We start from the raw sequence: 1014117 nt of genomic DNA on the forward strand, positions 1-1014117 counted from the left end.
ATTATGTGAACGCAGCACGGTAGCAGCACAAAAAACTGCCCTGAGGTTTAAGGCAAGAATACGCACCCCAGACACCATACAAGACAGTGGTGCTGCCTGCATGTCAGTTGTGCAGTACCGTGTGTGCTATTCGCTGTGAATGCAGCACGGCAGCAGCACAAAAAACTGCCCTGAGGTTTAAGGCAAGAATACGCAGCCCAGACACCACACAAGACAGTGGTGCTTCCTGCGTGTTAGTTGTGCAGTACTGGGCGTGCTATTTGCTGTGAATGCAGCACGGCAGCAGCACAAAAAAACTGCCCTGAGGTTTAAGGCAAGAATACGCAGCCCAGACACCACAGAAGACAGTGGTGCTGTCTGCGTGTTAGTTGTGCAGTACCGTGTGTGCGTACTATTTGCTGTTATTATGTCAACGCAGCACCGCAACAGCACAAAAAACTGCCCTGAGGTTTAAGGCAAGAATACGCACCCCAGACAGCACACAAGACAGCGGTGCTGGCTGCGTGTCAGTTGTGCAGTACCGTGCGTGCTATTCACTGTGAATGCAGCACGGCAACAGCACAAAAAACCTGCCCTGCAGGGGTAAATGTGACCTAAAAAAAAGCTGGGAAAACGGTTACTACTCGGTCCCTGACCTTATACTTTCAGCTCTGAAAAGAGCTTTTGGGTTTCACAGAGGATTTCTGGCTAATTTGCACCAAAAAACACAACTCTCCCTACAGCTGCTCACACTCTCCCTACACTAGCTGTGTTCTGCATGCAATGTGCAGAAAATGGCGGCGGCAGGCAGGGCTTAGTGCCAGGCTATGATTGATGACTCATAGGAAGCTAGGCAGCCAGCCAATCATAGTAATGCCGCCCACAACCAAGAAGGGCGCGGCATTACTGTGATTGGCAACTGCTGGGTGGGAGAACCGAATAGCGAGGCGAGTAGTGAAATACTTTGGTTCGAGTACCGCGATTACCGCATTACTCGCCAAGTACCGAATACCCACGAATATACTCCCTCATCCCTAATAGTGATCTATTTCAAGTGTTTATTCCTGTTAATGTTGATGATTATGGCTTACAGCTCATGAAAACCCAAAGTTCATTATCTCAGTAAATTAGAATACTTTATAACACCAGCATGAAAAATGATTTTAAAATCTGAAATATTGGCCTACTGAAATGTGTGTTCAATAAATGCACTCAATATTTGGTCCGGGCTCCTTTTGTAACAATTACTGCATCAATGTGGCGTGGCATGGAGGCGAACAGCCTGTGGTACTGCTGAGGTGTTATGGAAGCCCAGGTTGCTTTGATAGCAGTCTTCAGCTCATCTACATTGTTGGGTCTGGTGTCTCTCATCTTCCTCTTGACAATACCCCATAGATCCTCTATGAGTTTAAGGTCAGGCGAGTTTGCTGATCAATCAGGTGCCAAGTCCTGCTGGAGAATTAAATTTCCATTTTCCAAAAAGCTTGTCAATAGAGGGAAGCATGAAGTGCTCTAAAATTTCCTGGTATATGGCTGCGCTGACTTTGGTCTTGATAAATCACAGTGGGCCTACACCAGCAGATGGCATGGCTCCCCAAACTATCACTGATTGTGGAAACTTTTCTTAACAATCCTTTCAAGGCTGCGGTTATTCCGGTTGCTTGTGCACCTTTTTCTACCACACTTTTTTCTTCTACTCAACTTTCAATTAGTATGCTTGGATACAGCACTCTGTGAACAACCAGCTTCTTTAGCAATGAACTTTTGTGGCTTACCCTCCTTGTGGAGTTTATCAATGACTGCCTTATGGAAAATCTGTCAAGTCAGCAATCCTCCCCATGATTGTGGAGCCTACTGAAACAGACTAAGGGGCCTTGTTAAATGCTTAGGAAGCCTTTGCAGGTTTTTTGTTAATTTTTCAAATTTACTGAGATAATGACTTTTGGGTGTTAATTGGCTGTAAGACATAATCATCAACATTAACAGAAATAAACACTTGAAATAGATCACTCTGTGTGTAATGACTCTATATAATAAACGAGTTAAACTTTTTGTATTGAAGAACTGAAATAAATTAACTTTTTGATGATATTCTAATTTTGTGAGAAGCACTTGTAGTAGCAGATGAGCAGAGTCTCAGTATATCCTTTGTGATGTTTATACAACAGTCAATGTATCCTATTTGATGTATATACACATAACATTTGAAGTGAGTTAATTAAATGTTTGACCAAATATAGCAGGATCATTTTTAAGTTGATAATTTTGTATGGTCCCCAAATTATGTTACAAATACCCAAATGGCCCTTGACAGAAAAGGTTTTCCCACCCCTTCTCTAAAAGTAGCGTCAACTAGCCAAAAATATCTCCAAAAGAGTGTTCCAATCTCAGATTCTCTCTAAGGTGCCACCCTACATTGGCTGCTGAATAGAACATCTCCCAAGCCCACTTAAATTCGTATATACTTGAGGCCACCAACATTTTAAAGCTTGTAAGACAGCTGCCCTAAACTTACACAGACTTGAAAAAGATCCAGAGACAACATCATTATATACAGGGATTTACTGTTGTTTCCTGAAATGCATTTTTGATGGTAACTATTGGTCCAGACCACGGGCAAATTCTACTTAATATTGTAAACCATATAATGTAAATATGAATAACACAATGCAATCATTTAACTAATTTTCTATATGTTAATAAGGGATAAAATTAAAATACATTTTCTACATACATTTCTGTAGTTCTGGATATCTTTGTAAATATCCGTACCAGGAATGTTTCCAAGAGAACTGTATGATGGACTGAAAAAGAGAAACAAAATTGGACATTTTAAAGGGAATCTGTCATGTTCCCAAACACTATTACCCTGCAGATATGATGTTAATCTGCAAGTTAATGGCAATCTAAAACTATGCGGCCAAAGCACTAAAAGCAGGGCTACCGTGAGGCAATTAATTTGTTTCCTCCCGGCAGCCTCTGGCGTTCAATTATAGATTTGTTTCGGGGCGGCTTCTGTTACTGCTTATTACACAGTAGGTGACAGCTGTAACCACTTCCTGGCACATTGACTGACAGCCGTCACTGCACCGATACACTGAAGAGCCGGCTGTCAGTTAAGTGCCAGGACGTGGTCACAGTCACCACTCATTGTGTACTGAGCAGTGACTAAAGTTGTGTCAGCCGCTTCTCTATGAATGCTGGAAGGAATATTTCCTCCTGGTAGCCAAGTAACCCCATATCTGCAGGTTAATAGCGATTGTGGACGTAATAGGTTCCCTTTATCAACCAAAACAATACCAAAGCAATACCACATATTGTGGCAATGTACTATTATTATTTACTACTATTACTATTATACTAGAATATGCTATTACTATTATTACTTTATTATAGATATTATAAATATTTTACATTATCATAATCTTTTATAATACTTAACCCCTTCACGACATACGGTGCATGTTATGTCTCCCCTTTGCATCTTTTCTGGCACACGTCAGCTAATTTGATCAGCTAGCATGTGCCACTAACAGCCTCAGGAGGAATAGCAATCCACCAGTGGCTGATAACATGGTAAATGCCGATGTCAATATCTGACAGCGGAATTTAGCATGCATTTGTTTTCTTAAAACAGAATGTATCATCAAAAAACAGATACTGAAGTGTGTATTTTTTTTATCAGTTTTTATTTTCTAACTGTTGATAGTTATCATTATGGGGCAGTTATCTTATCTGAGCTGTTGTTCTGCTCTGTGAACAGAATAAGGAGATATACTACAGCCACATGAATGTAGTAGATGGATGTCTAGCCATTGGTCTCATGTCCTAGGCATTCTCTGTGACTTTACAAAAGTCAATGTGCAGTGAAAGTGTAGAGGAGAGCTATGACTACCACATATGGATAGCCTAGGTTCCACTGTTATTTGCCTCCAGTTTTATATTCTAATAGAGATGTTACCTTTTCTTGTCAGTCTGCCTGTGACCGACTAACTGAAAAAAAACCCTATTAAAATATAACTTTTATTAAGTACAAAAATAACAATATAAAATTGCACAGATGTCCCCTATTATAAAGCCTAGCAAAAAAAAACGGGCTATTGTATTGCTGGAAAGAGATAAGGTATAGCAGTCAAACCAAATCTAACCAGCTGAATCTGCCAATCAAATCATGTGGTCAGAAAAACCTGAATCATAGCAGTTAAAAACTGCACAATGCTATTATAGCCCAAAAACCTCAAAAAAACGGAAAAAAAAAAAGGGGAAATGGACATAAAGAAGATGTATAAAAGTTGATAATACGTGCTACCATCTGATAACAACAGCCGATGTGAAGAAAAGAGTGACCTGGCCCTATACAAAATGACTATCTGAACACCTACCTAGGTGTGGAGGTTGGCACCCTAAGAAATGTAAGAATAGCGCCCCTGCTCGTGCGATGGCTATCCCTAATCTTTGTTTGCTTTCATGATTTCTGACAATTTGTTATCAGATAAGCCGTTCCTGTTTACCTACCATTGAGTCATCATTGTGTCTGATGGGCAGTTCTTTATCTGGGTACTTGATGTGACAATTTTTATATATACTTCATATACATAACATAGTGGTTTTGGGAAAGGGCATAATTTGCTACAAATTTATATGTAACTGGTTCTACTGTGAGTGTTATGCATCTATTCAGACTGTCTGGACTTTCTACCTTTCCTCACATGCATATATGATTGTATAAATCTACTTTACTGCATTCATGAAGATATTCTAAGCAAATGGATACAGGCCATCTGGCCCTCTGTTTCTAATCTGTCGTCTTATAGGATGATATAGGAGATTAGGGATAGCCATTGCACGAGCGGGGGCGCCATTCTCGTATTTCTTAGGGTGCCAACCTCCGCACCTAGGTAGGTGTTCAGATAGTCATTTTGTATAGGGCCAGGTCACTCTTTTCTTCACATCGGCTGAGTGAAATTGTTATCAGATGGTAGCACATATTATCAATTTTTATACATCTTCTTTATGTCCATTTCCCCTACTTTTTTTCCGTTTTTTGAGGTTTTTGGGTTGTAATAGTATTGTGCAGTTTTTAACTGCTATGATTCAGGTTTTTCTGACCACATGATTGGATTGGCAGATTCAGCTGGTTAGATTTGGTTTGACTGTTATACCTTATCTCTTTCCAGCAATACAATAGCCCGTTTTTTACTAGGCTTTATAATAGGGGACATCTGTGCAATTTTATATTGTTATTTTTGTACTTAATAAAAGTTATATTTTAATGGGGGTTTTTTTTTCAGTTAGTGGTTATAGGTAACCCTTGTTCACATTATACTTGTTAGTTGCAGTCTGCCTGTGATAATAATCAGGTGGATATATAATATTCTAGAGGACAGGAAGTGTCATCCTACAATGTGGATAAGTGGTCAGCATGAAAACTGCAAGGTTTCAAACATTTCCACGAACTGTTAAAAATGTTCAAAGTAAAAATTTGATGTAAACAATAAGTCATATTTTAAAGGTACATTTTCTTTAATGTACTGTGAATAATTTGTACACCAACAATGTTTTTCTGAAGAGATATACTATAGTTTTGTGCCTTTCCCCCAATGACGAGTAAAGGGTCACCATGTTGGTTTTTACTGAGTATAGAGAAGGAACTGTCTCCGTAATAAAGAGCAGCCAAATGCAATACTAAAACAGCATAAATATTACCTGCACATGGCCAGTAAGCTAAGAAATGTTTGCAATCTGCTATTATAGATCACAAAAGTAAGTGATAGTTAATGATGTGGCAGCACGGTGGCTCAGTGGTTAGTACTGTTGCTTTGCAGCGCTGGAGTCCTGGGCTCAAATCGCACCAAGGACATCTGCAAGAAGTTTGTATGTTCTCCCCATATGTGTGTGTGGGTTTCCTCTGGGTTCTCTCTGCTTTTTTCCGCACTCCAAAGATATACTGATACGGAATTTACATTGTGAGCCCCAATGGGGTCAGTGACTGTAAATTGCTGTGGAATAAATATACAGTGGGGCAAAAAAGTATTTAGTCAGTCAGCAATAGTGCAAGTTCCACCACTTAAAAAGATGAGAGGCGTCTGTAATTTACATCATAGGTAGACCTCAACTATGGGAGACAAACTGCGAAAAAAAAATCCAGAAAATCACATTGTCTGTTTTTTTTTCATTTTATTTGCATATTATGGTGGAAAATAAGTATTTGGTCAGAAACAAGCAATCAAGATTTCTGGCTCTCACAGACCTGTAACTTCTTCTTTAAGAGTCTCCTCTTTCCTCCACTCATTACCTGTAGTAATGGCACCTGTTTAAACTTGTTATCAGTATAAAAAGACACCTGTGCACACCCTCAAACAGTCTGACTCCAAACTCCACTATGGTGAAGACCAAAGAGCTGTCAAAGGACACCAGAAACAAAATTGTAGCCCTGCACCAGGCTGGGAAGACTGAATCTGCAATAGCCAACCAGCTTGGAGTGAAGAAATCAACTGTGGGAGCAATAATTAGAAAATGGAAGACATACAAGACCACTGATAATCTCCCTCGATCTGGTGCTCCACGCAAAATCCCACCCCGTGGGGTCAGAATGATCACAAGAACAGTGAGCAAAAATCCCAGAACCACGTGGGGGGACCTAGTGAATGAACTGCAGAGAACTGGGACCAATGTAACAAGGCCTACCATAAGTAACACACTACGCCACCATGGACTCAGATCCTGCAGTGCCAGACGTGTCCCACTGCTTAAGCCTGTACATGTCCGGGCCCGTCTGAAGTTTGCTAGAGAGCATTTGGATGATCCAGAGGAGTTTTGGGAGAATGTCCTATGGTCTGATGAAACCAAACTGGAACTGTTTGGTAGAAACACAACTTGTCGTGTTTGGAGGAAAAAGAATACTGAGTTGCATCCATCAAACACCATACTTACTGTAAAGCATGGTGGTGGAAACATCATGCTTTGGGGCTGTTTCTCTGCAAAGGGGCCAGGAAGACTGATCCGGGTACATGAAAGAATGAATGGGGCCATGTATCGTGAGATTTTGAGTGCAAACCTCCTTCCATCAGCAAGGGCATTGATGATGAAACGTGGCTGGGTCTTTCAACATGACAATGATCCAAAGCACACCACCAGGGCAACGAAGGAGTGGCTTCGTAAGAAGCATTTCAAGGTCCTGGAGTGGCCTAGCCAGTCTCCAGATCTCAACCCTATAGAGAACCTTTGGAGGGAGTTGAAAGTCCATGTTGCCAAGCGAAAAGCCAAAAACATCACTGCTCTAGAGGAGATCTGCATGGAGGAATGGGCCAACATACCAACAACAGTGTGTGGCAACCTTGTGAAGACTTACAGAAAAAGTTTGACCTCTGTCATTGCCAACAAAGGATATATCACAAAGTATTGAGATGAAATTTTGTTTCTGACCAAATACTTATTTTCCACCATAATATGCAAATAAAATGAAAAAAAAACAGACAATGTGATTTTCTGGATTTTTTTTTTCTCAGTTTGTCTCCCATAGTTGAGGTCTACCTATGATGTAAATTACAGACGCCTCTCATCTTTTTAAGTGGTGGAACTTGCACTATTGCTGACTGACTAAATACTTTTTTGCCCCACTGTATATAATATAAGTGAGTAAAATAAATATCTTTCTTTTTTTCTATTTATCTCTTTTTCTCTCTTTTCTTTCTTCTCTCTTTCTTCTGATATACAAAAAAGTCATAATTTTTTAAAATTTTTCATAATATATATGCTGTTCTTCTCTGTTTACTTTGACAATAGCAGAAACTGTCATACTCACTACTGAATACGCAAAATAACAGTAAAAAGTCCAAACAGGATGCCAGCCAGTAATCCCAAATCAATGTCCAAAAGTAAAGATGCAAAAAATGTGAAAAGCCAGATTGCCTGGAAAGAAACATGTATATATAATCTTCGTGTTAATTGGTTTCTCTGTGCCAGTCACACCATATAATAAAGTATTCAAAGTACCAACCTACAGTTAGGTCCATATATATTTGGACAGAGACAATATTTTTCTAATTTTGGTTCTAGACATTACCACAATGAATTTTAAACAAAACAATTCAGATGCAGTTGAAGTTCAGACTTTCAGCTTTCATTTGAGTGTATCCACATTAAAATTGGATGAAGGGTTTAGGAGTTTCAACTCCTTAACATGTGCCACCCCGTTTTCAAAGGGACCAAAAGTAATAGGATGGATTAAATAGTTGTAAATAAAATGTTCATTTCTAGTACTTGGTTGAAAACCCTTTGTTGGCAATGACTGCCTGAAGTCTTGAACTCATGGACATCACCAGATGCTGTGTTTTCTCCTTTTTGATGCTCTGCCAGGCCTTCACTGCGGTGGTTTTCAGTTGCTGCTTGTTTGTGGGCCTTTCTGTCTGAAGTTTAGTCTTTAACAAGTGAAATGCATGCTCAATTGGGTTGAGATCTGGTGACTGACTTGGCCATTCAAGAATATTCCACTTCTTTGCTTTAATAAACTCCTGGGTTGCTTTGGCTTTATGTTTTGGGTCATTGTCCATCTGTAGAATGAAACGACGACCAATCAGTTTGGCTGCATTGAGCTGGATCTGCGCACACAGTATGGCTCTGAATACCTCAGAATTCATTCGGCTGCTTCTGTCCTGTGTCACATCATCAATAAACACTAGTGACCCAGTGCCACTGGCAGCCATGCATGCCCAAGCCATCACACTGCCTCCGCCGTGATTTACGGATGATGTGGTATGCTTTGGATCATGAGCTGTACCACGCCTTCGCCATACTTTTCTCTTTCCATCATTCTGGTAGAGGTTGATCTTGGTTTCATCTGTCCAAAGAATGTTCTTCCAGAACTGTGTTGGCTTTTTTAGATTTTTTTTAGCAAAGTCCAGTCTAGCCTTTTTATTATTGATGCTTATGAGTGGCTTGCACTGTGCAGTGAACCCTCTGTATTTACTTTCATGCAGTCTTCTCTTTATGGTAGGTTTGGATATTGATACGCCTACCTCCTGGAGAGTGCTGTTCACTTGGTTGGCTGTTGTGAAGGGGTTTCTCTTCACCATGGAGATTATTCTGCGATCATCCACCACTGTTGTCTTCCATGGGCGCCCAGGTCTTTTTGCATTGATGAGTTCACCAGTGCTTGCTTTCTTTCTTTCTTTCTATCTTTCTTTCTCAGGATGTACCAAACTGTAGATTTTGCCACTCCGAATGTTGTAGCAATTTCTCGGATGGGTTTTTTCTGTTTTTGCAGCTTAAGGATGGCTTGTTTCACCTGCACGGAGAGCTCCTTTGACCGCATGTTTCCTTCACAGCAAAACCTTCCAAATGCAAGCACCACACCTCAAATCAACTCGAGGCCTTTTATCTGCTTAATTGAGAATGATATAACGAAGGGATTGCCCACACCTGTCCATGAAATAGCCTTGGAGTCAATTGTCCAATTACTTTTGGTCCCTTTAAAAACAGGGTGGCACATGTTAAGGAGCTGAAACTCCTAAACCCTTCATCCAATTTTAATGTGGATACCCTCAAATGAAAGCTGAAAGTCTGAACTTCAACTCCATCTGAATTCTTTTGTTTAAAATTCATTGTGGTAATGTCTAGAACCAAAATTAGAAAAATGTTGTCTCTGTCCAAATATATATGGACCTAACTGTATGTGCACAAAACCAAAGGTTTTATTTACTAGGCATCTCTAGCTGTTATTTTCTGATAAGTATAAGACTGTATAGGCTTCCTGCAAGCTGCCACATTACTGATCCATCACCTAGGTCAACCACCAAATTGGAAGACATGAGACGATGCCTTTAGACATCTAAGTGGTCTTTAATGTACCTCTATACAGTATGTAGGCTATTCATTGTGGCGGAACATACAAAATGATTTACTGTTGGATTTTCTATGAATTAAACAGACAAACAAATTTTGAAATATTTGCACCTAGTATTATATGGTTATTTCCCCTAATAGCAGTAACAGGTGCCAGACAGATGTTATATAGCACAGAGAGTGTTTGTAGCTCCAAAATATAAAGCTTCAAAGGCTACCGTAGGCCTCTTTACAGCCCCTTGATGAAGTGATCCTACTATTAGGTTTGCATCAAGTTCTCTAGTAAGAATTTCATGAGAGAGAATCCTAGCCCCTAAAGTGGTTCACATATATTCATGTATGTTAGTCAAGGGCAGTTGTCAATAAAAATATAACTACTATAGTAATTTAAAAGAAAAACAATGCTACGACAGGAGAGAGTTAATAGAATAGGAACTTACTGTATCCCACTTGTTTTGTCTCCATAATTTAGGAATATCAGACACTTGCCAGAACATCCCCTTAAGATTAGATATAACTATGGCAGCCAAGACCGACTGTAATAAGAAGGAACTCATCTTAACAGTTTATGAGCTACGTTACTTCAGTATTTTTAATAAAAAATGTGTTATTTTACAGTTGGGGTGTTTAATTCATCACAAGGTAGTATAATCATGAATACAGTGCTGTCTAATCCTATGTCCACTGCTATTGCCTAGTTTGTACAATTAGGTAAGGCAAATACATTATGCAGTTTTGAAATTACTAAAGTTTTATTTAAAGGGAACCTGTCACCAGAAAAAAAAAACAATGTTAACCTGCAGATTTGGGGTTAATCTGGAGGTTAATAGTGTTACACTGGTCAACACAAAAAAAAATCATCAGCAAAGGTAATATGTCTGTTTTATTACATTTGATGTGCTGATTCCAAAAATATGCTTAGTTTTGCTCTATCACATAAAGTTTCTGAGATAGAAGTATTTTTGTTATTCTGTTATTTCTGCATTTTCAATGTATATGGTTTTTCCTATGTTATTCCCATTTCTTTGCTTGTCTTACTTAATTGTGAATTTTCTTACAGGGACAACATCAGTAAAGGTTTTAGTGAGTTTTATGGGACGGAGTATTGACAGTGCAGTCAACTAATGATTGCTTCTCGGAAAGTCACATGTTAAGGGGAGGAGCTAACTTATGAGGCGATAAGATTTGAGTCAGTCAGAAAAGTATGGTGATTGGAGCAAGGACTGGTGTGTGAGACTGACAGGAGACAGGCCTCTACAGGGACCTGAGCCCTGCCACAGGGAGATAGAAGGGAATGCAGCGGACAGCCACCATTGTGAGAGGATTTTCACTGCATTTCTGAGAGGGCAGGTCACCTCAGAGGGAAGAAAACAGCTCAGCGGACCTGAAAGCAGCCAATATCACACTGAGAAACTGCCTGTCTGCAAATGTTCATCTGTAAGGAATAGCCTGACCTGTTTACCTCACAACTGTATATAGTTATCTACCAGATTACCTCCAGTAAATAAAGTTCTAAATACAAGCTGCCTCTGTCATCTCTAGGAAAATATCTACATATAGTCGGTCGGCTCATCGCATTTTTTTTTTTAGTTTGTCACCACCATTGCACTGAACTTACTCTACTGTTTGATCTGATTTAAAGGAGAAAAATGCCCCAACAATGTATCAATCATCCAAACAGATTCTGCTATGTGTGTGGTTCTTTTACACCAAAAGGCCAACTACGTTCAATTACGCATGATATTAAAAAGATGTACCAGATGTACTTTAAGTGTCTACTTGGTGAATGAAGACAAAAGCTGGGCCCCTCATGTGATATGCTCAAGTTGTTCAAATGGTCTTCGTGACTGGTTGAATATTAGGAAAGTGGCTATGCCATTTGCTGTTCCCATGATTTGGAGAGAACCCAAAAATCATAGAGATGATTGCTATTTTTGTTTTGTCAAACTGAAGGGCTTTTCTACAAAGAACAAACATAACACTAATTACCCTGAACTTGAATCTGCGATTAGGCCAGTTCCACATGATGGTACCTTGCCAGTTCCTGTACCACCGTTGTCTGGATTGGATGAAAATGAAGTGGAATATGAAGACTATGGAGCAGAAGCTACTGGCGAAGACCTGGAGACCTCAGGTCAAGATGAGTATGTACCTGATGGAGCAGCCGAGCAGCCAGAACGCTTTACTCAACATGAATTAAATGATCTCATCAGAGACCTTTCATTGTCAAAAGATAAAGCTGAACTTCTTGCATCTAGGTTGAAACAGAAGAATCTTCTTCATGATGATGTAAAGGTGTGTTATTACTGAGACAGAAGTAACACTTTAAAACAATTTTTCACAGTTGATGGACCAATAGTGCACTGTAACAATGTGAATGGCCTCTTTGAAGAACTGAATCAAAATTATTTTGTTGTAGATTGGCGATTGTTTATTATCATCCCAGAGAAGTTTGAAAGCAGTGTTTCTTCACAATGGAAATATGAAACCATCAATCACTATTGCGCACTCATATCATCGAAAGGAAAGTTCTGCAAATCTTTCAGTTTTGGATGCTAAACAATATAAGCATTGTTAATGGAATATCTGTGGAGATTTGAAAGTGATTGGTCTGCTAATGGGGAGGCAAGGAGGTTTCACAAAATATTGTTGCTTCTTGTGTTTATGGGATAGTAGAAATAGAGTAGCGCATTATGTTCATCATGATTGGGGACAGAGAAACATCTATGCTCCAGGTAGAGACAATGTTCAGCATACTCCTTTAGTTGCTCCAACAAAAATCTGTCTTCCTCCACTACATATAGGGTTGGGATTGATTAAAAACTTCGTGAAAGCCATGGCAAAGACAAATTCACAAGTGTTCCAGTACATTTCACTGAAATTCTCCAGCATTTCACCAGCAAAACTGAAGGAAGGGGTATTTGTTGGTCCTCAAATGATAAGGAATTGAGATCTTGGAAAACCTTCAAGTGGATCTATAAAAACTTCTTAGGAAAATAAAAATCTCCAGAATATGTTGAAGTTGTTGAGGAAGTGCTAAATGCATACCAATGTCTTGGATGTCGCATGTCTCTGAAAATGCACTTTTTGCATTCATATTTAGATTTCTTCCCTCAAAATCTTGGAGATGTAAGCGATGAATAAGGCGAGTGGTTTCACCAGGACATTAAAGTAATGGAACACCACTACCAGGGTTTTTGAAATGATTCAATGATGGCAGATTACTGTTGGATGTTATATAGGGACAACCCTGAAAAATCGCATCAATGACAGTCTAATGTCAAGCACTTTTAATTTCTGCTGATATTTTGGTTTCTAGTTTGCATATGAAATTATTTTGGTTCAATAAAAACTGTTTTGTAAGGTGAAGCATTTTTTCAGATATGTAGATTACTGTTTTCTTAATGTCGCCAGTATATTTCCTATACCTTATAATAATGATGCTGCTCCATGGAAACTATACGTGCTACAGAAAAACTATATAAATTTCTTAAATCATGGCAAAAAGATGATTCAGAAAAGTACAAAGTTACCTGCGGTGATTACAAAAAAATATTTTTTTGTAGACCTGTGTAACCTGCCCGCACTTAGCCAAACGATGCAGGGAGAAAACTAGCTTCCCCTGGCATCACTCCGGTTTCAGTCACAGGGGTTAGCACCAGTGTGGGTTTAGTTACCACTCTGAGTATACACAGCGGCGGCTGTAACCGTGCCCCTGGCGCAGTCTGACACTGGCACTGCATTGGGGTTGGCTGTCAGTCAGTGCTGGGGATGCTGTTACAGCAAATCATTGTGTTTGACTGAATCCGCGTCGCCCCTGTGACTGAAGCCCAAACACTGCGGGGGGGAATAAAGTTCATTATCTCCTTGCAGCATTTCGCTAAGTGCAGGCACTGGGGAGGTTAACCCCTTTATGACCTTGGACTTATCCATACTTCTAGGTTGATAGGTACTTAACAATTTTGGACGCATGGATACGTCATATCTTTAATGCAGCACTGTATTAGGGTGACTGCTGAATCTTGCAGCAGGGCACCTGGAGTCATCTCCACGAGGGGGTGGCGACAAACCCCCACAACTACAATCACTGTGATTGGCTGTTCAGAATCGAACAGCCATTCAGTGTTTTCAGTGTTTCAGGTAATGAAATTACCTGAAACACTAATGCCCAGCCTACTATTGGTGCTGTAAGAGCACCGAACATAGGCTGGAACCTAGCAACCACGGCATCACCAGGGTTAGCTCTGATTGGTGCAATCAGAAGATAACACCAGAATGCACAGATGCAATCTGATACCACAGTGACCACCCTGTACTTCCTCATTCTAGCTACAAACATGTACAGGGTGGTTATTGTGTTGCTCTGTAGCACTGTGCTGGGTCTTGTGGTGCTACAGACTTTTTCAAGCCTCTGTCATCACTTTTGCTGGTGCTGCAGCTGAAGAAGAAAGAAGACGCTCCTGATCCTTCCCTGATCCATTCCTGATTACAGACCCTAACTAATCCACCCCAATCCCCCACTTCCCTCTTTCCCCCATTTCATCCCTCCCTAACCTCTCCTTCTGCCGCCGAGCACTGATCAGTACTTGATCGCTCGATTTTTGGCGATTTTTTTTTATTTTTCATGCATCCTGCAGCCGCTGAGCACTAATCAAAGATGCAAATCACTGATTCTCACATGTGCTCGCTGTTTTTAAGGCCATTTTCTGTCCTTGTCTGTCTCACCCTTTGTTGCACCACTTTGTGTATGCATCCGACAGCCTCCAAGTCACAGATCAGACACACATCACTAATTAGCATCCGTGCCCGCTTTTGGCAAAGACTCTATTTTTTTTGCACCACCTCTGTGTGTGTGCTGCAGCCATCGAGTGCTGATCACTGACAAACATCACTGATCAGCCTCTGGTTGTTTTGTTATTTTTGCATGTGAAAAAAGATTAGGGACAGTAAAAAATTTTTTTTTGCTTTTTTTTTGTTTTTTCTGTTTTTGGTGTGAAAAAAGAAAAAAAATGATTCGTCGAAAGGACTAGATAATAATAATAATAATAATAATAATAAATTTTATTTCTATAGCGCCGACATATTCCGCAGCACTTTACATTTCAGAGGGGATTTGTACAGACAATAGACATTACAGCATAACAATCACATAGATTATAACAAATACCAAGTGGAATGAGGGCCCTGCTCGCAAGCTTACAGTCTATGAGGAAAGAGGTAGACACGAAAGGTGGGTGGTAACAGTTGCCCTGATTGTATGGACCAGCCATAATGTTAAGTGTGTAACAATACAGACACAGAGGGCTAATGGATGCATAAAGCATGTGGGAACTAGATCTAGACTAGATCAGGGACTGTAAAAATATACTGTAGCAATTGGTGTCTACTACAGTATTTTATACTGAATATAGTCAGGTTTACTGTCAGTTGCAGACTCTCAGTAAGTTTTTTTTTTACTGAAGTCCATTTACTAAGCTTGTTTTTTATTTTACCAAATTTGATATTTTTTATATTTAGCTTTTTCTTTCTAGATTTTTTTATTCATTTTTTCTCTTTTAAGTTAAAAAAAGTGTACACCAAATATTCACACACATGCCTGAATAAAATTTGGTACACACACAAACACCACATACGTAAAAAAAAAGTCCTACTCATCCCAATCACAGTATTCAGCGGAGGAGGCATACACCTTCCTTGCCTCTGACACTTACAGTGAGGGAGAGGATCCCACCTTTCTTTATTTTTCCTCCTTCTCCCCTTCCTAAAGTGACACTGAACCACGCAGATGCCCCAGGACAGAAAATGAACCAGCGCCCACCGTACTGACCCCGTATGGACCTTACCCCTCGAAGTTTATGAGCCATAGATTCCTGATTTTGTAGCTCAATCACGAATCAAATTTGACACCACAGACCTAACAGAAATAGACTATTCAAAGTCTTTTTCTCTGAGGATTTTATAAACCTCATGGTGGCCCAAACAAATTTGTACGCCCAACAATTTTTGGCATGAAATCACCCTTCATCATTTTCTAACTGTACTCAAATAGACGCAGTAGAAATAATGATGTTTTGGGGTCTGGTCCTTCACATGGGGTTAGTAAAGAAGCCAGAACTTCGGCAATTATGGAGTGTTGATGTTCTATACAACACTCCAGTGTTCCGCATGGCTATGACTTGTAAACAATTTGAGGCAATCCAAAAGTTTTTGCATTACAATGATAAAGCACAATGTCCCTAAGATGACCCCAACTTTGACTGACTTTTCAAAGTTCGGCCGGTCATTGAGCACTTCAGCAACAAGTTTACGGAGGTGTGCGTTCCCCAAAGGGACATCTGTGTGGATGAGTCCCTAATACATTTCAAGGGGAGGCTCAAATTCTGGCAATACCTGCCCAGTAAGAGGGCTTAGTAGGGAATTAATCTATTCAAGCTTCCACTGCTGGATCAAGGCAATTACTACTACGTAGATAACTTTTATACCAGCATCCCACTCTTCAAGTCCCTCTCATGCAACATGCAGTACTGTACACAGCATCAGAGAGACCTCCCTAAGTTGCTAATTGCACAGCTGCTCAGAAAGGGGAGAGCAGTGCCCAATGAAGAGACAACATGATGGTGGTTGAGTACAAGGACAAGAGGGATGCCCTCTTCTTGACCACCATACATTGTGATGGCAACACCCCCACAGCTGTACGAAGTACCTCTACATAGGTAGCCAAACCAGACTGTGCACAGGGGTACAACAAGAAAATTGCTGAAGTTGATCTTTCTGATCAAGCCCTCCAGCCGTACAGTGCCATGAGAAAAGCCAAGGTGTGGTACAAGAAGCTGGCAGTGCACATCATACAGATGGCAATGTACAACACTTACGTGCTATCACGATGTGCAGACAAAACTAGTACTTCATACCATTCCAGGAGGTAGTGATCAACGCCCTAGTCTTTTGAAGTCAAGAAGGAGCGGGTCCCAGTACTTAAGGAACTGAAGGCCAACATTTCCCTGGGGAGGTCCTTCAAACCACAAAGAAAGGAAGGTCGCCATACTCGGCCGAGTATGTTACGGAAAGGGGATACATCACTTATCAATGCAACACCTGCCCTGACAAACCTGGCCTGTGTATACAAGTTTACTTCAGATTGTACCACACATCCATGGACTACTAAATTAATCTCTGACTTACACAATTCATGTTGCCTACCTGACATACACTAAACAACTCACGTTTGCCAATCTGATGTACACTACACAACTCACGTTTGCCAACTTAATACACTCTACACAACTTATGCTACTACATTATAAAATTTACTTACCAGGAAACACTAGATTAATTCCAAAATGGGGTCACTTGTGGGAGGTTTCCACTGTTTAGGCACATCAGGGGCTCTCCAAACACGACATGATGCCAGCATACCATTCCATCAACGTCTGAAATTCCAAAATGTCACTCCTTCCCTTTCAAGCCTTGTCGTGCCCCCAAACAGTAGTTTTCTTCCAGATATAGGGTATCAGCGTACTCAGGAGAAATTGCACAACAGATTTTGGAGTCCATTTTCTCCTGTTACCCTTGTGAAAATAGAAAAACGTGGGGCTAAAATATGATTTTTTGTGGAAAAAATAGATTTTTTTTATTTTCACGGCTCTACGTTATAAACTTTTGTGAAGCACCTGGGGTCTGAAGGTGCTCACCATGAATCTAGATAAGTTCTTTGAGTGGTCTAGTTTCCAAAATAGTCACTTGTGGGGTTTCCACTGTTTAGGCACATCAGGGGCTCAACAAACATGGCATGGTGTCCACTCTGGAATCTAGCCAATTTTTTTTAATTCAAAAAGTCAAACTTCATCCTTTCCAAGCTCTTCTGTGCACCCATAAAGTGTGGGGTGTCGACATGCTCAGAAGAAATTGCACTACAGATTTTGGGGTCCATTTTCTTCTGTTACCCTTGTGAAAATGCAAAAATTGGTCTAAAGTGACATTTTTGTGAAAAAAAAGTTAAATGTTCATTTTTTTCATTCCACTTTGCTTCAATTCCTGTGAAGCATCCAAAGGGTTAATACACATGGTTTTGTAAATTGTTGAAAAAATGAGAAATCGCTGGTCAACTTTTAACCCTTATAGCTTCCTAATAAAAAAATATGTTTCAAAAAATTGTGCTTATGAAAATTTAGACATGTGGAAAATATTATTTATTATCTATTTTATGTGCCATAACTCTGTGGGTTAAGGGCATAAAAATTCAAAAGTTTGAAATTTTCAAAATTTTCACCAAATTTCCTATTTTTTCACAAATAAACGCAAGTTATAAAATTTTACCACTATCATGAAGTACAGTATGTCACGTAAAGACAGTCTGCGAATCAGTGGGATCCTTGAAGTGTTCCAGAGTTATTACCTCATAAAATGACATTGGTCTGAATTGAAAAATTTGGCCTGGTCTTGAAGATGAAAACAGACTTGGGGGGTAAAGAGGTTAATAATGCTATTAACCTGCAGATTAACCCCACATATGTATATCTCCATAGCCTCTGATGACAGATTCCCTTTAAGTATCACAGAATGTCCGCAGCATACAGTATCTCCCTTCAGTTGGCTTCACCTTGCACATTCGAATTGGTCACAAATGCATCACCTGATGTGGGCTGTGCCACTGCTAGAACCTTTAGACATACCTTGCCTCCTATTAGGCTTAAAGTGCTCTCCACTCGTCATTGTGATGCTACCCGCTTTCTGCCAGAGTAGTTTTGGTTGGATTATATATAGGGACCCTGCTAACTGCTGTCTGGGTATGTGAATGTGATATAACGTAACCCCTTCCCAATATATAATGTAATGGTAAGTCATATGTCTGGTCCTGTTCTTTGATGCAGATGCAGGAGCTGAGCCTTCATCTTTCCCAGCAGACAATGGCTGTGTTAGTCAACTGGCTCTAACAGCCGTATACACAGCTGTTGACCTGGTAAATGCCGCTCTCAACCTCTGACATCGGCATTTACAGCGCAGCCTCTTGGACACCTGGTCCTAATTCCTTAGCGCCTTATCTGCAAAGATGAGCTGGATGAGCTGCACTACCTGAGCCACTTGTGTGTGTTGTAGAGTTCGTCTCATGCTACCACGAGTGTGAAAGCACAACCAACATTCAAAAGTAACCAAAACATCACCCAGAAAGCATTGGTACTGAGATGTTGTCTGTGGTTGCCACCTGCAAAACCACTCCCTTATTGAGGGTGTCTTGATAATTGCCAATAATTTCCATCTGTTGTCTATTCCATTTGCACAACAGCATGTGAAATTGATTGTCAATCAGTGTTGCTTCCTAAGTGGACAGTTTGATTTCACATAAGTTTGATGTACTTGGAGTTATATTCTGTTGCTTAAGTGTTCCCTTTATTTTTTTGAGCAGTGTATCTATATATATATATATATATATATATATATATTTGTTGTTAGTGTAATTTTTCAATAAGATTCCATTTATTGTTACATGCTGGATTTAGGACTCCATGTCTTTGTAAGATTTATATGTCATATTGAGTTTTCCCCTATAGTGTCCGTCCCTATTTGGGCCTATAACCTTATTCCTTTATTCTGGTATTACTATATCAGGCCGGATTATATTGATTCTACTCCATTTATTTGTGAATCTGCAATGCCTGTATGTGAAATATGTACTAAATGAGCCAAATACAACAATTTACCTACTGCATGTAGCTCTGTATAGATCTGTATAGGAAATGGACAAATGTACATTCTGTTTTCTGTTTTAAAAAACATTCCAAAAAGTATTTCCACCTCATTGTGCCTTTCTAACGACAAAATGGAATATGAACTACAGTATGCTGATATGTTCAAAATTATACAACCGTAATTAGACTTTCTAATATAATACAAGCATAGATTTAAAAAACAAAAAGGCAGTGCAATTAAGCTAAATATACGGTAAATCCACAAAATAAAAATCAGGTACCTTCTGAAGAGGCTCCAGGTACGTGCCAACTGACAGCAAGGAAATCATAACTACTGCAGCAGTAATTAAACCTGCAATCTAAAAAAAAGTTGATATTACCATTAATTAACACATGGATACACATAACTGAATGGTATGCAGCAAGTGATTACACAAACATGAACTAAAGGGCTTGTCCACTGTGTCTTTATTTTAATAAATGTGTTGGGAACATGATTTTGTAGCACTTTCTCCAACCTCTTTGTGGCGTTCTACCCATTTGTTAATACAGCCTTGGTCAAAGACTGCACAGTATTCCTATTCTCAAAATGGCAGAGACTAGAGAAGACCAGAGGAGCATGAAGCTAGACCTGTCCCATCAGCTCCTTACAAGTGAAGACACTGTCATTCAGAGATATTCAAGGACAGGTCTGGTCTAATGCCCTCCATCAGTAGGAGCAGTATTAAATGGAGCAATAGTGAATGTGTTCATTTTCTCGACAACTTTGCTAATCCAGATGGTTTAGACAGATTAATGAAATGCAGTTTATACCAAATATTAGAACATACCGACCGCTATAATGTTGGAACTTTGAGTATCAAGAAGTGGTTTAACAGAAAAGGAAAGTGTTTATAAAAACATTTATTTTATTACCATAATTTACTTAAAGGGAATCTGTCACCAGGTTTGACCAATACACGTTATGGCCACCGCCTTTCGGGGCTTATCTACAGCATTCTATAATGCTGTAGATAAGCCCACGATCTGACCTGCAAGAGAAGAAAAATAACTTTTATTATACTCGACTGCAGAGCGTTCGGTCCGATGGGTGTCACAGGTCCGGGTCAGGCGCATCCCATCTTCTTATAATCGCCGCCCTCCTGCTTGCTTCATGGCTCTCCGGCATTGTGCTCCTGTGCAGGCGTACTTATCTGCCCTGTTGAGGGCAGACCAACGTACTGCAGTGTGCAGGGGCCAGGAAAGGTCAGAGAGGCCCAGCGCCTACGCACTGCAGTACTTTGCTCTGCCCTCAACAAGGCAGATAAGTACACCTGCAGGAGCGGAATGCCAGGGAGAATATTAAATATACACAAAATACATAAGCTTTCAATAGATGTACATAGTGAAAAAAAAAAAGAAACCAAAACACATCCCAGATCAATAGGTTGAAAAAATGGAGACTAGGCACCTAAACAATTGCATGGTATTTAATCTTCTCTATTACTCTGTATTATATTTTCTCCTTCGTCTCATTGGGGGACACAGAGACTGTGGGTGTGTGCTACTGCCGTCTGGAGGCTGACACTAAGTATACAAAAAAACAAGTTAGCTCCTCCTCCGCCGCATACACCCTCGCCCCGATAGCGGGCGGAAACCAGTTTTTGCTTAGTGTCTGATGGAGGCACACGCAGTCTGGGTCTCTCCAGACTATTTTTTTTTTTTTTTTAACGTTTTCTTACTATAAAGAGGAGACAGGAGCGACGGACCCTATTGAAAGGGTCCGATCTCCCCCAAACATCAACGGGCGAGCACGCGCGAGTATCCCTCCGCGTATCCTTTCCCGCACCGAGGGACATCTCTGGGACTTTTCCCCAGACATCTATTTTTTATTTTTTATTTTAAAGAAGATATGACAGGGGCAACGCATCCTATTGAAAGGATCCGATTTCCCCAAACCATCATCGGGCGACCACGTGCGAGTGTCCCTCCACGTTCTCTCTCCCGCGACGTGGGACAATAGGCCAGACTTAGCCCTGTCCACCCCTAGGTAGCGAAACCATGGGCTTGCACAGAGGCACAAGACTAGTCTGTGCGGCCCCACGGCTACACCAACGCCAGGTGGCGGTACTGCGTGGTGGCGGACGGTCCCTCTCTTCGCCCAGCCAAGGCGGACGGAGCTAGGGTGCCTGCACCGTCTGAAGATATGGGTTACCTCAGGGTAAGCAGGGCTCCTGGGCAGCGGGAGGTTTCCAGGCCAGGGCTGCGGCGTACTCTCCAGGGGCTGGAGCGGCTCCCCTCTCCTGCCTGCAGGCAGAGCAGGAGGGCTTCCTCGGCGCGGCAGGGGCAGCGGCGTCAGAATGGGGTAGGCCGCGGTCAGGAAGCATCGCAGCCTACCCAGGGAGACCAGTAGCTGGGAGCGAGCAGCAGCAGCACAGGAGCACGGGGAGACAGCAGGAGCTCGGGTAAGTGCGACCCCGTCTTGGCCACACTAGGGCAGGTTGTCCTCCTTCTCCTCATACCCCTGGATGCCATACGAAAAAAAAAAAATAGAAAAAGGTTTTTTTCTGGCCGTTTGTTCTGCAGTATGTCTGGAAAAGGGAAGAAACACACCTTCCTTTATACCGCATGCGTTTCCTGTGGGGCTGTGTTCACGCGAGCGCAGACTATTAAGATATGTGAGGCCTATAGTTCCGAACGCGCCCAGGAGCCCTCCCCGCCAACGGAGTCCAGGGGGTCGGAGCCCCCGGAATGGGCGTTATCACTGTCTCGGTCTATGGCATCACTTACGAAGGCGATCGAGACCCTTCAGGCCCCGGATAGGGGTAGAGACAACGGCTCTCCGGTTTGGGAAGGTTCATCCACCTCACATGAGCCGCCGGCCTGCAGGGGCCGTACCCTCTCTAAGGAGACGTACAGGGGAAGAACCCATATGGCGTCTCCGGGCCCCTCCGGTGCTTCGGCATCTGTGAGTGCGGCGTCTCGCTCTCCATCACCATTGTCTGAGAGCGAGCAGAGTTCGGATGAGGACAGGCAGGAAGCCTTGGATCTGGATATTCCCGGGTGTCGGGAGACAGTAGACAGTCTCATTGAGGCCGTCAATCAGACTCTTGGTATTAAGGAGGACGTCTCCCTGACCGCAGGGCATAAAATATCTTTTAAAAAGGCCAGGCGCTCACATAGGGTGTTTAGCACTCACCCAGAATTCGAAGACACGGTGCAGCGGCACAGGGAACGCCCAGACAAGCGTTTTTCAGGGCAGAAAACGCTAGAGACAAGGTACCCGTTTGCACCAGAGTTCTGTAAAGAGTGGGCAGAATCTCCGATTGTGGATCCCCCAGTGTCACGCCTGGCTTCAAGATCGTTGTTGTCGGTGACTAGTGGTTCTTCCATTAAGGACCCCACGGATCGGCTCATAGAGGGTCTAGCCCGCTCGGTGTATGAGGCATCAGGGTCAGCGCTTTTGCCTTCGTTCGCAGCAACATGGGTGGCCAAGGCCATGATGTCGTGGTCGGAGTCTTTGAACAAAGTCCTGCAGGACAGAGACTTGCCGGTAGAGGTGTCTGAGATAGCAAATCAGATCTCGATGGCAGGAGACTATCTAATTAATGCATCCTTGGATGCGGCTAATTGCGGGGCGCTAGCCGCAGCAAACGCTATCGCCATTAGGAGAGCCTTGTGGCTAAGGCTATGGCGGGCCGATTCGATTTCTAAAAAGTCGTTAACATCTCTGCCTTATCAGGGTAATCGGCTTTTTGGAGAGAAGCTAGACAAGCTTATTTCAGATGCCACAGGGGGAAAGAGTAGCTTTCTCCCACAGCAGAAGAGCAGACCGCCCTTTCGTCAACCACAGGCGCGCTTTCGAGCATTTCGCGCCCCAGGATGGGCATCAGCGGCCGGTTCTACTGCCCCGGCTCGTCACAACCAAGACAGAGAGCGCCAGGTCACGTATAGAGCCAACCCGCTGGGGAGGATGCGGGGCCGTCCACCCAGGTCAAGGGGAGCTTGGTCCCAAAGGCCCTCTACAAAATGACTTGAGGCATCAGGTACCCGAGGACAGCAGAGTAGGCGGTCGTCTGCTCAGGTTCCGCCACATCTGGGTCAAGGTGGCACACGACGCATGGGTGGCGGAATTGGTGTCATTCGGGTACAAAATAGAGTTTATCGGACACCCTCCAAGGAGATTTTTTCAATCCCGTCTTCCCAAATTGCAATCCCGCACAGGCATTGCAAATGCAGAGGCATTGCTAGGGGCCATCAGGATTCTTCGGTACAACAGGGTCATTATCCCGGTACCAGAGTGCGAAGAGGCCCAGGGATTTTATTCCAACCTGTTCGCAGTCCCCAAGAAGGACGGAACAGTAAGACCGGTTTTGGACCTAAAGCTCCTAAACAGGTTCATCAAGGTCAGGCACTTTTGGATGGAATCCCTCCGGTCAGTGATATCGGCCATGGAGCAGGGAGAGTATTTGGCCTCAATCGATGTTCAGGATGCCTACCTGCACATCCCTATTTTTCTTCCGCATCAGAAGTTCCTTCATTTTGCGATAAATGGCCGGCATTTCCAGTTTGTGGCTCTGCCGTTCGGGTTGGCCACGGCACCCAGGGTTTTCACAAAGGTGATGGCGGTCGTTATGGCAATTTTTCATTCTCGGGGCATAGTAGTGCTGCCATACTTGGACGACCTGTTAGTGAAAGGACCGTCTTTTCAGGCATGCGAGGAGAATGTTGGCATCACGCTGGATACCCTATCCCGCCTGAGATGGTTAGTCAATGGGAAGAAGTCATGTCTTACCCCGGCTCAGAGGATCCCATTCCTAGGGATGATTTTCGACACTTCCCAAGGGTTGGTAATTCTCACTCAAAACAAGGCCCAGGCGCTCTGGCGGGGGGTTCGGCGTCTTCAGCGGCCAGGCCCTCACACGATTCGATTTGGGATGAGGGTGCTAGGGAGGATGGTAGCAGCAATAGAAGCAATCCCGTTTGCGCAGTTTCATCTTCGCCCCCTGCAGCATGCTCTTTTAGCAGCATGGGACAGGAGTCCTTTCTCCCTGGATCATCAGTGCAGGTTGTCCCTTCAGGTCCGGCGGGCACTGCAATGGTGGACGCGCGACTCCTCTCTCCTTCAGGGGAAACCCTTTCCTCCAGATCAATGGCTGGTGGTTACAACCGACGCGAGTCTTATCAGTTGGGGAGCAGTGTTTCGTCATCACACAGCACAGGGGCAGTGGTCTCCCCAGGAGGCCCTTCTGCCGATCAACTTGTTGGAGATTCGAGCAGTGCGGTTGGCGTTGCAGCATTTTCAGCACTGGCTAGTGGGTCGCCCAGTCCGGGTCCAGTCAGACAACGCCACGGCAGTGGCGTATGTGAATCACCAGGGAGGCACGCGCAGCAGGGCAGCCATGCGCGAGATAGAACATGTACTCCGTTGGGCCGAGAGGCACCACTCAGTAATTTCAGCGGTCCATATACCAGGCGTGGAAAATTGGGCAGCAGATTTCCTGAGTCGGCAGGGGGTCGTGGCCGGAGAATGGTCCCTGCACCCCGAGGTTTTCCAGCAGATTTGCCAACGGTGGGGAACTCCGGACGTGGATCTGATGGCTTCCAGAGAGAACGCCAAGGTAGACAGGTTTGTTGCCCGGTCTCAGGACCCGCGAGCAATTGCAGCGGATGCGTTGGTTCTTCCATGGAGCCAGTTTTGGCTCCCGTACCTGTTTCCCCCTCTGCCTCTTTTCCCGAGGGTAATCAGGAAGATCAAGAGGGAGAGGGTTCCGGCAATTCTGCTGGCCCCAGACTGGCCCCGTCAAGCCTGGTACGCGGATCTGGAACAGCTCCTCGCAGACGTGCCATGGCGTCTACCGGAACGGCCAGACTTACTGTCCCAGGGTCCGATCTACCACCCGAACTTAGGGGCCCTGTGTTTGACGGCATGGCCGTTGAGTCCTGGGTCCTGACCCAGGCGGGGTTTGGGCGTGAGGTGGTAGCCACGATGATTAACGCCAGGAAGCCGGCCTCGGCGAGGATTTATCATGGTACTTGGAAGGTTTTCTTTCTCTGGTGTCGAGAGCACGGGGTTGCGCCTTTGTCCTTCTCGGTTCCCAACATTCTGGCCTTTCTGCAGTCAGGCCTGGACACAGGGTTGGCTCCGAGTTCCCTGAGGAGACAGATCTCGGCTTTGTCTGTTCTGTTCCAGCGAAAGATCGCTAGCATTATGCAGGTCAAAACTTTCATTCAGGGAGTCTCGCATCTAGTGCCCCCCTTTAGAGCTCCCTTAGACGCCTGGGACCTTAATCTGGTGCTGGGGGCCCTGCAGGAAGCTCCTTTTGAGCCATTGCAGGAGGTCGGATTGCCATACCTTACCAGGAAGGTCGTGTTTTTGGTAGCAATAACCTCTATTAGGCGGGTCTCAGAGCTGGCAGCCCTATCCTGTAGAGCACCGTTTCTGAGCTTTTTTAAGGATAAGGTAGTCTTGAGACCACCTCCGCCGTTCCTGCCGAAGGTGGTGTCCTCGTTCCATATTAATGAGGACATCGTTTTGCCTTCATTTTGTCCAGCTCCAGTACACAGAGTTGAGAAGGCGCTCCACACGCTGGACCTGGTGAGGGCCCTCAGGAGGTATGTGTCGAGGACAGCGCCTTTTCGCCAGACAGATTCGTTGTTTGTGATCCCTGAAGGGTGCAGGAAGGGGCTCGCAGCCTCACGGTCAACCATAGCCAGATGGATTCGCCTTACTATTCAAGAGGCTTACCGTATTAGAGGCACGCCGGTTCCACCTGGAATAAGGGCGCACTCGACTCGGGCAGTGGGCACCTCTTGGGCGCTTCGGCATCAGACTTCGGCAGAGCAGATATGTAAGGTGGCAATGTGGTCAAGCCTGCACACGTTCTCTAAACATTACAACGTACATACGCAGGCTTCGTCGGATGCGAGCCTGGGTAGGAAGATTCTCCAGGCAGCAGTGGCACACCTTTGAACAGGTAGGCATGCGGTGTAGATTGATGATTTGCTCCCACCCAGAGACTGCTTTGGGACGTCCCACAGTCTCTGTGTCCTCCAATGAGACGAAGGAGAAACAGGGATTTTTGTGAGTACTCACCGTAAAATCCTTTTCTCCGAGACGCTCATTGGGGGACACAGCACCCACCCTGATAGCCAGTTGGCTTTTGTTTATTTTTGATGGGTATAAACCCTTATTTTGTAGGGTGGTCCTTTTTTTCAGACATATAATATTCTGCGGTAGAGCTAAATTGCTGTCAGCTTTTCCGACGGCTTTGGCACTAAACTGGTTTCCGCCCGCTATCGGGGCGAGGGTGTATGCGGCGGAGGAGGAGCTATCTTGTGTTTTTGTATACTTCGTGTCGGCCTCCAGACGGCAGTAGCACACACCCACAGTCTCTGTGTCCCCCAATGAGCGTCTCGGAGAAAAGGATTTTACGGTGAGTACTCACAAAAATCCCTGTTTTGAAGTAAATTAATAAAGTAAATGTTTTTATAAAACTTTCTTTTTGTGTTAAAACACTTCTTGATTATCAAAATTCCAACATTATAAAGGTCAGTATGTTCTAGTTTTGGCGGAGTGCTACCCCCTCCTGAGAAAAGGATTGGTTCTTTTTGGACTATTATGTTTATCATATTAAACTAAATGTGGAATTTTGTTGTGTATCTCCCTCGAGGTCCCCCTAACACCCATGAGTAACATTTCTGGAGTCTTCAATTTGGCGCTTGTTTGCAGCTTTGGTGCTGAAAAGCAAAAGCTGCAAATGACAAAAGTAAAGGGAATTTTGGATTTTGCACCAAATTCGTGAATTGCATGTGCTATTTTGAAGAATTTGGTGCAAATAACACCAGAAAATACCACAAGATAACCAAAAAAGTGACTTCATTAAATTGGAAGTAATGAATAGGGATCTGTGTTTGTAATCTCACCTGGGTTTTCCCTCCAGTGCTTTCTTGCACCGCAGTACGTGAAAGGGCAGTAGAAGCACAAAAGCAAGAGAAACAACCACTGAATATATTACTGACTCCAAATGCAATGAATTCCTGTAAATACAAAGTAATGTAATATATTTATACACTACTTTTTGATATATTATGCTCTTTATTCTCCACTTTTATTACAAATATATTTTATGCTTATTTTCAATAGTCCATGTTACTATAGTGCTGTACTACTGATTGTATATATTGTAATTGTAATGTTCTTAGTAAATAGCTACAGACAGTTACATTATTATTATACTCTACCTGATTTCCATCAATCTCATAGTTATACTTTGTAGCATAAACTTTTCCCAAAGAAACAGCGAGGGCGTATCCTAAAATCCCAATGGAGAACGCTGGCACAAACAATTGTGAAAAGAGACTGACGTCTGGTGCCACGGGTGGTAGGAAGCTTAATTTTCAAACACAGAAAATGCATTTTTTTCAGAAATTACGGTATTTAGATTTTATATGAAATACAAAAGTTATCAAATATTTCAATATTTTTTATCCTGGTCCTGCTATAATGTACTGAATGATAAATGAATTGTTCCTTCTGCAACAGTTCAACTATTTTCCCTGAAACGCTTGATAAAGCTTAAAGTTACTTTCTCACAATGAGCTTTTGGTTCGTTTTTGATGTTACAGTATTTCTGTACCTGCATTCTTTAAATTAGGTTACTTGCACTTTTTCATTGCGTTTTTGTGTGCGTTTTTTTAACATGCATTTTTATAGCGATTTTGACTTTGCATTTTATTTGTCTCTTTTTGGTGTGGTCATGCTTTAAATAAAGTTGCTTTTTTATAATTGCTGGTGTTTGGGTTTGACAACTTTATTGACATATTTAAGTGCGGATTAAATGAGTTTTTGATGTTTTTCTCCCGCGGAGACACACTTAAAACATGTGCATTTTTTTACCTACGGAGTTTCCACATCTAACGCCAGTCTATGGGGAAAATCCGCACAGAAAATTTGTTGTACAGGCTAGAGAAATTGACATGCTGCAAATTTGAAATACGCATTGTGGGCGAGCTTACCCTGCGTTAAAAAGAAGCACTTTGCTGGAACTGTAAGATGCTGCATTTTTCATGCAGCAAAAATAAATATGCAGTGTCAAAAAGACACCAAAAGCTCATCGTGGGGGAACGTAGCCTTAGTGGTCCATTTTATTACTGGCTACACACTATTCCCCCTACCCTACACTTGTAATGATAAGTAGATGCTACAAGGCTTTACAGAAAAACAAATGGAAACACAGAGACACTTTACGGGCTCAAACAGATGTGTGCCGACAAAGTACAATCGGACAGCACACTGACCAATGTAATTCAATATTGCTGTTCAGATGAGTTTCCTCCACTTGGAGCAAGAGTATGTGAGAAAAAAACGAAGCTTGCATGTACATTGGACGAGACTCACCCATTCAAGTCTGTGGGTGCGCAAAAAATATCGGATCTCTTACATCCCATCCTATTTTTTCTGATATATTGCCATTATTATTTTACGAAACAGTACTTGATAATGTACATTTTAAATTTTTGATGTCTAAAAATCGGATGTCACATGGACCTACTATATGGACACACGGATAGCATGCGGATAACAACGCAAATGAAAATTGTCCACGTATTCTGGATTATAATCCGAAAATTTTTCATACACTTGTCTGTACCCAGGATGGGGCTAAGATTCACATGTATCTTGTTTGGTGTGGATTTTCTACTTGTAAAATCTGTGGATGACTTGCAACTTAATTTCCTCTACATTCTGCATTTTGTTTTTATTTTTTTGTGCAGAATCTGCACATATATTGCAAGATATTCCAAAACTAAGCAGTTTTATTTATAACATGACATACCCAGAAAAGAAACCTGCAATAAAAACGCATGAAAAATACACAAGTAACCTAATTTAGCTAATTCAGGCTGGTTTCACACCTGCGTTAGGAGGCGCAGCGCATGGCTGCCGTGCAACTCCGCCCCTTGCCCGTGCGCCGACGTGCGCCAAACGAACCGTGTTGCATTTTGGTGCACTCGACGCACCGTCAAAAGGGCGCATGCACCGTCAAAATCATACCAGCGCACCGCCTGCGTACCCAATGCTAAGGATAGGGTGCGGAGGTCGCATGCAGCGTCATGTGCCAATAGGAGAAGCTGACCGGAGGAGGCGCAGCAGGGGGCGGAGCTGCACGACGGCCGTGCGCTGCGCCTCCTAACGCAAGTGTGAAACTAGCCTAAGTGAGAAATGCGGCAGGGAACTTAGTGTTTCTCTGCCACTAGCTTAATTCTTACTTAATGCGTTCCTGTAATGATGAGGATTTTCATAGTTGCTACAAAAGTATTTCAGACCATACTCTACGATTATGCACTCATAGGACACAATAACTGAGAAATAGAAATAAAACTGCAATGTGCTTTATCAGGCTGTGTTCACATCTGAGTCAGAACCCCTGTTGCAATTTAGATCAAAACAGCAGATACCTTAGCAGAATCCAATGGACCCATTAATAGTCAATAGGGTCTGTCAAGTGCTGATGATGTCCATCTTTTCCTGACTCAAGAGCTATGTTGTGGTTTCCAACCATGATGCAGAGGAAAATAAGACATAAGATTCCTTACTTACCCACTTGGAACATTCTTCACAATGGCAGCATTATAAGTCTCCTCCAAGTTAACTCCATATGAAATCCCTGTAGCAACCACGGCCTGAGGATTAACGCAAAGGGAATGAGGATTCTTATAGACAAATGGCTGACATTTGCGTCTAATGGCAGGGTCCCCTCTCCTTATGTACTTGTGTGTCCCTTGTCTTACATGTTTATTATACTTGTCTATATTTCCCCTTTTCACATGTAAAGCGCCATGGAATAAATGGCGCTATATAAATGCATAATAATAATAATGTACACACAGTGCGGAAAAGGTTTAATAATTAAAAGTCCTGTAATTGCTACAGCTATAGATGGAGAGTCTGATATTGTCACTCACCGACTGTGATCTGTAAAAAAAAATCTGCGTGAATTTTATAGAAATGGGAAATCATTTGTAAACTCAGATTTTTAGCTAATACCATAACCTGGAGCTCCTTAATTCTAGTTTCTTGAAAAAAATACCCTTTTTTGTAGGGTATTAACAGTTCACAAATTTCAGCATATACAAAAATAAAAAATAGATCAAATCTGATAATAAATAACCAGGGCCTTCAGCTATTCTAAAGCTATGGTCACGCGACCATTTTTTTAGTCTGCATGTAATCCATGGAAAAAACTGACATCACACGGACCGCACACTGACCAATATTATACAATATGGCTGATCTGGTGACCATCGTTTTACATGGATTGAATGTCCGCATGGAAATGGGTCGCCCTCTCAGGGCTGTGGGGTACTCGGTACCGGGCCGGTGTCGGCGGGATGTGTCACAGCAGCGGTGACCCGGTCCGTGGTCCTGGGTGCCCAATTAATGGGGGAAATTGAAAGGTGGAATGTAGTGAATGGAATAGTTCGTGAGGCCACCTGTGGTGTTCGGCAAGTGAAATGTTAGGCCGACGCTGCATGCAGATCCTCTGGGGCTGGTGGTGTGTTGCAGACAAGATGGTGAAGCTCCCCACAGGTGGAGCTGTAGCCCCAGGGCAGTGTAGATTAAGGGGAAGAGGAGAGGCACAAGCGGTGTAGAAGCTGGTACCCAGATGTAGCGGTGCTGGGTGCGTTGGTGCAAGAATGAATGGAGGGCACCAGGGCTTGTAGTTCCAAAGCTTTACTCACAGTCTGTAGTACACACAGGTGCCTGCCTCCGTGCCGTGTCCTCCGGGTCAGGGACTCAGTCAACCTCCAGGCAAGATGGAATGCTCCCTTCCAACACTCCGCCAACATGTACCTTTCTGAACATCTCCTCTTATAGCGCCTTTAAGTGTGAAGATCTCCTAGTACTGAGTTACACTGGAGTGCCTCCTGTCAGATGTTCCCAAGAACTCTACTTGTATGGCAGACAGCTGTAGCCTGCTTTGGGGACTCCTCACTCCTGAGTCCCGGCTCACTATCCAAGTTGCTGTTGTGCCCCAAGTCTTAGATGGGAGTAGTGCATTTACAGCCCACTACTCCACCGGTGTCTGCTGCAGGACCATTAGCATCCATACAATCTCGGGGACCGGGCCCCGGCCTTGTGCTTAGAACTTCTAGGCAGGGTTCTCTCCTAACCCACGTCCTCGGTTCCCTTTTACTCCTTCGTTCCGTACTAATCTCTCTCTCTTATGGAAGATCAGGTTTCAGTTCAATGTCTTTCTCCTTCTTTCCTTTCCCATGCCAGCAGACCCAGGTCACTGAGGTCTGCTGCAGCACCTCCTTCCTCCATCCCTCTCTCAGGGATCTTCTTTCCTCACTCCTCTCTGAGTGGCTTCCTCTCCCAGACTGACCTGTAGTCCTAAACATTCCCGCTCTTTTATGTATTCTCAACTCCACCCACCTTCCAGCACGTTTCGTGTTCCAAGCACAGAGCCACCAAAGGTGCTCTGCTACACTCCAAGCAGGGAGCCGCAATGTGGCTTTGCTGAACTACTGTGTTGTGTGGGGTGCGAGTGTTGGAGCGTGGTCAGGAGCCTCCAACTTACCTGGATGGTGGGGCACCACACCTCAGGAGGAGGTGCAGTACCTCTGTGGCGACTGAGCCTCAGGGGCGCCACATACCCCCCGTTACACACAGCACGTCCGCGGGCTGCAAGGCAAACAAAGTTGACAACACAGGAACATACAAAATTTTTGTAATGCTAAACAAACATTTCTTATACTAAACTTCCCAATGTGGGAGGCACTCACTCTTGAACGTTCCAAACAATTCTTAATTAACTATCTAAAATCTTAAGTCAAAAGTGCCATTTTCAATACAATACGTAATTCAAAGTGCTATTGTCTGTTACTCACTATCACTTCAGTATTCTTCATCAACACATTTCTTTCCATCTTTAGTGCACATTTTCTACTTTCTTTTATCTCTGAGTGACAACCGTGGTGCCTGGTTCATCACCTACATTTCCAATTCTTTATTCAAATCTCTCATCTCTCTGTAAAAACATTCCTAATTCTATATAAAAGCCATTTCCTAGTTACCAATACTCTTATAAGACACATCATTATCAAATACTTCACATTAAAACTTTCAACAATTCTTGTAAACGCTGGACACCGCTCCCAGCCGGGACTCTTGCAGTGTCCTTTGATTGGAGTCATACTCCAGATGAGGTAGACCTTATCTTCGAAAAGTGTCTATGTAAAACCAAGAGAGGGCACCTAAAGAGGTGCAACTATTTACAATTGCAGTTCTGGACCATTCAGCATTCATGATCTCTATAGTTCAAGTATAAAGGCTGCCAATAAAACTGGATAACTCTGGAAAAACCAAAACTAAAGCATAATAGAAAAACAAAGCACAACTGTGCAAATACCCTCCTGGGTAACGAGATTTACTAATGGTTGTTGTTTCCTCCTGGGGTTTCTGAACTTGAACAGCTACCAGATGTGAGAAATGCATTGGCAGTCCTCAGGTATTCTTCCTCCAGTGGGGTGAAACGTGCAGCGTTCTGTACCTTTGGCTGTGGGACTGGTACGGCTCGAGCTTGGCACATGGGGCAGTGGGCGGTCTCTGCCTGTAGGTCTCGATGAAATCCTCCGGGACTCGCCTAATGTTCATAGCGTACCAGCCTCTCAGACCTTCGTGTCTGGTGAAGGTTACGTGATCTCCCGGGCTCAGGTTCCTGGCAGGGTGACCTTTTCTCAAATGAGGTTCCACGTCTCTCCGATTGAAAAACAGATCAGAGATTCAGCTAGGGTCATGGATAAAGCCAAACCCCCTCTCATGATTCACATTCAGGATGTGGCCCCAACCTGCCGCATCTCTGGGACCATAATGACCGGCACGGACCCGCTCCTTCCGGTCCAAGTCTGGGCGTAGTACCGCTGGCCAGCGCTGCTCCCTCTCCCGGTGTTCAGCTGCCAGTTGCCGGATGGTAGCTTGACAACTAGTCCAGTACGCATCATCCTCCCATTCCTCCTGGGACCGATCCAGGCTGGTTTTGTACCGCGGTGCCACCGTCAGGGGTTCCGGTGTTTCCCCCCGGGGACAGGTATCCCGGTCCCAGACCAGATCTAGAACGACCTGGCCAGCCGCTGCGACCGTGGTACACCCCAGGGCATTCCCAGGTGTAGGGGCATCAGACATACCTGGGGCCTCCTGGCTGTGTGGTCTCTGCTCCGGTGCAGGCGTAGTGGCGGTGGGCGCTGCCCGGTGGGACACCGGGGGCGGTGGTGGAACTAACGGCAGCTCCGAGTCCACAGGGGTCTCTGACGGGACCTGCGCAGCCGCGTCAGGTCCGGGCGGGAGCTTCTCTTCCTCCGCTTCGGCCCCCGGGGCCTCATACAATTCCTCCTGTGGCGGCAGCGAAGGGGCTCCGGATGCTGCCGGTGGTGTAATGGCAGCGGCAGGCTCAACGGAATCTGCCTGGGGAAGCTCCGGTGCAGCAGCGGCGGATACCGCAGGTGTAGGCCCCTCCTGGGTACGCTGCAGATTCAATGTTAATAGCGCTTCCTGCCTCAGTTGCAGGCGGCGCGTCAGCTGGGCAATTTCGTCCTCCAGCTGCTGGCAGTTCATCTCAGATACTGGGTTGGAGCCTTCAGCCATGGCGCCAGGGAGATTCAGCATGACCTCCTTGCGCTCCGCAGGCCTCCTCCCATCTCTCTCCAAGATGGCGTTCTGGCCTTCTTCTTCCTGTCTCAGATCTTTTCCCGCCACTGGCTTCTGCCCCTCCTTCTTGGGGCAGCGTCTTCTTCCAGCGCCTCCATACCAAGCCAGTATACGAACCCCTCGGGGGGGTAGGCCATGTCGCTGTCACATAGTAATTCAGGCAGGGGAGGTCCAAGACTTTAAGTCTATTGTAAAATGATGTCAGGAAAATGATCACTCGTAGAGCATTCAACATTTTCAAAAACTTATGCCATGGACCCAAAAAATACACAGGAAGTGAAAAAAAAAATGAAACAAGAAACCCCACCATCACCAATCCCCCCAAATAACAGTTTCAAATGCGGTCTTTTCCTAGGACCTCCCATATCGTCACGCCCTTCAACTTCACGCCAGCGGCCATTTTTAATGTTCATTTCACAGTCTATCAAATTGGGTCTTCTGCACAGTCTCAAAAGTTTTAAGTCCAACAAATCTTAGGCACACAAAACCCGATGGCATCGGGTCTCATCATCCTGTTCAATGGCATCGGATCTCGTCATCCTGTTCGTGACGCCAAGTTGGGTCGCCCTCCCAGGGCTGTGGGGTACTCGGTAACGGGCCAGTGTCGGCGGGATGTGTCACAGCAGCGGTGACCCGGTCCGTGGCCCCGGGCGCCCAATTAATGGGGGAAATTGAATGGTAGAATGTAGTGAATGGAATAGTTCGTGACGCCACCTGTGGTGTTCGGTAAGTGAGAAGTCAGGCCGACTCTGCATGCAGATCCTCTGGGGCTGGTGGTGTGTTGCAGCCAAGGTGGTGAAGCTCGATGTTGTGAGTTCATTTTCCCTTCACCATTGAGGTCTGATTAACTCCCTCTTCTGGTGAAGGAAGGTAGTGAGGCTGATTACCAAGCACCTGAGCAGGATGATGATGACTGGGTGACTGGAATTGCTGACTGGATATAAGGCAGCCGACGCCCTTCTGCCTTGCTGGTGATTTCTCAGGGGGATTCTAGGAGACCAGTCTGATTCCTGCTCCTCAAAAGCTAAGTTTTCTGCTCTGCTTTTTGCATTTGTGTTTTGGTTTTGTTTTGCCTTGTTTTTCTGGATTTCTGCCATTCCCTGCTGGGGTGAGCTGAATTCCTTTTTGCTCTGTCTTCAGAAAATACCCGAGTACTGATATAGTCTTTTTGAAGCCTAGCGTCTTCAGGGCTTTTTTCCCTATCAGTCTGTTGGCTCTTGTTTCAATAGGGTTTTGGCGGATTGCAGACAGCAGCTTTTCTATCCTGTCCTATTTAGTTAGCTTGGGCCCCATCATTTGCTCTGCCTATCTTTCTATCTGTGTGAGTGTTTTTTCATCTTGCTTCACCGTCATTATATGTTGGGGGCTGCCTATTGCTTTGGGGTCTGCTCTGGGGCAGTTTAGATTTCCCTTTCTGTCTTTAGGCTATTTAGTTCTCCGGCTGTGATCAAGGGGTCTAGGGCACCGTAGGAACCCCCCACGGCTACTGCTAGTTGTTGTTGATAGGTTCAGGGGTCTGCAATCCGATAGCTGCCAACTTCTCTGGTTTTCTGGACTTAGCTAGTATTTCTGTTTTTGCCTCCTACGGTGACTCATTCATAACAGAATCACCAGCAATACCGCAGATCCTAGGGTACTCAATAGCAGGAAAGTATTGTAAAAAAAAAAAAAGTGTGTATATTTTTTCCTCAATATCTCTGAGGCCATAGGGGGAATTTTTTTTTCTCTCAATGGAGATAAAGCAATTGTCTGATCGTGTGGAGCAGCTCGCTGCGGAAGTGTGGGGAATTTCTGCCTACCTTGCTCATTCATATGCTGCTGAACCAAAGATCCCTACTCCTGATGTGTTTTTTGGAGATCGGTCTAAATTTTTGAATTTCAAAAATAATTGTAAATTATTTTTTGCCTTAAAGCCTAACTCATCAGGGAGCTCCGCGCAGCGGGTTAAAATTGTCATCTCTTTGCTGCGTGGCGATCCCCAGGATTGGGCATTTTCTTTGAAACCAGATGATCCTATTCTGACTAATGTGAACGCATTTTTTCAAGCCTTGGGGTTGTTGTATGACGAACCTAATGCTATTGATCAGGCTGAAAAGACCCTGTTGGCATTGAGCCAGGGTCGAGATTCTGCAGAATTGTACTGGCAAAAATTCCAAAAGCGGGCGGTCCTTACTACCTGGAATGATAATGCCTTGGCAGCTCTCTTTCGGAAGGGATTGTCAGAAGTCGTAAAAGATACTATGGTGGGATTTCCTGTTCCCTCTGGTCTTGACGATTCTATGTCATTAGCCATTCAGGTTGATCGGCGTTTACGTGAACGCAGGACTGCACGAGAGGTGTTGCCACCTGTTGAACAAGTGTCTGAACCTATGCAATGTGATAGAGTTTTGTCCAGGGAGCAACGTCAGGAGTTCAGAAGGCGTAATAAGCTGTGTTTTTTTTGTGGAGATGCCTCACATATTATTTCTGTCTGTCCTAAACGAGGGAAACGTTTTGCACACACGTTTTCTGTGGGTGGTGTTCAACTTAAGTTTCTTCTGGCAATTACTCTGATCTGCTCCCTGTCCACATTTTCCGCCAAGGCTTTTGTGGATTCGGGAGCAGCCCTGAACCTAATGGACTTGGATTTTGCTAAGCGTTGTGGATTTCCGATGACACCTCTGCGGACGCCTATCCCTTTGAGGGGGATTGATGCTACTCCTTTGGCGAAACATAAACCTCAGTTTTGGACCCAGGTGGTAATGCGGGTCGCCCCAGACCATCAAGAAAATTGCAGATTTTTGGTGTTGCATAATTTGCATGATACCATTGTTCTGGGGTTTCCCTGGTTGCAAATTCATAATCCAGTTTTGGATTGGAAATCTGTGTCTGTGGTGAGTTGGGGTTGTCGGTGTGCCCTTAGTGAGGCTCCGTTTTTTTCCACCTCTCCTCAGTCGCATGATGTTCCTGACTATTTGGCGGACTTTTATGATGTATTTAGTGAGAATGAGTCTGCGTTTTTGCCTCCTCATAGGAGTTATGACTGTGCAATTGAACTGAGCCCGGGGTGTAAATTTCCCAAGGGTCGGCTCTTCAATTTATCTGTACCCGAGCACGAGGCTATGCGATCCTATATTAAGGAGGCGTTGGAGAAGGGTCATATTAGACCATCCTCTTCACCCTTAGGTGCCGGTTTTTTCATTAAGGCCTTGTATTGATTATCGTGCCCTCAACAAAATTACTATTAAATATCAGTAACCATTACCCCTGATTTCGGATCTATTCTCCAGAGTTAAAGGTGCTTGCTGGTTTACCAAGCTTGACCTCAGGGGGGCGTATAATCTTATCCGCATTAAGCATGGGGATGAATGGAAGACGGCGTTTAATACTCCAGAGGGACATTTTGAGTACCTGGTGATGCCTTTTGGGCTCACTAATGCCCCTTCTGTCTTCCAGTGCTTCATGAACGACTTTTTCCGGGACTTTGTGGATAAATTTTTGATTATCTATCTGGATGATATTTTGATCTTCTCCAAGGATTGGGATTCTCATGTGGAACATGTTCGGACTGTGTTCCGGATCTTGAGGGAGAATTCCCTGTATGTCAAAGGATCGAAATGCCTTTTTGGGGTACAGAGGATTTCATTTTTGGGATTTATTTTGTCTCCGTCAACTATTGAAATGGACCCGGCCAAGGTACAGGCCATTTATGATTGGGTTCAGCCCACTTCTTTGAAGGCCCTCCAGAAGTTTTTGGGTTTTGCTAATTTTTATCGGAAATTTATAGCAAAATTTTCTAGTATTGCCAAGCCATTGACTGATCTGACTAAGAAGGGTGCTGATGTGTTGAATTGGTCTCCGGAGGCTGTTTCTTCCTTTCAGGAGCTGAAGCGAAGATTCACTTCTGCCCCGGTTTTGCGGCAACCTGATGTCTCACTCCCGTTCCAGGTAGAGGTGGACGCTTCTGAGATTGGTGCAGGAGCTGTTTTGTCCCAAAAGGATCCTGTAACATCTAAAATGAATCCCTGTGCTTTCTTTTCCCGAAAGTTCTCTCCATCTGAACATAACTATGATGTGGGGAATTGGGAACTGTTAGCCATGAAATGGGCATTTGAGGAGTGGAGACATTGGTTGGAGGGAGCTAAACATCAAGTCGTGGTCCTCACTGACCACAAGAATTTGATTTACCTGGAGTCGGCCAAACGCTTGATCCCTAGACAGGCTAGGTGGGCCTTGTTTTTTACACGTTTTGATTTTGTGGTCTCTTTTCTTCCTGGCACTAAGAATGTCAAGGCTGACGCTCTCTCTAGGAGCTTCTTTGCTGATTCTCCTGTGGTGAACAAGCCTGCTACCATCTTAGGCGAAGGGGTAGTTCTTTCTGCCATCTCGCCCGATTTGAGACGTGCTCTGGAAGAGCTCCAGGAGGACAAACATGAGCGTTGTCCCAGTGGAAATTTGTATGTTCCTGACCAGTGGAAGAAGAGAGTGATGTCTGAAGTTCATTGCTCTGCATTGGCTGGTCATCCAGGTATTTTTGGTACTAGAGATCTGGTGAGTCGGTCTTTTTGGTGTCCCGCCTTGTCTCGTGATGTCAGGAATTTTGTGCAGTCCTGTGGGACTTGCTCCTGGTCTAAACCTTGTTCTCGCTCTAGTGGGTTGTTGATGCCTTTGCCGGTCCCCAGGAGGCCATGGACCCATATTTCAATGGATTTCATCTCTGATATGCCTGTCTCTCAGAGAATGTTATTTGGGTAATTTGTGATAGGTTCTCTAAGATGGTTCATCTTGTACCACTCCCTAAGTTGCCATCTTCCTCTGAGTTGGTGCCCCTGTTTTTGCAACAGGTGGTTCGCTTGCACGGGATTCCTGAAAACATTGTATCTGACAGAGGAGTTCAGTTTGTGTCTAGATTTTGGAGGACTTTCTGTTCCAAGCTGGGAATTCAGTTGTCCTTCTCCTCTGCTTTTCACCCTCAGACCAATGGGCAGACGGAGAGAACAAACCAGACCTTGGAGTCGTATTTGAGATGTTTTATTTCCGCTGATTAGGATGATTGGGTTTCATTTTTGCCCTTGGCCGAATTTGCTTTAAATAATAGAGCTAGTTCTGCCACTTTGATGTCACCTTTTTTTTGTAACTTTGGGTTTCATCCTCGATTTTCTTCAGGGCAGGTGGAGCCTTCTGCCTGCCCAGGTGTTGACACTGTGGTGGAGAGAATGCACCAGATCTGGGACCAAGTGGTGGATAAGTTATCTCTCTCCCAGGAAAAGGCCCAGCGCTTTTCCAACCGACATAGGACCATTGGTCCCCAGTTTAAGGTTGGTGATATGGTTTGGTTATCATCAAAAAACATCGCTATGAAGGTGGCTTCTCCTAAGTTTAAGCCTAGATTTATTGGACCTTACAAGATTTTGGAGATTATTAATCCGGTCTCTTTTCGTTTGGCTCTTCTTGTCACATTTAAAATCCATAATGTGTTTCATAAGTCCTTGTTGAAGATGTTTGTTGAACCAGTTGTTCCTGGGGTGGCACCTCCGGACCCTGTATTGGTTGAAGGTAACATGGAATATGAGGTAGAGAAGATACTGGATTCCCGTCTGGCTAGACGGAGACTCCAGTATTTGGTTAAGTGGAAGGGTTATGGTCAGGAGGATAATTCCTGGGTCTCTGCCTCTGATATTCATGCCAAAAGATTGGTGCGTGCCTTTCATCGGGCTCACCCTGATCGCCCTGGTGGTGTGGATGAGGGTTCGGTGACCCCTCCTCAAGGTGAAGGTACTGTTGTGAGTTCATTTTCCCCTTCACCATTGAGGTCTGATGAACTCCCTCTTCTGGTGAAGGAAGGTAGTGAGGCTGATTACCAAGCACCTGAGCAGGATGATGATGACTGGGTGACTGGAATTGCTGACTGGATATAAGGCACCCGACGCCCTTCTGCCTTGCTGGTGATTTCCCTGAGGGATTCTAGGAGACCAGTCTGATTCCTGCTCCTCAAAAGCTAAGTTTTCTGCTCTGCTTTTTGCATTTGTGTTTTGGTTTTGTTTTGCCTTGTTTTTCTGGATTTCTGCCATTCCTTGCTGGGGTGAGCTGAATTCCTTTTTGCTCTGTCTTCAGAAAATACCTGAGTACTGATATAGTATTTTTGAAGCCTAGCGTCTTCAGGGCTTTTTTCCCTATCAGTCTGTTGGCTCTTCTTTTGATAGGGTTTTGGCGGATTGCAGACAGCAGCTTTTCTATCCTGTCCTATTTAGTTAGCTTGGGCCCCATCATTTGCTCTGCCTATCTTTCTATCTGTGTGTTTTTTCATCTTGCTTCACCGTCATTATATGTTGGGGGGCTGCCTATTGCTTTGGGGTCTGCTCTGGGGCAGTTTAGATTTCCCTTTCTGTCTTTAGGCTATTTAGTTCTCCGGCTGTGATCGAGGGGTCTAGGGCACCGTAGGAACCCCCCACGGCTACTGCTAGTTGTTCTTGATAGGTTCAGGGGTCTGCAATCCGATAGCTGCCAACTTCTCTGGTTTTCTGGACTTAGCTAGTATTTCTGTTTTTGCCTCCTACGGTGACTCATTCATAACAGCTCCCCACAGGTGGAGCTGTAGCCCCAGGGCAATGTAGATGAAGGGGAAGAGGAGAGGCACAAGCGGTGTAGAAGCTGGTACCCAGATGTAGCGGTGCTGGGTGCGTTGGCGCAAGAATGAATGGAGGACACCAGGGCTTGTAGTTCCAAAGCTTTACTCACAGTCTGTAGTACACACAGGTGCCTGCCTCCGTGCCGTGTCCTCCAGGTCAGGGACTCAGTCAACCTCCAGGCAAGATGGAATGCTCCCTTCCAACACTCCGCCAACATGTACCTTTCTGAACGTCTCCTCTTATAGCACCTTTAAGTGTGAAGATCTCCTAGTACTGAGTTACACTGGAGTTCCTCCTGACAGATGTTCCCAAGAACTCTACTTGTACGGCAGACAGCTGTAGCCTGCTTCGGGGACTCCATTGCTGTTGTGCCCCAATGTGCCCCAAGTCTTAGATGGGAGTAGTGCATTTACAGCCCACTTCTCCACCGGTGTCTGCTGCAGGACCATTAGCATCCATACAACCTTAGGGACCAGGCCCCGGCCTTGCGCTTAGAACTTCTAGGCAGGGTTCTCTCCTAACCCATGTCCTCTGTTCCCTTTTACTCCTTCGTTCCATACTAATCTCTCTCTCTTATGGAAGATCAGGTTTCAGTTCAATGTCTTTCTCCTTCTTTCCTTTCCCGTGCCAGTAGACCCAGGTCACTGAGGTCTGCTGCAGCACCTCCTTCCTCCATCCCTCTCTCAGGGATCTTCTTTCCTCACTCCTCTCTGAGTGGCTTCCTCTCCCAGACTGACCTGTAATCCTAAACATTCCCCCTCTTTTATGTATTCTCAACTCCACCCGCCTCCCAGCACGTTTCGTGTTCCAAGCAGGGAGCCACCAAAGGTGCTCTGCTACACTCTAAGCAGGGAGCCGCAATGTGGCTTTGCTGAACTACTGTGTTGTGTGGGGTGCGAGTGTTGGATCGTGGTCAGGAGCCTCCAACTTACCTGGATGGTGGGGCACCACACTTCAGGAGGAGGTGCAGTACCTCTGTGGCGACTGAGCCTCAAGGGTGCCACAGAAATATCACAGCATGCGCTCATCTCTTCCATATTTTGGATGAAACTCGACAATTCAAGTCTATGGATATGCAAAAAGATTGGATCCCATACGGATCAACTGTATAGCATCTGATTTTACAGATACATTGTGATTATTACCATATGAGACTATATTTGGTCTTTTATTCACCGCTGATGTATAAAAAATGAATGTCATTCAGATACAATATAGATGACAAACCATCCTATTTTCATCCAGAAAAAAGCAGACTATTTTTTATACACATGTGTGAGTCTAGCGTAAGGGTGCTTTTACATAAATCGCTTTTAGGAAAAACAACATTTTTATGCATTGTTTATCATGACACTTTTTTGAGGATGTTTTTGCTGCTGCAGCCAGAATGGCTGAAGGAAAATGATAAAATATAAACTGCATTTGAAACTGTTATTTGGGGGGGGGGTTGGTGATGGTGGGGTTTCTTGTTTCATTTTTTTTTTCACTTCCTTTGTATTTTTTGGGTCCATGGCATAAGTTTTTGAAAATGTTGAATGCTCTAAGAGTGATCATTTTCCTGACATCATTTTACAATAGACTTAAAAAAATTTCTGAAAAATAGTGTATGTTAAAGAAGCCCTCCTCCTCTCATCAAAGATTTTATCCTCTTACTATATTGCAGTCATCATATTATATAGCACTATGTATTTACTATTTCTCATTTCGCCTATCAAGCTAATTATTCTGTTTTCCGTTAGGTCTATGAAGTTAGGTGATGATTACAAATAGACTAGCTGAATACTTCCAAGCTCTATGTAGAAACAGGAGGTCAATTTTCCCTGAAAAGTCATCACTTCAAAAGTTCCTGGCAGAGGAGCAGAGGAGATGGCAGCACCTGGATCAGGAGTTTAAAAGGAAGATGACCCAAGCAGAGAAAGGAGACTTCCTCTAGCTACATAGAGCAGCGAAAATAGAAAAGAGAAGAACTAGCTCAGCAGAAAGGCAAAATGAGCAATTGTAAGTACACTGTCATGCCCGCTATGTCTGTTGTGACGCATGACCCCTGGAGCAGTGTGCACGTGCACTGAATTCTCATGCCTGTTATGTCTCATGCTGCAAGATCCCTGAAAGCAGTGTGCACACGCACCTCGTGACTGTTGTGCTGCAAGATGCCTGGAGCAGTGTGCACGCGCGCCTTACCTCATGGCTGCACGCCGTTGCTAGGTAACCATTCGTCTCTGCTCTGATTCTGCAATCCTCTCTGTATTTCTGGAGCCCCTGATCATGTGACCTTCTCTATGGTCCAGCCCAGTCTGATCTAGCAGCGCTCTCTATGATCCTGGAGGATCTGAACCGGATGTTCTCCCCTGGTCCTGACCCGGAAGTGCAGGTGCTAATGCCCTATATCAGACCGCCCCTTCCTATGGTCGGGGCCTGAGTATCGTGTTGCTTCCCTGCATGGCTGCTTGGTCTGCTCGGTCGCTCCCTGTATTCTGTGCCCCTGCACTCTGCCCTGTATTGTGTCTCTGCTCAGGCTCTGTGCTTGTACTCTGCCTCTTGTCCCGTGCCTTGTCTTGTGTTGTCCATTGTGCCATGTTTTGTCTCTGTCATGCTTGGACTTGTAGTCCTTCCTGTGTTCTCTGCCTTTGCCTGCTTTGCCATATTTTGTCTATGTTATGCTTTGCTTGTACTGCTTCCGCTTCCCTGTTTCTGCTTGGTCTTCCTTGTTCTGACCTGGTGCTCTGTTGTGTCTCCTGGCACATGCACCATCTCTGCTCTCTGACCTATGGTGCTCTCTTGCACATTTCCAGGCTAGTCTCAAGGCTCTGCCTTGACCCGGCTATGGGCTTCGGCCTACGCTCCGCTGCTAGCTCTGTTCTCGCTCTGACCTGACTCTGTGTTTCTGCCTACGTTCTGCTCCTTGCCCTGTACCTTGTCTTACCTTGTTGCTTGCATTGCCTTGCCTTGTTTCTTCGTGTGCTCTTTGCATGCGCCTGGCCTTCCTAGCCTCCTGTTTGTGCCTCAGCCGTGCCCTCCCTAGCCATGCCTGCCTGCTTGTGCCTCAGCCGTGCTCGTCGGTCAGTGACAGCTGTGTCGCCTGTTATGCCCCAGCCGGGTTCGCTGGAGTCTTGCCGCCTGTCTGTGCTGCAGCCCGACCAGCTAGCCAGTGCCCCAGCCGTGCTCTCTGTGCTTCCTTGCTCCCACGCTGTCTCTGCACTGTGTTTGCATGCTCCTTTATTAGCACGCGCAGGCCCTCGCCTGCCCCGTGGCATACCTCCCTGTGCTTCTGTAAAAGTATGCGCAGGTCTTGCCATGTACCCTATCGTGCCCTCTAGCACACACAGGTCCTAGCCTATACCCTGGCGTGCCCCTCTGCACGCGCAGGTCTCTGCTTTTAACCCTGACCCTGGCACGCCCCTCTGCACACGCAGGACTCTGCCTTGAACCTTGACCCTGGCGTGCCCCTCTGCACGCGCAGGACTCTGCCTTGAACCCTGTCCCTGGCGTGTCCCTCGGCATGCGCAGGACCTTGCCTTGCACCCTGATCCTGGCGTGTCCCTCGGCACGCGCGGGACCTTGCCTTGGACTCTGAACCCTGGCGTGTCTCTACACATGCACCCTATCTCGTATGTTGAACTTTGAACCCTGGCGTGTCCCCTACACACGCACCTTGCACCTTGCCCTGGACCCTGGTGTTCCCCTAGCATGCACCCTGCCTGGAATCTTGCCTTGAACCTCGGCGTGTTCCCTAACACGCACCATGTCTGGAGATCTGTCGTACCACCTTGCCTGCACCCTGGTTTGCCTGCTGGATTCCCGGAACCTGCCATCACTGCCAGAGATCATAAGCATGAAGACTGCGGCCTGATGTCCGGAGCTGGTGTCCGCAGCCTGATGCCCTGATCCTTGCCAGCTGTCCGGAGTCCGATGCCATCTTGTCCTTGCCGGTAACTGGGCTTACCTTCTGGCATGTACCATGCCATGGACCTTGGCATGCCACGCACGCACCTAGCTGTGTTTGCCTGTTATCACATTTTGCACCTGATGTTACCCTGAGTTTGCCTTAATGAAGATGCCTTGAATTCACGTCTTGTCTTGTCTTGTTTCCTGCATGTCATTTGTCGTCAGACACTCGTACCTAGTGTCTACTTGAGCCGGCCGTCTGGTTCCAGCAGCCGTGGTGGCTCACCCCCTTGGTCTTGCCCCTGACACTCCCTGTATAGGGGGTGGTTCCTCACAAGATCAGCTCGCCCTAGGTGGGTGGGTGCCACGACCCAGAGGGTCCACTCTAAAGAAATCGACTCAGCGTAAGCTGACCTCGTCACATACACAGTGGTCTATAATATGGTGACTGCAATATATCAAGAGGATAAAAACTTTGTGTGTGTGCTTCTTTAAATATGGATGAATAAAACGTCTTGGGAAAGATGCAAAACATTCATAGCATTTTTTACAATCCAAATAAACAACAAAAATGCGTAAAAAAACATCTAGCAGTTGTATATTCTTGAATTAAACCTGTCCTTTACTTTTATGCATAAACTCATTATATTTTGGAAGACCAATACCCTAATCTTACAAAACAGTAAATCACCTCATACTCGACTCTTGCAATATTTACTGCATGTGAGGAAGGTTATGGAAGCAGTAGGGACGGCTCAGATCCATCACCTTCTCTTTGCTATTTAAAATATTATCCTGGATTACAGACTGAGTAAATTACTAAAGCCAATATTCAATATTCAGTCCTTTGTCTGTCTGTCGAGCCCATGGGGACAGGGACCCAGGGTGAGATCAAGAGGGAATGGCACCTGAGGGGTGATTACTGCTGAAGATATTATTGATTAATAATCATCTAATTCTGCCTGTCCGGCCACGAATTGGCGCGGAATTTGAATGACGCATGCCACCGCTACCATCGGGAGATCTGCGGCGCTAGCCGCTGATATCCCGACGGTTGCCATGGGTCATCTCCTGCCACACGGATTTTCCACAATCAGCGATATTGGTGCAGAATTTAAAGGGGATCTGTCACCCCATTTTTGGTCTATCAGCTGCAGCCACTGCCATCAGGGGCTTATCTACAGCATTCTGAAAGATGAAACCTGAAAGATATGAAAAAAAAGTTAGATTATACTCACCCCGGCGTTCTGTTCATTCCGATGGGTGTCGCCGTCCCGTCCGGCGTCTCCCATCTTCATATGATGACGTCCTTCTCCTTGCTTCTCCCTCGGCTCCTGCGCACGCGTACTTTATCGGCCCTGTTGAGGGCAGAGCAGAGTACTGCAGTTCGCAGGCTCCGGACCTCTCTGACCTTTCCCGGCACCAGCGCACTGCAGAACTTTACTCTGTCCTCAACAGGGCACATAAAGTACGTGTGTGCAGGAGCTGAGGGAGAAGCAAGAAGAGGACATCATCGTATGAAGATGGGAGGCGCCGGACCGGACCGCGACACCCACCGCACCTGACCTCACCCCCCCGGTGAGTATAATTTATCGTGTTTTTCTTATTTTTCAGGTTTCATCGGGGGCTTATCTACAGCATTACAGAATGCTGTAGATAAGCCCCTGATGGCGGTGGCCCCAGCTTATGGGGCAAAAATGGGGTGACAGATTCCCGATATTCTAGAATACCCAATGCGTTAGAATCGGGCCACCATCTAGTTGATTAATATGTTACTAAGATTTATTGCAACAAGCTCTTCTTTCCAGTTATAGCTAATCAAAACCACATAATCTACAGCTTTTTATAACGCAATGATATTGATACTGAGCAGAATTACGATCTGCCAATTGGCTCGTCCACTACAGTCCCAGTTTCCTATGTAGCCCCCCCCGAGGAAAATGAATTACTCACCATTGTTCTAGAATGCTACAAAAGTATGTAAATATTATTGAGTTTGGTACTGTACAGAATGAATATGAATATTTTCACAATACAGTCACATTACTAGACGTTTAGAAGAATTCTATTACAGGGCAGTCTTATTCTCCATATGTCATCCTGCTTCCCTAAGTGCACATCTTCGGAAACTTAAAAGAAACTTGACAGCAGATACATTCTGCCCTATCCACGGGCAGAATATCTCAGACTCTGGCTGTATGATCTCAGCCAGGTATGTATGACTCTGAAACACTGCGATATTGCAAAGAGAAAAATACTTTAAAAGCCTCCGGGGAGACTAACCGGAGAGGTGGGCTTCTCCACACCGGTCCCCTTGAGTGGCAGGTTTCTCTGCGTGCAGATAGAGTGGGTATTTTTCTGTGACAGGCCTCCATGTTTCAGGATCAAACATATCTGGCTGAAATCTTACATGTTGTCAGTTGATCAAGCAACACGTGTCAGCTGTCATGTTCCCTTTATGTGACTACCTAGGTTAAACCATGCCTGAATTTCTTTTTGACTCTTATTAAAAATCACAACTTGCTAGCAAAATCAGGCTATTTCTAAATATATTTTGACATCCAGAATGTAGAATTCCACTTACCACGATGACTTCAATGGGAATAGGAATGCGAAAAATATGTTTATATCTCTCGTTTAACTGTTTCACGACCAAACATAACACTAAAGTTATCAATCCGGCCGTAAGATCTGCAAAGTTTGTTTTACTAATTTTTGCAAAGATATCAATGATTGTCTAAAAAAAAATAAAAAACAGATACTTAGTATTGCACCATCAAATTTAGGAAATATCACTTTACACATCTCAGGATGACACAATACATACTTTTTAAGCACCATATACTGAGTAACACTGGTCAGTATCATGTGAATATAATATGTGGAATCAAAGTGTAAAAGATATGAGGAAACAAGAGGAACTAGCATAATACTGTGGATTGGACGCAACCAGCGCTCAGGTTCAGCACTTACATAAAATATCGACAGTACTCCGCTGTAGTTTGTTGAGGGGATGTTGAAAATCAGTTTGATCTGTGAGATGAATACTTGGAAAGCAGCAGCTGTGGTAAATCCTCGAACTAATGGATCTCCTAGGTACCGGACAACAAAGCCAAACTGCAATGCTCCTAATACAAGCTGGTGGTGAAAAACGAAAAAAGCAAAGAACGGTTAAATCTGTGGAAAGTACTGCATGAATAATATACATGCTACACGGATTAAAGGGAACCTGACAGCACATACATTCTGCTCCATCCACGGACACTGGCTGTATGATCTCAGCCAGGAATGTTTGACTCTGAAACGCTGCGGAGTTTCAGAGAGAAATAGCTTAATAGGAGACTAGTTGGACAGGTGGGTCCCCAGTAGGTTCTCCCCACCAGCTCCCCTTGAGTGACAGGTCTTTCTCTATAAACGCACGCAGGAAGAGACTTGTTATTCCAGTGAAGCAGGCATGGAGAACCCACCACACTGCCTGTCCAAGTAGTCCAACTAGTCTCCTGTGTCCACCGATACCCAGCGGCTACAGAGCTTGTGTTCCTCTGAAATGCCGCAGCGTTCCAAAGTTAAAGCTATATGTCTAAAGGCATACAGCCAGCGTCTGATACATGTTGACTGTGTATCGAGCAGCATGTGTCAGTTGTCAGGATCCCTTAAAGGTGCCCATACTACTTAGGAAGCTGCTTATCTCCCTTAAAAACAAGGATTTAGCACTGAAAAGAGTCCATGAGTGAACTAAAGTCAGCAAATTTATTTCAGCGACATAAATATAGACAGGACAGCTCAATTTTGGTGATTGGGCTGTCTAGTCTATATTTATGTTCCTGAAGTTAATATGAATATTTTAGCCCTCTTACGTATATCTTTTCACCATTAAGGTCTGAAAAGCTCATGCGTCTGTGCACCTTTAGGAGGATTATATTGGCAGACTGTAGAGCTGGAATCTTCATTCAAAGAATCTAGTATGTTGAAATTCTACATGGTTCAATTTAAAAGAAAAAAAAAAGTGCTGACTGGCGCATCATTTGTGTTATCCGTGCACCAAAGAATAAAATCTTCGCCAGCTTAAGTCTGCCTTAGATTTTAGGTGCTATCTAGAATTTTGCACATATACCACTTGTGGCACATTTATGACTTTTTGACACCAGATAACAGGCATGAATAAATTCCCACTATAGCGTCCCATCATGACTACACGCTCATGATGCTGTCACTTCACTGCTCCATTAGTACCTACCAATAACCCTCACAATGCAATAGAAAAATAAAAATGATTTTTTTTTAGTAGAGTAACATCCTTCTTTTCCTCCATCAAGACAGTAAACTGACACCAAATTGAAAAACAAAATTTCCAAAAGGTTAATTAAGAAAAAAAAATGTATAAAAATACGTTCACAGGCAGCAAATTATTCTACTGCTGACTTGAAGGCAAGACATGCATTTTTTAAATTGGAGCATGCCAATTATGTGGCGGACTTGCTGGGTATTTACGCATCTGTAATGCAAATGTCCCTGCAGATTATTTTGAAGAATCTGGGCATACCTGGACAATGCAGAAATAATGAGCACATTTGTACAGTTTAGGTGATTTCCAGAGATATAAAATTTATTACCTGTATTATTCCTATCAAGAAGCACAAAGTGCTTGATATGACAACTCTTGCAGCATCTCGGCCTTCGTAATCTATCTGTGTTTCATTGAATGTGGAATTTGCAATTCTGAACTTTTCATCAGGAGCCAGAGCAAGTACAACTTGTCCAACCATTAAACAGATAACTGGAAATGGTCCTGTTGGCATAAATGTTATATTCATGAATTAAAGCATGTTTTAGAGATTTATAAAAAAAAAGTTCCATGTATGAGAAACAGGGTGCTCTTCAGGGGTTCAGTCTAACGGCAATATTTGCTTCAATCTATCTCCTCTTCTGGGAAGCCAACAAAGGAGACATCAACATTATAAGAGTGTTTCTAAGTTAAAAGCAAGTATTGTTCTACATCTGGATTGTATAAGAACCTACCAACGGAAATGTGCCGAGATGTTCCCAAGAAGAAATATGTCAAGATGGGAAAGAAGGAGGAATATAGTCCATATCCCACTGGAACCTCAGCAAGGAGCGCAAATGCCAAACCTATAAACACACAGAACACATTCTTGCTTCAAAAGGAACTGTACTAACAACAAAATTTACATAAATCAATAGTACAGGTGACTATAAGAAACTTTTTCATGTTTATTATAAGAGAAATTTGCTTCTTTGAGCACTTATCAGACTCTTCTTCCCATTCCCCCGCCTCGACAACCTTTCATTCACTGTGAAATAGCAGCTCAAGTCCATCTTGCTTACAATATTGGCTGTGCATACCCGTAGTTGATTATGAATATTTAAAGTTGGCCATTATTTTGTAAGAGGGTGAACTATGATTACACCAGGAGAGCACTAGGACCCTGTGGTGTTTGCATGCTGCAGCTAAGAGCAGGTGCTGCGAGTGCCCGGGAATCTGTGTGTGCTGGGGGTGGGGCCTAGTGTCGGCTGTCTAGAGCTGTAAGGGAAGCTTCCAGAAGAGGAAGTGAGACTCTCCTGAGTGACACTGTGTGTGGAGCAGCTTGTGAGAAGCAAAGAGATTGAACGCTGTAAAAGACTGTGTACGGCAACCCTTCATCTTGGGAGCCTGAGACCTTGCTGTAGAACAAAGACTGAGCGTTCCTGAGAGCTGTGTGACTGTGGAGCTCTGTGGAATCTCTGTTGTGATGGTCTGAGAAGCAATATTGAACAGACATTTTATACAGAAACAGGCGTATTGCTTCTAGGAGAATTTGTGAGGACTACAGGAGGAGAGACAGCATCTTGAGACTACAGAACTATAAGTCCCCGGCGTTTGGGCTCGGCACTGGCCGACAAAACGAGGAACCTTGTGTTGCTGCAACTGATTGGTGCCGAAGATTTGAGACTAGCTGAAGCCTATGCAATCTATATGCTTGAGAGGAGACTCACCTCAGGTTAAAGGTACCATAGTCATAGATACCGGGTATCCCTAGTTGAAGCGCTTAAGGACCTTTGTATTATATTTATATGTATTGTTATTGTAGGGTTGTGTAGGTTATACTCAGTGTGCCATTCCAGGGGGTCCATTGATATCACTACATTCGATTTACAACTGTTCTCTGAGTACTTGAATTGACCTTTCTGATAGGTAAATTTATTTCAAATCCTTGTGTAATACACTCTTCAGGAAACCTTGTATTGGCATAGTGATATCAGCTCCAGCTGAGTGAGTGTACTCTATAAGGGTATCCAATTTCTTTCTTCCATATACTGAGTTCTACTTTATTTGCTGTTTGAGAAAAGACTCTTTTGGGATTTCTGCCTCGGTCTCGGTTTGTGACCCACTGGATCTTATTCAAACCTCCAGTCATTACAATTTTAGCATTGATAGTCTAGGCTTAGGATAAGTCATCAGAGTCTGATCGGTGGGTGCACCTTTGCCGATCAGAGGTTCACAGTGTTGATGGTGGCCGGAACTGACCAGTTATGGAGCTGCACAGCACAGCTTTGTCTACTGTACAGTGGCCGCTGCTGTGTACTGCACATCCATCGCCTATTGATTTGAATAAGGAGCGGATGTGCAGTACTCGGTCACGCCCATTATACAGTACACAGAGCTGCGCTGTAAGTTCTGGCTGCTGCCGATACCAAGAACAGCTGATCGGCGGGGATGCTGGGTGGTGCACCTCAACAGATTAGACATTCATAACACTGTGGAACAATTTTGAACATAATTTTTATTGAGTTCAGTTTTTCTGTTGATCTAGATTAAAATAGGTTTTCTTATTTCTTCTATCAAGTCAGTTTTTTTCTGTACAGCTTATTTTAATGTGATTACTCTAGGCTGAATCAATGGTAGCACTAGTGGTCTCCTGTTGGACAAGAGTGAACTGCCATTGAGTCCAGATAGGTGGAGAACGACTTTGGCAGCCAACAAGTTGTTGCTATTTATCTAAGCTACAAAGTTACACATGAGACAGTGCAGCAAAATGTTGTGAGCTGCTCTCTATAGAGAAAAGTATTCCAAATGGCTGTATACAAGGGGTTAGCAGAATTAATTTTATAATTTACACACTTATTTCCTTTCTTTCAGATCATGTCTGTCTCTGCTATTTCTCATCGTAAGTGTCTAAACAAACCTGACTCTTGCTGTTATTTTTGTGTCATTTTCACCATTCCCAGTCAAAGCACGAACATCAGTACATTTGTCAAGCAAGCCTATTTTACATATTTCAAAGTAAAACTTGGTGATCAATAAAAGTCTTGGGCCCCTCACAAATAAGATGCCATTTGTTTTACCTATGGTTTGGCAAAACCTAGAGATCCTTCCAGAGACTGTTACATTTTTTAAAGTAAAAACTTCAGGATATAACAAGAAAAATAAATATAAAATAAAGTATCCTAGTCTACCATTATCAGGATCCTGTCAGCGCTGGCGAACTGCCACGGCTGAGCAGGGTGACACACCCACTCTGCGGGAGGGCCCGGGGTCAAATACTGCAGGGGAAGTTCAGGCAGACAGGACCTGTGACACTGAAGTTAGCAAGCAGTGACGGACCTACGATCATGTGACCGCAGGGGGCGGGGCTTAGCGTCCCACTGCCGGAGATGATTGTAGGATTCTACTACAGGAATCCTGGAGTAGAGGCAAGGGGAACTCAGGTCATACAAACGGGGGGTCATACACGGAGAGGGCGGCGAGGTACCAGAGGGGTGAGCAGAGAATAGTAAGAACGTAAGCAATGAGTCATACTCGGAGATAGCTGCACAGTACAAGAGGGGCAATCAGAGAATAGTCAGGTCATAGGCAATGAGTCATACACAGAGAGGGTAGCGCAGTACAAGAGGGAGAGGCAGAACTCGTAACAGGGACAGAACCGGATCAAAACCAAACTGTCATGATCCAGGTTGGATTATGACAGATAAATGCAATAGTAACCTTTTTTTTCCTTCAAGCCTTTGGCTTTAAGGTAGTTTTACCCCCGGTGGTCATTAGGGTCATTGCACTGCAGTGATTTCAGTTCTAGTTTTGCCCCCAGTGACTGGTAGGGTCTGTTGTGAGTTCATTCTCGGGTTCCCCTTCTGAACTCCCTCTGGTGGTGTCGGGAGGTGGTGCGGCTGGTTTGATCGGTGGAGAGCTGCCACCTGAGGATGGGGATGATGATTGGATCTCGGGATTCTCAGATTGGATTTAAGACAGCCGACGCCCTATTCAGTTGCTGGTGATTCCTTCTGGCTTTTTGGCTCTTGGTTTTCAGCTCTGTTCCAGTCATCTAAGGCTAAGTTTTTCTGCTGGAGTTCACACTTGATTTTGTTGGTCTATTCAGTTTCTTGTGTGGTCTGCCAGCCCCGGCTTGGGGCTGAGCTAAATTTCCACTCTTATTTATCAGTATTTTGCCAATTGGCTCTTTGTCCCTTACTAGTTTGGTCTCTTTTTGCTCTGTCTCAGAATATTCCAGAGTGCTGATATAGTGGGAGAAGTCTAGTGACTTCAGGGTTAATTTTGCTATCAGAAGTGTTGGGCATTATTTTTGTAGGGTTTTTTGCAGGTTGCAGACAGTGACTTGCCTTTCCTTTCCTGTCTAGTCAGTTTGGGCCCCATCATTTGCTCAGCCGATTTTCCTGCCTGTGTTTGTGCCTTCATCTTGTTTCACCGTCAATACATGTGTGAGGGTTATCTATTCCTTTGGGGTCTGCTCTGGGGCAGTCAGTTTTCCCTTTTCTTGCTTTAGGCTTATGTAGTCCTCCGGCCGTGTCGAGGCGTCTAGGAACATCGTAGGCACGCTCCACGGCTACTGCTAGTTGTGTGGTAAGATCAGGGATCTGCAATCTGCATAGTTACCAACTTCTCTGGTTTTCTGTGGCTTAGCTTGTCTTGTTTTTTTTTCTCCTCGGTGACCCATTCATAACAAGGGTCATTGCACTCTGGTTTCTTTAGTTTAGTGCACGTGATTATCACTAACAGGTGTGATTGCTCTGGTTTAACTATATAGGTGTGTCTTGTTCTCTCACTCACTGTTGGTGATATTGCTAATTTCCAACCAAGTCTGGTGGAGGAAGGAACTACAGAGAGGAGTTCTTTGCAGCTCAGGCAGAGCTCTGGTGTAGTAGCTTGAGGTGGAAGCTGAATTCTGGTGGTGGACTCTGTTGCTGGGAGCAAGAGCAACAGAGCAAAGCTAAGTGGTGTTACCCCTGTTTTGTAACCTTCCTTTTGTGTGTTTCAGTGCAGTGGTGGGATTAGTTTCTGCACCGTCCATTTCACTAGAAAGGGCTAGGTGCAGGGCGAGCTAGGGTTTTTAGGTTCCTGATCGGTGCCTGGTGCGGAACCGGCCTAGGGATCGTTAGGAGTGTAGAGACACTGACTCAGGGGAGTGCAGAAGGTCTCCACGTCCCCGTTCCCTATCGCAGGGCCCTCCATTATATCAGTTTCCCTGGTGTTTCCCTTTATTATTTAAATTTGCCCTGCTGGAGGCGGTGTATCCAGTTATACGTGTAATTCTGAAATTCGCCTGCTTGAGGCGGTGTATCCGGCTGCACGTTATATTATTTAAATTCGCCCTGCTGGAGGCGGTGTGTCCAGGGTCACGTGTGCCATAGAAATTCGCCCTGCTGGAGGCGGTGTGTCCAGTCACATGTTGACCATCACACAAACAAGCTGTCACGTGCCCCATCCTGTGTGACATGGCCAGCAGGCCGGTAACTAATACAACAGGACACGGCACGTGTAATTGTCCAGTGTCACATGGCCTGCAGGCCGGTAACTAATACAACAATACACAGGGAATAGGGAAACATTTACAACGGTGGGCCCTGCGATAGGGAACGGGGGACGTGGAGACCTTCTGCACTCCCCTGAGTCAGTGTCCCTAACACTCCTAACGTTCCCTATACAGGCTCCTCACCTGTCGACGATCAGGATACCTGTCACCCTAGCACACCCTACACCTATTCCTTACTAGGGAACTGGGTGGTGCAGGCACTGGCCCCACCGCTGTACTAACACCAACATGAGGAAAAGTGACAAACAGGGAAACACTTAGCTTTGCTCTGATGCACTTGCTCCTGGCAACAGAGTCCAACACCTGAGTGTATCTTCCTCCCACCATGTCCAACACCTGGGTGCAACATTACAGCAACAGCGTCCAGCACCCGAGTGCCGCCTTGGAGCAACAGTATCCAGCACCTGAGTGCAGCTGTCCAGCAACAGTGTCCAGCACCTGAGTGCAGCTTTCCAGCAACAGTGTCCAGCACCTGAGTGCAACTGTCCAGCAACGGATTCCAGCACCTGAGTGCAGCTTCCAGCAACTGAGTGCAGCTCTACATCATAGCTGCCACTCCACCAAGCTTTGCAAGAATTCTTCACTGACACCATAGCTGCCACTCCACCATGCTTTACACGAACTCCTCGCTGACACCATAGCTGCCACTCCAGGACTCTGACTGAGCTGCCCTTGACTATCCTCAGCTCCTTCCTTCACCCAGGATAGTTGGAAAAGGCCAACAATATCACCAACGTCAGTGAGCACAACTGACACACCTTTATTGAGTAAACACACCTGTTAGTGATTCCCATGCAATTACACTAACCACCACCGGGGGCAAAACTATCTCTAAACACACCAGTGCAATGACCATACTGGCCACCGGGGGCAAAACTACCTCTAAGCACACCAGTGCAATGACCATACTGGCCACCGGGGGCAAAACTATCTCTAAGCACAAAGCTTAGAGAGATGAAAAAAAAGGTTACCAGTGCTCTTATCTGACATGATCCAGCATGGATGACACAAGCATAAAGTATCACAGGCACAAAGCACACCAGGGTCACACACACTCGGCCAAGGGTCTGAGTATAAGCGACGAGGAATGAGCCCACAATGAGGCTATAAAAAGCCTCCCAGAATCTCAGCGTGAGGCCGTCCAGATTAACCTCTGAACTACCTAATCCAACAAACTAAGCAGATCATGACAACCATCAGCTATATGTCCAGAGCCTCATTCAGCTGAAATCCCAGTGACAGTTTTCTAGAACTACCATATTTTCAAGAACAGCATTATGGTGAAGAGCAAAGTGACAGCAATGATGAAGATTTTGAAATTGAAGCTGCCTCAGTTTGTAAGGGATTTGTCCAGCATGTTTTGAACGATTTGGCACAAGATTTGGGACTATCAAAAAAGGCTTCAGAACTCCTAGCATAAAGGCTGCATGAGAAAAACTTGCGTGAAAAAGGAGTAAAGGTATCATACTTTAGATAAGGAAGTTATCCAGCTTCGGAACTAAAATCAAGTTTCTTTATTCATATCATTTAAAATGAGAAGACAAGGCTGTTGGCCATGCATACCAGTAATACCAGAGGAAGAGTACCTAAATCAAGAGTGCACATAGCAATCCAGCACTGATAACCATAGAGGTCTCCAGGAGACCTCTGATTGTCATGCTAACCCACCGGTGACCCCATCATGTGATCATGGTGGATTTCCAAAACAGCTGATATGTGCCGGGAAAGATGTGGGCTCACGGCCGGAACCCACATTGAAGCAGGGGGGACACGACCTGCGCAGTACTAGTACGACGGAGTTTGTGAAGGGGTTAAAGGGAAACTGTCAGCAGGTTTTGGCTTCCTCATCTGAGAGCAGCCTAATGTAGGCAAAGAGTCCCTGAATCCAATGGTGTATCACTTAAATTACTGGGTGCAGCAGTTTTGACACAATCAAAGCTTTTAGATTTAGCAATAAAGCAGAGCTGAAAAGCTAACCCCACCCACACCAGGCTCTATATATACAATGTCCATAGACAGTGAGCTGCCTGTCACAGGAGGGGGCATGTCAGATGACCAGCTAGTCACAACAATGATAAGTTATGGGTGCTTAAACAATCATTGTAAACATTTTGAGTTGTTTATTATTCTCACTTTAAAAGATGAAAACAAGCAATGGAAGATAGGAAAATTTTCATTTGACATTTGCCTAATAATTCTGCACACATAGATATTCTTCTAAGCCAAAACCTCACTTTTACTTCAGATTTTTTTTTTCATCATACATACGCCATTTACTGTATATGTTTTTGAGTAGTCCTGGATTATTTCCTGAACCAGACTTCTTTATTGTCAGGACTATTGACCTTCTGAGAAATAAGGTATTTTTGGTGCAATCTCTTTTTATTTCATGTAAAATTAAATTCTGTAATAAATATATATTTGTATTTATACATAGCAGTTATTCTCTTTTTTTGTTTTTTTTTTGTTATCTGTTTAAGAAACTTGCATAGCGGAAAAACTTACCTTGTAATGTGCCAACAAGCCCTGTACATAGTCCTGAGATAATATCGTGGACAAGCCACTCTTTCCATCGGTATTTTGGTAACCATTTAAGAATTGGGAAAAATTGCTTGAGCTTTAGATGAACTGTTGTTGGAGTACAACTGCCAAAAAGAGAATAAACAAGTAAAATTACTTTTGCTATTAGTAGAAAAGTAGTAATTTACTAAAATCAGCATCAGCTATTAAATTCTATTACCCAGAGCACTGACTGACATCACTTAGCAAGATACTGTGTTTTACTCGGAAAAAAATTGCAGAAATCCTTTGATGTATCAGTTCTTTAGTTTTTTTTTCTGGCAGACAGATGTTTTTCTTTTTTGCATCTATCTCTGGCTCAAAAATTGCCAACGGCGTTGGTCAGCAGTAAGTCCATTCCTCTAAAGCAATAGAGTTCTGTATGAAGATTTGTATGAATGATCATTCGGAAGGAGCCCTCACAATTATTGCATCATGTTCAAGAAGTAAATGAGCACCGATCGTCTTCCTATATTATCGATCAGCATCCGTTTTGGGGCAGTTCTTATGCCAATGTAAAAGGAACCATTGCTCATAGTAAGATCTCTAAGTAATTTGTCTGAATTTGAATAGTTAGGGCAAGCCTCTTCTAGATAATATCTGTTTTATGGCAAAATACAAATTTAGAGCTCAGGATAAGTGCTAGAGTTACATTGCAGATTCAACCATCTTACATAAAAACAGAACATTTGTGATTAAGAAAATAATTTTATTTTCAACCTGCAGCTATTTTTTAATTTTTGAGGAATACTTTTCTGTACAAGTTCAGTCTTCTCATTTTCCTCTTGGAAAGTTGTCTCAGAGTATATGGTTCGAGATACATGATACTGTTCACACACAGGCACATCCATCCTTTCCTTTATCACCTGTGAATAACACACAATAAGACTTTCACTTAGTGTTACCAATCATTCATATCACTTTCTAGTACAAGCCGTCATGTGTGTGTATACATGAGGAATAATGCTTTGTGTGGCCATAGTAGGTCTTGTATGTTGCAATTAGTTGACAACAGCTAATCATCAAGCAAAAAAGAACTATTAAATTGGCAAGTAAATAAATATAATGCAATTAGCATAACAATAAATCTTCGGGAAAAGACATGCCAAATAACAAATTTAAGAAGGAGATCCAAAAGGAGGTCAATGCATAAAAGCAGGATAACATACCCAGTGCCTCATGAGAAGAGACCATGGAATGAATTCATATAAGAGTTCTATGTGGGTCCAACCTGAGAAACTGTGAAGTATAATAGAGACAGCTTTTCATTAGGATTTCTCCTAAGTAAAAAGTGACTGATGCTTTAGTAACTATAAAGTACAGAGCAGAGTCAAGTAGGGCAATACCTGTGTGGGAATCAGCCAAGACGAACACCCCTGACCCCTGATGCGCTCAGCCAAGACGAACACCCATGACCCCTGATGCGCTCAGCCAAGACGAACACCCCTGACCCCTGATGCGCTCAGCCAAGACGAACACCCCTGACCCCTGATGCGCTCAGCCAAGAACACCCCTGAAGCGCTTGGCATACAGCTTCTTCTGAGGGGTGTTCTTGGCTGATTATCACACAGGTATTGCCCTTTCTTGACTCTATTCTGTACTTTATAAATACTGATGTATATTCTATGTGTTTTTTTCTACATTGTTTGTATTTTTCATTAATATTTATTAATTTTACCTTGGCTGTTAGACTCCTGATGGTTTTGTAGCTTTTTTCTCCACTAAAGTGATTTGAAGCGACTGAGACATTCGTGCAAACACTGCAGTCTATTCAATGCTTACACTCATTGCCGAAAACTCTGTATGCCTATTAGCGACCCTTCTGGTTGTTGCACTAAGTCACTGGTGTGTAGGTATTCAGAGAAGAGTAAATGTTGAGGAAGGTGCAGCACTTGTATGAGTGTCAAGGTCCCTTCAAACAAGCGATAATCAGGAGGCGAATCAGACCTAAGGATATATCATTAATGTGGGGATGCTGAACCTTTCTATGTTTACAGAAGGAAAAAAATCCTTAAGTGTCCAATTACCTATTTTTGCCCATTTGGCACAATAGATATCCTCAATGGCTATATCTAAGATTTAAACAAACAATAATATAACTACAACTTATCAGCGCATTGGTAGGATAAGACCAGTATTTTTTAATTTTAGCCTCTAGGTGTCACTGTGTTCACCAACAAATTTCAAGATATCATAAATAGAGTTGAGCGAATTTGTTTGGAATCTGAATTTGACATAGTCGTGCCATATGGGTACCCTATTCGTGCCGAATGTATGCCTTATGATCGGTTCTGAACATATTCGGTAATTTCTACTCCCATTGACTCTAATAACTTTCGGCTGTGTTTGACGGCTATTGCAAAAACAATATTCTATTCCAATCGTATTCGGAACCAAATAAAAAAAAAATTGCTCAACTCTAATCATAAACTTCGATTACATTTATTATGTAAGCATTATCTAAAGATTGCGTACGAGCAGCGGATTTTTAAATGTATGTTACAGAACATTACAAGAAATAGCTAACAGACGAGTGCAAAGTCAATGCAGAAATGCATCTTTTCTGGTTCTACATACACTTACTTTTGTATATGTGCAACATTATTTAGGCCCTCATATTATAAGTACAGGTCAGATGTGTAAATATACATAAAATTGTTTAAAGGGGTTTTCTGTGACTTTTGATATGGTTGATATGAAAGTTAACGGAGACCAAAAGTGTAATAAGCAGACAGAGGTCACATTGTATGCCATGCTTTCTCATGTAGCTGCAATATCTTCATTGGAAATTCATACATGTAGCTATTCATGCATAAAATAATAAATGCACGTCCTGTTTGTCCTATCATCTATATTTGTAAAAACCATTTTTAAACATATCCCAGCAACTTTTATCAGCAAAGAATAGTGCTGCAGACTATTCTACTTTTGCCTTAAGGATTTAAACACAAAAGTGATGTGAATACGTCTCCAGAAAAACAATTAGTTGAGATTCTTGTAGCATAAAGTGTTAAAAATATGAAGTTCTCTGCACTACAAAATGTATCCTGATATGTTCAGGTAACTTCATCATGACAATTTTTTTTTAATTTCTAAGAGATATAACAGAATATAAAACAACTTTTCTTTTTGCCTATGTCAATAAAAATGTATATTTTCATAAATATCAATCCTCATGAACTAATTCTTTGGTAAATACAGACAATTCCAGTACAATATAATAAAGTAATATTTATCATATTTCCAAAGTAAAGCTTATTACTATACCGGATTGTTAGCAGCACCCAGGAGCCTTAGAGGGAGAGGTGTAAAACAAAAATGTGTAAGAGTCAGAATGCAAAGACCCTGTAGCCTGAGGAAAGCAGTGTTTTTGGAAAACCAGTTTGGGTAAGAATGAACCCGTCACCTGACACCTGCATTCTGATCTTCATAGATTTCCTCTGCATCAGTTAATCCTTCAATCATTAATACCAGTAGATGTATGCAGAATAGATGAAAATATAAAATCAGTAGCTGCCAAGGGTTCCATTCTATTCAGGCTTGGAATCCATAAAGCTTCTGAAAGACATGACCTGACCATTTTTGAGGTGGCTTCGGCTTGGAAGCTGTCACTAACCTCTACATGAAATTAAAGAAAAAATCTGTCTTTGCTGCAAAAACGATGCATAAGGCTAGTTTCACACTTGCTTTTTTTTGCAGCGCGTTTTTCCCGCAAAAAAACGCATTAAAAAAACGCATACAAATGCATACAAACGCTGCGTTTTTTTCAAGCATTTTTATGCGCATGCAGGAAAAAAACGCAGCGTTTTTGCTCGTTTGTATGCGTTTTTTGTGCGTTAGCGTTTTTTTACAGATTTTGGAAAAACCCCACAAAAATGAAAAAACAACCATTCAACAACACACAAGACCAATGGGACTTCATTGTGGGTGTGGTATGTTAATATATAGACCCTGTCTACAGTATTCTTCACATTTGCTTGATTCTTCTCGTGACCATGGATCTGCGCTGGAAGAGTTTTCACTTCAACTTGGATTTGGACATCGCGATGGCTCAGGCGTATGCAGTTGCTTGCCATGAACAAAGGAAGAGAGAGAGGCAGCGAAGACGGCGGCGTATGTGGATACATCCGATTGTTGAACTCCGGGAGAGCCGTGGGGCATACCACACCCTCTACAGCGAGCTACAGGCAAACCCGGAGAAATTTACAGATTATATCAGGATGTCCCACAAAAGTTTCATGGATTTGCTTGCTCGTGTCCAACAATCCATCCGGAGACAGGACACACAGCTCCGTCGTGCGATTCCTCCTGAGGAACGGCTACTGGTGACATTACGGTATGTTTTAAAAACCAAGGGGTGCGGTCTGATGGGTTTTTTTTAAATTTAGTATTCAAAACCTTGGGTAATTAGTTTTCGTGAATGTACTAATATTTTATTTTATAGTTTTTTAAAATAATATACATAAATATTAATTTTACTTCTTTGTCTGTTCACAGATTCCTGGCAACTGGAGAAACCCTATCTTCACTACACTTCCAGTACCGTATTGGAATCTCTACCTTGTCTGGAATTGTTGCTGACACCTGCCGGGCTCTCTGGAATGTTCTTTGCCCAGAATTTATGCCCCTGCCCACCGCTGAAAAGTGGATGGAAATTGCTGACAAATTCTGGACAGTATGCAATTTTCCCAACTGTTTGGGAGCTGTTGATGGTAAACACATACGGATCATCAAACCCCAAAGAACGGGATCTGAGTACTATAATTACAAAAAGTACTTTTCAATAGTACTCATTGCGATTGCGGATGCCGGATGTATGTTTGTAGCAGTGGACATTGGAGCATTTGGCCGTGGTAATGACTCACAGGCTTTTAAAAACTCAGACATGGGCCGGAGGTTGTATGGCAACCAATTTAATTTCCCTATGCCACGGCCTCTTCCTCACACCGAAGCTCCGCCACTGCCCTTTGTAATGGTTGGCGATGAGGCTTTTCAAATGTGCAGAAACTTACTGAAACCCTACTCCAGCCGGGACTTGGACCACACCAAAAAAATATTTAATTACAGGCTGACCAGGGCCAGAAGAACTGTCGAGTGTGCTTTTGGGATTCTTGTTTCCAGATGGCGAATTCTGGGCACGGCCATTAATCTTAAACTTGAAACAGTCGATGAGGTGGTGAAGGCCTGTGTGGTTCTACATAACTTTGTGATGGCTAAAGAGCACCCGACCTTTGAACTGGACGATGATGCTCCTAACCCATTGCCTGAATTCACTCAGCACACTCTCAGGTCATCCGTTGAAGTTGGCCAAATGAGGGACCAATTTGCGGCCTACTTTATTTCTGATGTAGGACGGGTGCACTGGCAAGATGAAATGGTGTAATGTTTTTGTTTGTTTATGGTAATAAAAAACCTTATTTGATACCATTACTGAGTGCACTATATTTTTTAAACTCCAATTAAATAAAAAACTTCCCATGTATAACTGAATTTTTTGATGTTCACACACCTGGGCAGGTAAATACACATATGAGTTAAAATGCAGCATTGCTAGTCTGCGTGAAATATATTGGAACGAGCAAAGCTGCAGGCCATGAATCAGGAAACCATTTTTTTTCAAGAGAAAATTGTGCAACTAGTTGAAAACAAAGTATGTGATTTTCTCAAAACACAACCCTCAAAACCCAACCCCAATGAAAGTCCATGGGGAATACAAGTCAGCATTGAGTGGATGAATGTAATCTGCTCCATTCCAACTTACAAGTTATTACACTAGGCCTTGGAATGACTATACTAGTCCGTGGTATTTCAAATATGAGTATAGTAGGCCTTGGGCCTACTAGTATAGTCATATGTGAAATACCACGGCCTAGTATAGTCATAACAAGGCCTACTCGATTTTTGCCAACTAGGATCTTGTTTCACGAAAAACAAACGGGTGAAACTTGACAAGTTTCAACAGTTTGTTTTTCATGAAACCAGATTCTAGTTGGTAAAACTAGAGTTATTACACTAGGCCTTGTAATGACTATACTAGGCCGTGGTATTTCAAATATGAGTATAGTAGGCCTTGGGGCTAGTAGTATAGTAATATGTGAAATACCACGGCCTAGTATAGTCATACCAAGGCCTACTGTAATAACTCGATTTTTAACAACTAGCATCTTGTTTCACAAAAAACAAACTGGTGAAACTAGAAAGAAACTTATTTTTAAGACAAGTTTCAACAGTTTGTTTTTCATGAAACCAGATCCAAGTTGGTAAAACTCGAGTTATTACACTAGGCCTTGGTATGACTATACTAGTCCGTGTTATTTCACATATGACTATACTAGGCCTTGGGTTGGTTTTTAACATGTATTTACCCATCAGTGTGTGTGAGCGGCGCAAACAACATTAATGAAACTTAGTAATGGTGAACCACAAATGTAAATTTATTTTTTATCACAAAAATAAACCAAAAAATTATTTTTTCCGGCGTTTGGGGGCAGATGGTTTCAATTTGGGGGTGTGCAGGGAATATGCAACACTTGCAGTTGAAGACGGTGTTTGAGGGGAAGGGGCAACAAAACTTGTGGGGGAAGGTAGTCCAGTTAAGGGAATTAAACTAGGAACACTTGGAGGAGAGGAAATCTGTTCAGGTACATTAGTTGTAATGGCATGTCGCCGTAGGCTTGTGTGCCTGGACCGACTTTGGCCCAATGCCCGCCTTGATAGATTTCGCCTTGAACTAGGGGCAAATATTGAATGTAGGTCCCCCGTCTGCTGGTATGGCTGCTGCTGCTGCTGAGGTGGCGGCTGCTGCTGCTGAGGTGGCGGCTGCTGCTGAGGTGGCGGCTGCTGCTGAGGTGGCTGCTGCTGCTGAGGTGGTTGCTGCTGCTGAGGTGGTTGCTGCTGCTGCTGAGGTGGCTGCTGCTGCTGAGGTGGCTGCTGCTGCGGTGGCTGCTGCTGAGGTGGCTGCTGCTGAGGTGGCTGCTGCTGCTGCTCTTCGTTGGCAGTGCTCGTCCTTGCAGGAGGACTGGTGGCGGCAGTGATGGTCCAGGTTTGCAGAGTGGTGGTGGCAGGGCTACTACATGTTGTTGTAGCGGCAGGGCTGTTCCATGTTTGCCTAGTGGTGGCTGAGCTCCACGCATGCATGGGAGTGGCGGTGGTGCTCCAGACAGGAGCAGCGCTTGCCATGGTGGTGTCGGTGAAGTGACCAGCTGCACTCAGACTTGTGGTGGTGTAACGGTGGGTGTCCTGGCTTTGAATAGAGGTGTCCGTGCAGTGGTATGCAGCACAAGTCGGTAGTGAGGTGAAGCGAGTCAATGGTGGCACAGGTGGAAAGGACACCACTGACTGCTGACCGTACCGATTATGCTGCATAGCCTGCAAGAAAGCATTGTTGCAGGCCTGCAGCACATTCAGCTGTTGCTCAGGACTAAGGTGTTCCGCCATGCCCTTTTCAATCTTACTAAAAAAATGGTGTGCTGGTCTGTTGAGGTCGGCCTCCAGACGATCAAGGCGCTGTTCTACAGAATTGAAGCGGTGTTCAAAGTGGTTAAAACCACGTTCCATGAGTGCAAAACCGCTTTCAACTCTGTCGGACAGTGACTTGAGGCTGGAATTAAATGTCTCGCTCAAATGCATAAACTCGGGCAAGACATTCCTGTCCAAGGCCCTCTGCCGCTGGCGGGTAGTGCCCGCATAACCAGTGGCAGAGACCTGGGACAGGGGAACACCTGATGGCCCAGATTCCTGGTCACCAGCTGTGTGTGTGGTTGACCTGCAAGGTGCTTCCTGGCTGTCGGATGGCTGGGACGGGTCAGAGGACGTCCGAGGAAGGACCGCTCCAGGGCCAGGTTGCAGGGTGCTGCTCCAGGTGCTGTGGAAGAAAGGAAAATCATTACTACCATGCCTTTACAAGAAGCATCAGCTGTGGATTAGAAAAACACAGATTAATAAAAATAAAAACCCAAAATTTATAATACTTACGATCTCGTGGCAAGGACCGGTCTTAGGAACTGCAACGCGTGATAGTGACGGTATCTAGTTCTGGTCCTTGACGCAGATCCACTGCAAACCTGGCCCTCAGCACGAACATCACTGTTGAAGCGGTCCTTGATCGAACGCCAACGTGTTCGGACTTTGTCCACTGTTGATAAAAAAAAAACAGTGCCGTCAAGGACAACAGTCACTGCGGCACAATGTAGCAATACAATACTCAAAGCAGTCACTGTAGACCCCGATGACACTGTTGGGTTTCCTGCTAGAATACACCTAGCACGAAACCCAACAGTGCCGTCAAGGACAACAGTCACTGCGGCACAATGTAGCAATACAATACTCAAAGCAGTCACTGTAGACCCCGATGACACTGTTGGGTTTCCTGCTAGAATACGCCTAGCACGAAACCCAACAGTGCCGTCAAGGACAACAGTCACTGCGGCACAATGTAGCAATACAATACTCAAAGCAGTCACTGTAGACCCCGATGACACTGTTGGGTTTCCTGCTACAATACGCCTAGCACGAAACCCAACAGTGCCGTCAAGGACAACAGTCACTGCGGCACAATGTAGCAATACAATACTCAAAGCAGTCACTGTAGACCCCGATGACACTGTTGGGTTTCCTGCTACAATACGCCTAGCACGAAACCCAACAGTGCCGTCAAGGACAACAGTCACTGCGGCACAATGTAGCAATACAATACTCAAAGCAGTCACTGTAGACCCCGATGACACTGTTGGGTTTCCTGCTACAATACGCCTAGCACGAAACCCAACAGTGCCGTCAAGGACAACAGTCACTGCGGCACAATGTAGCAATACAATACTCAAAGCAGTCACTGTAGACCCCGATGACACTGTTGGGTTTCCTGCTAGAATACACCTAGCACGAAACCCAACAGTGCCGTCAAGGACAACAGTCACTGCGGCACAATGTAGCAATACAATACTCAAAGCAGTCACTGTAGACCCCGATGACACTGTTGGGTTTCCTGCTAGAATACACCTAGCACGAAACCCAACAGTGCCGTCAAGGACAACAGTCACTGCGGCACAATACAGAGCAGGGAAATACTCACTAAACGCCTTTTTGGAGGATGCTGTGGCGCTGTCCCAGCCATCCATCAACGCTGCGGCCACCTCATTCCATAGCCGCCGGGTCACCACAATGTCCTTGTGCAGCCGGTCACGGCTGTCCCACAACGGCGAACGCTCCTGGACCAGGCTGATGAGCTGCTCATTATCCAGGTAGACGTCTTCATCCTGTTGTGGAACCTAGACAAAACACATTCATTAGAATAATCAAATTTAAATTGAATAAAAAGTTACAAAAAAAGAAACATAAAAAAGAGTAAAAATAGAAGATAAAAAATAAAGAACATTACAAATCACTTGATACTTACATTCCGTATCACCACCGAGACTTGGCTTCGCTGCTCCTGCTCTTCGCCCTCACTAGTCCCGTCTGCAGATGATGATGACGATGTCTTAAAAAAGTTGAAAAAAAACGTAAGAGATTTGGAGAAGCAGCAGATATACTTACCAGATGCACGAAAATAATCACCTCACGGTCTGCTTGCGCCAATTCCTGCCGCGATGGGGAATACTCGGATTCTGAAGACATACTGCATGTAAAAATAATAAAAATCATTAGTACATACATAATTTAAAAGGACAGGCATATAATGTAATATACTCACATTCTTCGCTGATATAATGGGTTCTTGGTTGACTGTCTGCTCTTCAATCTGTCAGTGTAGTAGTGGCAGAGTTTTGGCAGGCACCTCCTTTATACAGACTTTTTTTTTTTGACTTTAGAAGATTATAACTAGGATAACAAGTGGACACCACCAAAAAAACGCAGCGCTAAAAAAAAGCATACATGCGCATGCCAGTGCGCACGTATGCGCATCCATAGGCTATAATGGCCATTTTTAGCGCAAAACGTGCGCATACGTGCGCATGCGCTTTTTTCCAGGGCCAAAAAATGCAACATGCTGCGTCTGGAAAATACCAACGCACACCCCAAAAAAACGCAGCGCATGAAAATCGCATACGTGCGCATGCCAGCGCGCAGGTATGCTCACCCATGTTAAATATAGGGGAAAAATCGCATGCGCACGTATGCGTTTTTTTCCAGCGCTAAAAAACGCAAATGTGAAACCAGCCTAAGACATAAAAAAGACACTTCAGAAAAAACACCAAGTGTTCTCCTGAAGCATCTTCAGCTTCACAAATGATGCCTAACAGATGTTGTGTGCACATATCCTAAAACTAGCACACTCTGATAGGTGTTGGAGGACATGTAGTTGGAAAAAAGCATACTGGTGGGACTGGTGTGAGGTCTTTAGAAGTATTAGCACTTTTATAGATTCCCCAATGCCTCCTGTACAGTCAGTCATAGCATGACACTGGCGATCTGAGACAGATTCAACCAATTAAGATATTATCCCATTATTGCTATAATAATAATAAAACAATGCTGATATATGGAAAAAAGAACTTTAAAGACTCCTGCAATGTATGCAAATGAACGCTCAAGGGTACACTGGGCATATTCAGACATCTAAGCGACCCCGTCAACATTTTTTAAAGGGAATCTGTCATTAGTTTCATGCAGCTCGACCCATAGGCAGCATGAAACTGAGGCTGGTTGCATGAATCAAAGTCTGGCTACAAAAATCAGTCTGGTTGCACGAATCAGAGTCTGGCTGCACAAATCAGAGCCTAGCTACACAAATCAAAATCTGGCTGCAGGAATCAGTCTGGCTACACAAATCAGAGTCTGGTTGCATGAATCAGAGTCTGGCTGCACAAATCAGAGCCTAGCTACACAAATCAAAATCTGGCTGCAGGAATCAGTCTGGCTACACAAATCAGAGTCTGGTTGCATGAATCAGAGTCTGGCTGCACAAATCAGAGCCTAGCTACACAAATCAAAATCTGGCTGCAGGGAATCAGTCTGGCTACACAAATCAGAGTCTGGTTGCACAAATCAGAGCCTGGCTACACAAATCAAAATCTGGCTGCAGGGAATCAGTCTGGCTACACAAATCAGAGTCTGGTTGCACGAATCAGAGTCTGGCTGCACAAATCAGAGCCTAGCTACACAAATCAAAATCTGGCTGCAGGGAATCAGTCTGGCTACACAAATCAGAGTCTGGCTGCATGAATCAGAGTCTGGCTGCACAAATCAGAGCCTAGCTACACAAATCAAAATCTGGCTGCAGGGAATCAGTCTGGCTACACAAATCAGAGTCTGGCTGCACAAATCAGAGCCTAGCTACACAAATCAAAATCTGGCTGCAGGGAATCAGTCTGGCTACACAAATCAGAGTCTGGTTGCACAAATCAGAGCCTGGCTACACAAATCAAAATCTGGCTGCACAAATCGGTCTGGCTACACAAATCAGAGTCTGGTTGCATGAATCAGAGTCTGGCTACATAAATTATTGTCTGACTACATGAATTATTGTCTGGCTGCACGAATCAGAGTCTGGCTGCATGAATCAGAGTCTGGCTGCAGGAATAAGAGTTTTCCTGGGAGAAAAAGAAGTTATATGTTCCTGGAGCAACTTGCTTTAGAGAGCAATTACGGTCACCACTCAGTATAACATGAATACGGCTGTAATCACTTCCAACACTTAGATTGTCAGCTAGTTCTACAGCACATATGTGAACATGGGGTTGTCAATCAAATATCCAGGGAGTCATTATAGCCAAGCTCATTTCGTAGTATGGAATTAATCTAATCTCTTTTTGCACTACCCCTATACCTGAAAGTGTTAATTTTTTCAACATTTGTACAGCGTTTTTCACCCATTCATATTGAAAGGGAAAAACATTAATCAAAAAACGCACATATTTTATGCAGCATGTTTCCAACCAATGGACACATTTTTGGTGCAGAAATGTCTGCTGCAAATGCTTACCGTGCGAATATCCTAAGAGTTTACAGTGTATTTGTAACAGTTTAAAATAATTTGTTGAGACTATAGTAATATAAATATATATTGGAGCCAAAAACCTCTAAGTACCAGAAGGGTATCCAAAATACTCTCACAGAAGAATGTACTGTATATACAGTAGCAATAAAAGAGATCCTATAAGACTTAAGCTTTAATAGATACATGTCTACATCCACTGTATATGGAAGTGGTGAGAAATAGCCTGGGATGTCCAGGAATTATTTTTTTTTGATAGACTAAAGAATTGAAAGAAATGTTATAACATTGAAGAGTAAAAACTTCTTATATTAACTGATTCCAGCCACCAGGAGCCTTAAAACAAGAAAAGTAAACTCCCCCATGTATAACAATTAGTACATATAACATTGTAGCCCGAGGAAAGCAGTGTTTTGGGAAAACCAGTTTAGGTCAGAATGAACCTGTCATCTGACACCTGTTTTCTGATCTTCATAGAGTTTCTAAGCTTGGAGAGGGAGGTTGGGTGCTCATCTACTCCACTGGTATTGGAGGTTTAGCTGCACTTAATAAATGTGTCGTCAGGTTGTGTAGTTTTTGGAGGGCATTGCTAGAGAAATCATGTTTAGTGATACAGTAGTTTACTGTTGGTACTGGTAACCCTTTAGATTGCTAGTTCAATTTGGTGCTAAAATGGGGTTATAGCTGGGCAGATGCACCAAACACAAGTCAATATGTGTTACACATCTCCAGCATTTGTTTGAATCAGATAATTTATAGATGAAGTGAAAGTCTGGCATTCCATAACATCTAGACAAAATTGTTTTTTATATTCTCTGAGAACACCATCTTAATAGAGTTCATCTTTAACAGCTAAAGAGGACCTATCACCAGGTCAAAAGTGGACAGTCTTCACTCTTTTTTTTTCCAACTACTCCCCTTTGTATGCAGAGTGGAGTGGTTGGAATGTATTTTTTTAATTTGCCAAACGGCTCCATAGACATTTAAAGGAATCTGTCACCCCTTTGAGTGATTCAAGTTGTAAATATGGGCATGCAGGTTGTATACAGCTGAAATTAGTCATACCTGCATGTCTCATGGCTGATGCCTTGTGTAGTAAAAATCATCTTTTATCACATTATGTTAATCAGATCTTCCAGGCTATGCAGCGTTAGCTGCCCGAACCATAACAATGCCTCCTCTCTTCATTTATACTACATTTCTTCTCCGCTCTCTTCACTGTGAGCCTGTGATATCATGTGTGCAGCTGGAAATCCAGCACCTGTGCATTCTGCCTGCTGTCTCTCGCCTGAACTGTTTTGTCCATCTATCGACACTGACTTTAATTTTGTTCTTCATAGGCGCCGGAGCATCACTGTAACTTCCAGTTATTTTCATCCACGTGCAATCCATATGGCATCCATAAGCACAGGAAGGATTAAGAGTAGCCAAAGCCCCAAGCAGTTTTTAAGGCATGGCCCCCCTTCCCCACCCTGATATATTATGTGACACGTCACATGATCCCCCAATAGATAATATGATAGGTCATGTGATAAACATCCAGAAATGGTTCTCAGTCCTACAACTCAGGGACAATGCTCATATCCCTGATAGCCAGGTACAGTGCTCTTAGCCCTACTAAGCAGGGACAGCTCTTTTAACCCTACTACCCAGGAATAGCACTCTGATCCCTTCTGCCCCAAAACCACTCTCCTAGCCCAACTGTCATGGTGGTGTCGGGACTTTGATGGCTAACCAGGTTCCTAGATCTAGTGGCACCCTGGACTAGCCCTGTCCCCCGGATTACTCCTGAAGGTAGAGACACCGGTTTCTCATGCCTTGCTATGCTCCTAAATCTACCCTAATCTGTCCCCTCCCAAACCCAGGGTAGTGGGAAGCTGGATTGTATAGGACACACTAACCAGACAAACAAGGGAAGGTGGACAGGGGAAAATGAAAATACCAACCATACTAAATACACACCAAACAACAGAATGGGACACAGGGGAGTTAAAGGGGAGAAACCAAATAGGAGAAGATGAGGATGTGCACACAGACAAAAACTTTAAGCAACAATCTCCTGAACAATCTCCAAACACGAACTCCAACCCCAAACTACACCTCCAACTCCAGAACCAGACATTAAGAACTTCTTACTAGTGCGCAAGTGAGAAAAATCAAACACTACAATCTTCTGGCCCCACTCTGTCACGGTATCCCTGTTACACCTAATGGGAGGATTTGCACTCTTAGCCTTACTACCTAGGAAGAGTTCTCTAGGCCATACTAACCATTGACAGCTCATTAAGTCATACTACCCAGGGACAGCTCACTTAGCCCTACTACCCAGGCACAGTTCTCCTAGCCCTACTACCCAGGGACAGCTCTCTTAGCTCTAGTACCCAGGGACAGCTTTCTTAGTCTTACTACCCAGGGGCAGCTCTATTATCCATACTACCCAGGAACAGCTTTCTTGGCTCTACAAGTCAGGGACACTTCTTTTAGCCATATTATCCTGGGACAGTGTTCTTAGCCCTACTATCCACAGACAGCCTTCTTATAGCCCACGGTCAGTCCATGCATTGCAGTTCCATGCACATACCATGTTGCATGGACATCTGCTTGAGCGCTTACAATATCAAGTGGTCCTTTGAAGGCAACCATAATCCTCGGTGAAAATGAGTTTCACACCCCTGGTCTAAAACATCACTATTGGTCTGCGCAAAGCATGTAATCCAGTTTTTGGGGCACTGTTATTTACAATCCTGAGGCAATTTCCTTAGTGAGAATATACTTGTAATCTTAGGGTATGTTCACACGTTTTTTTTTTTTGCAGCATTTTTTTCTGCAGTCAAAATCTTCAATCTAATATATAAAGTTCAAAGTGTGTATGTATGTGTGTGTGTGTGTGTATGTGTGTATGTCCGGTATAGGCATCCGCACCGTCGCAGCTACAGCCACAAAATTTGGCACAGTCACACGTCTGGACCCCGAGAGCGTCCTAAACTATGCTGTGAGGTGAAATTTTAACCCCGCGCGTTCCAATTCACCAAACAATTTTGCCCCATCTACATAATGGGGAAAAAGTGTGCGCGTGTCAAGCCCCGCCCCTCATTATGATGTCATAATGCCCCTATTTGCATACTGGGGAAACAGTGTGTGCGTATCAAGCCCCGCCCCTCATTATGATGTCATAATGGTTGCCATGGCGACTCTGATTCATCATAGGTTGCAAGCCCCGCCGCCGCTCTTATGATGTCATAATGGTTGACTATGGGATGGAGGATGTGTGATGGGTATATGGGCACTGGACTATGGGATGGAGGATATGTATATGGGCATGGGACTATGGGATGGAGGATATGTATATGGGCACGGGACTATGGGATGGAGGATGTGTGATGGGTATATGGGCACTGGACTATGGGATGGAGGATATGTATGACAGGTATATGGGCACTCAACTATGGGATGGCAAATATGTATGATGGGTATATGGGCATGGGACTATGGGATGGAGAATATGTATGATGGGTATATGGGCACTCGAATATGGGATGGATGATATGTATGATGGGTATATGGGCACGGGACTATGGGATGGAGGATATGTATGATGAGTGTATGGGCATGGGACTATGGGATGGAGGATGTGTGATGAGTATATGGGCATGGGACTATGGGATGGAGGATGTGTGATTGGTATATGGGCACGGGACTATGGGATGGAGGATAATTATAATTTGTTATAACTAACCACAGTTAGTTACTATGCCCGGGCAGCACCGGGCTCTTCAGCTAGTCTATAATAATAATAATAATAACTAGATGGGCATTTCCTGAAGGAAATACATGGTGCTTGAACAGCGCTGCCAGCTTTACAGCAGTGTATCAGGTGTCGACTGTAAGAAAGTAAAGTTAGAATATCAATGTTGTGTATAGCCACTTTGGCACATTCAGCACCTCAGTAGCCACTTTGGCCACTTGGTAACCACTTTGGCACATTCAGCACCTCTGTAGCCACTTTGGCCACTTGGTAGCCACTTTGGTCACTTGGTAGCCACTTTTGCACATTCAGCACCTCGGTAGCCACTTGGTAGCCACTTTAGCACATTCGGCACCTCTGTAGCCACTTTGGCCACTTGGTAGCCACTTTGGCACATTCGGCACCTCTGCAGCCACTTTGGCCACTTGGTAGCCACTTTGGCACATTCGGCACCTCTGTAGCCACTTTGGCCACTCGGTAGCCACTTTGGCACATTCGGCACCTCTGTAGCCACTTTGGCCACTTGGTAGCCACTTTGGCCACTTGGTAGCCACTTTGGTCACTTGGTAGCCACTTTTGCACATTCGGCACCTCGGTAGCCACTTTGGCCACTTGGTAGCCACTTTGGCACATTCGGCACCTCTGTAGCCACTTTGGCCACTTGGTAGTCACTTTGGCACATTCGGCACCTCTGTAGCCACTTTGGCCACTTGGTAGCCACTTTGGAACATTCGGCGCCTCTGTAGCCACTTTGGCCACTTGGTAGCCACTTTGGCAAATGTGGCACCTTGGTAGCCACTTTGACCACTTGGTAGCCACTTTGGCACATTCAGCACCTCTGTAGCCACTTTGGCCACTTGGTAGCCACTTTGGCACATTCGGCACCTCTCTAGCCACTTTGGCCCCTTGGTAGCCACTTTGGCACATTCGGCCCCTTGGTAGCCACTTTGGCCACTTGGTAGCCACTTTGGCACATTCAGTACCTCAGTAGCCACTTTGGCCACTTGGTAGCCACTTTAGCACATTTGACACCTTGGTAGCCACTTTGGCCACTTGGTAGCCACTTTGGCACATTCGGTACCTCGGTAGTCACTTTGGCCACTTGGTAGCCACTTTAGCCATGTTGACACATGCAGCCACTTTGCCTTCGGGGGCCACTTTGATACACGGGGCTTCTAAAGCCACTTTGGCTTCCGACTGCAGTGATGGCGAACCTTGGCACTCCAGCTGTTGGAGAACTACAACTCCCAGCATGCCTCAGCTGCTGCCTCAACTGCTGCAGGTTGCAAGGGCATGCTGGAAGTTGTAGTAATAAGACTCATTTCGGTGTGCCGGCCCTTTAAGAGCTAGTTTTGCCCACTGGGCTTGTCAATCCACTTTGGCGCACATTCTCTCTCAGGAGCATGCGTCATGTGATGAAGCTAGATTTGGATTTGTGCTGTGGGTTTCGCTTTAAGAGCTGATATTATCTGCTAGAAACTGTGTCCTGGAGAGGTCATGTGACGTTTGTAGGCGTTGGCATAGTAACTGGGTCTGCCTGCGCATATCAGTGAGCCTAACTGCCATTTCAATCGCCTCAGGGCATGTTTTGACTGTGGCAACATTTTCCAATTGAAAAGCATTGAGACAGTGCATTCCAATGACGGGAAAAAAATTTTCAAACGCAAATTGCGCAAAAACTACCATTCCGATTGACACGAAAAATACTTAGCACACCACTCATGGACGCTGGCTTCGAAACGACACCTCAACGGAGTCTGTGCGTGTAGCGGTTCGGGCCGCATTAATTGCGGAAATCAACTGAATAATAAGAAGAAGTTAGCAGCGTTTGGATTACAATATAGGGGTGTTTTCCAACCACTGTAACTAGAAGTGTATTTCCTGAAGGAAGTACAGATAGTGCTTTGAAATGGTGCCTGGGCTGCCCCTTTAATAGAGACTTGCCTACTGCCCCTGCAAGGCTTTCAACTCAGGATCCGTTTTAACTGTGGGTGCCTCTCAGAGGCCACTTTGGCCTGTGGGGCCCCTCAGGGTTTGATTTGGTGGGTGGGGCCCCTCAGGATCTGATTCGGTGGCCTGGGCTCCTCAGGGCTTGAATTGGTGGACGAGATCCCTCAGGGACTGATTTTGCGGCCGGGGCCCCTCAGGGTCCGATTTTGTGGGCAGGGCCCCTCAGAGTCCGATTTGGTGTGCGGGGCCACTCTGGGTCCGATTTGGTGGGTGGGGCCAATCTGGGTCTGATTTGGTGGGCGGGGCCACTCTAGGTCCGATTTGTTGGGCAGGGCCCCATAGTGTCCGATTTAGTGGGCGGGACCACTCTGGGTCGGATCGGTGGATGGGGCCCCATAGGGTCCGATTTGGTGGGCAGAGCCACTCTGGGTCCGATTTGGTGGGCGGGGCCACTCTGAGTCCGATTTGGTGGGCGGGGTCGATCAGCCTCCAGATTGGAGGCCAGGGTGGCTCAGCCTCCGATTTGGAGGCTGGGGTGGCTCAGCCTCCGATTTGGAGGCCAGGGTCGATCAGCCTCCGATTTGGAGGCCAGGGTCGATCAGCCTCTGATTTGGAGTCCGGGGTGGCTCAGCCTCCGATTTAGAGGCTGGGGTGGCTCAGTCTCCGATTTGGAGGCCGGGGTGGCTCAGCCTCCGATTTGGAGGCCGGGGTGGCTCAGCCTCTGAATTGGAGGCCGGGGTCGAACAGCCTCCGATTTGGAGGCCGGGGTGGCTCAGCCTCCGATTTGGAGGCCGGGGTGGCTCAGCCTCCGATTTGGAGGCCAGGGTGGCTCAGCCTCTGATTTGAAGGCCAGGGTCAATCAGCCTCCGATTTGAAGGCCGGGGTGGCTCAGCCTCCGATTTGGAGGCCGGGGTCAATCAGCCTCCGATTTGGAGCCTGGGGTCACTCTGCTTTCGATTTGTTGCGCCAGCCCTTTAAGACTCATTTTGTTGCGCCGGACCTTTAACAATCACTTTGGCACGTCGGCCCTTTAAGAGCCAGTTTGGCGCACTGGGCTTCTAAATCCACTTTGGCGCACATTCTCTCTCAGGGGCATGTGTCATGTGATGAAGCTAGATTTGCATTTGTGCTTTGGGTTTCGCTTTAAGAGCTGATATTATCTGGCAGAAACTGTGTCCTGGAGAGGTCATGTGACGTTTGTAGGCGTTGGCATAGTAACTGGGTCTGCCTGCGCATATCAGTGAGCCTAACTGCCATTTCAATCGCCTCAGGGCATGTTTTGACTGTGGCAACATTTTCCAATTGAAAAGCATTGAGACAGTGCATTCCAATGACGGGAAAAAAATTTTCAAACGCAAATTGCGCAAAAACTACCATTCCGATTGACACGAAAAATACTTAGCACACCACTCATGGACGCTGGCTTCGAAACGACACCTCAACGGAGTCTGTGCGTGTAGCGGTTCGGGCCGCATTAATTGCGGAAATCAACTGAATAATAAGAAGAAGTTAGCAGCGTTTGGATTACAATATAGGGGTGTTTTCCAACCACTGTAACTAGAAGTGTATTTCCTGAAGGAAGTACAGATAGTGCTTTGAAATGGTGCCTGGGCTGCCCCTTTAATAGAGACTTGCCTACTGCCCCTGCAAGGCTTTCAACTCAGGATCCGTTTTAACTGTGGGTGCCTCTCAGAGGCCACTTTGGCCTGTGGGGCCCCTCAGGGTTTGATTTGGTGGGTGGGGCCCCTCAGGATCTGATTCGGTGGCCTGGGCTCCTCAGGGCTTGAATTGGTGGACGAGATCCCTCAGGGACTGATTTTGCGGCCGGGGCCCCTCAGGGTCCGATTTTGTGGGCAGGGCCCCTCAGAGTCCGATTTGGTGTGCGGGGCCACTCTGGGTCCGATTTGGTGGGTGGGGCCAATCTGGGTCTGATTTGGTGGGCGGGGCCACTCTAGGTCCGATTTGTTGGGCAGGGCCCCATAGTGTCCGATTTAGTGGGCGGGACCACTCTGGGTCGGATCGGTGGATGGGGCCCCATAGGGTCCGATTTGGTGGGCAGAGCCACTCTGGGTCCGATTTTGTGGGCGGGGCCACTCTGAGTCCGATTTGGCGGGCGGGGTCGATCAGCCTCCAGATTGGAGGCCAGGGTGGCTCAGCCTCCGATTTGGAGGCTGGGGTGGCTCAGCCTCCGATTTGGAGGCCAGGGTCGATCAGCCTCCGATTTGGAGGCCAGGGTCGATCAGCCTCTGATTTGGAGTCCGGGGTGGCTCAGCCTCCGATTTAGAGGCTGGGGTGGCTCAGTCTCCGATTTGGAGGCCAGGGTGGCTCAGCCTCTGATTTGAAGGCCGGGGTGGCTCAGCCTCTGAATTGGAGGCCGGGGTTGAACAGCCTCCGATTTGGAGGCCGGGGTGGCTCAGCCTCCGATTTGGAGGCCGGGGTGGCTCAGCCTCCGATTTGGAGGCCAGGGTGGCTCAGCCTCTGATTTGAAGGCCAGGGTCAATCAGCCTCCGATTTGAAGGCCGGGGTGGCTCAGCCTCCGATTTGGAGGCCGGGGTCAATCAGCCTCCGATTTGGAGCCTGGGGTCACTCTGCTTTCGATTTGTTGCGCCAGCCCTTTAAGACTCATTTTGTTGCGCCGGACCTTTAACAATCACTTTGGCACGTCGGCCCTTTAAGAGCCAGTTTGGCGCACTGGGCTTCTAAATCCACTTTGGCGCACATTCTCTCTCAGGGGCATGTGTCATGTGATGAAGCTAGATTTGCATTTGTGCTTTGGGTTTCGCTTTAAGAGCTGATATTATCTGGCAGAAACTGTGTCCTGGAGAGGTCATGTGACGTTTGTAGGCGTTGGCATAGTAACTGGGTCTGCCTGCGCATATCAGTGAGCCTAACTGCCATTTCAATCGCCTCAGGGCATGTTTTGACTGTGGCAACATTTTCCAATTGAAAAGCATTGAGACAGTGCATTCCAATGACGGGAAAAAAATTTTCAAACGCAAATTGCGCAAAAACTACCATTCCGATTGACACGAAAAATACTTAGCACACCACTCATGGACGCTGGCTTCGAAACGACACCTCAACGGAGTCTGTGCGTGTAGCGGTTCGGGCCGCATTAATTGCGGAAATCAACTGAATAATAAGAAGAAGTTAGCAGCGTTTGGATTACAATATAGGGGTGTTTTCCAACCACTGTAACTAGAAGTGTATTTCCTGAAGGAAGTACAGATAGTGCTTTGAAATGGTGCCTGGGCTGCCCCTTTAATAGAGACTTGCCTACTGCCCCTGCAAGGCTTGCAACTCAGGATCCGTTTTAACTGTGGGTGCCTCTCAGAGGCCACTTTGGCCTGTGGGGCCCCTCAGGGTTTGATTTGGTGGGTGGGGCCCCTCAGGATCTGATTCGGTGGCCAGGGCTCCTCAGGGCTTGAATTGGTGGACGAGATCCCTCAGGGTCTGATTTTGCGGCCGGGGCCCCTCAGGGTCCGATTTTGTGGGCAGGGCCCCTCAGAGTCCGATTTGGTGTGCGGGGCCACTCTGGGTCCGATTTGGTGGGTGGGGCCAATCTGGGTCTGATTTGGTGGGCGGGGCCACTCTAGGTCCGATTTGTTGGGCAGGGCCCCATAGTGTCCGATTTAGTGGGCGGGACCACTCTGGGTCGGATCGGTGGATGGGGCCCCATAGGGTCCGATTTGGTGGGCAGAGCCACTCTGGGTCCGATTTGGTGGGCGGGGCCACTCTGAGTCCGATTTGGCGGGCGGGGTCGATCAGCCTCCAGATTGGAGGCCAGGGTGGCTCAGCCTCCGATTTGGAGGCTGGGGTGGCTCAGCCTCCGATTTGGAGGCCAGGGTCAATCAGCCTCCGATTTGGAGGCCAGGGTCGATCAGCCTCTGATTTGGAGTCCGGGGTGGCTCAGCCTCCGATTTAGAGGCTGGGGTGGCTCAGTCTCCGATTTGGAGGCCGGGGTGGCTCAGCCTCCGATTTGGAGGCCGGGGTGGCTCAGCCTCCGAATTGGAGGCCGGGGTCGAACAGCCTCCGATTTGGAGGCCGGGGTGGCTCAGCCTCCGATTTGGAGGCCGGGGTGGCTCAGCCTCCGATTTGGAGGCCAGGGTGGCTCAGCCTCTGATTTGAAGGCCAGGGTCAATCAGCCTCCGATTTGAAGGCCGGGGTGGCTCAGCCTCCGATTTGGAGGCCGGGGTCAATCAGCCTCCGATTTGGAGCCTGGGGTCACTCTGCTTTCGATTTGTTGCGCCAGCCCTTTAAGACTCATTTTGTTGCGCCGGACCTTTAACAATCACTTTGGCACGTCGGCCCTTTAAGAGCCAGTTTGGCGCACTGGGCTTCTAAATCCACTTTGGCGCACATTCTCTCTCAGGGGCATGTGTCATGTGATGAAGCTAGATTTGCATTTGTGCTTTGGGTTTCGCTTTAAGAGCTGATATTATCTGGCAGAAACTGTGTCCTGGTGGGGTCATGTAAAGTTCGTAGGCGTTGGCATAGTAACTGGGTCTGCCTGCGAATATCAATGAGCTTAACTGCTGCAACTGGTCCTCCAATTTGGATCGCCTCACGACTGCACCATGTATTCCTATGGCAAAATTTTCCCATTGAAATGCATTGAGACAATGCATTCCAATGATGGGAACATTTTTTTTCAAACGCAAATTGCGCAAAAACTACAAATCCGATACACACGAAAAATACTTTGCACACCACTCATGGGCGCTGGCTTCGAAACGACGCCTCAACGGAGTCTGTGTGCGTAGCGGTTCGGGCCGCATTAATTGCGGAAATCAACTGAATAATAATAAGAAAAACTAGATGTGTATTTCCTGAAGGAAGTACAAATAGTGCTTTGAAATGGTGCCCAAGCTGCCCTTTTAAGAGACTTGCTTGCTGCTTCGGCAAGTCTTTCACACTTGGGCACCCCTCTCAGCCTCTGATTTGGAGGCTGAAATTGCTCAGACTCTGATTTGGGGCTGGGGTCGCTCAGCCTCCTATTTGAAGGCCAGGGTCACTGAGCCTCCTATTTGGAGGCCGGGGTGGCTTATCTCCGATTTGGAGGCCGGGGTCGATCAACCTCCGATTTGGAGGCCGGGGTCGATCAGCCTCCAATTTGGAGGCCGGGGTCGATCAGCCTCCGATTTGGAGGCAGAGGTGGCTCAGCCTCCGATTTGGAGGCAGGGGTGGCTCAGCCTCCAATTTGGAGGCCGGGGTGGCTCAGCCTCCGATTTGGAGGCTGGGGTGGCTCAGCCTCCGATTTGGAGGCCGGGGTCGATCAGCCTCCGATTTGGAGGCCGGGGTCGATCAGCCCCCGATTTGGAGGCCGGGGTCGATCAGCCTCCGATTTGGAGGCCGGGGTCGATCAGCCTCCGATTTGGAGGCCAGGGTGGCTCAGCCTCAGATTTGGAGGCCGAGGTGGCTCAGCCTCCGATTTGGAGGCCAGGGTGGCTCAGCCTCCGATTTGTAGGCAAGGGTCGATCAGCCTCCGATTTGGAGCCTGGGGTCACTCAGCTTTCGATTTGGCGTGCCGGCCCTTTAAAACTCATTTTGGTGCGCCGGCCCTTTAAGAATCACTTTGGCACATCGGCCCTTTAAGAGCCAGTTTGGCGCACTGGGCTTCGAAATCCACTTTGGCGCACATTCTCTCTCAGGGGCATGCGTCATGTGATGAAGCTAGATTTGCATTTGTACTTTGGGTTTCACTTTAAGAGCTGATATTATCTGGCAGAAACTGTGTCCTGGTGGGGTCATGTAAAGTTCGTAGGCGTTGGCATAGTAACTGGGTCTGCCTGCGCATATCAATGAGCTTAACTGCTGCAACTGGTCCTCAAATTTGAATCGCCTCACGACTGCACCTTGTATTCCTATGGCAAAATTTTCCCATTGAAATGCATTGAGACAATGCAGTCCAATGGCGGGAAAAAAAAATTTCAAACGCAAATTGCGCAAAAAGTACAAATCCGATCGACACAAAAAATACTTAACACACCACTCGTAGACACTGGCATCGAAACGACGCCTCATCAGAGTCTGTGAGTGTAGCGGTTCGGGCCGCATTAATTGCTGAAATCAACTGAATAATAATAATAAGAAAAACTATGTGTATTTCCTGAAGGAAGTACAGATAGTGCTTTGAAATGGTGCCCGGGCTGCCCCTTTAAGAGAGACATGCCTGCTACTCCTGCAAGACTTTCAACTCAGGATCTGATTTAACTGTGGGTGCCTCTCAGGGGCCACTTTGGCCTCAGGGTCTGATTTGGTGGGTGGGGCCCCTCAGGATCCTATTCGGTGGCCTGGGCACTTCAGGGCTTGAATTGGTGGCCGTGATCCCTCAGGGTCTGATGTTGTGGGTGTGGCCCCTCAGGGTCCGATTTTGTGGGTGTGACCCCTCAGGGTCCGATTTTGTGGGTGGGGCCCCTCAGGGTCCGATTTTTTGGGTGGGGCCACTTAGGATCCGATTTTGTGGCCGGGGCCCCTCAGGGTCTGATTTTGTGGCCGGGGCCCCTCAGGGTCCGATTTTGCAGCCGGGGCCCCTCAGGGTCTGATTTTGTGGGTGGGGCCCCTCAGGGTCCGATTTTGTGGCTGGGGCCCCTCAGGGTCCGATTGTGTGGTTGGGGACCCTCAGGGTCTGATTTTGTGGGTGGGGCAGCTCAGGGTCCGATTTTGTGGCTGGGGCCCCTCAGGGTCCTATTTGGTGGGCGGGGCCACTCTGGGTCCGATTTGGTGGACGGGGCCACTCTGGGTCTGATTTGGTGGGTGTGGCCCCTCAGAATCCGATTTGGTGGGCGGGGCCTCTCAGGGTCCGATTTTGTGGGTGGGGCCCCTCAGGGTCTGATTTTATGGCCGGGGCCCCTCAGGGTCCGATTTTCTGGCTGGGGCCCCTCAGGGTCCTATTTGGTGGACGGGGCACCTCAGGGTCCGATTTGGTGGGCGTGGCCCCTCAGGGTCCGATTTGGTGGGCGGGGCCCCTCAGGGTCCGATTTGGTGGGCGGGGCCCCTCAGGGCCGATTTGGTGGGCGGGGCCCCACAGGGTCCGATTTGGAGGGCGGGGTGGCTCAGCGTCTGATTTGGAGGCCGGGGTGGCTCAGCGTTCGATTTGGAGGCCGGGGTGGCTCAGCCTCCGATTTGGAGGCTGGGGTCGATCAGCCTCTGATTTGGAGGCCGGGGTGGCTCAGCCTCCAATTTGGAGGCCGGGGTGACTCAGCCTCCGATTAGGAGGCCGGGGTGACTCAGCCTCCGATTAGGAGGCCAGGGTGGCTCAGCCTCCGATTTGGAGGCCGGGGTGGCTCAGGCTCCGATTTGGAGGCCGGGGTGGCTCAGGCTCCGATTTGGAGGCCGGGGTCGATCAGCCTCCGATTTGGAGGCCGGGGTGGCTCAGCCTCCGATTTGGAGGTCGGGGTGGCTCAGCCTCCGATTTGGAGGCCGGGGTCGATCAGCCTTCGATTTGGAGGCCGGGGTCGATCAGTCTCCGATTTGGAGCCTGGGGTCACTCAGCTTTCGATTTGGCGTGCCGGCCCTTTAAGACTCATTTCGGTGCGCCAGCCCTTTAACAATCACTTTGGCGCGTCGGCCCTTTAAGAGCTAGTTTGGCTCACTGGGCTTCTAAATCAACTTTGGCGGACACTCTCTCTCAGGGACATGCGTCTTGTGATGAAGCTAGATTTGCATTTGTGCTGTGGGTTTCGCTTTAAGAGCTGATATTATATGGCAGAAGCTCTGTCCTGGGGGCGTCATGTGACGTTCGTAGGCGTTGGCATAGTAACTGGATGTGCCTGCGCATATCAGTGAGCTTTACTGCCATTTCAATCGCCTCGGCACGTTTTAAGTTTCCCATTCAAATGCATTGAGATAGTGCATTCCAATGACGGGAAAAAAAATTTTCAAACGCAAACTGCGCAAAAACTACAAATCCGATCGACACGAAAAATACTTAGCACAGCTCTCGTGGACGCTGGCTTTGAAACGACACCTCAACGGAGTCTGTGCGTTTAGCGGATCAGGCCGTATTAATTGCAGAAATCAACTTAATAATAAGAAGAACTAGATGTGTATTTCCTGAAGGAAGTACAGATAGTGGTTTGAAATGGTGCCTGGGCTGCCCCTTTAAGAGAGACTTGCCTGCTGCCCCTGCAAGACTTTCAACTCAGGATCCGTTTTAACTGTATGTGCCTCTCAGGGGCCACTTTGGCCTCAGGGTCTGATTTGGTGGGTGGGGCCCCTCAGGATCCTATTTCCTTGGCCAGGGCTCCTCAGGGCTTGAATTGTTGGCCGGGATCCCTCAGGCTCCTATTTTGTGGGTGTGGCCCCTCAGGGTCCGATTTTGTGGGTGTGGCCCCTCAGGGTCCGATTTTGTGGGTGGGCCCCTCAGGGTCCGATTTTGTGAATGGGGCCCCTCAGGGTCCGATTTTGTGGCCGGGGCCCCTCAGGGTCTGATTTTGTGGCCGGATCCCCTCAGGGTCCGATTTTGTGGGTGGGGCCCCTCAGGGTCCCATTTTGTGGCCGGGGCCCCTCAGGGTCCAATTTTGTGGGTGGGGCCCCTCAGGTTCCGATTTTGTGGGTGGGGCCACTCTGGGTCTGATTTGGTGGGCGGGGCCCCTCAGGGTCTGATTTTCTGGCCGGGGCCCCTCAGGGTCCGATTTTGTGGCCGGGGCCCCTCAGGGTCTGATTTTGTGGCCGGATCCCCTCAGGGTCCGATTTTGTGGGTGGGGCCCCTCAGGGTCCAATTTTGTGGCCGGGGCCCCTCAGGGTCCAATTTTGTGGGTGGGGCCCTTCAGGGCCCGATTTTGTGGCCGGGGCTCATCAGGGTCCGATTTTGTGGTTGGGGCCCCTCAGGTTCCGATTTTGTGGGTGGGGCCACTCTGGGTCTGATTTGGTGGGCGGGGCTCCTCAGGGTCTGATTTTCTGGCCGGGGCCCCTCAGGGTCCGATTTTGTGGGTTGGGCCCCTCAGGGTCCGATTTTGTGGTTGGGGCCCCTCAGGGTCTGATTTTGTGGCCGGGCCCCTCAGGGTCCGATTTTGTGACTGGGGCCCATCAGGGTCCGATTTTGTGGCCGAGGCCCCTCAGAGTCTGATTTTGTTGGGGCCCCTCAGGGTCTGATTTTGTGGCCGGGGCCCCTCAGGGTCCGATTTTGTGTGTGGGGCCCCTTTGGGTCTGATTTTGTGGGCGGAGCCCCTCTGGGTCCAATTTGGTGGGCGGGAACACTCTGGGTCCATTTTGGTGGGCGGGACCACTCTGGGTCCAATTTGGTGGGCGGGGGTACTCGGGGGGTCGATTTGGTGGGCGGGGTCACTCGGGGGTCGATTTGGTGGACGGGGCCACTCAGGGGCCGATATGGTGGGTGGGGCCACTCGGGGCCCGATATGGTGGGCGGGGCCACTCGGGGCCCGATATGGTGGGCGGGGCCACTCGGTGCCCAATTTGGTGGGCGGGGCCACTCGTGGGTCGATTTATGGGCGGGGCCACTCAGGGTCCGTTTTTGGTGGGCGGGGCCACTCTGGGTCCGATCTGGTGGGCGGGGACACTCAGGGTCCGTTTTTGGTGGGCGGGGCCACTCTGGGTCCGATTTGGAGGCCAGGGTGGCTCAGCCTCCGATTTGGAGGCCGGGGTGGCTCAGCCTCCGATTTGGAGCCTGGGGTCACTCAGCTTTCGATTTGGCGTGTCGGCCCTTTAACTCAATTCGGTGCGCCGGCCCTTTAAGAATCACTTTGGCGCTTCGGCCCTTTAAGAGCCAGTTTGGCTCACTGGGCTTCTGAATACACTTTGGCGCACATTCTCTTTCAGGGGCATGCGTCATGTGATGAAGCTAGATTTGCATTTGTGCTGTGGGTTTCGCTTTTAGAGCTGATATTATGTGGCAGAAGCTCTGTCCTTGGGGCGTCATGTGACGTTCGTAGGCGTTGGCATAGTAACTGGGTCTGCCTGCGCATATCAATGAGCTCAACTGCCATTTCAATCGCCTCAGGGCATGTTTTGTCTATGGCAAAATTTCCCCATTCAAATGCATTGAGACAATTCATTCCAATGACGGGGAAAAAAAATTTCTAACGCAAATTGCGCAAAAACTACAAATCCGATCGACACGAAAAATACTTAGCACACCTCTTGTGGACGCTGGCTTCGAAACGACACCTCAACAGAGTCTGTGCGTGTAGCGGTTCGGACCACATTAATTGCGGAAATCAACTGGAAAATAATAATAATAAGAAAAACTAGATGTGTATTTCCTGAAGGAAGTACAGATAGTGGTTTGAAATGCTGCCCCTTTCAGAGAGACTCGCCTGCTGCACCTGCAAGACTTTCAACTCAGGATCCGTTTTAACTGTGGGTGCCTCTCAGGGGCCACTTTGGCCTCAGGGTCCGATTTTGTGGGTGGGGCACCTCAGGGTCCGATTTGGTGGGTGGGGCCCCTCAGGGTCCGATTTGGTGGCCGGGTCCCTCAGGGGCTGATTTGGTGGGTGGGGCCCCTAAGGGTCCGATTTTGTGGCCGGGGCCCCTCAGGGTCTGATTTGGTGGTTGGGGCCCCTCAGGGTCCAATCTTGTGGCCGGGGCCCCTCAGGGTCCGATTTTGTGGGTGGGGCCCCCCAGGGTCTGATTTTGTGGCCGGGGCCCCTCAGGGTCCGATTTGGTGGGTGGGGCCCCTCAGCGTCCGATTTGGTGAGCGGGGCCCCTCAGGGTCCGATTTGGTGAGCGGGGCCCCTCAGGGTCTGATTTGGTGGGCGGGATCTATCAGAGTCCGATTTAGTGGGCGGGGCCCCTCAGGGTCCAATTTGGTGGGTGGGGACCCTCGGGGTCCGATTTGGTGGGCGGGATCCCTCGGGGTCCGATTTGGTGGGCGGGGCCCCTCGGGGTCCGATATGGTGGGCGGGGCCCCTCGGGGTCCGATTTGGTGGGCGGGGACCCTCGGGGTCCGATTTGGTGGGTGGGGCCCCTCGGGGTCCGATTTGGTGAGCGGGGCCACTCTAGGTCTGATTTGGTGGGCGGGGCCCCTCAGAGTTCAATTTGGTCAGCGGGGCCCCTCAGGGTCCAATTTTGTGGTTGGGGCCTTTCAGAATCCGATTTGGTGGGCGGGGCCCCTCAGGGTCCGATTTTGTGGCCGGGTCCCCTCAGGGTCTGGATTTGTGGGTGGGGCCCCTCAGGGTCCGATTTTGTGGGTGGGGCCCCTCAGAGTCCGATTTTGTGGCTGGGGCCCCTCAGGGTCCGATTTTGTGGCTGGGGCCCCTCAGGGTCCGATTTTGAGGGTGGGGCCCCTCAGGGTCTAATTTGGTGGGCGGGGCCCCTCAGGGTCCGATTTTGAGGGTGGGGCCCCTCAGGGTCCGATTTTGTGGGTGGGGCCCCTCAGGATCCGATTTTGTGGTTGGGGCCCCTCAGGGTTCAATTTTGTAGGTGGGGTCCCTCAAGGTCCGATTTTGTGGCCGGGGCCCCTCAGGGTCCGATTTTGTGGCCGGGGCCCGTCAGGGTCCGATTTTGTGGCCGGGGCCCGTCAGGGTTCGATTTTGTGGTTGGAGCCCCTCAGGGTCCGATTTTGTGGGTAGGGCCCGTCAGGGTCCGATTTTGTGAGTGGGGCCCCTCAGGGTCCGATGTTGTGGCCGGATCCCCTCAGGGTCCGATTTTGTGGGTGGGGCCCCTCAGGGTCCAATTTTGTGGCCGGGGCCCCTCAGGGTCCAATTTTGTGGGTGGGGCCCCTTAGGGTCCGATTTTGTGGGTGGGGCCCCTCAGGGTACAATTTGGTGGGCGGGGCCACTCTGGGTCTGATTTGGTGGGCGGGGCCACTCTGGGTCCGATTTGGTGAGCTGGGCCCCTCAGGGTCTGATTTGGTGGGCGGGATCTATCGGAGTCCGATTTGGTGGGCGGGGCCCCTCAGGGTCCGATTTGGTGGGCGGGGCCCCTCAGGGTCCGATTTGGTGGGCGGGGCCCCTCGGGGTCTGATTTGGTGGGCGGGGCCCCTCGGGGTCCGATTTGGTGGGCGGGGCCCCTCGGGGTCCGATTTGGTGGGCGGGGCTCCTTGGGGTCCGATTTGGTGGGCGGGGCCCCTCGGGGTCCGATTTGGTGGGTGGGGCCCCTCGGGGTCCGATTTGGTGAGCGGGGCCACTCTAGGTCTGATTTGGTGGGCGGGCCACTCTGGGTCCGATTTGGTGGGCGGGGCCCCTCAGAGTTCAATTTGGTCAGCGTGGACCCTCAGGGTCCGATTCTGTGGGTGGGGCCCCTCAGGGTCCGATTTTGTGGTTGGGGCCTTTCAGAATCCGATTTAGTGGGCGGGGCCCCTCTGGGTCCGATTTAGTGGGCGGGGCCCCTCAGGGTCCGATTTGGTGGGCGGGGCCACTTTGGGTCCGATTTGGTGGACGGGGCCCTTCAGGGTCCGATTTGGTGGGCGGGGACACTGAGTCTGATTTTGTGGGTAGGGCCCCTCAGGGTCCGATTTTGTGGCCGGGGCCCCTCAGGGTCCGATTTTGTAGCCGGTGCCTCTCACGGTCCGATTTTGCGGGTGAGGCCCCTTTGGGTCCGATTTTGCGGGTGGGGCCCCTCAGGGTCCGATTTTGTGGCCGGGGCCCCTTAGGGTCCGATTTTGCGGGTGGGGCCCCTCAGGGTCCGATTTTGTGGCCGGGGCCCCTCAGGGTCCGATTTTGTGGCCGGGGCCCCTCAGGGACCGATTTTGAGGGTGGGGCCCATCAGGGTCTAATTTGGTGGGCGGGTCCCCTCAGGGTCCGATTTTGTGGGTGGGGCCCATCAGAGTCCGATTTTGTGGCTGGGGCCCCTCAGGGTCTGATTTTGTGGCTGGGGTCCCTCAGGGTCTGATTTTGTGGGTGGGGCCCCTCAGGGTCCGATTTTGTGGCCGGGTCCCCTCAGGGTCCGATTTTGTGGGTGGGGCCCCTCAGGGTCCGATTTTGTGGGTGGTGCCCATCAGAGTCCGATTTTGTTGCTGGGGCCCCTCAGGGTCTGATTTTGTAGCTGGGGTCCCTCAGGGTCTGATTTTGTGGGTGGGGCCCCTCAGGGTCCGATTTTGTGACCGGGGCCCCTCAGGGTCTGATTTTGTGGTTGGGGCCCCTCAGGGTCCGATTTTGTGGTCGGGGTCTCTCAGGGTCCGATTTTGTGGCCGGGGCACCTTAGGGTCTGATTTTGTGACTGAGGCCCCTCTGGGTTCGATTTTGTGGCCGGGGTCTCTCAGGGTCCGATTTTGTGGGTGGGGTCCCTCATGGTCTGATTTTGTGGGTGGGGCCCCTCAGGTTCTGATTTTGTGGTTGGGGCCCCTCAGGTTCTGATTTTGTGGGTGGGGCCCCTCAGGGTCCGATTTTGTGACTGGGGCCCCTCAGGGTCTGATTTTGTGGTTGGGGCCCCTCAGGTTCTGATTTTGTGGCTGGGGTCCCTCAGGGTCTGATTTTGTGGGTGGGGCCCCTCAGGGTCCGATTTTGTGACTGGGGCCCCTCAGGGTCTGATTTTGTGGTTGGGGCCCCTCAGGGTCCGATTTTGTGGCCGGGGTCTCTCAGGGTCCGATTTTGTGGCCAGGTCCCCTCAGGGTCTGGATTTGTGGGTGGGGCCCCTCAGGGTCCGATTTTGTGGGTGGGGCCCCTCAGAGTCCAATTTTGTGGCTGGGGCCCATCAGGGTCTGATTTTGTGGCTGGGGCCCCTCAGGGTCTGATTTTGAGGGTGGGGCCCCTCAGGGTCTAATTTGGTGGGTGGGGCCCCTCAGGGTCTGATTTTGTGGGTGGGGCCCCTCAGGGTCCGATTTCGTGACCTGGGCCCCTTAGGGTCTGATTTTGTGACTGGGGCCCCTCTGGGTTTGATTTTGTGGCCGGGGTCTCTCAGGGTCCGATTTTGTGGGTGGGGCCCCTCAGGGTCTTATTTTGCGGCTGGGGCACCTCAGGGTCTGGTTTTGTGGGTGGGGCCCCTCAGGGTCTGATTTTGTGGGTGGGGCCCCTCAGGGTCCGATTTTGTGACCGGGGCACCTCAGGGTCTGATTTTGTGGTTGGGGCCCCTGAGGGTCCTATTTTGTGACTGGGGCCCCTCTAGGTTCGATTTTGTGGCCGGGGTCTCTCAGGGTCCGATTTTGTGGTTGGGGCCCCTCAGGGTCTGATTTTGTGGCCGGGCCCACTCAGCGTCCGATTTTGTGGGTGGGGCCCCTTAGGGTCTGATTTTGTGGGTGGAGCCCCCTGGGTCCATTTTGGTGGGCGGGGGCCACTCTGGGTCCGATTTAGTGGGCGGTGCCCCTCATGGTCCGATTTGGTGGGCGGGGCCCCTCATGGTCCGATTTGGTGGGCGGGGCCCCCTGGGTCCGATTTGGTGGGCGGGGCCCCTCTGGGTCTGATTTGGTGGGCGGGGCCCTTCAGGGTCCGATTTGGTGGGCGGGGCACCTCTGGGTCCGATTTGGTGGGTGGGGCCCTTCAGGGTCCGATTTGGTGGGCGGGGTCAATCTGGGTCCGATTTGGTGGGCGGGGCTCCTCAGGGTCGATTTGGTGGGCGGGGTCAATCTGGGTCCGATTTGGTGGGCGCAGCTCCTCAGGTTCCGATTTGGTGGGCGGGGCCCCTCAGGGTCCGATTTGATGGGCGGGGCCCCTCTGGGTCCGATTTGGTGGGTGGGTGCCACTCTGGGTCCGATTTGATGGGCGGGGCCCTTCAGGGTCCGATTTGGTGGGCGGGGTCACTCTGGGTCCGATTTGGTGGGCGGGGCTTCTCAGGGTCTGATTTGGTGGGCGGGGCTCCTCAGGTCCGATTTGGTGGACGGGACCCTTCAGGGTCCGATTTGGTGGGCGGGGCCCCTCAGGATCCGATTTGGTGGGCTGTGCTACTCTGGGTCTGATTTTTTGCGCGGGGCCACACTGGGTCCGATTTGGAGGCTCAGCCTCCGATTTGGAAGCCGGGGTGGTTCAGCCTCCGATTTGGAGGCCGGGGTGGCTCAGCCTCCGATTTGGAGGCCGGGGTCACTCAGCTTTCGATTTGGCGCACCGGCCCTTTAAGACTCATTTTGGTGCGCTGGCCCTTTAAGAATCACTGAGGTACGTCGGCCCTTTAAGGTCCAGGGTGGCTCACTGGGCTTCTAAATCCACTTTGTCGCACATTCTATCTCAGGGGCATGTGTCATGTGATGAAGCTAGATTTGCATTTGTGCTGTGGGTTTCACTTTAAGAGCTGATATTATGTGGCAGAAGCTCTGTCCTTGGGATGTCATGTGACGTTCGTAGGCGTTGGCATAGTAACTGGGTCTGCCTGCGCATATCAATGAGCTCAAATGCCATTTCAATCGCCTCAGGGCACGTTTTGCCATTACCCATTGAAAAGCATTGGAGACAGTGCATTCCAATGACGGGAAAAAAAAATTTCAAACGCAAATTGCGCAAAAACTACAAATCCGATCGACACGAAAAATACTTAGCACACCTCTCGTGGACGCTGGCTTCGAAACAACACCTCAACGGCGTCTGTACGTGTAGCGGTTCGGGCCGCATTAATTGCGGAAATCAACTTAATAATAATAACTAGATGTGTATTTCCTGAAGGAAGTACAGATAGTGGTTTGAAATGGTGCCCGGGCTGCCCCTTTAAGAGAGACTTGGCTGCTGCCCCTGCAAGACTTTCAACTCAGGATCCGTTTTAACTGTGGGTGCCTCTCAGGGGCCACTTTGGCTTCAGGGTCCGATTTTGTGGGTGGGACCCCTCAGGGCCCGATTTTGTGGGTGGGGCCCCTCTGGGTCCGATTTTGTGGCCGGGGCACCTCAGGGTCCGATTTTGTGGGTGGAGCCCCTTAGGGTCCGATTTGGTGGAAGAGGCCACTCAGGGTCCAATTTGGTGGGCGGGGCCACTCAGGGTCCGATTTGGTGAGTGGGGCCCCTCAGAGTTCAATTTGGTCAGCGGGGCCCCTTAGGGTCCGATTTTGTGGGTGGGGCCACTCAGGGTCCGATTTTGTGGTTGGGGCCTTTCAGAATCTGATTTAGTGGGCGGGGCCCCTCCGGGTCTGAATTGGTGGGCGGGGCCTCTCAGGGTCCGATTTGGTGGGCGGGGCCCCTCAGGGTCCGATTTGGTGGGTTGGGCCCCTAAGGGTCTGATTTTGTGTCCGGGGCCCCTCAGGGTCCGATTTTGTGGCCGGTGCCTCTCAGGGTCCTATTTTGTGGTTGGGGCCCCTCAGGGTCCGATTTTGTGTCCGGAGCCTCTCAGGGTCCGATTTTGTGGTTGGGGCCCCTCAAGATCTGATTTTGTGGCCGGGGTCCCTCAGGGTCTGATTTTGTGGCCGGGGCCCCTCAGGGTCCAATTTTGTGGATGGGGCCCCTCAGGGTCCAATTTTTTGGCCGGGGCCCCTCAGGGTCCGATTTTGTGGTTGGGGCCCCTCAGGGTCCGATTTTGTGGTTGAGGCCCCTCAGGGTCCGATTTTGTGAGTGGGGCCCCTCAGGGTCCGATGTTGTGGCCGGGGCCCCTCAGGGTCCGATGTTGTGGCCGGGGCCCCTCAGGGTCCGATGTTGTGGCCGGGGCCCCTCAGGGTCTGATTTTGTGGCCGGATCCCCTCAGGGTCCGATTTTGTGGGTGGGGCCCCTCAGGGTCTGATTTTGTGGCCAGGGTCCCTCAGGGTCCGATTTTGTGGCCGGGGCCCCTCAGGGTCCAATTTTGTGGGTGGGGCCCCTCAGGGTCCAATTTTTTGGCCGGGGCCCCTCAGGGTCCAATTTTGTGGGTGGGGCCCCTCAGGGTCCAATTTTGTGGGTGGGGCCCCTCAGGGTCCGATTTTGTCGGTGGGGCCCCTCAGGGATCGATTTTGTGGTTGGGGCCCCTCAGGATCCAATTTTGTGACCGGGGCCCTCAGGGTCTGATTTTGTGGGTGGGGCCCCTCAGGGTCCGATATTGTGGGTGGGGCCCCTCAGGATCCGATTTTGTGGGTGGGGCCCCTCAGGATCCAATTTTGTGTTTGGGGCCCCTCAGGGTTCAATTTTGTAGGCGGGGCCCCTCAGGGTCCGGATTTTGTGGCAGGGCCCCTCAGGGTCCGATTTTGTGGCCGGTGCCCGTGAGGGTCCGATTTTGTGGTTGGGGCCCCTCAGGGTCCGATTTTGTGGCCGGGGCCCCTCAGGGTCCGATTTTGTGGTTGGGGCCCCTCAGGGTCCGATTTTGTGAGTGGGGCCCCTCAGGGTCCGATTTTGTGAGTGGGGCCCCTCAGGGTCCGATGTTGTGGCCGGGGCCCCTCAGGGTCTGATTTTGTGGCCGGATCCCCTCAGGGTCCGATTTTGTGGGTGGGGCCCCTCAGGGTCCGATTTTTTGGCCGGGGCCCCTCAGGGTCCGATTTTGTGGTTGGGGCCCCTCAGGGTCCGATTTTGTGGTTGGGGCCCCTCAGGGTCCGTTTTTGTGAGTGGGGCCCCTCAGGGTCCGATGTTGTGGCCGGGGCCCCTCAGGGTCTAATTTTGTGGCCGGATCCCCTCAGGGTCCGATTTTGTGGGTGGGGCCCCTCAGGGTCCGATTTTGTGGCCGGGGTCCCTCAGGGTCCGATTTTGTGGCCGGGGCCCCTCAGGGTCCAATTTTGTGGGTGGGGCCCCTCAGGGTCCAATTTTTTGGCCGGGGCCCCTCAGGGTCCAATTTTGTGGGTGGGGCCCCTCAGGGTCCAATTTTGTGGGTGGGGCCCCTCAGGGTCCAATTTTGTGGGTGGGGCCGCTCAGGGTCCGATTTTGTGGTTGGGGCCCCTCAGGGATCGATTTTGTGGTTGGGGCCCCTCAGGATCCAATTTTGTGACCGAGGCCCTCAGAGTCTGATTTTGTGGGTGGGGCCCCTCAGGGTCCGATATTGTGGGTGGGGCCCCTCAGGATCCGATTTTGTGGGTGGGGCCCCTCAGGATTCGATTTTGTGGTTGGGGCCCCTCAGGGTTCGATTTTGTAGGCGGGGCCCCTCAGGGTCCGATTTTGTGGCCGGGGCCCCTCAGGGTCTGATTTTGTGGCCGGGGCCCCTCAGGGTCCGATTTTGTGGCCGGGGCCCCTCAGGGTCCGATTTTGTGGCCGGGGCCCCTCAGGGTCCGATTTTGTGGTTGGGGCCCCTCAGGGTCCGATTTTGTGGTTGGGGCCCCTCAGGGTCCGATTTTGTGAGTGTGGCCCCTCAGGGTCCGATGTTGTGGCCGGGGCCCCTCAGGGTCTGATTTTGTGGCCGGGGCCCCTCAGGGTCCGATTTTGTGGGAGGGGCCACTCAGGGTCCGATTTTGTGGCCGGGGTCCCTCAGGGTCCGATTTTGTGGCCGGGGCCCCTCAGGGTCCAATTTTTTGGCCGGGGCCCCTCAGGGTCCAATTTTTTGGCCGGGGCCCCTCAGGGTCCGATTTTGTGGTTGGGCCCCCTCAGGGATCGATTTTGTGGTTGGGGCCCCTCAGGATCCAATTTTGTGACCGGGGCCCTCAGGGTCTGATTTTGTGGGTGGGGCCCCTCAGGGTCCGATATTGTGGGTGGGGCCCCTCAGGATCCGATTTTGTGGGTGGGGCCCCTCAAGATCTGATTTTGTGGTTGGGGCCCCTCAGGGTTCAATTTTGTAGGCGGGGCCCATCAGGGTCCGATTTTGTGGCCGGGGCCCCTCAGGGTCCGATTTTGTGGTTGGGGCCCCTCAGGGTCCGATTTTGTGGGTGGGGCCCCTCAGGGTCAGATGTTGTGGCCGGGGCCCCTCAGGGTCTGATTTTGTGGCCGGATCCCCTCAGGGTCCGATTTTGTGGGTGGGGCCCCTCAGGGTCCGATTTTGTGGCCGGGGTCCCTCAGGGTCTGATTTTGTGGGTGGGGCCCCTCAGGGTCCAATTTTGTGGGTGGGGCCCCTCAGGGTCCAATTTTGTGGTCGGGGTCCCTCAGGGTCTGATTTTGTGGCTGGGGCCCCTCAGGGTCCAATTTTGTGGGTGGGGCCCCTCAGGGTCCAGTTTTGTGGGTGGGGCCCCTCAGGGTCCGATTTTGTGGTTGGGGCCCCTCAGGGATCGATTTTGTGGTTGGGGCCCCTCAGGATCCAATTTTGTGACCGGGGCCCTCAGGGTCCAATTTTTTGGCCGGGGCCCCTCAGGGTCCGATTTTGTGGTTGGGGCCCCTCAGGGTCCGATTTTGTGGTTGGGGCCCCTCAGGGTCCGTTTTTGTGAGTGGGGCCCCTCAGGGTCCGATGTTGTGGCCGGGGCCCCTCAGGGTCTGAATTTGTGGCCGGATCCCCTCAGGGTCTGATTTTGTGGGTGGGGCCCCTCAGGATTCGATTTTTTGGTTGGGGCCCCTCAGGGTTCGATTTTGTAGGCGGGGCCCCTCAGGGTCCGATTTTGTGGCCGGGGCCCCTCAGGGTCTGATTTTGTGGCCGGGGCCCCTCAGGGTCCGATTTTGTGGCCGGGGCCCCTCAGGGTCCGATTTTGTGGCCGGGGCCCCTCAGGGTCCGATTTTGTGGTTGGGGCCCCTCAGGGTCCGATTTTGTGGTTGGGGCCCCTCAGTGTCCGATTTTGTGAGTGTGGCCCCTCAGGGTCCGATGTTGTGGCCGGGGCCCCTCAGGGTCTGATTTTGTGGCCGGGGCCCCTCAGGGTCCGATTTTGTGGGAGGGGCCACTCAGGGTCCGATTTTGTGGCCGGGGTCCCTCAGGGTCCGATTTTGTGGCCGGGGCCCCTCAGGGTCCAATTTTTTGGCCGGGGCCCCTCAGGGTCCAATTTTTTGGCCGGGGCCCCTCAGGGTCCGATTTTGTGGTTGGGCCCCCTCAGGGATCGATTTTGTGGTTGGGGCCCCTCAGGATCCAATTTTGTGACCGGGGCCCTCAGGGTCTGATTTTGTGGGTGGGGCCCCTCAGGGTCCGATATTGTGGGTGGGGCCCCTCAGGATCCGATTTTGTGGGTGGGGCCCCTCAGGATCTGATTTTGTGGTTGGGGCCCCTCAGGGTTCAATTTTGTAGGCGGGGCCCATCAGGGTCCGATTTTGTGGCCGGGGCCCCTCAGGGTCCGATTTTGTGGTTGGGGCCCCTCAGGGTCCGATTTTGTGGGTGGGGCCCCTCAGGGTCAGATGTTGTGGCCGGGGCCCCTCAGGGTCTGATTTTGTGGCCGGATCCCCTCAGGGTCCGATTTTGTGGGTGGGGCCCCTCAGGGTCCGATTTTGTGGCCGGGGTCCCTCAGGGTCTGATTTTGTGGGTGGGGCCCCTCAGGGTCCAATTTTGTGGGTGGGGCCCCTCAGGGTCCAATTTTGTGGTCGGGGTCCCTCAGGGTCTGATTTTGTGGCTGGGGCCCCTCAGGGTCCAATTTTGTGGGTGGGGCCCCTCAGGGTCCAGTTTTGTGGGTGGGGCCCCTCAGGGTCCGATTTTGTGGTTGGGGCCCCTCAGGGATCGATTTTGTGGTTGGGGCCCCTCAGGATCCAATTTTGTGACCGGGGCCCTCAGGGTCCAATTTTTTGGCCGGGGCCCCTCAGGGTCCGATTTTGTGGTTGGGGCCCCTCAGGGTCCGATTTTGTGGTTGGGGCCCCTCAGGGTCCGTTTTTGTGAGTGGGGCCCCTCAGGGTCCGATGTTGTGGCCGGGGCCCCTCAGGGTCTGAATTTGTGGCCGGATCCCCTCAGGGTCTGATTTTGTGGGTGGGGCCCCTCAGGGTCCGATTTTGTGGCCGGGTTCCCTCAGGGTCCGATTTTGTGGCCGGGGCCCGTCAGGGTCCAATTTTGTGGGTGGGGCCCCTCAGGGTCCAATTTTTTGGCCGGTGCCCCTCAGGGTCCAATTTTGTGGGTGGGGCTCCTCAGGGTCCAATTTTGTGGGTGGGGCCCCTCAGGGTCCAATTTTGTCGGTGGGGCCCCTCAGGGTCCAATTTTGTGGTTGGGGCCCCTCAGGGATCGATTTTGTGGTTGGGGCCCCTCAGGATCCAATTTTGTGACCGGGGCCCTCAGGGTCTGATTTTGTGGGTGGGGCCCCTCAGGGTCCGATATTGTGGGTGGGGCCCTCAGGATCCGATTTTTTGGGTGGGGCCCCTCAGGATCCGATTTTGTGGTTGGGGCCCCTCAGGGTCCAATTTTGTGGCCGGGGCCCCTCAGGGTCCGATTTTGTGGTTGGGGCCCCTCAGGGTCCGATTTTGTGGTTGGGGCCCCTCAGGGTCGGATTTTGTGAGTGGGGCCCCTCAGGGTCCGATGTTGTGGCCGGGGCCCCTCAGGGTCCGATTTTGTGGTTGGGGCCCCTCAGGGTCCGATTTTGTGGTTGGGGCCCCTCAGGGTCGGATTTTGTGAGTGGGGCCCCTCAGGGTCCGATGTTGTGGCCGGGGCCCCTCAGGATCCAATTTTGTGACCGGGGCCCTCAGGGTCTGATTTTGTGGGTGGGGCCCCTCAGGGTCCGATATTGTGGGTGGGGCCCCTCAGGATCCGATTTTGTGGGTGGGGCCCCTCAGAATCTGATTTTGTGGTTGGGACCCCTCAGGGTTCAATTTTGTAGGCGGGGCCCCTCAGGGTCCGATTTTGTGGCCGGGGCCCCTCAGGGTCCGATTTTGTGGTTGGGGCCCCTCAGGGTCCGATTTTGTGGTTGGGGCCCCTCAGGGTCCGATGTTGTGGCCGGGGCCCCTCAGGGTCTGATTTTGTGGCCGGATCCCCTCAGGGTCAGATTTTGTGGGTGGGGCCCCTCAGGGTCCGATTTTGTGGCCGGGGTCCCTCAGGGTCTGATTTTGTGGCCGGGGCCCCTCAGGGTCCAATTTTGTGGGTGGGGCCCCTCAGGGTCCAATTTTTTGGCCGGGGCCCCTCAGGGTCCAATTTTGTGGGTGGGGCCCCTCAGGGTCCAATTTTGTGGGTGGGGCCCCTCAGGGTCCGATTTTGTGGTTGGGGCCCCTCAGGGTCCGATTTTGTGGTTGGGGCCCCTCAGGATCCAATTTTGTGACCGGAGCCCTCAGGGTCTGATTTTGTGGGTGGGGCCCCTCAGGGTCCGATATTGTGGGTGGGGCCCCTCAGGATCCGATTTTGTGGGTGGGGCCCCTCAGGATCTGATTTTGTGGTTGGGGCCGCTCAGGGTTCAATTTTGTAGGCGGGGCCCCTCAGGGTCCGATTTTGTGGCCGGGGCCCCTCAGGGTCCGATTTTGTGGGTGGGGCCCCTCAGGGTCCAATTTGGTGGACGGGGCCACTCTGGGTCTGATTTGGTGGACGGGGACATTCTGGGTCTGATTTGGTGGACGGGGCCACTCTGGGTCCGATTTGGTGGGCGGGGCCACTCTGGGTCCAATTTGGATGCCAGGGTGGCTCAGCCTCCTTTTTGTAGGCCAGGGTCTATCAGCCTCCGATTTGGAGCCTTGGGTCACTCAGCTTTCGATTTGGCGCGCCGGCCCTTTAAGACTCATTTTGGTGCGCCGGCTCTTTAAGAATCACTTTGGCGCGTCGGCCCTTTAAGAGCCAGGGTGGCTCACTGGGCTTCTAAATCCACTTTGGCGCACATTCTCTCTCAGGGGCAAGTGTCATGTGATGAAGCTAGATTTGCATTTGTGGTGTGGGTTTCGCTTTAAGAGCTGATATTATGTGGCAGAGGCTCTGTGCTGGGGTTCAAGTGAAGTTCGTAGGCGTTGGCATAGTAACTGGGTCTGCCTGCGCATATCAATGAGCTCAACTGTCATTTCAATCGCCTCAGGGCACGTTTTGCCATTTCCTATTGAAAAGCATTGGAGACAGTGCATTCCAATGACGGGAAAAAAAATTTTCAAACGCAAATTGCACAAAAACTACAAATCCGATCGACACGAAAAATACTTAGCACACCTCTCATGGGCGCTGGCTTCGAAACGACACCTCAACGGAGTCTGTGCGTGTAGCGGTTCGGGCCGCATTAATTGCGGAAATCAACTTAATAATAAGAAGAAGAAGAAGAAGAATAAGTTAGCAGCGTTCGGATTACAATATAGTGGTTTTTTCAAACCACTATAATAAGAAGAAGAAGAAGAACTAGATGTGTATTTCCTGAAGGAAGTACAGATAGTGGTTTGAAATGGTGCCCGGGCTGCCCCTTTAAGAGAGACTTGCCTGCTGCCCCTGCAAGACTTTCAACTCAGGATCCGTTTTAAGTGTGGGTGCCTCTCAGGGGCCACTTTGGCCTCAGGGTCTGATTTGGTGGGTGGGGCCCCTCAGGATCCGATTCGGTGGCCTGGGCTCCTCAGGGCTTGTATTGGTAGCCGGGATGCCTCAGGGTCCAGTTTTGTGGGTGGGGCCCCTCATGGTCTGATTTTGTGGGTGGGGCCCCTCAGGGTCCGATTTTGTGGGTGGGGCCCCTTATGGTCTGATTTTGTGGGTGGGGCCCCTCAGGGTCCGATTTTGTGGCCGGGGCCCTTCAGGGTCCGATTTTGTGGCCGGGGCCCCTCAGGGTCCGATTTTGTGGTTGGGCCGCTCAGGGTCCGATTTTGTGGCCGGGGCCCCTCAGGTTCCGATTTTGTGGCCGGGGCCCCTCAGGGTCCGATTTCGTGGCCGGGGCCCCTCAGGGTCCGATTTTGTCGCTGGGGCCCCTCAGGGTCCGATTTTGTGGCCGGAGCCCCTCAAGGTCCGATTTTGTGACCGGGGCCCATCAGGGTCCGATTTTGTGGCCTGGACCCCTCGGGGTCCGATTTTGTGGTTGGGGGCCCTCAGGGTCCGATTTGGTGGGCGGGGCCCCTCAGGGTCCGATTTGGTGGGCGGGGCCCCTCAGGGTCCTATTTGGTGGGCGGGGCCACTCTGGGTCCGATTTGGTGGGCGGGGCACTTCAGGGTCCAATTTGGTGGGCGGGGACACTGAGTCTGATTTTGTGGGTTGGGCCCCTCAGGGTCCGATTTTGTGGCCGGGGCCCCTCAGGGTCCGATTTTGTGTCCGGGGCCCCTCAGGGTCCGATTTTGTGGGTGGGGCCCCTCAGGGTCCAGTTTTTTGGCCGGGGCCCCTCAGGGTCCAATTTTGTGGGTGGGGCCCCTCAGGGTCCAATTTTGTGGGTGGGGCCCCTCAGGGTCCGATTTTGTGGTTGGGGCCCCTCAGGGTTCGATTTTGTGGTTGGGGCCCCTCAGGATCCAATTTTGTGACCGGGGCCCTCAGGGTCTGATTTTGTGGGTGGGCCCCTCAGGGTCCGATATTGTGGTTGGGGCCCCTCAGGATCCGATTTTCTGGGTGGGGACCCTCAGGATCCGATTTTGTGGTTGGGGCCCCTCAGGGTTCAATTTTGTAGGCGGGGCCCCTCAGGGTCCGATTTTGTGGCCGGGCCCTTCAGGGTCCGATTTTGTGGCCGGGGCCCATGAGGGTCCGATTTTGTGGGTGGGGCCCCTCAGGGTCCGATTTTGTGGCCGGGGCCCCTCAGGGTCCGATTTTGTGAGTGGGGCCCCTCAGGGTCCGATTTTGTGAGTGGGGCCCCTCAGGGTCCGATGTTGTGGCCGGGGCCCCTCAGGGTCTGATTTTGTGGCCGGGGCCACTCTGGGTCCGATTTGGTGGGCGGGGCCACTCTGGGTCCAATTTGGATGCCAGGGTGGCTCAGCCTCCTTTTTGTAGGCCAGGGTCTATCAGCCTCCCATTTGGAGCCTTGGGTCACTCAGCTTTCGATTTAGCGTGCCGGCCCTTTAAGACTCAGGGTCCGATTTTGTGGCCGCGGCCCCTCAGGGTCTGATTTTGTGGCAGGGGCCCCTCTGGGTCTGATTTTGTGGGCGGAGCCCCTCTGGGTCCAATTTGGTGGGCGGGACCACTCTGGGTCCAATTTGGTGGACGGGACCACTCTGGGTCCAATTTGGTGGGCGGTACCACTCTGGGTCCAATTTGGTGGGCGGGGCCTCTCAGGGTCCGATTTGGTGGGCGGGGCCCCACAGGGTCCGATTTGGTGGGCGGGGCCCCTCAGGGTCCGATTTGGTGAGCAGGGCCTCTCTGGGTCTGATTTGGTGGGTGGGGCCACTCTGGGTAAGATTTGGAGGCTGGGTCGCTCAGCCTCCAATTTGGAGGCCGGGGTCGTTGAGCTTCCGATTTGGAGGCCGAGGTCAAAGAGCCTCCGATTTGGAGGCCGGGGTCTATGAGCTTCCGATTTGGAGGCCGGGGTCGATGAGCCTCCGATTTGGAGGCCGGGGTGGCTCAGCCTCCGATTTGGAGGCCGGGGTGGCTCAGCCTCCGATTTGGAGGCCGGGGTGGCTCAGCCTCCGATTTGGAGGCCGGGGTGGCTCAGCATCCGATTTGGAGGCCGGGATGGCTCAGCCTCGGATTTGGAGGCCGGGGTGGCTCAGCCTCGGATTTGGAGGCCGGGGTGGATCAGCCTCGGATTTGGAGGCCGGTGTGGCTCAGCCTCCGATTTGGAGGCCGGGGTGGCTCAGCCTCCGATTTGGAGGCCGGGGTGGCTCAGCCTCCGATTTGGAGGCCGGGGTCGCTCAACCCCTGATTTGGAGGCCGGGGTGGCTCAGCCTCCGATTTGGAGGCCGGGGTGGCTCAGCCTCCGATTTGGAGGCCGGGGTGGCTCAGCCTCCAATTTGGAGGCCGGGTCGCTCAGCCCCCGATTTGGAGGCCGGGGTGGCTCAGCCTCTGATTTGGAGGCCGGGGTGGCTCAGCCTCCGATTTGGAGGCCGGGGTGGCTCAGCCTCCGATTTGGAGGCCGGTGTGGCTCAGCCTCCGATTTGGAGGCCGGGGTCGCTCAGCCTCCGATTTGGAGGCTGGGGTCGCTCAGCCCCCCATTTGGAGGCCGGGGTGGCTCAGCCTCCGATTTGGAGGCCGGGGTGGCTCAGCCTCCGATTTGGAGGCCGGGGTGGCTCAGCCTCCGATTTGAAGGCCGGGGTGGCTCAGCCTCCGATTTGGAGGCCGGGGTCGATCAGCCTCTGATTTGGAGGCCGGGGTGGCTCAGCCTCCGATTTGGAGGCCGGGGTGGCTCAGCCTCCGATTTGGAGGCCGAGGTGGCTCAGCCTCCGATTTGGAGGCCGGGGGTGGCTCAGCCTCCGATTTGGAGGCCGGGGGTGGCTCAGCCTCCGATTTGGAGGCCGGGGTGGATCAGCCTCCGATTTGGAGGCCGGGGTGGATCAGCCTCCGATTTGGAGGCCGATGTGGCTCAGCCTCCGATTTGGAGGCCGGGGTCGCTCAGCCCCCGATTTGGAGGCCGGGGTCGCTCAGCCCCCGATTTGGAGGCCGGGGTGGCTCAGCCTCCGATTTGGAGGCCGGGGTGGCTCAGCCTCCGATTTGGAGGCCGGGGTGGCTCAGCCTCCTATTTGGAGGCCTGGGTCGATCAGCCTCCGATTTGGAGGCCTGGGTCGATCAGCCTCCGATTTGGAGGCCTGGGTGGATCAGCCTCCGATTTGGAGGTCGGGGTGGCTCAGCCTCCGATTTGGAGGCCGGGGTGGCTCAGTCTCCGATTTGGTGTGTCGGCCCTTTAAGACTCATTAGGGTGCGCTGGAACTTTAACAATCACTTTGGCGCGTTGGCCCTTTAAGAGCTAGTTTGGCTCACTGGGCTTCTTTTAAATCCGCTTTGGCGCACACATTCTCTCTTAGGGGCATGTGTCATGTGATGAAGCTATATTTGCATTTGTGCTGTGGGTTTCGCTTTAAGAGCTGATATTATGTGGCAGAGGCTCTGTGCTGGGGTTCAAGTGAAGTTCGTAGGCGTTGGCATAGTAACTGGGTGTGCCTGCGCATATCAATGAGCTCAACTGCCACTTCAATCGCCTCAGGGCATGTTTTGCCATTTCCTATTGAAAAGCATTGGAGACAGTGCATTCCAATGACGGGAAAAAAAATTTTCAAACGCAAATTGCGCAAAAACTACAAATCCGATCGACACGAAAAATACTTAGCACACCTCTCATGGACGCTGGCTTCGAAACGACACCTCAACGGAGTCTGTGCGTGTAGCGGTTCGGGCCGCATTAAATGCGGAAATCAACTTAATAATAATAAGAAGAATAAGTTAGCAGCGTTCGGATTACAATATAGTGGTTTTTTCAAACCACTATAATAATAAGAAGAAGAAGAAGAAGAAGAAGTTAGCAGCGTTCGGATTACAATATAGTGGTTTTTTCAAACCACTATAATAAGTTAGCAGCGTTCGGATTACAATATAGTGGTTTTTTCAAACCACTATAATAAGTTAGCAGCGTTCGGATTACAATATAGTGTTTTTTTCAAACCACTATAACTAGATGTGTATTTCCTGAAGGAAGTACAGATAGTGCTTTGAAATGGTGCCCAGGCTGCCCCTTTAAGAGAGACTTGACTGCTGCTCCTGCAAGACTTTCAACTCAGGATCCGTTATAACTGTGGGTGCCTCTCAGGGGTCACTTTGGCCTGTGGAGCCCCCCCGGTCTGATTTGGTGGGTGGGGCCCCTCAGGATCTGATTCGGCGGCCTGGGCTCCTCAGGGCTTGAAATGGTGGGCGGGGCCCCTCAGAGTCCGATTTGGTGGGCGGGGCCCCTCAGGGTCTGATTTTGTGGGTGGGGCCCCGCAGGGTCCGATTTTGTGGCCGGGGCCCCTCAGGGTCTGATTTTGTGAGTGGGGCCCCTCAGGGTCTGATTTTGTGGCCGGGGCCCCTCAGGGTCTGATTTTGTGGCCGGGGCCCCTCAGGGTCTGATTTTGTGGTTGAGGCCCCTCAGGGTCCGAATTTGTGGCCGGGGCCCTTCAAGGTCCTTTTTTGTGGGTGGGGCCCCTTAAGGTCTGATTTTGTGGGCGGAGCCCCTCTGAGTCCGATTTGGTGGGCGGGGCCACTCTAGGTCTGAGTTGGTGGGCAGGGCCCCACAGGGTCCGATTTGGTGGGCGGGGCCCCTCAGGGTCTGATTTGGTGGGTGGGGCATTCTGGGTCCGATTTTGTGGGTGTGGCCCCTCAGGGTCCGATTTTGTGGGTATAGCCCCTCAGGGTCCGATTTTGTGGGTGGGGCCCCTCAGGGTCCGATTTGGTGGGCAGGACCACTCGGGGTCCGATTTAGTGGGCGGGGCCCCTCAGGGTCCAATTTGGTGGGTGGGGCCCCTCAGGGTCCGATTTGGTGGGCGGGGCCCCTCAGGGTCTGATTTGGTGGGCGGGGCCCCTCAGGGTCCGATTTGGTGGGCGGGGCCACTCTGGGTCCGATTTGGTGGGCGGGGACCCTCAGGGTCCGATTTAGTGGGCGGGGCCCCTCAGGGTCCAATGTGTTGGGCGGGGCCACTCTGGGTCTAATTTGGTGGGCAGAGCCCTTCAGGGTCCAATTTGGTGGGCGGGGCCACTCAGGGTCTGATTTGGTGGGCGGGGCCCCTCGGGGTCCTATTTGGTGGGCGGGGCCACTCTGGGTCTGATTTGGTGGGCGGGGCCACTATGGGTCTGATTTGGTGGGCGGGGCCACTCTGGGTCCGATTTGGTGGGCGGGGCCACTCTGGGTCCGATTTGGAGGCCAGGGTGGCTCAGCCTCCGATTTGTAGGCCAGGGTCGATCAGCCTCCGATTTGAAGGCCGGGGTGGCTCAGCCTCCGATTTGGAGCCTGGGGTCACTCAGCTTTCGATTTGGCGCGCCGGCCCTTTAAAACTCATTTTGGTGCGCCGGCCCTTTAAGAATCACTTTGGCGAGTCAGCCGTTTAAGAGCTAGGTTGGCTCACTGGGCTTTTAAATCCACTTTAGCGCACATTCTCTCTCAGGGGCATGCGTCATGTGATGAAGCTAGATTTGCATTTGTGCTGTGGGTTTCGCTTTAAGAGCTGATATTATTTGCCAGAAACTCTGTCCTGGAGAGGTCATGTATAGTTCGTAGGCGTTGGCATAGTAACTGGGTCTGCCTGCGCATATCAATGAGCTTAACTGCCATTTCAATCGCCTCAGGGCATGTTTTGTCTGTGGCAACATTTCCCCATTGAAAAGCATTGAGACAATGCATTCCAATGACGGGAAAAAAAATTTCTAACGCAAATTGCGCAAAAACTACAAATCCGATCGACACAAAAAATACTTACCACACCACTCATTGACGCTGACTTCGAAACGTCACCTCAACGGAGTCTGTGCGTGTAGCTGTTCGGGCCGCATTGATTGCGGAAATCAACTGAATAATAAGAATGTTAGCAGCGTTCGGAATACAATATAGTGGTTTTTTCAAACCACTATAATAATAAGAATAAGTTACCAGCGTTCGGATTACAATATAGTGTTTTTTTCAAGCCACTATAATAAGAAGAAGCAGAAAAAGAAGAATAAATTAGCAGCGTTCAGATTACAATATAGTGTTTTTTTCAAACCACTATAACTAGATGTGTATTTCCTGAAGGAAGTACAGATAGTGGTTTGAAATGGTGCCCAGGCTGCCCCTTTAAGAGAGACTTGCCTGCTGCCCCAGCAAGACTTTCAACTCAGGATCCGTTTTAACTGTGGGTGCCTCTCAGGGGTCACTTTGGCCCGTGGGGCCTCTCAGAATCCGAGTTGGTGGGCGGGGCCCCTCAGGGTCTGATTTTGTGGGCGGGGCCCCTCAGGGTCCGATTTGGTGGGCGGGGTCCCCCAGGGTCCGATTTTGTGGCCGGGGGCCCCTCAAGTTCCGATTTGGTAGGCGGGGCCCCTCAGGGTCTGATTTGGTGAGCGGGGCCCCTCAGGGTCCGATTTGGTGGGCGGGGCCCCTCAGGGTTCGATTTCTTGGGCGGGGCCCCTCAGTATCCGATTTGGTGGGCGGGGCCCCTCAGGGTCCGATTTGGTAGGCGGGGCCCCTCAAGGTCTGATTTGGTGGGCGGGGCCCCTCAGGGTTCGATTTGGTGGGCGGGGCCCCTCTGGGTCCGATTTTGCAGGCGGGGCCACTCTGGGTCCGATTTGGAGGCCTGGGTGCCTCAGCCTCCGATTTGTAGGCCAGGGTCGATCAGATTTGCATTTGTGCTTTGTGTTTCACTTTAAGAACTGATATTATCTGTCAGAAACTCTGTCCTGCTGGGGTCATGTATAGTTCATAGGCGTTGGCATAGTAACTGGGTGTGCCTGCGCATATCAATGAGCTTAACTGCCACCTCACGACTGCCCCATGTTTTCCCTTTGGCAAAATTTTCCCATTGAAATGCATTGAGACAATGCATTCCAATGACGGGAAAATGTTTTTTCAAACGTAAATTACGCAAAAACTACAAATCCGATCAACACGATAAATGCTTAGCACACCACTCGTGGATGCTGGCTTCGAAACGACGCCTCAATGGAGTCTGTGCGTGTAGCGGTTCGGGCCACATTAATTGCGGAAATCAACTAAATAATAATAATAAGACTAGATGTATATTTCCTGAAGGAAGTACAGATAGTGCTTTGAAATGGTGCCTGGGCTGCCCCTTTAATAGAGACTTGCCTACTGCCCCTGCAAGGCTTTCAACTCAGGATCCGTTTTAACTGTGGGTGCCTCTCAGGGGCCACTTTGGCCTGTGGGGCCCCTCAGGGTCTTATTTGGTGGGCGGGGCCCCTCAGGGTCGCATTTGGTGGGCGGGACCACTCTGGGTCTGATTTGGTGGGCGGGGCCCCTCAGGGTCCAATTTGGTGAGCGGGGCCACTCTGAGTCCGATTTGGAGGCCAGGGTGGCTCAGCCTCCGATTTGGAGGTCAGGGTGGCTCGGCCTCTGATTTGTAGGCCAGGGTCGATCAGCCTCCGATTTGGAGCCTGGGGTCACTCACCTTTCAATTTGGCGCGCCAGCCCTTTAAGACTCACTTAGGCGTGTCGGCCGTTTAAGAGACAGTTTGGCGCATTGGGCTTCTAAATCCACTTTGGCGTACATTCTCTCTCAGGGGCATGCGTCATGTGATGAAGCTAGATTTGCATTTGTGCTGTGGGTTTCGCTTTAAGAGCTGATATTATCTGGCAGAAACTGTGTCCTGGGGGGGTCATGTATGGTTCGTAGGCATTGGCACAGTAACTGGGTCTGCCTGCACATATCAATGAGCTTAACTGCCATTTGAATTGCCTCAGGGCATGTTTTCCCTGTGGCAACATTTTCCCATTGAAATGCATTGAGGAAAAAAAATTTCAAATGCAAATTGCGCAAAAACTACAAATCCGATCGACACGAAAATTACTTAGCACACCACTCGTGGACGCTGGCTTCGAAACAACACCTCAACGGAGTCTGTGCGTGTAGGGGTTCGGGCCGCATTAATTGCGGAAAATCAACTGAATAATAATAATAAGAAGAAGCAGAAAAAGAATTAAAAGTTAGCAGTGTTCGGATTACAAGATAGTGCTTTCTTCAAAGCACTATAATTAGTTAGCAGCGTTCGGATTACAATATAGTGCTTTTTTCAAAGCACTATAATGAGGGCCCTGCTTGCAAGCATACAATCTATAAAGGAAAAGGGGAGACGCGAAAGGTGGATGGTAACAATTGCTTTTATTGTTTTTATTGTTTGGGCCATCCCTAGTGTAAGAATCTGGTGTTCCTGTTGCTGCATAAACCAGTTAACAGTCTAAATATGTAATAGTACAGACACAGAGGGCTATTAAATGCATAATGAGAACATGTGAGAACATGATGCAAGGAACCTGGATATGGTAAAAGTCTTGGAGACAGAAGTGGGAAGTTCTGATTAATGAGGATGTTAACCTCAGGTCATTAGCGGAACAGAGGGCAAGGGGTAGGGTGGTAAGCTGAGACGAGGGAGGAGATGTAGGGTGGTGCTGAGCCATGGAGTGCTTTGCGGGCGAGGGTAATAAGTTTATACTGAATTCTGGAGTGGATGGGTAACCAGTGTAAGGACTGACACAAGGTAGAGGCATCAGTGTAACGATTGGTGAGGAATATGATCCAGGCTGTAGCATTCAAGACAGATTGGAGGGGGGAGAGTTTGGTAAGAGGGAGACCGATTAGTAGAGAGTTACAATAGTCCAGACGAGAATGAATAAGAGAAACAGCAAGAGTTTTTGCAGAGTCGAAAGTAAGAAAGGGTCGAATTCTAGAAATGTTTTTGAAGTGCAGATAACAAGAGCGAGCCAGTGATCGGATGTAGGGGGTGAATGAAAGCTCGGTATCAAGTATGACCCCAAGATAGCGGGCATGTTGCTGGGGAGTAATAGTGGAACCACACAAGGAAATGGCAATGTCGGGCATAGGTAGATTAGTAAAGGGAGGAAACACGAGGAGTTCAGTTTTTGACAGGTTCAGTTTCAGATAGAGGGAGGACATGATGTTAGAGACAGTGGTAAGACAATCACTGGTGTTCTCCAAAAAGCCAGGCGTGATATCTATGAAGCAGATATTTATAACGCTAAATTTATTCACCAAAAAAGCTGGAAATAAAAACATTTTCAAAAATACAGCACAAATGTTATGCTGTGTTTCACAGCATTTTTACAGTTTCTCATTACTTTTAATGAGTAATAAGGTAATTGACATGCTGCAGATTTTCAAAAATGCCAAAGTGCTGAAGTTAAGTCATGAAAAAAAAACAAGCGTCTGCATGAGAATCCTGAAACCTCATACCTTGGTACTGTAAAATGTAGCTTCTTTTGCTCCTTACAAAAACGCACCAAAAAAAACATGCAAAACTCAACAGGTACTTGTAAACTGGCCTTCCCAAATGTCCAAGCCTAGAATCCTCATTTCTACAAGAAGCAGCTGCAGCTATCCCCAATTACAGGTCATCATGACGTAGTAATGTTATCCAGTAACTACTCGATTCAGTTATTGTGTTATGTATTATCTACTGTTGTAAGAAGATTGCAGGTTTTTCCTGGAAACATTTTGTCCAAATATTTCCAGTGAAGCCAAAAAAAATATTTTGCTCAAATTAAGTGCCAATATAAAACTGAAATGCTAAGTATACTATGGTAGGGACTGTATTAAATAGAATAAGCTAAATAAGGCGGGGGACATTTATTAAAAGTGTCAAACTTTTAGACAATAAAAGATTAGATTAGTCAGTCTTAAAATTTGTCACATTTATCATATTGGCTCACGATAAATTTGATGCATTTTTAGACTGTATCGTCTAAATTTACACAAACATTTTGTCTCAGTTTATGATTTGGTGGATTTTATAAGCGACAGAGAGTACACAGGACGGCAGGGTGAATAGGCCAAAGGGGAGAGGTGGGTAACACTTCTCAGCGAGCCTGTAGCCATGTTTACAATTACGGTGGCGCACCCTAATCATTGGGCAGTAGAGCAGTCAATGTTACTGGCATAGGGTGAAGGATAGTGGTAGATACCAGTCCGGCAGAACATACAAGACATTACAGTACAGTTATAATAGTTATAGACTGTGACGTACAGCTGACATTCTTTCTGATGGAGTTGTTCACTTTTCCCATCTTTTATAACTGGTCTAGACCGACATGACAACTTCTTCCACCCAGGACTCGGCTGCAGACATTACAACAAACACGCATTTTACTTCCCACATTTACAGCACCCACCCCATCTATTCCCGACCTGCACAAACTCCTTATCCTGCTAACACTCCCATGCTGAGCAGGGCCGGGACGAGGAGTAGGCAGAGTAGGCACCCGCCTAGGTCGCTACCTTTTAAGGGGGTGTAGTTTAAAAATAATAAACTTGACATTGCTGAATCCCCGCGGCCACCCGTCAACTTTCTCCAGCCGCAGACATTCAGCACACTGATGTACAGGCATTCAGTCACTGACACATTTCACCATCTGCGCCTGGCTATCGCTCCCTAGGCAGTTGCCACACTATGTATCTCCACAGCTCTGACACGCCTGCTTCCAGTCCGTGCACACAGGATGCTCCACCTCTGTGTCCTCCTCTCCTTAGCCACTTACAACCTTCAGCTCCCCTCTTCCAGCCTGTGATGAGCAGCGTCTACACACACAGGGACTCTTCAGGAGAGTGAGCATGGAAATGCAAACTGCTTCTGCAGGAGGGAGTCACTGATTAGAGTCAGTGATTAGTAAACTGTGATCCTGGAGCTCCATGCTGTCTGGTGGTCGGTGCAGGATCAGATTTCTCATCCACACACAGCACTGACCTACCATGGACCTGTGAGCAGTCATTAATCATTGCTGGCATCTCTGACAGGGCATCTTGCTGTCATTACTGCTGTGGTGAATCCAGGCTGGGACTGGTCCCAAATCCCCCCCATCCAGTTATTCCTGTGGTGTTACATAGGACTGCAGGCGACATCTACCACATTGTTACAAGAGAAAAAATGAGCAAATACCCTGCTGTAACTAAGTAAATAAAAAGCAAAAAGTGTATTTAAAGAACAGAGGTTTTAGTAATACTGTTTTTGATCAAAAATAGCATAAAAGCTATCCCACCACGACAAGTTAAAGGGCTTTTGCTCATTTTTTCTCTTGTAGGTTTTATGTTTTATGGCCAATGTGAGCATGCATTTATGTGCTGCATGTGTACAACTCAAGAAAAGCTCAATTTTTGTTTTTTTTCACATTATTGTTACTCAGAGTGTGATCACTGTGTTATGTGGTGTAACATAGTACATATAATGTGGTAGATGTAGCCTGCAGACCTATGTAGCACCTCAGATAACAGTGATAACTTTCTCAGTACAGATAATGTAGTAAATGCCACCCGCAGACCTATGTAACACCTCAGATAACAGTGTTAACTGGCATCTGGAAAAGATGGAGATGAAAATAATGAGAGCGACGCCAATCATGGAAGATGTCACCTGTAAGGGCCCCGACACACATAGCGACTCCCCAGCGATCCCGACAACGATATCAACGTGTCAGGATCGCTGGTGAATCGCTATGTGATCGCTGGTGAGCTGTCAAACAGACAGCTTCACCAGCGATCAGCACCAGTGACGCCGAGCGCGCGGCGTCGCTGTGTACTTTAGCTACCAGCGTGCTGATGCAGGGAGCTGGTAACTAAGGTACACATAGGGTTTCTAAGGGGCGTGCATCACTTAGAAACCCGATGTGTACCTTGGTTACCAGCTCCCTGCATCATCAGCGCGCTGGTAAATAAGGTACACAGAAGGTTTCTAAGCACCGCCCGATGCTTAGAAACTCTGCGTTTACCTTATTTACCAGCGCGCTGATCGCTGGTTTCCCGCCTGTCACACGCAGCGATGCGTGCTGGCCAGCGGGAGACGAGCGATCAAAAAAATGTCCTGGCCATTCCAGGACGATCAGCAATAACCGGCAGGGGGGCCGGTCGCTGGTCAGTGTCACACACAGCGATCTCACTGGTGAGATCACTGTTGCATCACAAAACTTATGACTCAGCAGCAATCTCGCTAACAAGATCGCTATGTGTGACGGGGGCTTAAGATACCTGGATATAAATATTTATTTGTGATCCTGCCTGTGCTTCATCAGTGCTGTGGTTCCTATATGGTCCACAGTCTGATAAAGACTGATAACAACCCCCAGCATCTCCTTACCATTATTATGTACATGCAATACAATTGCATATGGGGCTGACCTGACATTATAATTGATTGCTGTACTAAGCCTGGTTCTTGTATCCAAGTACTTACAGTATGGTGATTCTGGTGATGCGTTCATGTACTTATGGTGGTTCTAGTGATCTTTATATTTTCTGATGAATGAATGAATGAATTTGGGTTTGTATTCATGTACTGATGATGGTTTTGGTGATGAATACGTCACCAGAATAACCATGACTACATGAATACATCACCAGGACCATCATCACTACATGAATACTGTACATCATCAGAATCATCATTAGTACATGAATACAGCAGTAGAACAACCATCACAACATGAATTTGTCACCAGAACCACTCTTTGAATAGGAATACTTCACCAGAACCACCATCAGAATTGAATATGGCACCAGAACCTCCAATAGTTTTGTTGCAAGCTCTGTTTTTCGCATGACAAACACAAAAACCTTCAGACATAGCACCTTTAACAATAATGGTGTCTGTTTAGTTTTCATTAGGCTATCTGCCAAATGCTGGACACCTTAAATGAAATCAAACAGCCCCCATTATAGTTAAGCAATATTAGTTTTTATGACTATCCTCAGGTCTGACATTTTAAATATAGGAACGCAGGGGTGAATATTGCTATTTGTCCCTGGTATTGTGTAAATGGTCCATAATGAGTGATTCTATGTCTGACTTTGAAATTGAGCAACACTCCTAAAATACACCACATTTTTACTTTTCTGATATTTTTTTGTGAAAAAAATAACAATTCTAGTGGAAGTGATTGTCAGAGGTTGTTACCTGACCTATCGGAGGGTGCTTTAGGGGTCCTGTTACCTTAGTCCAGTGGTGAGAACCTCAGGCCCACGGTGGCCTTTGATGACCTTTTATCCAGCCCTTGTGCAGATTCCTAGGGATGTAGTGCTTGTGCAGGAAGCTGTTGTGAGCTCTCTTGATCTGACTTTTGAGGCAAGGCTCCCTCTGGTGGATACTGCTGGTAGTGGTGCTGGTCAACAAGATGTTAACCCAACGGCTGCAGAAGATAATTGGAGGAGTGGTGGTAGTGACTGAGACTACATAAGCGAGCAGACTTCTCTCAGTGGCTGCCGGTGATACTCCTTTCTTTGCTTACTAAGGATATCTGTTTCCTGCCTGATCTTGCATTTTTTCAGCTAAAGGCCCCGTGTACGCCGGTTTCCAAGGTAAACAGTGGGTATCCAGGAGTCTATGTGACAGCTCACCAGCAATCAGCCTAACGATGTCCCAGCGATCCCATCATGTCGGATCTTTGGTGGGATCGCTGGGACATCATTTAATGTGACGGGGCCTTAAGTGTCATTTGCTAAACCCTATGCATCTGTTTTTGCCTTGCTGTCAGGGGTCAGCTTGCTCCCCCTGGGGCTGCTGGCTCCTGCCCTGTATTTTTGTATCTTGTGTTTGTTTGTTCAGTCCCCTGCTGTATTAGCCTGTTGCTAGCCGCCAGTTCACACCTGAGTGCTGATATAGTGGGGGCGAGGTTGTTCAAACCTCAGTATTTTTGTACATTGGTCATGTTGGAATTATTAGGGTTTTTGCATCATTGCAGACAGTGCCTTTTCTGTCCTGTCCTATCTAGTCAGTGTGTGGGCCCCATCATTTGCTCAGTCTATTTTCTGTCTGTGTTTGTGCTTCTTCTTGTCTCACCAAAAATATATGTTTAGGGGCTGTCTATTCTTTTGGGGATCTGCTCCGGGGCAGTTTAAGCCTAAAGACAGAAAGCCTAAAGACAGAAAGGTGAAATCTAGTTAGTCCTCCGGCTGTGACGAGGCGTCTAGGGCAACGTAGGAACGCTCCATGGCTACTGCTAGTTGTGTTGTTAAGATCAGGGTCTGCAATCCGCTGAACGACCAACCTCTCTGGTGTTTTGGTGGCATAGCCTATTGCGCTCTCCTCCTCGGTGACCCATTCATAACAGTAAGCTGTATTTTACCATCTGCCGGCTCATTAATTTCTTCTTGCTCTGTGAGCACACACACGCAGTGTTCACTACTGAACGGTGAGGCACATGCAATGAAAGATCGCACCAGTGCCAGCATCAGGACGTACTTTGTGGGCGGAATTAAAGCGCAATTTGTATGGCCCCGAAGGATGGTATGAATATCCGAATGGACCTTGGCAGAAAAAAAGATTCCACACTCCTGCCTTAGTCTCTGAGCCATTCCTTTGATTTGGTGCTGAGGGGTGAGGGTGTCTTCCTCTTCATCTGCCTGGGGCACCAAAATACCTTGTCCCAGCCCTACTGTTGAGACTTCTGGGGCCATATTTGTCCATGTACTAAACCTGCTGTGTGCCATAAAAACAGTGCTCCTCGTAGTCCCCTATATAATATTATCCACCACTGCGCCCCTTACAACGTAAAATGTTTCCTTTGTGCCCTTAAGATTGTAAAATTGCCCATAGAAAATATTAATACCCTGTTCAATTGTCCAAGAAAACAATGCCCACATTTTATCTTCTAGTAATAATGTCCACTGTGTGCAACTTTAACAGTCACAATACTCTGAGTGTCCCACTTAACATTTAACAATGTCCTGTGAATCCCCTGATTTACAGTAATAATGTCCACTGAATTCCTACATTGCAACCCAAAATCCCTTGGCAATCTTCAGAATTCATGATGCCTTGCACACAGTCAAGACACCCAGCACAGAGGCAGCAAAAAAAAACTCCCAAACATATTTGAACTTCCACCATATTTGACTGTAAGTACTGTGTTCTTTTTTTTGTAGGCTTTGTTACATTTTCGTTACATACAGTAGTATGATGTACTTTACCAAAAAGCTCTATCTTGGTCTCATATGTCCACAAGATGCTTTCCCAGAAGGATTTTGGCTTACTCATGTACATCTTGGCAAACTGCAGTCTAGCTTTTTATGTCTCAGTGTCAGCAGTGGGCTTCTCTTGGGTCTCCTGCCATAGTGTTTCATTCCATTCAAATGTCAATAGATAGTTTGCACTGAAACTAATGCACCCTGAGTCTGAAGGACAGCTTGAATTAATTTGGAACTTGATTGGGGCTGTTTATCCACCCTCCGGACTATCCTGCGCTGCAACCTTTCATCAATATATCTCTGCTTTCCACATTTAGGGAGATTAGCTGCAGTGCCATGAGTTGTAACATTCTTGATTATATTGGGCACTTTAGACAAAGGAACATCAAGATCTCTGGAGATAGACTTGTAACCTTGAGATCATTGATATTGTTCATGTTATGACTGCCAAAGCACATTCACACGTGTAATGTACAAACCAAGAAGACAAATACATGAAACTGAAAGGCCCCTGCTTAAACTAGGAAAAGCCCTTCTCTCATCATGGTCTGTACCTGCCTGACTGCGGAGGTTGACACTTTAAGGTAGCAAAATAGATTGTCCTTAGCTGCTCCTAGTAGTAGTTCCCTAAGAAGAAAAGGAAACACACACAAAGCAAATGCAACCAGCACAAGCTACATCACAGTGAATGAATCAAACAAAGTCTATCACCAGGAAGAAACGCCAGTAGGGGAAGGTATCGGTTGTGGCTCAGCAGAAAGAGACGCCGACCACAGACTCAAGGATTCAAATACAGAAGCATGAAAATTCAAAAATTTTGATTCTCAAGTCCTCAGAGAGTTAACTTCTCTTCATTCTGTTCTCCATGCTTAGTGTGGCACCCACAGACATACAATGCAAAGATTGAGTAACCTTCTCCCCTTTTTATCAGGTTTCAGGTGTAATTTTCATATTGCCCACACCTATTTGCCACAGGTGACTTTGAATGAGTATCAAATGCTTGAAACAAAGTTGTTTACTCACAATTTTGGAAAGGTACCACTGCCAACAATTTTGTTCTGCTCATTTTTGGAGTTTTATGTGAAATTATGACCAATCTGACTTTTTTTTCTCTTTTTTTGTGTTGTTCCAATAGACACAAAGGAAATTGACATGTGAATACCTAAACATGTTTAAATGCAGTAATTTTCTTGGAGAAATACTGAATTTTCTGGAAAATGTAAAAGGTGCCAAAATTTTTGGTCATGACTGTACAACGTACAATAGTAATTGCATCCACAGGATGAGGTGATGTGGAAAAACTCACAAAGTGTCATGTAAAATAAAATAAAATACCAGAGTTTAGAATTTAATGAAAACAACAGTGGTATCAATCTAAACATACCATGTGTATGGGTAGATTGACAAGAGGGTAGAAACCCCAAAACTCTAGCGCTTGTTTCACCTGGGCTTTTTCAAATAATTTTTGTGAAGGTAAAGTCATTATTTAAACTAGATGTAGCCAATAAGGACCAATATGGTATGTTGTTAGCAGGTGGAGGATTGATTAAATGACAGATGAGTGCAGGATTTATAGGTGGATAGGTATACTACGAATCAGCTAGGTGCGACCGACAGTTCTGGTGACCACTTATCTCTCTCTGGTAGAACACCTATGTATCAAGCCATGAGAGTATCAATAATGAATGGAAAAACAGACATGCTCATGAACACACACATCACATAGAACTGTAAAAAATACAAAGGTGCTAATACACATGTATTCTGTTCGATCAATATAAAGATGCTCACGATGATGTTAACAGTGCAAGTAAAAAAAACAGAAAGGTCTCACTTCTATCCTTTGTACTGGTTGTAGCCCATAGAAGAAGGCAATGAGGACAGGGAGAAGGTAATAAGGTGCACTTAATATCCCCTGTAGTGCCACATGCATACACTTCTACATTGACTAGTGGCACTATACCCTGCTGAATGCACATAGGATATAGCTTAGAGAGTATCTAATAGCCTCTGTGATGAGTGTCTAGAGACTATGATAGTGCGGGTACCTGTATAAGTACCGTGCGTGACGTTAGCACTGTCCGACACTCTATTATGTCACAACAGATTTTGAATGTCTATAAATGAGTGCTAGTTTAGATGGGAAGAATTTGAGTATTGGATCCAGTTGGAGTAATATCCAATTCCAATGTCTTGCTAAGGTAACATGTAGGGATGAGCGAGTACTGTAGTATTCGGACTCGCTGTACTTGTTACGAGTACCTCCTAATACTCGAGTACTTGTAACGAGTACTGAGTCCAATGTAAGTCTATGGGAAATGCGATTAATGGGAGGGGACTGCGATGGACTGGGCGGGGACTGTGCGAAGATTGTGCCGGGCTGTGTGGGACTGTGCTGGCCTGTGCGGGACTGTGCTGGCCTGTGCGAAGACTGTGCAGGACTGTGCTGGCCTGTGCGGGGACTGTGCCGGGCTGTGCGGGACTGTGCTGGCCTGTGCGGGGACTGTGCCGGGCTGTGCGGAACTGTGCTGGCCTGTGTGAAGACTGTGCCGGGCTGTGTGGGACTGTGCTGGCCTGTTCGAAGACTGTGCAGGGCTGTGCGGGACTGTGCTGGCCTGTGCGGGGACTGTGCTGGGCTGTGCGGGACTGTGCTGGCCTGTGCGAAGACTGTGCCGTACTGTGCGGGACTGTGCAGGGCTTTGCAGGTACTGTGCGGGACTGTGCTGGGCTGTGTGGGAATTTGGTGGGCAGTGCTGGTCTGTGCGGGGACTGTGCCATGCTGTGCGGGACTGTGCAGGGCTGTGCAGGGACTGTGCGGGCTGTTGCGAATATTGCGTGGCGAATAGTGAAATACTCGCGAGGATTCGAGTACCGCAAGTACCGCATTACTCGCCGAGTACCGAATCCTCGCGAGTATGCTAGCTCATCCCTAGTAACATGAACTTCATGCTATCTAGGGTTGTATGAACTGATGAAACTCACCATATTATTTATTTGTTGATGGGATTTGGTTGATTTGAGGGCCTGTTTGTCCATTCTCACCGCTCCCATGTAGCCACGTTGAATAGAGTCCACCAAGTAATCTCAGTTTTTAAACCTCATCCTGAGATTCCTATTTTTTCTTTCAAAAGATTCTTCATCTGAGCAGATTCCACACATACGTAAAAATTGTCCAATAGTAAGGCCATTTATCAGGTTCTTTGGATCTGAGGAAGTGGCATGCAGGTGTGTATTTGCCAATACAATATATGATTCTATAAGACATCAGTTTGAGTCATTAATATACTGTCCACCTGTCGTAATATATCCAGAAACTCAAATGTTGGTTTACCCATTTTAAGTGTATGTTCATCTGACTTCGGTTTAGATGGGTCAGAAAAAGATTAAGGTCCTCGGCTGATCCCTGCCAAATGCAGAGCACATTGTCAATAAAATGTTACCATAATTGAAAATTTAAAATCTAAAGCTCAAGGAACAAATTAGCATAGGAGAAGACACAGACCATTCCCATAGCTGTGCATTGGAGCTGTGAGTGGAATTGATCTTTAAATAGGAAGAAATTGTGAGGAAACATTTAATTCCAAGTGTTCCACAATTAAATAATTGAACTCACCATTATTGTTGGACATGAAGAGAAATTGACAAATAGCGTCTTTGTATTGAATCGATGTGTACAAAAATTTGACGTCACTAAAAACATTTCTTCTAAGTGTATGTAAAAGGGTCACATATGATGTCCAGATCCCCCAAACATATCCCGGGTTAGAGTGTACGAATGTATGTGTTGTTGCTGTTTAACATTGTAAACATGTGTTCATAATGCTGTCATGTATATATGTATATAATTAGGGAATGTGTATTGTTTGTTTGGCCTCTAGATGGGGCAGTACAAGAGTTCATCAGTGTAAATAGTTAACATAAGAGGGGTTAGTAAGAGAGAAACATTTCCTGGGTAGAGCCAGATAGGACGAGGTAGCCCGAAGTGCTTGGGTGGGCTTAATGCCCGAGTTACACAGCACTCCGCAACATTGAAGGGAGAAGCCCAGCCATCCAGGGTGTGACAGGAGAGACAGCATAGCTACAATAACAGCAGCGGCATCAGCTACAGGAACTTGGGATACAGAAAAGTCACTGCAGCACAACAGGGCAGGTCACTCGTCATACAGCAGGTCATTGCTTTGGCTGATGCCCTCGATCCAGGGCAAAACAGTTGAGGGAACACCCGTATTCAGTGAGGCTGGCCAGGGAGGATGCTGAGGATCCGTTGGAAATGCTACGACCCAGGCAAGTGCAATGTGACAACGAGAGAAGTGCAGTGAAAGATGAAGTAATGTGTAACGTATAAGCTGTCAATAATGTTGTAACAAATCTGGATGTACTGGGAAGATATGAGAGTAAAGTTTTACTTTTTGAGTTGCACCTGGACTGTGTCTTTGTTTATTCAGAAGCGGCTGAAGGTGACCTTAAAGAATGGAGAAAAGACCCTGATGACACAGGGGATGAAGAGACAAGTAAGTTGACAGTGAAGCATGATTTATATATATTGGGAGGCCAGGGCACACAAGGCCCGATGAGCTCAGCCACGACTACAGCCCTGGCCAACGTCTACATGTAGCCCATTGGTCTTCTATAAGGCATCATCATCTTGAGATATGATGGAAAACCTTGTCGGATAGACCCAGCAGAGCAATGGATCCTCCTTTGAGCTCTCCCCCTTGGTTCTGTATGTTTGTAGCAGATTGGCTGAAGTCTGGATCATCATTTAATGTGCTACTTGTATCTACATTGTGTCATGACTCCTCTGCTCATTGTGTCTTTGTCGCAGTGAGTGACAGCTCAGTCATCCAATCTAGTGCAGGGGCGTGCTGAGCTGTCAGTATATTTATAGACAGCTCAGTCATCCAATCCGCTCAGTGTAACTTGGACGCAGTGAGTGACAGATCAATCATCCATTCTAGTGCAGGGGCGTGCTGACTGTCGGTATTTTATAGACAGCTAAGCCATCTAATATGAGACTGGGAGGTGCTGAGCTTCCTTCAGGTGTTCCCTGTTCCAAGTGATTAACCAGCTACTTAGCCAAACTGCCAGTCCCAGATCTCTGCCATAGTATTTGCTTGGTGGTGCATGTTTGCCCATATTGCTGTGCGCTGTTTGTTGATCTATTGCTGCCTGACTTTGGATCTCATTTTGACTATCTGTTTTCCTAGCCCCTTTGCTTTGAACCGTTATCATACTGGTATTCTGACCTTAACATGACTAAGCTTTTGTCATTCCCCTTTAGTATACTACTTGCTATCTTGGTATCTGACCCCAGAATGTTTGACTACCCTGCCTCATGGCTTTCTGTGAATAGTGACTAGTGACATACATTGATTTTTGTAGTACTACCATAATAAAACTCCCTATGCCTTCTGAATACCTCCTTCCTTCCCTCTCACACACACTTCTGTCTTCTTGGCTGTAAGGGAGGATAAATGGAGGAGGTGTGCAAGCTGCACACTCAATGCGAACAGAGCCCTCAATCAGTTATGGTGACAGGGGACACCCATCCCGTAACACCTATATCCTCTTTTGCTGATTGAGGGCCCTAACACCCTGACAGCTTTACACACATTGTACATTAGTATAAAGATTCATACTCCATATTCAGATGTATACACCCACACTTACTGACAGCTGTTGAGGGTGACCTATGGGTCTTCAATCAGTTATGACCTTATCGGTGATATAAAAACAGAACTTTTCATAAATAGTCTATAATGGTGGAGAGTTACAGAAAGTTATCTTTCTACTGTATATTAATAAAGCCATAACAAATTACATGATCCCTCCCATTCCCCATCTCCATCAATAAGGGCTCTTTCATACATCAGATTTTTTGTAAGTGTACGATCCATCATTTTGCAGGTAGATCATAGACCTATTGTAGTGAATATGCTTTTTCTCCTGTTTTTTTTTCTTTTTCAAGGGAAAAAAAATCTAAGACGTAGCTTACTTTGATTTGTGCTGCCAATGATGCACTTAATACATGCAGATTTTGCTGTGCATTGAACCCTATGCAATGCAAAGGGTTAAATTCACCGTGAAAATCGTCACCGGGAATTTACGCACAGTGGAATTTCCACATTGCCTTGTTTTTACTTAAACCTCTGTATGTTATGGAAATCTAGCACTTATGCTGAACCTGCTGGTAAACGCCGATTCCATGTGACATTCACCATGAGACCAAGGTATTCTAGGTGAGAATCACACCGGGTTATTTACTGGATGTAATAATTGTGTAAATAATTACCACGTACATATTCATTATTTAAGGCCAAACCTTGGGTAGACACACTACCCCTGAAGAAACAGGGATGATGATTCAAGAGGGGTTTCTGTAGTCCTCTACCTAAAGCCTCCTTCCCACATAGCGAGCTCGCTAGTGATATTGCTAAAGCGTCACCGATTTTGTGATGCAATAGCGATGTTACTAGCGATCTCGCTACATGTGACACTTACCTCCGACCCGGCTCCCCGCTGGATATCGCTGATCGCGCAAGATCGGCCTGGTCCATTTCTCGTCGTTGTCTTCCTGCTGGCGCCGACGAGCGACTCCATGGACGCGGGCGGAAGACGTCACCCTCGCTGCGTGTGACAAGTAAGTGACGACCCCCGACCGCTGCTGCATCGCTAGTGAGATCTGCATGTTTGGCAGCTCACTAGCGACCATTTAGCGATGCACCAGCAATCCTGACCGGGTCGTATCGTTGTCGGGATCGCTGGTGCATCGCTAAATGTAACGGGACCTTTAGACCTCATTTTCACATACGTAATCTGTCCATGTTCTTCACAGATAGACCACTTATCCATTAAATTCTATGTGGCTGTTCACATCTGTGTTTTTTGCGGACCATGCTCTGCAAAATAATTACAAATATACGTCAAGGCTATTTATTACCATTGGGCTTCTCTGTTTACTGACCCAGTATTTTATTATTATACTGATCGCTCTGCTGCATTATCAGGTCAGTGGCGGATTGTGGGAGCATTCTATTATGCTTTATTTGTGTGTCTGATACATTTTGGAGAGATATTATGGAGAATGCATTTGTTAGTGATCCCCTACACTGTATTTCCGGTTTGGTATATGTGGTTCTGTTTTTTGAACATTGGAGTTCACTTCCCGTCTCCCTATCTGACACTTAGACACCAAGCGCGAGTCAATGAAGTTCATGGATGACCCACAGTCCACGAAAGCTGAAGTGAGTGTGAAACAATGCCCACAACGAACTTCCACCTCCAGCAACATTTTTTGACATGAGGAAAAAGGTACCTGAGAATCTGGGTGACCTCCTCAATGATCACCCAGACTTGGCAGCTTGTCAGTCAGTGGGCAAGAGGGGCAGTCCTTTTTCCAATGTCCAGGCTCTCCACTGTAAAAACACAATCTCCCCTCTCATCGTCGCCTCCTCTCCTTCTCCTTCAGGTTGGTGGCCCCTACCTCCATAGGTTCAGTATAGGGTGCTACATCAGAATTAGCCGGACGTAAAGGAGTCTCTTGTTGCATTACTCTCTCCCACAACCTCCAATCCATACGGATGGCCTGAGTCATAGCCTCCTCCAAGGAGCTGGGTGGCGGATAGAGAGCCAGAGCGTCCTTAAGATGATCTGACACAGTCCTCTCCTGAACTGACAACAAAGTGCAGAGTCATTCCAGGTAACTTTGATGGGCCACCGCCTGAACTCAGAGCAATACCATTCGGCGGTGAGTTTACCCTGGAAGTAACGAAAAAAAACAAATCTGGGGACCCTCACGGAGTAACAAAATAATTATTCCCACCCGTTGACTCTCATCCCCAGAGGATCGGGGTCTCAAGGAGAAAAGCAACATACAACTCTCCCTGAATGTGTAGGGGGTTGAGTAGAATGTCCCTTTAATGCCACCTCCCCTTTAAAGTGTTCTGATATATGTACAACATTTACAATTTACTTTAATATGTTTATGTCATGGTACTGTTACACGGCTGTGTATTACCAACTGTCTTAATGGTATTGCTATATTTTATCTGTTACCATACTGTATATATTGTACTGTATATTGTATTATGTCTTTTGCACCATGTTGTATTTCTGTACAGATTAGGGTGAGATAGTGCATCTTTCAGGTTCATTAGTGGAGGGCACTGTTAGTATATACACTCACTGGCCACTTTATTAGGTACACCTGTCCAACTGTGTGTTAAGACTTAATTTCTAATCAGCCAATCACATGGCGGCAACTCAGTGCATTTAGGCATGTAGACATGGTCAAGACAATCTCCTGCAGTTCAAACCGAGCATCAGTATGGGGAAGAAAGGTGATTTGAGTGCCTTTGAACGTGGCATGATTGTTGGTGCCAGAAGGGCTGGTCTGAGAATTTCAGAAACTGCTGATCTACTGGGATTTTCACGCACAACCATCTCTAGGGTTTACAGAGAATGGTCCGAAAAAGAAAAAAAATCCAGTGAGCGGCAGTTCTGTGGCCGGAAATGCCATGTTGATGCCAGAGGTCAGAGGAGAATGGGCAGACTGGTTCGAGCTGATAGAAAGGCAACAGTGACTCAAATTGCCACCCGTTACAACCAAGGTAGGCAGAAGAGCATCTCTGAACGCACAGTGCGTCGAACTTTGAGGCAGATGGGCTACAGCAGCAGAAGACCACACTGGGTACCACTCCTCTCAGCTAAGAACAGGAAACTGAGGCTACAATTTGCACAAGCTCATCGAAATTGGACAGTAGAAGATTGGAAAAACGTTGCCTGGTCTGATGAGTCTCGATTTCTGCTGCGACATTCGGATGGTAGGGTCAGAATTTGGCGTAAACAACATGAAAGCATGGATCCATCCTGCCTTGTATCAACGGTTCAGGCTGGTGGTGGTGGTGTCATGGTGTGGGGAATTTTTTCTGGGCACTCTTTGGGCCCCTTGGTACCAATTGAGCATCGTTGCAACGCCACAGCCTACCTGAGTATTGTTGCTGACCATGTCCATCCCTTTATGACCACAATGTACCCAACATCTGATGGCTACTTTCAGCAGGATAATGCGCCATGTCATAAAGCTCGAATCATCTCAGATTGGTTTCTTGAACATGACAATGAGTTTACTGTACTCAAATGGCCTCCTCAGTCACCAGATCTCAATCCAATAGAGCATCTTTGGGATGTGGTGGAACGGGAGATTCGCATCAGGGATGTGCAGCCGACAAATCTGCGCCAACTGTGTGATGCCATCATGTCAATATGGTCCAAAATCTCTGAGGAATGCTTCCAGCACCTTGTTGAATATCTGCCACGAAGAATTGAGGCAGTTCTGAAGGCAAAAGGGGGTCCAACCCCTTACTAGCATGGTGTACCTAATAAAGTGGCCAGTGAGTGTAGTTCCATAGGCTGGGTAAGTGTAGTACTGTTGCAAGCCACTAGATGGGGGCATACTAGTGGACCTTATTAGGTTTGGCTGTAGAAAGTTTCTTGAAGGTTTAGTTAGAGCGCACACACATAGTTAACTGTAGGAGGAGCTGCTATGGGTTAAGCTAGTGTAGGACGTAGGAATAAGTCAGAAGGGCAAGATACGCCCGACAAGTCCACAAGGGCTCTAAGCCCAGGACGCCATAGCAGCTACATAACATTATTCAAGTGAAGAAGCACAGGCACAGTCAGATGGGTGCTGGATAAGAAGGGAGCACCCGTGGAATTGCAGTACATGTCAGCAGCAGGAACAGAGAAGGAAACGTTATCCAAGGCGCAGAACGTTCACAATGTGTCAGATTCTCAATAGGGCTGAAGCTGGCAAGTCCGGGGCGAAATGGATGAGTGTTGTGAGTTCATTTTCTGGTCCACCAGTTGTGAGTTCTCCTGCCAGGCTCCCTCTGGTGGTAACAGGAGGCAGTGAGGCTGATTTAATCAGTAAAGATCTGCCACCTGATAATGAGGATGACGATTGGAGCTCAGGAATCTCAGACTGGATTTAAGACAGCCGACTCCCTATTCTGGTGCTGGTGATTCCTTCTGGCTTGTCAGGTCTTGGTTTTCAGCTCTGTTCCAGTCATCTAAAGCTAAGTTTTTCTGCTATTGTTCACACTTGATTTTGTTGGTCTATTCAGTTTTTTGTGTGGTCAGCCAGCCCCGGCTGGGGCTGTGCTGGATTTCCACTCTTATTTACCTGTATTTGCCAATTTGCTTTTTGTCCCTTATTAGATTGGCCTCTTTTTGCTCTGTCTCAGAATATTTCAGAGTGCTGGTATAGTGGGAGAAGTCTAGTGACTTCAGGGTTAATTTTGCTATCAGAAGTGTTGAACATTATTTTTGTAGGGTTTTTTGCAGATTGCAGACAGTGTCTTTCCTTTCCTATCCTTTCTAGTTAGTTTGGGCCCCATCATTTGCTCAGCCTATTTTCCTGCCTGTGTTTGTGCTTTCATCTTGTTTCACCGTCAATACATGTGTGGGGGCTGTCTTTCCTTTGGGGTCTGCTCTGGGGCAGTTAGTTTTCCCCTTTTCTTGCTTCAGGCTTATGCAGTTCTCCGGCTGTGACAAAGAGTCTAGGATCATCGTAGGTACGCTCCACGGCTGCTGCTAGTTGTGTGGTTAGGATCAGGGATCTGCAATCTGCATAGTTACCAACCTCTCTGGTTTTCTGTGCCTTAGCTTGTTTTGTTTTTTTCTCCTCGGTGACCCATTCATAACAGATGAGTGTGTGTCATGGTCCAGTCCGGAGTTTATCTTCTGCTGTCTTCACTCCGGACTGGTCATGCGGTGGTTAATCTCCTCAGCCTCGATCTGGAGCTAGCTGGGCTATTTCAGTCTCTCACAGCCTGCTGACCAGTGTTAGTGATAGCTCAAGCTTCCAGTTTAGAGCCTCTGACCCTTGTACCTTGGTGATCCTCCTGCCTTTGGTTGATATTCACGTGTATGACCCGGACTGATCTCTGACCCCGTCTCTTGGTATTCGTCTCTGCTGTTACGTTCCCTCTCTGGCATCTGACACCCCGGCTTGTACCCCGACCACGTATTTCGTCTCACATTTTGGACCCCATGCTCATGTTCTGGCTTTCTGACTCTCGGCTTGGTATTTTGACTACGTGTATTGCTGCTCCTTCTGGTACGTCTGCTCCTGCTAGTTTCTGACTCGGTTCGTCAGACTATTCTCTCTCTTTACCTGTGGCACCTGTGCTGTTGCTCAGGGTTGCTGCTCTTAGTGTGTAACCTCTCTTCCCTCACCAGCTCTCCCTGGTGTAGGTTTCACTACAGTGTGATCCCCTATGTACTGAGGTCTTACAATAGTGAAGCTGCAGTACCGCCAAGGAGACTACTACCCCGGAATGTATGTGAGGATACAGAGAGTAAGCAAGGGAAAGTGCAGGAGGAATGCAATGTGGACTGTAATGTAATTAATGGGTGCGGGACCATTGAAGAAAATAAAAAATGTAGATTCTACATCAGAACCGGATTTCTGTGTACGTTTTTTCATCTTCATGCACTGAAATCGAGTGTGCAGGAGCTGGGTCGCACCGCAGTGAAATTCCTGACTGTGGACCAGCAACAAAAACAGGTAGATGCTAAAGGTTTTTCTGTGGGAGGAGGTCAGGATACCAGAGCCCCAGTGTCCTCGGCTACGACTACCATCTTGCCCTCCTCTTACAAATGTATGGAACGTCTCCTTCTCTCCCGAAAACCTATTCGGGAGCCTGACCGTAGGTTCAGGAGCATGGAATGAGACATCTATGAGGTCTGAGTAGCTACAGGCAGGTTGGGAAATAGAACCGTGAACAGACCTAACAGTTTCAGAGAGCTCCTTTTGAAGCTGATTATGAGAAGTGCAAAAAAAAGAAAAAAATCCCTGCTTCTAAAAGATCCATTTATTGAGTAAAAAAGTAAGACAGGGTTCACATGAATGTCTCAATGACGCGTTTCTAACACTAGAACTGTGTTCTTTATCAAAAAGCTGACAATAATGCTGACAGGTAACATTTTATACACAGCTTCAACCAATAGACAACAATTATATACATGTGTCACATGAAATTAATTAAAATTACTAATTAAAGCAAAAAAGTTTTCTTTGAACATATAAGACAACATACAACAATTGAAAAAAACAAAATTTTAAAGAAAAAACTCACAAAAAAAGACTACACCAATTTACAAAATTAATTACAAATATTGCACATTAATAATGATACATAATCTCTCTCCGTGCATTTAAACCGCCCAGTGTGCACGTTCCCAAGCAGAAAATCCAATAGACCTCACGTGTCAATAAACGTTTTCTGATATTTTATCCTCACGGCTGCCTGACAATTCTTTCAATACCTGTTACTTTGAGAGATGAAATATTTCTCTGATGATGAAGAATAAAATGTTTAGAAGTCGAGGACAAATTACGGTTAAAGCTTCCTACAAAGATGATGTCTGTGATATGTTCAGAAATTCTAGTTTTCAAATGTTGGGTGGTACATCCAACATAGCAAAGATTGCAAACAGTACAACTAATCAGATATACAACATTTCTGGAATTACAATTCATGTACTGAAAAATCTTATATTGTTTAGAATTATCACAATTAGGAAACTCATGAGCCACCACGGAATGAGCACATGTTCTGCAGCGCATAGAACCGCACTTATAAAAACCTGAGTAATTGAGCAACATTTTGTGAGTCTTATCAGAAATAAATAAACAGGGGGAAATCATATTGCCAATAGTGGTTGCCTTTTTTGCTACTATATGGCACCCAGGTGAAAGAATAAACGATAGAATTTCATCTTCATATAAAATGGGAAGATGCTGATGAATGATAGATTTAATAGAATTAAATTGTGGGCTATATTGAACAGATAGCACCATTTTTTTATGCAAATGGTCATCTAATTTATTACTCTTAGGAGCAAAAAAATCACACCTATTTTTCTTCTGGACAATATTAATAGCTCTATTTAAAGACCATTCAGGGTATCCTCTCCTTCTTAATTTATTGCAACACAATTCCATCTGTTTCTTTGTTTCCAATGGATTATTGCAATTTCTAGAAATTCGGGTTAATTCCCCCACGGGGATAGATCTAATTGTGTGGTGCGGATGACTACTACGGGCATGCAGAATACTATTCCCAGACATGGGTTTAGAAAAAGTGGAGATAGAAACACACATACCAATGTGACCCCGCAACGTGAGATCTAAAAAGGAAATTGAAGAGATGTCAAATTTATAGGTAAACAGCAAATTGAATTCATTGCTATTCAAATAATTAACAAACTCTGGTATTATTTGAATAGCAATGAATTCAATTTGTGGTTTACCTATAAATTTGACATCTATTCAATTTCCTTTTAAGATCTCACGTTGCGGGGTCACGTTGGTATGTGTGTTTCTGGTAGTGAGAGACTCAATTATTAGGGGAACAGATAGGGCAATCTGTCACAAAGACAGGGATCATAGAACGGTGTGCTGCCTACCTGGCGCTCGAGTTCGACACATCGCTGATCGGGTTGACAGATTACTGGGAGGGGCTGGTGAGGATCCAGCGGTCATGGTGCACATTGGCACAAATGACAAAGTTAGAGGTAGGTGGAAGGTCCTTAAAGATGATTTCAGGGAATTAGGCTGTAAGCTTAAAGCAAGGACCTCCAAGGTGGTATTTTCGGATATACTTCCTGTACCACGTGCCACGCCAGAGAGGCAACGGGAGATTAGGGAGGTTAATAAGTGGCTCAGGAATTGGTGTAGGAAGGAGGGGTTTGGGTTCCTGCAGAACTGGGCCGACTTCTCAGTTGGCTATAGGTTCTACGCTAGGGACGGGCTGCATCTCAATGAGGAGGGTGCAGCTGTGCTGGGGGAGAAAATGGCTAGAAGGTTGGAGGAGTGTTCAAACTAGGGATGGGGGGAGGGTATTCCTTTTATAGGAGAGGAAGACAGTGCAGATAGAGACCTGGGAACAAATAATGACATTGGGGGTGGAGGTGGCATGGGGGGTGGGGTTAGAACAGTTAATAATTTAAGAAAGAATAGAGGAACAGAGAGATACATAAAGTGCAGGTATACTAATGCCAGAAGCCTCGCCAACAAAATGGAGGAATTGGAGTTAATGTTGTTGGAACATAATTATGACATGGTGGGGATATCTGAGACATGGCTCGACGAGAGCCATGACTGGGCGGTTAATTTACAGGGCTATAGTCTGTTCAGAAATGACCATACAAATAAACGAGGGGGAGGCGTGTGTTTATATGTAAAATCATCCTTAAAACCCATCCTTCGTGATAATACAGTTACGTCCATATATATTTGGACAGAGACAACATTTTTCTAATTTTGGTTCTAAACATTACCGCAAGGAATTTTAAACAAAACAATTCAGATGCAGTTGAAGTTCAGACTTTCATCTTTCATTTGAGGGTATCCACATTAAAATTGGATGAAGGGTTTAGGAGTTTCAACTCCTTAACATGTGCCACCCTGTTTTTAAAGGGACCAAAAGTAATTGGACAATTAACTCCAAGGCTATTTCATGGACAGGTGTGGGCAATCCCTTCGCTATGTCATTCTCAATTAAGCAGATAAAAGGCCTGGAGTTGATTTGAGGTGTGGTGCTTGCATTTGGAAGGTTTTGCTGTGAAGGAAACATGCGATCAAAGGAGCTCTCCATGTAGGTGAAGCAAGCCATCCTTAAGCTGCAAAAACAGAAAAAACCCATCTGAGAAATTGCTACAACATTAGGAGTGGCAAAATCTACAGTTTGGTACATCCTGAGAAAGAAAGCACTGGTGAACTCATCAATGCAAAAAGACCTGGGTGCCCACGGAAGGCAACAGTGGTGGATGAACACAGAATAATCTCCATGGTGAAGAGAAACCCCTTCACAACAGCCAACCAAGTGAACAACACTCTCCAGGAGGTAGGCGTATCAATATCCAAATCTACCATAAAGAGAAGACTGCATGAAACTTAATACAGAGGGTTCACTGCACGGTGCAAGGCACTCGTAAGCATCAAGAATCAAAAGGCTAGACTTGACTTTGCTAAAAAAAAGCCAGCACAGTTCTGGAAGAACATTCTTTGGACAGATGAAACCAAGATCAACCTCTACCAGAATGATGGAAAGAGAAAAGTATGGCGAAGGTGTGGTACAGCTCATGATCCAAAGCATACCACATCATCTGTAAAACACGGTGGAGGCAGTGTGATGGCTTGAGCATGCCAGTGGCACTCGGTCACTAGTGTATATTGATGATGTGACACAGGACAGAAGCAGCCGAATTAATTCTGAGGTATTCAGAGCCATACTGTGTGCTCAGAACCAGCCAAACGCAGCCAAACTGATTGGTCATCGTTTCATACTACAGATGGACAATGACCCAAAACATAAAGCCAAAGCAACCCAGGAGTTTATTAAAGCAAAGAAGTGGAATATTCTTGAATGGCCAAGTCAGTCACCTGATTTCAACCCAATTGAGCATGCATTTCACTTGTTAAAGACTAAACTTCAGACAGAAAGGCCCACAAACAAACAGCAACTGAAAATCACCGCAGTGAAGGAGTGGCAGAGCATCAAAAAGGAGGAAACACAGCGTCTGGTGATGTCCATGAGTTCAAGACTTCAGGCAGTCATTGCCAACAAACGGTTTTCAACCAAGTACTAGAAATGAGCATTTTATTTACAATTATTTAATCTGTCCAATTACCTTTGGTCCCTTTAAAAACAGGGTGGCACATGTTAAGGAGCTGAAACTCCTAAAGCCTTCATCCAATTTTAATGTGGATACCATCAAATGAAAGATGAAAGTCTGAACTTCAACCGCATCTGAATTTTTTTGTTTAAAATTCATTGTGGCAATGTCTAGAACCCAAATTAGAAAAATGTTGTCTCTGTCCAAATATATATGGACCTAACTGTATATATGAATCTAATGAAAATGTAGAGTCCCTGTGGGTAGAGATAAGGGGAGGGGGAAAAAATAATAAATTACTGATAGGGGTTTGTTATAAGTCTAGAAAAATAATGGTAGCAACAGAGAATATCCTCATAAAGCAAAGAGATGAAGCAGCCACTCAAGGAGAAGTCATTATTATGGGGGACTTCAACTACCTTGAAATACATTGGGGAACCGAAACCTGCAGTTCCAGCAAAGGTAATAGGTTTTTGACAACTATGAGAGACAATTACCGTACCTTTCACAACTGGTTCAGGACCCAACAAGAGGGGGGGCAATGCTAGACCTAATATTAACCAACAGGCCAGAGCACATATCAAATGTAAGGGTTGAGGGTCACTTGGGTAATAGTGATCACAAATTAATAAGTTTTCATGTATCCTTTAATAAGATGTGTAGTAGAGGGGTTACAAGGACACTAAACTTCAGGAACGCCAATTTCCAATGGATGAGAGATGATCTTGGTGCAATTAACTGGGACGATATCCTGAGCAATAAAAATACACAAAGAAAATGGGAGACGTTTATTCGCATCCTGAATAGGACCTGTGCACAATATATACCGTATGGGAATAAACATGCTAGAAATAGGAGGAAACCACTATGGCTAAATAGAGCTGTAAGGGGTGCAATAAGTGACAAAAAGAAAGTATTTAGAGAATAAAAGCAAGTAGGTAGTGATGAGGCATTAAATAAATACAGAAAATTAAATAAATTCTGTAAAAAGCAAATCAAGACAGCAAAGATTGAGATAGAGAGACTCATTGCCAGAGAAAGTAAAAATAATCCCAAAATATTCTTTAACTACATAAAATTGGAGTCATAAAATTGGAGTCAAATCCTACACAGGACTATTACAAGGAACTAAACAAGTTGGTATCTTGTCTGTCTGACCAGTCCATAAGAGCCGGTGATGACCTGATACCAGAGACTCCAAGAATAGGGACATTCTACATGCTTCCCAAAATCCACAAGTCTGGAAATCCAGGAAGACCAATTATTTCGTGTGTGGGCACCCTTACTGAGCAGGTATCTGGATGGGTAGAGGGTATTCTTAAACCACTGGTGAAGAATACAACTAGCTACATTCAGGACACAACTGACCTTTTGAATAAACTAGCAGCAATAGGTCCTCTACCAGAAGGAACCATCCTGGCCACCATGGATGTGGAATCTTTGTACTCTAATATCCCCCACCAAGATGGATTAAATGCCTGCAAATTCTTCATGGAAAACACAGGGACTGATGGTGATGCTGTGGTGAAACTTATAAAATTCATCCTCACCCACAATTACTTTGAATTTGACAACAAGATCTATCTACAAGAGACTGGCACAGCTATGGGAAGTAAAATGGCTCCACAGTATGCAAATCTTTTCATGGCCAAGCTTGAAAGCGACTTTTTGTCCTCATGCCCCATCAGGCCCCTGGCCTACTACCGCTTCATTGATGATATTTTAATTATCTGGACGGAGTCTGAGCAACAGCTAAAGACGTTCCACGAACAGTTTAATCAATTTCATCCCACCATCAATTTAACACTCAACTACTCCAGCACTGAGATGAACTTTTTGGACACCATCATTAAGCTAAAAAACAATGAAATAGAGACATCCCTGTATCAAAAGCCAATCGACCGTTCAACATAGCTTAAATGGGACAGTTTCCATCCAAAACACATAAAGAACTCTATTATCTATAGCCAAGCCATCAGATACAATCGTATATGTTCCAACCCCATGGATAGAGACAAACACCTTGGTCGCCTCAAAAAGACCTTTTTGAATCAGGGCTACCATCCAAGAACAATTGAAAACCAAATTACAAGAGCCACCAGAATGTCAAGGAATCACCTGCTACATTACAAAGCTAAAGAATAAAATAACCGGGTGCCTCTAGTAGTCACCTACAACCCAAATCTGGAAGTGCTAAGGGGAGCTGCACGGAAATTACAACCTTTACTACAAAAAGATGCCCGATTACAATCCATTTTTCCAGACCCCCCACTGCTGTGTTTTAGGCAGCCCCCAAATTTAAGAAGCATCATTGTCAGAAGCTCCCTGTCCTCTCCAACAGCTGCAGGAACCTTTCCTTGCAACCAGAAAAAATGTAAAACTTGTCCATTTATAATTACCACGGACAAGATAAAGATCCCCAACTCACATCAGGACTACAAGATCCCAGGTACTTTCAGCTGCATTACATCTAATGTGGTGTACTTAATTATTTGTACTAAATGTCCAACTGGGGGTCTGTATGTGGGGGAGACAGGGCAAAAGCTTAGAACAAGGATGAATGCTCATCGTCACACAATAAGAGAAAAAAGAATGGATCTACCTGTGGCGAAACATTTTTGTATCCCTGATCACAGCAACATGGATTTGAAATTACTGGTATTGAAAGGTAACTTCACATCTCAGAGAGAGAGACGTGTTTGGGAGTATAAATTTATGATGACCTTTGACACTCTCAGTGCTGGAATGAATGTGTCGCATGGATTTATGTCTTTTTACATCAATTAAGGAATTTGCTTTCAAGACCTGGTGGGGGCATCACAACACATTAGGAGACCCCAATCAGAGGACTATAAAACATCCGGACTCATTATCTATGTACTGGTCCAATGTTTATGTTTCTCCCTCTTCCATATTGATAGTTCTGCTTCACGTCACTTGTCTTATCCATTGCATTTTTTCTGTGTTGTATTGTGCATAAATATGTGACTCTTCAGATTTTGTATTAGTCTAGCCTGAAGAAGAGACCTGAGTAGTCTCGAAAGCTTGCAATGTGTTACCATCTTTTCAGTTAGCCAGTAAAAGGTATCAACCACTGAGGACTCTCAGAATATTTTTCTATCTACTGGCTAACACGGTACAAAGATATACATCTTTCCTGTACATAAATAGTAAGAAACTAAAAAATGATAGTGTTGGTCCCCTTAAAAATAGTCTGGGTGAAATGGTGGATGAGGATGAGGAAAAAGCCAATATGCTAAATGACTTTTTTTCAACAGTATTTACACAAGAAAATCCCATGACAGATAACATGATCAGGGATAAAAATTCTCCATTAAATGTCACCTACTTAACCGAGCAGGAAGTACGGCGGTGTCTAAAAATCACTAAAATTGACAAATCCCCGGGCCCGGATGGGATACACCCCCAAGTACTGCAGGAATTGAGCACAGTCATAGATAGACCATTATTTTTAATCTTTAAAGATTCCATAATAACAGGGTCTGTACCACAGGACTGGCGTATAGCAAATGTGGTGCCAATATTCAAAAAGGGGGCAAAAACTGAACTTGGAAATTATAGGCCAGTAAGTTTAACCTCAACTGTGGGTAAAATCCTGGAGGGTTTTCTAAGAGATACTATACTGGAGTATCTGAAGAAGAATAACCTTATGACCCAATATCTACATGGGTTTACAAGGGACCGTTCCTATCAGAGTAATCTGATAAGCTTTTATGAAGAGGTAAGTTCAGGACTGGACCAAGGAAATGCAGTGGACGTGGTGTATATGGACTTTTCAAAAGCTTTTGACACGGTGCCACACAAAAGGTTGATGCATAAAATAAGAACAATGGGGATAGGGGAAAATATGCGTAGGTGGGTTAAGAGCTGGCTTAGGGATAGGAAACAAAGGGTGGTCATTAATGGAGCACACTCGGACTGGGTCACAGTTAGCAGTGGAGTACCACAGGGGTCAGTTTTGGGTCCGCTTCTTTTTAAAATATTAATGACTTTGTAGGGGGCATAGAGAGTAGAATTTCAATATTTGCCGATGACACTAAACTCTGCAGGGTAATCAATACAGAGGAGGACAATTTTATATTACAGGAGGATTTATGTAAACTCGAAGCTTGGGCTGATAAATGGCAAATGAGCTTTAATGGGGATAAATGTAAGGTCATGCACTTGGGTAGAACGAACAAGATGTATAATTATTTGCTTAATGATAAAACACTGGACAAAACTGTCACTGAAAAAGACCTGGGTGTATGGGTGGACGACAAACTCACATTTAGTGGCCAGTGTCAGGCAGCTGCTGCAAAGGCAAATAAAATAATATGATGCATTAAAAGAGACATAGATGCTCATGAGGAGAACATAATTTTACCTCTATATAAGTCACTAGTGCGACCACACTTAGAATACAGTGTACAGTTCTGGTCTCCAGTGTATAAGAAAGACATAGCTGAACTAGAGCGGGTGCAGAGAAGAGCGACCAAGGTTATTAGGGAACTAGGGGGTCTGCAATTACAAGACAGGTTATTACACTTGGGGCTATTTAGTTTGGAGAATCGAAGGCTTAGGGGTGATCTTATTACAATGTATAAATATATGCGGGGACAGTACAAAGACCTTTCTAATGATCTTTTTACTCAGACCTGTGACGGTGACAAGGGGGCATACTCTACGTCTGGAGGAAAGAAGGTTTAAGCATAATCACAGGCGCGGATTCTTTACTGTAAGAGCAGTGAGACTATGGAACTCTCTGCCATATGATGTTGTAATGAGTGTTTCCCTACTAAAATTTAAGAAGGGACTGGATGCCTTTCTTGAAAAGTATAATATTACAGGGTATATACACTAGTTTCCTTAATATTGCGTTGATCCAGGGAGCTAGTCTGATTGCCGTATGTTTAGTCGGGAAGGAATTTTTTTTTCCCCAATGTGAAGCTTACTGTTTGCCACATGGGGTTTTTTTTGCCTTCCTCTGGATCAACATGTTAGGGCAAGTTAGGATAGGATATGGGTTGAACTAGATGGACTTAAAGTCTCCCTTCAACCTTAATAACTATGTTACTATGTTATTATTAATGTGCAATATTTGTAATTAATTTTGTAAATTGGTGGTCTTTTTTGTGAGTTTTTTCTTTAAAATTTTGTTTTTTCAATTGTTGTATGTTGTCTTATATGTTCAAAGAAAACTTTTTTGCCTTAATTGGTAATTTTAATTAATTTCATGCGACACGTGTATAATTGTTGTCTATTGGTTGAAGCTGTGTATAAAATGTTACCTGTCAGCATTATTGTCAGCTTTTTGATAAAGAACACAGTTCTAGTGTTCAAAATGCATCATTGAGGCATTCATGTGAACCCTGTCTTACTTTTTTACTCAATAAATGGATCTTTTAGAAGCTGGGATTTTTTTTTTCTTTTTTTGGATTGATCACACGCTGGACTACGTGATCCCGTGCTCCCACACACCACAAGCTGTTACAGGTGAGCTGGTTAGATTTCTCTTTTCTTGATTATGAGAAGTGGCCAGGGCTTTATGTTCAGCAGACAAATCCTGCATCATTTGAGTCAAATGCAAGAGTACAAAGCGGATCCATAGAGAGAGAGGAGAGAAAAAAAATGTATCGTCAGTCATAATGTCACACTGCTGCTATGCAGGTAGATTCAAGCTCCACTATTTGGCAATAGAGTGGAGGGAGGACTGCACACAGCAAGATCAGACCTGCAGTGCAGCAGCGAGGCTGCCACCAGGTGGCAGCAGAATAGTCAGACAAGCCAAGTCGATATTAGTCTGTAGCGCAGTACCAAAGGAATAAACAAACACAGAGTCAGAAGCAAGACAAATGGGTCAGTACCGGTCAGGCGCAGATATGACAAAGACAAGAGACAAACAGCAGGTCAGGGTCCAAGCCGAGTCACATTCCAGGGAGTCCTAAACATGAAAGGGATACACTGAGTCGCTACAGGGAGTGGAGTACAAACAGACAAGGGCAAAGACAGCAACAGCAGGAGAACAAATCAGGGTACTACCAGAGTCAGATACTCACGCCATAGGCAGAAAATATAACTGACATGGCCTGCAGGATGCAAAAGGAAGAAATAGCAAGCCTGAATCCAAAATGAGGCCAGTCACAGTTAACTGTTGACATGATCAGCCCAGGAGAAGGGCAGTCAAGACTCAAAACCCAACCCAGACTGGATCATGACAGTATCTCTTGAATAACAGGTATGTGCAGAGAGGTGAGTGGTGCTGTGTCTATGTGACTGTGTGTGTATGTGTGGCTGCGGGAATGTGCAGAGAGGTGACTGGTGTATGAGTGTGTGTGTGTGTATGGAGAGGGCATGGAACGTGCAGAGAGGTGAGTGATTTTGTGTGTCTGTGTGTGTGTGTGGAGAGGGGAGGGCAATGACAGTGGTGGTTTAAAGGACAATGATGAGGGTGGTGGGGACAAAGCAATGATGGAGGCGGAGCAAAAATACAATGATGGGGTGGTGGAAAGGGAAATGATGGGGGTGGTGGAGGAGGAAGTAATGATGGAGGTGGTGTAATGGGCAGTGATGGGGTGGTGGGGGAGAAGGCAATGATGGAGGTGGTGGAAAGGGCAATGAAGGGTGGTGGGGGAGGAAGCAATGATGGAGGTGGTGGAAAGGGCAATGACGGGGGTGGTGGGGGGGAAGAAATGATGGAGGTGGTGGAAAGGGCAATGATGGGGTGATGGGGAGAAGGCAATTATGGAGGTGGAGTAAAGGGCAATGATGGGGTGGTGGGGGAGGAGGCATGATGGTGGTGGTTGAAAGGACAATGATGATGGTGCAACGGGCAATAGTGGGGGTGGTGTGGGAGAAAGCAATGATAGAGGAGGTGGAAAAGGCAATGATGGGAGAGGTGGGGGAGAAAACAATTATAGAGGCAGTGGAAAGGGCAATGATGGGGGTGGTGTGGAAGAAGACAATGATGAAGGTGGTGGAAAGGGCAATGATGGGGTTGTGGGGGAGAAGGCAGGAGGTGGTGGACAGGGTAATGATGGAGGTGGTGGAGAGGGCAATGATGGGGGTGGTGGAGAAGGCAATGATGGAGTTGATGGAGAGGGCAATGATGGAGGTGATGGAGAGGGCAATGATGGAGGTGGGGGAGAGGGTAATGATGGTATGTTGGGGGAGGACAATGAGGGGTTTGGGGGATTGGGATGGGAGGAAGGGGGACTTATAATGGACTTACAAACAGGGGGAGGTTGAGGAAATCTTATATATAGATGTAAAATGAATTGGGTGGTGGAGGATGGTGCTAAGCCCCTGATCTCCCATCTCACAATTCATTGTGATGCTATCGGGGACTTAAAATTTATTGCAGAGTGGGAGAGGAGGGGGTAAGGTACATAGGACACTTTATTATGAACTGAAATGTGGGAGAAGACTCTGTCAGCAACTTGTTATGAATTGGAAGACGGCGGCGGATGTTCAGTACCTGATGGCATCTTCTCCCACTTCCAAATTTATTAGGATGCTATCAAGTACTTATAATAAATGATGTAACAATAAAGGATATAACATTTATGGGGACAGGGATTAAGGCTATGTGCACACGTTCAGGATTTGCAGGCGGAAATTCTGCTGCATGTCCTAATGTGTTGGCAGGAAGAAAGTTGCGTAAAGTACCTTTATGGTTTTTTCCACATTTTTCCCATGCTTTTGTTTCATATTTTCCCCCACTCATTAGTATGGGTGAAATACGCTGCAAGAATTGACATTATGCAGATCTTAATCATCCGCAAATCTGCAAGGAAAAAATAAGCAACCTGCGCATGAGACTTCAGAGATCTCATTCACTTTGCTTGTACTGTAAAACCTTGCATACCGTATTTTTTGAATTATAAGACACACCGGACCATAAGACGCACCCCAAATTTCCAAAAATATAATGTGTCAAATGGAGGTCCATCTTATAGTCCGAATTCAGCTCACCGGGGGGGGTGGGGATTGACACAGGTGGAGGAGTGGTCACAGGGCTTTTTCGGTGGTCCAGGCTGGTGCAGTGGCCTCTGGGAACTCCTGTCTCAGGCAGGTGCGGAAGTGGTGCTCTGTGGTGCGGGGGGCTCCGCCAGCATTTTGCGACAGGTTCGGCGGTGGTGGTGCTCTGTGGTGCGGTCATATTCTATCGCTCAATGTTAAAATTAACCTACCTTTAAAATTATAAACTGTTCATGTCTTTGTCAGTGGGCAAACTTACAAAACCAGCAAGGGATCAAATACTTATTTCCTCCACTGTAGACCCACAAACAAGCAACAAGTGAAGTCAGAGTAAAGGCCTGGCAAAGCATCACAAAGGAGGAAACCCAGTGTTCATTGACATCCATGGCTTCCAGATTTCAGGCAGTCATTGCCTGCAAAACATTCTCTAAAAAGTGTTAAAAAAAACATTTTTTCATGGTAAAGTTAATTTGTAAAATTTCTTTGAGCCCTTAAAATGAGGAGGTTTTGTTGAAAAATGGTTGCAACTCCTAAATGTTTCCCATGATATTTTTATTCAATCTCTTTACGACCAATGACAGACATATTTGATACTGCCCGTCCGGGACGACCTGATCTATAAAACTGTCACATTTGTTAATACCTTTTGTAATTGCAGTAAAAAAAAAACTTCGGAAACTCTGGTTCTTCCTCACAGGGCTGGAAAAATGTGGAATACAATGTGATCAAAATGTAAATAGAAATGGTATAGCTGAAAACATCATCTTGTCCTGCAAAAAATAAGCCGTAATACAGCTCCATGAGCAGAAAAATGTAAAAAGTTATAGCTCGCAGAATACAGCGATGAAAAAATTATTTTTTTATATAAAATAGTTTTTATTGTGAAAAAGCGCCAAAACATAAATAATTACATAAATGTGGTATCGCAGTAATTGTAATGACCCAAAGAATAAAGCTGCCTTATCAATTTTACCACATGCATAAGTCATAAAAAAAAAAAAAATTCCTGAGCTGATGGTTTTTGTTTATTGTGCCACCTAAAAATCATAATAGAAAATAATCAAAAAATGTTATGTGCCTAAAAATGGTATCAATAATAACATTGTCAACTCACCCCTTCATAAAACAAGTCCTCACATGACTTGAACAGAAATATAGGAAAACTACAGCTTTCAAGATATGATGATGCAAAAACTAGTTTTTCCAACTTAAAGCATCTTTTAGTGTGTGACAGCAGCCAAACATAAAAAAAATATAAATCTGGTATCACTGTAATTGCACCGACCTGAAGAATAAGGTTGTCTATTCGTTTAAACTGTGTGAGGAACAGCATATAAAATAAGTAAAATCAATTCTTCACCTGCTGTTGATTTGTTCATTCTGCCTCCCAAAGATCACAGTAAGGCTCGGCTCACATTTATCCGGCGCTCTACGCTGAACGCTTACACCGGGGTTTCCATATAAATCTTTGAAATATGTGATTCAGACAGAATCCCCAATGCAAGATTCCATATAATGAGGCAGAAGAAGGCACTGTGGATGCCGGTTGGCCTATGGTCCTGTGGTGTCTGTCTTTTTATGCATGCATAAAAGCGCACTCAGCCTCAGTTTTGTTTACATCTGAAAAGAAGGACACCGCTGAACAGAGGCCAGACAGGCTATAGTGACCCTGTTGCCTCACTAAAGTGAATGGATTCCTCAGGAGTTTCATCTGGATCATGTCACTTGAAGAGTTAGAGGGAACCCCAAAATAAGTGATCAGTGTAGAGCACAGAATAAAAGTGATCCAAAATGTTATGTAAAATGTTCCCAACAAAATTTTCAACTCAATCCACATAAAAACCAAGTCCCCACTCAGGTCCTTTATCTGTCAATGGTAGGAATGTGGAAATGCCGGGTTCATGTGCATTGCTATGCTCCTATCATGTTACTGGTATCACAAAGGCTCTGGAAAAGCGCTATGGCTCCTTACCCCCCCCAAAAAAAAATCAGCAAATTTTGTGCTCAGAAATCCAAATTCCCCCCTCCCTTCTGAGCCCCACAGTGTACCTAAACAACATTTAGCATCCAAATATTTGGCAGTGGTAAAATTTCAAAAATGGGGTCACTTGAGGGGGTATTCTGCTCTTCTAGCACTTAGGAGCTCTGTATATAGAGTCCGCAAACTATATTAGGAAAATCTGTGCTCCAAGATGCAAATAGTGTCTCTTTCCTCCCGAGTCTCGACGTATGGCTAATGAGTACTGTATAATCACATATGGGGTATGTCCAAGTTCAGCAGAAATTGTGCGATAAATTTTGGTGCATTTTTTACCCATTTCCCTGTATGAAAATGTAAAATCTGGGGATGAACAAAATTTTTATGGTAAAATGTAATTATCTCTTCTTACAAACTGTCTCTGTAGTTTGTAAAATGGGAGCACTTATGGGTGGGTTCCTCTGTAGTGGCACCTCAGGAGCTATTCCAGTAAGTCATGTCACCCGCAAACTATAACAGTAAAATCTGCACTATAATATGGCTCTCCTTCCATTCTGAGCTTTGCACTGTGCTTCAAAAGTAGTTCCTGATTACATGTAGGGAATTGGAGCAATCAGAAGCAGTGTACAACAAACTGATAGGTCCATTTTTCCCCATTAGCATTTATAAAAATTAAAAATTTGGGGCTAAAACAACATTTTAGTGGTAAAAATGTAATTATTTTTTTTCCTGCCCAATGGTATAAATTTCTATGAGGCACATGTTGTGTCAACATGCTCAATGCACTCCTAGATGAATTTATTGAGAGGTGTAGTTTGTAAAGTGGGTGTTTCTGCTGTCTGGCACCTCAGGGGCTCTGCCAATGTGACATGGAACCTTCAAACCACTCCAGCAAAATCTGAACTTCAATATGGTGCTTCTTCCTTTCTGAACTTTGCACTGTGCCTCAAAAGTAGTTTAAGATTAAGATAATCCTTTAATCGTCCCACCATGGGGAAATTCAGAGCATTACAGCAGCAAGGCAGTTACAAGTACAGATACAGATGCATAAAGGTATTACATTGACAGTAGGTAGGTACATATACGAAAAAAAAAAAAAAGATATAACCGGACTATTACAACTTTGTTTCTATCAGTTCACTGTTTGGGTCGTTCTCCGTTTTGGACAGTGCTGGTTATACAGCCTGACTGCAGCAGGAAGGAAGGACTTTCGATAGCGCTCCCTCTCACATTTAGGATGAAGTAGCCGGTCACTGACAGTACTGCACATCTTTGTCACGGTCTCATGCATGGGATAGGAATCATTCTGCACCATGTAGCTCACCTTGGCCAGTATCCTCCTGTCGCCTACTTCCTGAACTGGACCAAGGGGGCATCCCAGGACAGAGCTGGCCCTTCTAATCAGTTTGTTCAGCCTATTCCTGTCCCTGGTTGATATGCCACTACCCCAGCACGCCACACCAAAGAAGATGACTGATGCCACAACAGAGTTGAAGAAGGATGCAAGGAGTGCCCCCCTAACTCTGAAGGCTCTCAGCCTTCTGAGCAGATAAAGCCTACTGTGGCCCTTCCTGTACACTGCATCCAAGTGATGGGCCCAGTCAAGCTTATTATTGAGGATCACACCAAGGTACTTATAGGTGTCAACTATCTCAATGTCATTTCCCTGAATGTTCACCACTACTGGTGGATTTTTTTCCCTTGCGAAAGTCCACCACCAATTTCTTGGTCTTCCCGGAATTAATCCTAAGGTGGTTCCTCTGACACCACTCCACAAAAGCTTGGTTAGTATCTCTGTACTCTCTTTCATTTCCTCCTGTGATGAGGCCTATTATTGCAGAGTCATCAGAATACTTCTGCAAGTAGCAGCTAGATGAGTTGCACTTAAAATCCGCAGTGTACAGTGTGAAGAGAAAAGGGGCAAGAACTGTACCTTGAGGTGCCCCTGTATTGCAGATCACCGTGTCTGACACACTGTCCCGAACCTTTACAAACTGAGGTCGGTTCGTGAGGTAGTTAAGGATCCAGGTGGAGAGATGGAGGTCCACGCCAACAAGGCCCAGCTTGTCTCTCAGTAGACCTGGCTGTATGGTATTAAAAGCACTAGAGAAATCGAAGAACATTATTCTCACAGTGTTCCCAGGTTTCTCCAGGTGAGAGAGAGTCCTATCTAGAAGGTGGATAATGGCATCATCCACACCAATGCCCGGCCTGTAGGCAAACTGGAGAGGGTCCATATCCGAGCTCACTAGAGGACAGAGGCGTGTGAGAACCAATCTCTCTAGTACCTTCATCAGGTGTGATGTCAATGCTACAGGTCTATAGTCATTAAGGTCTTTCGGATAAGGTTTCTTTAGAACTGGTACCACACATGATAATTTCCACAGTTGTGGTACTATACCTATTCTCAGGCTCATATTGAACAGATATGTAATGATCTCACTCAGCTGGTGCCCGCAGGTTCTGATTAGCCTTGCACTGATGCCGTCAGGACCTGCAGCCTTCAAAACTTTGATCTTATCCAGTTCTTTTGCAACCTGGGTACTTATGAAGAACAGACCCTTGCTCAGTTGACAAGTTGCAGCAGGGGGTGAGGTTATTTTAGCAGAGAAGTGTGAATGGTATGCAGGGGCAGGAGCAGCCAGTGTGTGATTAAATCTGTTAAAGAATAGATTAAGTTCATTAAGCCCCTCTTTATCTACAACCATCCTGGAGACAGTCTGTCTATGCCCAGATATAGACTTTAGACCCTCCCAGACTTCATGAATCCTTTTCTGTGACAATTTCAGTTCAATCTTTCTCTTATAATTAGCCTTTCCCTGCCTGATTAGATTCTTCAGATCTTTCTGCACCTCTCTCAGCCTGCCCTTGTCACCTGATCTGAAGGCCAACTTCTTCTCTTTGAGAAGAGCCTTTATTCCGGGGCTGATCCATGGTTTATTGTTAGAGAAGCACCTCACTACTTTTGTGGGTACCGTGTTGTCTACACAGAAATTAATGTAGTCCATTATACAGTGTGTGAGACCATCCATGTCATCACCATAGGAATCTTGCAGCACATCCAAGTGGTTGTTTCAAAGCAGTCTCTCAGAGCATCATCACTCTCCTCAGTCCATATCCTCACTGTGCGAGTGACAGCAGGTTCTCTCTGTACAAGTGGCTTGTACACGGGTTGGAGGTGCACTAGGTTGTGATCCGATCTTCCAAGGGGTGGTAGGGCTGACAAGGCATATGCCCCTCTCACATTGGCAAAGAACAAGTCCAATATTTTGCTGTCTCTAGTGAGGCAGGTAACATACTGTGTGCAACCGGGTAGTATGGATGCTGGAGACACATGATTGAAGTCTCCCGAAACCAGAAGGAGTGCTTGGGGGTGAAGGGACTGCATCATGCTCACTGTGGATTGTAGGACCTCAGTGGCGGCATCAGCTTTCTCAGAAGGGGGGACATATGCAGCTATCATGATTACATGCGATAGTTCCCTCGGTAAATAAAAAGGTCTCATGCCCACAGCTAATAGCTCAATGTCCTTACAGCATGTTTGCTCTTTGACCACGATATGCCTAGAGTCACACTATTGATCATTCACAAATATCGCCAGCCCTCCGCCTTTCCTCTTACCGCTCTCCCTTGTCCTGTCCGCGCGAATGAGTTTAAAGCCATCCAACGAGACAACAGTGTCCGGAGTACCTTCGGTGAGCCAGGTCTCTGTAAACAGCAACATACTGCACTCCCTAAATTCCCGATGATGTCTGGTCAGCGCCGACAGTTTGTCCATCTTATTCCCGAGTGACCTCACATTGCCCATAATGACAGAGGGAAGAGCAGGTCTATAGCGCCTTCTTCTAGCTTTCCTGAGGGCTCCAGCTCTGCAACCTCTTCTCTTAGTCCTTCTTATTTCTGGTAGAATATCCTCTGGTCTATTAGCAGCATGCTGCCTTGCTGTATCCCTAAGCAGCAGTATAGCTTCTCTGGAGTAGACAATAGGGTCTTTTTCAGTTCCTGGATTTCCCAACACAATAGATCCAAGTAAAAACAAGGTAAAAAGTCCATCGAAGGTCCAGGTCCGCTTATGGTTTTCCATAGTGCAATGTCCTTTGGAGTAACTATAACAGAGAAAGGAAAAATAGAAAAAATAGAGAAAAAAGGAGAGCAATGAAGGAGCTACTGTAACAGGCTGCCACTCCAGCGGCGCCAGGAAGAACAACCACATATGGGGTATTGGCGCGCTCAAGAGAAATTGTACAACCTAATGCATGGTGCATTTTCTCCTGTTATCCTTGTGAAAATAAAAAAATTGGGGCTAAAAGAAAATTTTTATCGGAAAAATGCGACTTGGGGGTTCAAGGACCTCACCACACATCTAGATACATTCCTTGAGGAGTCTAGTTTCCAAAACAGGGTAACTTATAGGATGTTTCCACTGTTTAGGCTCATCAGGGACTCTCCAAATGCGACATTGTGACCTGTCTCGATGCCAGCCATTTTTGTGATCAAAAAGTCTAACAATGCTCCTTCCATTCTGACCCCTGTCATGTGCCTAAACAGTAGTTTTCTCCCGCATATGTGGTATCGGTATACTCAGGAGAAATTGCACACAAAAAAATTGAGATCCATTTTCTTCACCCTTGTGAAGATAAAACAACTGAAGCTAAAGTAACATTTTTGTGAAAAATGGTAAAATGTTCATTTTTCCTTCCACGCTGCATTAATTCCTGTGAAGTACATGATGGGTTAACAAACTTCTTTAATTTGGTTTTGAGGACTTTGAGGGGGGCAATTTTTAGAATGGTGTCATGTTTGGTTATTTTCTGTCATATAGGCCCTCCAAAGTCAATTCAAATTTGATGTGGTACCTAAAGAAATGGTTTTGTATATTTTGGGGGAAAAATTAGAAATTGCTGATCAACTTTTAACCCTTCTAACTTCCTAACGAAAAAAGTTATGCTATAAAAATTATGCTCGTGTAAATTAGACATGGGGTAAATGTTATTTATTAACTATTGTGTGTGACATAACTCTCTGGTTAAAGGGTATAAGAATTAAAAGTTTGAAAATTGTGGAATTTTCTGCAAATTTGAAAGCTCTCAGAATCACTGGGATCCGTTGAAGCGTTATAGAGTTATTACCTCATAAGGTGACACTGGTCAGATTTTAAAATTGAGGCTTGGTCATTAACGTACAAAGCAGTTCAGTCTATAAGGAGTTAATTAAACCTGAAAGCCTACACTTCATCTGCATCTCAGTTATTATATTTTCAATCCAACATAGTGGCATGTGTGGTGCTCCGGAGGGTTCAGTCGCCACAGAGGTACTGCACCTCCTCCTGAGGTGTTGTATCCCACTATCCAGGTAAGATGGAGACACCTGACCAGACCCCATACCTGCACCCAGCACAGACACCTTAGAACAGCAGGGCACCCTATATGACCCCAGCTTGGTTCATGAAGGGTGCTGGGAGGTGGGTGGAGCTAAGTTTGAGAGCAGGAGAACTGTAGGAAGTTAGGACAGTTCTCCAGAAGGGGAAGCAGTGAGAGGACATGTATGCGGCAGCTCCCTGTTGGCTAGAGCTGCTGGGAAAGAAAAGAGTAGGAGAGTTCCCCCTGAAGGGGAGGAAGGGACGGGACGTGTGGAGGAGAGCGGGGGACTGGGGCGAGAGCAAAGCCCTTCCCCAAGCTTAAGCGCCAGGAACCGGGCGCTGGTATCCAAGGCTGTGTGGATGCTAATAGTCCTACAGCAGAAGCTAGAAAATAGATGCTGTAAATGCCCAATTCCCATCTAAGACTCAACGACACAGTAGCAACGTGTGTGAGCCAGGACACATGTGTAAGTGATCCCTGAAGTAGGCTACAGCTGCCTGTCATGCGAGTGGAGTTCTAAGTAACAGACAGAAAGAGGAACTTGAGTGTGATTCATAACTGAAAGCACTTCAGATTAGCGCTAAAAAGGAGACATACAGGAAAGACACATATTGAAGGGAGTGCTGGAAAGGTGTACTTCATTTGCCTGGGAGTTGATTGAGCCCCTCACCTGGAGGACATGTGTCATGAATGGGTCACAGAGGAGGAGAGCAGGTCCAGGGCTAAGCCACAGAAAACCAGAGAGGTTGGTACCTAAGCGGATTGCAGACCTCTGATCCTATCCACACAACTAGTAGTAGCTGTGGAGCGTGCCTACGATAATCCTAGACGCCTCGGTACAGCCGGAGAGCTAACTAAGCCTAAAGCAAGAAAGGGGAAATCTAAACTGCCCCAGAGCAGATCACAAAGGAATAGATAGCCCCCAAACATATATTGTCAGTGAGACAAGATGAAAACACTAACACAGGCAGGAAAATAGACTGAGCAAATGATGGGGCCCACACTGACTAGACAGGAAAGGAAAGACACTGTCTGCAATCACGCAAAAAACCCTGCAAAAAGTCACACGACTTCGCCCCCCCCCACTATATCAGCACTCTGGTCTCTTTTTGCTCTGCTTTCAGAATATACCAATCTATCAGGTCACAAAACAAACTGGCACAAGCAGTAACATATGGGCGGTGATTCAGCACAGCCTCAGCCGGAGCTGGCTGACCCGCACCAAGAAGAGATAGACAAAACCAGATCAAATGCAAACAGAATAGCAAATAAACCACTTAGCTGAACATGCAGGGAGAGAGCTGGAGAAATCAGACCTCAGGAGGAACAGGAAGCAAATCACCAGCAGGTATAGAGGGAGTCGGCTGTCTTAAATCCCAATCTGAAACTCCAGATCTCCAATCATCATCATCATTATCAGGTGGCAAGCCTCTGTCAATCAGATCAGCTCCATTACCTCCAGTAACCACCAGAGGGAGCCCAGAAAGAGAACTCGCAACCCCTCTGTCGATCTGACCAGCTCCACTACCTTTAGTAATAACCAGAGGGAGGCCAGAAAGCGAATTCACAACAGATATGGCACAGACGCGGGCATCTGTGTGCATCAGAAAACTGTGAGTAAAGCTTTGGAACTGCATTCAGCTGTGTCTCTGCCTTCTTCCTGCTTCAACCTTTCAGCACTGCTACATCCCTCGCCTAAACACTACACCATCTACCTCAACATCTACTACGGCTGCCCTGGGACTATAGTTCTGCCTGTGGAGAGCTAATACACCTCGGCTGCATCACACCATCTGTCCCAGAGCATCTGCACTGCAGCACTGATCGCCTCTGACCAGATACCACAGGTGGCGTCACAAACTTATCTACACATAAACTTTATTCAGCATCAATCCTCTTATTTTACATGGACACTCAGGGCCACGGACCGGGTCACTGCTACCGCGACACATCCCTTTAAGACACAGGCCCTGTACCAACCCACAGCCCTGGGGGTGTTCCACATGCAGAGCCCAAATCACGACGATTCAGTCCCTGTCCCAATAAATATTTCTGGACCTAATTTACCTACAAATTTTCTTCACGTATTGGCTAGCTTTTTATGTGCAGTAAAATTCCATTGTATTACTTTGTTTTCTTTGTAAAAAAAAAATAGACAGAGTTGATTATATTACAATTTACTTAAAAAGTAAATTCACCCTAGCCTTCCGAAAAAACAATGAAATACAGTAATTAAAGCACATAATGTTGTAACAATAGCATAATAAAATGACCAGCTAAGGATTAAACTTTATGAACATTCATACTTCTAGGGAACATTCCGTCATACCAGAGGATTATGCTTTTTCATATAATACTTTTCTTAATGAAGGTTTTGTATGGCTGGATTATGTGTAAACTTGAATAGCAGCACATTTATATGCAACACAGTATCAGTGTACAGTATAATCAGATATCTTTGTTTTTTCAGAATTACAGTATGTTATAAAGTCTGTATTTAAACGAAACAAAACAGGGCGCATCCACTGTGTGAAACCTTTAAAACACAATTGTAATGGTGAGGCAAGGAGAGACTCACCTGATAAGGTTGTGAGATTTCGGTCACAACACCTATAAACGCATGAAACAGCTGCAGCAGTCTGCACGAGGTCCAAGGACTTGTAAGTGGAGATGGCCAATTTGCTTTTTGTCCCTTATTAGATTGGCCTCTTTTTGCTCTGTCTCAGAATATTTCAGAGTGCTGGTATAGTGGGAGAAGTCTAGTGACTTCAGGGTTAATTTTGCTATCAGAAGTGTTGAACATTATTTTTGTAGGGTTTTTTGCAGATTGCAGGCAGTGTCTTTCCTTTCCTATCCTTTCTAGTTAGTTTGGGCCCCATCATTTGCTCAGCCTATTTTCCTGCCTGTGTTTGTGCTTTCATCTTGTTTCACCGTCAATACATGTGTGGGGGCTGTCTTTCCTTTGGGGTCTGCTCTGGGGCAGTTAGTTTTCCCCTTTTCTTGCTTCAGGCTTATGCAGTTCTCCGGCTGTGACGAAGAGTCTAGGATCATCGTAGGTACGCTCCACGGCTGCTGCTAGTTGTGTGGTTAGGATCAGGGATCTGTAATCTGCATAGTTACCAACCTCTCTGGTTTTCTGTGCCTTAGCTTGTTTTGTTTTTTTCTCCTCGGTGACCCATTCATAACAGATGAGTGTGTGTCATGGTCCAGTCCGGAGTTTATCTTCTGCTGTCTTCACTCCGGACTGGTCATGCGGTGGTTAATCTCCTCAGCCTCGATCTGGAGCTAGCTGGGCTATTTCAGTCTCTCACAGCCTGCTGACCAGTGTTAGTGATAGCTCAAGCTTCCAGTTTAGAGCCTCTGACCCTTGTACCTTGGTGATCCTCCTGCCTTTGGTTGATATTCACGTGTATGACCCGGACTGATCTCTGACCCCGTCTCTTGGTATTCGTCTCTGCTGTTACGTTCCCTCTCTGGCATCTGACACCCCGGCTTGTACCCCGACCACGTATTTCGTCTCACATTTTGGACCCCATGCTCATGTTCTGGCTTTCTGACTCTCGGCTTGGTATTTTGACTACGTGTATTGCTGCTCCTTCTGGTACGTCTGCTCCTGCTAGTTTCTGACTCGGTTCGTCAGACTATTCTCTCTCGTTACCTGTGGCACCTGTGCTGTTGCTCAGGGTTGCTGCTCTTAGTGTGTAACCTCTCTTCCCTCACCAGCTCTCCCTGGTGTAGGTTTCACTACAGTGTGATCCCCTATGTACTGAGGTCTTACAATAGTGAAGCTGCAGTACCGCCAAGGAGACTACTACCCCGGAATGTATGTGAGGATACAGAGAGTAAGCAAGGGAAAGTGCAGGAGGAATGCAATGTGGACTGTAATGTAATTAATGGGTGCGGGACCATTGAAGAAAATAAAAAATGTAGATTCTACATCAGAACCGGATTTCTGTGTACGTTTTTTCATCTTCATGCACTGAAATCGAGTGTGCAGGAGCTGGGTCGCACCGCAGTGAAATTCCTGACTGTGGACCAGCAACAAAAACAGGTAGATGCTAAAGGTTTTTCTGTGGGAGGAGGTCAGGATACCAGAGCCCCAGTGTCCTCGGCTACGACTACCATCTTGCCCTCCTCTTACAAATGTATGGAACGTCTCCTTCTCTCCCGAAAAACTATTCGGGAGCCTGACCGTAGGTTCAGGAGCATGGAATGAGACATCTATGAGGTCTGAGTAGCTACAGGCAGGTTGGGAAATAGAACCGTGAACAGACCTATCAGTTTCAGAGAGCTCCTTTTGAAGCTGATTATGAGAAGTGCAAAAAAAAGAAAAAAATCCCTGCTTCTAAAAGATCCATTTATTGAGTAAAAAAGTAAGACAGGGTTCACATGAATGTCTCAATGACGCGTTTCTAAGACTAGAACTGTGTTCTTTATCAAAAAGCTGACAATAATGCTGACAGGTAACATTTTATACACAGCTTCAACCAATAGACAACAATTATATACATGTGTCACATGAAATTAATTAAAATTACTAATTAAAGCAAAAAAGTTTTCTTTGAACATATAAGACAACATACAACAATTGAAAAAAACAAAATTTTAAAGAAAAAACTCACAAAAAAAGACTACACCAATTTACAAAATTAATTACAAATATTGCACATTAATAATGATACATAATCTCTCTCCGTGCATTTATACCGCCCAGTGTGCACGTTCCCAAGCAGAAAATCCAATAGACCTCACGTGTCAATAAATGTTTTCTGATATTTTCTCCTCACGGCTGCCTGACAATTCTTTCAATACCTGTTACTTTGAGAGATGAAATATTTCTCTGATGGTGAAGAATAAAATGTTTAGAAGTCGAGGACAAATTACGGTTAAAGCTTCCTACAAAGATGATGTCTGTGATATGTTCAGAAATTCTAGTTTTCAAATGTTGGGTGGTACATCCAACATAGCAAAGATTGCAAACAGTACAACTAATCAGATATACAACATTTCTGGAATTACAATTCATGTACTGAAAAATCTTATATTGTTTAGAATTATCACAATTAGGAAACTCATGAGCCACCACGGAATGAGCACATGTTCTGCAGCGCATAGAACCGCAATTATAAAAACCTGAGTAATTGAGCCACATTTTGTGAGTCTTATCAGAAATAAATAAACTGGGGGAAATCATATTGCCAATAGTGGTTGCCTTTTTTGCTACTATATGGCACCCAGGTGAAAGAATAAACGATAGAATTTCATCTTCATATAAAATGGGAAGATGCTGATGAATGATAGATTTAATAGAATTAAATTGTGGGCTATATTAAACAGATAGCACCATTTTTTTATGCAAATGGTCATCTAATTTATTACTCTTAGGAGCAAAAAAATCACACCTATTTTTCTTCTGGACAATATTAATAGCTCTATTTAAAGACCATTCAGGGTATCCTCTCCTTCTTAATTTATTGCAACACAATTCCATCTGTTTCTTTGTTTCTAATGGATTATTGCAATTTCTAGAAATTCGGGTTAATTCCCCCACGGGGATAGATCTAATTGTGTGGTGCGGATGACTACTACGGGCATGCAGAATACTATTCCCAGACATGGGTTTAGAAAAAGTGGAGATAGAAACACACATACCAATGTGACCCCGCAACGTGAGATCTAAAAAGGAAATTGAAGAGATGTCAAATTTATAGGTAAACAGCAAATTGAATTCATTGCTATTCAAATAATTAACAAACTCTGGTATTATTTGAATAGCAATGAATTCAATTTGTGGTTTACCTATAAATTTGACATCTATTCAATTTCCTTTTAAGATCTCACGTTGCGGAGTCACGTTGGTATGTGTGTTTCTGGTAGTGAGAGACTCAATTATTAGGGGAACAGATAGGGCAATCTGTCACAAAGACAGGGATCATCGAACGGTGTGCTGCCTACCTGGCGCTCAAGTTCGACACATCGCTGATCGGGTTGACAGATTACTGGGAGGGGCTGGTGAGGATCCAGCGGTCATGGTGCACATTGGCACAAATGACAAAGTTAGAGGTAGGTGGAAGGTCCTTAAAGATGATTTCAGGGAATTAGGCTGTAAGCTTAAAGCAAGGACCTCCAAGGTGGTATTTTCAGAAATACTTCCTGTACCACGTGCCACGCCAGAGAGGCAACGGGAGATTAGGGAGGTTAATAAGTGGCTCAGGAATTGGTGTAGGAAGGAGGGGTTTGGGTTCCTGCAGAACTGGGCCGACTTCTCAGTTGGCTACAGGTTCTACGCTAGGGACGGGCTGCATCTCAATGAGGAGGGTGCAGCTGTGCTGGGGGAGAAAATGGCTAGAAGGTTGGAGGAGTGTTCAAACTAGGGACGGGGGGAGGGTATTCCTTTTATAGGAGAGGAAGACAGTGCAGATAGAGACCTGGGCACAAATAATGAAATTGGGGGTGGCATGGGGGGTGGGGTTAGAACAGTTAATAATTTAAGAAAGAATAGAGGTACAGAGAGATACATAAAGTGCATGTATACTAATGCCAGAAGCCTCGCCAACAAAATGGAGGAATTGGAGTTAATGTTGTTGGAACATAATTATGACATGGTGGGGATATCTGAGACATGGCTCGACGAGAGCCATGACTGGGCGGTTAATTTACAGGGCTATAGTCTGTTCAGAAATGACCATACAAATAAACGAGGGGGAGGCGTGTGTTTATATGTAAAATCATCCTTAAAACCCATCCTTCGTGATAATACAGTTACGTCCATATATATTTGGACAGAGACAACATTTTTCTAATTTTGGTTCTAAACATTACCGCAAGGAATTTTAAACAAAACAATTCAGATGCAGTTGAAGTTCAGACTTTCATCTTTCATTTGAGGGTATCCACATTAAAATTGGATGAAGGGTTTAGGAGTTTCAACTCCTTAACATCTGCCACCCTGTTTTTAAAGGGACCAAAAGTAATTGGACAATTAACTCCAAGGCTATTTCATGGACAGGTGTGGGCAATCCCTTCGCTATGTCATTCTCAATTAAGCAGATAAAAGGCCTGGAGTTGATTTGAGGTGTGGTGCTTGCATTTGGAAGGTTTTGCTGTGAAGGAAACATGCGATCAAAGGAGCTCTCCATGTAGGTGAAGCAAGCCATCCTTAAGCTGCAAAAACAGAAAAAACCCATCTGAGAAATTGCTACAACATTAGGAGTGGCAAAATCTACAGTTTGGTACATCCTGAGAAAGAAAGCACTGGTGAACTCATCAATGCAAAAAGACCTGGGTGCCCACGGAAGGCAACAGTGGTGGATGATCGCAGAATAATCTCCATGGTGAAGAGAAACCCCTTCACAACAGCCAACCAAGTGAACAACACTCTCCAGGAGGTAGGCGTATCAATATCCAAATCTACCATAAAGAGAAGACTGCATGAAACTTAATACAGAGGGTTCACTGCACGGTGCAAGGCACTCGTAAGCATCAAGAATCAAAAGGCTAGACTTGACTTTGCTAAAAAAAAGCCAGCACAGTTCTGGAAGAACATTCTTTGGACAGATGAAACCAAGATCAACCTCTACCAGAATGATGGAAAGAGAAAAGTATGGCAAAGGTGTGGTACAGCTCATGATCCAAAGCATACCACATCATCTGTAAAACACGGTGGAGGCAGTGTGATGGCTTGAGCATGCATGGCTGCCAGTGGCACTCGGTCACTAGTGTATATTGATGATGTGACACAGGACAGAAGCAGCCGAATTAATTCTGAGGTATTCAGAGCCATACTGTGTGCTCAGAACCAGCCAAATACAGCCAAACTGATTGGTCATCGTTTCATACTACAGATGGACAATGACCCAAAACATAAAGCCAAAGCAACCCAGGAGTTTATTAAAGCAAAGAAGTGGAATATTCTTGAATGGCCAAGTCAGTCACCTGATTTCAACCCAATTGAGCATGCATTTCACTTGTTAAAGACTAAACTTCAGACAGAAAGGCCCACAAACAAACAGCAACTGAAAATCACCGCAGTGAAGGAGTGGCAGAGCATCAAAAAGGAGGAAACACAGCGTCTGGTGATGTCCATGAGTTCAAGACTTCAGGCAGTCATTGCCAACAAACGGTTTTCAACCAAGTACTAGAAATGAGCATTTTATTTACAATTATTTAATCTGTCCAATTACCTTTGGTCCCTTTAAAAACAGGGTGGCACATGTTAAGGAGCTGAAACGCCTAAAGCCTTCATCCAATTTTAATGTGGATACCATCAAATGAAAGATGAAAGTCTGAACTTCAACCGCATCTGAATTTTTTTGTTTAAAATTCATTGTGGCAATGTCTAGAACCCAAATTAGAAAAATGTTGTCTCTGTCCAAATATATATGGACATAACTGCATATATGAATCTAATGAAAATGTAGAGTCCCTGTGGGTAGAGATAAGGGGAGGGGGAAAAAATAATAAATTACTGATAGGGGTTTGTTATAAGTCTCCAAAAATAATGGTAGCAACAGAGAATATCCTCATAAAGCAAAGAGATGAAGCAGCGACTCAAGGAGAAGTCATTATTATGGGGGACTTCAACTACCTTGAAATACATTGGGGAACCGAAACCTGCAGTTCCAGCAAAGGTAATAGGTTTTTGACAACTATGAGAGACAATTACCGTACCTTTCACAACTGGTTCAGGACCCAACAAGAGGGGGGGCAATGCTAGACCTAATATTAACCAACAGGCCAGAGCACATATCAAATGTAAGGGTTGAGGGTCACTTGGGTAATAGTGATCACAAATTAATAAGTTTTCATGTATCCTTTAATAAGATGTGTAGTAGAGGGGTTACAAGGACACTAAACTTCAGGAAAGCCAATTTCCAATGGATGAGAGATGATCTTGGTACAATTAACTGGGACGATATCCTGAGCAATAAAAATACACAAAGAAAATGGGAGACGTTTATTCGCATCCTGAATAGGACCTGTGCACAATATATACCGTATGGGAATAAACATGCTAGAAATAGGAGGAAACCACTATGGCTAAATAGAGCTGTAAGGGGCGCAATAAGTGACAAAAAGAAAGCATTTAGAGAATAAAAGCAAGTAGGTAGTGATGAGGCATTAAATAAATACAGAAAATTAAATAAATTCTGTAAAAAGCAAATCAAGACAGCAAAGATTGAGATAGAGAGACTCATTGCCAGAGAAAGTAAAAATAATCCCAAAATATTCTTTAACTACATAAAATTGGAGTCATAAAATTGGAGTCAAATCCTACACAGGACTATTACAAGGAACTAAACAAGTTGGTATCTTGTCTGTCTGACCAGTCAATAAGAGCCGGTGATGACCTGATACCAGAGACTCCAAGAATAGGGACATTCTACATGCTTCCCAAAATCCACAAGTCTGGAAATCCAGGAAGACCAATTATTTCGTGTGTGGGCACCCTTACTGAGCAGGTATCTGGATGGGTAGAGGGTATTCTTAAACCACTGGTGAAGAATACAACTAGCTACATTCAGGACACAACTGACCTTTTGAATAAACTAGCAGCAATAGGTCCTCTACCAGAAGGAACCATCCTGGCCACCATGGATGTGGAATCTTTGTACTCTAATATCCCCCACCAAGATGGATTAAATGCCTGCAAATTCTTCATGGAAAACACAGGGACTGATGGTGATGCTGTGGTGAAACTTATAAAATTCATCCTCACCCACAATTACTTTGAATTTGACAACAAGATCTATCTACAAGAGACTGGCACAGCTATGGGAAGTAAAATGGCTCCACAGTATGCAAATCTTTTCATGGCCAAGCTTGAAAGCGACTTTTTGTCCTCATGCCCCATCAGGCCCCTGGCCTACTACCGCTTCATTGATGATATTTTAATTATCTGGACGGAGTCTGAGCAACAGCTAAAGACGTCCCACGAACAGTTTAATCAATTTCATCCCACCATCAATTTAACACTCAACTACTCCAGCACTGAGATGAACTTTTTGGACACCATCATTAAGCTAAAAAACAATGAAATAGAGACATCCCTGTATCAAAAGCCAATCGACCGTCCAACATAGCTTAAATGGGACAGTTTCCATCCAAAACACATAAAGAACTCTATTATCTATAGCCAAGCCATCAGATACAATCGTATATGTTCCAACCCCATGGATAGAGACAAACACCTTGGTCGCCTCAAAAAGACCTTTTTAAATCAGGGCTACCATCCAAGAACAATTGAAAACCAAATTACAAGAGCCACCAGAATGTCAAGGAATCACCTGCTACATTACAAAGCTAAAGAAGAAAATAACCGGGTGCCTCTAGTAGTCACCTACAACCCAAATCTGGAAGTGCTAAGGGGAGCTGCACGGAAATTACAACCTTTACTACAAAAAGATGCCCGATTACAATCCATTTTTCCAGACCCCCCACTGCTGTGTTTTAGGCAGCCCCCAAATTTAAGAAGCATCATTGTCAGAAGCTCCCTGTCCTCTCCAACAGCTGCAGGAACCTTTCCTTGCAACCAGAAAAAATGTAAAACTTGTCCATTTATAATTACCACGGACAAGATAAAGATCCCCAACTCACATCAGGACTACAAGATCCCAGGTACTTTCAGCTGCATTACATCTAATGTGGTGTACTTAATTATTTGTACTAAATGTCCAACTGGGGGTCTGTATGTGGGGGAAACAGGGCAAAAGCTTAGAACAAGGATGAATGCTCATCGTCACACAATAAGAGAAAAAAGAATGGATCTACCTGTGGCAAAACATTTTTGTATCCCTGATCACAGCAACATGGATTTGAAATTACTGGTATTGAAAAGTAACTTCACATCTCAGAGAGAGAGACGTGTTTGGGAGTATAAATTTATGATGACCTTTGACACTCTCAGTGCTGGAATGAATGTGTCGCATGGATTTATGTCTTTTTACATCAATTAAGGAATTTGCTTTCAAGACCTGGTGGGGGCATCACAACACATTAGGAGACCCCAATCAGAGGACTATAAAACATCCGGACTCATTATCTATGTACTGGTCCAATGTTTATGTTTCTCCCTCTTCCATATTGATAGTTCTGCTTCACGTCACTTGTCTTATCCATTGCATTTTTTCTGTGTTGTATTGTGCATAAATATGTGACTCTTCAGATTTTGTATTAGTCTAGCCTGAAGAAGAGACCTGAGTAGTCTCGAAAGCTTGCAATGTGTTACCATCTTTTCAGTTAGCCAGTAAAAGGTATCAACCACTGAGGACTCTCAGAATATTTTTCTATCTACTGGCTAACACGGTACAAAGATATACATCTTTCCTGTACATAAATAGTAAGAAACTAAAAAATGATAGTGTTGGTCCCCTTAAAAATAGTCTGGGTGAAATGGTGGATGAGGATGAGGAAAAAGCCAATATGCTAAATGACTTTTTTTCAACAGTATTTACACAAGAAAATCCCATGACAGATAACATGATCAGGGATAAAAATTCTCCATTAAATGTCACCTACTTAACCGAGCAGGAAGTACGGCGGTGTCTAAAAATCACTAAAATTGACAAATCCCCGGGCCCGGATGGGATACACCCCCAAGTACTGCAGGAATTAAGCACAGTCATAGATAGACCATTATTTTTAATCTTTAAAGATTCCATAATAACAGGGTCTGTACCACAGGACTGGCGTATAGCAAATGTGGTGCCAATATTCAAAAAGGGGGCAAAAACTGAACTTGGAAATTATAGGCCAGTAAGTTTAACCTCAACTGTGGGTAAAATCCTGGAGGGTTTTCTAAGAGATACTATACTGGAGTATCTGAAGAAGAATAACCTTATGACCCAATATCTACATGGGTTTACAAGGGACCGTTCCTATCAGAGTAATCTGATAAGCTTTTATGAAGAGGTAAGTTCAGGACTGGACCAAGGAAATGCAGTGGACGTGGTGTATATGGACTTTTCAAAAGCTTTTGACACGGTGCCACACAAAAGGTTGATGCATAAAATAAGAACAATGGGGATAGGGGAAAATATGCGTAGGTGGGTTAAGAGCTGGCTTAGGGATAGGAAACAAAGGGTGGTTATTAATGGAGCACACTCGGACTGGGTAACAGTTAGCAGTGGAGTACCACAGGGGTGAGTTTTGGGCCCGCTTCTTTTTAACATATTAATGACTTTGTAGGGGGCATAGAGAGTAGAATTTCAATATTTGCAGATGACACTAAACTCTGCAGGGTAATCAATACAGAGGAGGACAATTTTATATTACAGGAGGATTTATGTAAACTCGAAGCTTGGGCTGATAAATGGCAAATGAGCTTTAATGGGGATAATTGTAAGGTCATGCACTTGGGTAGAACGAACAAGATGTATAATTATTTGCTTAATGATAAAACACTGGACAAAACTGTCACTGAAAAAGACCTGGGTGTATGGGTGGACGACAAACTCACATTTAGTGGCCAGTGTCAGGCAGCTGCTGCAAAGGCAAATAAAATAATATGATGCATTAAAAGAGACATAGATGCTCATGAGGAGAACATAATTTTACCTCTATATAAGTCAATAGTGCGACCACACTTAGAATACAGTGTACAGTTCTGGTCTCCAGTGTATAAGAAAGACATAGCTGAACTAGAGCGGGTGCAGAGAAGAGCGACCAAGGTTATTAGGGAACTAGGGGGTCTGCAATTACAAGACAGGTTATTACACTTGGGGCTATTTAGTTTGGAGAATCGAAGGCTTAGGGGTGATCTTATTACAATGTATAAATATATGCGGGGACAGTACAAAGACCTTTCTAATAATCTTTTTACTCAGACCTGTGACGGTGACAAGGGGGCATACTCTACGTCTGGAGGAAAGAAGGTTTAAGCATACTCACAGGCGCGGATTCTTTACTGTAAGAGCAGTGAGACTATGGAACTCTCTGCCATATGATGTTGTAATGAGTGTTTCCCTACTAAAATTTAAGAAGGGACTGGATGCCTTTCTTGAAAAGTATAATATTACAGGGTATATACACTAGTTTCCTTAATATTGCGTTGATCCAGGGAGCTAGTCTGATTGCCGTATGTTTAGTCGGGAAGGAATTTTTTTTTCCCCAATGTGAAGCTTACTGTTTGCCACATGGGTTTTTTTTGCCTTCCTCTGGATCAACATGTTAGGGCAAGTTAGGATAGGATATGGGTTGAACTAGATGGACTTAAAGTCTCCCTTCAACTTTAATAACTATGTTACTATGTTATTATTAATGTGCAATATTTAATAATTTTGTAAATTGGTGTAGTCTTTTTTGTGAGTTTTTTCTTTAAAATTTTGTTTTTTCAATTGTTGTATGTTGTCTTAGGCCGGTTTCACATTAGCGCATTTTATGCGCACGCACGGCCGGGGGTAGCTCCGCCCCCGAGCCGGCTCTCTGCCCGGCGTGCCCGCCCCTTCCTTGTAGCGCCGCCTCCTAGCGGACAGCGGCGCCTGCGATCGGCGCACCCTATCTTTAGCATAGGGTGCGCCGATCGTGCGCAGGCCGTGCGCTAGTTGCGCTTTGACCTGCGCTGCGCACTTTTGACGGTGCGCCGTGCGCGCCAAAATCCGAAAAGTTTGATTTTGGCGCGCACGGCGCACCGTCAAAAGTGCGCAGCGCAGGTCAAAGCGCAACTAGCGCACGGCCTGCGCACGATCGGCGCACCCTATGCTAAAGATAGGGTGCGCCGATCGCAGGCGCCGCTGTCCGCTAGGAGGCGGCGCTACAAGGAAGGGGCGGGCACGCCGGGCAGAGAGCCGGATCGGGGGCGGAGCTACCCCCGGCCGTGCGCGCGCTGAAAATGCGCTAATGTGAAACCAGCCTTATATGTTCAAAGAAAACTTTTTTGCCTTAATTGGTAATTTTAATTAATTTCATGCGACACATGTGTATAATTGTTGTCTATTGGTTGAAGCTGTGTATAAAATGTTACCTGTCAGCATTATTGTCAGTTTTTTGATAAAGAACACAGTTCTAGTGTTCAAAATGCATCATTGAGGCATTCATGTGAACCCTGTCTTACTTTTTTACTCAATAAATGGATCTTTTAGAAGCTGGGATTTTTTTTTTCTTTTTTTGGATTGATCACACGCTGGACTACGTGATTCCGTGCTCCCACACACCACAAGCTGTTACAGGTGAGCTGGTTAGATTTCTCTTTTCTTGATTATGAGAAGTGGCCAGGGCTTTATGTTCAGCAGACAAATCCTGCATCATTTGAGTCAAATGCAAGAGTACAAAGCGGATCCATAGAGAGAGAGGAGAGAAAAAAAATGTATCGTCAGTCATAATGTCACACTGCTGCTATGCAGGTAGATTCAAGCTCCACTATTTGGCAATAGAGTGGAGGGAGGACTGCACACAGAAAGATCAGACCTGCAGTGCAGCAGCGAGGTTGCCACCAGTTGGCAGCAGAATAGTCAGACAAGCCAAGTCGATATTAGTCTGTAGCGCAGTACCAAAGGAATAAACAAACACAGAGTCAGAAGCAAGACAAATGGGTCAGTACCGGTCAGGCGCAGATATGACAAAGACAAGAGACAAACAGCAGGTCAGGGTCCAAGCCGAGTCACATTCCAGGGAGTCCTAAACATGAAAGGGATACACTGAGTCGCTACAGGGAGTGGAGTACAAACAGACAAGGGCAAAGACAGCAACAGCAGGAGAACAAATCAGGGTACTACCAGAGTCAGATACTCACGCCATAGGCAGAAAATATAACTGACGTGGCCTGCAGGATGCAAAAGGAAGAAATAGCAAGCCTGAATCCAAAATGAGGCCAGTCACAGTTAACTGTTGACATGATCAGCCCAGGAGAAGGGCAGTCAAGACTCAAAACCCAACCCAGACTGGATCATGACAGTATCTCTTGAATAACAGGTATGTGCAGAGAGGTGAGTGGTGCTGTGTCTATGTGACTGTGCGTGTATGTGTGGCTGCGGGAATGTGCAGAGAGGTGACTGGTGTATGAGTGTGTGTGTGTGTATGGAGAGGGCATGGAACGTGCAGAGAGGTGAGTGATTTTGTGTGTCTGTTTGTGTGTGTGGAGAGGGCAATGACAGTGGTGGTTTAAAGGACAATGATGAGGGTGGTGGGGACAAAGCAATGATGGAGGCGGAGCAAAAATACAATGATGGGGTGGTGGAAAGGGAAATGATGGGGGTGGTGGAGGAGGAAGTAATGATGGAGGTGGTGTAATGGGCAGTGATGGGGTGGTGGGGGAGAAGGCAATGATGGAGGTGGTGGAAAGGGCAATGATGGGTGGTGGGGGAGGAAGCAATGATGGAGGTGGTGGAAAGGGCAATGACGGGGGTGGTGGGGGGGAAGAAATGATGGAGGTGGTGGAAAGGGCAATGATGGGGTGATGGGGAGAAGGCAATTATGGAGGTGGAGTAAAGGGCAATGATGGGGTGGTGGGGGAGGAGGCATGATGGTGGTGGTTGAAAGGACAATGATGATGGTGCAACGGGCAATAGTGGGGGTGGTGTGGGAGAAAGCAATGATAGAGGAGGTGGAAAGGGCAATGATGGGAGAGGTGGGGGAGAAAACAATTATAGAGGCAGTGGAAAGGGCAATGATGGGGGTGGTGTGGAAGAAGACAATGATGAAGGTGGTGGAAAGGGCAATGATGGGGTTGTGGGGGAGAAGGCAGGAGGTGGTGGACAGGGTAATGATGGAGGTGGTGGAGAGGGCAATGATGGGGGTGATGGAGAAGGCAATGATGGAGGTGATGGAGAGGGCAATGATGGAGGTGGGGGAGAGGGTAATGATGGTATGTTGGGGGAGGACAATGAGGGGTTTGGGGGATTTGGATGGGAGGAAGGGGGACTTATAATGGACTTACAAACAGGGGGAGGTTGAGGAAGATCTTAGATATAGATGTAAAATGAATTGGGTGGTGGAGGATGGTGCTAAGCCCCTGATCTCCCATCTCACAATTCATTGTGATGCTATCGGGGACTTAAAATTTATTGCAGAGTGGGAGAGGAGGGGGTAAGGTACATAGGACACTTTATTATGAACTGAAATGTGGGAGAAGACTCTGTCAGCAACTTGTTATGAATTGGAAGACGGCGGCGGATGTTCAGTACCTGATGGCATCTTCTCCCACTTCCAAATTTATTAGGATGCTATCAAGTACTTATAATAAATGATGTAACAATAAAGGATATAACATTTATGGGGACAGGGATTAAGGCTATGTGCACATGTTCAGGATTTGCAGGCGGAAATTCTGCTGCATGTCCTAATGTGTTGGCAGGAAGAAAGTTGCGTAAAGTACCTTTATGGTTTTTTCCACATTTTTCCCATGCTTTTGTTTCGTATTTTCCCCCACTCATTAGTATGGGTGAAATACGCTGCAAGAATTGACATTATGCAGATCTTAATCATCCGCAAATCTGCAAGGAAAAAATAAGCAACCTGCGCATGAGACTTCAGAGATCTCATTCACTTTGCTTGTACTGTAAAACCTTGCATACCGTATTTTTTGAATTATAAGACACACCGGACCATAAGACGCACCCCAAATTTCCAAAAATATAATGTGTCAAATGGAGGTCCATCTTATAGTCCGAATTCAGCTCACCGGGGGGGGGGATTGACGCAGGTGGAGGAGTGGTCACAGGGCTTTTTCGGTGGTCCAGGCTGGTGCAGTGGCCTCTGGGAACTCCTGTCTCAGGCAGGTGCGGAAGTGGTGCTCTGTGGTGCGGGGGGCCCCGCCAGCATTTTGCGACAGGTTCGGCGGTGGTGGTGCTCTGTGGTGCGGTCATATTCTATCTCTCAATGTTAAAATTAACCTACCTTTAAAATTATAAACTGTTCATGTCTTTGTCAGTGGGCAAACTTACAAAACCAGCAAGGGATCAAATACTTATTTCCTCCACTGTAGACCCACAAACAAGCAACAAGTGAAGTCAGAGTAAAGGCCTGGCAAAGCATCACAAAGGAGGAAACCCAGCGTTCATTGACATCCATGGCTTCCAGATTTCAGGCAGTCATTGCCTGCAAAACATTCTCTAAAAAGTGTTAAAAAAAACATTTTTTCATGGTAAAGTTAATTTGTAAAATTTCTTTGAGCCCTTAAAATGAGGAGGTTTTGTTGAAAAATGGTTGCAACTCCTAAATGTTTCCCATGATATTTTTATTCAATCTCTTTACGACCAATGACAGACATATTTGATACTGCCCGTCCGGGACGACCTGATCTATAAAACTGTCACATTTGTTAATACCTTTTGTAATTGCAGTAAAAAAAAAAACTTCGGAAACTCTGGTTCCTCCTCACAGGGCTGAAAAAATGTGGAATACAATGTGATCAAAATGTAAATAGAAATGGTATAGCTGAAAACATCATCTTGTCCTGCAAAAAATAAGCCGTAATACAGCTCCATGAGCAGAAAAATGTAAAAAGTTATAGCTCGCAGAATACAGCGATGAAAAAATTATTTTTTTATATAAAATAGTTTTTATTGTGAAAAAGCGCCAAAACATAAATAATTACATAAATGTGGTATCGCAGTAATTGTAATGACCCAAAGAATAAAGCTGCCTTATCAATTTTACCACATGCATAAGTCATAAAAAAAAAAAAAATTCCTGAGCTGATGGTTTTTGTTTATTGTGCCACCTAAAAATCATAATAGAAAATAATCAAAAAATGTTATGTGCCTAAAAATGGTATCAATAATAACATTGTCAACTCACCCCTTCATAAAACAAGTCCTCACATGACTTGAACAGAAATATAGGAAAACTACAGCTTTCAAGATATGATGATGCAAAAACTAGTTTTTCCAACTTAAAGCATCTTTTAGTGTGTGACAGCAGCCAAACATAAAAAAACATATAAATCTGGTATCACTGTAATTGCACCGACCTGAAGAATAAGGTTGTCTATTCATTTAAACTGTGTGAGGAACAGCATATAAAATAAGTAAAATCAATTCTTCACCTGCTGTTGATTTGTTCATTCTGCCTCCCAAAGATCACAGTAAGGCTCGGCTCACATTTATCCGGCGCTCTACGCTGAACGCTTACACCGGGGTTTCCATATAAATCTTTGAAATATGTGATTCAGACAGAATCCCCAATGCAAGATTCCATATAATGAGGCAGAAGAAGGCACTGTGGATGCCGGTTGGCCTATGGTCCTGTGGTGTCTGTCTTTTTATGCATGCATAAAAGCGCACTCAGCCTCAGTTTTGTTTACATCTGAAAAGAAGGACACCGCTGAACAGAGGCCAGACAGGCTATAGTGACCCTGTTGCCTCACTAAAGTGAATGGATTCCTCAGGAGTTTCATCTGGATCATGTCACTTGAAGAGTTAGAGGGAACCCCAAAATAAGTGATCACTGTAGAGCACAGAATAAAAGTGATCCAAAATGTTATGTAAAATGTTCCCAACAAAATTTTCAACTCAATCCACATAAAAACCAAGTCCCCACTCAGGTCCTTTATCTGTCAATGGTAGGAATGTGGAAATGCCGGGTTCATGTGCATTGCTATGCTCCTATCATGTTACTGGTATCACAAAGGCTCTGGAAAAGCGCTATGGCTCCTTACCCCCCCAAAAAAAAAATCAGCAAATTTTGTGCTCAGAAATCCAAATGCCCCCCTCCCTTCTGAGCCCCACAGTGTACCTAAACAACATTTAGCATCCAAATGTTTGGCAGTGGTAAAATTTCAAAAATGGGGTCACTTGAGGGGGTATTCTGCTCTTCTAGCACTTAGGAGCTCTGTATATAGAGTCCGCAAACTATATTAGGAAAATCTGTGCTCCAAGATGCAAATAGTGTCTCTTTCCTCCCGAGTCTCGACGTATGGCTAATGAGTACTGTATAATCACATATGGGGTATGTCCAAGTTCAGCAGAAATTGTGCGATAAATTTTGGTGCATTTTTTACCCATTTCCCTGTATGAAAATGTAAAATCTGGGGATGAACAAAATTTTTATGGTAAAATGTAATTATCTCTTCTTACAAACTGTCTCTGTAGTTTGTAAAATGGGAGCACTTATGGGTGGGTTCCTCTGTAGTGGCACCTCAGGAGCTATTCCAGTAAGTCATGTCACCCGCAAACTATAACAGTAAAATCTGCACTATAATATGGCTCTCCTTCCATTCTGAGCTTTGCACTGTGCTTCAAAAGTAGTTCCTGATTACATGTAGGGAATTGGAGCAATCAGAAGCAGTGTACAACAAACTGATAGGTCCATTTTTCCCCATTAGCATTTATAAAAATTAAAAATTTGGGGCTAAAACAACATTTTAGTGGTAAAAATGTAATTATTTTTTTTCCTGCCCAATGGTATAAATTTCTATGAGGCACATGTTGTGTCAACATGCTCAATGCACTCCTAGATGAATTTATTGAGAGGTGTAGTTTGTAAAGTGGGTGTTTCTGCTGTCTGGCACCTCAGGGGCTCTGCCAATGTGACATGGAACCTTCAAACCACTCCAGCAAAATCTGAATTTCAATATGGTGCTTCTTCCTTTCTGAACTTTGCACTGTGCCTCAAAAGTAGTTTAAGATTAAGATAATCCTTTAATCGTCCCACCATGGGGAAATTCAGAGCATTACAGCAGCAAGGCAGTTACAAGTACAGATACAGATGCATAAAGGTATTACATTGACAGTAGGTAGGTACATATACGAAAAAAAAAAAAAGATATAACCGGACTATCACAACTTTGTTTCTATCAGTTCACTGTTTGGGTGGTTCTCCGTTTTGGACAGTGCTGGTTATACAGCCTAACTGCAGCAGGAAGGAAGGACTTTCGATAGCGCTCCCTCTCACATTTAGGATGAAGTAGCCGGTCACTGACAGTACTGCACATCTTTGTCACGGTCTCATGCATGGGATAGGAATCATTCTGCACCATGTAGCTCACCTTGGCCAGTATCCTCATGTCGCCTACTTCCTGAACTGGACCAAGGGGGCATCCCAGGACAGAGCTGGCCCTTCTAATCAGTTTGTTCAGCCTATTCCTGTCCCTGGTTGATATGCCACTACCCCAACACGCCACACCAAAGAAGATGACTGATGCCACAACAGAGTTGAAGAAGGATACAAGGAGTGCCCCCCTAACTCTGAAGGCTCTCAGCCTTCTGAGCAGATAAAGCCTACTGTGGCCCTTCCTGTACACTGCATCCAAGTGATGGGCCCAGTCAAGCTTATTATTGAGGATCACACCAAGGTACTTATAGGTGTCAACTATCTCAATGTCATTTCCCTGAATGTTCACCACTACTGGTGGATTTTTTTCCCTTGCGAAAGTCCACCACCAATTTCTTGGTCTTCCCGGAATTAATCCTAAGGTGGTTCCTCTGACACCACTCCACAAAAGCTTGGTTAGTATCTCTGTACTCTCTTTCATCTCCTCCTGTGATGAGGCCTATTATTGCAGAGTCATCAGAATACTTCTGCAAGTAGCAGCTAGATGAGTTGCACTTAAAATCCGCAGTGTACAGTGTGAAGAGAAAAGGGGCAAGAACTGTACCTTGAGGTGCCCCTGTATTGCAGATCACCATGTCTGACACACTGTCCCGAACCTTTACAAACTGAGGTCGGTTCGTGAGGTAGTTAAGGATCCAGGTGGAGAGTTGGAGGTCCACGCCAACAAGGCCCAGCTTGTCTCTCAGTAGACCTGGCTGTATGGTATTAAAAGCACTAGAGAAATCGAAGAACATTATTCTCACAGTGTTCCCAGGTTTCTCCAGGTGAGAGAGAGTCCTATCTAGAAGGTGGATAATGGCATCATCCACACCAATGCCCGGCCTGTAGGCAAACTGGAGAGGGTCCATATCCGAGCTCACTAGAGGACAGAGGCGTGTGAGAACCAATCTCTCTAGTACCTTCATCAGGTGTGATGTCAATGCTACAGGTCTATAGTCATTAAGGTCTTTCGGATAAGGTTTCTTTAGAACTGGTACCACACACGATAATTTCCACAGTTGTGGTACTATACCTATTCTCAGGTTCATATTGAACAGATATGTAATGATCTCACTCAGCTGGTGCCCGCAGGTTCTGATTAGCCTTGCACTGATGCCATCAGGACCTGCAGCCTTCAAAACTTTGATCTTATCCAGTTCTTTTGCAACCTGGGTACTTATGAAGAACAGACCCTTGCTCAGTTGACAAGTTGCCGCAGGGGGTGAGGTTATTTTAGCAGAGAGGTGTGAATGGTATGCAGGGGCAGGAGCAGCCAGTGTGTGATTAAATCTGTTAAAGAATAGATTAAGTTCATTAAGCCCCTCTTTATCTACAACCATCCTGGAGACAGTCTGTCTATGCCCAGATATAGACTTTAGACCCTCCCAGACTTCATGAATCCTTTTCTGTGACAATTTCAGTTCAATCTTTCTCTTATAATTAGCCTTTCCCTGCCTGATTAGATTCTTCAGATCTTTCTGCACCTCTCTCAGCCTGCCCTTGTCACCTGATCTGAAGGCCAACTTCTTCTCTTTGAGAAGAGCCTTTATTCCGGGGCTGATCCATGGTTTATTGTTAGAGAAGCACCTCACTACTTTTGTGGGTAACGTGTTGTCTACACAGAAATTAATGTAGTCCATTATACAGTGTGTGAGACCATCCATGTCATCACCATAGGAATCTTGCAGCACATCCAAGTGGTTGTTTCAAAGCAGTCTCTCAGAGCATCATCACTCTCCTCAGTCCATATCCTCACTGTGCGAGTGACAGCAGGTTCTCTCTGTACAAGTGGCTTGTACACGGGTTGGAGGTGCACTAGGTTGTGATCCGATCTTCCAAGGGGTGGTAGGGCTGACAAGGCATATGCCCCTCTCACATTGGCAAAGAACAAGTCCAATATTTTGCTGTCTCTAGTGAGGCAGGTAACATACTGTGTGCAACCTGGTAGTATGGATGCTGGAGACACATGATTGAAGTCTCCCGAAACCAGAAGGAGTGCTTGGGGGTGAAGGGACTGCATCATGCTCACTGTGGATTGTAGGACCTCAGTGGCGGTATCAGCTTTCTCAGAAGGGGGGACATATGCAGCTATCATGATTACATGCGATAGTTCCCTCGGTAAATAAAAAGGTCTCATGCCCACAGCTAATAGCTCAATGTCCTTACAGCATGTTTGCTCTTTGACCACGATATGCCTAGAGTCACACTATTGATCATTCACAAATATCGCCAGCCCTCCGCCTTTCCTCTTACCGCTCTCCCTTGTCCTGTCCGCGCGAATGAGTTTAAAGCCATCCAACGAGACAACAGTGTCCGGAGTACCTTCGGTGAGCCAGGTCTCTGTAAACAGCAACATACTGCACTCCCTAAATTCCCGATGATGTTTGGTCAGCGCCGACAGTTTGTCCATCTTATTCCCGAGTGACCTCACATTGCCCATAATGACGGAGGGAAGAGCAGGTCTATAGCGCCTTCTTCTAGCTTTCCTGAGGGCTCCAGCTCTGCAACCTCTTCTCTTAGTCCTTCTTATTTCTGGTAGAATATCCTCTGGTCTATTAGCAGCATGCTGCCTTGCTGTATCCCTAAGCAGCAGTATAGCTTCTCTGGAGTAGACAATAGGGTCTTTTTCAGTTCCTGGATTTCCCAACACAATAGATCCAAGTAAAAACAAGGTAAAAAGTCCATCGAAGGTCCAGGTCCACTTATGGTTTTCCATAGTGCAATGTACTTTGGAGTAACTATAACAGAGAAAGGAAAAATAGAAAAAATAGAGAAAAAAGGAGAGCAATGAAGGAGCTACTGTAACAGGCTGCCACTCCAGCGGCGCCAGGAAGAACCACATATGGGGTATTGGCGCGCTCAAGAGAAATTGTACAACCTAATGCATGGTGCATTTTCTCCTGTTATCCTTGTGAAAATAAAAAAATTGGGGCTAAAAGAAAATTTTTATCGGAAAAATGCGACTTGGGGGTTCAAGGAACTCACCACACATCTAGATACATTCCTTGAGGAGTCTAGTTTCCAAAACAGGGTAACTTATAGGATGTTTCCACTGTTTAGGCTCATCAGGGACTCTCCAAATGCGACATTGTGACCTGTCTCGATGCCAGCCATTTTTGTGATCAAAAAGTCTAACAATGCTCCTTCCATTCTGACCCCTGTCATGTGCCTAAACAGTAGTTTTCTCCCGCATATGTGGTATCGGTATACTCAGGAGAAATTGCACACAAAAAAATTGAGATCCATTTTCTTCACCCTTGTGAAGATAAAACAACTGAAGCTAAAGTAACATTTTTGTGAAAAATGGTAAAATGTTCATTTTTCCTTCCACGCTGCATTAATTCCTGTGAAGTACATGATGGGTTAACAAACTTCTTTAATTTGGTTTTGAGGACTTTGAGGGGGGCAATTTTTAGAATGGTGTCATGTTTGGTTATTTTCTGTCATATAGGCCCTCCAAAGTCAATTCAAATTTGATGTGGTACCTAAAGAAATGGTTTTGTAAATTTTGGGGGAAAAATTAGAAATTGCTGATCAATTTTTAACCCTTCTAACTTCCTAACGAAAAAAGTTATGCTATAAAAATTATGCTCGTGTAAATTAGACATGGGGTAAATGTTATTTATTAACTATTGTGTGTGACATAACTCTCTGGTTAAAGGGTATAAGAATTAAAAGTTTGAAAATTGTGGAATTTTCTGCAAATTTGAAAGCTCTCAGAATCACTGGGATCCGTTGAAGCGTTATAGAGTTATTACCTCATAAGGTGACACTGGTCAGATTTTAAAATTGAGGCTTGGTCATTAACGTACAAAGCGGTTCAGTCTATAAGGAGTTAATTAAACCTGAAAGCCTACACTTCATCTGCATCTCAGTTATTATATTTTCAATCCAACATAGTGGCATGTGTGGTGCTCCGGAGGGTTCAGTCGCCACAGAGGTACTGCACCTCCTCCTGAGGTGTTGTATCCCACTATCCAGGTAAGATGGAGACACCTGACCAGACCCCATACCTGCACCCAGCACAGACACCTTAGAACAGCAGGGCACCCTATATGACCCCAGCTTGGTTCATGAAGGGTGCTGGGAGGTGGGTGGAGCTAAGTTTGAGAGCAGGAGAACTGTAGGAAGTTAGGACAATTCTCCAGAAGGGGAAGCAGTGAGAGGACATGTATGCGGCAGCTCCCTGTTGGCTAGAGCTGCTGGGAAAGAAAAGAGTAGGAGAGTTCCCCCTGAAGGGGAGGAAGGGACGGGACGTGTGGAGGAGAGCGGGGGACTGGGGCGAGAGCAAAGCCCTTCCCCAAGCTTAAGCGCCAGGAACCGGGCGCTGGTATCCAAGGCTGTGTGGATGCTAATAGTCCTACAGCAGAAGCTAGAAAATAGATGCTGTAAATGCCCAATTCCCATCTAAGACTCAACGACACAGTAGCAACGTGTGTGAGCCAGGACACAAGTGTAAGTGATCCCTGAAGTAGGCTACAGCTGCCTGTCATGCGAGTGGAGTTCTAAGTAACAGACAGAAAGAGGAACTTGAGTGTGATTCATAACTGAAAGCACTTCAGATTAGCGCTAAAAAGGAGACATACAGGAAAGACACATATTGAAGGGAGTGCTGGAAAGGTGTACTTCATTTGCCTGGGAGTTGATTGAGCCCCTCACCTGGAGGACATGTGTCATGAATGGGTCACAGAGGAGGAGAGCAGGTCCAGGGCTAAGCCACAGAAAACCAGAGAGGTTGGTACCTAAGCGGATTGCAGACCTCTGATCCTATCCACACAACTAGTAGTAGCTGTGGAGCGTACCTACGATAATCCTAGACGCCTCGGTACAGCCGGAGAGCTAACTAAGCCTAAAGCAAGAAAGGGGAAATCTAAACTGCCCCAGAGCAGATCCCAAAGGAATAGATAGCCCCCAAACATATATTGTCAGTGAGACAAGATGAAAACACTAACACAGGCAGGAAAATAGACTGAGCAAATGATGGGGCCCACACTGACTAGACAGGAAAGGAAAGACACTGTCTGCAATCACGCAAAAAACCCTGCAAAAAGTCACACGACTTCGCCCCCCCACTATATCAGCACTCTGGTCTCTTTTTGCTCTGCTTTCAGAATATACCAATCTATCAGGGCACAAAACAAACTGGCACAAGCAGTAACATATGGGCGGTGATTCAGCACAGCCTCAGCCGGAGCTGGCTGACCCGCACCAAGAAGAGATAGACAAAACCAGATCAAATGCAAACAGAATAGCAAATAAACCACTTAGCTGAACATGCAGGGAGAGAGCTGGAGAAATCAGACCTCAGGAGGAACAGGAAGCAAATCACCAGCAGGTATAGAGGGAGTCGGCTGTCTTAAATCCCAATCTGAAACCCCAGATCTCCAATCATCATCATCATTATCAGGTGGCAAGCCTCTGTCAATCAGATCAGCTCCATTACCTCCAGTAACCACCAGAGGGAGCCCAGAAAGAGAACTCGCAACCCCTCTGTCGATCTGACCAGCTCCACTACCTTTAGTAATAACCAGAGGGAGGCCAGAAAGCGAATTCACAACAGATATGGCACGGACGCGGGCATCTGTGTGCATCAGAAAACTGTGAGTAAAGCTTTGGAACTGCATTCAGCTGTGTCTCTGCCTTCTTCCTGCTTCAACCTTTCAGCACTGCTACATCCCTCGCCTAAACACTACACCATCTACCTCAACATCTACTACGGCTGCCCTGGGACTATAGTTCTGCCTGTGGATAGCTAATACACCTCGGCTGCATCACACCATCTGTCCCAGAGCATCTGCACTGCAGCACTGGTCGCCTCTGACCAGATACCACAGGTGGCGTCACAAACTTATCTACACATAAACTTTATTCAGCATCAATCCTCTTATTTTACATGGACACTCAGGGCCACGGACCGGGTCACTGCTACCGCGACACATCCCTTTAAGACACAGGCCCTGTACCAACCCACAGCCCTGGGGGTGTTCCACATGCAGAGCCCAAATCACGACGATTCAGTCCCTGTCCCAATAAATATTTCTGGACCTAATTTACCTACAAATTTTCTTCACGTATTGGCTAGCTTTTATGTGCAGTAAAATTCCATTGTATTACTTTGTTTTCTTTGTAAAAAAAAAATAGACAGAGTTGATTATATTACAATTTACTTAAAAAGTAAATTCACCCTAGCCTTCCGAAAAAACAATGAAATACAGTAATTAAAGCACATAATGTTGTAACAATAGCATAATAAAATGACCAGCTATGGCCGGTTTCACATTAGCGCATTTTCAGCGCGCGCACGGCCGGGGGTAGCTCCGCCCCCGAGCCGGCTCTCTGCCCGGCGTGCCCGCCCCTTCCTTGTAGCGCCGCCTCCTAGCGGACAGCGGCGCCTGCGATCGGCGCACCCTATCTTTAGCATAGGGTGCGCCGATCGTGCGCAGGCCGTGCGCTAGTTGCGCTTTGACCTGCGCTGCGCACTTTTGACGGTGCGCCGTGCGCGCCAAAATCAAACTTTTCGGATTTTGGCGCGCACGGCGCACCGTCAAAAGTGCGCAGCGCAGGTCAAAGCGCAACTAGCGCACGGCCTGCGCACGATCGGCGCACCCTATGCTAAAGATAGGGTGCGCCGATCGCAGGCGCCGCTGTCCGCTAGGAGGCGGCGCTACAAGGAAGGGGCGGGCACGCCGGGCAGAGAGCCGGATCGGGGGCGGAGCTACCCCCGGCCGTGCGCGCGCTGAAAATGCGCTAATGTGAAACCAGCCTAAGGACTAAACTTTATGAACATTCATACTTCTAGGGAACATTCCGTCATACCAGAGGATTATGCTTTTTCATATAATACTTTTCTTAATGAAGGTTTTGTATGGCTGGATTATGTGTAAACTTGAATAGCAGCACATTTATATGCAACACAGTATCAGTGTACAGTATAATCAGATATCTTTGTTTTTTCAGAATTACAGTATATTATAAAGTCTGTATTTAAACGAAACAAAACAGGGCGCATCCACTGTGTGAAACCTTTAAAACACAATTGTAATGGTGAGGCAAGGAGAGACTCACCTGATAAGGTTGTGAGATTTCGGTCACAACACCTATAAACGCATGAAACAGCTGCTGCAGTCTGCACGAGGTCCAAGGACTTGTAAGTGGAGATGGCTTTAAAGTGCAATAATACACTGCGCTGCTGTAGGATTATTTCAAGAAGCTTTAATGGTGCCTACGCGTTTCCTGAGCTGTCCCAGCTCACTTCCTCAGAGCATGATCATGCCCTGATGAAGTGAGCTGGGACAGCTCAGGAAACGCGTAGGCACCATTAAAGCTTCTTGAAATATACCCACAGCAGTGCAGTGTATTATTGCACTTTAAAGCCATCTCCACTTAAAAGTCTGTATTTGACTTTCATTTATCTAGTCAGCGGTAATTCCAATATATTGATACATAGTATAATTAATACTGTACTGCAGTTAACACCTAAGAGTTTGCATCATTGATCACAAGTCTCTAAAGATTATTTTTGGGAATGAACATTGCATTGTAATCCTAAGGTAAATATGCCACTTGTGCAGATTATCTAAATATTCATTAGGCCAGTTTCACATGTCAGTGGCTCCGGCACGTGTAGTGACAGTTTCCTCACGTACTGGAAATACTGACACACGTAGACCCATCCAAATGAATGGGTCTATGCAGATGTCAGCGTGTTTCACGGACCATGTGTCCGTGTGCAAAACACAGAGACATGTCAGTGTTTGTGGGAGCGCACGGACCGCAAAACGTGCTGAACACGTGCACACGTAGAATAGTTCACACTGTCCTCCTTGTTCACGGACAGCCGCCGGGGAAGAAGCGCTACAGTAAGTGTTGTTTCCCAGCAGCTGGTGCTGAACGCGGCTGTCATTCTTCTCTCCTGCTCTGCCGGCAACAGCGAGCAGGAGAAAATGAATGAAAAAAAAATGACGTGGGGTCCCCCTCTGATTGTGAACCAACCCGGCAACACTAATAGCTGGGGGCTGCTATTCTCAGGCTGGTAAGGGGTCATTGATCTTGGCCCCCTCCCCAGCCTTAAAACAGCAGCCCGCAGCTGCCCAGAAAAGGCGCATCTATTAGATGTGCCTATTCTGGAGCTTTGTCGGTTCTTCCCACTTACCCTGTAATAGAGTCAAGTGGGGTTAATAAGGGGTTAATATCACCTTGCTATTGTAAAGTGACATTAAGCCCGGGTTAGTAATGGAGAGGTGTCAATGAGACAACTCTGCATTACTAATCCTAGAGTTATTCAAGGGTTAAATAAACACACACACAATAAGAACAAAGTATTTTAATGAAAGAATACGCTACACAGTTTTAAAATCTTTATTATACTCCTAATCCCATATCGAAGCCATTGATCTCCTGTAAAAAATCAAAAAATAACAAACCAACAATATAGCATACCTGTCCAGTGCTCAGTCAAATCTCACAGCGTAAATCCTTCTCAGGGGTTAATCAGTTTACAGCCGGAGCGCTGCTAATGCGACCGCTATGACTGTAAACTACTGGGGAATGAATGGTAGCAGCTGGCGCATGCTCAGTAACTAGCGGTGACGTTACTGATCATCACTGAGCCTGTGTGCGCTGTTTCCATTCATTCCCCAGTAGTTTACAGTCGGAGCGGTCGCATTAGCAGTGCTCCGGCTGTAAACTAATTAACCCCCCGAGATGGATTTACGCCATGGGACGTGACTAAGCACCGGACAGGTATGGGATATTGTTGGTTTGTGATTTTTTTTACAGGAGAACAATGGCTTCAATATAGGATTAGGAGTATAATAAAGATTTTTAAACTGTGTTGAAAACAGCTGACATGTCCTGGCTTTGATACGGGCTCACCGCCGGAGCCCTCATCAAAGCGGGGGTACTACTATTGGATGTACTATTGCGTCCATTGGCAGTAAGCGGTTAAATAAATGTTTTGCTTCTGCGCTGATTCTAACACAGCTTGACATTATTCGGCCGTTCATTGTGGAGGTTGATGTGTTTGATGCAGGGGTATGGGCTGTATGCAAGGCACATCTCCAAGTAAATGGTGTCCATGGGCATACTTTTCAAAGAAACTGTCATCCTCTGAAAAAACGATGTAATTGTTAATAGGCAACTCTTGGCAATCAAGTGGGCTTTTGAAGAGTGGGGACATTTTTTTGGAGAAGACAGTACATCCAGTCATGGTAATCACCGATCATAAAAATCTTATATATTTGGAGTCTGCAAAGCATCTGACACATAGACAGGTGAGGTAGTCATTTTTCTTCACCAGATTTAACTTTTTTTGCTACATATAAGCAGGGGGATAAGAACATTAAGATGGATGCCTCATCTCATTATTTCCTTGGGGGAGGAAATTATTGTGAACCAGTTCCTATATTACAGAAAGGGGTAGTCATTGTCACTATATGTTCTGATCTGGAGAGGGAGATTGTAGAGCCTCAGGGGGATGCCCCTGCTGCCTGTCCTTCAGGTAAATTGTTTGTTCCTGTGTATCTCCATCTTAAAATTTTAAGTGAACATCATGATTCTGTCTAGCCTGGACATCCTGGTAGTAAAGCCAACACAGACCTTATTCTTTGCTTTTAGTGGTCTGGGGTGCACCAGAATGTTAAGTGTATAATACTGCAGTATTTGTACACATTCTAATACCCCTCATACTCGTCCATCTGGGGCATTTAAACCTTTGGAGATTTCCTGTAGACTTTGGACTCATTTGTCCATAGATTTCATGACTGATCTACCCATGTTGGCAGGTAATACTGTTATAATGGTGATGGTGGACAGATTCAGCAAGATATCTAATTTCATTGTGATACCCGCTTTATCTAATGCTAAGACTTTGGCGCAACTTTTTATAAAAAAAATTGTGAAGTTACATGGGATTCCTTCTGATATTGTCTCCAACTGAGTGGTGCAATTTATTTCCAAATTTTGGAAAGCATTTTATGCTCGTTTGGGGGTCCATCTTTCATTTTCTTCTGCCTTTCATCCATAGTCTAATGGGCAAACTGGACGTGTGAACTAGGATCTTGAGACATATCCTAGTTGTTTTGTGTCTAAGAATCAGAATGATTGGATTTCTTAGTTACCTGTAGCTATATTCGATGTGAATAACCATTGTTATTTTCGGGGCATACTGATTTAAATTCTGCTCCTTCAGTAGGAATCATTCTTCAGTAGTACATGAAGAGGAACAGTTTTCTTCTTCTACCACATCAGTCTGGCAAGGTGTTCTTGATAATTGGAAAAAGATGAGGTCCAAATATAAAAGTGTGGCTGATTGGAGACGTTTGGTGGGTCTGGACCTATGTGCTGGTGATTTGGTGTAGTTGTTCTCAAAGAACATTAACATTACATTAACATTACAACATTCTTGGCAATTGGGACCTAGGTTCATTGGTCCATATAAGATTGCGGCCATCATCAATCTAGTAGTGTTTCACCTTGCTTTCACACCCATTTTTAAGATTCTTAATGTTTTTCATCGATCTCTAATCAAAAAATACATTTCTTCCTCTGAACCATCTCCACCACCACCACCTTGCGCAGTCATTGTTAATGGGAATTTGGAATTTCAGATATTATTAACTATCAATTCTTGGTTCATCTGTGTTTTCAGTACTGGTACACTGAAAAGTTATGGTACTGAAGAGAGGATGTGGGTACCAGCATCTGACGTTCATGCGATCAGGTTGGTCTGGTCTTGTCATGTGGATGGAGGGTACTGTCACATGGAAGCACCGACAGTGGGACCAGAAGATCGTGGTGTCTGGTTTCACAGACTCCTGCAATGGTTAGAAGTACCTCACCATCTTATTAAACAATGCAGGTTTTTCCTTGCCATCGTTTCAAGGGTTAATCTGTTCAGTTGAAGCTCCTGGAGCTTTCATACATGGATGGTCTCGGTTGTTCACTACTTAGCACTCACCCCCTGCTATATATGCTCACCTCTGGCACTTAGGAGTTGCCAGAGTTATTTCTTATGCTCACCTCTGGCACTTAGGAGTTGCCAGGGCTAGTTTTTTCTGCCTGGTTTGGAATTGGAGATGTAGATCGTGATTGGAGTTGACATTTGGAGATTCAGGAGATTTTTGCTTGGAGTTTTGTTTGTGTGCTCATCCTCTTCTATTTGGTTTCTCCTTCCTTTAACTCCCCTGTGTTCCACTCTGTTGTTTAGTGAGTGTATTTTGTATGACTGTTATTTTCATTTATCCCTGTCTGTCTTCCCTCGTTTGTCTGGTTAGTGTTATCCTATACACTTCAGCTTCCCACCTCCATGGGTAGGGGAAGGGACAGATTAATGTTAATATAGGAGCACAACAAGGTATGTGAACCCGTCACCTCCACCTTTTGGAAGTAATCTGTGGGACAGGGACAAACTAGTGCGCCCCTAGTTCTAGGGACTTAGTAAGCACCCACAGACCCAAGGCATTGCGTGACAATTCTGTGGTGTTTTAAGCTCCGTTCAGTTGATATTCCTGTAGTTCAGGTTTTGGAGATGTAAAACAAACTTCATTAACCCGAAGATTGAAAAGTTTATCTTCTGACTTGTTTTTCACTGTTATATAGATGTAAACAGTTTCAAAGTTTTAAGATTGAAAGAAGACATAAGTCCATTACGTTCAACCTATGACCTAATATGTTTATCCTGAGTAAAGCAAAAATAAACAGGAGCCAGATGCTAATTGCTCCATAATAAAGGAAAAATTCCTTTCCATCTCAACATACAACAATCAGACTAGTTCCCAGGATCAACAACCCATCTCCAAAATCTAGTATTCATATAACCTGTAAGGCTGTGGTATTATATTTTTTTTTTTTCAAGATGGTATCCAAAGCCTCCTTAAACTTGTTTGGTGAATTCACCATTTTAACATCATTTTGCTGACACTTTGTCATTGCTGCAGGTCTAGGTGTAAAAATATCCTCAAAGATTTCTGTACTGTCCATTCATATATTTGTACATTGTAGTAAGATTGTCCGTTAAATCTTCATTTTTCCAAATTGAGTACTCACAAAGTGGATAACCTGGATATAGATGCACACTCTCACAAACAAGAAACAAAGTAGTGTATCAAGTCATGTCTCACACAAAAAGAGACACAGAGACTTAAATGCCATGGCAACATTTTTTTTCCATAAATGACCATTTGGCCAATCACCCTGGTAGTATGTTGGGTAGCTTGCAATAGCACTTTTTATGTGCGTCTCTTATCTATCCTGTTCTAGATGTATCAGGACAATAACAAACAGCACCTCTTCATACCCTGCACTACCACATCAGGGTCCCCCATGCAACTATTTAAGGCATGACAAATGTATATCCAGACTGGACTCCCCCATCTCCAGTCATAGCTACCTCAAATCCTTTCTTTCTGGTTAAGAAATAAATCTCAGACCCTCTGACCTCATTATCAGCAATGACTTGTCAGTGAATGCTAAGCTTCATGCACTGATCCCCTGTCAGATTGTTAGAGCATACCCCTCTTGCATATGGTGGGAAATGCAGTCCCAAAATTCAGGACCACCTTTGGTTCATAGAAGCAATCCATAGTTCCTGCGTAGCTGTACCCTCAAGTAGTAATCCTGGACCAATCAAATACCATTGAACTCCAACTATGGTTCCCATCGCCGAACTTTCCCAGTACCATGTGGTTAGACTCATGACCATATTGTGAAAGAATCGACCAAGCCTTAACACAACATATATGCCCAAAAATAGCAGCAAATTTAAAGACATAGTGAGTGATTTATCAATGCGATTTGTGATGAGGGGGCGTTTTGGAGCAGAAACTCCTGATTCACTAAGAGGCTCAGGGCTCTTAATGAATCAGGTGAGGCGCATAGTGGTGTGCACCACTATGTGTGTCCAACCACAAAGCTTACTCCAGACCATGTTAGAGTAAGATACGTGACATAGAAAATGAATTTGATGTACAGGGATCACCACGCCCCACCCGCATTCTACCCAAGTACTGCTTCCTTTACTAATTCTGGGGCAAGAATGGCGGTACCTTGAATGCGACTTTTCAAAGCTTTTACCTTGTGACATATTACTAACATACATAATAATACATAATGGCATATACACATGACATATCCCCTGCAAGGAACACGTTAACCCTAACCTAGGCAGGGTAATAAAGTACACATACAATTAACAAGCAGAAATTGTAAAACAAATGAAGATTCAAATCAATGACTAGGGATCCGTCCACGCCTTACATTGTGCTATAAGATAGAAATTTGCTCCCATTCATTGATCTCAGTCATGTCCTGCAGGGACAGACTTGAATTCTTTATATACTACTTTTGCAGTGAAAAGTCTGAATTCTTTGAACTCTACTTTGTACTTTCAGGTTAAAATTGCTTGTAAAAGGAGCATAAAAGAATGTGATGTAACAGGCTGGGCAATAACATACAGTACATACTGGATGGTGAAAGATGTCTCTATATATGAAGAAATTGCAAGAACCCAGAATGTAAAGCAAAACACTGCACATATTACATGTAAGACTGAAGTGCTAAAAATGACTAAAGATTCTGACTACTGATACCATCTGCTCACTTCTGTGATATTTGCAGAAATAACTGCATCAAATTGTTTTAAAAATTATTGATTACTCGTGGAGGCGTTTTAGCCTATTTCTCCCTACAAAACAGCTTTAACTCTGTTATATTGGGAGGTTTTCTTCTATGAACTGCTTACTTCAGGTATTTCCACAACATTTCTATAGGAACTTTAACTTTATTCTTCATTAACCTTTCTTTGTACAACGACTTGTGTGCTTTTGGTCATAGTCTTGCTGCATTACTCACAATCTCTTGGGATTCAGCTCATAAACAGTTTTCCTCACCTTTTACTTTAGAATTTGCTGTCCTGGCTCAGATGCAGCAAAACAGGTCAAAACCATGATATTACCACCACCATGTTTCACAGATGGTATGAGGTTTTTATGTTACATTGCAGTGTTTTTATTTATCCAAGCATAAAACATCTCATTTAAAGAAAAAAGCTCTATTTTGATCTCAACTGTCCACAAAATATTATTTCAATAGCCGTCTGACTGGTCCAGGTGATTTGTAGCAAATTTCACATCAGCCTTTAGTTTTTAAGAGGTTACTTTAGGCTGTTGTGTGACCTCGAGGACTATTGTACACTTTGCTCTTGAAGTGATCTCTGTTGACCATTCCCAGGGAGGGTAATAATGGTCTTGAATTTCCTCTATTTATAGAGAACCTGTCTGGCTGTGGATTGATTGAGTCCAAACTCTTAAGTGATGATTTTGTAATATTTTCCAGCCTGATGAGTATCAAAAACTCTTCTTCTGAGGGCCTCAGAAATCTCCTTTGTTTGTTCCATGAAACAACTCCACAAACGTGTTGTGAAGATTAGTCTTCACAACACATGTTCTATAAATAAAAGTTTGCCCACTCATACCTGATTGTCATCCCATTGATATATTATACTAATATTTTTACCTTGTCTGTTTGACATGATTCTCTTTACCTTGTGTGTGTTGTAGCTTTAGCTAAAATTTATTCAAAAATATGGAAAACTCTGCTGGGTGCACAAACTTCCAAGCACCACTGTATGTGGCATTAATAAGTAAATATGGAAGTTTCATTGACATAGCGCAAGGAGTAAACAGAAAATAGATAAAAATAATATGACTCATACAATAGGTCATTTAACATTTGGAAAATAGTTAAATGATACTTCCGTGAAGAAAAAAAAGTCTGCTCTATGTGACTATAGGCTGTCAAATAATGACAGCATGCAATGCGCACACTGTCACGATGCCCCTGTATTTGCAGCTTGAGTTTGCGGTCACGTGACCACATGTATGCTGTTTGCTTAACTCCGCTCATCTACTAACTAGAATCTCATCAGCTTCTTTCAATAGTCTACGAATACAGGGTAATCGTCACAGTGTGCATATGTCATACTGTCATGATTCGGCGGTCGCATAGAATGACTGCAAACGTTAGTTTTTAGACTGGAAAACCCCTGAGCATCAATTATAATGTTGAGTTTCTCTACAATCTGTACTTTGTTCCTTCAGCTATTTTTGTGAAATTACATCAGTAAATTTGCTTTCTATCCTGTCAGCACAATTTCTATTAGTACAATTTTTAACACCAGCATTCCTAAAAATCTTGATATTTACTTCCATGATGAGTAAACTGACCTACCTCACTCACAGCTTCTAGGCTCCAGGACAGCAGCAGTCACAGGACTGTTATCTGGACTATGGCAATGGTAACAGCTTTCCCACAAGACTGTGTCACACTTCTGAATGAAGAACAGTAACTGCTGAGTATGTGCCAAGTCACTCCTTATTAAGCTTTTATATGCCAGATCACATCGTCCCTTACTTTGTAAAACTCCATTACATTACATTACATTTTCAGTTGTCATTCTTTTATAACAAATCCAGAATTTGTAAATATTTTGCATCCATTGTTTTGTTCTGTTTGTAATGGATATGTTTTTACTATAGAGGGGTCTCTGAACAACTACAGTGTTCTGGACATGGTCAGTTCTAAAAAATGTCAGATCTAATGGATGACATAGCAGAGAACCATTCGTTATGATCAATGGTGGATCAGACTGAAGACGGTCCCTGTGCAAGAACAGCACATGGGTGCTTTTACTGTATGTGTCTGTTACAAAAGTTGCTTGATGCTTTTAAGGTACCCTTTATCTCTAGGATTCCTATGCTGCTACCCTTTTTGCACCAATGGTATGTCCGCTTCTGGATATTATCCATTTCCCATAGACTTCAAAGTTTTTTTTAAAAAATGGATCCGGTTGCTTTCCGTTATTTTTGGATGGACAAAAAAGTTGTAAAGACTACAATTTTTGATTCAGCTAAAAAAATTGGATAATAGCAGTATTACTATCAAACGGAAGATATTTTAGGAGTTTTTTGTCTCCAATCAAATAGATCCTGTACTGGATTGTTTTATTTCCTTTTTTGTTATTCCAAATCAGATCCAAAAGTGGAAAAATATACTGTACATTACATACATGTGAACATATGACTGACACCCCGTTTTTTTGCTATGTTATACACCAGATCATATTTGCTTGTCTGATTACAAAGTGTAAATCAGTCTGCAAATTGAGATTCTGATTTGGCGTTCATCCTAAGTCATATTGCAAGGCTTGTTAAAGGGTCGATAGTGACTTGTAGGATTGCTAATTCCAATAGGTGGCGCTATAGAAAACAAGTCCTCCTTCTCTCTGGAGACAATTTGCATATTTACTATCCCAGCGGTGCATGCAAGGCATTTAAGTCTCCTCGTACTAGCGTGCCAGACCTTGCATGTTACTCTCTACAAGGAGAAGCCTTACCCCTTAGATCCCAGTCTTAGCCTCTCACCTAGCCAATCAGACCTCATACTTTACACTGATGAGGGGCAATACCCCAAAACACTGTGTCTGCAAATTGAGATTCTGATTTGGTTTTTATCCTAAGTCATATTGCAAGGCTTGTTAAAGGGTCGATGTTGACTTATAGGATTGCTACTTCCAATAGGTGGCACTAGAGTTCAAGTCCTCTTCCTCTCTAAAGAGTCAATTTGCAAATTTAATTTCCCAGAGGAGCAGACAGCTGCGGGCTGATATTAATTGGCTGGGAAGCTTCATGGATAGAAATGGGCAGACATCTCGATGTACGGGTCCAGGGGGTTTTGCCGAACAGAGGCAAAAAGTTTAGGTTTGGGTACCAGAACAGTACCCAGACCCGAACCCGGACCTCATTCACTTGCATGGGGGGCCCGATCAGAAGCAGTGTTGCCGCGCTGTCATGCACATGACAGCGTGACAAACACCCGGTGTTCAGGCAGCCGAACCCGAAAAGTAACACGGACTTCCCAGTGAAATCCATGTTCAGTGTCCGTGCTTGAACAGTAGGTGTTCGGTACGGACAACGAACTTTACTGTTTGGGTTCGCCCATCTCTATTCATGGATAATGGCATCTTCCCAGAATAATTACACCAGCCCCCAGCTGTCGGCTTTCCCTCAGCTGGGTATTAAAAATACAGTACTTGACTGATGAAATGTTGGGTTTCCTATAAGATGGGTGCGTAAAAATCATCCGGCACATGTACTGTCGATGTGCTGTGCAATTTTTTTTTCTTGCACCCATTGACTTGCATTGGTGAGTCTCAGCCGTTTTACGAGGCCATACACAGCATGCTGAGATTTTTTCCTCACAATTCCAGGTGAGGAAAAACTCACAGATGAACACTGCTTAAATGAATAACATTGTTGCGAGTGCAATGCGTTTTTTCCTCACATTCTTCTACGCAGATGGGAACGCAGCCTTAATGGTATAGTCAGGGGCGGACCTACCGCGGATGCAGCTGCATCGGGGCCTGGGGGTGGAGGGGACCCTTGCAGGCAGGAGTATATGCATCCACTATGGGGCACCTCAATCAGAGAGCCCAGTGCTCCCTGATACCAGGCTTCTCCCACCCATAATCTTTCTGGTACGCAGAGCCGGGGGGAGGGTACTGAAAAAGGGGGCATCTCATGCAGGAAGAGAGACGCTGGCCAATGAGAGTGCTCACTGGCTTCTGACTTTAACTTCCTGCATGGCGCGCCAATGATGAGCGTTCACCTATAGAGTTAGTGGGCCAGGCTGCACAGCATGCAGGGGATATTAGTGGAGGAAGAGCAGGACTTGCAGTGCGTCTTGTGTTCTCTTCACTGTTCCCTTCCCAGCAGCATCACGTTTAGAGTTCAAGGGAGAAGAACTCACTGCCCTGCACTGTGTCAACATTGCCCCACAGTGGGTTCTGCAGCCTCTCCAGCTGATCTATAAACTATGTGGCAGACCTCCTCCATAGCTGAACACCTGATATAGAAGTTCAGTATGTATGTGCATGTTTTTATGTGTATATACGTGTGTGTGTTTATATATGATTGTGTGAGCATGTATTTGTTTGTGTATCTGTGTGTTTGTATGTGTATGTATGTATATGTTCGTTTATGTATGTGTTTATGTATGTATATGTATGTGTGTGTATGTATGTATGAATGCATGTGTGTATATGTGTGTGCGCAGTACAATATGTGTGTGTATCTATGTGTGTGTATGCATGTAATGTATGTTTGTGTATCTGTGTGTGTATTGTGAGGCAGTGACCGGTGTTATATGCGGGGGATGCTAAGTGTCCCCCAGGATGCACACAGTTGCATATTGAGGCCACGGGAGTGTATTGCAGTCACAGGCATACCTGTGATTGCAATGCAAAATAAAAGTAAGTTTTGGTCTTGGGCAAGGTATTTGTTCAAGGCAAATTTAAGAAAACCTACCATGGGATTTTACTTTTGAAGCGGACGGCATTATGGTAGTGGGGTGGTCCGCTTCCTTCCTGGCCAGGTCTTCCAAGTGGCCTACAGCCATAGGTTGCTTGTAAAAAAAAACCTGCAGCAGAGAGTTGAGTTTGTCAGTTTGGTTTGCAAGCGTGCAGAGCAGGAGGCTCTGAAGAGCTCAGCCTGTGTGAAGTAACACAGAGCCAAGTGGAGCCAAAAGGTCTGACACCCCTCAGCGTACACGGCAATGCAGTCGCCCACCACAACCGGTCTCCATTGTGGACTGTCTGGTTTCCCAGCTGCGATCCAGAAGTTGCTAATTTGCTTTCTGTTTGTGAGTATGTTGATCATTAAAAGATACTTTGTTTTGAACTTTCCTGGGTCACTGACTGTCTGTCACACTGCACCAACCCACTACACTACAGTATGTATAAATGTGTAAGTATATGAATGTGTGTGTGTGAACATATTTGTTGCCAGTTGAGGACCTATGAGGAGTTGATTTCTCAAACTACATACTCTAATGTACTTGTCTTGTTGCTCAGTTGTAAAGCGGGGCCTCCCTCTTCCCTTTCTACTCTGGTTAGAGCCTGTTTGTGCTCTCCTCTAAAGGGAGCAGTACACACCTTTGTAGGAAATCTTTAGTTTCCTGGCAATTTCTTGCATGGAATAGACTGTCGAGTTTCACATGAAAGTTCTATTTTTCTTGTCAGTTTAATGGAACCAACAAATGTGATGCTCCAGATTCTCATCTAGCTCAAAGGAAGGTCAGGTTTATAGCTTCTCTAATCAGCCAAACTGTTTTTAGCTCTGCTAACATACTTGCACAAGGGTTTTTAATAGTATTCTAACCATCCATTAGCCTTCTTACACAGTTAACAAACACAAAGTACCATTAGAACACTGGAGTGATAGTTGTTGGAAATAGGCCTCTATACACCTATGAAGATATTGCATTACAAACCAGACGATTGCAGCTAGAATAGTCATTTACCACATTAACAATATATACAGTGTATTTGTGAATCATTTAATGCTAGCTTCATTGAAAAAAACTGTGCTTGTCTTTCAAAAATAAGGAAATTTCTAAGTGACCCTAAACTTTTGAAAGGTAGTGTATATCTATCTCCATCTCAGTAAAAAAAATATGTAGATATTTTATAGAGGTGTGGAGGCTCAAATAAAACTATTGCTATGTGGCGCTGTGATTTGTATGTATGCCCCTGCTTGCAGGACGGTAATAATAAGAGCAATCTGGCCTGTTGCCTGAGGCTTCATGGTTCCCATGGCCACATTGTCCTTATCATAAGCAGCATTCTGGGCAGTGAGGGAGCTCAGACACATTTCTTGCACAGGGACCCCAAGCTATCAGTGTCCACCCCTGGGTATAGTTGTGGAGAAATAGCTGCTGTCTGAATCCCAACAGCATTCTTGATAAATATGATTTTAATGATAATTTCGTACTGCCAGAAATGGAGTGCCCCGGGCAGGGCACCTTCTTCCAAAAGTGTATTTTCAATGTTATCCCTTCTATTGTGCTCACATGATCAGGACACATTTTCATTCTCAGGATGTTAGCAATAATAAGTTTTTATTGAATGAATGCAAGCAGAGATGTTGTCAATTGTTATGTATTGATATGAAAAGTACACATAGAGCTATGTACATAACACCTAGTACACTTGTAAAAGGTGAAGTGCACATCCCTCTGTTGTGCAGACTCCTATTAGGCATTAGCAAATAGTAAGTCCCCTGTCTCCTGGTCTTGTTCAATTGGACAGTGTTGTAATACTCAGAGTCAGGACATCTGCCACTAAATATACAGCATGGTGGTGTATAGAGCTGTATAGAGCTGTGCAACCTTCAGGGAAGGCAGAGCTTTTCTGTAGTTAGTAAATTCACTGGAGACTGAGAGTGCAAAATGACTATTAGGATGCAGTCAGATGATCATATAACTTGGACGACGATCGCAACGCAACACTTGGACTTGCCATCGGCTCTCCTGAACTGAGTGTGCCAGCCTCAAAGAAATACATGCTGTCACGCTCGAGTCAGGAGAGCCAAAAGCCAGTCTGTGCTCTGTGATGTGATCGTCTTTGTCATGCACTTAGATGGTGCACGTGTTTGTGCACCCACTGGAGGTGCATAGCTAAGCGGCTTTCAGGTGTTCACTGGGGCTTCTAATGGTAGAGTCAGCCTAGGTAGCAGTTAGCCGCCAGGTACCACTCCTAGGTAGTCCCTGGTTCTGCAGCTGCTGATGACGCGCCCCAGAGGCCGTGGGATACTCGGCACACTGACCCCAGGGGCTAGGTCCGCACACACAGATAGAACTAGAGCTACATTCAGACTACTAAGTTCTGGATGCTCTGGAGAATGGATACTGACATGGACATGGACTCTGGCTCTGTTCAGACTACTAGGTTCAGGATCCTCCGCAGAACAGTTACTGACATGGAGTCTAAAACATGGCTGATTCAGAGACTGGCTGTAACAGTCCACATATATGGGGTACCCGGATAGGCACATGTTCAGACACAGAGGTCTCGGATACTGATTCATTGACAGACCACACACAGACCGGGGGATGAAGTTCAGGCACTGACCACACTAGGACCAGTGACTTCGGTTTCAGGACTAGCCGCACCAAAACTATGAGACCTCACAACTCACTAGGAAACCAGCTCATCCACTAATGATTCACTGTGTGCTTGGCACCTCCCTATTGGGAAGGGTGCCTTTTAAACAAGATGCTTCCAAGCCAATAGCCATCTTGCAGGTGCACACAAATGCTAAATACCTTTCGGCCTTTGGCTGGGGGAATTGAACGAAATGCGCACACTGCCCCTTTCAGAATAGGGAGAGCGTACGCACCAGGCACATCACAGGGATGTGCGGTGCGCACATAGCTGGAGACAGGGAGCACACCGTGGACCACACCACGTGGCCAGGGCAATTAGTATGCTTGCGTCCCTGCATGGAGGGGGAAGGGTAACCATGAAGGGGCGCAGGCAATAGCGTTACAATGATCTGTATAATATGGCCGTCTAACTGCACCCTAAAACAAAGTAATGCTCAGTGCCCCCTTTTTCATAGCCAAACATTTCAGCGCACCTTCTTACTAAAAATCCATTTTAAATTCCTTAAACAGCTTAAAATTAATAACTTGAAAGATGAGTAGTGCAACAAGATGATGGCGTTTTAAAGTGCAGTAACACTTCCTCTGGCCATTTGCAAAATCACTGTTATCTTGCTTTACCTCTGGTCTTTCATGATGTTCATTTAAGCTGTTGTGGTGGACTGGAGGAACTTTTGGCGAGTCACCACTTGTGTTTTTTTACCTGTATCATTGGAAATCCCAAAATGTCAACTTTTATGGAAAAAGAAAGTTAAACAGGTGTTCCAGTAATAAAAGTGTTTGCACTACACAAGAATTACTTCTTATACAAACAGTCTAAGTTCACTTTGAGGACTATATACATATTATAAATCTGAAATTGGTCATAAGGATGCTAGAGGACATGCCACTTCTGTCTTTTAAAAGTCATAATGTTTCGAATGAACCATACACCTTTTGTTTAACCCCTTCACTACCTGGTGATTTATATTGCACTGAAAAAAAGGAAAAAAATTCCAAGTTCAGTGAAATTGGAAAAAAAAGTGCAATTCCACAATTGGTTTTTGGGTTCTTTATTTACCACATCCACTATATGGTAAAACTGACCTGCCAATAATATTCTCCAGGTCAGTATGAGTATGCAGATACCAAACATGTATAGTTTTTTAGTTAGGTGGTAAAAAAAAATATTCAGAAATTTGTAAATATTCGTAAATTTGCGCCCTGAGCTGGCATTTTTAGTGATACCATTTTGGGATAGATACAATGTTTTGATTGCTTATTGTTGCATTTTATTGCAATGTTGCGGCGGCCAAAAAACTGTAATTTTGGGGTTTTGATTTTTTTTTTTTACTATGCCGTAACAAGATCATACATTTCTGAATGCAGCAATACCTAATGTGTATTTTTTATTGTTTTATTTTTAATGGGGCAATAGGGGGTGATTTTAACTTGTGTTTTTTTATTTTTTTCATATTTTTAAAAATTTTGTATTGCTTTATACTGAATTTAATAGTCCCATGCGATGAATGACGAGCTCCAATCGTTCGATCACTTGTGCTATACATATCCGTTAAGCACTACTATGTATAGCAGAAATCACGATCTCCTATGAATGCAGGCCACAAGCCGGTGTTCACAGGAGTATCGTAATGACAGGCACGGGGGTGTTCTGCAGACCTCCAGCTGTTATGATGATCCATCGACGCCCCGCAATCATGTGACGCATTTCCGGCTGGCGCTTGATACATCCCGCTGTCAGAGAATTATACCTTTTTTGGATAACCAGAAAAATTATGTTTTCAAGATTTCAGAGCATGGAAGCTCCTTCATCCTTGGTGGTATTATTCTGAAATGTATAACCTGAGATGAGGGAAAAGATTTGTGGTGCCCTGTTCCAAGCTTTACTCCTGTCCTCAGTTGCAGGTGTACTTCATTACTGCCACCAGTATACTCGACCTGGTATTTTCTGGCTCACTTGTTTGCTTCCTAGGCTTTACAACGCTGTGACGCTACACTGTCCTGGTCACTAGGAAGTGTCAGAGAAAGCAACAGAGGAAATGCCGGACCGTGGATGGAGTTGTGTGTCAGAGTTCTTCCTTCTCAATGCTCGTGGAGATAATAGGCACAGGTTTCAAAATTCTAAAGAATTTCTTCCTGAGGTGAACAAACATTTTGAATCAATCCGTATAATAAAGAGAAAAAAGGGTGGCACTCACCGTTTCTAAAATCCAGTCTTTATTGTGACAAATTAAAACATCTTCAGCATGGAAGGTAGAAAAGGAAGAAAAAGTCGGATGATGGCCGTTTCGCGCTCTCTTGCGCTTCTACGGGTCCTGTTGGTAATGGGAAGTGATGAGGCAGAACAAATACCCTATGGAAAATAAGGTCATCCCCCATTTTTTCATATCAAACTTTAGCTCTATAGACACTGCATTCATGGCTATAAGATGGATACATTAATCACATAATCACAGTTACATTTTAATAATAGTGAGCCAATGAATAGTGGGAAGGCTTAAGTTGAAATTTTGACAATCAATAATAACTAATCAGTTAACATTTCCAACAATGGATACATGGTTATACACTTCAGGGTTTTTAAGGGCTTTTGAAAAATGAATTAAAAAGTAAAATTGTGCAAAATTATAGAATTAGCAATATTCGCCAATTTTTAATTCCCTGCCACTCCATAGCGGCTCTTATCATTCACCTGTTTCAGCAGAAATGCTTACATGTAGGACACTTGAGACCAGTGGTTTACTGCAGGGGTCATTTGAATAATGTAAGTTATGCTATCACCACAACACAGGTAAGAGTTGGAGGGAACAAACAGAGCAGCAGCACTAGATCGGCAGAGGAATGAAGTGAGTATGCTTTATTTTATTCTTTTAACACATTTCATGCTCTCACAAAGGCTTTCTTTAAATCCTATGCAAATATTTGAGCATAAATGCTCATCTATTCAAACGAGAATAACTGGTGGCATTTATCTAACAAGAAGCAAAAGATTAGGCATGTTGATAGGCAACATGTCTGATCTTTTTTTAGACATTATGTGAATCACTGAAATTGTTAAGAACCAAAGACATACAAGTGCTTCTCACTAAATTAGAATATTATCGAAAAGTTAATTTATTTCAGTTCTTCAATACAGAAAGTGAAACTCATATATAGAGTCATTACAAACAGAGTCATCTATTTCAAGTGTTTATTTCTGTTAATGTTGATGATTATGGCTTACAGCCAATGAAAACTCAAAATCATTATCTCAGTAAATTAGAATAATTTATAACACCAGCTTGAAAAATTATTTTATCTGAAATGTTGGCTTACTGAAATGTATGTTCAGTAAATGCCCTCAATACTTGTTTGGGGATCCTTCTGCATCAATTACTGCATCAATGTGGCGTTGCATGGAGGCGATCAGGCTGTGGCACTTCTCAGGTGTTATCGAAGCCCAGGTTGCTTTGATGGCAGCCTTCAGCTTGTCTGCATTGTTGGGTCTGGTGTCTCTCATCTTCCTCTTGAGAATACCCCATAGATTCTCTATGGGGCTAAGGTCAGACGAGTTTGAAGGCCAATTAAGCACAGTGATACTGTTGTTTTTAAACTGGGTATTGATACTTTTTGCAGTGTGTACAGGTGCCAAGTCCTGATGGAGAATTAAATTTCCATCTCCAAAAAGCTTGTTGGCAGAGGGAAGCATGAAATGCTCTAAAATTTCCTGGTAGACAGCTGCTTTGACTTTGGTCTTGTTAAAACACAGTGGACCTACACCACCATATGATATGGCTCCCCAAACCATTACTGATTGTGGAAACTTCACACTAGACCTCAAGCAACTTGGTTTGTGTGCCTCTCCCCTCTTCCTCCAGACTCGGGGACCTTTAATTCCAAATGAAATGCAAAATTTAATTTAATCTGAAAACACCTTGGACCACTGAGCAACAGTCCAGTTCTTTTTCTCCTTGGCCCAGCTAATATGCTTCTGGCGTTGTCTATTGGTCATGAGTGGCTTGACACAAGGAATGCGACACTTGTAGCCCATATCCTGGATACGTCTGTGTGTGGTGGCTCTTGAAGCAATGACTCCAGCAGGAGTCCACTCCTTGTGAATCGACCCAAAATTTTTGAATGGCCTTTTCTTAACCATCCTTTCAAGACTGTGGTTATCCCAGTTGCTTGTCCCCCTTTTTATACCATACTTTTTCCTTCCACTCAACTATCCATTAATATGCTTGGATAGAGCACTCTGTGAACAGTCAACTTCTTTAGCAATGACCTTTTGTGGCTTGCCCTCCTTGAGGAGTGTGTCAATGACTACCTTATGGACATTTGTCAAGTCAGCAGTCTTCCTCATGATTGTGGAGCATATGGAAACAGATTAAGGGACCTTTTTAAATACTTAGGAAAACTTTGCAGGTGTTTTTTTGTTTTTTATTCAATTTTACTGAGATAGTGACTTTTGGGTTTTCATTGGCTGTAAGCCATAATCATCAACATTAACAAAAATAAACACTTAATCCTTTAACAACCGCCGATACGCCTTTTAATGGAGGTAGTTAAGGGTACTCAAACTACAGCGCCTGTGGAAAAAGTGTATAGCGCCCCCCAGAGTCAGATTTTCTCTGGGTTTCGACTGCTGGGGGTAGCTGAGACCCCAGAGAACATGATTTGAGTTGGTTTTTACCGACCCCGGTTTTGCGATCGCCGTTATTAACCGCATAACGATGACCGCAAAAAAGTCCGATGTGCCATTTAATTTCTCTCTCCTCTGATGTGATTGCACATCAAAGGAGAGAGAAATAGGGTACCTGATCCCCCACACGCTACCTCCCGGTGTCCCTTTGTCTCCTGTTTTCCCCCCACTGCAGCCGGCATCTTCTTCCGGTAAGAAAATGGCGGGTGCATGCATAGTGCGCCCGCCGAGATCTGCCAGCCGGCACCCGGCAACAATAGGAAGATTTTTCCTATTGGTTCATTATGGTCAAAATAAAAAAAATAATAAAATAGTAAATACCTCCCCCTTATCACCCCCTTAGTTAGGGAAAAATGATGAAATAAAGAAAATATATTTATTTTCATTAGTTATTTCATTAGAGTTAGGCTAAAGTGAGTTGGGTTAGGGTTGGAATTAGGGTTAGGGTTAGGATTAGGGTTAGGGTTGGGATTAGAGTTAAAGGTTATGATTAGGGGTTGGGGATAGGGTTGGGATTAGGGATAGGGGTGTGTTGGGGTTAGGTTTGTGGTTAAGGTTATGGCTAGGGTTGGGACTAGGGTTAGGGGTATATTGGGGTTAGGGATGGAGTTAGAATTGAGGGGTTTCCACTGTTTAGGCACATCATTTTGCATTTAAAAACTCAAACGGTTCCCTTACGAGCCCCGACGTGTGCCTAAACAGTGGTGTACCTCAACATATGGGGCATCAGCATACTCAGGACAAATTGCACAACAAACTTTGGGGGTCTAATTTCTCCTGTTACCCTTGGCAAAATAGGAAAAAAGGAGATTGACGGCACTCCAGGAATAAGGAAAAAAATAGATTTTATTGTGGAAAATTAAGCCATATTAAAATCAAGCTGCCTGACGCATCTCGAGTGCCTGGTGTGCACTCTTAATCGTAGGATACATGAAACTGGTACAACCACAAATATATACACATAAATTAACCAATGAAAAAACACACAATCATGAAAAACACATGAAGACAGAAAGAGAGAAAGCACCTGAAAGACAAATTAATGGGGTAAATCGCATGTAGAACAGATCAATGGATGTATAGCAGTTCATCCATGAACAAATAAAGTATATTTTTTCTTTTTTCCTGGAGTGCCGTCAATCTCCTTTTTTCCTGATTCTTGTATGCTAACTAGCTTGGACATGCACCATCCACATGTGAATTGACTCGTCTAATTTGAATTCATCTCGTGGCAGCTCCAAGACCTCCCTCCATGCACCTTGGGAAAATAATAAAATTGGCGCCAAAAAATCATTTTTGAGGAAAAAAAATATTTTTTATTTTCATGGCTCTGCGTTATAAACGTCTGTGAAGCACTTGGGAGTTCAAAGTGCTCACCACATCTAGATAAGTTCCTTAATGGGTCTAGTTTCCAAAATGGTGTCACTTGGGGGGGCTTTCCAGTGTTTAGGTACATCAGAGGCTCTCCAAATGCGACATGGCGTCTGATCTCAATTCCAGCCAATTCTGCATTGAAAAAGTCAAACGGCGCTCCTTCCCTTCCGAGCTCTGTCATGCACCCAAACAGTGGCTTACCCCCATATATGGGGTATCCACGTACTCAGAACAAATTGCACAACAAATTTGGGGGTCTAATTTCTCCTGTTACCCGTGTGAAAATAAAAATTTGGGGGCAAAAAGATAACTTTTGTGGAAAAATATGATTTTTTTATTTTCACGGCTCTACGTTATAAACTTCTGTGAAGCACTTGGGGGTTCAAAGTGCTCACCACACATCTAGATAAGTTCCTTAAGGGGTCTAGTTTCCAAACTGATTTCACTGGGGCATCAGCATACTCAAGACAAATTGCACAACAACTTTGGGGGTCTAATCTCTCCTGTTACCCTTAGAAAGTAAAAAATTTGGAGCTAAAAAAATCATTTTTGTGGAAAAAATATGATTTTATATTTTAACGGCTCTACGTTATAAACTTCTGTGAAGCAATTGGGGGTTCAAAGTGCTTACCACACATCTAGATAAGATTCTTGTGTGGTCTAGTTTCCAAAATGGTGTCACTTGTGGAGGGTTTCCACTGTTTAGGCACATCAGGGGCTCTCCAAACGCGACATGGCTTTCTGTTGTGAGCTCTCTTGATCCGACTTTTGAGGCAAGGCTCCCTCTGGTGGATACTGCTGGTAGTGGTGCTGGTCAACATAATGTTAACCCAACAGCTGCAGAAGATAATTGGAGGAGTGGTGGTAGTGACTGGGACTACATAAGCGAGCAGACTTCTCTCAGTGACTGCAGGTGATACTCCTTTCTTTGCTTACTGAGGATTTCTGTCTGCTGCCTGATCCTGCATTTTTTCAGCTAAGTGTAATTTGCTAAACCCCTTGCATCTGTTTTTGCCTTGCTGTCAGGGGTCAGTTTGTCCCCCTGGGGCTGCTGGCTCCTGCCCTGTATTTTTGTATCTTGTGTTTGTTTGCTCAGCCCCCTACTGTATTAGCCTGTTGCTAGCCGCCAGTTCACACCTGAGTGCTGATATAGTGGGGGCGAGGTTGCTCAAACCTCAGTATTTTTGTACATCAGTCGTGTTGGAATTATTAGGGTTTTTGCGTGATTGCAGACAGTGCCTTTTCTGTCCTGTCCTATCTAGTCAGTGTGGGCCCCATCATTTGCTCAGTCTATTTTCTGTCTGTGTTTGTGTTTCATCTTGTCTCACCGACAATATATGTTTGGGGGATGTCTATTCCCTTGGGGATCTGCTCCGGGGCAGTTTAGATTTCACCTTTCTGTCTTTAGGCTTAGTTAGTCCTCCGGCTGTGACGAGGCGTCTAGGGCAACGTAGGAATTCTCCATGGCTACTGCTAGTTGTGTTGTTAAGATCAGGGGTCTGCAATCCGCTGAGCAACCAACCTCTCTGGTGTTCTGGTGGAATAGCCTATTGCGCTCTCCTCCTCGGTGACCCATTCATAACAGCTTTCACTATGATTCCAGCCAAATTTGTGCTTCAAAAGTCAAATAGCGCTCCTTCCCATGGAGTCCTGCCGTGCGCCCAAACAATAGTTTCCCCTACATATGGGGTATCGGAGTACTCAGGAGAAATTGAACAACACATTTTTGGAGTCTATTTTTTCTGTTAACCTTGTGAAAATAAAAAAAATTGGAGCTAAAATATATTTCTGTGGGGAAAATGTGATTTTTTATTTTCATGGCTCTCCATTATAAAATTTTGTGATGAATTTGAGAGTTCAAGGTGCTCACCACACATCTAGATACATTCCTTGAGGTGTTTAGTTTCCAAAATAGCCTTTTGAGGGGTTTCCACTGTTTAGCCACATCAGTGGCTCTCCAAATACGACATTGCGTCCGCTCTCGATTCCAATCATTTTTGCGTTCAAAAAGTCAAACGGTGCTTCTTCCGTTCCGAGCCCCGCTGTGCGCACAAACAATAGTTTTCCCCTACATATTGTGTATTGGAGTACTAAAGAGAAATTGCACAACAAATGTTGGGGTCAATTTTCTACTGTTACCCTTGTAAAAATAACAAATGTGGGGTTAATGTAAAATGTTTCTGAAAAAAGCAAAATGTTCATTTTTTCCTTCCACATTGGTTTAATTCCTGTGAAGCACATAAACGGTTAATAAACTTCTTGAATGTGGTTTTGAGGACTTTAAGAGGTACAGTTTTTAGAATCGTGTCACTTTTGGGTATTTTCTGTCATAACATCAAATGTGATGTAGTCCAAAAAAAATAGTTCTGTAAATTTTGTTGGAAAAATGAGAAACTTTTAACCCTTCCAACTTCCTACCCCCAATGTTTTTGTTTAAAAATGATGCTGATGTAAAGTAGACATATGCTATTTATAAATTATTTTGTACAGCATGACTAACTGGTTTAAGGATATAAAATTGAAAGTTTGAAAATTACAAAATGCTACATTTTTGCCAAAATTCCAATATTTTTACAATTAAGCGCAAAAAAATTTGACCTAAATTTTCCAAATTTACCACGACTATAACTACACCTCTCAGGGATTTTAGGTAGATGTGTGGTGAGCACATTGAATCCCTAGGTGCTTCACAGAAGTTTTATAATGTAGAGTGGTGAAAATAAAAAATACAATTTTTCCTCCAAAAATGTTTTTAGCCCCAATTTTTTTTTCATCTTCACAAGGACAGCAGGAGAAAATGGACCACAAAATAAGTGCAATTTCTCCTGAGTACACCGATACCCCATATGTGCGGGAAAATTATTTTTTGGGTGCATGGCAGGGCTCGGAAAGGAAGGCATGACGTTTTGGAATGCAGACTTTGATGGAATGGTCTGCGAGCATCATGTCGCGTTTGGAGAGCCCCTGATGTGCCTAAACAGTGGAAACCCCAGACAAGTGACCCCATTTTGGAAATTACACCCTTCAAGGATTGCATCCAGGGGAATAGTGAGCATTTTTATCTCATTAACTCACAGGTACTACACATAATTTAATAACATTAGGTTGTCATACGGAAAATTTCATTTTTTTCATGAAATTTTTTTTGAACCGAAAATTTGTAATTTTCACAATTTTTAGGCGTGCACAGATCTGTGAATATAGCGATGCAAAAATTATTTTTTATATAAAATAGTTTTTATTGTATAAAAGCGCCGAAACATAAAACAATAATATAAATGAGGTATTGCTGTAATTGTACTAACCTGAAGAATAAAACTGCCTTATCAATTTTACCACACGCGGAATGATATAAACGCCCCCTCAAAGAATTTCATGAATTGCTGGTTTTGTTAATTCTGCCTCCCAAAATCAGAATAAAAAGCGATCAAAAAATGTCATGTGTCCGAAAATGGTAAAATAAAGTCCAGCTCACCAGTTATGACATCCCAGGAATCGGAGCACGGGACCGCCGTGTCAGGACGTGAAACAAAGCAAAATAAGGGAAAAATCCAGCTCCACGATATAGTGAAAAAAAAACAATTCTTTTTTCACTTGATACTTTTATCCTCCATGCTTGAAATATCAGCATAGATAGCAGCAAATGATGCGTTATCAACGCGTTTAGAGTGTTACAGCACCCTTAGTCTATGCTGATACTTTTATCCTCCATGCTTGAAATATCAAGTGAATAAAGAATTGTTTTTTTCACTATATCGTTGAGCTGGATTTTTCCTTTGTCCGAAAATGGTACCAATAAAAATGTGAACTCATCCTGCAAAAAACAAGACCTGACATGACTCGGCCAAAATATGGACAATTTAAAGCTCTCAAAATATGGTGATGCAAAAGCTATTTTTTGCAATAAAAGAATCTTTTAGCGTGTGACAGCTGCCAGAAATAAAAACCCGCTATAATACCACTTTCACATGTCCTGATATTTCTGGTACCTGAGATGTCAGTGTCCGTGTGTGTAATACTTGCGGCACACATGTGTGTTGCATCAGTATCACAAGGACGGTCACCAGGGAAGAAGCATTACAGTAAGCGCTGTTCCCCGGTGCCAGGTGCTGAACATAGCTCTCGTCATTCTCCCCTGCTCTGCGGCGATTGGTGTGAGCAGGGGAGAATGATAAGAGTTACATTTAACCCCTTAACGAATGCCGATACGCCTTTTAAAGGCGGCAGTTAAGGGTACTTAAACCACAGCACCGCTTTTTAACGGCGCTGATGTTTAAGGTTATAGCACCGCCCAGCGTCGGAATTTCTCCGGGGTCTCAGTTAACGGGGGCAGCCAAGGCCCCAGAGAACATGATTCGGGTTGGTTTTTACCGACCCTGGTGTTGGAATCACCGTTATTAACGGTATAATGGCGACCGCAAAAAAAAAGTCTGATTTTCCATTTAATATCTCTCTTCTCTGATGTCATCACACATCAGAGTAGAGAGAAATAGGGTCCCCCGATCACCCCCTGGGTACCTCCATTGTCCCTGCAGGCCCCCCTGGAGTCCCCGGGGCCGCCATCTTCTTCCAGAAGAAAATGGCAGGTGCATGCACAGACCGCCGAGGTCTGCCGGCTGGCACTCAGCAACAATAGAAGATTTTTGCTCCTATTGGTTTATTTTGATCACTGTGATAGACCCTATCACAGCGATAAAAAAAATAGTAAGTCAAACCCCCCTTTATCACCCCCTTAGTTAGGGAAAAATCTAATATATAAAGCTCAAGTGTGTGTATGTATGTGTGTGTGTATGTCCGGGATTGGCATCCGCACCGTCGCAGCTACAGCCACAAAATTTGGCACAGTCACACATCTGGACCCCGAGAGTGTCCTAGGCTATGTTGTGAGGCGAAAGTTTAACCCAGCGCGCTCCAATTCAGCAAACAATTTTGCCCCTATCTACATAATGGGGGAAAAGTGTGTGTGTGTCAAGCCCCGCCCCTCATTATGATGTCATAATGGTTGCCATGGTGATGCTGATGTCATCATAGGTTGCAAGCCCCGCCACTCATTATGTTGTCATAATGGTTGACTATGGGATGGAGGATGTGTGATGGGTATATGGGTACTGGACTATGGGATGGAGGATATGTATGACGGGTATATGGGCACGGGACTATGGGATGGAGGATGTGTGATGGGTATATGGGCACTGGACTATGGGATGGAGGATATGTATGACGGGTATATGGGCATGGTACTATGGGATTGAGGATATGTATGATGGGTATATGGGCACGGGACTATGGGATGGAGGATATGTATGATGGGTATATGGGCATGGGACTATGAGATGAAGGATGTGTGATGGGTATATGGGCACTCGACTATGGGATGGCGAATATGTATGATGGGTATATGGGCATGGGACTATGGGATGGAGAATATGTGTGATGGGTATATGGGAATGGGACTATGGGATGGAGGATGTGTGATGGGTATATGGGCACTCGACTATGGGATGGAGGATATGTATGATGGGTATATGGGCATGGGCCTATGGGATGGTGGATTTGTATGATGGGTATATGGGCATGGGACTATGGGATGGAGGATAATTATAATTTGTTATAACTAACCACAGTTAGTTACTATGCCCGGGCAGCGCCGGGCTCTTCAGCTAGTAATAAAATAAAAAAGTATTTAATTCCATTTTCCCATTAGGATTAGAGTTGGGATAAAGTGAGTTGGCCCTAAAGATAGGGTTAGGGTTGAGGCTAACGTTAGTGTTAGAGTTATGGCTAAAGTTAGGGTTAGGCCTAAATTTAGGGTTATGGCTAAAGTTAGGGTTGGGGCTAAACTTAGGGTAAGGGTTGGGGCTAAAGTTAGTGTTAAGGTTGGGGCTAAAGTTAGGGTTAGGGTTGGGGCTAGGGTTTGGATTAGGGTTAGCATTGGGATTAGGGTTAGGGTTGGGATTAGGGTTAGGGGTTATGATTAGGGGTTGGGGTTAGGGTTGGGATTAGGGATAGGGGTGTGTTGGGGTTAGGTTTATGGTTAGGGTTATGGCTAGGGCTGAGATTAGGGTTAGTGGTGTGTTGGGGTTATGGTTGGAGTTAGAATTGGGAGTTTCCACTGTTTAGGCACATCAGGGGCTCTCCAAACGCTACATGGCATCTGATCTCAATTCCAGCCAATTCTGCGTTGAAAAAGTCAAATGGTGCTCCTTCCCTTCCAAGCTCTGCTATGCGCCCAAACAGTGATTTACCCCCACATATGTGGTATCGGCGTACTCAAGACAAATTGGGCAACAACTTTTGGGGTCCAATTTCTCCTGTTACCCTTGAGAAAATAAAAAATTGGGGTCGAAATGATAATTTTTGTGAAAACAATATGATTTTTTATTTTTACAGTTCTACTTTATAAACTTCTGTGAAGCACTTGAGAGTTCAAAGTGCTCACCACACATCTAGATAAGTTCCTTAGGGGGTCTAGTTTCCAAAATGGGTTTCCACTGTTTAGGCACATCATGGGCTCTCCAAATGCGACATGGTGTCCGATCTCAATTACAGCCAATTTTGGTTTCAAAAAGTCAAACGGCGCTCCTTCCTTTCTGAGCTCTTCCATGTGCCCAAACAGTGGTCCCCCCCACATATGGGGTATCAGCGTTCTCAGGACAAATTGGACAACAACTTTTGGGGTCCAATTCCTCGTGTTACCCTTGGGAAAATAAAAAATTGGGGACTAAAAGATCATGTTTGTGGAAAAAATATGATTTTATATTTTCACGGCTCTACATTATAAACATCTGTGAAGCAATTGGGGGTTCAAAGTTCTCACCACACATCTAGATAAGTTTCTTGGGGGGTCTAGTTTGTCACTTGGGGGTTTCCACTGTTTAGGTACATCAGGGGCTTTCCAAACCTGAAAAAATTTGATCTGAATTAATTTATTTGTGAAAAAAGTTAAATGTTCATTTTTTTTAAACATTCCAAAAATTCCTGTGAAGCATCTGAAGGGTTAATAAACTTCATGAATGTGATGTTGAGCACCTACAGTGGTGCATCCTTTAGAATGGTGTCACTTTTGGGTATTTTCTATCATATAGACCCCTCAAAGTGACATCAAATGTGGTTTTTAACAAATAAACACAAGTCATATCAAATAAATTTTTACCACTATCATGAAGTACAATATGTCATGAGAAAACAATGTCAGAATCACCGGGATCCATGGAAGCGTTCCAGAGTTATTACCTCATAAAGGGACAGTGGTTAGAATTGTAAAAATTGGCCTGGTCATTAACATGCAAACCACCCTTGGTGGTAAAGGGGTTAATTTAAAAAATGAAAAAACCGCAGCACCCAATTTTTAATAACCAGCTAAGGGAAAGCAGACCGCTGCGGCCTGATATTAGTAGTCTGGACATGCCCTTGGTTATTGGGCCATTTCCAACCTACAAATATCAGCCTGCTGCCACCCCAGAAAAGGCACATCATACCTTTAAACCCTGTTTGTTGAGATAGTAAACATTTAACAAACTGGCTACCTGTTCTTGCTGAAGAAAAATTCTCTTTCACCTCAGACTTGCTCAAGTTACAGAGTCCTATAAGTTAAAAAAAGACATAGGTCTATCAAGTTCACCTTTTCTCCATCTGTTCTACATTCCCTATTGCTAGATTATTTATAATCCATAATTCCATTTGTTGTGAGAAAATCATCCAGCCCTTTTTTAAATGCTGTTATAGTACTGGCAGGCACGGTACTGCATAAGGAACGTGCATCTGACTGTAGAGCCCCCATGGGCTTAATTTAGAAGGGAACTCCATGCAGTGCCTCCCCTCCCACTACTCCCCCCCCAGGTGATGCCATAATTAGGATGCCCAACTGACCAACGGGAAGAAAGAGGAAGGGGTGTCCGGCCACACCCTCAGGGGTTAAATTCAGGTGCAGGGGTGGGGGTCTTCCTCTTCCTCCCCGGCTGATACCTAGAAGCTTTTGACCAGGACCTCCAGGAATCCCCTGCAGCCATGTCCGAGGCATTGATTGCGGCCCTGCGGCAGAGAGCAGTACAGGTGGGTGATCCATGTATGATAGCCCTTTATCTAAATTGGATGCTCACCCTCCTGTGCCCTCTCTTAATCCCCTGTCGCCGCTGGCCTCTCCTTTATCTCCTGAGACCCAATCCTCTCCTAGGCCCCAGGCTCCTTTGTCTCCTCCTGCTCCTGTGCTGCCCATGCCGCACGCAGCCCGTGTCACCCACTGCTCCAGTTCTGCCTCTGCATGCCTCCCATTCATCCTCAAATACCCCGTCCTCTGTGTCTCCCCCTGCTCCAGCTCTGCCCATGCCGCACGCAGCCCCTGTGTCACCCACTGCTCCAGTTCTGCCTCCGCATGCCTCCCATTCATCCTCAAATACCCCATCCTCGCCTGGCCCGTCTGCTGACCGCCCAGTCCTTTCGCCGTCCTCTCCTCAGCAGTCTCCGAACGGCCGGGCACCTGCTGCTTCCACCTCCTCTAGTCTGAAGCCACGGTCCGGCAGGCGCTCTTCCAGATCAATGCGCCCGCCGGAGCGGCTTCATGTGGGCAAGGGCTCTTCATTACGGCGCCGCCGCGCCCGGGCTGCTGCTCCGATCCATGACTTTCCCCTGCACAGAGTATCCTGCAGCGTCGCACGTAGGCCGCAGTCCCAGACGCCATTACTAGGCTTCGGGCATCTGAACCCGGCCGGTGGCTCCGCCCATTTCCTCCTCCAGCGGCCCACCCATCTACACACCCACCCCTTCTCTATTGCTAGGACCTGGGCAACTGAACCGGCCAGCGGCTCCGCCTGCTTCCACCCAGCGTCACCACAGAGGACCGCCCATCAACACGCTCACCCCTAATCTTTTGTTAGGTGCCAGACATCTGAGCCGGCCACAGGCTCCGCCCACCCAGCATCACCACATTTCCAGTGGACTGCCCATCATCATCCCCATCACTACTATTACAACAATAGCGAGGCCAGGGCAGCAGCCTCTACAGCGCATGCAGCACAACCCAGAGCTCAGTATCAGCCATTCCAGTATTACCCACATCCCACTACCAAGCCTGGTCACCCACATCTCCCCTGTGTTCAGCGTGCTGTCTGGTCCAACCAGACCGTTCAGGACGCTCTTCAGCAAAACCAATGTGAAACACGAAACACAAACGAGCACACTACACACCGCCAACCCCCCCAATGTCAAAACACTTTTGTCGCACACTACTGCATTGGTGGTCAGAACACCATCCCCCGTGATACGCACTACACAGCCAGTAAACGCCTATAGTTATAGCAATAATAACTCCACACCATTTATTCGAGAACCTATCAACCAGCATACACCCAACCATCACGGTCGTAGTCACATACGTCACAGATCTTCAACACCCTCCTCAGTGGATTCCCACCACCACCATTCTCGCTGTCCCTCTGTCTGTTGCTGTTCCCATTACAGGCGAAGGCGCAGCTCTAATAGGAGCCGCCAGAGGTCACGCTCCTCAAGATGGCGCTCACCCTCCACATCAGGTCGATTAGATGCATCCGAGGATCACCGCAGCAGGCGTTCATGGGCATCCAGCAGAAGACGGCGCACTAGATCTCCATCCCAGACCACCAGCCGGAGGTTCACTGATGCACAACTTACAACCTCCAGCCAGATCATCGTTCAGGACGGAGCCAGAGTGCAGCTGACAACGGAGCTGCCACGGGCTCACAGCAGCCATCGTCTGCCACGTGCTCCATCGTTGTCAGCAAGCCGAGGAGATCCATCCGTATCCATCATGGCCACCAGCCTACATCGTCAAGGTTCTATCACCAAAGCAGGATTTCAGCCATGTTCCGATGGCCAACAAATTTCTGGACCATCTCAGGCCGCCAGCCAGGAGCAGGACAATGCCGGGGTACCTCCTTCACCTGGAGACACTCGATCGACGACGGACAGCGGTGAGTTTCGTATAACCAGCACACTTAACAAAGTACACAACACAGAAGAGAGTGAACTGGCATCTGACATCAGGACGCTAGTCGACCACTTAAATCACCCTGGAGGTCAAACCGTCACTAAGGATATACCTCAATCAGCTAGTCTACACAAAGACGCCTTTTTCTGCGGAATTAGTCCGCTAGGTACACACATAGACCTAGAGACAAAAGAAAAAATCTGGAAAAATGACTATGTAGTCATATGGTCACTCTTATCAGCAGACCAACAGTCAGTCGATAAGGAAAGGAGGACAGGCGAGTGGTCATACGATAAAAATAGAGGTAAAATAGCCCATACAATGAACAACTGGCTACAGGCCTTCGCAGTCCTAGTATGTATAATGGGCCAAAAATATCCTGAACGCTGCTCCGAGCTATTCATATACCAGGATTTAATATAAAACTGTTACAAATCTCATGGTGGTTTCGCATGGAGGCGCTATGACGAGGAGTTCCACAGGCGGCTAGCCCTGCAACCAGATCTAGGATGGGGAGTAAAAGCCACAGATGTTTGGCTACAACTAATGCTTTCACAAAAACATCCTACCTTTTCATCAACGGCCACTAGTTTGTCAGCAGCCGCAGGTCAGAACTCAGTGGTCGTACGGAGACCAGGGGCCTGCCTGTTATATAATGATGGAAACTGCCGCTTCCAGGCGGCATGTAGATATAGACATGATTGCTCAGCCTGCGGAGGTGGACACCCCGGTTCCAGGTGTACGCGCCATGCAAGTGGAGTTGCTACGAGGCAAAACCCCAGTGAGCGTAGCCGCCATGGGCCCCTGGCTAAGTCTTTATCCCAATAAGTACGGCTTTTCTATCTCCTTCAAATTTAACTGAACACCAATATCAGCAAAAAATCTAAAATCAGCTCGAGAGTTCCCAGAGATTTTACAGCAAAAAATCATAAAAGAGGTCGAACTAGGCAGGATGGCGGGCCCATTAAATCATTGCCATTTAAAAATTTCAGAATCTCGCCTTTAGGTATTGTGCCCAAAAAAGAACCCGGTAAATATCGGCTAATGCATCACCTTTCCTACCCAAAAGGCGATTCGGTCAACGACGCAATACCCCCAGAAGACTTGTCTGTAACCTACGCTTCGTTTGACAGAGCTGTTGATCTTGTGCGAGCGGCGGGGCATGGCGCCCTACTGGCAAAAGCTGACATCGAGTCTGCTTTCTGTCTTTTACCGGTTCACCCTGAATGCTTCCATTTGTTAGGTTGTAAGGTGGGCCAGCTTTTTTATTTCGATATGTGCCTACCAATGGGCTGCTCCATTTCCTGTCATTATTTCGAGCTTTTCAGTACCTTCTTAGACTGGGTAGTGCGTCACGAAACAGGCAGCAATTCAACAATCCACTACCTCGATGATTTGTTGTTCATCGGACCAAGGGAATCTAAACTCTGTTCCTTCCTTCTTCAGAAGTTTAAATTTATTTCTAGGCGTTTCGGTGTTCCACTATCACCGGGAAAAATGATCGGTCCGTGTAATGCACTCCCTTTCCTCGGTGTTGAAATAGACACAAATGAGATGATTTTTCGTTTGCCGGCGGATAAATTAGAAAAAACACCCCAAAAGGTTAAAAGTTTCCTCACTGAAAAGAAAGTCACCCTTCAACAAATGCAGTCTTTACTAGGTTCACTCAACTTTGCTTGCCAGGTAATGCCAGTTGGCAGGGCTTTCTCACGCAGATTATCATTAGCAACAAAGGGCATCGCCCAGCCGAGCCACAGAAACAGACTTAATCGCTCAATGTAAGCGGATTTGTCCGTCTGGAAAACATTCTTGGAATCCTATAATGGGCATACATGTGTCATGTCTCAGGAAATGCTAAACAGTGCTCTACGTCTACTGGTGGGTGCGGATCTCACAAATGGTTTCGTCTCAATCTACAAGAACCAGTGGTGCAAAAGTAGCTGGCCGGACCAATGGAACTCAGCCGCCGTTTTGTTGGAGATATTTGCTACAGTTACATCAGTCAAACTTTGGGGTGACAAACTAAAAAATACAAACATCAGATTCTTAATCAAAAACCCGGGAACCGCCAAATGCTTGAACTGTTATGAATGAGTCACCGTAGGAGGCAAAAACAGAAATACTAGCTAAGTCCAGAAAACCAGAGAAGTTGGCAGATATCGGAATGCAGACCCCTGAACCTATCAACAACAACTAGTAGTAGCCGTGGGGGGTTCCTACGGTGCCCTAGACCCCTCGATCACAGCCGGAGAACTAAATAGCCTAAAGACAGAAAGGGAAATCTAAACTGTCCCAGAGCAGACCCCAAAGCAATAGGCAGCCCCCAACAAATAATGACGGTGAAGCAAGATGAAAAAACACTCATACAGATAGAAAGATAGGTTGAGCAAATGATGGGGCCCAAGCTAACTAAATAGGACAGGATAGAAAAGCTGCTGTCTGCAATCCGCCAAAACCCTATCAAAAGAAGAGCCAACAGACTGATAGGGAAAAAAGCCCTGAAGACGCTAGGCTTCAAAAAGACTATATCAGTACTCAGGTATTTTCTGAAGAGAGAGCAAAAAGGAATTCAGCTCACCCCAGCAGGGAATGGCAGAAATCCAGAAAAACAAGGCAAAACAAAACCAAAACACAAATGCAAAAAGTAGAGCAGGAAACTTAGCTTTTGAGGAGCAGGAATCAGACTGGTCTCCTAGAATCCCTCAGGGAAATCACCAGCAAGGCAGAAGGGCGTCGGCTGCCTTATATCCAGTCAGCAATTCCCGTCACCCAGTCATCATCATCCAGCTCAGGTGCTAGGTAATCAACCTCACTACCTTCCTTCACCAGAAGAGGGAGTTCATCAGACCTCAATGGTGAAGGGGAAAATGAACTCACAACAGTACCTCCCCCTTGAGGAGGGGTCACCGAACCCTCATCCACGCCACCAGGGCGATCAGGGTGAGCCCGATGAAAGGCACGCACCAATCTTTTGGCATGAATATCAGAGGCAGAGACCCAGGAATTATCCTCCTGACCATAACCCTTCCACTTAACCAAATACTGAAGTCTCCATCTAGCCAGACGGGAATCCAGTATCTTCTCTACCTCATATTCCATGTTAAATTCAACCAATACAGGGTCCGGAGGTGCCACCCCAGGAACTACTGGTTCAACAAACCTCTTCAACAAGGACTTATGAAACACATTATGGATTTTAAATGTGACAGGAAGAGCCAAACGAAAAGAGACCGGATTAATAATCTCCAAAATCTTGTAAGGTCCAATAAATCTAGGCTTAAACTTAGGAGAAGCCACCTTCATAGCGATATTTTTTGATGATAACCAAACCGTATCACCAACCTTAAACTGGGGAGCAATGGTCCTATGTCAGTTGGAAAACCACTGGGCCTTTTCCTGGGAGAGAGATAACTTATCCACCACTTGGTCCCAGATCTGGTGCATTCTCTCCACTACAGTGTCAACACCTGGGCAGGCAGAAGGCTCCACCTGCCCTGAAGAAAATGGAGGATGAAACACAAAGTTACAAAAAAAAGGTGACATCAAAGTGGCAGAACTAGCTCTATTATTTAAAGCAAATTCGGCCAAGGGCAAAAAGGAAACCCAATCATCCTGATCAGCGGAAATAAAACATCTCAAATACGACTCCAAGGTCTGGTTTGTTCTCTCCGTCTGCCCATTGGTCTGAGGGTGAAAAGCAGAGGAGAAGGACAACTGAATTCCCAGCTTGGAACAGAAAGTCCTCCAAAATCTAGAGACAAACTGAACTCCTCTGTCAGATACAATGTTCTCAGGAATCCCGTGCAAGCGAACCACTTGTTGCAAAAACAGGGGCACCAACTCTGAGGAAGATGGCAACTTAGGGAGTGGTACAAGATGAACCATCTTAGAGAACCTATCACAAATCACCCAAATAACAGTCATTCTCTGAGAGACAGGCATATCAGAGATGAAATCCATTGAAATATGGGTCCATGGCCTCCTGGGGACCGGCAAAGGCATCAACAACCCACTAGAGCGAGAACAAGGTTTAGACCGGGAGCAAGTCCCACAGGACTGCACAAAATTCCTGACATCACGAGACAAGGTGGGCCACCAAAAAGACCAACTCACCAGATCTCTAGTACCAAAAATACCTGGATGACCAGTCAATGCAGAGCAATGAACTTCAGACATCACTCTCTTCTTCCACTGGTCAGGAACATACAACTTTCCACTGGGACAACGCTCAGGTTTGTCCTCCTGGAACTCTTCCAGAGCACGTCTCAAATCAGGCGAGATGGCAGAAAGAACTACCCCTTCGCCTAAGATGGTAGCAGGCTTGGTCACCACAGGAGAATCAGCAAAGAAGCTCCTAGAGAGAGCGTCAGCCTTGACATTCTTAATGCCAGGAAGAAAAGTGACCACAAAATCAAAACGTGTAAAAAACAAGGCCCACCTAGCCTGTCTAGGGTTCAAGCGTTTGGCCGACTCCAGGTAAATCAAATTCTTGTGGTCAGTGAGGACCACGACTTGATGTTTAGCTCCCTCCATCCAATGTCTCCACTCTTCAAATGCCCATTTCATGGCTAACAATTCCCGATTCCCCACATCATAGTTACGTTCAGATGGAGAAAACTTTCGGGAAAAGAAAGCACAGGGATTCATTTTAGATGTTACAGGATCCTTTTGGGACAAAACAGCTCCTGCACCAATCTCAGAAGCGTCCACCTCTACCTGGAATGGGAGTGAGACATCAGGTTGCCGCAAAACCGGGGCAGAAGTGAATCTTCGCTTCAGCTCCTGAAAGGAAGAAACAGCCTCTGGAGACCAATTCAACACATCAATACCCTTCTTAGTCAGATCAGTCAATGGCTTGGCAATACTAGAAAATTTTGCTATAAATTTCCGATAAAAATTAACAAAACCCAAAAACTTCTAGAGGGCCTTCAAAGAAGTGGGCTGAACCCAATCATAAATGGCCTGTACCTTAGCCGGGTCCATTTCAATAGTTGACGGAGACAAAATAAATCCCAAAAATGAAATCCTCTGTACCCCAAAAAGGCATTTCGATCCTTTGACATACAGGGAATTCTCCCTCAAGATCCGGAACACAGTCCGAACATGTTCCACATGAGAATCCCAATCCTTGGAGAAGATCAAAATATCATCCAGATAGATAATCAAAAATTTATCCACAAAGTCTCGGAAAATGTCGTTCATGAAGCACTGGAAGACAGAAGGGGCATTAGTGAGCCCAAAAGGCATCACCAGGTACTCAAAATGTCCCTCCGGAGTATTAAACGCCGTCTTCCATTCATCCCCATGCTTAATGCGGATAAGATTATACGCCCCCTGAGGTCAAGCTTGGTAAACCAGAAAGCACCTTTAACTCTGGAGACTAGATCCAAAATCAGGGGTAACGGATACTGATATTTAATAGTAATTTTGTTGAGGGCACGATAATCCATACAAGGCCTTAATGAACCATCCTTTTTGGCCACGAAAAAAAACCCAGCACCTAAGAGTGAAGAGGATGGTCTAATATCACCCTTCTCCAACGCCTCCTTAATATAGGATCGCATAGCCTCGTGCTCGGGTACAGATAAATTGAAGAGCCGACCCTTGGGAAATTTACACCCCGGGCTCAGTTCAATTGCATAGTCATAACTCCTATGAGGAGGAAAAGATGCAGACTCATTCTCACTAAATACATCATAAAAGTCCGCCAAATAGTCAGGAACATCATGCGACTGAGGAGAGGTGGAAAAAAACGGAGCCTCACTAAGGGCACACCAACAACCCCAACTCACCACAGACACAGATTTCCAATCCAAAACTGGATTATGAATTTGCAACCAGGGAAACCCCAGAACAATGGTATCATGCAAATTATGCAACACCAAAAATCTGCAATTTTCTTGATGGTCTGGGGCGACCCGCATTACCACCTGGGTCCAAAACTGAGGTTTATTTTTCGCCAAAGGAGTAGCATCAATCCCCCTCAAAGGTATAGACATTCGCAGAGGTGTCATCGGAAATCCACACCGTTTAGCAAAATCCAAGTCCATTAGGTTCAGGGCTGCTCCCGAATCCACAAAAGCCTTGGCGGAAAATGTGGACAGGGAGCAGATCAGAGTAATTGCCAGAAGAAACTTAGGTTGAACACTACCCACAGAAAACGTGTGTGCAAAACTTTTCTCTCGTTTAGGACAGACAGAAATAATATGTGAGGTAGCTCCACAAAAAAAACACAGCTTATTACGCCTTCTGAACTCCTGATGTTGCTCCCTGGACAAAACTCTATCACATTGCATAGGTTCCGACACTTGTTCAACAGGTGGCAACACCTCTCGTGCAGTCCTACGTTCACGTAAACGCCGATCAACCTGAATGGCTAATGACATAGAATCGTCAAGACCAGAGGGAACAGGAAATCCCACCATAGTATCTTTTATGGCTTCTGACAAACCCTTCCGAAAGAGAGCTGCCAAGGCATTATCATTCCAGGTAGTAAGGACCGCCCACTTTCGGAATTTTTGACAGTACAATTCTGCAGAATCTCGACCCTGGCTCAAAGCCAACAGGATCTTTTCAGCCTGATCAATAGCATTAGGTTCGTCATACAACAACCCCAAGGCTTGAAAAAATGCATTCACATTAGTCAGAATAGGATCATCTGGTTTCAAAGAAAACGCCCAATACTGGGGATTGCCACGCAGCAAAGAGATGACAATTTTAACCTGCTGCGCGGAGCTCCCTGACGAGTTAGGCTTCAAGGCAAAAAATAATTTACAATTATTTTTGAAATTTAAAAATTTAGACCGATCCCCAAAAAACACATCAGGAGTAGGGATCTTTGGTTCAGCAGCATGTGAATGAGCAAGGTAATAATAATAATAATAATCTTTATTTTTATATAGCGCTAACATATTCCGCAGCGCTTTACAGTTTGCACACATTTTCATCACTGTCCCCGATGGGGCTCACAATCTAAATTCCCTATCAGTATGTCTTTGGAGTGTGGGAGGAAACCGGAGTGCCCGGAGGAAACCCACGCAAACACGGGGAGAACATACAAACTCCTTGCAGATGTTGTCCTTGGTGGGATGGTAGGTGGAAATTCCCCGCACTTCCGCAGCGAGCTGCTCCACATGATCAGACAATTGCTTTATCTCCATTGAGAAAAAAAAAAAAATTCCCCCTACGGCCTCAGAGATATAGAGGAGAAAATATACACACTTTTTTTTTTTTTTTACAATTCTTTCTTGCTATTGAGTACCCTAGGATCTGCGGTATGGCTGGTGATTCTGTTATGAATGAGTCACCGTAGGAGGCAAAAACAGAAATACTAGCTAAGTCCAGAAAACCAGAGAAGTTGGCAGCTATCGGATTGCAGACCCCTGAACCTATCAACAACAACTAGCAGTAGCCGTGGTGGGTTCCTACGGTGCCCTAGACCCCTCGATCACAGTCGGAGAACTAAATAGCCTAAAGACAGAAAGGGAAATCTAAACTGCCCCGGAGCAGACCCCAAAGCAATAGGCAGCCCCCAACATATAATGACGGTGAAGCAAGATGAAAAAACACTCACACAGATAGAAAGATAGGCTGAGCAAATGATGGGGCCCAAGCTAACTAAATAGGACATGATAGAAAAGCTGCTGCCTGCAATCCGCCAAAACCCTATCAAAACAAGAGCTAACAGACTGATAGGGAAAAAAGCCCTGAAGACGCTAGGCTTCAAAAAGACTTTATCAGTACTCAGGTATTTTCTGAAGAGAGAGCAAAAAGGAATTCAGCTCACCCCAGCAGGGAATGGCAGAAATCCAGAAAAACAAGGCAAAACAAAACCAAAACACAAATGCAAAAAGCAGAGCAAAAAACTTAGCTTTTGAGGAGCAGGAATCAGACTGGTCCCCTAGAATCCCTCAGGGAAATCACCAGCAAGGCAGAAGGGCGTCGGCTGCCTTATATCCAGTCAGCAATTCCCGTCACCCAGTCATCATCATACAGCTCAGGTGCTTGGTAATCAGCCTCACTACCTTCCTTCACCAGAAGAGGGAGTTCATCAGACCTCAATGGTGAAGGGGAAAATGAACTCACAACATTAAACAGTATGTCTTCCTCATCGCCACCAGTTCTCGGACTGTTGCGCCACCTTGCACTATTATGCCTTAGACACAACATCTGGTGTCGCGCCAGAGTGACGTCTACTGTGGATGATAAAATGGTTAACTCTTTGTAGTCTTCCGATTGGCAGGCCTTCAAAGTCTTCCTTCCCAGTGCAGAACAAACGGGCCTACTGTGTCCTCCCTCCCTCTGGGACACAGTGGCCAATCACTGATGCCCTTGATCCATGCCTCAGTGACACCGGCTACCTGGCAGGTTTATGGTAAGGCATGGGAAGAGTGGTGCTCACTAATTAAAGGGAGGCCAGTCGATACGTGTGATCAGGCGAGATGCAACGTGGTGGTAGAACTCCTGAATCAGCTCAAGAGTAGAGGCGCGTCGGGTACATTAGCGCAATGGCATTTATCGGGAATAGCCTTTTTCTTTCAGCTTGTGGGATGGGCCGATGTAACTAAATATTTTTTCATAAAGCAAGCCGTTAAAGGCTGGAAAAGGGTTCAACCTAGACAGGAATGTCGTCGCCCCGCTTCTTTAAGTCTGTTACACGATATTATCACAATCTCTAAAACGGTATGCAGGTCACAATAGGAGTCAACCCTAATTTCTGCAGCATTTGTAATTACATTCTTCGGGGCGCTACGAATCAGCGAACTGGTGCCGCAGTAAAAAACAGCATCAACAGGCGGTTTAGTTAATTAATATGCAGCGACGCTTTGCGCATTAGAGTGCGGAAATCCAAATGTGACCCCACCGGTAGAGGGTCGTGGGTCCTGGTCAAGACTTTAGACTGCCCCATATGCCCTGTCAAAATAGTCAGACACTACGCGGCTAAAAGACATGAAAGTAGATTTTTTTCTCTCACACACCGACGGGTCCCCGCTTACTAAATATCAATTTCACACAATTTTTAAGCAATGTCTACAAGCTGTCGGTGTAGACCCTAAAGAATACGGAATGCATTCTTTTAGAATCAGAGCAGCCACTGAAGCAGCTAGGGCCGGTGTAGCAGAAGCTGAAGTACAGAGATTGGGCCGTTGAAAATCCGCATGCGTTGCAAGATACATAAGACCAGACCAGCTATAACACATCTTGTCTCTTACAGGAGGTCATAAGCCCACAGTTTGGGTTTTGGGACATTCTTTTATTTATTGGGCGTGCAAAAGAGCCGAAATATGCCCTGGTGGAAATAATTTTTACTTCCCACGACTAGAGGTCAACTGGAGAGGCATCAGAGGAGATGGTAAAAATTTCTAAAATGGCCAAAGAGCCGCTGATATTGGTGTTACATGCTGGTGGTAATGACTTGTGCAAGCAAACAGGTGCGGAGCTCTTCACAACAATGAAAACGGACATACAGCAGTTTGTTTGTTTTATACCAGATATGGTGGTGGTGTGGTCCGATATAATATCACGAGTGATATGGCACGGAGCTAAAGACCCAAAAGCCATCGACAAATCAAGGAGAAAGATAAACTCGAAGATGGCAAAGTTTGTCAAAGAGAACTACGGCATCGTGGTTCACCACCACAATCTGGAAAAAGAAATCTCACTCTTCCTGAGACCGGACGGCGTTCATCTAACAGATATCGGGCTAGATATGTTTTTATCTAATTTGCAGGACGGGGTTGAACAGGCCTTAATGATGTTGTGTGGGGGTCGGAGTCCTGTGTAGGTCATACACATGATCCTCCGTGGCGGTAGTGTTGAGGGGGGCAAGGTTCGTAACCTCTCATCAGCTTCCTTGCCCAGCGGTCAGTGACGGGCTTCCAGCTATGAGACCGTTGCAAATTGTACTTGCCTCTCTCTGCTTATTAATAAACTGTGACCGACCTGGTCAACCCATCCATGCTTGTCGGTGTTTTTGTTATTAGGGGATTGGTGGAAGGCGGGAAGGCACTGCTTACGACACACAGGTCACTGCAGTCTGGCAGGCACGGTACTGCATAAGGAACGTACATCTGACTGTAGAGCCCCCATGGACTTAATTTAGATGGGAACTCCGTGCAGTGCCTCCCCTCCCACTACTCCCCCCAGGTGATGCCATAATTAGGACACCCAACTGACCAATGGGAAGAAAGAGGAAGGGGTGTCCGGCAACACCCTCAGGGGTTAAATTCAGGTGCAGGGGTGGGGGTCTTCCTCTTCCTCCCTGGCTGATACCTAGACGCTTTTGACCCACCCTCCCTCCCTTATAGATTAGCGGATGTGCGGGGCGACTGTTGTTTAAAATTTATATTTAAAATATATATATATTTGTTTTGTGCAAATTTATTATTCACGTTATCTTGTTATTATGTCACAGCGGTAGTGTAGAGGGGGGCAAGGTTCATAACCTCTCATCAGCTTCCTTGCCCAGCGGTCAGTGACGGGCTTCCAGCTATGAGACCGTTGTGAATTGTACTTGCCTCTCTCTGCTTATTAATAAACTGTGACCGACCTGTTCAACCCATCCATGCTTGTCAGTGTTTTTGTTATTAGGGGATTGGTGGGAGGCGGGAAGGCACTGCTTACGACACACAGGTCTCTGCAGTCCTGCCATTACTACTTCTTGTGGTAGGGCATTCCACAGTCTGTTTGCTTTAGCGATAAATAATCCTTTCCTATTTGACTGCCTTTCCTCCACACATAATCAATGTCCCCTTGTCCTTTGTAAAGTCTTTGCAAAGAATAAGTCATGTGTCAGTCCTTTGTATTTACCAAACATGAATTTATATGTATAAATTAAATCACCTCTGGGGCAATTTGTTTTTCTAAGCTAAACAAACCTAATCTTTATAGCCACTCATTTTGGGATGAAGTGTTCCTGTTGAATTACCGAGTTTGTCTTAAAAGCGGACTTCTTGAAGAATCTGTCAAGATAAATAATTAGACACCATTTGTTGTTTGGTTTTGAGACAGTAGATAGCATGTAAAAGATGCTTTTTCCTTGCTTATCCACTATAACATGTTTTTGAATAAATTCTGTGATGAGAACTTGCACATAAGACCTGTTGTCCAAGTCCTTTACAATTTGTACCTTGATAGACAGTGAATACTTGAACTCCAGTGTGAAGTCTTTGAGAGAGGAAAGATATGAAGTGAAAGAAGTGATATCTGGAAACAAGAGCACAAAATTTGGTTTTTGGTTTTGTTCCCACTGGAAGGAGAAATTGCCCAGCATGAGAAGTCAACGTTACTTTTTCATGGTGCTGTAAGGGGGTCAGGGCTTAGCCCTTTTAAATGTTGAAGCTATTATTTACATGTACATAATTGCCTTATTTGTATGAACTGTGTATATACATGTTTATTATTATATTGTATTATATGTAAGCTAGGGACAGTGCAGTTAGGGAAAAGGCTACAAGATGGGGGCACTGAGTACACTACATAGGAAAGCTTAGTTGTAGGACACTTAGAGGTTAATTCTAGGAGGGGTACCTGGGGAATAAGGGAGAGAGATTTCCTGTATGTAGTCAGTCGGAGGTAGACCTCTGGTGCTGCTCAAGTGGCCTCTGGCCTGGGCTGCTTAGCTACCACGAAACATTCTGAAGCAGAAGCCCAGCCATCCTAGGAAGAGAGTGGGAATATAAGGAAGGAAGAGAAGAGTTAAGTGCACGTTATCCGCAACAACGTAGTGAAGAATTTACAGAAGAAGTTTGGGTACAGAAGAAGTAGAGTGGGCCACAGGTGAAAGTGCGCGGGCAGGATAACCATTGAGGGGATGGACCACTGTGGACGACCCAGTAGACAGTATTTCCAAGTCTGGGACAAAGACGGTTTCCGGGAGATATATTGAATTGGCGTTTTCACCATCCCGTTATATCTTTGTGGCCTATTCCTGTGAAGCAGAAGAAGTTAGGGAAAGACGAAGATAATGCATTGCTGGTACTGTGACATGTGTGCTGGAAGTGTTAGGCTAGGTTCACATGGTGTTATGGCAGTCCGTTCAACGCATGCATTAAACAGACTGCGCTAACGCTACTCCCTTTTTAGATTGCGTTATGCGATCTCGGTAGCGCAGCTGTTCCATCTGTGCTAGCTGCGACGGACCCTCGAACGCTGTAGACCGCATCCTAGGGTCTGTCACAGCATGACGGCACATTACAATGCATGCAGATTATGACATGCGCTGGCGATGCGCTACGTTATGGCAATCTACACTCACTGGCCACTTTATTAGGTACACCTGTCCAACTGTGTGTTAAGACTTAATTTCTAATCAGCCAATCACATGGCGGCAACTCAGTGCATTTAGGCATGTAGACATGGTCAAGACAATCTCCTGCAGTTCAAACCGAGCATCAGTATGGGGAAGAAAGGTGATTTGAGTGCCTTTGAACGTGGCATGATTGTTGGTGCCAGAAGGGCTGGTCTGAGAATTTCAGAAACTGCTGATCTACTGGGATTTTCACACACAACCATCTCTAGGGTTTACAGAGAATGGTCCGAAAAAGAAAAAAAATCCAGTGAGCGGCAGTTCTGTGGCCGGAAATGCCATGTTGATGCCAGAGGTCAGAGGAGAATGGGCAGACTGGTTTGAGCTGATAGAAAGGCAACAGTGACTCAAATTGCCACCCGTTACAACCAAGGTAGGCAGAAGAGCATCTCTGAACGCACAGTGCGTCGAACTTTGAGGCAGATGGGCTACAGCAGCAGAAGACCACACTGGGTACCACTCCTCTCAGCTAAGAACAGGAAACTGAGGCTACAATTTGCACAAGCTCATCGAAATTGGACAGTAGAAGATTGGAAAAACGTTGCCTGGTCTGATGAGTCTCGATTTCTGCTGCGACATTCGGATGGTAGGGTCAGAATTTGGCGTAAACAACATGAAAGCATGGATCCATCCTGCCTTGTATCAACGGTTCAGGCTGGTGGTGGTGGTGTCATGGTGTGGGGAATTTTTTCTGGGCACTCTTTGGGCCCCTTGGTACCAATTGAGCATCGTTGCAACGCCACAGCCTACCTGAGTATTGTTGCTGACCATGTCCATCCCTTTATGACCACAATGTACCCAACATCTGATGGCTACTTTCAGCAGGATAATGCGCCATGTCATAAAGCTCGAATCATCTCAGATTGGTTTCTTGAACATGACAATGAGTTTACTGTACTCAAATGGCCTCCTCAGTCACCAGATCTCAATCCAATAGAGCATCTTTGGGATGTGGTGGAACGGGAGATTCGCATCAGGGATGTGCAGCCGACAAATCTGCGCCAACTGTGTGATGCCATCATGTCAATATGGTCCAAAATCTCTGAGGAATGCTTCCAGCACCTTGTTGAATCTCTGCCACGAAGAATTGAGGCAGTTCTGAAGGCAAAAGGGGGTCCAACCCCTTACTAGCATGGTGTACCTAATAAAGTGGCCAGTGAGTGTATGTGTTATGGGCTTGCGGAACGCACCAAATAATATAAGATGGTATAGAGGTGCGTTCGCAGCCCAGGGTCCACTGTGCAGAGATGTTAACTTCTGCTTAGTAATGGCGGAGCACTAACTAGACACCGGCGGGATAACTGCAGATCCGGTGTGTATAGGAGCGAACTCAGTTACCTCACTGAGCCGCTGGGCTGAGTGCGAGAGCCTGTTTATCCTCACAGGACTCGGCAGGAGAGTGCTAGTGCTAAGACACAGGACTCTGCCCAAAAGACACAGAGTCAGAGCCCCTCTAGTCCCACTAGCGCTCAGCACCGCAGCAGCGATGCATGGACAGAAACCAATTGAATGCTGTGCCCTGTTAGCAGTCACAGGGTACAGCTGCACTTAGCTTACCGCACTATATGTGTACATAGCAGCTCTGGCGGACGCCACTAACCAGCCTAAACTCAGGACTGGAAAGCATATAGGATGCGCATGGCGCCGCTTTAACAGATGCTGCAGTACCTGCAGTAGCGTAGTGCCTAAGGTAAAGAGACACACTCTGGTGCCAGCATGTGAGAGGTGCTAGAAGCTCTGCGGCGCTAGGCAGTGCCACAACTAGGCGCTGAGACCGGACCCTAAACCCTAACAACATTTGTATTAAAGGGAAGGGGTTTCATAATGAGTCATTCAGCAGTTCACAAACATCTATCATCACACACATCTCTACCAATTACTGTGTATACTAGCGCATGGCTAAGCGGTCATGCGAGCCTTTTATAGCAGCGTCCTTCCAGGACCTTCCTGATGGTCCAATCTGAGCTGGAGAAGGACCTGAGCATGTGACCTCCGATCTCGAATGAGATTGTCCCACAGGCATGCTCAGTGGACCGAAAGGAAGACTTAGTCCCTGGAGTAGCTCGCTGCTGACCAGCATGCGTTGCTATAGCTAGACCAGAGGTGGCAGCAGCAACCAAACCCACACTGCTGGTCTGAGCAGAGGGCCGGGATCGACGAGTCTGCTGAACAGCCTCCTCTGTGGCTGGAGAGGAATGGGATATGTTGTGAGTTCATTTTTCCCTTCACCAGTGAGGTCTGATGAACTCCCTCTTCTGGCGAAGGAAGGTAGTGAGGCTGATTACCAAACAGCTGAGCAGGTAGATGATGACTGGGTCACAGGAACTGATGACTGGATATAAGGCAGCCGACGCCCTGTTGCCTTGCCGGTGATTTTCCTGCTGGATTCTTGGAGACCAGTCTGATTTCTGCTTCTCAAAGCTAAGTTTTGCTCTGCCTTTTGTACACTTTAGTTCTGGTTTTGTTTGCCTTGTTTTTTTGGAGTTCAGCCATCCCCGGCCGGGGGTGAGCTGAATTCCATTTTTGTCTCTGATCTGTTGATCTCTGGCTCTGTCTTCAGAATATATCTGAGTGCTGACATAGTCTTTTGAAGCCTAGCGACTTCAGGGCCTGTTTCTCCTATCAGTCTGTTGGTACATTTTTGGATAGGGTTTTTGCGGATTGCAGACAGCAGCTTTTCTATCCTGTCCTATTTAGTTAGCTTGGGCCCCATCAGTTGTTCAACCTATCTTTCTATCTGTGTTAGTGTTTTTCATCTTGCTTCACAGTCATTATATGTTGGGGGCTGCCTATTGCTTTGGGGTCTGCTCTGGGGCAGTTTAGATTTCCCCTTTCTGTCTTTAGGCTAATTTAGTTCTCCGGCTGTGATCGAGGGGTGTAGGGCACTGTAGGAACCCCCCACGGCTACTGCTAGTTGTTGTGGATAGGTTCAGGGGTCTGCAATCCGATAGCTGCCAACTTCTCTGGTTTTCTGGACTTAGCTATTATTTTTGTTTTTTCCTCCTTCGGTGACTCATCCATAACAGGGATACCGCCGAAGGTAAGGCTTGGGATTCCTGCTGTGCAGCGACAGGAACCCGACACCTAACATTACCCCACCTCCTAGGGCCCACTCTTTGAGCCTCGCTCAAATGCTGCAACGAGAAGCGGAGCGCAGATGTTCTCCACTGGCTCCCAGGTCCGAGCCTCTGGACCATGACCAGTCCAGTCCACCAAATAAAACTTTTTTCCACGTACCACCCTGCATCCCACGATGGCATTAACCTCAAATTCGTCCGAGGACAGGCCTGATGTCCCGGCAGATGGCTCGGAGAACCGGGACATGTGGACAGGCTTAAGGAGGGACACGTGGAAGGTGTCAGTGATAGCCAAGTGTGGTGGAAGGGCCAGACGGTAGACCACAGGCTTGATCTGCTCAAGGACCTTGAAGGGCCCAATGTAGCGAGGTGCGAACTTAATGGACTCAACCTGCAGCCTGATTTTACGGGCAAAGAGCCATACTAAGTCGCCAGGGGCAAAGGTCGGAGGCCGGATAGCATCCTGTTATGAATGGGTCACCGAGGAAGATAGCAAGACCAGGCTAAGCCACCAGAAAACCAGAGAGGTTGGTAACTAAGCAGATTGCAGACCCCTGATCCTATCCACACAACTAGCAGTAGTCGTGGAGCGTACCTACGATGCCCTAGACGCCTCAGCACAGCCGGAGAACTAACTCAGCCTAAAGCAAGAAATGTGAAATCTAAATTGCCCCAGAGCAGACTCCAAAGGAATAGACAGCCCCCAAACATATATTGTCGGTGAGACAAGATGAAAACACAAACGCAGGCAGAAAAATAGACTGAGCAAATGATGGGGCCCAAACTGACTAGACAGGACAGGAAAGGAAAGACACTGTCTGCAATCACGCAAAAACCCTGAAAAATCCAACACGTCTGATGCACAAAAACACTGAAGTCACACGACTTCGCCCCCACTATATCAGCACTCTGGTATATACTGAAAGCAAAGCAAATATATACTGTATATATTCAGCACCATGGGTCTGCTCCAGACGTAGTCGGCTCCATCTACTTCAAAATCCATACTTCAAAATACATATTTCTAAGTACTCTGAATTAGACTAGAATTGGACTGGAATTGACTGTAAGGTAACGGACTATAACACCACAACAATGTTTCACCTTCTTTTTACTATAACCCCCATACTACTCTATTTCTCCCTTACTCCTGCAATCCCTCCACCCAGTAGCGAACTAGTCATTTCCCCCTCCATCCTTCCCAGCCATCTCACCTCTTCGTCACAACTGTTCCTCCACATACAATCCTTTTTCTCCAGACACACACGGCCACATCATGTCCTATCCTGCTCCCACCTTCTAATGCTCTGTCTACTACTCCTCATTGCTGGCGATGTATCCCCAAATCCTGTCCCTCCTCAACACATCCCCACACTCATTTCTAACATCCTGCCACGATCCTCTACACTTTTTTGCAACCATGACAACCTCATACCTATTCATCCAGCCCCCACTCCCCCGGTCCCCCTACCTGAAGCTCTATAGAACGCACGCTCTGTCTGCAGCAAGCTATCGTTTATCCATGACCTCTTTATCACCAACAAACTCTCCTTCCTTGCCAACACTGAAACCTGGCTCACTTCCTCTGACACAGCCTCTCCAGCTGCGCTTTCCTATGGCGGATTCCATCTCTCTCACACCCCTCACCCCAGCAACAAACGTGGTGGAGGAGTTGGCTTGCTCCTCTCCGATACCTGCTCCTTTACTCCAATTCCTTTGCCACCCTCCGCTACTCTTCCCTCGTTCGAGGTGCACTCCGTCCGCATCTATTCCCCATCCAACCTCCAACTGGATGTCATCTACCGCCCCCCAGAACTAGCCATCTCCACCTTTCTCGACCACTTCACCACCTGGCTACTTCATTTCCTTTCTGCTGACATCCCCATTATCATCATGGGCGACTTCAACATCCCCATTGACACTTCCACCCCAGCTGCCTCTAAACTTCTATTGCTCATGGCTTCCCTTGGCCTCACTCAATGGTCCTTTGCGGCCACTCACAAAGATGGTCACACACTGGACCTTATCTTCACCCGTCTCTGTTCCCTCACTAATGTCAATAACTCACCCCTCCCCCTGTCTGACCATAACCTACTGACATTCTCTTCCCTCTCCTCTCCTACTGCGCAACCCCCGCTCCATAAACTCGCTCACCCTCGCAGGAATCTCAAACACCTCAATTTCCAATCACTCTCTGAGTCCCTTCTCCCTCTTAAAGACAGAGCTTCCCTTCACGACACAGATGCTGCTGCCACTTTTTATAACACCACAATAACAGCAACACTTGATTCGGCTGCCCCCCTCACGCAGAGCAAAGCTCGTACAATCAACAGGCAGCCCTGGCTGACCAGCCTGACCAAAGAACTGAAATGGGTTTCCAGGGCCGCTGAGCGGAGATGGAAAAGAACCCATTCTACTGAGCACTTCAGCGCATACAAGCAGTCCCTTGCCAGCTTTAGGTCCACGCTCTCTGCCACTAAACAAACTTACTTCGCATCTCTCATATTCTCCCTGTCTCACAACCCTAAACAACTCTTCAACACTTTCAATTCTCTACTCCGTCCCACAGCACCTCCTCCCCCTCCTCTCATTTCTGCTGAAGACTTTGCCTCCTTCTTTAAGCAGAAGATCGACAAAATCAGACAAAACTTTGGCCCGCAGCTCCCAATGCCCCTCTTAGCCGCTCAGCCCTGTTCTGCAAAAGCCAGCTTCTCCACCATGACAGAAGATCAGCTCTCCACCCTTCTGTCAAGATCATACCTCACCACTTGTGCCCTCGACCCACTCCCGTCTCACCTCATCCCCAACTTGGCCACAGTCTTCATCCCACTCTAACACACCTCTTCAACCTTTCACTTACAAATGGTGTCTTTCCCTCATCCTTCAAACATACCTCAATCACACCCATCCTCAAAAAGCCCTCCCTTGATCCATCCTCTGTGTCTAACTTTCACCCGATATCTCTTCTCCCTTACGCCTCAAAACTACTAGAACAGCATGTATATCTTGAACTGTCCTCCCACCTCTCCTCCTGTTCCCTCTTTGACCGGTTACAATCTGGCTTCCGACGTCATCACTCAACTGAAACTGCCCTAACTAAAGTTACTAACGACTTACTAACCGCCAAGAGCAAGCGACACTACTCTGTCCTCCTTCTCCTGGACCTGTCCTCTGCCTTCGACACTGTAGACCATTCCCTCCTGCTACAGACTCTCTCATCTCTTGGCATCACAGACTTGCCTCTATCCTGGATCTCATCATACCTAACAGACCGAACATTTAGTGTCTCCCTCTCACACACCACCTCCTCACCTCGCCCCCTGTCTGTTGGTGTTCCTCAAGGCTCTGTCCTAGGACCCCTACTATTCTCCATCTACACCTTTGGCTTGGGACAGCTCATAGAATCCTACGGTTTGCAGTATCACCTCTATGCCGATGACACGAAGATCTACCTATCTGGACCCAACCTCGCCTCCTTACTGACTGAAATCCCACAATGTCTGTCTGCTATCTCAGCCTTCTTCTCTGCTTGCTTTCTCAAACTGAACATGGACAAAATAGAATTCATCATCTTTCCCCCATCTCACTCTACCCCTCCACCAGACCTAGCCATCAATGTCAATGGCTGCTTTCTTTCCCCAGTCCCACACGCTCGGTGCCTTGGGGTGATCCTCGACTCTGCGCTCTCTTTCAAACCACATATCCAAGCCCTCGCCTCCTCCTGCCACCTCAAACTCAAAAATATTTCCCGGATCCGCTCATTCCTCAACCACGAAACCACAAAAACACTAGTGCATGCTTTTATCATCTCCCGCCTCGACTACTGCAACCTCCTACTCTCTGGCCTCCCCTCTAGCCCTCTGGCTCCGCTCCAGTCCATCCTACACTCTGCTTCCTGACTAATCCACCTGTCTCCCCGCTATTGCCCAGCCTCCCCCCTATGCCAGGCCCTTTACTGGCTTCCTATTGCCCAGAGGCTCCAATTCAAAACCCTAACCATGACATACAAAGCCATCCACAACCTGTCCCCTCCATACATCTGTGACATGGTCTCTAGGTACCTACCCACATGCAACCTTCGATCATCTCAAGATCTCCTTCTCTACTCCCCCCTTATCTCTTCTTCCCACAACCGCATACAAGACTTCTCCCGTGCTTCCCCCATACTCTGGAACTCTCTGCCGCAATACATCAGACTCTCACCATAAATGGAAACCTTCAAGAAGAACCTGAAGACCTACCTGTTCCGACAAGCCTACAGCCTGCAAAGATCCTCGGTCTACTGAACCACCGCAGGACCTGCTCTACCCTCTCCTACTGTATCCTCACCAATCCCTGTAGACTGTGAGCCCTCGCGGGCAGGGTCCCCTCTCCTTATATACTTGTGTGTTCCTTGTCTTACACATGTTTATTATACTTGTCTATATTTCCTCTTTTCACATGTAAAGCGCCATGGAATAAATGGGGCAATATAAATGCATAATAATAATAATAATACTAAAAAGAGACCAAAATAACAGGGGACAAAATAAACTGACACAAGCAGTAACATATGGGTGGTGATCCAGCACAGCCCCAGCAGGAGCAAGCTGACCCGCACAAAGCAGAGATTGACAAAACCAAATCAAATGCAAAAAGATCAGCAAATCAACCACTTAGCTCAACCATGCAGGAACAGAGCAGGAGACATCAGACCTCATAAGGAACAGGAAGAAAATCACCAGCAGGGATTGAAGGAAGTCACCCGTCTTAAATACACCAGTCAGAAACCCCAGATCTCCAATCGTCATCATCATTATCAGGTGGCAAGTCTCTGTCAATCTGACCAGCTCCACTACCTCCAGTAACCACCAGAGGGAGCCCAGAAAGAGGACTCACAACACCTCTGTCAATCTGACCAGCTCCACTACCTTCAGTAACCACCAGCGGGAGCCCAGACAGAGAATTCATAACAGCATCCTGAGTGCGATCCCAAATGTCACGTGCCTCCACCGCCCAATCTGCCACGCTAGAGTCGGTGGATGACATGGGCATGGGCACAGGGACGCGCGGATGCTGGCCGTAATTTAGGATGAATGGGGTCTGGCCAGTGGAGTCAGCCTCAGCTTTGTTCAAAGCGAACTCCGCCCATGGCAGCAAGGATTCCCAGTCATCCTGCCTGGCCGAGACAAAATGTCGTAGATATGTGACCAGGGTCTGGTTGGCTCTCTCTACCAAACCGTTCGTCTCGGGATGATAGGCCGAGGAGAGATTTAGCTTAATGCTGAGCAGGCTACAGAGCTCTTGCCAGAACTGAGACGCAAACTGGGGACCCCGGTCGCTGACAAATATGGCAATATGCGCGCCATCTTACAAAAACACTGGCCCATTCTGGAGACAGATTCATCCCTGAGGTCCGTCCTGGGGCATTCCCCATCCATGACGCCACGTCGCTCAAGGAATTTGGGCGACCTCTTGGTACGGAGCCACTGTGTACCTACCCCTAAAAACTTTTTTGGGTCTAGTGGTCCGATATGTGGATCCTTCTCATGTGGACACTGCCTGGCTTGCGCCAATGTCCTGCGCTGCTCCACCTTCAGCTTCTCCGATGGTATGAGGGAATTTAAGGTTAAACAACGGATATCATGTGGCACGACAAATGTTATATATTATGCCACATGCCCGTGTCCCAAAATCTATGTTGGCCTCACCACCAGGGAGTTGAGGGTGCGAGTACATGAACATGTGCGGAACATTGGTGCAGCCAGGACCGCATCTGACCCCTCAGAGCTTAAAAGTATCCCCTGACATTTCCGGGCACACCACAACTGCGATGCGGGATTGTTAAAAGTTAGGGGGATTGATGTGTTGCACATGGGAATAAGGGGAGGTGACTACAAAAAAGTTCTCAGGCAAATGGAGGTCAAATGGATTGTCCAGTTGGACACCATGAGCCCGAGAGGCCTTAATGAGTTTCTAAGCTTCACCCCATTCTTATAAACCCTTATGCAATCTGATATTAGACCCACTTTTCTTCCTCTTCCTGGGTTATCGCAATGTTTCCCTACTATGCTTGGAATTGACATGAAGTATATGTTCATATACTGACATCTCCCTGTTTTTTCCTTTTTACTGTGCCCACATGACCTTATATTTCCCATGCTGCTTAGCAGTGGTTGTTTTTAATTCTTCTTTGTTTTTATACTGTATTTACTGTTTTTATATTCTTTCTACTCCTTTAGTTATTATTCAGCGAGTCCCTGTCTGGTCTTGGATTGGCACCTTATTGTGGATCTGACATACCATCTGCTACAATCAAGCACCTTATGGAATCTACCATACTGTATATTTCGTCAATTGTTATTATGCTTTATTCACGCCTCATTTACATATGGGGATATAGGCTCCTCTATTAGTGGTGTACTTTAATTAGGATGTTTTATGGAGCTAATATACGCTCATTTGATGTATTTATTATCTTAAGTGCATACCTATTGTATTGCTATATGTTTACTAAGGTGGTTTATATCATATTTATGGTCTTACTGCATATTTGTTGCATTATTTCTATTGAGGCGGCTTCTACTCCTGTGCATAGTTTCATATGGCGATAGAGGGTTAACTTATATATTGCATTATTTCTATTGAGGTGGCTTCTACTCCTGTGCATAGCTTCATATGGCGATAGAGGGTTAACTTATATATTGCCCTGGCCCTTTGTTTCGATCCTGGGCCACATGTAGATGCTTTTTATGATCCACTGCCCTCACGGCCGTGCACATCGCCATGCTATCTGTGGCTCCGCGCTGTGGCCGGCGTCTGTGTGCATTGTGTGCTCTGCCCCCGGTCTTCCCAGCGCGTGCGCACTGTGTTAGACACCGGACTACAGTGAAGGACCTGCAGACGCCATGGCACATGCACCGCAAGCGCCAACGTTACTGGTGGATACCGGTCACATGACCGGGGTCAAGGGCTATTTCAAGACCCTACTGGGACACTTAGAGTTATCTCCTCCTTGACAAAGCAGCGGAGGACGTCACGAAACGCGCGTCGGGGGTTCCACGGCTGGGCTCTCCTCTCCCTCCCCTCCCTGGTAAGTCGCCATATGGGTCTCCCTGCAATTTTTGTGGGGACTTCTTTATGGTATACCTTCACTATGCCCTTATAGCAGGCAACACTGGAATCTTATCTGGCCATTGATTTGTAGAGATTCAGCCTTTGGATGCTGACATGGTACTATGATATGTGATAGGATATGTGCTATATTCCCAATTGTGTTACTCGCCGGGTTTTCCATCTTGGGGAGGTTGAGGGGTGATCCTTGGGATCTATTGCCCACATTTATTCATGAGCACTTCAATGTTATTTGTGTTGTACTATTGATATTCAATAAAGTATTTTGATATTTTTTATATTAAAGTGACTGCATGCTCTTTTGCTTCTCCTAGTTTCTATATCAGGGACAAATATCTTGCCCGGAGGTACTGACTCAGGTTCGACCGGAGCCACGGTCCTCAGGCTCTCGGACAGGAAGATCAGTCGAGGCTCCTCCTCCACCGAGGACACCACGGAGCGGGAGAGAGCATTGGCCCGGACGTTCTTCTCACCGGATAGGAAATGGAGGGTGAAATGGAACCGGGAGAAGAACAAGGACCATCCGGCCTGGCGAGAATTTAGCCTCTGGGCCATCTGCAAATACACCAAGTTCTTGTGGTCAGTGAACACCTGGAAAGGATGACGAGCCCCCTCCAGGAGGTGTCTGCACTCCGAGAAGGCCAACTTCATCGCTAGCAACTCCCTGTCCCCGATGGAATAATTCCTCTCCGCCAGTGTGAAGATCTTGGAGAAAAAGAAGCATGGATGCTTCCGACCTTGCGAGTCTTTCTGGAACAGGACCGCTCCAGCACCGACGGAAGAGGCATCCACCTCCAGAATGAACGGTTTATCTACATCGGGGCGATGTAGAATGGGAGCGCTAGCGAAATGGGTCTTAATGGAGGAGAAGGCCTTGGAGACAGGTTCTGACCACAACTTGGGATTTGCACCCTTCCTGGTGAGGGCCACCAAGGGGGCTACCAAAGTCGAGAAGTTGGGGATAAATTGGCGATAGTAATTTATGAACCCCATAAAACGCTGCACCGCTTTGAGGGAATGGGGTTCTTGCCAATCCATCACCACCTGTAGCTTGGCAGGATCCATGGCCAATCCCTGGGTGGAAATTATATAGCCCAGGAAAGGCAAGGATTCCTGCTCAAACACACACTTCTCCAACGTGGCATAGAGGGAGTTTGCCCGCAGGAGGTTGAAAACTTTGCAAACATCTCTCCGGTGGAAGTCGATATCTGGAGAGTAGATGAGAATATCATCCAGATAGACTACTACCGAGGTGGTAAGCATATCCAGGAAGATATCGTTCACAAAGTCTTGGAAGGCGGACGGAGCATTACAGAGCCCGAAGGGCATCACCAGGTATTCATAGTGCCCATCCCTGGTATTAAATGCCGTCTTCCATTCGTCCCCCTCACGGATGCGAATCAGGTTGTAAGCCCCCCGCAGATCAAGTTTGGTAAATACTCTTGCTCCCCGTAGCCTATCAAACAGTTCCAATATCAGGGGCAGAGGATATTTGTTCTTATTGGTAATGGCATTAAGAACCCTGTAATTGATGCAGGGACGTAGTTCTCCACTCTTCATCTGGATGAAAAAGAATCCCACCCCCGCTGGTGACACTAACTTCCTAATGAATCCCCTTGCCAGATTCTCCCTGTTGTATTGAGACATGGCCTCTGTCTCCGGGAGAGATAAGGGGTAGACTCCACCCCGGGGAGGCTCATCACGAGGCAAGAGGTCTATAGGACAGTCATAAGGGCGATGCGGTGGAAGGGTTTCCACCGCCTTTTTGGAGAACATGTCTGCATACTGTCGATAGTGTTTGGGGAGAGAGGAAAGATCTGCGGGGACCTCGGTGGAGGCAACCTGGACGCACTCCCTCAAACATCTACCCTCACATGTTTTACTCCACCCCAGAATTCTCCCTGAGGACCACTCTATATGAGGAGAGTGGTAGCGTAGCCAGGGAACCTCTAAAAGGACCTGATCGATACCCTCGGGCATGACGAGAAGGGATAATGTCTCCTGATGGGATGGAGACACTGAGAGTACCAAAGGGGCGGTCTGGTGTGTAACCTGTGAGGGTAGGGTCACACCGTTCACCACTCAGACGGTGACTGGTTTGGATAGCATAACCAGGGGTATTGTGTGCCGTTGAGCGAAGGCAGATGACATAAAATTGCCCTCTGCTCCGGAGTCCACTCATACCTCCACTGCCAGAGTGGATGAACCAAACTCAAGCGTCCCTTCAAAGGACAACTTGGAGGAAACCGCCGCTGAGTCCAGTAAGCCTCCTCCAATGACCACTGGACGGGAGCATTTTCCCGACCGCTGTGGGCACCTGTTGGCAAGGTGACCAGACTGCCAGCACATATAGCAGACCACAGGTGCTCGAGCGGACTGAGACCTAGTTCCCAAGTGAGAACCCTCCGCGGCCTCTTGGGACTCGAGCGCGGAAGATTCCTGAGGTTTAGAAAAACTAGGTGCCAACCTAAACCTCTGTCTACACTGGGCCCGCTCCAACCCTCTCTTGACGAAGCCAAGGTCAATACGGTTAGGGATAAGCTCCTCCAGTGTAGTGGGAATCTCCCTGGTGGACAGGGCGTCCTTCACGTGGTCAGCCATACCTCTCCAGAACACTGGGATGAGGACCTTGTCTGGCCACTCAAGCTCAGAGACCAGGGTCCGGAACCGGATGGCATAATGGCTGACCAAGGACGAGCCCTGTGAGAGTGCCAGCAGCTGGAGCACAGTATTGTGGGTGACTCGCGGTCCCAGGAAGACCTGCTTCAGAGTAGCCAAGAACTGTGAGGCACTCTGCACCACCCAATCACCACGCTCCCACAGCGGTGTGGCCCACTCCAAAGCCCTGCCCATTAAGAGGGAAACTACAAATCGGGGCAGGTATGGCAGTGGTCACACGGGAGGCAGCCTCCGAATCTGCCTGAATAGCGACCGCGGTTACATCCACAGCTGAGGTTAAGCGCTCGAGAGCCGCCAACCAAGTCGCTGTTCGTCCGCCATTACTAGCCAGACCCTGGCGCTAGTATAATGTTATGGGCTTGCGGAACGCACCAAATAATATAAGATGGTATAGAGGTGCGTTCGCAGCCCGGGGTCCACTGTGCAGAGATGTTAGCTGCCGCTTTGTAATGGCAGGGCACTAACTAGACACCGGCAGGATAACTGCTGACCCGGTGTGTACAGGAGCGAACTCAGTTACCTCACTGAGCCGCTGGGACGAGTGCGAGAGCCTGTTTATCCTCACAGGACTCAGCAGGAGAGTGCTAGTGCTAAGACACAGGACTCTGCCCAAAAGACACAGGGTTAGAGCCCCTCTAGTCTCACTAGCGCTCAGCACCGCAGCAGCGATGCATGGACAGACACTAATTGAATGCTGTGCCCTGTTAGCAGTCACAGGGTACAGCTGCACTTAGCTTACCACACTATATGTGTACAGAGCAGCTCTGGCGGACGTCACTAACCAGCCTAAGCTCAGGACTTGCATGGCGCCGCTCTAACAGATGCTGCAGTATCTGTAGTAGCGTAGTGCCTAAGGTAGAGAGATGCACTCTGGCACCAGCATGTGAGATGTGCTGAAAGCACTGCGGCGCCAGGCAGTGCCACAACTAGGCGCTGAGACTGGACTCTAAACCCTAGCAACATTCGTATCAAAGGGAAGGGGTTTCATAATGAGTCATTCAGAGGTTCACAAACATCCATCATTACACACATCTCTACCAATTACTTTTTATACCATCGCATGGCCAAGCGGCCATGCAAACCTTTTATAGCAGCGTTCTCCCGGGACCTTCCTGATGGTCCAATCCGAGCTGGAGAAGAACCTGAGCATGTGACCTCCGATCTCCAATGAGAGATCGTCCCAAGGGCATGCTCAGTGGACCGAAAGGAGGACTTAGTCCCTGGAGTAGCTCGCTGCTGACCAGCATGCGTTGCTATAGCTGGACCAGAGGTGGCAGCAGCAACCAAACCCACAGGGCTGGTCTGAGCAGAGTGCTGGGATTGACGAGTCTGCTGAGCAGCCTCCTCAGCAGCCAGAGAGGAATGGGTGACTGCAGAAGGCAAGGCTTGGGATTCCTGCTGTGCGGTGACAGGAACCCGATGCCTAACACTATGAGATAACAGATGCGTTAATGCTGCTTTGTAACACAATCCGTTAAATGGTCTGCCATAACGCAATGTGAACCATCCCTTATGGGTTTCCTGAAGAAACTAAATCCATGTTGTTTAGGACTCTGCCTCCTGTTTTTTGAATGCAAGGAAGAATAGGGGACACAGCAGGGAAGAAGCAGCTGACAGCACAGTGAGTATGCATTGTGCTGACATGACAACTCGGTCGGTATTTTACAGTGCCTTCTGCAGCGCCATCCATTTTTTTATTATTATTAATATTTATTTATATAGCGCCATTGATTCCATGGTGCTGTACATGAGAAGGGGTTACATACAAATTACAGATATCACTTACAGTAAACAAACTAACAATAACAGACTGATATAGAGGGGAGAGAGGACCCTGCCCTTTCGGGCTTACATTCTACAGGATGGTGGGGAAGGAGACAGTATGTTGGGGGATTGCAACTGCTTCAGTGATGGTGAGGCGGTAGCTCCAGTAGTGGTGAGGGGGCAGCGGGGATCATTGCAGGCTGTAGGCTTTCCTGAAGAGATAGGTTTTCAGGTTCCGTCTGAAGGATCCTAGTGTGGATGATAGCCGGACGTGTTGGGGCAAAGAATTCCAGAAGATGGGGGATATTCGGGAGAAGTTTTGGAAGCGGTTGGGTGAGGAGCGAATAAGTGTGGAGGAGAGAAGGAGGTCTTGGGAGGATCAGAGATTACGTGAGGGAAGATATTGGGAGATTAATTCAGAGATACTGTATATGGAGGAGACAGGTTATAGATGGCCTTGTAGGTCAGTATTAGTAATTTGAATTGGATACGCTGAGGGAATGGAAGCCAGTGAGGAGATTTGCAGAAGGGAGAAGCGGAGGAGTAGTGAGGAGAGAGATGAATTAGTCGGGCAGCAGAGTTAAGGATGGACTGGAGAGGTGCGGGGATGTTAGCAGGGAGGCCACAGAAAAGGATGTTGCAGTAGTCGAGACGGGAGAAGATGAGGGCATGCACAAGCATTTTAGTAGAGTGAGGGTTGATGAAGGGATGGATTCTGGAAATATTTTTGAGCTGGAGGCGGCAGGAGGTGGAGAGAGCTTGGATGTGCGGTTTGAAGGACAGGGCAGAGTCAAGGGTTACTCTGAGGCAGCGGACCTCCGGTACGGGGGAAAGCGTGATGTCAATTGTTATAGATAGGTCAGGTAAGGAGGATCTGTGAAATGGGGGAAAGATGATCAGTTCAGATTTGTCCACATTCAGCTTGAGGAAGCGGGAGGAGAAGAAGGAGGATATGGCTGATAGACACTCCGGGATTCTGAACAGCAGAGAGGTGACATCTGGGCCAGAGTGGTAGATCTGAGTGTCATCGGCATAAAGATGGTACTGGAATCCATGGGACTTTATGAGTTGCCCCAAGCCAAGTGTATAGATTGAGAAGAGTAGGGGTCCTAGAACAGAGCCTTGGGGGACTCCAACAGAGTGAGGGTGGGATGAGGAGGTAGTGTGGGAGTGGGAGATGCTGAATGTGTGGTTGGAGAGGTATGAGGAGATCCAGGATAGGGCAAGGTCTTTGATGCCAAAGGAAGAGAGGATCTGTAGTAGGAGGCAGTGGTCAACTGTGTCGAAGGCAGAGGACAGGTCTAGAAGGAGGAGTATAGAGTATTGTCCGTTTGCTTTGACTGTAAGTAGGTCGTTAGTAATTTTGGTCAGGGCTGTCTCAGTGGAGTGATGGGGGCGGAAACCAGATTGTAGATTGTCAAAGAGCAGGTTAGATGAGAGATGGGAGGAAAGTTCAGCGTGGACGTGCTGCTCCAGGAGTTTGGAAGCAAATGGGAGCAGCGATATTGGGCGATAGCTGGACATAGCGGTTGGGTCAAGGGTTGGCTTTTTGAGGATAGGCGTGATTGTAGCATGTTTGAAAGCAGAAGGGAAGGTACCAGAAGTAAGTGATAGGTTGAAGAGGTGGGTTAGAGATGGGATAAGCGTGGTGGCGAGATTGGGGAGGAGGTGGGATGGGATGGGGTCAAGTGCACAAGTGGTGAGGTGTGATTTGGAGAGAAGATGAGCAAGCTCCCCTTCAGTGATGTTGGATAAGGAGGTTATGGGGTTTGGGCATTGGTCTGGTATACAAGGGGGTTGTGGTGGTTGAATAATAAAGACGCAGTGTTTGGTCTATCTTGTTTTTGAAGTGCATGGTGAAGTCCTCAGCAGAGATTAGGGAAGTTGGAGGGGGCAGTGGTGGGCAGAGGAGGGAGTTAAAAGTATTGAACAACTGTTTGGGGTTGTGGGATAAGGAAGATACAAGGGATGTAAAGTAGGCCTGTTTAGCAGAGGTGAGAGCTGATTTGAATGCGAGTGTTGCTTGTTTGAGTGCAGTGAAGTCGCCTTGGGATGCGTTTTCTTCCAGCGCCGTTCTGCAATTCTGGATGCTTGCCAAAGCTTTTTAGTGGTGTTATTGTGCCAGGGTAGAAGTGGGATTGGGTTGAAGGTGCAGTTGGAAGAAAGGAGAAGGCACACTCCTCCACCATGTCTGTTGCCAGGGCGAGGAGTGTGAGTGAAGTGGAGGCCGCCATAGCATAGCGCAGCAGGGGAGGCGATGTCGGAGGGGGTCAGCCATGTTTCAGTGAGGCCAAGGAAGGAAAAATTGCGGGAGGTAAAGAGGTCGTGAATCACATGGAGTTTATTGCAGACAGAGCGGGCATTCCAGAGTGATACAGAGAGAGGGAGCAGGGTGGTGGGCGTCATAGGCACGGATTTGAGGTTGGAAAGATTTTGGGTGCTTTTTTTGGATTGGGAGTGATAGAAGGGGGTAATAATGGGAGGTATGAGCTGTGGGGGTCCAGGATTGGGAGATATGTCACCAGCAGTGAGGAGAAGCAGAGAGAGGCAGAGCAGGTGAGAGGAGGAGAGTGGGAGATGTGTTTTGTATGTTATTAGGAGCGATCTGAAGTTAAGGAGCAGGTCAACGGTGGCGGTCAGATGGGGCAAGAGGGAAGGAGAGATTATTACTTGGTTAGAGGGTGCTGAGGTCTGTGGATAGTGAAGGAGAGTCCATTCATCTAAACTTTCTACACTGTGAATTATTGGAGCGATGAAAACCTCTTCCTCCATCCAACTGATTTTTAAAAGTTACTTCTTAGCTTAAGAGATTTAAGCAAAATAATTTCCCATAATCTTACTGAGATTTTTCAAATATGTTTTTAACTTTGTCTCCAAGGGCGTGAAAAGGGAGTGAACAGAGGTGATGTTTTGAAGCGATAGCGCCATTCCATGGTTAACCAAAAACCCTTTATGAGCAGTAATAGACATGAGGAGATTCTTAAAAGAAAGTCTCAACTTGTCAATCAGAAAATCACAGTAGAAGCTTTCAGCCTTCTTAAAGGGGTTGTCTACTACTCGAACAACCACTTCTCAATCCTTATATTTTCTCCAGTAAAATAACACCTATGCTCACCTCCGGCACTGGCATTGATCTGGCAGTGTCGGCACCGGCTCTCCCAGAGCTCTCATGACATTGTTATGTCACGCGATCCCAGCAGCCAATCAGTACTGGCTTCTCTCTCCTCCACTATGTACGTAATTGACATCCAGAGGAGAAAAGACACCAAGAAAGTGACAGAAAAATGTGGGCAGCAGTAAATATTCATTCTATGTAATAGCGGGCACACGTGATCACCCAGCCTCTGCAGGAAGTCGGTTGCTGCGGCTAACAGTTTGCCTGCTATTAAAGAAAATGAATATTCACTTCTCCACACTCCCATAATCCCTACCATCTTTCGGTGCCAGCTTCAGTGCAAAGAGATGAGAGGGACTATGGGTGTGGGGAGCAGTGAATATTCATTTTCTTTTACAGTGTTAGCCGCAACCTCCTGATTCTGCCTCCTGTGACCCACTCATCCACCGCTGCAGGTCCCCCACCGCCCCCCATCCACAGCCAGTACATCCGGACTATAGGCAACCCCATTTTCCTCCAAAAAGCAATTTTAAAGTGTAACCATTGTTTTCATTTTTGTTTCATAAATCAATAATACACATGAAACTAATCAACTTTGTAATATATATTATTGAAGAAATTTGCTTCTTTCTCTGCCAGAATTCATCAGTCATTATCAAAATTCTCAATTTTGAGGTAAAATCTGTATCCAGTGAAGACAGACTTTCCCATTACTGCGATACAATCTCATCAGCAGCAGCTGCCATCTCCTATCTAGAAAGAAAGAGCACTGTTTTAGCTCCTCTTTCCTCCCATCTACAGTCTTTTAAACAATAATTTTTATTGATTTTTAACATATATATGGAAATGTACAGTACATTCAAAGACATTTTCTTAGCTTACAGATTCTTAATTTCAGTTTTTGATATCACATTACAATTTGTAAGATCAAAATCCAGAATAAACACAAACTCCCCCCTACCCTCCCTCTTCGCAGACATGCAGGAAATAGTTGTATATTTCTCCTTTCTTTTCGTACATCTTCCTAATCCCAAACTGTTATAGAATATTTAGTTTGAATCCATAATTTATATTACTTCTTATCTAGTGCCTCTACCACCTATTCCATGAACAATCAGATCAGCTATTTTCAACTTCCCCAATGTTCCACCCATGTCCTCCAATATGTACCAACTGGTCTGTTCAAAGGGTTTCACAATTCCCTGAAGTTCTTTGCTTGTATAATGTTTAAGTAAAAAGCTTTTCCACTTTGTCATGAGTGATCTTAAACTCTCTTCCTTGTTACGTTCTGCTTCCAGCCATTCTAAGTGAAAAAAAAGTCTTCATTTGACCTATTATAGCTTTCCGATTTGGAATGGAATCACTCAACCAATCCTTTAATAACCTTCTTTTGGCTATTAGACAAATTAAGTGGAGCATTGGAGTTAATGTTTCCTTCCCTTTTTGTTGTGTGGCTACATCTCCCTTCCAGTAATGGAAAAGGAACGGTAATGGGTGCAATGATATATTCCTAATGCCCAAATCTTCCATCATATGCTTTATGTCTTTCCAGAATTCTTGTACTTTAGGGCAGCCTGAGAGTCCATGTAGTAAATCGGACTCTCCAAGTTTACATTTTGGACAATGTACTCATTGTACTAGATGCTGGTATGTTGAAGGCCAGTACAGCTCTATGCATAATCCTAAATTGTGTGTCTCTCCAAACGTCACTCAAAATATTTTTCCGTACTGCCTTTGGTCTTCACCATAATGGAGTTTGGAGTGTGACAGTTTGAGGTTGTGGACAGGTGTCTTTTATACTGATAACAAGTTCAAACAGGTGCCATTACTACAGGTAATGGGTGGAGGACAGAGGAGCCTCTTAAAGAAGAAGTTGCAGGTCTTTGAGAGCCAGAAATCTTGCATGTTTTTAGGCGGCCAAATACTTATTTTCCACCATAATTTTCAAAATAAATCTTGCCAAATTAGACAAGGTGATTTTCTAGATTTGTTTTCTCATTTTGACTCTCATAATGATGGTCTACCTATGATGTCAGTTACAGACCTCTCTCATCTTTTTAAGTGGGAGACCTTGCACAAATGATGGCTGACTAAATACTTTTTCCCCCACTGTATTTCCTCACTCCTAAGATCCTCTGCTGATAGTGGAAGGCACACTGAGAATCTTCAACGTGGCCATTTTGTATACTTTCTGTATCTCACATATCATGCCATTCACCGGGGTTTTATTGCCACTGTGAAGGAGATAGCGTTCCATGAGCTGGTTAATCTGTTTCTCACTGCTCTGTGCTTTTGATCCTTGGCTTTCTTATCAGTTTTTACTGCCCTGAGGGGGTGAAATCTGCGGGGCTATGCGGAGCTCTCTCCTTTCACTTCTGTATAGCCAGGCCCTGAACCAGTAAACCTACACAGTCTTATCAGTCGCAGCTGCCATCTCCTATCTCAGTAATGGGATCCTCTGTCTTCAATGAATACAGATTTTGGACTTATTATTATGAAATGTAAAGTGCTGCTGAATATGTCGGCGCTATAGAAATAAAATGTATTATTTATTATTATTATTATACATTTTTTATAGCGCCATTTATTCCATGGCGCTTTACATGTGAAAAGGGGTAAATATAGACAAGTACAATAAACAAGAGCAATACAAGACACACACAAGTACAGAAGGAGAGAGGACCCTGCCCGCAAGAGCTCACAGTCTACAGGGGATGGGTGAGGATACACTAGGAGAGGGTAGAGCTGGTCATTCGGCAGTTCAGTAGACTGAGGATCACTGCAGGTTGTAGGCTTGTCGGAAGAGGTGGGTCTTCAGATTCTTTTTGAAGGTTTCTATGGTAGGCGAGAGTCTGATGTGTTGGGGTAGAGAGTTCCAGAGTATGGGGGAAGCACGAAAGAAGACTTAGACTCACCAGCGTAAATAGAATTGGTCTAATGTTGCTTCTGAAAAGTATGATGAGTGTCATGGGCATACAACACGATTTTTCTCACTTAGCATCCATATAACATGAATATGCAATGCGTTTTTGACATCAGCTTTTAAATACAATAATTCTCTATGCCATTTCAAGCTAGTTTAGCAACTAATAAAACAATCTTAGATACAGAGATACTGTAGGTAGATAGATAGAGATGTCATTGAGATATATAATTAGTGCAGTGCGTGTGTAGCTAACTGAACATATATTTAGCTAATAATTAAATAAATTCAACAAAAAATAGCGTGGAGTCCCCCTACTTTTTCTCATCCAGCTAAGGCAAAGCCAACAGCTGGGGAGCTTCCCAGGCTATTAATATTAGCTCAAATCTGTCTACTTAGCATTTACTGGTTATTAACAATGTGGAGTCCCTCTATAGCGAATAACCAGCAAAGGCTAGTCAGACAGATGTGGGCTGATATTAATAGCCTAGGAAGGGGTTATGTATATTGGCCCCTTCCCAGACTAAGAACATCAGCCCTCAGCCTCCCCTCCAAAAATGGCGCATCCATTAGATGCACCAATTCTGACACCTCACCTCCACTCTTCCTGATTGCCCTGGTGTGGTGGCAATCGGGGTAATTGGATTGTGGGGTTGATGTCAGCTGTGTAATGTCTGCTGACATCAAGCCCACAGGTTAGTAATGGGGCGGCATCTATCAGACACCCCCATTACTAACTCAGTAAGTAAAAAGAGAAGAAAACACATTTCCAGCCTATTAATATAATCCCGCAGTTGTCTGCTTCCCCTTAGCTGGTTATTACAAATAGAGAGAATCCCAACCCAGTTTTGTCTTTTATTTATAATAAAAAAATAAATCAATGAATGAAAAACCGGCGTGGGGTCCTCTATATTTTCAATAACCAAGTAATGAAAAGCAGATAGCCTCGGACTGATATTAATAGGCTTGAAATGAAATTAATAACCCAATACTATTACCCCACTTGCCACCACACCAGGGCAAGTGGGAAAAGATGAAGCTAAGTGCCAGAATCTGCGCATCTAATGGATGCGCTATTTTTTGGGTGGCTAAGGGCTCATGTTCTTAGTCTGGGGTCAATATTCATGGCCCCTTCCTAGGATTTTAATATTAGCCCACAGCTGTCTGTCTAGTCTTTACTGGATATTAATTATAGGGGAATTCCCACATCAATTTTTTGGGGTAACCACTTGTTAATAACCAGTAAAGGCTAAGTAGACATCTGTGACCTGATATTAATAGCCTGGGAAGCTCTATGTTTATTATACCTTTTCAAAACTATAAACATCAGCCCCCAGCTTTCGGCTTTCCCTCAGCTGGTTAAGAAAAAGTATGGGGACCCCACGTCATTTTTTTGATAAAAATTAGTTATTTCTTAACTAAATACATGTACAATAAACTACACACACACTGCACGAATTATGCATGTCACTGACATCTTTCTAACTATTCTATGTATATAGTATATATCTATTCTATCCTGACGGGTCACACAATGAATTTACTGTACTCGTGGTTTTTTTTATATATACAGTATGTGTTCGCCTAGTTATTTTTTGTATGTTCATCACTGTGGGTGGAGTTTAGGGTTTACAGATATTTTTGGTTGATTCATCTAATTTGACTTTTTAAAAAGTCTCAAAATTTTAGTGCATATGTACGTGAATGATTTTGTAACATTTTATTCGAAAATGCAACTTTTTGCAATAAGAAGACACAAAAAGGAAGATTTATACACAGTTTGTTTTATTTTTGCGCAAAATTCATGAACTATGTATACTATTTTGAAGAATTTGGCACTAAAAAACATCAACAAATACCACAAGACAAAAAAAAGAAAAGTGACTTAAGAAACTGCAAATGATGACTCTGTGCCATTTGGGATTTTGTTTGCTTTTTTGAGCATGTACCCTAAATAAGTCCCAAAAATGTAATTGATAGCTGTTCCAATTTTTAAAATCTTAAACATCTTTATGGGCCTTATTCATCAAGACCGTTCACAACCGTCTTGATGGTAAGGCATGCTGAAGAGTGGCATGCACCTCCATGGACGCCTTCCGAGAAATCTTACTCTGTTCCGGAACTGAAGTAAGATTTGTTGCGTATGGAATGCCGTCGGTCATCGTGAATTTGCCATGCCCCTGTGCCACATCAGCTCCGTACACTTGGAACTAGGCAAAATTGGTGTGTGAGCGCCAAAAGTCGCAACATTTTAGAACTGCCTCGTGTTCTGCCCAAATTTTGACTTTTCAAAGCTTTTTATGCAAGAAATTAAGTATATATGCTTTGATGAATCGGGGTCCTTTTGTCCCACAAAAAATGAGGGGTAAATTAATAAATAAAATAAAAATATACATTTATGACTCCTTTACATGTCTTAAATAATTATTGACATTTTAAAATGCATGAAAAAATGTATTTTATAAATGCCTGCATTTTTTTAAATGTTACATACACTTGTTATGACATTTTTACAGCTTTTTTACATTTTTTTGACACATGCATTTTTGGGAAATGTTCTTGTTTTTTTCCACATTGTAATTGTTATGATTCAATGATTCCTCTTTAAATGACTTGATTTGTATGTTTAAAAATTCCACAGAAAAAAAAAAATTACAATTAAACACAATACATTTTTACATGTTGCATGAAAATTATTATTGTCTATGGGAGAAAAAAATGCTAAATATTACTAGAAAGGGTAGGGGCAAGCAACCAATTTATCTTCATTCAAGAAAAACATTCGATTAGTCTGATCAAACTTTTTGATTTCGATCAGAGTGGCTTCAAAGTGAAGAGAAACAAAAAATTTCTCCACCTTTTCCATTCATGTCATCCAAGTGCAGTCCGATTTTTTTCACGGACTTATAGACATTGCTGAATTTGATCTGACACTTTAATCAAAATCTGACATGTCTACGATTTTTTTCCCTTGGATCACTTGGTCTGAGGAAATAATTGGATTGGTACACAGCTCCATAGAGTACAAGTTCTATCGGTGAAAACTACGGATAGCACTCATTCAATATAATCGGTGATGCGCATGAGCCGAATCGTCAATGTAACTGCCATAGCTAGAGCACACTGCTTTCTGAAAGTAGAGTTTTTCAAAATGCATTGTGTATAAGTGACTTTAGGCAAAATTTATCTCTGGGCAGAAAGGTCAAATTACCTTTGTTCATTAAAAGGATGTGGCTCACTTAGAAAAACAAGGTAATTCATCCCAAACTATAGCTATTTGTAAAAGCGTGTTTTTTTTGGTTCACTGGGAGGTTTTAAAAAGGAAAACTGCAAAGGTATTTTTGATTTTAGCACAAATTACAACTGTTTTTGAAGTTATTTGCAGCAAGTATTTTTCTAGGTTGTACAATGCTCCACTGCTCCACTGGGTGCTACAAGTAAAGACATATTACCTGTGGTGCCCAGTGAAGTGCACAATGGCATCATGATTTATTTATGTAAACAGGGGAACAGTAAAGGCATGCACTTTTTGGGGATCCCATTACGGTTCTGTACAGTCATGATATGGCTCTGACCACACTCTCTGGATGACAGAAACATACCGTGATTGAAGCTAATTTTATGACTGTGACCCTGCCACGCCACGCAGAATCCACATTACATAAGGAGCTTCTCTTTGTGCAAAACACCTTAGCTTTCAATCTTTGTAATGCACAAGTCCCGTTTTTTTTCATTCTCTGAGATAACTGAAGTTATCTGTCTGTAACAAATTGACATTTATCGAAAGAGAAGCCTCTTTTAGGTCACTGATCTCTGAAGCAACTGATAAAACATTTACTTATTTACTGCCTGCTACTGCTCAATTTACAGCACCTCATAGCGCCAAACATTGTCTTATCCAAAGATTGTATCCGTGTTATATTTAACCAAGTTGGTTAATAAATCATTATTAAAGTTCTGTGGGAGATCAGACATGTCACATTGTTTCTGATACTTCATTGTTGTATAGATAGCACAGTTTGATCTCTTGTAGCCAAATACTCTGCAAGAGGTTAAATAAAAATGCAGGCTAGAGGTAAAACCAGAAGCCAGATTATCAGTGATCACTATGTAGGGAAGGTGACCTGACGGACGGACGGACTAGTCAGAGTGAAGAAAGATAGGTTTGCACAGTGTAGGTAGGAGTCAGTGATTACAGTGGGGAAACAACTAGGAAAGTGTAGTGGACGTGCAGTACCTTGGGATGACCATTAGATGGCAGGGTGGAGTGTGAGCGAAGGACTTTACAGCAGCTTAGGGCTTTAGAAACCGTTGGTCATGGGGGGCGTGGTGACAGTTGGAGTGACAGTTTCAAGGAACCGGGTGAGCTATAAATTCTGAGGGAGGGTTCCAGAAGATTCCAGTCCCCAGGAGGAGCTCAAGTGACAGGAGGACTACGACAGTCTGTGCACTCTGAGGAGAATCCAGACCAGGGGGACTGAGGAGAGAGGACGTCAGGGGGGTGGTCCTGACAGGAAAGGACCGCAGTTGAGACGAGGTACTGGGTGTAAGACACCGTATGTGACACGACGACTGAGCAGTAGAAGCGCTGTTGGTTAATGGGCCTAAGGCGGCCACAGTGACGGAACTGTCAGGAGCGTCGACAGTAAAGGAGGGGATGGTGTGTGCAGACACGTCTCCAGTGTACGGTGTGAGAAGCGGCTCTGGAAACGGAGGGCCGCGAGGTGTGCCGTCAGTCGGACGGCAAGTGAAGAAATAAACTTGGACCTGTTGCACCCAGAATCTGCCTCCATCGTGTCTCTGTTGTCATCTCTGCGCGGTATAAAAGTAGGACCACCCCCCCCCAGCTCGGCACCCCACCACCGACACTACATTTGGCATAGTCGGCAGGATAGACGCCGCTAATACATCATCTTCTGCGGCAGGCCTGCCTCAAAGACTGGAAAAGGACTTGGACTACTCTTTGGATTACAATTACCTGTGGATTACAAATGACCTACCTGTGGAATACAAATGGGAAGCGCTGTGGCGGATCTGTGTGGCCAGCAGAGGATCCGGGGCGGTACCAGGTACTGTGCAGTATGGCGGTGTTGCTTCAGCGCAGAGGAGAGGTCCGGGTGTTTGCAGTCATGTTGAATGGACTGGGACCCCCTCCAACGTATCCCAAAAGGAAGCAGTATGTGCCTGGAGATCGACGCTTCCATATATTGGACCCTGACAGGAGGGTGGAGAGGCCTGCCGACACCTCACCTCACAGAGGGAGTGGCACAGAAGAAAAACTTGGCTGCGGCTGTCTGATGCCATTCGAGTGCTGCCCAACGGACGGTATGAGACTCTGCAGGTGTCGGGGCATCGGCCGCCTAGAGTGGCAGTGGCGGCAGGGGATGGAGCTATGCCAGAAGTCGCCCTCAGAGCCACGGGAGAGCAGCGGGATGCTGAGCTGGGGAGCGGAGCCTGAGCGGAGTCAGCGAGAATGGCCGCCACCAATACCAGCAGAGGACTTCTCAGCGGAGCCCCCGAGTTTGGGGGAAAGACCCGCGGGACAGTGGAGCGAGGGACGGAGGCTGCGGGTGAAGCCGCGTATTGATGTGATGGAGGCCGCAGCGCCGGGGAAGGTGAGAGTACCCCCGGCACCACCAGTGCCTCCGCCAGCGGCCCTCATCATTCCGCCGCAGCACGCTGCCCCCTGCGCACCGGAAGGCCTGGGTACATCGGGCCCAGTGGTGTATGCAGAGTTGTGCGAGGCCCCTGCTCAAGTCCCTGAGGTACCCCGCCTGGAGCCGGCAGTGCGGAAGTCATCCAAAGAAGACGCTGCTGCGTTCCCCCTGCTGATAGCAGCTGCGTCGTTGGAACCGGCCGTTACTCCGGCTCCATTGGAAGTAGTGGATGCGGCCTGTCCTGAGGCCGCGGTTATGCCGCTGCTGAAGTCGACTGCGGCCGACTTAGTGGGCCTTGTGATTCCAGCCTCCAAGGACCCGGTTGTCCCCATTTGCCACCTGGCCCCAGCGGCTGCTGAGCCGCAGGAATCATCGGCCGCCTCTGATCCACGTCCTTCCTCGGTTAAGTCCCGCCCACCGGACTCCAGAGATCATGCCGGACCCTCTGTTTGGGTCGCAGGAGTTATAGAGAAGAAGAGGGCCAGGGGGCAGGAAGTCTGGAACCTGCTCCATGAGAGGGGAGAGGCTGGCATGGCGGCTGCACGACCCCCGGGACGGCTCGTTTATACTATCTTGCAGAAAGGGACACTTCTTGCATCCTGGGAGCTCCACGGTTGTGGGGTCCCATACTACTGACCACCAAAAGGAGGATTGAACTGTCAGGAGTTCGTTGCACCGTTGTGCAGGTCAAAAGGACAGTTCGCGGTCAGCTTTTAAAAAAAAAAAAGAAATGTTTATCTGTGATTTTTATGTCTGTTTTTCTATGTTCCTCTTACAGGATAGTTTGTGTTTACTTGTTAGACTGACAGAGCGGGGATACTTAGAAGAGAGGGAGTGTCCATGTCCAAGGAAGGGGGGAGAAAGAAGACATGCAATGTTATGTTGTTATATGTTGGTTTTAAAATGAGCAAAAGAAAACGGAAAAAAAAAAATTATAAAAAAATGGGGTACTTGTGCTATTATAAAGTTGTATGATGTATAATATGCAAAGTAAAATGCAACAGGTCCGGGTAAGGGAAGGTCTGCGGGACCAAAGGAAAGTGTGAGATCCGGTAGGGATCTAAGAGTTGAGGAGGTCTGGGAGACCGGGACGCCGACCATGACATGTAATTGAAAGAAGGAAAATGAGTTGGAAGACGTGAGAAAGACAGCCGTCCTAGGTCAGGTCCCCAACACCACGGACACCCCTGAAGAAGGAAAGGCGGGCGCCAGCAATGATCTGGTAGGTGAGTGGCCTCGATCATGGCGTACCGGATAGTGAAAGGTAACAGTAGGGGAGAGTAGGGGAAAGATACACGCCGTAGAGAGAATACGGGTGTACCTTGCCCAATTTGAAAGACGTTGTCATGTGGCGTGCGCGCTGGTGAGTAGCAGTAGGCTGCTCAGAGCATAGTGCTCCCAGTATGGTTCGGCCCCCGCAGATAGTGGGTTTGGCTCAACTTCTGGTCTGACAACAGAATGTAGGTGTAGATTCAGAACGACGAAGGCAGGGATGACGATTGTCGAGGACGACAATGGACAAAGGAAGGTGGAGTGTAGGGAAGGTGACCTGACGGACGGACTAGTCAGAGTGAAGAAAGATAGGTTTGCACAGTGTAGGTAGGAGTCAGTGATTACAGTGGGGAAACAACTAGGAAAGTGTAGTGGACGTGTAGTACCTTGGGATGACCATTAGATGGCAGGGTGGAATGTGAGCGAAGGACTTTACAGCAGCTTAGGGCTTTAGAAACAGTTGGTCATGGGGGGCGAGGTGACAGTTGGAGTGACAGTTTCAAGGAACCGGGTGAGCTATAAATTCTGAGGGAGGGTTCCAGAAGATTCCAGTCCCCAGGGGGAGCTCAAGTGACAGGAGGACTACGACAGTCTGTGCACTCTGAGGAGAATCCAGACCAGGGGGACTGAGGAGAGAGGACGTCAGGGGGGTGGTTCTGACAGGAAAGGACCGCAGTTGAGACGAGGTACTGGGTGTAAGACACCGTATGTGACACGACGACTGAGCAGTAGAAGCGCTGTTGGTTAATGGGCCTAAGGCGGCCACAGTGACGGAACTGTCAGGAGCGTCGACAGTAAAGGAGGGGACGGTGTGTGCAGACACGTCTCCAGTGTACGGTGTGAGAAGCGGCTCTGGAAACGGAGGGCCGCGAGGTGTGCCGTCAGTCGGACGGCAAGTGAAGAAATAAACTTGGACCTGTTGCACCCAGAATCTGCCTCCATCGTGTCTCTGTTGTCATCTCTGCGCGGTATAAAAGTAGGACCACCCCCCCCCCAGCTCGGCACCCCACCACCGACACTACAACTATTTCCAAAAAGTCTGGCTTAAGGGGGCTTTACACATAGTGATATCGCTAGCAATATCGCTAAAGTGTCACCGATTTTGTGACACAGCAGCGATATTGCTACATGTAATACTTACCTCCGACCGGCTCCCCCGCTATCGCTGATCGCGCGAGATCAGCCTGGTCCATTTCTCGTCGTCGGCTTCCTGCTGGCGCCAACGAGCGAGCCATGGACGCGGGCGGGAGACGTTCACACTTGCCGCGTCTGAATAAGTGCGACCGCCGACCGCTGCTGCATCGCTGGTGAGATCTGCCTGTTTGGCAGCTCACTAGTGCCCATTTAGCGATGCACCAGCGATCCTGACCGGGTCGTATCGTGGTTGGGATCGCTTGTGCATCGCTAAATGTAAAGGGGCCTTTACAGGAATGCAGCCGGCTACTGCACTTTATTTAACCTCTGTTTGACCAACTCATGAGCAGAAGTTCAGTAGTCCAGGGGAACAAACAAACCGGAGATAAAAATTGGGCTGAACAATTACTGGTGGGTTGTATTTGCAGTAGAAAGTGATGTTTTACAGGATTTAAAGTGTGGAAGTATGGCCGTGTTCACATCACGTTTTTCCCAATATATCAATGGCGCTGTCAGGGCTTCCATCCAGAGATTTAGGGGCATCTACTGACAGGTCCATTCATTAAAGAAGCAGGCAGAGTCACTGTCATTTCAGACAGTGTGCAAAAACATGGTCAACAAAAACACAGGCATGTGTGGGCATTTCAGCAAAAGAATGATCCTAAACACACAGTGTTGTGAGTTCATTTTCCCCTTCACCATTGAGGTCTGATGAACTCCCTCTTCTGGTGAAGGAAGGTAGTGAGGCTGATTACAAAGCACCTGAGCAGAATGATGATGACTGGGTGTCTGGGATTGCTGACTGGATATAAGGCAGCCGACGCCCTTCTGCCTTGCGGGTGATTACTCTGAGGGATTCTTGGAGACCAGTCTGATTCCTGCTCCTCAAAAGCTAAGTTTTCTGCTCTACTTTTTGCATTTTTGTTTTGGTTTTGTTTTGCCTTGTTTTTCTGGATTTCTGCCTTTCCCTGCTGGGTGAGCTGAATTCCTTTTTGCTCTGTCTTCAGATAATACCTGAGTACTGATATAGTCTTTTTGAAGCCTAGCGTCTTCAGGGCTTTTTTCCCTATCAGTCTGTTGGCTCTTGTTTTTGAGAGGGTTTTGGCGGATTGCAGACAGCAGCTTTTCTATTCTGTCCTATTTAGTTAGCTTGGGCCCCATCATTTGCTCAGCCTATCTTTCTATCTGTGTGTTTTTTCATCTTGCTTCACCGTCATTATATGTTGGGGGCTGCCTATTGCTGTGGGGTCTGCTCTGGGGCAGTTTAGATTTCCCTTTCTGTCTTTAGGCTATGTAGTTCTCCGGCTGTGATCGAGGGGTCTAGGGCACCATAGGAACCCCCCACGGCTACTGCTAGTTGTTGTTGTTAGGTTCAGGGGTCTGCAATCCGATAGCTGCCAACTTCTATGGTTTTCTGAACTTAGCTAGTATTTCTGTTTTTGCCTCCTACGGTGACTCATTCATAACAACACAGCCATAGAAACCATCAATTGGTTTCAAATAAAATAAAACTGGTAGAATGGCCCAGCCAATCACCTGACCTGAATCCAATAGAGAATTTATTGAAGGAACTAAAGATCAGAGTTCATAGAAGGAGCCCAGGGAACCTTCAGGATTTGAAGATCATTGGTGTGGAAAAATGGGCCAAAATCACATCTGAGCAAAGCATGCAACTAGTTTCTCCATACAGGAGGTGTCTCTAAGCGATCTTCACCAGCAAAGGCTTTTGTACAAAGTATTAAATAAATTTCAGTGTCACGACACAGCTGTGACCTGGGACCAGGAGCTCTTTCTCTGTTTCTAACACCAGGGGGCGCCCCAACTCGCTTTATTCCCAAGATACTTCTGAAGGTGAAGATGCCGGGGCTGCTACCCTTGCCTTATCTGCTGAGTTAGCCCTCCGTGTGTTCTAATTCCCCACCCAGGGAAGAGGGGCGCTACTGTACACTGCAGTACACCAACCCATCAAACATGGCTGCACAAAAAAGGGTTAACTGTAAACACCAGACATACAAAATATTCACTCACATATAACAGAGGAATGTATAGGGAAGTGGAGGATGGGAAAGAAACCAGAGAAGAGGAGGGTAGGGAATTACCACACTCACAAACCACGTAACAGTCATAGAAAACTCCTTCAAAACTCATTCTCATATGAACAACTCTCCTCCTAAGTCATGCAGCAAATGATAGCTTTGACATGGATCTGACTCAGTACCCAGATTATAAAGGGGATGGAAGTGGCTAACTGAGCTCAGCAGAAAGCTCAGAGTTTCCAAGATGGCTGATTAACTCCTGTTCTGCCAAAATAAATAAACACCATTAAAAGGAGGGAGAAGTGCTTCTTCTCAGCGCAGGAGTAGGAGCAATCAGATGCTTTGGTCTTCTGGCTCCTCTCTGTTGCAGTAACCCCATGACATTCAGTAAGCATGTTCTATAATTTTTCCATGTGTCATTTCTTAATATTTCACATAATTAATTTACGGACATTTATGGTTTGATTTCTTTGCCTTTCTGGATTGGACGAGTTGTTACCGACATCTGGTGAGAATTTCATGTCAATAGCACATTTTCATATTTACCGTACTTAGAAAATTGGTGACGTGTTCAATACTTATTTTACCCTCAATATATAATATATATATATATATATATATATATATATATATATATATACACACACACACACAGGGAAAAGATTAGTCTGAAGTGAGTGATCTTTAGTGTCATAGTCGCGCTGCTAAGATTACCTAAGATCAATCTTCTTTTTAGTAACATACTTCATAGTATAATTGAAATGTACTGTATATGTATTCACATAATAGGCTACTGACCTCAGGAAATTTCACAGGTCCAATCACGCAAAGTTTCTCTGGACACCTTTGCATTTAGAAGTGAACATCCAAATGTGTCCAATCCCTCTCAATAACCAACAGAATTAGTTAAAATATAACTGTGCTTAAATAAAACTAACTTTTGTCCCCAATGTTTATTCGCTTTTGCAAAGCATGATCACTAGTCCAAGCTGTGATATTCCTATGCCAAAATAAACAGGGATAACGGAATCCTTCCTGAATTATTTAAACAAGTTCTCTTGGGTTACAATAAAGAGTTGTTTCTTTACCTGTTTCTGGTAATGCAGCTTAACCCCATTCAGGCATGTATAGCTTGGTTGCAATGAACTTATGAACAAGACAGACTTGTTTTCAGCACAATGAAGCGTCTACTGCACCTCTGTTATCCAATTAAGGGTTTCTTTGTTGTTCTACATCACTAATTTTCCATTAGAAAATATTTAGAACTGAGAGTCCTCAGTGGTTGATACCTTTTAATGCCTCACTGAAAAAATGGTCAGAAATTGCAAGCTATCGAGACTACTCAGGTCTCTTCAACAGGCAAAGACTAATACAACTGAAGAATCACATATTTATGCACAAAACAGCACAGAAATAACACAATAGATAAGACAAGTGACAGTTCATAGATAAGGAGTGTGAAAGTTATATTGTCCTCTGATTGGGGTCTGGCACTGTGTTATGATGCCCCCAGAAGGTATGAAGAGCAAATTCCTTAATTGATGTAAAAAGACATAAATCCATGCGACACATTCATTCCTGCACTGAGTGTGTCTAAATTTACTACACCCTTTTTCTCCCAGACCCTCCTGTCTCTCTGAGACTTGAAGTTTCCTTTTAAAACAAGTGCAGTAATTTAATGTCCATCATTCACTCAGTGCAGGAATGAATGTGTCGCATGGATTTATGTCTTTTTACATCAATTAAGGAATTTGCTCTTCAGACTGTAGTGAAACCTCCACCAGGGGGAGCTGGTGAGGGAAGAGAGGTTACACACGAAGAGCAGCAACTCTGAGCAACAACACGGGTGCCATAGGTAACGAGAGAATAGTCAGATGAACCGAGTCAGAAACTAGCAGGAGCAGGGGTCAGATGCCAGAGAGAGAACGTAACAGCAGAGACGAATACCAAGAAACGGGGTCAGAGATCAGTCCGGGTTATGCACGTGAATATCAGTCAAAGGCAGGAGGATCACCAAGGTACAAGGGTCAGAGGCTCTAAACTGGAAGCTTGAGCTATCACTAACACTGGTCAGCAGGCTGTAAGAGACTGAAATAGCCCAGCTAGCTCCAGAACGAGGCTGAGGAGATTAACCCCCGCATGACCAGTCCGGAGTGAAGACAGCAGAAGATAAACTCCGGACTGGACCATGACACAGACCTTCTAGGGCATCACAACACAGTACCAGACCCCAATGAGAGGACAATAAAACTTTCACATTCCTTATCTATGAACCGTTCCAATATTTATGTTTATCCCTCTCCCATAATGACAATTCTGCTTCACATCACTTGATTTATCTATTGCGTTATTTCCGTGCTGTTTTGTGCATAAATATATGATTCTTCAGATGTTGAATTAGTCTTTGCGTGATGAAGAGACCCAAGTAGTCTCAAAAGCTTGCAATTTGTGACCATCTTTTCAGTTAGCCATTAAAAGGTATCAACCACTGAGGACTCTTAATTCTAAATATTTTTCTATCTACTGGCTAACACGGTACAAAGATACATATCTTTCCGGTAACTTTCCATTATTTATCTGTGCCTTCAATGTTACTGTGTGGTTGCTTCTATTATGGGTAGAACTGCTGGACTGTACGTCTCCTATTTCATTCAACGAAAATGACTGGTCCAGGCAAAATTATCTCTGTTTTGCCTTTTGTAGAGCATGTTTAGTGTTTTCTCTTAACCAATGTGCTCGTTTAAAGGGGCATGTCCAGAGGATATACCTTACATACATGATTGGGAACTCTGGAAAGGAGAGGTGAGATATGGCAGTGTATACATGTAGCTCTCAATTGTCGTTTACGGGAGCCATGTAATAGCTGTTTCCATAATTCCCATAGTCTACAATGGAGATAAGATTGTGCACGTGTGGCCATCTTGTCTCCTTTGCTTTGCTTTTTAGCTACTAAAACTAGAACAGCACTAGGCAGGGAATTAAAACTCATGTGCAAACAAACTGTTTGAACTCAGATTTTACATTGCTAGAAAAGGAACTTACATCGAACTGGCAGGTTTGCCAGTGCTCCCACTACCAGAAAGTGCTCTTGCCTTCCACAGTAAACCCTGCACAATGAAGACTCTTCTGCCAAATGCCTTCAGCATTAAAATCTTTTGCATGCACTGGGTATTTTTCCAGCTGTGGACAACAACCTCACATACGATGCACACTTTGTTTGGCCCAAGGCTATTTCTTAACACTGGCAGGCTCATGATAAGGTGGGAAAGGGAACCCCTCCATGTGATGACACAATTGCTTTTGATAGCATGAAAATCAAGTTCACATGTCTGAGATCTGAGCTTTCTGAAAAGATTAGGGTTGCATCATAGCCGATGTCAATCAAAGTTGTCCTCACAAGGAAACACGAGAACTATGACTGTGCCCCCATAATAACAGCACTTAAGGGGTTATACTAAAGCAAGTAGTTGCTTGATGGAACAATTCATACTTACTGTATGTATAGATGGGACTTCTCAGGAGTGTATAAAAGCACAAACAAAAAAAATTAAAATAATCTAGGCAATTTGATAAAAAATGTCCTACTGCAATGCGATTATAATTGCAAGGCAGATCAAAGCATCTACATGGTAATAGGCAACAAATAAATCCCATGTATTCCAATCATATTCTCTTTTACCTTTACCCTACTTCTTACTAATATACCAAATGCATTTCAGAAGGAAGTATAGGACAAACAGAACAGAGAATGACTGCAGGGTCAGTTCACATAGGATTTGTTACCATGGAAATGTATAGTTATGCATACAGGAAAGATGTATATCTTTGTACCGTGTTAGCCAGTGGATAGAAAAATATTCAGGATTGAGAGTCCTCAGTGGTTGATACCTTTTAATGGCTAACTGAAAAGATGGTAATACATTGCAAGCTTTCGAGACTACTCAGGTCTCTTCATCAGGCTAGACTAATACAAAATCTGAAGTCACATATTTATGCACAATACAGCCTAGAAAAAATGCAATAGATAAGACAAGTGACGTGAAGCAGAACTATCAATATGGGAGAGGGAGAAACATAAATATAAACATTGGACCAGTTCATAGATAAGGAGTCTGGATGTTTTATGGTCCTCTGATTGGGGTCTAGTTCTGTGTTGCCCCGAGAGACGAGTTTGGGAGTACAAATTTATGACGAACTTTGACACTCTCAGTGCTGGAATGAATGTGTCGCATGGATTTATGTCTTTTTACATCAATTAAGGAATTTCCTTTTAAAACCTTGCGGGGCAACACAGAACTAGACCCCAATCAGAGGACCATAAAACATCCAGACTCCTTATCTATGAACTGGTCCAATGTTTATATTTATGTTTCTCCCTCTCCCATATTGATAGTTCTGCTTCACGTCACTTGTCTTATCTATTGCATTTTTTCTAGGCTGTATTGTGCATAAATATGTGACTTCAGATTTTGTATTAGTCTAGCCTGATGAAGAGACCTGAGTAGTCTCGAAAGCTTGCAATGTATTACCATCTTTTCAGTTAGCCATTAAAAGGTATCAACTACTGAGGACTCTCAATCCTGAATAGTTATGCATAGGAATTGTAGACACAAAACCATATAATATTTTAAATGAAGAGAATTTGTAAAGTTGCTTGATTTAGGGAAATTAAAATGGTTGCAAAGGTGTATATATTGTGATAATACTTTTGTTGGAATACCTGGGGCCAGGGGCTTTTTCTCTGTCCCTAATGCCCTAGCTATCCCTGCTCCACGGAATACTTCTGATGGTGAAGATGCTGGGGCCACATATGTTGCTGAACTCCTGAATTAGCCCTATATCTGTCCTGCTCCCCCACCCAAGGAAGTAATAGTGTATGTAAATACACAAACCAGACTAACAAGGGAGGATGTAAAGGGATAAATGAAAATACCAAACATACAAATATCACTTACAGACAACACAGAGGAACACCGGGGAGAAAAGGAAAGAACACCAAACAGGAGAGGATGAGGATTTGCACACAGCCGAAACACCAAGCAAAAGTCACAGATCAACACTCCAAATGCCTTCATCAACAACAGACACTTTAACTCCACGCCAGGCAGTACAAGACTAAGGCTGGTAATCTAAATTGCCAGAGGCAAGTATATATAGGAGAAGGGAGTAGCCATTACTGAAAACTGAGATCATCCAAGCAGGAAGGATTTAAAGACGCTAAGCTGAACAGTTTAACCCCTGCACTGCTGAGAGAAACCTGCAACATGTAATATGAAGGAGACTGGCTTCTAATCAGTGCAGGAGTACGTGAAATCAGATGCTGCGGTCTTCTGGCCCTTCTCTGTTATGGTAAACCTATGACATATAATTTACAACAAATTTGTGCTAAATATTTTTTTTTTTTTTTCAACAAAAACTATGTCAAAAGGGGTGCAATAATCCAGACTTAAACTGGTAAAAAAAAAAGAACATAAGCACAATGGTAGTTTCTAGATAGTATGTGTGTGTATATATATGCAAAATATATGTGTGTGCATGTGTGTCTGGGTACCTTTATTTTATTATAAAGATCTGACATAGTGACATAAACTTGCGAAAACTCAGTTCCCAAAGCTAAAAATGCATTGGTAACAAAAAAATATAACAGGAGGTATCAATGTGGTTTTATAGTTTTACTACATATAAAGAGAAGTTATATAACAGAGAACTTGTACTGCTGTATATATTGTAATACTTTTATTAAACTTGTTTTCCAATATCTAAAATAACAGACCAGTGTCACATGGTTGGTTGTTTGCAGACATATGCTCGGCCATATGAATATGCATGCATGTACATAGTATATAAAACCCAACATAAACAACATAGTAAGCAAAAACCTTGCAGTATATACGGTAAACAAACAGCAGTGCATGAAAATAATATAGAGCACTTAGTTAACTAAATTTTGATTGAAAAAAAATGTAAACGCCATCCCACCACATCACAATGACCCTATTTGGGGCGGTCTTAACCTCTAATATTAAAACCTTACCATTTATCCAGTGACATTCATGTGGATAAGGGCTGAGAAGGGAATATGCGGCTAGTAGACATGCAGCCGTGGAGAACCACATGTATATAATGCCCAGCTAAAAGAAAAAGCAGGCCACACCTTTATATGCACAAGGTGCAAACAAACTGAAAAAAACCCTGTTCCTAGTATATGTCTATTAAGAATGTAAGCGATAGCCCTCTTTCCACAACCCATTTATGACTGGAAATTTACTATTTTTCAGCATTTATTTTTAACTCCCTTTCTTCCAAGATTAATAACTTTTTTTATTTATCCATTAACACAGCTCTTATTTTTTGCGGGACGAGTTGCAGTTTTGAATGACATCATTCACTTTACCAATTTCAGTAAAATGGTGAATAAAAACAATTCCATCATTATTTTTTAGGTTCTGTTTTTACAGCATCCATTAACAGATCAAAATGTCCTGGAAGTATAATAATAGTTCAGGTCAATATGCATACAGTGATACCAAACTTAAATATTATATACACAGTGGGTACGGAAAGTATCAGACCCCTTTAATTTTTCATTCTTTGTTTCATTGCAGCCATTTGGTAAATTCAAAAAAGTTCATTTTTTTCTCATTAACCCCTTCCCAACCAATGACGCCACATAGGCATCATGAAAACCTGTGCCATTATTCCAGTGACGCCTATGTGGCGTCATGACTTTAAAGCCCCCCTGCGGGTCGGGTGACTGGGGTCACTGAAAGGTCACCCGACCCGCAGATACAGGGGGCTTTGAACTTCACCACAGGGGGCGTGGCTTCGCCCCCACGTGGCTACGATCACTCTGATTGGCTGTTAAAAGTGAAACAGCCAATCAGAGGGATAGTAATATTTCATCAATGAAAATTGATGAAATATTACAATCCAGCCATGGCCGATGCTGCAGTAGCATCGGACATGGCTGGAGAAAGTCACCTGACCTCCCCACACACCGGCTGGTGGGGGCGATCGGCCCCCGCCACTGAATGACAGCGGCGATGTGCCGCCGCTGTCATCATCTGCCCCCCGCCTTCCTTCCACTCCCCCCCGCAGTCTGATGACCCCCCCAACCACCCCCCAATTCTTACAGAGTGTCGCTGTTGCTCCCGGTGTCCCGCGGTCCTGGATCATGGGCGCCGCCATCTTGGAAAATGGCGGGCGCATGCGCAGTGCGCCCGCCCAAATCTGCCGGCTGCAGATTCAATTCATTCATTTTGATCACTCTCACAGTGATCAAAATGAAATAAAAAGTAAATTAACCCCCCTCTATCACCCCCATAGGTAGGCACATATAATAAAATAAAGAAAATATTTTTAATTTTATTTTTCCATTAGGGTTAGGGGTAGGGTTAGGGTTGGAATTAGGGTTAGGGTTGGAATTAGGGTTAGGGTGGAGTTAGGCTTAGGGTGGAATTAGGGTTAGGGTCAGAATTTGGGTTAGGGTTGGAATTAGAGTTAAGATTAGGGTTAGGCTTGTGGTTAGGGTTATAGTTAGGGTTGGGATTAGGGTTAGGGGTGTGTTGGAGTTAGGGTTGTGGTTAGGGGTGTGTTGGGGTTAGAATTGAGGGGTTTCCACTGTTTAGGCACATCGGTGTTATGATTGGGAAACCGAGGAGGAAAGAAAGACAACAAGCTAAGTCTCAGAAAATCAGAGAAGTTGGAAACTATGCAGATTGCCGATCCCTAATCTTACCCGCACAACTAGCAGCAGTCGTGGAGCGTTCCTAAGTTGGTCCTAGACGCCTTGTCACAACTGGAGAACTACATAAGCCTAAAGCAGGAAAAGAGGAAAACTAACTGCCCCAGAGCAGACCCCAAAGGAAAGACAGCCCCCCACATGTATTGACGGTGAAACAAGATGAAAATACAAACAAAGGCAGGAAAATAGGCTGAGCAAACGATGGGGCCCGGCTAACTAAAAAGGACAGAAAAGGAAAGACACTGTCTGCAATCTGCCAAAAAAAACCTACAAAAATATTGTCCAACACTTCTGATAGCAAAATTAACCCTGAAATCACTAGACTTCTAAACCTATATCAGCACTGAAATATTCTGAGACAGAGCAAAAAAGAGGCCAATCTAATAAGGGACAAAAAGCAGATTGGCAAATACAGATTAATAGGAGTGGAATTTCAGCATATCCCCAGCAGGGGCAGGCTGATTACACAAAAAACTGAATTGACCAACAAGCGCAAGTGTGAACATTAGCAAAAAACAAATTTAACTTGAGAAGACTGGAAGAGAGCTGAAGTCCAGGACCTGAGAAGCAGACTGAATCACCAGCACCCGAATAGGGCGACGGCTGTCTTATATCCAGTCTGATACTCCAGAGATCCAATCGCTATCTTCCTCATCAGGTAGCAGATCACTACCACTTAAACCAACCGCACTACCTCCTGTCACCACCAGAGGGAAAACGGAAGGGGAACTCTCAACTGGTGGAGCAGAAAATGAGTTCATGACACATCGGGGGGTCTACAAACCATTGATTCCAGTCAATTTTGCGTTCAAATAGTCAAACGGTGCTCCCTTCAATCCAAGCCCCGTGTGCCCAAACAGTGGTTTACCCCAACATATGGGGTATCAGCGTACTCAGGACAAATTGTACAACAACTTTAGGGGGTCTAATTTCTACTGTTACCCTTAGGAAAATAAAAAATTGGGGAACGCACCCAATAATAAAGATGGTAATAGGATTTGAGGTGCGTTCGCAGCTCGAGGTCCACCTTGCAGAGGTGATAACCTGCAGCTAAGCAATGAGGAGAGATATAAAGTATGAGAAAGCCAGACTCTGGTGGGTAACCCCTGACCCGGTGCTTGCAGAGGCAGACTCTGTTACTCCATGAAGTCCACACCAGCCGGCGTGTAAGCGAGACCTGTTAATGTCACAGGTCACTGCTATATGTAGCACTGCTCAGAACAAATGCAATGTCTGCCCTGGTGATAACCACCAACCAGCCTAACAACGGTGAGAGACTAGACTGTGGCGCTAAGCAGTGCTAGAACTACTGATTCCTGAACCCTTACTCATACGTATCAGAGGAGGGGGAATCTTAATGAGTCAGTCACCAGTCTCATACATCCGTTATCTCACACACCCTAAGCGTTATAGCATCAGTCTATCATAGCGCATGGCGGGGCGGCCATGCAAACCTTTTATAGCCGCGTCCTTCCGGGACCCCCCTGATGGTTCAATCCGAGCTGGAGAAGGACCTGAACATGTGCCCTCCGATCTCCAATGAGAGATCATCCCACGGGTATGCTCAGTGGACCAAAAGGAGGACTTAGTCTCTGGAGTGGTTTGCTGCTGGCCAGCATGCATTGCTATAGCTGGACCAGAGGTGGCAGCAGCAACCAAACCTACAATGCTGGTGTGAGCAGAGCGCTGGGATCGACAAGTCTGCTGAGCAGGCTCCACTGCGACCGGAGAGGAATGGGAGACCGCCGAAGGCAAAGCTCGGGATTCCTGCTGTGCAGCGACAGGACCCCGACACCTATCATTACCCTGCTCCTAAGGCCCCCACTGGATTGATCTGCTCAAGGACCTTGAAGGGGCCAATGTAGCACGGCACAAACTTAGTGGACTCGACCCGCAGCCTGATATTATTGGCAGAGAGCTACACTGTCGCCAGGGGCAAAAGTCGGAGCAGGACGCTGATGCGTGTTGGTGGACGTCCTCATTCTCTCCTTAGAGACCTGGATGGCATCCTGAGTGCGGTCCCAAATGTCCCGAGCCTCCACTGCCACCCTGGAACCAGTGGATGACACTGGCATCGGGTCAGGGACGTGCGGATGCTGGCCGTAGTTATGGAGTAACGGGGTCTGACCGGTGGAATCGGCTACAGCATTGTTCAGGGCAAATTCTGACTACGGTAGTAAGGATGCCCAGTCATCCTGCATGGCCGAGACAAAATGTCACAGGTAAGTGACCAGGGTTTGGTTAGCTCTCTCAACCAACCCATTAGTCTCGGAGCGATAGGCAGAAGACAAATTTAGCTCAATACCCCGGTCACTAACTATCTTGTCTGGCATACCGTGCAAGTGAAAGATGTGTTTTATGAACAACGCCGCCAGACCTCGGGCAGAAGGCAGCCGCGAGAGTGGCACCAGGTGCACCATTTTAGAAAAATGATCGGTGACCACCCAGATGACCGTCCTGCCACTGGACTTGGGCAGACCGACCATGAAATCCATGCCGACCATCTCCCAAGGTTTGTCCGCCACCGGTAGGGGGTAAAGTAGTCCGGCCGGTCTCTGCCTAGAGGACCTGTTCTGGGCGCAGGAGACGCATGCCCGAATGTACTCTTCAACGTCCCGAGCCATATGCGGCCACCAATATGTTCTTGCCAGGAGTTCCGTAGTGTGTTTCGTCCCAAAGTGACCGCCCACCCTAGACGCGTGAGACCACGAAAGGACCACTGGCCGCAGGCGGGGAGGGACAAAAGTCTTGCCTGGCGGCACTGACTCGAGAGCGACCGGAGCCACGGTCCTGACTCTTGGAGGGGACAATTAGCTGAGGCTCAGCCTCCTCCTCCTCCGCTGACACCATGGAGCGAGAGAGGGCATCAGCCCAGACGTTCTTCTCACCGGACAGAAAATGCAGATTGAAACGGAAACAGGAGAAGATAAGTGACCATCTGGCCTGGCGAGAATTCAGGCGCTGGGCCGTTTGCAAGTACACCAAATTTTTATGGTCGGTGTACACCTGAAAGGGGAACCGAGCTCCCTCCAGGAGATGTCTCCACTCAGAGAAGGCCAACTTCATTGCCAGCAGCTCCCTGTCCCCGATGGAGTAGCTTCTCTCCGCCGGTGAAAAGGTCCTGCAGAAGAAGCAGGGATACTTCCGACCTTGAGCATCCTTCTGAAAAAGGACTGCTCCAGCACCGACGGACGAGGCATCTATCTCTAGGATGAAGGGTTTATCCACATCGGGACGGTGGAGGATAGGAGCGCCAGCAAAGTGGGTCTTGATGGCGGAGAAGGCCTCGGAGATTTGGTCCGACCATACCTTGGGATTGGCTCCCTTTTTGGTGAGGGCGACCAAGGGAGCCACCATGGTGAAGTAGGGAATGAACTGGCGGTAGTAATTAACGAACCCCAAAAAGCGCTGCACCGCCTTAAGGGAGTGGGGTTCTTGCCAGTCCATTACCGCCTGCAATTTGGCAGGATCCATAGCCAAACCCTGGGCTGAGATGATATAGCCCAGTAACGGCAAGGACTCCTGCTCAAACTGACACTTCTCCAACTTGGCGTAGAGAGAGTTCGCTCGCAGGCGGTTGAAGACCTTGCAAACATCTCTCTGGTGGGAGGCCACATCTGGAGAAAAGATAAGAATGTCATCCAGATAGACCACCACTGAGGTGGAGAGCATGTCCCGGAAGACATCATTCACAAAGTCTTGGAAGACGGCTGGGGCATTACAGAGGCCGAAGGTCATGACCAAATACTCATAGTGGCCATCCCTGGTGTTAAAGGCTGTCTTCCATTCGTCCTCTTCACGAATACGTATCAGGTTGTAAGCCCCCAGTAGATCTAGCTTGGAGAAGATTGTCGCCCCAAGCAACCTGTCGAACAACTCAGATATCAGGGGCAGAGGGTATTTGTTCTTAACTGTTATAGCGTTAAGACCCCTGTAATCAATATAAGGACGCAGCTGTCCACTCTTCTACTGCACAAAGAAGAATCCCGCCCCCGCTGGTGACACCAACTTCCTAATAAACCCTCATGACAGGTTCTCTCTGATATATTGTGGCATGGCCTCCGTCTCCGGGAGAGACAGGGGATACATGCGACCTCGAGGAGGCTCCGCACCTGGCAACAGGTCTATAGGACAGTCGTAGGAGCGATGGGGCGGAAGGGTCTCTGCCGCCTTTTTAGAGAATACGTCCGCGTACTGTTGGTAGTGCCTTGGGAGTGCGGAAAGATCTGTGGGGAACTCGGTAGAGGCTACCTGAACGCACTCCCTCACACATCTACCCTCGCAGGACTTGCTCCAGCCAAGTATTCTCCCCGAGGACCACTCTATGTGAGGAGAGTGGCAACATAACCAGGGATCTCCTAGGAGAACCTGATCGATGCCCTCGGGCATAATGAGGAGAGACAAGGTCTAGTGGTGGGATAGCGACAGCAATAGCCTAAGGGGAGCAGTCTGGTGTGTAATTTAGGAGGGCAGAGTCGAGACGTTCACCACCCTGATAGTAACGGGGTGAGGTAGTAGCACCAAAGGAACTGCGTGCCATTGGGCGAAGGCAGAAGACATAAAATTGCCCTCCGCCCCGGAGTCCACGCAGACCTCTACCACCAGTGTGGACGCTCCACTTTCTAATGTCCCTTTAAAGGACAGCTTGGAGGAGAACGCTCCAGTGTCTAGTAGGCCTCCTCCAATTACCACTCGATGCAGGCGTTTCCCGACCGCTGTGGGCACCTGTTGGCCAGGTGACCAGGCTGTCGACACTGGAAACTGAAGATGGAAGTAGGCACCGAGGGGGACTTGGAGCCCGTGTGAGACACCTCCAAGGCCTCAGGCGGCATGATCCCCTGATCAGGAGGTTCCAGGGGTTTAGAAAAGATGGGAGCCAACTTAACCCTCGATCTTGACTGGGAGCGCTCCATGCTGCCCTCCGTGAAACGGAGATCTATGCGAGTGGAGACGGTAATGAGCTCCTCCAGATTAACGGGGACCTCCTTGGTAGCCAGAGCATCCTTGAGGTGCTCCGCCAAACCCCTCCAGAACACCGGTATGAGCACCTTGTCAGGCCATTTCAGTTCGGAAGCCAGTGTCCGGAACCGGATGGCGTAATGGCTGACCAAAATGGAACCCTGTGTCAGTGCTAACAGCAGCGCGGTGTCATGAGACCAGGAACAGGGAGGCACTCTGTACCACAGGGTCACCACGCTCCCACAGTGGAGTGGCCCATTCCAGAGCCCTGCCCGACAAGAGGGAGATGATGAATCCCACCTTTGCCCTTTCTGACGGGAATCGTGTGGCCAACAGCTCAAGCTGGATAGAGCTCTGGCTTACGAAACCCCTGCAGGAGGCGCTGTCACCTGAGAACTAGTCGGGCAGCGGGAGACGGGACAAAGTTGGGGCAGGTATGGACGTGGAGGCGTGGGAGACAGCTTCTGCAGCTGCCTGAACAACGACATCTGCAGCTGAGGCTGACCACTCGAGAACTGACAACCTGCCCTCCAGCTGCTGGACATATCTCTGCAGACGCTGCTCGTCCGACATTGCTAGCCAGACCCTGGCGCTATGATAATGTTAAGGGCTGGCGGAACGCACCCAATAATAAAGATGGTAATAGGATTTGAGGTGCATTCGCAGCCCCGGGTCCACCGTGAAGAGGTGATAACCTACAGCTAAGCAATTAGGAGAGATAAAAAGTATGAGAAAGCCAGACACCGGCGGGTAACCCCTGACCCGATGCTTGCAGAGGCGGACTCTGTTACTCCACGGAGTCCACACCAGCCGGCGTGTAAGCGAGACCTGTTAACGTCACAGGTCACTGCTATATATAGCACCGCTCAGAGCGAATGCAATGTCTGCCCTGGTGAAAACCACCAACCAGCCTGACAACTGTGCTGGTAAGCGCACGCAACTGAGCGCGGCGCTGCTCTGGCAGACACAGCGGTAGCAGCGGTACGTAAGGCCTGTACTGGCCGACGCCCCAAGGCGCTAGATAACGGAGAGAAACTAGACTGCGGTGCTAAGCAGTGCTAGAACTATGGTGCTACTCTGATTCCTGAACCCTAACTCATACGTATCAGAGGGGGAATCTTATTGAGTCAGTCACCAGTCTCATACATCCGTCATCTCACACACACTAAGCGTTATAGCATCAGAGTCTATCATAGCGCATGGCGGGGCGGCCATGCGAACCTTTTATAGCCGCCTCCTTCCGGGACCCCCCTGATGGTCCAATCCGAGCTGGAGAAGGACCTGAACATGTGACCGCCGAACTCCAATGAGAGATCGTCCCATGGGCATGCTCAGTGGACCAAAAGGAGGACTTAGTCCCTGGAGTCGTTTGCTGCTGGCCAGCATGCGTTGCTATAGCTGGACCAGAGGTGGCAACAGCAGCAACCAAACCTACAATGCTGGTGTGAGCAGAGCGCTGGGATCTACGAATCTGCTGAGCAGGCTCCACTGCGGCCGGAGAGGAATGGGAGACCGCCGAAGGCAAAGCTCGGGATTCCTGCTGTGCAGCGACAGGAACCTAACATCTCCAGTCTCTTCGAATTTTTTTTTAATTCTTTGTACTTGACGTTGAGACACATTAAAGGTGCCAGCCACCTCTGCAGTGGATCTGGTATTCAGCCTCTTGATAATCCAGGCTTTGGTCGCAGGGTGGATTTTTGGCATGTTGTCAGAGCTCAAGTTGCAGCTCAAGTGAAGGTCTGGGGCGCTGGGTTTCTTTTTATACACACCCACTAATTAACCGATCATTTACAAAGCACAGGTGAGGATGTAAACTAGGATTAGGTGCATTATATGACCAGGCGACAAAACTTTTGTCTTACCAAAATCTGACCATTCTGCGTCCATTAAATGATCAATATTTCTGCATTGATGCCAATTTATTTTCTTAATCGAAACCACATTTTGGAGGGTTTCAGCTTTCAAAAGAATAATTTATACAACCAATGGATGAATTTAACATCAGATTATAAGCTTTTATTTATATAACATGGATAAGCAACAACTTCTGTCGGGGAGTGTATATATTTTTTAAATGTAGTATTTTAAAAGAGTTGTGAACTTTGAAAAGAAAAATTGGTTTGTGTGGCCTTTTTATATTTTTCAGTTCAAGAAACTGTATGAGGGATTTTTTTTCAGTAGCCAGCAGTTTTGATTGGTATCATACAAGATTTTGATTATTTTTGCATTTTTGGGGAAGGTTGCCCCAAAAAATGCAATTCTCTCATTTCAACTTATTTACAGCATTAACCATATGGGTTAATTTTATATTTTGATAAATCAGATGATTACAGAAGTAACAATACCAAACATGCCTTTTTAATTAAAAAAAAATTCTTGTTTTTGAAAGGGGGAAAAGAAGGGGAGACTCAAACCTTTAGGTTTTCTTTTTTAATACTTTATAAAAGTAATTTTCTAATTACTTATCACTTTATTTTTTAGTTCCCCTAAGGGGCTTTAACGTGTGAGTGTTTGATCACTTGTACCATATACATGTCACGGGGCTACTGCAACGAAGCGGAGCCAGAAGGCCGTAGCGTCTGGTAGCTCCTACTCCGGTGCTGAGAAGAAGCACTTCTCTGTCTTTTTAAAAGTGTTTATTTCTTCCGGCAGAACAGGGGTTAATCGGCCGTGTTGAAAATCCCTGTGTTCAGCTGTACTCGTTTAGCCACTCCTTTCTCCTATATAATCTGGGCTCTATTACTAATTCTCATCGGAGTTAGCACTTGCTGCATGGTTAAAGGAGGGAGAGAAGCTGGTATGAGGAGTGCTGCAGGAATTATGAGACTGTTTGGCTTGTACACTTGATAATTCCTTATCCTTCCCTGCTTTGCTTTCTTCCTCCTTCCTACACAACCAGGTGGATCCCACTGTTATACTGTATGTGAGTGAATATTTTGTGTGTGGAGTTTTCAGTTACCCCTTGTCTTTGTTGCTCCATTTGCCAGGTTGGTGTAGGAGATAAGGCAGGGGCAGAGGCCCCGGCGTCTTCTCCATCTGAAGTATCTCGGGGAACATGGCGATCTAGGGCGTCCCCTAGTGTTAGGGCCAGGAAAGGTGTCCCTGGTCCCAGGTCACAACAGCTGTGTCGTGACAATACTGCAATACTTCAATATTGTAGAATATAATGCAAATAATGATCGCCTTTGAAGGCCAACTACAATAAAGTGGTTAGAAAGCAGATTTTTTTTTTAACCATTCAAGATTTCCAAAGATGCAAAGTAGTTAAAAGAAAGGATTTGACCATTCTTCAGAGGGCTTCTGCTTGGACGCCGCTTACTAGTTTATATAATACTAGAGATAGGCAGATCAAATCTCGGGACTTTGGTCCATCAGTCAAATCAGTAGTCTTTGGCAGCTGGAATAGAGTCTCAAGAATCTCCTACCTTCCGGGATCCTTTACGCAATTGATAAACTAGGCAGAATGATGACATATTTTGTCACTAAATGATCTTTAACCCACAATGTTATGTGTACTGAGGAAATCATCCACCACTTTTTTAAAAGCTGTTATATTGTCTGCCATTACTACCTCTTGTGGCAGGGAATTCCTTACTTTTGACTGCTCTAACTGTAAAGAACCCTTTCCTGTTTAGCTGCTGGAATCACCATTCTTCCACCTGTAATGAGTGCCACCTGGTCCTTAGTATGGTGTTTGGAAGGAATAAGGCTAGTTTCACACTTGCTTTTTTTTGCAGCGCGTTTTTCCCGCAAAAAAACGCATTGAAAAAACGCATACAAAAGCATACAACTGCTGCGTTTTTTTCAAGCATTTTTATGAGCATGCATGAAAAAAACGCAGCGTTTTTATGCGTTTGTATGCGTTTTTAGTGCGTTTTTACCGCGTTTGCGGTTTTTTCCAACATTAGGTGGCCCCTCACACTAACCCAAACCATGACTTTACTAACCCTAACCCTGACCCTAACCCTAACCCTGACCCTAACCCTGACCCTAACCCTTAACCAAACCATACTTAACCCTAACCCTGACCCTAACCCTTAACCAAACCATACTTAACCCTAACCCTGACCCTGACCCTAACCCTGACCCTAACCCTTAACCAAACCACACTTAACCCTAACCCAAACCCTAACTAACCTTAACCCTAACCCTAACCCTGACCCTAACCCTTAACCAAACCATACTTAACCCTAACCCTGACCCTAACCCTTAACCAAACCATACTTAACCCTAACCCAAACCCTAACTAACCTTAACCCTAACCCTAACCCTTAACCAAACCATACTTAACCCTAACCCTGACCCTAACCCTAACCCTGACCCTAACCCTTAACCAAACCATACTTAACCCTAACCCTGACCCTAACCCCAACCCTGACCCTAACCCTAAACCCCCTTAACTAACCCTAACTCTAACCCAAACCCCTAAATTCCATGGTTAACAAAAAAAAACGCATGTGCAAAAAAACGCATACATGAGCATGCCAGTGCGCATGTATGCGCATCCATAGGCTATAATGGCCATTTTTAGCGCAAAACGTGCGCATACGTGCGCATGCGCTTTTTTGCAGGGCCAAAAAATGCAACATGCTGCGTCTGGAAAATCCAAACGCACACCCCAAAAAAACGCAGCGCATGAAAATCGCATACATGCGCTTACCAGCGCGCAGGTATGCGCACCCATGTTAAATATAGGGGAAAAAACGCATGCGCACGTATGCGTTTTTTTCCAGCGCAAAAAAACGCAAATGTGAAACCAGCCTAAGTCGTGTGCTAGTACTTTGTGTTGACCACATATATTTATACATATAATGGAATCTCCTCTGAGATGTTTTTTTTTTGCAAATCTTTATTTATAAATTTTTTCAAAACAACCTGTACATAACTTCCAGAAGCTAAACTTTCCAGAGCATAAAGTTACAGACATTTCAATGTTACTTAAATGGAAAGCGCAGATATACAGGTTAACAAAACATTAACATAAACATAACAAAGAAACAAGACAGGCAAATATATTTCCAGTGCTGTTGATCCTGAAGGATTATGTATAGGTGAACATGACAGTGACAGGTGAACTCTCAGTAGAAAGAAAAAACCTGTAAAGGAATTGAAAAAAGCCATAAGGTATAATTACACTGTTAGACTAAGAAGGGTTATTAAATTAAGAATCGGGCTCGACCACGTCGACACAAAACTGCAGGGATTGATCCAGTAATTTCAATAATCTCAATTCTCCGATTTTCCCATTACAATATCAAAGTATTTCTCCCAAGGGAGCCATAATCTTTTGAACTTTTCATGAGATCTAGTCTCCCAGCTGGATAATTCCTCCAGTCGGTATAGGTCATGTTCCTCATTACGCCATTCTCCTAACGTAGGAGGAATTTGAGATTTCCAATGTGAGGAAATCAGTTGTTTTGCAGCAACTATCAATAATGGAAGTAAGTTATGTTTTCTTGGTTTAAAAGTTATAGTAGGGATTGACAACAAAATCTCCTGGGGATTGAGACCTGTTAATGTCAAATCCATATGACGAAGTGCGTCATTAATATCCTTCCAGAAAGTCGAGATAACCGGGCAGAACCAGAAAATATGTGCAAGAGAGCCTATTGCACCAGAACATCTCCAGCACAGCGGTGAATCAGTTAGACCTAGATGGAACAAACGCGTCGGAGTTCTGTACCACGGGAGAGAATCTTAAATTCATTCTCCTGTAATAGGATACATCTGGAGAACCCGTGAGAGTTGGTAAGTATCTGACTCACTTCCCGATGAGACAGAGTTATCTTCAACTCCGATTCCTAAGAGTTTATATAAAGAGGTTTGAATTTTTCTGGTGGCTTGATAAGATTAGCATATAGTTTAGACACTAATTTGGAAACCGGAGAACGGAGCTTAACTATAAGTTCTAACCATAACCACCACAGTGAATGCTTCGTCTGTTTTAAATTTTTTTAATAAAAAGAAGATATGCTGTCTCTGCAAGAAGTTCTTAGGATGCTTTGTAGCATCTCTCAGCCATCCCTCCACACACGGTATATCACCCCACAGGAGTTGGGATATAGGAATGTTTGGAAGACCATCCCACAGACCATAAACATCAACGTATTTAGGGTTAGTCAGCCAAGGGAGGACTCTAAGTGGGATATCCTCCAGGAAAAAACAATGAGGTATGATGTTCGGAATGAGTTTGCGCCTGATCGAAAGAGTATTTAGGGTTATTTCATTACATTTCCCAGAAGGGGGAATAGTAGATGACCACAGGTACAAATACGAATCTTCTCCCATCATGGCAATTTCTACATTCGCATTAAGATTGTCAACTCTCTGATTTAAGGTAATCCAACGGGCAAGATGTATAGACTGATAGTATGTTTTAAGATCCGGGAGGTCGAGGCCACCCGAACCTTTGGGTATATAAAGTAATTTTAGAGGGAGCCTAGCCCTTTTACCTTTCCAAACGAAGTTAGAGATTAACTGGTTAAGTGAGTTAAAGAAAGAGTCAGGAAGAGGTATAGGGACCATTTGCATCGTATGAAATATTTTGGGGAAAATATAAGATTTGATAATATTAACTCGGCCCATCCAGGATACATACGGCAGGTCGTATTTTTTAAGTAAGATTAGTATCTTTTCCAACAAGGGCATGAAATTATTTATAGAGGGTGGAGGGGTCTGTTGTTAAGAATATTCCTAGATATTTTAATTTCTCCACAGCCCATTGAAACTGGGTGTCTTTTTTGAGAGTTGTAATGACTTCATTCGGTGCAGAGATATTCAAGGCTTCTGATTTATTTAAATTAATTTTGATGTTGGAAACTATTCCAAATTCTTTGAATATATTTACCAATCTGGGGAATGCTATCAGAAGAAGAAAATCATCCGTAAAGGCTGCTGTTTTAATTTCTGTTTGGCCTATCAAAAAACCCTTGATGGATGTATCGTGTCTTATTTTCTGTATAAGGGTTTCCATTACTAAAACGAACAGGGCAGGGGAAAGTGGGCATCCCTATCTGGTTCCGTTTTTTATTTCAAAGGGAACTTGTGGGAATAGTTGGGAGGGAGAGGGGAGCTAAAAATTCTTGTATGTTTTCTGCCACTCTCCCACAGTCCTTCATGGATTCTGGAGGGTCTATGTTGTATAAGTCTTTATAGCACTGTCTGAAGGCCTCAGCAATCTCTCTGGATTCAACCACTCTTTTGTTAGGTGTAATTTGAATGTTTTTTATAAATGTTTTTTCCTTTTGTTTTTTGATCATTTGAGAGGTAAGTTTTCCACTTTTGTTACCATGCATATAAAATCTATGTCTACTGTACATAAAAGTCTTGGCAAATCTCACGTTTAAAGCGTCTTTTAATTTATGTCTAAAGGGGGTTTTACACATAGCGATATCGCTAGCAATATCGCTAAAACGTCACTGATTTTGTGACGTTATAGCGATATCGCTATGTGTGATACTTACCTCCGACCGGCTCCCCCGCTGTCCATCGTGGATCACGCGAGATCGGGCGGATCCATTTCTCGTCGTCAGCTTCCTGCTGGGATTCCTGCTGTGTGAGACGAGTGACGCTGGATGCGGGCGGGAGGACGTCAGGATCGCTGTGTGTGAAAGGTGAGTATCGTGCGCTGCGTCGCTGCTGCATCGCTGTGAGATCTTTCTGTGTGAAAGCTCACTAGCGGTCATTTAGCGATGCACCAGCAATCCTGACCGGGTCGGATTGCTGGTGCATCGCTAAATGTAAAAGGGCCTTAAGAGTGGCAAGATCCTGAAAAGACTCATCCGACCTATTTGTTTTATGAAGCCGTTCCGCCGTATTAATTTGATGAAGAAGCGATTGAATCTTTTTCCTTTATTTTTTTTTTAACATAAGAGCCCAAGGAAATACGTTCCCCCCTGACTACAGCTTTATGAGCTTCCCAAATAATAGGTGTTAACACACCTTCAGTGATATTCTCATTAAAATATCTTGTGATGCTATCTCTCAGTTTCTCTACATTGTCCGGATTGTCTTAAAGCGATTCATTTAGCCTCCAGTTCCCCACCGCACGAGGTAGAGTGGTGATTTCAATAGTCATGAAAACAGGTGCATGGTCCGATAATGTTATCTCTCCTATTTGAGATGATCTACATGAAGAGCTTTCATCTGCACAAAAAAGTAATCTATCAGGTGGTACGAGAGGTGCGGAGGGGAAAAGAAGGTGTAATCCTTTGTGGTGGGGAAGAAAATCCTTCAGGGATCTACTAAATGTAGTTAACTAAGCTTGTTTATAAATGTTTGCCTCAGTTCCCAAGAAATAGGGGAAGACCCACTGGAGGTGTCCAGACCAGGTTGAACTGTTAGATTCCAATCGCCTCCCACTATTAATATGCCTTCCTGAAAAAGTTGGAGGGTGTCTAATGTTTTACTTATCCAGGAAACCTGATTCTGGTTGGGGGCATATAAATTTGCAAGTGTCACCTTCGTATTTGCAAAAAAACCTTTGACAAAAACAAATCTGCCTTCTGGATCACTTAAGCTATCTATAATTGTAAAGGGGAGGCCTTTTCTGAAGGCAAAGCTCACCCCTTTTGACGCTTTGGAGGCACAACTGTTATACCATATAGGATACTGAGAGAAAGACATATTGGGGACTCTACCAAGTTTAAAATGGGTTTCTTGGATGAAAGCCACCTATGTTTTTTGCTTTTTCAAGAGTGTGAGTATTTGGTTACGCTTAGCAGGGGAATTGATACCTTTGACATTATAAGTTGCCACCATGATCGAGTCTGAACCCCTCCCACTAGTCATTTAATGTATCACCAAGAGAGTTCTCTGTCATAGCAAGATGCCTGAAATGATAAGACACAGAAAAAAACATCATTTAACAAACTTTTTACAATAACATTCTCGCCCATCGCAGGGGGGGGTATAAAGTACCCAAACATGAGCGAGAGAGTCCAAGTGGTGACCTTGGATTAATCAAATAACAATATTACAAGAAAATAATCAAACATGCCTATAGTATAGAAACTATAAAAGTGTAATGATACATTCCTATAATCATGTATCAAAGGAACAAAGATCAAAGATCCCTCAACTGAGGGTTCATGTGTCTCTAAGAGACTGGCCTTTCGGTTGCATACAGACATATAATATCCTGCTCAACACTATCTAAATCAGTCATATTCTAAAGAGAATCTGAGGAAGGAAGAAATGTATGTACGAGAATAATGTCCAACCAGAAAGTTACAGGTCTAAATGACCAAATACAAAGATTTGTATTTGACTCAAAAAGACAACACAGGTCCAGGCCTAGCGTTTCCTGGGATCAGACTTTTTTGGTTTAGGTGACATTTGTTTTTTCTTGAGGGACCACTCCTGTGTTCTTGTCAGTCTGGGCAAGGACCAACCTGTATCAACCGGCATCCAAGAAGGGACATCAATAGGATCAATACCCAACTTATCCCAGGCTGTCTCCAAATCTGTCGGGGATCGTATTATGATTTGGCGATTGTCCACATTGATCGCTAGCCCAAACGGATATAGCTATCTGTAGAGCAAACCTTTTGCTCTGAGCTCAGTTAAAAGAGGCTTGAGGATACGTCCTTTAGCCAAAGTTGAGGGAGCTATGTCATGGAAAAGCTGAATTTGTGAGTCATCATAAAGAATCTTGTCCTTTTCTTTTGCACTTGCAAGGATGGCAGCGGTGTCCACAAAGCTGAGAAGGCCGCAAATAATGTCTCTTGGTGGATCGTTTGGTTTCGGCCTGGGTTTTAAAGCTCGATGCACTCTCTCGATAACTATTGAGTCTGCTCTTTCTTGACCTAACAGATTGACAAAAATTGCTTTGAGCAGGGGGTTGGACCAGATGGCCCAGGAGGTCCCTTCCAACTCTACGATTCTATGATTCTTTAGAGACTTTAGCCAGTGTTTCCTTCGCAAAGGATTCTGGGATGCCTCTCAATCGGAAGTTTTTTCTCCGGCTTTGATTTTCTTGGTCTTCCGCTGCCAGCAGTGCTGTGTTTAATTGTTGTTGTTGCTGAATAACTTGATCCCTGAGACATGATATCGCATCCACTACTTCCACGCTGGAGGATTCCAAAACCTCCACTCTCTGACCTAGTTGTTGAAGGTCTGAGCGCAGGCCTGACAGTTCCTCAATGATGGGTTTCATGCTTTGGGCCAGTAATTTTTTCATAAAAGATCTGGAGATTGGTGTAGGGTCAGACTGACCTGAATCGCACTTCGAGTCAGCACCACTAGTATCTGACTCATCCATATTATCTGATGAAGCAAGTCTCTTAATGGACTTGCAGTGGCCTGGTATAGCTCCCGCCGTCTTCTTTAAATATTTATCAAGGTCTCCCTATGCTTTATGCATTTGTTCCTCCACTAAGGATTTAGCTGCTTGTTTTCCATGTTCTTTACCTATTTTAACCATATTTGAGCTTCTGATAGCGTGGCGTGCTAAAGGTCACCACTTGAACATGAAGAAGAGAAAAAAAGAGTTAAGTATTCATTATATCTAGGTACTGTCATGATCCATGCTGGATCAGGACATATAAAAAGCACAGGTAACCTTTTTTTTTTCCTAAGCTGTGCTTAAGGTTTCTTTTGCCCCCGTTGGTCATTAGGATTATTGCACTGTGGTGTCGCTTGTTCTAAGTTTACCCCCGGTGGTGGTGAGCATCATTGCACTCTAGTTTCTTTAGTTAAGTGCACATGATTATTATGCAGGTGTGATTGCTGGCTCTGCTATAAAAGAGTCACTGGTGTTGCAATCAGTGTTGGTGATAGTGTTCATTTCAACCATCCTAGGTGGAGGAAGGAGCTGGAGAGCGTTCCTTGCAGCACTGTCTTAGCCTGGTGTGAAAGGAGTCATAGGGGATTTCCTTGTAGCTCTGACAGAGCTTGGTGGCAGCGATTCAGGAAGAGAGCTGCATGCTGGTGGTGGACTCTGTTGCCAGGAGCAAGTGCAACAGAGTAAAGCTAAGTGGTGTTTCCCTGTTTGTGTTTTTCCTTAGTGTGTATTAGTACAGTGGTGGGGCCAGTGCCTGCACCACCCAGCTCCCTAGCAAGGGATAGGTGTAGGGTGTGCTAGGGTGACAGGTTCCTGATCGGCACCCAGTGCGGAATTGGCATAGGGAACGTTAGGAGCGTTAGGGACACTGACTCAGAGGAGTGCAGGAGGTCTCCACGTCCTCTTTCCCTATCGCAGGGCCCACCGTTGTAACTGTTTCCCTTCCCTTTATCTTGTTGTTTTAGTTACCGGCCTGCGAGCCGTGTCACACAGGACAGTATCACGTGCCGCATCCTGTTGTTCTAGTTACCGGCCTGCTGGTCGCGTCACACAGGACGGGTTTACGTGATAGGTATGCAGCATTCTTCAGATATTGACCAGTAGGTGTCGCTGTTGTTTTGTGGTGAACGGACAATGCAGCTCCAGACAATATCAGAAAAACATAGAAACTGTTTTCCGGGTTGTTCATAAAAAACTACTTGACTGTATGTTCATCCCCATCAACGTGGGCACAGATCAGAGAGGTGCTCTCGGTTCTTATGTCCCAAGATGCTCCCAGCAGCCTATCTAGAGACAGGGAGATTTCAATATGGCGCTTGTTGTTGTTTTTCTTATTTCTAAGATGGCGCCGTCCGCTCAACGGCAGGAAAAGAGAAAGGAGGCCGCACAGTACCGTATGTTTTGCGAGGATGCGCCCGCAGACTCCCAGGTGGGCCCTGCAGCTCCGCTCACACCACCAGGCCCAGAGGTCTCTCAGATCACCTCCTCCGTCTGCTCACAAGCTCACCAGCGCCGTCTCTGTGGCTCCCCGACTCTCACTCCTCCAGCCTCGCACGCTCCCAACTCACGGCCAGGGAGAAGAAGCGTCCCGCCGCCACCAGGCAGCGCAGGTCCGAAAAACTTCCGGTTGCCTCCATCAGGTGTCGGGATCGACCCCTCAGCAGCTTCACCTGTCCTCTCCTCCGTCACAGCAGCCTGGAAAAGACGGCGTCTCCAGGCCTCACCAGAGCAATCCCGGCCCGCTCCCACCAGAGCAACGACCTCAGCGATTCGGTGAGTCCGCCTCCTCTCTCCCCTCTCAGGGCTTCAGGCGAGTGGGAGAGTAGTCTTTTTGCCCAGAAAAGTCTGTTTTATAGTATATTTTGTGGCCTCAGATTGGGAGCTCAGAGAACACACGTCTTGCTCTGTTACTGCATAGGCCACCCCCCCCCCCCCCCGAGACGTCTTTTTTCTAAGCTAAACAAGCCCAACTTTTCAAGTCTCTCCTCATGAGAGGCCTTCCATCCCATGTATTAATCTTGTTGCCCGCCTTTGAATTGACCAACTTCAAAACTGGATCCATATTCTAGTTTATGGCCTCATCAGTGATTTGTGAAGGGGTAATAAAACATTGGGATTGTGAGATTTTATCTCTTTTTATACATCCTAAAATCTTGATTGCTTTTTGCGGCTGCTGCTTGATATTGAGTACTGCTGCTGCTTGTAACGAGAATACCCAAGTCTCTTTCTTGATCTGTAGTCACGAGTATACTCCCATTTAATGTATATGCAGCAATAGGATTACTCTGTATGAGGTGCATTAATCTACATTTAACTATATTAAATCTCATTTGCCAAGTGTTTTCCCATTTAGACATTTTATCCAGTTGATTTTGCAATATTGTAATGTCAAGGTCAGATTTAAATGTCCTACAGTTTGGTGTCGTCAGCAAAGACCAACACTTTACTCTCAATCCCATCCACAAGGTCAAACCCCCCCAATCTGCACCCTACCAAGGCCGTACTATTATCTCCTGGGGAGGGAAAGTGTTAAACATCATATCACCAAACCTTGCTGTTAACAGTATCACCAAAAGAAGTTTTTAACACAATGAAATTAACCAGTGACAGAAGTGTAGCAGCCCGATCTGATGCTACAGGATGTACATTTGCAGCATGTTTTTGTGTTCTGTAGAAAAGATTCAGACAAAATGGGTTTAGCATAATTCACTCTATCATAAGACAATTCACATATAGTAGTAATCCAAAAAATAAGGAAAAAAAGCAGCACACTTCGTTTACCGTGTCTTAAAAAACCTAAGTCCTTTATTTTAGAAAAGCATAAATGGACAAGGTGTATGAGGGCAGGATGAGTGCAGGCATGCAGACAAGAAACAGGACTACGGCTGTTTCGCGTTAAACACGCTTCCATCTGGTCCCTTAGGTTTTTTTATGACACGGTAAACGAAGTGTGCTGCTTTTTTTCCTTATTTTTTGGATTCATTCACCTTCACTACCGTGCTTTCACCTTGCAAAGTGTCGCTGACTCAGAGTCCACCCACTCCACCAGTAAGTAGACTGTTTCTTAGTGTCATTCTATTTTTTTCTTTTTGGATTCACATATAGTAGTAGTTTCTATTTTCTGCACATAGTTTGTATAAAAAGCTTAGAAATATTAAATGGATATTAAATGCATTCTTTTACAAGATCAGAAATTGACGGCCAACTAACACCATGTTTACATACATATCACATCAGTTTACGGTTATGCTAAAACAGACCACAACTCATGGTTAATCATTGTCATTACAGAAGTCTGTATTCATCTCTAATCATTTCAGATAAACATAACAATGTAATATTTTTATTTAATTTTTCAAAATTAAAACTAACTTTAACCCCTTTCCAACATCGGGCGTAATAATACGCCGATGTTGGACTCCATCCCTTTGATGTGAGCCCACATCAGCTGTTTTGAACAGCTGACATGTGCAAGGAACAGCTACGGGTGGAAACACGGATCCACCCGTGGCTATTATCTAGTTAAATGCCGCTGTCAAACTCTGACAGCGGCATTTAACACACACGGCCAGCGTGCTGGAAATCCACTCATCGGTGACCCCCATTACGTGATTGCGGGTCACCGATGGGTTGGCATGACAACCAGAGGTCTCCTGCAGGCCTGTATTATTGTCACTGCCGGATTGCTATGAGCGCCACCTGTATGTAGCCGAGTTGATCGGATTATGGCAGCTTCTAGTCTCCCATAGAGACTATTGAAGCATACAAAAAGTAAAAAAAAAAAAAAAAGGGTTAAAAATATAAAAAATATATAAAAAGTTCAAATCACTCCCCTTTCGCCCCATTCAAAATAAAACAAAAAAATAAAATCAAACATACACATATTTGGTATCACCCTGTTCGGAGTTGCCCGATCTATCAAAAATAAAATTAGTCTTACCAGTAATTTGGTTTCTAGGAACCTTCCACGACAGCATAGGAGGTTGCCTCTTTGCCCTGATGGGGGACAGGAAACACAGAGCGGTTAAAAGGCCCACCCATCTCCCACTTGCCTGTAACTTATAACGGACACCATAGCACTGGTTACCTTTAGCATCCCCGGATTTTTATCCAAGGAACATAGGGAGGGAATTAGTGCTGTCGTGGAAGGTTCCTAGAAACCAAAATACTGGTAAGACTAATTATAGTTTCTCTAGTCACCTTCCACAACAGCATAGGAGGAATACCAACTAATTCTGCGCTAGGGTGGGAAAATGGCCAGGAGTACTTTACAGCCGAAGACTAGATCCCTATTGGACAATAAGTCCAATCTGTAGTGTTTGGAGAAAGTATGTAGCGAAGACCATGTCGCAGCCCTGCAAATCTGCTCTGCAGATGCACCTGCTTTTTCTGCCCAGGAGACTGACGTACAGTAGATCTTGTCAAGTGGGCCTTGACCCCTGTTGGGGGTGACATATTCTGAGCCTGATATGCTTCTGTTATGGCTCTTTTGATCCAGTTAGAGATCGTGTTCTTTGCCACCTTTTTCCCCTTATTCTGACCAGACTGATGAACAAACAGATTCTGATCAAACTTCCAAGAGCTGGTTTGCTCCAGGTAATGTAAAATGATGCGTCGGACGACGAGAGTGTGGAATCTCTCCTCCTTTGAATTTGCTGGATTTTGGCAAAGGACGAGAGGATAACTTCCTGGGATCGGTGGAAATCAGAGACTTTCGGGAGAAAGGAAGGATCGAGACGAAGAACTATTGAGTCATCTCTAATTAATAAATACGGCTCTCTTATTGATAGAGCTTGTAATTCTCCTACCCTTCTAGCTGTGGTTATGGCAACCAAGAAGGCCGTCTTGTATGAAAGTAATTGAATAGAGGAGGAGAAGGGTTCAAACGGAGGACCTGTGAGTCCCCTGGGCACTATATTGAGGTCCCACAAGGGAACAACCAATTGCTTCCTAGGGTTCATTCTGAGAGCCGAAGTCATGAACCTTCTAATCCAGCGGTGACTGTCCAGATCCTGAACCGAGCTCAGGGCAGAGACCTGAACCTTCAGAGTACCAGGTCTAAGACCGATTTCTAGACCTTTCTGTTGGAAATCCAGGATCTGTAATATATTTGGGTGAAGCGGATCAGGTAGGTTAGGGAGACAGAAAGATGAAAACTTCTTCCAGACCTTATTGTAGATAGCGTTGGTTACTGGCTTCCAGGATCTCTGTAAAGTGGTAATTACTGAGTCTGACAAACCCTTTGCCCTCAGCAACTGAGCTTCAGTAACCAGGCAGCTAGCTTCCACTTCTGAGGTTCCGGGTGACGAATGGGCCCCTGTGAGAGGAGGTCGGCCTCCACTGGTAAGTGAACTGGACCATTTATCTGAAGCTCGATGACTAGATTGAACCAGCTTCTTTTTGGCAATGACGGGGCTACCAGGTTAGTTGGGATTTGATCCTCTCAGATTTTCCGTAGAACTTTCGCAAGTATTGGAATTGGTGGGAACGCATAAGCCAACCGAAAGTCCCATTTTTGGGCCAAGGCATCTACTCCCCTGGAATTGTCCCTGGGATCCAGGGAAAAGTAGGCCCCGACTTGTGCTTTCTGGCGTGACGCAAATAAATCTATTTCTGGTAGGCCCTACCTGACTACCAGTATCCTGAAGATTCACCTGTTTAGGCGCCATTCCCCCGGCTGGATGTCCTGACGACTTAGAAAATCCGCCTGGATGTTGGAAGAGCCCCTCAGGTGAACTGCTGTCAGGGAGAGCAGGTGTTTTCGGCCCAACAAAATATTCGATTGGAAACACTTCTTAGGTTGTTGAACCTTGTGCTTCTCTGATGTTTGATATGAGAGATCATAGTCATATTGTCCTAATATACTCGAATATGATGTCCAGAGATCTGGCCGCTTGCCACCAGAAGGGCCTCCTCCACTGCTTTCAACTCTCTGAAGTTGAATGATTTTGTGCTTGTTTTTTGATCCCAGAGTCCCTGGAAGGGGGTATGATCTACCATGGCCCCCCAGCTCCGTTTGCTGGCATCTGACATAATTGTAATCAGTGGGTCCCGAGTCCAGCTTACGCCTCTGCAAAGATTCCTGGAACTCAACCACCATGCAGGGAGGCCCTTACATCACCCGGAGTATGTATTCTTCTGATCAGGGTACTGGGAACCCCGTTCCAGTTCTCAAGAATATGAGCTTGAAGAACTCTGGAGTGGGCTTGTGCCCATGCTACCGATTGAATGCAAGCTGTCATGGAGCCTAAGATCGACATGCTTTCCCAAAGCGTAGGGGATCTCAGGTCCCTGAATCTTATGAACCTTGATATTAAGGCCAGACGATGATCCTCTGGAAGAAAATACATCTGTTTTGCGGAGTCCAGTAGGACTCCCAGAAATTTCCTGGTCTTGGAGGGCTGCAGCTGAGATTTTTTTGGATTTGGAAGCCACCCCAGAGATTTCAGAATGTCGAGAGTCTTCACTACATGTGTTAGGTTGAACAATAAGAAATGTTCACTATTTGCCTGCTCCTGGGTATTGATCAGTGCGCACTAAAAGAAACAATCACACGATCGGATGTAATCTCTCTTTGATAAATCTATGGCATAGCTCCAAGAGAGAGCAAGAGACAATAATAGAGCTTTATTGATTCACACATAGGTTTTATGTCCCTTGTAAGGGGGCTCGGTTAACTCTAAAATGGGAGTGTTTGAATGTATTCCATTGGTGAGTGGGTTGGGCAGTGAGCTAGTCCAGGCAGATCCATGCGGTCAACAGGCTGGGTTGGTCCATGAGGTCATCACAGTGGGCGTTGTTGTGGGTGGATCCATGAAGCACATGCTGTTTGGCCAAATAGGATATTCCACTTCTATGAGCACATGGTATGAGGCAAGCAGGAAATGGCAGCCATCTTTAGTGTCACACTTTGATCTGAAAAAGCTCATGTAAGGTGAAATAATACACTTGAGGGTAATTATTTGAACTTAAGGCTCTCAACACATGAGTGTCTAGGGTTGCCACGGTGGAGGCTACTATCATTAAGTTGTCAAGGTAAGGCACTATACAGACACCTTGACTCCGGATGAAAGACACCGCCTCTCCCATTATCTTGGAGAAGACTCTTGGCGCTGAGATGCCAAAGGGAAGGATGTTGAACTGATAATCTTCCACCCGCTGGCTCCCCTGTACCTCAAATCTTAAATATTTCCTGTGTCGTGGGTAGATTGGGACATGGAAATAAGCATCCTTCAGGTCGATGGTCGACATGAAGTGATGCCCGATCAGAGGAATGGCTGATTTCATAGATTCCATTTTGAATTTGCTGTGCAATACATGCCGATTCAGCCCCTTTAGATTTAGAATGATACGTGCCTCCCCTGAAGTCTTGTTTACTAGAAACAACCGGGAGTAGTGGCCTAAGCCCCACTCTGACTCTGGTACTGGAGAGATTGCATTTGACTTTACAAGGTCTCGGAGGCCACCTAGTAGCGGTGTTTGAGCTCTCGGCGCTAAAAGGGAGGTGACTTTTTGACCCTGTGGAGGGGAGGATTTGAACTCTATCAGGAGATGCTCTTTGATGACATTGAGAACCCAACGGCAGCAGGTGATAGCTTGCCACTGATGAACATATTTTGTGAGTCTCCCCCCCACCAGGTCGGAGTCGTTGTTTATCCTGTTGGGGCTGTTGTTGGGGGACGAGAATATTTTTCTCTCTACCTTTGGCATAGCTCCACCTCCCAGTCTTCCCTTTCCCCCTTGATTGGGAGGTTTGAGGCTGGGAGGCACAATAAAAGCACTTCTTAGGTGGTTTTTGCGCCGGGAGGTCTTTTTCCTTATCTGTGGCCTTTTCTAGATTTTTATCTAGAGCGGGCCCAAAAACATACTCGCCTTTAAAGGGTATTGAACATAATTTGGCTTTAGAGGTGATATCTCCGCTCCAAATCTTGAGCCAGCGGCTCTTCTAGCGGAGTTAGACTGTACAAGAGATCTGGCGGCAATTCTGATGGACTCCATAGAGGCATCCGCTAAAAACCCAGTGGCTCTTTGAAGAATAGGTAGAGAATCCAGCAGTTCCCCCCTAGAGATGCCCTGGGAAATATTAGTTTCCAACTCCTCTAGCCAGCGAGAGAGCTCTGGCCACGCAGGTGGAGGCTCTTAATGCAGAAGTGGATGTCTCCCAGGACCTTCTTTAGGAGACTCTCTATTCTCCTGTCCACTGGGTCTTTCAGCTGTGAGGAATCTTCGAAAGGGAGCGCGTTTTTTTTCGCTACTCTCGCCACCTGTACGTCTACTTTGGGTATGTCCCATTTATGGAAATCACCTTCCAGGGGAAATCTATTTTTTAACTCTGAGGGAGTGCTGAGGCGCTTCTCAGGAAGTTCCCATTCCTGTGATATCATGTCAAGGATGTTGCCATGTACTGGAAACCCTATGCGTTCTCGTGCTTTTAGTCCACCAAACATTTGGTCCTGAATGGACTGAGGTACTGACTCCTCTTCCAACCCCATAGTGCTGCATACAGCAGTTACCAGCTCCTCTATATGATCGGCGGAAAAAAGGTATTTCCTTGATTCTGCTCATAGAGAACGAAGTTTTATGTTACAGATAGCACAGTTCTTTCTGCTAGTGGCTCTGGGGGTAGACTTGTCTCTCTAAAAGAGAGGGAGGGTAGCATCAGTAGGAATCCCCTGTCTATTCCCCAAGGACCTCCCCCCCCCGCATACAACTCACTGTAGCTGGGGTAGCGCTGGGCTCTGCAGATGCAGGGCATGAAGTCTTCCATACTGGTAGGGTATCTGTCTTACCTTGTCGGTGACTTCAGGCAGGTTTTATGGCAGCAGACCACTGCCCTCAGCGTGATTAGGCTCCCCTCCCCATCCCTGGGTCCATGTGCAGGCAGGAACGCTGTCCGCGTGCACCGCGCACCTGCTCAGTCCTCCAGCAAGCCGGCCGGAAGTGAGAATGCGGTCCAGTGTGTAACGCAAGTCCCGGAAGTGATGTGTGCGTTTCAATTACGTCACTTCCGGGACGCCGAGCGGCACACTGAAGAGGGGGAGAAAGACCGGGGAGCTACGGGAGACCCCGGTCAGGATTGCTGGCGTGCTTTACCCTCGCGGGGCGCAGGAAGGCCAGGAAAGTCCCTAGGCCACCGCGAGCGAGGACGATGGGAGCAGCACAGAGGAGGCAGAACACGACCACCGCTGCCTGGTAATACAGGTGCTGCCTGTAAAAGAGGTAACTGTAGTCGCTGGCCACTACAGCACACGGAGACCTCTCCCTTCCCGATGGGGGAACAGGAAAGACATTGGCAAGTGGGAGGTGGGTGGGCCTTTTAACCTCTCTGTGTTTCCTGTCCCCCATCAGGGCAAAGAGGCAACCTCCTATGCTGTCGTGGAAGGTGACTAGAGAAAAAAAGGATTAACCTGATCGCTTAATGGCGTAGCGAGAAAAATTATTTTTCACCACTTAGGTAAAAAAGAACCTAGGCATGTTTGGTGTCTATGAACTCGTAATGACCTGGAGAATCATAATGGTAGGTCAGTTTTAGCATTTAGTGAACAAAACAAAAAACAACTGTGAAACTGCATTTTTTTTTGTTCAATTTCACCGCACTTGAAATATTTTTTCCTGTTTTCCAGTACATGATATGTTAAAACCAATGGTGTCGTTCAAAAGTACAACTTGTCCTGCAAAAATTAAGCCCTCACATGGCCATATTGATAAAAAAAAATAAAAAAAAGTTATGGCTTTGGGAAGAACGGGAGCAAAAGACGAAAATGCAAAAATGAAAATACCTATGTCTTGAAGGGGTTAAAATGAACAAACAAAAACCTGTGAGTAAAAGAAAATGAGAAAGCCAGTTCGCCCCCTAGTGGAGAACAAAGAAAAGTGAAGGTGATGCAAACGGATAAGCTATCCCACACTTGTGTAAAGGGCCCTTCACACATAGCGATATCGCTGGCGATATCGCTAAAGCGTCATCGATTTTGTGACGCAGCAGCGATATCACTAGCGATATCGCTACATGTGATACTCACCTCCGACCGGCTCCCCCCACTGGCTATCGCTGATCGCGCAAGATCGGCCTGGTCCATTTCTCGTCGTCGGCTTCCTGCTGGTGCCGAAGAGCGAGCCATGGACGCAGGCGGAAGACGGTCACTCTTGCCGCGTCTGACAGGTGAATACGACTGCCGACCGCTGCTACATCGCTGTTTGGCAGCTCAGTAGCGACCATTTAGCGATGCACCAGCGATCCTGACAGGGTCGTATCGTGGTCGGGATCACTGGTGCATCGCTAAATGTAATGGGGCCTTAAGAATCAATAGAAGGAATAAAATCCAAAAATTTTTATTGAAAGAAAATATGATTAAAAAACAATTTAAATAAAAATGGAATACTTGGTATTATATAAGAATTAGTAAAAACTTATAAACTATATTAAGGGATATGAGAACCTTTGGCTGTGAATGAAGAAATATTAAGAGTGAGATGGTTATCAACTCCGAACATTCAAGTAAATGGTAAAATAAAACAATACATAGTTTATGTGAAAGGATGTTCTGAAAATTTTCAAAATAACAAGAAACTTTCCTTTATACACATAACAAACATATTTAATATTAAAATGTATCAGAGCAAAATAGGAAAAGAAACTCCCAAAACATACTGGATTAATATTCTTATTCTCAAGAGTCCAAACAGAGACCACTAACAGTAATAGGTAACTACAGCAGTAGCTCCACGGAAGCCAAACTATACAGACCTTGACTTTTAATGTTTGTTTTACACTAATTACATGTATCAGAAATGGAAAGAATAGGGTATAAATGTATGATCACTGGGAGTATGACTGCTAAGACCCCCACAAGTCACATGGATGGCAATCAAGAAGTCCCCTATATGAACGGATGCAAGTCTTGCAAAGAAAGGTGCACGTTCAGTGCCCTAAATGTGAATACTATTGCTAATTTCACACAGGGCACTTGTAGTTCTCCTGTATGGTGAAGGTCCTATAATTATAGATGATAAATTTATCTAAAATCCACTATAACGGAGTTTAAAAAACAAACAATTGTAGTAAATTCTATTAAGAACCAATTCCTATCTGCATTCTAGCCCTCATTAACAATGGAAGCCACAAAGCCGTGCCAGGCCCGTAATACTACAGAAAGTATAAGTACCCGACAGATCCATCTGGCTTACTATGGGTCAGTCATGGAGTCCACTGCTCGGACAGCAGGAATAGCACTGCTCCTATCATAGCTGCTAGAAGTGGCGACAACGGCTCTCACTGGAACAGAATGGAGCCTAACGGGACATCACACTCCATACGAGTCTCTTAAATAATCTAAAACTGCGGATGTGCTCGACAGGACATTAAAGACCCTCTTCTCTTGCTTTGAGGAAATTCTCTCCATCATGTACATGAGGTGATGATGAAAACATGTGAATGGGGTTCCATGTTCCAGGGCAATGTCTAGCCAGTCTTGAATACAGGCCATAGGCGTCTCCTCATATCCTGCAAACATGGCGGGGTTTGCCAAGAGGCCCCTTGCAGCCATCACCCCTGAAAATAAAAAATCTGTGTGAGGTTTATTCTAACTAAATATGGCACACAACCATAAGACATCGCTCCACATATGGGGAAGAGAGCCTATGCGACAATAACTCTGCAGAGTGGGATCTGTGTTTTATACTGTCGGTCAAGCCCCTCACTATGCTATGCCTGCTTAATGCTTGGACTATTACTTTTCACTAATATTCTCATATTATAACAGTACATTTGTGTACGTCATATCTATAATGTTCAAGGGAGTGCAATTCTCTAATGCATTACTTTTGGCTTCCCATATGTAAACATATACAGTACTTTATCCAGTTTGGGACCAGACCATTTTCACCCCTCTCTGATGGGCAAATTTAGTTGTTTTTTTTTTCGCACATGCGGTTTAATCCCTTATCGACATGACGAACAGTTACATCATGTGCCAGATTCCTTACTTTGATTGGTGCTCGCAATCCAAGCTTGCATCTTTAATAGAAGATGATGGCTGTAATATTCAGCCATCATCTGCCTCTAATAGCTGTGAGTGGGGAGTGGAGCTGCGACCACGGATATTAACCTTGCTCAGATATTTAATTATTTACATTTTGGGTGATATATGAGGCTTAATTTTTGTGTTATTTTCATACTCTTTTCTGCTTATATTTCTGTCCAGTATTGGTAGGAAAATAAAGGAAATGTGTTTTACAAATTTTTGTTATTGCCCCCCCAAAACACAGAAAAATACATTTTAAAATGTATTCCTTTCTCTATAACAATTATTTATATATATTGAACAAGTTTTCTTTTCAATGGGGGAGGGCTAGTAACACTTTGGATTGGAAGGAGCAAAAAACATTATTAATTTTGTATGAATTACGGTAATTTTTCCTTTAAGTTATTTATTCATTTTCCATATATTTCACATATTCTGCCCCCCACCCCATTAAGGCCAGAAAAGCCTTATGGGGGTCATTTTAACACTTAAACACTTTTTTTTTAATATTATTTTCCCTGTAACTGCACTGGTATATTAGCCCCAGTTACAGTGGAAATACAACCTTCTTGTTGCACAGCAAAGCTGACTAGAGCTCCTAAAACCCAGCAGCCCCTGGTCACTCCCTACACCTAGTGATCACTTCCTCTGGATCCGAAGGAGGAGGGGCTTTTAGCGCTTTTTATTGCTGCATAGACAGCGCTTTTTCAGTGCTATGTATATAGTGATAGAGATGGCAGAGATGATAATAAACCATTTGTGACTTCTGTATGGGAAGCTCGGATGTGTCCGACAGCCATCTTCCTGTTCCCACAGCTGAATGATCACGTGCAGCTGATCTGTACTGACAATTTAGAGCTACACTGCAAAACAGAATGCGGACTGTCTGGACGTTTAAAGTCTGTGGATGGTCCAGAAGTATTTAAGCAAGTGATGATTTAGCTGATATAATTGCTATTCTGCTACATATAAAATAATGTTAAATTAACAGCAATTTACCATCTGCTCCAGTTATTTGATGAATATTCTCAGCTTCCTTTAAACTCTTGATGTCTCCATTGGCCACAACGGGGATGGATAAGCTGTTCTTAATGACCTTTATAGCATCATAATGCACAGGCTGATGCCTTTCTTCACACAGTCTCCCATGTACAGTGATCCAGGAGACACCGGCAGCCTCTGCTTTCCGACATAGGTCAACTGTTCTGGCAATATCTGCATGGATTCTGAAATCAGACCATTCACAATGAGTGTCGTTGGGAATATAAAAAAACACATATGTCCTCTAGGACTAGGGAAGAAGACTTAAGGTGTAAACATATATTCCCATAAAAGCAAAAAAACTTTATTAGATATTCAATATAAAATTCACCAGCCCAGTGCAAAAATGTGTATATACCACAAACAATAACATAAGTTGATAAAATTAATCTGTCATGTCCCTACAATGCCCTACTGTCCCTACCTGACTGTGGAGGTTGGCACCCTTAGAGAAACGATTTTTTGGCGCCCCCACTCTGCGGCGGCTGTCCCAAACTGCCCTAATGGACCCTGATGTAATGCAGGTGGGAAAACAATAAGAAGAGATGAAAGGATAGAACTTATTGTCTATACAATTAATATGGACCTCAGGTTAATTAAACACAGCAATGCTCATGTATAAGAAATAAATTAAAAAAAAAGACCCTTCCCTAAAAAATATGGCACAAAGAGCCACCAATTTGATAAAGTCACATAGCAACTTAATAAATCAATATAGCCATATGTAGCTATCTGGACACCTCATATCTATGGCATAGCTGGGTTCCTCTATTGGGCCTCCTGATGAACCATATGGACGGGGAAACGCGTTGAGGCTGAGGCTGCAGGTAAGTTTAGGCTAACCCCCTGCTTTCTTCTGTTATCAATTGATTTTTGCTGAGACTGCAATTATTTTTGTGGCTAATCCTCTGTTTTTCCTAACTCTAATCATGTTGTGAGTCGTGCCATAGTTTTTGCTTTGCTCTGTGTAAATAGCCAGTTGTTCTAGCTATAGGGATATTATCATGTTTTGTTATTTGAACCCTACGGCTTACGATATAATCTTACGAGCTACATATTTATTCTGACTGTTATATTGTCATTAAGTTTTTTGGCCATATTTATGATATACAATCTTTATATGTGATCCTATACCTGTTGTTGGCTCTCATTTTTTCTGGAGCTACATATGGCTATATTGATTTATTAAGTTGCTATGTGACTTTATCTGATTAGTGGCTCTTTGTGCCATATGTTTTAGGGAAGGATCATTTTTTTTATTTATTTCTTATACATGAGCATTGCTGTGTTTAATTAACCAGAGGTCCATATTAATTGTATAGGCAATAAATTCTATCCTTTCATCTCTTCTTATTGCTTATTGTTTCCCCACCTGCATTACATCAGGGTCCATTAGGGCAGTTTGGGACAGCCGCCACGGAGTGGGGGCGCTAAAAAATCATTTATCTCACGGTGACTACCTCCACAGTCAGGTAGGGACAGTAGGGCATTGTAGGGACATGGCAGGTTAATATTATCAAATTATGTTATTGTTTGTGGTATATACACATTTTTGCACTGGGTTGGTGAATTTTACATTGAATATCTAATAAAATTTTTTTGCTTTTATGGGAATATGTTTACACTGTCGTTGGGAATATGTCTGTTTTTTCTGCACAAAAAATGCACTTTTAGTTCCTCTAACAGTTGGTGAATGGCCTACACTAGTTGTCTGTAGTGAACAGTAGAATTGGATTTGACAAATGTTCTATTCTAAATGAACTAACACATGGATGGTAATACAGAAGACACATTCCTCTGGATACTATACATTTCATATTTGTTGTCAATAATGGAACCCCACTAGGTGTTCGTGAGGCACATAAGGGGGCACTCGTCTTTGTTTGGTTGCAGTAATCTACGGTCTAGTGTTAGATTTGGGTTATGTTTATGTACTAAAGATTGAAGACAAATGATCAACTGAAATAAACTTTTAATTTTGCCATGGACTTAAATCTTGAGTGGTGAGGGCCAGATATTAGCATCCTCTGCCTAGTGAGGTGCAAAGTTAAGATGCCATGCTTCTTCCGAATTGGGTCATTGACCTCTACTACCGGGTCCCCGGATGTTAAGGACTCGTGGACGATTGTCTTGGTCGGGAGTTAAGTTGTATTGCTTGTATTCGTCTACATGTCTGGTTTCAATTATTATGGTAACCTGGATTTCGTTGTGAGTCTTTAAATAATTTAAAAAAAAAAGATACCATGCTCACTGGTCAAATTGTATGTCCTATATAGCTGCGCGTTATCTAGTTTGTGCCAGACGTTCATGTTACTCCTCTAAAATTAAGATTCAGATGTTCCCCAAACACCTTCATTATAATGAGGCAGCCATAGCCACCTAATACTTCCCATCTGGCCTCCATTCCACAGTGTCCGTCTTTTTAGTTTACCATACTATTGATTCAGCCTAAAAAAGACAAACACCGCCAGAATGGAAGCCAGATGTAGTACAAGTACCGCCTAACTAAGTACACCTCCTGATAGTGAAGGCCTCTGACTGTGCCACATCTGAAATCTGATTTTTGGGGATTAGGATGAAACCCCAGATGGAGTCAGAAACATATATAAACTTACAGATGAGGGGGGTATTGATATATACTGTTGGCCTACCCTAGGAGAAAAAGTACATGTTTTCCAAGTACTACTGATTTATTCATGACCTTTAAACTCTATTCATGCAACGGATCAATCAAAAAATAGTTTCAATCTTTTAGAAAAAAAAATTGTTATCCTCTTCTGCAAACCATGACTCCACAGCAATAAATACCATCTCACTGTCGGAAATGTTTGTCCTTTAGTCCCATCACCTGGCTCTTCTTGAATAGGCCACAGAGAAATTAAGTGTAGCAAAAAACTACTTTTTACCTTTAACAAATTATGCCAGGGGCTACTCTACCCTCACTCGTGTATATTGGCTTCATATCATCGTTTTTAGCCACATACACAAACAATAAAGAGGTAAACCACATAGATACGTGTGAAACCGGGTAATGCTACTAGTATATTATATATGTAGGAAACAAACCTTATTTTAATCGAGATAGAAAATCTTTCATTCTCAACTTGGCTGCGCACTTGTTTCACCATATCACTGACTAGCTGAGGCTGGTTTAATAGGCATGCTCCGTAACCTTCAGCCATTGCCCACCTGTTAGAGACAAAAAAATATGTCAGTGCTATAGGGAAGGTTACACACTTCCAGGGCTGTGGAGTCGGTAAGCCAAACCTCCCACTCCAACTCCACAGCACTGACCCCTACTGAGCATGTACATAAAGTGTAGCACAGATTCATCCCCCCCCCCCTACTGAGCATGTACATAAAGTGCAGCACAGATTCACCCCCCCTACTGAGCATGTACATAAAGTGAAGCACAGATTCACCCTTCCCCTAGTGAACATGTACATAAAGTGCAGCACAGATTCACCTCCACTACTGAGCATGTACATAAAGTGCAGCACAGATTCACCCTCCCCCTACTGAGGATGTACATAAAGTGCAGCACAGATTCACCTCCACTACTGAGCATGTACATAAAGTGCAGTACAGATTCACCCTCCCCCTACTGAGCATGCACATAAAGTGCAGCAGATTCATCTCCCCTACTGAGCATGTACATAAAGTGCAGCACAGATTCACCTCCTACTGAGCATGTACATAAAGTGCAGCACAGATTCACCCTCCCCCTACTGAGCATGTACATAAAGTGCAGCACAGATTCATCTCCACTACTGAGCATGTACATAAAGTGCAGTACAGATTCACCCTCCCCCTACTGAGCATGTACATAAAGTGCAGCACAGATTCACCCTCCCCCTACTGAGCATGTACATAAAGTGCAGCACAGATTCACCCCCCCTACTGAGCATGTACATAAAGTGCAGCACAGATTTATCCTCCCCCTACTGAGCATGTACATAAAGTGCAGCACAGATTCATCCCCCCCTACTGAGCATGTACATAAAGTGCAGCACAGATTCATCCTCCCCCTACTGAGCATGTACATAAAGTGCAGCAGATTCACCCTCCCCCTACTGAGCATGTACATAAAGTGCAGCACAGATTCACCCTCCCCCTACTGAGCATGTACATAAAGTGCAGCACATATTCACCCTCCCCCTACTGAGCATGTACATAAAGTCCAGCACAGATTCACCCTCCCCCTACTGAGCATGTACATAAAGTGCAGCACAGATTCACCCTCCCCCTACTGAGCATGTACATAAAGTGCAGCACAGATTCACCCTCCCCCTACTGAGCATGTACATAAAGTGCAGCACAGATTCACCCTCCCCCTACTGAGCATGTACATAAAGTGCAGCACAGATTCACCCTCCCCCTACTGAGCATGTACATAAAGTGCAGCACAGATTCACCCTCCCCCTACTGAGCATGTACATAAAGTGCAGCACAGATTCACCCTCCCCCTACTGAGCATGTACATAAAGTGCAGCACAGATTCACCCTCCCCCTACTGAGCATGTACATAAAGTGCAGCACAGATTCATCCTCCCCCTACTGAGCATGTACATAAAGTGCAGCACAGATTCATCCCCCCCCACTGAGCATGTACATACAGTGCAGCACAGATTCACCCCCCTACTGAGCATGTACATAAAGTGCAGCAGATTCACCCTCCCCCTACTGAGCATGTACATAAAGTGCAGCACAGATTCACCCTCCCCCTACTGAGCATGTACATAAAGTGCAGCACAGATTCACCCTCCCCCTACTGAGCATGTACATAAAGTCCAGCACAGATTCACCCTCCCCCTACTGAGCATGTACATAAAGTGCAGCACAGATTCACCCTCCCCCTACTGAGCATGTACATAAAGTGCAGCACAGATTCACCCTCCCCCTACTGAGCATGTACATAAAGTGCAGCACAGATTCACCCTCCCCCTACTGAGCATGTACATAAAGTGCAGCACAGATTCACCCTCCCCCTACTGAGCATGTACATAAAGTGCAGCACAGATTCACCCTCCCCCTACTGAGCATGTACATAAAGTGCAGCACAGATTCACTCTCCCCCTACTGAGCATGTACATAAAGTGCAGCACAGATTCACCCTCCCCCTACTGAGCATGTACATAAAGTGCAGCACAGATTCACCCTCCCCCTACTGAGCATGTACATAAAGTGCAGCACAGATTCACCCTCCCCCTACTGAGCATGTACATAAAGTGCAGCACAGATTCACCCTCCCCCTACTGAGCATGTACATAAAGTGCAGCACAGATTCATCCTCCCCCTACTGAGCATGTACATAAAGTGCAGCACAGATTCACCCCCCCTACTGAGCATGTACATACAGTGCAGCACAGATTCACCCCCCTACTGAGCATGTACATAAAGTGCAGCACAGATTCACCCTCCCCCTACTGAGCATGTACATAAAGTGCAGCACAGATTCACCCTCCCCCTACTGAGCATGTACATAAAGTGCAGCACAGATTCACCCTCCCCCTACTGAGCATGTACATAAAGTGCAGCACAGATTCATCCTCCCCCTACTGAGCATGTACATAAAGTGCAGCACAGATTCATCCCCCCCCACTGAGCATGTACATACAGTGCAGCACAGATTCACCCCCCTACTGAGCATGTACATAAAGTGCAGCAGATTCACCCTCCCCCTACTGAGCATGTACATAAAGTGCAGCACAGATTCACCCTCCCCCTACTGAGCATGTACATAAAGTGCAGCACAGATTCACCCTCCCCCTACTGAGCATGTACATAAAGTCCAGCACAGATTCACCCTCCCCCTACTGAGCATGTACATAAAGTGCAGCACAGATTCACCCTCCCCCTACTGAGCATGTACATAAAGTGCAGCACAGATTCACCCTCCCCCTACTGAGCATGTACATAAAGTGCAGCACAGATTCACCCTCCCCCTACTGAGCATGTACATAAAGTGCAGCACAGATTCACCCTCCCCCTACTGAGCATGTACATAAAGTGCAGCACAGATTCACCCTCCCCCTACTGAGCATGTACATAAAGTGCAGCACAGATTCACTCTCCCCCTACTGAGCATGTACATAAAGTGCAGCACAGATTCACCCTCCCCCTACTGAGCATGTACATAAAGTGCAGCACAGATTCACCCTCCCCCTACTGAGCATGTACATAAAGTGCAGCACAGATTCACCCTCCCCCTACTGAGCATGTACATAAAGTGCAGCACAGATTCACCCTCCCCCTACTGAGCATGTACATAAAGTGCAGCACAGATTCATCCTCCCCCTACTGAGCATGTACATAAAGTGCAGCACAGATTCACCCCCCCTACTGAGCATGTACATACAGTGCAGCACAGATTCACCCCCCTACTGAGCATGTACATAAAGTGCAGCACAGATTCACCCTCCCCCTACTGAGCATGCACATAAAGTGCAGCAGATTCATCTCCCCTACTGAGCATGTACATAAAGTGCAGCACAGATTCACCTCCTACTGAGCATGTACATAAAGTGCAGCACAGATTCACCCTCCCCCTACTGAGCATGTACATAAAGTGCAGCACAGATTCACCTCCTCTACTGAGCATGTACATAAAGTGCAGCACAGATTCACCCCCTACTAAGCATGTACATAAAGTGCAGCACAGATTCATCCTCCCCCTACTGAGCATGTACATAAAGTGCAGCACAGATTCACCCCCTACTAAGCATGTACATAAAGTGCAGCACAGATTCATCCTCCCCCTACTGAGCATGTACATAAAGTGCAGCACAGATTCACCCCCCCTACTGAGCATGTACATACAGTGCAGCACAGATTCACCCCCCTACTGAGCATGTACATAAAGTGCAGCACAGATTCACCCTCCCCCTACTGAGCATGTACATAAAGTGCAGCACAGATTCACCCTCCCCCTACTGAGCATGTACATAAAGTGCAGCACAGATTCACCCTCCCCCTACTGAGCATGTACATACAGTGCAGCACAGATTCATCCTCCCCCTACTGAGCATGTACATAAAGTGCAGCACAGATTCATCCCCCCCCACTGAGCATGTACATACAGTGCAGCACAGATTCACCCCCCTACTGAGCATGTACATAAAGTGCAGCAGATTCACCCTCCCCCTACTGAGCATGTACATAAAGTGCAGCACAGATTCACCCTCCCCCTACTGAGCATGTACATAAAGTGCAGCACAGATTCACCCTCCCCCTACTGAGCATGTACATAAAGTCCAGCACAGATTCACCCTCCCCCTACTGAGCATGTACATAAAGTGCAGCACAGATTCACCCTCCCCCTACTGAGCATGTACATAAAGTGCAGCACAGATTCACCCTCCCCCTACTGAGCATGTACATAAAGTGCAGCACAGATTCACCCTCCCCCTACTGAGCATGTACATAAAGTGCAGCACAGATTCACCCTCCCCCTACTGAGCATGTACATAAAGTGCAGCACAGATTCACTCTCCCCCTACTGAGCATGTACATAAAGTGCAGCACAGATTCACCCTCCCCCTACTGAGCATGTACATAAAGTGCAGCACAGATTCACCCTCCCCCTACTGAGCATGTACATAAAGTGCAGCACAGATTCACCCTCCCCCTACTGAGCATGTACATAAAGTGCAGCACAGATTCACCCTCCCCCTACTGAGCATGTACATAAAGTGCAGCACAGATTCATCCTCCCCCTACTGAGCATGTACATAAAGTGCAGCACAGATTCACCCCCCCTACTGAGCATGTACATACAGTGCAGCACAGATTCACCCCCCTACTGAGCATGTACATAAAGTGCAGCACAGATTCACCCTCCCCCTACTGAGCATGCACATAAAGTGCAGCAGATTCATCTCCCCTACTGAGCATGTACATAAAGTGCAGCACAGATTCACCTCCTACTGAGCATGTACATAAAGTGCAGCACAGATTCACCCTCCCCCTACTGAGCATGTACATAAAGTGCAGCACAGATTCACCTCCCCTACTGAGCATGTACATAAATTGCAGCACAGATTCACCCTCCCCCTACTGAGCATGCACATAAAGTGCAGCAGATTCATCTCCCCTACTGAGCATGCACATAAAGTGCAGCAGATTCATCTCCCCTACTGAGCATGTACATAAAGTGCAGCACAGATTCACTTCCCCTACTGGGCATGTACATAAAGTGCAGCAGATTCATCCCCCTACTGAGCATGTACATACAGTGCAGCACAGATTCACCCTCCCCTACTGAGCATGTACATAAAGTGCAGCAGATTCATCCTCCTACTGAGCATGTACATAAAGTGCAGCACAGATTCACCCTCCCCCTACTGAGCATGTACATAAAGTGCAGCACAGATTCACCCTCCCCCTACTGAGCATGTACATAAAGTGCAGCACATATTCCCCTCCCCTACTGGGTATGTACATAAAGTTCAGCGCAGATTCATCTCAACTAAAAGCTAAGATCCTTAGATCAGGAACAGAACAGAACAGACATTTATAGGACATTTCATAACTTTCCCAAATTATTATGAAAACATTTATGGCACATCCTGCATTGAACTACTGCACCCAATTTATTACTAGATGTCATTGCAATAACATGGCAATCTTTCATAAACAATCATTTCATCATATTCTCTCAGATTGCCCACTGCTCAGACCTGGATGCTCTTGTACTGAGGCAGAGCGATTATATATGAAGCAAAATACTACTTTTTTCCTGTATCAAATTATGCCAGCAGCTATTCTACAACTCTTTTAATAATATGATACCAGATCACTGGCATTTTTGGTAGCCAGATCCTAAGGAAGCTGCTAATTGTCAGTAAGCAACAATTGCAAAGGAGTTGTTTTTGCTTGATACCTCTTCTAAGGGTATGTGCACACAATGTCTTTTTCAGGCGGATTGCGCCTGCAACCAGTCTGAAAGGTTACTAAAAAAAAAATGAACTTATTCATTGTTAAAATGTCTTGCTCCTCATATGTTCCATGTTATGTAACTTGTTTTTAACTACTTCAGTGATTGAAAGCTGTGAAGAGGCTAAAATAAGTGATCAGTCCATTACTCTGATGGCTTCTGCTTGAAAGCCACCTTTATTTTATATATGGAATCTAAAAAAAGGAAACACTGTCAGCAAAGCCACTGCAAAAAGCAAAAACCATCTAAAACAAAAGACACTTCAAGAAAAACATGGCTGTTTTCCTCAAGCAACTTCTGCTTAAAAAGTGATATGGGTACCAGGGCTGGCGTTTGAGGCAGGCAAACAAGGCAGATGCCTAGGGCCCCCACCCACAAAGGGGGCCCCTGTGTCTGCAGCCCTTTATGAAGTGCACAGGGGGTGTACAGCATTACTTACAGTGAATAATGCTGTGCATACTCTGTAGTCCTCAAGCCTCTCTCCTAAACCCCCTCCACCCCCCTCTCTCTGCAGTTTCAGGTTAGAAGTTGACAGTGAGGGGCCGTCTCACAGCACAGAAGAGGTCAGACACTGGGGGCAGGAAGATGTCTGCAGCTCTATGTTTCTATGTCTCCTCCTCCTCATCATGGCTGCTCCTAACCCACTGTCCTGGGATCTGCACAAGTGAATCAGCAGGACCTGGTAAGTATAAATATATATGTGTATCCGTGTGTGTACATGGGTAGTATACAGTGTGTGTGTCTGTGTATATGTATATAGTGTGTGTGCATATACACAGTTTATAGTATGATTGTGTATATCTGTGGTGCATGTATGTGTATATAGATGCATGTACACAGTATATGGTGTGTGTGTATATTATATTTGCATACTGCATGTGTGCAGTATATTGTGTAAATATATATATATATATATATATAGTGTATATGTATGAGCATACTGTATATAAACTGAATGTTTCTGTGTGTATATACCTTATATATGTACTTGTACACACTTAATGTGTCTGTATACTGTATATACAGTATACCGTGTGTTTCTATATTTATAAAGTATATATAATGTGTGTACATGTATAGTGTGTACATGTGCTGCATTTACAGTTCTGCAATTGTAGTGTCGCCATAATAGGGATCAGCAGCTTATGTGTAATGCCTGTGCTTTACATTAGGGCCTGTTCACACTGTCTTTCTTTACTGCTCCTGGTGGATTCTGCCTGAATTCCCTATAGAGCCATAGATTGCAATGACAGGAATGGAGCTCACATGAATTCGAAGTGATTTTTTTTTTTTTTAACATGTCCGGCTGTTCAAACAGCCACAGAAAAGTGGACCCTTTTAGACGAAAAAACACAAACAGACTCTGAGGGTAGGTGCACACGGTCAGTTATCGCTGAAAGTTGGACGATGTGTACTTGTGCAGCATCCAGATGTTACAGCATAGTGGATGGGATCTCAAGAAATCCCATATCCACTACGTCCACGGCTCACCAGCAGAGACAGACATGCGGCGCGTCTTTCCAGATCACAATATGTCTATTTATCCTGCGGAGACGCGATAAAGCTCACAGTACAATGTATTAGGCGCAATGAATCTGCACAGTTCGGTGATCACAGAAGATTCACTTGTGTTCAGTAGCCGGCAGTGGACATGTGCTGCGTCCAAAGCGCTGCCAAAAAAAAAACAAATTCATTTGACCTCAGTTGGTGTCAGTGCTGTCTGTGGCCCCATCGGGGATTTACGTGAATCCTATTTTAGGGGGATTTAGGCAGAGCCCCCGGACGCACTGCAGAAGCGCAGTGTGTGCAGGGCTCAATATACTATTGTGTGTAATAGTGCAGTCTACTATACTATTCCGCGCTGTCCCAGTGCAGCAGCCAGACACGGACAGCGGCCAGGAGACCCTTTTATTTTATAAATCTGTTGCTGTCGTCTTTCAGTGTTTCTGCAGCGTTTTTTCCCTATTCAAATGAATGGGACACAAAAATGTAAGTGAGAAGGCTGCAAAAACGCTGAATATTTCCTGCCAGTCAGCACTGGGCTGCAGGGGTCTTGTGGCTCCGGGGGTCTCCGTCAGTCATAGCACTGGGCTGCAATGGTCTTGTGGCTCTGGAGGTCTCTGCCAGTCAGCACTGGGCTGCAGGGGTCTTGTGGCTTCGGGGGTCTCCGACAGTCATAGAACTGGGCTGCAATGGTCTTGTGGCTCCGAGGTCTCTGCCAGTCAGCACTGGGCTGCAGTGGTCTTGTGGCTCCGGGTGTATCCGTCAGTCTTAGCACTAGGCTGCAGGGGTCTTGTGGCTCCGGGGGTATCCGTCAGTCTTACCACTAGGCTGCAGTGGTCTTGTGGCTCCGGGGATATCCGTCAGTCTTACCACTAGGCTGCAGTGGTCTTGTGGCTCCGGGGTCCCCGTCAGTCTTAGCACTAGGCTGCAGTGGTCTTGTGGCTCCGGGGGTCTCCATCAGTCTTAGCACTAGGCTGCAGTGGTCTTGTGGCTCCGGGGGTCTCCATCAGTCTTAGCACTAGGCTGCAGTGGTCTTGTGGCTCCGGGGGTCTCCATCAGTCTTAGCACTAGGCTGCAGTGGTCTTGTGGCTCCGAGGTTTCTGCCAGTCTTAGCACTGGGCTGCAGTGGTCTTGTGGCTCCGGGGGTATCCGTCAGTCTTAGCACTGGGCTGCAGTGGTCTTGTGGCTCCGAGGTTTCTGCCAGTCTTAGCACTAGGCTGCAGTGGTCTTGTGGCTCCGGGGGTCTCCATCAGTCTTAGCACTAGGCTGCAGTGGTCTTGTGGCTCCGGGGGTCTCCATCAGTCTTAGCACTGGGCTGCAGTGGTCTTGTGGCTCCGAGGTTTCTGCCAGTCTTAGCACTGGGCTGCAGTGGTCTTGTGGCTCCGAGGTTTCTGCCAGTCATAGCACTGGGCTGCAGGGGTCTTGTGGCTCCGGGGGTCTCCGTCAGTCTTAGCACTAGGTTGCAGTGGTCTTGTTGCTCTGTGGGTCTCCATCAGTCTTAGCACTGGGCTGCAGTGGTCTTGTGGCTCCGAGGTTTCTGCCAGTCTTAGCACTAGGCTGCAGTGGTCTTGTGGCTCCGGGGGTCTCCGTCAGTCTTAGCACTAGGCTGCAGTGGTCTTGTGGCTCCGGGGGTCTCCATCAGTCTTAGCACTGCGCTGCAGTGGTCTTGTGGCTCCGAGGTTTCTGCCAGTCTTAGCACTGGGCTGCAGTGGTCTTGTGGCTCCGAGGTTTCTGCCAGTCTTAGCACTAGGCTGCAGTGGTCTTGTGGCTCCATCAGTCTTAGCACTAGGCTGCAGTGGTCTTGTGGCTCCGGGGGTCTCCATCAGTCTTAGCACTGGGCTGCAGTGGTCTTGTGGCTCCGGGGGTCTCCATCAGTCTTAGCACTGGGCTGCAGTGGTCTTGTGGCTCCGAGGTTTCTGTCAGTCTTAGCACTGGGCTGCAGTGGTCTTGTGGCTCCGAGGTTTCTGCCAGTTATAGCACTGGGCTGCAGGGGTCTTGTGGCTCCGGGGGTCTCCGTCAGTCTTAGCACTAGGCTGCAGTGGTCTTGTGGCTCCGGGGGTCTCCGTCAGTCTTAGCACTAGGTTGCAGTGGTCTTGTTGCTCTGTGGGTCTCCATCAGTCTTAGCACTGGGCTGCAGTGGTCTTGTGGCTCCGAGGTTTCTGCCAGTCTTAGCACTAGGCTGCAGTGGTCTTGTGGCTCCGTGGGTCTCCGTCAGTCTTAGCACTAGGCTGCAGTGATCTTGTGGCTCCGGAGGTCTCCATAAGTCTTAGCACTAGGCTGCAGGGGTCTTGTGGCTTCACCTTAAATTATAGCTGCAAAGTGAATAATAACCATCAGGGACCCCGAACCATCGGCCACGGAGCCAGAGGGGATTTAGCAGAGTAGTTTGGGTGACATGTAGGACTTTTTTAAAATGCTTTTTATTCTGATGTTTGTGAGGTAGGATGTAGAAAAAGACAGCAGTTCTGCTAATGTTTTCTATTATGTGACTGTACAGCTTCCTTCACACGACCTATCATGTTTTTCATAGATGCCACGTGTCCCCTATTTGACCTACGGTGCTGCACTATGTCCATGTTTTCCCAACAGCACAGATGACAAGGGCCAATACAAGTCTATGGATCCTTGTAAACATGCCGTCCGTGTGCCATCCGTGTTTGAGATGGAAAGTATATGAGAAGCTTTGTAATTTCATTACCATTATCCATACCGGAAAAACACGTATGGCACACTGAAAACACTGGTGACGCCTATACCGGTGTAACATGTACTTGTTTTATAAGGACATGTGAAGGGGGCCTAACAGTGTTGTTGGTGGAATATTTCAGGATTGGGGGCCCCACTTTTAATTTTGCCCAGGGCCCCAATTTGTCTAAAACTGGTCCTGGCGGGTACCCTGACGTTTAACCCCTTCACCTCAAAGCTTGTTTTCACTTTTTTTTCCAATTCTGACCACTGTCACTTTATGAGGTAATAACTCTGGAACGCGTCAAAGGATCCCATTGATTCGGAGACTGTTTTATTGTGACATTGTATTACATAATATAGAAAATTTGGTGAAAATCTCGCAAATTTCGCACTTAATTGTGATGCCCTTAAATCAGAGTTATGTCACACAACATAGTCAATAAATAACATTTCCCACATGTCTACTTCACATGAGCACAATTTTTGAAACATATTTTTGTTTTTGTTAGGAAGTTATAAGGGTTAAAAGTTGACCAGCGATTTCTCATTATTTGAACAAAATTTTCAAAACCATGTTTTTAGGGACCACTTCACATTTGAAGTGACTTTGAGGGGCTTATATGACAGAAAATACCCAAAAGTGACACCATTCTAAAAACTGCACCCCTCACGCTGATCAAAATCACATTCAACAAGTTTATTAACCCTTCAAGTGCCTCACAGGAATGAATTAAATTTGGAAGGAAAAAAATGAACATTTAATTTTTTATCACAAAAATTTTACTTTAGACCCATTTTTTTATTTTCACAAGAGTAATCGGAGAATATGGACCCCAAAATTTGTTGAGCAATATCTCCTGAATACACCGATACCCCATATATGGGGGAAAACCACTGTTTGGGCGCACGGCAGGGCTCAGAAGGGAAGGAGCACCGTTTGACTTTTTGAACACAAAATTGGCTGAAATCGAGAGCGGACTCCATGTCACATTTAGAGAGCCCCTGAGGTGCCTAAACTGGTTTTATTTTCACAAGGGTAACAGAAAAAAAAAATGGGACCCCAAAATCTGTAGTGCAATTTCTCCTGAGCATGCCGATACCCCACACTTCTAGGGCGCACAGAAGGGCTTGGAAAGGAAGGAGTTTTTACTTTTTGAATGTAAAAAAATTGTCTAGAATTGAGAGTGGACACCATGTCGTATTTGTAGAGCCCCTGATGTGCCTAAACAGTGGAAACCCCACAAGTGACCCTATTTTGGAAACTAGACCACTCAAGGAACTTATCTAGATGTGTGGTGAGCACCTTAAACCCTCATGTACATCACAGAAGTTTATAACATAGACCCCTTAAAATAATAAAAAATTATAAAAGAACATTTTTTCCACAAAATTGTGTCTTGGCACCAATTTTAATTTTCACAAGAGTAACAGGAGAAAATGGATCACAGATTGCTGTGCAATTTCCCAAGTACGCTGATACCCCATATGTAGGAGAAGGAGGCTCAGAAGGAAGGAGTGACTGGAGCTCAGACTTTGATGGAATGATCTGCAAGCGCCATGTTCCATTTGCAGAGCCCCTGATGTGCCGAAACAGTAGAAATCCCCCACAAGTGACCCCATTTTGGAAACTACACCCCTCAAGAAATTTATCTAGAGGCATAGTTTTATAGTAATCATTATAATGCTTTTGGTTTTACTGGAGTATGAATTTATAATGTGTTGTAAGTGTAAGTTGTGCGGAGTACTTCAGATTAGAAAAGTGCAAAGGCCTTAAAGCAAAGGCCAGATTTCTCAGGGCAGGTTTCACAACGGTAAATTGTGTCCTTTCAAATTCCCCTCTTGGAGCACTCTTTGCACTGTTTTTGTGATCTTCATCTCCTCGTTGTTTGGAGACCCTCTCCTGGAAAATGTTGACCTGGGACAATATGCGCACCATCAGTTTCATAAGTGCTGGGACCCTCACTTTCCTGAGTACCAAACATTAGGACCTTGATGACTTCCTCCTGAAACTGAAGGAATGCAATGTGCATGACTAATTTTTTGTACCATACTTTGGCTTTTTGCATGGCACTATATGGGTTGAGGACCTGATCTGAGAGATCTACACTGCCCCTGTACTTATTATAATCAGGATACAATCTGGCTTTGGGACTTGTGTTGTGATACAGTGACAAAGGGAGCTGTTGTCACAGTGTATGTTGGTCAAGATAAGCACAGCCCTCTTGTCTTTACACTTGACCATCAGCATTTTGTCTCTGCATTGGGCTCTGTTTTTGACCTTTCTCAGCAGTTGTCCAATTAGCAGCTTAGAGAGGCCGCTCTGATTGTTTTCACACAGTGTTGCATACAACTGTACCTCTAACAGGGAGGGTCTTAAACAGTCATTATACAATTGATGTCCCGTAGTGGAACAACATAAAAAAAAGTTTAAAAAAAAAAAGTTAATAAAAATTGTAGAAGTAAAAAAAAAAAAGTCACAAAATAAAGAACAAAAAAAGATTAAAACTTAATCCAATAAATACATTTTTTACGTAAAATATCAAATAAAAAATTACACATATTTAGTATCTCTGTGTCCGTAACGACCTATAAAACTGTCCAACTAGTTAACCCCTTCAGTGAACACAGTAAGAAAAAAATAAAATAAAATACTGAGGCAAAAAAACATGTGTTTTATCATCATACCACCGAGCAATAAATGGGAAAAAAAAAGCAATCAAAAAGACTAATCTACATAAAAATGGTATAGCTGAAAACCTCATCATGTCCGGTAAAAAATAAGCCAGCATACAGTTCCGTCAGAGGAGAAATAAAAAAAGCTACAGCTCTCAGAATAAAGCAATGCAAAAATAATTATTTTTTCTATAAAATAGTTTAAGCTCTGACATGACTGTGTCAGCAAACATATGGAAAAATTATAGCTCCCAAAATATGCCGATGATAGTTTTTGCAATAAAAAACTTTTTTAGTGTGTGATAGCAACCAAACGTAAAAAAAAAGATAAAAATCTGGTATCGCTGTAATCGCACCGACTCGAAGAATAAAATTGTCTGATCACTTATACCGCACGACGTAAAAAAAATAATAAATAAAACCAATTCTTCACCTGCTGTTGATTTTTTCATTCTGCCTCACAAAGATACCAGTAAGGCTCGGCTCACATTTATCCTGAGTTCTTACACCGGGGTTTCCGTTAATCTCTGAAATACATGATTCAGACGGAACCCTTGGCGGAAGATAATGAGGCAGATGGAGGCACTGTGGATGACGTCTGGCCGCCTATGATCTGGTGGTGTCAGTTTTTTAGGCATATCAGGGGATCTCCAAACGTGACATAGCATCCGTTAATTATTCCAGCAAATTTTACATTGATAAAGACAAACGGTGCTCCTTCTGTTCTGAGCCCTGCTGAGCGCTAAAACAGCAGTGTTCCCCCACATACGGAGTATTGGCGTACTCAGGAGAAATTGCACAACAAATTGTATGGTGTAATTTATCCTGTTACCTTTGTGAAAATGCAAAATTTGGGGTTAAAAACATTTGTGTGTGAAAAATTTGATTTTTTAACCCCTTCACGACCTATGACGCCTACGTAGGCGTCATGAAAAGCAGTGCCCAAACGACCTATGACGCCTACGTAGGCGTCATGCTATAAATAGCCCCCCTGCGGGTCGGGTGACCGGGGTCACTGAAAGGTCACCCGACCCGCACACAAAGGACCCTTCAGAGTTAACACCTGGGGGTGTGGCTTAGCCCCCACGTGCCTACGATCGCTCTGATTGGCTGTTAAAAGTGAAACTGCCAATCAGAGCGATTGTAATATTTCACCAATGAAAATTGGTGAAATATTACAATCCAGCCATGGCCGATGCTGAAATAGCATCGGACATGGCTGGACACCGAGACCCGACCCCCCCACACCGACTGACGGCACCGATCGGCTGCCGCCACCGTCTGACGGCACCGATCGGCAGCCGCCGTCATGATCTGCCCCTCCGCCCCCCCAGCCCTCCGATCACCCACTCTCACCCTCCTTTGTGCCTCCGACCTCCCGCTATCCGTCCCGGTGTCCTGCCGTCCAGCGTCATGGGCGCCGCCATCTTGCAAGATGGCGGGCGCATGCGCAGTGCGCCGAATCGAATCTGCAACGCTGCAGATTCATTCATTTATTTTGATCACTATGATAAACTTTCATAGTGATCAAAATAAATAAAAAGTAAATCACCGCCCCCCTTATCACCCCCATAGGTAGGGACAAATAATAAAATATTTTTTTTTTTTTTCCATTAGGGTTAGGTCCAGGGCTAGGGTTAGGGTTAGGGCCAGGGTTAGGGCTAGGGTTAGGGTTGGACTAAGGGTTAGGGTTGGACTAAGGGTTAGGGTTGGACTAAGGGTTAGGGTTGGACTACTAGGGGTTAGGGTTGGACTAAGGGTTAGGGTTGGACTAAGGGTTAGGGTTGGACTAAGGGTTAGGGTTGGACTAAGGGTTAGGGTTGGACTAAGGGTTAGGGTTGGACTAAGGGTTAGGGTTGGACTAAGGGTTAGGGTTGGACTTAGGGTTAGGGTTGAACTTAGGGTTAGGGTTGAACTTAGGGTTAGGGTTGAATTTAGGGTTAGGGTTGAACTTAGGGTTAGGGTTGGAATTGGGATTAGGGTTGGGGTTGGGATTACGGTTAGGCTTGTGGTTAGGGTTAGAGTTGGGATTTCGTTAGGGGTGTGTTGGGATTAGGGTTGTGGTTAGGGTTATGATTAGGGTTAGGGGTGTGTTGGGGTTAGGGTTGGAGATAGAATTGAGGGGTTTCCACTGTTTAGGCACATCAGGGGCTCTCCAAACGCGACATGGAGCCACCATTTATTCCAGCCAATTTTGCGTTCAAAAAGTCAAACGGTGCTCCCTCCATTTCGAGCCCCGACGTGTGCCCAAACAGTGGTGTTCCCCCACTTATGGGGTATCAGGGTACTCAGGAAAAATTGCACAACAACTTTGGGGGTCTAATTTCTCCTGTTACCCTTGGGAAAATAAAAAAATGGGGGCTAAAATAATTATTTTTGTGGAAAAAAAAGATTTTTTATTTTCACGGTTCTGCGTTATAAACTTCTGTGAAGCACTTGGGGGTTCAACGTGCTTACCACACATCTAGATAAGTTCCTTGGGGGGTCTAGTTTCCAAAATGGGGTCACTTGTGGGGGGTTTCCACTGTTTAGGTACATCAGGGTCTCTGCAAACGTAACATGACGCCCACAGACCATTCCATCAAGTCGGCATTTCAAAACGTCACTACTTCCATTCCGAGCCCCAACGTGTCCCCGAACAGTGGTCCCCCCCCATATATGGGGTATCAACGTACTCAGGACAAACTGGACAGCAACTTTTGGGGTCCAATTTATCCTGTTACCCTTGTGAAAATAAAAAATAGTGGGCTAAAAATCACTTTTTGAGGAAAAAAAAATATTTTTTTATTTTCACAGCTCTGCGTTATAAACTTCTGTGAAGCACTTGGGGGTTCAACGTGCTCACCACACATCTAGATAAGTTCCTTGGGGGGTCTAGTTTCCAAAATGGGGTCACTTGTGGGGGGTTTCCACTGTTTAGGTACATCAGGGGCTCTGCAAACGTAACATGACGCCCACAGACCATTCCATCAAGTCGGCATTTCAAAGCGTCACTACTTCCCTTCCGAGCCCCAACGTGTGCCCAAACAGTGGTCCCCCCATATATGGGGTACCAACGTACTCAGGACAAACTGGACAACAACTTTTGGGGTCCAATTTATCCTGTTACCCTTGTGAAAATAAAAAATAGAGGGCTATAAATCACGTTTTGAGGAAAAAAAAATATTTTTTTATTTTCACAGCTCTGCGTTATAAACTTCTGTGAAGCACTTGGGGGTTCAAAGTGCTAACCTCACATCTAGATTAGTTCCTTAGGTGATATAGTTTCCAAAATGGGGTCACTTGTGGGGGGTTTCCACTGTTTAGGTACATCAGGGGCTCTGCAAATGTAGCATGATGCCCACAGACCATTCCATCAAGTCTTCATTTCAAAGCGTCACTACTTCCCTTCCGAGCCCCAACGTGTGCCCAAACAGTGGTCCCCCCCACTTATGGGGTACCAGCGTACTCAGGACACACTGGACAACAACTTTGGGGGTCCAATTTATCCTGTTACCCTTGTGAAAATAAAAAATTGTGGACTAAAATTAATTTTTTGAGGAAAAAAAAATATTTTTTTATTTTCACGGCTCTGCGTTATAAACTTCTGTGAAGCACTTGGGGGTTCAAAGTGCTCACAACACATCTATATTAGTTTCTTGGGTGATCTAGTTTCCAAAATGGGGTCATTTGTGGGGGGTTTCCACTGTTTAGGTACATCAGGGGCTCTGCAAACATAACATGACGCCCACAGACCATTCCATCAAGTCGGCATTTCAAAACGTCACTACTTCCCTTCTGAGCCCCAACGTGTGCCCAAACAGTGGTCCCCCCCACATATGTGGTACCAGCGTACTCAGGACAAGCTGGACAACAACTTTTGGGGTCCAATTTATCCTGTTACCTTTGTGAAAATAAAAAATAGCAGGCTAAAAATTTATTTTTTGAGGGAAAAAAAATATTTTTATTTTAACGGCTCTGCGTTATAAACTTCTGCGTAGCACCTGGGGGTTCAAAGTGCTCACTATGCATCTAGATAAGTTCCTTAGGGGGTCTAGTTTCCAAAATGGGGTCATTTGTGGGGGAGCTCCAAAGTTTACGCACACAGGGGCTCTGCAAACACAACATGGTGTCCGCTAACCATTGGAGCTAATTTTCCATTCAAAAAGTCAAATGACGCTCCTTCCCTTCTGAGCCATGCTGTGCGCTCAAACAGTGGTTTTCCCCCACATATGGGGTACCAGTGTACTCAGGACAAACTGGACAACAACTTTTGGGGTCCAATTTATCCTGTTACCCTTGGGAAAATAAAAAATAGCAGGCTAAAAAATTTGAGGAAAAAAAATTATTTTTTTATTTTCACTGCTCTGCGTTATAAACTTCTGTGAAGCACTTGGGGGTTCAAAGTGCTCACCACACATCTAGATAAGTTCCTTCGGGGGGTCTAGTTTCCAAAATGGGGTCACTTGTGGGGGAGCTCCAATGTTTAGGCACACAGGGGCTCTCCAAATGCGACATGGTGTCCGCTAACGATTGGAGCTAATTTTCCAATCAAAAAGTCACAAGGCGCTCCTTCCCTTCCGGTGCGCCCAAACAGTGGTTTATGACCACATATGAGATATTGATGTACTCAGGAGAAATTGCCCAACAAATTTTAGGATCCATTTTATCCTGTTGCCCATGTGAAAATGAAAAAACTGAGGCCAAATAAAATTTTTGTGAAAAAAAAAGTATTTTTTTTTTTTTTTTTTACAGATCAATTTGTGAAGCACCTGGGGGTTCAAAGTGCATACTATGCATCTAGATAAGTTCCTTGGAGGGTCTAGTTTCCAAAATGGGCTCACTTGTGGGGGAGCTCCAATGTTTAGGCACACAGGTACTCTTAAAACAAGACATGGCAACCGCTAAACATTCAAGCATATTTTACATTCAAAAAGTAAAATGGCGCTCCTTGCCTTCTGAGCCCTGCCGTGCGCCCAAACAGTGGTTTATGACCACATATGAGGTATCAGTGTACTCAGGAGAAATTGACCAACAAATTTTAGGATACATTTTATCCTGTTGCCCATGTGAAAATGAAAAAACTGATGCTAAAATAAAATTTTGGTTGGAAAAATTAAAATGTCCATTTTTTCATTCCATGTTGCTTTAGTTCCTGTGAAGCACCTGAAGGGTTAATAATCTTCTTGAATGTAGTTTTGAGTAGCTTGAGGGGTGCAGTTTTTAGAATGGTGACACTTTTGGGTATTTTCTGCCATTTAGACCCCTCAAAGTGACTTCAAATGTGAGGTGGTCCCTAAAAAAAATGGTTTTGTAAATTTTGTTGTAAAAATGAGAAATTGCTGGTCAACTTTTAACCCTTATAACTTCCTAACAAAAAAAAATGTTGTTTCCAAAATTGTGCTGATGTAAAGTAGACATGTGGGAAATGTTATTTATTAACTATTTTGTGTCACATAACTCTCTGGTTTAACAGAATAAAAATTCAAAATTTGAAAATTGCAAAATTTTCAAAATTTTCGCCAAATTTCCATTTTTTTCACAAATAAATGCAAAAATTATCGACCTAAATTTACCACTATAATGAAGCCCAATATGTCACGAAAAAACGGAATCGCTAGGATACGTTGAAGCGTTCCTGAGTTATTACCTCATAAAGGGACACTGGTCAGCATTGCAAAAAATGGCCAGGTCATTAAGGTCAAAATAGGCTGGGTCATGAAGGGGTTAAATATTTTTATGGCTCAACATTATAATCTGTGAAGCACCTGGGGATTCACCACACATCTAGATAAGTTCCTTGAGGGGTCTAGTTTCCAAAAAGGTGTTACTTGTGAGTGGTTTCCACTGTTTAGGCACATCAGGGGTTCTCCAAATGCGACATGGCGTCCACTAATTATTTCAGCAAATTTCACATTCAAAAAGTCAAATGGCGCTTACTCCCTTCTGCTGTATGCCCAAACAGTAATTTTCCCCTATTTATGGGGTATTGGTGTACTCAAGAGAAACTGGACAACAAATTTTGTGGCGAGTTGTTTCCTGTTACCCTTGCGAAAATAAAAAAAAATTGGGTCTAAAGAAAAAAGTAAAATGTTCATTTTTTCCTTCTACAATCCATTAATTCCTGTGAAGCACCTAAAGGGTTAATAAACTTCTTGAATGTGGCTTTGAGCACCTTCAGGGGTGCAGTTTTTAGAATGGTGTCACTTTTGGGTGTTTTCTATCATATAGACCCCTCAAAGTCACTTCAAAAGTAAGGTGGTCTCTAAATAATGGTTTTGTAATTTTAGTTGGAAAAAATGAGAAATCGCTGGTGAACTTTTAACCCTTACAACTTCCCAACAAAAAAAAAATTATGCTTCAATAATTGTGCTGATGTAAACAAAGTAGACGTGTGGGAAATGTTATTCCTTAACTATTTTGTGTGACTCTCTGCTTTAAGGGCATAAAAATTAAAAGTTTGAAAATTGCTAAACATCGAAGAAATTTTACCACTAGCATGAAGTACAATATGTCACGAGAAAACAATGTCAGAATCACCGGGATCCATGGAAGCGTTCCAGAGTTATTACTTCATAAAGGGACAGTGGTCAGAATTGTAAAAATTGGCCTGCTCGGGAAGGTGAAATGTTGTATAATCTTCAAGAAAACAAGTTTAAAAAAAAAAAAAAATTACTAAAGGTTCATAAATGTAACAAATACAGCTCAAAACAAAATGTCGCCACAAAATATTTCAGTGTAACACTGGTTTTCATCAGATAATTAGTTTTTCTCTCTGCTCGGTCTCTTGTACCTAGTAAATACCACATTAGATTACTGACGGCCAGAAATCACATTTTCTGGCTAGTCAGATTCTAAATGGAGGTACTAATATTAGAATGCTTGTAGAGAAGTAATAACGATATAGCAGGATGAATACAGTTTGGCCTTACCTCTGAGGACAGCCACAATTGAGATCAATCCCTCCAGCAAAAGGGCAGACAAGAAGAGCTGCAGCAGCTAAAACCTGGGCATCTTTAGCAGCAAACTGTACAACAAGTGGCTGATCTCCTAAAGTGACACATTAAATAGGAATGTTAACAAGACGACTAAAGTGGCTAAATCCCGAGAATTAAGATAAAAGTGAGCAAAATAATAGATCATAAAGTGATACAGTAAGCATATGGAGCGTGGGGTCATGGTAGCACAAAAAATCTTCTCCCGCATGTTATATGCCCCAGCAGTTTTATCTGGAGAATTGAGAAAACTTCAGAAACATTTTTCATATGAAGACAGGAGCTCTGACCAGATATTACCTAAAGCCCCCAATCAATTTTAGGCAAAGGTCCCACTATGAGTATTTGCTGCACAAAAAAGCAGCATATAAACATTCCAAAGTGAATGGGGTTCAAAGAAATCTCAGGCTCAATTATTTTTTTATATACTGTACAGCGGAAACTTGCGGTGCGTTTCTGAGATCCACAGCTCGTCAGTTTCTCTTGCTGTAAATATACATTTTACTTGAATATTTGCCCCATAGACCTGACTGAGATGAGCAAAATCTGCAGATAAAACACTCGTAATCCGCATATAACAGCACCAATAAAACAGGAAGAATGAGAAACAAAACAGTTTTATTTAAAACGTGACACACCATAAAGAGAAAAAACCACAGCTGAGAAAATAAAATAAAGATATTAAAAAGAAATGCATTCAAAAAATAAATGAAAAACAATGCAAATGACCTAATTTAGCTAATAGATCCCGAAATGCTGCAACATCAAACACGCACCAAATACTCATCGTGGAAGTGTGGCCTTAAACGGGATTTTCCACCCTTGTTCAAAAGGTGACACTTTAATAGCTGCTGGGGTCGAGCCACACAGGAGACTAGTCAGACAGGCAGGTCCGCCGCGGCTTCGCACCACCTGCTGCCCTGAGTGACAGGTTTCTCCTTGTGTACGTGTAAAGGGAGAAACCTGTCACTGCAGGGGAGGCGGCGTCGAGACGAGTAGCCGGCGTCGAGAAAGGAAGCCGGCGTCGAGAAGGGAAGATGGCGTCGAGAAGGGAAGCCGGCGTAGAAAAGGGAAGCCGGCGTAGAAAAGGGAAGCCGGCGTAGAAAAGGGAAGCCGGCGTAGAAAAGGGAAGCCGGCGTAGAAAAGGGAAGCCGGCGTAGAAAAGGGAAGCCGGCGTAGAAAAGGGAAGACGGCGCAGAAAAGGGAAGACGGCGTAGAAAAGGGAAGACGGCATAGAATAGGGATGCCGCCTGTCCGTCAAGTCTAATGTGCAGCTCAATCCCCGGTGGCTATTTAGATATGTGTTTCTCTGGAATGCCGCAGCGTTTCACAGTCAAACATCCATGGATGAAATAATGAAACCAGTGTCTGATATATGGGACCCGTGGATTGGGCAGCATATATTAGCTGTAAGGTTCACCTTAAAAAAAAAGAAAGAAATAAGTGTCACCTAGCAGTCCGACACCCTGTCACTTCAGCACCCCGGTTTGGTCACCGCTGCAGGGTGCAGTCACCAGGCCATCAGTCACCTCACCCTGCAGCCAATCTGTAGTCCCAATATCCGTGTGACTGCAAGGTATGGCAGAGTTAAAATAAAATAAAATGACTCAAGGAAAGTGCAATATAAAATCTCCTAATAATCAGAATTGTGCACCATGGAAAGAATAAAGAAGACAACTCGGGAAAATTAGATGAAGAAAGCGAAGAAACCGAGAACAATGTCCAATAATAAAGATTTTTATTTTATTAGATATCCAACAATATTATATATATATATATATACACTCACTGGCCACTTTATTAGGTACACCTGTGTGTTAAGACTTAATTTCTAATCAGCCAATCACATGGCGGCAACTCAGTGCATTTAGGCATGTAGACATGGTCAAGACAATCTCCTGCAGTTCAAACCGAGCATCAGTATGGGGAAGAAAGGTGATTTGAGTGCCTTTGAACGTGGCATGATTGTTGGTGCCAGAAGGGCTGGTCTGAGAATTTCAGAAACTGCTGATCTACTGGGATTTTCACGCACAACCATCTCTAGGGTTTACAGAGAATGGTCCGAAAAAGAAAAAAAATCCAGTGAGCGGCAGTTCTGTGGCCGGAAATGCCTTGTTGATGCCAGAGGTCAGAGGAGAATGGGCAGACTGGTTCGAGCTGATAGAAAGGCAACAGTGACTCAAATTGTCACCCGTTACAACCAAGGTAGGCAGAAGAGCATCTCTGAACGCACAGTGCGTCGAACTTTGAGGCAGATGGGCTACAGCAGCAGAAGACCACACTGGGTACCACTCCTCTCAGCTAAGAACAGGAAACTGAGGCTACAATTTGCACAAGCTCATCGAAATTGGACAGTAGAAGATTGGAAAAACGTTGCCTGGTCTGACGAGTCTCGATTTCTGCTGCGACATTCGGATGGTAGGGTCAGAATTTGGCGTAAACAACATGAAAGCATGGATCCATCATGCCTTGTATCAACGGTTCAGGCTGGTGGTGGTGGTGTCATGGTGTGGGGAATTTTTTCTGGGCACTCTTTGGGCCCCTTGGTACCAATTGAGCATCGTTGCAACGCCACAGCCTTGTTGAGTATTGTTGCTGACCATGTCCATCCCTTTATGACCACAATGTACCCAACATCTGATGGCTACTTTCAGCAGGATAATGCGCCATGTCATAAAGCTCAAATCATCTCAGATTGGTTTCTTGAACATGACAATGAGTTTACTGTACTCAAATGGCCTCCTCAGTCACCAGATCTCAATCCAATAGAGCATCTTTGGGATGTGGTGGAACGGGAGATTCGCATCAGGGATGTGCAGCCGACAAATCTGCGCCAACTGTGTGATGCCATCATGTCAATATGGTCCAAAATCTCTGAGGAATGCTTCCAGCACCTTGTTGAATCTCTGCCACGAAGAATTGAGGCAGTTCTGAAGGCAAAAGGGGGTCCAACCCCTTACTAGCATGGTGTACCTAATAAAGTGGCCAGTGAGTGTATATATATATATATATATATATATATATACACACGTATATTTAAAATTAATGGTAAGGGAAGGCCAATGCCAAATAAGGGCACAGCCTGGGGACAGCAATAATCACTCAATAAAAAGCACCCACAATAATATCACACAGTATAAAATGAAAGCCAAAAATATATATTTGAATATATTATATATGTATATATAAAAGCACATATAAAAATTGCTAGTGAGAGTGTAATAAATTTATGTGCAAACATATAAAATGTGCAGGCAAGAAAAAACTGTGAAAAAATATATAAAAACGCTAAAAAATATATAATAACTAAATATGTATAACCACACAATAAAGTGCAATGTGCCACAATTGTAAACAGGAACCGTGTGCAAAAGGAAAAATTATTTAAAATATATGTGTGAAAGCACAAAACGAGTGCTCAAATAATTTATAGTAAATGAGCTGCCACAATTGAAGTGCAATGTGCCACAATAGTGTAATAAATCAGAGCTTATAATATACAATAAAAATAATTGTGGACAGTGTAAGTACCTTTCAGCTGTTTATGTCCCCAGGATGTGCCAGCCCCGACGCGCGTTTAGGCGTACCTTCGTCAGGGGGACAGAAGGTACGCCGAAACGCGCGTCGGGGCTGGCACATCCTGGGGACAGAAACAGCTGAAAGGTACTTACACTGTCCACAATTATTTTTATTGTATATTATAAGCTCTGATTTATTACACTATTGTGGCACATTGCACTTCAATTGTGGCAGCTCATTTACTATAAATTATTTGAGCACTCGTTTTGTGCTTTCACACATATATTTTAAATAATTTTTCCTTTTGCACACGGTTCCTGTTTACAATTGTGGCACATTGCACGTTATTGTGTGGTTATACATATTTAGTTATTGTATATTTTTTAGCGTTTTTATATATTTTTTCACAGTTTTTTCTTGCCTGTACATATTATATGTTAGCACATAAATTTATTACACTCTCACTAGCAATTTTTATATGTGCTTTTATATATACATATATAATATATTCAAATATATATTTTTGGCTTTCATTTTATACTGTGTGATATTATTGTGGGTGCTTTTTATTGAGTGATTATTGCTGTCCCCAGGCTGTGCCCTTATTTGGCATTGGCCTTCCCTTACCATTAATTTTAAATATACGTATATATATATATATATATATATATATATAATATTGTTGGATATCTAATAAAATAAAAATCTTTATTATTGGACATTGTTCTCGGTTTCTTCGCTTTCTTCAAGGTATGGCAGAGGTCTGCGCAGGACAGTAACACTTTACTTCCTCACAGTTTTCGCCATCTGGTCACTCTCTCTATTAACAACAATGACTGCTAGAATTAAGTCTCTGCTTCATAAGACCTTGTATTCATGGTTTCACATGTACCTTGGTTAGTGGAGAATTCACTGTCTCTGGCTTTAGCAGATTTGATGAAGTCAGCCGCAACTATCATTGGTGTGTAGCACAAGTCACAGCCATACTTCCTCACCAGGTTCCTAAATGCCAATCTGGCAGAGGGAAAGGAATAAACACCCATAAATACCAGTATAGAAGGAAAAGGATAAAATGTAAGGCTCTGCTCCAGACCTGGACACAGTGCGATCCACGGGCCATGTGCGACCTTTGGGCTGCTCTGGGACATCCTGCATCATGGCTAGATACAGTGGAGTCCTGCACCACAAAGCCACCCCTGCCCAGCATCTCACTTTATTGGGATCTGCATCCACGGGAAAACATTAATAGAACAAGGAGTAGTCATCTCCCTCTTCCAGCATTGAGTCTGTGTGTTTGAGAGCATAGCAGGTGGGATGATGTCATTACATTGCGCCAGATGTGTCTCAGTAAGCAGTGCAGATCGGATCAGCACGGGAACGGGCTAGGTGAGCAGCTTTATTTATTTTAATTGAAAGTACATTGTGGGAACCTGTGGGTACATAGTACTGTGCAAGGGGCTATACTGTGCAAAGGGCTGTGCGGGGACATAATACTGTATAATGTGGCTGTGCGGGGACATAATACTGTATAATGTGGCTGTGCGGGGACATAGTACTGTGCAAGGGGCTGTGTGGGGACATAATACTGTATAATGTGGCTGTGAGGGGACATAATACTGTATAACGAGCTGTGTGGTGACATAATACTGTGCAAGGGGCTGTGTGGGGACATAATACTGTATAATATGGCTGTGTGGGGACATAATACTGTATAATGTGGCTGTGCGGGGACATAATACTGTATAATGTGGCTGTGCGGGGACATAGTACTGTGCAAGGGGCTGTGTGGGGACATAATACTGTATAATGTGGCTGTCTGGGGACATAATACTGTATAATGTGGCTGTGTGGGGACATAATACTGTGCAAGGGGCTGCGTGGGGACATAATATTGTATAACATGGCTGTGCAGGAACATAATACTGTATAACGAGCTGTGTGGTGACATAATACTGTGCAAGGGGCTGTGTGGGGAGATAATATTGTATAACGTGGCTGTGTGGGGACATAATACTGTATAACGAGCTGTGTGGTGACATAATACTGTGCAAGGGGCTGTGTGGGGACATAATACTGTATAATGTTGCTGTCTGGGGACATAATACTGTATAATGTGGCTGTGCAGGGACATAATACTGTGCAAGGGGCTGTGTGGGGACATAATACTGTATAATGTGGCTGTCTGGGGACAAAATACTGTATAATGTGGCTGTGCGGGGACATAATACTGTATAACGAGCTGTGTGGTGGCATAATACTGTGCAAGAGGCTGTGTGGGGACATAATACTGTATAATGTGGCTGTCTGGGGACATAATACTGTATAATGTGGCTGTGCGGGGACATAATACTGTATAATGTGGCTGTGCAGGGACATAATACTGTGCAAGGGGCTGTGTTGGGATATAATACTGTATAATGTTGCTGTGTGGGGACATAATACTGTATAATGTGGCTGTGCGGGGACATAATACTGTGCAAGGGGCTGTGTGGGTACATAATACTGTATAATTTGGCTGTCTGGGGACATAATACTGTATAATGTGGCTGTGCGGGGACATAATACTGTATAATGTGGCTGTGCAGGGACATAATACTGTATAATGTGGCTGTGCAGGGACATAATACTGTATAATGTGGCTGTGTGGGGACATAATACTGTATAATGTGGCTGTGCAGGGACATAATACTGTATAATGTTGCTGTGCGGGGACATAATACTGTATAATGTGGCTGTGCAGGGACATAATACTGTGCAAGGGGCTGTGTGGGGACATAATACTGTATAATGTGGCTGTGCGGGGACATAATACTGTATAACGAGCTGTGTGGTGGCATAATACTGTGCAAGGGGATGTGTGGGGACATAATACTGTATAATGTTGCTGTCTGGGGACATAATACTGTATAATGTGGCTGTGCGGGGACATAATACTGTGCAAGGGGCTGTGTGGGGACATAATACTGTATAATGTGGCTGTGCGGGGACATAATACTGTATAACGAGCTGTGTGGTGGCATAATACTGTGCAAGGGGCTGTGTGGGGACATAATACTGTATAATGTGGCTGTGCGGGGACATAATACTGTGCAAGGGGCTGTGTGGGGACATAATACTGTATAATGTTGCTGTCTGGGGACATAATACTGTATAATATGGCTGTGCGGGGACATAATACTGTGCAAGGGGCTGTGTGGGGACATAATACTGTATAATGTGGCTGTGCGGGGACATAATACTGTATAACGAGCTGTGTGGTGGCATAATACTGTGCAAGGGGCTGTGTGGGGACATAATACTGTATAATGTGGCTGTCTGGGGACATAATACTGTATAATGTGGCTGTGCGGGGACATAATACTGTATAATGTGGCTGTGCAGTGACATAATACTGTATAATGTGGCTGTGCAGGGACATAATACTGTATAATGTGGCTGTGTGGGGACATAATACTGTATAATGTGGCTGTGCAGGGACATAATACTGTATAATGTGGCTGTGCAGGGACATAATACTGTATAATGTGGCTGTGTGGTGACATAATACTGTGCAAGGGGCTGTGTGGGGACATAATACTGAATAATGTGGCTGTCTGGGGACATAATACTGTATAATGTTGCTGTGCAGGGACATAAAACTGTATAATGTGGCTGTGTGGGGACATAATACTGTGCAAGGGGCTGTGCAGGGACATAATACTGTACAATGTGGCTGTCTGGGGACATAATACTGTATAATGTGGCTGTGTGGGGACATAATACTGTATAATGTGGCTGTGCGGGGACATAATACTGTATAATGTGGCTGTCTGGGGACATAATACTGTATAATGTGGCTGTCTGGGGACATAATACTGTATAATGCTGCTGTCTGGGGACATAATACTGTATAATGTGGCTGTCTGGGGACATAATACTGTATAATGTGGCTGTGCAGGGACATAATACTGTATAATGTGGCTGTCTGGGGACATAATACTGTATAATGTGGCTGTCTGGGGACATAATACTGTATAATGTGGCTGTGCGGGGACATAATACTGTATAATGTGGCTGTGCGGGGACATAATACTGTATAATGTGGCTGTGTGGTGACATAATACTGTGCAAGGGGCTGTATGGGGACATAATACTGTATGATGTGGCTGTGCGGGGACATAACTGTATAACGAGCTGTGTGGTGACATAATACTGTGCAAGGGGCTGTGCGGGGACATAATACTGTATAATGTGGCTGTGCGGGGACATAATACTGTATAATGTGGCTGTGCAGGGACATAATACTGTGCAAGGGGCTGTGTGGGGACATAATACTGTATAATGTGGCTGTGCGGGGACATAATACTGTATAACGAGCTGTGTGGTGGCATAATACTGTGCAAGGGGATGTGTGGGGACATAATACTGTATAATGTTGCTGTCTGGGGACATAATACTGTATAATGTGGCTGTGCGGGGACATAATACTGTGCAAGGGGCTGTGTGGGGACATAATACTGTATAATGTGGCTGTGCGGGGACATAATACTGTATAACGAGCTGTGTGGTGGCATAATACTGTGCAAGGGGCTGTGTGGGGACATAATACTGTATAATGTGGCTGTGCGGGGACATAATACTGTGCAAGGGGCTGTGTGGGGACATAATACTGTATAATGTTGCTGTCTGGGGACATAATACTGTATAATGTGGCTGTGCGGGGACATAATACTGTGCAAGGGGCTGTGTGGGGACATAATACTGTATAATGTGGCTGTGCGGGGACATAATACTGTATAACGAGCTGTGTGGTGGCATAATACTGTGCAAGGGGCTGTGTGGGGACATAATACTGTATAATGTGGCTGTCTGGGGACATAATACTGTATAATGTGGCTGTGCGGGGACATAATACTGTATAATGTGGCTGTGCAGTGACATAATACTGTATAATGTGGCTGTGCAGGGACATAATACTGTATAATGTGGCTGTGTGGGGACATAATACTGTATAATGTGGCTGTGCAGGGACATAATACTGTATAATGTGGCTGTGCAGGGACATAATACTGTATAATGTGGCTGTGTGGTGACATAATACTGTGCAAGGGGCTGTGTGGGGACATAATACTGTATAATGTGGCTGTCTGGGGACATAATACTGTATAATGTGGCTGTGCGGGGACATAATAATGTATAATGTGGCTGTGCGGGGACATAATAATGTATAATGTGGCTGTGCAGGGACATAATACTGTATAATGTGGCTGTGCAGGGACATAATACTGTATAATGTGGCTGTGTGGTGACATAATACTGTGCAAGGGGCTGTGTGGGGACATAATACTGAATAATGTGGCTGTCTGGGGACATAATACTGTATAATGTTGCTGTGCAGGGACATAAAACTGTATAATGTGGCTGTGTGGGGACATAATACTGTGCAAGGGGCTGTGCAGGGACATAATACTGTACAATGTGGCTGTCTGGGGACATAATACTGTATAATGTGGCTGTGTGGGGACATAATACTGTATAATGTGGCTGTGCGGGGACATAATACTGTATAATGTGGCTGTCTGGGGACATAATACTGTATAATGTGGCTGTCTGGGGACATAATACTGTATAATGTGGCTGTCTGGGGACATAATACTGTATAATGTGGCTGTCTGGGGACATAATACTGTATAATGTGGCTGTGCAGGGACATAATACTGTATAATGTGGCTGTCTGGGGACATAATACTGTATAATGTGGCTGTCTGGGGACATAATACTGTATAATGTGGCTGTGCGGGGACATAATACTGTATAATGTGGCTGTGCGGGGACATAATACTGTATAATGTGGCTGTGTGGTGACATAATACTGTGCAAGGGGCTGTGTGGGGACATAATACTGTATAATGTGGCTGTGCGGGGACATAACTGTATAACGAGCTGTGTGGTGACATAATACTGTGCAAGGGGCTGTGCGGGGACATAATACTGTATAATGTGGCTGTGCGGGGACATAGTACTGTGCAAGGGGCTGTGTGGGGACATAATACTGTATAATGTGGCTGTCTGGGGACATAATACTGTATAATGTGGCTGTGTGGGGACATAATACTATGCAAGGGGCTGTGTGGGGACATAATATTGTATAACATGGCTGTGCAGGAACATAATACTGTATAACGAGCTGTGTGGTGACATAATACTGTGCAAGGGGCTGTGTGGGGACATAATATTGTATAACGTGGCTGTGTGGGGACATAATACTGTATAACGAGCTGTGTGGTGACATAATACTGTGCAAGGGGCTGTGTGGGGACATAATACTGTATAATGTTGCTGTCTGGGGACATAATACTGTATAATGTGGCTGTGCAGGGACATAATACTGTATAATGTGGCTGTGCGGGGACATAATACTGTGCAAGGGGCTGTGTGGGGACATAATACTGTATAATGTGGCTGTCTGGGGACATAATACTGTATAATGTGGCTGTGCGGGGACATAATACTGTATAACGAGCTGTGTGGTGACATAATACTGTGCAAGGGGCTGTGTGGGGACATAATACTGTATAATGTGGCTGTCTGGGGACATAATACTGTATAATGTGGCTGTGCGGGGACATAATACTGTATAATGTGGCTGTGCAGGGACATAATACTGTATAATGTGGCTGTGTGGGGACATAATACTGTATAATGTGGCTGTGCAGGGACATAATACTGTATAATGTGGCTGTGCAGGGACATAATACTGTATAATGTGGCTGTGTGGGGACATAATACTGTATAATGTGGCTGTGCTGGGACATAATACTGTATAATGTGGCTGTACAGGGACATAATACTGTATAATGTGGCTGTGTGGTGACAATACTGTGCAAGGGGCTGTCTGGTGACATAATACTGTATAATGTGGCTGTCTGGTGACATAATACTGTATAATGTGGCTGTGCAGGGACATAATACTGTATAATTTGGCTGTGTGGGGACATAATACTGTGCAAGGGGCTGTGCAGGGACATAATACTGTATAATGTGGCTATCTGGGGACATAATACTGTACAATGTGGCTGTCTGGGGACATAATACTGTATAATGTGGCTGTGCGGGGACATAATACTGTATAATGTGGCTGTGTGGGGACATAATACTGCATAATGTGGCTGTGCAGGGACATAATACTGTATAATGTGGCTGTCTGGGGACATAATACTGTATAATGTGGCTGTCTGGGGACATAATACTGTATAATGTGGCTGTCTGGGGACATAATACTGTATAATGTGGCTGTCTGGGGACATAATACTGTATAATGTGGCTGTCTGGGGACATAATACTGTATAATGTGGCTGTCTGGGGACATAATACTGTATAATGTGGCTGTCTGGGGACATAATACTGTATAATGTGGCTGTCTGGGGACATAATACTGTATAATGTGGCTGTGCGGGGACATAATACTGTATAATTTGGCTGTGTAGGGACATAATACTGTATAATGTGGCTGTGTGGTGACATAATACTGTGCAAGGGGCTGTGTGGGGACATAATACTGTATAATGTGGCTGTGCAGGGACATAATACTGTATAATGTGGCTGTGTGGGGACATAATACTGTGCAAGGGGCTGTGCAGGGACATAATACTGTATAATGTGGCTGTCTGGGGACATAATACTGTATAATGTGGCTGTCTGGGGACATAATACTGTATAATGTGGCTGTGCAGGGACATAATACTGTATAATGTGGCTGTCTGGGGACATAATACTGTGCAAGGGGCTGTGTGGGGACATAATACTGTATAATGTGGCTCTGCAGGGACATAATACTGTATAATGTGGCTGTGTGGGGACATAATACTGTGCAAGGGGCTGTGCAGGGACATAATACTGTATAATGTGGCTGTCTGGGGACATAATACTGTATAATGTGGCTGTCTGGGGACATAATACTGTATAATGTGGCTGTGCAGGGACATAATACTGTATAATGTGGCTGTCTGGGGACATAATACTGTATAATGTGGCTGTGCGGGGACATAATACTGTATAATGTGGCTGTGCGGGGACATAATACTGTATAATGTGGCTGTGCAGGGACATAATACTGTATAATGTGGCTGTGTGGGGACATAATACTGTGCAAGGGGCTGTGTGGGGACATAATACTGTATAATGTGGCTGTCTTGGTACATAATACTGTATAATGTGGCTGTGCAGGGACATAATACTGTATAATGTGGCTGTGTGGGGACATAATACTGTGCAAGGGGCTGTGTGGGGACATAATACTGTATAATGTGGCTGTGCAGGGACATAATACTGTATAATGTGGCTGTGTGGTGACATAATACTGTGCAAGGGGCTGTGTGGGGACATAATACTGTATAATTTGGCTGTGTGGGGACATAATACTGTGCAAGGGGCTGTGCGGGGACATAATACTGTATAATGTAGCTGTCTGGGGACATAATACTGTATAACGTGGCTGTGCAGGGACATAATACTGTATAATGTGGCTGTCTGGGTACATAATACTGTATAATGTGGCTGTGCGGGGACATAATACTGTATAATGTGGCTGTGCGGGGACATAATACTGTATAACGTGGCTGTGCAGGGACATAATACTGCATAATGTGGCAGTCTGGGGACATAATACTGTATAATGTGGCTGTGCGGGGACATAATACTGTATAACGAGCTGTGTGGTGACATAATACTGTGCAAGGGGCTGTGTGGGGACATAATACTGTATAATGTGGCTGTGCGGGGACATAATACTGTATAATATGGCTGTGCGGGGACATAATACTGTATAATGTGGCTGTGCGGGGACATAATACTGTATAAGGTGGCTGTGCGGGGACATAATACTGTATAATGTGGCTGTCTGGGGACATAATACTGTATAATGTGGCTGTGTGGGGACATAATACTGTATAACATGGCTGTGCAGGGACATAATACTGTATTACGTGGCTGTGCAGGGACATAATACTGTATAATGTGGCTGTGCAGGGACATAATACTGTATAATGTGGCTGTGTGGGGACATAATACTGTGCAAGGGACTGTGCAGGGACATAATACTGTATAACGTGGCTGTGCGTGGACATAATACTGTATAATGTGGCTGTCTGGGGACATAATACTGTATAATGTGGCTGTGTGGGGACATAATACTGTATAACGTGGCTGTGCAGGGACATAATACTGTATAACGTGGCTGTGCAGGGACATAATACTGTATAATGTGGCTGTGCGGGGACATAATACTGTATAACGAGCTGTGTGGTGACATAATACTGTGCAAGGGGCTGTGTGGGGACATAATACTGTATAATATGGCTGTGTGGGGACATAATACTGTATAATGTGGCTGTCTGGGGACATAATACTGTATAATGTGGCTGTGCAGGGACATAATACTGTATAATGTGGCTGTGTGGGGACATAATACTGTGCAAGGGGCTGTGTGGGGACATAATACTGTATAATGTGGCTGTGCAGGGACATAATACTGTATAATGTGGCTGTGTGGTGACATAATACTGTGCAAGGGGCTGTGTGGGGACATAATACTGTATAATGTGGCTGTGTGGGGACATAATACTGTGCAAGGGGCTGTGCGGGGACATAATACTGTATAATGTGGCTGTGCAGGGACATAATACTGTATAATGTGGCTGTCTGGGGACAATACTGTATAATGTGGCTGTGCGGGGACATAATACTGTATAATGTGGCTGTGCGGGGACATAATACTGTATAACGTGGCTGTGCAGGGACATAATACTGTATAATGTGGCTGTCTGGGGACATAATACTGTATAATGTGGCTGTGCGGGGACATAATACTGTATAACGTGGCTGTGCAGGGACATAATACTGTATAATGTGGCTGTCTGGGGACATAATACTGTATAATGTGGCTGTGTGGGGACATAATACTGTATAACGTGGCTGTGCGGGGACATAATACTGTATAACATGGCTGTGCAGGGACATAATACTGTATAATGTGGCTGTGCAGGGACATAATACTGTATAATGTGGCTGTGTGGGGACATAATACTGTGCAAGGGGCTGTGCAGGGACATAATACTGTATAACGTGGCTGTGAGGGGACATAATACTGTATAATGTGGCTGTCTGGGGACATAATACTGTATAATGTGGCTGTGTGGGGACATAATACTGTATAACGTGGCTGTGCAGGGACATAATACTGTATAATGTGGCTGTGCGGTGACATAACTGTATAACGAGCTGTGTGGTGACATAATACTGTGCAAGGGGCTGTGTGGGGACTTAATACTGTATAATGTGGCTGTGCGGGGACATAATACTGTATAATGTGGCTGTGCGGGGACATAATACTGTATAACGTGGCTGTGCAGGGACATAATACTGTATAATGTGGCTGTCTGGGGACATAATACTGTATAATGTGGCTGTCTGGGGACATAATACTGTATAATGTGGCTGTGTGGGGACATAATACTGTATAACGTGGCTGTGCAGGGACATAATAATGTATAACGTGGCTGTGCAGGGACATAATACTGTATAATGTGGCTGTGCAGGGACATAATACTGTATAATGTGGCTGTGTGGGGACATAATACTGTATAATGTGGCTGTCTGGGGACATAATACTGTATAATGTGGCTGTGTGGGGACATAATACTGTATAACGTGGCTGTGCAGGGACATAATACTGTATAATGTGGCTGTCTGGGGACATAATACTGTATAATGTGGCTGTGTGGGGACATAATACAGTATAACGTGGCTGTGCAGGGACATAATACTGTATAACGTGGCTGTGCAGGGACATAATACTGTATAACGTGGCTGTGCAGGGACATAATACTGTATAATGTGGCTGTGTGGGGACATAATACTGTGCAAGGGGATGTGCAGGGACATAATACTGTATAACGTGGCTGTGCGGGGACATAATACTGTATAATGTGGCTGTCTGGGGACATAATACTGTATAATGTGGCTGTGTGGGGACATAATACTGTATAACGTGGCTGTGCAGGGACATAATACTGTATAATGTGGCTGTGCGGGGACATAACTGTATAACGAGCTGTGTGGGGACAATACTGTATAACGTGGCTGTGCGGGGACATAATACTGTATAATGTGGCTGTGCGGGGACATAATACTGTATAATGTGGCTGTGCAGGGACATAATACTGTATAATGTGGCTGTCTGGGGACATAATACTGTATAATGTGGCTGTGTGGGGACATAATACTGTATAACGTGGCTGTGCAGGGACATAATACTGTATAAAGTGGCTGTGCAGGGACATAATACTGTATAATGTGGCTGTTCAGGGACATAATACTGTATAATGTGGCTGTGTGGGGACATAATACTGTGCAAGGGGCTGTGCAGGGACATAATACTGTATAACGTGGCTGTGTGGGGACATAATACTGTATAACGTGGCTGTGCGGGGACATAATACTGTATAACGTGGCTGTGCAGGGACATAATACTGTATAATGTGGCTGTGCAGGGACATAATACTGTATAATGTGGCTGTGTGGGGACATAATACTGTGCAAGGGGCAGTGCAGGGACATAATACTGTATAACGTGGCTGTGCGGGGACATAATACTGTATAATGTGGCTGTCTGGGGACATAATACTGTATAATGTGGCTGTGTGGGGACATAATACTGTATAACGTGGCTGTGCAGGGACATAATACTGTATAACGTGGCTGTGCAGGGACATAATACTGTATAATGTGGCTGTGCGGTGACATAACTGTATAACGAGCTGTGTGGTGACATAATACTGTGCAAGGGGCTGTGTGGGGACATAATACTGTATAATGTGGCTGTGCGGGGACATAATACTGTATAATGTGGCTGTGCGGGGACATAATACTGTATAACGTGGCTGTGCAGGGACATAATACTGTATAATGTGGCTGTCTGGGGACATAATACTGTATAATGTGGCTGTGTGGGGACATAATACTGTATAACGTGGCTGTGCAGGGACATAATACTGTATAACGTGGCTGTGCAGGGACATAATACTGTATAATGTGGCTGTGCAGGGACATAATACTGTATAATGTGGCTGTGTGGGGACATAATACTGTATAATGTGGCTGTCTGGGGACATAATACTGTATAATGTGGCTGTGTGGGGACATAATACTGTATAACGTGGCTGTGCAGGGACATAATACTGTAAAATGTGGCTGTCTGGGGACATAATACTGTATAATGTGGCTGTGTGGGGACATAATACTGTATAACGTGGCTGTGCAGGGACATAATACTGTATAACGTGGCTGTGCAGGGACATAATACTGTATAACGTGGCTGTGCAGGGACATAATACTGTATAATGTGGCTGTGTGGGGACATAATACTGTGCAAGGGGCTGTGCAGGGACATAATACTGTATAACGTGGCTGTGCGGGGACATAATACTGTATAATGTGGCTGTCTGGGGACATAATACTGTATAATGTGGCTGTGTGGGGACATAATACTGTATAACGTGGCTGTGCAGGGACATAATACTGTATAATGTGGCTGTGCGGGGACATAACTGTATAACGAGCTGTGTGGGGACAATACTGTATAACGTGGCTGTGCGGGGACATAATACTGTATAATGTGGCTGTGCGGGGACATAATACTGTATAATGTGGCTGTGCAGGGACATAATACTGTATAATGTGGCTGTCTGGGGACATAATACTGTATAATGTGGCTGTGTGGGGACATAATACTGTATAACGTGGCTGTGCAGGGACATAATACTGTATAAAGTGGCTGTGCAGGGACATAATACTGTATAATGTGGCTGTTCAGGGACATAATACTGTACAATGTGGCTGTGCAGGGACATAATACCGTATAATGTGGCTGTGCAGGGACATAATACTGTATAATGTGGCTGTGTGGGGACATAATACTGTGCAAGGGGCTGTGCAGGGACATAATACTGTATAACGTGGCTGTGCAGGGACATAATACTGTACAATGTGGCTGTGCAGGGACATAATACCGTATAATGTGGCTGTGCAGGGACATAATACTGTATAATGTGGCTGTGTGGGGACATAATACTGTGCAAGGGGCTGTGCAGGGACATAATACTGTATAACGTGGCTGTGTGGGGACATAATACTGTATAATGTGGCTGTCTGGGGACATAATACTGTATAATGTGGCTGTGTGGGGACATAATACTGTATAACGTGGCTGTGCAGGGACATAATACTGTATAATGTGGCTGTGCAGGGACATAATACTGTATAATGTGGCTGTGCAGGGACATAATACTGTGCAAGGGGCTGTGGAGGGACATAATACTGTATAACGTGGCTGTGCGGGGACATAATACTGTATAATGTGGCTGTCTGGGGACATAATACTGTATAATGTGGCTGTGTGGGGACATTATACTGTATAACGTGGCTGTGCAGGGACATAATACTGTATAACGTGGCTGTGCGGGGACATAACTGTATAACGAGCTGTGTGGTGACAAAATACTGTGCAAGGGGCTGTGCGGGGACATAATACTGTATAATGTGGCTGTGTGGGGACATAATACATTATAACGTGGCTGTGCAAGGAAATAATACTGTATAACGTGGCTGTGCGGGGACATAACTGTATAACGAGCTGTGTGGTGACATAATACTGTGCAAGGGGCTGTGTGGGGACATAATACTGTATAATGTGGCTGTGTGGGGACATAATACTGTATAATGTGGCTGTCTGGGGACATAATACTGTATAACGTGGCTGTGCGGGGACATAACTGTATAACGAGCTGTGTGGGGACATAATACTGTATAACGTGGCTGTGCAGGGACATAATACTGTATAATGTGGCTGTGCGGGGACATAACTGTATAACGAGCTGTGTGGTGACATAATACTGTGCAAGGGGCTGTGTGGGGACATAATACTGTATAACGTGGCTGTGCGGGGACATAATACTGTGCAAGGGGCTGTGTGGGGACATAATACTGTATAATTTGGCTGTCTGGGGACATAATACTGTATAATGTGGCTGTGTGGGGACATAATACTGTATAATGTGGCTGTGCAGGGACATAATACTGTATAATGTTGCTGTGCGGGGACATAATACTGTATAATGTGGCTGTGCAGGGACATAATACTGTGCAAGGGGCTGTGTGGGGACATAATACTGTATAATGTTGCTGTCTGGGGACATAATACTGTATAATGTGGCTGTGCGGGGACATAATACTGTGCAAGGGGCTGTGTGGGGACATAATACTGTATAATGTGGCTGTCTGGGGACATAATACTGTATAATGTGGCTGTGCGGGGACATAATACTGTATAACGAGCTGTGTGGTGGCATAATACTGTGCAAGGGGCTGTGTGGGGACATAATACTATATAATGTGGCTGTCTGGGGACATAATACTGTATTATGTGGCTGTGCGGGGACAATATACTGTATAATGTGGCTGTGCGGGGACATAATACTGTATAATGTGGCTGTGCAGGGACATAATACTGTATAATGTGGCTGTGTGGGGACATAATACTGTATAATGTGGCTGTGCAGGGACATAATACTGTATAATGTGGCTGTGCAGGGACATAATACTGTATAATGTGGCTGTGTGGTGACATAATACTTTGCAAGGGGCTGTGTGGGGACATAATACTGTATAATGTGGCTATCTGGGGACATAATACTGTATAATGTGGCTGTGCGGGGACATAATACTGTATAATGTGGCTGTGCAGGGACAAAATACTGTATAATGGGGCTGTGTGGTGACATAATACTGTGCAAGGGGCTGTGTGGGGACATAATACTGTATAATGTGGCTGTCTGGGGACATAATACTGTATAATGTGGCTGTGCAGGGACATAATACTGTATAATGTGGCTGTGTGGGGACATAATACTGTATAATGTTGCTGTGCGGGGACATAATACTGTATAATGTGGCTGTGCAGGGACATAATACTGTATAATGTGGCTGTGTGGTGACATAATACTGTGCAAGGGGCTGTGTGGGGACATAATACTGTATAATGTGGCTGTCTGGGGACATAATACTGTATAATGTGGCTGTGCAGGGACATAATACTGTATAATGTGGCTGTGTGGGGACATAATACTGTGCAAGGGGCTGTGCAGGGACATAATACTGTATAATGTGGCTGTCTGGGGACATAATACTGTACAATGTGGCTGTCTGGGGACATAATACTGTATAATGTGGCTGTGTGGGGACATAATACTGTATAATGTGGCTGTGCGGGGACATAATACTGTATAATGTGGCTGTCTGGGGACATAATACTGTATAATGTGGCTGTCTGGGGACATAATACTGTATAATGTGGCTGTCTGGGGACATAATACTGTATAATGAGGCTGTATGGGGACATAATACTGTATAATGTGGCTGTGCGGGGACATAATACTGTATAATGTGGCTGTCTGGGGACATAATACTGTATAATGTGGCTGTCTGGGGACATAATACTGTATAATGTGGCTGTGCGGGGACATAATACTGTATAATGTGGCTGTCTGGGGACATAATACTGTATAATGTGGCTGTGTGGGGACATAATACTGTGCAAGGGGCTGTGTGGGGACATAATATTGTATAACATGGCTGTGCAGGAACATAATACTGTATAACGAGCTGTGTGGTGACATAATACTGTGCAAGGGGCTGTGTGGGGACATAATATTGTATAACGTGGCTGTGTGGGGACATAATACTGTATAACGAGCTGTGTGGTGACATAATACTGTGCAAGGGGCTGTGTGGGGACATAATACTGTATAATGTTGCTGTCTGGGGACATAATACTGTATAATGTGGCTGTGCGGGGACATAATACTGTTCAAGGGGCTGTGTGGGGACATAATACTGTATAATGTGGCTGTCTGGGGACATAATACTGTATAATGTGGCTGTGCGGGGACATAATACTGTATAACGAGCTGTGTGGTGACATAATACTGTGCAAGGGGCTGTGTGGGGACATAATACTGTATAATGTGGCTGTCTGGGGACATAATACTGTATAATGTGGCTGTGTGGGGACATAATACTGTATAATGTGGCTGTGTGGGGACATAATACTGTATAACGAGCTGTGCGGGGACATAACTGTATAACGAGCTGTGTGGTGACATAATACTGTGCAAGGGGCTGTGTGGGGACATAATACTGTATAACGTGGCTGTGCGGGGACATAATACTGTGCAGGGACATAATACTGTATAATGTGGCAGTCTGGGGACATAATACTGTATAATGTGGCTGTGCGGGGACATAATACTGTATACCGAGCTGTGTGGTGACATAATACTGTGCAAGGGGCTGTGTGGGGACATAATACTGTATAATGTGGCTGTGCGGGGACATAATACTGTATAATGTGGCTGTGCGGGGACATAATACTGTATAACATGGCTGTGCAGGGACATAATACTGTATAATGTGGCTGTCTGGGGACATAATACTGTATAATGTGGCTGTGTGGGGACATAATACTGTATAACGTGGCTGTGCAGGGACATAATACTGTATAACGTGGCTGTGCAGGGACATAATACTGTATAATGTGGCTGTGCAGGGACATAATACTGTATAATGTGGCTGTGTGGGGACATAATACTGTGCAAGGGGCTGTGCAGGGACATAATACTGTATAACGTGGCTGTGCGGGGACATAATACTGTATAATGTGGCTGTGTGGGGACATAATACTGTATAACGTGGCTGTGCAGGATCATAATACTGTATAATGTGGCTGTGCGGGGACATAATACTGTATAACGAGCTGTGTGGTGACATAATACTGTGTAAGGGGCTGTGTGGGGACATAATACTGTATAACGTGGCTGTGCGGGGACATAATACTGTGCAGGGACATAATACTGTATAATGTGGCAGTCTGGGGACATAATACTGTATAATGTGGCTGTGCGGGGACATAATACTGTATAACGAGCTGTGTGGTGACATAATACTGTGCAAGGGGCTGTGTGGGGACATAATACTGTATAATGTGGCTGTGCGGGGACATAATACTGTATAATGTGGCTGTGCGGGGACATAATACTGTATAACATGGCTGTGCAGGGACATAATACTGTATAATGTGGCTGTCTGGGGACATAATACTGTATAATGTGGCTGTGTGGGGACACAATACTGTATAACGTGGCTGTGCAGGGACATAATACTGTATAACGTGGCTGTGCAGGGACATAATACTGTATAATGTGGCTGTGTGGGGACATAATACTGTGCAAGAGGCTGTGCAGGGACATAATACTGTATAACGTGGCTGTGCGGGGACATAATACTGTATAATGTGGCTGTGTGGGGACATAATACTGTATAACGTGGCTGTGCAGGATCATAATACTGTATAATGTGGCTGTGCGGGGACATAATACTGTATAACGAGCTGTGTGGTGACAATACTGTGCAAGGGGCTGTGTGGGGACATAATACTGTATAATATGGCTGTGTGGGGACATAATACTGTATAATGTGGCTGTGCGGGGACATAATACTGTATAATGTGACTGTGCGGGGACATAGTACTGTGCAAGGGGCTGTGTGGGGACATAATACTGTATAATGTGGCTGTCTGGGGGACATAATACTGTATAACGTGGCTGTGCAGGGACATAATACTGTATAATGTGGCTGTGTGGGGACATAATACTGTGCAAGGGGCTGTGTGGGGACATAATACTGTATAATGTGCCTGTGCAGGGACATAATACTGTATAATGTGGCTGTGTAGTGAAGAATACTGTGCAAGGGGCTGTGTGGGAACATAATACTGTATAATGTGGCTGTGTGGGGATATAATACTGTGCAAGGGGCTGTGCGGGGACATAATACTGTATAATGTGGCTGTCTGGGGACATAATACTGTATAACGTGGCTGTGCAGGGACACAATACTGTATAATGTGGCTGTCTGGGGACATAATACTGTATAATGTGGCTGTGCGGGGACATAATACTATATAATGTGGCTGTGCGGGGACATAATACTGTATAACGTGGCTGTCTGGGGACATAATACTGTATAATGTGGCTGTGCGGGGACATAATACTGTATAACGAGCTGTGTGGTGACATAATACTGTGCAAGGGGCTGTGTGGGGACATAATACTGTATAATGTGGCTGTGCAGGGACATAATACTGTATAATGTGGCTGTGCGGGGACATAATACTGTATAATGTGGCTGTGCGGGGACATAATAATGTATAATGTGGCTGTGCGGGGACATAATACTGTATAACGTGGCTGTGCAGGGACATAATACTGTATAATGTGGCTGTCTGGGGACATAATACTGTATAATGTGGCTGTGTGGGGACATAATACTGTATAACGTGGCTGTGCAGGGACATAATACTGTATAACGTGGCTGTGCAGGGACATAATACTGTATAACGTGGCTGTGCAGGGACATAATACTGTATAATGTGGCTGTGCAGGGACATAATACTGTATAATGTGGCTGTGCGGGGACATAACACTGTGCAAGGGGCTGTGCAGGGACATAATACTGTATAACGTGGCTGTGCGGGGACATAATACTGTATAATGTGGCTGTCTGGGGACATAATACTGTATAATGTGGCTGTGTGGGGACATAATACTGTATAACGTGGCTGTGCAGGGACATAATACTGTATATTGTGGCTGTGCGGGGACATAATACTGTATAACGAGCTGTGTGGTGACATAATACTGTGCAAAGGGCTGTCTGGGGACATAATACTGTATAATATGGCTGTGTGGGGACATAATACTGTATAATGTGGCTGTGTGGGGACATAATACTGTATAATGTGGCTGTGCGGGGACATAGTACTGTGCAAGGGGCTGTGTGGGGACATAATACTGTATAATGTGGCTGTGCGGGGACATAATACTGTATAACGTGGCTGTGCAGGGACATAATACTGTATAAGGTGGCTGTCTTGGGACATAATACTGTATAATATGGCTGTGTGGGGACATAATACTGTATAACGTGGCTGTGCAGGGACATAATACTGTATAACGTGGCTGTGCAGGGACATAATACTGTATAATGTGGCTGTGCAGGGACATAATACTGTATAACGAGCTGTGTGGTGACATAATACTGTGCAAAGGGCTGTCTGGGGACATAATACTGTATAATATGGCTGTGTGGGGACATAATACTGTATAATGTGGCTGTGTGGGGACATAATACTGTATAATGTGGCTGTGCGGGGACATAGTACTGTGCAAGGGGCTGTGTGGGGACATAATACTGTATAATGTGGCTGTGCGGGGACATAATACTGTATAACGTGGCTGTGCAGGGACATAATACTGTATAAGGTGGCTGTCTTGGGACATAATACTGTATAATATGGCTGTGTGGGGACATAATACTGTATAACGTGGCTGTGCAGGGACATAATACTGTATAACGTGGCTGTGCAGGGACATAATACTGTATAATGTGGCTGTGCAGGGACATAATACTGTATAATGTGGCTGTGTGGGGACATAATACTGTGCACGGGGCTGTGCAGGGACATAATACTGTATAACGTGGCTGTGCGGGGACATAATACTGTATAATGTGGCTGTGTGGGGACATAATACTGTATAACGTGGCTGTGCAGGGACATAATACTGTATAATGTGGCTGTGCGGGGACATAATACTGTATAATGTGGCTGTGCGGGGACATAACTGTATAACGAGCTGTGTGGTGACATAATACTGTGCAAGGGGCTGTGTGGGGACATAATACTGTATAATGTGGCTGTGCGGGGACATAATACTGTATAATGTGGCTGTGCGGGGACATAATACTGTATAACGTGGCTGTGCAGGGACATAATACTGTATAATGTGGCTGTCTGGGGACATAATACTGTATAATGTGGCTGTGTGGGGACATAATACTGTATAACGTGGCTGTGCAGGGACATAATACTGTATAACGTGGCTGTTCAGGGACATAATACTGTATAATGTGGCTGTGCAGGGACATAATACTGTATAATGTGGCTGTGTGGGGACATAATACTGTGCAAGGGGCTGTGCAGGGACATAATACTGTAAAACGTGGCTGTGCGGGGACATAATACTGTATAATGTGGCTGTCTGGGGACATAATACTGTATAATGTGGCTGTGTGGGGACATAATACTGTATAACGTGGCTGTGCAGGGACATAATACTGTATAATGTGGCTGTGCGGGGACATAACTGTATAACGAGCTGTGTGGTGACATAATACTGTGCAAGGGGCTGTGTGGGGACATAATACTGTATAACGTGGCTGTGCGGGGACATAATACTGTATAATGTGTCTGTGCGGGGACATAATACTGTATAATGTGGCTTTGCAGGGACATAATACTGTATAATGTGGCTTTGCAGGGACATAATACTTTATAATGTGGCTGTGTGGGGACATAATACTTTATAATGTGGCTGTGTGGGGACATAATACTGTATAACGTGGCTGTGCAGGGACATAATACTGTATAATGTGGCTGTCTGGGGACATAATACTGTATAATGTGGCTGTGTGGGGACATAATACTGTATAACGTGGCTGTGCAGGGACATAATACTGTATAAAGTGGCTGTGCAGGGACATAATACTGTATAATGTGGCTGTGCAGGGACATAATACTGTATAATGTGGCTGTGTGGGGACATAATACTGTGCAAGGGGCTGTGCAGGGACATAATACTGTATAACGTGAATGTGCAGGGACATAATACTGCATAATGTGGCTGTGCAGGGACATAATACCGTATAATGTGGCTGTGCAGGGACATAATACTGTATAATGTGGCTGTGCAGGGACATAATACTGTATAACGTGGCTGTGCAGGGACATAATACTGTATAATGTGGCTGTGCGGGGACATAACTGTATAACGAGCTGTGTGGTGACATAATACTGTGCAAGGGGCTGTGTGGGGACATAATACTGTATAATGTGGCTGTGCGGGGACATAATACTGTATAATGTGGCTGTGCGGGGACATAATACTGTATAACGTGGCTGTGCAGGGACATAATACTGTATAATGTGGCTGTCTGGGGACATAATACTGTATAATGTGGCTGTGTGGGGACATAATACTGTATAATGTGGCTGTCTGGGGACATAATACTGTATAATGTGGCTGTGTGGGGACATAATACTGTATAATGTGGCTGTGCGGGGACATAATACTGTATAACGTGGCTGTGCAGGGACATAATACTGTATAATGTGGCTTTGCAGGGACATAATACTTTATAATGTGGCTGTGTGGGGACATAATACTTTATAATGTGGCTGTGTGGGGACATAATACTGTATAACGTGGCTGTGCAGGGACATAATACTGTATAATGTGGCTGTCTGGGGACATAATACTGTATAATGTGGCTGTGTGGGGACATAATACTGTATAACGTGGCTGTGCAGGGACATAATACTGTATAAAGTGGCTGTGCAGGGACATAATACTGTATAATGTGGCTGTGCAGGGACATAATACTGTATAATGTGGCTGTGTGGGGACATAATACTGTGCAAGGGGCTGTGCAGGGACATAATACTGTATAACGTGAATGTGCAGGGACATAATACTGCATAATGTGGCTGTGCAGGGACATAATACCGTATAATGTGGCTGTGCAGGGACATAATACTGTATAATGTGGCTGTGCAGGGACATAATACTGTATAACGTGGCTGTGCAGGGACATAATACTGTATAATGTGGCTGTGCGGGGACATAACTGTATAACGAGCTGTGTGGTGACATAATACTGTGCAAGGGGCTGTGTGGGGACATAATACTGTATAATGTGGCTGTGCGGGGACATAATACTGTATAATGTGGCTGTGCGGGGACATAATACTGTATAACGTGGCTGTGCAGGGACATAATACTGTATAATGTGGCTGTCTGGGGACATAATACTGTATAATGTGGCTGTGTGGGGACATAATACTGTATAATGTGGCTGTCTGGGGACATAATACTGTATAATGTGGCTGTGTGGGGACATAATACTGTATAATGTGGCTGTGCGGGGACATAATACTGTATAACGTGGCTGTGCAGGGACAGAATACTGTATAATGTGGCTGTGCAGGGACATAATACTGTATAATGTGGCTGTGTGGGGACATAATACTGTATAATGTGGCTGTCTGGGGACATAATACTGTATAACGTGGCTGTGCGGGGACATAATACTGTATAACGTGGCTGTGCGGGGACATAATACTGTATAACGTGGCTGTGCGGGGACATAATACTGTATAATGTGGCTGTGCAGGGACATAATACTGTATAATGTGGCTGTGTGGGGACATAATACTGTGCAAGGGGCTGTGCAGGGACATAATACTGTATAACGTGGCTGTGCGGGGACATAATACTGTATAATGTGGCTGTCTGGGGACATAATACTGTATAATGTGGCTGTGTGGGGACATAATACTGTATAACGTGGCTGTGCAGGGACATAATACTGTATAATGTGGCTGTGCGGGGACATAACTGTATAACGAGCTGTGTGGTGACATAATACTGTGCAAGGGGCTGTGTGGGGACATAATACTGTATAACGTGGCTGTGCGGGGACATAATACTGTATAACGTGGCTGTGCGGGGACATAATACTGTATAATGTGGCTGTGCGGGGACATAATACTGTATAATGTGGCTTTGCAGGGACATAATACTGTATAATGTGGCTGTCTGGGGACATAATACTTTATAATGTGGCTGTGTGGGGACATAATACTGTATTACGTGGCTGTGCAGGGACATAATACTGTATAATGTGGCTGTCTGGGGACATAATACTGTATAATGTGGCTGTGTGGGGACATAATACTGTATAACGTGGCTGTGCAGGGACATAATACTGTATAAATTGGCTGTGCAGGGACATAATACTGTATAATGTGGCTGTGCAGGGACATAATACTGTATAATGTGGCTGTGTGGGGACATAATACTGTATAATGTGGCTGTGTGGGGACATAATACTGTATAATGTGGCTGTGCAGGGACATAATACCGTATAATGTGGCTGTGCAGGGACATAATACTGTATAATGTGGCTGTGCAGGGACATAATACTGTGCAAGGGGCTGTGCAGGGACATAATACTGTATAACGTGGCTGTGCGGGGACATAATACTGTATAATGTGGCTGTCTGGGGACATAATACTGTATAATGTGGCTGTCTGGGGACATAATACTGTATAATGTGGCTGTGCAGGGACATAATACTGTATAATGTGGCTGTGCAGGGACATAATACTGTGCAAGGGGCTGTGCAGGGACATAATACTGTGCAAGGGGCTGTGTGGTGACATAATACTGTGCAAGGGGCTGTGTGGGGACATAATACTGTATAATGTGGCTGTGTGGGGACATAATACTGTATAATGTGGCTGTGCGGGGACATAATACTGTATAATGTGGCTGTGCGGGGACATAACTGTATAACGAGCTGTGTGGGGACATAATACTGTATAACGTGGCTGTGCGGGGACATAATACTGTATAATGTGGCTGTGTGGGGACATAATACTGTATAATGTGGCTGTCTGGGGACATAATACTGTATAACGTGGCTGTGCGGGGACATAACTGTATAACGAGCTGTGTGGGGACATAATACTGTATAACGTGGCTGTGCGGGGACATAATACTGTATAATGTGGCTGTGTGGGGACATAATACTGTATAATGTGGCTGTCTGGGGACATAATACTGTATAACGTGGCTGTGCGGGGACATAACTGTATAACGAGCTGTGTGGGGACATAATACTGTACAACGTGGCTGTGCAGGGACATAATACTGTATAATGTGGCTGTGCGGGGACATAACTGTATAACGAGCTGTGTGGTGACATAATACTGTGCAAGGGGCTGTGTGGGGACATAATACTGTATAACATGGCTGTGTGGGGACATAATACTGTATAATGTGGCTGTGTGGGGACATAATACTGTATAACGTGGCTGTGCAGGGACATAATACTGTATAACGTGGCTGTGCAGGGACATAATACTGTATAATGTGGCTGTGTGGAGACATAATACTGTATAACGAGCTGTGTGGTGACATAATACTGTATAACGTGGCTGTGCAGGGACATAATACTGTATAATGTGGCTGTGCGGGGACATAACTGTATAACGAGCTGTGTGGTGACATAATACTGTGCAAGGGGCTGTGTGGGGACATAATACTGTATAATGTGGCTGTCTGGGGACATAATACTGTATAATGTGGCTGTGTGGGGACATAATACTGTATAATGTGGCTGTGTGGGGACATAATACTGTATAATGTGGCTGTGTGGGGACATAATACTGTATAACGTGGCTGTGCAGGGACATAACTGTATAACGAGCTGTGCGGGGACATAACTGTATAACGAGCTGTGCGGGGACATAACTGTATAACGAGCTGTGTGGTGACATAATACTGTGCAAGGGGCTGTGTGGGGACATAATACTGTATAATGTGGCTGTGCGGGGACATAACTGTATAACGAGCTGTGCGGGGACATAACTGTATAACGAGCTGTGCGGGGACATAATACTGTGCAAGGGGCTGTGTGGGGACATAATACTGTATAACGTGGCTGTGCGGGGACATAATACTGTATAATGTGGCTGTGTGGGGACATAATACTGTATAACGTGGCTGTGCAGGGACATAACTGTATAACGAGCTGTGCGGGGACATAACTGTATAACGAGCTGTGTGGTGACATAATACTGTGCAAGGGGCTGTGTGGGGACATAATACTGTATAACGTGGCTGTGTGGGGACATAATACTGTGCAAGGGGCTGTGTGGGGACATAATACTGTATAATGTGGCTGTGCGGGGACATAACTGTATAACGAGCTGTGCGGGGACATAACTGTATAACGAGCTGTGCGGGGACATAATACTGTGCAAGGGGCTGTGTGGGGACATAATACTGTATAACGTGGCTGTGTGGGGACATAATACTGCATAACGTGGCTGTGCAGGGACATAATACTGTATAATGTGGCTGTGTGGGGACATAATACTGTGCAAGGGGCTGTGTGGGGACATAATACTGTATAATGTGGCTGTGCGGGGACATAATAATGTATAATGTGGCTGTGCGGGGACATAATACTGTATAACGTGGCTGTGCAGGGACATAATACTGTATAATGTGGCTGTGCAGGGACATAATACTGTATAATGTGGCTGTCTGGGGACATAATACTGTATAATGTGGCTGTGTGGGGACATAATACTGTATAACGTGGCTGTGCAGGGACATAATACTGTATAACGTGGCTGTGCAGGGACATAATACTGTATAACGTGGCTGTGCAGGGACATAATACTGTATAACGTGGCTGTGCAGGGACATAATACTGTATAATGTGGCTGTGTGGGGACATAATACTGTATAATATGGCTGTGCGGGGACATAGTACTGTGCAAGGGGCTGTGTGGGGACATAATACTGTATAATGTGGCTGTCTGGGGACATAATACTGTATAATGTGGCTGTGCAGGGACATAATACTGTATAACGTGGCTGTGCAGGGACATAATACTGTATAAGGTGGCTGTCTGGGGACATAATACTGTATAATATGGCTGTGTGGGGACATAATACTGTATAACGTGGCTGTGCAGGGACATAATACTGTATAACGTGGCTGTGCAGGGACATAATACTGTATAATGTGGCTGTGCAGGGACATAATACTGTATAATGTGGCTGTGTGGGGACATAATACTGTGCACGGGGCTGTGCAGGGACATAATACTGTATAACGTGGCTGTGCGGGGACATAATACTGTATAATGTGGCTGTGTGGGGACATAATACTGTATAACGTGGCTGTGCAGGGACATAATACTGTATAATGTGGCTGTGCGGGGACATAATACTGTATAATGTGGCTGTGCGGGGACATAACTGTATAACGAGCTGTGTGGTGACATAATACTGTGCAAGGGGCTGTGTGGGGACATAATACTGTATAATGTGGCTGTGCGGGGACATAATACTGTATAATGTGGCTGTGCGGGGACATAATACTGTATAACGTGGCTGTGCAGGGACATAATACTGTATAATGTGGCTGTCTGGGGACATAATACTGTATAATGTGGCTGTGTGGGGACATAATACTGTATAACGTGGCTGTGCAGGGACATAATACTGTATAACGTGGCTGTGCAGAGACATAATACTGTATAATGTGGCTGTGCAGGGACATAATACTGTATAATGTGGCTGTGTGGGGACATAATACTGTGCAAGGGGCTGTGCAGGGACATAATACTGTATAACGTGGCTGTGCGGGGACATAATACTGTATAATGTGGCTGTCTGGGGACATAATACTGTATAATGTGGCTGTGTGGGGACATAATACTGTATAACGTGGCTGTGCAGGGACATAATACTGTATAATGTGGCTGTGCGGGGACATAACTGTATAACGAGCTGTGTGGTGACATAATACTGTGCAAGGGGCTGTGTGGGGACATAATACTGTATAACGTGGCTGTGCGGGGACATAATACTGTATAATGTGTCTGTGCGGGGACATAATACTGTATAATGTGGCTTTGCAGGGACATAATACTGTATAATGTGGCTTTGCAGGGACATAATACTTTATAATGTGGCTGTGTGGGGACATAATACTTTATAATGTGGCTGTGTGGGGACATAATACTGTATAACGTGGCTGTGCAGGGACATAATACTGTATAATGTGGCTGTCTGGGGACATAATACTGTATAATGTGGCTGTGTGGGGACATAATACTGTATAACGTGGCTGTGCAGGGACATAATACTGTATAAAGTGGCTGTGCAGGGACATAATACTGTATAATGTGGCTGTGCAGGGACATAATACTGTATAATGTGGCTGTGTGGGGACATAATACTGTGCAAGGGGCTGTGCAGGGACATAATACTGTATAACGTGAATGTGCAGGGACATAATACTGCATAATGTGGCTGTGCAGGGACATAATACCGTATAATGTGGCTGTGCAGGGACATAATACTGTATAATGTGGCTGTGCAGGGACATAATACTGTATAACGTGGCTGTGCAGGGACATAATACTGTATAATGTGGCTGTGTGGGGACATAATACTGTATAATGTGGCTGTCTGGGGACATAATACTGTATAATGTGGCTGTGTGGGGACATAATACTGTATAACGTGGCTGTGCAGGGACATAATACTGTATAATGTGGCTGTGTGGGGACATAATACTGTATAATGTGGCTGTCTGGGGACATAATACTGTATAATGTGGCTGTGTGGGGACATAATACTGTATAACGTGGCTGTGCAGGGACATAATACTGTATAATGTGGCTGTGCAGGGACATAATACTGTATAACGTGGCTGTGCAGGGACATAATACTGTATAATGTGGCTGTGCGGGGACATAACTGTATAACGAGCTGTGTGGTGACATAATACTGTGCAAGGGGCTGTGTGGGGACATAATACTGTATAACGTGGCTGTGCGGGGACATAATACTGTATAACGTGGCTGTGCGGGGACATAATACTGTATAATGTGGCTGTGCGGGGACATAATACTGTATAATGTGGCTTTGCAGGGACATAATACTGTATAATGTGGCTGTGCGGGGACATAACTGTATAACGAGCTGTGCGGGGACATAACTGTATAACGAGCTGTGCGGGGACATAATACTGTGCAAGGGGCTGTGTGGGGACATAATACTGTATAACGAGCTGTGCGGGGACATAACTGTATAACGAGCTGTGCGGGGACATAATACTGTGCAAGGGGCTGTGTGGGGACATAATACTGTATAACGTGGCTGTGTGGGGACATAATACTGTATAACGTGGCTGTGCAGGGACATAATACTGTATAATGTGGCTGTGTGGGGACATAATACTGTGCAAGGGGCTGTGCAGGGACATAATACTGTATAACGTGGCTGTGCGGGGACATAATACTGTATAATGTGGCTGTCTGGGGACATAATACTGTATAATGTGGCTGTGTGGGGACATAATACTGTATAACGTGGCTGTGCAGGGACATAATACTGTATAACGTGGCTGTGCGGGGACATAACTGTATAACAAGCTGTGTGGTGACATAATACTGTGCAAGGGGCTGTTTGGGGACATAATACTATATAACGTGGCTGTGCGGGGACATAATACTGTATAACGTGGCTGTGCGGGGACATAATACTGTATAATGTGGCTGTGCGGGGACATAATACTGTATAATGTGGCTTTGCAGGGACATAATACTGTATAATGTGGCTGTCTGGGGACATAATACTTTATAATGTGGCTGTGTGGGGACATAATACTGTATTACGTGGCTGTGCAGGGACATAATACTGTATAATGTGGCTGTCTGGGGACATAATACTGTATAATGTGGCTGTGTGGGGACATAATACTGTATAACGTGGCTGTGCAGGGACATAATACTGTATAAATTGGCTGTGCAGGGACATAATACTGTATAATGTGGCTGTGCAGGGACATAATACTGTATAATGTGGCTGTGTGGGGACATAATACTGTATAATGTGGCTGTGCAGGGACATAATACCGTATAATGTGGCTGTGCAGGGACATAATACTGTATAATGTGGCTGTGCAGGGACATAATACTGTGCAAGGGGCTGTGCAGGGACATAATACTGTATAACGTGGCTGTGCGGGGACATAATACTGTATAATGTGGCTGTCTGGGGACATAATACTGTATAATGTGGCTGTCTGGGGACATAATACTGTATAATGTGGCTGTGCAGGGACATAATACTGTATAATGTGGCTGTGCAGGGACATAATACTGTGCAAGGGGCTGTGCAGGGACATAATACTGTATAACGAGCTGTGTGGTGACATACTACTGTGCAAGGGGCTGTGTGGGGACATAATACTGTATAATGTGGCTGTGTGGGGACATAATACTGTATAATGTGGCTGTGCGGGGACATAATACTGTATAATGTGGCTGTGCGGGGACATAACTGTATAACGAGCTGTGTGGGGACATAATACTGTATAACGTGGCTGTGCGGGGACATAATACTGTATAATGTGGCTGTGTGGGGACATAATACTGTATAATGTGGCTGTCTGGGGACATAATACTGTATAACGTGGCTGTGCGGGGACATAACTGTATAACGAGCTGTGTGGGGACATAATACTGTACAACGTGGCTGTGCAGGGACATAATACTGTATAATGTGGCTGTGCGGGGACATAACTGTATAACGAGCTGTGTGGTGACATAATACTGTGCAAGGGGCTGTGTGGGGACATAATACTGTATAACGTGGCTGTGTGGGGACATAATACTGTATAATGTGGCTGTGTGGGGACATAATACTGTATAACGTGGCTGTGCAGGGACATAATACTGTATAACGTGGCTGTGCAGGGACATAATACTGTATAATGTGGCTGTGTGGAGACATAATACTGTATAACGAGCTGTGTGGTGACATAATACTGTATAACGTGGCTGTGCAGGGACATAATACTGTATAATGTGGCTGTGCGGGGACATAACTGTATAACGAGCTGTGTGGTGACATAATACTGTGCAAGGGGCTGTGTGGGGACATAATACTGTATAATGTGGCTGTCTGGGGACATAATACTGTATAATGTGGCTGTGTGGGGACATAATACTGTATAATGTGGCTGTGTGGGGACATAATACTGTATAATGTGGCTGTGTGGGGACATAATACTGTATAATGTGGCTGTGCAGGGACATAATACCGTATAATGTGGCTGTGCAGGGACATAATACTGTATAATGTGGCTGTGCAGGGACATAATACTGTGCAAGGGGCTGTGCAGGGACATAATACTGTATAACGTGGCTGTGCGGGGACATAATACTGTATAATGTGGCTGTCTGGGGACATAATACTGTATAATGTGGCTGTCTGGGGACATAATACTGTATAATGTGGCTGTGCAGGGACATAATACTGTATAATGTGGCTGTGCAGGGACATAATACTGTGCAAGGGGCTGTGCAGGGACATAATACTGTGCAAGGGGCTGTGTGGTGACATAATACTGTGCAAGGGGCTGTGTGGGGACATAATACTGTATAATGTGGCTGTGTGGGGACATAATACTGTATAATGTGGCTGTGCGGGGACATAATACTGTATAATGTGGCTGTGCGGGGACATAACTGTATAACGAGCTGTGTGGGGACATAATACTGTATAACGTGGCTGTGCGGGGACATAATACTGTATAATGTGGCTGTGTGGGGACATAATACTGTATAATGTGGCTGTCTGGGGACATAATACTGTATAACGTGGCTGTGCGGGGACATAACTGTATAACGAGCTGTGTGGGGACATAATACTGTATAACGTGGCTGTGCGGGGACATAATACTGTATAATGTGGCTGTGTGGGGACATAATACTGTATAATGTGGCTGTCTGGGGACATAATACTGTATAACGTGGCTGTGCGGGGACATAACTGTATAACGAGCTGTGTGGGGACATAATACTGTACAACGTGGCTGTGCAGGGACATAATACTGTATAATGTGGCTGTGCGGGGACATAACTGTATAACGAGCTGTGTGGTGACATAATACTGTGCAAGGGGCTGTGTGGGGACATAATACTGTATAACGTGGCTGTGTGGGGACATAATACTGTATAATGTGGCTGTGTGGGGACATAATACTGTATAACGTGGCTGTGCAGGGACATAATACTGTATAACGTGGCTGTGCAGGGACATAATACTGTATAATGTGGCTGTGTGGAGACATAATACTGTATAACGAGCTGTGTGGTGACATAATACTGTATAACGTGGCTGTGCAGGGACATAATACTGTATAATGTGGCTGTGCGGGGACATAACTGTATAACGAGCTGTGTGGTGACATAATACTGTGCAAGGGGCTGTGTGGGGACATAATACTGTATAATGTGGCTGTCTGGGGACATAATACTGTATAATGTGGCTGTGTGGGGACATAATACTGTATAATGTGGCTGTGTGGGGACATAATACTGTATAATGTGGCTGTGTGGGGACATAATACTGTATAACGTGGCTGTGCAGGGACATAACTGTATAACGAGCTGTGCGGGGACATAACTGTATAACGAGCTGTGCGGGGACATAACTGTATAACGAGCTGTGTGGTGACATAATACTGTGCAAGGGGCTGTGTGGGGACATAATACTGTATAATGTGGCTGTGCGGGGACATAACTGTATAACGAGCTGTGCGGGGACATAACTGTATAACGAGCTGTGCGGGGACATAATACTGTGCAAGGGGCTGTGTGGGGACATAATACTGTATAACGTGGCTGTGCGGGGACATAATACTGTATAATGTGGCTGTGTGGGGACATAATACTGTATAACGTGGCTGTGCAGGGACATAACTGTATAACGAGCTGTGCGGGGACATAACTGTATAACGAGCTGTGTGGTGACATAATACTGTGCAAGGGGCTGTGTGGGGACATAATACTGTATAACGTGGCTGTGTGGGGACATAATACTGTGCAAGGGGCTGTGTGGGGACATAATACTGTATAATGTGGCTGTGCGGGGACATAACTGTATAACGAGCTGTGCGGGGACATAACTGTATAACGAGCTGTGCGGGGACATAATACTGTGCAAGGGGCTGTGTGGGGACATAATACTGTATAACGTGGCTGTGTGGGGACATAATACTGCATAACGTGGCTGTGCAGGGACATAATACTGTATAATGTGGCTGTGTGGGGACATAATACTGTGCAAGGGGCTGTGTGGGGACATAATACTGTATAATGTGGCTGTGCGGGGACATAATAATGTATAATGTGGCTGTGCGGGGACATAATACTGTATAACGTGGCTGTGCAGGGACATAATACTGTATAATGTGGCTGTGCAGGGACATAATACTGTATAATGTGGCTGTCTGGGGACATAATACTGTATAATGTGGCTGTGTGGGGACATAATACTGTATAACGTGGCTGTGCAGGGACATAATACTGTATAACGTGGCTGTGCAGGGACATAATACTGTATAACGTGGCTGTGCAGGGACATAATACTGTATAACGTGGCTGTGCAGGGACATAATACTGTATAATGTGGCTGTGTGGGGACATAATACTGTATAATATGGCTGTGCGGGGACATAGTACTGTGCAAGGGGCTGTGTGGGGACATAATACTGTATAATGTGGCTGTCTGGGGACATAATACTGTATAATGTGGCTGTGCAGGGACATAATACTGTATAACGTGGCTGTGCAGGGACATAATACTGTATAAGGTGGCTGTCTGGGGACATAATACTGTATAATATGGCTGTGTGGGGACATAATACTGTATAACGTGGCTGTGCAGGGACATAATACTGTATAACGTGGCTGTGCAGGGACATAATACTGTATAATGTGGCTGTGCAGGGACATAATACTGTATAATGTGGCTGTGTGGGGACATAATACTGTGCACGGGGCTGTGCAGGGACATAATACTGTATAACGTGGCTGTGCGGGGACATAATACTGTATAATGTGGCTGTGTGGGGACATAATACTGTATAACGTGGCTGTGCAGGGACATAATACTGTATAATGTGGCTGTGCGGGGACATAATACTGTATAATGTGGCTGTGCGGGGACATAACTGTATAACGAGCTGTGTGGTGACATAATACTGTGCAAGGGGCTGTGTGGGGACATAATACTGTATAATGTGGCTGTGCGGGGACATAATACTGTATAATGTGGCTGTGCGGGGACATAATACTGTATAACGTGGCTGTGCAGGGACATAATACTGTATAATGTGGCTGTCTGGGGACATAATACTGTATAATGTGGCTGTGTGGGGACATAATACTGTATAACGTGGCTGTGCAGGGACATAATACTGTATAACGTGGCTGTGCAGAGACATAATACTGTATAATGTGGCTGTGCAGGGACATAATACTGTATAATGTGGCTGTGTGGGGACATAATACTGTGCAAGGGGCTGTGCAGGGACATAATACTGTATAACGTGGCTGTGCGGGGACATAATACTGTATAATGTGGCTGTCTGGGGACATAATACTGTATAATGTGGCTGTGTGGGGACATAATACTGTATAACGTGGCTGTGCAGGGACATAATACTGTATAATGTGGCTGTGCGGGGACATAACTGTATAACGAGCTGTGTGGTGACATAATACTGTGCAAGGGGCTGTGTGGGGACATAATACTGTATAACGTGGCTGTGCGGGGACATAATACTGTATAATGTGTCTGTGCGGGGACATAATACTGTATAATGTGGCTTTGCAGGGACATAATACTGTATAATGTGGCTTTGCAGGGACATAATACTTTATAATGTGGCTGTGTGGGGACATAATACTTTATAATGTGGCTGTGTGGGGACATAATACTGTATAACGTGGCTGTGCAGGGACATAATACTGTATAATGTGGCTGTCTGGGGACATAATACTGTATAATGTGGCTGTGTGGGGACATAATACTGTATAACGTGGCTGTGCAGGGACATAATACTGTATAAAGTGGCTGTGCAGGGACATAATACTGTATAATGTGGCTGTGCAGGGACATAATACTGTATAATGTGGCTGTGTGGGGACATAATACTGTGCAAGGGGCTGTGCAGGGACATAATACTGTATAACGTGAATGTGCAGGGACATAATACTGCATAATGTGGCTGTGCAGGGACATAATACCGTATAATGTGGCTGTGCAGGGACATAATACTGTATAATGTGGCTGTGCAGGGACATAATACTGTATAACGTGGCTGTGCAGGGACATAATACTGTATAATGTGGCTGTGTGGGGACATAATACTGTATAATGTGGCTGTCTGGGGACATAATACTGTATAATGTGGCTGTGTGGGGACATAATACTGTATAACGTGGCTGTGCAGGGACATAATACTGTATAATGTGGCTGTGTGGGGACATAATACTGTATAATGTGGCTGTCTGGGGACATAATACTGTATAATGTGGCTGTGTGGGGACATAATACTGTATAACGTGGCTGTGCAGGGACATAATACTGTATAATGTGGCTGTGCAGGGACATAATACTGTATAACGTGGCTGTGCAGGGACATAATACTGTATAATGTGGCTGTGCGGGGACATAACTGTATAACGAGCTGTGTGGTGACATAATACTGTGCAAGGGGCTGTGTGGGGACATAATACTGTATAACGTGGCTGTGCGGGGACATAATACTGTATAACGTGGCTGTGCGGGGACATAATACTGTATAATGTGGCTGTGCGGGGACATAATACTGTATAATGTGGCTTTGCAGGGACATAATACTGTATAATGTGGCTGTGCGGGGACATAACTGTATAACGAGCTGTGCGGGGACATAACTGTATAACGAGCTGTGCGGGGACATAATACTGTGCAAGGGGCTGTGTGGGGACATAATACTGTATAACGAGCTGTGCGGGGACATAACTGTATAACGAGCTGTGCGGGGACATAATACTGTGCAAGGGGCTGTGTGGGGACATAATACTGTATAACGTGGCTGTGTGGGGACATAATACTGTATAACGTGGCTGTGCAGGGACATAATACTGTATAATGTGGCTGTGTGGGGACATAATACTGTGCAAGGGGCTGTGCAGGGACATAATACTGTATAACGTGGCTGTGCGGGGACATAATACTGTATAATGTGGCTGTCTGGGGACATAATACTGTATAATGTGGCTGTGTGGGGACATAATACTGTATAACGTGGCTGTGCAGGGACATAATACTGTATAACGTGGCTGTGCGGGGACATAACTGTATAACGAGCTGTGTGGTGACATAATACTGTGCAAGGGGCTGTTTGGGGACATAATACTGTATAACGTGGCTGTGCGGGGACATAATACTGTATAACGTGGCTGTGCGGGGACATAATACTGTATAATGTGGCTGTGCGGGGACATAATACTGTATAATGTGGCTTTGCAGGGACATAATACTGTATAATGTGGCTGTCTGGGGACATAATACTTTATAATGTGGCTGTGTGGGGACATAATACTGTATTACGTGGCTGTGCAGGGACATAATACTGTATAATGTGGCTGTCTGGGGACATAATACTGTATAATGTGGCTGTGTGGGGACATAATACTGTATAACGTGGCTGTGCAGGGACATAATACTGTATAAATTGGCTGTGCAGGGACATAATACTGTATAATGTGGCTGTGCAGGGACATAATACTGTATAATGTGGCTGTGTGGGGACATAATACTGTATAATGTGGCTGTGCAGGGACATAATACCGTATAATGTGGCTGTGCAGGGACATAATACTGTATAATGTGGCTGTGCAGGGACATAATACTGTGCAAGGGGCTGTGCAGGGACATAATACTGTATAACGTGGCTGTGCGGGGACATAATACTGTATAATGTGGCTGTCTGGGGACATAATACTGTATAATGTGGCTGTCTGGGGACATAATACTGTATAATGTGGCTGTGCAGGGACATAATACTGTATAATGTGGCTGTGCAGGGACATAATACTGTGCAAGGGGCTGTGCAGGGACATAATACTGTATAACGAGCTGTGTGGTGACATACTACTGTGCAAGGGGCTGTGTGGGGACATAATACTGTATAATGTGGCTGTGTGGGGACATAATACTGTATAATGTGGCTGTGCGGGGACATAATACTGTATAATGTGGCTGTGCGGGGACATAACTGTATAACGAGCTGTGTGGGGACATAATACTGTATAACGTGGCTGTGCGGGGACATAATACTGTATAATGTGGCTGTGTGGGGACATAATACTGTATAATGTGGCTGTCTGGGGACATAATACTGTATAACGTGGCTGTGCGGGGACATAATACTGTATAACGAGCTGTGTGGGGACATAATACTGTATAACGTGGCTGTGCGGGGACATAATACTGTATAATGTGGCTGTGTGGGGACATAATACTGTATAATGTGGCTGTCTGGGGACATAATACTGTATAACGTGGCTGTGCGGGGACATAACTGTATAACGAGCTGTGTGGGGACATAATACTGTACAACGTGGCTGTGCAGGGACATAATACTGTATAATGTGGCTGTGCGGGGACATAACTGTATAACGAGCTGTGTGGTGACATAATACTGTGCAAGGGGCTGTGTGGGGACATAATACTGTATAACGTGGCTGTGTGGGGACATAATACTGTATAATGTGGCTGTGTGGGGACATAATACTGTATAACGTGGCTGTGCAGGGACATAATACTGTATAACGTGGCTGTGCAGGGACATAATACTGTATAATGTGGCTGTGTGGAGACATAATACTGTATAACGAGCTGTGTGGTGACATAATACTGTATAACGTGGCTGTGCAGGGACATAATACTGTATAATGTGGCTGTGCGGGGACATAACTGTATAACGAGCTGTGTGGTGACATAATACTGTGCAAGGGGCTGTGTGGGGACATAATACTGTATAATGTGGCTGTCTGGGGACATAATACTGTATAATGTGGCTGTGTGGGGACATAATACTGTATAATGTGGCTGTGTGGGGACATAATACTGTATAATGTGGCTGTGTGGGGACATAATACTGTATAACGTGGCTGTGCAGGGACATAACTGTATAACGAGCTGTGCGGGGACATAACTGTATAACGAGCTGTGCGGGGACATAACTGTATAACGAGCTGTGTGGTGACATAATACTGTGCAAGGGGCTGTGTGGGGACATAATACTGTATAATGTGGCTGTGCGGGGACATAACTGTATAACGAGCTGTGCGGGGACATAACTGTATAACGAGCTGTGCGGGGACATAATACTGTGCAAGGGGCTGTGTGGGGACATAATACTGTATAACGTGGCTGTGCGGGGACATAATACTGTATAATGTGGCTGTGTGGGGACATAATACTGTATAACGTGGCTGTGCAGGGACATAACTGTATAACGAGCTGTGCGGGGACATAACTGTATAACGAGCTGTGTGGTGACATAATACTGTGCAAGGGGCTGTGTGGGGACATAATACTGTATAACATGGCTGTGTGGGGACATAATACTGTGCAAGGGGCTGTGTGGGGACATAATACTGTATAATGTGGCTGTGCGGGGACATAACTGTATAACGAGCTGTGCGGGGACATAACTGTATAACGAGCTGTGCGGGGACATAATACTGTGCAAGGGGCTGTGTGGGGACATAATACTGTATAACGTGGCTGTGTGGGGACATAATACTGTATAACGTGGCTGTGCAGGGACATAATACTGTATAATGTGGCTGTGTGGGGACATAATACTGTGCAAGGGGCTGTGTGGGGACATAATACTGTATAACGTGGCTGTGCGGGGACATAATACTGTGCAAGGGGCTGTGTGGGGACATAATACTGTATAATGTGGCTGTGCGGGGACATAATACTGTATAATGTGGCTGTGTGGGGACATAATACTGTATAACGTGGCTGTGCAGGGACATAATACTGTATAAATTGGCTGTGCAGGGACATAATACTGTATAATGTGGCTGTGCAGGGACATAATACTGTATAATGTGGCTGTGTGGGGACATAATACTGTATAATGTGGCTGTGCAGGGACATAATACCGTATAATGTGGCTGTGCAGGGACATAATACTGTATAATGTGGCTGTGCAGGGACATAATACTGTGCAAGGGGCTGTGCAGGGACATAATACTGTATAACGTGGCTGTGCGGGGACATAATACTGTATAATGTGGCTGTCTGGGGACATAATACTGTATAATGTGGCTGTCTGGGGACATAATACTGTATAATGTGGCTGTGCAGGGACATAATACTGTATAATGTGGCTGTGCAGGGACATAATACTGTGCAAGGGGCTGTGCAGGGACATAATACTGTATAACGAGCTGTGTGGTGACATAATACTGTGCAAGGGGCTGTGTGGGGACATAATACTGTATAATGTGGCTGTGTGGGGACATAATACTGTATAATGTGGCTGTGCGGGGACATAATACTGTATAATGTGGCTGTGCGGGGACATAACTGTATAACGAGCTGTGTGGGGACATAATACTGTATAACGTGGCTGTGCGGGGACATAATACTGTATAATGTGGCTGTGTGGGGACATAATACTGTATAATGTGGCTGTCTGGGGACATAATACTGTATAACGTGGCTGTGCGGGGACATAACTGTATAACGAGCTGTGTGGGGACATAATACTGTATAACGTGGCTGTGCGGGGACATAATACTGTATAATGTGGCTGTGTGGGGACATAATACTGTATAATGTGGCTGTCTGGGGACATAATACTGTATAACGTGGCTGTGCGGGGACATAACTGTATAACGAGCTGTGTGGGGACATAATACTGTACAACGTGGCTGTGCAGGGACATAATACTGTATAATGTGGCTGTGCGGGGACATAACTGTATAACGAGCTGTGTGGTGACATAATACCGTGCAAGGGGCTGTGTGGGGACATAATACTGTATAACGTGGCTGTGTGGGGACATAATACTGTATAATGTGGCTGTGTGGGGACATAATACTGTATAACGTGGCTGTGCAGGGACATAATACTGTATAACGTGGCTGTGCAGGGACATAATACTGTATAATGTGGCTGTGTGGAGACATAATACTGTATAACGAGCTGTGTGGTGACATAATACTGTATAACGTGGCTGTGCAGGGACATAATACTGTATAATGTGGCTGTGCGGGGACATAACTGTATAACGAGCTGTGTGGTGACATAATACTGTGCAAGGGGCTGTGTGGGGACATAATACTGTATAATGTGGCTGTCTGGGGACATAATACTGTATAATGTGGCTGTGTGGGGACATAATACTGTATAATGTGGCTGTGTGGGGACATAATCCTGTATAATGTGGCTGTGTGGGGACATAATACTGTATAACGTGGCTGTGCAGGGACATAACTGTATAACGAGCTGTGCGGGGACATAACTGTATAACGAGCTGTGCGGGGACATAACTGTATAACGAGCTGTGTGGTGACATAATACTGTGCAAGGGGCTGTGTGGGGACATAATACTGTATAACGTGGCTGTGCGGGGACATAATACTGTATAATGTGGCTGTGTGGGGACATAATACTGTATAACGTGGCTGTGCGGGGACATAACTGTATAACGAGCTGTGCGGGGACATAACTGTATAACGAGCTGTGCGGGGACATAACTGTATAACGAGCTGTGCGGGGACATAATACTGTGCAAGGGGCTGTGTGGGGACATAATACTGTATAACGTGGCTGTGCGGGGACATAATACTGTATAATGTGGCTGTGTGGGGACATAATACTGTATAACGTGGCTGTGCAGGGACATAACTGTATAACGAGCTGTGCGGGGACATAACTGTATAACGAGCTGTGTGGTGACATAATACTGTGCAAGGGGCTGTGTGGGGACATAATACTGTATAACGTGGCTGTGTGGGGACATAATACTGTGCAAGGGGCTGTGTGGGGACATAATACTGTATAATGTGGCTGTGCGGGGACATAACTGTATAACGAGCTGTGCGGGGACTTAACTGTATAACGAGCTGTGCGGGGACATAATACTGTGCAAGGGGCTGTGTGGGGACATAATACTGTATAACGTGGCTGTGTGGGGACATAGTACTGTATAACGTGGCTGTGCAGGGACATAATACTGTATAATGTGGCTGTGTGGGGACATAATACTGTGCAAGGGGCTGTGTGGGGACATAATACTGTATAACGTGGCTGTGCGGGGACATAATACTGTGCAAGGGGCTGTGTGGGGACATAATACTGTATAATGTGGCTGTGCGGGGACATAACTGTATAACGAGCTGTGCGGGGACATAACTGTATAACGAGCTGTGCGGGGACATAATACTGTATAACGTGGCTGTGCAGGGACATAATACTGTATAATGTGGCTGTCTGGGGACATAATACTGTATAATGTGGCTGTGTGGGGACATAATACTGTATAACGTGGCTGTGCAGGGACATAATACTGTATAACTAGCTGTGTGGTGACATAATACTGTGCAAGGGGCTGTGTGGTGACATAATACTGTGCAAGGGGCTGTGTGGGGACATAATACTGTATAACGTGGCTGTCTGGGGACATAATACTGTATAATGTGGCTGTGCGGGGACATAACTGTATAACGAGCTGTGCGGGGACATAACTGTATAACGAGCTGTGTGGGGACATAATACTGTGCAAGGGGCTGTGTGGGGACATAATACTGTATAATGTGGCTGTGCAGGGACATAACTGTATAACGAGCTGTGCGGGGACATAACTGTATAACGAGCTGTGTGGTGACATAATACTGTGCAAGGGGCTGTGTGGGGACATAATACTGTATAACGTGGCTGTGCGGGGACATAATACTGTATAATGTGGCTGTGCGGGGACATAATACTGTATAACGAGCTGTGTGGGGACATAATACTGTGCAAGGGGCTGTGTGGGGACATAATACTGTATAACGTGGCTGTGTGGGGACATAATACTGTATAATGTGGCTGTGCAGGGACATAACTGTATAACGAGCTGTGCGGGGACATAACTGTATAACGAGCTGTGCGGGGACATAATACTGTGCAAGGGGCTGTGTGGGGACATAATACTGTATAACGTGGCTGTGTGGGGACATAATACTGTATAACGTGGCTGTGCAGGGACATAATACTGTATAATGTGGCTGTGTGGGGACATAATACTGTGCAAGGGGCTGTGTGGGGACATAATACTGTATAACGTGGCTGTGCGGGGACATAATACTGTGCAAGGGGCTGTGTGGGGACATAATACTGTATAATGTGGCTGTGCGGGGACATAATACTGTATAATGTGGCTGTGTGGGGACATAATACTGTATAACGTGGCTGTGCAGGGACATAATACTGTATAAATTGGCTGTGCAGGGACATAATACTGTATAATGTGGCTGTGCAGGGACATAATACTGTATAATGTGGCTGTGTGGGGACATAATACTGTATAATGTGGCTGTGCAGGGACATAATACCGTATAATGTGGCTGTGCAGGGACATAATACTGTATAATGTGGCTGTGCAGGGACATAATACTGTGCAAGGGGCTGTGCAGGGACATAATACTGTATAACGTGGCTGTGCGGGGACATAATACTGTATAATGTGGCTGTCTGGGGACATAATACTGTATAATGTGGCTGTCTGGGGACATAATACTGTATAATGTGGCTGTGCAGGGACATAATACTGTATAATGTGGCTGTGCAGGGACATAATACTGTGCAAGGGGCTGTGCAGGGACATAATACTGTATAACGAGCTGTGTGGTGACATAATACTGTGCAAGGGGCTGTGTGGGGACATAATACTGTATAATGTGGCTGTGTGGGGACATAATACTGTATAATGTGGCTGTGCGGGGACATAATACTGTATAATGTGGCTGTGCGGGGACATAACTGTATAACGAGCTGTGTGGGGACATAATACTGTATAACGTGGCTGTGCGGGGACATAATACTGTATAATGTGGCTGTGTGGGGACATAATACTGTATAATGTGGCTGTCTGGGGACATAATACTGTATAACGTGGCTGTGCGGGGACATAACTGTATAACGAGCTGTGTGGGGACATAATACTGTATAACGTGGCTGTGCGGGGACATAATACTGTATAATGTGGCTGTGTGGGGACATAATACTGTATAATGTGGCTGTCTGGGGACATAATACTGTATAACGTGGCTGTGCGGGGACATAACTGTATAACGAGCTGTGTGGGGACATAATACTGTACAACGTGGCTGTGCAGGGACATAATACTGTATAATGTGGCTGTGCGGGGACATAACTGTATAACGAGCTGTGTGGTGACATAATACCGTGCAAGGGGCTGTGTGGGGACATAATACTGTATAACGTGGCTGTGTGGGGACATAATACTGTATAATGTGGCTGTGTGGGGACATAATACTGTATAACGTGGCTGTGCAGGGACATAATACTGTATAACGTGGCTGTGCAGGGACATAATACTGTATAATGTGGCTGTGTGGAGACATAATACTGTATAACGAGCTGTGTGGTGACATAATACTGTATAACGTGGCTGTGCAGGGACATAATACTGTATAATGTGGCTGTGCGGGGACATAACTGTATAACGAGCTGTGTGGTGACATAATACTGTGCAAGGGGCTGTGTGGGGACATAATACTGTATAATGTGGCTGTCTGGGGACATAATACTGTATAATGTGGCTGTGTGGGGACATAATACTGTATAATGTGGCTGTGTGGGGACATAATACTGTATAATGTGGCTGTGTGGGGACATAATACTGTATAACGTGGCTGTGCAGGGACATAACTGTATAACGAGCTGTGCGGGGACATAACTGTATAACGAGCTGTGCGGGGACATAACTGTATAACGAGCTGTGTGGTGACATAATACTGTGCAAGGGGCTGTGTGGGGACATAATACTGTATAACGTGGCTGTGCGGGGACATAATACTGTATAATGTGGCTGTGTGGGGACATAATACTGTATAACGTGGCTGTGCGGGGACATAACTGTATAACGAGCTGTGCGGGGACATAACTGTATAACGAGCTGTGCGGGGACATAATACTGTGCAAGGGGCTGTGTGGGGACATAATACTGTATAACGTGGCTGTGCGGGGACATAATACTGTATAATGTGGCTGTGTGGGGACATAATACTGTATAACGTGGCTGTGCAGGGACATAACTGTATAACGAGCTGTGCGGGGACATAACTGTATAACGAGCTGTGTGGTGACATAATACTGTGCAAGGGGCTGTGTGGGGACATAATACTGTATAACGTGGCTGTGTGGGGACATAATACTGTGCAAGGGGCTGTGTGGGGACATAATACTGTATAATGTGGCTGTGCGGGGACATAACTGTATAACGAGCTGTGCGGGGACATAACTGTATAACGAGCTGTGCGGGGACATAATACTGTGCAAGGGGCTGTGTGGGGACATAATACTGTATAACGTGGCTGTGTGGGGACATAGTACTGTATAACGTGGCTGTGCAGGGACATAATACTGTATAATGTGGCTGTGTGGGGACATAATACTGTGCAAGGGGCTGTGTGGGGACATAATACTGTATAACGTGGCTGTGCGGGGACATAATACTGTGCAAGGGGCTGTGTGGGGACATAATACTGTATAATGTGGCTGTGCGGGGACATAACTGTATAACGAGCTGTGCGGGGACATAACTGTATAACGAGCTGTGCGGGGACATAATACTGTATAACGTGGCTGTGCAGGGACATAATACTGTATAATGTGGCTGTCTGGGGACATAATACTGTATAATGTGGCTGTGTGGGGACATAATACTGTATAACGTGGCTGTGCAGGGACATAATACTGTATAACTAGCTGTGTGGTGACATAATACTGTGCAAGGGGCTGTGTGGTGACATAATACTGTGCAAGGGGCTGTGTGGGGACATAATACTGTATAACGTGGCTGTCTGGGGACATAATACTGTATAATGTGGCTGTGCGGGGACATAACTGTATAACGAGCTGTGCGGGGACATAACTGTATAACGAGCTGTGTGGGGACATAATACTGTGCAAGGGGCTGTGTGGGGACATAATACTGTATAATGTGGCTGTGCAGGGACATAACTGTATAACGAGCTGTGCGGGGACATAACTGTATAACGAGCTGTGTGGTGACATAATACTGTGCAAGGGGCTGTGTGGGGACATAATACTGTATAACGTGGCTGTGCGGGGACATAATACTGTATAATGTGGCTGTGCGGGGACATAATACTGTATAACGAGCTGTGTGGGGACATAATACTGTGCAAGGGGCTGTGTGGGGACATAATACTGTATAACGTGGCTGTGTGGGGACATAATACTGTATAATGTGGCTGTGCAGGGACATAACTGTATAACGAGCTGTGTGGTGACAATACTGTGCAAGGGGCTGTGTGGGGACATAATACTGTATAACGTGGCTGTGCGGGGACATAATACTGTATAATGTGGCTGTGCGGGGACATAACTGTATAACGAGCTGTGTGGGGACATAATACTGTGCAAGGGGCTGTGTGGGGACATAATACTGTATAATGTGGCTGTGTGGGGACATAATACTGTATAATGTGGCTGTGCAGGGACATAATACTGTATAATGTTGCTGTGCGGGGACATAATACTGTATAATGTGGCTGTGTGGGGACATAATACTGTATAATGTGGCTGTGCAGGGACATAATACTGTATAATGTGGCTGTGCAGGGACATAACTGTATAACGAGCTGTGCGGGGACATAACTGTATAACGAGCTGTGTGGTGGCATAATACTGTGCAAGGGGCTGTGTGGGGACATAATACTGTGCAAGGGGCTGTGTGGGGACATAATACTGTATAACGTGGCTGTGCGGGGACATAATACTGTATAATGTGGCTGTGCGGGGACATAATACTGTGCGGGGACATAATACTGTGCGGGGACATAATACTGTGCAAGGGGCTGTGTGAAGACATCAATCTGCATGGTAGGCTGCAAGGGAATATAACACTATGTAAGGACCTGTTTGTGGCTATCATACTTCTTAGGAGGGCTTTCTGGAGACATCATACTGTGTAGGGGCTTTTGGAGACATTATACTGTGCGGGGGGCTTTTCCATGACATACTCTGTGAGGGAACACCAGTGTGTAGGGGGACTTTATACTGTGTAAGGGTCTTTTGGAGACTGTGTAGGGAGGCTGTGTGAAGACATTAGACTGTGTGGGGGGATAACATACTATTTGAGAGACTCTGTGGGGATATGATATCATGTATGGAAACTGTGGGCGCATCATACTGTGTTGGGAGCTGCTGACCAAGATACAATGGTTAATAACAGGAGCAAGCTGCTTTCTCAACTTTATTAAAAGCAGTAAATTCTACAGTGTGGTTTAGCTGTTAGAGGTAAGAATACAAGTTATAATAAAGGGGTTATCTGGGAAGTTTTTTTTCTTTTTTTTACTAAGGGCCTAAAAACTAACAGGTAGTTAGCTGCCAACCACTTCCCTTTTCTGCCCAGCACCAACCTCCGCCAGCTCATGGCGGTCACAGACCGCTCCTGACAACCATTCTGCGGTTTCCGTGGATGTCACGTCAACAGAGCAGCGGTTCTCTTCCGCTCTTTTCGATAGGTCATGACCTCCAATGTCAAGCTGATTGGCAGCCGGTTCACTGCTGCGTAACTCTGGGTGGCTGGCTGTCAGTCGGCATGACGCCGGCAGTCACGCCCCGTGCACGCTCTGAGCTGTCTCCTTTTATAATAGGCTGGTAGTTAGCAATAATCTGCCTGTTAGTTCTTGGGACCACAGGAAAAAAAAAATCCCCATACCATCAATAAACACACTTAATTCGGCTCAATATTAAAGGGAATCTGTCACCAAGTTATTGCCACCTATTTGAGAGCAGCAAAATGCAGAGACAGAGACCCTGATTCCAGCAATGTGTCACTTACTGGCTGCTTAGTATAGGTTTGATAAAACCTCTATTTTATCAGAAGGAGATTATCACTAGAGAACTAGTAAACCTGCTGCCTTGTAGTCCTCCATATTCATGATTTCTGTATAACCCTGCCCCCATCACTGATATGCACAGTGTACACAGGAAACTGCCAATCAGTGATGTGAGGCGGGGTAATACAGAGCTCAGCATTCAGAGAACTGCTAGATCTGCAGGAGATAAAACACTGGTTTTACCAAAATATCATGCAGATGAGAAAGTGACACATCGCTGGAATCAGTGTCTCTGTCACTACATCATGCTGCTCTCAGATGGGGTAGCAAAAAGCTGGTTACAGATCCCCTTTAAGTGATAACAATTAATGTAAAACCATAATACTGAGCAGATTTAAGTTCTGCCCTCCACAACAGTCTCATGTGGACCCTTGGAGAAATAAATTGCCCTCTGCTCTGCTCTACTCGCATTATTGCATATTGGCCTCTGTTCATGATGAGAGATATAATGTTAAGGATCTGTCTCACAGACTGTACTGATGTCAGGGTACCAGTATTTTTTACAGTAACAATTTGCCCTATAACTAATAGTCACACTGAAAATCATGTATAAGATTAAGGAAAAGCAAACCAAAATTCGTAATGAGAATCTGTCAGTAGGTTTTTGCTGTGTAATCTGAGGACAGCATGAGGTAGGGGCTGAGATTCTGGTTTCAGAGATGTGTCACTTCTTAGGCTGGGTGCTGTTGTTTCAATACAATGAGTGTTTTATCAGCAGATCATCACTATAGGACTACAGCGCACATACATCCTGGTCCAACTCCAGCCCCACCACTGATTAGCAGCTTACTGTCAATATACAATGTACACAGAAAGTTGCTAATCAGGGGTATGGGCAGCTTTCTGAGCTCTGCTATATCTAAAACCACTGATTAAATCACGACGGCTCCACCCAGTGATCTAAGTTACACATCGCTGGCATCAGGGTCTCTGCCCCTACATTATGCTGCTCTCAAATTAAACAGCAAAATGCTGCCAGATTTGCTTTACCAGCCTGATCAGCACTTACTTAGAATACCGCACCATGGGTGCACAGATCTTTACTAGATTATTAGAGCTGAATAAATCGGCCGGATTCTGCGGCAGACATCTTGGATTATCTCCTTGCTGGGGATGCATGGCAGCGGAGGAGGCGTAGAGAAGAAGAGAACACCAGTCAGGAGAGAGGAGGAGGCTTCTGAGGGAACATACATGAAAGGATTTTTGATGTGAGTGCTCTACAGTAAGAAACGAACATCACACGAACAGCAGAAGGAAACAATGTTCTGTTAGGCTATGTTCACATGTTGCATTTTTGCTGCAGGCAAAACCTTCTCTCTTGCTGGTAAAGAAGATGCTTTACCAAAAAAAAAAAAAAAAAAAAAAAAAAAAGCATCTTTTGCTGCATTTTTCATGCTGAGAACTTAGCTGCTCCCGAGTTTTGAGCACGAAATCCCGATATCTGCGTTTTTGCACTTAGGGTGTGTGCATACGTTGCGGATTCTGCTGTGGAATTTTCCGCGTGGATTTGTGTAAATCCGCTGCGGTTTATCTGCGGAATAGCCTGCGGTTTATCTGCAGATATTTTGCGGTTTAGCCACCTGTCATGGAGCAGGTGCCAAACCGCAGCGGAATCCGCACAAAGAATTGACATGCTACGGATTTGAAACCGCAGAAAATTCCGCACCGTGGACACTGCAGATTTTCCATTCATTATAATGGTACTGTACACCGCAGCGATCCGCAGGACCCAAACCGCTGTGGCTCTGCAGCGTGTGCACACAGCCTTACTCATCGCTTTCTATGGGTGAAATAACGCTGAAAGAAGCGACATGCTGCAGTCTGCCAATTCAGTCAGGGAAAAACACGTGTGTGCCCGAGAGTTCGGAGGTCTCAGACTTTGCTGGTTCTGTAAAAATCAGATTTTAATTTGCATAAAAAAGTAGTAAAAAAAACCCCAACGTGTGACCAGAGCCATTCGGATGAGTTTTGTCACACGGACTGAATGTGACGATAATGGCGGCTGCTCTCCGGTGTCAGCAGGTGATTGCCCCCACCCTGCGGTACCGCAGACGTGAAGCCCCTTCCCGCACTACCTGCCAGCAGCTGCCGCTCCGCCGGCTCCTTCCCCAACACGTTGTGTACCAGTGACGTTCCCGGGCGCCGGCTGATGACGTGTCCCCTGTCTGGTTGGCAGTGACATCCTTCTGTATCCAACATGGAGGGCAGGAAGAGTTCTGCTGACTTGGGACCGGCGTCCGTCAGGGAGATGATGCGGGACGGTGAGTGTGCGGGAGTAGTGCTGTCAGCCATGTGATGGCACCGGTTACATTGTGCGCTATGGCGTGTATACTCTGATCTGTGCTGTGTACCCAGGAGCCCACACCTCTGCTGTACAGCCAGCACTTACTGGCACCATGGCAGCTTTCCTACAGTAGCCATGTCACCTTGTGCTGTCACTGTCTGGTTATTGTCCAGTACCTCACTTGTACTCCTGACCATTTTGTCCCCAGCCCTGCCACCATGCACCTGACCCCTGCGCCCCCAGCCCTGCCACCATGCGCCTGCGCCCTGCCACCACACACCTGACCCCTGCGCCCCCAGCCCTGCCACCACGCGCCTGACCCCTGCGCTGCAAGCCCTGCCACCACGCGCCTGACCCCTGCGCTGCAAGCCCTGCCACCACGCACCTGACCCCTGCGCCCCCAGCCCTGCCACCACGCGCCTGCGCCCTGCCACCACACGCCTGACCCCTGCGCCCCCAGCCCTGCCACCACGCGCCTGACCCCTGCACCCCCAGCCCTGCCACCACGCGCCTGACCCCTGCGCTGCAAGCCCTGCCACCACGCGCCTGACCCCTGCGCTGCAAGCCCTGCCACCACACGCCTGACCCCTGCGCCCCCAGCCCTGCCACCACGCGCCTGACCCCTGCACCCCCAGCCCTGCCACCACGCGCCTGACCCCTGCGCTGCAAGCCCTGCCACCACGCACCTGACCCCTGCGCCCCCAGCCCTGCCACCACGCGCCTGCGCCCTGCCACCACACGCCTGACCCCTGCGCCCCCAGCCCTGCCACCACGCGCCTGAGTGCCCCCAGCCCTGCCACCACGCGCCTGCGCCCTGCCACCACACACCTGACCCCTGTGCCCCCAGCCCTGCCACCACACGCCTGACCCCTGCGCTGCAAGCCCTGCCACCACGCGCCTGACCCCTGCGCTGCAAGCCCTGCCACCACGCGCCTGACCCCTGCGCTGCAAGCCCTGCCACCACGCGCCTGACCCCTGCGCCCCCAGCCCTGCCACCACGCGCCTGACCCCTGCGCCCCCAGCCCTGCCACCACGCGCCTGACCCCTGCGCCCCCAGCCCTGCCACCACGCGCCTGACCCCTGCGCCCCCAGCCCTGCCACCACGCGCCTGACCCCTGCGCCCCCAGCCCTGCCACCACGCGCCTGACCCCTGCGCTGCAAGCCCTGCCACCACGCGCCTGCCACCACGCGCCTGCCACCACGCGCCTGACCCCTGCGCCCCCAGCCCTGCCACCACGCGCCTGACCCCTGCGCCCCCAGCCCTGCCACCACGCGCCTGACCCCTGCGCCCCCAGCCCTGCCACCACGCGCCTGACCCCTGCGCCCCCAGCCCTGCCACCACACGCCTGACCCCTGCGCCCCCAGCCCTGCCACCACGCGCCTGACCCCTGCGCCCCCAGCCCTGCCACCACGCGCCTGACCCCTGCGCCCCCAGCCCTGCCACCACGCGCCTGACCCCTGCGCCCCCAGCCCTGCCACTACGCGCCTGACCCCTGCGCACCCAGCCCTGCCACCACACACCTAACCCCTGCGTTGCAAGCCCTGCCACTACGCTCCTGACCCCTGCGCTGCAAGCCCTGCCACCACGCGCCTGACCCCTGCGCCCCCAGCCATGCCATCACGTGCCTGCGCCCTGCCACCACACGCCTGACCCCTGCGCCCCCAGCCCTGCCACCACGCGCCTGACCCCTGCACCCCCAGCCCTACCACCATGCGCCTGACCCCTGCGCCCCCAGCCCTACCACCACGCGCCTGACCCCTGCGCCCCCAGCCTTGCCACCACGCGCCTGACCCCTGCGCCCCCAGCCCTGCCACCACGCACCTGACCCCTGCGCCCCCAGCCCTGCCACCACACGCCTGACCCCAGCCCTACCACCACCCGCCTGACCCCTGCGCCCCCAGCCCTGCCACCACGCGCCTGACCCCTGCGCCCCCAGCCCTGCCACCACGCGCCTGACCCCTGCGCCCCCAGCCCTGCCACTACGCGCCTGACCCCTGCGCACCCAGCCCTGCCACCACACACCTAACCCCTGCGTTGCAAGCCCTGCCACTACGCTCCTGACCCCTGCGCTGCAAGCCCTGCCACCACGCGCCTGACCCCTGCGCCCCCAGCCATGCCATCACGTGCCTGCGCCCTGCCACCACACGCCTGACCCCTGCGCCCCCAGCCCTGCCACCACGCGCCTGACCCCTGCACCCCCAGCCCTACCACCATGCGCCTGACCCCTGCGCCCCCAGCCCTACCACCACGCGCCTGACCCCTGCGCCCCCAGCCTTGCCACCACGCGCCTGACCCCTGCGCCCCCAGCCCTGCCACCACGCACCTGACCCCTGCGCCCCCAGCCCTGCCACCACACGCCTGACCCCAGCCCTACCACCACCCGCCTGACCCCTGCACCCCCAGCCCTGACACCACGCACCTGCGCCCCAGCCCTGCCACCCTACGCCTGACCCCTGCACCCCCAGCCCTGCCACCCCGCGCCTGACCCCTGCGTCGCAAGCCCTGCTACCCCGCGCCTGACCCCTGCGTCGCAAACCCTGCCACCCCGCGCCTGACGCTTGTGTCGCAAGCCCTGCCACCCCGCGCCTGACCCCTGCGTCGCAAGCCCTGTCACCCCGCGCCTGACGCTTGCGTCGCAAGCCCTGCCACCCCGCACCTGACCCCTGCGTCGCAAGCCCTGCCACCCCGCGCCTGACCCCTGCATCGCAAGCCCTGACACCCTGCGCCTGACACCTGCGTCGCAAGCCCTGCCACCCCGCGCCTGACACCTGCGTCGCAAGCCCTGCCACCCCGCGCCTGACACCTGCGTTGCAAGCCCTGCCACCCCGCGCCTGACACCTGCGTTGCAAGCCCTGCCACCCCGCGCCTGACACCTGCGTTGCAAGCCCTGCCACCCCGCGCCTGACACCTGCGTTGCAAGCCCTGCCACCCCGCGCCTGACACCTGCGTCGCAAGCCCTGCCACCCCGTGCCTGACCCCTACGATGCAAGCCCTGCTATGTGGCACCATACCTCCTTGTTCCTAGCTCTGTGGTGCTAGCACTCTCCATCCCCAGCTCTGCTTAGTCTCTGCAGCATTACTGAATGGATCCAGACTCCCCTGTTCTTAACACTAAAAAGGTAACTTTAATTTTAAACCCTTTTGATTGTTCCATAGTGGCTGCTGATCCTTAGGGGTCCGGGTCCTGATGTCCCTGCACAATTGATGGAAACACTGCTCCGAAGTGCACCTTCCCTGCATGAGCTGCACGTACAGAGCTGTGTACCATCTCACTAATAAGTCTTTGGCTCTGTACGCCGCCCATAGTGTTGGTGTACGGACCCACAGACTTACCATTGTGCCTCTGCTCAGCACTGTGTGGGTGTGGGGGGGGGGGGGGGGGAGTATATATCTTTATGTTGATATTTTTCCATGAAAAATCCTTCTGTATTTCAGATTGCTACACTGATTTTCTACGTGATGACTTTGATGTCAAAACCTACACTTCCCAATCTATTCACCAGGCTGTGATCGCAGAGCAGCTGGCAAAGCTGGCGCAGGGCATCAGTCAGCTGGACAAGGAGCTGCACTTACAGGTGGGCATGGCTGTATAGTGTGTGTGCTGCTGTGCATGTAGTTCTGTTTGTGCATAGATGGACACTAGGGTGACCGCAAAAAATCGATGTCGAAATTTTGTCCGTCTGGACCCCACAAAACGATTCCCCTTTCCAGATATTGAGAGAGCCAAAATTTGAGCTCGATCAAACGACGTTAACCCGTGCCGCTCGTCGCTCAAAGTTTGAAAAAATCCAAATTGAGGTATTTTAAGATTTAGGTATTTTGCATAGTCTGTTAGACTATAAAGAATGTGACAACAACATTGCAGAAATAGCCCTGACCAAATTTTCGAACCATTTGTGGTATTTGAATGCAGAGTTGGTGGGATTATCGTTTTTTGATCCCACCATTACAGACAATGAAAAGTTGTTAATGGCTAATAAATTGCTCAGTAGCACAGATGAACCATCAGAGCACGCTAGGGTTGTAAAGCCAAAAGTTAGGAAAGAAAAATTAAAAGAGGTAGGAAGTAACCGACTTTAACGACCTTCTGACAAAAGATGAAGAACAAAAGCAATATGTCCTGCAAGTTGTAAGCAAATGCCGAGCATTATATTCTGACGTTTCAAAAACTACTTAAAGCTCTAGAATAGATTAGATAGCTATGTAAAATTATCAAATCATGTAGGTTAGCGTGCTCTGATGGTTCATTTGTGCTACTGAGCAATTTATTAGCCATTAACAACTTTTCATTGTCTGTAATGGTGGGATCAAAAAACGATAATCCCACAAACTCTGCATTCAAATACCACAAATGGTTCGAAAATTTGGTCAGGGCTATTTCTGCAATGTTGTTGTCACATTCTTTATAGTCTAACAGACTATGCAAAATACCTAAATCTTAAAATACCTCAATTTGGATTTTTTCAAACTTTGAGCGACAAGCGGCACGGGTTAACGTCGTTTGATCAAGCTCAAATTTTGGCTCTCTCAATATCTGGAAAGGGGAATCATTTTGTTGGGTCCAGACGAACAAGATTCTGACATTTTTTCCCCCCCATATGAGATCCGGTCACCCTAATGGACACTCTGGACCCGATACAGAGCGGTCTTGATGTCCTGGAGTCAGATGCTCCTCATTCACTCCTGTTGTGATCCTCAGTCACAATTCCTCCTCCTAGCCTGGATTTGTGGTGTAGCGTAACAAATTCATAATTAGCGGCAGTCGCCTTGTCCTGTCCTGGCTCTGCCTACATTTTAGCGATGGGCAAAAATGGCGTGAGAATGACAAGTCGCGGGATTTTAGCACAGCCTCCAGTGACACCAATATTATGTGATTTTTCAAGGCTTTGATTAATTGGGCTCCACGTACCAAATACAAACCTACCAGTAGGCGGTATACAGCATGCATGGATGCCGGACCTATGCGCATTAGCATGTATCTTACAATAGCTAAAATGTTATATTTCTTTATATGAATCCTGTCTCTAACCTTTAGAAGCCTGGTCTGTACTGACGTGAAGCTGGGCTGTCTACAGACTGGTCCCTCTGCTTTTCTGATGACCTGAACCATCCATTATTCCAGCTCGGCTTGCTTTACATTGCCGTCAGTAGATGCGACATCGCCGCCTGATTCACCTCCAATGTAGAAGTGAGCAGAGCCAGACCCTGTAGATGTCTAGGTCAGATGTTGTCCTACTAGGTGGCCACTTATTGCAGGTGCCCGTTGGTGGAGATACTGGATTCTTCCTTCTGTGAGGAGCTGTTCTGCATACATGGAACTTATGGGAACTTTTTAATAGTTATCAAACGTTTTTTTCAGTAGCTTATTGGTGCAATTAGTCACTCGGAAACTCTGTACATTCATCTTTTTAGGTGGTTGCAAGACATGAAGACCTTTTGGCACAGGCAACAGGAATGGAGTCCTTAGAAGGCAAGTTCTTGATTCTTGGCTACATTTTTACTACATTATCTGTATATTGGATTTATTAATTTGGATGTAGTGTTTTACAATAATTCTTAGAGTGAAGCTGTTTTGGAAAAGTCTCCAGAATAACTTGCTGTATATTTTATACATTTGTATCCCAGCTCTTTCTGTGCGTGGAGTCCGGTAGGCTGTCCTGCTTGGTGATTGACCGTATACTTTATATGCACATATATGTCCTACTGCAGTGGCTGTCAATCACTGATCGGGACTTTCCAGCACAGATGGAGAAGCATTTTCAATGAAGAAAAGTGCTTACCCTTTTGCTACAAAACGATATATTCATCTTTTCAGCTTCTCTTGATCTATAACTTGCTTCTTTCAGATCAGATATCACATTCAGCATGACTTATTATATTTAATATTTCTTCCATGCAATCCAAATGTTTTTTAGTGGTCTTAGATTAAAAAAAATAATTGTTCAATAATTCAAGTCCCGGAGTGCTGTTTTTCATCTTTATTTAAATTGTTTCCGTATGAACAAAAGTTCATTTTATTCCATAATCTTGGAATAATAATAACTTCCATAATTGGATGTGATTAAATAAAATGTTCCTGTTCTGAGATAATCTTATAAATGTTCCCCTGCTGTGTAATGGCCGTGTCTGACCGTACAGGAACATGGCCTGATCATACCACAGCTCCTGGGCAGGGGAGGGGGGAATTATACAGACAGGACAGCACGGGGTCGCAGCTGATTTATTCTTTGAAGTAGAACATTGTTTTAAAAGCAGTCAGGAAAATGTTTTACCTCACAAAAAGCTGTGATCCCGTGCTGTGCTATCTGTATCCTGTATCTTCTCTTTTACTTCCTCCCCTGCCCAGGAGCTGTGGGATGATCAGACCATGTTCCTGTACGGTCAGACACAGCCAATACACAGCACACAGCAGGGGCACATTTATAAGATTATCTCAGCACAGGAACATTTTATTTAATCACATCCAATTGTGCAGGTCATTGTTATTCCAAGATCTATTGATTAAAATGAAATCTTGTTCCTGGGAAAACCCCTTTAAGGATTTTTGTATTGGATTAAATGTGATGTTGCGTCACAGAATCAGCCATATTCAGGTGTCTCCAGTGCATCTGTATTGCGGCCACTAGAGCCAGCCCAGTATTTGGAATTAATGGGGATCTATATTCTGTTAATCTGTCAGGTGATTTTTGCGTACCATACTAACAATATCATAAAATGGGGCTTGGCCAGCACTTTCAGGATATGTAACTTTTATTGCTGTGTATTGCCCTAAGCCCTGGAAAATTTATTGTCACGTGCTAGCAAGTCAAACCTATGTAAATGCTATATGAATATTCACCCCTCCCCCTCCCATAGCCCCACCCTCCCCTCTGTGTCGGTGTCAGTGATTTCAGTCATCGCATACCAATCCTCGGACTGATCCTCGGACTGACGCCAGTCCGTGGAATGCAATGACTGAATCACTGACACCGGCGCAGAGTGTGGGTGGGGCTATGGGAGGGGGAGGGGTGAATATTAATTTTATTATATATATATACTTTACTTGACGGTGCGCAGCTATACGCTTTCTGGGCTTACAGCAACACAATGGGGCAAACTTCCAAAAATAGGAGTTACATAATCCTAAAAGTGCTGCCCAGGCCCCATTTCAGGATACTATAAGTATGGTATGCAAAAATCACCTGACAGATTCATTATGCAGGTTTTGGTCTTGTGCCCATAGTACAGACGGAAAAACAAAAGAGCCGATTTCACTTTAATGTAACCGCTCAGTCTTCCTGTTCACAGGGAAACTGCAGGAGCAGCTCGTCAGCTTGATTGTAGATTGTATTGCCAGCTGATATTGAATAATGAACGGTACACCTTGCGCTATATTGGTATTCACATCTGCTTTAGAACCACTATTAGAGAGTCCCTAATTTGTGAAAGGTGAAACTCCCAAAATGTCTACCGCCTCAAGACAAAGGACCCTTCAGCGTTTGCTAGATCAGGCACTATGTCTTGGTTTACGTTTATTTTACTCGCTTATATAGCGCTATTCATTCCACAGAGCTTTACACACATTATCATCACTACTAACATCGGGACTCGCATTGTACATTTTTTAGCAGTATGTCGTTGGGAGTGTGGAGGAACCCACACAAACACGAGGGGAACATAAAAACTCCTTGCAGATGCTGACCACTGAGTTGCCCAATTATAATATAGCTCTGTCAATTCGCTTCTATGAGAGTCTGGAAAATAAGTGAACATGCTTGGGAATACTTGTTTAAAGGGTTTACGTTAACCCCTGTCGATAGGATAGAATTAATTTTCCCAAGGGGCCACACTAGAGACTGTGACTGATAAAGAGGGCCAGACTAATACATTGAAAATATTTTTTTTCAAGATTGTAATTAACATATTATTTTATTGCTTGTTGAGCAGATCGCAGCCACATAATTTTTTTTTTTTTCATTTTTATTAATGTTATTTGAATGTGCACATTCTAGATTCAAAGGCTGCAAAACCATGAAGAAACACATGGAAACAATGAGAAATACATGTTAAACTAGAATTTTTGTTAAACCTTAGATTTTTCAAAGTGTGCTCCCCTTTTACTCTGATGACTTTATATACCCTTAGCATTATCTCAAACAGAGTCATCAGGTGGCCACTTGGAATGGCTTACAATGAGCAGGTGTGCCTCATCAAGAGTTCATTTGTGGAATCGCCGACTTTCAGGAAGTGTATGCAACCCTCAGTTGTGTTTTGCAGAGGCAGCGTCGGTACACAGTTCCATACAGGGCTAAATCCTATTCCATAACAGTTTTAAGCAAGAAACACGTGTCCTCGTGCAGCTACCTCTCATTAGGACAGTCCTAGGAAAAGAGGACCAAGAATTACCTCTGCTGCAGAGGATAAGTTCATCAGAGTTGCCTGTCAGAAACTGCAAATTGACAGCACATTAGATAACAGCCCTTATAAATGATGCCCAGATCTCAACATCAGCTGTCCAGAGTAGACTGCGAGAAGCAGGCCTTTATGGTTGAATTTATAAAAATAAAGACCACAAACAACAGGAATAGATTTGTTTGTTCCAAACAACGCAAGGACTGGACGTGAAATTAGTGGAAATCTGTAGTGCTCTGATGAGTTAAAATGTGAGATTTTTCTGATGAGTTTGTTGAGCATTTATTCCAAATAGAAGGCTATCTTACCCAGTATAGCGTCCACAGCATTCTGCGACGACATGCTGACCCTTATTGTTTGCACTTACTGGGACCATCATTTGTGGTACAACAGAACAGACCCAAAACACACTTCCAGGTTATGTAAGGGCTATGTGACCAAGGAGGAGAGGGATGGAGTGCAGCGTCAGATGATATGGCCTCCAGAATCACCTGATGGCAAACCAATTGAGATTTGTGGTGAGTTGGATCACAGAGTGAAGGCCAAGCAGCAAATACAGTTGTGCTCAAAAGTTTACATACCCCAGCAGAATTTTTGCTTTCTTGGCCTTTTTTCTGAGAATATGAATGATAATATCAAAACGTTTTCTTCACTCATGGTTAGTGGTTGGTTGAAGCCATTTATTGTCAAACTACTGTGTTTTCTCTTTTTAAATCATAATGATAACCCAAAACATTCGAATGACCCTGATCAAAAGTTCACATACCCCATTTCTTAATACCGTGTATTGTCCCGTCTAACATCAATGACAGCTTGAAGTCTTAGCTGTGGATGAGGTTCTTTATTTTCTCAGATGGTCTTCTTAGCAAAAAGTCTCCAGTTCCTGTAAATTCCTGGGCTGTCTAGCATGAACTGCATGCTTGAGATCTCCACAGAGTGGCTCAATGATATTGAGGTCAGGAGACTGAGATGGCCACTCCAAAACTTTCACTTTGGCCTGCTGTAGCCAATGACAGGTTGACTTGGCCTTGTGTTTTGGATTGTAGTCATGTTGGAACGTCCAAGTACGTCCCATGCGCAGCTTCTGGGCTGATAATTTCAAATTTGCCTCCAGTATTTCCTGATAACGTGCTGTATTCATCTTTCCTTCAACTTTGACCAAGTTTCCTGTGCCTTTGTAGCTCACACATCCCCAAAACATCAGAAATCCACCTCCGTGCTTTACAGTAGGAATGGTGTTCCTTTCATCATAGGCCTTGTTGACCTCTCTCCAATGTAATGTTTATGGTTGTGGCCAAAAAGTTTAATTTTGGTCTCGTCACTCCAAATTACCTTGTTCCAGAGGTTTTCAGGATTGTCTCTGTGCTGTTATGCGTATTGTAGGCGAGATACTTTGTGGCATTTGCTTAGTAATGGCTTTCTTCTGGCGACTTGATCATGCAGCCCATTTTTCTTCAAGTGCCTCCTTATTGTGCATCTTGAAACAGCCACACCGCTGGTTTTCAGAGAGTCCAGTGTTTCAGCTGATGTTATTTGTGAGTTTTTCTTTGCATCCTGAACAATTTTCCTGGCAGTTGTGGATGAAATTTTTGTTGGTCTACCTGACCGTGGTTTTGTTTTTACAGAGCCCCTGATTTTCCATTTGTTAATCACAGTTTGAATGCTGCTGACTGGCATTATCAATTCCTTGGATATCTTTTTGTATCCCTTTCCTGTTTTATAGAGTTCAAATACCTTTTCCCGTAGATCCGTTGACAATTCTTTTGCTTTCTCCATGACTCACAATCCAGAAATGTCAGTGGCTGGATGAAAGATGCAAGAGTCTGTCTGGATCCCAGAAACGCACTCAGCTTTTATGTACACACACTGATTACAAGCAAGGTCACAGGTGAGGATGCTACCTTTAGTAGCCATTCAAACCCATTTGTGTCAACTTCTGTGCATGTTATCAGGCCAAAATCAGAAGGGTATGTGAACTTTTGATCAGGGTTATTTGGATGTTTTGGATTGTCATTGTGATTTAAAAAGAGGAAACACAATAGTTTGACAATAAATGGCTTCACCCAGCCTCTAACCATGAGTGGAGAAAAAGTTTTGGTTATCATTCATATTCTCTGAAAAAAGGCGAAGATAGCAAAAATTCTGCCGGGGTATGTAAACTTTTGAGCACAACTGTAAGTGCTCAGCAAGTCGTGGAACTCCTTCAAAACTTTTAGATAGTGATTTCATGTGACTCCCTGATGACCCTACTTGAGAGGTTGCCATCTGCAGGTAAAGCTGTCATCAGTTTAAAATGGGGCTACTTTGAGGAATCTAAGGTTTAACACACATTTTGGTTTGTTTCACAAATGTTTCTCTGCTCTTAGTTTCCTTTTTTCTCTTCTTGTTTTGCTGCCTTTCGTTTGCATTTACAATGTGCATATTACAATAAGAACAAGGAAAACCATTGCATGAACAAGTATGATAACATTTTGACTGGTACTGTATGTACTTTTGACCATCACTACATTCAAATAAGGTTTTGCAGAGCCCTGTTCTCAGGATTGTTAGGGGTCCCATCGATTTGCAAGTTATCCTCTATCCTATTGATAGCTTAGTACATCCATCTAATGTACTATGGTAGGAGCTGTTCAGTTGTAAATTGTTGTGATTTGTGTTTAAAATTTACTCTTAACAAAATATTGTCTTCCTTTCTTCCATTTAATGGCAATTTTCCATTTTCATTCTAACAGATGGAATTTGTCATATGTAGTGTTGAGCTTTCCGATACCGCAAGTATCGGGTATCGGCCGATATTAGCTGTATCGGAATTCCGATACTGACTTCCGATACTTTTTTCGTATCGGATACCGGAATCGGAAGTTCCCATAAAGCTATCAGGCTGCTCGATTTGATTCAGCCAATGGGAATCCTCAGAAGTGTGGGCACATCCTGTAAGGCATGTTAACTATTGGCATGACTGTGATTGGCTGCTGAAATGACGTCATCATGATGCGCGGTCTGTGCCGACTGCGGGGGGTCTGTGCCGACTGCCGGTGGTCTGTACGGGCCTCTCGGGGGCCTGTGCCGGCTGCCGGTGGTCTGTACGGGCCTGCCGGGGGCCTGTGCCGGCTGCCGGTGGTCTGTACGGGCCAGCCGGGTGCCTGTGCCGGCTGCCGGTGGTCTGTGCGGGCCTGCCGGGGGCCTGTGCCGGCTGCCGGTGGTCTGTGCGGGCCTGCCGGCGGTCTTGTGTGTGTGCAGGCATCGTCCGATGGGACTACAAGTCCCATCGGGCGATGCCTGCTACACTGACAGTGATTGACACATTAGCCAATGATGGGACAGTAGTAGTCCCATCATCCGGCTAATGTGTTGAATGTAAAAAAAAAAAAAACATATTACATACATACTACATTCATACAGCATACATACATACTACATACATGCTACATATATACTACATTCATACATACATACAGTATATACTACATACATGCTACATATATACTACATTCATACAACATACATACTACATACATACTACATTCATACAACATACATGCTACATATATACTACATTCATACAACATACATACTACATACATGCTACATATATACTACATTTATACAACATACATACTACATACATGCTACATATATACTACATTCATGCAACATACATATATACTACATACATGCTACATACATACTACATACTACATACATACAACATGCTACAGACATACTACATACTGCATACATACTACATACAACATACATACATTCATACAATACATACTACATACAATACAGTCATACAATACATACATAGACATACAGTACATATAACATAGAGATACATACTCACCAATACTTTTCACATTGTTCCCTGAAGCCAGTGTCATCTAAGGAAAAATATGAAAATAACAAACAAGCCATATACTCCCTGATCCGCAGAAATCCACGCGTGTCCCACGCCGATCTCCCGTGGAGAGCAGCAGCATCAGCTGATGCGACTGCTCTCTAGGGGCTCAAGGAATCCAGTGTCGGGAGGTAGGTATCCTTCCGCACTGTATTCCTCCGCCACTGTAAAAAAATAGTCCCTAGTCTCACTTTTGGCATTGCTGTGTGAAAAAGTTCCCACGCAGCATTTGCCATAAAGTGAGACCAGGGACTATTTTTTTACAGTGGCGGAGGAATACAGTGCGGAAGGATACCTACCTCCCGACACTGGATTCCTGAGCCCCGTAGAGAGCGGTCGCATCAGCTGATGCTGCTGCTCTCCACGGGAGATCGGTGTGGGACACTCACTCGTGGATTTCTGCGGATCAGGGAGTATTTGGTGGTTTGTTATTTTCATATTTTTCCTTAGATGACACTGGCTTCGGGGATCAAAGTGACAAGTATTGGTGAGTATGTACTCTATGTTATATGTACTGTATGTCTTTATGTATGTATTGTATGAATGTATTGTATGCAGTATGTATGTTGTATGTCTGTAGCATGTTGTATGTACAGTTGTGGCCAAGAGTATTGACACCCCTGCAATTCTGTCAGATAATACTCAGTTTCTTCCTGAAAATGATTTCAAACACAAATTCTTTGGTATTATTATCTTCATTTAATTTGTCTTAAATGAAAAAAACACAAAAGAGAATGAAGCAAAAAGCAAAACATTGATCATTTCACACACAACTCCAAAAATGGGCCAGACAAAAGTATTGGCACCCTCAGCTTAATACTTGGTTGCACAACCTTTAGCCAAAATAACTGCGACCAACCACTTCCGGTAACGATCAATGAGTTTCTTACAATGCTCTGCTGGAATTTTAGACCATTCTTCTTTGGCAAGCTGCTCCAGGTCCCTGATATTTGAAGGGTGCCTTCTCCAAACTGCCATGATTAGATCTCTCCACAGGTGTTCTATGGGATTCAGGTCTGGACTCATTGCTGGCCACCTTAGAAGTCTCCAGTGCTTTCTCTCAAACCATTTTCTAGTGCTTTTTGAAGTGTGTTTTGGGTCATTGCCCTGCTGGAAGACCCATGACCTCTGAGAGAGACCCAGCTTTCTCACACTGGGCCCTACAATATGCTGCAAAATTTGTTGGTAGTCTTCAGACTTCATAATGCCATGCAGACGGTCAAGCAGTCCAGTGCCAGAGGCAGCAAAGCAACCCCAAAACATCAGGGAACATCCGCCATGTTTGACTGTAGGGACCGTGTTCTTTTCTTTTAATGCCTCTTTTTTTCTCCTGTAATCTCTATGTTGATGCCTTTGACCAAAAAGCTCTACTTTCGTCTCATCTGACCAGAGAACATTCTTCCAAAACGTTTTAGGCCTTTTCAGGTAAGTTTTGGCAAACTCCAGCCTGGCTTTTTTCTGTCTCGGGGTAAGAAGTGGGGTCTTCCTGGGTCTCCTACCATACAGTCCCATTTCATTCAGACGCCGACGGATAGTATGGGTTGACACTGTTGTACCCTCGGACTGCAAGGCAGCTTGAACTTGTTTGGATGTTAGTCGAGGTTCTTTATCCAACATCCGCACAATCTTGAGTTGAAATCTCTTGTCAATTTTTCTTTTCCGGCCACATCTAGAGAGGTTAGCCACAGTGCCATGGGCTTTAAACTTCTTGATGACACTGCGCACGGTAGACACAGGAAAATTCAGGTCTTTGGAGATGGACTTGTAGCCTTGAGATTGCTCATGCTTCCTCACAATTTGGTTTCTCAAGCCCTCAGACAGTTCTTTGGTCTTCTTTCTTTTCTCCATGCTCAATGTGGTACACACAAGGACACAGGACAGAGGTTGAGTCAACTTTAATCCATGTCAACTGGCTGCAAGTGTGATTTAGTTATTGCCAACACCTGTTAGGTGCCACAGGTAAGTTACAGGTGCTGTTAATTACACAAATTAGAGAAGCATCACATGATTTTTCGAACAGTGCCAATACTTTTGTCCACCCTCTTTTTTATGTTTGGTGTGGAATTATATCCAATTTGGCTTTAGGACAATTCTTTTTGTGTTTTTTCATTTAAGACAAATTAAATGAAGATAATAATACCAAAGAATTTGTATTTGCAATAATTTTCAGGAAGAAACTGAGTATTATCTGACAGAATTGCAGGGGTGTCAATACTTTTGGCCACAACTGTATGTATGTAGTATATATGTATGTTGTATGAATGTAGCATGTATGTAGTATATATGTATGTACTATGTATGTATGTTGTATGTAGTATGTATGTTGTATGTAGTATATATGTAGTATATATGTATGTTGTATGAATGTAGTATATATGTAGCATGTATGTAGTATGTACTATGTATGTATGTTGTATGTAGTATGTATGTTGTATGAATGTAGTATATATGAAGCATGTATGTAGTATGTATGTATGTTGTATGAATGTAGTATATATGTATGTATGTAGTATGTATGTTGTATGAATGTAGTATATATGAAGCAAGTATGTATGTTGTATGTAGTATATATGTATGTTGTATATATGTAGCATGTATGTATGTATGTTGTATGAATGTTGTATATATGTAGTATGTATGTAGCATGTATGTAGTATGTATGTATATGTATGTACCGTAGTATGTATGTATGTTGTATGAATGTAGTATATACACTCACTGGCCACTTTATTAGGTACACCTGTCCAACTGTGTGTTAAGACTTAATTTCTAATCAGCCAATCACATGGCGGCAACTCAGTGCATTTAGGCATGTAGACATGGTCAAGACAATCTCCTGCAGTTCAAACCGAGCATCAGTATGGGGAAGAAAGGTGATTTGAGTGCCTTTGAACGTGGCATGATTGTTGGTGCCAGAAGGGCTGGTCTGAGAATTTCAGAAACTGCTGATCTACTGGGATTTTCACGCACAACCATCTCTAGGGTTTACAGAGAATGGTCCGAAAAAGAAAAAAAATCCAGTGAGCGGCAGTTCTGTGGCCGGAAATGCCATGTTGATGCCAGAGGTCAGAGGAGAATGGGCAGACTGGTTCGAGCTGATAGAAAGGCAACAGTGACTCAAATTGCCACCCGTTACAACCAAGGTAGGCAGAAGAGCATCTCTGAACGCACAGTGCGTCGAACTTTGAGGCAGATGGGCTACAGCAGCAGAAGACCACACTGGGTACCACTCCTCTCAGCTAAGAACAGGAAACTGAGGCTACAATTTGCACAAGCTCATCGAAATTGGACAGTAGAAGATTGGAAAAACGTTGCCTGGTCTGATGAGTCTCGATTTCTGCTGCGACATTCGGATGGTAGGGTCAGAATTTGGCGTAAACAACATGAAAGCATGGATCCATCCTGCCTTGTATCAACGGTTCAGGCTGGTGGTGGTGGTGTCATGGTGTGGGGAATTTTTTCTGGGCACTCTTTGGGCCCCTTGGTACCAATTGAGCATCGTTGCAACGCCACAGCCTACCTGAGTATTGTTGCTGACCATGTCCATCCCTTTATGACCACAATGTACCCAACATCTGATGGCTACTTTCAGCAGGATAATGCGCCATGTCATAAAGCTCGAATCATCTCAGATTGGTTTCTTGAACATGACAATGAGTTTACTGTACTCAAATGGCCTCCTCAGTCACCAGATCTCAATCCAATAGAGCATCTTTGGGATGTGGTGGAACGGGAGATTCGCATCAGGGATGTGCAGCCGACAAATCTGCGCCAACTGTGTGATGCCATCATGTCAATATGGTCCAAAATCTCTGAGGAATGCTTCCAGCACCTTGTTGAATCTCTGCCACGAAGAATTGAGGCAGTTCTGAAGGCAAAAGGGGGTCCAACCCCTTACTAGCATGGTGTACCTAATAAAGTGGCCAGTGAGTGTATGTTGTATGTATGTTGTATGAATGTAGTATATATGTAGCATGTATGTAGTATGTATGTATGTAGTATGTTTTTTTTTTTGTTTTGTTTTTTTACATTCAACACATTAGCCGGATGATGGGACTACTACTGTCCCATGATTGGCTAATGTGTCAATCACTGTCAGTGTAGCAGGCATCGCCCGATGGGACTTGTAGTCCCATCGGACGATGCCTGCACACACACAAGACCCCCGGCAGGCCCGCACAGACCACCGGCAGCCGGCACAGGCCTCCGGCAGGCCCGCACAGGCCCCCGAGAGGCCCATACAGACCACTGGCAGCCGGCACAGGCCCCCGGCAGGCCCATACAGACCACCGACAACCGGCACAGGCCCCCGGCAGGCCGGCACAGGCCCCCAAGAGGCCCATACAGACCACCGACAGCAGGCACAGGCCCCCGGCAGGCCGGCACAGGCCCCCGAGAGGCCCATACAGACCATCGACAGCCGGCACAGGCCCCCGGCTGGCCGGCACAGGCCCCTGAGAGGCCCATACAGACCCCCGGCAGGCCGGCACAGGCCCCCGAGAGGCCCATACAGACCACCGACAGCCGCACAGGCCCCCGAGAGGCCCGTACAGACCCCGCCCGCACACACAGACACGCACAGTGTCTGCTCATGCACCACCCACACTCTTCCCACCCCCCCCTCCCGAACAGGCTGTACAAGGCAAGAAAGGGGTTTTTTCAATTCCGATATTTCTGTCCCATTGACTTGAATGGGACTTCCGGGATCGGAATCGGCGATACCCGATACTTTTTTTAGATCGGCCGATCCATTCCGATCCGATATTTTTCAGTATCGGGTAGTATCGCTCAACACTAGTCATATGTGGTAATAAATTCTTCTTGTCTCAACAGCAGGTGGCGATGTCATACTAAAACTTTATCTTCTCACATGCAGTAATATTATGTCTTCCGGATCCTTTTTTCCTGCATAGCAGATTGCACAGTGATAGAAGAGAGATTTATGGAAAGCTAGTTTGGTGATTTAGATTGGAGGTGTAATCCTTTTAGCTTAGACTAAGTTGGGGTCTGCATTGGAGCCTCTGTGAAAAGTTTCCGTCTCAGATTCCCAAATTATTTTCAATTTAGTGGATAGCATTTTTTTTCCTTGTTCTGGTTGTCTCCGATTCAGTGGGTTTCAGTTATTGAAGTCATAAAATTCTTTCAGTTCTTCTTTATAAGGGGTTATGGATGTGAATTACACCTAGCATACAAGTAAACCATTACATCCCCACTCTGAGTGCTCAGGCATATGGTAGTAAATGTGACCAGTTAGATAGAGAAATATTTGTACATTGACCAAATCATGAGATTAGGGCTTTGCATAACACTATTTAACCCTTTCACAACTTTTGATGTAAGTTTACGTCATGGTTAGCTTCCCGCATAATGTCATAAATACGGCATGGCGATTATGCGGACACAGGAGCTGAGCCCGCACTATCATCTCTGGGAGCTCAGTGTAAGTTATAGCCAAGCTCTGGCTGTCACGGCCAGGAGCTGTGCACACACAGCCCAGGGCCATTGAATCCCCTAAATGCCGCGATTGATATCTATCGCAGCATTTAGAAAGCTAGTAGAAGGTTCCCTGTCCCATGCGATTGCCTCCCCCACGACGTCATCGCAATGGCAACCCAAGGTCGTCAAGACGGCCTCTGGATCTGCCAGCTATGTAGGCCTGTTTTGACCATGCTCAGAGCAGTGCAGCACAAACAGGTACAATGCATTGCAATTCATTATACCAGCAATCAGAATGAGAAAAGTTAAAGTCCCATAGCAGGACTAAGTAAGAAAAAATTGTAAAAATATCTTTAAAAACTCATATAAAATATAAACAAAAAAATGAAAGCAAAAATTAAACCAATAAATATCTATATTTATGTAAAATGAAAAAAAGTAAAAAAAAATGCATTTAGTATCTCCTCGTTTGGAATGACCCAACCTATAAAATTGTCATACTATTTTATGCCAATTAATTCTGTAACAAAAAAAAAGCGCCAAAAAAACTATGCTTTTTCATCATACCACTAAAAAAGTGTAATAAAATGTGATCAACAAGTCGAATATAAATAATAATTGTATCACTGAAACCGTCATCTTGTCCCACAAAAAAACAAGCTGCCATATAGCTCTGTTGGCAGAGAAATAAAAAAGATATAGCGCTCAAAATAAAGCGATGCAAAAACAATTTTTTTTCTTTTAAAATTGTTTTTATCATGTAAAAGCGCCAAAACATAAAAAAAATTATATAAATGTGGCATCGCTGTAATCGTACTGACACTAAGAATAAAGCTGCCTTATCAATTTTACCATATGGGAACAGCATAAAAAAAAAAATATCTGATTTTCTGCCTTTTGTTCATCATCCTCCCTTCCAAAAATCGCAATAGAAAGTGATCAAAAATTCCTGTAAAAATGAGCCCTCACATGACTCCGTCAGGAAAAATATAGGAAAATTATAGCTCTCAAAATATGGGGAGGCAGGGTCGCTGTTGCAAGAAGCTGGCGGTGGCAGGAGTGGGGGCAATTCTGTGGGCCCCAGGCCGGGAGGAGGGGGTGCAAAGCTATGGCGGTGTCCGAGATTTCAGAAAATGTCCGCATCCTTTTCACTTCAGTGGATTTCCATGATCAGATTGAGATCTTAGTTTTCTGAAGTCCACCGCAGTAAAAAGGATGGGAAGTGCAGGGACTCCCGACATTTTGTGAAAGGGGCTCTGTGTTTGGAGTCTGCAAACTATTTTATGAAATTTGTTCTCCCAGAGTCAAATAGCGCTCTATCCCCCCTAGTCTCACCCTGTGGCTTAGCAGTACTGTACAGCCACAGTTGGGGTATTGCCACATTCAGTAGAAATTGTGTAACATATTTTGGTGCCATTTTTTCCCTGTTTTCTTGTGGAAAAATGTAAAATTTGGGGCTAATTCAAAATTTTTATTTTAAAAATATAATTATTTTTTCTTCACTGCCCAATGGTATAAAATTCTGTGACACATCTGTGGTGTCAATATGATCACTGAACCCTTTGTGACAGAGTCACTGGTACAGTATGTGAAAGGAGACACGTGTCACTTCACAAATTGCGGTCAGTGATGTAAAACCAGAGTGTTTTTGCCTCCAGCACGCTAAGTGTTGAGAGGGTTAATAGGAACCTATGTTATGGGGTGGTTTTAGTGGACCTTCATAGAGCAGGTGGGCGGAGGTCCACCGTATCTCCACTTGCAGAGTCCTGAGAGGACCTGTGTGAGGTCAAGGTCATGTGACCATCACATGGGTGTTTAACCCCTTCCTGACATGAGACGTACTATCCCGTCCACGGTACCCGGGCCCGTATGACCGGGGACGGGATAGTACGTCTACCGCGATCAGCGGCGCCCACGTGGTGAGCGCCGCTGATCGCGGCCGGGTGTCAGCTGATTATCACAGCTGACACCCGGCACAATGTGTCAGGGACGGTCACGGACCGCCCCCGACACGTTAACCCCTTGCACACCGCGATCAAACATGATCACGGTGTAGCGGGGGTTAAAGGGAAGCATCGGCAGGGAGGGGGCTCCCTCCGTGCTTCCCTAATCCCCCCACAGCAGCGCAATGTGCAGCGCTGCTGCGGGGGGCTCCTTTCCTCCAGGCCCCCGAATCCAAGATGGCGACGGGGGCCTGGGGAAGCTGGCTTCCTCAGTGCCTACAAAGCGCAGGCATGAGGAAGCCTTGTGCACTGCCTGTGACAGATCGCTGATCTGTCACAGTGATCTGTGATGTGACAGATCAGCGATCTGTCACAGGACAGTGATGTCCCACCTGGGACTATGTAATAAAGTAAAAAAAAAAATTAAAAAAAAGTGTAAAAATAAATTAAAAAAAATCGCCAAATAAATTAGTAAAAAAAAAAAAATATTCCCCAATAAATTCATTTTTTGAAAATAATAAAAAAAACAAAACAATAAAAGTACACATCTTAGGTATCGCCGCGTCCGTAACGACCTGCCCTATAAAACTGTCCCATTAGTTAACCCCTTTAGCGAACCCCTTAAAAAATAAAAATAAAAAGCGAAGCAAAAAATAATGATTTATTATCATACCGCCAAACAAAAAGTGCAATAACGCGCGATCAAAAAGACGCATATAAATATCCATGGTACCGCTGAAAACGTCATCTTGTCCCGCAAAAAACAAGCCGCCACACAGCATCATCAGCGAAAAAATAAAAAAGTTATAACTCGCAGAATAAAGCGATGCAAAAATAATTATTTTTTATATAAAATAGTTTTCATTGCATAAAACCGACAAAAACATAAAAAAACGACCTAAATGAGGTATCGCTGTAACCGTACTGACCCGAAGAATAAAACCGCTTTATCAATTTTACTGCATGCGGAACGGTGTAAACGCACCCCCCCAAAAGAAATTCCTGAAACGCTGGTTTTTGTTCATTCTGCGTCACAAAAATCGGAATAAAAAGCGATCAAAAAATTTCACGTGCCCGAAAATGGTACCAATAAAAACGTCAACTCGTCCCGCAAAAAATAAGACCTCACATGACTCGGTGGGTCAAAATACGGAAAAATTATAGCTCTCAATATGTGGTGATGCAAAAACTATTTTTACAATAAAAAGCGTCTTTTAGCGTGCGACAGCCGCCAAACATAAAAACCGCCATAAATAGTAAATCAAACCCCCCGTTATCACCCCCTTAGTTAGGGAAAAATAATAAAATAAAAAAAATGTATTTATTTCCATTTTTCCATTAGGGTTAGGGCTAGGGTTAGGGCTAGGGGTGTGTTGGGGTAGGGTTAGGGTAGGGTTAGGGTTAGGGCTTGGGCTAGGGTTAGGGCTAGGGTTAGGAGCGTGTTGGGGTTCGGGTTGGAGTTAGAATTGGGGGTTTCCACTGTTTGGGCACATCAGGGGCTCTCCAAATGCAACATGGCGTCTGATCTCAATTCCAGCCAATTCTGAGTTGAAAAAGTCAAATGGTGCTCCTTCCCTTCCAAGCAGTGTTTTACCCCCACATGTAGGGTATCAGCCTACTCAGGACAAATTGCAAAACAATTTTTGGGGTCCAATTTCTCCTGTTACCCTTAGGAAAATAAAAAATTGGGGGCAAAAATATCATTTTTGTGGAAAAAAATGATCACGTCCGAGCGTTATAAACTTCTGTGAAGCACTTGGGGGTTCAAAGTGCTCACCAGACATCTAGATAAGTTCCGTGGGGGGTCTAGTGTCCAAAATGGGGTCACTTGTGGGGAGTTTCAATAGTTTAGGTACATCAGGGGCTCTCCAAACGCACATGACACCCGCAGACCATTCCATCAAAGTCTGCATTCCAAAACGTCACTGCTTCCCTTCCGAGCCCCGACGTGTGTCCATACAGTAGTTTTCTCCCACATATGGGGTGTCAGCGTACTCAGGACAAATTGGACAACAAGTTTTGGGGTCCAATTTCTCCTGGTACCCTTGGGAAAATAAAAAAATGGTGACTAAAAGATCATGTTTGGGGAAAAAATACGAATTTTTTATTTTCACGCCCGGGCGTTGTAAACTTCTGTGAAGCACTGGGGGGGTCAAAGTGCTCACCACACATCTAGATAAGTTCCTTGGGGGGTCTAGTTTACAAAATGGTGTCATTTGTGGGGGGTTTCCACTGTTTAGGTACATTAGGGGCTCTCCAAAGGCAACATGACACCCGCAGACCATTCCATCAAAGTCTGCATTCCAAAACGTCACTACTTCCCTTCCGAGCCCCGACGTGTGCCCATACAGTAGTTTTCTCCCATATATGGGGTATCAGCATACTCAGGACAAATTGGACAACAACTTTTGGGGTCCAATTTCTCCTGGTACCCTTGGGAAAATAAAAAAAATGGTGACTAAAAGATCATGTTTGTGGAAAAAATACGAATTTTTTATTTTCACGCCCGGGCGTTGTAAACTTCTGTGAAGCACTGGGGGGGTCAAAGTGCTCACCACACATCTAGATAAGTTCCTTAGGGGGTCTAGTTTCCAAAATGGTGTCATTTGTGGGGGGGTTCCACTGTTTTGGTACATCAGGAGTTTTCCAAACGCGACATGGTGTCCGATCTCAATTCCAGCCAAAAACGTCAAATGGCGCTGCTTCCCTTCCGAGCTCTGCCATGCGCCCAAATAGTGGTTTACCCCCACATGTGGGGTATCAGCGTACTCAGGACAAATTGCACAATAACTTTTAGGGTCCTGTTACCCTTGGAAAAATAAGAATTGAGGGTGAAAAGATCATTTTTGTGGAAAAAATATGATTTTTTAATTGTATGGCTTTATGTTATAAACTTCTGTGAAGCCCATGGGGGTTCAAAGTTCTCACCACACATCTAGATAAGTTCCTTAGGGGGTCTAGTTTCCAAAATGGTGTCATTTGTGGGGGTTTCCACTGTTTTGGTACATCAGGGGTTTTCCAAACGCGACATGGTGTCCGATCTCAATTCCAGCCAAAAACGTCAAATGGCGCTGCTTCCCTTCCGAGCTCTGCCATGCGCCCAAATAGTGGTTTACCCCCACATGTGGGGTATCAGCGTACTCAGGACAAATTGCACAATAACTTTTAGGGTCCTGTTACCCTTGGAAAAATAAGAATTGAGGGTGAAAAGATCATTTTTGTTGAAAAAATATGATTTTTTAATTGTATGGCTTTATGTTATAAACTTCTGTGAAGCCCATGGGGGTTCAAAGTTCTCACCACACATCTAGATAAGTTCCTTAGGGGGTCTATTTTCCAAAATGGTGTCATTTGTGGGGGGTTTCCACTGTTTTGGTACATCAGGGGTTTTCCAAACGCGACATGGTGTCCGATCTCAATTCCAGCCAAAAACGTCAAATGGCGCTGCTTCCCTTCCGAGCTCTGCCATGCGCCCAAATAGTGGTTTACCCCCACATGTGGGGTATCAGCGTACTCAGGACAAATTGCACAATAACTTTTAGGGTCCTGTTACCCTTGGGAAAATAAAAATTGGGGTGAAAAGATCATTTTTGTGGAAAAAATATGATTTTTTAATTGTACCGCTGTACGTTATAAACTTCTGTAAAGCCCTTGTGGGTTCAAAGTTCTCACCACATATCTAGATAAGTTCCTTGGGGGGTCTAGTTTCCAAAATGGGGTCACTTGTAGGGGGTTTCCACTGTTTAGGTACATCAGGGACTCTCCAAACGTGACATGGCGTCCAATCTGAATTCCAGCCAATTTTGCATTGAAAAAGTCAAACTGCGCTCCTTCCATTCTGAGCTCTGCCATGCGCCGAAACAGTCGTTCCCCCCACATATCAGGTATCTGCGTACTCAGGACAAATTGCACAATAACTTTTGCAGTTCAATTTCTCCTGTTACCCTTGGTAAAATAAAAAAAATTGAACCTGAAGTATTTTTTTTATGAAAAAAAGTTAGATGTTCATTTTTTTTTAAATATTCAAAAAAATTCATGTGACGCACCTAAAGGGTTAATAAACTTCTTGAATGTGGTTTTGAGCACCTTAAGGGGTGCAGTTTTTAGAATGGTGTCACTTTTGGGTATTTTCTATCATATAGACCCCTCAAAGTGGCTTCAAATGTGATGTGGTCCTAAAAATAAAATGGTGTTGTAAAAATGAGAAATCGCTGGTCAACTTTTAACCCTTATAACTTCCTAACAAAAAAAAATTTTGGTTCCAAAATTGTGCTGATGTAAAGTAATCATGTGGGAAATGTTAGTTATCAAGTTTTTTGTGTGCCGTATCTCTGTGATTTAAGGGCATAAAAATTCAAAGTTGGAAAATTGCGAAATTTTCAAAATTTTCGCCAAATTTCCGTTTTTCTCACAAAAAACGCAAGTTATTTGAATGAAATTTTACCACTAACATGAAGTACAATATGTCACGAGAAAACAATGTCAGAATCACCGGGATCCATGGAAGCGTTCGAGAGTTATGACCTCATAAAGGTACAGTGGTCAGAATTGTAAAAATTGGCCCGGTCATGAACGTGCAAACCACCCTTGGGGGTGAAGGGGTTAATACTTTGCCATGAGAGTCAGTGGGTGGCTGTACTGGGGGGGGTGGAACTCCCGTGTGGCTCCCTTCGGAGCTAAGGACATTGTATGTGTTAACTGCAGTGAAGCCTGTAGGACAAGGACTCTGAGAAACTTTATCTTTGTTTTACCTTTATACCAGAAAAGCTTTGTTTATTTTTGTGAACCCTGCTAAGGTTTATGCTGTCTACAATAAACCAGCAGGTGAACTACTACCAGAACTGTTCCTGTGACTACCTTGTGAAGTAGCGGAGTGAGTCAAACCCTCACACCTTATATGAATTAAATGAGAAGAGTAGTTCGTAAAATGGGGTCACTTATGGGGGGTTCTGCTGTTCTGGCATCTCAGGGGCTCTCCCCGTAGGTCATGGCACCAGCAAGCCATAACAACAAAATCTACACTCTAATATGATGCTCTTCTAAGCTTTGCTCTGTGCCTGAAAAGTATTTCCTGATTACGTGTAGGGTATTGGCGCACTCAGTAGAAATTGCACAACAAACTGTGAGGTCCATTTTTTTCCTACTAGCCCTTAGAAAAACTAAAGACTCGGGGCTAAATCAACATTTTAGTGGTAAAAATGAAATTATTCTTTCTTCACTGCCAAGTGGTATGATATTCTGTGACACACCTGTGGTGTCAGTATGATCACTGCACCCCTAGATGAACTCATTGAGAGGTGTAGTTTGTAAAATGGGGTCACTTCTGGAGGGTTCTGCTGTTCTGGCACCTCAGAGACTCTGCCAATGTGACATAGCCCTCTCAAACCAATCCAGCAAAATCTGAACTCCAATATGGCGCCTCTTCCCTTCTGAGCTTTGCAATCAGAAGTAGTTTTTGACCACAAATCTGGTATTTGTGAACTCAGGAGAAATTATTTAACAAACTGAACCTATGCTCACTTCTGTAGTAGTGTTTTATCATTTTTAGCCATCTACTATTCAGCTCTGGCTGTGGCAACACATCAGCATCCTGCAATCTGCTCCCCCATTGACCACTTAGTTGCCACGGTTACTATTGCTATTGACCGTATTGCCGCCGTCACTATTGAGTTTTTCTGTCCTATGCACAGTTACAGACAGTTTTTTAACAATGGCACCTGACGTGACAAAATGTGTACATTATAATTCGGGAAAGGGTTAAAGCTGACTGGAAGTGGATAGGAAAAAAATGTGGTGTTTTACAGTTTGCTTTAAATTTTTCTTAGCTTAACTCATAAATACAATTTCTATTTCATATTTCTATTGGATTTCTCTTTTAGGCGTTCTTCAGATGATGCAGACTCGTATTGGAGCACTTCAAAGTGCCATTGATAGGTAAGTATCACTGCCTTTTATTAATATTGAGCTGACTTCCAAATATGATATATATTAAACTCTGCCTCTGTCTTTTCCAGAATCAGAACAAAGATTGTTGATCCATACAACAAAATAGTCTCCCGCACTGCACAGCTGGCACGTCTTCAAGTAAGTACATGACTCTACATGGAAAGCGGTAAATGTATGTACCTATCTCACTAGTCCGGGTGGATTTTAATGCACAACAATATCCTTTTGGCCTTAGAAGCCGCTGATAGACGTCACATGCTGTTAATTTATGATCTTTAAGTATACCCAGATCCTTCTCTATTAGTGCCTCTCCTAATCTTACTATATAGCAGTGGTCCCCAACCTTTCTGACCTTGAGAGCCACATTCAGCTTAGGCCTGTTTCACACATCATTTTTTTTTGGTCAGTCAAAATCCGCTAAAATGGCGGACAGCGGATCCGTTCCTGTACTGAGCACAGCGTTTGTCACCGGACCATTATTTTAACGGATCCGGCAAAGGAAGAATTTTAAAGGAACCGCTGCCTGGGGAGAGAGAGACAGATCTCTCACCCCCTTCAAAGTAGTGTCATCCAAAGCCCCAAATACAGGTATTATGATAACCACAGCTTTTCCACAGAAATCACTCGAAAGCAGTACACTGAAATCCAGGGGTTTCTGCAGTACCCCCATTAAGTATTCTCCCATCAAGGACTCCCAACACACTCTCACATCCAGCTTCAAGCACCTCCTCTGACCGGTAGCACCATCCTCCAGCGTACCATGCCTAAAACATCTCTAAAACTCCTAAGACCAGTATATGTGCATCTAGATCTGCTGCAGGGCTACTCACAAAATTCACCATTTTGTGATGTTCTCTTCATACATGTTTGCTAGACCTGGACCTAATGCACCAAGCTGGGAGACAGTCGCGAGCCACAATTCTTGGGACCGCGAGCCACATGTTGGTTGGGGACCCCTGCTATATAGTATCCAGGTGCATACACATTAATTCTTATATTTCAAATGCACAGTCAAAAACTCAGTGTTCCTAAATTATCTCAGAATCCAGAAACCTTTTCTAAAAATGTTATTACATTATATATAGATTAATGTCATATGCACAAAATAGAAACAACGCTATTGACCTATTCGCTGCTTGTTCAATTTACATACTTTATACAAACGCAAAAGAAAGTAATTGTTGTTCATATATATGTGTATTTATAATATATATTATACCCAACACTCATATATTTGTATGTAAGTGCCTGTCACATTATGCAAATGACAATGAACACATTACATTTATGTACATTTACATCTAGTTTTGCAAAACAAAAAAAGAGTTTAAAAAAATTGTTTTTGGACAAACTTTGATCCCTGAAATCATGCCCTTTGAAATAAAAGATCACAATATGTAAAGTTCTTACATACCGAAGATGTCTATGTGCACTTATTCACCAGAACTTCATAGACCAAAAATCTCTAGTGTCCTAATTCCAATAAGAAAATACCATATTTTTCGGATTATAAGACACTCCGGATTATAAGACGCACCCCAAATTTTGAGAAGAAAAATAGGGAAAAAAATTATTTTCAAAAAATGGTGGTGCTTCTTATAATCCATGCGTCTTATTGCTTACCAAGGGTGGTGGCTGCGGTGAAGCGGGGTCCCAGGATCGTTGCTGGAGGAGGCAAGAGTGGAACATTGCTGCAGGCCGGGATGAGGGAGTGTTCCGATGTGCAGGACGCCACTGTGGGTGTCCGGTGCTGCCGCTGCTCTGTCCAATGCTGCGGGGGTGCTCTGCCAACATTTTGTGAAAGGCCAGAGCCCCCGGCAGTTCTTCCATGGGTTTGCTGTGCTGTGGACTCCGGGAAAATGGCCGCCGGGAGTCAGCGCATGCGCAGATGGAGATCTCGGCACCAAGATCTCGGGAGATGAGATCTCAGCGCTGAGATCTTGATGCCGTGATCTCTGTCTGCACATGCAACGCCTCCCGGCGGCCATTGTCCCGGAGTCCAACACACAGAAAATCATGGAAGAACTGCCGTGGGCCTTTCACAAAATGTCGGCAGAGCGCAGCGGCAAGCATCGGGGACAGAGCGCGGCGGCGGCACCAGACGCCCGCAGCAGCGATAAGGTATATCCACATTATAAGACGCACCCCCATTTTCCCCCCAAATTTGAGGGAAAAAAAGTGCGTCTTATAATCCCGAAAAGTACGGTATGTGGAAGTATATACTTACTTGAAGTATGTTTGGGATCACTTTCCTGCTGGAAGACCCATAACCTAGGATGCAAAACCAGCTTTCTGACACTGGGCACTACATTGCGACCCAAAATCGTTTTGATAATGTTCACATTTCATGATTCCTTGCACACAGTCAAGGCACCTAGTTCCAAAGGCAGCAAAACAACCCTGAAACATATTTAAACCTACACCATATTTGAATGTAGGTACTGTTATTTTCTTTGTAGGCCTCATTACGTTTTTGGTAAACCGTATAATGATGTGCTTTACCAAAAAGCTCTATCTTGGTCTCGTCTATCCACAAGAAGCTTTCCCAGACTGATTTTGGCTTACATTTTGACAAATTGCAGTCTTATCTTTTTTATGTCTGTGTCATCAGTGGGATCCTCCACTGAGCCAATTATTAATCCAATTATATATATATTTTTTCCTAATCCCATTGTTCTCATTTTTTGTACCGACCACTTAGGTGGTTGGGGGGCATTACTTATATGGAAATGTGTGCAGATCAACCACAGGCAAAATGAATCTTTACAATGGGTTTCTGTATAATGCAGGGCAGATCCTTCCTAATGGGAGACTCTCATGTAGCCAATGTGGAGGATTGTGTGCATAATGTCGCCCTGTGTGCCCATATTCTGTAATACGATAGGCTTTATGAAAAATAGCTCTGATCCCTGCAAAAATATATAAAAAAAAAAATAGTCCTTGCAAAATCTTGAACATATTTAGAGTTACACTTTTACATCTGAAAATTCAGATATCATTTCTGAGTTCCTTCCTGCAGAATATTAGTAGCTAGCTGCATTAGTTCTGAGTGTCATCCTTATGTTTGGAGGGTCGGCTGTTACCCTGCGGAGATTGTCCAGTCTTATAGCACAGATATGTGTGTTTTATGCCTTTAACTATTTATTGACAGTCTTATCATATAAAATAACCAGATGTATCAAAGATTATTTTTTGGTTGGTATATTCGTAAACTGTCAGCACATTTCTTACTGCATTTTGATTTGTAAACTTATTATACAAACTGTACAAGAAACAAATAGTTTCTCCATGAGTGCGATTATCCAATGAATGGAGACTATGCTGTAGCGTTCACTAGGGGGCAGTCTGTCACTTTGTAGAATGTACGCTATAGATGTTACTCTGCCTTTAACCATTCCCCACATTGCCCATCCTTGCAGTTCCTTCCTTATTTTTTTCTTTTGCATTACTGTTTGTCATGGTTTTTCTTATAGACTTATTGGTGTCAGGGGAAGATTGACCTATAAGACCCTTTTATAAATCTATAGCCGCGGTGCAAATCAGAGCAGTGTTATAGTATTACTTTAATTTAGCTCTTGTGCTGATCTTACGTCGTGTGCGGGAAGATGTAGGTAGCACGCTGGGTGGTATGGTTACCATGGCAACTATACGTACATGCATAAGGTGTTTTAGTTAGAGTTGCAACTATACAGGAGACCCCCTCAGGTGAAGTATGAACTTCCAGCATACTCTCTGCCCAAATGATTAAAGCATCACTCCAGTTTTTTTTCTAATTCAGCACTGGAGTGGTGCCAGTAATGTAAGTTCCCCGAGTAATATACAGTACTAACTGGGCGTTCTGGTCCCACGCCGCCGTCATGTGACCGCAACTTCTGCCTGACCGAAAATCAGAGCTAACAGTTACAAGCTCTCAGGGTAAGTCTATGGGGGAGCATAGACTTACACGGAGTTGTGACATCCAGATCACACAGCAAACACTGGAGCGATCCGGCAGGTCACAACCTGCGGAAGGTGACCGGAACGACGCTGGGAACAGATAAAGATGGCGACTGGTAAGTATAAGACTAGGGGCAAGGAACTTAGAATAGTGCCAACGCTCATAAAGTAAAATTATAAGAAAGAAAACCTAGAGTGGAGCTTTAAAAAAATGTGAGTGTCAACTGGATATTATGGTGTTTTCGGTGCACACTGTCTCGTGACATTGTACCTTTCATACATTGTCCATGTGTGCCATCTCAGAAGCCTAATGGAAAGTGAGCATAGCTGCGAAGTGATTGATTATCTGTAAAACATCAGATTGCTTACAGCAAATTTCCGAGCACAGAACGTCCTAGTTTATAGGCTGCTGACTACTTACTGTAGCTTAATCTGGCTTTGTGATGTGATGGTGAGGAGAGGTCTATGCATATCACTAAATATTCTGATTTTAGGCAGGAGAACCCAGCGTTAGGTGCATACTAACTGTTATTGGGATTCATCGTGACTTTGCATTTCCTCTATATTGCTCACACAAGCTTTAAAGTGTTTCCTATAATGTATTAATTGTGTTTTAATTTTCAGTCCGCTTGTGATTTGCTTCGGAGAATTATACGAATCTTGTATCTTAGCAAGAGACTTCAAGGTCAACTGCAGGGTGGAAGCAGAGAAATTACTAAAGCTGCCCAGAGTCTAAATGAGTTGGGTAAGTTTACTTTTTGCTTCAGTATTAAGAACATGAAGAAAGATTTTACTTTTTCAATTCTGTTAAAGCACAAATCCAGCGTTTTGGGTTTTTTTCAGCATGGGAGTGGTGCTTTAAACCTAAGCTCCCTGCCCATACTATAATACTCAACCTCCGGCGTCTTCTCCATTTTTCGGTGCCACTCCGGTCCCCATGCACCATCTTGTGACCGTAGCTTCTGACTGGCCGGAAGCTCTCAGTGCAAGTGTATGAGAGACAGAAGGAGGCTCCCATAGACTTGTATTTTGGAGTGTCGTCCGCGCCGCTCCATGAAACACTGCAGCAGCCAGCAGGTCACAAAATGCTGGAGACTGATGGGAGCGATGGTTATAAAAGGTGAAGACGCCAAAAGGTGAGTATAAGAAAGGGGGCAGGGTTTTTAGATTTGAACCACCACTCCAACGGTAAAATAAAAAAAACTCTGGACTGATGCTTTAAGTCGCATTAAATTGAACCTTGATGGACCATTTAATATTTTGGAAATTCACCGGTCCCTGTTGCTACCAGCATTGCTGCCGTCATAGGATTTCTCGAATGTGGTGTATCATTCTAGCTTGTAATTAGGTCCTCATTCTGAGCACCATTCAACCATGTGTGAATGAAGTGTGCAACGCAAACCTTGGAGCTAGAGTGATTGCCAAATGTGTTTGATCTGTCTGTACATGTTGCTCACTGACCGCCGGCCTGATCTAATTCACACTTAATGAGCTGGAAGGCTTCTGAGATATAGACTATCTGGCCTTCATGACTGTTTTTGTGTTCCAGCACTACTGTGCACAAATTAATGTCAATACTTTTGGGAATGGAATAAAGATTGCACCCCCTACCTTCTCTTACAACATCAGTATCTGACCGGTTGGATGGTTTATACACTTTGTGATCCGAAAATGTTAAGTAAATACCCTACATTTTCTATGTAGATGGAAATAGTGGAGTTCATGTTTTCAGCAGACCCAATGTGCTGACGCATAATGTATGTATAAACATCAATGTCTGACTGCAGAAATAATCTTCTGAAAACTTGAACTGTTGAGGGCCATGATGACTCAGTATATGAAACAATGCTTTAAGGGATTAAAGGGGTGTTCATGTAATTAAATTTGTATAGGTAGACAGCTTGAAAATACACAAGTTTGCAGTTGACTTGCTTTTGCTATCTGTTGTTGTTGTCCTACTATGAGAGCTTTTGTCTAACAAAGATTACAGCTCATTACCAAGGAGACCGACCTCCAGAGACTGGCCGAGCATGTGCTGTAGTTACAGTTCACACTCAGGAGTTAAGGCCGGAGATTTCAGTCGCCTCTTTCCAGCCCATTAATTTCTGTACAGCATGTAGACAGCTCACCTCCCCTTCCCTGTCGGCCTCTCACCTGGAGCTCATGTAAATTGAGATGTAGTGCATATTTTGACACTGCTCTTTTACTTCAAACATTACCTGTCTCATCAGTTTGGGGTCCTATAGCACTTCTATGGAATCAAAGTTCCTTGGGTTTCCTTTACCCTTACCCCCAGGTCAGCAGTTGTCCTTGTTTGAGCACTTTTGGTGCGAACTAACTATGACATCTCACAAAAGCTCTAATTTAGTCATTCAGCCATCGCTTTTGTACTCTCTGTCTAATCAGCTGCTCAGTTCTTTAGTTTTCCTCATTATTGTTCTGCTTCCAAAACATCAACCTCATTTATTGCTTAATTTAGTGCATCCTCTGACAGGTGTCATTGTAAAGACGTTCACTTCACCAGTTAGGGATATGTTATGCGTGTGACCTGCCACAAACGGGCAACCCAAGGTAGTGGATAGATAAAGATAGTGGATGCCCTTATTTGAAATTAGAAAAAATGCTGGCTCTTTTGTGCCACAAAATGGAAGAAAAGGTTATTGAGGTAAAGATGAGCCAATCTCCTTCTTTGGGATGCTGACTACTTCTGAAGTTTAGAAGGTCTTGATATTTTCCATGATCTGACACACAGTTCGGTTGTTAGGGAAGACTTGTAACACTCAGTTCCACTCTAAAGTTCACTTATGTACAAGATTGGTAGGTTTATGCAGAATCTGCAGTTGTTCTCTCAGCTTGGATATTGTTTCATAGTGATGTGTTAAAGAGAATCTTTCACTTGCTCAAAAAAAGCTATATACCTTGCAAACATGCCTGATTTCCATTAACATTAAATGCAGTATGTGAAATCTCTGTTTGTAGTTCATCTGGGCGTTTCTTCAGAGTATTCTTTGGGGGCATGCTTCTCTGATAGACTGCTAGATCAGCTGCTATGGTATGATTTTCTGCATCTAGGAGAGACTGGTGAAGGCAAATGCCCCAAGAGAAGATTGTGAAGAAACTCTCAGTCGGACTGAAAAGCAGAGATTTCACGTACTTCGATTCCGAAGAAACAAACGTCAATACATCTGAAATTGAGTGTCACAGCCCAAAACAGAAAACATCAGCAGGATCAGGGGAACAATAGGGATTTTTACTACATGTTTAACTCCCATTTTTTTTTAGCATGTGACAGGTCGTCATTTCCTGCAGTCAATAATATTGACTTTTCAGGATTGTGTGTAAATTGCCTTGGTGTTCTGTGGAATTTACTGACTTTTAAATGTTTTTTTTTTTGAGGTTTTGGTGGATTACTTTTTATTGGTCCTTTAAACATCAAAACAACAGCTGTATTTCATTTTGAGTGAATACTTTGGTAGGTGTAAATACCGGATTAATATCTAATTCCGAGCTTTATAGGCAGATTGCATAAATGATGGCTTGCCATGATGAGAAGAAACTAAAATATGTGCTTGGAGGTAATCCGTAATGGAGTCGTATCTTCACATCCATTATTTCCAAACTCTAATTAACTCTTTATGGGGAGAAATAGACAATTCTGTGTTTTGACAGTTTTTACTTAACACTATTTAGGTGCTGCACAAATAAAGTGTTAACCTTTTTCTGTGGGTCACCCTGATGGTGGCAATATGGAAATATATGTAATGATATTTTTATTGCTGTTGTGCAAAATACTGTTTGGGAAAAATAATCATTTATTTTTGTCTTTCCATATTCTTAGAGCCATAGGTTTTACAACTGCCTGTCAAAGTAGCTATGTGTGAGCTTATTTTTTGCTTGACAAGATGCTGTTATCAGTTGTACTATTTTTTGGTAGATTCTGTTTTATGATCACTTTTTGGTATACTTTTGGTCGGCAGGATGTAGAAAATAAATAGTAATTCTTGAATTTTGTTTTGTGCACTGTTGAGTTAATTTCGCATGCTACCGCTATACTACAAGTCTATATTATAATTACAGTACCCAAATTCTGAAGAGTTTTTTTGTGTTTCACTACTTTCACACAAATATAAATCAATTTATATTTACACAAATATATCAATTTAAAGATGTGGGCTCTGGCGGTGAGCCCACATCTTTCCCGGACATGTCAGCTGTTCTGAACAGCTGACATGTGCCCGCAATAGCCGCGGGTGGAATCGCGAACCACCCGCGGCTATTAACTAGTTAAATGCCACTGTCAAACTTTGACAGTGGCATTTAACAAGCGTTCTGGCAATTGCGCCGGAAATACGCACACCGCTGACCCGTGTCACGTGATTGCGGGTCACCGATGTGTCAGCATGACAACCCGAGGTCATCTGGAGACCTCGATGGTTGTCAGTGCAGGATTGCTGTGAGCGCCAGCCAATGGTCAGTGCTCATAGCAAGTCAGCAATTCTACTACATAGAGGCGATCTAACCATCGCCTCTATGTAGCAGAGCTGATCAGGCAGCTTCTAGTCTTCAATGGAGACTATTGAAGCATGCCAAAAGTAAAAAAATGTTTAATATTAAAAAAATGAAAAAAATATAAAAGTTCAAATCACTCCCCTTTCGCCCCATTCAAAATAAAACAATAAAAATAAAATCAGACATACACATATTTGGTATCGCCACTTTCAGAATCGCCCAATCTATCAATAAAAAAAGTATTAACCTGATCGCTAAACGGCGTGGCGAGAAAAAAAATTCAAAAACGCCAGAATTACGTTTTTTTGGTCACCGTGACATTGAATTAAAAGGCAGTAACGGATTATCAAAAGATCATATGTGCACCAAAATGGTATACTTAAACGTCAGCTCGGCACGTAAAAAATAAGCCCTCACCCAACCCGAGATCATGAAAAATGGAGACGCTACTGATCTCGGAAAATGTCTCTATTTTTTTTTCTTTTTTAGCAAAGTTTAGAATTTAGATAAAAAAGAACCTAGACCTGTTTGGTGTCTATGAACTCATAATGACATGGAGAATCATAATGGCAGGTCAGTTTTAGCCAAACAAAAAACAAGTGTAGGATTACACTTTTTTTTGCAATTTCACTGCACTTGGAATTTTTTTCCCGTTTTCTAGTACACGACGTGATAAAACCAATGGTGTCTTTCAAAAGTGCAACTCGTCCCACAAAATATAAGCGAAAAATGAAAACACAAAACCGAAAAAAGCTTCGTAGGTGATCAAATACGTGTTCCATGCAATAAAATGCAATTTAGTTATTTAAAAATCATACATTGTGATTTTCTGTTTGTTGTGTTTTTTTTTATTTTGTCTCTCACAGTTGAAGTGTACCTACAATAAAAATTACAGACCTTTTGATCACTTTATTTCATTTTTCAAGATTAACAAAAACAGCACTTCTGGCATTGGTTTTCTATTTTTTTTTGTTGCAGTAATCACAAAGTGGCCTAAGTAATTAAATAGTATTATAGAGTCATAGAATCATAGAATCGTAGAGGTGGAAGGGACCTCCTGGGCCATCTGGTCCTTTCCCCTGCTCAAAGCAGGATTCACTAAATCATCCCAGACAGATGTCTGTCCAGCCTCTGATTGAAGACTTCCATTGAAGGAGAACTCACCACTTCTCGTGGCAGCCTGTTCCACTCATTGATCACTCTAACTGTCAAAAAGTTTTTTCTAATATCTAATCTGTGTCTCCTCCCATTCAGTTTCATCCCATTGCTTCTAGTCTTTCCTTGTGCAAATGAAAATAAAGATGATCCTTCTACAATGTGACAGCCCTTGAGATATTTGTAGACAGCTATTAAGTCTCCTCTCAGTCTTCTCTTTTGCAAACTAAACATTCCCAAATCCTGCAACCTTTCCTCATAAGACAGGGTTTGCAGACCGGTCACCATTCTGGTCGCTCTTTTCTGAACTTGCTCCAGTTTGTTGATGTCTTTTTTAAAATGTGGCGCCCAAAACTGGACACAGTATTCCATATGACGTCTGACCAAAGAGCAGTAGAGGGAAATAATGACTTCACGTGATCTAGACTGTATGCTTCTGTTAATACATCCTAGAATTGCATTTGCCTTTTTTGTTGCTGCATCACACTGTTGACTCATTCAGTTTGTGATCTATTAGTATACCCAAGTCTTTTTCACATGAGCTGTTGCTTAGCCCTGTTCCTCCCATTCTGTATATGCTTTTTTTATTGCCCAGGTGTAGTGCTTTGCATTTTTCCCTGTTAAAAACCATTCTGTTAGTTGCTGCCCACTACTCCAGTTTATTTATATCTTTTTGAATCCCCTCTCTCTCTCTTCTCTAGTATTAGCTATCCCTCCTAGCTTTGTGTCATCAGCAAATTTAATCAGTTTACCCTCAATTCCTTCATCTAAATCGTTGATAAAGATGTTGAACAATACAGGGCCCAGGACAGAGTATGTGGAGTTATGATCATGGTGATATCAAATATGTAACTTTTTGTGATGATATGTTTATTCTTTTTCCAAACTGAATCAATTGTTTACTGAGAGAACTGGGATTTTGGTGCTTTTTATACACTTAACGTTCTTCTTTTTTTATTTTTTTTTTTACAATCTTTGGTTCCCAAGTAGACTTTAACATGTGGTTCTACGGTGGGTACGGAAAGTATTCAGACCCCTTTCAATTTTTCACTCTTTGTTTCATTGCAGCCATTTGGTAAATTAATTTTTTTTTTATTTTTTACTCATTAATGTACACTCTGCATCCCATCTTGACTGAAAGAAAACAGAAATGTAGAAACTTTTGCAAACTAAAAACTGAAATGTCACATGGTCAGAAGTATTCAGAACCTTTGCTCAGTATTGAGTAGAAGCACCCTTTTGAGCTAGTGTAGCCATGAGTCTTCTTGGGAATGATACAACAAGTTTTTTTACACCTGGCTTTGGGAATCATCTGCCATTCTTCCTTGCAGATCATCACCAGTTCCGTCCGGTTGGATGGTGAACGTTGGTGAACAGCCATTTTCAGGTCTCCACAGATGCTCAATTGGGTTTAGGTCAGGGCTCTGGCTGGGCCAGTCAAAAATGATCAGAGTTGTTCTGAAGCCACTTCTTTGTTATTTTAGCTGTATGCTTAGGGTCATTGTCTTGTTGAAGGTGAACCTTCAGCCAAGTCTGAGGTCCAGAGCATTCTGGAAGAGGTTTTCATCCAGGATATCTCTGTACTTGGCCACATTCATGTTTCCTTCAATTGCAACCAGTCGTCCTGTCCCTGCAGCTGAAAAACACCACCATAGCTTGATGCTGCCACCACCATGTTTCACTGTTGAGATTGTATTGGGCAGGTGATGAACAGTGCCTTGTTTTCTCCACACATACCTCTTAGAATTATCATCAGAAAGTTCTATCATCATCTCATTAGATCAGAGAATCTTATTTCTCATAGTCTGAGAGTCCTTCATGTGTTTTTTTTAGCAAACTCTGTGCGGGCTTTCATATGTCTTATACTGAGGAGAGACTCATTCGGGCCACTCTGTCATAAAGGGCCGACTGGTGCAGGGCTGCAGTGATAGTTGACTTTGTGGAACTTTCTCCCATCTCCCTACTGCATCTGTGGAGCTCAGCCACAGTGATCTTGGGGTTCTTCTTTACCTCTCTCACCAAGGCTCTCTTCCCACGATTGCTCAGTTTGGCTGGACAGCGAGGTGTAGGAAGCCTTCTGGTGGTCCCAAACTTCTTCCTTTTAAGGATTATGAAGGCCACTGTGCTCTTAGAAACCTTGAGTACAGCAGAAATTCTTTTGTGTCCTTGGCCAGATGTGTGCCTTGCCACAATTCTGTCTCTGAACTCCTTGGCCAGTTCCTTTGACCTCATGATTCTCATTTGGTCTGACATGCACTGTGAGGTCTTACATAGACAGGTGTGTGCCTTTACAAATCAAGTCCTATCAGTTTCATTAAACACAGCTGGACTCCAATGAAGGAGTAGAACCATCTCTAGGAGGATCACAAGGAAATGGACAGCATGTGACTTAAATATGAGTGTGTGAGCAAAGGATCTGAATACTTACAGTATGACCATGTGATATTTCAGTTTTCTTTTTTAATAAATTTGCAAAAATTTCTTTATTTCTGTTTTTTTTTTTTTCAATCAAGATGGGGTGCAGAGTGTACATTAAAGAGGAAAAAAATGACCTTTTTTGAATGTAACAAATGGTTGCAATGAAAAAAAGAGTGAAAAATTGTAAGGGTTCTGAATACTTTCCGTACCCACTGCATGATTAGTAATGCACTCCTCAACTTATGTAGTGCAGTGCATTATATTATCCTATTGCAACCCACTACAGAAGGGATCTGATTGGCTATAGTGTGTAGTAGACCTGGAGGCCTTTGTCAGGCCTCTATTTGTTCTAGCAGCCTACTTACGATTTCAGTGCCAATGGGCTGACAGAGACCGCTGTTCCTTTGTTGAACTCCTCATCCTTATGAGGGGCAAACTATTGGGACTGGCAAAAATAACAATCCTAGAAGTTACAGCAGGTAACAGGTTATATCTGTCTGTCTCCGGCAGCTGATTGTACCGGTACAGCTTCTGTACCATGTGATCATGGAGTGTCATGGAGCACAAAGTGACATATGCTCCTGATGTATATGTTTGTCACATGCTCTTAAGGGCTCATATAGAAGTCTGTGAATTTGGGTCTGATATCAGACCACAGTGCACGGATTGGCCATAGCTCTCCTGACCCGAGTGTGACAGATTCATATATTTCTATGAGACTGTCGTGCTTGGAGTGGGAGACCCTCGTTCACGCTGTTCATTAGTAGTACATGCTCAGACTGATTTGCACGGATGTCTGCGTGAGCCCTATGGAGTTAAATGTTGCCTCTAAGCCTTATACCAGCCAATGGAAGCCATTCTATCCCCAAGATACTGTAGCTGGAATGAGCTGCCGTGGTTCGGTTTGATATATTCTTGGTCACTGTGGTGTGGATTATTTGGTAGATGCAGCAGATATCATTGCTTCTCTAATGGCACATCAGCACTGTGCTTTTTATATCTGTCTCCAATATGTTGTCCTCTGCTTCAGGACGTTTTCTGTGTTGTTGCTTCATGGTTTGTTTCACTTTAGAAAAATGAAAAAAAAAAAAAAATGAAAATCAATTAAATCAAATCAAAGCCAATTTACCATATGTATAAAAGCCTGATCAGCGATCAAAGCTTTTGGGATTAGTTTAAAAGTGCACCTGACCATCCAGTCATCTGCTGCATTTGTATAGTGGATGCTGGGACATAAGTGTAGAAATGATCCACTGCTCCCATGATTACTTTGAAAAGAGAAGCCACTGTCTATATTTTATTGTGAAGGATGCCAGGACACTTCTCTGGAAAACTTTCTGTAAGTGAAAAGTGCCCGAACATCATAGCAGGGCAGATGTGACCGTGTACAAATATCCAGCCAACAGCTTAGATTGCAAACCTGAGGCTGGTCATTAAGGGTATTGTCCCAAATTAACCCTGTCTATATGGATATTTGAGCATATAGATGTCATAAAGGGGTGATGACCCCCTTCCCGAAAAGCTGTAGCTATACACATCATTTATACGCATCCAAGCACAATTACTCAACCACATAGAAAATTAGGTTTACTGGCAAAATTTACCAACTTTCTGCTTTTTGTAACTAATGAAACAGAAACTGTAAGACTGAGTGCAGACGTACTTTTTGGCCCTGCGGATTTTTCCGCCAGAATGGAAGAAATCCGCAGGTCAAATGACCTGCATTTTTCCTGCGGATTTCTTCCATTTTTCATGCGGTTTTCCCCCTGCGGATTTGGTGACAGGGGAGATGGAAAACCGCACAAAAGAAGTAACATGCTGTGGATTTTGTACCGCGGAAAAATCCGCAGCGTCTGCACAGCGGTTTTTTTTTTACATTGATTTTAAGGCTACTGTACATCACAATGCGGATATGCAACGTTTCTGCGCGGTAAAATCCGCTGCGGAACCGCGGCAAATCTGCATCATGTGCACATGGCCTTAAAATTCATCAACATATCTAATATACAACAAATGGTTTCTCCAAATTCAGCACCAAGTCAAATTCTTATTGACTACTGCAGTGTCAGACTTTTTTAACAATTTCATAACAAGCATCATTAGTACATAGAGCGCACTATGGTTGTTATGACCTATTGCAGTTGTGACGCATAGTCAGACACCAACTTCTGGCAGCTTTCCTGAGGAATCGTAGCCTATTTCTATTTCTTCATGTGCAATGACCTGCAATCTACTTATATTCTTTGGTAGTCAAGAGAGTGGTCCAAAAAGTTAAGAGAAGAGTTCATTGCCTTGTACAAATAGGTAAAAGCATACAAAAAGATAGCAAAGGCATTGAATGCCCCTATAAATGCATTTGGAGTCTAAGAGGGAATGTTTCTCCTTGTTGAAACTGCCAAGTTAGGGTATGTGCACACGTAGTTTTTAGTCTCTGCGGATTTTGTAGAGAAAACCGCAGGAAATCCGCAGGACAAAGTGCTGCGGTTTTTCTGCGGTTTATCTGCGGATTATCTGCGTTTTTTCTGCGGTTTTGCCCTGCGGTTTTACACCTCATAATGGATGAGGTGTAAAACCGCAGCGTTTCTGCACCAAACCATTGACATGCTGCGGATTGTAAACCGCAGCAAAACCGCGCGGAAAAAAACGCAGCATGTGCACAGCTTTTTTTTATTTCCATAGGAAATAAAGGTACTGTACAACGCAGCAAAATCTGCTGCGTTTCTGCAGAGCCAAAAACGCTGCGGAAACGCAGCAGAATCCGCAGCGTGTGCACATACCCTTAGTGTAAGGAGACCTATCGGCCTTGCAATCCACCGTTGGGAATTTAAAGAGTACCCGCCATCATTATTTTATACCCCAAACTATGGACATGTATATAAAGTCACCTTAATGCTGAGTAAATATCAGGTTTGATATCTCTCTTGTTTTGAAGTTTTATAGAAATTGTACGTTAATAAGTTGTAAGTGCAATGGGTGGGCCTTGCACCTACAGTTCTCCTGCCCCCTATCCCTATTCCCACCTGCTGCTTGCCTCGTTTCTCTTACTGATAAGTCCCTGAAACATATTTGGTAATTGATAAACTATTGACTCATGCACTTTACTTTGAACCATTTTTCCCACACCTACCTAAAACTTTTCACAAGAATGTAATGTATGTGTGTGTGTGTGTGTCTCTCTGTGTATTTATGTACTTTGCTCACTTATATAGCGCCATTAATTCCACAGTGCTTTCCAGACATTATAATCACTGTCCCCATTGGGGCTCACAATCTAGATTCCCTATCATTATGTCTTTGGAGTGTGGGAGGAAACCAACACAAAGAAGGGGAGAAGATACAAACTCCTTGCAGATCTTGTGCTTGGTGGGATTTAAACCCAGGACCATATATATATTTATTTATTTAATTATATATTATATATATTTATTTAATTATATATTATAGACACACACACACGCACATTTATTTTAACGGATACAGTATATTCTACATAATCTGAAGACCTCTACTATTTTAAAAGGACGCTGTCAGCACAGAATGATTGTTCAAACCAAGTACGGGCACTTGGTGCATCAGGGCGAGGCCAAACATTTAAGTGTAAGTACCCACATGCTTGGTTTCCATCTATCTTCGCCTTTCTCTGGCTCTATGTATCCAGAGCTGTCAATCAAAGAAAAGTAGAAGAAAGAAAGGACAAAAAGTATAATAGGGTCTTATTCTATTGACGAAAATCAAGTTAAGGGAGAGTAGACTCTCCTCACCTTACAGGGTTGTTTAACCCAAAATTGAGGAATCGGGGTATATCGGCTACTGCAGCACCCTCAATCTGGGAAATCCCATTGAAGAAGTTGGTCCAACTTCGAAACGTGTGCAGAATAAACATGGTGAAATTCCATTATCATCCCTTGGTTTTTTTAATACAACTTCCAGCGCAGACAAACACCTCTAATCGCCCACTACTTGATCCAAGGAGAATGGGCTTGGAGATATAGGGAAGCTAAGTAGGTGGGGGCAGGTTTGCTAATTTTACCTTTTTTGTCTATTGACTGTGAGAGTAGAAATGCTTGTGTGGAATCCGACAAAGACTCAAAAACTATCCAAGCTGTTTTATCATTGATTTTTTTTTATTGATAATAGTTTTGCCTTGTGTAAAACAGAGTTCAGTTGGGAACCATTTAAAATTTTGCGCCATTTCCTGCATATTAGGCTTTGATGTGGTCTGTGGTCAGAAATCAGTTGAGAGAAGCTCAGAAAAGTAGGGATAACAGAATGACAAAATCCCCATCTATCTTCAGCCACCAATAGACATTGCAACACACATACAAACGTCAACATTTTTAATGAAACCCAAATTCAAAAGTAGTTTTTAACCCAAAAGTCTTGCATGTAACTAAAGAACAATTGTCACGAATGGTGGACAACCTATATTTAATTGACAGTTATTCTCTTACGCTTATTAAGTGAATTATTAACTTGGAAAGTCAGTTCATAAACTGCTTCTAAGTGGCCAGCAAATTACAAACCAATAGGCAAATCTCCAACAATCAAATAGGGTCAGAATGCTTGTATATTTTCTTTAATATTGTCCAAGTGAAAGACATGCTGTATACTTAATAGGACCCTCACCCTGGGCCTGAAAAGTATGGTAACTCTACATTTCTTATTAATAGTCAATTGTGGTGTCATTCGATTGCTTCTTTGCTCAGATGGGTGTTTCCTGTTGTTTTGCTCACAAAGTGGCTACCGCAGTTGTGTGGGGAGCGCAGTGATAAAGCTATACCACAACTATCCTAAACTAGGGACTGGAAAGACAAAGGGATGGTAGTTCAGACTTACCACTGCTTCTCATGCTGGTGTGCAGGGCTGTGGAGTCGGAGTCGGAGTCGGTGCTCATTTTGGTGGAGTCGGTATAAAATGGACCGACTCCGACTCCTGAAATATATAATAAATTGGGTACAGTAGTTCAATGCTGGATGTGCTGAATATTTTTTCATAGGAATTTGGGAAAGTTACGAAATGTCCTATAAATGGCTGTTCTATTCCTGATCTAAGGCTACATTCACACACAGCGTTTTTGCTGCGTTTTTTGAGGATACATTTTTCAGCTGCAAAAGCAGATCAGCTTTTTAAAAAACTGCATCACCTGAAAGGTTTTTGAGCTCATAGATAATGTTTTCAATAGCAAAAGCAGATTAGAAAACATCACACAAACTGACATGCTCATTCAGCCCAAAAACGGATCCTCACAAAACAATGTGTCTGGAATGTCATATCTTGAAACCCATTGACTTTGCTGGGATGCCCAGAGTCACTGCATTTTACTGCAAAAAAACGGATGCGCAAAAACGCTGTGTGTGAATCATGGCCGTAGCCAGCGAGGTGCAGGGGGGCAGCAGCCCCCCTAGAAGCAGGGGCACGCACCTTCAAAACTCACTTGTATATGCTGCGGTGCTCCCGTCCTGCACCTGCTCCAGACTGCAGGGGGCAATCTCCCCTCCTCTGTCCTGTCTTCTGCCATCTTCACCAGAGAGAGGAGGGGGAGGGGTGCCTGCCTGCACAGGATCCGATTCTTGGGCACCGAGCTGGAGAAAGTGAGAAAGTTGTGCACACGCTGCAGCTGGCAATAAGAGATAGTCTGCAAGAGGGACATGCTGGAAATCTGATTGGAAAAGTGAGGAAATTGGTTATTGCGGCCAGAACCCCTAAAATTGATTCCTTCTTGAAGAGACGTGCTGGGAAAGGGGCAATTGTCGATCAAGCCACTTGGTGGGGGCGGGGCAGCTCTTATTTAATGATTGAGCGATTGCTTGAACTAAAACAGTTTCTTATAGATATGGCGAACCCTCAGGTAACCCTAAATGAAGGTCAATGGACACAGGTGGCTGAATTGAAGGAACTGCTTAATCACCCATTTACCGTTACTAAAAAATTACAAGCTGAGGATTTAACTCCTGGCATTTTCATAAGGGAGTGGAAGAACTTGCAATTTTGCCTGTCCCAAAGAGAAGGTTTAATCGCAGATGGCATGTCTGCTTCAATGAAACGGAGAGAGACACGGCTATTGGAAAATAAAATTTTTCTGGCAGCTCTTTATGTGGACCCAAGTCATCGTATCCTGCTTGATGATCAACAGCTTACTAAAGGAAAAGAAGCTCTGACTGAGGTAGCAGTTAGGATGAGTGGCCTACAGGAGGACTGCCAGGCGCAAGAAGACTTGGGTCCTGACAGTGCTACTGCTGCCATATCTTCATCCTCATCAGATGAGGCATTTGACTTTGACAAGTATTTGGATGACATGGAGCAGGCAAAGCGTTGCTGCAAGGAAAAAGATTTCACTCCGTCTCCTATAGCAAGTAGATTGACCATATTTCAGCAAAATGTTTCACTTGCTCTCAAAGAAATAGAAAAATTCAACCGTTCATGAAAACTGATTGTGCATGAGGCAATTCCTTTATACCTGGAAATTGTTAGAGATGTTGCCCATGTGGTTACGGCTTTGCCTCCAACCCAAGTTAGTGTAGAGAGGTTGTTCTCTGGCATTAAAATTATTAGGTCAGATTTGAGGTCATCTATGGAGGATCTGATGGAGGCAATTCTATTTCTTAGAACAAATTCATGGACTGCACAAATGTTATTTAGTATGTTTTTGTTGAAAACTGTTTTTTTTGCCACTTACATAGTTTATTACACAGTGATATATACATACAATATATACATATTGTATGTAATCAATATTGCTTATTATTACTTATTGTATTACATATTTACAATATATTACAGTTTTTTGTGTTCTAAAGTTGTATTCCAATAAATATATATTATGTTCTATCTAAATATCTTGATTCTTGTATCATAAAAATGATTAAATGTCCGATGTTCACATTGTACTACAATAAATTTTTCACTTAAATATAAGCAATATATGTGGGAGTCTGTGTAAGGCTGTGTGCCCCAGGATGCGATTTTTAAGCGTTTTTGCCGCGATTTTCGGTGCGAAAACGCTGCGAAAACGTTTAAAAATCGTGTACAGAATGCACCCCATGCATTCCTATGGCATTCCGCACATGCTGTGCTAATGCTGCGCTTTTTTCCGCGGCGGAATCGCATCGCGGAAAAAATCGCAGCATGCTCATTCTTTTGTGCGGAATCGCAAAAGAATTGCCGCGATTCCGCACCCATAGGAATGCATGAGAATCGCTTACTTCCCGCATGTGGCTTTGCCCACCATGCGGGAAGTTAAGCGTCTCATGTGCGGTTGGTACCCACGGTGTGGAGGAGAGGAGACTGTCCTCCAGGCCCTGGGTACCATACCCCTGTAAAAAAAAGAATAAAAAATAAAAAATCGGGGTATATTTACCTTCCGACGTCCCACGCTGCATTCCCGGCCTAAGCGTTCCCAGTAATGCCTTGCGGAAAGGTCCTGTGATGACGTAGTCTCGCGTGACTCTAGCGGTCTCGCGAGATCGCTATAGTAACGCGAGACCAACGTCATCACAGGTCTCGCAAGGCATTACTGGGAACGCTGAGGCCCGGGATGGCAGCGCGGGACGTCGGAAGGTAAATATACCCCGATTTTTTTATTTTTTTTTATCATTTTTAACATTTTATCTTTTACTATTGATGCCGCATAGGCAGCCTCAATAGTAAAAACCTGGTCACACTTGTCAAACACTATGTTTGACGAGTGTGACCAACCTGTCAGTCACTTTCCAAGCGAAGCTTCAAATTGCTTGGAAAGTGCTTGAGAAAATTGCGGCAAAATCGCGAACAGAAACGCGGTGAAATCGCGCGGAAAAAAATGCGCGATTTCTGGGAAGGAGTCCGGTTTTCAGTGTGCGTTTTAACACGCAACGTGGGTCCATAGCCTAAGGGAAATTGAGGAGTCGGAGTCGCAGGTTTGGCTTACCGACTCCACAGCCCTGCTGGTGTGGCTGCCATGTTGGGAGCAGCGGGAACTGACCACCGATGTGAGCAGAGAAGATAGTGTGAGACAAACATGTGTGTATTTATGACTGTATAGTCACTTTTCAGAACCTGGTTGGAGGCTTGCATTAAAAGGAACCTATCAGCTACCATAGACATCCCAAAACCACCACCTTATGTAGACTTTCTAACAAGCCCCTTTTCGTGGCGTAGAGATTGTTGAAGACCATGAAATGAATGTTATTACTGGTGTCTATATGCTAATTAGTGGCTGACTAGCCATGGGGGGGGCATTGATTTCCCTTGATTAATCCTCCCTCTCATCATGCAATCTTCACCCTGTAGGCATGAGTGACGTGATTTACCAGTCCAACATCACCAACTGCTGTTTGCAAGTCTTGCATGCTCTGCAACCTCTATGGTAGAGCAGAATGAAGCCATGCATACACCATGGCTTCATTAAGGCCCCCCCCCCCCCCCCCGATAAGTCACTCACTAATTGGCATATTGCCAGTGCAATTTTAAGATTGTTTTATGGTTGTCCAGTAATCACTAAGCCACAAAAGAGGCTTGTTAGAAAGTCTACTTAAGATGGTGGTTTTGGGAGGTCTAAGGCAGCTGATAGAAAGTCTATATAGGTTACGATAATAACATGGTGGCGGTTTTGTAGTGCCTGGGCAACTGACAGGTTCCATTTAAGGTTTCCAGTTTTGTCAATCACTGTGCATGTCTGTGTTCACAATTCACATAGTAATTGGCTTGAACAGAATGTAACATGCTTTTTTCAGTGTAGATTTTCTATACACCCTATGTTCTGAAGACAAGGGAGATCAATCATGGGGATAGTAATGGTCGTGCAGGAAGTGTAAGCACACAAACAGTTTATTAAATACAAATTGTATATAGACCATGTACATTTATTGGCCTCTCATGTACTTCTTCTGGTAGTTCTTGTTCCTTTTTTTTATACCTGGGTGATTGCTTTTATTTTTGTGTAATGAGCTGTGACAAGCCCGTGACAAAGTGTGACAGCACAGTATGCAAGAAGATAATTTTAATTGCAGTTGTAATCTTTAACCATTGATGTGAAGTGCAAATATGTAAAACGAATGAGTTGACCAGCTGTGTGTCGTTTTCTTGCAGCATTCCTCCATGGCTGTATATAGTATGTGACTTTACATACCTTGCTATTAGGTGGCTGGTGAGCAGAGCCTGATCTGGCTCCATATCCCCCTAATTTGCACTCGCTGTTCTCCATGGGTCTGTGGAGGTGGGGTAATTATAATACTAATCATTTCCATTCTTTTTTTTCTATTTTAATTCCATGAAGAAAATGTTCCATGGTTACACACTTTGATATTAGAGATCTTTTTGTACATAAATTCAAGTCCGCACTTACAAAATCTTGCATTGTTTCTATTTGTACATCCTTGTGATATATTGGTGAACGCAATATACAAACTTCTATTTTAATGACTGTAGCAAAGCATATAGTAAAAGTAGTGTATACGTTTTGGGGTCAGCAACACCCACTTTCTCCAGCAATGGTAGCCCACCATGGTAAATACCCAGGCATCCCTATTGGAAAGGCCATGGAAAGGAATGTGAGATTTCCAGCAAATCTTTCCATACTATATAAAGGCCCTTTTACATTTAGCGATGCACCAGCGATCCGACCAGCGATCCGACGCGGTCAGGATCGCTGGTGCATCGCTAAATGATCGCTAGTGAGCTTTCACACAGAAAGATCTCACAGCGATGCAGCAGCGACGCAGCGCACGATACTTACCTTTCACACACAGCGATAAAGACGTCCTCCCACCTCCACGCGTCGCTCGTCGTCACAGCAGGAAGCTGACGACGAGAAATGGAGCCGGACATTCTCGCGCGATCAGCGATAACCAGCGGGGGAGCCGGTCGGAGGTAAGTATCACACATAGCGATATCGCTAGCAATATCGCTATAACGTCACAAAATCGGTGACGTTATAGCGATATCGCTATGTGTAAAACCCCCTTAACTGTGAAGGCTATCTCCTAGATTAGATCAGCATCTCATAGAAATGCACTGGGATTGGGACCATTCCTTTTTAAAGTGTGTCCACTCATAAATATATGTTGGAGATGATGAAGCTCCTACAGCGAAAAGTATCACATTAGCCATGAACAGTAAATTGTACTTCATAAATAACAATCATGTAGCTTCACAATGATGATGACTATTAATTTTACTTAATAGTGTTAAGTGTGATATAGTGAGACACTATAAAATACTTATTGCATGAAGGTTAGTATCGTGGGTTTACTGCACAGAGAGGTGCCAGAAGACTGCAGCGTCTGATTTCACATACTCCTGCACTGATTAGAAACACTTCCCCCTCATATTAAACCGTGCAGATTTCTGTTAGCAGTGCAGGGGTTAAACTGTTCAGCTTAGGCTGGTTTCACATTAGCGTTGAAACAACGCTGCGCACTGCGTCGGTAAGCCCCGCCCCGATTCGGCTCCCTGCCCGCCCCATCCGGGATCACCGCCTACTTTCGCATTTACACGCATGCGATCGGCGCACCCTATCTTTAGCATAGGGTGCGCAGATCATGCACTGCCAGTGTGAAAGTAGCGTGCTGCGTACTTTTGACGGTGCGCCGTGCTCGCCGAAATGCAACATGCTGCATTTCGGCGCGCACGGCGCATCGTCAAAGGTGCGCAGCATGCTACTTTCACACTGGCAGCGCATGATCTGCGCACCCTATGCTAAAGATAGGGTGCGCCGATTGCATGCGTGCAAATGCGAAAGTAGGCGGTGATCCCGGATGGGGCGGGCAGGGAGCCGGATCGGGGCGGGGCTTACCGACGCAGTGCGCAGCGTTGTTTCAACGCTAATGTGAAACCAGCCTTAGAGTCTCTAAAGCTTTCCTGCTTGGAAGATCTCAGCTGTTCAGTATTGGCCACTCCCCTCTCCTGTATACCTCGCCTCTCGCAATCTGGATTGCCTGTGTTAGTCTTCTACTGCCTAGCATGGAGTAGAGGTGCCGGTTGTTGGTAAAGGCGTTTAGAGTGTTGATCTGTGATTGTTTTGTGTTGTGTGCGATGCCTCAGCCTCTCCTATTTAGTTTACCTCCCTTTTCTCCCCGATGTTCTTCTCTGTTGTATATGAGTACATATGTGTATGTTTGTTATTTTCATTTATCACTATACGTCCTCCCTTGTTAGTCTGGTTTGTGTATATACATACACTATTGCTTCCCACTTCTCTGGGTGGGGAAGGGGGACAGATATAGGGCTGATTCAGGAGGTCAGCAAAGTATGTGGCCCCAGCGTCTTCACCATCAGAAATAATGCGGGGAGCATGGATAGCTTGGACACCCTTAGTGTTGGGAACAGGGAAGGAGCCCTGGCTTCGGGTATTTCTACAACAGAGTTGTGACAGTTAGATTCACAACATTCATGGTGCTAGTATGAGCTGGATATTGAAGATCAATGGTTATATTTCTACTACTGGTAGTGTCCACCATTGACAATATAGAATACCATTATTTTTGATGTATGAGTTACGCTACAACATGTTTTAATATGCTTGTCACGTTTAAAGACTGTGACAAAGGAATATGCAATCCATATAACAAATGCACTATACCCTGTAATGTGATCGGAGTGGGATGTCCCCTTTTGCTCAAAATGATCATCTCCTGTCAGCGCCTTTTCGTGAAACAACATCTCTTTCCTGTAATATGTGGGGAGGACATGAAGGTAGGAGATGGAGTGAAGATCTGTAGAAAAATGAGGTGAAGAAAGAAATTTGATGAAGTATTTAGTATTTGCGAAGGATGTATGTCTTAAATTGCTTGGTTGCTTTGTTATTATAGTATGTAAAGGGATTATATTTTCTTCTTAACCCCTTCCTGCAAAAAGATGTAAGTATACATCCAAATTGCTGTAGGTTACACCACTGTGGCGTGGGGTTATATCCCAGGTATGGCATAGACAGGGGAGTTGTGACCATGCCATCCACACCAGGAGTTTGCCTTAATACACAGCTAAGCTCATGCTGTGTGTTCTGGTGCTAAAGCAAGCTCCAATCCAGCACTTAAAGGGGTTTTCCCACAAACAAGTGTAATTTTAAAGTTGATTTTAATCAATACATTTTGGAATGTTCCTGTGCTGAGATAATCTTATAACTGTGCCCCTGCTGTGTACTGTGTAATGGCCGTGTCTGACCGTACAGGAACATGGTCTGATCACAGCACAGCTCCTGGTCGGGGGGAGAAAAAGAATATACAGACATTACAGCAGGGGATCACAGCTAGTTCCTTTTGTGAGGTAAAGCATTTCCCTGCTTGTTTTTAAAAATAATTATTTGTGATCCCCTGCTGTCCTGTCTGTATACTTTTTTCCTTCCTCCCCTGCCCAGGAGCTGTGGTATGATCAGACCATGTTCCTGTACGGTCAGACACGGCCATTACACAGTACACAGCAGGGACACATTTATAAGATTATCTCAGCACAGGAACATTTTATTTACCCACAACAAATTGTGGATATTATTATTATTCCAAGATCTATTGATTAAAATGAACTTTTTTCTTGGAAATAAACCCTTTAAATCCATCAGATGTTGCTGTCAATAGTGACAACGGCATGTGAGCACTTTGACATGGAGATAGCTGCCTTTTGTCACCCCATTTTCTCCTCCAGAGTGTAATTGTAATGGTTGCTATGGCAACAAGGAGGCCTTACAATTGCCTTTTTTTTTCTGCCAAATACCTACCCCAGTTTATCAGATGCCATTGGAGTTAGTATCTATTCTGTCAAACACTGACAGACTAGGTGGTAATACACTACACTACATGAGTAATGCAGCAAAATATCAATGTTTTTAAATTTAGCAAAATTTTAGATATAAAATCTCCAAATCTCATTATTAATAAAATACAGATTTTTTGTAACAAAAAAAAAAAAAATCCCTGCAAAACAACACATATGTGGTATTGCCATGTTCGTATCTACTTGTACTATAAGACTGTTATTACGTATCCCACATGATGAACACTGTTTAAAAAAACTATATAAATCTATCCTAGAATTGCTGTTTTTGCTTATCTCACAAAAAATTTAAATTAAAAGCTGTGTTAAAGTTTTGTGTGTCCCAATAAAAACTAGAGCTCGATTCACAAAAAAGCAAGCCCTCATACAGTTCTGTATACAGAAAAATGGAGACGTTTGGACTCTCCAAATATGGTAACCCCTCCAAAAATATTATTTTACAAAGGTAATTCTATATATATTGTAAGGATAATGTAAATTGGGTGTTGCTGTGACCTACAGAATAAAGTTATCATTTCAATTATAATACACAGTTAACGCCAAAAAAAATGAAAAACAATTATATATAAGAAACCATTCCAGATTTAATATGCTAATTGCCCCTTCAGAGAGGAAGGGGACTTGATCTCTATTGCGCCATCTGTTGGAAGAATCAATCCTACAAGTCACAGTTGACTTTTTAACAAGCCTTGAAATGTGATTTAGGACAGAAGCCACGTCAGAATCTTAATTTGCAGACACTGTTTCGGTGGTATTGCCGCTCATCAGTGCAAAGTATGAGAACTGATTTGGTTAGGTGAGAGGCTCTGGACTAAGGTCTAAATGGTAACATTTCTTCTTGTGGAGATTGACATACCGACTCATACTGGTATGTTGCTTTCCACAAGGAGACCTTTAGACCTCATTTCAGATTTATACATTTTTGTTCACACCTCCTACAAAAAGAAAGTTTAAAAAGTGTTCAAAACGTCCAAAAGTTTTGGGTACTAATGATGAGCGAACATGTTTGGATAAGGCGTTATCTGAGCATGCTTGTGTGCTGTCAGCTTACTCGAAAAATATGTTCGGGTCCCCACGGCTGTTTAACAGCCGTAACACGTGCAGGGATTACCTGACAAACAGGCAGTCCATGAGACATGCAGCCGCGGGGACTTGAACATATTTTTCAAACACGCTGAAGACACTCGGTTAGCATATGAGCATGCTTGGATAATGCCTTATCCAAGCATGTTCGCTCATCACTAGTGGCTACCCAAAAATGAAACAAGTAAAAACTACAGGCATCACACAGCTCTGTCTACAGAAAAAAAATTTTTAAAAAAGTTATGGCTTTCATGAGTTGAAAAAAAAATATTTTCTTTAAGAAGTCATTGCTTGTACAAAAGTATCAAAACATAAAAAAATTATACATTTTGTTATTGTAGTGATCATTTTGAACTGCATAATAAAAATAATATGCAGTGTCTTTCAGCGCTTGAGGAAGGCGCAGACAGCAGGTTCTTAATCAAATGGGAAGATTTATTTTGGTCCATAAGTCTTCCAGAAGAAACAACAGAAAAGAACCAATCTTTCTCCCTCCAGCATTAAAAGGACTAAACCAACAAAAGATAAACGCAATGATTCTCCAAGCAAATTAGAACCACACTCTGTCAGTTTGTGGCTGATTGACCAAAGCCCCAGAGGTGTTTCCACCTCCACACTCAGACAACTATGGAGCAGCTCAGCTGCCCTTCTATTTTAGCTGCTAGGCCTAGACTGGAGATTTGGGAGCCAGTCCCACCCAGCTGTTCCTAAAAACCCAGACCCAGAATCTGAGCCCATTAAATAAACCTCTCAGCACTCTTACTGCTGGATCCTTCTCTCTGGGTTTTACGTCACCGAGGCTAAGCACCTCAGTGACACATTTACTGCATCCAGAACTTATCCGGCTGCCATCTTAGGGTGGTTTTACACTTACCACATTTTTTGCGGTCCTTTATTGCAGCCCGTTTTTGCAGGCTGTATCGCCGCATTTTTTGTGGGGTACCGCAATAATGGGCCGCAAAAAATGTTTGTGGATCGCCACTTTTTTTCTCCCAATGCTATGGAAATAGTATTGGAGAAAAAAAAACGGCATTTCGCAAAACTGGAAGTGACGGCGAGCTGCAAAAACAAACTTCCGGTTTGTTTTTGCGACCCCATTGATTTAAATGGGCGTCGTGTCTGTACGCCATGAAAAATATCGAGCAAACTCGATATTTTTTCACGGCCGTATGGCGCACCATTGAATTTTTGCGGGTCGATTTTGCGGCCCCATAGAAAGCTATTGGGGCCGGCCCGCAAAAATACGGTAAGTGTAAAACCACCCTTACATATGTCAGTATATATAAGTAAAATAAATATATACATAAATCATGCCTCACAGTGAATGGAAATAAAAAAAAGACTGTCTGGCACATCCATACTAGTGTGAATACCGTAGGTGCGTACCAGGAGCAGCTACCTCCACATACAATATACAAAAAAAGTTACACTCTATCATGCTAAAGCATGTCAATCTGAATAGCAATATGACTTTTGAGTATTAGGAAAAAGTCAATGAGCCGCTTTGCACAAAATTTGGCCAAATAATGTCTGCCCATCAACCATCGGTCAAGGTGGTCTCAAAACTGATGGGTCCCTGACCTGTGTGAACACCTCTCTCCGGGGTCACACTTGTGTGTGCAATGCGAGAAACTCGTACGAGTCTCTCGCATCAATACCCGGCACTGCCGCCGGCACTCGGACCGGAGTGTGCGACTGCATGAATTTCTGTGCAGCAACACACTCCGGTCCGAGTGACGGCGGCAGTGCCGGGTATTGATGCGAAAGATTCATGGGAGTTTCTCGCATTGCACACACAAGTGTGACCCTGGCCTTAGGCTGATGTCTGAATTCCTGGGTGAGTGTGGACACCTCTCTCAGTAAAGCCTGCATTTATGGTTCGGTAGGGACCTGCTGTAATAAAAATCACCACGTGATGAAGGGCAGAGTGCTCGGTCAGTAAGCTAACATAGAAATAACAAAAGACTGACTTCACATGGTGAATGCAGTTTAAAAAAATACCATTCAGAATTGCTGTTTCTTTCTTTTATTTTGCCTCATATATAGTTTGAAATAAAAAGTGATCAAAACATTGCATGATCCACAAAATGGTGCCTGTGAACAACTTGTCGCGCAAAAAAATAAGCCCTCACACAGCTCTATTGATGGAAAATTGTAAACCTTATGGTTCATAGAATTTGGTGACTTTTTTTAGTATGCAGAGCGGGGGAAATAATTATTTGATCCCTTGCTTATTTTGTAAGTTTGCCGACTGACAAAGTCATGAACAGTCTATAATACTAAGGGTAGGTTAATTTTAACATTGAGAGATAAAGTATCAAAAATAAAATCCAGAAAATCACATTGTATAAATTATATTATTTTGTAGTTAAGTATTTGATCTCCTACCAACCATTAAGCGTTCTGGCTCTTACAGACCAGTCAGACGCTCCTAATCAACTTGTTACCTGCATTAAAGACAGCTGTCTTACATAGTCACCTTTATAAAAGATTCCTGTCCACAGACTCAGTCAGTCAGACCCTAACCTTTACAACATGGGCAAGACCAAAGAGCTTTCTAAGGATGTCAGTGACAAGATCATAGACCTGCACAAAGCTGGAATGGACAACAAATCTAAGTAAGATGCTGGGTGAGAAGGAGACAACTGTTGGTGCAATAGTAAGAAAATGGAAGAAATACAAAATGACAGTCAATCGACATCGATCTGGGGCACCATGCAAAATCTCAGCTCGTGGGGCATCCGTGATCATGTTAAAATTAACCTACACTTAAAATTATACTGTTCATGTCTTTGTCAGTGGGCAAACTTACAAAATCAGCAAAGGATCAAATACTTATTTCCACTGCTGTATATATAGCACAAAAATCATAAACCTAAATATTGGTATCATCGTAATTGTTCTGTTCTACTAAATAGTTTGTACTTTGTGCAGCGCAGCAAGCAGTATATAATTTGATTTATATTCCCCCCAAAAAGAGTTAGTAAAAGTTTGATAAGGTTTATGCACCCCAAAATGATAGATCTGAAGAAAAAAAAAAAACAAGCCCTCATATGTCAGTCGCTGTAAAATAAAATTGTCATGTATCCTGGAACATGAAAATAAAAAATGAAATAATAAATGGTCTGACACAAACTTTCTCCATCGTGGAGGGGTTTAATGGATAAAATGCGCATAGTGCTCCTAAAAACAAGCAATGTTGCAATTAACTTATTAAAAATTCTTCTAGTCTGTTGTGCAAGGAAGTTCAGTGCTTACAAGCTCTTTGCTATAGAATTTGTAAGTGCTTCTCTGAAACTACACTGCTTAGATGCTGCAGAAGTAAAATTGCCTCTGGAAGGCACAGAGTTCAGACTACCGAATGCCACTGGTCCGAACTGTCAATTAAGTAGTCCTGGAGGCAGGAGAACAGTTCGCTTGTTGCACCCCTGTCTCAATTATCCCGGTCTTCCTTCCCCTGAGTCCGCTGCCCTCTGTTTTGCTCCACGTCGGGTTTTGCAAGTTGACCGGTGTGGATCAATTACATCTTCTCTCTAGACCTATTTAAGGCCCATTTAGACACATCTGTGTCTTGGGATTAAAGGGCCTGTCATACTGAGCGATATCTCTAGCAATATCGCTATAACGTCACTGTTTTTTGTGACGTAGCAGTGATATCGCTATGTCTGATACTTACTTCCAACCGCTCCCCCGCTGGTTATCGCTGATCGCGCGAGAACGTCCTGGACCGTTTCTCGTCGGGCGCTTCCTGCTGAGCTTCGTGCTGTGGAGACGAGCGACGCGTGGACGCGGGCGGGAGGACGCAGGATCGCCTGGTGTGACAGGTAAGTAGCGACCCCCGTCCCCAGCGATGTCGCTGGTGAGATCTGCCTGTGTGGCAGCTCACTAGCGACCACTTAGCGATGTACCAGCGATCCTGACCGCGTCATATCGCTGGTCGGGATCGCTGGTGCATCGCTAAGTGTGACAGCACCTTAAGGCTCCTAATCCTACTTTAGGTGTGCTCCACCATTGGTGCTGTTTGTGTTTGCATTCATCCCTGCTGGGTTCCTTTTCATCCATCCTGCTGATCTTGAGATTCCTGGTGAGCCTTTTCAGTCCTTCCTGCCCAGGTACCTTCCTGCTTGCAGCATCGACATCCGGGGTCCATGTGCCCACCCAGACCTAAAGCTTAGAGGATCCACCTCTCCTGGTGAGCCTAATGCTTCTGTTCCATAACATAACATAGCCCATTTAATTAAACATCTGATCTAAAGTTAGCAAACTTACTCCAGCAGTACTAATGCTACAATCCTGACATCTCATGTTGTGCTGCCTATAAGCTGTCCTCTCTGAATGCATTATGTGTCGGCCCTTTTTGTTATGTCACCCACGCATCCATGGCTGAAAGGGGATACCATCAATTCGTATCCATTTGATACAATCCTAAACTACCATCCCACTTTCACACTAGAAACACTTTTTTTTTTATGTACATGCGCTGAACGGCAGATTAAGATAATGGCCACTAATTAAGGGAAGCCCCCATTCAGCCGTGGATTTATGGGTCACATAATTGGTCTTCTGATTCCATGCGACAGAAGTGACACACAACGAATACAGAGAAGGCTGCCTACGCCCTGCGAGGCATCAGGAGATGGGGGAACACAGCAGAATTTTAGCTGTTTTCGTATTTCTCAGGTTTAGAGCTTCCTACCCTGTATGTAAATGTGTACATGCCAAACCCCTTAAAGGGAGACTGCATATGTATAGATTTGGACCAGCCAACCCCTTTAATGGCTATCTATAGAGAAGTTTCTTATGGAAATAATATAAACACCTTGTTAGAGTTAGAATACAAGCCTTGTCTCTACTGTCGTCTTCTGTTGATTACCAGTTACCATTTACATTACTGGATTATTGCAGTTTGCTATTTCTGGCACCTGTCACATCCCTCCACTGACAATATGCGCTCAGCATGGGCCCTGATTATGCTGCATCCAGGCAGAGTAGTCTCATTCTCTGTGTGTGGGGGGCCTAGGTAGAAACTAAAATTCTCCATGTGGGATGTGTAATTTGATCCAGTGCCAGAAAACAGTTTTAGGCTAGGTTCACATGTGCGCTTGAATCCGCAGCGTATCATCCGCATTCTCAAACGTATGTAAACGCATGTTTACGGAGAGTTTTTTATCCGCATCATCTTACGCATGACGGTAAAAAACCGCAGCGTTTACATGCGTGTATAAATTTTTGCATGCGTTTACGTTTTTTATGCGCATGTGTTAGAAATTTCCAATAGCTTTCGATCCCGACCACGATACGACCCGGTCAGGATCGCTGGTGCATCGCTAAATGGTCGCTAGTGAGCTGCCACACTGTCAGATCTCACAGCGATGCAGCAGCGATCTAGCGGTCGTTACTTACCTTTCTGACGCGGCGATCCTGGTGTCCTCCCGTCCGCTTCAACGCGTCACTCGTCGGCACCAGCAGGAAGCGCCCGACGAGAAATGGAGCTGCGCGATCTCGCGTGATCACCGATGGACAGCGGGGGAGCCGGTCAGAGGTAAGTATCACACATAGCGATATCGCTGCTGCATCACCAAATCGGTGATGCTTTAGCGATATTGTTAGCGATATCGCTATGTGTAAAACCCCCTTATCCCTTAGGCTATGTGCACATGCTGTGGATTCTGCTGCGGATCCGCTGGGGATTTGGCCTCTGCGGATTCGCAGCAGTTCTGAAGACAGTGTACAGTACAATGTAAGTCTATGTGATTTACAATTCGCTATGCACATGCTGCAGTTTTTCAACTGCGGAAAAGCTGCAGTTTTGAATCCGCAAAAAGAATTGACATGTCAATTCTTTCTGCGGATTCCGCTGCGGTTTGCCAACTATTCCATTGTCCAGGTGTCAAATCGCAGGGGAAAACCGCAGGCCAATCCGCAGGTTAATACCGCAGGTCATTTTACCTGCGGTTTTACCTGCGGATCCGCAGATACAAATCCGCGGGTGAATCCGCAGTGTGTGCACATAGCCTAAGCAGTGTACTGATTTTTGTTTTTCATTTTCTTTTCCGCAGATTCCTGGCTACTGGAGAGACATTGTCCTCGTTACATTTCCAATTCCGGATTGGAGTATCCACCCTTTCTGGGATTATTGTAGACACTTGTCATACTTTAGTTGGCAATCTGCATCAAGAATTTCTCCCCCAACCCACAAGTGAGCTCTGTATTGAAAATGCTTCCAAACGCCAGGAAATTTGCAATTTTCCTAACTGTGTGGGGGCTGTGGACAGCAAACACATTAGGATTATGAACCCATCTGGAAGTGGAACAGAGTACTTCAATTCTAAAAAATATTTTTCCATTGTTCTAATGGCTATTGCGGATGCCGATTGTAGATTCGTTGCCGTGGTCATTGGCTCATTTGGACGAGGCAATGACTCTCAGATGTTCAAAAACTCAGACATGGGCCAACGTCTGTATGGGAAAGGTTTTAATTTTCCGCCGCCACGACCTCTGCCCAACCCTGATAGACCGCCAATGCCTTTTGTTATTGTTGAGGTGTTCCAAATGTGTGCCAGCCTCATTAAACCATACTCAAGTAGGAACTTAAATCACACAAAAAAAATTTCAACTACAGACTAACAAGGGCACGAAAAACCGTGGAGTGTGCATTTGGATTGCTGGTATCGAAATGGCGCATTTTGTGCACATCCATTAATCTAAAAATTGACACTATTGATGAGGTTGTGAAAGCATGTGTAGTTCTGCACAACTACATCATGGTAAAAGAGCAACCAAGCTTACAACCTGAGGAACCCATTACATTGCATGATTACCAATTTCACCCTATAAGAACTGCAGTGGACGTGTTACGGGCTGGCGAAACGCACCAAATAATAAAGAAGGTATAAGGTGCGTTCGCAGCCGGGAACCATCGTGCAGAGATGGAAAACTGCTGCTTAGTAATGACGGAGTACTAAGTGATCACCGGCGGGTTAACCACTGACCTGGTGTGCACAGGAGCGAACTCTGATACTTCACAGCTGCTGAAAGAAACTCCGGAGCCTGTTAACCCCACAGGACCCTGCAGAGGATGCGCATAGCGTAAGGTCACAGGACTCGGCCCTTAGACCGCAGGAATGGAGTCCCTCTAGACCGCTAGCGCTCGGTACCGCGACTGCGGTGCCAGCAAGAGTTACTATAATAGATAACGCATGCAAGTGTGCACAGTGCCGCTCAGGCGGACGCCACTAATCGCCCAGGATTGGGCCAGATAAGTGCACAGGTTGTGCAAGGCATTGCACAGGCGTGGCTGTCACTTGCCTCGATACTATAGTGCCCTGCAGTGGGCGACACCATCGGACGCTAATGTGCAGAAGACTGGAATGCACTGTGGCGTATACACTAGCCACTGACTGGCGCTGACTCTAACCGCTAAACCTTAACAACAGACACAACCAAGGGTAGGGGTTTCATAAGGAGTCAGTCACCAGATACATGCATCCATCATCATACACTCCATAAGTATTTGAGTCTATATTAGCGCATGGCCGAGCGGTCATGCGAACCTTTTATAGCAGCGTCTATGTATGTAGTACACGTGAGGCATAATTAATTCAAAAAAGAGCGTAACTAACCAATAAGGACGGGAGACGCCGCATGGCTGATGAACATCACATGGCGGCGGCCATCTTGACCGCGTTGTGAGCAACAAATAAGGTTAGTCACAAACTCCATAGCGCATGCATCAGGACGAACTATAGGCGCCTGCGCAGATGGTAAAAGACAAGCACTGTCTGTAGAGCACTTGCATTGGGTAATCACAAGGGCGCATACGTGAATCGCGCTTTGTCATCAGATGCTAAAGGCTCGCATAACTAGTGCGGCCATAAGATAGACGTGCGTTGGATGGAAGGACGCATACATTTGCAGCACAAGTGTGCACAAGAAGCATGTACTGTATTAGGTGAGGCATAGGTGAAAGGTCAATAATGGAAACACATATATATAAGCGGCATAAGTGACACTTCCTTTTATAGAGCTATCAAATATCAGGTGGATGAATCAATCCTGGACCAACTCATTAAAAAAGCGCATGCATATAGAACGCATGTGCGTATGCATGTGTTCCCATAGACAGTAATGCGTATATTTGATGCACTCATCCGCATGCGCATATTTGACAGATTTTTGCCGCTTCCAAAAATCCAACATGATGCGTTCCTGCCATGTAGGCACAGTCATGCATCTAGCCTGTGGCCCACTACAGCTGGAAGAGCTCAGACCCGGCTTTGGACATACAGCAAGCGCAATATTTTGGGGAAGAACGATCGGCCATAACTTGAATATCTAAGGCTGCTTTCACATTTGCGTGTGTTTGCACAGCGTTTCATCCGCAGCATGTTTCCCTATCTTTAACATGGTGTACAGGGGCATGCGTTTGCATCAGTTCGTATGTGTCAGCGTATTCATGCCTTGTTTTTCGGTGTGCGGCGTATGCATTCCTATGAGCGCCATCCAGTGGTCGGCGCTAATAGCAAGTCAGTAAATTCTGTTACATAGAGGCGATCTGATCATCGCCTCTATGCAGAGCTGATCAAGTTGTGCCAGCTTCTAGTCTCCTATAGAGACTATTGAAGCAAGGCAAAAGTAAAAAAAAAAAAAAAAAAGTTTTCAAAAATATATAAAAAAAAATAAATAAAAGTTCAAATCACCCCCCTTTTGCCGCATTCAAAATAAAACAATAAAAAAAATCACACATACACATATTTGGTATCGCTGGGTTCAGAATCGCCCGATCTATCAATAAAAAAAAAGGATTAACTCGATCGCTAAACGGCGTTAAAATGCAATAATGGACAATCAAAAGATCGTATGTACACCAAAATGGTATCAATAAAAACGTCAGCCAGGTGTGCAAAAAATAAGCCCTCACCCTACCCGAGATCATGATAAATGGAGACGCTATGGGATAATGATGCAAATTTTTTTTTTTTTAATTTTTTTTCACCACTTAGATAAATAAGAACCCAGACGTGTTTGGTGTCTATGAACTCGTAATGACCTGGAGAATCATAATGGCAGGTCAGTTTTAGCATTTAGTGAACCAAGTAGAAAAGCCAAACAAAAAGCATGGGATTGCACCTTTTTGCAATTTCACCGCTCTTGGAATTTTTTTCCCGTTTTCTAGTACACGCCATGGTAAAACCAATGGTGTCATTCGAATGTACATCACGTCCCAGAAAAATTAAACCCTCACTTGGCCAAATTGACTGAAAAATAAAAAAGTTATGGCTCAGGAAAGAAGGGGAGCAAAAAACGAAAACGCAAAACCGAAAATACCTCCGGTCATGAAGTGGATAAAGACCATCCCTTGGCATTTCAAGGCATGCCACAACTGCAACCCCAATGAGTTGAAAATTTGGGGTATTGACAGGATATGTCTAGGCATTAGAGAAGGAGATAATAAACTTATCTTAGCACAAAGAGAATGTAGGTGGATTACAATCTTGGGTACCATGGTACCAGCTGGCTTGAATGAACAACTGAGTTTTGCTCCTTTTTTGTAGTAATTTTTCTCTGTTCTTGTTTTCATTTATGTGTGGGTTTTTTTTAAATTGTTTTTAATTCGTGATTTGTAACCACCAATAGTGATATTTTCCTATATCAATATGAGAAACCGGATGTGAAATTATTCTGAGATCATTATGGGTTTTCTGCATCATCTTGGATGGGTGAAGCTATGTTTTCGTGATTTACCTATGCAACATCTAGGACTTAATATGTTCTCCTTAAATATGAGGCATCTACAACAGTCCCTGCTCCTCAGCTGATTGCTACTCTTTTGTGTATGGCTGCTCACATATAGTTGACTTGTTAGATAAGCATTTCTCTGTCCGCATGGTTGGTGGTCACAGAGAATGGCATTGCGGGATGCAGCATGGGTATCCTTGCTTTAGATTATGTTGATGCAGCTGCTTTCCTACTGCAAGACTCAATAACATAGTTGAAAAAAGAATTCTCCCACCCTTTATATGACTTTTGACCTTGCTCTGATGTGCAACGAGATGCACAATGTTCAGGGACATTGGTTACATCACTTAGCACACGCTTGTCCCCAGATGGAGATTTAGTCATTAAATTTGCACTCCAATTTTGTTTGTTCTTGGCGGTGTAGTTGCTTGGCTCTACTGTGCTTCAGAAATCTGTCTTTTTTTCAATTCTAATTTACATGAAGATGAATAATTAACACATGCCTACCATCGAAGTGAGTAGGTAATACATGGATGTTGCACATTTCTGGTGGCATTAGATGTGGGTGAAAGGTGTGAACAGTGTCGAATGTACACAAATACAACAAAATGAGTTGGCGTCCTAGGAGACGTGTGGCTATGAAATCACATCTGGTTCTTTTTGGGAGAGAGAGATTCTTTAGATATCAGACTATAAGGTTCAGTTCACCTGGAGAAGAATGATAACCTTAGTATATTCTTAAACACACACATACATTGTAATACAAATCAGCTCATATGACATCAGTATGAATGGTAACAGTGGCAAGACATGCAGTTAGGTCCAGAAATGTTTGGACAGTGACTGAATCTTCATGATTTGGGCTCTGCATTTCTTTCTTTTTTACTTGAAATGAAACAACCGAGATGGAATTGAAGTGTAGACTTTCAGGTTTAACTAAAGGGGTTGAACTAAAATATCCTGTGAAATTTCAGGGACTTTAAAATAATTGTGCAAATTATCTTTATAATAAATAAAATATAATTTTTTAATACTCCGTAGAGATCTTTTGCAGGCAATGACTGTGACGTCTGGAAGTCTTGGACGTCACCAAACGCTGGATTTCCTCCTTTGTGATGCTTTGCCAGGCCTTTACTGCAACTGACCTCAGTTGTTGCTTGTTTGTGGGTCTTTTACTAACTGGCTGTGCTGGATGGTTGGCTAACAGGCTTGTTTGTCTACTGTCCAGCATGGCCAGTTATCAAACTTTGTCGCACCACTTGCCTCCTAGCCAGCTGTGTTCACCCTGACTTTTGGCTTCATGGATACTCATCACCAGATTTTAGATGGTCTTCGCATCTGTCCTTTAAAAAATAGAAGTGTTTATAGTTATTTTTATCATTTAACAATAAAGTGCCGTGGTGTGCTTACAGCTGTCGCTCTGTGCTGTGAGCAGTGACTATAATTGATCCAGGCATTCCTAAAAGACTGAAAGCCAGCGGCTCTCGGGAGAAATACAGTTCATTTTCTCCCAGGTGTCTCACTTCCAATAATGGGCAGCACGGTGGCTCAATGGTTAGCTGCAGCCTTGCAGCGCTTGTGGATATGCAACGTTTCTGCGTGGTAAAATCCGCTGCGGATCCGCTGCAAATCTGCATCGTGTGCACACAGCCTAAGGCTGAGTTCACACGCGGCGTTTTTTTCGCGTTTCCGCGGCGGTTTTAACCGCACGATTTTTCCGCAAAAACAAAGCATCCCATGCATTCCTATGGGATTCCGCAATGCTGTGCTAATGGTGCGGTTTTTACCGCGGCGGAATCGCTTCGCGGTAAAAAACGCAGCATGCTCATTAATTTTGCGGAATCGCGGTGATCCCACACCCATAGGAATGCATTGTTCCGCTTACTTCCAGCATGTGGCTGTGCACACCATGCGAAAAGTAAGCAGAACAATTGCGGATGGTACCCACGGTCCGGAGGAGAGGAGACTGTCCTCCGGGCTTTGGGTACCATATCCCTGTAAAAAATAGAATTTAAAATAAAAAATACTGTTATTCTCACCTTCCGACGACCCGCGCAGCCTTCCCGCCTCTCTGCACGCTCCCGTTCCCAGTAAGCCTTTGCGAAAATGCCCGCGATGACGTCCGTTCTCGCGGGATCGCGAAGTCTCACGGTCATTCGCGCGACGTCATCGCGAATTACCGCGAGACGTTGCGATCCCGCAAGAACGTACGTCATCGCGGGCATTTTCGCAAAGGATTACTGGGAACGGCAGCGTGGAGAGAGGCGGGAAGGCTGCGCGGGACATCTGAAGGTAAGAATAACACCATTTTTTATTTTTTTTTTTATTTTTTTTACATTTTATCTTTTACTACTGATGCTGCATAGGCAGCCTTAGTAGTAAAAAGTTGGTCACACTCGTCAAACACTGTGTTTGACGAGTGTGACCAACCTGTCAGTCAGTTCTCCAAGCGATGCGACAGATCGCTTGGAAAACGCTAGCATTTTGCAAGCTAATTACGCTTGCAAAATGCTAGTTTTTCCGCGGGAATTTAAAATGCGATTTTCCCGCGGAATGGAATTCCGGAACTCTCGCGGTAATTTCCGCTACGTGTGAACTTAGCCTTAGATGTCTCCCTGGATAAGTATCTGCCTGAATTTCTCAGCATTAAGGGCACCATTAATCCTGACCAAATCCATTTTATGAAATGCAGCCCTAAATTTGAAGTGAACCCCCACCTTGCTTCACTGTTGCCTGCAGACACTCATTATTGTACCACTCTCCAGCCCTTCGACAAACAAACTGGCTTCTATTACAGCCATTTATTTCACATTTTAACTTATCGGTTCAGAGCATTTGCTAATATTTTCTGTACCCTAGGTCATATGTTTTTGTGCATCGCTGAGTCACTTGGCCTTGTTTCCATGTGAAATGTATGGTTTTTGGCAAAAGTTCTTCTAGGAGACTACATTTGGTCAGATCACTCTCAACAGTAGATGGGTGTAGCTGGAGTTCACTGGTTTCTCCCAGTTCTGAGCTAGTGGCACTGCTGGACATCTTCCGATCTCAAAGGTAATTAAAGGGGTTGTCTAGCCTGAAGCTACAAGTCTGCAGTCACTCAATGTGACTTCAGACCTGTGAAGCCTCATATAGCGCACTTCATGCTGTGAGGGTTCTCCAGTGCCACTTTCATTGAGCGAGGCTGCGCCCATCTAGTCTGAACATGACTGCATGTACGCAAATCACATGCTTGCAGTCACTCGTCCACCGGCACATAAAGTGACAGCAGACTTGTAACGTTAGGCCAGACAACCTCTTTAAGCATGACAGGTCTTTCATCTGCTGCGCAAAGTTTTCTTAGTTAACCACTATTACTTGACCATCATGAAATACCATTAGAAATGTACCTGATTGGCTCCAAATTTATTGTGCAGCAGGACTTTGATCCCAAACATACAGCTAAAGCCATTAAGAACTATCTTCAGCGTAAAGAAGAACAAGTAGTCCTAGAAGTGACCATATGGCCCCCACAGATCCCTGATCTCCCCAAAAATAAAAGGGAACAGCATCCAGTCCAGGTGAAAAAAAAAAATAAAAGTTGATCTTTATTTTGCCCTGATCTCCCCGTCATTGACTCTGTGTGGGATTAAATGAAGAGAATGAAGGATTTATGCAATCTTGCATTTATCGAGGATCTGTGGTTACTTCTCCAAGATGGTTGGAATGACATTCTAAGTTCTATCAAAAACCGTGTGCAAGTGTACCTAGAATTGATGCTTTAATGCTGTTTTGAAGCCAAAGTGTAGACACATCAAATATTGATTTTATTTAGAATTATTTTTTGTTCATTAACTTTGCAATTTGTTAATAAATATTAAATAGATTAACACTATTTTTGAAAGCATTCTTACTTTACAGCATTTTATCCACAACTGCCTAAAATGTTTGCATAGTTCTGTATATGTAACTGTGTGTGTGTATATATATATAAATATATATATATATTTATTTATTTATTAATGCAAAAAAAGACATATTTTGCTGATTTTGTTTTAATCTGTCCATCTGTGGATGATTAAATATCGGCTTTACAGTCTTATGATCTTGGAATAATACAGCTCTCTGCAAGAATGCCACATTCCAAGTCAGTGCGGTTTTGCATACATAAGTACTAATGGCTTCATAATGCGTAATTGCTGCTACAGATGGAACAACAAGCTGTTATCTACTAGTACCTCAGCTTAAAATAAAAGCTGAACATTGAAATCCAGCCTTGTGATAAAGCAAATAAAGGGGAACTGGCACTAAGATGCTTATGACTTGTATGTGGGTTGTCTTGAGTATGCTTTAACATTTTTGTCAAAAGAATATCAGGAAAGTATGATGGTTGTTAGGGTATATCCAACCCAGATTGAAACATTTACAGCCAAGTTTGCATGTGTAAATCAGATTTCACCTCTGCAGAAAATCCACAGCGTTTCTACCTCTTGTGTGGATGTACTGTCATTGTATGGACATGGTTCTGTTTTGCGTTCCTCTCTTTACTTCTCATTTTTTGTTTTTCTTTTCTTTTTGTTGGCATCCCCCATGCACAGAATACATTTGGTTATTCCGGACTCTGTTCTCGTGTCTTGGTTCCTTACCTCTTATGCATACATGACTTGACCAGATTCCTAATTGCCAGTTTACCTTTCGGGATGCTTTTGTATTTTTGTGAAATAAACAGGTCAACTCCTCTGGAAACGTTTTAAGGTTAACATACAAACTAAACGCTTTTCCAGGTTAAAAGTGTAATTAAATTAACCAAAATAATGCAGATTGCTATATACTTTACATCTGAAAAGTGCTTTGATCTCTACTTACAAGGTCGAAACACGGGTCCTAGCATGTCCTCTTCTTATTTGCCTCTGATATACGACAGTGCTACCTGTGTTGGCACAAGACCAAAACTAGATCTGGAGGGGACTGACTCACTTCAATAGCTAAACCCAGCCTCCTTCTATGTCTGTACTTTGGCAAAGGAGAAGGAGGCTGGCTTAGTTTATGGAATAAGCAGTCATCCCACTGCTGTAGTCTTGTTTCGACCCAGGAAACACTGTACGGTGTTAGACCAAGCTGGTAAGGGCCCAGGATTAGATCTTAAAACTGAACATTGGGGTACCTTTCATATGTAAATTACTGTATATACTCATGTATAAGCCGACCCACCTAATCTTGCCACAAAAAAACTGAGAAAACGTATTGACTCACGTTTAAGCCTAGGGTGGAAAATGCAGCAGCTGCTGGTAAATTTCAAAAATAAAAATAGATACCAATAAAAACAAAATTAATTGAGACATCAGTAGGTTAAATGTTTTTGAAAATCCACATTGAACCAGGAGCCCCATGTAATGCTCCATACAGTTCATGATTGGCCCAGTAAGATGCTCCATACAAAATATACCCCATATAATGCTGCACAAAGGTTAATAATGGCCCCATAAGATGCCCCTTATGCTGCTCCATAAAGGTTATAGCCCCATAAGATGTTCCATATATTATGCCCCATATGCTGCCCTATAAGATGCTCCATAGAGTATGCCCCATAAGACGCTCCATAGATTATGCCCCCATATGCTGCCCCATAAGATTTTCCACAGATTATGCCCCATATGCTGCCCCATAAAATGCTCCATAGATTATGCCTCCATAAAATACCCCATATGCTGCTCCATAGTTTATGCCCCCATATGCTGCCCCATAAGATTCTCAATAGATTATGCCCCCATATGTTGCCCCCATAAGATGCTCCATAGATTATGCCCCATATGCTGCTCCATAGATTATGCCCCCATAAGATGCTCCATAGATTATGCCTCCATATGCTGCTCCATAGATTATGCCCCCATAAAATGCTCCATAGATTATGCCCCCATATGCTGCCCCCATAAAATGCTCCATAGATTATGCCCCCATATGCTGCCCCCATAAGATGCTCCATAGATTATGCCCCCATATGCTGCTGCCGCTTCTGCTAATAAAAAACAAAATTACATATTCACCTCTCCATCTCTGGGGGCCAGGAGCCGGGGCCCTGAGCAGGCGGGGACAGGTGCTGTGTCGCCGCTGGCTCAGGACCCCGGCACTGGCGATATTCACCTGTCCCCGCTCCATCGCTGCACCCGCTCTGTCTCTTCTGGGTCCCTCTGTTAGTGACTGTTCAGGCAGAGGGGGCGGCGCGCACTAACTACGTCACCGCGCCCTCTGACCTGAACATCACTGACAGAGGACGCGGAGGACAGATTAGCACGCAGCGATGGACTGGGGACAGGTGAATATTCCATATACTTACCCCCTCCTGGCGCGGTCTCTGCAGCCCCACTTCTCCACGGTTTCCCTTCCTTCAGCGGTCACGTGGTAACACTCATTAAAGACATAAATATGCGCTTATTCATGTCTTTAATGAGCGGTACCATGTGACCGCTGAAGGAAGGAGCCTGAGACCGGGAGAAGCAAGGGGGCTGCAGAGACACGCTGGGGGGGGGGGGGGAAGTTGGATCTGGCACCCCCGCTCCCCCTCCCCTGCCGACCCCGGTATATGACTCGCATATAAGCCGAGAGGGGGACTTTCAGCCCAAAAAAATGGGCTGAAAATCTCGGCTTATACGCGAGTATATACGGTATATTAGTAAATTGCATAATGTACTAATTTATTCCTACCCTTAACTCCAAGGGTGGTTTGCACTTTCATGACCGGGCCAATTTTTACAATTCTGACCACTCTGAAACGCTTCCATGAATCCCGGTGATTCTGACACTGTTTTCTCGTGTCTTGACATATTGTACTTCATGTTAGTGGTAAAATTTCATTCAAATAACTTGCGTTTATATTTGTGAAAAAAACGGAAATTTGGCGAACATTTTGAAAATTTCGCAATTTTCCAACTTTGAATTTTTATGCCCTTAAATCACAGAGATATGGCACACAAAATCTTAATATGTAACATTTCACATATGTTTACTTTACATCAGCACAATTTTGGAACCAAAATTTTTTTTGTTTTGATGTTATAAGGGTTAAAAATTGACCAGCGATTTCTCATTTTTGCAACACCATTTTATTTTTAGGGACCACATCACATTTGAAGTCACTTTGAGGGGTCTATATGATAGAAAATACCCAAAAGTGACACCATTCTAAAACCTGCACCCCTCAAGGTGCTCAAAACCTCATTCAAGAAGTTTTTTAACTCTTCAGGTGCTTCACAGGAATTTTTTTAATGTTTAAAAAAAATGAACATTTAACTTTTTCTTACTAAAAAATTACTTCAGGTCCAATTTTTTTTATTTTACCAAGGGTAACAGGAGAAATTGGACTGCAAAAGTTATTGTGCAATTTGTCCTGAGTACGCTGATACCTGGTATGTAGGGGGAAACCACTGTTTCAGCACATGGCAGAGCTCAGACGGGAAGGAGGCGCCGTTTGACTTTTTCAATGCAAAATTGGCTGGAATTCTGATCGGACACCATGTCACGTTTGGAGAGCTCCTGATGTACCTAAACAGTGGAAACCCCCCACAAGTGACCCTATTTTGGAAACTAGACCCCTCAAGGAACTTATCTAGAGGTGTGGTGAGAACTTTAAACCCCCAAGGGCTTCACAGAAGTTTATAACGTACAGCCGTACAATTAAAAAATCATATTTTTTCCACAAAAATGATCTTTTCACCCCCAATTTTTATTTTTCCAAGGGTAACAGGACCCCAAAAGTTATTGCGCAATTTGTCCTGAGTACGCTGATACCCCATATGTGGGGGTAAACCACTATTTGTGCGCATGGAAAAGCTCGGAAGGGAAGCAGCGCCATTTCACTTTTTTGGCTGGAATTGGGATTGGACGCCATGCCGCGTTTGGAAAGCCCCTGATGTGCCTAAACAGTGGAAACCCCCCACAAAAGACACCATTTTGGAAACTAGACCCCCAAGGAACTTATCTAGATGTGTGGTGAGCACTTTGAACCCTCAAAGGCTTCACAGAAGTTTATAACGCCCGGGCGTGAAAATAAAAAAATCATATTTTTTCCACAAACATGATCTTTTAGTCCCCAATTATTTTATTTTCCCAAGGGTAACAGGAGAAATTGGACCCCAAAAGTTGTTGTCCAATTTGTCTTGAGTACGCTGATACCCCATATGTGGGAGAAAACTACTGTATGGGGACACGTTGGGTCTCGGAAGGGAAGTAGTGACGTTTTGGAATGCAGACTTTGATGGAATGGTCTGCAGGTGTCATGTCGCGTTTGGAGAGCCTCTGATGTGCCTAAACTGTTGAAACTCCACACAAGTGACCCCATTTTGGAAGCTAGACCCCTCACGGAACTTATCTAGATGTGTGGTGAGCACTTTGAACCCCAAGTGCTTCACAGAAGTTTATAACGCCCGGCCGTGAAAATAAAAAAATCATATTTTTGCCCCCAATTTTTTATTTTCCTAAGGGTAACAGGAGAAATTGGACCCCAAAAGTTGTTTTGCAATTTGTCCTGAGTAGTCTGATACCCCATATGTGGGGGGTAAAACACTGTTTGGGCGCATGGCAGAGCTTGGAAGGGAAGGAGCATCATTTGACTTTTTCAACGGAAATTGGCTGGAATTGAGATCAGACGCCATGTTGCGTTTGGAGAGCACCTGATGTGCCCAAACAGTGGAAACCCCCCAAAGCCTTAGTCTGTACCTTGCAAATGTCTCCCGTGCCGATGTTTTTTATTCCTTAGTAAAGCCTTTCATATCCAAACGGTGAGTGCCATCCATCATTTATTTATACGTGGATTAGAATGTAAATATTCAGAAGAATTGTACATTGAAATAAGTTTTCCCTTTATGTAAAAGGCACACTCGTATTAATATAGTACTGTACTGCATGAACTATGCCTCATATGAATTGTCCACCAAGCCCCTTTTGTACTACATCTTTTTGTTAGAAACAAGACTTCTAGTAATAATGAGAATTTTTTACCTAGTTGTTGCTTGATTTCCACCGTATGGACATGAGCTACAGTCATATGTTAAAGTTTGGGCACCCCTATTAATGTTAACCTTTTTTCTTCATAACAATTTTAGTTTTTGCAACAGCTATTTCAGTTTCATATATCTAATAACTGATGGACTCAGTTATATTTCTGGATTCAAATGAGGTTTATTGTACTAAATGAAAATGTGCAATCTGCATTTAAACAAGATTTGAACACTCCTAACTACTTTTTACTGACTTCCTGAAGCACTAAATTGGTTTTGTAACCTCATTGAGCTTTGAACTTCATAGCCAGGTGTATCAAATCATGAGAAAAGGTATTTAAGGTGGCCACTTGCAAGTAGTTCTCCTATTTGATTCTCCTATGAAGAGTGGCATCATGGGCTCCTCAAAACAACTCTCAAATGATCTGAAAACAAAGATTATTCAACATAGCTTTTCAGGGGAAGGATACAAAAAGTTGTCTCAGAAATTTAACCTGTCAGTTTCCACTGTGAGGAACATAGTAAGGAAATGGAAGAACACAGGTACAGTTCTTGTTAAGCCCAGAAGTGGCAGGCCAAGAAAAATATCAGAAAGCCAGAGAAGAAGAATGGGGAGAACAGTCAAGGACAATCCACAGACCTCCTCCAAAGACCTGCAGCATCATCTTGCTGCAGGTGGTGTCACTGTGCATCGGTCAACAATACAGCGCACTTTGCACAAGGAGAAGCTGTATGGGAGAGTGATGCGAAAGAAGCCGTTTCTGCAAGCACGCCACAAACAGAGTCGCCTGAGGTATGCAAAAGCACATTTGGACAAGCCAGTTACATTTTGGAAGAAGGTCCTGTGGACTGATGAAACAAAGATTGAGTTGTTTGGTCATACAAAAAGGCGTTATGCATGGAGGCTAAAAAACACAGCATTCCAAGAAAAACACTTGCTACCCACAGTAAAATTTGGTGGAGGTTCCATCATGCTTTGGGCCTGTGTGGCCAATGCCAGCACCGGGAATCTTGTTAAAGTTGAGGGTCGGATGGATTCAACTCAGTATCAGCAGATTCTTGACAATAATGTGCAAGAATCAGTGACGAAGTTGAAGTTACGCAGGGGATGGATATTTCAGCAAGACAATGATCCAAAACACCGCTCCAAATCTACTCAGACATTCATGCAGAGGAACAATTACAATGTTCTGGAATGGCCATCCCAGTCCCCAGACCTGAATATCATTGAACATCTGTGGGATGATTTGAAGCGGGCTGTCCATGCTCGGCGACCATCAAACTTAACTGAACTGGAATTGTTTTGTAAACAGGAATGGTCACAAATACCTTCATCCAGGATCCAGGAACTCATTAATAGCTACAGGAAGCGACTAGAGGCTGTTATTTTTGCAAAAGGAGGATCTACGAAATATTAATGTCACTTTTATGTTGAGGTGCCCATACTTTTGCACCGGTCAAATTTTGTTTAAATGCAGATTGCACATTTTCTGTTAGTACAATGAACCTCATTTGAATCCAGAAATATAACGGAGTCCATCAGTTATTAGATATATGAAACTGAAATAGCTGTTGCAAAAACCAAAATTGTTGTAAAGAAAAAAGGTTAAAATTAATAGGGGTGCCCAAACTTTAACATATGACTGTATATGATGCAAAAAAAAAAAGCAACTAATCTTCCCCTCCATGGTTAAAATTTTAGGAATTTTCAGTAGACAAGATAATCTGAATTCTATTGGTAAACAGAACAAAATTGATAGCAAAGAACTTCATTGCTATTTTCTGAACATAATAGCAAAACATAGCAGAAAATAAGCTTGTATATTGTATAAAGTGTCATACCCCATAGGCCATGATGGAAATTTCCTTTGGTTACACTTCAAGATAACAAGGTTTTTAAGTTAGATGAAGGAAACCAAGGCAATCTCTTGTTGATCATAGAGAACAGGTGCACTTGTGGATTATCGGGATTCTACCTTCGTATTACATTGGAAATAGTCTACTTTGGCCTAGATATGTAGTATATTCCAGTTATGTTTCATTTGCTGCTTAAATTGAGTGTAATTTGCTCTGTGTAATGGAGATGAGAAGCAGTAAGATATCTAAATGTATCACAGTTACATGAGTGGCTACAGATTAACGTTTATTGTGTGGATTATTGATACTTTAATATGTGCCCTTTATTTCGGCTGTCAACTTCCTCTGCAGTTCTGTGGGTATTAATTTGGTTTTGGAATGTGTTTTGCCTTATGATTGACATTGATGACATTTGGAGACTAATAAGAAAAACTGTAATAAAGCAGAGCTACATCTTTATCTGTGTGTTCTCCCCGTGTTTATGTGGGTTTCCTCCGGGTTCTCCGGTTTCCGCCCACATTCCAAAGACATACTGATAGGGAATTTAGATTGTGAGTGATGATAATGTCTGTAAACTGCTGTGGAATTAATAGCGCTATGTAAATGAGTAAAATAAATAAAAATAAAATTAAAAAAAATCTTACTGATAAGTGTTGGTAATGCAACATTGTTTATTCATATGGTTTGCAGAATAGCCAAAAAGGTAAAAAACTAAATAGATTTAATCTGCAGTGTGATATTCTAATCAAAGTATGGCCTTCTATTTCAAAATAAGTAATAGCTTTCGCCTCCTCTTGTTGGCATGCAGTGGTCTCTGGGGATCCTCAGATGTGTATTAAGGATTCATAGGGCACCATGTATCAGGAACATAGATATTGGTGTTTGTAGGGGGTTGTTACCAGCAGGGCTGTGGAGTCGGTAAGCCAAACCTGCGACTCCGACTCCTCAATTTCCCTTACACCGACTCCGACTCCAACTCCGACTCCACGACTCCGACTCCCACACATATTGCTTATATTTAAGTGAAAAATTTATTGTAGTACAATGTGAACCTCAGACATTTAATCATTTTTATGATCCAATAATCAAGATGTTTAGATAGAACAGAATATATATTGGTGTACTACCCGGTTTTCATTCTTTTTGGTACAGATACGATATGGATAGACAGATATGGATAAATGGATATATAGATAGAGCAGATTTCTAATCTGCTTTTGCTATTGAAAACATTATCTATGAGCTCAAAAACCTTTCAGGTGATGCAGTTTTTTAAAAAGATGATCAGCTTTTGCAGCTGAAAAACGTATCCTCAAAAAACACAGGAAAAACGTTGTGTGTGAATGTAGCCTTAGATCAGGAATATAACAGCCATTTATAGGACATTTCATAACTTTCCCAAACTCCTATGAAAAAATATTCAGCACATCCTGCATTGAATTACTGTACCCAATTTATTATATATTTTAGGAGTCGGAGTCGGTCCATTTTATACCGACTCCGACTCCGACTCCGACTCCACCAAAATGAGCACCGACTCCGACTCCACGACTCCGACTCCACAGCCCTGGTTACCAGGTGCTGAGTGCCTGGAGGGGGCCAACAAACCACTCTGTCATGCCCAGGTTATTGAGATACAAAGCCAGGGGGACTAACTTGTTCTCTTTCAAATGTTTCAAACTTTTTTTTCCCTGCAGTTTGGATGACCATATCTGGTGAAGATTTCCATGATGGATGCAACAAAACTTTAGTTTATAAGGGCTAGTCCACTACCAGGGTAACCCCTTCTCACTCTTAATGTTTGCCCCTGTTAAAATAACAACACTTATACACTTCTGCCATGCCGTTGGCGTTCCAGCGGTGCCGGGCCTAGCGTTCCTGGGTCTTGCATAAGATTTTTGCAGCACGTGAGCCCTTTGCCCAATCAGAGCTGGCGTCACTGTCCCATCCTTCGGACGCTCACTTCCTCTTGATTGATTATACGTTCGAAGGAGGAGACAATGATGCTAGCACTGATTGGACGAGTGCCGACACTGCTAGAACAGAGCCGACACGGGAGGCGAGTAGAAGGGTTTTTATTTTAACGGTGGCAAGCATTCAGCGTGAGGAGGGGTTGTCCTTGCTGGAGGGAGGGGGCAGTGCGTCCAAGATTTATCAATTGGGCCAGTGACATTGCTGTACCTTTGGCCTAAGCTCTGCGTTCTCTGGTAATGCATTGTGGGGCCATTTTTCCTTTGCAGCCTTAGAGAAGCACAGAATAACTGAAAAGATCAATCCAGCTGGTTTCAGACTAGTATATTACAAGCTCAAGAGAGAGATTGAACTCCTACTAGACCAGGCACCATTGATAGATCACAGAAGTGACTGCTAACTTAGGTAATGAGCAGTAAACCATGCAATTAAAAGTTCCTCTGTTCTGGAGCATGGAGAGGATTTCTAAGGACAAATGCATTTCACATTTGCTTGTTTTTACAAGCACTTTGCAATTTCCATTTATGTTGATGAGAATAACTGTTTAATTTGTTCTCCCAAAATGCATGTACGGTATAGAATAGGCTGGTAAGATGTAGCATCAGCGGTGCAAAGAGAGGTAGAACTCTCCCATATAATGTTGTTTGGAAATATACATGTCCTTCCTGTACTTTGTCTAAAGAGTCGGTACAAATAATACGTAGGTCACAGTTGTCAAGTGTATTATGTGTAAGTGCCTATACACAGCAGTTTCCACATCTGTATTACAGTAATGCCGGATTCACACATGCAAGTATCGCAGTCTGAATACAGGCCGTGAGGTATGGACCGCCTGCCCTGAACTCCACAGCCTGTATGCCTATGAGGATATTGAGTTCTGGTGGGAAAATCCCTTGTCTGGTCTGTGAATCACAGACCAAACACCAAAGGCCATGTCTCACTCTGTTTGGCCATCTGGCTTTATTCAATTCCCTCCTGTGTGCCAGTGCAAGAGGAAAATTGTTTTTAAGAGTTGATCCCATATTTTGCTATGGGATCATTCACATTTATATAGTGTTGCGTTTTTGTTTTTTTCTTTAGCAGTCTTGACAGCTTTGTTTTAGAAGCTTATGAAAAACCAGTCGAAGCACCAAAAATCTGAGCTTGATAAAATACATGTCTGGAAACCCAGCTGAAGGGGTTCATTATAGTTCTGTACATGTTTTCACAGGTTTCTTCTGAAGGAATTTGGTTGATTTTGTCTGTAGTGCCTTGCGAAAGTATTCCCCCCCAGGAACTTTTCAACCTTTTCCCACATATCATGCGTCAAACATAAAGATACCAAATGTAAATTTTTGGTGAAGAATCAACAACAAGTGGGACACAATTGTGAAGTTGAACGAAATTTATTGGTTATTTTTTAAATTTTTGTGGAAATTCAAAAACTGAAAAGTGGGGCGTGCACTACTATTCGGCCCCTTTACTTTCAGTGCAGCAAACTCACTCCAGAAGTTCATTGTGGATCTCTGAATTGTTCAACTTCACAGTTGTGTCCCACTTGTTGTTGATTCTTCACCAAAAATTCACATTTGGTATCTTTATGCTTGAAGCATAATATGTGGGAAAAGGTTGAAAAGTTCCAGGGGGCCGAATACTTTCGCAAGGCACTGTATATTACTTTTGCGATGATATAAATGTGTTTCAATAAACTCAAGATGCGCTGGTATTTCTAAAATTGTCTTTTAAGCCTTTGATAATACCTTTTTGTTAATCTCTGGGTCAGAAAATGCTACAATTTCAAACCGTATCATTTAACAAACGTCCTTTTGCTTTCATTAAGGCTATGTGCACACATTGCGATTTTTAAGCGGTTTTGCTGCAATTTTCGCCGAGAAAACACTTGAAAAACATACAGAACGTACTCCATGCATTCCTATGGCATTCCGCACATGCTGTGCTAATGCTGCGATTTTTTTTCTGCGGTGGAATCGCATCGCGGAAAAAAAACCGCAGCATGCTCATTCTTTTTGCTGAATCGCCGCAATTCCGAAAAGAATTGCCGCGATTCCGCACCCATAGGAATGCATGAGATCCGCTTACTTCCCGTATGTGACTATGCCCACCATGCACAAAGTGAGCGGCTTATGTGCGGATGGTACCCACGGTGTGGAGGAGAGGAGACTGTCCTCCAGGCCCTGGGTACCATATCTCTGTAAAAAAAAAAAATCGGGTTATATTCACCTTCCGACGTCCCGCGCAGGATTCCCGGGCCTCAGCGATGCCCCCGTTCCCAGTAATGCCTTGCGGCAAGGACCTGTGATGATGTACGATCTCGCGAGACTGCTACAGTATCGCGAGACTTTACGTCATCAAAGGTCTCGCAAAGGCGTTACTAGGAACGGGAGCATCGCTGAGGCCCGGGAAGCCTGCGCGGGACGCCGGAAAGTGAATATAACCCGATTTATTTTTTTTAATTATTTTTAACATTAGATCCTTTTACTACTGTTGCTGCATAGGCAGCCTCAATAGTAAAAACTTGGTCACACTCGTCAAACACTATGTTTGACGAGTTTGACCAACCTGTCAATCACATTCCAAGCGATGCTTCAAATCGCTTGGAAAGGTCTTGAATTTCGCACGCGAAAATCGCGGGAAAAATGTGCAAAAATCGTGCAAAAACACGGAAAAAGATGCAAAAAAAGCCGCACATTTTTCCTTGGAAGAAGTGCTTTTTTTTCTGCATACGTGGGCACATAGCCTTAAGGTTTCCTTGATGCATCTGGATTAGAAGTAGCTTTTATATCTCATTTGTATAAAAGTCTAGTATAGATTTGTCTTTCAACAGGAAAAGCAATGTTACTGTAATCTCTTGCTGTACGATTCAGACCAAAGGAAATGCTACATTTCTCTCACCCAGTGTGTCCTCCCCATTTAACGGACTGATGATTACAGTAAACCGACATGGTGCGTGTCAACCAATGACTGCGTAATCTGCGCCTTGTACAAAAGTCTCGGCTCTGAAATGTAAGGAAACAAACTATGGTGGAATAGATGGGAGATGTAAGGCAGGTGCATTGTCTTGTGTTCTGGTGAGCCATCCATATTATTGGGCTCAGATTCCGGTCAGCCTAGAGTCATAGCTCACGTTGGTCTTATGACCTGTCCTTATTCATTTTGATCCATTTGATTGATCTATTATGGTCCATTAGGATATATTTTTTATTTTCCACCATTGACTTATCAATTCCGCAATGGAAACCTCTCCAAAATAAAGAATAAAAGTGTTAAATTAAAATTATTAGAAGTGAATATTAGCAAGCACACAATTTTACCCTGTGTATTCCAATAGTTTAAATGATATTGTTGAGAAGGACAGTATATGTGGAAAACATCTAAAGAAGAGGTCACTTTCAAATACTATATGAACTTGTAGGCTAAATCTAGAAAGAGTAACCATATACAGTCATATGTTAAAGTTTTGGCACCCCTATTAATGTTAACCTTTTTTCTTTATAACAATTTTGGTTTTTGCAACAGCTATTTCAGTTTCATATATCTAATAACTGATGGACTCAGTTATATTTCTGGATTCAAATGAGGTTTATTGTTCTAACAGAAAATGTGCAATCTGCATTTAAACAAAATTTGACCGGTGCAAAAGTATGGGCACCTCAACATAAAAGTGACATTAATATTTCGTAGATCCTCCTTTTGCAAAAATAACAGCCTCTAGTCGCTTCCTGTAGCTATTAATGAGTTCCTGGATCCTGGATGAAGGTATTTGTGACCATTCCTGTTTACAAAACAATTCCAGTTCAGTTAAGTTTGATGGTCGCCGAGCATGGACAGCCCGCTTCAAATCATCCCACAGATGTTCAATGATATTCAGGTCTGGGGACTGGGATGGCCATTCCAGAACATTGTAATTGTTCCTCTGCATGAATGCCTGAGTAGATTTGGAGCGGTGTTTTGGATCATTGTCTTGCTGAAATATCCATCCCCTGCGTAACTTCAACTTCGTCACTGATTCTTGCACATTATTGCCAAGAATCTGCTGATACTGAGTTGAATCCATCCGACCCTCAACTTTAACAAGATTCCCGGTGCTGGCATTGGCCACACAGGCCCAAAGCATGATGGAACCTCCACCAAATTTTACTGTGGGTAGCAAGTGTTTTTCTTGGAATGCTGTGTTTTTTAGCCTCCATGCATAACGCCTTTTTGTATGACCAAACAACTCAATCTTTGTTTCATCAGTCCACAGGACCTTCTTCCAAAATGTAACTGGCTTGTCCAAATGTGCTTTTGCATACCTCAGGCGACTCTGTTTGTGGCTTGCTTTCAGAAACGGCTTCTTTCGCATTACTCTCCCATACAGCTTCTCCTTGTGCAAAGTGCGCTGTATTGTTGACCGATGCACAGTGACACCATCTGCAGCAAGATGATGCTGCAGGTCTTTGGAGGTGGTCTGTGGATTGTCCTTGACTGTTCTCACCATTCTTCTTCTCTGTCTTTCTGATATTTTTCTTGGCCTGCCACTTCTGGGCTTAACAAGAACTGTACCTGTGTTCTTCCATTTCCTTACTATGTTCATCACAGTGAAACTGACAGGTGAAATCTCTGAGACAACTTTTTGTATCCTTCCCCTGAAAAGCTATGTTGAATAATCTTTGTTTTCAGATCTTTTGAGAGTTGTTTTGAGGAGCCCATGATGCCACTCTTCATAGGAGAATCAAATAGGAGAACTACTTGCAAGTGGCCACCTTAAATACCTTTTCTCATGATTTGATACACCTGGCTATGAAGTTCAAAGCTCAATGAGGTTACAAAACCAATTTAGTGCTTCAGGAAGTCAGTAAAAAGTAGTTAGGAGTGTTCAAATCAAGAAAATGATAAGGGTGCCCATACTTTTGCACCGGTCAAATTTTGTTTAAATGCAGATTGCACATTTTCTGTTAGTACAATAAACCTCATTTGAATCCAGAAATATAACTGAGTCCATCAGTTATTAGATATATGAAACTGAAATACCTGTTGCAAAAAATAAAATTGTTATAAAGAAAAAAAGTTAACATTAATAGGGGTGCCCAAACTTTAACATATGACTGTAAATAGTCGAACAACAATAGTATCACCAAAGTACTGCATTTTCATTGGTTTTCTCTCAGTGCTTAAATACAGTTGTGTGAAGAAGTGTTTGCCCCTTTCGGATTTCCTATTCTTTTGCATGTTTGTCACACTTAAATTTTTCAGATCACCAAACAAATTTAAATATTAGACAAAGATAACACAAATAAACACGAGATTCATTTTTTAAATGAGGATCTTTGTTATTAAGGGAAAAAGAAATTGAAACCTACAGCACCCTGTGGGAAAAAGTGATTGTTCCCCCTTAAAACATAAATTAACTGTGTTTCATCATATCTTTGGTAAGCAGAGTTCAAGTTCCCTAGCCACACCCAAACCTGATTACTGCCACACTTGATCTCAATCAAGAAATCACTTAATGGATGGATTTTCGAAGCTCTAGTGAGTTTTGTGATCTAATGCTGCAGGCAAACCCCCCTGAGGTTAGCTGAAAACATCAGTTTGAGTGGTGGACTTTTAAGTTTAAAAATGAAAGACCTTCCGAATTGACCTCTACTACCGGCTCCCCGGATGTTAAGGACTCGTGGACAATTGTCTTGGTCGGGAGTTAAGTTGTATTGCTTGTATTTGTCTACTTGTCTGGTTTCAATTATTATGTTAACCTGGATTTCGTTGTCAGTCTTTAAATAAAGAATTCTAAAAAAAAGAAATCACTTAAATAGTATCTGCCTCACAAGGTAGAGAAGACCAAAGGATCCTCAAAAGCTAGACATCATGCCATTATCCAATGAAATTCTGGAACAAACGAGCAACAAAGTAATTGAGATCCATCAGTCTGGAAAAGGTTATAAAGCCATTTCTCAAGCTTTGGGACTCCTGGGAACCACTGTGAGAGCCATTATTCTCAAATGGTGACAACATGGAACAGTGGTAAACCTTCCCAGGAGTGGCCGGATGATCAAAATTACCCGAAGAGTGAAGCGTCAACTCATACAAGAGGTCACAAAAGACCTCATAATCATCCAGAGAACTGCAGGCCTCAGTTCAGTTCAGTGTACATAACTCCACCATAAGAAAAAGACTTATCAAAATGACCTGTATGACAGCGTTCCCAAACGAAAACTACTGCTGAGAAATAAGAACATAAAGGTTCATTTCACTTTTGCCAGAAAACATCTTGATGATCCCCAAGACTTTTGGGAGAATACTCTATGGATTGACAAGACAAAAGTTTAACTTTTTGGAAGGTTTACGTCTAGGGTTGATCAAATAGCTTTGGAGAAGTGATTATCTGAATAACTATAGCGCTTACCAAAAAACTGCATCGGTATGTGGATACTTGGAGCCCTCCCGATAATCAGCTGTTCGGCGCTGCAGCTGCATGTGTCGTGACAGTCACAAAACATGCATGCACAGGCTCTCCATGCATGTGTTGTGACTCAAACAGCTGCGACACATGCAGCTGTGGCACCGAACAGATGATTATCGGGAGCATTCCATGTTAACGATGCAGCTATTCAGTAAGCACTATAGCTATTCAGATAAGCACTTATCTGAAGCTATTCGATCAACCCTAGGTATGTCACATTACATCTGGCTTAGAAGTAACACAGCATTTCAGAAAAGGAACATCATACCAACACTAAAATGTGGTGGTGATAGTGTGATGGTCTGGGGCTGTTTTGCTGCTTCAGGACCTGGAAGTCTTGCTGTGGTAAATGGAACCATGAATTCTGCTGTCTACCAAAAAATCCCTAATGGAGAATATCCGGCCTTCTGTTCGTGACATCAAGCCGAACCGCACTTCAGTTATACAACAAGACAATGATCCAACACACACCAGCAAGTCCACCTCTGAATAGCTTAAGGAAAACTAAATTATGACTTTGGCGTGGCCTAGTTAAATCCTGACTTTAATCCGATTGAGATGCAGTGGCATTACCTTAAAAAGGTGGTTCATGCTCTGAAACCCTCCAATGTGGCTGAAATGCAACAATTCTGCAAAGATGAGTGGGCCCAAATTCCTCCAGAGCCTTGTAAAAGACCCATTGGCAGTTATCGCAAACTCTTGATTGCATTGGTGGCCCAACCAGTTATTAGGTTTAGGGGCAGTCGCTTGTTCACCCAGGGACCTATAGGTTTCGATCTCTTTTTGCCTTAATAATAAAGACAATCATTCAAAAACTGCATTTTGTGTTTTCTAATCTGAAACATTTGTGTCACAAACATGCAAAAGAATAGGAAATCAGGAAGGGGGCAAACACTCTTTCACACAACTGTATATCCCATATGTAAGTGCAGTTAATCTATGCGGATTAGCCTACCATAGTAATTTGATAACCACCCTATGTCTAATCAGTTGTGGGACTGACCCCAGATAGCTCTTTAAATGCCTGAAATCTAAGAGCCATTTGGCACTCACCACTTTTCCAAAACTACACCATGTCTGACCCAGAACTGTGTCTGAAGTTGCAGCACAACCTAATTTCTATTGATTGGTATTTTGCTGCAATTTCAACACTCTTGGGTCTGAATTAGTATCTTAACCATCTGTGAGTTTCACCAACCCCCCTATCAGCCACTGAATATATTTAATCTGTTTTTGTACATTAATTATACTGTACATATAAATGGCAAGATATATAGAAACTCTAACTGGAGAATCTGAGTCCCACAATAAGTTACATCCTGAGGTCTGAGATGGTAAGAGGCACTCGTCTTCAGGGTCTTTACACTGAATGCCTGATTTACTTTTTTCCATACCAGCCTGTTGCAGAGATGCAATGGTTTTCAATTCAGCTACATCATTTAAAGAATTTCCAAAATCTGTAATGCACGTAAAATTTAAATTTGATTCCTACAACCGGTCTTTTGATATTTATGACTTATCTTTCAGATAAATTATAAATATCAGATTGGTGGAGAATCAACACCTGACATCACCCCCCTCCGCCGATCAGCTGTTATCAGCTCTGGCGGATCTCACTCTCAACACCTGACACCCCCCCCCCCCCCCCGATCAGCTGTTATCAGCTCTGGCGGATCTCACTCTGGCAGAGTGGTGAAGGATCTGCAGTTTTCAGCAACGGCCACTACACTGTAAATCAGTGCTCCCCAGCTCCAGTCCTCCAGAGCCACCAACAGGTCAGGTTTTAAGGATTTCCTTAGTATCGCCCAGGTAGTGGAATTATTGCCTGTGCAGGTGAGCAGATCTCACCTGTGCAATTTTAAGGGAAATCCTGAAAACTTGACCTGGGAACACTGCTGTTCACCTTCAGTCTTAACATTCACTGCTTTCGGAGCTGATCATAATTGATCGTGGGGGACCCAGGGTTCCACTGAACTGATATTGATGACATATCATGTAGAATTTTTCCTGTGTACTTTTTTCAATATATTAAAAAAGTAAATTAATAAAAGGATTATGTGCTTTCATATTTATTTTTCCTTTAACCTTTAGATTGTCTGAAAGCAGCATTAGGGCAGATTTACTACATCTGTTTAATACTGAGCATAAAATTAGACTTGACAGTCTTAAAATGTACCATATGTATCACGGTTGTTCATGCCAGATGGTAATTTTGGGGCATTTTTAGACATATTTGTCTAACTTTTATACCATTTATCGTTTAGCATAGTTTACACAACTATTTTGTGCAATTATAGTGCATGTTGTCAGTTTTTTGGTCTCACCCTTGTCCCGCTAAGCTACAATCCCTTCTGTTATGCCCCAAGCCACTTGTTATCTTGTAGAAACCCAATCCATTATTAGCGGTATGGGTGGTACGAGGTAGCGCCCAAGGCGTTTGCCTATTTCAGCTTTCATCCCAGCTGTAGGCGTTTTCAGGGACTCGGGGGAACGCAAACATCCCAGAGCTAGTTGTGGATAAAAAAAAAAACATGGAGGTACAGTATAAAAATGAATATTTGTTGATTTGCCAATCAGTTATTTTTAAATAGCTGGTCATAATCTATAAGTATGAAACATGCCTGCAAAATAAGTATGTATAAAATGTAATGTATTATGCTAAAATGTTTCTGTACCTGGAAAGTTCACAGGTTAAACTCATTATCTACATTATGTTTTAATATTTCAAACCAGATAATGAAGCTATTTTTTGTTATTTTTATATCTAGATTCTGTTTGTGCTCTCGTTGTATATGATTATGGGCCTCCTATCTTGGCAGAGTTTTTGCAGCTTCATGGACTATAGACATTAAAAGATAGGATTTGACCAATTGACTTCTACAGTAGAGTTTTCTGCGCATTTTCTGTGTGCCATACAGGGGCCATTATGCAGAAAGAGGGGGCAGCACGGTGGCTCAGTGGTTAGCACTGTAGCCTTGGGGTCCTGGGTTCAAATCTCACCAAGGACAACATCTGCAGGGAGCTTATATGTTCTCCCTGTGTTTGCATGGGTTTCCTCCAGGCTCTCTGGTTTCCTCCCACATTCCAAAAACATACTGATAGGAAATCTAGATTGGGGATAGCGATGCTAATGTCTGTAAAGTGCTGCAAAATATGTTAGCGCTATATAAATAAAGATTATTATTATTATTAAAGGAGTTGTGGCATCGTTTAATGAGAACGGTGAATTCTGCATTACCTATATAGAAGTATTACCCATCATTGTTATCTTGCCTGTAATAATAACGACTTGACAATTGTGATTTCTACCGAACAGGAAGTGTCAGCTTGTTAAGAGGCTCAGTAGCCAGAGTAAAAACTGTAAGATTTCAGTATGGTTTTTTTATCTATATATTCTGATATGTAGAATGAACAAAAAAGAAATGTTTTTCATAAAAACGTGATTAAAACAATGGGCTATTTTCTGATTAAGGACTTAAAATCTTGTGTTTTTCGTAAGAGATCCTTCTGCTTTTTTAAGGGGTAAGGTTTCTCCTTGTGGAGAGTGACATGCCAGCTCTGGCTTGTCAAGGTAAGGAGGCTTATTCGCCGTGCAATGCTCCTCTGGGAAAATAATATGCAAATTGCCTCTTCAGAGAAAAAGAGGACTTGAACTCTATAGCGCAACCTGTTGGTAGTAGCGATCCTACAAGTCACAATCAACCCTTTAACAAGTCTTGTAATATGACTTAGGATAAAAGCCAAATCAGAATCTCAATTTGCATTCTGATTTGGCTTTTATCCTAAAGGCCCCTTTACATTTAGCAATGCACCAGCGATCCCGACCAGCGATGTCACGCAGTCAGGATCGCTGGTGCATCGCTAAATGGTCGCTAGTGAGCTGCCACACAGGCAGATCTCACCAGCGACATCGCAGAGATACAGTGGTCGTTACTTACCTTTCAGACGCGGCGATCCTGACATCCTCCCTTCCGAGTCCACGCGTCGCTTGTCGGCGCCACAGGAAGCCCAGCAGGAAGCGCCCGACGAGAAATGAAGCTGCACGATCTTGTGCGATCAGCGATGGACAGCGGGGGAGCCTGTCGGAGGTAAGTATCACACATAGCGATATCGCTAGCGATATCACTGCTGCGTCACCAAATCGGTGATGCTTTAGCGATATTGCTAGCGATATCACTATGTGTAAAACCCCCTTAAGTCATATTACAAGACTCGTTAAAGGGTTGATTGTGACTTGTAGGATCGCTACTACCAACAGGTGGCGCTATAGAGTTCAAGTCCTCTTTATCTCTGAAGAGGCAATTTGCATACTCTGCTTATTTAGTCATCTGTTCACGTTCTCAATTGCTCATGTATATCCAATGCCTGGTGGTTGTAAAAGTCCTAGTTAATGTTTCCTAGCTGAAGAAATGTAGCGCCATTCCTGCAGAATGTGATCAGGAATGCATCATGTACTTTGCAGAGAGCCTCTCCCGTTTCTTGTATTCAGGCCAGATACTGTTACACATGAGTATGAGAAGTAGCAGTATTAGAGCATTGAGTGGCAGGTGTTTAATAATTTCTGTTCTTCCATTACCCGGTGTTTATGTGGCCAGTTATTAGTGGGTTTGTTATGTCAGGCTGTAAGGGCCTTGTCTGTATTGTAATGCAATGCTAAATTCTCATACCCAAGATTTATGGTACTTATTGGTTAGCTTATTTGGAAAATGGAATTTTCAGTGTCACTTTTCACTCTGCCATTTCTATGTTCTCTCCTATTCATCAAAGGTTGGAATTCTAGTCTGTATTGTATGCTTTAATTACGGTATACGTTTATATTCTTCTAACACATCATTTTTTTTTTTTTAGAGATGATAGATACAGAACTGGGCAAAATCCAGCAATCAAATTTCAATTAGGTGCCAAAAACATTACAGTTAAGAAACATTTTTCGTAACGAAACCCAAAGATTTTTTTTTTTCATCTTTCTCTCCAAATTACTTAAAAGATATATTTATTGTATAATTTTCTCTTTTTTAATAAAAAGAAATCTGATATACATAAATGTCTATCTGTGAACAAAATACTGACAAAGTATATACAATAATTTAACAGACTTCCATGCCCAATGAACTATAGGTAGTGAGGAAACTGAACACCTAGCCTAAATACAACGTATTTAAAATACACAGTGGAATAATCCATGTAAAAATAAATTTAAAAAAAACATAGGCCGTATGATTATTTTTCATATTCCTACGTGTTTTTGAATAGAAAAGCAAAAGGTTTAACCTAGTCAGTGACAACCTGAGGTGCTAAACATTTCTCTCTAGCTTCATTGTCATCATTTGTGAGCTGCTTACTCCTTTTGGGTTCTATCCATGAGTTGTGGATCACTGCATTGTTAGGCATAGGATCAGCTTCCACAATTGAAACCACTCTTTTTTTCATTTTGCTCTTTAAAACTTTTTGGAATTTTTGTCTTGTGAATGCGTATAACAGAGGATGGAAAATGGTGGTTCCGTAAGCCATGACTAAAAAGCAAAGTCTGAGTTTAACCAAAAGGTCACTTGGGCCAAGACATAAAATAGTTGTATTCAATAAAGAAATAGGCGTCCAACAAAACAGAAAGGTCGAAATAATCAGAAGTGACATCTTGAAGACTCTCTTTTGCCTTTCCCGTCTCTCTCTGTGCCTCTTTACTGCTCGGCGTAAGGCAATAATAACAGATACAGAAGTTCTCACACCAAGGACCACGTTTCTACCTCCGCTGCTTTGCGATATATCCGTTGTCTCGTGCTGTGGAGCCAGAGAAATAGTTTTTTTCTTACGGATTTTCTTTTTTTGCCCCGTTGAAAACCTTGTGCCTATACGAATGTTGAGGGCTTGAAGAATTTTGCTGTATGTGATCAACATGACAACTATTGTGAAAAAGAAGATGGGAATCTGAACCAGAAGGTGATAATACATCCCGAGTTCTGTATGATATTCATTTGAGCTAACACACAAAAGTGTTTTATTCTCCCACTGGTTTGCACTTTGAAAGCTAAAAAAGCTGACTTCAATAAAAGGAATCAGAAAAGCCATGAAAGATACTATCCACGTGGATGTCATCAATATAACTGCACGGCCCATGGTCAGGATACGATTGGCAGGCTTGACCGAAATGTCATATCGATCCAGAGTAATGGCAAAGACGTTAACAGCGGTGGACACGCTGGCAAATGAAACGCACGCTTCATGGAAGCAGCAGATCAGCGCACTATTGCTCTCCAGTGGCAGGAGTAGGATTACAATAGTGAGAGGGATACATCCTACACATATGATCACATCAAGGACATGGAGGTTCATAGTAATAATGTTGCTGACAGAGTTGATAAGGTTGGACTTCATGCAGTAAAGAACCAGTACGGTAAGGTTACTTCCGAGACCCAGAACGATTTCCAGCATGAGGAAACAAGTGAGGGAGATTTGGAAGCTAAGCGGGTATGACAGCGGTTTGTACATGTTGCTGCTGACGTCATTAATCTCATCGCGGACTGTTATATTGGCTTCAGACTGCATGTTGGTTTCCAGCATGAAGTTGAAAAACATTGTTTTGAATTAGGTGGCATGAGTCCTGTAAAAAGCCAAAAATATCACATTTAGTTTGATTTATTTTAGATTGTTTTTCCTATACATATTCACGTCTTTAATCCTAAGAAAAGCATCACTAACGTAAGAAGAAATGCTGTATATTTAACAAATCACAGACAGTTTAACCTGAGGATGAGAAAAGTTTGGGACAAACTTGTTTTTTGTTAAAATGTTTGTCTGGTTAGCATAATTAAGCATGGGATCATTTTGTTGTGTTAGTGAAAGATGCAAAATGACATGGATGGCGTACCCCTCCTATCGGTGACACACCAAAAGGGGCAAGCTGGGACAATGACTGCATAAGAGTGGTCCAGCCATGTTCTCCCAGTGATCCATGGTCCATATTATTTGGAATAACATGTATTGCCTGTGCATATTCAGCTCATCGAAAAGCCGCTGTTGTCTCCACCTCAACCCAAGTTAAAACTTGAAGTGAATTCTCTGTCAAAAAAGTCATCAACACTTTAGTTGTACTTCAAGTAATCTTCAAAATATTGTCCATCTGCCAACGGTATTTTTTTTCTTTTACTATGCATGTGTATATGTATGTATTTATACAGTATATATATATTTAATATGTGTGTAAAATATAAATATATATATCTTAATTTAGCTCCCACTGGTTTGCTGCCTTTGCAAGTTCTTTAATTTATGCAAATGTGCTATAGTCTGCGCTGTAGTTGCTATAGCAACTAGCTGAAAGTTCTTCCAAGTTTAATGTTACTAAATATTTTTCTGCAATATTGTTGCATTTTTCTTATGTGATGGTTGCTTTCCAGTAAAACATTCCTACCATGCTACATGTCTAATCCGTATCTGCCGTTCTTGCTCACTTCCTCTGCCCTGTGCAGTTGTAATTTGTTTCGTTTTGTTTTATTGTAGTGTTTATTGAGTATGTTTTTCGATGTAGAGAAACAATACGGCAATGTCAACATAATATTGCAGTCTTTTTTTTTACTGTTCTGGTGCTGTACAGTGTGTAAGAACTTATGGTTTTGTGTTATTAATGAAGCACACAAAGCTTCCCTTCCGCGATTGTGTTGTTTTGTATATTTTGTGCGGTTGCACTTGCGCTTTGTTATGTGTTGTGCATATGCTGGCTGTATCTACAGCTTTGTGCCTCTATAATGTCCATTCCAACAACAATTTTCTGCTGAAATTCTACAGATCCTAGGGGCATCAGAACAGATTTATCTAGGGTAACACCGGACGGATATAAACGGCACTTGCTCTCAAACGTTTATTTTGATTGAATACGTTAGATACTTTTTTAACTTTTTTTGTTTATCTTGAGAATTGAAGTAAATGTGTTACATAGAAATCCAAAATAAGTGACCCATATAACAAATGCTCATTAGCAGAGGTAGTTGTAAAATAAATGAAACCTGAGTGTTAGATCAGGTTCTTGTTCTGTCAGGGGGGAAAAAAAACCCCTACATTTTTACTTCTTTTATGTGTATCTAACCGAGAGTGTCTGCAGAAAATGGAAAATGTGAATGCTGCCAGATCTCCCGCTGGCCAAAGATAAAGCATCAGTCCTGTGTCACAGGCATAACATTTCCTGTTACTTTAGAGGACATGTTGAGAGAAGGAGAGTTCATTAAATAAATTCATCTTTTGTATCTGTGAATCCAACTTGCAGTTGGGAGGTGGGCTGCTCGGAGCGGTCTACCGGGCAAATGTGTTTCTAGGCAGGGAAGATGTGTGGCAGAGCTTGGCATCATGCTGCTAACCACCTACCTGCTTCCTTCTGCCATAAGGGACCTTTACTTCTCTGAAGCATCTTTTTAGAGATTGAAACATGATGTCATTGTCATTCTCTCGGTTGGCTGTAAAGATGTTCAGCAGCTCTGTTTTTCAGCAGGGGTGGAATCTATTTAGAGACGTACTGGAGCTCGCCAAATGGAGAGCAACTGACTGATGTTTAGTTATCCAGGCTGCTGCTCGTGTTTTTCACCCTGCGATCAGAGATGCAAAGCTGAAACTTTCTCTACAGGCTATTGAGCAGCTGGGATTTTTTAGTTGTAATATGTAACAGTCAGGTGTTCCAGTTCATATTTATCCTTGTTGCTGTAGTGCCAAAATCTACTACATTGGGATACCAAATCTACTACATTGGGATACCAAATCTACTACATTGGGATACCAAATCTACTACATTGAGATCCCAAGACTGTCTCAAATTTATAGTCTTGTGTTGTCTAATAAACTCCAATGTATTGATGAGTGCAATATCCCAAATTTATAGCTGCTTACCACTTTTCTGGCTCTGGTATCTACCACCCAGTCGTAACAATAATTTGCAGTGTGTGAGTTGCCCCCCATTTTGATATCACACAGACACATCGACAATGAGTCTGGCTGGTGAGGGTCTTCCCAGAGTATTAAGTACATGATAGTGCCCTGCATAGTCTCTGCTAATCCCTTTATAAGTAAAGTCCATATTGCACATGCAGAGCCCAAAAATGATGGATTATTTGAGTTGTGGGACTGTTGTACTATTTCTTTGGCCTTCATAAAAAAAAAAAAGCGTTCTGTATTACTAACCCTGAATTCAAGCCATGTGGTGTGTAAGTAATGGCTTGTGCCTCTCTGTGATTGTAATGGTATGTTATGGAATGTGTGTATATTGGCCCAGACAGACATGAATGCAGTGGATGCCGAGCTACCGGTTAGCGGATTTGATGCAGTGATCTCATGACACATTACCTGATTCTTCCTGGCCCCCATACACTGGCGATCATCTGACACTGTATGTTCACAGCCATCTAACAAGTAGTGTACAGCAGACATGGACAAATGGAGACGTGCATCCCCGGAATAATGGCACAATCCTGTCTGAAATTAATTCTAACTTCAATGTAGCCGTTTAAATAGAGGCATTTGTATATTAATTTGTTTTTTCACCCCCTTTTGAATATCACCTTGGATGCAATGCAAATAAGTTCTTTCATGTCTGTTTTGCTCTTGTCACTGCTGTGTAAATAGGTTGAATAATTGCAGGATAATGCAAATGATATTACTAGTTGCAAAACCAAAGCCGAACCATCCAGCCGAGTGTAGGATGCAAGTCTGTTATCTGATGACTGTGCAGTGACTTTTTTGGATTTAGCAGTTAAGAACCCAAATTTCTACCTAGAAGTAGTGCACGAAGCTGTTTTGCTGTCAGGTCTCCATATCTCCCCCAAATCTTATAGTTAGACGTGAAGGGTTATGCTGCATAGAGCTAATGCACAAACTCTGTGCCATGTGAAAAGTGGCCAGCCGCCCTTACCTGTGCCAAAGATTACGGATCCTTTGTGAGCCTCCTTCAGGTGCACTTGCCACATCTTGTTCACTTGTCGGCAGAGTATGCGGGAAGCCAGGTGCCACATATATCTCCAGACAATGACCCTAATGAAAAGCTGTTCTTGGGCTGAGCCATTGTTTCAGCATAGTGCTAATGTGCAGGGCATATACTGCTGCTCCCCGGCTGCTGCGGTCAGTCGCTCACTCTGTCTTCCCACTGTGAAATCAATAAGCATCTGAAAATACATGATGAAAGTCATTTAACATAGTGGCAGCAGCAGCTCTCGGGAGATGCCAGGGAGCTCCTGTCGTTCTGAGAGCAGCAGCAGTGTGGCTTGTTAGGGCTGCTATTGCAGAATGACAGCTTGCTTCTGTGCTTCCCGTCACTGCAGAGAGATGCAGTGCATTCACTAATTTTCATTGGCCGGATTTCCTCAGCTTTGGGACAACACTGCATTTTTAAAATTCTCCTTAAGAGCCTGTTCCGTGGCCTCCAGTCTGAGGCATTGAGATGTGTAATGTTCTGGAGTTGATGCAGACCTTATTTTCTCATTATAATATGTTATTCTGTAAGTCAATCCAGCATCCCAATGTACCTTGAAACCATTTCTTATTAGGTCATATGGAAAAATCAGTAGTCTGTAAGTAGACCATATATGCATCTCAGGTACGTGTGACCTTTACCGTAATATGATGGTGTCTATAGCATAGATAGTGGTAGAACAATTAATGGGATCGTCTCTTCTTTGTTTTGGCCAAATATATATTTGCATCGTATATGTCTGTGTAAACTTTGTTCATTTGCATCTTCATTGTAGGAAAATAATCACCGTATAAATCATTCACAGAAAGGAACTTGAAGGGGTCATCTGTGACTTCACAAAATATAGTAATAAATGTGGGGAACTTTGTAAAATAGAAAAAGAACTTCTACACCTGCTAATTTTCCTTGCCCCTTCATGTATGCGCATATCTTCAACATCTTTTGGGCCTAAGGTGGAGAAAGAAATACATGCAATAGATACTCGCCTCCCAAACCAATGCCGCCTTCATCAGTCTGCTAGGATCAATATTCCTTGTGGGCATCATGTGAGTGCTGCAGCCAATCAATGGACTCTGATTGACTGCAGTGTTCACATTTTAAAGGGCATCATGAAATCACATGAGGCATGAATCAGAGCTTGGCTTCATGATTGCTTCTGGGTATGTTTTTTTTCCGGCATTTCAGAGAACATGCTCCTGGATGGCTTTTCTCGTAGCAGCTCTCGTTGATTGACAGGTCTCTCTCATTTGTGTACATCAGGAGAGACCCATCAATCACCTGTAACAGCGCTTCTCGGACTATGGTTCTATACTTACTGTGAAGCCGTGGAGTGTTTGAGAGGAAAATATATCAGCCAGACACTCATTTATGCTGCCTGTAGTTTGAGCAGGATTACTTAAGTGGAATTTATAGAACGATCTGTGCAAACAGTAAAAAAGAAAAGTTCACACCCATAAACCATCAATATAACATAACAGTATATGCAGATATATGAAATAGAGCAATACCGCTTCTAGAACTAGGATCTGCTTCTAAACTGTTAATTCTTTTCAGTAACTACTGGAACTATGATTTTTAAAATACATACATGTGATATCTTGGACTTGTGAACATTGATTTAAAGGGGTGATCTGAAGTTCAAAGTAATTTTCATCCAAACTCCCACTAAATCTATTTAGTGTCATAATCTAAACTCTTTTGTAATATACTTGAATTAAACTTTCTCTATCCTTTTATAAATCTACACCAAGTGCTTTTTTTTCAGTTCCTTTTTGATGACGCTTTTTTTGAGAATCGCAGTGCATGCTGGGATATGTAAAGGAAACACTATCAGGGGCAGAGGCTACAGCTACTGCCACAACCTCTGCCCCTCCCTGAAAATGAAGCACCATCAATAATGCTCTTTTCAGGTGCTGGGCTAGTCCCAGCGCAAAGCAATAATGACGGTGCGCCCTCTCGCCAGCTCAGATCAGCAGTAACGAGCTAGCAACTAAGTGTGTTGTCATGTTGTCAGAATACCCGGCATGCAGAGACCAATGACTTGACTTGCAAGGGCGACGCTGGTCTCTGCAAATAATATAACATTCTCCTAACGTACTCTGGTGCCAGCTCGTTACTGCTGAGCTAAGCCAGTAAGAGCGTGCGCTGTCATTGTGCACGTCATGCAGGGACTAGCCCAGCCCCTGAAACCAGCATCACTGATGACGCTTAGTTTTAGGGATGGGTCAAGGTCTGCGGCAGTGACGGCAGTCTTTGCCCCCCAATCACACTTTGAGTATCCACGCGTGTACTGGGATTCTCACACAAAGTGTCATCAAAGAGGAAGTGAGGGAAAAAATAGAAAAACAGTTAGTGTGGCAGGGAACATTTAATTCAAGTACACTGGAAAATAGTATAGATTATGGCACTAAATATAAATGGATTTAGGATGAAGTCTCTCTTAACTGCAGTTGTATAGTAAAACAGAGACCTGACTTGTACTAGAAGTCAAATACATTGTATAGGTAACTATACTTTCATCTATAAAAACTGAGAGAAAAAAGCTACACAAGAATATTCTTGGGTTGCATTTTATTTTCCCAAATCAATTCCTTCATCCTCACACATCAGAAATGCTGCTGTGGATAATGTCGTGAAAGTGATGCCTTTGGCACAGCAATGGATGAAATCCATGGTGACATCCACAACATAGTGAGATGCTGCTGAACTCAGATCCACAGCTCCTGGTAATTTACTCTGCAGATCTTCTCCACAACGCTGGTAATGTGTCACGCAACAGATTTTTCATATGTTTGTGTCCCATAACCATATAACCTTAAAGAGGTTGACCCCTTTCGGGCAACGTTTCCCTATATGTAGTTCATTGTAAGAAAAAAACAAACTATTCTTTACTCACCCTCTTTGGGTCCAGTGCAGAGTTTCTTGTTGTTTGGCTGCAGCCGGGACATTATATTGACATAGCTGCCACCAATCACTGAGCTCGCTCTGAGTAGCTTGTGTTGTCTACATGGGCAGAGCCACTGAGCTTAGCGATTGGCTGCAGCAATGATGATGTGATGTCATCACTGCAGCCAAACATTGGAAACTCCACGCTGGACCCGGGGAGGGTACAAATAGCATAATTTCTTTTTTTATCACAAGGCACTGTGCATACTGGGGAAAAAAAGTTTTCTGAAAGAAGACAACCCCATTGATAAACATATGAATGGGGTGTGTAAGGATGTGTTTCCTATATAACCATGTAGTTGCGTTTTCTACATGCGGGGAAGATTTTGCTGCTTAACAACAAAGCCTCCTAAGATGTGTGATGTGTTCGTTACTGTACATGTTCCATTTGTAGAGTAGACACCATGTGTTAAGAATTCTCTACATACTTCTAAATATTATTCAGGTTATCTGGCAAAAGCTGCATAAGAACAAGTAAATTGTTAGTACTGTAACGTTTAAAGAAGCAGAGCCATAGGACATGCTGGAGACAATATTTAGAAATAGTCAACGTTTCAGGATCTCTGACTGACTGACAGTTTGCTAATTTTTGTGTTTGGAATCCACAATAAAATTACTCTTTATTACAGTCTTCTGGTGCCAAAGTCTTGCTTAGGATTCATTGTGGTCTATTGTATTTGGGATGTCTAAATGGGCCTGTCCATTTTGCACTACAGAGATGAAAATGGAGATCCTGTAGAAAAGTAGAAGTCCAGTTACAAAGTGGGGGAAAGTAGAGTAAATGTTGGTTGGTAGTGTGATGTGTGCATAAAATGTCTTGTATTGTTGCACATAATGGAATCTGTCAGCACAATCCAACTTTCCCAACCTAAAATGTTTATATGGTCATGGTTCTCTCTGAAAGAAAATGTCATCCATACCCGTTCTGAAGTTTTAACTCATATGAAAATGTGTCTTAAGTGCTCTGGTCACTATCAGAGAACTTCCCCGGTTCTTCCCAGGTCTCCCTGGCTCTTATCTCCACCCATCTCCACTAGAGGAAGGTGGTGCTGCTCTGGGCATAAAGCAGGGAAGGCAGAGGCTGTGGTGCTCTGATCATGTCCAGAGCACTTAACCCTCATTTGAATATGAATTAAACAGCGCTTTGTCATTGTACAACTGATTGTTTCAGTAAAGTTATGGATGCAATAATCTTTCAAAGAGCAACATGACATATTAACAGTTGTGGGTGAGCGGATCGTTTCGACACATCCCCTTTAAAACCACTATGCAGAGTCAAATTTGCAGATGTGTTCTTTTTTTATCTTGTCTCTAAATCCAACATAGCTGGAGCTGAAAAGGCAGTTGGTATGGAGCAAATGTACTTCGCACAGACCCACAGCCAGCCCATTGAGCGTATTCAGGCCATGATATATGGGTGTGAAACCAGCCTAGGGTACTCAAAGAGTTACCAGAGGAAATTGTAGGACCCCTAGCCAGAATCTTTGAGAAATTTTGGGAAGCAGAAGTCCCAGAAGATTGGAAAAAGGCAAATGTTGTCCCTATCTTCAAAAAAGGAAAGGAGCCACGAAATTACATACTAGTGAGCGTTACTTCTATATATGTTCTCTGAACAAATTATTTAACAGCATGTATGTAAGTTCTTGGATAAGAATACAATAGTTAACCAGAGCCAGAATGCGTTTGTAGCAAACAAGTCATGGCAGACTAATCTAATTTCTTTCTATGATGGAATCACTGACTGACTAGATTAGGGAAATGCAGTAGGCATAGTAGATCTCGACTTCACTTCAGCAAAGCATTTGCCAAAGTATCTTGATACTATGCTTATTGAAAAAATGTCCAAGTATGGGAATGACAAGGCTACGATTAGGTGGATTCATAATTGGCTCAGTGATCGTACTCAGAGAGGTAACAAATGGTTGCACATCCAGTTGGAAGAGTGTTTCAAGTGGGGTACCACAAGGCTCTGTCCTATCCCCAGGTTTGTTCAACATTTATATAGATTATCTAGTTAAGAGAATTGAAGGTAAACTAATCAAATTTGCAGGTGATGCAAAGCTAGGAGGGATAGCTAACGCTAGAGAAGACAGAGAAAGGATTCAGAAAAATCTAGATAATATTGAACTATGGGCAGCGACTAATAGAATGGTATTTAACAGGGAGAAATGCAAGATTCTACATCTGGGCAAGAAGCTAAGCAATAGCACATGTGAAAAAGACTTGGGTATACTAATAGATCAGACTTCACATGAGTCAACAGTGTGATGCAGCAGCATAAAAGGCAAATACAATTCTGGGATGTATTAAAAGAAGCATAGAGTCTAGATCATGTGAAGTAATTACCCCCTCTACTTTTGAAGATGCCTCATCTAGAATACTCTGTCCAGTTCTGACCACCACATTTTAAAAAAAAGGCAGTGAAAAACTGGACCACGTTCACAGGATGGTAAGCGGACTGCAAAGTATGTCTTTCGAGGAACGGTTAAAGGATCTGGCAATGTTTAACTTGCAAAAAGAGAAGGTAAAGAGGAGATTAGATTTTACAGATTAGATATTAGAAAAAAACTTTTTGACAAGGTGTTCAATGAGTGGAACAGGCTGCCATGAGAGGTGGTGAGTTCTCATTCAGTGGAAGTCTTCGAACAGAGGCTGGACAGACATCTGTCTGGGATGGTTTAGTGTATCCTGCATTAAGCAGGGGGTTGGACCCGATGACCCTGGAGGTCGCTTCCAACTCTAGCGTTCAATGATTCCATGCACACTGTGCTTCTTTTTAATGCAGAATAAACTCACTTGTGGTACGTTTTTCAAATCCGCAATATTTCTCTTGTGGATACGCTGAGGTTTCTGTTCAGATTTTCCCCATATGTTTTCATTAGATGCGAAAATTTGCAGCAAAAAAATGCACATGCATTTCCGCTGAAATGGATAATAAACCCATGTAGTCCGCACCTGAGTATGTCCATAAAATTTTGTCAAAGCAATAAACCAAGAAGTATAAAAAACATAGCAACTTTAAAGTATATCATATGAAAAACGCAATAAAAATGCATGTTAAATAAAGCACACAAAAACGAAATGAAAAAATGCAAATAACCTACGGTAATTTAAATAGGTGCAGAAATTCTGCAACATTCAAATTCACACAAAAAGCTCATCCTGGGAACGTAACCATTAGGGTAAGTGCACACTAGCTGTTTTTTCAGCGTTTTTTTTCTGCAGCTTGTTTTCGTTTCTTTTTTTGCTGTGTTTTTGGAATGCTAGATTTATCTCTTGTGTATGCTGATTAAAGTTTAGTTTTTTGAAAAAAAAAAGTCCTATTCCATACAATCAGCTTTTGGCACAAATACATGGTTTTTGTGCATTTTTTAGTGTTTCTGCAACACTCATTCATTTCAATGTGTAAAAAAGGGTGAAAGAACGCTGAACGAAGTGACATGCTCTATTGTGCAAAAAACATGGATTTTTGTGAGTACTCACCATAAAATCCGTTTCTCCGAGACGCTCACTGATGGACACAGGTACTGTGGGTGTATGCTACTGCAACCTGGAGGCTGACACTAAGTGAACAAAAAAAGGTTAGCTCCTCCTACGCCGCATACACCCTCGCCCCGATTGCGGGCGGAACTCAGTTTAGTGCAACAACAATAGGAGAACACAAAACAAATGAGCCTTAATGCAGAATACAATCTGTCTGGAAAAGGACCACCCTAATCTCAACAAGAAAAAAATATTGATTAAATAAACAAGAGCCAACTGGCTAATAGGGTGGGTGCTGTGACCCCGAATAAGCGACTCAGAGAAAAGGATTTTACGGTGAGTACTCACAAAAATCCATGTTTCTCCTTCGTCTCATTGGGGGACACAGGTACTGTGGGACGTCCTAAAGCAGTCCCTGGGTGGGAGATTGACTCACCGATCCAAGCTACATGCACTTTTTGTCTAAAGGTGCGCCACCGCTGCTTGGAGAACTCTTCTACCCAGGCTCGCAAGCCTGAGTATGCACATTGTAATATTTAGAAAATGTGTTCAGGCTGGACCAGGTCGCTGCCTTGCATACCTGCTCCGCCGAAGCCTGGTGCCGAGGCGCTCACTGCCCAAGTAGAATGCGCCCTGATCCCTGCTGGAATCGGAGTGCCTCTAATATGGTAGGCCTCCTGAATAGTTAGACGGATCCATCTGGCTATGGTCGACTTTGAGGCTGCGAGTCCCTTCCTGCGCCCTTCGGGGAGCACGAACAGCGAGTCTGTCTGGCGAAAGGGTGCCGTCACGTAACTTCTGAGAGCTCTCACTAGGTCTAATGTGTGAAGCGCTTTTTGACATGATGTACTGGCGCTGGACAAAATGGCAGCAGGACAATGTCCTCATTAATGTGAAAAGAGGACACGACCTACGGCAGAAAGGGGGGAGCTGGTCTGAGAACTGCCTTATCCTTATAGAAGGTGAGAAACCGAGTTCTACAAGATAGGGCCTCCAACTCCGAGACCCGCCTAATCGAAGTTATGGCTACCAAGAATACCACCTTCCTGGACGGGTATGACAACGAAACTTCTTGTAGTGGCTCAAACGTAGCCTCCTGCAGGACACCCAGGACCAAGTTAAGGTCCCAGGAGTCTAGGGGCGTTCTATAGGGGGGTGCCAAATTTGAGACCCCCTGGATGAACGTCTTCACCTGCATATTAGTGGCGATTTTTCGCTGGAAGAGGACAGACAAGGCCGATATCTGTCTCCTAAGGGAACTCGGGGCCAACCCTGAGTCTAGGCCTGACTGAAGAAAAGCCAAAATGATGGGAATAGAAAAAACCAGTGGAGCAACCCCGCGGTCTCGACACCAACTAAAGAAGACCTTCCAAGTGTGATGGTAAATCTTTGCCGAGGTAGTCTTCCGGGCACTAACCATTGTAGCGACCACTTCAGGCCCGAACCTCGCCTAGGTCAGAATCCAAGATTCAACGGCCATGCCGTCAAACAGGGCCCCTGAGTTCAGGTGGAAGATCGGTCCCTGCAACAGTAGATCTGGGCGTTCTGGCAGTCGCCATGGGACGTCGGTGAGCAGCTGCACTAGGTCTGCATACCACGCCCGACGTGGCCAGTCTGGGGCTAGTAGAATTGCTGGAACCCCTTCTGTTTTGATCGTTCTGACAACCCTTGGAAGTAGCGGCAGCGGGGGAAACAAGTAAGGAAGGCGAAACTGGTTCCATGGTAGAACTAACGCATCCACCGCGATTGCTCGCGGGTACCTTGGCGTTCACCCTGGAGGCCATCAGATCCACATCCGGTGTTCCCCACTGTTGACAAATCTGCTGGAAGACCTCGGGTGCAGGGCCCATTCCCTGGACACGACACCCTGCCAGCTGAGGAAGTCCGCCGCCCAATTCTCCATGCCCGGTATGTGGACTGCTGAAATTACCGAGTGGTTCCTCTCGGCCCAGCGAAGTACGTGTTCTACCTCGCGCATGGTTGCCTTGCTGCACGTGCCCCCTTGATGATTTGCGTAAGCCACCGCCGTGGCGTTGTCCGATTGAATCCGGACAGGACGTCGTGCTGGAAATGTTGCAGCGCCAGCCACACTGCTCGAATTTCCAACAAATTGATCTGGAGGCGTGCCTCCTGTCGTAACCATTGCCCCTGAATTGCGTGGTGATGGAAAACTGCTCGCCAGCTGAGGAGGCTCGCGTCGGTTGTGACCACCAACCATTGATCTGGGGGGAAGGGCTTCCCCTGACGAAGGAACTGCTCGTCCACCACTGTAGAGACCTTCTGACCTGAGAGGACAACCGGCACCGATGATTGAGCGTGAATGGGCTCTTGTCCCAGGATGTCAAGAGAGCGTGCTGCAGGGGACGCAGATGAAATTGGGCAAACGGAATCGCTTCCATTGCCGCCACCATCGTCCCTAGCACCCTCATCCCGAAACGAATGGTGTGAGGGACTGGCTGCTGCAGTTTCCAGACTCCCTGCCGGAGAGCTAGAGCCTTCTCCTGAGGGAGAATTACCAACCCTCAGGAGGTGTCGAAAATCATCCCTAAGAAAGAAATTTTCTGAGCTGGGACAAGGGATGACTTCTTCCCGTTGACTAACCAACCTAGGCGGGCTAGGGTATCCAGCGTGATGCTGACATTCTCTTTGCATTCCCGAAATGACGGGCCTTTCACCAAGAGGTCGTCCAAGTACGGCAAGACAACTATGCCCCGAGAGTGCAGAATGGCCATGACGACTGCCATTACCTTTGTAAACACCCTGGGGAGATAGCCAGCCCGAAGGGTAGTGCTACAAACTGGAAATGCTGACCATTGATGGCAAAACGTAGGAACCTCTGATGTGGAGGAAAAATAGAGACGTGCAGATAGGCATCCTGGACGTCTATTGAGGCCAAGTATTCCCCTTGCTCCATTGCCGATATAACCGAACAGAGAGATTCCATTCGAAAATGTTTGATGCTGATGAACTTGTTCAGGAGTTTTAGGTCCAGTACTGGCCTGACTGTCCCGTCCTTTTTGGGGACCGCGAACAGATAGGAGTAAAAACCCTGAGTCCTCTCGCATTCTGGTACGGGAATAATGACTCCTTTGCGCTGGAGTACCCTGATGGCTCCCATTACTGCCTCTGCCTGGGCTTCCACTTTGGGAAGCCGGGAAAGAAAAAATTGATTTGGGGGATACTTGACAAATTCTATCTTGTAGCCGGACGACACTAATTCCGCCACCCATGCGTCATGCGCTCCCGCGACCCAGACATGGCAGAACCGGAGTAGACGGCCGCCCACCATGTCTTTTTCGAGTAACGGTTGCCCCGAGTCATTTAGCTGAGGGCTTTTGGGATCTGGCTCCTCTTGACCTGGGCTGGCGAGCCCACATCCTGCCCAGCGGGTTGGCTCTATATATGACCTGTCGATCCCTGTCTTGGTTGTAGCGAACTGGAGCGGCGGAACTGGCCGCTGCCATCCACCCGGGGTTACGAAACGCCCAAAACCGGGTCTGAGGCTGACGAAACGGCGGCTTAATCTTCTGCTGTGGGAGAAAAGTACTTTTTCCCCCCGTGGCATCAGAGATGAGTTGGTCGAATTTCTCCCCAAATAGGCGGCTACCTTGAGAAGGCAGGGAAGTCGAGGATTTTTTGGAAATCGAATCGGCCCGCCACATCCTTAACCATAGAGCCCTCCTAATGGCGATTGCATTTGCCGCCACTAGTGCTGCGCAATTAGCAGCATCTAAGGAAACATTGATAAGGTAATCACCTGCCCTCGCGATCTGACTCGCTATCTCTGATACCTCCGTCGGCAAGTCCCTATCCTGCAAGACTTTATTTAATGATTCTGACCATGACATCATGGCCTTGGCTACCCATGTTGCTGCAAATGAGGGAGAGAGAGCTGAACCTGATGCCTCATAAACCGAGCGGGCCAAATTCTCTATGAGCCGATCCGTGGGGTCTTTAATGGAAGAAACACTAGGTACCGATAACAGAGACTTCGAGGCCAGGCGTGACACAGGCGGATCCACCACTGGGGATTCCGCCCATTTCTTACAGAGCTCCGGTGCAAACGGATACCTTGCTTCCAGCGTTTTCTGCCCCGAAAACCGCCTGTCCGGTCGTTCCCTGTGACGCTGCACTATGTCCTCGAACTCTGGGTGGGTGCTAAATACTCTATGCGGTCGCTTGGCCCTCTTAAAGGACACTTTATGACCTGAGGCCAGAGAGACCTCATCCTCGATACTCAAAGTCTGATTGACCGCTTCAATGAGACTGTCAACCGTTTCCCGATACCCTGGAGCGTCTAGGTCCAGGGGCTCATCAGTGTCATAATCCGAACTCTGTTCGCTCCTGGATAGCGGAGACTGTGAACGAGACGCCGCACTCACGGATGCCGAAGCACTGGACGGGCCCGGAGACACCGTGTGGGTTCTCTTCCTATGCGCCTGTCTAGAGTGAGAGCGGCCCCTGTGAGGTGGATGATACCTCCCAGCCGCCATCTCTGCCCCATCTGAGGCCCAAAGGGTCTCGATCACGTTTGTCAGAGATGCAATGGACCGGGAAAGCGATAAGGCCCACTCTGGGGGATCCAGACCCCTGGGCTCTATCGCAGGGGGAGGCTCCTGGGCGCGCTCGGAGTCACAGGCTTCGCATAATTTTTGGCTCTGTGCCCGTGGAAACCTAACTCCACAAGAAATGCATGCGGCATAAAGGAACGTGTGCGCTTTATCTTTTCCGGACATATTGCTGCCAGGCCTAATATATATGAGGGTTGCGGGGAAGGGAGAAGGAGGAAAACACCACCTTTAATCGCCCGTAGCGCGCATCCAGGGTCGGGGTCCACTTACCCCGTCCTGTGTCCCCATGTGCTCCTGCCGCTGCCTGCGTTTCCTCTGGGTAGGCCGGGACATCCTCACCCGATCGCGGCCTACCCTGCAATGAAGCCAGGGGCTCAATTTGTTCGGCGTCCGCCCTAGCCGGGGGGGGGGCGGCGCTGGAAATGACCGCGGACTAAATGGAAGCCGCGGACTAAATTTTTCATGCCCGCCGCGGGGGGGGGGGTGGCGCATTCTCTACCGCCGGCACCTGGCGAATGTGCCGCAAACACAGGACCCCTGCAGGAGGCAGGAGGAAAAAGAGGGAAGGAGGATTGTCCTATACCTCCCAAGACGCCTGGAGCCTCAGTGATTCTCCGGGATGCTGCCGCAGGATCCTCCCCAGCCCTCCATACCTGACTCAGGATCCTGCATACCAGGTAGAGGGGTTGGGGTTAATGTCTGGACGGTGCAGGAACCCTAGCTCCGTCTAACCCCTTCAGGGGGTGAGGAGAGGGACCGTCCGCCGCCTTGCAGCACCGCTGTCTAGCGTTGGTGAAGCAGTGGGGGCCGCACAAACTAGTCTTGTGCCTCTGTGCAAGCCCATGGTTTCCATACCTAGGGGTGGACAGGGCTAAGTCCGGCATTATGTCCCACGTCGCGGGAGAGGATACGTGGACGGATACTCGCATGTGCTCGCCCGTTGATGGTTTCGGGAAATCGGATCCTTTCAATAGGATGCGTTGCCCCTGTCTTATCTTTATAAAATAAAAAAGAAAAATAGAAGTCTGGGGAAAAAGACCCAGATATTTCCCACGGTGCGGGAAAGGATACGCGGAGACGATAACGCGTGCTCGCCTGTTGATGGTTTGGGGAGATCGGACCCTTTCAATAGGATCCGTCGCCCCTGTCTCATCTTCATGGAAAGGGAGAAAAAAACAGTCTGGAGACATCCAGACGTGTGTGCCTCCAAAGGACACTAAGCAAAAACCTGAGTTCCGCCCACAATCGGCGCGAGGGCGTATGCGGAGGAGGAGCTAACCTTTTTTTGTTCACTTAGTGTCAGCCTCCAGGTGGCAGTAGCATACACCCACAGTACCTGTGTCCCCCAATGAGACAAAGGAGAAAACATGGAAAGCACAAAATCCTGATGACAAAAAAAAAACAACTGTGTGCATGAGATTTGTGAAATCTCATAGACTTTGCTGGTACTGTAAAACACAACAGAAAATTTGCATTAAAAAAAAAACGCTAAAAAAATGCCTAGTATGCACTTAGCCTTACTGTTCTCTGCAGACTCCTCTGTATTTTTCGGAACTTCATTTAATACCAGTATGCAACCACAGGATTATATATAATCCTTCACGGTCTCCGTGAAGAAGGCGGCAGTTGTTACCGCCGAAACGCGTAATCTGTTCAGCATTATGTCTGCATCTTGTTACTGAACTCTGGATTTTTAAAATAATCTGCAATAAAAATTCTTGGATTTTATTATACCACCTGAAGTTTCCGCTTGCTGGACTTTTCTGCCTCGATTTCTACATTGTTGGACTTGTTCCCAGTCTTGGTCCGTGCAACACAGAGGAAACAGGTATTTACCATCCAGAGCTCGGAGGTTAGCTGGTCTATGTGTTTTTTATATATATATATATATATATATATATATATATATATATATAATGTATATTTTGTTTTAAATAGCAGGGCAGTTATTAAAAAAAGGGAAATTATTGATTGGTTGCACAGAAATGGCTCTGGTCGTTTTAATAACGTTTTTTGTTGATAGTGTAATTTATAGCACGTTCTAGAAACCCCAAAAAAATAGTAATAGAGTGAATATTTCTATTCCAATTTCTGTTCCTGAATTCGTAAAGTAAGTCAGATTTGTCAGCATTACATTGAATTATGAGAGCTATGTCTTTTCTTATAAAGTGAAGCTAACCAATGCAATCAATCTGGTCTGGGAACACAAAACCTTTACATAGACGGTTCATATTTTTATATAGGTAGTTGCATGCTTTCCAATAGGATTCTTGATCTCTCAATTTGCCTTTTTTTTTTTGTAAAAAAAAAAAAGCTATTTTGCATGGTAGCAACAGTTCACTGTTGCCATGGACACAAGGGCGGTGCTGAGCTGTACATCCTCGATACTGTCGCTCCTAAACCCTCACCAATAGGTATGTGAATAAGGATGTGACTATATCTTCTATACATGTCAGTCTCAAAATAAAAATATGAATATCATGAAAATGTGAATACATATATACAGTGGGGAAGAAAGTATTTAGTCAGCCACCAATTATGCAAGTTCTCCCACTTAAAAAGATGAAAGAGGCCTGTAATTGACATAGCTTGACCACAACTATGAGAGTTACAATGAGAAAACAAATCCATAAAATCACCTTGTCTGATTTGGCAAGATTTATTTTGCAAATTATGGTGGAAAATTAAGTATTTGGTCATTAACAAAAGTTCATCTCAATATTTTGTTATATATCCTTTGTTGGCAATGACAGAGGTCAAACGTTTTCTTTAAGTCTTCACAAGGTTGGCACACACTGTTGGAGATATGTTGGCCCATTCCTCCATGCAGATCTCCTATAGAGCAGTGATGTTTTGGGATGTTTTCTATGGGGTTGAGATCTGGAGACTGGCTAGGCCACTCCAAGACCTTCATATGCTTCTTACGAAGCCACTCCTTCATTGCCCTGGCGTTGTGCTTGGGATCATTATCATGCTGAAAGACCCATCCACGTTTCATCTTCAATGTCCTTGCTGATAGAAGGAGGTTTGCACTCAAAATCTCAGGATACATGGCCCCATTCATTCTTTCATGTACATGGATGATTCGTCCTGGTGCCTTTGCAGAGAAACAGCACCAAAGCATGATGTTGCCACCAATTCATGCTTTACAATAGGTATGGTGTTCTTTTGATGCAACTCAGCATTCTGTCTCCTCCAAACACGACGAGTTTTGTTTCTATCAAACAGTTCTACTTTGGTTTCATCAGACCATATGACATTCTCCCATTACTCTTATGGATAATTCAAATGCTCTCTACCAAACTTCAGATGGGCCCGGAAATGTACTGGTTAAGCAGGGGCACACTTCTGGCACTGCAGGATCTGTGTCCCTGGTGGCGTAATGTGTTACTGATGGTAACTTTTGTTACGGTGGCCACAGCTCTATGCAGGTCATTCATTACGTCCCGCCATATGGTTCTGGGATTTTTGCTCACCGATCTTGTTATCATTTTGACCCCACAGGGTGAGATCTTGCGTGGAGCCCCAGATCGAGCGAGATTATCAATGGTCTTATATGACTTCCATTTTCTTATTATTGCTCCCACAGTTGATTTCATTACACCAAGCGGCTTGCCTATTGCCGATTCAGTCTTCCCAGCCTGGTACAGGGCTACAATTTTGTTTCTGGTGACCTTCGACAGCTCTTTGGTCTTCACTAGAGTTGAGCGAAACGGGTCGGTCAAATTCATAAGTCGCCGACTTTCGCTGAAGTCGGGTTTCGTGAAACGAAACCCAACCATAGCGTGAGGTCAGCCACGAGGTCGGCGACCAGAGCGCCAAAGTCACGTTTCAAATGATGCTTCCAGCGCCCTTTTTCAGCCAATGATGGAGGACGCACACTATGGGCAACGCGATTACATGGGCATCGGTCACCACCATCTTTGAGAAGGGCATGCAAGTGATTGGCTTGCTTTGTGTGGTGTCACAGGGGCTATAAAAGGGCGTGCACGCCGACCGCCATCTTACGTCTGCCGATATTAGCATTAGGGAGAGGTTGCAGCTGCTGATTCTGAATAAGGGAGAACGTTAGGCAGGGAAGAAGAACAAAAAAAACCTGCTTCTGCTGTTAGCGATTTCCACTGTACAACACAACAGTTTGTGTGCAGTGACAGGGGAGGCTATATTTTTTGTGCATCAGCTCTGTTGGTTGTTAGGCTGCCTTATAAGGCTCCCTGATAGCTGCATTGCTGTTTGCACACTGCTGTGCAAACTGCTTTTTTAAAAGCAAAAATACTTTTCTTCCTCTTTTCTGCACAGTTACCAAACGTTCATTTTTCTACACTTTTGTGTGCAGCAGTCCTGCTTATTAGGCTGCCTGCTGCCATTCTTGGACTGAGAGCATCATTGTCAGTCTCCTAAAATCTCTAGGGAGCTTCCAATTCTCCCCAATACTATATACACACCTTGTACTTTGTCATACACCAGCCAATTTCAGCCTGTTAAATTGAGGTGTAATCTATAGTGGGCCTGAGATAATAGTTCAGCCTCCTAAAATCTCTATGGAGCTATCAATTCTCCCCAATACTATATACACACCTTGTACTTTGTCATACACCAGCTAATTTCAGCCTGTTAAATTGAGGTGTAATCTATAGTGGGCCTGAGATAATAGTTCAGCCTCCTAAAATCTCTAGGGAGCTTCCATTTCTCCCTAATACTATATACACACCTTGTACTTTGTCATACACCAGCCAGTTTCAGCCTGTTAAATTCAGGTGTAATATATAGTGGGCCTGAGATAATAGTTCAGCCTCCTAAAATCTCTAGGGAGATTCAAATTCTCCACAATACTATATACACGTTGTACCTTGTTTTACAGTACCATATAGCTGGTGGTATTTTGGGTACATTTTTCCAAAAATGAGGAAGTATGGTGGAAGAGGCCGTGGAAGTGGGCGGGGGTTGCCAGCTGGTACTGATGGTGGGGGGGGTGGTGGTGCATCTGCTGGTAGTGGCAAAAGCACAATAGCACCTAAGGCAGGAGGTGTTGAGCCTGCGTCATCGTCTGTCTCCACAAGGCCTCAAAGGCTCCCTTTTCTGGGAGTAGGTAAACCGCTTTTAAAGCCGGAGCTTCAGGAACAAGTTTTGGCTTACATTGCTGACACAGCCTCCAGCTCTATCGCCTCCTCTTCTGAAGTTTCAAAAAATAAAAGCACTGAGTCGTCAGTGCAGGCTCCTTGTCAGGAACAACACTTTTCCTTGTGTCCTTCACCCCTACCAAAAGTGAAGGATGCGGCAGGCCACACTACAGATTACTCCATGGAGCTCTTTTCACATACCATGCCTGGGTTATCAAGCCAAATCGTGAATTCCCCAGTCCAAGATGAATCGGACATGGAGTGCACTGATGCACAGCCACTGCTAGATTTTTCGGCTGGTACATTCACTCAGAGCACTACATTGTCCTCGCAGTGTACTGAGCCAGAATCTGACCCTGATGAAACTCAGGTGCCCCTTCCCGCATACTAATATACCACCTTACACAGTGACACAGAGGAAGGTGCACATGAAAATGAAGAGGAGGTGATGGATGACCCAGTTGTTGACCCAGATTGGCATCCATTGGGGGAAGAGGGTGCCACTGCCAATAGCTCAGAAGAGGAGGAGGAGGATCCGCAGCAGGCATCGACATCGCAACAGCTGTTATCTGGCTGGCCTGTAGCAGTCCAAAAACGGTTTACAAAAACCCAAAGAGTTGCAGGACAGCTTGGCCAGACGGTCAAATTAGCACAGCGTGCAAGGCCTCAAAATGTCTTCCATAGTAGGAAGAGTGCAGTGTGGCACTTTTTTGAACAAAACCCTAATGATCAGGCAAAGGTTATCTGTAAGAAGTGCGCAAAGACCTTTAGCTGAGGGAAAAATCTGAGAAATGTGAATACCAGTTGCATGCTTAGACATTTAACCACCATGCGCTTGAAAGCGTGGACGGACTACCAAACCTCACATACCACATGTGCACCTGCTCCGAATGAAGGTAGTCAGCAACACTACATCGCTTCCCCCACTGTAAGCCCACCGGTTAGCACACCACCAGTAGCAAATGTTAAGGTGTCGTCGCAAGGCCAAAGCAGTCAGGGAATCACAATGTTATTGCTACGAAAGACTGAATCTAGGCCATCAGCAAGACCACCAACACCATCACCATCACCAACCCTTTCTCAGTCCGCCATGTCCACCGCTAGTTCCACCATATGCAGCTCTCAAGTCCAGCTCACCCTACCAGAGCCTCTCAGTAGGACAAGAAAGTACTCATCCTCTCATCCGCGTACACAGTATTTGAACGCTCACATTACCAAACTAATCTCGTTATAGATGATGCCCTACCGGTTGATTGAAAGCGAAGCTTTCCACGAGCTCATGGCCTACGCAGTACCACGCTATGACCTACCCAGTCGGCACTTTTCTCGAAAAGCCATCCCAGCCCTCCACCTGCATGTGAAAGACTGCATTGTCCATGCACTCAAACAATCTGTGAGTGGAAAGGTGCACCTCACAACAGATGCATGGTCCAGTAGGCATGGCCAGGGCCGTTATGTGTCCATCACTGCGCACTGGGTTAATGTGGTGGATGCAGGGTCCACAGGGGACAGCGGCGGTGAGACAGTGCTGCCTAGCCCACGGTATAGGAAACAGTTGGCTGTAGGCGTTCGACCCTCCTCCAGAAGCGAAAGCTCGTCCACAGAGCGCAGTCACACGAGCACTCCATCCGCAGCTGCCAGTGTTGCACATGAGGTGTCCCACTATCGAACAGCTAGTAGTAAGCGTCAGCAGGCTGTGTTGAAGATGATGTGCTTGGGCGACAACAGACACACCGCGGAGGTACTGGCCGACTACTTGCAGCGACAAACTGAGTCATGGCTGGGCAGTCTACATCTTGAGGCAGGCAAGGTAGTTAGTGATAACGGCCGGAATTTTGTGGCAGCCTTAGCCCTTTCAAAACTCAGACACATACTTTGCCTGGCTCACACCTTGTACCTGGTGGTGCAGTGCTTCCTCAATAATTATCCGGAGTTAACAGCCCTGCTCCATAAGGTGCGAAGACTGTGCTCGCACATCCGCCGGTCGCCCGTACACTCCAGTCGTATGCAGAAGCTGCAGCGATTGCTCCACCTTCCCAAGCACCGCCTAATTATCGACATTGCAACAAGGTGGAACTCCACCCTGCACATGGTTCAGAGGCTGTGCGAACAGAGGCAGGCTGTAATGCATTTATGGAAGGATACACAGGAGTTGAGGCAGTTTGAGGGCAGACATGGAGTTGTCTGGTGTGCAGTGGTCGAAGCTGAAAGACCTCTGTAAAGTCCTTCAGTGTTTTGAGGAATGCACACGGCTGGTAAGCGCAGACGACGCCATCATAAGCATGAGCATCCCACTTATGCGTCTGCTCATGCAAACTTTGACGCACATTAAGGCGTCTGCAGCCGAAGAGGAGGAGGGAAGCCTTGATGAAAGTCAGCCATTGTCTGCTCAGGGAACTCTCCTGGACGAGGTGGAGGAAGAAGAGGAGGATGGGGAAGATTATTTAGGGGAGGAGGATGCTTCTCAGGGGGCAAGACAAAATGTTGGCGTGGCAAGGTCAGGTACAGGGTTTGTGCATGACTGGAGGGATGTGGATTTGCCAGAAAGTGCTTCTCCACCCAGCACTCGCAGTGCATCATTGTCACCTGGAACATTGGCCCACATGTGTGATTATGCCTTGCAGATCCTAAAAAGGGACCCCCGCATTGCCAAAATGATGAACGATGACGACTACTGGTTGGCCAGCATCCTGGATCCACGCTATAAAGGCAAATTCCAAAACATCATGCCACAGGAGAACCTAGAGCTAATATTGGCTAACAAACAAGCAACTCTGGTAAACCGTTTGTTTGAGGCATTCCCAGCACACAGCAGCAGTGATGGTTCTCTCACGAGCCGTAGGGGGCAACATGGAAGAGGTGTTCGTGGTGCACACATCCGAAGTGGCGTTGGAGACAGGGATTTCATGACCATGTTGTGGACGGATTTTTCAAGTACCGCTCACACGACTGGTAATACTGCATCGATTGAAAGTGACAGGAGACAGCAGTTGTCAACTATGGTTACAAACTACTTCTCCCATATCGATGTTCTCCCTCACAGGTCATTCCCCTTTGACTATTGGGCCGTAAACTGGACACCTGGCCTGAATTGGCACAATATGCCTTACAGGAGCTCGCTTGCCCTACTGCTAGTGTGCTATCCGAAAGAGTCTTCAGTGCTGCTGGATCAATCCTGACAGAAAAAAGGACCCGCTTGTCGACCCAAAATGTTGATGATCTAACCTTCATTAAAATGAACCATGCATGGGTTTTAAAGGATTTTGTCCCACCTTCCCCTGCTGACACGTAGGTTGCCAGAATAATGGCTCGCTTTTGTCCTCCTCTTCCTCTGACTTTTCCAATTCCTCCATTTTCAGCTGCTGAATGTCCACCATCAACATATGCCATTTTTTCAACCTCCCTAACTGGGCTGCCTCCCCCCCCAGGCCCGGGGTCACCACCTGGCGCACGCACCCGTGCGAGTGCCGTTGCCCTGGACAGGTGGGTGGGCCCACTCTTGGGCGACGGCACTGGCACAGGGTCCCTCATAGTACAATTAAGTGTCTCTGACGGTGGGGGTGCACACCCGCCGTCAGACACACCGGCGTACTATGAAGGGCCCTGTGCCAGTACCGCCGCCCACGAGTGGGCCCCCCTGCATGCTCAGGGCCCCAGCACTTGCAAAGTTGAAATACTTACCTCTCCATGCTCCACCGCCGTGACGTCTTCCGCATTTCCTGACAGTGACATTCTGGTCAGAGAGCGCGATGACATCATGTCTGTACGCCCTCTGCCTAAACAGTCCAAGTGCAGAGAGATGGAAGATGGGGACGACGAGGAGTCCAGACTAGTATAGGAATTCTCTAGCGAGGAGACTTATTTAATTGTTTTAAAGGTTGGGAGCAATTTTTGGGTAGCACTAAACTCTGGAGAATGATATATGGGGCCCACCATACACTGGAGCATTCCAAAGGTGGACATCAGACACTGGAGCAGCATTTACAGGGCCCATTATACACTGGAGCATTAGAAATGTGGCCCATTATATATGGAGCATTATTTGGGCCCATAAGACAGTGGAGCTTCATCCATGGGGACCAACATATACTGTAGCATTATGTGGAGCTCATCATATACTGTATAGAACATTATATGGGACCAGTGATTCTGTATGGAGAAATATATGGGCCTCACTACTCTGTATAGCGCACTATGCGGTGGCCTTAATACTGTATGGAGTAATATACTGTCCGTTTTTGGAGCTATTGGAGAATTTAAAATGGATATCAGTCATGTGATGTAAGAAGTGAAGTATTTTTCATTGTACTATACAGCTATTTCTCTGCCGTATCAGAGGATCATGAATTGTGGCATGTGTTAAAGGAGCCAAGTGACACTCTTTGGCCCTGGGCCCACGAAAATCTGGAGCCAGCCCTACCCCCCCACAACTTTAGCCAAATAACCCCCAGTTTTCAATGCCTAACTATTAGGCTGAGTTCACACGTGGCGTTTTTTTTCGCGTTTCCGCGGCTGGTTTTAACCGCGTGATTTTGCCGCGAAAACGCGAAAAATAAGCATCCCATGCATTCCTATGGGATTCCGCAATGCTGTGCTAATGCTGCGTTTTTTACCGCGGCGGAATCGCTTCGCAGTAAAAACCGCAGCATGCTCATTAATTTTGCGGAATCGCGGCGATCCCGCACCCATAGGAATGCATTGTTCCGCTTACTTCCCGCATGTGGCTGTGCACACCATGCGGAAAGTAAGCAGAACAATTGCGGATGGTACCCACGGGCCGGAGGAGAGGAGACTGTCCTCCGGGCTTTGGGTACCATATCCCTGTAAAAAATAGAATTTAAATAAAAAATATTGTTATTCTCACCTTCCGGCGTCCCGCGCAGCCTTCCCGCCTCTCTCCACGCTCTCGTTCCCAGTAATCCTTTGCGAAAATGCCCGCGATGATGTCCGTTCTCGCGGGATCGCGAAGTCTCGCGGTCATTCGCGACGTCATCGCGAATAACCGCGAGACGTCGCGATCCCGCGAGAACGGACGTCATCGCGGGCATTTTGGCAAAGGATTAACTGGGAACGGCTTCGCGGGACGTCGGAAGGTAAGAATAACACCATTTTTTATTTTTTTTTACATTTTATCTTTTACTACTGATGCTGCATAGGCGGCCTCAGTAGTAAAAAGTTTGTCACACTCGTCAAACACTATGTTTGACGAGTGTGACCAACCTGTCAATCAGTTCTCCAAGCGATGCTACAGATCGCTTGGAAAACGCTAGCATTTTGCAAGCGTAATTTCCGCGGGAAAATCGCGGGAATTTAAAATGCGATTTTCCCGCGGAATGGAATTCCGGAACTCTCGCGGTAATTTCCGCGAGAATTCCGGTACGTGTGAACTCAGCCTTATTATAAAGTAAATTAACGTTGACAAGCTTCAGTAATAAGAATTGATGTTTTTGGCATTAAAATGGACACTGTAGGTGTGTTTCCTGTCCTCCACTCACTGCCGACTTTTCTTCCCCATTCACTTGCATTGGGTTTCGTGTTTCAGTCGGCCTTCGACTTTTCACGATAATCGGCCGATTTCGTTCGACCCGACTTTTGCGAAAGTCGGGTTTCATGAAACCCGACTCGACCCGAAAAAAGGCAAAGTCGCTCATCTCTAGTCTTCACCATAGTGGAGTTTGGAGTGTGACTGTTTGAGGTTGTGGACAGGTGTCTTTTATACTGATAACAAGTTCAAACAGGTGCCATTACTACAGGTAATGGGTGGAGGACAGAGGAGCCTCTTAATGAAGAAGTTACAGGTCTGTGAGAGCCAGAAATCTTGCATGTTTTAAGGTGACCAGATACTTATTTTCCACCATAATTTGAAAAATAAATCTTGCCAAACCAGACAAGGTGATTTTCTGGATTTGTTTTCTCATTTTGACTCTCATAGTTGTGGTCTACCTATGATGTCAATTACAGGCCTCTCTCATCTTTTTAAGTGGGAGAACTTGCACAATTGGTGGCTTGATAAATACTTTTTTTCCCCACTGTATACAGGATATATGGCTTGTGTTTCTGCAACATGGAGCTCAGTCATTCATGTTGGTGGTCCCCGCTTCAAATCCCACCAAGGACAACTTCTGTAAGGAGTTTGTATGTTCTCCCCGTATTTGCGTGGGTTTCCTACGGGTTCTCCGGTTTCCTCCCACACTCTAAAGACATACTGATAGAGAATCTAGATTGTGAGCCCCAATGGGGACAGTGGCAATAAATTCCACAGTGATTTGCTATTTTAACAAGAATAATACAAAATTAATTCATCCTTACCCTTAGATGGTGTCATTGAACCTAAGACTCATTTTTCCTACAGCTGTTTCCAGTGTACATTGGGCCTCATTCTGCCGTCAGTGATTTTTCACATACGAAAAAAACAACTGTCCATGTATCATCAGTGCATCAGTTTTTACTATCAGCGCTTCATTAGCGAGTCTCATATATGAAAAAAATAAATAAATTACAAAGCTTCTTCTGTCCAATACAGGGTTAAGCACGGACAGCACACAGACCGCACACTGATGCCATCATGCGATTTTCACTAATCCATAGATTTTGTATTGGTACTTTTGATTTGTGATGCAGATCATAAACAGAAACGTCTCAATATAGATTTTTTCAAATCACACAGTTCACAAAAAACAACCCAATAGATTATAATGGATACATTTTTTATCTGTGAACACCATAGATAAGACGTGTACATATATAATGAGGCCTAACCGTGACAAAGAAGAGTGTAGGCAAATCTTTTGTCTTGTTCACTTGGTATTCTTATCTTATTGAAACCTTTTAGGATGTTGCCTAGTGGGTAAAGGACCTTTTACACATAGCGATATCGCTAAAGTGTCACTGATTTTGTGATGCAACAGCAATATCGCTTGCGATCTCGCTACATGTGACATTTACCTCCGACCAAACCCCCCCGCCGCCGCTGGATAACGCTGATCGCGCGAGACCAGGATGGTCCATTTTTATCATCGCTGGCTTCCAGCTGGCGCCAACAAGCGACGCATGGACGCGTGCGGAAGACGTCAGCAGAGCTGCATGTAACAGGTAAGTAACGACCGCCGACCGCAGCTGCATCGCTGGTGAGATCTGCCTGTTAGGCAGCTCACTAGCGACCATTTAGCGATGCACCAGCAATCCTGACCGGGTCGTATTGTTGTCGGGATCGCTGGTGCATCGCTAAATGTAATGGGACCTTAAGTGTCCTCCCGAATATACCGCTCATATGTAAGCATGATGTAAATTGATGCAATCCAAACTGCTGACTGAGCCCCATTATACTGTAGTCAATAGCACCATTCTGTTGGAATGTGCAATCATTTTGTAATGGATCCATTTTCTACATGAATTCTGAGGCTCTGTTTGTGAAAGAGAACTCAGAAAACAAGTGTGAACAGAGCCTAATTTGAGGGATCGTTTTTCACCTGTCAAATGTTGTGTGCTCTAGTAGTCCCACCCCGCATAATGTATTTATTTCCATTTATGTTAATCCCTTGCTGGAGAGATATTGATAGGTTACCAACTGCTGTCTTCAGCTCTTCCCAGCACCGCCATCTTGTGACTGCAACTTCTGACTCACCGAAAGTCAGAGGTAACCGCCACAGACTCTCAATGTATGTCTATGAGAACCTGGTACTGGATCTCATAGACTCACATTGAGTTCTGACTTCCAGTTCACCTAGAAAACACTGAAGGGATCCGTTAGGTCACCAGCTGCAGAAGACCGACCAGAGAGGCACTGGGAACAGATGAAGACAGCATCTGGTGTGTCAGACCGGGTGCAGGGAACTCAGTTTAGTTGCACCACTCCAGCGCTGCAATAAAAAAAACTGCTGATGTGTTCCTTTAAGACTTACGTGCTAGTTTTAATGAATTGGCCCTTTAGTGTTTAGTTATTGGCTGTACCCACTCTTACTGTTGTTTTTTTTTATTTTGGTCCTAGAAGATGTCATTTGAACAGCCTATACGCTATTTGCGGTTGCATTGTCTCCATTTGCATTTCTTTCCACTGGCTAGTATTTATATTTTATGGCTTACTAGCTCAAGAGCCTGGCGCTGCCCGGGCATAGTAACTAACTGTGGTTAGTTATAGCAAATTATAATTATCCTCCATCCCATAGTCCCGTGCCCATGTACCCATCATACATATCCACGATCCCATAGGCCCGTGCCCATATACCCATCATACATATCCTCCATCCCATAGTCGAGTGCCCATATACCCATCACACATCCTCCATCCCATAGTCCCATGCCCATATACCCATCACACATCCTCCATCCCATAGTCCCATGCTCATATACCCATCACACATCCTCCATCCCATAGTCCTATGCCCATATACCCATCATACATATTCGTCATCCCATAGTCGAGTGCCCATATACCCATCACACATCCTTCATCTCATAGTCCCGTGCCCATATACCCATCATACATATCCTCCATCCCATAGTCCAGTGCCCATATACCCATCACACATCCTCCATCCCATAGTCCCGTGCCCATATACCCGTCATACATATCCTCCATCCCATAGTCCAGTGCCTATATACCCATCACACGTCCTCCATCCCATAGTCAACCATTATGACATCATAATGAGCGGCGGGGCTTGCAACCTATGATGACCTCAGTGTCACCATGGCAACCATTATGACATCATAATGAGGGGCGGGGCTTGACACACACACACTTTTTCCCCATTATGTAGATAGGAGCAAAATTGTTTGGTGAATTGGAACACGCGGGGTTAAAATTTCGCCTCACAACATAGCCTAGGACGCTCTCGGGGTCCAGACGTGTGACTGTGCCAAATTTTGTGGCTGTAGCTGCGACGGTGCGGATGCCAATCCCGGACATACACACATACAGTACATACATACATACATACATACACACACTTGAGCTTTATGTATTAGATGTACCACATTGTACTTGTTCTACCATGTTTGGTGTACTGTATTGAGCAATTTTTTTTAATAAAAGGATACAAGTTTTTTTTTATGAACATGCTTTATAAATCACTAGCTGAAGAGCCCGGCGCTGCCCGGGCATAGTAACCAACTGTGGTTAGTTATAGCAAATTATAATTATCCTCCATCCCATAGTCCCGTGCCCATATATCCATCATACATATCCACGATCCCATAGGCCCGTGCCCATATACCCATCATACATATCCTCCATCCCATAGTCAAGTGCCCATATACCCATCACACATCCTCCATCCCATAGTCCCATGCCCATATACCCATCATGCATATTCTCCATCCCAAAGTCCTATGCCCATATACCCATCATACATATTCGCCATCCCATAGTCGAGTGCCCATATACCCATCACACATCCTTCATCTCATAGTCCCATGCCCATATACCCATCATACATATCCTCCTTCCCATAGTCCCGTGCCCATATACCCATCATACATATCCGCCATCCCATAGTCACGTGCCCATATACCCGTCATACATATCGTCCATCCCATAGTCCAGTGCCCATATACCCATCACACATCCTCCATCCCATAGTCAACCATTATGACATCATAATGAGCGGCGGAGCTTGCAACCTACGATGACATCAGCGTCGCCATGGCAACCATTGTGACATCATAATGAGGGGCGGGGCTTGATACGCACACACTTCTCCCCCAGTATGTAGATAGGGGAAAAATTGTTTGGTGAATTGGAACGCGCGGGGTTAAAATTTCGCCTCACAACATAGCTTAGGACACTCTCGGGGTCCAGACGTGTGACTGTGCCAAATTTTGTGGATGTAGCTGCGACGGTGTGGATGCCTATCCCGGACATACATACACATACACACACACACTTGAGCTTTATATAATAGACTAGCTGAAGAGCCCGGCGCTGCCCGGGCATAGTAACTAACTGTGGTTAGTTATAACAAATTATAATTATCCTCCATCCCATAGTCCCGTGCCCATATACACACCATACATAACCACCATCCCATAGGCCCGTGCCCATATACCCATCATACATATCCTCCATCCCATAGTCGAGTGCCCATATACCCATCACACATCCTCCATCCCATAGTCCGATGCCCATATACCCATCACACATCCTTCATCTCATAGTCCCATGCCCATATACCCATCATACATAGCCTCCATCCCATAGTCCCGTGCCCATATACCCATCATACATATCCGCCATCCCATAGTCCCGTGCCCATATACCCATCATACATATCCTCCATCCCATAGTCCGGTGCCCATATTCCCATCACACATCCTCCATCCCATAGCCCCGAGCCCATATACCCATCACACATATCCGCCATCCCATGTCCCATGAACATATACCCATCATACATATCCGCCATCCCATAGTCCCGTGCCCATATACCCGTCATACATATCCTCCATCCCATAGTCCAGTGCCCATATACCCATCACACATCCTCCATCCCATAGTCAACCATTATGACATCATAATGAGCGGCGGGGCTTGCAACCTATGATGACATCAGCGTCGCCATGGCAACCATTATGACATAATAATGAGGGGCGGGGCTTGATACGCGCACACTGATTCCCCATTATGTAGATAGGGGCATTATGACATCATAATGAGGGGCGGGGCTTGACACGCACACACTTTTTCCCCATTATGTAAATAGGGGCAAAATTGTTTGGTGAATTGGAATGTGAGGGGTTAAAATTTCGCCTCACAACATAGCCTAGGACGCTCTCGGGGTCCAGACGTGTGACTGTGCCAAATTTTGTGGCTGTAGCTGCGATGGTGCGGATGCCTATCCCGGACACTCGTACACACACACATACACACATACATACACACTTTGAGCTTTATATATTAGATTATGTAATGCAAAGATCATACTACTCTTTAGCAGCAACCGAAACATACATTTCATCTACCGTATTTTATTATTAAATTTGTCTATATAAAGCCAACATTGTAAATGTAGGCTGGTTACATAAAAGGATGTTAAATCTCTTTCTGTAAGAATAAATTGCTTTCTGCTTCTGTGCCTCGAACATCACTGATGGTTTTCTATGTACCCTAAGTCTTACAGAATCAGCACACATTAGTCCTCAAAATTTCCAATCCTAAAGAAAGAAGCAGAGAACTTGACAAAAGCTCTTACAGTGATTTCAGAGAACTAAAACAAATGCTAGTTGTAAAGTAATAAAATATATATATAGTGGTGTAGTGACCACTGTGTCCGCTAGGGGGCGCTGTGTGGATGTCCGAGGAGAGAGGATGAATGGCAGAGTCATGAATGACCATTATGTATCTCAAGGTGGGTGGCCTTGAGATGGAGACTGAGGTGTTGTTTCAATGTGTCAGGGAGAAGTCTCCTGGTAACTGGGGAGATGGGTGGGCCCAGTTACCTACAAACCCACCCAGGGGGTGTGTTTAGAGACGCTATTGCAAAGAGTGTGTGAATGGGTCAAGGACCTGTGATGAGGTCATAGCCATGTGACCCGGTGGGCGTGGCTACGGACCATATATGGTGGCCAGGGTAGGTCACATGTGGTGAATGCTGGGACCCAGTTGGTCCAGCATGGTGAAGCAGCATGAGGAAACCCTGACAGGGTGAGATAACTTGGGGCTAGGAAACCTGCGCATTGAGCAGTGCATAACTTATATGACTACAGGATAACAGAGGGAAACTCTGTAATGGATGCTATGCTGATTATATGTTGTTTTCTGTTGCTGTGATGGTTTATGATGCTTAATAAACCGAAGGGACTATGATTGCTTTGTGGAAAACCCGTGCCGGATCTGTTTTTTTGTGGCTGCAAGCGAGTATCCCCTACTTGAATAACAGCGCTACCTCACAAAATATATATACACACACACATGTTTTATACAGTCATGGCTGAAAGTGTTTGCACCCTTGAAAGTGTTCCAGAAATCAGGGCCGGCCCGAGAGATTACGGCGCCCTAGGCGAAACTATTTTGTTGCGCCTCTACTATTCTTGGCAGTAGATGAAAACGTGAGATATAAATTTAGGAGCAAAATAAACCACAACAACAATGATTAATTAACTCTCTCCTAACTCTTTAATCTTCTGAGAAGTTGTATAGGACAAATATATACAAAGTAATCAATAACACAAAACAAAAACGACCATAGGTAATTCAAATTTTTGTTTCCTTGCCTTTTTTTTTTTTGAAAGGATGACACGAAGTCACCGAGATTAATTTGTTTAGCAACTTCAGATTCTATCGAAATTGTTGCCAACCCAACCAACCTCTCTTGCGTCATATTTGCCCTTAAATATGTACACTTTTCTTTCCATCCCTAAAACTTTTTGCCTTTTGAAAAGATTTTTTATAATTTTTTCTATTTTTTCTCTGGCGCCCCCTTTGGGTCGGCGCCCTAGGCGGCCGACTAGTTCGCCTATACGTTCGGGCCGGCCCTGCCAGAAATTTAAGTATTTCTCCAAGAAAGTAATTGCAATTGCGGTATACTTGTTTTGTTATACACGCGATTATTTCCTTTTGTGTGTTTTGGAACAACACAAAAAAAACAGAGAAAAAAGTGAAATTGGACATAATTTCACAAAAAAAAAATAGACCGCACAATTTTTGCCACCCTCAGCTGAATATTTGGTTGCACACCCATAGGAATAAAAAAAACACAATCTCTTTCTATAACCATCAACACACTTCGTGCACCTCTTAACTGTAATTTTGGCCAACGCGTCTTTTGAAAATTGGGCTAGGTCTCTCATATTTGAAGGGTGCCTTCTCCCAACACTAATTTTAAAATCTCTCCACAAATGTTCAGTGGCATTTAGACACAGACTCATTGCTGGCCACTTCAGAACTCTCCAGGGCTTTGTTTGAATCCATTTCTGGGTGCTTATTGAAGAATGTTTGAGGTCATTGTCCTGTTGAAAGACACATGGCCTAGGATTCAATCTCCTCTTTCTGACAGTTTCCAATACATTGTGACCCAAATCCTTTGGTAATCTTCAGTTTTCTTGACACCTTGCACACGGTCAAGGAACCCAGTGCCAGAGGCAGAAAAACAACCTCAAAAGGTCTTTGAACCTCCACCATATTTGACTGTAGATACTATATTCTTTTCTGTCTAGGCCTCATTCTGTTTTGGGTAAATAGTACAATGATATGTTTTACCAAAAAGCTCTATTTTGGTCTCATCTGTCCACAAGATGCTTTCCCAAAAGTAGTTTGTCTTGCTCACATACATTTTTGCAAACTGCAGTCTAGCTTTATGTCTGTGTCAGCAGTGGGTTCTTCCTAGGTTTTCTGCCATAGCGTTTCATTTAATTCAATTGTCGACAGATAGTTTGCACTGACACTTATCCACCCTGAGCCTGCCGGACAGCTTGAATTTCTTTGGAACTTGATTGTGGCTGCTTATCCACCATCCGGCCTAACCTGCATTGCAACCTTTCATAAATTTTTCTCTGCCGTTCATGTCCAGGAAGATTTTCTACAATGCCAGGAGTTATAAACTTCTTGATTATGTTGCGTACCATGGACAAAGGAACATCAAGATCTCTGGATATGTACTTAAGAATGAAAATTGTTGAAAAATAACAATCTCAAGGTTACAAGTCCTCAAACAGTTCTCTTCTCCTCTTTCTGTGCCCCATGCTTATTGTGGCTCATACAGACATACAATGCAAAGATTGAGTCAACTTCTCCCTTTTTTAATCTGGTTTCAGGTGTGATTTTCATGTTGCCCACATCTGTTACTTGACACAGGTAAGTTTGATCGAGCATCATATGCTTGAAACAGAGCTTTTTTACCCACAATTTTGGAAAGGTGGGAACAATTTTGTCCTACCCATTTTCGGGGTTTTGTGTGATATCCAATTTGCATTTTTTAAAATTTTGTTTTGTGTTCCAATACACACAAAGGGTATAAACGTGTACAACAAAACGTGTAATTGTAGTAATTTTCTGGTAGAAATACTTAGCTTTCTGGAACAATTTCAAAGGTGCCAACACTTTCGGCCGTAACTTTGTCAGGTGTAGCACTCCTGAAGATTAACATTTTTGGCCAGCTGCATGGATACCCAGTGTGAGGACTAGTCTTACTCTGGAGGTACATGACTAAGGCTACTTTCACACTTGCGGTTTTTTGCTGTGCGTTTTTTTGCGCACAAACGCATGGAAAAACGCATCATGCGTTTGTGTGCGTTTTTTTGTGGGTTTTGGAGCGTTTTTTAAAAAAAACGCATGCTTTTTTTGCGCATACGTGCGCATTACAATGCGCACCCATAGACTACAATGGGTGTTTTGCTGTAAAAAAAAAACGCATTGCGTGCGCATGCGTTTTTTTGGGGCAAGTCAGACGCACAAAAAAATGCAACAGGATGCATTTTGTGCGCCTGAGCGCACACTACAAAAAAAATGCATGCGCATACAAACGCGAACAAACGCATGTGTATGCGCACATAAGCACACCCCATGTAAAATATAGGAAAAAACGCATGCGGTTTTTTGCGCTAAAAAACAGCGCAAAAAAAACGCAAGTGTGAAACCAGCCTAAGTGACTATTTAGTCTTTACTAGAGCCTCTCATGGTGAGGATAAGCTGGCCATTAGGGTACTCACCTCACCGGGTGCTACTCCAGGGCAGTGCCTGGAGCTGCAGCAGATGACCTACGGATCAAGGCAGAACTGCGAGGCACAGAGGACAGAGATGTGGTCAGACAGTTTGAGGTCGACGCAGGCAGCACTGGTTCTTAATACGAAGCCGGGGTCCAGAGTGGAGAGGTCAGACAGAACAGGAAAATAAGCCAATTCAGTAACAGGAGAGTCAAGCAAGAATGCACCTAGATAGGAGAACTGGAAGCTAAGTGCAATACTAATACTAACTTCAGGAAAGATGTGGAGGGAAGAGCTGCTTAATAAGGGTAAATCGAAAGTTACAGTTGGAAGAGACCTCAAGGGTCATCGTGTCCAACCCCCTGTTCAATGCAGGATTCACTAAACCATCTCAAACAGATGTCTGTCCAGCCTCTCATTGAAGACTTCCATTGAAGGAGACCTCACCACATCTTGTGGCAGCCTGGTCCACTCATTGACCACCTTCAATGTTAAAAAGTTTCTTCTAATATCTAATTGGTATCTTCTCCCTTTCAGTTTCATTCCATTGCTTCTCTTGTTTCCATATGCAAATGAGAATAAGGATGATTGAAGATTCACTTACCTATCATTTTCTGGCTCCATCCTGGTTTCTTTTTTGAAGCTAGGGTCAAAATTTGCTTTTCTCCAGTTCTCTAGGACTACAATTTAATATAATATGTCCCCTGCTGGCAAGAGATAGGCCAGGGAAGCAAAACTCTGCAGTACACAGCAGGTAAAATTCATGTAGAGTCTGGCCGCTTTTCTCTATGAGCAGGCGGAGACTCTCCAGCCACATGACGCTGCAGCAGTGTTGGGAATGTGCAGTGCTGCAAGAGGCAGTTCCGCACAATGGCTCGACACCTGGAGGAGCAGAGCGGTGAATACAATACGATGGCACTGAGATGTCGTGCAAATTACCAATGTTACAGCCCAGAAGTCTGAACTATGCACAATGTTACAGCCCAGAAGTCTGAACTATGCACTTTTTAATGCTGCAGCAGCCATTGCAGGAGTCCAGGGGCACAAAGGGTATGTATACATGCTCACTATTTGAACCAGGACAATCTGCTGCAAATACCGGAGTGCTGGCAGGAAAAACACTTCATAAAATGCCCGTTTTTGTGTGGGTTTTTGCTGCGTTTTTTCAGCACCACATTCCTTTTTAAAATGTAGAGACTTGCTGCCAGCAATAATAATTTTTGGGACAGTGTAAAAGATCTGATATGCTGACAAACACCAGTTGGCTTCTCCCCGACCTAGTTTTAGTGGATTGACAGGTATTTATTTATGTACACACTTGGGAGACAACTGTCAACAACCTGCAACAGTGGGGAGAAGTTGGCTGGGGGACATGACATGTCAGAGTAAAGCATACCTACCTTCAGTCATGAGCATAATGACCATCGCACGTTTGAAGGAAAAATGGAGAAGCTTGGAAGCCCAAGAACACCATCCCACCTGTGAAACACGGGGTGACAACATCATGTTGTGGGATTGTTTTGCTGCAGGGAGGGACTGGTGCTCTTCACAAAAAATAGATGACATCATGAGAAAAGAAGATTGTGACAATACTGAAGCAACATCTCAAGACATCAACGAGGAAGTCATAGCTTGGGCGGAAATGGGTCTACCAAAATGACAATTACCCGAAGCATACTGCCAAAATGGTAGCAAAGTTTGCTTAAGGTTAACAAAGTAAGTGTTTTGGAGTGGCCATCACAAAGCCCTGATATCAATCCTATTGAAAATTTATAGTCAAAGCTTAAAACTCAGGTGCGAGCTACAAACCTGGATCAGTTACACCAGTTTTGTCGAAGGAATGGGCCCAAATTCCGACCAACTACTGTTAGAAGCTTGTGGAAGGATATCTCAAATGTTTGACCCAAGTAATTCAGTTTAAGGGCAATGGTACCAAATACTAATGAAACGTATGTAAACTTTTGACTTTGTAATAAGCAGTACAAATGTTTTACAATATTCTCTCATTATTCTGGCATTTGGCGAATATTAATAATTATGGTAATCCCAATTGACCTAAAACAGGAATGTTTTATTCTGATTTCATGTCCGATATTGAGAATAACATGCATATGTGTCTTTTTATAGAGTGTATGTAAACTTCTAGTTTCAACTGTATATAAATAAAACAAATGGTCAATTAATTTAGTTGAATAAAGATGTTTAGGGACTTGCCTTCTATTGTCCAGCCCATTCAGAGCTGTCACGCTGTGAAAAAGGTGCATACTCATCATGCACAGCCAGTATATGACTCCGGGATTCCAATTAACCGTGCTTCCGGACGTTGAAGTGCACGCCGGAGTCACTTGCTGTCTCGTGCACTTCTGATTACTGAAATGCCTCATCTTGTCATTTCCAGTGGCTTGGAAAGCAATTGTCCTAAATTATTAAACGTTACCGTATATACTCGTGTATAAGGCTGATTTCACACAAGCGTTTTTTAGCGCTGCGCTTTGTGCGCGTCCATGCGCATGCATCCTGCTCCCTATCTTTAACATGGGGGTGCATGGTCTAGCGTTTGTACGCGTTTTTGTGCGCATGCGTTTTTTGTAGCGTGCACCTAGGCGCGCCGGACGCAACCTGTTGCATTTTTGGTCCGCTGACCTGTCTCAAAAAAAACACATGCACACGCTTGCGCACGGAATGTGCAAAAAAATCACATTACAGTCTATGGGAACACAGGCGCGCGCATGGACATTGGACATGCGCACGCCTGTGTTTAAAATCGCATGCGTTTTAAGAGTTAACATGGCTAGAAACTGGTTAAAACGCATGCGCCTAAAAAAGCAAACGCATACAAAACGCATGATGCGTTTTTTGCATGCGATTCTATTGCGCATGAAGCGCAGCGCTAAAAAACGCTAGTGTGAATCTAGCCTAAGCTGACCCCCCTAATTTAAAATGCTCCATACAAAACACACCTCATATAATGCTCCATAAAGGGTAATAATGGCCCCATAACATGCTCCATAGAATAATATGCCCCATATGCTGCTCCATAAAGGTTATGGCCCCATATGCTGCCCCTTAAGATACTCCATAGAATAGGCCCCATATGCTGCCATTTTGTTGAAGCAAATTTTTTTTCTCTGAAGACCGGAATATTAAGTGTGCAGGCGCAGTATTTAGAATAGGAGGCAGGTCACTGTAGGTTTAGTGGCCTGTCATTTAAGCCCACAGTGATGATGATGAGGCCAGGGCATGAAAAAAAAACCCGTCCCCAGGCCATCCTGGAGCATGAGCAGCTAATTTGCTTAAAAATTCAAACACAGATGAAACAACAACCACAAGACTGATCACTTCAACCCAGGCATAATTTTAATCGGTGTAACAGCACCTACCTGACAGTGTCTGTAGTTTACTGAGCAAAATCCTGATGACAGGTTTTCTTTAATATGCAAAGTGGCTCTTGATCACAAAACAAGCAAGCAAGTCAAGCAAACAATAAAAGAGCATGGCTGCCTATACTGACCATCTTAGATGTATTACGAGTACACTAGCTAGCCCACTTCCATCACTTTACATACCATAATGTAGAATTAATTTATTAATAATGGAATCATAGTGTACATTGCTGTGACTTCCAGATCAGCAAATACAGTGTAAGCGGGAGGGGTCAGAAGATCGCATCGTTTCGTCACACGAAATCCTGCAAAGATTAGAACTGCTTCACTATCCTTTTAAACAGTGCAGGCTTTCCTTGCTCTTTCATTGCATGGGTTGATAAGTTCAGTTGATCTCCTGGAGCTCTCCATTCTGAATTGCCTTAGCTGTTCTGTGTTGGCCACTCCCCTTTGGTATACATGCCCGCCTCCGGCATTTGGAAATTGCCAATAATCGTTCTTACTTAGTACCTTCTTAGAGTCAGTGATTGGAGAGTTGTTCAGGAGACTTCTGCGTGGAGTTGGTTTACATGTTTATCCTCATCCTTTTCTATTTGGTTTCTCGTACCTATCCCTCCCCTGTGTTCCGCTTTGTTGTTTTGTGAGTATATTTGTAGGTTTGTAGTTTTCTTTCATCCCTGTCTGTCTTCCCTTGTCTGTTATCGTTTAAGATAAGAACATGGCAAGGTACGTTACCCTGGCGTTACCACCTGCCGGGGGACAGGGATATATTAGGGTCCCCCTTAGTTCAATGGATCAGGTAGGACCCACAGCTCCCAGTCAGTATGTGACATGCAGCATGATAAAAAAAATGTGCACTAAAGACCACCTTATTGCTGATTTGTGCATAGCCATATTGCCACATAAGTTTATCTGTTTCTGAATGTGAGCAGTTTATTATGCCATGCCTTCGTTAAACTTGACATTTGAGAGTTCACTGACCTTTTTTTTATAGTGTCATGTGTTTTGGCATTTTTTTTTGTTTCTTTTGTCACAGTAGAAGGATCTTTCAGTCAAGTCAGGCAGAATTGAAGCAGATAGCTGCTATGTTAAAATGTTGATTTGTCACCTTACTGCCTTTTTGTTATTGAATCCTAGTCAATGGGGTTTTTTTCTACTCCTTTCTGTAAAGGTTCGGATTGTGACTGTGCAGATTGTTTTTGGATCTCGCTGATTAGTACAAGCCACATTTCATTAACAGAAGGTGACGGGGCACCTGTGATAGGCAGACATCTATTAAATGAATGGCCTCATCCTGTTCTGAAGCTCATGTATCCCCAGGGGTGCGCCCTGTCTGAACACTGTCAGACATGCACACATTATCCACACACTTGCCAAACACTATATTTAGCACTAGTATTGACCACTCATTTATTTGTAAGTCAATTAGAATTGCTTATTGAATAATTAAAACAAGGGTTTCTAATTAAAGGGGTTGTTCCACAAACATTTGAATAATTTCCATAAAGAAGTTCTTGTGTCTATATGTTACGGTTACAGACTCATTTGGGCGTCCCTGGTGTTCTAATTTCTCCTTAGAATGTCTAGCTAATCTGGCTTGCGCTGGTGTTCAGCTATGCTCAGTAGTTTAGTCCCACAAGGGCAGTGGAGTAATTTTTGTTATGGACTAGAAGCGGCTTTTTCTCTCTCTCACCATGCACCGCAAGCTCGAATACATTGCGTTCTGCCACCTTTCTATCACTCTAATTTGTGCTACAGTGGCTTTTCTAGAAGACTGGACCCGACAGGCTAGCCGTTGTCCCCCCCGAACATTAATGAGACTCTAATCGGCTACATTAGGTTGGATTCAGTGGGATTGACTAAAATCTTGAGTATTATAGGCACCTTTGATAGTATCTCACCAAAAATGAAGCACTAAACGCAATGTCGAACTAATTTTATTGTAAACAGAAAATTAAACATACGACAGAAAAATTCAATAGTACAATAGGACAAGGTTAATAGACAACCACGAAAAATATCCCAAGGCATGTATGAGAGCATTGTATGAACTCAATATATAGGGTAAGTATTCATCTATGCAAATGATCTTTAATAGTTATTATAATTAGTCCAAGGAGCAGATATATTTGTAACGCAAACAGGTTTACACTATTGGGGGGTTAAATTCACATCAGAGCACACAGGTAATATAGCCACCCCTATATCCTGCTTCACAAATGGACTAAATGAAACTATCCAAGACTAAATAAAGGGCATACCTGTAGTGGATGTGTATTGCCCACGACTGATAGGAAGACTCCTACCTTTTACAGTAGTATGTATAATTTGTGAATAAAGAAAGAAAGGGACGTTGTGATAGCTATGCAGGGGCCATACAATCACTGGGAGAACATTATGATTTTTTCAAGGCCTTATATAATTTTTTTTTTTTTTTTTTGATCTTTGGATTGTACGATCTGCTTGAGGTCAGTTATACAATTGTTGGAGGTTGGTTGATGTTGTTAGGGTATCTTAAAGGCTTCCCAGATGCCCATTCCTTAAAAAAAAACAATTATTAGCCCTTATTAATCTACTTTAAGTAATTTTATAATCTAATTCTTGTTGTGTTCCTTTTGTTTTTCTGCAGTACGTCATAGAGTAGGTTGTGTCATTTGTCTTTGCATGATGCTAAAAACTTAAACTATGGTACATTTGTCAAAATTGTACTCTTCATGTACTGTACACCCTACTGCCCCTTCTTGGGGGAATACTTGCTTCAGCCTCCTAATCATGATGTCACTGACACATTGCTGTAAATTAAAGTTGCAGTTTCTAGAACTAGACTCATGTGATGGTTGCACCGTACGTCATCAATTGCGGGAAATAGTCCCACAGCTATGACCTGAAATAGAAAAAAAATGCATTGTTGAATTATAAACTTATAAGGTCTGATTCATTAAGACTGGCGTTTTTGAACATCGACTTAATGAAGACAGCAGTTGAGTATGATGCGCCTATTTCACGAAGAGATGTATGCCCCTTAATGAATAGCATGCATCTTGCAAGGGACTGGGATACATTTTTGGCATAATTTATGCCACTAAGGTGGAATATATTTTGAAGGGTTTTCAAGGTAGGTTTTATCACCCCCATCCCACCACAGCTCTGCCCATTTTGGCAAAGCTGCCTGGGACAGGCATAAAAAAAAACACATTTTTTGCACAACTTTAAGTGTTTCGCTTAATTTTTGATAAGTTTTATGACAGAATTTTGGCTTTCGTGAATCAGGCATTTTAATTGTTGGGGACAAGGTTATAACAAAAAATAATAATTTACATTTCTGTAATGCCTATATATTCCGTAGCACTTTACAATTCAGATGGGACTTGTACAAACAAAATCAGACATTATAGAGTAACACCTATTTCAGCACCTACCAAGAAGAGTGAGGGCCCTGCTTGCAAGCTTGCATTCTATAAGGAAATAGGGGTGACTTAAAAAAAGTGCTTGTATTGTGTGGTCTAGCCAACACTATAATAAATAGTGGAATTCAATTAGCGCTGAACCAGTCAACAGCCAGTATGCGTAAGTGCATGGAGGTGGTGTGGAAAGGATAGGAGGGACCAGGCTCTGAGGGAAAGTTAGTATGTAAAATACTGACCAAATGCTGAACATGTAAATGTGGCCTAATGATTGAGTTGATAGGTCGGTGTAAAGAGATGTGGTTTTATGACATTTTTAAAACATAATGTGTTTTTCTGGCATACTTGATTGACCAATATGAATAAAAATGTGGTTTTATGGCAAAGCATGAGAGTAGTCTTGGAGACTGGAGTGTGAGGTTCATATGATAAAGAATATTAGGGTCATTAGTGAAACGGAGGACAGAGGTAGGGTGGTAGACAGAGATGAGGGAGGAGATGAATCGTGGTGAAGGACTGTGCAGAGTTTTGTGGGCAATAGTGATCATATTGTACTCTTGTACTCTATCAGATGGATAACCAGTGCAATGACTGGAACAGAGTGAAGGTTGATAACTACTCACTGGAAACCCATTTATGGTCCTGTGTACATTAGAAGTCTCAGCTTGTTATAACACTCCTATAAATGCTTTCTATATAATAATAATAATAATAATAATAATAATAATACGTCATTATTATTAGCGGGCTGGAGATATTCCAGAAGTCAATTAAGCCAACCGATCTATACATTTGCTTCAGATGATACTCTTCATCATTTTCAGTTGATGTCTTCAAACATTCTCATTGCTTAGCCACTAAGAAGATCAAAGTGACTACTGTGTTGTATTTCCATTAATTATGTGTGGATATAGATAAATGTTGCTGAAGTATGCTGCGTACTATATCAATATAATTATCAAATTACTGTGCTTTTACCTGCTAAATAAGAGTATCACTAACTGCATCTTAACATTGTTATCCCTAATACGAAAGGTCCTCTCTTCGGTTGCTTTATTGTTAGTAAATGTTTTCGTTTGGGAACATGTTGACTCTAGTGAGTCTTATCATATTTTATATATGTAAACTACTTTCCGAATGTAGGCCACATGAATGATTTTCTTTTCCTTTGTGATAAGGTTGTTGTTGACTGTAAAGTTGAAGCACCCATTAAATAACCCTACCAGAATTGTAGAAAATATCATAGACCGCGTATCCAAATACATTTTTTTTTCAAAAGTAAACATGACAATGAAGTGGTATACACCACAACACCATAACTTCAGGTAGAGTTATTATCTGTACAGATAGGAAAGAAACACTGAATCACCGTGTCAAATTCTGTACTTGTAAATATACAGCCTTTATTTTAGTCTTATAGTGAAGTTAGTGATTTAAATATGAGACCACTATCGCCATTAAAAAAGTAAAAGATAGGAAGGAAGTTGATTTTTGAGTTGCCAATCAAAAAATATTCTTTTGATTCTAATTCCAAGGTCAGTAGCTAAGGGTTCTGTCCATTAAAGAGTAAAAATTGAAGCAGCCCTTCCATGAATTATGAGGAATAAAAGGAGAAAGTGAATCTTTATTCACTTATCTGCAAAGTTTTTATGTAAGCTGTGGCTACAGAAAAACAAAAAGTTACGGCTCTTCATGGAAGGAAAGGAAACAATGTAGATGCCATAATATCTGGAAAATAGCCATGAAGGAAAGGGCTTATACTTGCAATAGATGTGTCCCGTTCACCACTCTGGTGTCCATTCACACTTGGTGCAGCCCTCCACACATCTCTCTTTTTTTATGTCTTGATAAAAGCCCTGCGTGACAGAAACGTTGTGTGATTCTTCTGTATCAATAAACTTACCAAAGAAGGATGGCTGGTACTCTGATTCTTGGATTTCTCAATGGAGGAAAAGAGTTAATGAACATTGGTCTGTGATCTTTCTTGTAATCTTGATCTGGGTTTTGAGCACTTTTTGGTCCTTTGTGGCTCTGAATTTAGTTGTTTGTTACATTTTCCATATAAATCACTATATGCCAATGTATCATACAGCTGAAATATACTTAAATTATGTACTAGCAGCTATCCTTATCGCAATAAATGGAATAGAAAAAGGCATGAGTGTATTTAAATGTAGCAGGCATTTAAGAACAATTTTATAACCAAAGAATGCCTTTTTTCTCCACAGTTGCTTTATCTTTGTAAGAAAGTGTTAATTATCTTTAGCTTTTAAAAGCCTCTTTATATTGACTTGGGAAATGGTCATGACTTTAGTGTCAAATGAGCTATAAACAGAAATAATTGCTGAGAAAATATATTATTAACATATATGTGCATTCAGTAGGAAACTGCATGGCTAACCACTGAAAAAGAAAAATGGCAATTCAGCTGTAAAATATATATTTTTTTTATCCTGCCCTATTACGTAGTCATTATAATATGTAAAATTACTAAAACATGTATTATTTTTTATTGTATTTTGTTGGATCATTGGTATTAATTGTATGCATTAGTAAAACATATATTACTGTCTTATAGTCCATGAAAAAGATGTTCAGTGGCTTGCAAAAGTATTCACCCCCTTGGCTTTGTATCTAATTTGTTACATTCTAACCTGTGTTTAAATATCTTTGTAATCCGATTTGTGTAAGATGCATCAGCACTAAATAGTCTAAAGCCCCCGTTACACACTGCGATATCGCTAGCAATATCGCTGCAAAGTCACCGATTTTGTGACGTAGCAGCGATATCGCTGCATGTGATACTTACCTCCGACCGGCTCCCCCGCTGATTATCGCTGATCGCACGAGAAGCTGCTGGATCATTCCTCGTCAGCCACTTCCTGCGGCGCTTCCTGCTGTGACGACGAGCGACGCGTGGAGCCGGGCGGGAGGACGCAGGATCGCCACGTCTGACAGGTAAGTAGCGATCCCCGTCCCCAGTGATGTCGCTAGTGAGATCTGCCTGTGTGGCAGCTCACTAGCAACCACCCAGCCATGCACCAGCGATCCTGACCGCGTCATATCGCTAGTCGGGATCGCTGGTGCATCGCTAGGTGTAACGGTACCCTAAGTTGAGAAGTGAGAAAAATATAGGCATAAATTACATTTATGGGATGAAATAACTAAAAATTGTCATGTGCAAATGTGTTCACCCCTTTTGCTATGATGCCCCTAAAAATTTCTAATTCAAGCAATTACCTTCATAAGTGACATGCTTACTGAAAGGACGTTAATGTGTGTGCAATCTAAGTGTCATTTGGTCAGTCAGTATATACACACCTTTTTTGAAAGGTCACAGAGGCTGCAACACCATAATGCAAGATGAACCACTAACCATACACCACCATGAAGACCAAGGATATCTCCAAGCAAGTCAGGGACAAAGTTGTTGAGAAGCACAAGTCAGGGTTGGGTTATAAAAAAAAGAAGAAAAAATCTCAATCTCTGATGATCCCCCCCCCCCCGGAGCACCATCAAATCTATTATCAAATGGAAAGAACATGATACCCCAACAAACCTGCCAATAGGGGAATGCTCACCAGAGCTCAGCCCCCTGGCAAGGAGAGCATTAATCGGAAAGGCAGCACAGAGACCAAAGGTAACCCCGAAGGGTCTGCACAGTTCCCAAGCAGAGACTGGAGTATCTGTTCATACGACCACAATAAGCCATACACTCCATAGAGGTGGCCTTTATGGAAGAGTGGGCAGAAAAAAGCCTTTACTTGCACACAAAAATTGTAAGCCTCGTTTTTAGTTTACCAAAAGACATGTGCGAGACTCCCCAAATGTATGGAGGAAGGTCCTGTGATCAGTTGAGACCAAAATTGAACTTTTTGGCTACCAAGGTAAACACTATGTCTGGCGCCTAACAAACACAGCTCATCACCCCAAGAACACCATCCAAACAGTGAAACATGGTGGTGGCAGCATCATGTTATGGGATTGTTTTTCAGCAGCAGTGACAGGGAAAATGATCCAAATCGAGGGGAAAATGAATGGTGTGAAATACAGTGATATTCTTGAGTAAAACCTGTTTGTCAGTGATTTGAGACTGGGACGGAGGTTCACCTTCCAACAAGACAATGACCCAAACCATACTACTAAAGCAACTATCTAGTGTTCTAAGGGGAAACATTTAAATGTTTTGGAATTACTTAGTTAAAGCCCAGACCTTAATCCAATGTAGATTTTGTGGTCAGACTTGAAGATTGCTGTTCACCAGAGGAAACCATGTAACTTGAAGGAGCTGGAGCAGTTTTGCCTTGGAGAATGGGCAAAAATCCCAGTGGCAAGATGTGGAAATCTCAGCGACTTATCCAAAGCGACTTGCAACTGTCATTGCCGCAAAAGGAGGTTCTACAAAAATACTGACTTTAAGGGGGTGAATAATTATGCACACTAAAGGCCCCTTTACATTTAGCGATGCACCAGCGATCCCGACCACGAAATGACCCGGTCAGGATTGCTGGTGCATCACTAAATGGTCGCTAGTGAGCTGCCAAACAGGCAGATCTCACAGCGATGCATCAGCCGTCGTTACTTACCTTTCAGACGCGGCGACCATGTCGTCCTCCGTCCACGCGTCGCTCGTCGGCGCCACAGGAAGCGGCCGACGAGAAATGGAGCTGCACGATCTCGCGCTATCAGCGACACACAGCGGGGGAGCCGGTCGGAGGTAGGTATCACACATAGCGATATCGCTAGCAATATTGCTGCTGCGTCACAAAATCGGTGACGCTTTAGCGATATTGCTATGTGTAAAACCCCCTTAAAGCTTTCAATAATTTTGCCCTATTTGTTGTTTGCTTCACAATAAAAAGAAAATCAAATGTTCACAGTTGTAGGCATGTACCTTACATGATCTGATTCAAACTCTAAAAAACATCTGTGAAATTCCAGGTTGTGAGGTAGCAAAATGCCAAGGAGGGGGGGTTATGTTTGCAAGCCACTGTATAAACGTAACATCTGGAGACACGCTATGCCCCTAAGGATGGTCATACACCTTTAATACTGTAGTTGTTAGTTTGGACATTTTGGTAATGCTTTAACATGCATAAGAAAATCCTCCAATGCTGCCAGAATATGCAGGTTTAGCAAACTTTTCCCTTTTTTGGGCACATTTACCTTTTTGCAGTCTCCCTTAAAAAGTTTTAAATCTGCTACTGAGAGCAGTTCCAAAATGTGCCCAGCAGTCACTGTGCACCTTGGACCAGCCTGTATCAGTAGAACTTAGTAAAAGCTGACAAGGCTGAGCAGGTCACAGTGACAATTCTTCCCTTTCTCTTTGGCAAATTTTTGTTACGTAACTGCCTCAGTTAGGACTGGCTCTGCTCTCTTCCCCTATGGCTGCAGCCTTTTCTTGTATTTCCTGTCGAGTATTACAAGTTGCTCAGCGTCTTACTGTAATACCATCTTCCTAAGCCTCGTAAGGCCCAGTTAGGCTAGGTTCACATTTGTAGATGACCGAGCTGCGGAGGGCTGCAGACTTCCTCCGTGAAGCTCCGCCCACTGCCGCACCTCCTCCGGTCAGCTCTGCCTACGTCCACATGCGGCCTGCGTACCTATCTTTAACATTGGGTATGCAGGCCATGCGGATGTATGTGGATGCCTCCGCATGCGTCGCCTTAACGATGCGGCGACCGCATCAAAATTGCAACTTGTTGTGTTCGACGCGGGTCGCCGCAGCGTCAAAACAGCGCATCCGCATACATCCGCACGGCCTGCGTACCCAATGTTAAAGATAGGTACGCAGGCCGCATGCGGACGTAGGCGAAGCTGACCAGAGGAGGTGCAGCAGTGGGCGGAGCTTCACGGAGGAAGTCCACAGCTCGGCCGTCCGCTAATGTGAACCTAGCCTTGGAGAGACACTCCTGTCTTACTATTGAGAATCCATTCACAATGTGCATTCATCTTACAAAACTCCTGTGACTCCTCCATAACTTCAGTCCTGTTGGCTAATCCCCTGCTTACTTCTTTGCTAACCTATCGATTACATTATGTCACTTGCTGTTATTGCACTCTTTTATCATTGTGCATTTATTTTTAAACTCGCTTGGTTCTTTTGACTTAAACTATGTGCTGTTTCGGAATTGCCATTTCCCTCTTCGTCTGCCCCTTTCGGTTCTTTAGTTTCCAGTGTGTCTAATTCCTCACTGTTCCACGTTTCTTTCCATGCTACTCCAATCCCTTGTGCCTGTGTGTCGACCCTGACCGACTGCTTTGTTAATCCACCTTAACTGGGGGGCCTAAAAGCATACTAAGACCGTGGATTCCAAATGTGCAGCAAGTACAACATCGTTGCTGTGGGAATACAAAGGATTTTCCCTGACTTTTACAATTTTACAACTGTCTATGAGCCAACAGGAGCATTTCCAGAAATTGCGAAAACACTCACCGCTTATGGACACACTGCCTGAGACTCTTGTGGTTTCACCATTCAGGCCTCAATTCCTGACACAGCCTAATATTTCTTTGATATATTCTGATTGGGAAAAAAATTGTCACATTTGCCTCTTACAACACATTTCTATAGCGATTTTAAGGTCAGTCAAATCTTTGTTAATCAATGCACAGTATACTTTGAGATATATCCATTTATATCCAGCATTTTTTTTCTGATCAGTTCAAAGTGGCCTACAATTTTTTCATTGCCATGGTCTACACCACTATTGGGGAGAGGAGATCCTTTGATGTATTGTTTGCCATCCTTCACATCTGCCTTCTGTAGTTTGTTCCACAAACCAGGTAATCTCCATTCCACCACTGATTTCATACTGCTGTTCAGACAAGGGATTAACTGTGTGGCACATTATGCAATTATCCAATTCAGTACTTTGACTGCTGATCTGGCCTGGAAAAATTACGGTCTTTTGGCTATCATCTGCGTTTTCCCTTTCCACCCAAGTGGACTTGCATTTTAAAGAATGCTCTAGAGCAGGGGTGGGGAACCTCAGTCCCCAAGGCCATTTACGGCACTCGATGACCTTTTATCAGGCCCCCGAGCAGATTCTCAGTGACTGCATTCTTTGACAGGGAGCTGTATTTTGATTGCCACAATCTCATTAATTTCTTCTTGCTCTGTTAGCACACACACGCAGTGTTCACTACTGAACATTGAAGGGCATGCAATGAAAGATTAAGTCATGAAACCAGTGCCAGAGTCAGGATGTACTTTGTGGGCGGAGTTTGTATGGCCCCCGAAGGATGGAATAAATATCCAAATGGCCCTTGACAGAAAAAAGATTCCCCACCCCTGCTCTAGAGAAAAAAAATACATTTCAGTATTCCACATCCGAATAATCTTCAAAATCTTCTCCCTGAGTAGCAGTACTGGGAATCCATGGAAATAGGTCAAAGGAGATTATTTTTTTGATGAAAGATCCCATTGCTTTACTGAAGAACTATGGACCAATTAATGAGAGAACGATCCCATTCACCACAATATAAACAAAAGGCCAAACAGGGAAACATCTGATTTAGGGTACCGTTACACCTAGCGATGCACCAGCGATACCGACTAGCGATATGACGCGGTCAGGATCGCTGGTGCATCGCTAGGTGGTCGCTAGTGAGCTGCCACACAGGCAGATGTCACCAGCGACATCGCAGGGGTCGGGGGTCACTACTTACCTGTCAGACGCGGCAATCCTGCGTCCTCCCGCCCGGCTCCACGCGTCGCTCGTCGGCGCCACAGGAAGCCCAGCAGGAAGCTGACGACGAGGAATGGTCCAGGAGCTTCTCGCGCGATCAGCGATAACCAGCGGGGGAGCCGGTCGGAGGTAAGTATCACATGCAGCGATATCTCTAGCAATATTGCTGCAACGTCACAAAATCGGTGACTTTACAGCGATATTGCTAGCGATATCGCAGTGTGTAATGGGGGCTTTAGGGGAAGATGATGAAATGCCTTGGGATTACATCTATCCTCCACTGAAGACTGTGGACAATGAAGTTGACTCTTCAGATTGGTGCACTACACATTGATGACAGACCTTATCTGGAATACTGTGTTCAGTTTTGGGCACCACATTTTAAAAAAGACATGAACAAAATGGAGCAAGTTCAGAGAAGAGCGACCAGAATGGTGACCGGTCTGCAAACCCTGTCTTATGAGGAAAGGTTGCAGGATTTGGGAATGTTTAGCTTGCAAAAAAGAATACTGAGAGGAGACTTAATAGCTGTCTACAAATATCTCAAGGGCTGTCACATTGTAGAAGGATCATCTTTATTCTCATTTGTACAAGGAAAGACTATAAGCAATGAAATGAAACTGAATGGGAGGAGACAGAGATTAGATATTAGAAAAACATTTTTGACAGGGTGATCAGTGAGTGAAACAGGCTGCTACAAGAGGTGGTAAGTTGTCCTTCAATAGAAGTCTTCAAACAGAAGCTAGGCAGACATCTGTCTGGGATAATTTAGTGAATCCTTGTAGATCGTGAGCCCTCACGGGCAGGGTCCTCTCACCTCCTGTACCAGTCGTGACTTGTATTGTTTAAAATTACTGTACTTGTTTTTATTATGTATACCACTCCTCACTTGTAATGCGCCATGGAATAAATGGCGCTATAATAAATAATAATAATAATCTAGCTTTGAGCAGGGGGTTGGACCAGATTACCCAGGAGGTTCAACTTTCAACTATACCATTCTATGATTCTATTCTACATGGTGGGCCATTTATATGGATACACCTAAATAAAATGGGAATGTTTGGTGACACAGATAGGCGTGCTGAATCTGCATAATGGGCAAAACAAAAATTGTAACAGGACCCCCAGTTTACACAGAACATTATGTTCAGTGATGAGGCAAACTTTTTTGGATGGGCCACTTATATGGATACACCTAAATAAAATGGGAATGGTGACCTTTTTCTTGCATTGAAATCTGTTGCAATGACATGGGTACTGTGTTCACCAGACATCAACACAATTTCTATCCACTCCTCACGTGTTAACCACTGCGACATGTCAATGGCTGTAAACAAAAAGAAACTTGTAAATAACTTTTGAAAGAATAAAGTTGCGTTAAAACCAAGCATACCTTTGTTTTTCCTGTGAAATTCTCAATAAGTGTGATGTGTCACATGAGCCTCTTCCCACTGAAAAAAATAAAGTTGGATCCAAAATGGCCGACTTCAAAATGGCCACCATGGTCAGTCACCACCCATCTTGAAAAGTTTTCCCCCTTCCATATGTACTAATGTGCCACAAACAGGAAGTTGATATCACCAACCATTCCCATTTTATTTAGGTGTATCTATATAAATGGCCCACCCTGTATAACATATTTTTTTTATTTTGTGACGCCCCAGTGCTTTTTTGGAGTTTTGTGGCTATGACTACACTCTTTGATCATTGTTTGGCGATCCAACTAGATCTCTCAGCCCAGTGGGGATCATCTCGTTTTCATAACTGCCTCAAAGCTCTACCTCAACTACCTTATCTGCAACTCTGTTCTGCATCCATTGCCTCCAGTTTTCCTGCCCTCTATCAGGACTTTTCTGATGTCCTCTTTGAGCAGAGGGCCAGGACAATACTACCGCATTTACCATATGACTCTTCTTCCAGTATCTGAACCATCTAGGAGTGAGAGTTTATCCCCTATCTGTCAGAGACTGAGGCAATGTCGACTACATTTAAGGGAGCCTGAGCGGTCGGATGGGTTAATCTGCAGGTCTGTAGCGTTATGTAGGTGTCTTTTTGCTGTAGTAAAAGTGTGGCATCAGGTAAAAAATTAACTCCTCCAAAGAACCACGGCTGTCAGTCATCCCTTACCATACTATGAGTGGCATCTGTAAGCACACCTTGACTCTTTGACTGACAGCTTGTTCTGCATTAATGCACTGCTTAAAAATTTCACTTGTGATACAGATTAATGTGCTGAATACTTAGGTAATTGAATACTAATGTACAGGTGCTTCTCACAAAATTAGAATATCATCTAAAAGATAATTCATTTCAGTCCTTCAATACAAAAAGTGATACTCATATATAGTCATTACACACAGAGTGATGTATTTATTTCTGTTAATGTTGATGATTATGGCTTACGGCCAATGAAAACCAAATAAGTCATTATCTCAGAATATTAGAATACTTTATAACACCAGCTTGAAAAATCATTTTAAAATCCGACATGATAGCCTACTGAAATGAATGAATGCACTCAATTCTTGGTCGGGGGCTCCTTTTGCATCAATTACTGCATCAATGCAGGGTGGCATGGAGGCGATCAGCCTGTGTCACTGCTGAGGTGTTATGGAAGCCCAGTGTGACGGCCGTCTGCGAATCTGGGCTGCAGTGGGGACAGCACCCCGAGTAACCCCGAGACCCTTAACCCCTATACAGGGATCTGGAATTGTAGCAAGGCGCAGGAGGTAGCTGTCTAGATTAGCAGTGGACCAGAGCAGGACGGCCACCAAGGGGTCAAAACTAAAACCCGTAATCAAGGTCAGGATGCAGGAGTCTGAGACCAGGGCGCCGCAGAGGCACAAAATCAGCAGACAGAGGGAGAGTCAAAAGTCCAGGCCAGGGTCAGTAAAACCAGGAGGGCAGCGAGGTACAGATTCAGCAGGCAGAAGGAGAGTCAGGAATCCAAGCAAAGGTCAGCGTCAAAAAGTCGGAAGAGAGGCGGAGGTACAAAAACGGCAGGCAATAGAATGGTCAAGAATCCAGGCTGAGGTCAGAGTATACACTATAGAAATTCACACAGTAACACGCAGGGGAACCAAGAATATATCCGGCGGCTTGCAAGACCAGTCCCCAGGTATTTGAGGGATCAGGTCCTCCCTCACAGGTTCCCGGCCCGATGATGTAACCAGGACCGCCCCCGGACCAGGCCAGATGGACAATGCAGTAAGCCCTACATGACTGACAGAGGGGCGGAGCCTGCGCCCACCAGATGCCTGTGCAGGAGCCCCCTCTCTGCCACCACCCTCACCCTGGAGCGAACCACGGCGCCTCCCAGTGGCTGAGGCAGGAATAGCCGTCCCCGAGTCCGACGGCGATGTGACGGTCCGGCGCCCCCAAGTTGCCGAGACCGGAACTGCAGTCCCTGAGTCTGGCAGTGACGTCCGGCGCCTCCTAGTGGCCGACGCCGGAACAGCAGGCCCTGAGTCCGACGGCGACGTGACGGTCCGGCGCCCCCGAGTGGCCGAGACCGGAACTGCAGGCCCTGAGTCTGGCAGTGACGTCCGGCGCCTCCTAGTGGCCGACGCCGGAACAGCAGGCCCTGAGTCTGGCTGCGACGTGACAGTACCCCCCCTTCTAAGAGGGGCCTCCGGACCCTCAAAACCCGGTTTGTCCGGGTGAAGGAGGTGAAATCTTCTAATTAACCCCTTGGCATGGATGTCACCAGCGGGGACCCAGGACCTCTCCTCTGGGCCGTAGCCCTTCCAATGCACTAAGTATTGCACGGACCCTCTCACTAATCGGGAATCAAGGATACCTTGGACTTCGTACTCCAAGGTACCCTTGACCAAAACTGGAGGAGGAGGGGACTGGACAGGTTGAATTGGGGAGCAGTACGTTTTTAGGAGGGATTTGTGGAAAACGTTGGGTATTTTGAAGGACTGAGGGAGCTTTAAGCGAAAGGCTACCGGGTTAATTACCTCCAAAATCTCATAGGGACCAATAAATCTGGGGCCCAGTTTGGCAGACGGTACCTTAAGTTTAATGTTCTTGGTAGACAGCCAAACTTTGTCCCCAACTCCCAGGTGCGGCCCCTTGGACCGCCGTTTATTTGCCGCCGAAGCCTGTCTGACTTGGGAGCCTTTCAAGTTTGAGTTCACCTCTGACCAGATGGTCCTTAAGTGATGTATGGATTTCTCTACCCCTGGGAGGTCCGACATCTTAGCCGAAAATGAACCAAAACGTGGGTGTAAACCAAGATTACAGAAGAACGGGGTGGTTTTGATGGATTCTTGGTATTGGTTATTTAGGGCGAATTCGGCTAACGGGAGATGTTCCACCCAATCAGATTGATGTTCCGAAACATAACAGCGGAGATACTGCTCTAGGCCCTGGTTAGTGCGCTCAGTTTGACCATTGGTCTCAGGGTGGTAAGCGGAGGAGAAGGATAATTCAACGCCAATCCGTTTGCAGAACGCCCTCCAGAATTTAGAAACGAACTGGGTTCCTCGGTCGGACACGATATTCACCGGGGCGCCATGCAGTCGTATTACATGAATAACGAACAATTTACTCAGCGTTTCTGCATTAGGTAGTCCAGACAGGGGAACAAAATGGCACTGCTTACTGAACCTGTCTACCACCACCCAGATGCATGTCTTCCCTTCTGAGGGTGGCAGGTCAGTAATGAAGTCCATGGAGATGTGGGTCCATGGACTCTCTGGGGCAGGCAAGGACTGGAGCCAGCTGGCAGGCCGATTATGGGGGGACTTAGCACGAGCACAAGTTTCGCAAGCCAGTACGTAATCCTTGCAGTCCTTAACCACCGTCGGCCACCAAAAATTCCTGGTCACTAGTCTGGCTGTATTATTAACACCAGGATGGCCTGCCAGGACAGAGTCATGCGACTCTTTCATAACTTGTAGACGCAACGGGGCCGGAACGAACAATTTCTGGGGGGGCGTCGTGTCCGGGACTTGTTCTGAGGATCTACGGATCTCCTCTAGAAGGTCCAGAGACACGGCCGACACGACGATCCCATTGGCCAGTATTGGGACTGGTTCCGAGTCCTCAGCCTGTGAGGGGCAGAAACTTCGAGAGAGGGCGTCAGCCCTTACATTTTTCGTCCCTGGACGAAACGTGATCACAAAGTTAAACCTTGAGAAAAATAAGGCCCACCTGGCCTGCCTAGGATTCAGTCTTTTAGCAGACTCCAAGTAGGTCAGGTTCTTGTGATCTGTGATCACGGTAACCTTGTGTTTAGCACCTTCGAGAAAGTGGCGCCATTCTTCGAAGGCCCACTTTATGGCCAACAATTCCCGATTCCCTATATCATAATTTTTCTCAGTAGGGGAGAATTTTCGGGAAAAGAAGGCACATGGGCGGAGTTGAGTGAGAGAGGCAGTGCCTTGGGAAAGCACTGCACCTACCCCAACCTCAGAGGCATCAACCTCTACCACAAAGGGGCGATCTAGATCAGGCTGAATTAATATTGGGTTGGCAGAAAAACACTCCTTTAAAACAGAAAATGCCTGAAGTGCCTCTGGCTTCCAATTAACCACGTCAGCCCCCTTCCGGGTCAGATCCGTGAGCGGTTTGGCGATCTCAGAGAAGCCTTTGATGAATTTACGGTAGTAATTAGTAAATCCCAAGAATCGCTGCAGCGCTTTTAGAGTTTTAGGTTGTACCCATTCTCTAATGGGTCGGATCTTGGCAGGATCCATGCGAAACCCCTTAGCAGAAATCATGTACCCCAAAAATTGTACCTCCTCAGCCATAAAAACACATTTCTCCAACTTGGCGTATAGAGAATGTTCTCTAAGTCTCTGGAGTACAGCACGGACATGTTGCACGTGTGTAAGAACATCAGCGGAGTAAATCAGGATGTCATCCAAATAAACCACTACATATACCCCACAAATATCCCTGAATATATCATTCACAAAGTGTTGGAACACGGCGGGCGCGTTACTCAATCCAAACGGCATCACAAGGTACTCAAAATGACCAAGAGGTGTGTTAAAGGCTGTTTTCCACTCATCCCCATTTCTTATGCGAACCAGATTGTAAGCCCCCCGGAGATCAAGCTTAGTGAACCAACGGGCTCCTAGTAGCTGATTAAACAGATCAGGGATGAGTGGAAGCGGATACTGATTTTTCACAGTAATCGCGTTCAGCTCACGATAATCAATACACGGTCTGAGTCCACCATCTTTTTTTTCTACAAAGAAAAACCCAGCCCCTACAGGTGAAGTGGAGGGTCTAATAAAACCTTTTTGCAAGCTGTCCGCTATGTAGTCCTTCATGGCTACACGCTCAGGACCAGAGAGGTTAAATATTCTCCCCTTAGGGAGACGAGCACTTGGAACCAAGTCTATAGGACAGTCATACTCTCTATGAGGCGGTAATTTCTCAGACTCCACTATGGAAAAGACGTCCTCATAGTCCCTGAATGCGTAAGGTATAAAGGGTGTTTTAATTTTAATTTGGTTCACTGACAGCGACATACAGTGATTCTGACACTGTGGACTCAAGCGCACGATATCCCCTTGGTGCCAGTCAATAATAGGATTATGCTGGCGCAACCATGGCATACCTAACACAACTGCATGTGATAAATTGGAAATAACAAAAAATGACATGTTCTGTGTGTAATGCCCCCACTGACATAACAATCTCTGTAGTAACAAATTCCACTCCACCCTGGATAATGGATGTACCATTAATCGCCGTGGTTTGAATAGGAGCATTAAGCCTTAAAAGAGGTACACCGAGTTTCCTTGCAAGCAAAAAATCTATGAAGTTGCCTGCGGAACCACAATCCACATAGGCCTTCACACACAAAGATTTCTTTGAAAATAAGAGAGAAACGGGTAACAAAAGTTTAGCCGCATTTGCGGGCAATACCTGAGCCTCTGGGACAGCACGACCAGAGCTGCCCAGAGGCAGACGTCCCAGGAATGTGGATTTCTGACGCTCAGCATTTCCCTTGAAGCCTCCAGGCTGCAGCATGATGGTATAGGAAGATGGGAGTATTCCTTCAGACTGTGCACTGGAGCAGGTGTAGGCCAGGTAATCAGCTCAGGGGAAAAAAAAAAAAAAATCAGGAGACTGCTTTTATATATGATGGAAATATACACAAAAAGCAGTTCTTTTTTGGGCCGGATATAATGTGACGGCCGTCTGCGAATCTGGGCTGCAGTGGGGACAGCACCCCGAGTAACCCCGAGACCCTTAACCCCTATACAGGGATCTGGAATTGTAGCAAGGCCCAGGAGGTAGCTGTCTAGATTAGCAGTGGACCAGAGCAGGACGGCCACCAAGGGGTCAAAACTAAAACCCGTAATCAAGGTCAGGATGCAGGAGTCTGAGACCAGGGCGCCGCAGAGGCACAAAATCAGCAGACAGAGGGAGAGTCAAAAGTCCAGGCCAGGGTCAGTAAAACCAGGAGGGCAGCGAGGTACAGAATCAGCAGGCAGAAGGAGAGTCAGGAATCCAAGCAAAGGTCAGCGTCAAAAAGTCGGAAGAGAGGCGGAGGTACAAAAACGGCAGGCAATAGAATGGTCAAGAATCCAGGCTGAGGTCAGAGTATACACTATAGAAATTCACACAGTAACACGCAGGGGAACCAAGAATATATCCGGCGGCTTGCAAGACCAGTCCCCAGGTATTTGAGGGATCAGGTCCTCCCTCACAGGTTCCCGGCCCGATGATGTAACTAGGACCGCCCCCGGACCAGGCCAGATGGACAATGCAGTAAGCCCTACATGACTGACAGAGGGGCGGAGCCTGCGCCCACCAGATGCCTGTGCAGGAGCCCCCTCTCTGCCACCACCCTCACCCTGGAGCGAACCACGGCGCCTCCCAGTGGCTGAGGCAGGAATAGCCGTCCCCGAGTCCGACGGCGATGTGACGGTCCGGCGCCCCCAAGTTGCCGAGACCGGAACTGCAGTCCCTGAGTCTGGCAGTGACGTCCGGCGCCTCCTAGTGGCCGACGCCGGAACAGCAGGCCCTGAGTCCGACGGCGACGTGACGGTCCGGCGCCCCCGAGTGGCCGAGACCGGAACTGCAGGCTCTGAGTCTGGCAGTGACGTCCGGCGCCTCCTAGTGGCCGACGCCGGAACAGCAGGCCCTGAGTCTGGCTGCGACGTGACACCCAGGTTGCTTTGTTGGGTCTGGTGTCTCCCATCTTCCTCTTGACAGTACCACATAGATTCTCTATGGGGTTAAGGTCAGGCGAGTTTACTGGCCAATCAAGCACAGTGATACTGTTGTTTTTATCCAGGTATTGGTACTTTTGGCAGTGCGGAGAGGTGCCAAGTCCTGCTGGAGAATGAAATTTCCATCTCCAAAAAGCTTGTTGACAGAGGGAAGCATGAAGTGCTCTCTGAGCAACAGTCCAGTTCTTTTTCTCCTTGGCCCAGGTAAGACGCTTCTGGTGTTGTCTATTGGTCATGAGTGGCTTGACACAAGGAATGCGACACTTGTAGCCCATGTCCTGGATACGTCTGTGTGTGGTGGCTCTTGAAGCAATGACTCCAGCAGCAGTCCACTCCTTGTGAATATCCCCCAAATTTTTGAATTGCCTTTTCTCAACAATCCTTTAAAGGCTGCGGTTATCTCGGTTGCTTGTGCACCTTTTTCTACCACACTTTTTCCTTCCACTCCACTTTCCATTAATATTCTTGGATACAGCACTCTGTGAACAGCCAGCTTCTTTAACATTGACCTTTTGTGACTTACCCTCCTTGTGGAGTTTGTCAATGACTGCCTTCTGGAGCATCTGTCAAGTCAGCAGTCTTCCCCATGATTGTGGAGCCTACTGAAACAGACTAAGGGACCTTTTTAAATGTTTAGGAAGCCTTTGCAGGTGTTTTTTGTTAATTATTCTAATTTACTGAGATAATGACTTTTGGGTTTTTATTGGCTGTAAGCCATAATCATCCACATTAGCAGAAATAAACACTTGAAATAGATCACTGTTTGTAATGACTCTATATAATATGAGTTTCACTTTTTGTATGGAAGAATAGAGTTGAGCGAATTTGTTTTGGATACTGTTCCGAATATGATCGGCATCAAATATTGTTTTCGCAATATTTGTCGAACGTCATTAGTCAATGGGAGTAGAAATTTCCGAATATCTTCAGAACCGATCATCAAACATACATTTTGCACGAATAGGGTTCGAATATGTTGAAGAACTGAAATAAATTAACTTTTTGATGATATTCGAATTTTGTAAGAAGCACTTGTAAGTCGCTCTATATAACATAAGATGTATGCCAATATACTTTTTTTTTTTTTTTTTTTTTTTGAGATTGTCCAGAGGTAATTTTGTGTTGGGGCATAAAGAATATTGTTTTGGACAAAATAGGCGTTGTTTGGAGTTACGTTGACTTATCAAATGACCTTTTTATCTGGACTCCGTAATAACCAGTTTTGTAAATACTGTATGACATTCATACACACTCATACCCAAGGTCAGCCTATGGTCAGCTTATGGAAGGTGAATCAGTAGGATTTTATGAAACTGACAAATTCATGTCGCATTTAACCATTGCTTTCAGCTGAAATTAACTTTTATATCTGCATATTTTCTTGTCTAGAAATATTTAATCAGATTAATTCTATTTGTGTGGAATAACCCTATAAAGCCTTGTGCAGTTTTTGCATCATGACTCATTTAGTACAAACAGATGCCAGCATGTTCTGTTTGTTTGAATTTCCATGCCACCAGTACAGGCTTTTCATGTGTTCTTCCTTTGTAGTCCTGCTGTGAATTAATGTCTGCTCACATATATTACAGTCCGTTTATTACCGGTATATTGACACTGTACAGATGAATAGACAGTGACTTTTCATTAGCATTATGAATAATAATAGCAGTAGATTTCATTTCAAAGCTCGTCGAGGGTGTGCACGTACCCTAAATGGGTGGTCCAATGGTTAAATAAATTTTAATTTATATCCTGATCCATTTAGAGCCATAATATAAACTAATTTTGGATATGCTTCCATTAAAAACTCCCTACACTTGTCTGACTCCAATGTCTAACATGTTTTGCATTTTTTTCCTACTTTCTGTGAGATAACGCTTTGTCTGACTTTCCCAGTGCATCCTGGGATACTCAAACAAAGCTTAATCAGCAGGGTGTCATGGTTTATTCAGGATTCTGGACAGTTGGTGCAGGGGTTAATAGGGAGAGCCTCTCTTTGGGGCCAGGCAGGGTTTTTATAGCTTCAGGTGAGCACCCCTCCCTGTCGTTTATACTCCTAACTTGAGTGTGCCCGACCCTGCATCGCTAGTGCCTCTCGCCTGTTCTCGTACGTTGGTTGGTGTATGATCTGTTCTGGACTTGGTTTACGTCTCTTGGTTTCTGATTTGGTACTGTACTGCTCGACCCGTATTTGACCCTCCGCTTCTCCTGACTACTCCCTGACGTTCTGATACTGTACTGCGTTGCCCGACCCGTGTCTGACCCCCTGCTTCACCTGACTATTCTCTGACATTCTGATTCGGTACTTCGTGGCTCGATCTGTGTATGACCCCCTGTTTTGTCTGACTTCTGCCACTGTTCAGCCCCTGTGTAGCTGAGTCCCCTGCCTGTCACCGCTGTGTCCCGGAGGTAAGCTCCGCCCTCTCCTCTGACGCGCGGTTACATGGTGGAAGGTCCTGCGGGCACTGAGCGCTTCTCCGCTGCTCTTCCCCTCCCGCAGGTCCTAGGACCAGCTTTCTGACATCAGATTCTGCGCTCCTGCCCGGCCACCGAGAGGAACCTGCCTCCTGTGTCTCTTTATCTGTACTGAGACCGCTGACGCTTGCCTGTCACGCCACTCTTGACAACTATACCGGTGAGCGTGACACAAGGAAGATGCAGTGGTCACTGAGACAACCTCTGCCCCCTCCCTGAAGCGAAGCATCATCAGTGCAGAAAGGAACAAATTCTGCACAAAAACTTATTGTTACATAATCTTTTTTAATATTTTGCTCAAATGTTAGTCAATCGGTAGCAACATACTCAGTCGGTAGCGCACGTTGCCAAGCCAAACATCAATGGCTGTTTTCTCTTAATATTGAAAGCCTTTAATTTACCTATATCATACCTCTGTAGACACTAACCCCTTCAGAATACTTTCCTACTGTAACTTACGGTAAACATATTTCACAGATATTTTACATGCGAGTGTACAATGATCCATACTAATTTATAATAATTTTTATTTCTTTGGCGCCTTAATATTCTGCAGCACTTTACATTTTAGAGGTCAATTGTACGGACGATAAAAGACATTACAGAATAACACATAACTCAGATACCAAGAAGAGTGAGGGCCCTGCTCGAAAGCTCACAGTCTATGAGGAAATGGGAGACATGAAAGGTAAATGGTAAAAATTGCTTGAACGGTATGGTTCATCCATCAATTCAGATAACACTGCATGAACTGGTCACCAGCCAGTATGTGTATGAGTACAGACATGGATGGCTGTTAAATGTATGAATGGGATGTAAACATAAGCTATGTGGGTCCTGATTTTAAAGAAAATTTTGTATGGGCAGAGTGAGGATCGTTAGCCAAGTGAGTTGGGGCAATAGGCCAGTCTAAAGAAATGCGTTTTTCAGGCCACACTTAAAACTGTGAGTATTGGGAATTAATACAATTGTCCTGGGTAGTGCACTCCAAAGAATTGGCGTAGCATGTAAGAAGTCTTTGATACGGGAGTGGGAGTTTTGGATTATTGAGGATGTTAGTCTTAGGTCATTAGCAGAACGGAGGGCACGGGTAGGGTGGTAGGCTGAGATGAGGGAGGAGATATAGGGTGGTGCTCCGCCGTGCAGCACTTTGTGGGTCAAAGTGATAAGCTTATATTGGACTCTGTAGCGGATGGGTAACCTGTGCAACAAATGGCATATGGTAGAGGCATCGGTGTAGTGATTGGAAAGGAATATGATCCTGCCTGCTGCATTCAGGACAGATTGGAGAGGGGAGAGTTTAGTAAGAGGAACACAGATTAGTGCAGGGTTGCAATAATCCAGATGAGAATGAATAAGAGCAGCAGTATGGGTTTTTGCAGAGTCGAAAGTAAGAAAACATCAGTTTCTTGAGATTTTTGGAGGTGTAGGTGACATGAGCGTACGAGTGATCGGATGTAAGGGGTGAATGAAAAAACTGAATAAAATAAGAACCCAACACAGCGAGCATGTTGCTGGGGAGTAAGGGAAGAATCACACATGAAAATGGCAATATCGGGCATTCAGTGGGGAAAATAAGTATTTGATACACTGCCAAAATTTGCAAGTTTTCCCGCCTACAAAGAATGGAGAGGTCTGTAATTTTTATCTTAGGTACACTTCAACTGTAACATAATCTTAAAAAAAAAAAAATCAAGAAAATCACATTCTATGATTTTTACATAATTAATTTGCATTTTATTGCATGAAATAAGTATTTGATACAATAGAAAAACAGAACTTTAATATTTGGTACTGAAACCTTTGCAATTACAGCGGTCAGACGTTTCCTGTTGTACTTGACCTAGTGTGCACACACTGCAGCAGGTATTTTGGCCCACTTTTGCATACAGATCTTCTCCAGATTTTTCAGGTTTTGGGGCTGTTACTGGGCAACATTGAGTTTTCCAAATTTTCAATTGGGTTCATGTCACGAGACTGGTAATGTCACTTCACGACTTTGAAATAAATGCTTCTTACAGAGCCACTCCTTAGTTGGCCTGGCTGTGTTTTTCGGGTCTTTGTCATGCTGGAAGACCCAGCCATAACCCATCTTCAATGTTTATACGGAGGAAAGGAGTTTGTTTGCCAAAATCTTGTGATATATTACTCCATCCATCCTGCCTTCAATACGGTGCAGTTGTCCTGTCCCCTTTGCAGAAAAGCACCCCCAAAGTATTATGTTTGCCCCTCCATCCTTCCCGATTAGAATGGTGTTCTTGGGTTTGTACTCCTTCTTCCTCCAAATTCAGCGAGTGGAGTTGATACGAAAAAGTTCTGTTTTGGTCTCATCTGACCGCATGACCTTCTCCCATGTCTTTTTTGAATCATCCAGATGGTCATTGGCAAACTTCATACAGGCCTGGACATGTGCTGTCGTGAGCAAGGAGAGCTTGTGTGCCCTGCTGGATTTTAATCCATGACAACATATTGTGTTACTAACATTAAAGGGAACCTGTCACCCCCCCAGGGCATTTTTAAGTTAAAGAGCCACCTTCAGAAGAACTAAGGCTGCACTCTGTGAAGGTGGCTCTTCTGTTTCTGACCCCTAGTAACGCTGAAATATCAACTTTTATAAATAGGTCCTCATACCTGCAATGTGTCCCATAGGTATGGTGTGTCCCCCTGTATCAGCCGCCTACCATCCGTCCATCATGCCCCTTGTCTTGTGTCTGGGCACCGCCCACCTTCCGTCAATCATGCCCCTGTGCGCCGCCGCCTCCTCCTGTTTTGTATTCCGGTGCCTGCGCTGTGACAAGAGTTCTTGGGCATGCGCAGTGCGCGCTGCCCGAGAACTGACATCAGGCTATTGCGCCTGCGTGTTGCAGAGGCTCCAGCCCCGCAGTGTGAATACATCATAACACATTGCGGGGTGGGATCTGGGGCCTCCGCAACACGCAGGCGGCTGATTCAGGGGGACACACCATACCTATGGGACACATTACAGGTATGAGGAGCTATTTATAAAAGTCGATATGTCAGCGTTATTAGGGGTCAGAAACAGAAGAGCCACCTTCACAGAATGCAGCCTTAGTGCTGCTGAAGGTGGCTCTTTAACTTAAAAACGCCCTGGGGGAGTGACAGGTTCCCTATAATGTTTGAGACTGTGGTCCCAGCTCTCTTCAGGTCATTGACCATGTCCTTTTGTGTAGTTCTGGGCTGATTCCTGACCTTTCTCAGAATCATCCTTACCCCATGAGACGAGATCTTGCATGGAGCCTCAGAAAGAGAAAGATAGACAGTCATCTTGTGTTTCTTCCACTTTCTAAGGGTATGTGCTCACGTTGCGGATTCTACTGCGGATCCGCAGCGGATTTGGGCCTGCGGGTCCGCAGCAAATTCAGCTGCGTTGTACAGTAACATTATATCTAATGTAAATTGAAAAACGCTGTGCACATGCTGCGGAAAAATCCTCCGCATCCTCTGCATGTTCATTTCCGCAGCATGTCAATTCTTTGTGCAGATCTGCAGCGTTTCTGCACCCATTGACTTGCATTGATTCGGGCAAATCTGCAGCAAAACCGCAGGTCTAAAAAAGATCTGCGGTTTTGCTGCGGATGAAACGCTGCAGATCGGGAGGGAGGAAGAGTGTGGGCGGTGACTGTGTGCATGTATGGGCGGTGACTGTGTGTATGGTGTGTGGGCGGTGACTGTGTGTGTGGGTCTGTGCGGGGGGTTACCGGGGCTGTGCGGGGTTGCCGGGACTGTACGGGGTCTTGCGGGGGTCTGCCGGGGCTGTGCGGGAGTCATCGGGCTGTCCGGAGGTCTTTCGGGGCAGTCCCGGGGTCTGCATGGGCTGCGCGGGGGGTCTGCGGGGCTGTGCGGGGGTCATCAGGCTTTGCGGGGGTCTGCCAGTGCTGTGCGGGGGGGTCTGCGGGGCTGTCTTGGGGCCTGCCGGGGCTGCGTGGGGAGCTGCGGGACTGTGCGGGGGGAGGTCTGCGGGGCTGTAGGTGTATGCAGGCATTGTCCGATGGGACTACTAGTCCCATCAGGCTATGCCTGCTACACTGACAGTGAGTCACACATTAGCCAATGATGGGACAGTAGTAGTCCTATCATCTCATTATCCGGCTAATGTGTTGAATGTAAAAAAAAAACAAAAAGCAGAGAACATATAACATACACTCACTGGCCACTTTATTAGGTACACCTGTCCAACTGTGTGTTAAGACTTAATTTCTAATCAGCCAATCACATGGCGGCAACTCAGTGCATTTAGGCATGTAGACATGGTCAAGACAATCTCCTGCAGTTCAAACCGAGCATCAGTATGGGGAAGAATGGTGATTTGAGTGCCTTTGAACGTGGCATGATTGTTGGTGCCAGAAGGGCTGGTCTGAGTATTTCAGAAACTGCTGATCTACTGGGATTTTCACGCACAACCATCTCTAGGGTTTACAGAGAATGGTCCGAAAAAGAAAAAAAATCCAGTGAGCGGCAGTTCTGTGGCCGGAAATGCCATGTTGATGCCAGAGGTCAGAGGAGAATGGGCAGACTGGTTCGAGCTGATAGAAAGGCAACAGTGACTCAAATTGCCACCCGTTACAACCAAGGTAGGCAGAAGAGCATCTCTGAACGCACAGTGCGTCGAACTTTGAGGCAGATGGGCTACAGCAGCAGAAGACCACACTGGGTACCACTCCTCTCAGCTAAGAACAGGAAACTGAGGCTACAATTTGCACAAGCTCATCGAAATTGGACAGTAGAAGATTGGAAAAACGTTGCCTGGTCTGATGAGTCTCGATTTCTGCTGCGACATTCGGATGGTAGGGTCAGAATTTGGCGTAAACAACATGAAAGCATGGATCCATCCTGCCTTGTATCAACGGTTCAGGCTGGTGGTGGTGGTGTCATGGTGTGGGGAATTTTTTCTGGGCACTCTTTGGGCCCCTTGGTACCAATTGAGCATCGTTGCAACGCCACAGCCTACCTGAGTATTGTTGCTGACCATGTCCATCCCTTTATGACCACAATGTACCCAACATCTGATGGCTACTTTCAGCAGGATAATGCGCCATGTCATAAAGCTCGAATCATCTCAGATTGGTTTCTTGAACATGACAATGAGTTTACTGTACTCAAATGGCCTCCTCAGTCACCAGATCTCAATCCAATAGAGCATCTTTGGGATGTGGTGGAACGGGAGATTCGCATCAGGGATGTGCAGCCGACAAATCTGCGCCAACTGTGTGATGCCATCATGTCAATATGGTCCAAAATCTCTGAGGAATGCTTCCAGCACCTTGTTGAATCTCTGCCACGAAGAATTGAGGCAGTTCTGAAGGCAAAAGGGGGTCCAACCCGTTACTAGCATGGTGTACCTAATAAAGTGGCCAGTGAGTGTACATCTAACATACAACACATAACATAGAGTAGATTCTTACCAATCACCTAATTCCCCGATTCCCTCGTCTCCTTTAATAAAAATAAAATAATAAACCTTCTTATACTCACCTTTCCACCGTAGTCCAATTAATAACGCGGGTCCCTCGCCGATCTCCTTTATAGAACTGTGACATCAGGTGATGTGACTGCTCGGGCCTTCAGTGAGGAAGTGACAGGTGGAGGTAATCCTACACTCTGTATCCCACCGCCGTCGGGAAAGAGGTCCCGTAACCCTAACCTAATTCTCACGCAGCATTGCTGTAAAGTGAGACCCTGAACTCGGGTAACCTCAGTGATGCACTGCAGGAGCCATTGTCTCCTGTCAGATCATCACTGGGAGGCCCTATAGATCAGTGACATCATTATGGTTTAAGATTGGGAAAAGAGCTTGAGAGCTGTGCATAGGAGAGGAAAGAGAGGCTGATATGGATAGAGTGCACAGAGTGTGAAAGGGCAGTAGATGTGAGTGATTGCAGCAATTGGAGCATAAATTATACTAATACATACGGAAAATACGGTACATTTTGCAATTCAAATTATTTGGAGACAAGTTTCTTTGAATGTCTTGCCTGTCTCCTGACCTGTCTTTCTGCCATGTTTAACTGCCACTTGGATAAAATATAAACAAATGCCTTTATCCCTGTCTAAATATATAGAAAGGTTTGCAATAATTTAACGTGCAACTAACTTAAAGGGGTTGTCTGGTCAAAACCAATAGTCTGCATTCACTCTGTGCGACTGCAAAGTTATAAATCCTCCATTGCATGCACTGTGTGCTGCTGGAATTCGCAGGTTTCACAAGAAACTGAATGTATATGTGCGTTATGCAATCTCCTGGCCAGTGGGAGTGGCCTCACTCTCCATACACTTGTATTGACTTATTTGGTTTTGACCGGACAACCCCTTTAAAGGGAATCTGTCACCCCATTTTCGGCCTATGAGCCCCCGATGTAACCTTAAAGATAAAAAAAAAAACAAGTTAGATTATACTCACCTGGGGGCGGTTGCGGTGTTAGTCGCGGTCCGGTCCGGCACCTTCCATCTGGTAGAGATGACATCCTCCTTCTTACTTCTGCCGCGGCTCCTGCGCAGGCGTACTTTCTCTGCCCTGTTGAGGGCAGAGTAAAGTACTGCAGTGCGCAGGCGCCAGGAAAGGTCAGAGAGGTCCGGTGCCTGCACACTGCAGTACTTTACTCTACTCAGATAAAGTAGGCGTGCGCAGGAGCTGCGGCAGAAGTAAGAAGGAAAACGTCATCTCTAGAAGATGGGAGGCACCGGATCGCTACACCCATCGGACTGGACCAGATCCCCGGGTGAGTATAATCTAACTTGTTTTTCTTATTTTTCAGATTACATCGGGGGCTTATCTACAGCATTACAGATTGCTAAGCCCCTGATTGCGGTGGCCGCAGCTCATAGGCCAAAAATGGGGTGACAGATTCCCTTTAAGACAGCATGAGGCAATAAAATGCAGAAACAAACTTGCTTCCCAACATGGATCATAAGCTGTAAAAGTAAGTGAGATTATCCTATAACATCAGGGAACCAAACACAGCAGATAAATGAAATATACCGTATATACCTTTTGAATGATTGTGGTTTACAGATATGGGGGTAGGAAGCAGGCTTCAAAAGGGGTTAAACACTGTATACTGCTAGGTAGTACTTCTTTTATATCCCAGGTCCTTTATTAGTAATGTAGGTTTGCTTATTTTCACTCCTCTTTAGTAAACTGCAGCTTGGGTATAGTGCGCAGAACATGAATGTTCTATATTGTGGAATTGCTCCGCTCCAGTTGTGAAGATTCTCTTCCGTTCATGGCAATGCCATTGTGTAACTTCATTTCAGTACTGTGCTTATTTGATGAATTATTGGCTACATCTAAACAAAGACTGGTCCAAAGTATTACACATCATGGCTGAGATTCTGCTGGGGCACAGATGCTGCCAGGTTACTTTACAGTTCCCTTACAGTCTGAGTATTGTGTACATCTGTCTGCCAAGAACAAATGTGAGGAGCGAGGATTAAACTGAAGAGGACACTAGAAATCCTACACTTGACAGACACTTTGGAAATTGTCATCTAAATGTAAAGTACTTGTAATCTTCTTAATAGATGAACCAGTGCAATTTTTTCAAACACCTCAAAGTTATGGCAAGTTCAAGGTTATGATAGTATGCTGCCGGTGCTTTTGGTTTTATGAAAATTTTAACATGTTTTTTAGACATCCGAAGACATATTAAAGATAGCTTATTGGTCCAATTTTGAAAGGTAAAGGACATGGCTGTAATGGCGCTGTAATACCGATTACATTGATACTTTTAGGGAAGGAATCTGCTTTGTTTATTTTCTTTAATCATTTACAGTTTTCTGATCATTAGATTTCGGTGCACAGAGGCCGGACTGTACATGGGGTCTTCTCCTCCCTGTGATTCCCGGCTCCTCCGCCTGCCTCCAGTCACTGCTGAGATTTCTAACAAAGGAGGCAGGTCATTCATAGACTGGAGGCAGGTAGAGGGGCCGGGAATCACTGACGGGGAAGAGGAGACCCCGTGTACAGTCCGGCCCCTGGGCACCGAAATCTAATTAGCTGAAAACTTCAATTGGTAATTAAAAAAGAACAAAGTGGATTTCTTCACCAAAGGAATCAATGTGATCAGTATTACAGCTCCATTACAGACAATTTGTACTTTACATTACAAAGTCATGCTGAGAGATTCTCTTTAAACCTGTTCCTGACCTGATTGTTTTGATGGAGCTTTGGTAAGAATGAAATGAAGTGCCATGAAGTCGTCATTCATTAGAAGAGTGTGTATCTTTGCCCCCTAAAATAGATAAATCATACAGTATAATATCGGGTAGCTTTCTTTTTAGGCTAAGTCCCCACGATCAGGAATAGCAATGTTTTGGACTCGTATTGTCGCTGCGTTCTAATTACCGCACTTGTTTGTCAGTACATGCTGATTCACCGCATGCAATGTCATTCAGTTGGTCAATTTCCGCAGTGGAGACTAGCATGCCCTCTACAGAAACTGACATGCTGCGGCCCGTAAACCCGTACCGCGGGTGAGTTTGCGCAGCAGCAAATAGAAGCCACAGTGCTGCTTCTGTAGAACGCAGTGATTTGGACGCAGCACCTTTGCCTTTTGGTCTATACATTCTGGAGAATAGGAAATGGGAGACCCCAGATTAACCTTTTGCCGATGAGTATTTAGGAACTAAAGAATGATTTCCCAGTACCTACTTCCTAAATAAAAAAAAAATCTTCTGAATTATTCATTAGCATCAGCTCCAAGTGAAGAATTTGGCCTTTAAACACGAATGCTAATACTTGTCTACATTACGACGAGATCTGCCCTTATCGAACGTACGTGTGACTTCCGGTCTGTAGACTAAACCTTCAATATCGATTGTGTATGTAAAGAGAGAAACATTTGGTAATCGTTCCCTCGATAAATTCTTGGTAAGGAAATGCAGGATTGAAGATTTCATCAGTCATACATTTTGTGCATCTGCCTACTGTTTCTGTGCGCAGCCGTGTTGTATCCCTGTGTAAGAATATATTCCAGTGATCCCTGCTTTGTGGCTCACTACAGTGCCATGTATGACCAGATTTACGTGATATTCCTATATGGTTCCTGCCTAACGCTGCGGAATGACGTTTTTATATGTGGATTTCATCATTAAGATCATTGCATCGATGTTAACATTGGATCCAGGAAAAATGCAATGTGTAAAATGTCAGCCGTCTTCTGTAACCACGCATAAATAGGAGCTATGTTTAAGTGCTGAGATCTTTTTCCAAGGTTTAACATCTGAAGCATTAAGGCTCACCTCCAATGTGTCAGTACAAGAATATCTCCTATTCCGAGCGCTATGTCATTCGCGGGGTACTTTTCATGCTGTGCCATTTCGTTGTAGCTTGTGAGAGCTTTTTCAAGCAGCTCAATAGCAGCTGCAAACTGGGATTATGGTGCTTTATACCAGTTCATGTAAAAGATTACGGTCTTATTTATGTCCAGTTCTGTTCACACTATCTTTTGTTTTTACATTATCCTACATTATCCTCTTCGGTCACGTTTTCAGGAAGCATGCAGAACCGTTTCTGTTAATGTCCTCCGGTGATTCATTCATTGGGATTTTTTGGCTTCATTTAGAAATAGCATGGCCAGCTACTCTATTCTACCTGATAAAAAGGTAGTGCACATGTCCAATAAATTTGGTGCATGTAGGTAACAAATGTAACCTCCACCCCTCACCCCCACACACACAAACTGTGAACTATGGGACACATTGAAAAATATATCCAAAAGGTTGCGACGTAACTCATAAATATGGCACACATGGTTATAGCTACTCCAAAAGATGAGTAAGGTACTTATTTTTTTGTACATATTACAAAAATCATAATTTCACAATTTTGTGCTGTTAGCAGTATGGACAAGGATTACATAGTAACATTGTTAGCAAGACCAAAAAAAGACATTTGTCCATCCAGTTCAGCCTATATTCCGTCAGAATAAATCCCCAGATCTACATCCTTCAAAAAAACCTAATAACTGTAAGATACAAAATTGTTACACTCCAGGAAAACATCCAGGCCCCTCTTGAACCCCTCGACTGAGTTCGCCATCACCACCTCCTCAGGCAGGGAATTCCAGATTCTCACTGCCCTAACAGTAAAGAATCCTCTTCTATGTTGGTGGAAAAACCTTCTCTCCTCCAGACGCAGAGAATGCCCCCTTGTGACAGTCACCTTCCTTGGTATAAACAGATCCTCGGAGAGATATTTGTATTGTCCTCTTATATACTTAAAACATATATAAAGTGCTCTCAGTGAGAGAAACAAAATAGGAATCTTGTGGGTATGATACCTTTTAATGGCTAACAAATAATAGTGAATGATGTTACAAAGCAAGCTTTCGAGACAACTTATGTCTCTTCATCAGGCTGATATAACAAAATATTTGAAGAAACCTTATTTATTATACAGCTCTCCACTGTGTATAAATAAGGTTTCTTCAAATATTTTGTTATATCAGCCTGAAGAGACATAAGTAGAGTTGAGCGATACCGTCCGATACTTCAAAGTATCGTATCGGATGGTATCGGCCGATCTTTAAAAAAAGTATCGGTATCGCCGATTCCGATACCGGAAGTCCCATTCAAGTCTATGGGACTTCCGGTATCGGAATAAGAAAAACCCTTTCCTGCCCTTGTACAGCCTCTCTGGGGTCTGTACGGGCCTTTCGGGGGGCTGTGCCGGCCTGCCAGGGGGTCTGTGCAGGCTCCGGTGGTCTGTGCCGGCCTGCCGGTGGTCTGTGCAGGCTCCGGGGGGCTGTGCCGGCCTGCCGGGGGGCTGTGCCGGCCTGCCGGGGGGCTGTGCCGGCCTGCCGGGGGGCTGTGCCGGCCTGCCGGTGGTCTGTGCAGGCTCCGGGGGTCTGTGCAGGCATCGTCCGATGGGACTACAAGTCCCATCGGGCGATGCCTGCTACCATGACAGTGATTGACACATTAGCCAATGATGGGACAGTAGTAGTCCCATCATCCGGCTAATGTGTTAAATGTAAAAAAAAAAAAAAAAATTACATGCTACATACATACAACATGCATACTACATACATGCTACATTCATACTACATACTACATACATGCTACATTCATACTACATAAATACTACATGCAACATACATACTACATATATACTACATGCATGCTACATACATACTGCATGCTACATACATACCACATATATACTACATACATACTACATGCATGCTACATGCTACATACATAACACATATATACTACATGCATGCTACATACATACTACATGCTACATACTACATATATACTACATGCATGCTACATACTACATGCTACATACATACTACATGCATGCTACATACATACTACATACATACTACATATATACTACATGCATGCTACATACATACTACATGCTACATACTACATGCATGCTACATACATACTACATGCTACATACTACATATATACTACATGCATGCTACATACATACTACATACATACTACATATATACTACATGCATGCTACATACTACATGCTACATACATACTACATATATACTACATTCATACTACATACTACATATATACTACATACATACTACATACATACTACATGCATGCTACATACATACTACATGCATGCTACATACATACCACATACATACTACATGCTACATACATACTACATATATACTACATGCATGCTACATACATACTACATGCTACATACTACATGCATGCTACATACATACTACATGCTACATACTACATATATACTACATGCATGCTACATACATACTACATACATACTACATATATACTACATGCATGCTACATACTACATGCTACATACATACTACATATATACTACATTCATACTACATACTACATATATACTACATACATACTACATACATACTACATGCATGCTACATACATGCTACATACATACCACATGCATGCTACATGCTACATACATACCACATATATACTACATACATACAATACATTCATACAATACATACATAGACATACAGTACATATAACATAGAGTAACATACTTACCAATACTTGTCACATTGTTCCCCGAAGCCATTGTCTATTCCGGGATAAATATTAACATAACAAACCACAAAAATACTCACCCACGATCCGAAGCAGTCCACGAGTGTGTCCCACGACGATCTTGGGTAGAGAACTGCAGCATCAGATGATGCTGCCGTTCTCTACGGGCTGTAGGAATCCAATGACGGAAGGTAGGTATCCTTCCGCACTGTATTCCTCCGCCACTTAAAAAAAAAAAGTCCCTAGTCTCACTTTATGCCATTGCTGTGTGGGAATTTCCCACACAGCAATGGCATAAAGTGAGACTAGGGACTTTTTTTTTTTTAAGTGGCGGAGGAATACAGTGCGGAAGGATACCTACCTTCCGTCATTGGATTCCTACAGCCCGTAGAGAACGGCAGCATCATCTGATGCTGCAGTTCTCTACCCAAGATCGTCGTGGGACACACTCGTGGACTGCTTCGGATCGTGGGTGAGTATTTTTGTGGTTTGTTATGTTAATATTTATCCCGGAATAGACAATGGCTTCGGGGAACAATGTGACAAGTATTGGTAAGTATGTTACTCTATGTTATATGTACTGTATGTCTATGTATGTATTGTATGAATGTATTGTATGTATGTAGTATATATGTGGTATGTATGTAGCATGTAGTATGTATGTGGTATGTATGTAGCATGCATGTAGTATGTATGTAGCATGCATGTAGCATGCATGTAGTATGTATGTAGTATGTATGTAGCATGTATGTAGCATGCAGTATGTATGTAGTATATATGTAGTATGTATGTAGTATATATGTAGTATGTAGTATGTATGTAGCATGCATGTAGTATATATGTAGTATGTATGTAGCATGCATGTAGTATGTATGTAGCATGTAGTATATATGTAGCATGCAGCATGTATGTAGTATGTATGTAGTATATATGTAGTATGCATGTAGTATGTATGTAGTATGTATGTAGCATGCAGTATGTATGTAGCATGTATGTAGTATGTATGTAGTATATATGTAGTATGTATGTAGCATGCATGTAGTATGTATGTAGTATGTATGTAGCATGCAGTATGTAGTATGTATGTAGTATGTATGTATGTAGTTTGTATGTAGCATGCAGTATGTATGTAGCATGTATGTAGTATGTATGTAGTATATATGTAGTATGTATGTAGTATGTATGTAGTATGTATGTAGTATGTATGTAGCATGCAGTATGTATGTAGCATGTATGTAGTATGTATGTAGTATATATGTAGCATGCATGTAGTATGTATGTAGCATGCATGTAGTATTTTTTTTTTTTTTTTTTTTTTTTTTAACATTTAACACATTAGCCGGATGATGGGACTACTACTGTCCCATCATTGGCTAATGTGTCAATCACTGTCATGGTAGCAGGCATCGCCCGATGGGACTTGTAGTCCCATCGGACGATGCTTGCACAGACCCCCGGACATCAGCACAGCCCCCCGGCAGGCCGGCACAGCCCCCCGGCAGGCCGGTACAGACCCCCACAGGGTGCACAGACCACCGGCAGGCCGGCACAGCCCCCCGGCAGGCCGGTACAGACCCCCACAGGGTGCACAGACCACCGGCAGGCCGGCACAGCCCCCCGGCAGGCCGGTACAGACCCCGGGCAGTCCACACAGCCCCCCGGCAGGCCGGCACAGCCCCCCGGCAGGCCGGCAGAGACCCCCGGAAGGCCCGAAATGACGGCGCATCATGATGCGCACACACCGCGCATCATGATGACGTCAGGCCGTCAATCAACTGAACTTCCGATTCCGATGCCGAATTCCGATATTGAAAAAATATCGGAAGTCGGTATCGGAATTCCGATACAGCAAGTATCGGCCGATACCCGATACTTGCGGTATCGGAATGCTCAACACTAGACATAAGTTGTCTCGAAAGCTTGCTTTGTAACATCATTCACTATTATTTGTTAGCCATTAAAAGGTATCATACCCACAAGATTCCTATTTTGTTTCTCTCACTGAGAGCACTTTATATATTTTTTTCTACTGGCTAACACAGTACCAAACCACTTTTTTCGTTTTACTTATATAAAGTACTTATACATGGTTATTAGATCGCCCCTCAGTCGTCTTTTTTCTAGACTAAATAATCCTAATTTTGCTAATCTCTCTGAGTATTGTAGTTCCCCCATCCCCTTTATTAATTTTGTTGCCCTCTTTGGTTGCCTTCAGTAGCTTTAATCCCTTCACGACCTTGGAATTTTTTGATTTTGCGTTTTCTTTGTTTGCTTTCTTCCCAGAGCCATAATTTTTTATATTTTTCCATCAATATGGCTGTGTGAGGGCTTGTTTTTTTGCGGGACAAATTATACTTTTGAATGACACCATTTATTTTACCATTTAGTGTTCTGGAAAATGGTGAAAAAAAATTCCAAGCATTGTGGAATTGGAAAAAAAGTGTATTTCCACAATTGTATTTTAGGCTGTTTTTTTATCATGTTCACTAAATACTAAAATTGACCTGCCATTATGTTTCTCCAGGTCATTACGAGATACCAAACATGTATAGATCCTTTTTTTATTTAAGTGGTGAAAAAAAATCCAAAGTTTGTATTAAAAAAAAAATTCTCCATTTTCCATAGCGTCTCCACTTTTCATGTGTACGTGTATTTTTTATTGGCTGGCCCTGCGTGACGTGACCCGACGATCGGTCGGTCACAAAAACAACCAAGACAGACAAGAGGACACCGGGGACACAATTACAACGGTGGGCCCTGCAATAGGGAACGGGGAAAGGGACACCTCCTGCACTCTCCTAAGGAAGTGCCCTGAACTCTCCTGACGTTCCCTATACAGGTTCTTTCAACCTGTCGCCGACCAGGATACCTTGGTCCCTCACTTGCCCTGCACCTATCCCTTACTAGGGAACTGGCAAGTGCGGACACTGGTCCCACCGCTGTACTAATAAAACACCAGGGGAAGAAAACAGACAAAGTAAAACAAAACAACACTTAGCTTGCTCTGCTGCAATGCTCCTGGACAGCAGAGTTAGCCACTTGACAACAGCATACAGCTGAAGCACCACAGAACTCTACCAGCTCCTGCCTCCGGCTTGGTTGGTCTCCAAAGATCAAGTGTATCACCAACAGTGAGCTGCATCACCAGGTGGCCTTATATTATAAAGGGAGGTGGGAGTGGCACCCACCTGCATAGATAATTAATCACAATGCAGTAACACCAGCGGCCACCGGGGGGAAAAACCCACAAGCAGACTAACAAAAGTTGTAGTAACACCAGCAGCCACCGGGGGCAAAAACTGACATTAACCCCCGATGGCCTGAAAGGAAAAAAGTTTATATGTAAGAAGCCCACACTGACACAGATCCAAAAATGGATCGTGACAGCCACAGGGCGGCGCTAATAGCTGATCAGCAATGACATCCTTGGGGGTCTCCTGCAGGCTCTGGATTGTCATGCCAACCCATTGACACCCTATGATCATGTGACGGGCACCGATGAACGGAGATAATGATGCGCTTAAGCCGCAATTATGTTAGATGATCAGATTACATTATCAAAGATTGTGCTAGCCAAAGGTACCCTGACTTACATTAGGCACCGGGATGAGATCCTCAGACCCATCGTGAGAGCATGAAGGTGCAGGTGTAGTGGGCTCTGGGCTCCTTCTAATGCATGATAATGCTAGGCCTCTTGTGGCTGAAGTGTATCAGCAGTTCCTGCATGGATGAATGCATTGATGCTATGGACTGGTCTGCCCGTTCCCCAGACCTGAATCCAATCGAGCACATCTGAAACATCATGTCTTGTTCCATCCACCATTGCCACGTTGCACCACAAACTGTACAGGAGTAGACTGATGCTTTAATCCAGGTCTGGGAGGAGATCCCTCAGGAGAACATCTGCCACGTCATCAGTAGCATGCCTAGGCATTGTCGGGAGGTCATACAGGCACGTGAAGGCTACACACACTACTGAACATCATTTTCTTGTTCTGAGGCATTTCCAATGAAGTTGGATCAGCCTGTAATTTAATTTTCCACTTTTTGTGTATTATTCCAAATCCAGATTTACATTGATAATTTTTGTGTTTTACTTTTGTCAACACATTCCACTATGTAATGAATAAAGATTTGCAACTGGAATATTTCATTCAGTGATATCTAGGATTTGGTATTTTAGTGTTCACTTTATTTTTTGGAGCAGTGTAATTACACCTACTTGACTCATCAGGAAAGAGTGGGATTTTACTGACTTAAATACAAGTTACACGGAATCTAGTCCCACAAAACGACATATCAATCCTGCTTTATAACATGTTTCCTGTAGATCAGACGGCAGATTCAATGTGACAGGTTCCCTTTAAGGAGCAACCTCTTCCAGCTTTGTGTGGCACAGTTTCTTCTTGCTCCATCCTCTTGTGTGACTATCATTAAGCCTGGGGGTAGTTGTAGGAATGCCAGTTCTGCTCATTTACTTTTGGGAGAACATGTGTCACTGCAGGAGAGATGAACTGCGTGATTTCTTTTCTAACAGGCAAGTGCACCAAGCTCTAGAAGGAGTATTTATCTGCAAGAAATCTGTTTCACTCCATTGACTCCGCTTGTACCGGGGTACTAATCTTTTCTCTAATCAGCCAGATGTGGGTAGCTGGATACCCCATGAGAGGGCTGCTGTCACATTGTAGTATATTAAATTAACCCACAGTGGATTTTGGTGCTTTTTGTGAGCTGGTCCTTAATGAAGAGCTGTGCTTTAATTAGGAGAATAAAGTGACAAAGAGCATAGGCATTATTGTAGATTGCTAATGATGTGCCAGCCTGTGTATAGGAAGAGGGAGAACATGGGTCATTTAAGGAGAGAGTAGAGAAAAGAACCCTTCAACTGCTAATGTGTGTTCCTTCCTTGCGCAAGGTTGTGGTGTCTGAATACGATACCCTAAATACAAAAATAGTGACTCATTTAGATACAAATGTATTAGGTATTACATAGAATGCTTGTTCAGCACTGTTCATGACCTGACCTTATGGCTGTAGATACTCGCTCATCCTTATCCCATATTGTAGTTCCAGAGTAGGAAGGCAATCCTAAAACCTCTGTGTAGAATTGGTAGACGGTGTTGCCGATTCATGACGAGACTCTTTCTGATGTTCGTTTTTCTTACCATGTCATTTCATGTCAACCTTCTGACATTTTTTCTGTTCTGCACTCACTTATTAGCTTGTTTACACTAGTTGACAAATGAAGCCGACGGAAACAGAACGATTAATATAATTGTTCTGCCCCCATACATCATGCTGTTGACAGCACATCCCCTGTTTCTAGCTGGTGATGTGCTGCCGTTAATGATGATTTTTATGCCAGCATAAACAATTAAATCACAAGATGAATGAGTGTTTTGCTAATTTCTAGGGTGATCATGTCAATGATTTTTAAGGCTTATAATTATTCTCATGAATGCTTGCTCACTGATAGTCTCATCTAATTGGACTTGGAGTGGTCACAGATTACTGCACATACAATATTGTGGAAAAGTTTTAGGCATGTGTAAAGCAAAGTAAAATTTATTTAAAAAAAATGGAAGTGTTAAAAGTTTATTCTTATCAATTAACAAATTCCAAACTGAATGAACAAAATAGAAAACTAAATCATTTCAGTATTTGGTGTGACTACCCTTTTCCTTCAAAACAGCATCAATTCTTCTTGATACACTTGCACACAGTCTTTGAAGGAACTCGGCAAGGAGGTTGTTCCAAACATCTTGGAAAACTGACCACAGATCTTCTGTGGATGTAGACTGGTGCACATCTTTTTGTCTCTTCATGTATTCCCAGACAGACTCTATGATATTGACATCAGGGCACTGTGGTGGCCATTTCATCACTACCAGGACTCTGTGCTCTTTTTTTACACTGAAGGTAGTTCTTAATGTCATTGGTTGTATGTTGACAAAAAAAGGTTATAGCTGTTCGAAGGAGAGGGAAAACCAAAACTCAAAAATTGAATCATTTCCCAGTCATAAAGCCTCTTTGATTTAACAATTGTTTATTCAGGATAGATCCCAAGTGTCCCAAAATAGCATACTTGTCCTCTAATGGAGGAGAAAAGCAGACTGACGAGTGTAACCAGAGGTACCAGTGACTACCGTCATTACCGTAAGTGCACCTACAGCAGATTAGCTTCTGTGCCCCACAATGAACTCTTCTGTCGAAACTGAATGCTGCCAATTTTGTAGAACTAATAATAAATAAACCTCATGTAAACTTGCGCTAGTTGAATGTGTCCTGGTTAAAAAACCAAAATTGAAGCTACAAATGGCGAGCCAGGAGAAGAGTCTTCAGAGGACAGATGCATGTCCAAGTCCTTCCCAAAGATACTCCCCGACACAGCGATATACAGAGAGTTAATGGAGTTAAAGGGTGCTACCTCCTAGCTTGCTGCCGTCCCGGCCGGTGACTGGCGTGCAGCTGGAGGTATGTGTCGGCAGGCTGTAGAGATACCAGCCACTACTTACAAAAGCAGGCCTGCAAGGTCCGAGAACGCTGAAGGACCTTGCGTGACGTCACAGTCACGTGGGAAGTCACGTGACAGGCAAAAAAAAAAGCGCTATGAGGCGCTGAAGGGGCCAGAATGCAGTGGCAGATACTTCGCGTTGCGGAATTCACTGATTCCTTCTTCAGGGATGGCCCCCTGAGACAAGAGTAACCCTTATATAGCCTCCAGTATGTAGCCTCCAATGACAAAACATCATATTATACATTAAAAGCAAATAGCTCAATTTCGCTATTTAAACCATTTGGGATCAGAGTATTTAATTCAAATATCCATTTACTTTCTACCCTGGACATTTGATGGATAAAATTACCTTTCCTCATGCTTCTTTTAACAATTTGAATCCCAGTCACCTTAGTATCCCTTAAAGAGCCCCCATGATGTATGAGGTAATGATTAGAGAGGGGGTGACCTGTGAATTTATTACAGATATTTCGTAAATGTTCCCCAATTCTGACATTTAGGGGACGTATCGTTCGTCCTATATATAACATGGACAATATATCACCCCCTTCGTGTCACAGGTGATGAAATCACGAATCTGAATCTCCATGGACTTATTCATAATGGAGAGTTGTTTCTTACTGCCTAATTTTCTGCAAGGTGCACATTTTTTGCAGGGGAAAAAAAACCATTTAGTTGCTGATATAAATGAGAATTGGGGCCTGGTGTTGATGTAGAAATAGAAGGGGCTACCAGGTTACCCAAATTATTTGCCCTTCTAAAGACAAACCTGGGGCGAGCCGGTAGAACTTCCCCTATGGTTTTATCATTTTTCAAAATACCCCAGTGTTTATTTACAATTTTTCTAAGAATTTGACTATTTGAATTATATTGAGTGATGATGGGAATCTCATCTGTAATGGAGTTTTCTTTATTTTTTATTTTATGTCTGAGGAATTGTTCCCTCGGTATGTTCCCAATGTGTTCCCTGGTAGCTCGCAGGGCTTGGATGTCATATCCTTTTTGGCAGAATTTTTTAATTAGGGTTTCAGCTTCAGTTAGATAGTCCTGTGGCTTGGAGCAGTTTCTATGAGCCCGTATAAACTGGCTCTTTGGAATGTTGAGAAGCCAACTTGGGAGATGGCAGCTTTCTAATGAAATATAATTGTTTGAGTCAGTGGGTTTATGAAATAGTTGTGTCTGGATGGTGTTGTCCTCAATAAAGATTTTTAGGTCTAAAAAGTTAATCTCCGTGAGACTAGTCGTTGCAGTAAATTTTAAAAAATAACAATTTTTATTCAATTCATCAATAAAATCAGTTAAAAGAGTAGGCCCACCAGACCAAATAAAAACAATATCGTCTATGAAGCAGTGCCAGAGTACCAGATTCGTGCGCAGCCTGCCCTCGGGAAAGATGGTTTCATGTTCCCACTTACCGACGTACAGATTTGCATAACTGGGCGCGAATCTGGTACCCATTGCGGTCCCCCACTTCTGGGAGCAGTAGTTCGCTCCATAGTAGAAGTAGTTGTGGGTGAGTATAAAATAGATACAATCAACAATAAAAGCGATTTGGTCGCTAGGTAAGCTTTTAGCTTCTGACATAAAAAATTCCGCAGATTTGCACCCCTTTTCATGTTCAATAACTGTATAGAAGGAAGTTATATCTAAAGTCCCTAAGATGAAATGGTCCTTCCATTCTATATTGTTTAAAACCTGTAAAACGTGAGTAGTATCCTTCAGATAGGCTGGAAGAGCAGGGACTAATTGCTGTAAGTAGTAATCCACAAATTTCGAGAGATTAGCTGTAAGGCCACCAATAGCCGATATTATTGGTCGGCCAGGGGGTTTGATCAAACTCTTATGAATTTTTGGGATGTAATAAAAAGTATGGTATCCTAGGGTGAGTGGTATTAATAAAGTCAAATTCCTCTTTTTTTATATAGCCCTTATCAAAGCCACGTTTGAGGACCTGCATTTCTGTAAGATACCTATCTGTAATAAATTCACAGGTCACCCCCTCTCTAATCATTACCTCATACATCATGGGGGCTCTTTAAGGGATACTAAGGTGACTGGGATTCAAATTGTTAAAAGAAGCATGAGGAAAGGTAATTTTATCCATCAAATGTCCAGGGTAGAAAGTAAATGGATATTTGAATTAAATACTCTGATCCCAAATGGTTTAAATAGCGAAATTGAGCTATTTGCTTTTAATGTATAATATGATGTTTTGTCATTGGAGGCTAAATAAGGGTTACTCTTGTCTCAGGGGGCCATCCCTGAAGAAGGAATCAGTGCATTCCGCAACGCGTAGGATCTGCCACTGCATTCTGGCCCCTTCAGCGCCTCATAGCGCTTTTTTTTTGCCTGTCACGTGACTTCCCACGTGACTGTGACGTCACGCAAGGTCCTTCAGCGTTCTCGGACCTTGCAGGCCTGCTTTTGTAAGCGGCGGCTGGTATCTCTACAGCCTGCCGACACATACCTCCAGCTGCACGCCAGTCACGGCCGGGACGGCAGCAAGCTAGGAGGTAGCACACTTTAACTCCATTAACTCTCTGTATATCGCTGTGTCGGGGAGTATCTTTGGGAAGGACTTGGACATTCATCTGTCCTCTGAAGACTCTTCTCCTGGCTCGCCATTTGTAGCTTCAGTAAAGGTAACAGATCTCTTCATAAGATATCTCCTTTCAATTTTGTTTTTTTAACCAGGACACATTCAACTAGCGCAAGTTTGCATGAGGTTTATTTATTATTATTTCTATGGAGACAATTTGAGTGGTGTGTTGTCCTAATACTTGCTGCTTTGTGTTCTGTGGTTGTACGCTTTAGCGCCATTGGTATATACATATATATATTGAATTTTGTAGAACTCTTTCAACAGTTTTGCAGGACCCTACCGAAATTTTCCATGGCATGCTACTAGTTTTTCCACGACTGTATTTTTGCACTATTTGGTATTTAACTTATGATTTTGTTCATGCCATATTCATAGATTTTAAACTTTGATATCAGGGTTGTTAATGCAAGTGTACTTGATTGAGAAAGATGCAGTTTTCACTGTGTAATGTGTCCTAACAGTATACTTAGTGCTTGTTTCTATACAGTAATCTGTTATGTGATTCTGCTCCAGCATTTAACCCTTGTAACACGTCATTCAGATGACGTGATTGCATATGTCATTCTAGCAATTTTTCAGGTGATTTCTTATGGGAATACTGAATTCACACGTCGGATCGTGGTGAATGTAACATTCAAGTTGAAAATCTTTACGGATGTAAATTGTGTAATTTGTTGAGAAGAAAATGACAAAAGCTAAAATCACCCACCTATATTAACAGCTAAATTTCAAATCACCCCAAATATTGAAGTGTGGAAAAATGAAATCGCAGGCTGATCCAATTTTTACGAATTTCATCACGGCAACTCATAATCTACCGTAACTGGGTAGTGTGTATGACCCCATGTACTTGTATGCAATCCTGACAAATGTTCGACCATGCTCCTGTTGAGACTACGTTAATGTATTCCAAAAGAAGGTGTCAAGAGCTATACGAATAATGGCAGTGCGCACTAGTGGGTATCCTGAAAATACAATTTTATTACATCTTCAAGGCAAAGCCAAAAGAAACAGCACAAATGGTTAAAATCACTTTAGAAGCACTGTTGTGCTACACACAAAAAAAACAAAGTGGGAAACCATGATGAGCAGTGAGAATGCCCTCTACGTCCGGCAAGGGTCTTTGGAGCGTCCATGCCAGAACTGCCAATTCTGGAGGTCTCTGGAGAATGCCAGTTGGAGCTCCACTTTGGTGGTCTGTAAGCACATGCTCCAGTACAGGACCTTAGACCCTTTTTGGCACACTGAAGGTGTCTTTCTGACAATTAAGCAGCCATTTCGGGCCTTTTTGGTAGGGTTCTGGCAGTGCACCTCCTGTTCCTCCTCATACAGAGGAGCAGACCGTAGTCCTGCTGCTGGGTTGATGGCCCTCTGTGGCTCTGTTCGGCTTTTCTCATGTAGCTGTAGGTGTCCTGGCATCTGCTCCTGAAACTTTGCTGGGAAACAGCAAACCTTCTTGCCAAGCTCTGAATGGATGTGTGATCCTAGCGGAGTTGGACTAGCGATGCAGCCTGAATGTGCTGCAGGTCCCGCCTCATGCTGCTGGTAAGGACACTAGAAAAAAAGCAAAACTAGAGTTGAACAATGAGGCAAGATAAGTAGTAGATAGGTAATTGCCTTTGTCTTGCATTTGCCTCTCCTGTGTAAATGGTGCCACTTTGGGGTTTTTTTTCCAATCGCTTATGCTTCCTTACTAGGCTGATTGATGGTCCTGAAGTTTAATTGACTTTGTGTTATACAGTACGGTAATGCTTACAGGGAATCTGTCAGCAGGTTTTTTTTCCACCTAATCTGAGCTCATCAGAACATAGTGGCAGAGAACCTGATTCCAGAGATTTTTCTTTTACCACTTGGCTGTTGAGTGTAATTTTGATAATCTCCTGCTGATAAGACATTAATTTTATCACTAGAGGACTAGTAAACCTTTTGCTGGGTATTCAAGCATATTCATGAGCTCTGTGTAACCGCAGCGCCGCTGATTGCCAGTTCTCTGTCCATATACAGTATATACAGAAAATTGACAATCCGTGTGGGCTGGGGTTATACAGAGATCAACTGTCACAAATACTGGTAGATCTGGAGCATGTAAAACAGGGATTGAACCAAAATTACAGCAGGCAGTTCAGTAAGTAATTCATAGTTTGAATCAGGGTCTCTGCCCCGATATTATGCTGTTTCCAGATGGGTTAGCAAAAACCTTGTGACGGATTCCCTTTAAAGTGTAACTGTCATTTCAGAAGAACTTTCAGTAGAATGTTTATGTCTGGCTCTAGCTCCTCCTTCCTCACTTCTCCATAGAACTCCACAAGCACCAGCTGCCGTCTCCTATCTCAGTAAGGGCTTGTGCAGACCACTATATAGCGTAGATGACGGATAGCACTCGTCCCCATGTTATTCTACGTGACTGTGCAATTTACCTCCATAAATCGGATGGCACTCACGCATACCACTCCATGGGTCCACAGAAAAAAAATCTTGACCATACTTGGATGACATTATAGAGACGGTGGAGAAACTTTTTTTTTCTCTGCACTGACATGAAAATCTGGCCAGAGTCTGATTAGCATTAGCCCGATCAGTGAATTTTGCTTTACTTGGATATGCCCCTTAACATTCTCTTGATCAACCACAGCTCCATAAACATAGTGCGTCTCCGGATCTGGAGTGATATCCAGATGATAGGGGGTAATAGAACATGCAAGTGGTACTGTGCAGTGGATATATACAAAATAATTCACATACTAAGAATTAGGCTACGTTTACACCTTTAGTATTTAGTCAGTATTTTACCCCACTAATTGTAAGCCAAAACCAGGAGTGGGAGAAAAATACATACAGCCACTGAGAATTGCACCCAGTATGCAGGACAGGAGGAGTGGTACTGTGTAGTCTGTATATACAGGACAGGAGAAGTGGTACTGTGCAGTGTATATACAGGACAGGAGGAGTGGTACTGTGCAGTGTATATATACAGGACAGGAGGAGTGGTACTGTGCAGTGTATGTATACAGGACAGGAGGAATGGTACTGTGTAGTGTATACAGGACAGGAGAAGTGGTACTGTGCAATGTATATATACAGGACAGTAGTAGTACTGTGTAGTGTATATATACAGGACAGGAGGAGTGGTACTGTGTAGTGTATATATACAGGACAGGAGGAGTGGTACTGTGTAGTGTATATATACAGGACAGGAGGAGTGGTACTGTGCAGTGTATATATACAGGACAGGAGGAGTGGTACTGTGCAGTGTATGCATACAGGACAGGAGGAATGGTACTGTGTAGTGTATACAGGACAGGAGGAGTGGTACTGTGCAGTGTATGTATACAGGACAGGAGGAATGGTACTGTGTAGTGTATACAGGACAGGAGAAGTGGTACTGTGCAATGTATATATACAGGACAGTAGTAGTACTGTGTAGTGTATATATACAGGACAGGAGGAGTGGTACTGTGTAGTGTATATATACAGGACAGGAGGAGTGGTACTGTGTAGTGTATATATACAGGACAGGAGGAGTGGTACTGTGCAGTGTATATATACAGGACAGGAGGAGTGGTACTGTGCAGTGTATGCATACAGGACAGGAGGAATGGTACTGTGTAGTGTATACAGGACAGGAGAAGTGGTACTGTGCAATGTATATATACAGGACAGTAGTAGTACTGTGTAGTGTATATATACAGGACAGGAGGAGTGGTACTGTGTAGTGTATATATACAGGACAGGAGAAGTGGTACTGTGCAATGTATATACACAGGACAGGAGGAGTGGTACTGTGTAGTGTATATATACAGGACAGGAGGAGTGGTACTGTGCAGTGTATGTATACAGGACAGGAGGAGTAGTACTGTGCAGTGTATATATACAGGACAGGAGGAGTGGTACTGTGCAGTGTATATACAGGACAGGAGGAGTGGTACTGGGCAGTGTATATATACAGGACAGGAGAAGAGGTACTGGGCAGTGTATATATACATGACAGGATGAGTGGTACTGTGCAGTGTACATATACAGGACAGGAGTAGTGGTACTGTGCAGTGTATATATACAGGACAGGAGGAGTGGTACTGTGTAGTGTATATATACAGGACAGGAGAAGTGATACTGTGCAATGTGTATATATACAGGACAGTAGTGGTACTGTGTAGTGTATATATACAGGACAGGAGAAGTGGTACTGTGCAATATATATATACAGGACAGTAGTGGTACTGTGTAGTGTATATATACAGGACAGGAGGAGTGGTACTGTGCAGTGTATGTATACAGGACAGGAGGAGTGGTACTGTGCAGTGTATGTATACAGGACAGGAGGAGTGGTACTGCGCAGTGTATGTATACAGGACAGGAGGAGTGGTACTGTGCAGTGTATATATACAGGACAGGAGAAGTGGTACTGTGCAGTGTATATATACAGGACAGGAGGACTGTTACTGTGCAGTGTATATATACAGGACAGGAGGAGTGGTACTTTGCAGTGTACATATACAGGACAGGAGTAGTGGCACTGTGTAGTGTATATATACAAGACAGGAGAAGTGGTACTTTGCAGTGTATATATACAGGAGAAGTGGTACTGTGTAATGTACTGTATATATACAGGACAGGAGAAGTGGTACTGTGTAATATATATATATATATATATATACAGGACAGAAGGAGTGGTACTGTGCAGTGTATATATACAGGACAGGAGAAGTGGTACTGTGCTGTCTACCGTGCGCAGTGTCATCAAGAAGTTTAAAGCCCATGGCACTGTGGCTAACCTCCCTAGATGTGGACGGAAAAGAAAAATTGACAAGAGATTTCTACGCAAGATTGGGCGGATGTTGGATAAAGAACCTCGACTAACATCCAAACAAGTTCAAGCTGCCCTGCAGTCCGAGGGTACAACAGTGTCAACCCGTACTATCCGTCGGCGTCTGAATGAAAAGGGACTGTATGGTAGGAGACCCAGGAAGACCCCACTTCTTACCCCGAGACACAAAAAGCAAGGCTGGAGTTTGCCAAAACTTACCTGAAAAAGCCCAAAACGTTTTGGAAGAATGTTCTCTGGTCAGATGAGACAAAAGTAGAGCTTTTTGGGCAAAGGCATCAACATAGACTTTACAGGACAAAAAAAGAGGCATTCAAAGAAAAAAACACGGTCCCTACAGTCAAACATGGCGGAGGTTCCCTGATGTTTTGGGGTTGCTTTGCTGCCTCTGGCACTGGACTGCTTGACCGTGTGCATGGCATTATGAAGTCTGAAGACTACCAACAAATTTTGCAGCATAATGTAGGGCCCAGTGTGAGAAAGCTGGGTCTCTCAGAGGTCATGGGTCTTCCAGTAGGACAATGACCCAAAACACACTTCAAAAAGCACTAGAAAATGGTTTGAGAGAAAGCACTGGAGACTTCTAAGGTGGCCAGCAATGAGTCCAGACCTGAATCCCATAGAACACCTGTGGAGAGATCTAAAAATGGCAGTTTGGAGAAGGCACCCTTCTAATATCAGGGACCTAGAGCCGTTTGCCAAAGAAGAATGGTCTAAAATTCCAGCAGAGCATTGTAAGAAACTCATTGATGGTTACCGGAAGCGGTTGGTCGCAGTTATTTTGGCTAAAGGTTGTGCAACCAAGTATTAGGCTGAGGGTGCCAATACTTTTGTCTGGCCCATTTTTGGAGTTTTGTGTGAAATGATCAATGTTTTGCTTTTTGCTTCATTCTCTTTTGTGTTTTTTCATTTAAGACAAATTAAATGAAGATAATAATACCAAAGAATTTGTGTTTGCAATCATTTTCAGGAAGAAACTGAGTATTATCTGACAGAATTGCAGGGGTGTCAATACTTTTGGCCACAACTGTATATACAGGACAGGAGGAGTGGTACTGTGCAGTGTATATATACATGGCAGGAGAAGTGGCACTATGCAGTGCACATATATACAGGACAGGAGAAGTGGTACTGTGCAGTGTATATATACATAACAGGAGTAGTGGTACTGTGCAGTGTATATATACAGGACAGTAAAAGTGGTACTGTGCAGTGTATATATACAGGAGAAGTGGTACTGTGCAGTGTATATATACAGGACAGGAGAAGTGGTACTGTGTAGTGTATAAATACAGGAGAGGAGAAGTGGTACTGTGCAGTGTATATATACAGGACATGAGTAGTTGTACTGTGTAGTGTATATATACAGGACAGGAGAAGTGGTACTGTGCAGTGTATGTATACAGGACAGGAGGAGTGGTACTGTGCAGTGTATATATACATGACAGGAGGAGTGGTACTGTGCAGTGTATATATACAGGGCAGGATAAGTGATACTGTGCAGTGTATATATACAGGACAGGAGGAGTGGTACTGTGTAATGTATATATACAGGACAGGAGGAGTGGTACTCTGCCGTGTATATATACAGGACAGGAAGAGTGGTACTGTGCAGTGTACATATACAGTACAGGAGGAGTGGTACTGTGCAGTGTACATATACAGTACAGGAGTAGTGGCACTGTGCAGTGTATGTATACAGGACAGGAGAAGTGGTACTGGGCAGTGTATATATACAGGACAGGAGAAGTGGTACTGTGCCGTGTATATATACAGGACAGGAGAAGTGGTACTGTGCAGTGTATATATACAGGACAGGAGGAGTGGTACTGTGCCGTGTATATATACAGGACAGGAGAAGTGGTACTGTGCAGTGTATATATACAGGACAGGAGAAGTGGTACTGTGCAGTGTATATATACAGTACAGGAGGAGTGGTACTGTGCAGTGTATATATACAGGGCAGGATAAGTGATACTGTGCAGTGTATATATACAGGACAGGAGGAGTGGTACTGTGTAATGTATATATACAGGACAGGAGGAGTGGTACTGTGCCGTGTATATATACAGGACAGGAGAAGTGGTACTGTGCAGTGTATATATACAGGACAGGAGAAGTGGTACTGTGCAGTGTATATATACAGTACAGGAGGAGTGGTACTGTGCAGTGTATATATACAGGGCAGGATAAGTGGTACTGTGTAGTGTATATATACAGGACAGGAGGAGTGGTACTGTGTAATGTATATATACAGGACAGGAGGAGTGGTACTGTGCCGTGTATATATACAGGACAGGAAGAGTGGTACTGTGCAGTGTACATATACAGTACAGGAGTAGTGGCACTGTGCAGTGTATGTATACAGGACACGAGAAGTGGTACTGTGCCGTGTATATATACAGGACAGGAGAAGTGGTACTGTGCAGTGTATATATACAGGACAGGAGGAGTGATACTGTGCCGTGTATATATACAGGACAGGAGGAATGGTACTGTGTAGTGTATATATACAGGACAGGAGGAGTGATACTGTGCCGTGTATATATACAGGACAGGAGGAGTGGTACTGTGCAGTGTATATATACAGGACAGGAGAGGTAGTACTGTGTAGTGTGTAAATATATACAGGACAGGAGAGGTAGTACTGTGTAGTGTGTAAATATATACAGGACAGGAGTAGTGGCACTGTGTAGTGTATATATACAGGACAGGAGAAGTGGTAATGACACACTGCATTTAAACAACCAGTTTAAACAACAATAGTGTTATATTTCATACAGTATGAATACCCTGACTTATTTGCGGAGAACACGGTAATGCAGAACTTTTTTCTCCAGCAATTTGTGATACATTACCTCTTTTGTATGTAGGTTCGCTTGTTAAGCCTTTACTCTTCATGTGTATCATTGAGTCATGGGCTCCTATGGCCTTGTCGCTGCTTCACCTGTTGTCCTTCCTGGGACCACCTTTGTTAGATACCATGGTTGCCAACCTGGTTTGTGCTTTTTTTTCTGCTCAGTTTAATAAAAAAAAAAATCATATCATAGGCTGCAAAAATTATAATGTCTTTAAAGATCAGTTTTCTTTTTCAGCCCAAGTATAGTGATATGAACACACCAGCACCAATCACAATGAGTTGTATCCACTGAAAATTACAGTCAAATCTGTTCAAGCTCTACCAGCTTTAAAATTTCATAGACACATCACACTGGAAAATGGATCCCTATTTTTACAAATTCTCCAGGCATTTAAGTGGACTTGACAACTTAGTGTATAGGTATGTAGTGTTTGTCCACAACCAAAATCATCTGTTTTGGAGATGCCTTCATCCATTCTTTCAGTCGTTGAAATTCTACACTTGTCAGCACTGCTCAGATCTTTTCTCAATACATCAACTTCAAAAACTGACTGTTCACTTATCTCACCCGCAGTAGGTGACATTGTCTGTTTTCATACTTTATGTATGTGATCCTTTTGTTTGTATATGAATTGGTTTTCCACTGTCAATCTTTAAAGGAAACATTAAGGATGATACCTGGACCACAAGCAGCATAAATCAGACACTGGCGTTTCAGTGAAAGAAAACTTTGAAAAGCTGGCATGTATAAAGTATCTGAAATTACTAGTCAGAGGCAGATCCCCAGTGACTTCTTCCCTTTTCGCTCCCTGTAATAACAGTCCTCTCCCTGTTTGCACAGATAGAGACAGACCACTTAAGCCTAAGACAGGGGTGGGCAACCTTCATCCAATGGGCAGTTTATGGACCGCGATGATGTTTTCTCCATCCACCATGCAGATTCCCAGGGTCGGAAGTGCTTTCATTTCTTATTATTCTGAGCACACCCTCGCAACATTCACTACAGGACGCTCTGGCTCATTCAGTGGAAGATTATGTCTGTCAGGATGTACTCTTTGGGCGGAGTTAGTGCTCAGTGCTCTCCTGTCCCGTAGAAGAACACAGCAGTGTCTCCAGTGTTGTGTTTGGTGCAGCTCTGTGTCTCCTGTCATCAGTCTCTGTGTCTCCTGTGTGATGTATACTGCAGAGCTCCCACTACTTGAGGTCTATAAGCGTTACATGAGCATTGATGAATTTCCCACTGCGAGGAGACCTGCAGTGTAATATACATCTATGTTCAGTACAACTTACTGCTGCGAATTCTTTACAAAACTTAACCCAAAGAGTCGTCTGCACTTCAGACTGATGTAAACCTGGAAGAGCAGTTAGAAGTAGCAACATCATCCATATCACCTAACCTCATACATTGCACCAAAGACAAGCGGTTTCAGGCATCACGTTAAGGATGAGTTAATAAAATGTTACTATAGCAGGGCGATTTTCAAGTTGATAATATTGTGTGTCCCCCGAAAGGATCGTATTAATATTCAAATAGCCCTTGACAGAAAAAAGGTTCCCCACCCCTGGTCTAAAAGAATGGGCTGGGGAGAAACTGCCAAGGAATAGTCATCTGAGACTAGAGATGGGCAAATTTATCAAAGTCAAATTGAATTCTACAAAAATCTGTATTCTGGGGAACACATTTTTATTTTATTTTTTTTATTTTCTCTGAGGCTGCTATCTTGCCGAACAGTAGACGCTCAACAAAAAATGAAAACGGGAAAAAAAGACACTTCACTGCTCACCTCTTCGGCCGCCCCTGCTGCCCACCATACCTCGTCTCTGTCCCACTGTTCATTTTAGGCTTGGGCTTTTGGCTGCGAACAGGCCCTAGAGTAAACTGTTCCCAGGCCCTATCTATGGTCAGAAGTCACGACACAGAATGAACACCAGGCCGCGACTCTCGGCCAGAGGTCCTGAAGGTCACTGTACATTCATAATAGTTTACTTAGGGGCCTGCAATGGGACAGTGAACACGAGAAATACGAGGCAACAAAGGGGCGGAGGACCTGGCAGCAGGCAAAGAGTGGCCAGTAAGTTGAGTAATCTGAATCTGACAAAAATGCAATTCGAATTCACCTATCGCACAGCCCCATCAATGTTTCATAGTATGTTCTGAAATCTGCAACCTATGTCTGATTCGTGATGCTCGTAGTTCGGACAGCATTTACCTTCTGTTAAGGTCCCCTTAATAAACCTAGTAGTGAATTTCAGGGTGAACCTACCCAAAATTACAGTGAGTACACTCAGCTTCGGGTTCTTGTATGATTGCTAAATCTACTTGAATTTGGTAATAGATTAATTTTTTATTTGATGGAAGGGATAATTGCATATTACTACTTTATCTCATGCTGTATATTCTTTTCCCTAAATGTCAAATACCAGTAAGCTCTTGTAGAAGCGGCTGTAATACCATCTTTAGTCAGGAAGCAATTTTTTTTCTCGTTAATTACAGTAGCAGATTTTTTGCAGCCTCCACTTTTGCTTAAGCCAACGTTAAGAGGAAGAGTTTAATTAGCACAGGTGGCTGTGGAGTTTGTTCTGCATAGCATACTTGCTGTAAGATAAATGAATGACTCTTAAGAAAGCTCAGTGTCTTCTTCATGATTGAAGGAAATTGAAGTATAATTGATCAACAGCATCACTGTATAAAGTGCTTACACTTAGAGATGGTGTTAAATTTCTCTCACAGAGATCTCAACCAATGCAAATCCATACCGTGAGAGCCATGATCGAAGCAATTCATGATTTTGCAGTGGGTCCCAACAGTCAGAGTCAGATGGGAGCTTATTAATTCAATTAATGATACATGACCAAAATTCACTAAATATAATCATGGATTCATAGCTTCCCCAGAAATGTCTAATATTTCTGATTAAATAGGTAAATATCTTAAAACCATGAAAATAAATTCTCCATATACAAAGGTTGAAGCGTAATTTAAACTGCTATGTGGTTTCAATGTCCAGATTATACTCCTTTAGGAGCTCCATTCAGTTTCTGCTCATCAAGATACATACACCAGATTCTTCTAAGTGTTTTTCCAGAAATTCAGTGTAATACACTTTGTTAAATCACAACGTTACAAAAATATTTATCAACTATTTTCACAAAATTCTGCCTAGCTCCGCCTGAATGGGTGTGGGGTGTGGAGGGGCATTGGAGGCTCACACCAATTTTCAGGCGCTTGAGCCTCTTAATAAATCAGGTGTTTCTGACTTCAACACGCCCCCTCAACAAGAATTGCATAAATTGGGGTCTAAATTTAAATAGAGTACAGGCAGTCCCCTGAGGATGGTGTTGGGGAACATAAAGGCTCAGTGTTATGAATGGGTCACCGAGGAGGATAGCAGGCCAGGCTAAGCCACAGAAAACCAGAGAGGTTGGTAACTAAGCAGATGCAGACCCCTGATCCTGTCCACACAACTAGCAGTAGCCGTGGAGTGTACCTACGATGATCCTAGATGCCTTGGCACAGCCGGAGAGCTAACTAAGCCTAAAGCAAGAAAGGGGAAATCTAAACTGCCCCGGAGCAGACCCCATAGGAATAGACAGCCCCCAAACATATATTGTCGGTGAGACAAGATGAAAACACAAACGCAGGCAGAAAAATAGACTGAGCAAACGATGGGGCCCACACTGACTAGACAGGACAGGAAAGGAAAGACACTGTCTGCAATCACGCAAAAAACCCTGCAAAAAGTCCAACACGTCTGATGCACAAAAACACTGAAGTTGCACGACTTCGCCCACTATTTTAGCACTCTGGTATATTCTGAAAGCAAAGCAAAAATACAAATATAAAAGGGGACAAAACAAACTGGCACATGCAGTAACATATGGGAGGTGATTCAGCACAGCCCCAGCTGGAGCTAGCTGACCCACACAAAGCAGAGATAAGCAAAACCAGATAAAATGCAAACAGAATAGCAAATGAACCACTTAGCTGAACATGCAGGGAAAGAGCAGGAGACATCAGACCTCAGGAGGCACAGGAAGAAAATCACCAGCAGGGATAGAGGGAGTCAGCTGTCTTAAATCCCAATCAGAAACCCCAGATCTCCAATCCTCTTCCTCATTATCAGGTGGCAAGCCTCTGTCAATCATATCAGCTCCAATACCTCCAGTAACCACCAGAGGGAGCCCAGAAAGAGAACTCTCTATCTGACCAGCTCCACTATCTTCAGTAATCACCAGAGGGAAGCCAGAGAGAGAATTCACGACACTCAGACAGGAAAAGTCCCATACACTGATTGTTTAGATACAGTATGTCCGTAAAGTCATGGTGCACTTTTGACTGGTCACAGGAAAGTATACAAGTATACCTCGATCCCCGGATCTGACGCCCTTAGATTTTTACTTTTGAGGTTATGTGAAGCAACATGTGTACATTGAACGTATCAATGACATTAATCACTTTGCACAGAGAATCACAGATGTTATTCACTCTGTTACACCAGACGTCCTTACCCGTGTGTGGCAAGAACTTCACTGTTGTTTGGATGTGTGTGGCAACAAATGGAGCCCACATCGAACTGCACTAAATATGTATGAAACTGGGAGAGTTTTTCTTTTATTTGGAGCAGATTTCACATTTCTATCGTCTTTTGTTGCTTTCCAGTAACTGGTCAAAAGTCCACCATGACATTACGGACACACTTTACAATGTAAAGATCTTGGCTGAGCAGTAAATGAAAGCAGCTTCTAAAGGAGCAGAAATTGGGCATTGAAAAAGCAATTCAGTATTGTGTTTTGGAGAAAAGAAAGCAAAATAAGCAAATTAAGTATATGGCAAATGTTCATAACTTTATAATGCCTGGGGAATAATTGAATATTAAAATAATAAGTTTATTAACTCTTTTAAAAATATTTATTGTGTATTTAATTCTAATTAGATTTTTCGGTTTAGAAAATATTTTTTAATTTTTTTTACATATTGTTGCTAGTTTTTTTTTTAAATATTTTTTTTATTTTATTGGAATTTTACAACTTATCTAATGGAATCGCTGTGGATTTTACATCCACATTTTTTGTTGGGAAATCTGATGTGTTTTACAGCAGCAAAGTGGATCCACATGTGGGGATATGTTCTGTGCAAAAGTTGACTTGTGGTGCATTTTTTTTTTTTTTTAATTTCTTTTGCGGATAAATTGTGATCTCATGCAAAGCTTCTTAAGTGCTTTCAATAAGGAAATAAAAATTTTCAGTTTACTAGTGAGTTATCAAATCGAGAAAACTCATTTTAATTACTTGGCAGGTTATCAACTTTTGATTAAAATACTGCTCAGCGACTGATGTTTTAGGCAGTGCGATTGCTTTTGGTAGTCAAGCAGTACAATTTATTATAGTGATTCACACATTTCTACAAAAATTGGTTGATTCATGTTATTATAGTGGATCAGCCTGCCATCTTCATGAACAAACAGAACAAATGCCTAACTGCTTGCTATTTTTACAGAGTGTTAAGAGAGCCGTTGAATCTATAGTGTCAGCGTGTTAACATGTCTTGGTATTCTTTCAAAATTGCCAGGTTTAATACATCTCATTAGTCATCTTAAGAAACACTTGCAATAAGTGTTCATACAAAGCAATCTCACTTATGAATGACTGCTATTATATTTGTAGAACTTTCTTCTCATGTGGTCTCCTGGCTGACTTACACAAAAAGAGTAAAAACCCTGTTTGATACTATTCGATAAGATTTGGTGTCACTATAAAAAGTTATCGGCAAACAAGTAGACATTATATAATTATTGTGCTTATTCTTACCCAGCGAGATATGATTCCCTACTGATTTTTTCAAGGCTTGTGTTGAAGCATTTGTTCAAAGGAATTGTTAGTATGACACACATTACTATGAAATACTGAATCCTGTTATTTATGTTGCCACCACGTTTTCTGACACAGATGCCAATTTCAGTTTGTGTTGGGTGCGAAGCACCTAAACAACTCGCACTTTATCTGATCTCTTTGGAGTGGTGGTGAAGACAGTATTGAGGAACATGGAGCACATTACACTCATTCTTCATACTGGTATCTGCAAAGTAAATTGCAGTAATATTTTAGTCATTTTTTTTAATTTTCATAAATTTATTGATATTGTGTTTGTCATTTAAGTCACTCCATAACATATACAACATTTAGGCCTCTATTTACCAGAACCAACTTTTTTCACACAAGTATTCGAAGGTACATGTTGCAGACAGACACTTCTGATTAAGAGGCGAGAGCGTCTTAATGAATTCGGTACTGCCTGACAAGAGGCGTGCCACAAATCTTACTCCAGTCAGGGACTACAGTAAGATTTCTTGCACAAGAGACAGCACAGCTAGTCATGAATTTAATGAGCTGTAGTATCATGCACCAGCTCCGATCACTTCGATGAATTTAGAAGAAACTGCAACATTGTTGCACAATTATTTTTGCAACTGATTAAAGCAATTTATGCCAGGATTCTGGCAAAATTCCTTTGATGAATCTGATCGTAAGGGTATATGCACACTGGACTGATATGCAGCCTGTTTTTCGTAATAAAATCCGTACAACATCATGTGTTTGGGTTTTTTGGGGGTGGGCGAGGTTTGAGTACATGCTGTAGATTTTTACGACGGACTTCTTAGCAAAAACAGTCGTGCGCAAGAAATGGCTTCACCCAACCACTAACCATGAGAGGAGAAAAAGTTTTGGTGTCATCATTCATATTGTCTGAAAAAGGCCAAGAAAGCAAAAATTCTGCCGGGGTTTGTAAACTTTTTAGCACAACTGTACATATCATTTCACCAAAAAAAAACCCACACAATTTGTTGGAGATTTTGGTACATTACATAAGTAGTGCAGTACTGCAGGTAAATTTACTTGTCAGATGTTTTTCATCAGAGTGTGGATGAGATTTGATAAAATCTTATCAACTTTACTAGTGATACGCCGACCGCATCTTTTCTATACACAGTCCCTAAAGGCCCCGTTACATTTAGCGATGCACCAGCGATCCCGACCACGATACAACCCGGTCAGGATCGCTGGTGCATCGCTAAGTGGTCGCTAGTGAACTGCCAAACAGGCAGATCTCACCAGTGATGCAGCAGCGGTCGCACTTACCTTTCAGACACGGCGAGGGTGTCCGTCTTCCGCCTGCGTCCATGGCTCGCTCGTCGGCGCCAGCAGGAAGCCGACGACGAGAAATGGACCAGGCCGATCTCGCGCGATCAGCAATAGCCAGCGGGGGAGCTGGTCGGAGGTAAGTATCACATGTAACGATATCGCTAGCAATATCGCTGCGTCACAAAATCGGTGACGCTTTAGCGATATCGCTATGTGTAAAGCCCCCTTAACACTAAAATGTGCAGCATTTACATCCTGTGGGAACATAACCTTTTAAAGCGCTTTCTGAAAATGAATAACATGCTTCTGAATTTGAGAATGCTTCAGTAGTCTTTCTCAATAATTGGCATTTAGACTTTAGTTGCAGCCAAATGCACCAACTGTTTCCGCTGCATTTTCTGGTCGTTGGTTGTGAAGGTGTCTGCCAGGGGAATAAAATACCATTATATAACAGACCGATAAAGATATAAACCTTCTTGACAGAATTTATTGTGTCACAAGGGATTTTGAAGCCTCCTTTCAGTGAAGCTAAAATACATCCTGAAGTTGTTTTGTCATTTGATATTTTGACACTGCAGTTATCATTACCTTTTGGAATGTAAATTATAAAATGGCTCTAGTTTTAGAATTCCTTCCATTCTGTGAGTTAAGGAGATGTTTATGATCAATCTTATTATCAAACTTTGGTCTCTTCATCCTCTGTCTATATGATCATGTAACAGAATTGTGACAACAACAATTCCAGAATCCTTAAAATTTCAATTGAAATCATTAGATTGTTATTGATGGTGCCAATTTAAATTCTGCATCAGTTTAATACTAAACATGAAGCCAAAAAACAGCATAAGAATCCTTTGTAGTGGAATATATCCATTAGAGCAGGGTTCCCCAACTCCAGTCCTCAAGGCCCACCAACAGATCATGTTTTCAGGATTTCCTTTGTATTGTACAGGTGAAGCAATTATCACCTGGGCAATACTAAGGAAATCCTGAAAACATGATCTGTTGGTGGACCTTGAGGACTGGAGTTGGGGAACCCTGCATTAGAGGACCATTCCAACTCACAGAGCTCTCTATGGACATCAAAAAATGGGCAACACAGCAAACTGTAGACAGAGTAGACCGCTAAGGAAACTTTGTGCAGCAGATGAAAGTCATATCAGGCTTCGATTGAAATTTGGAAAATGTCAAGCAGTGCCATCAACTTAGAACTGTAAGCAACCTGTAGAATGTAGTTTACACCCATCTGCAGTTCAGAGAAATATGGCCAGAAGTGGAAGAACTATAGCCAAAAAACATACCTTAAAAATGGAAACAAGGCCAAGCAACTCAACTATGCACCGAACATTAGGAATAGAGAACAGAAAAATTGCAGCATGTGCTCTCAATTGATGAGTCAAAATGTGAAATATTTGGTGGTAATAGTAGGTAGGAGCGCTGACAACAGGCTAGGTTTACATGCAACAATGAAACATGAGTTGGGTTCCTTGCAAGATTGGGAGTGCATTTCAGCAAATGGAGTTGAGGATTTAATCAGAATTAATAGTGTCCTCAATATGGAGAAATACAGGCAGATACTTAGCCATCATGCAATACCATCAGGGAAGTGTCTGGCTCCAAATTTTTTCTACAACATCACCCCAAACATACAGCCAATGCTATTAAAGTGTTGTCTGATCAAAAATGATAAGTATAAAGTCACTCTCTGTGACTGCAGAACTTATGAATTCCCCCAACGCATTTGTTGTGCGCTGCAAGGATTTGTCGGTTTCAGAGCCGAAACTGGCAGGTGGCAGGTACGTATACATTATGCATGCTCCCTGACAGAACCCGAGTTGTGGGCACACCCACATTTGTACACTTGCACCCACTGTACAGCCTCTCAATACAAGTGTATGGGCCGAGGCCGTGCATACTAGAAATGGATAAAGACATTAGATTGATAATAGATATCATGTGGATATGTTTTTTCATTTGGCTCTTAAGGATGTTTAGCATTATTTAACATATTAAATAAATAAATAATTTTAAAAAATGACTTGGGTGGTCCCCATATTTTTAATAACCAGCCAATGTAAAGCAGACAACTACGTGTATATATTATCAAACTGAGAAGGTTATTGGTCCCTTTCCAGCCTAAATATACCAGCCCTCATCTAGCTCTGAATTAGCTCATCACTTGTGATGTGCCAATTCTGTTTTTTTGCCTGGCTCTCTCCAATTGCCCTGGTGCCGTGGCAATCAGGGTAATGGTAGTTGGGGTTGATGACAGCTGTGATTTGTCAAAGGTTAGTAATGGAGAAGTATTTTTCAGATACTTCCATTACTACGCCTTTATAAAAAATAAATAATAACACACAGGAAAAAAAAACCCTTTATTTGAATAAAGACTCCCCCACAATATCCATCATTCAACAATTGATTGAAAAGAAAACTTGTGTCTTAAGAATTCCCCATATGTTTCTGATTAGGTTCAGATCAGTAGACCTATTTGGCAACTTAATCCCTTTCACCCTGTTCTAAAGAAATGCAACAGATTTGTGTTTTGGATCATTGTAATTTTGAAAAAAATGCACATCTAACAAGCACACAAAGTTATGGTAGCATCTTCTTTCAATACAGAGCAGTACATCTGTGAATTAATAATACCATCAGTGAACACCAGGAGCTCTCATACAACCACCAGTTATATGTATATAATCATTGAATGGTAGAGTTGGAAGGGACCTCCTGGGCCATCTGGTCCAGCCTCCTGCTCAAAGCAGGATTTGCTAAATCATCCCAGACAGATATCTGTCAAATGCTTTGCTAAAGTCAATATATACTATATCTATAGCATTTCCCTGATCCACACAGTCATAAATTCTGTCATAGAAGGAAATTAGGAGTCTGAAATGACTTATTAGTTACAAACCCATGCTGACTCTGTTTAACCCCTTAACCCCCAAGGATGGTTTGCACGTTCATGACCGGGCCAATTTTTACAATTCTGACCACTGTCCCTTTTTGAGGTAATAACTCTGAAACGCTTCCATGGATCCCACTGATTCTGACATTGTTTTCTCGTGACATATTGTACTTCATGTTAGTGGTAAAATTTCATTCAAATAACTTGCGTTTATTTGTGAAAAAAATGGAAATTTGGCGAAAATGTTGAAAATTTTGCAACTTTGAATTTTTATGCCCTTAAATTACAGAAATATGGCACACAAAAAACTTAATAAATAACATTTCACATATATTTACTTTACATCAGCACAATTTTGGAACCAAAATTTTTTTTTTGTTAGGACGTTATAAGGGTTAAAAATTGACCAGCGATTTCTCATTTTTGCAACACCATTTTATTTTTATGGACCACATCACATTTGAAGTCACTTTGAGGGGTCTATATGATAGAAAAAACCCAAAAGTGACACCATTCTAAAAACTGCACCCCTCAAGGTGCTCAAAACCAGATTCAAGAAGTTTATTAACCCTTCAGGTGCTTCACAGGAATTTTTTGAATGTTTAAAAAAAAAAGAAAATTTAACTTTTTTTCAGAAAAAAAATTACTTCAGGTCCAATTTTTTTTATTTTACCAAGGGTAACAGGAGAAATTGGACTTCAAAAGTTATTGTGCAATTTGTCCTGAGTATGCTGATACCTGATATGTGGGGGGGAACCACTGTTTCGGCGCATGGCAGAGCTCAGAAGGGAAGGAGCGCCGTTTGACTTTTTCAATGCAAAATTTGCTGGAATTCAGATCGGACACCATGTCACGTTTGGCAAGCCCCTGACATACCTAAACAGTGGAAACCCCCCCACAAGTAACCCCATTTTAGAATCTAGACCCCCCAAGGAACTTATCTAGATATGTGGTGAGAACTTTGAACCCACAAGGGCTTCACAGAAGTTTATAATGTACAGCCGTACAATTCAAAAATCATATTTTTTCCACAAAAACGATCTTTTCACCAGGGCTGTGGAGTCGGTAAGCCAAACCTGCGACTCCGACTCCTCAGTTTCCCTTCCACCGACTCCGACTCCAACATATATTGCTTATATTTAAGTGAAAAATTTATTGTAGTACAAAGTGAACATCAGACATTTAATCATTTTCATGATACAATAATCAAGATATTTAGATAGAACATAATATTTATTGGAATACAACTTTAGAACACAAAAAACTGTAATAAATTGTAAATATGTAATACACTATGTAATATCGATTTTATATATATATATATATATATATATATAACACTATGTAATAAACTATGTAAGTGGCAAAAACCAGTTTTTGACAAAAACATACTAAATAACATTTGTGCAGTCTATGAATTTGTTCTAAGAAATAGAATTGCCTCCATCAGATCCTCCTTCATAGTTGACCTAAAATCTGACCTAATAATTTTAAGGCCAGAGAACAACCTCTCTGCACTAACTTGGGTTGGAGGCAAAGCCGTAACTACATGGGCAACATCTCTAACAATTTTCAAGTATAAAGGAATTGCCTCATGCACAGTCAGTTTTGATGAACGGTTGAATTTTTCTTTTTCTTTGAGAGCAAGTGAAACATTTTACTGAAATATGGTCAATCTGCTTGCTGTAGGAGACGGATTGAAATCTTTTTCTTTGCAGCAACGCTTTGCCTGCTCCATATCATCCAAATACATGTCAAAGTCAAACTCCTCTTCTGATGAGGATGAAGACATGGCAGCAGTAGCACTGTCAGGACCCAAGTCCTTTTGCGCCTGGCAGTCCTCCTTTAGGCCACTTATCCTAACTGCTACCTCAGTCAGAGCTTCTTTTCCTTTAGTAAGCTGTTGATCATCAAGCAATATACGATAACTTGGGTCCACATAAACAGCTGCCAGAAAAATTTTATTTTCCAATAGCTGTGTCTCTCTCCATTTCATTGAAGCAGAAATGCCATCTGCGATTAAATCTCTTTGGGACAGGCAAAATAGCAAGTTCTTCCACTCCCTTATAAAAATGCCAGGAGTTAAATCCTCAGCTTGTAATTTTTTAGTCACGGTAAATAGGTGATTAAGCATTTCCTTCAATTCAGCCACCTGTGTCCATTGACCTTCATTTAGGGTTACCTGAGGGTTCGCCATATCTATAAGAAATGGTTTTAGCCAGGATTAAAACTAAGGGGGGGGGCAGAACCTCATACTGTTCAGCAGAATCTCATACTGCACACCTCAGCTGCTGCAGAACCTTATACTGCACACCCCTACACTTAAAAATAAAGCCTGCACCTTAAGATGTGGTGAATGCAGTCTATTTATTCCAACTATCAATTGATGTTGATGTGTTACTGAAGACGAGCAATGCCTGTCCTGGGCGTCCTTTTGGGCAGCTATGAGGTGTACCTGACTGATGCTAAAAAAAAAAGGAGTGTTAGTCTGTGTGTTACCCGGCTTTCATTCTTTTTAGTACAGATAAGATATGGATAGACAGATATGGATAAATGGATAGAGCAGATTTGTAATCTGCTTTTGCTATTGAAAACATAATCTATGAGCTCAAAAACCTTTCAGGTGATGCGGTTTTTTAAAAAGCTGATCTGCTTTTGCAGCTGAAAAACGTATCCTCAAAAAAGGCAGCAAAAACGCTGTGTGTGAATGTAGCCTTAGATCAGGAATAGAACAGCCATTTATAGGACATTTCATAACTTTCCCAAATTCCTATGAAAAAATATTCAGCACATTCTGCATTGAACTACTGTACCCAATTTATTGTATATTTTAGAAGTCGGAGTCGAACCATTTTATACCGACTCCAGCAAAATGAGCTCCGACTCCACAGCCCTTCTTTTCACCCCCAATTTTTGTTTTCCTAAGGGTAACAGGACCCTAAAAGTTATTGTGCAATTTGTCCTGAGTACTTTGATACCCCGTATGTGGGTGTAAATGACTATTTGGGCGCATGGCAGAGCTCGTAAGGGAAGCGGCGCCATTTGACTTTTTTGGCTGGAATTGAGATCGGACACCATGTCGCGTTTGGAAAGCCCCTGATGTACCAAAACAGTGGAAACCCCCCACAAATGACACCATTTTGGAAACTAGACCCCCCCAAGGAACTTATCTAGATGTGTGGTGAGAACTTTGAACCCCCAAGGGCTTCACAGAAGTTTATAATGTACAGCCGTACAATTAAAAAATCATATTTTTTCCACAAAAATGATCTTTTCACCCTCAATTTTTATTTTTCCAAGGGTAACAGGACCCCAAAAGTTATTGTGCAATTTGTCCTGAGTAGGCTTTTACCCCATATGTGGGAGTAAACCACTATTTGGGCGCATGGCAGAGCTTGGAAGGGAAGCAGCGACATTCGACTTTTTTGGCTGGAATTGGGATTGGACGCCATACCGCATTTGCAATGTCCCTGATGTACCTAAACAGTGGAAACCCCCCACAAATGACACCATTTTGGAAACTAGACCCCCCATGGAACTTATCTAGATGTGTGGTGAGCACTTTGAACCCCCAAGGGCTTCACAGAAGTTTATAACGCCCGGGCGTGAAAATAAAAAAAATCATATTTTTTTTCCACAAACATGATCTTTTAGTCCCCAATTTTTTTATTTTACCAATGGTAACAGGAGAAATTGGACCCTAAAAGTTGTTGCCCAGTTTGTCCTGAGTACGCTGATACCCCATATGTGGGAGAAAACTACTATATGGGCACACGTCAGGGCTCGGAAGGGAAGTAGTGACGTTTTGGAATGCAGACTTTGATGGAATGGTCTGCGGGTGTCATGTTGCCTTTGGAGAGCCCCTGATGTACCTAAACAGTGGAAACACCCCACAAGTGACCCCATTTTGGAAACTAGACCCCCTAAGGAACTTATTTAGATGTGTGTTGAGCAAAATTGATCCCCCCAGTGCTTCACAGAACTTTATAACGCCCTGGCGTGAAAGTAAAAAAAAATCTTATTTTTTCCACAAACATGATCTTTTAGTCCCCAATTTTTTTTATTTTCCCAAGGGTACCAGGAGGGTACCAGGAGAAATTGGACCCCAAAAGTTGTTTTGCAATTTGTCCTGAGTAGGCTGATAACCCATATGTGGTGGTAAAACACTGTTTGGGCACATGGCAGAGCTTGGAAGGGAAGGAGAGCCGTTTGACTTTTTCAACGCAGAATTGCCTGGAATTGAGATCAGATGCCTTGTTGCGTTTGGAGAGCCCCTGATGTGCCCAAACAGTGGAAACCCCCCAAATCTAACTCCAACCCTAACCCCAACACACCCCTAACCCTAATCTCAGCCCTAACCCTAGCCCTAATGGGAAAATGGAAATAAATACATTTTTTTAATTTTATTATTTTTCCCTAACTAAGGGAGTGATAAAGGGGGGTTTAATTTACTATTTATAGCGGGTTTTTATGTTTGGCAGCTGTCATACGCTAAAAGACGCTTTTTATTGAAAAAATAGTTTTTGCATCACCACATTTTGAGAGCTATAATTTTTCCATATTTTGACCCACAGAGTCATGTGAGGTCTTATCTTTTGCGGGACGAGTTGACATTTTTATTGGTACCATTTTCGGGCACGTGACTTTTTTGATCGATTTTTGGGACACAGAATGAACAAAAACCAGCATTTCATGAATTTCTTTTGGGGGGTGTGTTTACACCGTTCCGCGTGCAGTAAAATTGATAAAAGCGGTTTTATTCTTCGGGTCAGTACGGTTACAGCGATACCTCATTTATGTCGTTTTTTTATGTTTTGGCGCTTTTATGCAATGAAAACAATTTTATATAAAAAATAATTATTTTTGCATCCCTTTATTCTGCGAGCTATAACTTTTTTATTTTTTCACTGATGACGCTGTATGGCAGCTCGTTTTTTGTGGGACAAGATGAAATTTTCAGAGGTACCATGGTTATTTATATCCGTCTTTGATCACGCGTTATTGCACTTTTTGTTCGGCGGTATGATGATAAAGCTTTATTTTTTGGATTGTTTTTTATTTTTTAAGGGGTTTGCTAAAGGGGTTAACTAATGGGACAGTTTTACAGGGCGGGTCATTACGGACGTGGCCATACCAAATATGTGTACTTTTATTGTTTTTTTTTTTTATTTCCAAAAAATGAATTTATTAGGGAATATATATATTTTTTTTAATTTATTTAGCGATTTTTTTTATAAATTATTCTTACACTTTTTTTTTTTTTTACTTTATTACAATGTCCCAGGGGGGACATAACTGTCATGTGACAGATCGCTGATCACAGCGATCTGTCACAGGCAGTGCAGAAGGCTTCCTCGTGCCTGCGCTTTGCAGGCACTGAGGAAGCCGGCTCCCTGCAGGCCCCCGAAGGTCCCTGCTGCCATTTTGGATTCAGGGACCTGCAGAGAAGGAGACCCCCGCAGTAGCGCTGCAAATTGCGCTGCTGTGGGGGTCTCAGGGAAGCACAGAGGGAGCCCCCTCCCTCTCGATGCCTCCCTAAACCCTCGGTACACTGCGATCGTGTTGATCGCAGTGTGCCAGGGGTTAACGTGTTGGGGGCGGTCCGTGACCGCCCCTGACACATAGTGTCGGGTGTCAGCTGTGATAATCAGCTGACACCCGGCCGCGATCAGCGGCACTCACCACGTAGGCGCCGCTGATCGCTATGACGTACTATCCCGTCCCTGGGAATTAAGTCCCAGGGCACATGGACTGGATAGTATGGGAATTAAGTCCCAGGGCACATGGACGGGATAGTACGTCATATGGCAGAAAGGGGTTAATCACTTCATTCTTATCCAACTGCTTACATACATGTTGTTTAATAATTTGTTCAAAGATCTTTCCTGGTATAGAAGTCAGACTCACCAGCCTATAGTTCCCTGGGTCTACCTTCTTGCCCCTTTTGAAGACAAGAACAACATTTGCAGTTCTCCAGCGTTATGTTATAATCTCTTCTATTATTTCTAAACACTGTTTTTCTGTGATTCCTTTGTATCCCCGTTCATACTGCACCCACACACACAAATGATACACCATTTGAAAGGTAAGCTTGCCCCCTTCAGCAGGAAAACAGACAAACAAACCACACATCCACGATTTGATCACAAAATACAGTTTAAACATTAATTTTCATAAGCCTGCAGTAAGGAAAAATGACCTGCAGGTGGCACAACAGTACCCCAAAGCACACTACCAACACATTTGTCAACACGCACTGTTTTTTCGCTGATTACTTCACCCCACACACACGATACACCAATTGAAAGGTAAATCTGCTCCCTTCAGCAAGAAAACAGCCAAACAAACCACACATTCACGATGTTATCACTAAATACAGTTTAAATATTCATTTTCATAAACCTGCAGAAAGACACAATGACCTGCAGGTGGCACCTCAACCGGAAAACATTTTTTGGCCTCTACTTGTCAAACCAATTTTTTGTATTACCAATCTACATATATAAATACCTGTCTGTGTTCATCACCTCATGAAATACATTTACATTTGACCAGCTTGCTTTTTTAGAAATTGCCTGCGCCCCCGACGACCAATGTGCGAAAATTTTGCATGGGCCAAGCTAGTATATGATATAACATGCAATTTAACGTTCATTTAAGTCTGTCTATATTTCCTTCAGTGTAAGCATGCTTTCTTCTTATAAAGAAGGTAGGTGATGTATCCTAGGGCCAAATAATGATAATTACTTTTATCTTGTCGTGATCTTAAAGTATAATTTTGTAGTTGCCAGCTTTAAACTAATGTAATGTATGAAACAGACGTTGATGTTCACATATTGGAAACAGCATTTCCCTTTTACAAATATTTGTTTGCGTAGTTTTGTTCCCATTCATTGATTTCCTGACAAATGGTGTCAGCATAATAAGTGCTTCCTAAAGCGTGTTCCACATTTCCAATGAATCTTTTAATGGGATGGATAAAGGGCTTGCATTTCACTTTTCCAAAAATGAAATGTAACAAAACATTGTTTTACAGATATTCTGGTAAAAAAGAATTGAATGATTTCAGGCTTTGATTTTGATTGAGAAAAAATGATTCACCGCACTCAACAATTTGATAGTATGCAGAAAATCGTGAATTTATTCAAAATGTTTAATCCAACAAAGAATGTGCCAAAACAAGAATGGAATATGTACAGTTAAAATACCCGATGTTTCGATCCTCCCGGATCTTAATCATGGGGTACACTAAAACGAAAGAGAACGTTGAACAATAAATATACAAATCTGTACAGGATATAAACAGAAGGTGGATTGACAACCGACAGTGTATATACAATGACAAATATACAAAAAGACAAAAAACATAAGACAAAACAGATCTGAGGGAATATAGTACTAGAGCGTTCCTTGCCAGCTACAGCATATTGATTGGATTAATTTACAGAGAAATATCTTCAGGAGATTAAGAGACTGGAGACACTATTGATTTACCTTAATGGACATAATATCGGACCTGAGGCACTTGGAAAGGATATAGATCCCCTTAAGGTGGTCGCAGGTACCTCAGGTGAAAATATATATATATATTAGTAGCTAAATATAGACAGAATGACGGGCCAGCAGAAAGGTACATGGTATACCTGGAACACTTAGTTATCGCTGAAAATGGCTCAAATGAATGTCGCTGGATTTTTGCAGTTGATGATATAGAAGTACCATATAATGGTTTTGGCTGGGTTAATGAAAAAGAAAAAAAGAAGTGGGGGGGAATTTATCTTAGCATCATGTTTGTAGAATGTCAAGATTGTTAGGAGTATATACCCAGAAGTCAATAGTATACCTTGTAGTAAGGAGGTTTTAGCCTGGGGCTGTAATGGCCGTCATATAATGTTCTCCACCTGTGAAGTGAGTGGCACACAATGAGGGAAGTGTTGCAGATGTCAAAGTGCGGTGTTCACTGCACCTTGGTGTCACGGGTTACCTGGGGGATCCTCAGGTTAGTGAACAGGCAGCAGGGTAGAGGCGGCGCTCCCACGCCCTGTTCTGGGTTGAATGGAAGGCTGTGCTGGTCTGTGGCATGGCGGGGTTTAAATGCCACGCTGTGAGTCATCCGGCCCAAAAGTGACACAGCGCTTTAATGAGAAAGGCACCACGCATGCGCGGTAGTAACAAAGACCGCAATAGATTATATGAGTGACCGCGCTTGCGCAGCAACAGAAAGAGCTGCGATGTTGTTGCAGCATTGTTCTGGAGAAGGGGGCGTAATTGTAGTGCAAGTAAAGGCACAGTAAAGATAAAAAGGGAGAAATGCGTCCACCGTTAATAGGAGCATTTCACCAAGGCCGGGCAGATGTCTTAATAGGGAGACAGTAGATTATAGAAAGGAGCAGCATATTGGTAATAAATGTGTATGCAGGTTATATTGAGGAGCAATCTTATGGATAATAGGGATGTATAAAAATGCGTAGAAAATTGTACTTAAGGATAATATACAATGGTAAGGTAAAAAAAATGTAAAATAATGTAAAAATAATTAAAAAATCAAAAAAATTAGGGTAAATATTGAAAAAATGAAAAATAAGAAATAAAAATAAAAAGTGAAAAAAATGAGAAAATAATAAAAACGATAAAAAATAAAAAGAATAAAAGAATAAAAAAATGGAAAAAATAAAAATTTGTAAATAAAAGGTAAAAAAGGAGGGTAAAACTTACCAATTATAGAAGACTGTCAACGTGTCTGAAAGTAATAGACAAAAGATAGGTTAATCATAGAAGCCAATTTATTTCCCTATTTAGGCCTTTTGGGGACAGTGTATCCAATAAGTTTCTCTCTGCTTCAATAATCTTATATGGTTGCCACCCCTTCTAGGTTTTGATACCTGTTCAATTACTTGGTATTTTAATTGCACCACAGAATGTTTGTGTTTGACGAAATGGTCCGGAATGGGTAACCAGGTCTTGCCACATCTAATCGTAGATTTGTGCCTTGCAATTCTGTCTTTGACATGTTGTGTTGTCTCACCCACGTACAGGAGGCCACATGGGCACTTGATGACGTATATTACAAAATTAGAATCACAGAGGTATAAAATCCTTGGATGGGAAATGATTTACCCGTACGTGGATCAGTAACTGTGTCAGATTTGATGATGTTGGAGCAGGAGGCACAACTAAGGCAAGGAAAGGTGCCTTTACGACGTGTACCAAGCTGCCGTTGTGTAGATGTGGGTTGTTTGCTACCTATGTCTGCCCGAACTAGTTTATCCTTGATATTGGGAGCTCTCCTATTGCACATGAGGGCCGGTGTAGTGAATGCTTTGATGTTAGGGTATGCCCTAAAGAGCAGTGGCCAATGTTTGCGAATGATGGAGTGAATTTTCGGCATAAGGGGGTGATAGGTGTGGACAAACGGGACTCTTTCGGGTTTTGAGATAGTTAAAACCGTAGTAGGTGGATTTAGGATTCGTGCTGTCTCCTGTTGGAGGAGTCCAGTGGGGTATTTTCTCTCTATGAACTTAGATGACATCTCATTCAGAAGAGTAGGTAGCAGTTCTGGATCAGAGACTATTCTCGATATACGTGTGATCTGTGACCTCGGAAGGCTGTTCTTGGTGGTTTTAGGGTGACTACTGGAGTAGTGTATTAGAATATTACAGTCCGTGGGTTTTGTGTAGAGGTCAGTAGTGAGATTACCCAGAGAGTCCTTTTGTACCATAGTATCTAAGAATGGTATGTGTTTCATGTCATAGTGGATGGTGAACTGTAAGTCAGTATCCAATGAATTCAAGTAGGTGTGAAAAGATTCCAGAGACTCAGGGGAGCCTGTCCAGATGAAGAAAATATCATCGATATAGCGATGATAACATACGATGGATTCTTTGAAGACCTCGGTTGGATAAATGAAGTTCTCCTCAAAGGAATGCATGAATGCATTAGCGTAAGCCGGTGCCACGTTAGATCCAATCGCGGTCCGCCGTAATTGGATGTAGTATGTGTCCTCAAATAAAAAGAAATTTTGGTATAGGGCTAAAGTGAGGAGATCTAAGCATAACTGGACGGATTCAACGGACAGTTTTGGAAGTTTCTAACAAGGACCCTGGTAGCTTGTATCCCCTTGGTATGGGAAATGGATGTATAGAGACTGTTAACGTCTAGGTTAACTAATAAACTATCAGGAGACGTGGTTTTGAGGTCATGGATAACCTTCAGGAAATTTCCAGTGTCCAGTAGAAAAGAGGGAGTAGTCTTGACCAGTGGTGTTAATATCTTAAGAATAACAGAGAGGGGTGAAAGTATAGAGTCAGTCGATGCCACAATTCGCCTACCGGGGGGATTTATGAGGGATTTGTGAATTTTAGGGAGAATGTAGAAAACAGGAGTGATGGGGATGAGGGTTAAGGCCCTTTTACATTTAGCGATGCACCAGCGATCCCGACAACGTTACGACCCGGTCAGGATCGCTGGTGCATCGCTAAATGGTCGCTAGTGAGCTGCCACACAGGCAGATCTCACAGCGATGTAGCGACGCAGCAGCGGTCGTTACTTACCTTTCAGACGCGGCGATGAAGACGTCTTCCCGCCCGCGTCCACACGTCGCTCGTCGGCGCCACAGGAAGCCCAGCAGGAAGCGCCCGACGAGAAATGGAGCCGGCCGATCTCGCGCGATCAGCGATGGACAGCGGGGGAGCCGGTCGAAGGTAAGTATCAGACATAGCGATATCGCTAGCAATAGCGCTATAACATCACAAAATCGGTGATGTTATAGCGATATTGCTAGCGATATCGCTATGTGTAAAACCCCCTTTAGTGAGAAATGTGGCTGTTTTGTTATCTAGAGTATTGTTATCCAAGTAGGTCCTAAGTAAAGACTGAATCTTTCTGTTGATGTCAAATCTAGGGTCCCTTGGTATTGACTTGTAGGTTTGTGTATCAGATAGCTGCTGTTCAATTTCACTAATGTACATGGTACGTTCTAAAATGACGATGGCACCCCCCTTATACGCCGGTTTGATAACAATGGTTCTATTATTTTGTAATGATGTAAGTGCTTGCTTTTCTACCCGTGTCAGGTTGTTATGACTGGGAAAGAAACCTAGGCGTTGCTGGTGTATCAGATCTTTGACTTCTCTGTCAATAAAGGAAATATATGTCTCTGTGGCATGAGATGACTGTGGAGGGTTAAATGAACTGGGATTCCGTAGTCCCAGATTAGTAACAGAAAGCTCCGCAACAGAGACGTCCCCGATAGGAGACACTCTGATATCGGAGGTTTCCGGTAAAGTCCCAAAATGTGTTCTCAGTCTTATAGCACTATAGAAGCTTTGAAGGTCCTTCTCCAGCTAGAAAGCATCCCAGTTGGGGGTAGGACAGAATTATAGTCCTTTTTGGAGCACTGATAGTTCCGCAGGGGAGAGTGTATGTTTAGAGATGTTAATCACCAGGTTGGGTGGTGTCTTACCTGGGATCTGGTGGTCATTTTTTCGCCTCCTAGATCTTCGCGTCTGTCTGTACGTTGGAACCCTCCCCTGCGGCCCTTCGATAAAAAACGAGGTCTTGTCGAGCCTGTGGAGGAGTCGCTCTCTATACTGAAAGAACCGAATCTGCGGTTTGATTGGCGCCGCCAGGAATTCGCTCCAGATGATTCGCTCCATCGGTAAACTCTGTTGTTACTGTAGTCATCAGTGTCCTGTTGGAATTTTTGACGCTTCCTCTCTTGTAGGAACTTCTGTTGGTCCAATAGAATTTTTTCTGTTTTATCTTTTAAATTTGACCAATCTGCAGAGGATAAGGTAGCGGATAATTGGGTCTCCACAGCTTTGCTGCTTTCTTTTGTATCAGCAATCGCCTTCTGCAAAAATTCAATAGTTAGGATTATAATGTCAAGAGAATTATTATTAAAATTGTTATTTAATATTTTTTTATATTTATCACAGAATTCTTCGTTGTTACTGAAAAGAGTTGAGCGCAGGTTACACCTAAGGCCCCACGGAATCTTCCCTTGTTTATGATACTCAGCTAGGGTTCTACAGTGAAGATCATAGGATCTTCTGCATTGAACACCGCACTTTGACATCTGCAACACTTCCCTCATTGTGTGCCACTCACTTCACAGGTGGAGAACATTATATGACGGCCATTACAGCCCCAGGCTAAAACCTCCTTACTACAAGGTATACTATTGACTTCTGGGTATCTACTCCTAACAATCTTGACATTCTACAAACATGATCCTAAGATAAATTCCCCCCCCCACTTCTTTTTTTCTTTTTCATTAACCCAGCCAAAACCATTATATGGTACTTCTATATCATCAACTGCAAAAATCCAGCGACATTCATTTGAGCCATTTTCAGTGATAACTAAGTGTTCCAGGTATACCATGTACAGTACCTGTCTCCTGGCCCGTCATTCTGACTATATTTAGCTTCTAATATATATATTTTCACCTGTAGTACCTGCGACCACCTTAAGGGGATCTATATCCTTTCCAAGTGCCTCAGGTCCGATATTATGTCCATTAAGGTAAATCAATAGTGTCTTCAGTCTCTTAATCTCCTGAAGATATTTCTCTATAAATTAATCCAATCAATATGCTGTAGCTGGCAAGGAACGCTCTAGTACTATATTCCCTCAGATCTGTTTTGTCTTATGTTTTTTGTCTTTTTGTATATTTGTCATTGTATATACACTGTCGGTTGTCAATCCACCTTCTGTATATATCCTGTACATATTTGTATATTTATTGTTCAACATTCTCTTTCGTTTTAGTGTACCCCATGATTAAGATCCGGGAGGATCGAAACATCGGGTATTTTAACTGTACATATTCCATTCTTGTTTTGGCACATTCTTTGTTGGATTGGACATTTTGAATAAATTCACGATTTTCTGCATACTATCAAATTGTTGAGTGCGGTGAATCATTTTTTCTACGTATGTTTAGGGCCCCAGTGGTCCAATTCACCAGCACCTATTTTTCTAAATACGACCTGAGTGCGCACCATTCCTACCATTAGTCTTTGATTTTGATGGAGACATTTTATACCCTGCTGATTGGCACTAAATAACAAAGTTGAAAACTTGGCACAAAGGATTCACAAGGTGTTTTATGTTGTTATTTTAGGCTGCGTTAGCTTGTAATGGAAAGTATGTGGACTTTTAGCTTTATGATTTGTTAGTCAAAAATCAACATGGTATTGTAGCAGCAAGAAGGAGAAAATTTTAACACCTATACACTGTGGATAGTAAGGCACTAGTGATGATCGAACATGCTCGGATAAGATGTTATCCAAGCATGCCTGGGTGCTAACTGAGTATCTTCAGCGTGCTCAAAAAATATCTTTGAGTCCCCACGTCTGCATGTCTCACGACTGTTCGACAGCTGCAGCACATGCGGGGAATACCTAACAAACAGGCAATCCCTGCATGTGTTGTTGCTGTCAAACAGGCGCAACACATGCAGGCGCAGAGACTTGAACATATTTTTTGAGCACGCCGAAGATACTCTGTTTGCACCCGAGCACCCTTAACTAACACCTCCGAGCACGTTTGCTTATCAGTATTAGGGTACCGTTACACCTAGTGACTCACCAGCGATCCCGACCAGTGATATGACGCAGTCAGGATCGCTGGTGAATTGCTGGGTGGTCGCTAGTGAGCTGCCACTCAGGCAGATCTCACCAGCGACATCGCAGGGGACGGGGATCGCTACTTACCTGTCAGACGCGGCGATCCTGCGTCCTCCCACCCGGCTCCACGCATCGCTCGTCGTCACAGCAGGAAGCGCCGCAGGAAGTGGCCGATGAGGAATGATCCAGGAGCTTCTCGCGCGATCAGCGATAACCAGCGGGGGAGTGTAAATGGACATGCAATGGAGACTTCAAATTCTTGGGAATTCATCACAAATGTACTGTGGATTTTCCCCATTAAATTAAAAATCTCAGATAAACCTGAATTTTTGCAAATTACCTATATGGATCCATTCCAAATTCCACAAGTCCTCTTTTTACAATTACCTCTTGGTACTGCCATCCCTCCTTCCTACAGCTGTGAAATACATGAAAAGGCTAATCCACCATATTGGGAGCTTGACAAAGTTATCATGAAAGACAATCTAACTACCACGGAGCAAAGCAAAATGTAATTCAGACATGTACAGTTTGGTCTAGAAATATTTAGACAGTGACAGAAGTTTCAGATTTTAGCCTCTGTTCACCAGTACAATGGATTTTAAGCAAAGTCATCAAGATGTGATTTTGTTTTTTGTTTTTTCAATTTCCAGTATAAAAATTCCAGCAGTGTTAGAACTAATTGGTCAATGTAGGAAAACACCACTAATTGGTTACACCAAGTTATCAATTCATAAAATTCTAGCAGAAAAAGAAAACATAGTCTTAAGTGCCAAAAATGTTTTCAAGAAAATCAGACCTGTCAGTTGAGTTCACATTATCCTAGAATGTTAGAGTGAGTTGGAAGGGACCCCTAAGGCTATGTTCACACGTGGCGGTTTTTTCGCGTTTTCGCGGCAGTTTTAACCGCGCGATTTTGCCTCGAAAACGCGAAAAATAAGCATCACATGCATTCCTATGGGATTCCGCAATACTGTGCTAATGCTGCGGTTTTTACCGCGGCAGAATCGCTTCGCGGTAAAAAACGCAGCATGCTCATTAATTTAGCGGAATCACTGCGATCCCGCACCCATAGGAATGCATTGTTCTGCTTACTTTCCACATGTGGCTGTGCCCACCATGCGAAAAGTAAGCAGAACATTTGCGGATGTTACCCACGGTCCGGAGGAGAGGAGACTGTCCTCCGGGCTTTGGGTACCATATCCCTGTAAAAAATAGAATTTAAAATAAAAAATATTGTTATTCTCACCTTCCGACGTCCCGCGCAGCCTTCCCGCCTCTCTCCACGCTCCCGGTCCCAGTAATCCTTTGCAAGCGATGACGTCCGTTCTCGCGGGATCGTGACATCTCGCGGTCGTTCGCGCGACGTCACGATCCTGCGAGAACGGATGTCATCGTGGTAATTCTCGCAAAGGATTACTAAGAATAACATTTTTTTTTTTATTATTAATTTTTACATCCTATCTTTTACTATTGATGCCGCATAGGCAGCCTCAATAGTAAAAATTTGGTCACACTTGTCATACACTTGTCATACACTATGTTTGACGAGTGTGACCAACCTGTCAATCAGTTATCTAAGCAATGCTACAGATCGCTTGGAAAACGCTAGCAATTCTGCAAGCTAATAACGCTTGCAAAATGCTAGTTTTTCCGCGGGAAAATCGCGGGAATTTAAAATGCGATTTTCCCGCGGAATGGAATTCGGAATTCTCGCGGTAATTTCTTAGGGTCTCTGTGTCCAACCCCTCTGTTAAAGGGAATCTTTCACCCTTATTTTGCACCCTTTCAGCTGCCGGCATTGACATCAGGGGCTTATCTACAGTATTCTGTAATGCTGTAGATAAGCCCCCGATGTAACCTGAAAGATAAGAAAAACACGTTAGATTATACTCACCGGAGGGGGCGGTCCGACGCCTCCCATCTTCATACAATGACGTCCTCTTCTTCCCTTCCTGTCATGGCTCCGGCGCAGGCGCACTGCTCTACCCTGTTGAGGGCAGAGCAGAATACTGCAGTGCACAGGCACCAGACCTCTCCCGACACCTGCACACTGCTGGACTCTGCTCTGCCCTCAACAGGGCAGAGCAATGCGCCTGCGTCGGAGCCACTACAGGAAGGTAAGGACGGCATCATATGAAGATGGGAGGCGTCGACACCGGACCGCGACACCCATCTGACCGGACCGCCCCCTCCGGTTTTTCTTATCTTTCAGGTTACATCGGGGGCTTAGGCCTCTTTGACACTTCAGTTTTTTGTGTCAGTTAAAATCCGCCAAAAAGGTGGAAAAGCGGATCCGTTCCTAACTGATGTGAACGGATGCCACTGGATCCGTTTTGTAACGGATCCGCAGAATGAAGAATTTTAAAGGAACCGCTGGCCGGGAAAGAGAGAGAGAGAATGAATTTATTTTGTCCACCAGAAAGGATTTCAGGGTTAATTTTCTCCCTGACTTCCTTTCTCCGGGCATGCGCACTGGAAAATGCGGATCCAACAACAAAAAAAACGTTGCAAGGTCCGTCCAGGCATGCCGGCGGACGCCAAAAATTTGGCAGATCCTCACAAAAACGGATCCAACGGATAGCCATCCGTCAAGATCTGCCAGTAATGCAACTCAATGGGGAAAAAAACGGATCCGCAAAAAAAAATGGCGGATCCGTTTTTTTCAAAACCTGGTGGATTTTGACTGATGGTCAAAAACGGAAGTGTGAAAGAGGCCTTAGCTACAGCATTACAGAATATTGTATATAAGCCCCTGATGTCAATGCCGGCAGCTGTTGGTGCAAAAAAAAGGATGACAGATTCCCTTAAGTACAGCCCTGGATTCACACAGTTGGCAGGTCCTCTTTAAAATCACCTGTCTTATTTTGGTGATAACCGTTCACATATGACAATTTATCCTTTTAAATAGTATAAAGACCACAATTTTTATATCTGCTTGTAGAATACACATGTATTAGCAAGCTCCCCATAAGCTACCACTTAAAATATATTTTCTGTGTTGTAGACTACCTTTCTCAAGGGGTGGACCTTTCCGGAATAGAGGTAATCGAAAGCGATCTGCTTTTCATTGGTAGAGCGCGCCTTGAAGTCGAAAACCAGGCAAAGCGTCTGCTGGAGCAGGGAGTTGAGACCCAGGTAAATAACCCATTTCACTCTCATTTGTGTTGCTTTTGTATTTCTAAACCAATTTGTATCTTACACTTCTAGATCTCACCAAATAACATCTTGAAATATTTTAGACAATTCTCTATTGAAGCAGTATATTTTGATAACACTTTTGTTTTGTCTGTCCTGTGGTGTGCGTATCTTTATAAATAAATGTAGCCCTACATATTTCTTTTACTATTCCTTGTAGGTGCATATGCCTTACGCTTAAAAGGGTTTTCCACTCTCCAAAATCCTATCCCATAGTCACAGTATGTAATAGGTGTAATAATAATATTAGCAAATATTTCCAATTAGAAATGTAATATAGTTCTTCTGATTCGCTATGCCGCCCCATGTGCAGGGCATTGCAGTAGCTTAGGTATCCATGGTTATGACCATTAACAACTAACTCACTATATGAGTGGTCGTAACCATGGATACCTATGCCCTGCACTTGAGGTAAGTGACATAGCGAATCAGAAGAACTATACTACATTTCTAATTGAAGGTATTTCCAATATTATTATTACAGGATCTTGGAGATGGGAATACCCAATTAAATTTTAATTTGCATAAGGAAAAAAATAGAATTTTCCCCTTGAAAAAGTTACTTAAATTAATATTCGTCAAAACCCAACTGAACTACCATAGAAAAGATAGTAATACAATAACCCATATGGAACCAAACTGGTATAGACTATGATAGAGCAAGCTATATTGCAATGACCAATAGCATAATAGATTGTTCGAGAAATTGTTTGAATACTGTGCTAAGAAGTAGTGCAGTTGCCCATAGCAACCAGACTTTTTAATGTGTTTTTAGAGCTTCTTCAAAAATGAAGGTAGCAACCTGATTAGTGTGTATATTTATTTTCATAAATGTTAAACAGTGTGATAATGTCCATATTACTGATGTCGCTGGTGATGTGACCGTTACATTTTTAAGTAGATGTTGACAGCACATCACTGAAGAAAGACCATACTTACTAATATATGGTTAAAGTGCATACAGGCCACAGGTAAAAGGTACCGAAGAACAACCATGAGGAGGGTGATGCTTAGTATTATAAATGCAGAAATAAAAGGCTTCTATAGGTCACCAATACATCATTGCCTAGAAGACCTACTACTACTGCTGTACTGTCTAGCAGTGCTTACAAGCTATTTTCTATTCAGCTTGAAAACACTGTGCTGAAGCTGGCTGGGATTTCGCCTTAAGAGCGGGCTTCAGTGATCCTGTCCAGCTTCAAATAAATGCTTACAAGCTCAATGGCAAAGACTTTCCCATACACAGGAGCACTCTATGAGATAGCTACTACCATACATCTGTATCGGCTTATTTCATGGAGAACGAAAGGATCGTCATTCTAAAATCTGATATGTCAGTTCCTTTACTCATTTGCTAATCATATGTTTCGGACCTTTTTTTTTTTCATTTGCGTAATTGTATAGTTTTACATCATGGTTAGCTGGTTACCAGCAGAGCTCAACTCTACTGCACCACTCTATAAGAGATCTTGTAATTAGTATACAGTGCAGAATTGTCTTTGTTTTGCTTGCTGCTGACAATCCGGTGAGGTGAAACTGAAAATGCCACCCATTTGATGCATATTGTAGAGGATAATCTTCTGTCATATACGTTAACAGAGCAGCATGTGAAGTTTCAGTTCATTGATCTCTCAGCAGCAGGTAACAAACACAGCTCAACTCATCTCAGCCTCATCCTGGAGTATATCACTCTTTTCAGCTTCCTCCATTCACAGCCTTATCCTGTAATATTTTACTTTTCTTAGCTGCCTCTATACACAGTCCCATCTTGCGGTATATCTCTCCTTAAAGTCCCACTATACATAACCCCATTGTGCAACATATCTTTTCTCTGAGCCCCTCTATATACAGAACTCTCCCACTGTATCTCTCCTTTAAGTTTCTATACACAGCCCCATGCTGCAGCACATCTATCCTCTCATCAGCCCTCTATAGACAGCCTCATCCTGAGGTATATCTATCCTCTCAGCCCTCTATATACAGCGCTATATTGCAGCATATCTCTCCTTTTAACCTCCTCTAGTCACAGCCCTTTGCTGCAGTATACAGTGTGTGGAGCAAGTATTGAACATGTCACCAATTTTAGAAGTAAATATATTACTAAAGGTGCTATTGACATCAAATTCTCAACATTTGTTGGAAACATCCTATCCAATCCACACAAGTAAAGAAATCATAACATAGATGTCCATACATTAAATTATGTGTAATAATGAGAAATAACACAGGGATAAAGTATTGAACAAAAAGCCATGAAAAGTCGTGCCACCAGCTAAAATCTATCAGTAATTAGAAAGCAATCCTGCCACTTAGTAAAAAAAATCAGCTGGCTCAACTGATGGCCTATAAAAAGGTGTCTCTTTAACAAGATGCCACGCAAGAAACCTCTCATGATGGGTAAAACCAGTGAGCTGTCTCAAGACGTTTGCAACCTTATTGTTGCAAAACATACTGATGTCATTAGTTATGGAAAAATTTCTAAACTATTATTATTATGCATTTATATAGCGCCATTTATTCCATGGTGCTTTACATGTGAAAAGGGGAAATATAGACAGGTACAATAAACATGTGTAAGACAAGGGACACACAAGTACATAAGGAGAGGGGACCCTGCCCGCGAGGGCTCACATTCTACAGGGATGGGTGAGAATACAGTAGGAGAGGTTAGAGCAGGTCGTGCAGTGGTTCAGTAGACCGAGGATCATTGCAGGCTGTATTCTTGTCGGAACAGGTGGGTCTTCAGGTTCTTCTTGAAGGTTTCCGTTGATGGTGAGAGTCTGATGTGTTGCGGCAGAGAGTTCCAGAGTATGGGGGAAACACGGAAGAAGTCTTGTATGTGATTGTGGGAAGAAGAGATAAGGGGGGAGTAGAGAAGGAGATCTTGAGATGATCGAAGGTTGCGTGCGGGTAGGTACCTAGAGACCATGTCACAGATGTATGGAGGAGACAGGTTGTGGATGGCTTTGTATGTCATGGTTAGAGTTTTGAATTGGAACCTCTGGGCAATAGGAAGCCAGTGAAGGGCCTGGCATAGGGGGGAGGCTGGGGAATAGTGGGGAGACAGCTGGATTAGTCGGGCAGCAGAGTGTAGGATGGACTGGAGTGGAGCCAGAGTGCTAGAGGGGAGGCCAGAGAGTAGGAGGTTGCAGTAGTCGAGGCGGAAGATAAGAGCATGCACTCTTGTTTTTGTGGTTTCGTGATTGAGGAATGAGCGGATCCGGGAAATATTTTTGAGTTTGAGGCGGCAGGAGGAGGCAAGGGCTTGGATATGTGGTTTGAAAGAGAGCGCAGAGTCGAGGATCACCCCAAGGCACCGAGCATGCGGGACTGGGGAAAGAGAGCAGCCATTGACATTGATGGATAGGTCTGGTGGAGGGTTAGAGTGAGATGGGGGAAAGATGATGAATTCTGTTTTGTCCATGTTCAGTTTGAGAAAGCGAGCAGAGAAGAAGGCTGAGATAGCAGACAGACATTGTGGGATTTCAGTCAGTAAGGAGGCGAGGTTGGGTCCAGATAGGTAGATCTGCGTGTCATCGGCATAGAGGTGGTACTGCAAACCGTGGGATTCTCTGAGCTGTCCCAAGCCAAAGGTGTAGATGGAGAATATTAGGGTCCTAGGACAGAGCCTTGAGGAACACCGACAGACAGGAGGCGAGGTGAGGAGGTGGTGTGTGAGAGGGAGACACTAAATGTTCGGTCTGTTAGGTATGATGAGATCCAGGATAGGGCCAAGTCTGTGATGCCAAGAGATGAGAGAGTCTGTAGCAGGAGGGAATGGTCTACAGTGTCGAAGGCAGAGGACAGGTCCAGGAGAAGGAGGACAGAGTAGTGTCGCTTGCTCTTGGCGGTTAGTAAGTCGTTAGTGACTTTAGTTAGGGCAGTTTCAGTTGAGTGATGCGGTCGGAAGCCAGATTGTAACTGGTCAAAGAGGGAACAGGAGGAGAGGTGGGAGGACAGTTCAAGATATACATACTGTTCCAGTAGTTTTGAGGCGTAAGGGAGAAGAGATATCGGGCGATAGTTCGTCACAGAGGATGGGTCAAGGGAGGGCTTTTTGAGGATGGGTGTGATTGAGGCATGTTTGAAAGATGAGGAAAAGACACCATTTGTAAATGAAAGGTTGAAGAGGTGTGTTAGAAATGGGATAAAGACTGTGGCCAAGTTAGGGATTAAGTGAGACGGGAGTGGGTCGAGGGCATAAGTGGTGAGGTGTGATCTTGACAGAAGGGTGGAGAGCTGATCTTCTGTCATGGTGGAGAAGCTGGCTTTTGCAGAACAGGGCTGAGTGGGTAAGAGGGGCATTGGGGCAGCGGGCCAAAGTTTTGTCTGATCGTGTCGATCTTCTGCTTAAAGAAGGAGGCAAAGTCTTCAGCAGAAATGAGAGGAGGGGGAAGAGGTGCTGTGGGACGGAGTAGAGAATTGAAAGTGTTGAAGAGCTGTTTAGGGTTGTGAGACAGGGAGCAGGGGTTGCGCAGTAGGAGAGGAGAGGGAAGAGAATGTCAGTAGGTTGTGGTCAGACAGGGGGAGGGGTGAGTTATTGAGATTAGTGAGGGAACAGTCGGGTGAAGATAAGGTCCAGCGTGTGAGCAGCTTTGTGAGTGGCCACAGAGGACCATTGAGTGAGGCCGAGGGAAGCCATGAGCGATAGCAGTTTAGAGGCAGCCGGGGTGGAAGTGTCAATGGGGATGTTGAAGTCACCCATGATGATGGTGGGGATGTCAGCAGAAAGGAAATGAAGTAGCCAGGTGGTGAAGTGGTCGAGAAAAGTGGAGATGGCTAGTTCTGGGGGGCAGTAGATGACAGCTAGTTGGAGGTTGGAGGGGGAATAGATGCGGACGGAGTTCACCTCGAACGAGGGAAGAGTAGCGGAGGGTGGCAGAGGAATTGGGGTAAAGGAGCAGGTATCAGAGAGGAGCAAGCCAACTCCTCCACCCCGTTTGTTGCTGGGGCGAGGGGTGTGAGAGAGATGAAATCCGCCATAGGAAAGCGCAGCTGGAGAGGCTGTGTCAGAGGGAGTGAGCCAGGTTTCAGTGATAGCAAGGTAGGAGAGTTTGTTGGTGATAAAGAGGTCATGGATAAATGATAGCTTGTTGCAGACAGAGCATGCGTTCCATAGGGCTCCAGGTAAGGGGGTTGGGGAAGTGGAGGCTGGATGAATGGGTATGAGGTTATCATGGTTGTGAAGACGTGTAGAAGATCGTGGCAGGGTGATAGAAGTGAGTGTAGGGATGTGTTGAGGAGGGCCAGGATTTGGGGATACATCGCCAGCAATGAGGAGTAGTAGACAGAGCATTAGAAGGTGGGAGCAGGATAGGACATGATGTGGCCGTGTGTGTCTGGAGAAAAAGGATTGTATGTGGAGAAAAAGGATTGTATGTGGAGAAACAGTTGTGACGAAGAGGTGAGACGGCTGGGAAGGATGGAGGGGGAAATGACAAGTTCCTTACTGGGTGGAGGGATTGCAGGAGTTAGGGAGAAATAGAGTAGTATGGGGGTTATAGTAAAAAGATGGCGAAACATTGTTGTGATGTTATAGTCCGTTACCTTGCAGTCAAATTCTAGTCTAATTCAGAGTACTTAGAAATCTGTACTTTGAAATATGGATTTTGAAATAGATGGAGCCGACTACGTCTGGAGCCGACCCATGGTACTGAATATATGTGCAGCTAAAGACAATCAGGTGTGAGTGAAAGTGGGGTGTGACTGCCCAGGCCAAATGCACAGAGTTAAGCAAAGGTCAAAAAAGGGGGAAGGGGTTATACAGACCACTTACATGTGTGGCAAAGATAACAAGAATGGAGTACAATTATGGATACAAGAAGATGGGTAAGCAATGCATACCATATACAATGCAATGCAGTTCACATGATGCATTCAGGAGCATGAGAAAGTGGTGGAAATTCAGCAATGCATACCATATACAATACAATGCGTTTCTCATGGGGCATTCAGGAGCATGAGAAAGTGGTGGAAATTCAGCAATGCATACCATATACAATACAATGCAGTTCACATGGGCCATTCAGGAGCATGACAAAGTGGTGGAAATTCAGCAATGCATACAATATACAATACAATGCAGTTCACATGGGGCATTCAGGAGCATGAGAAAGTGGTGGAAATTCAGCAATGCATACCATATTCAATACAATGCAGTTCACATGGGGCATTCAGGATCATGAGAAAGTGGTGGAAATTCAGCAATGCATACCTGTGGGAACAGGAGAACATCTCGGTCAGATGGTGATGATGACAATACTGTAGGAGTCATGAGTGGCCAAGTGCATTCTAGAATTCTAGTCTAATTCAGAGTACTTAGAAATCTGTACTTTGAAATATGGATTTTGAAATAGATGGAGCCAACTATGTCTGAAGCAGACCCATGGTACTGAATATATGTGCAGCTAAAGACAATCAAGAAGATTCAAGTGAACACTGTTGGGGCTATAATTCAGAAGTGGAAAGAACATGATTTCAGCACACACCGGCCACGACCAGGTGCACTTCGCAAAATTTCAGACAGAGGAGTGAAAAGAACTATCAAGAGTTGTCAAAGAGACAAGAACCTCCTGTGGAGAGCTACAGAAAGACCTGGAATCAGCAAGTACAATTGTTTCAAAGAAAACTAATAGGTAATGCACTCAACCTCCAAGGCTTCTGTGCATGCTTACAACACACGACTCCATTGCTGAATCAAAAGCATGTTCAAGCACATTTAAGGTTTGCTCAACAACATTTAGACAAGCCTGTGAAATACTGGGAGAATATAGTTTGATCAGATGAGACCAAAATTGAACTCTTTGGGTGCCATAATACATACCATGCTTGGAGGTTAAATCATGCACATAATATCACCCTAAAAATACTATGCGAACAGTGAAGTTTGGAGGTGGGAACATCATTGTGTGGGGGTGTTTTTCAGCATATGGCACTAGTGGAACTAGCTAACTTCATATGTTTGAAGGAAGGATGAATAGACCAATGTACAGAGATATTTTTTATAAAAATCTGCTGCCATGTACCTGGATGATGAAAATGAAATAAGTGTGGACATTTCAGCAAGAATTTGATCCCAAACACACAGCTAAGGAAACAGATGGTGTCAGGCACTCTTTCAGCATCATTTCAGTTGTTCTGCGTCACACAAATGTTCTTCTATGTGATCCAAACACCTCAAACTTGAATTCATCCATCCATAATACTTTTTATCAATCTTCCTCTGTCCAATGTCTGTGTTCTTTTGAGGGGTCACTCAGACAATTTTGTGTTTTCCATGAAAACTAATACTTTTATTAATCATATGAGTTGCCAAATGAATTTGAAATCTAGTCCAGACATTGACAAGGTTCGAAAAAAAGATTTTTATTTGAAATAATAATTTTCTCCTTCAAACTTTGCTTTCGTCAAAGAATGCTCCATTGCATTGCTGACCTTTGGCATTCAAGCAGTGAATTTGCTGAGGTAATCTGGAGAAATTTCACCCCATGCTTCCAGAAGCCCCTCCCACAAGTTGGTTTGGCTTGATGAGCACTTTTTGCGTACCATACTGTCAAGCTGCTCCCACAACAGCTCAATGGGGTTGAGATCTGGTGACTGCGCTGGCCACTCCATTACAGATAGAATACCAGCTGCCTGCTTCTTCCCTAAATAGTTCTTGCATAATTTGGAGGTGTGCTTTGGGTCATTGTCCTGTTGTAGGATGAAATTGGCTCCAATCAAGCGCTGTCCACAGGGTATAGCATGGCGTTGCACAATCCCTTTTACCTTGTACAAATCTCCCACTTTACCAGCACCAAAGCAACCCCAAACCATCACATTACCTCCACCGGTAATAAACCTTTAATTAGTAAAGCAAATAAAGGTGAAAATAGATTAGAACAAACCTGAGCAAATTTAGGGTGGCACGCTGGGTCCATCTTAGCCACCCCTATCTGATTTAACAGATAGCTGTATCCTCAGGGTGTGGATCCATCAGACTGTGCTGTGGGGACTGTGGATAATGATATTGTGGTAGTCATCATTTTATGTTTGGGGGCTCTGGGGAATCATACTGTGTGGAGGCCATCATACTGTGTGTGTGGGGTCACATTTTTTTGCGGGGAGCTTTGGGGCATCACATTGTGTCTAAGGGCATTATACAGTGTGGGGATCTGTGTGAGCATCTTACTGTGTTTGGGGACAGTGGATGTGTCATACTGTGTGGGGGTCCTCTGGGTACATCATGCAGTTTTTGTGAGAGCTGTTGACCATGGTACAAGGGCTGAATTATAGTATTCTGATGTATTGCTTATTATATAAAGCAGTAAATATAGGGGTTTGATCTGCTCAATAATAAGCATTACAATATTAATATTAAATAATATGTGATTGTTAATGTTGAACAGAACTAAATTCAGCTTATTGGTTTGGCCCTCCACAACAGTTGTGGTCTCTCGTGGTCTTTTGTGAAAATGAATTACCCACCCTTGGTTAGAATGATGAGCTATTTCTGCATGTTTTATTACTAACAAAGGTTACAGAACTTGTCTTGCTATCAGATATATAAGATGGTGGTGCGACTCAATATTCAGATATAATGTGACATGTATTGAGTGAAAGCGCAACCTTGTCCTCAGCATATGAAAAGAAGCTTTGGTGGGATTTAGCCCGTCTGTGACTAGCTGAGTAGTAATGATTGACGTATTGATTCAACCCTCTTCTCCAGTCTGTCTGTTCATCTAGTTGTATATTGAGCTTCATCCTTTTGTTCCCCATTGTGCACCTCATTTATTATCTTTTAACACCATTTCAGATGTCTTCATCTGATGCTGCAGAACAGGTAATGATTGTAATCGGGCAGATTCCTAACCTTTTGCATCTGAACAGAATTTCAACATTTTCTCTTAGTAACGTGCACAGTAGCTCAATGAAGTTTAAAAAGCCTAAGAAATGTGTTTGCGCTTATAAGAAGTGTCGAAAATTATTTGTTTTATTTCACATAGCTGATATGGCCACTAGATAAAATTGCATTTGAAGCAATTATGACTGTAGATGTTCTATAGTTTTTCACGGAGGTGTATTTAAGGTCTAATATATTACAATGGATATAAAAAGTCTACACACCAATGATAAAATTCCATGTTTTTGTCATACAAAAAAATCATACCAAGTAGAATCATTTTATAACTGTTTACACCTTCAATGTCACCTTGTACGATTCAGTTGTAAAATATTCTGAAATTTTATTGAATAGGAAAAAATAAAAACGCAAATATATTTGGATGTATAAATATGCACACATTTAAAGTACATGTTCAAACCTTTCAAATTATGACAGCATTCAGTCTTTTTGGGTTTGATTCTGCCAGCATGGCACATCTAGAATTGGCAATCTTTGCCAACTTTTCTTTGCAGTATTGCGCCAAATGTGTCAGATTGTGAAGGCATTTCCTGTGTACAGTCCTCTTCAGGTCACCCACAGATTTTCAATTGAATTAATTCCTGAGCTTTGGCTAGGAAATTCCAAAACTTTAATCTGATTCTTGCACAGCCATTTTTTTGTAGATTTGGAGGTACAGTGGGGAAAATAAGTATTTGATACACTGCCAATGTTGTAAGTTTTCCCACTTACAAAGAATGGAGGGGTCTATGATTTTTATCGTAGCTACACGTCAACTGTGAGAGACGGAATCTAAAAATAAAAAAACAGAAAATCACATTGTGTGATTATTACATAATTAAACTGCATTTTATTGCATGAAATAAGTATTTGAACACCTACCAACCAGCAAAAATTCTGGCTCTCTCAGACCTGTTAATTTTTCTTTAAGAAGTCCTCCTAATCTGCATTCATTACCTGTATTAATTGCACCTGTTTGAACTTGTTACCTTTATAAAAGACACCTATCCACACACTAAATCAGTCACACTCCAGCCTCTCCACCATGGCCAAGACCAAAATGCTGTTTAAGGACACCAGGGACAAAATTGTAGACCTGCACAAGGCTGGAATCGGCTACAGGACAATATGCAAGCAGCTTGGTGAGAAGGCAATAACTGTTGGGGCAATTGTTAGAAAATGGAAGAAACACAAGATGACTGTCAATCTCTCTTTGTTTGGGGCTCCATGCAGGATCTCGCCTTGTGGGGTAAGAATGATTGAGAGAGGTCCGGAATCAGCTCAGAATTACATGGGAGAACCTGGTCAGTGACCTGAAGAGAGCTGGGACCACAGTGTCAAACATTACCTTTAGTAACACACTACGCTGTCATGGATTAAAATACAGATAGTCTTGTGTCAATATGAGCAGGTTCAGTTGGCCAGGAAGTTGTAGATGTGATCTGTCATTGACAGTATAACCTAGATGTCTAGAATTTGTTTCACACCTTCTGCTTGTTGGATCTTGAAGGGATGGTATAGAATAAAAGAAGTGACATTAAGGACAGGAATGATTTCCAGGCACCTGAAAATAAATGCATTTTAATGGAAATTATTCTTGGTTTACTTTCAAATTGACCCTTTGAACACATGCGTACTAATTAATCGCATATCCCTTCATCTGTCATAGATTGTAAAGCATATGTTCATAGCCTAAATAAATACTGCAGTGTTACATTACTACTTATTTTCTTATTTTGCAAATTGTGCACTGACTCATATTCAACCACGCATTCATTTTTCAAATAAATTGTTTAGCGTATTCAGTATAATATTTCACTTTTTTGACAAGCAGTCTTGTTGGCATTTTTTTTTTGTCCAATTAATCCTAAGGCCACTTTCACATGACATTTTTTGGTTCGTGTCTTGCATCATTATTTGTCAGCCTGAACCAGAAGAACATACAATGAAAAAGCCTATTTCAAACTTGTGCCCGTCTTCTGTATTCTGGATCCTGTTTTGTTTTGGTGAACAAATACTGATGCAGAATACTGACCAAGATTCTGCGGTTTAAAAGTGGCTTACTGGCTCCAGAGGAAACTGACTGTATCTACTGGGTAAAAAATCATAAATTCTGTACACCAGTAGAAATTAAACTCTGAGAGAAAACATAACTAAAAGGCTAAATATTCAGGAAGTTTATGGACTTTTAGGATTGTGGGCATAATGGTATGTTGCGGTTTTGCATTTTGAACCATGACAGACCAAATGTGCAATTAAAGCCCCTGTTACACACTGCGATATCGCTAGCAATATCGCTGTAAAGTCACCGATTTTGTGACGTAGCAGCGATATTGCTAGCGATATCGCTGCATGTGATACTTACCTCCGACCGGCTCCCCGGCTGCTCATTGCTGGTCGCGCGAGAAGGTCCTGGATCATTTCTCGTCGTCAGCTTCCTGCTGGGCTTCCTGTGGCGCCGACGAGCGAGGCATGGACGCGGGCGGGAGGACGTCAGGATCGCCGCATCTGACAGGTAAGTAGCGATCCCCGTCCCCAGCGATGTCGCTGGTGAGATCTGCCTGTGTGGCAGCTCACTAGCGACCACTTAGCGATGTACCAGCGATCCATATCGTTGTCGGGATCGCTGGTGCATCGCTAAGTGTAACGGTACCCTAAGTTGTGTTACATAGTGACATGTTTTAACATATTATAGCTAGTGTCAACTAGATATCGAAAGTGTGGCCTGTGCTATTAAACAGTGTTCTTTTATGATGATGTATTCCAATTATCGTACTCTGAAATCTTGTGCATTGTTGAATAATTGGGTAAAATTGCAATTGGACACAACTTATCTACAAAGAAAACCCTACATTTAATAATACTTCTACCAATTGTACAGTCAGATTTACCCTTTAGATATCTGTTGATTGAACATTGGTTCGTTCGACTGGCAGCTATCTATCCCAACTCTACCATACATCGGAGTGTTCGCTCTGCCAAGCTCTCCTGTCTTCCCTTTAAGAGAGACACTGCCAGACATCTGTGGCGGCTGCTTATCTCTAGAGACCAAAAGGATCAGCAGTCCAAAATTGAACAAGTTGGATTCTTAACTCCCCCCAACAATCATCTGTCAAGGGTCCCTGCACACATTAGACTTTTGGCCAAGCCCATCAGTATCAGCGCGTTCTGCTGATATTGGTCTAATGTGTATGGGTGCTTTTAGACACCCATTTATATATTTTTGTAAGTTGTCTGACGCATTTTAACAGGTATTCCTTGAAAAGTCCATTTTAAACCCCAAATAAAAATCACAAATACATGGTAAAATGATGTAGGAAAATCGCCAAACTGGTCCTGGTACCTGAACTGTTCCTGAACCCTCCAACTTTGGAAAATGTCTCTCTTTTTCAAACTCACGAACTGTAAAGCGGACTTCCAGGAGAAGTTGGTATTTGGAGTTCAGTACCGGACACCTAGTGTCGGGTTCGCTCATCTGTAGCCTTGTGTCTAGCTACCAGGCTTTGTTAGCCACTACTAGGATATGCAATATTCCTAGATTTATTGTTGGAGCGCTCATTTGCCGCTGGTATGTATCTATAGCAGTGAAGTTTGTTGTGTCGTATATTTCATTCACAGCTTTCAGATCTATTATAATATATGCTTTTTATCGCTCCCTATTTCTCAGCTACTTATTTTTCTCCTAACTTATTTATTACTCAAAGATATCGCGGCAGATTTCTCATTCCCTTTTCATAAAAAAAACCCACAATGTTTTAGATTTTAGAACTTTGTCAGTAGTCTTTCATGGAAATAAAGTGTTATCCCACTATAAATCATGGCCATCTTTGTTTCTACTGTATAAAATGCAAAATGACACCGGAATGTCGTCGGGCTTATATATCAGTCACCCTAACTGGCCCTTTCACTTCCTGCTGTTCCATTATTTTCCCATGCAGGGAACCTGTTAGCAGTCCTTATACCCCCAAACTAATGTCGTGCATGTAAAATTGCAGTAATGTTGATTAAGTTCATACTTTTGTTTTACAAATCATTGTTTCCATTTTTGAGAAATCAGTTAGAAAACATTTTTTGCAAATGAGCAGTAAGTGCAGGGGGACTGTCTATGTACTTTTAGCTGTCTGACTTCTCATTCTTGTCTCCTCTGCCTGTGATCTCGCACGCGTGCTGTCACTCGCTGGTGTGGCGCATGCACAGCTCTGTAGTCCAGCGCTCGCAACACCATTAGATCCTTTCTGCGCATGCACCACTCCAGGGCAGGGTTCCCCAACTCCAGTCCTCAAGGCCCACCAACAGATCACGTTTTCAGGATTTCCTTTGTATTGCACAGGTGAAGCAATTATCACCTGAGCAAAGACTAAGGAAACCCTGAAAACATGATCTGTTGGTGGGCCTTGAGGACTGGAGTTGGGGAACCCTGCTCCAGGGAACGATGGCACCTGAGAGCGGTCTTGAGTTTTGAGTAGGAGGCAGGGAAATAGGGAGAGAGGCCGGAGAGTATCCCCACTGCATTTGTGGCTCATTTACATAAAAGATGACATAGATGACATAGGTTTGAGATATATAAACCTACTGACAGCATCCCTTTAATCTTTTTACCACCTATGACATATAGGAACATGATAAGTTGCCTCCCTTCTAATCAGCTGTCATCTGCCCCTAACAGCCACAGGTGGAATCGGTATCCATCCGCAGCTGTTAACATGTTAAATGTTTTTGTCAATTTAACATGCGCTTGCCGGAAGCTCGTCACAGAACCCCACCCATCGACGCCCCTGTCACAAGATCTCAGGGCGCCAGTGGGTTTGCATGACAACCAGCCACGTTTTTAAAAATACTAAAAAAAATTAAAAAATATACAAGTTCAAATCACCCACCTCTTTGCCCAATTCAAAATAAAACATAAAAAATACACATATTTGGTATCACTGCATTCAGAATCGCCCGATCTATCAAAATATAAGAAGACTTAGTCCGATCGGTAAATGGTGTAATGAGTAAAGAAAACAAAACATCAGGATTATGTTTTTTGGTTGCCACAACACTGCAATAAAATGTAATAACGGGCGATCAAAAGATTGTATCTACCCCCAGGATTGTATCAATACAAATGTCAGCTTGGCACGCAAAAAATAATCCCTCACCCAACCCCAGATTCTGAAAAATGGAGACACTACGGGTCTCGGAAAATGTCACCTTTTTTTTCCCAAATTTTGGAATTTTTTTTACCACTTAAATAAAAAATAACCTAGACATGTTTGGTATGTGCGAATTCGTAATGACCTGGAGAATCATAATCTCAGGTCAATTTTAGCATTTAGTGAGCATTGTAAAATAAAAACAACCAAAAAACAATTGTGGATTTGCACTTTTATTTTGCAATTTCACCACACTTGGATTTTTTTTTCCCGTTTTACAATACACTATGTCTTAAAATCAATGGTGTCATTCAAAAGTACAACTAGTCTCGCAAAAAACAAGCCCTCACATGGCCATATTGACAGAAAAATAAAAAAAAAGTTATGGGTCTGGGATGAAGGGGAGCAAAAAATGAAAACGCAAAAAAAATGGAAAATCCCAAGGTGGTTAAAATATTTATTTCTCTCTTGAAAATAAGACCCCTACGTTCAGTGAAGATGCAGATTGTCAGCAGACAATGCAGTGCAACATATGTAAATGACAGCGAAAATGGCTCATCACAAGCTGCTGCTGACCCTGGCACGTCTGTATTGAGCGAGTGGAGATTACGTGTCTTTCTATGTCAATGTAATGGAAAGACACTTTTTTTGTTCCTGTATCACTTCTCCTTCATTCATCCATCCATGGACAGTGTTTGTCTGTGTACAGTTTGGCTTCATACTTAGCTGGGTTATGGAAGGGTCACTGCGTTACAGAAAATAAAAAAGCTATTTCTATTTTCAGATGCTTTTCTGGAAAGTGTGCAAGTTCATAAATGATCTATCTTCAGAAGAAATTCTGCACAGTTTTTCCCTGCGACCCGCTGGAGGAACAGACATATTGCACTAGTGTGGGGGATGGGGAACTCCGAGCAGGCAATGTGGTTGGGCATGTGGCAGCGCACGGTTCTCTCTCTGGTCCCCAGGCAGCAGATGGAGGTGCCTGTCGTTGAGACAATTGATTTTTCGATTCTACAGCAACATCAACAGTGTTTCAAACTCAGCTTGTGCTTTTCTGGAGTGGCTGAGGGAAGCCAATATTGCTGGTAACACATGAAGAGGTTTTAGTTACCCTTTGCTTACATTAAATGCATTTCTTTTAATCCTTTAAGGACCAGGCCTCATTTTATTTTTCGTTTTTTTGCGGTTTAATTGTATTTTCCATAGTGATACCCAAATTATATTGTTTTATTAACATTTTATCACTTTTCATCGGAGCTATATGAGGTTGTATGCAGTTTTCATTGGTACCATATTTTGGGCATGTATGGTATTTTGTTCACATTTTATTTCATTTTCTTGGTGAACAGAAGAGGCAGTTCTTGCTCATTGTTCTGCCATATTCCTTTTTTTCCACTGTGCAGACCAAATAATTATAAGATTTCATTGTAACAGATCTTTATGGAAACAGCAATACCAAATAATCTGTTTGGTTTTTTTTTGTGGATTAAACTATTTTTCACATTTATTTTTACTGTTATTTGTCCTACAAGGGGACCTGAATATATGACCTAATGATCGCATTGATAATACTCCGCCCAGTATAGTACATTATTCGGCATGGGAGTGACATACTGTCAGACAGCCTACTAGGTTCTATCAGAGTCAGGATCTGATAGGCTTTGGGCCATCAAATGGGAATAGCCAAGGGTGTGCAGCGTTGTGCCGGTGCTGCTAAGGAACAGACAAAAAAATCAAGTGATAAAATGAAGGGGTAATTATTGAAAAAAAAAACCCAGCAATGTAGTTTTGGTGCAAGATTTGCACATTCCTCAGTGTCATTCCTGAGGAAGGTGCAAAACTTGCCCCACAGCATGGTTTGTTTGTTTTTTTTAGTGTTTTTCAATTATTTTTCCTTCCTTTTTTTATCACTTGCTTTCTTGTTTGTTCCATAGCAGCACCCAGCACAAAGTTGCACACGCTTGGCTATTTCCATTTGATTGCTCACCTCTTGTCTGGATGGCAACAGACTTCATAGGAACGTAGCAACATATACCCATTGGGAGGTGTAGGTGTCCCATCAACTCTGTTTGAGTAATGCCTATGTACTAGTGCCACTTTATAAGGTTAGTTTTTACTGTGCATTTGCCTATTGGATCTTGAATTTCGCCTCTCTATTTTTTGTCTTTGTAAGGTTTCTTTTATGGCAGACCTAGCGGCCGTTGTTAGACTTTCGTTCTACATAGAAACCCATTGTCATCGAGCAATCTCATTGTGGGGAGCCAATAGAAGAATTGAAGGAGCTCCTTACATGCTCTCTATTATATTAGCTCAGTTAACTTGGTAGCAGTGTTCGCTCACCTCAATGTGTCTTTCCTTGCATTGGGGAAGCAGTCCTGGGATTAGATTGCATCCTAGAGGGAAGGAGGCTAGGATGTTCCGTTAGGAAGTAGCTTGTTCCATTGGAAGATGAAAACATGACCGGAAATGGTTAATAGAAGAATTTCATGTGGTGCAGGTTATGTAGGTTGTGAGTTGTACGTTTGCCCATGCTTTTGAATATATGGCACTGTTATCATGCTTTTATTGAAATTGCAAGTAGAATTGAGCGAGTTTGTTCGGATTTGGTTCCGAGTACAATCAGATTCGAATATTGCTTTTGCAGTATTCGTCGAACACAGCCGAACGTCATTAGAGTCAGTGGGAGTAGAAGTTACTGAATATATTCGGAACCGAACATAAGACATACATTTGGCCAGCGTAGTGTTTGAATATGGCCCGAATATGTCAAAATCAGATTCGGGGCCAAAATCCGAACAAATTCGCTCATCTCTAATTGCAAGTGATTGTCAAAGTATTCTGTTTAACCCCTTCTGGACATATGACGTAGTATCCCGTCCATGTGCCCTGGGTCTTAATGCCCATGGACGGGATAGTACGTCATAGAGATCAGTGTCAGCTGGGCCTTTCCATGGTAACTTACGTTGCATTCACAAGCCAAAAACTGAGTTGACAATGGCTACAGACTGTTCTTTGAAGGCAGGCACAAAAATGAGTGAATGTATATTGAACATTACAGTATTCTCAATAGATTTCAACACAGTTTGATTCTTCAACAATACAAATTAAATACAAAATACAGTGTTATTACTTGGTAACTTTCGTTACACAAAAAGGAAAGGCAATTGTCCATATCATGAGCCTGCCAAATTTTCTGTTCTGGTAAACAGGGGAGAAGCACTATTTTTATTGTATTAAAACACCATAGTCCAAGCAACTTTAACAAATTTATTTTAACCTCTCAAGTTAAATGCAACAGTTTTTATTACAAGAAATGTAGGTAACTTACGTTACAACACAATATAGTAACTTACCTTACAAAACAAAGAATGTGTTCAACTTTGTCAGTGTTCATATTTGAGTAACTGACTTTATTTAGACAAAACATAGGCTGCATGTGAATTCATTGGTGTGAACTACATATGTAGACTAAAATTTAGTATAAAAATGTAATCAATCAATATTCATACTTCAGTTGTCAACATTTTTGCAGTTTGGATTTTTGATTACAAAATATGACCGTTGATGAATTACATAATGTAGACTAAATGTTAATCTAGACCTACATATGTGGTCTAGTCCTATGAATTCAGACACAGTCCGATCACTGTTCACTACTGAGCATGTACTTAAAGTGCAGCACAGATTCATCTCAACTACTTTTCCACAGCCCAGCCTCACTGCTGAGCATGTACATAAAGTGCAGCACAGATTCATCTCAATTACTATTCCACAGCACTGCCTCACTACTAAGCATATATGTAAAGTGCAGCACAGATTCAGCTCAACTATTATTCCACAGCACTGCCTCACTACTGAGCATGTACATAAAGTGCAGCACAGATTCATCTCAATTACTATTCCACAGCACTGCCTCACTACTGAGCATGTACATAAAGTGCAGCACAGATTCATCTCAATTACTATTCCACAGCATTGCCTCACTACTGAGCATATACGTAAAGTGCAGCACAGATTCAGCTCAACTATTATTCCACAGCACTGCCTCACTACTGAGCATGTACATAAAGTGCAGCACAGATTCATCTCAATTACTATTCCACAGCACTGCCTCACTACTGAGCATGTACATAAAGTGCAGCACAGATTCAGCTCAACTATTATTCCACAGCACTGCCTCACTACTGAGCATGTACATAAAGTGCAGCACAGATTCATCTCAATTACTATTCCACAGCACTGCCTCACTGCTGAGCATGTACATAAAGTGCAGCACAGATTCATCTCAATTACTATTCCACAGCACTGCCTCACTGCTGAGCATGTACATAAAGTGCAGCACAGATTCATCTCAATTACTATTCCACAGCACTGCCTCACTACTGAGCATGTACATAAAGTGCAGCACAGATTCATCTCAATTACTATTCCACAGCACTGCCTCACTACTGAGCATGTACATAAAGTGCAGCACAGATTCAGCTCAACTATTATTCCACAGCACTGCCTCACTACTGAGCATGTACATAAAGTGCAGCACAGATTCATCTCAATTACTATTCCACAGCACTGCCTCACTACTGAGCATGTACATAAAGTGCAGCACAGATTCATCTCAATTACTATTCCACAGCACTGCCTCACTGCTGAGCATGTACATAAAGTGCAGCACAGATTCATCTCAATTACTATTCCACAGCACTGCCTCACTACTAAGCATATACGTAAAGTGCAGCACAGATTCAGCTCAACTATTATTCCACAGCACTGCCTCACTAATGAGCATGTACATAAAGTGCAGCACAGATTCATCTCAACTACGACTCCACAGCACTGGTCACTACTAAGCACGTATATAAAGTGCAGCACTGATTCATCTAACCACCGACTCCACAGCACTGGTCACTACTGAGCATGTACATAAAGTGCAGAACAGATTCATCTCCACAGCCCTGGTCACTACTGAGCATGTACATAAAGTGCAGAACAGATTCATCTCCACAGCCCTGGTCACTACTGAGCATGTACATAAAGTGCAGAACAGATTCATCTCCACAGCCCTGGTCACTACTGAGCATGTACATAATGTGCAGAACAGATTCATCTCCACAGCCCTGGTCACTACTGAGCATGTACATAAAGTGCAGAACAGATTCATCTCCACAGCACTGGTCACTACTGAGCATGTACATAAAGTGCAGAACAGATTCATCTCCACAGCCCTGGTCACTACTGAGCATGTACATAAAGTGCAGAACAGATTCATCTCCACTGAAAGCCGAGATCCTCTGATCAGGAACAGAACAGACATTGGACATTTCATAACTTTCCCAATTTCTTATGAAAATATTTACAGCACATCCTGCATTGTATACTGTTATCGCTTCATCTTTTCAGCTGGCGTTAATAGCATTGTGACTCTAAAAATACAAAGAATTACCTTATAATATAAAGTAAAATGAACATCAAAATTATGATAGTATTTAATTATTTCAAAAAGCTGACTGTATGTGTTGTCCAAAAATTGAAAGGCAGGTAACTTACATAGAAAAGCTGAAGTAACTTACGTTACAAAGCTGATGGTAACTTACGTTACAATAAGTTTACTTCATACAGAAACTGTGAAACTTTTAGCAGCAACATGAAACTTAGTGAATAGTTAATACATTATGCAATATAAGAACTCTGCAAGTTACAACTTAATTTACAGTTAGGTCCATATATATTTGGACAGAGACAACATTTTTCTAATTTTGGTTCTAGACATTACCACAATGAATTTTAAACAAAACAATTCAGATACAGTTGAAGTTCAGACTTTCAGCTTTGATTTGACCGCTTGTTTCCTTCACAGCAGAACCTTCCAAATGCAAGCACCACACCACAAATCAACTCTAGGCCTTTTATCTGCTTAATTGAGAATGACATAACGAAGGGATTGCCCACACCTGTCCATGAAATAGCCTTGGAGTCAATTGTCCAATTACTTTTGGTCCCTTTAAAAACAGGGTGGCACATGTTAAGGAGCTGAAACTCCTAAACCCTTAATCCAATTTTAATGTGGATACCCTCAAATGAAAGCTGAAAGTCTGAACTTCAACTACATCTGAATTGATTTGTTTAAAATTCACTGTGGTAATGTCTAGAACCAAAATGAGAAAAATGTCTCTGTCCAAATATATATGGACATAACTGTATGCTTAGTTCTCAATCCTACAAAAACTTTTTATCTTTTTGGTAACTTACATTACTGAGAAAATGTCTACAATGGATGTGTGCAAAATTTCTGGTAAACAATAATCTTACAGAACCAGAGATGATATAGTATTTTGGTGTCCTAACAGTACTTCTTTTATATTTACTGAACTTAAGTTATGCATGTTGCTAGTTAATAGTAATCCACTTACCAATATAGCCTGTTACTGTATGATTCCAGTAAGAACAGTAGGTGTTCACATGCAACCCTCTGTCATCTTGGAAATATATGGAATTTGAAAGAAACATTGTTGCCACCTTATGCCATGTGTAATGAAGTACCAACGTACAAAAAAAATTAACTATTTCCAAAATATTTGAAAATTTTGAAAACATTCCTTCTCAGCATGGAACTGCACTGTGATTATTATTATTATTATTATTATTTATTGTTATAGCGCCATTTATTCCATGGCGCTTTACATGTGAGGGGGGTATACATAAAAACAAGTACAATAATCTTAAACAGTACAAGTCATAACTGGTACAGGAGGAGAGAGGACCCTGCCCGCGAGGGCTCACAATCTTCAAGGGATGGGTGATAATACAGTAGGCGGGGGTAGAGCTGGTCGTGCAGCGGTTTGGTCGATCGGTGGTTACTGCAGGTTATAGGCTTGTCGGAAGAGGTGGGTCTTCAGGCTCTTTTTGAAGGTTTCGATGGTAGGTGAGAGTCTGATATGTTGTGGTAGAGAGTTCCAGAGTAGGGGTGATGCGCGAGAGAAATCTTGTATGCGATTGTGGGAAGAGGAGATAAAAGGGGAGTAGAGAAGGAGATCTTGTGAGGATCGGAGGTTGCGTGCAGGAAAGTACCGGGAGACGAGGTCACAGATGTATGGAGGAGACAAGTTGTGGATGGCTTTGTATGTCATGGTTAGGGTTTTGTAATGGAGTCTCTGGGCAATTGGGAGCCAGTGAAGGGATTGACAGAGGGGAGAAGCTGGGGAATAGCGGGGGGACAGGTGGATTAGTCGGGCAGCAGAGTTTAGAATAGATTGGAGGGGTGCGAGAGTGTTTGAGGGGAGGCCGCAGAGCATGAGGTTGCAGTAGTCAAGGCGAGAGATGATGAGGGCATGGACTAGGGTTTTTGCAGATTCTTGGGTAAGGAATGAACGGATGCGTGAAATATTTTTGAGTTGAAGTCGGCAGGAAGTGGAAAGGGTTTGGATATGTGGTTTGAAGGAGAGATCAGCATCAAGGATTACTCCGAGGCAGCGAGCATGTGGGACTGGGGAGAGTGGGCAGTCATTTACTGTAATTGATAGGTTCGTAGGGGGGGTCACGTGAGATGGGGGAAAGATGATGAATTCTGTTTTGTCCATGTTGAGTTTCAGATATCTAGTGGAGAAGAAGGATGAAATAGTGGACAGACATTGAGGGATTCTGGTTAGTAGGGAGGTGATATCTGGTCCAGAGATGTAGATCTGTGTGTCATCAGCATAAAGATGATACTGAAAGCCATGAGATTCTATGAGCTGTCCCAGGCCAAAGGTGTAAATAGAGAACAGCAGGGGCCCTAGGACTGAACCTTGTGGGACTCCGACAGATAGGGGGCGAGGTGAGGAGGTGGTGTGTGAGTGGGAGACGCTGAATGTCCGGTCTGTTAGGTATGATGAGATCCAGGAGAGGGCCAAGTCTGTGATGCCGAGGGATGAGAGGGTCTGTAATAATAGGGAATGGTCCACTGTGTCAAAGGCAGCCGACAGGTCCAGGAGGAGGAGGACAGAGTAGTGTCGCTTGCTCTTGGCAGTTAAGAGGTCATTGGTGACCTTAGTAAGGGCAGTTTCAGTGGAGTGGTGTGACCGGAAGCCAGATTGTAAGCGGTCGAAGAGGGAGCAAGAAGAGAGATGGGAGGACAGTTCAAGGTAGATGTGTTGTTCCAGTAGCTTGGAGGCGTATGGGAGAAGTGATATAGGGCGATAGCTAGATACAGAGGATGGGTCAAGAGAGGGCTTTTTGAGGATAGGTGTGATGGAGGCATGTTTAAAGCTTGAGGGGAAAACACCAGTTGTTAGTGATAGGTTGAAGAGATGGGTTAGGGTTGGGATGAAGACTGTGGTGAGGTTTGGGATGAAGTGGGATGGGATCGGGTCGAGTGCACAGGTGGTGAGATGTGATCTTGAGAGTAGAGTGGAGAGTCGATCTTCTGTAATGGTGGAGAAGTTGGTTTTGAAGGTGGAGGGCTGGGAAGTCGGGAGGAAGGGCTCTGGGGGTTGTTGACCAAAACTGTCCCTGATGTTATCAATTTTCTGCTTGAAAAATGAGGCAAAGTCTTCAGCTGAGATGAGTGGGGAGGGAGGAGGTGCTGGGGGGCGGAGGAGAGAATTGAAGGTGTTGAATAACTGTTTAGGGTTGTGAGACAGGGAGGATATGAGAGATGAGAAGTAGGTTTGTTTAGCTGTGGCGAGTGTGGTCTTGAAAGTAGTGAGGGACTGTTTGAATGCGATGAAATGCTCGTTGGAGTGGGATCTTTTCCATCTGCGCTCAGCAGCCCTGGAAGCTCGCCTCAGCTCTTTGGTCAGGCTGGTGTGCCAGGGCTGTCTGTTGATTTTGCGAGTTTTGGTATGTGTAAGTGGGGCAGCGGATTCCAAAGCTACAGCTATTGTGGTGTTATATAGAGCGGCAGCGTCATCCGCATTGTGTAAGGAACTTATATCTGTAAGAGGGAGGAGGGATTCGGAGAATGAGTGTAGGTCAAGGTGTTTAAGATTCCTGCGAGGGTGTGAAAGTTTGTGGGGTGGGGATTGTAGACATGGCGTGAAGAGGGAAGAGAATGTGAGCAGGTTGTGGTCAGAGAGAGGAAGAGGTGAGTTAGAGAGGTTAGATAGGGAGCAGAGGCGGGTGAAGATGAGGTCCAGTGTGTGGCCATCTTTGTGGGTGGCTGTAGAAGACCATTGAGTGAGGCCGAAGGAGGAAGTGAGAGATAGAAGTTTAGTGGCAGCTGATAGGGAAGTGTCAATGGGGATGTTGAAGTCGCCCATGATGATAGTAGGGATGTCCGCGGAAAGGAAATGAAGTAACCAGGTGGTGAAGTGGTCAAAGAAGGTGGTGGCTGGCCCTGGGGGGCGGTAGATGACAGCCGGTTGGAGGGGGAGTAGATGCGCACAGAGTGCACCTCAAAGGAAGGGAGGGTAACAGAGGGTGGCAGTGGGATTGGGGTGAAGGAGCAGGTATCTGACAGGAGAAAACCAACTCCTCCACCATGTTTGCTGCTGGGGCGGGGGGTGTGAGAAAGGTGGAAGCCGCTATACGAAAGTGCAGCAGGAGAGGCTGTGTCAGAAGGGGTGAGCCAGGTTTCGGTGATGGCGAGGAAGGAGAGTTTGGTAGTGACAAAAAGATCATGGATGTAGGAAAGCTTGTTGCAGACAGAGCGAGCGTTCCACAGAGCTCCTGTTAGTGGGACTGGGGAAGCGGGGGCTGGGTGAATGGGTATAAGGTTGGAGAGGTTACGGAAGGTTGTGATAGAGCGTGGATGGGAGGTAGAAATGACTGTGGGAATGTGGTGAGGAGGACCAGGATTTGGAGAGATATCACCAGCAGTGAGAAGGAGCAGAGAAAGTGTTAGCAGGTGGGAGCAGGAGAGGGCATGAGGGGGCTGTCTGTGTTTGGAGACAGAGGATTGTATGTTAAGGAACAGTTTTGAGGCGGAGGTGAGGTGGATGGGGAGGATTGAAGAAGAGATGAACAGTTCCTTACTAGGAGTAGGGATTAGGGGAATTAGCAGAAAGTGAAGGATTATTGGGGTGAAAGTGAAAACAAACAGAAACATTGTTTACAGTGACTGTGTCCAGTTACCTTCAGTTCCCTTCTGGTTCACTTCTGGTTTTAATTCTTAAATTAATCTTCACACTTCTAGCACACACTTATAGCAATCACAATGCAGACTGAAGTCTATGCAGACTTGTACTCTGCAATATATGTACAACTAAGTGCAGTCAGGTGTGAAGCAGAGAGGAGTGGTCTCAGCTCATCTTGGCCAGACAATTAAGAGTGGACCAGATGTATATGATCAAGCCAGAGTAAACAAGGTCATAAATAACACTGGGGTAAGCTGGGGTTAGCTGAAAGGCATACCATGTGAATGCTAGGTGCAGAGGCAAGTCTATGTGCAAAGCTGGGTGACGCACTGTGTGTCCTTCATAGACAGACAGCAGGAGAGCTGGGTGGATGGACATACCATGTGAATGCTAGGTGCAGAGGCAAGTCTATGTGCAAAGCTGGGTGACGCACTGTGTGTCCTTCATAGACAGACAGCAGGAGAGCAGGAGAGCTGGGTGGATGGACATACCATGTGAATGCTAGGTGCAGAGGCAAGTCTATGTGCAAAGCTGGGTGACGCACTGTGTGTCCTTCATAGACAGACAGCAGGAGAGCAGGAGAGCTGGGTGGATGGACATACCTGTCGGAAGAATTATCACAGCTGATACCCGGCACTATGTGCCAGGAGCGGTCACGGACTCCCTGCGTGCTTCCCTGAGACCCACAGAAAAACGCGATGTACTCGCGTTGTTCCAAGGACCTCCTCCCTGCATGCCCCCGGACCCAAGATGGCCGCAGGGGCCTTCGGGGTCCTGCAGGGAGGTGGCTTCTCTGTGCCTGCTGAGAGCAGGCGCTGAGAAGACGCCTGCAGTGCCTGTCAGATCGCTGATCTGACATAGTGCACTGCAAAGTGTCAGATGAGCGATCTGAAACCATATAGTAATGTCCCACACTGGAACAAAGTAATAAAGTTAAAAAAAAAAAAAAATGTGTAAAAACAATTTTTAAAAAATTACAGAATAAATTAAAAAAAAAAATTTCTAATAAATTCAAAAATAAAAGTACACATATTTAGTATCGCAGCATCCATAACGACCCGCCCTATAAAACAGTCCCACTAGTTAACCCCTTTAGTGAACCCCTTCAAAAAAAGGCAAAAAAAAGCTTTATCATTATACCGCCGAACAAAAAGTGCAGTAACACGTGATCAAAAAGACCGCTGAAAATGTCATCTTGTCCTGCAAAAAATGAGCCACCATACAGCGACATCAGCAAAAAATAAGTTATAGCTCACAGAATAAAGCGATGCAAAAATAATTATTTTTTCTATAAAATTGTTTTTATTGTATAAAAGTGCCAAAACATTAAAAAAATGATATAAATGAGGTATTGCTGTAATCGTACTGACCCGAAGAATAAAACCGCTTTACCAATTTTACCACACGTGGAATGGTGTAAATGCCCCCCCCCAAAAGAAATTCATGAATTGCTGGTTTTTGTTTTAGTTCATTCTGCGTCCCAAAAATCGGAATAAAAAGCAGTCAAAAAATGTCATGTGCCCGAAAATGGTACCAATAAAAACGTCAACTCGTCCCGCAAAAAATAAGACCTCACATGACTCAGTGGGTCAAAATATGGAAAAATTATAGCTCTCAAAATGTGGTGATGCAAAAACTATTTTTTGCAATAAAAAGCATCTTTTAGGGTGGTTTCACATTAGCGCTTTTTAAGCGCACGCACGGCCGGGGGTAGCTCCGCCCCCGAGCCGGCTCTCTGCCCGGCGTGCCCGCCCCTTGCTTGTAGCGCCGCCTCCTAGCGCACAGCGGCGCCTGCGATCGGAGCACCCTATCTTTAGCATAGGGTGCGCAGATCGTGCGCAGGCCGTGCGCTAGTTGCGCTTTGACCTGCGCTGCGCACTTTTGACGGTGCGCCGTGCACGCCAAAATCAAACTTTTCGGATTTTGGCGCGCACGGCGCACCGTCAAAAGTGCGCAGCGCAGGTCAAAGCGCAACTAGCGCACGGCCTGCGCACGATCTGCGCACCCTATGCTAAAGATAGGGTGCGCCGATCGCAGGCGCCGCTGTGCGCTAGGAGGCGGCGCTACAAGCAAGGGGCGGGCACGCCGGGCAGAGAGCCGGCTCGGGGGCGGAGCTACCCCCGGCCGTGCGTGCGCTTAAAAAGCGCTAATGTGAAACCACCCTTAGCGTGTGACAGCTGCCAAACATAACAATCCGCTATAAAAAGTAAATCAAACCCCACTTTATCACCCCCTTAGTTAGGGAAAAATAATAAAAAAAAAAAAAAAAAAATGTATTTAATTCCATTTTCCATTTTCCCATTAGGGTTAGGGTTAAGGGTGTGTTGGGGTTAGGGTTGGAGTTAGAATTGGGGGGTTTCCACTGTTCAGGGACATCAGGGGCTCTCCACACGCGACATGTCGTCTGATCTCAATTCCATCCAATTTTGCGTTGAAAAAGACAAACTGTGCTCCTTCCCTTCCAAGCTCTGCCATGTGCCCAAACAGTGGTTTACCCCCACATTTGGGCTATCCGCCTACTAGAACAAATTGCACACCAAGTTTTGGGGTCCAGTTTCTCCTGTTACCCTTGGGAAAATAAAAAATTGGGGGCAAAAATAATTTTTGTGGAAAAAAAATGATTTTTTTATTTTTATGGCTCTACGTTATAAACTTCTGTGAGGCACTTGGGGGTTCAAAGTGCTCATCACACATCTAGATAAGTTCCTTGAGTGGGTCTAGTTTCCAAAATGGGGTCATTTGTGGGGGGTTTCCACTGTTTAGGCACATCAGGGACTCTCCAAACGCGACATGACACATGACACCCGCAGACTATTCCATCAAAGTCTGCATTCCAAAACGTCACTACTTCCCTTCCGAGCCCCAACATGTGCCCATACAGTAGTTTTCTCCCACATATGGGGTATCAGCGTACTCAGGACAAATTGGACAACAACTTTTGGGGTCCAATTTCTCCTGTTGCCCTTGGGAAAATAAAAAAATTGGGGACTAAAAGATCATGTTTGTGGAAAAATATGATTTTTTATTTTCACGCCCGGGCGTTATAAACTTCCTTGAAGCACTTGGGGGTTCAAAGTGCTCACCACACATCTAGATAAGTTCCTTGGGGGGCGGGGTCTAGTTTCCAAAATGGGATCACTTCTGGGGGATTTCCACTGTTAAGGCATATCAGGGGATCTCCAAACGCGACATGGCGTCCGATCTCAATTCCAGCCAATATTGGGTTGAAAAAGTCAAATGGGGTGCTCCTTCCCTTCAGAGGTCTGCCATGTGCCGATACAGTGGTTCCTCCCACATATCAGGTATCAGCATACTCAGAATGAATTGTGCAATAACTTTTGCAGTCCAATTTCTCCTGGTACCCTTGGTACAATAAAAAAAATTGGTCCTTAATTAATTTTTTTGTGAAAAAAAGTTAAATGTTCATTTTTTTTAAACATTCAAAAAATTCCTGTGAAGCACCTGAAGGGTTAATAAACTTCTTGAATGTGATTATGACCACCTTGAGGGGTGCAGTATTTAGAATGGTGTCACTTTTGGATATTTTCTATCATATAGACCCCTCAAAGTGACATCATATGTGATGTGGTCACTAAAGAAAATGGTGTTGTAAAAACGAGAAATCACTGGTCCACTTTTAACCCTTATAACTTCCTATCATAAAAAAAATTTGGTTCTAAAATTGTGCTGATGTAAATTAAACATGTGGGAAATGTTACTTATTAAGTATTTTGTGTGCCATATCTGTGATTTAAGGGCATGAAAATTCAAAGTTGGAAAATTGAGACATTTTCAAAATTTTCACCAAATTTCCTTTTTTTTCACAAATAAACGCAAGTTATATCAGTGTCATTTTACATGAAGTACAATATGTCACGAGAAAATATTGTCAGAATCACCAGGATCCATTCAAGCTTTCCAGAGTTATTACCTCATAAAGGGACGGGACAGTGGTCAGAATTGTAAAAATTGGCCTGGTCCTTAACATGCAAACCACCCTTGGGGATAAAAGGGGTTAAGGACCACAAAGTCAAAATCAAGAGTGGAACCTACAAGAGAAAACTATAACTGAATGAGTCACGCTTGTTCTGTGATTTGGAGCTACTGCTGGCTTACTGTTGAGCTTGTTCACACACATTTTTTGTTGTGTGTCTTTTTTCATCTGCTTTTAAAGGGGGTGGTAAAAATGCTGCAAATTACAATAGTAGAAAATGAATAAGATTTCTAAAATACATTTGTTCTGTTTTTTTTCCTTGCATTTATTGATCTGTGTTGTTTTTTTAAAAGGGCTGCATGTAAATTGTGTTTTTACTGCAGTTTTCCTCATCATTGAGCACAGTGTCATCACCCCATGCATTTGATGAGTGGTGGCAGTGTGTTTTGTAGCTAGGGTGTGTGCACTATGTCGGGGTGTGATTTTTTCTCACTTTGCAGCTTAGACTGCAGAGACCTGTGTGTCGTAAACAGTGCCTACCCGCCTCCCACCAATCCCGTAATAACAAAACACCGACAAGCATGGATGGGTTGAACAGGTCGGTCACAGTTTATTAATAAGCAGAGAGAGGCAAGTACAATTCTCAACGGACTCACAGCTGTAGGCCCGTGACCGCTGGGCACATCGGCTGATGAGAGGTTACGACCCTTGCCCCCCTCTACACTACCGCTGTGACATAACAACCAGATAACGTGAATAATAAAAGTGCACAAAACCAAATATGTATATATATATATATTTTTTTTTAATAAAAATTATAAATTTTAAACAGCCGCACCGCACATCTTCTAATCTATAAGCGAGGAAGGGTGGGACAAAAGCTTCTAGGTATCAGCCGGGGAGGAAAGAGAAAGACCCCCACCCCAGCACCTGAATTTAACCCCTGAGGGTGTGGCCGGACGCCCCTTCCTCTCACTTCCCGTTGGTTAGTGGGGCGTCCTAATTATGGCATCACCTGGGGGGAGTAGTGGGAGGGGGAGTCACTGCACGGAGTTCGCTCCTCATCAAATCCATGGGGGCTCCACAGTCAGAGGCACGATCCTTATTCAGTACAGTGCCTGCCAGACTGCAGAGACCTGTGTGTGTCGTAAGCAGTGCCTTCCCGCCTCCCAACAATCCCGTAATAACAAAACACTGACAAGCATGGATGGGTTGAACAGGTCAGTCACAGTTTATTAATAAGCAGAGAGAGGCAAGTACAATTCGCAACGGACTCACAGCTGTAGGCCCGTGACCGCTGGGCACGTCGGCTGATGAGAGGTTACGACCCTTGCCCCCCTCTACACTACCGCCATGGAGGATCATGTGTATGACCTACACAGGACTCCGACCCCCACACAACATCATTAAGACCTGTTCAACCCCGTCCTGCATTTTAGATAAAAACATATCTAGCCCGATATCTGTTAGATGAACGCTGTCCGGTCTCAGGTAGAGTGAGATGTTTTCTTCCAGATTGTGGTGGTGAACCACAATGCCGTAGTTCTCTTTGACAAACTTTGCCATCTTCGAGTTTATCTTTCTCCTTGACTTGTCGATAGCCTTAAGGTCTTTAGCTCCGTGCCAGACCGAACGTGATATTATATCGGACCACACCACCACCATATCTGGTATCAAGCAAACAGCCCGCTTTATGTCCGTTTTCATTGTCATGAAGAGCTCCGCTCCTGTTGTCTTGCACAAATCATTACCACCAGCATGTAACACCAAAATCAGCGGCCCTTTTGCCGTTTTAGAAATCTTAACCAACTCTGGGAAGATCTGATCCCACTGGAGCCCTCTGATACCTCTCCAGTTGACCTCTGTTCGAGGAAAGTAAAAATTCTTTCCACCGGGGCGAATCTCTGCTCTTTTGCAGACCCAATAAATAAAAGAGTGTCCCAAAACCCAAACTGTGGGCTTATGACCTCCTGTAAGAAACAAGATGTGTTATAGCAGGTCTGGTCTTATGTATCTTGCAAAGCATGCGGATTTCCAACGTCCCAATCTCTGCACTTCAGCTTCTGCTACACCGGCCCTAGCTGCTTCAGTGGCCGCTCCGATTCTAAAAGAATGCGTCCCGTATTCTTTGGGGGTCTACACCGACAGCTTGTATACATTTTTTAAAGATTGTGTGAAATTGATATTTAGTAAGCGGGGACCCATCGGTGTGAGAGGAAAAAACGACTTTCGTGTCTTATAACCGCATAGTGTCTTACTATTTTGACAGGGCATATGGGGCCGTCTAGAGCCTTGACCAGGACCCACGATCCTCTACCGGTGGGATCACATTTGGATTTCCGCACTCTAATGCGCAGAGCGTCGCTGCATATTACGAGATCCTCATTAATTAACCCGCCTATTAGTGCTGTTTTAGAATGCGGCACCAGTTCACTAATCCGCAGCGCCCCGAAGAATGCGATTGCAAACACTATAGATATTAGGGCAGACTCGTATTGTGACTTGCACACCGTTTTAGATATTGTTATAATATCATACAACAGACTTAAAGAAACGGGGCGACGACATTCCTGACTAGGTTGGAGCCTTCTCCAGCCTTTAACGGCTTGCTTTATGAAGAAATATTTAGTTACATCGGCCCATCCCATTAGCTGAAAGAAAAAGACTATTCCCGATAAATTACACTGCGCTAATGTACCCGACGCACCTCTACTCTTGAGCAGATTCAGGAGTTCTACCACCAAGTCGCATCACGCCCGATCCCACGTGTCAACTGGCCTCCCTTTTACTAGCGAGCACCACTCTTCACATGCCTTACCATAGACCTGCCAGGTAGCCGGTGTCACTGATGCGCGGATCAAGGGCATCAGTTATTGGCTACTGTGTCCCAGAGGGAGGGAGGACACCGTAGGCCTGTTGGTTCTGCGCTGGGAAGGAAGACTTTGAAGGCCTGCCAATTGGAAGACAACAGAGAGTTAACCATCTTATCATCCGCAGTAGACGTCACTCTGGCTCGGCACCAGATGTTGTGTCTAAGGCATGATAATGTAAGTTGGTGCAACAGCGCAAAAATCGGTGGTGATGAGGAAGACATACTGTTCAAGCAGTTGGCGGTTCCCGGGTTTTTGATTAGAAATCTGATATTTGCATTTTTCAGTTTATCACCCCATAGTTCGACAGATGTAACTATTGCAAATATCTCCCACAAGACGGCCCCAGTTGGCAGAGGTCCATAGGACCGGCCATCTGCTTTTGCGCCATTGGTTGCTGTAGATTGCGACAAAACCATTTGTGAGATCCGCACCCACCATTAGACCTAGGGTGCTGTTTAGCGTTTCCTGAGACATGACATATGTATGCCCATTGTAGGTTTCCAAGAATGATTTCCAGACGGACAAATCCGCTCTCATTGAGCGATTAATTCTGATTCTGTGGCCCGGCTGGGTGATGCCCTTTGTAGCTAATTATAACCTACGTGAGAAAGCCCTGCCATCCGGCATAACGCGACAAACAAAGTTGAGTAAACCTAGTAAGGACTGCATTTGCTGGAGGGTGACTTTCTTTACAACGAGGAAATTTTTAACATTTGGTGTGTTTTTTCCAATTTATCCACCGGTAAACGAAAAATCATCTCATTTGTGTCTATTTCGATACCGAGGAAAGGGAGAACGTTACACGGACCGATCGTTTTCTCCGGCGATAGTGAGACACAGAAACGCCTAGAAATAGATTTAAACTTCTGAAGAAGAAAAGAACAGAATTTAGATTCCCTAGGTCCGACAAACAAAAAATCATCGAGGTAGTGGAATGTTGAATTGCTGCCTGTTTCGTGACGAACTACCCAGTCTAACAAGGTGCTGAAAAGCTCGAAATAGTGACAGGAAATGGAACAGCCCATTGGTAAGCACATGTCGAAATAAAAAAGCTGGTCCACCTTACACCCAACAAATGAAAGCATTCAGGGTGCACGGGTAAAAGACGGAAAGCAGACTCTGTCGGTCTTTGCCAGCAGGGCACCGGGCCCCGCTGCTCGCACAAGCTCAACTGCTCTGTCAAACGAAGCGTAGGTTACCGACGAGTCTTCTGGGGGAATTGCGTCGTTGACCGAATCGCCTTTTGGGTAAGAAAGGTGGTGAATTAGCCGATATTTACCTGGTTCTTTTTTGGGCACAATTCCTAAGGGCGAAATTCTGAAGTTTTTAAATGGTAATGAGTGAAATGGGCCCGCCATCCTGCCGAGTTCGACCTCTTTTATGATTTTTTGCTGTAAGATCTCCGGGAACTCCCGAGCTGATTTTAGATTCTTAGCTGATGTTGGTGCTTGGGTAAATTTAAAGGGGATGAAAAAACTGTACTTAAAACCGTCAGATAATTGTTGAGCAGCCTCTTTATTGGGGTAAAGGCTTAACAATGGGCCCATGGCGGCTACGCTCACCGGGGTTTTGCCTCGTAGCAGTTCCGCTTGCGAAACGTGTACACCTTGATGCAGGGTGTCCGCCACCGCAGGCTGCGCAATCGTGTCTATATCTGCATGCCGCCTGGAAGCGACAGTTTCCATCATTGTATAACAAGCAGGCTCCTGGTCTCCGTATGACCACTGAGTTCTGGCGTGCGGCTGCTGACAAACTAGTGGCCGATGATGAAAAGGGAGGGTGTTTTTGTGTAAGCATTAGTCATAGCCAGACATCTGTGGCTTTTACTCCCCATCCTAGATCAGGTTGCAGGGCTAGCCGCCTGCGGAACTCCTCGTCATAGCGCCTCCAAGCAACACCGCCATGAGACTTATAGGAGTTATATACTAAATCCTGGTATATGAATAACTCAGAGCAGCGTTCTGGGTGTTTTTGACCCATAATACATCCTAGGACTGTGAAGGCCTGCAGCCAGTTGTTCATGGTATGCGCTATCTTACCTCTATTTCTATCGTATGACCATTTGCCAGTCCTCCTTTCCTTATTCACTGACTGCTGGTCTGCTGACAGTGACCATATGTCAATCATTATTCCAAATTTTTTCTTTAGTTTCTTGGTCTACGTGTGTACCTAGCGGACTAATTCCGCAGAAAAAGGCGTCTTTGTGTAGACTAGCTAATTGAGATATATTCCTAGTGACGGTTTGACCTCCTGGCTGATGTAAGTGGTCGACTAGCGCCCTGATGGCAGATACCAGGTCGCTTTTCTCTGTGTTATGTGTATTGTTAAATTTGTTGATTACACCAAACTCACCGCTGTTCGTGGCCGATCGAGAGTCTCCAGGAGATGGAGGTACCCTGACTCCAGCGGTGGCGATGTCCTGCACGTGACTGGTGGCCTTTGATGACTCTGTGCTCCTCTAACCCGTTAAACGTTGCGGTACTTCCATTTCAGAAAAGGAACTGGAACTTGGTCGATGTGATGGTTCTTCTCGGCTTGTGGACAATGGTGGAGCATGTGGCAGCCGATGACTGTCGTCTGCCCGTGGTGGATATGCTGTTGATGATAGCTGCGCACCGGTTCCAACGACGATCTGACCGGAGGTCCCAAGTGGTGTTGAGGTGACCCTCCGTCTGGCTGTCTGGGATGGAGATCTCGTGCGCCATCTTCTGGATGCCCACGAACGCCTGCTGCAACGACTCTCGGCTGTGTTGGACCATCCTGATGTAGAAGGTGACCGCCACCTGGATGACCGTGATCTGTGGCGGCTTCTATTGGAGCTGCGCCTTTGACTGTAACGGGAACAGCGACAGACAGAGGGACAGCAAAAATGGCAGTGGGAGTCCCCTGAGGAGGGGGATAAAGATCTGTGGTGTATGGAATTACGACTGCTATGGTTAGAGCTTATATGCTGGCTTGGTGTTTGCCTTAGGGTAGTTTCTGGTTGCAGTGGAACAGGACTATTCTGAGGGCTATGGGCAATTATTGTCTGTGTAGTGTTTAGCGGGTAGGATGGCGTTATATCCGCCAATAATGTGGGGTGCGTTGAGCATGATTGGGTCATTGGTGGGGTCGGCGGTGTATAGTGTGTTGTTTGTTATACATGTTTCACTTGGTTGTTGCAGCAGAGCGTGCTGAACGCTCGGGTTGGTCCGGACAGCGGGCTCGGCCGCAGCATTGTTTCTTCTGCATCCCACGTCGTCCCGCATGGGCGGCAATGCTGCGCCCGCAGGGATGATGTTGCAGACTGGGTGTTGCTGAAATGGCTGGCTACTGGAGTGGCTGCTCCACAGGCCTCGCCAGTGCTGCAGAAGTTCTGGGGACAGTGATGGGCTGTCCACTAGTGATGTGATGACGCTGTGTGGGTGGATCTCGGGGCTGGCTCAGATGCCTGGCCCTAAACAAAGGATTAGGGGTGGGCTTGGAGATGGGCGGGCCTATGCGGTGGCGCTGGGCGGAAGTGGGTGGATCCACTGGCCGGCTCTGATGCCCAGGACCTAGCAAACAAGAAGAGGTGTGTGGGTGGGCGGGGCATTGGAGGAGGAAGTGGGCGGAGCCACCGCCCGGCTCGGCAAACAAGAACTGTTGGGCGTATAGATGGGCGTTTCACTGGGGGAGGAAGTGGGCGGAGCCACCGTCCGGCTCAGACCACCAAACTCTAGTATTGGCCTCAGGCTCTGTGGCCTACACGCGACGCCACGGGCTGATGCGTGCAGGGGAGAATCCTGTATCTGAGCAGCGGCCCGGGCGCGGCGCCGAAAGGAAGAATCCTCGCCCACATGAAGCCGCTCAGGCTGGCGCTTAATTCTGAAAGAGCGCCTGCTGGAGCGCGGCTTCTGACTAGAGGTGGTGGTGGAAGCAGCGGGTGCCTGGCCATCTGGAGACGGCAGAGGAGAGGACAGCGAAAGAACCAGGCAGTAAGCAGACGGGCCAGGCGAGGACCGGGCATGTAAGGATGGAGGGGAAGCATTCGGGGGCAGAGCTGACGCAGTGGGTAACGCAGGGGCGGCGTGTGGCAAGGGCAGCGCATGAGCAAGCAAAGGAGCAGGAGGAGACGCAGTGGACGGGCCAGAAGAGGACGGTATATGTGAGACTAAATGGGAGACATGCAGAGACAGAGCAGAAGGAGTGGGTGACACCGGGGCTGCGTGTGCTCCAGGCAGCACCGGAGCAGGGGGAGACAAAGGAGCCAGTGGCCTAGGAGAGGATTGAGTCTCGGGCGATAATGGAGAGGCCAGCGGCGACAGGGGATTAAGAGAGGGCACAGGCAGGTGATTATCTATTTCAGATAAAAGGGCTATAATACATGGATCACCCACTTGTGCTGCGCTCTGCCGCGGGCCACTATCACTGCCTCAGACATGGCTTCAGGGGATTCCTGGACTAAAGCTTCTAGATATCAGCCGGGGAGGAAAGAGAAAGACCCCCACCCCAGCACCTGAATTTAACCCCTGAGGGTGTGGCCGGACGCCCCTTCCTCTCACTTCCCGTTGGTCAGTGGGGCGTCCTAATTATGGCATCACATGGGGGGAGTAGTGGGAGTGGGAGTCACTGCACGGAGTTCGCTTCTCATCAAATCCATGGGGGCTCCACAGTCAGAGGCACGATCCTTATTCAGTACAGTGCCTGCCATAACAGAGGTTGAGGTCAAGATTGAGTGAGATGTTACTTATTAAGTATTTTGTGTGCCATATCTCTTGTGATTTAAGGGCATGAAAATTCAAAGTTGGAAAATTGTGAAATTTTCAAAATTTTCACCAAATTTCCTTTTTTTTTCACAAATAAACGCAAGTTATATCAATGACATTTTACATGAAGTACAATATGTCACGAGAAAACATTGTCAGAATCACCAGGATCCATTCAAGCTTTCCAGAGTTATTACCTCATAAAGGGAATTGTAAAAATTGGCCTGGTCCTTAACATGCAAACCACCCTTGGGGGTAAAGGGGCTAAGGACCACAAAGTCAAAATCAAGAGTGGAACCTACAAGAGAAAACTATTACTGAATGAGTCACGCTTGTTCTGTGATTTGGAGCTACTGCTGGCTTACTGTTGAGCTTGTTCACACACATTTTTTGTTGTGTTTTTTTTTCATCTGCTTTTAAAGGGGGTGGTAAAAATGCTGCAAATTACAATAGTAGCAAAATTAATAAGATTTCTAAAATACATTTGTTCTGGTTTTTTTCCTTGCATTTATTGATCTGTGTTGTTTTTTTTTAAAGGGCTGCATGTAAATTGTGTTTTTACTGCATTTTTCCTCATCATTAAGCACAGTGTCATCACCCCATGCATTTGATGAGTGGTGGCAGTGTGTTTTGTAGCTAGGGTGTGTGCATTATGTCGGGGTGTGATTTCTTTTCACTTTGCAGCTTATAACAGAGGTTGAGGTCAAGATTGAGTGAGATGATGTAAATTAACCCGTGCACGCACACCCCTTGACATGTGCCAAGAAGTGTGTACGTGACAATTTGCACATTGTGTCTGCAAATTGAGACTGTAGTTTTACTTTTCCTTTGTCACATGGAACGGCTCGTTAAAGGGTCGATATTGACTATTGCTGCTTCCAATAGTTGGAAGAGATCAAGCCCTCTTCCACTCTAAAGAAGAAATTTGCATATTTAATTTTCCCAGAGTAGCATTGCATGGCGTATAAGCCTCCTTACATTGGCATGCCAGGCATGTCACTCTCCACAATGAGAAACATTACCGCTTAGATCATAAACACATTAAAAACACATGTAATCCGCACATGACTAGGACAATAAAGTTTTGCCAAAGCCACATATCAGGAAGTATAAAATACAAACCAGCTTTATTTAAAACATGCCATACAAACAAGAAACAAAAACCGCAGCTTCAAAAATGCTAAAAAGAACACTCAAAATTGTAATGAAAATACACAAGCAATATATTTTACTTAATGTACTTGGTGTAAAAATAATGCAGAAAATCAGCTGTATCAAAAACTGTAGTTATTTGTTGTCAATTTATCGACAACATCTTATTTGTCTGGGAAGGGTCCCTGGATGATATTAAACCATTATTAACAGAATTGAATCCAAATTACTTTGGCCTTCAATTCATCCCAATTATAGGCAGAACACGCGTTAACTTGTTAGATCTAACCATATGCGTAGGCCAAAATCACCTTGCCACAAAATGTTATCTAAAAGATGTGGACTCTAACAGTCTTTGCAGGAATTGCACCAAGCTGGAGTATTATGCCATATTAACTAAACGCGTTAAAAAAGAAAAAAAAAAAAAAAAAACAGTTTATGAGCAAAGGCTATAGTGAAAAACTTCTGGAAAAATCCATAAAAGATGTCCAGACTATTCCAAGAGGTAATTTGATAAATAAAGGCTATTACCAGACCACCCAAGGATTATATATAGGAAAGCCATAAGCCAACCTTATAGCCCCAACAGTCAATTCAGGAACCAATTTAAGACTCCGACGTAGGACGACTCTAAGAGATGTCTTACTCACAAGATAAATTTTCACACAAAAAAATTTTTTTTTCCCATGCTGGAAATGTTTCTGCTGTATTCAGACCAACAACCTGAAAACCCTTCACACCACTTTTACTAACTCTAGTGTGTCAAATAAATTTTTAATTAAAGAAGCTATTACGTGTCATACGACCGGGGTGAGCTATATGATTCAATGTCCATGCAATAAAATATATGTAGGACGCACAAAAATAGCATGATCAACAATAGTAAAGGAACATTTGGACAATATTAAGAAAGGGTGTATAGGTCACCCACTGTCACACCATTTTACTGAAAACCACAACCGGTCCTGTACTGGTGTACATTTTTGTGGCATACAAACAGTCCAAAAAAAACTATTGTCCAGCATGGAATGTAAGTGGATCTTTACACTAGATAGTTTAGCCCCAAAAGGAATAAATCATGTGATTGAACTATACGCCTTCTAAATCTCTGTGGGTTCAGAGATAACAATCACTGGGGAATTATACTGACCCAGTCATCCTCCATGCCTACCAGTCATTGATTACTATACACAAATTTTTTTTTATACATTTTTTTTTTTTTTTTAATCTTTTACTGATCTGTATATGTCCATACAGCATAATATTGCTCCACTGATATGAATGAGACAATAATTTTACATTTTAGTGGTTTTCTACTTCAATATATGGTACCTCATGCTAAAATGTATGTAGACATGCATAAAATATACATTTTTCAGAAGTAAGCAGCTACTTTTTACAATTTTTGAAAATCGCATGCAAATTTTGTTGAATCTTAATAATACCCATATATATATATATATATACAGCTGGGATTATAATCATGTCTGTTCCCAAGGTAGCACACTTTAATTCCCCAATTGAGTTACTAAATTCTTGGGGACCAATTTACCATTTTACTGTGTTTTTATGATATGTACTTTTTATGTAGGACTTGTTGACACTGAGCGCATGAAAAATGTTTTTCCCTTTTTTATTGTCCACTCTTTTTAACCTTTATTTGAATTAAAATAAAAACAAACAGTTGAAGTTTAAGCCAAATATTATTCACACTATATTACATCGTGTATACAGATCACTTTGCATAATTGGGGAAGGCACCTATCTACTATTAGGCTTCATCATTTGTGTTAGCGCGGTAGTACACATCGATATGTCCTATTATTTATTTTCTGACAGGCTACCACACAGAGCCTGTCCTACTACCAGCATCTTCACGTTACTAGCACGAAGTTAAGCGCCAGTGTGTTCTCTATTTGTGTATCAAAAACTAACCAGAAGCTTATCATGGCAACGTAGACTAAAGCTCCACACAAGTTTAGGGTTGGCACGGTCAGTTATCAGTGGTCGGTTCAGGAGTCTACAATGCTGCCACTGACGATAGATATATAGATAGCTAGAACTTCACTTGAACGAGCACACAGCCCCAGGCAATGAGAGCCATGAAACATGAAAAAGAGCCTGCTCTGAGTGAATCTGATGCTCCCTGCTGGTGATTTTGCAAGATTTATGGCAGCATCTTGTAAGGAGCTGAGCAGCTTAATTCCGTATAGAAATCTACGGACTGGAGAGAGGTGGCTGGTATGTTAGGAGTAAACTCTCCACTTTGAATGTAGCTACTGTGCACTCTTGGCCAGAGTTTGGGCAGACACTAGTGGCTGAGCTTCATAGAAGCCATTTGTATACAGAAAAATGCCAGCAAGCTTGACAACTTATGTCTTTAGTAATATCGTGCTGGACATAATTTATAATAATATTATTTATTATTATAGCGCCATTTATTCCATGGCGCTTTACATGTGAGGAGGGGTATACATAATACATATAAGTACAGTAATCTTAGACAGTACAAGTCACGACTGGTACAGGATGAGAGAGGATCCTGCCCGCGAGGGCTCACAATCTACAAGGGATGGGTGAGGATACAGTAGGTGAGGGGAGAGCTGGTCGTGCAGCGGATTGATGGATCAGTGGTTACTGCAGGTTTGTGTTAGCACCGCTCCCCGTTTCGCCGCCCCCGCTGCCATACTCACCGCTCCTGCTTCTGCCCCGACTCTCTCCTCTGACGCGTCCTGCACGCGCGCCTCCGCTCCCCTCGCTTTCCGGCGGCCGGCGTCCCGATGCTCTCCTCCACTTCCCTCTGCCGCGCGCACTGTGCCTCTGCGCACGCGCCGGAGGGATAAGCCGCACGCCTCTGCCGGCAGCCACCTGTCTGGCGTGACCTGACCCGGACCGGCCTCCCGACCTATCAGAGGCCACCACCAGTTATTTCAGGCCACCCTCCCTTAGTGGCGGCGCCTGACTATTGAGTTGCCTCTCGGTTGTCTAGGCCGCGCTCCCTGCTGCTAGTCCCTTGCAAGCTGCGCACTAGTTTACTCCTTGTGTCTTGTGCCTCCTGCTAGTCCCTGTGTCTTCCGCCTGTGTCCCCAGTGTTCCTCTGACTCTCCGGTCCGTGCCTCCTGCTAACCCCTGTGTCTCCTTCCCTTTTCAGTTCGCCTCTTCCTGGACCCCCGCCATCCTCCGTCCTTCTCCTTCTTCCTCAGCCTCTGGACCCTGGTCATCCTGGTTCCTCTCCGGACCTTCCTCTGTTCTTCATCATCTGTTCACCCTCCTGAGCCGACCCCTGGTCCTGGCTGCCGTGGCGCTAGAACTTCCCGAGTCTGTTCCCTAACGGTCCCTGTATAGGGGTCGGTCCACTTGGTGCGCTCGCTCGGGGAGGGCTCGGCGCCACGGCCCAGTGGGTCCACTCTCGTCACCTGCGTCCACAGCGTAACAGTATAGTCAGGCCATGGACCCCGCCGGGGCCGCTGCCCAAAAGGAGTTGGTTTTCCTTAGGGAGAACCAGACCCGTATTATGTCTTTTATGAAGACCATGGATTCCCGCTTGTCGGCCTTGCAGGCCGCTGACCCTGGTAACGCCTCCCAACTGGCTAGCCTCCAGCAGGAGCTGGTTCAACAACGGGACACCCAATCCCATATTCTTTCGTACATGGCTTCGGTCGACGATCGGCTGCTTTCCCTTCAATCGGCCGCCGGACGCGATTCGTCCCGCAGTTCTGATCCCGGACCCTCTCCGCCTCCCAGGCTTGGTAGACCGCCTCGGTATGGCGGCGACCCCAAGTTGTGCAGAGGCTTCTTGAATCAGTGCAGGTTGCACTTCGAACTCCTGCCCCAACAGTACCCCACCGATCGGGCCAAGGTTGCCTTCATTGTCTCCCATTTGGAGGGAGAGGCACTCTCCTGGGTAAATCCCCTGTGGGAGCGGGACGATCCCGTGGTCTCCAGTCTCCAGACCTTCACTGACACTTTCCGTAGGGTCTTTGACGAGCCCGGACGGTTGGCTTCCGCCACGGAGTCTCTTTTTTGCCTCACCCAGGGCACTCTTACGGTCGGACAATACGCCATCCGGTTCCGTACCTTGGCCTCTGAGGTGGGGTGGAATAACGAGGCTTTGGTTGGGGCCTTCTGGCGTGGTCTCTCTGGCAAAATTAAAGATGAGCTGGCAGGACGAGACACCCCAACCTCCTTGGAGGATTTAATTTCGTTGGCCACACGCATCGACCTTCGGTTCCAGGAACGCGCTAGGGAGACTGCTAGGGATAGGAGACCGCTTAGACCATCTGCTTCTTTTCACAGGCCGTCCAGCCCACATCCACCTGGGGCATCCTCCAGTCCGGCGCCTGAGCCAATGCAGGTGGATCGGGTCAAGTTGGCAGAACAGCGCCGTAAGGAGAGACTGATGGAGGGTCTGTGCCTGTATTGCGGCAGCGCGTCTCACTTCCTACGCTCCTGTCCTGAGAGACCGGGAAACTCCTCCACCTAGGGCAGGTAAGAGAGGCCGATCTAGGTGTGTCTCACTCCTCTCACCCCCTTACCCTTTCAGTTCAGTTGGTTTTGGGTCAGAGACGTGGTTCGGAGGTGGCCTATGTGGACTCGGGCGCGGCAGGGAACTTCATTAGGTAGAAGGAGGTGAAGAAGTATCAGATTCCCGTGATCTCCCTGAAGACTCCACGTGTCATCGCCTCAGTAGATGGTAGACCCCTACGAGAATCTGTGTTCCTGGTAACAGAGGAGGTGTGTCTGCAAATTGGGGCCTTGCACCAGGAGCGGATCGCTTTCTACGTCCTTCCCAACCTTTCCCATGCTGTGCTGCTAGGTCTTCCGTGGCTTAGGACACATGAACCTGTCTTGGATTGGCGTTCCGGTGAGGTCCTCCGCTGGGGGCATCCCTGCCAAGAGAAGTGTCTGGGGTCTGTCCGCCCGGCCAATCCCCCACCAGCCTCCTCGGGTCCCGAGGCTCTACCAGCCGCATACTGGGCATTCTCTGACGTATTTGATAAGAAGGAGGCAGAGGTTCTTCCCCCGCATCGCCCGTATGACTGCCCTATTGATCTGCGACCCGGGACCACTCCGCCCCGAGGGCGAATTTATCCCTTGTCCCCTGCAGAGACTACGGCCATGTCCGAGTATATTCGTGAGAATTTAGCTCGAGGGTTCATACGGAAATCTTCCTCCCCGGCCGGAGCCGGGTTTTTCTTTGTAAAGAAGAAAGACGGTTCTCTCCGTCCTTGTATTGATTTCCGGGGCCTGAACGACATTACTGTGAAGAACAAGTATCCGTTGCCTCTCATTCCTGAACTCTTTGACCGGTTGCGGGGAGCCCGCATCTTCTCGAAGTTGGATCTACGCGGGGCTTACAACCTCATCCGCATTCGCCCTGGTGACGAATGGAAGACCGCCTTTAACACCCGGGACGGGCATTACGAATACCTGGTTATGCCCTTCGGTCTCTGCAACGCTCCCGCGGTCTTTCAGGAGTTCGTCAATGATATCTTCCGAGACTTGTTATACTCCTGCGTGGTGGTGTATCTGGACGACATCCTTATTTTTTCCCCGGATCTGGCGTCCCATAGGAGGAGTGTTCGTCTGGTCTTACAACGTCTGCGGGAGAATCGCCTCTACGCGAAGCTCGAGAAGTGTCTCTTTGAGCAGTCTTCCTTGCCTTTCTTGGGCTACATCGTTTCAGATTCTGGGCTGGAGATGGATCCTGAGAAACTGTCGGCTATTCTTCGATGGCCTCGCCCTGTGGGGGTCAAGGCGATTCAAAGGTTCCTCGGCTTCGCCAACTATTACCGTCAATTTGTGCCACATTTTTCGTCCATCATCAAACCCATCTCCAGTCTCACTCGCAAGAGTGTCAACTCCTCGTCCTGGCCTCCGGAGGCTGAAGAGGCCTTTTCCTGCCTGAAGCAAGCCTTCGCGACTGCACCTGTTCTACACCGACCCGAGGCTAATAAGCCATTCATCCTGGAGGTAGACGCCTCTTCCACCGGAGCAGGTGCAGTGCTCTCACAGAGGTCCCCGTCCGGCCGACTGATTACCTGCGGGTTCTTTTCAAAGGCCTTCTCGCCGGCTGAGTGTAACTACGCCATCGGGGATCGCGAGCTGTTGGCCATAAAGTTGGCGCTGGAGGAGTGGCGTTACCTTCTTGAAGGGTCGGTCCATCCGTTTACCATCTTTACCGACCACAAGAACCTTGCATATCTCCAGTCAGCCCAGATACTTAACCCTCGGCAGGCCAGATGGTCCCTCTTCTTTGGTCGGTTCGATTTTGAATTGTGTTTTCGTCCCGGGCCAAAGAACATCAAGGCGGACGCATTGTCCCGGTCTCTGCAGTCCCCTGATCTGATGGAGGAACCAACTCACATTATCGATCCCGCTAAGATCATCACTGTGGCCCCGGTGAGACTGATTACTCCTCCCCCCGGCAAGACCTACGTCCCTGACTCTGAAAGAAAAAAGGTACTGCATTGGGGACATTCCTCTAAAATTTCCGGACATGTCGGAGTCAAAAAGACATTTGAGCTCATCGCTCGTTTTTACTGGTGGCCCTCACTCCGCCAGGATGTGACAGACTTCACGGCCTCCTGTCCCTCTTGCGCCAAGGTCAAGATTCCTAGGCGACCACCCGCCGGCCTTCTGCTTCGTCTCCCGATTCCTTCGGTTCCATGGCAACATATAGGTTTGGATTTCATCACGGATCTGCCTAAATCTTCCGGATCTACGACTATCCTGGTAGCGGTCGACCGCTTCTCCAAGATGGCCCATTTTGTTCCTCTACCTGCGCTGCCCTCCGCTCCAGAGTTGGCGAAGATTTTTATCCAGCACATCTTCCGCCTCCACGGCTTTCCACAGCATATTGTTTCCGATCGAGGTGTACAGTTCACCTCTCGGTTTTGGAGGGCCTTGTGTAAACTTCTAGAGATAAGACTGGACTTTTCATCCGCGTACCATCCCCAGTCCAATGGTCAGGTTGAACACGCTAATCAGGTACTAGCGTCCTACTTACGGCAGTTCTCTAACGCTCATCAGGATAACTGGGTCCATCTACTTCCCTGGGCAGAATTCTCCTACAATAACCATCCCAGCGAGTCATCAGCCAAGTCTCCATTTTTCGTGGTCTTTGGCATGCACCCTGGTGTCCCTCTACCTTTGTCCGGTTCCTCCGGTGTGCCTGCAGCCGATTCCCTGACCCAAGAGTTCTCTAGGATCTGGTCCGAAACTAAGGAGGCCCTCCGGAGGTCTGGGGAGCGCATGAAGAGGCACGCTGACAAAAGACGCTTGGATGCTCCAACCTACCTCCCAGGTCAACAAGTTTGGTTGTCGGCCAAGTACATTAGGCTAAAGCTCCCTTCCTACAAGCTGGGACCGCGCTACATTGGGCCTTTCAAGATTCTCAAACGTCTTAACAACGTACCTTACAAACTGGAGTTGCCTGCGTCACTTCGGGTTCCCAACTCCTTCCACGTCTCTCTCCTTAAACCAGTTGTCCTGAATCGGTTTCACCCGGCCCCGAACCTTTCTCCTCTTCCTATCACGTCTGATGACGTCTTCGAGGTAAAAGACATTCTGGCCTCGAAAAAAGTTAGAGGTAAAACCTTTTTTTTGGTCGACTGGAAAGGTTTTGGTCCTGAGGAGAGATCTTGGGAGCCGCAGGAGAATATCAATGCCCCACGCATTCTTAAGAGGTTTTTAGCCAGACGCAGTGGAGGGGAGTGTAAGAGAGGGGGTACTGTTAGCACCGCTCCCCTTTTCGCCGCCCCCGCTGCCATACTCACCGCTCCTGCTTCTGCCCCGACTCTCTCCTCTGACGCGTCCTGCACGCGCGCCTCCGCTCCCCTCGCTTTCCGGCGGCCGGTGGATGTTAAGCTTACTGACCTATAATTACTCGAGAGAGACTGCAAGCCCATTTTGAATATAGGCATCTCATTAGCTTTGTGCCATTTGCTTGGCACAGTGTCCATCATTGGAGATACTTAAGAAATTATTAACTGGGGCAAAGCAATAACTGAACTGATTTCCGTAAGAATAATTGGATGCAACCCATCTGGGACCGGGCCTTGTTCAGATTAATTGTATTTAAACCCTTTCTCCTTAAGCCAGTTTTCACCTTCCTATACAAATATTTCAAATCTGATGTGTCATTTTATGTGGTACTAACGTTGGATTGCTTGTTTATTTATGCACTTTTAATTCCGATATACATTTTCTTCAAGACACATTATACTGTGTTAGTAGTGGTACATTTCAGTTGATACAATTTGCATTTATTTATTAAAATAGCAAACATTTTACAGCTTTAGAAAAATTTGCAATGTTTGATCTTTGACTTTTTCTACCCAGGTAATTATACCACACAAAATGTTTGATAAATAAAATAATTTTTTTGTCTCACCAGTATGTTAGAAGGGTTAAAACTTTTCAATTTTTCAAGAAAATTTGCAAAATCTTTTTTTGAGTTACACTTCACTTCTGAAATGACTTTGAGTGGCCCATAAGAAAACTCAAGACCCCATTTTAAAAAGTGCTCCCCTCAAAGTATTTAAAACCTCATTCAATATTATTAGCTCAACTTTGCTTCATAGAAACTTATTAAATTGGCCCGTGAAAATATTAGATTTTTACGCCAATACTCCACACCTAGTTGGAAACTATTGTCTCACATGGCAGGGCTCAGAAGTGGAGGAGCACCATTTCACTTTTCGAGCACAATTTTTGCTGGAATAGATTGCTGATTGTAGAATTAGATGAGCCCGTTGAGATGCTCTCAGCAGGGATAGAGCAATGTTTTGGAGTGCAGATTTTGTTGGAATGGTTTCCAGAAGCCATGTCACCTGAGAGACCTGAGTAGTCTCGAAAGCTTGCAATGTCTTACCATCTTTTCAGTTAGCCATTAAAAGGTATCAACCACTGAGGACTCTCAATTCTGAATATTTTTCTAGGAAATAGAGGTCAGCTGAACTCTGTTTTTAAATTTGTTACAGTACTGTTTGGCCATACTGCGTTATTTGACTTTTGAAATGCAGTTTTTTGTAGAATTTGACAGTAAAAGAGTCAATACCTGTCTCCTTCTCTCAGTGTTGTGCTTATCAGAACAACCTTCTGCAGCAGCTAATCTATAGAGTCAGTGAACCACAGGTTTTGACTCTTTGACTACCATCAGCTGTACTCCAAATGTAACAAATTTCAAAGTTTCATGTCTCCATGCTGGGCAAAAATTGTTATTTAAAATGATTTCAACTCTTAGTGACAGAGCCAATTTTGTATTTAGTGACCAGCTCCGAGCGTCCTTACTGACAGCAGCATTCTCTGGACCCAGAAGAAGCGCTATTCCTTGCCACTACTACAAGCGCGGTCTTATCCTTTGAAGGTCCACGGGACTTATGTATGCCCATTCCATTTCTAACTAGGTTGCTAGTGCCTATCCACTTCTATGGGCCAGTAGCTGCAAACCACTCCCATCATCCTGACTAGATCCAGCAACACAGGATTCTCATCCTGGACACTCAGCCCACAAATATATGGGCTCCTCTGCACAGCTCCTTTCCTAGCTATCAGCCATGAGAATAACTTTCTGATAAATTTCCATACTAAGGAGCGAAAACGTTCAAGTTAATTGTTTTCTGGATGCACACAATAAAGGAACCGTCAAATTGCTCTATTTTGAGTGCCAAATTTATTTAAGATATTAAGCAGGTGGTGACTACTCCCCCTCCTTCCTATAAAAGGTCATCAGGTGCTGTAGATCACTGTTGGTTATACACTTGCTCTTGGGAGACCAACCAAGCTGGAGTGCAGGAGCTGGCAGAGTTCTATGGTGCTTCAGTTGTTTGCTGTTGTCAAGTGGCTATCTCCACTGTCCAGGAGCATTGCAGCAGAGCAAGCTAAGTTTTGTTTTGTTTTACCCTGTCTCTTGTATCTTTCCTTTGGATTTTGTGCAGTACACTTTTTCCCTGTCTCACCTCCTGGGCAGGGGGTTGGGGCATTTTAGCTTAGGGCTAAACAGGAGACAGGGAAACCTTTAAGTGTACTTCCAAGTTAAAGAAAGACAGGGCACCCCCTTAGCCTGAGGGGAAGTTCAGGGGCCATGGTTTCACATCATCTGTTTCCCCCTTACTGCCCCGTGACACTGCACCCCTCAAGGTGTTCAAAACCACAGTTAAGAAGTTTATTAACCCTTCAGGTGCTTCGCGAAAACTAAAGCAATGTGGAAGGAAAAAATGAAAATTTTACTTTTTTCACAAAAAATTGACTTTAGACCTAAACTTTATTTTCACAAGGGTAACTAGAGAAAATGGACCATAAAATATGTTGTGCAATTTTTCGTGAGTACACAGATATCTGGTATGTGGGGGAAAGCTACTGTTTGGGCTCATAGAAGGGCTCAGAAGGGAGGGAGCACCATTTGACTTTAAAATATGTTGTGCAATTTTTTGTGAGTACACAGATATCCGGTATGTGGGGGAAAGCTACTATTTGGGCTCATAGAAGGGCTCATAAGGGAGGGAGCACCATTTAACTTTTTGAACTCAAAATTTTCTGGAATCAATGGCGGGTGCCATATCGCGTTTGGAGAGCCCCATATGTACCTAAACAGTGGAAACCCCCCAATTCTAACTCCACCTTTTACTTTTTTTTTTTTTTTTTTTAAATCAGATAAATTTTTATTAAGCCAAATTCAAGGTACAAAGCAATAGAACAAAAATCACAATGAGAACAACATTAACAATAGTCATTAGTTTCAGTAATTCCCTCCCTCCCTTCCCCTCACCCCCTCCATTACATACAAGAACAGCAAATAATGCATGGTGTAACCTAAATTCAGGGTCCTCTTCTCTCCACCCAAGGTGTCCACAGTGTCTCAAATGTTCTTATGCCTTTTCTCTTAACGTAAATGTTTTTTTCCATATTCACAATAGTCAGACTGTCTGAAAAATTCCCTCAACGTCGGCGGATCCTCATTTATCCAGTATCTGGCAATCAGTTTTCGCGCAATATATAATTATTTAGCTATCGCCACCTTATATTTAATATGTACCTGAACCTCCTCCACATATCCCAGTATACACACCACAGGATCCCTTTCAATCCTACAGCCATACGCTCCTCCTATGGCATTAAGCACCGCTGTCCAATATGGGTTCAGATTTGCACACTGTCATAACATATAGAGAATTCCAGCCCCCTCCATTCGGCACCGAGGACACTCAGAAGTCTGTCTCAGACCCGCTCTATACAGCTGTTCAGGAGTCCTATATACTTTATGGAGAACCTAACTCCAACTTTAACACAGACCTACCCCTGACCCTAATCCCTAACCCCATCTTCAACACCACCCCAACCCCCAAACCGTATTCCCAACGCAACCCCAACATAACCCTAATCCACACATCACAACCGTAACTCCAACCTTAACCCTAGCCCCAACCCTAACCTTAGCCCCAACACTAGCCCTAGCCCCAACCCTATCCTGAGTTCTAACCCTAGCCCCAACCCTAATGCTAGTTCTAAGCCCAACCCTAACTCTAGCCCCAACCCTAACCCTATTGGAAAAATGGAAATAAATACATTTTTAAAATTGTATTATTTTTACCTAACTTAAGGGGTGAAAAGGGGGGGGTTGATTTACTATTTTGTTTATTTTGATCACTGTGATAAGGTCTATCACAGTGATCAAAATCAACCAATAGGAAAAATCTATTGTTGCCGGGTGCTGGCTAGCAGATCTCGGCGCCCACCATTTTCTTCCCGGGAGAAGATGCCAGGGGACGGAGCCGGAGGATCCAGGGACACCGGGAGGTCTCGGGGGACCCCATTTCTCTCTTCTCTGGTATGCTAGATCATATCAGAGGAGAAATAAATGAGAAATCTGACTTTTTTTGTTGTAGTCGCAGTTGTGGACGGTAAAAACAGCCCGAATCATGTTCTCCGGGGAGATTCTCCGACGCTGGGGTGCGCTATACCCTTATTTCTCAGCGCCATTAAGAAGTGGCGCTTAGGAATAAGTACTCTTAATTGCCACCGTTAAAAGGCATATCGGCAGTCGTTAAGGGGTTAAAAGCAAATGAATAGATTACTATTTAACTTGCCTTGGACCGTATCTACATTTAGGCAACTTGAAGATATTCGTTTACGTATTACGAACACTGTAATGGACTACAACATCTTCTCTCTGCTCTACGTTCAATAATTCTGCCTTTTCTTGATCCTCATTGACCACTACTCAGTTACAATTATTTAGGGGACCCACGTGTGCAGAACTTTTTTATTTGTTTTTAAATATTTAAAGAATCTCTTGGGGTCTGTTGCATAATTTGTTACATGATCCTGAGCACAGCAGTACCCCATATGTGGTTATGAGTTGCTGTTTTGGCACTGAGAAGGTAAGAAGCGCCATTTTATTTTTCGAGCACAGATTTAGCTGAAATAGTTTTCAGTCGCCATATTGAATTGGCAGAGACTTTGCACTGTCAGAACAGTGGCGACAGCTAAGAAGGGACTGAATTTTAGAAAACTATATACCTCAATGAATTCGGGGTGTAGTTGGCATTTCAACCTTATGGGTGTTTCATGCAATTTCAATTTTTCATTTTTATAGCCCAGTTTTCTTGGTTGCATTTGCAACTTGATGTTAAAGTCAGTTGTTATAGATGATTGTTTTACAGATATTTGACAGGCATGGCTACTTTCCAAATGCTAAGCTTGATACAAGTGACCTGCTTGGAATTAATCTAAAGATGAAAAAGGTAACTACATTTAGCAGCCTAAGGTTTTGTTGTTTTGGTAGTGTTTCAATCTTTTATATTGTTTTCTTTGAGGGGTTGAGTTAGAAATATCGCTTTACTTTTTTTTTTTTTAGTCACGTGATCCACTAAATACATTACATTCCTTTTCCTCTGCACTTTTTTCTCCATCTCTGCTTGCCATCTGTTCACTGATACACAGAAGCAAACAAATCTGTCTCATGAAGTATTGAAATATAAGTATTTTTCCTTTTTTTTTCTCCCCCTACGTCATGTGATTTTAAATCTATAGGTTAAAAGTGAGCCTGTGGTAAAGTTCAGTTATATTAATTTGTGTGATCTTTAATCTAATTTTTCTTTTCTCTTGCAAATATAATATGACTTCCAATTTTAGTCCAAGAGTCCTTCTCATGCATCACTATCGGCTCCATGCTGACTCGGTTAGACCCCCCCACAAGGTCCAAAGTCAATGAAAATCAAAGATTCCGAGGCACCAGAGAAAATGGGGATAAAATATAACCTTTATTCCATTATTCCATCTTTAAAAATCACATGGTGAAATACAATTGAGGTAGAAGAGTGAAGCAATGTTTTGGCCCAATAGGGGTACAATAAAAATTGCAGCCATGTAGTGCATAGTACTTGATTGTGTTTTTTATACACCAGAGAAGATGGGCTACACCTTTTCCTTCTATTCCACAAAAACAAATAAAGTGTTAAAACAGCCTAAAACAATTTAAAAACAAGTGCACTCACAGAACTCATAATTGCTGTATTAGTAAGAAAATGGAGACGCCATCACGATCTAATCCAAGTGCAGGGATAGGGAACAAAAGGTTAACGTAGCCCCATAGGACATAATAAGGAACGGCTCAGAACAGTGTTGGGTATCCTAAATACATGTAGGGATTTGTATTGTGTTGCTGTATGTACCAATGAGGTCTTCATGGTGTTCTTTGGTTAGTGGTGCCTCTTAGTGCAAGTGTGTGCCTTATGAAGGTAATTGCTTGCAACAGAAATTTTTAGAGGCTTCATAGCAAAAGGGTGAATACATATGCAAATAGCAGTTTTTAATTATTTGATCCCATAAATGTAATTTATTCCTATATTTTGCTCACTTCACCAACTGAGACTCTTTAGTGCTGATGCATCACACACAAATCTGACTATAAAAACATTTCAACACAGGTTGTAATGTGACAAAATAGGTGAAAAGCCAAGGGGGGAATACTTTTGCAAACCACTCTACCTCATCTGCTGCAGTGCAGAACCTCATAAATACACACCTCAGCTGCTGCAGAATCTTGTAATGCACAGCTCAGCTGCTGCAGAACCTCATAATACATACCTCAGCTGCTGCAAAACCTCATAATACACACCTCAGCTGCTGCAGAACATTGTAATGCACAGCTCAGCTGCTGCAGGACCTCAATACACACCTCAGCTGCTGCAGAACCTCATAATACACACCCCAGCTGCTGCAGAACCTCATAATACACACCTCAGCTGCTGCAGAACCATGTAATGCTCAGCTGCTGCAGGATCTCATAATACACACCTCAGCTGCTGCAAAACCTCATAATACACACTTCAGCTGCTGCAGAACCTTGTAATGCACAGCTCAGCTGCTGCAGGATCTCATAATACACACCTCAGCTGCTGCAAAACCTCATAATACACACTTCAGCTGCTGCAGAACCTTGTAATGCACAGCTCAGCTGCTGCAGGATCTCATAATACATACCTCAGCTGCTGCAAAACCATGTAATGCACAGCTCAGCTGCTGCAGGATCTCATAATACACACCTCAGCTGCTGCAGAACCATGTAATGCACAGCTCAGCTGCTGCAGGATCTCATAATACACACCTCAGCTGCTGCAGAACCGTGTAATGCTCAGCTGCTGCAGGACCTCATAATACACACCTCAGCTGCTGCAGAACCATGTAATGCACAGCTCAGATGCTGCAGAATCTTGTAATGCACAGCTCAGCTGCTGCAGAACCTCATAATACACACCTCAGCTGCTGCAGAACATTGTAATGCACAGCTCAGCTGCTGCAGGACCTCAATACACACCTCAGCTGCTGCAGAACCTCATAATACACACCCCAGCTGCTGCAGAACCTCATAATACACACCTCAGCTGCTGCAGAACCATGTAATGCTCAGCTGCTGCAGGATCTCATAATACACACCTCAGCTGCTGCAAAACCTCATAATACACACTTCAGCTGCTGCAGAACCTTGTAATGCACAGCTCAGCTGCTGCAGGATCTCATAATACACACCTCAGCTGCTGCAGAACCGTGTAATGCACAGCTCAGCTGCTGCAGGACCTCATAATACACACCTCAGCTGCTGCAGAACCATGTAATGCACAGCTCAGCTGCTGCAGGATCTCATAATACACACCTCAGCTGCTGCAGAACCTTGTAATGCACAGCTCAGCTGCTGCAGAACCTCATAATACACACCTCATCTGCTGCAAAACCTCATAATACACACCTCAGCTGCTGCAGAACCTTGTAATACACAGCTCAGCTGCTGCAGAACCTCATAATACACACCTCAGCTGCTGCAGAACCATGTAATGCTCAGCTGCTGCAGGATCTCATAATACACACCTCAGCTGCTGCAAAACCTCATAATACACACTTCAGCTGCTGCAGAACCTTGTAATGCACAGCTCAGCTGCTGCAGGATCTCATAATACACACCTCAGCTGCTGCAAAACCTCATAATACACACTTCAGCTGCTGCAGAACCTTGTAATGCACAGCTCAGCTGCTGCAGGATCTCATAATACATACCTCAGCTGCTGCAAAACCATGTAATGCACAGCTCAGCTGCTGCAGGATCTCATAATACACACCTCAGCTGCTGCAGAACCATGTAATGCACAGCTCAGCTGCTGCAGGATCTCATAATACACACCTCAGCTGCTGCAGAACCGTGTAATGCTCAGCTGCTGCAGGACCTCATAATACACACCTCAGCTGCTGCAGAACCATGTAATGCACAGCTCAGATGCTGCAGAATCTTGTAATGCACAGCTCAGCTGCTGCAGAACCTCATAATACACACCTCAGCTGCTGCAGAACATTGTAATGCACAGCTCAGCTGCTGCAGGACCTCAATACACACCTCAGCTGCTGCAGAACCTCATAATACACACCCCAGCTGCTGCAGAACCTCATAATACACACCTCAGCTGCTGCAGAACCATGTAATGCTCAGCTGCTGCAGGATCTCATAATACACACCTCAGCTGCTGCAAAACCTCATAATACACACTTCAGCTGCTGCAGAACCTTGTAATGCACAGCTCAGCTGCTGCAGGATCTCATAATACACACCTCAGCTGCTGCAGAACCGTGTAATGCACAGCTCAGCTGCTGCAGGACCTCATAATACACACCTCAGCTGCTGCAGAACCATGTAATGCACAGCTCAGCTGCTGCAGGATCTCATAATACACACCTCAGCTGCTGCAGAACCTTGTAATGCACAGCTCAGCTGCTGCAGAACCTCATAATACACACCTCATCTGCTGCAAAACCTCATAATACACACCTCAGCTGCTGCAGAACCTTGTAATACACAGCTCAGCTGCTGCAGAACCTCATAATACACACCTCAGCTGCTGCAGAACCTTGTAATGCACAGCTCAGCTGCTGCAGGACCTCAATACCCACCTCAGCTGCTGCAAAACCTCATAATACACACCTCAGCTGCTGCAGAACCTTGTAATGCACAGCTCAGCTGGTGCAGGACCTCATAATACACACCTCATCTGCTGCAAAACCTCATAATACACAGCTCAGCTGCTGCAGGACCTCATAATACACACCTCAGCTGCTGCAGAACCTTGTAATGCACAGCTCAGCTGCTGCAGGACCTCATAATACACACCTCAGCTGCTGCAGAACCTTGTAATGCACAGCTCAGCTGCTGCAAAACCTCATAATACACACCTCAGCCGCTGCAGAACCTTGTAATACACACCTCAGCTACTGCAGAACCTTAAAGGCCATTCTATCAATTTAATGCAGCAATAACAATGAAGATATGTTATATTCAAACATTGAGTCATTACATGGTGACCTGGAGACAGCAGGATATAATGTACAAGCAATGTTATTTCGCCACATGATAAGTAACCTGCAGCTGCTTCCTACTGCAGGACACCCCGAGCAGCATGAATCATAGCTCTATTATTGCAGTCGTGTATGTTTTAAACTGATGCCGCATTTCTGATAAAACATACATTTAATACCGTATACGTCCGGCGATTATGTTGACTAGCTCAAGAGTCCGGTCTCAGTTGCCTCTCCCTGCTTTGCTCCCCTAGACTGACATGTGTCCCCTCAGGGCTGTGGAGTCGGTAAGCCAAACCTGCGACTCCGACTCCTCAATTTCCCTTACACCGACTCCAACTCCGACTCCACGACTCCGACATATATTGCTTATATTTAAGTGAAAAATGTATTCTAGTACAATGTGAACATCAGACATTTAATCATTTTTATGATACAATAATCAAGATATTTAGATAGAACATAATATTTATTGGAATACAACATTAGAACACAACAAACTGTAATAAATTGTAAACATGTAATACACTATGTAATATCGATTACATATATATATATATATATATATATATATATAGTGTTTGTGTGTGTGTATATATATATATATATATATATATATATATATATATCACACTATGTAATAAACTATAAGTGGCAAAAAAACAGTTTTCAACAAAAACATACTAAATAACATTTGTGCAGTCTATGAATTTGTTCTAAGAAATAAAATTGCCTCCATCAGATCCTCCTTCATAGATGACATCAAATCTGACCTAATAATTTTAAGGCCAGAGAACAACCTCTCTACAGTAATTTGGGTTGGAGGCAAAGCCGTAACCACATGGGCAACATCTCTAACAATTTCCGGGTATAAAGGAATTGCCTCATGCACAGTCGGTTTTGATGAACGGTTGAATTTTTCTATTTCTTTGAGAGCAAGTGAAACATTTTGCTGAAATATGGTCAATCTACTTGTTATAGGTGTTAGGGTCGGCGGAACGCACCAGATATAAATAATAGGGGGTGCGTTCGCCGCCCGGGTTCCACCGTGCGGTAGGTGACAAGACCGCTGCTGAGTAATGGCGAATGCACCAAAAGGTGAAGTACTGCGCTCGGGTTAACGTCACCCGAACGCTAAGAGCGGCTCTGTTCACACACAGAGTCGCTAACACAGAAGACTTATGAAGAAGATGGCCATGTTCACTTCACAGGCTAACCAGCGACTGACGTTGCAAACGCAGACGCCAAGGACGCTGCTACTGCAGCGCGGCAATTACTATGGCCGCTGAACGACGGCGCCGGAATGACCGGGCACCGTCGGACGCTAGAGTGTAGTGCAGGAGGCACAGTGGCGTGTAGCTTGCCACAATCTGGAGCTGACTACCCAACAATCTGTCACCATTCGTAATAACCGAGGGAAGGGGTTTCAAATAAGTCAGCCACCAGTCCATGCATCCATCACCATACACACACAGCATAATATGCTACACTAGCGCATGGCCGAGCCGCCATGCGGGCTTTTTATAGCCATGCGCTTCCGGGACCTTCCAGTACTATAGGAAGGACCAATCAGATCCAACATAGGACCTGCACATGTGACCCCTGCTCTCCACTGGGAAGACAAGTTGCGGGCATGCCCAGTAGCACGGCACGAGGACTTGGCCTCCGGAGCAGTTCCCTGCAAAGCAGGTTGCGCCACCATTGCCGCACCAGAGGTGGCAGCAACATCCAGGCTCACAGAACAAGTCTGAGGGAAATGCCTGGCTCGCCGAGAATGCTGAGCAGGAGTCTGAGCGGTCGGAGGAGAATGGGAGACCGCAGGATGTCTGGCTCTGGATTCCCGCTGTGCAGTGCCAGGAATCCGACGCCTAACATTACCCCCCCTCCTAGGGCCCCCTCCCCTCTGAGCACCACCGCGCTCAAAAGCCGCGATCAGGAGCGGTGCGTGAATGTTTTCCACCGGCTCCCAGGTCCGAGCCTCGGGACCATGACCCTTCCAGTCCACCAAATAACATTTTTTGCCACGGACAAACCTGCGCCCCACGATGGCGTTAACCTCAAACTCGTCAGACGATAAGTCTGATGATCCGGCAGATGGCTCGGAAAACCGGGCCATGTGAACTGGTTTGAGGAGGGACACATGGAACACGTCCGAGATGGCCAAATGTGGAGGAAGAGCCAGGCGGTAGACCACCGAGCTAAGTCGCTCAAGGACCTTGAATGGTCCAATGTATCGTGGCGCGAACTTGGGCGACTCAACCCGCAGTTTAATGTTTCGGGTGGAGAGCCATACCATGTCGCCAGGGGAGAAGCTTGGAGCCGGACGCCGGTGTACGTCAGCGGAGATCCTCATTCTCTCCTTGGAAGCTCGGATAGCATCCTGGGTGCGATCCCAAATGTCACGTGCCTCCACCGCCCAGTCTGCCACCCTGGAGTCGGTGGAAGACACGGGCATGGGCACAGGGACACGCGGATGCTGACCGTAATTTAGGAGGAATGGGGTTTGACCGGTGGAGTCGGCCACAGCATTGTTCAACGCGAACTCTGCCCACGGCAGCAAGGATGCCCAGTCGTCCTGTCTGGCTGAGACAAAATGTCGAAGATAAGTTATCAGGGTCTGATTGGCTCTCTCTACCAACCCATTCGTCTCGGGATGATAGGCCGAGGAGAGATTCAGCTCAATGCTGAGTAGAGAACAGAGCTCTCTCCAAAAACGGGACGCAAACTGAGGGCCACGGTCACTGACAATCTTGTCCGGCATGCCGTGCAGGCGGAAAACATGCTTGATGAACAAGACTGCCAGGCCCCGCGCTGACGGTAACCGGGAGAGAGGTACCAAGTGCACCATCTTAGAGAAATGGTCGGTGACAACCCAAATGACCGTGCTGCCGCTGGACTTGGGTAGCCCCACCACAAAGTCCATACCGACCATCTCCCAGGGCCTGTCTGCTATCGGCAGAGGAAAAAGAAGCCCAGCGGGCCGCTGCCGAGAGGACCTATTCCGGGCGCAAGAGACGCACGCCTCAATATAGTCCTTGACGTCACGGGCCATATGTGGCCACCAGTACGTCCTCGCCAAAAGCTCAGAGGTCCGTTTTGTCCCAAAATGTCCACCCACTCTGGACGAATGGGCCCAAGAGAGGACCTCCGGTCGCAGACGGGCAGGGACAAATGTCTTGCCCGGAGGTACTGACTCAAGGGCAACCGGAGCCACAGTCCTCAGGCTCTCAGATGGGACGATCAGCCGAGGCTCCTCCTCCTCTTCCTCCGATGAAACCATGGAGCGGGAGAGAGCATCGGCCCGGACGTTCTTCTCCCCGGAGAGAAAGTGGAGGGTGAAATGGAACCGGGAAAAGAACAAAGACCACCTGGCCTGGCGAGAGTTTAGCCGCTGGGCTGTTTGTAAATATACCAAGTTTTTGTGGTCGGTGAACACCTGGAAAGGGTGGCGAGCCCCCTCCAGGAGGTGTCTCCACTCCGAGAAGGCCAACTTCATCGCTAGCAACTCCCTGTCCCCGATGGCATAATTCCTCTCCGCCGGTGTGAAGGTCTTGGAGAAAAAGAAGCATGGATGCTTCCGACCTTGCATGTCCTTCTGGAACAGGACCGCTCCAGCACCGACGGAAGAGGCATCCACTTCCAGAATGAAGGGCTTGTCTACATCGGGGCGATGTAGAATGGGAGCACTAGCGAAATGGGACTTAATGGTGGAGAAGGCCTTGGAGACCGGTTCCGACCACAACTTGGGATTTGCACCCTTCTTGGTGAGGGCTACCAAGGGTGCTACCAAAGTCGAGAAGTGGGGAATGAATTGGCGATAATAGTTTATGAACCCCATAAAGCGCTGCACCGCTTTGAGAGAATGAGGTTCCTGCCAATCCATCACCGCCTGTAGCTTGGCAGGATCCATGGCCAATCCCTGGGCGGAGATGATATAGCCCAGGAAAGGCAAGGACTCCTGCTCAAACACACACTTCTCCAACTTGGCATAGAGGGAGTTCGCCCGCAGGCGATCGAAGACTTTGCAAACCTCTCTCCGGTGGGAGTCAATATCTGGAGAGTAGATGAGAATATCATCCAGATAGACTACAACCGAGGTGGTAAGCATTTCCCGGAAGATATCGTTTACAAAGTCTTGGAAGACGGCCGGGGCATTGCAGAGGCCGAAGGGCATCACCAGGTATTCATAGTGCCCGTCTCTGGTGTTAAATGCCGTCTTCCATTCATCCCCATCACGGATGCGAATCAGGTTGTAAGCCCCCCGCAGATCAAGTTTGGTAAATACCCTCGCTCCTCGTAGCCTATCAAACAGTTCTGATATCAGGGGCAGTGGATACTTATTCTTAACGGTGATGGCATTAAGACCCCTGTAATCAATGCAAGGACGTAGTTCCCCACTCTTCTTCTGGACGAAGAAGAATCCCGCCCCCGCTGGTGACACTGACTTCCTAATGAATCCTCTTGCCAGATTCTCCCTGATATATTGAGACATGACCTCAGTCTCTGGGAGAGATAGGGGATAGACTCGACCCCGGGGTGGCTCAGCACCAGGCAAGAGGTCAATAGGACAGTCATAGGGGCGATGCGGTGGAAGGGTCTCCGCCGCCTTTTTGGAGAACACGTCTGCATACTGTCGATAGTGTTTGGGGAGCGAAGAGAGATCAGCGGGAACCTCGGTGGAGGCAACCTGAACGCACTCCCTCAGACATCTACCCTCACATGATTTACTCCACCCAATAATCCTCCCTGAGGACCACTCTATATGGGGGGAGTGATACCGCAGCCAGGGAACCCCTAGAAGTACTTGGTCAATACCCTCGGGCATGACGAGGAGGGATATCGTCTCCTGATGAGACGGGGCCACTGAGAGTACTAAGGGAACGGTCTGGTGAGTTATCTGTGAGGGTAGGGTAGTGCCGTTCACCACTCTGACGGTGACTGGTGTAGACATCATAACCAGGGGTATAGCGTGCCGTTGGGCGAAGGCTGACGACATAAAATTGCCCTCTGCCCCGGAATCCACGCAGACCTCCACCGCCAGAGTGGAAGAATCAAACCCAAGAGTCCCCTTAAAGGACAGCTTGGAGGAAAACGTTGCTGACTCTAGTGCGCCGCCTCCTACGGCCACTAGGCGCGAGCGTTCTCCCTGCTGCTGTGGGCACCGGTTGGCACGGTGACCGGACTGCTGACAAATATGACTGCTCACAGGAGCTCGAGCGGACCGGAGCCTAGATCCCTCACGGGAAGCCCCCTGACGCTCGGACGTCCGACCGGAAGATTCCAGAGGTTTAGAAAAACAAGGTGCCAACCTAAACCTCTGCCTACACTGGTCCCGCTCCAACCTTCGCTCGGTAAAGCGAAGATCTATTCGGGTGGAGACAGTGATAAGCTCCTCCAGTGTAGCGGGAATCTCCCTGGTGGCCAGAGCGTCCTTCACATGGCCAGCCAAACCTCTCCAGAATGCCGGAATGAGGACCTTATCTGGCCACTCTAATTCTGAGGCCAGCGTCCGGAACTGGATGGCGAAGTGACTGACCATGGACGAGCCCTGTGATAATGCCAGCAGCCGGAGCGCGGTGTCATGGGTGACTCGTGGTCCCAGGAAGACCTGTTTCAGCGTGTCTAAGAACCGCGAGACACACTGCACCACATGATCACCACGCTCCCACAGCGGTGTGGCCCACTCCAAAGCCCTGCCCGACAGAAGGGAAATGATAAATCCCACTTTAGCCCGCTCAGAGGGGAATCGGGCGGCCAGCAGCTCCAACTGTATAGAGCACTGGCTTACGAAACCCCTACAAGCAGCACTATCACCCGAGAACTTTTCGGGCAGCGGGAGGTGGGACAAAGTCGGGACAGGGATGGCTGTGGTCACACGGGAGGCAGCCTCTGTGGCTGCCTGAACAGCGACTGCAGTAACCTCCGCAGCTGAGGCTGAACGCTCGAGAGCCGCCAACCTGCCCTGCAGCTGCCGGATGTACTGCAGCAGTCGCTGTTCATCCGCCATTACTAGCCAGACCCTGGCGCTAGTGTAATGTTAGGGTCGGCGGAACGCACCAGATATAAATAATAGGGGGTGCGTTCGCCGCCCGGGTTCCACCGTGCGGTAGGTGACAAGACCGCTGCTGAGTAATGGCGAATGCACCAAAAAGTGAAGTACTGCGCTCGGGTTAACGTCACCCGAACGCTAAGAGCTGCTCTGTTCACACACAGAGTCGCTAACACAGAAGACTTATGAAGAAGATGGCCCTGTTCACTTCACAGGCTAACCAGCGAGTGACGTTGCAAACGCAGACGCCAAGGACGCTGCTACTGCAGCGCGGCAATTACTATGGCCGCTGAACGACGGCGCCGGAATGACCGGGAACCGTCGGACGCTAGAGTGTAGTGCAGGAGGCACAGTGGCGTGTAGCTTGCCACAATCTGGAGCTGACTACCCAACAATCTGTCACCATTCGTAATAACCGAGGGAAGGGGTTTCAAATAAGTCAGCCACCAGTCCATGCATCCATCACCATACACACACAGCATAATATGCTACACTAGCGCATGGCCGAGTCGCCATGCGGGCTTTTTATAGCCATGCGCTTCCGGGACCTTCCAGTACTATAGGAAGGACCAATCAGATCCAACATAGGACCTGCACATGTGACCCCTGCTCTCCACTGGGAAGACAAGTTGCGGGCATGCCCAGTAGCACGGCACGAGGACTTAGCCTCCGGAGCAGTTCCCTGCAAAGCAGGTTGCGCCACCATTGCCGCACCAGAGGTGGCAGCAACATCCAGGCTCACAGAACAAGTCTGAGGGAAATGCCTGGCTCGCCGAGAATGCTGAGCAGGAGTCTGAGCGGTCGGAGGAGAATGGGAGACCGCAGGATGTCTGGCTCTGGATTCCCGCTGTGCAGTGCCAGGAATCCGACGCCTAACAATAGGAGACTGAGTGAAATCTTTTTCCTTCCAGCAACGCTTTGCCTGCTCCATGTCATCCAAATACTTGTCAAAATCAAACTCCTCATCTGATGAGGATGAAGATATGGCAGCAGTGGCACTGTCAGGACCCGAGTCCTCTTGCGCCTGGCAGTCCTCCTGTAGACCACTCATCCTAACTGCTACCTCAGTCAGAGCTTCTTTTCCTTTAGTAAGCTGTTGATCATCAAGCAATATATGATGACTTGGGTCCACATAAACAGCTGCCAGAAAAATTTTATTTTCCAATAGCTGTGTCTCTCTCCATTTCATTGAAGCAGAAATGCCATCTGCGATTAAACAGCAAAATAGCAAGTTCTTCCGCTCCCTCATGAAAATGCTAGGAGTTAAATCCTCAGCTTGTAATTTTTTAGTCACAGTAAATGGGTGATTAAGCAATTCCTTCAATTCAGCCACCTGTGTCCATTGACCTTCATTTAGGGTTACCTGAGGGTTCGCCATATCTATAAGAAACTGTTTTAGTTGATCAACAATTGCCCTTTTCCAGCACGTCTCTTCCAGATGGAATTAATTTTAGGGGTTCTGGCGGCAATAACCAATTTCCTCACTTTTCCAGTCAGATTTCCAGCATGTCCTTCTTGCAGACTATCTCTTATTGCCAGCTGCAGCGTGTGCACAACACAGCGCATGTGATGAATAGGAAAGTGTTTTGAAGCAGCTTCAACAAGATCATCTATTTCTACAGTATAATTTTGCTGTTCTTCTGTTGTAATATCTGTTTGTTCCTCAGTTACATGAACGGCACTGTGGCCTTCCATCTCAAACATACTGAATCCTAAATGTTCCTCTAGCTGTTGTTCATTACTCTCATTCATCAGTGTAATTGTACTTATGTTTGAAGCATTGTCCGTTACAATAGCAAGAACCTGTTCTTTTTTGAGCTTGTAATCTTGCAGAACTTTTTCCACTAAGGCCTGGAGAAACTGGCTGCTGTGATGAGCTTTAGTATCTTTTACTGCCAGCGTGTTGGTAACAATTTTTGTTGTCACAAACATATCAAACATTGATGGCAAAATAGTTCACTCTGTGACGTGTGCAGGCGTCCATTGTAAGAAACATGAAGCGTCTTTTGAGAGTTTTCTTAAGATCTTCCTTTTGTTTAAGGGCTTCTTCAATCACTAATTTTCTAATACTTTCTCTTTCCAGAGAAACACCAAGTTTGCGGCCATTTCTCCATTAAGAGCTGTAAAAGCTGGTCGTGCAAATAATGATAATGGTACACCGTCCTTCACAACAAGCTGGAGGAGCTGTCTGTTAGACATATCTGCTGTCATTGTTACAGTAACTTTGTCACTTACAAAATATCTTGTTAATGATGTTTGAGATGCTCTTTCCTCCTTCTTTGCCTGGCAGGAAGTGCTGGGTGTGTGCTACCCGGATTTCATTCTTTTTGGTACAGATAGGATATGGATAGACAGATATGGATGAATAGAGCAGATTTCTAATCTGCTTTTGATATTGAAAACATTATCTATGAGCTCAAAAACCTTTCAGGTGATGCGGTTTTTTAAAAAGCTGATCGGCTTTTGCAGCTGAAAAACGTATCCACAAAAAACGCAGCAAAAATGCTGTGTGTGAATGTAGCCTTAGGTCAGGAATAGAACAGCCATTTATAGGACATTTCATAACTTTCCCAGATTCCTATGAAAAAATATTCAGCACATTCTGCATTGAACTACTGTACCCAATTTATTATATATTTTAGGAGTCGGAGTCGGTCCATTTTATACCGACTCCGACTCCACCAAAATGAGCTCCGACTCCACAGCCCTGTATCCCCCCTGTAATTTTGCAAGCTGACACGCTGAGTCCCAAAGGTGTGTAATATGCGCTCTGTTAGGATTTCGCTCTCCTTTCTGATTTGCACAGTGGTCACGTGACCGCTCACATGCAATTTGCAGACTTGTGGTCATGTGATAACTGACGTCTCCACCTGCTTCTCTCAATTGAAAATTGGTACAAAGAGAGAACAGCAGTCGACATGTGACCACAAGTCTGCAAATCACATGTGAGCAATCACGTGACAACTGCGCAAATCAGCAAGTAGAGCGTAATATTAACAGAGCGTGTATTATATACCTTTAGGACTCAGCATGTCAGTGTCAACTTGCAGAATTCCAAACTTGTAAATGACACCTATATATGAGGCCTCCTTTACACGTCCATGTTTCCAGTATGTATGCTAGCCAATCCATTTATTTCATGGATTCCACACTTCATAACCCAAGTGTGTGTCCATGCAAAACACTCAGGGTCAGGCCTGTTTTTTCTCTGGCAACACTGATGACAAGGGCCAATACAAGTCTGTGGGGCCGTGAAAAACATGTACAGTCCATGTGCTGTATGTGTGCTGTACATGTTTAACATTGTAATGTATAAGAGAAGCTTTGTAATTTCTTTCTTTATCCATACTGGAAAAACACTGATGATAAAAACAGAAACACGTATGGAAAACACTGATGGCACCAGTACTGGTTTTTCAAGTACGTGTTTAAACATGGATATACTGTATGAAGGAGGCCTTACAGTCATCCCCAGTGTACTGTTGAGTAGGCAATTCCTGCATGTGTTGCGGCTGTTGAACAGCCACGGGGGGACATGCAGCCGCGGGGGGACATGCAGCCACGAGGACTCAAACATATTATTTGAGCACGCCGAATACACTTGGGTAGCACACGAGTATGCTCAGATAACGCCTTATTCAACCACAGTCGCTCATCACTGGCCTCTACCTATTACGTTTTCAAGAGCCCTTCATAGAAATTAAGCATTTTTTAAGTAATACAATAAGTAGTGCATGCGATGGAATTATAGCTGAAAAAACATTTTATAATCCTTTGCTTTTTAAAAAAAACCCTAGTATTTCTCCTGGTATTCAGGTTTGTTGAAGTTGTATCGGCTATTTTAATAACATAGTTTTATTTCTCCTGCCAGAAAAAAAAGTACTTTTGTAAATTTTGGGGCACACACATGTACAGATTCTGGTTTATAGTCATACACTGAAAATGTAAATAATTTAGAAAGTCTGATAATCCGAGACTAAATATAAAATTTCATGAATAGAATAGCTTCCAATCAGGGCCAGCGTTAGCGGCAGGAAGAGCAGTCAGCTGCCTAGGGCCCCCGCTCCCCCAGCCTGCCACCAGCGCCGACTCCCCCCGCATTCAACTATACCAGCGTCGATACAGTTCAAAGCAATGATGAAGGAGAGAGCGTCAAATGACGCTTCCTTTCCCATCATTCGCCTTTGGTACTGCGGGTGCGCAATGATGTCACTTCATGGCGCACCCACTGTGTGCCGGGCAGTGCAGCCGCTGAGACAGGAGCACAGCGGGGCACGAGGATAGGTGAGGAATGGGTGTGTGTTTTTTTTTTTTTTTAAATATATCAGTGAGTGAGTGCTGGACTGGGGGGCCATTCTTGGGTGGGGGGTACATTTTATTCTGTGGGGAGGTGAGCTGTATTATATTCTATTGGGTCTACAATGTATTCTATGGGGGGGCTGTATTATATTCTATGAGGATGGCTTGAATCATACTCTTTGATGGGGCTACATTATATTCTCTGCGGAGGTGGGCTGTATTATACTCTATGGGGGGCTACATTATATTCTATGGGAAGGCTGTATTATATTCCATGAGAGAGGATTGCATCATACTCTTCAATGGGGTTACATTATATTCTATGAGGGGCTGCTTTATACTATTTGAGGAGGGCTACATTCTATTCTATGGAGGAGCTGCATTATATTCTATGGGGGCTGCATTATACTCTGAGGGGGCTACCATATATTTTATGGAGGGGCTGCATTCTGTGGGAGGTTACATTGTATGGTGGGGCTGCATTATACTCTGAGGGGGCTACATTATATTATGTGGGGTGGCTGCATTATGCTCTATGGGGTGGCTGCTTTATACTGTTTTTGGGCTGCATTATACTGTACTGAGGACTTTGGAAAATACATTATACTATATGAACAACTATGGGGTGCATTATACTGTGGGAAGTGAATTGTACTACATGGATGACTATGGCAGTTCATTATACTATATGGAGCACTAATGAGGAGTGTATTATACTATATGGAGGACTGAGCAGTGTATTTTAATATATGGAGGACTATGAGGAGTGTATTATACTATATGGAGGACTGTGTGTATTTTAATATATGGAGGACTATGAGGAGTGTATTATACTATATGGAGGACTGAAGACATTATTATACTATATGAAGGACTGAGGAGTGTATTACACTATATGGAGGACTATGGGGAGTGTATAATACTATATGGTGGACTGAGCACTGTATTTTAATATATGGAGGACTATGAGGAGGGTATTATACTATATGGAAGATTGAGGAGTGTATATTAATATATGGAGGAATATGAGGAGTGTATTATGCTATGTAAAGGATTATGGAAAGTGTATAATACTATATGGAGGACTGAGGAGTGTATTTTAATATATGGATGACTATAGGGAGTGTATTATACTATATGAAGGACAATGGGGGAGTGTATTATGCTATATGGAGGACTATGGGGCACATTATATTATATGGAGGACTATGGGGTGTGCATTTTACAATATGGAGAACTGTGGTGCACATTATAATATATGGAGGACTATGGGGTGTATTATACTAAACAAGCAAAATCCTGCATATTCATCGAGTGATTGTATTGTTTATGCCGAAACAAAAATCATTGTTCTCAGCAGCTTATCGCCGGGGTAAGCTGTAGATGTGCTGCTGATAACATGATACTGTTTGGGGACAGAGTGATCTGTCCCATCATTATTCCTCAGCTGATGGAAAGAGGCCGGGAAACCAGCGTTGAAAGACTTCAATATTGTTGATCACACTCATTTAGCGGCCTGAACTCATGCAATTAAATACAACCAAAATGCTTCTATGTGATGTGCAATATGTTAACATTTGGGGCCCCATTTTAAACTTTTGCTCAGGGCCCCACTTTACCTAAAACCGGCCCTGCTTCCAATCCTTAATACTTAGCGGTGTTGGATGTCCATCTATGACCTCCATGTGTTGTAATGGGACATATGGGCAAGGATTGTCTGAGAGTTGGCCCCTTTAATAGTCATGTATTCTTTCATATACCCAGATGTAATGCAATCTATTATAAAGCGGGACATAATAAGCATTAGTTGTGTGTCTCCAACAACTCTTTAGTATTATTGCGGTGTACAATATTGATTAAAATGTATTTGTACTTATGTTATGAATGAAATAAAACCAGTCACTCCGGTGCCTTTCTGGAGGGCTATGATCCCGCCAGTCTGAGACTGCTTCATGATGTAGCTCTTCTCCTTCCAGCTCATTTAATCTGAGGTCTGCCTGGCTATTACTGCCGTGTCTCGGTGTTCACAGACCGTGCGGAGAAGCCTTTGGATTATACAAGTATTATTCTGACATTCAGTGGACACAATAAGAGGATTTTAAAGGATTTTAGCAATATTATGTTTGTGGATTTCCATTAGGGTCTTACTTTTCCTGCTAAATCCTGGTTTCACTTCTTACTGGAGCAGAAAGCAGCCGAAGCCCCAATCATTAATAAATGTAAAGGATCATATGGCCATTAATTGTGCGCTCTTCTTCTTTGCTCATGAAGGATGGAACTGTCAGTTGACGTCTTGTGATTTGTTATAATGCTAGATATCAGTATAATAGCCGGGTGCCGATAGGATAGTTTACCCTACTTTTCATAAAATACATATTGATTCCTTAAAGGGTTTGTCCAAGATTTTGTAAAAAAAAAAAAAGAGGCCAAATAATAATGAATTCCATACGATATCAAAATCCCTCGGTCGATCTTATGAAGTGCTGATCATAACGATGTGATGGCTATTCACTGGCCTGAGAGGTCACTGTGCTACCATTATCTCTGAGGTCTGTGCTTGGCTTCAGAATTCGCATGCAATTATCAGATGGGTGTCATTTATTTTTGTATTTTTTGTTCCCTATTTTGTTCCTATTTATTTTATTACTTTGTACTCCCTAATTATGTACTTCAATGGGTTGGCCTTAGACTTTATCTTTACTTTATGAAATGGGTTACAGACATGATTTTTTAGCCCTAAGAAATATGTAGGTATTACATGTTCTCCTCCTTCCTCACATACTGCACAGCTATTGTGCACAAAATAGCTGCTAATGGAGGACGTAAAAAAAGAGCGCACATGAGGGAACTGCTTTTTAATTGGAGGCAGCTTGTGGGCAGGTCTGGTCACATGCCCCTCTGTCAGCAGCCATTTTAAGAACAGGAGAGCTGTGTAGTTTGTGAGGAAGGATGCACTGAGAAGTTGGTGGTACCTTGCAAAAGAGGAGAACCCGTAATAATTACATAGAAAGTGCCACAAAATTATATCCCCACGTTTGTTACAATAAATCGGCGGGCCGCCTTCAAGTAGTGCTTTTTCTTTTTTTTGTCATCGAGCAAACGTGATATCACACTTGAGATATCTCTCTCTCTCTCTCTCTCTCTATATATATATATATATATATATATATATATATATATATCAAATGTTCACAGTTGTAGGCAATTTCTTTACGTGGACTAACACAAATCTTCAAAAAAAAAAAAAAGAGCAACATTCCAGTTAGTGAGGTGGCAAAACATGAAAAATGAGAATACTTTCACTATACTGTATATACAGTTGTGGCCAAAAGTATTGACACCCCTGCAATTCTGTCAGATAATACTCAGTTTCTTCCTGAAAATGATTGCAAACACAAATTCTTTGGTATTATTATCTTCATTTGATTTGTCTTAAATGAAAAAACACAAAAGAGAATGAAGCAAAAAGCAAAACATTGATCATTTCACACAAAACTCCAAAAATGGGCCAGACAAAAGTATTGGCACCCTCAGCCTAATACTTGGCTGCACAACCTTTAGCCAAAATAACTGCGACCAACCGCTTCCGGTAACCATCAATGAGTTTCTTACAATGCTCTGCTGGAATTTTACACCATTCTTCTTTGGCAAACTGCTCCAGGTCCCTGATATTTGAAGGGTGCCTTCTCCAAACTGCCATTTTTGGATCTCTCCACAGGTGTTCTATGGGATTCAGGTCTGGACTCATTGCTGGCCACCTTAGAAGTCTCCAGTGCTTTCTTTCAAACCATTTTCTAGTGCTTTTTGAAGTGTGTTTTGGGTCATTGTCCTGCTGGAAGACCCATGACCTCTGAGGGAGACCCAGCTTTCTCACCCTGGGCCCTACATTATGCTGCAAAATTTGTTGGTAGTCTTCAGACTTCATAATGCCATGCACACGGTCAAGCAGTCCAGTGCCAGAGGCAGCAAAGCAACCCCAAAACATCGGGAACCTCTGCCATGTTTGACTGTAGGGACTGTGTTCTTTTGAATGCCTCTTTTTTTCTCCTGTAAACTCTATGTTGATTTCTTTGCCCAAAAAGCTCTACTTTTGTCTCATCTGACCAGAGAACATTCTTCCAAAACGTTTTAGGCCTTTTAAGGTAAGTTTTGGCAAACTCCAGCCTGGCTTTTTTATGACTCGGGGTAAGAAGTGGGGTCTTCCTGGGTCTCCTACCATACAGTCCCTTTTCATTCAGATGCCGACGGATAGAACGGGTTGACACTGTTGTACCCTCGGACTGCAGGGCAGCTTGAACTTGTTTGGATGTTAGTTGAGGTTCTTTATCCAACATCCGCACAATTTTGCGTTGAAATCTCTTGTCAATTTTTCTTTTCCGTCCACATCTAGGGAGGTTAGCCACAGTGCCATGGGCTTTAAACTTCTTGTTGACACTGCGCACGGTAGACACAGGAACATTCAGGTCTTTGGAGATGGACTTGTAGCCTTGAGATTGCTCATGCTTCCTCACAATTTGGTTTCTCAAGTCCTCAGACAGTTCTTTGGTCTTCTTTCTTTTCTCCATGCTCAATGTGGTACACACAAGGACACAGGACAGAGGTTGAGTCAACTTTAATCCATGTCATCTGGCTGCAAGTGTGATTTAGTTATTGCCAACACCTGTTAGGTGCCACAGGTAAGTTACAGGTGCTGTTAATTACACAAATTAGCATCACATGATTTTTCGAACATTGTCAATACTTTTGTCCACCCTCTTTTTTGTTTGGTGTGGAATTATATCCAATTTGGCTTTAGGACAATTCTTTTTGTTTTTTTCATTTCAGACAAATTAAATAAAGATAATAATACCGAAGAATTTGTGTTTGCAATCATTTTCAGGAAGAAACTGAGTATTATCTGGCAAAATTGCAGGGGTGTCAATACTTTTGGCCACAATTTTATATTGCGAAAGTGTTCACAGTTTTCATGTTTTGCTACCTCACAATCAGGAATTTCACTGGTTTTTTTAGGGTTTGCATCAGTTCATGTAAGGAACAACCTACAACTGTGAACATTTGGTTTTCTTTTTATTTTGATGCAAACAACAGATAGGACAAAATAACTGGAAGCTTCAGTGTGCATAACTATTCACCCCCTTAAAGTCAGTACTTTGCAGAGCCCCTTTTTGCAGCAATTACAACCGCAAGTCGCTTTAGATAAGTCTCTATGAGATTTCCACATCTTGCCACTGTGATTTTTGCCCATTCCTCATGGCAAAACTGCTCCAGCTCCTTCAAGTTAAATGTTTTCTTTCTGTGAACAGCAATCTTTGTCTGGCCACAGATTCTTAATCAGATTAAGGACTGGGCTTTGAATAGAGCACTCCAAAATATTTACACGTTTCCATTTAAAGGGAACCTGTCAGCAGGATTGTGCACAGTAGCCTACAGACAATGTCATGTTGGCGCTGTTATACTGACTAAAATGATACCTTGGTTGATGATTCAGTCTTATGGTTGTTGTTTAATCTTTATTTTCAGTTTTGTGTTAATGAGATTCTCGTGTCCTAAGGTGGGGCTGGGGTATGTAGTGCTCTGATTAGACATTCATAATGCAGACTGCTGAAAAGTCACTGATCCCTCACTGACCCGCCCCCTAGTTGCATAATGAATATCTGTACGTACGTAAAAAAAAAAAAAAGCTTCTGCAGGCAGGTGCCAGGTGCTCTGCGGCAATAATAAATTTTCTTGATGTTATCCAGCAAGGGAAGAAAAAAAAATTTAAAATGGCGCCCACTGTGCAGTAGCAGCTATCGGTGTCTAACTGTGATCTGATAGCTGTTACTGTGCATGCGCGGCGCCATCTTGGAGGAGCAATTTTTTTTCTTCTCCAGTAAGATGGCACCACCGGGTGCCATTTTCATTGTTTTCTTTCCCTTGCTGCATAACATCAAGAAATTGTATTACTGCCACACTAAACATGCAATTATGCTGGTGGGCAGGTGCCATGGCTGGCTCCTGCCTGCAGAAGCATTTTTTTGTCTCTTTCTTGAGTGTGTTAAATATTCATTATGCAAACTAGGAGGCAGTAAGTGAGGGATCAGTGACCTGTCTGCATACTGAATATCTAGTCAGAGCACCACATACACCAACTCCGCCTTAGGGCGCGAGAATCTCATTAAATATAAACAGAAAATAAAGATTAAAGAACAACCATAAGACGGATTTCATCAACCAAGGTAACATTTTAATCAGTATAACGGTGCCAACCTAACACTGTCTGTAGGTTACTGTGCACAATCCTGCTGACAGGTTCCCTTTAAACCACTCAAGTGTTGCTTTAGCAGTATGCTTTTGGTCATTGTCTTGTTTTAAGGTGAACCTCCATCCCAGTTTCAAATCACTGACAGACTGTGACAGGTTTTGCTCAAGAATATCACCGGATTTTGCACCATCCATTTTCCCTGTCCCTGCTGTCGGAAAACTTCCCCATAGCATGCTGCTGCCTTGTTTCACTGTGGGGATGGTATTCTTGGGATGATGAGCTGTGTTTGTTAGGCGCCAGGCACAGCATTTACCTTAGTGGCCAAAAAGCTACATTTTGGTTTCATCTGACCACAGCACCTTCCTCCATACATTTGGGGAGTCTCACACATCTCTTTTGGCAAACTCAAAATGAGCCTTACAATTTTTATGGGTAAGTGATGGCTTTTTTCTGCCCACTCTTCCATAAAGGCCACCTCTATGGAGTGTACGGCTTATTGTGGTCGTATGGTCTAGGAACAAATGCACTGCAGGGTGCAGCCAGCCCATATAGCAAGATGTTAGCAACACAGGTGCAAAATACCAGATTAACAGCCACTCTCCACCTACCCATTTCTGGAGGGGGTTGACTGCCTAGTATACAATTGCACAATAAAGGCCCACATAGGGTGCTGTTCACACAAGGGAACTGCATAGTGTCTGGTTCACAGCCTATTATTCACGCCCCTACTATTCGACTAGGCGGGCTGGCCAGCACACCCTCAATGCATCCCAGTGTGAACACCCCTCATACGAGACCAAACGTGTCTGGGTGTCTGGGTTCGGCTGCACCCCGAAAAATGTAGTTCAAAAAGTACACAATTAGTGAGGTATTAGCTGATATTTTGGCCAAAATACGTGAGCCCGTAATCTGCGCCAAGGTTCCCCACGCTTACAGGTCCCTACACTAAACTAAATAGCAAAGGCACTAAAGAAGACTCAGGTCTTCAAAAGTTCATTTTTAAACAGCAAACAAAAAGGCAGCAACACTTACCTGCCCAGGTCTAGGAACAAATGCACTGCAGGGTGCAGCCAGCCCATAAAGCCTTTTTGTTTGCTGTTTAACCCCTTCACTACCAAGGGTGGTTTGCACGTTAACTCCCGGGCCAATTTTTACAATTCTGACCACTGTCCCTTTATGAGGTAATAACCCTGAAACGCTTCCATGGAACTCGGTGATTCTGACATTGTTTTCTCGTGACATATTGTACTTCATGGTAGTGGTAAAATTTCATTCAAATAACTTGTGTTTATTTGTGAAAAAACAGAAATTTTGAAAATTTCGCAATTTTCCAACTTTGAATTTTTATGCTCTTAAATCACAGAGATACGGCACACAAAAACCTTAATAAGTAACATTTCCCACATATTTACTTTACATCAGCACAATTTTGGAACCAAAATTTTTTTTTGTTAGGCAGTTATAAGGGTTAAAAGTTGACCAGCGATTTCTCATTTTTGCGACACCATTTTATTTTTACGGACCACATCACATTTGAAGCCACTTTGAGGGGTCTATATGATAGAAAATACCCAAAAGTGACACCACTCTAAAAACTGTACCCCTTAAGGTGCTCAAAACCACATTCAAGAAGTTTATTAACCCTTCAGGTGCTTCACAGGAATTTTTTGAATATTTAAAAAAAATGAACATTTAACTTTTTTTCACAAAAAAATACTTGAGGTTCAATTTTTTTTATTTTACCAAGGGTAACAGGAGAATTTGGACTGCAAAAGTAATTGTGCAATTTGTCCTGAGTACTGATACCTGAAATGTGGGGGGAACCACTGTTTCGGTGCATGGCAGAGCTCAGAAGGGAAGGAGCACCGTTTGACTTTTTCAATGCAAAATTGGCTTGAATTCAGATCGGACGCCATGTCACGTTTGGAGAGCCCCTGATGTACCTAAACAGTGGAAACCCCCCACAAGTGACCCCATTTTGGAAACTAGACCCCCCAAGGAACTTATCTAGATGTGTGGTGAGAACTTTGAACCCCCAAGGGCTTCACAGAAGTTTATAACGTACAGCCGTACAATTAAAAAATCATATTTTTTCCACAAAAATGATCTTTTCACCCTCAATTCTTATTTTTTCAAGGGTAACAGGACCCTAAAAGTTATTGTGCAATTTGTCCTGAGTACGCTGATACCCCATATGTAGGTGTAAACGACTATTTTGGCGCATGGCAGAGCTCGGAAGGGAAGCAGCGCCATTTGACGTTTTTGGCTGGAATTGAGATCGGACACCATGTCGCGTTTGGAAAGCCCCTGATGTACCAAAACAGTGGAAACCCCCCACAAATGACACCATTTTGGAAACTAGACCCCCCAAGGAACTGATCTAGATGTGTGGTGAGAACTTTGAACCCCCAAGGGCTTCACAGAAGTTTATAACGTACAGCCGAACAATTAAAAAATCATATTTTTTCCACTAAAATGATTTTTTCACCCTCAATTCTTATTATTCCAAGGGTAACAGGACCCTAAAAGTTATTGTGCAATTTGTCCTGAGTACGCTGATACCCCATATGTGGGTGTAAACGACTATTTGGGCGCATGGCAGAGCTCGGAAGGGAAGCAGCGCCATTTGACGTTTTTGGCTGGAATTGAGATCAGACACCATGTCACGTTTGGAAAGCCCCTGATGTACCAAAACAGTGGAAACCCCCCACAAATGACACCATTTTGGAAACTAGACCCCCCAAGGAACTTGATGTGTGGTGAGAGCTTTGAACCCCCAAGGGCTTCACAGACGTTTATAATGCCTAGGCGTGAAAATAAATCGTATTTTTTCCACAAACATGATCATTTAGTCCCCAATTTTTTTATTTTCCCAAGCGTACCAGGAGAAATTGGACCCCAAAAGTTGTGGTCCAATTTGTCTTGAGTACGCTGATACCTCATGTGGGAGAAAACTACTGTATGGGCACACATCGGGGCTCGGAAGGGAAGTAGTGACGTTTTGGAATGCAGACTTTGATGGAATGGTCTGCGGGTGTCATGTTGCCTTTGGAGAGCCCCTGATGTACCTAAACAGTGGAAATCCCCCACAAATGACACCATTTTGGAAACTAGACCCTCTAAGGAACTTATCTAGATGTGTGGTGAGCACTTTGAACCTCCAAAGGGCTTCACAGAAGTTTATAATGCCCAGCGTGAAAATAAAAAAATCGTATTTTTTCCACAAACATGATCATTTAGTCCCCAATTTTTTTATTTTCCCAAGGGTACCAGGAGAAATTGGACCCCAAAAGTTGTTGTCCAATTTGGCCTGAGTACGCTGATACCTCATGTGGGAGAAAACTACTGTATGGGCACACATCGCGGCTCGGAAGGGAAGTAGTGACATTTTGGAATGCAGACTGATGGAATGGTCTGCGGGTGTCTTGTGCGTTTGGAGAGCCTCTGATGTGCCTAAACTATTCAAAATCCCCACAAGTGACCCCATTTTGGAAACTAGACCCCCCACGGAACTTATCTAGATGTGTGGTGAGCACTTTGAACCCCCAAGTGCTTCACAGAAGTTTATAACGCCCGGGCGTGAAAATAAAAAAATCATATTTTTTTCCACAAAAATGATATTTTTGCCCCCAATTTTTTATTTTCCTAAGGACAACAGAAGAAATTGGACCCCAAAAGTTGTTTTGCAATTTGTCCTGAGTAGACTGATACCCCATATGTGGGGGTAAAACACTGTTTGGGCACATGGCAGAGCTTGGAAGGGAAGGAGCACCATTTGACTTTTTCAACGCAGAATTGGCTGGAATTGAGATCAGACGCCATGTTGCATTTGGAGAGCACCTGATGTGCCCAAACAGTGGAAACCCCCCAATTCTAACTCCAACCCTAACCCCAACACACCCCTAACCCTAATGGGAAAATGGAAATAAATACATTTTTTTAATTTTATTATTTTTCCCTAACTAAGGGGATGATAATGGGGGGTTTGATTTACTATGATGGTTTTTATATTTGGCAACTGTCACACGCTAAAAGACGCTTTTTATTGTAAAAATAGTTTTTGCATCACCACATATTGAGAGCTATAATTTTTCCATATTTTGACCCACCGAGTCATGTGAGGTCTTATTTTTTGCGGGACGAGTGGACGTTTTTATTGGTATCATTTTCGGGCACGTGACATCTTTTGATCGCTTTTTATTCCGATTTTTGGGACGCAGAATGAACAAAAACCAGCGTTTCATGAATTTCTTTTGGGGGGTACGTTTACACCGTTCTGCGTGCGGTAAAATTGATAAAACGGTTTTATTCTTCGGGTAAGTACGGTTACAGCGATACCTGATTTATGTAGTTTTTTTTATGTTTTAGCGCTTTTATGCAATGAAAACCATTTTATATAAAAAATTATTTTTGCATCGCTTTATTCTGCGACCTATAACGTTTTTATTTTTTCGCTGACGTTTTCAGCGGTACCATGGATATTTATATGCGTCTTTTTGATCATGCGTTGTTGCACTTTTTGTTCAGCAGTATGATAATAAATCATTATTTTTTGCTTCGTTTTTTATTTTTTAAGGGGTTTGCTAAAGGGGTTAACTAATGGGACAGTTTTATAAGGCGGGTCGTTACGGACGCGGCGATACCAAATATGTGTATACTTTTATTGTTTTTTTTTATTTCCAAAAATGAATTTATTAGGGAATATTTTTTTTTCAATTTATTTAGCGATTTTTTAAAAAAATATTTTTACATTTTTTTTTCTTTTTTTTAACTTTATTAGGTTGTCCCAGGTGGGACATCACTGTCCTGTGACAGATCGCTGATCTGTCACATCACAGATCAGCGATCTGTCACAGTCATAGACGCAGACTTCCTTATGCCTGCGCCTTGCAGGCACTGAGGAAGTCAGCTCCCTGCAAGCCCCCGAAGGTCCCCGTCGCCATCTTGGATTCGGACCTGCAGGGATGGAGCCCCCTGCAGCAGCGCTGCAAATTGCACTGCTGTGGGGGGCTCAGGGAAGCACGGAGGGAGCCCCCTCCCTGCCGATGCTTCACTTTAACCCCCGGTACACCGCGATCGTGTTTGATCGCGGTGTGCAAGGGGTTAACGTGTCGGGGGCGGTCCGTGACCGCCCCTGACACATTGTGCCAGGTGTCAGCTGTGATAATCAGCTGACACCCGGCCACGATCAGCGGCGCTCACCACGTGGGCGCCGCTGATCGCTATGACGTAATATTCCGTCCATGGGACTTAGGTCCCAGGTCACATGGACGGAATATTACGTCCATTGTAGGAAAGGGGTTAAAAATTAAAAGTTTTGTGGTCGTATGGGCAGATACTCCAGTCTCTGCTTGGGAACGCTTCAGTTCTTTCAGTCTTTTGGTATCTGTGCTGTCTTTCCAATTAATACCCTCTTTGCTCGGGCTAAGAGTTTTTGGTAGGTGCCGCTCTCTCTCTCATTCATGGTTACCTTTGGTGTCTGTGCTTCCTTTTTGATTAATGGCCTTTTTGCCTGGGTTGAGAGTTTTGGAGGACGGCCCTCTCTTGGCAGGTTTGTTGAGGTACCATGTTCTTTCCATTTGATGATAATGGATTTGATGGCTTCAGGGAATCATCAGCGATTGGGATATTTTTTCGTAACACAACCCTGGCTTGTATTTCTCTACAACTTTGTCCCTGACTTGTTTGGAGATCTCCTTGGTCTTCATGGTGGTGTTTGGTTGGTGGTGCCTCTTGCTTAATGGTGTTGCAGCCTCTGTGGCCCTTAAGAAAAGGTGTATATACTGACAGACCATGGGACACTTAGATTGCACACAGGTGGACTTCCTATCAGTAAGCACGTGACTTATGAAGGTAATTGCTTGCACCAGAAATTTTTAGGGGCTTTATGGCAAAAAGAGTGAATACATGTGCACATGCCAATTTTTAGTTGTCTAATCCCATAAATTTAATCTACGCCTATATTTTTCTCACTTCACCAATTTAGACTATTTAGTGCTGATGCATCACATACAAATCGGACTGAAAAAATATTTTAAACAGGTTGTAATGTAACAAAATAGTTAAAAGCCAAGGGGGTGAATACTTTTAAAAGCCACTGGCGACCAACAGGGAAGATACTGGACAGCGTGTATATGTCTCCCAGAAAATTTAGCTGGGTAAGATATTAAAAGTCGGGTAGTACAGGTTGGTGCAGCAGCTGAGGTGGTAAGCCGTTTTATTTATGATTCCAGGCCGGGTATTATTGGAGTGATGAGGATTTAGTGGTGGGACTCATCACTCCCACTCCCTCTTCAGTATCGGTTTTACTGGGGGCTTAGCCAGCTCAGCTGAGACTGGATGTCTCATCACAGGCACAGAAAAGGCAGAAGGAAAAGCTTCAGTGGGGCATAGCCTCCGGACTGACATGCTCTGTTCCTGACAAGGAAATACACAGTGGTTAAATGTGCTAAATGCCGAATGTCTGGAAAGCCAGGCCCTCATGCACCCCTTGTAGTGTGAGTCAGCAATATGGTATGTTAGCACCTAGCCGGGAAGTCTTTGTGTTTTTTTTATTTATTTACTGTTTGTTACCTTGGGCTGAAAATAAAGCCCCATGCTTTCTTTATATGGATTGTGTCTGCCTATGTCACTGCTACGATGCCCTATAATGCCCTAGCTCGTTACACTATATGTGAAACAAGAGTGTTATCACATTTGCCCAATGGAAAAAAAATTATATTATATTCCTACTTCTACCATATCATCAGTCAACATGGCTCATTCATAATGAATTTTTCAAGGGTTCAGTACAATCTAAGACTATTTTCACATCTGCGTTGGAGACTCTGCCTTCATCGCAGATCTGGACAGAATTAAGAAAATAAAATGACAGACACAAAACGAGAAGCTTGACAGAATCAGGTTCTATCATGGGATTAGGTGGAAGTATGCAAAATGTACCAAAACATATGATAGAAAGACAAACTTGTATTTCAGAAAATATCAAAGTGCCGTGCTGGTTAGAGCTCGTCATCTAAAAGATGTGTTTTTAGGACCAGCATGAACAACATTATAGAGAATGATGTCAGTGAATAGAAATTTGGAGATGATGATGGGGCACCGATTTCAGAGACAGAAACAGTGGTAGCAAAATGACATTAGTTGTAGTGAATACTTATTAGAAATGGATAATGACATTTAATGTAGAAATGGGAGGTTTCTTTAAAGCTTTGCAAGTTAGAAATTTATTGATTATTGGGGACACCACAGGGGCATACATTTACATTCGTAGAGGGTGCAACTGTTCCTATGCTGGAAGGGGCCCTCTGGCACCAATTTCACCTGGAGGTACGTCCTCGTATGCACATTCAGGTGAAGCGTGTTGCAGCACATAGATCCGCCAGCTCCCTGCGCTGCAATGCATCCCACCAGTCACTGTTTGTTTGTTTTTTTAAGTAAAATGTGCTGGAGAAGATTGGAATGGGCCCAGAATGGGTGACATTACACCAACATGGGGAACATTATACCATGATGGATGGCATGGTACCAGGATGGGGCCCAGCATGGGGGAATTTATACCAGACTTTGAAACATTATGTCAGACTTGGTGACATTATACCAGGATAAAAAAATCTGATGGCACACATCCGATTTTTACACTCGTGTGCACAAGCCTTAATGATAATATCTATCAATTTTTAATGGTTGTATGTCTCCTTTAGCACGTTATTCCAATGTATCCAACTAGTGCCTGAAGAGACAGCCAGTTCATATTTCAGTATACTCAAGATTAATATATTAGATGCTTAAGGATAATGCCCCTGAACATCCCCATATACCCATGTGGTCAAAATTGTTGGTATCCCTCATTTAATGACAGAAAAACCCACAATGGTTACAGAAATAACTTGAATCTGACAAAAGTAATAATATATCAAAAATCTGTGAAAAAACCTTTGTTTGCTATTACAGAGCTCAGAAGTTTCGTGTAGTTCTTGACCAAGTTTGCTCACACTGAAGCAAGGAGTTTCGCCCACTTCTTCTTACAGATCCACTCCAGATCTTTCAGGTTTCGGGGCAACATTGAGTTTCAGCTCCCTCCAAAGATTTTCTATTGGTTTCAGGTCTGGAGACTGGCTAGGCCACTCCAGGACCTTGAAATGCTTCTTACGGAGCCACGCCTTAGTTGCCCTGGCTGTGTGTTTCGGGTTATTGTTATGCTAGAAGACCTAGCCATGACCCATCTTCAATGCTCTTACTGAGATAAGGAGGTTTTTGGCCAAAATCTCAAGATACATGACTCCATCCATCCTCCCTTCAAGTAGGTTCGGTTGTCCTTTCCCCATTTCAGAAAAGCACCTCCAAAGTATGTAGTTTCCCCACCATGCTTCATGATTTTCACGGTGTTCATTGGGTTATACTCATCCTTCTTCCTCCGTTGACCATTTACAGTTGTGGCCAAAAGTATTGACACCCCTGCAATTCTGTCAGATTATACTCAGTTTCTTCCTGAAAATGATTGCAAACACAAATTCTTTGGTATTATTATCTTCATTTACTTTGTCTTAAATGAAAAAACACAAAAGAGAATGAAGCAAAAAGCAAAACATTGATCATTTCACACAAAACTCCAAAAATGGGCCAGACAAAAGTATTGGCACCCTCACCCTAATACTTGGTTGCACAACCTTTAGCCAAAATAACTGCGACCAACCACTTCCGGTAACCATCAATGAGTTTCTTACAATGCTCTGCTGGAATTTTAGACCATTCTTCTTTGGCAAACTGCTCCAGGTCCCTGATATTTGAAGGGTGCCTTCTCCAAACTGCCATTTTTAGATCTCTCCACAGGTGTTCTATGGGATTCAGGTCTGGACTCATTGCTGGCCACCTTAGAAGTCTCCAGTGCTTTCTCTCAAACCATTTTCTAGTGCTTTTTGAAGTGTGTTTTGGGTCATTGTCCTGCTGGAAGACCCATGACCTCTGAGGGAGACCCAGCTTTCTCACACTGGGCCCTACATTATGCTGCAAAATTTGTTGGTAGTCTTCAGACTTCATAATGCCATGCACACGGTCAAAGCAGTCCAGTGCCAGAGGCAGCAAAGCAACCCCAAAACATCAGGGAACCTCCGCCATGTTTGACTGTAGGGACCGTGTTCTTTTCTTTGAATGCCTCTTTTTTTTCTCCTGTAAACTCTATGTTGATGCCTTTGCCCAAAAAGCTCTACTTTTGTCTCATCTGACCAGAGAACATTCTTCCAAAACGTTTTAGACTTTTTCAGGTAAGTTTTGGCAAACTCCAGCCTGGCTTTTTTATGTCTCGGGGTAAGAAGTGGGGTCTTCCTGGGTCTCCTACCATACAGTCCCTTTTCATTCAGACGCCGACGGATAGTACGGGTTGACACTGTTGTACCCTCGGACTGCAGGGCAGCTTGAACTTGTTTGGATGTTAGTCGAGGTTCTTTATCCAACATCCGCACAATCTTGCGTTGAAATCTCTTGTCAATTTTTCTTTTCCGTCCACATCTAGGGAGGTTAGCCACAGTGCCATGGGCTTTAAACGTCTTGATGACACTGCGCACGGTAGACACAGGAACATTCTGGTCTTTGGAGATGGACTTGTAGCCTTGAGATTGCTCATGCTTCCTCACAATTTGGTTTCTCAAGTCCTCAGACAGTTCTTTGGTCTTCTTTCTTTTCTCCATGCTCAATGTGGTACACACAAGGACACAGGACAGAGGTTGAGTCAACTTTAATCCATGTCAACTGGCTGCAAGTGTGATTTAGTTATTGCCAACACCTGTTAGGTGCCACAGGTAAGTTACAGGTGCTGTTAATTACACAAATTAGAGAAGCATCACATGATTTTTCGAACAGTTCCATACTTTTGTCCACCCTCTTTTTTTGTGTTTGGTGTGGAATTATATCCAATTTGGCTTTAGGACAATTCTTTTTGTGTTTTTTCATTTAAGACAAATTAAATGAAGATAATAATACCAGAGAATTTGTGTTTGCAATCATTTTCAGGAAGAAACTGAGTATTATCTGACAGAATTGCAGGGGTGTCAATACTTTTGGCCACAACTGTATATTGTAACGGGTTAAACTGGATTGTAATGAATAAGAAAATGCTCACACAAGAATTGAATTTACTAAATTGATTTACTTAATAAATGATAAGATTAAATAATAAATAGTATAGACAATAAATAAAACAAGCATTACATACATTAGATTTAAGGCCCCTTTACATTTAGCGATGCACCAGCGATCCCAACAACGATACGGCCCGGTCAGGATCGCTGGTGCATCGCTAAATGGTCGCTAGTGAGCTACCACACAGGCAGATCTCACAGCGATGCAGCAGCGATACAGCGGTCGTTACTTAGCTTTCAGACGCGGCGATCCTGACGTCCTCCCGTCTGCGTCCACGCGTCGCTCGTCGGCACCAGCAGGAAGTGCCCGACGAGAAATGGAGCTGCGCGATCAACGACAGACAGCGGGGGAGCCGGTCGGAGGTAAGTATCACACATAGCGATATCGCTACTGCGTCACCAAATTGGTGATGCTTTAGCGATATTGCTAGCAATATCGCTATGTGTAAAACCCCCTTAAGGGAGAAAGTTCTTCAATCTGCGTCCATCTCTTTCTCCTCTCAGTCTCGTCTCTGTCACATCTCCCCTCTTCTCTCTGTGTGTGTCCTCCCTCCCTGTATATAAGTGTGCTCTTTTATGTGTATAAACTTCTTTGATGTCAACAAGGTATGTGTACTGGACATGGAAACTGATAAACATCTCCTGGGAAAGGTCTAATTAGTATCTTTGAATGTCAAAGGTCCTTTGTTTAGAGGATAAGTGTTAATATAGTAAAAACCAGTTATTTGCCCTGTTTGGACAGTTTGAACAAGTTACAATGATCTGACCTTCAGGAAAGGTTAGCAGAAGGATATATATATATATATTATCAATAATTAGTAAAATAATTAATTGGAATGTTGAAACCATTAAAAATTACTCGTACTATATACCAGGTCCTCCAGTGTAGTTCTGGTCTAATTCCTGACTTTTCTCAGAATCATCCTTGCCCCGCGAGGCGAGATCTTGCTTGGAGCCCCAGACCAAGGAAGATTAACAGTCATCTTGTGTTTCTTCCATTTTCTTATAATTGTGCCAACAGTTGTTGCCTTCTCACCAAGCTGCTTGCCTATTGTTCTGTAGCCCATCCCAACCTTATGCTGGTCTACAATTTTGTCCCCGGTGTCCTTAGACAGCTCTGTGATCTTGGCCATGATGGAGAGATTGGAGTGTGATTGAGTGTGTGGACAGGTATCTTTTATACAGGTAACGAGTTCAAACAGGTGCAATTAATACAGGGAATGAGTGCAGAGTAGGAGGGCTTCTTACAGAAAAGCTAACAGGTCTGTGAAAGCAAGAATTCTTGCTGGTTGGTAGGTGGTCAAATATTTATTCCATGCAATAAAATGCAATTTAATTATTTAAAAATCATACAATGTGATTTTCTGGTTTTTACTTTTAAGATCTGTTTCTCACAGCTGAAGTGTACCTACGATAAAAATTGCAGACTTCTTTGTAGGTGGAAAAAACTTGCAAAATAGGCAGTGTATAAAATACTTATTTTCCCCACTATAGATGGATTGATGGGATGGATGGGGACATATCTGAATGTATTCACATTTTACAGAGTGTATATACATTGCACAGGGTATATAGCATTGTGTGTACATATACTGTATGTATATCGTATATACTCGTGTATAAGTGAGTCATTGTCCAGAAAGCCAGCGGGGGAGGTGAGCGGCGGAGCAGCGGCAGGAGCCTACGGCTGTGACATCATACTCACCCTCCTTGCACTGTCTCTGAATGTCCCTGCATCGCCGTTGTCCCGGTGCGGCAACTCTTCCTGTGCTGAGCGGTCACGTGGTACCGCTCATCAAGGTGATGAATATGCATGTGTCTCCACTCCCATAGGCGTGGAGCGCATATTGATTACCTTATTTCGCAGTACCACATGACCGCTGAGAACAGGAAGAGCTGCCACTCTGGGACAACGGAGATGCAGGGACGTGAAGCGACGGCGCAAGGAGGATGAGGAGGACGGGGGGGGAGCCGAGCCATGCATACAAGGATGGAATGGGGGGGAGCCGAGCTGAGCCATGCATACAATGATGGGACGGGGAGCCGAACCATGCATGCAAGATGGGATGGGGGAGCCATGCATACAACGAGGGGACCAGGGGAGCCATGCATACAACAGGGGGAGCTACACAGAGCAGGACAGGACGGGGGAGCCACACATAGACACATGGACAGGGATGAGGGAAAAATGCATACCCGGCTTATACTCGAGTCAATAAGCTTACCCAGTTTTCCATGGCAAAATTAGGTGCCTCGGCTTATACTCCAGTATATACGGTATATACTGTACACCCTGCTATCTGTATACATACAGAGACGAGAGAGCTGGGTTTGCAGCCGCAGCATTCATAGGAATATAGTGAACTCTGCTGAATGCTTTCCCGCCCACCTGTCAGTTTCCATCACCTGGAAATAGGGGAGAATCTGAGGAAGCTGGAGATTCTCAGCCGGAGATCATGCGTCCAGGTTACCGCAGGATTTATCAAATGAAAGTATTTAGTGAGATGTTTTCTATGGAAGGTAGTAGCCAGCCACTTTAAGTTTTTTTTTTTTCCTGTTGTTTTCTGGGTATTAGTAAGTTTTCTTTTGTGGTTGGGTTCATATTGTGTGGACTGAGTCATCTATAAATATTCCAGTTTTTGGCATTTATGTATGGTAAATTCACAATATTCTTATTTTGTAATATTGTGTTTTACAGTCTTTGGTGTTAAACCAGGACATAATCCTATTTGCAGTTTCATTGCTGTCTGCTGATAGTTAACAGGTTCTGCTCTAATCTCTTTAGAGAGCTGCAGGATATATATCAAGCATTAGGATGACATCTGTATGTAGCTGTTAAGTCAGGAAAAAAACTCCAGTAATCAGAGAATCACATTCAGAAGGTTTGATTTAATTATTTGCTGATGGATATGAAAATAAAAATCTGTTCAGTTCACCTACAGACCACTATCCCATTGAATAGCCTGTGTTTGTCTTACACACACGTTAACAGGACGCCAATTGTGACCATCTCAATTCTTGTGCTTTATTACATTTTGCTTGGATATCAAAATTATGGAATCGATTTAATACAGTTGGAAAAGTTCCAAACTTTTTTGCAATGTGTTTTCACACCAGTTTTGGCCAGCTCCACCAAAATGGACAAAAATGTGGTGGGAAGAGGGCTCAATGGGGTGTAGCGACACTTGTATTGAGCGACGCAATGCCCACTAGTTGGGTTCTGGCCGAGAGTATGTATATTGCATACTTTGCCGCCGTTCCCGGCTCACACGCTGGCAAATCCTCTCAGTGCAAAGTCCATGCGCTGGGAGAATTCACAAGTCTGCAGTCACACAGAGTGACTGCAGACTTGTTATTCTAAACTGGACAACCCGGTAACATAACAGTAATTTTCTTATTTCTAGCAGATAAATCATTAGATAGATCATCGTTGTCACGATTCCTCCGCTCAGAGTGTCTGGGATTCCGTGATGGACAGCTCTGTCATGCTCTCCTGTGCTGGTGCATGCTGAGCTCTCGGTGCTTTCATTGGCAGCTCGGTTGACCTATCTGACACTGGGAGCTGCAGAGATTTCCACAGGTGCTCCCTGTTCTTAGTAATTGCCCTGCTATTTAGGTTAGCTCTCTGGCCCAGACCAGATCACTGCCAGACAAAAGCTTATGCTCTCTGGTGTGTGTTTGACTGATCCCTGTGCTGTAAGTTCTTATTTTCTGCAGCTGACCTTTGCACCGTGTTCTGACTACCCGTTTGTTATTGCCCCTTTGCTTCTGATCTACTGCTGCTGACCTTTGGACCGTGTTCTGACTACACATTTGTTATTGCCTCTTTGCATATCTGTTATTTCTCTGGTATTCTTTCCCTGGAATGTGACCTGACTTACAGTTAGGTCCATATATATTTGGACAGAGACAACATTTTTCTAATTTTGGTTCTAGACAATACCACAATGAATTTTAAACAAAACAATTCAGATGTAGTTGAAGTTCAGACGTTCAGCTTTCATTTGAGAGTATCCACATTAAAATTGGATGAAGGGTTTAGGAGTTTCAGCTCCTTAACATGTGCCACCCTGTTTTTAAAGGGACCAAAAGTAATTGGACAATTGACTCCAAGGCTATTTCATGGACAGGTGTGGGCAATTCCTTCGTTATGTCATTCACAATTAAGCAGAAAAAAAAGGCCTGGAGTTGATTTGAGGTGTGTTGCTTGCATTTGGAAGGTTTTGCTGTGAAGGAAACAAGCGGTCAAAGGAGCTCTCCATGCAGGTGAAACAAGCCATCCTTAAGCTGCAAAAACAGAAAAAACCCATCCGAGAAATTGCTACAACATTAGGAGTGGCAAAATCTACAGTTTGGTACATCCTGAGAAAGAAAGAAAGCACTGGTGAACTCATCAATGCAAAAAGACCTGGGCGCCCACGGAAGACAACAGTGGTGGATGATCGCAGAATAATCTCCATGGTGAAGAGAAACCCCTTCACAACAGCCAACCAAGTGAACAGCACTCTCCAGGAGGTAGGCGTATCAATATCCAAATCTACCATAAAGAGAAGACTGCATGAAAGTAAATACAGAGGGTTCACTGCACGGTGCAAGCCACTCATAAGCATCAAGAATCAAAAGGCTAGACTGGAATTTGCTAAAAAACATCTAAAAAAGCCAGCACAGTTCTGGAAGAACATTCTTTGGACAGATGAAACCAAGATCAACCTCTACCTGAATGATGGAAAGAGAAAAGTATGGCGAAGGCGTGGTACAGCTCATGATCCAAAGCATACCACATCATCTGTAAAACACGGCAGAGGCAGTGTGATGGCTTGGGCATGCATGGCTGCCATTGGCACTGGGTCACTAGTGTTTATTGATGATGTGACACAGGACAGAAGCAGCCGAATGAATTCTGAGGTATTGAGAGCCATACTGTGTGCTCAGATCCAGCCAAATGCAGCCAAACTGATTGGTCGTCGTTTCATACAACAGATGGACAATGACCCAAAACATAAAGCCAAAGCAACCCAGGAGTTTATTAAAGCAAAGAAGTGGAATATTCTTGAATGGCCAAGTCAGTCACCTGATCTCAACCCAATTGAGCATACATTTCACTTGTTAAAGACTAAACTTCAGACAGAAAGGCCCACAAACAAACAGCAACTGAAAGCCACCGCAGTGAAGGCCTGGCAGAGCATCAAAAAGGAGGAAACACAGCGTCTGGTGATATCCATGAGTTCAAGACTTCAGGCAGTCATTGCCAACAAAGGGTTTTCAACCAAGTACTAGAAATGAACATTTTATTTACAATTATTTAATCTGTCCAATTACTTTTGGTCCCTTTAAAAACTGGGTGGCACATGTTAAGGAGCTGAAACTCCTAAACCCTACCTCCAATTTTAATGTAGATACCCTCAAATGAAAGCTGAAAGTCTGAACTTCAACTGCATCTGAATTGTTTTGTTTAAAATTCATTGTGGTAATGTCTAGAACCAAAATTAGAAAAATGTTGTCTTTGTCCAAATGTATATGGACCTAACTGTATGCCTTCATCTTTTGGTACTGACCCGAGAACGTCTGACGTCTCTGACTCATGGCCTGTCCTTGGGTTGTGACTAGCATCACATTTTGACTGACCCAATATTACTTTTTTTTTCCCCTCACCAATGGATCCTGTTTGTACACTGTGTGATCAGGTGGCGAATCTGACCCAGATGGTTCAGGATCTGGTCAGGGAACACCAAAGGCTAGAATCTTTACAGTCCCAGCTGCAGGAGTTTTCTAGAACTATGGATGCTTCCCAAAGCTCTTTACTATCTACTGTGGTAATGACTCCTGTACTTTCTGACGTGCAGTTAGTCTTCCCTGAACCTGTAATGGTTCTTGCTAACAAATTTTCAATGTAGAAGGATCAGTTTAGAGTATTTTGGGAGAGATGCAAACTATTTTTTACCTTACGACCCCGTTCTTCAGGAGATGAATATCAGTGGGTGGAAATAATCATCTTCCTATTACCAGGGGGTCCGCAGACTTGGGCATTTTCTTTTGTTTTCACTAGGCCCAAAATGGTCTTCCATTGATGCCTTTTTTGATGCCTTAGGGATGATCTATGATGACCCTGTCTAGTCCAGGTCTCAGAGGCAAAGAATATGAACCTGATGCAGAGGGGCAACTCAGAAGACTATATCTCTGAGTTCCGGCAATGGTCCGCTCAGGTTTTGTGCAATGATTCAGCTCTCAGGTGTCAGTTTCACCATAGCCTTTTGGATACTCTGAAGGACGCCACCCTGTTCCCTGTGGGAGGCCAAGACCTAGGGTATTTGAATGGATCACAGAATTTGTAAGAGACATGATGAACGACGGGGTTTCAGTTGTTGTGCCCGCGTCTGTTTACTTTCCTGAGACAGAACCAATGGAGGTTAGAGCAGCCCGCTCTCAGGTCATGGAGAGGAGATGTTGGTGTGATATTGGACTCTGCCTTTATTGTGGTCTTGCTGGACTTTTTCTCAAAGACTGCTTGATACGCCAGCAAGCCGTCGGTAAACATCTAAGTCTGGGTGATATTTGAAGAGGTCAACCAAACTTCCAGGTACCCCTTTACTCCTCAGATAAAGTACTGCTGAACATGAACCTTTGTTTTCAGAAACTGTGGTTATCTACTCTTGTTTTCATTGACTGTGGGTCTGCCGCCAATTTCATTGATTCTGGACTGGTTCTTATATTAGGATTAGGGACAGTTAGATTGAATAGGCCCATTCAAATTGTCTCTATTGACTGGACACCGTTACTTTAGAACTTTGTCCAACTGGTAAAGGATGAATTCACACTTATAGTGGGAACTTTTCACTCTGAGTCCATCTCCTGCTATGTGTTGGATAATTTACCTGTTGGGTTGGTGTTGGCATTTCCATGGCTGATTTTGTTATTGATTGGGGTCGGAAGGATATAGTTAAATGGAATTTCTATCTTCCTTTTAAGATGTTTTGTTGCAGTTTAGCAGGAGGATTGGTCCTCATTTTTGCCGCTTGCAGAGAGGCCCAGTGCCTGCCCACTGCAGTACTTTCCTCTGCCCTCAACAGGGCAGAAAAGTACGCCTGCGCAGGAGCGCGATGCTAGGGAGCCATGAAGCAAGCAGGAAGAAGATGGGAGTTGCCGAACCAGGACCTGTGACACCCATCGGACCGGACCGCCCCCCGTGTGAGTATAATAAAACTCATTTTTCTTCTCTTGCAGGTCAGATCGGGGGCTTATTTTCAACATTATAGAATGCTGTAGATAAGCCCTGAAAGGCAGTGGCCGTATCTTATATCGGCTAAACCTGGTGACAGGTTCGCTTTAATACAAGCCTGGATCTGTGTGCTTCTAGGTGTTTCTCAAGGACATCATGTGTTCATGATCAAACACTATGCTGCATAAGTGAGAGCAGGTGGACAGTGCAAGCACCTTTTGGGTTCTGTTAGAGGGGTGGTCCTGCACCTAAATTTTTTTTTCTGATTACTGTATCTATCTTTACACCCTAACTACTTTTGTAATCAGCTTTATTACACAGCACCATACACTTTTCCCTATATAAAATGGGGGAAATAAGTATTTGATACAAAGCCGATTTTGCAAGTTTTTCCACCTACAATGAACGGAGAGGTCTATAATTTTTATCATAAGATACACTTCAACTGTGAGAGACAGAATCTAAAAAAAAACAAGAAAATCACATTGTATGATTTAAAAAATAAATAAATTGAATTTTATTCAATTAAATAAGTATTTAATCACCTGACAACTAGCAAAAATTCTGGCTCTCACAGACCTGTTAGTTTTTCTTTATGAAGCTCTCCTACTCTGAATGCATTACCTGTATTAATTGTACCTGTTTCAACTCATTACCTGTTTAACCCCTTCACGACCTTTGACGCCACATAGGCGTCATGAAAAGTCCTGCCAAAACGACCCATGACGCCTATGTGGCGTCATGACTTTAAAGCCCCCCTGCGGGTCGGGTGACCTAGCTCACTGAAAGGTCACCCGACCCGCAGATACAGGGGGCTTTATTCTTCACCACAGGGGGCGTGGCTTCGCCCCCACGTGGCTACGGTCACTGATCGGCTGTTAAAAGTGAAACAGCCAATCAGAGCGATAGTAATATTTCATCAATGAAAATTGCTGAAATATTACAATCCAGCCATGGCCGATGCTGCAGTAGCATCGGACATGGCTGGAGACCGTGATCCCACGCCCCCCATCGACTCACGGGGCCGATCGGCCCCCGATACCGACTGACGATGGCAATGTGCCGCCGCTGTTATCAGCTCCCCTCCCCCTTCTCTGGGCTCCCCCCACCTTCCGACCCCCCCTCCGGTACCTCCGATGTCCCTCTCTGCCTCCCGGTGTCCCGCGGTCCTGCTTCATAAGCGCCGCCATCTTGGAAAATGGCGGGCGCATGCGCAGTGCGCCCGCCAGCTGCAATTTCCCTTCATTCATTTTGATCACTGTGATAAACTCTCACAGTGATCAAAATAGAATGAAAAGTAAATAAACCCCCGTTTATCACCCCCATAGGCAGGATCAACTAATAAAATAAATAAATTATTTTTATTTTTCCATTAGGGTTAGGGTTGGAGAGAGGGGTAGGGTTAGGGTTGGAAAGAGGGTTAGGGTTAGGGCTGGAAAGAGGGTTAGGGTTGGAAAGAGGGTTGGGGTTAGGGTTGGAATTAGGGTTAGAGTTGGAATTAGGGTTAGGGTTGGAATTAGGGTTAGAGTGGAATTAGGGTTAGGGTTGGAATTAGGGTTAGAACTAGGGTGAGGGTTGGAATTAGGGTTAGGGTTGGAATTAGGGGTGTGTTGGGGTTAGGGTTATGGTTAGGGTTGGGGTTAGGGAGGTGTTTGGGTTAGGGCTGTGGTTAGGGGTGTGTTGAGGTTAGGGCTGAGGGGTTTAGAATTGAGGGGTTTCCACTGTTTAGGCACATCAGGGGGTCTCCAAACGCGACATGGTGCAACCATTGATACCAGCCAATTTTGCGTTCAAAAAGTCAAACGGTGCTCCCTCCTTTCCAAGCCCCGACGTGTGCCCAAACTGTGGTTTACCCCAACATATGGGGTATCAGCGTACTCAGGAAAAATTGCACAACAACTTTGGTGGTCTAATTTCTCCTGTTACTCTTGGGAAAATAAAAAATTGGGGGCTAAAAAATTATTTTTTGGAAAAAAAATGATTTTTTTATTTTCACGTCTTTGCGTTATAAACGTCTGTGAAGCACTTGGGGGTTCAAAGTGCTCACCAGACATCTAGATAAGTTCCTTGGAAGGTCTAGTTTCCAAAATGGGGTCACTTGTGGGGTTTTTCTACTGTTTAGTCACATCAGGGGCTCTGCAAACGTAACGACGACCGCAAACCTTTCCATCAAAGTCTGCATTTCAAAACGTCACTACTTCCATTCTCAGCCCTTACGTGCGCCCAAGCAATGGTCCCCCCCCCCCCTAAGCACACCAGGGGCTCTGCAAATGTAACATGACGCCCGCAGACCATTCCTTCAAAGACAGCATTTCATAATGTCACTACTTCCCTTCCGAGCCACGACGTGTGCCCAAACAATGGTCCCCACCCACATATGGGGTGCCAGCATACTCAGGACAAACTGGACAACAACTTTTGGGGTCCAATTTATCCTGTTACCCTTGTGAACAAAAAATTGTAAGCTAAAAATCTTTTTTTCTTGAGGAAAAAAATGATTTTTTATTTTCACGGCTCTGCGTTATAAACTTCTGTGAAGCACTTGGGGGTTCAAGGTCCTCGCTATACATCTAGATAAGTTCCTTGGGGGGTCCAGTTTCCAAAATGGGGTCACTTGTGGGGGGTTTCCACAGATTAGGTATATCAGGGGCTCTGCAAATGTAACATGACGCAGGCAGACCCTTCCATCAAAGTCAGCATTTCATAATGTCACTACTTCTGAACCCTGACGTGTGCCCAAACAGTGGTCCCCACCCACATATGGGGTACCAGCGTACTCAGGACAAACTGGACAACAAGTTTTGGGGTCCAGTTTCTCCTGGTACCCTTGTGAAAATAAAAAATTGCGCACTAAAAAATAATTTTTTGAGGAAAAAAATTTTTTTTTTATTTTCACGGCACTACGTTGTAAACTTTTGTGAAGCACTTGGGGGTTCAAAGTGCTCACTATGCATCTAGATAAGTTCCCTAGGGAGTCTAGTCTCAAAAAATGGGGTTATTTGTGTGGGAGCTCCAATGTTTAGGCACACAGGGGCTCTCCAAACACGACATGGTGTCCGCTAGCGATTAGAGCTTATTTTCATTTCAAAAAGTCAAATGGTTCTCCTTCCCTTCTGAGCCCTGCCGTGTGCCCAAACAGCGGTTCCCCCCCACATATGGGGTATCGGTGTACTCAGAACACATTGCACAATAACTTTTGTGGTCCAATTTCTCCTGTTACCCTTGTGAAAATGAAAAATAGCATGCTAAAAAAATCATTTTTGAAGAAAAAAAATTATTTTTTCTTTTCACTGCTCTGCGTTATAAACTTCTGTGAAGCACCTGGGGGTTCAAAGTGCTCACTACACATCTAGATAAGTTCCATAAGGGGTCTAGTTTCCAAAATGGTGTCACTTGTGGGGGGTTTTCACTGTTTAGGCACACAGGGGCTCTCCAAACGCGACATGGTGTCCGATAACGATTGGAGCTAATTTCCATTCAAAAAGTTAAATAGCGCTCCTTCACTTACGGACCCTGCCGTGCGCCCAAACAGTGGTTTAGGACCACATATGAGGTATTTGTGCACTCAGGAGAAATTGCCCAACAAATTTTATGATCCATTTTATCCTGTTGCCCATGTGAAAATGAAAAAACTGAGGCTAAAAGAAAATATTTGTGAAAAAAAAGTACTTTTTTTTTTTTACCGATCAATTTGTGAAGCACCTGGGGGGTTCAGAGTGATCACTATGCATGTAGATAAGTTCCTTGGGGGGTCTAGTTTCCAAAATGGGGTCACTTGTGGGGGAGCTCCAAAGTTTAGGCACACAGGGGCTCTCCAAATGCGACATGGCAACCGCTAAATATTCCAGCATGTTTTCCATTCAAAAAGTCAAATGGCGCTCCTTCCCTTCTGAGCCCTGCCATGCACCCAAACAGTGGTTTATGACCACATATGAGGTATCGGTGTACTCAGGAGAAATTGCCCAACAAATTTTAGGATCCATTTTATCCTGTTGCCCATGTGAAAATGAAAAAACTGAGGCTAAAAGAAAATATTTGTGAAAAAAAAAAAGTACTTTTTTTTTTTTACCGATCAATTTGTGAAGCACCTGGGGGTTCAGAGTGATCACTATGCATGTAGATAAGTTCCTTGGGGGGTCTAGTTTCCAAAATGGGGTCACTTGTGGGGGAGCTCCAAAGTTTAGGCACACAGGGGCTCTCCAAATGCGACATGGCAACCGCTAAATATTCCAGCATGTTTTCCATTCAAAAAGTCAAATGGCGCTCCTTCCCTTCTGAGCCCTGCCATGCACCCAAACAGTGGTTTATGACCACATATGAGGTATCGGTGTACTCAGGAGAAATTGCCCAACAAATTTTAGGATCCATTTTATCCTGTTGCCCATGTGAAAATGAAAAAATTGATGCTAAAAGAACATTTTTGTTGTAAAAATTAAAATGTCCATTTTTTCTTTCCACGTTTCTTTAGTTCCTGCGAAACACCTGAAGGGTTAATAATCTTCTTGAATGTAGTTTTGAGTAGCTTGATGGGTGCAGTTTTTAGAATCGTGTCACTTTTGGGTATTTTCTGCCATATAGACCCCTCAAAGTGACTTCAAATGTGAGGTGGTCCCTAAAAAAATGGTTTTGTAAATTTTGTTGTAAAAATGAGAAATCGCTGGTCAACTTTTAACTCTTATAACTTCGTAACAAAAAAAATTGTTTCCAAAATTGTGCTGATGTAAAGTAGACGTGGGAAATGTTATTTCGTAACTATTTTGTGTCACATAACTCTCTGGTTTAACAGAATAAAAATTCAAAATTTGAAAATTGCGAAATTTTCTAAATTTTTATCAAATTTCTGATTTTTTCACAAATAAACGCAAACATTATCGACCTAAATTTACCACTAGCATGAAGCCCAATATGTCACGAAAAAACTATCTCAGAATCGCTAGGATCCGTTGAAGCGTTCCTGAGTTATTACCTCATAAAGGGACACTGGTCAGAACTGCAAAAAATGGCCAGGTCATTAAGGTCAAAATAGGCTGGGTCATGAAGGGGTTAAAAGACACCTGTCCACATAATGAATCACACTCCAACCTCTCCATCATGGCCAAGATCAAAGAGCTGTCTAAGGGCACAAGGCTGTGACAATGTCTAAGGACAATAGGCAAGCAGTTTAACACAATTATTAGAAAACGGAAGAAACACAAGAAGTATTTCAAGGTCTTGGCATGGCCTAGCTTGTCTCCAGACCTGAATCCAATAGAAAATCTTTGGAGAGAGCTGAAACTCAGTGCTGCCCAGCAACAGCCCCAAACCCTGAAAGATCTTCAGAAGATCTGTATGGAGTAGGGGGTCAAAATCCCTGCTGCAGTGTGTGCAATCTTGGTCAAGAACTACAGGAAACATCCGACCTCTATAATTGCAAAGGTTTCTGTACCAAATATTAAGTTGTGTTTTTCTACCATATGAAATACTTATTTCATGGAATAAAATGCAAATTAATTATGTAAAAATCATAGAATGTGATTTTCTGGATTTTTTTTAAGATTCTGTCTCACAGTTGAAGTGTGCTTACAATAAAAATTATAGACCTCTCTATTCTTTATAGGTGGAAAAACTTTCAAACTCGGCAGTGTATCAGATGCTTATTTTCCCCACTGTTTGTAATGTCTAAATGTGTCTTTTTTTTTTTTTTTTTTTTTTTTTAACTGTTCTTCTTGTGATGTTTCATTTGAGAGGTGTCTTAAACATGATTACACAGGAGGCTGTGGCTGCACTCTTCCCGCAGTGTTCATCGCCCCTCTTGGAACAGAACGTCACAGAGGGCAACGCTGCTGTTAGTCACTAGCTTCTTGCATCGCTGTCCCATCTGAAGATGTCCTGGATCCTGGGTGATTGACGCTGTGGCAGATGTGAGTACAGAGCCGGCTCTTCATCTGTTTCCACTGCCGTAGATTTTGTGAATGAATACATCTTCAGGGGGCGAGACAGAAGCAATAAGTGACACTAGCGCCCCACACAGCTTCTAGCACCGCTCTCGAATCGTCATTAGGAGGCCGCGCTGGTGTCACTCACTGCTTCAATCACAACCCCTGATGACGACTCTCTTGAGGGTGCAACAAGATGCCCCCTCTTTAACATTAAGTTTCACTCCTGGGAAGCTCCCAACATAAATCTTTGATTGAGGACTGTGAACCATAGGCTCCCATATAAAAAAAAAATACCCTATACTGTGCTGTATATTGTTTTGTTTTTTTTTCTTGGAGATCATTCTTTGGAATATTGTAGTCTAGTATGCTATTCAATTTTTTTTTTATCTGTGCCTAACTGCCACTTTTTTGGCTTCCTTCAGGCTAATCGAACCCTATAGACTTGCTGTTTCTGGCATACATGCTAAGCTGAGACCATGTACGATATATAAACATGGCTTTAGAGGCTATTTTGTGTAGGTGACTGATCACATTTAGGAATTAGACTTTTTACTGTTCAATAAGTAATATGTTCATGAAAGTGATGAATTCATTCTTCTCTGTGCATGCCAACACTACCAACTAGAAACACTTTTCCCATCTTTGCAATGGAACGTTTGACTATTAAAGACGTTATTTGCAATGGCCACCCTTACGAAATGTTACAAATTCCTAGAGTCGTTTTCCGGCTTTTAGACCATTTCCTTCCCTGCAGTACAATCACAAATAAACTCTGTGACTATGAAAGCTTTTTTGCTTGCTGTAAAACTTTGTGGCACCACTCTTAAATGGGATTTTGTAGCACTTTCATATTTTATAGACCAGAATTTTATAGAAAGCCCTCTATAAACATTTGGAGGTAACTCTACTGATCTGTGATGTTTACTTTTTAGGCGACATGCAGAAATAACAAAAGGAAAATGAAATTAAACCGCAAAAGCATCACTTTTGAAACATGTTATACAGGTTAACATTCTGTTTGGTAATTTTTTTTTCACTACTTAAAGGAAGTCTGTCCCCCCAAACACAACTTAAACAAAGTACATACTAATGCTGGAGACCAAAGACTGAGGAACCTAATTTGCATAATGATTAAAAACGGTGTTCTGGATATTAAATGTAAAAAATAATACAGTACATTAAATATATACTTTTTATAGAGGCTATTTCCTCTACATAACTGTTTCCTTAGTTTAATTTGTGTTTGGAGGAGGAGACAGAGTGCTTTTAATATGAATTTGTAACACATTTTTTATGTAGTTGCCAGTTTTATGTATGTTATTCCACAACTTGAATTATAACATACTAAGTTAATAGTCATAAAATACATGCAATGTCATCTTAAGGGTATGTTTACACAACGTCTTTTTCAGGCAGGTTTGCTCTATAACCTGCCTGAAAAAGCACTAAATGCTTAAAAGTATGAACATACAAATTTCTAGTTGTATACTGTATATGACAAAAATCTCCTGTATTCTTCTTATGCCTGCTCTCTGGGGTAGGGTAGCAAAGCTCAAGATTTTTCTTACAAAGAAGAATGTGGGAAAACGTGTTATGTTCTGATGAGACTGAGGTTGAACTTTTTGTCAATAATTTCAAAAGGTACCGTATATACTCGTGTATAAGCCGAGATTTTCAGCCCATTTTTTTGGGCTGAAAGTCCCCCTCTCGGCTTATAGGCGAGTCATATACCGGGGGGGGGTCAGAGACCATACTCACCTCTCCTAGCACTTCTCTGCAGCCCCTGCGTCTCCCCCTGCCGTCTGCTTCCTGCATTCAGCGGTCACGTGGTACCGCTCATTAAACTCATGAATATGCGCAAATTTATGGGTTTAATGAGCGGTACCACGTGACCAGCTGAATGCAGGAAGCAGACGGCAGAGGGAGAAGCAGGGGCTGCCGCTGCAGAGAAGACCTTGCTCTAGGAGGCGTGAGTATGACGGGGGCAGAGTGATATTCACGTGTCCCCGTTCCAAGCCGTGCACCGCTGTGTCTCCGGGTCCTCCTGCTGTGACGGCAGAGGGCGCGATGTAGTTAGTGCGCGCCCTCTGCTGTCAATGCAGAGATCCGGGAGACACAGCGGTGCACGGCTTGGAACGGGGACAGGTGAATATCGCCACTGCCAGGGGCTCAGGACACCGGCACCTGGCCCCCAGCGACGGAGAGGTGAGTATATCATTTTTTTTTTAATTGCAGCAGCAGCAAATGAGGGGTATTTATGGAGCATCTTATGGGGCAGCATTAACCCTTGTGGAGCAGCATATGGGGGGTATTTATGGAGCATCTTCATGGGCCAGCATTAACCCTTGTGCAGCAGCATATTATGGGGGTATTTATGGAGCATCTTATGGGGCAGCATTAACCCTTATGCAGCAGCATATGGGGGGTATTTATGGAGCATCTTCTTGGGCCAGCATTAACCCTTGTGCAGCAGCATATGGGGGGTTTATCTATGGAGCATCTTCTTGGACCACCATTTAACCCTAGGCTTATACGTGAGTCAATAAGTTTTGCTGTTTTTTTGGGGCAAAATTAGGGGGGTCGGCTTATACACGGGTCAGCTTATACATGAGTATATACGGTATTTTTGACACAAAGCCTGCACCTAAATAGCACCATACTCACAGTGAAGAATGGTGTGGTCAGAATTATTTGGGGATGTTTTGTCAGTTCTAGCTGTGCCATGCTGACCTAACCAAAAAGACTTTATGTTGTCTTAAATTCAAAAAACACTTCAACAAAGTATTAGTTTAAGAGTGTGCATATTTATGCAACCACATTTTTAAGTTTTTTGTTTTTATATTTCTGACCAAAAAGATCTCACTTTGTTTTTCAATTGGATTATACAGATTATATGTGACATTAAAAGTGGAAAAAGCTCTGAAATTATTGTTCTCGGAATGTTTTTTTTTTTTTGTTTTTTTGTTTTTACGTGACAAAACCCCAGCATTTTAACAGGGATTTAGACTTTTTACTGTATTGCAATGTAAAAATAACATGCTATTTACAGTGGACAAAAAAGTATTTAGTCAGCCACCAATTGTGCAAGTTTTCACACTTAAAAAGATGAGAGAGGCCTGTAATTGACATCATAGGTAGACCACAGCCATGAGAGTCAAAATGAGAAAACAAATCCAGAAAATCACCTTGTCTGATTTGGCAAGATTTATTTTTCAAATTATGGTGGAAAATAAGCATTTGGTCTTATTTTGTTCCTTCTCATTCTCGTATCCTCTACCAGAGCCCTGGGAGTTTGAGGGATCTTAGTTGTTCCCAGCATTGCACTTTTCTGGACAGAGAGTTCAGATATTGCTCCTGTTATCTGTTGTGTGTGTGTGTATGTATGTATGTACAGTATGTGTGTGTGTGTGTATATATATATATATATATATATATATATATACACACATATACACACTGTATATATATATACACCAGAGAATCCGGAGCAACAAGATGTCCAATAAGAAAGAAAAGGCAGCACTCACCATTCCTGATGCAATTCTTTATTCACACCTTTGTTTTAACCGCTATCAATAAAGGATTGCATCAGGAGCGGTGAGTGCTGCCTTTTCTATTTTCTTAGACATATACACTCACTGGCCACTTTATTAGGTACACCTGTCCAACTGTGTGTTAAGACTTAATTTCTAATCAGCCAATCACATGGCGGCAACTCAGTGCATTTAGGCATGTAGACATGGTCAAGACAATCTCCTGCAGTTCAAACCGAGCATCAGTATGGGGAAGAAAGGTGATTTGAGTGCCTTTGAACGTGGCATGATTGTTGGTGCCAGAAGGGCTGGTCTGAGTATTTCAGAAACTGCTGATCTACTGGGATTTTCACGCACAACCATCTCTAGGGTTTACAGAGAATGGTCCGAAAAAGAAAAAAAATCCAGTGAGCGGCAGTTCTGTGGCCGGAAATGCCTTGTTGATGCCAGAGGTCAGAGGAGAATGGGCAGACTGGTTCGAGCTGATAGAAAGGCAACAGTGACTCAAATTGCCACCCGTTACAACCAAGGTAGGCAGAAGAGCATCTCTGAACGCACAGTCGAACTTTGAGGCAGATGGGCTACAGCAGCAGAAGACCACACTGGGTACCACTCCTCTCAGCTAAGAACAGGAAACTGAGGCTACAATTTGCACAAGCTCATCGAAATTGGACAGTAGAAGATTGGAAAAACGTTGCCTGGTCTGATGAGTCTCGATTTCTGCTGCGACATTCGGATGGTAGGGTCAGAATTTGGCGTAAACAACATGAAAGCATGGATCCATCCTGCCTTGTATCAACGGTTCAGGCTGGTGGTGGTGGTGTCATGGTGTGGGGAATTTTTTCTTGGCACTCTTTGGGCCCCTTGGTACCAATTGAGCATCGTTGCAACGCCACAGCCTACCTGAGTATTGTTGCTGACCATGTCCATCCCTTTATGACCACAATGTACCCAACATCTGATGGCTACTTTCAGCAGGATAATGCGCCATGTCATAAAGCTCGAATCATCTCAGATTGGTTTATTGAACATGACAATGAGTTCACTGTACTCAAATGGCCTCCTCAGTCACCAGATCTCAATCCAATAGAGCATCTTTGGGATGTGGTGGAACGGGAGATTCGCATCAGGGATGTGCAGCCGACAAATCTGCGCCAACTGTGTGATGCCATCATGTCAATATGGTCCAAAATCTCTGAGGAGAGCTTCCAGCACCTTGTTGAATCTCTGCCACGAAGAATTGAGGCAGTTCTGAAGGCAAAAGGGGGTCCAACCCCTTACTAGCATGGTGTACCTAATAAAGTGGCCAGTGAGTGTATATCTGTATATAGATATAAAAAAGTGCACGTTTGGTATTACCGTGCCCAGAAAGACCTGCCATATCAAACTGTCACACTAGTTAACGCCTTCAGTGAACATTGTAAATAACATAAATAAAAAACGGGGAAAAAACTATGCTTTTTTATCATATTGCTGAACAAAAAGTGGAATAAAACGCGATCAAAAAGACAACTGTAAATAAAAATTGTATAGCTGAAAACGTCATTTTGTCCCGCAAAAAAAAACCCACCATACAGCTTCATCAGTGGAAAAATAAAAAAGTTCTAGCTCTCAGAATAAAGCGAAAAAAATAATGATATTTCTATAAAAGTTTTTACTGTGTTAGGCTGGTTTCACATTTGCGTTTTTTTTCGCGGTAATTTAGCGCTAAATAGCGCATGCGGGTTTTTTTCCTATACTTTGCATGGGATGCGCTTATGTGCGCATACACATGCGTTTGTACGCGTTTTACCGCGCATGCGTTTTTTGCGGTATGCGCTCGGGCGCACAAAATGCAAGTTGTTGCATTTTTTGTGCGTCCGATTTGCCTCAAAAAAACGCATGCGCGCGCAATGCATTTTTTTACAGCAAGACACCCATTATAAGTCTATGGTGAGCATATGTGCGCATTGGCATGCTTATGTATGCTTTTTTTGCACATGCGTTTTTTTTTTTACCATTAGTTTAGACAATGGAATTTAGGGGTTTGGGTAAAGTTAGGGTTAGTTAAGGGGGTTTAGGGTTAGGGTTAGGGTCAGGGTTAGGGTTAGGGTCAGGGTTAGGGTTAAGTATGGTTTGGTTAAGGGTTAGGGTCAGGGTTAGGGTCAGGGTTAGGGCCAGGGTTAGGGTTAAGTATGGTTTGGTTAAGGGTTAGGGTTAGGGTCAGGGTTAGGGTTAAGTATGGTTTGGTTAAGGGTTAGGGTCAGGGTTAGGGTCAGGGTTAGGGTTAGGGTTAAGTATGGTTTGGTTAAGGGTTAGGGTTAGGGTCAGGGTTAGGGTTAAGTATGGTTTGGTTAAGGGTTAGGGTCAGGGTTAGGGTTAGGGTCAGGGTTAGGGTTAAGTATGGTTTGGTTAAGGGTTAGGGTCAGGGTTAGGGTTAGGGTCAGGGTTAGGGTTAAGTATGGTTTGGTTAAGGGTTAGGGTCAGGGTTAGGGTCAGGGTTAGGGTTAAGTATGGTTTGGTTAAGGGTTAGGGTCAGGGTTAGGGTTAGGGTTAAGTATGGTTTGGTTAAGGGTTAGGGTTAGGGTCAGGGTTAGGGTTAGGGTCAGGGTTAGGGTTAAGTATGGTTTGGTTAAGGGTTAGGGTCAGGGTTAGGGTTAGGGTCAGGGTTAGGGTCAGGGTTAAGTATGGTTTGGTTAAGGGTTAGGGTCAGGGTTAGGGTTAGGGTCAGGGTTAGGGTTAAGTATGGTTTGGTTAAGGGTTAGGGTCAGGGTTAGGGTCAGGGTTAGGGTTAAGTATGGTTTGGTTAAGGGTTAGGGTCAGGGTTAGGGTTAGGGTCAGGGTTAGGGTTAAGTATGGTTTGGTTAAGGGTTAGGGTCAGGGTTAGGGTCAGGGTTAGGGTCAGGGTTAGGGTTAAGTATGGTTTGGTTAAGGGTCAGGGTTAGGGTCAGGGTTAGGGTTAGGGTCAGGGTTAGGGTTAAGTATGGTTTGGTTAAGGGTTAGGGTTAGGGTCAGGGTTAGGGTTAGTAAAGTCATGGTTTGGGTTAGTGTGAGTGGCCACCTAATGTTGGAAAAAAACGCAAACGCGGTAAAAACGCACTAAAAACGCATACAAACGCTTAAAAACGCTGCGTTTTTTTCATGCATGCTCATAAAAATGCTTGAAAAAAACGCAGCAGTTGTATGCTTTTGTATGCGTTTTTCAATGCGTTTTTTTGCGGGAAAAACGCGCTGCAAAAAAAAGCAAGTGTGAAACAGGCCTAAAAGCAGCAAAACACAAAAAAAATGTATGGTAAATGTTGTATCGCTGTTATCGCACTAACGCGAAGAATAAAGCTGAATTTTTCCCCACACGGAATGGCATTAAAAAAAACATTCATTCTGTCTCCCAAAAATAGAATAGAAATAGAAAGTGATCAAAAAACAAAAATTGTATCAATAAAAAAGTCAACTTATCCTGAAAAAACAAACCCTCACATGACTTTGTGACAGAAATACTGGACAATCGTTTTTGCAATAAAAAGCGTCTTTTAGTGTGTGACAGCAGCCAAACAGAAAAAAAACTGTATTAATCTGGTGTCGCTGTAATCACACCGACCCGAAGAATAAAGTCATCTAATCACTTATACCGCACAAGGAATGGCATAAAAATTAAATAAAGCCAATTCTTTACCTGCTGTTGATTTGTTCATTCGTTCTCCTAAAGATTGCAGTCTGCTCAGTTCATATTTATCCTGCACTCTGCACTGAGCGCTTACGTCGGGGTTTCCATGTAAATCTCTGAAATACGTAATTCAGGTGGAATTCCCGGCAGACAATGGAGCAGATGCGGACACTGTGGGCGCCGTTTGACCTATGATACGGTGGTGTCCATCTTTTTAGGCGTACATAAAAGCTCGGTCTACCACAGTTTTGTGCACAAAAATACATCACTGAACACAGGCCAGACCGAGTCCAAAGTAACTCTACTGCCTCATTATTGTGAATAGATCTCTCGGGGTTTCATCTGAATCGCGTCACCTGGAGATTTAGATGGAAACCCCAAAGTAAGTGCTCAGCATTGAGCGCAGAATAAATGTTATCCCAAATGTTATGTGAAATTTTCCCAACAAAAGTTTCACTTCAATCCTCAAATAAAGCTGGTCCCCACTTGGGTCAGTAATCTGTCACTAAAAATATGAGGGGCTTCTACGTTACTGGTAGTGTCAGGTTTCTGTTGTCAGATTACCCGGGGCCAGTGGCTCCGTCCCTGTCCCTCACACTAGGGACGCCCTAGCTATTCCTGCTCCCCGGGTTACTTCTGATGGTGAAGATTAAGGGGCCACATACCTTGCTGTACTTCTGAATAAGACCTATATCTGCCCCCCTCCCCCACCCAGGGAAGTGGGGAGTAACATTGTATGAAAATACACAAACCATACAACCACGGAAGGACGAACGGGAATAAAGGAAAAAGTACCAATCATACAAATATGCACTCACATGCAACAGAGGGGAACACCATGGAGAAAAGGAATGTAAACTAAATAGGAGAGGAAGAGGACACAGAACAATACTCCAAACGCCTCTTCCCGCAACCGACTGCTCCACTCCTCACCAGGCAGTACCAGACTTAACACTGGCAATCCAGATTACCAGCAGGGAGTGGCCAATACTGCACAGCTGAGATTTTCCATGCAGGGAGGCTTCAGAGACTCTAGCTGAACAGTTTAACCCCTGCACTGCTAACAGAAACCTGCACTGTTTAATATGAAGGAGACATGCTTCTAATCAGTACAGGAGTATGTAAAATCAGACACTACGGTTTTCTGGCTCCTCTTTGTTACGGTAAGCCCATGACAGGTAGTACACAGGCTCTGGAAAAGTGAAATGGCTCTTCGCCTACAAAAGAAATTCAGCCAATTTTGCACTCCCAAATCCAAATGTCCCACAGTTTGCCTAAATGACATTTAGTGTCCACATGTTTGGCATTTCTGTATAAATGAGAGCCCGCCTAATTTACGGGTGCATGTCTCCAGAAGCATGCGCTTGGCATAATGTACTGGGCACTACAATGGCAGATTTGTAATTTTCACTCAGCTATAATAATTGCTGCTTGTTTCTGGAAAGCACTCATGGAATCAAATTCGTCTCTTTACCTGTAGATAAATTCCCAAAGGGGTATAATTTCCAAAATGGAGGGGCTCAGGAGCTCTGTATATGGAGTCTGCAAGCTATTCTAGGAAAATCTGCGCTCCAGGAGGCAAATTGTGCTCCGTGTCTCTGTATGGCTAAGCAATATTGTAAAACCACATATGGGGTATTTCCACGTTCAGAAATTGTTGAAAACATTTGGTGCCATTTTTAAAACAAGTTTTTTTGTGCCGTAATAATGTCATTATTTTTTTCTTCACTGCCCAGTGGTATCAAATTCTATGACACACCCATGGTTTCAATATGATCACTGCACCCTTTGATAAATTAAATTGTCAAGTGTAGTTTGTAAAATGGTGTCACTTATGGGGAGTTCCTTCCTTTCTGAGATTTGCACTGTGCCTTAAAGGTATTTCTTGTTTATATGTAGGATATTGGTACACTCAGGAGAAATTGTACAGTAAAGTGAGGTCTATTTTTTCCTATTGGCGCTTAGGAAAATTTAAAAACTCAGGGCTAAAACTACAGTTTAGTGGTAAAAATGTATTTATTCTTTCTTCACCGCCCAATGGTATGAAATTCTGTGAGGCACATGTGGTGTCAACATGCTCACTGCACCCCTAGATGAATTCAATGAATTCATTGAGGGATGTAGTTTATGAAATGGGGTCACGTATGCTTTTCTGCACCTTAAGGGCTCTGCCAATGTGACATGGCACTCTCAAACCATTCCAGCAAACTCCCCTTCTAAGCTTTACGCGGATGCCGTTTCCGCACGCTGTCCTCTTGGGCAAACTAGCTCATGTGCCAGGTATTCACAATCATTCTAATGTATATACAAGACACAAATTTGGACAATTAGTCCATTTTCTTTCCCCTGAGGAAGCCACGTTCTAAGGTGGCGGTATGCATGGGGCCCTCCTTCCTTTTACCATCATGCTGGCAGCAGATTTATCCTTGTTCTGACTACTTTATGGGGCACCTTGCCTTCAGACTGGTGTATCTCTCTTTGACTGCTATTATTTTGTCTTTATTCGGATCTCTCACTTCCTTGTAATAAGGATGTTTATTTTTTATGCGTGTTGTCTCTTGAATAGTAGTCTGCTGTAACAATGCACAGCTATTTGGTTGGATAAGGGCAAAATCTTGTTTATTTTTTATACATATTTTTTGGTTTTGCACATTTATAAGTTGCATTTCCTTGCAAAGTTGCCTGGATTTTTCTATGGGAATTGATCGTTTTGATCTTTGTGTATTATTCTCTCATTTATCCCATATATCTTTACCAGGATTTCCTGGTAATTTTTTTGTGTGCATTTATCTGTGAATCTGTCATGTGAGAATCATGTGGGAATAGTGGATGAGGGCAGGTATATCTCGCCCAGATTCCTTTCCTATGTGGCCTAGTCTGGTCAGTATCGCACCTGCTTGCTAATGAATAATGGGAGGTGGATATAAAAGGATGCCAGGTGGTTGTGTGAGTGTCTCAGCCTGGGAACACAGAGAGCCTGTCTGTGTGAGAGACACACGTGAGTGAAAGCAGTGCCCACTGCAACTGTGGTTTGGCTGGATGGGAGAAGCCCACCAGTTGGTAGTTAGGTTGTCCATTGTTTAGTTAGTGCCAGACAGGCAAGGATTTGTTTCATGTTTTATTTCCTTTTTGCATTGCTTTCACCTTTAATAAACCTGACCCAGTGTCAGTTATACCCGAATCCCAGCTCTGCACCTGAGTTTCATGCTGAACGCACGTGACCTTTGACCCCAGCAAAGGCGATCCCGGAGTGTTTTATCACAGTCACCATTTTTTGTATAATGGATCTTTAGCACCAGTCAGCTCCATATTGAAGGATTTATTAGATCATAAAATCAGGTGTCCATGCCGATATCTCATTATTCCCTGCATTTATTGCTAGCACATTGGAGGAGGCTCACTTTGGTCCCCATATGGACCTTTAGTGGTTTTTCTCATGGTCGATTTTTGGCCTTTTTTAATTGTTTTTAATCAGTTGTCTTTGTTTGGTGTCTTTTTGCATTGAATAATATTTGTTATACTTTTGTCAGATTCATTTTTTGAGTGTTGAATCTTTGAGTAAATATTATATGGGTGTTCATGACTGTCATACATACTGCTTTTCTTTCTTTTTCATTATTCTATACTGGTCAGCGATCCCTTATAGTATTTTGCAGTGCCATCTAGTCCCTCTTTCTCTAAGATGTCCGCTCTCGATTACAGCCATTTTTGCATTCAAAAAGTCAAATGTCGCTGCTTGCCTTCTGGGCCCTGCCATACGCACAAACTGTACTTTTCTACCACATATGGGGTATCAGCGTACTCAGGAGAAATTGCACAACAAATTTTTTGTCATGATCCAGGTTGGATTATGACAGATTTTGCACAAGTAACCTTTTTTTTTCTTTTAAGTTGTTTGCTTTAAGTTAGTTTTGCCCCCAGTGGCCATTAGGGTCATTACACTGTGGTTGTTTTAGTTCTAGTTTTGCCCCCGGTGGCCGTTAGGGTCATTGCACTCTGGTTACTTTAGTTTAGCTGCCCCCGGTGGCCGCTAGTGTTATTGCACGTGATAATGAAGTAAGTGTGATTCCCTGGCTGCTACCTATAAAGGAGTTGCAGGTGGTCTCACTCACTGTTGGTGATATTGCTCATTTCCAACCAAGTCTGGTGAAGGAAGGAATGACAGAGAGGAGTTCCTTGCAGCTCAGGGGAGCTCTGGTGTAATAGCTTCAGGCGGAAGCTGAATTCAGGTGTCGAGCTTCAGGGGTGAAGCTGAACTTTGGTGTCGTACTCTGTTGCTGGGAGTAATAGTAACAGAGCTAAGCTAAGTGGTGTTTTTCACTGTTTGTGACTTTCTATGTATGTGTATTAGTGCAGTGGTGGGATTAGTTTCTGCACCGTCCAATTTACTAGAAAGGGATAGGTGCAGGGCGAGCTAGGGATTTGAGGTATCCAGCTCGTCTCCAGGTGCGGAACCTGCCTAGGGATCATCAGGAGTGTAGGGACACTGACTCAGGGGAGTGCAGGAGGTCTCCACGTCCCCGTTCCCTATTGCAGGGCCCTCCATTGTAACGGTTTCCCCTGTGTTTCCCTTAACTCTGTTTAAATTCGCCCTGCTGGAGGCGGTGTATCCAGGTTCACGGGTGTTATAGAAATTCGCCCTGCTGGAGGCGGTGTATCCAGTCACACGTGACATTACATTTTTGGGTCCATTTTCTCCAGTTACTCATGTAAAGATAAAAAATGGAGGCTAAAGTAAAACTTTTATGAAAAGTAAATTGTTCATTTTTTTTCTATCACATTACTTTAATTCTTGTGAACCACCTGAAAAATTAATACACTTCTTGAATGTGATTTGAAGACTTTGAGAGTGCAGTTTATAAAATGCTGTAGCTTTTGGGTATTTTCTGTGATATATGCCCTCTAAAGTACTGTAACTTCAAATGTGATGTGGTCCCTAAAAAAATAATTTTGTAAATTTTGTTTGAAAAATTAGAAATTGCTGTGCAACTTTTAACCCTTCTAACTTCCAAACAAAAAAAATGTTTAAAAAATGATGCATATGTAACATAGGCTTTTTAACTAATTTGTTTGATATAACGCAAAAGACATAAGATTTAAAAGTTTGAAAATTGCGATATTTTCACCAAATTTCCAATATTTTCACAAATAAATGCAGACCTATCGAAAAATTTTACCACTATCATTAAGTACAATGTCATGAGAAAACATTCTACGAAACACTGGGATCCGTTGAAGTGTTCCAGAGTAATTACTACATAAAGTGACAGTGGTCAGAATTGTAATATTTGGCCAGATCGTGGAGGTGGAAACTGGCTTTGTGTGAAGAAGTAAAGGGGTTAACCTTCAAGGTGGTAAAACTATGAAAAAAATGTAATTCTGCTATTGTTTTTTTTTGTTTTTTTGTTTTTACAGTGTTCATTCTTTGAGTACCGTATATACTCATGTATAAGCCGAGACTTTCACACATTTTTTTGTGCTGAATACGCCCCCCCTTGGCTTATATACAAGTCATTGTCTAGAAAGCCGGCGGAGGAGGGGGAGTGGCGGAGCAGTGGCAGGAGCCGGTGGCTGTGGCACAATGACAGCTGCAGCCGCTGGCTTCAAGAAGACATCATACTCACCCTCGCACCATCACTGCATCTCCATCCCTGCATCTCTGTTCTGGCGCCGGCATCTCTTCCCCTGTGCTGAGCGGGTGCATGGTACCGCTCATTAAGGTAATGAATATGCATGCATCTCCACTCCCATAGGCGTGGAGCGCATATTCATTACCTTAATGAGCGGTGACCACTGAGCAAAGGAAGAGCTTCCGGCACTGGGACAACGGAGGTACAGCGACGGCGCGAGGAGGGTGAGTGAGCCATGCGCGATCGGAGGAGCCTAGCCATGCATGAACGGGGAGCCTAGTCATGTGGGTACCGGTTGAGCCGAGCCATGTGGGACCCGGGGATCTGAGCCGTGCATACAACAAGGGGAGCTACACATAGCAGGACTGGACGGAGGCGTCACACATAGCATGACAAAACGGGGGAGCCACATACCATGACAGGACAGAACGGAGGAGCCACACATAGCAAGACAAAATGGGGGACCATATACCAGAACAGGATGAGGGGAGCCACGTATAGCAGAACAGGGATAAGGGGACAATGCATACCCGGCTTATACTCGAGTCAATAAGCTTACCCAGTTTTCCATGGCAAAATTAGGTGCCTCGGTTTATACTCAGGTCGGCTTATACTCGAGTATATACGATAATCGAACATTGTATTCCTATAGAGTTATAAATGTAAATGTCTCCATAGGGCACCAATACAACAAATATAACTGAAAACAAAAGTACTGAAAAGCTGAATAAGTTACTAATAAAATTTTTACAAACTTTATTGAAATGTACTGTAAATACTAAAAACAATGACACGTCAATGATTCCTGCAGTACAGACAAAGGCTAAATGTGTGAGGGGCACAGTGTGATCTCAAAGTAGTTTGTATAGATCACAAGATACTATGTTCTATATAAAGTAAAGCACTATAAATATAATTATAATTAATCAATAGTATATAAATACATACTAAAGTGTCCATACAAAAATATATCAGTAAATAGTCATCCTGCATCAAGTATCAAAAATAATAATCAAAAAAAAAAAAGAGAGAAAAGAGAGGCTCACCCATAAAACACCCAACCCACATTTCACTATTGCTTCATCAGGGGTGGTTGCTGAGGAGATGAGCTGGATATTTAAAGAATGTCCAATATATAATGTGCAAAATAAGGGCAACAGGTGAAGGCAAACATTTATTCAAAATTGGAATAGAACATGGACGCCGACGCATACGCAATTAGAGTACTGATGAGGGTTCAATAATAGTACCAGTGTGTGTACGAATGGGCCTAGCAATAGGCAAACCCTGTCAGTGACACAGCGATCACATAACCGGGTAATAACGGCCAGACCCAATCAAATTTATGGACGTAGCAGCAGGTTGGGTCATGTGAGTGGGCCAAACGACATGGCAGTCTCATAACCCAGTGTCTAGTTGACCACCTTGTCAGAAAGCAAACAGCTGGCAGAGTGGAAATGTGCATCTGAAAAGAGGAAATCGGAAAACCAGGGGAAGAGTCTTGAGGAGATCATTTGCATATTCCCAGTGCCTTCTGGGATAAGTGAAGAGTCTCCGCGAGCTCAACGATCACTGGGTTTTGGCCGTTGCAGCTGAAAAGAGGAAATCGGAAAACCAGGGGAAGAGTCTTGAGGAGATCATTTGCATATTCCCAGTGCCTTCTGGGATAAGTGAAGAGTCTCCGCGAGCTCAACGATCACTGGGTTTTGGCCGTTGCAGCTGAAAAGAGGAAATCGGAAAACCAGGGGAAGAGTCTTGAGATCATTTGCATATTCCCAGTGCCTTCTGGGATAAGTGAAGAGTCTCCGCGAGCTCAACGATCACTGGGTTTTGGCCGTTGCAGCTGAAAAGAGGAAATCGGAAAACCAGGGGAAGAGTCTTGAGGAGATCATTTGCATATTCCCAGTGCCTTCTGGGATAAGTGAAGAGTCTCCGCGAGCTCAACGATCACTGGGTTTTGGCCGTTGCAGCTGAAAAGAGGAAATCGGAAAACCAGGGGAAGAGTCTTGAGGAGATCATTTGCATATTCCCAGTGCCTTCTGGGATAAGTGAAGAGTCTCCGCGAGCTCAACGATCACTGGGTTTTGGCCGTTGCAGCTGAAAAGAGGAAATCGGAAAACCAGGGGAAGAGTCTTGAGGAGATCATTTGCATATTCCCAGTGCCAAATAAATTTGGCTCATCTTTCATCGTTTTTAAGAAATCTCAAGATGGAAGAGGCCAGGAGCCATTTGGTGAGCTGCATTTCTTGCTACATGTTCACAGATTTACCAGTGGAAAAGCCAAACTTCACATGCCACAAATGCAAGCTTGTGTCCCTGTTGGAGGAAAAGTTGCAAAATCTCGAAGAGAGGTTAGCTACGTTGAAGATCATTAAGGAAGGTGAAGAGTTCTTGGACAGAGCAGAATTATCTCTTCATGTTACAGAAAGAGAAGAAATTCGAAGTGCACCTGAAGAAACAGAGGAATGGAGACATGTGACCCAGAGAAGCAGGAGGATCAGGAGGCAGTCAGCACCCATACTGCTCAGAAACCAGTACCAGGCTCTCACGCAGGAAAACGATGAAGAAATACATCAGGATAAGACTTTGCCAACAAACAGCAACCTTGTACGCCCTCAGAGTCCTCCTGGATGGAGAAAGAAAAATGTTGTGAAGAAGAAACGGAGAGTGGTGGTCATGGGGGATTCCCTGCTGAGAGGAACAGAGGCCGCTATCTGCAGACCGGATATAACTACAAGAGAAATGTGCTGTCTTCCAGGTGCAAAAATTAAAGATGTGTCTGACAGGATATCAGGACTCTTCAGACCTACAGATGACTACCCATTCCTGCTACTACATGTGGGGACAAATGACACCGCAAGAAACGACCTGGAAACCATCTGCAGAGACTTTGAAGACTTAGGCAAGAAAGTGAAAGAACTGGGAGCGCAGGTGGTCTTCTCTTCCATCCTCCCAGTGGATGGCCATGGAACAAGGAGGTGGAATAAGATTCTGCAGGTGAACAACTGGCTACGTCGATGGTGCCGTCAGCAACGATTTGGATTTCTGGATCACGGAGTGAACTACTTATACGATGGACTACTTGCTAGAGATGGGGTGCACCTTACGAAGACTGGAAAGCATGTATTTGCCTTGCTACACTAGTAAGGAGAGCTTTAAACTAGAACAACATGGGAAGGGAAGCAAAAGACCAGAAAAAGCCATACACCTGACAAATGCTATTGAGAACTCTGCTATTAGAAGTGGAAAGGAAGAACAAAGACGAAAGAATCTAATTAATAAAAATATTGGAGAAAGAGAAACCAATCACAAACTAAAATGTTTCTATACTAATGCACAAAGCATGGGCAACAAACAAGGAGAATTGGAACTACTAACACAGGAAAAGAAATATGATGTAATTGGAATCACTGAAACTTGGTGGGACAATACACATGATTGGAATACAAGACTAGAAGGATACAACTTATTTGCAAGAAACAGACTTGATAAACGAGGAGGGGGTGTCGCATTGTATGTTCGAAACGCGTATATCTGCACAGAGATTGAAGCTTCAGAGACTGGGAGTTCTGTGGAAACTGTTTGGGTAAGAATACAAGGACAGAACAATGGAAAGGACACCATTGTAGGCATTTACTACAGGCCGCCTGTGCAAGCCGAAGATATAGATGAACTCTTTATGCATCAGATGGCCAAGTTCTCCAAAAAATATGACATAGTTGTCATGGGAGATTTCAACTATCCAGACATTTGTTGGGAATCTCTCTCAGGCAAAACTAACAGGTCAAGGAAATTCTTATCCTCTCTTGCTGACAACTTTATCTTCCAAAAGGTAAGGGAGAAAACAAGGGGAACTGCTACCTTGGATCTAATCCTTATAAACAGGGAGGAAATGGTTGAGGAGGTAAAAGTGGCTGGGACCCTAGGAGGTAGCGACCATGCTATTTTAGAATTTTGGATAACTAGAGGTGGAAGACCTGTGAAGACTCAGACGTCAAGGTTAGATTTCAGAAATGCAGATTTTAAGGGATTCAGAAAGAGAATTGGAGGGATCCAATGGCTGGATATCCTTAAAGACAAAAATGTCCAGGAAGGATGGGAAATCTTGAAAAATGAAATTCTCAAAGCACAGTTGTTAACAATTCCGAAAAGAGGGAAGAATAGGAAGCATTTAAGGAAACCAGGATGGATGAACACAGAACTTAAGCACATGCTAAAAAGGAAGAAAAAAATGTTTATAAAATGGAAAGAGGGAGGCATATCTAAAGAAGAATATAATGCTGTCTGCAGAACCTGCAGGGCACAAATCAGATTAGCTAAAGCTGAAAATGAACTGAGGCTTGCAAGAGATGTCAAAAGCAATAATAAAGGATTTTGGGGATATGTCAAAAGTAAAAGAAAAGTCAAAGATGCTATAGGATTTTTACAGGATGAAAATGATGAAATGGTAAGACAGGATGTTGAGAAGGCTGAACTTTTAAATTCCTATTTTGCATCTGTTTTCTCTCAGAAAGGAAATGCAACATCAACTGTTATTCACTGTCCTATTAAGGGAATAGAAGAATCCAGGATATCTATAAACAGAAAGATAGTGAGGAAACACTTAGCTAACCTAAATGAATTCAAGTCTCCAGGTCCAGATGAATTACACCCCAGAGTACTGAAGGAGATAGCAGAAGAAATTTTTGAACCCCTCTCCATAATCTTTGAAAATTCTTGGAGAACAGGAGAAGTGCCAGAAGACTGGAGAAGAGCAAATGTTGTTCCTATCTTCAAAAAGGGGAAGAAGGTGGACCCAGGCAACTATAGGCCGGTGAGTCTGACTTCTATACCAGGAAAGATCTTTGAACAAATTATTAAACAACATGTATGTCAATACCTGGATAAGAATGAAGTGATTAAACAGAGTCAGCATGGGTTTCTAACTAATAAGTCATGTCAGACTAACTTAATTTCCTTCTATGACGGTATCACTGATTGGGTGGATCAAGGAAATGCTGTAGATATAGTATATCTTGACTTCAGCAAAGCATTTGACAAAGTCTCTCATACAATCCTTATTGAAAAAATGACTAAGTATGGAATGGACAAGGCAACTGTTAGGTGGATTCATAACTGGCTTAGTGATCGGACCCAAAGAGTGGTCGTAAATGGCTGCACATCCAGTTGGAAGAATGTCTCAAGTGGGGTACCACAGGGCTCTGTCCTGGGCCCTGTATTGTTCAACATCTTTATCAATGATTTAGATGAAGGAATTGAGGGTAAACTGATTAAATTTGCTGATGACACAAAGCTAGGAGGGATAGCTAATACTAGAGAAGAGAGAGAGAGGATTCAAAAAGATTTAAATAAACTGGAGAAGTGGGCAGCAACTAACAGAATGGTTTTTAACAGGGAGAAATGCAAAGTACTACATCTGGGCAATAAAAATGAAAAAAGCATATATAGAATGGGAGGAATAGGGCTAAGTGACAGCACATGTGAAAAAGACTTGGGTATACTAATAGATCACAGACTGAATATGAGTCAACAGTGTGATGCAGCAGCAAAAAAGGCAAATGCAATTCTAGGATGTATTAACAGAAGCATACAGTCTAGATCACGTGAAGTCATTATTTCCCTCTACTCCTCTTTGGTCAGACCTCATCTGGAATATTGTGTCCAGTTTTGGGCACCACATTTTAAAAAAGACATCAACAAACTGGAGCAAGTTCAGAAAAGAGCGACCAGAATGGTGACCGGTCTGCAAACCCTGTCTTATGAGGAAAGGTTGCAGGATTTGGGAATGTTTAGTTTGCAAAAGAGAAGACTGAGAGGAGACTTAATAGCTGTCTACAAATATCTAAAGGGCTGTCACATTGTAGAAGGATCAACTTTATTCTCATTTGCACAAGGAAAGACTAGAAGCAATGGGATGAAACTGAATGGGAAGAGACACAGATTAGATATTAGAAAAAACTTTTTGACAGTTAGAGTGATCAATGAGTGGAACAGGCTGCCACGAGAAGTGGTGAGTTCTCCTTCAATGGAAGTCTTCAAACAGAGGCTGGACAGACATCTGACTGGGATGATTTAGCGAATCCTGCTTTGAGCAGGGGGTTGGACCAGATGGCCCAGGAGGTCCCTTCCAACTCTACGATTCTATGATCTATGCAGAGGGAACATGTAGAGGCAGAGAGCTGGCATCAATGTCAAATAAACCATAGCGTCAGTGCCTACTGAGTCAATTTTAGCCTTTGTCTGTACTGCTGGAATCATTGACATGTCATTATTGAAATATAAATACTAAAAACAAAGTTTGCCAAAATTGTATTCTTAATTTATTTACCATACTTTCTCCTGGCATACATTTTTCTTTTATTCAGGTTATAAGTGTTCGTTCTTTGGTGAAAATTACTCTGAATCATGATTCTCCAGGAAAATTCAATTGCGGTGATACCAAACTCGTATACATTTTTTATACGGGAATAAGGAAATATTCCCCCCCCCCCCCCATAGTCGGAAAATCTTTGAGGTCTCAGCTACCGGGGGTAGCTGAGACCCCGGAGAACATGATCAGGGACAGATATTCTGGTGTCTGATCACATGATCGTCATTATTCAGTGAAAAAAAAGGGTGACGGCTATTTAAGTGATTTCTCTTTCTTCTGAAATGATATACATGTCAGAGGAGAGAGAAATGATGCCCCCCAAGATACCCCGGTACCTCCGCCATCCCCCCGAGCCCTCCTGATCGGCCCGATGTCATCTTCCTGAAGCCGGCAGCAATAGGAAATTTTTCTTGTTGTTTCCATTTGATCATTATGATAGATCCTACCACATTAATCAAAATAATAAAATAAATTATAAGTCAAACCCCCCTTGGTCACCCCCTTAGTTTGATAAATATGCTAAAATATATGTATATGTAATATATGTATTTTCCATTCTTTGCAGTTGGCATTAGGGTTGGGGTTAAGGCTGTGGTAGGGTTGGGGTTAGAATTGGTGTTTTTTCAAAATTAAAAAATAAATAAATGACGATATGACAGCTAAGGTCTAAGGGGTAAGGTTTCTTCCTGTGGAGAGTGACACACCAGCTCTGGCTTGTCAAGGTAAGGAGGCTTATTCGCTGTGCAATGCTCCTCTGGGAAAATAATATGCAAATTGCCTCTTCAGAGAAAAAGAGGACTTGAACTCTATAGCGCCACCTGTTGTTAGTAGCGATCCTACAAGTCACAATCAACCCTTTAGCGAGTCTTGTAATATGACTTAGGATAAAAGCCAAATCAGAATCTTATTTTCCCAGAGGAGCATTGCACAGCGAATAAGCCTCCTTACCTTGACAAGCCAGAGCTGGCATGTCACTCTCCACAAGGAGAAACCTTACCACTTAGACCTCAGTCCAGAGCCTCTAACCTAGCCAAATCAGTTCTCATACTTTGCACTAACGAGGGCCAATAGCTCGAAACACTGTGTCTGCAAATTTAGATTCTGATTTGGCTTTTATCCTAAGTCATATTTCAAGACTCGTTAAAGGGTTGATTGTGACTTGTAGGATCACTACTACCAAAAGGTGGCGCTATAGAGTTCGTTCTCTTTTTCTCTGAAGAGGCAATTTGCATATTATTTTCCCAGAGGAGCATTGCACGGTAAAAAAGAATCCTTACCTTGACAAGCCAGAGCTGGCATGTCACTCTCCACAAGGAGAAGCCTTACCCCTTAGATCTCAGTCCAGAGCCTCTCACCTAGCCAAATCAGTTCTCATACTTTGCACTGACGAGAGCCAATAGCTCGAAACACCGTGTCTGCAAATTGAGATTCTGATTTGGCTTTCATCCTAAGTCATATTACAAAACTCGTTAAAGGGTTGATTGTGACTTGTAGGATCGCTACTACCAAAAGGTGGCGCTATAGAGTTCAAGTCCTCTTTTTCTCTGAAAATGCAATTTGCATGATATGACGGCTAGTGTTGAGCGCAAGTGCTCGCTATTTGGGTATGCATGGAGTATCGCGGATCCTCGCATGATTTTTACAGCCGCGAAACATGCGGAGCAGTGAATCGAGTATGTCACTTGAGCACCCATGATCCTCGGTGCATAGGCGAGCACCTGATGCAAACTGGAGTAGGGAGCACTTGCGTGCAACAGTAATGACAACATATTTAATATGACAGTCTAATGTTATTAAATTTTGTGTCGTACCTGTGGGTTGAAAATGCTTACTATACCCCTCCATAAAATCCTTAAGAGGTGTAGTTTCCAAAATGGTGTCACTTGTGAGGTGTTCCACTGTTTGGGCACATCAGGGGCTCTCCGAACGCGACATGGTGTCCTCTAATTATGCCAGCAAATTTTACATTCAAAAAGTCAAATGGTGTTACTTCCCTTCCAAACCCTGCCATGCGCCCAAACAGTAGTATTCCTCTACATATTGGGTATCAGCGTACTCAGGAGATATTGCACAACAAATTTTGGGGTCCATTTTTTCCTGTTACCCTTGTGAAAATAAAAAATGTTTGTCTAAAATAAATTTTTTGTGAAAATACATGGTGTTCATTTTTTCCTTTCACATTGCTTCAGTTCCTGTGAAGACCCTGAAGGGTTAATAAACTTCTGGAATGTGGACTTGAGCACCTTGAGGGGTGCAGTTTTTCAAATGGTGTCACTTTTTGGTACTTATATAGACAGGTGTGTGCCTTTACAAATCAAGTCCTATGAGTTTAATTAAACACAGCTGGGGTCCAGTGAAGGAGTAGAACCACTCAAGGAGGATCACAAGGAAATGGACGGCATGTGTCTTAAATATGAGTGTCTGAGCAGAGGGTCTGAATACTTATGACCTTGTGATATTTCAGTTTTTCTTTTGTAATAAATTTGCAAAAATTTCTACATTTCTGTTGTTTCAGTCAAGATGGAGTGCAAAGTGTATATTAATGAGAAAAAAAATTGAACTTTTTTGAATTTACCAAATGGCTGCAATGAAACAAAGTGAAAAATTTATTGGGGTCTGAATACTTTCCGTACCCACTGTATATCTTTTTCAATGATAATCTGACTATTATGATTTTGAACTGACATTCTACCAAGGGAATCCATCAGCTCATTCCACTCCTCCGAAAAAGATTTTGTGGTGTATAGGCCCTAAGTTTCGAGGGAGTAGTATGAGCGAATAGATTCCTTTTGTAGAATGTCCAAAATCGTAATAGTCAGGTTGTCATTGGAAAAGATTTCTTCCTGTTGATATATAATTAATTGGAGAGATATTTTTAGAGAGCCATGTGACCTTTTATAAACGTTCGGTTCTAGAGCAGCTTATGGCACCTTTACTAATCTTTTATAACCTAGCTAGGAAGTAGGGGAAGCAAACATGTATGGTATTCAACAAAGAAGAAATATTATATCAACATCCTGAGACCAACCTACAGTAGAAGCGAAATAGAGTTGGTAATGGCCCAACATTGTCTCCAACAGAAGGATGGGAACAGCTGGTGTTTGTCATCTTCTTATAGCAACACATGTGTAATCCCAATGGAAGTTTAGGAATGTGTTCCAAGAGGGGAAAAGGCTGCAACATGTTCCTAGAAAGCATGATCGTTCCTGAAGAACACGATTGACCTGTTGTGTATTTAGATTGGCTTTCCTTTCGTGTAATTGTTTAATTTGGTAGAAATCGGACACAAAGATATTGACCTATGAACAATGAATTACTAGCTTTTGCAGGCATCTTGTGTTTCTATACATTCCAATGGAGACTGCTTACATTTAGCAACATGTATAGTTTGTTCCCATAGTTTATATAATGGGTAAGAAGATTTGTTAAATGTTAGATTTTTAAAAGTAAAATCATGGCCAGATGGGAACTTCTGCAAGATTAAATGGATCCTGTCTTCCATTTTGTGCTGCCCATCTGGTTTGTACCAAGGTAATAAGTTATCTCTTCTGACACGGTAGTTGATAGCTTATTGAGATATAGGGATCTGAGCAATGAGAGCCCCAGTGATGCTGAGAACAGGTTTCTGAGGAACTGCATCTGAATTAAGCAGAGGTGGAGCATGGACAGCTCCACTGCATTCATTCTCCATAGAAATGCTGGACATAGGCTGGAGGCTGTACTCCATCTGTGGCAGCCCCATAAAGAATGAATGAAGTGGGTTGTACATGCTCAACCTCCACTGTATTCATAAGCTGCTGCTGAAAACCCCACTCCCAGGATAGATGAAGGCCCATAGTGATCAATAAGTTATCCACCCTACCATATCGATGAGAGATAACGTATAGCTTTGTATAAACCTTTTAAGATTTTTTAGAAAGAGTTTAATTGAACAGCATTTATAGCTCTATGGCAAGATATGCCATACATTTTTTATAGGCAAAGGGTGCCCCCTTTAGAAGCCCTACATGTAAATAGGACAACTAGGGATCTGCTACTGAAATGCTGGAGAGGAATAGTACCCGCTAAATGCATCCGACTCATTGTGAAAATGCAAAGAAAGTAACCTGCAAATTATTACTTGATTAATGCATTTATTTAAACATGTGAATATGTTGGCAAAATCATAAATGCTATATATATTTTCAACCTGGCAAATCGTTTGCATAAGAGAGTCTTTTCAGGATTTTGCCCTGAATGTCCACCTGTACTAGACCCCATTGTGGGATCACATGCGTCTTCCTGTGGATTAGTTATTATTTAAATGTTGTAGCCAGTTGAATAAATCTGAAAATGGGTGACCCAGAAAAATGATCATCTTAGTTTAGTGCTTAACAGATTACAGGGATACCAGACGGACAAAGTTTTGTACATGACATGCTAAGCACAAAGTGTCTGGACTAAAACATGAAATGTATTTAAAGGGAACCTGACAGCTGATTCATGCTGCCTGAATCACTGGCAGAATGAATGAGAAATCAGCACCTGCATTATTTACAAATAACTTTGCGGCTCTCAAAAATCCTGCTGCTTTCAGAGGAAAACAGAGTGCAGCCGGTAACAAGTTGACTAGTCCGAGAGGTATGCCATCCCTTCCCCAAACTTCACCAGTTTGCCAGGTGTTACCACGTGTAGGGAGAGACCTGTCAGTCTAGCTGGGCAAGGCTTGGGGGCATGAATCAGAGAAGTTCTGTTGAAATCTGTTATAAGATCTTATCCTTGTCTTCTGATTTTCACATTTGAACATTAGCAGCAGTATTGATTATACACCATGCAATTGTATTACATGCACCCTTAAGGTAGGTGCACATGGTCAGTAATGCTGCGGGTTGGACACTGCGTACTTCCCCAGCGTCCAACCCGTAGCGTCCAGTTGTTACAGCATAGTGGATCACCCTCACGGATCTATGAGCACATGCAGATTCACCTGTGTTCAGTAGATGTCAGTGCTTTGAACGTAGCAGACTTGTGCTGCCACCTCCTTTATACTATGTGTTGTGATTTAATCCAGATTTTTATCATGTGTTTCCAGCTAAAATGCACTGCCAAAAGTAGCAATACTGTAACATGATAAAAAAGAACTAAAGACATAAGAAAATGAAATCATCTTTCATCTCTGAAAATGTTACTCTTTTGAGTATTGCTTTAGGCAGTTGTCTTATGGCAACACATGTAGCATGTAAATGAGGTTTAAGGAGTAAGGTTTCTCCTTGTAGAGAGTGACATACCGGCTCTGGCATGCCAAGGTAAAGAGGCTTATTCGCTGTGCAATGCTCCTCCATTAGGCGTAATAGTACTCCCACGTCGGAATCCCTCCCTTTGTTGTGGGCTCTGGCACTGAGCCCACATCTTTCCCGGGACATGTCAGCTGTTTTGAACAGCTGATGTGTGCCTCTAACAGCCACGGGTGGAATCGCGATCCACCCGTTGCTGTTAACCCATTAAATGCCACTGTCAAACTCTAATAGCGGCATTTAACTCACGTTTCCAGCAAATGCTTCAGAAATCTCGCCCATCGGTGACCCGTCACATGATCACCGATGGGTCAACATGACAACTAGAGGTCTCCAGCACACCTCTATGGCTGTCATACCTGGATTGCTATAAGCACCGCCTGGTGGTTGGCACTTATAGCAAGATATAAAAAAAAATAAGAAATATATAAAAGTTCAAATCACCCCCTTTCGCCCCATTCAAAATATAACAAAAAATAAGAAACATACACATATTTGGTATCACTGTGTTCAGAATTGCCTGATCTATCAATATAAAAAAAGAAGGTGAACGGCGTAAAGAGAAAAAAATTCAAAACGCCAGAATTACGTTATTTTTGGTCTCTGCTATATTGAAATAAAATGCAATAACGGGCAATCAAAAGATCGTGTCTACACCAAAATGGTATCAATAAAAACGTCAGCTCGGCACGCAAAAAAAATATTATTTTAATATTTTTAAAAACTTTTTTTTTTTTTACTTTTTGCATGCTTCAATAGTCTGCATGGGAGACTAGAAGCTGCACTTGTCCGATCGCCTCTGCTACATGGAGCAGGGCTGCAGCTTTGCTCTATGTATCAGAAATGCTTATTATATATCAAAAATGCTCACTAGGCAGCGCTCATACCTATCCGGCAGTGACAACCACAGGGGTCTCCTGCTGACCTCGGGTTGTCATGCCAACCAGCAGTCATGTGACCCGGGTGCCGATGTTAGGGTAGTGAAGTGCTTCCTGTGCGTGCACGTTAAATGCCGCTGTCAGAGGTTAACAGCAACATTTAACATGTTAACAGCCGCTGGTAAATCGTGATTCCTTCCGTGGCTGTTTTGGGCACATGTCAGCTGTTCAGATCAGCTGTCATGTGCAGGAAAGGGTGGGGGCTCATCGCCAAAGCACGCACCAAACGGGGAGGCGTTCAATGACGGACTTTGTCCGTCATTGGATGTTAAGGGCTTAATATGGGAATATAGGTAATAGACTACTGGGAAAAGTCCTCCCTGTGTGTCTGTGTTGCTGCTGAGAAATCATCTTTTATTACTTAATATTAGTGACTTCTTCCAGGCTCTGAGGCTGATGGTGCCTGGAAGTTAACTCTGCCTCCAGAGTGTCAGGAACACCACACTGCACTTGCTCACTGAGCCAGCGCGCGTGTCCTGAGTAAGACAACCTGAGCTCAGAGATACCTGTGGAGCGGGCAGCAGCAGAGAAGATGCGTGCTTCAGACCCACAGGACCTGAAGCATGTGACTGCTGGGGGCGTGGCCTAAACTCCCAAGAGTTAGGAGCTGCAGGAAAACTCCTAGAATGGTAACTACGGAACAAAGTTACTAATAGGCATAGACAGGGAAATAAACCAGATCAGGCTGGGGACAAAGCATGAGATAGCACGACAATTACCAAAGGGGAAGACAGAACGGATAGTCAAGACATAGCCAAGAAGTCAGAAACCAGAGAAGCGGGATATACAGTACAGAATCAACACGCAAACTCACAACGGGGGTCAGAACCGGATCAGAACCATATAAGTAAGCTATAAGAACAGGCACACGGGGTCACAACACTCGGCCAAAGGCAAAAGTATAACTGACAGGGATTGGAGTATCTCAGGGCAATAAAAAGCTCTGCCTGAACCAAAGAGAGGCCAAAATAATTAACCCCAGGTCTGCAGGTCAAAGCCTGCACTGAGCTCAAGACATTAACCCCTGACGTGCAGGTCAAAACCTGCACTGGGATCATGACACAGAGCTTATTTTACATGAAGGGGGAGTTACCAGTGTGATATGTAATGGTTACCAGTGTGTGATGTGTAATGGTTACCAGTGTGATAGCTGCTCTCTTCTATCCTGATCTCATCATAGAGTCTGGTGTGATTGTACCGGACACATCTGCAGGTTCCTCTCAGCTTTCAGCTCACAGGAATACATTGTTGCAATATTGTTACAATACAGAAGAGCTGAGAGAGAAGCAAAAAATGTGTTTGCAAGAAGACAAATTTATTTTCTCCAGTTCTGTGTTAGGTACTTGTCTCACACCGATAACTGCCCCCCCCCCCCTTTTTCATGTAAAATCAGCTCTGGAGGCAGAGTTATCTTCCAAGCAACAAGTAAAAAGCTACAGATATAAGAATTAAAAAACCATAAGTCCAACCACTCCCCTTTTCCACATTAAAAATATAATAAAAATATACACACATTTATTATTGCTGCGTTCCGGAAAAAAACCCTCCAGAATTAATTTTTTTGGGTCGGCACAACCTTGCAATAAAATGCAATAACAGGCAAATAAAATGTGAGATCAAGCAGGAACGCGGGATGCAGTGACAGCCAGGAGGTAGAGCAAGGGTTAACAGGTTTATTTACAGGGGAAATACTCCACTGCGGGAGGTAAAGGGTTAAACTGTGAATTAAACTGAATAAATGGCAAAGGATATGGTGAGGCAAAGAACAATGATTCAGATAATGGCAATTCGGTAGCACGTATATCAGGAAGTCCTGTCACTCCTGCTGTGAACTCAGTAGCGCCGCCAACGGTTGGCGCAGTGTCTTTTCCAGGAAAATACTGTAGTACGATGGTCCATCTTCTGGCGGCAGTGGTTGGTCTCCGGTATCTTCCACTGCCCCTAGTCCATATGCTCCAGTGGCCTACAAGGGGTACAGGCCACGGTCTTGTATGACCCCAACGTGGCTCTGCAAATATACACAGGTGAAGTCAGATCACAAATGTCAGGGCAAATATTCGCTATTAAAGAGGGTGTAGATAACGGTCACACACCCGGTCTCTTTCAGTCGGCACATGCGCGGTACTCACGGTCCCAAAGTGTCTGGCACCTTGCTTTATGGCGGTCACCGGGCACTCTCTTTCTGGTCCCTGCTGTTAGCGGCGGGAGATGGCGGATGCTGGCCTGCACGATGCTGATGCTCCAGGATGGAACCCTCCGCTCTCTGGCTGCTGCTCTGCTCGGCTCTGCTTTTCACGGCTCTGCTCTGCACGTCTCTCTTTCTGGTCCTCGCTGTTAGTGGCAGGAGATTGCGAATGCTGACTTGCACGATGCTGATGCTCCAGGACAGAGCTCTCCTCTCTCTGGCTGCTGCACAGCTGGCTCTGCTCTGCTCGGTGTGCATGGCTCTGCTCTGTGTATATGGCTCTGCTCTGCATGGCTCTGCACTGCGCAGCTCTGCTCTGCAGCAGTCCTATCATGCACCCTGCACGGTACTTACAGACTGGTCCGTGCAGGTGTCCTGAGCTGGAGTGACAGAACACAGGGGAAGCAATCAGGGATCCCGGAGGAGTTGTGTGGTCGTGGCAAAGAGAAGTACTTCAAACATACAGGACCTTAAACATGTGACTACCGGGGGAGTGTCCGGGGGTGGAGCCAAACACTGGAGTCCCAGAGAGCTACGCACTGCTGGGAGAAGCAGGAAAAGAGATAGACAAATGAGAGTCACAACTTATAGGACAGCACAGGGAACTGAAGGGACAGACAGGAGCGAAGTCAGAGAATGCTGAGGTCAGAACCAGAGATATAACGCAGAGGGGTGATACAAAGTGGATAGTCAAGGGGCAATGCAAGAGTCAAAAACCAAGCAAGATAATACACGGTACCAAGACAGCAGACAAACTCACAATGAAGAGACGGACCGGGTCAAAACCAAGCAAGCAACAAGATACAAGGCACAGGCACACGAGGGGTCAACTAACTCAGCCGAGGGCAGGAGTATAACTGACAGGGAATGAGCCCAAAGGAGGCTATAAAAAGTCTAGCAAAAGCCAAAAGGAGGCTGTAAACATTGACCCCTGACATACCGACCTACCCACACCAGAAAAACCATGACAGGTCCCTCTCTCTTGATTGCTGCTGGGCACACTGTTTCCCTCAGCACAGCAGACCCTGTCCTTCTGGTCTGCTGCAGCACACCTTGTCTCAGCGCCGGTACTCTGTAGGGATTGGGAACGGAGCGCACCGCTCGCCTGACTGCGCGCTGCTCCCAGTTCGCGCCAAGCTCCTCAGCCCCGCGTGCATTTTCGTTCTGTTTCTCCGCCCCCTCTGGCAGCAGGAAGCTCCGCCTCGCTCGGGCTTCTCCCAGGCAACAGGGGAAGGTACGCCTCACTATTGCTTCCCCCAGGGAACAGTAGATGCAGCCTCTCAAGTTCCGGACCCAGCACGCAGGTACCTGCTGTCTCGTCCCCCCTACAAAAACTTGCCCCAAAATGGTATCAATAAAAATGTCAGCTCGGTGTACAAAAAAATAAGCCCTCACCTATCCCCAGTTTGCGCAAAAAACAAGCCCTCATACGGTTATATTGACGGAAAAATAAAAAAAAATTATGGCTCTTGGAAGAAGGTGAGCAAAAAACAAAAACGGAAAAATTTAAAATTCCAAGGTTGTGAAAGGGATAATATACATTATGTTGCCAATTAAAGACAAGATACATACATAGTGGAGATCGATTAGTCTATGTTTTTGTAATTAAAGGGATGAGTTTACTACAGCTGGGCATATAAAATCCTCATTTTGAGATTAGGTATGCTGGCAATGGATATTCAAAGTGAGTACACCAGCTTCATCAGGTATGGGAGATCTATTTAAAGGGAATCTGTCACCTATTTTTTCAAGTATCAGCTGCCGGCACCGCCATCAGGGGCTTATCTACAGCATTCTGTAATGCTGTAGATAAGCCCCCGATGTAACCTGAAAGAGAAGAAAAACGAGTTATATTATACTCACCCAGGGGCGGTCCGGTTCGGGTCCTGAGGGTGTTGCGATCCGGTCCGGCGCCTCCCATCTTCTAACGGTGACGTCCTTTAGATAAGCCCCTGATGGCGGTGTCGGCCGCTTATACTCGAAAAAATAGGTGACAGATTCCCTTTATTAATGTATACAGTTTGTATTGTGAAATCTGATGACCAGTTTATTGTACCTGACTTATTACATTAAAATATAAAGGCTGTTTTCATTGCCCGTGAAAAGGAATGAGTTTTCCCTCCAAAAATTAAAGATATTAAAGGGGACCATTCCCTTGCACCTCTGTTGAGGTCTGATATTAACGTCAAACTTGACTATTAATAATTAATATCCACTTACTAATGTCTTAACGTTATCTGTTCCTTATACTATATACGGTACTGTCAGGGTAAGGGGCTATTGACCTTTGGCTGCACACGGCTTTCACAAGTGCAGGGGACTTATCTTAGTTAACCCACCACTGCCAAAATGTGATGAAAAACAGCACGCTAGTCTTGACCTATCAATTTACCGCAGGGGGACTTATTTTAGTTATCCCACCGCTGCCAACCATGAGTTACACACTGCCGGGATTTATGTATATCCCACTTTTTGGTTCCGCTTAGGAACTTGCAGCTCTCCGGCGCCCCCTTTACCCTCAGGTCAGTCAGGGAACTGCACCTAGGATAATTAGTCACACTGGCTATTAGTTTCAACGGTTTTATTGAAAAGGAAACATCATTAAACATGAAATACATTCACATTAGAGTACAAGCATCCCCTCGCAGGGGGAAGTACATAGGAAAAGACACAATATGTCATACGTTATCCTTGACTTCGTAATCTTAATTTTTAAATATTTGTAGAAAAACAATTATAACATGCCTAACCTAGTCTTAACAGAGTGGGGAGGGAAAGAGGGGCTGCAGCGAGCGAATTATGAATGCTCTGGCCGCAGCCAAACAATCAGCTTATAAAACCCATTCCGTCACTGCCAGCGGTACCCACCTACTCCAGAACACAGTTCGCTGCCACCATCTTCCGATTTCTTAATAATTAAAGAGGTATGAAGCCAACCCAAATTAGTAGCATAATTAACTTTAGGCATGTGAAGATTCGTGATAGAACATGGAGACGAACTAGTAATTTTATATTTTACTCCAAAAGTTAGACGGTGTTTACAGAAGGTATAAAAAGATTTTACAATATGAGACAATTAAAATATGTACAAAGCAATTACAAATAAAAAGGGAATTAAAACACAAATGAACACTCACATGTTACTTAGATCATCTCAGGCAACCAGGCTGAGGGGAGGGGTGAGCATGAAAATGCATTGGAGGGTCTTGATGCAACAGCGTCCAGGAAGCAACTAACTGGGTTGGGCTGGGGGGAAGTAACTTATACTTCTGGGTCATGACATCACTAAAGTGGGTTGAGTCACCACTGCCCTCACCTTTTACCAGGGTGCACATTTTGGTCAGAAAACTCGTAATAATCATAACTTGGCTTGATAACCTAGCAGAATAACGGCAGACCCATCATTCATGTTATATTGAAATGAGCTTTCTAATGATTCCAGACTCGGACTAGCTATACCACTCTGGTGAGGAGAAATCCATTTCTCGGTTTCTGCTGGTGCTAGAGTTTAGCAAGAGGAGCTGAAGCGAAGCTCTATTGAAGCATGTCCCCATATGTCATTTTTATATTTCTATCATAAATTCACGTCGCATTATGTCGAAATGATGAGAAGCCAACACATGGGGAAAAGAGACAAAGACATTCCTTTGGGAGGGGTGACAGGAAGGAGAGAGTGAGCTGGAGGGTCATGTTACAGAGCTAAGGCTAGGTTCACATTACGTTAAGCAGCCTGTTCAATGCATAACATTGACGGGCTGTGTTAATGGTATAGCATAACGCGATCGCGTTATGCTATACCCACAAGCGCAGATGAATCATCTGTGCTAGCACATTTGATTCATCTGTGCTAGCGGTGATGGAGCCTCAGCCGCTGCAGCCCGCGTCCGAGGCTCGGTCAGTGAATAACGGCACATCGCGAACACGTGCCGCTTTACGGCATGCGTCGTGATGCGCCCGACAATGGGGCTGAATGGCAGCGTTAACGAACTGCTTTACACCGCACTATACCACGCAGTGTGACCCCGGTCTAACACAAAGCCGCAGGCATGACAGGCAGGGGGGAAGAAGGGGGGTCGCTTGTCGCTGGCAGCTATGAAGTTGGCAGAAGGTTCTAGAAAAGTGTAGAGAGTGGAAGATTTCGAAAGGTGTGCTAATAAGGGAAATCATAGATCATATTCACCTTATTGTGAACAGGTACTAACTGAGACAAAGCAGTGAATCAATAAAGGATATTAATTATACACACATAAGTCTACAGTCTATTACAGACATATATATTTATATCCAAGCTGGCGACTATATACAGGTGCTTCTCACAAAATTACAATATCATGAAAAATTTAATTCACATCTTTTCTTTAATGCAAAAATTGATACTTATATATTATATACTGTAGAGTCATTACAAACAGAGTGATCTATTTCAAGTGTTTATTTTTGTTAATGTTGATGATTTTGGCTTACAGCCAATGAAAACCCAAAAGTCATTATCTCAGTAAATTAGAATACTTTATAACACCAGCGTGAAAAATGATTGTATGCATGGCTCCCCGGTCCCTGTCATTGTATGCATGGCTCCCCAGTCCCTGCCCTTGTATGCATGGCTCCCCCGTCCTTGCCCTTGTATGCATGGCTCCCCCGTCCCTGCCCTTGTATGCATGGCTCCCCCGTCCCTGCCCTTGTATGCATGGCTCCCCCGTCCCTGTCCCTGTGTGCATGGCTCCCCCGTCCCTACCCTTGTATGCATGGCTCCTTATCCTCTATCCTTGTATGCATGTTTCTTATTAAAAACAAACATCTTACTCACCTTCCTGTGTGCCCTGATGCATCTCGTTCCAGCACCAGCAGCTCTTCCTGCCTAGCGATCACGTGGTCCCACTCATTAAGATGAATATTCACTCCACGCCTATGGGAGTGGAGAGGCGTGCATATTCCTTACCTTAATTAGCGGGGCCATGTGATCGCTTGGCCGGAAATGTTGCTGGCGCCGGCACCAACGAGATGCAGCAAGGGTGCGCAGGAAGGTGAGTAGGATGTCTTCTGGAAGCCGGCGGCTGCTGCTCTCACTGTGCGCACTATGAGAAAAATGATTATTCATTTCTCTTTAGCAGTGGGCACAGTTACAGCCGCAGCTGCCGGCTCCTGCCAACCATGACCCGCTGCTCCACTACTTCCCCGCATGCCCTCTGGTATAATTGACTCGTTGTATAAGCCGTGGGTGGCGTTTTCAGCACAAAAAAACGCTAACAAAACGCATGCAATCCTATGGGATTCCGCAGTTGCTGTGCCAATGCTGCGGATTTTTCCGCTACGGAATCACATAGTGGTAAAATCCGCAGCATGTTCATTAATTCTGCGGAATTGTGGTGATTCCGCTGCCATAGGATTGCATTGAAACGCCCACTTTACGCATGTGGCTATGCCCACCATGCGTAAAGTGAACGCTTCATGTGTGGATGGTACCCAGGGTCTGGAGAAGAGGAGACTCTCTTCCATGCCCTGGGTAGCATATTCCTGTAAAAAAATAGTATTAAAATAAAAAATAGGGCTATACTTACTTTCTGTTGGCCCCCGAAGTCCTCCCGGCCCTCAGCGGCACTGCCAGCAACTTCCGTTCCTAGGGATGCATTGCGCGAATGACCTCTGATGACGTAGCGGTCTCGCGTGACCGGGAGGACTCTGGGGGCCGACAGAGGGTAAGTATATCACTATTTTTTTAATTTTTTGAATTATTTTTAACATTCTATCTTTTACTATTGATGCTGCATAGGCAGTAGTAAAAATTTGGTCACACTTGTCAAGCACTATGCTTGACAAGTGTGACCAACCTGTCAATCACTTTTCCAAGCAATGCTTCGAATCTAAAAATGCTTGTGTTTTGCGGGAAACCACGTGAATTCCACATGTGTTTTACCCACGGCGGGGCGTTGCGGAAATGCTGCTGACAATTCCGCAGCATTTCTGCAACATGGGCACATAGCCAGACACGAGTATATACGGTAAGTCTTTTTGTAATTAGTCTTTCTGCTGTGTCTTTTTTTCTGTGGTCAAGTCATTGCCGTATCTATACATACATACACATGTGTGTGTTTGTGTGTAACATTTATAAATATATACAGTACAGACCAAAAGTTTGGACACACCTTCTCATTCAAAGAGTTTTCTTTATTTTCATGACTATGAAAATTGTCGATTCACTCTGAAGGCATCAAAACTATGATTAACACATGTGGAATTATATAATTAACAAAAAACTGTGAAACAACTGAAAATATGTCTTATATTCTAGGTTCTTCAAAGTCTTTGAATGACAAGGTGTGTCCAAACTTTTGGTCTGTACTGTATAAATATAAATTGAATGTGTGTGTGCATATAATGTCCATTTCGGGACACTACCCTTCTACACGTTGATGCTAGAGTTGAGCAAAAAGATTCTGCTGCCAAATCAGGATTTCTGCTAACTTGCTGGAATCCCTGGAACCTCTCCTGATCAACAGGCCTGATGCATTGACATTGTTGTGGCATTACACATGGATGACATCATGCTGGACTTAAAAAAAAAAAAAAAAAAAAAAAAAAACAGATGAGGAAGTTGGATGTCATCGGGTAGGAGAAGTTTTTGACGGACTCTGATCTGGCAGCCTTGTACTACCTACATAGCCACTATGACATGGTCCTATAAGTGTTTTTGCTCATTTCCAGTGAAAATTATATAGGGGGAACTTTGTGGTTTAGTAGCTGGAGCTTGGTGCAGTACACCACCCTATCATGCTGATTTGCTTAGCAAACAACTTAACGCCAGGCAACTTCTGTGGAGACACAAGGGTCAATGGGTGCTCTCATCCTCTGGCATGGCTGTCTTTAGAAAGACCGCATGGTCGAGGGCTCAGCTCACTGAACGCCGGTACTCCTTCCCCGTGGGCAGAATACTCAGATAACAAAGGGCTAGGGTAACACAATACTTTATTGGATCACCAATAGTAAATAACATAGAGTACAGTCCCAGCCAGTACATAAGATGGTGCAAATGACAGAGTCCCACCCTTCCGCTGGCTCACGCTGGCTCACCAGGACCAACTACCCCAACCAGTAGCACCCCGCTTTTGGCGGGCACTCATAGAGAAGGAGGTAGCCTCAAGCGTAGGAAGCTGACAGAGTCCATTGAGGTATGTGACCAAGTGACCTGATTCCCAACATGGGCTCTCCAAACATCTCCATGGGTTCAGTGATAGGCAGTGGATCAAATCTGTATTCCTCTTGTCGGAGCCAGTGTGCTTTGGTTGCTGTTCTCTAGAGTCTCTTGAAACAGAGGAAGATTCCCTTTTTATAGTTCACAGCTCTTAATCAGGGATTTTTTCCACAGGATTGGGGAACGTTGGGAGATAATCCCTCATTGTTCAAGTGTACAATTATCTGCATATTTTGTCCTTCAAGGTTTTGTAGAATAATCATCTGCAGAGCTGGTACAATAGGTAACTAGCAGGCATACAACATTAACAAACATCAGTTGTTCAATTAACCTGCATCTTTGTCCTCCAAGGTTATTTAGAAGAGTACATTGTAGGGGCTGATACAATCGATAATAAGCAGGCCTTCAGCAAATCAAAACAAGTCAGTGTGCAGTCTCATATGAACAATGGCTTATGTGTCTTGAGCTGCTGAATAATATGTCTGGCATAATTAAGAATAAACGGGTGTCGTCAGAACTTCTTTATAAAGACTGTATATTTTTTTCCACCTTATTTTATGTTCTTTACTCTGCTAAATATACAGAATAAGTGCTGAACAGTTTCCTATACTAAAAATAGAGTCATGTTTAGGAGTAAATGGTTACAGAAGTAAATCTTTAATACTTGCAAGGGCACTGAAAATTGAGTACAGTTGGCATCTACGGTACTTAAAATAGAAACACTTAAACGATCTGCTGTTCTAACCTTTTCTATTTTTCTTCCTTAGAATCCAACACAGGTTGGGACAGCTTTACAAGTTTTCTACAACCTGGGAGCTCTAAAAGATACCATTATCAGTGTGGTGGATGGTTATTGCACAGCACTTGATGAGAATATCAACAATGCTCTTGATATAAAGATTCTAACACAAACATCACAAGCCGTCCAGAGAGGTATGAAAGCAATATTTGCCACTTTTACAGGGAAACATTTTATTCCAGCATTGTAGCAAACTGTGAAGAATGAGTGTTTATCTTGCAAATGTATGCCTTTTTTTTTGCACTGTATTTTTTTAAATTTCTATTTTGTACTCTCAGCATGAAATTTGAAACACAGGTACATTTGCTTGAGGTTGAGATCACACGCAATTATTTTTTCTAAAATGTATTACTATTTTTATGATCATTTTGTTATCGAAAAGCTGCCACAAGGCTTTCATGTAAATGTTACCTATCTGCCAGACAATTTAAGGTGTTTTCAGTAGTGTCTCTTCCTGCATTTATATAGAATTATCCTTTTATACTTGACTAGTATGATTTAGACTTTATTTTTAGCATTTAACTACTGTATTGTTTAAAAGTAAAAAATAAGACTTATTCCTTGAAGTCTATCATTGAAAATGATAGACTTCCATCGTTAAAGGGAACCTGTCAGCAGGATTGTGCTCAGTAACCTACATACAGTGTCAGATTGACGCCATAATACTGATTAAAATTATACCTTGGTTGATGAAATCCGACTTGTGATTGTTGTTTAACCCCTCAGTGACAGAGCCAATTTGGCACTTTATGACCAAGCCAATTTTTACATTTCTGACCAGTCATTTTATGAGGTTATAGCTCTAGAACGCTTCAACGGATCCCACTGATTCCGAGATTGTTTTTTGTGACATATTGTACTTCATGTTAGTGGTTTTATTTATTCGATATAACTTGCGTTTATTTATGAAAAAAATGGAAATTTGGCAAAAGTTTTGAAAATTTTCAAACATCTAATATTTATACCCTTAAATCAGAGAGTGGTATCACACAAAATAGTTAATAACATTTCCCACATGTCAACATTACATCAGCACAGTTTTGGAAACATAATTTTTTTTTTGTTAGGACGTTGACCAGACATGTCTCATTTTTCCAACAGAATTTACAAAACCATTTTTTTATGGATCACCTCACATTTGAAGTGAGTTTGGGGGGTCAATATAGCTATAAAATACCCAAAAGTTACATCATTCTAAAAACAAAAACTGCACCCCTCATGGTGCACAAAACCACATTCAAGAAGTTTATTTAGCCTTCAGGTGCTTCACGAGAACTAAATCAATGTACATTAGAAGGAAAAAAATGAACATTTTACTTTTTTCACAAAAAAAATGGTTCCAAAGTAAATTATTTTCACAAGGGTATCAGGAGAAAATGGACCACAAAATTTGTTGTGCAATTTCTGCTGAGTACGCCAATACCCCGTATGTGGGGGAAAGCCACTGTCTGGGCGCATGGCTGGGCTCAGAAGGGAGGGAGCAACGTTTGACTTTTTGAACGCAAAATTGGCTGGAATCAATGGAGAGCACCATGTCGCGTTTGGAGACCCCCTGATGTACCTAAGCAGTTGAACCCCCCAATTCTATATCCATCCCTAACCCCAACAAACCTCTAACCCTAATTCCAACCATAGCCATAACGCCAGCACACCTCTAACCCTATTCACAACCCTAACCGTAATCCCAACCATTACCGCAACCCTAACTCCAAAACCTCCCTAACTCTAGCCCAAACTCTAACCTTAAGCCTAAACCAACAAAACCCTAACCTCCACACAACCCTAACCCCAGCCCTAACCCTAGCTCTAGCCCCAGCCCTAACCCTAATCCAACCGTAACCCTGGCTCTAACCCTAGACCCAACCCTAAACCTAGTGTCATGGTTAGGACATGGTTAATGTCCTGTTCTGACAGGGTTAACATTGCCGGCCTCTCTTTGGATCTGGCAGGGGTATTTATGCTCACTCCATACTGGCATTCTCTGTCAGTTATACTGCTATTCTGGTGTGTCTGACCCCTGGTGTGCGTGTACTCTGCATTGTTTGTTTGCTTCCCGTGTACGACCCGGCTTGTTCCTTCACTCTGTACTCCGTCTCTCGTTTTTGGTACCATTGTCTTTTCTGGTTCTGACCTCCTGGCTTGGCTATCGTTACTCCGTTACAGTTTACCCCTATTGTACCGTCTAATACCTGTTCTGGTTTTCTGATCTATTGCTACGTCCTGACTATTCTTTCTGTCTAGCCCTTTGGTACTGTCCTGCTATCTCGTGCTTTGACCCGGCTTGATCTGGTGTCTGTCTCTGTCTATGCCCCTTGGTAACATTGTCCTGTAGTTACCCTTCTAGGAGTTTCCGTGGAGCTCCTAGCTCTGTGGAGCTTAGGCCACGCCCCCAGCAGTCACGTGATTCAGGTCCTGGAGCATGCATTGTCACCACTGCTGCTCGCTCCGCAGGTATCTTTGTGCACAGTCTTTGTACTCAGGACACGCACCCTGGCTCAGTGAGCAAGTGCAGTGCGGTGTTCCTGACACCTAGCCCCAAGCATAACCCTAGCTCTAACCCCAACCCTAACGGAAAAATGGAAATAAATACATTTTTATTTTAACCTAACTAAGGGTGTGATAAAGGGGGGTTTGATATACTATTTTTTTTATTTTACTCACTGTGATAGGGTCTATCACAGTGATCAAAATGAACCAATAGGGAATATTTCCTATTGTTGCCAGGTTACGGCCGGAAGATCTCGGCGGGCGCACTGTGCACGCACCCACCATTTTCTTCCTGGAACAAGACGCCGACGGTGGGGAACATCACCGGAGAATGCAGGAGGATCCAGAGACACCGGGGGACCCTATTTCTCTCTCCTCTGATTTGCTAGATCTTATCAAAGGAGAGAGAAATTAAATGTGAAATTAGATTTTTTTCTTGCGGTCGCCATTATTCCGTGAATAACAGTGATCACAACACTGGGGTCAGTAAAAACCGACCCAAATCATGTTCTCCGGGGTCTCAGCTACCACTGGTGTGACCCGTGTATAAGCCGACCCCCTTAATTTTGCCACAAAAAAACTGTGAAAACTTATTGACTCGCGTATAAGCCTAGTGTGGAAAATGCAGCAGCTACTGCTAAATTTCAAAGATAAAAATTGATATCAATAAAAGTAAAATGAATTGAGACATCAGTAGGTTAAATGTTTTTGAATATCCATATTGAATCAGGAGCCCCATGTAATGCTCCATACAGTTCATGATGGGCCCCATAAGATGCTCCATACAAAATACACCCCATATAATGCTGCAGAAAGGTTAATAATGGCCCCATAAGATGCTCCATAGAATAATATGCCCCATAAGATGCTCCATAAGATGCTCCATAGATTATTCCCCCATAAAATGCTCCATAGATTATGCCCCCATAAGATGCTCCATAGATTATGCCAACATAAAATGCTCAACAGACTATGCCCACTATGCTGCTCCATAAAATATGCCCCCATACGCTGCTCCATAGATTATGCTCCATATATTATTACCCCATATGCTGCTGCAAAAAAAAAAAATGCCATACTCACCTGTCTGGGGGGTCATCGCCGCTAACCACTGTTTGCCATGTCATCTGTCAGTGATGTTCAGGCAGCAGAGGGCGCAGCACACACTAACCACGTCACCGCACCCCCTGCTGCCTAAACAGTCACAGACAGAGGATTCAGCAGACAGCGGTGAGCAGCGATGGATACCCTGGACAGGTGAATATCGCTATACTTAGCTCCCCTGGTGCGGTCTCTGCAGAGGCTGCCCCGCTTCGCTACGGTCTCCCTTCAGCGGTCATGTGATACCGCTCATTACACATGAATATGTGCATATTCATGAGTTTAATGAGCGGTACCATGTGACTACTGAAGGCAGGAAATTAGACCATGGAGAAGCAGGAGGGGCTGCAGAGAGACAGTGCCAGGGGAGGTAAGTATGATCTCTGACATCCCCACTCCCCCTCCCCCACCGACCCCCAGGTATAGAACTCGTGTATAAGCCGAGAGGGGGACTTCCAGCGCAAAAAAATGGGCTGAAAATCTCGGCTTATGCACGAGTATATACGGTATGTATTTTTTATGTCGTCTTAATGTCTAATTTTAATTGCATTTGTGAAAATAGAAACTAAAAAATTATTTTTCACACATCATCTTTGTCATTAAATATTTTTATTTTATAGAATATTTTTGGTGATGTATAAAAATTAGTCAATATTGTTTGAATATCTTCTTTTGGGTTTTTAGTCTTATTTGGGTATTCATAGTCCTGAGTGAAATTTTGCATCATTGTTGGTATTTCTTTTTCATATAGGTATCTGTGATGAGGGGTGTTTGAATATGTGGCGGGCCGTTGCGGGGTATCTGCTGACATTTTGTGAAAGGTCAGAGCCCCTGCAGTTCCATGGTTTCCTATGTGGTGGACTCTGGGGAAAATAGCTGCGGGGGGCGGCGCATGCGCAAGATGGAGATCTCGGCAGATGAGATCTCAGTGCTGACACAATTCTAAAAAATGCACCCCTCAAGGTACTTAAAACCTCATTCGAGCAGTTTATCAAATCTTCATGAGCTTCACAGGAATTAAAGCAATGTGGAAGGAAAAAAATTAACATTTTACTTTTTTTTTTATGTCCCAATTTTTTTTATTTTCACAAGGGTAACAAGAGAAAATGAATCCCCAGATTTTTTGTGCAATTTCTCCTGAGTACGCAAATACCCCATATGTGGGGGGAAAACTGCTGTTCGAGCAGAAGGCAGGGCTCGGAAGGGAAGGAGCACCATTTGACTTTTTGAACACAAAATTGTCTGAATTGAAGAGCGAAGCGAACACCATTCGCTTGGAAAGCCCCGATGTGCCTAAACAGTGGAAACCCCTAATACAAGTGACCACATTTTGGAAACTAGACTAGGTGTGTGTTGAGCACCTTGAACCCCCAGGTGCTTCACAGAAGTTTATAATGTTGAACCGTGAAAATGAAAGATCAAATGTTTTTCCTCAAAAATGTTGATTTAGCCTCAATCTTTTTTATATTCAGAAGGGTAACAGGAGAACATGGACTATAAATTTGATGTCCGATTTCTCCTGAGTATGCAAATCTGGATGAAAACTACTGTTTGGGCGAATGGCCGTGCTTTGAAAGGAAACAGTGATGTTTGGAAAGCAGACTTTGATGGAATGGTCTGATGGTGCCATGTCGCATTTGGAGAGCCCCTGATATGCCTAAACAGTGGAAACCCACACAAGCAACCCTATATTGCAATTGATCTATTATTTTCCTGATATGTGAATTTTATAATGTAGTTGCATAAAAAGGTTGTGCAGAGTGCATCAGGTTGGCATATATGAGTTGTGTAGCATGCATCAGATTGACATACGTAATTTGAGTATAGTGCTTCAGCACTGTGGTCAGCGTTCATATCAAATGAAATGATCTGATCATCACCTGCATGTTGAAGAGGCGATCAAAGTATTGCAGCTTCTAGTCTCCGATGGAGACTGTTGAAGCATGCAAAAAGTAAAAAAAAAGTTTTTAGAATTAAAAAAAATATAAAAGTTCAAATCACCCCCCTTTCGCCCCATCTAAAATAAAAAAAATCAAATATACATATATTTTATATCGCCGCATTCAGAATCGCCCAATCTATCAGTATAAAAAAAATAACCCGATCGCTAAACTACGTAACGAAAAAAAAATTCAAAATGTCAGAATAGCGTTTTTTTGGTCGCCGCTACATTGCAATAAAATGCAATAATGGGCGATCAAAAGATCGTATATTCACCAAAATGGTATAGTTAAAAACATCAACTTGGTGCAGAAAAAATAAGCCTAGATCATGAAAAACGCTACATGTCTTGGAAAATGGCGCAATTTTTATTCAACAAATTTTTTATTTTTTTCACCACTTAAAAAGTACCCAGGTATATACGTTTGGCATCTATGAACTTGTAATGATCTGGAGAATCATAATGGCAGGTCAGTTTTAGCTTTTACTGAACATGGTAAAAAAAACAACAACTGTGGAATTGCACTTTTTTTGCAATTTTCCAGTACAGGGTATGTTAAAACCATTGGTGTTGTTCAAAAGTACATCTTAGCCCCCAAAAAACAAGTCCTAATATGGCCATTTTGACTAAAAAATAAAAAAAGTTATGGCTCTGGAAAGAAGGGGGGCAAAAAACAATACTGCAACAACTTAAATACCTCTGGTGGTTAAGGGGTTAGAGTTGGAAAAAGTTCTGAAATGATTATTTTTGGTATCTTTTTGTCCAACATGAAAAAACTGGCAGGGTTGTGTAGAGGTTATATACACTGTATTGCGTGTGTTGTGAATTGATCAGCAAAAAGTGAGTACACAGTAAGAGATTTGTCAGAAAACCTTTTGTTTCCTTTCAGAATCAACATTTTCGATGGAGCACCATACTACATAACACTCACACAAATGTGGGCCATTGATTGCAAAGAAGATTTATTATTCTACTCATCCGAAAGTTATTTTCCTAACAAATTAATTTAAGAACATGTTGTAGAAAGGAGTATACCCCAATGAAAATCCTAATACAAAGACTAAAAAATTCTAATTAACAATTATTCAACCACAGGCAAGTCTAATTATTTATTAAAAAGGTGTCCATCAGACATTTGACCATAAAAGAGTGTTACTTAACCCCTTTCCGACATGCGTCGTATACATATGGCTCTGTGGGATCTGCGTTCCCACAAATCAGGATGATCGCACAGGCTCACGCTGAGCGCCGCTGTGATCAAATGCCAGCTCTATATGAGAACTGACACCCTGCAGCAACACCCTGGACCATTGTCAGTCGCGGGCTTTTAACTCCTCTGATGCCGGTGTAAATAATGAGAAGGAGGGAGCTCCCTTTGTGCTCCCATTGGCACAACGCGATTGCAATTGCATTGTGATGATGGTCTCCATGGTGACCCCAGGCCGAAAGATGTCCGTGGGGTTACCCAGGGACTGTGGCCTGTCAGCTTATGCTCAGGCTCAAGCAGGTGCTGACACGCTTCCTCTCTGCATCTGAAACGCTGATATAATGTAATGCAGATATAATGTAATGCCGAGTATTAGATCAGCGATCTGTTAGTGTATAGTTGATGTCCCATCCTGAGACAATGTAAAAAAAAAAAGTTAATAAAAATTGTAAAAATAGTTAAAAAAAAAATAAATAAGGGACAAAAAATGAAAAAATATTCCAATAAATGCATTTATTTATGTTAAAATAAACAAAAAAAGTAAAGCATATTTGCTGTCTTTGCGTCTGGAATGACCCACCCTATAAATCTGTACCACTAGTTAACCCCTTCAATGAACAGCGTTAAAAAAATAAATGAAAAACAAGGCATCCATATAAAACTTTAAAATATGTGATTCAGACGGAAATCTCAGCAGAAGATTCGCCAAAATGAGGCAGATGGAGGCACTATGGGCACCAAACGACCTGTGATCCAGCGGTGACCGTCTTTTTAGGCATGCATAAAAGCGTGGTTCTCCACAGTTTTCTGCACTTCTGAAAAAGACACCGCTGAACAGAGGCCAGACAGAGTCCAGAGCAACTCAGCTATCTCATTATGGTGAGCGCCTTCCCCGTGGGTTTTATCTGAATCACGTCACTCTGAAATTTAGATGTAAACCCAGATGAAAGTGCTCAGCGTAGAGCGCCGGATACATGTGATCCCAAATATTATGAAAAATGTTTCCAGCAAAAGCTTTAATAATAATAATAATACATTTTATTTCTATAGCGCCAACATATTCCGCAGCACTTTACATTTCAGAGGGGACTTGTACAGACGATAGACATTACAGCATAACAATAATCACATAGATTATAACAGATACCAAGAGGAATGAGGGCCCTGCTCGCAAGCTTACAATCTATGAGGAAAAAGGGGAGACACGAAAGGTGGGTGGTAACAATTACTTTCGTTGTTCGGACCATCCCTAGTGTAAGAATCGGGTGTTCATGTAATGCTGCATGAACCAGTGATCAATGAATAACAATAAAGTTCACAACAGAATTTATATACCAATATGATTGAAAGGGGGAGGTCCACAGTCTCTACTGGGACCAGTACAACCCCCATTGGACACTCTTATATAACCTAGAAAACCTGATACACAGAGTTCAAGTCCACAATTTGATATGAAAAAATATATAGATTTTATTAGTTACAAAACAATTCAGTATATATAGTAAACTGATCAATATCTGACAGAGGGTCTATACATTAGAGACAGAAGGGTTTACACACATGGTACAGTGTATCCAGATATAATAGTAAGAGGTGGGGGAGCAAAGTGACACCCAGTTGTCATGTATAATAGAATGCCTTGGTGCCAAATCACACATACCATTGCATGATCTCAGTATTTAGGAACTACAGTAATTGTCCTTTCATGTGCTAAAGTGCATAGTCCAATTGCCGGAATACAAATAATCATAAACCAAATGAAAAATTGCTCATACCCATAGTGCCTCGATCAGGAACACCCAGTACTGCAGCACTGTACCATGTGTGTAAATCCTTCTGTCTCTAATGTATAGACCCTCTGTCAGATATTGATCAGTTTACTATATATACTGAATTGTTTTGTAACTAATAAAATCTATATATTTTTTCATATCAAATTGTGGACTTGAACTCTGTGTATCAGGTTTTCTATGAACCAGTTATCAGCCTAAGTATTTAACAGTACAGACAGGGTGGGCTATTAAATGCATAAAGCATGTGAGAACATGATGTGAGGAACCTTGTTATGGTAAAAATTTTAAATGAGCAACACAGGCATAGTTAGCATAATGCGTTCAGGTGGTAGGCCAGTCTGAACAAATGCGTTTTTAGGGCATGCTTAAAACTGTGGGGATTAATCGAATTATCCTGGGAAGTGCATTCCAAGGAATCGGCACAGCACGTGAAAAGTCTTGGAGACGGGAGTGGGAGGTTCTGATTATTGAGGATGTTAACCTCAGGTCATTAGCAGAAAGGAGGGCATCGGTAGGGTGGTGGTAGACTGAGACGAGGGAGGAGATTTATAGGGTGGTGCTGAGCCATGGAGTGCTTTGTTGGTGAGGGTAATAAGTTTGTACTGGATTCTGGAGTGGATGGGTAACCATTGTAATGAGGTAGAGGCATCAGTATAACCATTGGTGAGGAATAAGATCCGGCTGCAGCATTCAAGACAGATTAGAGAGGGGAGAGTTTGGTAAGAGAGAGACCGATTAGTAGAGAGTAACAATAGTTCAGACGAGAATGAATAAGAGAAACATTAAGAGTTTTTGCAGAGTTGAAAGCTTTCAAATCAATCCACAAAAAAAACAAGTCCCCACTCAGGTTCTTCATGTCAATGGAAATATAGGGATCTTCCATGTTACTGGTAGTACAGTGCTGGTAATGTAAAAGCACTATGGCTGCTCACACCCCAAAAGAAATTCAGCAAATTCTGCTATCCCAAATCCAAATGCCCCCTTTCTTCTTAGCCCCACAATGTGTTTAAACTACATTTAGCATCCACATGTTTGTCATTTCTGTAGCGATGATAGCCCACCTAATTTATGGGTGTTTACCTCCAGAAGCAAGAGCTGGGTACTACAACATACTGGTGGCTACAACGTACTGGGCATTGCAATGGCAGTTTGCAATTTTTACTCCGCAACATCCACTACTGCTTATTTCTGGACAACACTAAAGGAGTCAAAATCATCACTACACCTGTAGGTTAACTTGCAAAGAGGTATAATTTCCAAAATGGGGTCACTTGAGGGGGATTCTTTTCTTCTAGCACTTAAAGGCTCTGTATATGAAATCCACAAACTATTCTAGCAAGATCTGCGCTCCAGGAGGCAACTAGTGCTCTATCGCTCCCCTGTCTCACCGTGTGGCTTAGAAGTACTGTACAGCCACATATTGGGTGTTTCTACAGTCAGCAGAAATTCTAGGACAAATTTTGGTGCCATTTTTACCCATTTACCAGTGTGAAAATGTAAAATCTGGGGCTAAAACAAAATTTTGGTGGTAAAAATGTAATTATTTTTCATTCAGTGCCCAATGGTATAAAATTCTGTGACACACCCGTGGTGTCAATATGATCTCTGCACCTCTAGATGCTAGATGAATTCCTTGAAACGTGTATTTGTAAAATGGGGTCATTTATGGGACGTTCGGCTGTTCTGGCTCCTCAGGGGTTCTACCAATGTGCCATGGCACCAATCCAGCAAAATCTTAACTCCAATATGGTGCTTATTCCCTTCTGAGCTTGGCACTGTGCTTCAAAACTAGTTTTCTACCACATATGGGGTATTTGTGTACTCAGGAAAAATTTCATAACAATTTTTGTGGTTCATTTTCTCCTGTTACCCTTGTGAAAATTAAAAAAAAAAGGGGCTAAAAGAACATTTTTGTGGGAAAAATGTGATTTTTTATTTTTATGGCTTAACGTTATAAACATCTGTGAAGCACATTGGGGTCTAAGGTACTCACCACACATGTCGATAAATTCCTTGAGGAGTCTACTTTCCAAAATGGGGTCACTTGTGGGAGGTTTCCACTCTTTAGGCACATCAGGGGCTTTATAAACACGACTTGAGGTCAGCTAATGAATCCAGCAAATTTTGCATTCCAAAAGTCAAATGGCGTCCTTTCCCTTCCAAACCATGCCATTTGCTCAAACAGTAGTTTTCCTGCACATATTTGGTATTTGCGTAATCAGGAGAAATTGCACATCAAATTTTGAGGTCCAGTTTTTTCCTGTTACTCTTTCGAAAATAACAAAAATTGGATCTAAAGTAAAATTTTGGTGGAAAAAAGTTAAATGATCATGTTTCCTTCCACATTATAATAATTCCTGTGAAGCACCTGAAGGATTGATAAACTTCTTGAATGTGGTTTTAAACACCTTGAAGGGTTCAGTTTTTAGAATGGTGTCACTTTTGGGTGTTTTTTGTCTTATATACCCCTCAAAGTCACTTCAAATGTGATGTGGTCCCTAAAAAAGCGGTAAATTTTGTTGAGAAATTGCTGGTCAACTTTTAACCTTTATAACTTCCTAACAAAAAATAGTTGTTTCAAAAAATTGTGCTGATGTAAAGTAGATATGTGGAAAATGTTATTTATTAACATAACTCTCTGATTTAAGGGCATAAAAGTTTGGGATCAAAAGTGGGATCCATTGAAGCATTCCAGAGTCATTAGCTCATGAAGTGACACTGGTCAGAATTGTCAAGTTTGACCTGATCAGGAAGGTGAAAATAGGCTTTGGGGTGAAGGGGTTAAAGGGGTTACCTGGTTCAAGCTATGAATAGCAAAGGAGATTGTAGAGACACAGCATTGTATCTTAATTAACAATAGAACTATTTTTAGCAAACCAATAAGAAAAAACTGTTATCTGTATGTTGACTTTTGAATTTATGTGTTGGTCTAGAAAACGGACTTTTGCTTGTGTAAGCCTATAATATTGACATTTTGTATAACATATTGTACTCTTATCCTTGATGACTAGTGATGTTTACTCATATGCTAATTATGCATTGTGTAGGCCAGATAGTTTGGGGACTTCGAAAACAGAGGAGGAAAAACTATGCAAATAGGTTAAATAATCAAGTAATGCTACTTGATCTAATCTCCATTCTTAGCTTTTATGTCAATACTAACTGAGGGACATATGTTAAGTATAATAAGAGGTTACATGCCTCTATAGAGTGAGTCAGATACAGACAGCCAGAGATTCTGCCAAGACATCCAAACATCCATGGGACCCTACAGGATTGATGCCAATACATCATGGTTCCATCTTGAGGGACACGGATCTATCATTCTACAGGAAACAACCTAGGGGACCTCAGCCCCAGATGGAAGAATACAGATCTGCTCCATTGACCATCGCTGAACCATGGATACGTTTGGAGAAAGCCAGGATTAGAAACCGCCTGTCGCCTGGCTCCATGGAGATGTTCAGATAAGCCAGGTTGTGACCCTCGGGTCAACTGGCCTTGACTGTCATCTTACTAAGCTTGTCGTTACCGCCTCTGTGTGTGCCACAGGTGGGGTAGTTGACCCTGGAAGATGAAGCCAGGTTGTGACCCTTGGGTGAACTGGCCTTGTACCTGAATGGACTGTCATCTTCCTATGCTTGTCGTTGCCTCCTCTGTTTGTGTGCCACAGCTGGGGTAGTCTACCGTTTCGTAGGTTCCGCCCATCCAAAGAAAAGAGTTTGAGGGGAAAGGTAAAACTGGCAGATGGAGTTACCCAAAGGGAGGTAAGGGTAGAAGTTCCCCATTCAATTTAGTCCAAGAACAGGGAGACCTTGACGCCAGAGGAGTAGGGGGAGGCTTTGATTCTTTCTGGAGGAATGGCAGACGATTGCGCAAAAGCAGTGTGCTCTTCAGATAATAGTAGAACACTACAAGATAGAGTTTATTCTGCTCCCTCCAGAAAAATTTCGACTAAAGGTACTGTCACACTTAGCGATGTACCAGCGATCCCGACCAGCGATATGACGCGGTCAGGATCGCTGGTACATCGCTAAGTGGTCGCTAGTGAGCTGCCACATAGGCAGATCTCACTAGCGACATCGCTGGGGACGGGGGTCGCTACTTACCTGTCACACCAGGCGATCCTGCGTCCTCCCGCCCAGCTCCACGCGTCGCTCATCCTCACAGCAGGAAGCGCCGCAGGAAGCTGACGATGAGAAGCGGTCCTGAACGTTCTCGCGCGATCAGCGATTACCAGCGGGGGAGCAGGTCGTAGGTAAGTATCAGACACAGAGATATCGCTAGCAATATCGCTATAACGTCACTAGTTATAGCGATATTGCTAGCGATATCTCTTAGTGTGACAGTACCTTTACAGACCCTCAATCCCCAAACTCCCTACCCTACAGAAGCTCAGAAAAGATATCAGGAATCTAATAGCATTCCTGTTCCTCATTCAGAAGTGTACCAGGGCTACTACTCAAGTCTCTTTTCTATTAAAATAAAAAAAGCGTTCTTGGAGTATCGTACCATCATAAACTTAAAGCCCCTAAACCAGTGGGTCAGGCAAAGGGAAATTCAGAATGGAGACAATAAGATCAACAATCTCTTTAATAGGGAACTATTAGTTAATGTGCACCTTGTATTTAATAGATGCATATTACCAAGTAGCCATCCATCCTTCTCATCAGTGGCTCTTGAGGTTTGTACTAAAACATCAAGAGGCAGTTAATTATTTTCAGTTCCAGTGCCTCCTGTTCGCCAGTCCTCTGCTCTTCGGATTGTTACAATGCCAGGTCCACTACTAAGAACTGTGGGCAGTATGGAAGCTCCATAGATGCCAGGAACATTTCAGGGGTCGACATGTCAAAATCTTATCAGACAACACTGGCCTCCTTTCTTCATCATCAGAGTGGCCCGTTATGAAGGATGAGGAGATTTATTGACAGTTTACAATCTTCCTGAAAACGTGCAGCTGTAACAAGACACCTGGCTCTGCAGGGGGGCCCAGCTTTTAAGCTTCAAAGAAGGAATTCACACTGTTAGGGCTGGCGGAACGCACCAAATAATAAAAAGATGGTAATAAGGTGCGTTCGCAGCCCGGGGTCCACCATACAGAGATGGTAAACTGCTGCCTGGTAATGGCGGACGCTATATGGCGGTATAAAAGAAGAACACACACGGGTTAATGTCACCCGGTGTGTACAGGGGCGAACGCTGTTATCTCAAGAGCCGCACTACCGGAGAACATAAATGCCGGAGCCTGTTTAAACTCGCAGAGCTCGGCAAAGGGAGCGCTCACTAAACGGTCATGGAACTCAGCCCCAAGGGGACGGGGTCAGAGTCCCTCTAGACCTACTAAGCGTGTGGCATCGCACCTGCGGACGCCACTAATGGACGCTGGCTACCGTGAAGGGCCGAGCACAATTACCGTGGCTTACAGACAAAGCCACCAGTTGGCGCTGATGCCAGTCTCTGACTCTGCCTCATACCTGCACCTCAGCCTGGGCGCTTAACAGGGTAGACTACACAACACATGCGTACCAAGGGTAGGAGTTTCATAATGAGTCATTCAACTGAGACATACATACATGCATACAACACTCACTCCACATAGTCTATACTAGCGCACGGCCATGCGATCCTTTAATAGGTGCAGCCTTCCAGGACCTTCCTGATGGCCCAATCCGAGCTGCTTGAGGACCTGAGCATGTGACCTCCGACCAACAATGAGCGGTTGTCTCACGGGCATGCTCAGATGGAGAAAAGCGGGACTTAGTCCCAGGAGTGTCTGCTCACCGCTGACTCATGCATGGTGTTATAGCTGAGCCTGGAGGAGCAACCAGACGCCTAGCATTAGCCTGGGCAAGATGCTGGGACCGACGTCTCTGCTGAGCAGGAACCTCTGCGGCCGCAGAAGAATTGGAGGCTGCAGAGGACATGGCTTGAGATTCCCCCTGTGCAGTGGGGGAAACGCGATGGCTGACCTACACCCCCACGAACTAACTAGTACAGAATGACCCCTGTAGATCCATACTATGTGGTCTAACTGCTTTGCTCAGACAGCTATGATTTCATAAGGACTAATTGTATAGCCTGGCCACAAACCGGCTATATTTTTAAGATAAGATCTCTATGGACCAAACACCTTTCAGGGTCTCAATCAGTTCTAGCTTCCCAGGAAGGTGAGGTATGTAGAATGGCTAGTAGGAACCAGATAGCAAAGATGTGCTTAGCCGCAACTTGTAGCAGGGGCCCGGCTGGATCCAGTGGCGCCAAAACTGCCTCCCTAGGACTGTCCGTTAAGGAGTTATGAGCCATCTTAAGTTCTGGAGTTTTTAGCTGCTACAAGCAAGGGGAGGGGATTTAGGTTCAGGCCAGAAGGCAGGAGGGGAGTGACCCAAGGAGGATAAAGGCTTGTGTTAAGCCATGTGGTCTCTCTCTCTCTCTGTTATGCTTTCGGTTCACTTTGGAAGTGAAGGACATGTCAAGTAACCCGTTGTGAAGGACCCAGTAACCAGCTGGCAGCTCATGCCCCCTGCGGCCCAGCGCACATATGGTCAAACCTCAGCCTGGTAATTGACATTATTCATCTGCTTAAATCTTTTGTCCTATCACTATTATATTTGCATTTATGACCATTATATATGTATACCCATTGTGTATATAGTGTATTATCCAGTGGTGCCCTTAAGGCACCTAAATATATCATTTAACCTTGGACTGCTCTTTTATCTCTTTTGACTTTTGGAGAAAGTTCCACAAAGTCAACTATCACTGCAGCCCTCCACCAGTTGTGCCTTTATGGCAGAGTGGCCTGACGGAAGCCTCTCCTCAGTGCCAGGCATATGAAAGCCCACATAGAGTTTGCTAAAAAACACATGAAGGACTCCCAGACTGTGAGAAATAAGATTCTCTGGTCTGATGAGACGAAGATAGAACTTTTTGGTGATAATTATAAGCGGTATTTGTGGAGAAAACCAAGCACTTCTCATCACCTGCCCAATACAATCCCAACAGTGAAGCATGGTGGTGTCAGCATCATGCTATGGGGGTGTTTTTCAGCAGCAGGACTACTGGTTACAATTGAAGGAAACATGAATGTGGCCAAATACAGAGATATCCTGATTGAAAACCTATTCCAGGGTGCTCCGTCTCCACAAGATAAAAAACCCAGTCTTGGGATAGGATGCCGTGATTCCTCATGTGTTCAATGATCACATCCGGAATCACCATGCGTACAACAGGGGGCGGCGCTGGGTTTCCGCTGCGTCCAAAGTACTGCAAGTACGCAGCATGGAAACACACCCTTGGGCTATGTGCACACGTTGCGGAATTCCCGCGGTAACTTCCACAATAATTCCGGAATTCCATTCCGCGGGAAAATCGCATTTTAAATTCCCTCGATTTTCCCACGGAAAAACTAGCGATCTGCAAGCGTAATTAGCTTGCAGAATGCTAGCGTTTTCCAATCGATCTGGAGCATCGCTTGGAGAAATGATTGACAGGTTGGTCACACTCATCAAACATAGTGTTTGACGAGTGTGACCAACTTTTTATTATTGAGGCTGCCTATGCAGCATCAGTAGTAAAAAGATCTAATGTTAAAAATAATAAAAAAAAATAAAAAATCGGGTTATATTCACCTTCAGGCGTCCCGCGCTGCCTTGCGAGACCTTTGATGATGTCGCGGACTCGCGATACTGTAGCGATCTCGAGAGAAATAGGGACCGCTACAGTATCGCGACGTCATCAAAGGTCTCGCAAGGCATTACTGGGAACGGGAGCATCCCTGTGGCCTGGGAAGGCTGCGCGGGACGCCGGAAGGTGAATATAACCCGATTTTGTATTTTAATTCTACTTTTTACAGGGATATGGTACCACAACCTGGAGGAGAGTCTCCTCTTCTCCACCCCCTGGGTGCCATCCGCAAATATTCTGCTTACTTTTCGCACGGTGGGCACAGCCACATGCGGAAAGTCAACAGAGCAATGCATTCCTATGTGGGTGGAATCCCCGTGATTCCGCAAAATTAATGAGCATGCTGCGTATTTTTTCCGCGATGTGATTCCGCCCCGCGGGAAAATCCGCAGCATTAGCACAGCATTGCGGAATCCCATAGGAATGCATGGGATGCTGTTTTTTTGCGTTTTCGCGGGAAAACGCGCGTTAAAAACAGCCGCGAAAAAACGTGACGCGTGAACGCAGCCTTATGCTCCTGTGAGCAACCTGCATAGCTTCAACGTGCTACAGTGGCCTATAGCGTCTCCGAACTTGTCTCCATATTCCTCAGACAATCATTAATAACTTCATTTATAGCATGCCAAGGCGTGTAAGTGTGTGTATTTCTCTATGTGGCTCTTATACTTGATACTAAATAAATCGAAAAGATATGAAAGTTTTGTTTCTATTTTTTAATTATTGTTAACTTGTCTATCAATCCTTTAATTTCCACGACTTTTCTTTCAATGTTGAGCAGTATGCTACTGCAGGCCTGAACAAATCTTGTCTAGTCTATCGACTCTAGGAGCCATTTCCTAAAAGTAAGCGAACAACAATTAGGTTCTCCACAGTTTACTGAAATGATAAAAAAAAAAAACATTCTAAGGACATCTGCAAGATGCTTTTCCTTCATTGCACCCAAATCAGACTAGTGTGGGCAGCAGCCATTGAGCATTATTACATTTGGGATTAAAGTCTGGAATAGAGCAGGAATAGTATTCTTGAATTATTTATTTTGTCAGACACATAAAATGCTTTAGAAAAATACATCTTCCTCTCCTGCAGTCCTAATTTCTGGAGCTAAAACAGGTAATACTTGGCATATCCTTTCTATGTAATAGAAAAATAAAGGAAAATGAGAAAACTGTCAGTGCCATCCTCATTAAATCTTCAGGGTAAACCCATTTATCTTTATCTGCCTACACATTTTGCAGGAGTTTTCTGTTTACTTATCCACCTACCTCTATGCTGTGCTCTTGAAATGTTCGTGCATTGAAATGACATTTTATTTCTATATTTTATTTTTTTTAGTAGATTTCCGGTGCTTACTGTGAAGATTTTGATATGCGTTTTTCCAACGTGTTTTTATGTCTTTTGATAACACTGATTTTCAGTAATTTGACATAAAATAATAATTTGGTTCAGAAAAATGTTGATATTCTCCCATTTACATTTTCGCCATATACTGCCTTGTTCACAGTATTCCAAAGGTAACAGAGTGTTCACATAGTGCACACATTTTTTTCAACCAAACTCAATTTCGAATCTCCCAAAAAATGTGGGAGAAAGTAAATGCACTAGGCAAAATTCAAACATCATACACTATGCAAAACATCAGGACTTGTGTGCCTAACTATATTATGGATATGTATTGTGCACATACATAATATAGGACCCCATAGAAATCTATGATCCGTACCAAACCTAACCATGCTTCAGCTTTCATATCAATTGTATGAGAAAAACATGGAAATTTGGTGTTATCATCATGTACTGACACATTGACTCTCAACAGGAGGCTTATGATGCACAGAGTGAGGACAGCTTAAGTAACAAATGATACATCACCTGTAACTATTTGAAAACAGGAGAAAAATTGAGTCATATCCACTAAAAATATATCTTTATTAAATACTAAAAAGCAGGCACATATAAGAACAGACACATGTAAAGCAATAATTTAAAGTAATAAATGGATGAGGGAAGAAGCAGTGACAACTACCCAAAGAAAAAAGACTTGGCGGTATAGAATAATCAAGACACTCACATATCCAATCTGTCAATAATTAGTCCATGTGTAACAATATGGCAGTGAGGTCTAAGGCATACGGTCCTGAGGAGGAGAGGGGTGAAGATGCCATTGTAAAGAAAAAATAGTTAAAGCACACAGTTGCTCACCATGGCAATCATCCCCACTCTCAAAGAATCAGTCACCAATGCCCAAAATAGGACAAAAACGCTGAAAAATCATGTAAAGGTCCAAATGTGTAAAAAAAAAAAAAAAAAGGGGGGGGGCATTAACCCCTTAAGCCCCAAGGGTGGTTTGCACGTTCCTGACCTGGCCAATTTTTACAATTCTGACCACTGTCCCTTTATGAGGTAATAACTCTGAAACGCTTCCATGGATCCCGGTGATTCTGACATTGTTTTCTCGTGACATATTGTACTTCATGTTAGTGGTAAAATTTCATTCAAATAACTTGCGTTTATTTGTGAAAAAATGGAAATTTGGCGAAAATTTCGCAATTTTCCAACTTTGAATTTTTATGCCCTTAAATCACAGATATACGGCACACAAAAAAACTTGATAAGTAAAATTTCCCACATGTTTACTTTACATCAGCACAATTTTGGAACCAACATTTTTTTTTTGTTAGGAAGTTTATAAGGGTTAAAAATTGACTAGCGATTTCTCATTTTTGCAACACCATTTTATGTTTACGGACCACTTCACATTTGAAGCCACTTTGAGGGGTCTATATGATAGAAAATACCCAAAAGTGACACCATTCTAAAAACTGAACCCCTTAAGGTGCTCAAAACCACATTCAAGAAGTTTATTAACCCTTTAGGTGCGTCACAGGAATTTTTTTAATATTTAAAAAAAAAAATGAACATTTAACTTTTTTTCACAAAAAAAATACTTCAGGTTCAATTTTTTTTATTTTACCAAGGATAACAGGAGAAATTGGACTGCAAAATTTATTGCGCAATGTGTCCTGAGTACGCTGATATCTGATATGTGGGGGGGAAGCACTGTTTCGGTGCATGGCTGAGCTCAGAAGGGAAGGAGCGCCGTTTGACTTTTTCAATGCAAAATTGGCTGGAATTCAGATCGGACGCCATGTCACGTTTGGAGAGCCCCTGATGAACCTAAACAGTGGAACCCCCCCACAAGTGACCCCATTTTGGAAACTAGACCCCCCAAGGAAGTTATCTAGATAGTGGTGAGAACTTTGAACCCACAAGGGCTTCACAGAAGTTTATAACGTACAGCGGTACAATTAAAAAATCATATTTTTTCCACAAAAATGATCTTTTCAACCCCAATTTTTATTTTCCCAAGGGTAACAGGACCCTAAAATGTATTGTGCAATTTGTCCTGAGTACGCTGATACCTCATATGTGGGGGTAGACCACTATTTGGGCGCATGGCAGAGCTCGGAAGGGAAGCAGCGCCATTTGACGTTTTTGGCTGGAATTGAGATCGGACACCATGTCGCGTTTGGAGAGCCCCTGATGTACCAAAACAGTGGAAACCCCCCACAAATGACACCATTTTGGAAACTAGACCCCCCCCAAGGAACTTATCTATATGTGTGGTGAGCACTTTGCCCCCTCTAGTTTTTCACAGAAGTTTATAACGCCCGGGCGTAAAAATAAAAAAAAATAGTATTTTTTCCACAAACATGATCTTTTAGTCACCAATTTTTTTATTTTCCCAAGGGTACCAGGAGAAATTGGACCACAAAAGTTGTACAATTTGTCCTGAGTACGCTGAGACCCCACATGTGGGAGAAAACTACTGTATGGGCACACGTCGGGTCTCGGAAGGGAAGTAGTGACGTTTTGGAATGCAGACTTTGATGGAATGGTCTGTGGGTGTCATGTTGCTTTTGGAGAGCCCCTGATGTACCTAAACAGTGGAAACCCCCCACAAGTGACCCCATTTTGGAAACTAGACCCCCTAAGGAACTTATCTAGTTGTGTGGTGAGCACTTTGAACCCCCAGTGCTTCACAGAAGTTTATAACAACCGGGCGTGAAAATAAAAAAATCGTATTTTTTCCACAAACATGATCTTTTAGTCCCCATTTTTTAAATTTTCCCAAGGGTACCAGGAGACATTGGACCCCAAAAGTTGTTGTCCAATTTGTCCTGAGTACGCTGACACCCCATATGTGGGAGAAAACTACTGTATGGGCACACGGGGCTCGGAAGGGAAGTAGTGACGTTTTGGAATGCAGTCTTTGATGGAATGATCTGCGGGTGTCATGTTGCCTTTGGAGAGCCCTAATGTACCTAAATAGTAGAAACCCCCCACAAATGACCCCATTTTGGAAACTAGACCCCCTAAGGAACTTATCTAGATGTGTGGTGAGCACTTTGAACCCCCAAGTGCTTCACAGAAGTTTATAATGCCCGGGCATGAAAATAAAAAAATCGTATTTTTTCCACAAACATGATCAATTAGTCCCCAATTTTTTTTATTTTCCCAAGGGTAACAGGAGAAATTGGACCCCAAAAGTTGTTGTCCAATTTGTCCTGTGTACGCTGACAGCCCATATGTGGGAGAAAACTACTGTATGGGCACACGTCGGGTCTCGGAAGGGAAGTAGTGACGTTTTGGAATGCAGACTTTGATGGAATGGTCTGCGGGTGTCATGTGCGTTTGGAGAGCCCCTGATGTACCTAAACTATTGAAACTCCCCACAAGTGACCCCAGTTTGGAAACTAGACTCCCCCCACGGAACTTATCTAGATTTGTGGTGAGCACTTTGAACCCCCAAGTGCTTCACAGAAGTTTATAACGCCTGGGCGTGAAAATAAAAAAATCATTTTTTCCACAAAAATGATATTTTTGCCCCCAATTTTTTGTTTTCCTAGGGGTAACAGGAGAAATTTGACCCCAAAAGTTGTTTTGCAATTTGTCCTGTGTAGGCTGATACCCCATATGTGGGGGTAAAACACTGTTTGGGCGCATGGCAGAGCTTGGAAGGGAAGGACCACCATTTGACTTTTTCAACTCAGAATTGTCTGGAATTGAGATCAGACGCCATGTTGCATTTGGAGAGCATCTGATGTGCCCAAACAGTGGAAACCCCCAATTCTAACTGCAACCCTAACCCCAACACACCCTTAACCCTAATCTCAGCCCTAACCCTAGCCCTAACCCTAATGGGAAAATGAAAATAAATACATTTTCTTTTAATTTTATTATTTTTCCCTATCTAAGGGGGTGATAACGGGGGTTTGATTTACTATTTATGGCGGGTTTTTATGTTTGGCAGTTGTCACACGCTAAAAGACGCTTTTTATTGTAAAAATAGTTTTTGCATCACCACATATTGAGAGCTATAATTTTTCCGTATTTTGACCCACCGAGTCATGTGAGGTCTTATTTTTTGCGGGACGAGTTGACGTTTTTATTAGTACCATTTTCGGGCATGTGACATTTTTTGTTCACTTTTTATTCCGATTTTTGGGACGCAGAATGAACAAAAACCAGCGTTTCATGAATTTCTTTTGGGGGGGTGCGTTTACACCGTTCCGCGTGCAATAAAATTGATAAAGTGGCTTTATTCTTCGGGTCAGTACGGTTACAGCGATACCTCATTTAGGTCTTTTTTTATGTTTTGTCGGTTTTATGCAATGAAAACTATTTTATATAAAAAATAATTATTTTTGCATCGCTTTATTCTGCGAGCTATAACTTTTTTATTTTTTCGCTGATGATGCTGTATGGCGGCTCATTTTTTGCGGGACAAGATGACGTTTTCAGCGGTACCATGGATATTTATTTGCGTCTTTTTGATCACGCGTTATTGCACTTTTTATTCGGCGGTATGATAATAAAGCAATATTTTTTGCTTTGTTTTTTATTTTTTAAGGGGTTCGCTAAAGGGGTTAACTAATGGGACAGTTTTATAGGGCAGGTCGTTCCGGACGCGGCGATACCAAATATGTGTACTTTTATTTATTTTATTTTAATTTTTTTTCCAAAAAATGAATTTATTGGGGGAATATTTTTTTTTTCCTAATTTATTTGGCAATTTTTTTAAAATTATTTTAACACTTTTTTTTTTTTTTTTACTTTATTACATTGTCCCAGGTGGGACATCACTGTCCTGTGACAGATCACTGATCGTGCCTGCGCTTTGCAGGCACTGAGGAAGCCGGCTCCCTGCAGGCCTCCGAAGGTCCCCGTCGCCATCTTGGATTCGGGGGCCTGCAGGGAAGGAGCCCCCCCCGCAGCAGCGCTGCACTTTGCGCTGCCGTGGGAGGCTCAGGGAAGCACGGAGGGAGCCCCCTCCCTGCCGATGCTTCCCTTTAACCCCCGGTACACCTCGATCGTGTTTGATTGCAGTGTGCAAGGGGTTAAAGTGTCGGGGGCGGTCCGTGACCGCCCCTGACACATTGTGCCGGGTGTCAGCTGTGATAATCAGCTGACACCCGGACGCGATCAGAGGCGCTCACCACGTGGGCGCCGCTGATCGCTATGACGTACTATCCCATCCCTGGGAATTAAGTCCCAGGGCACATGGACGGGTTAGTACGTCATATGGGATTAAGGGGTTAATTTGGCAATTAAAATACAGTGATCGATCAAAAAGCCAACATTAAAAGCCCAAAAATAGAGTGGCCCAAAGGATGAATCCGCATTGTCCAGGACCCCTGAGGAAGCAAGTTTGCTTGTGAAACGTGCATTGGGGACGGCTGGCTGGTATACAGTGCCTTGTGAAATTATTCGGCTCCCTGGAACTTTTCAACCTTTTCCCACATATCAAACATAAAGATACCAAATGTAAATTTTTGGTGAAGAATCAACAACAAGTGGGACACAATTGTGAAGTTGAACGAAATTTATATTTTTTTTAAATTTTTGTGGAAATTCAAAAACTGAAAAGTAGGGCGTGCAATATTATTTGGCCCCTTTACTTTCAAGGCAGCAAACTCACTCCAGAAGTTCATTGTGGATCTCTGAATGATCCCGTGTTGTCCTAAATGACTAATGATGATAAATATAATCCACCTGTGTGTAATCAAGTCTCCGTATAAATGTACCTGCTCTGTGATAGTCTCAGGGTTCTGTATGAAGCACAGAGAGCATCATGAAGACCAAGGAACACAACAGGCTGGTTCGTGATACTGTTGTGGAGAAGTTTAAAGCCTGATTTGGATACAAAATGATTTCCAAAACTTTAAACATCCCAAGGAGCACTGTGCAAGCAATCATATTGAAATGTAAGGAGTATCTGCAAATCTACCAAGACCCGGCCGTCCCTCTAAACTTTCATCTCAAACAAGGAGAAGACTGATCAGAGATGCAGTCAAGAGGCCCATGATCACTCTGGATGAACTGCAGAGATCTACTGCTGAGGTGGGACAGTCTGCCCATAGGACAACAATCAGTCATACACTGCACAAATCTGGCCTTTATGGAAGAGTGGCAAGAAGAAAGCCATTTCTCAAAGATATCCATTAAAAGTGTCATTTAAAGTTTGCAACAAGCCACCTGGGAGACACCCCAAACATGTAGAAGAAGGTGCTCTGGTCAGATGAAGCCAAAATCAAACTTTTTGGCAACAATGCCAAATGATATGTGTGGTGTAAAGGCAACACAGCTCATCACCCTGAACACACCATCCCCACTGTCAAACATGGTGGTGGCAGCATCCTGGTTTGGGCCTGCTTTTCTTCAGCAGGGACAGGGAAGATGGTTAAAATTGATGGGAAGATGGATGGATCCAAATACAGGACTGTTCTTGAAGAAAACCTATTAGAGTCTGCAAAAGACCTGAGACTGAGATGGAGATTTGTCTTTCAACAAGACAATGATCCCAAACATAAAGCAAAATCTACAATGGAATGGTTCACAAATAAACATCCAGGTGTTGGAATGGCCAAGTCAAAGTCCAGACATGAATCCAATCGAGAATCTGTGGAAAGAGCTGAAAACTGTTCACAAACTATCTCCATGAAACCTCACTGAGCTCGAGCTGTTTGCCAAGGATGAATGGGCAATAATTTCAGTCTCTCGATGTACAAATCTGATAGAGACATACCCCAAGCGACTTGCAGCTATAATCGCTGCAGAAGGTGGCGCAGCAAAGTATTAAGTTAAAGGGGCCAAATAATATTGCACGCCCCACTTTTCAGTTTTTGAATTTCCACAAAAATTTAAAATAACCAATAAATTTCGTTCAACTTCACAATTGTGTTCCACCTGTTGTTGATTCTTCACCAAAAATGTACATTTGGTATCTTTATGTTTGAAGCATGATATGTGGGAAAAGGTTGAAAAGTTCCAGGGAGCCAAATACTTTTGCAAGGCACTGTACCTGGACCCTGTGTTCACCATGGGTAGTTATTGAGACCCTTATGTTTTACTATACACCATCATTATGGTTCCTGGACAATGCGGATTACTGTATTTTAATTGCCGATTTAATGCCCCTTTTTTACACATTTGGACCTTTACATGATTTTTCCGCATTTTTGTCCTATTTTGGGCATTGATGGACTGGGTCTTTGTGAGTGGGGATGATTGCCATGATGAGCAACTGTGTGCTTTAACTATTTTTTTTTACCCTGGCATCTTCACCCTTCTCCTCCTCAGGACCGTATGCCTTAGACCTCACTGCCATATTGTTACACATGGACTAATTATTGACAGATTGGATATGTGAGTGTCTTGATTATTCTATACCGCCAAGCCTTTTTTCTTTGAGTAGTTGTCACTGCTTCTTCCCTCATCCATTTATTACTTTAAATTATTGCTTTACGTGTGTCTGTTCTTATATGTGCCTGCTTTTTTGTATTTAATAAAGATATATTTTTAGTAGATATGACTCAATTTTTCTCCTGTTTTCAAATGTTTAACAAGGAGTCTTTGTCTACCCTATACTTTTTGGGGTTTTACTAATTTATCTCTTGCACCATGACTTGTATCCGGTATGATTGGGGTACTTTTCTTATGACCTGTAAATAGCCACCTTTTTTTCTGGATAGGAGCACCGGGTCGTGCAGCTATGCCTCAGCCAGGGAACACAGCAGCGTTTCGAGCAGCCCTTTGGACTAATATGGAGAAACTAATGGATCAGATTTATGCAGCCTGTGTCCAGGTACCACAACGACTACCATGTTACTGACACACTTGATACAGAACGTGTCCTAACATACTGCCTGCATTACAGGTGCAGCATCTCCAAAAGGTTTTGACAAAGAAAAGAGACCCTGTGTCACATGTTTGTTTTATTGATGAAATTGCAAAGGTGAGTATTAACTTCAGTCTTCAGTTAAGTGTAACCTTGCACGCAATCTTTGTGGGGACAAAAAAAATGCTTTTTATCAAATCTGATTGCTTTAATTATTATGGTGTGAAATCAAAACAAAACTCAACTTTTGCAAAATCTGAAATTAACCAAACGCTTTGAATTATACGTCTCTTTCTTTTGGGATCTCATGTTGCATACAAATAAACTGACAATGTAGGGACTACAATTTTGGGTGATATTGTGACAAAATTGGATTTAACAATTTGAGCATAAATTTGTATTAAAGGGAATCTATCAGGCTGAAACACAGAATTCAAGGATGTGTCACTTGTCAAAGTGTGTACTGTAGTTTACTAACTGTGAAGGATTTGTAATTAAGAGTTTAACATTGCCAGCAGCTAAGCAGCGCACTGTTTGTTGACTATTTACATAGATAGCCTGGTTTGGGCGGGGTTAGCTTTCTCAGCTCTGCTTCATTGCTAAATCTGAAAGCGCTGATTGTGTCAGAACGGCTGCACCCAGTAATCTAAGTGATACATCGTTGGATTCAGCTTGTCTTTACCTACATATACTGCTCTTTGATGAGGTAACAAAAACCTGCTGCCCGACATTCAAAGGCAATCCCCGCATGTTTGTGGCTGTCTTAACGGAAAAAAATGGATCCCAAACAGATCAATTGAATAGCATCCAATTTTTACAGATATTTTGAAATTCTTTAAAATAGGAAGCCGTATTTGATTTTGATAATATAATATAACGATAATACAGATGTAAAATCGTCTATTTTTTGGAGGAAAATTGGGCTTGACCTTACCAGTATTGCCACCATTCTGAAAGTAAAAAATATGCAGCTGAAATAAGAATATATATGGTAAGTTTACTTCATTTTTTTTGTTTAGCTCAGATTATGTTACTAGAAAGATATCTTCGGTTGTACAGCCAAATCTATTTTCTGGAAGGCACCCAAAATAAAAGATGAACAATTTTCCAAATATTCTTGATTGAAAAAAAAAAAATCCTATTTGCTTGTTTACTCGGCTCCATTGCAGACTTGTGTCGTCATTGACAGTAATAGTGGGGGGGAATTTATCATCAGTGAACCTTGTCAGTAAGTTTAGCTGAAGCTGTGTTGCTTTCCGTTGTGCCAAATTGTGCAATGTGTGATGAATTTGGTGCACCACATTCTGGGCCTGATTCTTCATAGCTTTCACTCCAGAATTCTGGCGTGAAAGCCTTGAAAAGTCACAACATTTAGGAACGCTGAGTTGCAAAAAAATGTTGTGACTTTTGACATCTTCATGCCATTATGTTGGCGAGCTGGGAAGGGACGGTAGCACGGTGGAGGACTAACGCTACAGATCTTCTAATTCATGACGAGCTGTGGCGTTCCCTAGCCAAGAAATCTTACTACAGTACCTGATTGGAGTGAGATTTCTGGCGCATTCCACTCGCCAGATGCTCCAGAATAATTAAGAGATGCTCACCTATCCATAAATCAGGAGCATCTAACGCCAGCATGCTCCCTCATCAAGACCTCATGAACAGTAGTACCATCTTGATGAATTGGGACCTCTGTCTACAGTGTCCCAGAGTTCAGTCTGAGTGGTATGTAGTGTAGTTCCTATTTTTTACCTTTTTACCTCTTTTCCCCCTTGATATTATAAATAAAAGTGAGTTGACGTTTTCAGCATGGTTTCCCTACTTAGCTTATATTCTGTACATGGACTTTGGTTCCTTCACTGACCGTTACTGCAACATGTGGATATCTCCATAGTAAAAGCATTTTTTGGATACTCTTACATATATGGATTTTATGATAAAGTAAGTAGCAATTTAAATTGCAAAATCCCCTTAAGTACAGCAAACAGTGTATTAGTCTGCTTAAGACAACCAACCAATTACTACAACTTTTAATCCGTTCACCATTAATGAGTTTGGCACTCTAAGCATGGAGGGTGAGGATCAAAATATAATCACATGCAGTTGTATCGCTTCAAAGTAAGGATTAAATTATATTGCTTGCCTTGTAGGGTAAATGTCCATCATAATTGTAGCTTTGTGCCCCAACATGTAAGCAGGTGCCTATGCCATTTCAATTTTTCTTAAAACAAGGTATAAGGTCTTGTTTATATATACATATATACTATATATATATATATATATATATATATATATATATAGTAGAATCAGTAGCAATGGTCCTGTGTATTGCTGTAACATGTGCGACCTAAGGAAGGCCTTGGTACAACGCTGAAATGCTAGCCTTGTAACCTGATTTTGTTGATCCAATAAAAGTGGTGAATTATACCGTGAGCAGGTTCCATTTCTTTACTTTTTGCTTGTTTTTAACTACTTTTCTATGAGGTGATAATGAACAGTATATGTATGGGAACAGCAGCAGTTGATATTCTTAGTATAAAGCCTTAAAACAAAGTTCCGCAGTGGTAGTAGCACATCCATTCAAGGTGAGCATACTACTCTAATAACCTGTGTTTGCATGATTGCTAAGCGTTACATAAAAGATTTTTGCACTATTGAGTGCCTTGTGTATACCATATACTAAGCTCTAACAGTGCCTCATCTGTTGTGAATTCTCTTGATCTGAGTCGGGGCTCCCTCTGGTGGTTACTGTGTTTAGTGGAGCTGGCCGGGTTGACAGAAGTTTGCCACCTGACGACAATGATTGGGAGGATATAAGTGAGCAGGCTTCCCTCAGTTGCTGCTGGTGATTAGTCTCTTCCTGTGCATTTTGAGGTCTGCTGTCTCCTGCCTGATCCTGCATTTTTCAGTTAAGTTACTCATTTGCTAATCCTTTGCATCTGATCTGGTTTTGCCTCTTTCTGCTTTGCTGTGAGGGTTCAGCGTGCTCCCTGCTGGGGCAGTGTTGGACCCCACTCCATGTGTTACAGCTTTTGTCAGTTTGTTCAGTCCCCTGTTATATTAGTCTCTTTTGCCAGTTCACACCAGAATGCTGATATAGTGGGGGAGAAGTCGTGAGACCTCAGTGTTTTTTGTACGTCAGACGTGTTGGATTTTTTAGGGTTTTTGCATGATTGCAGACAGTGTCTTTCCTTTTCTATCCTATCTAGACAGTTTGGGCATCATCATTTGCTCAGTCTGTTTTCTGCCTGTGTTTGTGCCTCATCTTGTCTCACCGACAATATATGTTTGGGGGCTATCTGTTTCTTTGGGGTTCTACTCTGGGGCAGTTTAGATTTCACCTTTCTTGCTTTAAGCCTAGTTAGTTCTCCAGCAGTGCCGAGGCGTCTAGGGCATCATAGGTACGCCCCACGGCTTCTGCTAGTTGTGTTGTTTGAATTAGGGGTCTGCAATCCGCTAAGTTACCAACCTTTCTGGTTTCCTGGCGGCCTAGCCTATTCCTGCCATCCTCCTCGGTGACCTATTCATAACACTCATCCTCCAGATCCAGTGATTACATGATTGATGAGTTTCAGGAGGGGAGTAGAAGCTACTGAATCCTAGCAAACCCAGATCACCTCTGCTGCTGTTCAATCAGGAGGCTGAATTTACCCGGTAACTGAGGCTAGTATACTATTAGTTACAGGGGAAATTAGCAATATAAAAATGTATTTAAATGTTGAAATACCCCCTCCCCTACCCGAAAGTTGTTTTTTGACTGTATGGGGGCATACCGTATATACTCGAATATAAGCCAAGATTTTCAGCCCGTTTTTTTGGGCTGAAAGTCCCCCTCTCGGCTTATATTCGAGTCATATACACCGGGGGGTCAGAGGGGGAGGGGGGGCGGGGGTGTCAGGTCATACTTACCCGTCCTGACGCTGTCTCTTGAGCCCACAGCTTCTCCCCGTGCTCTCTCTTCCTGCCTTCAGCGGTCACGTGGTGCCGCTCATTAAAACTCATGAATATGCGCATATTCATGAGTTTTAATGAGCGGCACCACGTGACCACTGAAGGCAGGAAGAGAGAGCACGGAGAAGCTGGGGGCTCAAGACACAGCGTCAGGACGGGTACGTATAGCGATACTCACCTGTCTTGTGTCCATGGCTGCTTGCTGCTGTCTGTCATCGGTCAGTGACTTCAGACAGCAGAGGGCGCGGTGACGTGATTAGTGCGCGCCTCGCCCCCTGCAGTCGAGCGTCACTGACTGATGACATGGCAGATAGCGGTGAGCAGCCATGGACGCAGGACAGGTGAGAATCTGACACCCAGCGACGGAGAGGTGAGTATGTCATTTTTTTATTTTTACATGCAGCAGCAGCGGCAGCACATGGGGGAATAATCTTAAGGAGCTTCTAATGGGGGCAGTATATGGGGGAATAATCTATGGAGCTTCTTATGGGGGCAGCATATGGGGGAATAATCTATGGAGCATTTCCCACCCTAGGCTTATACTCGAGTCAATAAGTTTTCCCAGTTTTTTGTGGCAAAATTAGGGGGGTCGGCTTATACTCGGGTCGGCTTATACTCGAGTATATACGGTAATATTTTGAATAAATTGAGAATACCATTTAAAGTGTGTTTTTTTTCTTCAAGGTTCCTTAAAGTCATAATCTGAAAAATATATAGTGCCCCTTATGACTATTTTATGCATATATCTGCATTTCTGTTTCTAGTAAGTGATGGTTATTTACACTGATGAGCAAAAAGAGGAACATTATTATGAACTTTTGACTTTAAGGCTCCATATCTCACCATCCACTACTGCTTCAAATGCGAGACTACCATCATTTTATCATCTTGGCTATATAATGCATAAATTTGGCTTGCAACTATTTAGCATATGATTAGTTCTGCAGATTCCAAAACCAGAGCTATAGTTTCATTCATTTTATTGTCATTCATCCTGCATCCAACCCCATTCACTTCTGAATTGGGAAGTTGTATCTGCAAACTTAATGTCATTGGCTCCATTCAACGCGCATGATGGCCCTGCATCGGTCCTGGGTTCAAATTCCACCAAGGACATCTGCAATTAATTTTTATGTCCTCCCTGTGTTTCCTCTGGGTACTCCAGTTTCCTCCCACATGCCAAAGACATACTGATAGGGAATTTAGATTGTGAGCCCCAATGATGGTGATGATGTCTGTAAAGTGTTACAATAAATGATGGTGCCATATAAGTAAGTAAAATAATAGATGTCTATTTACATAAGAAATAACATCTTTTCTGGTCAAAGTGTCACTTGTTTCTGCATTTTCCATTAGATTTCCCATCTGCAGACTCCATATACGGTAATTGTTTTCCATCAGGGGGGCAGAGACTACTTGATATGATTGCTCTAATACATGGCACATTGGTGGCAGAGGAGATCTGCTCCCCTAAATATCTCTCACACACTTGGCAGTATGAAATTAATTTTACAGAATTAATGAAGAGTGTTGCTTTGAGCTTATTATTGGTGTAAGAGAATCATAACCGGTTTTATGGGGCTAAACTTAGAAAAAATGCTCAGGGTTCCCAATGTTACAGCAGCTTCCCACAGTCTTTGGAGCACTGGACTTTTGGCTCCTTGCTGACTGGTATCCATGTTCAACTCCATCCACGTCATAGTTAAGACCTATGTCACAGTAGGGAGTAATACACTTCCAGCCCTGCTTTCTCTTTTCCTTATTGTCCACAATCTGCTGTAGTCTACAAGACGCCAACACCATGCAGAGGACATTGGCACCCCTACTGGGCAATGTTAGCACTGCTTGTCCTGCCAGTATAGCTTCCAGTCACTCTGCTCTTCATAGGATTTGGATAAAGTGGATATTTTTTATTGTGTGAGGGGAAAGGAGTGGATAATATTATTTTGGGCACAAAAAACGATAAAGAAACAGAATTAACAACCCCCTTTGTTTTCCAACACAAGAAAGGGAAGGAGCTAGTTCTTGAATTCTGGAGCACAATTTTGGCTGCATGTTCACACCATTTTGCATCTGAAGAGCCCCTGACATGCCAAAACAGCAGAAACCCTTACAAATTACTCAGTTTTAGAAAACTAAACCTCACAACAAATGCATCTAGAGGGGAAGTGAGCATTTTTACCCTTAAGCAATTCATAGAATTATAGAACATTGGTCTGCGTAATAGAAAAATTATTTTTTTTCCACTAAAATGTTGCTTTAGTCCCAATTTTTTAATTTTCAAAAGGGGTAATAGGAGGAAATCAACAGTATAACTTGTTAGGCAGTTTCGTCAGTTCGACAATACCATATATGTAGTCGAAAACTACTTCTCAGGAACAGTACAAAGCTCAGAAGGGAAGAAGCGCCATATTAGAGGTCAGATTTTGCTGGAATGCTTTGAGGGTGCCATGTCACATAGGCAAAGCCCTTGACATGCAATAAAAGCATTCCCCCCCCCATAAGTGACCCATGTTACAAACTACGCCCCTCATTGAATGCATCTAGGGGTCAGTGAGCATATTACCACAGGTGTGTCACAGAATTTTACATCACTGTGCAGTGAAAAAAAAATAATTTCATTGTTACCACAAAATTGTTGTTTTAAATGGTTTAAAATAGCACCAAAATTTGTTGCACAATTTGATAATAACCCCATATATGGCTGTACAGTACTGGGCAGGGCTCAGAAGGGAGCACTATTTGACTCATGGAGCACACATTTTCTTAGAAGACTTTGCAGACTCCATATACAGAGCCCCTAAGTGCCAGAAGAGCAGAATCCTCCTCAGATGACCCCATTTTTTTTAAATTATACCTCTCTGGGAATTTATCTACAGGTGTGATAATGATTTTGATTCCATGGGTGTTTTCCATAAGCAAGTGTGCAGAGGATGTTGCTGATTTGGAAATTACAAATGTGTCAGCGTAGTGCCCAGTACGTTGTGCCCAGGTTGTGCTAATGGTGACACGCACCCCATAAATTAAGGAAGTCTCTCATTACTTTAGTACTTACAAACATGTAGATGCTAAAGGCTGTTGTGGGGCTCAAAAGTGAGGGTGGTATTTGGATTTGGTAACTCAGAATTCGATGGATTTCTTCTAAGGGGCAAGAAGCCATTTCCAGAGCCTTTGTTTTACCAGGAACATGGAAACCACTATATTTCCGTTAATGGATGACGGACCGAGTGGAGACTTGCTTTTTTTTGTGGATTGATTTGAAGCTTTTATTGGGAAAATTTTAATTCACATTTATGCTTTGCTCTATGATGAGCACATGGGGGTTTCCATCTAAATCACCAAATGATGTGATTCAGATGAAACCCCTGAGGGATCTATTCACTATAATGAGGCAGCAGAGTTATTTTGGACTCTGTCTGGCCTCTGTTCAGCAGCATCCTTCTTTTCAGAATTGCATAAACTGTGGTCAATCGCGCTTTTATGCACACTTTAACACATTAACCGCTGACGTTATTATTGCCCTCCCAATCAGCGGCTATCTGCTGAAGACATTACTGAGACGCTAAGGGAAAGTCTGTAGGACGCTAATATTGTTCATATAATACCATATAAATTTGATTAATTGGGTACGTATATAAATAGGCAGCGCTGAAAGAATAAACTCAGCTACTGATATATAAGTGGGCAGCGGCCAATGTGTTAACAAATGGACAATGCCAGATTATAGGCCAGACAGAGTCCAAAGTGACTCCATCTGCCTCATAGAGAATATTTAATCAGTCGTTGCTTCGGAATCACGTATTTCCAGGATGTCCCTCCTGACAGCACCACCAGGAGGTTGTCCTTCTTATCCTTGATAGGGAAGGAACACAGAAGAGGTTAAATAGCCCCTCCCCACCAACACCCTTCAGTGTTTGTTTTTCCTGTCCCTATCAGGGACAGACGCAGAGGAGCGCAGCTGTGCGTGTAACCTGTGAAGCGTGAGACGTCGGATCCCGGTGGCAGGAGCTGCTGGGAGCGGTGCCCTCTCAGAGGGTTTCAGGCAGTGATCCCCGCCGCAGCAGCGCTGAGACCGCTGGGGTCAAGCTGGCTGCTCCCCGTCGGCACGCATCCCCTTGAAGGGCTTGGCGCCACAGCAGCTGCTGTTCCTGGCTGCAGGACGCCAGCGCCGCGTCATCGGTGACGACTTCCGGGGGCGGGGCCAGAGAACATGGCGGCGCCCAGCTCGACGCGGCCCGGGCAGAAAAGGGACCCCACAGGGCCGGCGTCGCATGGATCCTAGTGCCCTGTAAAACATGGAGGGGCGTTTGCAAAGGGCAGAGAACAGACCCGCACAGATCCGCGCACCGAAGGTTGCGCAGCAGGCAGCCGCATCATCAACAGCAGCTGGGCTCGGAAGGAGGACAAATCAGATGTCTTGAAGGCGGGTAAGGCGACTACTTAAGACACACTATATTAGAAGGTGACTGGGTCCTCATTGCTCCAGTCTGGTGCTCTGAGGAAAAATTAGAACATATTATAGAAAAAACCTCGGCACACAGTATAGTATGAATCCAATATTTATTCTTCCAGAAAAATACGTATCATGGGACCCAGATAATACAGACAAAAAACATCAACGTTTCGGCTATTCAGCCTTTCTCAAGATTTTATCTGAATCAAGAAAATCAGAAATAATAACACATGAATAAAGGGAAAAAAAAGGGGGGGGGGGATTTTCCAGTACGGTTCCTCAGCAGCTCCTCTGGAAGAAAGGAAGAGATACCTCTTTTCTGCGGAAGATACAGACATACTCCTACAGGCAGTCCGAGATACAATGAAGGTAGAAGATTCTACAGAACCACGAACAACCCAAGATGAGATGTTCGGAGGGCTGAGAGCCCGTAGAAATACAGTATTCCCTGTTAATAAACATATAACAGCGATGATATTGGAAGAATGGGAAGAATCGGGGAAGAAACTGATAGTCCCAAAAGACTTCAGGTACCATCTTCCTTTTGATCCAGAAGAGACAAAAGTGTGGGAGACAGTTCCGAAGATCGACATACCAGTAGCTAGAGTGTCAAAGAAAACGGCTATCCCCTTTGAGGATTCATCTGGCCTTAAAGATCCGATGGATAGGAGATCAGAGGACCTCCTCAAGAAAGCCTGGGAAGCTTCAGCAGCAGTTATGAAAACTAACATAGCAGCCACCTCGGTAGCCAGATCAATGAGCTTTTGGGTGGGGGAACTAGAGGATCAGATTAGAGACAAAACCCCCCAGAGAGGAGATCCTAAAATCACTACCTCTCCTGAGAATGGCTACCGACTTCATGGCGGATGCCTCGGCGGAATCAGTCCATTTTGCCGCAAGAAATAATGCCTTGTCTAATGCAGCAAGGCGGGCGCTGTGGCTGAGATCCTGGACAGGAGACACTCAGTCGAAGAACAAACTGTGCTCTATACCCTTCTCTGGTCTCCACGTTTTCGGGCCCGTATTAGATGAGCTACTTGAGAAAGCTTCCGACAAAAAGAAAGGCTGTCCGGAGGAAAAGCCTAAACAAACGCCTTTTTTTCGGAAGACCCGCTCCCATCCCAGACAGGACTATAGGGGAAAAGGAAAGTCCGGCAGGTGGAGCTACCCGAAGGGAGGAAGAAGGAGAAGTTCTCAGGAGTAGAAGGCAAGACCTACCAGAGAATGACGCCAGGAAGATAGAAGGGAGACTCCGTTACTTCCAAAACATCTGGAAGAATATTACCCAAAACCCGTGGGTTCGGAATACGGTCGCAGAAGGTTACAAGATCGAGTTCACCGAGCGACTGCCCAGGAGATACTGTGTAACCCAGACCCAGTCCCAGGTGACCCACCAAAGACTTGTTAAAAGACGTACAGGACCTGATAGAGATAGGGGCCATAACCCGAGTTCCCCATGCTCAGAGATTTCAGGTTCACTACTCAACATTATTCTCCATAAAAAAAACAGGAGGAGAATACCGGACCATAACAAATCTAAAGCCATTAAATTGGTGGGTGACCTACAAAAGATTCAAGATGGAATCTCTAAAAGCAGTCATACCATTAATAAAAAAAGGACTCGGTCATGTGCACCCTAGACCTAAAAAGTACCTATTATCATGTGCCCATCCACATATCTCACCAAAAATTCCTCAGGTTCGCGATAAAAGATCACGGGAAAATACAACATTACTAGTTCCGTTTCTTGCCATTCGGACTCGCCTCGGCGCCCCGGATCTTTACAAAACTCATAGCAGAGATCATGGCCCATCTAAGGGAAAGAAATACCCTTATCATACCATAGAATCATAGAATCATAGAATTGTAGAGTTGGAAGGGACCTCCTGGGCCATCTGGTCCAACCCCCTGCTCAAAGCAGGATTCGCTAAATCATCCCAGTCAGATGTCTGTCCAGCCTCTGTTTGAAGACTTCCATTGAAGGAGAACTCACCACTTCTCGTGGCAGCCTGTTCCACTCATTGATCACTCTAACTGTCAAAAAGTTTTTTCTAATATCTAATCTGTGTCTCCTCCCATTCAGTTTCATCCCATTGCTTCTAGTCTTTCCTTGTGCAAATGAGAATAAAGTTGATCCTTCTACAATGTGACAGCCCTTTAGATATTTGTAGACAGCTATTAAGTCTCCTCTCAGTCTTCTCTTTTGCAAACTAAACATTCCCAAATCCTGCAACCTTTCCTCATAAGACAGGGTTTGCAGACCGGTCACCATTCTGGTCGCTCTTTTCTGAACTTGCTCCAGTTTGTTGATGTCTTTTTTAAAATGTGGTGCCCAAAATTGGACACAATATTCCAGATGAGGTCTGACCAAAGAGGAGTAGAGGGAAATAATGACTTCACGTGATCTAGACTGTATGCTTCTGTTAATACATCCTAGAATTGCATTTGCCTTTTTTGCTGCTGCATCACACTGTTGACTCATATTCAGTCTGTGATCTATTAGTATACCCAAGTCTTTTTCACATGTGCTGTCACTTAGCCCTATTCCTCCCATTCTATATATGCTTTTTCCATTTTTATTGCCCAGATGTAGTACTTTGCATTTCTCCCTGTTAAAAACCATTCTGTTAGTTGCTGCCCACTTCTCCAGTTTATTTAAATCTTTTTGAATCCTCTCTCTCTCTTCTCTAGTATTAGCTATCCCTCCTAGCTTTGTGTCATCAGCAAATTTAATCAGTTTACCCTCAATTCCTTCATCTAAATCGTTGATAAAGATGTTGAACAATACAGGGCCCAGGACAGAGCCCTGTGGTACCCCACTTGAGACATTCTTCCAACTGGATGTGCAGCCATTTACGACCACTCTTTGGGTCCGATCACTAAGCCAGTTATGAATCCACCTAACAGTTGCCTTGTCCATTCCATACTTAATCATTTTTTCAATAAGGATTGTATGAGAGACTTTGTCAAATGCTTTGCTGAAGTCAAGATATACTATATCTACAGCATTTCCTTGATCCACCCAATCAGTGATACCGTCATAGAAGGAAATTAAGTTAGTCTGACATGACTTATTAGTTACAAACCCATGCTGACTCTGTTTAATCACTTCATTCTTATCCAGGTATTGACATACATGTTGTTTAATAATTTGTTCAAAGATCTTTCCTGGTATAGAAGTCAGACTCACCGGCCTATAGTTACCTGGGTCCACCTTCTTCCCCTTTTTGAAGATAGGAACAACATTTGCTCTTCTCCAGTCTTCTGGCACTTCTCCTGTTCTCCAAGAATTTTCAAAGATTATAGAGAGGGGTTCAAAAATTTCTTCTGCTATCTCCTTCAGTACTCTGGGGTGTAATTCATCTGGACCTGGAGACTTGAATTCATTTAGGCTAGCTAAGTGTTTCCTCACTATCTTTCTGTTTATAGATATCCTGGATTCTTCTATTCCCTTAATAGGACAGTGAATAACAGTTGATGTTACATTTCCTTTCTGAGAGAAAACAGATGCAAAATAGGAATTTAAAAGTTCAGCCTTCTCAACATCCTGTCTTACCATTTCATCATTTTCATCCTGTAAAAATCCTATAGCATCTTTGACTTTTCTTTTACTTTTGACATATCCCCAAAATCCTTTATTATTGCTTTTGACATCTCTTGCAAGCCTCAATTCATTTTCAGCTTTAGCTAATCTGATTTGTGCCCTGCAAGTTCTGCAGACAGCATTATATTCTTCTTTAGATATGCCTCCCTCTTTCCATTTTATAAAGATTTTTTTCTTCCTTTTTAGCATGTGCTTAAGTTCTGTGTTCATCCATCCTGGTTTCTTTAACTGCTTCCTATTCTTCCCTCTTTTCGGAATTGTTAACAACTGTGCTTTGAGAATTTCATTTTTCAAGATTTCCCATCCTTCCTGGACATTTTTGTCTTTAAGGATATCCAGCCATTGGATCCCTCCAATTCTCTTTCTGAATCCCTTAAAATCTGCCTTTCTGAAATCTAACCTTGACGTCTGAGTCTTCACAGGTCTTCCGCCTCTAGTTATCCAAAATTCTAAAATAGTATGGTCGCTACCTCCTAGGGTCCCAGCCACTTTTACCTCCTCAACCATTTCCTCCCTGTTTATAAGGATTAGATCCAAGGTAGCAGTTCCCCTTGTTTTCTCCCTTACCTTTTGGAAGATAAAGTTGTCAGCAAGAGAGGATAAGAATTTCCTTGACCTGTTAGTTTTGCCTGAGAGAGATTCCCAACAAATGTCTGGATAGTTGAAATCTCCCATGACAACTATGTCATATTTTTTGGAGAACTTGGCCATTTGATGCATAAAGAGTTCATCCATATCTTCAGCTTGCACAGGCGGCCTGTAGTAAATGCCTACAATGGTGTCCTTTCCATTGTTCTGTCCTTGTATTCTTACCCAAACAGTTTCCACAGAACTCCCAGTCTCTGAAGCTTCAATCTCTGTGCAGATATACGCGTTTCTAACATACAATGCGACACCCCCTCCTCGTTTATCAAGTCTGTTTCTTGCAAATAAGTTGTATCCTTCTAGTCTTGTATTCCAATCATGTGTATTGTCCCACCAAGTTTCAGTGATTCCAATGACATCATATTTCTTTTCCTGTGTTAGTAGTTCCAATTCTCCTTGTTTGTTGCCCATGCTTTGTGCATTAGTATAGAAACATTTTAGTTTGTGATTGGTTTCTCTTTCTCCAATATTTTTATTAATTAGATTCTTTCGTCTTTGTTCTTCCTTTCCACTTCTAATAGCAGAGTTCTCAATAGCATTTGTCAGGTGTATGGCTTTTTCTGGTCTTTTGCTTCCCTTCCCATGTTGTTCTAGTTTAAAGCTCTCCTTACAAGTGTAGCAAGGCGACTTCCAAATACATGCTTTCCAGTCTTCGTAAGGTGCACCCCATCTCTAGCAAGTAGTCCATCGTATAAGTAGTTCACTCCGTGATCCAGAAATCCAAATCGTTGCTGACGGCACCATCGACGTAGCCAGTTGTTCACCTGCAGAATCTTATTCCACCTCCTTGTTCCATGGCCATCCACTGGGAGGATGGAAGAGAAGACCACCTGCGCTCCCAGTTCTTTCACTTTCTTGCCTAAGTCTTCAAAGTCTCTGCAGATGGTTTCCAGGTCGTTTCTTGCAGTGTCATTTGTCCCCACATGTAGTAGCAGGAATGGGTAGTCATCTGTAGGTCTGAAGAGTCCTGATATCCTGTCAGACACATCTTTAATTTTTGCACCTGGAAGACAACACATTTCTCTTGAAGTTATATCCGGTCTGCAGATAGCGGCCTCTGTTCCTCTCAACAGGGAATCCCCCATGACCACCACTCTCCGTTTCTTCTTCACAACATTTTTCTTTCTCCATCCAGGAGGACTCTGAAGGCGTACAAGGTTGCTGCTTGTTGGCAAAGTCTTATCCTGATGTATTTCTTCATTGTTTTCCTGCGTGAGAGCCTGGTACTGGTTTCTGAGCAGTATGGGTGCTGACTGCCTCCTGATCCTCCTGCTTCTCTGGGTCACATGTCTCCATTCCTCTGTTTCTTCAGGTGCACTTCGAATTTCTTCTCTTTCTGTAACATGAAGAGATAATTCTGCTCTGTCCAAGAACTCTTCACCTTCCTTAATGATCTTCAACGTAGCTAACCTCACTTCGAGATTTTGCAACTTTTCCTCCAACAGGGACACAAGCTTGCATTTGTGGCATGTGAAGTTTGGCTTTTCCACTGGTAAGTCTGTGAACATGTAGCAAGAAATGCAGCTCACCAAATGGCTCCTGGCCTCTTCCATCTTGAGATTTCTTAAAAACGATGAAGGATGAGCCCAAATTCGCGCGCCTATCGGCGCGCGGTTTTTCCGATTTCCTCTTTTCAGCTGCAACGGCCAAAACCCAGTGATCGTTGAGCTCGCGGAGACTCTTCACTTATCCCAGAAGGCACTGGGAATATGCAAATGATCTCCTCAAGACTCTTCCCCTGGTTTTCCGATTTCCTCTTTTCAGCTGCAACGGCCAAAACCCAGTGATCGTTGAGCTCGCGGAGACTCTTCACTTATCCCAGAAGGCACTGGGAATATGCAAATGATCTCCTCAAGACTCTTCCCCTGGTTTTCCGATTTCCTCTTTTCAGCTGCAACGGCCAAAACCCAGTGATCGTTGAGCTCGCGGAGACTCTTCACTTATCCCAGAAGGCACTGGGAATATGCAAATGATCTCCTCAAGACTCTTCCCCTGGTTTTCCGATTTCCTCTTTTCAGCTGCAACGGCCAAAACCCAGTGATCGTTGAGCTCGCGGAGACTCTTCACTTATCCCAGAAGGCACTGGGAATATGCAAATGATCTCCTCAAGACTCTTCCCCTGGTTTTCCGATTTCCTCTTTTCAGCTGCAACGGCCAAAACCCAGTGATCGTTGAGCTCGCGGAGACTCTTCACTTATCCCAGAAGGCACTGGGAATATGCAAATGATCTCCTCAAGACTCTTCCCCTGGTTTTCCGATTTCCTCTTTTCAGCTGTAACGGCCAAAACCCAGTGATCGTTGAGCTCGCGGAGACTCTTCACTTATCCCAGAAGGCACTGGGAATATGCAAATGATCTCCTCAAGACTCTTCCCCTGGTTTTCCGATTTCCTCTTTTCAGCTGCAACGGCCAAAACCCAGTGATCGTTGAGCTCGCGGAGACTCTTCACTTATCCCAGAAGGCACTGGGAATATGCAAATGATCTCCTCAAGACTCTTCCCCTGGTTTTCCGATTTCCTCTTTTCAGCTGCAACGGCCAAAACCCAGTGATCGTTGAGCTCGCGGAGACTCTTCACTTATCCCAGAAGGCACTGGGAATATGCAAATGATCTCCTCAAGACTCTTCCCCATACTTGGATGACCTGCTGCTAGTAGCAGACTCTCCACAACAAATGGAGCAAAACCTTACATCCACCATATCGGTCCTACAGAACCTAGGATGGGTAATAAATTGGAAGAAGTCCAACCTAACACCAGAAAGAGAGAAGATGTTTCTCGGAGTCATACTGAACTCGGGGAAAAAATGTTCCTTCCTTCCCCTGCCCAAACAGCAGGCAATCACACAAGAGCTCCAGTGGGTCCAGAGACGCAAGTACATCTCTATAAGGAAAGCCATGAGAGTCCTGGGTCTCATGACTTCATTCATCTCCAGTGTACAATGAAGCCAGTTCCACTCAAGAATCCTACAAAGAGAAGTCTTGTTGACCTGGGACGGCAGAGAAACATCACTAGACAAGAACATGAGACTCTCCGAGGAAAGAAGGCAGTCCCTTTCTTGGTGGACAAACACACAAAACCTCGGAAAAGGAAGACCCTGGAGACTGTTGCCATGTACAAACATCACTACCGACACCAGTCTCAGAGGCTGGGGGGCTCACATGGAAGGTCGATACCTCCAGGTGACATGGGCTCCATCAGTACTCAACCTGTCCTCGAATTAGAGAGAGCTCAGGGCAGTCTGGGAGTCGCTAAAAACATGCCAAGAAGAACTGAAGGGTCAGAATGTCAGGATCTTCTCGGACAACTCGACTACAGTTGCCTTCCTTTAACATCAGGGAGGCTCCAGATACCGTCTCCTTCAGGACCTAGCGCACGAGATCTTTTGCTGGGCAGAATGGACAATAACCTCAGTTACGGCAGTCCACCTGAAAGGATCCTGAAATCAGGTAGCCGACTTCCTGAGCAGAGAGAAGATCCAACCTTCAGAGTGGTCACTAAGCGAGGAGGTCTTCACACAGCTATCCTAACACTGGGGGACACCAGAGATCGACTTATTCGCCACAAGAAAGAATTCAAAAGCAAAGAAATTCTTTTCACTCAACCCGGCAGACAACTCAACAGGAGTAGACGCTTTAGCTCAGGAATGGAACATGGAGCTCGCTTACGCCTTCCCGCCGCTCCCTTTTATACCAAGGGTCCTAAGAAAGATCCAGGAAAGCAGAGCATCAGTAATATTGATTGTTCCTTACTGGCCCAAAAGAAGCTTGTTCTGCTTAATAAAATGGATGGCATGGGAAGACCCGATACTATTACCAGCGAGACGCGACCTGTTAACTCAGGGACCCTTAGTTCATCAGAAACCAGAAATGCTACAACTATCGACCTGGATTCTGAGGCGGAGATCCTAAAATCAAAAGGACTCTCTAACTTAGTAATATCTACTATGCAGAACAGTAGAAAGCCGGTAACCTCAGCTATATACCAAAAAATCTGGAAAACATTCTGTTCTCAATGTAAGGGGCCAGTATCAGTCATCCGGGGTCCAGATATCCCGCAGATTCTCAACTTTCTCCAGGCAGGCTTTGACAAAGGACTAAGAAAAAGGAGGATGAATGAACTCATGGAGATTAACATCCAACACTGCGGAGACACATCACATGTTTCTCAACGCAGTGATTCTAGGGCAATGCCCCCACCCTTATGGGAAATATGTAAATATATGCAAAACACAAGCCACGGAGACACCATCACATGTTTCTCAACGCAAGCAATGACTAGCCAGGTCTTTCCCCGGGAGGGAACAACCACGGGAAGGGCAGTCTCCATTGAAGGAAACCACCTATGCCAAAACATGGTATCCATCCACAGACAGCTGTTTTGGGGTATTGCCCCTCATCAATGTGGAGTAGGAAACTAGCCAGTAGGAGCAATGCCTAGTAGAAGACTGTGAAAAATGAGGATGAATGAACTCATGGAGATCAACATCCAACACTGCGGAGACACCATCGCATGTTTCTCAACGCAGTGATTCTAGGGCAATGCCCCCACCCTAAGGCCTGTTTCACACTTCCGTTTTTGACCATCAGTCAGAATCCGCCAGTTATTGAACAAAACGGATCCGCCATTTTTTTTGGCGGATCCGTTTTTTTTCCCCATTGAGTTGCATTACCGGCGGATCTTGACGAATGGCCGTCCGTTAGATCCGATTTTTTGCGGATCCGCCAAAATATTTGCGTCCGCCGGCATGCCTGGACGGACCCTGCAACATTTTTTTTTGCTGTAGGATCCGCATTTTACAGTGCGCATGCCCGGAGAAAGGAAGTCAGGCGGAAATTTAACCCTGAAATCCTTTCTGGCGGTGGAAAAAAATCTCTCTCTCGCCAGAGATTCCTTTAAAATTCTTCATTCGGCGGATCCGTCACAAAATGGATCCGGTGGCATCTGTTAGGAACGTATCCGCTTTTCCGCCTTTTTGGCGGATTTTAACTGACACAAAAAATTGAAGTGTAAAACAGACCTTATGGGAAATATGTAAATATTGACAAAGGACTAAGGCCTAGTACGCTGAAAGTACAGGTGTCGGCCTTAGGCTCATACTTCGACTTCCCCCTAGCCAATCATCCCTGGGTAGTGAGGTTCATAAAAGCCACTCAGCGGATGAGACCCACAATCCATAGCTCGATACCACCTTGGGATCTTAGCTTGGTCCTAAACGAGCTGCGCAAAGTCCCATATGAACCACTAGAGCAAGCCCCCCTAAAATCAGTGACATTTAAAACCCTATTTCTAGTGGCAATAACTACTGCTAGACGCATAGGGGAGATTCAGGCCCTGTCTATAGAGCATCCATATTTGAAGATCCAGGAAGACTGTATCGTCTTAAAATTAAATCCAGCCTTTCTTCCCAAAGTGGTTACAGACTTCCACCGGAGTCAAGAAATTGTACTACCGGCTTTCTGCCAGAATTACAACAACGAGAAGGAACGCTCTCTTCACCTCTTGGACGTTAAAAGAGCTGTCCTCCAATACTTAGATGTTACAAAAGACTGGAGAGTAGACTCTAACCTCTTCATCCAGATGGCAGGCAAAAACAAAGCGAAGAAGGCATCGAAATCTACCCTGGCTAGATGGTTGAAGTCAACTATCAGTACAGCATATGTGTTGGCGGGAGAGACTCCGCCAGAAAACCTTAGAGCCCATTCTCTTAGAGCAGTTTCAGCCTCATGGGCAGAAAGCGTGGGATCATCTATGGACCAGATATGCAGGGCCGCAACCTGGTCTAGATTTAATACCTTTTGCAAACATTATAAGTTAAATGTTATGGCAAATCCTCAGACAGCCTTTGGGAGGAAAGTCCTCCAGGCTGTAATCTCGCCCTAGTTGGAGTAATTTGGTAATTCTCCTGGTGGTGCTGTCAGGAGGGACGTCCTGGAAAGTAGGAATTAGTCCTACCTGTAATGGTATTTCCAGGAGTCCATCATGACAGCACCCCTTATATACCCTCCCTTGAATTTCCTATCTGATATGTCAAGTAACGTGTGGTAGGAAGTTCAATAAAATTGCGTTGCATCCATCCTGGTGTGGTACTTAGAAAATCACTGAAGGGTGTTGGTGGGGAGGGGCTATTTAACCTCTTCTGTGTTCCTGTCCCTATCAAGGATAAGAAGGACAACCTCCTGGTGGTGCTGTCATGATGGACTCCTGGAAATACCATTACTGGTAGGACTAATTCCTACTGTCAGAGATTTACACGAAAACCCCGTTGTAAAGCGCTCAGTGTAGAGAACAGAAGAATTACTGTGATCTTTGGGAGGCAGAATGAACAAATTAAAGGGAATCTGTCACCCCTTTTTTGAGATATCATATAATGATATTCAATTGTGTAGAGCAAGATAGGGAATGGGGGAGCAGTTGAATAAGCCCCGCCCAGCGGACCGGACCGTGGCAGTTTACATACATCTGAACCGATATAAAAAAGGTATTTATGCATGAAAGGTGTGGGGTCAGGGGGAAGCAAAAGTACTAAGAGAATCCTTATGTGACACAAAATTGAATGATATCATTATATGATATCTCAAAAAAGGGGTGACAGATTCCCTTTAACAGCAGTTGGAGAACTGGATTTCATTATTTTTTATAAGTTTCTTGTGTGGTATAAGTGATATGATGGTTTATTCTTCAGGACATATACTGTAACCATCCTCATGCAAAATATATATGATCCCTTCAGATCATAAGCCCGTAACAATATAGAAGGAGCAACATGATCAATAATGATATAATATATTAATTTTATTAAATATGCTAATAAAAATTATACTACAAAAAATAAAAGAAATTAAAAAACGACAGGGGTACTGTATTTCCTTTCACACATGGAACGTGTAAACATTGACAGAATATTAGAACATCAGACCATCATATCATCGAAAGATAAATGCTTAAATGGCACCATGAACCTCAATTTCAACATGTAATCATAAAATATAATTTAACTAAACCATAAATATCAAATATTATTGCTGATATAGGTATTCATGGGTGGATATATTGGCTCACAATATCCGCCGCATGAGCACAGATATCTATAGTGTTTGCGATTGGATGGTCACACTAAACTGGGACATACAGTCAAAATACAATCATGTCATTAAATGCGCTGAGTAGGGGCTTGTTTTTTTGCTTGATAAGATGATGTTTCCAGCGATACCATTTTTATTTACATTCTTACTTTTTAAACGCTTTTTATTCTATTTTATTCTATTTTTTTTCGGCGGTATGATGAAAAAGCATTTTTTTTTGCCATGTTTTGTATTTATTTATTACAGTGTTCACTGATGGGCTTAAATAGAGTGACAGTTTTATAGATCGTTCTGGACATGGCGATACCAAATATGTGTAGTTTTTTGTTTTCACATTGGTGTAATATTTTACTTTTCTTAGTTTTTTTTTATTTGGGGATTTTTAAAAAACTCAGATTTTTGCAATTTTCTTAAACTTTTTTTTACTTACTCCCTCTGTGGGACTTTTATTAGTCTGATCACTGGTGTAATACATTGCAGTACACACATACTGCAATGCATTAGACCTGTCAGTGCTTCACCGACAAAATGCTTTTTAACCCCTTACCTACATTGGACGTACTATTCCGTCCATGTGACCTTGGACCTAAAGCCCCCGTTACACATAGCGATATCGCTAGCAATATCGCTGTAACATCACTGGTTTTGTGACGCAGCAGCGATATTGCTAGCGATATCGCTACATGTGATACTTACCTCTGACCGGCTCCCCCGCTGATTATCGCTGATCGCGCGAGAAGGTCCTGGCCCATTTCTCGTCTGGCGCTTCCTGCTGGGCTTCCTGTGGCGCCGACGAGCAACGCGTGGACGCGGGCAGGACGTCAGGATCGCCGCGTCTGACAGGTAAGTAGCGACCCCCGACCCCGGCTATGTCGCTGGTGAGATCTGCCTGTGTGGCAGCTCACTAACGACCACTTAGCGATCCATATCGTTGTCGGGATCGCTGGTGCATCGCTAAGTGTAGCGGTACCCTAAGTCCCAAGGACGGAAATATTACGTCCAACGCGATTGGTGGTGCTCACGGGGGGGCGCCGCTGATCGCGGCCCGGTGTCGGCTGATTATCACAGCTGACACCCGGCACTATGTGTCAGGGGCGGTCACAGACTGCCCCCGGCACATTAACCCCTGGCACACTGTGATCAAACATGATCGCAGTGTATCGGGGGCACAGGGAAGAATCGCGCAGGCAGGGGGCTCCCTGTGTGCTTCCCTGAGACCCCCAGAGCGACACGATGTGCTGCGCCACTCCGAGGGTCCTCCTTCCTGCAGGCCCCCGGATACAATATGGCCATGGGTGCCTTCGGGGTCCTACAGGGAGGCGGCTTCCTCCGTGCCTGCTGAGAGCAGGCACGGAAGAAGCCTGTGCAGCGCCTGTCAAATCGCTGATCTGACAGAGTGCTGTGCAAACTGTCAGATCAGCGATCTGACACTAGATAGTTATGTCCCCCCCTGGGACAATGTAATAAAGTTTAAAAAAAAATTAAAAAAAACCTTGTAAAAATAATTTTAAAGAAATTCCTAAATAAATATTAAAAAAATTTCCTAATAAATTTTTCTAAATAAAAAAAAAAATAAAAGTACACATATTTAGTCCGTAAAGACCCGCCCTATAAAACTGTCCCACTAGTTAACCCCTTTAGTGAACCCCTTCAGCAAACAAACAAAGCAAAAAACAATGCTTTATCATCATACCGACAAAAAGTGCAATAACGCGGGATTAAAAAGACAGATATGAGTAAACCGCTGAAAACGTTATCTTGTCCCACAAAAAACGAGCTGCCACACAGCGTCATCAGCAAAAAAATAAAAATGTTATAGCTCGCAGAATAAAGCAATGCAAAAATAATTCTTTTTTATATCAAATTGTTTTTATTATATAAAAGCGCCAAAACATAAAAAAAATGAATAAATGAGGTATCGCTGTCATCGTACTGACCCGAATAATAAAACCCCTTTATCAATTTTACCACACGCAGAACGGTGTAAACGCCCCCCCCAAAAAAGAAATTCATGAATTGCTGGTTTTTGTTCATTCTGCGTCCCAAAAATCGGAATAAAAAGCGATCAAAAAATGTCACGTGCCCGAAAATGGTACCAATAAAAATGTCAACCCGTCCCACAAAAAATAAGACCTCACATGACTCTGTGGGTCAAAATATGGAAAAATTATAGCTCTCAAAATGTGGTGATGCAAAAACTATTTTTACAATAAAAAGCGTCTTTTAGCGTATGACAGCTGCCAAACATAAAAACCCGCCATAAATAGTAAATCAAACCCCACTTTATCACCCCCTTAGTTAGGGAAGTTAGGGAAAAATGATAACATTAAAAAAATGTATTTATTTCCATTTTCCCATTAGGGCTAGGGCTGAGATTAGGGTTAGGGGTGTGTTGGGGTTAGAATTGGGGGGTTTCCACTGTTTAGGCACATCAGGGGCTCTCCAAACGCAACATGGCATCTGATCTCAATTCCAGCCAATTCTGCGTTGAAAAAGTCAAACGGTGCTCCTTCCCTTCCAAGCTCTGCCATGTGCCCAAACAGTGGTTTACCCCTACATATGGGGTATCAGTATACTCAGGACAAATTGCACAACAACTTTTGGGGTCCAATTTCTCCTGTTAACCTTGGGAAAATAAAAAATTTGGGGCAAAAATATCATTTTTGTAGAAATTTTTTTTTTTTTTTTATTTGTATGGCTCTACGTTATAAAGTTCTGTGAAGCACTTGGGGGTTCAAAGTGCTCACCACACATCTAGATAAGTTCCTTGGGGGGTCTAGTTTCCAAAATGGGGTCACTTGTGGGAGGTTTCCACTGTTTAGGCACATCAGGGACTCTCCAAATGCGACATGACACCCACAGACCATTCCATCGAAGTCTGCATTCCAAAACATCACTACTTCCCTTCCGAGCCCCGACGTGTGCCTATACATTAGTTTTCTCCCACATATTGGTTATCAGCGTACTCAGGACAAATTGGACCACAACTTTTGTGGTCCAATTTCTCCTGTTACCCTTGGGAAAATAAAAAAAAATTGGGGACTAAAAGGTCATGTTTGTGGAAAAAATATGATTTTTTTTATTTTCACGCCCAGGCGTTATAAACTTCTGTGAAGAACTTGGGGGTTCAAAGTGCTCACCACACATCTAGATAAGTTTCTTGGGGGTCTAGTTTCCAAAATGGGGTCATTTGTGGGGGGTTTACACTGTTTAGGCACATCAGGGGCTCTCCAAATGCAACATGGTGTCCGATCTCAGTTCCAAAATGCCAAAAAAGTCAAATGGCACTGCTTCCCTTCCAAGCTCTGCCATGCGCCCAAATAGTGGTTTACCCCCACATGTGGGGTATCAACATACTCAGGACAAATTGCACAATAACTTTTCGGGTCCTGTTTCCCTTGGAAAAATAAATATTGGAGGTGAAAAGATCATTTTTTGGAAAAAAATATGATTTTTTAATTGTACGGCTGTACGTTATAAACTTCTGTGAAGCCCTTGGGGGTTCAAAGTTCTCAACACATATCTAGATAAGTTCCTTGGGGGGTCTAGTTTCCAAAATGGGGTCACTTTTGGGGAGTTTCCACTGTTTAGGCACATCAGGGGATCTCCAAATGTGACATGGCGCACTATCTTGATTCCAGCCATTTTTGCGTTGCAAAAGTCAAACGGCGCTCATTCCCTTCCAAACTCTGCCATGCGCCGAAACAGTGGTTCCCCCTACATATCAGGTATCAGCGTACTCAGGACAAATTGCACAATAACTTTTGCAGTCCAATTTCTCCTGTTACCCTTGGTAAAATAAAAAAAATTGGACCTGAAGTAATTTTTTTGTGAAAAAAAGTTAAATGTTCATTTTTTTTTTTAAACATTCAAAAAATTCCTGTGAAGCACCTGAAGGGTTAATAAACTTCTTGATTGTGATTTTGAGCACCTTGAGGGGTGCAGTTTTTAGAATGGTGTCACTTTTTCTGGGTATTTTCTATCATATAGACCCCTCAAAGTGACTTCAAATGTGATGTGGTCCCTAAAAATAAAATGTTGTAAAAATGAGAAATCGCTGGTCAAATTTTAACCCTTATAACTTCCTAACAAAAAAAATTTTGGTTCCAAAATTGTGCTGATGTAAAGTAAACATGTGGGAAATGTTACTCAAGATTTTTTTGTGCCATATCTCTGTGATTTAAGGGCATCAAAATTCAAAGATGGAAAATTGAGAAATTTTCAAAATTTTAGCCAAATTTCTGTTTTTTTTCACAAGCGCAATTTATGTGAATGAAATTTTGCCACTATCATGAAGTACAATATGTCACGAGAAACCACTGTCAGAATCACCAGGATCCATGGAAGCGTTACAGAGTTATTACCTCATAAAGGGACAGTGGTCAGAATTATAAAAATTGGCCCGGCATTAACATGCAAACCATCCTTGGGAGTAAAGGGGTTAAACCATGCTTTTGGCAGAGTCTAACAGGATACCATAGTTTGCAGACCAAGAGGTCATTATTTGACCTCCTGCTGTCATGGCGACCATTGGGCAAATGGGTGGGAGAGGGAACTCCCTCCTTTTCCTAACCTATTGATCTTGACATTTTGAGGGTTAAAGGGAACCTGTCAGCAGGATTGTCCACAGTAACTATCAGACAGTGTCAGGTTGGCGCCGTTATATGGATGTAAATTATACCTTGGTTGATGAAATACATCTTGTGGTTGTTTAACCCCTTAATGACAGCCAATACGTCTTTTTACTGACCTCAGATATACGAGAATATTATCCCCACACAGGTGACAATCCAGCAGCTGTCGGCTGTCCACTATAGCTGACAACTTGCTGTATCACAAACGATTAGTGTTGGCACCGTCCATATCTGTTTAACCCCCTTAGTTGCTGCTGTCAAAAGTGACTACATCGGAAAAATGGTTAAAAGATTGTGGGGGCTTCTGCTTTAATTAACACACCGAGATTATGATTGTGTGGTCCTGATGTTTGCCATAGCAGTTCATGGCCAAATAGCGGCCTTAGAGTCTCCCGGATATAGTGGTCAGGTCAGAAGTCAGTGACGTTTAGGTGGTAAACAAACACTTTTTCATTCCTGCTATACCACTTTGCATTAATTCCTGAAAATCACCTGAAGGGTTAATAAACTACCTGACAGAAGTTTTCAATATGTCAGGGGGTGCTGTTTTTAAAATGGTATGATGGTTGGGGTTTTCCAATATATAGCTCCCCTAAAGTCACTTCAAACCTGGATAGGTCCCTCAAAAAATAAATTTTGTAACTTTCCTTGAAAAAATGAAAAATTACTGCTACATTTTTAAACCTCCTAAAAGCCTAACAAAATAAATTAGCGTTTTAAAAATGGTGCTGATGTAAGGCAGACATGTGGGAAATGTTATTTATTAATTTTTTTGTGTGGTATGACTATCTGGATTAAAGGGATAATCATTCAAAGTTTGAAAATTGCAATTTTTTTACATTTTTGTCAAGTTTCTGATATTTTTTATAAATAAACACAAAACATATCGACCTAAATTTACCATTATCATAAATTATAATGTGCCACGAAAAAAGTCTCAAAATCAATGGGATTTGTTGAAGCGTTCCAGAGTTATCACCACATAAAGTGATATTGGTCAGATTTTTAAAAAATTGGCTCCGTCACTAAGGGGTTAATCTTTATTTTCAGTTTTGAGTTAATGATATGCTCGTGTTTCGGGGTGACCTATGGGGAGTCTCTTTGTGGTTCTCTGATTAGGTATTCACCAGTAGAATGGCTTCTGACAGGTCACTGATCCCTCAGTGATCTGCCCCCTAGTTTACTTAGTAGTAGCGATCGCCGAATATTGCTACTGCGCAGGTGCTGTCTGCCGCTCCATCTTAGAGGAGGATTTTTTTTTTCTACAGCAAAATGGCGCCACCGGCACCTGCATATTAGCAGTTATCAGCTCGTCAATAGCTGCTACTGTGCAGGCGCGGCTGGATCCATTTTCAAATTGATTTTTTTTTTTGTAGTAACTTAAGGAGATAACATCAAAGACCTGTCAGCAGTCTGTATTATGAATCTTAAAAAAAATATACTGTTTTTACTTCAATTCCTAAGGCCAAATAATTTCACATGGGCATTTATTCTTGAAGTCGTAGAAATAAATGTGTTTTTTATGCTATTGGGTGAGAAATATTTTAGTAAATTATCTGTACAGCTGGTTCAAAGGCATGAATCAGAAAATTAAATCACTCAAGTTGCTTTTTTTTTTGTTATTCTTGAACTTTGTACTTATGCAGAACTGTTGGCAAAAATGACCTGCAGTTGTTGGAAAGCGGCTAGTATGGTCATTATTTTAGAAGCTTTTCTCCTTTAATATATTTAATATTTATTTAGAAAGGGAAAAAAATGGCACCTGCAACCCCTTCATGACCTTGCGATTTTTCGCTTTCGTTTTTTAGCCTCTTCATGACCTTGCAATTTTGCGCTTTTGTGTTTTTCTTCCCTTTTTTCCCCAAGAGCCAAAACTATTTTTCTGTACCAATGGCCACATGAGGGTTTTTTTTGTGTGAGACACCATTCAGTTTATCGTATGATGCACTAAAAAGCGGAAAAGAAATTCCAAGTCCGTTGAAATTGCCAAGAAAAGGGCAATTTCACAATTTTTTGGGGGGTTTATTTACCTTGTTCACTAAATGGTAAAAGTCATTTTTTTGGATATTGGGCTGGGTAAGGGCTTATTTTTTGCTCCCTGAACTGAAGTTTTTATTGATACCATTTTGGGGTAAATACAATGTTTTAATTTCCTCTTATTGCATTTAATTGCAATGTTGCAGTGGCCAAAAAAACTTAATCTTAATTCAAGCGTTTAGATATTTTTTCTCGTTACCCCGTTTACTGATGGGAGTAATTTATATTATATTTTGATAGGTCGGCCTTTACAAACATAGTTATGCCAAATGTGTATTTCTTTTTAATCTTTTTTTAATGGGGCTAAAGGGGGATGATTTGAACTTGAGGGTTTTTTTTTATTTTTGTTCATATTTATAAAAACTTTTTTTTATCTTTTTATTTTATTTAATAGTCCCATTAGGAGAATTGAAAATGCAATAACCTGATCGCCTTTTTTATGGATAGCAGTGCTTTAGAACTGCTATGTATAGCTGAAATCACAATCTCTTATGAATGCCAGCCATGGGTCAGCATTCACAGAAGGCTCATAATGACAGGGACAGGGGTCATCAGCAGACCCCTGGCTATCATGACAATCCATTGACACCCGGGGAACGCTCGACAGGCGCCGATGGGTGGGATGAATGACGTACTGCCAGCCAGCACATGTTTAATAGCGGTATTTAACCGGTTAACAGCCACGGGCAGAGCAATGCTCCAAATACAGCTGTTGAAAGCACATGGTGGTTGATTAAATGAGTCATCATGTGTGGGGAAAATTGTGGGCTCAGCATGCAAGCCCACATCAAAGGCAGTGTCACGATCTTTGACCTAAATATACATCAAAGGTCGTGAAGGGGTAAATGGAATCTGTCAGTAGGACCGACCGTCCTAAGCTGTCTACAAGGGCATGCAGGTCATAGAACATTGAATAAAATGGATACCTTGATATCTACAATCTGATGTTTTATTCCAGAGAAATCCATATTGTTCCTAATATGTAAATGAGCTGTTAAGATCTGTGGGCTGGTCATAGATCTCCTTGACAATCTGCCTCCAGAGCTTATTGTAAATGAAAGGTGCCGTTACCAATGAGACATGTAATGACTGTCAGTCTGCTCTCCTGCTTTCATTGCAGAGCTGTGTGTGATTACAACTAACACAGTACTGCAGAGATGAACTTTGCCCCATTACAACAAACACATCTACAGTTGTTGCTCTCCTCTCATAGTGCGGTCAGCTCTCCTGCAGAGCTTTTTCTGGCTAAAAATAATACTACTTTCTTCTGCTTTCATCTCACACATCTACAACTGCAGTTGTCCTTACATAGTACTTTCGGCTCTGCTTCATAGTTGTGCTTGATTTCAACTAACCCTTTTCTGTTTCTATCTCCCAGCCAGCCAGTGTAGACGAGGGGAATACAACAGAGCTAACAATATTATAAGAGGTGAACTAAAACTGCAGAGGTGTTTGCAATGAGTCATAGTTCTTCTGTACTGCTCCTTCCACTCTGCACTGATTCTGAGATGAAAGCTGAAGAAGTGTTAGTTGAAATCAGGCAGCAAAGTTGACTATGCTATGAGAGGAGAGCTACTAATGTGTTTTGTAAGGAGGTAAAAATCACTTCTGCGGAGTATGATTATTACTGTCAGTCATTACAGGTCGCACACTGGTAATGCTCCCTTTTATTTACAATAATCTCTGGAGGCAGATTCTCAGGGAGATCTATGTCCGGCCCATAGTTCTTAACAGCTCATCTACATACTGAGAAAAGTGGATTTCCCTGGAATACATCGGATCATAAATATCACAGTATCATTTTATTCAGTTTTCTGTTACCTACTTGCCAAGATAGACTGGTTAGGATGGTTGATTCTACTGAAAGATTACCTTTTCCATTTTCCAGTATGCATCAATCTACACTCTGTGTAAAGTATTCCTGCTGCATTATTAGGCCATTACAGAATTTCCTTTACAATCAGTATATACGGTACACAGGGCAAATCTCCTGGACCAGACATATCCCAAAGAGACTATACTTTTCTGGTGCAGATGCTAAACACATAGTAAAAATGTAAACTAAACCTCAGTTGCACAGTGCATTGTTTTTGTTGAATTCTTAGATGTCTCTGTAATTGATATATAAAGTACAGGTCTGCATTAAATGTCATTTTTCTTATTCCTGTTAAAACTCGACATACCGTACCCTTTTTAATGTGTTTATCTTCTGTCATGGTGATGATGAGTAATCTTTTATTTTTAATTACACTTGTTTCTTTAAAAGCGGAGTAGTTGGTAGTCATATCAAAAGCATAATAACTGTTCTTACTAATCCTCCTATATAGCCTTCCTTTTAACTTTTCTACGCACCTCCAATAAATCCTCAGCCCTGCTACTCAGTCTGTCCACAGCTATTCTCACTCCTCTATTGCCCCTTTTCTCCTCCTGTTCATTCACTCGTTTTCCCCTTTGTTGCCTAAATTGTAAGTCCACAGAGGCAAGGACCCCTCACCTTCTCTACATCGCTATTGGGTAGGCACATGCATACTATACTTGATTATTGTTTATTAATAATTAAAGGATATGTCCACTTTTTACATTAAATTTATATCACTGCAAAGTGTAAAAAAAGAAGGTATTTTACAGTGTAGCACAAATATCTTTTTACAGCATTTTTAGAGTATTAGGCTGAGTGCAGACGGACTTTTTAGCCCTGCGGACTTTCCGCGCAGAATAGAAGAAATCCGCAGGTCAAATGACCTGCATTTATCCTGCGGATTTCTTCCATTTTTCCTGCGGTTTTTGTGCGGTTTTCCACTGCGGTTTTTCCCCCTGTGGATTTGGTGACAGGGGAGATGGAAAACCGCACAAAAGAAGTAACATGCTGCGGATTTTGTACCGCAGGAAAACCGCGTGGAAAAATCCGCAGCGTCTGCACAGCGGTTTTTTTTTTTTCATTGATTTTAAGGCTACTGTACATCACAATGCGGATATGCAACGTTTCTGCGCGGTAAAATCCGCTGCGGATCCGCTGCAAATCTGCATAGTGTGCACACAGCCTTAAAATACGGTAGTGCAAAAGTGCGCATAGAATTTAAGTGACTATTCTTTGTAGGTGAGAAAATAATCTCAGTTTTGAAAAATGTTATCTGTCTTTCAATGTCTCCATTGCTTTTTCATATTTTTAGGATGGTCAGACAGATATTCTGTACACATTCTGGAATTCTGTTACTCGGATACTTTCATCTCATTTTGAAACGGCAACAACTTGTAAGTTTCGTTTTCAGCTTTGTTAGTCTATCAGATTTTGATCAAATATTTATTACCTAGTTTTAGATTGTGTTTTGTAGCTTTTTTTGATTCTTATAAAATGAAAAATGCACATGAGTCTATATCCTATTGTGCTTAGCCATCATATCACTGGATGCCCCCAGCTTGGCAATGCTGCTGAGTCTTAGAAAACTCCAATAAACTCTGCCAATGACTGACTTCACAATAAGTGGCTGTTTTCCTCTATAACTAGAGGTCATGCCACAATAAGGGGCTGTTTTCCTCTATAACTAGAGGTCATGCCACAATAAGGGGCTGTTTTCCTCTATAACTAGAGGTCATGCCACAATAAGGGACTGTTTTCCTCTATAACTAGAGGTCATGCCACAATAAGGGGCTGTTTTCCTCTATAACTAGAGGTCATGCCACAATAAGGGACTGTTTTCCTCTATAACTAGAGGTCATGCCACAATAAGGGGCTGTTTTCCTCTATAACTAGAGGTCATGCCACAATAAGGGGCTGTTTTCCTCTATAACTAGAGGTCATGCCACAATAAGGGACTGTTTTCCTCTATAACTAGCAGTCCTATTGATGCCCTAGTTTCAGTGAAAAACAGCAAAATGACCTCTGGGGGACATATGTTAAAAATTTATAGCTATATCCCCTTATAATCCATGACTAGACCTACAACAAATCATAATAGAAATACAATAGGGAAATAATTCTTAAACTATATTTTAGCAAGGATAAACAAGTTTAATAAATTTAGAAGTAATAAACCCCCCCCCATAAATTTAGCATTACTCCTAACAAAAAAAGAAATACTAGTCAACGAAAAGCCATCTTTAAAATGCTTACCTATCTCCCAAATCAGTGGTCAGAATAAGATTGTTGTGTCACATGTGCCCTTTTCTTTCTCAAAAGTCATGTCTCTGCCTTTGATATGGGCTCCCACGCCGAGACGGCGCCTTTCCCGGCAGATGATGGCTAATTTAATCCTTTAACATCCTCATGTGGATTGGAGCGCCGCCCATGACTGTTAACCTGTTAAATGCTGCTGTCAATCTATGACAGCGTTATTTAACAAGCGTCATACCACGTGCCCATCAGCGATACCCTGTCATGATTTCAGGGAGATGATGGGTTGCCAAGACAGTTTGTGGCTCGCGTTCATAGAGGATCGTGATCTTACCTATACATAGAAGTTCTGATCCACTGCTATGTATATCACAAGCGATCAGACGATTGCAGCTTCAAGGGGACCATTAAAAAACAAAAGAAAAGTTCAAATCATCCCTTTTTTATCCCATTAAAAATTAAACAATTTTTTAAAAAATACACATATTTGGTATTGTTAAGTTTACAAAAGTCCGAGCTATCAAAATATAAAATAAATTAATCCGGTCAGTAAACGGTGTAACGAAAAAGAGATCTAAACACCAGAGCTACGTTTTTTTGGCCACCACAACATTGCAATAAGAGTCGATCAAAACATTGTATACCCCAAAATGGTATGAGTAAAAGCGTCAACTCAGGGAGCAAAAAAGATAAGCCCTCACACTGCCCCATTTAGTGAAAAATGGAAATGCTACAGGTCTCGGGAAAATGTGGACATAAGATAATTTTTTTGTTCTTAGAAATTTCCCAAAAATTTTTCACTACTTAAATAAACAAAAAAAATTATACCTGTTTGCTATCTGCTTACTTGTACTAACCAGGAGAATCACTTGACAGGTCAGTTTTACTATATTGTTAACATGGTGAATAAAAACTATTGTGGAATTGCACTTTTTTGCAATCTCAACGCACTTAGAATTTTTCTCCCATTGCATCACTGCAAAAAACAAGCCCTCATACGGCTATATTATCTGAAGGATAAAAGTTATGGCTCTTGGAAGAAGGGTAGGTAAAAACAAACGCAAAAAAGGAAAATTGCCCAGGGTTGAAGGGGTTAACATTGTGAACTTTTCTCACGGAAAACTTGCATGGAAAATTGCATTTCTGTTTAATAAAATGCAGACTTTCTGAAAAAATACAAACAACATCTTGAAAATATACCAGCAGTTTTTAGCATTTCTTTTTATATATTTCTTGTGGATATTAAGATGTGATTGAATAGGGGATAATCGTTTGTTCTCTAACTTATTGTACATCTTCCTCAGAGACCACTTTCCCATTCTGACACTGCCCCCATTTCCGCCTTGTCTCCTAGCGTCCACCTTCCTGAAACAGGCCTTTGAAGGAGAATATCCTAAACTGTTAAGACTTTACAACGACTTGTGGAAACGTCTCCAGCAATACAGTCAGACCTTACACGGTTCCTTTACAAGTAGTGGCAACTCTGAATTTGTCTCCGAGATGCAGCAAATTGAAGATGACACACAAGATGTTTTCACAATGAAAAAGCCTGATCATGAGTAAGTATGCGTATGACAAGCAGAATCCATTTAAGTCCATGGACATTGCTATTAAGGTCAGACCGTTCACATTAAAGTTAGCTGTAACATGGCAATTAGTTTGTCCATGCAAATCTGACAGCTTCTCTTCCACGTAACCACTTGTTTCACATCCTTCACTTGGTTGGGCTAAACATGTTTTATTTAGTAATAAATAGCTTTTTGCAAATTATGTTAAATTGAATTAAATTATGTATATAGATTTATTAGATATATAATATTTTTTCTCCTATGATCCTGCTTGTTTACTGATGAGTCAGCATCATGTTTAAAGAGGAACTTCCATCAGATTTTTCATGTTGAACCAGACACATAATGTACTACTGACTGCAGAGTGGAATAAAACTCTTTTTTTTTTTTTTTTTTTTTACATTTCTGTTTTCCATTGTGGAGATATTAGCAATCACAGTATTTGGTATTGAATGTATTACCTTTTTTTTTGTTAAGTACAAGTTGGTGTTATTTAGCACAAGTTTCTCATTGTGTGAGATGTAATCATACAGCTCTGATCTGAAGGGAGGGGCAGTGCAGCAGAGTTTAGTTGTGTCACTTTACAAACGTTTCTATCAGCTCTCCTGATTACTGAGTGTATTTGTAATCACACTTATGTCTGTTGTGCTAAAGGCCCCATCACACACAGTGATCTCGCTAGCGAGATCGCTGTTTTTGTGACGCCACAGCGAGATTGCTGTGTGTGACGGAGATCAGCGACCGGCCCCCCTGCCGGTTATTGCTGATCGTGCTCGATTGGCCTGGGCTGTTTTTCGATCGCTGGTCTCCCGCTGGCCAGCATACATCTCTGCGTGTGGCAGCGAGAGACCAGCGATCAGCTACGCTGGTTTCTAATGTAAACAGTGGGTATCCAGGAGTCGCGTGGCTCCTGGATACCCACTGTTTACATTAGAAACCAGCGTCCATCATCGCTGGTTCTGATCGCTGGAGGGGCTGTCTTGTGACAGCTCACCAGCGATCAGCCTAACGATGTCCCAACGATCCCATCATGTCGGATCATTGGTGGGATCGCTGGGACATCGTTATGTGTAACGGGGCCTTTAGGCAGCTTGTACTCACTCTACAGTGAGATCACAGCTGTCATTATGTTTCACTTAGCACCAACCTGTCTGCTTTGACCTACCATTGTGTGACATTGACAACTGGCTCAGACCTCCCTGCAGAGTGATTACAAGATAAGCATAGCAGACAAAGGTGTGATACTGACACATCTCTAGGCAGAAAGTGTGGTGGAGAGGGCCAGTACATCAAAACTGATACTGCTAGGAGAGGAGGAGAGCTGGATCAAAGGCTTTGTAATGTGACACAGTTAAACTCAGCTGTGTGGCTCCTTCCTGCACACTGACTTATACAGGAGGTTAGGCCTGGAGATCAGAGCTGTATCATTATATCTCACACACTGTGAAACTTGCTCTAACGTATTGTATGCATGTTTTTTCTGTAACATGTTGCTGTCTGCTTATGATTGGCCAACATCATACAGGGAGAAAAAGTATATTCCCCCTAGTGAAAACGATTTGATATCCTCTACTTGGACTTAGCCTTTTTTTAACTCATTAGATGCCAAAAACTTTGATTGCTAATATTTACACAATGGACAGGCTAAAGAAAAAATAATTCTGCTCTGCAGCCTTTATTACATCCATCATGTGTCTAGTTCAAGGTAAAAAATGTGATAAAAGTTACTCTATAAGGTTATCTGGGCTTCCAAGTTCTGTTGCCAAATCCAACAATGTTGGCTATTTTAATAGATGAATGCTAGTAAAGCAAAATCAAGTAAAACAAATCCTTCACTGTTTCCTATTCTTTCTACTTAGTAAATTCCTAATGGTTAGACAAACCATATGACATGAAAGGGAGACTTGGTCACCCCTATGATTTTGAAAGGTTTGTAATAGTATTTAATCCTCATTTTTATGCATCTTAAAACTTTCTGAAATAACTATCATTTTTAGAGTCCATTGGCTACTTGTTTTATGGGGGATTTTTTTTATTGTTCTTACCTTTTCCATTAAGAAAGTGAAAATTAACCATCATAAGTGCAAGGTGACCATCACAATAGAACCTAAACTACCGAGATGATGGTCACCATGCTGGAAAATGGACCATTGGTATGCAATAGGGAGGTGTGGATAATGATAGAAGAGACTTTTTCAGAAAAATGTCAGTTTTTTTCTTAGAGGATTCCTTTATAATAAAATGTAAGCTTCTCTAACCCGTGAACAATACTGATAAGTTATGTACAGGATAACTTACAGTGTTTCTGTAAAGTCATGGTGCACTTTTGACCAGTCACAGGAAATTATACAGTATACAATAAATCCCCGGACCTGACGTCCTTAGACTTTTACTTTTGGGGTTATGTGAAGCAACATGTGCACATTGAACGTATCAACGACATTAATCACTTAAAACTGAGCATCACAGATGTTATTCACTCTGTTACACCAGACGTCCTTACCCGTGTGTGGCAAGAACTTCACTGTTGTTTGGATGTGTGTAGGGCAACAAATGGAGCCCACATCGAACTTCACTGAATAGGTATGAAACTGGGAGAGTTTTTCTTTTATTTGGAGCAGATTTCACATTTCTATCGTCTTTTGTTGCTTTCCAGTAACTGGTCAAAAGTGCACCATGACTTTACGGACACACTGTATTTGTTCAAACTTCACATACTGTATAGATGAGGAGAAGATGTATGTTTCCTCGGGGAAGGATGCATTAAGAGATAAGGTCTTTTTACAGGTCATGGCTAGTGATATGTGTTTCTTCTTTAGTCCAGAGAAAACTCTGAAAGACTCCCTGCAACCATATGAAGCTGCCTACCTGTCTAAATCCTTATCTAGGCTCTTTGACCCTATCAATCTGGTCTTCCCACCAGGAGGTCGGAACCCTCCTTCAGCTGATGAACTGGATAGTATACTCAAAACTATAGCAAGGTATGTGGAATATCAGAAAGCTATATCCATGTTTGATCAACACTGTGACTACATTCTGTGAACGTTCCTTAATCTTTAGCACTTTTTATTTTATTTTTTTCCAAACCCTCGTTTTCTTGTGCACCGCTCATCGCTCCCCATTTTGGGAAAACATTTTCTTGACAGATCACATACAGTTAGGTCCATATATATTTGGACAGAGACAACATTTTTCTAATTTTCGTTCTAGACATTACCACAATGAATTTTAAACAAAACAATTCAGATGCAGTTGAAGGGTGGCACATGTTAAGGAGCTGAAACTCGTAAACCCTTCATCCAATTTTAATGTGGATACCCTCAAATGAAAGCTGAAAGTCTGAATCATAGAATCATAGAATCGTAGAGTTGGAAGGGACCTCCTGGGCCATCTGGTCAAACCCCCTGCTCAAAGCAGGATTCGCTAAATCATCCCAGTCAGATGTCTGTCCAGCCTCTGTTTGAAGACTTCCATTGAAGGAGAACTCACCACTTCTCGTGGCAGCCTGTTCCACTCATTGATCACTCTAACTGTCAAAAAGTTTTTTCTAATTTCTAATCTGTGTCTCCTCCCATTCAGTTTCATCCCATTGCTTCTAGTCTTTCCTTGTGCAAATGAGAATAAAGTTGATCCTTCTACAATGTGACAGCCCTTTAGATATTTGTAGACAGCTATTAAGTCTCCTCTCAGTCTTCTCTTTTGCAAACTAAACATTCCCAAATCCTGCAACCTTTCCTCATAAGACAGGGTTTGCAGACCGGTCACCATTCTGGTCGCTCTTTTCTGAACTTGCTCCAGTTTGTTGATGTCTTTTTTAAAATGTGGTGCCCAAAACTGGACACAATATTCCAGATGAGGTCTGACCAAAGAGGAGTAGAGGGAAATAATGACTTCACGTGATCTAGACTGTATGCTTCTGTTAATACATCCTAGAATTGCATTTGCCTTTTTTGCTGCTGCATCACACTGTTGACTCATATTCAGTCTGTGATCTATTAGTATACCCAAGTCTTTTTCACATGTGCTGTCACTTAGCCCTATTCCTCCCATTCTATATATGCTTTTTCCATTTTTATTGCCCAGATGTAGTACTTTGCATTTCTCCCTGTTAAAAACCATTCTGTTAGTTGCTGCCCACTTCTCCAGTTTATTTAAATCTTTTTGAATCCTCTCTCTGAACTTCAACTGCATCTGAATTGTTTTGTTTAAAATTCATTGTGGTAATGTCTAGAACCAAAATTAGAAAAATGTTGTCGCTGTCCAAATATATGGACCTAACTGTATTCCATAGTCTTAACTGAAAGTGAAGATCTGATTCTAAGATTTATTTTCTGGTTCCTTGGCTTGCCATCCACTATATTATAAATGCTTGCTCAAGGAGGCAGCAATATTTGCCCATATCAAGTCCTACTGAGATGAAAACAGGGCTTTTAAAAATGATCAAAATAATATTGCTGGACACCGATGGTTTACCATGGCAGCTGGAAGCCTGAAGAAGGTTCTCGTTGCTGCCATCTTGGTATTCCTGAGCAGCACAATTTTTAGGCCTAAGCGTACTAAAACTAAAGTAAAATAATAACAAAAATGTTTTAAAAAAAACATACAGTAAATTAAAAAAAAATCAATTTATATATATTCAATTCTACCCTTTTAAGAGGGGGGAAAAAGTAATAAAAAATAAATGAAAACAGAAACAAAAAATATATTTGTTATTATTGCATCTATAAAAGTCTGGTCATTCAAAGCATAAAAGTAATATGATAAAAGCTATTACAATAATAAAAATCAAAACAACAGAATTGCATTTTTTTCAGTCACCACTCCTCCTTAAATAAATGCAATTAATACTAACCATAAAGTTGTACCCAAATTGGTATCAAGCTCTCACACAACTTTATGGGCTCAAAAATGTTACGGGTCTTGGAAATTGGCGATCCAAACCAAAAATATATTTTTTGCAAACGCCTGAATTTCTTTCTCCACTTTAATAAATAAAAAATAAATGAAATAAAAAATCAATGCAATTTGGGTGTACTATGATTGTACTGACTTGGAGACAGGGCCGGCGTTAGGGGCAGGCAGACCAGGCAGCTGCCTAGGGCCCCCGCTCCTCTAGGGGCCCCCAGCCAGCAGCACATCACACAGTCGCTATGGGGCCCCTGTGAAGCAGGGGGGCCCGCCTGCCCCCAGCACCGACTCCCGCCGCATTGAAGGAGGCAGTGATGGAGGAGAGAGCGTCAGCTGACGATCCCTCTCCCATCATTCCCTGCTCTGCCTCTGACACAGCGGGGGCGCGATGATGTCATCGCGCTCTCACTGTGAGCCAGACAGAGCAGGAGGAGACAGGAGCAGCCAGCAGCGCGGGCATGAGGAGAAGGTAAGGAGTTTTTTTTTAGTGTGAGTACTGGACTGTGGGGCCACTCTGGGGAGACTATATACCATGCTGGGCTGTATTATACCATGCTGGGGGGGGGCTATATACCATGCTGGACTGTATTACACCATTCTGGGGGGCTATATACCATGCTGGGCTGTATTATACCATGCTCGGCTGTATCATACTATGCTGGGGGGGCTATATACCATGCTGGGGGGGCTATATACCATGCTGGGCTGTATTATACTATGCTCGGCTGTATCATACCATGCTGGGGTGGCTATATACCATGCTGGGCCGTATTATACCTTGCTGGGCTGTATTATACCATTATGGGGGGCTGTATACCATGCTGGGCTGTATTATACCATTCTGGGGGGGCTATATACCATGCTGGGCTGTATTATACCGTGCTGGACTGTATTATACCATTCTGGGGGGCTATATACACCATGCTGGGCTGTATTATACTATGCTGGGCGTAATTATACCATTCTGGGGGGGCTATATACCATGCTGGGCTGTATTATACCGTGCTGGGCTGTATTATACCATTTTGGGGGGCTATATACCATGCTGGGCTGTATTATACCATGCTGGGCTGTATTATACCATTCTGGGGGGGCTATATACCATGCTGGGCTGTATTATACCATTCTGGGGGGCTATATACCATGCTGGGCTGTATTATACCATTCTGGGCTGTATTATACCATGCTGAGGGGGCTATATACCATGCTGGGCTTTATTATACCTTGCTGGGCTGTACTACACCTTTATGGGGGGTGCTATATACCATGCTGGGCTGTATTATACCTTGCTGGGCTGTATTATACCATTATGGGGGGCTATATACCATGCTGGGCTGTATTATACCTTGCTGGGCTGTATTATACCATTCTGGGGGGGCTATATACCATGCTGGGCTGTATTATACCGTGCTGGGCTGTATTATACCATTCTGGGGGGCTATATACACCATGCTGGGCTGTATTATACTATGCTGGGCATAATTATACCATTCTGGGGGGGCTATATACCATGCTGGGCTGTATTATACCGTGCTGGGCTGTATTATACCATTTTGGGGGGCTATATACCATGCTGGGCTGTATTATACCATGCTGGGCTGTATTATACCATTCTGGGGGGGCTATATACCATGCTGGGCTGTATTATACCATTCTGAGGGGCTATATACCATGCTGGGCTGTATTATACCATGCTGAGGGGGCTATATACCATGCTGGGCTTTATTATACCATACTGCGCTGTATTATTCCTTTCTGGGGGGGCTATATACCATGCTGGGCTGTATTATACCATGCTGGGGGGGTTATATACCATGCTGGGCTGTATTATACAATTCTGGGGGCTATATACCATGCTGGGCTGTATTATACCATGCTTGGCTGTATTATACCATGGTGGGCTGTATTATACCATGGTGGGCTGTATTATACAGCCCACCATGGTATACAGGCTATATTATACCATGCTGGGCTGTATTATACCATGCTGGGCTGTATTATACCATTCTGGGGGAGCTATATACCATGCTGGGCTGTATTATACTATGTTGGGCTGTATTATACCATGCTGGCCTGTATTATACCATACTGGGCTGTATTATACCATTCTGGGGGGCTATATACCATGCTGGGCTGTAGTAGACCATGCTGGGCTGTATTATACCATTCTGGGGTGCTATATACCATGCTGGGCTGTATTATGCTATGCTGGGCTGTATCTACCATGCTGGGCTGTATTATACAGGCCAGCATGGTATACAGCCTGTATACCATGGTGGGCTATATACCATGGTGGGCTGGGCTGTATACCATGTGGTGCTGGGGTATATACCATGTGGTGCTGGGGTGTATATCATGTGGTGCTGGGCTTTATACCATGTGGTGCTGGGCTATATACTATGCGGCTGTGTTATATACCATGGGGGTACATTTTACATTATTCTATAGGGGAGGCTGTATTATATAATATGGGGGGCTACATTATATTCTGTGGGGAGGTGGGCTGTATTATATTCTATTTGGGGCTACATTATATTCTGTGGGGGGGCTGTATTATATTTGTTATATTTGATGGGGGCTGCATTATACTATATGAGGAGGGCTACATTGTATTCTATGGAGGGACTACATTATAATATATAAGGGGCTGCATTATATCCTATGAGGGGGTTGCCATATATTCTATGGAGGGGCTGCATTGTACTGTATGGGTAGTGGGACTGCATTATATTCTATGGGGGTTACATTATATTCTGTGGAGTGGCTGCATTATACTCTGGGGTAGCTACATTATTCTCTAAGGGGTGGCTGAATTATACTGTGAGAGAGGCTGCATTATATTCTATGGGGGTTACATTATATTGTATGGCTGGGCTGCATTATACTCTGTGGGGTGGCTGAATTATGCTCTATTGGGTGGCTGCATTATACTATATGTGGGCTGCATTATACTGTATTGAAGACTATGGAGAATAAATTATATGAAGAACTATGGGGTGCATTATGCTATGGGAAGTGAATTGTACTACATGGGTGACTATGGCGGTGCATTATACTATATGGAGAACTATGAAGAGTGTATTATACTATATGGAGGACTGAGCAGTGTATTTTAATATATCGAGGGCTATGAGGAGTGTATTATACTATATGGAGGACTGAGGAGTGTATTATACTATATGGAGGACTATAATATTATATGGAGGACTATGGGGTGTAAACTGTAGATGTGCTGCTGATAACATGTATGTTGATCTGTTAGGGTGTGTGCACACGTTACGGATTAGTCTGCGGCTTTTTCTGCAGAGAATCAACATCTCTTGGCAGAAACCGCAGGGTAAAACACATGCATTTTTCCTGCGGATTCCTAGCATGTGTACACCAGATTTGATGCAGGTTCTAGTACGGTGTGGCAGTGCGGATGAGAGAGAGATTGATTGATTTGTATGTTACGGAATGTACACTGCAGCTGTGGTTCCGCAAAAAATAAGTAACATGCTGCAGAAAATAAACCGCAGCAAATCTGCGTGGAATTTTCCGCAGCATGTGCACGGCGGGTTTGGTTTTCCATAGGTTTAAATGGTACTGTAAACCGCATGGAAACTTCTGCGGATCCGCAGGACCAAATCCGCTGCGGATCCACAGCAAAAACCGCAACGTGTGCACATACCCTTAGTGATCCATTAGTGATCGTTCTGTTCCCATCATTCTTTCTCAGACGGTGGAAAGAGGCCGGGAAACAATTGTTGAACGACTTCTTCAATTTTGTCGAGCACTCTCGTTTAGCGGCCTGAACTCAGCGCATGTAAATACAATCGGAATGCTTCTGTGATGTGCAATATGTTAGCATTTGGGGCCCCACTTTGCCTAAAACCGGCCCTCTTGGAGAATCATATTTTCCGGTCATTTTCATAACAAAAGGGACGCAAAAAAATTAAAATGGCAGAATTGCACTTTTGTCACCTTTTCACCCCACTTGAATGTGTTTTTCACTGCTTTCCAGTACACTGTATGGTAAAGGGAATGGTGTCATTTGAAGCAACAACTCCTTCTGCAAGGAAAATCTATGAAAAAAAAATTGATGGGAAAACTGAAACAAAAATTATAGCTCTTGGAAGAAGAAAGGGCAAAAAATGAGACATAGCTGTGACCTTAAAGGGGTTGTGTAACAATAAAATAATGCATGTGCCAAAATTGCGGTAGCCCCTTAAAGGAGTTTTCGCACAACGTGCATCTTAATCAATACATCTTGGAATAATAATAATTTCCACAATTGGATGTGATTAAATAAAATGTTCCTGTGCTGAGATAATCTTATACATGTGTCCCTGCTGTGTACTGTGTAATGGCCGTATCTGACCGTGCAGGAACATGGTCTGATCATACCACAGCTCCTGGGCAGGGGAAGCAAAAGTGAAGATACAGACATTACAGCCAGGGATCACAAATTATTATTTCTGTGAGTTAAAAAACAGGTTTAAAAACAAACATCAAATGTTTTACTCCAAAGAAGGAATCAGCTGTGATCCTGTGCCATGCTATCTGTATTATCTCTTTTGATTTCTCCTCTGCCCAGCAGCTGTGATATGATCAGACCATGTTCCTGTACGGTCAGACACTGCCATTACACAGTACACAGCAGGGGCACATTTGTAAGATTATCTCAGCACAGGAACATTTTTTAGCACATCCAAATGTAGACATTATTATTACTCCAAAATCTATAGATTAAAATGTACAGGGTGGGCCATGTATATGGATACACCTAAATAAAATGGGAATGGTTGGTGATATCAACTTCCTGTTTGTGGCACATTAGTATATGGGAGGGGGGAAACTTTTGAATATGGGTGGTGACCATGGCAGCCATTTTGAAGTTGGCCATTTTGGATCCAACTTTATTTTTTTCAATGCTAAGAGGGTCATGTGACACATCAAACTTATTTAGCATTTCACAGGAAAAACAATGGTATGCTTGGTTTTAACATAACTTTATTCTTTCATGAGTTATTTACAAGTTTCTCTTTGTTTACAGCCATTGACATGTCGCAGACGTTAACACGTGAGGAGCGGATAGAAATTGTGTTGATGTCTGGTGAACGCAGTACCCGGGTCATTGCAGCAGATTTCAATGCATGACACCCTGGGCAATAGGTTGTCAGCTGCGATGTACAGCTTACCTCAGCGGATGATAGTGTTGGCTCTGCACGTGAGCCAGCGCTATCATTCTCGCTGTACACGCACAGCCACAGTCACCTGCAAAATCCAGCTATGGGGGGTAAAGTCACGCCTCCGCTCTCTGCGCTCTGGCATGATGTCATTACACAGCGCCAGAGTGATGTCATCACACAGGGCCACAGCCACTACGGAGCGGCGCACTCCTCTCTTCTAGCGTGAGCAGTGGCATAACTACTGTACAAAGTTATGGGTCCTGGTGTGAACTTTCAAATGGGCCACCCACATAGCAAAATACACGCACATCTCCACTCCACACACCTCGTACGTGCGCGGCTCCGCTCCACACACCTCGTACACACGTGACTCTGCACACCTCGTACACACGCGGCTCCACTCCATACACTTCATACACGCGCGGCTCCGTACACTTCATACACACACGGCTCCGCTCCGTACACCTCGTACACACATGGCTCCGCTCCCTACACCTAGGTCCTCGTACACACACGGCTCTGCTCCATACACCTCGTACACACGGCTCCGCTCCGTACACCTCGATCTTCATACACACACGGCTCCACTCCATACACCTTGTACGCACGCGGCTTCACTCCGTACACCTCGTACACACGTGGCTCCGATCCATACACCTTGTACACACGTGGCTCCGATCCATACACCTTGTACACACGCGGCTCCGCTCCGTACACCTTGTACACACGCAGCTCCGCTCCGTACACCTCGTACACACACGGCTCTGTTCCGTACACACATGGCTCCGCTCCCTACACCTCGGTCTTTGTACACACACGGCTCCGCTCCGTACACCTCATACACACACGGCTCCGCTCCGTACACCTCGTACACACACGGCTCCGCTCCTTACACCTCGTACACACACGGCTCCTCCCGTACACCTCGTACACACGCGGCTCCGCTCCGTACACCTCGTACACACACGGCTCCTCTCCGTACACCTTGTAAACACACGGCTCTGCTACATCCACCCTGTAAACCCCTCCTGACCCCACGCAGAAACTTACCTGCATCCAGCACCATTACAACCAGCACAGACAGCAGCGTCCTGAATACACTGAGGCCCCTGATCATGTGACCCCTGACTCCTCCCCCTCCTGTGACCTCATCACAGGTCCTGTGCACACAGAACAGCTCCTGAATGCGTGCCTTCCCCCTTCTACCTGCCTCAGGGGGTGAGACATGTGGTGCACCGCGGGCCATGTTTTGTATCCCTGGCCATAGCATGATGGACATTAAATTACTTGTATTATAAGGTAACTTCAAGTCTCAGAGAGAAAGAAGAATCTCAGAGTACAAATTTATGAAAACTTTCCAAACATTCAGTGCCTATCATGACGAAAATGGAAAAAAGAAAAATAAAAAGCCCAGGCCCGTCCTGACGCAGGAAGAACAGGGGTCTCACTTGTAGCGCCGGCCGTCGGGTGCTGGAGGCACAGTCCGCGGTGACCCCTTGGGCTCCGGGTTCGTGTGGGCGCAGGTGGGATCCCGGTGGCTCCGAGAAGCTCCACTGCGCCTCCCTCCCCTTGCGCGTGCCTGCAATCTCGGTCCCCGAGGCAACTAGCAGGGGAGAGCCGCGGGCGTCTTCTGGCCGCTGGCATCGGCGGCGCAGAGGATCATGGGTGCGCCGGCTGACGTCAACAAAAGGCGACTGTGTCATGGCGCCGGGTGCGACGCCGGCCGGCTTTCTGAAGTTGTCGGCCGGTGGTCGCAGGGGGGAGTGGAGGAGACACCCACCAGGACGGAGGCGCAGCATTTAAATGAGGAACAGCAGCATGGTAGGCGGTGCAAGATGGAGTCAGAACAGGAGCGATCTTTGTCTCTGCCTGCCTCACAACCCTCCGGCCGCAAACATGGAAGCCATTCAAGCAGCAGTCGCCCCAGTCGCAGGTCGGGGGACTCCTCAAGGTCCAAAGAGCACAGGTCACGTGCTCTGACGCAGCCTCCAAGTCCGATACCCTTGATTACGGGTGGTGAGTGATCTTCGTGAATGCTACCATTATGTTAATAGGGGTTCCCTGTTGTATGTTTCACCCCATAGGAATCGCCTAAAAAAGCGGGAAGTAAGAAGAATAATAGGGACTGTGCCATATGTAAAACTCCCCTAGCAAGAGACTGGCAGAAAGACCTCTGCGCCAGTTGCATTCAGCGAACCATGGCAGAAGCGCCCAGTTTCGCAGCTAACCTGATATCTGCCCTTAGGTCAGAAATGGAGGGTTCAATTAAGAACTTGTTGAAGAAAGGGAGGAAAGGTAGAAAGAATCCACCTAGTTCTTCCTTAAACTCCTCTTCGACCTCATCTCAGACCGAACAGCCATCCTCCTCAGACTCCTCAGACAGTGACACGGGGGGTAAGCCATGTTTTCCCGTAGAAGACACGGATGCTCTCCTAAAGGCCATTAGAAAAACAATGGGCTTACAGGAAAAGAAAACGGCTAAATCCCTAGAGGATGTCATGTTTGGGGAACTTCAAGAGAGGAAAAAGCGGACCTTTCCAGTGAATGAAAAGATCCAAGCGCTTATTGAGAGAGAATGGAGGAAACCTGAGAGATCAGGGGCCCTTTCCTCCGCCTCTAAAAAAAGATACCCCTATGAGCACAAAGATGCGGAAATATGGGAAAAAGTCCCAAAGATTGATGCAGCGGTGTCCAGGACTTCCAAAAAATCGGCCCTGCCTCTAGAAGACTCAGGGGTTCTTAGGGACCCACTAGACAAAAAAAGCTGATTCCTATTTAAGGCATGCATGGGAAGCAACAGCGGGAGGACTAAAGCCGTCAATAGCAGGCACCTGCACGGCCGTTCCCTGATGATTTGGCTGCAGCAGTTAGAGGAGAGGCTAGCGTCAAAAGTCCCAAGAGAAAAGATATTGGCAGATATGTACCTTCTGCATGGGGCAGCAGCTTTTTTGGCAGACACCTCGGCGGACTCTATGAGGTTGACAGCTAGGGCGGCAGGATTATCCAATGCCTCCAGACGCGCATTGTGGCTTAAAGGCTGTCCAGGTGACCTGCAGTCTAAAGCTAAACTGTGCTCTCTCCCCGGTGATGGTTGGTTTTTGTTCGGGAAGAACTTAGATGATATCCTGGAAAAGGTGACCGATAGGAAGAAGGGCTTCCCCAGGTTCCCGACAGATCAGAGAAGACAGCCCTTTCGGAGGGGAAGATTCAATCAGGGTCGTCCTCCGGCCGATAGAAGATGGGAAGATAGAAGGAAAAAGGAGTCGGGATTTATGTTTGGTGGAGGCACCTCCACTTCAAAGAAATCTCCACAATGACGCCAGCATTCCGGTAGGGGGGAGATTGGCATCTTTTCCCAGGCCTGGGGAAAGATCTCTTCCAATACCTGGATCCTAGGCATCTTAAGAGAAGGCCTGAGAATTCCCTTTGTTCGCCAGCCAAAAGCCGTATTTGTCATTACCCCTATCAGGAAAGTGATCGAAGAACAGTTGGCCTTGGAATCAGAGATCCTGAGCCTGATAGACAAGCAGGTTCTCTCCGAAGTCCCAAACACACAGGAAGGAAGGGGGTTCTATTCCCCCCTTTTTCTGAGCAAAAAAAACAGATCAATCATTCAGGACAATCATAAACCTCAGAGGTCTCAATCGGTGGATAAAGAATCAGACCTTCAAGATGGAATCGGTGGCTATGGCCATAAAGCTGCTACATCAAGATTGTGTTATGGCCGTAGTCGATCTAAAGGATGCATATTATCACATCCCTATCCATCCAGGTTACCAAAAATACTTGAGTGGCCCTCTATATCCAGGGCACACTCAGACATTTCCAGTTCAGAGCTCTTCGATTTGGCATATCCATAGCCCCGAGGGTTTTTGCCAAGGTCATAGCAGAGGTAACAGCCTTCCTCCGAATTCACGATATGATCATAATACTCTACTTGGACGATTTCCTTATAGTGGGCAGCTCAGAGGACCACTGTACGGCACAGTTGAGCCGGGTGACCAACACCTTACAGGAATTAGGGTGGATAATAAATTTCAAAAAATCAAAACTACAGCCCCTAAGAAAACAGACCTTCCTGGGGTTTATTCTGGATTCAGAACAGCAAGCGTGCCTGACAGAGTGATCAATGAGTGGAACAAGCTGCCACGAGAAGTGGCGAGTTCTCCTTCAATGGAAGTCTTCAAACAGAGGCTGGACAGACATCTGACTTGGATGATTTAGCGAATCCTGCTTTGAGCAGGGGGTTGGACCAGATGGCCCAGGAGGTCCCTTCCAACTCTACGATTCTATGCTTCTATGATTCCGGATACCAAAATAGAGAAGGTACAGAACATGGCTTTGGCTGACCGAGACCAACCTTATATGACATTGAGAAACGTGATGTCTCTACTAGGTACCCTGACGGCCTGTATTCCGGCGGTCAGGTGGGCTCAGTTTCACACTCGACAGCTCCAGGGAGAGATACTATCAGCACAAAGATCGCTGAAAGGGCGTTTAGAAGGAAGGCTGGAGCTTTCCTTAGAGGCCAGAGACTCTCTCAACTGGTGGCTGGACAATACAAACCTGGCTTCGGGAATGCCTTGGGACAGACAGACGTCCGACGTAATACTGACAGACGCAAGCTCCTTGGGGTGGGGGGCACACCTAAGGGGTCATGTAGCCCAGGGTTCTTGGAGGCTTCAAGAAATGGGGGCATCTTCCAACCTGAGAGAACTGTGGGCAGTGAACAAAGCCCTGAGCCACTTCATTCCCCTACTCAGGGGTCGCGATGTCCGCATCATGTCGGACAACAAAGTAACAGTGGCGTACATCAACCACCAAGGGGGGACAAGTTCACACTCCCTAATGAAGGCAGCGGGCGACATTCTTGGCTGAGCGGAGCCACACCTATACTCCTTAACAGCCTTGCATATAAAAGGGGCAGAAAATATAGAGGCCAATTTCCTGAGCGGCAATACTCTGAGGCAAGGAGAATGGGCACTAAATCGGTCCGTTTTTCAAAAAATAACACAACTTTGGGGGAAACTGGTGATAGACCTCTTTGCCAACAAGTACAACAGGAAAACAGTGAGGTTTTGCTCACTAAACCCGAAGGAAAAACCATGGGCAGTAGACTCATTACAGATTCCGTGGGACTTCAGGCTAGCCTATGCGTTCCCCCCAGTGGCCCTGATGCCAAAAGTTGTCAAGAAGATCAGGAACGATCAAGCCAGGGTGATTCTAATAACTCCATTTTGGCCAAAAAGGCCCTGGTTCGCTCTGCTACGAATGATGTCCCTCTCCGATCCATGGGTTCTGCCAGAAATCCCGGACCTACTAGCTCAGGGTCCAATATTCCACGCTCAGGTCAAAGGATTCCATCTGACAGCGTGGAATTTGAAAGGTCGCTTTTAATGGATAGGGGGTTCTCACCCGGGTTAGTAGCCACCCTGCTAAAGAGTATGAAACCGGTGACAACCAATATCTATGGCAGAACATGGAATAAATTCCTGCAGTTCCTAGGTAAGCCCCCGATTAGTGCCATCTTGGAGTTTTTACAATCAGGGTTGCAGCTGGGGTTAGCGGTAAACACTCTTAAAGTTCAGGTATCTGCACTAGGAGCGCTCTATAACTGCAACTTGGCAGCAAATAGATGGGTATCCTGATTTATCAAATCCTGCCATAGGTCTATGCCTATTCCAATACCTAGAATAGCCCCGTGGGATTTAAACCTGGTACTAGAGGCCCTTACAAAAGAACCATACGAGCCTTTACATCAGCTACCCATAAAATATCTGACCCTAAAAACGATCATTTTAGTGGCCCTCACATCGGCCCGTAGAGTAAGCGACTTGCAGGCTCTCTCGGTAAATCCACCCTATACACAAGTTTTTCATTGACAAATTCAATGGATGAGAGAGTTCAGAATCTTCTTTCGAACAAGGGGTCCTATGTGCAAATGTAAGATCACCTAGAATAAAGTTTTGACTTGAAAACTGTTTGATTTCATTTTGTAATAAGCTGATAATGCTTATAATGTCACAATTGACCATTTTTTTGTTCAAAATAAAAATAAAAAGGTTGAAAACTCTGCTGTGCATAATAATTTGGAACATGCATTTTGAGTGTTTATTTTTAAAAATATACTGTTTTCATAGGCAGTTTGTTCAAAAACATTGCAATTATACTAGAATATTAGATGACTAGAAAATAACAATGACTGCAATTCATAGGTAATTTAGAGAAAATATGAGGAAATATTTTTTGCATAATAATTTGGAACACAGTGTAAAATTGCAAAGACATTGAATATCTCTCCATCCACAGTAAGTAATATGATCAAAAGATTCAGAGATTCTGGAGAAAACCATGTGCAGAAAGGAACAAGGCCTACAGTCAATATTAAATGCTCGTGATGTAAGGGCCTTCAGGCAGCACTGCATTAAATACAGGCATAATTTGATCATGCAAATCACTGTATGGGCTCAGGAATACTTACAGAAATCATTGCCTGTGAACACCGTTTGCTGTAAAATTTACAAATGAAAGTTAAAGCTCTATTTGCAAAGAAGCCATATATCAACACAATCTAGAAATGCTGTGGTCTTCTCTACGCCACTGCTCATTTAAAATGAATGAAGGTAAAATAGAAATAGAAAACTATTCTGCGGTGAGATGAATCAAAACTTTAAATTCTTTATGGAAAGCACAAACATTGTGTCCTGTGGACTCAGACTTGTTATAAGCGCACAGTTGAAAAGCCTACATCTCTGATGATATGGAGTTACATAGGTGCCTATGGCCTGGGCAGCTTACACATTTTTAAAGACACTATCAATGCTTAGCATTAAGCCACATTCACATGTTCGGTATTTGGTCAGTATTTAACATCAGTATTTGTAAGCCAAATCCAGTGGTTTGTTCCACTCCTGGTTTTGGCTTACGAATACTTATATAAAATATTGACTAATTACTGAAAGCCTTTATAGTGAGTGTCACGACTCCGTTATCGGGTGCCCTGGGACCAGTGGATCCATCCCTTTCCATAACGTTAGGGGGCGCCTTGGGTTGTACTGTAGTACACCAATAGGGGTAACTGAAAATACCAAATATGCAACTATACGCTCACATATAACAGAGGAATGTATCGGGGAGTGAAGGATGGGGTTAAACCAAAGTAGGAGAAGAAAGGGAATTATCACACTCGCGGAACCAAGCAACTGTCACAGTTAAATTCACCTACCAACTATTCAAATACAAACCAACACCTATCCTCCTAGCCATGCAGCATAAGCTAGCTCTGTTGATGTGCATTGGTCAGGACCCAGATTATATAGAGGATGGGAGTGGCTAACAGTGCACAGCTGAGAGCCTTAACTCCCAGAGCTCTCAAAAGAGCAAATTAACCCCTGCACTGCCAAAAGAAATTTACACCATTTAATATGAAGGTGAAGTGCTCCTTTTCAACGTAGGAGTAGGAGAAATCATATGCTGCAGTCTTCTGGCTCCTATTTGTCGCATTAAACCTGTGACAGTGAGGTTTTAGAACAACATATGCTTCTATCCAGACAATATCTATTTCAGGGAAGGTCTTGTATATTTCAGCAAAACAATAATAAATCACACACATCACAACAGAATCACGACAGCATGGCTTAGCAGAAGAGTTTGGGTAATGATCTGGCTGTCTGCAGTCCAGACCTTTCACCAATAGAAAATAATTTGTGCATTATAAAATGAAAAATCCAGCAACGAAGGATCGGACTGCTGACCAAATTGAATTCTACATCAGACCTAATAGAACACTACATCAGACAAGAATGGGGCAACATTCCTCTCCCAATATACCAGCAGATAGCCTCCTCATTAGCCGGATATTTACAGTCTGTTGTAAAAAGAAGAGTTGATGCAAATGATATTGGGTTCCCGTGGTTCTTCATAAGTGGTTTCCAGCTCATGTTGGCGAAGTGGAGTACATGCGGGCACAATGGTTCACATTTGGTGGTACTGCCCAATCCTGGCATCATTTTAGGGGGTACTTAAGGTGATCTTAGAAGTTACTGGAGTGGCGATCCCCAAAAGCCTGAAGCAACTTTATTATATATATTTTCCCTATGTTGGGTCCTAATTTAAAAAAATCACTCTTGAGACATTTACTCCAAGCTGCTGAAACGATTATTCCACGTCACTGGAAATCTTCAGTTGCACCCTCTCTGGAAGAGTGGTTCTTGGAAGTTGTAATGACCCAATGTATGGAACTGTTGATCACCCACATTCAAGAAGAAAGGAATAAAATGGCTAATAAATGGTTTCAGTGCAACACCTTTCTAACCTCTGCCCTTTATATTTCCATCCATGTGTGATTCTCCTCTAGTTTTATCCACTTGCAACATGCTCTTTAGCATCCTCTATGAGAAGTCATATTCTCTCCATGATCCCTTCTAGTCTTTCCCTTCCCTTGTCTATGTCTGCTCCCCATGGTTTCATGTTTGTCGTTGTGTTTACCTCATTCAGTGCTATTTTTTTTTGCTGTTGTATGTTTTATTTTTATGATTTATTAAAAATTTTCCAATAAAACTAATTTGAAATGAAGAGGTGATGCTACACAATGTTAGACATGTCCTGTCCCAACTTTTTTGAGATGTGTTGCTGCCATCATATTCACCCCCCTGGCTTTTTACCTATTTAGTTACATTACAACCTGTGTTTACATACAGTGGGTATGGAAAGTATTAAGACCACTTTAAATTTTTCACTCTTAGTTTCATTGCAGCCATTTTGTAAAGTCAAATAAGTTCATTTTTTTCTCATTAATGTACACTCTGCACCCCACCTTGACTGAAAAAAAGCAGAAATGTAGACTTTTTGAAAACTAAAAAGGAAAAACTAAAATATCACATGATCATAAATATTCAGACACTTTACTCAGTATTGAGTAGAAACACCCTTTTGAGCTAGTACAGCCATGAGTCTACTTGGGAAAGATGCAACAAGTTTTTCACACCTGGATTTGGGGATCCTCTGCCATTCTTCCTTGCAGATCCTCTCCAGTTCCGTCAGATTGGATGGGAAATGTTGGTGGACAGCCATTTTCAGGTCTCTCCAGAGATGCTCAATTGGGTTTAGGTCAGGGCTCTGGCTGGGCTAGTCAAGAAAGGTCACAGAGTTGTTCTGAAGTCACTCCGTTGTTATTTTAGCTGTGTGCTTAAGGTCATTGTCTTGTTGGAATGTGAACTTTCTGAGATTCAGAACACCCTGGAATAGGTTTTCAACCAGGATATCTCTGTATTTGACCACATTCATGTTTCCTTCAATTGCAACCAGTAGTCCTATCCCTGCAGCTAATAAAAACTCCCCATAGCATGATGATGACACCACCATGTTTCACTGTTGGGATTGTATTGGGCAGGTGATGAGCAATGCTTGGTTTTCTCCACACATACCACTTATAATTATCACCAAAAAGTTCTGTCTTCGTCTCATCAGACCAGAGAATCTTTTTTCTCAGTCTGGGAGTCCTTCATGTGTTTTTTAGCAAACTCTATGTGGACTTTCATATGCCTGGCACTGAGGAGAGGCTTCCGTCGGGCCACTCTGCCATGAAGGCCCATCTGTTGGAGGGCTGCAGTGATAGTTGACTTTGTGGAACTTTCTCCCATCTCCCTAATGCATCTATGGAGCTCAGCCACAGTGATCTTTAGGGTTCTTCTTTACCTCTCTCACCAAGGCTCTTCTCCCACGATTGCTCAGTTTGGGTGGACGGCCAGGTCTAGGAAGACTTCTGGTGGTCCCAAACTTCTTCCATTTAAGGATTATGAAGGCCACTGTGCTCTTAGGAACCTTGAGTACTGCACAAATTCTTTTGTAACCTTGGCCAGATCTGTGCCTTGCCACAATTCTGTCTCTGAGCTCCTTGGCCAGTTCCTTTGATCTCATGATTCTCATGTGGTCTGACATGCACTGTGAGGTCTTATATAGATAGGTGTGTGCCTTTACAAATCAAGTCCTATCAGTTCAATTAAACACAGCTGGACTCCAATGAAGGAATAGAACTATCTCAAGGAGGATCACAAGAAAATGAACAGCATGTGACTTAAATATGAGTGACTGAGCAAAGGGTCTGAATACTTATGACCATTTGATATTTCAATTTTTCTTTTTTAATAAATTTGCAAAAATTTCTACATTTCTTTTTTTCAGTCAGATGGGGAGCAGAGTGTATATTAATGAGGAAAAAAAATGAACTTTTTTGAATTTACCAAATGGCTGCAATTAAACACAGAGTGAAAAGTTTAAAGGAGTCTGAATACTTTCTGTACCCACTGTATTTTTGTAATCCTTTTTGTGTGTGATGCATCAGCACTAGATAGTCTTAAGTTGGTGAAGTGAGAAAAATATAGGCATAAATTTAATTTATGGGATCAATTAACTCAAAATTTGCATGTATAGTCACCCCTTTTGCTATGAAGCCCCTAAAAATTTCTGTTGCAAGCATTTAACTTCATAAGTCACATGCTTAGTGAAAGGAAGTCCACCAGTGTGCAATCTAAGTGTCCCATGGTCTGTCAGTATATACACACGTTTTCTGAAAGGCCACACTAATCAAAGATCATCCTGAAGATCAAGGAGATCTGCAAACAAGTCAGGGAAAACATTTTTGAGAAGTACAAGTCAATGTTGTGTTATAAAAAAAATATCCCAGTTATTGATGATCCCCTTGAGCACCATCAAATCCATTATCATCAAATGGAAAGAACATGGTAACACAACAAACCTGCCAAGAGAGTGGCGCCTGCCAAAACCTTTAGCCCTAGCAAGGAGGGCATTAATCAGAGAGGCAGCACAGATACCAAAGTTAACCCTGAAGGAGCTGCAGAATTCCCAAGTAGAGACTCGAGTATCTATTCATATGACCACATAGAGCCATACACTCCATTATGGTGGCCTTTATGGAAGTGTATGCAGAAAAAAAACCTTTTACTTACATACAAAAATTGTAAGGCTCGTTTTGAGTTTGCCAAAAGACATATGGGAGACTCCCCAAATTTATGGAGGAAGGTGCTGTAGTCAGATGAGACAAAAATTGAACTATTTGGCCATCAAGGTAAATGCTATGTCTAGGTCCAAACCTACACAGCTCATCACTAGGGATGAGCAAATAGCTTCGGAGAACTCTTTATCCGAATAGCTATAGCACTTACCGAATAGCTGCAACGGGAACCTGGATACTTGGAACGCTCCCGATGATCACCTGTTCGGCACCACAGCTGCATGTGTCGCGGCTATGTGACAGTCACTACACATGGATGGAGAGTCCAAAAGCAGGCTCTCCATACATGTGTTGTGACTGTCGCATAGCAGCAACACATGCAGCTGCAGCAGTGAACAGCTGATCATCGGGAGAGCTCCAGGTATCCGGGTTCCCGATGCAGCTATTCAGTCAGCACTATAACTATTCGGATAAGGAGTTATCCGAAGCAATTCGCTCATCCCTACTCATCACCCCAACATCACAATGTCCACAGTGAAACATGGTGGTGGCAGCATCATGCTATGGGGTTGTTTTTCGGCAGCAGTGACAGAGACAGTGGTCCTAATTGAGAGGAAGATGGATGATGCTAAATACAGGGATATTCTTGTACAAAACCTGTTTCCATCTGTCAGTGATTTGAGACGGGGATGGAGGTTCACATTCCAATAAGACAGCGACCAAAAGATTACTGCCAAAGCAACACTCTTGTGGTATAAGCGGAAAGGTGTAAATGTTTTGGAGTGCCCTAGTCAAAGCCCAGACCTTAATCCAACTGAGAATCTGTGGTCAGACTTGAAGATTACTGTTCACCAGAGGAATTGGTAAACATCACAGTGGCAAGATGTGGAAAGCTCATAGAGACTTATCCAAAGCGACTTCCAGCTGTAATTGCCACAAAAGGAGGCGCTACAAAGTACTAACTTTAGGGGGTGAATAGTTATGCACACTGAACTTTTCAGTTATTTTGTCCTATTTGTTGTTTGCTTTTCTATGAAAAGAAAACCAAATGTTCATAGTTGTAGGCATGTTACATGAGCTGATGCAAACCCTCAAAGAAAAACCCAGTGAAATTCCAGGTTATGAGGTAGCAAAACAGGAAAAATGCCAGGGGGGTGAATACTTTAGCAAGTCACAGTGTATATGTATGTGTTCTTATATATATATGTATGTGTGTGTGTGTATATATATATATATATATATACTGTATATATATATACAGTGTATATATATATATATATATATATAGTATATGTGTGTGTTTAGCACAAATGAGTACACCCCCTTTGATAAGCAAAATTTTAATCAATATCTCACTGAACACAGAAAGAATTCCAAAATTTTGACAAGACTGATTTTCATAGAACATATTTGAACCCATAACATGAAAGTAAGATTAATAATATAACTTTCATTTCCAAATCATCAGTCTTATTCAAATAAGTTGATACAAAAATGCATACACCCCAAATAAAAAAGTACTACATCTAGTATTTTGTATGACCTCCATGCACGTCTAACAAGGACACGAAGTGATGATAGCATGTTCTCTTTTAATATAGAGCAGTACATCTGTAAATTCATTATATTATCAGTGAAATGAAGCTCCCCAACACCAGGAGCACTCATGCAGCCCAAAATATGGACATTGCCACCACCATGATACACAGTATGCAACATCCATTTTTTTTTGTACACCTCAGTTGTGACACCATCAGTTTCAGAAACATGTTATCCTGGTCTCAACACTCCAGAGTATAGAGCAAGTTAAAGCTCTAAGGTGCCACCCATGGATCTGATTTTCAATTAATGTTTTTCTAATGTTCATATGGAATCTTACAGAACAAAATATTACATTATGTTGCAATATTGTGTAGATATAATAATCTAAGAATTTTGCTCCCTGTTTGTGCTGCCACACATGCTCAGGTACACATGTACAAGCCTGTTGTATGTTTCGAATTCTGCCTCCACCATAATGGGTTTTGTTCCAAAGACATACTGGTAGGGAATTTAGATTGTGAGCCTCATTGGGGACAGTGATGATAATGTGTGCAAACTGTAAAGCGCTGCGGAATATGTTAGCGCTATATAAAAATAAAGATTATTATTATTATTATTAATCCATCTATGCAGTTTAGCATTCAGTTACAATGGACTTGTTGGCAACAAAAACTGTTGAAGACGGTAAAGTTATCCTCGGAGACCAGCTTCTGTACAGTATTGTAAAAGTTAGTTTCAAACATTTGAAAGATAATTTTCTAAAACTAAAAGGTGTTTTTTATCTCTTGGTAACTTTACAGTGAAATGAATGTGGCTGCGGTGGACCCAAATCTGTGCAGTGCTGTCTCCAAAAATGTTGCAAAGACAATACAGCTTTTTGGTGTCAAGTCTGAACAGCTTGTAAGTCATTTTTCTTTATAATTCAGAGTTATGGTGAGGCTAATGAAAACTTAAAGTTTTCCTGTAATTCAGTTGGTACATTTACAGAAATGCATAATCCTATATATAAAATGTTATGTGTGCTATTCTTCCCTTTTATGAGCCGCTTCTTTGTTCTGATGCCTCCCCAAGCTGCCTGATCCTCTGACAGCACTTCTTACAGTTCTTTCAAGAGCAGGAGGTGTCTACTATGGTGGCTAGCTCCAACTTCGCTTCCCTTAAATGGGTTGTCCCATCCAAACCAATAAGTCTGCAGTCTGTGTTACTGCAGACTTATGAATCCCCGCAGTGCATGCTCATCTGCAAGTTTTTTCTCACCCTGAATTGGGGTGAGGAAAAATTTGCAGCATGGCTGCCTAAAACGGCTGAGACTCACCAATGAAAGTCAATGGATGCGTGAAAAAAAAAAATCGCACGGCACACGGACCATGTGTGTGCTATGCAATTTTTATGCTCCCATCTCATAGGAAACCTGACATTTCATCATCCAAGTACAGTACATTCAAAGCATAAACCATCACAATAGAACGGATACATAGATTAAAATAAAAAAAAATGGTATGGGGTCCCTCATATTTTTCTTAACCAGCTGGGGGCTCATGTTTATAGTCTGGGAAGCACGGAGCTTCCCAGGCTATTAATATCAGCTCACAGCTGTCTACTTGGTCTTTACTGACTATTAACAAGGGGTGACCCCCCAAAAAAATTACGTGGGGTAACCCCTATTTTTAATAACCAGCAGTGGCTAGGCAGACAGCTGCGGGCTGATATTAATAGCATTGGCCAAAGTTAAGGGCCTTTCACACATAGCGAGATCGCTAGTGATATCGCTAAAGCATCACCGATTTTGTGACGCAACAGCGATATCGCTTTGTGTGACACGTAACTGAAACCGGCCCCCCCCGCTGGATATCGTTGATCGCGCTGGAATGGCCTGGGCCATTTTTTCATCTTTGGCGTCCTGCTGGCGCCGACTAGCGACGCATGGATGCAAGCGGAAGTCATCATCGCTGCGGTGTGACAGGTAAGAGCGACCGCCGACGGACCGCTTATCGCTGCTGCGTCGCTGGTGAGATCTGCTTGTTTGGCAGCTCACTAGCGACCATTTAGCAATGCACCAGCGATCCTGACCAGGTCGTATTGTTGTCGGGATTGCTGGTTCATCTCTAAATGTAACAGGACCCTAATAACATCACCCTTCAGCTGTCCCAGAAATTAATGCATCCATTAGATGCAGCAATTCTAGCACTTAGCCTCAGCTCTTCCCACTTACCCTGGTGTGGTGTTAAAAAGGCTAATAATATTGGTGTTGATGTCAGCTTTTTAATGTCAGGTGACATCAAGCCCAGGAGTAAGTAATGGAGAGGTGTGTATAAGACGCCCCCATTACTAACCCCTTCAGTTTAAGTAAAAAAACACACACACAGAGCAAAGTCCTTTATTGGAACCAAACGCTCCCTTGACCCTTTTACTCATATATTAATATCCAAAGAAAAATACAAAAACAAAGACATATTCCCTTGTCTTCCGATATTCCATATGTCCCTTGACAAGTTCAACTCCGCTACATCTGGATGCATTGCTGATCTGTGACATAAACTAAGACTGCTCAACCAAACATCCAGGAGACACTGAGCTGAGCGTGAGAGCGCAACTTCTGTGCTGAGTGCTGAAGTCAGTAAGGGGTCTGAAATTCATAGCCGATGAACTCCGCTCACCATACTGACGTCACTGCTCGCACCGTGAGAAATTTCTTACATGTGAAAGCTGCCTTTCTAATGTAGGAGGCTGATGGACCGGTCTGGTCACATGCTCCTCCACCAGCTGCCATTGTATGGACAGTGAATGAAGACAGCTGCATTAACAAGGGAAAGTGTCCGACATCTTTACCTAAGAATCCGTCCGTGCACTGGATCTGACAGTCTAACAGGTTCCTGTAACTCTATTTGTCTTTTTCTGAGCTCCTCTCAGCAGATTTATAACCACAGACTACATTAAAGATAAATCTACAGCAACAAAAAGCCTGTAAAAGTCAAACGATGCAAAATATGTCATGAATCATAATTGAAAAAAATTATTTTTATCCAAAAATACATGTATTTAAGTGAAAAAAAATATCCCCAAAAGTAACCAATCCCTTTAATGGAGAAGTACAAATTCATACAATTTATGACAAAGAGCTTTCAAAGGTGTAAAATAACAAAAGGAGCAAAGCTTACTAAATGGATCACCTAGTTACTTGACAATACTTCCCTAACTCCACCTGTGATCTCTTCACTGAGCTCCATATATGCCAACCGCTGCAGCCAATTACTTGCAACAGCATTGACTTCAGTGGTGCAAAAAGATGACTACTTGTAGTCTGATACCCTTAAATAAAATCCTGAATGACCATTAAAAAAAATGACTGCTACAGCCATTGGCTAGCTGCATTGACCTTATATCATATTGACCCAGATTGGCAGGAGACCAGGAAATCTTCATCAGTGGATTGATAATGTTAGGCCAGGGTCACACTTGCGAGTGTGATGCGAGAAACTTGCGCGAGTCTCTCGCATCAATACCCGGCACTGCCGCCGACACTTGGGACAGGAGTGTGCGGCTGCATAGAAATACATGCAGCCGCACACTCCGGCCTCACGTGCCGGCGGCATTGCCGGGTATTGATGCTAGAGACTCGCACGAGTTTCTCACATCACAGTCACAAATGTGACCCCGGCCTTACTCTAGCTTTTTGTTGCTGTTTCAGACAATTGGCAGATTTTTAAACCTATGGGTTCGGACTTTCCCTATATAATGCTACTTGCAGGTCTACATTTTGCCATTTTGCTTGAGATCCTAGGATATATGTCATGATCTTTTTTCCATCAGTCTGTTATATATTATTTTTAACTTGATTTTTATGCTGATGCCCGAAAAATTATTTTGGTATTACAAAGATTGATTTATAACAAGAATGGACTTTCATAATAAGGAAACTGTAATGGATCTTATGGGAATAATTTAGAATTACGAGAAAGCAAATGGGTATAATTGCAGCTGATTGACTTTTCAGGAACATGTTATAGGATGCTTGGTGGTTAAAATATTCTATGTTGATATTTATATATTTGTCTTCTCATTTTCATAAACTGTGTTCTTTTTTTACCTTTCCCCTATGTCATATATCCTATTCCTCAGATCGATATCTGACTCTTTAACAGGCCCTGTAATGTGACTAGGGATATTAACCATGCCCAGTACCCATCTACAGGGAGCCAGGCCAAATCCCCCACACCCCGAAAGCTGCAGTATTGTCATCAGACGTAATGCTTTTCATGTTGTTCTACCGTCGTATTATCCATGAATGATAAGGTTCCCTAGGTAAATCTGTTTTTGTTATGCGAGATACTGTATGCTAGCTCTAATTATATTGCAACGAATTGCATGTAATAACATTGCTTCCTTGGCTAGGATTATACATCTTTGACTTTGCTAAGGGGGATTAAACAGGCAATGAAGTTTCATCTAAAGCTGCCTAATTGGCTGCATAGAGGAGTATTGCTGTACAGAAACACATAATCATAATATATATGTTTGTTTACATTTCTTAAAACATTTTAATATTTACTTTAAGTAAAACATTCAGAGTTGTAAGTATAAAGTATATTAACATTTTTCAGCAATGTGTTGGCTATAAAATGAGCTGAATTGTTCAGTTTTTTTCTGAGTTTGTACTGCTTAACTTTTCGCAGATGTCTAAACTGATGTAATACGTAGTTAATAAACCCTTCTTGATATTTTTATATTGTAAAACATAATTACAGTGAGAGCAAAATATTATCTTCTTGCCCACATTTTAAAGTATCTACGCCAAGAAAAAAAATAAACTGCTTAGAGGTAGCTCTGATTTTAAAACACTTAGCCGATTCCAAAATGATAACGCTTGGTGGCAAACCCTCTTTAATCTCTTCAAGTTAGTAGTTACCTATCTTTCCCAGGAATATGCAATATATATGTTACAAAAACATAAGTTGTGTTTCTGGGAGCATCCTTTATTACCTAAGTGTTGAAATGCTGAGGTTCCGTCAATCTTGAAGATAGGAGACACATGTTCCCCTAATAGAGCAGCAGTATTCTCCACCTGTGACCCCGCACTCTCTTCAAATAGTGATGTAAGCAGTGGCATAACTAGAGAGCAAATTTTGAGCTGGATTTTGCGAAGTAAACTACAGATATTGTGAGGTTGGCACTGTTAAACTGATTAAAATGATACCTAGGGTGAAGAAATCCATTTAGTGGTTCTTGTTTAATCCATGTAACAAATGAGAACCACAAGACTGATTTCTTCACCCCAGGTATCTTTTTAATCAGTATAACAGCGCCAACCTGACAGTGACTGTAGTTTACTTCACAAAATCCTGCTGACAGGTTTGCTTTAATGCCCAAACAAACAAGCACTCTACTAAAAACATGTTGCTCAGTTGCATAAGCCACAGAAGCATTGATAGTCTGTGTTAGCCACCCATAAAAAAATAGTATAAATACAGTTTATAAATGTAGCAGAAAAACATGGAAACAATATCATTTTCTATGTAATAGTTCTAAACAATACAGTAGAACTATAAAATTGCCTTCCATCGTAGCACCTGTATGGTAGTATTGTCCACCTATTATGACCCCTTACAGGTATAACATCCCTTTTTATGGGCTCTATATAGTAGTGCTATTCCCCTAAATGGCCTCCATACATTAACAATGTCCCCATAAGTGGTACCCATATATTTATAATGCCCCATGTGGAATCCATATAGTAGTGATGTCCCCCATTTGTGGCCTCATAAATTAATAATATCCCTCTATGTGGCCTCATATTATAATAATGTCCCCCAATTCAAGTCCTGAGGCACATCTTTAATTGAAAATATCCCTCCTCACAGGCATGGTCACACTCCCTGCGACCTCAACCATTACACCCCGTGGTCCTAGCAATCTTTCCTGTTTCTTATCGTATGGATGGGTGATAAATTGTGATGTTGAGAACACCTATATAATCCCTGTTCAGAATTCAGTTATCGATCGATGTTACTAAATTTTGCAACAGATCTTGACAGATTTGGCATAGGCCTTTTTCTGAAGCGTGTACATTTACTCCATGCGCTGTCCCAGTGCACAATGGCCTCCACATAGACTCAGTCATCAGTGACCCCATTCACATGAACCATTTTTCACACACATTGTTCATGCAGAAAATATTGCAACATGCACCATCAGACTCCATTCTTTGGACTATGAGATGAATGGTTTAATTTGACTGAATGACACAAGAAAAACACTTCCTATTCTAATTGATAGGACAACGCAAACCTTCAATGTGGTTATGTGAATTATTGAAGGGTTTGGCCACCACTTACTTATTGATGGCAGCCCTGCTCATCAGCTGTTACCATTGCTGGCCAGAAGTTCTCAGATGCTGCCAGAACAAAGCAGCTTCATCATTTCTATAGTGATCGCGGCCTGGTGCTGCAGATCCACCTCTATTCAAATGTACCGAGCCACAGACACTATAGTTTTGGTGGAGCTGCTGCACTCCTGGTAGCATTGCAAGACTTCTGGCTGGCGCTGGTAAAAGCTGTACAGGGTGTCGCACCCCCATCTTTCAGATATTAATGGTCTATCTTAAGAATAGGCCATCAGTAAAAAAAAAAACAAGAAAACAGTGGTCAAACCCATTTAAGTGTTAGGTTTCTACTTGTTTTTACCTGGTGTCAGCTTGCCTTTTTAGAAATGGTGCTCTTTATGTAATTCCCTGCAGGATAAATAATGTCTATAAATATATATACAGGTTTATTTTGGAATCGAAAATGATTTTCTGCTGCCGTAAAATTCATAAACATGTTTGAAATCCATCTCCCTCGTGGATTAAGCCTACTTATTTTGCTGACTAATGCCACTATAATTTGAATTTCTTTAATTAGTCACATGTAGAGCATGAATGTCCTACGTGCCTTCAGAAATACACGTTTCTTGCCGTCTTTTTGATTTTAACGTTTAAAGTGCTGCTTATATGTTTTACTGTTGTATTGATACAGTCCTATAAATCGCTTTGGGGAAACAAAAGTCGCTCAAATCAAGCTATTCAACATGTAATTCACTCTGACAATGGTGTCCTACATTTTAAGATTGATCTGTTTTTGTTGTTGTAGCTGTCTACTCAAGGAGACGCAAGTCAAGTGATTGGACCTCTCACAGAAGGTCAGCGAAGAAATGTGGCTGTGGTCAATTCACTTTACAGACTTCATCATTCCATTCAAAAGGTGGTAAGATATCGGCAAGGGTGCATATATATGTTAGTAGATTAGAGTACTTAAATGGGTTATCCAATTTCAGGAAAGTGGACAGCAAATGCTCTAAAATTACAAATGGATCACATACTCGCCCACCTCTGATCCAGCACCAGCTCTCCGCTACTTGGGTTTTGGTGTTAAGCCTGCAGTGGTGACAATAAACACATTTCGTATCATTATACACAAGAGCCGGTCTTCAATGGCTTCTGTATGGTTTGATTACCTGAAATAACACATTTTAATTTTTCATGTTAGAATTCCGCAACATGAACAGGAAACCTCCCTTTCAAACTACATCCATATCTGTGTACATTTGGCTATATAGAACTGCAAATAATGTGTTCTGGAGAACTTTAGTCTTCCACGTTTTTGCTGTGGTCTACAAAATAATGTGAAGCTATTTATAATTTTCCAAAATATAATTTCCATTTTAAATTTCAAATACATCAATGTCTTTTAAATCATATACTGTATGAGGTGTACTAATATGAAGCAAAACCTCGTGCTGCGGGGCAGGCCTGTGGGTGGGTCATTTTTTGGTGCTTTGGCTCATTGTCATCCTTGTAGGCTTAAATGACAGGTCTCTGAACCTTCAGTGACTTGCCTCCTATTTTAAATACTGTGCTTGCGCAGTTACTATTGTGGTCTTTACAAAAAAATATTAACTACGGCAAAATGGGCGAAACCTTGCCCCGACTAGTGATCAGCTGATCGGCGACGCAGCTGCATGTAAAATGATTGGACGGAGGGCACAGCCAAATTGATAATAAACATCAATGGGTTCACCAAAGATATATTCAAAAACGTCATACAAAAAGCAAAAAGGAAAGCAATATATCTAAACAAGGGAACTCCACACTATATGAAAAAAACATAAATTTTACTTATTCATGAATATCTGACACATACACAAAACAGCAAAGGTTAAAAACAGTTAAAAGATGCAAAAAAATGCAATCATGTCAAATCATGATATGATGATACTCCCACAACAAGAGGATCCCCACATAACAACAATAGCATATAACTGAGTATCAAACAGACCACCTCAATATATTAAATATCACAAGCAATATGTATAAGACAATATAGTCATGCATGGACCAGAGGGTCTGTATATAAGAATTGCAAAAAAACGCTATTCACAGAACCATATGAACCAAAAAGGGAGAGGCAAAGAAATAGGCCTAAAATATATATATATATATATATATATATATATATATATATATATATATATATATATATATATATATATCCCTAGATGGAACACACAATAGCCAAAAAAGTCAAATACCTGATCCACAATGAGAGGCAAAAAAAAAGCCTTTGACCTTAGATGCACAGGGACCAAAGGTGTTCGGCATGCATATGTATAATGCCGAGGAAGTGCAGGAAGTAGCTAGTGGGGAAAATGAGTGGGGGGAGCAAAGCCCCACGCGTATCGCCACACGCTGTGTGGCTTCTTCAGGGGAGGATGAAGCGCTGAGAGAGTGCATGTGCCACATAGCTATATAGTACAATCACATATAATGCATAATTAATTATTTAGATAAACCAAGAGCCGATACTGACCCACGAGGCGGAAGAACGCTGCATGGCCGCGGCCATCTTGTCAGTGTTGTTCACGGAACAATAAAATTATTGAAAATCAATGACATCACCGGGCAAGATAAGCGCCTGCGCAATAGAGACAAGGGAAGCAGATAAACACAGCGCATGCGTCCAGGATATACCAGACGTAGTATAATAGATAATATCACCGAGCAAAGTGAGTGCTTGCGCAGTGGAAGCAAATAAACAAATGGACACAGCGCACGCGACCAGAATACACCAGACGTGATGCAATCACTGCCGGCTTAATCGCATGCTTGAAAAAAAAAGTGTGGTATGATAGCAATATCAAATATAGGGCTCCTACTCAATGAAGGCACAAAGGATAAGCGCGTGCATTTGAACTATAGTAGAGACACATATAAATGTGGCCAACCTATTAGCATGGTAAAGCACAGCTGAGATCATTAATAAGACCCATGGAGTGCCCCCAATGCCGCATGTAAAGGAGGCGCCTGTATAGACCTGACGCATGTATAATCGCATGAAGTGTGTATGAGATCGAAAGGAAACACTGAGAGAATCATGACCAAAAAAGAAAATATTGCAAAAAATAATATAATACAGATAAAATCAGAAAATAATTTCATCCCCAATATTAAAAAAGGAAGAGGTAAATGAATAAGTAGTGCCTCAAAATATATAATCAGGCTTTTTGACATGCACAGTAAACATAGAGTGCAACACCTGAGAGCAGCTGCGAATAGACAAGCTGCTACCAAAGGAGGAGTTTGTTGCCTAATTTGAAATAAAGTCGCATATGTATACACAATTTGAATAAGAATCTAAGATGTTACGTCCTGTTTACGTTTCAAACACATATTTGTGAATGGCACATAGCTCAACGCATATTACAAAATAAAAGCAAGTTTCCCTGGAGATGAAACATAGTGTCATTTTGAAATGAAGGCCCATAATATATCTAAATGGTGCCATAGAAAGCAGGCTGTTAACACATGCAGAGTATTAATAGGGACTAAGTAGGAAGTATGAATTCTATCTTACAAGGTAAGAACATAGATTTGTAAACGTGTCGCGACTGTGTCACAGTCGCAGCACATGCATGGAGAGCCCAACACACAGGTTCTCCATGCATGTGCTGTGACAATGACAAAGCCACGACACATGCAAGCTGCATCGCTGATCAGCCGGTGCGCTCCATGTATCTGGGTTCCCGCTGTAGCTTATTCGGTTAGCGCTATTCATCATATTCCCTCAACTCTACTAGTAAGCCACCAGAGTCGAGGAGCTGAAATCGCAAAGGATTTGAAAGTTGTGTTAGGCTAGGTTCACACCAGGCCTTGTTCTCATCTCAGCCCACCATTGGGGGCTTCCATTTAACCCCTTAGTGACCCGGCCAAATTTTTTAAATCTGACCAGCGTCACTTGTGCGGTAATAACTCTGGAGCGCCTCAACATATCCCATTGATTTTGAGAATGTCTTTTCGTGACACATTGTACTTTAGGATAATGCTAAATTTATATTGAAATTTTTTGCATTTATTTATAAAAAATCTCTGAAATTTTATGAAAATTTAAAAAATTAGCAATTTTTGAAATGTGAATGATTATCCCTTTAATCCAGATAGTCATACCACACAAAAACATTAATAAATAACATTTCCCTCATGTTTTCTTTATATCATCACCATTTGTAAAATGTTGTTTTATTTTGTTAGAATTTTAGGAGGTTTAAAAATGTGGCAGTAATTTTTCATTTTTCCAAGGAAATTTACGAAACTTTTTTTTTTATGGACCTACTCAGTTGTGAAGTGACTTTTGGGGTCCTATATGTTGGAAACCCCAAAAAGTGATACCTTTTTAAAAACAGCACCCCTCGACATATTCAAAATTGCTTTCAAATAGTTCATTAACCCTTTCAGGTGATTTTCAGGAATTAATGCAAAATGGCATGACAGGAATGAAGTTGATTTTTACCACCTATATATCGCTAACTTCTGAGCAGGCCACTATATCTGGAAGACTCTAAGGGCCCCATTACACGTATCATTGTCCCAGCGATCCCACCAACGATCCGACGTGGATGGGATCGCTGGGACATAGTTAGCTGATCGCTGGTGAGCTGTCACATAGACAGACCCACTAACGATCAGGACCAGCGATCAAGCTGGTTTCCTATGTAAACAGCGGGTATCTAAGAGCCGTGCGGGGGGCCGGTTGCTGATACATGTCACGCACAGCGATATCGCTGGCAAGAACGCTGTGGCGTCACAAAATTACGCTGTATGTGACGGGGCCTTAAGGCCGTTATTTGACCATGAATTGCCATTGCAAACATCATGACCACACAATCAAGATCTCAGGATGCCAATGGAATTAAAGAGACAGCCCCCACACTCTATTAACCATCTAGATGCCGTAGTCATTATTGATCGCAGTATTTAAGGGGTTAAACGACTATAGTCGGTTCCAACACTGATAGTGGATGATGCAGCAAGTTGTCAGGTATAGTGGACAGCTGATAGCTGATGGATTGTCACCCGTCGGGGAATGCTATTCTCTTACATCTCAGGTCTGTAAAAAGATGTATTGGTTGTCACTAAGGGGTTAAATGCCCAAAACTACCGTAAATATTTAGACCTCCCTCAACTGAGCTTTTGTGTTCAATTAATCAAACAAAGCCTAAAAGATTACGCTTTGGACACTGTTTGGCCTCCTTTTTGGAGTTATCCTTTTTTTCACCTGGACATAATAGCATAGTCTAATACGCCATTCTATCCTACTAAAAAGATGGACGTTGGTGAAAAGGTGGTTAAATGATGTCCATAGTTTTATATTTTAAAGGTAATCTGTCACCTCAGTTTGGCGCAGTATGTAAATGAGTTGTGTCCGGTCCGATGGGCGGTGTTTTGGCTCCTTCCCTCCACCCCTCCTTGGCCGCTATACGCAATCTTTCAGGTAATTTCCGTAGTTGTCGTCCAGATTACGCGCGTGCGCATTGCAATCTCCAGTCGTGTGTGCACAGTATGCATTGCCCAACTGCGGGCAAAGCCGAAAAGCATTAGTGCGCATGCGCCTGTGAACTATGTCCCGAAAGTATTTTGCTGCCATTTCTGTGTTCCGGGACATAGTTTACCGGCGCATGTGAACTAGTTTCTAGTGGCCAAGCGCCTTGGAAACAAGCTGTACAATATATAAGTTAAAAGCTCTTATGGCAGTAGAATGAAAGACAGAAAAAGCAAGTCAGTGGCAAGCTTGCTGATTTCCATTCTATCTAAGTATAGCAATTTAATAATATGATAATACCCAAGTAACACAAAATTGTCTGAACACAATATACTGTTTGATATTCTCCTTCAAGCGGCAGTAAATAGTCTGACACTTGTAAAGAAATTACTGCTGTATATCTTAGCCGTAGCATGTAAATCAATATTACATTGTTGGATAGCAACTGGCACACCCACGAGCAGACTGTTCTGTAAAAAAATCTAATTTCTTTTTTGTAAAGATTGAAATTAATTGCCTCTTCTATATGAAAAAAGAATTAAACAGTGCTTTGGGGAATTTGGAAACAGATTTAAATTACAGTACTTCCAAACTATGACAAAGCTATATTAAAAGGAGTCTCTCACCCCCAAAATGCCAATTAAACTGCATAAACATTTATATATGGGATGTAACATTTATAAAAATTATACAAGGGATCTACGCTTAAATATTTGCTGAAAAATCTACTTTTATTTAATAAGCAAATGAGGGCACTTCGGTGCATCCTTGGCGTGGCCTGTGCCTAGGAGCACCATACTGCTCTCATTTTGCATATTAAAGCCAGTCCCTTAAAATTGTTATAAAAACATAGCTGATATGTGGAATATTAACAGCTTCTAGCAGAATAATATATTCATGGTAATAGTCAAAGGGGTATTAGTCATTGTGGTACCGGAAACTAAAAAGCAGCTTCTCTGTGAGCTATGGCACTTCATACTTGAGCAGTCACTCTCCAGAGACCACCGGAGCACTAAACGGAGGAGTGCATGACTATGGGGGGGCGGACCTTGAACTCCTGCAGTTTTGTTTGTATGAAGGTGTATAATATAGTATGCCGGTGCCTGGTGTATTACTATGAGGCGGTCTCTCTTTGTGAGGAGGGAGGGGGCTGGTCTCTCTCTGTGAGGAGGGGGGGGCTGGTCTCTCTGTGAGGAGGGGGGCGCTGGTCTCTCTGAGGAGGGGGGCGCTGGTCTCTCTGTGAGGAGGGGGGCGCTGGTCTCTCTGTGAGGAGGGGGGCGCTGGTCTCTCTGTGAGGAGGGGGGCGCTGGTCTCTCTGTGAGGAGGGGGGGCTGGTCTCTCTGTGAGGAGGGGGGCGCTGGTCTCTCTGTGGGAGGGGGGGCTGGTCTCTCTGTGAGGAGGGTGGGGGCTGGTCTCTGTGAGGAGGGGGGGCTGGTCTCTCTCTGTGAGGAGGGGGGCTGGTCTCTCTGTGGGAGGGGGGCTGGTCTCTCTGTGAGTAGGGTGGGGGCTGGGCTCTCTCTGTGAGGAGGGGGGGGCAATATAGAGGACTCTAGCTCTATCCCTCTTTCTCTCATCAGACGAACTCCAAGAAACATCACCCGCCCTCTCGCCCTGTTAATCACTGTCCTAAAACGTTTATTGCCTGTATAATGATGAATGCTTTCTTGTAAATTCGCCATTGTATGTCTTTTACCAGATCCAATTTATCATGACGATAAAGTCATCAGTAGCATCAACCTTCTAAGCCCAATGGCAGGGCGATCCTTCAGCCATGGTTCCCTAGAGGTTTCCTCCACAGGGGTTTTTTCTTCTCCTGAGCACTGTAGGATGACTCTTTGTAAGTCGGAGGTTTTGCCAAGTTTAGTCCCCTAAATGCTTTTGCAGGGACTTCGAGTTTATAAGTTTACAAAAAAAAAAAAGAAAAAATGCGACTTCGGATTTATAACCCGTCACAGCTCTGCAGTTTAGGAGTCAGGAGGAAGTTGCAGACAAGTTAAGGTTGACTCATTTTAACTAATAGAGAAGGTAAAAATCTCATGGTGGTGAACAGGCTCGGCTTTGATGGCCAGCCTCAAGGACGTTGTAATGGTAACGTCAATCAGGTGCAGGCACAGCAGTTAAGCGTTAAGCACAGGAGTGAGGATAGTAGGGTTATTGGTGCCCTGAAAGTTTTATTGGCTATGCTTGAATGGCAAGCCAGGGCGTGCCACCCCCTTTTATGGCGGTCTGTCCAGGTGTTGTATGTCAGACAGCTGGGGGTATCACAGTACTTGTGAATCCCAATGTACTAGCACTTCACCTGACTCCTACTGTGATTGTTTTAATCCCGTGATTTAAAATAAAGCTGTGGCCATTTTGACAACCAAAATAATGTGTTTTGTGTATTTATTCTAGTGCCTAGGTTTCCTGTAGTTATGGTTGTTTAAAAATAGAGTGGAGTCCGTCCCATATCCAAAAGTCATGATTTTCTTTCTAGGTGTTAGAAGATCACACTGGAGGAATCTGTGAGTCCGCTCTGCTCTACGCTGAGATTTCCATCACAGGAAAATTCTGACAGAAAATTCTAAACAAAAGATCACATAAATGAATAGTGCTTTACTTAGAATATTCACCAGGGATTTCCAGTGAATGAGATGTCCATGACGTGATTTAGGGGTTGCTATAGGGTAGGATGCAGGACATCTGCTCTGAAAATATATTCTAGTGACAGGCTTCACCGATGAGATCCTAGGACATAAAGTGCCTTGAGAAAGTTTTCGGCCCCCTGGAACTTTTCAACCTTTTCCCACATATCATGCTTCAAACATAAAGATACCAAATGTAAATATTTGGTGAAGAATCAACAAGTGGAACACAATTGTGAAGTTGAACAAAATGTATTGGTTATTTTAAATTTTTGTGGAAATTCAAAAACTGAAAAGCGGGGCGTACAATATTATTCTGCCCCTTTAACTTAATACTTTGTTGCGCCACCTTTTGCTGCGATTACAGCTGCAAGTCGTTTGGGGTATGTCTCTATCAGTTTTGTACATCGAGAGACTGAAATTCTTACCCATTCTTCCTTGGCAAACAGCTCGAGCTCAGTGAGGTTTGATGGAGATCGTTTGTGAACAGCAGTTTTCAGCTCTTTCCACAGATTCACAATTGGATTCAGGTCTGGACATTGACTTGGCCATTCTAACACCTGGATATGTTTATTTGTGAACCATTCCATTGTAGATTTTGCTTTATGTTTGGGATCATTGTCTTGTTGGAAGACAAATCTCCGTCCCAGTCTCAGGTCTTTTGCAGACTCCAACAGGTTTTCTTCAAGAATGGTCCTGTATTTGGCTCCATCCAACTTCCCATCAATTTTAACCATCTTCCCTGTCCCTGCTGAAGAAAAGCAGACCCAAACCATGATGCTGCCACCACCATGTTTGACAGTGGGGATGGTGTGTTCAGGATGATGAGCTGTGTTGGCTTTACGCCAAACATATCGTTTTGCATTGTTGCCAAAAAGTTCGATTTTGGTTTCATCAGACCAGAGCACCTTCTTTCACATGTTTGGTGTGTCTCCCAAGTGGCTTGTTGCAAACTTTAAACAACACTTTTTATGGATATCTTTGAGAAATAGCTTTCTTCTTGCCACTCTTCCATAAAGGCCAGATTTGTGCAGTGTACGACTGATTGTTGTCCTATGGACAGACTGTCCCACCTCAGCTGTATACCTCTGCAGTTCATCCGGAGTGATCATGGGCCTCTTGCCTGCATCTCTGATCAGTCTTCTCCTTGTTTGAGGTGAAAGTTTAGAGAGACGGCCCGGTCTTGGTAGATTTGCAGTGGTATGATACTCCTTCCATTTCAATATGATCGCTTGCACAGTGCTCCTTGGGATGTTTAAAGTTTTGGAAATAATTTTGTATCCAAATCTGGCTTTAAACTTCTCCACAACAGTATCACGGACCTGCCTGTTGCATTCCTTGGTCTTCATGATGCATCATACAGAACCCTTAGACTATCACAGAGCAGGTGCATTTATACGGACACTTGATTACACACAGGTGGACTATATTTATCATCATTAGTCATTTGGGACAACATTGGATCATTCAGAGTTTTACAATGAACTTCTGAAGTGAGTTTGCTGCACTGAAAGTAAAGGGGCCGAATAATATTGCAAGCCCCATTTTTCAGTTTTTGAATTTCCACAAAAATTTAAAATAACCAGTACATTTCGTTTAACTTCACAATTGTGTCCCACTTGTTGATTCTTCACCAAAAATTTACATTTGGTATCTTTGTTTGAAGCATGATATGTGGGAAAAGGTTGAAAAGTTCCAGGGGGCTTAATACTTTCACAAGGCACTGTATACCTTACTTTACCTGCATGATCCTATAGGTATGATGCTGGACCACAGGTATCAGATATCCATCATTTTAGATGATTTTTTTTTAGAGGGATGGTATACAGTGCCTTGCGAAAGTATTCGGCCCCCTGGAACTTTTAAACCTTTTCCCACATATCATGCTTCAAACATAAAGATACCAAATGTAAATTTTTGGTGAAGAATCAACAATAAGTGGGACACAATTGTGAAATTTGTGAACGAAATTTATTGGTTATTTTAAATTTTTGTGGAAATGCAAAAACTGAAAAGTGGGGCGTGCAATATTATTCGGCCCCTTTTAAATGACTAATGATGATAAATATAATTCACCTGTGTGTAATCAAGTCTCTGTATAAATGCACCTGCTCTGTGATAGTCTCAGGGTTCTGTTTGAAGCACAGAGAGCATCATTAAGACCAAGGAACACAACAGGCAGGTCCGTGATACTGTTGTGGAGAAGTTTAAATCCGGGTTTGGATACAAAATGATTTCCAAAACTTTAAACATCCAAAGGAGCACTGTGCAAGCGATCATACTGAAATGGAAGGAGAGTCATACCTCTGCAAATATACCTAGGCCCATGATCACTCTGGATGAACTGCAGAGATGTACAGCTGAGGTGGGACAGTCTGTCCATAGGACAACAATCAGTCGTACTGCACAAATCTGGCCTTTATGGAAGAGTGGCAAGAAGAAAGCCATTTGTCAAAGATATCCATAAAAAGTTTTGTTTAAAGTTTGCAACAAGCCACCTGGGAGACACACCAAACATGTGGAGGAAGGTGCTCTGGTCAGATGAAACCAAAATCGAACTTTTTGCCAATAATTCCAAACGATATGTTTGGCGTAAAGGCAACACAGCTCATCACCCTGAACACACCATCCCCACTGTCAAACATGGTGGTGGCAGCATCCTGGTTTGGGCCTGCTTTTCTTCAGCAGGGACAGGGAAGATGGTTAAAATTGATGGGAAGATGGATGGAGCCAAATACAGGACCATTCTTGAAGAAAATCTGTTGTAGTCTGCAAAAGACCTGAGACTGGGATGAAGATTTGTCTTTCAACAAGTCAAAGATCCCAAACATAAAGCAAAATCTACAATGGATTGGTTCACAAATAAATGTATCCAGGTGTTAGAATGGTCAAGTCAAAGTCCAGACCTGAATCCAATCGAGAATCTGTGGAAATAGCTGAAAACTACTGTTCACAAACGATCTCCATCAAACCACACTGAGCTTGAGCTGTTTGCCAAGGAAGAATGGGCAAGAATTTCAGTCTCTCGATGTACAAAACTGATAGAGATATACCCCAAGCGACTTGCAGCTGTAATCGAGAGAGCTAGTCCACTATTATATTGAGAAAACCTGTTGCCAGTACCAAAAGGGGACTAAGTAAGAAATGGCGTGGTTTCCATTAAAATTAAGAATTTTATTCCAACAGGGTTAAGAGTGATATCCTCAGGTACATCCAACATATAATTTGCGACTTTCCTACACATTTCCAACTGTAACTCAATCCTTATTCATGGATAACACAAATAACGCTACGCAAACAACACATAACACAAATAAAATATATTCTCTGTCTAAATAAAGGATGTAGCTACCATTTTGCAGGCTGAGCCTCTGGAAGATAAATTGCCACCATATGTGAAGATTGGAGCATGTAGCTCCATAGAATGCTACTTTAAAACTGCGCTATATTATCTACAGATTGCCCTGTGTGTGATCACACAAGTGTGCACAACAACCAAACACCAAATAGGTATAACAAGTAGAAATGCTTCTCACAAAATTAGAATATCCCCAAAAAGTTAATTTATCTCAGTTCTTCAATACAAAAAGGGAAACTCTATATAATACAAGTTTCACTTTTTGTATTGAGGAACTGAAATAGCGTTTTGGTGATATTCTAATTTAGCACTTGTATGTTGACACAGAACCTAGATTAAAACACAACATAATGCAATACATCTAAAACAAATAGAATAAAGCAAACTAAACATGAAAAATAAACATAGGGATGACAATGAATTTGAAAAATTCATGAAAAAAATACATGGAAAAAAAACCTCATAATAGTAATACTTAGAGAATGAACTGTGCCAAACTTGGCAATAATTAGCAGACCAAAATAGTACTGCCAGAGATGCCAACACATCATCGTTAAAAGCACCCTTATCTACCCCTATTGCTATATTTTCCCTCACTTGGTAATGTGCTCGCAATCACAAGGCATATTACTATACTGCAAATGGTGCATGTGACTGTTGATAAGACAGGTTGACATCAGATGAGTGCATATCATGATCACCTGTCAGAATCTATTTGGCCGCTTGCCTGTATATGTCTTTTCTGGCTGTAAAAGCCTTCTATTCACTGAGAACAAGCTAGAGAAGAGAAGCATAGGCAGATTTAAGACCAACAGGACAAACCCATTCCTTTTTAGATGCTGCGGGTGTCCAAAGCTTTTTGGTTGAAATGTTGTTCCTATATACTTTGTTACTGACTTGGTAGAAGAAGGGCTTGACCTTCGCTGCTCCAAATTTAAATCTAATTATGCAGCTTTTAGTAGTTGCTGCTGGAGAAAATGTAATTATGCCGCTGATCTCATTGAAATGAAGTCTGTAAATTCGAGCCATATGAGCCTTATGATAAATGAGGTTCTTCTCCATGCTTTATTATCAGTATAAATAAATGTAATCAAAAGATGAACATTTGCAACACTTATATGCACGGTTACTAGGCATGGTTTATTATCTCTATTAACAACGATAATTTTGTTCTTGCATACCTGTGTGACTTTTGCACAGCATTACTTGTCTGCAATGTGTACCTGCCCATAACCTCTTATTGATAATGTATGGATTACCAGTAGTGTTGAGCGATACCATCCGATATCATGAAGTATCGGATCAGACCGATACCCAAAAAGTATCGCCCCGATTCCGATACTGGAAACCCATGCAAGTCAATGGGGCACAAATATCGGAATTAAAATAAACCCTTTCTTTACTTGCACATCCAGTTCGGGAGGGGGGAAGAGTGTGGGCGGTGCGTGGGCGGACACTGTGCGTGTCTGTGTGTGCGGGCGGGGTCTGTACGGGCCTCTCGGGGGTCTGTGCGGGCCTGCTGGGGGTTGTGTGTGTGTGCGGGCATAGTCCGATGGGACTACAAGTCCCGTCGGGCTATGCCTGCTACAATGACAGTGATTGACACATTAGCCAATGATGGGACAGTAGTAGTCCCATCATCCGGCTAATGTGTTCAATGTAAAAAAAAAACAAAACAAACATACATACTACATTCATACAACATACATACATACTACATATATACTAAATTCATTCAATATACATGCTACATATATACTACATTCATACAACATACATACTACATACATACTACATTCATACATACTACATATATACAACATACATACATACTTCATATATACTACATTCATACAACATACATACATACTACATATACAGTGGGGCAAAAAAGTATTTAGTCAGTCAGCAATAGTGCAAGTTCCACCACTTAAAAAGATGAGAGGTGTCTGTAATTTACATCATAGGTAGACCTCAACTATGGGAGACAAACTGAGAAAAAAAAAATCCAGAAAATCACATTGTCTGTTTTTTTTTCATTTTATTTGCATATTATGGTGGAAAATAAGTATTTGGTCAGAAACAAAATTTCATCTCAATACTTTGATATATCCTTTGTTGGCAATGACAGAGGTCAAACGTTTTCTATAAGTCTTCACAAGGTTGCCACACACTGTTATTGGTATGTTGGCCCATTCCTCCATGCAGATCTCCTCTAGAGCAGTGATGTTTTTGGCTTTTCGCTTGGCAACACGGACTTTCAACTCCCTCCAAAGGTTTTCTATAGGGTTGAGATCTGGAGACTGGCTAGGCCACTCCAGGACCTTGAAATGCTTCTTACGAAGCCACTCCTTCGTTGCCCTGGCGGTGTGCTTTGGATCATTGTCATGTTGAAAGACCCAGCCACGTTTCATCTTCAATGCCCTTGCTGATGGAAGGAGGTTTGCACTCAAAATCTCACGATACATGGCCCCATTCATTCTTTCATGTACCCGGATCAGTCGTCCTGGCCCCTTTGCAGAGAAACAGCCCCAAAGCATGATGTTTCCACCACCATGCTTTACAGTAGGTATGGTGTTTGATGGATGCAACTCAGTATTCTTTTTCCTCCAAACACGACAAGTTGTGTTTCTACCAAACAGTTCCAGTTTGGTTTCATCAGACCATAGGACATTCTCCCAAAACTCCTCTGGATCATCCAAATGCTCTCTAGCAAACTTCAGACGGGCCCGGACATGTACAGGCTTAAGCAGTGGGACACGTCTGGCACTGCAGGATCTGAGTCCATGGTGGCGTAGTGTGTTACTTATGGTAGGCCTTGTTACATTGGTCCCAGCTCTCTGCAGTTCATTCACTAGGTCCCCCCGCGTGGTTCTGGGATTTTTGCTCACCGTTCTTGTGATCATTCTGACCCCACGGGGTGGGATTTTGCGTGGAGCACCAGATCGAGGGAGATTATCAGTGGTCTTGTATGTCTTCCATTTTCTAATTATTGCTCCCACAGTTGATTTCTTCACTCCAAGCTGGTTGGCTATTGCAGATTCAGTCTTCCGAGCCTGGTGCAGGGCTACAATTTTGTTTCTGGTGTCCTTTGACAGCTCTTTGGTCTTCACCATAGTGGAGTTTGGAGTCAGACTGTTTGAGGGTGTGCACAGGTGTCTTTTTATACTGATAACAAGTTTAAACAGGTGCCATTACTACAGGTAATGAGTGGAGGAAAGAGGAGACTCTTAAAGAAGAAGTTACAGGTCTGTGAGAGCCAGAAATCTTGATTGCTTGTTTCTGACCAAATACTTATTTTCCACCATAATATGCAAATAAAATGAAAAAAAAACAGACAATGTGATTTTCTGGATTTTTTTTTCTCAGTTTGTCTCCCATAGTTGAGGTCTACCTATGATGTAAATTACAGACGCCTCTCATCTTTTTAAGTGGTGGAATTTGCACTATTGCTGACTGACTAAATACTTTTTTGCCCCACTGTATACTACATTCATACAACATACATACATACATACTACATATATACTACATTCCTAGAACATACCTACATACTACATAATACATGCATACTACATATATACTACATTCATACAACATACATACATACTGTAGGGATTCGCTCTGGTAGGCAATAGCTGGGCGGCAGTGTCGAGGCAACACACTGGCATAATGTCCAATTTCAGTGGTTTTAATGTCACTCAGTTACCAGCAGCTTAACAAAACGTAAGGGAAATCAAACACATACTCCAGCTTGGAAAACCACTGGTCCCAGACTCACCCCTTGCACGGGATGGGCGTAACTAAGCGGCTCCCAGGTCCTGCGGCATCCGCCAGGTGCCATTCCCGGGGTTCTTCCGAGTCTTGCTGCGACAGTCCTGCAGCACGGGAATCCTATATACAAATTTCAGGCTGAGTCCACACAAGTTCCTGTAGCTTCCAGAAACAAACTCACACTGTGGCAATCACCAACCTCCATTACATAGGGCCTAACCCCTCCCACCAGTGAGGTAGACATCACATGGGCTGATCACGTGACCCTGACATCATCGCAGGTCCCGTCTTTAAGGAAAAACCCTGCCAAACGTTAATCTGCTAGGAGAAACATATCTTCCATCCAGTAAAACACCCTTTACTGTACGACATACCTCCCCCCTATGTTCAACCCTAGAGGGGTGGACACATGACATACAGTGAACTCTGGACAGGGCATCTGCATTCCCCTGTAGTCTGCCTGCACGATGTTCCACTGAAAACTTAAAATTTTGCATGGACAGGAACCACCTGGTGACTCGGGCATTCCTCTCCTTAGCTTAACTCATCCACGTAAGAGGGGAATGATCTGTCACCAACCGAAATGTTCTCCCCAGCAAATAGCGCAACGATTCCAGTGCCCACTTGATGGCCAGGCACTCTCTCTCCACAATACTGTACCGGGTTTCAGCTGGGGTTAGTTTCCGGCTTAGGAAGCTAACGGGATGCTCTTCCCCGTTAACTTCCTGAGACAGCACGGCACCGAGGCCTATTTCAGAGGCATCAGTCTGCACCACAAACTCTTTTTTGAAATTTGGAGTGATCAGGACTGGTGTACCACACAGTACCCCTTTTAGTTTTGTAAAGGCCTCCTCTAACTGATCATTCCAGTGGACCATCACAGATTTTTTTCCTTTTAAACAATCTGTTAAAGGCACGGACAGGGTTGCAAAGTTGGGAATGAATCGTCTGTAATATCCCACCAAACCCAAAAAGGCCTTTACCTGCTTTGTTGTGAGGGGACGGGGCCAGTCCTGAATTGACTCGACCTTGTTCACTTGGGGCTTGAGAACTCCCCTCCCAATGACATAACCCAAGTACCGGGCTTCCTCCAACCCTATGAAACACTTCCTTGGGTTGGCAGTTAGCCCTGCTTGTCGCAGGGAGTCTACCACTGCCTGTACTTTTGCTAAGTGGCTTTCCCAATCGGTGCTGTACACAATAATATCATCTAGATAGGCTGAGGCATAGCGGCGATGGGGACGGAGAACAATATCCATTAACCGCTGGAACGTTGCTGGAGTGCCATGCAACCCAAAGGGTAACACCTTATACTGGAACAGCCCCTCAGGTGTTAAAAATGCCGTCTTTCCCTTCGCCGCCTCTATTAGGGGTACCTGCCAATAACCTTTTTTACCTCTTATGAGATGGCTTGTCGCCAGGCCTCAGGCACTCGATATGGCTTTAGTCGGACCTTGGCCTGTCACTCTGTGACAATATCATGTTGGATTAGGGAGGTGCATCCAGGGAGCTCCGAAAAAAACATCTGTATTTTGGCTGATGAACTCCCGGACCTCCTGAACCTGTTTAGGAGACAAAGTATCTGCAATTTTGACCGCGGGTTGGGCTTCTCCTGCCTCGCCCCGAGGTAACGGAGCCTTTTCCATCGAAACGCTGGCAGCGGACTATCCCCACCAAGATGCTCTCTATCTTTCCAGGGTTTAAGCAAAATTAATATGGTAAACCTGTTCTGGCTTTCTCCGTCCTGGTTGGTATACCTTGTAGTCAAGTGGCCCCACCTTCTCCATGATCTCGTAGGGTCCCTGCCACCTTGCGAGAAATTTGCTATCTACGGTAGGCACAAGCACCAAAACCCGATCCCCAGGGCTAAAGGTTCTTACCCGAGCCTCCCGATTATAGACCCGACTCTGTGACCGTTGTGCTGCCTCCATATGTTTCCGGACCAAGGGTAGGACTATCTCCATTCTCTCTTACATTTTTGCAACATGTTCTATCACACTTTTGTGGGGAGTAGGTTGGTTCTCCCAGGCCTCTTTGGCTTTATCTAGTAAGCCCCGTGGATGTCTGCCGTACAATCGTTCAAAGGGCGAGAACCCCGTAGATGCCTGAGGTACCTCCCGCACTGCAAATAACAAATATGGCAATAAAAAATCCCAGTCCTTCCCATCTTTGGAAACTGCCTTTTTTAACATGCTCTACAGTGTCTTATTGAACCTTTCTACCAGACCATCTGTTTGGGGATGATAGACCGAGGTACGCAACTGTTTAACATTTAACAACCGGCAGAGTTCCGTCATAATTTTTGACATAAAGGGGGGTTCCCTGGTCTGTTAAAATCTCTTGCGGAATTCCCACCCGTGAAAACATACCCATGAGTTCCTTTGCTATAAGTTTAGCTAATGTGTGGTGCAGAGGAATGGCCTCAGGATATCGGGTAGCATAGTCTAGAACTACAAGAATGTGTTGGTGTCCCCTTGCTGACTTATTGAGAGGCCCCACCAGGTCCATAGCTACTCTCTCGAAGGGTACCTCTATAATTGGCAAAGGCACCAAAGGGCTCCGAAAGTGAGGCTGGGGACTGGTTACCTGGCATACTGGACAGGAGCTACAGTACCGTTTAACGTCTTCATGAACCTCTGGCCAGTAAAGTCGCTGCAGACTTCGGTCGAGGGTCTTCTTTTGGCCCAAATGCCCCCCAAGTACATGCGCATGCGCTAAATCCATTACCAGCCTTTGATACGTCTGAGGTACCAGTAACTGTTCTACCATTTCCCCACGTATTTTCTCCACTCGGTACAACAAATCCTGGTTCAACTCAAAGCGTGGAAACACCTATCTGCCCCAGGTTGTTGGGGTTCCCCATTGACAAACAGTACATTTTCTCTGGTCCGGGCTAAAGTAAGGTCTTGGAGTTGCGCTTGTACCAAAATTATCACCTGATACATTCAAGTCTGACAACTCGGGTCCCAGCGGCAAGTCTTCCACCTCTCGAGCCAATACTTCTGTGGGAGAACTCTCCCCCTCCTCCACCAAAGGGAAGGTTATTCCTACCGCCAGCAATTCTTCCTCCGGGCCACCAGGTTCATGCCCCCTTATGGAGAATGTAACCTGGTTGCCTCTGGTGCCGGCAGTTGCTCAGTGGACGGGACAACAGACGGCCACAGCACAACAAACTACGGAAAGTCTCTTCCAATTATCACTTCATAATGTAAATTAGTCACCACCCCCACCTCGTGGCACCGCCTCCCTACTGGCATGCTGATTACCACTAGTGCGGTGGGATAGTCTTTTAAGTCTCCATGTATACACAACACCCCAATTTTCCGACCCGTATACTCGCTGGTGTGTACCCAGCTGGCTCGTACCAGGGTTACAAGACTCCCTGAGTCCAATAGGGCCACAGCCGGAGTGCCCTCCACTTCCACCCGACACAAATGTTCCATATTGGGGCCTTTCGGGGGGTGCCCATTGCACACATTGGTTCGGCATAATGGGACTGGCGGTACCCAAAATTGGTGTCTATGAGCTCAGTCAGGTGGGGGCAAACAGCTCAAATATGACCAGGTTCCTGGCACCGCCAGCAGATTATGGGGCTCCTTACTTCCCCAGATAAGTCCTGAGCGGCCTTCCTGGGCTCCGCTCGCCGAACCAGGGGCGGGTACTTAGGGAACCTTCCTGTTTCCTTTCGAGGGGTCCCTCCCTGTAACTCTTTGGTAGCCCCATACCTTTCTATGAGGTCTATCATCTGCATGGCATTAGTAGGGGATGCCTGACCGACCCATGTCTGGAGGGAGTGAGGCAAAGCCCTCCAAAATTTATCAGTCACTATGCGGTCCAGCATGGCCGTGGGGGACAACACCTCAGGCTGCAGCCACTTTTGTAACAGGTGCAACAGGTCATAATACTGGGACTGGGCTGGCTTGGAGGGGGTAAACTCCCACTGGTGTACCCGCTGGGCCCACACTAACACATTTACCCCAAGACGAGCCAGTATCTCACCCTTTACGACCGTGTAGTCCGCCCTTTGCTTGCGGGGTAGGTCCTGATACGCCTTCAAAGATCCTGGGGTCAGAAACGGAGCGAGGACATCCGCCCAATGGTCCCGGGGTAGCTTCTCTCTCAGCGACGCCTTCGAACATCTCCAGGTATGCCTCCACATCGTCCGATTTCTCCATCTTGGGAATCGCTATACGAACCGCTTTCCGGACCTCATGGATTCCCCGGTCAGCTCCTTTTGTCTGCGCTGCCGTGATATGCTGTATCAGCAGCTGATTGGTTTCCTGCTGCTGCTGCATAGCCTGCTACTGCATAGCCTGCTGCCGCATGGCCTCCTGTTGCTGCTGTATAGCCTGCTGCTGCTGTGTAGCCTGCTGCTGCATAGCCTGCTGTTGCTGTGTAGCCTGCTGCTGCATAGCCTGCTGCTGCTGTCGCATGGCCTCTGAGCGTTTTTACCGTGGCCTCCATTTCTGGAAAGTTCCCCGCCTGGGTCTCTGCCACTCGTTTCACTCAGGACATAGGCTGGGGTGCAAATCAAAAATAAAAACAGCCTAGCCTCACTGCTTGTGCCCGCATTCAGTCCACCATTTGTAGGGATTCGCTCTGGTAGGCAATAGCTGGGCGGCAGTAACGAGGCAACACACAGGCATAAAGTCCAATTTCAGTGGTTTTAATGTCACTCAGTAACCAGCAGCTTAACAAAACGTAAGGGAAATCAAACACATACTCCAGCTTGGAGAACCACTGGTCCCAGACTCACCCCTTGCACGGGATGGGCGTAACTAAGCGGCTCCCAGGTCCTGCTGCATCCGCCAGGTGCCATTCCCGGGGTTCTTCCGAGTCTTGCTGCGACAGTCCTGCAGCACGGGAATCCTGTATACAAGTTTCAGGCTGAGTCCACACAAGTTCTTGTAGCTTCCAGAAACACACTCACACTGTGGCAATCACCAACCTCCATTACATAGGGCCTAACCCCTCCCACCAGTGAGGTAGACATCACATGGGCTGATCACGTGACCCTGACATCATCGCAGGTCCCGTCTTTAAGGAAAAACCCTGCCAAACATTAATCTGCTAGGAGAAACATATCTTCCATCCAGTAAAACCCCTTTACTGTACCACAGTACATACTACATATATACAACATACATACATACTACATATATACTACATTCATACAACATACATACATACATACTACATATATACTACATATATACTACATTCATAGAACATACATACATGCATACATACATATATACTACATTCATACAACATGCAGTACATACATACTACATTCATACAACATACATACATAGTACATACTACATACATACTACAGACATACAACATACATAAAACATGCTACAGACATAAAACATACATACTACATACAATACATACATACATATAGACCTGCAGTACATACAGTATAACATAGAGTACATACTCACCATCACTTGTCACTTTGATCCCTGAAGCCAGTGTCATGTGTAAAAAAATATTAAAATAACAAACAAGCAATATACTCCCTGATCCGCAGAAATCCACGAGTGTCCCACGACGATCTCCCGTGGAGAACAGCAGCATCAGCTGATGCGACCGCTCTCTAGGGGCACCAGGAATACAATGACGGGAGGTAGGTATCCTTCCGCACTGTATTCCTCCGCCACTGTAAAAAAATAGTCCCTAGTCTCACTTTTGGCATTGCTGTGTGAGAAAGTTCCCACGCAGCTTTTGCCATAAAGTGAGACCAGTGAACTATAGTAACCTCTCAGTGATGCACTGCAGGAGATCGTCGTGGGACACTCGTGGATTTCTGCGGATCAGGGAGTATATTGCTTGTTTGTTATTTTAATATTTTTACAGTGAGATGACACTGGCTTCGGGGATCTAAGTGACAAGTGATGGTGAGTATGTACTCTGTTATATGTACTGTATGTCTATATTTATGTATTGTATGAATGTATTGTATGTAGTAAGTATGTATGTTGTATGTATGTAGTAAGTATGTAGTATGTGTATGTATGCATGTATGTTGTATGAATGTAGTATATATGTAGTATGTATGTTGTATGAATGTAGTATATATGTAGTATGTATGTAGTATGTATGTATGTTGTATGAATGTAGTATATATGTAGTATGTATGCTGTATGAATATTGTATATATGTAGTATGTATGTAGTATGTATGTTGTATGAATGTAGTATATATGTAGTATGCATGTATTATGTAGTATGTATGCTGTATGAATGTTGTATATATGTAGTATGTATGTTGTATGTATGTATGTTGTATGAATGTAGTATATATGTAGTCTGTATGTATTATGTAGTATGTATGCATGTATGTTGTATGAATTTAGTATATATGTAGTATGTATGTATGTTGTATGAATGTAGTATATATGTAGTATGTATGCTGTATGAATGTTGTATATATGTAGTATGTATGTTGTATGAATGTAGTATATATGTAGTATGTATGTATTATGTAGTATGTATGTATGCTGTATGAATGTAGTATGTATGTATGTATGTTGTATGAATGTAGTATATATGTAGTATGTATGCTGTATGAGTGTAGTATATATGTAGTATGTAGGTATGTTGTATGAATGTAGTATGTATGTATTATGTTTGTTTTGTTTTTTTTTACATTCAACACATTAGCCGGATGATGGGACTACTACTGTCCCATCATTGGCTAATGTGTCAATCACTGTCATTGTAGCAGGCATAGCCCAATGGGACTTGTAGTCCCATTGGACGATGCCTGCACACTCACACACAACCCCCGGCAGGCTCGCACAGACCCCCGGCAGGCCCGTACAGACCCCCGGCAGGCCCGCACAGACCCCCGGCAGGCCCGCACAGACCCCCGGCAGGCCCGCACAGACCCCCGGCAGGCCCGCACAGACCGCACATCATGATGACATCATTTCAGCAGCCAATCACAGCCATGCCATTAGTTAACATGGCTAACATAACTGGCTGATAGCATTATGGGAACTTCCGATTCCGGTATTCGATATTGTAAAAATATCGATACTCGGTATCGGAATTCCGATACCGCGAATATCGGCCGATACCCGATATTTGCGGCATCGGAATGCTGAACACTAATTACCAGTGCTGATATATAGTAATATAGTATGCAGTAGGGTTTCTCATAATCCTTGTGAAATGCAGCAGCAGAATTGCTTATTTCTGACTGATTTCTATATAGAACATTAGGTTTCTATACAGTGGGGAAAAAAGTATTTAGTCAGCCACCAATTGTGCAAGTTCTCCCACTTAAAAAGATGAGAGAGGCCTGTAATTGACATCATAGGTAGACCGCAACTATGAGAGTCAAAATGAGAAAACAAATCCAGAAAATCACCTTGTCTGATTTGGCAAGATTTATTTTGCAAATTATGGTGGAAAATAAGTACGGTATTTGGTCACTTAAAGACATGCAAGATTTCTTTCTCTCACAGAGCTGTAACTTCTTTAAGAGGCTCCTCTGTCCTCCACTCATTACCTGTAGTAATGGCACCTGTTTGAACTTGTTATCAGTATAAACGACACCTGTCCACAACCTCAACAGTCACACTCCAAACTCCACTGTGGTGAAGACCAAAGAGCTGTCAAAGGACACCAGAACAAAATTGTAGCCCTGCACCAGGCTGGGAAGACTGAATCTGCAATAGGCAAGTAGCTTGGTGTGATGAATTCAACTGTGGGAGCAATAATAAGAAAATGGAAGACATACAAGACCACTGATAATCTCCCTCAATCGGTGGCTCCAAGCAAGATCTCACCCCGTGGGGTCAAAATGATCATAAGAACTGTGAGAAAAAATATCAGAACCACACGGGGGGGACCTAGTGAATGACCTGCATAAAGCTGGGACCACCGTAACAAAGGCTACCATCAGTAACACACTACGCTGCCAGGGACTCAGATCCTGCAGTGCCAGAGATACGACCCCCTGCTTAAGCCAGTACATGTCCGGGCTCGTTTGAAGTTTGCTAGAGAGCTTTTAGATTATCCAGAAGAGTACTGGCAGAATGTCATATGGTCTGATGAAACCAAAGTAGAAATGTTTGGTAGAAACAAAACTCATTGTGTTTGGAGGAGACAGAATGCAGAGTTGCATCCAAAGAACACCATACCTACTGTGAAGCATGGGGGCGGTAACATCATGCTCTTTGTCTGTTTCTCTGCAAAGGGGACCAGGACGACTGATCCATGTACATAAAAGAATGAATGTGGCCAAGTATCGTGAGATTTTGTGTAAACCTCCTTCCATCAGCAAGGGCATGGAAGATGAAACTTGGATGGGTCTTTCAGCATGATAATGATCCCAAAGCACACAGCCACGGCAGCGAAGGAGTGGTTTCATAAGAAGCATATGAATGTCCTGAAGTGACCTAGCTTGTCTCCAGATCTCAACCCCATAGAAAACCTTTGAAGGGATTCGAAAGTCCGTGTTGCCCAGCAACAGGCCCAAAACATCACTGCTCTAGAGGAGATCTGCATGGAGGAATGGGCCAACCTTGTGAAGACCTACAAAAAATGTTTGACCTCTGTCATTGCCAACAAAGGATATATAACAAAATATTGAGATGAACTTTTGGTAATGACCAAATACTTATTTTCCACCATAATTTGCGAAATAAATCATGCCAAATCAGACAAGGTGATTTTCTGGATTTGTTTTCTCATTTTGACTCTCATAGTTATGGTCTACCTATGATGTCAATTACAGACCTCTCTCATCTTTTTAAGTGGGAGAACTTGCACAATTGGTGGCTGACTAAATACATTTTTTCCTCACTGTATGTAAAATGATGGCCCACATTGTAAAGCCTCCAGTATAGTATATCAGTCTGAGACATGAGATGGTTGCAGTGATTTGCAAAGACAGTCACAAAATTGAGACTGTTTAAAGAGAATCTGTCAGCAGGTTTTTGAAATTGTATTGTGAAGACAGCAGGAGATGGGGGCTGAGACACAGAATTCAGGCATGTGTCACTTGTCAAAGTGTGAACTGTAGTTTACTAACTGTGAAGGATTTATCTCTAAGAGTTTAACATTGCTCCATGTATCCAGGTTCCTGCTGTAGCTTATTCGGTAAGCACTATAGCTTGCCAAATAAGCGGAGACCCAAACAAATTCGCTCAACTCTAGTTAGCATAACAACCAGAGGCCTCCAGTAGACCTCTATGGATGTCATAACCGGATTGTTATGAGTGCAGCCTAGTGGTCGGTGCTCATCGCAAGTGAGCAGTTCTGCTACATACAAGCGATCTGATCAACACCTGTGTGTAGCAGAGGCGATCAGACAAATCCAGCTTTTAGTCTCCCATGGAGACTATTGAAGTATGCAAAAAATAAAAAAAAAAATGCTAAAAATATTAAAAAGATAAAAAATATAAAAGTTCAAATCACCCCCCCTTTTGCCCCATCAAACATACTTATATTTGGTATCTCCATTTTCAGAATCGCCCATTCTATCTATATAAAAAAAGAATTAACCCAATTGGTAAATTGCGTAATGAGAAAAAAATTAAAAACGCCAGAATTACGTTTCTTTTGGTCACCGCTACATTGCAATAAAATGCAATAACTGGCGATCAAAAGGTTGTATCTACACCAAAATAGAATAATTAAAAAACGTCAGCTCGGTATACAAAAAATAAGCCCTCACCCATGGCCAAATCATGAAAAATAGTGACGCTACAGGTCTCGAAAAATGGCACCATTTTTTTTTTTTTTAACCAAAGTTTGGAATTTTTTTTCACCATTTAAATAAAAAAGAACCTAGACATGTTTGCTGTCTATGAACTCGTAATGACCTGGAGAATCGTAATAGCAGGTATTTTTTAGCATTTAGTGAACGTGGTAAAAACAAAGCAAAAAAAAATTGTGGGATTGCACTTTTTTGCAATTTCACCGCACTTGGAATTTTTTTTTCCATTTTTCAGTACACGATATGTTAAAACCAATGGTGTCGTTCAAAAGTACAACTCGTCCTGCAAAAAACAAGCCCAGAAAAATAAAAAAGTTATAGCTCTGGGAAGTAGGGGAGCGAAAAAACGAAAATACCTCCGGTCATGAAGGGGTTAAAGTATATTCTCTCTGAAACGCCCGTCATAGTATTTCAGAGAATAATGTATCTGGCTTCAATCTCGCAGCCAGGCTCTGATTCATGCTGCCCATGGTTTGAATTGCCGGACAAGTCCCCATGAAGTGTAGCCAGAGGAAGCCACCACTCCATTACTGAAATGTGTAAATATACATAAGCATGATATGATTTTATACTCCTGCCAGCAACATCACCAGTTTCTCCCTGTCACCCTAGCTTTTTGCCGTTCCGATGTCCACCTTCAAGCTTTGTGCCATGAGTTGTCAATACATCATATCACTTATTTTAATATTCTTGTCAATGCTGTGAAGTCTGAGTCAGGGAAATTGAGGCCTGATTCTTGGACTGTGTCAGAGCATTATTATTACAGCCACATTTCCAGTTCTGCGGATCGATGTTGTATATGCTGGGCACGCTTAGCTTTAGGTAGCTAGAAGATGGGGTGCAAATTTTCATACTAGATTATTGTCCAGAGCCTGATGTTAAATGTGCGCTTCCTAGAAAGGGGGTTCTGTGCATTACTATAACAAGCAATATAAGAATGGAGATTACAGCAGAGAGGCCACTGAATTGTCCGTATTACTGTGGACAGTAATGCAGGCTGTATCTCTCAAACAATATGCCCACTATAATAAGCTTATACTACCACCAAATACAACAGAAAGATAATAAACAGGAAGTGTGCAAAACTTATTGAAATAAAATTATGATTTTATTAGTCAATTAAAAAAAAGCAAACAACTTGCTAGTCAAAATTACAGTACTGTGCAAATGTTTTAGGCAGTTTTGGGAAAAAATGTGCCAACATAAGACTGCTTTCTAAAATAGAAGGGTTAATAGTTTTATATTAATTAACAAATTGCAACGTGAATGTACAAAATAGAAATCTAAATTGAATCAATATTTGGTGTTTGTTCCAGTGGCAGACATATCATTGGTGCAATCTGTGCAGCCGAACAAGGGCCCAAGTTCATCTCCAAAGCACTATAATGAGATTGGGCTTAAAAGGGTCCATAGATTGTGCTTGCACAGGCGCCCTCTTCTGTCTGAACCCACCCTTGGAGAATTAGCCAAAGATCTTCTGTGGATGTAGGCTTTCTGTCTGTTCATGTAATCCAAAAACACTTGATGATTTGAGAGTAGTGCTGTATAGAGATCATATCAACAGTTCCAGGGCCCATTGGTTTTTTACACTGAAGATAGTACTTAATGACCTAAACAGTATGTTTGAGGTTGTTGACTTGTTGCAAAATTAATTTGATGCTGTTCAGATGCCTATCTAATGGTATTGCATTATGGATAAGTATCTGACAGTATTTCTCAACATTGAGGGCAATATTAATCTTCATCAAATCACATCTCCAGTTGCTGAATTGCAGTTCATAACTGACAAGGACTCTCCACCATGCTTCACTGGTGCCTGCATACACTCATTATTGTATCGCTCTCCAGATCTTAAGCGAACAAACTGCCTTATGTTACCACCACATATTTCAGATTTGGAGTAAGTCCAGAGCATTTTTGTGCACTGCAGTTCCTATGTTTTTGTGAATAGTTAAGTTTTTGGCCTATTTTCCATGTTGAACGCAACACAGGATTTGAACAAGCCTATATCCACAGAAGATCTGTAGTTCTCCAAGATATTTGGAACAATCTCCCTGCCAAGTTGCTTCAAAAACTGTGTGCTAGTGTACATAGAAGGATTGATGCCATTTTAAAAGGAATCTGTCAGGATCAAACCTCTAAGTTGCCTATATTTGCACGTAGGTCATAGAAAGTCAAATAAAATGAAACCTTGATATATGCGATTCATCGTCTGATCCATATTTTTCCCAATATGTAAATGAACGGTTAACAGTATAGATCTCCCTGAGAATCTACCTCCAGAGCTTATTTTAAATTAAAGGATGACAACTAGAATTGAGCGAATTTGTTCGGGTTCCCTCTTATTCGGCAAGCTATAGTGCTTACCGAATAAGCTGCAGAGGGAACCCGGCTTCCTGGATCGCGCCAGCTGATGGGCGCCGCAGCTGCATGTGTCGCGGCAGTGTCACAGCACATGCATGGAGAGCCTGTTTGTTGCAGCTCCGTCCAGTTCCGTCAGGTTGGATAGTGAACATTGGTGGATACCATTTTCAAGTCTCTCCAGAGGGATTTCATATGTCTTGCACTGAGGAGAGGCTTCCTTCGGGCCACTCTGCCATAAAGTCCCGACTGCAGTGATAGTTGACTTTGTGGATCTTTCTCCCATCTCCTTACTGCATCTCCGGAGCTCAGCCACAGTGATCTTGGGGTTCGTCTTTACCTCTCTCACCAAGGCTCTTCTCCCACAATTGCTCAATTTAGCTGGATGACCAGGTCTAGGAAGACTTCTGGTGGTCCCAAACTTCTTCCATTTAAGAATTATGGAGGCCACTGTACTCTTAGGAGCCTTGAGTACTGCAGAAATTCTTTTGCAACCTTGGCCAGATCTGTGCCTTGCCACAATTCTGGTCTGACATGCACTGTGAGCTGTGAGGTCTTACAGTGCCTTGTGAAAGTATTTGGCCCCCTGGAACTTTTCAACCTTTTCCCACATATCATGCTTCAAACATAAAGATATCAAATGTAAATTTGTGGTGAAGAATCAACAACAAGTGGGACACAATTGTGAAGTTGAAGGAAATTTATTTGTTATTTTAAATTTTTGTGGAAATTCAAAAACTGAAAAGTGAGGCGTGCAATATTATTTGGCCCCTTTAACTTAATACTTTGTTGTGCCACCTTTTGCTGCGATTACAGCTGCAAGTTGCTTGGGGGGGTATGTCTCTATCAGTATTGTACATCGAGAGACTGAAATTCTTGCCCATTCTTCCTTGGCAAACAGCTCGCGCTCAGTGAGGTTTGATGGAGATCGTTTGTGAACAGCAGTTTTCAGCTCTTTCCACAGATTCTCGATTGGATTCAGGTCTGGACTTTGGCTTGGCCATTCTAACACCTGGATACGTTTATAGACAGGAGTGTGCATTTACAAATCAAGTCCTATCAGTTTAATTAAACAGCTGGACTCCAAATGGACAGCATGTGACTTAAATAAGAGTGTCTGAGCAAAGGGTCTGAATACTTTTGACCAAGTGATATTTAAGTTTTTCTTTTTTAATAAATTTGCAAAAATGTCTGCATTTCTGTATTTTTTTCAGTCAAGATGGGGTGCAGAATGTACATTAATGAGAAAAAAAATGAACTTTTTTGAATTTACCATATGGCTGCAATGAAACAAAGAGTGAAAAATTTAAAGGGGTCTGAATACTTTCCGTACCACTGTATATACATCATAAAGGAGACACTGGCACTAATGTATATACATCAGATAGGAGACACCATTACTGCTGTATATCCATCATGTAAGATACATTGATACTGCTAATCTACTATGAAAAAAAAAGGAAAGAAACGTCCAATATTCAAAATAAAACAAATATTTATTTCAAAATACAAATAACTAAAGGAAGTGGTGGGAACAAAATACCAAAAGAAGGGCAACACTGGGGATCAATTGCACCAATATATTGCGCAAAAATATAGTGTGGCTTTATAAATTCATAGAATAAGATATCATCCGAATAAATTAGTAAGCCACAAGAATAAATAGATAAAATCTTAATATTCAAATATTATGTGCATATGTGAATATAAAGTGCAAAATGCAAAAATCATAAATGGGCTAAGGCATACAGCAATACAAAGTGCAATGCATATCTAAGTATGAAGTGCAAATGCAGAAAAACTATTCATGAAAAGGGTAAGACTGGTTTCACATTAGAGTTTTTTTAGCGCAGCGCATCGTGCGCGTCCATGCACCATGCGCCCCTATGTTTAACATGGCGGGCGCATGGTCTAGAGTTTGCACACGCACGTATGCGTTTTCGTGCGCATGCGTTTTTTGTAGCGTGCGCCTAGGCGCGCCCGACACAACCTGTTGCATTTTTGGGTCCGTCCAACGGCTTAAAAAAACGCATGCGCACGGAATGCGCAAAAAATAACATTGCAGTTTTAAGAGTTAACATGGCTACAAACTGGTTAAAACGCATGCGCCTAAAAAACACAAACGCATGATGCGTTTTTTGCATGTGTTTCTATTGCGCACAATGCGCAGCGCTAAAAAACGCTAATGTGAAACAAATACAACAGTACAAAATGCAATGCATATGTAAATATAAGGTGCAAATGCAGATAAACCATTCATAGAAAGGATAGAGGGCCCGTCACACTAAGCGATATCGCTATAATGTCACTGGTTTTGTGACGCAGCAGCGATATTGCTAGCGATATCGCTATGTGTGACACTCACCTCCGACCGGCTCCCCTGCTGGTTATCGCTAATTGCGCAAGAACGGCCTGGGCCGTTTCTCGTCGTCAGCTTCCTGCTGGGCTTCCTGCTGTGGCGACGCGTGGACGCAGGCGGGAGGACGTCTTCATCGCCTCGTCTGACAGGTAAGTAGCGACCGCCAACCGCTGCTGTGTCGCTGGTGAGATCTGCCTGTTTGGCAGCTCACTAGCGACCACTTAGCGATGCACCAGCGATCCTGACCGGGTCATATCTTTGTCGGGATCGCTGGTGCATTGCTAAGTGTGACAGTACCTTAAGGCACACAGACATACAAAGTACAAATGCAACTGATAGTTCATAAAAGAGGAGGGTGGGGGGCGCTAAAGGGTGCAGCAGTACAAAGTAATCACACATATATTCCAACAATTAGAGATAAATAGTTCAATAACGTATGCTCAATGGCAAGTAATTATAAACGCTAGTATATGTTGCTGCAGATAGAATACATATTCAGAATTTGCTCAGAGTACGCCCAGTCAATACTTTATGCCTGTAGTGCAGGATTCCCAGTATGCGCCCGACTCCGAAGCTCGTTTCGGCGTCTGCCTTCGTCATACTGCTGTATATACAGTGAGAAAATTCTCACGATGCTAGCGGTAATCTCATTGAGGTCACCACAGTTCATTGTCACCACAGTTCATTGTCCTGGCTCACCGTGACCTGAGTGTGGGAACGCAGCTTCAGTGACCGGCAGTAACCTCTATGATATCACCGCTCGTCACTGAAGCTTCATTCTCAGCAGCTTTGTGTCTCCTATTTTTCAGCCTGAACAGTTGCATCATGCCATCGTCCAGTTTGAAAGCCAGATGTAGCAGAGATGGATTACAACATGGGGCAGTTTTTATTACCGTATATACTCGTGTATAAGCCGAGATTTTCAGCACATTTTTTGTCATTGTCCAGAAAACCGGCGTGGGCTTCTAGAAGACATCTATACTCACCCTCCATCGTTGCATCTCCGTCCCCGCATCTCTGTCCCAGCGCTGGCAGCTTCTTCCTGTGTTCAGCGGTCACATGGTGTCGCTCATTAAGGTAATGAATATGCACGTGTCTCCACTCCCATAGGTGTGGAGCGCATTTTCATTACTTTAATGAACAGTACCATGTGACCTGAGCATAGGAACAAGGAAGAGCTGCCGGCATGGGCTAGAGATGCATTGCAGGGATGTGGACCATGCTGGGGGGTTGTGAGCCATGCTGTGGGGGTTGTGAACCATGCTGGGACGTTGTGAGTCATTCAGGCGGGGGGGTGAGCCATGCATACAACAGAGGGAGCCATACATTGCAGGACAGGAAGGGGGAGCCACACATAGCAGGACAGGGATGAGGGGACAGTGCATACCCGGCTTAAACTCGAGTCAATAAGCTTACCCAGTTTTTCGTGGCAAAATTAGGTTCCTCGGCTAATACTCGGGTTGGCTTATACTCGAGTGTATAAGGTATCTTCACATCGGACAGGTGAAGGATATGGTTGTTTATGATTTTTGTTTTTTACAGTGGACTTGGGCATCGGTGGATTATTTTCACATCGGAACGTGGTGGGATATAGTTATTCATAATTTTGGGGCTTTTTTTTTACAGGGGACATGTGCTTTAGTGGATTTTAGGCAGAAAGTTTGAGTATAACTTTTTTTTTTTTTTTAATAACTGGAAAACAGGGTGTTGAGTTTTATTTGAAATAAAGGTTTTTATTCTTTCTGTGTGTTTATTTGTAAACTTACTATGAGGTCAGTAATGGTAGCATTTTATAGATGCCTCTCCATTACTAACCCCTGGGCTTGATATTAGCTGATAATACAAAGCTGACATCATCCCCAACCCTATTACCCCACTTGCCACCGCCACAGGGCAAGTGGGAAGAGCTGAGGCTAAGCGCCACATTTGGCGCATCTTATGCATGCGCCATTTCTGGGGTGGCTGAGGGTTGATTGGAAGGGTGGGCAATATCAATGGCCAATTCCCAAGCTAGCATCATCAACCCACAGCTGTTTGTTTAGCCTTTGCCCTTTGCTGGTTTGAATTTAAAGGGGGACCCTACATCATTTTTTTCTGGGGCCCCCCATAAATTCACCAGTAAAGGCTAAGCAAACAGCTGTGAGCTGTTATTAAAAGCCTGGGAACCTTTTACGAGATTGTCCTTTTCCCCAGATTATTAATATTAGCCCCCAGCTATGGGCTTTCCCTTTGTTGGTTAAGCAAATTATGTGGGAGCCCATGCCCTTTTTTTTTTTTTTTTTAAATCTAAATTTTGCACAGGAGGGACATAGCGAGTGCTCTATACAACTCACATCATTGTTGCCTGTTCGCGCTGGTCATAGGGAGACTAGGTGATAATGATCATAGTTATTTTCAGCAGCCAGCCCCTGGGAACAGCACTAACTGTACCACTTCTTCCCAGGCGCCATTACATGTCACGCTGATGACACATGGATGTCATCTATCTATCTGTGTGTCATCAGTGTCCACATGCGTGACATGCATTTTGTCTGTGCTGTTGATAAAAAAAAAACCTGACATGTCTGCAAGTTTTTCACAAGGACACACGGTGAGTGTGAAAAACCTGACATGTGCGGACTGCCATTGAATACAATGTGTCCATGTGTCCTTGTTTGCGCTAAAGAAAAAAAGACCATGTACAGACACAAAAAATGGACGTGTAAAGGGGACTCAAGGCTGTATACATCAGTGAGATCCAGTGCTCATCTATCTGTGTTAATTCATTGTAATTATTGAAAAAAGAAAATGTTCTTGTTACAGTATTTTTTTTTCTCCCTAGAGTCATAGCTGTTACACCCCCTCCATGTCTTAGTTTTGCATTGATCCTTCATACTCCATTAGTACATTGGATGAGCTTGTATTAGAATCTCCAGGGTTTCTTTCATACATGACTAAACCCTACAGGAACGACTCTTGAATCGGATGTTCACTTACCTATATTCCCTTTTTCCTTTCTAACACATTGGTGTGTTTTCACATTAGGATTTTCACTCACTAGGCTCTGAAGTGGTGGAAGGTGCCATTAAAGCATCAAGGCATTTATAACAAGTTGCATCATTGCTATTCATGTAAAGTAAAAGAAAACCCAGAAATCATATATACCGTATGTATATATATTGTGAACTGTTAGACACGAGGCATATACTGTTATTTCAGTGGTTAATTTCCATAGAAAGCTGATTTATTTTTCCTTCACTCTATCCTAGATTAATTGGCAAAAATATCATAAATAGTATTAAACTAAAATGATACAATACAATATTACATATTTCCAGATGTTATATTCCCAGATACCTGCGGCCTCTAACTGGATTTATTCCTACTTTCTCCCTCACCCATGACAGCACCACGGAGAGAGGGGGTCCGCCCATCAAGGACAGGAACCTACAGACAAAAGAGCGGCACCTCTCCTCCGCCCCCAGTTGGGTTCCTGTCCTTGACGGGTGAACCACGGCAGCAGGAGCGCAGCGCTTACCGGAAGGTGAAGATCCGGGACCGTCCCGTCCGCGGTCAGACAGCGGGGAGGCCCCTGTCGCGGGGCGGGGTCGGTTGCCGAAGCCGCCACCGCTGCAGCTGAGGGGCTGTCCAGGGTGAGCGGGCGGGGAGGACCGGGCCGCCGCTCCGGGAGGAGTAGGGGCCGGGGGACGCCGGTATAGGGGCAGCGCCGGGTACAGAGGTGTACCAAGATGGCGCTGCCCCGGAAGTAGAAGGAGGAACTTCCGGGTCCCCGCGGTCGGCACATGCGCAGTGCGCACTCCCCGGGGGAGGCAGCGGTGCAGGCCGGGAAGACAGGTGACGCCAGGGCGGCTTATTCAAATTCGGAACGCTGAAGCAGCCTCAGGGCTGGAAGCGTTCAGGCGCGATGGATAGCGACCAGCATGAGGAGCTACAGCAGCCTAAGCAGCAGCAGCAACATAGGCAGCATCACCAGCACCGCCAAAAGGATAAAGACGGACGGGGGAGCCGGTCCAGTAGCCACTCCACGCAACATTCAACTGCAAGGAGCAAGTCACCTGCCGTGGATCGCCCAGTGAGGGATTTGGATCCACTTCCAGAACCGGTACCTGCAACCGCGCATGAGGGGTAAGTGGATCTTCGTGAATGTTCCCCATTGTAATAGACTTCTTTCCCTTATCAGGGAAAGAAGAAAGAAAAAACCAAGAACAGGGAATGCCCCACCTGTAGGAAACCATTACCAACGCCCTGGGAGAAAAAATTGTGTGACTCCTGTATACAGGAGGTCCTCGGCGGTGAAACCCCGGATCATGCCGCAGACCTAAGGGCGGTAATCCACGCAGAAATTCAGAGTGCCCTTTCATCCAAAAAACGGGAAAGGAAAGGAAGGAAGGGGGACGTGGTAATAGAGTCCCAATCAGAGAGCTTATCGTCAGGGGAAGTCACCTCCCATACTGTAAATACCGACTCGTCATCCTCCGAAGAGGAGACGGAAGGTCGTCATTGTTTCCCCCTGGACGAAGTGGATGCCTTAGTAAAGGCGGTAAGATCCACTATGGGGGTGGAAGACCCCCGGACTGATAGATCAGTCCAGGACATTATGTTCGGGGGACTGGGTCAAAAGAAACGGAGGGTATTTCCGTTAAATAAGAACGTCCAAGGCCTCATAGATAAAGAATGGGAAAAACCGGATAGGAAAAGCTCTACGGTTCCTTCCATCAAAAGAAAGTACCCATTTGATGAGGAGGCATCCACATCGTGGGATAAGGCCCCCAAACTAGACGTGGCGGTAGCCAAAGCTTCAAGAAGGTTTGCACTCCCCTTTGAAGATATGGGTACCCTGAAAGACCCATTAGATAAAAAAGCGGATACCCTACTTAAGGGCACCTGGGAATCAGCAGGGGGAAACATCAGGCCGGCGGTAGCGGCAACCTGTACCTCCAGAGCTCTTATGGTATGGATAGACCAATTGGAGAGACAGATAAGGGAAGGGGTTCCCAGAGATAAAATCCTGGAATCCATGCCAATGATAAGAGGGGCGGCAGCCTTCCTGGCCGACTCTTCGGCTGATTCAATAAGATTGTCATCTAAAACGGCAGCCTTGTCGAATGCAGCTAGAAGAGCTTTATGGTTAAAATGTTGGCCTGGGGATCTCCAGACAAAAATGAAGTTATGCGCCATTCCCTGTGAAGGAAAATTCCTCTTCGGGGAAACCTTGGATGACATCCTCGAAAAGGCAGGCGACAAAAAGAAAGGCTTCCCAAACCTAGGACCAGTGAGCGTCACAGGCTTTAAACGGTCCTTTCGGAACAAAAAGTTCTTTCAGAGGAGACCCCCGAGAAACCAAAAATGGGAAGACAGAAGAAGGGACAGGGGGTTCATCTTCGGTAACTCGTCCCGGGATAAAAAACCCGCCAAGTGACTGTGGGCCCAGGGTGGGAGGGAGACTAAGTTTTTTCCTCCCAGCCTGGGAGAAAATATCCAACAATCCCTGGCTGATAAATCTTGTAAGATCAGGATTAAGGATAAACTTTTATTCTCTCCCGCCGCAAAAATATATAATTACCCCGATAAGGTCGTCAAAAAACGAACAGGACGCCCTCGAAAAGGAGGTCCTGAGTATGTTGGACAAAAAAGTCCTACAGGAGGTTCCCCCACAGGAGAGAGGCAGGGGGTTCTACTCGCCTCTCTTCCTGGTAACCAAACCAGACGGCACCTTCCGCACCATCATAAATTAAAAAGACTGAATTGCTATATCAAGAACGAAAAATTCAAGATGGAATCGATCAAATCGACCATCAAAATTCTCTTTCCGCAATGCTTTATGGTGGTCTTAGACCTCAGTGATGCCTACTACCATGTCCCCATTCACAAAGAATCCAGGCAATACCTCAGGCTAGCAGTCTCGATAGCAGGAGAAATAAGAGAATTCCAATACAAGGCCCTGCCATTTGGGATCTCAGTGGCTCCACGGGTCTTTACGAAATTGGTGGCAGAGATGATGGCTCACATAAGAGAACAGGATATTCTGATAGTGCCCTATTTGGACGACTTTTTAATAGCGAGCAACTCAGGCCAGAAATGCACAGAACAGAGAGACAGAGTGATGAGCACTCTAAAAAACCTTGGGTGGCTTCTGAACCTGAAAAAGTCAAGGCTGGAACCAAGGAGAGTCCAGGAGTTCCTAGGCCTGACACTGGATTCAAACATCCAAGTGTGTTACTTGCCAGATCACAAAAAGGACAGAATTATTCATATGGTACAAAAAGCGAGGCAAAACCCTTCTATGACACTAAGACGAGCAATGTCCCTGTTAGGGTCCCTCTCTGCATGCTTGCCGGCGGTCCAGTGGGCACAAATACACATGAGGGATCTGCAGTGGGATATCCTGACCAACCAGCGGGCCTTAGGAGACCACTTGGAACATCATATTACGCTAGTTTCAAAAACTATTCATTCCCTAGCCTGGTGGGAGGACAAAAACAACTTGTCCAAAGGGATCCCCTGGGAGGCCAAGATCACACATGTAATTACCACCGACACCAGTCCTGTGGGATGGGGAGCACACATGGGGATCAGTGTGGCTCAAGGGGGATGGAGAAGTCAAGAACTAAAAGCCTCCTCGAATCAAAAAGAACTGCTAGCAGTAAATTATGCCTTGAGTCACTTTTTGCCAGCATTAAAGGGCCATCATGTCCGGATATTCTCGGACAACCGAGTAACAGTGGCCTATATAAACCACCAGGGGGGAACCAGGTCCAGAACGCTAATGGAGGCATCCTCCGAGATATTCAGGTTAGCCGAGGGAACCTTACTGTCCCTATCGGCGCTACACATACGCGGAGTAGAGAACCAGACAGCAGACTTTCTGAGCCGTACCCAACTACATCAAGGGGAGTGGGCTCTAAATCAGTCCATTTTTCAGAAGATTGTGGAAATGTGGGGAACCCCAGACATAGACTTATTTGCAGACCACAAAAACAAAAAAGTGGAAGCATTCTGTTCTCTAAATCCCAAGGGGAATCCTCAGACCCTGGACGCATTTATGCTCCCATGGACACGGGGACTACTGTATGCCTTCCCACCGACCATTCTCCTCCCGGCGGTGATAAGGAAAGTCAGGGAAGAGGGGGCTCGGGTAATACTTATAGCCCCTTTCTGGCCAAAAAGAACATGGTTTTCATGGCTCAGAATAATGTCAGTAACCGACCCCTGGGTTCTACCAGATCTCCCCGACCTTCTATCGCAGGGTCCTGTGCTACACCCCCAAGCAGTGAACATCCATTTAACAGCATGGAATTTGAAAGGTCACTGCTGAGGGGAAAGGATTTTCAGAAAATCTAATTTCCACGTTACAAAAAAGTAGAAAACCAATTACAATCAAAGCCTATGGTAGAACCTGGAGGAAATTCCTATCCAGTTCGGGGGCAAAGGTTCAGGATGGAATACAAATAGATAAAATCCTGGAATTCCTCCAAAGGGGGTTAGAACAGGGACTAGCGACTAACACACTGAGGGTACAGGTAGCGGCCCTAGGCGCCCTCTATAATCAAGAGGTGGCGAGCGACCCTTGGGTATCACGGTTTATGAGGGCCGCAGCCAGGTCTAGACCAATAGCTACCCAGAAAGTACCATCATGGGATCTGAACTTAGTGTTGTCAGCCCTAACAGGACCCCCATTCGAGCCTATTCAGTCAGCTCCACTAAAGACCCTATCATTAAAAACGATACTGCTAGTGGCCCTAACATCGGCTCGCAGAGTGAGTGACATGCAAGCCTTATCGGCATTACCCCAATTCATTAAAATTATGGAGGATAGAATTATATTGAAACCTGACCCTGCATATTTGCCCAAGGTAGCAACACACTTCCATAGATCACAGGAGGTAGTCCTTCCTTCCTTCTGCCCAAACCCTACGAATAGAGGAGAGGAGAAATTTCACACATTAGATGTGAAGAGGTGCTTAGTGCACTACCTAGAGGCCACCAAGGGATGTAGGAAGGAAGGATCTCTCTTTGTGTGTTTCCAGGGACCTTGTAAGGGGCTCGGGGCGTCCAAAAGTACCCTGGCAAGATGGATAAGGGATGCGATTGCCCTGGCATACTCATGCAGCGGGAATACCATCCCGGAGGGTCTAAAAGCCCACTCTACGAGAGCAATGGCGACCTCATGGGCAGAAAGATCAGAGGTATCGATAGAACAGATCTGTAAGGCGGCCACCTGGTCAACACCTTCTACCTTTTTCAAACACTATCGCCTAGATCTAGCCTCTGCGTCTGACCTGACCTTCGGGAGAAGGGTCCTTCAGGCGGTGGTCCCTCCCTAAGCTACCAATCTCTGAAATTCTCTCCGTGGTGCTGTCATGGGTGAGGGAGAATAGCTTAGTTACTCACCGATAACGGTGTTTCTCGGAAACCATGACAGCACCCGCTTAATTCCCCCCCTTTTTTTCACGTGTGCGGTGAGCACGATTTAATGTGTGTAGAGTGTGTTCTTAGACACGAGGCTTCTCTATAAGTATACAAATTATAATGCTATGTATATACTTTTGTTGTTAACTAACCGGGAGACCCTCTGATGCTCTGTAACCAACTGGGGGCGGAGGAGAGGTGCCGCTCTTTTGTCTGTAGGTTCCTGTCCTTGATGGGCGGACCCCCTCTCTCCGTGGTGCTGTCATGGGTTCCGAGAAACACCGTTATCGGTGAGTAACTAAGCTATTTTCACTGTTGCCACAAAGATATTGTGTGATCCACATGTCCATTGATATTATTGGCCACATCCTGCAGCACTTGTGTGAACATAGTGAATAGTGATACACTTTGTTTTCGATTTTTTTAGTAATTGTAAAGGATTTAGTGGTGTCATTGCAACATACATAGTCTGATCCTGAGCGTTAATTTTGCTAAATTTTCAGTGGTAAAATAATATTAAATTGGACTGCGCTACCATTCTTGTAACAGATTTGTTTTCCCTGTACAATCCATTCTCAGTTTTAGGGAAGAAGTGCCATCACTTGCCATTGTCACCAATTCCAATATTGTCTTGTTTGGCTCAAGTTTAGTCATCCAAAGAACTTTTTGCTACATTTGCACAGATTAGTATTTGATAGATAATGTCGGTCATGTAAAATTCAGGGTTAATTAAAGTCCTCGGTGTCAAAATGAGAAATATACATATAGAGAGGCTGTTTTATTTTTTTAAAGTTGCAATGTCAACTATTTTTTTCTGTATTCTGCGAATTAGTTTCATTTCTTTCAACCAATTCAAGTGTGATTAAGCACAGTATTTGCAGTGTAGATGGTGCTAATTTATACTTTTTCTGATATTCTAATTTCTGTATTTGAGTTACGTTTAAGCCAAGTTAAAAGTGATCCTTAATTCTGTGAATGCAATTATTTTTTTTTTAGTATTTTTTAAAATTACTTTACAAGTCATACAGTTTCAAAGTTTTGAGATTAAAAGGTAGACATAAGTCTGTCGAGTTCAATTTATAAGTTTGCATACTTAGTCTTGTCCCAACTTTTATTGAGAGAAGTGGATGATTAGCTAGTCTGCACATGACCGCAAGTATGCAAATTGCATGCTATGGGCAATGTGACTGTTTACTAGAGCTGGAAATAGAGGGGAATCCTGACAGCGTGCTGTGGAGACACAGGGGTGTCAGTGGGCGCCCCAGTCCACCAGCTGGAACCGCATGGACCAGGGGTCGTCCCACCGAATGCCAGTTCTCCCGTTTAATGTGGGCATAAGGCTAATCAGACAACACAGGATGAGGGTAAAACAGTGTGGCAATACTTTATTGAACCACAAAACAGGCAGATAACATGTAGTACAGTCCCAGCACAATATCCCAATATGGTGCACATTACAGAGTCTCACCCTTCTGGTGACTCGCCGGGATAACAGAGGCTTTTACTTCAGAGCCTACTACTCCACCTGTGGCACGCACACAGAGAGGAGGTAACGACAAGCATAGAAGATAACAGTCCATTTAGGCACAAGGGCCAGTTGACCAGAGGGTCACAACCTGGCTTCATCTTCCAGGGCCGACTACCCCATCTCTGGCACGCACAGAGAGAAGGTAACAACAAGCTTAGGAAGATGACAGTCCATCGAGGTACAAGGCCAGTAGACCGGAGGGTCACAACCTGGCTTTTCTGAACAACCTCATGGAGCCACATGACTGGTGGGTCTCAATCCTGGCTTTCACAAATGTATCCATGGTTCAGCGATGGTCAATTGAACTGATCTGTATTCTTCCAGCCGGGGCCGTGGTCTCCTAATCTGGCATCCAGTAGAATGATAGATCCGTGTTCCTTGTGATGGAGCCATGATGTTTTGTCTGCTATCATGTCTCAGGTCCTTTGGATGTTTTGATGTCTTGGCTGAATCTCTGGCTGTCTCTCTTTACAGAGGCATATAACCTCTTTTTATACTTAAAAAATGTCCTTCATTCAGTATTTACAGGTAATACTGATCAGATCAATTCGCATTGTTTGATTATGTAATCTATTTAAGTAGATTTTCCTCTGTTTTGAATGCCAATAAACTGGCTGGCATGGACAATGTATAATTAGCATATCAGCAAGCATCACTATTCATCAAGGATAGGAGCAAAATATGTTACATCAAATGCCAACTTACAAGTCAGTGTTACAGGCTTACACAAGCAAAAGTCTGTTTTATTGACTAAACAGAAAGAAACACTTAAATTCAAAAGTCAACATATATCTAACAGTCTATTCTTCCTGGCTTGCTAAAAATAGAGATCCAGTTAATTTAAGATACAATGCTGTGTCCTCACATGTGCATAATGCACACTGACAGGATTTGGAAATCTGTAGTCACTTAGTGTGACATCAGAAATTTAATTGCAGCCCAAAGAACTCCTTTAATGCTGAACATGTTAATTATATTACGTTTAGGGGAATTACTTTTTTTTATTTTCTCCAAATTTCAAATAAAAAGTTCAAGAGAACTCCATCTAACCACTGAATAACATGTGAAAAACCTTAAAATCGATTCTGACCTTGAGTAGAAACCTGTTTGTGTCTGTATGAATTTAGGTATTGCACTCATTAATATTTACTATCTTTTTTTTTTTTTGCTATTTGTGGATCTGGTATCTCAATTTTCATTCTGTGATATAGCAATAGAAATGTCTAATGAGACTGCATTTTCTTCTATTTGAAGGTTGTATCAGGGCAGAGTTCACTTCCAGCAGCTGCAGAACAGAATATAACTGCTGCCATGAAGGTAATATGGTCTATGGATTGTTTGTCATAAAAAAAAAAACAGATTAATGTTTGTTTTGCTCTTCGTCTTTTATAGAAGAGCTACAGACAGCAAATATTGGGATTCGATGTGATAGATGTGTGGCGTTACATTGTATTTTATTTCTCAAAGAATCTCGGATTTTTCTGCACATAAAAACCATGCATCACTAATCCATATCAGTGCTGAAATTTGTTTTATCAGCATACAATTTACCATTGATTATGAACAGCATTTAAAAGTTTGAAAGCAACGTTTATTTGCACGTATAGTTATACCATTGTACTAATCAATACATGTGCTTGTTTAGCATATATTATTAGACACGGAGAGCAATTGTTGTGCATAATAGTCACACAATAATAAGACAAATATTTCAGATTAGATTGAGATGCAATCAAAAGTGCGATTTTTAAGGCCCCCATAGACATTAAACGTTAAAGGGGTTGTCCAGTGTTAAGCTACAGGTCTACCGTCACTCTATGTGACTGCAGACATGTGAATCCTCACATAGCGAGCCCTGCATGCTGTGAGGATTTTCCAGCTCGGGGAGCGGCGGCCATGTGACCGCGATTATGTTATGTAAATACATGTGGTCACGTGCCGACTTGATGGATGCGGCCTCGATCAGTGTTAATGTATTGAGTGAGGTCGGATACTATTTAATCGAAAGTATGCAAATCACACACATGCGGTCACATATCTGTCTGCTCCTGGAGCTGACTCCTCTCAGTGCGCAGTGCACGCAATGTGACAATAAACAATTCTGCAGTCACATAAGGTGACTGCAGACTTGTAGCTCAAGACAGATTATCATCTTCTATTTCAGTAATATAAAAATCTATCTTCATTGATTACAGATTTTACCCATAAATTGAGAACTTTGAAAATGAATAAATAAAACTAAATCTCCGAGCACACCCAAATACTCGGAGATCACCTGAGCAACAAGCATACTCGCTCATAACTAATGATCAGTCCTTGCGGAGAAAGAAGCAGATTTCTCTGATAATATCAATCGCAAAGCTTCTTATCTTCATGTGTACTATTGATGTATGAAATAAAAATTAAACCTATGGTTACACTTTAAATGTTTGGCCTCACCAAGGGTGCACCGAGTTCCTGTACTAGTTTTGAACAGTTATTCTGTACTGGCAGAGTCCCTTTAAGACCTTTTTCAGGCAGATTTTGAAGTGGATCTCCCTGAAAAGGATGTCATGTGCACAAACCCTAGGATGGATTTTTTTGAAGGCCCTGCTCGTCTGCTTCTTTTCATTAGGCATGTGCGTACTAATTGTTACCGTTTGCAAATGTTTCTTGAGATTTATCTTAAAATTGGAAAAAAAATAAAGAAAAATACTTTGTAATATGAAAGTACCTGTTGATATCATATGTCATGAAATGACCACATGGTTTATGTGGCACTAGAAGATGTATATTTGGGCAGATTTTATTACAGAATTACATTAGTATGTTTCCACTATTTTTGTAATGTGTTTTAGAGAATTGTTTATTAGTTATAATATAGTAACATTTATGATGCTCACTATATAATCACAGTATATGTTGTTTGATATTTGATTAATTTAGACTTGATGAAGGACTTGCACAAGCGTTCTGCTTAGCTCTATATAAAGTTGCTCACTTCTTTGCTTTTCAAAGCGAATTTCAGAAAATACCAAGAGCTTTTTGGGAACATCTCCTTATTTTGTTTTATTAAAGTCCTGTCCTAAGACTAATGTACCATTACATACAGTTGTGGCCAAAAGTATTGAGACCCCTGCAATTCTGTCAGATAATACTCAGTTTCTTCCTGAAAATGATTGCAAACACAAATTCTTTGGTATTATTATCTTCATTTAATTTGTCTTAAATGAAAAAAACACAAAAAGAATTGTCCTAAAGCCAAATTGGATATAATTCCACACCAAACATAAAAAAGAGGGTGGACAAAAGTATTGGCACTGTTCGAAAAATCATGTGATGCTTCTCTAATTTGTGTAATTAACAGCACCTGTAACTTACCTGTGGCACCTAACAGGTGTTGGCAATAAATAAATCACACTTGCAGCCAGTTGACATGGATTAAAGTTGACTCAACCTCTGTCCTTTGTTCTTGTGTGTACCACATTGAGCAAGGAGAAAAGAAAGAAGACCAAAGAACTGTCTGAGGACTTGAGAAACCAAATTGTGAGGAAGCATGAGCAATCTCAAGGCTACAAGTCCATCTCCAAAGACCTGAATGTTCCTGTGTCTACCGTACGCAGTGTCATCAAGAAGTTTAAAGCCCATGGCACTGTGGCTAACCTCCCTAGATGTGGACGGAAAACAAAAATTGACAAGAGATTTCAACGCAAGATTGTGCGGATGTTGGATAAAGAACCTCGACTAACATCCAAACAAGTTCAAGCTGCCCTGTAGTCCGTGGGTACAACAGTGTTAACCCGTACTATCCTTCGGCGCCTGAATGAAAAGGGACTGTATGGTAGGAGACCCAGGAAGACCCCACTTCTTACCCCGAGACATAAAAAAGCCAGGCTGGAGTTTGCCAAAACTTACCTGAAAAAGCCTAAAACATTTTGGAAGAATGTTTTCTGGTCAGATGAGACAAAAGTAGAGCTTTTTGGGCAAAGGCATCAACATAGAGTTTACAGGAGAAAAAAAGAGACATTCAAAGAAAAGAACACGGTCCCTACAGTCAAACATGGTGGAGGTTCCCTGATGTTTTGGGGTTGCTTTGCTGCCTCTGGCACTGGAGTGCTTGACCGTGTGCATGGCATTATGAAGTCAGAAGACTACCAACAAATTTTGCAGCATAATGTAGGGCCCAGTGTGAGAAAGCTGGGTCTCCCTCAGAGGTCATGAGTCTTCCAGCAGGACAATGACCCAAAACACACTTCAAAAAGCACTAGAAAATGGTTTGAGAGAAAGCACTGAAGACTTCTAAGGTGGCCAGCAATGAGTCCAGACCTGAATCCCATAGAACACCTGTGGAGAGATCTAAAAATGGCAGTTTGGAGAAGGCACCCTTCAAATATCAGGGACCTAGAGCAGTTTGCCAAAGAAGAATGGTCTAAAATTCCAGCAGAGCATTGTAGGAAACTCATTGATGGTTACCGGAAGCGGTTGGTCGCAGTTATTTTGGCTAAAGGTTGTGCAACCATTAGGCTGAGGGTGCCAGTACTTTTGTCTGGCCCATTTTTGGAGTTTTGTGTGAAATGATCAATGTTTTGCTTTTTGCTTCATTCTCTTTTGTGTTTTTTCATTTAAGACAAATTAAATGAAGATAATAATACCAAGGAAGAAACTGAGTATTATCTGACAGAATTGCAGGGGTGTCAATACTTTTGGCCACAACTGTAGGATTGTGTCTTGTACTGAAATTTATAATAAAAATGACATGTCCATTAGTGTTCTGATCGGCTGCCCTAATTTCCATACTGCTCTCACTTCTTTCTCAGACTATCAATAATCTTATGGGAAATGCTGTGCAGCCTTTAATTAATTCTGTGGGTGATTCTGTTGAAGCCATTATTATAACCATGCACCAAGAAGACTTTTCAGGGTAAGGTTTTTCGGTTTAATTTTTATGATTTTATTTATGCATATATTTTGTTAGCACTTTAGGTAGTTTTATGTGTTTGTAGAATTTGTATTGAGGTGTGATACTAGTTTGGACGGCATGTTAACATCATTGACCTAGCAAATCGAAACACAATCATATTTCTGTAAAACATGAGCATAGTTTTCTATTATATAGCACACAGTATATGTTAGTTTTGCCCCAGGACAACATTTAAATATTTAAGTGTTAAGGAAGCATCAAGTATGTCATAACCTAGTCATATATAAGTGCTTTTCACACTGAGACAACACTTTCGGGGGGGAGTGGAAACTAAATACGATTAAATAATTAAAATAGAGGTGACACCGGACAAAATACATAAATATAAGATGCACATGTTATGTAGACAGAAATATAATGGTATGTTACTTGGAAATTGAGGATATAATAAAAAAAAAAAACATTGAGCACACCAAGCTGCCAGTGACAACAAGATGAGCAAAGGAGTTATCCATGTCCGTCTTTGGTGAAATCAGACTTTTTGTTTGTCAGCGAATATAAAGTATGTAGCTATCCGTACATATTCCTGAAAATAAGGAAATGACAGTTCATAAACAGATAATCTCTTCCACCATGTCCACTTTCAATACCAAAGTTCTGATGAAAAATTCACAGGCATCTTTTGCAAGTTTGACTCCCCCACAGTCCATCAGTCTTACTTTTGGGTCACATAAAAAGAGTTATTCTGATAATATATATATACACTCACTGGCCACTTTATTAGGTACACCATGCTAGTAACGGGTTGGACCCCCTTTTGCCTTCAGAACTGCCTCAATTCTTCGTGGCAGAGATTCAACAAGGTGCTGGAAGCATTCCTCAGAGATGTTGGACCATATTGACATGATGGCATCACACAGTTGGCGCAGATTTGTCGGCTGCACATCCCTGATGCGAATCTCCCGTTCCACCACATCCCAAAGATGCTCTATTGGATTGAGATCTGGTGACTGAGGAGGCCATTTGAGTGCAGTGAACTCATTGTCATGTTCAAGAAACCAATCTGAGATGATTCGAGCTTTATGACATGGCGCATTATCCTGCTGAAAGTAGCCATCAGATGTTGGGTACATTGTGGTCATAAAGGGATGGACATGGTCAGCAACAATACTCAGGTAGGCTGTGGCGTTGCAACGATGCTCAATTGGTACCAAGGGGCCCAAAGAGTGCCAAGAAAAAATTCCCCACACCATGACACCACCACCACCAGCCTGAACCGTTGATACAAGGCAGGATGGATCCATGCTTTCATGTTGTTTACGCCAAATTCTGACCCTACCATCCGAATGTCGCAGCAGAAATTGAGACTCATCAGACCAGGCAACGTTTTTCCAATCTTCTACTGTCCAATTTCGATGAGCTTGTGCAAATTGTAGCCTCAGTTTCCTGTTCTTAGCTGAGAGGAGTGGTACCCGGTGTGGTCTTCTGCTGCTGTAGCCCATCTGCCTCAAAGTTCGACGCACTGTGCGTTCAGAGATGCTCTTCTGCCTACCTTGGTTGTAACGGGTGGCAATTTGAGTCACTGTTGCCTTTCTATCAGCTCGAACCAGTCTGCCCATTCTCCTCTGACCTCTGGCATCAACAAGGCATTTCCGGCCACAGAAATGCCGCTCACTGGATTTTTTTTCTTTTTCGGACCATTCTCTGTAAACCCTAGAGATGGTTGTGCGTGAAAATCCCAGTAGATCAGCAGTTTCTGAAATACTCAGACCAGCCCTTCTGGCACTAACAATCATGCCACGTTCAAAGGCACTCAAATCACCTTTCTTCCCCATACTGATGCTCGGTTTGAACTGCAGGAGATTGTCTTGACCATGTCTACATGCCTAAATGCACTGAGTTGCCGCCATGTGATTGGCTGATTAGAAATTAAGTCTTAACACACAGTTGGACAGGTGTACCTAATAAAGTGGCCAGTGAGTGTATATATATATATATATATATATATATATATATACTAGATGGAGGCCTGATTCTATCACATCTGGAGGGCGGTAATGTCACGATGGGGGCAGGCTTTGCAGCGCTGAGAATCTCTCCCCCATGTGCTCACCAACCTATCCACTCTATCTTTCCCCATGTGCTGACTTCTCCCGTCTGTGCTCTCTTCTTTGACCTGTCTACCCCATGTGATACCCCCCTTGTCTGCTGTCTCTCTCCTTCCTGTGCTGTGTCCTCCCCTCAAGTGCTGTCCCGTTTGAGCTGTCTCCCCCCTGTGCTCTGTCTCTCTCACCCCTGTGTCTGACCGTGTACAGAACATATCACAGCTCCTGGGCAGGTGAGGAAGCAAAAGACAATACTGACATTACAGCAGGAGATCGCAGAGGATACATTTTGTGAGGTAAAATATTGTTTAAAAACAGTCAGTGAAATATTTTACCTCACAAAATGAATCCTCTGTGATCCCCTGCTATAATGTCAGTATTGTCTTTTGCTTCCTCCTCTGCCCAGGAGATGTGGTATGCTCTGTACACGGTCAGACACAGACAATTTTTAAAATGAACTTTAGTTCGTGGGAAAACCCCTTTAATGTGACCGGCTTCCTCTGCCTGTAGACACGTTGCGCATCTGCTGCCGTTATCAGCCGAGTGAGTCACTGCACCTGCGCGGTATGCGCGCAATGCGACAGTGTTCCGCTGGTGGTACTGCGCAAGAGGCTGCGTGTGTGTATGAGTGTGGGAGCGTATGAGTGTATGTGAGTGAGTGTGAGAGTGAGTCTGAGTGTGTGTGGTGCGTACGGCGTATAGAGTATATGTGTGGTGCCACGGTATTCCGCTGGTGGTACCAGCAGCAGTTTCCATATTGAGACACCCATCACTTGGGTGTCCCAATATGGCGGTCGGTGAACTTCCTCCGCTTGGAATTCTGGGATGCGGTGACATCTGAACAGGAAATGAAACATTACAAGGCAATTATATACTGTAAATACATGTGCTTCGCACAGTGTGTATGGATTCTTGATATAGAAAGGCAACTTGAAACATTGAGCTGACTTTTATATTCCTTAAGCTGCATTAACACACTATTTTGTCACAATCTCTTGCCTCAATTTTTGAAAACCACATTGTGTTGAACACAACCTTAAAGGAGTTGTCCCGGCAGATGAATTGAATCCTCACAGTATGTGCACTGCACTCTGTTAGGATTCTCCGGTGCTAGCTGTGAGAGTTGACCGTCACAGGGCTGCCACTAGGAATTTCGGGGCCCCATACTGGCAAAATTTTCGGGGCCCCCTCGAGACTCCGCTCAGGCTCCACCCCAGCCCTGCCTCCACCCCTCAAACTATCCACAGTTCCACCACTCTCTCTTGGAAAAACTCCACCAATCACACATTAGCAGTTCCCATCACCAGATCACACATATAGCCAACAGCTCTTGTTTTAGCCAAAAGATTTTTTTCATCTGCCACCACGACAAGATAGACTCCTCTGGCCGAGCTCTACTCTACTCTAATCTATTCAAAATTTGTTAAAATATCCAATACAATTTGTAAGGTACTCCTGGGGTAGACCCACTAGACCGTGGCAACGAACCTCCCGAGGGCGAGCTGACCAGGTGGACCACCCCCTATACAGGGAGTGTATGGGGCAAGCCCACGGGTAACTATCACCACGGCAGCTGGTACCCGAGAACGTATAAGCGAACAGACAGGAAGATCCAGAAAGGAGTGACGGCACGGCTTGGAGACACAGGAGTGACGGCACGGCTTGGAGACACAGGAGTGACGGCACTGCTTGGAGACACAGGAGTGACGGCACGGCTTGGAGACACAGGAGTGACGGCACGGCTTGGAGACACAGGAGTGGAGACGGCTCAGGAGCGATGTGCAAGGACTGGAGACACAGGGAAGGCCGACGAGGACAGAAGACACAGAACCTAGGAGAGAGCACAAGAGGAAATGAATAATGCACGGGAAGGGAGCTGGGGAGCACAAGGAGAGCAGCCAGAGTCACTAGCAGGATCTAGTGATAGTCAGGCATCGCCTTCAGGAGGAGGCGACCTGATATAGGAAGAGAGAAGGGCTTCCGGGTCATGACCTCCAGCTGGAGGAGGAGGCGCGCGTCCTCAGGTGGAGGAAAGCGCGCGCCCGGCCATAGCGTGGGGACGCGCCCGCCGAGGAGGAGGAGCGGGGGAGCGCACCAGGCGCGATCCAGGGGGCCGGACAGAGGCGGTCGCCGGCCGAGGAAGGAAGACCGGAGGGAGCCGCGCCGAGGGCCGTAGCGGCCGGTGCGGGAGCGAGGAGACCACCGGAGAGCGGGTGAGCCGGGGCCGGAGGGAGGTAAGAGAAGGAGTGCGTGGCAGCCGCCGCGTGACAGTACCCCCCCCCTTACGCGCCCCCCTCCGCAGGCCGGACAAAAATTTAGCCAAGATTCGAGGAGCTTGGATATTCTCCTGGGGCTCCCAGGATCTCTCCTCAGGGCCAAAGCCCTTCCAATCAACCAAAAAAAAGGTTTTCCCTTTTTGCTTTCTCATGGCCAAAATATCTCTAACCTCAAATACATCGTCTGCGGCGGCAGGCGGAGGTGAGTGAGGAGCTCTAGAAAGGAAACGATTGAAAATGACTGGCTTAAGCAAAGACACATGAAAAGCATTAGGGATGCGGAGAGAGGCGGGAAGCCGCAGTTTGTAGGAGACATCATTAATACGGGACAAGACCTCGAAAGGTCCAATATAGCGGGGACCCAGCTTGTGGGACGGGACTTTGAGGCGAATAAACTTGGAGGCTAGCCAAACTTTATCACCTGGGTGATATGGCGGGACATCCAGGCGCCTCTTGTCTGCGTATCTCTTAACCCTGTTACGTACCAACTCGAGAGCGGTCTTGGTCTCCTGCCAGATCCTGGAGAATTCACCGGACAGAAGATCAGCCGCCGGTACACCCGAGGCGGAAGGAACCGGTAGAGGTACACCAGGATGTTGACCGTAGACGACAAAGAATGGGGATTTGCTAGAAGATTCACTGACGTGATTATTATAGGCAAACTCAGCCCACGGGAGTAATTCAGACCAGTCGTTCTGGTGGATATTAGAAAAGTGCCGGAGGTAGTTCACCAAACTCTGATTCGTCCGTTCTGCCTGACCGTTGGACTGTGGATGGTAAGATGAAGAGAAGTCAAGAGTGACATCCATCGATTTGCATAGGGCTCTCCAGAAGCGAGAGGTGAATTGGACTCCTCTGTCCGAAACAATATGTTGGGGCAGTCCATGGAGACGAAAGATGTGCTGGATGAAAATCTTCGCCAAGGCGGGGGCCGATGGCAAGCCGGGTAAAGGGATGAAGTGTGCCATTTTAGAAAACCTATCTACTACCACTAAGACGACAGTACAATTGGCAGAGGAGGGTAGGTCCGTAATAAAGTCCATGGCAATGTGTTGCCAAGGAGACGAGGGTACTGGAAGCGGATGTAGAAGGCCAGAAGGCAGCTGCCTAGGCACCTTGATCTTGGCACACGAGAGACAGGAGGCGACGAAATCCCGGACATCCTGGGAAAGAGTCGGCCACCAGTAATAGCGGGACACCAGGAGAAGTGTCTTTTTATGGCCGAGATGACCAGCCAGCTTAGAAGCATGGCCCCAGTGGAGGATTCGTCTTCGGTCCTTCTCTGAAACAAAAGTCTTGCCAGGTGGAGTTGCGAGGAGAGAAAGCGGTGCCACGGTGATGAACCTGGATGGGTCCAAGATATGCGCGGGTTCCTCCTCGACATGTGTGGAAAGAGAGGACCTGGACAAGGCGTCGGCTTTAAGGTTCTTGTTACCTGGACAAAAATGCAGGTCAAAATCGAATCGGCCGAAGAACAGAGACCACCTGGCCTGCCGAGGGTTGAGTCTTTGTGCAGACCGCAGGTAAGCCAGATTCTTATGGTCTGTGAAGATAGTGAAGGGATGTGCGGCGCCCTCCAATAAGTACCTCCACTCCTCTAGGGCTAACTTGATGGCAAGCAGTTCTCGGTCTCCGATGGAATAATTCCGCTCTGGGGTGGAGAAAGATTTGGAAAAGAAACCGCACGTAACGAGCCTACCAGAGGAAGACTTCTGAGACAAAACAGCTCCAGCTTGCGGATGCATCTAAATCGAGGACGAATGGTTTGTTGACCTCAGGGCGAAGGAGTACGGGAGCCGTGGCAAATGCACGTTTCAGAGATAGAAAGGCTCCCTCTGCTTCAGGGGTCCAGACGTGTGGGTTGGCTCCTTTGCGGATCAAAGACGAGATAGCACAAGTCAAAGAGGAGAAATGGGGGATGAACTGCCGGTAGTAGTTTGCGAAGCCGAGAAAGCGCTGAATGGCTTTCACCCCTTGAGGACGTGGACAGTTAAGCACAGCCGAAACCTTCTCAGGATCCATACGCAGGCCAGAGTCGGAGATGATATAGCCCAGAAATGGCAGAGAGGACTGTTCAAAGGCGCACTTCTCCAATTTGGCGTACAGACGATTCTCCCTCAAACGGAACAGTACTCGGCGGACATCTCTTCTATGGGAGGACAGATCAGGAGAGAAGACAAGGATATCGTCGAGGTACACAACCACACAGGAATACAGAAGGTCTCGGAAAACGTCGTTCACAAATTCCTGAAAGACTGCGGGAGCGTTGCATAACCCAAAGGGCATGACGAGATACTCATAGTGTCCATCCCTGGTGTTGAAGGCGGTCTTCCACTCATCTCCGGAGCGAATACGGATGAGATTGTAGGCTCCACGGAGATCCAATTTAGAAAAGATTCGTGCCCCACGTAGCCGGTCGAACAACTCGGGGATGAGAGGTAGAGGATATCTATTCTTAACGGTAATCTCGTTGAGACCACGATAGTCAATACAGGGGCGCAGAGACCCGTCTTTCTTTTTGACAAAAAAGAAGCCAGCTCCAGCAGGGGAAGAAGACTTTCGGATGAAGCCCCTGGCCAAATTCTCCTGTACATATTCGGTCATGGCCTGGGACTCGAGTGGACTCAATGGATAGATCCGTCCCCGGGGCGGAGTCGAGCCAGGAACAAGCTCGATAGGACAATCATATTGCCGGTGCGGTGGAAGGACCTCCGCTTCCTTTTTATTGAAGACGTCCGCAAAGGCCCAGTAAGCCGAAGGCAACTCCGCAGGGCCCGAGACAGGAGAAGAGCATTTGAGGGGTCGTACTGGGCGGAGACATCTAGTTTGGCAGAAGCGGCCCCAGCGAAGAATGTCTCCGGACCTCCAATCCAGGACAGGTTCATGCGTCCGCAACCACGGAAGGCCCAGGAGCACGGTGTGGGACAAAGACGGCAGCACGAAGAAGGTTATCCTTTCACGGTGCAGAACCCCGATCTGTAACTCCAGCTCTTCAGTGACCAGAGTAATGGCCTCGCGCAAGGGAGCGCCGTCGACAGAGGCTAACTGCCGGGGAACCTCCAAGGACCTGACAGGTATCCCTAATCTCTTCACCGCCTCGAGTTGGATGAAGTTTCCCGCAGCCCCGAGTCAATATAGGCTATCTCCGAAAAACGATTGGAGCCCAGGAGAAACACAACAGAAAGGGTCAAGGGTAGAGAGGTGTCAACGACACCTAGGAAGGCCTCTCTTACCTGTCCTAGGCGGAGGAGTTTCCTGGCCTCATAGGACAGGAACGCAGGAGATGGGAGGCGCTGCCACAATAAAGACAAAGGCCATGAGCGAGTCTGTCCTGGCGGCGTAGCTCTGCGGGCCTGAGTCGGTCCACTTGCATGGGTTCGGGAGCTGCGGCCGAGGCAGAGGACCGCGAGCGTGGTGGGCTGTGTGTCGGAGGAGAAAAACGATTGGGCCTTCTCTCCCTGGCGACCTCGCGGGAACGCTCCCGGAAACGTAGGTCAACTCGTGTTGCCAGCGAGGTGAGATCCTCCAAAGACGTGGGTGTATCCCTGCCTGCCAGCTCGTCCTTGATTCGGGACGACAAGCCACGCCAAAAAGCCCCTACCAGGGCCTCATTGTTCCACCCCAGCTCAGAGGATAACGTACGGAACTGGATGGCGTACTGTCCCACCGAGAGAGTACCCTGGCGAAGGCAAAATAAAGACTCGGTGGCGGAGACCAGGCGACCGGGCTCATCGAAGACCTTACGAAAGGTCTCCAAGAAGGTCGCGAGCTGGGAGACTATCGGGTCATCTCGTTCCTACAAGGGATTCACCCAGGCCAGTGCCTCACCCTCAAAGTGGGAAATCATAAAGGCCACCTTCGCCCGGTCGGAGGGATACTGTAGGGGTGCCAACTCAAAATGCAACTGGCACTGGTTAATGAACCCCCGACAAAGTTTGGGATCTCCGCTATAGCGTGGGGGTTTGGCCAACCGGGGGGAGGAGTGTGGAACAGCCACAGGCGCCGGGACCGCGGCTGCCGTCTGTAGAGCTAGTAAGCGGTTATCTACAGAGGCAATATAATTCAAAATATGGGCCTGGGTGTTGCGCTGCTGAGCCAGTTCCTGCTGCAAGCCGGAGATTTGGGAGGCAATTCCCGGATCGGTGGTCTGCAAAGATGAGAGTCGGGACTCCATCGATTTGAGGAAGGACATGATCCTCGCCTGGTTCTCACGAAGGAACAAAAGTTCCTTTTGGGTCGGGGTCGAGGTACCAGCGGGATCCATGGCCTGACTATCCTGTAAGGTACTCCTGGGGTAGACCCACTAGACCGTGGCAACGAACCTCCTGAGGGCGAGCTGACCAGGTGGACCACCCCCTATACAGGGAGTGTATGGGGCAAGCCCGCGGGTAACTATCACCACGGCAGCTGGTACCCGAGAACGTATAAGCGGACAGACAGGAAGATCCGGAAAGGAGTGACGGCACGGCTTGGAGACACAGGAGTGACGGCACGGCTTGGAGACACAGGAGTGACGGCACGGCTTGGAGACACAGGAGTGACGGCACGGCTTGGAGACACAGGAGTGACGGCATGGCTTGGAGACACAGGAGTGACGGCACGGCTTGGAGACACAGGAGTGACGGCTCAGGAGCGATGTGCAAGGACTGGAGACACAGGGAAGGCGGACGAGGACTGAAGACACAGAACCTAGGAGAGAGCACAAGAGGAAATGAATAATGCACGGGAAGGGAGCTGGGGAGCACAAGGAGAGCGGCCAGAGTCACTAGCAGGATCTAGTGATAGTCAGGCATCGCCTTCAGGAGGAGGCGGCCTGATATAGGAAGAGAGAAGGGCTTCCGGGTCATGACCTCCAGCTGGAGGAGGAGGCGCGCATCCTCAGGTGGAGGAAAGCGCGCGCCCGGCCATAGCGTGGGGACGCGCCCGCCGAGGAGGAGGAGCGGGGGCGCGCACCAGGCGCGATCCAGGGGGCCGGACAGAAGCGGTCACCGGCCGAGGAAGGAAGACCGGAGGGAGCCGCGCCGAGGGCCGTAGCAGCCGTTGCGGAGGCGAGGAGACCACCGGAGAGCGGGTGAGCCGGGGCCGGAGGGAGGTAAGAGAAGGAGTGCGTGGCAGCCGCCGCGTGACACAATTTAGGTATATTTTTATTTTTCAATTTTTAAAATGACCAATAATATCACATCCAAAAGGACAAATACCACCGCACCATGACCAGACACAATATTACCACCACATAGTAACCTATAATACCAAATACAAGGAACAAATACAGCCACACAATGTCCAAGCCACATATTACCACCACAGTGACCGAATAATAGCACATACAAGGGACAAATACCACTACATCGCGATCAGACCACATATTACCACCACATGGTGACTGAATACTACAATACTGATCATTAATAAAAAAAGGACAATACTATCACCATAAGTGCCATTAAACACAGGAGATCTGTACTTAGTATGCAGTGTCTGTGTACAGGTAATAGTGACACCAGTGACATTTTACACAGGACTTCTGTATATATTGCCAGTGTACAGGTAATACAGTGCTCATTGGTGACATTGTACACAGGAACTCTGTATATAGTGTATAGTGTCAGTGTACAGGTAACACACTGACTCACAAGTGACATCTCTAGGTGAAGTCTTTCATCTTCGCTTTTCATCTTCATCCAGCACAGACCGCCATCACATCTTCCAGCCAGGGCTTGTCTCTGCAGGAAATAACACAGTTTTCTAAAGCTCTGTTTGCAGAACACATTACAAATTTTTTTCCAACTTCTACACTACACCAGATGAAGAAAAAAAGGCGACAATGTCCCTCTACACAGTAACAGGACCGCCCTCCATTTAAAACAGTGTCCCTATGGTAATATTATCCCCCCATCCTGGCCCCATGTATCTCATTCCTGGCTTCAGCCATATGTTCTCCCATCCTGCCCTCATGAGTATCTATTCTGCCCCATATGATCTTCCCATCCTGCCCCATCTGTCCCATTATCCTGACCCATCTGTCTCAAGATCCTGCCCCATCTGTCTCCATCGTATCATGGAGTTTTGTTTTGTAATAACCGTACTGACCTGGATAATTCTGTTTACAGGTTACTTTTATCATACGATGAACATAATAAAAAAAAAAATAAAAAAAAAATGGTGACATTACATTTTCTTCATCATTTCATCCACCTGGAAGTTTTTTCCTGTTTTTCATTACATTGTATGATCAAATGAATGGTGTCAGTCACAACTACAACATGCGTTTCATAAAAGAAGCCCTCATCTGGTTATGTTGATAGAAAAATAAAAATGAATAACTCTTGGAAGAAGGCAAGTAAAAACGAAAGAACAAAAATGAATAATTAACCTGTTCTTAACCCATACCCAAATTATAGGGATGGATGAGTTATCATGACAACTGGCTTCCGTGATTGCCTTCTTGATACTCCATGGGCCTGTATTATTGCAGTATATAGTCCAAGCGGCCTAATGATTGCAGGTTCAAGACCTCTAAGGGTACTATCAACTCTCTACCAAAGCCATTTCAGTCCTGGTTGCCCTGAGAGATCCCCAAAATGCAGATGACCTGGTAGGCCTAGAGGAAAGGTACCAGGCTTTCAAGGGTTCCCTGGGTAGTCCAACAGGGGTAAAGTCACCTTTCTGGGGTTCCCAAAGGGAGATGGCTCCCAAAAGAAGGGGATTAAATCTGATCTGGGGGCGTCCAAAGTCCCAAGAGAGATCTGAATCGCAGATGAGTAATCATTCCCCATCCTTTCTCTGTTGGAGTTGTCATGCCTCTGGCTATATGGCTATATAGCTGTCCAATGAACTCTGAGCCAATGAACTGCAGCATAGGTCATCATTGCTCCTATTTTATCTAAACTGCTTGCAGCGCAGTTCCTCAACTTGGCGAGGGTCCTCAGGCATGCTTAGTGTCTGTAAACAGGGAGCAAATGACTGGACTGCTGGACTCAGGAAGTTTGGTTTCTCTGGTATGGGCCACAATTCCATATCGGCTGGTTTCTGGGAAGGTAGTGAAAGTCCGATGTATCCTTGGGGATGCCTGGTTGTTCGGACAGCTAGATCAACCCTAAAGAAATCTCGCCGCAGGCCGTAGCTGACGAGTTGACCATGTGTGTGCTTATTAGTGATGAGAGTGAGGTAGCATCCCCTGAGGCCAATATCCCTGAGCTGGAGGTGTCTGAGGGAAACATTCGAACTGCCCAACTCAGGGACCGAACTTTTAAAAGGGCGTTTGAAAATGTAATATTGTTAAATGGGGTGCCTCAGGAGCTGGGGACAAACAGTTGATTCCTTCATTTTACTATGAATGGGGATCTGCTGTAAAGAGTAACCAAGCCATGAAGTGAGGTGATAGAGCAGTGACTTACTGGTGCCAGGGTCTTATAGACGCAGGGTGTTAGACATGACTCAGTCCCAAGTGTTGGATGTTCATCTAGGAGCAGATAAGACCCAGGAACACATCCTCCAGAGATTCTACTGACCTGGTTGTTACAGAGAAATTATGAGCTATTGTCGTTCCTGCCCCACGTCCCAGCAAACCTCCCTGGTGGCCAACTTCAGCAGTTCTCTAGTACCTTTGCCCATCATTAAAATTCCATTTGAACGCATAGCGATGGATTTAGTGGGCCCCTGGTGACGTCGACAAGGGAACATCAACATATATTGGTGGTCCTAGATTATGCTACCCAGTACCCAGAGGTGGTACCCTTAAGAAACTCCTCAGCAAAGTGTATCTCTTGGGAGCTGTTCCATATTTTCTCTCAAACTGGTCTGTCAAAGGAGATACTGACTGATCAAGGGACCTCCTTCATTTTGAAGGTCATGAGGGAGTTGTGTAAGAAAATGCAGATTTCACTACTCCGAACCTCAGTGTACCGTTCCCAAACAGATGGCCTGGTGGAGAGGTTTAATAAAACCTTAAAGGCTATGTTGAGGAAAGCAGTGGCGAAGGACAGACGAAACTGAGACTGTCTGCTTCCCTATCTGTTCTATTATTCTCCATTAGAGAAGTTCCCCAAGCTTCCACAGGCTTTTCCCTATTTGAACTACTCTTTGGCAGACACCCTAGAGGACTCCTGGATGTGGTGAAAGAGTCCTGGGAAGCTGAGACCACACACTATAAAAAAGTGTGGTGGGGCATATTGCCCAGATGCAAGAGAGAATGGCCAAGGTAATGCCCATTGTGAAGGCACACCTCCTCAAGGCGCAGGAAGCACAGTTCAGGGTGTATAATAGGTCATCCATGGTGAGACAGTTCAACCAAAGGGATTGAATACTAATGCTGGTGCCCACAGAGGAGAGCAAGTTCCTAGCCAAGCGGCAGGGTCCCGATGAGTTAGTAGAGAAAGTTGGTGAAGTCAACTATAAAATTCACATGACTACAGGAAGCTCAATGATGTCTTGAAGTTTGACACCAACCCAATGCCTAGGGTATGTGAGCTTACTGGAAGACTAAGACTAGTTCGGGATTTTACCACCCTGAACCTTGCTAAAGGATACTGCCAAATTCCCTTGTCCAAAGAGGCCAAAGAGAAGACGATCTTCTCGACACCAGACGGATGTTATCAGTCCGTCAGGATATCGTTTAGGTTTCAGGGAGCTCCGGCCACTTTACAGAGAGTCATGGACCAGATCTTAGCACTCCACAAAAAGTATGCAGTGGCCTACCTAGATAACATCATCATATTCAGCCATGACTGGGGAAGTCATCTTGGCAAAGTTCAGGCCATACTTGACACCCTAAGGAAGGCACACTTTACCATGAGCCCCATGGCCTCAGCTCCTGTAAAGAAGCATGTCAGGGCATTTCTAGGTATTGTGGGCTAATATAGATTTGTCCCTAACTTTGCTCTGATAGCAGCCCCGCTTACAGATCTTCTGAAAGGGACGAAGTCGGCAATGGCTAAGTGGTCCCCAGAAGCTTAGGCGGCCTTCCGGGAAATGAAACTCGTCCTCTGTAAACGGTCAGTTTTGGTGGCTCTCAACTTCTCCAAAGAGTTTATTGTCCAGACGGATGCATCGGATGTCAAGCTGGGAGCAGTTTTGTCCTAGGAGACTAACGGAGAGGAACACCCTGTAATGTACCTCAGTCGGAAGCTGTCTACATGTGAGAAGAACTACTCCATAGTGGAAAAAGAATGTTTGGCCAAGAAGTAGGCGTTGGACACTCTGAGGTATTATCTGTTAGGTAGAAGGTTCAGGGTAGTGTCGGACCATGGCCCACTAAGGTGGTTGCGAGAGGAGAAGGGAAACAATGCCCGAGTAACAAAGTGGTTCCTAGCCCTACAAGATTTTAGTTTGCAGGTGGAGCATAGGCCTGGGAAGCAACTTAAAATTCAGATGCCCTATCAAGGGTCTAATGTTTGTTGGCAGAAGGTGCCAAGCCCCCCATCTTTGGGCAGACGGGGGTATGTAAGGTGGCAGCTGGACAGGTCTGGATGGGAGGTATGTGTCCTCAAAGTACCAAGCCTTGGTGTTGAAGGACCTGAAGAAGCATTCTCTAGCACACACTGCTGGGCCTCTCTGACCTTTCCCAGCACCTGCACACTGCAGTACTTTGCTCTGCCCTCAACAGGGCAGAGTAGTACGCTTATGCAGAAGTGCGATGCTGGGAGCGAGGAAGCAAGCAGGAGGGTGGCGTCACAAGAAGATGGGAGGCACTGGACCTGCAACAGCCATGGGATCGGACACCCCGGGATGAGTATAATAAAACTTATTTTACTTATCTTTCAGGTCGGATCGGGGGCTTAGGTACAGCATTATAGAATGCTGTAGATATGCCCTGAAAGGCGGTGGCCGCATCATATAGCGGCCAAAACAGGTGACAGGTTCCCTTTAAGGAGCCTGGGTATGGGTTTTATAAGCAGCTGAAAAAGCTAGGTGAGATCAGCTGTTCACCTACCTCCAGTCCAGATCTTGGATGGTCTGATTTAAGGCAGCTGGGGCTGTGAGGAAGCCTTACATGTGCTGCTCAAACCCTGCTGGAATCTGAGCGGAAAGGACTCAAGTTTAAATGACTGAGCCCATGTGGTATATGGACTTTTTACATTCTGCTTTGTTCTATTATGCCTTTGTTGACCTGGAAGAGGCTGCTTTATTTTGTAACCCTGACGGTTTATGAACTTCTTTTAATAAATCGCCTGTTTGTTTTTAACCAACAAACTTCTACCGGTGTGAGAATCAGCATCTACTGCATAGCCGATCCCTCACAACACTTAAATAGAAAACAATGGATGCAAGTTTGGTATTGCTGTTGTAATACTGACCTGGACAGTCATTTTTCCAGGTCTATTTTATAGCACAATGAATTCTATAAAAAAATAAAGCCCCCCAAAATAATGGCAGAATTTCATTTTTTTACTATTGCATACAATAGTTTATCATTTTTCAGTATATTCTATGGCAAAAATTATGGGTGTAATTCAAAACTATAGCTTGTGCCACAAAAAACAAGCTCTCACACATCTCTATTAACAGAAAAATAAACAAGTTATGGCTCTTGGACGAAGACGAGGAAAAAAAAAAGCTCAGAAACAGAAGATTACCTGGTCATTAAAGAGTCTAGTTGTTAGAATACACGTTTTTATACTGAATGGCTATAATCGATGACAATGACAAATGCAATTTTTCCACCGTTTATTATCCATAGATTTTCATTGTTAAAAACCTTTAAATGTTTCTAATGTATCTAAAGTTTAATTAATTGTTACTGTATAGTCAAGATCCTGCTTGTTTGGTATAATGATAAAATGCATTGCTTAACACAATTCAAGAGCTGAGCAGTAGAGATGAGCTGATCTTTTGGGATTTGAATAAGCTGACTTTGACGAATTTTCCCCAAAAAATAAATTCATGGCAAATTTGGGTGAATCTCCATAGTGGAAAGCTTGTATTTGCCCAGAAATAAACATTTGGGTTAGAGGAGAGGATCTCACTGACTTAAGACCTTACTGTCTATGGGAGAAAGAACACCCCTGACCATAAAAGCTTACAAACTGCAGGAGATGTACAATACAAAATTATATTGTAGTACCGTGTTAGCCAGAAAAATAGATGTAAATACTTATGTCCCCCCAAAAAATTGAGAAAAGTATTTAAGGTGTGATACCTTTATTGGCTAACCAGAGAAATTATATTTGCAAGCAAGCTTTCAGGGCTCAGAAGGCCCCTTCATCAGGCTTGATTACAAGTGAATTACTGAGACGAGATGGCCCCATTTAAATAAGATTTACAACAGGACATGAGGTGATAAAGGCCAAGGAAATCAATTTAAGGTTTTTTTTTTGTTACACATGCAAATGAGGTGGAAATGTTCTATTAGAGATCTGAAGACCTTCTTGTGGAGGTGTGAACTGTGTCCATGTAATGAGTCATGAATGCAGGTGTCAAATTCAGTCCTATTGTTAGAGATTGAAACATATTTATAAATTTAAACTCCCAAATTTTTCTTTCTCTGTCACTATTAAAATGACCTTTCAATATTAGGACTTTTAGATCTGCCAAGCTGTGTCCAGGTCTAGAGAAGTGTATTCCTACAGGCGTGTCCAGCTAATTTTTAATAGTATGTCTATGCAGATTCATCCTTGTTTGTAGTTTTTGCTTGGTTTCCCCCGATGTATGTCCCTGCATTGCACCTTGTACACTGTATCATGTACACTACATTGGAGGATGTACATGAAATAGAGTCCATGATCTTATAGTCCTGATTTGTGTTGGGTATGGGAACTTTATCTGTTGGTGATATGTGGGTACAGGTCTTGCATTTCTTACTGTTACAGGGGACTGTGCCTGTCTCTGATGGTGATGCGAGGGCACTTCTGACTAGGAAATTCCTTAGGTTGGGAGGCTGTTTGTAGGAGAGCAATGGCAGTTCTGGGAATATTGCTTTCAGTCTGTGGTCTCTGTGGAATATGGGTTGGAGGTCAGTTCTAATTTTCCTTAAAATGTTCATGTGAGGGTTGTACGTGACCACAAGCGGCACCCTCTTGTTATCCTCCTTCTGTTTGTAATCCAGGAGGCTGCTTTTGGGATCCTTGCAGCTCTGTGGATCTGTTCATCAATTACAAGTGGATGATATCCTTGGTGTAGGAATATTTTCCTAAGTGATAGTAGTTGTAGTTTTCTACCCTCGATGTCTGAACACATCCGAATGTACCTTAGAGCTTGACTGTAGATTATTGATTTTTTTGTGTGTCTTGGATGAAAGCTTGTTCCATCTCAGGTATGCCGGACGTCCTGTGGGTTTATGGTAAATAGTCGTTTGTACGGTATTGTCTTTGATATATATGGTTTTGTCTAGAAAATGGATTTGGGATTTTGAAAAGTTGAGGGTGAGCTTGATGGTTGGGTGGAACTTGTTGAAGTTTTTGTGGAAGGTAAGCAAGTCCTCCTCTGAGCCTTTCCTGATTATTAGTAGGTCATCAATCTAGCGGAAGTATTCTAGAGATTTGATAGTGCAGGATGCCAAAAAGTCTTGTTCTAGTTTAGCCATAAACAGGTTAGCATACTGTGGTGACATTTTGCTTCCCATGGCGCTACCCATGCACTGTTGGTATATATTGTTTCCAAAGGAAAAATAGTTAAGGTGGAGCACAAACCTGATGAATTGCAAGGCTGGTTCCGTGGCCAGATTGTTTTTTTTTAGGAAATATTTGCATGCAGCAATCCCATCTCTGTGAGGAATGTTGGAGTATAGGGACTCTACATCCATGGTTGCCAATATTGTATCCTCTGAAAGTGGACCCAGTGCTAACAATTTGCAGAGAATGTCTGTGGTGTCCTGGATGTAGCTGGGTGTTTGCCTCACCAAGGGTTTCAAAATGTTCTCCACCCAGCCAGAGATATTCTCAGTTAATGTCCCAATACCAGAGATGATGGGTCTCCCTGGATTACCTTTTTTGTGTATTTTAGGTAACATGTAGAAGTTACCTATTTGGGGGTTGTCTGGTATTTGGTCCAGTAGGGAGGATGACATAGAAAGATACTCTTAAAAATGGATGACTGGAAGATACTATTAAAAATGAGCTGGACACGCCTGTAAGAATACACTTCTCTAGACCTGGACACAGCTTGGCAGATCTAAAAGTCCTAATATTGAACGGTCATTTTAATAGTGACAGAGAGAGAAAAATTTGGGAGTTCAAATTTATAAATATGTTTCAATCTCTAACAATAGGACTGAATTTGACACCTGCATTCATGACTCATTACATGGACACAGTTCACACCTCTACAAGAAGGTCTTCAGATCTCTAATAGAACATTTCCACCTCATTTGCATGTGTAACAAAAACCTTCAATTGATTTCCTTGGCCTTTATCACCTCATGTCCTGTTGTAAATCCAATTTAAATGGTGCCATCTCTTCTCAGTAATTCACTTGTAATCAAGCCAGATGAAGGGGCCTTCTGAGCCCTGAAAGCTTGCTTGCAAATATATTTTCTCTGGTTAGCCAATAAAGGTATCACACCTTAAATACTTTTCTCAATTTTTTGGGGGGACATAAATGTTTACACTACAGGAGAGAGAGAGGACCATGCTGAAGATAACAGCTTGTACTCTACAGGAGAGAGAGGACCCCGTTGATAATTAGAATTTACATTCTCCAGGCTTTAGAGAGGGCTCTGCTGACCATAAGAGCTTAGCCTCTACAGAAGGGGGAGAAAGAGGACCCCAATTACGATAAGAGCTTATACTCTACAGCAATGTTCCCCAACTCCAGTCCTCAAGAGCCACCAACAAATCAGGTTTTCAAGCTTTTCTTAGTATGACACCAGTTGATAACTCGATCACTCGTGCAATACTATGGAAATCCTGAAAACATGATCTGTTGGTGGCTCTTGAGGACTGGAGTTGGGGAACACTGCTCTACAGGAAAGAAAGAGAGGACCCCACTGACTATAAGAGCTTAAACTCTACAGGAGAGAGAGGATCCTGCTGATAAGAGCTTACACGCTAAAGAAGAGAGGTCAAGAGATGACCCTGCTGGCCATAAGAGCTTACACACTACAGCAGAGAGAGGACCCTGGTGATGATAATTGTACACTAGAGAAGAAGGAGACTTACCAGTGACTCTGGAGATGGAAAATAACTGTGCCGTATAAAGTGTGCTCCACTGGGAACCACTGCTGTCTGATGGCCCAGGTTCTGATAACCACTGTACAAGGTATGATAGTCTTCTAGGTATCAGTCCTGTAGGACATTATGGGGAAATCCACATGGCAGTGCAAAATAATGTTAACTCACTCTTTAATGTGTCAGCATTATGAGAAATATTGTTGGGCAACTGTTTTTTTTCCGTGTGAGCCGCTAGTCAATTCTGAAAATATTTGACTTCACTTGAAACCACAAATCTATGAAAATTCAACTTCAACTCCATCCTCTGTGGATTGATCAGCTCATCCCTACTTAGGAAACAACACATCTGTAAATCTGATGGAGGCAGATAGAAAGCTATAATACATAGCTAGAGATATGTGGCCAGATGTTCTTGATTTGACACAATATGTATTTGTGGTCGTAACTGATACTGTATTGGATTGGGGTTTTTTTGTTTGTTTTTTTCCCTCGAGAAGTAATTTTTCATATTTGTTAGAAAGAAGAATTTTTACTACTCTGGAATCATGTTGGCTGATGGGCCATGTGGGCTTGTTTGCCCCCTCTTGTGGATCAATAAACACGTTTACAATTCATTACATGTAAAAATTAATTAATTTCATCCTTGGTCGATTTGTATCACTTGACATGGACCTGTCATTAGATTTTCTAGAAGAGGCTGCAGGCAGTATGATATACATAATGAGAGAGTCTGTATTTAGTTTACTAAAGTATTGAATGACACCTGGTTAATCTATTTCCGCACCATATATCTTCATTTCGCCGTCATGCATGAACAGTCATTTCCCAATGATTGACAACGTGATTGACAGTGCTCTGCTGTAGTGTCATCACTCAATTACACAAAGCTGACCGGTAATCAGTATCATGGATTCTCACACACAGGCATTATAATCCGGCCTCTCAGATCGTCATAACAATGGCAATGATGGAGCACTAATCACACTGTTCTTGTGCAACATTTAGCTCTGATTTGTCTCAGAACTTTGTGTCAGTCACTTCCCTCTGGAGCACTGAGGGACTAATACTCTCATATACACTGTTCCTTCCTCCTATGGACTCTGTTACTACTGACCATTATAATACATATGTGCATATTCCCTGTTTTTATGTAATTTCTATTTGGTCCTGCCTTCTGTTCTCGTAGTTAAGCCTCAGGTTTAAAGTGAAGCTCAATTTAAAAAGGAATTCCTTAAAATAAGGTTATAAATGACTTCTGATGGCTATATTACTTTGTAACAATACCCCAGTAATTTCAGTGTATACTTATTTTTCAGAAGCCCAATGAATTCAGGAAAGCCGGATGTGCCATGCTCCTTGTACATGAAAGAATTACAGGGCTTTATTGCAAGAGTCATGAACGACTATTTTCGCCACTTTGACTGCACTGATTTTGTGTATGAAAATACTGAAGCCATTGCCCAAAGAGCGATAGAACTGTTCATACGAAATGCAAGCCTATTGAGGCCACTTGGTGAAGGAGGCAAGATGAGACTGGCAGCCGACTTTGCTCAGGTAAGAGTAAAAACACTAGCTCATTAAAAGGGCTTTTCGCTTTGTAGAAGCCCTTATTCCCTGGCACAGGGAACAAACAAAACGTGCTTTAGTCAACCTCCCTAGGTCCTGCACTGAGTCTTCTCCTCTGCTACCTGTCTGCAGTGTTGACCTCACGTCAGTGAGCTCAATGGCCCTGACTGAGCATCTCATGGCACCTACTCTTGCAGAACCGCTAAGCTCACTGATAGGCTGCATCAGGAGCAGCGGTGGAGTCTCAGCGCAGGACCTGAGGAAGATGAGTAAAACCCCCTTTTTTTTTTTTTTTTAAATCAACTGCGGTCAAGGGTTTTCTAAAATTGGAAACCCACATTAAAAATATGATTTTATTATTTTGTGTAAATATTGTGAGGTAGCGCTGTCATTCAAGTAGGGGATACTCGCTCAGCAGCCACAAAATCAGATCTGGCACAGATTTTCCATAAAATCATAACAGTCCATGCGGTTTATTAGGCATCATAAACCCACAGCAGTAACATAAACTTGACTTAATCAGCATAGTGTCCATGACAGAGTTCAGCTCTGTTACTCTGTAGTCATACAGGTTATGCATACACAGGCTTTCTAGCCTCGGTTATCTCACCCATGTCAGGGTAACCTCATGGCTGCTTCAGCTAACTGCAGACGTTCATTCCCTCCCCTTGGAACTCTCAGACACGTGCAGCCATTCACCACAGCCACTTCACAGGCTGTTAGCCAGGAAGCTCCATCTCAGGGGGACCTTCCACACTGGACCAATTGGGTCCCAGCATTCACCACATGTGACCTACCCTGGCCACATTATATGGTTCATAGCCACGCCCACCGGGTCTCATGACTCTGACCTCATCACAGGTCCTTCAAGCATTTACACACTCTTTACAACAGTGTTCTTTAAACACACCCCCTGAGTGGGTTTGTAGGTAACCAGGCCGCTCATCTCTCTAGTTACCTGGAGACTTCTCCCTGACACCTTGAAGCAACACCTCAGCAATGTCAATGTGATCAATGAGTGGAACAGGCTGCCACGAGAAGTGGTGAGTTCTCCTTCAATGGAAGTCTTCAAACAGAGGCTGGACAGACATCTGACTGGGATGATTTAGCGAATCCTGCTTTGAGCAGGGGGTTGGACCAGATGGCCCAGGAGGTCCCTTCCAACTCTACGATTCTATGATTCTATGATTCATTGCTGATCCACACACATACATAAGTCTCCATCTCAACGCCACCCACCTTGAGATACATAATGGTCATTCAGTATCTTGCCATTCATCCACTCTCCTGGGACATCCATACAGCGCCCCCTAGTGGACACAGTGGTCACTACACCACAATATATAATACTTAATATTTAAAGTAAATTATTGACTACATTTTTGTACATCCAAATTGCTGATGTGGGCTTGGTATGAAGCAAAGTCTTTTGGAGGATTTAAGGAGTAAAAGACCTAATATGAAATATGTCCCTAAGTAACTAAATAATACAAGTGGTGGCAGAGAGCAGTTTCCAGAGTTCTTTTCCCTTTATTATTATTATACAGTATTACAGTCCATGGGCATTTGGCCCTTGCTGTTTTAGCTGCAGACTAAATAATTCTTTGGCAATGAACAGTTGCATGTACATTTTACTTGTCTTCCTTTCTCAAGTAAAAAAAATATTGCCATTTGAGAGTCCTCAGTGGTTGTTACCTTTTAATGGCTACTGAAAAGATGGTAAATGATAACCAGTTAGCTTTCCAGACTACTCCGGTCTCTTCATCAGACATAGGCATTCTATTCTATCATTTCAGTAGCCAATAAAAGGTATCAACCACTGACGACTCAAATGGTAATATATCTTTCTGTCTACAGGCTAACACAGTACAAAGATATATTTTTCTTGAGTAAATCAGCATTCATAAATGAATATAAGAACAGAGAAGAGAGGAGCTCGTTACCGTCTCAGATTACCTTTCTATATTAAGTAATTGCATAATCATTGAGTAAGCCATACATGTGTATTACCCGAATAACTCTTTTTACAAGAAGCCATGATCCAAAAATAGGATTGCAGGACTGATTCCCCAATGATGCATACGAATCTTTCAGCAGAATGCTGACTGTCTGTGTTTAGTGATTGATTCCCTTTCCTGCTACGTTATCTGTATATCCTCACTTGTAAAATGTGCATTACTGATCATTCTGTGTCAAAAACCTTCAAATGAAATAAGAACACAATAAAGAATTACTATAGTAAAATAATATATTTACTAGATGGATAGGCAATGCTATAGATCAGGGGTCCTCAAACTTTTTAAGCAGGGGGCCAGATCACAGTCCCTCGGACCATTGGTGGGCCGGAATATAGTTTTAAAAAAATTATGAACAAATTCCTATGCACACTGCACATATCTTATTTAGAAATAATAAAACAAAATAGGAACAAATGCAATATTAAAAATGAAAAAGTAAAGTTAAATCATCAAACTTACCGATTTTTTTGGGTTCTTCGAATATCGTATACTTCGAGTCAATTTTTTCTCTTTCTTGATATCCTTGTTTCCTAGGGATTCAAAATTGCTATTAGTAAAATACCAACATATATACAGCGCTACAAAAACAATATACCAGCAATAAAATTGCCCACACAGAGACATACAGACTGCACTGCTCATGAATGCAGCCTGATCAGTACCCATCAATGCAGCCTGACCAGTGCCCATCAATGCAGCCTGACCAGTGCCCATCAATGCAGCCTGACCAGTGCCCATCAATGCAGCCTGACCAGTGCCCATCAATGCAGTCTGATCAGTGCCCATCAATGCAGCCTGATCAGTGCCCATCAATGCAGCCTGACCAGTGCCCATCAATGCAGCCTGACCAGTGCCCATCAGTGCAGCCTGACCAGTGCCCATCAATGCAGCCTGATCAGTGCCCATCAATGCAGCCTCACCAGTGCCCATATTGGTGGACTCCACTTTTACCTCAGGCTCAGACTGGTGTGGTGCAAGAATCCCCAATAGGCAGCATTGTTCCCTAAAAGGCAGGTAAATGTCCCCAATAAGCAGCACAGGTCTTCAATAGGCAGGTAAGCGTGCCCAATAGGTAGCACAGGTACCCAATAGGCAGGAAAATGTCCTTAATATGTAGTACAGTTCCCTAAAAGGCAGCACAGTTCCCCAATAGGCAGCACAGGTCCCCGATAGGCAGGAAAATGTCCCCAATATGAGCACAGTTCCCCAATAGGCAGCACAGGTCCCCAATAGGCAGGAAAATGTCCCCAATATGAGCACAGGTCCCCAATAGGCAGCACAGGTCCCCAATAAGTAGCACAGGTCCCCAATAGGCAGCACAGGTTCCCAATAGGTAGCATAGGTCCCCAATAGGCAGGATAATGTCCCCAATAGGCAGGAAAATGTCCCCAATAGGTAGCACATGTCCCCAATAGGTAGCATAGGTCCCCAATAGGCAGGTAAATATCCCCAATAGGTAGCACAGGTCCCCAATAGGCAGCATAGGTCCCAAATAGGCAGGAAAATGTCCCCAAAACGTAGCACAGGTCCCCAAAAGGTAGCACAGGTCCCCAGTAGGAAGGTAAATTTCCCCAGTAGGCAGCACAGGTCCCCAATAGGCAGCACAGGTCCCCAATAGGTAGCACAGGTGCCCAACAGGCAACACAGATCCCCAATAGGCAGGTACAGATCCCCAATAGGTAGCACAGGTCCCCAGTAGGCAGCACAGGTCCCCAATAGGCAGGTAAATGTCCCCAATAGGCAGCACAGGTCCCCAATAGGCAGGAAAATGTCCCCAACAGGTAGCACAGGTCCCCAAAAGGTTGCACAGGTCCCCAATAGGCAGGTAAATGTCCCCAGTAGGTAGCACAGGTCCCAAATAGGCAGGAAAATGTCCCCAAAACGTAGCACAGGTCCCCAATAGGTTGCACAGGTACCCAATAGGTAGGAAAATGTCATCAATATGTAGCACAGTTCCCCAAAAGGCAGCACAGTTCCCCAATAGGCAGCACAGGTCCCCAATAGGCAGGAAAATGTCCCCAATATGTAGCACAGGTCCCCAAAAGGCAGCACAGTTCCCCAATAGGCAGCACAGGTCCCCAATAGGCAGCACAGGTCCCCAATAGGTAGCACAGGTCCCCCAATAGGCAGGATAATGTCCCCAATAGGCAGGAAAATGTCCCCAATAGGTAGCACATGTCCCCAATAGGCAGGTAAATGTCCCCAATAGGTAGCACAGGTCCCCAATAGGCAGCACAGGTCCCAAATAGGCAGGAAAATGTCCCCAAAACGTAGCACAGGTCCCCAAAAGGTAGCACAGGTCCCCAGTAGGCAGCACAGGTCCCCAATAGGCAGCACAGGTCCCCAATAGGTAGCACAGGTCCCCACCAGGCAACACAGATCCCCAATAGGCAGGTACAGATCCCCAATAGGTAGCACAGGTCCCCAGTAGGCAGCACAGGTCCCCAATAGGCAGGTAAATGTCCCCAATAGGCAGCACAGGTCCCCAATAGGCAGGAAAATGTCCCCAACAGGTAGCACAGGTCCCCAAAAGGTTGCACAGGTCCCCAATAGGCAGGTAAATGTCCCCAGTAGGTAGCACAGGTCCCAAATAGGCAGGAAAATGTCCCCAAAACGTAGCACAGGTCCCCAATAGGTTGCACAGGTACCCAATAGGCAGGAAAATATCATCAATATGTAGCACAGGTCCCCAAAAGGCAGCACAGTTCCCCAATAGGCAGCACAGGTCCCCAATAAGTAGCACAGGTCCCCAATAGGCAGCACAGGTCCCCAATAGGTAGCACAGGTCCCCCAATAGGCAGGAAAATGTCCCCAATAGGCAGGAAAATGTCCCCAAAGGGTAGCACAGGTCCCCAATAGGCAGGTAAATGTCCCCAATAGGCAGGTAAATGTCCCCAATAGGTAGCAGAGGTCCCCAATAGGCAGCACAGGTCCCCAATAGGCAGCACAGGTCCCGAATAGGTAGCACAGGTCCCCAGTAGGCAGCACAGATCCCCAATAGGCAGGTACAGATCCCCAATAAGTAGCACAGGTCCCCAATAGGCAGCACAGGTCCCCAATAGGCAGGTAAATGTCCCCAATAGGCAGCAAATGTCCCCAACAGGTAGCACTGGTCCCCAATAGGCAGGTAAATGTCCCCAGTAGGTAGCACAGGTCCCAAATAGGCAGGAAAATGTCCCCAAAATGTAGCACAGGTCCCCAGTAGGCAGGTAAATGTCCCCAGTAGGCAGCACAGGTCCCCAACAGGTAGCACAGATCCCCAATAGGCAGGTACAGATCCCCAATAGGTAGCACAGGTCCCCAATAGGCAGAAAAATGTCCCCAACAGGTAGCACAGGTCCCCAATAGGCAGAAAAATGTCCACAACAGGTAGCACAGGTCCCCAATAGGCAGGAAAATGTCCCCCAAAACGTAGCACAGGTCCCCAAAACGTAGCACAGGTCCCCAGTAGGCAGGCAAATGTCCCCAGTAGGCAGCATAGGTCCACAATAGGCAGGTAAATGTCCCCATTTTGCAGCTCAGGTCCCCATTAGGCAGCACAGGTCCCCAATAGGACCCGGCGTAAAAAAGAAAAAAAAAACAGTACTCACCTATGTCCCCCGCTGCTCTGAAGAGGCGCCCGTTCATCTCCATCTTCTTCCGGCACAGGCAGCGTGACGTCATCAGGCCGCGCAGGCGGCGTGATGACAATCACTTCGTCAGTGTGCACTGTGCTGCATACGGAGGGCTGCGCAACACCTTTCCTCGGCGCCTCGTCCCACCCGCGATTACAGGGCCCGCCGGCCCTGTAATCAGTGCAGTTCAATGTTGGCCTGGCCAGGGGCCGGATAAAAGTCCTTCGCGTGCCGCATGTGGCCCGCGGGCCGTAGTTTGAGGACCCCTGCTATAGATAGTAGTTAGTCCTTCCCGACATCTGCCTTTTATGACACTTCGGGTGCAGGTGCTCCACTAGCAGTAAGTGGCAGCTGTTTTATACAGCCAACAACCACCGGCAACAGCATCTACCCGAGCAAGCTCCAATTACTAGTGTTTAACCATTTAAATGCAATTGTCAATTAAGTGGTACAATCAGGGTAACACGACCAATAGGGTGACCATTGGCCCCAGCATGACGTCTTCACGGGATACCGATAGGTTGCTGCAAGGTTTGTACATGTTTTGAATGGGCTTCATAGGAGAATATTATTTTACCTACCTACTGCAATACTTTGGTATTGCCGCATTTAGAACAAGCAATAGATGGAGTAAAGATTAAAAAAAAAACTTTGTATCACCTCTTTTTTTTTCCCAGTTAAAAGCAAGTAATAAAAAAGAAAGTCCTGTCTATCAAAATATGAAATGATTTAACATGTACAGTAAAAGCCATAAGGCAAAAAAAACAAAACCAAATGCCAGATGTGCCATTTTTCGTTCAACTTGCTTCCCTGAAAATTGCAATAAAAAGTGATCAAAATATTTTATATACTCCAAAATAGTACAAATAGGAACATCAGCGTGCCAGGAAAAATAAGCAAGCTCTAATATAGCACCACTGACAGAAAATAAAAAAAGTTTCCAACATCGTTTGCGTCCATCATATCTACTCAGCGTGAATCAACTTTCATCAGTGAACAGCACTGAGGCTCACTGGTCCCTCATCCAACGTAGATGACCCATGCAAGACGATAATGTCTTTGTCTGGTGGTGTGGTGAGGTACCTTTGCAGGTCGTCTAGTACACAGACCACGCTGATGTAAGCGGTTTTGACTGGTCTGACGGTGACACATGGGTGCCTCTCACCTCCCTTAAATGTTCCTGGAGTTGTGTGGCATTCATCATCCAGTTCCGAAGGGCATTGTTCACAATGAAACGGTCATCAGTGTGGGATGTGGCTAAAGGACGTCCACTTCTCTGTCTTTCTGTGACTCTTTTAGTATCTCTGTTGCAACTTGCTGATGACACTCTGTGACACTAAGCTCAGTAGCCACCTCCATCTGAGAACATCCTGTTTGAAGCCTCACAGTTGTTAATCAATTCCTAGGTGTTGTCTTTGGTCTCATGATGTCAAAATGTGACCAGTATGATGAGGAGGTCTGTTTAAATACCCATTCTAATTAAACCCCGAAATGTTTTGGCCAATTCATGGATTAAACACCAGTTGGGATTAACCTCCTTGTTAGAGAACAGCAAGTTGTGCAAAAAGTACTGAGACATTATACAGTTGGACATGTGCACTCAAAGGTTTAGGGATGGTCACATTAAGTTCACCTGAAAAGGTTACAGTGCATTTTATGTTCATCCTGAAATTTCACATAAATATACCTAACTTTTTTGTGAGTAGTTTATATGCAAGTCAGAAAGAATTTGTCTAAGTCAATTTTTCTTATTAACTACTAGGTATTCCCAACGTCCCTATAAGTTCTTCGATGCTGCACCATGATGTGTATTTGAGCACCTCTATTAACTGTGAGATTTATAATTATGCTCAATAAAAGTCCTCAATTTTTTAAAGAAACTGTCAGTTTTTCCTTATGTTTTTTCTCTTCCATATTTATCATATAGCATCAGCGTCTTTAGGGAACATATTAATTCTGATAGTTGCGGAGTCTAGCCATTGTCTAAGGATGTATTTTTTTAACAACCAAAAGTACTATGAATAATGTTGTGTACATACTGAACCCCTGTATTTTCTTCTTTATCTAAAGCAATATATTGAAAAATGCAAGTTTGTGACGTTCTGGGTGCATTTATTTTCCAGATACTGTGAATGTATGAGATAGAACTGTCCCATACTTTTATATTTTCGGGCGTTCCCATATGCTGTGTAGCAGGTTTGCTTTATGAAGGTTACATTTTGGGCAATGTCGTAACTAATAGGCTGGGGCATTTTGGTAAGAGAGATTAAATGTGTATATTGCATTGTGCATCAATATATAATGCGTTTCTCTCCTTTGCTTGTTAATCGTTACTTTTTTAACCTTTTCCCAACCTGCTATTATTGTGTCTGATAACTTGGGGTCCTTGATGACATTGTTCTTACTAGCAAATAAAGCCTTTGTCCATGTGAGCTGTTTGATTATGGATACGGCAGTGTATAGTTTAATCAAATCTAGAGCCTGTGCCTATTAGAGTATCAAAAATGCCTTTTTTCTCAACGTTTCCCAGATACATTATCAAAGAGTTACAGTAGCTAGTTATCTGTACATATTGTAAATGTTGGTGGCCTCCCATATTGTATTGAGAAGAAAATTCCTGCAAACTTAGAATTCTCCCTTCCTCTGTTTTTAATAAATCCTCCAGTCTCTGAATTCCTTTCTGTTTCCACTGCTCAAAAAATTTATTCTGGGACCCTTTTAAAAAGTTAGGATCTTCCCATGATGGGATATACTTGGATACATTGTATGGGAGCTTGTAGTTTTCTGATGGCCCTCCACGTACCTATGGTGTCTTTTAATACCTTTCAATCCTTCTAGCCTATCCAGCGATAGATCAAATTCCGCCTTTGATTTTACTCATCTGTCGCTGTTAGAAGTAGTGGGATAATTTAAATAGTTGGTATATTATCTTCTGTTTTTTTTGTTCTCTTCTTTATAAGTCTGTAGTGTTTCGTTTTTTAATGCTTTCACAAAACCTATTATTGTTCCCTAAGGATTGCTTTCGCAGTGCCACTAAATAGATGGGATTCCTCTTCGTGTTCTTTATTGTTAATATTGACTGTTAACTACCACGTTTTTAGTACCCTTGTACTAGTTCATCTTGTGCTAAATAAATAGGGAATTTCCATAAAATATCTGGGCCTTTTGGAAAAATATCTGTCAAGGATAACAAAACTGGCGCGTGATCTGAGATGAGGTGCCATCAATTTTATTCGGCAGTTCATGAGATATTAAGAAATGATCTATTCTTGACCAAGTGCTATGTACATGTGAGAAATGTGTATACTCATGTCCCATTGGGAACACATTACACCATACATCTATAAGGTTAGTATTGTTCATAAAAGGAACCAAAACTCTCTCATGCGCCCTTTCTAATGTAAGAGTGTTTGTTGACCCTGATCTGTCTTCTGGCATGTTAGATACTGTATTTAGATCTCCTCCCATGATGATTTCTTTTTCTTCGTCTTCCAATATCTGACGGTCTAACTCTTGAAAAAAAAAAAAACCCTTGTTATTCTCGTTTGGGGCATATGTATTGTATACACTCTTATCTGACCAATTGTTCATTCGGCAGAAATCTTGTTCTACGAGATGCGATTCCTGCAGTAACGCAATGTCTGACTTAAGCTTTTTTTCAAATGTCAGTATCACCTTTACATTCCAAGTGACTATTGTCATATTAATATCACAATCACTGGGTTATTATAATAATTATACCATGGAAGAAGAACTCTTTAAAATCCCTCCCGCCAACTGTTTTAAACTAAATATTTACTTAATATACCAGAGAATAGACAAATTCATTTTTCGCGCACTATCCCAAAGGGTTCTTTGCCTATCCCATACTGCCTCTACAGGCTATCAGGCTGCGTTGCAGTCACCGTCACTGGTGAAAGTCCGCACCCCCCTCCCGTATGTCTTTTACTGTATCCTCTTACACAAAGAGAAAAAAAAATGTCCCTCTTTATATCATGCTATATAAGAATATCCAGAACCTCTTAACTAGTCATTGGAAGAGGTGTCAAACAGTCACTAGTAATCCCTCTTCACTGTCCACTGGAATTGGTATTGATCAGTCACTTGCAGTTGGGATTTTGCTACTGATGGCGCCTTTCCCCTTAAAGAGAAACTTTCTCATAAATCCCAATGCTTGGTCTGAATCTGTAAAGGATTCTGTCCACCTCCTGGAGAGAATATTTTGAGAATGACAGGGAATTGAAGTGCAAACCTTTTTTTTTTTTTACTAGTTGCATGCAAAGTTTACTGAAGGCTTTCCTTTGTTTTCTTTTTTTTCTTTTTACCCTCCACGGAGTAATCTCTGATTAATAGAACCCTGTGAACCCGGATTAAAACATGTGATGTTTTTTTCCTTTAGTTTTGGAGAATATTTGATTTGTCTGCATCATCCAGATATTTTATGATTACAGGCCTTAATCTTGTAGGAGATGATCTTTACAATGGCTGACTAGGAGGACCTATTGTGTGTGCCTTTTCCACCTTTAGCATGTTGGTAATGCCCAGAGATGTAGGTAATTCCTCAACGCCTATTCACATAAGTTGATTGGGAGGTGAATAACTCTGGTAAGTCAATAATTCTTAAATTATTTCTTCGGGAACTGTTTTCTAGGTCATCCACCTAGTCCATTAATTGTTGGCTTAGTTTTCAAATTAGGAGTTATTTTGCACTGACGAGGGCCAATAGCCCGAAACACCGTGTCTGCAAATTGAGATTCTGATTTGGCTTTTATCCTAAGTCATACTACAAGACTCGTTAAAGGGTTGATTGTGATTTGTAGGATCGCTACTACCAACAGGTGGCGCTATAGAGTTCAAGTCCTCTTTTTCTCTGAAGAGGCAATTTGCGAGTTATCCGAGCACACTTGTGTGCCAATAGCGTTTCAGCGTGTTCTAATACTATGTTCGAGTCCCCGTGGCTGCCTGTCTCGCGGCAGTTCAACCGTTGCAACACATACAGGGATTGCCTAACAAACAGGCAATCCTTGCTTGTGTTGTGGATGTAGAACAGCCGCGACACATGCAGCCACGGCAACTCAAACATATTATTCGAGCATGCCGAAGACACTCTATTAACACTCAAGCGTGCTAAGATAACACCTTATCTAAGCATGCTCGCTCATCACTATTTATTAGCATGACTTAGCTCGGATTGTACTTTTTTCTTTTTTTTTTTTCCAATAATTTTTATTACCGTTTTAGAAGCAAGACAAACAATCAATATAGGTATTTGGGGAGGAAAGAAGTGTGGGAGGAAGGGAAGAACTGGGAAAGTTGGATAGGAGGGGGTAACATTAAAGGAGAACTCACAAAGTATTGACAATATACCAGCATAGTAAAAGTAACCATGTGAGGAAAAGAATTTGTATTGCCGGTAATTTGAATAACAATAGAACGAACATCAGGTAGTACAACTAGCGAGGTATATACTCAGAGAAGGTAGATCAGGGGTAAATTTTATTTTTTGGAGTGTTTAATATAGCAGTTGTTGGCAATAGCGAATTTGTGTTCTTATGACCTATGAAGAAAAATTCTCTTAATTAAATCTGAGAATATGGGTAGGTCAGGATTCTTCCAGTGGAATGCCATGGCATTCCTGACCACCAGGAGGATGTGAATAATAATGGACCTGAGAGCGGGGTTGAAATCTTCCAGGTCTAATGACAAGAGTGCCATCTGTGGGGAGAGGTTGACATTGTTTCCGGTTAATTTGTTATTTAGGGTGGAGGTTTGGGCCCATAGGAGTTGTAACTTAGGGTAATTCCAGAAAATGTGACGGAGACTGCCGTATTGGCCACAATTCCTCCAGCAGAGAGGGGAGAAGTCTGCGTTTATGTGGGATAGACTGGCAGGGGTATAGTACCATCTGGAAATGAGTTTAAAGTAAGTTACTTGCAGTGTCATTGAGATGTTTGAGGCATATGTATAGGTTAGAGCGTTTTCCCACTTTTCAGGTTAGTAAAAAATTTTAAGGTCATTCTCCCATCTAATCATGTATGAGTTTTTAATCAGCTAATTATCATTGTTGAACCAAGTGTATATGTATTTGTATCTGCAGAAAATTCTGTGGTTGATGTTACTCAAGAGGTTTAGAGTTGCTTCTGAAAAATTAGTTGTTTTTTTCTGGAGGAAGTTTTGAGTCTGATATTTAAGAGTTATATATTGAAAGAACACCGATGATAGGGGAGTAAATTTGTTTTTTAGGTCGCTGAAAGAGGAGAAATTTTTCCCAGCATGGACATCTTCCAGTTTCTTTATGCCATGTTCTTGCCAGCATGAAGGGGGTACCTGGTTATATAATGATAGTATTAGAGACAGTGTGATTTTTTTCAAGGTGTTTGTTTTGTCTGTTCCTCTTTTGGATTTGGAAATTTTTTTCGACGCATGTAAGGTTACGGAGAAAATGGGGTGAGAATTTGTATTAGGGTATTTGTTTGAATAATAAATCTCGTGGATGTTTATTATCGTTTAATGCAGATTCTAAAGGCCCCTTTACATTTAGCGATGCACCAGCTATCCCGACAACGATACGACCCGGTCAGGATCGCTGGTGCATCGCTAAATGGTCGCTAGTGAGCTGCCACACAGGCAGATCTCACAGCGATGTAGCGACGCAGCAGAGGTCGTTACTTACCTTTCAGACGCGGCGATCCTGACGTCCTCCCGCCCGCGTCCACGTGTCGCTCGTCGGCGCCAGCAGGACGCGCCCGACGAAAAATGGAGCTGCACGATCTCGTGCGATCAGCGACAGACAGCGGGGGAGCCGGTCGGAGGTAAGTATCACACATAGCGATATCGCTAGCAATATCGCTGCTGCGTCACAAAATCGGTAAAGCTTTAGCGATATCGCTAGCGATATCGCTATGTGTAAAGGCCCCTTAAGTCCTTCCAGGCCGGAGGTTCATCTTGGGATAACCAGTGTATGCTTTGTGTTATGATGTTTACATAATAGTATGCTGAGATATTAGGGAAACTTATACCCCCATATATTTTATTTTTATAAATGATGTTGGTTGGAATTCTGGCACACTTTTTTGGGGGGAAAAAATGTCTTATAATATGAAAAATACTGTAAATTTATTTGCATTTTGCGGATTCTGCTGCGGTTCCGCAGCGTTTTTGGCCCTGCGGATCCGCAGCAGTTCTGCAGACATGGTACAGTACCATGTTATCGTATGGGTTTTCAAAACCGCTGTTCTCACGCTCCGTTTTTTTCCACGTGGTTTTGCTGAGGTTTACAAACCGCAGAATGTCAATTCTTTCTGCGGATTCCGCAGCGGTTTGGCACCTGTTCCATTGTCCAGGTGTCAAACCACAGAGGAAAACTGCAGGCAAATCCGCAGGAAAACCGCAGGTCACTTTACCTGCGGTTTTACCTGTGGATCCGCGCGGTGAATCCGCAGCGTGTGCACATAGCCTAAGAGTTCTAGCTCCTACAGACCAGTCAGACGCTCCTAATCAACTTGCTACCTGCATTAAAGACAGCTGTCTTACATAGTCACCTTTATAAAAGACTACAGACTAAATTAATCAGTCAGACTAACATCTATAACATGGGCAAGACCAAAGAGCTTTCTAGGGATGTCAGGAACAAGATCATAGACCTGCACAAAGCTGGAATGGGCTACAAAACCATAAGTATGACACCGAGTGAGGAGAAAGCTGTTGGTGCAATAGTCAGAAAATGGAAGAAATACAAAATGATTGTCAGTCGTCATCGATCTGGGGCACTATGCAAAATCTCACCTCGTGGGCTATCCTTGATCATGTGGAAGGTGAGAGATCAGCCTATTACTACACGGGGGCACTTGTTAATGATCTCAAGACAGCTGGGACCACAGTCACCAAGAAAACCATTGGTAACACATTACGCCGTAAATGTTTAAAATCCTGCAGTGCCCGCAAGGTCCCCCTGCTCAAGAATGTGAAAAATGAGGATGAATGAACTCATGGAGATCAACATCCAACACTGCGGAGACACCATCACATGTTTCTCAACGCAGTGATTCTAGAGCAATGCCCCCATCCCTTATGGGAAATATGCAAAAACATGCAAAACACAAGCCGCGGAGACACCATCACATGTTTCTCAACGCAAGCAATGACTAGCCAGGTCTTTCCCCGGGAAGGAACAACCACGGGAAGGGCAGTCTCCAATGAAGGAAACCACCTATGCCAAAACATGGTATCCATCCACAGACAGCTGTTTCGGGGGTATTGCCCCTCATCAGTGTAGAGTAGGAAACTGGCTAGTAGGAGCAATGCCTGTTTCCTACTCCACACTGATGAGGGGCAATACGCCGAAACAGCTGTCTGTGGATGGATACTATGTTTTGGCATAGGTGATTTCCTTCATTGGAGACTGTCCTTCCCGTGGTTGTTCCTTCCCGGGGAAAGACCTGGCTAGTCATTGCTTGCGTTGAGAAACATATGATGGTGTCTCAGCGGCTTGTGTTTTACATGCCCCTGCTCAAGAAGGCACATGTGCAGGCCAGTCTGAAGTTTGCCAATGAACACCTGGATGATTCTGAGTGATTGGGAGAAGGTGCTGTGGTCAGATGAGACAAATATTGAGCTTTTTGGCATTAATTCAACTCGCCATGTTTGGAGGAAGAGAAATGCTGCCTATGACCCAAAGAACACCATCCCCACTGTCAAGCATGTAGGTGGAAACATTATGTTTTGCGGGTGTTTCTATGATAAGGACACAGGACTACTTCACCGCATAAATGGGAGAATAGATGGAGCCATATACCGTAAAATCCTGAGTGACAACCTCCTTCCCTACGCCAGGACATTAAAAGTGGGTTGTGGCTGGGTCTTCCAGCAAGACAGTGGCCAAAAACATACAACCAAGGCAACAAAGGAGTGGCTCAAAAAGAAGCACATTAAGGTCATGGAGTGGCCTATCCAGTCTCCAGACCTTCTTTGGTATTACTATCTTCATTTAATTTGTCTTAAATGAAAAAACACAAAAAGAATTGTCCTAAAGCCAAATTGGATATAATTCCACACCAAACATAAAAAAGAGGGTGGACAAAAGTATTGGCACTAAAACGTTTTGGAAGAATGTTCTCTGGTCAGATGAGACAAAAGTAGAGCTTTTTGGGCAAAGGCATCAACATGGAGTTTACAGGAGAGAAAAAGAGGCATCCAAAGAAAAGAACACGGTCCCTACAGTCAAACATGGCGGAGGTTCCCTGATGTTTTGGGGTTGCTTTGCTGCCTCTGGCACTGGACTGCTTGACCGTGTGCATGGCATTATGAAGTCTGAAGACTACCAACAAATTTTGCAGCATAATGTAGGGCCCAGTGTGAGAAAGCTGGGTCTCCCTCAGAGGTCATGGGTCTTCCAGCAGGACAATGACCCAAAACACACTTCAAAAAGCACTAGAAAATGGTTTGAGAGAAAGCACTGGAGACTTCTAAGGTGGCCAGCAATGAGTCCAGACCTGAATCCCATAGAACACCTGTGGAGAGATCTAAAAATGGCACTTTGGAGAAGGCACCCTTCAAATATCAGGGACCTGGAACAGTTTGCCAAATAAGAATGGTCTAAAATTCCAGCAGAGCACTGAAAGAAACTCATTGATGGTTACCGGAAGCGGTTGGTCACAAGGTGGCTAAAGGTTGTGCAACCAAGTATTAGGCTGAGGGTGCCAATACTTTTGTCTGGCCCATTTTTGGAGTTTTGTGTGAAATGATCAATGTTTTGCTTTTTGCTTCATTCTCTTTTGTGTTTTTTCATTTAAGACAAATTAAATGAAGATAATAATACCAAAGAATTTGTGTTTGCAATCATTTTCAGGAAGAAACTGAGTATTATCTGACAGAATTGCAGGGGTGTCAATACTTTTGGCCACAACTGTATATAATTTATACAATGTGATTTTCTGGATTTTATTTTTGATATTCTATCTCTCAATGTTAAAATTAACCTACCCTTAAAATTATAGACTGCTCATGTCGTTTTCAGTGGACAAACTTACAAAATGAGCAAGGGATCAAATACTTCTTACCTTTACTATATGTACATACATTGAATGTCTACATACACTCCACACTGCACAATTAAATTACATGAGTGCGTACTTTTGCCTTGTCCCGGCCCTGATTGTATGTAGTTTTTCCTGACTCTTAATAGTCATGATAATAAAGCATTTCCATAACTTCCATGATTTCTGTTTTAGTTTTTGTCTTGTCTTCTCCTAATCTGAAACTTTTGTGCGTCCATCTGCCCCTTGCCTGACAATTTTGTTTGTATTCTGTCTATGTGACATTTGGAATTTTGCAGTCATTTGTAGAAAACCCTTATGAATACATTCTCTCGCTCATCCATCTTCTGCAGGGTCTTTCATTCATCTCTTCAGTACATTGTCTCTGAGGTATAGTTTGGGCCTGATCTAGTTTTATTCCCTTAATCCAGACACAATTACTGTAGAATGTCACCTTGAAAACTCAGTTTCCACATTGATTATTGCAAGCAGCATGTCCTGTGGTGGTTAGCGATAAGGGAAAACTCACCTACTAATTGAATAAGCATTATTGCTTTTATTGTAAAGTGGATGGCTTGGCTAGTAGCATGTTAGGTTGGCCTGCCTGCAGTTGCTTGTGGTTATTTTGTGGGGTTTTTTCCCACATTGGATTTCATTTTACGGTAACATATTTACTGATGTTATTATGCTTTATTTATATCATAACAATAGTTATTAATAGAATCAAGCATAGAAAACCGTAAAAGGATAATGGCTATACTAACGAACCGTTACATTCCACCACACTCTTAATAAATGTAGTGCCGCTTTGCGTTTACCTGGCGCAGCGCTGTCTTTGCCAATCTTAGAACTGACAAAGTATGGCTATAATTTAATCCATATTTTTCTAATAAATGTATGGTTCTCTGTATGGATGTGAATATGTACCTTGCTAACTTGCATTCACTTTTGAGAAAAATGGCTAGACATGCTCAAAATGGAAGTCTATTGCACAATTTTTGCACAGGTGGCTTGCTTTTTTTTTTTATACCAGAAAATTGCTGTACGATCATAAGTCTGCAGGTTGTGGAAGGAAATTGACCCAAACATGAAGAACAGACATCCAAATCAGCAGACACTGAGATGTAGCTATCGTTCCTGTGCCCATCTCTGCTGCCAGAAATTTGAATGGAAGAAGTCCTTCAAGGATAAGTAATTTGTTTGTTCCCTTCTTTTAGCAGAGAACTGCAATGTTTAGTGATGGAGACAAGACTCTAGCATTGTCTTCCTGAATTCTGAACATTTGTTCGGCATGGTTTGGGATCAGGAGTAGCACAATAAATGCAGAGAAGTAGAATGTTTCCAGAGGCACATTGTGGTTCAAATAGCATATTTAATGATATTTAGATCAGTTTTCCAGTAATACAGTTACATGCGGTGGCTGCGACGAAGTTTGTTTTCTTAGGATGATTTTAGAGTATTTCAAGAGAACCCATCATCATTATTTTGTAAGGTAAAATAAAGACATTGTTGTAATGGCGCTGTAATACTGATTACATTGATACCTTTGGTGAAGATATCAGCTTTGTGTTTCTTCTTTAATCAACTTTTGAAGTTTTCTGCTAATTAGGTTTTGGTGCACAGGGGCTGGACTGTTTATGATTCCCGGCCCCTCCGCCTGCCTCCGGTCTGTGAATGACAGGTCACTCCTGAGATTTCAGACAGAGGAGGCAGGTCATTGAAGAACCAGAGGCAGGCTTAGGGGATGGAAATCACAGTCAGGGAGGAGAAGACCCCCATGCACTGAAATCTAATTTGCAGAAAACTTCAAATGGTGATTAAATAGGAACCACAAAGTGGATTTCTTTCTTTTAGGTATCAATTTAAGTAGTATTACTGTGATGTCCATCAGTTGCAAGTCTGAGCTGCACGTAAGACAGCACCCTGAGACCCTTTACCCCCATACAGGGATCTTGAATTACAGCGAAGCCCAAGAGGTAGCTGCCTATGAGAGCAGCGGACTGGAGCAGGACGGTCGCCAGGAAGGGACTAAAAACCGAAAGCGTAGTCAGGAGTCAAAAGTCAGAAACCGGTCGAGCAGCAGAGGTACAAAAATCGTCAGGCAGTAGCAGAGTCAAAAACCGGGCAAGCAGCAGAGGTACAAAATCGGCAGGCTGTAGCAGAGTCAGAAATCCAGGCAAAGGTCAGAGTCAAAAACCGGGTGAGCAGCAGAGGTACAAAATCGGCAGGCTGTAGCAGAGTCAGAAATCCAGGCAAAGGTCAGAGTCAAAAGCAGCAATTAAACACTAGATCACTGGGGAAACCAAGACTATCTCTGTCGGCCTGTAGGGCAGGCCCCAAAGTATTTGAAGGATATGGCTATCACTCACAGGCTCACAGCCTGATGACCTAATCTGGACCGCCCCCAGAACAAGGCCAGACGGCGATGCACCAGCCCCTAAACCTCTGACAGAAGAGCGAAGCCTGCGCCCACCAGATGCCTGCGCAGGGGCCCCTTCTATGTCACCACTATCACCCACAGGAGAAACACAGCGATGCCTAACGACAGAGGCGTGCGTCAAAGGAGCGGCACCACATGAGGGCATAGCCCTCCTATCGCCGGCACCACCAGTCGAAGAAGTCCGGCGCCTCCCAGTGGCCGAGGCAGGGACACCAGCCCCAGAGTCCGACAGCAACGTGACAATTACAGCGCCATTACCGTCATGTGCTTCCGATATTATATATTACTATTTGTCACTCCATGTGAGTTGGAGTTGCGGTGCCTCAGTAGGGATCCAGTCCGTAACACAAATAGAGGAAAAACTCGGCACTCACTTTCAGGTTAAGTAGTAGAATAGTGAAAATATTTTAATTAGACAATCCAGTTGCACAAAATATTAATGTTTCGGTCCTTCCGAAACATTAATATTTTGTGCAATTGAATTGTCTAATTATAACACATGAAACATTACACCTTGTAATTATTTATTTAAAGAAAAATAGGCCAAAATGCAAAAGCAATTTATTTACTTCCAGGAATTAAGAGGTTAAAAAGAACTTTTTACCAATTTTATTTATTATGTTATTAAACTGGCTACATCAAGGAAAAGTGGCTACAAAGCTGAATAAAACTTTTTTTAATTTCTAATCTATGTTGCTGTGATATGAACTTTTCAAGTTTAAATTCTAATTTCTGCTAAGAGCAAAGATTCATCTCTGGGAACGTATATTTTTTCCCTGTTTGACTAATCATAAGCAGGAAACTTCATGCAGGGGGAAAAACTTAGAACAGGGTTTTTCTGTGTAAGACATGTAATGTCAGATAGCTCCACTCTCCTCCAGGATCGCTACATCTACTGTGTAAAGTACAGAAAAACTGTCATTACAAACAGTTCTAGCAGCTTTCATGCCCTGAGGTACTATAATGGGGAAGCCACTAAAGGGCTACTATGATTTAGCCTTACAGGACGGCAAAAAATATGCGAAATTAAAAACGGCAATTTTGGCACTCTTGGGGACAACAATGACTAACAGGGCACAACGGATCCACCGCTGGGCATATCACTGGAACAAACCCCCTCAATACCAAATGTTTGATCTACTGCACCTCATCCAAAAATAGTTACAGCCAGAGTCCTCTACCCAAGTGCAAATAGTAGAGAGAGAGTTATTCTCTGTCTGGGAAGTTCTACAAGTTTTGTTGGTCTACCTGACCGTTGTTTTGTTTTGACAGAGTCCCTGATTTTCCATTTGTTAATCACAGTTTGAACGCTGCTGACTAGCATTATCAATTCCTTGGATATCTTTTTATATCCCTTTCATGTTTTATACAGTTCAAATACCTTTTCCCATAGATCCGTTGACAGTTCTTTTGCTTTCCCCATGACACACAATCCAGAAATGTCAGTGGCTGGATGAAAGATGCAAGAGTGTGTCTGGATCCCAGAAACTCACTCAGTTTTTATGCACACACACTGATTACAAGCAAACAGAAAAAGGGAAAAAATGCTTGTCACCTGCTGGTTTATAGCCCTACAGTCAATATCATCCAAACTATTAGCATTATTTAATATACTGTATATCACATGGCCAAAAGCCCCCAAAAATGACCAGAGCAATTCGTCCAAATGGACACTTCTAAACGAATAGTTCCTACAATAGACAGGGAGTACAAGTCCACTACTGTTTCCAAAATTACACAAAAAGTTTATTGATAATTTGAAAAATATTCAGAATTGAGAGTCCTCAGTGGTTGATACTTTTTAATGGCTAACTGAAAAGATGGTAACACATTGCAAGCTTTCGAGACTACTCAGGTCTCTTCTTCAGGCTAGACTAATACAATGATAATTTGATAATTTGAAAAACACATGCTAAATTTCTAAACAAAATACTAAAAAAGTCAATTGCAAAGACATAGGTTTTTCTGGCTATAGATCCACAACCAAGTAACAGGCGTGGGTAGTGTAGATCCTCAATATATACAGAAAAAAAAATCACCCAAAACCATAATGTCACTATATGCATTCATGGGAGATTAAGATCAATGAATGGTCATATATTTATGTAATAATAGTCCATATAATCTCAAACTAGTGAGGGATCAGTTTGTAAAGTGCAAGCAAATCTAATTACATTATTGCGTTGCAGTATTATTCTATATAACCATGATTAACCAGAAAAATGTAATCCCCCATATCTAGGATCATGAGTTATAATATATATGCTGAAAGTAAAGAGACCATCATTAATCTAGGTACATACATGGGATTACCTTATCCATCATTTGCCTGTGTGAATCAGCTGTAGCAGCAGCCCCAATACGCGTTTCACGTGGGCTTCCTCTGGGGCTGTCGCACACTATTATTGCATAAATATATGCCCATTTGTTGATCTTAGTCTCCCATGAATGCATATACTGACATTATGGTCTTGGGTGATTTTATGTGGAGTGAAATAAATCAGGTGGACTTTTAAATCCTGTATACCTAATCCTGCTCCCAGGTGAGTAGCATTGTTACAGTCATTACATGTCTCACCCAAAAAAGCTGGGTCTCACAGTCTTATGAGACGTGTTCTTATTTTTAAATGAACACCTACATTTACAATCCATGCAATGAGGCTTAAATGCATTAGCAAGCATTAACACAAATTAATAGAAAAATGCAAGCCATTAAAATCATAATGAATGTGTGTGTATATATACTGTATGTGTGTATACAGTGGGGAAAAAAAGTATTTAGTCAGTCAGCAATAGTGCAAGTTCCACCACTTAAAAAGATGAGAGGCGTCTGTAATTTACATCATAGGTAGACCTCAACTATGGGAGACAAACTGAGAAAAAAAAATCCAGAAAATCACATTGTCTGTTTTTTTTTCATTTTATTTGCATATTATGGTGGAAAATAAGTATTTGGTCAGAAACAAGCAATCAAGATTTCTGGCTCTCACAGACCTGTAACTTCTTCTTTAAGAGTCTCCTCTTTCCTCCCCTCATTACCTGTAGTAATGGCACCTGTTTAAACTTGTTATCAGTATAAAAAGACACCTGTGCACACCCTCAAACAGTCTGACTCCAAACTCCACTATGGTGAAGACCAAAGAGCTGTCAAAGGACACCAGAAACAAAATTGTAGCCCTGCACCAGGCTGGGAAGACTGAATCTGCAATAGCCAACCAGCTTGGAGTGAAGAAATCAACTGTGGGAGCAATAATTAGAAAATGGAAGACATACAAGACCACTGATAATCTCCCTCGATCTGGTGCTCCACGCAAAATTCCTCCCCGTGGGGTCAGAATGATCACAAGAACGGTGAGCAAAAATCCCAGAACCACGCGGGGGGACCTAGTAAATGAACTGCAGAGAGCTGGGACCAATGTAACAAGGCCTACCATAAGTAACACACTACGCCACCATGGACTCAGATCCTGCAGTGCCAGACGTGTCCCACTGCTTAAGCCTGTACATGTCCGGGCCCGTCTGAAGTTTGCTAGAGAGCATTTGGATGATCCAGAGGAGTTTTGGGAGAATGTCCTATGGTCTGATGAAACCAAACTGGAACTGTTTGGTAGAAACACAACTTGTTGTGTTTGGAGGATAAAGAATACTGAGTTGCATCCATCAAACACCATACCTACTGTAAAGCATGGTGGTGGAAACATCATGCTTTGGGGCTGTTTCTCTGCAAAGGGACCAGGACGACTGATCCGGGTACATGAAAGAATGAATGGGGCCATGTATCGTGAGATTTTGAGTGCAAACCTCCTTCCATCAGCAAGGGCATTGAAGATGAAACGTGGCTGGGTCTTTCAACATGACAATGATCCAAAGCACACCGCCAGGGCAACGAAGGAGTGGCTTCGTAAGAAGCATTTCAAGGTCCTGGAGTGGCCTAGCCAGTCTCCAGATCTCAACCCTATAGAAAACCTTTGGAGGGAGTTGAAAGTCCGTGTTGCCAAGCGAAAAGCCAAAAACATCACTGCTCTAGAGGAGATCTGCATGGAGGAATGGGCCAACATACCAACAACAGTGTGTGGCAACCTTGTGAAGACTTACAGAAAACGTTTGACCTCTGTCATTGCCAACAAAAGATATATCACAAAGTATTGAGATGAAATTTTGTTTCTGACCAAATACTTATTTTCCACCATAATATGCAAATAAAATGAAAAAAAAACAGACAATGTGATTTTCTGGATTTTTTTTTCTCAGTTTGTCTCCCATAGTTGAGGTCTACCTATGATGTAAATTACAGACGCCTCTCATCTTTTTAAGTGGTGGAACTTGCACTATTGCTGACTGACTAAATACTTTTTTTCCCCACTGTGTATATATATATATGTTATTAAAAAACATTGAAAAGATGAGACACCACAGATAAAAAACAGAAGCGGCTAACACCTACAAAGCAGAAGTTAATTCATAGTAGGAATATTGATATCATGTATGCAACTCATAAAGGTGTATGTGTAGGTATGGGCCACAAGTAAGATATAAATAAGTAAATGGTGTAGGAAGTAAGGCAACCGGCAGACGACTTGTTTTTCATTTATCATCTCCCTCCTTTGTCTCTATAAAGCCAGAGCTGTCAATCAAAGACGAGGGTGATGGAGATAGAAAACAAGTATGTGGGAAATTGCACTTAAATGTTCGGACACACCAAGGGTGCACCTGTACTTGGTTAGAACAGTCATTTTGTGCTTACAGAATCCTTTTAAGGTCAGTACTTTAGATTTGCCATGAATCAAATTTGGCAAATCATTTGAATTCAAGTTTCAAGAGATACTCATCTCTACTTAGTTTTGGTAAATAAATGACATACAGTATTTAGTTTTTTTGGGGGTTATTCATCAGATTATATTTGCCTAATTTTAAGATTTTCTAACTACCAGATATATTTAATTAAGATCTGATTTGAAATGGTGAAAATCGATTTGCTGTATCCGATCTAGTGGCCACATCAGTAATCTGAGGACCGCCATCAACCAGCCAGCATCCAGATTCATTCGTTTAGCCAATCCATCAAGCCGCCACATGTACGACACATCACAACTATGACATTGCATCGGGTCGGCTAATGAAAAGAGTAGCTGAGGATGCTTTCCGGTAAGAGGCAATACGCATGGCTTCTGTCCAGCGGCCAGTGATTACCTACGTGACCAGTGGACCAAGTCCTGCAAATTGGTTATAGCCTAATACGAAAAAAACATGACATTCAAAGAGGGCGTATTTAGCTTTTTTCATGACTGTGTTTCCTATCAGGCATGAGATTTTGTTCAGTTCACAAGTGGAAACTGAAACTTGTAAATTTGGATTAAAAAAATGCTGCTAGTCAATGGGTCAGAAATAATTGAATTTAGTGAATCCTCAATAAAAGGGTCAATAAACATAACACATTATCACCTCATTATATATACAGTTGTGGTCAAAAGTTTACATACCCTGGTGGAATTTTTACTTTCTTGGCCTTTTTTCAGAGAATATGAATGATAACACTAAAACGTTTTCTCCACTCATGGTTAGTGGAGAAAACCACTAACTACTACTGTGTTTTTTTTCTTTTTAAATCACAATGACAACCTAAAACATCCAAATGATCCTGATCAACAGTTCCCATAACCCATTTCTTAATACCGTGTATTGCCCCCACTAACATCAATGACAGCTTGAAGTCTTTTGTGGTAGTTGTGGATGAGCTTCTTTATTTTCTCAGATGGTAAAGCTTCTCACTCTTCTTGGCAAAAACCTACAGTTCTGTGAAAATTTTTGGGCTGTCTAGCATGAACTGCGCGCTTGAGATCTCCCCAGAGTTGCTCAATGATATTGAGGTCAGGAGACTGAGATGGCAACTCCAGAACCTTCACTTTGTTCTGCTGTAGCCAATGACAGGTCGACTTGGCCTTGTGTTTTGGATTGTTGTCCAAGTACGTCCCTTGCGCAGCTTCCGGGCTGACGATTGCAAATTTGCCTCCAGTATTTGCTGATAACGTGCTGCATTCATCTTTCCTTCAACTTGGACCAAGTTTCCTGCGCCTTTTTAGCTCACACATCCCCAAAACATAAGCGATCCACCTCCGTGCTTTACAGTAGGAATTGTGTTCCTTTTATCATAGGCCTTGTTAACCTCTCTTGAAATGTAATGTTTATGGTTGTGACCAAAGAAGTTAAATTTTGGTCTCATCATTCCAAATTACATTGTTCCAAAAATTTTGAGGCTTGTGTCTGTGCTGTTTTACGTATTGTAAGCGAGATATTTCGTAGCATTTGCACAGTAATGGCTTCTACTGGTGACTTGATCATGCAACCCATTTTTCTTCAAGTGCCTCCTTATTGTGCATCTTGAAACAGCCACACCACTAGTTTTCAGAGAGTCCAGTATTTAAGTTGATTTTATTTGTGGGTTTTTCTTTGCATCCCAAACAATTTTCCTGGCAGTTGTGGACAAAATTTTTGTTGGTCTACCTGACCGTTGTTTTGTTTTTACAGAGTCCCTGACTTTCCATTTGTTAATCACAGTTTGAACGCTACTGACTGGCATTATCAATTCCTTGGATATCTTTTTATATCCCGTTTGTATTTTATACAGTACAAATACCTTTTCCCATAGATCCGTTGACAGTTCTTTTGCTTTCCCCATGACACACAATCCAGAAATGTCAGTGGCTGGATGAAAGATGCAAGAGTCTGTCTGGATCCCAGAAACTCACTCAGCTTTTATGCACACACACTGATTACAAGCAAACAGGTCACAGGTGAGGATGTTTACTTTAGTAGCCATTCAAACCCATTTGTGTCAACTTCTGTGCATGTTATCAGGCCAAAATCACCAGGACATATAAACTTTTGATTAGGGTCATTTGGATGTTTTGGGTTGTCATTATGATTTAAAAAGAGAAAACACAGCAGCTTGGCAATAAATGGCTTCACCCAACCTCTAACCATGAGTGGAGAAAAAGTTTTGGTGTTATCATTCATATGCTCTGAAAAAAGGGCAAGAAAGCAAAAATTCTGCCTGGGTATGTAAACTTTTGAACACAACTGTATCTATGTATAGCTAATCTCCCCTACATCTTGTGTGTGTGTTTTTTATGCTTACTAATGGCTCTTAATAGGGATATAAGTAGCATGGAGTCTGCTGGGAATATTGGGAGATTTGATGCTGTGAATTAGGTGTAAGATAAGAAGTTGTAAGCCTCTGCTTCTATCCCAAGAATATTCAGTTGATAGACCTTTGGCCCCTACGGGCACTCTGGTGATGTTAATAAACATGATATATCTCCTTTGTGACTCAATGTGTTATTGCCAAGTGTGAATCTGCACCAAGACAGACAAAGCCCATAAATGAGATCCTCCTTGATGATGCCGTGTCAGTCACAAGAGATGAATTTCAAAAGGAATAGTATAACTGTAGTGTGCACATGAAGTTTAGAGTAGCAGTCCGCTAACATTACCTCCTTTAGAATTAGTTGTTCTGCAGCAGGGACTGACAAGGCAGGAGGTGATGCACAGATTTCTGCATAGACGTTCATTTTCCGCCTTATTTCATTAGGCTACAGTTCTGAAATTACTATGTAATACAGGATTTCACAGGATGCTCCAGTGCAGGAGCTGCTTATGGAAAGGGTAGTACTAAAAAGTGGGAAGAACCTGAACATACTGTATTATGAGCAATTATCACAAACTTTTAGCCTTCACACCCAGGCTCCTCTGTGATTTCTTCACTCCTTTACACCCCGGTTTGTCTTGTCTGTAACCTTTTTAGTTTGTGCAGTCAATCTGACCTGCCTTCTATGGGGCCATCAAAGATTCTGTGACATTTATCTGGCATTTTAATAGACACTAAATGAAGCACATGTTTTTTTTCTATTCATTATTGGTGACTTAATAGACAATTACACAACCTTCCAAAAATCATAGGTTTAGCAAGTCTCATGGTGTAAGAGCTGCCCTTTGAGTCAATACTTTCATGACTTCCTTTGTGCTGATACTTGCTAATGTCTGTACTATTCACATCTAAGGGAATCCAATAGATTATGATGATAATACCGATAATATTATGCTAATAGCAATATTCTTTTTTATCTGGGGCACAAAGAATGTGGCATCATGCCATTTGGAGAGGTGGCATCCGTAATTAGCATTTAAAAAATGCATTAGTGAGTAACTGGATTAAACAGTGTTTCCAATTACAAGTATATTTCATTAGCATTCTCATTTGCAGCGGGCTGACATTTCACATCTAGTTAAAAATAAACACAACTGATTTATTGATTCTCCAATACACAATATAATAGCCTTACACTTATTGCTGTTTGCCAGATCTAAATGTTGATATCATTGCCAGATCTGATGTGCCATACCAGCTAATTATAAAAATTACACTTATGCTGACAAAGTTAATAGCAATAATGTTAGGAAATGTCAGTTTGCCCTTAAAAAGCAATTGGACCATTGTTACAAGGTTCCAGAATTTCAGAACTGATCTACCAGAATATCTGAAAAAATAGCATGTATAAATCTAGAAGTTATTAAAAAGGTTAACCACCCCTAGGATAGGCTATTGATATTAGATTTGTGTACTTGTGCATCTGTATGAAATGACCAAAGCGCCATCCGAGCGCCCACCGCCCAGGGCACATGTAATGGTAATGTGTCCACCACATGGCTAGGGCAGATATTCATCTGATTTAACATTTCTATTGGATTATTAAAGTATATTGAAAATTTGTAAAAACTAACAAATATTAAATACCCCATGAAAGGGAACAGTCACTAGATTCCTGCGTCCAGAACTTTGGGCAGCAGGAATGAGAGCATGGCTACCAGATTGCAGCCAGGCATGATTTATTGTTAAACGATATGGTGTCTCCGAGAAAACATAGTTCCTTAAGGACTAGGATGATCTCCCCTCCCTGCTCCAGCTGATTGACAGGTTTCTGCCTATGTACAGTACACACATGGGAGAGACCTGTTCCTGAGCCAGGGGGGAGAAACGCTTTGGGACAGTGACATCTCTCCTTATAGTCACTGTTTTCTCTCAAATACGGTAGTGTCTCAGAACAAAATATGCCTGGATATGATCATGTTTTTAGGCTCTCATTTATGCCCCATGGTTCGGGCAGCATAAATCTAAAGTTCCCTATAAATATGTATGCTTGAAAATGATTGAGAATGCCTTGTGAATTGGGTATCGCTGTATGTTCTGTTCAAAGTTCAATATTTTGTAAGGGTGTTTGTACATTGCGCTAATTAGTGATATCACTGATATACGGGATACAACTGATGCCACTTCATGTCCAGCAAATAATTTAAAGAGAACCTGACAGTTGATACACGCTGCCTATACACAGGACCAAAGTTAGGGGCAGGCAAACTAGGCATTTGCGTAGGGCCTCCACACACCACGCGGCCGCTATTGGGCCCTTGAGTCGCCATCGCCACCCCACCTTCCCTCCCCCGTATTGCGTACTCAACTGTATCAGCATCACAGATGCCGATACTGTCAAAATGAATGATGGAGAAGAGAGTGTCTGGTGATGCTCCCACTCCCATCATTCCCTCTCTGCTTGTAATGCAGCGGGCACGATTACCTCACTTTATCGTGCGCCACGCTGTGCCGAGCAGTGAAGTTGTTGAGTAGATGCATTTCAGAGACCTGAGCGGCGAGGGAATGAGGAGAGGTGAGTATGTATTTATTTTTAAATCAGTGAGTACTTGGTGGCCATAATACTGGAGTAATATGGAGTGTGCATTATACTGTTTGAGGCTGCATTATACTATTTGAGGCTGCATTATAGTCTATGGGGTATGTATTATACTTTTTGAGGCTGCATTATACTCTGTGGGCTTTTTTTATACCTTATGGGGCATGCATTATACTCTATGTGGCCTGCATTATACTTTGTGGGGACTGCATTATACTCTATGGGGGCTGCATTATACTCTATGGGGGTTGAGTTAGTCTATTGGGGCTGTATTATACTTTTTGGGGCTGCATTATACTCTATAGGGGCTGCATTATGCTCTGTGGGGCCTGCATTATACTGGGGGCTGCATTATACTCTGTGGGCTGCATTATACTCTGTGGGCTGCGTTATACTCTCTGGGTGCTGTGTTATACTCTATGGGGGATGTGTTATACTCTGGGGGCTGCATTATACTATATGAGGGCTGCATTATATTCTGTGTACTATATGGGGGCTGCATTATACCCCGTGAACTATATGGGGGCTGCATGATACTGTATGTAGGACTATGGGTGTAGAATCTGGTGAGTCTTGGGGTGCCAGTTAATATTAATTAACAGGAGCTACGGGATTTTTAAAGGGGATTTATTACAAATATGTTATTTACAATAACAAATATAAGGGAAATATAAATAAGGAACAAGGACACAATGAAAGGTAAAAGGTAATAGGAGAGGATGGGAAGTGGGAAGCATGCCTAAATAGCTTGGTGTGCTACGTTTATATCAGTCACACAATCAGACATGGCCCATACATTGCCCATCCCTAATAGCACCTCCACATAATGGTACCATCCAATCAGGTCACAGTATTTTGAGTTCTCCAGAAACATACACATGGCTGCTGATGTGGGTGTTTTCCTTAAGGTGGCATTCTTAGGTCCAGAATGGATTAGAAGGTCAAGGGTCAAATGTGATTGCAGTGGTCTTCATCTTCCTGCAGATGGTGTCCTTGTAGCTAAAAGGTCGTTGTGTCAAAAAGTCCTAAAGACGGGGCCTTAAGGACAGGTTCAAATTCCATTTAAGCTGGAGTTATGATGTCCATCAAGATCAATGGTTTGTAATCCAAACACCACAGGGGTTTATGTACCATTCAAGGAGCCAGAGCTAAGATGTTCAATTTAAGAGCAATGGTTTATACTCCAACACCACAGGTGTGTTGTGTACCTTTCAAGAGGCCAGACAAGATGTCCACCTCTCATCAGGTGCTTTCATTATTCTATCAACAGAACAAAAGGTGCTACACCACAGGACACACAATTGCCTTCCTGCCTCACAGTTTTATAACTGCCAACAGCACATGGTCTATCTCTTTGACTTAAGGGCCTGTCACACTAAGAGATATTGCTAGCGATATCGCTATGTCTGATACTTACCTCTGACCGCTCCCCCGCTGGTTATCGCTGATCGCGCGAGAACGTCCAGGACTGTTTTATCGTCAGCTTCCTGCTGGGCTTCCTGCTGTGACGACAAGCGACGCGTGGAGCCGGGCGGGAGGACGCAGGATCGCCTGGTGTGACAGGTAAGTAGCGACCCCCATCCCCAGCGATGTCGCTAGTGAGATCTGCCTGTGTGGCAGCTCACTAGCGACCACTTAGCGATGTACCAGCGATCCTGACCGCGTCATATCACTGGTCGGGATCGCTGGTACATCGCCATCGCTAAGTGTGACAGTACCTTTAGTTCTTTGATTATCTTTAGTGCTATACAGTGTTTGTGATTACTGAAATTGTCCATGGTGGGTTCCAACTTATGGGGAATGCATTATACTGTATGGAGGACTATGGGGAATGCATTATACTATATGAAGGACTATAGGGTGCATTATACTTTGGGGACTGCATTGTACTACATGTTTGATGATGGGGGTGCATTATACAATATGGATGACTATTGGATGCATTATACTATATTGAGGGCTATGGGGAGTGTATTATACAGTATGGAGGACTATGGAGTGCATTATACTTTATGGAAGACAATTGGGAGCATTTTACTATTTGGAGGGCTATGAGATGCATTATACTTTATTGAGGTCTATGGGAAGTGTAATATACCATATAGAGGACCATGGGAAGTGTATTATATTATATGGAGGACTGTGGGGAGTGTATTATACTACATGGAGGTCTATTAGGAGTGTTTTTAAAACATATATAGGATTATGGGGCACTTTATACTATGTGGAGGACTATGGGATGGTGAAAACTGCAGATATGCTGATGATAACATGATACTGTATGAGGACAGATTGATCTACTAGTAGTAATCATTCTGTCCCCTTGATTCTTCCTCATCGGAGTAAAGAGGCCGAGAAACAAGTGTTGAATGACTGCAATATTGTCGACCAGGCTCATTTAGCGGCCTAATGATCCCAGCAAAGAGCAAACAGATGAACGGCATACTAGGGCACACAAATCACCACATTACCAGACGGAGCTATTTATCTGAAGTATTGCGGCATATAATTCAGTAAAAAAATGGAGGTGCGTGCACGAAAAAACATGAATATTTCAATGTGAAGCAAAAAAAGAAGAAATATGCAGCACTCACCGATATAGCTGAAAAACTGTGTGTCTTTATTTCACATAAATTCCATCAATAGATATGTGGACATGCAGGACGTTAGAGGAATGCTAGGGGAGGGAGGTGCCGGACAACGGCCGTTTCGCGATTACTCGCTTCTACGGGTCCAGGCGGCCTAAACTCAGCAACATGTAATTACAACCAAAATGTTTCTGTGTGATGGTGCAATATGTTAGCATTTGGGGCCCGACTTTAAACTTTTGCCTAGGGCACCACTTTACCACTTTGTCTAAAACCGGCCCTGCCTAAACCATGGGCAGCATTTATCAACCTCTCGCTGTACGATCACAGCCATGCTATTTGTCTCTGAGGCGCAGAGGCGTTTCAGGGAAAAACATACTCTTAATAGCTGCCGGGGACTGAGCCACACTATCCTCGGCGTTTTCTCCCTGCACGCTGGTGGTGACTAGCAAGCCTCTGATGATTATATGTGCGAATAAACAGATTCTTGTCAGTCACTGTTAGCAGTTGGGGAGAAGTCACTGGGGAAGCCACCTGAACGATTAGTCACCCACCATCTCTGTCCCAGGCTGCTATTAAAGGTATGTTTTTCTCTGGACACTGCAGCGTTTCAGTCATATAGATAGTGCCTGATACATTCTGCCCACAGTTTAGCAGTAAGTATCACCTGTACGGTTCCCTTTAATTACTTATTCTCTGGCTTCTGTGTGATTTCTTCATAAATTACTTGTATGTCATATATGTGTTGGAATAAATACTTGCACCCTCACATGACAAGTATCACCAGACATGCACACTAAAGGGTATCTGACACCCCCTGGGATGCTTTTAAGCTATGGTCATACAGATGCTTCTCTGATTAAGTATCTGCCTGTATTTCTAATCATTGAGGACACCATTAATCCTGACCAAATCCCCATCTCCATTTGTTTAAAAGCAACCCAAACTGGCAAGGATCCTCCACCATGGTTCATATATTTCAGACTGATTCAACAGTATAGAGCACCTGCTGACATTCTTCTGCAATCAATTCCTATGTTTTTGTGCAAGGTTGTCATTTAACCTTATTTCTGTTTTCTTATTTTTTTGGCCACTATTCTTCAATGAAGACCACTTCTGTCTAGCCTCTTCTGAACAGTAAATGTATGTACAACGGCAGACATACCATTGGTGCAACCTTTGCAGCTGCATAGGGGCCCAAGAGGCAAGGGGGCCCACTTCCACTTCCAGAGCAGATGCAATTGTGCATTATGATGCAATATTGGACTGCAAAGGGCCCTTATATTGTTCTTGCACTGGGGCCTCTTTTTGTCTGTGTCCGCCCCTGTGTGTGTAGCTGGGTCCCACTGGTTTCTGTCTGTTCTGGGCTGATGGCACCACTTGACATCTGATTTAAAAAAAAAAAAAAAGTAAATACAGTTGAAAACAAGTTTACATACTCTATATAAAAAGACACATATGTATGTTTTTCTCAATATCTGAAGAGACATTTTGCATAATTAGCATATTTCTCAATATCTGACATGAAATCAGAATAAACGATTGCTGTTTTAGGTCAATTAGGATTACCATAATTATTAATATTTGCCAAATTTTAGCATAACGAGAGAGAGAATGTTTAAGGCATTTTTATTACTTACTGCTAATTTAATAGTTTACCTACACTAAGATTACTATGCCTTAAACAATTCTGGACTGCTCATATGATGATGTCATGTGTTTGGAAGCTTCTCGCAACATCTGAGTAAGGCTGGTTTCACATTTGCTTTCAGGAGGGCTGCGGATGGCTGCCTACTTCCTCCTTTCTTCCTCCCTGAAGCTCCGCCTACTTCTTTATGCATCCTGTGTTTCCCTGCATACCTATCTTTAACATTGGGTACGCAGGGACATGCGTTGTATGCGGATGCGTCCGCATGCGGCGATTTGACGTGTGCGGCGACCGCACAAAAACGCATAATTTTGCGTTTACGTGTGGTCGCCACATTGCGGCCACTTTGTTACCATTTTGGACAATGACCCAATGCATACTGCCAAAATGGTAACAAAGTGGCTTAAGGATAACAAAGTCAATGTTTTGGAGTGGCCATCACAAAGCCCTGATATCAATCCTATTGAAAATTTATAATCAAAGCTGAAAAGGCAGTTGCGAGAATGGCGACCTACAAGCCTGGATCAGTTACACCAGTTTTGTCTGGAGGAATGGGCCCAAATTCCAACCAACTATTGTGAGAAGTTTGTGGAAGGATATCCCAAATGTTTGACCCAAGTCATTCATTTTAAGGGCAATGGTACAAAACACTAATGAAATGTATGAAAACTTTTAAGACTTTGCAGTAAGTATTAAAAATGCCTTAAACATTCTATCTCTCATTTGGCAAATATTAATAATTATGGTAATCCTAATTGACCTAAAACAGGAAAGGCTTATTCTGATTTCATGTCAGATATTGAGAAAAACCTGCATTTGTGTCTTTTTATATAGTTTCAACTGTACTTGTCTTTCATTAGCACCACTAAGTTTCCTTGGTTGCCTTTATGATTCTCAGCAATATCAGTTTCTTTGTGACATCAATTTTTAGAATACATTGTCCAATACCAACAGGGGAGGTGTCTGATTGGCTGCAAATGTATTCTGCAGCAGGAGAACGACTAAAACATACAGCCAATGTCATTAAGAACTATGAGCTGAAAGAAGACCAAAAAGTCCTGAAAGTGATGATGACCTGGCCCTCTCCAAGCCCTAATCTCAACATCAGCGAGTCTGTCCAGGATTACATGAAGGGACAGAAGGCTTGGCACAGGCCTACATCCACACAAGATCTGTGGTTACTGCTCCACTATATTTGGAACATCCTCCCTGCAGAGTCCCTTGTGTACCTAGAGGAATAGATGCTTTGATGCTCTTTTGAAGGGAAAGTGTGTTCACACCAAATATTGACTTCGATTTCTCTTTTGTCCATTCTCTTGGCATCTTGCTAGTTGACAAAAATAAACTAATAACGCTTGTATTTTTCTATTTTTAAAAGCCTTCTTTAAAATAAAGACAGCTGTATATTTGAGTAATGTATTTAGTAATATCATCTACAGTGCCTACAAGTAGTATTCAACCCCCTGCAGATTTAGCAGGTTTACACATTCGGAATTAACTTGGCATTGTGACATTTGGACTGTAGATCAGCCTGGAAGTGTGAAATGCACTGCAGCAAAAAAGAATGTTATTTCTTTGTTTAATTTTTTTTTAAATTGTGAAAAGTTTATTCAGAGGGTCATTTATTATTCAACCCCTCAAACCACCAGAATTCTGTTTGGTTCTCCTAAAGTATTAAGAAGTATTTCAGGCACAAAGAACAATGAGCTTCACGTTTGGATTAATTATCTCTTTTTCCAGCCTTTTCTGACTATTTAAGACCCTCCCCAAACTTGTGAACAGCACTCATACATGGTCAACATGGGAAAGACAAAGGAGCATTCCAAGGCCATCAGAGACAAGATCGTGGAGGGTCACAAGGCTGGCAAGGGGTACAAAACCCTTTCCAAGGAGTTGGGCCTACCTGTCTCCACTGTTGGGAGCATCATCCGGAAGTGGAAGGCTTATGGAACTACTGTTAGCCTTCCACGGCCTGGACAGCCTTTGAAAGTTTCCTCCCGTGCTGAGGCCAGGCTTGTCCGAAGAGTCAAGGCTAACCCAAGGACAACAAGGAAGGAGCTCCGGGAAGATCTCATGGCAGTGGGGACATTGGTTTCAGTCAATACCATAAGTAACGTACTCCACCGCAATGGTCTCCGTTCCAGACGAGCCCGTAAGGTACCTTTACTTTCAAAGCGTCATGTCAAGGCTCGTCTACAGTTTGCTCATGATCACTTGGAGGACTCTGAGACAGACTGGTTCAAGGTTCTCTGGTCTGATGAGACCAAGATCGAGATCTTTGGTGCCAACCACACACGTGACGTTTGGAGACTGGATGGCACTGCATACGACCCCAAGAATACCATCCCTACAGTCAAGCATGGTGGTGGCAGCATCATGCTGTGGGGCTGTTTCTCAGCCAAGGGGCCTGGCCATCTGGTCCGCATCCATGGGAAGATGGATAGCACGGCCTAACTGGAGATTTTGGCCAAGAACCTCCGCTCCTCCATCAAGGATCTTAAGATGGGTCGTCATTTCATCTTCCAACAAGACAAACGACCCAAAGCACACAGCCAAGAAAACCAAGGCCTGGTTCAAGAGGCAAAAAATCAAGGTGTTGGAGTGGCCTAGTCAGTCTCCTGACCTTAACCCAATTGAAAACTTGTGGAAGGAGCTCAAGATTAAAGTCCACATGAGACACCCAAAGAACCTAGATAACTTGGAGAAGATCTGCATGGAGGAGTGGGCCAAGATAACTCCAGAGACCTGTGCCGGCCTGATCAGGTCTTATAAAAGACGATTATTAGCTGTAATTGCAAACAAGGGTTATTCCACAAAATATTAAACCTAGGGGTTGAATAATAATTGACCCACACTTTTATGTTTAAAATGTATTAAAATTTAACTGAGCAACATAACTTTTTGGTTTGTAAGATTTATGCATCTGTTAATAAATCCTGCTCTTGTGTGAAGTTTGAAGGCTCTAACTTATTTGCATCTTATCAAACCTGCTAAATCTGCAGGGGGTTGAATACTACTTGTAGGCACTGTAATATCTACATGGTGATAGATATTACTACATACGCGATTGTTGAATTCACTAAATGCTTGGCATTACGCCTCTTGTTCTGATCCTTAGTTGTGCTATAAAGTTGCATTCAGCATTCGCCGGGTTTTCCAGCTGAAATCTCCTATTAATCTGCACAGAGCTTGATCAGGGACTGTATCGTAATCTAACATTTTCAGAATGCTGTGCAGATTATTGTGCTTTATAGGAGCTCAGCTGTAACATATAATGATAAAATGCGAATGCATTGTACCTTTACTGGATATCCATCCGAGGGAGGGAAACTTGTGTAAAATTAAATTATTTGTATTATTTACATAGTTACATAGTTTGAAAAAAGACCTAGGTCCATCAAGTTTAGCCTTTCTTCACCAATTGCACATGTTGTCACTAATATAGCTATAACCCACAATGTTATATATAGTGAGGAAATCATCCAGCCCTTTTTTAGAAGCTGTTAGCGTCTGCCATTACTACCTGTTGTGGTAGGGCATTCCACCGTCTGATTGCTCTAACTGTAACGGCACTCAAATAAGTCAAGAAAGTTGAGTTGACACAAGAATTTGTAGTAATTCACGGACTACGATTCGGGAAACAGCAGAAAATTAATTAAAAGTTTTGGCAACATTGCCTTTGTCAAGGATATCTGTGGATGAGTCTGTCGGCGGTATCCCGGTGATTCTGTGCTGGTAGTGAAGTGCTTCACTAACAGCACAGAATCACCGGGATACCACCAACGGACTCATCACTTTTGACCTATATTATTGACTAACTGTAATGAACCCTTTCTTATTCAGCAGCCTGAATCACCTTTCTTCCACCAATAATGAGTGCCCCCTTGTCCTAAATACAGTCTTTGGAAGGAATGAGTCATGTGTCAGTCCTGTAAACTGACCACACATACATGTAAATGAGATCTCCTCTAAGGCATCTTTTTTCTAAGCTAAACAAGTCCAACTTTTTCAACCTTTTAACATATGAGAGGCGTTCCATCCCTTGTAATAATGTAGTTGCCCACCTTTGAGCTGACTCTTAATTTTTGAATTTCCTTTTTAAAATGTGTAGGCCAAAACTGGATCCTATATTCTAGATGTGGCCTCACAAATCATTTATAAAGGGGTAATAATAATACATTGAGATCACAGGATTTTATCTCTTTTTATACACCTTAAAATCTTGTTTGCTTTTGTGGCTGCTGCTTGACATTGAGTACTGCTGCTCAGCTTACTTATAACCAGAATACCCAAGTCTTTCTCCTGTTCTGTAGTCCCAAGTATGGTTCCATTAATGTACAGTATATGCAGCAATAGGATTACTCCGTCCTAGGTGCATTACTCTACATTTATCTACATTAAATCTCATTTGCCAAGTGTTTATCCATTCAGTCATCTTATCCAGATCGTTTTGTAATATTGTAATGTCCAGATCAGATTTTAATATCCTATATAGTTTGGTGTCGTCAGCAAAGACTGACACTTTACTCTCGATCCCATCCATCAAGTCATTAATAAAGAGGTTAAAAAGAATCGGTCGTAGCACAGATCCCTGTGGTCCCCACTACTGACTATATCCCATTTATTCAAATACGGGTAATTGTTAGATCAAGCTATAGCACAAACATATCTATTTGTCTTTTCCTAGATGGAATTGGCTGTGGCTCCACTCTGCAGAAGAGTTGCTGACCTCGGAAGGTCATACAGGCTTTTGAGATCCTTCAGGTAAGTATCTGTTTTGAAGAGAACTTGCAGCAGAATATCTGAGTTTGCCTCAGCTCTCTCCTCCCAGTATTCATGGACTTTTATAAGCAGCAACTGCCACCTCCTATCTCAGTAATGAGAACGTCTGTATTCACTGAAGACATATTATACATGTGAATTGAGAATTTTGAGAAAGAAAGTTTAGTCCAGGAAGAGAGAGAAGCGAATTTCTGTAATAGGTTTTACTACAAAGTTTATTTTCATGCTTACTATTGAGTTATTAAATAAAATTATAATTTAATAAAGTCCGATAATGTAAATATGATCTTGTTTGTCTCGCACATCTGAATAAGAAGCTTTGTAAACATCTATTTTTGGATCTTTTGGAGTCTCAGTTAATATGCTGCTTATTTAACTTGATATTTATATTTGTGTAGGTTTTTTTCTGTGTTAGGTATATGTGCTACCTTTAATAACACTACTCTAATATTTTTTTAATTACAAATCGGAAACCAGTCTCCTTGAAATTAGTCATTAAAAAAGGAAGTCATGTAGGGTGAAATCTATATATATAATTGCCAGTTGGGACTTATGGCCGCTGTCTTCGGATCCCGTAAGGCACTGCAGCAGTGTAACTTGCGCCTGCGCAAGTGACATTCCCGTTACTACTATTCCTGCGCATGTGCAGTTACAGCCACAACTGCGCGCTCTACCCGCGCATGCGCGGTAATGGCCAACACCGCTCAAGAAACACTACACCAGATACCAAAATACATCACACAACAAGGAAGAAACTGCACAAGGGGTAAAAGACGTCAAATGACCCAACACATACCATCCAAAAATACAGAGGAATGATATAGAACAGATATATTGGAAAGCGCAAACGGTGTGAGACATGTCCGCTGCTCCTTTCAGCACCACTAAGCATATCCAAATGTTAATTTCACCCCATTCCCGATGCGATAGCATCGGGCCTATTTCTAGTACTATTAGAAATCACAGTGGACATAAATGCTGGTTGGCATATTAAGATCATTTTGGTGCCTCTTTTTTGTTTTGTTTACATAATTTATTTTTTTCACACCTGTTTGACAATGACATAGGTAGACGCTGCGAAGCAGAAACCATTTATATCAAACCTTTTCTCTGGTTCAGCTTTTGTTTGTGAAAATACAATGATCAGAACTTCATACGGAGCACATTTTATCTTGCTGTAGTATACTATATTAAAAGTTTAAGGGAATCTCCCAATAATCAGCTATTCGGTGCCGCAGCTGCATGTGTCACGGCTGTGTGACAGTCACAACACATGCATGGAGAGCCTGTGTGCTTTGACTGTCACACAGCCGCGACACATGCAGCTGCAGCGCCAAACAGCTGATCATCAGGAACGCTCTAGGTATCTGGGTTCCCAATGCAGCTTCTTTGGTAAGCACTATAGCTATTGGGATAAGGAGGGAACCGACGATGTTCGCTCATTTCTAATCCCCATAAACAGTGAATGGAGCAGGAGTCAAACATGCACACTGCCTCTCCATTCTAACAGGGATATTCATAGGGGTCTATAAATACAAATAACAGTAAATTGTAACCTCGTCTTTTGCCCTAATGAGCAGAACATTCCCCACTTGGCATCAACTGATGCCACTGCTAGGCTCCTTTGGCGAACAAGTACCACTACTTGCCAGAGGAATAGTTTACTCTCACCAGACTTCCACACTTTGACTTTGCTCATATTCCGATCCTTACTTGGGAATGTTTTGGTGACAAGGTCTAGTTGCCACTCATTCTGGTGTGACTGGCTGTCTTTCATGAGTACAACAGCACCAGGTTTGATATTCGGTTTGTTCTTCCTTGATTGTAAGGTAGAGAGATACTACTTTCTCCATCTGTCCCAGAAAACATTAACGATGCTCTGCACCTGCATGCATTGCCATCTCTAGAGGATTTTGTAACTGAATTCTCCACTTAGAGCGCTGGTTTTCTGAGTAACATGGCAGGAATGAGAATAGTCAGATTTCCAGAGTCACCAGAACGTGCAGTCTCACCGGTCTGCCATTCATGATAGCTGAAACTTCTGACAAAATGTAGTCAGACTTTCATGTGTTTGGTACTTTCTGCTAGCAAGAAGATCGAGTCCAGGATTCTGCATGCTATTCCTTTCATTCTCTCCCAAGCATTTCCCATGTGAGAAGAAGAGTGTGGTAAATTAAAAGCCCAAGTGCTTCCTTGCTTGCTTAAGTATCGTTCTAGATTGGTAGTGTCTAATTTGGAAGGAATTGAAGTTCCTTAACTGCTCCAACAAAATTTGTGCCTCTATATGAGTGAATGTGCTTCACTGGGCCACTGATGGCAATGAAACTTGAAGTGTCCATGGATTCAATAACTTCTATATGTACGGCTCTGATGGACATACAGGTAAACATGACCACCCAGCGTTTCGCGTTGGCATGGATCCCTCTAATGCGCGTTGTAACCACCTACTAGGGACCGAATACATCCAAACCGACGTTGGTGAAGGAATCTGTGCAAAGTTTTTCAGATGAGAGATTGGCCATCTTCAGGTTCTGAAACATGCCACAAAGTTTGCGACAGACAATACAGTTGAAGATGAGTTTACTCACACATCTTTGGGCTCTGACTATCCTTAATCCAGCAGCTCATAGATTCCCTTCAGTAAACAATCGTGGTGATGTTGCACAAGCTGAGCCGTGATGGTGTCCAGGAACTATTACAGGATGTTTTTTCCATAAATCCAACTTCGGCTTCATGAAGATGACCTCCAATTCTTAACAGCCCATCTTGGTCAATTATTGGATCAAGCTTCTTCAATGCAGTCTCTAGTAATGGGTTGCTTTTTATTGAGCTTGTCTATTTCTGTAGTGTTGGATCCAATAATGCAGGTCGTTGAGTGATACAGGAATGCAGGACCCGTAAACTAGGTTGTGTCCGTAAGGCGGTGCGATGCGATAGATCTAGTCGCATGGTCTGCAGGATTATGGTGTGTAGACACATGGATTATGGTGAGTAGATGGGTTTGATTGCAGATGTATTCTAGTACTATATTGCTGTCTGTGTAGAACTCCACATCTTTGGTTTCTAGGTTCATTCCTGTCATGATGAGTTAGGCCAACTCTACTGTGAGCACAGCAGTACAAAGTCTCACTGTGGGTATTGTGTGTTTGCAGAGTGGTGCCAGATTCGTCCGGTTTAATTAACAAACCCTGTATGGTATCGCTCTTTGACATCTTTGGTTTATTGGTATACTACTGTTGCATTAGCTTTTACTGAGGCATAGCAGAAGACATAAAGTCTTTGCATTTTGGCTTCTGTTGATGGCACAGAAGAATAAGGTCTTGTCACATGAAGGCTGGACAAGGCTTCGAGAGACTTCCTCCAACCTGCCCACAGGTCTCTTTTCTCCATGGGAAGCAGAACGTCCCAATCAAATGTATCTTGGGTGAAGTCTCTTAACATCATTTTACCTTTGATAGTAACAGGAGCTAGGAACCCTAGAGGATCATACAAGCTGTTTATGATAGACATGACACCTCTGCGCGTGAAGGGCTTTTCTTCCTTGCAGATTTGGAAAGTGAATGTGTCTGCCTTTAAATCCCAGAGTAAACCAAGGCGTTGCGTGGGAGGGAGTTGGTGCTTAGATCCAAGTCTTTTAAGTGACTTGAGTGGTCTTAAGAGGGAAAGGCTTCCATTAATTCATGGCTGTTAGACGTTATCTTGTGCAACCTCAAATTAGATGAAGCAAGCATTTCTTGAGCCCTTCCTAGGAGACTGATTGCAGTTTTGTTTGTGTGTGTTGACTTCAAGCAGTCATCTACATAAAAATCCTTTTCCACAAAGTACCTAACGTCTGACCCATACATTGCTTCACAATCTTTTGGCAGACTGTCTGAGACTATGGTGACTGCAGGGGATGGACTGTTGCCAAAGATGTGCTCCCTCATTCGATACTCTATGATGTCTTTATAGGGGTCATCATTGTGGTACCAGAAGAACCTCAAGTAATTTCTCTGTTCTTTGACAAGAAAGCAGAGAAACATCTGTTGTATGTAAGTCATGAATGCTACTGCATCTCTGCGGAAGCAGAGAAGTGGTCTCAAAATCTGTTGTTGAGGTCTGGGCCAGACAGTAGGACATCATTTAGCGAGACACTTTAACAACTGGCACTTGAGTCGAATACTAATTTTATCTGTCCTGGTTTATTAGGATGATACACACCGAAAATGGGTAAGTACCAACACTCCTGAGTCTTGAAGTACAGGTGTAATTTCAACATGGCCATTCTGGAATAGTTTCTCCATGAATGTAAAGAAGTGTTCTCTTGTCTTTGGTGCCTTCTGAAGTTTATGCTTGAGGGAGACAAATCGACTGTAGACGAATTTTCTGTTATTGGGTAAGCGTTGTCTCTGGGGTTTATATGGTAAACTTGCAGCTCAACTTTTTAACTCATTTTTCACAATTTCTTGATCCATGATTTCCAAGAACAGTCTATCTTATATGGACATTGCAACCCTGTTGCCTTGTCCTGTGGAAGACTGTGCATCCTATGCGATCTTGCTCACCATCACAAGCGTGGACTTCACAGGAAGAGTCTGCGAAAGGACATGGCAGAGGAGCACCATGCGACAATTCTTTTATCAGGAAAGTACTCTGACATGGCTGTAAGAGAGACGGACGTCAATTTTCAAGTGCACCAGTTAGCATACTGTTGACTGAAATATGCATGTGTGCTCCTCCTAGACAGATATCTCCTATAATTACCTATCCGAAGTCAAATCTTTTGGCATAAGGAGCGTTCTAGAGGCTATTGATCTGTCCTCTAGCCTTATGAAGGCGTAATACCTCTTTTCCAAGGAATAAGGCTATCAGAGCTTCTTGATCCAGTTCTGGTATCAGGTGGGCTACGCTCTTCAAATGGGGGTGGTGTGCCGCTACCTCCGTTGTAGGTATCTTGGGCCTGTTGTCAGGAATCTGATTGCACTCCAGTACGGTCGACAGGGGTAAGCAGGTCTGATCATCTATAGACTCCACTTCGAACCCGGTCGCTTTTCTTCTCTCTATCTCAACATGTCTTCAAGGAGTAGGGAGAACCAGGTGCCTGCAATGTAAAAGATGTCAAAGAAGGACTTGGCTAAAGACCTGTTGATTTGATCATCTGGGCCTGCATATATCTTGATTGCTTTTTTCCTTTGTCCTGCCGGATAGACTCTGACTAGGCAGATTTATGAGCAAGACCTTCCTCCTACAAGCCCTCTACAAATCTCCGTACACTGAGAGGTGACTACTGGGGTGTCTATGTCAGAGTCCACCTGCTTTCCTTCACGTTCCTCCATTTGTGACAATGCCCATGAGTGTAAAGATGTGTTGTGTTCTATGCTACCACATTCTGCGCATTTCACACTAGCTTCACACTTCCTGGCAAAGTGCAATGTTGTAGCGCTGAATCTGAAGCAGATGTTATTTTCTTTGAGGAAACTCTTGCAGTCTTCTAGAGAATTCTCCCTGAAGACTCTGCATTTTTACAGAGAATGAGGTTTCCTATGTAGGGGACACTGCTTGCTGAGATCCTTGGATTTGGTATCTTCTTGAGAAAACTTATCCACTCCACAAGGAAAACCTGTGGCGAGATAACATTAGTTTTGTGGACTGCCACCAGGGTTTGACAAAGTTTGATACCATGGGCAGTGGAACACTACAGAGTTATAGTTGTGAACAAAAATATTCACACCCCTGCAATTCTGTCAGATAATACTCAGTCTCTTCCTGAAAATGATTGCAAACACAAATTCTTTGTTATTATTATCTTCATTTAATTTGTGTTAAATGAAAAAAACACAAAAAGAATTGTCCTAAAGCCAAATTGGATATAATTCCACACCAAACATAAAAAAGAGGGTGGACAAAAGTATTGGCACTGTCCGAAAAATCATGTGATGCTTCTCTAATTTGTGTAATTAACAGCACCTGTAACTTACCTGTGGCACCTAACAGGTGTTGGCAATAACTAAATCACACTTGCAGCCAGTTGACATGGATTAAAGTTGACTCAACCTCTGTCCTGTGTCCTTATGTGTACCACATTGAGCGTGGAGAAAAGAAGGAAGACCAAAGAACTGTCTGAGGACTTGAGAAACCAAATTGTGAGGAAGCATGAGCAATCTCAAGGCTGCAGGCCCATCTCCAAAGACCTGAATGTGCCTGTGTCTACCGTGCGCAGTGTCATCAAGAAGTTTAAAGCCCATGGCACTGTGGCTAACCTCCCTAGATGTGGACGGAAAAGAAAAATTGACAAGAGATTTCAACGCAAGATTGTGCGGATGTTGGATAAAGAACCTTGACTAACATCCAAACAAGTTCAAGCTGCCCTGCAGTCCGAGGGTGCAACAGTGTCAACCCGTACTATCCGTCGGCGTCTGAATGAAAAGGGACTGTATGGTAGGAGACCCAGGAAGACCCCACTTCTTACCCCAAGACATAAAAAAGTCAGGCTGGAGTTTGCCAAAACTTACCTGAAAAAGCCTAAAACGTTTTGGAAGAATGTTCTCTGGTCAGATGAGACAAAAGTAGAGCTCTTTGGGCAAAGGCATCAACATAGAGCTTACAGGAGAAAAAAAGAGGCATTCAAAGAAAAAAACACGATCCCTACAGTCAAACATGGCAGAGGTTCCCTGATGTTTTGGGGTTGCTTTACTGCCTCTGGCACTGGACTGCTTGACCGTGTGCATGGCATTATGAAGTCTGAAGACTACCAACAAATTTTGCAGCATAATGTAGGGCCCAGTGTGAGAAAGCTGGGTCTCCCTCAGAGGTCATGGGTCTTCCAGCAGGACAATGGTCCAAAACACACTTCAAAAAGCACTAGAAAATGGTTTGAGAGAAAGCACTGGAGACTTCTAAGGTGGCCAGCAATGAGTCCAGACCTGAATCCCGTAAAACAACTGTGGAGAGATCTAAAAATGGCAGTTTGGAGAAGGCACCCTTCAAATATCAGGGACCTGGAGCAGTTTGCCAAAGAAGAATGGTCTAAAATTCCAGCAGAGCATTGTAAGAAACTAATTGATGGTTACCGGAAGCGGTTGGTCGCAGTTATTTTGGCTAAAGGTTGTGCAACCAAGTATTAGGCTGAGGGTGCCAATACTTTTGTCTGGCCCATTTTTGGAGTTTTTGTGTGAAATGATCAATGTTTTCCTTTTTGCTTCATTCTCTTTTGTGTTTTTTCATTTAAGACAAATTAAATGAAGATAATAATACCAAAGAATTTGTGATTGCAATCATTTTCAGGAAGAAACTGAGTATTATCTGACAGAATTGCAGGGGTGTCAATACTTTTGGCCACAACTGTAAGTCAAAACTAGGATGATTTCTAATCCTCGCCTGATGAGTGACAACGTCTACAAACACTGTGAAGGGAGGAAATGGTAAATTATGTATGTCTTTATAACAGGAACCATGTGTGACCCACTTCTCCTGTAAGTTATAAGGGAGTTTTTGGACAATTGGGTTGACAACCCTGGCTGTGTCCAGGAATGCCAAACCTGGCAGATCGCCTTCTAGCTGAGCAACTTGTACCTCCATTAACAAGTCGCTCAGTTCCTTGAGCTTTTGGTAACCGTTACTCACTATTTTGAGAATTGATTCTCCTTTACAAAGCATTTTCTTTTTGGGTTGTCATTATGATTTAAAAAGAGAAAACACAGTAGTATCACTGATCTAACAATAATTCTGAATACACAATACCATAGAAAAGAGAGCGTTCCCTTACCAAATATACTTTATCCACGATAATGGTGTTTTAGTAACATAATGCAGGAAAAAGTTTTAGACAACTGTTCAGCTAGACTGCTTCTTACAAATTGACTACTTCACCAGGACCGTCTTACCTAAAATGCATAGGTTTTTCCCACAATGCAAATGAGTTTTACAGAAAAACAACTTGTGATACAATTAAATGTCACCAGTTGATGCTATTACCACATTAGACATCACTAACAGAGTATTAAGCTTATTAAAATGACAGCAGTAATTTTAACCTCACCTTTTGCCCTACAACATTTACCACATGTACCAGGAGGCTTTTACTATACAAGTGTCAAATTGACACAGCAAACCTTTTGTAATTACATTAGTCACAAAAGAAGTATGTGCAGAATCAGGCACTACTAGGCATAGAACATACATATATATCTGTAAAGGCCATCTGCCCTGTAGTAGGTGGATTCAGCCTGTGTACCTTCTAGGCTTTCCTCAGTAAACCCTATTTAATAAGAGGACCCAACTTCCATCTATTATGTGGTCCAAGAAGGCTGTTATATTGACTACTTCCATGTGAAATGAAATTTGGCAGCCAACTTGTTAACATGATATTCCAAATCAGAGGCGAACACTGACAGCTTGGGGCCCCTGTGCAAGAAATATTTCTGGGCCCCCTCCATGTCTGGTATGCCGCTTATGATGAGGGGAATCTGGCCATGGGACCCTGCAGCTTTGAACTCTGAGCAACAGGTCAGATTGCCCTCACTATCACCACCCTGCAAGCAGAGGCGTACATAGAGTTCACAGGGCACCACAGCTAAAGCTCTATTTGGGCCCCCCACACCTCTAAATATATATATATTTATATTTTGTTACTGAGATGAAGATATATATCTCTGTTAGGATTCGGTTCTGCTGAGCCCAACATGTATATATTATATTATATGTGTGGTATCTATACCATCTGGTATCTGATAAAGGGCTATTCCCCAAATAAATCAAGTTATCCACAATCCAGATGATAAGGGATAACGTACTGACGACTGGGACCCCCAGCAATCCGGAGAACAGGACTCTGCAGCTCAGCCATGAATGGACTGGAGGGGTACATGCTTGACTTCTACTCTATTCATTGTCTATGGAACTGATCTAGCCGAGCACAGACATCAGCAGCTCTATACATAATGAAGAGAGCAGAGGCCAAGTATGCGCAACTCTGCTCCATCCAGGACGAGACTGCAAACCCCTGTTCTTACAATCTCTGTGGGGCTCATCAGCTCTATAGATAATGGAGAGAGCAGAGGCCGAGAATACACAACTCGGCTCCATCCAGGACGAGACTGCAGACCCCTGTTCTCAGAATCTCTGTGGGGCTCAGCAGCTCTATAGATAATGGAGAGAGCAGAGGCCGAGAATACACAACTCTGCTCCATCCAGGACGAGACTGCAGACCCCTGTTCTTACAATCTTTGTGGGGCTCAGCAGCTCTATAGATAATGGAGAGAGCAGAGGCCGAGAATACACAACTCGACTCCATCCAGGACGAGACTGCAGACCCCTGTTCTTACAATCTCTGTGGGGCTCAGCAGCTCTATAGATAATGGAGAGAGCAGAGGCCGAGAATACACAACTCGGCTCCATCCAGGACGAGACTGCAGACCCCTGTTCTCAGAATCTCTGTGGGGCTCAGCAGCTCTATAGATAATGGAGAGAGCAGAGGCCGAGAATACACAATTCTGCTCCATTCAGGACGAGACTGCAGACCCCTGTTCTTACAATCTCTGTGGGGCTCAGCAGCTCTATAGATAATGGAGAGAGCAGAGGGCGAGAATACACAACTCGGCTCCATCCAGGACGAGACTGCAGACCCCTGTTCTCAGAATCTCTGTGGGGCTCAGCAGCTCTATAGATAATGGAGAGAGCAGAGGCCGAGAATACACAACTCTGCTCCATCCAGGACGAGACTGCAGACCCCTGTTCTTACAATCTCTGTGGGGCTCAGCAGCTCTATAGATAATGGAGAGAGCAGAGGCCGAGAATACACAACTTGGCTCCATCCAGGACGAGACTGCAGACCCCTGTTCTCAGAATCTCTGTGGGGCTCAGCAGCTCTATAGATAATGGAGAGAGCAGAGGCCGAGAATACACAACTCTGCTCCATCCAGGACGAGACTGCAGACCCCTGTTCTTACAATCTCTGTGGGGCTCAGCAGCTCTATAGATAATGGAGAGAGCAGAGGCCGAGAATACACAACTCTGCTCCATCCAGGACGAGACTGCAGACCCCTGTTCTTACAATCTCTGTGGGGCTCAGCAGCTCTATAGATAATGGAGAGAGCAGAGGCCGAGAATACACAACTCGGCTCCATCCAGGACGAGACTGCAGACCCCTGTTCTCAGAATCTCTGTGGGGCTCAGCAGCTCTATAGATAATGGAGAGAGCAGAGGCCGAGAATACACAATTCTGCTCCATCCAGGACGAGACTGCAGACCCCTGTTCTTACAATCTCTGTGGGGCTCAGCAGCTCTATAGATAATGGAGAGAGCAGAGGGCGAGAATACACAACTCGGCTCCATCCAGGACGAGACTGCAGACCCCTGTTCTCAGAATCTCTGTGGGGCTCAGCAGCTCTATAGATAATGGAGAGAGCAGAGGCCGAGAATACACAATTCTGCTCCATCCAGGACGAGACTGCAGACCCCTGTTCTTACAATCTCTGTGGGGCTCAGCAGCTCTATAGATAATGGAGAGAGCAGAGGCCGAGAATACACAACTTGGCTCCATCCAGGACGAGACTGCAGACCCCTGTTCTCAGAATCTCTGTGGGGCTCAGCAGCTCTATAGATAATGGAGAGAGCAGAGGCCGAGAATACACAACTCTGCTCCATCCAGGACGAGACTGCAGACCCCTGTTCTTACAATCTCTGTGGGGCTCAGCAGCTCTATAGATAATGGAGAGAGCAGAGGCCGAGAATACACAACTCTGCTCCATCCAGGACGAGACTGCAGACCCCTGTTCTTACAATCTCTGTGGGGCTCAGCAGCTCTATAGATAATGGAGAGAGCAGAGGCCGAGAATACACGACTTGGCTCCATCCAGGACGAGACTGCAGACCTCTGTTCTCAGAATCTCTGTGGGGCTCAGCAGCTCTATAGATAATGGAGAGAGCAGAGGCCGAGAATACACAACTCTGCTCCATCCAGGACGAGACTGCAGACCCCTGTTCTTACAATCTCTGTGGGGCTCAGCAGCTCTATAGATAATGGACAGAGCAGAGGCCGAGAATACACAACTCTGCTCCATCCAGGACGAGACTGCAGACATCTGTTCTCAGAATCCCAGGGGGGCAGTGGTTGGATCGGAGATAACTTAATTATTTGGTGAATGAGGCTGGTTGATTTTCCTATTCTTTGCAAAAACAGTATCATACATGAACCAAAAACAAATATGTTCACACTAAACACTACATGTATAAACACATGCATGCATACATACATACACACACAAACACACATACATATATACATACATGCACACACACTCATATACACAGAGATACACGCACACTTATATACATACACATGCATAAACACACATGCCTCCACTTTTGGGCCCTGATGCAGCTTCACCAGCTGCATTAGCGGTATGTCCTCCCTTGTGTCTTACCATCCCGTCAGTCTGGTCCCACAGTCTCTTCTGCTAAAGCTTCCTGCTCCAAGCTGTGGCTCCAGGGCACAGAAAACACTTGAATATGATCCCCTGTCAACCAAGCACAGATGTCCTTATAAAGAAAAGTCTGTGATTGGCTGACAGGCAATGAGTAGAGATGAGCTAGTTTGTTCAGATTCGGTTCCGAGTACGATCGGAATCGAATATTGTTTTTGCAACATTTGCTGAACACAGCCGAACCTCATTAGAGTCAATGGGAGTAAAAAATGGCCGAATATGTTCGGAATCAATCATAAGACATACATTCGGCCCGAATAATGTTCGAATATGTCAAAATCAGATTCGGGGCCAAAATCCGAACAAATTCGCTCATCTCTAGCAATGAGGCACAAATGTCACTGCGTGCAGTGCCCTGAGGGGCACGCAGGAGACCCCCCCTTATAGTGATCAGGACATGGTGAATGTCATGCTTCAGCAACCTCCCCCTCTTATACCCTGTGAACAGCGGCACGGCACAGGCATGTGCCGCGCTGGAGGGAATCGCATGAGGCTCAATGTGACGCTCCCTCCTCGCAGCCGCGTCTCTACATAGATCAGCCCGGACAGCAGCATCCGCACTAACAGGAGAGGACGGGGCCCCTCAGCAATAATCGTGTGTAGTGTGCAGCAGAGCGGGCCGGCCTCCCCTGTTAGCAATGCTGCTGGCTCTGTGATCGATTATGTACCACCAACATTAGTTTTTCCTGAGTCCCCTCCTGCCCGGGGCCCCAATGCAGCTGAATCGGCAGTATGTTCACCCTTGTTCCAAATGCTGCACTGGAAAGACTACAGTCTGCTCGGTATTTGGGACACTAGGCAAGGAATAATACTGGAAACCTTATTTTAATCATTTTTGATTTTTTGTGACTCTCTAATGAGATATTTTTTATTCATTTTGACGCATTACATTCAGTTACAGTGGGGAAAAAAGGTATTTAGTCAGTCAGCAATAGTGCAAGTTCCACCACTTAAAAAGATGAGAGGCGTCTGTAATTTACATCATAGGTAGACCTCAACTATGGGAGACAAACTGAGAAAAAAAAATCCAGAAAATCACATTGTCTGTTTTTTTTTCATTTTATTTGCATATTATGGTGGAAAATAAGTATTTGGTCAGAAACAAAATTTCATCTCAATACTTTGTGATATATCCTTTGTTGGCAATGACAGAGGTCAAACGTTTTCTGTAAGTCTTCACAAGGTTGCCACACACTGTTGTTGGTATGTTGGCCCATTCCTCCATGCAGATCTCCTCTAGAGCAGTGATGTTTTTGGCTTTTCGCTTGGCAACACGGACTTTCAACTCCCTCCAAAGGTTTTCTATAGGGTTGAGATCTGGAGACTGGCTAGGCCACTCCAGGACCTTGAAATGCTTCTTACGAAGCCACTCCTTTGTTGCCCTGGCGGTGTGCTTTGGATCATTGTCATGTTGAAAGACCCAGCCACGTTTCATCTTCAATGCCCTTGCTGATGGAAGGAGGTTTGCACTCAAAATCTCACGATACATGGCCCCATTCATTCTTTCATGTACCCGGATCAGTCGTCCTGGCCCCTTTGCAGAGAAACAGCCCCAAAGCATGATGTTTCCACCACCATGCTTTACAGTAGGTATGGTGTTTGATGGATGCAACTCAGTATTCTTTTTCCTCCAAACACGACAAGTTGTGTTTCTACCAAACTGTTCCAGTTTGGTTTCATCAGACCATAGGACATTCTCCCAAAACTCCTCTGGATCATCCAAATGCTCTCTAGCAAACTTCAGACGGGCCCGGACATGTACAGGCTTAAGCAGTGGGACACGTCTGGCACTGCAGGATCTGAGTCCATGGTGGCGTAGTGTGTTACTTATGGTAGGCCTTGTTACATTGGTCGCAGCTCTCTGCAGTTCATTCACTAGGTCCCCCCGCATGGTTCTGGGATTTTTGCTCACCGTTCTTGTGATCATTCTGACCCCACGGGGTGGGATTTTGCGTGGAGCACCAGATCGAGGGAGATTATCAGTGGTCTTGTATGTCTTCCATTTTCTAATTATTGCTCCCACAGTTGATTTCTTCACTCCAAGCTGGTTGGCTATTGCAGATTCAGTCTTCCCAGCCTGGTGCAGGGCTACAATTTTGTTTCTGGTGTCCTTTGACAGCTCTTTGGTCTTCACCATAGTGGAGTTTGGAGTCAGACTGTTTGAGGGTGTGCACAGGTGTCTTTTTATACTGATAACAAGTTTAAACAGGTGCCATTACTACAGGTAATGAGTGGAGGAAAGAGGAGACTCTTAAAGAAGAAGTTACAGGTCTGTGAGAGCCAGAAATCTTGATTGCTTGTTTCTGACCAAATACTTATTTTCCACCATAATATGCAAAAAAAATGAAAAAAAAACAGACAATGTGATTTTCTGGATTTTTTTTTCTCAGTTTGTCTCCCATAGTTGAGGTCTACCTATGATGTAAATTACAGACGCCTCTCATCTTTTTAAGTGGTGGAACTTGCACTATTGCTGACTGACTAAATACTTTTTTTCCCCACTGTAGATGCATGGAAATCTTAGGCGTATTAGAAGAAAGGCTAAAAATGGAGGCAATGTACAATTATAGCACAATTAGTCTGTTTTGTTAGTTGCAATCTTCTTGCCAAGGCTGCTTTGACAAGACATTATTTATTTCAAGGATCAGCTTTTATTTAGGAAGAAATGACAGCGTTAACTTGTCCAAAAATGGCATTTACCGTCAGCTGAGGAGCGGCTTCATCAAAGCTTCTCTATTGTGGTCCCTTCCGTGAAATCAGTAGTTCATGAAGCACCTCAGCTCACCCTTGGCTGGATGGGATCACAAGCATTGCATTAGAATAAAGATGGGTTGTATGATCTATTCAGACATTTGCATGTGGCGTGATGAAATTCCTTCTACAATAGTCCGGTGCCACCTGTGTTTCGTAATACATAACAAACAGTCTTTGGTGAGCTTTTCAAATAGAGTAAATAATGTATAACGGTGTGATATGATGTACAACTGCTCGCTCATAAATACAAGTATTCTGCAGTCTGGCTTTATATAAAAGACTCTGTATATATTCTGTATGTATGTGTGTGCACATATTTATATCTGTATACGTTTTTTTTTTTTTAATTTTAATTTTCTTCTAGGCCTTTACTATTTCAGACCAGTGAGCATATTGCCAGCAGTGCTTCTGTAGGAGACCTAATTCCTTACAGTGTCATCCTCCAGTTTCTCTTTACCAGGGCTCCCCAAGAATTGAAATCCCCCTATCAGGTACGATGAATGTTCCATATGGCACTGTGGACCCCTGTCCTCGCAAGACAAAACTGCACATACTGTACATCTCAGATTTATACATGATGAAATCATAGGAGCGCTAGCAAATAAGATTTTTAAGTAAAATTGGTCTCCTGTAGTGATGAGCGAGCGTACTGGGATAAGGTGTTATCGGAGCACGCTCGTGTGCTAATAGAGTGACTGCGGCGCGCTCTAATACTAAGCTTGAGTCCCCACGCCTACATGTCTCACAGCAGGGATTGCCTAACAAACAGGTACTCTCTGCATGTGTTGCGGCTGTCAAACCGCCACGAGGACTAGACCACATTTTTTGAGCATGCCGAATTCACCCTATTAGCACACGGACATGCTCAGACAACACCTCGCTTATCGCTAGTCTCCTGACATCCAAGCCATGATATGTCATATTCTGAAACCATTGCACACCCCTGAAATGCTGATCCCTGCTGTCATTTTATGTATATGCCACATTATCCAACAATTTTTGCACTTTAGGATAAGGAAACCATTTGTGCATCTTCCGTAACCATTGTACTTGGGATCCACAAGTACAAATGTAAACTTTATGGCTTAGTAGATGGCAAGGAAGACCCACATTACTCACATCACCTCAGCTAAGGAATATTGCTTTACTCTGCAGATGCAATGACAAATCTACAGCGATCTGGTACAGATCGCTCAGTGCGCATCATTTACTTTGGTCTGTCTGTGTAAACAGGCATTTAAACGACCACCGATCGGTAAAATTTTACTGATAGCCCAGTGGCACAATATGATTGCCTATCTGTTGGAACGGCGGTACCTTAGACTTCCACAGTTATATTTTTATTATTCTCTTTTTTTAAAAGAGCTGCTTATTTTGGATTTTAAAGAGAACCTGTCACCCACCAGGGCATTTTTCAGTTAAAGAGCCACCCTCAGCAGCACTAAGGTTGCATTCTGTGAAGGTGGCTCTTCTTTTTCTGACCCCTAGTAACGCTGAAATATCAACTTTTATAAATATCTCCTCGTACCTGTAACGTGTCCCATAGGTATGGTGTGCCCCCATGTATCGTCCGCCTACCATCCGTCCTCATGCCTGTCCGGTGTAACGGCGCTGTCCACCATCTGTCCATCATGATGCCCCTGTGCGTCGCTGCATCCTCCTGTTTTGAATGCTGGCGCCTGCGCTGTGACAAGAGTTCTCGGGCATGCGCAGTGTGCGCTGCCCGAGAACCGACAACAGGCTATTGCGCCTGTGCGTTGTGGAGGCCCCAGATCCCGCCCCACAGTGTGTTATGATGTATTCACACTGCGGGGCTGGGGCCTCCGCAACACGGAGGTGCAATAGCCTGAAGTCGGTTCTCGGGCAGCGCGCACTGCACATGCCCGAGAACTCTTATCACAGCGCACGCACCGGCATTCAAAACAGGAGGCAGCGACGCATCATGATGGACAGATGGTGGACGGCGCCGAGACACCGGACAGGCATGATGGATGGCTGGGAAGCAGCTAATACAGGGGGACACACCATACCTATGGGACACATTACAGGTATGAGGAGGTATTTATAAAACTCGATATTTCAGCGTTACTAGGGGTGAGAAACAGAAGAGCCACCTTCACAGAATTGCAGCCTTAGTGCTGCTGAGGGTGGCTATTTAACTGAAAAACGCCCTGGGGGGTGGCAGGTTCCCTTTAACCACGAGCCGTCACATTACCGCCTTCTTAGCTAATTCACTTTCCTATAGGCAGTAAATTTGTACCCTGGGATCACAATCTGAGGTTCCTGCTGTCTAAAAGCCTTTATTCCCCACTACTAGCAGAGATACCAATGGAAATGACCTGTATCTGTGTTTGTAGGCACTCAAATAATAAAAAAGCAAAAACACCACTAGTCTCTTAAATCTCCCAATGAGCCAAAGCCATGTTTCAGTGGTCACCTGTTGGTCTTAGAGGCTGCGAATGATAACGTTACAATATTGGCACATGCCGTGGATACCATTTAATAGTCTCCGCTGTGATGCCAATAGGTATGGCATGTGACTGTTTAATGTGCCTCTTGAGTTATTAAAAAACAATAAGAATCAGATTGGTACAAATATTATATGGCAAATATTGCGTGGCACAGAGGTCCTTCTAATTGAGCTATATTTGTGTGTTCCGTTCTCCAGAGGGCTGAATGGTCGATTGCTCGCTATTCCCAGTGGCTGGATGATCACCCATCTGAAAAAGACCGTCTGGTTCTAATAAGGTAAAAAATGCTATAGAGCAGTTGGCCCGTCGCAACCAACTTAGTCTAACATGGACACTTATATTAATCAACAATATGTATTTTTATTATTAGAACTAGATTACGTGGCCTGTCATACAGACTAGCCCCCTTCCCGTAAAGAAGCCAAATTACATTTTCAAAATAGAATTTGACATTAAACAGAAATTTTTTTCACAATATTCCCAATGTATACATTCCTAAAAAATCAGCAACCTACAATGTTCATAGAGTAAACACGAAAGAGTGTCTTTGACAACTACATGTGCTCCATTATCACTTGATAACATTACTGGTAGTGACGTTGGGCCCCATATCAAACTGAGTATTGAGTCTTAAAGGGAATGCAATATGTCATTGGAGTAGGCTTCCCCCGTTTCCAGATACAGCTGCCACAATTGTATGGCAATGGATGTCGCTGCCTCGCTGCCCACCATTCCTACATCCATATTGTTATTGAGATTATCACCCATTCTGGGACCTTAAAGAAGACACTCCAGACAAAGTCACTGACCATGCCAATTATGACATTACCATATGCATTGGTTCCCCATGATGACAGTTATCCTTAGACCTGGTTCATATTGCGTTTGGGCCACAGGTCAGTGGCTCCATTGGGACCTCCGCCTGAAGCCCTACAAACAGGGATTAGGGAGAAAACCCCAAATGGACCAAGTGACTTTAATGAGGCAGACACTAGCCTCTTGTAATTCTACTGCCAGTCATAGTTCAAGTCTGGAGTCCTATATAAAGTAGAGGTGCCACTATAGCAACCAGATACATTTCTACTCTTGGTTTTTTAGGTTTGGATAAGTAGTTGGTCTTATCAACTACAGTCGTGGCCAAAAGTATTGACACCCCTGCAATTCTGTCAGATAATACTCAGTTTCTTCCTGAAAATGATTGCAAACACAAATTCTTTGGTATTATTATCTTCATTTAATTTGTCTTAAATGAAAAAACACAAAAGAGAATGAAGCAAAAAGCAAAACATTGATCATTTCACACAAAACTCCAAAAATGGGCCAGACAAAAGTATTGGCACCCTCAGCCTAATACTTGGTTGCACAACCTTTAGCCAAAATAACTGCAACCAACTGCTTCCGGTAACCATCAATGAGTTTCTTACAATGCTCTGCTGGAATTTCAGACCATTCTTCTTTGGCAAACTGCTCCAGGTCCCTGATATTTGAAGGGTGCCTTCTCCAAACTGCCATTTTTAGATCTCTCCACAGGTGTTCTATGGGATTCAGGTCTGGACTCATTGCTGGCCACCTTAGAAGTCTCCAGTGCTTTCTCTCAAGCCATTTTCTAGTGCTTTTTGAAGTGTGTTTTGGGTCATTGTCCTGCTGGAAGACCCTTGACCTCTGAGGGAGACCCAGCTTTCTCACACTGGGCCCTACATTATGCTGCAAAATTTGTTAGTAGTCTTCAGACTTCATAATGCCATGCACACGGTCAAGCAGTCCAGAGGCAGCAAAGCAACCCCAAAACATCAGGGAGCCTCCGCCATGTTTGACTGTAGGGAAAATGTTCTTTTCTTTGAAAGCCTCTTTTTTTCCCCTGTAAACTCTATGTTGATGCCTTTGCCCAAAAAGCTCTACTTTTGTCTCATCTGACCAGAGAACATTCTTCCAAAACGTTTTATTCTTTTTCAGGTAAGTTTTGGCAAACTCCAGCCTGGCTTTTTTATGTCTCAGGGTAAGAAGTGGGGTCTTGAACTTGTTTGGATGTTAGTCGAGGTTCTTTATCCAACATCCGCACAATCTTGCGTTGAAATCTCTTGTCAATTTTTCTTTTCCGTCCACATCTAGGGAGGTTAGCCACAGTGCCATGGGCTTTAAACTTCTTGATGACACTACGCACAGTAGACACAGGAACATTCTGGTCTTTGGAGATGGACTTGTAGCCTTGAGATTGCTCATGCTTCCTCACAATTTGGTTTCTCAAGTCCTCAGACAGTTTTTTGGTCTTCTTTCTTTTCTCCATGCTCAATGTGGTACACACAAGGACACAGGACAGAGGTTGAGTCAGTTTTAATCCATGTCAACTGGCTGCAAGTGTGATTTAGTTATTGCCAACACCTGTTAGGTGCCACAGGTAAGTGTTACAGGTGCTGTTAATTACACAAATTAGAGAAGCATCACATGATTTTTCGAACAGTGCCAATACTTTTGTCCACCCTCTTTTTTATGTTTTTTATGTTTGGTGTGGAATTAAATCCAATTTGGCTTTAGGACAATTCTTTTTGTGTTTTTTCATTTAAGACAAATTAAATGAAGATTATAATACCAAAGAATTTGTGTTTCTGGCAACACTGAGATCCATAGACAATATGGAAAGGAGTCTTCTGCTCACTGAACAGGCTCTCAATGGGATAGATGAGGGGGGGATGCTAGGTTGGAGCTGCAGGACAATGAAGCAGCTAGCTGGGTGACAGTTAGAAGGCGGGGTAGAGGGAAGAGCACCAGGGAGGCTAGTCCTGATCTAGCACACCCCAATAAGTTTGCCAAGTTGGCAGATGAGGGGAGTGTTAGTGCAGGAGTAGCACTGCTGCAGCAAGGCATGTCCTCTGAAAGCCGGAGGAGTGTCTGCTCCAGTAAGGGGGGAAATAGGAGAGCAGGGCAGGCCAGACAGGTTCTGGTAGTGGGAGACTCAATTATTAGGGGAACAGATAGGGCAATCTGTCACAAAGACAGGGATCGTCGAACGGTGTGCTGCCTACCTGGCGCTCGAGTCTGACACATCGCTGATCGGGTTGACAGATTACTGGGAGGGGCTGGTGAGGATCCAGCGGTCATGGTGCACATTGGCACAAATGACAAAGTTAGAGGTAGGTGGAAGGTCCTTAAAGATGATTTCAGGGAATTAGGCTGTAAGCTTAAAGCAAGGACCTCCAAGGTGGTATTTTCGGAAATACTTCCTGTACCACTTGCCACGCCAAAGAGGCAACGGGAGATTAGGGAGGTTAATAAGTGGCTCAGGAATTGGTGTAGGAAGGAGGGGTTTGGGTTCCTGCAGAACTGGGCCGACTTCTCAGTTGGCTACAAGTTCTATGCTAGGGACGGGCTGCACCTCAATGTGGAGGGTGCAGCTGTGCTGGAGGAGAAAATGGCTAGAAGGTTGGAGGAGTGTTTAAACTAGGGACGGGGGGGAGGGTATTCCTTTTATAGGAGGGGAAGACAGTGCAGATAGAGACCTGGGCACAAATAATGAAATTGGGGGTGGCATGGGAGGTGGGGTTAGAACAGTTAGTAATTTAAGAAAGAATAGAGGTACAGAGAGATACATAAAGTGCATGTATACTAATGCCAGAAGCCTCGCCAACAAAATGGAGGAATTGGAGTTAATGTTGTTGGAACATAATTATGACATGGTGGGGATATCGGAGACATGGCTGGATGAGAGCCATGACTGGGCGGTTAATTTACAGGGCTATAGTCTGTTCAGAAATGACCGTACAAATAAGCGAGGGGGAGGCGTGTGTTTATATGTAAAATCATCCTTAAAACCCATCCTTCGTGATAATATATATGAATCTAATGAAAATGTAGAGTCCCTGTGGGTAGAGATAAGGGTAGGGGGGAAAAATGATAAATTACTGATAGAGGTTTATTGTAAGTCTCCAAAAATAATGGAAGCAACAGAGAATATCCTCATCAAGCAAATAGATGAAGCGGCGACTCAAGGAGAAGTCATTATTATGGGGGACTTCAACTACCCTGAAATACATTGGGGAACCGAAACCTGCAGTTCCAGCAAAGGTAATAGGTTTTTGACAACTATGAGAGACAATTACCTTTCACAACTGGTTCAGGACCCAACAAGAGGGGGGGCACTGCTAGACGTAATATTAACCAACAGGCCAGACCGCATATCAAATGTAAGGGTTGAGGGTCACTTGGGTAATAGTGATCACAAATTAATAAGTTTTCATGTATCCTTTAATAAGATGTGTAGTAGAGGGGTTACAAGGACACTAAACTTCAGGAGGGCAAATTTCCAACGGAAACTGGGACGATATCCTGAGACATAAAAATACACAAAGAAAATGGGAGACGTTTATTCGCATCCTGAATTAGGACCTGTGCACAATATATACCGTATGGGAATAAACATGTAGAAATAGGAGGAAACCTCTATGGCTAAATAGAGCTGTAAGGGATGCAATAAGAGATAAAAATAAAGCATTTAGAGAATTAAAGCAAGTAGGTAGTGATGAGGCATTACATAAATACAGAAGATTAAATAAATTCTGTAAAAAGCAAATCAAGACAGCAAAGATTGAGACAGAGAGACTCATTGCCAGAGAAAGTAAAAATAATCCCAAAATATTCTTTAACTACATAAATAGTAAGAAACTAAAAAATGATAGTGTTGGCCCCCTTAAAAATAGTCTGGGTGAAATGGTGGATGAGGATGAGGAAAAAGCCAATATGCTAAATGATTTTTTTTCAACATTATTTACACAAGAAAATCCCATGACGGATAACATGATCAGGGATAAAAATTCTCCATTAAATGTCACCTGCTTAACCCAGCAGGAAGTACGGCAGTGTCTAAAAATCACTAAAATTGACAAATCCCTGGGCCCGGATGGGATACACCCCCGAGTACTGCAGGAATTAAGCACAGTCATAGATAGACCATTATTTTTAATCTTTAAAGATTCCATAATAACAGGGTCTGTACCACAGGACTGGTGTATAGCAAATGTGGTGCCAATATTCAAAAAGGGGACAAAAACTGAACTTGGAAATTATAGGCCAGTAAGTTTAACCTCAACTGTGGGTAAAATCCTGGAGGGTTTTCTAAGAGATACTATACTGGAGTATCTGGAGAAGAATAACCTCATGACCCAATATCAACATGGGTTTACAAGGGACCGTTCCTGTCAGACTAATCTGATAAGCTTTTCTGAAGAGGTAAGTTCCGGACTGGACCAAGGGAATGCAGTGGACGTGGTGTACATGGACTTTTCAAAAGCTTTTGATACGGTGCCACACAAAAGGTTGATACATAAAATGAGAACAATGGGGATAGGGGAAAATATGTGTAGGCGGGTTAAGAGCTGGCTCAGGGATAGGAAACAAAGGGTGGTTATTAATGGAGCACACTCGGACTGGGTCACGGTTAGCAGTGGGGTACCACAGGGGTCAGTTTTGGGCCCGCTTCTTTTTAACATATTTATTAATGACCTTGTAGGGGGCATACAGAGTAGAATTACAATATTTGCAGATGACACTAAACTCTGCAGGGTAATCAATACAGAGGAGGACAATGTTATATTACAGGAGGATTTATGTAAACTAGAAGCTTGGGCTGATAAATGGCAAATGAGCTTTAATGGGGATAAATGTAAGGTCATGCACTTGGGTAGAACAAACAAGATGTATAATTATGTGCTTAATTGTAAAACACTGGGCAAAACAGTCACTGAAAAAGACCTGGGTGTATGGGTGGACGACAAACTCACATTTAGTGGCCAGTGTCAGGCAGCTGCTGCAAAGGCAAATAAAATAATGGGATGCATTAAAAGAGGCATAGATGCTCATGAGGAAAACATAATTTTACCTCTATATAAGTCACTAGTGCGACCACACTTAGAATACTGTGTACAGTTCTGGTCTCCGGAGTATAAGAAAGACATAGCTGAACTGGAGCGGGTGCAGAGAAGAGCGACCAAGGTTATTAGGGAACTAGGGGGTCTGCAATACCAAGACAGGTTATTACACCTGGGGTTATTTAGTTTGGAAAATCGAAGGCTTAGGGGTGATCTTATTACAATGTATAAATATATGTGGGGACAGTACAAAGACCTTTCTAATGATCTTTTTACTCTTAGACCTGTGACGGGGGCATCCTCTACGTCTGGAGGAAAGAAGGTTTAAGCATACTCACAGATGCGGATTCTTTACTGTAAGAGCAGTGAGACTATGGAACTCTCTGCCATATGATGTTGTAATGAGTGATTCCCTACTAAAATTTAAGAAGGGTCTGGATGCCTTTCTTGAAAAGTATAATATTACAGGGTATATACACTAGTTACCCTAATAATGCGTTGATCCAGGGAGCTAGTCTAATTGCCGTATGTGGAGTCAGGAAGGAATTTTTTTTCCCCAATGTGAAGCTTACTGTTTGCCACATGGGTTCTTTTTGCCTTCCTCTGGACCAACATGTTAGGGCAAGTTAGGATAGGATATGGGTTGAACTAGATGGACTTAAAGTCTCCCTTCAACCTTAATAACTATGTTACTATGTTTGCAATCATTTTCAGGAAGAAACTGAGTATTATCTGACAGAATTGCAGGGGTGTCAATACTTTTGGCCACAACTGTACTATGGGCTGTTGCTTTGCTTTTATTGCTTCATCTTCTGATTCTCCGTGATTCTTTTAGTTCTAGGTGTCTCATGATGTAGGTAATAAGATCTTTGTAAGTTAATTATTTTCTGCATTTTTAGTGTCGTGACATATAGTTTCCTTTGTTTGATTTGGTTTAAAAAACTGCTTCATATACATCAAAAGCTTTGGCTTTAGTGGCGGTTTGATGTCTCCTGAAAAGTGGTGCCTGTAGATCTGCAGCCTCCTCATCAGAGGGAGATGGTCTCTCATTCTTATTTTTCTAGGCTTCTGACCTTTTTTTTTTTATTTCATCCTAAACTAAAGCAATCCACTCCACGAACAAATGTGCTTATGATCTTAAATTTTTCTACAGCAGAAATCTTTGACCCTTCTCTGCCACACGTTACATGTCACCGAGCAGTGAAGTAACAATAATGGATTAGAGTCCTGTGATAGTTTTCTTATGCGGAATATGCTAATTTATATCAGTCGGATAGTACAGTCTCTTGTATGTGATAATACACTTGGTTTTAGTTTTAATGTTTGATTCTGATACAGAACTCCTTGGAAAGCTGTGATGATCTCCATATTACTGCACATTGCTTCTAGGAGAGAACAGCAAGTAAAGAAGCAAGGCTAATGTACATGATGTAGTTGATATTTTCTCTTTAACGGCACTTTACGTTTAGTGATCTTTCAGGTCATTTTCTCTATGCAGGGGAAATGTGTCCTCCTAAAATATACCATTACAGCCTATAGTTACCGTAGTTCAGTAATGGAGAATAATGTACTTTTTTCAGAGCAGCTTTTACGTGTAATGAGATCAGACTAAGTCCTTACTGCAAATGATCCTCTCATTTCTACTATATCTTTTTAAGGCTATGAATTAAAGAATGATATTTTCTTTGCCTTTCTTAGCGTTTTTTTATCAGTTGCAGTGTTAAACTGAGATAAGCCTTGGTACATGCTACTTGTAATGACACGTGTGACATTGTGTTTATCTGCGTGGGATTTTAGTGGAGAATAGATTGATGAGGTTTAGGATAATGGACAAATGAATGAATCATGAATAAAACAAAAGCGCCTTACGAGGGCTTAAGGTTACCACTCCTGGATGTAGCAATGCAGCCTCACATTATGGATCTTTCACATTTCACTGTTGGTGGGCTGCACTTTTCATAGGCTTAATTTGTCTATAACTATAATTCTAGTACACACTGGAAAAGAGCTGTGGTCTTCTGTCCATAGAACTACTTTGCCAGAAGGATTGAGGTTTGTCAATGTAACTTTTGGGTTCTCCTTGGATTTTGCCCAGAGAGCACTGTTTTGTTCAGTGTATGGCTTATGGTACCTGTTGAACCCACCAGTCTAGATGTCTCCAGCCCCGTCTGATGATCTTTGTTGATGCACTTGGCTTCTTTAACATTTTTCAAATCAACTCTTGTATGGTTCTGTCAATTTTCCTATTTCCGCCATGTTCTGATATGTTTTTGAATGTTCAATAAGTAGCAAACATAACATTTTCAACTGTGCCGGGGGCAGAAGAAGCTGGCAGCAAAACGCGCGTTGGGATAAGGGGACGCTCAGCATATCCCTCGTGGCAGTTGCACTCTACATCATACAGGTATACCTTACTCCACTCTGAATGTTAAACCTATTTTTTGGCAGCACTTTATTACTTTGGATCTTACAGTATTTTAACTTCAGGGTTTATCCATTCATTGTTAATAGAACTAGGGGGATATATAGTGGATCCTGATACCCCTTTCATCCACCTGAATATTGTCTACCTGTATGTGACCACCATCATTTAGTGAGGGTCCTTTTTGTACACTTACATATATCTATGCACTGTATTATGTACACTACCGTTCAAAAGTTTGGGGTCACCCAGACAATTTTGTGTTTTCCATGAAGACTCATACTTTTATTAATCAAATGAGTTGCCAAATGAATTTAAAATCTAGTCCAGACATTGTCAAGGTTCCAAAGAAAGATTTTTATTTGAAATAATAATTTTCTCCTTCAAACTTTGCTTTCATCAAAGAATGCTCCATTGCATTGCTGACCTTTGGCATTCTAGCAGTTAATTTGCTGAGGTAATCTGGAGAAATTTCACCCCATGCTTCCAGAAGCCCCTCCCACAAGTTGGTTGGGCTTGATGGGCACTTTTTGCGTACCATACGGTCAAGCTGCTCCCACAACAGCTCAATGGGGTTGAGATCTGGTGACTGCGCTGGTCACTCCATTACAGATAGAATACCAGCTGCCTGCTTCTTCCCTAAATAGTTCTTGCATAATTTGGAGGTGTGCTTTGGGTCATTGTCCTGTTGTAGGCAGGGCCGGTTTTAGGCAAAGTGGGGCCCTAGGCAAAGTTTAAAATGGGGCCCCAAATGCTAACATACTGCACATCACACAGAAGCATTTCGATTGTATTTACATGCACTGAGTTCGGGCCGCTAAATGATCGTCAAAATTGAAGTTGTTCAAAGCTTGTTTCCCGGCCTCTTTCCACCATCTGAGAAAGAATGATGGGAACAGAACGATCACTAAGGGTGTGTGCACACGTTGCGGTTTTTGCTGCGGTTACGCCGCAGTTTCCATGCAGTTTACAGTACAATGTAAACCTATGGAAAACCAAATCCGCCGTGCACATGCTGCGGAAAATTCCGCGCCGATTTGCTGCGGTTTATTTTCCGCAGCATGTTACGTCTTTTTTGCGGGACCGCAGCTGCAGTGTATGTTCCGGGACATACAAATCAATCTCTCTCTCTCTCATTCACACTGCCAAACCGCACTAGAACCTGCATCAAATCCGCTGTACACATGCTAGGAATCCGCAGAAAAAATGCATGTGTTTTACCCTGCAGTTTCTGCCAAGAGATATGGATTCTCTGCAGAAAAAGCCGCAGACTAATCCGCAACGTGTGCACACACCCTAAGGGTGGTTTCACATTAGCGTTTCAGGCCGCAGCATCGGCCTGCACACGGCCGCCGCTAAGCCCCGCCACCTGCCGCGCCTCCTCCGGTAGCTCCGCCTACGGGCGCATGACGCTGCATGCGTCCTGCGTCCCGTCTTTAGCACTGGGGACGCAGGCCGTGCGCAGATATGCGTTTGGCGGCGCATGTGTCCTTTTGACGGTGCGCCGACCAGCGCCAAACGCAACCTGTTGCAATTTGGTGCGCTCGGCGCACCGTCAAAAGGACGCATGCACCGCCAAACACATACCTGCGCACAGCCTGCGTCCCCAGTGCTAAAGATAGGGGATGCAGGACGCATGCAGCGTCATGCGCACATAGGCGGAGCTACCAGAGGAGGCGCGGCAGGTGGCGGGGCTTAGCGGCGGCCGTGTGCGTCCCCAGTGCTAAAGCGTCATGCGCCCGTAGGCGGAGCTACCGAAGGAGGTGCGGCAGAGAGCGGGGGGCTTAGCGGCCTGCAACGTTAATGTGAAACCACCTTAACAGATCACCATACAGTATCATGTTATCAGCAGGACATCTACAGTTTACACCCCATAGTCCTCCATATAATATAATCTGCCCCAAAGTCCTCCATATAGTATAATACACTCCTTATAGCTCTCCATATATTAAAATACACTGCTCAGTCCTCCATATAGTATACTACACTCCTCATAGCCCTCCATATATTAAAATACACTGCTCAGTCCTCCGTATAATACACTCCATATAGTATAATGCACCGCCATAGTCACCCATGTAGTACAAATCACTTCCCATAGCATAATGCACCCCATAGTTCTTCATATAATGTATTCCCCATAGTCCTCGATACAGCATAATGCAGCCCACATATAGTATAATGCAGCCACCCCACAGAGTATAATGCAGCCCCGCCATACAATATAATGTAACCCCCATAGAATATAATGCAGCCACTCCACAGAATATAATGTAACTCCCCATAGTATATAATGCAGTCCCACCCCCCATATAGTATAATGCAGCCCCTCCATAGAATATATGGCAACCCCCTCATGGGATATAATGAAGCCCCTTATATAGTATAATGTAGCCCCTCCATAGAATACAATGTAGCCCTCCTCATATAATAACTATAATACAGCGTCCCCCATAGAATATAATACAGCCCACCTCCCCATAGAATATAATGTAGCCCTTCATATTATTTAACACAGCCTCCCCCTATAGAATATACAAACAAAAAAGCACAGAATGACAAATGTGCAAAAATACCTTGCAATAAGACATATAACAGTAGTCAGCAAGTGCTGATAAAAGGTAATAACAAACACAGGGTATTTAGTCTATACGTTTTTTTGCAAAAAAATGTATACCAAGCTGCCTCACCAACGTCAAGGTAACCCGTATTGAAGCAGTCCCTATCTAATGTATTTAATACCTGAACGTATGAACTGTGTCTAAATGAGCAGGATTAAGACAGGCGCTTTCTGGTATGGGCACGTGATGCAAGACAGCTCCTTATGTGCATGTCACACAAGAGAGGGGTGGGGTCTCTCAAATCATGCATAAGCATGAAAAAAACTGGATTAAAAACACACATGTGACATGCACAATGTGAACAAGTCTGTTGGACCATGTTCACTCCACCCTGACTGAAACACAAGAATATAGTGTAAAATGTACCCTACATGGTATATAACACACCGCATAGTATACAGCCCAGCCCACCATGGTATACAGCCCACCATGGTATACAGGCTGTATACCATGCTGGGCTGTATAATACAGCCCAGCATTGTATAATATAGCCCGCCCAGCATGGTATAATACAGCCCAGCATGGTATATAGCACCCCAGAATGGAATAATACAGCCCAGTATGGTATAATACAGCCCAGCATGGTATATATCCCCCCAGCATGGTATAATACAGCCCAGCATGGTATATAGCACCCCAGAATGGAATAATACAGCCCAGCATTGTATATAGCCCCCCCCCAGCCTGGTATAATACAGCCCAGCATGGTATATAGCCCCCCCAGCATGGTATAATACAGCCGAGCATGGTATATAGCCCCCCAGCATGGTATGATACAGTCGAGCATGGTATACATATAGTCCCCCCAGCATGGTATAATACAGCCCAGCATGGTATATGGCCCTCCCAGCATGGTATATAACCCCCCAGCATGGTATATAGCGCCCCCCCAGCATGGTATATAGTCCCCCCAAAGTGGCCCCACAGTCTAGTACTCGCACTGATTTAAAAAAAAAAAAAAAACAACACTCCTCACCTTCTCCTCATGCCCGCGCTGCTGGCTGCTCCTGTCTCCTCCTGCACACAGTGAGAGCACGATGACGTCATTGCGCCCCCGCTGTGTCAGAGGCAGAGCGGGGAATGATGGGAGAGGGAGCGTCAGCTGACGCTCTCTCCCCCATCACTGCCTCCTTCAGTGTGGCGGCGGGAGTCGGCGCTGGGGGCAGGCGGGCCCTCCTGCCTCACAGGGGCCCCATAGTGGCTGTGTGATGTGCCGCTGGCTGGGGGCCCCTGGAGGAGCGGGGGCCCTAGGCAGCTGCCTGGTCTGCCTGCCCATAACGCCGGCCCTGGTTGTAGGATGAAATTGGCTCCAATCAAGTGCTGTCCACAGGGTATGGCATGGTGTTGCAAAATGGAGTGATAGCCTTCCTTATTCAAAATCCCTTTTACCTTGTACAAATCTCCCACTTTACCAGCACCAAAGCAACCCCAGACCATCACATTACCTCGACCATGCATGACAGATCGTCACGTCTGCGGCGGTGGCTGCCGCCGTTCCAGCAGCGGCGGGGCCCGCCGCCGGTACTCATCCGTCCTCACCGCGCCGTGCCCACCTCCTCCTCGCTCCCGTCCTCCCGGCGCCTGGGGGCCACGTGCGCTCTAGGGCGCGCGCTCTGCAGGTTCCTTAACCCTGCAGCGCCCGCCCAGAGCTCTGGCCGCCAATCTGATCGCTGCACTTGCTATATCAGGCGTCTCCAAGATGGTGGAGAGGCCTGATTATCATGTGCTTTTCCTTGCGGTATTCTGGCCAAGTTGTAAGGGCCCTCCCTACAACTCTCTCTCAATTCCTGTATTCCTTGCCTTAGTCCTGTACTCCGTCCTCAGTGCCCAGTCCTGTACTCCGTGTCTCCGTCCTGTACTCCGTTCTCAGTCCTGTACTCCATTCTCAGTCCTGTACTCCGTCCTGTACTTCCTACTCCGTCCTGTACTCTGTTCTCAGTCCTGTACCCCTCACTCAGTCCTATACTCCGCCCCGTGTGCCAGGCCCGTCTTGTATCTTTGGTTCATCTTGTGCTCCGGTTCTGCCAGCCCCTCTCTGGTCCTTTGAGCCGCCCCTCTTGGTTCTAGCAGTCGCGTTATCTGTCTTCCGAGGGTCTGCCCCTAATGGTCCCTGTATAGGGGTCGGCACCACCTGGCGCGCTCACCCCCGGGAGCTCCAGTGCCGCGATCGAGAGGGTCTACTCTCGGACGTTACCTTCCTGGTTGTCACACAGATACTCTTCCAGCATCTTTTCAGGTGTTCTGCGTCTCACAAATGTTCTTCTGTGTGATCCAAACACCTCAAACTTGGATTCCTCTCTCCATAACACTTTTTTCCAATCTTCCTCTGTCCAATATCTGTGTTCTTTTGCCCATATTAATATTTTCCTTTCATTAGCCAGCATCCCAGCATTTTGGCTTTTTCTTTGCCACTCTGCCCTGAAGGCCAGCATCCCGGAGTTGCCACTTCACTGTAGACGTTGACACTGGCGTTTTGCGTATACTATTTAATGAAGCTGCCAGTTGAGGACCTGTGAGTTGTCAATTTCTCAAACTACAGACTCTAATGTACTTGTCTTGTTGCTCAGTTGTGCAGCGGGGCCTCCCACTTCTCTTTCTACTCTGGATAGAGCCTGTTTGTGCTCTCCTCTGAAGGAAGTAGTACACACCGTTGTAGGAAATCTTCAGTTTCTTGGCAATTTCTTTCATGGAATAGCCTTAATTTCTAAGAACAAAAATAGACTGTCGAATTTCACATGAAAGTTCTTTTTTTTTTTCTGGCCATTTTGAGAGTTTAATGGAACCAACAAATGTAATGCTCCAGATTCTCAACTAGCTCCAAGGAAGGTCAGATTTATAGCTTCTCTAATCAGCCAAACTGTTTTCAGCTGGGCTAACATACTTGCACAAAGGTTGTCAAGGGTATTCTAACCATCCATTAGCCTTCTTACACAGTTAGCAAACACAAAGTACCATAAGAACACTGGAGTGATGGTTATTGGAAATGGGCCTCTATACACCTATGAAAATATTGCATTACAAACCAGACCTTTGCAGCTAGAATAGTCATTTACCACATTAACAATGTATAGAGTGTATTTCTGAATCATTTAATGTTAGCTTCATTGGAAAAATGTGTTTTTCTTTAAAAAAAATAAGGAAATTTCTAAGTGACCCTAAACTTTTGAATGGTAGTGTACATGGTTTGGTTACCTGGTCATCCAGCTAGGGGGAGTTACTGAACTGTTACTATAATCTGTCTACCTAGTATATTATTTACTCCCTCCACATTTGCTCTGAGTCCCTTTTGCGGCATTTTTTTTTCTGCCTTTTTTATGGTATGTTTTAATATTTTTCAATAAAATGTATCTCTTAATTTTACTCGGTTGGATCACTTCTTTTGGCCTTCCACATTAACCATATGTGTAGGGATTTTGGTTTTATCTTGTACAAAGTGCCTTCATATACTTAGGATTGCTATTTTGGTTTAACTGTTAATTATATTGTAAGCTTTTGGCTTGGTAGAGACATGTTTGGACCCTAAACCTAATATTTATCAATCAAACAAAGGTCACCTTGTCGTGGTTGATGGGCTCAAATGAATTGGGTAATTTGTGCTCTAAGTACCTTTATTTTATAAGTATGTTCTCTATAGCAGTAATAGTTTAACCTCTCAGTGACGGAGCCAAATTTTTTAAATCTGACCAGTGTCACTTTATGTGGTAATAACTCTGGAACGCTTCAACAAATCCCAGTGATTTTGAGATTGTTTTCTCGTGACACATTGTACTTTATGATAATGGTAAATTTAGGTCAATGTGTTTTGTTTTTAGTTATTAAAAATATCAGAAATTTGAGAAAAATGTTAAAAAATTAGCAATTATCAAACTTTGAATGATTATCCCTTTAATCCAGATAGTCATACCACACAAAAACATTCATAAATAACATTTTCCACATGTCTGCTTTACATCAGCACCATTTGTAAAATGTTCTTTTATTTTGTTAGCATTTTAGGAGGTTTAAAAATGTAGCAGTAATTTTTCATTTTATCAAGGAAATTTACAAAATTTATTTTTTTAGGGACCTATCGAGGTTTGAAGTGACTTTGGGGGTATTAGGCTAGTTTCAGACTAGCGTTTTTGCCAGCAGCACACGGCACCGCTAAGCCCCGCCCCCTGCGGTCATCTCCACCTAGTATCGCACATCGCTGCATGCGATCTGCACACCCTATCTTTAGCATAGGGTGCGCAGACCGTGCGCTGGCCGTGCGCTAGTAGGATTTTGCGTGCGTTGCACCCTTTTGACAGTGCTCCGAGCGCACCAAAATGCAACATGATGCGTTCGGAGCACCGCCAAAAGGGCGCAGTGCACGCAAAATCCTACTAGCGCACGGCCAGCACACCCTATGCTAAAGATAGGGTTTGCAGATCGCATGCAGAGATGTGAGATACTAAGCGGAAATTACAGGAGGGGGTGCAGCAGGGGGCGGGGTTTAGTGGCGCCGTGAGCTGCTGGTAAAAACGCTAGTCTGAAACTAGCCTTATATATTGGAAAATCCCCAAAAGTTCCATTTTAAAAACAGCACCCCATGACATATTGAAAACTGCAGTCAGGTAGTTTATTAACCCTTCAGGTGATTTTAAGGAATTAATGCAAAGTGGTATGATAGGAATGAAAATGTGTATTTTTACCACCTAAATGCCACTAACTTCTGAACAGGTCACAACAGCCGTCAGACTCTAAGGCCGTTATTTGGTCGTGAATTGCCATGGCAAACATCAGGACCACACAACCATGATCACAGGGTGCGGATGGGGATAAAGAGGAAGCCCCCACACTCTGTTAATCATTTATATGATGATGTCACTATTGACAGCAGTATCTAAGGGGTTAAAAAGATTTGGACGGTGCAAATACTGATCGTGGCTGATGCAGCAAGTTGTCAGCTATAGTGGACAGCGACAGCTACTGGATTGTCACCTGTATGGGGAGGCTATTCTCTTATATCTCACGTCAGTTAAAAGACGTATTGGCGGTCATTAAGGTGTTAAATCTCATATATTCAATGTTTACATACAGACTGCTGCTGTATTCTTTTCTTTTGATCTAAATATATCTATCACTAAAGTTATTTCAGAAGATATTTTACATAGCGTGCTAAACATTTTACTTTATTTTCTAACTACTATTGCAGTGATTATGCAAAATTGCAAAGTTGACATGGCATTGCAAAAGTTGTGGGCATATTGCAAGATGTGAATACATCCTTAGTATAAATGTTGTATACAGTGCCTTGCGAAAGTATTCGGCCCTCTGAAACTTTTCAACCTTTTCCCACATATCATGCTTCAAACATAAAGATACCAAATGTAAATTTTTGGTGAAGCATCAATAACAAGTGGGACACAATTGTGAAGTTGAACGAAATTTATTGGTTATTTTAAATTTTTGTGGAAAGTCAAAAACTGAAAAGTGGGGCGTGCAATATTATTCAGCCCCTTTACTTTCAGTGCAGCAAACTCACTCCAGAAGTTCATTGTGGATCTCTGAATGACCCATTGTTGTCCTAAATGACTAAGGATGATAAATATAATCCACCTGTGTGTGATCAAGTCTCTGTATAAATGCACCTGCTCTGTGATAGTCTCAGGGTTCTGTTTGAAGCACAGAGAGCATCGTGAAGACAAAGGAACACAACAGGCAGGTCCGTGATACTGTTGTGGGGAAGTTTAAAGCTGGATTTGGATACAAAATGAATTCCAAAACTTTAAACATCCCAAGGAGCACTGTGCAAGTGATCATATTGAAATGGAAGGAGTATCATACCACTGCAAATCTACCAAGACCTGGCTGTCCCTCCAAACTTTCATATCAAACAAGAAGACTGGTCAGAGATGCAGCCAAGAGGCCCATGATCACTCTGGATGAACTGCAGAGATCTACAGCTGAGGTGGGACAGTCTGTCCATAGGACAACAATCAGTCGTACACTGCACAAATCTGGCCTTTATGGAAGAGTGGCAAGAAGAAAGCCATTTCTTAAAGATATCCATAAAAAGTTTAGTTTAAAGCTTGCAACAAGCCACCTGGTAGACACACCAAACATGTGGAAGAAGGTGCTCTGGTCAGATGAAACCAACATTTAACTTTTTGGCAACAATGCAAAACGATATGTTTGGCGTAAAGGCAACACAGCTCATCACCCTGAACACACCATCCTCACTGTCAAACATGGTGGTGGCAGCATCTTGGTTTGGGGCTGCTTTTCTTCAGCAGGGACAGGGAAGATGGTTAAAATTGATGGGAAGATGGATGGAGCCAAATACAGGACCATTCTTGAAGAAAACCTGTTGGAGTCTGCAAAAGACCTGAGACTGGGACGGAGATTTGTCTTCCAACAAGACAATGATCCCAAACATAAAGCAAAATCTACAATGGAATGGTTCACAAATAAACGTATCCAGGTGTTAGAATGGCCAAGTCAATGTCCAGACCTGAATCCAGTCGAGAATCTGTGGAAAGAGCTGAAAACTACTGTTCACAAACGATCTCCATCAAACCTCACTGAGCTCGAGCTGTTTGCCAAGGAAGAATGAGCAAGAATTTGTCTCTCGATGTACAAAACTGATAGAGACATACCCCAAGCGACTTGCAGCTGTAATCGCAGCAAAAGGTGGCGCAACACAGTATTAAGTTAAAGGGGCCACAAAAATTTAAAATAACCAATAAATTTTGTTCAACTTCACAGTTGTGTTCCACTTGTTGTTGATTCTTCACCAAAAATTTACATTTGGTATCTTTATGTTTGAAGCATGATATGTGGGAAAAGGCTGAAAAGTTCCAGGGGGCCGAATACTTTCGCAAGGCACTGTATCTAATTCCACTTTTAATTCTTAATACTGTATTAGAAGGAAAACTACTTAATTTTCCGAATATTTCAGGATTTGTGTTTCATTGCTGCAGCACATAAATGTTCTACAACACTCTTAATTGACGAAAGCTAAGGAATATCCATTTCCTGTTACCAGAGTGCAGTTAGGCCTAAGCGATCACATGTCAGGACACTTTATTTATACTTTGCTGTCAGTTCTCAAGAACAACAGTCAGAATAATGAACACCGCTATGTAAATGGCTGGCCAAAGACATGCTGTAAGAAACTGCTCATCTTGTCCAGTTATCCAACACTTCTATACTATGCTTTAAGCTGTGAATTAGAAGGTTCAATTTGAAATGTACCTTATTGCTTGCGTGACAATCGTGTCCGTCCTCACACTTAGCCGTATTGGACGTGGCTTTACTACGTACTATCAGCTGCTGCCAGTGCAACGTGAAAAAAAGTGCTCATCTGAAACAGAACGTTCTTTGGGGAATCCTTTTCAAATCGGATACTCCTTTAGCGGTGAAATAAAAAAATGCATGGCTGCCTTGATGAGTCTAGCTCACATTTACAATATTCCCTCCAACTCTTTGTTCTATGTATATAAAGAAAAAAAAAAATTGACTCGTGTGTCCTTGGTTACTGATCTCTATATGGTGCTGCTCGTTTTGCTTGTTCTTCCCTACTATGTTTTCTTCTTTTTACAGGGGTGCATTGGAGGCCTATGTACAGTCAGTGAAAGCCAGAGAAGGGAAGGAATTTGCACCTGTGTATCCAGTCATGGTCCAGCTTCTTCAGAAGGCAATGTCATCTCTGCAATAGCTTCTAGAAGAACAACACTTTGTCCAATTATTCTAACGATTAGTTTACAAGCCAATAAATTAGAGTTATTCACATTTTTCATAGGTGGCTATTGCTTATGAAAACAATCCCTTTGCATTTTCCAGCCTTTCTTGATGACCCTTTTTGTTTCCAGTTGACTGCCTAAGAGAAAAGGCCACAATTGCCATGTAGCTCATAAGCAATGTGATGAAGCTGGCCGGGATTAGCAGGTCTAGGAGTGGGGCTAGCTACAAAACAGCGCTTACAAGCTCAAAAGAAAAGTTTGTAGGCACTGCACAGGTCCTGCTGTTTAGTAGTGGTCTGTCTCGAACGCAACAAGCAAAAAAGAAAAAAAGAGTGTTTCAAGAATGGCTAAAAGTTTCATAAGCAGTAAATTGCCAACATGGCTTGTATTTACAAGTACTATCTAACATTACCCGTTTATGAAGATGGCAATAATCCTTTAAGGGTTCGTTCTCACTGAGTTTTTTGAGGAGTTAGAAAACCGTGAGTTTTTCAGGCAGAAGCTGCTTCAGGGAACTCTTTGTTTACCATTTACCTAAGGGTGTGTGCAGACGCTGCGGAATCCGCATGGATTTTGCAAAAAACCGCAGGTAAACCGCAGGTCAAAAGACCTGCGGATTATCTGCGGTTTTGCCTGCGGTTTGGTCCTGCGGATTCACCATCTCCACAATGGTGGAGATAGGAACCCGCTGCGGATTCCGCAGAAAGAATTGACATGTCACTTCTTTCTGCGGTTGCAAATCCGCGCTGATTTTTCCGCAACGTCTACACAGCGGGTTTTTTTTTACCATTCATTTGAATGGTACTGTACACCGCAGCTAAAACTGCTGCGGAATTCGCAGCGTGTGCACATACCCTAAGGATCCTTCAAAGCAGTGACATGCACTTTTTTTCCCCTCAGTTTTTCTTAACTTCAGAAGGGGAAAAAGAAGAAAAAAACCCTTATATAAACAGCAACATAGATTTGCCATAGAAATAAATTGAAAGTGGTTTTTTTTACGAGAGTTTTTGGAGAGTTTCTGCTTCAAAAAAAAAAAACCCTGTGTGAACACAGACTAAGGTTGCTATGGTGTCATTTGAAATGAGGTCTGGGAAAGTTATAGAAACCAAATCCTTGTTCTCAAAGCTGTATTATGCATCGTATGCGCTCAGCTGTGCAGTGTAAGGGCTATTCTGAGGCTTTCTGAGCTGGGTTCACACATACTGTAATAATAATCCAGGGAGTGTATGCTGCTCAGTTATCTTACCATCTGCTCCGCTTGGCTGGTTGTAAACCAGATCACTCATATGAGGACTCAACATCTCTAATGACTAAAATAATCATTCTAACTTTTATGTAAGAAAGAATAGGTTATCAATCTCAAAATAGTGGACACCGCCTTCAAATATTATCATTTCTCAAGTGTCTCGATAATGTTGATACATGTTTTGGCGCCCCCTGGTGTTTTATTTCCTCTTGGCACATTTGGGAATTACTGCTGAATAAGAAATTGTAGTTCAATGAGAATAATTTAATAAAACAGTTGTTTCCTTTGTACTTGGGTTGGGTGTCATTTGGTGCGACAACTTCAAGGACTCTAACCACAACCATTTCAATAACATTTATTTGAAATATACAAGAATATAGTGTGCAAAAATTACTGGGGCAATATGATGCTGACAAACTGTATATTACAGCTGTGATTCAGGAGCCATGATTTCCACACATCACAGTCATATAGCTGCAATACAAAACAATAATATATGCATCTGAATATTCCGACAGACACAAGAAAAAGTAAAGTGCAAGTGTTGCACCAGAGTTAAGTGCAAAGTCTCCCCTCCCCCCATCATAAATGACATTTTTCATAGCAAAATAAAATCTATCTGTAGATTCTGTAGCAATCTAAGTCACTAAATCTTATGCTTCAACACCTTGGCATTTGGAGGGGGATGTAGGAAATTGCTGGCCCCTCAGTCTATAGGGAAGCTAATGATCCACCTGCCAAAATATAAATGGAGCCGAGTGGCAATGAATAGTCAGTTAGTGCTCATGCACCTTGCATTAAAATATCACGTCAGAAACATACACAGTCTAACGTAAAGAGAATTACATTTGTGCAATACATATTAATAAGCAGTAGGGTCGATAAACAGCAGTTACATGTTCGAGAAATTCCCATTTTTTATTAACCTGGTTGTTTTAACAACGATATGCCGATACACACCTCATGTAGCACCACAGGATATCGATTCTTCAAGCCTATATTACCCGATATATAATTTTTCAATAAGGCGATTTGGTTTAAAATATGGATATTTTGCATATGTAATGCTATATTTAAAAACAAGAAAACCTTTATTCATGTCAGATCTTTCTATGACATTGCTGCTAGTACGGTCTGATCGCACATTCACAACATTGTGATGTCAGACTTTCTTCTTCCATCCAGTCGAACAGCATGTTCCGACACAATATCCCACTACATTCATATTTAATGTTGCTGTGAGCCCTGAAAATCAGAATTTCAGAATTAATCACCCATAATTAGTATCTCTTGTCAGACTGTGCTATAATAAGAACACAAAAGTTTCTTCCTGAAATTTTGCCAAGTTGTATTTTTGGAAGTTTTAGTGAAAATACTGAAGTCTTCTATCAGGCTGTTAGTGTGGTTATCATACCTCCAACATAACCATACTAATATTTATTTCAGTATACCAGCCAGAAAATGGTGAATAATGCCAAGTACTGTTTTTTGTGGACTTTAAAACGCACCTTTTTTGCCCAAAAATTGGGGCGCAAGTGGGAGGTGTGTCTTATGGTCCAGATGTACATGGATATGGAGAAGGCAGCGAAGCATGTCGCAGTAGGCAGGAGTGTAGCTGGGGCCAACACTGTGTCCGCTATTAAGGAAAATGAATATTCACAGATCACCATGCCCATAATCCCACTCGCCTCTCTATATTGAAGCCAGCCGAGGGCGGGATTATGGGCGTGGGGAGCAGTGCATATTCATTTTCTTTAATAGCAGGAACATGTTAACTCTAGCTGCCGGCTTCCTGCAGCGGCTGGGCAATCACGTGTGTCTGCTATTCAAGAAATGAATTAGCACTGCTCCCTATGCCCATAATTCCGGGCGTGGGGAGCAGTGGATATTCCAGCAGCTGAGGTTGGCGTGTGGGGGCGCATGACAGGGACATCAAGCTCTGTTCTGCTTGCACGCTGACGACAGATGCCAGCTTCAGAAGTGGACGCCGCACTGCGAGAGAGAGGTGAGTAGAGTAGTTTATTTTCTTTTGTGTGTGGGATGTGATGGGGATCATATACTGTATATCAGGATGGGCCATGTATGCACCACAAGGGGGACATTCGTACAGAATTGTAGGACACGACCCCCTTAGCAGTGTCAGCAGATTCCTCCCCACCCATAACAGTGTATCATGACCACATTTTTTTCCCCATTTTCCGCCTCTATAACCTAGGTGCATCTTATAATCCACAAAATACAGTATGTGAGCGCTTATAGGGAATCTGTAGTTTTGAAAAGTATCTGATCAGGTCACAGTTTATATTCACATTGCTGCCTGCGCAGCCATCTCCTAGCAGATGGACCATTATCTTACAATAGATAAAGAATGGACATGCAGAAATTAGCCCCGTATGCCGGGGGAAGAGGAAATAATGTGAGACTACGTACGGAATTTGTTCTTTTTCTCTTCCAGCAGTCAGGATTTAAACGTTTTTGTTCTTCAGCCAGAGCTTTAGCTTCTATTGTGTATATTCGTCTTTCCTCGTTCTTCATCTTTTTCCATCTGTCGCCAAGGATCACACTTATGGCTCTGGAAGAGAAAGCATGTCAGAGCACTTTAGATGCATCTAGGGCTGTGTTCAGAGCAGGGATGGACAGTGCTTCGGTGGTAGCTTTTTCTATGAAAACTGGATATTGTAAATCATCTGTGGGGTAGATCTTATATCACAGTTCACTTAAAATGCCATATTTGCAGCCTGCAGCTTGTTTGTTGGAATGACGCGCACATTGTGACACGTAGCAGACTTTCAGACAATTAGTAATTAGGTAGACTCTCCATTATGTAACCTCTTCAGCTAGCGCGGGTACATTTATCTGACCTGATGCAATTGGCCATTTCTATAATCCCCCAGGATGCTGGATAATAATGACCTTGCTTTAAGGTCACATCAATGGACCGACATTCACTTGCAATAAAACCACTGGTACATAAGGCCTGTATAACTGTGCTGCAACCCACAGTTTTAGAAGAGAGATGTTTATCAGGACTGTGTAATATGCTACACTGGATGCCATAATGTGATGGTATTCTACTGCAATCCTGTGGCGTTTAGACATGTCTGCTTGAGTGTTAGATTGACAGGTGTGCGACCACACGTTACTCTGCACAGTGCTCTGTATTGTACAGCACCCCGCCATCTATGGAGCCATGCTGGTTGTACCAGCCATGACTACAGTGTAGCCAATAATGACCACAGGCCGGCAGCTTCCATCTACCGATAGACAAGTGTAAGATATGAAAGCCGAGAGCTCGGTTGCTGGGACTAAACTCACTTCTCCGCTGGGCTGCATTCACACACGTAATATGGGATGATGCTGGTCGCTCAGATACTTAGACCTGGAGTCGACCTGGGATTTTATAGTTGGGACACGCTGAAGAGCTCCAAAATTATGCAACACTTGGAACCAACCTTCAGATACAGTTTGCCACATTGGACAATTATGCCAGAAACTAAAATTGGTCACCTCCTTTCCATTTTCACAAGATGGCAGAGTCTCCTCCAGCCTTACATTGTAGGCCAAGTGAATTCATGATCCATTTAAGAAAAATTGTGGAGAGAAAAAAAAAAAACAAGTTTGCTCTGCACTAAGGGGAAATGATATGGAGGACAACGCACAAAATACGGACAGTCACGGGACCCTGATTGTGTATACAGGCCGGGGGCAGCATGATTTCAGTAAGGCGAGTGTGACTCAAATGCTGCGAGGATCTGTTTCAAAATCTCAGTTATGTAACAGTCTGTCTGCACCGAATACAGATTTTACCTCTGAATAGAGAATTTTAAAACTGAAAAATCAGTCCTGGCAGAGAAAGAAGCAGATTCCTCTTAGATTGCAACTTTTTTTTATATTTATGTGTACTAATGATTTATGAAAAAATTAACACAAATGGTATGCTTTAGGATACAGCTAGCATTACTGCATACATACATTAATCCCTCCACGTGCACATCACACTCCGACAACACCAGCCACGTTGTCTTCATTAGGGCTTATTCACACGTCAGTATTTTACCTCACTATGTGTAAGCCAAAACCAGGAGAGGAACAATCAGAGGAAAAGTATGATAGAAACCCGTCACCACTTCTGGATTTTGGTTTACAAATACTGAACTTCTGCACGTGGCCTTAAAGGGAACCTGTCACTAGTTTTGTGGCTTATAATCTTAAAGGGGATGGGCAGGGTTTATAAGAATGGGGCTCCTGCAGCCCCTTTATATCCTCAGACGTGCCCCTGTATACCTCAGAAAGTGTTTTACACTTGTCCCTTGCTTGTGGTCCGGTTGGTGTTTCCAGATTATCAGCACCACCTCTTATTAGGGCATGTCTCTCAGTCACCCACGTGGTGCCCGAAGTCTCGCACCTGTGGAATCACTGGCTGTTCAGTAGGGCACAGTGAAGTACGCTGGCGCAACTCTCCGATTCCACCATGCAGACTTCAGGCACTACATGGATAACAGACATCCACTTACGAGAGATAGGTGGAGACACCGGACCAGACCACCCAGCACAGGGCCAGTATAAAACACTATTCAGAGATATACAGGGGGCATGACTAAGGATTTAAAGGTGTTGCAGGAGCCCCTTTCTTATGATCTTAAAGGTGATGGGCAGGGTTTATAAGCCAAAAAACTGGTGACAAGTTCCCTTCAACCACTTATAAAAGAGTGCCAGCAGACTGACCCTAATAAATAAAGCCTCCACTGCCATCACAAAGCCACTACTAGAGGGAGCTTACTAAAGGATTTGTATCTGGCCACTATTGGCAACAATGGCAGCATTGTGTGTTGTGGACATAAGTTTTGAGACGGACACATTTTGGTTTTCACGAAGTTTGCTGCTTCAGAGTTTTTAGATATTTTAGTTAGAAATTTAAGCATTTAATCGTTTTCAACTTTGACAAGCCATCAAAGTTATGCAAAAACTCAGTATTTACAGTGTTGTCCCTCGTTTTTCATGACATCCGACAGCTTTTAGGCCAAATTCTGGCGGAGGAATAACCCTTTCTTGCCTAATCACTGTCATGGCTCGTCACAATTTTGATTCTCTACTTCTTTTTGAGGATTGACCACAGGTTCTCAAAGGGATTGAGATCTTGGGAAGTTTCCTGGCAATAGACCCAAATTGGCACCATTTTAGTCACTGAGCCACTTAGTTATCACATTTGCCTTGTGACATGGCCGCAGTCATGCTGGAAAAAGCATTGTTCATCACCAAATTGCTCCTGGCCCTTTGGAATTAGTTGCTTTTGGAGGATGTTTAAATCCCATTTTTTATTCATTGCAATGTTAATAAGCAAAATTGTGAGTGCGCCCACTCCAGTCCCTTGGCTGAAAAGCAACCCCACACATGAATGGTCTCAGGACGTGGAAGTGTTGGCATGACCCAGGACTCATGGTAGCGCTCACCTTTTCTTCTCCAGCCAATCATTCTTCAAGATGTCCTAAACAGTCTGAAGCAGCTACATCTGACAAAAGAACTTTACCCCAGTCCTCTGCAGTACAATCCCTATTTTCTCTGATGAAGCCCCCTTCAGACTGTTTGAGACATGCTGAAGACTGATGGCATGGAGAAGAAAAGGTGAGCGCTACCTTGAGTCCTGTGACATGCCAATAGTCAAGCATCCTGAGACGATACATGAGTGGGGTTGCTTTTCATTAACATGTATGAGACGGTACACAAGGATGGAAAAAAAAATTACACTGAAAATTGACACGTAGTATGGATTTTCAACAAGTTCAGCCTTTCCAGCGCAAAAATGACAATCTGATATGTATCTCTCTGGCAATCACAATATGTAAACCAAGGCTTCATCCGAATGTGGCCCCACTGTGTATATCGTGCGAGAGTGGGAAATCCGCACAAAGGTAAAACCAAAATACACAAGAAGTGGTAAAAATACAAGCAACGTCAGCATAAGTTTGTGTTTGTCTCAGCCTTCCTAATTGAATTCAATGAAAGGCAGCCCTATGGACAACATCCTAGACCTTAAAAAATAAAGAAATCAATAAAAGCAGCAGTAAACTATTAATATGGTATAGGGACAGCTCGCTGCTGCATGGCCAATGTGCCCAAACGGCTTAATAACTGTCTGATAATAACCTTCAGCATTAAACACATACAACTCTTATTCTGTAGGTACAAAGGTCAGTTATCAAGTTACCGGTTGTCTTTTCCTGGGTACATCTGTGTGTATTCAACTCTATATTTTTTGGCAAAAAGCATGAAGGCGTTCATTGGTCTTTTGCACTTATTGGGAGATGTGGCCATCACAGAGTTTGCAGTCCCTGAGCTGTGACTTCTGCCAGTTTTATTGTGTAATGAAGTGTAAGAAGTCTGTGGAGACGCACAGTCCTTGCTGTAGTCAGATCGCTCAGAGTCTGGGCTGCTTGCGCCGCCATTGGATAAAGAAGCCCGCCGCTGACGAGCCATACTGCTCAACACATACACAGCAGAGGAATCCATCGGTGTGAAATCATAACTGCAATGAAACAAAGGCAATAGTATGCTGGATGTAGCACAATATACACTTGTGACTAGTGTCTATGCCTTTAATTAAAGGGAATCGGTCACCAGGTCTTTGCTAAGAAAAAGGATAGCAGCATGATGTAAGGGCGGCTACCAGAGATGTGGCACCGTTTTCTCTGCTGTAGATCTAGCAGAGCTCAGAATTCAAAGTATACCTGTATAACCCCCGCCCACACCACCGATTGGCAGCTTTCTGTGTACAGTGGTGGGGGCTGGGTCACAGATCAATTGACTAGGCGGCATAAGACCTCTCCTCCTGTAGTGATAATCTTCTGCTGATAAACGGATTTTATTGTAACAGCATATACTCTAGTAAGTGCCATAACTGGAATCAGGGTCTCAGTCTCTACCTCATGCCAATGTCAGATTACATAGCAAAATCCTACTGACAAATTCCCTTTAATACACATACACATGAACTCAATGATTGAAGTTTACCTTTTAAATGTATCAAATACACCAGAATCATCAAAATTGATGGCATCAGGATGTCCTGGAGGTAGACATAAATCACCAATGTGCATCTCATAGCAGGGAATGCCATGCTGAACCACTGTTAGACTTGGGTAAAATGACGACCAGCCTGGAAATAAGACAAAATCACGTCACTTTCCGGTCTACTCTCAGAAAACAACTCTGCTTTAAAAATGATTTTGGGGGTCACTTACTCATCCTGAAATCTTACAAAACTCCCATTACCTGCTTCTTCAGCAATATTACCAGTATAGGGTGGTTTCATTAGGAAATACCTTAAAGGCACGGTGTGGGATCTTAACAGGGATTGTAGACAATAAATCTCCTCCTGTTCTGGCACTGATGTCCCAGTGCCCCCCACCAGGGTCTGCTTATTTTTCTGCAATGACCAAGATCACATGGATGATGTGTCTTATATCCACAAGATCTGCCGTGATGCTAGTATGGATAACATGAGATGGCTTTAAAGGAAAGCCATTATCAGAAGAGATGTATTTTAATCAGGTTTTTGTGTTACATGTATTAAAAAGGCAGTTCATTTTGAACTGGCCTTTTTTTTTTTTTTTTTTTTAAACACACTGACTTCCTGCAGTTTCATGAAACTGCACATGTGTACATACCCACAATGATCAGATTCTGACACTATCTTTTGTATTGAAGTGTCTAATGAGCATGTGCAAAGGTCATTATGGAGGGAGGGGGTGAGGTCAGCTATGATCGGTGGATCCGGTGTTACCAACCTTATATAGGGGTGTTGTTACCTGTCATATGGAACCTTGCTGTAAGCTTTATCTGAAAGGACATACAAGTCTAAAAATGCCTCAAGTTACATTAATTGTGTAACCATTTCTTTATTTTTAAAATCTTTTTATCTTTATTTTTTTAACATAACAAAAAAAGCAAACTTTTTTTTGCACAAAAACCTCATTTAAACAATCAGTCATTTTGAGACGACAATAGCCTCCCTTTGAGCCAATGACTGGCTGCAGCGGTCACATGGATGTGCAGCATGCCATCGCTGAAGGAAGTATAATCAGACTGCCAAGGAGTCTTGCATCTGTGGGTATTTATCAGGTGTGATATGGTTAGTCTTATTTCAGCACATTGCCTGATGTTAAAACTGTTACAAACTCTCTCATACAATCAATAACTTTTTTTTTTTTTTTTAGACAAGAGAAAGAAACTGTGCTGAAATACAAAACAAAATTTGTATTGAAAATCATGTAAAAAAAAATCCATGCACAAAACCCCAACAATTGCACACAAATTAAAACCAATTAAAATCTGCACAATACAATGCGCCACAAGAGAAAACAGTCTTCGCTCAAATAATGAGGCAAGAGACCCCCGCACAGGGATTATTAAAGGTATGCTACAAATTTAGTATAAGAGCTCGTTCAGAAAGCCTATCATTAACAACAAAATGAGCCAATTATATAGAATCCATGAAGCATATCTTACACCAGCTAAAGTAGCAAAAACGGGTCGTTGTCAGACTCCGGAACGCCCGAGGTGTCATGCGCTGGAGGCAGACGTCATACACATGATGTGGAGGTGTCCAGTAATACAGACATTCTGGCAGGAGGTTACCACCTTCTTGTCATCCCTAATAGCAATACCAATTCCCCTGGATCCCTTCGTGTGCCTGTTTGGGGTTGTGGAAGAAGATAATTGGGACCATTCTATTAAAATATTTCTCCAACAGACGCTATTTTTGGCCAGGAAATTAATTGCTCCGAGATGGACGGGTAGTTTACACCCAAAACTGAGATCGTCAATTCAGTGATTCCATATGAAAACACGGTCTATCAAAATAGAGGGTGCCCTGGGAAATTCTATAAAATACGCAACTTCTGGACCTCACCACCCGTCACTAGCTAACAAGTGCCGAAGAATATTGACAATTGGCTATCAATCTCCAAGTTTCTAGGTCAACGTTATATGCGATCAGTACATGTATGCGGAGATGACAAGTTAGAATGAGTGGTCAGAGGTATGTGAAATATAGAACCGCAGTATAACATTGCTGGATGGTTAATGACCAGACATGGGAATGAACACTATCAATTCATACATTGTTTCTTCTAATAACCAATTGTACTCCTGTTTATGGACATGGGAAATGTGTTTGTTCTTATGCATATTTTCAATAAACGAAGTTAAAAAAAAAAAGCATATTATATGGATGTGTGCCATGGAGAGCCAACTCCCATTATAGCCAACGTGCCAGCGCTCATGGGTAATTCTCCACAAGGACAAGCAGTGTGCATGAAAATAAATAAATGGCAGCATGTACTACTTAGTCTGATTTACAGACCACACCAGTGCATGTAACTAGCAGACGACGCCTGTAGTCATCTGACATGTGGAGGAGCATACAGGGCTAGTCATAGCCGTCATTTGCAGAAATGGCCCATGCTTTAGTGTAAACCGGGCGCCTAAATAAGCACGTCATCACCTTGTACAGGGAAGAAGATGCAGTGAATGCATAGAAGCAGGCCTGCAGGACACTGTGGTGGGAGCTTACAATGTCCCTATGTGAGGTGCCTTCATAGTGGCCTTACCTTTATTTTTTACATAGAACGGGTGATCCAATTTGCACTCCACTGTAAGCAGGCCTTCTTGTGTGCCCGGGTCAAATGTCAGCTGGAGAACAGAGTCGCCACAAGACACGTTCTCCTCATGAGAAATCAATTTCAGACCATCTGATCCATAGCCCTAGAAATGGTAGAACATGACACGTCATGTAAGAACTGCACCAACCCATTATTACTTCAATGAACATAATGTAAGAGGGTGACAGCCGCCTCCCCTGAACGGTGTATGGGGTCAATGGCGGGTAATCCTCAGAGATGGAGAATGTATTTTACTCGCTTATCTAGCGCCATTATGGCCATAGCCTGGACAAAGGACCCGACATCCACATAGAATAGTAACAATTTACAGACAAACTGAAAGATATAAGGGTGGATATGAGTAAACACAAGGGCGTTGTATGTAAATCTACCTTCTGGGAGCCAATGCTGGCATCACGCTCAGATCTGCAGCGCACACTTTTGGAGAAGTCTTCCACATCCTGCCATACTTTCTTGCGTCCTTTATGAAAACACAGACGTGTTCCTGAATAAGATTCAAGAGGAGAAAAATGTCAGGCTCCTGCAGCATTAAGAATGACACGAAGGCTATACATAGACAGGGCCACCTGCGGAGATATTCTGGCACTGCGATTTCACATTCAACATGACCCCATGCTGGTGATGTTCTCATTTGGCCAAGTACAGCAAAATGGAGGCGGCGATGGTTCAATCAAGCAGTAGTTGTACTTGATAGTGATTACTTGATTGTCTAGTGCATCTCTCCAAATAATTACACTTGGCAAATGTGCACATAATGGGCTGATTAGTCTAATTGGCAGCAAAGGGCTGAATTTCACATATACTATAGACCAAGTGCTCTGCGGTGAGGACTGGCTGATGGTAGAACAAGTCACCTACAGGCCACTGTAGAATCACACGTCATGGTGGTTTCTTGTCTTATCGGCAATGGGGAACTGCTATGAATCCAACACATTTAGTTTATCCCTCCAAAACATCAATTATCCTTATTATAATGCAAAAATTATACAAAGGAGTATAAGCAAACAAAACAAAAACTAATGTAAATGCGGCTTAAAATGCCATTTACCCGCAGATATGGGATTTAACTGTAGAAAATTAGTGCTACAATGCTACCCGGCCACTGTACTGAAAGTGCAGCTCACTTATTTCCTTCCTGGAGCCGCCAGCTGTCCGTCATGGAGGCGTGCATGGAGTGGTGGCAGTAAACTGACTGCATCTTTAGTGTTTCCCATTCCCACACTACCTCCTCATCCCACCCTCTCTCTGTTGGAGTCCCTCAAGGCTCTGTCCTGGGGCCCCTACCTTTTTTCTATCTATACCCTTGGCCTAGGACAACTCAAAGTCCCATGGCTTCCAGTATCACCTGTATGCTGACGACACTCAGATCTACCTCTCTGGCCCAGATGTCACCTCTCTGCTGTCCAGAATCTCGGAGTGTCTATCAGCCGTTCACCTCTCACTTCATAAAACTCAATGTAGATAAAACCAAACTCATCATCTTTCCTCCATCTCCCGTATCTTCCCTACCCGCTCTATCCATTATGGTAAACGGCATCACGCTCTTTCCCACACCGAAATCCGCTGCCTCGGATTAACTCAACTCTGCCCTGTCCTTCAAACCACACGTCCAATTTCTTGCCATCTTCTCTCATCTCCAACTCAAAAATACTGTGCATGCCCTCATCATCTCCCACCTTGATTACTGCAACTCCCTCTCCTCTGTGGCCTCCCCGCCAACTCTCTCGCACCACTCCAGTCTGTTCTCAGCTCTGTTGCCCGACTAATCAACCTCTCTCCTCCCCTCTGCAAATCCCTCCACTGGCTCCCAATTCCCCAACGAATCCAGTTCAAACTACTAACACTGACCTACAAAGCCATCCACAACCTGTCCCCTCCCTATATCTCTGAACTAATCTCCCTATATCTTTCCTCACGTAACAGTCGATCCTCCCAAGACCTCCTACTCTCCTCCACACTTATTCGTTTCTCTCACAACCGCCTCCAAGATTTTTCCTGAATATCCCCCATCCTCTGGAATTCCACGCCTCAACACGTCCGATTATCCACCACCCTTGGATCCTTCAAACGAAACCTGAAAACCCATCTCTTCAAGCAAGCTTACAGCCTGCAATAACCATTCTGCCGCCTCAGCACCGCCTAAGCTGCCGCCTCATCACCACCAGAGCTGCTGCACCCCCGACCTTCTGTCTCTTCCCCATTATCCTGTAGAATGCAAGTCCGTAAGGACAGGGTCCTCTCCCCTCTGTATCAGTCTGTCATTATAAATTTGTTTACTGTAAACGATATCTATAACTATGAATGTAACCCCTCTCATGTACAGCACCATGGAATTAATGGCGCTATAATATTAATACTAACACTAATAATAATAAACACTCCTACACTTTCACAGCTCACTCTGCAGCATGTATGTGCACAACAAGCTGTCAAAGTGCTGTGGCATGAAGACACACAATATAGTGAGCCGTGCTATGAGCAATGACTAGCCGCTCAATGCCAGCCTCCATGATTGAAAGTCGGAAAAGGAAATAAGTTATTTTTCTTCCCGTTGCAGTCATACATTCAGTTAGGCGGTCCGGCAGCATTTAACGCTATTTACCTGCAACTTAGCCCTAGATCTGCAGGTATAGAGCATTTTTCGAGGTGACAGTATCCCTCTTTAAAAAGAGTAGACGCTCTGTGTCTAAATTTCCATTAAAAAAAACCCACAGGACTCTAATAATTGTTTCGGTCGGCAAGATATGATATGAAACATCACACAGACACCAGCTATAAAACGCTGCCTTGTAAATGGCCATGCAATGCCTAAACAAGTAACAAGTGATCCCTCATCACAGCTCATCAAAGTTTTGGCTTTGTTACATTACTCACCTTTTAAAAAACAGTGCCAAATCGTATGAGGCCATGAATGACACCAGCCTAAATCATCATCATCCGAAAATGAGGACATGCAGAAAATGCCAGATTCTGACTCACTGTTGGCCTGAAATAATTATTAATTTCAGATTTTAAAAAGGCTGATTAGGTCTATCATAAAGATAATAAATGATATTAAACAACAAGTGAGACAGGTTCCACATCACATTGGTGCCATCAGTTTACAGTCATAAATCCTAGATTCTAACTGGGTTCTCAGTGCTGTTTCTCCAACCTACATATTGAGTCTGCCTGTATAGATAAGTTATGGTATGCTTTCACATTTGGATGTTGCACTACTCTTTAGTCTATGTTGGTGCCCCAGTCTATCCTGTGATTCTCCGTATATTACTGCACATACTACATAAAACAATGGCTTTTGTTAGGGTTAAGGAAAATTATTGGAAAAGTACATATGCGAAACATGCAGAGGTGACACTTTCATGAAAACAAATATTTAGAGGTGGTGTCCAGCCATAAAACCAAAAAATATCTGACAATAGCTTAGGATGTTACAAGATAATGTCAAAGAGAAAAAAGGAGGCGCACACAGCTGGTAAAGGGGGGAAGGTGCTAGCTGAACTGGACGAGTCCAAGATTCAACATATAAGAGGTAAATCAGCCGCACTCTCACAAATGTGCAAAATTATTTAATTTATGTAGATTAACCACCACTATGAAGAAACAAAAAAAATTTGTGAATGGCAAAAAGGATCAAGTAGCGCTACTTGATCCTTTTTGCCATTCAGAAATTATTTTTTGCTTCTTCATTGTGGTGTTTAATCTGCATAAATTAAATAATTTAGCACATTTGTGAGAGTGCGGCTGATTTACCTCTTACAAGATAATGTCACAAGCTTAACCAGACCATAGTATTACAACTCACACGCTCCTGTCTTACTGGGGCTTCTTTCCAATGGCTTTTGGATACATTTGGCTCATCTTCTGTGGATACTGGTGGAGGGCGGGCATAGGAATGTAAACTTTTACTGGTAGCTATTATGTGAACAGGTGACGATCTACAAGAAGGAAACAACCACATAACACAAGTCACGCAGGGACATTACAATAACGATACAATATAAGTGAGCAGAAACTGCATTTCTAACATTAAATCCATGTAGTCCAAGAGTGCGGTGTAAAAACTAATTTCCTCTTCATAAAGTAATGGAGAACCCTCTTGGGGTAAAGGGGCCAGCAGGTAACTTTGGTTTTAGTACACTGGGAGTGAGCCACTATGAAGGCCCTTTCATATGGACTTATACATTTTCATTCTCGATCAATGGAAAGTTAAACATGGCAGCGATCAGCTAACTAATAAGTAGTGATGAGAGAACGTGCGCTGATAACGCGTTATCTGAGTATCTTCGGCGTGCTTGTATATTATGTTCGAGTCCCCGCGGCTGCATGATTCCCGACTGTTAGACAGCCTCAACACATCCGGGGGTTGCCGGTTTGTTAGGGAATCCCCACATGTGTTGCAGCTGCCTAACAGCCGGATATCATACAGTCACAGGGACTCTCATTATTCCAGCATGCCCAAGATACTGGGATAACACGTTATCAGAACTCGTTCGTTCATTACTACTAATAAGCAAGAAGATCTTTTGGTGATTGATCTGCATTAGCAATGCAATCTTTGTGTCAATGGGATGTACTGCTGAAATATGTAACATTCATATGTCCCCATCCAGGACACTTGCCTATGTAACGGCCTCCAAACAATCGCCAATTGACTTGACTATATTGTCGCTCATTATGTACAGACATCTACCTATGTAAACCTGTTATTACAGGTCTTTCAACTCAAACCAGGATTTTCTTTCATTGTTATTCCCATATTGAGAAGACTTTGTACATATATATTTAGGCAGTAAAACATTTACTGGAGAAATTAAAAAAGGACTACTAAAAGTTACCATAGGTTAAACATTCACCTGTGTTATCCACTCACAAACAGGAAAATGAGATCGAATCCCAACTCTTAAATATCCCAATTATACAGGGTTGTGTATTGATGTAGGGGAATTTTAGATGATTGGTAGAAAGGACCAGACTGAATAAAGGCCTTACCTATTGTAGAATGAACATTGCATTAAAGGGCTTTGCGGACTTGTGGCGATATTGGCCAGCTCCGTTAACCAGTTCATCCCGTTTCCGCACGAGTAGGCACTTTCTGACATATTTGAGGTATTTTGACTCCATGAAGGCACTGAATATTCCTGATGTGATACATCTGCCTCAAGATGAAAAATGTCTGGTGACGATGTGGAGTCGGTGTGAACTGCTTGTAGTTCTGGAAGGTCATCTATAGAGGAGTCAAAGTTTAGCCTAATGCACAAACCTATAAAATCATTATAGAAAAACAGCAACCCACAAATGAAAACTTTTGAGTAACTCAGACTCTGTAATTAGGCCTTTCATCACTAGGTGTGCATAATAAAGTTTTATAAAAAGTTTAGCTAGCCTGAAGTGCTGAGTATGTACTCATCTACAGTCATAAGGAATGACCAGCCACACAGTATTGTCTCATTGGGTATAAGATGCAAGTACCGGGCACTGGAGGAGTAAAGTGTGTGGAGCAGAGCCGCTATATAAAGTAGCAAACAACTAGAAGATTTCTAGGGCATTCAATGCCTGAAACAACTTCAATGAGTGAAAAAAGCACCATGGAAAAAACACCATTTCTAAAATTTATGTACTAAAAGATTAGGTCAGTGAACACTTTAGAATGGCTGTTGACTTGTCAACAGGACCAGGGATTCCCAGCCAGTCTCCCATGCCAGTACTGGCCCAGCCTCAAGCTGCTTAGCGGCTGCGATCTGACGAGGGCATGCACATTCTGCTTAGAATGGCTGTTGTGAACACTTTAGTCTAGGCTTAACCCTGAAGTCAAAGGGAATCTGTCAATGTAGCCAGGTATGTATTTTTCTCTAAAACACTCTGAAAATCCATCAAGGGATTATAGGAATTGACGTGAGCAGTCTGGCGCAGCCCTCAGCCCCCAATAGCTTCTTCCTGCCCAGTTATAGTTGAATGACAACTCTTCGCTATGAGCACACGGGGAAAGACCTGTCAAATCACCTGGAGTGGTGCAGGGAGAAGCCCCTGGACTAATCTGCTCTTTCCTTATAGTCCCTCATGTTCAAATTATATTTTCTATGAAATGGAGAAGTATTTCTAAGAAAACCATAACTGGCTGAAGTCAAGCAATGAGACTCTGATTCACTTTGCCCGTGGTTTGGGCATGTATCTAGTGACAGGTTCACTTGCGAGTCGAAATATGTAAAAGATGGTCGATCATTTTGACCACACCGTTTTCTTTCATAGATCCCCAATCACAAGCTGATTAGAGGGTTCCATTGCTAGGACCCACACCACCTACTGATAACAGCTGAGAAACCTACATTCAATGCTCATCTCTGGCAGTGGAAAGGAAACATTACAATGTATATCCTATTACTCAGCCATCCATTGATGCAAGTGGAAACTCTGATGAGTTAAATACTTAGATGTCAGGAGAACAGCAATATATCCTAGGAAATCATGACAACATATTTTCTATAAGCAATATGGAAACTTCAATGACTCATATCACACACAGCTTTTTAATAAAGGCCATATTCATACATAGGAAACCCCATACCAAGTTCCATGTGGTCATCAGAAGACTCGTATCCTGGAGAAGACGGGAGGCGGTCATCACACTTCAGCACTTCCAGGGATTCATTCATGGCTGTAGGCCTATTGTCCATTACCAACTGGACTTTCTGTACAGTATTGGGCATGTCCTTAGTCTTTACTTCCCACACCATATTATAGCACTTAAACTAGAAAAGAGCATAGACAAGGGAACGCAAGCGTTAACCGGATGTACTGTACTGATGTGAAGTACAAATAATACCATTACATTGGCACAGACTGCACAGTGCTTTCATATTCTAGATTGCATCTTTCCTGGTTCTCCCTACAAAGAAGAACCCACAACAGGGTGCCGGAAAAATAGGCTTGCCCATAGATCATGTAGAAGTAGTCTGACAGCCAAGAGCAGCTGCCACATTTGGGACATGCAGTATTACAGGCTATTACTGGCTGGCTCCACAACGAGGATATTTCTACACAATGTATTCAGGCATTGTGATGCCTCTCCCTCCGTAACACTGAGACTCATATTACCAGCCTCCCTGCACATAGGGAAGACGGCTCCTGTGTCCATCACACCAGGATTTGCTACCTACTAGCAGTGACCAAGCTAGGCTACTCTTGAATGGCAGCATGCCGAGAGGTCAGAAACCAACGGAAATTGATATAGAAAGATATTGCAAACGTTCATTAGATTATGAGCAACCTTTGGTTCAGGGCCGGCCCGAGAGATTACGGCGCCCTAGGCGAAACTATTTTGTTGCGCCCCTACTATTCTTGGCAGTAGATGAAAACTTGCGTATTTTTTTTCTCTCGGGCGCCCCCTTAGTGTAGCGTGTGCTAAGTGTGTATTTTTGGTTGTTTGCTTTTCTTTGCCGACATTTGAAAACTTAAAAGCAAAATAAACACGCTGGATCAAACACCTGTCAGCAGACGATGCATACGACTCACGTCCGTAGTTTAGCGCCTCCTTTCCGTGTGTAAATTGAAGCTCAACGGTTTTTCTTTTAAATTTATGGTAAAAAAAAAATTTATGTACACTTTTCTTTCCATCCCTAAAACTTTTTGCCTTTTGAAAAGATTTTTTATAATTTTTTCTATTTTTTCTCTGGCGCCCCCTTTGGGTCGGCGCCCTAGGCGGCCGCCTAGTTCGCCTATACGTTCGGGCCGGCCCTGCTTTGGTTACCGAAACCACAATACCCCTTCGATTAGTTAGCAGGTTGTGGGCACGAGCTGCTTATTTCAGGAGAGAAGGCAAGAAGAGATGTGACTATCCATTCAGAAAGACTGCGCATGCGAACCTTTCTACAAAACGGATTTATAAAATCAGACTGGCTTAAAATATAATGTACACATGTATAATAATATAATATGGAGGACCCGAGAATGAGAAAGAACAAAAAAGAGCACCCCCATTGGGGAGTGAGAAGGAAGGATATAGATAGATATCTATTTGCAGTTTGGCTGTCTTGGTCAGTGTTGGGGAGTTGTCGAATTTCTTACTAAAAATTTACAGAGCACATATGGCATGTTACATATACCAGACCAGGAATACTACGCAGGTTTCCCACCTCTATGTAACTGAACAATGTAGAGCCTTAAGACAAATTCTCAGTTAACTCATTCTGCAGTCAGGACAACACATGCCTCAGATAAGGCTGACTCATTTTAAATGCAGCCAACTGCAATGACTTAGCGCCAACATGTACATAGTTCAATATTTTTAACCTAGAGATGGGAAACCCCTATAACAGCCTTATCAGCACATACAAAGCTGTAGAGTTCAATTCGGTTAAAGAGAGCCTCGGCTGATCTGTATCCGGACCACGACACATGGAGGTCTGAATCTGGCCCAATTCTGGGCTCCACATTCAGGCTCTTTGAGGGTGTTTTGAAACCAAAGCCAGAAAAAGATCATAAATGGAAGACATATGTATATAAATAACTGGTTTGTCTTTTTATGAATCCACTATTGGGTTTGGCCCCAACAACTCAACAAAAATCCGGAAATCTTTCCCAGAAAAATTTATAAAGTAAAAAAAAAAAAATAAATAATAATATTGCCTCTAAAAGACACTACATTCACCTTGTGACGGACTGCTCAAATATGAGTTGCTTCTTTGCATTTGCTTTCCATTACTAAGCCCAGGGAGAAGATTTAGTGATTGTATTGGCTGCAAGTGCCAACACTAGGTTATGGGAATAATCCTCACCCTACAGGCCACTACACAAATAAAATTATATATATATATATATATATATATATATATATATATATTTTTTTTTACTGTAATTTTAAGTCCTGTGTGTATGTGTATATATACACACACACACATACACACAGGACTTAAAATTACAGTAAAAATACCCACAACCACTGCAATTATAATGAATGTTTCCATGCCAATAGCTACCCCTAGTGGTTCATTTTAATTATTACATGTTGCATTTTTTGATCCCCACTACAAGTTGGGATTAATGCTATCCAGTTGCCATAAAATTCACTAAATGGCTGATTGTTCATACACATAACTGACCTTCAAGTAACTGTATAAATGAACCTCATACTGCAAGCTTGGAAGAAGAACTCATAAGTGTGCTTAAAGGGTTAAAGGTGCATTCACACAAAGTTCTGATGCAACGAATTTGAAAAAATTTCTGGACTCAAAATAAATGTAGATAAGTCCGAAGCGTTATTTGTCAACTTCCCAAAAGTGGAGCAAAACAATATAACATCTCAATTTAGATTTATATGTAATGAACATTTCCTATCTTACCTGGGTATTAATCTAACAGCCGATAGGACAACATTATTTAAATGGAATTATGCCCCATTAATCCAGAGTTTCCAAGCAGACTTAAATAGATGGTCTTCGGCTAATTTGTCTTGGCTGGGTAGGATACACAATAAAGATGGTCTCCCTTCCTTTTCAGATCCCTCCCGATATTGGTACCAACCAGAACGTTCACCCATTTACATTCTATGATATCTAAATTTCTTTGGTTGGGGAAAAGGCCTAGAATTGCGCAGAAGACCATGTTCCTCCATAGGAAATTGGGAGGTTTGTTCTTACCTAATTTCGCACTTTACTATAAATCAGCCCAATTAGTAAACACCTGTCCACATGGGAATACACCTAGATGGGTTCTCCTGGAATCCTTTCTATCCAGACCGTACTCATTTTCAGGCTTAATGTGGTCCACAGAGCGTCTGCCACAGAATTTAATAAATATGGCCCCTTACACGGTCCATCACTAATGCTCTGGAGGAAAGTAAGGTTTAAATATGATATGTAATCTAACCCTTCACCACTGATCAATATTTTTCTTAACCCTATGTTCCGACCAGGGCTGGAACCACACCTTTTTCCGTGGTGGTTGACTAAGGGGATCTACTTACTCAAGCACCTCTGCTTTCCATTTAATGTATTGTGGGACAGACAAGAATTTATTAAAAAAGTCACACCTCCTGCAAGGGAAATAATGCGTATAAACCAGGTATTTCACTTTGCTAAGCAAATTCTCCCAGGAAAAACTCCTCTCCGGACAACGAGTTTTGAGAACAAATGCTTACAGGATCCACTGGGGAAAGGAATGATTTCTTTGATTTACTCTATTAGTCCACCTCATGATGAAAGAAAATTAGATTATATGTTACAATGGGAGGAAGACTTAGGATTCGTCATGTCGATTGATGACTGGTACTGTAGTAGTGAGACATTATCTAAAGGTAGTTCTCAAACTTCATTGGTAGAGACTTCTTTGAAGGTTCTACTTAGATCCTACTACGTACCAGAGAGAATTCATAATATGTTCCCTAGTGTCTCGGGTGATTGTTTCAAGGGATGTGGGGTTTCGGGGGACATGAAACATCTGGTGGTCTTGTACAGTGTTCTCAGAGCTCTGGAAGAAAGTGAAACGTCTGGTAGAACAAATGTTCGGGTAACAAATCGATTTAGAGCCCTCTTTTTACTGGGTAAAAGTTTTCATAAATTAGTGAATTACTTGAGTATGGCAACAAAGATTCATATAGCTGCAAAGATGGAAAACCCCTTCACTGTCGAAATCTTTGGTAAAGGAAAGAATGAATACCATCATGTTATATGAGCGGATAGAATCCACTAGATCTGATACGTGGAACTTATTTCTCAAGGTCTGGAATCCTTGGATAGAATTACATCCAAATACACAACTAGACTTGGCTTTGCGGCTTTTCCTTTAACCGTTTATGACTTATAGAAAATGCCTTACCAGAACTCATAACAAACACTGGGTGCTTACTTGAGACGAATGTTTCAAATTGGTTCTTCATATTACTATTAAGCACTGTATGGCTGAACTCCTGCTGCCTATCCTTCCCCTACCCCTGTCTTGTCCTTTTTCTAGTATGCCTAATTTGTTATTATAAATATAATAATATATGCTCCCTTGCATGGGAGATTGGTTATTGTTTGTGTGTTTTCATATGATGTTTCAAACAAAACTTATTGAAACTAAAAGTTCTGATGCAGTTATGTATCTTACACATTCATTTTCTATAACTTAACCTAAATGCTAAACAGATTTTTTTTTTTTTTTTTTTTTTTTTTTTTAAACAGCACATTATCTGTCCATGGAGAATATCTGGTACTTCAGCTCTTCTCCATCCAGATCAGGTCTGGCTTGGTTATGATGTATATGTAAATCACGTGGCCTAGATGGAATAGTCTTTATAATGTGGCCGTATTCTAGCTGGCTCCGGTCACATGGCCTTAGTACAGCTCAATGTGCGGTTTGTTATTCCACTGGGATTTGTATTTAATAATTGTGGTCTTGAGGATCATGCCACGATTCCAAGATTGCTGAACAAAGTGTGACCTACCCCCATCGTGTGAATAATCCATCAGCTAATGCATGCTTTTCCCAAAGCTTCACCTGATCCCAAGACTGGGAAGGAATTGCACAATACCATTCATTATTGGTTTGATTCTTGTTTTTAGGGATGAAATGTATGGAGATTAAAAAAATAAAGCAAATTTTCCCATTTAAACCTGTGAAGCTTCTCCCTGGTGTCTGTTTACTTCCCTACAGCTGAACACATGCCATCTAACCACAGGACCGCTGCTGCCAATCACTCAGCAGTGTTGTCCCACACATCCAAAAATCAATCCAAGTATGGCATTATATTATTGGTGCCCACTGCCGTTAGGAGGATATGGAAGCAAATATCACGGCAACTCCAGAAAGTGTTGGTGCAAATAAAAACCATTTATTGTTAGGCCGGGGTCACACTAACCGACGCAAAATACGGACCGTAGTTTACAGGCGTAATACAGATGAATGACCCCTAAATAGTGCTCCGTATGTCATCCGTAAGCAAGGTGTGGTTGCGTATTTTGCGCATGTCTGCATCCATATGCAATCCGTATGGCATCCATATGCAATCCGTATGGCGAGATTTTCTCGCCGCCTTGCAAAATGGACATATAACGGAGCCCTATGACAGGGTTTCTAACAAACGAAATAGATATAGACACATAGAATGTATATATACATACACACACATACATGTCATTGTGACTATATATATATATATATATATATATATATATATATATATACAGTGCCTACAAGTAGTATTCAACCCCCTGCAGATTTAGCAGGTTTACACATTCGGAATTAACTTGGCATTGTGACATTTGGACTGTAGATCAGCCTGGAAGTGTGAAATGCACTGCAGCAAAAAAGAATGTTATTTCTTTGTTTAATTTTTTTTTAAATTGTGAAAAGTTTATTCAGAGGGTCATTTATTATTCAACCCCTCAAACCACCAGAATTCTGTTTGGTTCCCCTAAAGTATTAAGAAGTATTTGAGGCACAAAGAACAATGAGCTTCACATGTTTGGATTAATTATCTCTTTTTCCAGCCTTTTCTGACTATTTAAGACCCTCCCCAAACTTGTGACCAGCACTCATACATGGTCAACATGGGAAAGACAAAGGAGCATTCCAAGGCCATCAGAGACAAGATCGTGGAGGGTCACAAGGCTGGCAAGGGGTACAAAACCCTTTCCAAGGAGTTGGGCCTACCTGTCTCCACTGTTGGGAGCATCATCCGGAAGTGGAAGGCTTATGGAACTACTGTTAGCCTTCCACGGCCTGGACAGCCTTTGAAAGTTTCCTCCCGTGCCGAGGCCAGGCTTGTCCGAAGAGTCAAGGCTAACCCAAGGACAACAAGGAAGGAGCTCCAGGAAGATCTCATGGCAGTGGGGACATTGGTTTCAGTCAATACCATAAGTAACGTACTCCACCACAATGGTCTCCGTTCCAGACGAGCCCGTAATGTACCTTTACTTTCAAAGCGTCATGTCAAGGCTCGTCTACAGTTTGCTCATGATCACTTGGAGGACTCTGAGACAGACTGGTTCAAGGTTCTCTGGTCTGATGAGACCAAGATCGAGATCTTTTGTGCCAACCACACACGTGACGTTTGGAGATTGGATGGCACTGCATACGACCCCAAGAATACCTTCCCTACAGTCAAGCATGGTGGTGGCAGCATCATGCTGTGGGGCTGTTTCTCAGCCAAGGGGCCTGGCCATCTGGTCCGCATCCATGGGAAGATGGATAGCACGGCCTACCTGGAGATTTTGGCCAAGAACCTCCGCTCCTCCATCAAGGATCTTAAGATGGGTCGTCATTTCATCTTCCAACAAGACAACGACCCAAAGCACACAGCCAAGAAAACCAAGGCCTGGTTCAAGAGGGAAAAAATCAAGGTGTTGCAGTGGCCTAGTCAGTCTCCTGACCTTAACCCAATTGAAAACTTGTGGAAGGAGCTCAAGATTAAAGTCCACATGAGACACCCAAAGAACCTAGATAACTTGGAGAAGATCTGCATGGAGGAGTGGGCCAAGATAACTCCAGAGACCTGTGCCGGCCTGATCAGGTCTTATAAAAGACGATTATTAGCTGTAATTGCAAACAAGGGTTATTCCACAAAATATTAAACCTAGGGGTTGAATAATAATTGACCCACACTTTTATGTTTAAAATTTATTAAAATTTAACTGAGCAACATAACTTTTTGGTTTGTAAGATTTATGCATCTGTTAATAAATCCTGCTCTTGTGTGAAGTTTGAAGGCTCTAACTTATTTGCATCTTATCAAACCTGCTAAATCTGCAGGGGGTTGAATACTACTTGTAGGCACTGTATATACATATATATATATATATATATACACACATACATACACACACACACATACACACACACACATACATACATACTTCACAGAGTTCTTCATAGCAGAGTAGCCGCTAATTAAATTGGCGGCTTCTATCAAATCATTCCCCAACCCGACATGAAATGACACATGGTTTACATTCAGTAAAGCATTTCATTTCATGTTTTTTTGTATGTCCCTGACTAATAATTAGATGAGGGTTTGTGTGCAAAATTTGGGAGTTGTAGTTGTTATTTTAAGGGGTTAATTTGTTGTTAAAAAATGCATGGGCTTCCCATTGCCCTATAGTGGTGGCAAATGGGTTAACCTAACAAAGGGTTAATGTCACCTTACAATGAATGGTGACATTAACCCTTTGTTAGATTAACCCATTCGCCACCAATGTCACCTTACAATGAATGGTGACATTAACCCTTTGTTAGATTAACCCACTCACCACCGCTACAGGGCAATTGGAAGCCCACGCATTTTTTAACAACGAATTAACCCTTAAAATAACAACTACAACTCCCAAATTTTGCATACAAACCCTCATCTAATTATTAGTCAGGGACATATAAAAAAACATGAAATGAAATCCTTTACTGAATGTAAACCATGTGTCATTTCATGTCGGGTTGGGGAATTATTTGATAGAAGCCGCCAATTTAATTAGCGGCTATTCTGCTATGAAGAACTCTGTGAAATATAAATATATATATATATGTTTGTCACTATGACATGTATGTATGTATGTATGTATAATGTGTGTATATATCTATTATTTCTTTCTTTATTAAACCTGTCAGTGTGAGTTTACTGTATAGCGCACTGAATTGCCGGCTTTTCTAAAAGACACCGGGTGCGTATTTCTCGCAAGTCACATGTGTGGTTCGTGTGTAATCCTTTTTTTTGCGCACCCATAGACTTGCATTGGCGTATTACAGGCGTAGTACGCTGACAATCGCAGCATGCTGATATTGGCACGGACCGTAGAATACGCCCAAGAAATATACGGCTGTTGGGAGCAAACCCATAGAGAATCATTTGTCCGTGTGTAATGCGTGCTTTTAGTGCCTCTCACTCGTCCGTATTCCTCGCTAGAGTGACCCCGGCGTTACAGGCGCTCGGTGCTTCACAGCAGGGCCAATCATTTATATACACCTTCTCACTTGCTTGGCTTTCTTACATCTCAGGGCTGACAAAGACGACTGGTGTGGAGAGAGGGAAAACAAGCAGGTGGGGAGGTGAATCTAAAGCAGGGGTGGGGAACCTCAGGCCCCAGGGCCATTTACGGCCCTCGATTACTTTTTATCAGGCCCCTGGCAGATTCTTGGGACGACAGTGCTTGGGCAGGGAGTTGTATTTTGATTGCCACCAGCTCATTAATTTCTTCTTGCTCTGTGAGCACACAGAGACAGTGTTCACTACTAAACACTGAAGAGCATGCATTGAACGATTATGTCCTGACACCAGTGCCAGAGTCAGGATGTACTTAAATATCCAAATTGCCCTTGGCAGAAAAAAAAAAAAAAAAAAGATTCCCCACCCCTGATCTAAAGGATTGGCCCCACCATGATGCAGAGCGCAGACTGCACTTGGGTCCTACACTCATCCTGTGCTGTCCCTTTAAACATATTCTCCACCTTTCTTTGAAGACCTGTCAGATGGAAAAGATCTTTTCGAAATAAAGGTCATTTATACTACATGTACACAGCACTTGAGCCGATGGTAAGATATATACACAGTGGGCATAGTCTGAATAGATGCCTAGAAAATGCCAGACTGCTACGTTTTCCACCCAAACAATCTTCAGCCAAGGTTACCTGCTTTCTATTGCAGTAAGCGTACCCTTTGCGGTTAGATATTGCCTAGATCACCGCTTGAGCTGCAACACAACGTTCCATTAGTGTGCTAATACCGAGTACACTGCACTTTATATAACCAACTGTTCAAGTAGGACAATAGGGCACATGCTTTCGCCTGTAATCTGAATGCACTGGCACTTTACATTTCTAGTATAATCATTCAGCATTATCACGTTTTGAGCAATTATTAATTTAATACAAGTGATTTAACACTTGCTTTTCCTATCTTTGCACTGCTTTGTCGATCATTTGGTTTAAGTTACTTTGCATTTTATGGTGACCTTGGCCCCTGGAATCTAGCAGACTTTTATATTTTAGCTTATGTTTAAATAAAGTTTTAAATTTCTGGATTATAGTCTTGCTGTGGTGGTTTAATTTTCTTCCCCACATTTAGTGGTATCTAAACTTCTGAGTTCTCCTGTCCTGAGTTAAATTCTGATTTGGGTGTTTTGTGTTAAAGCTTCTGCCCGTCTGGTGACAATGTTGAAGTATATGTTGGTAGTTTTCCCAGCAACTAAGCTCAACTAAGGCTAGGTTCACATTTGCGGATGGAGGAGCTGCGGACTTCCTCCGTGAAGCTCCGCCCACTGCTGCACCTCCTCCGGTCAGCTCCACCTACATCCGCATACTTCTGCATGCAGCCTGCGTACCCCCTCTAACACTGGGTACGCAGTTTGTGCGGATGCCTCCGCATGAGTCTTTTTGACCAAGCGGCAGCTGCGTAAAATTCCAACATGATGCGTTTGACGCGGGTCGCCGCATCGTCAAACCAACCCATCCGCATACATCCACACTACCTGCGTACCCAATGTTAAAGATAGGGTACGCAGGCCGCATGCAGAAGTATGCGGAAGCAGGCAGAGCTGACCGGAGGAGGTGCGGCAGTGGACGGAGCTTCACGTAGGAAGTCTGTAGACATCCGCAAATGTGAAGCCAGCCTAAGCACACAGCCACAATCTGAAGTTGTGAGGTTTACAACTGGAATTAGCTCTAGGTTTTCCTTCAATATACAGACACCACTGCTAGGGACACTGAATGGCTCCAGCAGTCATGAGGTTTTTTTTTTTTTTGTTTTTTTTTTAGCAGCAGGAGACTTTAAAGGTATATATATATATCTATCTATCTATCTATCTTGGACAACCCCCTTAATAATTACAAGGCACTTTGCATATTATTGCATCAAAGAATATGTTTTGTGCCATTTGGCGTTTGTGTAATGACAGGTCTGGACATGCAAGATCCAGCTGGAGAACCTTAGGAGCCAAAAATATAACAATACAGTCACCGAAGACTGAGCACTAAAACGGGTTGTGCGAGATGAAGAGGAACGTCTGCTCTGTGTCTATCGGCCTCATTCTGCGTCTGGTGAGGCAGCTCAGCCGCTTCACGTGTACACCGCCTCCTACATATTGGGATCATACACAGGCTAACGTCCTCACCTGTGTGAATGCTAGAAGATAGGCTTCTTCCCCCTGGTACAATGCCCACCATGACACCAAGTGGCCATAACCAGAGCAGCACTTCAGAATGATTTAACCAGACACCCTGCTGATCACATGTCAATGGCATTGCCTGCAGCTATACATGAGGGGTAACTATTAACCCCTTAAAGGGAATCTGCCAGTAGGATCAATCTTTCAAAGCCATCTATATGGAAACGTAGGTTATAGGAAGCGGAATAAAATTGTATCTTGACATCTGTGATGCGAAGAATAGTCCGTGTGAAATCCAATTTTTAATATCTAAATAAGCTGTTAAAATCTATGGGCAGGACATAGATCTCCTTGAGAATCTGCCCCCAGTGCTCATTTAAAATGAAAGGGTTTGTTACCAGGGTGAGACATGTAGATCAGGAGAGCTGACTGTCAGACATTACATGTCTCACACTGATAATGCACCCTTTCATTTTAAATGAGCGCTGGGGGCAGATTCTTAGGGAGATCTATGTCCGGCCCATAGATCTTAACCGCTCATTTACATACAAGAAAAAGTGGATTTCTCAGGAATAAGATATTGGATTGTACATATCAAGGTATCACTGTATTCAGCTTCCTATGATGTGCACATGGCCATATAGACGGCTTAGGAGGGTTGATCATAGTGACAGATTCCCAGTTATCAGTTCTTCAATTAATGCAATGATAGCACAATGTAATGAAAACATTATTAATCATGCCCATCTAAGCAGGGAGAAAATTCATTTACATGACGGCTGCATGCTGCTCTGGACCAAGTCATCTGGGTGGAGCTGCAGCAGAGGACAGGCCATCTAATAAGCGTAGAGAGCAGCACTCGGCACCGACAGACGTTTATTTTCTGCCAGCTGATTTACACGTCTTTTAAAAGATCTTATTACTCATTGTCCCATCATGGCATTATTGAATAAGCCCACAATTATATTGTCGTTTTGCCTCAGTTCATACCGTCAGTCAGAACTAGCAGTTACTGACAGTCTCATCTGGTACATAAAAGGTCATAAAAGGAGGAGGAGCGCCGAGAGATGGCTGCTCTGGCATGAGGCTCCTGAGTTTTTTAGTTTTTTACCCCGTTTAATTGTTAATTCTCCCTTTGGTTCACTCACCATTGCGTAACTACAGGATTCGGCAGAGCTGGGAGTAGTGTGGAGACTGCGATCAGCTGGGACCGGTGTCTTTCTGTCCTCGTGGAGCTCCGTGCCTGGATTCAGCTGGGAGAGAGTGAAGCTGCTGGCTGCCTGCCTTGTACCCATTTCCAGCATGCAGATGATCCCAGGATAGGAAACCTGGTGGAGTGTGCGGTGCTGGAGTTGTTCTGGAGATCTTGTGGTCCACATGGAGCTGTAGGGCTACAGGATTCGGCAGAGCTGGGAGTAGTGTGGAGACTGCGACCAGCTGGGACCGGTGTCTTTCTGTCCTCGTGGAGCTCCGTACCTGGTTTCAGCTGGGAGAGAGTGAAGCTGCTGGCTACCTGCCTTGTACCCATTTCCAGCATGCAGATGATCCCGGGATAGGAAAGCTGGTGGAGTGTGCGGTGCTGGAGATGTTCTGGAGATCTTGTGATCCAGGTGGAGCTGAAAGGGTGAGCTGGGCAGGTTTGGACTGACTGTTGGCGTGTCCCCTGATGTCCCTGTCTTGTTGCACCCATGCCCTCCCCCCCAGCAGTGCTGGGAGCACCCTTTATGGAAAGTTGTACATTTAACTCTGCTAAGCTGTGACTGTTCAGTCTTTATAGCTACAAGCTGAGTGTAGTCATGGCCACTGCACTCTGTAAACCTACTCTTATGATTTCAAGGGACGATTTATTATTCTGGAATCATCCGCAATTTCTCATGGACTCCCCTTCTTGGAGCATGATTGCTAATTCAACAATTGAGTACATAAAATCCATTACTTCTGTGAAACCTTGGTCACAAACATCGGGGCACCTCAGGGGTGTGTTTTGTCCCCGTTACGGTTTTCTCTCTATACGAGTGATTGCATCTCTTCAGCAGACTCAGTAAAAATCTTGAAATTTGCCGATGATCTGACACTGATTGGTCTCATCAGGGGAAATGCTGAAGACTTGTATCAGAGTGAGGTGGAAAGAATATGTGACTGGTGTAAAGCCAATAATCTTGTACTCAACACTAAAAAAAACTGCTGAGATGGTTGTGGATTTTAGGAAAGATCAACATGAGATACTTCCAATCTACATCCATGACGAAGTGGTTCTTAGGGTCACAGAGACCTAATTCCTTGGTGTTATCATCTCTCATGATCTTAAATGGGGGAAAAACGTGGATGCTGTTATAAGAAAAGCACAACAGAGGATGTTCTTCCTGCGTCAGCTGAAAAGATATGGTTTGTCTAAGAATCTGCTGATCTTATTCTTTAATGCTGTCATCAGATCTGTGATTTGTTCCTCTCTGATAGTCTGGTATGGGGGAGCCACTGCGCATGACAAACTCCGCTTACAAAGGACTTTCAGAACAGCAGAGAGAATTATAGGCTCCCCCCTGCCTAAAATCCAGGATCTTTATGATAAGAGTATTCGATCCCACGCATTGAAAATTTCATCCGATCCCTCTCACCCGGGACACTCCTCATTCCAACTACTCCCTTCAGGACGTCGCTTCAGAGTCCCCAAATGCAGTACCAACCGCCATATGAACAGCTTCTATCCACTCTCTGTTCAACAATTAAATCGTCATGTGTAGACTATATACTGTATCTGTCTTGTTAGATGTTACTTGTTGTATCTGTTGTTATATATTATGTTGCCTCTTTGCCACAAAGAATTCCTTGTATATATGTAATATGTACTTGGCGATAATAAATTTGATTGATTGATTGATTGGTACGATGGAGTTGTACTTTTTTTATGCGGTTTCTGAAGCAAATCTATATTCTGTTCCACAGATACGGAATACAGCTTTCTAAGCAGCGTGCGTGCGCACTCCTAGCTGGATCCCAAGCACTGTCAGTGCAGCAGCGGGTTCCACGGACCAGTAATCCTGTCCAAAGGCTGCTGGTGGAGAAGCATGTAACCATGTAACCAGACTGGTCCATCAGCCTCCTACAATTGAAAAGCAACTTGTCCCTGCGTTGTGTTTTAGGCTGTGTGCCCACGTTGTTTTTTTTTTTTTTTTTTTTTTTTTTTAAAGCGTTTCTGCAGCGGCAAGGCCGTCGCGGAAACGCTTAAAACCAGCTAGTTAACATGCATCCCATGCAATCCTATGGGATTCCGCAGTTGCAGTGCCAATGCTGCGGAATCACATAGCAGTAAAATCCACAGCATGTCCATTAATTTTGCGAGGATTGCATTGAAACGCTCACTTTACACATGTGACTATGCCCACCATGTGTAAAGTGAGCGCTTAATGTGCAGATGGTACCCAGGGTCTGGAGAAGAGGAGACTCTCCATGCCCTGGGTACCATATTCCAGTAAAAAATAGAGTAAAAAAAAAAAAATAGGGATATACTTACCCTCTGTCGGCCCCCGGAGCCCTCCTGGCTCTCAGCGGTGCTTCCCAGGAGTGCTTTGCGACGTCGCAGTCGCGTGACGTCACAAAGGACATTCTTGCAAACCACGCCTGGGAACGGAACGTACAAGGAGTGCCGCTGAGATCGGGGGCCGACAGTAGGTGAGTATATCCAGATTTTTAATTTTTTTTTGCATTATTTTTAACATTCTTTTACTAGTTATGCTGCACTATGCTTGACAAGTGTGACCAACCTGTCTTCAAATCTTTTGGACAGCGCAAGCATTCTGCAAGCTACAAACACTTGCAAAACGCTTGAGTTTTGTGGGAAACGCAGGCGAATTCAACATGCGTTTTACCTGCGGCAGGGAGTTGCGGAAATGCTGCGGACAATTCCGCAGCATTTCTGCAACGTGGGCGCATAGCCTTACTATTGGTCACCAGCAGCCACTGTATGAACAGACATGCTGGTCAGTTTATGGGAAGCTAGCCAAACCATTTAAGAACAAACTCTTTGTTATGTGCTTATACGCTTAAAGAGAAGTGTTTAGCTTGGGCAAATGAATAATATGGGATATTCTTAGGGCATACCCCTACAGACAATATCACTAAGCAGCCCTGGGGGCCTGACTTGGACTCAAACTTCACTGTCAGTATGAAACCCATCAACTGAACTCCAGTATCAGGAGTTTCCTATGCACAATGTGAGGGCATTCAGCAGGGCACTACTTATTTTCAGGGTTTAAGATACTGTAAACTATGACATTACTATTAGATATACTAATGTCTGACATTCCTGTACTCAAAGTTACGCAAAAAAACTTTGCAAGACCCTGGTCCAGTGGTATTGGTGGCCATCAGCCCAAAGCCATGTGTGCCTCCTCCTACATGCAGTCAGCCCCAACACTTATTGTGACAAGTAGGCCTGGGGTCACCATTGCAGAACATTAGAACGACACAGCGCCCGCATACATAGAGGCACCAGGAATGCCAGCAGGTAGGCGGAAGTCACAGAGCAGCAGTGTGACCAGTGTCCTGATAATCACTTCGCTCTAGTACTCAGCCATCACTTATTTATATCCATTTTCCAAAACCAAGAAACAGCCGCCATTACTGGGGTTGTCACCGCTGCCGAAATCACATGCCAGCCTGACAAGGAGAGGACTCAAAGACATTCAGCTCCAGCAGTTCTAGAACGGCACTGGAGGGGAGTCAGTGACGTAATGGGATTCATTATATTATTGCATGCTAGAAGGTTTTTAGAAAAACAATGCAGAGGTGGACAGCCATTTTAAGAGGGATTTTATATATTATGGAACAGATTTAATAAATTGCAATCTGAAAAATTGCAGCTCAAATAATCCATACTGTGCAGTTAGTGGACCTGTCAATAAACGTTTCTTGATGAACTGAATACAAGAGATAATAGGCATTCAAGAGCAAAATAAAACGATTTTTATTTTTTATTATTCCCCCCCCCCCAGTTGAAGATATCAGTGATCAGAGTACTTGGCACCTAAACAGTTTAGTCAGTCCTCCATACAGTACAATGTAGCCCCCATATAATACACGGCCTATGGTCCTTGATAGAGTATAATGCTACCCCTATAGAACACATGTAGTATAACGGCGGTCCTATAGAATACATATAATATTATGATGCCCCTATAGAATAAATATAGTATTATGCTGCCCCCATAGAGTACATATAGTATTATACCGCCCCATAGAATGCATAAAGTATAATGATGCCACATAGTCCTCCAGTATTATGGCCAAAACATACAGATCTAAAAAATAAATACCATACTCCCCTCTCCCTGTTCCCCCACTGCTCTGGTCTCTGCGGCGCCTCTCCTCAGAAGCGTGGCGAGAGATGAAATTACATGATCATACCCGCTGCGGGAAAGATGGGAGAGGGAGTATCACCTGGCGCTCTCTCCCCCATCATTGCTTTCAAGTGTATCTACAACCATGATGCTGATACAGCTGAAAGCGCAATGCAGAGCTCGGAGCACGAACTGGCATTGGGCCCCACAGCAGTATGCCACTTGCTTGGGGTTCCCTGGGGGAGTGGGGGCCCTAGGCAAATGCCTAGTTGCCTGCCCCCACCAGCCCTGGTAGAACATTTTCTCCAAGTCAGTGTGTGGGGAGGTCTTGTGCTGGTAGCTCCCCTCTCAGTGCTGCCAGCTCTGCCAATTATAAGCAGCATCCATATACAAGGAGAAAAAGAACATGCCCGACTATAGCTTAGATTAGAACATACGGTGTGAGACAATCTGCTCACGGCAGTGTGATTCCTAGGCAGTCAGTGGGGGGAAGGCGGTACAGAAGAGTTGGCAGCACTAATGCATATGTGGATTTGGTCCTGCTAATAAAGTGATGTGAATGAGAGGAGCACTAATAGAAATATTTGTGACGCCTCGGCACCAAGTATCCCAAAAAGATGCAAGATACAAATGAGGCTTGTTTTTTGTTTTAACAGCGCCTTGAACCACATGTACAGAAATACACAAAAGCCCAAAATATGCCTGATCAGGAATGGGTATAAATGACTTTTTTTTTTACTTAAATGCATGTAATTGGGACTAGAAATCATTTTTTTCCAATTGCTTTTCATAAAAAAACAAAAAAAACTGCACTGCGTGGCTTTTCCAGGCCCTTTGCTTCCTGCACATTCACCTTTGATGTGGTCTGTGGCCAATCAGCTGACAGGAGCTCGGAATAAGAGCTCCCCACCTGACAGTCATAGTGCGCTCACTGACAGACTCTCAGTTACCTCATCCTGCAGACAGCAATAAACACAAGGCTATAGGCCCCATAGAATGTAAGTCCGCAAGGACAGGGTCCTCTCCCCTCTGCACCAGTCTGTCATTGTAAATCTGTTTACTGTTAACGATGTCTATTACTTTGTATGTAACCCCTTCTCATGTACAGCACCATGGAATTAATGGCGCTATATAAATAATAATAATATAGGCCCGCTATAATGCGTTTAGTTAATTAAGAACATACAAATTCTCCAGGCCCGCTTAGGCATGGCACCAGACGCTGGTACAGTTCAAACCAATAATGGAGGAGAGAGCGTCCCTCTCCCATCATTCCCCGCTCTGCCTCTGACACACAGCGGGTGCACGATGACGTGTGCCAGGCAGAGCAGGAGACAGGAGCAGCACGGGCACGAGGAGAAGGTGAGGATAGTGGTTTGGTTTTTTTTTTGGTTTTTTAAATATTACTGTGAGTACTGGACTGTGAGGCCATTGGGGGGCTATATACCATGTGGTGCTGGGCCATATACCAATACGGTTGTGTTACCAAGAGGGGGTACATTTTACATTATATTTTATGGGGTAGGCTTTGTGATATAATATGGGGGGTTACATTATATTCTATGGGGAGGTGGGCTGTATTATATTCTATTTGGGGCTACATTATATTTATTATATTCCATGGGGGGGTGATTGCATCATACCCTGAGGGGGCTACATTATACTATATGAGGCAACATTGTATTCTATGGGCGGCTGCATTATATTGTATGGGGACTGCATAATACTATATGAGGAGGGTTACATTGTATTCTATGGAGGGGCTACATTATACTCTATGAGGGGGCTGCCATATATTCTATGGAGGGGCTAAATTATATTCTGTGGAGTGGCTTCATTATACTCTGTGGGGGTTACATTATATTGCATGGTGGGGCTGCATTATACTTGGGTTGCTTTATTATGCTATATAAGCTGCATTATACTGTATCGAGGACTGTGAGGAATACATTACACTATATGAAGAACTATGGGGTGCATTATACTATGGGATTTGAATTGTACTACATGGATGACTGGCGGTGTATTATACTATGTGGAGCACTATGAGGAGTGTATTATACTATATGGAGGACTGAGCAGTGTATTGTGCTATATGGAGGACTATGGGGCAGATTATATTATATGGAGGACTATGGGGCAGATTATATTATATGGAGGACTATGGGGTGTAAACTGTAGATGTGCTGCTGATAACATGATACTGTATGGTGATCTGTTAGTGATCCATTAGTGATCGTTCTGTCCCCATCATTCTTTCTCAGATGGTGGAAAGAGGCCGGGAAACAAGTGTTGAACGACTTCAACATTGATGATCACACTCATTTAGCGTCCTGAACTCAGCGCATGTAAATACAACCGAAGTGCTTCGGTGTGATGTGCAATATGTTAGCATTTGGGGCCCCATTTTAAACTTTGCCTAGGGCACCACTTTGCCTAAAACCGGCCCTGCATGGCACATTTGGTGGCCGACCCCTCTCCGCTCCCAGGCATACATTGTGTGGACACACTAGTCCCACCCCAACAGACGGCTCCGGGCAGCGCAGCAGAAGTGGAAGGTGGGGTCTTAGAACTATGACAGTCAGGAAACCAGACCCTTCACCGAGAAGAGGAAACCCCCTAACCAGCTCCCCTGGTCACGTGAGCGCCCTGTTTATAACCTGGCCGCGCATGCGCACACGCTTCCTCCATTCATTCACTGGAGAACAGCGCTGTCAGTGACAGGCAGCCCCAGTATAACGCCGCCGCCAGCACAATGGCTCATTCCAGTGTCGGTCGCGTCCACACACCTGTATAACACACACAATGAACTTATAGAACTGACCGCACGACAAGCACCTGCACAGCGCCCCCTATGGTAGGTGTGCGCACTACAGCGCACAGGCCAGTGAGAGGCAGAAAATGGCTAACACCAGTGTATTCGGTGACGGCAGCCCCGCAGGCGGCACACAGGCGGTGACAGCCGGGACGAGCGCAGGCTCCGGGGATGAATGAGCCACCAGCTGTGAGGAGAACGCGTCGTGTGTGGTGGAGTCGGACCTGCCGTACACAGCCGTACACCGGGCCGGCCAGACACTGCCGGAAATGAATGAACTTTCCCAGCCAGCGACAACAACACTGACAAAAACAATGAACGTCACAGGCTGCGCCTCCAGCCGGCCCCATCCCCGCTCTCCCCAGCGCCACACCGCGGTGTACACGACCCGTCCCGCGCCGTCAGCTGTCATGTCACCAACTCCACTGTCAACACAAACTTTCTTTATCTACTTACCAAACCCGTCGCCATTACCTAATCGCTACCCCCATAAAATGCCTTGGGGGCAGGAGCTACACGAGAACTCGAACTCCCATTGGCTGCTCAGCAAATCAATCAAGCGGATGACACTTCTTATTGGTGAAAAGTTACGCCTGTCAGCTATTGGCTACCAGTGTGAGGGAGAAGACGTCCATTCATTGGCCGAGCTGCGTGACAGTCACCTGGATTCTCGTCATGGGATTGGTTCGCTTAGGAATGTTTTGTCATGTTGATCAGAGTTTTCGGACCTTGGGGCTCATGGGAGTTGTAGTTTGTTTAGGGCTCTACATGTATAGGTTCCTTGAAGAGAGAGACCTACATGTCCCACAGTGCATTGCGGCCGAGGCTACTGATTGTAAACAAGAGTCACTGGGACACGTGTATCAGATTGTGCTTGTTATGATTCTGAGAATGAGCTGGCAGGGGGCGCTGCGTGTGCATTGCTTCATAGTTTCCACTGGGCGAGGGAGTAACAGCTGTCACTGTGCTGCCATCAGCTTAAAGCTGTAGTCCATGGACAGCTACAGGCAGAGTCGTGGCGTGTACGTCGGTTTATGAGAAAGTCTGCACAGTGATTAATCCTCGTCCATCACGTCATTTTCTTCAGATGTAAAGGTTTGCCTGGCTCCGGGTCAGCTTCCTGTGTGCCATGGCTGGCTGTGACCAGTGGGCTCAGAATATAGAGAAATGTATAATGCCAGCGCACTGCTGTGAGGGCAGAGGACTGACAGAAATGGCCGACATGTCGGTGTATGTGAGTGTTTGCATCACACCCACGGTCCCGGCCTGAATGTTTGGGAACGTACGTATTTGGACCAAAATGTCAGCCAATACCTCATTTTGTATTTCATCTCCTGCAGGATGCAGACAAGCCCTGTAGCATTAGTCAGGGCTTATCGGGGTGTCTGTCCTTGTGGGGTGCACTTATAAGGAGCTGGGCAGCCCATCTGATCTAATAGTATGGCGTCATTTTGGGAAAGCTCGGAGACGCTACAGCCTCGCACTGCTGAACATCTCCCCCCTCCCAGCCCAGGGGCCGCAGCATCACCCCACTCCTGCCGCCACCACCTGCAGCACCGGCCCTGGTCCAATGCTGCCGTCCGCCCCCGGTCCAATGCCGCCGTCCGCCCCCGGTCCAATGCCGCCGTCCACCCCCGGTCCAATGCCGCCGTCCGCCCCCGGTCCAATGCCGCCGTCCGCCCCCGGTCCAATGCCGCTGTCCGCCCCCGGTCCAATTCCGCCGTCCGCCCCCAGTAAGCTACATTTGGGGGGAGAGTGCATCTTCTAATCCAAAAAATACGGTATTTAAAAGAAAACCAAAAGAAGAAAGAGGTAACTGTATGGGATCACTGTATAAAAAAGCTTCACTACAAATGACAAGGAATAAGTGGCACAAGACACAAAACATAAAAAAAAAAGAAGCCAATTGGCCAGAGATATAAACAGAGGTGAAAGACAATAATTAGGCCACATGCACAACTTCAGTATTTTACATCAGTATGTGTAAGCCAAAACCAGGAGTGGAACAATTAGGCTATGTGCCCACGTATGCTGAAAATTTCTGCATGAAAACCGGACTCCTTCCCAGAAAACGCGCGGTTTTAATGCGTTTTTTTCCGGAGCAGTCCCAGCCTCATAGAAAATAGCTAGAAATGCGGAATTTTCCGTGAAATTAATGAGCGTGCTGCGTTTTTTTCCACGATGTGTTTTTTTGGTGGAAAAAAACATCAATATGCACAAAAAGTGCGGAATTCATTAAAATGAATGGGATGGTTCTTTTAAGCGTTTTATTTGGTAAAAACTCATACGTGTGCACACACCCTTAGAGGAAACGAATAATAGAAACACGTCACCTCTTCTGTATTTATCACCCACTCCTGGTTTTGGCTTACACATAGTGATGTAAAATACTGACCAAATACTGAGTGTGTGAACGTGGGCTTAGAGAGACTGCACTGAGTGTGATAACCCGGAGCACTGGAACTACAGCAGGACAGTAAATAGACCTACAGGGGAACCTTTCAGAGGATGATCTGAGCCAAATGGGACAGGTTTCAATTTATTTTTATTTTATCCCCTTAGTGACTGAGCCAATTTGGTACTTAATGATCAGGCCAATTTTTAAAATTCTGACCACTGTCACTTTATGAGGTTACAGCTCTGGGGAACGCTTCAACGTATCCCGCTGATTCTGAGACTGTTTTTTCATGACATATCGTACTTCATGGTAGTGGTAAAATTTATTCGATATGACTTGCGTTTATTTATGAAAAAAACAGAAACTTGGCAAAAATTCTTAAAATTTTGCAATTTTCAAACTTTTAATTTTTGTACCCTTAGGCCAGAGAGTCATATTGCACAAAACAATGTTAATAAATAACATTTTCCACATGTCTACTTTATATCAGCACGATTTTGGAAACATAATTTTTTTTTGTTAGGACGTTATAAGAGTTAAAAGTTGACCAGTGATTTCTCATTTTTCCAACAAAATTTACAAAACCATTTTTTTTGAGCGACCACCGTGACCTCACATTTGAAGTTATTTTGGGGGGTCAATATAACAGAAAATACCCAAAAGTGACACCTTTCTAACAACTGCACCCCTCAAGGTGCGCAAAACCACATTCAAGAAGTTTATTAACCCTTCAGGTGCTTCATGAGAACTAAAGTAATGTGGAAGGAAAAAAATCAACATTTTACTTTTTTCACAAAAAATTAACTTTGGAACCAAACTTTTTTATTTTCACAAGGGTATCAGGAGAAAATGGACCACAAAATTTGTTGTGCAATTTCTCCTGAGTACGCCGATACCCCATATGTGGGGAAAAGCCACTGTTTGGGTGCATGGCAGGGCTCAGAATGGAGGGAGCACCGTTTGACTTTTTGAACGCAAAATTGGCTGGAATCAATGGTGGCGCCATTTCGCGTTTGGCGACCACCTGATGTACCTAAACAGTGGAACTCCCAAATTCTAACTCCAACCCTAACCCCAACACACCCCTAATCCAAACCCTAACCGTAATACCAAACAAAACCACAACCCTAGCTCAACCCTAAATTTAGCCCATCTCTAACTTTAGCCCAACCCTAACTTTAGCACAACCCTAACTTTTTAGCCCAGCCCTAACCCTAGCCCCAACCCTAACCCTAGCCAACCCTAACTTTAGCCCAACCCTAACTTTAGCCCAACCCTAACCCTAATGGAAAAATTGAAATAAATACATTTTTTTATTTTATTATTTTTAGCTTACTAAGGGGGTGATAAAGGGGAGTGTCATGATCCCAGTGCAGGTTTTTGAGCTGCACATCAGGGGTTAATGTCTGGAGCTCAGCGCAGGTTTTGACCTGCACACCTGGGGTTTATGATTGTGGCCTCTTTTTGGTTCTGGGAGAGCTTCTTAAACCCCTGGGAAGCTCCAATCCCTGTCAGTTATACTTTTGCCTTTGGCCTAGTGTGCTGACCCCCGTGTGCCTGTTTGTTGTTATAGCTTGTTTATATGGTTCTGACTCGGTTCTGTTTCCTGTTGTGAGTTTGCCTGTTGATTCTGTACTGCGCTACCCTCTCTGTGTATGACTCGTTGCCTGTGATCTGACTACTCTCTGCTCGTCCCTCTTGTACCTTGCAGCTATCTCCGTGTATGACTCATTGGCTACGTCCTGACTATCCTCCCTGTCTATGCCCCTTGGTAACTTTGTCTCGCAGTTACCCTGCTAGGAGTTCTCTTGCAGCTCCTAGCTCTCTGCAGTTTAGGCCACGCCCCCAGCAGTCACGTGCTTCAGGTCCTACTGTTCTGAAGTACGCACCTACTCGGCTGCTGCCCGCTCCACAGGTATCTTTGAGCACAGTTCACTTTACTCAGGACACGCGCACTAGCTCAGTGAGCAAGTGCAGTGCGGTGTTCCTGACAGGGAGTTTGATTGACTATTTTTTTTATTTTGAGCACTGTGATAAGGTCTATCACAGTGATCAAAATGAACCAATAGGAAAAATTTCCTATTGTTGCCGGGTGCCGGCTGGCAGATCTCGGCGGGCGCACTGTACATGTGCCCCCCATTTTCTTCCTAGGAGAAGACGCCGGTGGCCTGAGGAAAGGATTGGGAGATGCAGGTGGGTCCAGGGACACCTGAGGTACCGGGGGAGGAAATCGGGGGACCCCATTTCTCTCTCCTGTGATATGCTAGATCATATAAGAGGAGAGAGAAATTAAATGGGAAATCAAACTTTTTTTGTGGTTCCCTTAATAACGACAATCACAACAGTGAGGTTGGTAAAAACCTGCCCCATGAGAAACTCCAACTCTGGGGGGGCACTATACAGTTATTTCTCAACGCCGTTGAAAATCGCTGAGGCTTAAATGGAATCTTTTACCCCTTTTCTGAGATATCATATAATGATATCATTCAATTGTGTGTCACATAAGGATTCTCTTAGTACTTTTGCTTCCCCCTGACCCCGCACCTTTCATGCATAAATACCTTTTTTATATCGGTTCAGATGTATGTAAACTGCCGCTGTCCGGTCCGCTGGGCGGGGCCTATTCACCTGCTCCCCCCTCCCTGTCTTGCTCTAGACAAGAGCATCATATAGCCTGATGTCAGTTCCCGGGCAGCGCGCACTGCGCATGCCTGAGAACTGTTGGCACAGCGCAGGCGCCCGCCGGCATGTAACACCAACAGCAGCACAGGAGGAGGCGGCGCAGAGACGCAACAGGGGGATGATGGATGGCTGGAAGGCGGCTGACAAAGGGGGAGATGCCATACCTCTGGGACTCAATACAGGTATGGAGAGTAAATGTCAATAATTCGGCATTACTAGGGATCTGAAACAGAAGAGCCACCTTCACAGAATGTTGCCTTAGTGCTGCTGAAGGCTCTTTTACTTAAAAACGACATGGGGGGGTGACAGGTTCCCTTTAAAATGTCTGCATTACAATCAACTATATAAGGCCAAAGACTGTGAAGAGACCGCAGCGTTTAACTGGCGACCTAGCCCCTTCATTCTTAGCATTTATTTTAGGTTCCAGAGGCTGGTCCCTAGGGATCATAAAGTAATGTATGACAAAACCTGGAGTGGACCCTCTGGGTCGTGATACCAACCCACCCAGGGCGAGCTGACGTAGTGAGGATCACCCCCTATACAGGGAGTTTCAGGGGCAGACCCAGGGGGGTAAAGTACCACGACTGCTGGAACCAGATGGCCAGCTCACAAAAGACGTGAGAGCGTGTCTAGAAAGCAAGGTGCAGGAGGGAAAACGCAGGATACAAGAGTGTGCAAAGCATGGACACAGGGGCACGCTGGGTATAGGATAGTGCCGGGCGGGTACATGGGGGTACGCAGGGTTCAGGACAGTACAGGGCGTGTACACGGGGGCAAACTGGGTACTGGATAGTGCAAGGCGTGTGTATGGGAGCATGCTGGGTATGGAAGTGCGTATGGAGTGCACTGACAAGCACGCCCGGGTATGAGCCAAAGCAGAGCGCATGCAGGGAAGCACGCCTGAGTACAAGGCAAGGCAGAGCGCGTGCTGGGAAGCATGCCTGGGTGCAAGGCAAAGCAGAGGGTGTGCTAAGAAGCACGACAGAGCACAGGGCAGGAGCAGAGCGTGTGCTAAGAAGCACGACAGAGTACAGGGCAGGAGCAGAGCGTGTGCTAAGAAGCATGACAGAGCACAGGGCAGGAGCAGAGCGTGTGCTAAGAAGCACGACAGAGCACAGGGCAGGAGCAAAGCGTGTGCTAAGAAGCACGACAGAGCACAGGGCAGGAGCAGAGCGTGTGCTAAGAAGCACGACAGAGCACAGGGCAGGAGCAGAGCGTGTGCTAAGAAGCACGACAGAGCACAGGGCAGGAGCAGAGCGTGTGCTAAGAAGCACAACAGGGCAGGGCAGGAGCAGAGCGTGTGCTAAGAAGCACGACAGGGCAGGAGTAGAGCGTGTGCTAAGAAGCACGACAGAGCACAGGGCAGGAGCAGAGCGTGTGCTAAGAAGCACGACAGAGCACAGGGCAGGAGCAGAGCGTGTGCTAAGAAGCACGACAGAGCACAGGGCAGGAGCAGAGCGTGTGCTAAGAAGCACAACAGAGCACAGGGCAGGAGCAGAGCGTGTGCTAAGAAGCACGACAGAGCACAGGGCAGGAGCAGAGCGTATGCTAAGAAGCACGACAGAGCACAGGGCAGGAGCAGAGCGTGTGCTAAGAAGCACGACGGCAGGGCAGGAGCAGAGCGTGTGCTAAGAAGCACGACAGTGCACAGGGCAGGAGCAGAGCGTGTGCTAAGAAGCACGACAGGGCAGGGCAGGAGCAGAGCGTGTGCTAAGAAGCACGACAGAGCACAGGGCAGGAGCAGAACGTGTGCTAAGAAGCACGACAGAGCACAGGGCAGGAGCAGAGCGTGTGCTAAGAAGCACGACAGGGCAGGGCAGGAGCAGAGCGTGTGCTAAGAAGCACGACAGAGCACAGGGCAGAAGCAGAGCGTGTGCTAAGAAGCACGACAGGGCAGGAGCAGAGCGTGTGATAAGAAGCACGACAGAGCACAGGGCAGGAGTAGAGCGTGTGCTAAGAAGCACGACAGAGCACAGGGCAGGAGCAGAGCGTGTGCTAAGAAGCACGACAGAGCACAGGGCAGGAGCAGAGCGTGTGCTAAGAAGCACGACAGAGCACAGGGCAGGAGCAGAGCGTGTGCTAAGAAGCACGACAGGGCAGGAGCACAGCGTGTGCTAAGAAGCACGACAGAGCACAGGGCAGGAGCAGAACGTGTGCTAAGAAGCACGACAGGGCAGGAGCAGAGCGTGTGCTAAGAAGCACGACAGAGCACAGGGCAGGAGCAGAGCGTGTGCTAAGAAGCATGACAGAGCACAGGGCAGGAGCAGAACGTGTGCTAAGAAGCACGACAGGGCAGGAGCACAGCGTGTGCTAAGAAGCACGACAGAGCACAGGGCAGGAGCAGAGCGTGTGCTAAGAAGCATGACAGGGCAGGAGCACAGCGTGTGCTAAGAAGCACGACAGAGCACAGGGCAGGAGTAGAACGTGTGCTAAGAAGCACGACAGAGCACAGGGCAGGAGCAGAGCGTGTGCTAAGAAGCACGACAGAGCACAGGGCAGGAGCAGAGCGTGTGCTAAGAAGCACGACAGAGCACAGGGCAGGAGCAGAGCGTGTGCTAAGAAGCACGACAGAGCACAGGGCAGGAGCAGAGCGTGTGCTAAGAAGCACGACAGGGCAGGGCAGGAGCAGAGCGTGTGCTAAGAAGCACGACAGTGCACAGGGCAGGAGCAGAGCGTGTGCTAAGAAGCACGACAGAGCACAGGGCAGGAGCAGAGCGTGTGCTAAGAAGCACGACAGAGCACAGGGCAGGAGCAGAGCGTGTGCTAAGAAGCACGACAGGGCAGGGCAGGAGCAGAGCGTGTGCTAAGAAGCACGACAGAGCACAGGGCAGGAGCAGAGCGTGTGCTAAGAAGCACGACAGGGCAGGAGCAGAGCGTGTGCTAAGAAGCACGACAGAGCACAGGGCAGGAACAGAGCATGTGCTAAGAAGCACGACAGAGCACAGGGCAGGAGCAGAGCGTGTGCTAAGAAGCATGACAGAGCACAGGGCAGGAGCAGAGCGTGTGCTAAGAAGCACGACAGAGCACAGGGCAGGAGCAGAGCGTGTGCTAAGAAGCACGACAGAGCACAGGGCAGGAGCAGAGCGTGTGCTAAGAAGCACGACAGGGCGGGGCAGGAGCAGAGCGTGTTCTAAGAAGCACGACAGTGCACAGGGCAGGAGCAGAGCGTGTGCTAAGAAGCACGACAGGGCAGGGCAGGAGCAGAGCGTGTGCTAAGAAGCACGACAGAGCACAGGGCAGGAGCAGAGCGTGTGCTAAGAAGCACGACAGAGCACAGGCCAGGAGCAGAGCGTGTGCTAAGAAGCACGACAGGGCAGGAGCAGAGCGTGTGCTAAGAAGCACGACAGAGCACAGGGCAGGAGCAGAGCGTGTGCTAAGAAGCACGACAGGGCAGGAGCAGAGCGTGTGCTAAGAAGCACGACAGAGCACAGGGCAGGAGCAGAGCGTGTGCTAAGAAGCACGACAGAGCACAGGGCAGGAGCAGAGCGTGTGCTAAGAAGCACGACAGAGCACAGGGCAGGAGCAGAGCGTGTGCTAAGAAGCACGACAGGGCAGGAGCACAGCGTGTGCTAAGAAGCACGACAGAGCACAGGGCAGGAGCAGAACGTGTGCTAAGAAGCACGACAGGGCAGGAGCAGAGCGTGTGCTAAGAAGCACGACAGAGCACAGGGCAGGAGCAGAGCGTGTGCTAAGAAGCATGACAGAGCACAGGGCAGGAGCAGAACGTGTGCTAAGAAGCACGACAGGGCAGGAGCACAGCGTGTGCTAAGAAGCACGACAGAGCACAGGGCAGGAGCAGAGCGTGTGCTAAGAAGCACGACAGGGCAGGAGCACAGCGTGTGCTAAGAAGCATGACAGAGCACAGGGCAGGAGCAGAACGTGTGCTAAGAAGCACGACAGAGCACAGGGCAGGAGCAGAGCGTGTGCTAAGAAGCACGACAGAGCACAGGGCAGGAGCAGAGCGTGTGCTAAGAAGCACGACAGAGCACAGGGCAGGAGCAGAGCGTGTGCTAAGAAGCACGACAGAGCACAGGGCAGGAGCAGAGCATGTGCTAAGAAGCACGACAGGGCAGGGCAGGAGCAGAGCGTGTGCTAAGAAGCATGACAGTGCACAGGGCAGGAGCAGAGCGTGTGCTAAGAAGCAGGGCAGGGCAGGAGCAGAGCGTGTGCTAAGAAGCACGACAGAGCACAGGGCAGGAGCAGAGCGTGTGCTAAGAAGCACGACAGAGCACAGGGCAGGAGCAGAGCGTGTGCTAAGAAGCACGACAGGGCAGGGCAGGAGCAGAGCGTGTGCTAAGAAGCACGACAGAGCACAGGGCAGGAGCAGAGCGTGTGCTAAGAAGCACGACAGGGCAGGAGCAGAGCGTGTGCTAAGAAGCACGACAGAGCACAGGGCAGGAGCAGAGCGTGTGCTAAGAAGCACGACAGAGCACAGGGCAGGAGCAGAGCGTGTGCTAAGAAGCACGACAGAGCACAGGGCAGGAGCAGAGCGTGTGCTAAGAAGCACGACAGAGCACAAGGCAGGAGCAGAGCGTGTGCTAAGAAGCACGACAGGGCAGGAGCACAACGTGTGCTAAGAAGCACGACAGAGCACAGGGCAGGAGTAGAACGTGTGCTAAGAAGCACGACAGGGCAGGAGCAGAGCGTGTGCTAAGAAGCACGACAGAGCACAGGGCAGGAGCAGAGCGTGTGCTAAGAAGCACAACAGAGCACAGGGCAGGAGCAGAGCGTGTGCTAAGAAGCACGACAGAGCACAGGGCAGGAGCAGAGCGTATGCTAAGAAGCACGACAGAGCACAGGGCAGGAGCAGAGCGTGTGCTAAGAAGCACGACAGGGCAGGGCAGGAGCAGAGCGTGTGCTAAGAAGCACGACAGTGCACAGGGCAGGAGCAGAGCGTGTGCTAAGAAGCACGACAGGGCAGGGCAGGAGCAGAGCGTGTGCTAAGAAGCACGACAGAGCACAGGGCAGGAGCAGAGCGTGTGCTAAGAAGCACGACAGAGCACAGGGCAGGAGCAGAGCGTGTGCTAAGAAGCACGACAGGGCAGGGCAGGAGCAGAGCGTGTGCTAAGAAGCACGACAGAGCACAGGGCAGGAGCAGAGCGTGTGCTAAGAAGCACGACAGGGCAGGAGCAGAGCGTGTGCTAAGAAGCACGACAGAGCACAGGGCAGGAGTAGAGCGTGTGCTAAGAAGCACGACAGAGCACAGGGCAGGAGCAGAGCGTGTGCTAAGAAGCACGACAGAGCACAGGGCAGGAGCAGAGCGTGTGCTAAGAAGCACGACAGAGCACAGGGCAGGAGCAGAGCGTGTGCTAAGAAGCACGACAGGGCAGGAGCACAGCGTGTGCTAAGAAGCACGACAGAGCACAGGGCAGGAGCAGAACGTGTGCTAAGAAGCACGACAGGGCAGGAGCAGAGCGTGTGCTAAGAAGCACGACAGAGCACAGGGCAGGAGCAGAGCGTGTGCTAAGAAGCATGACAGAGCACAGGGCAGGAGCAGAACGTGTGCTGAGAAGCACGACAGGGCAGGAGCACAGCGTGTGCTAAGAAGCACGACAGAGCACAGGGCAGGAGCAGAGCGTGTGCTAAGAAGCATGACAGGGCAGGAGCACAGCGTGTGCTAAGAAGCACGACAGAGCACAGGGCAGGAGTAGAACGTGTGCTAAGAAGCACGACAGAGCACAGGGCAGGAGCAGAGCGTGTGCTAAGAAGCACGACAGAGCACAGGGCAGGAGCAGAGCGTGTGCTAAGAAGCACGACAGAGCACAGGGCAGGAGCAGAGCGTGTGCTAAGAAGCACGACAGAGCACAGGGCAGGAGCAGAGCGTGTGCTAAGAAGCACGACAGGGCAGGGCAGGAGCAGAGCGTGTGCTAAGAAGCACGACAGTGCACAGGGCAGGAGCAGAGCGTGTGCTAAGAAGCACGACAGAGCACAGGGCAGGAGCAGAGCGTGTGCTAAGAAGCACGACAGAGCACAGGGCACGAGCAGAGCGTGTTCTAAGAAGCACGACAGGGCAGGAGCAGAGCGTGTGCTAAGAAGCACGACAGAGCACAGGGCAGGAGCAGAGCGTGTGCTAAGAAGCACGACAGGGCAGGAGCAGAGCGTGTGCTAAGAAGCACGACAGAGCACAGGGCAGGAGCAGAGCATGTGCTAAGAAGCATGACAGAGCACAGGGCAGGAGCAGAGCGTGTGCTAAGAAGCATGACAGAGCACAGGGCAGGAGCAGAGCGTGTGCTAAGAAGCACGACAGAGCACAGGGCAGGAGCAGAGCGTGTGCTAAGAAGCACGACAGAGCACAGGGCAGGAGCAGAGCGTGTGCTAAGAAGCACGACAGGGCGGGGCAGGAGCAGAGCGTGTTCTAAGAAGCACGACAGTGCACAGGGCAGGAGCAGAGCGTGTGCTAAGAAGCACGACAGGGCAGGGCAGGAGCAGAGCGTGTGCTAAGAAGCACGACAGAGCACAGGGCAGGAGCAGAGCGTGTGCTAAGAAGCACGACAGAGCACAGGCCAGGAGCAGAGCGTGTGCTAAGAAGCACGACAGGGCAGGAGCAGAGCGTGTGCTAAGAAGCACGACAGAGCACAGGGCAGGAGCAGAGCGTGTGCTAAGAAGCACGACAGGGCAGGAGCAGAGCGTGTGCTAAGAAGCACGACAGAGCACAGGGCAGGAGCAGAGCGTGTGCTAAGAAGCACGACAGAGCACAGGGCAGGAGCAGAGCGTGTGCTAAGAAGCACGACAGAGCACAGGGCAGGAGCAGAGCGTGTGCTAAGAAGCACGACAGGGCAGGAGCACAGCGTGTGCTAAGAAGCACGACAGAGCACAGGGCAGGAGTAGAACGTGTGCTAAGAAGCACGACAGGGCAGGAGCAGAGCGTGTGCTAAGAAGCACGACAGAGCACAGGGCAGGAGCAGAGCGTGTGCTAAGAAGCACGACAGAGCATTGGGCAGGAGCAGAGCGTGTGCTAAGAAGCACGACAGAGCACAGGGCAGGAGCAGAACGTGTGCTAAGAAGCACGACAGAGCACAGGGCAGGAGCAGAGCGTGTGCTAAGAAGCACGACAGGGCAGGAGCAGAGCGTGTGCTAAGAAGCACGACAGAGCACAGGGCAGGAGCAGAGCGTGTGCTAAGAAGCACGACAGAGCACAGGGCAGGAGCAGAGCGTGTGCTAAGAAGCACGACAGAGCACAGGGCAGGAGCAGAGCGTGTGCTAAGAAGCCCGACAGAGCACAGGGCAGGAGCAGAGCGTGTGCTAAGAAGCACGACAGGGCAGGAGCACAGCGTGTGCTAAGAAGCACGACAGAGCACAGGGCAGGAGCAGAACGTGTGCTAAGAAGCACGACAGGGCAGGAGCAGAGCGTGTGCTAAGAAGCACGACAGCACAGGGCAGGAGCAGAACGTGTGCTAAGAAGCACGACAGGGCAGGAGCACAGCGTGTGCTAAGAAGCATGACAGAGCACAGGGCAGGAGCAGAGCGTGTGCTAAGAAGCATGACAGAGCACAGGGCAGGAGCAGAACGTGTGCTAAGAAGCACGACAGGGCACAGGGCAGGATCACAGCGTGTGCTAAGAAGCACGACAGAGCACAGGGCAGGAGCAGAGCGTGTGCTAAGAAGCACGACAGGGCAGGAGCAGAGCGTGTGCTAAGAAGCACGACAGAGCACAGGGCAGGAGCAGAGCGTGTGCTAAGAAGCACGACAGAGCACAGGGCAGGAGCAGAGCGTGTGCTAAGAAGCACGACAGAGCACAGGGCAGGAGCAGAGCGTGTGCTAAGAAGCACGACAGAGCACAGGGCAGGAGCAGAGCGTGTGCTAAGAAGCACGACAGGGCAGGAGCACAGCGTGTGCTAAGAAGCACGACAGAGCACAGGGCAGGAGCAGAACGTGTGCTAAGAAGCACGACAGGGCAGGAGCAGAGCGTGTGCTAAGAAGCACGACAGAGCACAGGGCAGGAGCAGAGCGTGTGCTAAGAAGCACGACAGAGTACAGGGCAGGAGCAGAGTGTGTGCTAAGAAGCACGACAGAGCACAGGGCAGGAGCAGAGCGTGTGCTAAGAAGCACGACAGGGCACAGGGCAGGAGCAGAGCGTGTGCTAAGAAGCACGACAGAGCACAGGGCAGGAGCAGAGCGTGTGCTAAGAAGCACGACAGAGCACAGGGCAGGAGCAGAGCGTGTGCTAAGAAGCACGACAGAGCACAGGGCAGGAGCAGAGCGTGTGCTAAGAAGCACGACAGGGCAGGAGCACAGCGTGTGCTAAGAAGCACGACAGAGCACAGGGCAGGAGCAGAGCGTGTGCTAAGAAGCATGACAGAGCACAGGGCAGGAGCAGAACGTGTGCTAAGAAGCACGACAGGGCACAGGGCAGGAGCACAGCGTGTGCTAAGAAGCACGACAGAGCACAGGGCAGGAGCAGAGCGTGTGCTAAGAAGCACGACAGAGCACAGGGCAGGAGCAGAGCGTGTGCTAAGAAGCACGACAGAGCACAATGCAGGAGCAGAACGTGTGCTAAGAAGCACGACAGGGCACAGGGCAGGAGCAGAGTGTGTCCTAAGAAGCACGACAGAGCACAGGGCAGGAGCAGAGCGTGTGCTAAGAAGCACGACAGAGCACAGGGCAGGAGCCCTTAGATACCCGCTGTTTACCCTGGAAACCAGCGTGCACGCTGGTTTCCAAGGTAAACAGCGGGTAACTAAGAGCCACGGCTCTTAGTTACCCGCTGTTTACCTTGGAAACCAGCTCCCAGCGTCGCTGATCGTTGGTCTCTCGCTGTCACACGCCAGCAGGAGACCAACTATCAAAAAACGGCCCAGGATGTTCAAGCGCGATCAGCGATACCCGGCAGGGGGCCGGTCGCTGATACATGTCACACACAGCGATGTCGCTGGCGATCTCGCTGTGTGTGACGGGGCCTTTAGCCTTGTAGTGAAACAAAAGGGAAAGTAAAGAGAAAGCCTTTGTGAATATGGTTACTGTCAGGTAAACATTTACATCTTGCAATGTCCTGTACCCCAAAGATATACAGTCATATGTTAAAGTTTGGGCACCCCTATTAATGTTTTTTCTTTATAACAAGTTTGGTTTTTGCAACAGCTATTTCAGTTTCATATATCTAATAACTGATGGACTCAGTTATATTTCTGGATTCAAATGAGGTTTATTGTACTAACAGAAAATGTGCAATCTGCATTTTAACAAAATTTGACCGGTGCAAAAGTATGGGCACCTCAACATAAAAGTGACATTAATATTTTGTAGATCCTCCTTTTGCAAAAATAACAGCCTCTAGTCGCTTCCTGTAGCTATTAATGAGTTCCTGGATCCTGGATGAAGGTATTTGTGACCATTCCTGTTTACAAAACAATTCCAGTTCAGTTAAGTTTGATGGTCGCCGAGCATGGACAGCCCGCTTCAAATCATCCCACAGATGTTCAATGATATTCAGGTCTGGGGACTGGGATGGCCATTCCAGAACATTGTAATTGTTCCTCTGCATGAATGCCTGAGTAGATTTGGAGAGGTGTTTTGGATCATTGTCTTGCTGAAATATCCATCCCCTGCGTAACTTCAACTTCGTCACTGATTCTTGCACATTATTGTCAAGAATCTGCTGATACTGAGTTGAAACCATGCGACCCTCAACTTTAACAAGATTCCTGGTGCCGGCAGTAGCCACACAGCCCCAAAGCATGATGGAACCTCCACCAAATTTTACTGTGGGTAGCAAGTGTTTTTCTGGGAATGCTGTGTTTTTTAGCCTCCATGCATAACGCCTTTTTGCATGACCAAACAACTCAATCTTTGTTTCATCAGTCCACAGGACCTTCTTCCAAAATGTAACTGGCTTGTCCAAATGTGCTTTTGCATACCTCAGGCGACTCTGTTTGTGGCGTGCTTGCAGAAACGGCTTCTTTCGCATCACTCTCCCATACAGCTTCGCCTTGTGCAAAGTGCGCTGTATTGTTGACCGATGCACAGTGACACCATCTGCAGCAAGATGATGCTGCAGGTCTTTGGAGGTGGTCTGTGGATTGTCCTTGACTGTTCTCACCATTCTTCTTCTCTGCCTTTCTGATATTTTTCTTGGCCTGCCACTTCTGGGCTTAACAAGAACTGTACCTGTGTTCTTCCATTTCCTTACTATGTTCCTCACAGTGGAAACTGACAGGTGAAATCTCTGAGACAACTTTTTGTATCCTTCCCCTGAAAAGCTATGTTGAATAATCTTTGTTTTCACATCATTTGAGAGTTGTTTTGAGGAGCCCATGATGCCACTCTTCATAGGAGAATCAAATAGGAGAACTGCTTGCAAGTGGCCACCTTAAATACCTTTTCTCATGATTTGATACACCTGGCTATGAAGTTCAAAGCTCAATGAAGTTACAAAACCAATTTAGTGCTTCAGGAAGTCAGTAAAAAGTAGTTAGGAGTGTTCAAATCAAGAAAATGATAAGGGTACCCATACTTTTGCACCGGTCAAATTTTGTTTAAATGCAGATTGCACATTTTTTGTTAGTACAATAAACCTCATTTGAATCCAGAAATATAACTGAGTCCATCAGTTATTAGATATATGAAACTGAAATAGCTGTTGCAAAAAACAAAATTGTTATAAAGAAAAAAGGTTAACATTAATAGGGGTGCCCAAACTTTAACATATGATTGTATCTAAAATACTAAAGCTCCAAATGGCATAAAAATAATCTTTTACAATCAACAGATAACAATCTGGACAAGTACACTGTGTTAGGCCATGTGCAGATGGGCCATATTTTCCATCCAAGTGTGATCTGACAAAACATCAGATCGCTCTTGGACCAGTATGATTCTATGGTGCTGTGCACATGTCCAATTTTTTTTCGATAACAGAGCAGGTGCAAGAAAAAAAAATCGCAGCATGTCTGAGTTGGATCCATATTCGGATCATAGTTACATAGTTAGTAAGGCCGAAAAAAGACATTAGTCCATCCAGTTCAGCCTATATTCTGTCAGAATAAATCCCCAGATCTACGTCCTTCTAAAGAACCTAACAATAACTGTAAGATACAATATTGTTACACTCCAGGAAGACATCCAGGCCTCTCTTGAACCCCTCGACTGAGTTCGCCATCACCACCTCCTCAGGCAGGGAATTCCAGATTCTCACTGCCCTAACAGTAAAGAATCCTCTTCTATGTTGGTGGAAAAAACCTTTTCTCCTCCAGACGCAAAGAATGCACTGGGCTATGCAAATCTATGAGTGTGTGGAAATCATCGAACTGTACTCGGATGGCATCTGAGTGCAGTCTGTTTTCCATGGACAGACAGAATGGAGAAGATGAATAATTTTTTGTCTCCATCCTGTTGTCCTCCTCCGAGAGAATCAGATCACACTATGATCACGGTATAATCAGCCTGATTCTTTTGGATGGAAGAATCTATGGCCATCTCCACGAACTCTCATGCCTATCTGTTATCTCTCCAGTTTCACTCGCCTCCAAAAGAGATGCTTAAAATTCCTACCAGTTATTTTGTAGAAATTAAGCATTTTTGTGCCATTTTATTTTAAATAACCTTGCTGGAGTACAGTAGAGCCTATTTAAAGGGGTTGTTCAACACGTGAATATATGCTTTTCTAGGCATGAATCTTTTTAAAATAACAAAAGTGTACTCCACTTTCTGCACCACTCTAGGACCAGCACAGGCCGCTGTGGAGGTCTGTGCCAGCTCTGAAAGCATTGTTGAAGGATGATCATGCCTTCATTTCTTGTTTTCAAACCAGCCATGCCTACAAAAAAAATATTGAAGTATTGGACAACCTCATTAAATATAGATTTTTTTCCATTGGCTTTTGTATATCACATATCAGCTGCAGAAGAAATGTAATATTACATGGTGACCATGTATGTGCATGTCCACCAGTGCTCGGGCTCTGAGCAGAAGTTGCTGCTCGTCTGTCAGCGGTTTTCTGCAATAGCTCATAGAGAGAGACCCTACTCTAATGTCCTTATGTCCTCATAGGTCCTGATTGGACAATCCCTCTAAATCACTCCATTTCTGATAATAACTAAAACTTGATTTAAATAATATACAATTTTCAGATCATACCATTCCCATTCAAAGAAGAATGATAATTGTCATGGAGTGCTATTTCTTTCTTGTGTGTCTTAGATATAACTAAGAAAGTCCAGAATGAACAGGACAGTAAAAATCCCAATGCAGATCTGAAGCATTGCTGACATTCTTCCTACATGTTACATACTTTAACTATTTCCATAAGAGCATGGCCTAGTTTTAACTAGCTGATATGGCAAAATAGCTTTCATCAAAATTACATGTCAGAAAACTTAGCAGCTAGAATGTCTGTGGAGACTTTAGTCAACGCTTTTGGTGGCTGCAAAGGCTGAATATACTGTACACTGCTCAACAAAATAAAGGGAACACTAAAATACCACATCCTAGATATCACTGAATGAAATATTCCAGTTGCAAATCCTTTATTCATTACATAGAGGAATATGTTGAGAACAATAAAACATAAAAATGATCAATAAAAATCAAAATTAATATTCCATGGAGGTCTGTATGTGGAATGATACTCAAAATCAAAGTGGAAAATGAACTTAAAGGCTGATCTAACTTCAGTAGAAATGCCTCAAGCCAAGGAAATGATGCTCAGTAGTGTGTGGCCTCCATGTGCCTGTATGACCTTCCTACATTGCCTGGGCATGCTCCTGATGAGGTGGCGGATGTTCTCCTGAGGGATCTCCCCCCAGACCTGGATTAAAGCATCAGTCAACTCCTGGACGGTCTGTGGTTCAACCCGTGACCTTGGTGGATGGAACAGGATATCATGTCCCAGATGTGCTCGACTGAATTCAGGTCTGGGGAACAGGCAGATCAGTACATATATCAATGCCTTCATTATGCGGGAACTGCTGACACACTTCAGCCACATGAGGCCTATCATTGTCATGCATCGGCAGGCACCCAGGGCACACTGCGCCTACATATCGTCTCACAATGATTCTGAGGATTTTATTCCGGTACCTAATGGCAGTCAGGGTACCTCTGGCTAGCAAATGGAGGGCTGCACGGCCCTCCAAAGAAATGTCTCCCCACATCATTACTGACCCAAACCGGTCATGCTGGAGGATGGTGCAGGCAGCAAAACATTCTCCACGACATCTCCAGACTCTGTCATGTCTGTCATATGTGCTCAGTGTGAACCTGCTCTCATCCGTGAAGAGCATAGGGCACTAATGTTGGGCTGTAAGCACAACACCCACTTGTGGACGTTGGACCCTCATACCACCCATGTGGAGTCTGTTTCTGACAGTTTGAGGTCATTTTGCAGGGCTATGGCACTGCTCCTCCTGATCCTACTTGCACAAAGGAAGAGGTGGCTTTCCCGCTGCTGGGTTGTGGCCCTCCTATGGTTCCCTACATGTCTCCTGGTATCTGCTCCATGCTCTGGACACTGCTGACAGACATAGCTACCCTTCTTGCCACAGCTCACACTGATGTGCCATCCTGGATGAGCTGTATTACCTGAGAAAATTCAGTGGATTGTATTGTAGACACCACCTCATGCTACAGGCAAGCCCGGACGCCTGCCCCAAAGGGGCTACAGGGAGGGCGCACATGACTAAGGAGGGATGCTAGGCCTGAGGGTTAGTGAAGGGTAAGGTGTAGTGCTTTTGTGTTTGTGGGGAAGGTGTGGGTTGGAGCTATGGGGCTTATGGTGCAATGTGAGTTGGCAGGGAGTGGTCAGTAGTGCTTTGTGCTTGTGGGGAAGGTGTGGGTTGGAGCTATGGGGCTTATTGTGCAATGTGAGTTGGCAGGGAGTGGTCAGTAGTGGGATGGATATATAGGGCAGAACTCTGTGGGGATGGTCATTCCTTACCTTGCAGACATCCGGAATCGTCAGCTCCTCACATCTGGGACTTCAGCTTGAATCTTTGGATCCAGAAGATGGAATACCTCGTGGCACAGATGAAGAGGATGATAGAGCAGCGCGGCCAGCAGTGGATGAAGGAACAGCTGCAGCGATGGTCTGGTGATGGCGACGGCGGAGAAGATGGGACCCCTCTGCCTCCGAAGCGGCAGCGACGATCACGGCCTCCTGAGCACCTCAGCCCGGAGTTAAGTTTGCAGCGGAGGATGAGCCCCATTAGCAGACCTGTTGCAGAAGACATCGCGGGGCCGGAGCCAGAAGTCGAGAAGCAGGCAGCAAGGTAACGGGGCGGTGAGTGACGTGGCCGGCCTCCCCTCCATTTCGGATCGCGTCAGTGGTGACACGCACGTCGCGGCCACGTTACCCGGCGTGGTCACCTGACCCGGCACGGTCATCGGCATCGGTGGACGGCGGTGACGTGACGCGGCAAGGAGCCCGGTGGCGAGGTGGTGTGTGACTTCACTGGCCTCATTTCCTTTCTCGCGGCGCTGGGGGGAAGCGGGCGGTGGCTCGGTCATGTGGCCACCCTTCAGCTGCCAGGGGCCACAGGTCATGTGGTCCGGCGTCGCGTTCCCCCGGCGTTGGGTGCCAGATTCAGGAGGTGTTGCCTGCGGCTGGAGCGCCAACCTCCCCCCCCCTGTTTGAGGCTCCGAGCCAGTGACTTTTTGCCATGCGTTCCCGGACGGACAGTCGGTCTGGGCGCTGGCGCTGCGGCCCAGGAGGGCTGCAGTCGGCGTAGATCCATGGAGAAGATCGCAGATGCGGTGCTCGACGCGGAGGACACGTGACGGCTGTTCCGTGGGGTTCCGCGGAGTCAGCCTAGTAAGTAAGGCTCACTTAAACCTTTATTAATGTCTAGATTATATTGGTTGGGAAGGGTGTTGCTACGTATGGTTTCGGGTGTTTGTCTGGGGGTTCGGAAAGATGCGCGGCTGGTCCATGTGGACAGCGTTCGAATCTGTGAGGGAATGGTTGCTTTGTGGTCCAGGAGGCTGTTTTGTGCGCTTCATGAGTGTTGGGAGGTATTTTTTAATTTCATGCTAGTTTGCTTTTATGATAGTGGGTATATCTATAGGTGACGACATCATTTTATTTTGGTTAGTATAATTGTGCTTGCATTCTCTGGGTGTTTGTGTATGACTGGTGGTGATTCCATGGCGGTTTGTGAGTAATTCAGGTGGTGATACGGATATTGGCAGAGCGGTGGTGGATAGCCATATCCATGCCAGTTTTATGGTTTATTGTTATAGGCATGGGGTCTTTGGGCTGGAGGATTATCGCCGCGCCAAGTATTTGATAAGGGTTTGATGGTAGTTCACTGATGTGGTGAGCTGTTTTATCGCCGCGCCTAGTATTTGATAAGGGTTAATGTTAGTTCACTGATGTGGTGAGCAGTTTTATCGCCGCGCCTAGTATTTGATAAGGGTTGATGTTAGTTCATTGATGTGGTGAGCAGTTTTATCGCCGCGCCTAGTATTTGATAAGGGTTTGATGGTAGTTCACTGATGTGGTGAGCAGTTTTATCGCCGCGCCTAGTATTTGATAAGAGCTTGATGGTAGTTCACTGATGTGGTGAGCAGTTTTATTGCCGTGCCTAGTATTTGATAAGGGTTGGATGGCAGTTCACTGACGTGGTGATCGGTTTGGGTAGTGCATCGGGCGGCTTAATCTTTCACGTTACAGTGGGGTGTGTTCTATTGCTGGTCAGAGGTGAGGGGGTAGGTGGTCGAGTTTTCATTAGGGTGTGTTTTATTTATATGCCGGGTTCGGTTCTCCAATAGGGGCTTTGAGTGTACTATGGGTTTTCATGTTCACTAGGGGCATTTTGGTTTGTTGCGGCAGACGTTCTGGTGAGGTCGAGATGCTTTGGACGGCAGATCTTTCTGGAACCTGCCTTTCTGGCAGCAATGGATGACATTTCCCCCGGGGGGCTTGGAGTTGACCTTTTACCAGATTTGTTTTCCTGGTTAATTTCTGGGGGTACGTAGATATGGCGCGGAGCTGGGGTTATGGTTGGTCAATGTCCGGTTGTTGAGGTCCGTGGTTTGGTTTCTGTGTGGTAGTCGGGGATTATCTGGTATTAGGGAAGGTGGTGTGCTTATTTCTGTTCATGGTCCAACCCTTGACTACTTTGGGTTTCTTCATGCTCAGGGCGTTGTTGCGGTTATCATGTGTTTGGCTAAGTCAAAGTGTTTGATTCACCTGGGGCCCTATGTCTAAGTCAGGTTAGGTTAACGAGTACATCGTGTCAGGTCGGGGGTCGTTATTAGGTTCCCGTGTATATCGCGCTGCTGTTTTGGGGGGTTGATTTTGGTTATTGAATACGTGGGGCTACGATCCACTGGGGGTTTTTGCATGATCTGCAGTCATATGGCGTTCTTGCGGTAATTTGCTGGTCGTGGCTGCCCTGGGGCAGTTTTAACAACTTTTGTACGTAAGGACTGGTGGGTTCTCACTGCGGTTCTTTAGGGTTGCCGAGTGAGCTTTTGGCAGACTGTATCGGGTGGTATTTGTTACAGCCGTTGATTGCAGCTACGTAGGAGTTTATTATACAGAGTGGATAGTTTTTCGTTACAATGGGCTAGGAGGTTTATTGTGGGTGCAGCTGGTCCTGCTTTGCCTTCTGGGTATACAGCTCTCCTTAGAGTCTTTTCTTTTTGGGTGCCCCCGGACGGGGGGGCCAGGGTGAAGTGTTGCGCAAGGATGATGCAACATTTGAGTTGGGTAACCCAGCGTGTGCTTTACTGGTCTCGGGGGTCCTGGTTGGTGAACGGTTTGTTTATCCAGCGGGTGTTGTTCCATTTGTCAGGAATTCTGTATAGAGCATGAGGCAGGACATGTTGTTTCGATGGCCGTGTGAATGGTCTCCCGCGTGGGTGTAGCCCGTCCGGCAATACATGGCTATGTCATTTATTCCGTTATGCGCACTTGTCAGGACCGGCTGGTATTATGGGGACACGGTTGTGGTGCAGCGCTGCTGCGGGGGAGGTGTACTTTAGGTAGTGGGTGAGCAGGTTGCAGCTATAACATTACTTTCATTAATGTCGGGCTGGTGGTACGCTGTGGCAGGGGAAGCTAGTGCAATGTGCATTGACTTTTAATGATTCTAAGGACCTGGTAATCGTCTGGGGCTGTGCTCCGTTTTTGGGTGCTTTTTGCGGTGCTTTAAGGCTGAGTGGTGGACAAGCATCGGGCATCGGTGAGTGCAATGTTTTGACGGATGGCCCGGGTTTATGGTGTCTGGGGTTTTCGGGAGACGTGATGTGGGTCTGAGTTTTCCTGGACTTCAGGTGGTGTGGAGTCGCTTTTCTTTCTTTTGTGAGTAGTGTCGAATCCGCAGTTCAGCGGGGAATGGGTGCGGAGTACATCTCACTTTTGGTAAGAGGGTGGCAACAATAGTGTTGTGATTCTGGGTTCGAAGTGCACGGGTGATGCACACAATTAATTCATTCCGGGTCGTGGTGATTACGGGGTGGATTGGTTTATGTTTTCTAGTTGGGTGGATATTTTAAGATAGATGCTATCACGCAGGGTTGACGGGACCAACAGCGTTTTGGTACTGCACGTGTGTGGTGGAGACTTGGTCGCTGGGGCGTCAAGGAGTTTGATCTGAGACATCGGGCCTGAATGCTCCTGCCTGGGAGCCATGCTCGTGTTGTTGTTCATGACTATATAGTGGGGCACGTTTTTCAAGAATCTGTCGGAGGTTGGGGAACCAGTGTAGGTTCTGTTGTTACGTATATAATGGTTGGCTTTGATTATTATCAGGTGGAGTGCAATTTTCTGCCTGGGAGCCGTGCTCATGTTGGTGTCCATAGGGGCTCCTGTTTGGAATGACTACATAGTGGGTTTTACTGGGCACATTTTCAAGAATCTATCGGAGGTTTGGGGAACCAATGTAGGTTCTTTTGTTCACGGCAATAATGGTTGGCTTTGATTAATTATTAGGTGAAGTATAATTTTCGGAGGCGCCTGCAATGTTGCGGTCTCAACGAGGCAGAGGCGGCGGCTCAGGTTGGGGACTGGTCGCGCAGGCGGTGCATAGGATTGGATGATGCGGTTGGCTAGTTGCAGGTCTTGGGTGTGGCTGACCTTGTTGTACTGGTATTTTGGTGTAGGTTGGCATTGTGAGGTCTAATGGGGATCAGTTTTGATTGATTGGTCTTGGTACAGAAACATTGGTTACTCGAGCCGCAGAGTCGGCTCGGGTTGGGTTTTTGGTGGTGGTACTCGCACGTACAAGGTGTCATACGTGCTCGCGGTGGCGGAAAGGAGGGGGGTATTTGAAGTCGGTGGATTGCACAAAGAGCGGGGGGGTGAACCCAGTGCAGGAGCGGGTCCCCCTGGTGGTGCAATGGTATACTTGGTTAAGGTGGGTCCCAGCTGTGCTGGGTCACAGCGGGACATGTTAACGTGGGACCCTGCTGTGCTTGGTCACAGCGGGGCATGTTAACGTGGGTCCCTGCTGGGCTGGGTCCCAGCAGGACATTGGTTGGGCAACACTCGGCTGGGTGTCCTCGAGCTGGTGTGGTGCGGCTGAGGGCACGTGGTGGAGCTGGTGTTGCAATCATGTACAATGGGTTTTGCAACACTCGGCTGGGTGTCCTCGAGCCGGTGTGGTGCGGCTGAGGGCACGTGGTGGAGCTGGTGTTGCAATCATGTACAATGGACTCTTCATTTACCCCCCCTCCTTTTGCTGGTGGTTATGTTTATGGAATATTTCTACGTTTATGGATAAAATGTTATTGCTTGTTTGGTGTTAATAAACGGGGCTGTTGTGGCCTTTTACATCCAATGTCACGCAGTCGTGTCTTATTTAAGTTAAGAAGGGGTAAGTGTGGGTTTTGGGAGGGGTCATTACAGTGAAGCCGTCAGTCAGACTTTCCTAAGTCAAGGCAAGCCCGGACGCCTGCCCCAAAGGGGCTACAGGGAGGGCGCACATGACTAAGGAGGGATGCTAGGCCTGAGGGTTAGTGAAGGGTAAGGTGTAGTGCTTTTGTGTTTGTGGGGAAGGTGTGGGTTGGAGCTATGGGGCTTATGGTGCAATGTGAGTTGGCAGGGAGTGGTCAGTAGTGCTTTGTGCTTGTGGGGAAGGTGTGGGTTGGAGCTATGGGGCTTATTGTGCAATGTGAGTTGGCAGGGAGTGGTCAGTAGTGCTTTGTGCTTGTGGGGAAGGTGTGGGTTGGAGCTATGGGACTTATGGTGCAATGTGAGTTGGCAGGGAGTGGTCAGTAGTGCTTTGTGCTTGTGGGGAAGGTGTGGGTTGGAGCTATGGGGCTTATTGTGCAATGTGAGTTGGCAGGGAGTGGTCAGTAGTGGGATGGATATATAGGGCAGAACTGTGGGGGGATGGTCATTCCTTACCTTGCAGACGTCCGGAATCGTCCCGTCCTCCCGCCCTAATTTTAGGATCTTCTGGAGATCGACATGGTGAAGAGAAGAAGAGGTTTGACGTTGTCGCAGCAGTCGGCGGAAAGGAGGGGGGTATTTGAAGTCGGTGGATTGCACAAAGAGCGGGGGGGTGAACCCAGTGCAGGAGCGGGTTACCCCTGGTGGTGCAATGGTATACTTGGTTAAGGTGGGTCCCAGCTGTGCTGGGTCACAGCGGGACATGTTAAAGTGGGACCCTGCTGTGCTCGGTCACAGCGGGGCATGTTAACGTGGGTCCCTGCTGGGCTGGGTCCCAGCAGGACATTGGTTGGGCAACACTCGGCTGGGTGTCCTCGAGCTGGTGTGGTGCGGCTGAGGGCACGTGGTGGAGCTGGTGTTGCAATCATGTACAATGGGTTTTGCAACACTCGGCTGGGTGTCCTCGAGCCGGTGTGGTGCGGCTGAGGGCACGTGGTGGAGCTGGTGTTGCAATCATGTACAATGGACTCTTCATTTACCCCCCCTCCTTTTGCTGGTGGTTATGTTTATGGAATATTTCTACGTTTATGGATAAAATGTTATTGCTTGTTTGGTGTTAATAAACGGGGCTGCTGTGGCCTTTTACATCCAATGTCACGCAGTCGTGTCTTATTTAAGTTAAGAAGGGGTAAGTGTGGGTTTTGGGAGGGGTCATTACAGTGAAGCCGTCAGTCAGACTTTCCTAAGTCATGTACCTCTAGGGGTGAAATCAATGACAAAATCCAAAAGTGACCAAAACAACAGCCAAAAAAGCATGAGAATAGAGAAATAGTCTGTGGTCACCCCCTGCAGAACCACTCCTTTATAGGGTTGTCTTGATAATTGCATATAATTTCTACCTGTTGCCTGTTTCCATTTGTACAACAGCAGGAGAAATTGATTCACAATCAGTGTTGTTTTATAACAGACAGGTTGCCTTCACAGAAGTGTGATTGACTTGGAGTTACATTGTGCTAAGTGTTCTCTTTATTTTTCGAGCAGTGTATTATTGGATATCTCTGACAACAGTAACAAACGTTTGTAAAGTACCATCTTATATGAGACTCAAAATGCAGTCTGGTAATAAAGTGATTAGTTTGGTGCAGTATTCTGGTCAGAGAGCGACCATAATATTTACCCTTCAATGCCAAACTAAATAAGTGTATGTAGGTTTTGGGTTCCAGAGAGTGGGGGCTGTATAGCAGAAGGCTTTCACACTAAAGGCCTGATTCAGCAAAGCTTTTATGCCAGAATTGTGTCATAAAAGGCTGTGAAAAAGTAAAAAAATATTGGTGCAACTCGAATCTGCACTAAAATCTAGCGACTTTTGACACTCCAACAAACTGGGTGAAGCTGTGGTGGAACTGCAATGTTCGCTACACCACAAATCTTACTCCAGCAGGAACTTGAGCAAGGTTTGTGGCGAGGTGCACACGGGGGCACACGCTACTCGCCAGACACTCCTGATTCATTAAAAGGCATGCATCTCTTAATGAATCTGGAGCCTCGCAATCCACAACGCCTGCTCAAGACCAGTGTGATCACCTATCGTGATAAATCGGGGCCTAATGGTTTATGGCGGATTCTGGCTATCAACATTTTATTCATGCTTGTTCATTTGAGAGAATAATAAGGACTATGGGGCTTCAGTAGGTTTTTCAAAAAGCTGGTACCTAGGATGTATTTTGCTTGAAAGGAAAATTTTAACTATGTTTTTGCTACCCTATCTGATAGGCCTCATACTCACTGGCGATTAAAAAAACGGTCCGATTTCTGGACTGGAAAAAAGGGTGGAGTGTTATGCCAGTGTCATGCGATTTCTATGCGATTTTTTTTTTTCATCCGTTTTTCATCCGTTTTTTTTTCCCAGTCACTCTTTTTCTACAGTCATTTACAGGACCATTTACAGTGTTCTATACCACAGAATGGTGATGTATCCATTAAAAACGTATGGAAAATGGATGGTCTGTTTTTTTAATCGCACCCATTGACTTCTATTGGGGAAAATCGCTACAAATCGCAGCATGCTGCGATTTTTTTCTCAGACCGATTTTGGCTGAGAAAAAAATCGCAAGTGAGATGTCACCCATTCACTAACATGGGTCAGAGTGCAATCCGATTAAAAATCGGATTGCAATCGCCCGATTTTATCGCCAGTGAGTATGAGGCCATAACAGTATAATGTAGGGGCAGAGACCTTGATTCCATCAGTGTATCAGTTACAGAGCTGCTTTCTGTAATTTTTACTAGTTTATCTGCTGCAGATATAGCAATTATTTGAATGTTTGGGGTCTATATAACCCGCCCCCATCACTCCACTGATTGTCAGCTTTCTGCCCATGTACAGTTTACACAGAACACTGCCAATCAATGGTGGGGGTGGTTTATACAGAGCTCATGAATATGCTTGACTGCCTGGCAACAGGTTAAAGGCCCCTTTACATTTAGCGATGCACCAGCGATCCCGACCACGATATGACCCGGTCAGGATCGCTGGTGCATCGCTAAATGGTCGCTAGTGAGCTGCCACACAGGCAGATCTCACAGCGATGCAGCAGCGATACAGCGGTCGTTACTTACCTTTCAGATGAGGCGATCCTGACGTCCTTTCATCCTCATCCACGCGTCGCTCGTCGGCGCCAGCAGGAAGCCCAGCAGGAAGCGCCCGATGAGAAATGGAGCTGCGCGATCTCGCGCATTCAGCGACAGACAGCGGGGGAGCCGGTCGGAGGGAAGTATCACACATAGCGATATCGCTGCTGCGTCACCAAATCAGTGATGCTTTAGCGATATTGCTGGCGATATCGCTATGTGTAAAACCCCCTTAAGAGTCTGGGGAGCAAAAAAATTTGTGCACTAGATATTTAACCTGATTCTAGGTCAGTTTTTGTCACTGATTCTAAATCTGCCCTTATTTTTATTCCACCCGCTCTAGTTAATGAGATGTGACCCTTTATATAAGCACACTTGTTTTTTGCTTGGCTTTTTTGTTAGGTTCACTAGATGCTAAATATCACCAGCCATTATGATTCTCCAGGTCATTACGAGTTCATAGACACCAAACATGTCTATGTCCTCTTTTGTCTAAGTGGTGAAAAAAAATTCTAAAGTTTGCTAAAAAAAAAAAAAAAATTTGCGCAATTTTCCGAGACCCGTAGCGTCTCCATTTTTCATGATCTGGGGTCGGGTGAGGGCTTATTTTTTCCGTGCCGGACTGACGTTTTTAATGATACCACTTTTGTGCAGATATGTTCTTTTGATCGCCCGTTATTGCATTTTAATGCAATGTCTTGGTGACCAAAAAAACGTAATTCTGGCGTTTTTAATTATTTTCTCGCTACGCCGTTTAGCGATTGGGTTAATGCCTTTTTTTATTGATAGATCGGGCGATTCTGAACGCGGCGATACCTAATATGTGTATGTGGGATTTTTTTTTACGGTTTTATTTTGATTGGGGCGAAAGGGGGGTGATTTGAACTTTTAGGTTTTTTAAATTTTTTTTTATTTTTAAACATTTTTTTTTTTTTACTTTTGGCATGCTTCAATAGCCTCCATAGGAGGCTAGAAGCTTGCGCAACCCGATCGGCTCTGCTACATATGGGCGATGAGCAGATCGCCCATATGTGGCAGATTTACTGCTGTGCTTTCAGCGCCGACCACCGGGTGGCGCTGAAAGCCATATGCCTGGAACAACCATAGAGGTCTCATAGAGACCTCTGGTTGTCCAGGCAACATGACGCCGACCCCCGATCACGTGACGGGGGTCGGCGGTGACGTCATTTCCGGCCCGGCGGCCGGAAATGCTATTTAAATGCACGCTGTCAGCTTTGACAGCGGCATTTAACTAGTTAATAGGCGCGGGCGGACGGCGATTCCGCTTGCACCTATTGCGGGCACATGTCAGCTGTTCATAACAGCTGACATGTCCCGGCTTTGATGCGGGCTCAGCGCCGGAGCCCTCATCAAAGCAGGGGAAATGTCTGATGACGGACTGCGTCCGTCATTGGACATTAAGGGGTTAACTTAAACCGCAGAGCCGCTTTTTAAAGGCGCTGAGGAATAAGGGCATAGCGCTCCCTTATTCGGAATTTCTCCAGAGTCTTGGCTACCGGGGGTAGCTGAGACCCTAGACAACATGATTCGGGTCAGTTTTTACCGACCCCGGTGTTGTTATCGCCGTTATTAACAGTATAAAGACGAGCAAAAAAAAGTCTGATTTCCCAATTAATTTCTCTCTCCTCTGATGTGATCGCACATCAAAGGAGAGAGAAATGGAGTCCCCCAACCCCCTGTGAAGTCCCCCGGACCGCCAGCGTCTTCTTTGAGGAGAAAATGTTGGTTAGGGTTGGGATTAGGTTTAAGGGTGTGTTGAGGCTAGGGTTGTGGTTAGGGTTATGGCTAGGGTTGGGGTTAGGGGTGTGTTGGGGTTAGGGTTGGAGTTAGAATTGGGGGGTTTCACTGTTTAGGTACATCAGGGGGTCTCCAAATGCGACATGGCACCACCATTGATTCCAGCCAGTTTTGCGTTCAAAAAGTCAAACGGTGCTCCATCCCTTCTGAGCTCTGCCATGCACCCAAACAGTGGCTTTACCCCACATATGGGGTATCAGCGTACTCATTGCACAACAAATTTTGTGGTCCATTTTCTCCGGATACCCTTGTGAAAATAAAAAATTGGTTAAAGTACATTTTTTGTGAAAGAAGTAAAATGTTCAGTTTTTCCTTCCACATTGCTTTAGCGCTCGTGAAGCACCCGAAGGGTTAATAAACTCCTTGACTGTGGTTTTGTGCACCTTGAGGGGTGCAGTTTTAAGAATGGTGTCACTTTTAGGTATTTTCTGTCATATTGACCCCCCAAACTCACTTCAAATGTGAGGTGGTCCCTAAAACAATGGTTTTGTAAATTTTGTTGGAAAAATAAGAAATTGCCTTTAACCCTTATAACGTCCTAACAAAAAAATTATTTTTCCAAAATTGTGCCGATGTAAAGTAGACATGTGGGAAATGTTATTTATTAACTATTTTGTGTGACACCACTCTCTGATTTAAGGGCACAAAAATGCCAAATAGGCATGAGAAAAAAAACGCTGACCTGCACTGACCCATAGTACAACACTGGGCCGAGTGGTATCAGATGAAACAGCACTCAGCCGTGTTATACTGCAGTGTGAGCGAGGCCTCAGAGTTAAAAATTGTTAACTTTAAGGCATACTATCCCTCATTATGTATGGAGATAGACCAGTTGCCGTGTTACCCCTGAGGACATCAATGCTGCTGTGGTATAGAATGGAAATAATGTTTGTTCTTGATATGTCTCCATGTGATAACAATTGTTAATTGCCTTGGAGGCTGTAGTAGTAACTCAGTCACAAAATGTCACTGTCTAGAACAGATCTGGGCAAATTGCGGCCCGTGGGCCACATCCGGCCCTCTGGCTGTCTCAGTCTGGCCTGCGGACCGAGACAGCCGTGGGGCTGGAAATCAGAGGTCCACGGGCCACACGATGCCCGCCTGGCCGCTTGCTGTTTCCATGTGTGCCACAGCTCTGTGCGGCCCTGCTGACTCCTCCACCAATCAGCATGTGAAACAGCTGACGCAAGGAAATGACATCATCGCGTCAGCTGTTTACTCCGGAGAGTCTGCGCACTGGAGGTAGGGAGAGAAGCACAGCGCCAGGAAACGGGACGAGGTGAGTATGTGGTGTTTTTGTGTTTCCTTTTGGGTATGGGCTATTTGGGTGGGCATGGGGAGGCTATGGTGGTGACAACATGTTGCTGCACACATGGGGTGACAACATGGGGCTGCACACATGGGCTGACAACATGGTGCTGCACATGGGGGGGTGACATGTTGCTGCACATGGGAGTGACATGGTGCTGCACATGGGGGGGTGACATGGTGCTGCACATGGGGGGGTGACATGTCGCAGGACATGGGGGGGTGTCATGATGCTGCACATGAGGGGGTGACATGGTGCTGCACATGGAGGGTGACATGGTGCAGGACATGGGGGGGGTGACATGGTGCTGCACATGAGGGGGTGACATGGAGCTGCACATGAGGGATGATATGGTGATGCACATGGGGGTGACATGGTGATGCACATGGGGGTGACATGGTGCTGCACATGAGGGGATGACATGGTGCTGCACATGGGGGGTGACATGGTGCTGCATATGGGGGGGTGACATGGTGCTGCACATGGGGGGTGACATGGTTCTGCATATGGGGGTGACATGCTGCAAATGGTGTTGCATATGGGGGCAACATGCTGCACATGGGGAGGCTATGGGGCAACATGCAGTGTATATAGGGAGGCTGTGTGGGGCTTATGCAGTGCATATAGAGAGGCTGTGTGGGGCTCATGCAGTATATAGGGAAGCTGTGTGGGGCTCATGCAGTGTACATAGGGAGGCTGTGTGGGGCTTATGCAGTGCATATAGAGAGGCTGCGTGGGGCTCATGCAGTATATAGGGAAACTGTGTGGGGCTCATGCAATGTATATAGGGAGGCTGTGTGGGGCTCATGCAGTGCATATAGGGAGGCTGTGTGGGGCTCATGCAATGCATATAGAGAGGCTGTGTGGGGCTCATGCAGTATATAGGGAGGCTGTGTTGGGCTCATGCAGTGTATATAGGGAGGCTGTGTGGGGCTCATGCAGTATACAGGGAAGCTGTGTGGGGCTCATGCAGTGTATATAGGGAGGCTGTGTGGGGCTCATGCAGTATATAGGGAGGCTGTGTGGGGCTCATGCAGTATATAGGGAGGCTGTGTTGGGCTCATGCAGTGTATATAGGGAGGCTGTGTGGGGCTCATGCAGTGCATATAGGGAGGCTGTGTGAGGTTCATGCCACATATGGGGGAGGCTGTGTGGGTCTCATGCCGCATATGGAGGAGGCTGTGTGGGTCTCATGCCGCATATGGAGGAGGCTGTGTGGGGCTCATGCCGCATATGGAGGAGGCTGTGTGGGGCTCATGACGCAAATAAGGGGCTGTTGGAGGGGCTCATACAATATATAGAAGGGGCTGTGCTCGGGTTCAAACGATATATAGGGGGATGTCAGCATACTTAATTATGCTCAATATACAATTCTGATACAATCAATATTAATAAAATTATCAAAAATATCATAATTATTAAATATTGATATTAATATTAAGCAGAATTAATTTTGGCCTATAGGTTCGGCCCTTCACAACAGTCACGGTCTTTCATGTGGCCCTCGGGAAAATTAATTGCCCACCCCTGGTCTAGAATGTAGGTGAAAAGTGAAATCTGCCAGCAACACAGCAGGCACAGAGACAGTGCAAGAGTTAAGGCTAGCCCATTGTGGGCAGAAGGTTTGGGAATCTTTGGTTAGTGTGAGGAACAGGAAGTGACAGTTCAATAGGGAGAAGTGGTGAGAAGGGACAGCAGCAGTCGCAGGCTATAGGCTGCTAGGGACAACGTGGGCCTAATACTCAGGGCAGTGCATCGGCAAAGAGCCCTTCTGTGTGATTCCATCTGCCGGTCTGGGAACCTCAAGATGGACATCAGGGACCTTGAGTGCACTCAGCCTGTGAAGCTACAGGGAAAGCTGGACTCAAACTCTAAGAGGCGGGAGGTGATGCAATCCGGATCTAATGCTAGTGGTGAAGAAGAATTCCTAGACTAGTGCTAGAGAAGATAGCAAGAGGGAAATTCTACCCATACCGAGAACCAGGGCAGAAGTTGTGTCCAGTACCTATGAGAAAGACGACAACCCATTGGGCCTTATCCTTTATGCCTGTTTGTAAAGACTGTCTGTTGTCAAGTAAAAGTTTTTACGAATCCCATGTCCCCTGGATTGATTGCTGCCAAAGTTCCTGAAGAGGAAAACCTGGAGCCAAAGGAGGCGTGCAGGCCAGAAGTAAGTGTGATGCAGCCCACACACAGCAGCACACAGGGATGGGGACACTTGTCTGTACAGTGTCGGAGCGACTGGGAGCAGCAGCTCGCACACGACTACCTTGCTTGGGCCCCTTTAGAATGACACATCACCTGATCTGCTTCATCCAACAAGCATTCATATGCATACAGCTTGCAGTTAGAAAATATGCATAAAGATGACAATATGGTCAAAATACTCTGATAACTGTGCACACAGTGTAGAAATACTACTGTCAGATTGATTTCACCTGTCACTTTCTTTTCCAAATAATTTAATTGAAGGAATTTCAACAATAATGGGGAGGGAGGGTAAGGAATGGAAGGGGGGGAGGGGAGGGGATGGAGAGAGGGTTGAATAGAAGAGGACCAAGTGGTCCTGTTAAACTTCCAGTCAAATAACATTTTGTGAAATGTCACTTTCTAAGGCTGGTTTCACATTAGCGCTTTTTAAGCGCACGCACGGCCGGGGGTAGCTCCGCCCCCGAGCCGGCTCTCTGCCCGGCGTGCCCGCCCCTTGCTTGTAGCACCGCCTCCTAGCGCACAGCGGCGCCTGCGATCGGCGCACCCTATCTTTAGCATAGGGTACGCAGATCGTGCGCAGGCCGTGCGCTAGTTGCGCTTTGACCTGCGCTGCGCACTTTTGACGGTGCGCCGTGCGCGCCAAAATCAAACTTTTCGGATTTCGGCGTGCTCGGCGCACCGTCAAAAGTGCGCAGCGCAGGTCAAAGCGCAACTAGCGCACGGCCTGCGCACGATCTGTGCACCCTATGCTAAAGATAGGGTGCGCCGATCGCAGGCACCGCTGTGCGCTAGGAGGCGGCGCTACAAGCAAGGGGCGGGCACGCCGGGCAGAGAGCCGGCTCGGGGGCGGAGCTACCCCCGGCCGTGCGTGCGCTTAAAAAGCGCTAATGTGAAACCAGCCTAAAGGCTCATTTAGCCGTCCAATATTGGACTGCAATGCACAGACTGGCTGCGTCTCTCCTGACCCAAGTGGGACAGCCTCATAGAAATACATGAAACTGGCACGTTCAGCTCAAGAAAGCCGTGGCCTGTCCGTAGATTTTGGTTCGATTTTGGATCAATGTGCACAGACTTCTGAATGAGCTTTGGACTTCGACACTGCACTATTTTCTGGTATTTTATGTGCTACTTTTACACTGCCGTTCTCCCCAGGCTCACAGACATGGCATGTGGTGTGCATTACCTTTAGGCCACGTTCACGCTATCAGTATTTGGTGAGTTTTTTAACTCAGTATTTGTAAGCCAAAACCAGGAGTGGAATAATCAGAGGGAAAGTATAATAGAAACACGTCACCACTTCTGGCTTTATCACCCACTGCTGGTTTTGGGTTACAAATACTGATGTGAAATACTGACCAGATACTGAGTGTGTGATGGATTTGTCTGGATACTGAATTGTGGATGTGGTACTATATGGATACAGGTCACGTACTGATATTATTCAGCAGTGCTGCAGAGTTTTATCTGCTTGTTAAGAATATTATTACTGTTCGGATCATGCCAGTTTCCGCTGTACTTAATAAATCATCTGCTACACTGGACTTCGGTCACATGTTTTCCAGGCACTGGTGATTGCTAAATCATTCTGGTATTTCCAAAGTGAAATGTATTTCTTCTTTCATTTTACTGTCAGTGGGAATTTTGCTGAATGTAAAATACATAGACTTCATTTTCACTTTCCAGACCTCTAGCTTCCTTATAAAAAAAATCCAACTAAATTGCCTTCCAGAACATTGGAAGCCATGATGGGAGCTAATCTGACCTTCAAGAACTGATCGACAAGACGAAAAAAGCCATTAACGAGTACCAATACAAATTTACACGGCAGATATTAACCCCTTCACTACCAAGGGTGGTTTGCACGTTAACTACCGGGCCAATTTTTACAATTCTGACCACTGTCCCTTTATGAGGTCATAACTATGAAACGCTTCCGTGGATCCCGGTGATTCTGACATTGTTTTCTCGTGACATATTGTACTTCATGTTAGTGGTAAAATTTCATTCATATAACTTGCGTTTATTTATGAGAAAAACGGAAATTTGCCGAAAATTTTGAAAATTCCGCAATTTTCCAACTTTGAATTTTTATGCCCTTAAATCACAGAGATATGGCACACAAAAAAGTTAATAAGTAACATTTGCCACATGTTTACTTTACATCAGCACAATTTTGGAACCAAAATTTTTATTTGTTAGTAAGATATAAGGGTTAAAAGTTGACCAGCGATCTCTCATTTTTGCAACACCATTTTATTTTTACGGACCACATCACATTTGAAGCCACTTTGAGGGGTCTATATGATAGAAAATACCCAAAAGTGACACCATTCTAAAAACTGCACCCCTTAAGGTGCTTAAAACCACATTCAAGGAGTTTATTAACCCTTCAGGTGCGTCACAGGAATTTTTTGAATATTTAAAAAAAATTAACATTTAACTTTTTTCACAAAAAAAATTACTTCAGGTTCAATTTTTTTTATTTTACCAAGTGTAACAGGAGAAATTGGACTGCAAAAATTATTGTGCAATTTGTCCTGAGCACGCTGATACCTGATATGTGGGGGGGAACCACTGTTTCGGCGCATGGCAGAGCTCAGAAGGGAAGGAGCGCCGTTTGACTTTTTCAATGCAAAATTGGCTGGAATTCTGATCGGACGCCATGTCGCGTTTGGAGAGCCCCTGATGTATCTAAACAGTGGAAACCCCCCACAAGTGACCCCATTTTTGAAACTAGACCCCCCAAGGAACTTATCTAGATATGTGGTGAGAACTTTGAACCCACAAGGGCTTCACAGAAGTTTATAATGCACAGCGGTACAATTAAAAAATCATATTTTTTCCACAAAATGATCTTTTCACCCCCAATTTTTATTTTCCCAAGGGTAACAGGCACCCTAAAAGTTATTGTGCAATTTGTCCTGAGTACACTGATACCCCATATGTGGGTGTAAATGACTATTTGGGCACATGGCAGAGCTCGGAAGGCAAGCAGCGCCATTTGACTTTTTTGGCTGGAATTGAGATCAGACACCATGTCGCGTTTGGAAAGCCCCTGATGTACCAAAACAGTGGAAACCCCCCACAAATGACCCCATTTTGGAAACTAGACCACCCAAGGAACTTATCTAGATGTGTGGTGAGAACTTTGAACCCCCAAGTGCTTCACAGAAGTTTATAACGCCCAGGCGTGAAAATAACAAAAAATTTTTTTTCCACAAAAATATTTTTGTCCCAAAACTTTTATTTTCCTAAGGGCAACAGGAGAAATAGGACCCCAAAAGTTGTTTTGCAAATTGTCCTGATTAGGCTGATACCCCATATGAGGGGGTAAAACACTGTTTGGGTGCATGGCAGGGCTTGGAAGGGAAGGAGCACCATTTGACTTTTTCAACGCAGAATTGGCTGGAATTGAGATCAGATGCCATGTTGCGTTTGGAGAGCACCTGATGTGCGCAAATAGTGGAAACCCCCAATTCTAGCCCTAACCCTAACCCTAGCCCTAACCCTAACCCTAGCCCTAGCCCTAGCCCTAACCCTAACCCTAGCCCTAACCCTAATGGGAAAATGGAAATAAATACATTTTTTTAATTTTATTATTTTTCCCTAACTAAGGGGGTGGTAACGGGGGGTTTGATTTACTATTTATGGCGGTTTTTATGTTTGGTAGCTGTCGCACGCTAAAAGACGCTTTTTATTGTAAAAATAGTTTTTGCATCACCACATATTGAGAGCTATAATTTTTCCATATTTTGACCCACCGAGTCATGTGAGGTCTTATTTTTTGCGGGACGAGTTGACGCTTTTATTGGTATCATGTTCGGGCATGTGACATTTTTTGATCGCTTTTTATTTCGTTTTTTGGGACGCAGAATTTACAAAAACCAGCGTTTCATGAATTTCTTTTGGGTGGTGCGTTTACGCCGTTCCAGGTGCGGTAAAATTTATAAGGCGGTTTTATTCTTCGGGTCAGTACGATTACAGCGATACCTCATTTAGGTCTTTTTTTATGTTTTGGCGCTTTTATGCAATGAAAACAATTTTATATAAAAAATAATTATTTTTGCATCACTTTATTCTGCGAGCTATAACTTTTTTATTTTTTCGCTGATGATGCTGTATGGTGGCTCATTTTTTGCGGGACAAGATGACATTTTCAGCGGTACCATGGATATTTATATGCGTCTTTTTGATCGCGCGTTATTGCACTTTTTGTTCGGCGGTATGATAATAAATCATTATTTTTTGCTTCGTTTTTTATTTTTATTTTTTAAGGGGTTCGCTTAAGGGGTTAACTATTGGGACAGTTTTATAGGGCGGGTCGTTACGGACGCGGCGATACCAAATATGTGTACTTTTATTGTTTTGGTTTTTTTTTATTTCCAAAAAATGAATTTATTGGGGAATATTTTTTTTTTTTTTTTTAATTTATTTGGCGATTTTTTTTTAATTATTTTTACACTTTTTTTTTTATTTTTTTTACTTTTTTACAATGTCCCATGGGGGACATCACTGTCCTGTGACAGATCGCTGATCTGTCACATCACAGATCACTGTGACAGATCAGCGATCTGTCACAGGCACTGCACAGGCTTCCTCATGCCTGCGCTTTGCAGGCACTGAGGAAGCCAGCTTCCTGCAGGCCCCCGGAGGTCCCCGTCGCCATATTGGATCCGGGGACCTGCAGGAAAGGAGTCCCCCGCAGCAGCGCTGCACATTGCGCTGCCGTGGGGGGCTCAGGGAAGCACGGAGGGAGCCCCCTCCCTGCCGATGCTTCCCTTTAACCCCCGCTACACCGCGATCGTGTTTGATTGCGGTGTGCAAGGGGTTAACGTGTCGGGGGCGGTCCGTGACCGCCCCTGACACATTGTGCCGGGTGTCAGCTATGATAATTAGCTGACACTCGGCCGCGATCAGCGGCGCTCACCACGTGGGCGCCGCTGATCGCGATGACGTAATATTCCGTCCATGGTAATTAGGTCCATGGTCACATGGACGGAATATTACGTCAATTGTAGGTAAGGGGTTAAGGGGCCTTAAACGTCAGAGCTGCTTTTTCACTGCGCTTAAGATTAAGTGTATAGCACCCCCCAGCGGGTGAAAATCTGCACCCTGCAGCTGGCACCATGTAGCATCTGCCCCGACCAGGTCTGTAATGAACAGGCCTGTAACTGATTGAGACCAATCTCTTAACTGCCCCTATCAATCATGCCTGTTGCATCTAAGTAGTTAACGGGGTTGAAACACCACCTTTAACACTAACGCCCCCCCACGACCGTCATCACTGGTGCTGATTGTTGTCATTGCAGCCCGAGGTCATCTGATGAGCACAAGATACAGTGGCCTGTTAGGCATACCTCCCAACTTCTGAAGAAGGGAAAGAGGGACAAAGGCTGTGGCGCGCACAGCGTGTCGTTGCAAGTTTTAGGCCACGCCCAGACCACACCCATTTCACAACTAGTCAGACCCATGTCCACGTCACAACTGCACTGCTGATCACACTGACTGGTACTGAGGGCACAGTGGCTGGCATTATGGACAAAGTGGCTGGTACTGTGGGCACACTAACTGGTACTGAGGAAAAGAAAGAAAGCAAGAAAGTACAGATAGAGAAAAAATAAAACAGAGAGAAAGAAAGAAAAAAAAGGAGAGAGAAAGAACAGAGAGAAAAAGAATGAACAGAGAGAGAAAGAAAGAATAGAGAAAGTAAAAACAGAGAGAAAGGAAGAACAGAGAGAAAGAAAGAGGGGAAAGAAAGAAAGAGAACAGAGCGAAAGAACAGAGAGAGAAAGAATGAGCGGAAAGAAACAACAGAGAAAGAAACAAAGAAAGAAATAACAGAGAAAAAAGGGGAAAAGAAAGAACAGAGAAAGAAAGAACAGAGAGAAAGAAAAGATGAACTGTTAGGGACGGCGGAACGCACTAATAAATACAAGGGGCGATCCAAAAGTAATGATAATCGGTTATTTCTATTGCACACAGAAATTAAAATAAAATGTTTTCTTCTCTCTTAGGTACCCACTAGTCCAGGAAAAAAAAATCACAAATAGGCCACAATTCCCGGGAGCTACATTCATTTGAATATGAACTGCCAAGGAGTGAACATCAAAATGGAAAAAAACGAGCTCAGAGCTGTCATCAAATACCTCTGCTTGAAAAAATTGTCTACCAAAGACATACACAGCGACTTGGTGGAAACATTGGGGGACTCTTCTCCTCCATATTCCACAGTTGCACGCTGGGCCAAGGAATTTAAGCTGGGAAGAACATTGACGGAAGATGAACATCGCGAAGGACGCCCATCCACGTCCCTCAATGAAGAAAACGTGAAAAAAGTTGAAGGAGTTGTGTTGGCAGATCGAAGAGTGACTATCAGGCATGTAGCTGAGGTCACAGGGATCTCATATGGCAGTATTGAAAGAATCCTTGCAAAAGAATTGCATATGAGAAAGGTCTCCGCGCATTGGGTGCCAAAAATGTTAACCGACGAGCAAAAGAAGAAACAAGTTGACATTTCAATAGCAAATCTCGAAAAGTTCCAAGCAGACAAGGAGAATTTTTTGTCACGTTTTTTGACCATGGATGAGACCTGGATCCACCACTTTGATCCCGAAACTAAACAACAATCGATGACATGGAAACGAGCCGACGAACCGACGCCGAAGAAATTCAAAGTGTCAAGCTCAGCAGGGAAGGTTATGGCGTCCGTTTTTTGGGACGCTGAAGGAATTACTATGGTGGACTATTTGGAGAAGGGAGCCACTATTACGGGCTCCTACTACGCAGAACAAATAAGAAGATTGCGGGAGGCTATCAAGGAGAAAAGGTGCGGCAAACTGCGGGCTGGAGTGCTGTTTCACCAAGATAACGCACCGGCTCACAAAGCTGCAGTTGCCATGGCTACCATTCAAGAAGCGTGCTTTGAACTGGTGGATCACCCCCCTATTCGCCAGATCTAGCCCCCAGTGACTTCTTTCTCTTTCCTCGGCTCAAGGAACACCTCCGGGGCAAGAAATTTGACAATAGCGACGTGATAACCGCTGTTGGGGAGTTTTTTGAGGGTCAAGATCAAGAATTTTTTTCTAAGGGAATTCTAAGTTTAGAAAAGAGATGGACTAAATGTATAGACTTGTTAGGAGACTATGTAGAAAAAAAAAAATTTTTTTTACTATATTCATTATGTTTATTATTGATTATCATTACTTTTGGATCGCCCCTCATAAATAATAATAAGTGTGTTCGCCGCCCGGGGTCCACCGTGCAGTAGGTGTTACACCGCTGCTAGATAATGGCAGACGCACAATATGGCGGTATATCGCACACGGGTTGAACGTCACCCGGTATGCACTGAGCATACTCTGTTATCTCCACAGAGACGCTTAGAACTTAAACGTAAATACTGAGCCTGTTGGACTCACAGGTCTCAGAGAACTGCATGCACGGTAAATTGTCACAGGAGCTGAACTCAAGGCAGAGGGTCAGCGTCCGTCTAGACCTACCGTGTGTGCGGCGTCGCTACCACGAACGCCCACAGATGCTGCTGATTGCAGCGCGGCGACTGACTCAGCCGCTATACGTCAGTGCCCAGAGGAGGTGCACTGTTGGACGCTAGATAGGTGAAGATATGCACTGTGGCCTGTATCATTCCACTGACTGGCTCTGACTCTTATATTAAGTCCCTATCCACACACATATCAGAGGGAGGGGAGTCTTAATGAGTCATTTGCAGGCACATGCATCCGTCATCATTCATCCAGGTAGCAAGTAGAGTCTATACTAGCGCATGGCCGAACGGTCATGCGCGCTTTTTATAGCCGGGACCTTCTGGAAGCTTCCAGATCTCCGAGATGGACCAATGAGATCTGGAGCAGGACCTGGGCACATGACTGCCGATCTCCAATGGGAGATCGTCTCGTGAGCATGCCCAGTAGAAGAACAGAGGGACTTAGTCTCTGGAGCGATCTGCTGCAAAGCAATCTCCTCTGCGGTAGATAGACAGCAGGAGAGCGCAGAATGTGAGGCTCTGGATTCCTGCAGAGCAGATGCAGAAACCTGACGCCTAACATTACCCCCCCTCCTAGGGCCCCCTCCCCTCTGAGCCTTCCAATCCACCACCTTGTGCCCATCAGAGGCATAGGCCTCAGACTCGTCCGAAGGCAAGTCTGGTGTCCCAGCAGGTGACACGGAAAACCGGGACACATGGAAGGTATTAGAGGCGGCAAGATCGCCAGGTTTAAGAAGGGACACGTGGGAGACAACGGGAGCAGAAAAATCACCAGTAGCAGAAGTAGAAGTGGAACGCCGCAGTGTGTCGGCGGGCGTCATCACTCTCTGTTTAAGGAAGCTATTCCGAGCCCAAGAAGCACATGCCCGAATATATTTTTTAGTGTCCCGAGCCCTGTGCGGCCACCAATAAGACCCTGCCAGGAGTTTTGTGGTCTACATGTGACCACCGGCCCTGGACGCATGTGCCCACGCGAGAACCTTCGACCGAAGGCGAGGGGGGACAAAGGTTTTGCCCAGCTGCACAGAGTTTGGCCATTGCGGGGCCCCGTTATCCTGGGGAACAGAGTGCTGACAGTGGTAACCGCGAGTGGGACTTAGTGCCGGACGCGCCTCGAGGCTGGCGCGAGACACCTCCATGGGCTCTGGGAGTGAACACTCTTGCTTGGGTAATTCCGGAGGTTCAAAAAGGTTGGGAGCCGAAGTAACCTTCCGTCTGGTTTGAGCACGCTCCAGCCCACGCTCTGAAAAACGGAGATCAATGCGGGTAGCAATGGCAATCAGCTCCTCCAGACTTACAGGAACCTCTCTGGTAGACAGAGCATCCTCAACATGCTCCACTAAACCTCTCCAAAACACAGGGATGAGGGCTTTATCAGACCACTCCAGCTCGGAAGCCAGTGTCCGAAAACGAACGGCATACTGGCTAACCGAGAGAGATCCCTGAGTTAATGCAAGTACAGTTGTGGCCAAAAGTATTGACACCCCTGCAATTCTGTCAGATAATACTCAGTTTCTTCCTGAAAATGATTGCAAACACAAATTCTTTGGTATTATTATCTTCATTTAATTTGTCTTAAATGAAAAAACACAAAAAGAATTGTCCTAAAGCCAAATTAGATATAATTCCACACCAAACATAAAAAAGAGGGTGGACTAAAGTATTGGCACTGTTCGAAAAATCATGTGATGCTTCTCTAATTTGTGTAATTAACTGCACCTGTAACTTATCTGTGGCACCTAACAGGTGTTGGCAATAACTAAATCACACTTGCAGCCAGTTGACATGGATTAAAGTTGACTCAACCTCTGTCCTGTGTCCTTGTGTGTACCACATTGAGCATGGAGAAAAGAAAGAAGACCAAAGAACTGTCTGAGGACTTGAGAAACCAAATTGTGAGGAAGCATGAGCAATCTCAAGGCTACAAGTCCATCTCCAAAGACCTGAATGTTTCTGTGTCTACCATGCGCAGTGTCATCAAGAAGTTTAAAGCCCATGGCACTGTGGCTAACCTCCCTAGATGTGGACGGAAAAGAAAAATTGACAAGAGATTTCAACGCAAGATTATGCGGATGTTGGATAAAGAACCTCGACTAACATCCAAACAAGTTCAAGCTGCCCTGCAGTCCGAGGGTACAACAGTGTCAACCCGTACTATCTGTCGGCGTCTGAATGAAAAGGGACTGTATGGTAGGAGACCCAGGAAGACCCCACTTCTTACCCCGAGACATAAAAAAGCCAGGCTGGAGTTTGCCAAAACTTACCTGAAAAAGCCTAAAATATTTTGGAAGAATGTTCTCTGGTCAGATGAGACAAAAGTAGAGCTTTTTGGGCAAAGGCATCAACATAGAGTTTACAGGAGAAAAAAAGAGGCATTCAAAGAAAAGAACACGGTCCCTACAGTCAAACATGGCGGAGGTTCCCTGATGTTTTGGGGTTGCTTTGCTGCCTCTGGCACTAGACTGCTTGACCGTGTGCATGGCATTATGAAGTCAGAAGACTACCAACAAATTTTGCAGCATAATGTAGGGCCCAGTGTGAGAAAGCTGGGTCTCCCTCAGAGGTCATGGGTCTTCCAGCAGGACAATGACCCAAAACACACTTCAAAAAGCACTAGAAAATGGTTTGAGAGAAAGCACTGGAGACTTCTGAGGTGGCCAGCAATGAGTCCAGACCTGAATCCCATAGAACACCTGTGGAGAGATCTAAAAATGGCAGTTTGGAGAAGGCACCCTTCAAATATCAGGGACCTGGAGCAGTTTGCCAAAGAAGAATGGTCTAAAATTCCAGAAGAGCATTGTAAGAAACTCATTGATGGTTACCGGAAGCGGTTGGTCGCAGTTATTTTGGCTAAAGGTTGTGCAACCAAGTATTAGGCTGAGGGTGCCAATACTTTTGTCTGGCCCATTTTTGGAGTTTTGTGTGAAATGATCAATGTTTTGCTTTTTGCTTCATTCTCTTTTGTGTTTTTTCATTTAAGACAAATTAAATGAAGATAATAATACCAAAAAATTTGTGTTTGCAATCATTTTCAGGAAGAAACTGAGTATTATCTGACAAAATTGCAGGGGTGTCAATACTTTTGGCCACAACTGTAGCTGAAGAGAGGTATCGTGCATGGCCCGTGGTCCCAGGAAGACCTGTTTGATAGATGTTAAGAACTGAGCAATAATTGGCAAAACCCGAAAAATCTGAAGACCCTTAGGTCTCTAGGTTGCACCCAAATAACAATGGCCTGTACCTTTCCAGGGTCCATACGAAACCCATTGGCAGAGAGCATGAACCCCGGAAAGGAAAGCTCTTGGACACAAAATGAATACTTCTCAGGTTTAGCGAACAAGGAGTTCTGCCGTAACCTATGAACAACTGCACGTAAATGACCTACGTGAGATTCTTTATCAGGTGAAAAAATAAGAATTTCATCCAGATATACCACCATAAAGCGCCCAATGAAATCAGAAAACACATCATTAATGAAGTTTTGAAACACCACAGGCGTGTTCATGAGACCAAATGGCATGATTGGATTTTCAAACAAACCCTCAGAGGTGAGAAATGCCGTTTTCCACTAGTCCCCTTCCTGAATGCGGATAAGGTTATACGCTCCCCTGAGATCCAACTTGGAAAACCACTTAGCCCCCAATAATTGGTTGTAATGATCAGGAAAGATCGGGAAGGGGTAGGTATTTCTCACCGTAATTTTATTTAATTCCCGAAAATCAAGGCAAGGGCGTTAACCACCATCTTTCTTTTATAACAAAAAAGAATCCAGCAGCCACAGGTGAAACAGAGAGACAGATGTGACCTTTGTGTAAACTTTCAAAGATATACTCTTTCATAGCGGTGCGTTCTGGGCCAGAAAGATTGTACAAAGGGGCCTTGTACAATTTAGCACCCGGAATTAGATTAATAGTACAATTATAAGGAGAAGACTCAGACCAGGCCTACCTACTCCGTGACAGATCTGGAACTGTCGGGGCTGTCACCCAGGTTTCACGGGGGAAAGCTTAAGGCCCCGGACTGACCTCTGCACCTAGAAGTAGGGGGCATGACTAAGATAAAAGGGAGACAGCGTGCAGAAAATCAGTTGGTTGCCGCGGGAATGTGCAGTGCGCAGGAGGGCAGTGTCAGGGCTTCTGCAAATAAACCAACTGCCAGAGCAGGCCAAAACGAGCAGAGGCAAAAATCTGCTAACAGCCGACAACGACGTAACTGGTCCCCGCTGACAAAGCTGACCGTGAGTGACAGGACTCCTTTCCACACTCTCCCCCTTGACACCGCTGGCTCTATCTGACACCCCAGGTCTTATTGGTGCCTGGGTGTGTGTGTCTCACTTGTCAAAGGGGCTTGTTATTTTCTTTCTGCCTCAAAATCTTTGCGGTCTACTTATGGTCCAGTGAATAGCCCTAATTTCGGGCTGTCACATACTGCTCATATATATATATATATATATATATATCTTGCTTACACCACCATCATGAATGCTGTTGGACCCTTATGGTACTGTGCACCTATTATTATAATTTTTTTGTACATGTGAGACATTTTTTGATAGTAGCTAGATTCTACCTGCTTAAGGAATGCTATTTGTATTAGTTATAAGCACTCTGTACTTATTATATTCCTCTCTGCAAGAAATATTTTATTTTGCAAGGCATGTTCACTATTTGAAAGCAGGACTCTATCTGCATTAGGATTATCATCTTTATTTGAGCCAATAGTATTTACTTACTATGTTTCTTGGGGGAGCGTGTTTGAGGTTGCCATAGCTTCCATATTAAGGCTTGGCTATTGTTCTAGTTTCTCTCCATGTATTGTATGCAATTTTAAGTGTTTTTAACTCAGTGTGTGTCTTTGTCTCTACTCATTCATTTTGATATCGCCCAATAAAGTTATGGATTTTTCTTATGCAATTGAGATGTTCTTCTTTGTACGGGTATGATCTTTTTCCTCTTCTTCAAATACAGTCAGGACATCAGCGCGTACGCACCGACAGGAGAATTGGGACACCCGCTGTGAGGGATTTCCCTTTGTACCTGAGTCAAGTCACTCGTTGTCCCTGTACGCTGACAGGGGGAAAGACTGTGCTCTGCTCAGCTAGTCATTTCCTGACACACCGATCACCGACCGGACCACGAGGAATCACCATCGCTGCCAGGAGCCAAAACGTCATCTTTTGCAGGACTACACTGGACCACGAGGAATCACCACCAGGATCCAGGACACCATCTTTTCCAGGACCATACCTGACCCCTTATGCACCACTGCTTTGGCGCCAACATCCACATACTGTACATTCTGAAGTCGTCTGACAAGTTTGAACGTCCTTCCCTATTCTTCACACCTGTTTCCCCTGGGTTACGTACCCTGTGTCCCTTTACGCTGTTTTCCCTGTTTTCTCCCTGCGAGGAGTATACCTGTTAAATTAAACCCCACGTTAACCCGTGCTCTGTCTCCAACCCGTTACTGCATCTTAGTACCTGCTCACACTATCATAGGGACGATATGGTGGTAAGACCTCAGCCTCTTTTCGGAAAACATGTCTCCAAAATCTTTCAGGTACTCTGGAATACCCTCCAAATTAGCGGAACACCAGAACAGCAGAAAGACAACCATTAGAACAGTTAGGACCCCATTTAACCATTTAACAATATCACGAAATTCCCAGTCAATAACAGGATTATGCAGCTGTAACCATGGGAATCCCAACACCAGTCCCGCTGGAAGGTTATCCAGAACGTAACATGAAATTTGTTCCTGGTGCAAGGAACCCACCTTGAGGAGGAATTCCTGAGACAAACTTAACCACATTTTGAGCCAACGGTGTATTATCAATGGCAATGATATGAATGAGAGTCTTTAGCCTAACTGTCCCTAACTTACTCTTGGACATCAGACTAGAGTCAATAAAGTTCATGGATGACCCACAGTCCACAAAAGCTGAAGTGGGTACGTAACCATCTCCACAACAAAGTTCCACCTTTAACAGAATTTTTTGAAATGAGGAAAATGGTAACTGAGAGTCTGGGTGACCTCCTCGACAATCACCCAGACTGAGCAGCTTGTTAGTCGATGGGTAAGAGGGGCAGTCCTTCTTCCAATGTCCCGGATTTCCACAATAAAAGCATAATCTCCCTTCACGTCGCCGCTTCCTCTCCTTTACTTTGATATTAGTTGCCCCAACCTCCATAGGTTCCGTATATGGCATAACCTCGAACTTGGCAGGATATACTGGAATCTCCCACTGGATTACTCCTCTCTCCCGCAATCTCCGATCCATGCGAATGTCCTGGGTCATGGTTTCCTCCAAAGATCTGGGTGATGGATGGAGAGCCAGAGCGTCCTTGAGATGCTCCGAAAGTCCTCTTCTGAATTGGCAACTTAAATCAGAGTCATTCCAGGACACCTTAGGGGACCACCATCTAAACTCAGAACAATACCATTCAGCAGTGTTTACCCTGGGAGAGACCCATGATTGTGTGCTCTGCCGGTTTGTCAAAAATCAGTCCTAAAGCTTCAAAGAACCTATCCACAGACATACGTTCAGAGGCAGTAGGAGATAAACAAAAAGCCCAAGCTTGAGTACAATCCCGGAGTAAAGAAATGATTATCCCCACCCGTTGACTCTCATCTCCTGAGGATTTGGGTCTAAGGGAGAAAAGTAACTTGCAACTCTCTCTGAATGTATGAAACTTCTCCTCTCCGAAGAAAATATCTGGGAGCCTGACCGTAGGTTCAGGAGAGTGAAAAGAAATATCAATGGGGTCAGATTGCCTAAAGGCTGATTGTGTCATGGAATCTTGAGAAGATTTAACAGCTTAGTAAGTTCCCTCTGAAGTTGGTTATGGGAAGTGGCAAGGGCTCTATGTTCCAATGACAAATCTTGCATCATTTGGGTAAAATTTGACATCTGATGTGCAATTGTGCTGGGCTCCATTGATTGTACCCTGAGTGGGCGGATTCCCGCAGGCATAAGGACTGTGTTATATGTTATCTTTTTGTTTCCTGGTTTTGTTTATTTTGTTGAACCCTGCAAGGTTTATGTCGTGGTTTAAATAAACCAGGTGAAGAAATGTTCCTGTGACTATCTCTGTGAACAGCTTTGTGAATCAACCTACCACAACTGTCACACAAAAATGAATAAAAATGATCAAAAAGTCTGATGTAGAAAGAAAATGGAATAAATGAAAGCGCCAAATCCCCCCCCAAGAAAGAAGCCGTAATATGGCTTATTCGGCAAAAAAAAGTTACACCTCTCAGAATACGTTGACAAAAACTTTTTTCTTACGAAAAAAGATTTTTACTGTGTGATAATAGCAAAAAAAAACTGTGTGAACCCCAAAAATCGTGATTCAGACAAAACCTCTCACTATAATGAGGCCGATAGTCACTTTGGACTCTGTCTGGTCTCTTGTTCCAGTGGTGTCCCATATTTTTAGGCAAAAACATAAAGGTTATGTTGGTGCACTACCAATAACGTTAGTGATGATGCAGTAAATAAAACTAAATACCTTTTATTTAGGATTCAAATTCAAACTGGTTTTCAGCTCTGGACAAGATCCTTCATAATAAGGGATCATTTTAGCGCTCAAATGTGGTCGACCACGGTTCTGTATATGCCTAAAAAGATGGTTACCACCAGAACACAGGCCAAACAGAGCCCAAAGTGTCTCCTCTGCCTCATTAGAGTCCGTGGCTCCATTGGGGTTCACATCTGAAATGCACTTTTGTGGGATTTACATGAAAACCCCAACGTAAGAGCTCAGTGCAGAACGCAAGAATGTGATCCCAGCCTTATTCTGAAAGAAGTAAAAAAATGTATCAATAAAAACCTTAATTTATCCCGCAAAAAAACAGCTGCCGCTCAGGTTTGTCATCTGTCATTGGGGGTTTCCACGTTACTGATAGAACAAAGACTCTGAAAAAGTGACACAGCTCTCAGCCCCTCAAATGAAAGTTTAGTTTACCACTTGTGGATGTTTCTGCTTTTTTTGGCACCTGGAAATTATAAACTTAGATCTAAAACAGTATATTATTGGAATAAATAACATTTTTTGATCCCACATCTAAATTTTATACAGTTCAATGAATCACTTGTCTGGTAAAAATGCTCAGTGCACCCATAGATGATTTCTTTAAAGGGTCTAGTTTCCAAAATGCAATCTATTCCAACCAAATACCAAATGCCGCTTCTACCCTCTCGAGCTTGACTGTGCACCCAAACAGCGGTTTTTAACCACACATGGGATAATACCACGATGGGAAAAATTGTGTAACAAGTTTCTTCTATTACTCCTTGCAAAAATTACAAATTTGGGGATAAAATAACATTTTACTGGCAAAATAAACTTTATTTTTCATTATCACACTGAAATGTAATAAAGTTCTGTGAAGCATCTATAGGTTCAAAATGCTCAACACACCCCTAGATAAGTTCGTCGAGGGGTTTAGTTTCCAGAATGGGGTCACTTGTGGGACTTTCTGCTGCTCTGGCACCTCTGAGATTCGGCAAATGAGGCTTGGTGTCTGCAATCTATTCCAGGCAAATTTATTCTCCAAATAACAAATGCCGTTTCTTCCCTTCTGATCCCTGCACCTAAACAGCAGTTTTTGACTGACTATACATGGGATATTGCCACATTCATTAGAAACTTACTAATACATTTTAGGGTCCATTTTTTTTACTACTCCTTGTGAAAATGAAAAATTTGCAGCTAAAGCAATATTTTAATGGAAAAAATGTAATTTTTCATTTTTTTTTCAATCCACTTTGTATTAATTAATACCTGTGTAGCACATGGAGAGTTTACAAATTTCCTAACAGTGGTTTAAAATAAATTGAGAGGTTCCGTTTTTAAAATGGTATTTTTTTTTTCTCCAATATATAGACCCCTCAAAAGTCCTTTCAAAACTAAATAGCTCCATTAAATATTGGATTTGAAAAATTTGTGACAACATGTGGAGCCGGCGCCCAGTCAGCGCTGTCATCTTTTCGGACACACTGAAGATGAAGGGGAAGTCCAGGCTGCAGCTGATCATTGACTTCTTCTTCATGTTCAGTTTGTCAGAAGGCGGGCACAGTGACGTCAGCGCTATCTGGGTGCCGGCGTCACGTGTAACAACACCGTATCACGGCCTCTGGAAGAGCGAGTGCTGACACAGCGGGAATGGATGGCGCAAGCACGGGAGGGGAGTATAAGTTTTATTATTTTATAGTTTGAGAAGTAGTTGTCCTAGTAGTGGCCAACCCTTTTAAGCTGCCGATGTCACTGGCAGAATTTAGTGTACTTGATCTGTAGTGCAGGATCTGACTACAGGCAGGTTATACTGATAGAAATACACTGCTGTGTACAATGGATGTTTCTGTATTATAGAGGGGGAATGAAAAAATGTCATCCTATGAAATTACTAAAAAATAATAATGAAAAACATTTGATAATGAAAAAAATAATGTAATTTTTAATGCGTTTTAAAAAAATAATAAACACCGCAAATCAGCAAATAACACGAACATATTTGGTGTCTCTGTAATTAATGACCCGCACAACACAGGGATCACACTATTCACAGGAATCAGCAAATGACAAAAAAAGTGGCGTGATTGATATTTTTTCTTTATTAAACCCATAAAAAAATGTAATCAAACTGTAATGCTGAGGCCGTGTTCACACGTAGCGTAAATGCTGCATTCTTTCTGCTGCTATTTTTCTGCAGGTGTCCGCACCAGACGAGGAAGCAACAATCTTCTCCGATTATTGCGTTTTTGCTGCTTTTCTTTAATGCTATTTTTGGGCAGATATGAAGCTGCGTTTTTAACAGTACAGGAAAGCTTTCATTCTGCTATTAAAAATGCGACATCTTTTTTTGTTCATACGCTTTTTGCAGAAGAAGCGTATAGAGAAAAAATGCACCAAAACCACAGAGTTCAGCGGTGTCTTCAGACCACAGAGAACGGAGCTTTCATGGAATCGTGTCCACTTTGCTTTGAAATTTAGACCGTGTTCACATGTAGCGTAAATGCTGTGAATTTTTCTTTCCACCTTCTCATCCTTAACCCTTTCCACCCTTTATTTTGCCTATATCTTTCATCCCTTTAAATTTAGCATTTTTGCTTTTATTTTGTTTGGTTCTATATTAGGCCTCATTCACACATCAGTATTTCATCAGTATTTCATCAGTATTTGTATGCCAAAACCAGGAGTGTCTCCAAAATAAGGAACAGGAGTCAGTCTTTCAATTATATTTTTTCTCGGTAAGTTCCATTCCTGGCTTTGGCATACAAACACTGATGTGTGAATTAGCCTTTACTGTGTATTTATGTCTCCCCCCCTTTTTCTTTAACCCTATTTATGTAAAAAAAAATCTTAATAAAAACTACTTTACTAAAAAAGGCGCCAGCTGTATGCTCAAGGACGCTGCTGAACTGTGCGGTTTTGTTTTTTCTCTCGTCTTCTATGTGGAGCCTAAGGCCTGTTTCACACTTCCGTTTTTTCAAATCCGTCTAAATCCGTTAAAAAACGGATCCGCCATTTTTTTGCAGGATCCGTTTTTTTGTGTCCCAACTTTCATTAGCGGTTACCGCGGATCCGTCAAAAAACGGAAACGGATCCGTTTGGCGGACACAAAAAACGGATGTGTGAAACAGGAGTAAAACACGCATGTAAAAACCTGCAGTTACTGTTATTAAGTGCAGAATGAAAGCTTTTCTGTACTATGAAAATCACATTAAAACCGAGGCTTCACGTCTGCACTAGAAACGCATCAAATAAGGGGGAGAAGATTGTTATTGTGTAGTTTGGTGCGGAAAACTAAAAACCCAGTATTTCTGCACTGTGTGAACATGGCCTTTTTGTAAGCAGCGTCTTTACTGCCAAGAGAGCAGGTTTTGCCTTCAGAAAAAAACACAGCAAAAACATGAGTGAACATAGCATAACATTGCAACAAAATAAAACCACGTGTGAAAAATGATGCTGACATAAAGTAGACATATGAGAAATGTTATTTATTGACTATTTTTGTGCAGTGTGACTATCTGGTTTAAGGATATAAGCCCTCAAAGCTTAAAAATCGCACATTTTTCAACCTTTTCATCAAATTTCAGATATTTATACAAAAAAAAAATCAATCTAAATTTACTGTTAGCATAAAGTACAATGTGTCACGAAACAGCTGTCTCAGAATCACTGTGATATATAGAAGATTTCCAGAGTTATTACCTCATAAAGTGACACTGGTCAGATTTGAAAAATGGGGCCCAGTCTTGAAGGTTAAAATTGGCTTAACTAAATAAGGGGTTAAGCATAATTTCTTTTACATTGAATTTCCCTGTTTGCTGAAAATGTTTAATACTAAAAAACTAGATTGGATATTTCATGATGATATACTAAAATGTTATTATTCTTTTATTCCACAGGACGACATGGCAGGATCCATATGTCGTTAGTAATATTGCACATGACCCAGTTGTGTGACCCGTGCTTGAACAGATACACATTGGGAGATTTCCTTACAATACGGAGTAAGAGCAGCTAGGGAAACAGAAATATACTATAGCTATGAGTTATTACTGTAACTGGTACCACAGATGGATGCTGAGCAGAGGCACAGCTAGGGGTTAAGGGGGCGAAACATCTGAGTGGGCGCCTAACCAATAACCCTGATTACAACTATGGTAGCACACTGATATTACCGCCATATGGTGACCATATAGTAGTAGATACCAGTCCTGTAGAACACATAACAGATTACAGCACAGTTACAGATAGTGACTTACCGCTGATGTTCTTTCTGATGGAATCGCTTACTTTTTCCATCTGGCCCAGACCGACATGACAACTTCTCTAGCCAGGACTCGTCTGCAGAGATTATAATAGACACATTTGACTTCTCACATTTCCAGCCCTGTCCCCTTCTATTCCCAACTTTCACAAATGCCTCATTCTGCTGATATCCCAATACTGAGCCGCTGCTGTCGTATGTGTCACTATTACTACACCTGATGTGTGACAATAACAGCGCTCCTCTTACTGCCCCACATAATAATGCCACCACTATGCCCCTTACATAGTAATAATGCCTTCTTTGTGCCCTCTAGATGGTAACATTTCCTCTAGAAAATATTAATGACCTGTGCAAATGCCCTAGAAAACAGTGCCAACAATTTGCCCACAATACTTTAACAATATTGCTTCTTAATTGCCCACTCAGTCCGCGCTTACCGCCGCCATTTTGTAAAAGACACACTGCAGTGTGTCTTCAAGAAAATGGCGCTGGAAAGCAAGGACTGCGAAGGTGCCGAGTCCGGCACCATAACACGCCCTCTCCAGACATCACGGAACAACAACTTAACGATCGGGTATTGGCGCAGGCCCTCTCATGACATCACGGAGAGACCCCTTGTCAATACCCGATCATTACGTTGTTGGGCCGTGATGTCTGGACAGGGCGTGTTGTGGTGCCGGACTCGGCGCCTGCGCAGTCCTCGCTTTCTGCCGCCATGTTGTCGAAGACTACAGTGTGTCTTCAAGAAAATGGCACTGTAAAGCAAGGACTGCGCAGGCGCCGAGTCCTGCACCACAACATGCCCTGTCCAGACATCACGGCATTGGTGGGGGGGTGAGGGGACCATGCATACCAGGATTGGGGGGTGAGGGGACCATGCATACCAGAATTGGGGGGTGAGGGGACCATGCATACCAGGATTGGGGGGTGAGGGGACCATGCATTCCAGGATTGGGGGGTGAGGGGACCATGCATACCAGGATAGGGGGGTGAGGGGACCATGCATTCCTGGATTGGAGGGGGAGGGGACCATGCATACCAGGATTGGGGGGGTGAGGGGACCATGCACACCAGGATAGAGGGTGAGAGGACCATGCATTCCCAGATAGGGGGGTGAGGGGACCATGCATATCAGGATTGGGGGTGAGGGGACCATGCATACCAGGATTGGGGGGTGAGAGGACCATGCACACCAGGATTGGGGGGTGAGAGGACCATGCATACCAGGAAAGGAGGGGTGAGAGGACCATGCATACCAGGATAGGGGGGTGAGAGGATCATGCATACCAGGATAGGGGGGTGAGGGGACCATGCATACCAGGATTGAGGGTGAGGGGTACCATGCATACCAGGATAGGGGGATGAGGGGTACCATGCATACGAGGATAGGGGGGTGAGGGGACCATGCATACCAGGATAGGGGGGTGAGGGGACCATGCATACCAGGATAGGGGGGTGAGGGGACCATGCATACCAGGATAGGGGGGTGAGGGGTACCATGCATACCAGGATAGGGGGATGAGGGATACCATACATACCAGTATAGGGCGATGAGGGGTGCAATGCATACCAGGATAGGGGGGTGAGAGGACCATGCATACCAGGATAGGGGGGTGAGAGGACCATGCATAGCAGGATAGGGGGGTGAGAGGACCATGCATACCAGGATAGAAGGGTGAGAGGACCATGCATACCAGGATTGGGGGGTGAGGGGACCATGCATACCAGAATTGGTTGGGGGGGGTGAGGGGGCCATGCATACCAGGATTGGGGGGGTGAGGGGACCATGTATACCAGGATTGGGGGATGAGGGGTACCATGCATACCAGGATAGGGTGGTGAGGGGTACCATGCATACCAGAATTGGGAGGTAAGGGGTGCCATGTATACCAGGATTGGGGATGAGGGGACCATGCATACCAGGATTGGCGGGTGAAGGAGTACCATGCATCCTACGATAGGGATGAGGGAGGACCATGCATACCAGGATTGGGGGGTGAGGGGACCTTCTTACCAGGACTGGAGGTTGTTGGGACCATGCATTCAAGGATTGGGGGGAGAGGGGATCATGCATTCCATGATTGGGGGGTGAGGGGACCATGCATTCCAAGATTTGGGGGTGAGGGAACCATGCATACCATGATAGGTATGAGGGGGTACCATGCATACGAGGATTAGGGGGTGAGGGAACCATGAATACCTTGATATGGATGAGTGGGTACCTTGCATACCAGGATTGGGGGGTGAGGGGACCATACATACCAGGATGAGGAATGGGGTACCATGCATACCAGGATTGGGGGGAGCATACATACCAGAATAGGGATAAGGGGGCCATGCATACCATTATAGGGATGAGGGGGCCATTCATAGCAGGATAGTGATGAGGGGTGCCATACATACCAGGAGCACATACCAGAATGGGAGACCATATACTAACAAAAATGCTTGCCACCCGGGCGTAGAAAGGGTTCATAGCTAATTTAATAATATCCACCGAGTCACCCCACAGGTCCCATATACACAATATGATGGGCCCACAGCTCCATTATACACAGTGTGATGTCCACACTACTACTCCCCCCAAAACACTGTATAATGACCCCAACAGAGGCCCTCACACTGTATATTGGCCCCCACAGTAAAACCCACACTGTATAATGCCCATCACAGTAGACGCCACACTAGCCCTCAAACTGTATAATGGCCATCCCTTAGCTCTCACACTGTATAATGTCCCAAACAGCAAGCGTCAAACTGAATGATGGCCCTCACACTAGCCCCCAAACTGTATAATAGCCCCCACATTAGCCTCCAAACTGTATAATGAGTCTCACACTAGCCCCCAAACTGTCTAACTGCTCCCACATTAGCCCCCAAACTGTATAATGGCCAATGCATTATAGAGAACCTGACATCAGGGTTATACATATAAAACTAAAGTATACACAAAAGAAAACCCAGCAGCATTTTAGATGCAAGTGGTAGCATTACTAAGTAGTAACACATAACAAAACAATTTTGAACTCCATGAATGAAAACAACAGTAGGAGAACAAACAGAGTATCCAATAATATTAAGTAAAAAAGTACAAATCATAAAGAGAATAAATAAAGCATGACACTAAAACAAGACAAGTACCAAGAACAATGGAGTCACGTGCAAAACCAATTATACAGACAGCATATATATGTATATAATTTGCTGTTATTCACAAATCAAGCTATGAAAAGTAATTTGGCAAACAAGCCCAAAGGTAGATGTAACATAGATAGATTTCTACCAAGAATAAAGTGACTGGTGGATAAGTAAAAGCACAGCTTACCAATGGAGTATGCACGGACCCAAAGCCCAGATGGCAGGAAACCCCGACGCGCGTTTTGCGTACACTCAGGCCGCTTTCTCAACGGGATAAAACTAAAGGCATTGCCATAATGGCACTGGTATACTGATTTAATACATACTTTCAGTGAAGAAATCCGTAGTTTTTTTTAAATAAAATAATCATTAGACCTTTTGGTCTCTAAGCATCGGGGCGGGACTGAGGGGCATGATTGTGGGTAGGGTCTTTGGCTCTGCCATGCCTCCTCTGGTAACTATCATCTTCCTTATTTACATTCTGTGCCAGCGCCGTGCTAGCCGCGGGCGGTGTTTTTGCAGGTTGATGTTTCTATGGGCGTCAATAAAATGGAGCAGGTAACGGCGCATGCGCAGATTGATCTTCTGGTAATCGTCAGGAAAATTTTCCCGAAGACTGCAATAAGCTCAGTCTGCACCTGCGTCGTTACTGGCGCAATTTTATTGACACCCATCGAGAGATCAACCTTCCAAAGTGCTGGCACAGTCCCGCCCTAATGCATGGAGACCAAAACTTCTAATGATGATTTTATAAAAATTAGGCTACGGATTTATTCACTGAAAGTATGTATAAAATCAGTATACTAGTGACATTATGGCAATGACTTTAGTTTTATATGTATAACACTAATGGCAGGTTTTCTTTAATCCCCAAACTGTAAAATGCCCCCTCATTAGCTCCTTTACTGTAGAATGGGCCCCACATTAGTACTTAATGGCAGATTTATCAATTGCGACTTTCCAAAAAGTCCCAAAAGTTGGGGCAAACATACTCCAGTTACCTCCCTCCGAGAGTGATTTTACGTTCACCATTTTGATGCATGATTTGCACCATTTTGCCAAATGTTGACTTTTTGAGCTAAAAAGCTGCAAACTGGCTCAAAAAAAAAACACCTTTACTCCTGTTTTTTTGTCTAGTTTTGTGTTTTTTTTACTTTTTTTTGTATGCACCCAATTCTATTTGCACCTCATTTTTTAGATCGAGTTTATATGGGCTCACCCGTTTTTGTTTTGTTTTCTGCTTTGTGGGTGTAGATTAGTGACTCCAGATGTTTTTCCCTGATTTATCAATTGCGACTTTTTAAAAAGTTGTACAATTTGGCGGATCTCTAATTTAGTACCCCCAGGTGTATTTCAGAGTACGCCAATAATTGAATGCAATTTTTGCGACTTTTGGCTCCAAAACTCCGAAAACAGTTCAAAACAGTAAATTGTGTGCGCCATTTTGATGAATTTGGCACCAAAAAAAAGTTAATAAAGGCATAACAAGAAAGTGACTTAAAAAATGCAAATTTACGAATTGTGGTTAATATTCAGGAAATCTCGCAAATTTTGGCTTTGCTAAAATGTAGCAACTTTTGGTGGTCTCATGTCATTTTTGTGCAGCTCCAACAAAGTGGGCTGAGGACGGCCGCCAGGGTGTGGCAGGGACTGGAGTGGGATTTGTGGTGAGACACACACATGCGCATACTACTCGTCCAACGCTTTTGATTTATGCATCTCGTAATGAATCAGGAGCATATTACTCCAGCACGCCGGTCTTGATGATTCAGGACCTTGGTGTACACCGAGTCTTATTTGCTAAAAAAGACCCTTTTTTCTAAGGTCTCATTTACACCGCATTATTAGATCAGTGCACAGTATTTGTATGCTAATCCCAGGAGTGGCCCCAAAACACAACAGGAGTCAATCTGTCAATTATAGTTTTTCCCTGCAAGTTCCACTAATGGATTTGGCATACAAACACTAATTAAAAGAACTGACATGTGAGCAAGGCCTTTTTCTGTTAAGGCCCCGTCACACTAAGCGAGATCGCTAGCGATATCGCTAAAGCATCACTGATTTTGTGACGCAGCAGCGACATTGCTATGTGTGATACTTTCCTCCGACCGGCTCCCCCGCTGGTTATCGCTGATCGCGCGAGAGCGTCCTGGGCTATTTCTCGTCGGCTGCTTCCTGCTGATACCGACGAGCGACGCGTGGACGCGGACGGGAGGACGTCTTCATCGCTGCGTGTGACATGTAAGTAACGATCGCTGCTGCGTCGCTGGTGAGATCTGCCTGTTTGGCAGCTCACTAGCGACCACTTAGCAATGCACCAGCGATCCTGACCGGGTCATATCGTTGTCGGGATCGCAGGTGCATCGCTAAGTGTGACAGTACCTTTAATCATACAGTTGGTTCAAATCTGTCCAACCTAATTTTTCTCAGAGAAGGAATAAAAATATTTTTAAACTCCTATTTTTTCCATAGGTATGGGAGCATGGCTATAAAAATATCAATAAAGTGAATTCATTTTGTTCAGCTGCATAGAAATACATGCTGTCACGCTTGCATCAGGAGAGCCAAGGGTTTCTGATGCGATTGCTGTCTGTGTCATATTGACTGCGTCCTGCAATGCCTGCACATGAGGAAAGAGACACAGACAAATGGCAAATACAGTCATAAGGTCAATCGCCAAGTAAAAACAATTTTATTGGTATATTAAAAATATACAGACAAACATGCATAGAAAAGGGCTGGAAGATGAAAAAAGGCTATATCAACCACATACAAAAAGCCCAAGGTAGGTATGTCACAAGGGAGTAGCAATAAACAGAGTATTGTGAATACATCAGTCACTCATAATATTGTGCCAAATAGTAATAGATGCAAGGTACCTATACAGGCATGCGCGTTTCGGCGTGCCTTCATCAGGGGGAAAAACTTTTATTCCCCCTGATGAAGGCATTCCGAAACGCGCGTTGGGGTTGGTAGGTCTGTCCGGGAGGGTTGTTTTATTGCCTACAAGGTATCTGTATACTTTCATGTTTTGATCAATATTAGTGGTATTCACCTGTTAGATGGATGTGACTCTGCTTTTGTTATGGCAAGTTTGCCTGTATGGGTACCTTGCATCTATTACTATTACCTACCTTGGGCTTTTTGTATGTGGTTGATATAGCCTTTTTTCATCTTCCAGCCCTTTTCTATGCATGTTTGTCTGTATATTTTTAATATACCAATAAAATTGTTTTTACTTGGCGATTGACCTAATGACTGTATTTGCCATTTGTCTGTGAGTTTACATTGCAGTTGGTCTTTTCTCTGTCCTTATTATGGTGGATATGTGAGATTGTGGCTGTGTCCATTATAATAGTTCTATTATGTTCATTGGACTATTCTCACATGAGGAAAGAGACAAAGCGAATTAGAAAAACTTTTCTATGTTTCTAATTGGAGATATCTCCTAATATTATTATTATTATTACACCTACTACATATTGGGATAGGATCTTGGAGATGGGAACACCCCTTTATGTCAAATCCAGGCCAGAATCCATGCATTTCTAGACTCAAATTTATGTCGCCCTTTTAACTTCAATGTTACCTTGCAGGGGCGTATCTAGGGGGGGGCAGCCGGGGCGCAGCGGGCCGCCTAATGCAGCGGTCCGCTCTGTCTCCCCCGGCGGCTGCATTCTGCCGCCCCCCCGTCCTGTGAGTCGGCGGTTCTGTGTCGGCTGTCAAGCTGACAGCCAGCGCAAGGAAGCTGCGCGTGCTGGCTCCCAGGGAGCAATTGTACTGGCGTCTATACAGACGCCAGTACAAATGAAGCTCTGACCGCCAGGTCAGAGCGACGTCAGCAGCGTGATCAGGTCATGTGATCACACTGCTGACGTCACTCACCGGCGCCCAGAGCGAACGTTGGTGTAAGTGTGCTCCAATGTGGAGCTGAAGAAGAACCACTGAAGATGGGGGAAGGGATTTGGAGAAAAGGGGGGGGGATTTGGAGAAAAGGAGGGGGGATTTGGATAAGAGGAGAAGGGGGATTTTGATAAGAAGAGGAGGGGGATTTCAATAAGTGGAGGAGGGGGATTTGGAGGAGGAGGGTTTGGATAAGAGGAGGAGGGGGATTTGGAGAGGAGGAGGGGAGGATTTGGATAAAGGAAGGAGGATGATGAGGAGGGGGGATTTTGATAAGAGGAAGAGGGGGATTTGGATAAGTGGAGGAGGAGAATTTGGAGAAGAAGAGGAGGGAGATTTGGATGAGGGGGATTTTGATAGGAGGAGGGGGGATTTGGAGAGGAGGGGGTGTACATGTTTGGGGGGATTTGGAGTGGGGGGTGTACATAATGTTTGGGGGGATTTGGAGTGGGGGATGTACATAATGTGTGGGGGGATTGGAGTGGGGATGGGGGATACTTACTGTGTGGGGAGATTCGGAGTAGGGATAGGGGGTTGTTTAATGTGTGGGAGGAATTTAGAGTGGGGATGGGGGAGTTATTTAATGTGTGTGGGTATTTGGAGTGGGGATGGGGGGGTTATTTAATGTGTGTGGGGAGATTTGGAGTGGGGATGGGGGATTTAATATGTGTGGGTTGATTTGAGGACACAAAATGAAGAGTATGTATGAGGGCATATATGGGAGATGTGTGCAGACAGTATGGGGAGCGAGCGGGTAAATATATGTGGACACAGTATGGGGAGTGAGGGTGATGGATGTGTGCAGACAGTATGGGAAGTCAGGGGTATGTGTGAGCAGACAGTATAGAGAGTGAGGGGGTAAATATATGAGGAGACAGTATGGTGAACGGGAGGGATGTTAGAGGAGACAGTATGAGGAGGGAGGGGAATAGTGTGAGGAGACAGTATATTGCAGATATTTTTTATTTAGGTGCATTATAATGACACTTCTATCTTTAAGGGCATCGTGTGGAGATTTGCTGCAAAAGACCGGAGAAGATGGAAGTCTGTAGAGACGAGATGTGGGTGAGAAAACTCATCATGGGGTCTGGACAAGAAGAAGAAAAGAACGACTCCAGAGACGACATCATCTATAAGGTACCTGGATGTAAATATTATTTGTGATACTGACTAATTCTCATGTTTTTATTTATGTTAGGGACATTAGCGGGGATGTCCAGGTTTGTGCTGAGTCTGCAGTCATTCTAAGTGACTGCAGACTTGTGAATTCTCACAGTGCTCACTGAACGCTGTCAGGATTCTCCCATGCCGCTAATTTACATACATGCGGTCACATGCTGACTAGACGTGTGGCCTCACTCAATGAAAATGAACGGAGCGAGGCCGGGCACGTCTAGTCGGAGTGTGGCCAGAAGTATATAAATCACATCGCTGTGCTGACATGACTGTATATCGGCAAGGGAGAATCCTAAAAGTGTGCAGTGCATTAGTTGTGAGAATTCAGAAGCTGCAATGTCAGGACTCAGCTCTGCAGGTTCCAGTAGTCATCACATGGACACTTCAGTCATATGTGACTTTCATACTTATGGTCCTGTGACGAGCTTCTCATCCTGCTTTCAGTTTTTCACTGAACATTGAGAGCAATAGGGAGAGCAGCTCGTCGGTACATGACTAAAGGCCCCGTCTCACTAAGCGATCTCGGTAGCGAGATCGCTGCTGAGTCACAACTTTTGTGACACAACAGCGATCTCACCAGCGAGATCGCTGTGTGTGACAGCGATCAGCGAGCGTCCCCCCTGCCGGTATCGCTGATCGCTGGAAGAAACCTCTGGACATTTCTTTGGTCGCTGGTCTCCCGCTGGCCAGTACGCATCGCTGTGTGTGACAGGCGGGAGACCAGCGATCAGGTGTAAAAAATAATAAAAAAAATAAAAAATATAGTTATTCTCACCTTCCGACGTCCCGTTCAGCCATCCTGCCTCTCTCCACGCTCCGGTCCCAGTGATCCTTTGCACGAATGACCGCGAGATGTCACGGTCTCGAGGGATAACAAAGTCTCGCGGTCATTCTCGCAAAGGATCACTGGGACCGGAGCGTGGAGAGAGGCCGGAAGACTGCGCGGGACATCGGAAGGTGAGAATAACTATATTTTTTATTTGTTTTATTTTTTACAGCGATGGCCAGCGATGTCGCACGCTCAGCATCGCTGTGCTGATTGCTTGTGAAGCTGTCTGTGTGACAGCTCACCAGCTATCACATAGCGACTTACTGTACCAGCGATCCTGACACCTTGATATCGGTGTCGGGATCGCTGGTAAGTCGCTTAGTGTGACGGGGCCTTAAGTGTGAAAATTGCATTTGTGCTGGGGGGGGCACCGAACCGAATTCTTGCCCCGGGTGCCAGAAAACCTAGATACACCTCTGTTACCTTGGGTGTGGATTTGACAAGGAATCGCATGAAAGAAGTGACAGGGCACTTATTTTTTTTTCCTTTTGAATTCTTAGTAAATTTAAAATGTTTTCCCAAATAAATAATTAGTAAATCAAGAATTCTGTTTAAAAATGACCATCACAAGTTCAGTTTATATATGACAGTTTATTATTTTGTCTGCATGTACTTTGTGAACCCACAGTAACAGTAAATGCAGCCTTCACAGACCAAGTCTGTAATGTTGAGACCTTTGCAACTTGTTACCATGAAAAGTTACTATAAATGGAGAGTAAGTTAGGACAGACAATGGAATAGCAAGGAGCTACAGTCCAGACTCGGAACCAAAAGTTGAGAATCGACGTAGGCTGTTTTCACATATCGGGGATCCCAACTCAACAGACTCATTGGCATATACCATGCTGTCAAGTTAGGGTCAGAAGAACAGTGGCTCGTCTGTACAGTGCAATTCATATTTGGACTGTGAAACGATGATATGTGAATTAGAGTGGTTACGACCATGGAACTGACAGACTCGAAATAAGAAAAAGGAAGATACTAATAGATCACAGACTGAATATGAGTCAACAGTGTGATGCAACAGCAAAAAAGGCAAATACAATTCTGGGATGTATTAACAGAAGCAAACAGTCTAGATCACGTAAAGTCATTATTGCTCTCTATTCCTCTTTGGTCAGATCTCATCTGGAATACTGTGTCCAGTTTTGGGCACCACATTTTAAAAAAGGCATCAACAAACTGGAGCAAGTTCAGAGAAGAGCGACCAGAATGGTGACCGGTCTGCCGACCATGTCCTATGAAGAATGGTTACAGGACTTGGGAAGGTTTAGCTTGCAGAAGAGAAGACTGAGAGGAGACTTAATAGCTGTCTACAAATATCTCAAGTGCTGTCACATTGTAGAAGGATCATCTTTATTCTCATTTGCATAAGGAAAGACTAGAAGCAATGGAATGAAACTGAATGGGAGGAGACACAGATTAGATATTAGAAAAAACTTTTTGACAATTAGGATGATCAATGAATGGAACAGGCATCCACGAGGTGGTGAGTTCTCCTTCAATGGATGTCTTCAAACAGAGGCTGGACAGTCAGCTGTCTGGGATAATTTAGTGAATCCTGCTTTGAGCAGGTGGTTGGACCAGATGGCCCAGAAGGTCCCGTCAAACTCTATCATTCTACGATTCAGTTGATCATTCACCAAATTGTCCAAAATGTAGTAATAGCAAAATAGGAATTGGAATTGGTTGTTATTGAGAAATTATTGAGAAACAAAGTAGAGTCTCGGATGCGATACTAAATGAGCATGCACATATCTGTACAATCATCAGATGGTCACAATAAAAATATTGACAAGGTTGATTGACTTAGTACATAAAACTAGACCTTGTATTTTCCAGTGTCTACATAGGCAACCATGCTCACTGTGGATATAAACAGATGAGAGTAGTGTACAGTCAACCACGCCTATTCTATGCCAAAATCCATTTTAGATGTATTTTGTACTGTGGATTAAGATGCCACGCTGCTCCTAAGCATTAAACACTAGATACTTCGTTCTTCTTCAATAATAGTTTATTTAGTTGTTAAAATGTCTGCGTGTCTCTGGATGGCACCGACCCCTTTGTCAGGACTATTGATGATTAATTTGAATGAATTTCAGACTTAGGCATTTGAGGAAATCCAGTCTGCTGTCATGGACCCAAAGATATTACAGTGTTCATGGCTCACATTATAGATATTAAAGATATATGTTTCCTTTCATTTTCTTTTCTATACTCTTTATTAGAAAATTGAAGTCATTGATAAAAACTTGCAGTCATTTATATATTGAAAAGGGGCTGTATGATAGAGAAAAGCACATCACTTTATTCATATAAACAATATTAGTTTCCTTTAATAATGTGAGCCTGAAGATAGCAGCAGACTAAATTCCCTGGTATCGCTATGTATGAAATTCATTCTGACTTATGGTACATGGATCCCTGTGAATTTAGATTTCTCTCACATAGCTCACGGAAACGGTCCACGTATTAATGTTGCATACTGTAAAATACATTAGGGAACCGATATTGCTCTTCAGCCACTCGTGTATCCTCCTCCCCAACTGCAGCCGCCACATCTAAGACACTAATCTCTATAACGAATCCCAAAACAGAGTTTAAAGGGAACTTGTCATGGTCAAAAAGGATATTATACTGCAGGTCCATAGGGTCAATGTGCAGGTTAATAGTGTTCTAAAGCTGTGTCGCACTGCCACGAGGAAATTAACTTTATTCCTTCTGCCCCTCTGGCTTAGGCCACATTCACACGGTGAGTATTTGATCAGTATTTTACATCACTATTTGTAAGCCAAAACCAGGAGTGGGAGAAAAATACAGAAGTGGTCACGAGTTTCTTTTATACTTTTCCTCTGATTGTTCCTCACAAGGTTTTGGCTTACAATTTCTGAGTTAAAAAATTTACCAAATACTGAATGTGTGAACGTGGCCTTAAAGTAATAGAAGCACAGCTTCAGACACAGCTCAGTCCATAGTGACCGGCGTCTGTAACGATGCCCTGGCACACTGACTGACAGCCAGCTCAGGAGCGCATCAGTACAGAGCCAGCTGTCAGTCAGTGCCGAAACGTGGTTACAGTCGCCCCTCACTATGCACTGAGTGGTGCAAGAGTGGACACAGACAAACGGAGGCAAGAAAAATACTACAGCCTCTGTGCAGGCTAACAGCTCATCATAATGCACAATTCCACCTGCTTTTCAGGTAGAAGTGGGCCCCTATGCGGCTGCACAGGTTGCCCCCATGGTATGTCCGCCCCTGGATTGGAGTGGTGACTGCAGCCTCACAAGATTTATCTGCCTTGTGAACCGGGAAAGAAAAAGGACATTTTTATAGATGAAAACACAATAGCAAAGGTTCTATAATAAAAGTGCTGTTTATTTATAGATATTTATGAATGATAGTGAAAATTCTTCGTTATGGTGAGAGGCATAATACTCCTGTAATCCGGTACACACATTTTTTTAATGCACAGATGCACTATAATAAACAGAAATTGAGGGCTATAATATACAGTATTTCTAATAGGCATATGAATCGATGGATCAGTTATTACGTTTCTAGTCTCTTAGTGTAGAGATTGAGAAGCTAACAATTGTAACAACGCTTATTCCGTCACTCGCTTGGCTTTGTGTGGGCTAATATTCTGCACCCCATTGTCATCTTTTCCAGGACAGATACAATCTGTAAAGAGCATAGGTGCGCAATGAATGGATATTAGAACAGATTGGAAAACAAAAAGTTTCTGTTGGTAACTTCACTATTAGCACTAATGCATTAGGCAAAGTATTTTTTATAGAACAGTTATAATATAACAGGACTCCGTATGGAGAGTACTATAGACTTGTACTTTAAGATCATGTTCACACGTTGAGTATTTGGTCAGTATTTGTAAGCCAAAGTCAGGAGTGGGTGATAAATCCAGAAGTGGTGACGTGTTTCTATTATACGTTCCCTCTGACTGTTCCACTCCTGGTTTTGGCTTACACATACTGATGTAAAATACTGACCAAATACTGATAGTGTGAACGAGGGCTTAAGTAGATGATTTCCCACCTACCTGCTTTTAGGTAACAGGTGAATGTCTTTCTTTCACTTTGTACTAGTGTAGACAAGTAAATGTCACGTCTACAAATGAATAATGTACTCCTTCCCTCAAAGGTGGATCTTAAAGCAATTTACCAATGAAAAACAATTTCATGATATGAATTCAAAGTGCATTGTTGTTAGCATCTGAAAGCAGTTAATGTTCCCAATTTGTAGTCCTTGGTTATACTCATCCTGAGCTGAGAACACAACGGACACCCACATCCATGCCCTGTGGACCGCTGAACGGATGTGACACATACACTAAAACTGGAGTCACACATAGCGACTCACCAGCGATCCCGACAACGATATCAACGTGTCCGTATCGCTGGTAAGTCGCTATGTGATCGCTGGTGAGCTGTCAAACAGACAGCTTCACCAGTGATCAGCACAACGCCGAGCGCGCGGCGTCGCTGGGTTCGTTAGTTACCAGCGTGCTGATGCAGGGAGCTGGTAACTAAGGTACACATCGGGTGTCTAAGGGACGTGCGTTTACCTTAGTTACCAGCTGATCGCTGGTCTCCCACCTGTCACACGCAGCGATGCGTGCTGGCCAGCAGGAGACCAGCGACCAAAAAAATGTCCAGGGCTTTCATACAGCGATACCGGCAAGGGGGCCGGTCGCTGATCGCTGTCACACACATCGATCTCGCTGGTGAGATTGCTGTTACGTCACAAAACTTGTGACTCAGCAGCGATGTCACTAGCGAGATCGCTATGTGTGACGGGGCCCTTACATAGCTGCTGATATTTAAAAAAATTGAATTAAGATGGAATGTACTGTACTTTACAACAAATTGATGTGTGCTAAAATAGAAGCCTTTCAAAGTATTGAATTACCACCTTAAGTGATGCCCTGACATTACGTAGCTGCCTAGTAGAAAAAATAAAGACGCGCACTCGTGCTGTAGGAGGAGGTGCTGACTGAACGTGGATATACCACAGGTAGAAGTCAATGGGTAGACAGTCGCACTCAAAAATGAATGTCACTTGCATCAGAGTCATTAAAGGAATTATTATGATTTTTATTTATTTTTTCAATTAATCAAAAAAAGTGAAAAAACACCGCAAACAAAGATCAGATTCCAAACATGAGTATTACACGGATTACACGGTTACGTTTCGACCCATACCTAGGTCTTTCTCAAACCATACTCAATAGGAGTGTCAAGGCATAAGGAAAAAAGACAATTTTTCAGAGTCCCAAGGCAGGGGCTGTGGCAAGAGAGCGGCAGGGGTCTGCGGTGTGGCTGTTACGTAGCTGCCGTCATAGTTCCATGAGGCTGAGGCCACGTCACATATTTTAGAAGTTTTCTAATGGCTTTATATACTTGTCAAATAACTTACATTTATGATCGCAAACCAACTTCCATAATTGAATAACTACTGCCATGGGGTCCAGAGGTAAGCGTTTGACTTTGGTATTTACTGCGTTTTACCATATGCTTGCCAAAAAATCATATTTATGATGAATAAAAGTGTCTGGAAATAAAAATCATAGGTAAAACTGTGACTTCCTATATCATCGAAGGGAGATTATTACATTATACATCATGACAGTGATTGTGTCCCGCCACCTAGACCGGCTCCACCCTTGATATGTGGCAGCTCCAGGCACCTACCAATAGCAGTCTAGATGATTTAACAACGTTACTACAATATTCCACCTTTACATTATTCTTATACCCATAACTATTTATGTGAAAAATTTAGTGCAGTTAATATTAACATATAAGTGATTGCTGTGGCACATCCACAAAACTTATAACATGTCATCCAGTCCAGCTATCAATTTTATATACCAAATTACACATAAAAGTCTTTGTGGGTTGAACACAAAAATCCACATATTTTTGGTAGCCTACATATATATAAAGTGCCTTGTGAAAGTATTCGGCCCCCTGGAACTTTTCAACCTTTTCCTACATATCATGCTTCAAACAATAAGATACCAAATGTAAATTTTTGGTGAAGAATTAACAACAAGTGGGACACAATTAGGAAGTTGAATAAAATTTATTGGTTATTTTAAATTTTTGTGGAAATGCAAAAACTGAAAAGTGGGGCGTGCACTATTATTCGGCCCCTTTACTTTCAGTACAGCAAACTCAATCCAGAAGTTCATTGTGGATCTCTGAATCATCCAGTGTTGTCCTAAATGACTAATGATGATAAATATAAACCACCTGTGTGTAAACAAGTCTCCGTATAAATGCACCTGCTCTGTGATAGTCTCAGGGTTCTGTCTGAAGCACAGAGAGCATCATGAAGACCAAGGACCACAACAGACAGGTCCGTGATACTGTTGTGGAGAAGTTTAAAGCCGGATTTGGATACAAAATAATTTCCAAAACTTTAAACATCCCAAGGAGCACTGTGCAAGCGATCATATTGAAATGGAAGGAGTATCATACCACTGCAAATCTACCAAGACCCGGCCGTCCCTCTAAACTTTCATCTCAAACATGGAGAAGACTGATCAGAGATGCAGCCAAGAGGCCCATGATCACTCTGGATGAACTGCAGAGATCTACAGCTGAGGTGGGACAGTCTGTCCATAGGACAACAATCAGTCGTACACTGCACAAATCTGGCCTTTATGGAAGAGTGGCAAGAAGAAAGCCATTTCTCAAAGATATCCATAAAAAGTGTTGTTTAAAGTTTGCAACAAGCCACCTGGGAGACACACCAAACATGTGGAAGAAGGTGCTCGGTCAGAGGAAAGCAAAATCTAACTTTTTGGCAACAATGCCAAACGATATGTTTGGCGTAAAGGCAACACAGCTCATCACCCTGAACACACCATCGCCACTGTCAAACATGGTGGTGGTAGTGTCATGGTTTGGGCCTGTTTTCTTCAGCAGGGACAGGGAAGATGGTTAAAGTTGATGGGAAGATGGATGGAGCCAAATACAGGACCATTCTTGAAGAAAACCTGTTGCCTGTTGGAGTCTGCAAAAGATCTGAGACTGGGACGGAGATTTGTCTTCCAACAAGACAATGATCCCAAACATAAAGCAAAATCTACAATGGAATGGTTCACAAATAAACGTATCCAGGTGTTAGAATGGCCAAGTCAAAGTCCAGACCTGAATCCAATCAAGAATCTGTGGAAAGAGCTGAAAACTGCTGTTCACAAACGATCTCCATCAAACCTCACTGAGCTTGAGCTGTTTGCCAAGGAAGAATGGGTAAGAATTTCAGTCTCTCGATGTACAAAACTGATAGAGACATACCCCAAGCAACTTGCAGCTGTAATCACAGCAAAAGGTGGCGCAACAAAGTATTTACTTAAGGGGGCTGAATAATATTACACGCCCCACTTTTCAGTTTTTGAATTTCTACAAAAATTTTAAATAACCAATAAATTTTGTTCAACTTCACAATTGTGTTCCACTTGTTGTTGATTCTTCACCAAAAATTTACATTTGGTATCTTTATGTTTGAAGCATGATATGTGGGAAAAGGTTGAAAAGTTCCAGGGGGCCGAATACTTTCGCAAAGCACTGTATATATATATATATATATATATATATATATACATACACACACACACACTTGATACCAATCCTTGGACACTTTGGAGAAATGGCCGTACCACTCGTTCTACCGCCAAATGAATGAAAATTTGATGGGGCCGGCTGCTTTACATTATGTCACGTCACATCATAATCCCAGTAGGACCAGTATGAGATTGCCTCGTGAAGACCTCTTCATGGCATTGCCCATGTGGTCTCCAAATTGAGACCAGAGTCAGGAATGGAGCGATGGAGGACTATCCTCTTCAGTGGGGTGTCCCTTTTTTGTCTCAGATGCACTGATAGCCAGACATTTTTTGGAGACCATATGGACATGCTTGGATTATTCCTTCACAAGGTAACATCACACTAGTCCTACTCGTGGCATTATGTTGTGGGATGGCATAATGTACAGCAGCTGCACACCTCTAGTCTTTGTTCCAGGTACACTAAATGCCCAGCTTTACATTGATTTGTTCATGTTACCAGGAGTGCAGCCATTTCTCCAAAGTGTCTCAGGAACCATTTTTCAACACAATGACAAGCTACATTTTGCTCATTCTACTGTGAGCATCATGTGTGTCAGAAACGTGCTACCATGGCCTGCAACGTCGCCAGGTTTATCTCCCATCGAGCACATCTGTGACTTTATTGGTCCAAATTTGGAAAAGGGAGCTGCCAGCAGCAATCTTGATATTTTGTGTGCCCAAGTGCATTCATCATGGCAAAACATTCCTTAAACAACCATTAGTAACCTCATCAATAGCATGCCAAGGCATGTAAGTGGGTGTGTTTCAGTGTGTGGTGCTCATACTGAATAAATCAAGATGTTTAGAAAAGGTTTCCATATTTTCATCATTTGCAAATCGTTAAAGGGAATCTGTCACCATGTTTTGCTACCTCATCTGAAAGCAGCATGATGTAGGCAAAGAGACCCTGAATCCAACAATGTATCACTTAGTTTACTGGGTGCAGCCGTTCTGACAGAGTTTTTAGATTTAGCAATGCAGCAGAGCTGAGAAAGCTAACCCCGCCCACACCAGGCTCTGCATATACAAGGTCTATAGACAGTGAGCTGCTTATCACAGAAGGCAGTTACTGTAGTTAGCCAGTTGCTAGTGGTTGTAACTACAGGTGCTGCAATGACTGCACATGAGGAAAGAGACATAGCAAATCAGAAAAACTATACTACTTTTCTAATTGAGGGTATTTGCTAATATTTTTATTATTACACCTACTACATATTAGGATATGATTTTGGTGATGCGAATAATCCTTAATGTCTAATTAAACAACACCAGGCAGCCGGCCATGTGACACATTGTTGAGTTCAGTATTTTAAC

The 1014117-nt window shown here is 44.2% G+C and overlaps 5 protein-coding genes across 11 annotated transcripts in view; 1 reads left to right on the plus strand and 4 right to left on the minus strand.

The window, feature by feature from the left end:
• The window catches only part of LOC141087762 (pendrin-like), a 323429-nt gene extending 78839 nt beyond the window's left edge, over window positions 1-244590 (minus strand). For 2 of the 3 annotated variants that reach the window (XM_073573563.1, XM_073573560.1), the window contains exons 1-15: window positions 244514-244590; window positions 186821-186937; window positions 57797-57942; window positions 57023-57162; window positions 49713-49823; window positions 49307-49482; window positions 47667-47831; window positions 47278-47430; window positions 30091-30173; window positions 27732-27879; window positions 27414-27527; window positions 19790-19867; window positions 10263-10358; window positions 7784-7890; window positions 2714-2783 (exon numbers count right to left, since the gene is read on the minus strand). In XM_073573563.1, coding sequence (XP_073429664.1) covers window positions 2714-2783; window positions 7784-7890; window positions 10263-10358; window positions 19790-19867; window positions 27414-27527; window positions 27732-27879; window positions 30091-30173; window positions 47278-47430; window positions 47667-47831; window positions 49307-49482; window positions 49713-49823; window positions 57023-57162; window positions 57797-57927 — 1572 coding nt within the window. In that variant the 5' untranslated portion in view covers window positions 57928-57942; window positions 186821-186937; window positions 244514-244590. Of the gene's footprint in view, window positions 1-2713; window positions 2784-7783; window positions 7891-10262; window positions 10359-19789; window positions 19868-27413; window positions 27528-27731; window positions 27880-30090; window positions 30174-47277; window positions 47431-47666; window positions 47832-49306; window positions 49483-49712; window positions 49824-57022; window positions 57163-57796; window positions 57943-178853; window positions 178951-186820; window positions 186938-244513 lie in introns of those variants that run through there. The other variant, XM_073573561.1, reaches the window with a different exon arrangement.
• A 32426-nt stretch (window positions 244591-277016) lies between these two features.
• On the minus strand, window positions 277017-354126 carry DUS4L (dihydrouridine synthase 4 like). Its single transcript, XM_073573569.1, has 7 exons — window positions 353956-354126; window positions 352890-353057; window positions 306949-307070; window positions 302475-302592; window positions 282831-282953; window positions 279723-279949; window positions 277017-278251 (listed from the first exon to the last, which is right to left on the minus strand). Exons 1-7 carry the CDS (start codon window positions 354060-354062, stop codon window positions 278004-278006), a joined length of 1113 nt encoding a protein of 370 aa, XP_073429670.1. The 5' UTR covers window positions 354063-354126; the 3' UTR covers window positions 277017-278003.
• On the plus strand, window positions 354005-909907 carry COG5 (component of oligomeric golgi complex 5). Of its 2 annotated transcripts, none has more exons than XM_073573558.1 (22): window positions 354005-354141; window positions 357601-357740; window positions 359578-359635; window positions 379716-379770; window positions 379851-379920; window positions 384343-384463; window positions 555985-556115; window positions 685162-685327; window positions 710439-710551; window positions 710624-710701; window positions 740160-740241; window positions 742455-742659; window positions 745488-745649; window positions 766062-766161; window positions 772386-772499; window positions 812513-812575; window positions 816055-816158; window positions 835961-836198; window positions 872983-873059; window positions 887658-887784; window positions 889962-890041; window positions 908232-909907. In XM_073573558.1, the coding sequence occupies exons 1-22, from the start codon at window positions 354078-354080 to the stop codon at window positions 908344-908346; spliced, it is 2463 nt and encodes an 820-aa protein (XP_073429659.1). In that variant the 5' UTR covers window positions 354005-354077; the 3' UTR covers window positions 908347-909907. The 2 variants fall into 2 exon arrangements, with proteins under 2 accessions (XP_073429659.1, XP_073429660.1); XM_073573559.1 differs by having other exon boundaries at window positions 772386-772496.
• Window positions 439575-444881, minus strand: GPR22 (G protein-coupled receptor 22). The gene is made up of 2 exons (XM_073573568.1): window positions 444488-444881; window positions 439575-441196 (listed from the first exon to the last, which is right to left on the minus strand). The coding sequence occupies exon 2, from the start codon at window positions 441169-441171 to the stop codon at window positions 439870-439872; it is 1302 nt and encodes a 433-aa protein (XP_073429669.1). The 5' UTR covers window positions 441172-441196; window positions 444488-444881; the 3' UTR covers window positions 439575-439869.
• A 49-nt stretch (window positions 909908-909956) lies between the features above and the next one.
• HBP1 (HMG-box transcription factor 1) lies at window positions 909957-945122 on the minus strand. Of its 4 annotated transcripts, none has more exons than XM_073573566.1 (11): window positions 944974-945122; window positions 925863-926046; window positions 924290-924524; window positions 923103-923235; window positions 922172-922283; window positions 919669-919781; window positions 919226-919379; window positions 916626-916770; window positions 915823-916140; window positions 912048-912189; window positions 909957-910862 (listed from the first exon to the last, which is right to left on the minus strand). In XM_073573566.1, the coding sequence occupies exons 1-11, from the start codon at window positions 944986-944988 to the stop codon at window positions 910845-910847; spliced, it is 1569 nt and encodes a 522-aa protein (XP_073429667.1). In that variant the 5' UTR covers window positions 944989-945122; the 3' UTR covers window positions 909957-910844. The 4 variants fall into 4 exon arrangements, with proteins under 4 accessions (XP_073429667.1, XP_073429666.1, XP_073429668.1 ...); XM_073573565.1 differs by lacking the exon at window positions 944974-945122 and adding an exon at window positions 944891-944920; XM_073573567.1 differs by lacking the exon at window positions 944974-945122 and adding an exon at window positions 929652-929742.
• Between the last annotated feature and the right edge of the window lie 68995 nt (window positions 945123-1014117).

The sequence above is a fragment of the Dendrobates tinctorius genome, unplaced genomic scaffold, assembly GCF_039654945.1.
Source record: "Dendrobates tinctorius isolate UK_male_01 unplaced genomic scaffold, ASM3965494v1 ptg000035l, whole genome shotgun sequence".
NCBI lineage: Eukaryota > Metazoa > Chordata > Amphibia > Anura > Dendrobatidae > Dendrobates > Dendrobates tinctorius.

Coding starts and splice junctions, on each gene's coding strand:
- DUS4L (XM_073573569.1), bottom strand. CDS start 354,062: ATGTCACTGCCAACCAGACAGGGGACACGTCATCAGCCGGCGCCCGGG. Junction 353,058..353,955: donor GGAGCGGCAGCTGCTGGCAG/GTAGTGCGGGAA, acceptor ATGTTCCCTCAG/AAGCCTCCTCCTCTCTCCTG. Junction 282,954..302,474: donor AATTGTGGCTGTCCTCAGAG/GTAAGGCCAAAC, acceptor TGTCTCTAACAG/GTGGGCAATGGCTGAAGGTT.
- COG5 (XM_073573558.1), top strand. CDS start 354,078: ATGGAGGGCAGGAAGAGTTCTGCTGACTTGGGACCGGCGTCCGTCAGG. Junction 740,242..742,454: donor TTTTGAAACGGCAACAACTT/GTAAGTTTCGTT, acceptor CTTGTCTCCTAG/CGTCCACCTTCCTGAAACAG. Junction 873,060..887,657: donor AGGCTTTTGAGATCCTTCAG/GTAAGTATCTGT, acceptor ATTTTCTTCTAG/GCCTTTACTATTTCAGACCA.
- GPR22 (XM_073573568.1), bottom strand. CDS start 441,171: ATGTTTTTCAACTTCATGCTGGAAACCAACATGCAGTCTGAAGCCAAT.
- HBP1 (XM_073573566.1), bottom strand. Junction 916,771..919,225: donor GTTCTATGTAAAAAATAAAG/GTAAGGCCACTA, acceptor TCTTATTTCCAG/GCTGGTCGTCATTTTACCCA. Junction 916,141..916,625: donor GTATTTGATACATTTAAAAG/GTAAACTTCAAT, acceptor GTTTCATTGCAG/TTATGATTTCACACCGATGG.